This window comes from Rhinopithecus roxellana, chromosome 2 (genome assembly GCF_007565055.1).
Source record: "Rhinopithecus roxellana isolate Shanxi Qingling chromosome 2, ASM756505v1, whole genome shotgun sequence".
NCBI classification, from domain to species: Eukaryota; Metazoa; Chordata; class Mammalia; order Primates; family Cercopithecidae; genus Rhinopithecus; species Rhinopithecus roxellana.
The window spans coordinates 187,550,757-188,704,189 of record NC_044550.1 but is presented as its reverse complement, the minus strand read 5'-3'; the positions used below and the strand labels follow the sequence as shown (position 1 = coordinate 188,704,189).

Below are 1,153,433 nucleotides of genomic sequence, written 5' to 3'. Positions count from 1 at the left end.
TTTCTTTCTTTATTTTGAGATGGAGTCTTGCTCTGTCACCCAGGCTGGAGTGCAGTGGCACAATCTCGGCTCAGTGTAACCTCCACCTCCTAGACTAAAGCGGTTCTCCTGCCTCAACCTCCCAAGTAGCTGGAATTACAGGCATGCTTCACCACATGGCTAATTGTTGTGTATTTTTAGTAGAGACGGGGTTTCACCGTGTTGGCCAGGCTGGTTTCGAACTCCTGACCTCAAGTGATCTGCCCACCTTGGCCTCCCAAGGTGCTGGTATTACAGGCGTGAGACACCGTGCCCTGCCTAAACTTTTATTTTGAAATAACTGTAGATACAGGGAGTTGCAAAAAATTGTACAAAGAGGACTGGTGCCAGTGTAGTATTCCCTTAGATTTCCTCAATAGTTACATTTTATATAATTGCAGTACAATATTAAAACCAAGACATTGACATTCAATACAATGTGTATGCATACTTTTATGTTATTTTATTAGTTGTATAGATTAACGTAAATGAATAACTTGGCTTTTTTTTCACTCAGCATGATGCCCTTGAGATCTGTCCAAGACATCCAAGTTGTATGTATTAATAATTCATTCTTTTTTTATTGCTGAGTAGTATTCAATGGTATATATGGATCACAGTTTGTTTAACCATTCACTTGTTGAAAGACATTTTTGTTGTTTTCAGTTTCTGGCCATTTCTTACAAAGCTGCTTTCAACAATCATGTATAGGTTTCTACGTGGACATATTTCTCTACCTCCCACTCTACACCCAGAATAAATTCTCAGGAGTGCAAGTGCTCGATTATCTAATGGTAAGTTTATGTTTGGTATTTTTATGAAACTGCCAAACTATTTTCCAGATTTCACAGTCCTATGAGCATTTGGTATTGTCACTATTTTGGTTCTTCCAAAAGATATGTAGTGACATCTCATTTTGGATTACATGGATGCAGAGGAACTGGATCTCTCATACATTGCTGGTAGGACTGTGAAATCTGGAAATACAAATGTAATCCAAATGAGACATCACTACATTCCTTTTGGAAGAACTGAAATACTGACAATAGCAAATGGTATTTTGAGTTACATTCGTATTGTAACAGCTAGTGATGTTGAACATTTTTTTTCATGTGCTTATTTGTCATCTTTATATCCTCTTCAGTGACATGTTTCTTAATGTCTTTCACATTTTCTAATTTTGTTAGTTATTTTGGGGGGTTTTGTTTGTTAGTTTTACTGCTGAGTTTTGGGAGGTTCTTATATATTCTAATAGAAGTCTTTGTCAGATATGTACTTTACAATTATTTTCTCTCATTCCATAGCTTGTCTTTCAATTTCCTTATAAGGGTCTTTCTCAGAGCAAATGTTTTTAATTTTGATGAAGTCCAAATTATTGATTTTTCCTTTTATGGATGGTACTCTTGGTATCATGTCTAAGAACATGTGACCGAGCCCTAGGTTCCAGAGTTTTCTCCTATGTTGCCTTTTGAAAATATTATGGTTTTGAGTTATCTATTTTGAGTTGGTTTTAGGAAAAGTGTATGATGTGGATCAAGGTTTATTATTTTTGTCTATGGACATTTAATTGCTTTACTACCATTTGTTTAAAAGAATACCCTTTCTCCTTTGAATTTCTCTTACACCTTTGTCAAAAATCAGATGTTTGCATTTGTGTGGTTCTATTTCTGGGTCTTAAGTGCTCTTAAGTAAATTACTAGAATTGGTCATATTAATTTTTTCACTAGTTGTGCTATCCTGGTATCAGTTTTAGTGCCTGTATTTCATTCAGACTACCCTTAGAGATTAGTAAAACTATAAAATGTAAAATAATTTTTTGATGTAACCTGTTTTACATCAATAAAAAGCACATATGAGCATTTGAACTTATGTTAAATGTTTATTCAAACATTTCTTCTCTGATCACTCTCCCATCTTCTTTATCCAAAAACATAAAATAGAGATTATACCCTACAACATTAGATTACACTCACAACATAAAAGTTCTGTTCTCTAATTAGATGAAATGTTCAAAACAGTGACTGGGAAAGCTCCCCTATTCTACTGGAATGATATGATATCATTTGGAACATCATGTAATTAAATACTAGAAATGAGCTATTGTTGAAATGAGAACACTGTCTAAATGAATAATCTTTACTTACACAATTATTTGCAATGTTCAAATATTGGCCAGAAAATTTTGGTCTTACAAAAAAGATCTGAAATGTAATTTTTTTTCCTATTTAATTCTCTTCACAGAATGAACCTAAGAAGAAAGAGAAATTGTTTCACTGATGTTCAACACAGGGCAACTTTAACTGAATTACTCTAGGGAAACAACAACCAGTTCCATTAAAATCGTCAAGTTTTATCTCCATTCTCCAGCAATTTATAAAGTATACTATCTAAGTCTCTACAGAGAACAAGGCAGATAGAAGCCAGATGACTAAGCACTGGCGTTCTGGTTTTTAAACACATTCCCTGAACCTATTGTGTAACTAACTGATGCTTAGGCTTAGGACTGGCCTTTTTCAGCTTTCTTCATTTCACTCGCATTAAAAAGAGTTCAGATTAAACACATACCCATGAAACTCAGCAAATGGAAAGAAAGCATTAGGCTCTCTTTCAGTTTTAATCAGTACAAAGCTACATTAGTAACATATAAAACTTAAGTGATTCTACATCATGAATCCTTCATCTTATATGTCAAGATTAGAGAAATAAATCAGAGCAGTATTTCCAATTATTGCCATATTCAGTCTTCCCAAATCACCTTGAATTCTTGCAAGCTCCAAGCTAACTCCTATAAGCTATTGTTTATATTATAAATGCATACGATAAAAATTAAAGTGTTTATTTCATTGAGAGCTCATTTTCTTCAGTATTGTATGGCTAAAGAAGCCCTTAGTATCATCTCTTAAACAGGTATTACTACTCTTTCATACAATTCTAAAGCTCAAAGGAATCTCAAGTTTCTTATCATAATTATGACCTTATTTGCTGTGTGAGGCATTGTCCTACACCTCTTAGATATACTTGACAGATGAGGAAACAGAGTTCCCAGGGTCACACAGTTAAATAGCAAAGTCAGTTTAGTTCAAGCAGCCCATATCAAAAGATCATATCCTCAAACCATGCACCATAGAGATTCTCATGGAAACTTCTTATTTTGAAGATATGAACCAATCTCTAATAGGCATTTTGAACTTTTAACTTTTTTGCAGCAGAGTTTGCTAGTATCATTGTTAAATGTTCTATATGTTTTTACTTAAGTTTACCATGCTAGAAACTATTTAACATAATTTTTATGGTTTTTAAATAAATAATTATAAAGTATTAGCATTTGAAATCTTTAAGTTATAAGGCTTAAATATCACTTAAGGTTAGAATAACAATCTTCAAGTAACTGCAAATCAGAAATCGGCAATGACTTGAAATCATTCCAGTGTTTTAAGTACAGTATGAATTGTATACACACTCATACATCTTTGCCATTGTTGTGTCTAACCCTGAATGTATACTATGTATGTATGTAAGTGTATATATATGTGTGTGTGTGTATATGTATATATGTATATGTACATTTGTACGCACACACATATACACTTACATACATGGAGTGGTAGTATCAATGATAGTGTATTTTCTAATATATTGATAGATGTACAAAATACAATGTCCCTTTTATTACTTATGATATTTATGTGCAGATTATTTTGCCTCACTATATACTCAGATGTATTAAGGAAATCCAAAAGATTTGAACAGTTTCCTTTCCCGTTCTAGACAAAGTTACCTGATTGACTGGAAGTGATTGGTAGGTGTGGCAAATCTGATCCGTATTTTTTCTAAGAATTGCTAGTTCTGTAAATATAGCAATTAATCTTAAATACTGTGTGATTAACTTTAAGCTCAGTGAATTATAAACCCTAGATTTAAAATTTCCTCCAAGCCCAAGAATTGGCTGCAACACATTGCAAGATTTTCACCAGGTAGAGTATATTTGGCTATACCTGAAAGTATTTATAATTTCTCATACGGCTGCTTAACAATAAAGTATACTTTTTGTGTCAAGGCTACTCATTAATAATGATGTTTTACAGGTATGATGAATTTTAAAGATAACATTTCACATTATATAAATGAATAAGCTAAGAATTCCAGATAATAAATCATTCATTCTATATGCACAGTGAATTAATTACAAAGGAAAGATTGCATGGCTGGGAAAGTGCTTATTCCACTAAGTACTTCTTCATCCACAAAGAAAAATAAGAGCGTATATTTCCCTGAAACCTTAGCAGAATAGCCATGGAGGATTTTCTGTCCTTGGCCATAGGCATTAACTGAGTACGTTAGAAAAATGAAGAGCAGATATTTATTACAGGGGCAAATCAAAGATAGGGTCTGTTTTAAATAACTGTAATCATAACAAAAATTAACAGTTTGCTATGTACTAGTTGATGTTTTAAGCACCTTACAGTTAATATTGATAATTTTAAATGAAGTAACTAACTTGCAATGAGCTTAAATAACTTGATCAAAATTATCCAGGCTTAAGGGCCTGGCTCCAGAATTCATGCATCTAAGCCCCGCATTCTAGTACCTTTTTAAGAAGGTTACAACCTTCTTCAGCACAGTGGCTGCGTATTTTTAACTCCTCAGAAGCTGGTTTATAGCCTAGCAGGTGATCGGCACATGGAAGAAATTAATTTTGTTTCCATTGAAAAACAATGACAGGGAAACCTAAAGGCTAATATAGTGGCCTGATACATTTTCAAGGCATCAAGAGAGCTACCATCTTTGACCTTAGAGTGGCATATACTCTTCCAGCCTTGTGATCCTCAAGGATTATTTCTGACCCACTGCCTTGTCTAAATTAAAGTAGGTCAAGCCATAGCTTAGACTCTTTTTCTCCTAGACCCAGATCCAGGCTTGGGTTCTACTACTCTTAAAGTAATAAAAAAACTGAGTATTTCTTGTCAAATGAAACCAAATTTTCCTAAATTGCCCATTCTGTACTTGCTTTCCATTTGACCTTACCCTGGCTACTTCAGGCCTCCTCAGGCCTCCTGAATGGAAGGAAAGTCCAGCTTAATTTAGCAAACATGGAAAGGGGAAGAAAAGGAAGAAAAGTTCAATCCAAAATGGGTAACACTGTAAAACAGTCTTTCAGACACACACATACAAAAAAACAAAAAGGCGTTACTTTTGGAAGAGACAACTTTTAACTTCTCATCTTCCCCCTTATACCTCTGCCCACTGAACTCTCAGGCCCACTGCGTGTAGTAAGTATGCCATTTTGCCTTTAGCCTTTCATCCTTGAGACTGGAGAAAAGGGAGAAATGCCTTCTTTGCTTTGTCCCATTCTAGATTTTAAAGCAATTCACTATTACTAGATAATTAACAAGTTTTCTAATCTGAATTAAAGATGCCTCTGGCCATATTAAAATATCAGGAACAAAAAGAAAAATTCTAAACTCTATATTTCCAAAACATGAAAATATTTAACGCACTCTGTAAGAGCACCTTTTACCAATTTTACTACTTATGGTTATCAGTTACAAGTCATTCTACAAAATATTTTCAGATATACTACAATTGATTAAATTAAAATGCTTACATTAAAATTATGATATTTTAATAACATTTTATTTATCAACATATTTTTATCATTTAACATCCCTACAAACTATAAGCTATAGATAGCTCACCAGGCTAGCTGCTGCTTATTTATATATGTAAAATATTTTTATGAAAAGTCATTGCTTAATGTACAGACGCTTAAGTTATCTGTATGCTCAACTCAGCTCACCCCAAAAAAAAAAAAAAAAAGCAAATAAAAGCTATACTGAGATGGCTTTTTTCAACTATTAGGCAAAATTTCAAAAGTTTGCCAAGCTATTCTGTTAGAAAACTGTGGGGAAATGAATGCTAAAACTTTGCTGGTAGAAATGCAAAATAGAACAACCCTAATAGAAGAGAATTTGGCAGTATCTAAACAATTTCATATGCATTACCTTTTGATACTACAATTTCGTGTCTAGGGATCTGTCCAAAACACAAACAGAAATACAAACACAAGTATCCACAAAGCTATTCATTGTAGTACTATTATAGTAACAAAGACTGCAAACCACTCAAAATTCTATCTATAGATGATTTGTTGAGTAAAATATAGCTCTGTTACTCAATCCATAATACATGCACTAAAAGCAAAATTCAGTCTGGGGGAATGCAACAAGATAAATGGCCTGGTTTCTTCAACAGAGAAGTTCTAAGAAAGAAGATAAAATATGTAAATTTTTTTTGATATGTTGACCAAAAAAAAAATCAATGATTCATCCATGTGCATGAAGCTTATCTCACCTTATCGACAAGGTCTCCCTTCTGCCCAGGCTGTAGTGCAGTGGTGTGATCATAGCTCATTTCATCCTCAAAGTCCTGGGCTCAAGCAATCCTTTCCCCTCAGTCCCCCTAATAGCTAAGTCTACAGGCCTGGCTAATTTTTACATTTTTTTGTAGAGACAGGGTCTCACTATGTTTCCCAGGCTTGTCTTGAACTCCTGGCCTCAAGCAATCCTCCTCTTTTGGCCTCCCAAAGGGCTAGGATTACAGGTGTGAGTTTCCATGCCTGACCTTATGATTTTCAAAGACATAATCTTTTAAAGATCATACTGAAATATTTATAGATGTGCTGATATACTGCCTGGGATTTGCTTCAAATTATGTGGGAGACAATGGGCAGGGCTATAAATGAAACAAGATTTGATTCATCTTGATAATGATTGAAACTGGATTATGGATATTTTATGTTTTCTACACTACTATTTTTAATAGTACAAAACACTATAGGACTTGCAAGTTCGTTTTATTCTTGAAACTCTCCTAAAAGGTATTATGATGTTCTCAATTTGACTAATAATATCCTGCTTTGCCAGACCTCACTCACAGAGAAACGGCCAATTGGGCAAATAGTGTATCTGTTCCTTTTTCTTTGTAACATTCACAGCATTTTATTTGTAACTGTTTAAAATACTTTATACATTTAACTTTCATATATGTGTGTGAGTTCCCATTTAACAGATCTATTTGTTAAAAACAAAAGATGGTGAAATCCTTGAATCCCTTCTACTGCTGTCTAAAGTACACGGCACAGCATGGTGACTTTCTGCATAGGTATAGAACTGTGCAACTTCCAACTAATCAAGATATAGGACATTTCTGGCACCTTGAAAGACTTCCTCATGCTCCACCCAGTCTATATGTCTTTAAAGGTAATGTCTATTTTATACTCACAACATTTTCCTTGATCTTGAGCTTCATAGAACTAGAATCATACAACATAGGTCCTTGTAACTAGCTCATTTCATGTCACATTATGTCTTTCAATCAATGGGGTTTTTTTTAGCCTGTTAATTTTTCTTTTTTTTAAATTTGAGACAGAGTCTCACTCAGGCATAAGGGTACTCCCACCTCAGCCTTCCAAGGAGCTGGGAATACAGGCATGTGCCTCCATGACCAGATAATGTTTATATTTTTTGTAGAATTAAGGTCTTACCATGTTGCCTAGGCTTTTCATGAACTCCTGGGCTCAGGCAAACTGCACACCTCAGCCTCCCAAAGTGCTGAGATTACAGTCATCAGCCACCATTCCCAGCCCTCAGTGTTTTTTATATCACTGTATTTCGTTTTTTCCATTTCTGTGGAGGAGTCCATTACATAAATATATCAATTTAGTTATTCTCTGTTGATAGGCTGTGTCCATGTGCAGTTCCCTGTTCAGCAGCTGTTATGAATAAATCTCCTAATCATATTCTTGTACATATATTTCAGTGGTCAAATATATTCGTTTTCCTTGAACAGGTACCTAGAAGTGGGTCATATGATATGCAGATATTTAACTTTAGTTGTTCAACATGGTCATGCCAATTTATACTCACTACCAGTGTATGTACATGTTTGTATTAAGCAGCCACAATAACCTACCTAAACTATGTATAATGATCTTTTGCCAGCTTTCCCTTCCTCAGCACTTGTATTTCTGATATTAATTATCTTTGCAGCACCCAGAAACATGACAGCCTTTCTGAAGAATATTTAAGTAGACATGTGAAGAGAGAGTGAATCATGCAGATAACGGGTAGAAGGAAAAGCAATTGTGAGAGACCTGATGCCACCTCATAATTGATGTATTTGAGGAAAGCAAGGAGACTTTTGCTGGTGGGAAGTGGGTAAGGCAGGGGAGTTGTGGGAGTTACTTTCAGAGTGGTAGCCGGGGTCCAGATGATATAGGCCACATTCAGAAAGTTTGATATTGTTCTAAACATGATGAGAAGCCAGTGAAACAGTTTTGATTTTGGGAGTTACTTTACACAATTTCCATTCTTTTTAACCACAAAGATCACGTTTTTTTAAAACGACTTCACATTTTCTGTGGTTCTTCCAAACTTGCAAGTAAAATAATGTTTTTCAGTTAGCATGATAAATCAGTAGTACTTCAAAAATTGAAGAAATAAGAGTAAAAAAATAGGTTTTGGTTATGAAAAATATAACCTGAATAGTTTACTTAAAAGGAAACTTGGTATTTGCTCCATATATCAAGCTGGACAATTACTACAGTGATGGCTGCTCTATTTCAATATATATTATTCAAATGTTAAAAATTTAAAGCAACAGTTCTCGAGTAGATTTTAGAAACAATTGTAATCATGTGAATTACAAGTCATTATTTAAAGACATTTTCAATTTGTATCCACAAATTGAAATCCAGATATAGGCTACGTTTCTCTAAACAGCCAGAAAGTAACCACCCTTTAAATTTCTATCTGTGCCTTTAACCATTTAACCAACACTTCTCAAACCTTTTTGATTTCCCAAGTCAGCTGGGGAATTCTTAAAAACAATTTCCAATTCCCCTTACAGATCTACCAAATATGACTCTCTGAAGGTGGGAACTCGGAATCTACAATCTTTAAAACTCCTAAACCACCAGCCTAAAATGTCAATTCTTACATAGATCTGTGTTAGTTCCCTGTCGCTATTGTGACAAATTACCACAAACTTAGTGTCTGAAAACAACACAAATTTATTATCATACAGTTTTGGTGGTCAGAAGTCCAGTTTTATAGCAGCCAGAAGCCTAGGGTCTAATGAAGCAAATTAAAGATGGCATTCTTTCTGAAGACCTTAGAGCAGAACACATTCCTTGCCTTTTCCAGCTTCTAGAGGATGCACACAGTCCTTGGTTCTTAGCCAAATCACTGATTCCATCCTTACATCTTCTCTAACTCTAGCCCTCCTGCCTCCCTCTTATAAGGATACCTGTGATTACACTGGGGCCCCAGAATAATCTCCCATCTCAAGATTTTTAAATCAATCACATCTGCAAGTCTTTTATCTACATAAAGTAATGTCTTCACAAGTTTGGGGGATTAAGAGATGAACAGCTGGCGATCATTGAGTTTGTTGTAACATTTTGTTTGTTGAAGTGCGTGCAGAAAAGCTTGCCTCACACAAATATGTAGTTAAAGAAGGACAACCCTCAGAAATTCTCAGACTACACTTTGGAATCCAATGATGTGAAAAAAATTAAGCAGAATTGAAGTGAGGAATTAAAGGATAATGTTCATTTAGAAGAGAAAAGAACAAAAGCAGAAAGAAAAGAAAGAAGGAGAAAAAAAGGAATGGGGGCAAAGGGAAAAAAATTAAAAAAAGAAGAGAAAATAAAAATAGTAAAATAGAAGATGAAAAAAGAATGAAGCAAACAGCAAGTAGAAAAGATAAAAGATGAAATAAGGAGAAAGGAATATGAAAGTGGTGAATATAGCAGAAGAAAGTAATTGAGTAGAATATGGAAAATATATTAAAGAATAAACATGATATTTTAGGACTATTTTAAAGTAATGGAGAGAGTTACAAGATATCAACAGAACTAAAATCTGGAAAAAAAGTGTTTTCAGAAAACACCAATGGATTTGATGACAAATAGTATAATGATTTCCTTGCAAACAATTTTTTTAATTGGTGATTGTGTTAGCAACAGAACACCTGAAAGTAGGTCATTTATAGAGAAAACAAATTTATTTATTATAGTTGTGGAGGCTAGGAAGTCCAAGGTCAAGGGGCTGTATCTGGTGAGTGACTTCTTGCTGATGGGGACTCTCTGCAAAGTCCTAAGGTGACACAGGGCATCACATGGCAAGAAGCTGAATATGCCAGCTTAGATCTCTCTACTTCTTATAGAGTCACAAGTCTCATTCCTATGATAACCCATTAATCCATTCATGAAAGCAGAGCTTTCATGACAGAATCACCTCTTAAAGGCCTTACGTCTCAATACTGCCACAATGGTGATTAAATTTCAACACGAATTTTGTAGAAAACAAATACTGAAACCATAGTAGTGACCCAGAGACATAAGTTTCTAGAATTCATTTGAAATAACAAAAGTAAAATTGTATTCTTCAGAGTTAAGATATAAGCACACATATATTTTAAGCTATATTTAATTATATTTTAATTTTAAGATTTTAGTTTTAATTAAAAAGTTAACACACATTGCAATTTCCCAGCATGTTAACTGAAAATAATTTGGCACAACTTCAATATTCAATAATATGTGTTTAATTGGTGAGTAAAATTAAATGTCCGACAAGAGGGAATTAATTGGTACCAACTAAATGTTTTTCACACCTGAGCATAAAATTAAAATACAGTCAAACCAGCAGAACAAGAATAATTAGTTTATAATGAATTATCACTTTTGAGTATAAAGCACCAAGATCCTCCAAACCTACTTATTTTCCTTATGTAGTAAATTTTATTTTAAAATTAATTCTATGTTTTCCTTATCACAAAAGCAATTATTAATACAGAATAATTATCATATAAATAAGTAAAAATAAATGCATCCAGAAACTACCACTGGTAAAACCTTGATTTGTACTTCCAAATCTCATTCTACGTTCAAGTAACTTTTATTCATTTTTTCAGGCTGTCATATTTTACTTCAGCATTTCATCAATGGTAGAAACTTTGTTCAGTGTTCCAACCACTACACTGTTGTTGAAAGTATAAGTTGCTCCAACCAGTATGCTAATGTTAGATATTTTGGATTTTCCAACTAGTGTCCTACTGTTTGATATTAAAATTAACCCAAGTTTTTATATTAAAAATAGTGATGTGAATGTGTAATTGACTTTAAAATGATTAGAAAAAATACAAAATTGAGAAAAGTCTAAAAATAAACCAAAATAAGTAGAGATTAATAAAAATTTACAAAAACAACATGATGTACTAAAATTGCCCATGCTCAAAATATAACTAACTGAGACTCAATTCTCAAGATTTATTATGTGGATCAATCTGTTTTCTCCTAAACTGCTTTAGGCAATTATCAAGGGAAAGAGTTGGGAAATAGGAAGAGATGCAAAAGTTAACTTCACAATACTATTCTCTCTCGAGGAATGGAATAAATGCTTTCTCAAGGAAATAGATTTAGAGGGAAATAAATTGCACTGTATCACTCCCCAGATCTTATTCTCTTAACCTATGGGTCTTAACAATTAACCCTTAATAATTAAAAGTTCTGCCCTGGGTGGAGCAGACCATTATTCTCTCAGGCTAGTCCTACTCCTACTTCCTAAAACAATTGCCCTATTCCAAATACAGCCTTTTTTAGTATTATCCCAGCTGGATGTGGATTTAGCTTTTGCCTCAAGAAAATATCAGATTAAATCAAAATATCACATAAAATTAATTCCAAGTTCACACTACCCCACAGGCTAATAAAGTGAAATAAAATAAATTGCTTCCTATAATAATTTCCATCCTAAACATCATATCTTGTTGCAAGGATTGATATAGCTTTCTAGAAATTTGATAATTAGTTCAATGACAGAAGAAATACACCTTAAAGAATACAACTATTTAAACGTCCAACATGTAAATGTTATTAATTCCTCTCCCCTTTAGGACAGTCCAGGAAAATGTTAAAGTCCAAAATTTAATTTCACTCCAAAATTAATAAAATCTCAAGAAAGTCCACAATCATCATTCTCAATTTCTTACTCTGCTCATTCTCAGCCAGAGGGTTCTCTTGGAATCACAGGATATTATTCTGTTGACTGGTTTTCCCTCGAAAAAGCAAATTTCTTTTAGGTTTTAAAGTTGAATTAATCGAATCCTAAATCTATTTATATTTTAAATTCCAAATGAAGACTTTAAAATAGCAGTGTCTGGCACATACTGAGAATGATAAATAAAATTATTATTATTATTGTATGTGTTATTGTATTAAAAGAGCCTTTAACGATTGCTAGGACATGTATTGTCATTGCAATACCAGCCCTATACTCTGTTAAAAGACAAACTTCAGCTGAATTAAAGTTAAAGGAGTTTAATTGAGCAACAAATGATTCATGAATCAGGAACCCCCAGAATCACAGCAGATTCAGAAAGACTCCAGCATAGGCACATAGTGGGATAAGGTTTATAGACAAAATAAGGAAAGTGAGGTAGAGAAATCGGAAGTGAGGTACAGAAATAGGACGTGAGGTACAGAAACAAGTGGATTGGTTACAGCTCAGCCTTGGCCTTATTTGAACAGTTTGAACACTCAACAGTGTACGAGTGGTTGAAGTATGGCTGCTGGGATTGGCCAAGACCCAGGCACTGTTACAGGCACACATTCCCATGTTAGGTTCTCGATCTTGTCTACCTGTTAAGTTAAGTTGCAGTTTGTCCACAAAAACACAAGTATAGAAGTGTAGACTTCCTTCTCAGCCTATATTTAGTTTGCTTTAACAACTCATAAAATTTAGAAAACACAAGAAATTCCCAAGTGTCCATAGTTAATATTGCATTTTTATTGTTATACATTCTCCATACTAACGTTCCCCAAAATTCCTGTTATCTGACAAAAGGCTTAGACACCAAGATAACATGATAAGCAAGGAAAAATCTTTTTGGTTTCACCTCTGGTGGATGCCAATTAGCCTGTGAAGACTGATGGAGTTCACAACCTGTGAGTTTCCTGTAAATGGACAGAACAGGTGGTTATGTCACCTTTATCATATCTCAGGATTGGGGGAGTAAGATAAAGTGGGATCAACCTCTTCTTTCTGCTTTCTTTCCCAGCAATTGACATTTGTGATGACCTGTTTTCATGTAAAATGTACAAGTCTGCAGCAACGACTCCCACAGTCCCTGGGTCTAACGTGACGTTCCTTGTTTCTTCACTGGGCATTTCTTTTTTCTTTTTCTTTTTCTTTTTTATTATTATACTTTAAGTTCTAGGGTACATGTGCATAACGTGCAGGTTTGTTACATATGTATACTTGTGCCATGTTGGTGTGATGCACCCATCAAATCGTCAGCACCCATCAACTCGTCATTTACATCAGTTATAACTCCCAATGCCATCCCTCCCTCCTCCCCGCTCCCCATGATAGGCCCCAGTGTGTGATGTTCCCCTTCCTGAGTGCAAGTGATCTCATTGTTCAGTTCCCACCTATGAGTGAGAACATGCGGTATTTGGTTTTGTGTTCTTGTGATAGTTTGCTAAGAATGATGGTTTCCAGCTGCATCCATGTCCCTACAAAGGACACAAACTCATCCTTTTTTCTGGCTGCATAGTATTCCATGGTGTATATGTGCCACATTTTCTTAATCCAGTCTGTCACTGATGGACATTTGGGTTGATTCCAAGTCTTTGCTATTGTGAATAGTGCTGCAATAAATATACGTGTGCATGTGTCTTTATAGCAGCATGATTTATGATCCTTTGTGTATATATCCAGTAATGGGATGGCTGGGTCATATGGTACATCTAGTTCTAGATCCTTGAGGAATCGCCATACTGTTTTCCATAATGGTTGCACTAGTTTACAATCCCACCAACAGTGTAAAAGTGTTCCTATTTCTCCACATCCTCTCCAGCACCTGTTGTTTCCTGACTTTTTAATGATTGCCATTCTAACTGGTATGAGATGGTATCTCATTGTGGTTTTGATTTGCATTTCTCCGATGGCCAGTGATGATGAGCATTTTTTCATGTGTCTGTTGGCTGTATGAATGTCTTCTTTTGAGAAATGTCTGTTCATATCCTTTGCCCACTTTTTGTTGGGGTTGTTTCTTTTTTTCTTGTAAATTTGTTTGAGTTCTTTGTAGGTTCTGGATATTAGCCCTTTGTCAGATGAGTAGATTGCAAAAATTTTCTCCCATTCTGTAGGTTGCCTGTTCACTCTGATGGTAGTTTCTTTTGCTGTGCAGAAGCTCTTTAGTTTAATTAGATCCCATTTGTCAATTTTGGCTTTTGCTGCCGTTGCTTTTGGTGTTTTAGACATGAAGTCCTTGCCAATGCCTATGTCCTGAATGGTACTACCTAGATTTTCTTCTAGGGTTTTCATGGTATTAGGTCTAACATTTAAGCCTCTAATCCATCTTGAATTAATTTTTGTATAAGGAGTAAGGAAAGGATCCAGTTTTAGCTTTCTATTTATGGCTAGCCAATTTTCCCAGCACCATTTATTAAATAGGGAATCCTTTCCCCATTTCTTGTTTCTCTCAGGTTTGTCAAAGATCAGATGTCTGTAGATGTGTGGTATTATTTCTGAAGACTCTGTTCTGTTCCATTGGTCTATATCTCTGTTTTGGTACCAGTACCATGCTGTTTTGGTTACTGTAGCCTTGTAGTATAGTTTGAAGTCAGGTAGCATGATGCCTCCAGCTTTGTTCTTTTGACTTAGGATTGTCTTGGCAATGCGGGCTCTTTTTTGGTTCCATATGAACTTTAAAGCAGTTTTTACCAATTCTGTGAAGAAACTCATTGGTAGCTTGATGGGGATGGCATTGAATCTATAAATAACCTTGGGCAGTATGGCCATTTTCACGATATTGATTCTTCCTATCCATGAGCATGGTATGTTCTTCCATTTGTTTGTGTCCTCTTTGATTTCACTGAGCAGTGGTTTGTAGTTCTCCTTGAAGAGGTCCTTTACATCCCTTGTAAGTTGGATTCCTAGGTATTTTATCTCTTTGAAGCAATTGTGAATGGAAGTTCATTCCTGACTTGGCTCTCTGCTTGTCTGTTACTGGTGTATAAGAATGCTTGTGATTTTTGCACATTAATTTGGTATCCTGAGACTTGCTGAAGTTGCTTATCAGCTTAAGGAGATTTTGGGCTGAGACGATGGGGTTGTCTAAATATACAATCATGTCATCTGCAAACAGGGACAATTTGACTTCTTCTTTTCCTCACTGAATACCCTTGATTTCTTTCTCTTGCCTGATTGCCCTAGCCAGAACTTCCAACACTATGTTGAATAGGAGTGGTGAGAGAGGGCATCCCTGTCTTGTGCCAGTTTTCAAAGGGAATTTTTCCAGTTTTTGCCCATTCAGTATGATATTAGCTGTGAGGTACGTTCCATCAATACCGAATTTATTGAGCGTCTTTAGCATGAAGGGCTGTTGAATTTTGTCAAAGGCCTTTTCTGCATCTATTGAGATAATCATGTGGTTCTTGTCTTTGGTTCTGTTTATATGCTGGATTACTTTTATTGATTTGCGAATGTTGAACCAGCCTTGCATCCCAGGGATGAAGCCCACTTGATCATGGTGGATAAGCTTTTTGATGTGCTGCTGAAACCGGTTTGCCAGTATTTTATTGAGGATTTTTGCATCGATGTTCATCAGGGATATTGGTCTAAAATTCTCTTTTTTTGTTGTGTCTCTGCCAGGCTTTGGTATCAGGATGATGTTGGCTTCATGAAATGAGTTAGGGAGGATTCCCTCTTTTTCTATTGATTGGAATAGTTTCAGAAGGAATGGTACCAGCTCCTCCTTGTACCTCTGGTAGAATTCAGCTGTGAATCCATCTGGTCTTGGATTTTTTTTTGGTTGGTAGGCTATTAATTATTGCCTCAATTTCAGAGCCTGCTATTGGTCTATTCAGGGATTCAACTTCTTCCTGGTTTAGTCTTGGGAGAGTGTAAGTGTCCAGGAAATTATCCATTTCTTCTAGATTTTCTAGTTGATTTGCGTAGAGGCGTTTATAGTATTCTCTGATGGTAGTTTGTATTTCTGTGGGGTCGGTGGTGATATCCCCTTTATCATTTTTTATTCCGTCTATTTGATTCTTCTCTCTTTTCTTCTTTATTAGTCTTACTAGCGGTCTGTCAATTTTGTTGATCTTTTCGAAAAAACCAACTCCTGGATTCATTGATTTTTTGGAGGGTGTTTTGTGTCTCTATCTCCTTCAGTTCTGCTCTGATCTTAGTTATTTCTTGCCTTCTGCTAGCTTTTGAATGTGTTTGCTCTTGCCTCTCTAGTTCTTTTAATTGTGATGTTAGAGTGTCAATTTTAGATCTTTCCTGCTTTCTCTTGTGGGCATTTAGTGCTATAAATTTCCCTCTACACACTGCTTTAAATGTGTCCCAGAGATTCTGGTATGTTGTATCTTTGTTCTCATTGGTTTCAAAGAACATCTTTATTTCTGCCTTCATTTCGTTATGTACCCAGTAGTCATTCAGGAGCAGGTTGTTCAGTTTCCATGTAGTTGAGCGGTTTTGATTGAGTTTCTTAGTCCTGAGTTCTAGTTTGATTGCACTGTGGTCTGAGAGACAGTTTGTTATAATTTCTGTTCTTGTACATTTGCTGAGGAGTGCTTTACTTCCAATTATGTGGTCAATTTTGGAATAAGTGTGATGTGGTGCTGAGAAGAATGTATATTCTGTTGATTTGGGGTGGAGAGTTCTATAGATGTCTATTAGGTCTGCTTGGTGCAGAGATGAGTTCAATTCCTGGATATCCTTGTTAACTTTCTGTCTCATTGATCTGTCTAATGTTGACAGTGGGTCGTTGAAGTCTCCCATTATTATTGTATGGGAGTCTAAGTTTCTTTGTAAGTCTCTAAGGACTTGCTTTATGAATCTGGGTGCTCCTGTATTGGGTGCATATATATTTAGGATGGTTAGCTTCTTCCTATTGAATTGATCCCTTTACCATTATGTAATGGCCTTCTTTGTCTCTTTTGATCCTTGATGGTTTAAAGTCTGTTTTATCAGAGACTAGGATTGCAACCCCTGCTTTTTTTGGTTCTCCATTTGCTTGATAGATGTTCCTCCATCCCTTTATTTTGAGCCTATGTATGTCTCTGCATGTGAGATGGGTCTCCTGAATACATCAGATTGATGGGTCTTGACTCTTTATCTAGTTTGCCAGTCTGTGTCTTTTAATTGGAGCATTTAGCCCATTTACATTTAAGGTTAATATTGTTATGTGTGAACTTGATCCTGCCATTATGATATTAACTGGTTATTTTGCTCATTAGTTGATGCAGTTTCTTCCTGGCCCCGATGGTCTTTACATTTTGGCATGTTTTTGCAATGGCTGGTACCGGTTGTTCCTTTCCATGTTTAGGGCTTCCTTCAGGGTCTCTTGTAAGGCAGGCCTGGTGGTGACAAAATCTCTAAGCATTTGCTGATCTGTAAAGGATTTTCTTTCTCCTTCACTTATGAAACTTAGTTTGGCTGGATATGAAATTCTGGGTTGAAAATTATTTTCTTTAAGAATGTTGAATATTGGCCCCCACTCTCTTCTGGCTTGCAGAGTTTCTGCCGAGAGATCTGCTGTTAGTCTGATGGGCTTCCCTTTGTGGGTAACCCGACCTTTCTCTCTGGCTGCCCTTAAGATTTTTTCCTTCATTTCAACTTTGGTGAATCTGGCAATTCTGTGTCTTGGAGTTGCTCTTCTCGAGGAGTATATTTGTGGTGTTCTCTGTATTTCCTGAATTTGAATGTTGGCCTGCCCTACTAGGTTGGGGAAGTTCTCCTGGATGATATCCTGAAGAGTGTTTTCCAATTTGGTTCCATTTTCCCCCTCACTTTCAGGCACCCCAATCAGACGTAGATTTGGTCTTTTTACATAATCCCATACTTCTTGCAGGCTTTGTTCATTTCCTTTTCTTCTTTTTTCTTTTGGTTTCTCTTCTCACTTCATTTCATTCATTTGATCCTCAATCGCTGATACTCTTTCTTCCAGTTGATCGAGTTGGTTACTGAAGCTTGTGCATTTGTCACGTATTTCTCATGTCATGGTTTTCATCTCTGTCATTTCGTTTATGACCTTCTCTGCATTAATTAGTCTAGCTGTCAATTCTTCCTCTCTTTTTTCAAGATTTTTTTGGCGATGGGCTGCGCTTCTTTGCAGAGGGAGATGCGCTCCTATTTTTTGAATTTCCAGCTTTTCTGCCCTGCTTTTTCCCCATCTTTGTGGTTTTATCTGCCTCTTGTCTTTGATGATGGTGACCTACTGATGGGGTTTTGGTATAGGTGTCCTTCCTGTTTGTTAGTTTTCCTTCTAACAGTCAAGACCCTCAGCTGTAGGTCTGTTGCAGATTGCTTGAGGTCCACCGCAGACCCTGTTTGCCTGGGTATCAGCAGCAGAGGCTGCAGAAGATAGAATACTGCTGAACAGCGAGTGTACCTGTCTGATTCTTAGTTTGGAAGCTTCCTCTCAGGGGTGTACTCCACTGTGTGAGGTGTGGGGTGTCAATCTGCCCCTAATGGGGAATGTCTCCCAGTTAGGCTACTCAGGGCTCAGGGACCCACTTAAGCAGGCAGTCTGTCCCTTCTCAGATCTCAGCCTCCGTGTTGGGAGATCCACTGCTCTCTTCGAAGCTGTCAGACAGAGTCGTTTGCGTCTGCAAAGGTTTCTGCTGCTTTTGTTGTTGTTGTTGTTGTTGTTGTTGTTTAGCTGTGCCCTGTCCCCAGAGGTGGAGTCTACAGAGACAGGCAGGCTTCCTTGAGCTGCTGTGAGCTCCACCCAGTTTGAGCTTCCCAGTGGCTTTGTTTACCTACTTAAGCCTCAGCAATGGTGGGCGCCCCTCCCCCAGCCTCGCTGCTGCCTTGCGGTTAGATCGCAGACTGCTGTGCTAATAATGAGGGAGGCTCCATGGGCGTGGGACCCGCCTGACCAGGTATGGGATATAATCTCCTGGTGTGCCTGTTTGCTTAAAGCGCAGTATTGAGGTGGAAGTTACCCAATTTTCCAGGAGCTGTGTGTCTCACTTCCCCTGGCTAGGAAAAGGGATTCCCTTCCCCCTTGCGCTTCCCAGGTGAGGTGATGCCTCGCCCTGCTTCAGCTCTCTCTGGTCGGGCTGCAGCAGCTGACCAGCACCGATTATCCGGCACTCCCTAATGAGATGAACCCAGTACATCAGTTGAAAACGCAGAAATCACTGGTCTTCGGTGTCGCTCACGCTGGGAGTTGGAGACTGGAGCGGTTCCTATTCAGTCATCTTGCTCCGCACTCTTCACTGGGCATTTTAAGCCACTTACTAACGCCGCTTGCTCTGTCCATTGCTTAACCCTGTTTAATCTTCCTACTAAGGAGAAGTTTCTCCTCACAATTTTTTTTCCTTAGCTGAAAAATTATCCAAGGTGGAATCTTGAATTGAAATTACATCTGTTCCTTCTGACACATGTCCTGAAATTCAGAGGACCATAAATGCACCTTAAAAATTGTCCTTTTAACAGCTTTTTCACTTTTTGTATGTTGAGCAATTTCTACTACTTCAATATCAAAATTAACTTTGTTTCAACGATTGTTTTTTGCTGCTTTAATGAGGCACGCTCTAGTGTTCAATTTTCCCCTGTGGTTTCCCTATTTCCTTGAGGCAGGCTCAGCACAGTTTTTAAGATTTAATTTTTTAAGCTATCCCTTTGCTTCTCTTCCAATTGTACTTTCTTTTCGTTTCTTTTCTTTCTTTTTTTTTTTTTTTTTTCCTTTGTTTTTGGATGAAGATATTATATTTTGGTTTTTTGTTTGTTTTGTTTTTCATGATTGTTAAGATTAAATGTTCAACTAGCCCAGGATTAGACTCCATCTGTTAATGTCCTGCCTGGTTCCCCTTTAGTATATTTCACACTTTGTATGCCTTCCCTTAGAGTCCTAACTATATATTTTGCTGGTATGCTATCCAAGGATGTATGTCACATTGAAAGTAATCTAAAAATGGTAAGACATGTCAAGATCATCTTCTGAGGCTTCTCTCAAATTTATTCAAATTCTTATTTTTTACTCATTTTAATGTGTTCCATTCCTCAATGAATGATTAGCATAAGTGATTTTATTACTTACTTGTATCTGAAGTTTAATGAGGTGCCTCTCAGGGTGTCCAGGGATCCAGCCTTTCTCTGGGTTATCACTCCAGTTCACTTCATGAGTGACCTCTTCTTTTCTGTTAGCTTTCTCTGATCCGAGTCAATCAAGTAATAACTCACATATCACTGCCCATATTATTAATACCATTCAAAAATGTTCTGAGTATATCTGCGGAAGATGAGCTTTTTTTGTTTGTTTGTTTTTTGTTGTTGTTGTTGTTGTTGTTTGTTTGTTTGTTTTTCTGTGAGGTATTGCAGGGGCCTAAGAAAGTATTTTTTTTAATGAATAAACAAATCTATATTTTTAGCCTGTCATCTAAATCTAGTTTGGTTTCAATAACCTTGCCTCTTTTTAAGTATGCCCCTCCTGTATGCCTTGATGCTTCCACAGTGCACTTGCTATTTCCAGAGCTAAAATCACTTCCTGAATTTCATTCATCTAACATCTTGAAATTTCTCAGATGTCCCAATTTCTTATAGTCTTTCAGATCGAACAAATTCTCTACAATAAAACACCCTAAGTACAAGCTTTCTTTACCAACTTTGACCTTGAGATGTACAGCAATCTCATCCAAAATTTTTTTGACCCCTTCCAAATGAAAGTGATATTTTCATGCAAATAGAGTACCCTTACCCTTTTCTGATTTATCTACTCATTTATAAATATTCACCACTTTTCCATGGTTGAGAACCCTGACTGGCTTTTGAAGCAACATCCACAGTCAGAGCTTCTATAGTTAATAAATCAGACACACTTAGAAACTGCATGTTCGAGAAGTGGTAGTTGTCCTTGAAACTATTGGACAGGCCACATAAATACAGGAAGTTATCTACAATGTTGTTTACTTGATCCTGAATACAGCTGATAAAATGATAAAGTAGAACAATTATTTGTCTATTGATTTAATACATCAACTAAGGCTGAACACTAAAATGACAAGGCTAAAACCTCATGTTCTAGTGCTTGTACCCCATGTGACACATAGCTTCTCTTTGAGGTTTAAAGTCACAGCCTGTAGGCTTTATTGAGAAAATACAAGGAGGAAAATGTCTCTCAGTGACCAGTGTATACAAAGCCTGTACACTGCTCTCTTTAAGGTAAAATACCCTCTATTGAGACTAAAAGACTCTCTTTTCTTCGTTCTCTAATCCCTGGCTCAGCAGTACCTACTTGGGTTTCCTCTGTAATTCAAGGTCAACCACAGAGGCATGGATAATCACATTGGTTAAAAACAGCCACCACTTTTCTTTCCTTTGAGAAAAGTGTCTTGAATCTTATCACTAAGTACTAAGAAACATTTATCTTATTTATTTCTCCCATTGATATTTATTGAACACATCCTAAATGCCTGACAGTCCAGTAAGTGGTAGTACTCAAATGGTCCACATAAGCCACATGGCTTTCAGACTAGAGGCAGACATTAAATAAATAACACAAACATAATTATATATAAAGTTTCATCACTTTTAAGACACTTTTTTTTTTTTTTACATTTTATTGTACTTTACCATTGCATGGTATCTTACAACCAATGGGGTTTCATAATCTCTAAAGGCCAGGCAAGAGTCATCGTGCAGTAGTCACTGTTGGCATATGACTGAGCTATCCATTGTTGTCACTTAGCTTGAATTATGTGTATTTTTGAATACACACTGGTAAATTTCAGTGACATTTTAATGTCTCAGAGAGATAATATTATGATTTGATCTGAAATTTTAAAGGTTATTTTGTGTGCAGAAAGAGACAAACAGGGAAGGGCAGTGTCAATGCAATATGAAGGAAGAAGTAGTCAGTAGCCAGATCTCAATGGTAGCCTGGAGGCTAGAGTAATACATTTTAATTTTTATCTTAAGTGCAGTGGTGAGTCATTGAAATATTTTAATCAGGTAAGTAACATGTTCCAATTTGTATTCTAATAGATCAGTGTACCTATAGGTTAAGCTAATTGAGAAACAATAACAGAAGGGGAACCACTTAAGATATTGATTACTGTGTGTTATTGATAAAGTAGGATGGTGGACTAGCAGAAATTGGGAGAAGTATATGGATTTGGGGTATACTGGGAAGTAGAACTTAAAAGAACTTGATGTTAAACTGAAACTAAATTTGGGGGAAGAGGCTAGGTGCATTGTTCCACTCCTGTAATCCCAGTGGTTTGGGAGGCTGAGGTGAACAAATCACCTGAGGTCAGGAGTTCGAGAACAGCCTGGCCAACATGGTGAAATCCCATCTCTACCAAAAAAATAAAAAATTCGTCAGGTGTGGTGGTGCACATCTGTAATTCTAGAAGTAGATTCAAAAGGGTAGTTGTTACCTCTAGACTGAGGAAAAGAAACAAGAAAGGAACTAAGAACTAGGTGAGACCACCACTCAGAAATGCTGTGATTCAGACTTCTACAAAGACAGTATGGCTACCAAAGGAACATGTAGCCTGTCAGTGATGAAACTTGTCAAAGGTGTTGGACTAACAATAGTTTCAGAAGCAACCAGCTGTTGGAATATGGACAGGCTGGAGCCTTCAGGAGGACAGAAGAGTTGCTGGTAGGAAGAACATGGCCTGAGGGCACAACTGGGTCATGTCTGCACAGACACCTGGAATCATAGGCTGAAAAGTCAATATGGAGAACTTGAATCTGGAAGGGTAGTATTTTTCTACTACTATCTCTTTGCAGGGTGACTTGCAAAGGAGTTTACAGAGCCCAGCTCCAATATCGCAAAGCAAGGTAGACAAGGTTAGATTTGGAGCTGACAGGCGATACATTGATCATTGGCACAGTGATTTATGTATTAATTGTTTTAATAATAATTTACTGTCTATGTATTAGTCAACTTAATTTAATCTACTATATTTAAGGTATTTGCTGCATATAAGGCTATCATTAGCTAACACATTTCTACAAATGTCAAATAAAAACAACTCCAGACATTGATATATAAAGAGTTTATCAGAAAAGACAATTGCATGAGTGGGAAAGGGATTATTGTAATGGAGTGGGGAGACTATCGCAATAGGGAGAAGGCTCAGACCATGAGATCTGCAAGTATCTCAGAGGTCAGTCAGAAAAGGACTTTTATAAGGAGGAGTAAATAAGACAAAAATGGATGAGAAGTGGGCTGAAAGGAAGGTAGTAGATTAGAAAATGCTTTACCCTCAGGTCAGCCTATTCTTGGGAGAGGCTATTAAGTAGGGGTTGTTTGCTGGTTCAGGATGTGCTTATATCAGTGTTCTGGACCTGAGGAAGGAGAATAGCTTAACCAAAGTCTGGTTAACAAGCATTTTGTTCCTGTTGATCAGCAGGGACAAGCAGTTCAGCTAATCATTTATGAAGCAAAAAATGAGAATTTGAAGGGTCTGTGTCTGGCCTTGTCTTAGGTTAAAAAAGGACACATCCATGAGTTTTATCTCAGCCATGCGAGGAGGGATGATTTTTTACACTAAACTCTTTTCTGGAACTTTAAAAAGGTGGGGGAATTTATCTAACCATCGCTGTTCCACAATCACATGGCTTGGGTAAAGATCAGCGTTGTCACTACTGATCTATTTGGAAAATAAACATTGTCCTTTTCAGGATTGTTTCTATAATAAACAAACCAAGTATACAGTTTGCCCTCCAATTCTTTCTAATAAACATATATACAATTCTTAAAGTTAGAATATGCAAAACAGTCTGTAAGTGCCATTGGACAATTTCTCCTTGGCCTTCTGAAGGTTCTGAAAAATCAACTGACAAAAGAGAAATTAATTGTAGAAAACACATACGAATTTACTTAACATATATGTAGGGCAGTGTGCAAAATGGAGACCCAAAGACACAGGGAAAATTGTCCGTTTTTATGCTTAAATTCAACAGAGGATGGACAGTCATGTAGAAATATAATTGATCAAAAGGTAATGTTCTGATCCCCACTGAATGGGGAAACCCAGCAAGGCCTGTCTGTCTAGATTATTCCTGGCCTCTCTGTCTGTGTGGCATTTCTTTCTTCTGGGTGTGGGGTAGGGCACTCTCTGGAATGTGGACCTTATGACTTACACTCAAACAAGATAGGTCAGATCATTTCTTTATGGTCAGTTTTTACACAGAAGGGTGGAAGGAAAATAAAGTAATGTTTTTATGTTTTATGGCTGATTCTGGGGAAAAGATGTTCTGATTTCTATGACCTGCCTTTAGGAAGAGGGATTCCCTTTCTATGGCTAACCCCAGGGGAGAATGGGACTGAGAGACAGGAGGGCAGGAGGAGGGCAGCAAAAACTTTTGCTTCAAGGCTGCTTCTGAGGCCTTCATTTTGAGGTATTGTTTTCTCAGCCTCAACAGGTCCCTTTCAAATTATTCAAAACTTACAGTTCAGAAAATATAGCAGAAAGGAAAAAGTTAGAACAACAAAATTATAACATAAACTCTATTAGTCAGGGTTCTTTAGAGGGACAGAACTAATAGAAAAAAAAAAATATATATATATATATATATATATTCTATTATATATCACAACAATCAATATCTTAAGTGGTTCCCCTTCTGTTATTGTTTCTCAATTAGCTTAACCTACAGGTACACTGATCTATTAGAATACAAATTGGAACATGTTACTTACCTGATTAAAATATTTCAATGACTCACCACTGCACTTAAGATAAAAATTAAAATGTATTACTGTAGCCTCCAGGCTACCATTGAGATCTGGCTACTGACTACTTCTTCCTTCATATATATATATATATATATATATATGTGTGTGTGTGTGTGTGTGTGTGTGTGTGTGTGTGTGTGTATACATATATGAAAGGGAGTTTATTAAAGAGAATTGACTCACACAGGACTATCACAAGGTAAAGTCCCAACATAGACTGTCTGCAAGTTGAGGAGCAAGGAAGCCAGTGGTGGATCAGTCCAAGTCCCAAAACCTCAAATGTAGGGAAGCCGACAATGCAGGCCTTCAGACTGTGGCCAAAGGCCCAAAAACCCTGACAAACCCAGAGCTGGTATAAGTCCAAGAGTCCAACAGCTGAAGAACTCGGAGTCTGATGTTCAAGGGCAGGAAGCATCCAGCACGGGAGACAGATGATGGCCAGAAGACTCAGCAAGTCTCTCTCAAGTTCAAAGTTCCACAGATCTCTAGGGCAGGGGCAAATGTCACCAGTCTTTTAGCAAAGCAAGAGTGACTTTTACTTCAGTTCCTATTAAGTTCCTCACCTCAATCTGAGACTTTCTCAGCCTGAACTTCATTGTCCATATCACTATCAGCATTTTGGTGAAAGCCAAATGCTTTCAACAATGCTTTTCAACAAGTCTCTAGGAAGTTCCTAACTTTCCCACATTTTCCTGTCTTCTTCTGAGCCCTCCAAATTGTTCCAGCCTCTGTCTCTTACCCAGTTCCAAAACCGCTTCCACATTTTCGAGTGTCTTTACAGCCACTCCCTACTACCTAGTACCAATTTACAATGTTAGTCCCTTCTCATTCTGCTAAGAAAGATATACCTGAGACTGGGTAATTTATAAAGGAAAGAGGTTTAATTGACTCACTGTTCAGCATGGTTGGAAAGGCCTCAGGAAACTTACAATCATGGCAGAAAGGGAAGCAAACACGTCCTTCCTCACATGGTGACAGCAAAAGGAGTTGCAGAGCAAAGTGGGGGGAAAAGCTCCTCACAAAACCATCAGATCTTGTGAGAATTCACTCACTATCACAAGAACAGCATGGAGGTAACTGCCCCCATGATTCAGTTTCCTCCCATTGAGTCCCTCCCACAACACGTGGGGATTATGGGAACTATGGTTCTAGATGAGACTTGGGTGGGGACACAGCCACACTGTGTCATAAGACTTTTATATAAAAACACCTTTAACTAAAAGGACTGTAAGTTAAAGCATTTTATAATGTTTGCAACTCAGAACAAATCCTAGCATGGCTTATGCAAAACAATACAGGAAAATAAATCCATCGTTAGAGCCAAGAAAAAATAAAAAGGGAAGAAAATAAAGTGCAGAGTTCAACAAAGAGCTATGTTATTTAGTACTTTGCCAGATAAAGTTCTTCAATAGATCTCACAGGTATGGTTGTCCTTTTGCTTTCTACCCGTCTCTTTTTGCTATCTGTTTTCACACATAGACCAGAAGAGAGAAAGCCTTAACTGCAACTATTTAGAAGCAGTCCATCTATCATATCCTGTCACTATCTGGAGAGTGTTATGAAGAATATTTCAGCATGAAATGCTAATGTAACTAGTGTTGTAATCACAATGAAAATGTTAATGAACATAATGCTGTTAACAATGATGATGATGATGGTGATGCTGTGAAAGAATGCCCTAAGAAAGCCATAACTCTGAAGGGTTTTACCATTAACAGGTAAGAAGAGATTTTCAACATCAGGCCACAAGCCTAATATAAACTTAATAATCTTGACTTTTTTCCTACGTTAACCAATTTGTTTTAACTACATCTCAATTTTAACTGCCATTTTTAGGAGGACAATATTTTTCTACCTTGGAAGGCTATTGCAAGGGAGAATTAACTTAATTTCTGAAGGCCTTTGTAATGTGAAGTTATCCTTAAATCATTCCTTTCAACCACTCTGGTAAGGAGATACATCCAATGCCATGCTTTAAGAGCCAATTAATTTTTAAAGTCAGAAAGATATAAAATAGGCATGTACCTGCCCTGAGAGAATTTTTTTTTTATTATTCTTCTTCATAGAAGGTCCCAAGGTTAGGTATATATGCCTATATAAAGGTATATGTGCCTTACTATCAAAATGTATTTAAAGTCACAAACTATAAATTAGTCTGAAAAAGGATGACACTATTTACTTCTCCTTGTCTAATCCTCAGTAATAGGCTTTTATTCTGTTTGACCACAAACCATAAATAACTTCTTTTTCCTTTTTCTTTATTAGTTGCACTTATCCATATAAACTCTGACAAAGACTGTTTCTTTTGGCCAAAAGTTTAGTGAGGCACCTCTGAGTTTTCTGTTTGACTAGTCTTGACCTTGGGCTTTCCCCCTCTGTCTGTAAAATTCATTTTGAGCAAGAATCCTGCTAAGTCTCTTATTACTTGAGCACCCCGGGTATCTTATCACCCTGACCTGCCTTTAGCAATACTCCTTTCAAATAAGTTTAGCCAGAAACCCCTTATCCTTGACATTTCTTCTTAGTAATTTTCCATCCACTCACTCTCATTCTTCCTTTTGGTTATAAGTCTCCAATTGTCCTTGTCGAAGTTAGACTTGAGTCCAATCTCTCTCCTATACTGTGAGATCCCATTGCAGTCATTCCTAAAGCTATCTCCATGGCCCCACCTCAATAAAACTTGCCTTACCATCTTTAACAAGTGTCATGAATATTTTTTTTCTTTATCTCAAATGCACCAATTACTGAAAAGCAACTGTTGCTGTGCCCTGTTTCCTTTTATATTCACAGGGCCTGGATCATGGTCAGTCTTCAAGGACTGGGCCTCAACACTCTTACCCTAATGCAACCTAGTTGGGAATTCTCCTAAGGTTCAAATTTTGAGAATCAATAGCTGGCCTCCACACTTCATTTACTGGCTATTCCAGAGTACATCTCAATAGCTTAATATTTTTTTCAAACAGGGAAAACTTATTTCTTAATGCTTTCTTCTATTGTCTGAAACAAGTTGTCCTTCACTAAGTCACACATGTCTTTCACATATTTTCAGCTTATTTTCCTAATCCATGTGCAACCAATCCATGTGCACACAGCAACAACATACCTTGACATTATTTTTAAATGCAAAGTCATCTTGGTTTGAATACACAGCCACTATACAAATTTCTGTATTTGACACATAAATAAATTCATGATTTTACTAAAATAAATGAGTAAAAGAAAGAAGATGCTACTCACAGGGATGGAGAACCAAAGGTGGATCTTTAAAGAGTTGAATTTTATAAAATATGGGAAGAAGAACCCAAAAATATAAGTAGACATAACTGCAGTCTGGTGAGAAGAAAGTTACAACAACCATATGGAATGGAAGTTCTCATACTTCTGATTGAGAATGGCTGAATAAGAGAATTTTGATGAGATGAAGAAAAGATGAAGTAGTTGTGGTGGGTAAATTTGGCAATTGGGGGGGCGGAGCAAGATGGCCGAATAGGAACAGCTCCAGTCTCCAACTCCCAGCGCGAGCGACACAGAAGACCGGTGATTTCTGCATTTTCAACTGAGGTACTGGGGTCATCTCACTAGGGAGTGCCGGACAATCGGTGCTGGTCAGCTGCTGCAGCCTGACCAGCGAGAGCTGAAGCAGGGCGAGGCATCGCCTCACCTGGAAGTGCAAGGGGGAAGGGGATCCGTTTTCCTAGCCAGGGGAACTGAGACACACAACACCTGGAAAATCGGGTAACTCCCACCCCAATACTGCGCTGTAAGCATACAGGCACACCAGAATATATCCCACACCTGGCCGGGAGGGTCCCACGCCCACGAAGCCTCCCTCACTGCTAACACAGCAGTCTGCAGCGATCTATCCGCAAGGCAGCAGCGAGGCTGGGGGAGGGGCGCCCGACATTGCAGAGGCTTAAGTAGGTAAACAAAACCACTGGGAAGCTCGAACTGGGTGGAGCTCACAGCAGCTCAAGGAAGCCTGCCTGTCTCTGTAGTCTCCACCTCTGGGGACAGCGCACAGCTGAAGACCAACAGGGGAAGTAGCAGGAGCCGGTGCAGACGCGAACGACTCTGTCTGACAGCTTTGGGGAGAGCCGTGGATCTCCCAAGGCGGAGGTTGAGATCCGAGAACGGACAGACTGCCTGCTCAGGTGTGTCCCTGACCCCTGAGTAGCCTAGCTGGGAGAAATCCCCCACTAGGGGCAGTCTGACACCCTACACCTCACAGGGTGGAGTACACCCCTGAGAGGAAACTTCCAAAGGAAGAATCAGACAGGTACACTCGCTGTTCAGCAATATTCTATCTTCTGCAACCTCTGCTGTTGATACCCAGGCAAACAGGGTCTGGAGTGGACCTCAAGCAATCTCCAACAGACCAACAGACAGTCCTTCTGACTGTCAGAAGGAAAACTGTCAAACAGGAAGGACACCTATACCAAAACCCCATCAGTATGTCACCACCATCAAAGACCAGAGACAGATAAAACCACAAAGATGGGGAAGAAGCAGGGCAGAAAAGCTGGAAATTCAAAAAATAAGAGCGCATCTCCCCCTGCAAAGGAGCGCAGCCCATCGCCAGCAACGGATCAAAGCTGGTCAGAGAATGACTTGGACGAGAGGAGAGAAGAAGGCTTCAGTCCATCAAACTTATCAGAGCTAAAGGAGGAATTACATACCCAGCGCAAAGAAACTAAAAATCTTGAAAAAAGAGTGGAAGAATTGACAGCTAGACTAATTAATGCAGAGAAGATCATAAACGAAATGACAGAGATGAAAACCATGACACGAGAAATACGTGACAAATGCACAAGCTTCAGTAACCTACTCGATCAACTGGAAGAAAGAGTATCAGCGATTGAAGATCAAATGAATGAAATGAAGCGAGAAGAGAAACCAAAAGAAAAAAGAAGAAAAAGAAATGAGCAAAGCCTGCAAGAAGTATGGGATTATGTAAAAAGACCAAATCTACGCCTGATTGGGGTGCCTGAAAGTGAGGGGGAAAATGGAACCAAGTTGGAAAACACTCTTCAGGAAATCATCCAGGAGAACTTCCCCAACCTAGTAGGGCAGGCCAACATTCAAATTCAGGAAATACAGAGAATGCCACAAAGATACTCCTCCAGAAGAGCAACTCCAAGACACATCATTGCCAGATTCACCAAAGTTGAAATGAAGGAAAAAATCTTAAGGGCAGCCAGAGAGAAAGGTCGGGTTACCCACAAAGGGAAGCCCATCAGGCTAACAGCAGATCTCTCGGCAGAAACTCTACAAGCCAGAAGAGAGTGGGGGCCAATATTCAACGTTCTTAAAGAAAAGAATTTTCAACCCAGAATTTCATATCCAGCCAAACTAAGTTTCATAAGTGAAGGAGAAATAAAATCCTTTACAGATAAGCAAATGCTTAGAGATTTTGTCACCACCAGGCCTGCCTTACAAGAGACCCTGAAGGAAGCCCTAAACATGGAAAGGAACAACCGGTACCAGCCATCGAAAAAACATGCCAAAATGTAAAGACCATCGAGGCTAGGAAGAAACTGCATCAACTAACGAGCAAAATAACCAGTTAATATCATAATGGCAGGATCAAGTTCACACATAACAATATTAACCTTAAATGTTAATGGACTAAATGCTCCAATTAAAAGACACAGACTGGCAAACTGGATAAAGAGGCAAGACCCATCAGTCTGCTGTATTCAGGAGACCCATCTCACATGCAGAGACATACATAGGCTCAAAATAAAGGGATGGAGGAAGATCTACCAAGCAAATGGAGAACAAAAAAAAGCAGGGGTTGCAATCCTTGTCTCTGATAAAACAGACTTTAAACCATCAAAGATCAAAAGAGACAAAGAAGGCCATTACATAATGGTAAAGGGATCAATTCAACAGGAAGAGCTAACTCTCCTAAATATATATGCACCCAATACAGGAGCACCCAGATTCATAAAGCAAGTCCTTAGGGACTTACAAAGAGACTTAGACTCCCATACAATAATAATGGGAGACTTCAACACTCCGCTGTCAACATTAGACAGATCAACGAGACAGAAAGTTAACAAGGATATCCAGGAACTGAACTCATCTCTGCACCAAGCGGACCTAATAGACATCTATAGAACTCTCCACCCCAAATCAACAGAATATACATTCTTCTCAGCACCACATCGCACTTATTCCAAAATTGACCACATAATTGGAAGTAAAGCACTCCTCAGCAAATGTACAAGAACAGAAATTATAACAAACTGTCTCTCAGACCACAGTGCAATCAAACTAGAACTCAGGACTAAGAAACTCAATCAAAACCGCTCAACTATTTGGAAACTGAACAACCTGCTCCTGAATGACTACTGGGTACATAACGAAATGAAGGCAGAAATAAAGATGTTCTTTGAAACCAATGAGAACAAAGATACAACATACCAGAATCTCTGGGACACATTTAAAGCAGTGTGTAGAGGGAAATTTATAGCACTAAATGCCCACAAGAGAAAGCAGGAAAGATCTAAAATTGACACTCTAACATCACAATTAAAAGAACTAGAGAGGCAAGAGCAAACACATTCAAAAGCTAGCAGAAGGCAAGAAATAACTAAGATCAGAGCCGAACTGAAGGAGATAGAGACACAAAAAACCCTCCAAAAAATCAATGAATCCAGGAGTTGGTTTTTTGAAAAGATCAACAAAATTGACAGACCGCTAGCAAGGCTAATAAAGAAGAAAAGAGAGAGGAATCAAATAGATGCAATAAAAAATGATAAAGGGGATATCACCACTGACCCCACAGAAATACAAACTACCATCAGAGAATACTATAAACGCCTCTACGCAAATCAACTAGAAAATCTAAAAGAAATGGATAATTTCCTGGACACTTACACTCTCCCAAGGCTAAACCAGGAAGAAGTTGAATCCCTGAATAGACCAATAGCAGGCTCTGAAATTGAGGCAACAATTAATAGCCTACCCACCAAAAAAAGTCCAGGACCAGATGGATTCACAGCTGAATTCTACCAGAGGTACAAGGAGGAGCTGGTACCATTCCTTCTGAAACTATTCCAATCAATTGAAAAAGAGGGAATCCTCCCTAACTCATTTTATGAGGCCAACATCATCCTGATACCAAAGCCTGGCAGAGACACAACGAAAAAAGAGAATTTTAGACCAATATCCCTGATGAACATTGATGCAAAAATTCTCAATAAAATACTGGCAAACCGGATTCAGCAGCACATCAAAAAGCTTATCCACCATGATCAAGTGGGCTTCATCCCTGGGATGCAAGGCTGGTTCAACATTCGCAAATCAATAAACGTAATCCAGCATATAAACAGAACCAAAGACAAGAACCACATGATTGTCTCAATAGATGCAGAAAAGGCTTTTGACAAAATTCAACAGCCCTTCATGCTAAAAACGCTCAATAAATTCGGTATTGATGGAACGTATCTCAAAATAATAAGAGCCATTTATGACAAACCCACAGCTAATATCATACTGAATGGGCAAAAACTGGAAAAATTCCCTCTGAAAACTGGCACAAGACAGGGATGCCCTCTCTCACCACTCCTATTCAACATAGTGTTGGAAGTTCTGGCTAGGGCAATCAGGCAAGAGAAAGAAATCAAGGGTATCCAGTTAGGAAAAGAAGAAATCAAATTGTCCCTGTTTGCAGATGACATGATTGTATATTTAGAAAACCCCATCGTCTCAGCCCAAAATCTCCTTAAGCTGATAAGCAACTTCAGCAAAGTCTCAGGATACAAAATTAATGTGCAAAAATCACAAGCATTCTTATACACCAGTAACAGACAAGCAGAGAGCCAAATCAGGAATGAACTTCCATTCACAATTGCTTCAAAGAGAATAAAATACCTAGGAATCCAGCTTACAAGGGATGTAAAGGACCTCTTCAAGGAGAACTACAAACCACTGCTCAGTGAAATCAAAGAGGACACAAACAAATGGAAGAACATACCATGCTCATGGATAGGAAGAATCAATATTGTGAAAATGGCCATACTCCCCAAGGTTATATATAGATTCAATGCCATCCCCATCAAGCTACCAATGAGTTTCTTCACAGAATTGGAAAAAACTGCTTTAAAGTTCATATGGAACCAAAAAAGAGCCCGCATTGCCAAGACAATCCTAAGTCAAAAGGACAAAGCTGGAGGCGTCACGCTACCTGACTTCAAACTATACTACAAGGCTACAGTAACCAAAACAGCATGGTACTGGTACCAAAACAGAGCTATAGACCAATGGAACAGAACAGAGTCCTCAGAAATAATACCACACATCTACAGCCATCTGATGTTTGACAAACCTGAGAGAAACAAGAAATGGGGAAAGGATTCCCTATTTAATAAATGGTGCTGGGAAAATTGGCTAGCCATAAGTAGAAAGCTGAAACTGGATCCTTTCCTTACCCCTTATACGAAGATTAATTCAAGATGGATTAGAGACTTAAATGTTAGACCTAATACCATAAAAACCCTAGAAGAAAATCTAGGTAGTACCATTCAGGACATAGGCATGGGCAAGGACTTCATGTCTAAAACACCAAAAGCAACGGCAGCAAAAGCCAAAATTGACAAATGGGATCTAATTAAACTAAAGAGCTTTTGCACAGCAAAAGAAACTACCATCAGAGTGAACAGGCAACCTACAGAATGGGAGAAAATTTTTGCAACCTACTCATCTGACAAAGGGCTAATATCCAGAATCTACAAAGAACTCAAACAAATATACGAGAAAAAAACAAACAACCCCATCAAAAAGTGGGGAAAGGATATGAACAGACATTTCTCAAAAGAAGATATTCATACAGCCAACAGACACATGAAAAAATGCTCATCGTCACTCGCCATCAGAGAAATGCAAATCAAAACCACAATGAGATACCATCTCACACCAGTTAGAATGGCAATCATTAAGAAGTCAGGAAACAACAGGTGTTGGAGAGGATGTGGAGAAATAGGAACACTTTTACACTGTTGGTGGGATTGTAAACTAGTTCAACCATTATGGAAAACAGTATGGCAATTCCTCAAGGATCTAGAACTAGATGTACCATATGACCCAGCCATCCCACTACTGGGTATATACCCAAAGGATTATAAATTATTCTACTACAAGGACACATGCACACGTATGTTTATTGCGGCACTATTCACAATAGCAAAGACTTGGAATCAACCCAAATGTCCATCTGTGACAGACTGGATTAAGAAAATGTGGCACATATACACCATGGAATACTATGCGGCCATAAAAAAGGATGAGTTTGCGTCCTTTGTAGGGACATGGATGCAGCTGGAAACCATCATTCTTAGCAAACTATCACAAGAACAGAAAACCAAACACCGCATGTTCTCACTCATAGGTGGGAACTGAACAATGAGATCACTTGGACTCGGGAAGGGGAACATCATGCACTGGGGCCTATCATGGGGAGGGGGGAGGGGGGAGGAGGGAGGGATTGCATTGGGGAGTTATACATGATATAAATGATGAATTGATGGGTGCTGACAAGTTGATGGGTGCAGCACACCAACATGGCATAAGTATACATATGTAACAAACCTGCACGTTATGCACATGTACCCTAGAACTTAAAGTATAATAAAAAAAAAAAAAAAAAAAATTTGGCAATTAATGATTACAAGAGAGGAGATGCAAGCTAAGGGAAAGGAGGTATTTTTGTCCACTAGACCTAGTTATAACCTCCACAGATCTCAACATTTTGGAGATGTAGTCTCTAATGAACTCCTCTGATGTAATTTAATTGTTTCAAATTGATTATTCACTCTTTTATATTTCTTGCTTAAATAAACCATACCAAAGTTTTCATTAAGCAGAGCTAACATTTCAGCATGAAAACAACTGCAGAAAAAGAAAAGAATACACTGCAGTCATGAGTATAATAGTCACATTTGTTAAGTGTCTATTTGGATGAAAGCTGCTATACAATGTATGCCCATCATTTGCATACATAGATTACAGCTTCAATTGGCTTGCAGAAGTTTCTGAAGAGATTTCAACCTCTTAATTATTTTCTCTGAGCCCCTTCTGGCAAAAACTATTCATTATTGACAGCACTGTAATGCAATTCTTCTTTCAATAAAGGGCTTTATTGATTTAACTAACAAAACACAGTAACTCAGAGATCCATGAAGGAACTTCCCTAATGATAAAGATAAATAAAGCAAGAATAAAAATTCCTACAGATGATTTCAATGCAGGTATCAGCCAAAATAGGTTTCTCATGTATTCAAAATATAAAGAGGGGTTTCCATATGCCGATGAATTGAAAGGGAAATGATACTCACTTCAGTTCCTACTTATTTACTTTTATTTCATACTGTGTTGTGCCTTCAGAGTCTACAGACACTACTAGTAGGAGAGGTGATTAGAAATGAAATCTCTTGGTACATGTTTGAGGTTGTTGAGTCAAAAAGCTCTCCAAGAGTGTTATTAGGAAAATTACACTCTTCTTGAACAGATCCCATTAATGAAAAAGCATCGAGCCCAGCAGGTGCTTCTAGTAAGAGTGACAGACTCAGGAAAAAAGAGAGTAGGTCATATTACTAAAACTAGTTATTTTTTGTTTTAAGATTGGCTATAGAGAGCAAACAAAATTAAATGTTGATATTTCAAACCTTTCTACCAGTTTCTTTGTCTCCTAGAGTAAAATTTTTTGTTTCTCTTGCTATGAATGTGTATGTAAATCAAGTGAAGTTAGGGGAAAATAAAATATTCTCTGAGAGGGTAAGACTAAAAGAAGTATATTTTTCACTAAAGAGATAGTTTCTGAAAGCTGTCTTTTTGATTGTTTATTTTTTATCTTTTTTTAAAAAAAAGAATACATAGGTAGAAACTGACAGAGAAGATTAAAGTAGGGCAAACATTTAAAATCATCACTCTCTTTAGTATAATTTATCAGTCTCAATTATTCTGAGATATTGTATTGAATGTACCTGTGATTATACAATTTCACTTCAGAATTTTCACTTCTTATTGATAAAGCTTAATATCAACAATCACTTCGATATAGGCATTTAAGTTTTCCTTGGGAATTTAAGTTGATATGCTCTACAACATAAGAATGACCTATATGGCTTAATTGAGCTTTACAACATGCAAACAAATTTGAATGAAAGTCAATATTAAAAATCCTGTAGCAGTTAAGAAGCATAGGTTTAGATAATGATAAGAACACACTTACTTAATATTCTATGCAATTTAATTGAATTTAGAAATCTTGGCAGGGCACTGTGGCTCACACCTGTAATCTGAGCACTTAGGGAGGCAGAAGCTAGAAGACAGGTTGAGCCCAGAATTTCAAGGCCAGCCTGGGCAACACAGCGAGACCCCATTCTCCACACACACATACACACATTTCAATTTAGAAATCTTTTTTCCCTTGAAGATGGCCATGACTGGACTTCAAAGGACATTCCATCTAATATAACTTCATGTAAATTAGTCTTCAATTTAAATAATCTCTTTTTATTCCCTAAATTTAGAAACTACAATATATTGTTCAAATTCAGGGGATAATAGGACTTATTTTGTCATAGTAATAAATAATGACAAATTTTTTAAATTAAAGGGAATTTAATTCTAGAAGCTAACCTTCAAATGCAACCAAATTTGAAGTTACCACAAAAAAAAAATCTATATCTAATGTGTTTATCTTTGGAGATGATGCTTTCATATGCTCTAGAAAAGAACTCATACACAAATTAATGTTCTATATTTGAAAATATTTTTCTTACTTCAATCCATGACATAATTCAAGATATAAAGACTGCAACCTAGCTGTCATATTTTGATTTACTAAGGATTTTGTTATAATAAAAGCTAATAGAAGTCCTAGAATAAGCCAAAAGGCACCAGAAAGCCAACATCATCCCACTATTGCAGTTATAATTTTCTTGAGGGCAAGAATTCTAGAGAATTTCTATTTATCTGCCTTATATGGCCTTTAGCATAGTACCTTGCATATAAAAAACACTTCACAAATATTTACTAAATGAATAGTTTTTGAGTTTATACTGGTTTTCTGTTGTTGGGTTTTTTGTTGTTGCATGACAAATTAGTACAAATATAGCAACTTAAAACAACATACATTTATTACCTAACAATTTATGTGGATCAGGAATCTGACCATAGGTTAGCTGGGTCTTTTATTCAGCATCCCATGTAGCTGCTATCACGGTCTCAACCAGGCTGTGTTCTCCTCCTGAGGCTTGACTGGGGAAGAATCTACGTTCAAGCTGTTTTAAGTTACAGGCAGAGTTTATATCCTTGCAGCTGTATGAAGTCATGTAGGCTTCTCTAGCATGGCAGCTTACTTCAGCAAGCCCACAATGGAGGGCCTAATTCTTATCTTACAGGCTTCTGCATGATTATGTCATGTCCACTGAAGTTAATCTCTTTCTTGCTTAATTCAAAATCAGCTCATTTAGGGACCTTTATTGCATCTTCAAAATCCCTTAACCATTTCCATATTCTGTTAGCTAGAAGCAATTCATAGTCCTACCTCCACTCGAAGAGTATGATCATCAAGGGTAGGAATCATGAGGGCCACTCCAGGGTCTGTCTGCTGCAGAGATGATCTGACTCACATAAGTAATACGAGCCTGTAGTTGGACAGACATACCCATACTCTCATTATCTATATGACCTAGGACAAATCATTTAACCTGTGTAACTCTCAATTTCCTTAACTGTAAAAAGGAAGTGATAACAACTTTTTACAATTGTTATCAATATGAATAAAGCATTATGAATATGTAGGAATTCGTATATTGGTAATCATTTTTATAATTTAGCCACTGTGTGAGAAATCAAAAAGATTAGACCTGATTTTGTCTTAATTAAATTTATTGAATTTGTCAGACCTAAAATAAAGCAAACGTATCTGTCACTGATGCATTGTCACTCTTGCCCTCAGATTTTAGTTGAATATTACAGTAGGCCAACTACACAAGTGAATAGAAGATAAGCTACTGTTTATCACTGGTTAACGGGTTCGATCAATAGATGGAGATAGAGATGATAGACATAGAGATAAATGTGTGTAAATATATATGTCCATATATGTGTGTATGTTTGAATATATTAATAACATCCAAACATGTGGGGAGAGGGAAATGTTATCCTATTTTACTTCAGAAAACTGAAGCTATGACTCTTAAGATAAACCAAATGGCCTGCCCCTTGTCACATGTAGTGAGAACAAGATAATTTAAGTCAAAAAACTACTTTGAAATGATAACTCTACCATTAAGCAAATTATTTAATTTCTCTCTGTGACTAATAATTCCTCCATAGAGTTGTACAAGTGTTAATAGAAATAACATATGTAAAGAATTTGCATTAGCCTAAAACCCAATTACTATTAGCTATTATTATTATCATGATTATCATTCTTAGTAGTAATAGTAGTATCATAATTGTTTGGAATTGGGATTTCATTCCAAGGTCTAACCTATAATGATTATCTTTCCACTATGACATTACCTAGTGCTAATTCTTCTTGAAACTAAAGGTGCACACCGTAGAGTGCCCAGCTCAGAGTTGTACCTGCTTAAGAAACTCTCTAAGGTAGTTGTAAACTGTTGAGCATACATTTACCCAAGTAGAGCTAGAGGTTGCAGAATCTAACATAGAACAGTTGGAGTTTACAAAGACCTATAGCCTGGAAAAGTGCATTCCTGCTTAGACAATAAAATAGGGAATTGCAAATAGCCTAGTGTGCTCTTTGATTTAGCAACTGTCACAGACAAAGGCTAGGACTCTTCAGTGGCCTCGCGCCTATTCAGTAGTCCTTCCTCTTCATGTAACTATATTATATTTTCTAATACTTCAATAATTTTCATCATTTTTCCCTGCAATCCACCTCTCTCTCTCTCTCTCTCTCTTTCTCTCTCCTCCCAGTTCCCACTTTCTTTCTCTCTCTGTCTCTCCTTAAACCAGTTAATATGTCTCTTAATAAAATCTAAATAATAAAGTATTACCTCAAAATCCATCCATCTCAGTAACACAGTTCTTCATAGGAAGAAAAACCAACCAACCCACATTAACTAAATATTGATTAGTCGTCTTCATGTATGTTAAATAGTTCATCACTCTAGTACATTGATGGCAAATTTTACCATTATCTAGTAAAAGAGTACATTTTCTCTCTAGAATTTGCCCTAGAGATCAATTGTAATATCTTAACTTTCAGCTTTAATTGTAAATGGAGAATAGTGTAGAACAGGTACAATCCAGAGGTCATATCTCTTGACTAGGTGTATCTGTTAACTAGAAACACAATGGACTATATCCATTTTTATTTCATGTATAATTTCTATAAATTAAAAAGAAAGATAACTTTATTCTCATCTGAAGATTGCAAACCCAGAATTTGAGTTTTCTTGTCTTCTTTCTAACAATTGTAAATCACCAATGTATCATCAGATTTTAGCTTTGGAAGGAATCTTGGAAATCATCCAGGCTGCCTCTTCATTTCCCAAATGTGTCAAGAAAAGCCTGGGGAGGCTTAACAATTTGCCCACATTTCCTAGTTATTAGCTCCTAGTGAAGGATGAAGAGTCAGGTTTTTCTGATTCCTAAATTCTATCTTGTTCCCATCAAGTTTCTTACCTTTTTAACAGAATTATTTTTCTTACTTCAATCTAGCTCACCCCCCCTTTCTTTTCTTTTCTTTTTTTTTTTTGCCTTTGACAGTTTTATGCCTATTACTTTTCACAGCACATCATCAGTGATGCATTTATTACCGCACATTTTGATGTTTTATAGTTGGCCTCAAATATTGAAGGCAGATACATTTTGTAATGGTTTGTCAGTTTTTCAATAAAGGAAAAGACGACAACTGAGGTATGTACCTGTTCTATTAAAAACACGGCAGAAGGACTAACAAGTTTTAAACTACTTTTGATGGCTTATATTAAGAATCCTTGTCAGAATAAAGGGAAGTCAAATTCTGATTGATTAGAGTTTTCTGTTACATCATTGTCCGCTGCCATAGACCAAGGGTCTTGTGTTAATGCTACTTGTGTGTTACTGAAACCTGTCAAAATGTGATCACACAACTGCTGTTCTGCTGCTGCCTTCACAAAAATAACTTGATGCATTTTATAAGAGCTTCTCAGGGTGCAAAAATTTTTCTATAAAGAAAAAAATGTGACAATGCCATGCAGTATTTCAAGAATACTGTTTTGTTTGCCTACTTATTTTTGTAGATACTGTCCTCAAATGTGTCTCTACTTCACCTGTGTATCATTTTCTCTAACTTAGTATCTTAAATATAGGGAATGTTGAGATCTGGCAAATGTATTCTATTGTTTGGTTATTATTTTGTTTCTGGAAAATATTTCTTAATGTGGAGAACAGAACATTATATGATGTTTTCCTATGTTTTTCTTTCTCTAACATTTTTTTTTTCTTTTTAAAGGCTGTGAAAACTCTAATCAATAAGAAAAATCCTATTTTACACATAGTATTTAAGATACAGTTCAGGTAGCCCAACTCCATAGTTACTGTTTAAATTGCTTACACTGTCTTTGCTTAATTAGTTCCTGTTTTCTGTACTCATAGTTTTTGCATTGAGTTTATAATACAGCAAATATCAAAGGAGCTGAAAGCTGCTAATAGTTGCTTAAAGATGTTCTTGCCAGAGTATTTTTTGTATTGTTACTGATATTAACTCCTGAAATCAACTTTATCACTGGCAAATATTTTTATGTGTCCAATTTAGATCAATCAGGTCTGACTGTTGATTTATCTCACGTTTTCAAAAAGTGTTTAATATTCATCAAATGAGAAGCAAATTTAGATAGCCATCTACTTACCCTAGCACTTTTCATATTTTTACAAACACACTTGCTTCCGGGGAAAAACTTATCTGCCAGTTGTAACTAAGCTATCTAGTTTAAAATATACAATTATAACCATGGATTGTATTCATCTATTATGTTTACTCTAGGTGGAATTAAACCTCTTAAAAAATTATTCTGTAATACCTTTTTTGGAGGGCTTAGGGATGGAGTCTCACTCTGCTGCCCAGACTGGAGTGCAGTGTTGCAATCTCAGCTCACTGCAACCTCTGCCTCCCGTGTTCAAGCAATTTTCCTGCATCAACTTACCAAGTAGCTGGGATTACAGGCATGGGTCACCGCACCCAGCTAACTTTTGTATTTTTAGTAAAGATGGGTTTCGCCATGTTGACCAGGCTGGTCTCCAACTCCTGACCTCAGGTGACCCATCTGCCTCGGCCTCCTAAAGTGCTGGGATTACAGGTGTGAGCCACCACCACACCTAACCTATATATATATATTTTTTTAACCTTTTTTTTTCCACTTTGGCTTCAAAATTTTGATTTTAATAGTCAAAGAAATTCTACCTACAGCAAGGGCTTTTTAACATCACTTTATGAGGACAATGAAAAATTTTACTCAAATTAAATGAATGACAACCATAGCATCAGAAAAACAATTTCAAAGAAAAAATATGCATATACTTAAATTAATATATTTAAAATAATATGCAAATAGGTACAGGTATTTCTGTGTGTGTGTGTGTGTGTGTGAGAGAGAGAGAGAGAGAGAGAGATTTAGAAAACTCTCAAATCTATTTTCAGTTTCTCGGTAAGGAAACATGATAATCCTTAACTAGTATTGTTAAAATCATTCTTTCTATTCTGATCTAGTATGAATTTCACTACAGAAGTTTCAGTGCTTCACTTTCCATTACAAACAGGTTTTAGTTTGTCCCAGACTATTTGTAATAGTATGAATATTTGTTATTTTAGGGATTTTATAAATATTTGCAAACCTATTTGTTGAAAGGACAGAAATCAAGTGCCAGTTCTTTAAAAGTTGATATGGAAGAATGACTCATTGAGAGAATGTCATTGTTCCTGTAACTTTCTCTCTGAATATATACTAACAGTGGACAGAAATGTGAATGGTGAGGCAGGGCTGGCATGACTCCACCTCTGAAGACAGGAGTGGGAGGGATTGACTGCCACTCTTGAACGGTGGCAAATAAAACCCGTCTGATCTTTTAGGATGAATGGCAGCAATATAGGCATCTTGGCAGACTTTCTGGTATATAGAACGTAAGAGGTGGCAGGGTGGAGATGATGTCTACTTATGCTGTTGGAAATTACAAAAGATCACAGTTTATGATCTAACTAAATAATTCTTTTAGGGGAACTTAGCATAAATGGGGAGCCATTTTTTACCTTCAGTGGATCATGCTGGCTTCTCCTGGGAACTAGAGCCCAGCCAGACTTCATGCACGATGGATGTTCATCCATGGCAACACATGGGAGTCCAGACACATATGTAATAGAAGTCAGAAACACAACCAGCTAAATCCACAAGGCTATGGAAGATGAGCTTTCTTCTCACTATTTGAAAATATGTTAGCCCTCCAGGTTTCCTGGACAACTGGGCAGGAACGGGGCCTTACAAGAATTTTACCATAATTCCAGAGATTTAGCAGAATTTAATTTGATTTAAAAATAAACTAAACAAATGGGACTCATTGAATTTAATTCTGGAACCAATATTACTCTTCCATCCTAAATATTCATTCATAGTCATCATGTATGTCTGGTTCTTTCCTGACCCTGAGTAAAATCTTGGGCAGGCCTTAAAACTTATCTTCTAACTCTCAGACAACAAAAATTATTTCTTAGTGTTTAGTTATGGATCTAATTTCATTCGCACAATTAAAATGTCCGTAGTATGCAATAGTCAGAATTCTGAATTACATTTCAAATATATTTCTCTCCTTTCTTAACTTGGACATGGTGTTGGTCACAGTCTTACTTGACTATTACTGTCATGAGGGTCATGGTATATTCTGGACCAGGTAGGTAATTAAAACAATCTCTTTCTCTCATGCTGTAGTGTTGTGGATCTCTAAATTCCCTCCTCCATGGCTGGAGATACTTTATGTTCTTCATTAATGTCTAAGACAGCCTAAGATTGGCTCTGTGTTTTGTCTATGGCCCAGATTTGGTCAACAAGAAACATACAGCCTTGATCTACTGTATCAGGAGTGAGAGTGTAGTTACTTTGCTAATGCAGCACTCTGTTCTGTTGCTACAGAACATTTCAGCCAGCCTCTTGCTTCTAAACTTTTTTGAGAGGAGAGAGTGACTGGAGAAGGTATTGAGATATGTGTCCAGTACCATCCAGTTCACTATGTTCCCAAACTGCAGGCACTGTAAATCAAGACCCACATACTTGACTTGAAGTGATGTGAAACATTGTCTCCCCTCCCCGTGTAAAACAAGTGCAAGTTTCTTTAAGAAACCTAATTCCCAAATGTAGCCTTTGAGGTTGAGGTGGATATTGAGCTAAAGATTATAATAATGAAGTTTTAGTCTCTTCATTTACATGTCTAGCACCTCAATTGGAATCCTGAAGTACTTACCAACTGATATTTTATTCTTGGTCTTGCAGGATCATTTTGGCATTCTGGTACACAGACAAATAAATAAATAAATACAATGTCATTCACACCTTAAGTTAGTAGAACTATTCATATCAATTTTCTTCCTCCTAATATTTTATTCAAAATGGTGGCTTCCAGCTTCATTAATTGAAAAGCATGACTGAATATTGTTGCAGCTTTAACCTCAACTTTTTTATTCTATGTTTTTGTCAATTGTAAACAGTATTCTTTCTTCCCTAGTCAGCATGCTCATCATCATCGTAGTTTTGCCTACTGTGATAATATTAAAGATGTCTTAAATTCCTTTGGCAGAGAGGTGCATTCGCTGTTGAGGTCTTTTATGGGCAGAATTATGCCTCCCCAAAATTCATATATTAAGGTTCTAACACCCAGTACCTCTGAATGTGACTATCTTGACAGACAAAACCTTTAAAGAGGTAAAGCTAAATGACAATGAGGTCATTAGGGTGGGCTCTAATCCAGTATGACTGGTGTCATATAAGAAGAGATTAGGGGCCAGGTGCAGTGGCTCACACCTGTAATCCCAGCACTTTGCGAGGCTGAGGCCGGTGAATCACCTGAGGTCAGGAGTTGGAGAGCAGCCTGGCCAACATGGTGAAACCCTGTCTCTACTAAAAACGGAAAAATTAGCCCAAGCAAGGTGGTGGGCGCCTGTAATCCCAGCTACTCGGGAGGCTGAGGCAGGAGAATCACTTGAACCCGAGAAGTGGAGGGTTGCAGTGAGCCAAGATCACGCCATTGCACTCCAACCTGGGCAACACAGCGAGACTCTGTCTTAAAAGAGAGAGAGAGAGAGAGAGAGAGAGAGAGAGAGAGAGAGACATTAGGGCACAGCCAGGTACAAAGGAAAGATGGCCTGAAGACACAGAGAGAAAATGACTTCTACAAGCCAGGGAGTGACTTCAGAAGAAAACAACCCTGCCAGCAACTCCATCACAGACTTCTGGCCTCCAGCATTGTGAAAAAATAAATTTCTGTTGTTTAAGCCATGCGGACTGTGGTACTTTGTTATGGTAGCCCTAGCAAACAAATATAAGGTCCAAGTAGAAAACAGGATATTATGACATTTCCTATGCAAGTCCATTAAAATTACCTTCTCAATCTTCATGCTATAGAAACTCAGAAAGGGGTCCTATGTAACCATTTCAAACTCATTATTATACAGTTCTGACAGTCTATGAATCATAGCAGTAATTATATACACCAATCTTCATTTAAAGAAAAAGGAAGACACTTTCTCATGATTAAGGTATTATCTTCAAAATGAGAAAAGTAATTAATACATGTTAAAATGCCTATTAAATTTAAAATATTTGTGTAAAATTTGTTTAAGCTAAAAAGGTGGAAGAAGGAAATGAAGGTTTAACAATTCAATTGCTATTTAAGTTTTGTGTAAATCATTCAATTGCAGTTTAATTTTTGTGTAATATGTAAACAGTTGAATGAGAATCTGCTTCCTTAATTCTGCATATTTGACTAATTACAGATGGCCAGATAGATCTAAATGAGCTTTTAGTTTTAATTTAAATATATTGCTTTGTGTGGACATGGTTCAACTTTACTTTCAACAAGTGAGATAGGGAAATCAGAATTTTTGATGTTTTTTAATAATAGAAAAATAAACCATATAAAAATAATTCATACAAACAAATAATTATCTAAAAGATGTGTTTCATTTTCTAAGATTCTCAAAGATAACATATCCAATGAAGTGATCAATTTAGGTCAAATTATGTTTAACCACAATAAAGCAATTATTTGTTTTCATCAGGAAAAATCTTATTAAAATTTCTCCCTAAGAATAAAGACAGCTATTTCTTTAAAATTATTCATATAATTTAGAAAAAGATCTAGCTACATGATATAAGGTCTACTTATATTTATCCCATGAATAATATTAGTGAAGTTAAGGATCAAGAAAGTAATTAGCACCTAATCAATTTTCTCATATACATTTCTGCATCGCCTCTGCGGTAAAGGCATTTCATTTTTCTAATGGCATAAATATGATTAGAACTCAAATAAATTATTTCACGTTCATTTCGAAAGACAAGACTTCTCTTTTGAACTTAGTGATTTTTGTCGTAATTGATCCTCTGTAGGATCAATTGTTCTGTTAAGGTAACATTTGTTTAAGTGAGGTCAGACCTTTTAAAGATCCATGCATCTTCAATTTGATTTAAAGGTGGTTTTCTTTTCCAAAATGTAATGATACCTAAGTAGCTAGCAGACATTTTTATAGATGTTGAAATAAAATATATGTACAACAGGCAGTTCAAGAATAAATAGTAACATGAGAACTGTAGAGATTTCTTGGATGGCAGCAGAACAATAAAGTGTATAAAGTTGAAAACACTGTTAGGAAGTACACAGTAACCAAAATTGAGAGGTTATAAAGTAGATGAATACATTTATATACCTTAAGTTTTATGTGTACTTCAGGACAAATGCCACATCAGGATTGGTCTATCAGACATTATGATTTGTCATGATTTAACAGAACTCCTGGCGATGAATTGTGCATATGTTATAAATGTGCTCATCTTGAGAAAACTATCAAGATAGTGTAAAACCTGCCCATTATAAACCCTATGTAAGTTGAAACTAAGTCTTTTTTGCAAATTCTGGTGCCTACACTACACTATCAACAAAATACTTCCCCATTAATGATTTCTGTAATTTGTACTCCGTTGTCTAGTGACTGGGCTCCAGTCCTGTCTCCATGTTCACTTTCTTTGTTATCTAAAAGAGTTCTTAGGTGGACTTAAACAGCAGGACAAACTCATTTAGCCTGACCTTTTTAAAATTATTATTGCCTTTGTCTTGACCCTCATTGCCCAAGGTAGGTAATGACAATTAGGGTCCAGTAGTTATCTTGAAAACATCAACAATAATCATGCCTTAAGGAAGAGGGAACAAAAATGAGAAGGAGCCTCATTTCCTGCTTATATCATATAAATTAATGCCAGTACTGAAATGCCTACCTTCAGACCCTTTTATATTCAGAAATAATAATAATAAATATCACCGTTTTCCAGGACTCTCAGTTGATATGTAAATTCAACCAATATAATAGCTATATCATTTGCAAATAATGACCGTTTTTCTTCATTTTCCCCATAGTTTTGCTACCTACATTGTATATGATTTTTGTTTGTTTGTTTGTTTGTTTGTTTTTGAGATGGAGCCTTTCTCTGTCGCCCAGGGTGGAGTGCAGTGGCGCAATCTCAGCTCACTGCAACCTCCGCCTCTGGCTCAAACGCTTCTCCTGCCTCAGCTGTATACAATCTTATTACATTGGCAAGACTTTACAAATCATGTTAAATAATAACAGTGACAGCTTCTTGGATCTAAAACTAAGTTGAACATTTTTCTATGTCCCTAGGAGTCCTATCTGCCCTATATACAGGTCCCCAATATTTAATATATTCTAGTTCACATTCTGGTGGGCATCCTTAGAATTAACAGACCACTCAGTTTGTTGCCATATCCAAATTCTGAGCTTTGACTCTACTTTGCAGGGGCTACTCTTCATTCATTCTCAAAGTGATTGAAATGATTTCACTTTGACCCTGTTCCATTTGTAACAAGGGATCATGCTGGAGAATGAGGTGTTACTTATAATAGCCGATCAATGGTCTGGAAGCTACATAGAATTCTATGACTATTTGAAGTTTAAGAATAAGGTTGCTGATATAAAATTAAAATCTGTGATATAAATGTGAAAAACTGTATCAACTAAGTGAGATAAAAGCTAGCATTTAGCCTGTTATTAAAAGTCTTTAGGAAATTATATGTGGTCATGAAAACATTATATTTCAAAAGGGCCTTTCAAAGGAAATAGTACAGAACTATCTCTGGAGGCACTTTTGTGATTATGAAAGGGAATTATTCCCTGCACCTAGCATGCACCTAGCATGGTAGAACAATGGACCTAGCATGGCAGAAATGGGAAAGTTATTTTTTTTTTACATGTAAGTGCTTCTAAGTTTATCAATAAGAACAAATATTAAAGTGCAAAACAGAAAAAACTCAGATAACAAGTCCATTAAGAGTCATGTTGTGAAAAAATATGAGTTTCAATATCTGATGCTTTAAAACTCTCCATCAACAACTGTAAAATAAATATAATAGTAATTTTATTAGAAGTGAAGAAGTGTGATTAAAATTCATAAGAACTAACAGAAATTACAAAAGACAGAATAAGAAATGCCTGAAGCCATGGTTTGTTTGAAGAAGTGACTAAATGGCTGCAAATAATAAGAAAGTGTAATGGCTAATTACATATGGAGAAATATGACACATAAAGTATCCTTTGTGGTAGTTAGAAATTTGTTATATTAAAGACTGATTCACTTTTATTTTCATACAAATTCTCTTTCCTTGTCCTTCTTAAGGACCTTTGAGAAAAAGAACAGTACCTTGTAATCTTTAATATTAAAGAAACTCTATACCTGGGGTCAAAAAGAAAAACAGCTGTGAAATGAGAACTTAAAAACTGATTTCTCTCCTCTCAACTAGGAAAGAACTAAGCTAGGCTGAAAATTAATGAGAAGAGCTGTAATAGGAAATAAGTGGTAGCTCATGCGGTGATACGTCTTCTGCTCAAACTGACTCCATCCCACCAGTACATTCAACTCTTGCCAGGAAAGGAAGGCAAAAAAGAGACACAAAATATGAGCTCAGGAAACTTACTGGTTGAGCATAGAGTAACAGAATTGGAGTCTGATGATTTGGGGAGATTTAATCTTTCTACCTTGCTATCTCTCAGTATTGTGGCCTTGTCTGCAAGCTAGTTCTATATAAAGTTGAAGATAACTACCACACATCCAGCCATCTTCAAATGCTCATTCAAAACAATGCCCACAGGAATGTCTTCTGTTCAGAAATTCTCAATCATCTCAAGAGAATTTTTTAAGTCCAATGCTAAAGCAATTTTTCTGAAGAATGAAACTACCAAAATAAGCTTAATTTAGGTCAGGTGCAATGGCTCATTCTTGCAATCTCAGCACTTTGAGAGGCTGAGGCAGAGATCACTTGAGGCCAGGAGTTCAAGACCAGCCTGGGCAACAGAGCAAGATCTCATCTCCACTAAAAACAAAACAACTAGCCGGGTGTGGTGGCATGTGCCTATAGACATAGCTACTTGGGAAGCTGAGGCCAGTAGATCTCTTGAGCCCGAGAGTTTGAGGCTGCAGTGAGCTATGATCATGCCATTGCATTCCAGTGTGATTGACAAACTGATATTCTGTCCTTTTGTTTAAAAAAAAAAAAAAAGTGAGGGGTTAAGACAATAGAGCAAATGATGCACTGGGGCATGTCCCAGGGCAGGAATAATAGTGTTCTGTTTGTTTTGTTTTTTCCAGTCAGGCACTAGTAGACAACAAAATGATATTAATATTATTTACTCTAATTCTGTTCTTAACACAAAATCATAATTTGCCTTCCCTGTTGTTTGTCTATGGGAAGATCATGTGTATAGGAAGATAATACGGAAGTATTAAAATCTTGGCTGTTTCACCGTTGTTTTGCTTTCTGAAGTAATACATTGGCTTGCTGATTTCACTAAAGGAAGAAAAGAGATGATGTTACAGCCAAAAATTCCTGAAACCAGTCATGTCAAACAAATCCCTTCCAAGGAAATTTTCTAGGATACTGTTTACAAGGTGGGAATAGAAAGTGACAATAAAAGTATAAATTGACTTGGCTTATCTCTATCTCTAACTTAAGTGTAAATATTGAGATTATACTGTTTGGCCAGCTTCATGCTATAGGAACTTGAAGCTTTGATAAGATCTTTAGAGAAGAAGTGTGGATGTCATTGATTCTATATGTTATAAAAGCGGGAATATATATCAGACACCACATGTCACTAAATCTAAAAAGTCATTAATTTAAAAATTACCATTATTTAATGGTATTTTAACCATTATTTCATTTACCACTAAGAAAATTCATGACCAAGTAAATCATGACATCATTGTCAAGAACTGTAAAGGATCTGAGATTTTATTCCACTCAAGTAAACCAAATAAATTAACTTTCTATAGTCTCACAAATGCTGGTAGAAGACATGAGGCCCCTTGGTCAGTAGGCAGAATATCAGCATTCTTGTGCCGATTTTCCAATTGATAATTCCCATTGGGCAAAGTAAAGAGGAGAATATGGCATCTGTATACATCGTGAGCTGCATTACAGTGGAGAAATTGAGTTAATGGAACATGAATCTATTATACTGGTAGTCAGATATTTTGTGGACATCTCAGGTAGGCAATTTTTTTTTTTTTTTTTTTTTTTTTTTTTTTTTTTTTTTTTTTTTTTGAGACAGAGCGAAGTCTTGCTCTGTCGCCCAGACTGGAGTGCAGTGGCCGGATCTCAGCTCACTGCAAGCTCCGCCTCCTGGGTTCACGCCATTCTCCAGCCTCAGCCTCCCGAGTAGCTGGGATTATAGGCGCCCGCCACCTCGCCCGGCTAGTTTTGTGTGTGTGTGTGTAGTTTTTAGTAGAGACGGGGTTTCACCGTGTTAGCCAGGATGGTCTCAATCTCCTGACCTCGTGATCCGCCCGTCTCGGCCTCCCAAAGTGCTGGGATTACAGGCTTGAGCCTCCGCGCCCGGGCTCAGGTAGGCAATTTTTAAGTCTCATTAGCAAAAACAAAATTACTCAAGATGACAATGATTTCAAGTTTATAAGACTATTAAATAAGATAAAATGTATAAATGTATATGTAGGGTAATTGTCCCATAATAAAAGTATTAAATAAATATTTGTTTTCTTTTTTTCTTCTCATGTTTTCTGCTGTGAAAAAGGCACTCTAGAAATGTCACACCCTAGCTCCCCAAATTCTACAATCACTAACTACTTAAAACCTGACCTCTTAATAGAGAAAGATGTCGTATTTCGAAATTAGATGTTGCAATTCAAAATATCTGAGTTACAGATAGTTCATAAATTAAATATTCACCTTATATGGGGTGACAAAAGAGCAGCAGAATTGGTACATGTGAGGATATAAGTTCCTCAGTAAATGAAGAAAATATGGACAAAAGAGGACCTAACATTGAGTGAATAAAACTGGAGTCATGAAGGACAGATGTAGCTTAACTGTTTCGTATTTGGATGAGTCCAGGCTTGCAACCACCCGTACGACCTAGGCAATACATTTCCTTCCATAGACCTCTTCTACACAATAGGACGTGGAAAATGTTGGCCCAAATCCAAATTGGAACAGTTAGGGTATCAATGAAATGCTGTCTTTGTGACAGGATGGATGAGGCAGCTACGTTGTGAGTAGCAGTTGTAGATTATGTGGGCTGTGGCTTTCACAGGAATTTGTCAGGCTAGGCTAGATTTCATGTGAGAAACTTGAAGCACACTTTGTGAGCCTGTCTACACGGGCTGGCATAAGTGTTTCTCACTATTGCTGTAGGTCGGCATACACACGTTACCTTCTCTCACCTTTTGATTTGGAAGCCAACTGTCAGTTTTCGATGACTTCATCTGATAAAAACTGCCTAAGAATCATTTTATTCCACTGGGAATTTAGTTAGTGAAAGGGAAGCAGCTAAGTATGCAATTTTAATGTGAGGAAAGGGCAGTGCATAGCATTCTACCCATTTTCATTACCTTTGGCAGTGTCTTGCATTTGTGACATTGTGTGTGCTTGTGTATGTGTGTGTGCTCGCGGGTTTTTTGTTTTTTGTTTGTTTGTTTGTTTGTTTTCTTGCTCCTTTTCTTTTATTGCCATATTGAAAGAAACCTGTGCCCTTTTGGACGTACCCAGTCAAAATAGAGAGCAATCTAATTTGAAATGGCAATTTTAAAGAATAATTGGCTTGCAGAGACAGAAACCTCTAGTGGGAAAGAAAAAAGGAGTACAGATGATAAATGAACAGAGGTCTGAAAATTATTAACAACAAAAAACCCTCTCTCTCTATGGTAATGCCCATTCTTCTCTTTGCGTGTTCTTCAGAGGTCATTTTAAAGCTCTCATCCTCTGTGAAGTCTTCCCTAAATGTTTTTAGCCATAACAATTCTTCTCACCCCTAAACTAGTGCATTACTTATGGTTTACAGGGTACATTTCACTCTTCATCATTTTCTAGTTTTTCTGTGAATTAAACTCTGATTTTCTATGAAGAGAAATAATTGTCTTTTTAGAACTATTTTATTGTGTGTCTTTGTACTAGATTAGGGACAGAGAGAACAACAACCACGAAATGTGGACCTTGTCCACATGAAGGTTACTTGTTATTGGAAGGAAACAGACAAATAATGAAATAAAATATATTCACATAGTCATAGGTGACACACAGAAATTATAACATGCTGATGTGATATAAATGATGGGAGTGAGGACAGCATATTACCTTGGGAGATTAAGAAAAGCCTCTCACAGGAAGTAGTATATGAGCTGAGCTCTAATGTATGAGAAAGAGCTAACCAGGTACCCACCTAGAAGACTGTACCAGGCAGATGGGACAAAAAATTACTAATTGGTTAATTGAATTTTGTTACCTCCAGGGAGAAAAACATTTATCTCTGTCTCCACAGTTTGCTCCCCATTATACCTCTTGGCTTTTTACCCTTGCCCCTAGCTCTTCAGTTTACCCTTTTAATCTCTCCAATTGTGTTTCCTTAACACTTTTCCTTACCTCCAGGAGTGGGTAAATAATATAGGAGTGATGTTGATCTACAGAAAAACTAGAAGTGGAGAGGGTAGTGGGGAAAAATGGATGTTAATACAAAATTAATGAGAGAGAAATACACAAAGATCTGACCAAAAAAAAAAAAAAAAGGAGGTTATCTCTGGATAACCTGTGGAAGAGCAAAGTGATAGAGTTTTCTTCAAATCATTTTGCTCTTTCTATGGAAAGCAGAAGCATATTGTTCTATGTTTGAATCATATTGCTTTATGGAGACCAGAAATTAGCTCAAACTTTCTTTTCCAGCAAGAATGGCACTCAATTTTGACATTAAGGACATCACCCAATGAATTAGGACATAAAATTTGCTTTAAATGCTCTTTTGTGGGAGGGGACACCACACTTCTATTTAATGAAGAGAAAAATAAAAGGGCTAACTTTGGAATCCAAAACTTGTTATTTTATGCATTTTATTTACACTGTTATGCCATGAGTTCTTAGAGAATAGATTCCAACAACTTAAGCCTCTTTCAACTGATTCTCAAAGTGTGTTTCTCAGGGTGGAGCAGGCTGATTCTTCAGGTCAACCTGGGTATCTTTCTATTTGGCTTCCTTCTTTTTCTGATTTTCCTTCACTTATTTTAGAAAGCTATCTTAGCTCTTAGAGTGCTTAATACAGACAATATCTACATTAGTTCTCTTGGCAAGAGTCTTGGCTTTAATTTGCTTATTTACCAAGATGACAACAGCATCCTGGGTAACACTGTAGACTCTTCCAGTTTTGTCATGGTAACATTTGCAGGCATTTCTTTCTGATCAGTGCTCGTTCCCTTGATGTCTACAATATTTCCTTTCTTGTACACTCATAGGTATACGGCCAAAGGAAAAATTCCAAGTTTTCTAAAATGCGTAGAGAACATATAATGGGTATCTTTCTTCTTTCTTTTTGTGTTTATCATTTTGGTGGATTACTGGAAGATGGAAGTTCCAGCTGAAAGGAGCTCAAACATTTTATTGCATGTAAAAACAGCACCTAGTGTTTTATTATAATTTTGAGGGGAAGCACGTAGAAATATAGCCCTGAAGGATGCCCCACTTTAGAGAAGACAGGCCAAGCAAGGCTGTCTGAAATGACTACCAATGCTCCCTGATCTTGTCTTCACAAGAAATCAGAAGTAACCACTCCCTGATTTAGCATCTTTGACTGATGTAACTGAGGATTCACATCCACTTAATAGGGTGAAGTCTCTATAAGTGCCTCTCAGTGACTAACATTCTTATATTACCAAATACTCTTTCTGTATGTGCCACTACCCCTCCTCTTGATTAATTCATTCAAGAATACTACACATACAGATATTTTAATCAGCTCAGGAGAAATAGATCTGTGCTGTGGTGACTAAGTAAGAAAATAAGGTATCAGGAGGTGGTGCTGTCACTATAAAATCATTGTTTTTTGCTTGTTTTTTTGCTTTTTGCTTTGTTGTTTGTTTCTTGCTTTTCCTGATTGATGAGGGTAATTGTTTTGTGTAACTTCAGATCTGGAAAGTTCTTTTAGAACACAGCTTAAATGCAAGCCCTTTCAGGAAATAGATTAAAAGCATACTTTAATATTTAGGTGAGAAAGTGGTTGAAGGATTTACATCACAATAAAATATCAATTGAAAACATGCTATGTTAGTCATAATTATTATTAAGAACTATTTAACTTGGTATTTCACATTTCATGTCCTCATTAAACTACTGTGGTCCTTACTCCCCTCTAGTTCTCCCATGTCCCTTAGGAGGGAGAAATGGTTAATAACATTTTCATTTTATTTCCTAGAACTATGAGAACTATCGACAATTCAAATTTGTGGAGAATGTTTAAAGTTGTTTCAAAGAACAAAAGAGAACATAAAAATGTTCTTAAGAATTTAAATATGGGCTCATTTTAAAAGCAAGCATGTTAAAAGGTTAAATGTATGTCTTAAAGAGTGTTTCCCTCTTTATGCTTCTAGAAACCTTGACTTTTCAAAAGTAGTTCTAGGAACCTGGAACTACTGAACTGAACAGGGCATTTGAGGTGTCAGGAGAGCAGGTGTGAAAGCATAAAGTCATGAAATAGCTGAACTATAAACATATGCATTTAACATATGAGTTTGGACTGCACCCTGTAGGTGCACAGAGCCACTGCAAATAAAAGTGAAAGCAACATAATCACATTTGCATTAAAAAAATTCTGGTGACAAAGTAGAAAATGCAATGTAGAGAATGAAGCTGCATGCAAAATTACATAGGAAAAACAGTCTAGGTTGGAAATAAAAATAAATTTTAAAGGTGGGAAATAAAGACATGAACTTGGCCAAAGGAGATGGTGCTAAGGCTAGAGAAATATTTAAGAGATAAGATCAACAGAGAAAAGAATCTGGGACCCTCTCAGGATTCTGGTCATTTTTATTAGACAAGTATTTACTGATCATCCTTTGTGGGTATATTAATATTCACCTACAAGAATCAATTCATCAAGGAATCTAACATTATCAAGTGGAATTCTATGATAAAATATTGTTATGTAAGGAAGTATTTTAATACACCAATATCTCATCTTTGTAAGACATGCATGTCTCTATGTAATTTAAAAGTGTTTAAGTAAAACCTTGCTCCCATCCTAAGGCTCCTGATGAATAATAGCTAGATGTTCATTGAGATGCCTCACCCAAAACTGACTTCCAGTTTCTGAATAGTTAAATGATGCTGACCATGAGTGACTTACTTTGGCTTTAAATGTCTCTTCTAGAATTGTTTTTAGTTCTCCTAAATGTTCTTTATCATTTCATTTGAATAATATGGCACCCCATAGTTTCCATTGCACATTAATAATTAAATTTTAATAGGCTTATATTAATTTTAACAGGCTTACAGCTATTTAATAAAAATCTATTAACATCTGGTATTCCCTGAAATAACAGAATCTATTTCCCTTTTTTAACTGTGTATTTTCCAAACATACATAACCTGAGGATTATTAGTATATAGTAAGTCAACACCTAACAAAACAATAATCCAAGAAATGCGCCTTGGAGACTACTACTAAAGAACTCTAAAGATGATTTGCTTATGAAAATGCCTGAACAAATAGAAAATAGTTGCTGCTAAATGTTCTCCAAGGAGAAATGTGTGTGTATGTATGTATAACTAGACAAAACATTTTATTACAGATTTCAATAGGGACAAAAAACAGAACTGATTAATTTTAGTCAATAGTTAAGTTGCTCCTTATGTACACTTTAATATAAGATGTCATCTGTTAAATAGTAAAAAAAAAATTACTTATTTTATGAACTGTCAGATAATTATTACACTGATTACAGCTAGAAACAAGAAGAAAATTCTCATATTTATATGCACGTGTGTCTCAGCATACGTATTTGTCTGCATGTATCCATGTATATAAATCCATATTGAAGTTTAACTATGAGAAAGTGGTAAAGATGAAAATACTGAAGCTCCTGTAATCACATAAAGGCTTTAAAAGATTGGAAGAAAGCTGATGTTGCAAGCTAGTGCTTTGACCCATGGAGGTGCTAGTTATATAAATAATGTTGAAAGATTTCTCGTTTTATACAAATAAAAGGATCAGTGATGCTAGAGGTTCCTGGTATGAAAGCCATAATATAGCAAGGCCATGAGCGAGGGATTGATATCAAGGGACTTTGACCAATTAAAACTGTAGCAATGTGGATGGACCAGACAGATCAAAGCATGCTATTTCAAAGGGCATTGGTGTAAGCTGGAAATGTAAGGACAAGAGTCATGAAGATCAAGGCTACTGCCTTCTGACCAGCCTGTCTACTGCTGTCCCTTTGAAGCAGCATAGATCTAAATTGAATCAAGTCTCCTTTAAGTGACCTTCTTATGCAAGAGAGCTAGAGCAGTCACTCTAACTTGGTTGTCTTAATTTTACCACTTCAGACTAAAGTTGGGCAAATTATTTAAGAAATTCACTTTTTTAAAAGACTAGAGATTTTAGGAAAATTTTGCATATGTTAAACGTATTTTATATGCTAAATTAGCCATTTAACAGATTTATCACAATGCAAAATCACATGTCTTCTCAAGTTCACTATTTTTACATTCTGGTGAAAATGGCAATTTCTATTTTCTAGTCTGATTATAGTTAGAAAAGCAAAGAGAGATTTCAGAGACAGAAGAAAGAATCTAACAGTAATCAAGAATGTCATCCTTAGGTAACATATTCCTAGATGGGATATTCATACATATGATAACAACAATCATTTAACATTTCATAGATTCTGAGAGAGATTAGAAAATGGCTTAACTGGGTGTTTATGTCTCAGTGTCTCTCATGAGGCTGCAACCATATGTGACATCAGGTGTGTTATAGACTGGAAGTTTGTGTTCCTCCAAAATTCCTTTGTTGAAACTTTACCCCCTTCCCAGTGTGATGGTTTTAGAAAGTGTGGCCTTTGTGAAGTAATTAGGATATGGTATGGTCATAAGGATGGAGCCCTTATGAAAGGACTAATGCTCATATGAAAACAGACTAATACAAATGGGAATTGCGCCCTTATAAGAATTATAAGAGTCACAGAGAGCTTGTGTCTCCTCTCTGCTCTCCTCCATGTGAGGATACAAGAAATTGGCAGTCTGCAACCCAGAAGAGAACTCTCACCAGATTCTGACCATGCTGGCACCCTTCTCTTGGACTTCTAGCCTCCAGAACTGTGACAAATAAATTTATGTTGTTTATAAGCCACTTGGTTTATGGTATTTTGTTATAACAGCTCAAATTGACTAAGACAGGTGCTGCCATCTCAAGGGTCAACGAAGAGAGGATCACTTCGAAATCCACTTACACAGCTCTTAGTTCTCAAGGATCTATGTCCAAACTCACTCATATACCTGTTGACAGGATTCATAGCTATTTCCAAGTTCACTCATGTGGGACTCTCCACAGGCTGCTTTGGAACATGAAAACTGACGTCTCCCAGAATAAGCAAATATAATAAAAATTGAGAGAAACACTTAAGACAGAAGTCATAGAGTTTTTCATGCCTAATATCAGAATTGCCTACCCAACACTTTTTCTTGTATTCCATTCCTCAGAAATAAATTCATTTAAGTCCAGCTCACAGTCAAGGGGACAGGATTATACGAGGGCATTCATGCTGGGAGGTGAGGATCGCTGGGGCTATTTTTGTGGCTGCCTACCACTTAAGGAAAATAAAGTAATTGAGTCCTCAAAAAGTTAACTGACTTGACCAATAGAACATGAATTTCTTGACAAATTAATATTTAAGTGCCTGTTTCTAGGAATAACATATAGCTGCTGAACAATTTTGAACGGTAAAATTTTGGCATGATGTGAAAGCCAATTGTAATAAATAACACCTAAATAAGTAAAATGTATGGGAATGAATTCAGTATCATGAACATAAGACAGTAATCTTTGAATTTATTATGGTGAAAATTACAAAGTTTATAAATTTTTTTTTTTTCTGTTTTTTTTTTTTTTTTTTATTATACTTTAAGTTCTAGGGTACATGTGCATAACGTGCAGGTTTGTTACATATGTATACTTATGCCATGTTGGTGTGCTGCACCCATCAACTCGTCAGCACCCATCAATTCATCATTTATATCTTGTATAACTCCCCAATGCAAGCCCTCCCTCCTCCGCCCTCCCCCCTCCCCATGATAGGCCCCTGTGCGTGATGTTCCCCTTCCCGAGTCCAAGTGATCTCATTGTTCAGTTCCCACCTATGAGTGAGAACATGCGGTGTTTGGTTTTCTCTTCTTGTGATAGTTTGCTAAGAATGATGGTTTCCAGCTGCATCCATGTCCCTACAAAGGACGCAAACTCATCCTTTTATGGCTGCATAGTATTCCATGGTGTATATGTGCCACATTTTCTTAATCCAGTCTGTCACAGATGGACATTTGGGTTGATTCCAAGTCTTTGCTATTGTGAATAGTGCCACAATAAACATACGTGTACATGTGTCTTTGTAGTAGAATAATTTATAATCCTTTGGGTATATACCCAGTAGTGGGATGGCTGGGTCATATGGTACATCTAGTTCTAGATCCTTGAGGAATTGCCATACTGTTTTCCATAATGGTTGAACTAGTTTACAATCCCACCAACAGTGTAAAAGTGTTCCTCTTTCTCCACATCCTCTCCAACACCTGTTGTTTCCTGACTTCTTAATGATTGCCATTCTAACTGGTGTGAGATGGTATCTCATTGTGGTTTTGATTTGCATTTCTCTGATGGCGAGTGATGATGAGCATTTTTTCATGTGTCTGTTGGCTGTATGAATATCTTCTTTTGAGAAATGTCTGTTCATATCCTTTCCCCACTTTTTGATGGGGTTGTTTGTTTTTTTCTCGTATATTTGTTTGAGTTCTTTGTAGATTCTGGATATTAGCCCTTTGTCAGATGAGTAGGTTGCAAAAATTTTCTCCCATTCTGTAGGTTGCCTGTTCACTCTGATGGTAGTTTCTTTTGCTGTGCAAAAGCTCTTTAGTTTAATTAGATCCCATTTGTCAATTTTTGCTTTTGCTGCCGTTGCTTTTGGTGTTTTAGACATGAAGTCCTTACCCATGCCTATGTCCTGAATGGTACTACCTAGATTTTCTTCTAGGGTTTTTATGGTATTAGGTCTAACATTTAAGTCTCTAATCCATCTTGAATTAATCTTCGTATAAGGGGTAAGGAAAGGATCCAGTTTCAGCTTTCTACTTATGGCTAGCCAATTTTCCCAGCACCATTTATTAAATAGGGAATCCTTTCCCCATTTCTTGTTTCTCTCAGGTTTGTCAAAGATCAGATGGCTGTAGATGTGTGGTATTATTTCTGAGGACTCTGTTCTGTTCCATTGATCTATATCTCTGTTTTGGTACCAGTACCATGCTGTTTTGGTGACTGTAGCCTTGTAGTATAGTTTGAAGTCAGGTAGCGTGACGCCTCCAGCTTTGTCCTTTTGACTTAGGATTGTCTTGGCAATGCGGGCTCTTTTTTGGTTCCATATGAACTTTAAAGCAGTTTTTTCCAATTCTGTGAAGAAAGTCATTGGTAGCTTGATGGGGATGGCATTGAATCTATAAATAACCTTGGGGAGTATGGCCATTTTCACGATATTGATTCTTCCTATCCATGAGCATGGTATGTTCTTCCATTTGTTTGTGTCCTCTTTGATTTCACTGAGCAGTGGTTTGTAGTTCTCCTTGAAGAGGTCCTTTACATCCCTTGTAAGCTGGATTCCTAGGTATTTTATTCTCTTTGAAGCAATTGTGAATGGAAGTTCATTCCTGATTTGGCTCTCTGCTTGTCTGTTACTGGTGTATAAGAATGCTTGTGATTTTTGCACATTAATTTTGTATCCTGAGACTTTGCTGAAGTTGCTTATCAGCTTAAGGAGATTTTGGGCTGAGACGATGGGGTTTTCTAAATATACAATCATGTCATCTGCAAACAGGGACAATTTGATTTCTTCTTTTCCTAACTGGATACCCTTGATTTCTTTCTCTTGCCTGATTGCCCTAGCCAGAACTTCCAACACTATGTTGAATAGGAGTGGCGAGAGAGGGCATCCCTGTCTTGTGCCAGTTTTCAAAGGGAATTTTTCCAGTTTTTGCCCATTCAGTATGATATTAGCTGTGGGTTTGTCATAAATAGCTCTTATGATTTTGAGGTACGTTCCATCAATACCGAATTTATTGAGCGTTTTTAGCATGAAGGGCTGTTGAATTTTGTCAAAAGCCTTTTCTGCATCTATTGAGACAATGATGTGGTTCTTGTCTTTGGTTCTGTTTATATGCTGGATTACGTTTATTGATTTGCGAATGTTGAACCAGCCTTGCATCCCAGGGATGAAGCCCACTTGATCATGGTGGATAAGCTTTTTGATGTGCTGCTGAATCCGGTTTGCCAGTATTTTATTGAGAATTTTTGCATCAATGTTCATCAGGGATATTGGTCTAAAATTCTCTTTTTTTGATGTGTCTCTGCCAGGCTTTGGTATCAGGATGATGTTGGCCTCATAAAATGAGTTAGGGAGGATTCCCTCTTTTTCTATTGATTGGAATAGTTTCAGAAGGAATGGTACCAGCTCCTCCTTGTACCTCTGGTAGAATTCAGCTGTGAATCCATCTGGTCCTGGACTTTTTTTGGTGGGTAGGCTATTAATTGTTGCCTCAATTTCAGAGCCTGCTATTGGTCTATTCAGGGATTCAACTTCTTCCTGGTTTAGCCTTGGGAGAGTGTAAGTGTCCAGGAAATTATCCATTTCTTCTAGATTTTCTAGTTGATTTGCGTAGAGGCGTTTATAGTATTCTCTGATGGTAGTTTGTATTTCTGTGGGGTCAGTGGTGATATCCCCTTTATCATTTTTTATTGCATCTATTTGATTCCTCTCTCTTTTCTTCTTTATTAGCCTTGCTAGCGGTCTGTCAATTTTGTTGATCTTTTCAAAAAACCAACTCCTGGATTCATTGATTTTTTGGAGGGTTTTTTGTGTCTCTATCTCCTTCAGTTTGGCTCTGATCTTAGTTATTTCTTGCCTTCTGCTAGCTTTTGAATGTGTTTGCTCTTGCCTCTCTAGTTCTTTTAATTGTGATGTTAGAGTGTCAATTTTAGATCTTTCCTGCTTTCTCTTGTGTGCATTTAGTGCTATAAATTTCCCTCTACACACTGCTTTAAATGTGTCCCAGAGATTCTGGTATGTTGTATCTTTGTTCTCATTGGTTTCAAAGAACATCTTTATTTCCGCTTTCATTTCGTTATGTACCCAGTAGTCATTCAGGAGCAGGTTGTTCAGTTTCCATGTAGTTGAGCGGTTTTGATTGAGTTTCTTAGTCCTGAGTTCTAGTTTGATTGCACTGTGGTCTGAGAGACAGTTTGTTATAATTTCTGTTCTTTTACATTTGCTGAGGAGTGCTTTACTTCCAATTATGTGGTCAATTTTGGAATAAGTGCGATGTGGTGCTGAGAAGAATGTATATTCTGTTGATTTGGGGTGGAGAGTTCTATAGATGTCTATTAGGTCCGCTTGGTGCAGAGATGAGTTCAATTCCTGGATATCCTTGTTAACTTTCTGTCTCGTTGATCTGTCTAATGTTGACAGCGGAGTGTTGAAGTCTCCCATTATTATTGTATGGGAGTCTAAGTCTCTTTGTAAGTCTCTAAGGACTTGCTTTATGAATCTGGGTGCTCCTGTATTGGGTGCATATATATTTAGGAGAGTTAGCTCTTCCTGTTGAATTGATCCCTTTACCATTATGTAATGGCCTTCTTTGTCTCTTTTGATCTTTGCTGGTTTAAAGTCTGTTTTATCAGAGACAAGGATTGCAACCCCTGCTTTTTTTTTGTTCTCCATTTGCTTGGTAGATCTTCCTCCATCCCTTTATTTTGAGCCTATGTATGTCTCTGCATGTGAGATGGGTCTCCTGAATACAGCAGACTGATGGGTCTTGACTCTTTATCCAGTTTGCCAGTCTGTGTCTTTTAATTGGAGCATTTAGTCCATTAACATTTAAGGTTAATATTGTTATGTGTGAACTTGATCCTGCCATTATGATATTAACTGGTTATTTTGCTCGTTAGTCGATGCAGTTTCTTCCTAGCCTCGATGGTCTTTACATTTTGGCATGTTTTTGTGATGGCTGGTACCGGTTGTTCGTTTCCATGTTTAGGGCTTCCTTCAGGGTCTCTTGTAAGGCAGGCCTGGTGGTGACAAAATCTCTAAGCATTTGCTTATCTGTAAAGGATTTTATTTCTCCTTCACTTATGAAACTTAGTTTGGCTGGATATGAAATTCTAGGTTTAAAATTCTTTTCTTTAAGAACGTTGAATATTGGCCCCCACTCTCTTCTGGCTTGTAGAGTTTCTGCCGAGAGATCTGCTGTTATTCTGATGGGCTTCCCTTTGTGGGTTACCCGACCTTTCTCTCTGGCTGCCCTTAAGATTTTTTCCTTCATTTCAACTTTGGTGAATCTGGCAATGATGTGTCTTGGAGTTGCTCTTCTGGAGGAGTATCTTTGTGGCGTTCTCTGTATTTCCTGAATTTGAATGTTGTCCTGCCCTACTAGGTTGGGGAAGTTCTCCTGGATGATATCCTGAAGAGTGTTTTCCAACTTGGTTCCATTTTCCCCCTCACTTTCAGGCACCCCAATCAGACGTAGATTTGGTCTTTTTACGTAATCCCATACTTCTTGCAGGCTTTGCTCATTTCTTTTTCTTCTTTTTTCTTTTGGTTTCTCTTCTCGCTTCATTTCATTCATTTGATCTTCAATCGCTGATACTCTTTCTTCCAGTTGATCGAGTCGGTTACTGAAGCTTGTGCATTTGTCACGTATTTCTCGTGTCATGGTTTTCATCTCTGTCATTTCGTTTATGATCTTCTCTGCATTAATGAGTCTAGCTGTCAATTCTTCCACTCTTTTTTCAAGATTTTTAGTTTCTTTGCGCTGGGTACGTAATTCCTCCTTTAGCTCTGATAAGTTTGATGGACTGAAGCCTTCTCCTCTCCTCTCGTCCAAGTCATTCTCTGACCAGCTTTGATCCGTTGCTGGCGATGGGCTGCGCTCCTTCGCAGGGGGAGATGCGCTCTTATTTTTTGAATTTCCAGCTTTTCTGCCCTGCTTCTTCCCCATCTTTGTGGTTTTATCTGTCTCTGGTCTTTGATGGTGGTGACGTACTGATGGGGTTTTGTTATAGGTGTCCTTCCTGTTTGATAGTTTTCCTTCTGACAGTCAGAAGGACTGTCTGTTGGTCTGTTGGAGATTGCTTGAGGTCCACTCCAGACCCTGTTTGCCTGGGTAACAGCAGCAGAGGTTGCCGAAGATAGAATATTGCTGAACAGCGAGTGTACCTGTCTGATTCTTCCTTTGGAAGTTTCCTCTCAGGGGTGTACTCCACCCTGTGAGGTGTGGGGTGTCAGACTGCCCCTAGTGGGGGATTTCTCCCAGCTAGGCTACTCAGGGGTCAGAGGCACACCTGAGCAGGCAATCTGTCCGTTCTCAGATCTCAACCTCCGCGTTGGGAGATCCACGGCTCTCCCCAAAGCTGTCAGACAGAGTCGTTCGCGTCTGCACCGGCTCCCGCTACTTCCCCTGTTGGTCTTCAGCTGTGCGCTGTCCCCAGAGGTGGAGACTACAGAGACAGGCAGGCTTCCTTGAGCTGCTGTGAGCTCCACCCAGTTCGAGCTTCCCAGCGTCTTTGTTTACCTACTTAAGCCTCAGCAATGGCGGGCGCCCCTCCCCCAGCCTCGCTACTGCCTTGCGGATAGATCGCGGCAGACTGCTGTGTTAGCAGTGAGGGAGGCTTCGTGGGCGTGGGACCCTCCCGGCCAGGATTGGGATATATTCTCCTGGTGTGCCTGTATGCTTACAGCGCAGTATTGGGGTGGGAGTTACCCGATTTTCCAGGTGTTGTGTGTCTCAGTTCCCCTGGCTAGGAAAACGGATCCCCTTCCCCCTTGCGCTTCCAGGTGAGGCGATGCCTCGCCCTGCTTCAGCTCTCGCTGGTCAGGCTGCAGCAGCTGACCAGCACCGATTGTCCGGCACTCCCTAGTGAGACGACCCCAGTACCTCAGTTGAAAATGCAGAAATCACCGGTCTTCTGTGTCGCTTGCGCTGGGAGTTGGAGACTGGAGCTGTTCCTATTCGGCCATCTTGCTCCACCAGTTTATAAATTTTAACAGCAGTCCAATTATTAAATTATTTGCTACATAATGTAAGTTAGCAGTGGTATCCTTCCCCTACAAATATTGGCAGTTGAATGCAAACTATTTGTAGCTTGTTTGGTATTGTCATCAATTGTCCAGTATTTCCCTATCAAGAGACAAAATAGACAATTTTGAAATTGACACTGTAGCACCAAAATGGAAACAGAGTCCATCATATATATTTACAGTGTTTGAAAAAAGCATCTGGTTCAATTTCAGGTATTCCAAAGCAAGAATTTCTTATAATTACAGACCTTACGTTATAAAAGTATTCTTAGAAATCACGTGGTCTAATGGTAATTAAACTTATTTTTGAGTGCCTACTCTGGAGCAAGGAGGGGCTAGTCTAATAGCAAACATGAAATGCAAAAGTCCCGAAATGGAAGCATGATTAGCATGTTTGTGCAAACAGCAAAGATGCCCAGAGGACAGGTAATGCAGAGAGAGCAAAAGAAACTTGGAAAAGGATGAGACCAGAGTATGTAGAAGGGGACAGCTCACACAGGTCCTTGTGATATCATTATGGAGCAAGCCGGAGAGGGCCTAAGTGATCAGATATCATTGAAGAGTCATAAGCAGGAAAGTGAACTGTCTTGACTTGTCTTTTTAAAAGCATTATTCAGGCTGTTCTGTTGAGAATAGACTGTATGGTAACAAGAGTATCAAAGAAGATCAGCTGGGAGGTTATTACAATAATGTAAGTAAGGAATGATAATGGTTTGGAACATGGTAGCTAACAGTGGGGCTGGCAGGAAATGATCAGAGTCTGGATGTATTTTTGAAAATAGAAGCAGAAGAATTTGTGTCACTTATGGACTGTGAGAAAAATAAAACAGTAAAAAATGAAATCAATTGTTTTATTTTAGTAGTAAAATATTTTATTTAATTAAAATAGTTAGAATAAGTAGGAACAGAATCAAACTGGTTAAGGAAGTGGTGATGAGCTCAGATCTCTCACCCAAGTCACCCCTTTGCCCTTGATGTCATTCTGAGGGCCTAGACCTGTGGATCTCTTCAGAGAATAGTTTGAAAAACACTTGTAGGGTGTACACATTTCTCAATCCGTATTTTTTTTATTTTTATTTTTTACTACAACTCAACTTAGTTTTTGTCTCAAACTTTTATTTCAAGTAATCATCAAAACCATGATCTTATTAAATCTCAGATAAACACTGTCATTTCAGGTATAGTAACTTTAATTTAGGTTAGTATCCTCTACAGCTTTTTGCATCCAGGGATTTATTATTATTATTATTATTATTATTATTATTATTATTATTATACTTTAAGTTCTAGAATACACGTGCAGAACGTGCAGGTTTGTTACATAGGTATATACATGTCTGGTGGTTTGCTGCACCCATCAACCTGTCATCTACATTAGTTATTTCTCCTAATGCTATCCCTCCCCTTGCCTTCCCCAACTGGCAGGCCCCAGTGTGTGATGTTCCCCTCCCTGTGTCCATGTGTTCCATTGTTCAACTCCCACTTATGAGTGAGAACATGTGGTGTTTGGTTTTGTGTTTCTGTGTTAGTTTTCTTAGAATGATGGTTTCCAGTTTCATCCATGTCCCGGCAAAGGACATGAACTCATTCTTTTTATGGCTGAATAGTATTCCATGGTGTGTATGTGCCACATTTTCCTTATCCAGTCTGTCATTGATGGGCATTTGGATTGGTTCCAAGTCTTTGCTATTGTGAATAGTGCTGCAACAAACATACATGTGCATATGTCTTTATAGTAGAAAGATTTACAATCCTTTGGATATATATCTAGTAATAGGATTGCTGGGTCAAACATTTGAAGTAGCTCTATCAAGTTCTCTATAGCACTCAAGGTGGATAAAAATGTGGTTTCATTCTATTGTACTTCAGTAAATTAAAGGAGACAAAACAGTTGAAAGAGGCATACATATGTAGAACATATCTCAATAAGAGCTGTTTATGAAAAACAGGTATTTCTGTTCTAAATCCTTGAGGAATCACCACACTGTCTTCCACAATGATTGAACTAATTTACAGTCCCACCAACAGTGTAAAAGTGTTCCTATTTCTCTACATACTCTTCAGCATCTGTTGTTTCCTGACTTTTTAATGATCGCCATTCTAACTGGCGTGAGATGGTATCTCATTGTGGTTTTGATTGGCACTTATCTAATGACCAGTGATGATGGACTTTTTTTCATATGTTTCTTGACCACATAAATGTCTTCTTTTGAGAAGTGTCTGTTCATATCCTTCGCCCACCTTTTGATGGGGTTGGTTTTTTTCTTGTAAATGTGTTTAAGTTCTTTGTAGATTCTGGATATTATCCCTTTGTCAGATGGATAGATTGCAAAAATTTTCCCCCATTCTGTAGGTTGCCTATTCACTCTGATGAGAGTTTCTTCTGCTGTGCAGAAGCCCTTTTGTTTAATTAGATCCCATTTATCAATTTTGGCTTTTGTTGCCATTGCCTTTGGTATTTTAGTCATGAAGTCTTTGCCTATGCCTATGTCCTGAATGGAATTGCCTAGGTTTTCTTCCAGGGTTTTTATGGTTTTAGGTCTTACATTTAAGTCTTTAATCCATCTTGAGTTAATTTTTGTGCAAGGTGTAAGGAAGGGGTCCTGTTTCAGTTTTCTGCATATGACTAGCCAGTTTTCCCAACACCATTTATTAAATAGGGAATCCTTTCCCCATTGCTTCATTTTGTTAGGTGTGTCAAAAATCAGATAGTTGTAGATGTGTGGTGTTATTTCTGAGGTTTCTGTTCTGTTCCATTGGTCTATATATCTGTTTTGGTACCAGTGCCATGCTGTTTTGATTACTGTAGTCTTGTAGCATAGTTTGAAGTCAAGTACCATGATGCCTCCAGCTTTGTTCTTTATGCTTAGGATTTTCTTGGCTATATGAGCTCTTTCTTGGTTCCATATGAAATTTAAAGTAGTTTTTTTCTAATTCTGTGAAGAAAGGCAACGGCAGCTTTATGGGAATAACTTTGAGTCTATATATTACTTTGGGCAGTATGGCCATTTTCACGATACTGATTCTTCCTATCCATGAACATGGAATGTTTTTTCATTTGTTTGTGTCCTCTCTTATTTCCTTGAACAGTGATTTGTAATTCCCCTTGAAGAGGTCCTTCACATCCCTTATAAGTTGTAGTCCTAGATATTTTATTCTCTTGGTAGCAACTGTGGACAGGAGTTCACTCATGATTTGACTCTCTGTTTGTCTATTATTGGTGTATAGGAATGCTTGTGATTTTTGCACATCGATTTTTTATCCCGAGACTTTGCTGAAGTTGCTTATCAGCTTAAGGGGTTTTTGGTCTGAGGCAGTGGGGTTTTCTAAATGAACAATCATGTCATCTGCAAACAGAGACAATTTGACTTTCTCTCTTCCTATTTGAATACCCTTTATTTTTTTCTCCTGCCTGATTGCCCTCGCCAGAACTTCCAATACTATATTGAATAGGAGTGGTGAGAGAGGAGTGGTGAGAGAGATTGTCTTGTGCTGGTTTTCAAAGGGAATGCTTCCAGCTTTTGCCCATTTAGTAAGATACTAGCTGTGGGATTGTCATAGACAACTCTCATTATTTTGAGATATGTTCTACATATGTATGCCTCTTTCAACTGTTTTGTCTCCTTTAATTTACTGAAGCACAATAGAATGAAGACACATTTTTATCCACCTTGAGGGCTATAGGGATCTTGATAGGGCTACTTCAAATCCCATTTGCCACTTAGAACTTGAGCAATTATTTAATTTATCAGCCAAAACTAGGACATGTTGTCATGGATAAATGTTACTGAAAAGCACATGTAAATCAGAAATGTCCTAGGCAAACTAAACTATATAATTATCTTACATCCAACTCTGATAACCATCTATCTTCTCTTGCTCTCATGCCACAGTGACACCCCAGAGCATTTACAAGGCTGCCATTTTTAGGTTTAACAGACACTTCTGGAGAGTATGGCCTCCTTTATACCTTCAGATGCCCAAACTTATCTGAGATTTTATTCTCCCAAACTTGGATGCTAAGGCTCAGGGTTGACATATCTGTGTTTTATTCTCCCAAACTCGGATGCTAAGGCTTGGGGTTCACAAGTCAGAGCACAAAGTCTCTTCATTCACTGTGATCTACTTTGACTTCCTGTCATTCTCATGTCTAAACCTCAGCCCAGAGTTTCAATCTTTTATAGTATGGGGATAACTTACCCAAAAAGTATTCTTCCAGAACTCCTAATTTTACCCATGGACTGTGACTTAAGAGTCAAGCATGTACAGTTTCTATTCACCAGCTTTACTAACATGACCTTGTGACTCAAATGGGCACTTGCATGCGGTTACAGGGAAGAATAAGGTGAAGTAAAAACACAATAGAAATTTATATATAAAATCATTCATGCAACATTGACCAAATAAAATCATTTTATAGATAGCATTACTTATATCCCAGATCACATAGCTAGATAATAGCAGAGTTGGGATGCCAAATTAGTTCTAATGCCTCTACTATTGGACTTGATTGTTTAGTGGTACCTTTAAAAGTCTGAATTGTTTAGTTCATGTTCTTATTGACTCCACATTCCCACAGAGTAATACTGTTTCATTTCTTAAATCTTTAAGCTTTTTAATATGCATGACAGCTTGAGATAAACTCAGAGTGTCTGCTTTCTCTCAATACATGCCATCTTCTTGATTTAATACACCATATTTTAAAGTTATCTCACTCTATTTTAAAGGCCACTTACTATAAAATATGTAGAGAAATAATTCAATCAGTTTAAGTGAAAAAAGGAAATCTTTATATAAGATAATATTGCTATACAAACTACAATGAATTCAAAAATCTATTTGATTCCAAAAATTATTGGAGTTTTATGATTTACTGAGTATAGTAAAATGTATCCACCACCTTACACTGAGTTTCAGAAGCTTAAATGTGTAAAAGGTTGAAATATTTGAAATTGATGGCATCTTGGGATAAAGATTATACTATTCCATTTATAAAATGACTATCAACCAATAGGGAACAATTCAGAACATGCTATGTTTCCAAGAGGAGGTAAATTGTAGCATGTAAGGCTAGAATACTGAAGACATAATTTAGCAACATAAAAAGGAAATAACCCATTTTGTGAATATGGAAAAATAATCTAAGTATAAACCTAAAGTTACATGTGTGTTCATATAAACCCCCTAATTCTGACTTAGAGTTTATCTAATTTAATTCAAAATATTTTATTGATTCTATTTGAATCTACATATGCAATAGGATTGGAAAAAAGAAACACAACTTGTTAAACTGAGCAACTGAATTTTCCTTAGGAGTAACTTAGCGAACTACCTATAACGCTAAAGTACAACAAAAATAAAAAGTAAAGGAAAATGTGCTCTTTCAAATCATTTACCTACTCATCTATTCATTTATTTGTCTTTTTTTAATATTGAGTATTGTTTAGGTTCTATTCTTTGAGGGCCAACGTAGTGAACAATACAAAGTACCCACACTCAGAATAACTTACAATCTAACGAGGGGAGGAGTCCATTTAGATAAATTTAAAAACAGCTACTTAGAACTATAATATGAAGTACTTTTGAGTTATGTAAAAATAAAATGGGTAAGAGGATAAAGAACAAAAGAGGTAGGGTGTGGAGGGGGCTATTTCAAATGTCATAGATCTCGTTCCCTCAGGAAGAGCCTGAGTCAAGGGTAACTTTCAAATGATTTATTGAAGTGTTTTCAGGCCAAGAGGTACAATGGAAGTGGATAAAGGAGAGGAAAAAAACATAACAAGAATATGTGGTATCAGCCAGAAAGTAGCTTCAGCCTAATTTCATAGGGAAGTTAGGGATATAAATTGCCTTGCAAACTTGACCTCATGTCTCTGTTAACTAGTGAGTGACCAGTGCTTCTTCATTAAGTATTTTGAAGAAGAGGGCAGAGTTTCAGGAGCTTCCTTCTCACTTTCCTTCTAGCCCTCACTCCACAGATCATGGAAAAAGTGTGAAGGTTCTACCAGCATAAATCCAGTGGACCTGCTTTAAGGTGGACCTGAGCTCTGTTTATAACTTGATCTTATAATTGTGAGTTTAACAGGGAGGACACTTTAGATCCTTAAATATCAGTGCCAAATCAGATTCTGCATCCAAGAATCCTCTAAAACCCTGGTATTCTCCTTTCCCAAATGTGTAGCTACCCAAATAAATGGCCATCGGTCCTTCTTTAGAGGAGCTCAGGAAATCACTGCAGCTCAGTCCGTGAGCTCTGGGACTGAGAAATGGCTCTTGTGGAGAAACTGAACAATGGATCACAACCTTCCTTTGGGGCAGGTGAGCTCCACTTCTTGTTTATTCTTGAACTTCTAATACGTAAGTATTAAGCAGTAAACTATTGGTTGCTTATCTGTCTTGCCCCAAGAATATGATGGATCCCATCACATCGTATCAAAAGCCACATGCCATTTGAATTAATTCTCGAGTATTTTCATATGTTTCTCCAATTTTACATAATTAATGTTACTAAATAATATTCTTCATATTATAATTTTGACAATTAAAAGTATATGTTAAAATGTTTAACATTTAAAATAACGCTTTTTTGTGTAAAAAAAGAGAACTATTATGCATTAGGCACTGTATTTGTCATTGTGTTAACTTAGAAATATAAGTACTGCATTCAATTGCTGTGGTAATTTTGGAGCGCCAAAGACAAGTTTTCTAAAACTCAGTTCTACCAGTCTCTACTAAAAACATTTGCCCTATAATACCTTTCAGTTTTGAAGTTCCACATTAACATTAAATAGGTTTTGTTGGCAAATATAAAAGCCCTCTATAAATATCATTTACATAATTATGTTCATTTGTGCAGAATGTCTTAGGTGTGTAATATTTTAGAAACTATATGTGCATGCATATATGTGTGTGTTTAGATATATAGAGAGAAATTAATATATAAATTATAATAACTTAGAACATCGATAATATTTTACCAATAACCATTTTTAGCTCATACAATGTTACTTTCTTTTCACTTTTTAAAATTTACTATCTTGGTCCTAAAATATAAACTTTTAAAAAATTTTTTAATTTAAATCTAGTCTTTCCAATACATGACTTTTTTTGCTTCCATAAAGGCCTCCTTGTAAAAGCTACAAAAGATTCTAACACTTCAAATAGTTCCCTCAGATATTTCGAAAAGTGTAAATGAATTTTTTAATCTTCTGGCAGATTCATAATGCCCTGCAGATGTGTCCCTGGCTGAGAAAATCACATGGACGTCTATAAGAGGAATGCTATCCCCCAACAGCTGCTGGATTGCTTCCGGTGCCTAAAGTGCTGTTCCCAGCTGCCATTTCATCCTTCCTAGAGTGCTTTTATGTTACAAACTTCAAGTTAGTAGAGCTTCTCTTATTACAGCAAATCAGGAGCAGCTTTCTTCTGACAAACTCCACTACATATGACCTGAGACTCAAATAAGAAAACAGCCACTGAGTCACTCCAAAAGTTACTTGTCAAAAGCAAAATTTCCCTGGGAGGAGAGAGACAGAGCCATGGAGAGAAGGCAGAGGAAGAAGTAGGGAGGGAAAGAGGAAGGGAATGTGAGAAGTTTACACTGAAGCAATTTGTTTACTGTATATTTTATGAGTAGAATGTGTTTATTCACCCGGAAAAGCCTGTATGCATAAGGAAATACCACTGAGGCATGTTCTTCAACAATATTTGTGCTGAGGAACCCCAAGGGCAGACAGAAAATGGAAATAATTCAATCTGAACATTGCTTAATGGTACAACTCAAAAATTTTCATCCATGAATCATGTCCTCTCATAAACTTAGTTTACAATATCAGATTTTTAACATTAACTTAAAGTGTTTACAATAGTATAGTTTAATTACATGAATTAAATTAGCACAAGTACATATAGCACAAATATATCCTGAGCATGACACTGGTTATTTCCTATCACCTGTACTATTCTATACACATTTTTAATGAGATGTGGCTTAATAGGTAAATTTTACTTGTTACCAGATGTCATTTTTTTTCTACAAGCATCAGACATTTTATTTCAGTACTTCATTTTTCAATTTCATTTTCTCATTATAAAATGTATTCATTTTAAAGATCTCCTACTTTAACAGGTATTCACTTCAGAGGGCTTTTCTGGAATGGATTTTCTACCAGGAAGGTAATTTATCATATTGAGTACTGTCTCTCAAGCAAAAAAGGAAATTGGTAGATAATAAACATTCTCAATATACCCTCTGTATTTGCAAGTGCAGTCTTTAAAATAAGACAGATACAGTTGAAGCGGTTTAAATGGTGTATGATGCAGTGCCTAACATGTGTATACATTTAGTCCAAACTATCTTTCTTGGCATACTGTAGTAAAGCATTTATAAAGTGTGAAACCTAGTCATGTTTTAAGATAACCTGAAGTGCCACTTTTATTTTACAACACATATACCTATTATAATAACATTCTATTTTAAGAAATCCTTACATAAAAACACAGCTTTATAATATATATATTATTTTTTAATGTTAATACATTTACCAAAGCTTTCTAAATTTTTTTATAGTTAATGTTTTTTTCTAAAAATTGATTTTAAAATCAAATTTTATGTATATATCCATTTTCAGGAAAAAAATGTTAAAGACTACATCTAACATGGAAGTTCATGAGAAAATTGGCATGTAACATGAGTCTTTTGGTATTGAGGTCTCATTTGAGGAGAAAATCTGTATCTCTTTCTGCATCTAAGTTTCAAATTATATTTTAGGAACATGTATTGAATGGGAAATTGGAAAATACATTTTACAAAAGCATTTTGATTGGCTTCCTAAGCCTTCTTTGCCATTCTGGTTGCGCAGAAACTTCTGATACGTGGAGATAGTGATATCGTATGTTGAACAGCCAAGGCCTTTCCAGAACTTCATTCATTCATGTAGCACAAACTCACCAAGTACCACTGTGGACCACAAACTTATTTTTAACCTGATATGAATTCAGCAGTTTTCAAAAACAGTCTTTTCTCCATGGTACTTAATTCTATTTTGATATTTTTTAGGTAAACAAATATTTCGGAGAGTACCATGAGCCATAAAGAATATTAAGCCATGTAAGGGATGGAGACTGACTTAGGGTTGTAGACTGGGGAGGGGTTTTAAAATATTTTGGTTAGAGAGAGGCTTGCTGAGAAAAGGATATATGAACACAGAATGACATCACAAGAAAGAGTGAATCATTCAAAGATCTCAAAAATGGTGTTCCAGGTGAGGGAAGAGAAGAATGGGTGGAGAGACAAGAAACTTAGAAAAGATCAGCTGGAATCTAGCCTTCATTTATTCTAGCTGAAAAGGGAAGGCATTAAAGGTTTTAAGCAAGGAAGTAGCATGCTAAGATTTAAAATTTTAAAAGATCACATTAGAGAGAAATATTGTGAGCATTCCAAGGAGCTATGAGCAAGTTGAAGGCAAGAATAATATCTAGAATCTATACTTTTGTATCTCCATTACCCAATGCAGCCCTAGATATCATGATACTCAATAAATGCTTGCATAATTACTGATTTCAAAACAGTTATGAAATCGTAAGAGACAGAAGGCAACCTTAATCCTACCCCTGGTAGTGTTCTAGTTCTTTGAGAAAATATTTTAACTGTTGGTCTATTATTTGTAATAGGGAAAATATATTCTTTCATTATTTGTATGTTATTTACCAAAGAATTTCATTTTTAGGAGTAAAATTCCAGTAACAGGTCATTACCACTGTCCACATTGTCCAAAAGGTAAATTTCCTTTATCTGGCAGCAAAGCAGTTTCTTTATACCCACTGAAGCAGCATGATTTGTAAATATGATTTTCTAGAATATTTACTCATTATCCACAGATAACTTGGTATGTTCAATATATACTTTATTTAAAGGAATATAATAGTAATATATTATAAAGGTTTCTATATTAAATCTTTCACTGTGTACACACGAAACAGTGAATAAAGACTACAATAATTTCTCATAGGAATCATATAGTCAAAGCCTCTATCAAAATTAAAGGGTGATTTTATTTTGAAATTTTTTATTTGACTAAATGTTTTCATACTTGGATCTAATTCCTGGTGAAACTGATAGCACATATTTAGAAACGATACATTTTTTAGCATAGTCATTATGCAGGCATTCTTTCTTCTGGGAGTGTTTTATACATGAGTCCCTTTTTCATGCTTCACTCATTTTCAATCACATTTCAGTTTCACTGTTTGGAGAATAAAGCCTTAATTCATTGACACATACAATTTACCACACTGATGTTTGGGTGGACGTTTTTTTTTCTCTTAAAATGCTCACATACACATACTGCTGCAACATCAACCGCCTTTGGAAAACAATCTAGTAATGATAGCTACCAGTTCTGTTATCTGTCAGAAACTTGATGGCTGCAGCTCGGCTGCCCTGAAGCATTCACTGTGTCATAGCTCTGTCCTTTTACTCTCTTCCTCTCTGTTAATTTGGTTACTGTGCTTCGGTTTTCAATTCATCCCAGTAGTAAGTTTATACAACAGACCAGGATCTTTCCAGCTTTTCTTTGTACTATGCAAGGTGAAAAAAAATACAAGTGACCTGATTCTTAGGATCAAATATACAGAAAACTCTCCAGTATAGAAAAGTGTAGACATAGAGATGAAAATAATGGAAGACAGCAAAAGAAATATAATGAAGGAAAACACAATTTGGGACTACTTACCCTGCCATTAATCCCTGACCTAATAAAAATTGATACATGTTAAAAGAGATTCTCTAATCTAATCATATATTCAGTCACTTCAGTCCTGTTAAACATCTGTCTTGTGCCAGGCTTTACACTAGTGCTTAGATTAGAGTGATGAGCAGGACAGATTCCTTATTTCTTAAGAAACTTAGATTTTCGTAGTAAATATATACTGGTAAAAATGTAATCCCAATGTAATGAGAGAAATGTTACCATGGGAGAAGTGTGAATTAATTAAATATTTTTTCAAGCTTTTTTGTAGCACCTTAAAAGAATATCTCAACCAGATTTGGGGGTCAATAAAGGTGCCTATAAAAAGTTATATTTAAACTGAAACCTTAAATATGAATAAGATTCTTGTCAGAAAGGGCTCTGGGCTAAAATTTCAGTATGTGCTGCATATCAGAGCCAAGAGATAACATAGCCTTTCTCAGGGAATACAAGCTTAGTCTGGCTGAAGGATGGAGGGTAAGAGATGAGTGAGAAAAGACAAGGGTGGAGAAGTAGACAGAAGGCAAGGGTACGTAAGTAGCAGGAGCTCTATCAAATCGTGCAGGGAATTTGACCAAATTCTGTGATCAATGGGAAGCCACTGAAATGTTTATGCAAAATCACTCAGAAGGTTGAATTTGGGAAGAACTGAAAGGAGTTAAAAATATGACAACTGCGGAAATGGTAATTAAGAAGTTTCTGTAGTAGCTAGGCAAGAGAAAAGCTAACCTGTTCATATTGAGGCTAGAGAAAAGTCGATAGGTTGGACAGATATTTAGGAGAGAGAACAAATCTTATTCTCCCAGGCAATTCATGAAATATTGGAAGAATGAAGAGTTAAGAATGATTTCCAGTCTCCTGACTCAAGTAGTTGCTGTCATTGCTGATGGGTAACACAAGCAGTCAGTAAATATCAGACCAAGAGTCTGAACAGCATACGCTATTCCCCTGGTTACTCAGGGTATGTTTTAGAGTTTCTAATTGTTCCAGAAATCTAAACCCTTGTGATTTTCTGTTATGGACCGAATCATGCTCCTACAAAATTCAGATATCTATCTCCCAGTGTGACTATATTTGGAGACAAGACCTTTAAAGAGGTAATTAAGGTTAAAGAGGTGATAAGGGTGGGCCCTAATTCAATATGATTGGTGTCTTCATAAGAGGAGATTAGGACATTTAGTGACACCAGGTGTGCGCATATACGAAGAAAATGCCATGCAAGAACATGTTGAAAGGAGAGTCATCTGCAAGTCAAGGAAAGAGGCCTCAAGAGAAAACAACCTTATGGACACTTTGGTCTTAGACTTCCAGCCTCCAGAACTGTGAGAAAACAACTCTCTGTTGTTTAAACCACCAAGTATCTGTTAACATTTTGTTATGGCATTCCTAACAAATTAATATACTTATACTCCCTAAAGCAGAATTCATCTAAATAGCAAATTCACCATAAGCATATCAAAAATGAATCATATTGGTCAAAGATCCTGTTAAAGTTCAGGTTTAAAATAAACATTAAAAATACAGCTTTTGCCTGGGTGTGGTGGTTCATGCCTGTAATCCCAATGATTTGGGAGGATGACGTGGGCAGATCGCTTGAGCCTAGCCTAGGCAACCTGGCAAAACCCTGTCTCTACAAAAAATACAAAAATTAGCCTGGCACACATCTGTAGTTCCAGCTACTTGGGAGGCTGAGGTAGGAGGATCTCTTAAGGAGGAGGTGAAGGTTGCAGTAAGTAAGCCAAGGTCACACCACTGCACTCTAGCCTGGGTGTCGTTCTGTCTCAAAACAAAACAAAACAAAACAAAACAAGCAAACAACAGCAACAAAAATCCTTTTAAGGATGAATAGCAAACATATATTAACTATATATCAGTAATATAACAAATATTCTTTCTCAGTTAATGTCATTGTAAGTAAATTCAGCATTTGTTCACGTCAATGGAAAATGTCCCAAGAAATTAATTATAACACATTAGTTTACTTAACACACTAAACTCATTCAATTAATGATTCATCCAGTGATTCTTGCATAGGTGGGCTTGAGGGTGGTGTCTCCTCCATCTCCATCAGCCCCCTATCATTTATATTCGCTGAAAAAATAATGGGCTTCCCAAATAAACTCAGTCATAAATCAAGTCTACTAACCCATTTTCCACCCAGATTGCTGTCCCTAAAATTCTGTTTCATAAAGTTTCTTGTACTACTATTAATCTTCTGCAGGTTTTTAATGTTTTCTTGGTTTCCTGGTTATCTGTAGCAGTTTCAAGGCTATATTGGGAAATTAAATGAATGGCCCAGCAGTTTATCAATTTTCACTGGGCTGTAATTATTTACACAAGTGATTTCTACTTTCATAAATTCATAACATTATGTAAATTAAACCTCACATATTATAATATTTTTTCAAAAGTTATGTACAGTATATCTAGGATTGTCTACATTATTTGCACTATTTGCTATAATCAAGTAAAAGTAACAGCTGTACTCTCTGAAATCAGAAGTGTTGAATTTACGAATAACCTTGCTCTGAGACTATTCTGAAGATAAGCATTAGTAAAATTTTAAGAGGATGTTTTTTAAATAAATTGCATACATAAACATCAAATATTTTGGAGTTAGTTACCTATTATTATGTGGAAATAAAATAGCAAATGATGAAAAAACTCCTTTGCTGTCCTCCTATAACATTTTCTATGTTTTAATTTCGCACAGTTATTTGCAGTTGCCTTCTATTCCCTAATATATTATAGAAACTAGAAAATAGCCTTGTGTTATTTGCTTTGATTCCTACACAGTGCCATTCAAAATGGTACATACACAATATACATTTCCAGATTAAACAAAACCAACTATACCACCATATATAGAATTACTGAAAATCACAACATTTTTTGTAGAGAGCCTGGTGATGCCAGAGAGACTAAGGAACATACTAGGCATTATTCCTGTCAATGCAAAAATGAAACATGTGCTCCAACTAGACTTCATTATTGATGTAAATCTCACCAGATGGCTATTACTAACAAAGAAAATAAGCTTAAATTGCCTTGAAGGAAAAATCCACAAGGAGGTTTTATTCTTTTTAATTATTAACATCAAAGGGTGAATTCAGTGGTATTAATCCAGGTTTTCAAGAGAAGGCACACTACCTTTGGAAATACAGTTCCACGGGGATCAATTTATAAAACCAATACAACTGAAAATGCAACACTGTTTAACAAGTCTAAAGAAAAAAATAGTTTAAAACTGCTGCATAAAGTAATCTAGTCATCTAGTCTTTTTCTGAATTATTATTTCAATAGGCTCATAGAAAATATATTTACGGCTCAAAACTACTGTTTGATGGTGATAAGAATTTCTGTTCTCTTCCACATCGTATGTATCATAAAGGATCTTTCCCCAAGTCTAATCCATTGAGTGATTTGGGTTATGTGTCTGTGTGTGTGCACCCTTTCCATGGTGGTAGAAGTGAAAAAGTGTCAAAAGACAAAAAAGAAAAAGATGCAAAAAGTATTTTACTGCCATTGTAAATGTTGTATAATGACATCTTTGAAATACAGAAGTTACAGTTATTTAATATGCAAACCAAAATGGAAATAGCACGTCAATCCAAAAGGGAATTTATGAGTGCTTTGGTTTTGAAATTTAGATTCCTAAGATACAGAGTAGACTCTGAAATATTGGTCCCTACACATCCAGATGTCAGTTTTTTGGGGGTTTTTTTGTTTGCTTGTTTTTGTTTTGTCCCTCATAGTCAGTTGAAGAGCGAAGAAAGCACAAAATAGAACCAGGGATAGAGCTTGCCTGAAATGGAATACTGGAAGGAATTTTTTTTTTTTTTTTTTTGAGACGGAGTCTTGCTCTGCCGCCCAGGCTGGAGTGCAGTGGCCGGCTCTCAGCTCACTGCAAGCTCCGCCTCCTGGGTTCACGCCATTCTCCTGTCTCAGCCTCCCGAGTAGCTGGGACTACAGGCGCCCGCCTCGTCGCCCGGCTAGCTTTTTGTATTTTTTTTAGTAGATATGGGGTTTCACCGTATTAGCCAGGATGGTCTCGATCTCCTGACCTCGTGATCCGCCTGTCTCGGCCTCCCAAAGTGCTGGGATTACAGGCTTGAGCCACCGCGCCCGGCCAGGAATTTTTTAATGAAGAAAAATAAGAGCAAATCACAGACTAAAGCCACAGGGAATATTGATGGGTTTTCATGAGACAAAAAGGAAACTCTATTGACCTTTGAGCCTTTGAGCTAGTTGTTACTGAAGAATGTATGAAGAAGTATTACTCAGAGTCAGGAGATGGAAAGCAAAATAAAGGTTATAGGACTTAGGAGACTGCTCATGAGCCGTCAGACACCATGTAGATTACATGTATTTTCAAACACCAAATTCCTACTGCTCCCAGAAATCTGGACAGACTCTTTCTTTAGTAAATATTTAACCTATAGACTATTGTAATAATTCACAAGATTTTTTAATGATATGAAATAAATTTACTGTTTTGTTTTTAAAAACTGCATACTGTCAGGTAAACAATATGCATAGGCCTCATGTTAACATTCATTTGAATTGATACAACTGAATATTATGCAATGCGTAAGATTTTCCAACATCTAAATGCTCTATATTTCTTTATCTTTTGTGAGCATTAGGAGCTTACAAGAACAGTGTCATCTAAGCAAACAGTAACAATTTCAATACAAGAAGATAGTGCCCTAAAATAAGAGTACAGCTAATTAACCATCACTTGAATATTTAGGACAAGTAAGTAGAATACATTCATTTAACAAAACTAATGTGCAATGGTCTCTTTTTACTGTAGTATATGTGTTCTATTTAAGACTGGAGCTATGAACATGAAATTCACTAATTTAATTATGAGTTACTGTTAAAAATTTCACAAAAACATGACCTAAAGAAACTGAAAAGCGTTTTCAGTTACCAAGATTAAAAATTTTTAAGGGTATGGTGGCTAGTGCCTTAGTCCCACCTAAGTGGGAGGCTGAGGCAAGAGGATTGCTTGAATCCAGGAATTAGAGGCCATAGTCCACTATGATTGCACCTTTGAATAGCCACTGCATTCCAGCCTGGAATTCTTTTTAATTTTGGCCACTATCACACAGCTGTACAGCTGGCATATATATTTTTTTTCAATGACATGTGGCAACATCACAGATTGAAGAGTTTTTCTTATGTGGACAGTAGACGTTAGAATCACATTGCCACACTATTTCCTCTAAGTAGCATGATGCTTTTCCTTCTTGCAAACAAACCAGGTGATAATTTGAAAATTTTATACCTATCTTGGCACCTGCAACATGTGTCACAAAGTTTAAATAACAATATACTGCCAGTTTGTTATCTCTCTAGCTTGCATCAAATACTCGTGTTTATGGTGCCTCTTACATTAGTGCTAACATCAATACAAGATCTAGGGTATACACACGCATGATACATATGAAGGGATAGTTTTGTTTTCATAAATAAATGCTAAATTTCAACGCCTTTCACTATTTAATTAGATTTTTTCAAGGATTCACAAAGGAGTTTCACAACTTCTATCAAATGTTTGAAAATGATTCAGAGCATTTTCTTTCACAGGAACATTCTGCACTTGCAATTTTTCTCCTAGATAATTGCACTTCGAGTTTTAGTTCAGAGATTTGGACATTTTCTTCAAAGTTATCTTTTTAGGAGAACTACTGAATTTATGTGAGTAATAGAATGTACTATTCCAATTGTAACTCTGGAATGCACAAAAAGCATACAGTTTTATTCCTTTTGTTATGATAGAATAAAATATAACAGTGTTTCATTAGTTAATATGGCCAGCTATAGTATCAACACACAATCGAAAAGCAGTACAATTTCTGTGATTTCTCTATCAAAATAGAATTTTTTGAATTTACTGTTTCTCACTTGTCTCAGTGTAAAATTGTTTTGACTTACTTGAAAATAAGAATTCTCTTCATCAACACAAACATGCTTCTCATTGCTCTTCAACACCCACTACTGGCATGGCCAAGCTATTTTACCTTGCTCACTAAAATAAATTCTCTTCTGCCTTTGACCTTGATTAGCATTCTCTTTCCCTTTGAGAATGTACCAAATATTCTCTAGGCACCCAAACATCACTCCTGTTATAGCCCACACATGTAGGTCACATACTATTTCAGTGAGTTTACTAATAAGCAAATCAGGAAACATTCTTATTGATGAATATTGACATTATCTAATCCTTTTATGTTATATATATAGAAACATTGAAACTATTGAATAAAACCTTGTATATAAGTTTGAAGTTTCTTAGATAAACAGTTTAATAAAGAAAATTGCTAGCAATTTACTGTTTATTAAATACTGTGTTAGAAATTATAAAGGCACAAATGATTTAACTTTACAGCAAAATATCGGGTAAAATACAAATGCATTTGTGTGACTGTGTCTCAGTTATTATCATGCCAATTTAAATTGTTAGCTGTTCTGAGCTCAGCTGTTCATTTTGACTTTAGTCCAGTTACACCCAAGGCAGCCTCAGAATGAGAGCTCCCAACTCTGGGGGAGCTGGCCTCATTAGTCTTCAGAATTTTTTGACATACTTAAAACTCACTCTGGAAGATCTCAGGAAATTTTCTAAGAACAAATTTGCAGAATAGTTGATTCCAGCACGTCCGATCTTTTGCTATAACTACTCTCCTTCCTCAGATGAAAGATGAGCCTTAAGATTTGGGGGGTTGCCAGACAGGAGGCAGTCACAGAGAAATGGAATGCAGAGAAGAAGAATTGCAGGAACTGAGTGGAAATGAGCGGCTGGAGGGTTTGTCCGTGAGGGTGCCAAGTTTGTTTGGGCAGAAAGTAGTGGTGAAAAGTCAGAGAAATAAAAAAGAGGAGGAAGAAGGCCCAGAAGAGAATAGGGTTGCAGATTGATAGCACATCAACTAAAATGATGGTACCTAGGGGGCTTTAAAGTAGAGCAGATGTTAGAATAATGAAAGCATTTTGATAGTCACGACTCCAGAAATAATCCACACACTCAGATGAGGAGGGGAAAACTTACTTTGTGATAACTTCGACGAGATAGAACTTGGGACTTCACATATTAGAGACTTCAAAATCTCTCTCTTTAAGGGCACATGAACTGAATCTTAATTCACGTTGGCAGGTTGAAGGTAGAAGGGCTCCTATTTCAAAAACTGTGAATACATGTGAATACGTGGGTTCTAAAAAGTAATCCCATTAATTAACTCAACAAAAAATACTGTCCTCATCCAGCGCTTCCACGTGTCAGACTCTGCACTGCGTGCAGGAAGAACTATGTTGATGCTGGCTCCCTGAGAACAGCTCCATTGAGGATCTTTTTAAAGGTCGTTGTGTTATATTTCTCTTCTAGTGTTCCTAAGCCTTCAGTAAAATCTTGTTAAACATTACAACCTGTTCTCAGTGATTCCTGTGGGGAACTGAAGAGGCAGCTCACTGCCCAAAATTGGAAGGAAGCAGTTCGGACCAGTAGCAGCTGCCTTTGAAAAGTTAGACTGAACACAGAGGATGACACGACATGCTACAAGGGCCTGGTAAACCGTGAGCAGAATGGTGGGCAGGATTCTAGGTCAAGGTGGTTGCTGGATGTGGCAAACAGTGACCTGAACAAATATATATGCATTCCCTGGAGAATGCCAGAAGGTCAAAAGTAGTATACTCTGGTAGAAGCCCAAATAGAGTGTAGTCAGGTGAAACTTCAGCTCTCTGCTGTGCCTTAGAGGGAAGGATTATGACACATCATCTACTCTATCCTAGGATATTTCATTAGCATTATTATTAGATTAATAACTGTGTATTTAATTATACATATTGTGAATGCATCATCATTTTTTAAAAAGAGTAAATACATCCAAGATTAGTTTTTATTTTGGTGTATTTGACTAGTGTAAAATTCTATGGCTTAAAAAATTTAAAGGCTATACAGGCCTCAAACTAAGTAATTTTAATTATGTATTCACCTATTAATTATAACTTCTAAAGTCTACTAATTCCTAGCTAACTCCTTTTCTCAGTAAAATCTAGACTATTATTTCTCAAATGCCTGAATAGTCTCATGGACTTTGGTCATTCTCTGGCAGGAAAACTAATGAAACTCAGTAGCAAATCTAGAAACGAATCTGACCATCATTCTCAGACTATATGTGAACCAGGGCTTTGAGTAGATTGGCAAGTGAGGGAGAGGAAACAAGAAGAGGCAATGAAATGAAGAAGTGAGCGAATTGTAATGATAATAGAATAGGGAGACTTCCCTACCCCTTTTTCTCCATTTTGAACACAAATGCAACTCTAGGTACATTTTAAGCATGAATGGACTCTACGCTGGATGTACCTACACATGCTGACACACACAGAAAATCATTTAATGTATATATCCCTCATCTCTTGAAAAGAAGTCATATCTTCCTGAAGTCCTGTAGTCTATATATTACTTCAGAAGAATTCTTTCAGTTATGGTTAAGAAAATATAATATGAGAATTCTTACCTAAAATTTTGTTGGTAAGGACCTCAGTACTATATATATATAGTACTGAGTTATATAGTACTATATAACTGAGGTGTGTATATATATATATATATATGTAACTAGATATAGTGCTTCAAGAAAATGTAATGCACTTAAAATATGAAAATACTATACCTTATCATATGTTTATTAATTTTATATTTCAAGATACATCTTCTAAATTATATTTTAGGAATCTCACAAAGTAAGAAATTAAGAAATTAAAGACTGAGAGATTTCTATATTTATAAAAACATGAGCTAATTATAGTATAACTTTAATGTAAATGAGAGTTGCTTCACAGACACTAAAAATAAAAATTGCTGGTGACTTTTTTAAAAATCTCATAGTTATTACACAGTGTCTAGGATCTTATATTGTGGCAGATTTACTATTATTTTAAATTAATAGAATATAGTTAGATCTTTGTAGAACTATGAATTACATTTTAACTGAAATTTGTTCTGAGATTCAATGTAATTGTAATTTTTGCCAGCAGTAGTATAAATTGTATAGCTTTAAAAGTTATGAATGTTAAATTTACTCCTTAAATTTCTTTTCATCTAATTTACCTCAGCAAGTCACAAGGTGGTTAGGTACATTTCCTTTCACTTACAAATATTGAATTCATTCAAAAATGTTTATCTGAGTTGGGTCAGAAGAAAATGGATTCAACAAGTGTAAGAAGTGAATGAATGAATAAATAATTAAATATTCTTTCCAATTGATAGTGACTTTTTCTAAACAGAGATATATACATCTAATTTTAATTGCATTTTTCGGTGACAACTAAGACGTTTAACCTCAAACCTTTGTTGAGAAATAAAATGTATTTATGTTTTAACTATTTATTATACTACCCCCTTTGATTTCTAATGTATAATTTCACAAATAGCTTACATTATACTTCATCAATTAACACAAAAATATACTCCTGGTTCCTTATAATTACACTGTGTAATTACATTCATATCATATTTCATCATTCAATATATGAATATCCCAAATACTAGCTTTTTGTTCCATTGGTTAGGAAAGAAAACATTATATACAATGTAGCTTACATACACAAAGATTCTTATTGAATCTGATGTTTCAAATAGTACACTTGACAATTTTATTGTTGTCAGTGATAAGAGTGCAGCTCAAACAAAACAAATGTCCTTTGCTGTCAAAGACAAGGATATCTCATGTCCTGAATGCCATCACAGGCAGGAAATTGTTTGCACTGGCTTAAAACAGGAATTTCAAGAAGGTAAAGGGAAAGTCTTCTTGACAAACTGCATTCTTCAAGAAATGTCCATCAATCATAGCGGGAAAAAAATCTTTAGATTAGATGTTACTTCTTTTAACAGATGCATGTGGCTATGCCAAGTATTCTCCATGCAAGAAAAATCCAGGGATTTTAATAATCAAAAGGACATATTGTGAGAAACTTACTGAGTTTCATCTATTTTGTTGAATTACAGTTAATTAAGTCACATAATAAAATGAAACTATGTTGAAACATGCATGTTAACTATAATTTTAGATTACATTGCTTAAACACATCAGCAAAATGTGTGAAAGTTTAAAATAAATAAATCTTGATTGCTTTAAAACATATAATTTATAATGCATGCATTTAAATGAAAAAATAAGTGTGATAAATAAACCACACAAATATTTTAAAGATTACATACTAGAAATACAGTTTGGGGTATGTTCTCCTCAAATTCAGTGTTGCCAATATCTTACTCAGTTATCTGTGTTACAATCTCCGTTGACTGGCAACTAATTATCCGGGTACGTTTGCTTCCAGAGTAACAAGTCCTTTTATTGCAGTTTCTTTCCTTTGCACCTTGCCACAGTCTTTTTTTTCTATTAAGAGACACTTTTGCAAGTGTGCTCAGCACAGTTTGGAGAGGAAAAGTCTTCAATTTTCAATTGCCTTTGGGATGAGGTAAGAAAATTAATTAAATGTATTATTCTGTATACTGACTGGAAGACATCAATGTCATTATTTATATTTCTCAAAGTATTGCTACCTATCACAAAGGCAAATCTGATTTGGGAAATAAATCCCAGCCCATGAGAAATGGGATTAAAAAGTAGTTGCTCACAAATGAGTAGAATTTAATCAATAATTCTTGATAATCCATCTTATCAGTAAGTTATTGCAGAACTCATATATATTTCATGATAAAAAGATATAAAGTAAAACAGGGTGAAATATCATTATTTTTTTCTCTTAAATTAATAGAATAAGAACATAAAGATTTAGGAGACATTTGTGTGTTTGGGACTCAGTGTGAGTGAGGTGTTAGATGAATTGGCTAACAAAGAGCCTGTGCTTAAACCTGTAACTGAACTGGAAAAATATTGTCACTAATGGAAAAAAGGGCAGAGGCTTTACATCTTTCCCATATTCCATCTCGCTGTGAAGTCAATGGGGCGAGAAATATAGGCAAGTACAGAACAGAGATTCATGGCTGAGAACTCACTGAGAAACAGTTTAACATCTTAGAAAGAACAGAGAAGGCATTCCCAGTCATTAATTATCAAAAAGTCACAATAAAAAGCATTGCATTGAGCCTGCTATCCACCAAACTCATAGCATTTAGCTGGAGGCAATATTATGTAGTACTCTGAGATGGAATTTGGGTGTCAGACAACATAGGCTCTTTTTTTGGATCTGTCACTCCAGTGTTTTGTAACTTTGGCAAACCCAACTAATAATATTTCTTGGCTTTCATTATCCTTATTGACAAATGAAGCTAATACCTACAATACTGAAATACACCTATGCCTGCAAGTCAATTTCTGCTGCTTTCGACACTGCACTGATGAACCTTAAATATTGACTTACAATAACTTCCTTCAAGTCACCAATTGATTAAATCACCATGATACTCCATTAGTTACTGATAGTCTTCTTAAGATCTTAAAGATCTGTTTAAAGTGATGACTTTGAAAGTTTTACAGTAAGTCAAAAGCTGTATACTTGCCAATTCCTGTAAGTAAAGGAAAAAAGATCTATTGAACAAAAAAGATAAATTCTACCTAACATGACCATATTAGGTGAGCAAGTTCAAACTGCCCAGGCAAATTGACAGGAAGAGTAGATAGCATGTCCTTTTATATTCAGATGAAAGTATTTGAATGGTATTGACTGGAATTTCTTTCCCTATGGTGCTGACAGAACTTTGTGTAACATTTATATAAAATTTATGGATATTTATGTCTGCAATGAAAGATATTTCTTATGAAAACAATACCTCATTCTACATTGAGGACATATGACTTGTGCTTGCAATGAGTATCTAAGGATCTTTCCTAATTTTTCTAATTCATTATAATAATTCTAATAAAGAAAAAGATGAATATAAAATTAAGATATATTTTATTATTAAGTATTAAAAAACTAAAAAAGCAAAGTAATTTATATTACTATAGTCAGACTTACTCTTGCAAATACATTTTAAGTAATAAAACTGACTATTCTATGCAGTTCAGATGCCCATTGGCCTTCTTTCTGTTTCTCAGCCACCTCCCAGGCTTTGTGAAAACACCTTTGCAAAAACGGTAACAGAAAATTATGAGAGTGAGAGAGATCTGATCTAACCCACCCCATCTTGCCTCTAACCTCCAGAGTATCCTTTTTTATTCCTGGGCATAGACTGAACTCACTTTAGGAGAAATTTAGATTATAGTTTAATTTGAAACTAAGATGGTAACAGCTCTTTCTTGAAATGAACCCCTTTTTGCCTGGGGACCAGACTTCCTTTATAAGACACAGAGAGAGATCACATTTCAATGGCTAGTTTTCTATCTTTTCTTTCTCTATTCCAACTCTAAATCTACCTTCCCTAAAAAAAGTGGAGTAGGGGAGGGGGAGAGAAGGTTTAGATTGCCCTTCCTGTTGCCCATTGCCCATCCTTTGCCCCACCAAATGTTGCCAAGAGCCTCAGCAATTGATACTGTTTACTACGAAGGGAATTATTTTGGATAATGCCCAAAGGTAAATTGGTTCAAGATAATGAACCTTGAATGCTCTCTTCAGGTGTCTGTACATTTAACAGTAGATAACTCATGCCATTAAAGGTATTTGATCAAAAATTTGGCAGTATCATGTCCGTGTTTTGCAAAGAAACTTAATGAAAATTGAGAGAATAGAGCTACACAGAGACTGGAAAAGTCAAGAAGCTATTTTAACGGTTTAGACTACAGATGTTGAGTTTCTCACTTACTGCAATGTCAGTAAGGTTGTAATCAGAAAAGACAAATTTGAGAGATATTTCAGGAATAATCTTTAAGAGACTCAATGAAAATTAAGGGGCAGGCAAATGTAAAGGATGACTTTCTTGTTTCTATCTTGAGTCATAACTTGGATGGTGCTGACATGCACTGATGGAGAGTCAGAAGAGTAGATTTGGACTGTGAATGGAGAGAGGACAATGAGTTCAAGGAGGAAGAGAGATGAAACAAAAAATATAATCAGTCTAAAATTAGGTAGACATGCTCAGGCTATAAAACCCAGGATTTACCACAAAGAATATGAGTTCATCTTCTCACACATTAACCAATCAGAAGAGTTTGATTGTAGGCTTTCTTGAAAGTGTGGCACACAGCTGTGCCAGTAAACTGGTAGGAATCTTTAAAAACTCTTTTTAAACCCTTATGCTACTAAGTTTTATTTTCAAAGGTGTTAACAATCTCTCTTTCCTTCCACTTTGTCCCAGTGTTACCACACCGCCACACTGCTCACCGGTCATTGCATTTCCTCCAAGCTTTGACACATTTCCAGCCATGACTAGCCATTTGGAAAGTATCATCCATCATCCACTAACTGAATTCTTGAGATGAGCAGTTTGCCTAGAATCCTACTAGATAATGTCTTTTTTTTAAAACGTATCATAGATTTGACAGTTATCAACTTATGCAAATACTATAAAAAGTGATAAAATTAGTGGAAGATACAGAATAAAATTTGCTGAATCCAGCTGGATCCAATGTGGGAGGAAATAACACAAGGGGTTAAATACTAGGAGGCAAGGATCATTGGTGATTACCAAAACAGATAAAATAGAAAAAAATTTGCTCAAAGATTGGAATTTTTTTTTTTTTTTTTTTTTTTTTTTTTTTTTTTTTTTTTTTTGAGACGGAGTCTCACTCTGTCTCCCGGGCCGGAGTGCAGTGGCGCCATCTCAGCTCACTGCAAGCCCCGCCTCCCGGGTTTACGACATTCTCCTGCCTCAGCTTCCCGAGTAGCTGGGACTGCAGGCGCCCACCACCTGGCCTGGCTAGTTTTTTGTATTTTTTAGTACAGACGGGGTTTCACCGGGTTAGCCAGAATTGTCTCGATCTCCTGACCTCGTGATCCGCCCGTCTCGGCCTCCCAAAGTGTTGGGATTACAGGCTTGAGCCACCGTGCCCAGCCTAGAATTTTGTTAAATTAAATCTGAAAGATCAATACAGCAGTGTTAATACACAATGATAAGTTTATTTTATTCACAGTTAAAAGTGAACATTATCAAGTCACATTCAACTTATTGTTAAATTTTAATGTTCAAAAAATGTATTTTCAAATGTCCTTATCTTTGTCAAAGATACCTTTACATTTGGGAATGTGAAATGAGACCATATTGATAATCATTAAAATAAATTCAATTGAATCCAAGTAAAGTTTGAAATGCAAACTACTTCACAGACCATGTTAGAAAAAGAAGTCATGTAAATTACAGACCTTAGCATATTAACAGTCAAATTAAGTGAACTTCTATTTATAACTATAAACCTGTACATTGAAATCATTATGGGAATTTTTCGTAAGTCCAAATGTCTAAATAAGGGTACCTAACTAAATTATATATTAATAATACATTTTACTTTGCTATATATCAAAATAATGGGAAAAATGAGCTTGCTTGGTTAGCAAATGTTTAGCACACATTCTTGAATCTATGTTGTCTTTCTGTATCTCTCTCCCTGCCCACTCTCTCTCTCTCACACACACACACAAACACACACACACAAACGCAGAGGCTATTCATCTTTCAAGATGCTTTATAGATGCAGTAGTCTATGTTTTGTAGTTTATTGATCATAATGTCATAAATGATCTACAATTTCTGGAATAATTACATTATGCCTGTTTTGTTTTTTCTGTATCGTTAGTATTTTACACAGAATATTATCCTTTGACTTTTTTTTAACCCAATAACTATTCAACAATCAGTATATTATCTGAACATTCAAAGTGATATTTTTAGATTTCTGCAATATCAAAAAGCATAGAAAAAAATCGGCAAAAGTGTCTTAAAGGCAAAATCTACTTCGTGGTCTCATCAACCACAAAACAAAGTACTGTGCTTTGCACTTAGAAGATATTCAATAAATGTTTATGTGGTTTAATAGCATGGAGTGAAGGGAAGATACTGTAATTTCATAAGATCTTTAAAAAGCAATTTGGTCTAGTGTGAAGAAAATTATGCATAGAATACTGCCATCAATTTTGGAAAGAGGAAAAATGTATTTGCGTACATTATTCAAAAATGGAGAAATGAGCCTAAAACAAACAAACAAAACCAGCTTTCAGATCAAAGGAAATAAGAGTCAAAAGAATTATGTAAATATTTTCCGTAATTACTAAAGAGAAATTGTTTTTAAATTTTAAAATTCTAACAATAAAAAATAGGCACAGCTTGTATAGAATTAATAAAAATAACTACATTGGGAGGAGATATTTATTTCAAGTGAGTGTTAAAACAGAGTAAACTGGTTGTTTATTCCCAATGTGATATACACTAAGAAAAAAATTAGAAAAGGAAAAGTCCTCAAATTTTTTTCAGTAATCATACTTTTGAGTGCTACTATGGTTTTCCTGAATGTGCTACACAGGACAAAGCAAATAAATAATAATGATATCATTAAGAATTGGAATTTTGAACATGAGAAAAAGGAGACACACATGTGAGAGGAATTTGGTTAAGAAAAAAATCCTGAATTCCTGAATTTGCTAAATTTGACTTGGAGTATAAGCATGAATATATGGTATATTGTATGTATTTTTTAAATATGTGATACTTCTGTTCACTAAAAGAGTGAACTGAGCAGTACTTATTGTTCCTGGGCAGCAGAAACAAGAATTCTTTCACCCAGATTTTTGTCTCCAAATAGCATTTCTCACAAAGGAACTAGGATTCTTAAAAAAATGTTAGATTTCAAGCTGGGACAGCAAATATACATGTTGCATCTAGAACATATTGTCAAACCAGACAGTAAGAATGCAAAGACTGCCGTGATTATAGTAAAAAGGACTCAGGAGCCAACTGAGAGAAAACTCACACTATCCAAAGCTGGGAAAGTTTGAACACCAATAAGAATTACAATTTTACTTAGTTAAGACAAATTAGGTGTTTAAAATCCATAAGCTCTTAATAACATATATTTTTACAAAACAAAATTGATCAATCTGCAAGGATACTGGGAGCCAACTCATTATTTTGAATACTGGTAAATAAGAAAATTACCAATACATTTATATTGCAGTTCTATCCCATATGCTCTGAACTCAGCAAAACAAGTATTTGATGGAAGATAAATTTTTATTCATCAAAGTAGTTCAGATAATAATTAAAGTTATTTAATTATAATACCACCCTTTTATAACCCTTTATGAAATAATGAATCTAGCAGTAATCATCAATGGCTACTAAATTCACAAAAAGAGAAACAGTCAGATATTAAGGGCCTTTTACTGAAAATATAATAGTAGCTGTCAAATATTTTTCCTAAAAAAATTCAAGCCTCAGTCTGATCAATTTATGAGAAAAGGAGCAGTGGACCCATTCAGAAATACCACAAGAATGAGATCAGGGCACAGTGGCTCACACCTGTAATCCCAGCGCTTTGGGAGGCCAAGGCAGGCTTATCACTTAAGATCAGGAGATGGAGACCAGCCTGGCCAACATGGTGAAACCCCATCTCTGCTGAGAATACAAAAATTACCCTAATGTGGTCGTGCATGCCTGCAATCCCAGCTACTCAGGAGGTTGAGGCAGGAGGATCACTTGAACCTGGGAGGAGGAGGTTAGCCTGGGCAACAGAGCGAGAATCTGTCCCAAAAAACCAAACCAAAACAAACAAACAAAAAATAATGCAATCAGCAAAATATAGACTAGGGGAAACTATAACACAACCTTGAAGATTTTTTCAACAAATAATTGCAAAAAAAAAAAAAAAAAACCCACAAAACAGTGAGTTGGAGATAGGAGCTAAAGATTAATAGAAACTTAAGAAATATGTTCATTAATTGCTATACATAGAATTGGTCGGGCACCTGATTTGAATAATTAATTTCTTAAAAAGACTGAGAATTGTGGAAATTTAAACAATTTGTGTATATCCAAAAAAAAAAAAAAATACGGAATTTTTGTCAGTATTCTGTGTGTCATAATAGGGGTAATATTTTTAAATGAGTTATCTTTTGGAGATATATTCAAAATACTTAAAAGTGATATGATTTCTGGTGTTTTCTCCAAAATAATCCAGGAGAAAGGAAGAGAAATAGCATGGTAGTATAGATAAAATAATTAGACAGAATTAATAGTTATGGAAGCTGGATGATGCAAATCTGGGAATGAATTATATAATTTCTCATATTTTGTATACCTCTAAAATTTTCATAATAAAAACATTTGAAATACTAAAAAAGTTAAAGTAAAAAATAAAACAAAACAATTGCCTGAGTCTTGAAAGCCCCATGTAACCAGAACAAAAATAAAAAAGGAAGAGAATGGCCCAGGGAAAATGTTCAAGGAACAATCCATTTCCCATGTCCTCTCCTAATACGTCCTTGGTCAAAGCCCTCAAGTTTTGCTATCTTTTGCACCTTCTGCCTGAAGGAATGATGCAGTCAATGAGGCTAAAGAATCGAAATGAAAAAAAAAAAAGAGAATACAAAGACATTTTTAAGATCGTGAGCTATCGAATTGACCATCTGTATCTCAGGATAAAATGTTTAGCAAAAACAATAAAAACCAAAGATGGAATCTGTAATCATTATTTGCCCACATTCTTATCTGAAAAGTAGCACTGGGGAAGGAACAATAGAAAAATAGATCTACATTTGGTTTTTATTCATTCAATAGCATTTCATATATATGAAAACCAACAAAACTACTAAAATCAGGAGTGATCATTATTTTTTCATTGATCAAAGTGGACAGTTAAGAGAAGGCACTCTCTGAAGTCTATGCATCAGTAAACAGATGTTCAAGCATATTATATAAATTTATAAAGTTAAATGTGCACCAATATGAAAGTTGAGATAGCAGATTTAGAAAGTTTATTAAGAAACAAGTAAACAAAAGCAGAATCTGTGAAATAAGCAAAGCGCTAATAAAATAAAAATGACAGAAGTACGACACATGATACATATAGAACATACTATTATGATGGCAGAAGATACTACTATAACATGCTATTTACATTTCTTTCTAAGAGATCATGAAACATTTATAAAAATTGATAAAGTGAAATGCTCAATAAGTCACAAAGTAATTTTTGAACTACAGATTGTATTAGCTAAAAACTATGTAATCATTCTAAATAGTGTTAAAATTCAGGAAAGAAACAAAAATATTTAATGGACCAGGTGCAGTGGCTCCAACCTGGAATCTCAGCACTTTGGGAGGCCTATGCAAGCATATCACTTAAGGTCAGGAGTTGGAGACCAGCCTGGCCGATATGGTGAAACCCAGTCTCTACTACAAAAACACAAAATTTAGCCAGGTGTAGTGGAACACGCCTGTAGTCTTGGTTACTCAGGAGGCTGAGGCATGAGAATCACTTGGACCCAGGAGGTGGAGGTTGCAGTGAGTCGAGATCATGCCACTGCACTAGGGCCTGGGCAATAGAGCAAGATGACTCTGTCTCAAAAGTAATAATTATTATAATAATATTTAATGTTATTTCAAACATTTTAAACTCAAATCAAAAAGTACATAAAACGTAAATGCCTAATTATTTAAAAAATTATTGTAGCAGTAATTGGGACCATTCACAAACATTCCATTTATTTTTTATTGGTAGGCACATGGTCTATTTCTCCTCTAATATTTCCATAACAATAAGCATGAAGATGTCAATTCTTTCCAGTTTATTTACAAATAAAATGACATCCCTTTAAAAAAAAAAAAAAAAAAACAACGTTTTAATGGAATCAGAAAAACTGATTTTAATGAATGAAGTACCTTTACAGAAGAGAAAAAAAAAAATGCCAAAAATAGATAGCTTTTTTTTTTTTTTTTAACTGTGGTAGAATATTCCAGTAAAAGCTTCTAGAAAGGCAGAGTAAACCGGTGAGGTACTGAGAACAGATATAGGCAAGTGAAGCAATGAACAGAAGCGAGATTGCAGAAACAGACTGATATTATATATAAATAAGAATTTAAGGCCGGGCGCGGTGGCTCAAGCCTGTAATCCCAGCACTTTGGGAGGCCGAGACGGGCGGATCACGAGGTCAGGAGATCGAGACCATCCTGGCTAACACGATGAAACCCCGTCTCTACTAAAAAATACAAAAAACTAGCCGGGCGAGGTGGCGGGTGCCTGTAGTCCCAGCCACTCGGGAGGCTGAGGCAGGAGAATGGCGTGAACCCGGGAGGCGGAGCTTGCAACGAGCTGAGATCCGGCCACCGCACTCCAGCCTGGGCGACAGAGTGAGACTCCGTCTCAAAAAAAAAAAAGAATTTCGTCCATTATTAAGTTGGCCTTTGAATTTAGTAAGAAGTATGCAGTTTACTTAACAAATAGTTTGAAGATAATGTTTAGAATTATTCAGAAAAAAAGTAGTGAAATTCATACTTCATGCCTACCTAACAAAAATTCTAGTAGCTTAAATAGTCTAATATATGAAAGATATTAATGATATGCTTTTATTAGTTTGGAGGTAACAAATTATTTCTAAGGAGGTAACAAATTATTTCTAAGTATGACACAAAACACAGAAGTCATAAAGGAAAAGATTGACTTATAGAGTTACATAAAAATGCAAAATTTCTAAAATACAAAAGCTATCAATAAAAACTTAAAAGTTAAAATAAAGAAAATATTTTTAATTTAGAAAAAAAAACAATAGCTTAACATTCTCAATATATAAATTACTCCTAAAAATCAAAAGGAAAATATAAATGATCCAATAGAAAATACAGTCGAAGTTTGTTTAGAGGTTTCTCACAAAGAAGAGAATAAAAGTGGCCACTAATCATAAATGAAAATCTGTTCAAATATAATATTCTGTTAAGAAATTGATATCTATTTTTCATTGCATAGATAAATTTAAAAATTTGTACAATTATTTTTGATAAAGTAAGTTGGTGAATTCGTTGAGTAAAAATTTATGGAACCGTAATGAAAGGTAATTTTTCATTGCCTATCACTTCAAGTAATTTATTCTTTAAAAATATTCCTATATGTTTACGAAGACATGTGTACAAGCTATACACTTGTTTTTAAATAAATTAGATTAGAAACCATATAAATGCCCAACAAAATATGTAAACGGTACACAAATTATGTTTTTTCTATATTCAACAATACTATGTAGTAATTTTAAAAATAGTATAGCTATTCTAAATACGAGTTTCTCTGCATATATTAGTAAGTTAAAAAAATCGAGTTGTAGAAAAAACTTAAAATTATCATTTATTTTATTATATTTATAAAAATAAATCAGACACAATGTGTGTGAAAGCATATGTGTATGTATGTATTCATGTTTGTGTTTAAATTCATAGAGCTATGTCGGAAAACATTCGCAGAAAACTGAAAAATGTTACAGTTAGTAGCAAAGAAAGGATACTTTCTATTTTAAGTTTTTCCATCTACATGGTTTAAATTTTTCATAATAAAATGTATGTAAAATAAGTGGAATTATCTAGATCTTTTCAAAATCCAAAAGGCCTAGCATCAATGCTAGGTTTGGTAACTACCATTACGGTTACTTTGAGACTCAGCTTTCATATGAGCAATAGGGATTAAACAGAAGTGGCTCATTCTCAGGGTCTCTGAAAAATAAAATCCTTACAAAAACTGCAATAAAAAAGTTAAGCAAACTTAATATATTATTATTATTATTATATTCCTATGACCCTTTGGTTCTATCAGTGTTGTATCATATTGCCCACAGGATAATACGATATATAGACATATAATGCTCCTCTGCCCATCAGAAAACCTGAACAAATCAGCCTTATCTACAAAAACAGTCTGTGTTGGCAGTACTTATCAAATACATATTAGAATGAAGTTCTGTCTCTAAAGAAGCTTCATGTACCTTGAAATCACATTTTACCTTTATAAGTAAAATGTACATTTTTAACTAAAACTACCTGGTTTCTCCCTTTGGAGAGACAAAAAAAAAAAAAAATTAAAAGAAAGCAACTAAATTTCTTGGAATAGTTTTCACACATTGTAGAGTATTAAATAAATGTCAATTGATTTCTCCTCACTTGATTGTCTTTATGTCAAGGTAAGTCTAGCCAGTCTCACCTATATCTTACTCATTTCCCTAAGCTTTAACAGACTGGTTCTTCTTAATAGAACAATTATGCCCATGTAACTAAATCAATCATTCTTCATGAGGCATAGGGTTGCATTTACTCATCTGGATCAGGAAGGCTGAGGATAATGATTCATTAAGGAGCAAGCTTTTCCTAGCCACAAAAAATCATGAGGCTTATTGGCAAAGAATCTGTTTTTACTCATTGTTTGAGTAAGAAGGAAAATCTTAAGAGGGTCAATTTGTTTATAATTGGCTTGGAACACTGCCCTTTCCTTTAAAGCCCCATAGTGACAGAATTGCTTATTTTTACTTCAGAATAATTATTTTAAATTAGGACCATACATTTATGGGATTACTGACACTGGAAATCTTTTATGAAAAACAAACAAAATCATCTCTGATTATCAAATTTTAGATAACATCATATTAATAACCTAAAACTGTTTTGAAATAAAGAAAACGTGCCTTTATGTTAAGTCATATCCAAAATATGGAGAAAAGAGTAACTTAACATTTAGAACAGGATCCTAAATGATTTTTCTCTTTCCCATCCTAAGCACCATATTTGAATTGATGACTTGCCAAATTCACATAAAAAAAAAAATCTGTTACTCCCATTTGAACTTGGTCATTTGCAATAAGAAAAATAAGTATGTGACTCTAGAAAAAAAGGTGACTGTGAAAATGTTTCTTATCTCTAAGAAGTTCATCTCTAAGGTTCCTGCTAGCTATGAAATACCATGAACATGAACCAAAGACAACTGGACTGCAGAGATGTAAAAATAACTTTCTGATTACTTACCAAGAGAAGAGTGTGTATGAGAACTGACATACAACTCTACAGAAGCACATAAAAGTCAAGCCCTTCTTTCCCCAGACCAGAAAATGCCCCAGTCTGTAGTTATAGCCTGTTTGGGGAACACTTTCTCTTTGATTACGCTTTCCTCTTTTGCAAGCTAGTATCACTTGGAAGTGGCAGCACAATGCCTAGAAGCACTTTCTCAGCGAGGCATTTATTTATGGAGAGATGGGCTAATGACACCAATGGGAACAGTTGGCGGGAGATTTGCATCTCACCTCGGTGTATTAGCCTGATAGAATCAGCTTCCCCTGTTTCTCAAACTGTCCTGTACCTGACAAAGTGACCTACATTTTGGCAGCCCTTCCTTCAGTGCAAACCTTCTAGCAAAAAAGCAAATGCCCTTTGAATCCCAGGCATAAAAAAAAAAAAAAAAAATCAAAGATGCCATAATGGTAACTTTCATATTTTTTTCCATTGTATATTAAAATTGGTATAGTTAGGAAAAATAAAAAAAAATTGAATGAACTCTGTAGCAATTAAAAGAGAATAGCCTTTTTAATAGCTCAAGTCTTTTTAACAATAATCCCTATCAGAAGTTATTAGCCAATACCTATTCTTTATTAATGAGCTCTTATTGTTATGCTTCATGAATGGTGTCTTATCAAAAACTGCATTTCCAAGCCACTGATTTATGCTTTTAAATTGTTTTCAAAAATATTTCTTTACTGTCCCAATAAATTCTTTTTTTATATAATTTCATAAATAAAAAAGTGACACACAGATGGTAAATATAGGACCGTAATTTTGTGGGTGAGAAAGCTAAATCCTATGTGCAAGTTAGGGATTTTAGAATCCCAGCTGTTGATTCAGCTGCCGCAGCAAAATCTCCCAAATGTGGTATTAGTGGGAGCTACTAGGTGCTGAGCTCGCTCTACCCTCCTGTTTCCAAGAGTGACCTGAGGTGACCTCAATTTGAAAACCAACTTATTTACAAAGTATCTATTGCCTGAAGAACAGGATTATATCACCTTTCCACAAATTGGACTCACACAAATCCCGGGTCAACTCCAAGGAAAAAATAAATCACTTGTCCAAGTCATACAGAAAGCCATATAACAGCTATTACTAAGGACCTCAAGCTAAAATCCCTCAAGAATATAAGGTCTGTGAAAGCGGGGACTTGTCTGTTTTGTCCTATGTTCTATCACCTGTGTTGATTAACAATGCCTTAAAATAATCTGTCTAAAATTGGGAAGCTGGGAGATCTACTGCTCATTTTCAGGACAAACCAAAGAATTGTTCACTGCTGTGGTTTGGTTCACTTCTGGATGTAGCACCCTAGTTGACCTGCGGAAGCTGCAGACACACAGGTGCAAGTGTCGTATTCAATTTCAAAGTGGCATATTGTAATACATTGTAACAGCTCTGAAATCTGATCATCTTACAATCAGTAGAGTTTTACTATTCACTACTGATCAGTTCTGACACAGTGTTCATTGTGCATGTCATTATTTGGTTGCTCCTCCTATGACACGACTGGAAAATTTCCTCACTAAACATTTCAATGAATAAACCATTTAAGGAGCTTTTGAAGAAAGAATATGCATCCTGATTGTTGTCTATCTTTCGAAAAGATCAAGAAAGTAACTTATAGGAAGGATATCAGGTACTTGGAAGAAAATCCTATCAACAGTAATAGAACATTTTAAGAAATATCCCATTACTAATGTTCTTCATGACACAGAACAGGAAAGTATGTAGAAAAATTCAGACATCAATGACACCGAGTCTCAGGAATTCAGTTATATTACACTGAATATGAAGACATTTTAGAACTACGTTAATAAATGTACTTCACTTGCAGCTTTCATTTTTATGTATGTAGTAGAATGTTTAAAAATTACATAAATAAATTTAAAAGAATTTCTTTCATAATAAAAAAATAAAAACTGGAAGTGATAAAAATAAACATTAGGATTATATCACAGTATAACTGGTAACAGATTCTTTTTTTTTTCTTTCTTAGTGGTGCATAGAGGTGTGGTTTTTAACCATTAGCATCTTAGATTCCATAAAGTACAGTATATCAGTTCAATTCTCACCACAACCCTGTGAAATAAGTAATAGTTTCCCACTATCTTTCTTCTTAAAGCTTTGAAGGGTCAGAAAGAGAAGTTTGTCAGTAGGGAAAGAAGAAAGAGAAAGAGAAAGGAATCCGATTATATCCATTACCTAAAAGTAGGCAGCCCACCCAGAAAAGCTGGGGAAAACAGAAAAAGCTTTATCTTTGAATGAATATTAAACTGTCCATTAATACAGAAACCAGAGGCTTTCATGCCATGAATCAAGATGTAGTTTGCTATTTACAGTCGCCAAACACTTGCTATTAACAACGAGTGAATTTAAAAGTCATGGGTATTGCCTAAGTTTTCATCAAAGATTAATGAAAAGTCTTTTCTGTTTCAGCAGTGGGACAAAAAGACAAGAAGAAGACAAAAATAAAGTTGCTTTTAGGATTATTCTCCATACATTTTTCCTGTTCAGTGTACCTACTACACATGGAGTAAGCTCCTATAAGAAAGTGCTAGTGTAATTAATGTAGTCGTCTTGCATATATTTTCTTTATATGTAGATGCAAGATGCACATAGAAATAGGTAACATAGAAATATAGATATATAGGTACAGATATAGATTTTCCACCCAACAGACGACATTCCTGAATGGTTTTTGTAGGTGATTGGGCAGGGCCTGGTGACAGTTTTGCAACAGGATATAGGGATAAAGGACCAGCATGCAGGGAACTGGAAACCTTCCTTTCTCCCAATAGTATCTGAAAAATTAAAAAGAGTATTGGCCAGGTGCAATGCCTGACACCTGTAATCCCAGCACATTTAGAGGTAAAGATAGGAGGATCCGTTGAGTTCAAATGTTTGAGACCAGACTGGGCAACATGGCAAGACCTGTGTCTACAAAAAATTACCAAATTAGCCAGGCAGGGTGGCTTGACGTTGCAGTGAGCCGTGATGGAACCGCTGCACCCCAGCCTGAGCAACAGAGTGAGACCCTGTCTTAGAAAAGAAAAAGAAGAAAAGGAGGAGGAGGTGAGAAATAGAAGAAGGAAGGAGGAGAGGAGGAGGAGGAGGGAGGAGGAGGAGGAGGAGGGGGGAGGAGGAGGAAGAGGAGGAGGAGGAGGAGGAAAAGAAGAAAGAAGAAAGAAGAGGAGGGAGAGGAAGAAGAGGCAGCCGCAGTAGCAGTGGCAGCAGCAGCAGTGGAGGAGGAGGAAAAGAAGGATCTATGATGGGGGGAGGAGATTTCATTGTTGTTTCTTTGTTCTGCTCCTACCCCCAAATCCCTCATGCAAGTCTGTGTTTATCTCAGATTCTGCCATTTCTCTCTCAGAAACCAGTGCTCTCACACCGGAGGCTGATTGCAAACTCTTTCTAGAGCAGTTCACTGACTTGAGCCTAAGGATAAAAGTCATTGTTGTCAGCCTATTTGTTTACAAGAGAAATAAAGAGGCAGTTACAAGGCTGTTTAATGAATCACTGTTCTCATTACTCCCTGGCCCATTCCCTTGCACAAGTTAGTTCTGACTTTCAAGTCTCTAGAGAAGATCTATGCTTATATCTAGTGCCCAGGGCCACAGTTTTCTCTTTTCTTTATCCCTCAGTCTTATTTTTATTTCATTCTTTAGGAATTCTTTTAATTTTTGTTATTCTGAAGGAAAGTTTTCTTGTTTTCTAATGACAATATTACTTCTTTGTTGTTTTTAAGGTTTTTCTGTAATTGCAGCAGAATCCTCAGAAAAGAGGAAATAGATAACTGAGCTTAGTATTCAGACTCTTTCAAATGGTTGGATTCAGCCAGAGAGATGTTTCGTTTTTTCTTTTCTTTTCTTTTCTTTTTTTTCTTTTTTGAGCCATAGTCTCGCTCTGTCGCCCAGGCAGGAGTGCAGTGGCACCATCTCGGCTCGCTGCAATCTCTACCTCCCGAGTTCAAGAAATTCCATATAGAAACAGCAAAATTTAATCTGTGATGTATCAGGTGGCAAGTTTAAGCTAAGCCACATGTAAATGGAAGTTATGGGGGAATAGAAAAGCCCCTCAGAGAAGAAGTGTTTCCAAAGAGACAAAAGGTGTGGTTCTAGTTCCCTGTCTTCCAGCTCCATCCTGTAACCCACCTGAACTGTCAGGTTCCCCTCTATAGTTTTTTGGAAAGAGATTAAAAAAAAAAAAAAAGAAAACACAAAACAATGATGTTCTCAAGTAATAAATAGAAAAGTAATTTTATTTATTTTGAGAGAGAGTCTCGGTTTGTCACCCAGGCTGGAGTGCAGTGGAGCAATCTTGGCTCACTGCAACCTTCGCCTCCCAGGCTCAAGTGATTCTTGTGCCTCAGCCTCCCAAGTAGCTGGGATTACAGGAGCATGCCACCACACCCAGCTAATTTTTGTATTTTTAGTAGAGATGGGGTTTCACCATGTTGACCAGGCTGATCTCAAACTCCTGACCTCAGATGGTCTGCCAGCCTCAGCCTCCCAAAGTGCTGGGATTATAGGCGTGAGACACCATGCCCGGCCCAGAGAGACACTTTTCAAACAATGTCAGTAATTATTAATAATATACTAAATGGATTTTTGTCAGAATTTGAATGGTTACTCTTTAGATTCAGCTTAAATAAAACAAATATTTTCAAGCTTTTCATTTTTGTGTGTGTGCAGAAATATTGGCATGAAATAGAGTTATTTTTCATCTTCTAAGAACTGGAACAAAATTTAAAATGCCTTTTCTGGCTGAGCACAGTGGCTCATGCCTGTAATTCCGGCATTTTGAGAGGCCAAGGCAGGCAGATCACTTGAGGTCAGGAGTTTGAGACCAGCCTGGCCAACATGGTGAAACCCTGCCTCTACTAAAAATACAAAAATTGGCCAAGCCTAGTGGCACAAGCCTGTAATTCCAGCTACTTGGGAGGCTGAGGCACAAGAAACACTTGAGCCGGGGCGGGGGTTGCAGTGAGCCAAGATTGTATCACTGCACTCCAGCCTGGGTGACAGAGCGAGACTCTCTCTCAAAAGAAATAAAATAAAATAAAATAAAATAAATGACTTTTCTATTTATCACTTGAGAACATCACTTTTTGTGTTTTCATTTTTTTGTTTTTAATCTCTTTCCAAAATCTATAGAGGGGAACCTGACAGTTTAGGTGGGTTACAGGATGGAGCTGGAAAATAGGGAACTGGAATCACACCCTTTGTCTCTTTGGAAACACTTCCTCTCTGAGGGGCTTTTCTATTCCCCCATAACTTCCATTTACATGTGGCTTAGCTTAAACTTGCCACCTGATGTATCACAGATTGAATTTTACTGTTTCTATATTATTCATTTCATTTTCCTCTGTCTCTTGAAAAAGGCTTCTCATATGAGATTAGAAGTAGTTGTGGAACACAATGAATAATAGACCAAAAATCAAAAGATTTTATTAGCCAAGATCTTATTAGGTCAAGCTGTGAGGTCTGGCATTTGACTTGAGGTAGTATATGTTGGCATACTTCTGGTGTGTTGTGTCCCATTTCCCTTGATTCTTCCCTTAGGGTGAGCTGCTGCATGGGCTGTGGCCTGCTATCATTTGGTAGGTGAGCATGCGCAGTGTGTTTACCGGAGTTACACGCATGCTCATCTGAGACATTCTTCCCTTACCAGTCAGATGCCCCTGGAAGATCATATACTAGCTAAACTCTGCCATTTTGCCTCTTAGTGTGCATGCTTGAGCTCATTTACCCAACTCCTGAGATCTTATCAGGAAGCTGCCGATCACTAGTTTCAGGTGTGTCCTATCTGTAGGGAGACTGCCTTTCCCTGGTGCTGGCTGCAACCTATTATTATTTTAGAGAGGCAGTGTGACAACTGCCTGACCATCACCTGATGGTTGCCTGACTTTCCTGGTGGGGTGTGGGGGCCTCTCCTGCCATGTTACTGTCTGAATAACCACTAAAACAATCTCAGTTCAAAATCTAACCAGATGTTCAGCTTGTCTTTAAACCTCTAAGACTCCTTCATTTCCAATAAAATGACATTAATAAGAAATTTCACGGAGTTGTCTGGATCACATGTGCATTTTTTAAATGGGAGAGTATTATAAAATCTATATAAAACTTAGTTGTTATTAAATGGAAAACATCATCTTTTATAGTGAGAGTTGACATCATCTGGCCGTAAGCTTAATTTAATATGAATTATAAACATTTTTTCACATCTAGTAATTTATTCTTTCTGAATTTGGATATAATAGGACACAATTCAAAATATGCATTCACCACCTTAGGAAAATATACCTGTCATTTTCTGAAATCAATGCTTCTGTTTCTCACTAGCAAGCTAAGTGGAAAAGGTATATATAGGTCAAATGTAGCAGGTTAGACTGTAAAAAAAAATATTATAAATAACTCTTGACCTGACGGAGAGTATTCACTTTCCCTAAAACAATCTTTTAACCACTGAAAAGTAAACTTCAAATTTCAGAAGTTCAGTTCAATTTAAGCACCCCCAAAATTTGGCTGGTGATCCAAATGTTATTTGAAACTTTATAACACATATAATTATACTGAAAATTGTATTAAAACAGGATGACTGTCTGGTACTATTTTCACGCATTTTGCCTTTTTATATAACCATAACAGAGGGTCAGAAATATACGTAAAAATAATTTATGAAAATAAGCCACATTTTTTGGAAATATAGGACAGGACTAAAATCGGATCATGTTCATCATGTATAAAGTTCAAATTGTTTTAAATGCATTCCCACACAGCAGTTCAAGAAAGTGAAAAGTAAGTGGTTCAGGTGATGGTTTTCTCTTTAAGGTGTGAAAGCAGATAATACAGCGATGTAAAGAAAGCCACCAATTTCTTCACATATAGTAAGACAAGAATTGTTATTCCATATGTAGAATACTGGAGAGTATGTATATGAAATACCCATCTTCCTATTGGCTGATAAAGGTTTACTTAATCAAAGACTATAAAATTCTCTAGGATGGGAGCTGTGGTGGCTCAGGCCGCTGTCCTGGTGCATAAGGAAGTGACACTATGTGTTCAAGGCCAACATGGGCAACATTATAAACCTCTCGTCCATTTAAAAAAAAAAAAAAAAAAAGGCCAGTCACAATGGCTCATACCTGGAATCCCACCCAGCACTTTGCAGGGCCAAGGCAGGTGGATTGCAAGGTCAGGAGTTTGAGACCAGCCTAACCAATATGGTGAAACCCCGTCTCCACTAAAAAAAAAAAAAAAAAATTAGCTAGGCATGGTGGCACATGCCTGTAATCCCAGCTACTCAGGGGGCTGAGGCAGGAGAATCGCTTGAACCCAGGATGCAAAGGTTGCAGTGAGCCGAGATCACGCCACTGCACTTCAGCCTGGGTGACAGAGTGAGATTCCATCTCAATTAATTAATTAATTAATTAAATACAATAAAATAAAATTCTTGAGGATACAAATTGTACTATATTTGAAAAGACATCAGCTAATTTGAGTTTTATCTCCATTTAAGGTCAATGAATTTGCAGCTATAGGATATAAATTTAATTGCCCTCCCTTTTCTAAATAGTATTCCACATCACAAGTAGATGTTACTATCAGCTACTTTATTTTAAAACATGTAAAAGAATAACACAATTTTTAAAACCTGAAAAGTACTCCGAATTTGTATGTGAACTATACCATTGTCTCATTCCCTAAAGGAAAGAGAAAGAACAAATAGCATTTTTTGATGTCTACTCTGTGTCAAGTTTTGTTTTCTCATACTATTTCATTTGCCATCATTGTAGTCTTGATTAAAAAAAAAAAAAGGACTGGGGGATTATGCATATAAAAGATAAGTATTGTTAAAATATCTGTGGAGTAGGGAAAGTAAGTGTCAACACAGAACCTGGAACTTAAAATCAAGCTTTATTTCCTTTTGTTTGAAGTACATTTTGGTATATTCATGCCTATGGCCTCTTTATGCATATGTGTCTGTATTACTTACCAATCCAAAAGGAGAGGAGTGGGGAGGGAGACAAGAGAGAAAAAGAAGGGGTGAGAGAGAGGGAAAAGAGAAAAAGAGAGAGAGAGAAATTCATACAGCTGATGGAGCTCAATTTACTTAATTAAATGTTATGAGTTAGTGTTATGTTCAACTTTATATGACAAAACAAACAAACAGGCCTACAGGATTTAAACAAAAAACTGTAATTCACTCTGGCAGTCCAGAGTGGAGATAGTAGCACTCCAGTTATCAGGGGTCCAAGTTTTCTCACCCTGCTGCACCAACATCCTTCTGAGGTCTTGAGTTTGAGTGCTAACTTGGGATCCAAAAAGTCTCAAGGCTAAAATTTTATATTATGGTTTTTCATTTCCATAAAAGAGTATACATACCTAACCATCTTTTATTTCAAAGAGATTTCTTTACAAATCAAGTTTCCAGGGTGCCAGACTATATATTTTGATTACCAGCTAATTCAATAATACTTCTTATTTGAGTTGGAAACTGAAAACAGGCCATCCTGAAATGCAAATTCACAAAGTGCTATCAACCAGATGAAATATAATCCGTACTCAAATACTTCAGTCTTTTAGGCAGACTGGTGGCAAATACTATCTGACACTTACACATTTTACTTCTGAGTCATTTTACACAGCTCAGTCCAAAAGTGTTTTTTCTGCCATAAATTTTAAAACTAGTGCTTTTTTTAAACAGAAGGATAAATCAATGAATGAAGAAATTCAAACTAGCTTTTCTAAAATCATGTAAAGCAAAGTATTCATGGAACACAGACAGAAATAACCTCACCCCATGTAGTCTTAATGCAGAAAGCACACTCTACCTATAAGACCACAGCATGCTTTTAGAAATCCACTGAGGTATATTTCCTCAAGGCATATTCCTTAAGACATATTTTAAATGAGTATTTTGCCTAAAATGTGGGTGTAGTACAAATTATATTCCATTTAATAATTCCTCAGTGGTATTCCAACTTTCGAAGTAGTTCAGTATAATTTATATTTATAAGCTTCACTTAAGGATAAGGAAATTACCTGGATATTTTTATTTATTGACTTAACATTGCTGCAGTCCTGAGATTCAGTTGGCTGTCACTCTCTTAGCACTAAGAAAAAGGGACCCTAAGATTTAAGATAGTGAATGTAGAACCAGAGTCAGCCATTATGAGATGATGAGAAAGTCTCATCCTTGGTTTTTATTCATATCATTACCAAACATTAAAAAGTAGCTCAGGCCGGGCACGGTGGCTCATGCCTGTAATCCCTGCACTTTGGGAGGGTAAAGGAGAGGGATCACCCGAGGTCAGAAGTTCAAGACCAGCCTGACCCACATGGAAAAACCCCATCTCTACTAAAAATACAAAATTAACTGGAGTGTTGGCACATGCCTGTAATCCCAGCCACTCGGGAGGCTGAGGCAGGAGAATCACTTGAACCTGGGAGGCAGAGGTTGCGGTGAGTCAAGATTGCGCCATTGCACTCCAGCCTTGGCAAAAAGAGCGAAACTCCATCTCAAACAAAATAATAAGAAAAAGGTAGCTTAAGGACTAAATGCCATTGCTCTTTTCCACCAAGTTTAATAGGTTCCTTTACATCATTGTAGAAAGAATCAAATGTTATATGCAAGGGCCTGCTTCAAGAGACTGTGAATTTCAGTTACTTACCATTGTAAATGCAATTATTAAAACCATCATCTTACCTTAAAATTTGCTCAATTATCTTAACTAGATTGTTTTTTAAATAAAAAAAATTAATTTTGTTAACTATTGATGAACACAGTCTTCTGAGGAAAGTGGAAATAATCCCTGTCATCCTCATTCCAAAAACTTTCTTCATATTGAATTCAATTACATAAGATTAAAAACTAGCTGAGAAATTTATAACAAGAAAAAAATGTTTTCTTTTTCTATTTTGATAACTGATGTCTTCTTTGCACAACCCTAGAAATTCTACTGGAGTACATGTCTTAATTTGACACCTGTCAGAGACAGCCAGCCCCACCAATTAAAATCTCTTTTGCTGCTAAATCCTGGCAGCCAACCTGTATTTCTGTAGAAAAGAGCCTCTGGAAATCTCATGAACTGCTTTTTCCTCAAAAGGCATGAGAAATGAACCTCTATATTAACAGAAAGACAATATTAAACAGCTGCTCACAATCTCTTTCCAAAAGCACTTGATTTCTATAATAAACAGAATTAAATTGTGTCCATTTCTGGTCCTAAACAACAGGACTGGGCTTAAAAATGTAGCCCAGGCACATAAAATGCCACTGTAAAATTCAGCTTCTATCATAAATAGGGTGGTCTAGGGAAATTCCAGATTGAAATCATGAGCCAAAGCTTATTAACCAACCACTTTAAAATGACATAGACAAGTTTTGTTTTAATTATTATTTTTTAATTCCTGCAAACCAAATGTTTTAAGAACTCACTTTTCGTTTGAAAAAACAATGAGGTTTTTCTTTTTTGATTTTTTTTTTTTTTTTTTTTTTGCCTTTCTAATTTGGATGAAGATAAAATTAAAATTACCATTTTTGTTTAAATGCCAACCCCTGTCATTTGTGCCCAAATGGCTTTACTCTGTGTACCAGCCCCATCAATTAAAATCCACAAGTAGAAGGGACCAGGAGATTTAGTGCTTTGCCTGCTGCGCGGCCGGTGAGCAGAGGAGAGAATTTCTTTTCCTTCATGCGTAATCCCTGACGACTCCAGCACTGCACACAAACTCTGGTGAGGATAGTTGGATTATTTCCAGACTCCTTACACCTCCCCAAAGCCCTTAGAGGCTCAGTCGTTTTATTCTGTGTGCCCTGAAGACATCAGAGCGGGGCTCTTGGATCTATACCACATAGGACGCAATTCCTTTGGTCCATTTGTTTTAAGTACTCCCTCTTCTAATGCTTGAATGAAAAATAAAAGCACTAAAAACCAGAGGAAACCAGGGCAGAAAGCCCAGAAGAAATATCTGAACGGCAAGAGGCCTGAAGGGCAGACATTTTGAGAAGCTTCTCCTTTTTTCCTTTAATTGTGACTAGATTCTACCCTAAACAGCAAGAGAAATAACAATAGTAACTTGAGCTTGTAAACCTCTCTAAATATTATGCCTCTCAGATTCCTAATTCAGGTATAAGGGCCAGATAGAAGCTAAGGAAAAATACCCTGAACGAGGCCCTGGCCATTCAGAGACAAGCACTGCACTGGAAAATGGCCAGTTTACTAACTTGAGTAAGCTGACCAAGTGACAAGATTGGCTTTGTCATGATCTGCTGGCTTAAATAGTTAAAAACTGTTTTAGATAATCCTAACTTCACTGAAAATGTGTACGATTCATTCAGTGAGTAATTTGGGCTTGATCAGCAATGAGAACAGACATTAACAATGAAAACAAATCATAGCAAATGTTGACAAGAGTATTTTTTAAAATATAAATTTACTTTCATAAATTATATATGTATTATAGAAACAAACAAACAAACACAATTGGCCGGGTGTTGTGGCTGACACCTGTAATCCCAGCACTTTGGGAGGCCGAGGCAGTTGGATCACCTGAGGTCAGGAGTTCGAGATCAGCCTGACCAACATGGAGGAAACCCGTCTCTACTAAAAATACAAAAAATTAGCCAGGTGTGGTGGCGGGTGCCTGTAATCTCAGCTACTCAGGTCGCTGAGGCAAGAGAATCTCTTGAACCTGGGAGGCAGAGGTTGCATTGAGTCGAGATTGCACCATTGCACTCCAGCCTGGGCAACAAGAGTGAAACTCTGCCTCAAAAAAAAAAAAAGAAAGAAAGAAAGAAAAGAAAAGAAATAACAGAAACATTAATAAGTGTTTGGACTTTCCAGATCACTGAACAAAGAATAAAAATTTCAGCCTCCAACTATTAACAATTATTTTATTTTATATAATTTTTTTATTGACCATGAGTCTTGCTATACTGTCCAGACTGGTCTTGGACACCTGGCCTCATGTGATCCTCCCACCTCAGCCTCACAAAGTGCTGGGATTACAGGTATGAGCTACCATGCCTGACCTATTTTAAACAGTAAGAAATAGTGTTCTGAAAGTCATATGTATGATATATACTCCTTTATATAAGTTAGTAAAATTGAGGATTTTTTCTTGATAATGAAATTTTTAGTAGAAATACCTTGAAATTTTCTTTTGAAAAGAGGAAAATACTGTGAGACTATTTCAAAAGTTTTCCTTGGGTGACACTGAGAATCCCAAAATCTATTTTTTTTTTTTTCTTTTCCATTTTTGGATGCTTGGAAAATATTTCACCAAATAAGTATAAAATGAAAGTGTGAAAACTTACAGATTATAAGCTCTCTAAACAAGGAAATATTAAAACACACACTCGAAAACCCTTAACTGTCTGCACTGAGTTACTTTCTTGAAGGAAGTTCTGCAAGTCCAACAGAGAGATTTATTTTTTTATCCCTGAGTTACTTATTTACAGTACATTACATGACTGAGCTTTCATTCTCGTGGAGAAACTTAAAGGATCGCATAATTTGAAGTCAGACAAGGTTTCATGACACAGACCCTCAGAGCATAACCAAATGTTAAGCTAGTCCCAGCAAATGAGGCACGAATGTTGCTGAGTGAATAAAAATGATCAATGACAGTAAAATTAGAGAGAAAAACTGTTTTTAAAAAACACAATTTTAATGTCATTATAAAAATATACTTGCTCAGAAATGAGGGATCCTCATTTTAATTTACTGTCTAATAATAATAAAAGAGCTTAAGGAGATTTCCTGGTTCTTTCTGGCCACTAATATTTTCTCTGCATTCCTTATTCAGTGGCTAGTAGCCAGAAAAGGGGAAAAAATAAAATGAAAATGACAGTCATTGATTTTCTAGTCAACATGTTCCAAGTTGGCGAATTGTTTCCAGATCAGGCTTCTAGTTGTGTTTTAGAATGTTTTTCTGGCTAAAGCCTATTAAAAAATGCAGTGTCAACCATTGCCTTTATTTTCACTTTTTTATTTATTTTTCCTCCTGGAGAACATTTTTTAAATCAATTACTTATGAACAGTAATAACAAGTATAATGTTATTTGCAAATATATTCGTAACATATTATAGATATGTGAAGTAGAATATTACGTAGTAATATTTACTTTCATAACAGTAAATAACACCCATTTTAAGCATATAGCTCTGAGTTTGGCAAATGGATACCAAAATGTAACCACCACCAAAATCAAGATATAAAACATTTTCATCACCCTGAAGTAATCCTTTGTTCACCTTCCCATTTGATTCATCCCACAACTCCCGGTCATCTTTTTCCCCTCTAAATATAAAATCAAAAGCCAGCATTTATACTGAATCTTTTTTTAACCTGACAAAAGTTAACATTTGTGTTCTAAAGTTCTAGATTGAATTTTCTTCATCTCGGCTTCTCTACTATCTTCTTGAATTTGTCTTTTCATAACAGTTGACCACGGTCTTCACAAAGTTAAACTCATTCCACATTTGGCCAAACTTCCTGATATGTGTCTGACAGTACAATATTGTGAAATCTCAACTGCATGTCTCTTTAGGAAAAAAATCACTTAAATATTGATATTCATGTACCTCAATACCATTAAGAATTTACTTTGTGATAGTCTCAGAATATGTTGCTAAATAAGTTAGATAAACTCTCTGGCTTCATGTAGATTGAAATCTAAGTTGAATAAATTTACTGTAAACCAGACCAAATATCTCTAATTTTATTAAACCTAATGTATTATATACAATTTTAACACCACAAAAATAACAAAACTGCTTCAGCTAAACAGAAATTCCACATATTTTACATGTATACAATTAAATATATATAAACAATAACATAATTGTATATTTAATGAATTTTTTCCATTTTTTGATTTATTGACTTCATTAAATAATTGGATGGTTTGAAGAATTACATTATCTACATACATTACACAAGATAACAGTTTTGAAAACTGGTACCAAGAATCTTTTCTTCCATTAAAAATAATTAACACAATACATTATATGACAGCAAAACTCTTCTGCTAACATCAATTCATATTCCTTTCAGTGTCTGTCACCTTACTCATCAATCTGACAGCTAAAATGATTCTTACACTCTTCTGTTATTTCTCATAATTCTGTGACACCTTAAACAAACCTTTTGAAGTCTAAATTTTTCTACAAATGTATTTCTTCTCTAAGTTAAAATCATCTCTACAAAATATAGAAATGGCTTAACTGAATGTGTGTGCAAGCTAGAGAGCAAAACGGCACAGTCTCTATTATATGTTACTCGATGAAATAGAAATGAATGATGAACTGAATGAAAAAATATACAAGCAAAAATGGCATGCAGCCAGAGAGCTGGTAAATGGAAGGTTGCAATTAAGCAGGCACCTAGTGGAATAGAGGAAATTAGACTGCTGCTGCTGTGTTTCTGCTGCCAGCACAGAGTGCTTTTTAACTCAAAATAGTCAACAGCCTACCAAAAGGACTGTAATTATATATTTTTAATTTTATTTCACAGTATATGATTGCAGACAAGATAGAAATAACAAAAATTGAGAAAACTACCACTATTAATGATATTAAGTTTTGTTAAGTATATGTCTATGTGAGAAAAGTTATCAAAGTTTAACTTAAAAGTTGGATTGTGTATTTATTTTAATTCCAGTCATGTGGCATTCAGTCAAGTCTCCAAGATAGAAATCAAAAGGTAAATATGTGAAGGATTTCATTGCCAGTATCCTGCACAAGAACATCTGGCATCGTAATCCTAAAATAACATATATGAAGAGCAAATGCCTTGAGCTAAATAAATAAATTCAAAGCATCTCAGGCTAGAGCATCTACATTTTGAATTAACTCTGTTTCTTAGCAACTTTGATTGAGTGCCAGCTTTCCGGAAAATATACAATTCAAGGAAATTTTCAGAGGACTTATCTATTAGCTGCCTCTTCCTTTTATACACTGTCCTCTTACCAACCTTTCTAACTGCCAATGTGTCTACAACCCCCATTCAGTTACCATGAGCTTTCCCAATTCTAGTTCCCCATGGTATTCCCCACAATGGCTCCCAGTTTATTAGTCTTTGTGCCAGAAGCAAATCTGACAACTGAAATCTCAATCACTAAATGAATAATGCCTTTATGTGCTACTGGTTTTAAAGAACATTCACTTCTATCAGGTAATATTACAACTGCAATCTAGGTGGTAAAGAAAAATAGTGACAAAACTTCAGGAAGCTGGAGAAAAAAGTTCCAGAAATTAATGCCTCATCTGGTGTGATAGCTAGATACCAAATGTCAGATCATGACGACATAGCTGATCATCCCTTTCTCTTTCATTTCTACCCCAGATTGTGTTATAGGTCTGTCTGCTTCCTTTTCCACTGCTGCTACCAATTATAACACCAACTGCTATAGATTGGACATTCTGACTCAATTCTCTATTTGTTTTTATTTTTAATTGTTGTGGGTACATAATTGTTGTATATATGTATGGGGTACATGAGATGTTTGGATACAGGTATGCAATGCTTAATAATCACATCATGGAAAATGGGGTATCCATCCCCTCAACAATTTATTGTTTGTGTTATCAACAGTCAAATTATACACCTTTCGTTATTTTTAAGTGTACAGTTAAATTATCATTGACTATAGTCACCTCATTGTGCTGTCGAATACTAGGCCTTATTCATTCATTCTAACTATTTTTTGGTACCCATTGATCATCCCTACTTCCCCCAAGAACCCCCACTATTCTTCCCCGCTTTGGTAATCATCCTTCTATTCTCTGTCTCCATGGGTTTAATGTTTTGATTTTTCAATCCCATAAATAAGTGAAAACATGCAATGTTTGTCTTTCTGTGCCTGGCTTATTTCACTTAATATAATGATCTCCAGTTCCATCCATGTTGTTGCAAATGACCGAATCTCATTCTTTTTGATGGCTGAAAAGTACTCCATGGTGTGTAAGTCCTATATTTTCTTTATTCCTTCATCTGCTGATGGACAGTTAGGTTGCTTCCATATCTTGGCTATTGTAAACAGAGCTGCAGCCAATATAAGAGTGCAGATAACTCTTGAATATACTGATTTCCTTTTGAGGGTTATATATCCAGGAGTGAAATTGCTGAATTATATGGTAGGTGTATTTCTGACAACATACCCTTTAAAAATAGGTTGGGTAAGTCAGTTGACTGCCATCAAATGGCCCTCTGCCTACTGAGACTGTCATGAGAAACTGCATGAAGTACAGCTACTGGGTAAATAGGCTCTCAACAAATATTTCACAACTAGAAGAGTGAAGAGGCTTGCAAATCAATATAATTGAGATATGAAACTATCCTACATATGGAAAGATTGTGAAGAATCACTTTCCTAGTTACTGGGAAGTGTTTAGAATTGTGACTTGTTTGCTGAAACCTGGACATAATTAAGTGTGGGCTATTGAATAACTATTGTCCAAAAAATAAAGAAAAAAAAAAACTGGCTTTAGGCAATAAAAGTACTTTTAATTCATTCACCCAATTTGCTATGGAGCAATTAAAATTATATAATTTTAGATATGGAAGACACCTGAGGAATGAGGTAGCTAAATACTTTCATTTAAAATATGATGAAACAGAGTCCTTCAGGAATAAAGCAATTTACACAGTCTTAAACAAGTTAAAACCAGAAGATTCAATCTCATGTCTCCCAATTTTCAATGCAGTATCTTTCCTTGACAGCAATGAGAACTGAAGATTTTTTCTTGCTGATCAATTCAGGGAAATTAAAATGATTATTGGTGCCACATTTTTCTTCATTCAAAAGTAAAATAATTGTATTAAGACTATAAAGGGAAAGAGTATATTCTGTATATGAGATTGCTAACACAGGGTATTTCTGAGGAGTTAGGTGACTGGGAAATTTCACTTTCTATTTGGCATATGTAGTCAAAGTATTCCAAAGTCATGCAGCCTTCCCAAGTGAGCCTTTAGTAATATCCTAATGAAGTCAATTCAAGCCTCCATCCCATGAAACTGGAACAGGTTTATTCATATTTCTGAGACTTCCTGAGATGACAAACACTAGGGGCATGCAGAAGGGATACTTGCCAAGATATTTTACTCTGAATCCCTGCTACTGGTTCATTTTTTGATTACGCAGTTAAACCCCAATGCTTCCACAGGCTGCTCTAGTTTTTCGTGGGTCGTTTTATTCCAAAACCTTTTTTAAGTTTTTACTATATGCACCTAGCAGTGGTCTAAGACGTTTATATACATTAACTGATTTAATCTTGACCATAACTCTATGGATTCAGTACATTTTGCTCCCATTTTGGAACTTAGGTAAATGAAGCACTGAGAGGCTGGTAGTCATGTGTTAGAGTCAGGATTTGAACTTACGTAAGCTTGGCTGCCAAACCTGTGTTCTTAAATGTCTGCATTTTAAAATACAATGAACATAATATTATTGTGTGAATCTTTTAATAAATCCATGGTATACTAAAGGATAATTGCAGCAGAACAAAAATATAAAGATTAAAAGCTAAATGGCGGCCACTATTGTTACTAAATTTCTAGCTATCTCTGACACAAAGAATTTCTTGCTTTCCTTTTTTTGTTTCCCAGTTTATAACATTATTGCTCCCCTTTTAGGGAATCTCTTACCCATTTCTCTTCTTCCTTTGAATCTTTAAGGCAACCTAACGTCTTACCTCCTGAGTGTTCAATAGATAAATGAAAACTCAAATTTTCTGTTATTATTTTAATAAACAATATCTAGTTTTTTTTGTCACCTCTCCATAGTGGCCCGAGCTTTGACCTTCACTACCAAAAGACCTACTGATGGGAGCTCATTCTTAAACAATTCATTTATCCTGATCAATTCCAATTTTTCTTCCAAAATGAAGATGTGAATGTACTTAGTTTTTTTGTTTGTTTGTTTTTGTTTTTTTGTAGCTTTTATTTTAGGTTCAGGTATACATGTACAGGTTTGTTAGATAGGTAAATTGTGTGTCACAGGAGTTGGATATACAAACTATTTTGTCACCCAGGTGATAAGTGTAGTAACTGATGGGTAGTTTTTTCATCCTCACCCTCCTCCCACCTTCAACCTTCAAGTAGGCCCTGGTATCTATCGTTCCCTCTTTGTGTCCATTTGTACTCAATATTTAGCTTCCATGTATCAGTGATAACATGAAGTGTTTTGTTTTCTGCTCTTGTGTTAGTTTGCTTAAGATGATGGCCTCCAGCTCCATATGTTGCTGTAAAGGACATAATCTTGTTCTTTTTTATCACTGCGTAGTATTCCATGGTGTATATATTATTATTTTGTAATCCAGTATACCATTTATTATTTTTAGTTTGATTCCATGTATTTGCTACTCTGAATAGTACTGCAGTGAATACGTGTGAATGTCTTAATGGTAGGGCAGTTTATATTCCTTTGGGTATGTAACCAATAATGGATTGCTAGTTTGAATGGTGATTATATTCTAAGTTCTTTGAGAAACCACCAAAATGTTTCTCACAGTGGTTGAACTACTTTACATCTCATCAACAGTGTATAAGTGCTCCCTTTTCTCTGCAACCTCACCAGCATCTGTTATTTTTTGACTTTTTAATAATAGCCATTCTGACTGGTTTCAGATAGTATGTCTTGTGGTTTTGATTTGTATTTCTCTGATGATTAGTGATGCTGAACATTCTTTCATAGCTTGTTGGCCACGTGTATGTCTTCTTTTGAAAAGTGTCTGTTCATGTTCTTTGCCCACTTTTTAATGGGGTTGTTTGGTTTTTGCTTGTAAATTTGTTTAAGTTCCTTATAGATGCTGAATATTAGACCTTTGTCAGATGAGTAGTTTGCAAATATTTTCTCCCTTTATGTAGGTTGTCTGTTTATTCTGTCGATAGGTTCTTTTGCCATGCAGAAGCTCTTTAGTTTAATTAAAGTTAGTTAGTTAATTAATTAGTTACTTAACTTAGTTCCCACTCGTAATTTTTTTTTTTTTTTTTTTTTTTTTTTTTTTTTTTGTTATATTGCAATTGCTTTTGGCGTCTTTATCATGAAATCTTTGCCAGAGCCTATGTCCAAAATGGTATTTCCCAGGTTTTCTTCTAGGCTTTTTGCAGTTTTAGATTTTATATTTAAGTCTTTAATCCATCTTGAGTTGATTTTTGTATATGTTGAAAGGAAGAAGTACAGTTCCAATCTTCTGCATATGGCTAGCCTTAATAATTGTTGAAATGCTATTCAACTATTTTTTTTTTTTTTTTTGAGACAGAGTCTCACTCTGTTGCCCAGGCTGGAGTATAGTGGTGCAATCCTGTCTCACTGCAAGCTCTGCCTCCCAAGTTCTCGCCATTCTCCTGCCTCAACTTCCCCAGCAGCTGGGACTACAAGTGCATGCTGCCACACCTGGCTAATTTTTTTGTATTTTTAGTAGAGAGGGGGTTTCACTGTGTTAGTCAGGATGGTTTTGATCTCCTGACCTTGTGATCCACCCGCCTTGGCCTCCTAAAGTGCTGGGATTACAGGCATGAGCCACCATGCCCAGCTGCTATTCAACCATTTATTGGATAGCACCATTTATTGAATAGGGAGTCCTCTCTCCATTGCTTGTTTTTGTCAACTTTATCGAAGATTAGACAGTTGTAGGTATATGGCTTTATTTCTGGGCTCTCTAATCTGTCACATTGGTCTGTGTGTCTGTTTTTGTACCAGTACCATGCTGTTTAGGTTACTGTAACCTTTTAGTATAGTTTGAAGTGGGGTAAGATGATGCCTCTAGCTTTGTTCTTTTTGCTTACGATTTATTTGGCTATTTGGGACCTTTTTTGGCTTCATGTGAATTTTAGAATAGTTTTTTCTATTTCTGTGAAAAATGGCATTGGTAGTTTGATAGGAACTGCAATGAATCTGTAGATAGCTTTGGGCAGCATAGCCATTTTAACAGTATTGATTCTTGCAATCCATGACCATACTGTGTTTTCATTTGTTTGTGTTGTTTCTGATTTCTCTGAGCAGTCTTTTGTAATTCTATGACAAAATCATAACCAACATTGTATTGAATGGGCAAAAGCTGGAAGCATTTCCACTGAGAACTTGAACAAGACAAGGATGCTCACTCTCACCACTCCTATGCAGTGTAATACTGGAAGTCTTCGCCAGAGCAATTAGGTAAGATAAAGAAATAAAAGGCATTCCAATAGGAAGAGAGGAAGTCACACTACCCCAGTTTGAAGACAATATTGTTTTGTACCTAGAAAACTCCATAGTCTTTGCCCAAAAGCTCCTAGACATGATAAACAACTTCAGCAAAGTTTCAGGATACAAAGTCAATGTACAAAAATCTGTAGCACTTCTATATACAATGTCCAACCTGAGAGCCAAATGAAGAATGCAATCCCATTCACAAAAGCCACAAAAAATAAAAAATAAAATAAAATACTTAGGAATACAGCTAATCAGGAAGGTAAAATATCTCTATAGTTAGATATTGTTTGACTTTTTTTCTTACCATTGCATGTATTTTATAAAAAGAACATCTTATTTTTTGAAATTAGAAGTTACTCTAAAAGTATAGTTTGTTTTATACTTAATTTTTAAAGTATCAATATAAAAACTGACTCTATTTTCTAGACATTAAATGTAATACAGCAATGTGTTTGAGAACTCAAATAATAGAGGTTCCTTTCTACTTTTTCTTGCTGACTCTAAATGAAGGACTCCACTGTAAATCTCGGTGGCCTCATGTCTGTTAAGCTATGGAAAATTGCCCTGTAATGAGGAATCAAAAAGGAAAAAACGCCATCTATACAAATTACTTTAATGTAATAATTATAGATTATTATTTATCACCTATTATGTAATCATTATTTGGACTATTAAAAATTAACCATCTATGATAATTTGAGATGTTTTTCACTTTTTGAATTACTAACTCGGAATTGGATGAAAATTACAGACCCTTTAGGGAGAAAAAAGCACATATATACGTACAAAAATAATTTTTTATAAAATAACATAAAGTTGACCCAACAGGAAGAGATCCAAAGGGGTACCTTTGATCCCTAAGTTGAAGTAATAAAATGTTATATTCGAAATGCATATTTTGGGAAGATGCTGTGGCGATTCCTCAAGGATTTAGAATCAGAAATACCATTTGACCCAGCAATCCCATTACTGGGTATATACCCAAAGGATTATAAATCATTCTACTATATAAAGACACATGCACACATATGTTTATTGTAGCACTGTTTACAATAGCAAAGACTTGGAACCAACCCAAATGCTCATCAATGATAGACTGGATAAAGAAAATGTGGCACATATACAACATGGAATACTGTGCAGCCATAAAAAAGGATGAGTTCATGTCCTTTGCAGGGACATTGATGAAGCTGGAAACTGTCATTCTCAGCAAACTAACACAAGAACAGAAAACCAAACACTGCATGTTCTCACTCATAAGTGGGAGCTGAACAATGAGAACACATGGACACAGGGAGGGGAACATCACATACCAGGGCCTGTTGGGGGGTTGGGGGTTAGGGAAGGGATAGCATGAGGAGAAATACCTAATGCAGATGACAGGTTGATGGGTGCAGCAAACCACCATGGCACGTATATACCTATGTAACAAACCTGCAGGTTCTGCACATGTATCCCAGAACTTAAAGTACAATTTAAAAAATGCATACTTTGTACAGATATTAATCCTTTTTTTACTAATGTTAAATGATAAACTTAGGCACATTTAAAGTTTAAATAGTTTATTTGAGTAAACAGTGATTCATGACCCCAGCAGTGTCAGACTACAAGAGCCTTTTATAAGGTGCTTCCCACAGAAACAAGGCAAAGAAAATACTTTTGATTGGTTCAAATCGAAATTCCCTAGTTAGAGACTAGTTTGACAGTTTCTCATTGTTTAAACTTAAATTTCCTTTTACTTTTTGTCTTGACTTGGACTTCTCTTTGCTTAAATAGGAACCCAAGGTACTAGAACTGTCTCAAGGTAATGGCTTCCCAATTATGTTTTCTTAACACTAAGGAATTTTGTTTTTAATTTGGAATATACAGTTGATCTTTGAACAACACAAATTTGAAGTGTGCAAGTCCACTTATATGTGAATATTTTTCAGCCAAACCCAGTATTCACAGGATACAAACCTGCATATAGAGAGGACCAACTTTTCATACCTGCGGGTTTCACAGGGCCAATTACAGATGATTGTGTGTGGATTTGGGTATATACAGAGCCCTGGAACCAGTTTGCGCTTACCAAAGGATGTCTGTGTTACCATATTTAATCATATTTTGGTCATCGCCATTTGTAAGATGCCCCATTATTTTATATTTAAAGATAAAAATCATTACATTTTAATTGTAGGGTGTCATTAATGGTAAAATGTCTCCAGTTTCAGAGATGTTAAAAATGTAAAAGGTGCATCTTAGAATCAATAAATTATGGTATTTCTTTTTACTTTAGACATGAAAAATTGCTTTTACTTCAGACAAATGAATATATAAAATATATTAGGTCTTATAATATCTGCCATTTCTCTCTATGATTTTCCAAGAACTGAATTCATCTTCCTTAGGAAACTCATACATTTGTATCTAATTTTATTGTAGATCTATTATTTCTAAAAGAGAATCTTAACATCGCTGACCTTATCCTATAAACTTTTGACCTCCTTCTTGCTTAAAATGATATCTCAAGACCTGAACCTACCCACTCTAGCAAGTACTATAAATAGAGCAGGATCCAAGCAGCCTGCAATTTCTAGAATCAATCATAAACATTCTCTGATTTCTTAGATATCGAATCTTACCTTCTGATATATTTCAATCATGTCTTCAGCATCTAGAAGTGAGGCATCTGGCAGACCATTCATACTTGTGTTTTTTTGTTTTGTTTTGTTTTGTTTTGTTTTTTTTTTTTGGTTCTGCCTCCCTTAATCAACGTTATGTTGATGTAAAAGACTCCTGTATCTTTGATCCAAACATTTGCTTCAAACCTGTCCTAAGACTATCATTCTTATCCACCTTTGCCAGAGGTACCAACAATGCCAACAAATAACTGTTAGACTGGCAAGGTTTTCCATCTGGGACATCGTTTTTGGATCTGATAGCTCTTCCTCCTCATTTCCTCATAAGATGTATTTTATATCATTATCTTTATTGACAGAAACCAAATGTCAAAAGTCAGTGAGCCAAGAGAGACCTAAGAAAGATTAGAAACCGTAAGGTATTGAAGACACAAAGCCATACCAACTTTCTGCTAGTTCTGCTAGAAAGAAACCATAGGTGGAAATGCTGATGGGAGTTAGGCTTATTCGTGTTTCAAAATTTTTAATTTACCAAGCATCCTGGGAGGTCATTTGACTGATGAGGCCTATTCATCTCATCAGATGTGTGAACAAAATAAAACATTTATTTTAATCTTTGAATAAACATTTATATCTTTGGACAAAGATGGAGAATGATTAGTTAGATCATTACCTTTGAATGTGTTTAGAAACTGAAAATATATTAAAGGATGTGGACACTAGATTTTCTGAAGGAATATTTGAATAATGGCTGAAAGATTTTGATGTATCCAAGTAAAACTAAAACCCACAAATTATAGTCAAATTCATAGATGCAAAAAGGTTTTCAAAGTATTAACATTCAACATGGACAACCAAATAAAAAGCAAATATATATAACTTCCTAACATCACATTTATCTAATAACGGAAATACGTTAAGAATTTTCAGGGTTGAGTGGTTTCAGTGCCAATACAGTACAGAATTTTTGTATATGCTATATCACTAACTTACATAATCCCAGCTTTTACATGCATGTGTATGTTTCACAGTTTGAAAAACGGTAGTATTTATCAAGTGTATATATTTGTTATCACACACACACACACGCACATACAGCTTATCCTCATTGCTCACAGATTTTATATTTGTGAATACACAAATATAAATTTGGGGCAAATTTATTTTTAGCCCCAAATCAATACTCATGTCACTTCTGCTGCCATTCACAGACATGCTCATCTACAGGGAAGCAAAAAATTGGGGCTACCCAGTGCTCACATTCCCAGCAGATTTTGAACAAGTTCATGCTCTGCCTTCTTGTTTCAGTTCTCACACTGTAAACCAGTGTACTTTTTGAGGTCTGTCTAATGTTACATTGTTTACATTTTTGTGCTGTTCATTGGTAGTTTTGCTGTTTAAAATGGCCCCCAACAGAGTGCCCAAGTGCTATCTAGCATTTCTAAGTGCCAGAAGGCTATGATGTGACTTATGGAGAAAAGGCATATTAGATAAGCTTTGCTCAGGCATGAGTTATAATGCTCTTGGCCAAGAGTTCAATGTTATTGAATCAACAATATATATTAAATAAGGCATCTTTAAAGAGAAACACACACAAAGCAAGGTTATGTATTGATTGGTTGATGAAAATATTGTGACCAGAGGCTCACAGGAACCTATACCTGTATTTTCTCTAAAGGCAATTGCTTAGCACTCCATAATTCAGTGTTTTCAGTGACTTTATAGACTATAACTACTGTAATTAACAAGAATCAACTGTGTATATAATATAGGATGCCACATCTAGATGACAACTGTTTTTGCTTAGTTTCCTTTTGTCCAAAACCTCTTTCTATTTGGTGGTGGAAATTCCCCTATTGTTTAAGTCTTGATTGGAGTACAAGTTGGCAAGCTGAAGGGAATTAGATACTGTCTCTCCACACTCCTGGAAGTAAGGATGCAGGCACTTGACCTAGATTCAGCTGATTAAATGCTGCTACCTAGGACACTGAATGTTGAGCTTGGGATGTAAAGACAAAGGCTCACTTCCTAAAAAAGATATATTTATTCCCATTGGCAGCTTGCAGCAGCAGCAGTGTTTGGCCATGGAGATCACACTAGACAACTTTACAATGTGACCAGAGCTGAGAATGTTGATGCTGATGCTTTCTATGTTTCCTTTCCATTTTCTGAACCTGATTCTCTCTAGTCTTCCCATCAAATCTGTGAGTGACAGCCCCATACACTTCCAATAAATTATTTTTCTTATAACTTAGCCAGATCTTGTGTTTGTGCCTTGCAACCCGGAATCCAGATGGATACAAGTATCATATGCCAAGTGTTATGCCAAACACTGTCAAATTATATTAAAAATCTATATTTTATGATTCTGGGAGTATTACAAAAAATATAAAACCTATGTGAAGTAAACATATTTCCGTTAAAGGACTTGTCATCTTTTGTCTGCCCTTTACCTAATATTTTATCTAAATTATAGAGGAGAAAGCCAGAACTTTTTAAAGATTTTTAAGATATTTTAAAGATTAATATATATTTGACAGAACTATTAAAATATATGTTAAAGGCTTCGAGTTACATAAAAATAGGATCTGGACTTAATCAATTATTTTACTCATAAATTGGTCTTAATTTTTACTCCTTAGAAAGCGCTTTCACGAAATTTTACTTTTCTGCAAGCATTCTGAACTTTAGGGTTGACATTTTCTCTGCAGAAATATTTTGAAATTATTATCTATAATTGAATTGCCTTTCAACTCCATCCAAACATGTAAATATATATTTAAATAAGAATTAAAAGTTAATGAAGCCAAGCAGCTATTCTATAAATATTTGTTACAAATATAAGCTTAAGAAATCTGACAAATTATGAATATTGATTAGCCACATATAATTCAGTATTTACAGGGTAATTTTCCCAGGCGTATAGGAATAAATGCTTTGCTTACAATTTATTTCCTATTGGCTGCCTATTAAGTATAAAAAGCCAACAAAGATATTCAGGCTTCTAGTTAATCCTTCCACCTCCTGTACAAACTATTCAGTCCTATGGTGCTTTGGTTTTGTTTTATTTCATTTTCACATTCAATTTCAGAAGTGTTGAATAATAAAACTGTTTTTGCAGATTATATTACCCAAAAATGTTTAGATATACTTGCAATTTCTCTCACTTCCTAAAAAAGATGATTCCCAGTCCCACATGTTGAAGTGTTAAAGGCCCCGGGGGAAGAAATAAGAGTTTTGTTACTCTCAGATTAAACCCATCCCTGAAAGCAGTAAGAAACACTCCTCACATGCTAGAAATGCAACTGTTGAATTCAAGAAAGTACAGCCATCAGCTCCACCTGAGAAGCACAGACACAGGCCAAAAAGAACCTCTTGGGTGCTTAATATCTTGGCAGCTTCTAAATGCCCATCCCTGGGTATTCCTAAACCAGACAGGCAAACCAGGCCATCACAGAAATATGTAAACATGTTATCTGTTCAAATAAAATCTGTTAAAGTTAAAAAGGAAATATACAGCCATTACACAGTGACCAGTGAAATTAGCATTGCTCGGCATCGTGGCTCATACCTGTAATTCCAGCACTGTGGGAGGCCGAAGCGGGCAGATCGCTTGAGGTCTGGAGTTCTAAACTACCCTGGCCAACATGGTGAAACCCCATCTCTACTGAAAAAATACAAAAACTTAGCTGGGCATGGTGGCAGCACCTGTAATCCTAGCTACTTGGGAGGCTGAGGCAGGAGAATCTCTTGAAACTGGGAGGCAGAGGTTGCAGGTGAGCCAAGATTGCACAACTGCCCTCCAGTCTGGGCAACAGAATGAAACTCAGTCTAAATAATAATAATAATAATAGCAAGACAAAAAAGCCGGAGGGCCAAAAAGATACTCTGCGTCCTATCATCTACACTCTCTAAAAAATTACCCCCTTTCTTTGGGGATTTCTTAAGAAACATATTCCTAGAAATATGTCTGAATTCCAACCCTTAGTTTTATATATCAGGATTTTGGAACTATTTTTCCAATTTTTTTCAACCATCCCTTAAGATTATGAGCAATTTTATAGAGAAGATAGTTAGATAATAGTATATATTCCCTGTACAGTGTCACCTGCTATTTATCTACTTTCCTACAGTAACTACCAGTTAATTCAAGTTCTTGATTCTCTACTCAGTATTGTGGCCAATTTTCTGCATAACATATGCAGAAAAGTAGCAAGGAATGCATTCAATTAGAAATACAATTAAATTCTCGGATATAATGTGAATTTAGAGATCTCAAAACTACAATTTTTTGTTTCTATTGGATAGTTATGATCTCTAACATAAAATTGAATCTCAAAGGCACTGTGGCACTATCAACTTATCTTACATAGCTTGTAATGAGAAATTGACATTAGGTTGATGGGGATAATTCCATTTTTACAGCAATAAAAGGTACTCTTTTTCTAGAAAGAAAACAATTTCTAAAAGCAAAGTAATCATGTAACTATTGATTTACCATCAAAAATGTATGTCTATCTGGTAGTGAAAATAAAATTTAGAGATTTAAAACAACACTGCATAAATTTATAATTATTTTCCTCCTTCATCTCAATAGCTTTTAACTGTGTCTTATCTCTATCCAGAGATTAATTGATATTTTTTACACTTGGAGAATGATTGACTTTTAAATTTTTTACTGACACTATCTAATATTGCTTTGGTCTCCTAAACTCTACTCTGAACCACTGCAAAGATATCTCTGTCCTCATAATTCCATTTACAACCTTCTTCATTACCTGTAATATTTCAATAAAAAATGTCCATGGCCTTATGCTTCTCATCTGGACTTTAAAACTATTCCCAATAAGCAAGCTCTTTATTATTATAAATGAGAAATTTAAAAGATGAAGAATTAACTGCATTGCTACTCTTTTTCCTCTAGTTTCCTAAGACATCACAAGTTGCCTTCCGGAGGAGAAACAGATGAATGGATTATTAAAGTCTCAAGACAGAAAGGAGCTTATTTTCTCTTCTCTAAGCTACTCACTCTCATCATCTTGTAATTAATGAATGAATTACATTGAATAACAACATAATGTAATGTTAAAAAGAAAACATATTTGTCATTGTTGTTGTTGTTTTAGAAATTGGCAAGTTAAAATTTACATGAAAAGTCAAAGAACTCAGAACTGAAAAACTAAGTTGAGGGATTTATAATACCTGATTTCAAAACTTACTAAAGGCCAAGAGTAATCAAAATAGTGAGTACTAAGCTCTGATTTTTTTTATCTTGCCCCAATTCCTAAGGGGTTTAGGGAGTCATGCCCTACAAACCATAAATTCTCATCAGATGCATTTTGTTTAACTCTATATATTGTGACTTACTTTCCAATCTGACTCCGGCATAACATTATGTGAAAAAGAAGAAAGTCAAAATATTTTATCCCCAAACATGTTTCTTTGACATATTTTGAAATGGCCCTGCAAAGCTGTCCTTTGTGGGAGAGAACCTGCATCTGTAAAGAATCTCTATTAACATGGCTAGATCTTTTTCTTCCAGACTGTCCCAATCCTAAAGAGATGAACTAAGAGTCTAGCACCTTTTAAATATCTGAATAGGAAACATTTGTCATCTGCTATCTCTAAGGCAGCCACTGTAAGACTTCAAAAGAACTTTGGTCTCCACAATATTTTATCTTAACCTGAACATTTTCTTTCTGTGGATGCCAGGTCTTTAGACAAACTCAACCAATTGCCAACCAAAAAATGTTTAAATCTTTATATTTACCTATAGCCTGAAACCCACCTCCCCACTCCCTCAGGCCCCCCACACCCCACATACCCCCACTCCTGTTGCTTTGAGTTGTTCTGCCTTTCTTAACCAAACTAATGTATTTCTTAAATGTATTTGATTGGTGTCTCATGACTCCCTAAAATATATAAAACCAAGCTGTACCCCTACCAACTTGGGCACATGTTCTCAGGACCTCCTGAGGGCTGTGTCACAGACCATGGTCACTCATATTTGGCTCAGAATAAATCTCTTAAAATATTTTATAGAGTTTGACTCTTTTTGTCAACAACAGCTTGGAATGGGCATAAAGACAGAAAAGAAAAATCATAACAATCAGACAGAAGAGAGTCCAGAAATACACTCAAACATGTAAGATCAATTGCTTTTCAACATAAATATTAAGACAATTCAGTGGGAAGTATAGGGGTTTTCCAAGTCAGATGATCCATTGATAAATCCTAGAGAACCAAACAGTGTAACTCTGAACATTTCTAATTTCTCTTAATGCTTCGATTTTCCTATCTGAAAAATAGAAAAATACTAATACATATTTTACAAGGTTTTTTAAAAAGAGGCTAATAGTGACATATTTAATTGTTTAGCACACTGGTATATTTGCTATTCATTTAACACATTTATTGATACCTATTATTGATGCCTATGCTTTTCTCAGACCTGAAAATGCATTCTTGTGACTAACCCCATAGATAACCCCTGTTAAACCGCAGTTACACACTAGAGCAAAAAACAATTTCTTAAAACTCCAAATAAATTCTGTGTTAAAAAACTGAAAGACACAATAATGAAAAGGTAGTTACTTAAGATAGAGGATTCAAGGAAATTCTGTTTAAAGAGGAAAATTTAAACCAGCATCTAAATCACAAAAGGATCAAGATAAGAGAAGATCAAAGAGAAATTCATTCCAGGTAGAAGGAACAAGACCAGAGTTATCTTGGTGTGTTTTAGAAACATAAAGAAGCCTAAGTTGATGAAGCAGGGAGAACAAGTTGGAGAGTGATAAGAAACAAAAGCCACAGAATACATAGGTCTCTGCAAACCATTATAAGGAATATAGGTTTTATCCTAAATGTAATTGGAAGCATTGAAGGGTTTATTAGAGAAATGACAAATTGGATGTATGTTTTACAAAGGTCACTGTGGCCTCATGGAACATTAATTGTGGTAGGTCAAGAATAGAGACTAGCTGCAGGCTACAAGGTTGTTCAAAAAAGAGGTGTGTTGGCCTTTACTTCCAGGTTGTAATGATGTAGATGGTGAACAACTGTATCAGGACATTCTTGTGGCTAACCTTATAGATAATTCCTGCTCCCTTTTCCCTTGCTATCTCCTCAGATAAAGGTTGGAAAAGCTAAACTTTTACTTTTTCTAACTCCCTTAAAGCAAGGTATAGCTATTTGCCACAGATATGGCCAAAGAGAAACAGAAACCTGTTGGAGGTTTTTTGAGAAGCTTTTAGCTTCCTGATAAAGGGGATACTCCTTGTTAATGCAGATGTAAAGCTCACAGCTGCAGAAGCTCTTCTGCTCATGAGGAAATCTGATAAGCAAGAAAAATGTCTGAAATAGCCATTTTGTTGATGCAGGAAAATAAAGCATACTGGAAAGTGCAGTAGAATTATTTAAATAATTAAAAGGGGAAAGGGAAGCAGGTAGAGAATAAGATTGGATGAGATGCTAAAGTCATCCTGAAAAAGGGAGTGAAATGAATGGGGGTTTATGGATAACTGCTACAAAGAGATGTTGCAGGAGACAGAGCCTAATTATGACTTTAAAGAAGGTGAAAATTTTGTATGCACAGGGAGGAGAAATATTTTGAAAACAAAAAAGTATAAAGCAAGGATAACATCTGCTCTCACCTCAGATATTGTTGTATATGGGGATGTTAGAGAGAAAGAGAGGGAAAGAGAAAAAAAAAGATTTCCCTCAAGAAAGTGGCTAGAAAATAAGGTCAATGAGACATAGCCAGTTTGCATCGGCGTAAGAGTGTGAAGGGCAGGTTTAGGGAAGAGGGTCAGAATATAGGAATTTTTGCTGTTGACAGACTGTTTAAATCCAAGAGAAAAAGATTGATAAAGCAGAGATTAGCAAGAGAAAGAAACTGGGCAAGGTTAATGAGTGTGCAGAGAAGTAAGCAGAAGTAAATCAAGGAGATGATTGATAATCTAGAGTGCTTTGGTTCTAATGGTACCTGGAATGAACAGGGACAGATGCATTTATTTCTCATATTTAGGTGAAGTGAAAACTCTATCACATGGCACCATGAACAACTCTTCTTCCCTATGGGTATCAGTGATGCAGTAGCATGGAAGGAGTCCAAGCTTCTCAATGGGCTTACATTATTTATTTATTTAATCAGTATCATCAAGTATTTATGTTATGTGAAGCTCTTTTAGGTTGATAAAAGAGGATGGAGAAAAGCAAAGTCTCTTCCCTAAAAGAGCTCACAGGACAATGAGGAAGGACTGACAACAAAGACATAAAAAATATAGCTACTATATTAAGTGATGGTAACTTAATACAAATCAAGCAAGGTAAAGTAGATAGAGAATTTCAGGGAGTTGTGCTGCCTCCTCTCTGAGGTGGTGATGGTTGATAATTGAGTGAGGGGTAAGCTGTGCAAATGTCTTGGTAAAAAGCACAATGAAAACAGTAAGCACCAAAGCCCTGAGATGGGAACATGTTTTGCATGTTCAAGAAACTGAAGGGGAGTAATAGATCACAAAAATGCCAAGGAAGTCAGATCATTAGACTGGATAAGGACTTCAGATTTTTGCTTTGTGGAGATGGATCACCACTAGAAGGCTTTGTAGGTGAGTGACATAATCTGATGTGTTAAAAAGAACTCTCTGGTTGGATGAGACTAACCTCTAATAAGACAAGGATGATAATTATGAGTCTACTGCACCAATCCAAGTAAGAAATGCTGGTGTTTGGACGAGAATGGTTTCAATGAAAGTGGTAAGAATTAGTGAGATTCTATATTGTCTTTCAAAAATAGAGATGAAAGAATTTGCTATTGATTTGAATGTAGGGTGGTAAACCTTGACACAGTCAAGGTTTTTGGCTGAGCAGTGTGGATAGTAGAATTGACTGTTACTGTGAGGGAGGACTGAGGAGGGAGAGGGAAGTAAGTATGAGAAGGGAAATCAGGAACTCAATTTTTTTGTTATCTGTTTGAAAAATCTAAGTGGAGATGTTGCATGGAAATTTGACATACATGTCTGGGGTTGGTAGAAATGGTTTAGGCCACAGATACAAACTTAGAATCATCAGAAATATTGATGTCATTTGAAGCCATGTGTCCTGATGAGATCACTGGAGGTGGGCAGCTAGATTGATAGGATTAAAGCCTTTAGATTAAGCCCTGAGCACTCCAACTTGGAAACATTAGAGAAAGTAGAACAAGCAGAACAGACTGAGAAGTAACAGCCCATGAGGTAGAGGAGAAACAAGAGATAATTCTGTCCTGGAAGTCAGGAGAATAAAGTGTTTTAAAGAGAAGAGGTTGGTCGTCTATTTCAAATGTAGATGATGGATGAAGTCTGCATCTAACCACATGGAGGTCACTTGTGTTATCCTAAGCTTCCAGGAGCACAAAATGCTATGAAGCCATTTTCATTCTAGAGACTGTAGGGTGACTGCTGGGAAACGAGTTGTCTCATATGAAGTAGAAACCCAGGGACCTCCTCTTTCCTAAGTTCATTGCAGCAAGACACCCCTTCCTAATCATAATGAAGGGATCATGACCAGTGAAATGATCGGTTTTATACTCTGTCCTTGAAATCTCACATTCAAACATCAGACCACTAATTTTACCATTCAGAGTGAGTTCTGCCCCAGCCACACCCTCCTAGGGCTATGACAAATTCCAGCATCTGCGAAAAAATGATAGAGATTGGATTAAATGACATTAGAGGCATCTTAATTAAGAGGATACATTGCAGAGAGAGTGGAAGAGTAACGTGATTTCAGAGTTATTGGAGTAAATGAATCATAATCATTCAAGGTACTTTTCATAATTTATATAGGCTTTTTATAACTCAAAAATTAGTTATCTCATTGCTATCAGTCGAAGAGGCTACCGCCCACAAGACTCAATTTCCTGAGGGCAGGTTTCATTCATATGTATATCTTCAAAGGTTGGCATAATGCTTGGCCAATAGGTTTTATGCTTAATAAATGTATTTTATATGAAGTTACCAAAACCCAGCCTCATCTAGTGTGTGAATAATTGCCCTATTCTAATGCTTTATGGTTCACTCATGGTTTTATAGGTCTGGGATCCAGACTATCTCCTAATATGTCTAGTTACAGAATCTTAACTTGCTTATATTGAACCATATCTCCATAATACACTTCCTGTTGTTACCAGATTCATTTCCTGTTACCCGTCATTTAAATCAATGTCCTTCAAACACTGTGTCTTTATAACAATACCATGAAGGAAACAGGGGAAGGCATGTTGATCACCATTTGATGCTAGAATGTTTAGAAACATCATGCTCAGCATGGTATTGACAAGCAAAGAACAGTATATTATTTTCTCTGTTGTTTAAGGTTGAGGCCATTTGCTTTCGATTCAAGGAATAAAAGAATTGTGCTCTTTATAGGGTTACATGAGACCAAGGAAAGATTAACTATGAAGCTAATTTAGTAGCTTAAATTTCAGGGTCCTCACTAAATCACACCAGTGCCAAGGTACTAGGAGTAGCCCCAGTAGTTGTATGTTTGTAATTTAATATTTTATTTCTTTTAGAAAGCTTCCACATTTGTATAAGCTTTAGGAACTACAAAATCTGTATGCACGCTGACTAAAATTCTTTTCTTTAATAGACAGATTAAAACAAACCTAGTCACACAACACAAAGTACCATTAACTAGTATTTATTGGATAAATCTACCTCACAATAGAAAGACACTTTATTTTTTTTATTTTATTTATTTATTTATTTGAGATGGAGTCTTGCTCTGTTGCCCAGGCTGGAGTGCAGTGGCCTGATCTTGGCTCACTGCAATCTCCATCTCCCAGGTTCAAGCAATTCTCCTGCTTCAGCCTCCTGAGTAACTGGGATTATGGGCATGTGCCACCATGCCTGGCTAATTTTTGTATTTTTAGTAGAGTCGAGATTTTACCATGTTGGTCAGGCTGATCTTGGAACTCCTGACCTTGTGATCTGCCTACCTCGGCCTCCCAAAGTGCTAGGATTACAAGCATGAGTCACCGCGCCCAGCCCAAAGACATTTTTAAAAAATATATAATATTTGTTCTGTTGAACACGAAAAATACTATCTTTGTAAGGATAGCAGAAAATGAAATGTATTATGATCAAAATAAAAATCAATGCTGCAGGTTTATTTATAATATTCTAAATATTTTCAAAATTAATTCAGGACTACTGTCCCATTTTAACCTAACAGCTCTCTTTGAGTAAGAAACTATGAGCTTCAGTTGTAACAATACATAGGTTTTATGTTTTGATATATCAGCCTTCAGTCTTACAATCTTTGACAATAGATCTTAGGAAGAATATTTAAATTGACATTTTTTATGAGTTCTTAATATTAGTGTTTGTTTAAGACTTACCAAATCACTTCTATGAAAATCTGTATCTTTGTCAATGTGCCTGCAAAATATGGTAACTCATTTTATGGGGAACCTTTCATTTTTGAGACAAAAGATTAAGTGAAACTCACATCTGCGTGTTCTGCCAGCAGTGACTTGTCAATCTTCCAGGTGCTCACCAATCCTCCTCTGACTATCCTGTAATTTAAAAGTGGTCACAAGAACTAAGACAGAGCTTCACTAAATATTGCTCAGTTTGTTCAGGGAAGATAAACTAAAATGAGTTTCCAAAAAAAGTGTTTGTGGTTTCTGTGTGTTTTAATTCAATCTGTTTTTATCCACATTCTCCCAAACTTAAAACAAACAAGTGTAATTCAGTTTCATTCTGACTCTTTTTCCAAATATTGTCTGTCTCTGCATCTCTGCATTTATTTTTCTTTCTCAATTCCGCAGTTGTTATATGAAGTAAGATTGCAGGCTCAAAATGAAGAGAATCTAATTCTTGTTTTGTGTGAAGTTCTTGTGCAGATAAGTAAACCTCCTGTCCACATAGGGAATTAAATGTCTATAAAGCTTGTGCTGATGGAGGCCCTTTCTCTTCAGTTATAGCTTATTGCATCACCTATTGACTTGAGCATATTAATTCTCATGCATTTAATTTCTTGCACTGATGAGAGAGAAGTTGAAAAGCACAAAATTTAAAACTGCTTGCACACATAAAGTGTAAGTATGCCAGTCCCTCTTACTCTTTTCTCTCTCTCTTCACCATTTTTTTCAAAGTCTAGGAAACTAGGAAGAGAAAGAACATGTTATAAATAGAAAACACAGCACATCCATGGGTTGTCCCTTTGTCTTCGAAAAATGTGAGAGAAGCATGAAGTTAGTTTTCTATTAGTCCCCATAGACCAAAGTGATGACTAGAGACAAATATGTCCCTTGCAAAATATTACAGAATTTCTGGCCCTCACTTCAAACTTCTTTTTGACTATGAACAAAATTAAATATTTCTTGGTTGTTACTCAATTGTCAAAATGTTGAAATTATAAATGAAAACTTTTGATCATTTGTGAAATATATTACTGACCATTTTCATAGATAACTCTGTATTGCAAATGGCAACATCTATGAATCTTTAATCTTTCCACACCTTTTTTTTTTTTGCAATGTGTCTTTCTCTTCTGCTTTCTGCAAAACCACTTAGAAATTTTAGTTTAGAAAACGAAATTTGCTCAAAGCAGCAAAAAAGATATTGGTAGAGATGGGCTTATAAGAGGTGTCATCTAAGTTATGAAACTTAATAAATAATATCAAAACTTAGTAGGGGAAAAGATTTGAGTCAGCTATTATGGCAATTTATACCACATTACCCACAATGCCCAGTACTTGGAATAGTATTTAAGAAGTCATCATGATTACAAAAGAAAAAATACAAAGAAAACCTTAAGAACTATTCAATCTAAATCTCAAAATCAAATTTGTGATAATCACCTATTAAGTTGTGCTGAGAAGTGCTTTTCCATGCTGTTTGTAAATAAATAAAGAAAAGAACATGAAACGAAAGTAATTTTGTCACACAATAAGGGATTGCATTTTAGTGCAAAAACAGGTCTCTGCAGGGCCATCAGACAGCTTCCTGGAGTGGAATAATTAAGTTTGAGATTGCTGGAGGGGACTGCAATGGTATTTTAGTTTATAGCCTCAAAACCAAGGGGGATCCATTAAAATGAAATAAGTGAAATTGTACTAGCTCCTTGTAGGCCAGGTACCTGAGTGACATCACCATCATCAAGGTAACATGCTTAAATTATACCAGACTACATTTAATAACAGCACAATCTCAGGCAGTCTTTCTGCCACACAGGGATAAAACAATAAGGAAAGGGATCTGATAGAAAATGAGCCAGTAAAGGAGAAACAATTAATTAAAGAGTCATTTGGGAGCTGATAAACAGTCATGAGAAAGTCACTAAAATCTGATATTAAATGTGATTTAGCTGAATTAGTTTAGAAGATAATTTCACATTGTGATTTCCAGACAGTCTGACACCAAAAGTCAGAGTTTTCTCATCTCCAATGGGAGATAGGGGACACAGCAATATGGCATGATAAGTATTGACCCCAGGTGACAAACTCTTAGTAACATAAGCAATACTCAGTTTCTTCTGAGAATCACTAAGTTTCAAATGAGCTATATTATTATATAACCTAAATAGTATGGAACATATGTGAAATATTAAGCAGGCATGATATTGTTCTTTTAATAGTAGAAATGATGGAGATTAAAATGCTTCAGCTGAAAACTAGGTACTGTTACAGTTCACCCATTATGTATGGCACTGAGAAAAACAGGAATATTTCATGTAAAAAGAGATTATTGTATTAATGTTCTCTAGAGGGACAGAATTATTAACAGAACAATTAATAGAATTGATATATATATATAAAGGGGAGTTTATTAAAGATTGTTAGTTCCTATGATCACAAGGTCCCACAATGGGCCATCTCCAAGCTGAGGAGCAAGGAAGTCAGTCCAAGTCCCAAAGTTGAAGAACTTGGAGTCCAATGTTTGAGGGCAGGAAGCATCTAGCACCAGAGAAAGATGTAGGCTGAGAGGCTAAGCCAGTCTAGTCTTTTCACGATCTTCTGCCTGCTTTTATTCTAGCTGTGCTGGCAGCTGATTAGATTGTGCCCACCCAGATTAAGGGTGAGTCTGCCTTTCCCAGTCCACTGACTCAAATGTTAATCGCCTTTGGCAATACCCTCACAGAAACACCCAGGAACAATACTATGCATCCTTCAGTGCAATCAAGTTGACACTCAGTATTAACCATCACAAGTTTACCCCTTGTCAACTTGAACTCATACACATTTCCTAAAATCATATACAATCTTCAAATAAAGACAATAATAAGGTCATAATTATGCCTAACAAAATACAAGTATCCTCTGTACAACCAGAAATGCACCAATCCACAACCCAAATGCTATTACACAAAGTTAACAACACTTAAATGCTGATATGAAGTCAATAAATATTATGTCACATGATAAAGGAAAAAAGGAAATAAAATGAAGATGTTTTCTTAGTACAAGCGTATACACGCACAAACATGTTTTTAACAAAAGAGGGAGGAAATACTCATGACAATTATGGTCCTCATTTCTGCAATTTATCACATATTCGTAGCTGGTATTAATGACTACCTTCTTCTACTACCCATTCTGTATTCCCTCTGCCTTCAGCAAGCACCTCAGCAGGTTGTGGGTTTTTTTTTTTTTTTTTTTCCTGGTGGAGTGACCCAAACCTTCATTTTTGACAGATCTAGGCCATTTGTAGTCCTGCTTGGACTGGGCTACTGTAGCTTCCCATTGACCTTAATCACAGGGCACGGTAATTCTAAGAGAGGCCCTAATGGATCCCCTGTATACTATGCATACTCTTCCTTACCTCCATTGTGGAGTAATAGGCTGATTTCATCTTGATAGTCCAAGTCAATCACCCCACCCAACACAGTTACTCCTTCTTAGCCTGTTGACTTAAAGGTAGAAGGAGCCCAAACTCTCCAGGTGGCAATCTTAACTCTCAGTTTAATGAAATTGTTCTTGTGTCTCCTGGTGACAGCGTTCCTCCCTCTGGAACTAATACCTCTAGGCCAGCAGAACAGTAATGTCACAGGAATAGGAAGCAAAAATTTTGCTAGTGGGTTACTAGGGGTGATGGTGAGTGGTGCCACTTCCACTTCCACCCCTTGATTTCTGGACCCGTGAATCCTGGCTACGGGAGAAAGAATACCATGTATTGGACACTGCTTCAGAGCATACAGGACATTCTGGAGAATTTTGCCCCAGCCCTGCAAAGTATTGTTGCCTAGTTTGCATTGTCATTGTAACTTCAAAAGGCCATTCCACAGTTCTATCAATCCAGCTTCTTCAGGATGATGGGGAACATGGTAAGACCCATGAATTCCATGAGCATGAGCCCAGTGTGTTTGCTACTTCTCACTCACTGGATCCAGTCAGCATAATGTCATCAGTGTTGTCCATGAAAAGAGTTGAACTCTACAAAATATTTGAAGAGGTTTATTCTGAGCCAAATATGAGTGGCCATGGCCCATGACACGCACATAGGAGGCCCTGAGAACATGTTACCAAGGTGGCTGGGGCACAGCTTGGTTTCATACATTTAAGAGAGGTATGAAACATTTAAGAAATACATTGGTTTGGTACAGAAAGGTAAGACAAATCAAAGTGGGGGCTTCTAGGCTATAGGTGAATTTAAACATTTCCTGATGGACAATTTGTTGAGTTTGGCTAAAGATCTGGGATTGATAGAAAGGGAATGTTCAGGTTAAGATAAAAGATGGTGGAGACCAAGGTTCTTTTGAAGCCTTATACTGGCTGCCCTTACAGACAACAGATGACAAATGTTTCCTTTTCAGGTCTTAGTTAATCTCTTTAAGATTGAGAGGGTCTGGAAGAAAAAAATTCTGGCAATGTTAATAGAGATTTTTTACAAACGCAAATTTTCCCCAACAAAGAACAGCTTTGCAGGACTACTTCAAAATATATCAAAGAAACATGTTTTGGGGATAAAATATTTTGATTTTCTTCTTTGTCTAGTAATGTTATGCCAGAGTCAGGTTGGTTACGACATATAGGGTTAAATAAAACCCATCTGATGAGAATTTATAATTTGTAGGGCATGACTTCCCAGACAGCTTAGATGGGAATTTGGGCAAGTTAAAAAAAATCAGAGTTTAGTCCTCAATGTAATGGACCAGTGTGATATCTTGTGGAAGGGAAAATTGATCAAGGTCTCTCTGAACAAGACTATGACACAAAGCTGAAGAGCTGATATACCCCTGAAGTAGGACAGTAAAGCTATATTGCTGGCCTTGCCAGCTGAAGACAAACTGCTTCTGGTGGGCCTTATAAACAGGAATGGAGAAAAAGGCACTTGACAAATAAAAGGCTGCATATCAGGTACCAAGAAATGTGTTAATTTGCTCAAGCAATGAAACCACATCTGGTACAGCAGCTGCAATTGGAGTCACCACTTGGTTAAGCTTACAATAATCCACTGTCATTCTCCAAGATCCACAGTCTTCTGCACAGGACAAATAGGAGAGTTGAATGGGGATGTGGAGGGGATTACCACCCCTATGTCTTTCAAGTCCTTGATGGTGTCACTAATCTCCACAATCTCTCCAACGATGCAATATTGTTTTTGATTTACTATTTTTCTAGGTAGAGTCAGCTCTAATGGCTTCTATTTGGCCTTTCCCACCATAATAGTCTTCACCCTACAAGTCAGGGAGCTAATGTGGGGGTTCTGCCAGCTGCTAAGTATGTCTATGCTAAGTATGCATTCTGGCACAGGGGAAATAACCTCAGATGAGTCCAAGGACCCACTGGGCCCCCTGTAAGTTGAACCTGAGCTAGAACTCCATTAATTACCTGACCTCCATAACCCCCCACCTTACTGGAGGACCACAATGACATTTTGGGTCCCCTGGAATCAATGTCAGCTCAGAGCCAGTGTCCAGTAATCCCTGAAATTTCTGTGAAATTTCTGATTATTTCCCTTTCCCCAATGCACAGTTACCCTGGTAAAAGGCTAAAGGTCTCTTTGGGGAAGGATGGGAGAAAGATTAACAGTATAAATTGTTGGTAATGTGGTGGGGTCCTTCCTCAAGGGGACCTGGCCTCCCCTTCAAGCAAAGGGTTCTGTAAACTGGCTCTAGTCTGGAAATTGATTGAGGGGCCATGATTCTCTGTTTTTACAATTCAAATTAGTCTTTTGTCCACTCAGCCTGGAAGTATTCTGCTTATTTAAATTAAGTAGGAATGCAGTAAATTTCCTATCAATTTCACTTCTAGGATCACCATGTTTAACTAGACAATGCCAGAGCTCTACATAAATCAAACTATTCTGATTGTTGCTTTGCCTCTGTTGTCCTTAATGGTAGCCATGCCCACTGTGCCTTTGATGGATGAGTGTCACCACTTGGCTCCTGCCACCTTGGGTTCCAGTTATTCCCATTGCATTTATATTTGGTAGTTGAACATCTACGGTTTCCACTGTTAGATATGGCATATGGAGAAAAGCAATACATACAGAACTCTTCAAAGATGCAGGTGCTGCCCTCACAAATCTGTTTTCCAAAGCATTGGTAAAGGGTACATCTTCTGGACCTTCCCAGCTAGGATAAGTAGGCCTAAAGTGACTAATCCACTCCAGCATCCCAATCTCCCTAAGCCTTTGGATCCCTTCCTCTACATTAAACCAAGGGAGGAAATCAGGCATTTCCAGTTCGCTCACAGTGAGCCATCTTTTAATCCATATTTCAGCTAATGGAGCAAATAAACTATTAGAACATTTATTAACTCCCTGTGCTGCAACATTAAATGTAGAGTCCCTACTTAGTGGGCCCAAATCAATAAATTCAGCCTGATCCAACTGTATGTTCCTTCTACCATTATCTCATACCCTTAATATTCATTCTCATACCTGTTCTCCAGATTTCTGTTTATATAAATTGGAAAACTCAAGCAATTATTTTTGAGTATAGTATACCTCCTTGTGGGTCACACTCTGAGCCTCACCTCTAGGGGCCTGCCAAAACTTTAATTATAAAGTCTAGAAGCAAACAGGGGTGTTGGGGGGCAGCAGGGGGGAGGATCATTATCTTGCTTAGTAACTGCCTCAGGAGATGCTATCACTCTTGCCTCAGGCAAGGCAGGATTCTTCTCCTCAGACAAAGATGGAAAGGCTAATGGCAGCATGGGTTGGGGAGGGGATGTTGCCACTACTGGGGATGGAGAAGCTGTTCCTTCTGGCAGAAAAGTTTCATCAGAGTTTACCAGCTCAGTGTGCCCAGCTTCATCAGGGTCCTCCCACATATCCCCATTCCAAGTTGCAAGGTCCCATTCTTTTCCAATCAATGCTGTCACTTTAATAGTAGACACCTGGCAAGGCTGTGCATGCACCTTTTGTTACAGGTCAACCACTCACATGGTAAGAGTCTGTGTCTGATTTTCCACAATTTCAGCTCTTTCTCTGCAGGAGATAAGACTCACTCAGGGCAATCTTAGCAGATTTGAGGCTCAGTATCTGCTTCTGAAGCCAGGAGTTAGAATCCCTAAGTTCATAATTTTCTTTCATCACTTTGTCCAGTGAACTTAGGAGCAACCAATCAACTTCATTATGTTCCTTCGTTCTCCACATACAGTCAAAGGTGTTATGTATTAAGTCACTAAACTCCTTGCCTTTCATGAGCAGTGAATCAAGAGTGTCAAATGCATTTATTTTGTATAATAACTCTCTAAATTGTTCATGCCAAGGACTATCATTGTTCTCCATACTATTAGAATTAGAGTCCTTAGCATTTTTAAGTCTAATCACATTAAGAAGACAACTCCAGAAACCTGAAAACCAACAAATAAGACTCCATTTTTAATATTCTTTTCCTCTAGAACCACTCCTGGTACCAAAATCTGTGTTAGTCAGGGTTCTCCAGAGGGACAGAGCTAATAGGATTGATGTATATATAAAGGGGAGTTTATTAAGGCATATTAACTCACACGATCACAAGGTCCCACAATAGGCCATCTGCAAGCCAAGGAGCAAGGAAGCCAGTCAAAGTCTCAAAGCTGAAGAGCTTGGATTTCAATGTTTGAGGGCATGGAGCAACCAGAACTGGAGAAAGACGTAGGCAGAGAGGCTAAGCCAATCTAGTCTTTTCACATTCTTCTGCCTGCTTTATATTCTGGCCATGCTGGCAGCTGATTAGATTGTGCCCACCCAGATTAAGGGTGAGTCTGCTTTTCCCAGTCCACTGACTCAAATGTTAATCTCCATTGGCAACACCCTCCAGACACACCCAGGAACAATACTTTGCATCCTCCAATTCAATCAAGTTGACACTCAGTATTAACCATCACAATTATCAATCATAGTACTTACTGCTTGGATTCTATTAAGCAGTATAACTCATATGATGACCAAACTGGACTTCAGACATGAATAAAGTACAATCTCTCTTTTTTTTTTCCTCCCACTTAGGGGAAGGTAGGTTAGGAAAAGACATAGAGACCATCTTCCCCATCCCTGTACAGAAGCTCGTGTAGGTCCCAAAGTTTTTTTGGCACATTGTTAGAGAATATATCACAATATGATCACTTTAATTTGCAAACACCTTTCAGTCCAGTAATTAGAATGTCCATTACAAGATAGATCCTCAAAGTATTCCAACCTTGATGTAGCCTTAAATCTCTTTTTTCTCCAATTAGATACTTGAAGAGAATGGGCTAAGGTGGTATCTGGTGCCTCGACTATCTACTTTCTGCAGTTCCCTTTCTTCTTCACTTGCAAGCTATTGTTTGGCTCTGTACCACATTTACTTTGGGTGGCTTTGTGCTATCTGGACAGAGTAGATCAGTGAAGCTGATATTTTTCATAAACTTGGCAGATGATTAAAACCTACTCTCTCTCTCATGATTTTGATTATAGGAGCTTGCTAATAGTTCCTTGCTCCTCCTTTTGTCTGAAATTCTCTTGTCTTGGGCATATCAGTGTCTACAACTTGTGGATTCTTCTGACCCTTCCCTAGTCCAAGGGCATCCAGCAATACACGTGCAGCCCTGTATCCCTCCTGAGATCCCAAATGGACAGGTCCAAGAAGATCCCGTACCACATAGCCCACATCCAATTTACCAGAAACAATCAGCACACATATCCGGTGTCCTGACAAGCTAGGAGAAAGTGAACCAATCACAACATAGGAGCATCTCCTGGCTCAGCCACCAGCACTGTTAGACCTTCTCTCTTGTCCTGGACCTCCTGGGAAGGAAAGACCTCAGAACACTAACTGCTTTACCTTCCTTTGCTGGGATCAGGCACTTATCCTCAAGGTTTTTTGACTATTTCAAAGATCTTCAACTGGGTGCCTAGAAGCCCACCCTCTTCAATATTGGTACTGGAAAGTAAACCCCTTCCTAATGTCTCTCCCCTAAAAGAGGATGCAACAGTCTGCATGTGAAGTGCACTCTCCAAAACAATGGTTTTAACAACCCCTTTCTTAAAACCTTCTCTTGAGACCATGATTCTCTTGCAAATTTCCTAAGTACATGAGAGAGTTCAGGAATTAAGAGTTTCAACCAGTTTATTTTAAAGTCTCCATACGTCAACTTTTCTCACAGGATATTTGGTGTCCAATAACAACAAAATGGACTCTAAGTTGAAACTGAAGCAGGAAGAATCCCACCCAATCACACTACCTACAGTCATAAATGACATGTTATCTTTGATTAGAAATAAGCTTATTGAGCTTACTAAATTAAATCATTGGAATGCACAAATGAAATATATGGCTTTCAGGAATGTCACTCGGGTAGAGTTGAATGTCTTGGAAATGAAGTGAAACTAGTCTTTATTTGAGTAAAGCCTGTCAAAACCAATAGTGTTCCTGGATTGTAAAGACCAAAATAACGTATCACCACTATTCATTAAAAGGCAGAATAATTCACATATTTAGTGAAACATTCAAAAAAGAGGAGAAATTAGATATTTGCCTGCAAAAGAGTAGAAAGCTGAAATTTCAGGGGATCTTAAGGTTTGAGGGGGTCATGGATAATCAAATTTTAGAACAGGATCATATCAAATGGGCCACTTCCCCCCAAAATATCATGCAGGTATGCACACACATGCACACACACAAAAACATGGGGACAAATGCTTAAATTATTGTATGAAATTTCAGAACTTCACAGATATCCTGAAGCTGTGAACCCTAAAGCACCTCTCAGGGACATGGACAGTCACAGGTTTCTTCGAACCAGGTTACTACCTTGAGGAGCAATTTCTGTGTTATATAATTCTGTGGTCACATCCTCTGCCAGACAAACTTCATTAGTGAAGCCCCTTAGTAGAGTTAAAAATAGAAATATTTCTCACAGACAGTATAAACAGATTCCTTCTAGGTTGTCCTGCTGTCTATGTACAGTGTCAATCTGGGTTTTATTTCAACCTCCAGTTTAATTTAGTTTATATATATATACAAAACTTTACTGAAAAAAATACAGAAAAATGAAAATACAAAATAGGGAGAAAGAAGTTACAGAAATGCCTACCCTAAACATTACTTTTGTTGCTCAATTCAATAAATGTATTGAAATTTTAAAATGTACATTTTTATAAAGAAAATGTAAATTAACATTTTCTATTGTTGCTAAATAATGGGGAAAACAGAGTATAATTCCTGACCTCCATTTTCTATTTCTCACAACAGCCACACTGTTCCTTGACTACATCAGCTGCTCACCACATTTGCAGATTAAGCATGGAAATTTCAGTAGAAATTACTGTCTCACTTGCTTACTTCTCAGTTGTAATTAAAGGGAATTAAACAAATAAGCAAATAGGAAGATATTGATCTGTGGACAAAAGAAAGTAAATTGCTGAAAGGAGAAAGATCAGATGATTAATTTTCTTTAATTTTATGCCACTTTTTACCTCTTTGAAAAATTTTTATGTCAAATGACACTTAATTATCTTGCATAATAAAATTTTTTTCATAACTTATGCACGTGCATATATAGGTATATATACACACATATGTATGATAGTACTCGATATCACTGTACTAAGCACCTATGAGAATCTCATTAATATTTTCATTTTTTAACATGTACTAATTAGAAATTCAATTAGAAAGATAAAACATTTGAAAATTAAATGATGCATTCTCTTTATGATGATGAAAATGCTTTACCAGTTAACACTGAGTTGATCCAATTTATTAGTTTAAATTTTAAAATCTCCTCAGTCTCATAAATATTTTAATCATGGCAAAACAACAATTTTGAATATATCTACAAATAACCATACACAATGTTTAGGGTGCTATACTTCTCTCATACTAAATCTAGACTTGAAAACTGTACCTATTCAGGAAAACATCCAATGGATAGATCCTCTGGCAGTTGGTCTCAGGTTGAAGTTTTTACTATGCTACAAGTAAAACCAGATTACTTTAGGCCCCTGGTGACTAAGAGAATATTATAGCCTGAGAACAATAACATATTAAAGGATATAGCCAAGGGATAGGTGAAGACTGATATATGTGTATATATATATATACATTAGAATATTGATGACCTCTGAGATTTTATAGACCTCTGACAGTGGATATAGAGCAGTGCTATCAAAATAATTTTCCGTTTTTATAAAAAATGCTTTGTAAGAAGTGCTTTACCACCTGAAACGAAGATCATGGATGTAAAGGTCTACCTACACATAGCTTTTTGAAAAAGTCTATATAATGCCCTATCTGAAATTTAATTTAAGTATAAATAACAAGACAGTAGTTCATTAAGAAGAAATCTGAAGTTTGTTATGTATATTCAGTCATGACTACATGAGAAGATTGCATGAAACAGTCAGATGCTGACTTCTATCTGTATAATCACACTAGTTAAAAACTACAAATGCTGCTTGACTTAAGTGTTATGGACTCAAATTCTATCAGCAACTTGCTATCACTGAAAAGATTTTCAGAAAGGGTGGTTGATACTAGATAATGATGGAAAACAATAAACAAAATAAAGTGCAATAATGACTCAATATAAATAGCAATTGTATTTCTGGAAAATATGCAAAAATACTTTACTCTTCTGTCTATCTACTCTCTATATAAATCAGAATTTGGATTATGCTCAAGTAAATATGAACAGTCTGCGTTAATACCCTATGTATCATTTGAAAATCATTCGAGACAAAGGACGATTGCATATATCACGTTTCTGATCCCTACTTACTAAAATGGCTAGTAGCACCCACTCCCAAACATTATGACAAGGGAAAAATGCCCCCATATGTTATCTACATGCCCATAAAGAGTGGATATATGGACATTTAAATGTGGAATGGACATTAAAAACCATCTATCAGAGCTTAGAAACTCGCTTCCAGAAGTCTTAAGATTAATTCAACGACTCAGGTTGGTATTATCACTCTCAAACTGGTCACAGTCCCCATTCGAAGTGACTACTTCCTGCATTTACTTTTCCTTCTAGTTCCTGAAATCGTTTGGGTAAGCAATTACTGATTTTAGTCAAATTCCCTCACTTCACAAAAAAGTAAGTTGAACAGTTGAGTTGAATGTCAAATATATAGTGAAATCAAATCTTACTAAGTGCTTTTTCACTCTAAAGTTCCAAACTCACAAACTCATCTGATGCTAGTGGAGGGATTTTATGTTAAGCATGTATAGCTGGTGGTGAAGGGAAACATAATCCAATGCCCAAGAATCAGTAACCCTGGCCCAAAGTTTAGGACAATGAGGCATTAACTACCCAACATTTTAAAGAAAGCTGGTTAACAGTTAAGGCAAGCATTGCATCCCCCTACACCTACTCCTGAATTTATGGGATTGGAGAACCAGCATTAACTCTACCATCAGCTACATTGTCACTTTCCTTCCCAATCCAGGAAAGAAGGTGAATCAGTATGGAATTAAGGAGATAAAAAAAATATCAGGTTGTTGTTCTCGTAGAAACTGTAAGCTCTTGGAGAAAAATTATTAACTCCCCTCCCCAAAGGGACAGGGGAGCTGCTTCTCAAAAAATCAGAAACTATATGACACTTTTAGAAATGGATTTCTGACAAGAACAAAGCCTGGCATACCATCCTCCTAGTTGTCTGTTAGACAGTAAATCTAGAGCAGAGCGAGAAAACTGGAGACAGCTACAGAAGTGAAGGGAATAAAGCAACCTGTCTTTTATATCTTGCATGTTGAGAATTTCTGAGTTTCTCAAGATCAGTGGGATGCCACCAAAGGACTAAACTTTCTTACCAGAACTGCACACCATATATGAAAACTTACCTCAAGACAAGAGGATGATATCTGCATGAGCTTTGGCTATACTCCAAGTTACAGGAATGAAGAGGAAGGGAAAGTTAAGTTTAAGGCTGACCTTCCAGACAGGGGAAATGCAGTGGAGAGACTCTCTAGGATCCTCTTAAGAACTCCCACATGCAAGTCAACAGAGCAAACATTTGGATGGCTGCCACAGAGGCATCATGAGTTTGTATTAGTTTCCCAAGCCTGCCATTATAAATAAACACAAATTAAGTGATGTAAACCAACAGATATGTATTATCTCACATTTCTGGAGTTCAGAAGTCCAAAATCAAGGTGTTGAAAGTGTTGCTTCTTTGTGGAGGCCCTGAGGGAGAATTTATTCTATATCTCTTGTGCACTTTTGGTGTCTGCCAGTAATTTTAATGTTCCTTTGCTCATAGATGCAGGATTTCAATCTTTCTCTATCTTCACATGACCTTTCTTCCTGTGTGTCTCTCTGTGGCTTATTTATTTATTTATTTATTTATTTATTTATTTATTTATTGAGACAGAGTCTCACTCTGTCACCCAGGCTGGGGTGCAGTGATGTGATCTTGGCTTACTGTAACCTCTGCCCCCACCAGATTCAAGCAATTGTTGTGCCTCAGCCTCCCAGGTAACTGGGATTATAGGTGTGCACAACCACGCACAGCTAATTTTTGTATTTTTAGTAGCGATGAAGTTTCCTCATGTTGGCCAGGCTGGTTTTGAACTTCTGACCTCAAGAGATCCACCTGCCTTGGCCTCCCCAAGTATTGGGATTACAGGCATGAGCCACCGCCCTTGGCCTGTGGCTTCTGTTTTTATTTTTTTTAATTTTTTCTGTTTAATTTAATTTAATTTAAAAAACTTTTTTTCTATAGGTTATTCGGGAACAGGTAGTGTTTGGTTACATGAGTAAGTTCTTTAGTGGTGATTTGTGAGATTTTGGTACATCCATCACCCAAGCAGTATATACTACACCAGTATATACTACCCCTGATTCCCCAAAGTCCATTGTGTCCTTCTTGTGTATTTGCATCCTCATAGCTTAGCTCCCACATATCAGTGAGAACATACAATGTTTGTTTTTCCATTCCTGAGTTACTTCACTTAGAATAATAGTCTCCAATCTCATCCAGGTTGCTGCGAATGCCATTAATTCATTCCTTTTTATGGCTGAGTAGTATTCCATTGTGTGTGTGTGTGTGTGTGTGTATCACAGTTTGTGTGTGTTTATACATATATATCACAGTTTGTGTGTGTGTGTGTGTATATATATATATCACAGTTTTTTTATCCACTGGTTGATCAATGGGCATTTGGGCTGGTGTCATGTTTTTTGCAATTGTGAATTGTCTGCTATAAACATCAGTGTGCAAATATCTTTTTCGTGTAATGATTTATTTTCCTCTGGGTAGATACACAGTACTGGGATTGCTGGATAAAATGGTGGTTCTACTTTTAGTTCTTTAAGGAATCTCCACACTGTTTTCCATAGTGGTTGTATAGTTTACATTCCCACCAGCAGTGTAGAAGTGTTCCCTGGTCACCACATCCACGCTAACATCTACTATTTTTTGATTACGGCCATTCTTGCAGGAGTAAGGTGGTATTGCATTGTGGTTTTGATTTGCATTTCCCTGATCACTAGTGATGTTGAGCATTTTTTCATATGTTTTTTGGCCATTTGTGTATCTCCTTTTGAGAATTGTCCATTCATGTCCTTAGCCCACTTTTTGATGGGATTGTATTTTTTTTTTTTTTTTTTTTTTATTCTTGTGTTTGAGTTCATTGTAGATTCTGGATATTAGTTCTCTGTCAGATGTATAGATTGTGAAAAATTTTTCCCACTCTGTGGGTTGTCTGTTTACACTGCTGACTGTTTCTTTTGCTGTGCAAAAGCTCTTTAGTTTAATTAAGTCCCAGCAATTTATCTTTGTTTTCACTGCATTTGCTTTGGGGTTCTTGGTCATGAAATCCTTGCCTAAGTCAATGTCTGGAAGAACTTTTCCAATGTTATCTTCTATAATTTTTATAGTTTCAAGTCTCAGATTTAAGTCCTTAATCCATCTTGAGTTGATTTTTTTTAATTTATTTATTTTGTTATTATACTGTAAGTTCTAGGGTACATGTGCATAGCGTGCAAGTTTGTTACATATGTATACTTGTGCCATGTTGGTGTGCTGCACCCATCAACTCGTCAGCAACCATCAATTCATCATTTATATCAAGTATAACTCCCAATGCAATCCCTCCCCCCTCCCCCCTCCCCATGATAGGCCCCGGTGTGTGATGTTCCCCTTCCCGAGTCCAAGTGACCTCATTGTTCAGTTTCCACCTATGAGTGAGAACATGTGGTGTTTGGTTTTCTGCTCTTGTGATAGTTTGCTAAGAATGATGGTTTCCAGCTGCATCCATGTCCCTACAAAGGACGCAAACTCATCCTTTTTTATGGCTGCATAGTATTCCATGGTGTATATGTGCCACATTTTCTTAATCCAGTCTGTCACAGATGGACATTTGGGTTGATTCCAAGTCTTTGCTATTGTGAATAGTGCCGCAATAAACATACGTGTGCATGTGTCTTTATAGCAGCATGATTTATAATTCTTTGGGTATATACCCAGTAGTGGGATGGCTGGGTCATATGGTACATCTAGTTCTAGATCCTTGAGGAATTGCCATACTGTTTTCCATAATGGTTGAACTAGTTTACAATCCCACCAACAGTGTAAAAGTGTTCCTATTTCTCCACATCCTCTCCAGCACCTGTTGTTTCCTGACTTTTTAATGATTGCCATTCTAACTGGTGTGAGATCCAGCATATAAACAGAACCAAAGACAAGAACCACATGATTATCTCAATAGATGCAGAAAAGGCTTTTGACAAAATTAAACAGCCCTTCATGCTAAACACGCTCAATAAATTCAGTATTTATGGAACGTACCTCAAAATAATAAGAGCTATTTATGACAAACCCACAGCTAATATCATACTGAATGGGCAAAAACTGGAAAAATTCCCTTTGAAAACTGGCACAAGACAGGGATGCCCTCTCTCACCACTCCTATTCAACATAGTGTTGGAAGTTCTGGCTAGGGCAATCAGGCAAGAGAAAGAGTTGATTTTTTGAGTTGATTGTTGGTGAGAGAGGAGGATCCAGTTTCATTCTCCTACATGTGGCTATCCAATTATCCTAGCACCATTTGTTGAAAAGGGTATCCTTTCCCCACTTTATGTTTTTGTTTGCTCTGTTGAAGATCAGTTGGCTTTAAGTATTTGGCTTCATTTCTATGTTCTCCATTCTGTTCCATTGGTCTATTTGCCTATTTTTATATCATTACTATGCTGTTTTGGTGATCATGACCTTATAGTATAGTTTGAAATCAGGTAATGTGACGCCTCCAGATTTGTTCTTTTTGCTTAGCCATGCTTTGGCTATGAGGGTTCTGTTTTTGGTTCCTTGTGAATTTTAGAATTTTTTCTAATTCTGTGAAAAATGATGGTGGTATTTGGATGGGAGTTGTGTTGAATTTGTAGATTGCTTTTGGCAGTAGAGTCATTTTCACAATATTGATTCTACTTATCTATGAGCATAGGATGGTTCCATTTGTTTGCATCATCTATGGTTTATTTCTTCAGTGTTTTGTAGTTTTCCTTGTAGAGGACTTTCACCTCCTTGGTTAGGTATGTTCCTAAGTTTTTTGTTGTTGTTGCTGTATTTTTGGCAGTGATTGTAAAAGGGGCTGAGTTTTTGATTTGATTCTCAGCTTGGTCACTGTTGGTGTATAGATGAGCTACTCATCTGTGCACATTAATCTTGTATCTGGAAACTGCTGAAATTTTTAATCAGTTCTAGGAGTTTTCTGGAGGAATCCTTACAGTTTTCTAGGTTAACAATCACATCATCAGCAAATAGTGACAGTTTGACTTCCTCTTTGCCAATTTGGATGTCCTTTATTTCTTTCTCTTGTCTGATTGCTCTGGCTAGGACTTCTAGTACTATGTTGAAGAGGAGTGGTGAGAGTGGGCATCCTTGTCTTGTTGCAGTTTTCAGAGGGAATGCTTCAAACTTTTCCCCATTCAGTATTATGTTGGTTGTGGGTTTGTCATAGAGGGCTTTTATTATTCTGAGGTTTGTCCCTTGTATGCCAATTTTGCTGAGAGTTTTAATCATAAACAGATGCTGGATTTTGTAAAATCCTTTCTCTGCATCTATTGAGAAGATCATGTGATTTTTGTTTTTAATTCTGTTTATATGGTGTATCATATTTACTAACTTGCATATGTTAAACCATCCCTGCATCCCTGGTATAAAACCCACTCGATCATGTTGGATTATCTTTTGATATGCTATTGGATTTGATTAGCTAGTATTTTGTTAAGGATTTTAGCATCTATGTTCATCAGAGATATCAGTCCATAGTTTTCTTTTTTGGTTATGTCTTTTTCTGATTTTGGTACAAGGTGATACTGGCTTCACAGAATGATATCTGGAGGGTTTCATTTTTCTCTATCTTGTGGAATAGTATCAATACAATTGGCACCAATTCTTCTTTGAATATCTGGTAGAATTCTGCTGTGAATCAATCTGGCTATGGACTTTTTTTTTTGTTGTTGGTAAGATTTTAAATTACCATTTCAATCTTGCTGCTTGTTAATGGTATGTTTGGGGTATCTACTTCTTCCTCATTTAAGCTAGGAGAGTTGTATCTTTCCAGGAATTTATCCATCTCTTCTAGGTTTTCTAGTTTATGCACATAAAGGTGTTCATAGTAGCCTTGAAATGTCTTTTGTATTTCAGTGGTGTCAATTGTAATATCTCCCATTTCATTTCTTGTTGAGCTCATTTGGGTTTTATTTATTCTTTTCTTGGTTAATCTTGCTAATGGTCTATCCATTTTATTTATCTTTTCAAAGAACCAGATTTTTGTTTCATTTATCTTTTGAACTTTTTTGTTTCAATTTCATTTAGTTTTGCCCTAATCTTGGTTAACATTTTTCTACTGCTGATTTTGGGACGATTTGTTCTTGTTTCTCTAGTTCCTTGAGGTGTGACCTTAGATTGTCTGTTTGTGCTCTTCCAGACTTTTTGATGTAGGCATTTAGGGCTGTGAACTTTCCTCTTAGCACCACCTCTCCTGTGTCCGAGAGGATTTGATAGGTTGTTTCACTATTGTCGTTCAGTTAGATTAATATTTAATTTCCATCTTGCTTTCATTTTTGACCCCATGATCATTTGGGAGCAGGTTATTTAATTTCTGTTTATTTGCATGGCTTTGAATGTTCCTTTTTGAGTTGATTTCCAGTTTCATTCCACTGTGGTCTGAGAGAGTGTTTCGTATAATTTCAATTTTCTTAAATTTCTTGAGGTTTTTTTTTTGTGGCCTATCATATGGTCTATACTGGAGAAAGTTCCATGTGCTCTTTAATAGAATATGTGTTCTGTGGTTGTTGGATGGAATGTTCCATATACATCTGTTAAGTCTGTTTGTTCCAAGGTAGTTTAAATCCATTGTTTCTTTGTTGACTTTTTGTCTTGATGAACTGCTTGGTGCTATCAGTATTGAAGCCCCCCATTATTATTGTGTTGCTGTCTATCTTATTTCTTAGGTCTATTAGTAATTGTTTTATAAATTTGGAAGCTCCAGTGTTAGGTGCATATATGTTTAGGATTGTTATATTTTCCTGTTGTACAAGGTCTTTTAACAATATATAATTTCTCTCTTTGTCTTTTTAAACTACTGTTACTTTAAAGTTTGTTTTGTCTGATATAAGAATAGCTACTCCTGCTTACTTTTGGTGTCTGTTTACCTGAAATGTCTTCCCCCCCCCCAACCCCTTTACCTTAAGTTTGCATGAGTCCTTATGTGATAGGTGAGTCACTTGAAGGCAATAGATAGTTAGTTGGTGAATTCTTATCCATTTTGCCGTTCTGTATCTTTTAAGTGGACCATTTAGGCTATTTATATTCCATGTTAGTATTGAAATGTGAGGTGCCATTCCATTCATCATGCTATTTGTTGTCTGTATGCCTTGATTTTTTTATTTTTGCTTTTGTTTTTTTAAGTTGTATTTTTGTTTTATAGGTCATGCAAGATTTATGCTTTAAAGAGGTTCTGTTTTGATGTGTTTCCAGGATTTGTTTCAAGATTTGGAGCCCCTTTCAACAGTTCTTGTAGTGGTGGCTTGGTGTGGCAAATTCTCTCAGCATTTGTTTGTCTAAAAAACACCATATCTTTCCTTCATATATGAAACTTAGTTTCACTGGGTACAAAATTCTTGGCTGATAATTGTCATGTTTGAGGAGGCTGAAGATAGGGTTCCTATCCCTTCTAACTTGTAGTGTTTCTGCTGTTAAACTGATAGGATTTTCTTATAGTTACCTGGTGCTTTTGTCTCACAGCTCTTTGACTCTTTCCTTCATCTTAACTTTAGATAACTTGATGACAATGTGCCTAGGAGATGATCTTTTTGCAATGAATTTCCCAGGTATTCTTTGTGCTTCTTGTATTAGGATGTCCAGACCTCTAACAAGGCTGGGCAAATTTTCCTCAGTGATTCCCCCAAATATGTTTTCCAAACTTTTAGATTTATCTTTTTTCCTCAGGAACACTGATTATTGCTAGGTTTGGTCATTTAACATAATTCCAGACTTCTTGGAGGCTGTGTTCATATTTTCTTATTCTTTTTTCTTTGTCTTTGTTGAATTTGGTTAATTTGAAGACCTTGTCTTTGAGCTCTGAATTTCTTTCTTCTACTTGTTTGATTCTATTGCTGAGACTTTCCAGAGCCTGTTGAATTTCTGTAAGTGTGTTCATTGTTACCTGAACTTTAGATTGCTTTTTATTTATGCTATCTATTTCCTTGAGTATTTCCCTCTTTACTTCATGTATTATTTTTCAAGTATCTTTTCTCTCTCTCTCTTTCTCTCTCTGTCTCTTTCTCTCTCTCTGTGACACACACATACACACACACACACAGTTCAGTTTGCAGTATTAGTTCACGCACTTTCTCCACCATTTGAGCAAACTTACATAGAATAGTGAATTTAGAGCAGTTTCCAGGATTCTTGGCATTAACATTTCCTAGTTTGTTTAGACATACATCTAGCTTTCTGACTCAAAGATACGAAGCAAGAAGAGAATGTTTTTAAAAATACCATTTAACACACAGCTACTTGTTTTTGTGAAAGTTATAAAAACTCTGCTTGGATTTACCTTACGAAGCAAGAAGAGAATATTTTTTAAAATACCATTTAACACAAAGCTACTTGTTTTTGTGAAAGTTATAAAAACTCTGCTTGGATTTACCTTACGAAGCAAGAAGAGAATATTTTTTAAAATACCATTTAACACAAAGCTACTTGTTTTTGTGAAAGTTATAAAAACTCTGCTTGGATTTACCTTCCTTAAGTCATTTTTAAAAAATCTTTCTTTGATATTTTTACTTTGATCTCATTGCTTCCTTTGATACAAAGAGAAGTCTGGTAGAATCTTTCAATCTACCTATAGTGGACCATCCAAAGAACAACAGGAAATGTTTTAAAAGATCCTGTGTCCTAGAAATAGTCAAATATTTCATCTTGTTAACACTTCTGCAGGATTATGAGTTTTTGATATTTTGCTTCTTCATCTGTTTTTACCAGTATTGTTGACAGCTACATTTTTTTTCAAAGAGACACAATTTCTTCACATTACATGGAACAGTATTTTTGTTTATGATTCACACATAGTAATTATACATATTATGGAGTATAGTGTGATGTTTCAACACATGTATACATTGTATAATGATCAAAGCATGGTATTTATCACATTCATCATATCAAACATTTACCATTTCTTTGTGTTGAGACATTTAGAATCCTCTCTTGTAGTTGAAATATACACCATAACATCATTTTCTATATTCACCCTACTGTGCTATAGAACACCAAAATGTATTCTTCCCACTTAACAGTAATTTTGTACCCATTGATAAATCTGTCCCCATTCCCTCTTTCCAAAGCCTCCCCAACCTCTGGAAATCACTATATTACTCTCTAATTCTATTGATACCTTTTTATTTATTTATTTTTTTTAGATTCCACAATGAGTGAGATTATGTGCTATTTGTCTTTCTGTGCCTGGCTTATTTCACTTAACATGTCCTCTAGATTCCTTCAAGTTGCTGCAAATGACAGGGTTTCATTATTTTCTGTGGCTGAATTGTACTCCATTGCCTATATATGTTTTCTTTATCCATTCATTAATTGATGGACACTAAGGTTGATTCCATATCTAGGGTATTGTGAATGCTGTTGCAATAAACATAGGAATGCAGACATCTCTTCAAAGTACTGATTTAATTTCCTTTCGGTAAATAGTAGTGGAATTTCTGGATCATATGGTAGTTCTATTTTTAATTTTTTGAGGAAACTTTACACTGTTTTTGCTGTTGTGTGTTTTTTGTTTGTTTGATTGGTTAGTTTTTGGGGGGTTTTTTTGAGACAGGGTCTCACTCTGTCGCCCAAGTTAGAGTGAGGTGGTGATGATCACAGCTTACTGCAGCCTCTATCACCTCAGCCTCCTGACTAGCTGGGACCACAGGCATGTACCTCCATGCCTGGCTAATTTTCGTTTATTATTTGTAGTGACCAGGCCAGTCTGTGTTTCTCAGGCTGGTCTCAAACACCTGGGCTCAGGCGATCCTCCCACCTTGACCTCCTAAAGTGCTGGGATTAGAGGTATGAGTAACCATGCCCAGCCCTTCATACTGCTTTCTATAATGGCTATATCAATTTACATTCTACATGGAATAACTCTTAAAGTTACAAACTGCATTGCTGTTATAATCGAAAAGGGTTATAAAAGAAAATGAAAATAACATTTATGAGTGAATATGCTAGATCATTTATTCAGACTACCTCACTCTCTATATGTTATAAGCCAAATGTTCATTTTCCCCCCAAATTTTTATGTTAAAATCGAATCCCGAGTATCCTGGTATTTGGAGATAAGGCTTTTGTGAAGTAGTTATGTTATGAGGATGGAACCCTCATGAATGGGACTACAGCCCTTATAAAAATAGGCCAAAGAGCTATCTTATGCTCTTTTTTACCCTGTGAAGATACAATAAAATGGCAGTAATCTACTCAAAAGAAGACCCTTGCTGGAACCTAACTATGCTGGCACCCTGATGTCAGACTTGTAGTCTCTAGAACTCTGTCAAATAAATCTCTGTTGTTTAAAAGTTACCCAGTTTATCATACTTTGTTATAATGATCCAAATTGTCTAAGACCCCATGTAACAATCCAGAAAAACTGATATTATTTATATGTTATTTGTCCGAAGTCACATGATTAGGAGTTGAAACCTTGGGATCACAATCCTACATATATCAATTATTAATAATTATTAGCTATAAGACCATAAAAGATAGCTTATTCCTTTGAAATTTAATTTCTAATCTGTAACATGGAAATAATAATATATGTCCTGCTAAGTAACTGAAAAATTTTCTGAAAGAGAGGCAAAGACTAAAAGAACAGGGAGAAAGAAAGACAAAAAGAGAAACAGAGAAAATGAGGTGGAAATGAAAGATGATTTGATAATTGCAAGGTACAATATAGGTATGATTTATCATTATTAATTAGACAATTCTAATTATAGAGTACTTACATATAGTATATAATCAAAAACTAATATCAATTGACAAAAACCAACTTTGTGCTTGAATAAGCATATTGTGTCTCCTAACTAAAATCTATCCTGATACATTACCATCTCTTTCTGAAATTACATGCTTAAATATTTATTAATATATTATTTCTGTTGATATTTTTATGAATATATGAATACACGATACCTTGTAGAACAAGGGTTTATGGTAAATCTGAGCTAAGACAATTGCATGTCATATTTTATATCTGGAATTTGAAGATGAATAGAAAAGCAGTTCAATGAAGAGCATATGAAATGTACCTCAAGATTGCAAAATATAAAATCTTAACTCATTCTTTGCACAGGTAAAAATGCATGCTAGTATAATTGCGTATTTCAATGAGTAAAAATCTCACACATGTAACTGGAAAAATCAATCAGAATCTACATGAAATTAAATTAAACCCAATTATATTAAATCTTAATTATTTACACATTACTGTGAGCAGCACCAAGAAGTCAAAAGACATGGATCCTGTCCTGATGGAAATTACAAGCCAATTGGGAAGATAAGACTTGAAAAAAAAATGAAGAACTTAGATACCAGTGTGGAATAATTTTTAAAGAGTTGTAAAGCAACAAGTAATATAAGATTTCAGAGGAGAAAGTATTAAAGGGGACCAATGAGGAAATTTTATTTGAAGAATTGAAATTTGCAGAATAAAACTATCAGAAGACGGCATTGCCAGGTGAAAGAAACACATTTGTATATGTATATTTATTTTACTCAAAACATCACTATTGTGGTTTAAATGTGTCCCCCAAGATCCATGTGTTTATGTGTTTTAAATGTAATCCCCAATGCAACAGTCCTGAGAGTTGGGATCTTTCTAAGATAATCAGTGCTATTATCCTGGGAGTGGGCTAGATATTGTAGGAGTGGGATCCTGATAAGAGTATAATTATAAGAGTATTACTATCTTCCCCTTTTACACATGCTCTCACCACGTGATGACTTCCACCATGTTATGTTATGACATAGCAAGACCTTCACTAGATGAGGCCCCTCAGTCTTAGACTTCCCAATCTCCAGAGCCATGAGTCAAATAAACTTCTATTGTTTATTAATTACCCAGACTGTAGTATTCTGTTATAGCAGCACAAAATGAACTAAGACAATAACATAAAACAAGAATTTCAGTATTTGTAAATGTAAATGACTAAGAAAAATATCTTAACATTATAGTAGTCTCATTGTAGAATCTGACATATTTACTGATTGTATTAGGCTGTTCTTGCATTGCTATAAATAAATACCTGAGATTGGGTAATTTATTAAAAAGGAGGTTTAATTGCCTCACAATTTTGCAGGCTGTACAGGAAGCATAGTGCTGGCATCTGCTTTCTGGGTGGCCTCAGGAACTTCACAATCATGGCAGAAGGCAAAGTGGGAGCAGGCACTTGACATGGTGAATGTAGGAGCAAGAGAAAGAGTTGGGGGTGGAGGTACTACACTTTACAACAACCAAAACTTGAGAGAACTCATTCATTATTGAGAGGACAGCACCGAGACATGAGGGATCAACCCCCATGACCTAAACACCTCCCACCAGGCCACACCTCCAACATCAGGGATTATAATTCAACATGAAATTTGAGTGTGGACAAATATCTAAACTGTATCATTCCAGCCCTGTCTTCCCCCAAATTACCTATTCTTTTCACATGGCAAAATACAATCATGCCTTCTCAGCAGTTCCCCAAAATCTTAACTCATTTCTTCATCAACTCAATCAAAAGTCCCAAGTGAAAAGTCCCATCTGAAAATGAGTTCCTTCCACCTGTGAGCCGGTAAAATCAAAACAAGTCATTTACTTCCAAGATAAAATGTGTGTGCCAGCACTGGGTAAACATTCTAATTCCAAGAGAAATAAATCAGGCAAAGAAAGGGACTAGAGGCCTCACGCAAGTCTGAAAACTAGCAGGACAATCATTAGATCTTAAAGCTCCAAAATAATCTCTTTTGACTCCATGCCTCACATCCATGGCATGTTAATGCAAGGGGTGGGCTCCCAAGGCTTTGGGCAGCTCTTCCCCTGTGACTTTGCAGGACACAGCCCCATGGCTCCTCTCAAGTGCTAGAGTTGAGTGCTTGCAGCTTTTCCAGGCATAGAGTGCAAGCTACCAGTGGATCTACCTTTCTTGTTTCTGGATGATCATGGCCCCCTTCTTACAGCATCACTAGGCAATACTCCAGTGGGGATTCTGTGGGCTTCCAACCCCACATTTACCCTCCACACTGCCCTACTAGAAGTTCTCTGAGGGCTCCACCCCTGCAGCAGGCTTGTGCCTGGACACCAGACTTTTCCATACATCCTCTGAAGTCTAGGCAGAGGTTACCAAGCCTCCTTAACTCTTGCACTCTGTGCACCCACAGGCTTTACACCATGTGGAATCTGCCAATTATTATATCTTGTGTCCACTGAAGTGATGGCCCAAGCTTTACCTGGGCCCCTTTGAGCTGAGACTGGGGCCAGAGTGACCAGAATTTGGGGAGCAATGTTTCAAGGCTGTGCAGGGAAGCAAGGTACTGGACCTGGCCTACAAAACCATTCAGTCCTCCTAGGCTTTAGGGCCTGTGGTAGGAAGGGCTGCCAGGAAGTTCTGTGAAATGTCACTGAAACCTTTTTCCCATCGTCTTAGCTATTTTGACTTCTTTTAAGTTATGCAAATATCTCTAGCAAACGGTTGCTCAACAACCTGCTTGAGTTTCTCTCTTGTAAAAGGTTTTTATTTACTTTCCACATGACCAGGCTGGGCAAATTTTCTGAACTTTTAAGCTCTGCTTCCTGTTTAAATGTAAGTTCTAAACGTAAGTCATTCCTTTGTGCCTCCATCTGAGCATAGGTTCTTAGAAGCATCCAGGCTGCATCTTTATACTTTGCTGCTTAGAAATTTCTTCCACCAGATGCTTTAGGTCATCATTCTCAACTTCAAACTTCCACAGATCTCTAGGGCATAAAAACAATGCAGCCAAGCTGTTTAGTAAGGAATAATATGCATAATCTTTGATCCCAATACATTTCTGATTTCTATCTGACACCTCAGCAGCCTGGACTTCAAAATTCATATTACAATCAGCATTTTGGTCACAACTATTTAACCAGTCTCTAAGAGATTCCAAACTTTCCTTCATCTTCCTGTCTTCTGAGCCATTCAAGCTCTTCGGACTGCTGCTTGTTACCCAGTTCCAAATTTCCTTTCACATTAGCAGATATCTTAATAGCTATGCCTCACTCCTGGTACCATTTTTCTGTATTAGGCCTTTCTTGCATTGCTATAAAGAAATACCCATGACTGCATAATTTATAAGAAAATAGGTTTAATTACCTCAGAGTTCTGCAAGCTGTACAGGAAGCATAGCCCTGGCATTTGCTTCTGGGGAGGCCTCAGGAACCTTCCCATCATGGTAGATGGTGGAGCAGGATTGGGCACTTGATACGACAAAAGGAGGAGCAAGAGAGAGAGTTGGGGGTGGAGGTGCCACACCTTACACCAACCAGATCACAAGAGAACTCACTCGCTATCCAGAGGACAACACCAAGACATAAGGGATCTGCCCCTGTAACCCAAACACCTCCCACCAGGCCCTGCATCTAACACTGGGGATTACAATTCAACATGAGATTTGGGTGGGGAGTAATATCCAAACTATATCACTGATATGTTAAAATATACACCGAACTATCATGCTCTATCTAGGGCAAAGTGATAATTGACCAATTCTTTCAAAATGTTCATTTCTGAAATATTTTATTGGAAAATGCTTATGAATTTGGGTGAGATTTTTACTAACAAATCTCCTGAGCTATGTCAAAGGAAATGAATTTTTAGTATCAATGAACCCTTACAAAGAAAATCCATGAAAGTCAACTTTATCAAATAACATGATATGTAAAGGAGTTAAAATAATTATATCTTTATAGATATCAATATATTTTCCTATACTAAAGAACTATATTTCACACAATATGTGGCAAGTTTTATGTACATTATTATGCATATGATACTAATAATACTGCCATTTTTTAATGGACTTTTTCTTATCCAAGTAATGATCCCAGCAACTGTTAACGAAAGTCCTGTTAAGGAATTTCCTTTCCTTCAAGTGGCCTCTTTTGCCATTTTTAAGGTAGTTAATACAGGTTTATTATCAAAAGTTTAAGAGAAACCTATTCCAAAAATGCAATTTTATTTTTTTGCTGCCATTACTTTCAATGGCAAAAAAAGCAAATACTTTTGCATCAACCTAATAGCTTATTTCTGGTTAAAAGACTAAGAGTTCATGTTCATTTAAACAAATGGATTTTTTAAATTGTTATTGAAGAATATTTATCAGGGATAGATAAAAAGTCTTTAAGGAGCCTGAAACATAATTTGGAGGACTCTAGGAAAACAAGTAAAAGTTACATATTTGAAAAAACTAATGGTAGCATAAACATTACAAAATGCCTGATGCATTTGTATACCTTTCCTATATGTACTTCAATAATGCAGAATTAATGAAATTACAACTTACAAATACAATTTAAGTTAAATTTTACATTTGCTTTTAGGTTATATTATCCCACACAAGTGTGTAATCAAATCATTCACGTATACATATGTAGGCAAAGATGATTAAGTTTTCTCACCAGACCACTTGATTCTTCTGGGTGTTTTGCAACATTGGTGACAATTTTCCAAGATGTTTCATAGGAGCTGCCATATTTTCCCAAGATAATATATACCAGTTAACACTACAACATAATATTTTTTGTAATTAATTAATTTTTATATCTTTAGGGGGTACAGGTACAAGTTTCCCACATGTAAATATTGTGTAGAGGACACAAGTCTAGGCTTTTAGTATACCCATCGTCTGAATAGTGAACATTGTAACCAATAAGGAGCTTTTCAAAATTCTCCCCACTTTGACCCTCCCACCTTTTATAGTCTTCAGGGTCTATTATGCCACACTGTATATCCACATGTATCCATTGTTTAGCTCCCACCAATAAGTGAGAACTTGCTGTATTTGACTTTCTGAGTTATTTCACTGAGGATAATCGCTTTCAGTCCCATCCAAGTTGCTACAAAAACATGGTTTCATTCTTTTCTATGGCTGAATAGTATTCCATACTATATATAGATTTATTTTCCTTTGGGTATATACCCAGTGGTAAGACTGCTGAATCTAATGGTAGTTCTATTTTTAGTTCTTTGAGAAAGCTTCATACTGTTTTCCATAAAGGTTGTTATGATATACATTCCCAGCAACAGTGTATAAGCATTCCCTTTTCTTTGCATCCTGGTTAACATCTGTTGTTTTTTGTCTTTTTTATGACTGGTGTGAGATGGTATCTCATTGTGATTTTATTTTGAATTTCTCTGATGATTAATGATGTTTAGCATTTCTTTCATGTTTTTTTGGCCACTAGTATGTCTTGTTTTGAAAATTTTCTGTTCTGGTCAGGCACTGTGGCTCACACCTGCAATCCCAGCACTTTGGGAGGCCAAGGCAGGCAGACCACCTGAGATCAGGAGTTCTGTCCAACCTGTCCAACATGGTGAAACCCCATCTCTACCAAAAATTCAAAAATTAGCCGGACGCAGTGGCATGCACCTGTAGTCCCAGCTACTCGGGAGGCTGAAGCTGCAGAATCACTTGAACCTGGGAAGCGGAGGTTGCAGTGAGCCAAGATCATGCCACTGCACTCCAGCCTGGACAACAGAGTGAGACTCCATCTAAAAAAAAAAATACACACACACACACACACACGGATGTGTATATGTATACATATTTATATTTATATATGTATATATATTTTTAGTTATTTTTCATATTTTTATGTGTGTGTAGTGCATATATATATATATATATATATATATATACATATCTGTTCATGTCCTTTGTTCACTTTTTAATGGGGTTATTTATTTTTTCTTGAGTTGTTTAAGTTCCTTGTAGATTCTGGGTATTAGCCCTTTGTTAGACGCATAGTTTGCAAATAGTTTTTTCTCATTCTGTAGGTTGTCTGTTTATTCTGTTTATTGCTTCTTTAGCTGGGCAGAAGCTTTTTAGTTTAATTATGTCCTATTTGTTTATTGGTTGTTGTTGTTGCATTTGCTTTTAAGGACTTCATCATAAATTCTTTGCCTATGCCATTGTCCAAAGGAATTTTTCCTATCTTTCCTTCTATGATTTGTATAGCTTCAGGTCTTATGTTTGGATCTTTAATTCATGTTGAGTTGATTTTTTTATATGGTGTATGAGTTTGTTTTCACACTGCTGATAAAGACATACCTGACACTGAGAAGAAAAATAGGTTTAATGGGACTTACAGTTCCACATGGCTGGCAAGTCTCAGAATCATGGCAGGAGGCGAAAAGTCCTCCTTACATAGTGTCAGCAAGAGAAAAAATGAGGAAGATGCAAAAGCGGAAACCCCTGATAAAACCATCAGATCTTGTGAGACTTATTCACTACTATGGGAGCTGTGTGGGGAAACCACTCCCATGATTCAAATTATCTCCCACCAGGTCCTTCCCGCAACACTTGGAAATTATGGGAGTACAATTCACAGTGAGATTTGGTTGGGGACACTGAGCCAAACCATATTATATGGTGAGAGGTGTGGGTTCAGTTTCATTCTTCTGCAATGCCATTTATTGAATACACTGTCATTTCCCCAGTGTATATGTGTGTTGAGTTTTTCAAAGATCAATTGGTTATAGGTATGACGTTTTGTTTCTCTGTTCTCTATTATGTTTCATTGATCTCCGTGTCTACTTTTATACCGGTACCATGCTCTTTTGGTTACTATACCCTTGTAGTGTAATTTGAAGACAGGTAATGTGATTTCCCCAGCTATATTCTTTTTGCTTAGGATTGCTTTGGCTATTCAGGCTCTTTTTGGTCCCATATGAACTTAGAATTGTTTTCTAATTCTGTAAAAAAAAAAAAAAAAAAAAAAAAAAAAAATGTATGTTGATAATTTGAAGAGTTATGTTGAATCTATAGATTGCTTTGGGCAGTATGTTTACTTTTAAAATACTAATTCTTCCAATCCATAAGCTAACATAAGGGCATGTTTTCCATTTATTTGTATTGTCTACAATTTCTGTCATTGGTGCTTTGTAGTTCTCCTTACAGTGATCTTTCACCTCCTTGCTTAAATATATTTCTGGGTATTTTTTTTTTTTTTTTTGTAGTTTATGTACATGGGATTGCCTTCTTGATTTAGTCCTCAGCTAGATTGTTATTGATATATAGATACAATACTAACTTCTGCATATTCATTTTGTATCCTGAAACAAGATCATATCATCAGTGAACAGAGACAATTTGACTTCCTCTTTTCTAACTTTAATGCCTTTTATTTTTTCTCTTGTCTGATTGTTCTGGTAAGGACTTCTAGTACTATGATGAATAAGAGAAGTGAAAGTGAGCATCCTTGTCTTAAAATCTTAGATGCTAATATGCATAAGACATGTAAGTTTATACACAGATATACCCACTCTTTTAGTACTAATAAAAATAACTGTAAGCACAAGTCTCATCACCAAACAAAAACAATAGTGGGTTTATACATTTGTAAAGTAAATATGTATTATTTAGAAGATTCAAGAGAGGAGAGAAATTCCATTTTGACCAGTGTTTACAATAGCTAAAACTTCAGATTACATGTCTGAGGATTGGAAAATATTTCTACAGACTAGCTTCTGGCTCTGTAATTTTCAAACTTTGCTTCTTGACCAAAATCACATAATTTTGGTGCGGAATGTAATGGGATATAATACATGTTCATATAAGATTTAAACTCTGCCTCTGCACTGAAGTACACCAATGCCAGATAAGTCAACAGAATGGCCAGTAAGAGGATTCCCAGAAGTCATTTTCACACTTGAATAACAAGCAATATCCAAACTGTACCTAGAGGAAATGTTAGCCATATAAATATACTCCAGTAGAGTAAAAACCAAATATACTCTTAACTCCACTTTACTTGGATCACCAAAATGCCCTAAACACTCCAGTGCCACCCAATATCTCGCAAAGTGTCATAGAGAGGAAATCAGGGAGGAGAGATACAGGTAACTTAATCAAACATGGTTAAAATGTGTCTTAGTTTTGCAAACTTTACAAATGCTTGAGCTTCTGAACAGTTTCCTAGTGTCTCTTTGAAAGTCTTAGAAGGTTCTTGTGCAAGGAAGAGACTAGAAGTTAGAATTTTATTCATTTCATGATAAATCTGATACAACAGAGTGTGGAAGCTGTATTGATGCACTTCTACCCAGACTAAATAGGAATGAGAACTGTTGATTTCTCTCAGTCTACACAGAAAAGAAAAGAGAAAACAGGCAATCATCTGGGTTAATGTACTCAGCCAGTACATGGATGAGCTACTTTATTAGCCAAGGTACTCTATTTTAACCCACATTCTCACTTCAAATTTCTTACCAGTCATGCTTTCCTAACTTTTTAGGTTCTCCATTTTCTTCATGATTCTACAATAATATTGAAGTGGTTTGGCTCTGTGACCCCATCTAAATCTCATCTCAAATTGTAATCCCTACCTGTTGAGGGAGGCATGTTATCGGTGGTTTCCCTTTGCTAATCTTGTGATAGTGACAGAGGCATGAGGCAGACAAATCCTAGGCAGACATGGGTGGGTCCCTGGCAAAACCTGACCCTCAAGCCAGGACAGTTTAAAGTCTATCTACAAGTCCCAGGTAAATCCTTGGGCTGGATCGAGAACCTGCCTTCCCATTTTCTATGTTTCTCTGATTGATCCCCACCCTTCACCTATTTTACATATGCTTATCTTTCCCTAATTTGTTTTTTATTATGTCATGCCCACCTTTGAGTGGTGTCTTTGTTTTAACCTTTTTTGCATCCTCACAAACTGATCAGCACTCACTCTTCATTCTGAGCCCATAAAGGCCTCAAACCCAGCCACACTGTGAGAGAGACTACACAACTTCGGCTGGGGTACCACCCTCACGTTATCTCTCTACTGAGAGCTGTTTCATTGCTCAATAAAGTTATTTTCCACCCTCCTCACCCTTTGATTGTCAGCATAACCTCATTCTTCTTGGACATGGTATAAGAACTCAGGACCCACTGAACATGGGTGCAAAGAAGGCTGTAACACTGTAGCCCTCTGCCCCACATACTGGGAAGTAGCTCAGCCCCAGAGCAATGGGCCAAAGTAGGACAAGGGGCTGATAGAGCTATTAACATGCTGCTGTCCATCGGGCTGCAGACAGCAGGCCTGAAAGAGCAAATTATCATGCTGTAACACCCTGCCTGGGGATTCAGGGTCACAGATACCACTGCCTGGGCACCACCACATTCCCTTCATCTGAACACTGGAATCCACCATGAGGGTCACTTGTGACATGCCTGGTCCAGCCACAAGCCCCACATTGAGCCCTCTCTTGTTCCAGCACTTGGGATGGCTAGCTGGACCCTGTACTTGCTCTCTCACACACCCCCTCCAGCCAGGGACTGAGTGCTCAGTTGCAGCAGCCACAGGATCCACACACTTGCCACCATATAAGACATGCCTTCTTCCTCTTCTGCCAAGATTGTAAGTTTCCTGAGGCCTCCCCCGCCATATGGAACTGTGAATCAGTTAAATCTCTTTCCATTTTAAATTACCAATCTTGGATCTTTCTTTATAGCAGTGTGAGAACCGATTAATACACATATATCCAAAGTACAATTGAGTTAAACAGAAGTTATCAAACGATCATGTTTGCCGACCACTCCGCGACTTCTCTCTCCTCCCATTTTTACTTTACATTTTCCAATATTTGGGAGGTGACAGCAGTGTCAAGAGAGCATGACGAAGGCCACTTTAGTGGCTGCTTCCACCCTTTTAATAAATGAATGAATAAAATAATTCTATTCAACATTTAGTGATGGTCAAATGTAGTGCAGGCACTGTTAGGCTGAACCTCACAGTACTGAGTTGTTCTTTTCCCTTGCTTCAGATTGCATCTCCTAAGATAAAATTATTTTGCTTAAGAGCCCTTCTTTTCTTTTGCTTTTTTTTTTTTTTTTTTTTTTTTTTTTTTTGAGATGGAGTCTCGTTCTGTCACCCAGGCTGGAGTGCAGTGGCGCTATCTCGGCTAACTGCAGCCCGTGCCTCCTGGATTCAGAGGATTCTCCTGCCTCAGCCTCCTGAGTAGCTAGGATTACAGGTGCCCACCACCACACCCAGCTAATTTTTGTATTTTTAGTAGAGATGGGGTTTCACCAGTTTGGCCATGCTGGTCTGGAACTCTTGACCTCAAGCGATTCACCCGTCTCAGCCTTCCAAAGTGCTGGGATTACAGGCCTAAGCCACCATGCCCGGCCTAATTGCTTAAGAGTCTTCATTGCCGGGCGCGGTGGCTCAAGCCTGTAATCCCAGCACTTTGGGAGGCCGAGACGGGCGGATCACGAGGTCAGGAGATCGAGACCATCCTGGCTAATACGGTGAAACCCTGTCTCTACTAAAAAATACAAAAAACTAGCCGGGCGACGAGGCGGGCGCCTGTAGTCCCAGCTACTTGGGAGGCTGAGGCAGGAGAATGGCGTAAACCCAGGAGGCGGAGCTTGCAGTGAGCTGAGATCCGGCCACTGCACTCCAGCCTGGGTGGCAGAGCAAGACTCCGTCTCAAAAAAAAAAAAAAAAAAAAAAGAGTCTTCATTGTGTATTACAAATGATTTGCAACACACTTACACAAGTAGCACAGTGCCTGGAACATACTAAGCGCCCAATTCTTTTGACAGATCGTTTCCTTAGTGATAACTAATTAAGAGTTCTTTAAAAGTTCAAAGACAATAAAAATAGTATATTTCTGTGATTACTTCTTATTCTTACATAAATTTTAGTGAATTAATGAATTTAATATTTTTAAGGTGCCACAACTGACAAAGATGACCTTCAAATGCTTGTGCCCAACCTTGGGTAGCCTTGTAGGGTGATCCTATGCATGTGTCAAATACAGCGAGTTTGAAATAGCACATTAAATTACATATTTGCAATTATCAGAGATCTTGGAATGTTTGCCTATTTGAGCCTCATTCTATCACTACATCACATGTTATTCATGTCCAATTTTGTTTTTTCATTCTCTTACCTTTTTTTGTAATCCACATACCCACAGTATATTTCTTTATTTGATGCTTTCATCTTCTAGCTCAAGACTAAGACAATGTAAAGACACATGATGAAAATAAATTTGGATTTGTAAACATAAACTCCTAGGTCTCAAGCATTCTCCAAGTTTGATTATGTCCCCCCCACCCAACAACGAGAAAAAAAGTGTTAGACTCAACATGCATAAATATTGAAAAAAATGACTTGCCTAAACTGACTGAATTTTTGTCACTTTTAATGGGAACTCATAACAATGACATAGCTTCCTTTATATATCATGGACTTAAAATACTACCAACTGCACTTTTACTGAGCCTCTAAGTCATGTGTTGAGCATGCGAAGGTGAAGGATTCTATCAATTTTATTTCACTCTTCTCTTGGCCTCTGCATTGCACATCTCTGAATAGATTTTTCAAATAATCTCACTGAAATCGAGACTCTTAGAGTCCCCTCTGGCAGATCTATAAATCACATGCTTTAATAGAGACTTCTATATTCTGAACCTTCTCTATTTTTCTATTAGTTTGCACATAAGATTGTTGTCTACCTTTCAACTTCCATGAGCTATAAAGTTATATCCTTAAGCATAGTGTTCTGATTTTCTTCTGGATCAGCTAATTTAGCTCTTTACTTTTGTCATAAGAGTAACAATAATTTATTTTGGACTTCTGTACGCAACTGCTTCTAAACTTCCAAGATTTCTATTGCTGTTACAAATGACTGCAGTGTCTGTAACACCGATTATCCCAAAAACTTTTCTCTGAGCCTACTAGCTGATAAAGCAATTGCTAGACCAAGGAACCTAACTTGTGATAAATGGTCAAGTGCTTTAGGGTCGTTATCTATATAAAACAAAGAACCTTTCAGATGACCTTGTGGCTACTTCAACACCTGGTAAAGGTATAAATAAATTTAATTGCCAAAGATCCACACTTAGGAAGATAAAAGGGGCAAAGGAGACTGAACCATACAGATAACACCACAAACTTCATTTAGTCATTAGATTGAACTTCACTCTCGCAGTTTCATCTCCTCCTTTTTTTTTTTTTTCTACAATGAAGTTTCTGAAAAGTAGTACAGCAGGCAAAGAAAATCTGCAGGAGACAGCAGAAGGAAAAGCAATTATTCTGAATAATCTACACATAAAATGAGTGAATATCTTTATTAAAAAAAAAATCTAAGTTGGTGGCTGGCACATAGCTTTTATTCCTGAAACAATGGCATAAACCTATTGCTCTGAATTTAAAAAAAAATAATAATAATGAGAAAGAAATTAAAAGTGAAATTGACCTAATCAACCCCAAAAGAAAGAGAACCTTGTAGAATCATTTATTTGAAAGTCTATTTAAATATGTGATGATTTAGAAATCTGAAGTAGTATTATTTGGCAGCTTTTCTGGGCAAGACAAAATGAACTGAGTATAAAGATTAAAATGAAGCCAAACAATACATAAAATAAAGATCAATTCAGTTCCAATAACAGCGTCTGACAACTTACAAACTCAAAGTAACTATTTTTGAAATTAAAAACATAAGCACAAGATTAAATCAAAATGATACATACCATCTCAGTAAAATTTATGAATTGCTTCAAGAATAGGACTTGACTTCTTTTTAAAGGTTTAGTCAAAAATGTTTGCATTCATACAAGTTTATAACAGTGCTTTATTTCTATTTGATTATTATCAGAACCACTATTAATATTAAAAAACCATTTCCTGTGGCCAAATAACATATTCTTTTAGAATTTTCATATGCAATGAAATTGTTTAAAAATAGTTAATTCTTTGCCATTCCTCCAGGAACCACATTCTCTGTCAATCTAACGGATTCATGTGGTGACATTCTATGTTCCAATTTCAATCTTAGTCACAAAGTCAAACCTTCTAATTCTGTCATTATTTAATGATAGACAGATGATTTTGCACTCATTTGACCTTTACCAAGCTCTCTTGTTTGATTAGCAGCTCATTCCTGTTCTCTTACAATAAAAGGTAGAATAGATTAACCATTCAGAATTCAGAATATTGAAGTAGTTAAAGCATAACAACAGACCACTGCTGGCATTTAATGTAGACATTAAAATTCTAATGACTCATTCCCCTGTCGCAGATGAGGAAAAGAATAGAAATAGACATAACAAGGATCTGTTCTTCTGAAACTAATTAAAACAGGAATTTGAGATGGTAAAGACTTCATCTATTCATGTAAATCAGTGTTTCCTTTAACTTGGCAAAGAAGGCCCTGTGATTTATCAAAATTGGGGATTTCTGGACTTAGGTTAGTTAAGGGTTCAGTACTAAAAGAGTTCTTTTGAAGATAAAAAGACAGAGGGTGACGTGAAAAAAGAAAGAAAGGGGGGTTATAAACATAGGTATACCCTCCTGAGAGGCATAATTTAAGAAAAATTTTGATTTTTTTTTTAAAAAAAACAGACTTTAAGGAAAAAAGTTATAATCATTCTATGACAAGAAGTGAATGTCTATACAAAATGTTTCATTTTTTGTGTTATCATAATATATTCTCAGATATTAAACATTATTCTTATCCTACACTGTAAGAAATAATAGTTACAATAATTAATATGTATATTTCTTGAACCCAGGACAGGTTCTTTGCAAGGCCCTAGTGATATCAGATGATAAATACAACATGTTTCCTGTCCTCTTGGAGCCTACAGTTGAGTTACGAAGTGATACATTAATCAAATAATCACACAAAGAAATATAGCATTGCCACTGTAATAAGAAATATGTTAGTCACACTGAGATTATTAGAATCTATGATGTAAGGACCTGACCAAGATAGGGGGTCCCGGAAGGCTTAGCCAAGGAAGTCATGATTGATTGAAACTTGGAGGAAAGGGAAAGTTAATTGGTGAAGAGGAGAAAGGACTCCTGGTAGAGGCAGTCTCTGAAAATGGAAGGACAGGAGAAAACACAGCAGTTTTGAGACTATGAGAGATCAATGTGCTTGGGCTGTACAAAGATTGAGGGAAGGATTTTGCATTAGATGGAGAAAAATAGGAACAAATTATATGCAAGGGTTTGTATCTTATATTCCATGTTAAGTATTTAAGATCTGTTCTTTTGGCAATTTCAAGTTTATGTTATTATTAACTATAACCACTCTGCTATGCAATAGAATTAGAGAACTTACTCCTCTTGTCCATCTGAAACATTGTACTTTTTGGCAATCATCTTCCCATCTCTCACCCTCTCCCAAGCCCCAGATAACCGTCACTCTAGTCTCTGAGTTCCACATTTTTAGATTCTACATATAAATGAGATCATGCATCATTTGTCTTTCTGTACCTAGCGTATTTCACTTAGTATAATATCATCCAGGTTAATCCATGTTGTTGGAAATAACAGAATTTTCTTTCTTTGTAAGGCTAAATAGTACAGTGTGTGTGTGTGTGTGTGTGTGTGTGTGTGTGTGTGTGTGTGTGTGTGCCAGAGAAAAACTCCCAAACTGCATTTTTCTTTTGCCTCACTTCACTACAATCATCAACACAGAAGACAACTTCTGTGACCAAAGGCATGGGAGTTTTTCCACATACACCAAGCAGTGGACACCAGCTAGGTGTCCTTCAACCCAGTTTTAACACCATCTACCCAGAGAGAGTGTCAGAATTCACAAGTCGAGGGCTCAGTCTCACAAGACCGCCCCCTCCTTCCCTCTAGTCACATATTTGGGACTCTAGAAATTCTGACTGACTGGCTTCAAGGCGGAGTTTCTACAACCTTCTCTTTGAGTTCAGTTAATGTGCTAGAGCAGCTCAACGAAGTCAGGGCAACATTTACTTACACTTACTGGTTGAGCAAGGAGATCTTAAAGGACAAATAAACAGCCAGATTAAGAGACACATGTGGTTAGATCTGGAAGGGTCTGGAGCGCAGGAGCTTCTATCCTCGTGGAATTAGGGTGTTCCACCCTCCTGGCATGTAAATGAGTTCTTTACCTTTCTGTCAACCTCCGTGTATCCAGCTTTCCAGAAGCTCCCCAAACCCTGTCCTTTGGGCCTTTTACAGAGACTTCATTTATTGTCCATGATGGAAGCATGGATAACCATGTTGAAGTGTGATTGGTCAAAAAGAATATAATCTAAAGCCTCTGAGGCCTGTATGTTGAGATTCTTCTTTCCCTCTCTGTGCAGAGTTGCTTCCTCCAGAGAAGCAAGCAGGAGTCTCTGGAATGAGGGTCTTATGACCCACAGTCGGACTAGAGTCCTGCCTTAGGCAAGTGAAAGAGGGACACAAAAGGGTCAGAGAGACAGGTTTTGTTTCCTGAGTTCTGCTTCTGAGGCTTTAAGTGCCTCAACATCATAACAAAAGACTGTAACAATGGTTATGGGAGTTATGAGCTATGAACCAAGGCTGAAAACCACTATACAAATATAATCACAACATCACAGTGTATATATAACACATTTTCACTCTTCATTCATTCATTGATGGTTGCTTCTTTGTGTTGATTATTTTGATAATCCTGCCAGAAACATGGCAGTACAGATATCTTTTCCACATAGTAATGTCATTTTCATTGAATATATAGCTATACACAGAATTGCTAGATCATATGGCACTTCTATTTTTAATTTTTTGAGGAATCTCCATATTAGTTTCCATAGTAACTGGAGTAATTTACATTCCCACCAAGAGTTTACAAGGGTTCCCTTTTCTCCACATCACCAGCACTTATGTTTTGGCTTTGTGGTACTAGACATGATAGCGGATGTGAGGTAATATCTTGTTTGGTTTTAATTTTTATTTCCCTGATGATTAGTAATATCGAGCGTTATTTTCATGTACATGTTGTCCATTTATATGCCTTCTTTCGAGAAATATCTAATCAACTTATTTGTTTTCTTGCTATTGAGTTGTTTTATTTCCTTATATGTATTTTGGGTATTAATTACTCATCAGATATATGATTTACAAATATTTTCTCTTATGCTGTATGTTGTCTCCTCACTCTGTTGATTGTTTGCTTTGTTATGCAGAAATGTTTTGGTCTGATGCAATCCTATTTGTCTAGTTTTGCTTTTGTTGCCTATGCTTTGAGTCATATTCAACAAATCATTACCAAAACTAATGTCAAAAATCTCTTTTTTTGGCCGGGCACGGTGGCTCATGCCTGTAATCCCAGAACTTTTGGAGGCCGAGGCAGGCAGATCACGAGGTCAGGAGATCAAGACCATCCTGGCTAACACAGTGAAACCCCATCTCTACTAAAAATGCAAAAAATTAGCCGGGCGTGGCAGCGGGTGCCTGTAGTCCCAGCTACTTGGGAGGCTGAGGCAGGAGAATGGTGTGAACCCGGGAGGCGGAGCTTGCAGTGAGCCAAGACTGTGCCACAGCACTCTAGCCTGGGCGACTGAGGGAGACTCCATCTCAAAAAAAAAAAAAAAAAAAAAAAAAAAAAAAAAAAAAAAATCTCTTTTTGCATATTTTCTTCTAGGAGTTTTATAGTTACAGGTCTTATGTTTAAATCTTTAATTCATTCTGAATTAATGGTGTCACATAAGGATCCAATTTGATTCTTCTGCATGGAGATATTTTTTTCTCAGCAGTATTTATTTAAGAGAATCTTCTTTCCCTATTGTGTATTCTTGGTACCTTTGTTGAAGATCAATGACCATAATTGCCTGGATTTATTTATAAGCTCTCTATTCTGTTCCATTGGTCTGTATGTCTATTGTTATGCTATTCTTATGCTGGTTTTGTTTGTTTGTTTGTTTTTGTTTTAGAGACAGGGTTTTCTTTGGCTGCCCCACGAGGTAGAGCTCAAACAATCCTCTTGCTTCAGCCTCCTGAGTAGCTAGGACTACAGGTATCTAACAGCACACCTGGCTATTTTTTTTTTTTTTTTTTTGGTAGAGATGGAGTCTCACTATGTCACTATGTTGCCCAAGCTGGGCTCAAACTCCTGATCTCATGTGGTACTCCCACCTTGGCCTCTGAAAGCACCAAGATTATAGGCTTGAGCTACCATGCTCAGCCCCCATGCTGTTTTTATTACATTAGTTTTGTAGCATATTTTGAGATCAGGTAGTATGATGACTCCAGCTTGTTCTTTTTGCCCAAGGTTGCTTTGACTATTAGATTCCAGAGGTTTTCCTTATACATTTTTATTATTTTTTTCTCCTCTTACTGGATGATTTCAAATAATCTGTTTCTGAGTTTCCTTATTCTTCTTGTTGTTCTCATTTTGTGTTGAAGCTCTGTATTGGATTTTTTAGTTCTGTCATTGTAGTGTTCAGCTCCCAAGTTTCTGTTTGTTATTGTTTGTTTTTGTTTGTGTTTGTGTGTGTTTTACATTTTTCCATCTCTTTGTTGCTCTTTTCCTTTTGTTCTTATATTGTTTTCCTGCTTTCATTAAATCATTTATCTCTGTTCTTGTAGCTCACTAAGCTCCTTTAGAACATTTATTTTGAATTCTTTGTCAGGCAACTAGTGAATCTTCAATTCTCTGGAATTAGTTACTAGGTGTTTACTGTGTTCCTTCGGTGGTGTCATGTCTCTGATTCTCCATGATTTCTGTAACCTCATGTAGTTCTCTACACACTTCAAAAAGCAGTCTACTCTTCCAGACTTTTTGAACTGGATTTATATATGAAAATCTTTATAAAAGAATTTTACTTGTTGGGGTTGAGGGGCACACTGGAGTGTGCTGTCGCACCTGGTCTAGTGGTAGGGAGCACTAAGTATGGAGGTATGGATAGGTTGGGGAGGTGTAGTGTCTTGGGGGTTCAGGTAGTTAGGGTCTGTGACACTGGCAACTGCATGATTCTTGGTGGCAAGAAATACAGAGTTTTACAGTAGTTGCAAGGGCTGCTGGGGTCCTAAGCAGTGCCTTTGAGAACAGCCAAAGACCAGAGTTGGGGCCAGTGATATTCCTGTGCTGGAGTATGGAGGCTAGCTCCAGCACATGTGTAGTAGCAGGGGCCAGCTGTAGGCACTCTCACAGTGGCAAGGGTTAGGGTCATGAGCAGGGACCCTGGCTGACTGCAGTTTCATGTGCTGGTGGGAACTGGAGCTGTGTCCAAGCACAGCTATAGGAGTTAGGGCTGGCAGCTTGCATATCAGTAGTTGCAGGGGCTAACAGGGGGCTGTGGACAGGGGTTAGGCCAGCTATGTATGGCTGTGTTACTGTGGAGACCAAGGTTGGCCTTGGGCACATGCACACATCCATAGCTGCACAGGTCCTATGCGGGGAAGCATGCAGCAGTGAGAGCTGGTAATAGAGGTCAGATGACTGCATCTGTGTACTCAGCTGCAGGAACTGGAGCTGCACACGTAAACGCAGTGATCAAGGCCAGAAATGGGAGTTGGACCCAGCTGCTTATATATACACAGCTGTGGGAGCCAGGACTAGCATTATATATGAACCTGGCTACAGGCATATGTGCTGCAGTGGGAGCCAAGGGCAGGGCCTGCAGTGTGGTCCCAGGACCATTTTCAGGGATGTGTAGTGTGGCTGCTCTGGGTCCCTGGGCCAAGGCACCTGTTATGACAGCAGCTGGTGTGGTTCCTGGGAGGGAGACAGAAGATGAGCAGTGGCTCAGGCACCTGGAAACCGCAAAAGCAAAAAGCTGTGGAATCCCGCATGGCAAAACCTGCAGGGCATCCACTGAGGGTGTGTTGGTTGTTGATTTCTTCAGTAGCAAAAGCTGATAATGTCAATGACAGCGAACACTGCGAAGTCCTCAGCAGTGAAACCTGCAGGGCGTGCACAGTAACCATAAGGACTATTGAGGTCCTCAGTGGAGGAGGTTGCTGGACTGTGTGCAGAGCAGGGCACTGGGGACTTTAGTAGATTCTGCCTTGGTGGCTTGTGCTGATAGAGCACATCCATCTTCTTTGTTTCTGGTTGTCTCCAGACATCACAGATAATACCAGTCTCCTTAGCAATCCAGATGAGGTGAAAGAAAATACGTTTGTTTGAGCAGTGCCTTGAAAGACTGGGGAAACTAGTTTGTTCACACCATATTCCTTTTCTTTATGAGAGAAAATCGAGAACTTGGGTGTTCCCTTTCTGTGTTGAGCAGTACAGATCTGGGGGATGGGATGATGTAGGCAAAATAAAACACTTTTATCTATTTTGTGTGGTTATTTTAGTTTTTTTTTTTTTTCTTCGAGAGGTATGGCTATAGCTTCCTAAGTGGACTCATTAGCCCTTCTAGAGTTATTTTTATTTTCATACAGCAGTCTAATCATTACTCTTTGTGGGGAAAATAAAGGTTGAGGTTTCCTACTCCACCATCTTACAGATAAGAAAACAAAAATAACTCTATGGTTAAAAAAAATTCCAAAAACTTCATTTAAAAAAACTATTTTAGATTGAACTATTTCCGTGATTCTTCTCCCCTACCTGCACTCACACCATTGTCATGGCCTCATGATGGATGCACTTACTCAATTCTTGACTTTGGGCTTGGTCAAATGACTTTCTTTGACCAAAGGTTTCTGTATAGAAATCACAGTTTGCCAGTGTCAAGCCTGAGTCTTAGGAGGATGCACATATTTGCGCTTATTCTCTTGCACCTCTGCCAGTGATATGAAAGGAAGAAATATCTCTGGCGACCTCTCTGACACAAGGAGAATGAAAGACACTGAAGCTGGAGCACCCACCCTGCCTTCAGTTCCTAACTTGGAAGCAGGACGCTAACTACCATGGACTACAAAGTGCTACCAGTTGAGTCCAACCAATATTAGCCAAGCCCCCAAAGACACACAGATGTACGGGAAGATATGAGTGTTGCTTTAATTCACTGAGTGTTGGGGTGGTTTTGTACAGAACATTGCTGTGATTTCTCAGAATCTTTAATATGCTAGGAGTCTTAGGATGCTTCCTTTGGAGGTGGAGTTCTCTCAAACAGCACTGGGAAATGCTAGATTAGAATAAGGTATATCAGTCAGAAATAATCTTTTTCTCTAAGTCTATCTTAGTTTAATATGCCTTCATTTTTCTGAACAGCAAATGAGCATATTCATATATGCCATATGTTATAGAATGTTGAATAGGTTGCTTCCTATCTACTTGAAAATTTTGGCTAATTCCCCAGAGCTACAGATAGTAGGTAATATATTACACTCACATTAAAAGAGAGCTACAAACATATTCCCACAAAGCTTGCTAACAAATGATTAAATTGGTCCTTCAGCTACCAACTACCATCACCCACTTCCAGTCTCTGTTAAAAGTAGCTGGAATATACACTGAGGAAATTACTTAAAGGAAATACATATGAGTGGAGAATGCTATGATCTCTCCCTTTCCTACTCCCATGGGTAGGGTTTGTCTCTCCACTGCCCCCCAACCACCAAGTGAAGAGAGGTGCTCAAGAGAATCATTCCTAATGATAGTTATTATCTGTAAAAGGGATGATAAGCATCTCTCTCCCTAACTGCGTGTGATGCCAGTTAAACTGCAAGGATGTAGGGTATGGAAGAATTCTTAGGAATAACTGGATTAGTTCCCAGGATTTGCGAGCATATACGAAGATAAAGATTGGAATATACTTCTCTTGGGAAATTCACTGGACAACATGCAAGCCTTGGTAACATACATCTTCCAAACATCTTCTGAAATCCAGGTGGAGGTTCTCAAACCCCAATTCTTGATTTCCGTGCACTAGCAGACTCAATATCATGTGAAAGCTGCCAAAGCTTGAGTTTTGCACCTCTGAAGCCATGGCCCAAATTCTTTGTTGGCCCCTTTCAGCCAGGGCTGGCGTGGCTGGGACACAGGGCACCAAGTCCCTAGGCTGCACACAGCACGGGGATCCTAAGCTGGGCCAACTAAATCACTTTTTTCTCCTAGGTCTCTGTGCCTGTGATGGGAGTGGCTGCTGTGAAGACCTCTGACGTGCCCTGGAGACATTTTCCCCATTGTCTTGGGGATTGACATCCGGCTTCTCATTACTTAGGCAAATTTCTGTAGCCGGATTTAATTTCTTCTCAGAAAATGGGGTTTTCTTTTCTATCGCATTGTCAGACTGCAAATTTTCCAAATTATTTTGCTGTTTCCCTTATAAAACTGAATGCCTTTAACAGCACCTAATCACCTCTTGAATGCTTTGTTGCTTAGAAATTTCTTCTGCTAGATACCCTAAATGATCTCTCTCAAGTTCAAAGTTCCACAAATCTCTAGGCAGGGGCAAAGTGCCACCAGTTTCTTTGCTAAAACATAGCAAGAATCACCTTTGCTCCAGTTGCCAACAAGTTCCTCATCTCCATCTGAGATCACCTCAGACTGGATTTCATTGTCTATATTGCTATCAGCATTTTGGTCAAAGCCATTCAACAAGTCTCTAGGGAGTTCTAGGCTTTCCTACATTTTCCTATCTTCTTCTGAGCCCTCCAAGTTTTTCCAACCTCTGCCTGTTACCCAGTTCCAAAGTCGCTTCCACATTTACAGGTATCTTTAAAGCATCGCCCCACTCTACTGGTACCAATTTACTATATTAGTCTGTTTTCACGCTGCTGATAAATATATACCCAAGATTGGGCAATTTACAAAAGAAAGAGGTTTAACTGGACTTAAGTAATACATGGCTGGGAGGCCTCACAATCATGGCGGAAGGCAAGGAGGAGCAAGTTATGCCTTACATGGATGGTGGCAGGCAAAGAAAGAGAGAGCTTGTGCAGGGGAATTCCTCTTTTTAAAACCATCAGATCTCATGAGACTTATTCACCATCACAAGAACAGCACAGGAAAGACTTGCCCCCATAATTCAATCACCTCCCACTGAGTCTCTCCCACAACACATGGGAATTCAAGATGAGATTTGGGTGGGGACAGAGCCAAACCATATCAGCCCTCTGTGCTTATTATATTATTTTATAATTAGAATCCTTAACATATTTCCTTTTAGAACACTTTTAAGTGTAGAATAGACTATTTTTCTCCATTGGCATTATGGTATACAGTAGATCTTTAGAATTTATTCATCCTGTGTAACTGTACATTATATTTCATTCTCCTTTTTCCCTGTGGGCATAGAAGTACTTACAAGCCAAGAAGCTATTTCTCAGTATTCTATTCGGCAGGCTTGGGGAAGACATGATGTGAGTCATGTAAAATTGTTCTTACCATTTTCAATGCACCTTATTTGTTTGTTTCTTTCTGTGCTCCATCCAGTTGCTGTAATTTCTCACCTGGATTCCAGAGCTCTCATGAAGATACTTTCATCCATGGATGGTTGTTAAATCTGTGTTTCTATAAAAGAGCTGGAACATCTCATTTAACTAAGACTTTTTGTGTATAGAAGTTTCTTTTAAAGGACATAAGTTGTCTAGCTTTTGTGATTTATTTCCTTTGTTTTGTGCTATAAAAGTCCTCTCTATAATACAATTTGAAATTTACTTATTTTTTATCATTTTGTTTTTCTTTTTTTTTGTTTTGTGTTATTTTTGAATAGTAGTTCTATACCTGGTGATGGTCCTCATATAAAATACAAAGAAAAAGACATTGGCATGCTGAAAGAGTAGTTTATGTCTTTCTGAAATTTGACTGCCCAATTTTCTCTGTTTGAGAATGCAGACAACTGTGTAAATTGTTTATATTCTTTAATAAAAATTTAAAGACTCTGTCACTCTCAGGAAATCCAAAAACTGTGTGTCTCCCACATTGTTTGTGAAGACTAGCTATCCATAGAGCTTTGCAACCATAGACCTTACCAATTCCGTTAACAACATGGAATGCATTCCTAATGAGTGGTAGTGCGTGTTGTGGTCATGTTTGATATGATTTGATAGTCTAAGGTCATTTCTCAGAAGAAAGAAGAAATAGTCCATTGGATAAATATTTTCTTTCATCTTCTAGTTATGAAGGATTTTACTCTACCTTTTTCTTATTTGGATTTACTCATAATTCAGTACCTTACAACATTCTGGTATTACACCAGAAAGCAATCCTAAAAATAGTCAAAGATGAGGAGCTGAGTAGGAAAATTTTGCCTCATTGTCTTTAACAAGAGAACTGTCTCTGACACCTCTTAAATAGCAGGAGAAAACTGTCGAGGGCCTCTCAGCTAAAAGATTCCCAGGGGCTTCACCAAAATGCCTTAGTATCCTAAATAACAGGAATTTTGTCTAGTTTGTAGCATATGGTTCTTATATTTTTCTTGGTTTGTGGGGTCTGCAAAAATCAGTAACATCTAATTCCATTGTAGGGTTGAGGAAATAAATCCAATACAATGGATAAACCATAAAAATGGTTAAAATCATAACTGTATATGTGCAACAGAGGCCTAATGGAAGGGTCAAATCTGTGAGCACACTGTGAACTCTGGCTTGTCATTTATTTTAATGCAAAATGTATGGCCTCCTTGTGAAAGTACCGTGAATTCTGAGAGTTAACTTCAGAATCAACCAAGAATCTATACAGGGTAGGCACCAGAAATTCCCTTTGTCTTATTTTACCACAATATACACATTAAAACAAGCAGCAAATTTATGAAATTTACCTCCTAAGAAATGTTTAAGCTCATCCACTCTATTCCACTTGTCATTTTTGGGATGAAGCCACCATTCTGTCTCAACTATATTAATGTAATAGACTCCAAGCTACTTCACCCAGTCCATCTCCAAGCTTGCCATTTAATCTAGCCATACAAGTTAAAGAAAGATCTTCCCAAACACCAGTCTTGCAATAGCACTACATTTCAGGGGCTCCATTTTGCCTTTTTTTTTTTTTTTTTTTTTTTTCCTGAGACAGAGTCTTGCTCTGTTGCCCAGACTGGAGTGCAGTGGCATGATCTCGGCTCACTGCAACCTCCACCTACTGGGTTCAAGTGATTCTCCCATCTTAGCCTCCCCAGTAGCTGGGACTGTAGGCCTGCATCACCATGCCCAGCTAATTTTTGTATTTTTAGTAGAGACAAGGTTTCACCATGCTGGTCTCCAACTCCTGACCTCAGACGATCTGCTCACTTCGGCCTCCCAAAGTGCTGGGATTACAGGTGTGGGCCACCGTGCCTGGCCCAATTTTGCTCTTCATATCAAATCTAATTGTCTTAAAATACTCTCAAAATCCTCAGGATCTGGCTAATCTCTCCAGTCTTCTCTCTTCTCAGTACTTGAAATGCTTCAGCCATCCCAAAATTCACTCAGAACTTTACACATGCCATACTCTTTTATTCTCCAGGTTTTTGCTTCAGACTTTTCTTTCCTCTTTTAAAACTGTATTCTCCCTGCAGCCATCAGTCCTACCCATGTTTGCACACATCCTTTGTCTATGGACAGCTGATAAGTCTCACCTTACCAACCACTTTCTCCAAGAGCCATCCTCACACTCTCCAAATCAGAGTTAATTGCCCTCCAACAGGTTACCCACAGTACCCTGAATCTCTAGCATATCATCCTGGATGATAATTACCTGCCTTTTAAATTTCCTGTACCTAATTGTGAATTTCTTGGGCAGAGACTGTAGCTTTCATGTTCATCAGCATAGGCGTGATGTGTACTAGATGTTTAATCATTATTCATGTCCTAGCTCAGTAGAAAACTCATCCTGTATTTGGCAAAAGGCGAAGTTTTCATCTTGAACAGCTTCTGTTAATGAGGCAGCTGATGGTAATATTCTCCAATGAAACCCCAGGGAAATCTGCTTGAAGCGACTTGTGAGAGAAGGCTGTAAGAGATCTATAGACGCCAATTAATTATGGAGTGTACATTAGACCTGGTTAAAAAAAAATATATAGAAATGCAGGTGAAGAGAAGGGCTCAAATACTGGGTCAGAATATCAGGATGATGAAGGGAGAAAGAAGCCCTGCCTTGCATACATGGTTGAGGACTCATGATGATGAACCAACTCAGTCTCAGTGCCAGCGCTGGATACATCAAGAGCAGAGCCATGATGTATCAATAATACAGGAAAATGCAAGGTGGACATTTTTGCAGATCAAAGGATGAAAAGTGAAAATCAGGAAATAGGCAGAAAAGAAGATTTAAAAGTACCATAGAATGCAGACGTGCTTACTTAGAATTATGTGAAGGAAAAGAAGGGATTGGGTGTCCTTGGAATCCCAGTATTCCACAAGGTGAGGCTCAGAGAGAAAGGCAATTTCCATCCTTATTGCTTTTGTAATCCACATTCTTTGAATAATATTGATAAAGTTTGGCTGTGTCCCCACCAAAATCTCATTTTGAATTGCAGCTCTGATAATCCCCGCATGTCATGGAAGGAACCTGATGGGAAGTAACTGAGTCATGGGGATGGATTTTTCCCATGCTGTTCTCATTCTAGTGAATAACTCTCATGAGAGCTGATTGTTTTATGAAGGGCAGTTCCCCTGCACACACTCTCTTACCTGCTGCCATGCAAGATGTGCCTTTGCTCCTCCTTCACTTTCTGCCATGATTGTAAGGCCTCCCCAGCCATGTGGAACTGTGAGTCCATCAAACCTCTTTTATTTATGAATTACCAAGTCTCGAGCAGTTCTTTATAGCAGTGTGAGAACGGACTAATACAAAAATACCACACAACAGTGTAGTTTTGAAGGAAGCATGTGATCCCAATGTGTGTAACTATAAATTCACCTCTTTCACAATAACAGTAACTTACAGCACTTATTGAGTAAGCATTTACTTAAAGGCAGTGTGAAGTACTTACGTGCATCATCATATTTATGGTAGGATGAATAATGGTGCCTAAAATTATCTGCATCCTAATCCCAGAACCTACAAATGTTTCCTTATATGGCAAAATAAACTTTAGAATGTCATTAAACTAAATATGTTGATGCACACATATGATTATTGTGGCACTATTCACAACAGCAAAGACTTGGAACCAACACAAATGCCGATCAATGATAGACTGGATAAAGAAAGTGTGGCACATATACATCATGGAACACTATGCAGCCATAAAAAAGGATGAATTCATGTCCTTTGCAGGGACACAGATGAAGTTGGAAACCATCATTCTCAGCAAACTATCACAAGAACAGAAAGCCAAACACCACATGTTCTCACTTATAAGTGGGAGTTGAACACATGGACACAGGGAGGGGAACAACACACACTGGGGCCTGTCAGGGACTTTGGGGCTAGAGGAGGGATAGAATTGGGTGAAATAGCTAATGTAGGTGATGGGTTGATGGGTGCAGCAAACCACCATGGTATGTGTAGACCTATGTAAGAAAACGGCACCTTCTGTACATGTACTCCAGAATTTAAAGTATAATTAAAAAACAAAAAAAAAGTATGTTGAAATGGGAAGTCAATCTTGGATTATTTGAGTGGGCTCTAAATATAATCACAAGGAATGTAGGTAGTCACTAGCAGTTGAAAAAGTGGGAAAACAGATTCTGCTCCTCAGAGCCTACAGAAGGAACCAGCCCTACTGACACCTTGACTTTAACCTAAAGAAACTGTTAAGAATTCTAAGTTCTAGAACCACAGGATAACACATTTGTGTTATTTTATGGCACTAAGTTTGTGTTAATTTGTTACAGTAGCAACAGGAAAGTAATACTGCAGTTACTCCTCATAACTACTCAATGTAGAAACTGTCATTATCCCGTTACATATGTGAGGGAATGGAGGTACAGAAAAGTTAACTAAGTTGACAGAAGTAGAATCCAGTCCAGGCAGTTGGATTCAAAAGTCCTTGTCTTTAGCCACCATGCTATATTCCTGATAAGAAAACTGACTGGCTTGCTGTGTATACATCTATGGTCCATCCAACCACACATGGATTTTTAAATTAACCAATTTCATAAATATTCAAAAATGAAAATGCACATTTTTAAAGGGAAACTGGAAATGATTTCAGACATTTTTAATTTTCTGAGAAATATTATGAGAAATAATCCTGCAGAAGGAACTAGCCCTGCTGACACCTTGACTGTAATATTCCTGATTATTTCTCATAATGAAGAATAATTACTCCTTCTACTATAACAAAGATTTTGAAAAACTATCCAAAGACATTAATTCATTAGCTATTGTCATCACATTATTACTGTATTCACACAAATAATATGCTCAATTGTAATTAATATATGATTCTGTTCCAAGAAAAAAAAAGCTATAAAGAAAATGTATAATGTGCATAGTTGAGTATTAGAGATTTGAACTTAACAAGTTAGCAGACATGAATTTAAGCAGCACTTTTACTCCTTAGAGTGTAACCTTTAGCAAGCAATTTAACCTCCGTTGATTGCCCTTAGCTATCAAATGTGGAGTTTACCCTATCAGCCACCTTCCTTTTCTAAGATTCTGTGTGTCTGTGATTCGATTTGTTCTTCAAGCTTGTTGGTGACACTGGATTTTTCCATATAAAAAATTACATCTTTGCCCTGTCCTCAGCATACTATTCCAAATTTGATTCTAAGCAGAAATCCATCCTTTTGACCTATTAGTAACTTCTTTTAGCCTGTTGGTACTCTTTGACTTAATAGCAGACAGAAGCATTTCTAGTGTCATTTCCTGTGGAACCAAAATATGATGAAGGAGGTGGAGGAGCATTAAGTATCTTCAAATACTTTTGCCTAATATCTCCCTAATCCTCAAAATAACCCTTGAAAATAAGTGTACTCTCCTAGTTTAAGTAGATGAAGAATGTAAGAGACTATTTAATAAGGGTTTTTAAGTTAAAAGTGGCAAATGTCCTGACCACCAATCCTTGCGTTTTCCACAATTTCATACTATATTGTATAAAAGTAATAATAGCTTCTATATGTTGAATACTGTAGAAGATTTAATTTTCTAAAGATAATCACACAATATATGCACCCCCATCCCACATGCTGTTTTCATAACGTGAATGAAAATTCTCCCATCGATAGATCGGGTTCCATTTTTCTTCTACTTGAATCTAACAAGGGCTTGTGGCTGCCTTAACCCACAGAGCATGGCAGTACGATGTCATATGACTTTGTAAGCTAGGTTATATAAAGGATGCAGCTTCTACTTGGTGCTCTCTCAAGACAATTACCCTAGCAACCCAGCTTGCTGTGAGGAAGCTAAAGTAGCCCTCACTTAGAGAGCAGATGTTCTGAGATACTAAGGCCCTCACATGACAGCTAGCATCAACTCTAGATATATTAGTTGATTATTTTTTCAGATAATTCCAGCCTCCATCTTCAAGTCTTCCAGCTGAGGCCAAAGACATTGCAGAGCAGATATGAAAATTGAAGTATTAAAATGTGCCCTGACTTGCAGACTCACAAAATCCATGAGCATGGGTGTTTCATACCATTATATTTTGGATAATTTGTTAGGCATCCCTGGAATAAGTATGCATCATGTGCACAGTACCTTAAATTCTTGCCAGATTGCAGGCATGAAAACAGTCTCCAAGAGATTATGTGACTCACACTGAACCACAGAGTTAGTACATGAAGACTAACTTAATCTTCAGATGAATCTCAAGGGATTAAAACACAGGTTGTGTTTTATTTCCAAAACTTATAATGCTGAATTATCTCCTAAGAGAAATCCAATTTGGAAGTTGTTGAACTTTAACTTTATGGTCACTCACTAGCCTATAGAAAAATACCACATTTTAGTACAACATTAAATTTTTGATATTTGATAAATCTAAGACCATTCTATATATGCAATCTGATACACTAATAAGCAAATGAATAAAATATGCTTTGGGGAAGATCACATTCTTTCTAGGTCATTTATAGCTTGCACACACTTTTATTTGTTAATTTATCCATTTTCATTGACTTTAAGTTACATTATTATGTTTATTACATTTGACTATATACATTTTTTAATTTGGGGGGTGATGAGAAATACATCAATTAATATATGAATGTAGCAGTACATTAACATTATACTTCAAGTGCATTGAATAATTTGACTACACCAAGAGTAATTTCAAATAAGCACTTTAAGCAGAGGTGGACCGTTGCCTATCCAAAAACCTTTCTGTCTTTATCCTTGCTCACAGAAATATGATTTTGCTTGATATTTAATACCCCCTTCAATTCTGAGGAGAGATTACTTCCAATTATAAGTAAAATGAATTCTGCTAATCTAAATATTCTTGTTTTCCTGGAAAAAATATTTTAAAGAAATTACATGATAATGTGAAGGAGAAACCTCTCAAGTAATATTTTAAAGCAAAACTTAAAATTCACTGTGTATAGATGCAATGTATATCCTATAAATGTTTTCCTTGCAACCTCAATAATTATTACAAAAAAATCTTTAATCTTGTATATTTCTATTGCTTAAGACCTGATGTCATTTCCCCTGTACCTTAAGGGTAGTTTATTTTAAAGGACTCTTCCTTTAAAAATGAAGTCACTGAAACACTAAGTAAACCCCAAAAGAGTACTTTGTTCTGATTATTTATTTTAAATTTCCCCCATAATATGACTTCTGCATTTCCTCTCTGAATTCAGGCAATTTTTCAATTTTTTAAAAACTCTCTGTGGAAATAGGTCAATAATTTTTCTGTGAGATTAAATGTTGACCTTCCTTTCTTTAAACATGAAGGAATATAAGTGCTGGTCAATAGAACTAAATCTTTGCTATACCTTCTCAACAATAATGCGCAGAGTTTCTTATAAGGGAACTTTCTCCTTAAAGTAAATTAAGTAGTATAATTGGTACAAAAGAAATACGAGACCACTTTTAAGATATTGTGCCTTTTAGTAGTAATTTAATAAATTCAAAAATGCCAGCTTACTTCCTGAGAAATTTTTGTCACTGATAGAATCTGGTTCACAATGAATGAAATGGCAGGCATTTTTTAAACCAGACATATGTTTCCAATAACACTCTTGTATATGCAGTGCAGTGTTTTAAATGTAGATGAGGTACCCTGGTGACATCATTCTTTAAACTCTCTTTAGGTAAACCAGATGGCTGGCTTGTATGCAGTAAGAATGCCATTAAACTGTCCAGAGAGAATAGTTTAATCATCTTTAATAATGTCACTAATACCCAACATGTGTATTTTTAAATGGGTAATTGTATTGAAAAAGCTGATGTCACAAAATCTGTTTCAGACACTTTTCATTTAAAGTAAGTGATAAAAGTTGCAAAGTTTTTAAAAAACACACAAACAATAGTCTTGAAAACAACAATCAATATGTAAGATATCTGTATACTAGCTAGTGATTTGTTACCACACTACAAAATCAATACTATTAAAATTTGTGCCATACTACACATCGATAGTATTTTGTTACCTACTATCAATCAATAGCTACAATTTAGTTTTTAATGTTGAAAAATAAAAAGAAAATAAGTTTCTAAAGAAGTCTGGAGATTAAAAAGAAAACAAACATAAAGGTAGAACATAGAAGGAAAAACAGGCAAGGAGAAGCAGAATTCAAGTTTATCCATTCATTAAATTTTAGAGCCTAGAAGTCTGACAAATAAATCTTGTCTCCATGGCTTTCTTATGCATTCCACACACAGGGTTTCATGGGAAGAGATTAGCTTCTTATGATGATGTAATGAGTCTAATTGAGGTTGGAGCTGGAGGAATCCAAGTAAATTGAGTTGATCCAATGAAAAAGAAAAGTAAAAACATATTCTAAATTTAATACTTGAGATTTCTATCTATGTAATTGCATTATAATTAATGCTTTGCCCCGAGACTTAAACAATGAGCTTCCTTCCATCCCTGAACTTAAAATATTAGAGAGAAAGTTGAGCAGAATAAAATACACAAACTTAGAAGAGGTTTGGTAAAGAAGGTATGTCCTTTAATTGACAATATTAAAAAGGAATTTAACAGCATTTAAAATATATATTCAATGATACATTTTAATTCATATTTCCAAAGAATGGGCTAGATTTTATTTTTCTGAGAGTGCTGTAAATCCCTACTTATTCTTATATAAAATATAAAATACTATTTAAAACACTTCAGTTGAATAATCTATCCTTAGATTCTAATAACTATTCAGAATGTTAAAATACTATTGTTTACCAGTTCTTAGAACGCCTTCAATTCCATTGTATAATTAAAATTGTGTGGTATCTTGCTGAATTATCTTGAGGAAAAAATTAGGGAGAAGCTCAAGTTACCTTGATGGTAGGAGGAGAAATTATCCTGATGATGGTGTTGGAAGAAAGAAACACATATGACTCATGGCAACCACTGTGCTTCTATTTTGTCTGCAGGAGGCATGTGTGCTGAGTTGTTCTTTGTCTCATTTACAAAGGTATTGAAAAAAGGCCTCATATGTCCACTCTAGAACTGTACACTTCTCCCACTAATGGCATTAGTTAGTCTGATACAGAAATGGATTATTAACAGAACAACCTAGCCTTACATTTAAATTTACCTTTAACAATTAATCATAATTGGAAATAAACATATTTTGATCTTTGACCTCTAAATCGATTTTTCAGTTCATTTCAAACTTGAGAAAATAAGAATAGCCTTATTTATAGTCTGCTATAACTCTAAAATAAAGAATTCAATGTGTTTTTATGTGAAATACATTCTACCTAAATTTTTCATCTTAGAAAGTATACGAGATGAGACATAAGAAATGAAATACTGAATCAGAATAATATTCCACCTAACCCCTTGTCTTACAGAGATATTAAAGGCTATTTGCAAAGTTTTTTTTTTAAATGAGTTTTAATGAGATCAAAAATTATCTTTGTGATTATAAGGAGGAATAAATTTATCACATAACTTTCTAACCTAGAGTTTTGGACCTAAAATGTTGCATAGGATATCTGTGGCAAATCTAATATTGAATTAGAAAGTTACAGTTCTATTTATGGAAAGAAATTTGGCAAAAATATATGTAAACATCACCAAACAATGTTTTCCATGTTGACTTTTCTCTCTGCTTAGCTGTTTCTGACATTGTATGTGTACCACGGTGTAAGATTACATGAAGTCAACCTAAACAAAGAATTCAGTGAAAAACTCCCAATGGCTCTTACTGTCAAATTCAGGCAACACATGCTATTTTCAAGTTCCTATTTAAAAAAGAGAGCTAATGACGATTACTATCTAACCCAAAGCAACCACACTTGACTCAGTAAGAGATAGGCTGATTTTAAGAAGAAAGCTCCTTTTCCAAGTAATCAGATAGAGTAAAACTAGTTCTAAATACAATAGGAAGAAACTTCCAATCATGAACTAAATGAAATTAAAAATGATCGTATAATAAAATACATCTTTATAACAAAAGTAGTTTTTATTGATGCTTCCCCTATGCTAGAATACATACGTTTCTCTTTTAATCCTCATAACTCTATATAGAAAGTATAATTATTACTTTCAAGCTACAGATGGGAAACTGAGGCTTAAGAAGTTGATATGCCTAACTTGAGCTTATGCAACAGCCTAACTTGAGCTTATGCAACAGCCTAACTTGAGCTTATGCAACAAGAGGTTGAACCTTGTTGCATAAGCTCAATTCCTTGTCCATTCAACTTCATATGCCAAGCTTTAGAGTGAAGATGTATACTACAGCAATAAAAGCAGAAAAGAAAACCTAGCTCAAAACAACCGCATCTGTAAAAATTGAGTTATATCAAAATCTAAACAGAAACAAATATAAATCAGAAAAACCTATGTAAATTATTTGGAAATGTTTCTGGCATGTAATAAGCATTAATAACACCTAGCTAATAATGTTTTACTCCACAACATACACCTATGTGAAAATTAAAGGTATATAATACCTAAGAGCTAAGGACTTCCATTATTTTAAACATTTTTACCTAGGTTACTTGGATTACTTGTTTCCATCTGAGTTGCCAAATTAGCTATTTCTTTGGCAATTAATGTAAATGTATCATACTAGTAAAATTTAGAAATATTAGAAATACATTGTCAGTGGATATATTGTGCTATCTTTTATACATAAAATTGAAACTATTGACCCACATTATTAAGAACTGGACCTTAAATTGTTTGACTTTCTGCTAGGGGAAATGAATTTGCAGTAATATATACCGTCACTCTAATGATTCCCTTTATATTATAATTTTAAAAACATATTTCTAAAACAGTTGATAGGGATTCTTCAAGGATGCAAAGGTTTAACTCAGAAGGCTAAATGGTTAAGTCTGGTTAGGAGTAAAATGTACCTTGAAATAAAATCAATTTTTCACACACCTGGGTACTGACTTTTTAATAGACTAGAACCATGTTTTTAATTTTTAATGTGATACAAATCACTTGAGAATCCAAATGCAAATCCTAATTCATAAGGGGTAGGGTAGGTTTGAGAGTCTAAATGTCTAACAGGCTTCCTGGTAATATTGGTGGTATTCCATAAGCCACACACGCAGCCTCTGGCTGTATGCAGACAATTACTGATTTTTTTTTTTTCCAGCATCTCTTTTCTGGAAACATTCCCTTCTCCTTTCATCAACACTGGCAATGTGGCAGCCACCACATTCACACTTGCTCATCACTTATACCACGGGGATGAGCCCTAAACTCAACAAATCTGTCCTCTTTTCAAATATTGGGAACTGAGATCCAGACAAAGTCAATTCAGTATTTCTCAATTACTTCATGATTTTACATAAATTACATAGCACGTGTTGGTAGTTTTCTACCTATGAGACTGAACCAGAAAAAGCTATTCTGCGACCAAGGAGAAAAATAAAGCATGACATACAGAGAGAAGTAGACATGATAGGCACCAAAAGAGAAATTTAATGGATTATTTAGTGTGTTGCCATTCTAATTCTATTCCTGAGGCCCAGGTATATTGCTGCCCTAATAAATTACCTTTTTGCTCAAGCTGAGTGGGTTTCTATTTTATACAACCTAAGGAGTACTAACTTTATGCTCTAAAGTGTAATGTATTTTATCTCTGTACAGCTAAAAGCACATAAGATTGGGATCCATAATCACAGCCTCATTTATGTGAAGTGCTAAGAATCTGTGCTAAGAGGGAAAAAGTATGTATGTCACAATATATATTATACATGTGCAAATTTTTGTAAAGAATTTTTGGATCAAATTTATTTCAGCGCATCTGTTACTTTAGAACTTGGTGCTAAATAAATAAAGATAACAATTATTGAACTTACAGATGTGCAATGATAGAAAAATCTATTAAGTGCCACTTTAGAGTGAATATTATATTTCCGTAAGCTAAATAGACTTTTTAAAAATGTATGCATTTTTTTCTTTAAGAAGCTCACTAGTTAATTAGAAGGATGAAAAACCTTTCATTAAATGTATTTGTGGATTGCTAACAAAGGCACCAGAATGGTATTCTCCTTTAAATAAAGGTATTTAAAACTACTCTGGTGCTTAAATTGTTATTCACAGGATCTATTTTTTTTTTTTTTTTTTTTTTTTTTTACTGCTTAAAAGTTTAGGCTGATTAAGCAAAATGTTTACAAATAAGCAATGCCATAAAAACATCTCCAGTTTTTGGGCTGTAGCCAGATCAGCTTCCTATAAACATCCAATGTTGAATTTTATAACTAAATAGCTAATAAACCCATCTAACCTTAAATCCTAAAATGAATTCATACATTTATAGCAATCAGATCATTTCAGTTACACAGGTGTTATAAAGCTATAACAGAAACTAGGATCTAAATAAAATAGCAGATCTCATATTCTTCAAGTATTTAAACTAATTCCAATGCAAGCTCAAAGTTGGTTTTTTCATCGTAAACACAACGAATTACATTATTTGAATAAATCACCAACATTAAATTCCAAAAGCAAATGTGTATTATAAAATTGGCCTTGCAAAATAGTAACTACAGGCTGGTCCTCAGGTGAATTTGCAGTCAAAAATTCACATTGTATAGGTAACCCATAAAAATGAGTCATAAATTTACAGTACAGTTGTTAGAGATTGGTAGTACTTTCAAAGATCTTAAAAAGGCAAACAAAAATCTTCTCTAGAGGAGCACATCTTCATCTTAGAACTCAAAGAATTCTCATCAACAATTTCTCCACAAACTATGAGCAAATCTAAGAAAGAAAAAAATGTAAAAATACTCAAGGAGATAATACACTATGTGTAAGAATCAGTCCATCCCCCCTTAAAAAAAATCAAAAATCAAACAACAGAAATAGACCATACATTCATCATATAATCACATTATTAGAATAAAAAGTAATTATGCTGGCTAGAATTTGAAAAATAAAATACAAGGTGAACTCTATCTCTAGGGTTCTGGAAGCTATAAGGAAAAGTAAAGGAGTTTTGAAAATAAAGAACTCACAGAAACTAAAAATATAAAAATTGAATGAGAAACTCAATTAATGGCTATATCATTATATTGAAAACAACAGAGAGAGTTAGCAAGATAGTGGACAAGTGAGAAGAAATTAAACAGAGTATAGCTCATAGAGAAAAAAATGTGGAAACTATGAAAAATAGGTTAGGAAATGGTAAAATTAATGAATTAGTAAAAAGAGAATGCCTGAGAATACTCCCTAACTAATAAAAGATATCATATCCAAAATTCAAGAAGTCCAATATATTATTTGTAGAACAAGTCAAAAGAAATCCACATCCAGAAATGTCTGCAGAACATCAAATAAAAAGATACATTAAAAAATGTGAGGGAAAAAAGGCAGATTATGTTCAAAGTATTGAAAAATGAACAGCTAACCTTTTAGCAATAGAAATGCAAGACAATTTCAAATGACAGATCAGACCAAATCTAACAGACAATAAAAAAGAGAAAATCTTTCAAACTAATTCTACTACTTCTGGAAACACCGGATATTAAAATTAAAAAAAAATATATATATATATATATATATATCATAATAAAGGCAAATAACAGACACATTTTACTCATAAATATGGATGCAATATCCTAAACAAAAGATCATAATAGCAAATTGAATCCAAATGTATTTTTCAAAAAATATAGCTTGGCCAACATTATATTCTGGTTATATGAGAACAGATCAATATTTTCAATTTCATACATTCAATTTGACAAATTAACATATTAAAAGAGAGGAAAGATGATCATTTACTTAGGCTGAAGAGAAATGTTTAATAAAGTTTAATACCCATTCATGATACATATTGTTAGGAAATACGAAATAGGAAAGAATATCTTTAACCTTATAAAAATGATATACATAGGGTAAATATTTTCCTGAAAGGGGAAAGATTTAAAGAGTTCCTTTTATAAGCAGGACTAAGATAAAGATGCACAATGTCAGTACTCTTATGCAACATTGTATTAGAAGTCATAGCAAGTGCAATAAGACAAGAAAAAAAATGGAGACATACAGATGCAAATTGGGAAAGATGTAGCCTTTTACATAAAAAATGAAGTCTTTAAATTACTATAAATAACTTCGTAAATTGGTTGTATATAAAATTCACATTTAATTAAATATTAATACAACATTTGTCAGTTGCATTTCTAATTACCAGTAACAAACATCCTAATAATACAATTAAAGAGAGATGATAATTTACAATATTATCACAGAATATCAAGTATCTTTTCAAATATTCGAAACTACTAAAGGGAAATTGCTTCAGTAAAGGATATTAAAGAACACTTCAATATATGGGATGATGTGCCAAGTTCAAGCCTACAAGAATGTAGTGTTTGAAAATAGTATATCGTTTGCTAATAATCATATCCAATATAGTTCCAATGTATAACAAGGTTATTCACGATCTGATGATAAGATGATTTTAAATTTTATATGGAAGAGTAAAGGGCCAAAAATAACCAGAAAGAACAGAGACAAAGAATTGCTCAACTAGCTAATGGGAATTATTATAAAGCTATAATAAATATGATAGTGTAGAACTATAATAAATGACAATAGTGTGGAGATAAACTGTGTGACACCCAAAATAGAACAGAGAACTCAGAAACATATCCATACATGTTGATTTTTGACAGAAGTGACATTTTAGATCAGTAGGGAAAGGGATGATTGGAGAATAAATGACTATCCATATGGAAAGAAGAAAAAATTGAAGCCACTTCGCACTATATAAACATAAACTGCAGAAAATGAAAGATAAATGTCAAAGTGAAATGTTTAAATAACTACTTGAAAAAATTCATTTGGAATGTGTTTAGGTTTAGTGGGATGAAAAAGTTTATTTAAAATTTGTTTAAGGCTGTTCTGCCTATGGAGTTACCATTCTTTTATTCCTTTGCTTTCTTAATAAACCTGCTTTCACTGTACTCCATAGAAAAAAATAATAAAATAAAATAAAATACATTTTTTTAAAAAAGAGTTGATCATAAATGAGAAGACCTATAAATCTGACTATACCAAAATTGAGAATTGTTATAAATCAAAAGACATATTAAAACAAGTGAAAATATTATAAACTGGGAGAAAATATTTGTGATACAGATAACCAACAAAATATTAAGATGTTACTTAAAAAAAAAATTTTCCACAACTCAGTATGAAAAACTTTTAAAAGATAGAAAACATGTTCAAAGGCATAAAGAGACTTTCCACAGAAGAGAAAATGTATATAATCCATACAAATATTAATAGTGATCCCAGAAATACAAAACATGACTATAGTAAAGTACCAGTTTACATGCACTTAATAACAAAAATTAAAATGAATGACCACTCCAAGGGGAGGAGATGCGTCAATCCAGGTTTTATGTGAGTCCAGAGGTTTATTTAATTTGGTAGTTCATTCTCTAAGAAAAATACATAAAAAATTAGCTAACAACAAATTAGTTGCACTTTATAATATTTATTTCGAATGAGAAAAAGAAATCAAACCAAATTACAGGTTTTAAAAAGCTGACAATACCACAAATGACATAGGCCAAAATAAAAAATTTTTAAAAATTTCCTTTTGAACACATATATATAGTACTATTTCCTTAAATACTTTGGCTGCATACTTTTTAATTTTATAACAACAACTTTGAAAACTTTTGGCAAACAGGATAGAAAGATAATTCCAATTATTTAAGGATCATTACAATTTGGTTTTAATACCGATAGTATAGAAAAGTTTCAGCTTTATGACTAGTTATTAGTAATAACCACATTGATTTTTTAAAGATTTTTGTCAAATTTGGGAAAACCTCTCTATGTTTATTTTCTATATAAGCTGTGAGATTTTAGAGCATTTAAAGTTTTCTTGTGCAGGGAACTATATTAAAGAATTATGAACTCATTAACTAGATTATTGATGATAGCCTCCTCATGTGGTGGATTTTATGTTATATTCATCAAAGGTAGTATTTGGGGTCACATTAGCAGGAAATATACATCATTTTTATATGAGCAATGGCATCTGGGGCTTATAGAACACGATACATCAGATATACCAAGATATACTCCCACATGTTGAGGTGCATAAAACGTGAGACTTGAAGACACTGACCCATTTATTTGTAGAATGCCTAAATATTTATGTCCTACAATGCATAGGCCATCTAAAAGATTCTATTGTGTAAAATACTTTTAACAATTGCATATTTATAATTGTATATGTGAGTCACTGAGTGTATACCTGATGAGAGGAAGCTTCTGTTTTGACTAAGCATCAAAAAGAACCAAACGGGCTGGGCATGGTGGCTCACGCCTGTAAACCCAGCACTTTGGGAGACCGAGGTGGGCGGATCACGAGGTCAGGACTTTGAGACCAGCCTGGACAATATGGTGAACCCCCTCTCTATGAAAAGTACAAAAAAAAAAAAAAAAATTAGTTGGGCGCAGTGGCGCGTGCCCGTAGTCCCAGCTACTGGGGAGGCTGAGGCAGAAGAATTGCTTGAACCTAGAAGGCGGATGTTGCAGGGACAGAGCGAGACTCCATCTCAAACAAAACAAAACAAAACAAAAGAACCAAAGCCTTTGCTTGCAATTTTAAATATCTTTGACTGGAAAAATTTTACATTCATATAATTCAAATTTTATTTCTGAATTCATACATTTCCAAACTTATTTCCTCTCCACTCACACATGTGTTTGGCGCCAGGTACTGTAGAGCAAGTTCCTATATTAGGGCAATCTCAGGTCCTAAGTATTGTGAGATGATACCAGCTGAGTTAGCACAATGCATAGCAGGAGAGTTCCTGGAAGGCTTTCCTATACCAGTATGGCACGCAATAACTAAGTATCCAGGAAAGTGACTCTAGAAGTCACATAAATATATTCCTCTACACCTGCTAATCACTTTAGCTTAACCACCAAAATCCCAATGGCCATTTCATTGTCATTTATAAGGTAGGGAAGTATGAGCAAGAAAAAAACCACATGGGAAAAAGCAGCAAACTTCTTCAATAGCAGTCAAGATGCTTATATTATATAGTTAACCAAAACATATGGCTAGTGAATATATTGCTAAGGCCTTTCCAAAGGCCTGGCTACATGTACGAGAAACATCTAAAACTGGAAAATAAGAAAGTTGAAAGCAATAAATTTTTTTGAAGTTATAATCAAATTCTTATCAAAGAAAGCTTGCATAGCTGTATAAATATTAGACAAAGTAGACTTTATGTCAAAAAGTACAGGTAAAGGCGGTGATTTCATAAAGATAAAACATAATCATTTTAAATTTAAAAAGGTATTCAGGTAATAACAAAACAAGAAAAAAATAGACAAATCCACAATGAGGCAAGTAAAATTTCCTTACAACATCTCTATTGAGACATAATTCACATAAAATAAAATTCACCTCTCTAAGGTGTGCAGTCTAGAGGTTTTTAATGTTCATAGAATTATGCAAACATAACTACTATCTAATTTCAAAAACATTTTTATCACTCCCAAAAGAAACTCCATTCACATTAGTAGTTACTCTCAATTGAACTCCTTCCCCAGCCTTTGACAATCACTAATAGAGTTTCTCTTTCTATGGATTTACTTACTTTGGACATTTTATATATATGGGATTATACAATATGCAGTCTTTTGTGACTGGTTTCCCTCATATAGCACAATATTTTTGAGGTTCATCCATGTTGTAGCTTGTATCATTACTTCATTCATTTTCATGGCTGAATAAAGAATACACCACATTTTGTTTGTCCATTTATCCGTTAATAGACTTCTTTTTTTTTTTTTTTTTTTTTCATATTTTAACTATTACGAAAAAGGCATCTGTGAACGTTTTGGTGCGAGTTTTTGTGTGGATGTGTTTTCAGTCACCCGGGACATGTTTAGGAAAAGAATTCTCCCATCATATATTAGCTTTAGGTTTAACCTTTTGAGGAATTTCTAAACTATCTTCTACAGTGCCTGTACCTTTTACAATCCTACAGGCAAGATTGGATAGTTCCAATTTCTCCACATCCTTGACAGAACTTATTATTGTCTGTCTTTTTTGTTTTAGTGATTCTAGTGAGTGGGAAGTGGTATTACACCGTGGTTTTAATTTGCATTTCCCTCATGGGTAGTGAGATTAATAATCTTTTCATAAGCTATTTTGCCTCTTGTATACCATATTTGGAGAAATATCTATTCAATTTTTTTAATCCATTATTCTATCAGGTTGTGTGATGTTTTCTAGCTGAGTTGTAAGAGTTTTTATATATATTCAAGATACAAATCCTTTATAATTTGCAAGTATTTTCTCCATTTTGTGGTGGTCTTTCACCTCTTTAATGATGTGCATTAAATCACAAACGTTTTTAATTTTGATGACTTTTATGTGTTTTTTTCTTTTGTTGCTTATACTTAGGGCATCTAACTGAGAAACTGTTGACTAATCCAAGGTCATGAAAATTTACTCGTGTTTTCTCCTAAGAGTTTTATATATTTTTCTCTTAAATTTAGGTCTTTGGGCCCTTTTTCGTTAGTTTTTATACATGATGTGAGGCAGATAAATAAATTCATTTTCCATGTGGATATCCCATCCCCTTGTACTAGAACCATCCACAGAAACTCTTCGATCCTCATTAAATTGGCTTGACACCCTAGTCAAAACCAATTCATTGTAAATGCAAAAAAAAAAAAAAAAAAAAAAAAAAAATCCTGGAATTTCAATTCTGTTTTACTGATCTATATGTCAATCCTTATGAGAGTATCACATTATATTGATACCTATTCTTGGAGACAGTTTTAAGATTAAGAAGTGTGAGTTCTTTAATTTTGTTCTTTTTAAAATTTGTTTTGGTTGGAAAAGTAAACATTTCCATGTGAATATTAGAAACAGCTTGTTAAGATCTGTAAAACCAACCACTGGGATTTTGAAAGACATTTAATTGAATCTTTAGATCAGTTTGGAGAGTACTGTCATCTTAGCTATATGTGTATAATACATAAGAAAAGAAAACAATGTATGTGACTATTAAAATATAGAAGGGCTGTTCATCAAGTCACTGTAAACTAAATAAAAACACAGTTACAAGATGACACAGGATATTTTCAACACATATAATTAAGAATTCAGATCCTGAATATATAAAGAATTCCTGTAAATAAGTTAGAAAAAGAAAGCGAACACAAATAAAATGGTCCTAAGACTAAAATAACTATTTTGTGTAAATGGATATCCAAATGACACAATAGCCATATGCAAATGTACTCAACTTAATTACCAATAAAATAATACAAATTAAAAATAACATGAGAAAGCAGTACATGGTTACCAAGCTAACTAAAATTGATAAGAATAAGAATAAGAAAATGCTAGTGTTGGTGAGGATATGGGACAACAGAAACTCATACACTGTAGGTATATTCACTTTTGAAAATAGTTTAAAATTATTCAGTAATATTGAAAATAATTTCACATTATCTAATTAAAATAAAGAAAGCCTAGATAGTTTTGTAAATGTACATAAAAAACACGTACTATAATGTTCGTAGCATCGTTGATGCTATAGCCCCAAACAGGAAATAATCCAAACATCCATTCACAGTAGAGTGAATAAATAAATGGTAGTATGTTGACAAACTAGAATGCTCTCCAACAATAAAAATTAACTATATTCACATCAATAAAATGGCTTTCATAAACATGGAATTTAGCAGAAAATAAAAGTCAACGAAGGATTCAACATAATTTCATTTTAATTCCACTCAAAAAAAGAAAAAACAATATTATAATTTAAAATATTTGCAAACAGATAGTAATGCTGCAAAGAAAAAAATAAGATTTGAAAGGAAAGGGTAAAAGCAAGAAGAAACATACAATAGGTCTATGAGTTAACTGGCGAGTTTCTAATTCTTAACTTGGGTATTGTTTAAATGTGTGTTTGCCCGAATCCAGCAGCACATCAAAAAGCTTGCCCACCACCATCAAGTAGGCTTTATCCCTGGGATGCAAGGTTGGTACAACATACGCAAATTAATAAATCTGGTTCATCACATAAGAAGAACTAAAGACAAAAACCACCTGATGATCTCAAAAGATGCCGAAAAGGCTTTTGATAAAATTTGACATCCATTGTGAGCTAAAAACTCTCAATAAACTAAGTATTGAAGAAACATACCTCAAAATAATAAGAGCCATATATGACAACCCCACAGCTAACATCATACTGAATGGGCAAAAGCTGGAAGCATCCCCCCTGAAAACTGGCACAAAACAAAAATATCCTCTCTTACCACTCTGATTCAACATAGTATTGGAAGTTCTGGCCAGGGCAATCAGGCAAGAGAAAGAAATAAAGGGCATCCAAATAGGAAGAGTGGTAGTCAAACTATCCCTATTTGCAGATGACAAAGATGTGAAAAGCAATTGCAACAAAAGCAAAAATTGACAAATGGGATCTAATTAAACTAAAGAGCTTCTGCACAGAAAGAAAAGAAAAGAAAACAGTATACAGACAACCCGCCGAATGGGAGAAAATTTTCACAAAGTATGCAGCTGGCAAAGGTCTATATCCAGCATCTATAAGTAACTTAAACAAATTTACAAGAAGAAAACAACACCATTAAAAAAGTGGACAAAGGACATGAACAGACGCTTTTCAAAATAAAACATATATGTGGCCAACAATCATATGAAAAAAAGCTCAACATCACTGATCATTAGATAAATGCCAATCAAAACCACAATGAGATACCATCTCACACCAGTCAGAACGGCAATTATAAAGTCAGAAAAGTAACAGATGCTGGCAAGGTTATGGAGAAAGGAATGCTTATACATTGTTTGTGGGAGTGTAAATTAGTTCAACCATTGTGGAAGACAATGTAGTTATTCCCCAAAGACCTAAAGACAGAAACAACATTTGACCCAGCAATCCCATTACTGGGCATATACCCAAAGAAATATAAATCATTCTACTGTAAAGACATATTCTCGTCCTCTTTCTGCCATCTTTCTGCGCCGCCACAATGGTGCACATGAATATCCTGGCTGATGCTCTCAAGAGGATCAACAATGCGGAAAAGAGAGGCAAACACCAGGTGCTTATTAGGCCGTGTTCCGAAGTCATCTTCCGGTTTCTCACTTTGATGATGAAGCATGGTTACATTGGCGAATTTGAAATCATTGGTGATCACAGAGCTGGGAAAATTGTTGTGAACCTCACAGACAGGCTGAACAAGTGTGGAATGATCAGTCCCAGAATTCATGTGCAACTCAAAGATCTAGAAAAATGGCAGAATAATCTGCTTCCGTCCCACCAGTCTGGTTTCATTATACTGACAACCTCAGCTGGCATCATTGACCATGAAGAAGCAAGACAAAAACACACAGGAGGGAAAATCCTGGGATTCTTTTTCTAGGGATGTAACACATATATTTACAAATAAAATGCCTCATAAAAAAAAATGCATGCACATGTATGTTCAGTGCAACACTATTCACAATAGCAAAGACATGGAATTAACCTAAATGCCCATTAACAATAGGCTGCATAAAGAAAATGTGGAACATATATACTGTGGAATACTAGGCAGCCATAAAAAAGAATGAGATCATGTCTTTTGCAGGGAAATGGATGGAGCTGGAGGCCTTATCCTTAGCAAACTAACACAGGAATAGAAAACCAAATACTGCATGTTCTCACTTATAAGTGAGATCTAAATGATGAGAACACATGGATACATAGAGGAGAACAACACACACTGGGGCCTGTAGGAGGGTGAAGGGTGGGAGGAAAGAGAAGATTTTTAAAAAATAACTAATAGATACTAGGCTTAATACCTGGGTGATGAAATAATCTGTACAACAAACCCCTATGAAACAAGTCTTCCTGTGTAACAAACCTGCACATGTACCCTGAACTTAAAAATAAATAAACGAAGTTAAATAAATGTGTGATTGCTTTACGATTATTCCTTAAACTATACATTTGGGATTCTTATGCAAGTGTGTAATATATTTTTTCTTTTTTTTCTTTTTTTGAGACGGAATTTCACTCTTGTTGCCCAGATTAGAGTGCAGTGGTACAATCTTGGCTCACTGCACAATCTTGGCTCACCGCCTTCTGGTTTCAAGTGATTCTTCTGCCTCAGTGCCTCAAATAGCTGGGATTACAGGCGCCCACCACCACGCCTGGCTAATTTTTACATTTTTAGTAGAGACGGGGTTTAACCATGTTGGCCAGGCTGGTCTCGAACTGCTGACCTCAAGTGATCTGCCCGCCTTGGCCTCTCAAAATGTTGGGATTACAGGCGTGAGTCACTGTGCCAGGCCATATGTTATAATTTTTAAATGTGTAAAAATAATGTGTGGGGTAGCATTAGTCAGGAAAAGACTATAAGAAGGGGAAGTATAGGTAATCACTAGTTGAATGAGTGAGGAAATACCAGTCAAAACAACCTATTTTCTTTCAACAGATGTGCATTGAATGAACTGACTTGAATGACTGACTGCAGAGTCATGGTACAGAACATGGGCTGGTTCCAGGACTTGTGGAAACCAACAGGTGCAGGAGCCTGAGTGCTATATTTAACTATTTAGTTTTATTAATTAAATTTGTTTCCTACTAAATGTTTTAACATTTTCTTAATCTCATTACTCATTGAATGCAAGAGTAATTCTTGACAACATATCTATCTATCTATCTATCCATCTATCTATCTATGTCCCATGTTTTATTCCTCTTCAATTTGGAAAAACAGCTTATTTAGTAGATGTCTGATACATAATACACAGGAATTAATACCAAATTTGCACACGTGCTCCATTATAAAATGACTTTCTATTATTTAATGATTATCTAAAATCTAATGATTTTTACCAGAATCATCTAAAACCCTTTTAAAACTTCTTTTATTTTAATTAAAGCTGGTCTCTTAGTTAAGTGAATATGTCCTTCATGCCACAAAGTGACCTCCTGCCCAAAGCATTCTATTCAACTGAGAAAAGGACATATGATATGTCTTTCTCCTGAAGGTAGTGCTCATGTACCCTGGCATGAATACTGCAAATTCTGTTCTATTAAAAGTAATGAAGTAGGAATGTCAGTACAATTATCTGCAAACAGTTTGTGTCCAGGCTTTTTCACAGTTCAGGGTAATAACTGCTGTAGGCTTATAAAATTGATGTGCAGCATAGCCTAACTGCACGATGTTTATGTGGATGTTAACTCATAGTTGACTTTTTTTTTCTTCAGATACCCAAAAGGCCTACCTAGAAGATGATTTTGGTCTCAAAATCAGTTACTAGAAGTGAATTGGGGAGTATCCAGTTCACAATATTTAGACAACGGCTGTGTGTATGTATGTGTGTATAGTGTTTTACACTGTTTATGAAAAGGTTTTTTTAATATGTGTTTATATATATGTGTATGTAAACACACTTTTTTTTCATGCTGTAGTAGTATCAATCACGGAGTTGGAGATAGGCTGACTAGTTTTTGCTAATTGTATGATTTGGTGCAATTACTTAGATTTTTCTTTGCCCTAGCCTCCTCAGATACAACAAGGGAAGATAGTATTACTTAACTCTTAGAATTACGCTAACAACCTTATATGAATACTAAATGAGATCAAACTTGCATGCCATTTATCCTAACATTGGGCATATAGTATCTAATAAATGTTAGCTGTTAGCAGTAATAGTAAAAATATTATCAGTAATAGTAAAAATAAAGAAAATACTGATATATACATCCCATGCATATCTAGATTTACTTTTATTGATAATAATTGATAAAAATGTTTCTTTTCTTTGACAACCCTCTATTTCATAGATAAACCAATCTTGCAGAATCAGTACAGAGAGAAAAATTGTAGTCAGACTTCTAAGATGCCTGTAATGACTCTCGCCTCATATTATTCATGCCCTTTTCTAATTCCCTCCACTTGCATCTGGGAAGAACCTAGTAACCTACTTCCAGTGAATTGAGTAAAGCAAAGGTGATGGGATGGTACTACCAAGATTAGATTAGTGATTGCCATCATGCTAGCACACCTCTCTCTTGTCTTTTTGCTTGTTTGCTCTGATGACGCAAGCTGTTATGCTGTGAGTTGCTCTACAGAGTAGCCCAAGTGGCAAGAAATTGAGGGCAACCTCTGCCCAATAGCCAGCAAATAACTGAGACTCTCAGAGAAACTGACGTCTTCAGTATGACAACCATGAGCAACTGAATTTTGCCAGGGACCATGTGGATGGGCTTTTTTTTTCCAGTTGAGCCTTTCTATATCTGCAGTCCTAAATCCCACCTTGATTGCAACTTGAACCAGAACACTCAGTCTAGCCTCACCTGGATTCTCAAACTATGAGACAATAAACGTTTTCGTTTTAAGCCACTAAGTTTAGGTAGTTTGTTGTGCAGCAACAAATAACTAATATAAGTTATTATATTATATTATATTATATTATATTATATTATATTATATTATAATATATAATATATAAACAAGAGCCATGTTTTCCAGTATACCAAATAATCTCTAAAGAGAAATTAGGGGAGATTTTGCTTACTCTGTTTCTTTAAATCTAAGCCTTGCTTTTATTCTTTTTAAAGCATCTCTACTTCCATAAAAAATGAATCCAAACAATAATTATTTTAGAAACTGTCTTTGTACCCAACTGATGTATTTACGACATTAAAAATGACTACTTTTATGGGTTTAAAGGCTTTATAAAGATTTATATATGATTTTCTGGAGGGAAATTGGAAATAAAAAAGGATAACAATAGGATATTAGGCAATAAGCAAGTCCAGAAACAAAGTAATTTATCTTCGTAGCATTAGCAGTTAACACAGAGTCTGGCACACAGAACACAACACAGGTTTGTTTTTCTTGCTCTATGAAAACAATCGTATTTTTTTAAAATAAGAACTATGTAAATAGAGTACAGATTTTAGAGCCAGGACTATTTTATTTCAAATGCTGCTTTTTCCCACCACTAGCTATGTGACCTCAGGCAAGCCACTGTTCCCTTAGAAACGGAAAATTACAACTGAATTTCATTTTATAAAAAGAAAAAATTGAGAAAGTTTGTTGAGAGGGACATAGTTCTTGTATTAGTCCGTTTTTATGCTGCTGATAAAGACATACCTGAGACTGGGAAGAAAAAGAAGTTTAATTGGACTTACAGTTCCACATGTCTGGGGGAGGCCTCAAAATCACGGCAGGAGGTAAAAGGCACTTCTTACATGGCAGTGGCAAGAGAAAATGAGGAAGAAGCAAAAGTGGAAATCTCTGATAAGCCCATCAGATCTCATGAGACTTATTCACTATCATGAGAATAGCATGGGAAAGACCAGTCCCCATGATTCAATTACCTCCCCCTGGGTCCCTCCCACAACACATGGAAATTCTGGGAGATACAATTCAAATTGAGATTTGGGTGGGGACACAGCCAAACCATATCAGTCCTGATAGATATTAAAATATTATAATGATAATTTTAAATGAATGTTTATAGAAAAATAATAGGCACACAGTTCAGTGACTCAATATTAAGTGTCCATTAGTCATTCTAAGTACAGTTTGGTAATTTAAGAGTAGCAAATATAGGATTTCAAATAATTTAGGGAAAAAGGATATTTGGATAATAGGATGTTTAAATAATGGGATATTTACAAAAAACAAAAGACATGGAATACTTTATGACACATAAAAATTACCATGTTAAAACTCCAAAAATAAACTTGTTAGTATATTGAAATAATAAATTAACGCAAACAAGACCATTAACCTGTAAGAAATGTGTTCAAAGGATATAAAGCATAAATCCATGGGAAAACATACATGATTGCCTAGTACATCCGGGAAAAGGGACAGATTACCTCTCCTTTAAGTTGCAATCATGAAAGAGCATATAAAGCACTGACTTATAATTGCTTATTGGTTAGATTGCCAAAGATGAAAAGCAATGGTAGGATCAAATCTGTGTCATGATGTAGGAATGTTACCCAAACACCAGGGTTTGATTGGGGTTCTAATACTCACTGCATAACCAGCCAATAATTAAGACAATGAATATTACCATGGAAGAAGCCTTTATTCAGATGCTGCAGCTAAGGAGATGGAATATAAATCTTGAATCTATCTCCCCAATTCTCTGACTAAAATTGAGGGTTTATATAGTGAGGAAGGAATGTAGCTATGTGTAGGAAAATGGGAATTAGGGAGAGAAGGAAGAGGATTTGGTCAACAGGAAGCAGATGATCAGTTAAAAAGCAGGACTTAGGGGTTAAGGAAGAGGCATTTCAGCTCCTTAATACTATCTGGGAAGCCTGAGGGTTGGTTTCCCTAGGAGGGAATTCACATAAGACAAATGCAAGTTTCTAGCTTTAAGACCAGGAAGGTCAATTTCTATGTTTATTCAAACAAAAACAACAATAAAAACAAAAACCAATTGTAAATATAAGTTCTATGGGGAAATTGAACCTGTTTCAGGGAAACAAACTTTTATAAACTCTATGTGAGACAATACAATGAACAAGTCTTTACTGAGGGGCATTTGTCACTATCTATGATAATTAAGAATCCACACACCTCTCTAGGCCAGGCACAGTGGCTCATGCCTGTAATCCCAGCATTTTGGGAGTCTGAGGTGCGTGGATCACTTGAGGTCAGGAGTTTGAGATCAGCCTAGCCAACATGGTGATACCTTGCCTCTACTAAAAATGTAAAACATTAGCAGGTGGTGGCATCTGTAATCCCAGCTACTTGGAAGGCTGAGGCAGGAGCATCACTTGAACCTGGGAGGCAGAGGCTGCAGTGAACCAAGATCGTGCCACTGCACTCCAGCTTGGGAGGCAGAGCGATACTCACCAAAAAAAAAAAAAAAAAAAAAAAAGAGAGAGAGAGAGAACCCACAAACCCACACACCACTCTTCTAGAAAATTCTGAGGGGATGGTTATAGTGGCATAAAGTTGGAGTTTCCAAAATCAAACTGTAAAAACAGACACAGAAAGTAGGATAGCAAAATGCAACCTCACAGCAAGCAAACACAACAAAAATGGATAGTAAAGTATCTCCATGGACTCCAAAATACAAGCAGATGGAACAAACCACCAATAACAATATTATTGCATTGTACAAAATGTCTAGGAGGGTGAGAATAAAGCCAATGGACATCTAAATGACCTGGAAAAGATTCTCACCAGAAAACAGTCACTACAAGTGAAACTTGGTAAGATGAAAAATTAAGATTGTTATAAACTCCACAAAGCAAACAACATGTTTTCTTCAACAACAACAAAATGTAAGAAAAAAAAAGGGATAACGGGATGCCCAGGAAATATTATATCAGGTTCCTGATTCAAGTAAACTATAAAACAACTAACAACTGAAAATATGAACACTGACTAGCTAGATACTTGAGGATTTTTAAAAAGAACTATTTTAATATGTACAAGTTATATCACAGGTTACAATTAAAAGTCAGTATCTCTTAGAGACTTATATTGAAATATGTATAGATGAAATGGCATGATTTGCTTTATAAAAAGCAATGCTAATCTTAAAAATGATATTCTTCAAAATAAAATGGGAAGGGAAGAAGTGGATGGGAATATAGGTGAAACAACACATGCTGTTTGTTGATAATGATTGAAAGAGAATGCTGATTACTTATGGGTTTTGTACTATTCTTTTTTAGTACATGTTTAACATTTTTGATAATACGTTAAAACTACATACACCATTGACTTGGTAATTTTACTTCTATCAGTTTATCTACAGATATACTAACAAATATAATTGTGAAACAGATGTAAAATGAAAAGCAAAAAATCTAGAACTAACTTAAAGGAGAGGTTGTACCCGGTTGAAAAACATAATCTGTTATAACAAATGATAGAAATATATAGGTATTAAATAGCAAGCTTCCTGTGGACTAACCATAATGTTAAAAAAAGAAACTTGCACCAAATTATTTATCCTAAGTAATATATTAAATCTACATATAGCAGTCCTCCCTTATCTACGACTTCACTTTTCATGATTTCAGTTATCCACAGACAACTGCAGTTCAAAAATATTAAATGGAAAATTTTAGAAATAAACAATTTATAAGTTTTAAATTGCATGTCGTTCTGAGTAGCATGATGAAATCTCGCATCATCCTGCTCCGTCCCACCCAGGATGTGAATCATCCTTTCATCCAGCACATCTATACTGTACGGTATGAATGTATAGAAAAAATTACAGTATATATAGAGAGGTCAGTAAAATCTTCAGTTTCAGGTATCCACCGGAAGTCTTGAAACGTATTTCCTGTGGAAAAGGGCAGACTACTATATATAAATTTAGGTCTGTGAGATATATATATAAAATTAAATAAAGTGTGTGTATATATGCTTGTAAATATATATACACACACACACGTGTGCATGCACACACAACAACACATATACATTGTATGTCCCTAGAATATTTTTGGTAGAATATGCACCAAATTTGTATCAGTGGCAAGTTTTATAACATGCTTTTTTTGTTTTATTTTGTTTTCATTATCACTTATCCATTTATTCACTCATTCATTTAACATATATTTATTTAGCATATACTATTGTCATGTACTATTGTAGGCATTAGAATATGCTACTTAACAACACAAACATAAATCACTGTTCTCCCAGAAATATAATCTTGAGAGATGGAAAATATACCAGATAAATAGGTAAGAATTATAGTATGTGAAGAGAGAAACAGAAAAGGAGTGGGAGAGGGAGACTGATGAATTTTTAGATAGAATGGCGAGGGAAAGTCACATTGAAAGGGCAACTTTTAAGTAAAGACCTGAAGGAAATGTGGGAAATAAGCTTAGTGATTTTCTTGGCAAAAAGCCGTAAAGCAGAGAGAGCAGCAATTAGAAGATTTTGTAGCAAGATTATGTCTTCTAAATTTGAGAAACAGCTTGGAGAACAGTGTGGCTGAGAGGAATGTGGGGAACGGTTGTAGGAGATGAATTCAGAGAGGAAGCTGGGCACTGAACCTTGTAGTAAAGATTTAGTATTTTACAATGAGAGAGATGGGAAAGGGCATCAGATCTTTCTTGTTTCTGGAATACTCGCTTTGGAGATTTTCCTTTTATAGTTGTTTTGTTGTGATTTATAAGAAGTTTGTATTATTTTTCATAGGAAGATCCTTATAAAAAGACATCTGCAATTGTCTTCATTTAATTTGAAAGTGTTATGATTTTCAAAAAAAAAAAAAAAAGGCTTTCTATTAGCTTGGCTGTCAATGGCCATTCATCTGTGTGAGAACCACAGAAATCAAACCTTGAGTCATTTTTAAATAGTCTTGAGTTTACCTCTAATAATCTTCACTATTCTTTCTTGTAACCACCTGCTAAAACTCATCTCTTCACTTGTCACTGCACCTAGATCTACTCTGTGTTTATTCTGTGTAACTCCCAATAATAGAAATACCTGCATGCAGACACAAGATGTTGCTTTTATGAACAGAAATTCATTTTCCCAACAAGTGGTTTTACCAACCAATCACTTACAAGCTATAAGCAATTATATCATGCTAGTCACATGTCTTGTGTATCACCTAAAGAGAGAGTTACATCTTTCTAAAGTCATTCGGTAAGATGGCATGTCCTCATGAAGAGAAAAGTAATATCCCATATATGACCATCTCCCCTCTAATAAGATAGTAGAGCTTTCTTTCAATGGTCACCTCATGGTGTGTTTGCCAGTATAGCCCTTGCTAAACCTTATTTAGTGCTGGTTCCTAATTGAGTAGTTAAGTGTTGGTATAGACAGGTTTTATTTATGAGTCAAGAAAGAAAAGAAAGATGTGTGTTGCTATCAAGTTTTAATTGAAGCACACTTTACTATCTTTTGACTAAGTACCTCATTGCCATTTTCATAATGATCACAACCTTGAGAGAAAGCTCTTCTGATAACTGCAGGCTGGTAATGAGAAAGCATGCTGTGCTGTAGCTAAATGACAGCTGAGATTTCCCTCACAATAATATATAATCCATGAAGAGATTAGAATTAAATGGAATTGTCCTGTTTTAAGCAGTCTAAAAGGAGCCTTTGATGTGAACTTGCAGCTTAATGTTGAAATGTAAAGCTCTGTCACTCTCTCCTTATGTTTAAAGAAATGGCATGATTATTACCTCTCCTCACCTCCACCAAAAAAATAAAATAAAATAAAATACTAATTTTCACTGAATGCTCTATCAGTTAGGAATTATGTTTAACTGTCTCTGACAGGAATGTCTAAATAATGATGACTAAAACAAGACATATTTATTTCCTCACTGATTAAAGAGGCCTGACAACAAAAGCCAAAATTGACAAATGGGATCTAATTAAACTAAAGAGATTCTGCACAGCAAAAGAAACTACCATCAGAGTGAACAGGCAACCTACAGAATGGGAGAAAATTTTTGCAATCTACTCATCTGACAAAGGGCTAATATCCAGAACCTACAAAGAACCCAAACAAATTTACAAGAAAAAAACAAACAACCCCATCAAAAAGTGGGCAAAGGATATGAACAGACATTTCTCAAAAGAAGACATTCATACAGCCAACAGACACATGAAAAAATGCTCATCATCACTCACCATCAGAGAAGTGCAAATCAAAACCACAATGAGATACCATCTCACACCAGTTAGAATGGCAATCATTCAAAAGTCAGGAAACAACAGGTGCTGGAGAGGATGTGGAGAAATAGGAACACTTTTACACTGTTGGTGGGATTGTAAACTAGTTCAACCATTGTGGAAAACAGTATGGTGATTCCTCAAGGATCTAGAACTAGAAATACCATATAACCCATCCATCCCATTACTGGGTATATACCCAAAGGATTATAAGTCATGCTGCTATAAAGACACATGCACACATGTGTTTATTATGGCACTATTCACAATAGCAAAGACTTGGAATCAACCCAAATGTCCATCTGTGACAGACTGGATTAAGAAAATGTGGCACATATACACCATGGAATACTATGCCGCCATAAAAAAGGATGAGTTTGTGTCCTTTGTAGGGACATGGATGCAGCTGGAAACCATCATTCTCAGCAAACTATCCCGAGAACAGAAAACCAAACACCACATGTTCTCACTCACGGGTAAGAATTGAACAATGCGATCACTTGGACACGGGAAGGGGAACATCAGACACCAGTGCCTATTGTGGGGTGTGGTGAGGGGGGAGGGATGGCACTGGGAGTTATACCTGATGTAAATGACGAGTTGATGGGTGCTGATGAGTTGATGGGTGCAGCACACCAGCATGGCACATGTATACATATGTAACAAACCTGCACGTTGTGCACATGTACCCTAGAACTTAAAGTATTAAAAAAAAAAAAAAAAAAAAAAAAGGCCTGAAATTTGGCAAAGTTGGCAGTTTACATTTGTACAGAACTTTGCCTTCCTCATTGTCTTTGCTTTGCCATCTTTATCGTATTGCCTTTTTTTCTTTTTTCTTTTATTTTCCTCTTTTGCCCACACTGGAGTGCAACGGCAGGATCTCAGCTCGCTGCAGCCTCCGCCTCCTGAATAGCTGGGATTACAGGTTCCCGCCACCATGCCATGCCCAGCTATATTTTGTATTTGTGTGTGTGTGTGTGAAGATGGATTTCGCCATGTTGGCCAGGCTGGTCTCGAACTCCTGAGCTCAAGGGATTCGCTTACCTCAGTCTCTCAAAGTGCCGGGATTACAGGTGAAAGCCACTGTGCCCGGCAGCCTATAGCTTTTCATATCTCAAGCTTTCCTAATGGTCCAAGATGGCTGCTAGAGTTCTAACAATCATAGCAACATTCTAACAAGAGTAAGGAAGAAGAAAGGTAAAGGACTCACTGCTAGCTGAGGCAACTCCCTGGAAAAAAAAAAAAAAAAATCCATAATGTCTACCTACATGTCATTGGCCACCTCTCAGTATAAGAAAGAATCAGCAATATAGACTTTTAGATGGACTAATTTCATCTTTATAATATAAGGGTTTTATTAAAAGTAATTGCAAACACCGCACTTACTTTCGCACCAACCTAATAGTAAGAGTATTCATAGTTTACTTGGCTGACCTCTGCTCTTATTGATCCTGCCTTTCTAAAAGGGAAGCTCCAAATGACGGCTGGGTGAGTAACAAATAGCTGGTTAGTCACTAAAGAGTGAGTTTACTCTGTCACTCCTTTCCAACATTTTAACTATAAAAGAGAGTACAATTGAAAGCCTGCTGATTGAGGAGTAGGTCAAGAAATCAATGATTGTGGACTTAATAATGGATCCCTAAAGTTTTTTCTAATTTGATTTCCTTCCTTTATATCCTATCATTTATCTTCCTAATGAATATTTGGTTTATGCTTCCTTTAAGGAAATACAGTGTGAAAGTTAGTGTGTTAAAGCTTTTACTGACCCTGCTGTTAAGAAATGTGTTTAAAGGTGGGTACAGTGGTTCGCACCCATAATTCCAACGATTTGGAAAGCTGAGGCAGGAGCATCACTTAAGACCAGAAGTTCAAGAGTAGCCTGGGCAACATATCTAGACCTCCATCTCAGAAAGAAAAAAAGAAAGAGAGAGAAAAAAATACACTTGAATATGTTTGATCTAGTCTTTCTGAAATTACTTGGCCTTCAGAAACCACCTCCTCTTGCCTCACCTTGAAAACACACGTAACATCTCAAAGAACAGAAAAATACCAAAATAGTTTGGGAAACATGGAGTTAAGTCTTAGAGGAGCTTCTTTATGCTTCATCGAGACAGAAACGTTATCATGATTGAGATTATTTTGAAGGTATGACAACTTTTTCTAACTCTTTGAATAAGAGATAAAATATAAATACCAATTTACTGGGAACCGCTAAGCTTACTTTGAGATCAGTAAATCAGTATTTTTTTCTTTTTCTTTGAAGAACTACAAAATGGAAATCCTTATCCAAAAGCTTTATCTTTAGCCCTTTGTATTTCAGTTTTTAACACAGTAAACCTTCTCTTGCCAAGCCATGGTAGCTTTTGGTAGAGAAAAGAACCCTAGCAGGATGTGTTAAAAAAACAAAACAAAACATAAATAAATCCCTGGAACTTGTAAGAGACCCTCTTTATTCTGCCATTTTTTTTCACATTACTTTCCTTCCGCAAGTTCATTTAATGTAGTTTGGAGTTCCAGTTAAAGTTCTAAGTGGATCCCTGTATGATTTATTACAAAGGAGATCACATAATAGCAGCTAAATAAAATGCATGTCAGGTCATCTATTCTTTTCATTTAAGAAAAATGTTTGGGCCGGGCGCGGTGGCTCAAGCCTGTAATCCCAGCACTTTGGGAGGCCGAGACAGGCGGATCACGAGGTCAGGAGATCGAGACCATCCTGGCTAACACGGTGAAACCCCGTCTCTACTAAAAAATACGAAAAACTAGCCGAGGGAGGTGGCGGACGCCTGTAGTCCCAGCTACTCGGGAGGCTGAGGCAGGAGAATGGCATAAACCCGGGAGGCGGAGGTTGCAGTGAGCTGAGATCCGGCCACTGCACTCCAGCCTGGGAGAGGGAGCAAGACTCCATCTCAAAAAAAAAAAAAAAGAAAAAAAAGAAAAAGAAAAATGTTTGTTAGAATAGTTGGCAAGATGGAACAGCTTTGGTCTGCAGCTCCCAGTGAGATCAAGGCAGAAGGTGGGTGATTTATTCATCTCCCAACTGAGGTACCTGGTTAATCTCACTAGGACAGGTTAGATAGTGGTTGTAGCCCACAGAGGGTGGGCCAAAGCAGGGTGGGTCATCCCCTCACCCAGGAAGTTCAAGGGGTCAGGGAACTCCCTCCCCTAGCCAAGGGAAGCCTTGAGGGACTGTGTCCTGAGGAATGGTGCATTCTGGCCCAGATACTACACTTTTCCTATGGTCTTCACAACCTGCAGACCAGGAAATTCCCTCTGGTGCCTGCGCCACCAGGGCCCTGGGTTTCAAGCACAAAACCGGGTGGCCATTTGGGTAGACACAGAGCTAGTTGATGGAGTTTTTTTTCATACCCCAGTGGCGCCTGGAAGCAAGACAGAACTGTTTACTCCCCTGGAAAGGGTGCTGAAGCCAGGGAGCCAAGTGATCTAGCTCAGCAGATCCTACCCCCATGAAGCCCAGCAAGCTAAGATCCACTGGGTTGAAATTGTCGCTGTCAGCACAGCATTCTGAAGTCGACCTGGAATGCTGGAGCTTGGTGGGGAGAGGGACATCCGCCATTACTGAGGCCTGAGTATGTGGTTTTCCCCTCACAGTGTAAACAAAGCCGCCAGGATGTTCAAACTGGGCAGAGCCCACTGCAAGTTGGCAAAGCCGCTGTAGCCAGACTGCCTCTCTAGATTCCTCCTCTCTGGGCAGAGTATCTCTGTAAGAAAGGAAGCAGCCTCAGTCAGGGGCTTATAGATAAAACTCCCATCTTTCTGGGACAGAGCATCTGGGGGAAGGGGCGGCTCTGGGGACAGCTTCGGCAGACATAAACATCCCTGCCTACTGACTCTGAAAAGAGCAATGGATCTCCAGGCACAGTGTTCAAGCTCTGCTAAGGGACAGACTGCCTCCTCAAGTGGGTCCCTGATCCCCATGCTTCCTGACTGGGAAGCATGTGGACTCCCAGCAGGGGTCCACAGACACTTCACACAGGAGAGCTCTGGCTGTCTTCTGGCGGGTGCCCCTCTGGGATGAAGCTTCCAGAGGAAGGAACAGGCAGCAATCATGGCTGTTCTGCAGCCTCTGCTGGTGATACCCAGACAAAAAAGGTCTGGAGTGGACCTCCAGCAAACTCCAGCAGACCTGCAGCAGATGGGCCTGACTGTTAGAAGGAAAACTAACAAACAGAAAAGAATAGTATCAACATCAACAAAAAGGACATCTACACAGAAACCCCATCCAAAGGTCACCAACATCAAAGACCAAAGATAGATAAATCCATGAAAATGAGGAAAAACCTGCACAAAAAGCCTGAAAATTCCAAAAATCAGAATGCCTCTTCTCCTCCAAAGGATCACAACTCCTCACCAGCAAGGGAACAAAACTAGAAGAGAATGAATTTAACAAACTGACAGAAGTAGGCTTCAGAGGTGGGTAATAACAAACTCCTCTGAGCTAAAAGAGCATGTTCTAACCCAATGCAAGGAAGCTAAAAACCTTGAAAAAAGGTAAGAAGAATTGCTAACTATAATAACCAGTTTAGAGAAGAACATAAATGACGTGACAGAGCTGAAAAACACAGCATGAAAACTTCATGAAGCATACACAAGTATCAATAGCCAAATTGATCAAGCAAAAGAAAGGATATCAGAGATTGAAAATCAACTTAATGAAATAAAGCGTGAAGACAAGATTAGAGAAAAAAAGAATGAAAAGGAATGAACAAAGCCTCCAATAAATATGAAACTATGTGAAAAGACCAAATCTACATTTGATTGGTGTACCTGAAAGTGACGGGGAGAATGGAAACAAGTTGGAAAACACTCTTCAGGATATGATCCAGGAGAACTTCCCCGACCTAACAAGGCAGGCCAACATTCAAATTCAGGAAATACAGAGAACACTGTAAAGATACTCCTTGAGAAGAGCTATCTCAAGACAAATGATCCTCAGATTTACCAAGGTTGAAATGAAAGAAAAAATGTTAAGTGCTGCCAGAGAGAAAGATCGGGTTAACCACAAAAGGAAGCCCATCAGACTAACAGGAGATGTCCCTGTAGAAACCCTACAATCCAGATGAGAGTGGGGGCCAATATTCATTCTTAAAGAAAATAATTTTCAACCTAGAATTTCATATCCAGCCAAACTAAGCTTCATAAGTGAAGGAGAAATAAAATCCTTTACAGACAAGCAAATGCTGAGAGATTTTGTCACCACCAGGCCTGCCTTACAAGAGAGCTCCTGAAGGAAGCACTAAATATGGAAAGGAAAAACTGGTATTAGCCACTGCAAAAACATGCCAAATTGTAAAGACCATTGACACTATGAAGAAACAGCATCAACTAATGGGCCAAATAACCAACTAACATCATAATGACAGAATCAAATTCACACATAACAATATTAATCTTAAATGTAAATGAGCTGAATGCCCCAATTAAAAGACACAGACTGGTAAATTGGATAAAGAGTCAAGACCCATTGGCGTGCTGCATTCAGGAGACCCATAACACGTGCAAAGACACACATAGCCTCAAAATAAAGGGATGGAGGAATATTTTTCTTTTTTTTTTTTTTGAGACGGAGTCTCGCTGTCACCCAGGCCAGAGTGCAGTGGCCAGATCTCAGCTCACCGCAAGCTCCGCCTCCCAGGTTCACGCCATTCTCCTGCCTCAGCCTCCTGAGTAGCTGGGACTACAGGCACCCGCCACGTCGCCTGGTTAGTTTTTTGTATTTTTTAGTAGTGACAGGGGTTCACTGTGTTAGCCAGGATGGTCTCGATCTCCTGACCTCGTGATCCACCCGTCTCAGCCTCCCAAAGTGCTGGGATTACAGGCTTGAGTCACCACACCTGACCTATGGAAGAATATTTACCAAGCAAATGGAAAGCAAAGAAAAAGCAAGGATTGCAATCCCAGTCTCTGATAAAATAGACTTTAAATCAACAAAGATCAAAAAAGACAAAGAAGCACATTATATAATGGAAAAGGGATCAACACAACAGGAAGAGTTAGCTATCCTAAATATATATGCACCCAATACAGGATCACCCAGATTCATAAAGCAAGTTCTTAGAGACCTACAAAGAGACTTAGACTCCTATACACGATAATAGTGGGAGACTTTAACACCCCACTGTCAACACTAGACAGATCAACAAAACAGAAAATTAACAAAGATATTTAGGATTTGAACTCAGATCTGGACCAAGTTGACCTAATAGACATCTACAGAACTCTCCACCCCACATTAACAGAATATCATTCTTCTCAGCATCACATCAAACTTATTCTAAAATTGACCACATAATTGGAAGTAAAACACCCCTCAGCAAATGCAAATGAATGGAAAGCATAACAAATATTCTCAGACAACAGTGCAATCAAATTAGAACTCAAGATTAAGAAACTCACTCAAATTACACAACTACATAGAAACTGAACAACCTGCTCCTGAATGACTACCAGGTAAATAACAAAATGAAGGCAGAAATAAAGGTGTTCTTTGAAACCAATGAGAACAAAGACACGACGTACCAGAATCTGTGCACACAGCTAAAGCAGTGTTTAGAGGGAAATTTATAGCACTAAATTCCCATAAAAGAAAGCAGAAAATATCTAAAATCAACACGCTACCTTCACAATTAAAAGAGCTAGAGAAGCAAGAGCAAACAAATTCAAAAGCTAGCAGAAGACAAGAAATAACTAAGATCGCAGCAGAACTGAAGGAGATAGAGACATAAAAAACCCTTCAAAAAATCAATGAATCTAGTAACTCATTTTTTGAAAAGATTAACAAAAAAGATAGACTGCAATCCAGATTAATAAAGAAGAGAGAAGAATCAAATAGATACAATAAAAAAGGATAAAGGGAATATCACCACTGATCCTACAGAAATACAAAGTACCATCAGAGGATACTATAAATAACTCTACACAAATGAACTAGAAAATCTAGAAGAAATGGTTAAATTCTTGGACACATACACCTTCCCAAGACTAAACCATGAAGAAGTCAGATCCCGGAATAGACCAATAACAAGTTCTGAAATTGAGGCAGTAATTAATAGCCTGCCAACCGAAAAAAAAAACCAAAGAAGCCCCGGACCAGATGGATTCACAGCCAAATTCTACCAGAGGCACAAAGAGGAGCTCTGAAACTATTCCAAACAATAAAAAAAGAAAGACTTCTCCCTAACTCGTTTTATGAGGCCAGCATCATCCTGATATCAAAACTTAGCAGAGACACAACAAAAAAGGAAAATTTCAGGCCAATATCCCTCATGAACAATGATGCAAAAATTCTCAATAAAACACTGGCAAAATGAATCCAGCAGCACATCAAAAACCTTATCCACCATGACCAAGTCACCTTCATCCCTGGGATTCAAGGATGGCTCAACATATGCAAATCAATAAATGTAATCCATCACATAAACAGAACCAATGATGAAAACCACATGATTATCTCAATAGATGCAGAAAAGGCCTTCAATAAAATTCAACACTCTTTCATGCTAAAAACTTCTCGATAAACTAGGTATTGATGGAATGTATCTCAAAATAATAAGAGCTATTTATGACAAAACCACAGTCAATATCATACAGAATGAGCAAAAGCCAAAAGCATTCCCTTTGAAAATCAGCATTAGACAAAGATGCCCCCTGTCACTACTCTTATTCAACATAGTATTGGAAGTTCTGACCAGGGCAATCAGGCAAGGGAAAGAAATAAACAGTTTTCAAATAGGAAGAGAGGAAGTCAAATTGTCTCTGTTTGCAGATGACATGATTGTATGTTTAGAAACCCCATCATTTCAGCCTAAAATATCCCTAAGTTGATAAACAAGTTCAGCAAAGTCTCAGGATACAAAATCAGAAGCATTCCTAAGCACCAATAACAGATGGAGAGCCAAATCATGAGTGAATTCCCATTCACAATTGCTGCAAAGAGAAAACCACACCTAGGAATACAACTTACAAGGGATGCAAAGGACCTCTTCAAGGAGAACTGCAAACCACTGCCAAGGAAATAAGAGAGAACACAAACAGGAAAACATTCCATGCTCATGTATAGGAAGAATCAATGTTGTAAAATGGCCATACTGCCCAAAGTAATTTATAGATTCAATGCTATCCCCAATAAACTACCATTGGCTTTCTTCACAGAATAAGAAAGAACTGCTTTAAATTTCATATGGAACCAAAAAAGAGCCCATATAGCCAAGACAATCCTAAGCAAAAAGAACAAACCTGGAGGCATCACACACCTGATTTCTATACTACAAGGCTATAGTAACCAAAACAGCATGGTACTGGTACCAAAACAGATATATAGACCAATGGAATAGAACAGAGGCCTCAGAAATAACACCACACAACTACAACCATCTGATCTTTCATAAACCTGACAAGAACAAGAAATGGGGAAAGGATTCCCTATTTAATAAATGGTGATGGGAAAACTGGCTAGACATATACAGAAAACTGAAACTGGATTCCTTCCTTACACCTTACACAAAAATTAACTCAAGATGGATTAAAGACTTAAATGGAAGTCCTAAAACCATATAAACCCCAGAAGACAACCTAGGCAATACCATTCAGAACATAGGCACGGGCATAGACTTCGTGACTAAAACACCAAAAGCAATGGCGACAAAATCCAAAATTGACAAACTGGATCTAATTAAACTAAAGAGCTTCTGTACAGCAAAAGAAACCATCATCAGCGTGAACCGGCAACCTGCAGAATGGGAGAAAATTTTTGCAATCTATCCATCTGACAAAGGGCTAATATCCAGAATCTACAAAGAACTTAAACAAATTTATAAGAATAAAAACAAACAACTCCATCAAAAGTGGGCAAAGGATATGAACAGACACTTCTCAAAAGAAGACATTTATGCAGCCAAAAAACATGAAAAAAAATTCATCATCACTGGACATTAGAGAAATGCAAATCAAAACCACAATGAGATACTATCCCACGCCTGTTAGAATGATGATCATTAAAAGGTCAGGAAACAACAGATGCTGGAGAGGATGTGGAGAAATAGGAATGCTTTTACCCTGTTTGTGGGATCATAAATTAGTTCCACCATTGTGGAAGACAGTGTGGCAATTCCTCAAGGATCTAGAACCAGAAATACCATTTGACCCGGCAATCCCATTACTGGGTATATATCCAAAGGATTATAAATCATTCTACTATAAAGACACATGCACGCGTATGTTTATTCCAGCACTGTTCACAACAGCAGAGACTTGGATCCAAACCAAATGCTCATCAATAATAGACTGGATAAAGAAAATATTGTTCATATACACCATGGAACACTATGCAGCCATAAAAATGGATGAGTGTATGTCCTGTGCAGACACATGGATGAAGCTGGAAACCATCATTCTCAACAAACTATCATAGGAACAGAAAACTGAACACTGCATATTCTTACTCATAAGTGGGAGTTGAACAAGGAGAACACATGGACACCAGGAGGGGAACATCACACACCAGGGCCTGTGAAGGGATGGGAGGCTAGGGGAGGGATAGGATTAGGAGAAATACCTCCTGTAGATGACAGGTTGATGGTTGCAGCAAAACACCATGGCATGTGTATACCTACATAACAAACCTGCACATTCTGCACATGTATCCCAGAACTTAAAATACAATAAATAAAATAAATAAAATGTTTATTAAATGCTTGCTATAGGCAAGGCATAGTTCTGAGCATAGTGTTAAATGTTTGTAAAATAATTGGAAATAATTTTTTGGCTAAGCTGTTTCCATCTAGCAGCAGTTATGTATTTATTATTCCACTGACCCTAATGGTGTACTCTAACTTAATATGTAGTAGTAAATAAATATTTAATGGGATAATTAAATCTCAGTAGGGACATAATTGCTGAATAGCATTCTAAAACTCTGGAGACACCAGAGCTTTAGATCATTTAGTCAAATAAATTTTATTATATGCATAGACAGTTTGTATTTTCTCTCTGAAGGATGGTCTTTACAGCACCTGTTTTTCTGTAACAGTTACATCAGGATTTATTTGTAGCACAATATGCTTAGTTACAATAGTCTTGAGAGTTATAATCCTTTTAAGCACTCCCTTCTATTGAAAGCATTTTCAAACACTTTGGGCATGCAACTACATAAGCCCCAAGTGTGATTTAATCCTCAGTATTGTGTGTTGATCTTGAAGCTGATAAATTTTCTGAGAAAATTTAAAGTATATGTTGATTTTGTATGTTGTTATTTATCTGGGATAACAGGAAATGAAAATCACAGATCATCTATCACCTACAAAACTATAGTTTACCAAAATCATGCAGTTGCTTTAATGTGAAGCCTATGTACATAGATAAAGATATAGTTCTTTTTTCATAGTCAAATTCCACAATTGCAAAATAAATCTAGCCTTTTAAATCTAGCAAATCTTCAATCAAGCATTACCATTCACTTGAACCTTTTTTAACTTGATAAAATTTAATCTTATCTGTAATTATATCACAATTAGGTTTTAATTATTCTAATTAAAGATTTGTATCATTTTCTTATGATAATCTCCTCTGTAGCTTGTTTTAAATTAAATCTACTGGAAATAACAAGTAATTTATTCTGATGTATGTCCAAGTCACTGAGTCTCAGATTTGGAACACTTCAATCTATTTTTTTAATGAGACTACTCAATAGGTTTTTATTTTTGTCTGGGTTTTAAAATTTCTGGAAATACTTCAAGAGATAAATGAAATTTTAGCAACACGTCTTCTTTTTGTTTACTTATAAAACCTCAGGCCACTTAGAATAAAACTGAGAATCCCAAAAAAATAAAACACAACTCTATATACAGATGGATCATTGGGCAGAAGAGGCAGAATTGTAATTGCTCTTAACTTCTGCATTCTTTTGGTAGCTGGAAATTCTATGGCATTATACAAGGAATTGTATCTTCTCCTTGACTCAAAGAATGTGCATCCCCCAGTGCATATTGCATGCATACTCCTCTTAGAGTCTCTATGAAATTGAAAAAAAAAAAAAAAAAAAAAGGATTCCTTTTTGTCTGCTAGAATTGTGTGTATATGTACACACACATACAGAGCACCCATCCTACACTGCTTAAGTGTTGCTCCTGGGGAATGAACCTCCCGCTTGCCACGCCATGCTTTTGGCTTGCCCCAGACATGAGTCTGAAGCCCTCTGGCAAAAAGACTCAGAAGCTGGAGACTGGAAGTCACTGAGATGATGGAAAATAAACCCCAAAACATGTTTGGTCCTGGATTTATCTTCTACTTCAAAGCACACTGTGTGTCCAAATATTGTAGTCTGGTAGAAGTTACTCTGAGTTAAGAGAAAAGATAGTTGGGTCTTAGTTCTTATTCTGCTGTGTGGGCAAGCCAGGTCCTCCATTTCCCTGGGCCTCTTGTCCCATAGTTCTGGAGGCTGGGATGACAATCTGGTGAGGGCCTTCTTTTTGTCTTTCAGACTGTCACATTTGTCCTTCCTTGCTGCTGTTGGTGACTCTGCTCCACAGAGAACAATCTTCCCTTCTCATCCCTGTTGTGAATATATATATATATATGTTATTTTTTTGCACTTCTTTCTTTTCCAACAGCCGAGTGTGTGTGTGTTTGTGTGTGTTGTGTGATAAGATCTGTAATCCATATTCAAATAAGATGCTTAGGTGCAAAGTATGCCTTGGGAAAGTTCCCCCAGTTTTATCTGAAAGATTGTTTCAAACTGAAAGAAGAATCCTTTTGAGTGTAACAGTTATTATATTTAGATGTGCATATTGTGGTGGTGTGTATCCCTCAGCTATAAGCCTTCAGACTTGCTGAGAGTAAAAGCTTTTCTGGATATCTCTTGCTAATCCTGGATTAAACCTAATAGTATTTTTATTTCTATCCTATTTTGAGAAAGACTTTTCATCAAAACCAATTTAATTATCTTTTCAAGGACATATAAGTGTTTAGAAAAAGTAGTATTTCTGTATTTGAAAATTTCAAAGTTACAGAATGAAATTCAATGTTTTGTTATGAAAATGAGGAGAGTAAATAGAAGAACTAAACTTTTTCTGATTTCCTAATGTTTACAATCAAGGCCTATTAAGGACAGCACAGAAAATAATTGCAACCAATAGTAATGTGCAGCTTTGTAATATTGATTGAATTGGGACTTTAAGTTTTGCTTTTTATTAGCATTACACTGGTGAAATGGAAATGGAATTGAGTAAAGATAAATAGCGACTTTCAATTAGATGTGAAGCACGATTCAGATATGAAATAATGAAGTTCATAAAGATCATATCTCAGGCAGACTTGGCAAGCTGTAGTATCGTAACAACTGATGCTAATACCGGTGTATTTGTTCAGCTTCCCCCTCATGCCAGCTTCTAGTAAGACTTCGCTGTTCTAGCCAAAGATATCATCAGTAGACTAGGGTGGACCAATCATGGTACCCAATCCTTTGGGCAAAACTGGTTCAGGGAAAGTTGAAAGAAACAAGCATGGTGAATCTGAATCCTTTCTGGTAGCTTTCTAACTAGTTTACAGGGAAGAGATCTTTCATAGTCTTATGGAGCCATTTGATTGAAATTCCAAGCTGCTTTCAAACATGCCTCTGTCTATGAAAAGGGGCTGTCCTGCTGCAACAATGATAGGTTGCAATCCTTAAGCATTTATTATGTGTCAGGCACTGTTCTTAACAATTTAGTAACTCATGCTTTTAACTCTATTACCCAGCAGCCCTGTGTAGTAGATTTTATTATTTTCCCAATTTTACAGAGTAGGCAGCTGGGGGCAGACAGGAATTTGCTCAAAATCACAAAACTAGAAAATGGAGGAAGCAGGATTTTAACTCAGGCAATCTAAACTCAAAGTCTGGACACTCAGCCACCACAAAATTGTGCCTTTCAGTAGAAAAAAATCAAATTATTACACAGGAAGAAACAGAAATAAGACACAGAAAAAGTCTTTAGTGTGTTTATTGTCCTGGTTCCCAACCAGCTCTGACACCATCCAAAATCACCCCTGATGAGGTGAATCAATAAATTCCACTAATTCCATTGAAAGTGCTTTTAATTCTATTAAAGCATTAGTTTTTTATTTTGTTTACCATAAGTAAATGTGAATTATTACTCTGTTATTTAAAACCAAAGTCTCCTGAAAAATACCTAGTAGGAAAGGAGAAACTAGATCACGTATGAAACAGATACATCATGGTAGGAGGGTTTAACAAGGTAAATAGAAAAAAATAACAGGAAAATGTGCTGATTAGGAAATCCTGATCAATAATTAGCTCTGCTATGAATGAGGTGTATACTCAGATGTCCTCTGTAGTTCTCAGTTTACCATCTATTAAGGAATTGGACTAAATGGTTTCAAGAATTATTTCAGGTCTTCAGTTCTGTGAATTTACATTATGCACAGAAAAGACAAAAAGCTTAGAGTGATAGGTGGAGAAACCCTGAGAGATGAATGAAAATGACTAGAATAAAATGCAGCTGAGGGCTGAAGCAAACTGGATTTGGGACTACCGAGAGACAGAAGGGAGACAGGAAAGAGCTAGTGGTAAGTAAATCTCTAGACCAAGTGAGACAAGATGCTGCTGATTGATGGAATAAGAAACATCAGATAAGATATAAATGACTTTTGTGCAACATAGAAACAAAAAGAGAAAAAGACTAAGGCTAAGATTAAACATAAAATGAAGACTGAGAATAACATTGATAGGTAGGAAAAGAGTGAAAAAGAGAAAAAAGATGCTGTATTGCAATGAGATTGAATGGAGCTTAGTCCAAATCTTAAGGGAGACTGGTTAGGAATGTGGCCAGATGGAAGTGACGACTGGATAAAGAAGAAAGCTCAAGTATATACTTCTGTGAAAAGTAATGTAAAATAAAATCATTCTAAACATCACTTTATATAAGTAATATAAGTTAAGCATCTGGAACAAGCATAATATATGATATAAATAATTTTAATGCTCCCTTTAGAAAATATTGTCTATCATTGCATAACCAAAGTAGCTATCATCAAAAAAAAAAAAAAAAAAAAATGGTTTAGGGCTCCAAACTCTTCTAAAATATGTGTGTCAGTTATTTGTGTTAACAACTTGTATGTCAGAGATGTCATATAAATTGCTTATGAGTTGATCATTTTCACCTTGGTTCTTTTCCCTGTCATAGTAGACATAAATAATCCATTAAAGTATTCTTTCATACGAATACTGTAGACAGCGTTTGAGGACTGTGCTCCGAACAGACATTGCCAGTTGATCAGGAGTTGTCACTAGAGTCAAAAATTATTTGCTGCCCCATCACATTATCCATGAAAGTTATATGTTAATTGGTTTAGGCAATTTAGATGCACAATTCTATGTGTTATTCCAAAAATTGAAGGAGAACACTGGTGGGTGTGAGAATGAAACAGAAGTGATTCTTCCATCTAATGAATTGTTCTTATCTTTGATGCAGTCCTCCATACTATTCCTGTCTAGAGAACCTTCTAGAAATCACTGTCAATTATTTACTAAAACTTAAAAAGAAGAATGTGAATTGGGTGACCCATGAAAGCTAAATACAACACTTAAAGTCATATTGAAGAAACAGGTATTATTATTTTTATTATTTATTATGAATAAAAAATGACAATCCTTAAACTTATAGCTTTACTCTATGGAATTATAAACAGCTAAGTTTTACAAAGAGTAGGTTTTTGATGGTTGTTACGCTGTACTGAATGCCATGTAGACATATGGTCCAATGATTGCTAAATTTTCCAGAAAAACTTGATGATTTTGCTCCATGTAAATAATTCCTGATATGTGTCTGTGATTCTGCCTGATTTAAAGTTAATAACTGACCTCTTTCTACGGTGATAATATTCATAATCCCCTCAAATGATGATAGAAACACAGATATTTTTAATAAGAATGTTTATTCTGTGAATTAAATCATGAAAAAGATGATTTAATAATCGAGTTGTTTTGTACTTGAATAATATACTATCCATTTTATAAACTGGAAGGTAAACCATATTTAGGCAATTAGCTGGATTCATCTGGAGACAAGAAATTTTCTATGTTGAACTTCCTTATTCATCTTTCTTTCTTGCTTTAAAAAGTAAGATACATTTAAAATGTTTTTAAATATTTCAAGGATATTTAAACATGATTAATGCAAATACCTAATATTCATTAAGCAATTAACTCTGTGATTTTCAGCCCAAACTGCACATTGAATCACTGGAGGGCTTTTAGAATTTACTTATACCTGAGAACCACCCCCAGAGATTTTGATTTAATAAGTGTGGTGTGAGGCCTGGACTTTTTTTTTTTTTTTTCTTTTTAATGTGCTCTAGTGATTCTAATGTAGGGAAGCCTGGGAAATATAAAACTACTCTATTGACCTTCACAGTATTTGAAAATAGAAAGATAAGTTTTATCAAGGTCTTTCCAAAATAAGTGACTAAAATGTAATACTGAATTATTGTATTTTTCATAGGGTCAGTAATCAGTCTTGACTCTGTCTTCTTGAATATTATTCCATTTTTAAAAACCAAATAATATCATTATTTATTTTTAATCTTTTAGGCAACGTACGTACACATAGTTTATAACTGCAAAAAAATTATATTAATTAAATAATTTTAGATTATAGAGGAAAAAGCCTAACAAATCATGAAAATTTGATACATGAAAATTTAAACTAAACACTAAGCTAGGGCTGAAAAACTACCTATTGGATACTTGACTCATTACCTGGGTCATGGGACCATTCTTGCCCCAAACCTTAGCATCACAAAGTCTATCCATGTAATAAGTCTGCATATGTAGCCCCCTGAATCTAAAATAAAAGTTGAAGTTATTTTAAAAAAAGTTTTTATGCATTTTTCCAGTTTGTCTATTTCTTCTTACTGTGTTATTCCACATTAATGGAAACTAATGGAATTCTGTTTTCATCAGTTACAATGGAACGATAGAATTAACAATGTGCTAAAGACTTTCTAAGATGTGAGAAATGACCAACTTTAAGAGGTATAAAGGGTAAGACAAGGGGAATTTTATTTGAGTACACCTTATCTTTTCTTCCCAACATTTAAAATTAATTGTTAATTTTTGGAATATGGGCTTGATTGGTGGAATTAAGGCTGTATACTAAATATCAAATACAAATTCTTTACATCTTGTGGTAAGCAAAGCATGAATATCAAAATAAAAATAAAATACTTTAGTGAAGTTTTTTTTCCCAATTGGAAACATAAAGAGAATTAATATCTTGGAAATTCAGTATGAGTCTTGCTTTCAAATGATTATGATTATCTGAAAGACCATGTTCATTATAAGGATTATCTAATTCATAATTAGACAATTTTGTTTAATACAATGATGTGTTTTCACATTAATACATTTAACACACAATCACCAGTCTGAACAAGATCTTTTATTTCAATGTATACATAAAATCTTCAGAGCAGTTAACATCCTTGAAACTTTTGGATAAAACATTTATATTTTCTACTGCCATTAATGGCAGTAAATCCCGAATAACGTGTCTCAGAGGTAAATAGAGAAAACAAGTTCACTTTTATCTATGAGATATTTTAATCAAAGAAGATTATTTGCTAGCAATAAAGTTTTTAGTATTATAATGAAACAAAAAATTATAATTGATATTTTTAAAAAGTATTTATAAAATTCAAAATGATATTACTTCCTGGACATTCTTTAATTTTTCACTTCTTGTCATACCTACCTATGTGATTATTCTCCACTTTACACAAAGAGAAGACCAGCAAGTATCTCCAATTGCAACAGTCAGATTAATGTTTCACATGCTCAAAATGTTAGTCATCTCTAATAGCTATTTCCACCATGTCTTAGATAAGCGTTTATGGGGAAAGTAACACTTAGCTAAGATCATTTTTCATGATAAGCAATTACTTCATGTATATGTGTATATTTTACATATATATGCAATTATATATATGCAGTTACACAGAGACATACACATAAACACATAAGACACACAGACACATACATATATTCGTGTGTGTGTGTGTGTGTGTGTGTGTGTATCCTTTTCCCATTACATTTTTCACCTAACATGCTGGACTAAAAGAGCCGTGGCTTTAGCTTCAGTATCGTTGTAACCATTACCAGCTTTGAGAATACGCTGCATTTATTTCCAAATATCAAAACATATTTATCTTTTGGTAAAATTGAGCAACATCTAGTCATGTTTTTCTCCTTTCCTGTAATGTATTCCCTAGTACCTAAAAATAACTACTTAGAGGGAATAATAAACCTGATGACAGGCATATGGAAGACATGGAGAAAGCCCAAGTGCCCTGATACCAGCTGGAAGAGCCGCAGAGTCATCACTGAGCACTTGTTTGAAATGCACCACTTCAGACCCGTCACCCCCAAAGACTGACAAAAATCCAAATTTGCATTTTAACAAGATTTCCATTTCATTTATTTGCAGGCATCTCTGCAGGTATTTGCAGGTAGTCTCCTTTTCCCTCCAGTTACTGCAGCCAGATAGATACTTGATATTAGAAGATAGGAAGCTATATTAAAATATAGAGATTCTATGGTTAGGGCAGAATTCTTAGGGCAGTATTCGTCTCAATTTTCTTTCTTCACCTAAAGATTAGGAGCAGAAATTTAGTGGGAATACTTTAAAAATATTAATGTATCATGAGTTATAAAGCCAATTAATATCTGTATTGGAGGAGTCACACCTCCAGTATTTCATGAACATAAAATATTCAGAAAAAAAAACTCAATAGTAAAAAAAATATTTTGAGGGGTGTTTCACAAACTGTGTTTCATGAATCAACAGGTTCATAATGTATTGCTCTTCAGATTCCTTGAGGATTTCAGGTCCAAAAAATTTTAGTAAACAGCACAATATATGCTCCTCTTGGAGTTTTGCAGTGCATTCTCTGAAATCCTACAGTTTAAAAATCTGTGTTGTATTTTGTTTCACATCTCCTAAATGTATTTAAACTTAGAAACATCTTCTTTTTTTTTTTTTTGAGACAGAGTTTTGCTCTTGTTGCCCAGGCTGAAGTGCAATGCCATCTCTTTTTATCAGGTGGAAACTGATGAATATAGACTACAAAACGATGCGTTATCACATTGGAAATACAGTTGTTAAAACTGTAGTGTAAAGATTAAATTTTGAAAAATTCTGTACATAAACTTCTAATTATTATACATGCCATAACAATCAAATGAGCCAGCCATACATATTAAAGTGGAACTTTAACTAGACTTTGATTTCAGAAACAGATTACTATTATCTAACCATTATTGGGGGTGAGAAGACTAATAGAATCAACAAGACACCAGCAAAATTTACTTAGTACTACCCCAGAATCTGTTTAAGAATTTCCTGGATGAGAATTTTATGTGTACCTAGTACACTATATATATGTGTATCACAGACAAAATGCTGTATTTAGATATTTGGAGATGAGAAACCCTATTCTTAGAGAAGTTAATTTGTTGAAACTTACAGAATAAGTGACAGAACCAGAATTCAAAAGTCAGGCCTCTCTTCTCTCTCAATAGATAGATAGATAAATAGAGATAGATATATTGATCTCTTTCTTTCTATCTTTGTACATACATATTTCTAGATATATTGAATACCTTATAAAGTAGGGTCACATAAACTGTGAGTTCCACATTATTGCAACATTTCTTCGAATGCCTGTTTCCTCCCCTTATTTAAATGAAAAGAGTTTGGTTCATTTCTTTTCAACTAATCATTTAGTTGATGCAGTATAAAATGATTAATAAATAGATAGAGATTTTGGTTCAAAACACAATAGCTCTGTGACTGTGAGATCTGAATTTCAGTTTCCTCCATAAAAGGAGTACACAGTAATATATTCCCTTTTGTCACATTATTGGGAAGATCAAATGAGGCTATGTAAAGGGCCAGACATACACTAGGCACTCGGGAGCTGCTGATTCTCTTCCATTTCCTTTGCAGAATATTTCTTATGGAAATGAATTTTCAATGTTATAAAAAACTGGTATCTGAATTTGATTTATCCAGCTGATATTTGCGCTCATTCAACCGACATTCAGAGTTAGTAAGCTAAATAATCAGAATCCGTGACACTACAGAATAATGATTATATGATGTCTATCTTTGTGATCCAAAATATTTACTTATATGCAACTTTTTATTCAAAAGAAGAATGACATGTCACAACACATAGCTTTAAACTCTTATTTGGACCAGAGGTTGATTGGTGACTGACTGTCCTACTCCCTAGTTTGAGATAAGGAGAAATAAGACCAGACAGCAGATATAAGATAAATTTGATTATATCTCATTAATGGCAAATTTCAAGGTCAAACAGTAAATTCTTAATTTAACTTTCTATCTTTCTGGAAAAGAAAAATTGCCTTATAGACGCCTCCAGTGGCAGCAGTTCTCTGAAAACAAAAGTTAAAAAGATCTTTCATTATATTTTCAATGCATGAAGGGGAGGGTGGCAGGGTGTGAGGTAGTGGATATAGGAAATATATTAGGAACCCACGTTTCAGTTATTATCCTGAAATTTGAAACACTATCCCAAAATCAAAGTTTTGGTAATACCATATAATAACAGTAACTACATCACTTCTTGTTTACTGATATTTTTATTGAGGTTTGTAGCTGATGACTTTACATGTGATTGTACAGAGCATTTAAGGAAAAGAAAAAGGATGTAAAGGTTGTACAAGGGAAATATCCAATAGCTTGAAATCTGGTAGGTGTATATGAAAAGAATAACGCCATGTGTAAATATATGAGGATCCTAGGAGACCAAAGCCACAATAGCTATACTCGTTTCTAAAAAGTGAGTTTTCTTATCAACAAGGAGTAGGACAATTAGTTGTTAGTTTTAAAAATAAACTATTGTTTTTTAGAAAGATGTATTTTGAATTAGATTTAATGCTTGGCAAGGAGGAAAACAGTATGGAAAAACTTCCAAGTTATCCATCCACTTCCAATGCATTCGCAGAAATCAGGTGAAGGCAAATCAACTTGACTCTACAAATCTTGATTTTCTAGTTCACAGGCAAAGGTCAGTGTTAAAATATACAAACAAGTGATACTTTATAAATGAACACATTCTGATTGTCTGTAGTTGTTTCAAGACATATCAGTTTTTATTACTTAGGGTGATGAAGGAAATCTTTATTCTCAAATGAGACATGAAAACGAAATTTGAATGTTTTTTCTCATTTTTATTGATTCAAAATGTCATTCAATATGTAAACCAGTTTGACAACTTGAAATTCAGGGCATTAAAAAATACTCCAGAGGACTAGGCACGGATTAGCCTAAGAATATACTCTGTCCTAGTCACTGTATCCTGAGTTCCAACCCCAAAGTCTTCTACCTACTGCTAAAGCATTGAAGATACTGACTTAACTTTGTCAAACATCTTTTGATAACAATCAATATATTTCATTTTGAAGTCAGGATCATTTTGCCTGTTTTACATTCAGAGGAAACACAGGCATTTTTAAACTTAGAAAGCTATTTTAGTTCTTGGTTTTAAACATATTTCCTTGCCAATTTATCATGAATTTTTGTAGTCTTGGATCACTGAGATGAACTTAACTCCTTTAAGATTTAAAATCCTCTGATTTTGGACTAATTGTAAATCTTTTGTAACCTCATCTATAGATCAAAGAGTGGAGCATCATCATTTAAAAATTATTCAATCTGAATGGCAATGTTTAAATTGTATAGTTAGAAGCCTGCTTTACTTTCCCCTTCTTTCAAACTCTTTCCTTTAGTATTCTAGAATGAAAGGAGCACTGGGAATACTTTTAGATGCACTTAGATTATGGAGTACTTTGATAACCCACCATGTACAACTGCATGTAGAATTTTATGAATTGACTACAATAATTAAAGGCAGAGAACTTGAGAGTAATATTTGGAGCAGGGTAGTTATTTGTTCAGTCTCAATGTAATATTCATATATATAATAATAAATTATTCTATAGTATGAATATTGCTTGGTTATGAATTATTTTTTACAATGTACATAATTCTAATATAATATTAATTTCATATGTATTAGAAAGATTCATAATAGAGCTCTAAAAGGTACAAAGCTACTAAAAGCATTAGCTCTGTTGGTGTTGAATAGTGTCAGCAGATTAGAGAGTGAAGATGAATTGAGACAAAATACTTATATTTAAGAAACATTTATAAAATATTGATGTTTCCTTGAGACAAGGTATAGCTAGATAAGAAACATCTCAAGAGTGTTTAAAGTATTTACTGTTTCCTGTGGAATTAGCAGAATATCAGAATATAAGAAACTCCAATTTTACTTTTTGGAATACACCTGTTAACATTTGGCATAGTCTATAAGATTTTTATCACTAAAAGTGACTTTATTATTCTTTCCTGGAAAACTTTTCTCTGTAACTCTAGTTTAGGTCCTGTCACCTCACCATAAGCTTGCTAACTTGTTTGGTTTCTGCTCTTCCATTGTTCATATTGTAGTTGAAGAGACTTGTTTACCCCAACAGAGATTTGTTCATGTATAGTCATTCTTGATTTCTTCACATAAGTCAAAGTTCTTTCACAAGCCTTCTTAAAAATTAGTTTGCATTTACCTTTGAAATACTCTAATGGGACACAAATCATCAAATGAGAACAATGCTCTTGACACACTACTAAGAGAAAAAGAAACATCAAAACTTAGCTGAAATCAAGACATTTGAATAGTAACTTACAGGTGCTAGATGTGAAAGAAATGCTGACTTAAATTTTTTTTTCAGATAAAGAAGGGATAGCAATATCTTTCCATGACATTATGCAAAACTATATTAACTACCTGTTTTACTGCAGAAATCACGAAGTTTTAAATATCGTAAACAAGCTATTTCTTCTGCAGGCTGTAAATAAGTGGAATATGTGTACAGGTGAAAGTTTCCCTTTTAAACCAAAGAGAGTGTAATCAGTGTTAATTAGTAAATAAGAAAGTTTCTTCTTATGGCCTAATCAGGAAAGAAGCAACTACCAACACATTTAAGTTCTGCTAGCCTACAAATGAAAATTTAGTTGTTTAATATTCTTCAGATATTATAAAGAACATATTTGCTGATTACAAAATTAAATTTAATGTTGGGATCCATTGAATATATTTTACGAACTCAAAAAAGCTTCTTATGTAAAATTCATTTGCACAATAATGCTTCCATAATCTATTGTGCAATGCTGCTGCTTTGCTTTTGTGCCTCCATCTTCCTAATTTAATGATGTGCAGAAATCTAACATAAGCTATATTGAAAGCATTACTTAGAAATGCATAGTAATTATGTGGTAAGTTAAAATTATGAATCACTAGAAATGAACTAATTAAATTTTAACACCTTGGTCTACAATATACTGGGAAGTTCATATATATTGTTATTTTATCTCAAAAATTTTCTCAGAGAAGAAAGGATATTCATGCCAATATCTTCAGATCCGCTCAAAACTAAAAAAAATAGACTTTGGGTTTTTGTTTTTTTCACTCTCTAAGTGAACTGACATGCAGTGTAGTTCTGTAGTGTTTTTCCCTCCACAATACATCACAGGCTGAGTGCTGTGGCTCAAACCTGTAATCATGGCTACTCAGGAGGCTGAGACAGGAGGATCACTTGTGACCAAGAGTCTGAGGCTGCAGTGAGTGGGATTGTGCCACTGCCCTTCAGTCTTTGTGACAGAGCAAGACCCCATCTCTTTAAAACAGCAGAAAAATCCAAGCAGTAGCACTTTGGTACAGTACTGATAGACAAATTCTAAAGACAAATTGTTTCTTCATTATTAGGGGATGATATAGATTAGTCTGGAGTTGATCTTTAGACAACTCATAAACTATTTTTCCTCTCCCTTTTGGTCTTTACAGTAATGTAGAAAGTCAGTCAAAGTTTTTAATGTCATTCCTTAAAGTAAGCAAGCTTGACAATAACATTTCAACATGTGTTGGGGGTCCAGGGAAGCTGAAGACAATGCCTAAAATTAAATATGTGGGTCCTTTATAAATGTTACTAATTCCCTTATATGCTTATATCTATTACGAAAAGTTTTGTCATATCAATCAATATTGATAAAAATCTTAAACCTAAATCTCAAAGATCCTTTCCTTAATATGTCAACATTTTTAGTTATGATGGATATGTTAAAATACAGATGATAAACTACATCTTAATTTAGAGGCATTGTGAATTTTTTTTTTACAGAAAGTTAAGGATATTTCCCTTACCTGCTTTTTATTAATGTATTTTCCTGATTATTGTTACTTCAAGATAATTGCTCTGTCAGTTCATTTTTGTTATTATAATTATTTAAACACAGTAATTTATTATTCAACTTCAGTGTGTTTAATTATAATATAGTGGAAACAGGAAGGGATGCCCATAAAATTTAATTCCAACCAATTTCTCCTTCACCAAATTTGGACTTTGCCACAAATATTTATCAATTAGGAACAGGGGCTGTGCAACAATCCATCAGCTTCAGAATTAACTGAACATGAGGTCCATTAGCTAGTGTCCCTGATAAAGTATCATGTGAACTAGACTTCAAAGAGGAAAAACAACCAAGTCTAAAAATGTTACAAAAATATTATTTGACAAGAAAGTAAACATGTGTTTGTTTCAGTGGCATAAGTTTTACTTCTAACTGGCTAAATAAGCTGTATTATAGCTGTATAGTGTATCTGTTTGATGGAAATTCACTTCTTACTTGAAAGTCAGATGAACACATAAAAATATACAGATAAGCAGATCATAAATGTCTCAGGATATTAAAAAAATTGAGTCACAAAAGATGGTAGAAAAAAGAAAAATTTAAAAATCATTAATCATCAACAGCTCTATAAGAAAATGTATATGAAGAAGATTCAAGTTCAGGAATTCAACCCTTGCTAATGTAAACAGGGCAAAATGAATACATTAGATATATGCAAATTTCTATTGAAATGTATGTAAAATTAGTTCCTTTATCCAGTTTAATTTTTTATTATGGTTACATAAAACTTGCTGGGGAATTCTCTCTCTGTTATAATCTTTGGGATCTTAAGTCTCTCTGAAAGCATGCCATTTATGATGTACAGAGTTCAACAATCTCACTCAATTTTCTTGATGCAAGAGCGCAGTAGTAACTTTATATGCTGAATATTCTTCTGCACCAGTTTATGTATGCTAGTGATCTTTCTTCAACTTGGTCTATGCAGAGCTTGAGAGGCTACCTGCTTCAATTTTCCATATAGAAACACAAAAATAATGGGCAGGGAGGTAGCAATGTCAGAATATCAGCAAGCTGAATTGAGGTAGTTTCCCCATTTTTCTGTGAAACCAGCTTCTTACTGACAGAGATACTTTCATGTAGGTTACTGTTTGACAAAACAAGTATAAGTGCTCATAATCCACAGACCACATTTGTGTTTCTGAAGTTACCATAAACACATCTAAAAAGAATTCTTTTATTGCCAAATGTATTCTACGTATCAGGTGGGTTAAATGCCTTGGACGTGCTAATATTGCCATAGTGTGGTGCTAGAAAACCGAATTATCATTAACGCTTGTCATTCTCCTCCAACATAAAAATCTGTAGACTTAAAAAATATTCATGCCAATTGACTAAAAAGGAATGATACATAAAATATTTTGAGGTGATGCGAAGGTTATGATGCACTCTGGCCCAGCAGAAATTTTTTTGTCATGTATTTATAAACTATATACAGATTATTGGTCATTCTCTAAACTTGGTTTAAGATAGTCATTTATAGACGGATAGTGTTTAGATTTTTGAAAAAGGAAACCCCAAGATAAAACACACTACAGGAGAAATTATAATTTGGCAGATTCCTTTTAGCTTTGCCCTAACAGAGGATCTGTACCTGGACACTGCTATAAAGGATCTGCAGTAATGAGAGATCTAGAAAGTTTCTTGGAAAGAATTTATCTTTTCCTATTTCCATCACACGGAATAAGAAAAAAACACAATAAAAGTCTTATTATATCTTTATAAAATGAATATTCTCTTTGCAGCTTTTAGCAAATTCAGGAAATTTGAATTTCTAACATCAAAATGGAATGTACAAAGGAGGAAAAAAATATGACTCACCCAGACCCCAAATTTGATATTTATATCTCTGATTGAATCTGGTTTTAAAGTTAAGCATAGTGACTGCATCTGGTTTATAGATAGCAAATAGTAACATATATGTTAACCTGCTCAAAATTAAGTGATGCATCTGATTTCAGCCAAAATAAACATGCGCATTCCATTTTTCTGGTTTACTTTGTATGCAAACCTGTAAGATTTTGTGCTTAGCTTATTCATCTAGGCAGAGTGATTTCTTTTGCATGGCTCATTTGGGCCATGGAGGATTAGCAAAGTTTATATATTGAAAACAGAAGGAAAGAAAGGCGAGAAAAATAAAAAGACTAATTAATCATATAGTACATACATCAATACAATATCTTCTAAATCTCAATCAGTTGTTTATTGGTTGGCAAACAAGTTTCACTTTTACAACAAATATTAGTAATGAGGTCATCCAACTTTGAGACCATACAAAATGGATCATAAATTAAAAAAAAAAAAAATTATATGTGCTGCTAATTTACCTTTTGTATCCCTACATTACTCAAAATCCTGTCAAATAAATAAATTTTCCTGTTAATAAACAGAAGACTTTTTTTTAAAAAAAAATCACTTCAAAATAATTTGACCTTTTAATTCTTACTACAAGGGAGTGAATTTCCTCTAAAAATTGGTAGTGCAGGTGCCCACTTGGGGATCAGACTGAGCATTAGCACTTTAACGCCTATGGAAAACCGTTTTCACATGCAGAAGCCCCACTAGTTCTATAGACACCTTTTGACTTCTAGAATCATAGCTAGTGTCCTGGTGATGAACTGCTTGCCAAATATGCTTTGCATGACAACAGATGTGCCCTGTAAACATAAAAGTTTGTCCTGCTCTAGTTTGCAAAAAACACTGTTGGAAATATTCTGACTGCATAAAGATATATAGTGAGGGAAGGAAGTCTAATTTTATTTATTTTATTTTTTTGTAAAAAATAATTTGTTTGCATTACTAGAAAATGATTCTTATAAAGTGATAGTTTCATTTATTTATTTTTTGCCAGGCGAAATTTTAAAGGAAAAAAAGTCGAAAAAGAAAAAAAGAAAGAAAATGAAGAAAGAGAAGAAAGGAAAGAAACTTTGCTCTCTTACTGGTAGACAAACTTGCAAGACCAGCACAAAAGAAAAAGAAATTTTTTTTTTCTACTACATTAACAGGACTCAAATTCTGGAGGAACAGAAAGCAGACTATATGTGCAATGCTAGTATCTGTACATTACATAGAAATTGTTCAACTTTTTTCTGCCATTAGTTTTATCATCAGTTAATACAGCAAATCATAAAATATGCATTTAGCATATAATTCTAGAATTCCCCTCCATTTCATTATTAATTTTGTTGTTTTATTTTGTTTTCCACAGCTATTGCAGTTGTGGTGAATTCAGGTTGTGAGTGACCGAAAACCCTATGTGATTCAGTTTTGCTTTGCTTTTATGTTTGCTTGTGCAGCACTCCAATCTAGATGCAGCATTGTTACTAATTTCAGACAACTGTTCTGGCCTTTTAAAAAGCAGGTCCTTGTAATTTTAGTAACAGAGCATCAGAGATGTTAAAACATACACAACGTAATTCAACAAGGCCACAATGAGTGCCATTTTCTTCATATCTTGTTCATTAACATAATGAAGTCTCCATCTGAAGGGGAAAGGACAAGAAAGGATGGGGTACAGGAGAATTTTAGCAGTTATCTTTCTCCCTTGGGCTGACCTAAAAATCCCATTTAAAAAAAAAAAAAAAAAAAAAAGTCTGAGAGTTTGTGTTTTTCTTTTGAGGACAGCATAAAGATTTAGGAGTACACACATTATTACCACTGCTTATATCAACTCAGAACAGTCAACAAGATGTTAGCAGTTTTGTTGGTTTCAATCTCTGTCTCATCTTCTATAGACTAGTGACCAAATGAGCAGGTCCTTTTGAACTTCCCTCGGGAGGGGTCCCATCTTTGTTTGGAGGAACTATAAATCCATCACTGCTGCCGCGACCTAGCTGGTAGTAAGTATGCAGCTGATGGACGTGGTTTCTGGAGCCTAGGTTTGGCATGCTTTTGTAGTAAACATCTTCAGCATCACCACATTTGGCCGGTGGGGGTTCGGTCTGGGTGCTGGTGGTAACACTCTCTGTGGCGGCCACACCAGCCAGTGTCGGCATGCTGGTATAGAGAGAGTCTCTATGGGGTGACTGGAGATCTTCTGTGTGCTCGTTGGTTAGCAAAGGGAAAAAGCTCTCACTGTGGTCTTGGGGGATCCGCCTTCTGGTATAATGGTGTGGCTGGTGGTTCTCAGTGGAGTATACTCTTGGGGGCAGCAAAGGAGCATCAGATTCCTCATGAATGAGTTCCAGGCCCAAACTCTCCTCGTGGTTAAACGAGGTGGCATCATCCAGGACAATGGCATCTTCTTCCCTTCCACTGCCAAGGTTATTCACCAGCTTGTTCATCAGATTCCTGTTCTGTTCGCTGGAACGCTCGTGGTTGTTCAGGTAAGAAGGGATATAGTTGGAAGTGAGTTCCTTCAGAATCTTTTTCTCTAAGGCGGTCTCGTTATGGTTATAGCCACGGTCTATGATTTGCACACAGTTGCTCAGGTATTCGCCGCTGGCAATGCTGTAACTATTGCCATGGTTACCATTCAGTGGTAGAGTATCCATGACACTTGTATCCCTGGCATTGTTCAGAAGCCCCTCTGAAAAAGATTACAAGATACTATGACATTTATATCCAGCAAGTCATAGAACACACACACAAACACAGAAGCAAAAACATTCATCGACTATGAAATATGTATAAATTGCTAGCATTTACTTAAGCATAAAATGTTTGGAAGGAAACCTAAAATATTATTAAATCTATATATGTGTATAATTGGACCAGTGATTGAAATCATATAAATGGGAAAATCATATTTAAAGTAGATCTTTAAAAGAATTTTAAAAAACCTATAAATTATAAATTTGCAATTGTCACACAAACATTGGCTGACATTATTTGAAGTATATTTGGTTATAACTTGACAAAATAACACAAAATTTTGGTGTAGTCATTCATAGCTTTCAATTTATACACATCAAAGTCAGTTAAATAATTCATTACCTTTAATTTTACATATTGTCTTAACATCAAAATAGGTATAATGTTAACATAATTCATGTGTGGTACTTTGAATATACTGGTCAAAAGTAAAAGCAACAAGCAGTATCTAATAAATTGATACTTAATTTTGTAAGGTTAAAAATAATCCCTACATAGAAAACCACAAAAGGATTATGTTAAATTTGTCAGAATGATGAGGTCATGAAGTAATGTTTAGTCAGATAAATGTCACGTCAAAAGAATTGACACCTAGGAATTTTCAAAACAAAAGTATTTGGATTTACTTTCCAATTTTTTTTTTCTGTTATAAGGACTTTGGCTGTTATTGTATACTATGCTATTGTATACTATCCCATCAGAGATTTTTTTAGGGTCATTAGGTAATACTACAAAAGAATGTGTAAAGACACAGGTATCTGGTGCCTAAAAACATTGTGTCAGTATTAACGTTACCATTATGTAATGAATGATGGATTTGTGTGCATGTTAAAGTTTGTGTTTAAAACAGGATAAACATTTTATACTGGTAAGAAACAGCTGCAGTGAAATAAATCTGACCACATATTTCTTCAAGGTTTTTGCCTTCCCTTGAACGAACAGAAATCCGAGAATCTATAGTAGTTTCATAAATCACTTCAAATGCAACCACAAAATGAAAAAAAACACATTTAACCAATACTGGTAAATAAGAAAGGGTGTTTATTTACAGAAAAATTAATTGGAGAATTCTATTAAACTTCTTAATATATTGGTAACTTGTGAAAATATAGCATTCATTCTATATCTGTGATGCAGTTATTTATCAAAACTCAACTAGTTTCATTACTGGTTTAAATTATGTGTTTCAAATATGTCAATTTTTATTTGGACTCCTGATGCATACTGTGTATTCAACTAGGACAGTTTTCAAAATTAGCAATGCATAAATTATATTAATAAGCAGCCATCACAGACATAGGATGAAGCAATTAATTTTCATTTTATATCTTGTAGACAAATCCACAATGTTAAGAAAAAATAAAAGTAAATGCTTCTTAAAGGGCTGTATGTGATGGGTGATAGCTTTTGCAGAAGCTGCTATGGTATGCTTGATGGCTACGGTTGGATGGCTGATGCATTGAAACATGTGTTTATTATTTCGGTTTATCAATGCATTAGGTAAGGGCTGAAACAGCCATAGTAAAATAAAGTGGATATGTTGTACGTGACACATTTTTATGATGGAACGTACTAATAAAAATTAAAAGTTTATGAATTACTTAGCAAAAATAAATGCTTAATTTAAAAACAATTTAACTCACACAAACGTTACATGAAACTTAACAACTATGTTGATTATGTGACAATAAAAGAATCAGACAACAAAAGCGTCTAATCTCTATTAACATATATTTGTATAAGTTGATTCATAGGCTTTTTAGTTTTTAAATTGTGAGATGAACTGTTTTTAATAACCATCATCTATATGTGATGCAATAAAAGTGAACTAAAAAAAATTACATTTGATATGCAATGTTTAGCTTTACTCCCATACTTGTCTCTCTGTAGGGCTCTAAACGACAGCATGAAGAAAAGGAAAGAAAAAACAACAAGTAAGCTTACAGCGACAGTAGAAGAAACATGAGTAAAAAGCAAATTGATGATATGCAGAAAAAAGAGTCAAAGGAAATAATTTCCACTGCCCCAAAATTCATGATTCTGGGTTACATGATTTATCATAATTAAAAATACTGAAATGTTAGTCAGAAAATAAGAAATCCCCCTTAACACATGCTAATATAATGAGTCTTTTAAAAAGTGTTTCCACCGTTTGTAAATTTCAAACAAATACACGCTTAAGATTATCACATAAACCAAGGAGAGTAAAAATTTGAGGGCAGACCATGACTATTTTCACCAATATATTTCAATGTCACATATGTGTGTATATGTTAGAGTATACCTGCTTCAAGGAATGTTATTTAATTTTAAATTTTTCCAGTAAAAGTATAAATAAAATCTGAAGCTTTTATACACAGAGAAACCAGAGTTGAAGACTTTCATAATTGTGTTCATTTTTTCCCGCCTTCTGTATCTTCTCTTTTCCTGCACAAAAGTTATTTCCCTATTATATATATATGAATTTTTTATCAGTTTTAAATAAAAACTGATGAACATTGTCATTTTTGGAACTCATATTCAAAGGCTGTGTAACTATGGAGGAAAAAAGATTAAACGTATTTATTATTCTGAATACAGGAAATGTGAGAGGGGAAAAATGCAACCAACAATATTAGGTTTTCTTCTGGATTGTTGCACAATTGTATGCGATCAAACATTTTGAAAGTTGATCCTTTAAACAACAATCCTGTCCAAATTTTTTTTTAAGGGAAAAAACCTCTTAACCAGGTTAACAGAGTTGTTCTTGCTGATTTTGTCTACAAAAAGACTAAAGTATCATAAAATAAAAACCAGCAAATTCACCAGGCCAGATCATTGCAAAGGGTTCTATCTTATTATAATTTAATGACAGTTTAAAGAGACAGTTTTGGTACTTTAAAGGTTGATTTGCTTCTCAGCAAAAAGATCAACAACATTTCAAAATGCAAAGGAAATCTCTTTTAAAGTTTCAAGAGTTTAAGAATAAGAATTTGAAAGGAAGGGCCAAGCCAGTATAGCAAGAGATGTAAATGCTTGGAGGCTCATTATGGCTCATTCCTTAAATGAAAGCATTTTAGAACTGGAAAACACATGAGAGATCACTGAAGTTCAATTCCCACTTTTCAGAGAAGAGGAGACTGCAGCCTTGAGGGGCTGAGCCTTTATCTAACACCACACCCTGCTAATATGGCAGAACTGGGATCAGAAAAAAGTCTTCCAGACTTCTTCCAATTCTGTCTGTTTCAATCTCCTTCACTTCACATCTGCCTTAGGCTTTGAATGCTATCACAGAAAATCTATTTATATACATTCTAAAATGATCTTGTATTCTTACCAACTGTAATATATTCTTCACTATATTCCATTCTAGGACTATGTTTCTTTAAAGTTTTAGAATTGAATTAAATCACTTTAAAATGTAAATTATTTTAGTAAAATCATGACTTCCTCTCTAAATTATGTTTTGCTGACAGGTTTTTGTATAATGAGATTTATCTTTACAAAAATTAAATTCCTAATACTGACAAGAAGATAATGGTCCAGAAGTACTCTGCATGAAATTCAAAATATTTCCAGATAGACTCGGAATTCAGTGTAATAAAAGTATATTATTCATCTTCATTTCTAATTCTGTATGCTTCAGTGACACAATGAACACATCTTTACATATTTTAAATAAATGGTGTTACAACCAAGAATAGATACTTTAAATCAGAATGCTTCTATGCTTGGATAGCATTGGTGCAACTGAACCAGAGGACCCACAGAATAGAACCAAGTGGTAATTCAATATAAACCACTCCAGTACATACCGAGCCACCTATATTTCATGTAAGATTTCACCTTGCCAGTAAGAATATAAGTGCATTCATCTGAAAGCATAAGATTAGTAGCAATATGACAATCACCAAGATTTATTTTTGGTCAGTGGTAAAAAAAAAAAAAATATTTTAAGCACTACCATAGTTTCTTAACATCTTAAAAAATATTAAAACATTATGTAGTGTACAATTCAACTTCTGACTCTGGAAAACATTAATAAAGTTATTTACTTTGTTTTTTTTTTTTTTTTTTTTTTAAAGTCAGTAAAGTTATTGAATTTACCGGAATAAAAGACAAATTCATTCAGAAGAATCCTTTGTGTATTTATTGATAATCTCAGTAGCAATAACCAGTCATAGATCCCAAGAATAAAAGTTTGTATCAATACAGTATTATTTAAAATTCTTACATTGTGAGAATTGCAGTTTGATAGTTTTTATGGAACTATTCCATCCTTGGAAAAATCTCATACTTTAAGATACCAGTAAAAATAAAGTAAGACAAGAAGGCAGATATTGAATTAGGAAAAACATGCAGATTAATCAGTGTTACTTTTTCATTATATAAGAAATTAGAAATTATATCTGAATTAGCAAAAAAGTTAAACAAAATGTGGTCCAAATTTATTACTTGTTTTGAAATAATTACCTATGACTCTTTTATGTAAGGTGAATAAATGTAGAATACATTTAATTTCCAGATAGGGTGAAAATCTTCATTTAACATCATTCAAAATTTACTAATATGTCAGCACATATTAATATGTTTATAATGACACAATTAACCTGTCACTTGTCCTAAGGAAAATGAAGAAAAAAGCAAAACAAAGCAAGCCTTTATAGGGTCTACTAAATTGTCCTGCCAAACTACATCTGATACATTGTGTAATGTACAATTCATTGAGTGCTACAATGAAATAGGGACATTGAGATATAAAGAGACACTTTAGGTGGGGTAACCAAGAAGAAAGACCCAGAAACTGTCTCATATTGATGGTTCTGATTCATTACCGAAACGGAAGACTAAAGGAAGACAGGATAGCTGTTTCCAAGTATTTAAAGGATTGCCATAGACAACAGAAGAATGCTTTGCTCTTCTTCGTTCTAGAAGCCAGAGACAAATTTCAGCTTAGAGGAAGGAAAAAAGTATACATAACAAATGGAGTGTTTCAACAATAGAATATAAGAGATTCTGAGGTAGGATGGGCCCCATTAGAAGAAATACTTAAGCACAAGCTGACAGAATGTCAGCAATGATGTAAAGAGAATTCGATGAGCTCTATGCTTTCTAATTCTAAAGACATGCACCCTTTAAGAAATTTGAAATTGAAAGTGAGCTGAATTATTTCATTGTATCGACAAATGACTTGCCTATATTCCTGCAGTCACTTTTGATTATTGACTTTGGTGTTTCTGAAATAATGTAAAATCATCCTTTGTATCTGGCAAGATGCCTCCTGAGGAAGCTCAGATGGTTTTAGACACATAATGGCCTTATTTTAACAAATATATCCTTTTCTGCAATGGCACATTCACACTAAGTTGCACACACTCACACCACTAATCTTTTACCTGTGACTAAGGAAAAAATAACAACAGCAACAAAGATTTCCACAGAGGATAGTAGAAATGTTATTTAAAATTGCCTAGAAAATTTAAATACTGCCAGTCACATTCAACTTGAAAGAATCATGGAAGTCTCTTTGTAATTGTGAATTTTCTTTCAAATATAATTTCAAGTAAGTGGATCACTGACTAGGACTTTTAAAAAACTTTTATTTGAATAATTTTCTCTTGTGGTCTCTTTACATATCATATATTTTAAGCCTTCTGTGTCCCTAACACATTTTTATACTCAGGAAAGATAAAACCATGTCCGAATGTTTATATTGTAAGTGGTTTTAAAGAGATCTATTTTTTTTTTTTTCTGAAAGACAATTAATTTTTGGGTCATTTTCAAGCTGGAGGATGTACAGAGGAACCATACTCAAAAGCCTTGTTTTTAACATGTAGCTGCAGAAGAAAAAGCAATTTTATGATCTGCCTGAGCCAGCTCTTACTGGCAATGGCAGAGCTAAGGCAGAACCCAAGCTGCTACTGCCCAGTATACTGTTTTTATCCTCCACTGCTTAGTTCAACGTAATTCTCCCCAGAGTTGATTTAAATGCTTTCATCAGTACTAATGGTTTGTGCTCAGAGTGTACTTTATGGTATAGCAAAGTAAGATTTATTTTCTTGATCTTGTAATATTAAGACTACTGAATCAAGTCTTCTTTTATGTTACTTACCTTAAGAAAATATCTCATTTCTCAAAATAAATACATAGATATTTAATATAAAAACAAATGAACAACAAGTACTGACAAATCACAATACATTTTATAACATTATGGAGAAACAAACACATATTGATGAAGCAGGCATTTGTTTATCAGAAGGAATCCATATCTTACTAAGGAAAACCTAAGGAAAATGGAAAATAAAAGCACCAAGAAGGGTAGAATGCGAAAAGAGTCTGCATGTCTGCTTCCAAAACAAAGAAAGGCAGGAGAAAGAAAAATAGAATGTGCTCATAAAAGCTACATAAAATGGGACTCTCACTTGAAAAACTTAAGATAAACTCCAGCACACCTTGTGCGTTGTACATGCTGACAGAAGGGTTGTTACAGACCGCCGGTTCCCCAAGCAATGTATTATAGGGATTGTTAGTACCATGCGGACGAAGCAGAGCATTGCTTATAAGATGATTAGCCATGGCTCCTGGAGCAGCCCCATAGAAAGACAGAGAAAAAAAAAAAAAAAAAAGGTCAATCAGGCAAATGTGTTTCAAAAAAAGAAAGGAAACATTTAGAATGACAACAATTGATATAGTCCTGATTACAGGCAGGCAGCTAGCTAGACTAAAAAAATATGCCACTTAGAGCACACATTTCCAACAATGCACATATCTGAGTCAATGGGAAAGAAAGAAAATGATTTGCAATGTTGATTAAGTTACATTTAAGGTTTTCTTTTTCCCAAGGTGTATATTAGAATATATTTCCATGCTTGCTAAAAATTAAAATGAAAATGAAAAAAAGCAAAATCTAATCATTCATACAAACAAAACACAAAACACAAAACAAAAGTCAAAAAAAGTTTAAAACACAAAAAGAAAAGCAAAAATTAAAACATTCCTTCATTCGCAGAAACCACAGGGTTGTTTCCAATGAAAATAAAAAAGGATAAAAGGCAACATCTATGATAAAATACTCATTTGGTGAGCAGTTGTTGACACAACAGAATTTGACATTTCTGAAATTCTATGAAGAGGAATCATTTAAGATGAAATAAAACAAAATATAATCACTCATTAGTACACTATGGTAAGCATACTAATTTGGTGATCTTACAAATCTGATAAAAAATCATAGAGATGCTATTTTTAAATATTTTAAGTAAATTATCAACTTTACAATGTCAAGCAATATACATATATATAACTCCATTTTCCATTTTCCAACTGGTTGTTTGGAATTTGACATAGCAATGAAACAATATTAAATTCTTTCACCCTTTTGTGAATACTTTTTGTTCTTAGTTTCTAACACCATCAGTATGAGTTGCAACTTTCCATCCTCCAAAGCCATTTAACCAAGAAGCAAAGATCAGAGGAGAAGTTTTATTAATACACTTAGGACATTTATGAAAATAATAGACAGAATTGTGTATTTGTGTTAGATGAGAAAGAAAGAAAAAGTCACAAAGGAAAGGAAAATACAAATTGCACGGGAATAGTCATGTTGAACTGACAAGTATATGTTAATTTAAATATATGTATTAGAGGATGAAAACACAAGCTATAGGCCGGGAGACAGATTTGTAAAACAAATTTACAAATATTTTTAATCCAAAAAAGAACTAGTATCGAGCATGCAGAAAGAAGTCTCAAAAGTCAACATTAAAAAAAAAAAACTAATAGCAACAACAAACACTCCAATTAGAAAATGGTTCAAAAGCGTAAACAGGTATTTCATGGAAGAGGATACACAAGTGGCAAATAATCTTATGAAACAAATTGTTATTGGCCTTAAAGAAATACAGGTTAAAACCACAATGAGACATTACTACATATCTAAAATAAAAATGATGAAAAATACTAAACGATGGCAAGAACGCAGAGAAATGATTATTTGGACCTCATTGGTGGGAATGTAAAATAACACAGCCATTCTGGAAAACAGTTTGGCAGTTTCTTATAAAACTACTTGTGCAATTATTATGACACCCAGCAACTGCATTCTTGAACATTTATCCCAGAGAAATGGAAATTTACATTCACACAAAAACCTGTACATGAATGCTCATTGCAACTTTATTTGTAGTAGCTCCAAACTGGAAACAACCCAAATTTCCTTCAACTGGTGAGTGGTCAAACAATCTGTAGTATTCCCATACCATGAAATACTAGTCAACAACCAAAAGGAACAAACTATTGATACACATAAAAACTTGGATAAATCTTTAGAGAATTATACTGAGTAAGAAAAGTCAATCCCCAAAATTTACATACTGTTTAATTCCATTTATACATGTAACGTTCTTGAAATGACAAAATTATAGAAATGGAGAACAGATAAGTGGTTGCCAGGGGTTAAAGATAGAGGATGGAAGTGAGTATTGTCATGAAAGAGCAGCATGAAGCATCCTTGTGGTCATAAAATTATCTACTCTGTATCTTCACTATGATGGTGTAAATATGAACTTACTTTGTGGGTAAAATTGCATAGAACTAAACACATACATACAATTAACTACAGGTTAAACTAAAGAAATCTGAACAAGAGTGGTAGATTGTATCAATATTAATATTCTGGGGTGATATTGCAGTATAGTTTCACAAGATATGAGGGAAACTGGGTAAGTGATACAATATCTCTCAGTATTATTTCCTACAACAGCATGTGAATCTACAATTATCTCAAAATAAAAAGTAATCTAGGCCGGGCACAGTGGCTCACACCTGTAATCCCAGCACTTTAGCAATCCATAGTAAATTAATGAAACAACAACAAAAAAGTCACTCCTAAAAAATGTTAAAAATGAGAAGGGAAGTGTGGGTAGTAGTATTTTTGATCTTTTCTAAACTATAACTCTTTGTCAGAGTAAATTATCAGTCAAGTAACAAATGTCTTAACCTCAACATTGAAAAAATGAACATCTCTTGATTTAAAGAACACTATCCCTTGTCAGATCTCTAGAGTTGGAAGGCATCAGTTCATTCAGGAAATAACTCATGTGTTTGCATCCTGTATTTCTTGCAAATAATTAGCGTAGAACTGTCACCGAATTTTTCACTGTCTGAGTGTTCAATATTTGCTTTCTGAAGATGTAAAACATATACATCTAAATGTTCTTACACAGTGCAACGGCAGATTTGCAATCTATTGTGTAATGGGCCTATAAGGGCATTATTTGCCACTAATGAATTAAATACATGGTATTTTATGAGAAAAGAGGAGTTCATCATAGTGCCTTTCAGACAAAAAATTGAAAAATCATACATCTTGAACATTTATATTGTTGATGTTCTGAAATTTAAGATGAATAACAGGATTTAGTCTGCATAGCATATTAGAAAACCAAATTATCTGTAAATTGTACTTCCCATCTTATATTTATTATTCTGGATCTTTTTCAAGTAAAAAAGTAAAATTAGTTTTCTAATACAATAATTTCTAAAATCACCCTAAATAAGCATTTAAATAGAAAATGAAAGGTATAAGTTAAAATGAACTAGTGTAAAAATCTTAAAAAAACATATAATTGCCAAAATTCTTTATACTCCCTCAAAGATAAGGGCAAGATTTTTATGGCTAAGGCTTGCAGTTGCATCTCTCCACATTTCCCTTCATTGCTATACATTATCTAATTTGAACTAATTGGAAAACAAATAATAAGGTAGGGAGATTGCACGCCACTCTTCTTCCTTGCTTCATATAGCTCCAAAAGTAAAATATTTCTTTGTCTTAAATACATATATATTTTTTCTATGTTGATCTAAAAGAAGACAATTTGAAAAAAAGAAAAATGCACTTTTGAACAAGGAACAATTGATTTGGGAAGAATCAAACGCAAGCAAGAAGCGGATGACTCAACTTTCTGGTTTCTGTGTTTATCATTCACTTTATTGAAAAGCCAAGAATACAAGAACAAAAAAGGATTAATCATACAAAGAAAGAGGAGTTTTATATTGGAATTCTAATGAAACTATCAAAGATTTTAAAAATATTCTATGTGGTAATATCTATCCTGGCATAAGCTTCCTTGTCAGTTTTGGTAAGTGTTTTCTAATTTTGAATGTATTTTAAAACTACTTTGATCAGTGAAACTATTAATCTGAGAAGACAGTTTTAAAGTTCATTTTATTTTTCCATCATTTCTGCAAAGCTGGAAAATCCAGCAACAATGGCAGAAATACTATATAGCTAAGTGTTACGACACAATGGTGGCTACATGGAACAATATTTAGTCTCAGCCATGTGGCTTTGGTAGGTTGCTTCTTCACATCTCAATGTAATCCAGAATCAGTTATTGATCTGTAGCCATAATGAATGTCACGCAGCCATAACTGGAGATCTATCTGCTGGTTACACTGAAACCATATAAAGACTTATAAAAAACAACATGAAAGTATTAAGGAAAATGCATGTTCCTCTTTACCCTTGTTATTAAGGACCTTTTCCTGACAAAAGAAAATAATCGCTACTTAAAAATCACTTGCTTCTTTATTGTCTAACACTCACTTTCATGCCTTATGCACCATTTGAAATCAATGTAATTATTGTTTCTGAAATTAACTCTGCAAATGGAGAGTTATAATTCAAATGAGGTCTTCAGCAACAGAAACAAAAAAGAAAGAAATGGAATTTGATGATTAGCGTTTTTCAAAGTGTATAAAGACACAGACAAGCTCTGTGGGTTTGTTAGTATGAAAGAGTAAGGGGTATGTCTGAGTAATCAAACACTTTTTCCTCATTTGATTCAACTAATGTAAGAATTAAATACTTTAGGCCGGGCGCGGTGGCTCAAGCCTGTAATCCCAGCACTTTGGGAGGCCGAGACGGGCGGATCACGAGGTCAGGAGATCGAGACCATCCTGGCTAACACGGTGAAACCCCGTCTCTACTAAAAAATACGAAAAACTAGCCGAGGCAGGTGGTGGGCGCCTGTAGTCCCAGCTACTCGGGAGGCTGAAGCAGGAGAATGGCGGGAACCCGGGAGGCAGAGCTTGCAGTGAGCTGAGATCCGGCCACTGCACTCCAGCCCCAGCGACAGAGCGAGACTCCGTCTCAAAAATAAATAAATAAATAAATAATTAAATAAATAAATAATTAAATACTTTTCCATGACTATTTAGGACTCGGAGTGACCTCGAGAGGACATGCTTCCTATCGCTCTACCAAACAAGCACAATTTTTCTGGAAGGTACTATCCTATAGTTCCTACAGTCCACACTCACTAAGTAAGCATTTCAATTATACTTCTGAATAGTAGCACTGACTGTGTTGAAAACAAAACCTAGCTTTCTGCCAATGCCTAGATCTTTTAACTAAAAACTTGCACAGAAGCTGTCTTCCTCCCCCTTTTATGTGCAAAGTTACTTTTGTCTTTTCTCTGTAGCTGCACTGCATTTCTCTTGCCTTTGCTGAAGTCTATTCTGTTTGCTTTTGGCTGTCTCCTCAATTGACTTAGGTCATTTTTAATTCTAATACTGTCTTCCAGGATTCTGTCTACCCTGTCTCTTCCTCTTCCTTCCAACCAGCTTCTGATTTGTAAACTTCCCTTCTAATAGCTGTGAAACTGTTGAAGACTTCCAAGAAGTTCAGTGTTTACAGACCATCTGTCACTGTTTCTCAGCTGAAAAGTTGGGTTTACTCGTTAGTCAGTTTGAAGGACATACATACGATGGTGAATTTTGGGGGCTCAGGGAGGACGAGATAGTTACAATATTACATATGAGAAAAGAATGTTCATGTGCTAATTTTTCCTGGAATGGAGAGGCACCATGGAAAAGCAATATACAGGGGTTTTCACTGCTCTACATCAAGTATCTAAATAGTCCCTAGAACTCAAAAAAATATTTGTTTAATTAATGAAAAAACTTACGTGAAATTGACGACACCTTGAAAATATAAAACTAAATCAAATTTATCCATTATGAGTTGTCTTATAATTTTAGTAAATTGTTTAATAGTGTCACTTGTCCAGTTCCTAATATAATTGATTTCCTTCTAATCCTATACCAGGTACTCTACTATCTAAACTTTAAAAGCAGAAATAAACAATCATATGTTATTTGGAAATACAAAAGGCTACCTGAATACTAACTGTGGATAACAACAGAAAACAAAACAAAACAAAACAAAAAACAACTCACTACCTGCCATGACTCAAAGTAAAAAGCTCAAATTTGGGTTAAAAATAAAGTGGCTATGTGAAAATGACAGTTCCTTAATCATTTAACTCACAAACTCCTGGCTACGGTCTAGTCATACTTGCTTAATTGCTATCAGAAACAAGAATTAGCCCTCTAATAAAGCCATGGAAGATTATTTAAGATTGAATTATAATATATGTGTATCAAGCACGGCATAGTGTCTCATGCCTGTAACCCAACACTTCGGGAGGCTGAGATGGGTGGATTACTTGAGGTCAGGAGCTCAATATCAGCCTGGCCAGCATGGTGAAATCCCGTCTCTACTGAAAATACAAAAAAATTGGCCAGGCATGGTGGAGCATGCCTATAGTACCAGCTACTCAGGAGGCTGAGGCAGGAGGATCTCCTAAGCCTGGAAGGCAGAGGTTGCAGTTAGCTGAGATCACACCACTGCATTCCAGCCTGGGCGACAAAGCAAGACCCTGTCTCAATAACTAAATAAACAATAAAGGAAAACAATATATGTGAATCATTACCATGGTTTTCAATAGAAGGCTCAGCACAAAATTTTTATTTCTGATGAAAGTGAGATACAAAGCAAAAATGATTTTCGTACTCTATATTGAAAAACTTGGGGAAGTTCCTTTAACACATATTTAGAAGAAAGTCAGATCCTAAAGCCACTGAAATAGATTCAGTTAAAATCATAGTCATTTTAAGAAGGGTTCTCTTCTTTTTTTACTTCATTTATACCTGAAGATCTAGACTGATACAAAAATTGTGAATGAGTGAATTTTGAATGAAATAATGAGTCACACTCTTCTCAAATGTATAGTTTTAACACAAAACTGTGATTTTTTTTTTTTTCTTATGAAAATAGAATAGGTGTTTTGACATTGGGAGGCCCTGAATGACAGCACTGTCTGGGCTGGTTCAGTGTAACCGAGGACTGGAAATCTAAGGCTGAATGATGTGCTTTGAAACTGTAAAGTAAAAAACACATCTGAAAAAGGATGACAGTTGGATCTCACTTGAATCTATCATTCAGAAACATAATTCAAACAACGCTTCTTCTTGACAGCAGGCTAACAAAAGGCATACTGAAAAGATCTTAAAATAACTTGAATTGCCACTCTACTCTGACCTCAGACTTTATTTCTTTTTTTAAATGCACTTACATTCTGGTTTGATCATATTGAATGGCCAAAGTTTTAAAATTCAAAACTTTGGTGATCAAATGAACCAACTGAATACAACCATTCATCAATACTCATATAGCAAGATGCCTCAATTTTCAAATTCTTGTATTTATAAATATTTAAGATGACAAATGTTCCGTTTGCTTTATCCTAATAAAACAGTTATACTCTGATGGTTCTTTCTTCTCTAATATCTTCCAGTCTGATCCCTCATGTTTCTCTCTTCTTTATCTTGACACAACATTTCTTATGAAGTCATTTCTAATATATACACTAATGTATATAAATTAGAGTTTTGCATAAAACATAAAACTGAGTGATGTCTCTCTACTTTTGTTTTCAGACCTTAATTTTGCCCCACAGTGGAGACTTAATTTGTAACAGGAAAAAAAAGTTTTTCTAATGGTTGTATTTTCTAGGGCATTAGAACATAACTTCAGTATAAAGCAAGGGATCTTTTCACAGGCAGATGAGATCTATGAAGTTGGGAAATCCTTAACACTGCATGTAAAATGGTTTAGGTATATGTTTGTATCTAAATTGTGCACATTCACATGTCTGCACTTCCTTCTGATGAAAGAGTCCAGTGGCTTTTATTTCTTTTACAAAGAATTAAAAAACTGGTATAAAGGAATAAGAGGTAAGTTTCTTTCCTTAGTGAGTAAAATACAATATAAACAAGAGAACTGAAAAAAGTAAATTAGAAGTACTCCAAATATACATTATATTTATATCACCTAATTGACTGTAAGATTGCATTATGGAGAAAGGTTATAACTCAAAATTTATAACTGAATACGATTTTTAACACCATCTAATCTACCACCATTATTTAATACATAAAGAATCACAGGCTGAGGTATTTATAATTTATTCAAGGTCACACATGACCTCCGGTAGTTTTATTTCAATATGTTTAAATCTGTGATTTTCAAAATATTTTTTAGGATCCTCTTCCTCAAAAAATGTTTCAACATAATTTTATTAGGAGCCTTGTAGGAGTTCATTAATTTTTCCATACACTTTCTGATAATATTGAATTACTTTGTTTTCATATTCTTCTATTAAATTATATAAAATAAATGAATAAAAAAGAAAGTAAATAGACAAAAGAAGAAGCTTCAGAATTACAGAGAACGGATTCAGTAGGCATTGCCTATTTTAAGTATTTTGTTTCCTATTTTTAGCTTTTTGGTGTAGCAAAACAATATCAACACATATAAACAATCTACAGAAGGTGCAAACAATGATTAGTTCAACTTGGTTGGGCTACTTTATAAAACAGGGATAGCTATATGAGTCAATACCAAGTCACTTTTTAAAAAAACAACGAATAGAATCTACATGACACCTTTCAAAGTTACATAAGTTTTAAAATCATAGAATCCATAATTTTAGATTTTAATGTTTTAATTAGAACAATGAAATTACAAAGAGTCAAAAAAGAAATATTTCATTAAACGCTAAGAACTCTTTCATCTTTTTTTTTCTAAAGTCATACATTGAAGAGCTGACATCTTGATGTATCACACTGTGCACTTTTAATAGCCAACAAGTTTGCTATTAAATTTTAATCAACCTGCCTATTAAATTTCATTCAAATCGTTTGGAGATACTTCAGCTTCTTTTAATAGCTAATTCATTCACTGGGAATCCATTAATATAGATTTCAATGACACATTTTCTCTAAAGTACAGATTAAGTTATTGTTAGTTCAATATAAAATGACACAGTCTGAATTCAGAGGTGTTGCCTCTTTTAACATACAAATCTGAAGATTCAGAGTTGGAAACCCTAGAAGTTACCTCTTCAATTCCTCTTATTTTGTACTAACTGGCTACATATGTGTCTTCTTGTTCAGACACGAGTTTTTCCACAATAAATACTTAAAAGTCAAATCACTAGGTCATATCTTGTGCACATTTTCAGCTTATTGAAGTAACATACTGCCAAAGTGCTGTCAAATGTGCTTGTACAATTCACTTTCCCATGAAGAGTGCACTTATTCTCTCAAATTCTTGCTAGGATTTAGTAATGTCAGACTGACATTTTTGCCAATCAGATAGAGTATAAAATATTTCATATCACTGTTATACTCTGCATTTCTTATTACTATAAAGGTGGGTAATTTTTCATATGTTTATTTGCTATAAGGGTTTCTTTTTTGTGAGTTGTCTGTTCTTTTGCTCACATTTCTATTGAGTGTTTGAATTTCATTTATTAATTTGTAGACATTCTTTATACAACATGGGCACTAGCATTTTGTTTTTTGTATATGTTGTTTACACTTTCTCCCAATGGCTTATGTGAGTACTATTTCAATGTTGAGACAATGACTTTATCTGTCTTTTTCTTATAGGTTGTGATCATTATTATTTTTTTTAAAAAACTCCTTCTTTAATCTAAAATCTGAACTATGATTTTTAAAATTTTAAGGTTTTATATTTAGTATTTTTCCATATTATGCAACACATTATCATATTGCAAATGAGAAAACTACTGTCATTAGATGTTCAATGATATTATTCATATAATTAGCTAGAAACCAAAGCGCTTTAGAGATTTTAGGTTTTCCAACTGCTTAAGCCAACAATGGTAGGATTGAAACTCAGAATTGTTGGTGAATCTGCTTCAAAACAGAGAAAGTGGTTGGTCTGCAGAAGTGAGGGACTCTTATTAGTAATTTATTAATCTCTAAAGCTCATCTTTTGCAGTCAAAGCCATGTATTTCTGTCTTCTTTTAACTTGCACATTTTGAATTCTTTTGCATAGTACTCAAAAAATACTGAGTCTGGAAATCCTGGGGCAATTTTCCTTAACCACAGGCAAAATAGCAGTAAACTGCAGTTCTTTTTAGTAAATTAAAGGCACTTAGCAAAACATATTTATCTTTGTCATTCACACAGTAGCAACTCAATTCATTTCCTCTAAATCAGATTATTCGATAGTCTGCTAATGGTATGTAGTCAATCCTATAGCTATATTTATCTGTTACTCACACATTGCTTGTGAATTTGTTCTGAAATAAAATACAGAACAAATGAAAGTATTATTAATAAAGATAAAATAATTTACCAAAGTGAAAAAATATGACATGTAGTATAACTCACTGCCCAATATTGGTGCATTTTTAATATTGTGCAAATTATATAATCTTATATGCAGAAGGTCTGTCGTGACTAAAATTCGATCTTTTAAATTGGAACCTATATTTGAAAATAGTGTGCCTGAACAAAATAGACGTGAATTCAAATAAGGTATCCATGAATAAAGAGATTTTTGATAATGTTACAGAAGGCTTATTTTATACTATGATCATAGTCAGCTCTTTCTATTTAGACTGGGGCTGATTCAGGAAACATATTGTTTCTATTTTTCTAAATCAAGATTGACTATCTTCCTTCAATCTATATATCCTCTCAACTCTTTCTTAATTCTCCAGTGATTTTCCAGGGTTGTAAATTACCTTCTATGAACGTGGTAGCTGACTTGTCTTACATTCTAAAGTGGCCACATTCCTTACTATGACAAACTATGAAGAAAGATTATTATAAAAATTCATAGGAGAAGCTATCACATAAACAAACTTTTAAATGGCATGTAGTATATAAAGCTGAGCTATATAAAGTACAAGCCTTTGTATGCAATTCAACAGGAGCTAATTTAATCAAATACTACCCAATATTGGTTGTTACAATTTAAGTACTTTTTTTTTCCAATGAGGCCTTTTTCCCCTTGCTAAACATATATCCTCCTTTCACATTTTAATTTTTTAGATAATTGAGTTAACTCCCATTTACCTCACAATAGCAGACAGAAATTAATACAGCCTATTTCTTAGAAAAATAATTTGAACCAATGATGACTCTGCTAGAATTAACTTTGAATATTATATACGGTATTTATATCATCACAACCTTATGTTTACAGTATTAGCAGGAACATTTTTCCAGATGGCAGACACAGTTCAGGTTTTAATTTGTTTTAAAATTTTGAATTATAAAGCATATCATACTTTTTGTTAAAACCAGAATTAGCAATACAATAATAAAAAGTTTAATTGATAATATTATCACTGCAATTTCAACTGAAATATATATTCTACTTATTCCAGGCATTACTGTATTGTCCTGACAGAAAAGGGCACAGCTTCAAAAAATATCAAATTCAGGAGTAAAAGATCTGGGAAAAGTTATATCTTTTCTATCACTATATGATTATAGGGAAAAGCTATTTACCTGTTTTCTAACATAATCTTTGCCCTCACCAAAATGTTCATCCTTGTACTGAAATATAAAAATTTTAAATTAAAATAAAAAAGATTCTACAAATAAAATACCTTGAAAGCTTCCAAGAAAGAAGAATGACAATGAAATTCTTCTTACAATCTAAGCCCTACAATTGGGCAATAATGTATAATAATTCAACATATTCTAGATCAAATAGTTTTGTAAAAGTAATATGTGGTTTGCCAATCTATGTCCTCATATATTCAGTTTTTTCGAGTTTTCTTCCTTACATGGATAGGAAGAATCCACTCTAAAAAACTGTGCTTAGAATAAAATAAAATGGAAGCAAATGAATAATACCTGAAGGAATTTTAGAAATAAAGATGTGAATAACTTCACTGTTAAGAATATCTATTTCCCATATTAGGTGACAAAAATAAAGGTCACTTTGAAATACTTCCTTCAAACAATTATGAATATATTCTAATCTTCAACTTCACGAAAAATTGTCATTATATGGAAAGAATGAATGTTTTTGTTACCCTGTATAGGGCTTTGGGGTTGGAAAGACCTTGTTTGGAATCTAGATGTTGCCTTTAATAGTCATGTGATCTTGGACAAGTTACTTTGACTACCAAGAAACTCAGCGTCTTCACGGATATAAAGAAAACGGATAATAAATAATGAACAGAATACAATATGCAAATGATTACACACATACTAAAGAAGAAACACCAAATTATCAACAAATATAAAGAGGTATATTGTGCTCTATCAGAGAAAGGAACACCAGCAACTCCTAAGTTGGAATCTTCACACTTAACTCTAAGAAAAAGAAATTTTTAAAAATTATGTCCTCAATAACTTACATGAAACAAATAGTAATATTTTAGAGCTAAGCGGAAATATTCTATAGCACTTATATTTAGAATTTATCAAGGTAGCTCACTGCAGCTTGTCTGATTCATAATAGAGGTGAGGAATACTGCTCATAATATGTGAGGTAATAAGGTAATAAATCAATAAACAAAAGGAAATTAAATAGAATTTTACAAACTTCTCTTTTTAAAAGGATCTATGAGAGCTTTAGGTTAATAATAATGAATACAAACTGTTTATTATTGTTTAGTTGGCTGTGAGAGACTGGATTACTTGGAAGAGTCATATCACAGACAAAGTTGAATGTAATGCATAAGAAGGACTTGCTGAGTAAGCAATATGAAGATATTTCTTTTTCAGATCCTGCCAACAATTTATAGCCAAGGACCTTTGCCCTGGATTGATTGGACATTAATATTTCATATATTTCATTTTGCCACTTGAATGAAGAGTTAACTCTGAAAATTATTTGGCTTCCTTGGGTTAAAAACCTGGATATTAACAGCCTTGTTTAATTATCTCTTTGACTCAGCATCTCACTTTAAAAATCTGAGCCTATTTTTGCCTTTGTGTTATTAAACTGATTTTCCTAACACGGGCTTCTTTATGTTATTGTTCCTTTTCTGATTGTGTCTATTGATAACATGTACATATATATCCTTTGTGTGTATATATTTATCTTTTTTGTGTATATATATCCTTTGCATATATATATACACACACAGAACGCTGTTGCCTCATTTACACAGAATATAAAGAACAAAATTATAGACCTACTAGACATAACAGTATTTCTCAAAAGAAAAATTTACCTATGTCATTGAATACTTATATTTGCATTCATATCAGTATAATGCTTGTTCAAAATAAGAATAGTTTGTTATATAGGTTACTCTGATTTGTTAGCTATGCAAGTTCCATGGGCACAGTATTCACTGTTTTTGCAAATTTCATAAGTAGATGTCAGATTATATTAGGAGCTGGTTAATATTTACAACCAATGATTTTATAATCCTTCAGAACAGCAAGACTTTTGGGCAATACAGCCTATTTTATGCATATAAGCCAAATTATATTTATTGACATTAATAAACAACAGTGAATGAGTATGAGTGTTTTGCCCTAGTAGCTTTAATTTATATAAATTACTAATCGCAGTAAAACACCACTTAAATTTTTTTCATTTGCAATTTTTCTTTAAAAACATAAAAGCAAAATATGTTTAGAAGCTTGAATATTAATGGGAGGGCAGGTGATTTATTTTGAGGTTTCTTCTGCCTCAGTGACCTACCTCCTGGGAAAGACAATACAGGCTCTGAGAAAACTTTTGTTAAAAACGGGTCTGAGCCACATCCCTGCTCCACTACATAATTGGTTATTTAGCAGAGCTGTCTGAATTGGAATAGTGTTCTCTAAGCTTCTGAAGGGACAGGACAGGGCTTAGAAGAAAAGTGAAGGCAGTGTTTGCTTATGTCATTGTCTAAGGTAGGGAGAAGAAATATATTACCTTTATTTCTTTGATGCTAAAACATAGTTATAAATCAAACGTGGGAAATACAAATAAGCAGATGCAATGTGTATTTAATTTCTAATTTAGAAGCGACAATTCAGTTTTATTATTTTATTTTTTGTTAGGCTCCAGGGTAGCACAATCATTTATTTTACTTGACATTCAGTTAACCACTTCATTCTTCCCACTTATTTCTGCAAAATAAAAATGAAAACAAAACTTCCGTAGTGAATGATGGATTTTAGTATCTGATTACTTGAGAGCACTAGCAAGGACAAGTTTTCATTTTTTAGAAAGTATAAGTGAACTTCTGAATAAAATAATAATAACTATGTTCCAGGCCCTGTTGTAAGCAATTTACATATTAATATATTCATTTACTCCTCTCAAGGACCTTCGGAAGTGAGTACTATTTATTTACCTATTGCATAGACCCTGAGAAGTTAAGCAATTTGCCAGAAGTCTCTGGATTAAAACTCAGGTGTCCATTCTTAGAACTATTATGCAAAACTAAAATGAGTAGGTCAACTACTTACAAATATCTATTTGATAGCAGCATCTTTCCCCTCTGTATCAACCATACTCCTAACAGGTGGGGTCACCTTTCAGCAGGTAGCAAAGCCACTAGCTACAAGCCAAAATTTACCCTTAAAAAATCTATTAAAATAAATCCATTGTCATAGGCAATCACAGTTTTGTCAATTACATATATTTACTGAGAATGCTTTTGCAGATTAATAAAGATCTGAACTCTGAAAAGAGAATCCATCAGCATTTATAAATAAGTGTTACACATCTACAGACCAGTCTTCCTACATATAACAACTAAATTTGGCTTAAATAAATACACCCTTACTAGTCAGATCTCTATGCATAAAAATCTAAATCAAATTAACTTGTGTGGGAGGTTGACAAGATGGAGGATAGTTTAGGGAAAAATAAAAACCCATGATGCTAGCCAAGCAATTGTTCCAGAAGAAAAAAAAAACGCCCATTTTTCTAATTCTACCGCTCAAATTGCATATTTTTGCAATAACTTCAGGGCTGGGATGAGAATGGGGCACTCTTTTGTGATTCAAAGATCCATATTGGTAAGAGCTACCTAGCAAAACTTGATTTTCAAAGGGAAGTTTCTGACCTCAATCTAACTAATTAAATAAAAAGAAAATGAAAAATATAATATTTATGATGAGATAAAGCCAATAAAATATTTATAATGACATAAAGCCTAACAAATATAATATTTATGATAAGATAAAGCCTAATTTCAGAAAATATCCTAATTTTTATATAGAGTTACAAAAAAATAGAAATATTTAACAACTCATGCCACTGTCAGAGGAAATTTCTCAGTAAATGTTTCATTTTTGGATCAAACTAAAATTTTAGATAAAACTAAAGTTTTAGAGACATTGTTAATCTAAATAGTTCTAGGTTGGGCACTGTGGCTCTTGTCTGTAATCCCAGCACTTTGGGAGACTGAGGCAGAAGGATTGCTTGAGGCCAGGACTTCAAGACCAGCCTGGGCATCATAGGAAAACCCTATCTCTAAAAAAAGTAGAAAAAAAAAAAAAAATGGTGCGGGAGCCTGTAGTTCTAGCTACTCAAGAGGCTGAAGCAGGAGGATCACTTGAGCCCAGGAGCTCGAGGCTTCACTGAGCTATGATCATGCCATTGCACTCCAAACTGGGTGACAGAGGGACACCCTGACTCAAAAAAATAAAAATAGCCGGGCGCAGTGGCTCATGCTTGTAATCCTAGCACTTTGGGAGGCCGAGGTGGGTTGATCATGAGGTCAGGAGTTCAAGACCAGTCTGGCCAACATGGTGAAACCCTGTCTCTACTAAAATTACAAAAATTAGCCGGGTGTGGTGGTGCATGTCTGTAATCCTAGCTACTGAGGAGGCTGAGGCAGGAGAATTGCTTGAACTGGGGAGGTGGAGGTTGCAGGGAGCTGAGATCATGCCACTGCACTCCAGCCTGGGTGATGGAGCAAGACTCTGTCTCAAAAATAAATGAAAAAAATGAATAAAATAAAATAAAATAAAATAAAAAAGTAAATAAATACATAGCTCAAGATAAGATTTGGCCTGCAGAGATTATTGGTAGGAGTTATGGGTGGAAAAGACTAGCTACAAGTCATTTTTACCGCTACCAGAAAGTTGGAGCTACTAGAGATTTGAATTAGATTTCCAGCAGCCCTGGGAGGAGACTGGGGATTGAGTGCTGACTAAACCTTCAAGGTATGAGCAAAACAGTAAATATTTAAATGAACCAATGAATAACCATCCTGAAGTCCTATAAGTTTGTGAAAACTTGGGTTTGGCATAGAGTTAATCTTTTTTGAAACTCTCTATAATCAACCATCACCTTACAGCTCTTTTAAAGCTCCTTCTACTTGTGTATTCAGCTGGATTGCTAAAGTTAACTTGATAATAGTGCTGGGGTATTGGCCTCAAGGAATTCTGAATTTGTCTAAGTGTGTAACATTGTGCAAAACAAGTTGGCTGGAGAAAAATATTTGAAAATGTATAGAAAACATTTTGTGAAATACCTTCATATTTATAGATATTCAAAGTACAATTTTAATGAAAGATTTTAAAAAGATAAAGTCATGAAACAACAAACTTCCAAAGAGAATAAAAAGGAATTAATATACTCATTGAAAATTATTATATCAATAAATCTTCCAAGGTTTCACATGCTTCCAAGGAGTAAAATCCCAATAGTAATCAAATTTATCACACTGGGAAATCTAGAAAGGTAATCTCATACTTACGACACAGCAAGCTAATTCAAGAACAGAATATTTGAGATGGTTTTAAAAAATAAATACCATTGAGAAGTAGTTCTACACTGCATGATGTATTCTTTATTCCTAATGGATCCTAAAGACAATAATGATTGATTCTTGTTTGTAAGAATAGATGATAAAACATACAAAAATATAAAATAATACTCTTTTGATGAATTGGCCAGTGGAATGAACAGGAAAGAAAACCTAAATTAAAAATAGGACTAATTTTTGGACAACAGGTTGTCGTTTTCAAGGGTCAGAACTATCTTAAAGACAAAGATAAGAGATTTAATATATCTAACTTAGAAAGGAAAATGGGGTCTGAATTTAAAATAAAAACACTATCTATAAAAAACTAAATGAATGGGAAGTTAGAATATATGAAGATGTAAAGATGTAGTATCTAAGATTTTTATTTTAGTAATAGAGAATATAATCTATTGAATAAACAGGAGTGAATAATCATGTTGCTGAGGTGACTATTTTTCTGAAAAGATGAATCTTGGATGTCACCTACCTAAATATGATACACACGCCTGAATGCAGGGAAGATAGGACCCTGGGAAATAAGACAAGATTAAAGAAGGAGGTTAAAGACTATCTTCAGAGATACAACATGAAGAAACAAAATTTCAAGTAGTCCACTCATCTAAGATTAAAAAAACAAGATGAGAATAAAACTAGGAGCTTCTGACTTGAGGGGCACTAAGAAATTAATATAGGAAATGAAGAAGATCACTATGATTTCTAGCACCAATAAAGTCACTAAGTGAAAGGAAGAATATATATCCTGATGAAATGATCACTATCTGGGCAGCTTTTAAATGACAAATTCATTTGAATTCTCTATAAAAAGTCATCATTAAAGTAACTTATTCAATGTCACAAGAAATTGTATACCCTTCCTTTAATAACTGTATGAAATATCTTTTAAAACTAGAGATTTTGATAAACAGACTTAAACATACCACCAGCCAATATAAAATAATACTATTTCCTTTAAATATATTTCAAATTGATCCAGTTACCCACACGTCACTATATTCCAAGTTGATTAAATTCTGAAGAAGCAATTAAAAAGGAAGAAACTAAATGTAGTGTTATATAGTGATTAACTTTAAGCCCATAAATAGTATCCATTCATAGCAGTTTTTACTTAACTTACATACCTTATTATCTTTACATGAATTTAGATAACAGTATTAGACAAAATAATAATTTTACATATTTTATTTATCCTAACAATATAAAAACAATTCATCATTAAAATCATATTACCTCATTCTTTGTTTAATCAATAGTTATTCTATGGCTGCCAGGATCTTTAAATGCAAGATAGTTCTATCAATAAATCCTATAGGTAAGGACAATTCTCTTTCTTGGAACATGCAGTAAATTTTCTTATATATGGAATTGTTTAAAGAATACAGAAAATTAGTCATCTGTAAGCAAATTAATCCTAGGTTATGGAGGTGTTTGTAAGTAATTTGTTCTTTACAATTTAAAAGTAATGTCAAAAAGTTAGAATACTCATATTAAAAGAAATTTTCACAAACTAAACATTAAAACTCAATTGAAAAAGATGAATACTTGAGAGATATTGTCTACATGAATATATTCTAGCCAATAAAAACAAACTAATAATGAAACAAAATACTAGGAGGTAGTTGTTTTATTTTAATATATTTTCTTCATATTTGGAGGAATATTCTCACTCACTATTCTTACTAATCAAGACAAAGTGATGTAGATAATTTTAAATCATCACTAGTTTATAGTTGCTATATTGTTACCCCAAACAACACATGAAACTCAATTAAGATTATATTAAAACATGGATCCCTGCATCAAATTCAATCTTGACACTGCCTGTCCTAACTTCTTTATATAAATAAGATGTAACCTACTTGAGTACAAATAATTGAGAGTACTAGCATCTGAACATTTCTGAATCATATGTTATAATTATTACATTATTTCTTCCTAAGTAGCATAAAATATAACAAAATAACTAACAGAAATGAGTTAAAAACAAAATAATAATTCTAGTTTGGGGATAAAAATAATAATATTGATCATAAAAATAACTTAAATTCATACAAATGCCTCCTTCCCGGATAAAACTATATTCTAAATATTTCCCATTGCTGACTGTAGTAGCCTCTTGGTCTCCACAAAATTGCATCTGGTCATTTTTACCGCAGCAAAATGAATTCTAATCATATCCCCACACATACACACACAGAAAGAGAGAGAGAGAGAGAAAGAGAGAGAGAGAGAACATAAGATCAAGGAAAAAAACTCAACCACAAACAAAGCAATAGATTAAGGGAACTTCATTTCTTCATTTCAAAAATCTAAATGCCGCCCAGGGAGCACTGAACCACAAGCACATACACAAAAATCATAATATACCCCAAAGTATCCTTTCTCCTAAATCTTTAAATATCCAATATTATCCAGATAAGTCTTTTAGATATTAAGATGTGATTTTTTCCAAGTACACAGGTTGCCTTAAGTATGTATTAGACAGTATACTTTTACTTCCACAAAGACTATGAAATTGCTTTATACCTAAGACAATGTGGAACTCTATGATGCTTAGCCGACTGTATAGCCACATAATTGCCCATTTTCACTGCTTCCAATGAGGCCTGACAGTGCTCGTTTATAGCAGCAGCAGATGACTAGGAAAAAAAGTTTCTTATTTTCTAATTTCCTTTTGGAAAAGACTTCTGGAAAATTCAGGATTTTTTTAAAGTGTCTTATGAATAAGGAACACATTGCTACACTCAACCAAGTTTTATGTTCTTAAAACATTTCTATCACGTGTAACAGGTTCAGAAGTTACAAATAAAGCAATGCATTTAAGAACTCCTTAATCAGAAAAGTAATAAATATGAAAAATTATTTCTAATTACCTCTGTTGAGTGACGCTGAACTGTTTATGTCTCCAGTAATAAAGGAAGACTCTGACTGCTTTCGAACTGTGTCATTCCACATTCTACGGATTCGGCTCTGGGTGGGGGAAAAGGTAGAAAGAAAATGAACTCATGAGACAGTGAATTTTCACACAAATCATTCTTTCCTTTTCTGTCATAGTTACATGAGATGTTTGTTTCTAGTATTTGACAAATAATCAAATACATGTTTGCAGTACAGTAGCATGAGAACATCAGAAATAACATTCATGATAATACATGGTTCTCATTAACTGTATTCCTAAATGCTTATATACCAAAGATAATTATAACTGAAAAAAGAAATAAATGTGAAGTACTATACCAACTTAAATATGTTGAAGATATACAGACGTATATATCTTCAGACAGTTAGAATTAGAAAATTTTAATTTCCAAGGTGAAACAATTTTTACTGTAAATTTTATCGGAATGAGAATGTTTAAATATGCATTAAATTGCCAGTTCTAACAAAATATTTAGTTTAAGAAATCAGAATCTTGCAAAAGAGTTTGCTAAGAAAAGAAAAGAGAACATTATTAAAATGCTACCAACCTTAAATTTCTCATAACTTTTATAGGAAGATCAATGTAATTTTAGGGATTACATAACTATCCTGACTTTTCTTTCTTTGAAGAAAATAAAGTTAGTTGATTCATTGCTTCAGTAGGAAGTTTTATAGATAACTAAAAATTCTTATATTATTATTGACATTCTTAAATTCAAATTTCTAAGTGTCAGATAATTCAAGAAAATAAATATTATAAACTTTTTCCATTGGCGGGATTTTTTTCTGTTTTATTCTGTTATGCCATTTTATTGAGTTATAGATCCAAAAAGTATTAACAATCTTGTGAGGAAGAAACAAAATATTTTCAGAAGTTTTTCCAAGGTTGAAATAGTTGTAAGAAATATTACTACTACTTATGAAACCATGCCTACAATGGGTTATGTTCCAAATACATTTGAACTTCTTGAATAATGGGAGTAACCAATGTTAGAATATTAGACAACTGATTTTATGAATCTTGGAGCATGATTATTCTTCAGATATATTGTTGTATATCACATTTTCCCTAGGTAGACAAATGCCTGCATGCACACACACACAGGCACAGACACACACAGAAAACTAATAAACAAAAAGACAATGATGGGAGCCAGTCTCTCACATTTGTTTCATTAGTTGGTTAATTAATTAATTAAAAATATCAATTACCCTCTAGTGTCTGCCAAATACTAACCTATAAGATACAAAGGTGAAATGTAAGCACAAAATGTATTGACCCTGGTGGAGCTGCTAAACTAGTAACAGATTAGTTAAATTATCACAAAAATAAATGCAAAGGTACAATATGCCCACACATCTCCATACAATCATTAAATATTATAGCTGAAATATGAACAACCAAAATGACTGTCAATGGTAGAATGGATGAATAAACTATACAAAAATATAAAACAAAGAAAATTAAAAAGCTCATAGCCTCCTGCAGTAATGTAGATGTCTTGGGAAGAAAGGAAAACATAAAGGAGTATGTACTAAATGATTTCAGGTTAATGAGCATCAAAATATGCAAACTAAAATATGCTATTAAAAGCTAAGATAGTGGTTATGTTTGGAGGTTAATGATTGAGACAGGTTCAAAGGGTTTCCAAGGTATTCTCAGTATACTAATACTTGGCCTGGGAAGTGGTAATAATTAATTGTGCCATACACTTATGTTTTGTATACTTTTGTGACTATTCTTTATACTACAGAATTTGTAAAGACTTTTACCAGTTATACCATATGTTTTTACCATATATTAAACGATATGTCCTTCTCTAGGGAGTCTGAGAACAATGCAGACTGAAGAAGTAACATTTTATCTGGAGTTGACGAAGTTATTATTGTTAGGTGATATTTATATGAGCTGTCCCCATTTTCTCATCTCCTATTTATCTCCCCTATCTGCTCTAGCTGCACCTGTCCCCTTGCTGTTCTCTAACATGCCAGGCATGTTTGTGCCTCAGAGCTTGGCAATGTTGGTTGTTTTCTCTGCCTGGGGTGCTCTTCCCCCAGGTACAGGTATGCATAATTCCTTTATCCTTTTAACTCTAAAATATTTTTTTCTGAAGATATAACTTGACCACCCTACTTAGAATTGGAGGCTACACACAATTCAATCACATCTCAGTCCTTTTTCCCCTCCTACATTCCCCCAACAATCACTAACATCTCCTACAATACCATGTATTATATAATTATTTCTTACATTTATACTTAATAGCTAACCATTTAACGTCTAATATTTAATGTCTGATGTCTGCAATAGGCTTGAGGCTTTATGAAAACAGAATTTTTGTCTTTTTTGTTAATTGAGGTACATATACTTGTCACATACATACATACATAGTGTATGTATATTATATATGTGCATGTGTGTGTATATACATCTGTATCAATTTTTCTATGCTCTCTTTTCCATAATATATACCTTTCACGTATTCACCCATCAAAACCTCACAAGAACTCCATGAGGTAGGTAATACTATACATGAGGAAACCGAAGCACAGTGGTTAATGAACATTTTAATGGCACAGATCTAATAATCAGCATTGGAATGCAGTCATCTGGCTCCTGAGTGCAGGAGGTTAACAACTCACTGCACTACACCAAACATAGTTTAAGAGGAAAAGAGAAAAGAGGAAAAAAGGAAAAGGAGAAAAAGGAGAAGTATTCCAGGCAGAGAAAAAGGTATATAGTATACGGCACAGAGGCCACACTTATAGATATTTATGGAATGAATCAGGAAGAGTTTTAGAATATGGGAGTGAAAAACACAAGTCAGAGAAGACTACATACAATAAAATACCGTTTTTAAACAAAGATTTCAAAAAGGAATGCTGAACAACATTTTTTGGAGGGAAACAATTGGAGTAAGTTGCAGGAATGGAAAAATAAAATTTAGGAGCCTCTCTGGAGGAAGACATAGGGGTTGATTAGGGAGAGGTTAAATAAAAAGGAAAACATATTGAAAATGTTCTGTTTCTTCGGTTGGATGTTGAGTTCACAGGTGTTCATCTTATTAAAATGTTTCAATGTTTCATATACATATGTCACTGTTTTAATTTTTCAAATATTATATAATAAAAAGCAAATATATCTAAAAGTCAATAAAATACATGGAAGATAAATGACAAAACAATTACAAGAAAGTCAAAAGATATTATTTCAATCCATAGTTTAAAAAAATTTTACACCCATTTCTGTGAATATGTTTGTGTGACTGATGCATATTACAAAACTTTTATAAGTGATTAGGACCAGGAAGTAAGTTTGGAGGAGCAAGAAGTGAAGAGGATTTTTACTTGTTAGTCTTGGCCATCATCCCCTCCATTATCCACAATGTAGCAACATAATGTTTATTACATGTAGATTGTATCCTATCACTTTCATTTCTAAATTATCTCACTGGCTATCCAAAGTAATCAAAATAAAATTTAATTTTCATACTGTTACAAATACCTAGGGATCAGTCTCTTTCCTTTTTCTTTGACTTTCTGTCTCATTCTCCCTCTAACCTACTTTGGCCAATAGTTTTTGTAAGTTCTCCACACCATAAAGGCTTTGCATTAGACATTTTCTCACTTAGAATTCTGTTCCCCTGAATTTCCTTTTCTCCTTCATTTAGAATCTTGTAACTCAGACTTTGGCATAAGTACCACTTCCAAAGGTAGTCTTTCTCCAGCACTTAATTCCAGTAGCCACCTGGCTAATTGACATCATATTTTTGTTCTCTGCCAGCTTTCCCATTTGATATTTTTGTTAGGTTGTTTGTAATTAATACACTTTCTATCTTCCAATACTAGAATAAAAGTTCCAGATCACAGGGGAAGTTGTATGTCTTTTAACCATTTTATCCCCAGAGATTAGAAAATTGATGGCATTATATAGGAGGCACTCAATATTTCTAAATAAAATAGTTATTTTAGAAGTGCTCTTATGTGAAAGATGCATCCATACTCCCCAAATTTTGTTTTAATATCAGTATTTTAGCATTTGCTTATGGATGACCATGATTAGTGAGAAATGTATTTACTTGTCTTACCTAAACAAATAATACAGATTTAAGTAACTATAACCTTACATAGGCTTGGATGGTCATAGTTAATCAGAATTAGTATTATATTAAGTATAAGAAAAAATGTAAATTATTTTCCAAGAGTAGAATTGTGATATTACACATTGCAAGAGTGTGGGGAAAAATATGATACAACTTAAAATATATATACAATAATATTCTATAATAACAACAGTAATAAATGGTAGCAACCACTGTTTATTGAGCACCCACAATTTATTCTCTTTTGTGTATATTAGTTCAATCTTCTTAGCAACTTAAGACAGCAGTATTTATTACCACCATTTTACAGATGAAAAAACTGAGTGTCAATGAAATTAGTAACTTGTTTTGTGTCATAGTTGGTATGTAGCAAGGCCAGAATTCAAAACAAGGTATACCCACCCACAGAGTTTATTATTATTCCATTGAGCTGTACTGCCTTAACTCATAGTTTAGAAGTATTGCTAAACATTGCACAACTCTGTTGTAATGTAGTAAATGAGACCCCCCAAGTATTATTATAATATTAATGACATATTTCAATAAAATGACTATAGGATGGTAGCTGATGAGCTCAGTAATGTGAAAAGCATGTGGGATCTAATCAGGCTGGATGATATAGAGAATCTCAGCAATATCAATTGAAAAGTCATGGAAAAAGCTATTACAAAAAGCAGGGGAAGAGCAAGGGATTATGAGTCTGAAAATAAAGGCATTAATTACTAAAGGGGCTCATGCTATAAGCATCATCCTGGTCTGCTCCCACTCTTATATGAGAATTCAGATCTCTGATTGGCAAATTTAGTAGTCCTAAACTCAGAAATTTCCATCCATCTGAGTTGGGACAATTGTTCCTCTGATTTGCAACTTTACAACCTCAGTGTGGTGTGTAAAAAATAAATCAAATCAGATTATTAATAATCATGCAATTATATTTAAGTTTCATGATTTGTGGTTGGTAAAACTACTTAAGATAGTCTGATATTTTTGACAGTTATATGCTAACTTTTAAAATTTTAATTGGAAATATCAGATTGATATTAAAGATATGATTTTATTTGTAAAATTAAAAACTCAATTGGTGAGGAAACTATGAAAACACTGGTCATTCATTGATTTATAACTGGTTCAAGTGCTAGTTAGGTGTGTATGACTGTCTAGTCTGACAGTTGATGTGTTTGAGATAATCAGGTATATTAAATTTATAAATGATGTTTAAAAGGTATAAGGAAATTAAATTTTCTAAGCATATAAATGAAATTATTTAGGGAAATTTAATCGATTAAGCTTACAAGCCAATTGAACATTCATCAAAGAAAAAATGAAGTAATCACTCTTATTTTATATAAAATAACCAAATTTATGAAACAATAATTAGATTTATAGGTTGAGCTAAAAGAGTAAAGAAAAATTAATTCTTGATTTACAACTTCATTTATCAATTTAAACTCAAGTCTTCCTCAGAAAAATTTAAGTGGCAACACTGAAAACATGACTTTTGTTTCTACTGAATCATGCAATCCTAAAAATACTAGTGTGGGTGACTTACACCTATAATCCCAGCACTTTGTGAGGCCAAGGCAGGTGGATCACCTGAGGCCAGGAGTTTGAGACCAGTCTGGCCACATGGCGAAACACCATCTCTACAAAAACCTCAAAAATTATCTGGGCATGGTGGCACATGCCTGTGGTCCCAGCTGCTCAGAAGGCTGGAGGCTAAGATGGGAAGATTGCTTGAACCCAGGAGGCAGAGGTTTCAGTGAGCTGAGATTGTACCACTGCACTCCAGCCTAGGCAACAGAGTGAGACTCTGTCTCAAAAAACGAACAAACAAATAATACTAGTTTGCTAGCTTGAATCAAACTCACTCATGACCTACACAGCTCTAAGTCTTTTATTTGACAGGCTCATCTTAACATACAGGAGTTGTTAAAATTTCTATGTAATAATCTTTGAGCTGACTCTGTGCCCTGGGAAAAATGGCACACAGTTTACCTAAAAGCTTAAACTTTTTCTGGTAAGGTACTATGCTGCTGCGTCTAGTATTCGGCGAACGGGAGTGGAGCTTAGACCAGTTATGTTAATAGTGCTGTTGTAGTAGTCTTCACTGCCCTGACTTTTCTTCAACTTCTCAGCACATAATAGGGTTGAGTCATAGTTATTTTTACTAAACATACCATATTATATGTAAATTGTCTCAGTTTGTGATAATTATTATACTAGTTAGAAGAATTATAAGAATTAGAATCATATCAATATATCACATTTCTATATACATGAAATATTACTTTCTTTGAATTTTGGGTGAACTGGAAAATTCTTTTCTTTACCTGCTGCATTTATTGAACTGAAAGCAATCTGAAGTCATTAATTATTATGCAAACTGAGACCTCAATTTCATCATTTTAATACAGTTTTAGTTTCTTCCATTTCTGTCAGAATCATTCCCATGTGAGACACAGTGAAACAACAAAAACGATGTGTTAAACACAGGATAGAAATTAGCGCCAATCGTAAGGGACAGTAACTGGTTACAGAATACAGTTAAGAATTACTTCATTTCAGTGAACAAATATTGTTTACCTGTGAGCCTGTGGAGTAACGTCCAGGAGTTCGAGAACCAGATGTTTTCCCTGAACCAATGGAACTCTCTGTACTTTTGCCACTACAGCAATGTGTTCGCAGGCATTTTCCATACTCTTTTCGTACCTAGACAATTAAATATTAACTTCTATTAGGAAGTAATTCATTGCAGGTAGGAACAAAAGTAGACAATGTACGTGAGTTTTATTTTTAGATAACATAATTGCTTCCTTGCCCTACAGATATAAGAAAGTCTGTTCAGCATGTATTTTACAATACAACATAATTATATGCATACTGTCAAGCTTGAAATTTTGCCTAACTCTGGAGCCTTTTAAAACACACACACACACACTCATACACACACACTCACACTCCTCCCATCACATCATAGTGGTACTTTCTCTTAGTTCCAAGAACATATACTTAAGCCCATCGAAGATACTATTTTTAGCTTCATAAATTTGATATGAAGTAGCCTACTGGTGCAAAGGAATTGTAGTTGTCGTTCTTTAGGTAGAAGCCTAGTTAGGAAGTTAAAGAGACTGGGATGGAGGAAGTAGGGTAAGAAGTCGGGGAGAGAGACAGAGAGAGAGATCAGAGACAGTGAGAAAGCAGAGAAAGGATATTTAAAGACAGAAAATGAGTATGTTGGGCTAATCATTTCTTCTAAATCTGTATTTCTCTGAAGTTTATTTATTTTAAAAGAGATCAAATGTTCAAATTGAGAACAAAAATTAAAAAGATTGTAAATGTAGTCCTTCAAAATAGTTCTGCTCAATAATCACAGAGAAATATAATTACTTTTCTTTAAAGCATTCTTGATTAAATACTTAATTATATTTTTATTAATTAATAATTAAATAATTAATTATATTATAATAAAATTACAGGGAAAAATAAAACTTTTAGCTGATGTTTTCAGAGAAATACATCAACTTTTGGTAAAAATTTTAATCATTTCTAAAATTTTTATTACTCCTATTTAATTGAACAAGGCATATAAAAATAAACAGTAACTGCCTTAAATCATGTATCTACTATCAATAACAACAAAGGGACATCTTATTATATCGATTATATATTCATGAATTTATATTATGAAACAACATCATATACATAAATTATTCTTAGGCCTTTATGTATTTGATTTTGCATTAGTTCATTTTTTCCACAACTTATGATAATGTAATATTCAAATAAGATTTTATTTAAATCAAAGTTTTGAACATGTGCTTTAAAAAGGGATGTTATTTAGACTCAAAAGCAAAAAAAGGTATGTAAATGATACATTAAATTTAGTATTCAAAATGGGAATGTTTCATCTTATTATTGTAAAATTCATTGTGTCAAAGACATAGGAGAATCAAAGACAGAACATATGCAGATTTGCTCAAAGAACTCACATTTACCGAGTGCTTATTATGGGATAAGAACAATGATGGAGATAAGGGTGAGGTGACTCAAACAAAGAAGAGGAGTGCCTGTGGGAAGTAGGTGTGGGGGGCCAAGGAGGGCTTCTTGGGGAAGAGGGCTTCTCAGAAAGTCTTCAAAAGAGCGTCTGGAATTAATTCACAGAGTGAAGTTGAAATAAAAGATAGGGGAGAAGAGGAGAAAAAGGCATTCTCACCACAAAGAATAGAATGAACAAAACAGGGTTATGATGTGCTGGTCTTGAAGGCCTTTCTCTGCTCTGGCATGGCAAAATTACTTATTTTTAATATATTTAAAATGCTATTGATTTGTTTTGCAACCAGTCTCTTCTGTGCTACATCTATCAATAATTAGAAATAGAGACAATCATTTTTGTTCAGTGTTGACAAGTTAGTCCATATTTTGTTTATTTTAAAAAAAGACACCAGTCTGCACCCAGTTATGTGTGTTTCTAAGATGCATCTGCAGGGAGGGTGAAAAGAAGAAACTTCTACTTTGTAACTATTATGTGTCAGGAATTGTGCTAGGTACGTCCCTCAAAATGAGTCTGAAAAATAATTATTAACTTCATTTTATAGATTAATTGATTGAAATGGGTTAAGTAATGAGAGTAAACAAGACTGAAAAGGTCAACCGATGTGCCTTAGGAGAAAACTCTAAATTTCACGAGTGCTGTATGATCAAAAAGCTCTAAGATGCCATATTTGAAACATGAACTCATTGACCAGCACAGGCATTGTATATCCCTAATATCATTATTAAAGTAATCTATTAATTATCTCCTTCTTTGTGTCTGGAAAGAATGAGGACAAATGCTTTAATTAGAACTTGAGAAGGCTTAAAATAATCTCTAACCAAAAGTAAGCAGTATCAATGATAGCTTAGTAATTTCTACTGATTTATGAAACATATCTAGGAATCTAAACTTTGATCATAACTTCCCCCTGCAACATCCCATTGTTTTCCTAAGGTAAACAGCAAATGATATGTTTGTTTCTAGATGAGAAATGGTATTTGAATGAAGTGATATAAACCTAAACAAATATTTCAGCACAATAAGGAATAAAGGCAAAGAAGACAGAAAGAGAACCACTCTCCCTCCTGTTACAAAATCAGCAATATTGTTTAAGCCACAATAATTCATCATGGACTATCTGAATTTTCCAACAAAGATTAAATGTTCTGAACTGATAATATAAACAACCAGAAAATCAAGATATTTGGTGATGCCAAGTCTCGCATTAGCTACATTACTTACTGAATCAATATACTGACTTTATTTTGCTGTGATTTGATTTGAAATGGTAAGCATATGTCTTCAAAAGAAGAAAAAAAATTACATGGACCATGTCCAGGAAACATTTTTTAGATTACAATAAAACATGTTATTTGATTGTTCAATCATTTGCATATTCTAATCTACTATTTCACATGGCACTGCATCTTAGTTACCCTAGTCAGATGATATTCTATTTTGGTGTGATGCTGTTCTAGAACATAGAAGACAGGAAAGAGAATGTATCTTACCAATAAAATATTTCTGATATTTCTCATATCAGAAATAAAATGATCATGGAAGCTCTGAGAATATATAAAATATTTGAATGTACGACAAAAGTAAAAGTGATCACTTTAATGTGGCCAGTGGAAATACTGTTTACACAATCCATATTCAGAAAAAGACTGATGACTCAAAAATTTTAATTTTACTGAATAAGTTGAAGCAATCGACAAATAATTCAATAAGACAACAATTTTCAAATATGAAATACTTCATATTTATCTAATCAAAATATATAAGCAACTATACCAGCGATGGCATATTAGTGAAATTTAATCAGATGGCTTAAAAGAAAAAACACCTCCCAACCATTTCTTCAATTTCAAAGACAAGTATATGACACTTTTTATATAAAATAAAAACCAAAAATAATTATGTTTTCTGTATTTTCTGATGTTGGCCCATATTCTTGACACCAAATACAAATGCAACCAAAGTTTTAAAATTCAAAGCATGGAATGGATGAAAGAACAATATGTATTACTTGTTATTATAAATCATGAAAATAAACTTTCAAAATCAGGGCCTGGCAAGTTTTTCTATAAGGTCCAGGTAGTCAATATTTTAAGCTTTTTGAGTCAGGAGCCAAAGCTAAGGATGCGGTGTATATACTTATTTTAAACTTTATGTATTGAAAATGTAGTAACCATTCCTGGCTTCCTGGCTGTAAAAATAAAAGGCAGCTGGATGAATTTGGCTCATGAGCCACAGTTTCTGGAACTCTGTTTTAATGAATCACAAAACTGAACTTGATGACATATATATTTTAAAAATTAACTTATGTTAAATATATTACAAACTCTAAAGTTGTTTTAGGGTTGTGAGATGTAAAATCTCTACCTGGGTATCAAATGCAATTCTTACTTATTCCAGTGATATGTTTATGTTAAGACAAGAAAAACTAAAAGAACATTTTTATTAATATTGGGAAAACTGAAAGAGGTGTTGGCTAATAAAAAATACTGAAAGCAAAATAATCTGTGGGTAAAGTACAAAAATTTCTTTTCTGCCTTGTAGAAAATTTCCAAATTAACTTTAAAATTTAAAAATTACTTCTTAATGAGTTAGTAAAAAAAATAAAAATAAATTAAATTTTAAAACTATGTTAGTCCAAATTTCCAGCTAATGTACAAAATAAAGATGACAGGCAAATAAATCTACTATATTTCAATATGTTATGACTGATTATAATGACCTAATACATTCCCCTTTTTTTTCGTGGGCAAATGCTACGTTTTCCCTTAATCTCCTGATTTTGCTCACATTTTTTGTATGCATTTCTCTTGAGCATCAGTTATGGCTATGGCTTTCTTCTATCCAAATCTATACATCTTTCCCAAGTTTTAGTCTCTCTGACTTCTCTGAAGTCTTTTAGAATACCAACCACTGTCTTCTTCTTGACATTTTCTCCTATCTTTAATTCATTGTATCATCTTGATTCTCATTCTTCCTTCCAGCTCTATTCTCACTCGCCACTTACATGTCTCCTATTCTTTAAATACATTAAGTGTGGCAGACTGCCATCTATTCACCATACCCAATTTCTTCTCTTTCTGACTAAAAAAGCTATACTATGTTTTTCTGTCTCCCTTGCAGTTTAGGTGGTACCATAGACAGAGTCCTATCTGAATAAAAAAAAAAAAAAAAAAAAAAAAATTAGTAGAAGCCATGTGAGCCACTTTCAAATCTTTAGTACAAAATCATCTCTCTCTCCCCCAGACTTCCTGTTGGATGTCAAAACCAAAGAGGACTACAAAATCATAGAGTGAGGTTGTTTGAATCTTCATCAGCCTATGTCCCTTCATGGGGCAACTCCATCCATTGGGCAATGAGTAAAACATAAACATATGTTGAGTCAGGCTTCTGTAATTTGGGAGGTATACATATTAATTATTTGGGAGGGTTCATCTATTTTATTTTATTTTTATTTTTTCTAAAATATCCTGTTATAGCAGGATTCATCTATTTTAAAACAACCTCTTTTTAAGGAGAATTCTAATCAATTAGATTAGAAAGCATCCATTCTAATGTTACCTCTTTTCTTTTCTGTAACACACATTTAGAAGCCTGCCTCATCATTACTACTCTATTCTGTATTTGTGATCGTGTCAATACATTTTAAATATCCACTACCATCTAAATTTGAAACAGAGTAGTGTTTTGTTTTATGTTTGTCCATCTTGTGACAAGTGGACACTCTTTTCAACTTCTTGTTTTGGTCTCACTAGTCTCTAAAACTAAAAATCCTAGAAAGGGATATCTTTACTTCTTATTTCCTTTGTTTTCCAAAGAAAAATTATAAATCTTATTGTTTCTTTCCCACAAATTTTAAAACATAATGTTCTACCTCATTTTCAGAGTGAATATTTTATAATTATTTTTACCCCCTTCATGTCACACATGAGTAAACTGAGACGTGGGGAGGTTAATTAACTTGCCAAAAGTCACATAAGTTTTTAAATAGAAGAGCAGAGATTCAAACCCACATATATATATTTCCTATGCTGTGATATATTTCCATGATATATGTGTGTGTGTGTGTGTGTATCTCATGCCTCCACAACATTTTTAGAAAATAATTACTTCCTAATACAAAACTACAATTGGCCATCAATGGGAATATTAAAGACTATAAAGTCAAATCTATAAGAGAACAATTTTTGTTAATTTTTTAAATCTGAAAATGTTTTTATTGTTTTTCACTATTGGACACTCTCACCAACTATTATGCTTGTATTTTGTGTTTGTTTTGCTTTACTATTATAAAAGATGAGTATCTTCATTTCTTGTAGACAAACATATCAATAATAATATATTAGAATATGTTATGGCTGCTTTGCTATCATGAAATGTACGCCATTTATATTTTAAAAAAAGAATTCTAGCTTACCTTCTTCTGTAGGACACAATGGAAAATAAATATAAACATTCCCTGTAGAGAATTGAAAATGGTGAAGAGATACGCCATGATGACTGTGCTTTCATTAATATACATGAGTCCAAAGGCCCAGGTCAATCCTAATAGGCAGAGAAGAGCTATTGCACCTATAACCCATGACCTGTAGAGAGAAGAGAAAATTAAGGGTTATTAAATAATTGGTCTTTAATTAACAACCATATCAGATCAACAATACAACACTGAAAAAAAAATGTTACAGTAACTTTTATTGACAGAAAATGTAAGACAGGTGGTGTAAGTACTTTAAGGTTTTAATGAGACTACAAGTTTTCAAGCTTGAGGAGATATACATGAATGAAAATGTTATGAACACAGAAATTCATTTAAGCAAAAGCAGATTTGTACCATAAATTATTCATGTATTTGCAGCACATATGCAAATGGCATGAGGTGTAATTATGGTGAATGGCAAGAGGAAAGCAGGCTATAAAGCTATGTTAGTCTTCACTGGTCTCACAGGGGTAACATTTGCTTGATTGATTTCCCTCTATTAGTGCTTCTTCTGATACATTTGTACCTCATTTTTTCAAAATTTCCTCTTTTTCCACAAAAAATTTATTGTTTACTGACAAAAATATAACTCGTATTAGGAGGAAATACATGGATTTGAAGTCAATGTATGAATTTAATGAGCCCTACTTGTCTAACCTATATTTATAAAGACTAAGAGTGAGGGATAGTAGATGGAAAAAAATAGTTCCACTCTAATGGAAACACTCTGTTTCTACTCTCCTTTAGCCTTTGGATCACTCTCTTCTATGCTACACTGTAGTAGATTTTAGAAATCAGTCATTTGGCAGCTTCACTGAACAAATTTTTGAAGGCTCAGAGAACCTTCATTTCTTTGAAGTGTCTGTAAACTCAAGGGAGAAGATGAAGCTGAGAATGAAGATGGAGTGGTATGAACGGAGTGGTATAGAATGAAAGACAAGCTCTCACTCCCATTCCATTCTCTTAGTTTCCTCCAAGATGTCATTTGCAAGAGTATAAGCAGGTAACAAAGTTCATATATTTGTGGTTAAGTTACGTATTAAATATCAAGATAAAATGAATTCTTGCAACAGGTGGGACTCATAATTGAAATGAAATCCTTCTCAACTCCTAAGTATATGGGAGAACAGGACCAAATCAGTAGAGATCTCTATACACTAAAAAGCCCAACCTCTTTATTCCCAGCACATCTTCCTTGAAAAGGGTAAATTCATATTTCTTTTCAGCAGATTATTATCCTCCACTATAATGTCTCTGGAAGATATATTTACAGGGATTGAAACTTTGTAAAATGAAGGGGAAAGATCATATATGTTTATGATAATCTGAAACTGAGTTCAATTTGTTTTTTAGAGAGAACTGCATCTTAAGAAAGATATGGTTCCAAAGTAGTTAATTATTAAAGTCTTATTAAAATTAATTATAAATATTTACTATTTTTCTCCCATAACAATCAGTCACTATATTTCATGTTTAAATGCCCACTAAATTTAACATGTTTAACTGAAAAATCAACATTCTTGAATAAAGAATCTCTAAGGGAGTTTTGCTATTACATGTTACATGTTTCCTTATATGATTTAGAAAACATTTTAGGTGTTAATATTTTATCTACAGCGGGATTCAGAAGTATACTAACTTTCAAGGAAAAGCTCTCAGCTTATTATGGATGTTCGAAAAAGAAAAAATAAGAATTGCCATTAAATCAAGGCAATATTGCTATTTAGATTTAGAAGCAAAATAATGGGATCAAATACTGAAGTCAGGTATTAACCCCTGGAAAACACATGATGGGCCCAAGGGTTAAGTTGTAGAAAACTTCAATGAGCCCCGATTTCTTAAAAAAAAAAAAAAAAAAAAAAAAAAGAAAGAAAGAAAGAAAGGAAGCAAAAGCATGAAGAAGTGAAATGGCACTGGAGAAAAATGAAAACAAAGGACTCTTCACCAGAAGAACAAACTGAAAGTCTACAGCAAGATTGCCCATAGGTTACCAATCTTAGTTTATTCTTGCAGGACTTGTAATTTTAAAATATACATGGGAAAAATGTCCAAATGTTAACATTTATGTTCACATTTATTAGATTAGTACAGACTTGTAGCTTTATTTCAGAAATTGAAATATATTCATACAGATTAGATCATTAATCAAGTGACAGGTGTCAAATTTGAAAGGGATAATTTTGCATATGTAAAAATTAATTTTGAAGAAGGCAATTTTTTCTTTATTTATATTTAGTATAGCAATTCGTTAATATCAGTTGCAATTGGGTAGTTTTATACCCGTAAGATCATTTTGAAGATATACCAGTAAATGACAGAATAATTTTAGATGAATGATGCCCAAACAAACAACAGAAAAGCGGACGTATGTGGCACAGAGGAACACATCACAATGAGAGGGAAGCTATTAAAAGAGAAACAAGTCTGTACCACAGGAAATTGCTATTGCTGTGGCACTGGATTCAGGTGATATCCAATTAACAGAGGTGAAGCAGAATTTTTTTTTGGCAATACACCTGCAGCATATTTATTCTGCACGTAAGTTGTATGCCAGCTTATTTTCCTGCACAGTTTGCTCTTCTGCCTCAATGTGAATGACAGAAGCTCTAATGATTTTTCAGTACTGATCTGACAGCTGGTTCATGGGACCACACTGATAAATGGAATTTATCAGCCATTCAGGTCATTCTTACTTGATGAAGGGTCTGTTATCCTCATAGCTAAAGAATGCATAGACATAAAGACAAGAACACCAACATTAGCATTTTATGACAAAGAATTTCATATGAAAAATATTCTCCTGGTCCCCAAAGGCTTCTGTCCCCCACCTCCCTAAAAGAAATCATAATCCTTTATATCTAGAAGGTAAATCCTAAAATGACCATGAGAACTTAAATGACAAGAAATAAAAGCAATTTTATAATACTGCAATATCCCTTCTAAGACTCAAAATTCCATTTTTTTCATGTGCTCATATTACTTGTGACTTGAAAGAGACATTTATTTCTTAGAGATCACATTTCTCTAGAGAATGAGAAATTTTATGAGCAATCTTGAAAAGGCTTGGGGGCATGCTTAAAATGACAGATTTCATGTCACCTAAAGGTATTCCTATTCCGTAATATTAGTAGGTAAGATTACTTAATTATGGACAGTACGCTTCTAAGTAATTTTAACTTGGAGATGATTGACCTGAGTTAAATCTTAACGTTATAGCCTTTAGAAAATAATCTATCTTGAGTACTTTATAACTCTTTCTGTTTGTATTCTGAGTAAGATAAACCTGAATAATCTTTTGTAGTAATAGGAACAAACATACAGCATCTGTTTATTTTCACTTATGTTTACTAATTTATTTAATATCATTTGGATAAAATAAGGTCCTAATACTCAATTAGTGAAGATAAGGAATGTTTTGGATCAATTTTTATAAACATACTTTTTGCTTAGAGAATTGTGATAAGAAAAAGAAAGAAGAGAAACTGTTCCTTTCTCTTCTCTCTTGCCAGAGGCAAGATAGTTTCCTATATTATGCATACACAAATAAAGCTTCTAGAAAGACTCCAACTGTGATGTATTTTGAATAAGGAGAACCACTAATGAAAATTCACTCTCCAGAATGATGAAATAGTAAAGAATGGTATTTGAAGCCAGTTTGCCGGAGGTTTACATCCTAGCTCATCCACTTACTAGCTACCTATTTGATCTTAGACAAAAACTGATTAACCTGTGGTTGTGTCCTTTTATACATATATAAGATGGTGATAATTATAATGCTAGTATCTTGTGATAATGAAACAATTTATTATGAATAAAATGCTCAGAACTGTGTCTAAGACAAAATGTGTTCAATAAATATTATATATGCATATTATTATTAGACTACTCAAAGCTAGGATAAAATCACACCTAAAATACAAAATTTCTCACCCAGAGAATAAAACCCCAAATACATACATGTTGAGTAAATAAATTTATTGAAGGATATTTCAGGAGTAATATGATGCAGTAAAATAGATGTGGCTGAAATAAGTTGGTAAACGGAGTGGAGAGTGACTAGAACTGTACGTCCAAGGGGGTGATCACTAGTCATGTCTGGCTATTTACATTTAAATTCATTAAATGAAATTAAGTTTAAAATTCAGTTCCTCAGTTACATCAGCCACAACACAAGTACTCAAAACCTTCACATAGTAGCTACCATAATGGATATGTTCATCATCACTGAAAGTTCTATTGGTCAGTACTGGACGAGGACATTCAAAGAGAGTTTTAAGCCAAGAAATGGAAATCCAAGAGATATTTAAATAATGCCATGGATGTGTGAAAGATAAAGAGAGAAGAATTTGTAAGAATTGATGGTATTTAACAGCTGCAAAACAGGCCTAGAAAGAAAAATCCTGTACTTACATTACTATCAAAAATTTATAAAACATAATATGTGATATTTATTATACTATATGCATTCCCATTGCATCAGTATATTCCATCTGTGATGTACTGTTCATGATTCGAATAATTCTACCTTAATTCATATAGTATAAGGTCAAGAAACGAAAGTTACAGAGGTTGACACATAGGGATCTATGCAAAAATGCTCCAGGAAATGGATTAAGTTTTGTATATATTTTAACTAACTTTCATTATGTATATTTTGGATACATAGCATGATGCTAAGGGATACATGTAGACAGTAAAACTGTTACTATATTGAAGCATATTAATGTATCCACCATCTCACATAGTTACCAACTTTTTGTTTGTTTGTTTTTGTAGCAAGGCAGCCAAAATCTACTCATTTAGCATGAATCCCATACACAATGCAATTTTATTACTTATAGCCCTCATGTACATGTCTCTAGACTTGTTCATCTTACATATCTGCTACTTTGTTTTCCTCTGACCTACATCTCCCCATTTCTTTCCCCTGTCCCTGTGTTTTGTTCTCTATCTCTGTACTATAAAAACGTTTTTAAAAATTAAAATACAAAGTTTGCAATATAACTGGTGAGGCCACATATGTTTTGCTTTTAATATGAAATATGAAAAAGTAGAGATTTCAGGGTGCAATTCAGCAGTTTTTATCAATTGGTGGGGACCATTCAGTTGCTCCATTTAATAACAAAGACAACAGCAACTCCAGCTTCACTTACAGTTTGCTATAGTTATGTGTAGAAGTAGTGTTCACAGGGATGTGGCCACAAGTGAATTATGACATTTCTGGGTCTTGTCAATTAAAGGATGGGAATTGGTCTCCTCTTTACCATTTGCTGCTGTCCTTTTACTAGGAGAAAGTGATGCAGAGCCTTAGGCATCAAAATGGAAGTTGTTTATTTATGTGGAGCTGAAATATTAGGTTTAGACTACCTACTACTAGACTCTCATAAAGTAGAGTTTCAGGCACAATATTTTATAATTTTTTTGGCAGTGGCTTGATTTGTGCAATAATTAACAAAGCACTTATTTTATCACAAAAATGAGATAATAATATTCAATGATTTAAAATCTAAAGATCACTAAAGATAACCTACAATATGTCAGTACCCTCCATAATTTTTGTCAAATATTCTACTGGTCTAGATGATCTAGTTTTATAGTTTCTCTCCACCAAATACAAATTAAATTGATGGTAATGTCATCATGCTGTCGATTCTTTTTTTTTTTTTTTAATTTGAAAAAGCAGATCCCCAGAACTAGTTTCTAAAGCTGAATAATTTTATTATGTTTTACCAATGATAATCCATTTAAACAAAATACCATTACAGGTTGTATGACTAAAACAATTTTACTGGAGTATTTTTAAGAATTTTGTTAAAATGTGGATGCAAAGGCCTAATACGTTCTTAGCAGATGTTAAGAGGATCTTATAGGTTACCTTATCATTTATAAGTAGTGACTTACAGATTTTTCAAGATCAAACTATTCCTCATAGAAAAAAAAAACCAGTAATATATACTAATGGATCTGTATGTTGAGTGGGCTTTTCCTCAATCAACAACAAGGCTTCCAAACTGAGGACTAAGAAGATTCAGTTGCCCATATTCTAAAAGGAGCCAGCAGTAACCTGAGATAAAGAACTTCCATAAGCTTTACTTAGAAGTGATCTAAGAGATACTGCTTTGCCATACTACAAGCCCAGGTGCTCCAAGTCCTTATAAATGCAAGGGGACAAATAAGGCCATTTTAGGATTGTAGTATTCACGGAATATATTAAATAGTAGGAAGAAGAAACAACTTTTATTATACTAATCCCCTAGCCACAAATCTTAGCAGGCAGTGGAGGAAGAATGTTTTACGTGGGTATGTTATTAAAGTTTTAAGTTGGTCAGACATATAATAACATGAATAGATTGTCAACATTACAATGTATATCTAAAATAGCAGTAAGTGATCTGCTACCCAGTAGTTTAAGGATATTTAAAATAGCATAGCTAGATTAGTGATCAGAAAAAAAATCTAAACATTTCATCTTTTATTCTTTTACATTAAAAATGCTCAAATGGTTATACTTATGATAGAAATCTTGACAGCTTAATATTTCTTCCAAATGTACCTTATGTTGATGGGACTATACCATCCTGAAATTATATTATTATATTTGTTCTTTGTTCATCACTATAGGAAGAATAAAAGGAAAAGGCAGTCAGATTTTTTTTTTTTTGAGACGGAGTCTCACACTGTCACCTGGGCTAAAGTGCAATGGTGCAGTCTCGGCTCACTACAACCCCCGCCTCCCGGGTTCACACAATTCTCCTGCCTCAGCCTGCCGAGTAGCTGGGAATACAGGCGCATACCACCACACCAGGCTAATTTTTTGTATTTTTAGTAGACGCAGGGTTTCACTATGTTAGACAGACTGGTCTCAAACTCCTGACCTTGTGATTTGCCGCCTCGGCCTCCCAAAGTACTGGGATTACAGGCATGAGCTACCGTGCCCAGTCTGGCATTCAGAATTTAATTCAATGGTTCTGAGTAAAATATTAACAATTTTTATCTATGGCTATATAATAAATAAGCATTAAAGATATTAAAAATTCTTCAAAAACATGAAAGTCACATACATATAAAAATTATAAATGACAGAGATTATTATATTTCAACTATGAATTTTATTACCATTTAAGTATTCCTACCAAAAGCTATATTCTTATGTTTTGTTCATAGGAAAATTATTAAGAGGATGAAATGAACCAAATAAATGAAATAAATGGTTTAGAATACATCACAAACATTTTAGAATATATAATAAACATTTTATCCCTATGACTCAAGGATCCCAAAACAATGTTGCAAATTTGAAAGTTAAACACCAATATTAGACTTTACATAATAGATTGTGTGCTGCTTATGAATCAGGTAAGTCTGAAATTAGGAAAAACTGAGTATAATAAATTAAGACCAATAAATATCAAATCAATGACAGACAAAATTTTGCTTTCTCTACAACTCAATGTTATACAAATTATGTTTCCTCTACAACTCAATGTTATATAAGTTTCTTTAACTCAACATATTAATACTATCAAAGAATTAATTTATATGTGAGAGAAGTTAAGGGTATCAACAAGGAGAATGAATAATGAAGTATTAAATTGTACTTCGTTTATACAATTAAATGCTTATAAGAATTTAGTATCCCTCTCTATCAGATTTACAAAAGTGAATTGGTAGGTTGCATACAAATAAGATATGGGCATACCTCAGAGATACAGCCGCTCAGTTCCAGACCATCACAATAAAGTGAGTCACAAATTTGGGGATTTTCCAGTGAGTATAAAAGTTATGTTCACATTATATTGTAGTCTATTAAGCATTAAATAGAGTAAAACACTATATATACCCTAATTTAAAAATATTTTATTGTTAAAAAAAAAAAAGTTACCAAATCTGAGGCTTTAGAGAGTTCTAATATTTTTGCTGATGGAGAGTCTTGCCTGGATGTTAAAACTGCTGGATGATGAGTTTCTAAGGGTTATGGGAGCTATGGAAATTTCTTAAAATAAGAGCATAGTGAAGTCTGCCACATCAATTAACTCTTCCTTTCATGAAAGATTTCTCTGTAGTATGTCATGCTGTTTGATAGCATTTTACTCACAATAGAATTTCTTTCAAAATTGGAGTCAATCCTCTCAAACCTTGTTGCTGCTTTATCAACTAAATATCTAATATTCTAAATCCTTTGTTGTCATTTCAACAATGTGCATAGCATCTTTACTGGGAGTAGATTATGTCTCAAGAAACAACTTTCTTTGCTCAACCCTGTAAGAAGCTCACATAATTAAAATTTGATGATGAGATTGCAGAAATTTAGTCACATCTTCAGGATCCACTTCTAATTCTAGTTATCTTGCTATTTCCACGACATCTGCAGTTATTTCCTCCACTAAAGTCTTGAACTCCTCATTCATCCATAAGGGTTGGACTCAAATTCTTCCAAAATCCTATTGAAGTTAACATTTTTACTCCTCCCGTAAATCACAAATGTTCTTAATGGTATCTAGAATAGTGAATACTTCTCAGAAGGTTTTCAATTTATTTTGTCCAGATTCATCAGAGGGAGCATTATCTATGGCAACTAGAGCCTTAAAAAAAATATTTCTTGAGTAATAAGACTTTAAAGTAGAAATTACTCATTGATCCATGGGCTGCAGAATGGATGTTGTGTTAGCAGATAAAAAATATTAATCTCCTTGTATATCTCTATCAGAGCTCTTGGGTGACAAGGTGCCTTGTCAGGGAGCAGTAATATTTTGAAAGAATTTTTTTTTTTTTTTTTTTTTTTCTGAGCAGTAGGTCTCAACAGTGGGCTTAAAGTATTCAATAAACCATACTGTAAACAGGTGTGCCTTTCATCCAGGCTTTGTTGTTCCATTTATAGAGCACAGGCAGGGTAGATGTAATATAATTCTTAGGGATTTTCAGAATGATAAGTAAGCACTGGCTTCAACTTACATTCACCAGCTGCATTAGCTCCTAACAAGAGAGTCAGTCTATTATTTGAAGATTAGAAACCTTGAAGCCAGACATTGACTTCTTCTCTCTAGCTAATAAAGTTCCCGATGGCATCTTGTTCCAATAGAAGGCTGTTTTGCCTACATGAAAAATCTGTTGTTTAGTGTAGCTGCTTTCATCAATGATCTTAGCTCTATCTTCTGGATAATTTGCTGCAACTTCTACATCAGCACTCACTGCTTCACCTTGCAGTCCCATGTTATGGAGCTAGCTTCTTTCCTTAAATCTCATGAACCAGCCTCTGCTACCTTCAAAAAAACTTTTCTTCTACAGCTTTCTCACTCCTCTCTGCCTTCACAGAACTGAAGAGAATTAGGGCCTTGCTCTGGATTAGGCTTTGGCTTTAGAGATTGTTGACACTGGTTTGATCTTCTAACAAGACCACTAAAACTTTCTCAGCAATAAGGCTGTTTTGCTTTCTTATTATTTATGTGTTCACTACATGAGTACTTTTAATTTCCTTTAAGAACTTTTGCATTCACAACTTGGCTAAATGGTATAAGAGGATTAGCTTTCAGCCTGTCTCAGCTTTCGACATGCCTTTCTCACTAAGCTTAACAGTTTCTAGCTTTTGATTTAAAGTGAAAGACACTTCCTTTCACTTGAACTCTTATAAGCCTTTGTAGGGTTATTAATTGGCCTAATTTCAATATTTTTGTGTCTCAGGGAAGAGGGGAACCCAAGGAGAGGAAAGGGAGAGAGACAGAAGAATGGCTAGTTGGTGGAACAGTCAGAACACACACATTTATTGACTAAGTTTGCTGTCTTATATGGGTGTGGTTCATGGTGCCCTAAAATAATTGCAATAGTAACATCAAAGATCAGTAACCATAGATAACCCTAAAAGATATAATAATAATGAAAAAGTTTTGATATATTGTGAGAGTTATCAAAACGTGAAATAGTTCCATGAGGTAATCACATGCTGTTGGGAAAATGGCACTGATGGACTTGCTTGGAATAGAGTTGCTACAAACTTTCAACTCGTAAAAAATGCAATGTCTGGGAAGTATTATTACCAAAAAGAGAAGCACAATAAAATGAGGTATGCCTGTATGCAATTTTTGAGTCTTATGTTTGAATAAAATAATAATATCATTCTATGATTATTAACTAATATTAAAGTATGAAAAGCTGTATGCCGGTGACTGAAAACATGGATGTGCAAACCAACCTGTCTGAATTTGAATGCCAGCCAAGCATTTTAATAATTCTGCAATATTTCACTAATTGCGCCTCATAGCCCTCTTCTGTGAAATGGGGATAGACACTGAAGTTCCTTCATAGGACCATTGTGCGTATCAAATAAAAGGTCTTGGTAGTTTTATTTATTACAAAAAACTATGCAAACATACAAAATTTTTATGTGCAAAAGTACTATACAAATACTTGCTATTGTAACTGCTGTTGTGTATTGACCTTCTGACCTCAATAAAGGGGTTGTAGGAAAAAATACATACACGATTCTATATTAGGTTTTTTTATTAAGTATTTTGGAAATTATATATTAAGTGTAAATACAAAGAAGATGAGGGAGTCACTGCCTCTTTCTGAGTTGATCTTTAATACATACATTTAAAGGGCCTCAGTTTATATAAAGTAGCATTTTCTTTTAGATTATTAGTTTAAATTTAGTAAATGCTATGCATTTTCATATTCTGAGTTGAAATTGAAGTATTTCCAAAATTCCTAATGAACATTAAAAGAGATAACCACAGTTCTTTGGTTTACATGAGAACTCTAATTCATGAATATATTATGTTCTTAGTGTTGAAAAGTCCATTATGCAATGGCAATGTTCTGCTAAGTGCAATCATTTGACTATAAAGAATAAAAGCCATAACATCACATGTGAAATCTTCCTGAAGATTCAATCAGAGATTTAAGCTCCAGAATTGGATTGTTTAATGTTTTTTTCTTATGACTTTTCTAAACTTTGAAATTTGAATAGGAAAAATGAAATAAATGAGAAGATACCTATATATACACATTTATATTTATTTCCAACAGTTTTTATTTTGAAATCAATGGAAACTTACTTCAGTCAGTAACACTTCAAGATCCATAAAATATTTTTAGCAAGTTGATATATCTTACTTATTGATATTTATGATTAAAATTTACAGTGTTTCCTGGTTCACTTTTGGAGGTCCCGTGTTTTCTACACTTACATTGAGCCTTAGAAGTCATGAATTCCTTAGAACCTGTAACTGTGGGGCTGATAAAATACGGTCATTGGAATGTAAGGAGATGAAGTAGTTTAAGGACTATATTACCTACTCTCAGGATTTATTTTTTCCATTTACAGAATATACAAACTTTTAATTTAAGTAAAATAAGTCAAGAAATTAATAACCTTTTGTAATCCTTGCCAAAAATGCTCTGACTAGGTGAAATTCTGCTATATTCTTTCTCATACTGTACGGTATTTTCACCTCTCTTTTCACCAACTTCCAACAGAAACATCCATTGAATAAACAACGGATTATAAACTGCTTGGGAGAATAACTAAAACACAAGGAAAGTACAACTGAGAATTTCAAATACATCTGTACTAACTAAAGATTCCAACAAACGGAACCATCGAAGGCACTGCAACACAGTTGGAAGCAGGCAAGGTTAATTTAATTTTGGAAGTATCTTACCCTATTTATAAGCCTCAGATTTCTCACCTCCACAATCGATAAGATAATCTCACTGGGATCTTTTTAGAGTTGAGTGGACTCAAGAAAAGAATATTCGATGGTCCTTAAAAGGTTACAAATTAGTAAAAGCTTTTGAAGTATACTCTGAATCATTGAATCTATCATTTATATGGAACAGTGAATGTCCATTGTAATTTTTCTTGTAAAGATTTTGAAAAAATCACACTCCACATCTTCTGCACAAGAGCTATTACTTTGTCAGTGAGCAGACCTGATTAATTACTTAAGAGCTCTATCTCAATTCTGCTTTTAATACAGAAGTCCAGTGAGATATAATTATTCCTAATTCAAATTGTTAAAAGAAATTGAAAGATAATCTTCTTAAAAAGATGTCAATGAGAAAAACATTAATAAATATTATGGAATAATTAAACAAAATAATAAATCCAATTTTATAAATACATAAAAAGCTACAAGTCACAAAATAAAAAAAAATATTAAATCAAACATATTCTAAGCCAAATGGCAGCTTCAAAAATGTACTAAGAATTAACATCAATTGGAATTTACTCTCTGATGATAATAAAGTTAGATACCAATAACTAATAAAATATGTATATATGCATATGACTACATGAAAATCATCCATTTGCTACTGTCTCTAAGAAAGCCTCAAGCCCCACACCACTTTGCAAATAAGTTCTACCTAAAACTCAACAAATAATTCTTCTTCTAATCTAGGTTAAGCCTAAATGAAAAAATAAAAACTTTTTATATGTATACAAAGGATTTGAAAGTTCAAATTTAGAAAAGCAAATGTAAAATGGCTTCGGCTTATAAAACCAGAATTTATGATTATCTGTGAATAGTCAGAGATAAATCATAGAACTATTTTGATTACAAATCCAAAGTAATGTTACCGTTGGTTACAGAGTCACTTTCCTGTTCCCCTGATGAGTCCAGGTGTTAAATTGTACACATCCCCACTGCTATGCAAACTCTTTCATCTTCTTCTCCTCAGTGTTTCCATACCCCAGCTGCATCACACACATGAGGCACATCTTCCCTTTCATAGAGTGTGTCAGGATGATATCTCCTTTTGGCTTACATCAGCCACCTTCTGTTTACAAATACCATACCTACCGCCCCCAGTGTCTGAACTCTTCCAAGTCTTCTGCATCCACAGACAGCCTCCCTCAGCCCCAGTTCCAGCAGGACAGGCCTTCCTCTAAAGGAAAGCTGGGGCAGTGAGGCCACACCAGTCAGCATTCTGTCCTTCCTGCACCAATCCCAGCTGAGCTCCTACTTGTCTGGCACTTTCAAACTCAAGAAAGTATATTGTTCTCTCTCTCTCTCTCTCATTTCTTGCCAGTATTCTGCCTTTTCCTGACGTCTATGCCAACAAAATACCTGGTCATTCCTAGGTCTTGTCTTGCACAGCCCTTCATTGATAATTGAGTGAGTGCAATCACCACTGCAGTGCTGAAAAGCTCTTGGTCTTTTACCCTCTAAATCTGTATCTACTGCAATGAAACTGAGTCTCTTCTGGTAACCAGGAATCTTATATCAGAGACTCCTCTCCTGACACCCTCAGTCTCCTAATTGATCTACTCAATAAAAATCTGTTATCCTGAAATGCCTACTGCTCTGCAAACTCTTGTAAGAACACAACACAAAACTCCTGAGAGCTCTGTCTTTTCTTCTGCTTTTAATATGCCTATGCTCCATCACAGGGAGCCAAGGAGGCACTTGCTGGCCTTTGGGATGCCTCTTGGTATCCAGCACCTACTAGGTTAAAGTATGTTATCCATAACTAGTTATATTTTATGACCTCCATGCAGTACATGTTGCAGCACTGCTCAATTTGCAAATAGTGAAATTTTTCAGGAATCTACATTCTCTTGAATTTGATCTTAAGTGCTGTACTCCAGCCTGGGCGACAGAGCGAGTCTCCATTTCAAAACAACGACAACAACAAAAACAAAGTTCTACTTTTAGTATGTCCACATTAAATGCTTGATAAAGGGTTACTTAGAGAAAACATGGCCGATTTCTTTAAGAAAGGAACCATGCTTTCTTCTCCAGCACAGCCAGTGGGTGGAAGGCCTGCTTCCGTACTCCTTTCCATTCTTTCAAGAAAAACTTTTATGAGTCTACTCATAAAAGTTTTTATAATGTATTTTTTGTCCTCTTAAACTGTCTTTACCAGGACAAAAAATATCCTTACAACAGAACAAAAACTACATTATACTAACATTTTACTTCAGAACTTAGTTAAAAGCCTTAAATAAGCTATTAAATAGTTCTAGATCCTTGAGGAATCGCCATACTGTTTTCCATAACGGTTGAACTAGTTTACAATCCCACCAACAGTGTAAAAGTGTTCCTATTTCTCCACATCCTCTCCAGCACCTGTTGTTTCCTGACTTTTTACTGATTGCCATTCTAACTGGTGTGAGATGGTATCTCATTGTGGTTTTGATTTGCATTTCTCTGATGGCCAGTGATGATGAGCATTTTTTCATGTGTCTGTTGGCTGTATGAATGTCTTCTTTTGAGAAAAGTCTGTTCGTATCTTTTGCCCACTTTCTGATGGGGTTGTTTTTTTCTTGTAAATTTGTTTGAGTTCTTTGTAGATTCTGGATATTAGCCCTTTGTCAGATGAGTAGATTGCAAAAATTTTCTCCCATTCTGTAGGTTGCCTGTTCACTCTGATGGTAGTTTCTTTTGCTGTGCAAAAGCTCTTTAGTTTAATGAGATCCCATTTGCCAATTTTGGCTTTTGCTGCCGTTGCTTTTGGTGTTTTAGACATGAAGTCCTTGCCCATGCCTATGTCCTGAATGGTACTACCTAGGTTTTCTTCTAGGATTTTTATGGTATTAGGTCTAACATTTAAGTCTCTAATCCATCTTGAATTAATTTTCGTATAAGGAGTAAGGAAAGGATCTAGAACTAGATGTACCATATGACCCAGCCATCCCACTACTGGGTATATACCCAAAGGATCATAAATCATGCTGCTGTAAAGACACATGCACATGTATGTTTATTGCGGCACTATTCACAATAGCAAAGACTTGGAATAAACCCAAATGGCCATCTGTGACAGACTGGATTAAGAAAATGTGGCACATATACACCATGGAATATTATGCAGCCATAAAAAAGGATGAGTTTGCATCCTTTGTAGGGACATGGATGCAGCTGGAAACCATCATTCTTAGCAAACTACCACAAGAACAGAAAACCAAACACCGCATGTTCTCACTCATAGATGGGAACTGAACAATGAGATCACTTGGACTCGGGAAGGGGAACATCACACATCGGGGCCTATCATGGGGAGGGGGGAGGGGGAGGGATTGCATTGGGAGTTATACCTGATATAAATAACGAATTGATGGGTGCTGACAAGTTGATGGGTGCAGCACACCAACATGGCACAAGTATACATATGTAACAAATCTGCACGTTATGCACATGTACCCTAGAACTTAAAGTATAATAAAAAATAAAAAATAAAAAAATAAAAAAATAAGCTATTAAATAACAAAATGTAATGGTGCATAAACATCATAATCAATTAAGATTTATTCCAGACAGTAAAAAGAGTTAAATCAATCTATCATGTCACTTACTTCATAGTCTAATAGACAGTCTCAGAAAAAAAAAAAACCAAACTACCAATAGAATTAAAAAAAAAAAATTTGATGAACTTTAGTATTTTTCAAGAAAATACAAAACAATTTAGAAAACTAGTATATAGTAGTTTCCTTAACTTGGTGGAATCATTCATTTTTTAAATCCATAGCAAATATTATATTTAATGGGGAAACTTCAAAGTGTGTATTTTTAATCCTCAGGACCCAAGCAAGGATGTAGGTTATCCTGGGACCTGCTCAATTACGATCCAAATCAAATACCAAAATAAATTAATAACTAGTATAAAGCTGAGAAGTATAGAGATAATTTTTAACTTATTATTTAAATATGACATGATCATCTCCATAGAAAATACAAATGAGTGCAGAGAAAAGGTGCTGTAACTATTTAATAACGTTCAATAAGTTTGTCAGATATAAGATCAACATGCAAAAATCAATATGATTTTATTTGGCAATAATAAAGTAAAAAAAAAAAAGGGACATTAGGTATCATACCTAATAGCAACAAAACAAAAAGAATCTGTACAGAAATCAACCCAGCAAAGAATGAATGGACATTAATGGGGAAAAATCTTAAAAACCTATAAAGGGATATAACGGAAGGCCTCAATAGGAGATAGACATGTGTGTGAATGGTATGACTTAACCTCATAAGATACCAGTCCTTACAACATAATCCATATATTTAATGTAATTCAAATTGAATATATTGAAAGAATTGTAACAACTGATTCTGAAATTTATGTGAAGGAATAAAAAAAATTCTGAGTAACTAAAACAGTTTTGCAAGAGATGATCAAAACGGGAGGACTCGCCCTACCAGATATTAAGCAAGTTCTAGTAATGATGTAGTAATGATAGAAAAACATAAAGTATGTCCATGGAACAGAAAAGAAAGCACAGAAACAGATTTCATGTAGGATAGTGTGGTAGCATAAATGTTCAGAAAAAGGATGGATTATTTAGCAAATGGTGTTTGAAACTTAGCTTATTACATAAAGAAACGGAAAATGTCCTTCAAAGAGATTAAAGATTGTAACATGAATTGTAAAACTGTGAGACAAACAAAATATAGAATAGAAAATAAAAGGCCGGGCGCGGTGGCATATGCCTGTAATCCCAGCACTTTGGGAGGCTGAGGGGGCAGATCATGAGGTCAAGAGATGAAGACTATCCTGGTCAACATGGTGAAACTCCATCTCTACTAAAAACACAAAAATTAGCCGGGCATGGTGGCATGCACCTGTAGTCCCAGCTACTCGGGAGGCTGAGGCAGGAGAATCGCTTGAATCTGAGAGGCGGAGGTTGCAGTGAGCCGAGATCATGTCACTGCACTGCAGCCTGGTGAGAGAGCAAGACAAGAAAGAAAGAAAAAGAAAGAAGGAAGGAAGGAAGGAAGGGAAGGAAGGAAGGAAGGAAGGAAGGAAGTAAGGAAGGAAGGAAGGAGAGATAGAGAGAAAAGAGAAAGAGAGAAGAGAGAGAATAGAAGGAAGGAAGGAGAAAGAAAGAAAGAAAGAAAGAAAGAAAGAAGAAAGAAAGAAAGAAAGAAAGAAAGAAAGAAAGAAAGAAGAAAGAAAGAAAGAGAAAAAGAAAGAAAGAAGAAAGAGGAAGGAAGGAAGGAAGGAGAGAGAGAAAAGAAAGAGAGAAAGAAAGAGAGAGAGAGAAAGCGATAGAGAAAGGAGAAAGAAATAGAAGGAAGGAAGGAGAAAGAAAGAAAGAAGAAAGAAAGAAAGAAAAGAAAGAAAGAAAGAAAGAAAGAAAGAAAGAAAGAAAAAAGGAAGGAAGGAAGGAAAAGGAAGAAAGGAGAGTAAGGAAGGAAAAAAAAAGGAGGAAGAAAAGAAGAAAGAAAAGAAAGAAAGAAAGAAAAAAAAGAAAGAAGAAAGAAAGAAAGAAGAAAGAAAGAAAGAAAGAAAGAAAGAAAGAAAGAAAGAAAGAGAGAAAGAGAGAGAGAGGGAGGAGGGAGGGAGGGAGGGAGGAAGGACCTTCCTTCCTCTTCCTTCCGCCCTTCCTTGCCTTCCTCCCCTCCCCACCCCCTCCCCCCCCTCCCCCACCGGGCCTTCCCTCCCTTCCCTTTAAAATTCTAGTTTAAAAGGATTTCAGTTGAAAGACTTCGAAAGCATATACCTTAGAGGAAAAAGTTGATGGTTTACATTTATATACTATAAATTATTTACTTATTTATATTTGTACCAAAAGGAAAAATTAACAGAGAGGTAACAGACTGGAAGAAGATATTTGCAATAGCAAAAGCATTCAAAATGGATATCAGCAAGTAAAAGAAAAAGGACAGGGAAGGATAACAGAAAAAAGTGGAAAAAAATTAAAACCATTAAAAAAAGAGAGAGAGAAAATCTAGTAAAAACAAATAGGTACACAAGTTTTACTAAAATGTCTCTTTGAATATTAAGAGATATGCTGCATTATAGCACATTATTAAACCTTACAGAATGGGAGATCTGGCAGTTTTAGAAACCTTTCCACAGCTAATTGTGCAAGATGCAGTAAATTCAATGAAGGCAGAAAAATCAGAGCACTGTGATGATGAAGAATATTACAAAGAAAATGTGCTACCTTTTAAGTCATATAATGGTACGTATAATATATTATCTAATAGTGTCAATACTTGTGCTAATAAATTATTACTTTTTATGCTCATGGGTTATTATCTTAATCTCAGAATTAAATAGTTTTAAATTGTAGCCTTAGACTGTCAATCTCAGTTGTGGAACAAAGAGGATTTTTGTGTTAGCACTTTGAAGTATCTGGTTTAAAATATCAACTTCCATAGGCAGCAATCCAGAGTATTGCAGAATGCATGCTAAAGTAGCACATTTATAAAAGTACCAGGGACCTTGATGACAGACCTTTTAAGAATACATAACTGTATGTAGTGGAGAAAACCAGCAACAATTGGTTCTCAGCCAAGAGAAAATTAGATTAGGAAATTTTCAAGTGAGGACTGAGCGGCTCAAGATGCTTAACACTCCAGTATACTGTCTGCACATTTTAATTACAAATCCAATGATTTAATACAGTCTTTTGTCTTAGGTAACTCTGACTTGTATGCTTTCAGCACTTTTCAAATGAGATAAAGAAAAAATAGCATTTTAAAACCAAGTAACACTCCTGATGGAAACCACTGCCGAAAACCAGGAGAATGAGAAAAGCTGAAATCTGTTACCTTATTGTTGTTTTGCTTAAACGGGAGGTATTTGTTTGGAATTGGGGGAAACTGATAAGCGCCTGGAGTATGGTGACACATTTGGCATTCCGTTTGTGTAATCCACTAACCTTTTCAGTGATTAATTTGCTAATCAGTGATCATCTGCAGTAACTTCAATGATAGAGCATTTTACAGACTTCTTTTACTAACAGTGATAAAATTGAATAGCTTGAGCAATGACTCTCAAGATTTATGTATCATAGTATTTTCTGGAATTTGGGGAGAATGGGTATGTATCTAAAGCAAAGTAGAAGTAGTGTTCTCACCCATCTAGGGGGCTTTTCTATCGCTAATGAGTGAGATTCTATTGCCCAAGATTGTAAGTGACTTCATGCATATAGTAAGTAATGAATTTAGGCAACAAAAACTGTAAAAAAAAAAAAAACAACTTGTATTATAGGCTATTCCTTCCTTTCTTCTGACACTTTTGTATACCTCCTAGACCAACTAATTTTCTACCATTTCCCTTTCTCCCCACAAATTATATCCTGTCCTTTGAAACTCATGATCCAAACTCAACAAATTCCCTTAAATCCTAAACTTCATTTTTGGTGTTTCTGTCACTTACTGCTTTTAAGTGATATTGTTGCCCACCAGCAGTGCTTTCCCTGAGGAGCACACAAACTCAAAGGATTGGTTCTCTCCCATCCCTCAGGTGGTGGAAGTGCTGTCATCGACCATGATTTCCCCAGTGCAAAAACCCCAAATCCTCTGAGGGTTTGCCATGGGTTATTCAGTACTATCTTCTTGTTTTTGTTATCTTGCACATTCCTAGACCTCTTCTTCTTCCGTCTCTCCATCTTTCCACTGCATTATCACCCAATTCATGTTCATACTTTCCCCCACGAGCAGCCCAGATACTATGACCATTTACTTTCTTATATCCCCTTTCCTCTTTAATGATTTGAAAAAAACACACACACACTGAGGTAGCTGAACAAGGGCGAAAACAAAAAACAAAAAACAAAAAAACAACACGTGTTTTTGTTTTTTGTTTTTGAGATGGAGTCTCGCTCTGTCACCAGGCTGAAGTGCAATGGTGCGATCTTGGCTCACGGAAACCTCTGCTTCCCGGGGTCAAGTGATTCTCCAGCCTCCTGAGTAGCTGGAATTACAGGTGCCTGCCACCACGCCCAGCTAATTTTTGCATTTTCAGTAGAGACGGGACTTCACCACCTGAGCCAGGATGATCTGGACCCCTTGACCTCATGATCTGCCCATCTCAGCCTCCCAAAGTGCTAGGATTACAGGCCCGAGCCATCATGCCCAGCTGTTTTTTGAAGACATGTCAAATTCCTAACAACAACTTTTTTTTTTTTTTTTGAGATGGAGTTTCATTCTTGTTGCCCAGGCTGGAGTGCAATGATGTGATCTTGGCTCACTGCAACCTCCTCCTCCCAGGTTCAAGCGATTCTCCTGCCTCAGCCTTCGGAGTAGCTGGGATTACAGACACGTGCCACCACACCTGGCTAATTTTTGTATTTTTGTAACAGAGATGGGGTTTCACCATGTTGGTAAGACCATGTTGGTCTCGAACTCCTGACCTCAGATGATAGCCCTCCTCGGCCACCCAAAGTGCTGGGAATACAGGCGAGAGCCACTGCGGCACCCAGCCTATAACAACAAATTTCTAATGGCATTTAATATTTGAAATGCCAATCATACTTCCCCAGTGCATGTGATTTCCCATTCTCCATAAGGGACATTTCACATCTTTCTTCAATTCCAAACCTCTTTCCCATCACAACTCCCTCAGCTGAATATTTCCTAGTTTCTTGAAAAAATGGAAACAATCTGACAGTTGCAAATGTTTGCACTGTCCAGACCTGTCAATTTCTTGTACAGCACCCAAACTTATCCCCAGATGCTGCTTCCTTTGATTTTTGGTTTCCATAACATAATGTTTTTACATTTACCTCAGTGACTTTTCTTCCCAAGTCATCTTCACCAGAACAATATTCTTCTTGAGTAGTTTCACTCAGTAATTCACTTTATACACTAATAACGCTGAAATCCCTGTCTCTCATCCTGACAAGATTACTGTATACTAAGACACCTTATAATTGCATTCTGCTGGCCAGATTTTATGGTTCATAATTTAAAATATTAACATAATCATAGGTGTTAAACACAGGACCCTTAATGATCTTCGTTATCCAATCAATATCAGGATTAAAGCTTTGTGAGCATGTCCTAGAAAATGATCTAAACTGATATGTTTTCTGAAATGACAATCTCTTAAAAATTTGACACATTTTACTAGATTTATAGGTATGCAATTTGATGTGACAAGGACTATATCTAAGAGTTAAGTAAATGGACAGTGAAGCCAGACTGTCTGTTGAAATCCTGGTTCTGGCACTAACTAGATCTGAGGTTTGAAGTGAGTTAATTAACCTCTCAGAAACCTCAAAGGATTATTGCAAAGATTAAATAAATTACCACATGTAAAGAATTTAGAACAGTGCCTAGCACACAGTAAAATGTCAATAAACTAACTATTCTTATTATTTGGCACACATTTTCCAAATAGACACAATATTTAAAATTCAAGTTGGTGTTTAATCAGGTGCAGAGATTACAGTTGATATGAGGGCAGAACCAGGAAGCACCTATCTTTTACTTCAGAATCTATGACTATATTTTGAGTATGTGACGCAAAATACAATGGAATGTTTAACTTCAATGCCTCACAAAATTTCACTTTATCTCCAAGAAGCTTTAAAAAGAGGCTGTTTTGAACATGGAGGCCCAAAGTCTTTCAGTCTAACATCACTTATTCAAGCTTTCACACAAAAAAATTTTTAACTCAGCAAATTTTGGTCAATTTTCATACAAAATTATATGTATTAATACATATAATCATCATAATAAATAAAGCCCTCAATTTAAAATAAGTTGTGTTATTTTAAAGAAAGCTATGTTAGGACAAAAAAAATGTATTCCTAGTTGGTTTTTGTTATAGCATCCAAGGCAAACTCCTAAAAACCACAAGATTATATTATCAAAGAGATTTCATGCGTATTTCACTTAGCCTTTAGAAGAAAATGTATTTTCTGCTTAAGACATTTAAGAACTTTGACTTTAAGTAGTAACTAAGTTGTTAAAAATTGGCTTATATATTTTTAAAAAGTTATGTTCATTTTTCTTAAAACTGGATTCAAACAAACAAAAAAAGACATGTTCAGAAATAATTAGAAAGAGATTTATTTGATACAGTTCCAGACAATAGTATCCTAAAATATGGTACCTTCAGATTTGAGAAAACAGCAAAAGTAGGAAGGTCTCTTTGACATTCCCCTCACCCTTCTCTGAAACAGACCATAAAAGAATTATCTGACCTTTCTCTCTGAAGTAGGTCATAAGACCCTTACCCCAGAGATACCCTCCCTATACCCAGAGGAAAGGAACATTTTTATACTCTAAGACATAGAGACACCCACAATAATCTGAGAATAAACAGGCCTTGCTAAATTCTCCTCAGTTTATTAACATTGAATCACAACCTTTTGTCTTCCAATCGTATTTCTCCACAACTATCCACTTCTTCATCAAACTTAGTAAAAAAATTTCCCAAGTTTAACAGCGTTCCTTGAGTCTCCATTTCTGAAAGCTCTAATAACATGTAAAATTTGTATTAAATTAATTTGTACGCATCTATCTTGTTAATCTTTAGTCATAGGAATCTCAGCCATGAACCTAGTAATGGGTGAGAAAAGAAATTTTTTCTCCCCTATGGAATCAAATACTTTATTTTGGAATGTACAGTTCCAAATCCTATTTCTTGTGTAGTTGTTTAGGAGATGAAACTGCACTAAAATAAATAAGCTAAAAAGTTTATGAAGTCATTTTAGGATATTTTTTAGTTTTACCTATAGCACATGAGATTCAGTTTTACAAGTTGGAACTAAATATCATTAAAGATAAGTACTCGGTTTTGAACTTTTATTCTAAAGTTTAAAATCCAAGGTAAATAAATAGCAATTACCTTTTACAAGTGGACACAAAAGATAAAAAGAGTAAGTTTTAAAAATTTTATCCCCGAATCACAAGTGGATTATTTCACTAATATTTTAATGATATAAATAAGAGCAATTCAACATTAGAGTGAGTTCTACCTCATAAAGAATTTGCAGACAGATAAATTACAATAATTAAATGTTCCCATTTTCATAAGACCTAATTAAATTTTCATTATGTAGATATAGCCACAGTAGTATATTAACAATAGAATATTAGACTTGATTTTTTAAAAACTGTTTCATAGCTTAAAAATATAGAAGGATAATCCTTTCAGGGAAATGACATTCTTATATTGTTCTTTCACAAATATGTTTTCGGGCATAACATATCTATATTTTTAAGATAAAACATTTTTATAAGAGTACTATGGATAAAGGGGATATCACCACTGACCCCACAGAAATACAAACTACCATCAGAGAATACTATAGGCCGGACGCGGTGGCTCAAGCCTGTAATCCCAGCACTTTGGGAGGCCGAGACGGGAGGATCACGAGGTCAGGAGATCGAGACCATCCTGGTCCACACGGTGAAACCCCGTCTCTACTAAAAAACACAAAAAAATAGCCGGGCGAGGTGGCGGCGCCTGTAGTCCCAGTTACTCGGGAGGCTGAGGCAGGAGAATGGCGTGAACCCGGGAGGCGGAGCTTGCAGTGAGCTGAGATCCGGCCACTGCACTCTAGCCTGGGTGGCAGAGCAAGACTCTGTCTCAAAAAAAAAAAAAAAAAAAAAAAAAAGAGAATACTATAAACGCCTCTACGCAAATCAACTAGAAAATCTAGAAGAAATGGATAATTTCCTGGACACTTACACTCTCCCAAGCCTAAACCAGGAAGAAGTTGAATCCCTGAATAGACCAATAGCAGGCTCTGAAATTGAGGCAACAATTAATAGCCTACCCACCAAAAAAAGTCCAGGACCAGATGGATTCACAGCTGAATTCTACCAGAGGTACAAGGAGGAGCTGGTACCATTCCTTCTGAAACTATTCCAATCAATAGAAAAAGAGGGAATCCTCCCTAACTCATTTGATGAGGCCAACATCATCCTGATACCAAAGCCTGGCAGAGACACAACAAAAAAAGAGAATTTTAGACCAATATCCCTGATGAACATCGATGCAAAAATTCTCAATAAAATACTGGCAAACTGGATTCAGCAGCACATCAAAAAGCTTATCCACCATGATCAAGTGGGCTTCATCCCTGGGATGCAAGGCTGGTTCAACATTCACAAATCAATAAACGTAATCCAGCATATAAACAGAACCAAAGACAAGAACAACATGATTGTCTCAATAGATGCAGAAAAGGCTTTTGACAAAATTCAACAGCCCTTCATGCTAAAAACGCTCAATAAATTCGGTATTGATGGAACGTACCTCAAAATAATAAGAGCTATTTATGACAAACCCACAGCTAATATCATACTGAATGGGCAAAAACTGGAAAAATTCCCTTTGAAAACTGGCACAAGACAGGGATGCCCTCTCTCACCACTCCTATTCAACATAGTGTTGGAAGTTCTGGCTAGGGCAATCAGGCAAGAGAAAGAAATCAAGGGTATCCAGTTAGGAAAAGAAGAAGTCAAATTGTCCCTGTTTGCAGATGACATGATTGTATATTTAGAAAACCCCATCGTCTCAGCCCAAAATCTCCTTAAGCTGATAAGCAACTTCAGCAAAGTCTCAGGATACAAAATTAATGTGCAAAAATCACAAGCATTCTTATACACCAGTAACAGACAAGCAGAGAGCCAAATCAGGAATGAACTTCCATTCACAATTGCTTCAAAGAGAATAAAATACCTAGGAATCCAGCTTACAAGGGATGTAAAGGACCTCTTCAAGGAGAACTACAAACCACTGCTCAGTGAAATCAAAGAGGACACAAACAAATGGAAGAACATTCCATGCTCATGGATAGGAAGAATCAATATCGTGAAAATGGCCATACTCCCCAAGGTTATTTATAGATTCAATGCCATCCCCATCAAGCTACCAATGAGTTTCTTCACAGAATTGGAAAAAACTGCTTTAAAGTTCATGTGGAACCAAAAAAGAGCCCGCATTGCCAAGACAATCCTAAGTCAAAAGGACAAAGCTGGAGGCATCATGCTACCTGACTTCAAACTATACTACAAGGCTACAGTAACCAAAACAGCATGGTACTGGTACCAAAACAGAGCTATAGACCAATGGAACAGAACAGAGTCCTCAGAAATAATACCGCACATCTACAGCCATCTGATCTTTGACAAACCTGAGAGAAACAAGAAATGGGGAAAGGATTCCCTATTTAATAAATGGTGCTGGGAAAATTGGCTAGCCATAAGTAGAAAGCTGAAACTGGATCCTTTCCTTACCCCTTATACGAAGATTAATTCAAGATGGATTAGAGACTTAAATGTTAGACCTAATACCATAAAAACCCTAGAAGAAAATCTAGGTAGTACCATTCAGGACATAGGCATGGGCAAGGACTTCATGTCTAAAACACCAAAAGCAATGGCAGCAAAAGCCAAAATTGACAAATGGGATCTAATTAAACTAAAGAGCTTTTGCACAGCAAAAGAAACTACCATCAGAGTGAACAGGCAACCTACAGAATGGGAGAAAATTTTTGCAATCTACTCATCTGACAAAGGGCTAATATCCAGAATCTACAAAGAAATCAAACAAATATACAAGAAAAAAACAAATAACCCCATCAAAAAGTGGGGAAAGGATATGAACAGACATTTCTCAAAAGAAGATATTCATACAGCCAACAGACACATGAAAAAATGCTCATCATCACTGGCCATCAGAGAAATGCAAATCAAAACCACAATGAGATACCATCTCACACAGTTAGAATGGCAATCATTAAAAAATCAGGAAACAACAGGTGTTGGAGAGGATGTGGAGAAATAGGAACACTTTTACACTGTTGGTGGGATTGTAAACTAGTTCAACCATTATGGAAAACAGTATGGCAATTCCTCAAGGATCTAGAACTAGATGTACCATATGACCCAGCCATCCCACTACTGGGTATATACCCAAAGGATTATAAATTATTCTACTACAAAGACACATGCACACGTATGTTTATTGCAGCACTATTCACAATAGCAAAGACTTGGAATCAACCCAAATGTCCATCTGTGACAGACTGGATTAAGAAAATGTGGCACATATACACCATGGAATACTATGCAGCCATAAAAAAGGATGAGTTTGCGTCCTTTGTAGGGACATGGATGCAGCTGGAAACCATCATTCTTAGCAAACTATCACAAGAAGAGAAAACCAAACACCGCATGTTCTCACTCATAGGTGGGAACTGAACAATGAGATCACTTGGACTCGGGAAGTGGAACATCACGCACCGGGGCCTATTATGGGGAGGGGGGAGGAGGGAGGGATTGCATTGGGGAGTTATACATGATATAAATGATGAATTGATGGGTGCTGACGAGTTGATGGGTGCAGCACACCAACATGGCATAAGTTTACATATGTAACAAACCTGCACGTTATGCACATGTACCCTAGAACTTAAAGTATAATAATAATAAAAAAAAAAAAAAAAAAAAAAAAAAAAAGAAGTGCTAACCATATAAGAGGGTTTAGATCGCACCATTCTGTGGACAGGGAAACATTCTCAGCACCCACGTGCTTTGAACACTCACATTTGCTAATGTGTTTGTTTCTCTAGAAATGCTAATTCCAACCCCTCATAGTTTCCCAAGTTAATAGATGAAGATATCATAGCTCTAAAAAAAAAAAAAAAAAAAACAGAGTACTATGTATTCATCATACTAGCTTCTGAAAACTCAAGAGTGAAATGGTGTAATAAAAAATAAATATTTGTTCTTTGTACCTGATTCCTGTCACAGAGCTCCTAAAAGCCCTTAAAATCTCCCATGTGCCTTCTGCAAACTAATGAGATGACTAGGTGTGTTGAGGGGGAAGGTGTGTGGCAAGGCGATGGCAGGAGGCTACATAGCTTCAGCATGGGGCCTCGTTCCCAGAAGGATCAAGCTAACATTACAAAGGCCGAATGTTCAGCCTCCTCTTCCCCTCACTGGGGAAAAAAGAGGGGCTGGAGATAGAGTAGCCAATGTTTAATCAATCATGCCTATGTGATAAAACCTCCATAAAAAATTCCAAATAATGGATTTTGAGAAGCTTCTAGGGTGGTGAAAAACATCCACATGCCTGGGAGGGTGGTTTCTTGGAAAGGGCATGAAAATTATGCCTTCTCCTCCATACCTTGCCCTGGCATCTCTTCCATTTGGCTGTTTCTGAGTTATATCCTTTATAATAAAGCTGTACTTAGAAGTACAGCACTTTTCTAAGTTAAGAATTGTTCTAGTAAATTATCAAATTTGAGGGATGGTTGTGGGGACTCCTGAATTTGTAGTTGCCTGATCAAAATGTGGGTACCCTGGGCACTCCACGGGCACCTGGTGCCTAAAGTGGGGGCAGTCTCGAGGGACAGAGCTGTTAACCTGTAGGATCTGCGCTAACCCTGGGAGTTAGTTTCAAAACTGAATTGCATTGTTGGACACCAGTTGATGCTGGAGCACTGAATGGTGTGTGAAAAAAGGACATGTATTTGGTTAAGAAGAGGTGTCAGAAAACACCAAGCAAGTGCATAAAAAAGAAAATTTTAAATTATGCATAATCCTGACACTAAAACATTACCATTATTAACTTTAGTACATTTCCATTTAGTCTCGTTTTTCTCTATGTATAACCATTTATTTCTGACAAATAACAATGAGTGGCCGGGCGCGGTGGCTCAAGCCTGTAATCCCAGCACTTTGGGAGGCCGAGACGGGCGGATCACGAGGTCAGGAGATCGAGACCATCCTGGCTGACACGGTGAAACCTCGTCTCTACTAAAAAAAAAAAATACAAAAACTAGCCGGGCGAGGTGGCGGGCGCCTGTAGTCCCAGCTACTCGGGAGGCTGAGGCAGGAGAATGGCGTAAACCCGGGGGACGGAGCTTGTGGTGAGCTGAGATCCGGCCACTGCACTCCAGCCCGGGCGACAGAGCAAGACTCCGCCTCAAAAAAAAAAAAAAAAAAAAAAAAAAAAAAAAAAAAAAAAGAGTGTTCATTTACTGTCCCAAAAGGTATATTACACACAGCTATTTTATAAAGTACACTTCATAAAATTTTATAATATATAACACTATATTTTATTTTTAGAAAGACAGTTAAATAAAAAATTATAAGGTATCAAAATGAGTGCCTTATTATTGCTTGAAGGAAATGAATTGTGTTGCTTAGGTAATTTTCATTGATGAATAATTTTTCTCCAAAACATGTGATTTATTTAGTTTCTTAAATTCATGAAATTACACAACAAAGTTACTAAATGTGTTTGACATCTAACTGATTTTTATTTTGTTAATAAAGCCTTTGGACAATTGCATTTTCTAGAAAGCATATACAGTCATATGTCATTTAACAATGGGAATACATTCTGAGAAATGTGTCCTTAGGCGATTTCATAGCAGTGTGATTATAGAGTGTTCTTACACAAACTTAAAGGATTTAGCCTACCACACATCTAGGCTATACGGTAATGCTTATTGCTCCTAGGCTATAAACTTGTATAGCATGTTACTGTGCTGAATGCTGTAGGTAATTGTAACACAGAAGTATTTGTATATCTAAACAAATGTAAACGTTAAAAAGGTACAGGAAACAAATGGTATTACAATCTTATGAGATCCCCATCATATATGCGATTGTCATTGGCTAAAATGTCATTCCGCAGTGCATTACGGTGTGTGTGGATATGTGTGTATATATTTCGATTATATATAAGCATACATATGTATGCTTGTACCTATATACAGACACACACATGCGTATATACATATAGATATAAATAGATTTTATAATTGGAATATTAATTTATAACCTGTACATATATTACTATATATTAATATCAAGGGGAAAAATAGAAGATTAAAACTTCATAATAATGTTATATTTGTCAATATTACATAATTTTTTTCTAGGTAAATAAATGTTTTTCAACACACTGAATACTTATGAATCATGATAATTTATTGCATTACTTTAAAAGAAAATATCTACTGGTCAATAGGTTAGCAGGTCTCAGTCATAATTTTATCACATAAAGAAATAATGGTATTGCCTGCATCCTTCTTATCTAAGATCAGCCTTCACTTGTATACTGTATCCCATACTCTTTTGCCTACTCAAGTGTAGACGCCAGATCCCATACAATTTCCTCTCTCTTTCCAATATCAACTAATTGTGTATTCTTACCAAATTAAAAGGAAAAGACTGTAACATATCTCATGCTCAAAAACAAACCAATTATTATCAACAACAGCAACCTCCTGAACCTAAGATCTCTGTCCACTACTACATTTCTCAGCTCTTGTTTACAGCAAAAGACTTGAAAAGATTGTCTTTACATGTGGTTTTTAACTCCTCCCCTCCCATTCTCCCTTCACTCTATTCTAATAAATGTTCATCAACCACTCTGTCAAGCAGCCTTTGTCAAGTTCACCAAAGATCTCCATGTTGCTAAATTCAGTGGTCAAGTGTAAGTTCCCATCTCATTTGAAAAGCTAGATTCACCTAGCTTCCAGGATCTATAGATTTCTTCCTATCTCACTGGCTACTCCTCCTCAATCCACTTTGCAGGTTCTACACTTCTTCTAAGATCTCTGAAAGTCAGAGTGTCCCAGGGTTACAGTCCCTAATTCTCTTATTTTCAGTGTCTACCCTCAATCTCAATATGTTACCCACTATCATGGGTTTAAAATAAAATCAACCCTGACCCTTTCTCCCAAGGTTGTCTAGGTTTGAGGAGTCGCCAAGGGGTGGCAGGTTGGGAGAGGTAGAAAAACCTTGGATGTGTGGGGCAGAGTGTCCACATACCTCTGCATGAGGCCCCACATGTGGTATCTAGCTGGAGGCAGCTAGATAGAGAAGGAAGACAGGCGATGAGCCAGGAGCCACATCCTGGCATGGAACTCTAAGACGTCAAAGGATTCTAAACTCACACTTGATCTTCCAAGTGTTTTTGAAGGTGTATCTATCACAAGAAGAGGTTAGGAGATATGTCCTCTTGCCCTGAGCTCTGCAAATGTTGAGACTGTCCTGTTCCCACAGCCCCTTTGCCAGACCTTTGCTTTTCCAGATTCTCTTCTAGCCATGAGTGGTCATATGATTCAGACATGTGATGCCAGCAAGCGGCTTCTGAGGAATATTTTACACCCTGAACATGGGAGAGAAGCCCATGAGGAAAGGCTCATGAGGAGAATCCCTTCTCTTATCTCTTCTTTCCTGCTTTTGAATGCAACCAAGAAAGGATATAATAATGCTTGGAGCCGAAGAAGTCATCCTTGGACCATAAGATGACACAGTGCATGACAACAGTCAACATTCCAAGGATGATGTAAGAACTTTGGTCCTTGTTGACATTACTCAGCTTTTGAACCAACTCTAGAACACTTACCTCTGAATTTCAAGTTTCATACATCACCAGTGTCACTATAATTTAGGACACCATACTGGTCAGCATTTGATACTTCCAGTAGTGACCATTCTAACAGAAACATACTTTTTAGTGACTAGTGAGAGAAATCAGTTTGGCTGGAAAATCACCATTTCAATTGTTTACGATATCTCTATGCCTCTTTCACTGTTGTATTTTTTTCAAATCATCTCACTTTTATTTTCTTAATGTTTTAAAAGGAAATAAATAACTGCCATAAATTTTAGAAAACCAGGATGATTTGCTATTATAGAAAATAATAGATATATAAAGTGAAATCAATACTGAAAATAAATAAAACATGAGTAACACTAAAAGCAAAAAAATAAAATCTATACATTGATGATTCCAAATTGTATCTTCAGCTTTCACTACTCCAACTTCCAACTCAGCATCTGCACTGAGATATTCAGCAAGTTATCTTACAATAAATAAATAAATAAATAAATAAATAAATAAATAAATAAATAAATCTGTTCAACCCCCAAAAGTGATCCCTCCACAGTTTTCCGCATTTCGGTAATAACCATTCACTGTTCTAGTACCTCAAGCCAAAAACCTTGGAGTCACACTCCACTCCCTTCTCTTAGAATCTACATAAAAATGTAGGCTGGGCTGGGCGGCTCAGGTACTTTGGGAGGCCAAAGCAGGAGGATCACCTAAGGTCAGGAATTCGAGACCAGCCTGGCCAACATGGTGAAACCCCATCTCTACTAAAAATACAAAAAATTAGCTGGGCATGCTGGCACATGTGTGCACTCCTGGCTACTTGGGAGGCTGAGACAGGAGAATCCCTTTAACCCGGGAGGTGGATGTTGCGGTGAGCCGAGATCACACCACTGCAGTCACTCCAGCCTGGGCAAAACTCCTTCTCAAAAAAAAAAAAAAAATATATATATATATATATATATTTTATATGTATATATAATGTATGTATATATAATAAATAAAAACTAGCTAATTCTGTAAACTCCATCTTTGAAACATATCCACAATTTTCATATTTCTCATTTGTTGAATAAATTAATAAATAAGGATAAAATCAAATCAAAGTTCATACATTAAAATTAAAATCAAAATATATGAATAATATGGAACACAAAAGTTAATTATTATAACTATTCTCAGATTTATTCTACTCTTATGAAATCACCATTTGGGGGAAAATCTACAGTCTTATGAATAGCTAGTTTAGATTAATTCAGATTTTTAAGAATTTCCTTAGACTGCACATTTCTTGTGGGATATAAAGGTAATCTCAGTCTAAGCCCTATATAAAGAACAGAGAACCTGCTAATTTTTATGTTTTCATTATGAAGAAGACATTTTCCCCTTAGATAGGTTTTTAGACTTTCTCATCCTTAGATAGCACAAGACTCTCCTATATCTGATAGAAACCTAATTATTTTGGGGAAAAGTGAAACTATAATTTGACCTCAAGGTATAATGGAAAACAATTCCAGTGTGCCTATGGCAGTCATCCTTCAAACCAGTTTTCTCAAATGTGAGCTTCCAGTCAACAAAATATGTTAAATACACTTATTCATAAGCCCTGATTCATAGGAAAATCATATGGGAATTGTAATGCATTTTAAAGAAAAGCCTAAAAAGAGAGCAGTCCTTTTACATTTCAGAAAACTTAAAACTATAGCCTAAAATAAAGGATACAGTGAGACTGACAATAACACTTGCAGAATGCACAGCTTTTTGAATCAGTGACTAAAATTCAGTTTTCAAAGAAGTGATTGCTAAATGCATTTAAATGCTAAAATTAAGGCAATCAGCAAAGTACCCACTATTACCTTAGAAAAGTCTAAACTTGTCTGAAGCAAGTCTAGTAGTGTCATTAAAAAATACACAAAGCTCCACACAATGTTGTTTGGATTGTACTACTCTTTAAATACACTGGGATCGCTTATTACATCGTTATGGTGATTTCTAGTAATGTTTAAACATAGATCAAATAAATAGAGGAAGACAGAAAAAATGGGATAACAGACAAATTATATTCTCTTTCAGAATTATCTTTAAAAATGATTCTATCTTATTACAATGAATAAAATAAATTTATTATTGGTTCTAGCTAATTCTTAAAACTAAAGTGTTCATAGTATACATGGGCATTCAGAAGTATATTTGGTTTTTAAAATTTGGGAAAATACATCTTCAGTATAGCATGTTGACCTAATAATCTTTTTACAAAACGGGTAACAGTTTTTACACATACTATCTCTAAATAGTTAAAATAATTAGAAATCTGTAAAATCTTGATTTTAATTGAATAGCTTTGATGGTGAAAGATACATCATGAATAAAATCAGCTGTATAGAGATATAAGCTAATATTTTTAAGTTTGCATAGATGATTTTGAGCTTCCTTCTTAAAAATAAAAATCAGTATATTAACATTTTTATCAGTAACTAGTATTTTGAGAATAAGAAAGTTCTAAAAATAATTTCCTCAAAACTCATCCAGAAAACTCTGCAATTGATGAAAAATATACTACACAACTCAGAACTAGATTTACTGTTCTCATAAAGGCTTAAACTTTTAAGTTATTGCTTTGACTATAGTATAGAGATGAGATAATTTTAGAAAGTAGGCTATATATATTTATTATTTTTAACATATTAAGATGAAAGTTCATAAGTATATAGATTATATTAATATGAAATTGAAAAATTAAAGCATTAAAATATTTTTGCGATATTGTTATATTTTTCAGGAACATGTCCATTTGGTTTTCTACCTTTACTTTTTTAAACTTCAACCACAAAGTACTAATATAATACTAATCAAGCTGAATGTAATTCTGACTTAATCGTTTTTACTAACATTTAGACACATGTTTCTCAAAGTAAAGGTTACCTTCTTAAGAAATATAATAAGTTATTATGGGTACTGGTAAGGTATTTTGCTATTCATCCCTGAAGCTATTGAGAAGCCTTCTTTGATTTCTTAGCATACGGCAGGTGTCCAACCTCACTGAGAATACTTTTTTTTTTTTTCTTCCAGAACTAAGAACAGAACTAGCTATTTATTAATCAAATGAGCATTCCACCCCTGGAGCCAATTCTTTCATAATAGGATAAGTTTGGCTTAAAAAAAGAAAGGATCATATCAAGCATAATTCTTCATGATACCATATGGTAAACAAAGCCAGTCAAATTCTAACGGGATTTTGATAGAGGCTGAGCAAAGCTTCACCATTAAAAACACAAGGAACCAAAGGCAGCAGGGCATTTCCATACAGAGTGGTTAAAAATACTCAAACCATCCTGTATGGACAACAAATTATATGCTGTATTCTTTACATATGTGATTACATGTAATTATCACAAAGCTTTATGAAATAGGCATAATTATTCCAAATTCAGAGGAGAAAGTAAGACCCAGACCTCTGATGTAACTTGCCAAGGTCTTGTAAACACTACAGCACTGAAGAGAAATTCAAACCGAACTAAGTTTGACACTCAAGTTATTACTCCCCTTGACCATTATGGCTTCCTTGACAATTAGAGGCTAGGGAAGAAGAAAGGAAAGTAAAAGTTATATCTTTAAACAAATACTTGTTTAAAACATCTGACAGAGTCTTTGCCAACCTATCACTCATATAAAACCTAAGGAGAGAGACTAGAAATCAGAAAACATGACCCGGTGAAATCCTAAGTCTTTATGCAGAAGTCCGTTGATGAGAAGGGGCAAAGGGACAGATACAGAAAACCAAAGCCTGGTAGATTCTGTGTTCCCTTCACATAGGCACCAATGTTCTTTTCTACATCTTAAAACGACCACTATTTCATTTTTTCTTCAAAATAACTTGAGATGCTATTAAACAAATTATTTTTAAATACAGTTGTTAATTAATATTTTTCAATAACAGAAATGGGTGATTAGAGAAATTATCCATTTTTATTTTGAAGGTAAATGTCAAGAGAGTTCTTTTTTTTTTCATTTTTTTATTATACTTTAAGTTCTAGGGTACATGTGCATAACGTGCAGGTTTGTTACATATGTATATTTGTGCCATGTTGGTGTGCTGCACCCATCAACTCGTCAGCACCCATCAATTCATCATTTCTATCATGTATAACTCCCCAATGCAATCCCTCCCCCCTCCCCCCTCCCCATGATAGGCCCCAGTGTGTGATGTTCCCCTTCCTGAGTCCAAGTGATCTCATTGTTCAGTTCCCACCTATGAGTGAGAACATGCGGTGTTTGGTTTTCTGTTCTTGTGATAGTTTGCTAAGAATGATGGTTTCCAGCTGCATCCATGTCCCTACAAAGGACACAAACTCATCCTTTTTTATGGCTGCATAGTATTCCATGGTGTATATGTGCCACATTTTCTTAATCCAGTCTGTCACAGATGGACATTTGGGTTGATTCCAAGTCTTTGCTATTGTGAATAGTGCTGCAATAAACATACGTGTGCATGTGTCTTTGTAGTAGAATAATTTATAATCCTTTGGGTATATACCCAGTAGTGGGATGGCTGGGTCATATGGTACATCTAGTTCTAGATCCTTGAGGAATTGCCATACTGTTTTCCATAATGGTTGAACTAGTTTACAATCCCACCAACAGTGTAAAAGTGTTTCTACTTCTCCACATCCTCTCCAACACCTGTTGTTTCCTGATTTTTTAATGATTGCCATTCTAACTGGTGTGAGATGGTATCTCATTGTGGTTTTGATTTGCATTTCTCTGATGGCGAGTGATGATGAGCATTTTTTCATGTGTCTGTTGGCTGTATGAATGTCTTCTTTTGAGAAATGTCTGTTCATATCCTTTCCCCACTTTTTGATGGGGTTGTTTGTTTTTTTCTTGTATATTTGTTTGAGTTCTTTGTAGATTCGGGATATTAGCCCTTTGTCAGATGAGTAGATTGCAAAAATTTTCTCCCATTCTGTAGGTTGCCTGTTCACTCTGATGCTAGTTTCTTTTGATGTGCAGAAGCTAATATCATACTGAATGGGCAAAAACTGGAAAAATTCCCTTTGAAAACTGGTACAAGACAGGGATGCCCTCTCTCACCACTCCTATTCAACATAGTGTTGGAAGTTCTGGCTAGGGCAATCAGGCAAGAGAAAGAAATCAAGGGTATTCAGTTAGGAAAAGAAGAAGTCAAATTGTCCCTGTTTGCAGATGACATGATTGTATATTTAGAAAACCCCATCGTCTCAGCCCAAAATCTCCTTAAGCTGATAAGCAACTTCAGCAAAGTCTCAGGATACAAAATTAATGTGCAAAAATCACAAGAATTCTTATACACCAGTAACAGACAAGCAGAGAGCCAATTCAGGAATGAATTTCCATTCACAATTGCTTCAAAGAGAATAAAATACCTAGGAATCCAACTTACAAGGGATGTCAAGGACCTCTTCAAGGAGAACTACAAACCACTGCTCAGTGAAATCAAAGAGGACACAAACAAATGGAAGAACATTCCATGCTCATGGATAGGAAGAATCAATATCGTGAAAATGGCCATACTCCCCAAGGTTATTTATAGATTCAATGCCATCCCCATCAAGCTACCAATGAGTTTCTTCACAGAATTGGAAAAAACTGCTTTAAAGTTCATATGGAACCAAAAAAGAGCCCGCATTGCCAAGACAATCCTAAGTCAAAAGGACAAAGCTGGAGGCGTCACGCTACCTGACTTCAAACTATACTACAAGGCTACAGTAACCAAAACAGCATGGTACTGGTACCAAAGCAGAGCTATAGACCAATGGAACAGAACAGAGTCCTCAGAAATAATACCACACATCTACAGCCATCCGATCTTTGACAAACCTGAGAGAAACAAGAAATGGGGAAAGGATTCCCTATTTAATAAATGGTGCTGGGAAAATTGGCTAGCCATAAGTAGAAAGCTGAAACTGGATCCTTTCCTTTCTCCTTATACGAAGATTAATTCAAGATGGATTAGAGACTTAAATGTTAGACCTAATACCATAAAAACCCTAGAAGAAAATCTAGGTAGTACCATTCAGGACATAGGCATGGGCAAGGACTTCATGTCTAAATGTCAAGAGAGTTCTAAAGGCTCCTCACAAATTAAAGTTTCACATGTCATAGCACTTCAGCCATAATGTAAGTTAATTTTGTGCTGGTAACAATTCAATAATAGTTTTATTCATATTTACATATACTATTTTTTAATTAGTTTAGAGTTTTGCTATGATAATTGTAAGCATTGATTTTGACCTGTCAGAAGCTCAATGAGAAAATTCAAATGATTGGAATTCTTTCCTCTAACTATAATTACCTATTTGAATGAAAAAGAGACAAAGGACAAGTAAGCAAGCAGCAAATAATACAGACAAGTATTATTTAATTTTAATTACTTTTTTAGTTAAATCCAAGAATTGGCATACCTCAGTTCCCCTGTAATCATATTACCTATATTACTTCACTCTAATTTTTATTATTTTTTCCAGAGAATTCATTAATATAGTAACAAGCCAACTAATTAAATGTTCTCTATTAACATCAAAAGGGGTTTTCTATGATGACTTGCAGTAAATTTAGAATTTAAAAAAGTTAATTTTTAAGATAATACAATAATAATTCAATTAATGGGGATAAATAGGAGTCAGCCAGTCATAGTGTTAGGGAAACGAAAGTCAGTAGAGAGACAGCAGAGGTAAGATCTGAGGCAAAAGAGAGCATATCTAGAATGGCCAGAGGGCTAAAATGCATAAAATGAAGCTGAAGAAAGAAAAGGACAACTAGATCAGGGAGGTTTAATGGGCCTTGGCAGGAAGTCTGACCTTTAGTTAAGAGTAATGGGCTCTTTTTGAAGAGTTTTACCCCAGAGTGTTGTATGAATGGTTTTAAGTTTTTCAAGAGATCTCTCTAGATGGTGAAGGTGGGGGCAAGAATTGATATGGGTAGAGAAGTTAGGAGACCACTGCAGTGATTCTGAAGATGATAGTGGCTTAAAGAAAACAGTGCCAGTGAATATGGGGAGAAGCAAACACATTTTAGTGAAAGGAGATATATGTGTGTGAAAGAACATGTATAATCAAAGCAATGAATACTTGGTAACTGAATGAATGACTTGTTTTAGAAAGACAATGACTTCCAAGGGGCCTTACGTGGTGATTTTTTTATTCTTAATACATTGAACAAGGGGACCTGTCTTGTTCAACATTTTACAAAAATTTTTGAAAAATACAAGTAAACATTAACTTTTATGCTTTCCCCAATATAATAAAAAAAAGTTTTCCAGATAAATGATGCTTATATCTTTAAAGCGAACACTTTCACATTTCCTATACTATTTTGAATACATATTATACAGAGCTTTATTCTTGTTAAAAAAAAAAAAATCCAGATTTTCAGATTTAGTTAATGTTCAACATCATTATTACTCTTCTTAACTCCTTTTTTCCTTATCAATTATGCCCTGCTGATTTCTTTACAACCACTTCTTAAACAGTTAATATAATGTATTTTAAATAAAATGAAATTTTCTTCAGATTCTGGAAAAGATTAAGGAATATTTTCTGGAGATATCTTTCTCGTTGTTTTTCTTCAACATGTTCTGTTATCTTGTCAAAAACTATCTTTCCTACCTCACTGAGGAGACTAGGCAGAAATCCCTCAATTCACTGCTCTACCCCAGTTCCACCAACATATCTGCATCACACCTATCATTATTTATCCATTCAATCTCAGTGGAAATGGATCCTCCTGCCTGGCTTCTTTTAGCTTACTGGACAAATGTCCTTCCTGAAATCCAATGTAGAGGAATTGCTCTACCACTATTCTGGATCACATTCTCTACACAATCTCACATCACAACTATAATAGTAATTCTCCTTTCCTATATTCTTAATTTCTCTATCACTGGTTCCTTTCCATCAATATATCCATATTCATAATTCTTTCAAGTTAAAACCATCCTAGGCCAGGTGCAGTGGCTCATGCTTGTAATGCTAGCACTTTGGGAGGCTGAGGCAGAAGGATATCTTAAAGCCAGGAGTTCGAGACCAGCCTGGGTAACATCATGAAACCCCATCATTAAACAACAACAACAACAACAACAACAACAAAAATTAGCCAGGCATGATGGTGCATGCCTCTGGTTCCAGCTACTAGGGGGGATGCTGAGGTGGGAGGATATCTTGAGCCCAGGAGGTTTAGGCTACAGTGGGCTTTGATGGCACTACTGCACTTCAAACTGGGCAAAAGAGCAAGACTCTACCTCTTAAAACAATAAATAAATAAATAAAAATTAAAACAAAGAAAAAAAAAGCCATCCTCTATACCCCTTCTAACAACTATCCAATTTCTCTCCTTCATTTACTAAATTTTTTAAAAAGCGTCATCAAAGGTTTACGTTCTTCTGCCTATTTAATGGTCAAGTATATTTCATTATTATATCCATTTCAAAGAGAGGAAGACTCAGGAAGATTAAGTACTTTCCAAAGAATATAATCTAGAAGGCAGTTTAGACATAATTGAATTTAAGATATTTTCATTTAAGGCTTTATTTGCTTTGTAATATAAAACTTGATGCTACCAATGCCACTAAATATAATTATTGATTTTTTCATGTTTAATTATTTTTCCAAACAGTAATATCATAAAAATTCATCCACATTACGTAAAGAAATACATATGAACATTATACAAACAAATTGATTTTTAAAATATGTGACAGTACTAAATACAAATCATAAAGTTAAAAGTAAGCAAAGGCTTTACCTTTTGTTGAATTAGACAAAAAAGTTAAAAAGAAAAAAAAATACCTAAAAAGTATACTTGAAATATAGGACAAAGAATGATCCTTTTTGCCAATTTATAACCTAGTGTTACATAAATGTTAAAGTCTTATTCCCTTATTTCTGCTAGTATTTAAATATATAATATAAATAATAAATAAAGTGTTACTTGTGTTTTATTTTATACTACAAAGTAGGTACAAAGATGTAATTTGTGTTAAAGTGGGTAAAAGTACAATATGATAAATATATTTTATGTGCCAAAATTGAATATGTGCCAAATTCAATTTCATCAGGAACAAATAGTCTAAGAAACCAATGCTGTACTTCAGAAGGACAGTTTAATTGTACATAATTAAACAATATGATGACTACTATCTCAACTAAGTAATATTGAGAATTACAAAAGGCTATTACTCATAGATAATTTCTATTTTGAACCACTATGTTTTAATTTTTCTAATTCCTTGGTTATCCTTTTATTTAATGTTGATAAATAATTCCTTCAACAAAATTAACTACTTAATGTCAATACACCTTAGGCACTAAAGTCTTTAATATATTACTTTATTCTGTAAATATTCATTGAGGGTCTACTATGGGCCAGGAACTGTCAGGCATTGAATGTAGAAAGATGGAAAATGGGTGACATAATTGCTATCTGAGGTAGTTCAAAGAGAATGTCAGTAGCACAGAAAAGTCACAGATTACCTCATGAAACTTCTGAAAATACATTCATTTAAATAAAAGCATTTAACAAATATAACACTAGCATAAGCAAATTATATGAAAATGCAATTCAATATATTGTATCTTAATAACTAATATGCACCTAAATATTACTATCTTTCTAAAATATGATACATTCCAAAGAAACAAGATTTTTTTTTTTGTTATATCAAGGATTGCAGCTATTCTTCTTTTCAGAAAATGTAAATCAGCTACTTTTTTTTGCCCATATAAAGTACTACTACTGTTGAAAAGTAATGTGAATGTTTTCATATTTCTGCATGGCAGAACTTTCTGAACATACAAAAGTAGATCTTGGGCTAAAGAATAAACTTTCAAACTTGACAGATGATTAAATAGATAAAGACTTCTGGAGAGATTTAACTTTAGCTCCCAGAAGGTTAAGTGTTAATATTTCAAGGGGAGGTAAAACGTAGAGCCATATTTTTATATTACAAAGTATCTGTTTACATTAGGAAGGTTTCTTTATCTCTGTCAGAAGATGGCAGCCATGTAACAGCTCTTATACAAATGCCCAGATTCATAATTCCAGGGTTCCTCCTCTGTGATGTAAAATTCCCCTTTTGGTACTTGTAGGTACCATCATCTGGCTCTCATCACATTGCTCTGAAGTAAGAGATGGAGTGTGAGGAAGTGATGTGGTAATTGCTCTAAGAAACAATAACCTGGCCGGGCATGGTGGCTCACACCTGTAATTCCAGCACTTTGGGAGGCCGAGGCAGGTGGATCATCTGAGGTCAGGAGTTTGAGACCAGTCTGGCCAACATGGTGAAACCCTGTCTCTACTAAAAATACAAAAAATTAGCTGGGCGTCATGGCGGGAGCCTGTGGTCCCAGCTACTTGGGAGGCTGAGGCAGAAGAATCCCTTGAATCCGGGAGGAGGAGGTTTCAGTGAGCTGAGATCGTGCCATTGCACTCCAGCCTGGGCAACAAGAGGGAAACTCCATCCCAAAAAAAAAAAAAAGAAAGAAAGAAAAAGAAACAAACGAAAAAACAGAATAATATGTCCTAAATGGAAATGTTGTGTTTGTTTTCAGGATAAAATGAATATAGATATTTAAAACTTATCATGTTCCAAATTAGAATTTAGGAGAAAAAGTATCTTTGAAAACAGAACTTTATTATACTTATTTTCAGGCAGATCAAGTCACTTTGATAGTCAATCAATAATCTTATTCAGCAAAGACAATACACTCATATTCTTTATCTTTTTGTCGTAAGATTTTGGTATAATAGAAAGGATAGTTTATAGTATAAATATAAGGCAACCTATAGAAAACAAAAATAAAAATCACTTACTTGATGTTATCAAGACAGCCTGATTCAGGTTTCAGTATAGCAGTATGATGAAACATTTTATATAAAGCAATCCCAAGGAAGATTACATTAAGCTGGAATGCAAAAGGTAGTGTTATGTAGCATAGTAGGAAAAAAAATAACAAATCTATTCTCTGTAACAGATGAGTTGTTCTGGGAAATTAGGTCTCACTACACTTTTAAAGGAATTGGATCATAGATGACTGCCTAGTGTTTTAGTAAAGGCAAGAAGCTACTTTTGAGAATTGGGATACTACTGAGTTACAAAGCACTACTATGCCTGCTATGCCAAATCACACAAATACAAAATCAGCATCAGCTGGAATGATGCTGTGGAAATTGTGAAACAATTCAAAGTCTAGTGTATGTCAAAACAAAAACAATACATTTTTAGGTGTGTTACTATTTCTACACTCTGAACATTTATCTAAATTTATTGTTTAGTGACATGTTTTCAAATACTGTATTACAAAAATGCAAATACTAAAATCAATATATTTTTGTGTAGCTAGTTCAAAAGGATTATAAAATGTTGGTTAAATTCTGATGCTACAATAAACTAGGACTAAAGTAAAGGGAACCAACCACCCGTGGTATTGTCATGTCACTGGAAATACAGAAAGCATAAAATTTAAAACAAAACAAAACAGAAAAACATAAAGCTCTGATGTAAACTTCATATATCACACACAGGTAAACTGTATAAAAAACCACATAGTGAGTTGCCCTTTACCACTTGATTAATTTATATATTCCACAACTTGACAATAGAAGCGCTCCTGAAATTCTCTCAAAAATACATGTTCGTAATACTTTATCATTCATCCCCAAATCCAAAAAGTCTGCAAAATGAAAGTTATTTAAAAAAAATCCATTCAGTGACCAAAAAGTCTAACATGAAGTAAATCTATGTGGTGGGAAAACCTAATTTGAATTGACATAAGGCTGTCCATGGTCTTTCCACTATTTGCTCTTACTTTTCCTTTTTTTTTTTTCTTTCTCTGTTGAAATATTGTATTTGATTACAGAGTGCTGCCTAGTCTCCACTGTATTTGTTGATGTATTTGATTTTGGGTAACTGCCTATTCCTCAATAGGGTTATTGTGTATTATGCAGTGTATGTACCATATCATCTTTCCAAAGTCTGAAAACTTTCTGATTCCAAAATACATCTTGTCCCAAAGATTTCAGATAAGAAACTGGAGACCTATATTTATCCAAAGTCAATAGGCTAACATTTTATTCACAAAATGGATAGCAACTTTGTATTTTTAAAATGGTAAGTATATAAGCAATTACACTAACAGTTTTATCTAAATTAAGTTAATCCATTTTTGAAATCAGAATATTATGGATCTAAAAACGGAAAAGGAAGCATGATTCCAGAATGTATGCCTAATGCGATTGTGCCATTCTCAAGTAAAGTGTTAAAGTTTTGCTTTTAAATTTTAAAGTTTTCAAGATTCTTTTAAAAAACAAAGCTGATAGGAACAGTCAGGTGTTTTCCCACCTTTCTAAGCTCTATCAGTTCCCAATTCAAATTATCTAAAAGAAAAATAACGGAAATACACTGTTGTCAACCTTAGAGTCATCCCTGTTCAAATATCTATGAAACCAAATGGATTATGTTGGATTGGACCCTTGAGTAGCTATAACACTCCATAAGCTTTTGTAAATGCATATTTTCTTTCCCACCAGTTTTGATTAACTATTTTACAACATAAAATAGACTATAATGAGTGTTTAATTGCTTGAATTATGTTGGGTCAAATAAGTACATGCTTTCCCCAAATTAACATCTGTAAATTAAAGACAGTCAGAACTGGGATAGTGAAAGTTTTATATCTTGAGCTGGGAAACACATAGTTAATTAGGAATTCTTACCATAATTATCAAGGTTGCTGGTCCTATAAAACTCCAAATGAAGTAGGTGTCAAGTCGGAGCCAACATCTGCAATGAAACACAAGGGAGAGAAGGCATTCAAGGACTGGGTATGGGACATACATCAAGAGTGAGCGAGTGACAGAGAAGAATGTGAGCTGCAAAGCATTCCACTGGGAGACAGGAAATATTACATTGCTTGTTCATTTAAATGCTGAATTATGTGCTCAATTTCTGACAGCACTATTGATGGAGTAAGATAATTACCCCTGGAGGAAGCAGGAAAAAATGGCACTGGGCCTATTTGCTCAGGCCTTTTGTGTCTGTCATAGAAACTTAAAAAAAAAGAGAGAGAAAGAAAGAAAAAGCCATACACGTAGCCATTAAATCGAGGAGCTTTAAGCTATCCTTTTCTCTTCAATTATGGTACTACATAACCTGTCTATCAGCTGTCAGGCAAAGTGACATTTTCCTGTCAAGAAGATCTGAGGAAATGCAGTACAAAGAAGAAATAAATTTGGTATCAGAAGATTGAAGTTTAATTAGGTTGGGCAGCCAACCTTTGAGATTTCTGGAGTCTGAAAAAGTGCATTGTTACTGCTCATTCTTCTGGGGTAGCAAATGATCCTTAGCATCCCATGAAGTTGATTCATGACCCGGAAGTAAATTATTAATCACTTAATTTCAGCTACATTTAATACTCCCCCAATTCTTAAAACCTCTGGGAAATTACATTTTCATTCTTCAGGATGACAGGAAGACAAAATGGAAGTGACTAGTTATGAGAAAGATTAATGTACATTTTGAACAAATTACATTTGATGTTAAAAATAATATCTTGAATTATTTGCCATTTTGCTATAGTTGAGGCATAAGAAGAAAATAGCTCCAGTGGTAAATATTCAAGACTGGTTTGCTATATAATATAAACATGCAAATCCTAAGTACTCAAATATTTCTGTGATTATAAAAGTTACTTAAACCTAAGTAATAATGGAATAACAGAAAAACTGTCAAGAAGGGAAATTAGAAATGCCTATCAAAAAAGGAATGAATAAATACAATATTTTCTATTCATATGATGAAATGTTATAAAACAGTTAAAAAGGAGGAAGTAGATCTACATATGTCAATAGGATAAATAAAAAAAACAAACAAAGTTGGGGGCTGGGTGTGGTGTCTCACATCTGTAATAACAGCACTTTGGGAGGCCATGGAGGGTGGTTCACTAGAACCCAGGAGTTTGAGACCAGCCTAGGTAACATGGCAAAATCTTGTGTCTGCAAAAATTAGCTAGGCATGGTGGTGTGTCCCTGTAGTTGCAGCTACTCAGGAGGCTGAGGTGGTAGGATCACCTAAACCTGGGTGGTTGAGGCTTCAGTGAGCTGAAATCACAGCCCTGTGCTCCAGCCTGGGTGACAGAGTGAGACCCTGACTCAAAAAAAAAAAAAAAAAAAAAAAAAAGTTGAGTAAAAAAGTAAGGTACAGAATCTAAACTATATCAAATGTATATATAATATAGTGTGTTAAATATACACACACACAGACATTAAAAACTATACACAATACATTTTTGATGGATATATGTATGTTATTTTATTTAATGGGAAGAAAAAAAAAATCACCAAACTCATGTTAGTGGTTGTCTCTCACATAAGAGTAGAGAGCACTAGAAGTGAACAAAATGGGCTTTAGTCATATGTTTTAGGTTAGTAATTACTGTTAGCAAATACACTAAAATGCTAACAGTTTTAATATCTGAGTAATGGAGGCAATGATGTTTATTATGGTTTTTGGCTTCCTTTACTTTGCTATAACTTTTAAACTTATTTTAAGAGCTAGATTTTTAAGCCAAAAAAAAAAAAAAAAAAAATCTTGAACCAAAACAGGTTGCCTACAAAAAGCCCATTTTAAAACAATGAAGAGGCTGGGCACAGTGGCTCACCCCTGTTATCCCAGGACTTTGGGAGGCTAAGGCAGGAGGATGGCTTGAGCCCAGGAGTTCAAGACCAGCCTGGGCAATATAGTGAGACCTCATCTCTACAAAGTAAAAAAATATTAGCTGGGGATAGTGATGCATGCCTGTGGTCCCAACTACTCAGGAGGCTGAAGTGGAAGGATGGCTTGAGCCCAAGAGGTCAGGCTGTGGTAAGTCATGAACCCGGCACTTTACTCCAGTCTGCCAACAGAGTGAGGCTCCGTCTCAAACAAAAACAAAACAAAAATGAAAAACGAAGTCTGGCCTTCTTCTATTAAGTTAAATACATGTAAACTAATTTCAGTAGAAGTACAATAGGCACTCTAAAAAGAAACTGACTACGAGTTCCCATTTTTTATGTAGACAAGATAATTCCTATATTCAAAATAAACACAATAATCCTGTTTGAAAAAATGCTATTAGTGAAGCAATCAATGTTTAAACACCACTGGTTTGTTTGGATGATTAGTTACCCTTTTGTTGTGGTGGTGTTCAAAAAACTTGGTCATATGAAATAGAAGTGTAGTGCTAAATATAAGCAGAAACAAACCAGAGAATTCAAGGTTGAAATATGAACATTGTCTTCATTCTGATCATAGGCTAGCTTGTCACCAATGTAATAAAAGAGAGAGAGATTGGGTGTATGTGTGTATGAGAGAGACAGAAAAAGAGAGAGCGACAGACCGGGGAAGAGAGAGAGAGAAAAAAGAAACTCTTGGGGAAGGAAGATTTTCAAAGGTCTGAGTTCTGAACAAATATCCTTTTTTCCCTCAGGGTAAAAACAATGAAGGAGGCTGGGCACATGGCTCAGGCTTGTAATCCCAACACTTTGGAAGGCCGAGGTGGGCAGATCACTTGAGGTCAGGAGTTCGAGACCAGCCTGGCCTACATAGTGAAACCCCGTCTCTACTAAAAATACAAAAATTAGCCAGGTGTGGTGCCTGTAATCCCAGCTAATTGGGAGGCTGAGGCAGGAGAATCTCTGGAATCTGGGGGCAGAGGTTGCAGTGAGCCAAGATCATGCCATCGCATTCCAGTCAAGGCAACAAAACGAGACTTCATCTCAAAACAAGAACAAAAACAAAAAAACAATGAAGGACGAGACCAAAACATGGACATTTTCCCAGACTAGATCAGACACACACACACACACACACAAACACACACACACACACACACACAACTGCAGCCCATGAATGCTGCTGAAATTATAGCAACATGATACAATAGTAATAATATGTTTTAAGAATGACTTAATAATATAACTCTCATTATTTTGTAGGTCAAACAAGTTTTTGAAAGCTAATCTAAGAACTAAAACACGTTTTCAGAAAAATGTTTAATAGGAAAATGTGTTTCATAATCTTCTATAGAAGATTATTTTGCAAGTTAAGGAATCTTAAACAAATACCTTTATATTATTAACAGTTGTCTTGGACTAAGGGAATTTTAAAATATTAAATAATCTTACCAAATGTTTCAATAAAGTATAATAGTATGATTAAATTATAGCTTTGCAAAACTTTGCTTTTTTGAAAATGATCTCAGCTTAGCTAACGCTTTATTTGGAAATATGCTTTCAGCATAGTGATATTTTCTAAATGTAAAAGGGCATTTCAAAATGATTATTTTTATTCTTTAAGAAAAATTTTTATATCAGTTTGGCAAAATAGATTTACATTTCCTTTGGAACTGAACAGTGAAAGAGGCAACATAAAATAAGTAAAATGTACTTAACAAATCATCCCTCCATGAGGGCTGCTGGGGCTTTACTCTTTTCTGGAAGGCTGTGTGGCAAGAATCCCTTTTCTAATTTGATTGCCATATGGCCACACCTGCTGTTGTTTCTGGCCACATGCTGGCTTTCTCAAAGCCTTCTGTATTTCCTCCTCTTCCTATTAAGTACCTTAAAAATTTGCATGATTCCTGTCCCAGTTCACTGTGCCTATGTTAAAACAATTCACTCAGCCTTTAAGGTGGAGAAGAATATTACGTGGGGTGTATGTATACATGCCTGAGAACATATATCCTACCTCAGAGTTATAAGTCTGACCATTCAATGACATTTAGATACAAGGTAAAAACACTGGTTAAGGTGAGACAAAGCTAGAAGAACAATTTATCACACTAAACACACTGAAGTCCAGCTTGTGAATGGTAAGATAGACCCGCTATTGAAGAATACAATTTATCTGAAAATTGCCTTTATCTATCTAGCAACATTTAATTTGTGAAATTAGTAATTTGGATTGGCCATTCACATTTAATTTTTAAGATATGGCAATTTCTTTTTTATAAATGAAATTCAATCATTGTCTATCATCTATACATTATATTTATAAAAGTACTGTAACAAAAGAGATAAGAGACTTGAGAAAGCAGGTGCATTCTGACCACACTCATGTTTATTTGAGGCAATAGTAAAAACTTTTTGATATTAGATATATCCTGTAATTCAAAGAAACACTTGTCATATACCACAAACCTTGACTTGACCTCCTTTTCATTTATCTAATACAAATATGTTGTTGAAATTCATTTTGTAGCACAATTTTTTTCAAATAATAAAAGTAACACATATTGCTAGCTACATGATGAAGTCTTACTGAATTATACAAGTTTATTGATTTCAAAACTCTAAAGACTGGTGTTAACCCACAAGAATAAGTAGTCTTTGTCCTTGTGAATTACTCTATTTCAAAATATTAACCAAAGTTTTTTGGGGTAATGTAAATTAGCAATATGTTTGTTTCACTTTCTACAGGATGCTAAATCACAGACTGAATTATTCTTGATGAGTATTGAATGTAACCAGTAAACAATTGTTGGCTACTATTAGATCACGAAATTCACAAGGCTTAATCAGAGCAAGTTGTTTATGAGAATTTTTAACTATATAATATCCTTTTCTCTGTAATATTTGCTGACATTGTTATATTTGTAATATATATATTTATATGTAATATTATAAATATATATTTGTGTATTGATGCATTATAAATATATTTGCATATAAATATAATATGTAAATATAATATTCATATTATATTTATAAATATATCTGGCAAGATTGAGAGAATAAGAAAGGAACAAACTGGACAAGAAGAGAAAAAAGGGACAGGTATATACATCGAGTATAATAAATCTAGTCCTCAGTTTATTGCATAATATGATTGTTAGGGATTTTTTAATGCCATTTTCATCACAGCACATTCATACAGCTAATATTGAAATACTTTGCAAGCAAGTACATGAATTTTAAAAAAAGGTTGGTGGAGTGATACAGGGATGCAGTGAAATCAGTGGTGGCCAAGACTAGCATTTGAGGTTCTGCTACAGTTTTGATCTTAGAATTAAACACTACCTCTAATATATCAAAAATAGATTGTGTTGTCTTTATTTCCTCAACATGTTATAGTTTTTAAAAGAGTTTCATTATTTTTTTCAGCAAAATGCATACTACATTCTATGATGGACTATAAAGGTAAGAATTATAACTATTATAACTTATTAATACTACTAAATGTTGAGTGATTGCCATGGTCTCATCTTAAGATGATATCATAAGAATTGTGTACAAGAAGCCCCTGTGACACAAGTTTACCTATATAACAAACCTTCACATGTACCTCTGAACCTGAAAGGTAAAAACAAACAAACAAAAAAAAACAAGAATTGTAATCACTACTCTAGTGAATGGTTGCTTTTTAATACAATCTATTTTATAATTAAAAACAATGTTGCTGATCATGTCTGTATTTCTTCATTTGTATCAGCCAAATAATAGTACCAGTAATAATAAAAGTTCTAATTTCATAAATGCTTATCTATGCTAGTCACAGATGTCTAGCATATGCTTTACATATATACATATTGTTTATATACAAATATATACTTTATGTATATACATACTCTGATTCATAAATACACACACACACACACAGAGTTTCACACATTGGAAGAGTCTTGCAAGGTACTTATAATAACTCCCACTTTACGGATTAGGAATGTGATACTCGGGTAAACTACCCACAGACACACAGATAATAAGTAGTTGAGACTGAATTTTATTCTAGTCTACCTGACTCCAAACTCACTGTGGCTATTAGATGTTTCTCCAGAGAATAAAGATATAAATTATACAACAACTAAAGGTGTAGCTTGGTTGATAATTAAAAATTCTCAATGAGTAGGTGAGAAATTTATATGCTGTATATAATGCACAGATTACTGAAACAGTTCTCAAGTCAAAATATCAGATCTTTCTAAATATAAGGTCATCTCGATGTTAGCGAAACTTTTAGTATTATTAAACAGCTTCACTGCAATATGATTTATATATCACAAATCATTTATTTAACAGAGTATAACTCCAAGGTTTTTAGTATATTTAAGAGTTGTGAACCCATCAGCATAATCTAATTTTACATTTTCATTTTACCAAAATGAAACTCTGTACCCACCAAAAGTCACTCCCCATTTTCGACCTCCCACTGCCCTACAATGACCCATCCACCCTCTTCCCAATCTTAGCAACCACTATATTTTCTGTCTTTAAAGATTTGCCTATTCTGGACATTTTATATATATGCGAACATATAATATATAGTCTTTTATAACTGGCTTTAGTCACTTAACATAATAATTTTAAGGTTTATGTATTTTATGGCATGTGTTAATACTTCATTTTTATTGCCAAAAAACCACTCCATCATTTAGGTATTTTACATTTTATCTTTTCATCAGTTGATGGACATTGGGTATTCCCATGTTTTGGCTAACATAAATAATGCTGCTATGAACTCTTGTATGCAAGTTTTAACGTGGTCCTTAGTTTTTATTTTTTAGTTTTTGATAAATACTTAGGAGTGGAATTGCTGGATCAAAACTATGTTTAACATTTTGAAAATCTGTGGAACGAGTTTCTGAAATAGCTAGCTACACCATTTGACACTCCCATCAGCAATATATGAGGGTTCTGATTTTCCACATCTTCAACAATGTTTGTCACTATGTACTTTTTAATGTAGCCATCCTAATCAATAAAGTCATGATATATTATACATGATGCTCTAGATGTCTAATGATAGCTGTGGAAGTTGTTACACTTCTTTGATTCCAATAAGAACTCAGGTCCAATATTCAATTTTAAGTCTAGCGTTTCATTGCATTTTAAAAATAACAGCACAGTGGTCCTGATGATCTCTGACATAGTTCTAGTATGGATAACTTCTTAATAGAAAAAAATTATGCTCAACCCAGAATTCTTGTATATATGATGATAATTTTACATGTCCAATCAATCATTGGCTTTCTGGATGATAAAATGATGACACAATAACCCTTCAGCATTTACTACACATACACATAAAATGCTCTTGGCCTTGAATAAAATAGTATATAAACATATACATGTACTCCCTGTAGACATATTGAATGACGACCTTCATATGTCAATAACAAATACTTCTCCATTATCTGTACTATTTCCTACTGGCCAAACTATAGTCAAACACACCTGGTGATAATATTAGAGCAAGGCAGATGCTTTATCTCAATGAAATGTTATAAGAACATTTTATAACATCATATAATAATTGCTTAGAAAAATACTCCTTAAGTGAAAATATGATTTTCTATGAATTTGAAATGCTAAGGAATTGTGAACAAGGTAATTAAATAAATCTATGCATATAACTTGCAGGTACCATCAAGTTCAATGTTCCTTAACTAATCTCTTTCTTGAATAATACTCTAATCTGATATCTTTAAAAAATCTATAATCACTTTTCTACCTACACGATTATGCTGGTTAGATGATGAAGTGAAAATAAGGAAGTCTGGGGTCTTTTAACTAAGAGAGGAGAGATTACCCCTTTTAGAGATACTCTTAAGCTAGTGAGCTGGGAAGACAAATGTAAAATTTAATAGATAATTTACAACAATTTTCAGATCATAAAATTTGATTTCAATTATTTTTAACAGCTTGGCTATTCTTCTAGTACTCAAGAATATTCTGATCGATTATAAATGTTCATGACTTCATCCACATATTTAGAAACCACTCATCAATTTTTTAGCCCAGATTTTCTCTCCTAGACAATTCTCTGGGCTTAACCCCTTCCCAGTGTCCTCTCTCCCTCTTCCTGGTACCCACTTCTAATTCCTTCTTCCAATCGACTCATGATGGTAACCACTGCTTTTCCATACATGAGATTGAGTGGAAAATGCTATAAACTATCAATGTGATTTTTTCTTTAAATAAAAATTTACTGTTCAAACAGTTTGCATGCTTTGGTAATATTGGAATAATTAAAGTTTAAATGAAGTGATTAGTTTCAGGTCATAAAACCAAAGTATTCAGCACTGAATTTCCAAATCTGTCCCATTTGAATTATTGTTAAGTCAGTGCCAGCCTTCGCTATAGTTTTCTTCTGACAGTATCATATTGATGTCATCCCACTGAATATCTATATGAATAACAGTATGAGAGACATAAAAAGATATAAGAAAGAGGTCAATGAAAATAAATGTCCATTATTAACAGTGCAATTTATACCTGTGGTCTACTAGCAGAGTTTTGTTTTGTTTTGTTTTGTTTTGTTTTGTTTTTAAGATTATTGTTTTTCAAAATGGATTTTTAAAATATCTAATTATTTTAACCAAATGTTATTCTAAGTACATTCTTGAATATAATGTCAGTACAGATAAAAAGTTTTTGTTAAACAAATAATGGCTCCTTACAAGCACTGCAAATTGATGGCAAATTAAGCAACTTCTCAGAATCAAATTTGTATGCTTTGTGTGTATGTGTTTTATATAAAATAATAAATTCAATAGCCCTAACAACATTTCATAGAAAAACATCAAAATCCATCAGCCAGATGGAATATGATATTTATCGCCATATCTGTCAAAATAGCATTTATTTAACCTATGAAACAATTTTATCTCTGATTTTATCTTCTACCATAAATATAATTCTCTACATTTTAGAAATGTAAGGTATTATTATTATATTAAAAGTTTCAGAAATAAAGCCTCATTGTCAGTATAATAAACAAATACATTAAGAGGAGAGAAAAGGGAGATATGTCTATTATCTGAATTATTGTAATAGACATTCAATGGTTTTATTCTAGATGTACTCTAAGTGGGCAAGTCTGAAGAATAAAGACTTAAGAAACATGAAGTTGCAAAAACAAGTAAAAAAGATTTCTAAGACATACAATTTTACTGTATTGAGCTTAATAATAATTTAAAGAAAATAGTTAACAATATTTCTCTGATTTCTGGCTAATTCCACTGTATTATAGGCTGTGGACTATACATTTTCATACTTGAAAAAATCAGTGTAGTACAGAGGAAGGTGACACTGCAAACAAACAAACTTGAAACAGCAGAGATGTGTGCAAAAAAGATGCACATGGTGAGCAGGGAGTGGGAAATGTCATATTAAATAAAATAAAAGCAGGCAGGGCATGGTGGCTTGCGCCTGTAATCCTAGCACTTTGGCAGGCCAAGGCTGGCGGATCACCTGAGGTTGGGAGTTCGAGATCAGCCTGAAAAATATGGAGAAACCCCGTCTCTACTTAAAAAATACAAAATTAGCCAGGCATGGTGGTGCATGCCTGTAATCCCAGCTACTCGGCTACTCCGGAGGCTGAGTCAGGAGAATCGCTTGAACCCGGGAGGCAGAGGTTGTGGTGAGCCAACATCGTGCCATTACACTCCAGCCTGGGCAACAAGAGTGAAACTCCGTCTCAAAAACAAAATAAAACAAAATAAAAGCAATGCGTAACGGCAGGAGAAACTGGAACAAAGACAGTCTCGATGATAAGAAACAAGATATATAATTCTATATATAGAAATCCTTTGAGTTGCGTAAAAATTAATGGCTTATATTTTCATTGCGATGTCTTGATTAAATCCTGATGGAAACAATCTGTTCAATTCAACTTTTCAAGTAAACACCATGGCTCAGTACTGGTTCTCTTTTCAGTATCTGCTTCTTCAGTGGGCAAAACAGCACTGTACAGATGTTGGACTGCATGAATTCCCAAAAAGTAGAAGTTAAACATTTTTTTACATGTATACTGAAGGCTTCTCTGTGGACAATGTATTTAAAATGTACAACAAGACACTAAAATGTGTTATGCCTGCTTGTGAAATAATTGAAATAATGAAATTTTCTGTCTTTTCCTCTTTATTTTCCATCTACCCTCCCTTTTCTCTATATCTGTTTTGCTTCTCTTTGTGTTGGAAAAAGTGATAATTGCAAAACTGAACTGTTATTAAGGCTTGTTTTAAATCAGTGCCTGGGAAATAAATTAGCCCCTAGTCTCACACAGTAATAATGTCAGTAAATGAGAGCTTCCAGTTATGGTGCAGGAAATTAAAGCAATGATGGCCAAAGCTTTAACAAAGTCACAAGAGATTACATATTATTGATTCTAAGAAAAGATAGATTTCTACTATCCACAAAATGACATCTGTCTCAAAGTAAATGACTAAAACACAAACCAAACAAACTGAATGAGTTCAGAAACAGGACAATTTCCAAATACCTAAGGAGAAAAAAATTAATGTAAAATAAAAATGTAATTTGGAACTTCAAGAGAGCAAAATGGAGCTACTTAGCAACAATATTTGAAATAGTATAAGGTCACAGATAACTATATTACTCAATTTCGTGGTAGAAAATGCATTGAGAAGAATGTAAAGTCCCATGATCTAGGTGAAATGACTGCTAGGGGCTTTCTTTTTTGTTTCGATGAAAATATTCTAAAATTAGACAATAGTGATGCATACATAATACCATGAGCATCCTAAAAACAACTGAATTATATGCTTTAAAAGACTGAATTTTATGTTATATGAATATATCAAAGATATTATTTAAAAAAACAAATAAACCTATATCAACCTAACATCCTTAAGATATCTTTAGGGACAACCTCAGATAATGTGTTTTGTGTGTGTGTGTGGTTTTTTTGCTAATCCTAGTCTGTATCACAGATGTCACTGGAATTAACAGAAAAAAATCACAGACTTGATTACAATTCACAAAGGTGAGATTAAAAAAAAAAATAGTTATTGGCATATTTAGACAAATGGTTTTATACAGCCTGTCACTATACTCAAGACAAAGACTCAACGTGAATAAGTCTTCTTTTAATTGTAGTGTTGGTGCCTAAAATAGCATAGTTCACATATGCTGTTTTAACTATGCTCCCAATAATTCTGGCGTCCTCTTCTTGTCGTTCCCTTTTTATGAATCCTCACTTCTGAGAAGCAAGCTGTTTTACTGCCAGCATGTTCAGACTGCTGATTGCCGGTGGAAAGTCATGAAATTCGGCTTATTAACTTCTGTACAAATTGAAGTTATCTAACCTCATCTGAGCCTTCACTGCTGTTTGAAAATCTTTTTATTAATATCTAATTGGCTCCTTAGAACATTTTCCATAGTCTTCATTTCAAAGCTTTTCAAATCCGTTCTCTTGACGTGACCTCACCTATTCACTCAATAGAAATCAGCATCTTTTACTTGATGGAAAAGTTCCTCTGCTTCAAAATGTACCTTGCCTGTCCTTTTCTTCACACTCACCTCAAAAAAGTGAGGTCATTTTACAGTTTCAAAAAAAAAAAAAAAAAAATCCTAGTTGATTTGAAATAACCTGACTTGGTTTATCTCACCTCTGCTACCAACTAACTCTATAACCACAGGCAACGCAATTAATTAATCTAGTATTTTATTTTCTCACCTGTAAAATTAGTGCCATGGACTTTGCAAATTCTAAGACCACTTTTATTAATAAATCAAGAGTTTCCTAATCTTGTGTTTAGTCTTGTGTCATTCTAACCCCCAAGACTTTTCGCTTTCATTTGGCCCATATGTACCATAAGGAATTTTCTCTCTACGAATCTCCTCCTATTAATTTGATTCTTCTCACCCTAGACATGCTTAAGACTTCATATTTAAAATCTTCCTTCATGATTATCACATAAGTTAATATTTTCACTATTTTTCAATCAACTTACTTCCAGGTGTAAATAACACTATTACTACTGACTTATCTCTTCACACCTCCCAATTTGACTTCTGCTTCCAGTACTTTGCAAAAATGGCTGTTGCACTACTTGGGAGGCTGAGGCAGGTGGATCACTTGAGCCCAGAAGTTCCAGCAGCCCAGGCAACATAGAGACCCTGCCTCTTAAAAAAAAAAAAAAAAAAAAGACTTGTTCTAGAGGTCAAATTTTTTGTTTTTGTTTTTTATTTAAGTGAATTTTGACATAAAACACCACTGATGGTGGTTTTTTGTTTTAGTTTTGTTTTGCTTCTTAGAGATGAGTTCTCACGCTGTCATGCAGACTGGAGTAAGGTGGCATGGTCACAGTTCTCTGTAATCTCAGAGGCTGGGTTCAGGCGATTCCCCTGCCTCAGCATCCTGAGTAGCCTTATAGACATGCACCACTGTGTCTGGTCACTAATGGTGTTTTGAAACACCATCTTGAGACTTTCTTCTCCCTTGCCTTGAATCTGAACCTCATGGTAATCTTTCTAAGCCTCTGCTTACCTCTTCTTTTTCTCTACTTGTATTTTTTCTCCTGAGGCTATGTTCTAAATATGATTATTCATCAGAGGTCTATCTTGGTTTACTTTCTAATCTTCTCATAAAACTTTGATTTACTCTAGAGATCTCAACTGTTATATGCATGTAGATTACAAGCATATTTTTCTCTGAACTCCATGTTAATATGCTTCACATCTTGATAGGTATGTCTTACCAATTTAAAGCTATGTTGAAAGCAAAATTCATCACTCTACCTCAACGTCTACCCAGGAAAAAAGGGGAAAAACACGGGCTGTCCCTGCTCCTATACTCTTTCTGTTGATGACATAAAAGGCTTTCCAGTGACTTGAACTGACTGTCAGGAAGAAGAGAAGCCAGCAAGGTCAGGGACTGCACCATCCTATACTAGCAAACAGCTCTTCATACAGCTAGTTCTTCCTTTGATTAATGTCTTAATGTTCTGAAGAAAAATAAAATCATGATCTCTTCGTAATTACACAAGGTTATGATGTGGATGTGGAAAAATTATACTGTTTTAAAACAGCATCATGGTAAGTCTCAAGGTATCTTTTTCTTTTTACATCATAACCAAAGTATAACCATGGATTGAATTATACACATTTGCTGCTCAGTTTCTTCATTTATTGCTGTGAGGTAATATAAAGACCTTAGCTTCCAAGAAAATCCAACACTTTTATTTCACCTAGATTTAAAAAGAAAGAAAACAATAAACTCACACTTTATCTGTTCCATAACTCCTGTAGTCTACTGCAGCTGACACAGCCACAATGAGTGCAGGCATCCCATAGCCGACCAGATAAAAGTATTTCCTTCGTGAATGTTCACTCTCAAAAACCTCCACCAGCATGATATAAAGCTGCACCCCCTCCAGGAACATCCAGGTGAAGGCAGCCAAGAAGAAGAAATGTAAGAGGGCAGCGAAAACAGCACAGGCAATCTAGGAAAAGGAACAAATGATTTAGTCAAATCACTATCACATGGGATACTGGTGAACTGCCATAAAACCAAATTAAATATTTACCGAAACTGCATTACAATAGGTCTGCAAAATAATCATCTAGGGAAGATTCTTAAAACACAGATATTAAACCTAACATACTTAAATATAATCTATCTTTGAAAACTGCCTTTAACATTAATAATGGCTTATGGATGACAGCATATCATCAGAATAAAAAAAAATACTTAGAAAAAATTCTAATAAGAGTCTATGAATAATTATTCCTGAAAGATGTGCAAAAATATTTCAAAATAGATTTTAAGAATTTTTTTCTCTTGGCCATAATCATGAGTTAGAGTTAGAGTTAGAGTTAGAGTTAGAACATACTAACCGAGTAAGTTCTTCAATAGTCAATGAAAGAGAAACATTAAAACTAAGGGGAAAATTAAATAGTGTAGTTAATTGCAGTCTTTTCATGATGAGATTATTACTGTTTGTTTGTTTCATGATGAAATTAATTATTAGTAATTATTTATTTCTCCCTGCCTGGTATCAAAAAGGATTTAAGGTGGTGTTAGAAAATTCATGGTGAACATGAATAAAAATGGATCTACTTAAATGTTCCCAAACTGCTTTCTTTCTTTGATTTTTTTGTTATTGTACTAAATATTGGTTTAGACAAGTTTGGTCAAAAAGGGCAGCCAGTTCTTATTTTTGTATGTTTTCTAAAGTACTACAATTTTCAGCTGACCAACTATCAATTTCTTACCCTTATGTCAGTTCCTGAATTCTCATTTCTTTGAGTTCTTGTTCCTTATAGGAAGCCCTGATTAAAATCTATAACTGCTACTAGAAAAGGGCAGCAAACTTACAGAAGTTATCAGAGTAATAGAAATTCATTGGTGAGTATAATCTCTATGAAATGAGACAAAAGGGCAGGTCAAATTTTGGGTTACAAAGATGACAATGAAGGAGAGATCAGGAAGTCTTACATCTGAGGAGCTAGAAAGAAAGCTGGTCCTAAACACTACGTGGAGTGCAGAAAAGGACACCTCGCTAGCAAGGAGAGTAAAGACAAGTTTTGCTGAGCTGCACTCTACCCATGTTTTTCATATCAATCATTGTTCTCTATATTACTTGTTAGAAATGAGTTTTGTGTAGTCTGCAATATTTGGCCAAGTTTTTCATACCATATGTAACATCAGGAAACAAAAATAAGAATAAGGTTTCTAAATGAAAAGAAATCACACAGCATTTGAATTGCAAGCTAACAAGAGAATAAAATGATATATTCTTGGAAAATAACACAATTTTCCATTTCTTGCTTTTTTGAGTTGGAACTTCAACTATTAATTTTTGTTATCATAAGGCTTTACTTTTTTGGGGAAAGAAATGTGTACTTTGATTGCTTATTCATAGGTATGCATTTATGGGGAAAGCTGTCACATTAGTATATGATACCCAATTAAAAATATAATCACCATAATTGTACCCTTTACAGTCATTAATCATGAATGTGTAATCACAAACATGAATCCAACTGCATTTTTATTGTAAAGTACTCCATACATATGGACACATACCAGAAAACAGCATTAAGTAAGCGAATTATTTATTATGCTCAAAAGTCTTCTACAAAATGAAACTTTTCTGCTCCTTTGCAGTTTTACTGATGATTACAAACTTGTATCATGTGCAAAAATTTTAAGTAAACTGAAACTGGCTCCAAAAATTATAAGTGGGCAAAAAGTCTGTGTAATATTAAGATACTGTCTATTATTTACATTTTCTGTTTGGTTTTACCAACAGTTGGCTAGTGCTGTTCCTTTATTTTCCTTTTCTTTCCCTTTTTCTCTTCCTCCTTTCCTTGATATAACTAAATGTAGGGTGCAATAACGTGCAAGGTTAGCACTTAAAGACATGACCAGAACTCATCCAAATATGAAGTGCCAAACAAAAATTGAGAAGAGTTTACATATACTAAAAATGATTTGCAGGTTGTACTATTTTCCAAAATACATCAATTAGAAAAACTTATTTTAGACCTGCAGATTTTCATATAATACTGGCTATTTTTAAGGCATGTTACAAACTTTAAAACATTAATCTATTAATTGGAAAAAAAGATATTCTTTCATTTTCTAAATAATTTTACCAAAGTTTCCTCAATATTGAGCCCTGTGGTTAAAACAAAAGAAAAAAAAATGACAATATGTAGTTCCTTAGAAAGACAAGTTTATGAAATAATTTCTGAAGAAATGTACATCTCCTTCATTGCTAATGGGAACACAAAATGGTACAGCCACTTTGGAAGACAATTTGTCAGTTTCTTTAAAGCTAAATATACTCTTACCATGTGATCCACAAATTGTGCTCCCTGGTTTCACCCAAAGTAGTTAAAAACATGTCCACACAAAAACCTGCATACAAATGTTTATAGCAGTTTTCTTCATATTTGACAAAAGCATAACTGACATCTTGGAAGTAATATCTCATCAGACAATAAGATACTATTTAGCACTAAAAAGAAATAAGCTATCAAGTCACAAAAATGCATGGAGGAAATTCAAATATATATGACAATTTGAGAGAAGCCAAGTCCAGGCATGGTGCTTCACATCTGTAATCCCAGCACTTTGGGAGGCTGAGACAGGTGGATCGATTGAGTCCAGGATTTTGAGATCAGCTTGAACAATATGGCCAAACCCTGTCTATTAGAAATACAAAAAATTAGCTGGGCATGGTGGCAAATGCCTGTAGTCCCAGCTACTCCAGAGGCTGTGGTGGGAGGATCGCTTGAGTCTGGGAGGTAGAGATTGCAGTGAGCCAGGATCATGCCACTGCACTCCTGCTTGAGTGACAGAGTGAGACTTTGTGTCAAAAAAGAAAAGAAAGAAAAATGAAAGAAAGAAAGAAAGAAAGAAAGAAAGAAAGAAAGAAAGAAAGAAAGAAAGAAAGAAAGAAAGAGAGAGACCAATCTGAAAAAGCTACATACTAAATGATTCCAATCATATGACATTCTGAAAAGTCAAAACCATGGAGATAGTAAAAAAGAAAAATAGTGGTTACCAGAGATTAGTGGGAAAGGAGAGATTAAACAGAGGAAGCACAGAGGATTTTCAAGGCAGTGAAAAAAACTCAAACCCAGAGAATGTACAATACCTAGAGTGAAACCTAAGGTAAACTATGGAATTTGGGTGATAATGATGTGTTGATGTAGGTTCATCTGTTGTCACAAGTGTACCTCTCTGGTGGGGGATGTTAATAATGAAGGACACTATGCATGCGTAGGAGCAGGGAATAGATGGGAAATGTCTGTAGCTTCTGCTCAATTTTGCTGTAAAGCAATAACTGCTCTAAAAAACAAAAGTCTATTTAAAAATGAAATATACACCTTATTCGTAAAGGTTGCTGCTTATTTATGATGATGGGATATGAAAAATGGAAAACTGAGTAAGACCTGAAAATTAGTATCTATCTTAGATGACTAGAAGAAATGATACTTTCAAACTAAGTAGTTTTAATATTGGCAGTACTGAAAAGCTGGAAGCGGAAAAATTCTTCACTGGTATCAATGTAGGTTGCTTACTGGTTGGTCAGTTCGGTTGATCCCAATCAGGAAGAGCAGCTCTGCTACAAAGAGACTGATGCAAAGGTTCTTGTGGATGGTGTTACGGTCACTTTGGAGCCCGCGGAAAAAGCAAAATGTGAAGATGCAAATCAGGAGACAAACAAGCGACAGCAAAATTCCAACCCACGTGATCACATCCAGAAGGAGGTCATGGACCGCATCACTGTGCTGGAAACACAACAAAAAAGCCATAAGTTGCACTTATGCATAACCAATTACAAAGTTTTATAAGGGCCTGGATTCAGAAAGCATGATAACAATAATGCACAAAATACCCTCTATGCCCACAATGAATAAAGTAACTTAATGATTTGGGTTTTCTCTTCCACAGATAGAGCATTTTATCTTTTCTGTGAGGTGTAAATCAGTTTGATATTCAGAGATGCCAATAGTGTTTGCTTCTTTCTCAGCTACAAACATTTTCAGAATATAAGTAGTTAAAGCAGACCAACTTAATTCTGGCCAAAGATTTCAAGGTAAAACATTTTATTTTTTAAATTTGTATCACTTTTTTAGACTAATTTTCAGACCATCTCCACTAGGGAACACTATTTAAAATTTTAAGCTTTATACTTGGGGAAGTTGTATCTCAACTAATTTTTGAATCATCTAAGGAGTTTTAAAATTAAAAATGCAATTCCTTTGTCCTATAAATCTTGTATCATAATTTCCAAGGTTGTGTTATATAAGTATGTATTTTCATAAAGATCCCCAGTGAATTCTAATGAATAGCCACACATGTGTACCATTTATTTTTGGGAAGATCTAAAAGAATGAGGATATTCATTGGATTTATATTCACATTGAATGGATTAGAGACATCAGCAAGTTTGATCTTTGAAGATTTTGCATGAATAGAGCCTGTTATACATTGACAGAAAATAAATATTCAGAATTGCTATACTAAAGTGGCATATAGCAGACAATAGAGCTAAGAAACAAGAAAAAGTTCGTGAACTGTACTGAAACATCATGTTTTGGTTCTGTTAAAATAGTAGGAGAAGCTCTGTGTCTGCCATGTTCCTTGGTTGTCAATTACTTCATTTCTGTCCTTGTTTTAAGATTCAGAACTCTTATTTCCACCTTGAGATATTTTGTCCCTACCCTAAAAAAACTTCTGTGAAGCTTTAGAATTTATAGAGGCCCAACAAATAAGTATTGCAAGATGTTGGAGAAAAGTTGAGAAATTGTCTATGACTGTCAATTCTTTTCCTTCAAGGTTTTTTGAAGAGACCTAAATACCTAACTTCTATCAGTAGAAGAATGGATAAATGATTGGGTAAAAGGTTAATTTGTACAATGATATTTTAAAGAGTAGTAGAAAATCAGTGTACTATATTTAAAGTCACAAACATGGATAATACACAAAAATCTAATTTTTTTTTTTTTAAGCAAGATCTATACACTATGACAGCATTTTTGTAAAATTTTAAAAGATGAAAATCAGGCCGGGTATAGTGGCTCATGCCTGTAATCTCAGCACTTTGGGAGGCCAAGGCGGGTGGATCATGAGGTCAGGAGATCAAGACCATCCGGGCTAACATGGTGAAACCCCATCTCTACTAAAAACACAAAAAATTGACCGAGCGTGGTGGCGGGCGCCTGTAGTACCAGCTACTCGGGAGGCTGAGGCAGGAGAATAGGGTGAACCCAGGAGGCAGAGCTTGCAGTGAGCCAAGATCGTGCCACTGCACTCCAGCCTGGGTGACAGAGCGAGACTCTGTCTCAAAATAAAAAAAAAGAAAAAAGAAAAATCAATGGCATTGACTTCTATGAATATACGTAAAATTGGTAAAAGTATAAAAATTACATGGAAAAATTTTGACAACAAAGAGTTGTCTTTCTAAGTGATGCCTTTTTGAGCTATATAGATCATACACATTGACTTTTGTTTTAGGATGGAAGTCGCCACATTTAGTTGGCTTCCACACTAAGCCCAATTTTAATCTATATAAATATTCAGATTTTTCAAATACTGTATGTTCTCACATATAATCAGGAGCTAAACACTGAGTATTCATGGACATAAAGATGGCCACAATAGAAACGTGGAGCTACCAGAGGTGGGAGGTAGGGAGGGGGGTGATGGTAGAAAACCTATTGGGCACTATGCTCACTCAATACCTGGGTAATGGGATCATTCGTACCCCAAACTTTAGCATCACAGAATACACTTATGTTACAAACCTGCCCATGTACCCGATGAATCTAAAATAAATGTTGAAAAAAATGGATTTTAAATGAGGACATTTGAAAAACATATATCCAGATTTTCTTCTTCTTTTTTTTTAACTTCATCCTTTCAAAGATTTTTCTGGATGTGGAAATTCTTAGAAGTGAGCCACCATGCTGTAATCTGAATCATAGCACTCCTCATGCTGCCAGATATGACTTCACAGTTGTTATTTGATAAAGACCCCCACTAGAATACTGTCAATGAAACAGTTTTGAAATATTCCTGCATACCTCTTGATATATTTCTCAGAAGGAGCTCAGGTCATGAAAGAAAACCACATGAAATTTTCCTTTAACAGCTTTGTTCTCTGGGGGATACTACCAAAGCAGTGTTGGGTCTGCAGTAGCTTAAATTACTTTTAGTGTTTGAGAATGGAGAGTGGTTAGTGCTACCTGGTTCCCTGAATAGACAGCTATTTGCTCCCTTCTTTGACTCAAACGAAAGATGCTGTGATTTGAGAATCAAATACCAACGTTTAGCACAGTAGTCTTTCATAATGGAAAAATGGCAGCCATAACACCATCTCAAATGTATCCTAAAAGACCTAAAACACCCTTTTGAAAAAAAAAGAAAAAAAAAAAAAGAAGAAGAACAAGAACAAGCAAAAATGATAAGAAACCAAAGAACTCCCACTTTTATCTGGGTAGATACATTATTAGCAATGTACTTATTTTACTCAGTGCCTTAGTATGCTCTTCAAAAACCCCATGCAGAGTTACTAAGAGAAGAATATCAGATCTTGAAATGTCAGTAGCAAAAATTTGTAGCACTCAAATGTAGAACAAACAAGTCTAGTAAATAAGTCACCTTTTAGTTATGACTGTTTAGCCAGGAAAACATCAACACCAACCACCTATATGTCCATGATACTGGGAGGGCAGCACTCATCAAAGACAACTCAATACTTGAATTTTACCAGTAACATGAACAGGAAAGAACAATGGTGTATTAGTCCATTCTCACGCTGCTGATAAAGACATACACAAGACTGGGTTTATAAAGAAAAGAGGTTTAATGGACTCACAGTTCCACTTGTAGGCCTCACAATCACGGCAGAAGGTGAAGGGGGAGCAAGACAGGTCTTATAAGGCAGCAGGCAAGAGGAAGTTTGTGCAGGGGAATTCCCATTTATAAAACCATCAGATCTCATCAGACTTAATCACTACCATGAGAAGAGTATGGGGGAACTACCCTCATTATTCAATTATCTCCCCCAGGCCCCACCCTTGACACATGGGGATTATTGCGATTCAAGGTGGTATTTGGGTTGGGACACAGTCAAACCATATCAAGTGGACACTGAATGTAAATAACAGATGTAAATATGTAAAGCCTTGTTTATAATTAATAGTCTGCCATAATAGAACTTCTAGGAAGGAAGTCCGTGCATGGAAAAAAGCAAACTCCTTTCAAGAGGACGACCCCTTGAATTAAACTCCTAGGTATAGTTGTATCAAGGTGATAATGGCACAAGGATTCCTTTCTGAGATTGCATGTTTGTGAACACTACATAACTCAATCACCTATAAGACAAGCTATATACCATTATGTACCTTGAGAGCAGGCATTATATCAATTTTATTAATATTACATCCTAGCACCTAGTACTGTGCTTAACATTAAAGCAATCTATAAAAATATTTGGTTTTGAACAATTATATTCCCACTTCTATTAGGCTAAATGCCTTAGAGCTGAACCCTCTCATATCAGTGCAGCTTTAGCACCCATTTAATCTCCACTTGGATATTTAATAAGATATCAAATATTTTATGTCCAAAACAGCTCCTGATCTTATCCTATTCTACCCTCCTGCCTCCAATCTGCTCTTCTTTCTGTTTTCCTCATTTTAGCAAATAGCAACTTCATTCTTGAAAATGTTCTGGTCAAAAACTCAGGAATTATATTGACTCCTTTATTTCCTTCACACACTACATTTAATCCAACAGGAAATCTTATAGGTCTTACCCACTAAGTCTGCCAGGTTCTTATCTCAACTGCACCAACTTGATTGGAGCCATCTGATTTCTTATGAAGAGCCTCTTAACTGATTCTTAACTGATCTCCCTACTTTGGCCCTAATCCCACTTCTCTCTATATTTAGCAGAGCAGAGGTTCTTTTTATATATAAGTCATACAATATCGCTCCTCTAATCAAAGCCTCCAATGGCTCCCACTCAATGAAAATAAAACTGAGTCTTTACAAAAGCCTTACATAGCCCTAAGAACTGCACCCCTGTGACATCATTTCCTATTCTTCCCTTCCTTCACTTCATTCCACTTCCATTGGCCTGCTCTGTTCTTTGAATGGGTAAGAGATATTCCAGTCCCATGGCCTTTGCATCTGATGCTCCTTTGGCCTGGAATACTCTTCCAAAAGATATCTGCATGGCTTACTTGCCACCCTCCTTTTACTATTTATTCAAATGTCACCTTCCCACAGAGGGTTTTTTCTGAGTCTTCCTATCTAAAATTACAGACCCGTTTTCCGTATTCTGACTCTCTCTATTGCTTTTCTTGTATTATTTTCACCTTACTCCTTATGACTTATGTAAACTATATATTTTAATAATTTTTTCTACTTATTTTCTGTGCCCTTCCCAACCAGAAAGAAAGCTCATAGAGAATAAGTTGCTTCATCTTTTCTGATTACCACTCCTCCAGGTCCTGGAGAAATAGGTAGTATACAGTAGCTGCACAATTAATGTATTGATTGAATAAATGACCTCTCTTTAATCATCCCTCTCTTTTACAATGGATTTTTATTCAAACTATAACTTGTATCATGCTGCCCACTAAACAGTCCTTGGGACTCTTCCTCGTAAATCAGCAGCTCTAAAATGTTGAGTAAAAGATAAAGAAAATTAGAGCTAGAAAATAAGAAGACTGTTACATCATAATACCTTAAGATATCCTATAATGTGAAGGTGTCAAACAATTATAAAAATGAAGACAAAAGTACAGATGTGAATAAGAAGTATCTTGAGTAATTCTTGGAGTCTAAAGCCTTGAATTTAATCTTGTCACTTCAATTTAGTCATTGTTACTTTTAACAAAGTACTTAATCTGTTTGAGTATCAGAAGCCTTATCCACATAGCAGTAAAATAACTGAGGCTTCAGGATACTGTGATAAGTAATTCACATAATATATGTGAAAGTAAGAAAGCGAGTATTTCTTTCCTTTTTTAAATCTGAATGTATTCTGAATTTTTTCATGTTCAATAGCAATTTTCATTTAAATAATAAAAAGCCTATATAAATGATATAGGGAGGATCAGAAAAATAATAACTATAACAATAATAAATGTTAATGTTATTTTAACTAAGAACACCAAAAAATATTCCAATCAACTATGAGTTATCTAATTTCACTGTATAACATTTCCAACTTAGTTATTATTAATATTTGTGGTACTTATAAATTAAGACTATAAAAATGCCTATAGCAGCCAGGCGTGGTGGCTTATTCCTATAATCCCAGACTTTGGGAGGCCGAGGCAGGCAGATTGCTTTGAGTCCAGGAAATCAGGACTAGCCTGGGCAACATGCTGAAATTCCGTCTCTACAATAAATATCAAAATTAGGTGGGTAGGGTGGAGGGTGCCTGTAGTCACAGCTACTCAGGAAGCTGAGGTGAGAGGATGGCTTGTGCCCAAGAGTTGGAGGTTGCAGTGAGCCAAGACCACACCACTGTACTCCAGCCTGGGTGACAGACCCAGATCTTGTCTGGGAGAAAATAAAACAAAAAAATGCCCAAAGCAGATGAAGACAGCAGATTTTAACTTTTGAATCTGAATTACATCTTGATTACTGTACAATTGCACTTATGACTTTTAAATGATAAAACAAGAAAAACACTAATTCATCTCTATACTTTTCCTTAGGTTAGAACAAAAAGACAAATAAAGTAGCAAACAAAGAATGACACTAAAAATTTTGTCAGGGTCTGTACCACAGACCAGTGTAATTTTTGCAAGGAACTCTTGGAAAACTCATTAAAAAAATAACAATAAACAAAAATATCAAAGACTTCAAGGAAATTAGCTTCTTAAGGGAAGATAAGGAGATGTGAGAGAAAAATCAGAGGAGAATGATAGAATTCTTCCTCAGAAGATAGTTTCAGAAAATTCAATGAATCTATCATCTCTAGAAAGAAATTTTTATATAAACAATAATTGTTTTTCAGGCTTTCTATGAAGTTTCTATTCATATTCAAAAGGCCAAATATTTTGTAAAACTTACATGAAGCTTCTGATTTTCCTTTTATTTTTCTCTTACCTAATCTGCTTTGTCTTTGTCACTGAGCACTCACATACCTCAAAAGGAGAGTGATGGGAAGAATGGATGGCTTACACAATGATTGTCACTTGTGAGAGTGACTCTGTCCATGTAAAACCCTCCAATATACCATGAGGTACATTTAATGATACTAAGACCAAATTTCTGGAACAGAAAAATGTGACTTTTGCCTTATGATTTGAAAAATAATAATAATCTGAGTACACGAAGACTTTATGTGAAACTGTTGATATTTCTAACTTTATTGTCAAAAAAGCAAGTCAGCAAATGAGATAGACAGATCTTAAAATAGTTTTCATTTTTAACTATGTAAGTGTTTCCAGATGGGATACAAACTATACAAATTAATTGTGAATGCTTCTGGAGAGTTTTTTTTTCCTTCTTTTTTGAAAAAAATAATTCTAGAGAGTTGCATTTTTCAGACTGCTTGAACAATCACCCTGTAATAATTATCAACTGCTTGCCAATAATTATCAAGAACCTGTTCTACTTTTTGCATAATAATGCATTATTTTAATGTTGAGCTAGATTTGGTAAAGCAGAATAATATGAGTTTAAAATTACCTCTTCAACATATCATGTTGTGAAATATTTGTAATATAGCTGAGTTTCTTTTTTTAATGAAAACATAGGAGTGTTCACCTTACCACTAACATATCCATGAGCATAAAACATTGATTTGAATCGTAAATTAAACCGCAGCCAGCAGGATTCCAAAAAGCCTATTTTCAGATAAATGTGGCATGAACTCTGTGAAAAAAATTCCTGGCATTGATCTAACTGTTAAGAACCAGGTCATCAGACACAGAGGTCACCTCACAAGCTCTTGGGAAAGTGAAGGGATTAATGTTCTGAAGAAATTAGGATTTCCTTTGCAGAACATACCATAGTTGGGTAATCCAGTAAGAAGGACAATATGTATATTTCTTACTTCTTTTTAGGTCAATTAACTGAAACAACCTACCAACAATATTCAAGTCTGTATCAAATTGAAAACCAATCTAAGAATTTTCATGCTTTAATTGGTAAAAGAGAAACACTAGCAAGTGTGTGCTCTTAAGAGCATACAGCATTCATATACAATTGTCCTTTGGATTCAATGGAACTTCTTTAGCAAAATTTTTGGCTTCAGAAGCATACTTATTATGATTAGCACACTCTAAGTTATTGGTGATCTTTCTTTGAATTAAAAAAAAAAAAAAAAAAGCCAAACAAACAAACAAAAAAACTACATTTGGTGTACCAGATTTGCAATTACCATAACAAATGAAAGAAAACAGCAGAAATTGTTAAAGGAAATGGAATGATCAATCAATAGAAAGAAAATAATTTAAGAGTGTCTGGGATGGGGATGAAGGTAGGAAATGAAGCTAGGCAGATGGAAAAAATTTATCCTTAGCATTTCTGAGTTAAATAAAGTGGCTGATAATGATAGCAGTAATAACTAACACATAATTTTCAAAATGTTTGATTCTATTAGAAGAGTTTATTTATTTTCTTAAGGTACTCATTTTAATTCTATAAAACACTGTGATGTGATACTATTATCTCCAACTTACAGATGAAGAAACTGAAGCAAAGAGTATACAGAATTTATCCACAATCATTCTACTAGTATGCGGTAGAGACAGAATTAATGATAGGGCAACCAACTGCCCAGGTTTGCTCAGTACTGTCTTGGTTTTAGCAGTAAAATTTTGTTTTCTGGGAAAGCCTTTTCCAAGACATAAAAAGCCTCAGATTTCAGAGATGGATGCAGAACGTTGAAAGAAATCTACAAAATCCACAGGACCACCTAGAAAATGGAGGCTGAATGCCACAGTATTTTTAGTGTTGAATGGATTGAAGCATCAATTACTCATTTTTCTTAATGGAGCCTGCAAGTTTTCTCCTGACTACTGAAGCTGGTAATCAAGATTTGTGATCCCAATACCAGTTCACCCATTGTTGCATTACTCTAGATGATGTGATTGAGTATTTAACCCGCACGCATTGTGATCCTGAGCTCCTCTTTGATTTTGCCTGTGAATTAACTGTAGTGATTTGTATCAAGATTGTGCTACTTTAGTTTTTATAGTGAATATCGTGACCACTTTTTCTTACAGTTCAGTGATGAAAATGAGTATGACTATAATACCAAAGCTAGCATGACAATACTGACAAAAAAAAACTAAACAACTGTGTTATTTTAAAAATAACATAGAAGGATGCATGGATCTGGAATAGGGAGAAAATCAGAGTAGTGTACAATAAACAGAAATAAATTTGAGACTAGACAGAAGGTGATGTGAATACACCTGTGGAGCCTAGATCTCACAAGACTAGGATGAGGCAGGCAAGTTTTTGTAAGTCAATCAAAACCATTTTTTATCTCCTCTCAACCCCCCCAAAAAAATCAATGCTCTTTTGAAAATGGAATAAGAATAAACATGCATTATCATTTTGTTCTCTTGATTGCTCAACACACCTGAGTACAGTTACTTTTTTTCTGATTCAAACGTTGCAACTAAAAACGTTCCTGAGGGTAAACAAAAGAGGAAATTTTGAGGACCAATATGTTGACCCCTTAGAGTGTAGAGTTGATTTTGTCAGATCTTATTAATGATCATGGTGCTACAAAATATCAAATGATACCTTGAATCATGCTAGCAAAACCATGCTCCCTCTAGCTCTTGGAATTTTGAATTCTAAAATGAAGTTTCAAATCATCTCCTTGATTTCTGTGAAGATTTTAATGAAATTTCAGATAACATAAAAGATGTTGCATCTTGTCCAAATTTAAAGTAGACTCTACTCATTTATCTGCATATTTGACAGACTGTGCAAATGTAAATGTTGGAAAATTCCATTCAGCCCATAAATGTCTTATAAGAGAAAATGAACAGTTCTTACCTATTAAATGTCCTGTACATCTTTATACAATATTAATAAAAAGGTATGTGGTTTGCTTAGTTATGATATTGTGGTTTTATAATGAAATTTTTTGGTCACTTTTCAGTTTCCTCAAAATGTGCAGAGCACTTAATGAGCTTTTTGACTTTCTGGAAATGTAAGAAAATATGTACTTTGAGACATATGCCGACAAGATGCCCATCACTGTGGCTGGCCATAAAAATATGTTAAAATATTGGCTTCTATAAAATTGTATTTTCAAAGCATGGAACAAAAAGAATGTATCTCTTTGATTTTTAAATACATGATAGATGAGAACAAAGAAAAAGATTACCATGAGACAGAAATGTAAATGATGTTTCTCTAAAACTGTTTAATGATCTCTAAAGAAGATGTAAGAAACCTAGAAAAAGATGAACTGACTCTACTTGAGTTGTTTGAAGTTCTATGTAGTTTAGGACAAAAAGCCATAAAGGGAAAAAAGGACTCATTTTTAGGATTTAAGACTGTTTTCAAAAAATGTCACTGGAAAAGGGCAGTCAAGTTAAACAGGAATTTCTCACTTATTTACTAAAGCTGTAACTTGTTTAGAATCTGCTCTGGTTTGAATATGGCCCCCAAAGTTCTTAAGTTGGAAACTTAATCCTCAATGCAACTGTGCTCAGAGGTAGGAATTTTAAGAGATGATTAGTTTATGAGGGCTCTGCCCTAATGAATGGATTAATATTGTTATAATGGGAGTGGGCGAGTTCGGCCTTCTCTTTCTCTCTTGCCCTGTTTAGCAACCCTGTTCTCTTGCCCTCTGCCTTCTGCTAGATTCTGGTGGCATGCTCTTGGACTTCATAGCCTCCAGAACTTTAAGAAATAAATCTCTGTTTTTTATAAATTAACCAGTGTGTGATATTCTGTGATAGCAACACAAAGTAGACTAAAACAGCATCCAATCTCAATTTCATCAGGTAAAAAACTATGTGCTTTACAACTATTAATCCTGATAGTGTTTTAATTTATGTTGAAATCCAACATACTTCTAAGTGTTTAAAACTGATGGACATTTTGGACATAGAGAACATATATGATGAATTCATAGATGCAAACGACCTGATTGAAAGGCAGCTGGTCTACCAAAACAAGCACGTAGATACAAAGTGGATGGGTATTTTTGCAGAGCTGGGAACTAATTCCTACAAGTCCGAAAAACTATTTAGTAAAGCTATGCAGTAAAATCGAAAGTATTCCATGCTCAAACCTTTTTGTTGAGAGGATATTTGGCTTGATGTTATCACATTGAACTGACACAAGAAATCAACGTAATATGGGCTTAATGAGGGCAGAACAGAACTATGACTCAAAGTAAATTCTACTTTTGACTGTATTCATTTTTACCTCTATTAAAAAGAAAAGAAAGGAAAGGCAAATATAAACATGCCATAGTTATTTTATTAAATAAAGGTAATATATGTTTAATTACTACATTGTATCTACCTTTTAAAAAATTCTTATATTTACTTAAAAATGCACAATAATATAGCCTAAAAATTTAAATATCCAGTGAAGACTTAAAAAACATTAAAATAAATGTCTGAATCAGAAGACAGAAACATTAAAAAAATTAATACATTTTTTCATACTACTGGCCCTACTATGAACTAGCATTAAAGTACTACTAATTTTCATTGTTAAATAGTAATAACAGATACGTGAATAATTATTTATGGTGTACTAAGCATATTTTTGGTCTTGCAGTGCTATCTCCCTTTGGCTCTCTAAAAACTTGGTCACCCTAACTGGTAGCTAAATATTCCATGTTTTTAGCAACATCATTAACAGTGGGAAGGTCCACAAATGCTTGCTATATTTCCTTCCATGACCAAACATAGGTGGCCCCAGATTTACAGTAGTTTGACTGATGATTTGTTGACTTTACAACAGGTGTATGAGCACATAACCCCGTCACAGATTGAGGAACATCTGTATACTAAGCCCCTAGAACAGGCAACAGCAAAGTTTACATGGGTAAAAATATCTTGACTATCCTTTGAATATAATGATTAAACCCAGATATATTGTTAAAACAAAGTTTTCTGAGCTCATTTCTAGCTGTAAATTTTCTTATTCTCTGATAAAATGGATAACGTCTGTTTGTTTTCATTCACACACACGCACACACACACACACACATACATACACACACACACATACACACCCCTTTTGAAAGTACTTCTTAAAGGGGTTGGGTGATGTGGAGTGGGGTAGAGTAGCTGAAGAGTAAGGAAAAGTAATTATAGAAATACCAGACATGAGTTAACCCGATATGTATATTTTTATCACTTTATCATTCTCACAGAGTCATTAACTTTAGCTTGTATGAAAAGAGAAATTTACCACAGTGAGAAAGAAAATTTTGAATTATAGATGAACAGAATTAGAATTAAAGGAGAAGGTAATTTTTTATATCTAGATTATAAAAACCATATAATAGACACTGATAAGGCAAGAAACATTCAATAAAATTTTGGTAGATTAATTCTAAGAATATTTATTGGGTACCTATTATGTGCCAGGTACTAAACAAAACAGAATATAAGTATAAATATAAATATGTACATGTGCACATACATACACCCATGTCATTTTTATTTCACTTTCATTTGGTTTTCTTAGCTGCAGCAATTTCAGAAAAAAAAAAAGAATATTTATTAGGCTCTGTTTTTTACATTCTCATGAATAAATGTATTGCATTTTAAGCAGAATGCGGGTCTTCCAGATATTCTAGAGACAATTATCCCACAGGCTTAGTGACAATAATGTGAGATAACATAAAATTCAAAAAATAATTAACATCTTAAAAGTTTCATGAATTGGATTTTTAAATTAGCAAGTAACTAACTGTAGGAGATTTTTAAATTATATTTTTTACATTGCAATGATACATAGAGTAAACTGGCAATCCCTTGAATTGTACATATCAAGATAGGCAAAATGGTTTAGTTTAGCCATATTTTTATTCAAATGCTTTTTTTCTTCCTTTTTGTGAGATGGAGTCTCGCTCTGTCCCCCAGGCTGGAGTGCAGTGGCACCATCTTGGCTCACTGCAAGCTCCGCCTCCCGGGTTCATGCCATTCTCCTGCCTCAACCTCCCAAGTAGCTGGGACTACAGGTGCCCGCCACCATGCCCGGCTAATTTTTTTTTTTTTTTTTGGATTTTTAGTAGAGACGGGGTTTCACCGTGTTAGCCAGGATGGTCTCGATCTCCTGACCTCATGATCCACCTGCCTCGGCCTCCCAAAGTGCTGGGATTATAGGCATGAGCCACCGCGCCCGGCCTCAAATGCTTTTAAAATCTTGTTTATACAATTTGTCATTATTGTCTATCTTATAAAGCTGTATAAATAACTATTCTGGAAAACCTAGCCTAATTCTAGTAGTTTTCTAACTTTATCACTTTATTTACTAGAAATAACCAAATGAAATAGGCCAGAAAAAGGCCAGGTACAGTGGCTCACGCCCATAATCCTAGCACTTTGGGAGGCCAAGGCGGGCGGATTGCTTGAGCCCAGGAATTCAAGACCAGCCAGGGCAACATGGCAAATCCCCATCTCAACAAAAAATACAAAAATTAGCTGGGTGTGGTGGTGGGTGCTTGTAGTCCCAGCTACTTGGGAGGCTGAAGTGGGAGGGTCACCCAAGGCTGGGTCAAGGCTGTGGTGAACCATGATCATGCCACTGTACTCCAGCCTGAGTGAAAGAGTGAGATCCTGTCCAAAAATCTCATAAGCCAGAAAAAAAGAAAAACGATTACAGAAATGTTGCCATGTTACAGTAAAATTCTGTGATCTGGAACAAATAGAGTATAGTTAATAAACACCTCAACTAGTTCTTACCAAGGACAGTATACACAATTGAAAATATTTTTAGGATATTAGGATGGAAAGGTTTGTATGTTTCTTCTGCTTCGTTGATTGATTATGCTTAAGCATGAATAAATTGGATGATTAGAACCATTATATTTAAATTTTTTTAAAATAATAATTCCTTCAGTTAAACAATGCTAAAATCATTTCACTAATGAAGAAGAAACCGAATCAATAAAAAAGATTATTTATTTTTAGTACTGATTTATGATTGTACTTAAAACTACATTGAGTGATACTGATATTGTGGGAATTCCCAATGTTCATACAACCAACATTTGAAAGAGTTGGGAAGTTATATGTAGTTATATCTTGCCACAAAGCTATTATTAGACAATTTCAAAGAGTCTGTCACTTCTAAACCCAAGGCAAAGCACTGGCCTAAACATTTCTCTTTCAGGAAAAGTTTACCTGATTAGATGTAGATAAAATCATTATTTTTATTAGAATCTCAATCATGTGTTTGTGCCTGGAGAGTTAACTACATCCAGGATGAAGAGCTTTAAAGGCTCTGAGAATAGTTAAACAGTGAATTAATAAGTCCTATTTCCAGAAAAATTTATAATTCTCAATATGATTCTTACAGATTTTGTTATTCAATCCCTAAAATAATTGACAGACTGTAAGAAAAAATTGTGTTAGTCATATTTGATCAATTAATAATGGGAACAGGAAGTTCAGATGATTTGCCTAAGAACAAAAAGGAATTACTTAAAACACTGGAATCAGAAACCTAAGTCTCCTGATTTTTAATTCTTATTTCTACTTTCCTGAATTATAAACTTAGAAAATAAAGAATTGTGATGACAATACCTTTTGTGATGCTATGGATTAAAATGAGGTAATCTATGTAGACATTAAAGGAATGATGTTCATCCTTATTATGAAAGGTCTTGAGACACTCTGAGAGTTGAAGTCTTCATCCAGTGTCCACATTTAGGATCCCTTATGTACTTGATAACTTTTTTTTCTTACAAAACGTTTCTCACTAGAATTGCAGATGGACCTCTAGCTGGTATTTTTAGCCAATCTTATTTGCTGAAGATGAAATAGAACCTAAATATTTCAAGTGTGAGGATCCAAGCTGTGCATGGGAGGATCACAGGATTCTTTCTGCTTAAAAGTTATATTGTCCACGATTCATAATAGCAAATACATGGAATCAACCGAGATGCCCATTAATGGTGGACCAGAAAAAGAAAAATGTGGTACATAATACGCTATAAAATACGATGCAGCCATAAAAAGAATAAAATCACGTCCTTTGCAGCAACATGGATGGAACTGGAGTCCATTATTCTAAGAGACTTAATGCAGGAAAAGAAAACTAAACAATGCATGCTCTCTCTTATAAGTGGGAGATAAATACTGTGTACACATAAACACAAAAAAGAGAACGATGGACACGAGGGCCTTCCTGAGGGTAGGATGGGAGAGGGGTGAGGATTGAATAACTACCTATCAGGTACTCTGTTGATAATCTGGGTGACAATATTATCTGTACACTAAGACCCTGTGACATGCAATTTACCCATGTAACAAACCTGCACATGTACCCCCTGAACCTAAAATAAAAGTTGGAAAGAAAAAAAAAAATATTCTGCTATAATCCAGAAAAAAATTCAAACAAAGCATGCTATTAAATAATATAAAATGTATTGAAAAAATATATATAGCAAAACAAACAAACAAACAAAAAATACAGCCTTATATCATGCTATCATAACTGTGTCTCTCACTTTGCTTAAACTGTCCTAGGAAGTGATGTCACTTCCTCTAGGGTGTCTTCCCTGACTCTTCAAGGTCATTCCCTTGTGTTTCCACAGAAACACATAAAGCTCATTCCCATGTGTTTCCACAGAATCCTCTATAGTTGTGAGAACTATAACACATTTCTCACAAGATGCTGATTTTGTTGATCAGTTGTCTATATTACTAAATAAACTGTAAGCTTTGCTGGTCACCAAGATGGTACTCAACTATTTGGGGAACAATAAAGGATGGATTGAGCACATTATAAATTTTAAAAATTAAGATAAATAGAACAAAGTTTCCAAATACGTTCCCACAGATTTCTCTTAATTACAAAAAGTTCAATGTTTCTGGACAATGTAACTTTTTAACTAAGTGATCCAATTCAGTAATACAAATGACTAAATTGATAGTAACTGGACCTCTTGATGCAACGGGAAGGATACAGCATTTACTACATGGTGTTCTTGACAAAAATGTTTTACCCAAATCTAATCATGAGGGAAAAAAATAAGAAAGGTTGTGACTGTGAAACATTCTATAGGTCAACTGACCTGGACTTCATAAAATGTCATTCTTATGAAAGAGAAAAACAGGCAGAAAGACATAAAAGAAGATTAGCAACAAGGCAAATGAAGGCAGTGTATGATCTTTGGTTGGGTCCTGCTTGAAAAAACAATGACTCTATTGGGACAACTGGGAAAATTTTTTTTGTGGATTATATAGTAGATGATAGTATTGTATCAATGTTAAATATCTTGTTTGTGTTAACAATAATGTTCTTAAAATATAATTGCTTGAAATTTTAGGAGTTCGGTAATATAATATCGGTAATTTACATTCTATTTTTCTATTTTTATTTCTTTTTTTTTTTTTTTTTTTTTTTGAAATGTAGGCTTGTTCTGTTACCCAGGCTGGAGTGCAGAGGTGCGATCTTGGCTCACTGCAAATTCTGCCTCCCAGGTTCAAGCAATTCTCCTGCCTCAGCCTCCTGAGTAGCTAAGACTATAAGCCCATACCACCATAGGCCCATACCATCATGCCTGTCTAATTTTTTGTATTTTAGTGGAGACAGGGTTTCACTGTGTTGCCCAGGCTGCACAATTTACTTTCAAAAAGTCAAATAATACAGCAAAATATACACACATGCACAACATATACAGAAAGCCAACTGTGTCAAATAGATATGAATTCAAAAAAAAAGGGGGTATATGAGTATGTATTGTATCATTCTTTCAGCTTTTCTATAAAAGTTCTGTAAAAGAGTGGAGAAAAAGGAAATAAAATGATTTCAATGGCTTGTTTTTCTTCAAGTCCATAATGCTCTCTTTCTACAAACAATTTTAGACATATCTTTTTCTTTCATGAATTTAAGAAGATATACAACAAGTTGGTGTCAATTCCCCTCCTCAAATAGAAACACTATCTTTCTCAGTATCTCTAGGTAGATTCTCTTTCTTCTGTTCTTTCTCCCTGCCCTTCACAGAGATAAGTAATGGTGAAAATACATAGAACCTGTACTCTTCTTCCCCCAGTGATTTTTCCTATTCAGAACAACTTCATCAGAAATGAAGTAAAAGAGGTTTTAGATAATTGGTGGTCCACTCTAGATGGGAGAAAGTGGTATGGAAGGCAGCGTTCTCCTTTTCCTGCTTTGTAACAGGAAATGCACAAAAGAGAATTAGAGTTAAGGTTGATGTCCCAGGAGTCATGACGGTAGGAAGACAATTCTCCCATTATACTCATTCATATTTTGAAATGCCCTTTTTCTGCCCATTGTATGCAAGTGAAATATAGTTCTAAATACTCTCTACAAGCTGGGGAATTAAAACATCAGTGTTTGCAAGTGTCTGGCACAGAAGAAGCGAAAGCGAGTGGATGAGGAAGGTGGCAGCTATCTTTTTTTAAATAAAAGGGATTTGTTGTTTCTTGGGAGCCTGGGCAAAAATGTAACCAACTCTTATAAATGGTTAATATCTAGTTCTAGACAATTATAAATGGTTAAGAACTAGCTCTAGATACATAGGAAGCCTGAGTAAACCTGCTAACTGATCTCACAATTTAGAGGGGTTAGACGTACAGACCTATATTGCAAAATACAGATTTATTTTAATGTAAAAACTAGGCTGGGTGTGGTAGCTTACGCCTGTAATCCTAGCACTTTGGGAGGCCGACGTGGGCAGATCATGAGGTCAAGAGATCGAAGCCATCCTGGCCAAAATGGTGAAACCCCATCTCTACTAAAAATACAAAAATTAGCTCGGTGCGGTGGTGCACTCCTGTAGTACCAGCTACTCGGGAGGCTGAGGCAGGAGAATCGCTTGAACCCAGGAGGTGGAGCTTGCAGTGAGCCGAGATTGTGCCACTGCACTCTAGTCTGGGTGACAGAGCCAGACTCTGTTCTCAAAAAAGACAAAACAAAACAAACAAACAAACAAAAAACTAATCCATACTTTTAGGAAGTATGTACATCATTACATCATTTAGTATCTGCACATGGGCATGGCTGAAGTTTCCTTTTTAGTCAATATAAAACTGGTAAATGTGAAACATTGTATATATTACATATTTATAAAACAAGCCAGGCCGGGCGCGGTGGCTCAAGCCTGTAATCCCAGCACTTTGGGAGGCCGAGACGGGCAGATCACGAGGTCAGGAGATCGAGACTATCCTGGCTAACACGGTGAAACCCCGTCTTTACTAAAAATACAAAAAATTAGCCGGGCAAGGTGGCTGGCGCCTGTGGTCCCAGCTACTCAGGAGGCTGAGGCAGGAGAATGGCGAGAACCCGGGAGGCGGAGGTTGCAGTGAGCTGAGATCCGGCCACTGCACTTCAGCCTGGGCAACAGAGCAAGACGCCGTCTCAAACAAACAAACCAACCAACCAAAAAAAGCCATGCTGCTCCTCTGCTCAAAACTCTCCTGTGGCTTTCCAGAGTGCTCAGAGTAAAACCCAAACCTAGAGTCCTTCCTATGTCTTACAAAGTCTTCTGTTCTAGACCCTGCAGCCTGTTCTGCTAACATACTATCTCTCTTACTTTTTCCACTGCAACCATACTGTTCTCCCTGCAGCTCCTCAAACATATCAAAATCATTCTGGTTCAGGGACTTGTTTTTGTTCCTTCTGCCTGGAAGAGTCTTTCTTTCCCCAGGTGATCTTCAAGGCCTACTCTTTCACTTCCTTCAGGACTCTGCTCCTAATACTGAACTTGGACACAAGAGGAGGAAGTAAACAATAAAACAGCATACTAGCAAATAAATAATTTCAAATTTGAATAAGTGTATGAAGGAGATATATTATGACAAGTGTGTTCAGTGAGAAAGCACCAAAAAATTCTTGGTTCTAAAAGATTAGCTTTTGGATAAATATTCAAGATAATATAATAAAATATTACGTTTTTGAAACCAGTTTCTTTTCAAGAAATTTTCTGTATTTGGAGGTACTCAACATACAAATTATATAGCTTTTCCTTAAATAAATACATTATTTAAGGTACTATTTATACTAAAGTATTATACTAAAGTATTAGCTATGATTTTTAAACTCCACCTCCACCTAAATCCCACCATACTATAGACAGCAAAATACAAAATGAGTGTAAGAACTAGGCATAGGATTGTGCAACTTTTAGCATCATAAATTCAATATTTTGTTTTCTAATAATAAAAGTAATTTCTTAAATTTTTAAAGTAACTTTTTCTTTTTGGACGTTAAAAAGTAAAAAACACTCTTTTTGAAAAACAGGTACTTTCATGTTCAACTGTAGAACCTTATAATATTAAATTAACTAGTGTTTTCTTCTAGCCTAGAAAAAGTTTAGCTATAAAATATTCAACACACAGAATCCATGGTATGGAATTAAAATGTTCCAACCTGGGACTGTTTTGAATCAATTCTACATTTAGAAAGAAATACAATGGCTTTAAGCAACAAATCAAGTTCTATACTTGGAATGAGGTGAAGTTGGGATGGGATGATAATAGTAAGCTTTAAAAAAAATACAATCATCAAACTAAAGAAAGTGAAGTATTTTAAAGATGATAAAAATCAATGTCAAGTTGAATTGACAGGAGAGAGTAGGCAGACTTTTTGTATTATTTCCAAAGAATTATAATTTGACTAGAGAAAAGAGCTGGTAGTATAAATTATAAGACCATTTTCTGAGGCATTTTTACAGTGCTCTACAAAACCACAGTAGAAATGTTAATATAATTACTTTGAAACTTATGCTCCTGTAAATTAAAATATTCCCTCCACAAAGGGGGTTACAAAAGAGAATTGCTACTAAGAGATGAAGAGACATTTGGATTTAGTTTTTTAAAATTCTTCTAAACGACAGAGAAATCTGCAATTCCCAATAATGGAAAGTTTTAAAATATCATAAATACTATATCTCAGTTAAGTATACAATTACATAGCCGGGCGCGGTGGCTCAAGCCTGTAATCCCAGCACTTTGGGAGGCCGAGACGGGCGGATCACGAGGTCAGGAGATCGAGACCATCCTGGCTAACACGGTGAAACCCCATCTCTACTAAAAAAAAATACAAAAAAATTAGCCGGGCGAGATGGCGGGCGCCTGTAGTCCCAGCTACTTGGGAGGCTGAGGCCAGAGAATGGCGTAAACCCGGGAGGCGGAGCTTGCAGTGAGCTGAGATCCGGCCACTGCACTCCAGCCTGGGCGACAGAGCGAGACTCCGTCTCAAAAAAAAAAAAAAAAAAAAAAAAAAAAAAAAAGTATAGTAATTAGGTAATTACATTACCTAAATTTTGTAATGGTAACTTTTCTGTCTAAAAGAGAAGACAATCAAATGTTTCCTTAGACAGTAGAAGCAGGGGGAATTCAGTAGTTAACCAGCTGTGTTGCCACCTTGAGGTTTATGGTAGCAATTCAGAAAAGTTGTCAAATCTACAAGTAGATGAGACAGGCTCTTCTCACCTTTGGATGTTAGCATAATTGGGAATTCAGAGATAACACTGATATGATTTGGCTCTGTGTTCCCACACAAATCTCATCTTGAATTGGAAGCCCCATGCGTGGAGGGAGTGACCAGGTGGGAAGTGATTGGATCCTGGGGGTGGTTCCCCCACGCTGTTTTGTGATAGTGAGTTCTCACGAGATGTGATAGTTTAAAAGTGACAGTTTTTCCTGCTTTCTCTCTCTCTCTTGCCACTTTGTGAAGAAACTGCCTGCTTTCCCTTCACCTTCTGCCATGATTATAAGTTTCCTGAGGCCTCCTCAGGCATGTGAAACTGTGAGTCAATTAAATCTCTTTCCTTCATAAATTACCCAGTCTCAGTTATTCTTTATAGCAGTGTGAAAATGAACTAACACAATCCCTCATAGCAGTTGGTTTTGTGGTTTCTAATGAAAGAAAGAAAGAAGCAAACAAACAAAAAACTCTTACAACATCAGCATTAATAAACTTACAATCAATTAGAAACAAGAATGAAGACAAAGCAAAACAAGACACTTTTTGGATATTTAAGAGGTCTTATATCATATAACATGGTTTTTCTTTTAATGAATTCTGTCCACTTGGTCAAAAAAGATTATTTTATATACCATACAAGGCACTGAGGTTGCAAACAAGAAAAGAAGACATTCCCTAATAGGAGGAAGTCACAGTCTAGAGAAGACAAATACATTTCAAGAGATGATTATAATATAAAATGATGAGAGGTACACAAAGTATTTTAGAAATACGTGAAAAGAAAGTTAACTTTTACTGAATACTCATTATGTGACAAGCACAGCTCCAAATCTCTAAATCTGTACAACTGCAGCAATTTCTGAACACACAGATTAGAAATTAGTAACATTTGTGAAACATTAAAAACAAAATTTTTTTTATAGAAAGCAAGAGGCAGAGTCTGTTTAATTGGTAAAGAGCATGTATGAAGGAAAGAAAATGAAATAAAAAGATGCTATAGGATAATTTTACATTTGACTAACTAAAAGCTTCACCATTTTTCAAATTGTAATTAGCTATATTTTTCATGAATGTAAATATTTCAGAAATAATCAAAACAAAGCTTTAACTAGTTTTCCTTGTATCAACAGTAGTGTCCTTGCACACACACACACACACAAATTAATTTACTTTTTCCTAAGGTTTTTGTCAATTCCAAATTATAAACTACTATATAAATGTAACCTCCAGCCTGGGCAACAAGAGCAAACTCTGTCATAAATAAAAAATAAATAAATAAATAAATAAAACCAAAAGAGAAAAAAAGTACCATTAAATTAATAAGTAATCCTCTTTTATATAGAGAGATTACTTATAATTTGGCTATGCTTATTTATGGACTATGAGATGGCCAGACATAACTACTCTTTTATATAAAAGTTCTCACATAGCCAACTCTAATAATTGAGAGGTATAAAATGACAAGCATTCCTTTATGCCAACAACAGACAAGTAGAGAGCCAAATCATGAATGGACTCTCATTCAAAATCACTACACAGAGAATAACATACCTAAGAAAATAGCTAACAAGGGATGTGAAGGATGTTTTCAAGGAGAACTACAAATCACTGCTCAAGGAAATAAGAGAGGACATAAACAAATGGAAAAACATCCCATCTTCATGGATAGGAAAAATCAATACTGTGAAAATGATCATAGTGCCCAAAGTAATCTATAGATTCAATGATATTCCCATCAAACTACCATTGACTTTCTTCACAGAATTAGAAAAAAAATTACTTTCATATGGAACCAAAGAAGACCCTGTATAGCCAAGACAATCCTAAGCAAAAAGAACGAAGCTGGAGGCATCATGCTACCTGACTTCAAACTATACTAAAAGACTACAGTAACCAAAAAAGCATGGTACTGGTACCAAAACAGACATATAGACCCATGGAACAAAACAGAGACCTCAGAAATACCACCACACATTTACAACCTTCTGACCTTTGACAAACCTGACAAAAACAAGCAATGGGGAAAGGATCTCCTATTCAATAAATGGTGCTGGGAAAACTGACTAGGCATATGCAGAAAACTGAGACCGGATCCCTTCCTTACACCTTATACAAAAATTAACTCAAGATGGATTAAAGACTTAAACATAAAACCCAAAACCATAAAAACCCCAGAAAAAAACCTAGGCAATACCACTTGAGACATAAGCATGGGCAAAGACTTCATGATGAAAACACCAAAAGCAATTGCAACAAAAGCCACAGTTGACAAATGGGATTTAATTTAACTAAAGAGCTTCTGCACAGCAAAAGAAACAATCATCAGCATGAACAGGTGACCTACAGATTAGGAGAAAAAATTTGCAATCTACCCATCTGACAAGAGTCTAATATGCAGAATTTACATGGAACTTAAACAAATTTACAAGAAAACAAAACAAACAACCCCATTCACAAGTGGGTAAAGAATATGAACAGACATTTCTCCCAAGAAGACATTTATGCAGCCAACAAACATAGGAAAAAAAGTTCAATATCACTGATCATTAGAGAAATACAAATTAAAACCACAATGAGATACCATCCCATGCCAGTCAGAATGGCAATTATTAAAAAGTGAAGAAACAACAGAGATGCTGGCAAGGCTGTGGAGCAACAGGAACACTTTTACACTATTGGTGGGAACATAAATTAGTTCAACCATTGTGGAAGACAGTATGGTAATTCCTCAAGGATCTACAGCCAGAAATACTATTTGACCCAGCAATCCCATTATAGGCAAAGGAATATAAATCATTTTACTATAAAGATACATCCACATGCATGTTTCCTGAAGCACTATTTATAATAGCAAAGTCATGGAACCAAACCAATTGCCCACCAATGATAGACTGGATAAAGAATATGTGGTACATGTACACCATGAAATACTATGCAGTCATAAAAAGGAATGAGGTCATGTCCTTTGCAGGGATATGGATGAAGCTGGAGTACATCATCCTCAGCAAACTAACACAGAAACAGAAAACCCAACACTGCATGTTCTCACTCATAAGTAGGAGTTGAATAATGAGAACACGTGGACACAGGGAGGGGAACAACACACACCAGACCCTGTTGCGGGATGGGGGGCTAGGGGAGAGAATTCAGATGACAGGTCAATAGGTACAGCAAACTACCATGGCACAAATACACCTGCGTAACAAATCTGCACATTCTGTACGTGTATCTTGGAACTTAAAGTAAAATAAATAATAATAATAATTGAGAGGTGTTTCTTTATTGAAATGACTTCCCCCGGCAGAAATTCATCACTAATTAGTTTAAATCAGTTTTTGTATTTAACTGTCATGTACTTAAAGAAAAATCATTTCAAAGTATATTTTATCTTTGATATGGGATAGCTACAATGAAGGAAACTATATGTATCTTAATTAATTTAGTAAGCATTCATTATTTGTAGTTTAATCTGTTTAAATTAATATGTTCTAAAGTTTGAGGAACATATCTGAGGTACAAGTAATCAGCAACTCTAATTTAAAGTATATTTACAATGTTTTTACTAATGTCTAGTTTGAAAGCTAAGGACTAGATCACTGAAAAATAGTTACTCAGTATTGTCTTATTCAGACCTCTGGTGCTAAAGTAAAAGTTTTGAACAAATAATCAAAATAAGAAAAATTTAAAATTTAGAAAGAAAACAAAAACAATAAAAAAACACCTACCCTAACCCACTATCCCCTACTCTGTAGAAAAAAATAATAATAATGTTCGTGAAAAGGTAGAAAAGTTTCAGTGCTCCTATTTAATTTTCTAAGCGATGTTCAGCTGGAATCATGCCATTTACTTTTCTTGTCTGCCTGAGGGGAACCTAGCTGAAATCTCTCTGAGCACCCCAGTCAACAATCAGCTTTGACACAACCTTCCCTTGATAAACTATAAATTCTCTGAGGCCAGGGACCTGGTTTGCCTTACTCCTTCTATATTTTGTGGAGATGGGGTAATCTAAAATGTTAAATAGGGTGAACAAGGAAAGCCTCATTGAGAAGGTAATATTTGAGCAAAAACTTGAAGAAGATGAGGAATCTTGGCAAGTGCTATCTTTGCAGGGGTGGGGTGGGGAGTGTTGAGAAGAGAAAGACACTTAGGTCTAACTAGGACACAACTGATGTGTTTGTGGAAAGGCAAGGAGTGGCTTTCCACTGTAAACAGTGGCTACAGCAGGTGAGCAAGGTGAACAGTGGTAGGAAAGGATGTCAAGAGATGCTAATGGGGGCCAAGATTTGAGATTTTTCTCTTACTCAGATAAGGAGTCATTAGAGATTGAATCAAAGATATGAAGTGCCTGATTTGCATTTTAAAGGGTTTTGGGAATAAATTTGAGGAGTGACATGATCTAACTCACATTTTAAAAGTATCCCTCTGGCAACTATGTTGAAAATTAAGAGAAACGAAGAAGGAAACAGCAGTTGAGGGGCTATAGCAAACAAGTAGAGGAGAGATGATAGAGGTTTGAACCTAGGTGGTAGAGATGATGTTGAGAAGAGGTCAGATTCTGAATCTGGCAGGAGATGCTGATGGGATTGACTGTGCAGTATGAAGGAAAATAAACAAATCAAAAGTTTGCATGCTTTAGGACCAGAGCATCTGAAGGAACAGAGTGGCCTTTTACTAAAATGGAGAAGACTTAGATTAGAGAATATCATAAGTATATAGCTCTAGGATTGTGACACTTTTAGATAAGTGTGAGTAGTTACATCAAGCCACTGGTGAAATCCAAGTCTGGAATTTAAAAATGGAGATAGAAATATGTGAGAGTCATGAGATGAGGTATAGAGCCATATGACTGCATGACATCTCCCAGGGAGAAAGGCAGGTATTTAGGATTATGCTCAGGACCAGAATGGCAATGAGAGGTCATGCAGATGAGGAGAAAACAGCAAAATATGCTAAAAAGGACAAGTTGCTGAGAAGGAAAGAAACTAGGGAGTGGTGTACCCACAGCACAGTGAAGAAGGTGTTGCAAGAATGAGGCCAACTCAAATTCTCCACACATTAACTTACGAAATACATCTGATCTTCGTAACAGGACACTTCTTTGATAAGCCCTTTCTGAGGACTCCTGGCTCACACAGATGATTTTCCCCTATGTCTCTAAATCACAAGGTAGGCCTTGGTTATAATTCTTATCAAAACTATGACTCTAGCTGCAGTTTCTCTTCTGTGCTCTTCTTCCCTATCACCACTTCTCTAAAAATACGAGTTTCCTGAGGGCCTGAAGTTTGCACTGGAGTCCTTGGAATCCAGTAATACATCTGACAACTAGGAAGGAGGAAGTTACATTTATTCAGAGCCTACTGTGTATTAGGCAACGTGTCAGTATCTTCATGATGTTTATCTTAACTTAGGTGATCAAAAATGTGAATAAAAGAATAAAGAAAGTGTTGACTGAACAGCAGAAATAACACATAGGACAAATAAAAGCAATTCAGTGCATTGGGAGAGCTCTGGAGCAGAGAAAGATGCATCAGGATACCATCGCTTGATGCCAACAGCTATCACGATTTTTGAGCTAACTCTTCCTGCACTCTTTCCAAATTCCTCAAAGAAAGTTCTCCAATAATAATTTTGTTTCCTTTACAAGTTTTCTTGTAGAGTTAGAAACTGACGACTAGAAGACATAAATATCTGTTCCAACTGGCTGCTGTACTTCTCACTGTGTATGAATAAATTAATGTTCTGTTTGAAACATTAGTCTTAGGTAAGTTTGGCCAGTGTGTTTCTTTTTGAAACTCTAGAGATGATCAGTCTCCTTGTTTTCTCTTTTCCATTGACGGCTAACATTCCAAAATCTTGTGAGATCCAAATGGGGCTGACGCAGATAATCACAAGAGATTATGATATAAGAATTCCAGGACACACATGCTTGGTGATTGACTGCTAAAGGAAAATATTGATTTCCATTTATTTTATCTCTTGTTGACACACAATAGTAGTCACAGTCATGACTGTTATACAATGGATTGGGGAAAGGTTGTTAGGCAATGAACTGAGCATAAAATGATATTTTTTGTTGCTGCCTCAAATTTGATTCATTTTTCTGAGTCTGAGTTTATAACCTAACCTAAAATGTAGACTCTCAGAGCCAGAGTAATACAATCTAGATTTAAATGTATCATTTGTTAATATATAGCCAGTCTTGCTAAGATGGATCAATTCGTGACGCTCTGACAAAATAGAGTTTGTAGTCCTTCGAACATCAAAATGTAAACTGTGCTGACACAGCTAAGATAATTTTACTTTTAAGCTGCTAATTGAGGATGAATTTGCTCTCCCTCCGGTATACCTGCACCAACTCTCTAAATTTGAATCAAATAAAATTTTGGATGACATTGTTTTATTTTGAGACAGGGTCTCACTCTGTTGCCCAGGCTGTAGTGCAGTGGCATAATGACAGCTCACTGCAGCCTCAACCTGCTGGGCTCAAGCAATCCTCCCACCTCAACCTCCCAAGTAGCTGGGCCTACAAGGGCATGCCACCAAACCTGGCTAATTTTTGTGTTTTTTTAAATAGAGATGAGGTTTCACTGTGTTGTCCGGACTGGTCTTGAACTCCTGAGCTCAAGTGATCCGCCCGCCTCAGCCTCCCAAAGTGCTGAGATTACAGGCTGCAAGCCACCATGCCTGGCCTGGATGAAATTATTTGGATCAATAACATAAGGTAGCTAAAAATTTTGCCATCATTTTTACTTTGTGAAATGTTAAGGACATTAACACTTTCCCTATTTTTACTGATAGCAGGGAGAAGACAATGTACATGTGTATAGCCCTTCTATTGAACTCTATAAACAAGGTAGTAAGCCATTTATATTTTTGTATCCTAGTATATCTGAAATACAAATCCTCTTCATGACTACTACAACAGCCCTTGCCTATGCCCTAGACATCCCTTACTTTACCAGGACTTATTAAAATAACTGTCACACTACAACCAGTCTAATCATTTTGTTTGTTTATTTGTTTGTTTGTGACACAGTCTTGCTCGGTCGCTCAAACTGGAGTTGCAGTGGTTGATCTCAGCTCACTGCAACCTCTGCTTCCTGAGCTCAAGTGATCCTCCCACCACAGCCTCCTGAGTAGCTGGGACTACAGGCATGCACCACTATGCCCAGCTAATTTTTGTATTTTTAGTAGAGACGGATTGCCACGTTGGCCAGGCTGTTCTCAAACTCCTGACCTCAAGTGATCCAGCAGCCTCAGACTCCCGAAGTACTGCGATTACATGCATGAGCCACCGCACCCAGCCAGTCTAATCATTTGACATCTATCATCCACAAAGAATTGGGAATAATCTGTCTAAAACTGCAACATAAACTAGTACTATTACTGTTTTTTTAAATAGGAACAGTCATTTTTATGCTTTGTTTAAAAAGCCTTAACCAGTGTAATTTAGTTTTCTATTTTATATACATTATTATTATTATTATACTTTAAGTTCTAGGGTACATGTGCACAACATGCAGGTTTGTTACATATGTATACATGTGCCACGTTGGTGTGCTGTACCCATTAACTCATCATTTACATTAGGTATATCTCCTAATGCTATCCCTCCCCACTCCCCTCACCCCATGACAGGCCCTGGTGTGTGATGTTCCCCACCCTGTGTCCAAGTGTTCTCATTGTTCAATTCCCACCAATGAGTGAGAACATGTGGTGTTTGGTTTTCTGTCCTTGTGATAGTTTGCTCAGAATGATGGTTTCCAGCTTCCTCCATGTCCCTACAAAAGACATGAATTCATCCTTTTTTACGGCTGCATGGTATTCCATGGTGTATATGTGCCACATTTTCTTAATCCAGTCTATCATTGATGGACATTTGGGTTGGTTTCAAGTTTTTGTTATTGTGAATAGTGCCACAATAAACATACGTGTGCATGTGTCTTTATAGCAGCATGATTTATAATCCTTTGGGTATATACCCAGTAATGGGATGGCTGGGTCAAATGGTATTTCTATTTCTAGATCCTTGAGGAATCACCACACTATCTTCCACAACGGTTGAACTAGTTTATAGTCCCACCAACAGTGTAAAAAGTGTTCCTATTTCTCCACATCCTCTCCAAAACTGGTGCTATTATTGTTTAGAGATCTAGCAATCATTTTTTAGTTGCCCAAGTTGCCCATGGAATCACAGCAAAGATCCATACCACAGTTATACCCTGAGAGTCTGGAAAGAGAGCCTCCCCATCCCCACGCCTCCTCCTTTGGAAGGGGTTGGGTAAACCACTGACTGTGAGCCAGGAGTCGGCTCTTCTGACACTGCCATGTACAGGTGCAGAACTCTGGGGATTCTGAGAATCCTAAGTTCAGATTGTGTGTCTTCGGTGATTATAAAGCTGTATTTTGTTAAGTCAAGTTATATTTCATTTTTCCCAACTTTATGTATTACTTGTAAATATTCAGACATGTAGGATATTGAGACTTCCACTCCGAGCCTACAGATGTTAAGCTCATCTAAATTTCTACATCGTCCTGATGCAAGCACCAGAGATGGAAATAAATAAATTATGTCCTTCATGGCCACAGTCCTACTAAATTCTTCGGTCCGCCTCCAGTTTCTAACTACAATGAAAGATGGTCATATGAATTGGATTATTCTTGTCATACCAACTAAAACAGAGGCAAAAGACAGGGAAGAAAGCATTCAGGGCACAAAACATGGCTCCAAGAATGGAATTCACTGTAAGTCTGCATGCTGAAACTGCCTGTTGTAACCTGAAACGAGTTTTACCCAATAGCTACTGAAACAACCTCTTTTGACTCCAAGACCCATTGCCTGTCACTCACCAGTCAGAGCTTGCCAGCTCTCCACACTTGACTAGTGCCAATGAACTTTCTCGGAAAACAATACGTAGCACTTCTTCTTTTTATGAAATCTCCAACTTTCTTTTTGTTCTTCAGGCATAAGGAAGACCATCCAGTCTGTATGTATACCTGAACTGCAATTCTTTCTTCCCCAATCAAATCTTAAATTTAGATATTTGTTTCTGTTTTTATTTTGACTTAAACACTAGCCTTGTTATACTTATCGTGCATTAAATTCTAAACTCTTTTACCATGCTCTACACACCATGGTATATAACATTTTTGTGTTTTCGCTCCTGCTGTTTTCTCTGATTGAAATGGTCTTCACAACTTTTCTGGCTAATCCATTAATCTCTTAATATACAGCTTTTAAATCTCTAAGAACTTCTCCAGACTTTTATTATACTTATTCAATTTTCCCACAGTACACTGTTCAAACTTCATTCTTATCACTACCTTATTAACTATATAGCTGTTTTTTTCTGTCTCATCTGAAAAGAAAACCTGTAAACTTTTGAAGCCAGTGTTCATATCTTATATTATTACACTACTAACATATATGTGCTGAACTGAACAGTATGGTTAAAAATACATGTTATTTCACATTTTATTGAACTTATAAAGACAATTGTTTTGAAAATACTATTTACCGGTTACTAAAGTTGAAAGCTAAGTAGTATTAGTTAGATAGTGAAAAATTTTAATGAATTGTATGAAAGAATGTTCAATCTTTGTGAAAGCCATTCTAGGGTTTTAAGTACTCATTTTCTTTTCACAATGAAATATGTACCATATAATTATAGCAGAGGTATTATAATATAAAAGGCTGTGAAAATTAAGCTTTAACTTTTACATAAAGTGTTGAAGCTATGAGTGCTTTTCCCTACCAAAGCAAAATACCAATGCTAGTTCTAAAGACAAAAATTTTGTATATATTATACAGGATTAATAATCTTAAAGACTAATACATATGAAATTGTATTTAACTTATAAAGACATTTAAAAAAAAAAACAAGTAGCTATATTTTAAGATTTTTTTTTTTTTTTTTTTTTTTTTTTTTTTTTTTTAATTTGAGACAGAGTCTCACTCTGTCTCCCAGGCTGGCGTGGACTGGTGCAATATCAGCTCACTGCAACCTCTGCCTCCCTGGTTCAAGCAATCCTTCTGCTTCAGCCTCCCGAGTAGGGGGGACTACAAGCATGCATCAACGCTTAGCTAATTTTTGTATTTTTAGTATTTTGCCATGTCGGTCAGTCTGGTCTCGAACTTCTAACCTCAAGTGATCCTACCGCCTTGGCCTCCCAAAGTGCTGGGATTACAGGCGTGAGCCACCATGCCCAGCCTATTTTAAGATTTTAAATGTCATTATCCGTTTAGTTTAAGACATACAACATTTATTTAAAACGTATAATTTTTGTTGAGCATTTTGTTTCAAAGTTCAAAAATTAAATTTTTAATGTCACATAATGTATATAATCTATTAATAGCCTTCTTCCAACTAATAACAATTGGTGGAATCCAACATGTGGATCTGAGTCAGCCTCAGTTCTTAACTATTGTGATGAGGGAAGCAAGATATTTGCATTCTCAAACATCTCTGGCCATGAAGTATCTTGCTTGAAATAAAACTTGAAGTTTTCAACCCCATACATTTCTATAGGTTGAGTATTAATATTACTCAGTGTTAGCAATAATCTTACCTACTACTGATGCACTGACCTGCTTAGCGTTTTTTTGTTTCCTGGCCTAGGCCTCCTAAAATCTGATAGTTACTGCATTTCTAGCTTTTACTGTTATCCTGCTTGAGTTGATCTCCTGAAACCCTGTCAACCTTCCCTTCCCTTGCAAACTCATAGACTCCATCTGACAACCCACTATCCATATGAAAGCTAGTCACACTGGGAGGAAATTGATGCAGCCATGTTTCTGACTTTGGAAACTATCATCTGGAATTAGAATAATGTCTTCTTGCATGGGCAGAACCCATTTCCTTATGTCAGGGTATGCCAAGTCCTTTGAACTACCATTCTCTGGGTATTGTGCTTGAGGGTTGCTTTCCCAAGAGTCAGTTTGACTGTATCTAACCTATGCATAGCTCTTTACTTTTCCGCCTCCCTAGTCCCAGCTATCTAAACCAACCCCACTGGCCTTTGGTCCTGGGGTGCTATCTTACCCTGTTCATGAGGTTATGGTCTGATATTTATTATCCAAAATAACAGGGAGACTAGGGGAAGTTTATTAAGCAAACTTCAATTTTAAGAACTATATTGATAATAGGAAAAGAGATAACAAGTTCTTTGAATCATCCACAAGGATATGGTTTGAACATTGAGAGTTCCTTAATAGAATTACTACGAAAGTAGAAAAACATTGAAATATGAGAGCCCATATAGTTAGGACTATTTACAGTTAGTGATCATATTATGTACTAAAACATTTTCATTCTATGGTATATATCTTACCTTAACTTCCACATGTGCCATCAGTACTGCAAAATTTGTTAGGTGGTTACAAGAGCATGTTGTATGTGTCTTATTTGTTGTCAGGAGCCGACAGCCTTGTGTTGACCAGTAACCTGTCATTGTACGCTTGGAGTAGCTCCAAAATGAACAGTTAGGGTTGAAATTTTCCTCTGACTGCTACAGGGGAAAAAAATCCATAAAATCAACAACTACTTTATGATCACGTAAATTAAGTTGGCATTTTCTTTACATATAATACAACTTCATATTCTGTTCCCTTTTTTTAGAGATGTCCACCAGTGTTTTCATGAGTGGGCCTCATCGATTCTAAGGGAAACTGAATATATGCTGTTGTTTGTTCCCTCTGACTAGAGACGAGTGCACTATTTTTTTAAATTAACAGTAAAAGAATATACTAATATCAATGTTTCAAAATCACACTAATTAATACACATTGCAAAATAAAGAGGTTAATTGCTCTTAACAACCAACATCTGAATGGATGATCCTTAGAAATCTTTGTTGAATTTACAACTTCAATCTTTGTATATATGCAAAAATATATATTCACATGGACATAATTGCTTGAAATATCAAATATAGAACCATGTCTAGTTCTGTTTAATGTACTCCTATTCTTCTTTAAAAAACATAAACAGTATTGTGAATATTTAAGGTATACAACATAATGTTATGAAATACATGTAGATAGTAGAAAGGTAACCAAAGTGAAGCAAATTAACGTATCCATCATCTCACGTAGTTACCCATTGTTTTCTTGTTTTTGTGGCAAGAGAAGCTAAAAATCTATTCATTTCACATGAATCCCAAACACAACAGAATTTTGTAATATTATCTATGATTTTCCGGCCGTATTTTAGATCTCTACACTTGGACTAGGTCTTTTTAGTTATGGAGAAGCATTTATAAATCCATCTATGAATGCTTTCACCATAAGTATTTACAAATACAAGGATGATTCTCCTCCAAATCTTATTTCTGAAAAAAAAATTACCACTATATTGTACAAATAATGTACTGCTATATGTCAAATAGAAAAAATAAAATTAATACACTTAATGTTCAGTGTTATAAAAATACAGATAATATGAACACCCAAGTTAATATGCCATTTTCTTACCTTGATATGTTTAACAGTAAACACCACAGGATCAGCCAAATAAACCTTATTACTGAACTCTTTGTTTATTGCTGCTGTAATAACAGGAGAATTGACAATAACAGAATGATTTGTGGACAAAGCTTCCGTTCCCAACTTCATACTGGCATTCTCCGTGGACAAATAAGGACCCAAGTTGTTATACAGGACAAAGGCCACTCTGATCTCTCCTAAAATAAATGCAAACTCTGATTAGTTTATCTATTCTACTTAAATTAGTTAGTACTAATGAAATAGAAAATTAAATCCATATAGTATGTATTCATACAAAAAATTCAGCATTCATTTCAACCAAAGTATCAAGCCATTTATGAGGAGAGAAAAGTCAAATTATGCTAAAATAACTACATACCACTATTTTTAAAAATGAACCTCAATCCCTATCTCACTCCATACTCAAAACTAAATTTAAGATAGATCATACACCTAAACATGAAAACCAGAATCATAAGGCTTCTAGAACAAAATATAGAAAAATATCCTTGAACTTTGAAGAAGGTAAGAATGTCTTCAATAAGACCCCAAAACATTTATCATAAAATGATAAACTAAACTTTATCAAAACCAAAAATCTATCAAAATACATTATTAAGAAAATAAACAAGCAGACTGAAATACATTTAAAAATAAGATTCATTAATATATACAGCAATTTTACCATCCAACAATAAATTAATGGCATCTTAAAATGGCAAAAGACATAAATACACACTTTAGAAAATAAATAAAGGAGAGGCCAATAGACACATGAAAAATGATCAGCATCATTAGTAATTAGGGAATGAAAAAATAAGACTACATTGAGTTACCATTTCATACCCACAAGAATCTCTAACATTGAAAAGACTGACCACACTAATGTTGATAAGGATGTGGAAGAAACGGAACTCTCATACACTTCTGGTGGTAGTATAAAATAGTTCAACCATTTGGAAAAAATGTTTGACAATTTCTTATAAAATTAAACATACATCTACCTTTCCTAGAAAAGTGAAAACATATATCCACCACAATACATGTGGATATATATCCTTATTCTTAACAGTCCCAAACTGGAAACAAGTCAATTATTATTTATAAGAGAATAAATAAATTATGCCATATTACATAATAGAATATACTATTCATCAATAAAGAACAAACTACTGATACATGGAACATCATGAGACAGTCTTAAAAATATTTTGCCTGGTTAATGAATTCAGACAGAAAATGGTATATACTGTATGATACCAGTTATATGAGGTCTTAAAAAACTGGCAAATTTTGGCCGGGCGCGGTGGCTCATGCCTGTAATCCTAGCACTTTGGCAGGCTGAGGCGGATGGATCACGAGGTCAGCAATTCAAGACTAGCCTGACCAACATTGCGAAACCCTGTCTCTACTAAAAATGCAAAATTTAGCCAGGCGTGGTGGCACACACCTGTAATCCCAGCTACTCAGGAGGCTGAGGCAGGAGAATCACTTGAACCCGGGAGGCAGGGGTTGCAGTGATCTGAGATTGTGCCACTGCACTCCAGCCTGGGTGACAGAGTGAGACTCCATCTCAAAACAACAACAAACAAACAAACAAACAAACAAACTGTCAAATGTTGTCTACAGAAATAGTAATGAGAAGAAAGTTTTATTAGGTGAGGAGAGGGAATAAGAAGACTGGTAAAAGACATGGGAAAATTTTCTGGGTACAGAAGATATTTATTTTCCTTCTTTTTGTGATATTATAAAAGAATGTACAACTGTCAAATTCCCAAGCTAAATGCTTCCTCAAGCTAAATGTATATTTTAGTGTATGTAAATTATTTCTCAATTGCAATGTTAAGGAAAACACATAAGAATTCACAATCTTTACCTGTCTTAAAACTCAGTTGTCGTGTTATTTTAAGGTCACTGTTTCCACAAAGTCACCAAGTCCTTCCACCTTATTTTTTTCCTTTATGACAGTCTCTTAAATGTAATCCTCTATGAAGTGAATTGTCTCTTAACACACTTTTTAAAATTGTATTTTTCCTTTATTTAAAAAAGTCAAGCCCTATATCTTATTTCTGGCCCCAACTACTATGGTTACTAAGAAGAGGAAGTCACAGTCCCTATCTCTGAATCTTCGAATTAAGTGGAAAAAAAGAAAATTGAGTCGTGTGAGGAGATAGGCAAAAAAAAAAAAAAAAAAAGCTTTTTTATTTCTTTTTTTTTTTTTTTTTTTTTTTGAGGAGGAGGGCTATTTAACATCTAACTCCCGTGTTTGGGAAATTCCCTACTCCTCGGAATTTATAGACACAAAATGGACATATACTTGCTTTCCTAGCTTATTGTGAATAGGTTGCTCTGGGCACTTCTGCTAGATGCATCCAATCAGATGCAGTAGCCTCAGATATCAGATGAGGAGCTAGTGACACAAAGAAGCAGGAAGTGGTACAGCAACAGCAGCAGCAGCAGCAGCACAGTTACTGCTACAGAGTTCATTTTGCAGCGGCACAGTTACTGCTACAGAGTTCATTTGCAGCAGCAGTGACATTTCACAGCAGTGATTCTGTGATGTGGTATAGGCTGCTGTCAGCCTCCTTGCTCTAGTTATCTTCTGGGACTGATTCTCCAGCCGTCTCAGTGATTCTATGAGATAACCATTATCATTTCCATAATCCAGCAAAGACATTATGATGAGAGCTACATAATGGAAGAGAGCATTCTTATCTAATCTACAAGTGTTAATACAGTACTGAGCAAATCATAGTAATTCACTAAATACTTACCTGTTATAACATACAATTTAATTTTGTTCTTTCCCTCTAGATTTGGTATTAAAATGCTGATTTTTGAAAGGTGAAAAGTAAGAACATTCATGCATTTTTCTTGTTGACATTAAAAACTTCCATTTTAATTGGTTTATAATTGGCTGATAATTCATACCAATTTCCACTTTCAGGATGGCGTCATTTTGACATCCCACCGTGTTACCAGCACACTTAGTCACTGGCAATTCTCTCATATTCTCTGCTCTAAAATTAATGCTTAAATGTGACTTTAACAAACAAAAACAAAAACAGGCTGGGTGTGATGACTCATGCCTGCAATTCCAGCACTATGGGAGGCTGAGGTGGGAGGATCTCTTGAGGCCAGGAGTTCAAGACCAGCCTGGGAAACACAGAGAGACCCTTTTCTCTATTAAAACAAAACAAAACACAGAAAAAACAACTATACGTTAATTTAGAAAATAAATGAACACAGAACTTAATTTGACTAATATATTTCTACATGTCTTCAGATACACAGCTTTGTGTCTGAAGGTTCACACATTTATTGTATACTTAAGTAGTGAGTATATAGATGTATAGATGAACCAGGCACTGAAGTACTAGGGTTACATCAGTGAACAAGATTAGACAAGGCCCCTGCTCCCATGGAGCTTACTGCCTGGAGGGAGACCCAGGCAGTAAGCAGGCAGATTAAAAAATAATAATAATATTATTTCTTATAATGATAAGTGAATAAATGCTATGAAGAAACATTGGCATAATCATGGCTAATGGGGAAAGAGTGATTGGGAAAGAGGAGTTTACCTTAGAGGAGATAGGGAAGACTCTCCTTATAGAGGTAGATTTATTCTAAAAAGTGAATGATAGAGAGGGTGCCATGCAAAAAAAAAAAAAAAAAAAAAAAGTAAAAATTGTATTCTAAGTAGAAAGGTTTAAAAAAAAAAAAAAAAAAAAACCCAAACCTGATGCAGGAACATGCTTGGTGTGTTCAAGAAACAGAATCAAGATTACTCTGTCTGGATCACACAGAACATGCTGAAGACAAATGTGAGGTGTGGCAAATGAGGCAGTAAGGAAGTGGACCAGGTAGCACGTGGCAGGCCTGGTTAAGTCATGAGATTTCATTCTAAGTGTAAGTGGAGGTCAACTGGTCAGATGTATGTTTCAGGAAGAACCCTTTGTCAACAGGATATACTGTTGGAGGGCAAAAGAATGGAAGCAGGGAAACAATTTAGGAAGCTAAAGCAGGAATCTAATTTTGCTCTACTTAATCTTACTGCTGTCTCAAAAATTTTCTTAGTCAAATGAGTAACATAAAAAATGATTCCTAAGTTTAGTCTTACAATATTTCTAACATTTACAGACCATTTTATTCTTATGACAACAAATGTAAGTTGTTTTTCTTGATATTATTTATCAACACTGTTCACCTTGCAATATGAAATATTAGCATTAAGTTGGTGACTAGGAACTGAGGTCGTCTTCCTATCACCTGGCAGATTAAACAATCTCCCTTTCTTGGCAAAAAAGAAATATCTGTGTGTGTGTGTGTGTGTGTGTGTGTGTATGCATATATGTACAAATATGGGAAAGAGGGGTCTATTTTAGAGGAGATATATATATACACATACATATTTATATATATACACACACATCTATACACACATATATACACACACATACATATACATATATACACACACATACATATACATGCACATACATGTGTGTAAGTTCAAACATTTTTTAATATTAGTGAAATCTGGGACATACTTTATAAGATTATTTATTGAATTTTAATTATTTTCAGTGTATTCAATTTGGTAGTAAGCTAAGCTGATTATATGTACAGTTCCATTTCCCAAAATTATCTCCTTACATTTAAATGTTTGTATGCTTTGCAAAGAAAAGCATAAAAATACTCTCAAAAAGATGCTGAATAAGCAAAAAAAAAAAAAAAACCCTCAAAAAGATGCTGAATAAGCAAAAAAAAAATTTTAATTAAAAGTAAAATTTCCATAAAAAATTTTACAAGTGAAATCTGCACACTCAGTGAGAGTTTCTCCTTTTGAGGAAAGATGCCAGATCCTCTGAATTTTGTTGTCCATAATTTCCTTCATATTTAAGTTTCTGGCAACTGAAAAGTAATGGAACAATTTCCAAATCTGATTGGGAATTCTGTAGAATAAATATCACTGTAATATTAATGGTGCTGTACAGTAGAAAGAGGAGGAAGAGGAGGAGAAAGAGAATAGTGTAGGAAAAGGAAGAGGGGAAAAGTTCCTCAACAGTGGATCTAATATTCTGGGCCAAAAAGGAATGACTTGATGCAAGTTCAATTCCCTCAAGCTTAAAAAATAAACTCTAACCTACCATTTCGGCCATTTTGCTTTAAAGTATTTGCAGACAGCTGGATAGTGCTTCCATGGCCCATGTTTTCTGGAAATTTTAGGTCTTCTAAGTTTCCTTCTGTGCTCAGTCTTGCAACTTCCAATTCTGTTAATATCAAAGAGATACCCGTGCTCATTGAGAAACATACCTAAGCTACAATAATTTCCTAAATCATTGCAGTATTTCTGAAATCAAAACACTGGAATTCTCATTCTATTTGTCATGCTTTATGAAAATCTTTCAGAAAATATATTGTTCGTATTTTATAAAAATAATGCAAATAAAAGTTATTAAAATTATGTAAATAATACAAACATGTCAATCATAAAGTCTAAAATTTAAAATTCAATCCCAAATTCTAATACATTGTCATTGGCCTTAAGTTTCAAAATATAATCTTTATTTTATAAATTAAATAAAAATCCTTTTGTAATCTAGAGCTGTACTATCCTATCAATATTGATCTTTAAGTCCAATAAATTTGAAACAGCTTTATCATAACTTCTGAAATAAAAGTGTTAGCTACTCCTAATCCACAATAAAAATAGATTGATATCCTTTATAAGTCAAATAACACGATTATCAAACACTGTTTTATCATTTTCACTCAAATGACTTCTTTATAATGTGAATTCAAAGATACTCTCATTATAACTGAAATAACTCCTAATAGTCCTGTATTAAGAGGATGAAATTTTAAATAGTATAATACATACACAAAAGTCCTTTAAAAAAACAAACCTCACCGTAAGTGATCTCAGGCTACTGTGTTCAATATTGAACCTAATATCGAAATGTCCTAAGAAAGATAGCACACATGATTTTCTATCCTTTTAAGCCAATGACAAGTGATGCCCTCTTTATTTTAGAAAAAGAATGACTTTTCTCCATTGAAATAAAGTATCACTCATATCTGGGACACCAGAGATACTTTTTTTCTTTTCCCTCTTCTGATATACAACAGTGTCTGGACCTTCTGAATAACAAAGGCCACTTACTAATATTGTCTGTGTTCTCCCTGACAATGTCAGTCTTCAAAAGGTTATCAGCCAGCACAAAAGCACTTTCCTCCACAGTATGAAGCAACATGGTGGCCGCACGTAGCTGATCGCTTATAGTCAGGTCTCTCCACGCATTCAAAGCTTGTGGCTGAAGGAGGTTGTTAACTGTCTCGACCATTGCCTATAAGAGGATGAAAAGAATGACAGAGGTCTCTAGTGAACCCACATAGCTGTCAGAAATCCAGGTGTACATGTTGCCCAGCAAGCAAGGATCAGCAGTGTGCATGAGTTCAGTATTGTCCCAGCCTCCCCTGTGACATGCTGCAGCAGAAGCATTCATTATTTTGTTCTGTAAAACCCTAGCTGAGACTTTGCAAAGCAAGAGGAAAACCTGTTTTTGTTTTGAAAGACAACAAATAAAGTCATGCTTTCTTCTTAGCATCAATAACACAAGCTTCAAGAAGACTATGATCACATAATTAAATTATTTGGCTGGGGAAGTGTTGACAAAAAATTTAAACCAAGAGTTTTACCACATGACTCAGAGAAAATCATTTTTTCTGTACATTACCATAAAACTGGATGCTGAACACAACAGAGATTAAAAGGATGACCATAAATGTGACAATCCAAGAATTTGTTGCCTATAGGTTGATGACTCACATAGCAAACCTATCTGTTTTTTAGCCAGCTAGTAAAATGTCAGAATGGGGAAAATATCAAAGGATACATACTCCAGGGGCTTTGGATATGTTATGTACAAAGAGAAACCTTCTTCATGCTGTTTACTACTAAGGAGGGGAATAAACAGTTGAACCTTACTACCTATGGTCCTCAGGTGTCTTATCTTTAAAAAATCAGCAGTAGGTACACCCACACATAGAGACAAAACACTACAGTTCTCATTGCTTCATCCAAAAGAATCATCTCTGTAGTTACAATTTATATATTTCCTGTGGTTTGCTTTATGCTGTCGGTTACAAAGAAAAACAGTTCTCCCAATAAGGTCTTGGGTTTCATTCAAACATACAGAATTGTAAAATAGAAAGATACAATACCTTCAGCTTGAAAGTGATCATCCCTGAACCCAAATCATTATGAAATATGCATCTAATCCAGAAATAAAGTTGAATAAACAGCCAACACAGGCACAGTTACCAGGCAGCACATAAGTGTTTTAAAACAGGACTCACATTATTGACACATTGGCAGAGGGGCTGGGAGAGACTAGAGAAACACCCTCCACAAGACAATGTTTTCTCCTGGCTGGTGTTTTCATAGTAACCAAGTAACAACTGTTAAAAATTCAGCTTCCTAATGAAACACCTTGGCTGCCAATTAACACCAGCTTCAAAAACTAATTTGCCTTTGATAAAAGTTGTTTTTCTTGATATTTTCCCAGCTATTCCAAGTTTTGGTCAAAAATCAACATCACTGTATACTTTTAAGTAAAATAATCCTACTCACAATTTGCATGCTTTGGATTATTTTTTAAAAGAGGAACACCACAAACAAATCGAAAAAGTCTCTCACGAGTTTAAACACTGGACATAGATATTTTCTGAAGCCAAACAAAAAACAAGAGAACATAGACCTCTTCAGTGTAAAGAAGTATTCTTTCAGGGATTAGATGATACTGTGAATTCATTAAAAATGCTCTGAAAGTCCCACATGCAACAGAAATTATGCCTGTTCTTTATGGAGCAGCCATTTTAGCTGCTGATAATCTTAATAATTAGTTAATAATCTTATAATAATTAATTAAAATCTTACCTTAGGGGAAATTTGATTGGGCATAATATATTTCTCTTCTGACCTTTATTGTTTTTATTTTCATAATTTAAAAAAATGCAAGATGAGAAAAAAGGAAAAAGAAACAACTATGGTCAACTCCGAGAACATTACAAGAAAGAACGTGTTCCAAGACTAAATTAGGAAAAAATAGAAAGTCTGACTAAACCTATAACTAATATGGAGATTGAATCAGTGATCAAAGACTCCCAAGAAAGAAAAGCTCAGGATCAGATGGCTTCACTGGTGAATTCTACCAAATTTTTCTACACTTAAAGAAGAATTAACACTAGTCCTTCTCAAACTCCAAAACATATAAGAGGGGGGGACACTTCCAAACACATTTTTATGAGGCTAGCATTACTTTGACACCAAAGCCAGACTAAGACACCACAAGAAAACTGCAGGCCATATCCTGATGAATACAGATGCAAAAATTCTCAACAAAACGCTAGCAAACTAAATCCAACAGCACTTAAGGAAAAAAGTATAAACCATGATCAAGTGCAATTTATCCCTGAATTCAGGGAGAGTTTAACATAAAAAAAAACAATGAATGCGATACTTCACATTCACAGAATAAAGGATATCACATGATTGTCTTAATAGACACAGAAAAAGTGTTTGACAAAATTCAGCACCTTTCATGACAAAAACTCAACAAACTAGGAACAGAAAGAAGTTACCTCAACGTGATAAAGGCCATGTATAAAAGCCCTTAGATAACATCATACTCAACATTGAAAACCTGAAAGCTTTTCCTCTAAGATCAAAAACAAGGCAAAGATTCCTACTCTTGCCACTATTCAACATAGTACTTGAAGTTCTTAGCCAGATCAATTAGGTAATAATAATAATAGGCATCCAAATTGAAATGAAAAAGCAAAATTCTCCCTGTTTGCAGATGACATGATCTTATATACAGAAAACCTGAAAGACTCCATTAAATATATATATACATAAAAGACTGTATATATGTATGTGTGTATATATACGAAAGACTGTATATGTGTGTGTATGTCCTTTAAATATATATATACATAAAATGCTGTATATATGTGTGTATATATCTATAAAATACTGCATATATTTGTGTATGTGTGTGTGTATATATATATATAAACTAATGAACAAAATCAGGAACGTGTTTACAACAGACTACTTTATCTAAAAAACTTTGTATGTCTTTGAACCGACAGCAAATAAATCAAAGTTACCATTTATTAATTTATCTTAGCTTTGCAACTGAAAAAGTGCAAAGTGCAATATTTTTTCATAGCTACAAGTTTTCAACAAGTGTATTCTTCAAGATAAGGCAGTCTTTAGGAAGGCTTTCTACTAATTTTGGGCTTTAAGCCCAAACAATTGCCAAGTTTACTAAAAAGCAACACACTCAAAATGTGGCCCCCAAACCTAGGATTTGGTGAGTTATGACACCAATTTAACATTTATTTAGTCTGCTCAAAGACACACCTCTTCACCATTGTTTAAGTATAACTGCAAGGAAATGTTTACACAAGGACTGAGAGACAGTATTCTGTAGTTCTAAAATCAGAGTGTGGGATTTGGAACCACATCCCCCAAATTGTACCTTCACAGTGCCTCTTACTGTGTGACACTGGGCAAGTTACTTAACTTCTCTATACTTCACCTATGAATTTGGTATGATAATATAATAATCTCAGAAAGTTGTCTGGCTCAAAACAAGTGCTCAAGATGTAACCTTGTTTTTACTCTTACTTGATATCACAGTCCAGTGTGGGAAGAAGGGAAGTCTTCACTTAGAAAGCACATTTCATATCTGATCATTGCTAAATAGCCACACTGAATTGAGATCTGGAAGGAATAAATCTTCAGTAATGCAATCTGCATAATTTGGTCTCTTACACAACTACAGAAGCCTATACTACCTGAAGCTTTGAGGAATTGGAGAGTAAAGGCAACATGTGTATTAAATAGTTCATAGTGAGTTTTTTAGAGACTCGAATAAAATGCCCCATTTCCTGCTAGTGAGACAGCACAATTAAGTCCATCTTAGAAGCTTTATAATTATAAATGACTTAAACTTTCTGAAGCTTGCTGACATGTCCCTTTACTAGCTAAATGAAGGTTAATTAAATAGTTACAACTCCTCAATGAATACCTATATTTGGATTTCCTTATACATTTATGTATTGTATATTTTATTCACACACTATGACATCTGGTCACAAGATAATTTTTTTCTCAAACTAGTTATTTGAATTCTTTCCATAAGCTCAATATAAGACTCATTATATTTCAATTTGAGAGTAGGTAGGGGTGAGTATTATCCTTTTCATCATACAGTATACTCACTAAACTCTCAGTGACTTTTTACTGTTTCTAAAAATCAAATACAAATGGGAAAGAGCCAAAAGTCATTTTGATTCACACCAAGATTATGGACATACCATATCCTACTAGACACATATTTGCATTATTTTTTAATGCAACATTATTAGGACCTTTATCATTAAATTCAGACCTTAGGCAAATTCAGTTGACGAATATTACTCATAGTATATAATTGTGATATGTTTGTTAAGGATGCTATATACTTTATAATTAAACTTTATATATTTCAAAATACAGAGTTTATTTGTTATAACTACTGTAAAAACCTTTGCGAAAAACTGCTATATATTTTTGCAATGACAACTTTTGTCATTATTCCAAGAGGATGTATTTGTGAAATAGCCTAAGATTTCTCAGGAAGAATACACAAAAGAATCAACAGGGAGAAACACATGAGTGGCACCTCTTACCCAGGTGAGCAGTAAATATCAAACTATGAAAGTAAGCAAAATCATCTGGGGAACTTAGTTACCCCCTCTTCCTCCATTTGAAAATCATAAAAATAAATACTCCAATAGAAGGAATGCCTTATGGAAAGATGTATAAATGTCTAACTTTACCACCATGGCTTCTTTTTGTTCTTTTTTTTTTTTTTTTTTTTTTTTTTTTTTTTTTTTTTTTGAGACAGAGTCTCACTCTGTCACCCAGGCTGGAGTGCATTGGTGCCATCTTGGCTCATTGCAAGCTCCACCCCCCGGGTTCACACCATTCTCCTGTCTCAGCCTCCTGAGTAGTTGGAACTACAGGCACCCGCCACCACCCCCGGCTAATTATTTTGTATTTTTAGTAGAGACAGGGTTTCACCATGTTAGCCAGGATGGTCTTGATCTCCTGACCTCGTGATTCGCCCGCCTCAGTCTCCCAAAGTGTTGGGATTACAGGCGTGAGCCACCGCACCCAGCCTTGCAGACAAGTTTTTAAATCACTAGCTCATTCAGGTTTTAGCTCAAATATCATCTGCTCTGAGAGGTCTTCCATTATTAGCAAAACCGGGGAAAATGTGGGGGAGAATCCCCCCATCCTTAAATCTATTACCTGTTTTGTTTTCTTTGTATCATATGTCATTATCTAAAGACGTCTCATATATTTGTCTACCGGCACAACTATCTTAAACTTCCCATTAGACAGATGGCGAGCTTCCTGAAGCAGGAGACACTGTCTCATTTACAAGAGCCAAAAGCAGTGTTCGGTAACTCTTAGATGAGGGATTTGCCATGTGGGATAACTCATACATAAGTCAGTTTTCTCCATTTTCATATCAGCCAAAATAAAAATCTCTGAAGTTATTAGTTTGATGAGTATAAGAGCAAAGAATCAATAGAAATGATAAAACTTATTAACTAGCCAATACTTCCCTGAATTAGTCTCACTTCAGAAAATCAATACCCCAGTGGGCTCTTAGTCCATTTGGGCTGCTAGAACACAATATCTTAGACTGAACAATTTTATAAACCACGGAAATTTATTGCTCACAGTTCTGGAAGCTAAGAAGCTCAAGATCAAGGCACCTGTAGATTCATTGTCTGGTGAGGTCTCACTCTCTGCATCCTCACAGAGTTCAAGAGAGAAACAAATTACCTTGGGCCTCCTTTTTAAGGGCACTAGTAACATTCATTCATTAGGGCTTTGTTCTCATGGCCTAGTCACCTCACCAGAAGCCCCACCTCCCAACACCACTATACCGCAGAGTAAGTTTCAACACATGAATTATGGGGAGATACAAGCAGTCAGACCACAGAAGGCTCCCATTTTAGTATTTGTTTATCTTTAACAGAATTATCCATATTTGTATCTGGTTTTCTCACCAGACTATGATGTCCTCACAGAAGAGATCATATTCATTTGTGTTTTCCCAGAGTAAATTTTAGTGCTGTGATACCTTTTGGGTATTCATTAATATTTATCACATAAAGGTAAGTTACTTTTATTATCAAATTATTAATGACATTATATACAATAGGAAAACTGAAAGCATCCTTTTTTGTTTCTTTATTTTTTTCCCTGTCTCCCCAAATACTTCTGAGAGAATAACGTGTTCAGATATCACCATAATTTGAGAGTGAGACAGGGTGAATGAGAGGAAGTTAAGATGACAGAGTTCAGAAGAAGAAAATCTAAACCACAGGTTATTATAGTGAACATAGGACACTATGAGTAAAATATATATATATTTTATAAAAAGTTTTCCATAATGTTTCCAAAGGTAATTTCCAATGTAATTTAATAAGATTTCATTAAATATGTATTATTTGCAAAGAACTAGTTAAGGCACTGTTGAATGAGGTTAGAGAAGAAAAACATAGAGTTTGCCTTCAATTTACCTATGCTCCAGCACAAACAGATCTAGAAACCCACAGCATACAGCACAAAAGTAACAGATTCTTGCTGGGCAGGTCCATAAAGACATCCCAGAAAATGTTTATTTTTGAGTTAGACACTAGAGGATGAGTACATTTTCTTTGACTCTGAAGAGGAAATCCAAAGCTAAAGTACATAATGAGCAAGTTGATGATGATCAAATAAAAAAAGCAAATTGATATTAGGCAGCCCATTTGAAAGTTGGGAACAATTATTTCATAGTAATAGATACATTTACACTAATGAATTGCCTAAATTCTTTTGAAAAATAGCCTAGTAATATAAATTATATTTTACTCTACTTCCACTTTTTAAATATATTTTCCTGAATGCATCATGTCCTTATCAATATATTCCATAATCAAGCTGAACAATGCTATTTTATTATATTATTATTTTATTATATTATATATACAGTTACATTTAAATATTTTTCTTCATATCTAAATCTCAGGATATATTAAGGAAGAAAAATATGTTTCCAGGTCTCTGCTCCCATTTCTTGCTTTCTGAATGTATACACTGCAGATAGATAGATGGAAATAGTATCCATTGATTTATAATTTGAAATAATAAAAACAAAATGTTCTTTAATTCTTTACTTTGACTTCTTGATATAAAGTTTATCAGTTGAGAGTAAAGTAAAATGAAGCAAAAGTTTAAAATCATTACTGAATAGGACACATTGTACTGCAATCTGTGTTTAGATATTGATTCAAATCAAAATGTAAAGGTCAAGTGTTAGAAGTGTCTTCAAAACAGTTTATAACTTGCAGGTTTTTTATTACAAGTCAAGTTGAATGACTGATATTTACACATCTGATCAATAAACCTAAGGTGCTTTTTATAACCACTGTCATTTGATATTATTAAGTATATAAAAACTACTAATCTCTGAACCACCTTTTATATTACAGTGAAGTGCTGGCATTTTCAAATCTTAATTAAAATTAGATCACATAACACAAGTGACCTTAATATAGTAATAAGGACCTTTAGGAGTAAAACAAGGTGAAACTAAAATTTCATAGAACAGACTGTCTTTAAGAGACCCTTATTTTTTTTAAAGCATTATTTTTTGCAAACTGTATTTGATCATATCACTGTTTAATTCTACTTTAGAATGAAATGACTGAATGCTGTCAAATAAATCTCTATCGTGTTACAGGAATTAAATGGATCTACAGACCTGACTTAAACTCCTTGCTAACTCAATATTCATTCAACAAATATTAATTGAGCATCTTCAATGTGGCAGTCAACTGGGATGCAGCAAGAAAGACAGATGTTCTCCCTTCCCTGAAGGTAATGGCAATATAGTTAGGCCAGGCAATTAAACAAGTAATTAAAATCCAACATGGCAAGCATTATAATGATGGAAACATAGAGTTCAAGCTCTGTATTGGAAAAGCTCCATGAAGGGGGACATTTCCAAGATGGAGCTCAACACTAAACAAAGAGACAAAGGGGACAGCGTGTACTTATAGGTACAGAGGTGAAAGAGAACAGGCACTGCGAAGGAACTGAAAACAAATTCCTTACGGTAGAGCAAAGAGTATAAGGGGTTCAGTGGTAAGACTGGTAAGTGAAGGCTAGATTTCAAAGAGGTTTGCAAACTATGTTAAGGTATTTACAATTCTTCCCAAAAGTGACAAATAGTCACTGGAAAAAAAAAAAAAAGTAAGGTAACAGAGTGATACATAGTAACAGTTAATATTTGTGGAGTGTATTCCAGACCTTGATATGAATGGTTTACATGCATTAACTCCTTTAATTTTCAAAGTAACCCAGCAAGGTATAATTTATTATCATCTTCATCTTACAGTGAGAATACTGAGACTCGTAGAAGTTAAGTAACTATCTAAAGGCTAATTAGCTAACATAGAGTAGAACCAGGGCTCAAGTACATGAATTCTGGTTCTGGAGAAAAAGAAAAGCAGAGATTATTCCAAAGATATTTAAAATGATTTCCTGATTAGCTAATGCCAGTTGACGAGAAAAAGAAAGAAGTGCAATGCGTAGAATTTGGGGTAGTCAAGGAGGTAGCACTCACTTCAAATGGGAATTTTGTTTTTCAAAAGGTAGTGGGCATAAGAGTATATGTGTGGGTGGAGAGTATGAGTAACACATTAAATTCAGGTTGCCTACTTTGAATGAAATATACAGTCTTGCACTGAATAGTGATGTGTTGCTCAACAATGGACCATGTATACCATGGTGGTCCCATAAGATTAAAATGGAGCTGTCTTATTCAGGTGTACTAGCTTTTATCTTTTTATCATATTTTTACTGTATCGTTTCTGTGTTTAGATACACACATACTATTGTGTTATAATTGTCTACAGTACTCAGTACAGTAACATGCAGTACAGGTTTGTTGCCTAAGGAGCAGTAGGCTGTACCACGTAGCCTAGGTGTGTAATCTGCTATCCCATTTAGGGTTTCGTAAGTATACCCTATGATGTTTGCATGACAGCAAAATGAAGCATTTCTCTGAATGTATCCTCACTGGTAATGCATGACTGTAAGTGAATGGCATCTAGATGGGCCTGAAGCTTATATAAGATATCTGATATTCACATATAGTTCATGAGATAGTTTGGATATTTTTCCTTTTAAATCTCATGTTGAACTGTAATCCTCAATGTTGGAGGTGGGGCCTGGTGGGAGATGTTTGGGTCATGAGGGCAGAGTACTGTCCTCACATAGTGAGTGAGCTCTTGTGAGATCTGGTTGTTTAAAAGTGTGTGACACCTACTCGACTCCCTCTCTTGCTCCTGCTTTTGCCATGTGATATGCCGGCTCCTGCTTTGCCTTCTTCCATGAGTAAAATCTCCCAGGGCCCTCCCCAGAAGCTAAGCAGATGCCAGTGCTATGCTTGTACAGGCTGCAGAATCATGAGCAAATTAAACCTCTTTTCTTTATACATTACCCAGGCTCAGATATTCCTTTACAGCAGCAGAAAAACGGCTTAATACAATGTATGCATCATAAATTTAAGTAGGCTTATTAAAGCCATTGATATATCTGAAATTACCCAGATAAACTGTGTAGAAGAATAATTGATGGTACAGAAACACTAACAAAATAGAGGGGCAAATGAAGTAAGAATAGTTGACAATGAAGATGAAAGAGTAAGCAGTCAGAGAGTGTGGTATCACAGATGGAAAGAGGGTTTTCCTTGGTTTCAAAAATAATCATGAAAGTGTCCAAAAATTCTTCTTTTTGAACTAGAAATAATAACTTTATTTTTGTTCCGGGTAACAGAGTGATTGTAAAACAAAAAAGAAAACCACAGAGATACTGCTTTTGAGGAGCAATCAGTACAATTTCATGTATCAACACTTCAAAGCAGGACATCTATTCATTTAATTAATATTTCTTGAGCCCTTAACACATGCCAACACTGTTCCAGACCCTTGAGATACATCTTAACAAAGCAGAGAAAAAATAATCTTAGAACTGAACATTCTGGCAAAGGAAGCAAATAATAAACCATATACTGTTAGAAGATGCGATGTACAGTGTGAAATAAAAGAAAATAGACAGGATAGGGGGATCTAGAATCAGGGATGGTGTTGGGATAGAGGTTGGCTTTCAAATATGATGGTACAGATGGGCATCACTGAAAAGGTAACAATTCAAAAAAGACAAAGGAATTAAGAGAGTTAGCCATGCAGGCATCTGGAAGAGAAGCATTCCAATCAGAGAGAACAACCAGAATAAAAGTCTTCAAATGGAACTTTTGAAGGGTTGCATGGTCCAAAACCTTAAAATGGCATGTGTCAGGAGTAAAGCAAAGGAAAACAGTAGAGGTGGGAGCTGGGGCTCAACCACTTCAACTGAGATGCTGAAGAATGGTTTGCAAGTTAAGATTGGGAATTCAGTTACAGATATGGAAAGTTTGAGGTGTTTATTACACAACAAAGTGAAGCTATTGAGAAATTGGCTGGAAAATTAATTCAGGAGTTCAGGAGAATGGTCTGTGCCATGGATAATATTTGTAGGTCATAGACGTATAGGTGGTATGTAAATCAATGAGATCACCAAGGGTGTGAATGTACAAAGCTTAGATAAGAGGACTAACTGTTGTGCTAGGGGGCACTCCAAGCTTAAAGGTTTGAGGAGAAGAGGAGGAACCAGCAAAGGAGACTGGAAAGAAGTGTCAATTAGGTAGGAGAAAAATAAAGTGAGTTGTCCTGAAGAGAATATATCAAGGAAGAGGGGGTGATCAGCTGTGCTAGATGTTTCTAATTAATCAAGTAAGGTATGGACTGACTACCGACTGTTGGTCTAGCAGCATTTAGAAGTCATTAATGACCTCAACAAGGTCAACAAGGGCAGTTTCAGTGGTATAGTGGGGGCACAAGCCTGAGGAGGTGAATTTAAGGGAGAATGCGAGGAGAGGGATTGGCAACAGCAAATGTTGACAAGTGTTGTCAGAATTTCAGCTGCAGTGGACATACTAGCAGGCAATCAGAAATTTGAGCCTGGAGCTTGAATTAAACAGTAAATATTTGGAGACCACTTAATATGTGCTATATACAATTTAAAAGGTCCTGAAGATATAGAAATAAAAGTGGCACTGTTCCTTCCCAAGCAGCTTATTGATAGAGGGAGTGAAGAGACATTAAAATACAGCTTGATAATTGCTGTGATAGAGGAAAACTGAGAGTGTTGTAAGTTCACATAAGAGGTCATTCATTCAGACTAAGTGGGACAAAGAATGCTTCCTTAGAGTAATTGACGTATGAAGTGAGTGTTGATAGGTAAGTCAAAGTTACTGGAACGAACAGAAGGAGAAAGGAGAGCAAATCTAGAATTAATCCAAGCAGAAGGAGCTGTGACTTATAAAGGTACAAAGACGCGAAGTGAAAGTATTTAAATCCTCTGGCAGTGTAGGATCCGAGGAGGAGCCAGTTAAAGGGGTGAGAAATTAGCAACAGGAGTCTGATATTCAAGCACTGTAGTTCAGAGAAGGATTTTTTTTTTTTTTTTTTCTATAAGGGTAAAAGAGAGTAAGGGACAGGCTGAATAGGGTCAAGTCATGATCAAATTTGCATTTTTAAAACATTACTCAGACAGTACGTGGAACAGATTAACAGAGGAATTTGACAATGTGTAAAGCAGTTGTTTAAATTTTTTTTTTTTTTTTTTTTTTGGAAAATCATCTACACAAGGATAATAGCTGAAGTTATAAGAATCAATATCCGAGGAAAACAAAGTTTGCAGCCAAAGTCATTTTGCAAAAAATATGTCATGACCCTGGTCAAAGGTTTTTAATAGTACTCAGACGCTTCATTTTTTTCCATAGCCTTCTCCCTCAACCCACTGCTTCAGGCATATTTGTCTTCCTTCTATTCCCTGAACTCTCCAACCACTTGTCACTTGACCATCTCGGCCTTGGGTGACCTTTGATCTTGGAATGCTCTTCTCCAGGTAGTCACATTACTGAATTGCCTATCACTTCCTTAGAAAGTCTTCCCTGATCCGCATGAAATGAAGTAATCATAAGGTCATATTTACTCATTTGACTGCTTGAATTCTTTGAACAGCATTTCTGCAATCTTATTTTATTACTTTGATTGATTGACTGATTTACTGGCTATTTTTCTCCATAACTCCAGCTGGCTGAACTAGGGTGTGAGCCCTACGAGACAGAAACTCTATCTGTCTTCACCCCCGAATCCCTGCACCTGAAACAGCGACTGAATGAGCTCAACAAATGCTGCCTGATTGAATGAAGGAATAAATCTATGCTTTTCTTAAAGTATATATGTTTACTATTTTTTAATAAAAAATGTATTTTTCAGACTTTGAAAAGGAGATACTTGTTGGAAAGTCTGAAAAACTGCCACAGCCTAGCAGAGCCAATTAAATGTAATATGATATCCTGGATAGGATCCTAAAACAGAAAAAGGACATAGATAATAAATTTAAAAATCTGAATAAACTGTGGACTTCAGTTAATGATAATATATTAACATTGGTTGATTAATTATTATAAATATACCATACTAGTGTAAGATGTTAACAATAGAGGAAGTTGTTCATGTCAATGGGAGGCATATGGGAACTTTCTATCAGACTTGATCATTTTTTTAAATTTTTTACATACAAATCTAAAACCGTTTCAAAAAATAATATCTATTAGTTTTAAAAAGACATATTTATAAACAGTTTTAAATTACAGAAGTATATATGGTAAAAGCTGAAATTCCATTTATAGAACACCGTAAAACTCCACACACAAAAAATCACTTTTGACAGTTCACTGTGGATCTCTCTAGACCTGTAAATATTTACGCATTCATGAGCACAAACTCAGTCCGTACAATAAGGTTGTTATCTGTTGTTTTTGGCTTGCTTGTTTATTTTTACTTGAAAATATATCACACCTATCTTTCTAAGTCAACATAAGTTCTACCTCACTGTTTCTGAGGCTAGGAAGTATTCCTTTATTTAGCAGTTTATTCAACCGATTTCCTACTGATGAAGACGTAAGTTGTTCTGTTGATACAAACACTACCCTACTCTAGCTCGTGATCCTGTCTACACATTTACTCTTTTCCAGGGCAGAATGCTACCCCATTGTGTGGGTCGGCCACAAGTTACCCCCAGAGTCTTTTCTCTCTACAAGGAGAACAACACTGTTTTTGTGATTGTATGACAAGATTTATAAAGAAACAGTATAAAAATATAGATGTGTGTAAACATAGTCTTCTCTGGTAAGATATTTAACAAGCTAACAGGCCGGGCACAGTGGCTCACACCTGTAATCCCAGCTACTTGGGAGGCTGAGGCAGGAGAATCACTTGAATCCGGGAGGCGGAGGTTGAAGTGAGCCGAAATCGCGCCACTGTACTCCAGCCTGGTGACAGCAAAGAATCCTTCTCAAAAGAAAAAAAAAAAAAAAAGGAAGAAAAAAAAGCTAACAGTGATCATGCTTTGGAAAAGGACTGCTTAAAGACCGTGGAGAGAAAAGAGGCCGGGTTGAACTACGCAACCGCAAGGGGGCACCACTGAAATAGACAACAATGTCAGTGGCGTGCCCTGGAGTTAGTAATGCAGAGGTTCCACAGGGAGGGAGAAATAATTATTTTCTACCTTTAGAATTTTATACCATGTGTCTATATTAGCTATTCAAAAAATTACTTAAAAGGTAGAAAAATGCAATCTGAGAAGTTTCAAATAGTTTTTTTAAGTTTTTTTTTTTTTTTAGACAAAATGATTAATCTCAAACTATAACTAACAGAACAAGTAGAAGAACATTGTTATTTATATCTAGGGTTCAAAAGTTACCTTTGTATTGTCATAAATCTATGGTAGGTTATTACATTAAAACTGAGTAAGATTTCACTGTTACTAAATAAGAAAAAGAAAAAGCATTTTCGTTGCATCTGAGGCTGCTAGTTGCCCAATATCCCTCTTGAGTTAGACACAGAATCATTGGACATTATGCCCAGCTGCGAAGCTGCACCTATTAATGAAGTGTTTAACTATGCAAATAGGGTAGCCCACATAATATAATAAGAAATAGTTTGGAGAGACTCCTGGAAAGTACTAAAAGGGACAAATCCTTCCGGTACTTATCCTTTTCCTTCTTCCTTTTGGAAGATTGTCATGACATGATGATTGGAACTTAAGTAGCCATCTTGTCATCTTGGGGATGGAAACGCATGTGCTAAAGATGATGGAGCAAAAAACCAGATGCAGCCTTGGTCTCTGATGATTTCATGCAGTTTCCAAGCTAATCTTGGACTGCCTCATCTGCATTCTTCATGTGCAAGAATAAAGCCCTGGTTTGTTTAAGCTACCATAGCTAACTTTCTGTTACTACCAGCTGTCCAAGATTCATGTATTAAATAAAGGAAAACATAAAAATTGTAACTCTGGGAGCAGTCCTAAAAAATCATTTGTTTGGTTCCATGCCCTCAGACAACTACTTTACTGCAAATTGGACTTCAAAATTTCCATTTCTTTTCTGATCTGTACCAAAAAAGTTAATGACAGTTTCAGAAAGTAGTATCTTAAATCTGTAACGCTGTTTTTTTTTTTTTTTTTTTTTTTTTTTTTTTTTTTTTTTTTTTTTTTGAGATGGAATCTTGCTCTGTTGCCCAAGCTGGTGTGCAATGGCGTGATCTTGGCTCACTGCAAACTCCGCCTCCCGGGTTCAAGCAATTCTCCTGTCTCAGCCTCCCGAGTAGCTGGGATTACAGGCATGTGCCCCCATGCCCGGCTAATTTTGTATTGTATATTTAGTAGAAAGGGGTTTCTCCATGTTGTTCAGGTTGGTCTCGAACTCCTGATCTCAGGTGATCTACCTGCCTCGGCCTCCTAAAGTGCTGGGATTACAGGCGTAAGCCACTGTGCCCGACATGTAATGCTGTTTTTAATATCCTTTGCCTTTTGGTTAGCTATGTAACCATCAAACTGTTAAAGAAATGGAAAAGTAAATTGATGTGTATTCTCTTGCATTTGCATAGAAATAGTATCTATTTATATTCTATGTATTTAAAACTTTTCTGAAGGTAAACTTATGTTCAGAAAGCATTGATGCATAGAATGGGCTTTAAGTAAACAGTTTTACAATTACATAATGGCCCAGACTTTGATCAAAAAAATAAATGAGAAGAGAACACAAGTTGGTGCAAAGAAGAGAGAAAACATTTTTGTTTTAGATGACAACATTTTATTTAAAAACAGAAAGACACTTTTTTCACACCCTCATTAGAATTACTTCCTGAAGCATTCACAAACCATGTGTATACAAACAGCAGCTGGAACATTTGTTTATTTACAGGAAATGTACAAAACAAAGGAGGCAGAAATGGCTTTCTAAAGCAGCCATTTCTATCTAACCTGACACATTCGCCAGGGGAATTGTGAGAGATTCCCAGAATGATGTTCTTTCCACGTCAATGCAGAATCTCCATCATCAACATCTGTCACTGTCCTTTGGAAGTTTTTAAATCATTAGATTTACAACTTGACCTGTTCAGATTTTTCAATAATACCTGTGTGAATTACTCTGCTTACATTACGTATGATTTTACTCTTTTGATTCAATGATGGCTTTGTATGTAGTAGCCTTTAATGTCTACAATTTATAGAAAGGAATTCTTATAACCATTCTTTATCTGAAAAAAACTACAGTACTCTGGTTTTGTAGATAGAAGTCACTTTCTTTGATCTCAATATCTTTTAACAATAGGTTTAGGGCATCAGAAACATGCAGGGTGCAGATTTATATTTTCTTTCTTACTGACATAAATCAAGTGCAGATTTATCAAGCTGTGAAATATATTAAGTTCACAGGGTTTTAACAAAGGGTTACCAAACCACAAGAACCTGCTGTGATTCAAACTACTTTCAGATGTCCTTTTAATTATATTAAATGAAAGTTTGGGTTGGCTTTGATGCTTATGGGCAAACATCTAAATCTCTTGAAAGAGCTGCTAAAAGTACTCCCTGTTGCTGCGGTTAATATACTACATTGTATGCACACTGCTAGCCAATTTATTCTAGCCACTTTAACAAGGATATCCAGCCTGACAGGCCACACAGAATAGTATCACAAGTCAAGCAAAGCACAAATCATTAGAGGACTCTGAAAGTTGTTTGACATGCACCACAGAGCTCTTTGTCACACAGCCAATTAAGTGACCAAACAAGGAACTTGAAAATACTCATTAATTTCTTCCTAGCAGTATAAATGGAGCTTAGAATCCTTCTTGTCTTATGCACCAAAGGCACACAAGTAAAACTGGCATAATTCAATTTGCACTTTGTCAAAGGCACAAGTAGCAACTTTGGTTCACAGCAAGTGTGCATTAATAATACAAAAAAATTGAAAAGAATGGGCAAAAATGTTTAGATATTGCATGTAATAATGTAGACATGTGGGCTTTGGAATTTTTTTAATTATCAAAAGTTGACATTACTTTTATCTTTGAAAAGCTGTATCAGCATTTCTGAGCAGATTCAGCAGCACTTCACATCATTTCATCCTCTCTGCAATAACTTCAGTTGATTCCAGGATACCATACTCTCCTGGTGCTCCTCATTCCTTAAGGCTGTTTTTTAGTCTCTATTGCTGACTTCTCTTCATTTCCCCAACCTCTTCATGTTACAGAGTCCTGGGGCTCAGTCCTAGATTCTTTTCTTTTCTCTCTTTACACTCATCCCCTTGATGGATTCATCTAGAACACTGATTTCAAATGCCACTCTAAGCATAACACTACCAAATAATTATTTCCAGGCTAATCTCACAAATGAACACCATGATTGTATATTTAATGACATATTTAACATCGATATTGCATGTCTAATAAGAATCTCAAACTTAAAACATGAGCCATAGTGGAGTTCTCTTCCTGACCCTCCCAAATTGGTTGCAGACAGACCATCTCAATAAACAGCGACTTCATCCTTCCAATTGCTCAGGCAAAAAACATTCTGTCATTTCAACTCCTCTTTTTCTCTGAAAACTCCACACAATCTCTTAGTGAATCTTATTTCATTTTTTAAAAAAATTCTGAATCCGAATAATTACCTCAGTATGCAAACTAATATACTAATCCAAGTGGCTGTCATTACCCATATGGTCACCCAGCTTTGGCCCTTACTTTTCTTGCTATTGGCTACTCTCTACTTGTAACAAACATCAGATAATTATCCTCTCCTCAGAAACCTGCAGTGGTTTGTTTACTAGGCTTTTCTGAATAAAAGCTGAAGGCCTTACAATCATCTATCAGAATCTGAGCCTTGCGGTACCACAAGCTCACACCCTGTGATCCTATTCTTTTTCACTCTGTTCCAGTTGCACTAGCCTCCTTCCTTACCAACAAGAATATTTCCGCTTCAGGAACTTTCTGTTCTCTCTGCTAAAATGCTCCCTCCTGCATATCAGCACAGTTGACTCCTTTATCTCCTTTTGAGTTTTGCTCAAATATCACCTCGGTAATTCATTTCATGCTTTCTTGCTTTATTTTACTCTATAGCATTTATCATCATCTGGCATACCATATATTTTACATATTCAGTGTATTGTTCATATTCTTTCACTAGGATTTTCACCTTAGAAGAGAGAAGAGAGTGCAGGGATTTTTGCCTATTATGTGTATTGCTGTACTCGCAGAGCTGATAAGATTATACTGGGCACATGTGCTTAACTAGTAATTCTTAAATATTTTTGTTGTTCACTATGTGATGCTTTTCCATTACTAGGATATAGTATTATATCATACCATATATATAAAATATATTACAGTAATAAGCTCTCTATGTCCTATATACCTATATAGTATATATAGTATACTTTAGTATACTATAATAATGCTCTTTAAGCGTTAAAAAAATCACATAGACTACCTGCCTTTCAAAAACAAAAGAAGAAGAAGAAAAACCAGGTGTGTGTTTTTTTGTTTTTAAATTCACACCTGCTTAACGTTTTTTTTTTTATTATTATTTTTTTCTGATCAGTTCTCAACCAAGCTATGCAAGTGACCAAAACAGATTCTACACAATGACTCAAAGGAATCACATCAGTACCTAGATGAACTTATATTTTCCATTAAGCATGGTCGACTGCAGACTCTCTAGCAAGTACACACTGCCTCTGAGATTTGGTGGGCAAAAGAAACTATTGATAAAAATGAAAATATTTTTAATAATGAGGAAAATGTCCTGTCTTAAAAGTAGTAAAAAATAAACACCAGTAATTCTTAATAGTTCCTGCTAAAGAGGAGAACAATGCTGACAACTATTACTATTTTAAAAACAACAATTTGAGGTTGAAAGATAAGGAAAAAATGCAAACCTAAGTTCTGGTCACATTTAGAAAACATAAAGGCAGTTGTTCTTAAGCTCTTGGAGCATCATACTCTACTCCCATATTCTCAGGAAAACCATGGACCTCTCTCTGAAACTACATGATTTGTACTGGTTCATGAATTATATTTTTAAACTTTCCTCTGCCCCCAATCCCATGACTACAGTCAAGTACTTCCTCAATTCACAAATACTAGCATGGCAATAGTAAGAAAGACAGAAAATAACAAGTGTTGGTGAGGTTGTGGAGCAACTAGAATCCTCTTTTTTTTTTTTTTTTTTTTTTTTGGTGAGACGGAGATTTACTTGCGGCCCAGGCTGGAGTGCAATGGCATGATCTCGGCTCACCGCATCCTCTGCTTCCCAGGTTCAAGCGATTCTCTTGCTTCAGCTTTCCAAGTAGCTGGGATTACAGGCATGTGTCACCAAGCCTGGCTAATTTTGTATTTTTAGTAGAGAAGGGGTTTCACCATATTGCCCAGGCTGATCTCCAACTCCTGACCTAAAGTGATCCGCCCGCCTCGGCCTACCAAAGTGCTAGGATTACAAGCGTGAGCCACTGCGCGCAGCCTGGAATCCTCATATATTGCTGGTGGAAAATGGTACTGTCTCTGGAAAACAGTTGAACAGTTCCCCTTAAACATAGTTACTGTATCTTTCTGCTGGTTTTTTATTCTCTTAAGCTGAAAACTTTTTCATCAGAGTTTCTTCTGAAAATAAAAAGACCTCAAAGCAAATTATATTTGGATATGACCTTAAGATGACAGCACAAAATTACCACATAGCCATTTTACCTCTGTCTCAAAAAAGAGATTAAAAAAAAAATGTCTTACTGCATTCCATCCCTGGAATACAGTGCAAAAAATCAATAAACATAAACCTAATGATATATCTTGCCTCCTATCACCAAAAGATGAGATCAGTCCTGCTAATAACAGTATCTCAGAGATTAGGAGCACAAGCATCTGAATTAGAAAGACTTAGCTTTGAATTTAGGGCACCCTCAATTATTATTGTGCAATCTTGTGAAAGTCATGTAACCCTCCCTGGGCTTCCATTTTTTCATTTGTAAGTTAAAAAATCACAATAATTATATCATATGGTGGTTGTGAATATTAAATAAGAATGTATTCTAATTGCTCTGTACAATAATGGCACATAATTAATGCCTAATAAATAAATTTATTTTTATTTTTTTGGAGATGGAGTCTCACTCTGTCGCCCAAGCTGGAGTGCAGTGGCACGATCTCAGCTCACTGCAACCTCCACCTCCCGGGTTCAAGCAATTCTCCTGCCTCAGCCTCCCGAGTAGCTGAGATTACAGGCATGTAACACCACGCCCAGTTAATTTTTATATTTTTAGTAAAGACAAGGTTTCACCATGTTGGCCAGGCTGGTCTCAAACTGCTGGTCTCAAGTGATCTGCCCGCCTTGGCCTTCCAAAGTGTTAGGATTCCAGGAAATTAATTTATTCTTAACGACAAATCATTGTTAGTCTTAATCATGGTGTTTAAGCAGCACAGGACACATGCCAGGAGAGAAGCAATAGTACCATCAGTGCTATTTGTGTGACCTTGGGCCAGTACACTATCTCATCTTCATCTATAAGGCCCCTTCTGGTAATATTAAATCACGGCAACTGTTTACTATGCATGTGTAACACAAGTCTTACTTGTTTTCTCCAGTAGAAAACTGAAAACTCTCTGCCTTTTCTTGTTTTTTTAAGAGACAATGAGTCTCACCAAGTTCCCCAGGCTATATTCGAACTCCTAGGCTCAAAAAATCCTTCTGCCTTAGCTTCTTGAGTACCCGGGGCTCTGTAGGGCCATGTCATTGTGTCTAAGAAATGGAAGTAATATGTTTTACTATGACATATATCAATTTATATCTTATGATACTCAACAAGAATTTTAGTGTAATCTAAAATTATAATTACAATTAAAATATGCATATTAAACTCAATTTTTTTTTTTTTTTTTGGTTAAAACTCTTGGGATGCAAACATAATGGCTTTTAAGGAGATTCACATATCATTTAAAATATCACACCAGCCACTTTCAATTGTACAACTACAGGTCAGTTATCATAGTTGACAAGTGATAGTTAAAATTTCACTGTGCTATCATTTGTGTGTGAGATAAACAAAAGGTTAAAAGTAAGAAGATACAAAAGGTAAGTCTGGATAATTCATAAAATAGACACTGAACTTCTAAGTAATTGAAAGCTAAATGGAGTTAGACAGCCAAAATCAACCCTAAAAGATTCATTGCTTGTGTCTATGAAAAGGCCATATATTTAAAAAAAAATTATGATGACTTAGAAATCATCTTATTTCAAATTTAATGCATAAAGCACTTCAAACATATTTCACACCTATTTCATAGATAGCTCTGAATGTACTCTGAACATAGAAACAATAGGAAACATAAAACAAGTCTTTAAAATGTAAATAGACTAAAGTTTAAAGGATTAGTCACTCTGGAATTTCATGGAATAATGATCTACATTAAGAGGAACAGAGGTAGTGCAATGTATTAGAGAGCAGAGCATTTCTGATTCACCAATATTCTGTTTGTATTTGGTGTTATAATGTTTACTCAGTAGCTGAAACATTTATTCATAGTCAGTTATAACCAGGAAATCAACCATTGAATAAACTGCTATTAATTTTGCACCAGAGATTCATGTTTGAATGACCATGCATTTCATAGGTTTAAATACCAAAAGACTAATTATCCCAAAGGCCCCATTAAAAGGATAGCATAGATTGCAATCAAAAACAATCCTAACATTGCTCAGTTCAAAAATGATCTTCAGCTTTTGATGATAAAGGATATTTTTATTTCTCTACCTATTGTACTCACTGAGAGTATAGGTCATATATAGATATATATTTATATATACATATATATTTATATATAGATATATATGTGTGTATATGTATATAAACACACCTATATAGACCTCGCAAGCAATTTTCCCCAAAACCTTAGAAAAATAAACCTGAACAGTTTCTTATACACAAAGATTCATTATTTTATAAAATAAAACAAAAGTTAAAAGTTTATCTTCCTAATCTCTGTTCAATGTTGAAATTTTCTTTTTCCTTTTGAATAGTATTTTCACAAAATGCCCTTATTAGCCTTATTCTAATAGCTTCACTTCACATTCAACATGAAATGTGCAAGAATAATATTTTTTTCATTCTGGTTTTCTTTTTTTTTTTTTTTTTGAGACGGAGTCTCGTTCTGCTGCCCAGGCTGGAGTGCAATGGCCAGATCTCAGCTCACTGCAAGCCCCGCCTCCTGGGTTTACGCCATTCTCCTGCCTCAGCCTCCCAAGTAGCTGGGACTACAGGCGCCCGCCATGTCGCCCGGTTAGTTTTTTGTATTTTTTAGCAGAGACGGGGTTTCACCGTGTTAGCCAGGATGGTCTCGATCTCCTGACCTCGTGATCCGCCCGTCTCGGCCTCCCAAAGTGCTGGGATTACAGGCTTGAGCCACCGCGCCCGGCTCAGTATGGTTTTTAAGTTTCTAATTGCTCATTCTGCAAAACAATGCTGAGATTAAAGTAATAAGAATTGATGAGACTCAGAACATGTGACTCCAAAATATGGCACATTGGCATTTGAGAAAACAGCAAAAGCAGGAAGGTAATTCTCATCTTCACCCTGCCTTTTTCTCCTGATGCAAATCAAACAACTGAGCAAGAATTTTCTAACTTTCCCTTGAATCAGGTCATAATATTCTCCTTAAAGAATGTCCAATTCTCAATTCTATACTACCCAGAAGGACAGTGGAATGTGAATATTCAGATCATTGGAAAGGCATAAATGAACAAATTAATTTTTAGCGTTTACATCAACCTAATTTACATCTCCCTATACCTGGAAGGAAGGATCTCAAAACACAGAGATGCCCAGAACAATCTGAACAAATGCCTTGCTAAGTTCCCCCCAATGTACTACCATTAGATAATTCCCCCTTTGTCCAGTTGCACTTTCCCACGACTGTCTCCTCTTTATCAAACCTACATATAAAAAATACAAGTTTTTCTGTTTCTTGGGGTCATTACCAAATGCTGCTATCTCACATAAAAATTATACAAAATAAATTTTTATGTTTTTCTCTTGTTAACCTGTCTTTTGTTATAGGGGCCTGAGTCATGAACCTAGTTATAGATCAGGAAAAGAAATACTTCCTTCCCTACAGAAACCACACATAATCATAATAGACACCTTTGGCCAACTACAAATTTAGCCAACTTATAGGGAACATTTGTAATGTGTTCTTGTGTTGCTCAGGAGACTTGGAAGACACCAAATCCAATCAAAGTGATCAGTATACATTTCCAGAATGAGAGTATATCTAAAGAAAGTTGAGTCTACTCAACTGCATTTTCATTCCTCTGAAGTGTTAGTGTAACTAACATCTATCAATCAATGTTTTCTCCTAGATAGTAAAATCCTAGACAAGGACTGTATTATATTTGCTTTGTTCACTTATAATTGTTGAGGATATGAAGATAGTCATGTATAGAATTTACAAATGGCATAGCTGCAAGAAAAAGAATTTGCCAGCCAGAATTAAGCAAATGATTACAGCTGGCACACAGAGATATTTCCATTCATTAAAAAGTCTACTGTATTGTGCTTTTCACAATCTAAGTTTGTCCCAAGCCTATCCAGTTCCTTTTGCTATGATTTTATGCTCATTAAGTCACTTTCTCATTATAAATCCAATTCTCAATTCTATATTACCCAGAAGGATAGCAGATGTGAATATTCAGATCACTGGAAAGGCATAAATAAACAAATCGATTTTTACTATTTATATCAACCTAACTTAAGAATTTTGGTTTAAAGAAGTAAACACCCTGATATTATGTTCACCTTCAAATTAACTGATGAAGTTTTGTTTTTAAACTGCCAATCTCATACCCATTAATTTGGTTCTTGAGGGTATCTCTTTATAAATGCAGATGGACTTTCTCTTTTAAAATGCTGTGAAATGTATACATGTAGAATAAAGTTTACAGCCAAACATTTTCATTGTTCCTCCTGCCTTCTTTGTTTCTTTCCTTCATTTCTTGTAAAACAAAACAAAACAAAACAAAACAAAAACTAGAGAGCTTGCTTCTGAGGTTGTTCTCTGTCATACAAAATCCATAAACATAGGTATGGTTTATTGCTTATAAATTACAACATGCTTACAAATTAGAGCATGTCAGCCAGAAACAAAGTGCATTTACATTGGGATTACAGTTTTCGCAATAAGTAAGAGAGTAAGATAGTCACAATCATGCCTTGAGCCAATAAACAGCTTTACTGAGGAACAGAAGCATGATATTTCAAGTATCCTGGATTACTTGTTGTTTTGTAAGACTGATTTAGTTTCATTTCTGAATGACTTGCTACTCAAATATGGGCTGACCCAATGAAAAAATGAAATGTTTTCATACCCACCTCTATGAAAAATAAATAGGGATTTTATAGATTGGGATTTTATAGATTATACCCAACTCACCTCTTAGTGATGATGCAAAAGTTCACACCTCAAGTTGCACCTCCTTCTTAGTCTGTGTTCCTCTTGTTTGACAGAGCATTGGCCCTGCCAACGCTTTTATGTTTTTCTGTTCCCACCCTTCTGCCCCTCCATGAAATTCCTTTATTTCAGTAAGGTACATTATCGTTTTTCTATCAGGTGTCCATGCATGCCATCACAACACAGATATTCAACAACTTAACACATTTATAAAAACGCAGAAAGTACCTGGACATAGGCTCTGCAAGAGCGCTCTCTTTTCTGAAGCTGAATCCATTAAGACAGCAGATTAAACACAGAATAGAAAAAACAAGTTAGTGACAGAAGAAAACAAGAAAAATAAAAGAACACATCTACACAAAACACCTTATTTTGTCATTCACTGCTTTTCAGAAGAAAATGAAAGCTAAGCAGCAGCAAAATGTAAGCAAGCAATGGCTTGAAAAATAGTAGCCAACATCCTTTCAGAACAACCTAAGTGAAAACTGTATGGTACGAAGTTGTTAATGATAGCAAGAAATCTTTGAATACATTTAGTAGAAATTAGTAAAAATCAATATACTTCATTCATCTGAAATGATTCATTTCACATTAGGTTAGTTATGAATTTATGGGTGACAAAGACATGAAGTTAAGGAAATTACGTCAAAAGTTTGGAACCCATTTTTTGAAGATTATTTGTGGTTTACAGATAATATAAATGGTTAATGTGCACCACAAATCATATGTTCTTCATATATACAAAAACTTCTGTTTATCAGGAAAAAAGAAATGCCCATTCATTATGACTCTTTGATTCTAATGGGCACATACTAGAGGTAACTAGCTACTGATTTAAAAAATGTGATTATTCTCCTGATTAATCACTGCTTTTATTTCTTGAAGAATTTCTTTCGACAGTTTTGACCAAAAATCAAATGATAGAAACTTTGGTGGGATAAGAAGTATATTTCTGTTTGTTTGTTTGCATAGAGAGTGATGTCTTTCTGGGCAAAAGGTTAGCAATAACTCATGTTATGTCCCAAACATTATTTCCTGGTGATAAAATGAATAATTAATAACAGTTTATCCACCATGTTTAAATAAATGAGCTAAAATTTTATAAATTCACTTGTGGGTTTTCCTCTTCTTTCCTATATATATATATTTTTTCCTTAGTAGCCTTGATTGTTGAAGGAGAAAATTACCCAGTTTTAAGAAGCAGTTACCCAGATGCCTTTTGTGTGGCTTATACTCTCCCAACTCTAATTCATGCATTCTTCAATGAGCATAGAGCAGTTACTCCTCTAAAGAATTAAGTGAGGAATGAATGCAAGTAAATTACCAGGGCTGTCATTTGGATCACTGACTTGCATCATAGTTTGCAGGACTCTAACCCTCCAGAATTTCAATATAGAGCACAGTTGATTTGTACTGAGTTGACTTTTCAAATCTGATGGGTTATAACTGCTTCAGGGAAAGTGGGAACCACAGGAAATGAGAGCAAGCCAGCAAGCATGTGAATAACTTTTGCCCTCCCTTCTCCTTACCCCATCATGCAAATTAACATATGACAAACCACATTATATAAACAATTGAAAAGAGCCAAATGGGTAACAAAAGAAAGCATTAAAAAGCTTCACAAATGGAAATTTGCCCATTATTTAGTTATTTGATATTCAGAGTAGGCAAGCTGATTAGCTGTAGCTAGTTAGAATGTGACATTAATTGCCAGCTTTACCTGATATTGTCAGACATCAACACCATTTTTAAATAAAGATACAAAGTACTGCTATAACAAGTCATGTTATGGATATGACTTGTTGTTTTGTAAGACTGATTTAGTTTCATTTCTGAATGACTTGCTACTCAAATATGGGCTGACCCAATGAAAAAATGAAATGTTTTCATACCCACCTCTATGAAAAATAAATAGGGATTTTATAGATTGGGATTTTATAGATTATACCCAACAAATTTTATGAAAACTTTAAAGACATACACACACACACAGACACACACACACACACACACACACACACACACACACACATTAATAGAAATGACTACATCCAGTACATTATGATAGCAATAGCTGGCAGCAATATTCATTAATAGCATCCAGCCAGTCTGCGCAACAACGCATTAAAATCACAGCATGCCCAGATTGTATAGGTAGCTGTGGATTATATTCCATCAAGCAATTAGTTGTGATTCTATCAAGGGCATAAGTGACAAAAATAGCTCCTTTATGCTCAGAATGAAAAAAAATAATAATTTTTATCGAATAATAAAACTGTACCTGTTTTCTGTAGATGAAATTGCAAAACAAAACAAACAAAAAACAAACAAACAAACAAAACTGTTTGCCAGATAAAATACCTGGCTTTTCTGTGTTGAATAATCATTATTTAGAAAATGTATTTCCTTTTGATGAGTGAAATTCTTAACCTAGTAAGACACAGAAGAACTAAACATATTAAAAGACTACTTTGCAGTCATTTTCATTCTAAATGAGAATGTTCTTTTAGTGAATTCCATAGAGGAATATTAATCTGGCAATGTCAAATTCTTCTTTTATAAAGTAGTAAGGCTATCATGGTATTCAAGGCCCTAAAATTCAGTTTCAATCATTGAACATCTCTACTACACAAATGCCAGCCAGTCAGGGAACACATGTCATTTGAAGGTAGCTATGCTAATATGTTTTACCATAGGGTTAATTCACCATGTGATATTTTGTTACATAAGTAAATTATATTATTTATAAATATATGAAATATATTTTATATGCTTATGTAAATAAATGTCTATTTCATTTATATAAATATAAATGAAAATTCATAAAATGTATTTTCCCTGAAGTTAAAAACATAAATAATTTTTTTTTTACTTACAATTCAAATTTGCTGGAAAATATTTAAGCATTTAACATTTTAATGTTAGTGATACAAAATCTGAGTGATTTCAAAGTCAAAAGGAAGCAGAAATTAAACTTAATTACTTGCCTTATGAATTTTTTAAAAGTTTTATTAGGGTAAATTATCTCAGTTTTTAAATAATCTATAATGGATGTTAGAGATCCATCCATCCTTCCAGAAGAAGATCTGTAATATCTTCTTGTTATTATGTTCTAAAGTCTTACTTATTGATTAGACATTTGTTTCATTGTCAATTATCTTAACATAAAAGTTTGAAAGAAAAAAGAAACTGAGTTTATGTACATTAACCCTCTCTGAATTTAGCATACCAGAATAACTGCCATGGAAAACAGAATTATAAATTCAAAATATATAGAGAGAAATTATCATTTACCATTTCTTTAGATTAAGAACAACGTAGTTCTATTATAATGAAATAACAAAGGAATTGAAAATAACTGTTGATTCTCTTTATAATGATTATATTCTATAGAAGGGGGAAAATTAAGCAGTGAAGTCTTTCTAATTTTATGAAAACTTTAAAGACATACACACATACACAGTCACACACACACACACACACACACACACACACATAATTGGGGTCCTTACCTTGTTCAAACTCCGGGCAGCGCTATCTTTTCCACCTGGGGTCAAGTTCCGAAGTTGTACATCTAGGAGGCCTACCAGCTGATCCATGGCCCGGACAGAGTAGCTGATGTCCCCAGCATTCAAGTGATTTCTTGTCTGTTCAGCCAGCTCTCTAGCAATGTTGGCAGCTGTCTCACCAGATTTCAACTATAATTTTTAAACAGAATACAAAGGAAAGAGATCTCACATAAATACTTTTATTGGTTTCTTTCAATGATCATGTTTGCATGTAATTGTAATGACTGATTCAAGAAATAGTTGTTAAACTCCATCTTCATCTGGAATACACTCCCCAATTTTTCCTGCGAATTCATATTTTTCTTCAAAACTTGACTTTAAACTCATGTCTTCAGAAAGTTCCTCCTGAGGAAACTTACTTTGAAAATTCATGTTTACCTCAATTATCTATTTGGGTAGTTAAGTCTAAGGTTGCCCTATGGTTTTCTCTGTGAGTTTCTAAAGTTGACTTAGTTGCTTGTGTGTTGTGGAACCCCAACCACATTGTAAGTTCTCAGAGGCACGTACACATTTTCCTTTGTGTCTAGTTTAGCACTTAGTTCACAGTGAATACTCATCAGCTGCTAAGCTCTGTGAAAATTCTACCAGAAATAAAATCTGGGCTTTTCAAAGTGATTTTCGTCTTCTTACTAACTGAATAAGGAATTTCTCTCCCGGTATGTTATTGCTTAGTTTCCAGTATTTTTTTTTCTCTGAAAGTACATGCTGATTTTTCAAGTACATTCTACAAGAATATGTCAAATTGTCAACACTCCAAAAATATTAAAATAGATAAAGACCTAATACATCATCATCACTAGAACAAATTTGTTAGCCATGGGTAATTCAAAGATAGGAATATATATTAATTGGTAAGAAAGTCATGAGAAACAAGAAAGAAGAAACAAGAATGAGTAAATAAGTGTAATTTCCCAAGTCATACTCTTCTTTGTTTTGAAATTAAAAAAGTAAAACAGGACTATCACACATTTACACTAAATAAATAAAAAGTGTCCAAAGTAAAAATAATGAACACCTCTATTTCACCTTTCTATATTCTCACTTTCTAGAGAGTATTTATTTATTTATTTATTTATTTATTTATTTATTTATTTATTTTTGAGACAGAGTTTCGCCTTTGTCACCCAGGATGAAGTGCAATGGTGCAATCTCTCGGCTCACTGCAACCTCTGCCTCCCGGGTTCAAGCGATTCTCCTGCCCCAGCCTCCCGAGTAGCTGGGATTACAAATGCCTGCCACCACGCTCAGCTAATTTTTGCATTTTTTAGTAGAGATGGGGTTTCACCATGTTGGCCAGGCTGGTTTTGAACTCCTGACCTTAGGTAATCTACCCGTCTCGGGCTCCCAAAGTGCTGGGATTACAGGCATGAGCCACCGCGCCCAGCTTTTTTTTTTTTTTTTTTTTTTTCCCTTTAGTAAGACAGATCTCACTGTCACCCAGGCTGAAGAAGTTCAGGGGCACAATCATAGCTCATCACAGTTCACTGTAACCTTGAACTCCTGGGCTCAAGGCATCCTCCCAGCTCATCCTCCAATGTAGCTGGGACTACGGGTGTGCACCCACTATGCATGGCTAATTTTTTTTTTTTTTTTTTTTTTTTTTTTTGTAGAGATGGGGCTCCTGGTCTTATGCTATCCTTCCACTTTGGCCTCCTAAACGCTGAGATTATAGTTGCAAGTCTCTAGGAGTTTGTTAATAATTTGATGTTATCTTTTCAAACTTTAATCTGTCCTACTGTCAGAGGCCTTCCAACCATAGTAACTGCATTTTGAGTGAGGGCTAAGAAAATGAGGCCGGGACTTGCTGACTTGCATTCTCAGAAAGTTAGGCATTCCTAGTTTCTAGATATTTATGGTTAAGGGAACAAACTAGTAATGTTTGCTAAACAGACCCAGCCTTGGGAGATATCACGATATCTAGAGAACAAAGGCATTCCTAATTTTGCTTTAAAGACAGTAATATCAATTTTTGCAAAATATAGTAATTCAGAAAAGTAGCCGGGGGCGGTGGCTCCCAGCACTTTGGGAGGCTGAGGCGGGCGGATCACAAAGCCAGGAGATCGAGACCATCCTGGCCAACATGGGGAAAACCCGTCTCTACTAAAAATACAATAAATTAGCCGGGTGTGGTGGCAGATGCCCTTAGTCCCAGATACTCGGGAGGCTGAGGCAGGAGAATGGCATGAATACGGGAGGCGAAGCTTGCAGTGAGCCGAGACCGTGCCACTGCACTCCAGCCTGGGTGACAGAGCAAGACTGCCTATCAAAAAAAAAAAAAAAAGACAGAAAAGAAAATTAACGCTTTATCACAAACCCTTGGAGCACAGCACATCTCCCCAGTATCTCTTTTTATCTCGTATATAAATACACACACACACATACACACACACACACATATACAAGCACTGGGCTGGGCACGGTGGCTCATGCCTGTTATTCCAGCACTTTGGGAGGCTAAGGCGGGTGTATCACGAGGTCAGGAGTTTGACGCCAGCTTGGCCAACATGATGACACCCCGTCTCTAGTAAAAATACAAAAATTAGCCAGGCATGGTGGTGCGTGCCTGTAATCCCAGCTACTTGGGAGACTGAGGCAGGAGAATTGCTTGAACCCAGGAGGCGGAGGTTGCCCTGAGCTCAGATTGCACCACTGCACTCCAGCCTGGGTGACAGAGCCAGACTCTTACCTCAAAAACAAACTAACTAACTAACTAACTAACTAACTAAATGGAAAAAATATACGTACACAAGTATTTTACCTAGGGTGGATGCATTCCTCCTCTTACTTTTGGGAACGTCCTACACTGCCTATGGAATAGCTATCCTTTCACCACTGTACTTTCTTAATCAACTTGCTTTTGCTTTGCACTGCGGACTCGCCCTAAATTCTTTCTTGGGCAAGATCCAAAAGCCCCCTCTTGGGGTCTGGATCCGAAGCCTTTTCCTGTAACATCATTACTATTTAAATATATAATAGTGTCATTATGTGCAAAATTATTTTCTTCCCCTTTTTAAAGGCAGTCCAACACAGAAAGTGGGAACACAAAGAGAAAGCCATACTCTCTGTAAGTTTTTTCACTAATGGGTATTCAGAAAGCTAAAAGGGGGACAAGTAAAACTCTTCTTTAAATAGGTAGGTTATCGGTTATCATGATCTACTTGGGATGCTTAGCGTTTGTATCAGGATTGAATGTTAAAGAAACAATAAATTAATTAAACTGATTAGAATACCTAAATTATTTTCAGTCATATTCTCATGTATATAGAAAAGCCTAACTCAAAAAGTAAAAACAAAACAAAACAAAACAAAACAAAAAAGGTTTAATATCATTAAGTGGTGGCAAGGGTTTGTTTCAACGAATATCACCTCCATAAACTACTATTGGTAGTGTGTAGTTGTATTGTTCCTATTACAGTAAATTACCACTGTCCATTAAACTTTGACATGTGAAGACTGTGTAACTCAAAGTATCAACCATAAGAAATAATCCCACAGATATACAAAGAGAAATGTTCAAGGATGTTGATTCCAGCTTGTTTATGACAAACAATAAAATGGATTATGATTATATAAAACTCTGCAGGCAGATTCATACCCTGGAATTTTTTTTTTAATTTTTTTAATTAAGCCAGTCAAATTTGGCAGTGAGGAGGTTGTATAGCAAGTATATTGACATTAATGTTAATAAATTCTGATAATTCACTACTATCTGATCATCTGATCCATGAAATATTCCATACCATGAAATATTATCCAACAATTTAAAATTACGAATGAGCTCAATAATGTGAAGATTAATCTTCAGGCTATATTGTTGAGTTAAAATAAATGCAGATATGAAAGTTATTTACATACACATGCTAATAAATATTTGCATGCTATTGAGAAATATAAACACACTACATAAGTAACTGTAAATATGCTACTTGGGAAAAATAAATAATATGTACAATATTTGTGTTTATTTATATATGTGCATTTCTATATATTTAAATATATAGAACAAAGCCTAAAAAGGGAGAATCAAAAGAAAAATCCCTACCTATAATGTTAAAATTTTACCTGAAAAAATATGTTAAACAATTATTATATAATCAATACTTTCTATAATTTTTTTTTTTTTTTTTTTTTTTTTTGAGACAGAGTCTTCCTCTGTCTCTGAGGCTGGAGAGCAGTGGCATGATCTCAGCTCACTGCAACCTCTGCCTCCCCAGTTCAAGAGATTCTCATGCCTTGGTCTCTGAGTAGCTGGGATTACAGGTACATGCCACCATGCCCAGCTAATTTTTGTATTTTCAGTAGAGATTAGGTTTCGCCATGTTGGCCAGGCTGGTCTCGAACTCCTGATCTCAAGCCATCAGCCTGCCTTGACCTCCCAAAGTGCCGAGATCACAGGCGTGAGCCACTGCACCTGGTCCAACTTTCAAGAAATTCTTAAAATAGAAAATATCAGGACTGAGTATAAGAAATTTGTAAAACATGGTCAGGGTCTTTTTACCTAAAATACTTGTAAGACTAAAAGGAATACATTATAGGGTTCAAGGATATGTATGTAACAAATTCAATGTAGATCAAAGTAGCACTCGTGGCCCACTGGTGGGTCATGAATGTACTTTTAAGTGTTCATAAGGTGATATAAATGTGATTAAAGTCCATACATTTAAATTTCTGTACATAAATTAGGGCTACTTACTGATATTATAGTAAATCAAGTAACACATTCTAAAATTCAGTGTTCATTAATTAATTTAGTGAGATGCTAGTATAGTGTAAGTATTCAAATTCAATATTCCATCAAGAAGTCTGGACACCTGATACAACTGATACTTTGCAAAACTCCCCCACTGGGCATAGAGATATCTAAGATAGCTGGAATTCCTATAATTTTCCAAAGGGACATTATTTTAATTAATGTGCCATTCATAGTGTCTTGCAGGTTATAATTTTTCACCTATTATACTCTTATAATAATGAATATGTTTGTAGAATTACTATTGTTTTATTTTGTTAATCATGGGTTCTTATGTAATTATTTTGTTATTATTATTATTAAGTTTCTTTCTCTGTCTTTGTCACCACACAATATCACTTCTGTAAGAAAAAAAGTCAGTTTGATGAACCTCTGAGGTTTTATGATTCACTTAAATATACTAGAGTGACAAAAGTTTGAGATCTACTAAATTAGGTAATCCTTTTTTCTTCATCAATACATCTTCAAAACTAAGGATACAAGTATAGACTTTAGTTACATCTATCGGTGATCATTATGAATAGCAAAATTAGTCATCAAATAGAGAAAAAAATAAAATAATGGTACTGGTATGTTCCTATTGTAATTTCATTTCTTTTTTTTTTTCTGTGTAGTTATACAAGTATAGTTTTCAATATGAATTATTACATTATTGGAGTGGGAAATGAAAAGGTGGAAAAGAAGGCCTATGTAATTCCCTTATATAAAAATTTATCAATATAAGAGGGCGGAAAAAAATTAAACATTTTCTTTATGTGCAGTAATGAAAAAGTTGAAAATGTAGATGACCAACAAGTCAAAATGTAATTGTTCTCAATACAAAAGATAATAATGAAGGCCAGGTGCATGGCTCACACCTGTAATCCTAACACTTTGGGAGCCTGAGGTGGGCGGATCACTTGAGCTCAGTAGTTCAAGACCAGCCTGGGCAACACATTGAAACCCCATCTCTACAAAAAACAGCCAGGCAAATTCATCTGTCCATATATGTGTCAACAACAGTGTAGTTTTATAAATCAATAAGTAAAATAAGAAAATCACTAATGGATTCTCTTATAAATAGTAACTGTATTTTAGCATTCAAGAGTGGGCTTTTTGTTGTTGTTGTTGTTTGTGAACGATAAACTTAATCCTTCAAAAGAGCCCTGGAATTCAATGTTTAACAACAAAAATGTTGGAAGGAAAAAAAACTGAAGTGCAAATAGGTTATAAAAATATTTGTAGGCTAGGCATGGTGGCTCACACCTGTAATCCCAGTACTTTGGGAGACCAATGCAGGAAGATCACTTGAGCTCAGGAGCTGGAGACCAGCCTGGGCAACATAGGGAAGCCCCACGTCTACAAAATTAAAAAAAAAAAAATTCTCAGGGCCCACAGTGGTCCCTGCTACTTGAGAGATTGAGGTGGGAGAATTGTTTCATCCTGGGAAGTTAAGGCTATAGGGAGTCATGGCCATGCCACAGCATTCCAGCCTGGGTGACAGAGTACAGAGTAAGACCTTGTCTTTAATGAGTAAAGAAATAAATATGTTTATAGTAAAAATATGACAAGTACCTTTTTAGGGTAAAATAAAAACTGCTATAACAAATTATTTTCTGACCCTCTATTCTTTTTTTTCTTTTTTTTTTTTCTGTTTCCCAAGCTGGAGTGCAGCAGCACAATCACAGCTAACTGCAACCTTGAACTCCTGGCCTCGAGCAGTCCTCCTACTTCAGCTTCCCAAGTAGGTGGGACTACAGGCCCTCTCTTCATCTTAAAGTGAATAAATCATAGCAAAAATGTTTCATTCTTTCAATGATTCTTTGCACACTTGTTATTTCCTGAGGAAATAAAGATGAATCTTATACAACTCTTGCACTCATGGGGTTGGGGTGAGGTGCGTAAAAGATCATATGAGTTCACAACAATTCAGTTGTTGTGACAGGAATGTGTATGAGGTATTATGGGAATAGAGAACAACCAGAAAGCTGAGGGACGGCAAGAAGAAGTAACCACCAAGTGAAATCTTAAAAGATAAGTCGAGGGATACAATGTACAACGGAATACTAATCGGTGCTATTGAGGGGAAAGAATAAGCCAAGAATATGATACATAAAAAGTAAGATCTAGAATAAACATGGCTTGAGTAGACATAGTACTAGGTACGATAAGAAGAAAAAAACATTTTTTACACTTTCAGAATCCAATATTGCTACCTGCATATCCGTATGTTTTTGTCTAGCTATCTCCATCCGCTTATCCATCCATCTATTATTTCAATGATTGTTCATTCAGCCTATTTATTCATTTGTTCTTTGATAAACATTTGAATCTCTATAGCCCTGTGCTAAGGTCAGTGTTGAATAAAATGCTTTCTAATGAGAGGGAGTTTATATACTAGCCATGGAAATAGTTATTAAAAATTTAACTGTACAAATATATAATTTTAATTTTGTTGAGAGCAATACAGAATCCCAGTGTGGTAGAGTAGTTTGAAGACATTTTAACCTGGCATAGAAATGCTTCTCTGAGGAAGAATGTTTAATTTGAGATGGAACAGAAAGAAGAAATTAGATTGGGATGTGGGTGGGGGCATCTGGGCAGAGGGAACAGCTTTTAGGAGGGAGGGGCATGCAGTCTTAGGGAAATTGCACAAAGGGCACCATATCTGGAGTTTAGGCAGCTGGAGAGGTGAGCAAGGACAGGATTAAGTAGTTCTGGTTTAGAAGTTATGATGAAGATTTGGGGAATTATGTTAAGAATAATGGGAAGGTCCTGAAGAGCTTACATGGGATATGCCTAATTAGGTTTGTATTTGAAGTCAAATTCAGGGGAAAGGATTAGAGGGTTCAGGAGTGAATGAAAGGAGACCTGGGTGAGGAGAAACTGCTATGGATTGGGGTAGTGGGTATGGAGAGAAGTAAAAAGCAGTGGCCTGGCCTGAGAGGAATTTACAGTTACACGTGACAGGACTAGTGTCTGACTGGGTGCAGGAGGTGAAGGAAAGGGAGGCAGCAAAAGCCATCCTTGGGTTTCTGGTTTTCCTAACTCCACGGTGGTACCATTAACTGATTTCTCCCATAGTTGCTCCCAATTCAGTTTCATGGCCACATTTTCTGTCCAGCTGTCACGGCCCACATCCTCTCCAGTGGCATCCAAAGTGAATCTCTTTCTGATCACCCTGTTTACTTCTCTTACTCCAGTTATTGTAGACTATAATGATCTTATTTCCATACAAATATATATATATATATATATATATATATATATATATATATATATATGTTGAATGTGCCTCAAGTTTTCTGTGCACATAGGCAGGGCTGAAATACATTTATTCTACATCTCATAGCTTAAAGACCTCACTAACTTCTTTTGCTAAATTCTACTAAAATTTTTCTCAGAAATAAGCAATACACACTGAGAAATGTTATGAGTTTTGTGAGGATTAGTAAATTAATGCCTGTATTGACATGGTGGGATTATATCTAGGACTTGAATCAGAGGGAAAATCCGGCAGCTTTAGTTAAAAATAATAATTATGACAGAGACAGATAACATTTTAAATTTTGATACAAGTCAAAGCAATTTTTTAAAAACCAGCATTGAGATTTTATTATATCAACCACTAATCAAGGGCCAAAACAATTTATAAAGGAATTACACACAGTGTTCAAGTACATAGCTACCATTTCTTTGAAAGATCTATTTTACTATAAATCTGAGTCAAATGGGTATATAAACAACAAAATGATTCTATCCTACAATGCTTCTATCCTATTTATTAAACATAAGTTAAATAAGTGTAAAATTTTGGAATTGCCACTCATCTCTGACAAAATAAAGAAGCAATTTACTTTCTTTTTTTTTTTTTTTTTTTTTTTTTTTTTTTTTGAGATGGAGTCTCGCTCTGTCGCCCAGGCTGGAGTGCAGTGGCCGGATCTCAGCTCACTGCAAGCTCCGCCTCACGGGTTTACACCATTCTCCTGCCTCAGCCTCCCAAGTAGCTGGGACTACAGGCGCCCGCCAACTCGCCCGGCTAGATTTTTGTATTTTTTTAGTAGAGACGGGGTTTCGCCGTGTTAGCTAGGTTGGTCTCGATCTCCTGACCTCGTGATCCACCCGTCTCGGCCTCCCAAAGTGCTGGGATTACAGGCTTGAGCCACCGCGCCCGGCAGCAATTTACTTTCATTTCATGCTAGATCTAAGGAAGATAAAATGGGGAATTTAAGATATAGGAGACAGGATTTGACCTAGTTTCTAGGGGAAATAACTGACTTATGTTGTAAAGTAGCAACATTCTTTCTAGATTTTCACATCCCTCTTCTTTAGAAAGTCAGGAATAACCTTGCATTATCTGAAAATCTATCAGTAACTTGTATACAAACAGAAACAGAGGCACTTTGGTTTCTTAGAAATAGGAAGAGGCTGTTCTCACCATTACAACATTGACAATTCTTTTCCATGTAATAGTGGAATCAGGCAATGGAGTAGGAAGCTGACTTCCCTTTGCATGTAAATAAGCAAGCTATACAGAATTATACTACCACCAAACTTGAAGTGAAAAAAGATGGGTGAAGTTATAAAGCACAATGCTTTCTTTAAAAGTATGCAAAATAGTCTCCTTTTAGAAAAATTGAGTGCAAGCTGGAGATCAAGCTGAGGCAAGAGACTATGATTTTACAGCAGTCATTAAAATAGTTGAGAAATGGGATATTTTGCCTTCATGTTTCAGGAGGCATGGCTCTGAGCCAACTTGTTGGCTTTCAATAAAAACCCGAGACTTTTTTTTTTTTTTTTTTTTTTTTTTTTGAGACGGAGTATCGCTCTGTCGCCCGGGCTGGAGTGCAGTGGCCAGATCTCAGCTCACTGCAAGCTCCGCCTCCCGGGTTTACGCCATTCTCCTGCCTCAGCCTCCGGAGTAGCTGGGACTACAGGCGCCCGCCACCTCGCCCGGCTAGATTTTTGTATTTTTGTTAGTAGAGATGGGGTTTCACCGTGTTAGTCAGGATGGTCTCGATCTCCTGACCTCGTGATCCACCCGTCTCGGCCTCCCAAAGTGCTGGGATTACAGGCTTGAGCCACTGCGCCCGGCCGAGACTTTTTTTAAAACATTAATTTGAAGACATGTATCTATCTTCCAATGTATGTAGATATGTATACAGATATGTATCTATTTATGTATCTATCTATTCATTTATTCTTCTATCTCCTTTTCTCCTTTTTTTTTTTTTTTTTTTTTTTTTTTAATGGAGTCTCGCTCTGTAGCCCAAGCTGGAGTGCAGTGGCGCCATCTCGGCTCCCTGCAAGCTCCACCTCCTGGGTTCACGCTGTTCTCCTACCTCAGTCTCCCAAGTAGCTGGGACTACAGGCACCCACCACCACATCTGGCTAATTTATTGTATTTTTAGCAGAGACAGGGTTTCACCATGTTAGCCAGGATGGTCTCGATCTCCTGACCTCGTGATCCGCCTTTCTTGGCCTCCCAAAGTGTTGGGATTACAGGCGTGAGCCACCATGCCCACCCCTTCTACCTCCTTTCCCTCCATTCATCCATCCATCCATGTACATCCATCAAGACTTCCATCCACCTGCCTATTGCCCTGCCTTTTCCTCTCCCTTTCGCTCTCCTTTTCTCTATCTCATTGTTGGAGTAAAGGTAACCTTTTGTACAACTTATGATTTTCCTCCTTTTCCTTCTGTACAAATAACTTTTTTTTATTAAATCTCATCTTTATGAATGTATCCAGCTAGTTTATTTGCAACAAATTCCTTTGTGATATTCTAACTTTAAAAGCTTACATCTTCTCTAGTGAAAAGTAATCCACTCTTTAGTGTCACACGGAACTTAATCTCTAACTTCACAAGTACATAAGTGACTCAAACTCGTTTGTGAGTTGAAACCATCAAGATTCTTTAGCTGTTTTCGCCCACTTGGCCTGATTGCTGGGGGAAAAAAACATAATTCATGTTTTCAAGAAAATGTAAATGTAAGATTTCCTATTTTGAGCTAAAGTCAGCAACTTGATTCATTTACTTGAGTATAACTGCTACCTACGCAATCTATAATGGTGGTGACATACAGTGAGCACTGTATGTCTAAAATTTAGTGAGCACTAAAATTAATTATCTACTCTATTTTACAAAAGGGGAAACCAATCCAGAGGTTAATGATGTGTCCACCATAACTCAACAATCAAGATCCTCACGTCAGTGCTCTTTCCTTCAACATCCTCAGGAGTTCTCCAGGGGCACTGTAACGATGAGAAGGAGGTTGCAATGGTCTGAAAGTTTGTGTCCCTCCAAAATTCACATGTTAACATTGAATCCTCAATGTGATAGTGTTAAGAGGTGGGGCCTGTGGGAAGGGATTAGGTCATGAGGCCAGAGCCCTAATGACTGGGATTACTGCCCTTATAAATGAGGCCCCAGAGAGCTGTCCCTTCCACCATGTGAGGATTCAGTGAGAAGGTGCTGCTGATGAACCAGAAAGCAGGCCCTCACTGGACAAAGGATCTGCCGGCACCTTGATCTTGGACTTTCCAGCCTCCAGAACCATGGCAAATATACTTCTGTTGTTTATAAGCTACCTCGTCTATGGTTTGTATTTTTATTTTAATTTTTAATTTTAATTTTTTTATTTTTTTTTTGAGATGGAGGCTCACTCTGGCGCCCAGGCTGGAGCACAGTGGCACAATCTTGGCTTACTGCAAGCTCCGCCTCCCAGGTTCATGCCATTCTCCTGCCTCAGCCTCCCAAGTAGCTAGAACTACAGGCGCCCGCCACCACGCCTGGCTAATTTTTTGTATTTTTTAGTAGAGACAGGGTTTCACTGTGTTAGCCAGGATGGTCTCGATCTCCTGACCTCGTGATCTGCCTGCCTCAGCCTCCCAAAGTGTTGGGATTACAGGTGTGAGCCACTGCACCCGGCCTTGTTTGGTTTTTTAACCATAAACCACAGCAGTCCAAGTGGACTCACACTTCAGAGTACATTAATTCACAAAATCCCTGAGAAGAAGAAAACTACCATTTCAAATATATACTTTTTTTCTTTGCATGTGTTAACTGTGTTTTTTTCACCTGTGTTTCCACTGGGGGTAAAAAGCGTTTCTTTGCTTTACGAGTTTGAAATTCACAAAACTATACTGGCAGCAGGGGAGGGTAGCGGGAAGAATGAAACATTAAAGATATCTATTTGACTTCAATTTTTCAACATGGCAGAAGGCAGAAAAAAATCAGTTGCAGAAATGTAAAGAGGTAGGAGATCAGAGTAAAGAGTGTGTGGGAAAAAGGAAATCAAAGAGGAGAGGGGAGGTGAAGGGCAAAGGAAAGAGAAGGAGATGGTGATACAGGAATTAAAAAGAAATTATTTAGGCAGATAGGGTAAGAAAGTTCTCAGTAAGGTTTTCCTTTTAATGAAAAGCAGCCCCAAAATCATTTCTTTTCTAACAAAGAGTAGCTTGTAAAATTGAGCTGCAGACGTAGAAAGGCAAGCTAGAAGCTTGCACAGGCGAATGCTGGCAGCTGTGCTGACAGGAGAAGGCTACCTGGGACTAGGCATGTTCAAAATGGCAGCTCCTTCCCTTTGCCAGCCACGTGCACAGGAAGGAGCAGGCAACATGGCAAGCCAAGTGGAAAGCCTATTTGCATAATAAGGTTAGTGTGGTGGGGCATGATGGCTCACTCCTCTAATCCTAGCACTTTGGGAGGCCGTAGCAGGCAGATTGGCTAAGCTCAGGAGTTTGAGACCAGCCTGGACAACATGGTGAAACCTCATCTCTACTAAAATACAAAAAATTAGCCAGGTGTTGCAGTGTGCGCCTGTAGTCCCAGCTTCAGGAGGCTGAGGCAAGAGAATTGCTTGAACCTGGGAGGTGGAGGTTGCAGTGAGCCAAGACAGTGCCAGTGCACTACAACCTGGGTGACAGAACGAGACTTCATCTCAAAAAAAAAAAAAAAGAAAAGATTAGGGTGAGGTGGCTAGCCTTCCAGCCTTCCCCGCAGACTATGTAAACATCACACCTGGTCCAACCAATCTTGGGCCTTACATAAATCAGACACCATCTCCTCAAGCCTGCCTATAAAATCCAGTGCACTACCACTCCGGGTCAGAATTCCCATTTTGGAGCCCCTCTCTCTCTCACAAGAGAGAGAACTGTTTTCCTTTCTCTTCTTTTGCCTATTAAACCTCTGCTCCTAAACTCACTCCTTGTGTGTGTCTGCGTCCTTAATCTTCTTGGCTCTAGATGATGAGCCATGAGCATTTACCCTAGACAACAATGCTGATTCAATGGGAAAAGGAAGAAGGGTGAGAGAAGGGAGTGGAGAAAAGCCAAGGACTATGTTGGGTACCTTCCACTTGCTAGTTCAGGGCTACTCTCCACCCTCCTCCATCCTGCCTTCTGCCTTACAAGGTGGACTTACAAGGTAGTCATTAAGTGTGTCTTCTTTGGCTTCTGGTTGGGTTTGGCCAGTGGGGTGGCTTGGCAGGTAAATGGACGGTGGAGGGTAAGTAAGGTCAGGGTATTAATTCACCTGGATTCCTTTCTGAATGGCCACCTGGGGCTAAGCTGTGTCCCTTGCCTTAAGATCATCTTTCTTCCCAAGGATAAAGTGCTCCTCATTTTTGGTCACTCCTTTGATCTGGTACTCCACAGGCCTGGGGTTGGGAACAGCTCCTCCCCTGCTCTGGGTTCCTGTTCAATCCCTTGCAGTTTGCCTTTACTGTCCCAATACCTTTGTAAACAAAACCTCCTCAAGTGTTCCATCTGTGTGGACTCTGGTATTACACAGGTATTACAATGAGAGGAAGGAGATGAGAAAAGGGATGAATTCTATGAAAGACAGCCTGGGTAGGAGGAGGATAAAATATAGGCAAATAATCCTATGAATGCTACAACAGATTCTTGAAGTTTTCAATACTAATATTTAAAAGTGTTAGAGTTTTGTGGTAAAGAAACCTGTTCGACTATCATTTATAGTCAATGAGTAGCATAAATATTTGGAGGCATAAAGGACACAACCAAGTAAAAGGGTAGGCAGAGTGTAGAGGGACAGCATAGGTAACTGAGTGTAAGGCTATGAAGCCAGTCATAAGCTATCCATGGTTTAACCAGTGTTGTGGTTAAGTATGATGTCTTCATGAAGGTAGTCTCAACTACCTTTTCCACCACTGACTTCTTCTCCACCAAATACCAGCTCCACCACTGACCTTGGACAAGTTACATAAGCTGATTCAGAGTGCTCAAAAGCCTCTTGCTGTACTTTTTAAGATTTTATAAATTTTTGGGTAATCAATCTAAGGTTTTTTTTTTATAAGCTCCAGTCACCTAAGTTATTCAAGTTTAAATGTAATGATCTCATAACATAGTTTTGTAGACTCTACAGGATGAAACAAAAGTGCCCTGGAAGAACAGGAGGTATTTTTTTATAAAACAAAAACATCCTGTCTATAAATCAAATGGACAACAGCTGTCTGGTCTTTGAATTATCTTTTGTCCCAAGATTAGCTGGGCTGCAGAGAAAAGAAAAGAATTAAGCATCATTATCAGTTAAAGTCACCTAGTAATTTCTACAATAAAATGATCCAACTATATTCAGAAATTATCGTGAAAGCATTCAGCCTTCTAGAAGAATTATTATTGAATTTGTATTAACCCCTGGGCTAAGTATCTAGGGACTGTTTTTAAAGAATTGCTAATGTAAGGAGATATGCTACTGATCTCTTAATCTGATCACATCCAGCAAGAGTTATTTGCCCTGGGGTCTGAGCTACATTGTAATAAAATCAAAGGACATAAAAACTGTGGCAGGAACAGTGCTGAAATTGGAGAAGCATCATTATGAATAGCAACAAGTATGGAGATGCATATGTAAGAGGGTAACTAGAGTCAATATAACCACTATTCTTCCATGATTTAGGGTAAATAGATAGTTATGGCTCATCTGCTAAATGATCTACTGGGTAGATATTTATGGATTATTATACAGTATATTATTGAGGATAAGTCTGGTTAAAAACAAATAGAGAAAAGAGCAAATGGCACAGGCAGGCTTTTAGTAAGGTCATCATTTGTAATATTTCTTGGGAAAATCTCCCTCAGAAATTCCTCAGCATAGCTAATGTGCCATAGAAGGACTCTCATTTTAGGAGTGCATAAATTCACATAAATTGCTATAATAAGGATTCATCCCATAACCCTTTTGGCATAAATGCACATCTGGTCTCTGTTTGTAATGAAATCAATTCAAAGCCCCACAGTGCATTAATAATAAAAATGTCCAACATATTGCAACCAAATAAGCTCTGAAAATTTGAGTCTGCAAGATTCTGTCACACATGTGTATACTTTTAACACTGATAAATGATTAGGTTACAGAACATTAATCAGATGCCTTAAGATTCCAAAGGTAGACTTTGAAAAATTATAATTATTATTTCCACAGGAAAACTCATATGTATGTATGCTAGAAACTTTTACTTGCTTAATTTATAATGCCTCTTGGACTTTTATATCTGTAGTTCACAATACCATAGAAATTTTATTAATAATAAAATTATTATAAGCAATATAAGAGGAAATTCATGGATTTGCACTTTAAAAACAACAAAATTCTAGAATTAGCTCATAACGTATTAGAGGTTGTCATTAAATGTGAAATTAAATTAAAATGGAAGAATTTTTCTACATTGATTTTAAAAGAATTCTTGACTGTTTTGTTTCCAACAGCTATCATCAACAGTAGATAATATAGTTTAGCAAAGACTTTCTTGTTAGTCACAGGATTTACCTTCTGTGTTATATGATTGACCCAAGGAGAAGAACAGTTGCTGAGATCTGGTCCTTGGGGATCCCAAATTCCATCAGGAGCAAGGCATAGATAAGTTGATACACCTATAATAATGAGAGAAATATATCTGTTTCTTTTTCTGAAAATGACTTCACATCCATGGTATATTTAAAAATGAGCAAAGGTAAAAATGAGATAATTAAATCGACATAATGTTTATTAAAACACCAGATACAGTGCCAGGTAAGCATTTAGCACTAGAGAAATGTAGTACTCCAAACAAAAATATACAATATGTTTGAAGCACTTGTGGCAGCCACATTAGGTATGGGGACTGTTTTGTTTTGTTTTGTTTGAGACGGAATCTCACTCTGTCACCCAGGCTGGAGTGCAGTGGGAAGATCTCGGCTCACCGCAACCTCTGCCTCCCAGGTTCAAGTGATTCTCCTGCCTCAGCCTCCCAAGTAGCTGGGACTACAGGTGCACCCCACCACGCCCGGCTAATTTTTGCATTTTTAGTAGAAACAGGGTTTCACCATATTGGCCACGCTGGTCTCAAACTCCTGACCTCGTGATCTGCCTGCCTTGTCCTCCCAAAGTTCTGGGATTACAGGCACCGTGTCCAGCAGGGGACTGTTTTTAAAAAATTTCATGTGTGAGATGATGTGATATGTGCCTCCGTGGAGCTTAGTGCTTGACTTTGTAGAGGAAAGGTAGCAGCTGAGCCTTAAAGGAATAAGTGTGAAGGTTTTTCAGGAATAAAACAAGGTGGAAAAGGACATTCCAGGTGGAAAAGGACATTCCAGGTGGAAAAATATATGCTCTTTGGGAAACCTCAAGTTTTTTTGAACTGGGGTCTACTGGACTGGGGAGTTGTATTTAATTGAAGTGGAAAAGTAAACCAGATCATAAACTCCCTTGTCTATCATCTATGGGTGCTGGAAAATCAATGAGAATATTAAAAGAAGAGATAGATGATGAGCAAATTTGAGTTTTGGAATGATATTTCTGGCAAGAACATGGAAGATGAATTTGAGAGAGTAATGGAGTGATGGTGAGGAAGCTATTGCAATAATTCAAGTGAGAGATTGTGGGGGCCTAGACAAAGGCATAACAGAATGGACAGAGATGGGTAACAATGAGACTGGGGTGTATTGACAGTAATCCCTGAGGGCTTCAGAAAATTTCTTTTCCAGTTGTCACAGACAAATAATGACACATTTCTGCAGAGCAAAGTGCTTTCAAATAAAATGTTTCACTAATCTTCAAAACAAAGTTCTGCAGTAGGCGGCTATTATTATTTTTCTTTTAGAAGTAAAGGAACTGAGACCTAGAACTAAGGAAACAGAGCTAAGAGAGAAGGTGGCTCCCAACTGTTCTCTGATTCCAGGATCACAGAAAACTTCACAAATAAACATTCTCCCTCTTTTTCTTAAATAAAATGAATATTTTTGAATGTTTTTAAATATTTTGCTGAAAAAAGTGTATTTTTTATAAAAATCAAGATACTCTTTGGTCTTCCCACCCACCATTTCCTATACCACGGAATATGAAATGATATACCCATATCAGAACTTTCTAAAAAAAACTTTTTTCCTTGAAGTATTCAAATCAATAATACCCAAGGAGAAAGTCCCTGAGAATGCAAGGTGACATATATTGTGAATTTCTCTTATTTACATATTTTAGAGAATAATGCAAACGTGACAAGGATTCATTTACGAATATCAATGTATGCAACAATAAGAAAATCAGAATGCCTTTGCTTAAGCAAAATTAATAATAATATGGTTACCATGTGAAGATATTATGAATTATATCAGTAATAAAATAGGCAAAGAAGGCCGGGCGCAGTGGTTCATGCCTGTACTCCCAGAAATTTGGGAAGCTGAGGCTGGCGGATCACCTGAGGTCAGGAGTTTGAGACCAGCCTGGCCAACATGGCTAAACCTGTCTACTAAAAATACAAAAAAAAAAAAAAAAAAAAAAAAAAAAAATTAGCTGGGCATGGTGGTGGGCACCTGTAATCCCAGCTACTCAGGAAGCTGAGGAAGGAGAATCTCTTGAACCCTGGAGGTAGAGGGTGAGCCGAGATCATGCTGCTGCACTCCAGCCTGGGCGATAGACTGAGATACCATCTCAAAAAAAAAAAAAAAAAAAAAAAAAGGAAAAAAAGTATTGAGTTCTTATCTATCCCCTAGAGGAAACAATGCAAGATTGTTCTCTGGTGGATGCATGAGTGCTAGGTTGACTCCTGCAGCGTGGTCCCCAACAGTGTTCGGAGCCTTTGACCATCAGAGGACAACTACAATGGCTGATAAAAAGGAGAGTCAAACGTTCTCTTTTGTAACATGTTAGGTCGTTTCCATGATAAGCTTCTAATATAGAAGTCCTGGACCTCATTTTCTGCAATCAATATCTGATGGTTGGTGATAAGCATGAGACTAACTCCCAGCAATCAAGTAATCCCCTCTGGACTGCTGCATAGAAAAGCCGAGCCTCTAGAGTGGCCTGAACATCTACAGCCTAACTTTACCTTGACCCAGAGACTACGAGGGCAAAACGCAGATCTCACAGGTTACCTGTGACTTAATCAGGTTACATTTTCAAATTGGAAAATAGATAGCTTTAAATTGTAATTTAGCTGAGTTCAGAATTTAGTTAAATGTCAAGTAATAAAATATGCTGTAATGAAAACAAAGAAAGAAGAAAGATGGGAGAAAGAAAGAAAGAGAAAGAAAAGAAAAGAAAAAAGAAAAGAGAAAAGAAAAGAAAAGAGAGACAAGGAGGGAGGGAGGGAGGGAGGAAGGAAAACGAAAAGAACACTAGAAAATAAAGCCAAAGTAACACAACAGTTTTAACTCAGTGCTTTAGCACAGACTTACCTATAGTTCCTGCAGGGCATGGCTGCTTTGCTATCTGTCCTTGACGGGTCTTAAACCACATGATTTCTCGGGCTTCCACAGGCTCACAGCTCTCTTCGAGAACTGGGATTTGGGACGATGCTGATGGAAGGTGTGTGGTCATGTCATCAAGCACCTCAACAGCTGGAGATGGGGTGCTAGTACTCCGGTTTCTTCTTCCTGACACTGACAGAGTGGTACTCCTTCCTGGGCTCAAAGTTGTGGTCCGAAGGGTGGTACTAGTGGTCGTGCTTCCCATGCCAAGGGGTCCTGTGGTAGAGATATCTGAAATAAAATTAGAAAGAAAACACCTACATTGCTTGTTCACAGTAGGACCTCAAGATGTCCTAACACTTTAGAAATTATTTTTATTTGACTGTTGAAAGGGCTTTAAAGCTCTAGAAGTCCTCATCCTGATTTTCATTTTAAACATGGCAAAAATAAGCCAATACCAAGGTATCAGGGTGCCACTTGAGTATCAAAGCAACCAACTGATCACTGCCAAACACAGGCTTTTTAATGGTTCTTAGAAACTCAAATCCTAGAAAACAAAATTACAGCACAACTCAACTCTTCATTCATAAGCTTCTTAATGCTTCCCAGCCTTTTTGACAATTGGAGGATTAAAACTTTAAGCCCTCTCCTTAGAATTATCAAACTTTGTATAGAAGAGGGAACTATATAAAATTTTATTTTCACATGAAGTATAATTTGGATTTCTATATATGCAGCAAACAGGGGAGAGGCCAAAAAAAAACAAAACAAAACAAACAAACAAAAAAAACAAACAAAAAAACAAACAAAAAACCAAGAAACAGAAATTACACTGCTGACAAGCTAAAAAATAAAGAACAATTCTGAATAGAGTCTCCTTAATCACAAACTGGAGTAGCTTAGTGGTCTACTTTATTGCTCTTAGAACAGACTCACCTTCACACAATTTTCAAATTTGATTTTTATTAATATACAGTATAAGTAGTTTCCAAATGGTTACAAACCTAAATTATCCTCTAACAAGATTTTTTGAATGGGAAAGTGTATTCCAAGTTCCAAATAAAGGTAGTTAGGTTCTTTGTCAGGTAATTGAACCTATGTTTCCAAGGAATACGCATACTATGGAAATAACCACTGCAAAGAATCATCTTTTTGGGAAAATATATTCATATTCTCAACATGGGAATGCAAGAGTATGCTTGTCCTTCCTGTACACAGACTGCATTCCTAGCTGTAAGATTAGAAACTACTGCTAACCTCACTTACTGGCAATAAACTGTAGGGATATTGGCTCTAGTCTGATTCAAGATCACTCATGTTGAAGGAGATGTAGGGCATTCTGATATGAGCCTCTAGCTGTTTGTAATTCATTTTCTACTTCCCTTAAAATATCTTCACCTCTGCTACCCCAAGGAAGTCCCAGGTTCATCACAATGTATTTGATGTATATAAAGCTTCCAAAGAAACAGGATAGAGATGGTGAAGGGATGGGATATTTTTGAACATTTAATCACTGACACTGCAGTATTTTCTGAAGTGATGCTTTTTATTATGCCATTTGCCCCTTTCTTCAATTTTCCCTCCCACTCTTCTCAGCTCTCCTTCTCTTTCTCTCATGGTCCCTTTCCATATGAATGGTAATGTTCAGAACTGCATCTACTCAAAGTTCATACAAGAAGGCAGAGTGTCTTATTTTCCCTCCTTCTTCCACATATACTGTAGATCCCAAATAACCAAGTCTTTTTGATTCTGTCTCATGCCTTTATTTGAAATCCACCTATTTTTTTCTTTCTAATCACCACTACTTATGTTCAGCTCCCCATCATCAACCTTTTGTTAATGAAAGCAGTAGCAGAGCAAAATGGCAATACAGTTATTTCAATATTTACTTTTGCCAAATCAAAGCTCATGACTCAAAAAATAAAGTTGACACTAAACATATAACACAATCCCAACATAACGTATTTCAAAATACTAAGTGCAATTGAAAGCTTACAACTATACACAATAAAAATGACTCTAATATTTATAATTTGCATATATAATCAATCAAATGTTTTAAAAAGAAAACATTACCTACAATCAAGAAAATTGAATAACTTAAAAACTAAATTTTTAGAAAGTATTAGTTTAAAAAAAAAAAAAAAGTGTGTCAGTGGTGTCACTGCTGAGATGTAAGAACATTTTGTGCTGATTTTTCCAGCTGACAGAAAAATCCTTTTTGACATCATACTACTTGGGGAATGCGACAGTTTAAATGTGTCCCCCAAACTTCATGTGTTAGAAACTTCATCCCCAGTGCAAGAGTGTTGAAAAGTGGAACTTTTATGAGGGAATTAAGACCTGAGGGCTCTGCCCTCATGAATGGATTAACACCATTATTGTGGGAGAGGGCTAGTTATCTAGGAAATGGGTTTCTGATAAGAGGATGTGTGTGTTTGGTCCCCTCCCATCTGTCTCCACCCCTCCCACAAACTGTATGCTCTCTTGCCCTTCTGCCTTCTGCCATGGGATCATGCAGCAAGAAGAATTTTGCCAGTTGTGGGGTCCTTGACCTTGAACTTCTCAGCCTCTAGAACTATAAGAAACGATTCTGTCTTTTATAAATTACCTGGTCTTGGGTATTGTTACCATAGTAGAAAATGAACTAAGATAGGGAAGTAGTAAGCCAACAGTTAAAAGCTAGCTCCAACTATTTTCTCTAACTATTAAAGTTGGAATTATCCTTTAATTTAAATAATGCCAGCTCTCATTTGTACTTCTGAAGGGACGGTTTTGAGCAACTTTTAATTTTTTGACAGGGACTATAATCTTTTCATTGATAATGAGCTACAGTTTTTGTTTCAAACAAAGCATTGCTATTTCTTCTTTGTCTTCTTTAGTTTGATCATGTAAAAATGGAGATCCTTAGCAGTTACCTGTTATTAGTTAAATAATCTCATGCTCAACTTAACTTGTTCAGGAGGCCTCTGAACTAGAGTAAGAATTAATTTTAAAATAGAAGCTCTGTTTTTCAATCGTCTTCTTTCCCTTCTTGAGGATTATGTAGGTACTGACAAATGCTTTCTAAATGAATGCACCTTTCTTCGATTAGATATTTTAATTAGCATATAACTCTCTGGGAGAAGAAAAGATTTGTTCAGCAAAATCATTTTCACTATGACAAACTACATAGTTACACACGTAGTGCAAGATTTCTCCAGCCTATTGTCTCAGCTGCACAAATCATGCATAATGGGCCAAGTCACACTACCGCAAGATTTTTGCTGGCTGTGTGGTGTAAGTATTTTAGCATGGGTTTAATAATACATCCTTATCCTCTATTTAAATTATTTACATTTCAGATTTTTAAAGATAATAGAATAAACCAAACATAATTTAACAACAGCACCAGTACCATATAATGAAAATTAATGTTCTTTCTTTCTTTCTTTTTTCTAAAATTACCCTATTCAAATCATTCTCTACCTTTTTCCAGAGATACTCTTAGGGTATAAATTGGAATATGTTAGTTTACTGACTAAAGTGCTTAAACAGTTCCAATCTGCCCTTCAAACAAAAGCTGAATTGTTTTCTTCATTCCCAAGCCCTTCATGAGTTTCTCTCTCCAACTCATTATAATGCTTTCTCATCTTTTAAGTATATTATTTAAACCATATAAAATTACCAGTGGTTCCCCAGCTGTGCCCTGCTCTTTCTGCCTCAGGGCCTTTGCACATCCTGTAATGTGTTCTTGCCCCCATTTTCACCTGGCTAACTAACTCCTATTTATCCTTTCAGCTTAGCTTGGATGTTATCTCCATCAAGGAGCCTTTCCAAATTTACCAAGACTGGGTTATACACTAACATGTGTTTTGTTAGGATTCATTCCTTAGCTTTTAGCATTGTGCCTGACTAGAAGTAAATGAGCTCTCAGGAAAGGGAGATGAACATCAGGACTAGGTCAAGAAGGCAGTGAAGGGTATAGTATCCCACAAAAAGAGAAGCATCACAAAAGAAGAGAAAGGATAAATAGTAGGACAAGCAAATGGGGTGGTTAAGAGTTTGTACAATTGATAGACTGGAAAATTTATTTCTTAAATGCATTTTACATTGTCCAGGAAATATTCAGGAAGAAAATTAAGCTCCCTTTCCCCCAAATGATCATATCTCAGAACAATCAGATTTAAACTCTTATGAAGCAATAACAATGATACAATATTTTTTTAAAAACTTCAATTTGTTATGAAATACATTGGAAGGACTTAGTTTAATAGACATACTAACGTTAGGGATCAATATAGAACTTATTTTCATGGAACTGTGCCACACAGAGATGTCTACAAGCAGGGTCATACCATTCCATTTAACTTTAAGCAGAATTAAAATCGATTTTAAAGGCTATCCCTGATCCCCCATACCCACCTTTCCATTCACTGCTATGTAAGACTATCGCAGGCTCTGTTCAATGCCAACTTTTGGCAGAATAAATCCTAGTGATAGACATGCTGTCACCAGTGCCCAAGAAAGGATTCATCTTATTGCTAAATACAAGAGAAAAACAAATCTAGATTTGCTGAACAGTCACTGATTGGCAAAGTTCTAGCCCATATTATAGGCTATGAGAGTTTATATTCCAGCCATGGAGAGGTGACATGGCACTTTTTTCAATATATACTGCTATTGAATCTTACCTGATGACATAGCTAGCTTAATAAAATTATGTGTTATAAATGCTTTGTATAGTTGTATATCAGAGAAAAGTTATTGTCTAAAAGAAATTAAGTTTGAGTGACTATTTACATACGACATTTTATTAAAGTTTTGCAATTTTCCTTATTTCGTCACTGTTTTTGTGCTCATTGTGCTTATACGGACTAGTATTTTCATAAACATAACTAAACAAAACTCCTTCTTAGCATTTTACCCTCATAATCGTACTTCCAAAAGAAAATTTTAATTCTCCTGTCCTTTGAAATTCACTGTTCATAACTTGTTTCTTTCTTAGAATTTGATTCATTTTGCTTAATTTTTTTCCTTCAGCCTGCCTTGAAAAGTATAAGCATTATTTTGAATGCTATTACGAGTTATAACTTCTGGAGTACAATAATAGAAAACAGTGAAAATAAACACTTGTAAAGTTCTTTACATTTTGCAATTATTATTATTATTTATTTATTATTTATTTTTTTTAGATGGAGTCTCACTCTGTTGCCAGGCTGGAGTGCAGTGGTGCAGTCTTGGCTCACTGAAACAACCGCCTCCCGGGTCCAAGTGATTCTCCTGCCTCATCCTCCCGAGCAGCTGAGACTACGTGCCACCACGCCCAGCTAATTTTTGTACTTTTAGTAGAGACCGGTTTTCACCATGTTGGCCAGGATGGTCTTGATCTCTTGACCTCGTGATCTGCCCTCCTCAGCCTCCCAAAGTGTTGGGATTACAAGTGTGATCCACAACATCTGGCTCATTTTGCAATATTTTAAAGTTACTATCATCTCATTTAATTCAGACCAAAAAAAGTGTAATTATTACTATATATTCCTAGTTTTAAAAATGAGAAAATATAGGCTCAAATAGTAAGTGCATTATAATCATACAAGTAGTAACTAAACAGGGATTCTCTGACTCCATATTCCATGTTTTTAATACTGTGCTATTAAAAGTGTCGTTCTCAATGATTTCATGATTATGATTAATTATAAGTCTTCCTTAACACTTTAAGAAGAAGCTGAAGGAAATGAAAATAATCTAGTAAAATATTACTATTCTTGATCACAAACATTTTTATTATTTGGGATGGGCATCTTCTAAAAAAAATTAATACTTAAGAGAGAATATAAAATTATACAATCCAAGATAGTCTAGGCTGGGCACAGTGGCTCATGCCTGTAATCCCAGCACTTTGGGAGGCCGAGGCGGGCAGATTTCCCGAGGTCAGGGGTTTGAGAGCAGCCTGGCCAACATAGTGAAACCTATCTCTACTAAAAATACAAAAAAATAAAAAATAGCCGGGGCATGGTGGTGGGCATCTATAGTCTCAGCTACTCAGGAGGCTGAGGCAGGAGAATCGCCTGAACCCAGGAGGTGGAGGTTGCAATGAGCCAAGATTGCCCCACTGCACTACAGCCTGGGCCACAGAGCAGACTCTGTCACAAACAAAAAAACAAACAAACAAATAAACAAACGTAGTCTAAACTGCACAAGAGAAGAAAGGTTTACCTTCTACTCATAAAATGCATTAATTTTCTTTTTTATTCTCCTTCATGTTTTCCTTTGTTCTCTAAATATGTACCTTCCTTCATGGTTTTCCCTTTACAAATCTTTATTTTCCTCTAACTTCACTCTAGTAGACAATCCCTTGGCTGACTACAGAAGCATTTCCTTCTCCCCACCCTTCAAGTGTTCGTTTACATCCAAAGTCCATTACTGAAGAAACCTTCCCAAGGGCCTAATAGAGGAAATAAGAAATCTGAAACCATAACAATGCTCTCAGTAGCTTTTGGCTACTTGTACAGTGCCCTGGGTAGAAAGAGGAAATTCTGCCTGAGACCCCATGGCTATCAGTTGGTGGCAGCAGATTTGATTACGTCTAGTTTTTAAAAAGAAGCATTCATATTATCAGTCATGAAATTATCCAGTTCTCTTCGGAATTCATTTTAATACTTGGCTCTATGGCCTCCTGAGATAGTGAAACTCCACAGACTATCAGCAATACGAAAGTATATTTATTTTTGTAATTGGATCCATTTATATTTTCTAGTTCTCCTAATGGCTAGGAGATTGAGGAAGCTGTTTCAATAAACATAAAATTGTAGTGGCTATATCATGTAAGATTTTGGGGGGCATTTATTTGTATTATCTGGTGCATATTTAGCCCCTACCATGCCAGAAACTGTGCTGAATGTTTTACCTGTGTACTCTCTAATTTAGTACTCCCAGCAACTTTTTGGTAAGCATACTCATCTTCATTTCAGAGATGAAATAGGTTAAATTAAATAATTTGCCCAAGTTTACATAGCTGGCAATTGATAGGACCACGATTCTAATCCAGGTCTATTAAAATCTCTTCCTGTCCACTAGGCCAATGCTGTTGAAACTTTAACACATATGTAAACATATGTAAACATTTTAATGGATTTGGAAATTAATTTGTCCCAAATACTGCTCACATATGCTTTTATAGGCTTTACTATGGTCCAGACCTGCTGAGAACTTACTGTGCACTTATGGACCAGGCAATATTCTGAACACTTTACAAGGACTAATCCATTTAATTAGAACAACAAATCTGTTAGAAGGCACTATTAATTATCATTATTTTACAGATGGCAAAACTGAGTCACCAAGAGATTCAGTAATTCTCCAAAGGTTACACATTCATAAGTAGAACAACGGAACAACACGTGCACTGTTAAGGAGACCCACCGTTTTATTATTTATTTATTTATTTATTTATTTATTTTTGAGAAGGAGTTTCGCTCTTGTTGCCCAGGCTGGAATGCAATGGCGCGATGTCAGCTCACCACAACCGACGCCTCCAGGATTCAAGCGATTCTCCTGCTTCCGGCTCCTGAGTAGCTGGGATTACAGGCATGCCCCATCACGCCGGGCTAGTTTTGTATTTTTAGTAGAGACGGGGTTTCACCATGTTGTTCAGGCTGTTCTCGAACTCCCGACCTCAAGTAATCCACCCGTCTAGGCCTCCCAAAGTTATGGGATTACATGCGTGAGCCACGGTGCCCGGCCAGGCTGTTTTCTTACGGATCAAGTTCAGGTTCTTAATATTCCAAGTTATTACAGTTAAGAGTTGGGTCTTGGCCGGGAGCGGTGGCTCACGCCTATAATCCCAGCACTTTGGGAGGCCGAGGGGGGCGGATCACCTGAGGTCAGGCGTTCCAGACTTGGCTGGCCAACATGGCGAAAGCCTGTCTCTACCAAAAATAAACAAAAATTAGCCGAGCGTGGTGGCAGGCGCCTGTAATCCCAGCTACTCCAGAGGCTGAGGCTTGAACCCGGCGGGCAGAGGTTTCAGTGCGCCGAGATCGCACCATTGCACTCCAGCCCGGGTGACAAAGGGAAACTCTGTCTCAAAAAATAAATAATAAATAATAATAGTAATAGAAAGCAGCCTGCTCACTGCAGTTGACAGTAGAGGAAGTAATCTTTACAGAGCTAATTTATTTTTGTTTATGGCATTTTAAATCCCCTAAGTAAGGGTTCCCGACCAACTAAGGAAAAACTGTTGATTCCACAAAGCTTGCTATAGTGTTCAGCATACAAATAAGGCAATAAACAATGAACACACAATAGTGTGAAATAAACTTTCGCATTTCTTGAGCATTTATTATGCACCAAGCAATGTTCTAATGCTCTAGATGCATAACTGAGGCATGGAGAGGTTAAATAAATTTCCCAATCTCATAGCATTCACAAGTGGTAGAGCCAGAATTTTAATGCAGGTAGTTTGACTCAAGAACCCATACGTACCCATATTTTCTGATGAACTGATAAAGGTTTGAAGTAATTTTTAAAAAGTGTCAGAATATGGCATATGTTATATGCCTGTGAGAGAGCTCAGCTCTGGGAATTATAAGATTAATTTATTCCATCCATATTTATTAATCAACTATCATGTGACAGGTATTATATTGGGAATAAAATGTTGAATAATAATTATTATGTTCCTTGCTCTCATGGAAACCTTCTCCAAAAAGCCTTATAGAAAAAGCTACCAAAGAAAATAGAAAATACAAAGAGGAGAAATATACAAACTCTGTTCATTCAGCCTATATTTATTGATATTTGTCTTGCATTACACATTGTGCTGGGCATCAGGGATTCAGAGATGAAGCAAAGAGTACTACTCTTAAGAAGATTTAATAAACTGTATCTTATGGATGCTACAACATCATCAATTATTCTATGTACCACTTAGAAAGAAAAAACAAAATCTCTGTCAATTTAACTCTGACGTGTCTTCAATGGTTAGGCACATCCCAACTCATGAGATGTTAAAGGGTAAAATAATGAGACTATTCGAATTAATGAAAAACTGTAGTAGTAACGGACATATCTCCTTACAATATAATGAAATAAACATTCCATCATTTAAAAGCGATATAACCTTGGACAAATTGTAATGCCTCTCTGTGCCTTAGATTTTTTTCACCTGATAAACAGAGATAATAATATATTTGTATTTATTTGAGGAGAAAAATGTAAATATGCATTTAAAGTACCTAGCAAAGTATATGGCAGAGAAAAATAGCTTAATAAATGTTTTCTATTAGTAGCAATATTGTTATTTATTCCTTAACCAAGAATTATTATTTTTTTTTTTTTTTTTTTTTTTTTTGAGACGGAGTCTTGCTCTGCTGCCCAGGCTGGAGTGCAGTGGCCGGCTCTCAGCTCACTGCAAGCTCCGCCTCCCGGGTTCACGCCATTCTCCTGTCTCAGCCTCCCGAGTAGCTGGGACTACAGGCGCCCGCCTCGTCGCCCGGCTAGTTTTTTGTATTTTTTAGTAGAGACGGGGTTTCACCGTATTAGCCAGGATGGTCTCGATCTCCTGACCTCATGATCCGCCCGTCTCGGCCTCCCAAAGTGCTGGGATTACAGGCTTGAGCCACCGCGCCCGGCCAACCAAGAATTATTGATTGCTTACCACATGCCAACTACTACCCTAAATGCTGGGGATACAGAAGTAAACCATGAAAACAACAAAAAATAAAAATACCTGCCCTCATAGAGCTTACATTAGTAGGAGATACAGACAGTAAATAGGATAAAAGAAAAAAACATGCATTATATTAGATATTAAGAAGTGTTAAGGATAAGAAGAAGAAGAAAAGCGGAGGAGGGGGATACGCTGTGTTGGGGGAGGGGAATTGTAGGATTTTTTGTTTTGTTTTGTTTTTTGAGACAGAGTCTCACTCTGATGCCCAGACTGGAGGGCAGTGGCACAATCTCAGCTCACTGCAACCTCTGCCTCCTGCGTTCAAGTGATTCTCCTGACTCAGTCTCCCCAGTAGCTGGGTTTACAGGTTCCTGCCACCATGCCCGGCTAATTTGTGTGTGTGTGTGTGTGTGCGTGTGTGTGTGTGATTCTCCTGACTCAGTCTCCCCAGTAGCTGAGTTTACAGGTACCTGCCACCATGCCCGGCTAATTTGTGTGTGTGTGTGTGTGTGTGTGTGTGTGTGTGATTCTCCTGACTCAGTCTCCCCAGTAGCTGGGTTTACAGGTACCTGCCACCATGCCCGGCTAATTTGTGTGTGTGTGTGTGTGTGTGCGTGTGTGTGTGTGTGTGTGTGTGTATTCTGTATATTTAGTAGAGACGGGGTTTCACCATGTTGGTCAGGCTGGTCTTGAACTCCTGACCTCAATCAATCCACCACCTCGGCCTCCCAAAGTGCTGGGATTATAGGCGTGAGCCACCATGCTCAGTTGCAAGTATTAACTGGATGTCAAGCATAGCCTTACTGTTAAGATGACAATAAAGATTTTGACAAAAGAAGCCAAATGAGAGATGTAAATAACTTTTTAAGCAGTGGGAATAACATCTGCAAAGGGCTAGACACAGTGAGGCAGCCATGTGGCTGGAGCATAGCATGTGAGTCATATGAAAGGCAGTATGAAATGAGGACAGAGAGATGATGAGGACTACAGCATATGGGTGTTGACAGGCCATGGTGAGAACTTTGGCATTTACTCTGGGTGGTGTGGGAAGCCACTGGAAGGTTTTCAGCAGAGAAATGATGTGATAAAACTTTCACTTAATAGATCACTTGAGTTGTTGTGTTGAAGAGTGATTGAATGAGAGAGGAGTCAGTGTACCTATTTGGCTAAACATCTGTGGTGGTAATGGTGATAATGACAATTAGAATGATATGGATATAAACATACATAATACAGCATGGGGGTGTGAGAGAGGTGGCGGTGGCTTTTGAGTATGGATACCATGATCCTCACTGGCACATGGTAGCCCTTCAGTCATTGTTGGCTGAATTAAACTAATGTTTGCTTCTTCATTGTAGTGAAATGAATTTGTTCTTCTTATACAAAATCTTCTATAGCTCCATTTCAATTATTATTACTTGTTTAAACTTGAAACAATCAAATAAATATACTGACCCCAAGCAGTATGAAAATGTTAATACAGTTATGTTAGTGTTCTTATTACTGTGAAATTGCTAAAAGTTGTAATTGATGGGAATGTCAAATAAACTTTGGGAGTGAGAAAAACATAAAAACAAATAAATAAACTGGGAGATTCAGTTCAACTGAATCAGAGTTGATTGATTTTTCAGTGAACAACAAAACATACCAAGGGCATAAGTAGTTGAATTGGTATAGATTTAGAGTCATTTCCTAGGGCTAGCCTCAATATTGTATTTTACTTCTTGAGTTTTGACATCGTTACCTAGTTACTGAAGTTATTGCCTAATATTTCTAGAGAGACAATTTTTCTTTCTTTTTTTTTTTTTTTTTTTTTTTTTTTGAGACGGAGTCTCTCTCTTTCACCCAGGCTGGAGTGTAGTGGCCGGATCTCAGCTCACAGCAAGCTCCGCCTCCTGGGTTCACACCATTCTCCTGCCTCAGTCTCCCCAGTAACTGGGACTACAGGCGCCCGCCACCTTGCTCGACTAGTTTTTTGTATTTTTTTAGTAGAGATGGGGTTTCACCCTGTTAGCCAGGATGGTCTCGATCTCCTGACCTCGTGATCTGCCCGTCTCGGCCTCCCAAAGTGCTGGGATTACAGGCTTGAGCCACTGCGCCCGGCCGAGACACATATTTTTATATTAACTTGTGAATTATAATTTAAGTATGATGATAAAGGGATACCAGAATATAAATGCTGTGGAAGATTTAGTTATGAATAAGTATAAAGTTAAAATAAATTCAAGAAAAATAAAATTAGCCAGGTGAGGTGGCTCACACCTGTATTCCCAGCACTTTGGGAGGCCAAGGCGCGGAGATCACCTGAGGTCAGGAGTTCGAGACCAGCCTAGCCAACATGGTGAAACCCTGTCTCTACTAAAATACAAAAACTAGCCAGGCATGGTGGCATGCACCTGTAATCCCAGCTACTTGGGAGGCTGAGGCAGGAGAACTGCTTGAGCCTGGGAGGTGGAGGTTGCAGTGAGCCAAGATTGCACCACTGCACTCCAGCACAGGCAACAGAGCTAGACTCTGTTTCCAAAAAAAAGAAAAAGAAAAGTATCCTCCATGTTTGGAAATAGAAAATTTAAAGTGAACAGTAAAAACAAGCCTGTAATTTAAGCTTCAAGTTTTTTTTCTTTTTAAGAATACACTTCTGGTAACTTTGATCTATTGCAGATGCTTAGAGAATAAATATGCATTTGTCTTTGTTACATATGTGTTCATTTCTAAGAAATGGATAAAATGTAAGGCCCTATTTTGATTATTTGTTTTGTTGTTTATATTTAGAGTCTAGAAGACAAACATGATTATATTACTTTTTAAGTACCATATCATAAAATATGTCTTTAAAAAAATTAGTATTGATTTTTCATCAAATAAACATAAGGATGAAACAAACAAGAGATCCAACTAGGTGCTATAATGGGAATACATGGTTGAGTAAAACAAGGCCCCTTTCCTCAAAGAGCTTAAAATTAGACTCCTCAAGGAGTCATCGTGGGTTGTAGAGTTAAAGCTTGACTCTTCAATGTGACTATCTAATAATGAGACTCACTGAATTTTCTCCAAGACTGGTGAGGCCATTAAACATTTCATTTTTTTCAAGTAATTTAAATAGCAAAAAAGAAAGAGCTGCATAACTGGCATATAAATGATTCCTGAATTCAAGTGAAACCACAAAAATATTGTAAATCTTTCTTTTTTTGTTGTTTCTTTGTTTTTTTTTTTTTTTTTTTTTTTTTTTTTTTTTTGAGATGGAGTCTGCTGCTCCATTACCCAGGCTGGAGTGCAGTGGTGCAATCTCGGCTCACTGCAAGCTCCGCCTCCCGGGTTCACACCATTCTCCTGCCTCAGTGTCCCAAGTAGCTGGGACTACAGGCGCCTGCCACCACACCGGGCTAATTTTTTGTAATTTTAGTAGAGACAGGGTTTCACTGTGTTAGCCAGGTTGGTCTCCATCTCCTGACCTCGTGATCTGCCCACCTTGGCCTCCCAAAGTGCTGGGATTACAGGCGTGAGCCACCACGCCTGGCTTATTGTAAATCTTTCTAAATCACTTAATAATCAGTGTACAGAGTATACACTTGATAGATAAATTAAGTCATTCTACCACAACCACATGTAAACTATACAGTTCTTCTTAAGTGCAAGGAAATTTGGCATTCCACTTTGTTTTCCTTATACTACTTGCCTTGTAGTAAGTACTCAGTAGATGCAAAATGGGTGAGTGACAAAATAAATATCTATAATTTATTTTGAAAAGTATATTTTCAGAAGATCTATATATACTATTATGTCTGAATTACACTGTGACTTTGATAAAGTTGGATTAAAGATTTGATCACCCACTCCAGACTAAATTTTATAATAAAACTTAATATGAGTTTTAAATTTTAACTTGCATATTTTTAGTCACTAATTCATAATTACTTTCCTCTAGAAATAAAAGAAGGAACAGGAATCACCTGTTTGGAACTAATGACTAAGTGGTTGAGTAATCAGGACAATGTATATTCTGATGATATGGATTTGGAGACAGAATTCTGAATGTTTACCTATAAGACAAATATTTGCAGTTAGTCTGTAGGTTGAGGACTCAGTAACTTCTCCTCAATCACTTATTTATCACTTTATTTTCTTTCTACTATCATGGCCAACCAAGCCTAACCACCACCTTTTAAATTAATAGAGTAGCTGGGCATGGTGGACCATACCTATAACCTCAAGAATTTGGGATGCTGAGGTATGAAGATTGCTTGAGCTCAGGAATTTGAAACCAGCCTGGACAATATAGCAAGACCCCCTGTCTGTACTAAAATTTTTTTAAAATAATTAGCCAGGTATGGTGGTGCATGTCTGTAGTCCCAGCTATTTGGGAGGCTGAGGTGGGAGGATTTCTTGAGCCCAGGAGTTCAAGGCTGCAGTGAGCTATGATTGTGCCACTGCACTCCAGCCTGGGTGACAGAATGAGACCTGAAGACCTCCCAATTTTGCTTTCTCTTGATTGTTTTCTTTTTAAGAATATGGAGTCTTGCTTTCCACAAGTTCAGGTTAAGCATCCCTAATCTGAAAATCTGAAATTGGAAATGCTCCAAAATCTGATGTCACAAGTGAAAAATTCCACACCTGACCACATGTGATGTGTGCACAAAATTATTAGAGATATTGTATAAAATTACCTTTGGGCTACATGTATAATGTACATATAAAACATAAATTAATTCTGTGTTTAGACTTGGATCTTATCTCTAAGATATCTCATTATGTATATGCAAATATTCCAAAATCTGAGAAATTCTGAAATCTGAAACATTTCTGCTCCCAAGCATTTCAGATAAGGGGATATACAACCTGTAGTAATAAATGGGTCAGGCCGGGCGCGGTGGCTCAAGCCTGTAATCCCAGCACTTTGGGAGGCCGAGACGGGCGGATCACAAGGTCAGGAGATTGAGACCATCCTGGCGAACACAGTGAAACCCCGTCTCTACTAAAAAATACAAAAAAAAAAACTAGCCGGGCGAGGTGGCGGGCGCTTGTAGTCCCAGCTACTTGGGAGGCTGAGGCAGGAGAATGGCGGGAACCCAGGAGGGGAAGCTTGCAGTGAGCTGAGATCTGGCCACTTCACTCCAGCCTGGGTGACAGAGCAAGACTCCACCTCAAAAAAATAAAATAAAATAAAATAAAATAAAAATAAATAAATAAATAAAAAATAAATGGGTCAAAGAAGCAGATTGCTTAGGGAAATCTCCCAGAGGATCAATGAGAATTCTTATATTTATTTTAGTAATACCAACACACAATATGTTATTCAGTAGCATATAATGTTATTCAGCAATAGTAACATTATAATCAAATTCAGATTATGCCTATATATTGTCAACTCTGTTTCAGGAGAGTTGTAAAGACAAAAAAATATTTCTTCAAATTCTCTTGCCTACTCTATGATATTTCAGTATTTCAGATGATAGAAAATTGGGGCATAAAGGATATAACAATCTTTTCAAAAAAAAACTTAAAGGAACATATTAAATCGATATTAAAATGTACAATATGAAGAAGATCAAACTATTTTGGAATCATAATTGTAGATGGCCCATATAATTTAAGAGTCAAAAAAATAATAATTTAAGAGTCAATGAGTGATAATGGAATTCCACTCATACCTTAGCCTCTTGGAAGCATAGACTGATCTTCATACAGGGGAATGTCAAGAATTTATGTAAGACTCTGCAGACCAAATTTTACCCCAAAAGCACCACAAAGACAGAGACTGTTGCTGTTTTGCTTGATAACAACTCTCAATGTCTTGAGCAGCATGTGACACAGAAGAGGGGTCAAATAATAGTTGATAAATAAATGAACTTTAACATCAACAACCTTGATTTACTCCAAAATATTAACATTGAGATTCACAAATGTGATCATTCATGTACCCAGAGGAGATCACCCTACTTCATCTTTTGACTGTTTTCACTCTAATATGTCTGTTCTATTACAATGGCTTGTTCAAAAAAAAAAAAAAAATTATTTCAAAATACTTATAGACTTACAGGAAGTTGCAAAGATAGTCCAGCTTCCCTCAGTGACAATGACTTTTATAGCTATAGTAATATACAAAACCCAAAAAACCAAACATTGATTATATGATCATTAACTTGACTGCAGACCTTATTCAGTTTTCACCTGTTAGGGGCTCAATTATGCCTCCATTTCCCCAAAATTCATACATTGAAGTTCTAATCTTGAGTACCTCAGAATGTGACTCTATTTGGAGATATAGAGCTTTTATAAAACTAACTAAGGTAAAATGAGGTCACATGGGTGGTCCCTAATCTTATATGATTGATGTCCTTATAAGAAGGGGAGATTAGGACACAGATTACACAGCAAAAGGATGTGGAATAGTCTGTTTCCACACTTCTATAAAGATACTCCCTGAAATTGGGTAAGTTATACCAAACTGGTCTGACTCACAGTTCCACATGGCTAGGGAAGCCTCAGGAAACTTAAATCACGGTGGAAGGCGAAGGGGAAGCAAGTCATGTTTAGCATGGCAGCAGACAAGAGAGAGTATGAAGGGGGGACTAACAAGCACTTTTAAAATCATCATCAGGTCTCGTGAGAACTTAGTCACTATCATGAGAACAGCATGGGGGAACTGTTCCCATGATCCAGTCACCTCCCAAGGTAATGGTCATGTACCAGGTCCCTCCTCTGATATGTGGGTATTACAATTTGAGATGAGATTTGAGTGGTGACACAGAGCCAAACCATTATCAGGATGACCATGTGAAGACAAAATGAGACAGTGGTCATCTCCAAACCAAAGACAGAGGCAAGAAACCAAACCTACAGACAGTTGAAGCTTGGACTTTTAGTCTCCAGAATGGTGAGACAGTAAATTCATGTTGTTTAAGCCAGCCAGTGTCTATTACTTTGTTATGGCAGCCTTAGCAAACTAATACATCACCATTTCAAAAAGTCTCCATTCACGTGTGCATGTGTGTACTTCTCTGCAATTTTATCTCATGTATGGATTTGCATAATCACTTACAATCACATACAACCACATTCAAGATACAGAACAGTTTCATCACTATGAAAGAATTGTGTTGTGCTACTCCTTTGTATTCATACCAACTACTCACTCCTATCCCTATCTCCTGGCAACCACCAAACTGTTCTACATCTCCATAGTTTCACTGTTTCAGGGATGTTATATAAATGAAATCATACAGCAGGGAACCTTTTGAGGTAGACTTTTTCACTAAGCATAATGTTTTCAGGTCCACCCATGTTGTATATATCAATAGTTGAATTATCTCTCTGCATCATCCCATGATTTCCTACCATCTATCTTTCATCTTGCAGCAGGACTGACCTTTGAAAAATGCAAATTTGATGTTTTCTCACTTTAAAAACTCCCATTGATTTCATCAATTCAGAATCCTCAAACTTGTTGTAAAAAGCCCTCCAATCCATGTTCTGCCAACCTCTCAAAGTTCCACTTGAGCTCCTCACCTTTGCTCTCCCTCTTCTCATCATCCTAGGTTTATTTCCTGTGTCCTTAAAAGGCCCCTTCTCATCTTCAATGATGTGGATGTTTCTTTCTCAAACTCTCTATTGTCTTCTTCCCTCCCAGGCATTTATTTCTCATACTCTTTACTCTCTTCTTCCCTCCTAGGCCCAACTCCCTTTATTTAATTATACCACTAATTCTTTGAATATCTGTGACTTGTAATGATTGTAAGCAGAAAATAAAAAAAAAAAAAATAAGAAGAATGAAATTGTCATTTTTGGATTACTTACATTTGTATTCAATATATGGCTATTTTCTAGACATTAATTCAGAAAAAGAATTCAAAATTTCATTCTTGCTGGGAAGCGGTCATATTTTACACCACTAGCCAGGCAGGGCCATGCATCAGGGGAAGAAACAGTTCTTCATGACTATCAGTTCTTGTATTTTCTTGCTGTGAAACTTTGGGCAAATCCCTAAACTGGACTAAGTGTTGTTCCCTTTAAAAAAAAAAAAAAAAAAAAACTGAATAAAACAGACTTATGAATGATATTGTAATATTGAGCACGCAGCAACCCAGCACAGTTTCTGATATATAACAAGTGCTGAATAAATGTTTTAAATATTTGATATACATGTGAAAAGTCATATGAGATATGCAAATAGTGCAAACACATAGAGAAATTATCTAAAAATTATCTAAACCTATTTGATAGTATAATTTCCACATCTCCTAAAAACTGAATTATTAATGAATACAGCTCTTTTTTTCTTTTCTAATTTTTTTTAGAGACAGGGTTTCACTATGTTGCCCAGGCTGGTCTCGAACTCTTGGACTCAAAAGATCCTCCCACCTTGGCCTCCCTAAGTGCTGGGATTATAGGCCTGAGCCACTGCACCTGGCCTGAGTACAATTTATGTAAAACAGAAATTCTGATATCTCCTAAAAAAGTGCAAAGTATACTTTCAATCTGACATAATGCAGTATTATCAGTCATCACATATGTTGACCACAGAATATGCCTTATAGTACAAATCAAATAGATGAAATACTATCTGAAAAGAACTCTAATTGTTTGTAGACCTCAAAAGAAGGCAATGGATAAAAAAAATTCAATGTAATCATAAAACTTGTGTTTAGCAATATTTGTGTCACCTTGCTTAACAATGAATCCATTTAATGTTATCTTTTTAGTATTACCCTTTCACTTTGGAAATTAGTTTCCAACACTATGTAGAAATTAAGTTGGCTTATATTACAAGCAAAGGAAAACAGAGTTCAGTATCAAGGAATGAACATTCAGCTTATACTTAAAGTATAATAAACAGGCAATGTTCTCCAGCAAAGATCTAGTAAACAAAATTTATTCTAACAAGTGCATTTAAATTTCGGTTGGAGAGAGAGATTCAATACCTATTTTTGTGTTATGTGATTCACATTACCTTATTAGTCTTTCACCATTCCATTTATCCTATTTATAATTATGTGTTCTAAATGCAAGACAATTTCCATCTACTACTGGCAATGAAGAAAAATCCAGGATGGCTTTTCCATGCCTCAATCCTCCAACCCTAAATAATGTGGAAAGTCTTTTATAGAGAGAAAGAAAATGAAACAGAAAGAAGAGTGACAAAGTGTAGGTCTACAGAAAAAAGGGCACAAATAAAACTAGGCAATTTTGTGTGTTGACTATAAAAGAGCATTTTGATGTTGTTGAAAATACTTTACACAAATGCAAAAGTGGTGATGGTTATCATGTAAAGGGGTTCTGTGGTCTCCCTTTCTCTTAGTTGTCTGAATAATAGTGTGTATATTTTACTAGCAGACTTTTCACATTGAGCCTATCAACTTTAAATAAATAGCAATATTCTTTAGATGAAAAAAAAAAAAAAAAAAAAAAAAAACACATGCAAACAAAAGAGAAGAAAAAACAACTTTTCTAGGGCAGACAGACCCTAGAGCGGTCTTGCTGATATTCACAGCTTTGTGTAATTCCCACCCCTTGAATGTGGGTGGAGCCTGTACTTGCTTATACCTTATAGAATATGACTAAGGTGGTGGAATGTATATGATTATGCACACTGATTACATTATAGCAAACTCTAACATTAATCTTGTAAGTAGATTTTCCATATGGCTTTGAAGAAACAAGCTGATTTGTTGTGAGCTACCCAAGAAGACAGCCATGGGACAAGTTGCTGAGACCAGCAGCCAGCAAGAAACTGAAGTCCTTAGTTTGACAGTCTACAAGGACCTGAACACTGCCAACAACCACGTGAGCTTGGAAACAGATTCTTCCCCAGTCAAGGTTTCAGATGAGAACTTTGTCCATAGCGGCACTAGGACTGTGACCTTGTAGAGGACCCAGCTAAGCTGTACCTGCTCTCCTGACTCAGAGAAACTCTGAAATAATAAATGTGTATTGTTTTAAGCCACTAAGTTTGTCATAGCATTGTTATTTATCAGTAAGTAACATAAGCCTAATGCTTTTCACAATAGGAAAAGCTTTTAAAATTCAGGATATGATCCGGCTTCATATCTTTATTCAGAGCAAGAGTTCTCAAACATGGTACTAACTGACATTTTAGGCCACACAATTCTTTTCTTGTGTGAGTAAGGGTGTAAAGGGTTGCTCTTTGCATTGTAGGATGTTTAGCAGCAGCCATGAACTCTACTCACTAGATGCCAGTAGCACTCGCCACTCCTCATTGTGACAAAAATATCTCTAGAAACTGTCAAATGTCCTTTGGAAGGAAAAATCTCCCATGTTTGAGAAACAATGATTTAGAGGAATTTCTTCATTTACCTCTAATCTGTATTTGTTCAGTGAGAGGGCTACTGCATGCTGATAATGGTCTTAGGATCTTTTAAATATGTAATAATCTAAACACGAAATGGCTGGATGGTTGCTTTTCAATTTGTGAAATGGCTCAAAGGTTGTAAATAAAAGGAAACTGGATGGCTTTCAGAAATACAGATTATGCTTTTTTCAATTTCTAGTGATTCAATGCGTCTAAGACACACTTCCTCAAATCACACATTAATATTTAAAAATTGGTTTTATTTTGCTATTTTACTTAAGGAGAACATGCATAACAACATATCAGGAAAGTAATGCAAAGCACAAAATACAAAGCATCTCAATTGCATGCTTGAATTAGCTTAGGGAGGGAAGTTGGAGAGAGAAACAGAAATTGTGAAGGCTTCATGCTTTTTGATTTCAGAGATTATACTGCACAGAAGAAACTCTGTGAGCCTCTTGTTTACTACATTATATTTGCCTTTCAACGATGTTCAATGCCCCCAGTGTCCAGTTGCTTTCTGAGTGAGAAATCTGAGAATGAAACTTCTTGCTTCATCGCCACTCCATTCAGTGATCACAAATTATTAGCTTTCACATAAGCGTACCTCATAGATGAGTTCTCAAGTTAAACATTTAAGGAGGAAATCAAGGAAAACAAACAAGCCTGCTCTTTGAAACAAGTTTTATGTTCCCCTTCCTATTTATTATACAGTTAGATTCACATCATTAACATGCAAATCATATGGCACTACAGTGCATTTTAAACAAAGAACTGAAAGAAGGGATTGTAATTTCTTTATTGGTCAATAAAAAGATTTTTCCTTTAAAGGGTAAAATAAACGCTAATCAGTTTAGGTTCACAACTTTTGGCCTAAATAATAATTTCAAACCAAATAAAAAAATGCTACTTTTTTCACCTTGCCCATGAATGTTGCTTGTTACCCTGATTTTGGTGTGAAATCTAAATGCTGCTAATTATCAAGGAAAGTTGGGAAAACACACATATTTTTTTTTTTCTGGATGGCAAAGTGTTTTATCTTGCCTAAATTTCTTTTTTTTTTTAAACAAGGTTAACATTGAGACTAGAAACTGACTTGAGACTGAATAAGTAAATGTCTGAATTAAACCTGGGGGAGAAAAGTCTAAAATAAAATAATAAACAATTATAAATTAGTCCTACAAATTATATATCTTTAGTGTCACCAATACTTCTAACTACTTGATAACATAAACTATTATGGAAAAGGTGGGAGAGTAAAAAAAAAAAAAAAAAAAACAATTTCAGAGACCACTTCTTATTAAAAAAAAAAAAAAAAGGAAGGAAGGAAGGGAGAAAGGAAGAAATGGTATGAAATGGTATGTTGGCAGGCATTATTCTCTGCTGCCACTAATGCAACACAACTATCACTTTATTTCCCCGTTCACTTTCCTTCCATCATTCTCTATTTGTCTATACTTAATATGTCTATGTAAGATATTCAGTCACAGGGCTTTTCCCTTCCTTTACTGACTTATTTATCATCACATCCAACACACACTATGATCCAGCCACTAAGAACCACTTGTGATGTCCATACAAACCAGGTTGCTTGGGACCTAAGTGCTGTCACTTCAAGTCTTCACTAAACATACACTATGTGCCAGGCATTTTCTAGAAGCTAGAATTATAGCAAGCAATCAAACAAACAAAAATTCCTCACTTTATAAGGAAGTAGACAATAAATATGAAAATAAGTAAAATATTGGGATAGTAGTAAGTATAAATAAGAAATTTTTGACATTTAGATTAATTATCAAGGCAGGCGTAACTGAAAGGTAACGTTTGAAGGCAATGAGGCAGTGAGCCACACAGATAAACAAGGTAGAGGGGATAGCAAGAGAAAAGAACATGCCTCTCTGCATATTTTTTTCTTAGCTTTTTAAAAATGACAGCTTTATCGAGATATAATTCACATACCATATAATTCAGCTAAAGTGTACAATTCAATGGTTTTTAGTATATTCATAGAATTGTGCATATAACATAATTTAGAACATTTTATTACCTGAAAAAGAAAGCCCTTACTCAACAGTAGTCATTCCCACGTTCCCCAACCTCCCAGCTCTAGAAAATAACTAATCTACTTTCTATCTTTATGGATTTGCCTGTTCTAGAGATTTCATATAAATGGAATCATACAGTATGTGCCTTTAGTGACTGGCTTATTTCACTTAGCATGTTGTTTTCAAGGTTCATCCATGTTGTAGCATGAATCAGTACCTCATTCCTTTCGATCACACAATAATATTCCATTAATCTGTTGCTGGAAATTCAGGTGATTTCTACATTTCATCTATTATAACTAATTCTGCTATGAGCATTTCTGTACACTTTTTTTTTTTTTTGAGATGGAGTCTCGCTCTGTTGCCCAGGCTGGAGTACAGTGGCGCAGTCTCGGCTCACTGCAAGCTCTGTCTCCTGGGTTCATGCCATTCTCCTGCCTCAGCCTCCCGAGTAGCTGGGACTACAGGCGCCTGCCACTATGCCTGGCTAATTTTTTATATTTTTTAGTAGAGACGGGGTTTCACTGTGTTAGCCAGGATGGTCTTGATCTCCTGACTTTGTGATCTGCCTGCCTCAGCCTCCCAAAGAACTGGTATTACAGGTGTGAGCCACCATGCCCGGCCCCCATGCACACTTTTTTAATGTAGACATACGCTTTTTAATTTCTCTCGGGTATGTACCTGGGAGTGGAATTGCTGGGTCATCTGGTAATGCTATGTTTAACCATTTGAGGAACTACCAGATTGTTTTTCAAACCAGCTACAGCATTTAATAATCCCACCAGCTGCGTATAAGTGTTACAATTTCTCCATATTCTGGCCAGCACTTAAAGTTATCTGTCATTTTGATTACAGGTTGTCTAGTGATTTTGAAGTAGTATCGTATTATAATTTTGATTGTATTTTCCTGATGGCTAATAATGTTGACCACCTTTATAAGTGTTTTTGGTTATTTGTTTTTCTTCTTTGGTGAAATGTCTGGTTAGACTCTTTGCTCACTTTTTAATCAGGTTATTTGTCCTTTTATTATGGAGTTGTAAGGATTCTTTCTATATTTTGAATACAAACCCCTTATCAGATATCTTATTTGCAAATCATTTCTCCAGTTCTGTGGATTGTCCTTTCATTTCATGCCAGTGTCTTTTAAGCACAATTGTTTTTCATTTTGATGAAGTCCAATTTATCTTATTTTTCTGTTGTTGCTTGTGCTGTTGGTGTTAAATCTAAGAAACCATTGCTTAATCCAAGGTCATGAAGATTTATTTCTTTTTTTTTTTTAACAGTTTTATAGTTTTAGCTCTTATGTTTAGATTTATGATATATTTTGAGTTAATTTTTGTGTATAGTATAAGGTATGGGTCCAACCCCATTCACTGGTATGTGGATATCCAGTTGTCTGAAAACCATTTGTTGAAAAGACTACTCTTCTTTCCCTCATTGAGTTATCATTAACTTCTTGTGTCTCGTGGGCACCTTCCATCATCTAAGCAACTCCAGTTTCACTAAACTGTCAACAATTACAGAACTGTGTTGTTTTCAATTTCAACACCACACTGAGTCCCAACAACAGGATCTTTCTTTCTTTCCTTCTTTCTTTCTTCCTTCCTTCCGGAAGGAAGGCAGAAGGAAAGGAGGGATGAGGACGGTCGGAAGGGATCGGGAGTGAGGGGGGATGGGGAGGAGGGAGGGGTCGGGATGGGGGGAAGGGAGTGGGGGGGGGGGGGGGAGGATTTTTAGCTTTTGCTTTTGATTGTTTAGGTAGGTCTTTCTTTATGTATTTCTTTCTTTCGTTTTCTTTTTTTCTTCCTTTTTTCCTTAAGTCCTTTCCTTCTTCTTCCTTCCTTCCTTCTCCTTCTTTCTTCTTCTTTCTTTCTTCTTTCTTTCTTTCTTTCTCTCTCTCTCTCTCTCTTTCTGTCTCTCTCTCTCCCTCTTTTTCTCTCTTTCTCTTTCTTTCTTTCTTATTTTTTGAGACAAAGTTTTGCTCTTATTGCCCAGGCTGAAGTGCAATGACATGATCTCAGCTCACCACAACCTCCGCCTCCTGGGTTCAAGCCATTTTCTTGCCTCAGCCTCCTGAGTAGCTGGGATTACAGGCATGCACCACCATGCCTGGCTAATTTTGTATTTTTAGTAGAGACGGGGTTCCTCCATGTTGGTCAGGCTGGTCTCGAACTCCCAATCTCAGGTGATCCACCAGCCTTGGCCTCCCAAAGTGTTGGGATTGCAGGTGTGAGCCACCACTCCCAGTCTCATTTTAAAATAGTAGGAACTTGGTAAATGTTTGGTATGTTATTTAAAAAAAAAAAAAAAATGGCTGGGCATGGTGGCTCATACCTATAAACCCAGCACATTGAAAGGCCAGGGTAGGCGGGTGGCTTGAGCCCAGGAGTTCAAGACCAGCCTCGGCAACATGGCAAAACCCCTCTGTATAAAAAGTACAAAAAAATTAGCTGGGCACGGTGGCCTGAGCCTGTAGTCCCAGCTACTCGAAATGCTGAAGTGGGACGATCACTTGAGCTCAGGAGGTCGAGGCTGCAGTGAACTGCCATCACCAGGCTGCAGTGAGCTGCTACACTCTAGCCTGATGACATACAGAGACCCTGTTTCAAGAAAAAAAAAAAAAAAAAGTTACCTTTCAGGTGGATGTTGGGTCCATCGTGGTAGTACTTGGACAATTAATAGCATCTCTGGAAAGCAGTTTAATTAGGGTTGCAAAAACAGGGTCTTAAAGTGAGTGAGCACGGGAGCCAAGGCAGGCAAAGCTGCAAAGACAGGCTGAGGTGAAACTTTTCAGCAGCTGGAAATGCCTTGCCACGGACTTTAATTGTCTAGCAAATTAGATATTTTGAAGTTTCTGTTGAGATTTGTGAACAAGGAATGGAGTTCTGTTTTAGAAAGATTAATTTAGCTGGAGAATATAGAAGAGGAAAAAAAGAAAGACAAGTTTAGAGGTTGTTATTATAATCAACAGTAAAGTTAAAGGCAGTTGGGTCACAATGACAGTGGTAGTGAAAAAGGTAGTATGCATTGTAAAGTGCGTTCCTTTCATTAGTTTGTTATAGAGACAGAGATGTCAAGCAGGGATTTGGAAATCCATAACTGGAGCTTGGAAAATGGTTGGGTTAGATATGTAGATCTGGTAGTTACCTATTCAAAGGTGCTAGAGGTAGATGTGGGGATAGATGGTGCTAATAATGAGAGAAAGAGGGAAGAAACAGAGATAGAAATCACTTGACTTTTCAAAGAATCAGAGCTGAAATTTGAGATTTCCTGAGACCTATGGGGAAATAAATGTACTGAAAAAAAAATCTACAGAATCTTGTTAAAAGTCTTAATCACTGAATTACTTTCAATTCAGTCTCAATCACTGAATTACTTTTATATTTCTAGGATATTTAAAAACCAAAGATATATTTTATTTATTGTCAAACAAAAGAAAACACACATGCATATATATATATATATATATATATATATATATCTCCACAAGAAAGTATATGATTCAATTTAAATTTTTTGTGCATATGTAAACCACTAGCTAAGCTGAATTTTCTATAACTAATATTAAAACAGGATATTATAAAGCTTCAAGCAAAGAAAATCAAAGCTATAAAGTGACAACATGTAGAGAATGAAAGAAAACCCCATTATAACCCCTTCTCTTTACATACCCACTTAGGGGACTATATTACAAGGAAATAATACAAAAAAATACCAATATTTATAAAAAGTGTTGTATATCTATGCTATCTATTAACAAGATGATGAAAGGACTATAAATATGCACAGTTTGAGGATGGCTTAAGTAGCCTCTAGATTATTGTCACTGAGGCTGGGTGTGGTGGCTCACGCCTGTAATCCTAGCATTTTGAGAGGCTGAAGTGGGAGGACTGCTTGAGCCTAGAAGCCTGAGACCAGCCGGGGCAACAGAGGGAGACCCCCATCTTTACAAAATAGTTTAAAACTTAGCTGGGCGTGGTGGTGTATGCCTGTAGTCTCAGCTACTTTGGAGGCTGAGACAGAAGGATCGCTTGAGCCTGGTAAGTTGAGGCTGCAATGAACTGATTGAACCACTGCACTCTAGCCTGGGCAACAGAGCAAAACCCAGTATCAAAAAAGAAAAAAAAATGTACTCTTGACACTGAAAATGATAAATATATGTTACGCAGGTATGTCTAAGAGTTTATACATAATCTAAGAGGAAAAAATAAAAAAGCACAAGACTTAACAGCATGTGTCTAATTATTACAACCATGCAATATCGAGTAACAGACACAGCACCCAAATAGAGTACAAATACTGTCATACGCTTAAAGGTATAGTTTACATTTCTGTATTGAATATAAATGTGCTAAGTAGTAAGTAAGAAGAAAATGCCCTGTCATTTATATTGGTCTATATGGTCTATTTAATATTCTTTGATTTTTATCCAAAACTCGTTACTTCACTGGGAATTAAATAAATGAGTACGTTTATAGATATAAGTTTATTTAGAAAGTTATGGTGAATAATATGCACTTGTCACACTTATATTGTAATTTATTATGTCTTATCACTTATTACCATAGATATTGAATAAAAAAAACTGCTAACAAAAGTTCAGCTTCATTGATATATATTACAATGACCTAAATAAAAGCATTGACACTTCATATCAAAATACATATTATGAAATACTAGGATGTAAAACTAATTGTAAAAGGTTCACTGCTGTACCCTCTTATAAAATATATTTAATTATATTCCTTTTTTGAAATGCAGCACATGTTCCTAAAACTAAATTACTGTACTGTCATCAAAAACACACAACTGCTACATTTTGATTAAGTGAAATTTCCCATAAAGAAGAAAAGATATAACTTCACCTTTATCATAACATAAAAAATCCATTATTTCTTATCAAGTAGCCTAAATTTATTTGGTAAAATTATAAGAACTGCTCCTCCTCACTGAACCAGTTTCAAATAGCAAAACAAAAGCTCTTTGCTCACATTTGATGATAAACATTGGATAAATTTACTAGTTTAAGATTAGTAAGACTTAAGACGTTGCATACTATTAATACACAAACCAAGCTGCATTTTATAGCTCCTTCTCTAGAAGATACACACAAAATTTCCTCTCAGACTTCACCAGTTCTTCCTTAAAATCAACCTCACCCAAATTCACTTGTTTGGTCATTGGGGGTAAAAAAAATGACTGCATCATTTTGGAAGGGCAATGGTAATAACTATCAAAAACAACCACTTAGAGACAGATATTGCAGGGAATCAAAACCAGGTCTGTATGACTCCTAAGGTGGATCTTCTCTACCTATCAAGTGATATTTGGTCTTGTTTTATTCCTTACTACCTTTCTAAATTCCTACTCCTACGACTGCTTTCGTACCTTCTTACAGGCTTGACTTCTCCACGCCCTGTGTCCTTTCCCTTCATATATAGTCTTCCTTCTGTTTAATTTTAATTACAATTCTTTAATGTAGTTACTATTGGGCGTTGCTACGATTATCTGATGAGTTCAGGACACATTACCCCAAAATACGGCACCTTGGCATTTGAAGAAACACCAGGAGCAGACCGTGGAAGCTGGAAGGAATTCTTGCCCCTTCTCCCTTGAGGTGAGCCTTAAAACCTAGCTGACTTCCTCCTGAAACACCTTCATTCCAGAAGGAGTCCTGGCCTATACTCAGAGAAAAGGAATGTCACACAGAGACACCAAGAAACATCTGAACAAACAGGCCTTGCCATAAGTAAACCCCTCCCCTCCTCAGTTTATGACAATTAGATCATACCCCTTTTTGTCTAATCGTGTTGCTCCATAACATGGACTTCATCAGACTTAGCATAAAACAGACAATTTTCTCTGCTTCTTTTGGTCTTCATTTGTGAAGGCTCTTGTGTCACGTAATACATATTAAATAAATCTATACACTTTTCTCTTGTTAATTTGTCTTTTGTTATAGGGATCTCAGTCATAAATCTTAAGATGGGTAAGAAATCTTTTCTCTCCTACAATTATACATATATACATATATAATACATATATGTATTTACACACACAAATATATATATGTGTGTATGTGTGTGTATATATATGTATATATCTACTTTTTAAAAAATTTTTTTACTTTTTTTTGAGACAGGGTCACCCTCTGTCGCCCAGGCTGGAGTGCAGTGGTACAATCTCAGTGCACTGCAACCTCCGCCTCTCAGGTTCAAGTGATCCTCCCACCTCAGATTCCTAAGTAGCTGGGACTACAGGCATGAGCCCACCACTCCTGGCTAATTTTTGTATTTTTTGTAGAGATAGGGTTTCCCCATGTTGCTCAGGCTGGTCTCAAACTCCTGAGCTCAAGTGATCTGCCCACATTGGCCTCCCAAAGTGTTGTGGTTACAGGCATGAACCACTGTGCCTGCCTCTCCTACAATCTTAAATCATTTACATTTAGATTCCAATTTTTGTTTGGTTTAATCTAATCGTAATAATGCAAATATTCTTTAGCATATCTGCTAAAAAATAGATATGGGCTGGTATCATAATTCTTTCTACTATTAAAATCTTTACCTAAAAAACATAATTTGAAGGCCAAGTACACATGAATTTTCCATGTTATAACCAATAGAAGCTCCCAACAAAGTCAATATAATCCTTATACAGTCTGTGCATAATCTTTACCGTGCTTATAGTTGACTCTCTGGGAGTGCATCTGAATACCTGGATGTTCAAAAAAGCAGAGGGGCTTTTCTTTTGTCTTGTTTAATTTTGTTATTTAACAAGCACGTGGAGGATTGATCGATGTGACACTACCTTTAATCCTTAAAACAGAATTACAATAGACATGAGAAAATAACCTTCCCTCAAAGAGGGCTTGAGGGTATACTCAGGGGAGAGATGCATTTTAGTTAATGCCAGAAGAGTGTTCAGAGAAAGCACTGACTGCATGAGGAGTTCCTTCATTATGAAGTTTCAGAAAGCATATTGGAAAGCTTAGAGGCATTTTCAAATCTGAGTGTTTTCCAGCCTCAGCATTAACAGGAAGCAAGAGAATGAAGTAGCTCTGGGCCAGTACGAATAGCACCTGAGCTTTTCCTAACACGGAGAATACAATGCTGAGGACAGGCTGACCAGCTGCAGAGCACACAAATCTGATGTCATTAAAGACTGTAGATGGTCCTGAGGAAGTTCACTATGCTCCTGAAAACTTGTGCGTGAACACGAAGAACACACTCCAATGAGTAGAGTATCTCATGTCATCAGCAAGTCTATTTATGTTAGTGAAGGGCTATGGCATTTCTTCTCTCCTCTCTTGTTCCTCTGCCATACTCAGAACAGAGGCTGATTTGATGCTTTCTCCTCATTTAAACTTAATGATAAGGGATTCATGGAAGCTTAATATGTTTGCCCTAGAGTCTGAGGATAAAACAGAGAAACAGAGACTAAGATGCATAGGGAGATAGCTATGATTCCACTATAAAAGTGAAAGGAAGGCTGCATAAATTTCTCAGGGGCAGGGGATGGTGCTTGCCTGGAAGCCCAAAGCAACTTTCTACAGGTGTCTGTGATATCCACAGAAGAGGTATACAACTGGATTCCCAGGAGCACAAAAAGGAAATGTAAATGGTCATCCAGATGGAAGAACATGCATCATTCATTTTCAGTCAAACATTCCTCAATGGGGTAGTACAAAAATCCCATGAAATCACTTATACTACTATTCAGCTTTCAAAAATCTGCCTAAGCCGGAGATTCATCTTTATCCATCTTCCTATGAAAACACTGAAACTGGATTCTGTCAAAGCCTGTCACTTAAGACCTTTCCTGCCCAAACCTGTGCTCCCCTCCTCCCTCTTCCTTCCATCTCAACCATGTAGGAGTCAGAGGTAGTCTAGCAAACAAGAGTCAAGTGGAAATATCAGATGGAGAAACTGAGGAAACCAACTAAAAGCCTGTTTTGCGTGGCAAGAACTGAAAAGAGGAGAACGTTGTGAAGAAATTTACTTTAAATGAAGTTCAGAAATTTTACTGTCATCTGGAACTGTACACTGAATTTCAATAACTGGATTATTTTTAGGACTAAAAGTAATGTTTGTGGTGCAAAGGAGGAGCTATATGGGCAGAGAAGGCATATGGTACAGTCAGAATAAAGTTATTTTATGATTGGTCTCGAAATCCTTATTTAATGTGCTTATTTACAATCTAGCTGGTTATTTTAGTACACTGAAATGTCAAACCACAGCCTTCCAGTTACACATGCTATTTTAAAAAAATCCTGTCCAGATTATACCCCCACAAGCTTCAAGTTGGTGGAAAGGTAAAAGTCTAATAATTTTTTTCAAAACTACTTAGATTTAGGTAATTTTTTAAAAGTAGCTTGTATACGGGGGTGGGCAATACAGATTACAGATACAGCTCTTAGTCAGCCAAAAATATCTTAGAGAATTCTTTTGTCCACAGAAACTTGATTATGAAAATACTCATTTTATTCTTAAGACCAAAATTTTATTTCATAGTTTATGCTTAGTGTAAACTAATCTCATTCTGTGAGAGACGAGTGACATGCAGATTACAAAAACTCATGCATAAAGAAGAGCTTCTATATTTAACCCTAACAGGCTAAAAATCACGAGGTTCTGCATATTTGGCCATTTCAGGCGAAGTAACAAACATGTGATAATGTATGTCCCTCAAACAAAACATCAACAAAATACAGTTAGGTGACATATTGCATTCTATGGTTCTGTTGATTGCATTTTAGTTCCACAGCTTCACAATTTTACCTGTTTTCCAAAACTGTGATTTTTATGTCTCTTTGGGGCTCTATTCAAAGAACTCTCTCAGTTCAGTAAATTTAACACTTTTTTTTTTTCTCAGTTGCTTCAGAACCAGATTCAAAAGAATCGTTGAAAATTCCATGATTTGCTCCAGTTTCTGCTGGTGACCTTAGTTTTATTTGTTGTCTCAGCAGTATAAAGTTATTCTAAGCACAAATAAAAGGAAACACAGATAAAAATTCTGTCCTTCTAAAGTCAGCATTACTATAGTTTCTGCATGTGTTTTTGGCAGTAAGTGACTATCACAATAACATCTAAAAGCTTGGCTTTTTGTGGAGCTCAGTTAACATAAGTATCTGATACTCTGGGGCTTTGAAATGTTCAGAATCAAATGCAAGACAGGGAAGAGCCAAGGTTTTATGTTTGACATTCAGATATTTACTGAGGCTCATGAAAGTCCTTTTGCACAGCAGACAAAACTAGTTAGTTTGCCTTCTTGCTCTAATCTGGAGCTTACATTCAGTGGGGAAATTGTTATTGACTTAGAGAAGTTATTTTTATAGGCCAATTTTCAATATTTCTTGCCAATTCACTGATATATGAGAACAAAGATATGGCAGTCATTAATGAATAATCTGATTTATAAAGAAGACCTAAATCGATTATTACCAGCTTTTAAAACTAAGAAGCTTTACTCAGTAACTGAATTTCCAGGGATAAGGTACATAGTACAGTCTGTTCCTATAGCAGCATTGAGTACACTATCTTCCAGTTAAATATGTCCAGGTTATTTTCAAGATTTTGATGACAACATAGCTACTATCATATAAAATATATGTTATAAATGCTTGAGACCATTTTCCTTCTATTCTCTTGCAGAGCTAGACATGAGAAATAATCAATTCTGACCAAACCATCATAGGGAGAATTGCAGTACAGGATTTCATTCCAAACACCTGATTGAGCATACTTAAAATATCCTTTGAAAAATCAGCTTTGTCTAAGACCATGCCAGACAAAGATGGATGTTTATGAAACAATGCTTGTATGATTTTAATCTCTTCAAACTGCCCTCATGCTGGCAATGATTTTGTGCCTTTTGTTGCCAATAAAAAATTATTACCTTAAAGTTCCAAAATGCCTCCCACAACTAATATGATATATTTGTAAGTCTTCTATTAAATCATGGTTGAAAAGAAAGTTATTTCATGTGTACATATACGTGTGTGTGTTTGCATATTGCTACCAAGATAAACATCCACTTTCCTAAAAGAGGTGGAATGGAGTAAGTGAGAATGAATGATGCCCAGACATGATGTGCAGAAGCACGTTTCCTTGTCAATAACGTATTGATCTACGTTAGTCACTTCAGGGTATCATGCACATCGTGGAATGTCAGAATGAAAAAGGATCACACTGTTCATCTGGTGCCACTAGCACTTCTGAAAGAGGAGTCACGCAGTGTCGAAGTGGCTCAGCTGGACTGCCAACCCTGGTTTCTGAAATCCAAGTCATGTTTTTCACCTATACCACTGTTTCCCCAACCTACTCAATTAGAATCACTGTGGTGACAGGACCTAGGAAGCTGACTTTAGTCTGATTTAAAATAAGCTCCCTTCATCCCCACCTCCTCAAAATCCCAAACATTTAGTTTGGATATACTCCCAGGATGAGAACCACTGATCTAGTAGTAGTGTTGAGCAGTGCTTCTCAAACTTTCACAAGCATCAGAATCACCAGGAGATCTTGTTTCAAAAGAGTCCTAGGTCACCTCCCAAGTGATTCTGAATTCAGCAGTCCAGGATAGAGACCATGAATCTGGAGTTTGAACAAGTTCCCAGAAGATGCTAATGCTGCTGATCCAGGGATTATACTCTGAACTGCAATACTAATGAGAGGAAGGCCATTATTGGTTGCAGAGACTTGGAGCAGAGGAGCCCTAATTCCCAAGGCTGGTGGTCGTGGGACATAATATCAAGGAACACATGTGAGGGAAGAACTGTAGGCTTTGTTTTCACTCAGGGTTAGATTATTCAACAAAATATCCCCGTCCCATCTCCTTCTCTCCTGAACTACAGTTGACAATGCCAACAAACAACTCTAGTTAAAAAGTGGGTCATGCCAGCTGAAACATCATTCCAATGCCTGTGATTTGGCTGATCTAGACTCTGGCTGGTCATAGTTACAGCTCTGTCCTTAGGCCCCATCTGGGACGCAGACTGTATTTTGAGCAAAAATCTCTTCTTCCCAATATTCATTTGAATGTGACTTTGCCACAGAGAATCCAATTTGTTCTGGTTTTCCTAAGACTTTCCTAGTTTTAAAATGGAAAGACCCATGTCATGGTAACCTCCTAAGTCATGGGGAAACAAAGAAGTTTTATCACTCTACCTTACCATTTTCCTATGAAAAGGGATAATCTAATTCCTCTCCTCTACAGTCTTGGCTGTCCTTAGTGACAGCCTTGTGCCAGGAGAATGTTCCCAAAGTCAAGCTATATGACTTGCAAAGCTATGTAAAAAAGGCTGTGTAGCTTCTACCATTTTCTTGGAACATTTGCTGTTTAGAAGCTTTCTTCTGGGACACTTCTTTTCAGAAAGTAGAAGCTGTGTTGTGAAGTCAGTCCTACGTGGAAAAGCCACATGCAGGTGTTCTGCTTGTCAGTTCCAGGTAGGGCAGGCCTTCAAGTAATCAAGCCCAGCAGTAGACATGTATGTGTAGGAGCTCCTGGAAAACTCCATTCCACTCACTGAAGTCACCTCCAGTCTTCAAATCTTCTTGACTGTGTCCATAGACATGGTGGAGCAAAAGCAAACCAGTCCTACTATGCCCTAGATGAATTTGGTAACATAGACTATCAATTACTATCATTTTATTCTGCTCATGACAAGAGTTCATTTTATTCTGCTCATGAATTCCATGAGCAGAATAAAATGATAGTTTATGCCACCAAATTTGAGGTAATTATGCACCAATAGATAATCACAACCCTACCTAATCCAAAAGGTATCATCTTTCTATCTATCTTGACTTGACTTTGTCAAGATTGTTGCTCAATCAAGCATACTGTTTCTTGGTTTAATTTTCCAACCCATTAATTCCTTGATTCAGTGCAACCCTCCAACCCAGTCTTTCAGAACCCTTTTCCAAACAAACATTTATGAGCTCTAAACATTTAGCAGGCATTATCATAAATCAATAACCCGGATTATTTGATTTAAGCTTCACAACACCCTGTTCAATTATTATCTCCATTTCCCAGATGCTTAAATTCACATCTTATAAGCACTGGATATAAATTGAAATACATGCCTTATTCCCAAATCCTTGCTTTTAACAATCATGACATACACCCCGACTCTCAGCTTTCCCTGGTCCTTCCCTGGTAATCCTGAAATTGGTTTTCTTAAGAAACAAGGGGACACAATTGCTCTGCTGCACCTATCCTATTTCAAAATTGTGTTTTCATCTTCACTATATTTGGAAATAGATTTCAATATTTCCTATGTCTATACTTGGAAATAGATTTCAATATTTCATATGTAGAAATGTTCAGTTTGACACAAAATGATGAGTGATTTAACGCCGTAACATTTGGCAGTGTGGCTTAGGAAAAAATGCAAAGACTTAACAATCAGACTGAACATGGTTCGTATCCTGGCTCTATCACTTTTTATTGACGTTAAGTTACTTTGCACTTGCTGAGGTTCAGTTTTGTTGTTTGTAGTAAGAGGATGATGATAATAATAACTATCTAATAATATTATGACGATCATTAAATGAGAAGGTATAAAACACCAAGAAGAGTAATTGCCATATGACAGGCACTCTCATGGCAGCTATTAATAATATGAAGGGGCTCTGAGATATGACTGCACTGGAATGAGGCATTTCACTCACAACTTAGCCATGGCACTCAGGGGAAGGACCGCAGATAGAGTAGAGTGGATAAGAATTGTATGATGCTGGCAACAACAAGGGGGCCCAGATATTGGCATTGGCACGCTGTATTGATGGCAGCATCATAAAAGTCTTCTACTCCACCCCGATCCAGAGAGATAAAAGGATTAGTTGGCAGTGGCTACTACCCAGTCTCTTGTGGGCAAATTTGTTCATTTTCCAATAAGTAACGCAAATAATTCCACATTTCTTTCCAACTCTGATAATTTGATTTTGGACAATGCTAGTTAAGTAAAAGGGCATATGTTTATCTGTATATTGTTAAAGAAAAAGACCAAAAAAGAGGTGAGGGGATGGAGAAATGAGACTGTTGTTCAGTTCAGTTGTCCTAAGTTGGTTGCCGAGAAGCAATAAAACAACATACACACAAACACACCCACAGAACACAACTGTGTTTCTTAACTTTAAGCTATGTGTTGGAAAGCACCTGGGGAGGTTTTAACAATGCCCAGCCAACCAAAACCTGCTGAATCAAGACTCTCTGCAAGGAACACTGAAGCATGCCCTGTAGCAGAAGCTTTGTTTCAAAACAGTAAACATTGAAATACACCTTTATCTCTATTTTTTCATGTAAGTATAAGGATTTTTATTTTGAAAAATATTCCTTCACTTTTAGTATAGTGTTGTTATTTTGTTAACCTAAAAGCGGTTAAGACCATATTTCTCTAACTCAGACAAGCACTGGAAAAAGACAATGTCATTTATTTCTTTAACATAAATAATTAGGCACTGACTTGTTCTCCTTAAAATTGATTTTCCTGATGAGATAACCAGCTCTGTTTAGTGCTTCCCTTTTTAGTAAGAATACTGTCACTTTGGTACTACATACCACAGAAATAGATCATTATTGCAGATCCACAGTCTCAGTTATTCCTCAGCATTCAATCTGAACTAAGTTATAAATATGTTCTAATGGTGTTTTAAAACTTATTTACATTTAAATTTCTTCTGTATCTTACAGAGCTTCATGAGGTTACTGTTGTTTCTACGTCATGCTTTTGACAACTTACACATTGTAAAGAGAAAAAATGGCATTGAGTCAATGTGAAGTTTGGTTCATTAAAACCTACATGCTGGCCGGGCGCGGTGGCTCAAGCCTGTAATCCCAGCACTTTGGGAGGCCGAGACGGGAGGATCACAAGGTCAGGAGATCGAGACCATCCTGGCTAACACGGTGAAACCCCGTCTCTACTAAAAAATATAAAAAAACTAGCCGGGCGAGGTGGCGGGCGCTTGTAGTCCCAGCTACTCGGGAGGCTGAGGCAGGAGAATGGCGTAAACCCGGGAGGCGGAGCTTGCAGTGAGCTGAGATCCAGCCACTACACTCCAGCCTGGGCGACAGAGCGAGACTCCGTCTCAAAAAAAAAAAAAAAAAAAAAAAAAAAAAAAAAAAAAAAAAAAAAAAAACCTACTGAATGATTAGGAGCTTTATTAATAAATGTATTTTTAACTAATCATTTTTCAACATCACAGAATTACGAAAGCAAAAACATTTAACACCATCATGACTGGAGTATAACAAAATTAAATTTAATCACTAATTTGCCATATTGTCACTACAGATATTTTTATTATTACTTGATTTGCAAATTACTTCAAAGATTCTAAGTATTTCATTCAGCTTCCTTTCTGCTTATCTAAGTTAATATGTAGAAAAAACAAAACAACCCACCACTTCAGGTGTTAAATCAAACACCTCTAAATAAGGAAGTATTTAACATTTTGCTAACCATCTATCCCTTAAACAGACTTTTCAAATGTCAGCTCTATTTCGGGTGGTACAATTACACTAAGCACCGAAAAATACAGAGAAGGCTGAGATGAGTCCAGAAGTGTTCACAGGATAGTATATACACATACATTTCATAAAGTTAATGTATGTATTAAACAATATGATAGGCTTATTCATCACAATTCAGGATTTGTTTTGCCTTCCAAATCTCCAATCTTTCAAATTTTAATGGTCTCCTAGCCTTATCTTTGCCATCTTTTTAGTATCCATCAATCCAAAGAGGTGATTGCATTCACAGCCACCACTTTAGACTTTTCTCTATATGTGAATAACAGAAAACTCCCATTTCTAAGTCAGACTTCTTTCTAGATCAAGGGTCTGCAAATTAAGAACGATGAGCCAAATCTGACCCACTCTCTGCTTTTGTTCAGCCCACAAGTAGGGAATGTTTTTTCCATTTTGTAATAGTTCAAAAAACAAACAAACACAAGAAGACAAATACATCATTATGTGTAAATTATATGCCATTTAAATTTTAATATTCATAAATTTTTTGTTTTCTGTTTTTTGTTTTCGAGACCGAGTCTCAGTCTGTCTCCCAGGCTGGAGTACAGTGGTACGATCTCAGCTTACTGCAACCTCTGCCTTCCAGATTCAAGCGATTCTCCTGCTTCAGCCTCCTGAGTAGCTGGGATTGCAGGCACATGCCATTACGCCAGGCTAATTTTTGTATTTTTAGTAGAGGTGGGGTTTCACCATATTGGTCAGGCTGGTCTCGAACTCCTGACCTGGAGATCCACCTGCCTTGGCCTCCCAAAGTGCTGGGATTACAGGCATGAGCCACTGTGCCCAGCCAATATTCATAAAGTTTTAATGGCACACAGCCATGCTCATGTGTTGATATATTGCCTATGGATGCTTCTAGGCTACAACCACAGAACTGAGCAGTGAGGGAGGTCTTACATAGCCTGCAAAGACTGAAATACTTACTATCTGGTGTTTTATAGTAAAAGTTTGCCAAGTTCTGCTCTAGATCATTTGATTTACTGCTATTGGGTATGTTACCTTTGCATCCTGTAGGTATCTCAAATTCACTATGTAGGTATCTCAAATTCAATATGCAAAAACTTAATTCATTATCTTTTCCCACAAAGCAGCCTCTGTTCCTTTCAATAATGAGAAGTTATTTGTGATCTTTTCTTTACAATTACCACCTACCAATGATCAAGTTCCCAATGATTCTCCCTCATTAAAGTTTCTCACATCTGCCTTCGTCCCTATTACTATTACTAAACCTTAATGTAAACCTCCCAAATGGACTATTAAAACAATTGTGCTATTAGGTGGGCATGGTGGCTCTTGCCTGCAGTCCCAGCTAATCCGGAGGCTGAGGCGAGAGGATTGCTTGAGTCTGGTGAACTATGAATGCACCATTGCCCTTCAGCCTGGGTGATACAGCAAGATTTTTACCGTAAAAAAGAAAGAGAGAAGAAAGAAGGAAGAAAGAAGGAAGGAAGGAAGGAAGGAAGGAAGGAAGGAAGGAAGGAAGGAAGGAAGGAAGGAAGGAAGGAAGGAAGGAAGGAAGGAAGGAAGGAGAGAGAAAAGAAAAAAAAGAAGACAACAGTTGTCCAATACCTTTCTTGGTTGTGTATAATCTATAATCTTAGACCCCATCCAAAGCTCGTCTCAATTTTATGACCCATCACTCTTCAGGGCTATTTTAACACCACTCTTAAGTACACTGTTTTATCATAGTGAAGAAAACTAGCAGTGGTTGGTTGGCTGAAAATTAAAAGCCCCCCAAGACATTCTGATAGGGAAGCCAACCTCATTTTCCTTGATAAATAGCTGTTAGAATGATTTGATAATCTTATTTCTTTACTTACTCTAGCCTAACGTACAAAGCCCCTTACAACCTGAACTATGCCTGTATTTTCAGGCTTTCTCTTATGGAACCTTTTCTCCTGTAGATACTCTACTCCCAGCATGATTAAGAAATTATCAGGTGCCAGACACAGTGGCTCATGCCTGTAAGCCCGGTACTTTTGGAGATTGTGGTGGGAGAATTGTTTGAGGTCTGGAGTTTGAGACCAGCCTAGGTAAGATAGCAAGACACCTGTCTGAAAAAAAGAAGGAAGGAAGGAAGGAAGGAAGGAAGGAAGGAAGGAAGGAAGGAAGGAAGGAAGGAAGGAAGGAAGGAAGGAAGGAAAGGAAGAGGGAGGGAGGAAGGCAGAGGCAGGCAGGCTGAGCACCCTGGCTCACACCTGTAATCCCAGCACTTTGGGAGGCCAAGGAGGGTGGATCACCTGAGGTCAGGAGTTCTAGACCAATCTGGCGAACATGGTGAAATCCATCTCTACTAAAAATACAAAAATCAGCCAGATGTGGTGGTACACGCCTGTAATCCCAGCTAATCAGGAGGCTGAATCAGGAGAATTGCTTGAACCCTGGAGGTGGAGATTGCAGTGAGCTGAGATTGCACCACTGCACTCCAGCCTGGGTGACAAGAGCGAGACTCCATCTCTAAAACAAAACAAAACAACAACAACAACAAAGAGATAGAGAAGAGAAACAGAGAGAGAGGGAGGGAGGAAAGGAGAGAGGAAGGAAAGACAGGAGGAAAGAAGGAGTGGAGGGAGAAAAGAAAAACGAAATAAAAGAAAAAAGAAAGAAGGAAGGAAAGAAGGGAGGGAGGGAGGAAGGAAGGAAGGAAAGAAGGAAGGAAGGAAGGAAGGAAGGAAGGAAGGAAGGAAGGAAGGAAGGAAGGAAGGAAGGAAGGAAGGAAGGAAGGAAGAAGGGAGGGAGGGAGGGAGGGAAGGAGGGAGGGAGGAAGAAGGGAGGGAGAGAGGGAGGGAGAGGGAGAAAGGAAGGAAATAAAGAAGAGAAGGAAGGAAAGAAAGAAATAAAGAAAAAATCACAGACATAAACAGTTCCTTCAAATTTTTATTTATTTATTATTTATTTTTGTAGAGGTGGAGTCTGGCTATGTTGCCCAGGCTGGTCTCAAAGTCCTGGATTCCAATGATCCTCCCACCTCAACCTCCCTAAGTGCCAGGATTACAGGTTTAAGTCACTGTCCTTGGCCAGTTCCCTGAATTTGATAGACTGCTTCATGCCTCTGACTATACCTAAGGTTTCCCAACTCTTTCGGTATGGTGAGATACATTTAAGTTCTGAACTTGCCTGTTCTGTAAAGCCTTTTTCAATTGTCTCCTATCATCTGGGATTAATGACTCCTTTTTCAATATTCTCAATGAACCCTGACAAAGAGTGTACTTAATTGCTCTTTTAATTATATACCCATTGCCTTCTACTGTAACATCCTTGAAATTAGGGACTAGGTTTGTATCCTTAAAGCCTAGAAATTGGTAGGCATTCAATAAATAGTGGCTGAAAAAAAGAAAGACATTACATCTGTCACCATTTAGGTGACTATTAGGCAAGTTGTTTTTTTTTTTTTTTTCTTCATTAATAGCTCACAGTCCTCATGGAACTATTTTTAATGGTTTAAGGTGAGTTATTAAGGTCTCCATATATTTAAGCCTCTCAACAACATTTTGATATCAAAAAGAACATAAATCTCATGATATTTTCAATAATCCCAGTTAATTTTTAAAAAGAGAAAAATGGTATTTATCAATATTTCTTATCAATATATCAATATTATTTATCTATAGTTAATCCACTCACTGAACAATGAGTTTTAAGTCAGAACTCTTATCTGTGGAAAAGCAAGCGAACATATATTTTATATTCTTCAAAGTTTTTCTAGCTTTGACTGCTTCCAGAAAATATTCTTCAATATAAAAATTAAGTCAACTACATGAATCTGATATTATGGTCTCTTAATTTTATTTCTTTTTCTGCATAATTAACATTTTATTTTACAACTTAGAAAGATGATAATTCCTAGTTTATTACACAAAACTTGCAAACACATAGTGTTCCCCTACAGCCAGCATTCCGTTTCTATTTTTAATATCTTACATTACTGCCGTACACTTGTCTCAACTAATCAACCAATATTCATAAGTTATCATTAACTAAACTCCATTGTTTTTAAAAATTTCATTAGTTTTTCCTCATGTCTTTTTTTCTGTCCCAGAATCCTATCGTGGATACTACATTACATTCAGTTGTCATATCTTCTTAGCTTCCCCTGGTCTGTGATACTTTCTTACACTTAGCTTGTGTTTAATGACCTTGAGGAGTGCCAGTCAGCTATTTAGCAGAAAGTCCTTAAATTTGTGTTTGTCTGATGTACTTTTCTCATGGTTATACTGAGATCGTAGATTTTTGGAAGGATGACCACAGAGGTGAAGCACCATTTTGATCACATCATAATCAAGAGTAAGTACTATTAATCTGACTTATCACTAACGATGTTAAACTTCATCATCTGACAAAGGTAGTATGTTCCAAGTTTTTTTCTCAACTGAAAACTTACTTTTTTCCTCTTTCCTCACTGTATTCTTTGGTAGCAAGTTAGTGCAGCCCACACTGAAAAGGAAGGGATTCAGCTCCATCTCATTGAGGAAGAAGTATCTGCACAAATTACTTGGAATTCTTTTCTACAGGAGATTTGTCTCTTCTCCTTCACATATTTACTCACCCATGCATTTATTTGTGTCAGTAGGAACTCATGATTATTTATTTTATATTCTAGGAGATAATCCAATATTACATTATTTAATTTGCTGCATAAATTTTTCAGCTTTTTCATGAGAGATCTTTGAGTTTGATTGCTCCTATCTCACTTTGACATATCCCTATCAAATTATTTTTTGAGCACTTCCTTACTTTCTGGTGCTACAAGATTCACCAGAATTATTTTGTATATTTCATCCCCTAGCCCTAGAATCAGCCATTTCTCCAAGGAGGCTGGTGTTTTTATTAGAGAATCCTACGAGAAAACAACACATGGGTGCCGGTTGGTTTCTTCTATTTCCTACTTTTACTTCAATTCTGTGAGGGAGGAAAGTATTGTCCAGTAAATGCTCTGGATGCCCTCCATTACAATTTCACCACTCGTTCTAATGAATATGAATAAAAGCATATTCACACACATATACAATTCTACCAATAAAGAAGCAATAAATTCCCAGATGCTCTGGCTTATAAACATACAAAGATAGAGGATTTCTTAGAAGATAAACTAAACCGTATCTGCAAATGATAACTGTCATGTGTCAACATCCATAAGTATCGGAAAAGATAGATATGCTTGCAAAGGTAAGTAATAGATCTTTTAAGTTCAGGCTATAGAAAAGAGGCTATAAATAAAAACAATTATGATAGGGAATCATTACACCCCATGCTTCTCACATCTGGCTCTCCCTTGTTGAGCTTTACAAATGAAATCTGTCTTTTGGGACTATGACTGGGAAACCTGGAAAGAAAGAATAAATCTCAAATATTAGGAACCATATGTAAACATCAACTTCAGGAATGCAAATCATGTAGGTAAAGAAAACAGCTTTTGAAGGTAGCTTTCAGATAACACTCTTGGTTGGGTAACAGACTGAGGACACAAACACAAATAGACTTCTTTAGTGTCTCTAAGGGGGAAATATTCTTCAACGTAACTCAAGTAATAATAAAACTCTGTAGCCAGAAAGTGATTTTAATTTTTTCCAAGTATTTTCATAGCCATTATACTAAAAGCTCTGCAGCCAAAAGTGAAATCAAGTAGTAAAACATAAAATAATTAGCAACTGATGGGACAGCAAAGCTTTCACACTGTGAAAGCTTATTGATGATTTGGGAAGGGAAAATCTGAGTAATATTTCAACGTCCCCAGAAGTCAAACGGTGGTATACTAAAAAACATATCTGTTCTTCAGCCTTGGTTCCTAGTATAGATGTCCTAAAACCCTAGAATTTCATGAGTGGTAGGAATGTCTTTTGTTATTCATAAGGAGACCCTTCAAACACATCTGAGTTTATGCCAATAGGGTGACCCAAGGTGGGGCCTCTAATGATATCAGGATGGGGGCTGGTCACCAGAAAGACCAAGCACAGAATTCAAAGTTAGGGACTTTCAGCCAGGGCAGTGGCTCCACACCTGGAGAGTAGAGGGAGGTTGCAGTGAGCCGAGATCACATCACTGCACTCCAGCCTGGGTGACAGAGTGAGACTCTCTCTCAAAAAACAAAACAAACAAACAAAAACAAACAAAAAACAAGTGTGCAGAGAAGGATGAACACTAAAAAGAACACTTCTATAGCACTAAAGTTTCTTTCTTTTCTAAAAGTGAATAGCTGGTGACAGCAAGAGTGGAGTTAACTGTAGCTTTTAAAAGTAACATGCTCTAAGCACAGCTGCATGTAAAAAACAATAAATAAATAAATAAATAAATAAATAATGCTGAGTTCAAGATTCCTTTATGGAGAAAAATACCTACTCACTAACTGCACAATTTTAGACTTAACTCATAAAGACTTTTTCATATTTAATTTTACACATTCTAATCAAATGTACTAAACAGACTAAATAAACTAACTGTGGTATTTGCACTCCAAAACATATTTTTTTGTTATACTAAATAATTAAATGGGCCAAGAGCTATGACTCATGCCTATAATCTCAACACTTTCAGAGGCTGAGTCAGGTGGATTACTTGAGGTCAGGAGTTCAAGACCAGCCTGGCCAACATAGAGAAACCCTGTCTCTACTAAAAAGACAAAAATTAGCTAGGCATGGTGGCAAATGCCTGTAATCCCAGTTACTCGGGAGGCTGAGGCACAAGAATCGCTTGAGCCCAGGAAGCAGAGGTTGTAGTAAGTTGAGACTGTGCCACGACACTCCAGCCTGGGCAATGGAGTGAGACCCTGTCTCAAAAAAATAAAATAAAATAAAATAAAATAAAATAAAATAAAATAAAATAAAACAAAATAAAATAAGTAGTTAAATGCAGCAACTTTGGACTTCAGAAATGCAACAATGTATATCAGTGTTAACTAAGCAGAGTATAGAAAACATTTAAATTTTTTTTTTTTTATCTTTTAAAAAAGGGTCCTAAGAAGTAAATGGGAATACAATAATATGGCTACCCTCAGTTTTGCTATTTTCCACCCTGGAAGCTTCCCAACATGTAAACTTTGAGATCTAAATTTTGATTTGCTTTGGAGATACTTAGACACTAACCATACATTTACCCATGGCACTTTTTTCTCTGTAAACAGGTGCGTGATGACATAATCAGTTCCAGAAAAGCTAAAAACTATGTCAATGTTTTCTCTAGGTGTGTGGCAAAACAAGTCTATTATTGTATATTGATAGTGCCATTCAAGAGTTTTAAAAATCAACACATTGCATCTATTATATTATGCCAACACCACATAAACAGTTTCACAAGGCACTGGAGAGGTTTGTTCTACACGACATCACAAAAAGAAAATAACAAACTTTAAAATCTATTTTTAAAATTTTAAAAATAAAAAACTTTAAAATCTTATAAAAACTTTAAATAATAAAATAATTTTAAATAATTTTTAAAAATAAAAAACTTTAAAATGTTTTTTTAAAAAAACTTTAAAATCTAATTTTAAAATCCCATTTTAGAGGGATATTCTTAACAAATGATCTTCTAAAGTTGCTCGTCAGTAATTGTCCCCTGAAAATGACACTCAAATGCATTGAATTAAAAGCCTCAATTTTTTTTTTTTTTTAAATTTTTTTTTTTTGAGACATGGCCTCACTCTGTTGCCCATGCTGGAATGCAGTGGCATGATCATGCCTCACTTGCAGCTTTGACTTCCCAGGCTCAAGCTATCCTCCTGCTTCAGCTTCTCAAGTAGCTGGGACTACAGGTATGTGCTGCCACACCTGGCTGATTTTTGATTGTTTTGTAGAGATAAGGTCTCTCGTTATGCTGCCCAGGCAGGTCTCAAACTCCTGGTCTCAAGTGATCCTCCTGCCTTGGCCTCCTAAAGGGCTGGGATAACAGGTGTGAGTCACTGCACCTGGCCACACCTCAATTTTTTATTAATATTCTAAGTATGTAAAAAATGCTCTTAAAATAAATATATCCCTTTCTGAGACACACACCTTTGCTCACTTATGTTACTGCTAAAGATCTTTATAATTTCTCTGCCATTCAGATATATCAGTATATTTAAAAAGAAACAGATAAAATACTTGGATACTAAAGTACGTAATTAAAAACAGTAGATAGGAAAGTAAAAATTACACGTTTAAAACTAATGGATATGAGGCAATTAATTCAAATTTCAGCTGGTGAATGATTAAAAATGACAATTGGTTCACTTTTTTATTCACTTTTGTTATTAGGAAATGTGCTTTTTAAAAGAAGGTAATGCCATTGCGGAAGATGATTCCATTTAGGAACTGAATTTTCAACAGCAGTATTATTGTAAAAGTGAGTGATTTATTATTTAATTCTACTTAAAGTTGTTTTTCCTCCCTTCCCTTTTGTTGATCCACAGGTGATGCTACATAAATAGTCTATTGATAAAATTTTAGATTTTAATCTATATTTAAATTTCCACTTAACTACAATCCTTACGTAATATCCAAAATATTTATAGCTATTATTAAGGAGTAATAGCCCTGCCCAAATAGAGTATCAATTTTAAGTTTACAATGCTGCAAAGAAAATGCTGTTTAGGAAAGATTCCAGAGACTAATGTTTTTATGTTGTCATTTTATCTGTCATAAACAATACCATTTTCCTGCATTGTCTTGAGCTCTTTGGCCTAGAGAAATTAAACACATGATTTAAAATACATCAGGACTATTCACTTGGTTACTCAAGTTACATTTGTCATTTCACTAGGAGTGGTAAGAGAAGTGAAAGTCTGATATCAGAGCCCATTTTATTCTTTATAGTTCACTGATAGTAGTTATTGGTAAATTGAATAAAAGCATTTAAAATTAGAACAAGAAGCTAGTTATTACATATTAGGTTGGTGCAAAAGCCATTGGCAAAACTGCAATTGCTTTTGCACCAACCAGTATATAATCTCTCTAAAAGTCAATTTCTATACCAATAAATTGGAGAAAAATAATAACGTAGAACTTTCATAAAGATAAAAGGAGATAATTAGCATAAGATGCTTAGCACAGTGCATATGCCCATGATATGTGTGCAGTAAATATTAGAAAATGTAGACTGACCATCACAATGTTCTCAAAGAATTGTTTGTGTCAAGACCTGTATTAGGGAACCATATATACTTATTAGGAGTGAAGATCCTGATCTTCACAGTGGTCAAAACTAGCAAAATAACATTCCTTAGAAGACTGTCTTAATAATGCCTCAAATCTGCCTAACTGTGCTATATTATGTCATAATTAAAGTGAATATTCTTCAAGTCAATCTGTTTGGCAAAGCGTTCTGTTTACATGTAATGTGTTTATACCTAAAATACCCATGGCAATGTTTACTCGAATATGAAAATATTTTAAGCTGTCCTCAAATTAGAAGTAAACTAAATGCGTTTGGTTATGTTGATTGCATTTGCTCTTTGTTTGTAAGAAATAAAGTCACAGCTGGCATTTTGATATTAAACAAGTATAATATTTGTAAGAAAGAGTTGGAAATTTAACCTAAAGATAATTGAAATCAGACACTACAAACAGAACTTACGGAACTGTTTCTAAATGCTCCATATAGTTTATACATAAATCTGATAAAAGTTCCCAAAATGCTGCAGAGAGAAGGATGTTTAATAGAGTTACATAGCAAGAGTCAAGATATGCCTGCTTGGGCTCAATGGGAGAAAATGGATCCAGTTTTTGAATAACATTCCACAAAAAATAATATAAAATATTTCTCTCTTCAAAACAATGCAGAAAACACATATTGGAATCCATCTAATGATACAGAGCTTTAGTGCTAAGTGAGGCTGGGTAGTAAGGAAAACGGACAGTATTTAGATTTTGTGCCCTAAGGAAGCAATAATTCATTGGTAATGCACTGCTAAAAATCATTGGACTTAAACTGCAATTTCAGCATCTCTATGTTTGTGACTTTTACAAAGAGTAATAAGAGTCCTAATAAAAGAAAGTGACACTGCAGAAAAGGTTATGGTGAGAAAAGAACAATTTTAAATAGAGCAAAGGATCGATAGAACTTAGACAAAGTAGAGAAAAAAGAAATCCAGACCAGTTTAAGAAGAATAATTATTTTACAACAGTGATTGAGGCATTTCATTAGGATGCTGATTACTGCTATCATAACTTCATTGTGTATAACTTATAATTTGCTAAAATGTATACACTTCTCATTTATGGGAGTTGATTCAGTCATGAACTAACTTTAGCTTCATAAAGTACTTCTCTAAATGATGCTATGGACAGAGATCTGAATGGTCTGGAGCTTTCTTCACTGCCTCTGTCATGATATAGACACTTGTGACATCAGTAGCAAGTCTTAGAAAATCTCAATGTATTTTAATTAGGATATTATTTATATACAGGAGAAACTCTGGAACAGATAGTAGTCATAGGAAGCTAATTAAGCCTGTAGAAAGTTTGATCATTTAATTTATCCTTTTATGAGTCATTAATACTAAAATTATTAACCCAGAAGTAAGAAATATTATTGTCTTATTTCCAGAATTAGACAGTAGTCTCTTGGATAAAATTTAAAATACAGGGTGATATGGGTTGAATTGTGTTTCTCAAAAAGATATATTGAAGTCCTATCCTCTGGTACCTGTGAATGTGACCTTATTTGGAAACATGGTCTTTGCAGATGTAATTAAATTACATCCATTGTGACTGGTTTCCTTTAAGAAAAGAAGGGACACAGAGACAGACATACAGAGGAAAGAGGGACTTGCAAAGACAGAGACAAATGGGGTTAGTTGCCACAAGCAAGGAATTATTGGGGCTACAAGACACCGGAGAAGGTAAAGTAGGATCCTGCCCTAGAGGCTTCAGAGGGAACATGGGCGAACGAACGCTGTGATTTTGGACTTTGAGCCTTCAGTACTGTTAAATGGAAAAATTTGTAATGATGTGTTACAGCAGCCCTGGAAATTAACGCACATGACTTCAGAATTTGAACTATTACGTTTACAAACCAAAATTGAAAGCAGTTCATATGATACAATTTTTGATACATGATTTTAAAAGTCTGCCCCTCTAACATATGCATGATTTATATAATATATATATATCTACCTTCATGTGGTACACACATACCCTGCCCCTTAGGTTTACAGACATTTTTTTAAATGGCACTATAGATTTGGTGAGGTTTCAGAGAAAGCCCTTCTCCCCCATACACTGCTTCTTTTTTTTTTTTTTTTTTTTTTTTTTTTTTTTTTTTTTTTTTTTTTTTTTTTTTTTTTTGTTTGAGACGGAGTCTCACTCTGTCGCCCAGACTGGAGTGCAGTGAGTGGCACAATCTCGGCTCACTGCAAGCTCTGCCTCCCGGGTTCACGCCATTCTCCTGCCTCAGCCTCCCGAGCAGCTGGGACTACAGGCGCCCGCCACCACGCCGGGCTATTTTTTTCTTATTTTTAGTAGAGACGCGGTTTCACCGTGTTAGATAGCATGGTCTCAATCTCCGGATCTCGTGATCCGCCTGCCTCTGCCTCCCAAAGTGCTGGGATTACAGGCGTGAGTCACCGTGCCCGGCCCCCCACACACTGCTTCTTGATCTGTAACTTGGTATAATATTTCTTCTGCAGGGCAACTGTCAATGAATTGATTCAAGTTAGCCCTTTGCTTATCCTTTACTTTGGAAATTTCATAACTAGGAATTCAGTCTTAAGGATACAATCATGAATATGTACAAAAATATAATCACGTGATTTATAAAGAATACTTACTGTAGTGCTATTAATATGAACTAATTAGGATTGTCCAAAATATACCATAATATGAATAGTCGAATATGTTATCTAATACCCATATGACATACTTCATATATTTGTCCCCAACCAAATCTCATGTTGAACTGTAATCCCCAGTGCTGGAGGCAGGGCCCAGTGGGGAGGTGTTATGTTATCACAAGCAAGGAATTATTGGGGCTACAAGATACTGGAAGAGGTAAAGTAGGATCCTGCCCCAGAGGCTTCAGAGGGAACATGGCCCAACCAACGCTGTGATTTTGGACTTTGAGTCTTCAGTGCTGTAAAAGGATAAATTTGTAATGATGTGTTACAGCAGCCCAGAGGGTCATGGATCTGCCCTTCTAACATACAGATAGATAGACAGATAGATAGATAGATAGATAGATAGATAGATAGATAGATAGTACCCCTCATGGCTTGGTGCTGTCTTTGTGATGATGAATTCTTATGAGATCTGGTCATTTAAAAGCATGTGGCACCTCTCCTTCTCCCCGCCCCCCCCACCTTGCTTTCTCACTCCTACATTCACCATGTGACATGCCTGCTCCCCCTTCATCTTCTACCGTGATTGTAAGCTTCCTAAGGCCTCCCTAGAAGCCAAGCAGATGCCAGCACCGTGTTTCCTGTAAAGCCTGCAGAATTGTGAGCCAATTAAGCCTTTTTTCTTTATAAATTACCCAGTCTCAGGTATTTCTTTATAGCAAGGTAAGAACAGCCTAACATACCACACAAATTAAATGCTACATGAACATTAATGATACTATAGAAAAATATTTATGTGGAAAGTTTTTTAATGACCTATTTTGAAATAAATTAAAAAGCTTGCGAAACAGAATGCACTACAGGATTACCTGCATAAACATTAACAGAAGGCTAGATGACTATAAATGCAGATAATAATATTGATAAACCTGTGGAAAGTAGGCAATTGAATTTTTTTTTTTATTTTATTCACTTTCTTTAGTATGTTCTACATGAATATGTGTAACTTTTTAATAAAAAGTACTTTATGATTTCTTTTTTTAGAGATAGGGTCTCACTCTGTTGCCTAGACTAGAGTGTAGTAATGCCATCACAGCTCACTGCAGCCTGAAATTTCTGGGCTCAAGAGATCCTCTTGCCTTAGCCCCCCAAGTGTGCACCTCCATACTCCACTGATTTTTAAAATCTTCTGTAGAGATGGGGCTCACTATGTTGTCCAGGCTGGTGTTGACCTCCTGAGCTTAAGAGATCCTCCCACCGTGGCCTTATGGAATGCTGGAATTACAGGCATCAGCCACCATATCTGGTCAAGAAAGGACTTTAATTTGCGTAAATACAAACATTTGCAATGAACAAATGAAGGAATTGCTGCCAACAGAATATTATGCCAATAAATGCTATAAAACTCTACTAAATATTACACATTAATAGGAACGGTACTAGTAAGCAATTGCTAGTAGGAATTGGTTTACATCAAATGATGTAAACATCTACATTGTTGCAATTTTAAGTGTATCACTATATTGCTATTATTTTCTGATTTTCTCCAGATGGCCATGTCTCCCACTAAAGGCATTTATTTCTTTCATTAAGCGTTAACAATACCACTGAGCAAATTCTGGGCCATTAAATAAAACATAGTAGAGAACGATAATTGTTTATAAAAGAGAGGAAGGCTGGGTGCCGTGGCTTACACCTATAATATCAGCACTGTAGGAGGCCCAGGAGGGAGGGTAACTTGAGCCCAGGATTTCAAGACTAGCCTGGGCAACATAGTAAGACTGCTGTCTACACAAAATAATAAATAAATAAATAAATAAATAAATAAATAAATAAATAAACAAACATACAAACAAACTTAGGTAGGTGTGGTGGCATGCACCTGTAGTCCTAGCTAATGACTGAGGTGGGAGGATGGCTTGAGCCCAGGAGTTTGAGGGTACAGGGAGCCATGATCATGCAATTGTACTCCCAGCCCGGGTGACAGAGCAAGGTCCTGTCTCAAAAAATACAAATTACAAGACAATTAATTAATAAATAAAAAGATAAAAATAAAAATAAAATAAAAAGAGAAAAATGTAATGGGAAATCTGCGTAGCTTCTTGATGTTTCTCTAATATTTTGGACAAGATAAGAGATTGTCTGAAAAAGAAAAGGTGAGGGGGTATTCCAAGACATTTTATGCATCAAAGAAAATTAAAATGCAAACAGACTGTCAAAACAAAAACATTGCAATAAAGATGATCAAACAGATTATAAATGCATTTGATGACTACACATAAGATTCTAAAAATAAACATAAACAGGAAAGTAGGCTTACTTTAAGAAAAAGTCCTTCCATCTTTCCCACTTTCTCTTCCATTTTCTTTCTTAATATTCAATGAGTAGCTACTATATACCCACTAGTTATGTAGGAACTAATGGTTCTGCTGTTTTTAACTGACATGTGAAGAATAACTGTGCAGTGTGTAGTTCAGTGTTAAAGAGACATGAATACACAGTAGCAGAAGAGAGTGAGGGAGCTAGTCAAAGAAGTGAAAGTAGCTTGAATCTGTTGGAAAAAGACAAAGAAAAGTTGAAGAGAGTCTGCATTAAGGCAAGACAGTTACGATAAATGTCAGAGCTTACCAATGAGGATATTTTAAGCAGTGGTGTTCAAACTACAAAACAACGAGGTTATTGAGATTATTCATTTTAGTCAGTCTTTTCCCTCTTTTTCTGGGGTGATTAAAGTAAATATAGTCACACTTTTTTTTTTTTCCCTTTCTGGGACAGAGTCTCACTTTGTCGCCCAGGCTGGAGTGCAATGGCACAATCTTGGCTCACCGGAACCTCCGCCTCTCGGGTTCAAGTGATTCTCCTGCCTCACATTCCCCAGTAGCTGGGATTACAGGCATCTGCCACCACGCCTAACTAATTTTTGTATTTTTAGTAGAAATTGGGTTTCACCAGCTTGACCGGGCTGGTATCGAACTCCCGACCTCAGGTGATCCACCCACCTTAGCCTCCCAAAGTGCTGGGATTACAGGCGTAAGCCACTGCACCCAGCCATATATAGACATTTTAATTAAATTATTTTTCTGAAACCCTTTTTTGACTGCTATTTTTGTTAGACGGTTAGCAGCCACTATATTCTGGGAAGACCAGTATAGAAAGAAAAAAAAAACAAATAGGAAGCAAAGATAAAACAGAAAACACAAAATATATGATTTCCAAAATTTTTATAAAATTTTTGAGAGGGCAAGACCCCTGTGAATGTGACACTGATATAGTCTACCGGTGATTTTTTTTTTTTTTTTTTTCAAGACAGGGTCTTGCTCTGTCACCAGGTTGGAGTGCAATGGCACCATCTCAGCTCACTACTGCAGTGACAACTTCCCAGGCTCAAGTGATACTCCCACCTCAGCCTCCTAAGTAGCTGGAACTACAGGCACACACTACCCACCATGCCTGGCTAATTTTTTTATTTTTATTTTTGTAGAGATGGAGATCTTGCTATGTTGCCCAGGCTTGTCTTGAACTCCTGGGCTCAAGCGATCCTCCTGCCGTGGCCTCCCAAAGTGCTGGAATTATAGGCACGAAGCACCACACCTGACCTACTAGTGAAATCTTTATTGGATGTTAGGCAAATTATAATAGGATTAGGTCTGCTAGTGACAGAAAATCCAAAATAGCAATATTCAAAGGATAATTTTTTCTCTCTCTCAAGGCAAAAACAGTTTTCCAGAGCTGGTACAAAAGTAGCCATCTTTTTCTCATGCTCTTTGTTTTGCCTTCATAGAGTCTACTTTGTGATCCACAATGGCTCCTCTTGCATATTGTACCAGCCAATAGGAAGGATAGAAAAGGGAAAGAGAATGAGACCTTCATTCAGTAACACTTCCTGGAAGTTGCACACACCAGCATTATTTATAATACTATTGGCCAAGACACACCTAGCTGCTAGAAAAAGTTGGAAAACATCTTTATTCTCAGAAGTAAAGTGGCCAGTCAAAAACAGGATGTTCTAACACTGCAGAAGAAAGGGAAAGTATATTGGTGGATATTATCAGCCTCTCCTACATTGGCTTTTGCATATCTATTAAGTTTATATCCATACACTTAGAAATGACATCAACATTACCCAATTTCTGAGAGTGAAGGAAATTAAACAAGTTTTATAGTATGAAAAGTGAATCTGTCTCTCTCTCTGTCTGTCTCTCTTCTATCATACCTTTCCAACCACATTTTGAAAGATCTAATCCTTGGTGCTCTTTACTCCCTTTTTTCAGTTGGATCTCTCAACACCAGTATACAGGAGGTAATAATTGCAAGAATTATAAGTTGCTCTTTTTCTCCTCTTACATGTGTTTCTTCATAGCCTACTACTGAAAGCAATTTGTAACAGCCCTTAAAGAACCAGTGCTGAAACACCTGTTTCCAATTTCCAATATAGAAACTATCATCTTCAGTGTAGACTATATGCATTCAAGACTAGAAGGCTTCACTGAGCTGATCTTTTCAATGAAATTATACTAAAATCATCAGCCACTGAAAACAGCAAATGATGCAGCTTCTTACAAAATACAAACTGCTTTCAAGTGAATTTACCCTGTAGCGTTAGGGTTGCAACAAACCTGATGGACTTTATTCATCTGGGATCAATACATTAATAAGATTCTGATTTTCTTAGGGATACAGTCAATTTTTTTTTTAAAGGAAAAACACCTGAGAAGATGGTGTTTCAGCCAGATGTTTTTTCTCCCAGGGGAATATAATTCACAGTCCATAGCTGTCTTTGTGTTTGTACCCCAATGCAGAAGAAAACCAAGCTCACTGGCCTTTCAATCAGTCAGCTACCTAGATCTAAACTAGGAATGCCCCAAAGCAGAAGATGAAGAATTTAGTGCTTTTAGATTAATCCCTTAATTACTCCAAAACAATTAAATAGCCTGTAGACTAAAAAATTTATTAGTCAGAAGATAATGTAAACTTGATCATATACGTATCTGTATAGAAAAAATCTACAGGAAACAAAAATGAAAGAAACTAGGAGCATAAGGAAAAATTCTCCCACCCAATATATGAATTTCTTAGCCACCTGCAAATATTTACCTCAGTTCTCTCATGTGAATAATATTTTAACCTAATTTATTTTCACTTTTCTCTGTAATTTATTTCTTTTGGTATTAAAATGTTTTAACTGTATAGAATTTATTCACTAGTGTCTTTTAACATCTCTGTGTTATGAAATTCTGTTGTACATATTTTAAAAAGCAGATTTAAATTAGGCTTTGACAGCTTGCCATTTCATATAATTTTCCCTTAGGAGATTCAGCTAATTAAACAAATGATTGCAAAATACCCATGGTGTCAACCCTGCTGGCTCTTACTAAGGACAATTAAAGCCAAATTTCAGTCATTTATCTCCATCCATGCTGGCCTTTTCTCATACCTTCATCCTACCCCAGGACAAGTATGTATTATAAAAACAATGTGTGCATACATAAGAGTAAAGTCTAGGCAGCAAGGAACTCGAAACTTTCGACAAAACTCCAGCCAGGTACAGATGATTTAATATCCTTACAGGCATTCAGCAGTGGAAATTATTTTTTTCATGATAAGTAATTTATTTTACTTTATCTAACAACAACAACAAAAAAATCCATTCTACAATTTTGAAATTCTCTCATGGGTTAAATGACCTCACAGGTGTATTCCTTCTTCTCCTTAGAGAGAATTTGTCCTCGGGTATGAACTATTCTTCAAAACACATCTTTTTGCCGTCTTTAACCCCTTTTTCTCATCCTCCATGTTCAAAATTTCTATCAATTATGTGGTGCTGACATAAAATTTTGGGTCAATTACAATGAGTGGTTGATGAAATGGTGTGGAGAACAGAAAAATTCAAGAAAGAGCTTCCTCCAGGGTACAAGCTACTGCAATTTGGACTTGAACATCACCTGAGACTACTTGCAAGGCCTAAGAATATATATGCAAATTTAAGAAATGACCTAATTTATATGCAAATACATAAGTGAGCCTCCAGCTTATTGGAATAACCTGGTAGAGATCAACAATTTTCAGTCATGCCTAAGGATTTTCTTTCCTTGGGTTTTCAAACGCTTAAGGTTTGAACTAGGATATTCATTGTTGCTTTTATTTTTGCAAGATATGAAAGAGAGGAGACGGTAGAGTAGGGATGGCAAGAGATGAAGAAAGAAAGGGGAAGGAGGTAAGCTAAGAGCCTGCCTTTTATGGAAATCTAGAGTCTGTGACTTTACAATCCTATCCAATGTAAATATTTAGTTTACAATGATAAAATACACCTAGCATTTAGTTATTACTCCCCCTTGTGATTAGAGGAAGTTTGAGGAGAAAACTCAAGATTTGGAATAGAGAAAAAGAGGTGGGGAAGGAAGAAAGCAATTCTAAAAGATAAACTCTAAGCCAAAACCAAGCGAACAAAAACCCAATTTCCTCTCCTTCCACCAAAGAAGGAAACTTCCCCCCAGTAGCATGTTTTGATACATCATTCAGAAGCAGCATCAGTTATTTTGAACGTTTTTCTCTTCCCAGTTCAGGTGCAAACTCATGAACATAGGCTACTTATTCCTGCTTCTCAAATTATCTGATTTACCCGTTTAGGGAAAAATTCTCATCTCAGGAGGGGATATCAAAGAAACTAAACAAGCAAACAAATACATTTATTATAACCTCTCAAAGGCCCTAGTACAGTAACTAGTAAAACAGACACTGAAAAAGAGAAAAGCAACAATAGAGAAATTCAGTAGTGTTTCCTCAGTTGAAGGTAATAAAAGGAGATGCTCTCAGGCTTAGACTCAAAAAAGTGTACATTATAATGTGTTATTACCAGGTACAAACCAATGGAGTTTCCTTTTCCTTATATGTAAATAGGATTTAATACCACAACATGTATTTGTGAAAGTTAAATGAGACAAACAAGCTGGGCGCAGTGGCTCATGCCTGTAATCCCAGCACTTTGGGAGGCTGAGGCAGGTGGATCACTTGAGGTCAGGAGTTCCAGACCACCCTGGTCAACCTGGTGAAACATCATCTCCACAAAAAATACAAAAATTATCAGGTTTTTTTTTTTTTTTTTTAATTGGTTGGTTGATATTGCTTAGGCTTTCGAGATAAGACGTGCACGGGCATGGTGGCAGACGCCTGTAATCCCAGTTACATGGGAGACAGAGGCAGGAGAATAGCTTGAACCCAGGAGGCACAGGTCGCAGTGAGTCAAGATTGCACCACTGCTTTCCAGCCTGGGACACAGCAATACTCCATCTCAAATAAAAATAAAATCAATAAGTGAGACAAATCAGTTGATAGTTAATTCATTTTTTAAAAAATGTAAGATTATCCTATGTACATCATTCATTACGTAAGAACCTGGATTTGCTTTTTTTTAATGTCCTTTTTTTTTCTTTTTCTTTTTTTTTTTTTTAAGATGAGGGTCTTGCTCTGTTGCCCAGGCTGGAGTGCTGTAGCCTAATCATGGCTCACTGCAGCCTCAAACTCCTGGGCTCAAGTGATCCTCCCACCTCAGCCCCATGAGTGGCTGGGACTGCAGTCATGCACCACCATGTACAGATAATTTAATTTTTTGGGGAAGGGAGGAGAGGGGTGGGCAGAGACAAGGTCTCGCTATGCTGGTCCTGACCTTCTAGCTTCAAGTAATCCACCCACCTTGGCCTACCCAAAGTGTTGGGATTACAGGCGTGAGCCATGGCAGCTGGCCTTTTCGTATGTCTTATCTCCAAAGCCTAAGCAGTATCAACCAACCAATTTAAAAAAAAAAAACCTGACAAATTATGCCCATTATAAAGAAAACAACAACAACAAAAAAAAAACTACCATTACTATACTTTTTTTTCCTTTTAGTTTAAGAATTATATGGCCAGGTGCAGTGGCTCATTCCTGTAATTCTAGCACTGAGGGAGGCTGAGGTGAGAGGATTTCTTGAGCACAGGAGTTTGAGACCAGCACAGGCAGCATAGTGAGACCTCTGTATCTACAAAAACAAGCAAAAAATCAGCTGGGCATGGTGTTGCATGCCTGTGGGACTAGCTACTCAGGAGACTGAGGTGAGAGGATCCCCTGAGCCCAGGAGTTTGAGGCTGCAGTGAGCTGTGATAGTGTCACTATACTCCAGCCTGGGTGACAGAGCAAAGACACCATCTCAAAAAAAAAAAAAAAAAAAAAAAAAAGAGAGAATGATCTTGAGTTTACCTGCTTTACAATCTTACATCCTTAAACAGAATCCTAAATAAGACAAATGCTTAACTGCCATGAGAAATTCTATAAACATTTCCTGTTTATTTCTGTTTCCTTTTTATAGAGCTAGGTTAATATTGTGCCCAGTAAGTAATTTTAAACCACTGTAAATACCCTCTTAAAATAGCTTGTGTTTTCAGAAACTATTTATCAGGCTTCTTGATTTAAATTTGATTTTTATCTTTATATGTAATGAAATGGTCAAAGTAGTTTATAAACATTTCTTTCTCTCTCCTCTTATGATAGAATCCAGCAAGTGTAATTACTACTAAATAGCACCATGATGTATTTATTTAGCTATAGCTTGGGATCTGGGGAAGGTGATTCATGGTAAAGAGAGTTTCATGAGAAAAAAATTTTATTTTCTTTCTCTTTCTTTTTTTTTTGCTCCCTCCCCCAAACAAACTTTATTAACGAGAACAATAACAATGCCATTCTAGAGCTTACTCCTCAACTGTATGAAGCACATCATGACAATGGAACCCTTCATTTGAGAGCACCATCCATGGAATTCTCATTCATTTAACTTTAAAATGATAATGCAATGCCAGCTCCCCACCCTATCCCTAGGAAATAAGGTCTGTTTACTGACAACAGTGTGTAATTGTTTCTTCCTAGAAGACTACCATGACTATTATTTTTAAGTTGTTTCATAAGAGATGATAGTGAGGGGCCACTAAGAACTTCACAGTTGGCATGAAGATTATTTTAGGCTCAAAACCTTTGAGAATCTATAGATGCAGACAGAATCCTTCCCAAAACTTCCCTAAAAACAGAACTTCTAAAAATATGAGGCTGCCATAAATTCCCATTTCAGGGTGGGACTACTCCTAGGGGGTAGACAGAGAACATACCAAGTCTGAGTCCCTTTTGGAAAATTTTAATGCCCTAAAGAAGACAAATAGACCAATCAGACCTGTATAGATGAACATTATCACAAACTTTCCTATCATCTTCCCATTCGTTCTCCTAAAAACCCATTTGTTTTTTCCAAAGAAACCATAGAAGTGTTTCTATCCTCTCCCTTTCCCCAACTAGGTTAGGTATGTAAGCACCACATCCTAATTGCCTTTGTGATGGTAGTGATGATAAGTTACTCACCACTGAGCAGTCTGCAGGTGCATTGCACTTGTAAATAAGCTTTTTCTTCTGTTAATCTGTCTTTTGTCAGTTTAATTTGCAGGCCTCTTAAAATAAGACCTAAGTGGGTAGAGGAAGTTTTTCCTCCCTGACACAGTATTTTGCTACTTTTATTGTATCTTTTACCAACTCTAAAAAATGTGGTTACTGTTTATAATCTATTCCAGAGTCTTGACTCTAGCACTTAATAGCTGGATGAACTACTTCATCTCTGTAAGCCTCGGCCTTTTATTTCTATAATGAGGATAAAAATATTTATTTTGTCAAATTTTCAAAAGAATTTGCAATATTCTATATGAAACACCAATGTAGCAGGTTTAGAATTGCCATTCAGTCAGTGGTGACCTTTCTTATCCTTATTTTATTGGCTATTGAAATTTCTTTCTTTCTTTTTCTTTTTCTTTTTTTTTTTTTTTTTTTTTTTTTGAGAAGGAGTCTCACTCTGTCACCCAGGCTAGAGAGTACAGTGGCGTGGTCTCGGCTCACTGCAAGCTCCACCTCCCGCATTCACGCCATTCTCCTGTTTCAGCCTCCCAAGTAGTTGGGACTACAGGCACCCTCCACAGCTAATTTTTTGTATTTTTAGTAGAGACAGGGTTTCACTGTGTTAGCCAGGACATTCTGGATCTCCTGACCTTGTGATCTACCTGCCTAGGCCTCCCAAAGTGCTGGGATTACAGGTGTGAGCCACCATGCCCAGCCTGCTATTGAAATTTCTAATGATATTTCCTAAGTCTTTGATTTTGATTTTTCTTCTATTATTCAGTATTACCACTACATTTACAGTGGAGTAAAAGTCATATTGTAAATTACATGTTTATAAAGTCAAAGTTTTTACATGATGGAATAAATGGAAACCATTCATCAATTTTTTTCCTAATCAAGAACATATAAAATGTTCAACAGAAGTAAATTTGTTTCATGATAAATACAGTCATTTTAAAATGAAATGTTAATAGGTACCATAAGTATTCATGAATAACATTGTTATTCAAGGAAAAATATTAGCATAAGGAAGACATTTGGGTTTTACATGTCTCTTGATTTGAAATTATGGGGTACTTCAGATTCATATAGTTTTAGAAATGCATAATGTCCTAATACCACACATTCAACTTTCATGGGTAAAATTGAAAAAGGGACTATAAAGTTTCATATCAAACATTTAACATTATCTACTCTAAATCACAGAAAAAAAAAAAAATCCAGTGGATCTTATACAGGAAACGCAACACTTAAATTGTTTCCACTTGGCTTCTATGACTTTTAAGACTCCGATGTTTCAATAATTTTTGTCCCAAATATTATTCCATAGTACAGACAATAAGATATTTACATAGTTTTAGAGAAACCTAGTTATAGAATGTTTTTCTCAGAAATCATAGAATGTTGCAGCTTTATTATAATGAATAGTTTTTCTGGTTTAGAAATTTTAAAGAGATTAATCTTTGTGAAATATAAGAAAGGACTAAAATTGGAAAAAGTGTGAATTCTCAAAAATTTGTCATTATTTTTAGATGAGATATTCTTCAGTGGTCACAAGGTTAAGCTTTTAAGGACACAAAGCAATACTGGATAAAATTTCTCTGTCTTGTTTTTTATCTTTAAGAGCTTAACTTTGCTCTTGTTGCCCATGTTGGGATACTTTTTTTGGTTTCTGCCATCTGGAGGACAGGACTTTTGAAGTTCATTTCGTGGTTACCCCTAAAAATTATCTTGAGCAGTTAAAAGCCTTTGCAAGCTCAAAATTGGCTTCTCTAGGCTCCTTATGGGAAAAACAATAGAAATCGCTCAATGCTGTGTAGCTCAGTAGTTAAGGCTTTATCTTTTGACAATGATGGCCCAGGTTCAATTCTTGGCTTCTGGAATGATACATTTCTGGTTTGCTATTTGCATAACTTTGCCATTTATTGAGGTTTTTTCCCCCCATGGATGGCTTCTGATTTCCTGTCTTGAATTTTCTTTTCTCTAAACTGCCCATGGGGAGACTGCAAATCTTGTAAAAAAAAGAAACTCCTTACCATGTCTTTGAAGCACCTGAGAGGTTACCTTTGGCAAAGCTCAAAAGCTAGAAATATTGGCTACTTGATGTGGCTAAAGTCAGATAATACAAGATTTAAAAGGATTTATTTTTTTAAAGAGCACTACGGTTAAACATCAGCTTAATGGATAAACAAGTTATAGGTATATTTAAAAGACCTTTATGTTTTTCTCTTCTTGGATCTTGTTTTTCTGGAAAAAGGATTTTTTTTTTTTTCTTCTCAGTCAGTCGCATCATTTTTCTTTTTATCTTTTCTTTTCTTTTTTTTTTCAGTCTTGACAGTCTTAAAGCACACATGAGAGGTCCTAAGGTAACTTCTGCTAGTGGTAGCCTAGGACTCCTTGGGAAAAACAGATGAGGAGCTGCAGAACTTGTTTTGGGAAAAAAAAAAAAAACAAAAAAAACCAAAAAAAAAACAAAAAAAACAAAACTCTGTTTTCCTCATGAAACCCCAGGGAATTAAAAGCAGATAGATCGCTCTCAATATCTAAGGCTCTGTTCTGTCTTGCTTTGAGTTATCCAATGGTTTTAAGTTTTGGGGGTATCAAAAATTACTCTGAATTATGGGAAAGCTTTTACCCTTGGTGTATAATATATAACATAAAAGCACGTACTTTAAAAAATAGCTAACATCAGTTATAAAGAGATACTTAGCTCTTTTCATGCTTGGATCAGAGAATCATGCTCTCTGCCACCTGGAAGACATGGAAACATGTGCAACCCCCACTGAGAAATGACACTCCCATGGGGGATGGGCTGATTACAAAATGGGCTGACTGGCTTTGGGTTTTACCTTTAAAATTAGGAATTGCACTCTTCATCCTAGTACTCATTATTTACCTTGTAGTACGCTGTTCACTTCAATACTGTACTAAAATTATAGATGTAAGTACTAATGCCTTTGTCATGCAAGCCTTGGACCCCCATCCTGGCTCATGTGAGTTTGCTCAGCCAGGTACAAAGTGGTTTCACTCCTCTCATCTTGGGGTCAACTCCCATTCTCGCTATGTCCCCTGTCAGCAGGAAAAACCCAGAGCCCTTGATGACCTTTTCTGATCTTCATAGCCTGTACCTTAAGATTAACATGTTTTAAAACCCAAAGGGGGGATTGAAACTGCCTTTGCAAAATGATGACTGAGACAGTGAAAGGGATCTGACTCAACCAACTCCATCTTGCTTCTATCCTCCAAGCTGTTCTTGTTCACTCCTGGGCAGAGGCTGAACTAACTTTGGGAGGAACTTAGTTTATAGTTTAAAATACAGACAATAACAGCCCTTTCCCAAAACAAACCTCCTTCTTGCCTGGGGACTAGTTTGCCTTTGCAGGACTAACAACTTAGCCACAAGATTAGAAATTACAGTTTAGGAGTCATGCAGCTGGAGGCTACAAGATTCTGACCCTCCCTAAACTGCTCCTAAAGTCACTGCTTCAGATATTTTGCAGATCCTGCACTTGATGGATCAGCTGGCACCACCTAGACTGATAAACTGGCTCATCTGATCTTGTGGCCCCCACCCAGGAACTGACTCAATCCAAGAAGACAGCTTTGACTCCCTATGATTTTATCTCTGACCTGACCAATCAGCACTCCTGGTTCACTGGCTTCCCCCACCCACCAAGTTGTCCTTAAAAACTCTGATCCCTGAATGCTCAGGGAGATTGATTTGAGTAATAAAACTCCAGTTTCCCACATAGCTGGCTCTCAGTGAATTACTCTTTCTCTACTGCGATTCCCCTGTCTTGATAAATTTGCAATGTCTACGCAGCAGGCAAGGTGAACCCATTGGGCTGTTACATGTTCACCTTTACACATTTTTTTTAATGCAAAATAAACCAAGTGTCCTTGCAAGAACTATGCTCCTTATTTTATATAAAATTTCAGTGCAGCCAGTATTTTTTCTACCACCTACAAAGTGTGATACATACTTCGATTTGCAATTCAGTCTTGGCATAACCAGCAAAAATAAATATATATTTGAAGATAAAAATATAAACAAACACGTTTTTTTCTTTTAATTTCTAGAATGGCACTATTACTTAATGGTTTTATTTTCACACGAAAATCCTCAAAATCTTAGATGTAGACACTTCAGGAACTATACGTGGCTCTACATGAACTCAATGGTCAGAAAGAAGAGAAAAACATGCTGGTAGTCCCAGCTACTCGAGAGGCTGAGATAAGAGGATTGCTTGAGAGGATTGCTTGAGAGGTGCAGTGAGCTATGATCACAACACTGCACTCCAACCTGGGGGACCAGGCTCTCTCTCTCTCTCTCTTTTTTTTTTTTTTAACAGAGACCCCTTCTTAAAAAAAGAAAGAAAGAAAGAAAGAGAGAGAAAGGAAGTGAAAAACTGATTCTAGGCCAGTCAAGTGATTGATTATATATTCAGGTTTTCCAACAAGGTTTCAGATGATTAAGCTAGATTTTTGATATAGTCAATCCAGTGAAGCTGTGAGAAAAATACATATAAGATGATGAGGAGAGAACAGTAGATTACAGGAGGTCCCTGCTATTGGGGCACAGAAAATAATTCCCCAAAATATGGTGCTTTGGCATGCTTAGAGCTTTAAACATTCAAATGTCTCAGAACAAGGTCTGATGGTCTTTCTGGAAGCACTGGAAGGGATTTCTGCAGAATTTCCTTATCTGACTAAGAAAGCTTCTTTCTAAAAGAAACACAATTGTACTAAGATATCCTCCCTAGGAATCTCAACAAATATCCAGGAAAAATAAACACTGGAAAAGACTGACTTTCATCTGGTGTCCTGAGGACAGCTCCAAGAGATTACCTGGGAAGCTTTATCTTCACAATAAGTCATAACCCGTAGGTCCCATCCTTTTTCGTAAGAGAATCATTTACAAATTAATGTTTGCCTGCCAGGCCCACACATCTCTCCCCTCTGAAAAGAATATTTAAGCCTAAACTCCCTGGCCCCTCTTCAAGTGTCATGCATTGTATATGTGCATTAAACAAATCTTGTATGCCTTTTTCTCCTTTGGTCATTTCATGTTCAGCGAACATTAGAGGGCAGAAAGAATGTTTTCCCTTGGCCCCTACACTGCCAAATGCCAGTCTCGTGGTTTAGAACAGGCTCTGAGGTCTACTCAGTTGTCTAGGGCTTGAACTGGCTCAGTGCTCTTCTATATAAAGCTTAATCTGCAAGCTTTAGATTTTTTTTTTTTTTTTTTTTTTTTTCCAGCCAGCTGAAACTTGCTGCCACTCCCCCCTTCATTCTGGTTATACTTGCCTGAGGGTTAAGATATGTAAAAGACAGCAGTCTTGATCAGTTCTTGGGAAGCTTGCACCCCTAAACAGTCTCAGCCAGAGCCATGCTAGGTCGCCTTAGCATGAGGTTTCACCTACTAAACCTTAACAATTTTATTTGAGTTGGCTATTAAAATATCTTACCCCATAACCCAGACACCTTAATGAACTTTCCAGCCATTTAGGTCAAAGGTATATTCTAGAGACTATCTATTGACCACTAGTGTCCACTGGGAGTAAATCTCAGAGGCAGTCCACGCCAGTTATAAATGCGTCAATGTGGCCAGACATTGAAACTGCATTCTTTCACAGTACCAGGGCTTTTAAATTTAGAATGTTAGGAATACCTAGCCCACCTCCCCTGCTTCACTCCTGGTTATCCCCCACTTAGCATCTTTTCCTTTCTTCATCTTCATGACATTTTTTAGCTGTTGAAGACATCACCAAAATGCACGGTTTCTTTAAGCATATAGGCCTGACAGAGAAGTTAATGACCTTCTATTCTATCACCTTGTTTCCAGTGTGAGTGCCATCAGTCATGAGAATGAAACTATGAAAGTTGTCAGAATCAAAATTCTCCCTCTCTTATTTGTTATTTAAAATGACAAAGCTAGGCCGGGTGTGGTGGCTCACACCTGTAATCCTAGCACTTTGGGAGGCAGAGGTGGGTGGATCACATGAGATCAGGCATTTGAGACCAGCCTGGCCAACATGGTGAAATCGTGTGTCTACTAAAAATACAAAAATTAGTTGGTATGGTGGTGGGCACCTGTAATCCCAGTTACTTGGGTGACTGAGTCACGAGGATCGCTGGAACCTGGGAGGCAGAGGTTGCAGTGAACCAAGATGGCACCACTGCACTCCAGCCTGGGCACAGAGCGAGACTGTCTCAAAAAATAAAATAAATAAAATAAAATAAAATAAAACAAAATAAAACAAAACAAAACAGTAAAGCTAGAACTAGGAGTAATAAAGCTAGGTCGATAATATTATGACACTGACACGATCTCCTTTTTGGCATCTCTAGCCCTTCAAATAGCTTAAGACAATTCTAATATGTCTATTGTAGATTCATTCTCATACCATCCATCTCTATTAATAGTTTGTTAATATTTTCCTATTCTGTAGCATTCAGTTCCTTCCTAATCTGGCTGGTCAAATAGTTTAATTGATTCTTAAACAGTCTTTGATACTTTTTCCCCCTACAGTTCGTCTTATCACTGACTCCGTTCTAAGGTCCTCATTAGATAATAGGCTAGACATCTCTGAAAGAATCTTTTCATAGATAGTAACTTCAATTGAGAGTCTAAGGATTTCTCTAATAATGATCTTGAACATAGACATGGTGGAGTTCCGATAACAGGTTCTTATGTCCAAAGAAGAGGGCAAAAAGTTCTGCAGATGCCAGCAGGGAACATTAATTCTTTTTTGTCTGTTTGTTTTGTTTGTTTATTTAGAGACAAGGTCTCATCTCACTCTGTTGCCCAGGCTGGAGTGTAGAGGTGTGGAGTTAGCTCACTGTAGCTCACCTTCCTGAGCTCAAGCAATCCTTCTGCCTTAGCCTCCTGAGTAGCTAGGCTAATTTTAAATGAATTTTTGTAGAAGCCTGGGCAACATGGCAAAACTCTATCTCTACAAAAAAAACAGAAAAATTAACTGGGCATGATAGCACCTGTGCTTGTAGTCCTAGCCTGGGAGGCAGAGGTAGGAGGATTGCTTGAACCTGGAAGGTCAAGTCTGCAGTGAGCCATGATGGTGCCACCACACTCAAACCTGGGTGCCAGAGTGAGACTCTGTTTCAAAAAAAAAAAAAAAAAAAAAAAAAAAATTTGTAGAGATGGGAGTCTTGTTATGTTGTCCTGGTCAATCTCAAACTCCTGGTCTCAAGAGATCCTCTTGTCATGGCCTCCCAAAGTGCTGAGATTTTAGGCGTGAACTACCATGTCCAACCAGGAACATTAATTATTAAAGCCTACAAAGTACCAGTTCTTTGACTGTCTTTATTCCTCTTGGCGCCTCTCTCAGAAACCTAAGCTTCTCTTTTTGCTGTGTCTTTTGTACATATTGCTTTGATAGTGCCACGGTTAACTAACTATACCCTGTTTATGTTGTCCAATGGAGAAGTTCTTTAAAAAAAAAAGTGGTAAAAGAACACATAATATGAAATTTACGCTCAACTAATTTTCAGTGTACAGTACAGTATTAATTATATTCACATTATTGTATAGCAGATCTCTAGGGCCAAGTTTTATTTTTTTTCCAAAAAACATTGTCGCTTTACCAAAATCAAACTGCAATTCATCGGTAAAGGAAACAAAAGAATTGTGCTTATTTTAAACAGATAGGGGCATTAACATAATTGAGTATGGAATTTTACATCATATGTTATTCACATTTTCCCACTTCTCAAAATTCACAAATATGAAACAAAACATCTTATGTTTTAAAATCTCAAAGGATATCAGATTAAGTCTGTGTGCTTTAAAAAAGGGGGCTGGTATTAGGAGAAACACATTTACAGCAAAAGTGACGTGAATGGACTATTCATTTGTTTGGCCACTAATTCCATAGGGCAACTGATCATAAATTAAGTGCCTGACATTCAGTAATAGATGATTATATCTGACATAATGAAGTTATAATGGAAGGTGTTCGCACACTGCTTGACTATTAAGTGCCCATTTATTGTCCCTGCACCAGGTGTGATAGTGATAGGCTATACAAATCATCCGGAAGAAATGTCAAAATAGGCTCCGTTACTGATAAAGCACCACACATGTTTATTAATATAGCAGCTTGTCTCAGGTCTGGCCCATCTGCTCATTTAAAACAAATCTTTTCCCTATAAATATTTCAGTTAAGAGCATGACTGCAAGTAATAGTTTTAGAGCAACAGAAATGGTAAGGGAAGAGGAGAAAAAGAAAAATAGCTGAGCTTAAACAAAATATTATGTTCTTACTTTTGTCTTAGATGCGTTTAACAGAAGAAGGGGCAGGGACATAGCTTTTCATATGACATTTGCTTTAGATTAGTACTGCGTGAGTGTAGGCCATCGTAAGTGGGCCAGGCTCCAGCTGTTGCTGATGCCAGGTGGGAAACAGCAAATTTCACCAATGTTTTCAAAGTACACATTTCAATAAAGTACAAAACGAAGTACTCAATTAAGACATTCTCTAGAGCACTAGTTCATATGCATTTAAACTCATCAGAAAATATTTCAGCTGGGTAGATTTTATAAAGAAAAATAATAATGCAGATTTTTGCAAAGAGGATGGGATGATTTTTAAACTCTGAAGATATGCTTTTAAAAACTCATTTTCTGTAAGATACCAACACCAGATTTCTGTATTAACGGGGGAAAACAACAGAAGCAAAATTTAAATGTTTGCCCCTACATCCACCCCCGACACCTCGTGCTTTTTATTTTTATTTTTTTACTTTAGCAAATCAGAACTACAAGGCTAAGACATTTTCCATCTGGTATCTCGGGTTTTATGTGCTTGCATTGCAGCCTGTATGCTCTGTGTTGTGCCTTAGGATGGTTTTATCTAACAAACAAACAAGTATGCCCTAAGGGTTCCCTCTTAAATAAACAGGCACATTGAAATGAAGAACTACAATTGTTTAAAATAGTGAAACAAAGAAAAGGCAGGGACCATTTGGTGACCAGGGGTGGTTCCCACTCTATAGCCCTGGCTTCATTTATTCACTTATTAAAACCTAAATAAATTCTGGCAGGCATACCTTTCAACTTCCAGGAAAGATCTGTATCAGACTCAGTATCACATAAATCCACTAGTCATACTTTTCTAAATAAATTACATCTCAAGATAACTAACCACCCAGTGACCGAAGGGCCAATTCAATTACTTAGACAAGGCTAAAGGTCTCAGACACTCTTAAAATTATTATTTTTTTTCATCTTTTATAGACTGATAGGAACCACTTTGCAGTCATGTTTCATGTTACATGTACTTTCAAAGAATCAATAATGGGTGATCTTTAGTCCGAACATGAATTGCCCTTGTCTTCCAGAACAGTACCAACATCCACCCAAATTATCTAAATTAGGTATCAAGAATTTCTCTCTTGACATTTCCAACAATTCTAAACAATCAAGGAGATCTATTTATGCTTTAACTGCAGTCTATGGATCCATCATGTCTTCTTTATTTCCATTGCTACTGTCTTTTAGTTTGTACTCTCAAGAGCATCTTATGAAATAACCTACTAATTCTCTTTGCTCTCAATCCACCTTAAGAACTGGAATCAATATTTATATGCAAACTGATTGTATTCATGCCTTCTATGTTTGAAGTTCTTTGTGGTTTCCCACTATCTATAGGATATTTGAAATTGCTAGGTTTAGTATACAAAGATCGATTATAACCCAGGCTATAATTTCTTTTGTCAGTGTCTTTCTTCCCACTTTGCCCCACATCAGTTGGTCACACTGAAGTCCTACTCAGTACTAGAAGCAATATAGACTAACCTTGGCAATAGATTAACAGATTCACAATCACCAGTCAAGAGTCTAAAACTATTTGTGATTTAACAGAATCAATATTCAGCAGGAGAATCTGATTGTGTGGGCACAGTAAATGCAGTCTTTTCAGGGGTTATCCGTTAGCAGTTAATGCTCTTATGCTCAGCAGAGGCTTTAACCCCAGGGTATACATTGGAATCCAGGGATGTATTCCTTGAGGTGCTGCTCTTAGAGACTCAGAATTTAGTCTTGCAATTTGAATTTGCCTGTTTCCAAACTATTCTGCTACGTCTGATCAGAAAAGGGAACCCACTTTGCCCACGGCACAATAACTAGTGTGGGAAATGGAGGGGAAAGAAGGGAATGGAATCTTCGGAGAACAGAAGGGACAGGAGGGAATTCTGTAATAAAATTTTAAGGAAAGGTCACACCAGTATGATTGGATGTACCTCTCTCTAAGTCATTCTCCACTCTGTAGCTAGAGTCATCTTTTAAAAATTGAAACCACAGTATGTAGTACTCTATGTTATAAACCCTTAAGAGTTATTCACAGCTTTTAAAACAAGACCATAACTTTCTTCATGTCTTACAAGACCCCGCGTGACTGTGGTATGATTTAGGTCCCACCTAAATCCTGTGCCTATATCCCTACTCTCTCCTCTTATTATATTCCAGAAATTAGCTTATCCATTTATTTGCCTATTTTTTTTGTTTATTTATACTTTCCTTTGTCTAGAATGTGTACTCCATGAGAATAGAAATCTTGACAGACTTGTAAACTGCTCAATCCCACAAATGCCTGGCAAGTATGAGGCATTTAATTAGTCTTTGCTTAGTGAGTAAATTAGTTAACATACTATAAATTTCCTACTTCAGGGCCTTTGAACACACTATTCAACTGTAATCATGGACAACTCACCTTCATTCTTCATGCTTCAGCTCAGTGGTCACCTCCCTAGAGTGGCTTCCTTTGACTAACCATCTTATATGTCTTTTATGGCTATAATAATGATCTCTTTATAATCTTGACTGTTTAATCAATAATTTTTCTATTGTTTAAATCTCCCACTACAAGATAAAGTCCATGAGGGCAAAAATCTTTTTTCTCCTAGACATTCACTATTGTAGAGTCACATCAAAAATTAATTTGATTTAAATTCAACTGTACGCATTTAAAAAAAGTTTGAGAAAAGAGTCTATTTGCCATTTTACTCAGTGAGCACACAGCCCAGAGCGAGTGAGGAGCAGTGATCAGGTGCCCTCAGTGCTCTCTGTGTCTCTCTATACCCTCATCACATAGGTATCTAGACACCCCGGAGCAATTTTATGACATTTTTAAATTCACATTTTCTAGTATTAAGGAATAACTCATTATGGACCACATATCATGGGTAATTTAACAAATTTTTCAAGATCTTTTTTTTTTTTAGCTTTACCCTACAATTTCAGAATTTAACCCATGCATAAGATGCAACCGCATAAAAAATATTTGTTGAATAGTGAAGGACAGTTGGAGTCCTTAGGAAGAACATAGAGAAAAAGTCATGTGTAGTTTTACATAGACTGTAATAAATTTTTTGGCATATAGTTGAGATTTTTAATGTATAGCCATTCACAACTAAAATACGTTTTCATATAAAATTAAAATTGTATCATAATTAAACCAATAGGATTTAAGGAGGATAAAAACATTGAAAACTCAGTTGAAAACTGCTTTATTTGATCTTACCATATGTGAGATATACTAAGCTTTTGACTAGAGCAATAGAGTATTGCTGCTAAATTAAATTAACCAATATTTGTATAGCATTCTTTAGGTTATAAAGCATTTTCACATATAATATCATACTCAATATTTGATACTTAACCTTGGGAAGGAGATTTGCTGGAAAATCTGAGACACTGTGGCAAAGGTTTTGTCCATGGCCATATACTTAGCAAAGTGGGATATCAGGATTAAATGCAGGCATTGGTATTCATGCTGTGTACTTAACATTTGACTCCACCTAGGATATTCTAATGCCACACTTAACAGCGAGGGATATTGTTTTTTGCTGCACTCTTAAAAAATGGAAATAATTGCTGAACCCAGAGCTATCACTAGCAAAGAGAAACATGCTTCTTGGCACTGAGAGAGCCAAGTGCTTCTTAGTGTCAAGGTAACACCAGTTAATGTGCAATGGGACAAATAATAGCTAAAGTCAATGCTTCCCAAACAGAAGCATATGCCTTTCAGCAGTGAAGACAAAAAGATTCTCATTCTCCAAATGGTATTATATAGGCTGATGTTGTATGTATAACAGTTCCTACCCCTACTGTTAGGGTATAAAAAATCTCAAAAAAGATCTTTAACTTCAGGCAATTGACTCTAAGATTAAAATTTAAAATGTAAGGATTACCAAATAAAATTTTTGTCATGCATATCTTCTACATCTACTATCAAGTAGGAATTGTTATATTCAAGAAGATTTCCCTGAGTGGCATCCGTGTGTGTGCACGTATGCATGTGTTATGTTGAGTATGCCAAATAATTTGGAACCTTGCAGCTGTGGATATGCAGCAGGTGGGGCTGAGGAGACTGTTACATTTGGAGGTCAAGGCAGACCTCCTACTTCACCCCCTCAGGCTTTGGTCGTAACAGCCAACACAACTACCAGCCAGCTGTCTGCTCCAGGCAGTAAGGTAATTAATTTTTACTATATGGGTATAAAACTATTTTCTGGTGATAACATAAACATTAACCATTTGGGGAAAGAGAACATTGAAAAAATTTAAAAAAATGATATTTTATCAAATAAAATATTACATTTTAGTATTTTACAAGATTTAGTACATTAACTTGCATACAATTTGTAATACATCATTAGAATGTCTGACCTCTTTTTGTAGTATGATTTTAAATACTTTTTCTGAGAGAAGCAGTATATGTTTATGAAAACAGTAAAAGGTAAAGGGTGACACTAGAACAAAGACGTTTTATGGAAAATAACAAGCACACAAAAAATTATTTGTCACTTGGTGAGTAAATAGTAGATATGTCTTCAAACTACTTGTGTCATATTGTATTCTTAAGATGCATAAATAAGATGATGAAAGATTTTCTTAAAAAATACTACACTATGGATAGTCAGATCTTCCCTGCCTTGCTGGTAATGTTTCATTAAGGATGACCTTTTTTTTTTTTTTTTTTTTTTTTGAGACGGAGTCTCACTCTGTCACCCAGACTGGAGTACAGTGATACGATCGTGGCTCACTGCAACCTCTGCCTCCTGGGTTCCAGCGATTCTCCTGCCTCAGCCTCCCCAAGTAGCTTGGATGACAGGTGTGCGCCACCATGCCTAGCTAATTTTTTGTATTTTTAGTAGAGATGGGATTTCACCATGTTAGCCAGGATGGTCTTGATCTCCTGACCTCGTGATCTGCCCGCCTCGTCCTCCCAAAGGGCTGGGATTACAGACGTGAGCCACCAGGCCCAGCCTAAGGATTACTTATTACAGTGTATAGGACTGGGCACTAAGTCATAGTTCCTTTCCTATACATGAAAAACTGCCATAGCAGAATTTTTTTTTTTTTTTTTTTTTTTTTTTTTTAATACCTAGGTTTGAATCCTGGCTCCTAGGCTTAGTATTATCTGTCTTACCTTTATAAAGTTAAAGAACTTCTCTATGTCTCAGTTTTCTCATTCACAAAAAGATAATAATAATTGTCTACCTATTTCATGGGATTTGGGAGCTTAATGAAATAATAATCCATGTCAGGTGCTTAGAATAGAGCTGGGAACAAATGTTCATACCACTCAAAAGGTGATATCTATGGAAAATCATGAAGAATAGTATGATTGATTCTCTTTGCGAAGGAATTATGAGAGAGGGAGTCATATGAATCATATTAGATTGAACACATGATTTCACAGTTAATGTGCAAAGTAAATGTTAGCTATTATTATTGTTATTATTGACTAGCAATGCCTCAGTCAAAACCTGTGATACTTAGACATTAAACATATTTTTTCAGAACAAGATAACACAGCTCTATCAGCACTTTTCTGAAAGAGACCAAAAACAAAGTAAGACAATGAGAAATAAGTCTTGGAACCTATAGTAGCAATCTTAGGGAAGCTGGGCCAGTGAATAACCTTAGGAGAGAGAACACAGGAAGCTCCATGCGGTAGTTTGGGAGGGGTGAAGCTGAGAGAACTGAGCCTGATCATAGCTACTTGGAGACATACTAATCCCAGTGACTTTCTCTTTTCTGGAGCAGTGCTCAAGGCAGAATCACCATCGGAAAACCACGGTATTCAATATGAGCATCATTATCACAGGATCTGCAACCAGTCACATCAAACTTGAAGAAGAATGTTCACAGCATGACAGTACCAAGCCTTTATTTAATGCCCTTTGAATACTAAGAATACCATTCCATCAGCCAGCATGGAAAGAGAATTTGAACAAATTCTTTTTCCCTTCTCAATCTCTTTAGAGACCACCAGGACAAATTGATGAACCACCAAATAGGAAAAACTATCAAATCAGTCTATCAAATCATTCTATCAAATCATTCTACTCTCTGGGATAATTATTCTCAGTATGTGAACTACAGACCACAAGGGGCCAGAAAGAGTATGCTAAATTATTTCAAATTATAAAAGTTAGCTTTTAAACAAAAACCTCTAATTGGAAAATACTTTACAGGTTTACAAAATCCACATACTTATTCCTGACAATACTGAATAACAAATACATTTTAGCATTAAGTTTAGAATATAATTTTAATTAAAATCAACACATTCCATTAGTATTACAGAGTATCATGGTATCATGCAAGAACCTAGAGATATGATAATCATGATCATTAAATCTGAATAAAAAAGTAATAGGATCTTTGTAAGACTAATTGAGACAATGTGTATGAAATATTTTTTTCTGTGTTTGATACAAGGTACATACTTAATAAATGGGAATTGTCTTTACCATTAATAACAACAAGCTATACTCTCTGCCTATATCTTCTAGGGGTTGTCTTCTAGGTGTTGACAATGTACTTTTCTTTTTTTTTTTTTTTTTTTTTTTTTTTTTTTTTTTGAGACGGAGTCTCGCTCTGTCGCCCAGGCTAGAGTGCAGTGGCGCGATCTCGGCTCACTGCAAGCTCCGCCTCCCGGGTTCACGCCATTCTCCTGCCTCAGCCTCCCGAGTAGCTGGGACTACAGGCGCCCGCCACCTTGCCCGGCTAGTTTTTGGTATTTTTTTTTTTTTTTTTTTTTTTGAGACAGAGTCTCACTCTGTCGCTGGGGCTGGAGTGCAGTGGCCGGATCTCAGCTCACTGCAAGCTCTGCCTCCCGGGTTCACGCCATTCTCCTGCCTCAGCCTCCCGAGTAGCTGGGACTACAGGGGCCCGCCACCTTGCTCGGCTAGTTTTTTGTATTTTTTAGTAGAGACGGCGTTTCACAGTGTTAGCCAGGATGGTCTCGATCTCCTGACCTCGTGATCCGCCTGTCTCGGCCTCCCAAAGTGCTGGGATTACAGGCTTGAGCCACCGCACTCTTTTTTTTAGTAGAGACGGGGTTTCACCGTGTTCGCCAGGATGGCCTTGATCTCCTGACCTCGTGATCCGCCCGTCTCGGTCTCCCAAAGTGCTGGGATTACAGGCTTGAGCCACCGCGCCCGGCCTGACAGTGTACTTTAAATAATAATAAAAATGTTTGGCTTTACAAGTGTAGGAACATAGGAAAAGGGATTTAATTTAATGCAATCAAAGAACTCTGTGATATGCAAGTTTCATTTTTATTCCATTGAGATAAGAGTAGGTAAAACTAGGGAATTTATGTTCCCTCCCCCTGTAATGTCTGCTAATCAGATAAGTTAGAAAAGCATCATCATGGAATATTAGAGAACAGGCCTGCAGACTCTTCTAGGAGAATGCCAGATGTGACATTCCTATTTTATTTTAGTCAATTTCAACTGTTTTTATACTTCACTAGATAATAGCATGTGTTAATGTCTCTAATTTCTGATAGTAAATCTTTGGCTACAGCCTATTTCTAATATAGATGCACTAGGCAGGATCATCTGCTTATTTTGAACTTTAAAAAATATTTTCAGTGAGTGGATTTGCTGAATATAATTTAATTTGCACATGAAACTTAATGCCTGGCATTACTCTAGTTCATTGATTATGTGTCAGTTGAACTCTGTTTATATTACTTGGTTTATCTGAGGAAAAAAAGCTAAAAATAATTGTAACTTTTCAAATGTGAAAAATTAGCTTTGTCTCAGAGTATACATTGTAACTGTCAACAGTTAGCAAATGTATCAATTAATATCCAACATTAGACTCCTTATTAAGACCCTACTTATAGAAAAACTCTACAAAATTCACTAGATTTATAAAAAGTAGTAATTAGTCAGGCATGGTGGCGCATGCCTGTAATCCCAGCTACTCGGGGGGCTGAGGCAGGAGAATCTCTTGAACCAGTGAGGTGGAGGTTGTGGTGAGCTGAGATCAAGCCACTGCTCTCCAGCCTGGGCAACAAGAGCAAAACTCTGTCTCAAAAATAAATGAGTAAATAAATAAATAAAAAGTAGTTCACTATATTGGAAGGTGGAATATATTCAATAATTGTCAATTTTTTTATATAGCAAAATATTCAAAATATCATCATTAGCATGACATTAGGAGGGCATTTTTTAGAAGTTACTGTCTTTTTTTTTTTGTTTTTGTAATTGACAGTAATTTGTCTAACTTCAATTGTTAGTGATACTGTAACGGATTTCTGTAATGGATTTTATAATGGACTGCTAAGGCTGTCACCAAACTGTACAGGAAAACAATGAAACAGATAAACCCAACATAAAAACAACAAAATCTCAACTGAAGGGTGTGTCCCAACTGGTATATGTAAACCTCAAATAATATATGCCTCTCCTTAGGATTCTGATTTACCTTTAACACAAATTCCCACCCAATCATCTTCATTGAGTGACTCTGTCTGGAATATATTAAGACATGATTCTGGTGTAGGGCATTTTACACATGAGTAGTTAGGAGGCAAAATAACGGTTGGGAGAATGGAGAGTTGGTGGGACCATATGACCTTCAGAACTCTGACTTTCAATGAGTCCTGCTAAGAACTCTCATGTACTTATTTACAAATCTGCCATGAAATCACCAAAGTAGTATTTCTTTCATTTCCACTTTAGTAAAACTGGGAAATATGCCTTAAAAGCATGCACAGCTTACTTACATACAGAAATATATAATCAATCTCATTAGATTAACTACAAAATTATAACAAACTTGTTCTAATAATGAAAGTTTTAAAAATAATAGTGCTTTGAGATGAAGCTTTTTCAAAAAGTCCTGATTAATGAGACGTACGGCAAGAAAAATTACTATAATGGTAAATGCTGATTCAGAACCTTATTTTTATTAAGTAGTTTATAGTGAAAGCTGTGACTATTTTTTCTATTTATAGTGGCAGCTCTGGTTAATTACCTTGTAATGTATTGTGACTTTAATGTACCAGTAAACTACTGGAATTTACACCCCTATTCAGTAATAAAATCTGTAAATTGAAGAATGCACATAAAGCCATCACAGCCATAAATTATGGGACCAAATGCCATGTACTATCACATTAGATTTAAAGAACAGAATCTCTCAAATTTGCTCATTAGTATATAAATTCAGTGGCTATTTTGCAACTGCAGAGAGTACAACATTTTACTCAAAGGTATTTTGTAACTTGTTACTGTATTTTCCTTTTGATCACTAAGAGCAGGTTAAACATAATTCAAATGAACACTATCAGAAAAGAAACACACTGTGACGATGGTAAACAAATGTAACAATAACACAAAATACTTTTTCCCTAAAAATGTGAGAGTGAAAGTGGAATAAATCAAGGGAATTGAAAGGAGGCAGAATGGTGACCCATGGATTAAAACTAAAATGATTCACAGGTGAGAGGGCAGAAGGGGGTTAGAATGTGATTCTCTCTCTCTCTCTCTCTCTCTCCATATATATATATATATATATTTTTCAAAATAGAGTTTTAAAACACAATTTCAAAGTTACCAATAATTACTTTATTGTCTCAAACTCTCAAAGCACAATCACTATTTCAAAAAGTAAATATCAAGTAATCCAAGATATTTCATATGACAAAAGAATAAAATGGCATAGTATCTGAAGCATTCTGTGTTATTTTTAGATTGAATTCATATTGTTAGGTTGAGTTTCCTCTGCTAATATTTATAACTATGTTAATATATTTTAAATGTTTTTGTTTCATATTGCTAGACTGATGAATAACAGAAAATTAAGTATGATTTTCCTATAGGAATATAGTCAAGTCCATAAACCATAAAAGGAATTAATACATGAAGCAATAATTCCTGAAGCATTAACATATATGTAGACTGGTGAAATTGCTTCAGGAAGAGAAAGAAAAAGATATAGAGAGTCATGGGTGAATGGAGTAAGGGGAACACCTAGAAATGTTGCTCATATTTTCAATACGTATGAAATTACAGTAGAAAAACAGAAGAAAAAAAGGTAAGATGATTAACTGGTGTTAGTTTATAGGCAATTCAAAGGATATTGCTATATAACCTCACAAAAAATTACTGGAGATAGAATTTCAATTACTTAAAGAACTTAATTTGTCATATTATATAAATTCAAATAAAAATCCATAACATTCAAGAGAAACTCGCTCTCCACCTCCTCTCTCTCCCATGTCCCTTGTCAACAGATGAGCAGATAGATATAGAGATGTATGTACATTTTGCATGTATAATTTGACTGCATATAAATATCAACAATAATGTACAATATACTTTTAAATTATAAATAGAGATGAGGGGTTATAGTTGAAAGGAAATATTTTATAGTTCCAAGCTAATGATATTATTATACCAACTCTATCCCATTTCCAATATTTGTGTTTAAATATAAGACAGTCTTAAGATAAATGAATAAGAGTTTTTGCATTGTTACTTTGGTAATTTGTACAAATCTCTTCTTTATTTGTCTAATCAATCTTATTTTTATTTTGAAAATTGCAGGTCAGGGTCACATGAGCTAGTGATTATAACTGCAATTGGATTGAATAATTAATCATAGAACAATTTAGAAGAGTCTCTAATCTGTGCAAGCAGAGAAATGTATATCATTTCTCTGGTATAGCATGTACCTCCTAAATCGAATAAGAAGTAGAATCTATCAGGACAACCATTTTAAACTAGAGAGCACAATTTGAGGTAGATACCAAGCAGAAATGACTGTTGGATTATGGTTGATATGGTTGGGATCTAGGTCCTTGCCAAAATCTCCTATCAAATTGCAATCCCTAATGCTGGAGGTGGGGCCTAGTGGGAGGTGACTGAATCATGGGGCGAGATTTCTTATGAATATTTTAGCACCATCCCCCTTCAGCCCTGTTTGTGTTACAGCTCCACAGAGCTGTCCTCCAGTCCACAGAATGGTAGGTCCACTGATGGCTTGCACCATGCACCTGGAAAAGCTGCAGATGGTCAATACTAGCTCATGAAGGGCTGTGCCCTGCAAAGTCATAGGGTGGAGCTGCCTAAGACCATGGGAACTTGTATCTTGCATCAGTGTGACCCGGATGTGAGACATGGAGGCAAAGGAGATCATTTTGGAACTTTAAGGTGTAATGACTACCCAATTGAACTTTGGACGTGCATGGGGATTGTAGCCCCTTCATTTTGGCCAATTTCTTTCATTTGGAATGGCTGTACTTATCTAGTGCCTCTATTCCCATTATATCTAGTAAGTAACTAACTTGCTTTTGAGCTTACAGCCTCATAGGCAGAAGGGACTTGCCTTGTCTCAGATGACAGTTTGGACTGTGGACTTTTGAGTTAATGCTACAATGAATTAAGACTTTGGGGAACTGTTGGAAAGGCGTGATTAGTTGGCTGCATCTCCACCCAAATCTCATCTTGTAGCTGTCATAATTCTCATGTGTTGTGGGAAGGACCTGGTGGGAGATAACTGAATCATGGGTGCAGTTTCCCCCATATTGTTCTCATGGTAGTGAACAAGTCGCATGAGATCTGATGATGTTATAAGGAGTTTTCCTTTTTGTTTGGCTTTTTTTTTTTTTTTTTTCTTTTTTTTTTTGAGATGGAGTCTCGCTCTGTTGCTGAGGCTGGAGTACAGTGGCATGATCCGGGCTCACTGCAAGCTCCTCCTCCTGGGTTCATGCCATTCTTCTGCCTCAGCCTCCCAAGAAGCTGGGACTACAGGCATCTGCCACCACGCCTGGCTAATTTTTTTGTATTTTTATTAGAGATGGAGTTTCACCACATTAGCCAGGATGGCCTTGATCTCCTGACCTCGTGATCCACCCACCTCGGCCTCCCAAAGTGCTGGGATTACACGCGTGAGCCTCTGCACCCGATCTTGGCTCTTTCATTGTCTCTTGTCTGCCAGCACATACGATACTGCCTTTCACCTTCTGCCATGATTGCGAGCCCTCCCTAGCCATGTGGAACTGTGAGTCCATTAAACCTCCTTTCCTTTATAAATTACTCAGTCTCAGGTTTATCTTTATTAGCAGAGTGAGAATAAACTAATACAGTGAGCAAGGTGGACAGGAGCTTCACTGAGGGACAGAATGGCTCTCAGGAGACCCAAAGTAGGTAGCTTCTCTCCACAGGCAGGTCATCCTGATGAGTGTTCAGCTCTCAGTAGAGAGGAGACTGTTAGTGGGTAACTCCCTTCTACAGGCAGGTCATCCCAACATCTGTTCAAGTATGGCTGAGTCTGGGATTTTTATGGGCTCAGAAGGGTGGAAGTGCATGCCAACTGGTCCATGGGCAGCCATGGGAGGGCTTGAGAAAAAGGACCATAAGTTCTCACTCCAGGTCACAGATTCCACCCAGAACTGGCAGTCCAGCACCCAGGCTTCAGGCCATCCCTTCCTTGAAAGTGGGGTTTAAACTTCCCTTCCTTGAAAGTGGGGTTTAAACTGGGGACCCAGTCCTTTCAGCCCAAGAACCTGTCTGCCTCCTGCCTTCAACATGCCATCCATGGTGCCCAGGCTTTTCATGCCTAGGGAGGTCTGCAGGCCTGTGCCAAGCTACCCTAAGCCCCTTGAACCTGGGCTTCCATCGCTGAGCTTGTCGGTGTTCAAAGTTTCAGAGAGGGTTGAGGTGGTGGAGCGGGGCTGGGATGTCAGCACCACCCCAAGCACATGCACACCCAGTCGGGATGCAACAGTGACCACGCTCGGCTTCACCTTTGCTCTGAAATTGGAGCAGGCACCAGGAGCAGGGAGAGGACAGGGAGCAGGATCAGTCACTTCTGAGCCTGCAGTGGCAGTGGGGGCTTCCTGGGTCCCTGAGAACTCAGGGATGGCTGGGTCCAGAGCTGCCCGCTAGGAAGCCGCGGCTGCACCTAGGAGTGCAGGGTTCCTGTCCCTTTAACTCGGTAGGGGGCGCCTGTTCCTGGCCCCTGCGTGCTCAGCAGAGCATGCAGCCCTAGTCGTGCCTCCCCTGCTGCAGCTGGCATCCCCTCAGCGGCTGCTCTAGGCAGGTCACCACCACCATCACTTGGAACTACAAATGGGAGCCACTGCACCTGGCCATTTATTAGCTTCCAAATCCCTTTATCAGTCAGTATTTTGTCTTGTTTGATTTCACATTGATTTTATTTTTTATATGACTACCTATAGTACTTTATAAATTGCTCTAATTCCTCTTCTTCTTACATTCATGGTCCTTTGAAGTGTGGCTCCTCAGTCAAGGGACATAATCTATTTCTGCTCTCCTAAATTGAATTTGCTATGTGACTTGCTTTGGCTAATGGGACATCAGTAAACATGACAGTAACATGCTGAATGAAGAGAGACCTGTGACCATCACCCTAGAGACATCAGGGCAATTTTCAAAAACATGAGTGAGTCCCCTCCTCTGCAAAACCAACCAGGCTGTTAACTATAAAACATTCAGCCTCAGCTAAGTCAGTAGACATCAACTAACTCTCAAAACTATAATAAATATTTCTTGTTTTAAGTCACTAAGTTTTGGAGTCGATCATTATACTGTCTTATCTATGACCCTAAAGTATACTCGTTCTCAAATCATATTGGGATCATGCTTGAGGAACTGAATTCTACTGAAGTCACCAACCTCTGTTAGTAGGACTCTATCTTTCAAGTTTAGTAGGAACATTCTAATATGGATTAATGTGTCGTCGAAAGCAATGCATTGATTTATAATTCATATCTATTTCTCATGATGAGCAATCATGTCATAAGCATCCAGCTCAGTCCGCTTGTGATGCTATAACAAAATACCTGAGATGGGATAATTTATAAAGAATGGAAATTTATTTTCTCACAGTTCTGGAGACTGAGAAGCCCATGATCAGGGGCTGGCAGATTTAGTGTCTGGTGAGGGCTGCTCTCTGTTTCCTGCTGTGTCCTCACATGGCAAAATGCATAAGAGCAAAAAGGACCTACCTAGCTTCTTCCAGCCCTCTTATAAGGTCATTCATCCATTCATTAGGGCAGCACCCTCATGGCACAATCATCTCCTAAAGGTCTACCTCTTAATACTAATACAGTTGTACTGAGGATTAAATTTCCATATGAATTTTGGCAGGGATACAAACATTCAAACCACAGTAGCATCCAAGCAGTTAATCAATATAGAAACCTCAGAGGCATTTCTGCCCCTTTCCCTGTATCTATTCATTGAAATGTCATGTCTCTTCAAAATACTTATCAGATCCTCACATTGCCGGGACACACTCCTGATTTCCCCATCATCTTTTATCTGAACTGCTGAAAAGCCTCCTTCTGCCAATCTCTTCTCCAATCAGTTCATCACCTACACTAACATCAGAAATATGTTTCTCATATCTAGAACTGATAATGTTATGATGTAACACCCAACTAACCTGGGGAACAATAATTTAAAATATTTCATGTTTTTATCCAGGATAAAACACAAACTCCTTGGTATGGGATACAGAATCCATCACAGTCTGCCTTGTTACATCTCTCCAGTCTTTTCCTCCAGAACTGCTCCCCTTTTACTGTGCATCCAGCACATTTCCTTAAAAATACCTTCACATATTTATGTTTTGTCTCATTTTTCTTCCTTTTCATGGGATTCGCTTATCATTTCTCCTCTCTTTTTCTCTAATAAAGCACAGATGCATCCTTCAGGATCTATGCTGTCACCTTCACTGTCAGTACCTTAGAAATCATTGAATGAGTTTCCATTATGTGTCAAGCACAGACCCGATGGCTCAGGGAAAAATAATAAATAGGACACTCTGAGCCCTCACAGAGCATACAGATAAGGGAAAGGAACATGAATGCCACAAAATAAAATCCAGTGTCTTAGCTGTGTAATAACTGAGGCAAGCACAGGGGGCATTTGGAAAACTGACACATGCACATATGTCCACCCTATCACACAGTCAGGGGAAACTTAATAGAGAAACTAATACAGAGGAGGGCCTTGAAACTTTGGTGGAAACCTATCAATTAGACAAAAAGGGATAAGAGATTCTCAGGAGAGGAAATAGCCTATACAGAAAACATGATCAGAAATGTCAGACCTAATGAGTTTTAATTTATTAAGTAATTAATACTGTTGAAAACATGAGAAAATATACTGCATTACTTAAAACCAAAAAGTTAACCTTGGAATATTTGGTATTTATAAAATTAAAAGGCATGTCCACATATCAGCTTTGAGAACAAGAAACATTTTGAAAATCATTGATAAATATTTATTTAAAAGCTGGAGGATTAAATTTGTATTTAGATTATGATGCAGTAAATGTTACTTTAAATTTTTATTTTGTATGACTATTTACAAAAATCTTTAACTGAAACAGGTAGCATCAATCTAAAAATACATAATTTTAACATATATTTTAAAAACTAAATGATGTTAATATAAAATGACTTAAGAATAATAAAATATTACTTTTCAGGGGAAAAAACCTATCAATATGATTTAGATTAAGACATCTTAATGTAAAAAAAAATAGAATAGTAGAAAAAGAAGGTCCCAGTAAAAAAGTTATGGTTATCTGGTACTTTCTAAATCTAAATTGGTATTCAACTAGTTCTCCACTAGTTGAATCACTATGAATACTCATTTATTGAAGCCACTGTATTTTGGTTTACAAACATTTCTCAGAGAAATATTTCACATTTTTGTTTATAAATGAGACTTGTTTTATCTCCAGATTACTCGCATATTTCATTTTATCCCTGCTTTTTGAACAGGCACTGCATTACAAAATACATGTGTGCAACCATCATTGCTTTCATCAAAGAATGAGCATAGTTACTTTTTCTTTAAATACAGAAAAACTCACCTTTAACAGAGGGTCTTTCTACCTCAGAGTCAAGATGAATTGGTGGAGAAATGTATGAAACTTGTCCATGATGTGCCTGCCCTGTAGACCCAAAAAAAAATTGTTAAGAAGACATCATTCGTATGTCTTTTCCCTTTATAAATTGTTTTTATATCACATTATCTTATCTTACTCCAAACTCAATTGATAGCCTACATTAAAGAGTGTAGACATATCTGCCCAAACATAAAAACAATGTGTCATCCAAACATCACCCAATTAAAGCAGTGCTTCTCCAACAATCTGAGTTATGTTTCTTCTTTTTTTGTTGTTGTGAAATTACAAATGTGTTATAGAGTGATAACTTTAAAAACACAATAAAAATGAGTTATAAGAAAAAAAAACTCAAAGCAAAGACATATAAAACAAAAGTCCTTTTTTTTGTTGTTAGATTAAATAAATATTAAGTGGCATATTTATTTGCTGTAAGTATTTCTTTCTTATTTATTTATTTATTTATTTGTCTATTTATTTTGAGACAGAATCTAGCTCTATTGCCCAGGCTGGAGTGCAGTGGCGTGATCTCAGCTCACTGCAACCTCCTCCCGGGTTCAAGCAATTCTCCTGCCTCAGCTTCTTGAGTAGCTGGGATTACAGATGCATGCCACCACGCCCAGATAATTTTTTTTTCTTTCTTTTTTTTTTTTTTTTTTGTAGTAGAGATGGGATTTCATCATGTTGGCCAGGCTGGTCTTGAACTCCTGACCTCGTGATCCACCTGCGTTTGCCTCCCAAAGTGCTGGGATTACAGGCTTCAGCCACTGCGCCCAGCCTGCTGTAAATATTTCTAAACTCTCTCAATTTCTGCACCTACCTCAATGAAGATCAGTAATAAACAGTCTGGAGACTTGCACCCAATGTACAAATAACACTTTGAGAAACATTTATTTAGATCACTTTACAATTATGATTAATTTATATTTTACCTTTAAGATTCACTTCCACTACTTGAATAAAAGAGTGTTCCTATCTGTATTTAATAAAAAAAGACAACCACAATTTAAAAGGGAAGTAGATGGATTAATTCTGTGTTCCTTGCAAAACATTTTATTAGTTAACACACAAATTTGTAATACACTTTCTATTTCATGAAATGAAAGCATTAAAGTGAATTTTAAGGTTAAGATGCTAATTTGAAAAAATTGTTAGCTTAAATGTAAAAGAATTCTCTAATTCTCAAAGTAGTCATAGTTTGTATATTGATAATAATAAGCAATTAGGATTTTGAGGCAAGAAAGCATAATTATAGAGTCAGTTCAATTTCTAAAGCTACTTTATATACAGAAGGTTTGAGTGGGAATGGAGGACCCACTACTTTCTTTCTACAATGGGAATATGCAGTTATATATTTCACACATCTACTATAGCAATTTACATGGTTGTTAATCTCTTTTCCTAAACAAGGAAAGTTAATGATACATAGATTATGATAACAGTTGGAGTAACCTTCCCATTTCAAGTAATATTTGACTTGTAATAAACTCTGCTGATTCCTCTTATGAGGCACATTTCAAATAATTAATACGGCTCCCTGTTGATAGTAGCTGCCATTGCTCCCAGCATTTTTCCGGCTAACAGCAGAGACAGTGGAGAGCCTGTAATACACAGAGTCCCTCATAATGGTAACTAAGAATATTGCACATTCACTGGCCATGTTTCAGTGGAATACTAAAAACATTATTATAAAAAGAATAAGACACCAATTGTGTACTGTTAGCAGTCCATGTTCAATACAGTTTATTAAGAACTTCAGATAATCTTAATTATAAAACCACCTCTTGACCTATGTAACATATTGGTTGCAAAGACATTTCTATTCTTCAGGCCCTGTGTCATTACATATAGATTGGTTTGAAACTTGGTAGATCTTGTAAATGCAAATAATACATTGCTTTCTTTATATTGGCTCAAAATAACCTTAGCATATAGAATAATATTGATTTTCTGTTTAATACCTGAACATAGCTTTCATCACCTAAGACAGTAACTACAAAACACGTTCACACATACCTAATCTCCTTTCATCCAACCCCCATCACTATGTACTTTGTTAAAATATGAGCATTTTTAAACCAAAGAATAGTGGCTATAGAGAAAAGGGAGGGTAGCTTGCAAATTAGTTTTGATTATATTTACTCTAGGAAAAATGATACATTTGCATGGAGATTTTATATATATATATATCATATAGACACACATACATTCATATATGTATCTTAACTAAGCATAATTTACATACCACAAGCACCCATTTAAGGTATACAATTCAACATTTTTTTTTTTTTTTTTTTTTGAGACAGAGTCTCGCTCTTTCGCCCAGGCTGGGGTGCAGGTGGCCGGATCTCAGCTCACTGCAAGCTCCGCCTCCCGGGTTCCCGCCATTCTCCTGCCTCAGCCTCCTAAGTAGCTGGGACTACAGGCGCCAGCCAACTCGCCCGGCTAGTTTTTTGTATTTTTTAGTAGAGACGGGGTTTCACCCTGTTAGCCAGGATGGTCTCGATCTCCTGACCTCGTGATCTGCCCGTCTCGGCCTCCCAAAGTGCTGGGATTACAGGCTTGAGCCACCGCGCCCGGCCTGACAGTTTTTAATATATTCATAGTTATGCAAACACCACGACCAATTTTAGAACATTTTCATCAAAACCAAAAGAAATCCAAAATTCATTAGCACTCACTCCTCATTTCCTCCCAAGCCATCTCAGCTCTAGGCAGCCACTCATCTACCTTCTGTCTCTGTAGATTTGCCTATTCTGGACTTTTCATATAAATGAAATTATAAAATATATGTTTGTATATTTTGTGATCAGCTTCTTTTACTCAACATAATTCAAAGAAGCTCATCCACTGTTGTAGCACAAAGTAGTACTTTACTTCTTTTTCCTAAATAATAGTCTATTGCATAGACATACTACATTTAATTTATCCATACATCAATTGATTAACATTTAGAATCATTTCCACTTCTTGATTATTGTGAACAATGCTGCTTTGAGCCTTCATGTGCAAATTTTTATGTGCATTTTTCTTGTATATATTCCCATGAGTGGATCACTGTGTCATATGGTAATGTTATATGTAAACTTTTGAGAAACTGTCAGACTGATTTCCAAAGAGGCTGTACTATCTTACTTTTCGATAACAGGATATAAAGGTCCCAATGACATGGAGACATTTTGAGGGTTTTTTTTTGTTGTTGTTGTTGTTGCTGTTGCTGTTTGTTTGTTTTTAAGGTGATAGTATAGTTAAGTCAGCGTTGACCAGATTTTGAAATGATTAATATTATGATGACTGTAAAATCTGGGAAAGGACCAATCTCTCTGAGTATAGAAAGATAAATCAGAGAATTTGAGCCAGAAATTATGTCCCCATTGAGAGGGTAGAAGGAGAAAAATGATCTAACGAACAGAGAAACACACACAAAAAAACTTTTGTTCTGAAATGAAAACGCGGACTCTCCACTGTCAGGTATACCAGATAAGTAAAAATTTCAAGGGTCTGCTCAATAAAGCCCAGTGTTGTAGCAAAAATCAAAAGGCCATTATGGACTCTGGAAAAACCTTTATTTTTCTATCTTCAATCTCTTTTTCAACTTTCATTTAATTTCTATTTTATTGAGAAACCCTGTGCAATTTCTACTAAAGTTCAAATAGAAAAAGGACTTGACCAGCATTTGGTAGAGGAAAATGCTCTTCTCTCTTTCTACTGTCAATATTTTCCCTGTACATCTGAGCATAGAAATACTTTATAGAACTATGGAACTAGGACAGAGAAAGACATTTGATAGCTTATATTCCAGAATCCACATTTTAGAATGAGAAAACTGACATCTTGAGAAGTTGGAGACTTTTTCAAAAGTCAAGTCAAGATGGTGGTTGTCAAGAGTGATGTCAGAGGCCGGTTAGAAAGTGGATGCTTTACAGCTAGCCTGCAGAAAACTGCCAATAATCCTCATCCTCTTACTTCTCAAGCCTCACTTAGAATGGCATTATTTTCAAGGTGTGTGGGGCATAATGCTTCATGTGTGTTGAGACATTAAAAATATTGAGAGCTATTTATTTATGAAAATATGTACATTTTTCCCCGTAAGGCTAGGTTTACAAACTAGAGGAGTTTAGTTTAATGGGTAAGATCACGACTTCAGAAGCAGGAAGTCTGTGTTGTTAGCCAGATTTTGCCACTTATTAATCATATAACCCAACTAGTTAAGTAACTATCAAGTTGCTTCACTTCTATGAGTCTTAGTTTCCTCATTTGTTTAATGAGGATTATAACAGCACCGACCTCATAGAGGCATTCTGAAGATTAGATGAATTTATACATAGGTAGTAATTAAAACAGTGCTTAGTACACTGAAAAGTACTTATTAATTTTTAGCTATTATTATTACTAGAAGTTCGTTCTTTTGTTCATTAATTCATGAGGCACAGGTGCCTTTCTAGGTGTTTGGCATATATACAACACCATAATAAATGAGAGTCCATATTCTTATGTAGAGTGAAAAGAAAGCAAGCAGTAAACATAATAAATACATGCATTATATCATATGTGCAAGATGCTAAGGACAATGGGAGCAACCTAGGTTAAAGGGTATCTAGAGTGGGACGAGCAGTTAGCAATTTTCAATAGGGTGCTTAAGGAAGGCCTAATTTAATTTCCATGAACAGCACTTACAGAGTTTAAGAGATGACAAGAGGTAATATCTGACTTTTATGAGAAACTCTAAAAGGATAAATGCACAGACAAAGGCTCAAACCTAATTTTAATAAGTAAGACTTAAAGAACTAAATATGCTGCTATCAGATGCTTTTCCTCTAACCCATTTATTTCAAATTCTTTGCGTATTTATAGAAATATTAATACTGTCACCACTGACCAATGGATAAAAGAAGATATCAATAAACCATGAAGATATGCAATTGGGAAAATAACCACAACTTTCTTCTAAAAGTAAAACCACATTTTACTACCATAAAATCCCCATTGATTTCTACAGTTATACCATTTTTCAACTCAACTTTTCACCATTTTCTATATAGTACTGTAAACAAGTTTAATAGTTGATGGTCCTCCAGGCAGATTTTATGCCTTTGTTGTTGTTGTTGTTTGCTTTACATTTTTCAACTGTTGATCATGATTATTTAACTCTAGAGATATGACAGTCCTGCTCTTTAAAGACAATAAAATGGATGCCACATTTTTACTCCTGAGGTTTTTAATAATATTGTCCATTTTGCTTTTATAACATTTTGGATGTCAGTAAGTTACATCTTTCTGCTCTACTACAATAATAAGTCCACGTGAGGAAGAGGGAACCCACACCATACTACATTTAAAAATGGCATTTGGGATTTTTTCCTAAGTTTTTAAAACACTCTGAAAGTAGCTCTGATCCTCCAAAAGAAAAAAAAAAAAAAAAGAAAGAAAGTCTGATTTCTTGTTGGAAATAATCTCTACTGCTGAAACAAAACAAAACAAAACATAGGTCAATGTGTTGTTTGTGCTGATGGAAAATTGGACATGCCTAGCATTATAACAGCTTGAATTTTTTTTTTTTTTTTTTTTTTTTTTTTTTTTCCTTCAAGTCCCACTCTGACTATACCCATCTGCATTTGTAAAGTCGGCTCTCAGGAGATGATGTAAACACCAATCAAAAGTCATCATCAACCAAAAACTGTGTAAAGTCAATTTGATACCTACTATGTTGGTCAGGCTGGTCTCGAACTCCTGACCTCTTGATCTGCCCGCCTTGGCCTCCCAAAGTGCTGGGATTAAAGGCATGAGCCACCACACCCGGCCTAGGGGCTTCTTTATACCATTATGATACCTACAAATTAAGAAATACATTTTGAAAATGAATTTAGTGTGAAATTTAATATAGCAATTTTTAGGAAGAAATCAACTAATCTGAAAGGGATGAAAATCTTTCAGCTTGCAGAACATCACTTGGTCCTAGTGTTGAAACTACATTGTAGCAGGATGAACTGCAGACAAAACTCCCCAGACACTGAGTTAAAGAAGGAAGAGGTTTATTCAGCCGGGAGCATTGGCAAGTCTCCTGTTTCAAGAGCCGAGCTGCTGGAGTGAGCAATTCCTGTCCCTTCTAAGGGCTCACAACTCTAAGGGGGTGTGTGTGAGAGGGTCCTGATTGATAGAGCAAGCAGGGGGTACGTGACTGGGGGCTGCATGCACCGGTAATCAGAACAAAACAGAACAGGACAGGGATTTTTACAATGACTTTCCATACAATGTCTAGAATCTACAGATAACATAACCCATTAGGTCAGGGGTCGATCTTTAATTACCAGGCTTAGGTCAGGCAGGCCCAGGCCTGGTTTCAGGTCTGGTTCCTTGGTTTTGGGTCTGGTTCTTAGGTGCCGGGCTACCTGCCTTTAGTTTAACTTCTCTTTCTTTTTCTGACTATAAAACAATATAAAACAATCTGAAAGGATCTGTCTCACTTCTCTCACACTTGGCGTGAGAAATGCTTTCAATTTATGATAAATTTCAACTACTCACAGATACATAGGGAAATCTATTTTATAAAACTATACAGATGCCTTTCTTTCTTTCATAAACATGAAAAATAGACTTGGCGGTTAAATGACAAATGTTAATTTTGAAAGCACCACTAAAAAATACATTCTATGAAGTCTCAAAGATCTATTGTAGCAAGCATTACTACAAAAAACTTAAAAAAAAAAAGAAAATTAAAAAAAAAGAGCAATTAATTTTTGCAAAGATTGAGCAAAATAACACCTCAACACAAATAACAGCAAAAGAGAAAAAAATGTGAATGAGCTTTCACTGATTCCCTCATTACTAAATTATTCATTTGGACAATATGTAATGTGTGCCTACTATGTGATTGATACTAAGTACTGAAAATAAACTGGTGAACCCTTAACTATTGAAACTTATAATCAAAAATATAAAATGATTTCAATTGAGAAATACATTTTCTAAAGGAAAGGAAACCCAATCCATATGGGTGTGACTCATAGTAGGTGTTTAAAAATGCTTATTTTTATTACTTCTTGTTTATAAGAAAGACAAAAATAATCTTGATAACTGAGAAGTAAAATCTCTTTGGGGTGACTCAGGAAAGACTGGTAGAGGAACAAACACAAAGCAGACACTGTGACTACAAAAGACAAAATTATCTATCACATTTATACTCGCAATTCTCTTGTGATATTTGAAAATATGATTCATCATATTATATAGTACTTTTGAAAAAAGAGAAAAAGATGAGGAATTTCCTGTGACTTTTTATTTATGCCAAAATGTAGATACAGGGCATAATTTATGAATTTCGTGAATCTGTATTTTTACTTATAAATCAATTCACCTATCCAAACTTTATATTAAAAGAAAATACCAATTATTTAACCCTTTTCAACATGTAGCCTAAATAACAAATTCCAAGAAAACAAAAATGATGACATTGGCTCTATACTCAAATTCTGTTAGGAAAATTTATTTAATACTTATAATTTTGTATGCTCCAGGTATTGTATATTAAATAAAACAATACTAATAGCAAATATGTGTTTATAATGTATGTATTACATACAAATACTTGCTATTTATATTAGCAGATATGTGTAATATAACTTACATATTTTATTTATATACACTATATATCTTTTGTTTATATATAAATATAAATACACACAAACATACACACACACAACTTGGCTATCCACAAATTCTTCTAGAATTTCTAAAATATTTTAACATTCGCTATATTTTTACAATGAAACCAAAACATCCTTTCCCTTTTCTAACCTCCCTTTATTGGAAGAGTAACCTAAATGAAAACATTCAGTGATGACTAAATAGGATGAATCAGATATAAAACTCCACGAGGGTTGGAAGTATCAACTGCAGCTCCTATGTGTTCTCTGTCATCCTAGGACCTACTAGAATGTCTTAGACATCGTAAGAGCTCACTGTATTCCTGGTGAAAACACATATGAATGACATAAAAAAAAGTAAGGCAAACGTTAAAATTGCTATATTCCAAATGATAAACAAGAGAAACATTGAAATTCTGGGAAAATTTCAAAAGTTAAAACAAATTCACACTGCAACTAATTCTGTTTAATTGAGAAGTATTGCAAATTTGATAACCATGTTAACTCTCAGTCTACCCATTTTCTAACAGAAAACATTCATGGAGTTCTTAAAAAGGCCTCTACCAAATGAAGGATATAACAATTCACCAAATAGTGATTTTAACCCAATGCCCTTATGTAAAGTAGCTATTTAAACATACTCTCCTAACGTACTTTTCTCAGTTTTATTTTTCCAAAATAACATAATTGTTAGGTAGGGGGCAATTGTATCATTATAGTAAACTATAATAAGAAAAACTTGGATTAATTGGCACCATATTTCTATCATTCATCTATTTAACAGAACTGAAAATAGTTGCTGGTATAAAGAAAATATTGAAATTATGTGTTTAGGATAAAGGGTTATGGTGCTAGAAAAATAATATTAGAATTATTTCAAAGGAGAACTAGCAGGAGAGAATTTGCCTCTAGAACCACAGAAGCGAACAGCGAAACCATAAACCAGGGAAGTCACAACAAAGTTTGTTCCCTAGAGGACAGATTCAGGAAGTTGGCCTGCTGTGCTTATGTTTTTAAAGTTCTGCTTTAAATCCTATCTTGGCATGCTAAGAAAAACATAATGTGGTAAATTTTCTTTTCCTCCCTGCTGATAGATCAGAAAACATTCAGTAGCACTAACTCAAAAAGCAGAATAAGAAAGCATGTTAAAGGCACAGGTAACAGACCGGGCACGGTGGCTCAGGCCTGTAATTCCAGCACTTTGGGAGGCCGAGGAGGCGGATCATGAGGTCAGGAGATCAAAACACAGCGAAACCTCGTCTCTACTAAAAATACAAAAAATTAGCCGGGCATGGTGGCATGAGCCTGTAGTCCCAGCTACTAGGGAGGCTGAGGCAGGAGAATTGCTTGATTCTGGGAGGTGGAGGTTGCAGCGAGCCGAGATCGCGCCACTGCACTCCAGCCTGGGTGACAGAATGAGACTCCGTCTCGAAAAAATAAAATAAAATAAAATAAAATAAAATAATGAAAAAATAAAAGGCACAGGAAACAAAGTTCATAGGTGGATTGCAACAAAATGCTAACACCTCTCCCCAACCCCTCCCCACAAGGAAGGCTCTAAGATACGAAATGTAGTAGCCAGAATTTGACCGAAAAAATGTTATCAATGATGAAATATGATAATATAGATCTCAAAGTAAAAGCTATTTATCAGGTATTACTCTCAAATAGTGGCCAATAGGCATTCTTCATATCAGCTCTTGAGTCAGTAGACCTTAAAGAAGGCAGATCTATATGGGAATTAGAACGAGGTCTTTCAATACCAGAGTCATAATAAACTAAGTGTACCTCAACTTAGCTGAGAGAAGACTGAAAAAATTTTAATATGTCCATTACGGCTCCAGTGTTCAAAGAGTTCTTTACACCTATAATGATAAGGTTAAGCAAACTGATGAAGAATCAGAGAAGGAGGTTTTTATCAGAATACCTATAAACACATGTGTGTCCAATTAACTGTTCTTATAAAGAAAAGAGACAAGGAGACTCTTATTTTCCTTATAATCAGTTCAGAATCTCCTCTTCCTTTTCATCAATCCAAGTGATCTGTGAGAGGATCTGCCAGGAAGATGGCCCAGTAGGACTTGACAGCATGTCAGTTAGCTGATTGAGATCAATATATGCCCCCAAAGACCCGAATGCAGGAAGTTCCTTGCAAAGCTATTGCAAGGCTTATAAAAATGGGATCAGAATGACCTAAGTATAAAGAGACCAGATTGGCACACAGAGAAATTAAAAAATATGGATATTTTCCTAGGATGATGATAGTGAATTTTACCACCTAATTCTTTTCAAGATAATTTAAAATGTATCATTGTATAGAATATAACTGCCTGTAGTGAAATTTTGACAACTCCCCTCTGTGTGCTAAAACACTGTCACCTGAGAAATTTGAATTCTTTTTGCAAATTGTTCATTTTTGACAGATTTATCCTACTTTTATGTCTGTAGCATTAATCAAAGGAATTTGGAAAAGTTAAAATTTAGCTTTACACTCAAAGAATAGGAGGCATTATTAGCATAATTTGGGGGTACTAGGTATTTATATTACAGTTGTCTATAAAAAGTAAAAATTGTCATAGAAATGAAAATATTTATAAAGTAACAGTACAGAGCTAGATTGATTTTAAGATACTGTGTATTAGATTTAGTAGAAATATCATTTCATAGTTATAACATATTTAATAGTTTTATGTTTTCTTCTTTAACAGATATCTTAATATTTCTAAAACTGTCATTCCATTTCATTATTTCAAATTAATGTAGGATTAAATGAATCACTTGGTTCCTATTATATTTCCATTTTGGTTTCCTTTACTATATAAAAAATATTATGACATTTCAAGGTAACTCTTACTAAAACAAAGAAAGAGAGAGTGAGTGAATGAGTGAGAAAGACGTCATAGTGAAAGGCAAATACAGCTCTATGTCATAGACGAATAGAGCTTTCTCTCATATCACAGACTCCAAGATTAAATATTCGGAAAATGTATATATTAAATCAGACCTGTTTACCTAACAACATGCACCAAGTAATACTCATTAAAGTTCTGGAGAACACTTGAAATGGGGAAAGGTGGAAGAGGTGACTTTAATAGAATATAAAAATTCATAGTTTAGAACTTCAATATTAGCTTCAAACAAGGTTCAAATAATTTTTTCACATAACTCCTGTATGAAAAATCAAGCACAATCAATTTCAGATAATTTACTTTATGCTTAAACACACACAAAAAACTTTGTCCATTTAAATGTTCACTGGGCTATGTACTATCATTGGGGAGTTTTCACAGTTTTTGTTTAATTTGAATGTTTTAAAGATTCTCACTGATACCACTAGCAAATAGAAATAAAAATGTAAAGGAGAAAATTCTGCATATTATAGTCTTATTTTTTTTTCCTTCAAGGAAACAGTATCTGATAGATATATTAGCTTGCCTCATGTGGGATTAGAAGTTGTAATTCTTATTCATAAAGGATTTTTCTTTTAAAAATTATATTTTGGGGAAACAAGCAAAGCAGCAATAAAAATGACACCAAGGATGTTTTTATAAAAAACAAAACACCTCTACTAGAGTACATTTAGATAATTTTTTTTATTGTGTCATAAAATTACATGCCTAATGCATCCCTTGTTTCCAGATACCATATACCATTCAATATTAATCCTGCTCAGTTTAAATTGTTTGGGGAAGGACTTACTCTCTACAGTATCTCTAAAATCAGAGCGGTGAATCCATTACCCGGGTTTGGCCATTCAGAGGGTTTTAAAAAGTATGTCAGAAGGCACAATCAGATTGTTCCCTGATGACCAATGAGTAGTGCTCATAGAGAGAAGGAACACTACTTCTACAAGAATATGAACTCTATGAAAAATCAGGTTTGAAGATGCCCATGGTCATCTTGTTGACATCTGGAAGAAACCTATCTGAGAAAGGAGCCAATCATACAGAAGCAAGCAAAATTACAGTGATGGTGTGAGACAAAGGCTTTATAGCAGAATATGAACTTTTTAGGTCTGAAGCAAGCCTCATTCTTTGAAAACCCAATTACTGGAGAGATTAAATTCCTTATTTTAGTTTTGGCGAATTTGAGTTGGGTTTTCTCACTTTCAAACAAAAGCAACTTCACTTATATTGTGTGTGCAGGCGTGCATATGTGTCTGGAAAGCAGAAGTGTTTTCTTCCTTTAATAAGTTTATCAACTTTTTCTTTGGCCATATAAAAGTTTACTTTCACGGTTTCGACTCAACTAATTCAGCCACATATAATTCAACGGACACATCTTAATATTCTGCTTTGAGAATGAGAATATTCAGAGGGCTAGCATACAATCATTTCAAAATTATTCATTATCAGTGCTCTCCAAGTGCTCATTCATTGATAAAGGGGAGACAACTTGGAAATTTCAGACAGAAATATCTGCAAATAAAAAAATAAACATGGTAAATCACTTCACATGCTAGTGAGACAGAAACACTCATGTATATTTTACATATATTCGGAGAACTTGAAATTAATAAAGCATTAAGGAGCATATTCATTACTGAAAATTATTTCAAAATCCAAAATGTTTGAGGTGCTGTTGTGTCTTGATAATATACTTTCCGGACATTAGGCATGAGTGAAAACCCTTAAATCCTACTGTAAACAAGTTATATTATGGAATGCTGGACTTGATACTATATCCTCTTTTGGTATAGAAGGAGTAATTGATGACTTATAGCATGAGACGTCACAATATCCCTCATTTTTTTCTTTTTGTATTTCATTGCTAAATGATTTAAAATGTCACAGTTCAAAGTTCTACTTGTAACAAGAAACTATGGTTTCAAAGAAGCAATGCAGATTATTTCAGTTTATGCTACTACAGAACACTTTACCATCTTGACATGAATGTGAGAGTCTATTTTTTAAAAACAGGCTGAACAATAGAGTTTATGTCCACTCTTAATTTAATTAAAAACCTGTTTCACGTCATGCCATATAAAAATTATTGTTTCCTATCATCAACATTTTATGTCAGGTGCTGGAGCTGTCCTCAAATAGCCTTGATGTTCTAAGAATTGTTCCTAGAAATGTCATTAATATCTCAAGAAAAAAATCACATAAACCTACCAAAAGCCATTATTCATTGCTTCTACCTTCATGATGGCTTTATCAAGATGGCTTTACCAAGTACCAATCACTAACCTTATTTCTGGGAAAAGCATATTTTCAGGTAGATTATCTTTACAGAAAAGCCATGATGTTTTCACCCACAGGTGTAAACTGGAAAAGCAATGCTGAATACTAATGTACTGAACCACCTGCCACTGAACATTTGAGGAGATGCTGTACTTAGGAAGATATGCAGCTAGTAGACCTTCTCAATGATCTTTTCAACCTCATTAAATTGCAGTTAACTGTGTAGACAGCAGACTTGTTTATATACACCAGGTACAAAGATCAATACTGAAATTGGCTGAAGAAGTTCCAAAAAAGCCATTTGTCCTATCTGCTATAATGTGTGCCTTTAAAGAAAAAAAATTAAATTGTAATTCTAGAACATTGTCATCACATCATCCTGACGATATTACACACAAAAAGGGATCATTTTCATGATAATCTTTTTAGAATTATGCCTGATGGTCTGTAATTGATTCTGATACTGAGAAGGCTTTAGAGGAATTTAGTCTGAATCTACCTGTTCAGGATAACCCATTAAAAGAAACTTCCTTATTAGAAAAAGACCAGAAATGTCTAACAAGTATCTTCAGTGATTTTCTAGAATAATTCTAGGAGAGCTTCCCTACCAAAACAACTTGGCAGACATTAACTTTTTTAAGACAGCACTTGCACTGAGGTTAGGAACATGGTTGACAGTATCATTGTCTAAATGCCACTCTGCTTTTTATCAAGAGACAGTTAACCTAACAGAAGATGGTACAGACTAGAATGGACCCTCCACAATAGACTCATGAAAATTATTAGCTAATGGATTGTGTCAAGTTTTCTCAGTGTTCAAAGTGTCACTCAATGCTCCACAACAGCAGTCATTCCTCCTGAATTTCATGACGATAACTCAGTTTCTGCCTTAACTGTACTATTCGGAGAATTTTAAAAATATTATATATGTATATATTCATAGCTATATTTGTATATCTGTATCTATATATCTCATATATACAATATAGATATACATTATTTTTCCTGTTTCTGTTTCATTTCTTTGCTCATTGTTACAGATGGTTAAGAAGGTTTCTTTTTGCTAGACCTTACAAGGCTAAGCTAAGTAAATTTTACTAATTCTAATCAAAGTCACATGTCCCAGTACACAAGAGGTTCAATGGTAAGGCAGGGTCATGCCATGGCATTGAACACAGGTTCGAGAGATGCAAAACCTGTGTACTAATTTTAGTTACATAACCCGTGAAGTCTGTGGCCTGGATATATTAATCTCTTAGCTTCAGTTTCTTCATCTATAAAAGCAAACAATCCCTTTTCATAGGATTGTGGTGAGGATTTTTTTCTAAAATCATATATATGAAGCAGAGTATTTGTCACATAATAAGCACCCAAATGTTGAACTATTGTCATCATCATTGCCTGTATCATCGCTGTGTCACAGTTGCTACCTCTGAAACAAACAAGATAATACTAGTATGGTTAATCAAATCCCTTCTGAGACATAGGGTACTTTAGCTTGGTGAATAAGAAGCTGATATTTAAAGAGCATATTGTTGCCTGAAGTTCAAAACACTATCTTAAACTGAGGTACTCTGGGCAAGTTGGTTAGCCTCTTGGGGATTCTTCATCCCTATCTGTAACATAGGGCTATTGATAGATATTTCATAGAGCAGGGGTCAGCAAACCATGGTCTCCATTCAAAAGCTGGCCATGGCCTGAGTATGTGTGGTCTGTCATAGAAGAATGCTTCCTCTATTTTTAAAAGTTTAGAAGAAAAAAACATTCAGAAGTAGTTATAGAAAGAAAAAGGAGGAGGAGCAGCTACAGCAGAAGTACTTCCAACACTAGTAGCAATAGGGATCATATGTAGCCTGCAAAACCTAAAATATTGACTATCTGGTCTTTTACAGAAGAAGTTTGCTAGTCCATGTCATATAATCATTGTGAATAGTAAAGGAACTAATATGTGAAATATACTAAGCAGATAACCTGGCATAATTGAAGTTATTGTAGTTATCATTCTTGCTACTAAACTTTTCAGCATTCCCCTAAAGACCATAGTAAAGGATGCACCATGAAAAATTATTTTGGACCACATTTAACTGCTGATAATAGATATTTTATATAATATATATATATATATAAAGTATATATGTTATATATAAATATATATATTATATAAAATATCCTAAACTCATTAGAAAAAGCCTTCTGAAAAGAGTTCTAGCCAGGTGCCAAGGCTCACAACTATAATCCCAGCACTTTGGGAGGCTGAGGCTGGTGGATCACCTGAGGTCAGGCATTCAAGACCAGTCTGGCCATGGTGAAACCCCATCTCTACTAAAAACATAAAAAAATAGCTGTGCATAGTGGTATGCATCTGTAATTCCAGCCACTTGGGAAGCTAACACAGGAGAATCCCTGGAACCCAGGAGGTGGAGGTTGCAGTGAGCCAAGATCGTGCCACTGCACTCCAGCCTGGGCAATAGAGCAAGACTCTGTCTCAAAAATAAATAAATAAATAAATAAATAAATAAATAAATAAACAAACAAACAAACAAATAAAAGAGTTCTACTTTCCTTGGTTCAAAAAATATGATAAATACTGGCAGAGGAAGATGTACAATATTATCTTTGTTAATAATCATTTGGCAAAAACAGTTTAGATGATTTTGTATCATGTATCTGCATTTAATGGCAGTCAGTCCTACAACAAAGATTTCCATTTCAGAAACATATGTGTATGTAAATGTAGGCACACACACAGCTACACATGCACTTATACAGAGAGGAAAGAATCATAGGTTTTGCTTTGTGTGTACCTACCATGTGCTCAATTTCATCACAAGCAACAGTCACAAACTATGGGACTCGGAAATTAATTTCCAATGCGGTTTAATGTGATTTTTAGCTCTGACAAGTTTTTAAAGCTAGAAATTGTTGATTGTCATCCCTTGCTATTTTATTACTAATAAGTGCAACACAAGACAATAGTATAAAAGTTAGTAAAAATTGTTTCAGAAAATGCATTTTACCCTATTTGCCCATAAGGTGCATAGGTGGCAATGAAACAGAATTGAATAATAAAGATCAAGATACCTTTTCTAAATATCATGACATCATCCTCACCCTTCTATTTGCCAAATGTTCTAGAAGGCTATGCCCTATCATATTAATAGATGGATGTGATCCAGCGAATTTTGTAAAGTCACAAAGCCCGTAAGAGGTGACTGTGAAAATAAAATAGCTAACAAGTACGACAATACATTAATTATTTAACATTAATACTTTGACATTAATTATTTAACATTAATAATGACATAGATCCTGATACACAAGTTGAACATGAAGGAGAAAATTAACCCATCCATTAAGAATTGGGAATTCATTGACGTGATAGTGAAACTTAATCTATGTGGTGTTGGGTTTTTTTCTCTAATAGTGTGAATATTTGGAATAAACATGCAGATTTTTTCTTGGTTTATCATTTGGCTTGTGTAAAAAATAAACTGTTATAAAAGGTAACATGATAATGAGGAAGAGGATAATGATCACACTGATGATATTTATTGAATATTTAATTCTGCTGAATTTTCTGTGAACCATTTTATAATCTCACTTTCTATCCTCACACAAATCAATGAGGTAGTTGCTATAGTTCATTCTACTTTATTAGAGAGGAAACCAAGTCTCAGTTTAAATTATGTTTTATTTTTGCTCCATACTCTGCCTCAAATTTGTGTTAAGTTAGAAAGAAAATATGATCCCCAAATTAATACCCAGGATCCTTTAGAAACACCTTTTTGTAGGGTACTTAATTCCAATATTTGTTTAAAATTAAACAACTGATACTTTGAAACATTAGTCTTCATGCATAATAAAATGTGACTATCCTTCTAAGACACCAGAGTTGTAACCAAAACTCTGATTTTCCTACGTTTTAATTTACCTTGCTTAAATTCTCTGTAGACACAAAGCTTTTGAAGAACTGAGAGAAGGAAAGTCTCTAATTTCATTTGATTTGGCCATGTAAGGATAAAAGGCAAGGGCTTCTGAGAAATCTCTTCAGTTCTTCGGAGAAGTAAAGGAGTGCTATGCCTGAGAAGCAAAGGCAAAGCCAAATTGACAGGACAGGAAAGAAAGGGAAGGCTGTGAATGCTGAACTTTAGAAATGCTAAAGATAAGGGGAAAACAATTCCACCACAAAATCACATGGTTCAATTACCAAAACCCCAAATACAGAAGGGGTACTAACTGCTCCATGCTGAAATACTTCTTTGTATCTTTTGTATCCTTTTGTATTTTGTTTTCTTTTGAAATTTCTATCTACTCCTTTACAATTAGATTCACTAATGTTTAAACAATTCTAAAGAAAAATTCAAGAGCATATCTGGTAAGTAAACAATTGCTTATAAAAATTATAACGACAGCAAATACCAAAAAATAGAGGCTATCCAGAGTTAGCATGAAAAAAACTCAAGCAAAAGAGTAAAGCCATTTTCAAAGTCATGATAGATTTAATCATGTGTTGTTATTAGAACAGGCATCTTGTCTTTTGTGAAGTCATCAACAAATATTTATTGAATCCAAATAATATATACAGCCAGTGATTCTCCAACCCTATCCCCTCAGAATCTACCTTCAGGGCATTGTCAAATTTCATAAAAGCTCTGACTTCAGTTTCTGATTTGGTTAATTTATCTTTGATCTAGAGAGCCCCAGCTTTTCTAATCTCCACCAAGACTTACTATAGTTAAGAGGCAAAGACACTGATGACAGAAAGAAGTCCAACAGATATGCTGGGGTGGAAAAAAACTGAGTCTTTTCTGTGGAGGAATTATGATGAAGATTCGAAATGATTAAGGCCTAGATCCTTCCCTAAGAGACATCATTCTAATAGAGACAGCAGAGAGGTGGCAGCATGTGCAGGAGGTCATTTGCATGTCACAGCACAGGGAACACAAGCAGTCCATTGTGTTGGGATGCAAACTACAACGTATAAGAAGTAGGATATGGGCTAGGCACGGTGGTGGCTCAGGCTTGTAATCCCAGCACTTTGGGAAGCCAAGGCAGGTGGATCACGAAGGTCAGGAGTTCGAGACCAGCCCGGCCGAGATAGTGAAACCTTGTCTCTACTAAAAATACAAAAATTAGCTGGGTATCGTGATGGGTGCCTGTAATCCCAGCTACTCGGGAGGCTGAGGCAGAAGAATCACGTGAACCCAGTGGGCAAAGGTTGCAGTGAGCTGAGATCACGCCACTGCACTCCAGACTGTCTCCAAAAACAAAAAATAAGCAGGATATGATGCAAGAAATGCAAGCAGGATCAGATTATGCTTGTATTTGCCAACATGGTTGATGAATAATCTATTTGGGGAAGTGAAATAAAAAATCTCTCATTTTATTTTTTAAGAACAGTAGTTGCTTTGAGTTTCTCAATAAAGTACACAGACTTGTATACAATAGTGAAAGCCCCCATGAACAGCTGAAAAGTATTCATTTGCAGATGGTAGTTGATAAGCTGGAAACGTGACTAATTTTCTTTATGTTTATATATTTTATTTCACAACTTGTACAATATATACTCCCTAGACATAGTTAAATGGAAATGAGTTAAAATGATTCGCACAAGATCACATATGAACTGAAAAGAATACAATGCAAGAATTTGAATCAGTAGTTGCTGTCTAATCATTCTTGAGGTGTTCTTTTTAAATTTAGGTTGAGGCCCGCACAGTGGCGCACACCTGTAATTCCAGCCCTTTGGGAGGATCACTTGAGGCCAAGAGTTCAAGAACAGCATAGCAATATGTTGAGACCTTGCCTCTACACAAAAAAATAAATATTAGCTGGACACAGTGGATTGTGCCCGTAGTCCCAGTAATTCAAGAGGCTGAAATGGGAGAATTGTTTGAGCCTAGGAGTTTGAGGTTGCAGTGAGCTATGATCATGCTACTGCACTCCAGTCTGGGCAACAGAACCAGACCCCGTCTCTAAAAAATAAATACATAAATTTAAGTTGAGCACAAAACTGATATTTTTCCATTTTTTAGAGAATAGTTATTATTGTTCTACTTGATAGGCAGAAAGATCCTATGAATAGCTCTTCAATTTCTCAGTAGTCTGACATAAAATTATTCATGTAAAGTGCATTTATTGCATAGGAATTTTCTGAATTGCTTAGGCATGAAAAGAGGTTGAGATAAGAAGTTATTCATGTAGAAGTAATTGTGAAAGCAATGACAATAAGTAACTTTCCTTAAAATAATTCACAGTTAAGAGCTATGCTCAGAATTGTCATTAGCTCACAAGCAAACGAGAGAAAACTGAAGAAGCCACCACCTAATGGTTTACCTCATTTAGACTTAAAACTTACAAATGAGTTAGTGCCTCTTACAACACTGCTACCTTATTCTTTAAGTCAGTCAATCATCACCAAGTACATTCTGAGTTCCTCTTCATGAAGAATATCTCCACAGGCAAGTGAACAATCACTTGTTTTTCCTTTCCAGGAATCTCAATAACAGAACGCTTTTATTTGTTTAAAATAGGAAGAAATAGACAACTAGAAATGAATCATGACTATACAGATTAGGATTATTTCTTCAAATGAATTCACAGAAAAATATCACTCATTATTTAACAAGAGACAGGTGTTTTCTTCTTCGATTAACTTGTTTAAAAACCAACCAATGTGTTTTTTTCAGAAAGTATTACAAGCAGAAATTTCCTTTCTCTTTTGAATATATTAGTAAAAGACATCACAAAAGCATAAGCTACTACAGTGAAAAAAATACTAAAGACAATATGTTGTAATAATTCATCCACTCATGTCCTTGTCTTGTGAGAGCAAAATGACCACCTGGCTAATGCTCAGGTGACAATAACTTGTTTTCTCTCCACCGGTAAATGAAATTATAAGTAGAAGAAATAGCTAAATACATTTGTTTGAATATTGTCAATGAAACTAGTTCACATGTTTAAACTCTTTAACAACAAAAATAAGTATGATCTACCTGGTTCTCTCAAGGGCAATATAATCTTAGCCAGTATGACTGCATCTGTGCAAAGTTAGTTATGACATCATGCACATAGCACCTAGCACCCTTTATTATCTGACAGATTTCCAAAGATTAGATGTACTGGTCATTAAATATTAGAGATTTATTCTACTTTTTCCAGGTCTTTAATGTATTTTAAATCTATATTTTACTTAAATGTAAATTACTATGTTTCTTCTTCAAAATTAAATATGTAGACTACATTCTCATTCATAGTATAGATATAGGTAAATTATGACTACACACTTGTTTTTGGTATGACCATATGTTGAGGTCATATTTCTCAAAGTAAGTTTCATCAAGTTTACCAAAAAAAATAGGGAGTTAAAAAACTAAACTATACTTTATAACTTATCATTTTGAGTTTTGGAAATATCCAGTAGCTCTCTGGAGAGTAGACTGAGAGTGGGACTAAGGATGGGGAGGAACATGTTGAGAATGGAGGCTGGGGGTCAAATTAGTTGTTGCAAAAGATAAGTAATGTTGGGAGTCTGATAAGATTTGGCTGTGTCCCCACCCAAATCTCATCTTGATTCTCATAGTTGACACTTGTTGTAGGAGGGACCCAGTGGGAGGTAACTGAATCATAGTGTGGGTCTTTCTTGTGCTGTTCTCGTGATAGTGAATAAGCCTCATGAGATCTGATGGTTTTATAAAGAGGAGTTCCCCTGCACAAGCTCTCTGTCTTTGCCTGCCTCCATCCAAGATGTGAATTGCTATTCCTTGCCTTCTTCCATGATTGTGAGGCCTCCCAGCCACATGGAACCGTAAGTCCAATAAACCTTTTTTATTTTTTTTCTTGTAAATTGCCCAGTCATGAGTATGTCTTTATTAGCAGTGTGAAAACAGAGTCATACAGTAAATTGGTACCAGTAGAATGGGCCATTACTGAAAAGATACCTGAAAGTGTGGAAGCAGCTTTGGAACTGGGTAATAGGCAGAGGTTGGAACAGTTTGGAGGGCTCAGAAAAAGATTTAAAATTGTGGGAAAGTGGTCAGGCGTGGTGGTTCATGCCTATAATCCAAGCACTTTGGGAGGCTGAGGCGGGCAGATCCCGAGGTCAGGAGTTCAAGACCAGCGTGACCAACATGATGAAACACCATCTCTACTAAAAATACAAAAATTAGCTGGGTGTGGTGGCATGCACCTATAATCCCAGCTACTCAGGAGGCCGAGACAGGAGAATTGCTTGAACCCGGGAGGCGGAGGTTGCAGTGAACTGAGATCGTGCCACTGCACTCTAGCCTGGTGACAGAGTGAGACTCCATCTCAAAAAAAAAAAAAAAAAAAAAGTGGAAGAGTTTGGAACTTCCTAGAGACTTGTTGAATGGCTTTAACAAAAATGCTGATAGTGATATGAACAATAAAGTACAGGCTAAAGTGGTCTCAGATGGAATTGGAGCAAAGGTGACTTTTGTTATGTTTTAGCGAAGAGACTGGTGGCATTTTGCCCCTGCCCTAGAGATTTGTGAAACTTTGAATTTGAGAGAGATGTTTTAGGGCATTTGGCAGAAGAAATTTCTAAGCAACAAAGCATTAAAGAGGTGACTTGGGTGCTGTTAAAGGCATTCAGTTTTATAAGGGAAGCAGCATGTAAAGGTTTGGAAAATTTGCAACCTGACAATGTGATAGAAATTAAAATCTCATTTTCTGAGGAGAAATTCAAGCCTGCTGCAGAAATTTGCATAATGAGGAGCTGAATGTGAATCCCCAAAACAAAGGGGAAAATGTCTCTAGGGCATGAGAGAGGTCTTCATGGCAGTCCCTCCCATCACAGGCCTGGAGTCCTAGGAAGAAAAAGTGGTTTCATGGGCCAGGCCCAAGGTTCCCCTGCTCTTGGTACCCTGTGTCCCAGCTGCTCTAACTGTGGCTGAAAAGGGCCAATGTACAGCTCAGGCCATGGCTTCAGAGAGTGTAAGCCCCAAGCCTTGGCAGCTTCCATGTGGTGCTGAGTCTGAGAATGCAGATAAGTCAGGAATTGGGGTTTGGGGACCTCCACCTAGATTTCAGATGTATGGAAACGCCTGCATGCCCAGGCAGAAGTTTTCTGAAGGGGTGCGGCCCTCATGGAAAACTTCTGCTAGGGCAATGCAGAGGAACTCCACACAAAGTCCCTACTGGGACACTGCCTAGTGGAGCTGTTAGAAGAGGGCCACTGTCCTCCAGATCCCAGAATGATAGATCCACCAACACCTCAGAGCATGCACCTGGAAAAAGCTGCAGACACTCAATGCCAGCCCATGTAAACAGCCAGGAGGGAGGCCATACCCTGCAAAGTCACAGGGGCAGAGCTGTCCAAGACCATGGGAACCCACCTCTTGCATCATTGTGACCCGGATGTGAGACGTGGACTCAAAGGAGATCATTTTGGAGCTTTAAGATTTGACTGCCCCACTGGATTTTAGACTTGCATGGTGCCTGTAGTTCCTTTGTTTTTGCGAATTTATCCCATTTGGAATTGCTGTATTTACCCAATGTCATACCCCATTGTATCTAGGTAGTAACTAACTTGCATTTGATTTTACAGGCTCATAGCTGGAAGGGACTTGCCTTACCTCAGATGAGACTTTGGACTATGGACTTTTGAGTTAATGCTGAAATGAGTTAAGACTTTGGGAGACTGTTGGGAAGGTATGATTGGTTTTGAAATATGAGGACATGAGATTTGGAGGGGCCAGAGGTGGAATGATATGGTTTGCTTGTGTCCCCACCCAAATCTCATCTTGAATTGCAACTCCCACAATTCCAGTATGTCATGGGAGGGATGCAGTGGGAGGTAACTGAATCATGGTGGTGGGTCTTTCTTCTACCATTTTCATGGTAGTGACTAAGTCTCATGAGATCTGATGGTTTTATAAAGAGGAGTTCCCCTGCATAAGCTCTCTCTCTTTGCCTGCTGCCATCCTTGTAAGACGTGACTTGCTCCTCCTTGCCTTCTACCATGATTGTGAGGCCTCCCCAACCCTGTGGAACTGTGAGTCCAGTAAACCTCTTTCTTTTGTAAATTACCCAGTCTTGGGTATGTCTTTATCAGCAACATGAGAATAGACTAATACAGAGCCTAAACTAATAGTTCTGGTTTTTAGCTTCCAGATATTTAAAAGGACTAAGATATACTTCCATCAGAATCACTGATTCACAAAGCAGTCATTCTCAACAGAGAGAGAAAGAGACCACATTCATATAAGTTTTATTACAGTATATTGTTTTAATTGTTTCTATTTTATTATTAATTATGGTTGTTCATCTTTTACTGTTTCTAATTTATCAATTAAACTTCATTATATGTATGTATAGGAAAAAAACATGCATATAAGCTTTGGTATCATCGACAGTTTCAGGCATCCACTAGGAGTCTTGGGATGAATCCTCCACCATAAGGGCAGCCCTACTATACATAAATGAATGTACAGTCAACTATTGTGACAGGAGTTGTGTAATATTCCCAAAATTTGGTTTATAACTTTAAAATGAACATATATTTCAAGATATAGGCAATCAATTTCCAATAATGTCATAGTAAAAATAACCTATTTGTTTTAAAACCACAAATTTAAATACTAAATACATAAGGCAGGTAAAAAAGAAACCCCAACATAATGATAATCTGTAGTGACCAAGGAAAAGTTAAAAGTTAAATGTAGTTAACTTTGCTTTAATAAAAATTAAGTATAAAAGTTACAGAAAGGATCTATTCCAAATGACTAAAATGTATCCTAAAAGTTTTAGTGCTTAAACAATCTGATTTAGGTAGAATATTCTGCTACTCAGCATGACTCATTTTTTAAGAGATTCAGACATGAAAAGATTTATTCTATTTTTAATAACAGGTGCTGAGGAAAAGGTATGGCTCATTTATGCATTTGTATTTTATATTTTGCCATTCTAGTTTTGATTATTCAACACTTTTTCTGTGCCTGTTTTGGAAGCTTTAACATTGTAGTTACATAATGTATATTCTGGTATATAAGCATATTTTGGCAAAAGTGAAAATACTAATTAAACAGTAATTGCACTTCGTTAGTAATGGAGACTTATTTCATTCCTTAGAGAATTGTTTGAAAATCAACTATCAGTCAATTTTACTATGAAGCATCAATTAAATACTTAAAGTTCAAACTTATCAATTAAAAGAAAGGTTAGTTTACTATTACTAGCCTATAATCGCTCAAGCATAATTAGAAAATTTAAGCAAAAGGTACTTTATTACATATTTTGAAGAAAAAATAAATCTTAAAAATAAGTTTCTTGCATATAATTGTTTGATTAATTAGTCTGTTTGCACGTTTGGTGGTTAATTGGTCTGTTTTCAAGTGTACCATATAGTAAAGCCCTCAGGACATTTCTTACATTTCTTCTCTCTAGGAGTTTCTTTGTTAATAAAGACCAACATATATGTGTGTACACACACAAACACACACACACACAAAGAGAGAGAGAGAGAAATTTTACTTGTATCATTTAGTGAAAAGTGTTCCAAGAAAACATAAATTTGGTAAATAAATACATAATTTTCTAATCATTATAATCTAAAATCAAGGTTTAGTTATCTTTTTTAAAATCCTGAAAATAAGTAAAAAAAAATTCTAGGTAAATAACATATGGTTCATCTGTTTGTGACATAATGCATGAATTTCTAATATTATGACTCCTTTGTTAAATTTGATTAAAATGTTTCTTATTCTCTAATTTTAAAAGTGAAGAACTGAGACTTGATTTAAGATTCCATAATTAGACTTTAAGATTTAAATCTTTATTTAAAATTCCATAATTGGTTTTAAAACAAATAAGTTATTTTTACTATGATATTATTGGAAATCAATTGCCCATATCTTGAAATCTTATTTTGGAAAAAAGCACTAATTAGTTTTCTTAATTGTAAACTCATAAATCTATGGATGTACATAGATTCTTAAACTTTAATACACTCTCAGTCTACATTAATATGGTCTTGTATTTTGAGTAGCTTAAAAATCAACCTCCTATATTCTTTTCTGGCAATTCAGAGATTTCTTCTTGGTTTGGATCCATTGCTGGTGAGCTAGTTTGATCTTTTGGGGGTGTTAAAGAACCTTGTTTTGTTGTATTACCAGAATTGCTTTTCTGGGTTCTTTCTCATTCGGGTAGACTATGTCAAAGGAAAGATCTGGGGTTCAAGGGCTGCTGTTCAGATTATTTTGTCCCATACGGTGATCCCTTGATGTGGTGCTCTCCTCCTTCCACTAGGGATGGGGCTTCCTGAGAGCCAGACTGCATGGATTGTTATTGCTCTTCTGGGTCTAGTCACCCAGTGTAGCTACCGGGCTCTGGGCCGGTATTGGAGAGTGTCTGCAAAGAGTCATGTGATGTGATCTGTCTTCAGTTCTTTCAGGTGTGGATACCTGCACCTGTTCCAGTAGAGGCAGCAGGGGAGTGAGGTGGGACCTTGGTTGTAGTTTTGATTGCTGCACTGGTTTTCATTAACGCTGGTAGTGCTTGCAGTAAAGTTGTCACATGGATAGACTCAGGACCTCTGGTTAGACAGGATGTTACAGGCGGTGGGGTTAGCTGTTATTCTGTTGTTTTCTCCTTTCTTGGGGAAGGGTTGTTCTTTGATGAATTGCTCTAACGGTTATAGCAGCACAATTCCCAATTGCAAAAATAGGGAACCAGCCTAAATGCCCATCAATCAACAAGTGAATAAAGAAAACGTGGCATATATGTATATATGTATATCTATGTTGTGGACAGCTATCAGTTTTGCAGTAGCATTTTTAGCCTTATTACTTTCTTCACTTTATTTCTTTCTATCTTTTTTTCTAAATTATTTTCCAGTTTTAATTTATGTGCTCTGTTTCATGTGCCAAGGTAAGATATCTTAAACCTTTTCTAGATTTTTTTTAGAGTGATGAAATTATTCTATATCTTGATTGTGGCAGTGAAGTTATATGAATCTGTCATAATTTTCTGTGCCCTGTATTAAAATGAGTGAATTCTACTGCATAAAAATAATATTTCAATTTTTAATAATGAAAAAAACTATTTTGGAAATAAGGCTGGGTATTCATAAACAAATAAAGAAGAGAACATATTTTATAAATAATTCTGACAAGCTTTCAAGTACTGATAAACTACTGGAAAAACAGAATTCTTTTGAATGAATTTGTTTTGGGTATTAAATTCCACTGGATGGTTTTCTTCCTTCATTGGCATAAACTAATATGGGAGTCCCCAAAACACTCTTTATGTTGTTACTTTATAAAATTGTAAAGAACATACAATAATATTTTCAAAGCATGCAGTGCTAGATATTGTCTAGCAAAAAAATTAGTCATTCCAAAATCAGTATCATATATAAGTGCCTATGCTTTTTAAAATAAAGTATGACTATACTTTTAATATTTATTAAAAGCTGGGATATTTGAAAGCTAATGTGAGGAAAGTTGAAAATCTTTATAGAATTTCAAGAAGTCCAATAATGTCTGGATAGTATATGTAATTAGTGAAAAACAATAATTCATCCTATGTGACATATCAATTAGAGAAAAATGATACCTTCAATTATGCTGTTACTGAGTTATTCAGAAATTTTATCATTTACAGAACATAAGGGGGATCCTTTTACCTTTTCCCCTTGCTTCTAACAACCTCTCAAGGTATACCTTGCCCAGGAAACTAAGAAATGTCTAACAAATGTATTTTAATTAATTCTGTTTCAAGTTTTAATTTATCTTTTGTGTATTCATGAATGCCATCAGTCTTAGCATCACAGTATTAGCAGTGTGACATGTTTTTCTCTTTATTAATACTGAAGAATCTCGTAAGTAATCAGCATAAGTCTTCACAAAGATCTATTTTGTATTGTCATTATAAAATGAGAATTGTCAATATAAAATATTTGATTTTATTTATACTTTTTTTTTTTTTTTTTTTTTTTTTTTTTTTTTGAGACGGAGTCTCGCTCTGTAGCCCAGGCTGGAGCGCAGTGGTCGGATCTCAGTTCACTGCAAGCTCCGCCTCCCGGGTTTATGCTATTCTCCTGACTCAGCCTCGGAGTAGCTGGGACTACAGGCGCCCGCCACCTCGCCCGGCTAGTTTTTTTTTCTTTTTTGTATTTTTTAGTAGAGACGGGTTTTCGCCGTGTTAGCCAGGATGGTTTCGATCTCCTGACCTCGTGATCCGCCCGCCCGTCTCGGCCTCCCAAAGTGCTGGGATTACAGGCTTGAGCCACCGCGCCCGGCCAATTTTATTTATACTTAATAAGCCTATCCTAGATGTGTGCCTAGATATGTGAAAGCATAATGGGCAAATGTTAGAATATTTTTGGAACAAAATCTCATTTAAGATAAAAATCTTATTAATTTATAAGCTCATCTATGGGATAAGAGCTACAATTTTTAACACATTGCTTATGCTTTCCAATATGATGTCCTATCTGTTTAAAAACAAATCTGTTTAAAAACAAATCTGTTTTTAATCTGTTTAAAAACAAAAACAAACAAAAACTATGGGAAGTGTAATACTCTGATGGCTAATGGCAATAGCAGCTAAGATAAGGGTGCCTTACCAAATACCTTGCATCTCCTCTTTTCCCCCTTTGAGTATTATCATCTTATGAGCATTCATCTTATGAATACTCTTCGTAGTCTTTCTCCATCTGGTTTCTTCATTTAAAGTGTGTCCCCAATGGGAAGGTGTTCATTTTTGGCAAGAGTCATATGTTACATACTCACAGTGCTTGCCAAATAACCTCATTCAAAGCAGAATGAGTGAGTGAATGAATGAATATTTAAACTGTAGGAAGAAGAGTAAGAACTATTGACTAAATGCTACAAACTGGCTGCTTACAAATCACATTCCAAACTTTATATATTTCTAGTAAGAAGAAATTAGCCTTTCTGAAGACAACCACCAAAACCAACATTGAATGGCTTTCTATTAGCATGAATGTAGAATGTATGTATCAGTGGAAACATGAAACTAACATTCTGCAGATAAAGTTGTATATATTATCCAGCTAGTGTATATAATTATCTTAGATATATGTCTTTTAAGCACATTAAAAAAAAAAAAAAACTCTATTGTCTAATTATATAACACTACACTGCCAATAGCTCTGTTGCCCAGCCCGCATGTAGTGGCATGATCTTGGCTCACTGCAACCTCTGTGGCCCAGGTTCAAGAGATTCTCCTGCCTCAACCTCCCAAATAACTAATTTTTAAAAATATCATTCCAAAAGCTCCACTGTTTCTTCCTAACCAAAGTTTTTACTTTGGAAATGTTACATTAAATTGATCTTAGAAAGAAACATTCCTCTAAAACCATTAAGAATAATCAAGTTCTATAAAAAGGATAAACTCACTGCAGTATGCCTAAATGCCAGAATAAATCTCCGATAATGCTAGAAATAGCGCTGCATTGATGAGCTTTTATTTGGTTAAAGAAGGAGAGAGAGACTAAGAAAATTCTATGGGTTTATTCAGATAATCTGTGGCAGAAGAGCTCCTGAAACAAGACAAGAAGACTTGCAGTTACCCCTCTAAGTCAGCTATATTAAGAGTCAATAGGCAACCATGCCTTAACATTGGATTTATTCAGGTTCCAATCATTATCAGATTATATTTTATTTCCATGTTAGAAGGTAACAATATTTTGAAATTTTAGACCTTAAAAGCAGTGCCACCTACTTTACATGAAAGGTATCATGTGAAGAGGCAGAGTTGTTGAAGTTAATTTAGCCAATTTTGCATCACTTTAGAAATGAACAAGATTTGGAGCACTGCAGAATAAAAACTGGCCAAATAAAAAAAAAGTATATTTTATCAAAGAATAAGGATTTGTTTTCACCTATTGATTTCTGGTTACTTGATCATGCTCCTTTTAGGAAGAATGAAGCATGGATACTTTCTCTTCCAAAGCTTCTTTTCAGATATTTCAAAATACCTTCTATGTCTCTCTCTTAATCTCCTTCCTAACCCCTCTTATTCATTTATCCCCTATCTAGCCACCTATCAATTTATAGGTCTATATATCCATCTATTCATTTATTTACATTTAGCACTCATTTGCCACTTACATGTCATTCATTGTTTTAAGTACTTTACAATATTAACTCACTCTTCTTAACAAACTTGAGATATAGATACTGATATAATTTCTCTTTTTCTGATAAGAGTACTGAGGCTGAGAAAGGCTCAGTAACTTGCCCAATGTTATATAGCTAGAAAGTAATGGAGCCATTTTGAACCCAGGCAATTAGACTTGATTTCCATTAGCTAAAAACCCTCATCCTTCAACCTTTCATCTATTGGATTATAGTTCCCAGAATTCATACCAACATAGGCATCCTCCTGTGAACCAAGTCTCAAATTTTGATATTCTTCCTAAAAGCTGATACCCAGGAGTTCTGAACCCAATTCTTAGGAAGCGGTCTGACCAAATGGGAATAGCATAAAAATGTTCACCTTGATTCTAGGTGTCATTATAATTATTATTATTATTAATGTACCTGAAGACTGCATTCATCTTTCACACTCCATACCCCAAACTGTTGTTACGAAGTGAACCTGTGGTTCCCCACATTCTGTAAACTTGTGAGGACAGGGATTGAATGTGTTTGAGTCATTGCATCCTCAGCATCTTATAAAGTGACTGGAAAAAAGTGAGTCAACTAATATCTATTTGCTGGCTGAAAATGAATTAAGGGTTTTTGTTGTTGTTGTTGTTCACATGTCAAGCAGAGTCTCACATTTTGGAATTGTATAATATACAAGGAAATAAAAAAAACCTAAACATAGGACTTAACATTTATCTGTGTTAGATTTCATCTTTTAATTTTAGAACCTTGACTTAGGCTGTTCAAAACCATTTGATTCTTGATTTTATCATCTGGTCTATTAGGGTATTCCTTCTAAATAATCTGTCATCTAGCGACGCAAATTGTCATATCTTCTATATCTTCATCAAAGTTATTGATGAAAAATATTGAACAAGAGAGGGCCAAGGACAAATCTTGTCAACATTCTCATAAGACTACTTTCTAGGCTAACTCTGATGAACAAACATATTGCTTTACTCTCTTTGGGTAATTCAAGCTACTTGTGAGGACGATACATTATATTAGGTCAAGTCATAAAAGTTGCATTTTCTTACATCAAAACTGTCAGATATTGGCAATTTCATATAATTTAACCTAATGTAGTCCACATTTCTTCATTTTCTAAGAGTGTCATATGAGATTTTAGTAAATATCTCATTTAAATAAAAATAAATCCACATCATGCATAACTTTAATAAGATGTATATTATTTTAAGATTTATTATTATTAACTTGATAAATTTTACAAAAATAAGACATTTTGTTATTTGGCATAATTTGATTCTTCAAGTTTGTTGCCTCTATAACCAAATAATTAATTCCTCATCTATGGGACCAAAGTTCTTACTTTATCTCCCACAGCTTTCAGTAAAGTATTTTGCACATCATAAATATTCATCAAATGTTGAATAAATAAAGTAAAATAATTTTGAATGTGGTCATAACTCATTCAGCAAAGAACCTTCATTCCTTCATTAAGAGGCTTTATATACAATTTCCTAGAACTATCACTTTTCTAGATATTTCCTATCACTAATCTAACTTCTATTGGCTTTAATAACTATTGGCACAGCCCACTCACATGTGGACATACTATATATATAGAGAGGGAAAACACCCCTTTTGCATTAAAAATAACCTCATAATCTCTGAAGGTCTATGGGAATTAAATATATACTAAATCACCCAGGCACTTGGCTCAGATATAGAGACACTGCTGATGGTGGCATGACAAAAGGATAAGGTAAAGTAACACCATCTGTCACAATCATAATGGAATCCCAAAATGAGTCGCAGAGTCCTTTAAGCCACTGATATGAAGAAATGCAAGTTTAACCTCTGTTTGGCCCTCAGGCAAAATTGATGTGACATTTAAATACTCTGATAATAGTGTTTTTGTATCACTATATCAACTACTGCATGACACTCTAATGCTTAGCCAATAGAAATTAATTTCTGATAATGCCAGGTCTAGTCAGTGGAGTCTGGGAATACATTTCTTATCAAAATCAAGAGTTCTTAAGGAAGCTTATGATACAACAAAGTCATTTATAATTAGAGAAAAATATCAGCAGTGACTATGGGATTCTTTCCAATTATGGATTTCCCAGTGCTTGGATTAAGACTTTGGCTCTAAAATGAAGCTGACTGACACCTTCAGACTATGTCTGTCAATATTTCTGGGCTAGAAAGCTCAGATAATTCCAGTATCCTTCGTAAGCTGTCTGACTGCTTTACTGGCAGAGTCTTCTTTCTCTATCAGCATGAATTTAATATTAAAAGATTACTGCTTATTTATTTATTTATTTATTTATTATGAAAGTAAACTTCCATTTTCTACCATTTAGGAGTTTTAGGTTAAGAGGAAAGAAACACCAGTGAAATTAGTAGTGTCCTTGGTATGTGAATGTATATTTGTCTGCAGTATTCTTTTGAAACCACAAAGCCAAAGCATTCTAAAATCTTTTTTCTCATAATTTGACCATTTTCCCAATTTGTCTGAGGTTTATTATATTTATCTGTGGATGACTACTGTAATATTTTTAGCACTACTTATTAAAACTCATGTCTTAAAGTCTTGCTCAATATTGCTAATTAACTTCTTCATTACCATAAGCAATGCTGCTAAGCTACAGTACTGTGATAAAATTTTTAAAATGAATAAACAAAATCATGTAATATAAACAATGATGCAGCTGCTCATTGTTTATACAGCTCAGCAAATAATGGCCAAGTGCTACTGACTGAATCAGTGAATATTATTCCTTCTCATTAATGGAAAAAGAAAGGAATGTAGAATAAGCTGTGCCCATCAAAATAACAGGGAGCTCACACATTTAGGATGCAATCAATGTTGCATCTCTGTCTATAGTACTCATCAATACTCTGCTAAATGGTAATTACATCCTCCTCTTTCCATTTCAAGTAATACAGTCAGCCCATTTTAATCGTAAACAATTGCTTTGTAATTTAAAAGGATCAATTCCATTACACATTCACTGTAATTCATTTAAGGTCTGAAGGACCGAGTTGGGCACAAATGTAAGTATTCGATAAGTATTTGTTAAAAGAGTGAAATATGTAAAATTACATAACCTTATCATTAAGAATAATTAAGGACACCTAAAAGTCCTCTGAATTATCTCAGAGACAGTATATTAGAATCTAAATATAGGTAATCATGATGGCTATTAGTGAAACAAGAAATGAATTCATATTTTAAGCTTTACTTTTTCTTATAGTTTAGAAATGCTTACACTTCCCAAGGCTTGTGTAAACTTTAATTTTACCACTTTTACTATTTTGTATTATTTTAAACAGGAATAATATCAGAATTGCCACACATCCTAATAGAAATAGGGTAGAGTATGAATAAATAAATCAACATCAGTAACAAAAATCAATGATAGCATTTTCATTTCTAAATTGGAGGTAGAGTCGGGATAAAATTAAAAGAACTAATGAAAACCCAACAAAGTTCTTCACAACAACCAGCTACTACTCACCTTAGTCACTAAGCCAAATATTTCTGGAAGTAACCTATAATGATGCATACAGAAAAGAGGTGAAGAGAGAGGTAAACATAAAGAAATGTTTATCTTAAAAATAGTTATTTCATTAAGCGAGACAACACTTTGTTTTTTTCCTTTTTCTTTTTTGGTTTTTTTTGGCAGAGTTTTGCTCTTGTTCCCCAGGCTGGAGTGCAATGTCACAATCTTGGCTCAAGGCAACCTCTACCTCCCAGGTTCAAGCAATTCTCCTGCCTCAGCCTCCTGAGTATTTGGAATTACAGGCATGCACCACTGTGTCCGGCTAATTTTGTATTTTTATCAGAGATAGGGTTTCTCCATGTTGGTCAGGCTGATCTCGAACTCCTGACCTCAGGTGATCCGCCCGCCTCAGCCTCCCAAAGCGCTGGGATTACAGGCGTGAGCCACCAGGCCCCGGCAGAGACAACAATTTCATGCATAATTTTAGAAATTAAAAAGATATGTTATTGGAGTCCCTTTTAACCATATTAGAATATTTAATTCAACAGATTCAGATTTGAAAAGATGCTTTTAAATTTTAGTCTTAGTTGGACCAAAGTCAACAGATGTTTCTGTCTTTAAGAGAAATGTAAGAGCAACAGGGGGCTGGAACAAACACATCGGCCTGATTCAAGATGGGCAAGATCTCTGGTTCCCTACACTCACTCAGACCTCAGCTGGCAAAGCTGAGTGCCATTCATGCTGGCCTTGCAGAGCCAGAATAAATTAACACAGTCAGAAAGAGGGATTGGTCTCACAGCATTTCAAAACAGCCCTTCATCTGTCTATGTTTAGGAAAATCAGTGGGAATGGACAGAAGAAGGAATCCATCATGTGTTACAGACTATGAGTTAGTACACTGAGAAAATTACAAACACACATGAAAAATTGAAACTCTACCTGCTCCCTATTTTTGAGTATGAAACATAACCTTTGCTTAAGTTAAAATATGGAAATCCAAGGTATTGCCCATGGTGGGAATAGAAACTTACTGGTTCCTTTTCTAAATTCCTTTAACCTATACTAACAGATCTCATTTGTCTTTTTGTCCATTTTTCACCTCTTCCCCTCCAACATATAAACAGATCAAAACACTGCATGACTGCCTCGAGTCTCATTGCTCTTCTCACTGTGTTAATTGATTCCAGCTATTCAAGGTGAGGATAAACAGTATTCTGCTTGGCCAGGATAAACCTGTGAGGGACATATCCATCCTCTATAAGGTGGCTGCTCTTCTCTGTCAACCAGGCAGGCAGTAATTCTGTGAGGACACAAAATAGGATCATTTAACAAAACAAAGAGATATGCTTCACTGCCTGAGCAGCCTAAGTCTAGAGAGGGAGGCAGCATATACATCGCTCCACAGCTTCTTTTTTTTTTTTTTTTTTTTAAACGGAGTCTCACTCTGTAGCCCAGGCTGGGGTGCAGTGGCACAATCTCAGCTCAGTGCAAGCTCCGCCTCCCGGGTTCACGCCATTCTCCTGCCTCAGCCTCCCCAGTAGCTGGGACTACAGGCGCCCACCACCACGCCCAGTTAATTTTTTGTATTTTTAGTAGAGACAGGGTTTCACTGTGTTAGCCAGGTTGGTCTCGATCTCCTGACCTCGTGATCCGCCCGCCTTGGCCTCCCAAAGTGCTGGGATTACAGGCGTGAGACACCGCGCCCGGCCACTCCACAGCTTCTTAATAGATTAGTACACCTATTCATGCTAAGATAAAAATTCAATTCAATGTTAGGAAGTTGAGAAGAGTGATTCTTTTCCAAACCCAGAATCACCATAAAAATAATTAATGACCCAGGGACTTACTACAAATACTGAATCAACACATCTTAGGGCTCTGATTTGATGAGATGTGGGAGAGACAGAAAATTAGCACTTTAACATGATCCCGGGGTGATTTATAGAGCCTCCTTGCATTAGATAGGAAATTCAGAAACATCTAATTAGTCATTAGGAGATTCAGAAACATCTACATAAACATCTATAGAAAGGCAATCAACAAAAATAGTCACAGAAATTTAAAACACAAAAAACAGTTTAACATATTTTTATTATATTTTGTAGCTTATACTAACCTAGCAGTAGTTATGGAATATATGATAATTCTCTCCCTTTTTTTTTTTCTTTTGAGATAGAGTCTTACCGTGACACCTGGGCTAGGGGGCTCAGTGCTCGATCTTGGCTCACTGTAACCTCCACCTCTAGGTTCAAGCAATTCTCGTGCCTCAGCCTCCCGAATAGCTGGGGTTACAGGTGCCTGCCACCATGCCCACCTAATTTTTGTATTTTTAATAGAGAAAGGGATTTCACCATGTTGGCCAGAGTTCTCAAACTCTTGACCTCAGGTGATCCACCCACTTAGTGGCCTCCCAAAGTGCTGGATTACAGGCGATAATTCTCAAATTTAAGCAGCTTGTTACAAGTAGATTACTGGTCTCCACCCCCCCAGGGTTTCAGATTCAGTCTAAGGTAGGACCTGACAGTTTTTCTTTGTAACAGTCCTTAAAAAAAAATCAGTTAAGTGTAATCTATATGCACATAGGTTTGATTATGCAAATGAATATGATAGTACACCTCTAATTCATCAAAGAATTTAAACTCACTCATCATTAAAGCAAAATTACATAACATTGTAGTAAAACACTGTAATACTTCCTCTACAAATGATTTCTTTTTCTTTCTTTTTTTTTTTTTTTTTTTTTTTTGAGACAGAGTCTCCCGCTGTCACCCAGGCTTGAGTGCAATGGCATGATCTTGGCTCACTGCAACCTCCTGTCTCCTGGGTTCAAGCAGTTCTTCTAACTCAGCCTCCCAAGCAGCTGGGATTACAGATGCTTACCATTGTGCTCGGTTAATTTTTGTATTTTTAATAGAGATGCGGTTTCGCCATGTTGGCCAGGCTGGTCTTGAACTCCTGACCTCAGATGATCCACCTGCCTTGGCCTCCCAAAGTGCTGGGATTACAGGTGTGAGTCACCGTGCCCAGCTTACAAATGATTTTTAATATTATTACACCATGATAATGACTGTCAGTAGTGCTTCTCTCATCAAAAGCATTCACTCAATATTAGACTAATAGTCAATACTAATGGTTAATATTTATAATAACAAGGTTTGATGAATATACGTACCTACTCCTTCCAAGGGAATGTAAGTACAACATAAAATGGCCATAGTTGGATAAATTAAAAAAAAAAAAAAAGAATGTTGCAGATAGGCAATTTTTACCTGTTTTACTGTGAAAGCTGAAAGCAAAAATGTTAAGGTTTCACCTCTGATTAGAATGGTTGACTCTTCTTTTATTCAAATTCAATGTTGGCATTTTTACACTTCATGGTTTTCTTTTCATGTTTTTCAACGTTTGTCCTTACAAACAACTGGTGAAAGCTGTCTGTTTGAACTGTTTAAATGTGAAAGTCAATAGAGAGTACCGCTTAACCAAATAAAGGTTGAGTATCTCTTCTCTGAAATGTGTGGGACCAGAAGCATTTTGGATTTCAGATTTTTCCAGAGTTTGGAATAGTTGCAAATACATATTTGAGATATCTTGGGGAAGGGACCCAAGTCTAAGCATGGAATTCATTTATGTTTCATCAACACCTTATACACACAGCCTGAAGGTAATTTTATACAATGTTCTTAACAATTTTGTGCATGAAATAAAGTTTTGACAGTATTTTGACTGCAATCTATAACATGAGGTCAGGTGTGGAATTTTCCTTTTGTGGGAGAGTGTTGACACTCAAAAAGTTTTAGATTTTGGAGCATTTCAGATTTCTAATTTTCACATTAGAGATGCTCAATCTGACATGACACTATAACTATTTCTTAAGTCTCTGGAGTGAAAGACCAACCCACTTTGTTATTCTGTTTCCCTAGGAGAGTAGATTCAATGTGTTACATACTTTTTCAGGGCTATTTAATAGATAGACAGAAGCAAATCCCCTAGCAATACTCAAAACTTTTAAGAACTACTTTTTTTTTCCTTCCTTAGCAAATAAATAAATAAATAATAAATAAATACTAGAAATAGAGTAAGGCTCTTCTCTTGCAGTTTTATTTTCACAGTAATACTTTGGCACTTTCCCGGGAATTTGTGTGTACTAACGACGAGCAGGTGCCAATTAGCTAGCTGGATAACTCTCCTGAACACAATTAGCACTTTTTACATTTCTTCATGGAATTCTAGGTGAACTATCAGTCCTGTGTTCATGTGAATTATTAAATTAATCTTCAGAAATTTATTTCAAAATTTCAAAGACTGAATATATTCACTAAAAATTTGGTAAAATGCAGAAGAGCTCAAATCTGAAATACTCAAATATTAAGTACCATTAAAACTTTGGATCACATGTAGTAAAAACATGTACTACATAAAATAAAAAGGCATATAGTGAGTAATTAAAAAACCTTTTTTTTTTTTTTAGAGAATTTTCTTTTTATTTTATTTTCTTTTTTTTTCTTTATTTTTTTGAGACTGAGTCTCGTGCTCTGTGGCCCAGGCTGGAGTGCAGTGGCGTGATCTCGGCTCACTGCCAACTCCGCCTCCTGGGTTCACACCATTCTCCTGCCTCAGCCTCCCGAGTAACTGGGACTACAGGCGCCCACAACCACACCCCGTTAATTTATTGTATTTTTAGTAGAGATGGGGTTTCACCGTGTTAGCCAGGATGGTCTCAATCTCCTGACCTCGTGATCCGCCACCTCAGCCTCCCAAATTGCGGGATTACAGGCGTGAGCCACCGCGCCCGGCCAGAAATTTTCAAATATAAACAAAAGCAGGGAAATTAATAAAGATCTAAATTCCAAATCATCTTAACCTGTTTTCAAAAGCAATAGCAATGCATAATGAACATTTCTCAGTTCATTATATATGTTTATTTAATAGTCGCACTGTTGACACACTTAGTAAGTAATCTAATAATTGCGTACAACTTTAATGGAAAAGTATAACTCAATATATTCAAGAAGACTCTTGTTGATGCATTGTTTTGGGAAAAAGTTCTCATGGAAAAGATGTATCAACACAGAAATAGCAACTGAATTTTTTCTTAATACAGAGGATTGCATCACAGATACATTTAATTTACATAAATTCAAGTAGTTCTTTTACGTTATTACAATACTATAAAATGATACTTTGTAAAGATACTTTTCATTATGTACTCCATACTTGTACAATAACATGTAATAATATCTGTACACCACATGGGAATATATTTTTTAAAATTCAGTATATTTTATGATCTAATGAAGAAGTTTCAAAAATAATTTTGATTATACTAAAATTTAATAGTTGATTTCAGACCCTGACCCCAACATATAATTTAATTCAACTAGGTGATTATTTCAGATATTCAATTCTTACGTGAATTCTGTCCTGCAGTTTAAAACTTTCATAAATCTTTTCTGGTTATCTCGTTTTAGTAGTAAAAAAAAAAAGCAATAATAATAAAATAAAAGAACTCAAAACTCCTACCTTCACTCACATGTAATAGTCTTCTTGCTCACTGTTAGGTTTAGAAAATTTTAGCTTTTTGGCGCGTGAGGCATCTTTGCCTGCCACCACCGAGTCGTGCAGAGGCGGAGGCTTGGGTGCATTCAAGATTCGGCTTCACCCGTAACCCACCGCCATGGCCGAGGAAGGCGTTGCTGCTGGAGGTGTAATGGCCCTTAATACTGCTTTACAAGAGGTACTGAAGACCGCCCTCATCCACCATGGCCTAGCATGTGGAATTCGCGAAGCTGCCAAAGGATTAGACAAGCACCAAGCCCACCTTTGTGTGCTTGCATCCAAATGTGATGAGCCTATGTATGTCAAGTTGGTGGAGGCCCTTTGTGCTGAACACCAAATCAACCTAATTAATGTTGATGACAACAAGAAACTAGAGGAAAGGGTAGGCCTCTGTACAATTGACAGAGAGGGGAAACCCCATAAAGTGGTTGGCTGCAGTTGTGTAGTAGTTAAGGACTATGGCAAGGAGTCTCAGGCCAAAGATGTCATTGAAGAGTACTTCAAATCCAAGAAATGAAGAAATAAATCTTTGGCTCACATGCACAAAAAAAGAAAAAAAAAAAAAAAAAAAAAAAGAGAGAGTGAGAGAAAGAAGGAAAGAAAAAAAAGAAAATTTGAGCTTTTCTATGATTGTAAAACTAGGAACTTGAATTTGTGTCATGGTATTTCAAATTCTTAACTCTAGAACATGATCAGCTAAATCAATAGTTTTGTTCATCCACTGAGCTACTTTGCCATGTTCCTGAAAGCTTTGCTAAAAACAAAAAACAAAAAACAAAACAAAACAAAACAAAAAAGCTGTCATAGGAATCTAGACCATCTGGCAAGTCAATATATTCATACTTGGGGGAAAATTCAGTGAAGGTTATGAAAAGTAGCAAAATATGCCGCCCCAAAATATGCCACTTGGCATATTGATGATTTTGAACTGAAGACAATTGGAAGCAGATACAAGGCAAGCTCTAAGCAGACTATAAATTTACAAAGTATCCCCTCTCTCCTCTCTATTAGGAAAAATAGAAGTTAATCACCAGAGACAACTTTAAACATTTATCAGCCTGGAGATGGCGCCAGAAGAATCCACATAATAAACGTTACTAACTACAGTAGTCTCCTCTTACCCATGGGGAATATGTCCCAAGGCCCCCTAGTGGATGCCTGAAACAATCCATAGCAGCAAATATTACATATACCAGGTTTTTCCCTGTACATACACACCTACAACAAAGTTTAATTTATAAATTAGGCACAGTAAGAGATTAACAACTGTAATTTATAATAAAATAGAACAATTATAACATACTGCAATATAAATTACATGAATACAGTATCTCTTTCTTTCTCTCAAAATATATTGTACCGTACAGTCATCTTTCTGTAGTCACGTGGTATTGGTTCCAAATCTTCCCGGGGATTTTTCTGTGGATGCTTAAGTCCCTGATATAAAATGGCATAGTATTTGCATATAACCTACACACATCCTCCAAAACAGTTTAAATCATTTCTACATTACTTATAATCTCTAATACAACGTAAATATAATTTAAGCAGTTGTTATACTGTATTGTTTTTTCTAGAAAAATCGTATTATTTATTTATTTGTTTATTTACTTTATGTTTCTATTTCCTGATTTTATTTATTTATTTATTTATTTGTTTGTTTATTTATTTATTTATTTTTTGAGACAGAGTTTTGCTCTATTTGCCCAGGCTGGAGTGCAATGATGCAATCTTGACTCATTGCAACCTCAGCCTGCCAGGTTCAAGGATTCTCCTTCCTCAGCCCCCCAAGTAGCTGGGATTATAGGTGCCCACCACCATGCCCTGCTAATTCTTTTGTATTTTTAGTAGAGACAGGGTTTCACTGTGTTGGGCAGGCTGGTCTTGAATTCCTGACCTTAGGTGATTCGCCTGCCTCAGCCTCCCAAAGTGCTGGGATTACAAGCATAAGCCACCATGCCCGGCCCATTTCCTGAATATTTTTGATCTGATGTTGTTTACTCACCTGTTTACAGACCTCAGTTGACCACAGGTAACTGAAACTGCAGATAGCAAAACTGCAGATAAGGGGGAACTACTGTAGCTCTCATGTTCCATTAGTTTCCCCCATATATTTACCTTCCCACAATTTGCTGCCCTTACAAGCTCAAAGTTCTTTTCCTTTGTTTTGCCACTTCTCTACAAAATCTGTTGTTTTTTGTTTAGATGCTCTATAACCCTAAATTCCAATCACCCCGTTGAGTTACTCATCAGAATTCTCCCATGTGCATCCATGAAGCACTCCTTACTAAACTGTTTTTCTCTTGTTAATCTGTGTTTTGTCAGTCTAATTTGCTGGGCCCCACCAATAAACCTAAGTCAGAGGGAAAAGGGGTTTTTCTCCTTGCCTGCAGTGGTATAAAAATAATTTTTTAAGAAATTAAATTATCAAGAATTGTTTAATAAGCACAGTATCTGAAACGTATGGCAGTTATTCTTATAGGACACACTCAATTAAAATTTCAGAATAAAATTTTACTTTTTGGAAAAGTGAGGGCTTCTTTTACTAATGATGTAATAATTTGGTGGAAAGTTATAGGAATAAAAGGTTGCCGGTGCTTTAGGAGGTTATAATCTGGATTGTTTTGCAATATTATTGCAGCTTGAGAAAGAATGAGATAATGGTACTAGGAAAAAGAAAACTCCAGTATAAGATCAATTCTTATTCATTATTTCATATACACCAATATTTGATTTAGTATATTACTAAGGGGTAACTGATCACATAATGCTTTTCTCCATGTTTCATGTTGTCCAGGGCTTAAAAAACCTCTGGTGCCAGTGCAGATGATTGTCAGATTCAAGTCTTCTGCTCCAGCTCGGCACTATCCAGCTGGACAAGTGCAAGCAAACTGTGCTTTTTCTTTCTTCCCTATTCCACCCTTTACCCTTTTACTGAAGAACAGTTCAGTATGATTGACTTTTATGCTATTTTAAGCATCACTGTAGTGAACACCTTATGCATGTCTTTGCACACAAGTATGAGAGTTTCTCTAAGAGGAAAACTTAGAAGTAGATTTCCAATATACAAGGTATGTAAAACATGATATTTTTTAAACATGGTATTTTAAACATGATATTTTAAAACATGGTAATATAAGGCACTAAAACATGGGTTTTAGTAGGTGAGGAGGTTCAGAACATACTACCCCATAATACAGAGCTCTGACACATTGAATATTTTAAGAAATTGACAAATAGCAAGTGCAGGAAGGTATCTCTGATATTCTCCTGAAGCATTTCATAAGAACCTCAAATGAGAGCTTCCATATACCCAGTAGAAAGGGGCATCTTTATCTCCAAAATGGAAGGGCAAGAGGAATCAGAATGAATAGGCTTTGCTAAATTTCCCCCAGTTTACTTTGCTTAACCCATACTTTGCCCTATCACACTTTTTCATAACTTTTCACACTTCATCAAATCTCACATAAAAATACTCAGGTTTAACCATTGGGGGGGGGGGGTCTTCATTTCCTTAGGAAGGCTCTCATGTCAGGTAAAACTTAAATTAAATAAATGTGTATATTTTTCTATTGTTAATGTCTTTGGTTACAGAGTCCCAGCCAAGAATGTAGACAGGTAGAATGAAAATATTGCTTTCCTTCTCTGCAGTTTCTGGTGATGAGGATGGGATTGCATTGGCTAGGGCACTCAATGACTCTGGGGCTGTCACTGACTAAGCCAGCAAAGAATTCTTACTGAGTCAGTTTCCTAGATCTCTATCTGCAGAGGCCAGTTGAGAGAAGAAGGTAAGATTTTTTTCCCATCCAGTCCTTTCCAAATTCAGATTAGCAGGAGAAATTTGTAAGAAGTATTCCTTTGAATTGTAACTCTTACAAATTTGGTTCAAAGTACTCATTGATTATTGATCCTTTCCCTCCGAGGGACAGCCATGGCATTCCTATTTGTCTCTCTTTGTATCTTGAGAGCTTGGCTTGACTTTACACCTGTCAGGGCACACAGATTGTCAGGCCTGCATCTGCAGGTGGCCAACTGTTAGACAGGGGACCTGAGATATGAGGATGGCTGAACAGAAATGTGGGCTGCACCCCATTTGCAGCTGGTATCCTACTGGCATTACTAGCTCGTAGGAGGTTTTGTCTGCATCTGTCATTCTTCTGTCTGTTTTTGGTAGTGGCTCTGGATCATGAGGGTGGTTTCTACTCTGGGGATGCCTCTTGTGTCTGTGATTAGGCTATAAAAGGGCTTATTGATTTTGATTTTGAGTCACATGGAATAGATACCCCTTTGGTTTAAAAAAAAAGGCAGGGTGGTGGGGGGCAGTTGCAGTTGGCTCATGCCTGTAATCCCTGCACTTTGGGAGGCTGAGGCAGGAGGATTGTTTGAGCCCAGGAGTTTGAGACCAGTTTAGGCAACACAATGAGATCTTGATCTCTGAAAAAATAATTAATTAAAGGAAAAAGGTTCATCTCTTCTGGGTCTTTATAGTTAGGGGAAAAAGGGGGATTCAATTGTGCCAGGAGAATTTACTGTTTGCCCCATTCAAAACCTGACAATCATATTTCAAAGGATTTTGTTTTTTTGGCCAAAATACTCTACGGTCAGAAATGGGTTTAATTGAAGGTTGATCTTCAGAGCCTGAGAGGAACTTCAACCCAACCCACAAGCATTTATACCAGATGTTTTTTGCAGATAAAGGAACTTGCACAGGGGTCTTGCCTAAACATGCCCATAGTGGACAATTCCATTCCTTAACATATGTGCGGTAACAGAAATAAATCAACATGGAGGAACTCAGCCTAAGGACCCACATGTGCACTGGAAGCACGGGGTAGAATTCACACCTTAAGCCCTCATATTCAACTGTGAAGGAAGCAACTGGAAATCTGCTTTCAGGTGTAAGAAATCAAACATATATCTCAGTCCTGGGCCCAGTACAAACATTCCTCCATTTGTCTCAACTTCCTGGGCCCAGTACAAACATTCCTCCATTTGTCTCAACTTCCTGGGCCCAGTACAAACATTCCTCCATTTGTCTCAACTTCCTGGGCCCAGTACAAACATTCCTCCATTTGTCTCAACTTCCTGGGCCCAGTACAAACATTCCTCCATTTGTCTCAACTTCCTGGGCCCAGTACAAACATTCCTCCATTTGTCTCAACTTTAGAAAAACACCACCTGAAGAGTCCCCGATAAGGTCACAACCGTTTGTGGAGTGGTTTTACTGAAAGCACGGGAACCAATAAAAAAACTGCTAAATGTATAACTTAAAATGTTAACCAATTGTAATGCTGTAACCAAAATAATTCCCTTGTTTCTCTGTAACCTTACATATCCTGTTTACATCGGGCTGTAAAATGCGAGCACATGCATCGTTCGGGGCCCTCTTGTATGCTGTGGAGCAGAGGGACCAAGTTCGAACTTGCAGTAAAGATCCTTGCCGCTTGGCTTTGACTCTGGACTCTGGTGGTCTTCTTCGGGGAATAAACGGTCTGGGCATAACATCTGGGGGCTCGTCTGGGATTCCCCAAGCCCACCAGACCCCTGGTCAACAGATCTACCAGGAGCAGCGGATAGGTGAGCCGGCTCGTCTCCGTTTGTCTTGTCTGTCTGTGTCTGTTCTGTTCTGAATCTGTATCTGTGACTCGCGAGGTCTGAAACTGAAGCTGACACAATCCTGGTGGACGCGCTATAGGACGGCCAGCAGAGACCGGTGGGAGACGTCCCCTGGCTCTCGCCTGATTTAGATTTCTATCTGAACTGATTCTGACCCGGGCTTCCGGCGCGCGCTTGCAGCTAGATATTATTGATACATTGATACTCCAGTTTTCCTTTGCAGGAATTCTAACCCATATTCTATTGCAGAAGGAGACTACAAACTATTACAGAATGGGTAATGCCCAGAGCACACCCCTATCTCTCCTTATAAATAATTTCAAGGATGTTAGAGCAAGGGGCCATAATCTTAGTGTGGAAATCAGGAGGGGAAAGCTAATTACTCTGTGCCGCTCCAAATGGCCTGCCTTTAATGTAGGGTGGCCACCTGAAGGGACATTCTGTCTTCCTGTCGTTACTAAAGTAAAGTCCAAGGTTTTTCTACCTGGGCGTGCTGGCCACTCGGATCAAATCCCATATATTCTCATATGGCAGGACCTTGTTGAGAACTCGCCCCCTTGGCTGTCCCCTTTCCTACTAGCCCCCGAACCATGCAAGGCACTGGTTGCTCGGCCGCTAAAATCCAAGCAACCGACCGCCCCCCCCCCATCCTGTTTTACCTGATAGCGGGGACCCACTGTCCATACCTCTCCGGGCCCCAGACCCCAGCCCCCCGGGCTGAGCCGCAGGAAGAAGTAGGCGGACGGGAGGTGGCCGGCGCACCCGAGCTCACTGAAAGTGAAAGTAACTCTGAAGGGCCAGTGGGGCGGACGCGAGGGTGCACTTTGCGGATTAGCACCCCCCAGCCGCCTGACTCCACAGTGGCTCTACCCCTTCGGGAAATAGGACCCCCAGATGACACGGCAATCCCCAGGCTCCAGTACTGGCCATTCTCCACCAGTGATCTGTATAACTGGAAGACTCAGAGTGCCCGGTTTTCAGACAACCCCAAAGATTTAATGGCTTTACTAGATAGTGTCATGTTCACCCACTAGCCCACTTGGGATGATTGTCAGCAGCTCCTCCGAATTTTGTTCACAACGCAGGAACGAGAGAGAATCCAGGTAGAAGCTAGATAGTTGGTCCCAGGGGACGACGGTCAACCGACTGCCAACCCCGACCTCATTAATGCGACTTTTCCACTGACCAGGCCGGCGTGGGACTACAACACGGCAGAAGGTAGGGGATGGCTACACCTTTATCACCAGACTCTAATGGCGGGTCTCCGGGCAGCTGCTCGCAAGCCCACTAATTTGGCTAAAGTATACTCTGTTCTGCAGGGAAAGACAGAAAGCCCACCTACCTATTTAGAAAGATTAATGGAAGCTTTTAGACAGTACACCCCCATAGACCCAGAGGCCCCAGGAAGTCAGGCAGCTGTTGTAATGTCTTTTGTAAATCAGGCGGCCCCAGACATTAAAAAGAAACTCCAGAAATTAGAAGACTTAGAGGGAAAACAGCTGCAGGACCTTCTTCAGATAGCCCAGCGAGTTTACAATAATAGAGATACTCCAGAGGAAAGGCAATTTAAGGCCACTGAAAAAGTGACCAAGGTCCTGGCAGCAGTAGTACAAAAAGAGCATCTACAGCCAGAGGACGCCCAACCCAGGTGGTCCCCCAGACATGATAATCTAAGCAAAGACCAATGTGCCTACTGTAAGGAGGCTGGCCACTGGATAAAGGACTGCCCTAAAAAGAAACAACGCAGAGGACAGGGACCTCCTAGGTCTACACCCGTACTAGTCACTCAAGACGAAGACTAGGGAAGACGGGGTTCGGACCCCCTCCCCGAACCTAGGGTAACTTTGCAAGTGGAGGGGTCCCCAGTTCAGTTCTTGGTCAATACGGGAGCACAGCACTTGGTCCTAGTTAAAACTAATGGAAAATTATCCTCCAAGTCCTCGTGGGTACAAGGGGCCACAGGGATTAAGAAATACCCCTGGACAACACAAAGAACAGTAAACCTCGGAGCCAGGAATGTAACCCATTCTTTCCTGGTCATTCCTGAGAGCCCCTGTCCCCTATTAGGGAGAGACCTGCTAACTAAAATGGTAGCACAGATCCATTTCCTCCCTGAGGGGCCCGTCGTGACCAACTCCCAAAATCAGCCCGTGTCCGTCCTGACTATAACCCTAGAAGATGAGTACCAGCTCCACCAGGAGCGAGCGGCCCCTGACCAGGACATAGCAACCTGGCTCCGGCAATATCCAGGAGCTTGGGCGGAAATGGGGGGCTTAGGACTAGCAAAACACCGTCCTGCCTTGTTTGTTGAACTCAAGCCTGGGACAGACCCCGTTCGGGTATGCCAATACCCGATGCCCCTAGAAGCCAAAGAAGGGATTGCACCACATCTTCGCCAGCTCCTCGACCAAGGGGTCCTTCGCCCATGTCACTCGCCCTGGAATACTCCATTGTTGCCGGTACGGAAACCCAATAGCGGAGAGTACAGACCTGTACAAGACTTGAGAGAAGTCAATAAGAGGGTTATGGACATACATCCAACTGTGCCTAACACATACATCCTCCTGAGTACCCTAAGCCCTAAACATCAATGGTACACTGTTTTAGATTTGAAAGATGCTTTCTTCAGTTTGCCTTTAGCCCCTCAGAGCCAAAAGCTCTTCACCTTCGAGTGGACTGACCCTGAGAAGGGCATAAGTGGCCAACTGATATGGACCAGACTGCCGCAGGGATTCAAAAACTCTCCTACCCTGTTCGATGAGGCCCTCCATGAAGACCTGGGTGAGTACCGACGCAAACACCCTGAAATAACCTTACTACAGTATGTTGATGACCTCCTGATTGCTGCCGAGACCCAGGAAGCTTGTATCCAAGGGACCAAGGGTCTCTTACAAGCTCTAGGGGATCTGGGCTACCGAGCCTCGGCAAAGAAAGCTCAAATCTGTAAACCAGAAGTAACATATCTGGGGTACCTGCTAAGAGGAGGGCAACGCTGGTTAACAGATGCCCGGAAGCAAACTGTTCTGCAGATCCCCAGGCCACAATCCACCCGACAAGTAAGGGAATTCCTGGGATCAGCAGGATTTTGTAGATTATGGATCCCTGGGTTCGCAGAGATGGCTAAACCCTTGTATCAGGCAACACGGGGACGACAGCCATTTAATTGGACAGAAGAAGCCGAGTCGGCTTTCCAACAGATTAAAACCGCCCTACTCTCTGTGCCCGCCCTGGGACTACCTGATGTCACCAAGCCCTTCCACTTATACGTGGACGAGAGCAAGGGTGTCGCCAAGGCGGTGCTAACTCAGAACTTAGGCCCCTGGCGGAGGCCAGTTGCCTACCTGTTGAAGAAATTAGACCCAGTGGCTGCCGGGTGGCCCCCTTGTCTCCGAATGATCGCAGTCACGGCCCTGATGGTACAAGATGCTGATAAACTTGTCATGGGTCAAGAATTACGGGTCGTTACTCCACATGCCATTGAGGGTGTACTCAAACAGCCACCTAATCGATGGATAAGTAACGCCTGGCTCACCCACTACCAAGGACTACTACTAAACCCCCTCAGGATAACTTTCCTGCCCCCAACAACCTTAAACCCTGCCTCACTGCTGCCCAACCTGGACCTGGACGCCCCTCTCCATGATTGCACCGAGATACTAGCTCAAGTGCACGGAGTTCGAGAGGACCTGCAGGACCGCCCACTTCCTGACACTGACCTCGTTTGGTTCACTGATGGGAGCAGCTTCATATACCAAGGCCAGAGGTATGCAGGAGCAGCAGTGACTTCAGAGACTAAGGTAATCTGGGCGGAACCCCTGCCCCCGGGGACATCGGCCCAGAAGGCCGAACTGATAGCGCTCACCCAAGCTCTTACCTTAGGGGCAGGGAAGAAACTGCCAGCATACACAGACAGCCGATATGCTTTTGCTATGGCGCATATACATGGGGCCATTTACAGGGAGCGAAGGTTACTAACGGCTGAAGGAAAAGAGATAAAAAACAAGCAAGAGATCCTAGCCCTGTTAACAGCCCTATGGAGACCAGAAAAATTGGCTATTGTACATTGCCCAGGGCATCAGAAACCAACCACTCCAATTGCTCAAGGCAACTTTCTGGCAGACCAAACTGCAAGGAGTGTGGCAAAGGCTCCCAACCAACTCCTTGCACTCCAGCTCCCTGATCCGGGCCCCCGGGACTTGCCATATCTCCCTGATTATTCAGAACAAGATCTCAAGTGGATTGACAAACTTCCCCTGAAACGGATCCAGAATGGGTGGTGGACTGATACTAATGACCAAACTATCCTACCAGAAAAATTAGGACAACAAGTGTTGGAACACATCCTCCGAACCACCCACCTGGGTGCCCGGCGGATGATAGACCTGATCAGACGCTCTAAGCTCAAGATCAGACATATAGCCGAGACGGCCAGCAGCATCGTGACAAGTTGCAAAGTCTGCCAGCTTAACAATGCCTATCCCCAATCCCAGGCTGCAACGGGAAGAAGGCTCAGGGGAACCAGGCCCGGTATCTACTGGGAAGTAGATTTTACTGAGATAAAGCCAGGAAAATACGGGTATCAGTACTTACTTGTCTTTGTAGATACTTTTTCAGGGTGGACTGAAGCATTCCCAACCAAAAGAGAAACCACTCAGGTTACAGCAAAGAAAATTCTGGAAGACATCCTCCCCAGGTATGGCTTCCCCATCCAGCTAGGGTCAGATAATGGCCCGGCCTTCGTTGCTAAGGTAAGTCAGGATTTGGCTTCCATCCTTGGGGCAAATTGGAAACTACATTGCGCTTACAGGCCCCAAAGTTCAGGACAGGTAGAAAGGATGAATCGGACCTTAAAAGAGATCTTAACTAAATTGACTATGGAGACTGGCGCTAATTGGGTGGTCCTTCTCCCCTACGCTCTGTTCCGGGCCCGTAATACCCCTTACAGTCTGGGCCTTACCCCTTATGAAATCACGTATGGCAGACCCCCACCCCTGGTTCCCAGCCTAAAAGATGATCTGCTCAAATCTGAAACAGAAAATGTCTCTGAACTCTTATTTTCCCTACAAGCCTTGCAGAAAATTCATCAGGAAATCTGGCCCAAGCTGAAGGAACTATATGAGACCGGTCCCCCACCGACACCCCATCCGTACCAGCCGGGAGACTGGGTCCTGGTTAAGCGACACCAACAAGAGACCTTAGAACCCAGGTGGAAGGGACCACTCCAGGTACTCCTAACCACACCCACCGCCCTAAAGGTAGAAGGCATCGCGTCGTGGATCCACTACACCCACGTCAAACCAGTGGACCCGACCTCTGACCTTCTTGGACCAATCACGGCAGCGACTGAAGCACCGGCCACATGGACTGTGGACAGAGCTAAGAACAACCCCTTAAAACTAACCCTGCGCCGGCAGCATAGCTCACTGCAAACATGCAGCTAGGTAGTCTAACCCTAACGTTAGTTGCCCTAGTGGCCGCTGGGGCAAACACAAAACCAGTTCCTAACCCCTTTGTCTGCAGATTCTGGCTTTATGAAAACTGAACCCACCCTGGGCAACCTCGTAAGCCCGGGAAGTTATTGGCCAGTGCTGATTGCCCCTCCACAGAGTGCAGTGACCCAATTTTGCTAAATTTTACTGGTTTTCAGATAGCCAAACCAGTGGTACCAATGATATGTTTTGAGTTTGATCAGACTAAGTACAATTGTAAACACTATTGGTGGCACCAAAACGCAGGCTGCGCCTACAGTTACTGTAAAATGCACTCAGTCAGAGGGTGGAACGAGCAATCCGGGTGGAACTTCTACCAGCAAGGTAGAGGCAGCATCTATACTTGGATAGTTAAGGACCCTTGGAACTCCCGCTGGACCACGCCTCAACATGGGGCTGTATACTATTCCTCTTCCTCCACGTGGCCTAGCAGTCACCTCTATCTGTGGCGTGGCCTAGTTCAGGTACGGCCCCTGGTCCATGGGGATATCCAACGACAGGAAGACAGACTAACACAAGATTTACGTCCTTTCTCCTGGTTAGAATTATTACAAGAAGGATTAGAACTTGCTAACCTTACAGGACTTCACAGCTTGTCTGGGTGCTTTCTGTGTGCCACCCTAGGGCGTCCACCGCTAACCACTGTCCCTCTGCCATGGGAATCCTTTACCCAAACTAACAACCTTTGGAATCTCTCGAATGCCCCTATTCTTAATGTGCCACTGTACCGGAACCCCAGTCAGGAGAAGTTTCCCTACTGTTTTTCAGGCACTAACTCTAGCCTCTGCAACATCACTGTAACGCCCCCAATACCAACCTGAGGGCCCCGCCGGGCATATTCTTTTGGTGTAATGGAACATTATCTAAGACCCTATCTGGTCCCTCTGTTACCAACCTACTGTGTCTCCCTGTCACACTAGTTCCCCGGTTAACTCTACTAACTGCCGGCGAGTTCCTGGGGTACACCGGTAACTGAACTAGCACTGTTATTCACCCAACCCCTAGGCCGAGACCTGCACGAGCCATATTTCTCTCCCTCATTGCAGGAATCTCCCTCACCTCATCCCTCATTGTGGCCGGACTGGCAGGGGGAGCCCTAGGTCACACCCTCATAGAAAGCAACAAGTTGTACCAACAATTTGCCATTGCTATGAAGGAGTCGGCTGAGTCCCTTGCCTCCCTTCAGCAACAGCTCACATCCCTAGCTCAGGTAACCTTGCAGAACCGGAGGGCCCTAGACCTACTCACTGCCGAAAAAGGTGGTACATGTATGTTCCTGAAGAAAGACTGTTGTTTTTACATAAATGAATCAGGGCTTGTAGAGAACCGGGTCCAACAGTTACGCAAGTTAAGCATAGAAATGAAAAAACAGTAATTTGCCTCAGCTGCAAACCAATGGTGGAATTCCTCTATGTTTTCTCTGTTAGCTCCCTTCCTTGGACCCCTGCTAAGCCTACTATTTCTGTTTACCGTAGGACCCTGTGTTATTAACCGAATTTTGCAGTTTGTCAGGGAAAGGTTTGACACCATACAGCTCATGGTCCTCAGAGCCCAATACCAACCTGTAAACGCGGAAACAGAATCAGACTTATAAGACCCAAGATTGATTCCAGAGGTACCTGAGAGAGGGGGAAATGTAAGAAATCAAACATATATCTCAGTCCTGGGCCCAGTACAAACACATTCCTCCATATATCTCAGTCCTGGGCCCAATACAAACATTCCTCCATTTGTCTCAGCTTCCTGGGCCCAGTACAAACATTCCTCCATTTGTCTCAACTTCCTGGGCCCAGTACAAACATTCCTCCATTTGTCTCAACTTCCTGGGCCCAGTACAAACATTCCTCCATTTGTCTCAACTTCCTGGGCCCAGTACAAACATTCCTCCATTTGTCTCAACTTTAGAAAAACACCACCTGGAGAGTCCCCGATAAGGTCACAACCGTTTGTGGAGTGGTTTTACTGAAAGTGCGGGAACCAATAAAAAAACTGCTAAATGTATAACTTAAAATGTTAACCAATTGTAATGCTGTAACCAAAAGAATTCCCTTGTTTCTCTGTAACCTTACATATCCTGTTTACATCGGGCTATAAAAAGCGAGCACATGCATCATTCGGGGCCCTCTTGTATGCTGTGGAGCAGAGGGACCAAGTTCGAACTTGCAGTAAAGATCCTTGCCGCTTGGCTTTGACTCTGGACTCTGGTGGTCTTCTTCGGGGAATAAACGGTCTGGGCATAACACAGGACCTCTTTTTGTTTTTTGCTGAGAGCTTTCCTTTTGCTTAATAAATTCTGCTCCACTCACTCTTTGATTACCTTGAGCCTAATTCTTGGTTTTGAGAAAAGAACCCAAATCTGGTTGAGCTAAGGAGGAAGAACTCCTGCATCACTTAGAGAGAAAGAACATTAGGAAGGCTTTGTGTAATAATTTATTAAAACATTCTAAAGGCATGCAACTCAATCTAGAACATAGGGATTTTTATTTTCATCTTAGCTAGAAATATGTTCTCTGAGATGAAGTAGCAAATTCAATATAATGTAATTTGATAGGAAGGTCAGCCTCTTTATTATTCAGGCTGCAACACAGTTTTCTGAAGAGTTTAAAACAACTACCCTTGTCTTACAACTTGAGTCCATTAAAAACAGAAACACAGCACTAGGAGCAATTCAAAGCCCATCCATCCTTCTTAACAATCCCCAAATCTCTCCTGTTCATATCAAGATGCTTGCAGATACTTTAAAAAGTCAAAACATTGGAAATAGAGTTGTCCTGCACTTAGAAAAAAATACCTTAAATCTATGATCATTGATATGCCCCCAAATGCTCTCAGAGAAACCTTACATCCTTTATTTGTGTCCTTTCAGACATACATATTTGACCCTGTCCTCTCTAGGACCTGAGGGCAATCTTTCTGCTATGCAAACTTCCTGGGAGATAACTCTTGCTTCTAAACAACAACAACAACAACAAAAACAGGCTTTTTGAAAACAAACTATTCCAGTGTGCACCACTTCCAGAAAATTACTTAATAACAATAAACAAAAATCTTAAAAGCCTCCTCTATAAATATAAGTCAACAGGTAACCCTAACTTGTCCCATTTGCCAGAAATACAATTTGGATACAAATGTAAAGTGGAGATAAACCTGTGAGTTTTTACTAATACGTTTACTGAATCATGACTAAAATTTTAGAACAAAACTCTAAGATCTCTGTTTGCAGCTGTCTGTATTTCTATGTATACTTAGGTTTACTTGTATATGTATATGCAATGTATGCATGATAGTTTTCTACTTCTGAATAGTGTTACCAAATTAATTTATAAAATTCTATAATGGTTTATTCAAATTGGCTTAGAGATAAATGAACACTTACATAAAATAAATATTCCTAAAACCCCAGGAAATATAGAAACTAACCTAAATGCTTTCATGTTCACATGACTTGGATAAATTGTTGATATAAAAGATTAGTTTAACATGGTTGGTTTCATAAAAATAGCTATGTATTGTAAGTTACCAGCATTATGTATAATATGAGCATACATTTTTATTCTACTGGATTTAGTAGTCAAATAAGGTTAAAAATAATTAAGAGAGAAATAAGTTAAAATGTTGGTTAGCTTTGTTTGGTATTATAATATGTCTGCCTAAAAACAGTTTCAAAAATGTTTATGGTAACTTGAAACCTTAGAATTATGTTAAATTATACATACATATGTATATATGTATATACACTATATATACACATAGTCTACATATGTATATGTGTGTGTGTATATATATATGTGTGTGTGTGTGTGTGTGTGTATATAGTGTGTGTGTGTGTTCAAAATTTCCAAATAGGATAAAATGCTGAAACATTCATTACTGAACATAAGTTAAATCTATGTATTTTTGGCATCTTGTTTTTATATGTCATAAAGAAACGAAATATATCTGGGTATGTTAATACACATGAGAAACTATACCATGAGGAAATAGTATATACCTATAAAACACAAGATAGTGTATTTGTAAATGTGCCAGTCAGTTACAGAATACTGGCATATGACAGGAAATTCACAATTGTCTACTTCCTAGTTTTCTCTGTAAAATAAATGTTGATCACTTTGTGGGGCCAAAGCAGGTGGATCACGAGGTCAGGAGATGGAGACCATCCTGGCTAACACGGTGAAATAAAAATTAAAAAAAAAAAAATAGCAGGGTGTGGTGGCACGTGCCTGTAATTCCCAGCTACTCGGGAGGCTGAGGCAGGAGAATCACGAGCCAGGTAAGTAGAGTTTGCAGTGAGCCAAGATCACACAACTGCACTCCAGCCTGGGTGACAGAGGGAGACTCTGTCTAAAAAAAAAAAAAAAAGAGGAAATGTTATTCATGATTAAAAGTTATACTGAATTTACATACATGAAACTACTATGAATAAAGAGAGTAAAGAAAAAAAACTATGCAAAGTGTGCAAGAAAAGTGGGATGTGTTTTTGATTTAAAAAGAGAAATGTGGTATGAAGGATATATTTTTTTAAGGGGGAAAAAAGAGTAATTTTGTCCTAAGGTAGAATGACTGGTTGTTCCAGAATGAGAAAAAGGAAAAGAGTAGGACCAAAACTCAATGGATTTTAAAAAAATATGTAGAGGGTTTGTGGAAGAATAATTTTATGTGCAGTCAGCTGCTAAAAGAGAATGAATTTATTTCTAAGTTAAAAAAATGAGACAACTTTAAAAGCAAACCAATGCAAAACCAGAATGACAGTTTTCTTGGATTATTGGTCTGGTCTTATTAAAAAATAAGAGATTTCTCCTTATCTTTAAGTAATCTGATTAGGAAACAAAGATTTTGTATCTTAGTAAAATAATTTTCTGTGCTTCATGTTGTATTTATCAGATCTTTGCTTAGGAAAACCAAGTTTTCTCAACATTAGAAGAGCTAAAATTTTTTCACAGCTATACAACTTATGGTATTTGCCTTTGAAATATTTTATTGTCTCACTAGTTAAATAAATAAATATTATTTCATAGTAGTGAGCCTACTTAACGAAATGTTCAAAACTTTTCACATTTTTGACAAGCAACTCAATATCAAATTTAAATAGTCTTTTTGACATCAAATAACTTTGTGATTTCCCAGAGCACCCCTGGAAAATCTTAAATAATATGTTCTCTCATCTTGTAAAGAGAGAGATGTTAAACTCATTAGATTTATTTGAGTTACTGAATTACATAGAAGTGTTGTCAAATAAAAAGTAATGCTTAACCTTCTTCAAGTTGTATTTGTATGGGTATACATTTTTAATATAAATGTTTCAAAAATTTTATGAAATTCCTAGAAATTTGTCAATGTTCAGTCTATATGAATCAATCATAATTCAGTTATCTTAGAACGTTATATGCCACATTATAATAAGCTGCTATCAGATCTTTAACCATGACCACTTTAAGTCTTTTGTCATTTACAGACAATTATTGTTTTATTCAGATTCTTCTCTGAAAATGTTCACAATTAGCAGCAGGCCAAAACTGCTCTATCTTCAAAGAAATTCATGAAACATACTCTAATAAATACTCTGAAGTACAAGTTTCTGATAATTTTATTTGTTTGTTTATTTATCTATTTATTTATTTATTAGAGACAGAGTCTTACTCTGTTGCTCAGGCTGGAGTGTAGTGGTGTGATCATAGCTCACTGCAGCCTCCAGCTCCTGGGCACAAACACTCCTCTGAGCTCAGCCTCCTGAGGATTTGGGACACTATAGGTATGTGCCACCACACCCAGCTAATTGAATTCTTTTTTTTTTTGTAGAGATGGAGTCTCACTTTGTGGCCTAGACTGGTATCGAACTTCTGGCTTCAAGCAATCCTTCTATCTCAGTCTTTCAATGTGGCAGGACTATAAATGTGTGCCACCATGCCTGGCTAAATTTTAAAGTTTTTTGTAGAGATGGGATCTTGCAACAAAGCAGAGGCTGGTATTGAACTCCTTGCTTCAAGCAAACCTCCTGTGTCAGGCTCCTAAAGTGCTGGGGTTAAGGGCATGAGCCACCCATGCCTGGCTTCTGACAGTAATAAGATCATACGCTTTGACTGGGTAAAAATTTCCAGAACTCTAGTTTAAAAATCTGATTGAGTCATAAAACTAACCCAAGATGATGCAAAATTATAACTGAGCTGACGTGACCAACTCCATCTTGCTTCTAACCTCCACTGTCCTTGTTTCTTCCTGGGTGTAGGCTAAACTAACTTTGGGAGGAACTTAGTTTATAATTTAAAACAAAGATGATAACAGCCCTTTCCCAAAACAAACTTCTTTCTTGCCTGGAGACTAGATTACCTTTGTAGGACTAACAAACTAGCCACAAGTTTAGAAATTATGGTTTAGGAGTCATGGAGCTGGAGGCTACAAGATTCTGACCATCCCTAAACTACTCCTAAGATCAGTGCTTGAGATGTTTTTGCAAACCTTCACTTGATGGACCACCTGGCACCACCCAGATTGATAAACTGGCTCATTTGATCTTGTGGTCCCCACCCAGGAACTGACTCAGCACAAAAGGACAGCTTCAATTCCCTATGATTTCATCTCCTACCTAACCAATTAGCACTCCTGGCTCTCTGGCTTCCCCCCACCGAGTCGTCCTTAGAAACTCTGATACTCAAATGCTTGGGGATACTGATTTGAGTAATAATAAAACTTTGGTCTCCCACACAGCTGTGTCTGTGTGAATTATTCTTTCTCTATTGCAATTTCCCTGTCTCAATATACAGCTCTGTCTAGGCAGTGGGCAAGGTGAACCCTATTGGGTGGTTACAATCAAACATAACAAGAATTAATTACATGGAACTAAACGAACTGGTAAGGAATATTATAATTTTTAAATTACTTTTTTGATTGAGACATTGCTGGTTCTTTAATATTTTGTTTTTCAAATTAAAGTTTTTCTCTTTTTCTCTCAAGCTATCTGTACCTTATAACAATCTGGCAAACTATAAAGAAAAACAAAATATTTATTTGTTCTCTCTACCTGATCTCTCCAGAATTTGGAAACTATTGTTGATTATTCTTATTTTCAAGGCAATATAAATATATGCATAAGTTCAATAAGAATATGTACTTCTTATAACAGAAAATAACTAGAAATGTTGATTATATTGCTAAGCCTTTGACTGGAAGGTCATATTTGAGAATAATATGTATAGAATCAGATATGACTAGAAAATTTTAAGGAATTAAATTTGATTTCATGGGGCCAATGATTACAAAGACCCTTGGAAAAACTGGCCTTGGACCTGGCTTACAGAATTCTTAGCCTTACACGTAAGGAAGGTCACTTCCCAGCAGGTCCAGGAACCTCAAAATACATTAAGTACCTTGGGAAGAGTGGAATTCACCAAAATCTGTTTGCCACAGGCAAAAACTAATGGCGAATCCCGTGACTCCAGGCACTTTTAAAAGTCTAATCTGAGATTCCTTATCATAAGTTCCAGGGAAACAAATTCAAAAATAGACCTATGTGGTCAAGTACATTCTTGCTGCACTAATGTAAATAACCAGGAGAAGTTTTATGGGGTTAGACTTATTTTGCTATCAAATTAGTCTTACTTTGTTAGAATTGGAAATAACTATAGAGAATAAAATTACTCCATTATTATTTCTAACATAGAATCTAATCCTGTTCTCTGTCTTTGAAACTTTATAACGTCTCTGTAAAGTAGACTAGATCATGCTCAATTCTAGCATCCTCTAATACCTGACTATAACTCTTCAAATTAATGTTTCCAGTTTTTCTCTCACCCTCTTAAGTTGGTACCACTGAGGGTTAAAACCTTACTGCTCAGGTCTTTTTTGGAATATCTAAAGAAGCCCTGGACGTTGAGACTGGAAACTTCCATATTTTGCTCTGAGAAGTAACTGCAACCCTTTCATCACCAGAGGCATTCAAACTACAAGCCAGGAAATTTATTGAATGACGACTTCTATTTTCATGCTATCATCTGAAGACACTTTGAGCCAAATGTCCTGAAATCTTGAGTGACTGCTTTCTGGAATCAAAAACAGGGTTTATAGTTTATTCTAACTAGCTATCTTTTTCTTTTTCTTTTTTTTTTTTTAATAGAAATGTACTTCATTAAATGCTTGATTGTTCATACCATCTAGAGGAGTTCGAGGAGGGAAGCACCCTATTTCTACCTTTATGGTGTCTCCCTAAATGAGATACAATTATTTAGCTTAACTATCCTCTTCCTAGGACTGAGAGACTTGTTCATTGGGATACAGGACAATCTACCAACTCAGTTTTTGGACTGTAAAACTTCCTGTGGGAAGTTCCAGTTGGAAGAATAACAGATTCAGTACACAATACCCCCAAATAGGGCACCTTTGCATATTGAATACATCTGTATTTTTGATACAGGATCTTACTCGGTCACCCAGGCTGGAAAGCAGTACAGCAATCTTGGCTCACTGCAACCTCAGTCTCCTAGGCTCAAGTGATCCTCCTACCTCAGTCTCCTGAGTAGCTAGGACTACAGGTGAATGCCAGCATGCCCTGCTAATTTTGGCATTTTTTTGTAGAAACGGGGTCCCACCATGTTGTCCAGGCTGGTCTCAAACTCCTGGGCTCAAGCAGTCCACCTACCTCAGCCTCCCAAAGTGCTGGGATTACAGGTTGTGAGCCTCTGTGCCCAGCCAGCATACTGAACTATTATAAGCTGAAGAGAAATAACTATTACAGGAAGATATCTCTGACAGTCTCCTGAAGCAGAACATAAGACCATCCTATAAGAAGTACTCTCCAAATACTCAGAGGAAAGGAGCATTCTTATCTGTGAGGATGAAGGAACGCTGAGAGAAGTCTGAATGAACAGGACTTGCCAACGTTTCTCCAGTCTACTGCTTTTAACTCATACCCCTTTGTCCTATCACATTTTTGCATGGTTTTTCATAATAATAGGCTTATTAGGCAATATAATAATAGGTGATATAATAGGCTTTCCAGGCCAATAATAGGCAATATAATAAGCTTTCCAAGCCTATTACAAAAACACTGAAGTTTAATCACTGTGGGGGTCTTTATTTCCTTAGGAAGCCTCCTATGTTATGAAAAAACTTATATTAAATAAAAGCAACAATTTCTATTCTTTTCTCTTGTTAATCTGTTTTTGGTTACAGAGTCCAAGCTGAGAATCTATAAGAGCAGGAACAAAATACTTTTTTTTCCCTAGGTAAGTATGGACAAATTGCTCTACGAGTGGTTATAACATTTTATACTCCAACCAGCAGTATATAAACACTCCTCACTTTGTCCTTAATCATATTGTTAACTACTCAAGGTTAGTTAAATCAATCCTCGGAAATAACCTTTTAAAATAAAAAAAAATGCATGTTCTCTCATCACTTTCTTTTGAAGAAAGTGAGACCATCCATTACTTGTTCATTTATTTTCAAAGAAAAACAATGTGTATTTCCCTTTTATTTCTCTTTTCTTTTCTTCATTCTACTCTTCACCTTTTCACCATTTTGTCAATCCTGCCCATAGATTACAAGCATGAGAGTGTTGTTAGCAATACATCTGAATGTCTAGTTTACAGCAAAATTAAGAACATGCAAATAATGTATGCTAGAGTTAAATCTAATAAATATTCAGTCTCCAAATCTCTAGTCTTTCAATTTGTTCAGAATCTCTGCAAAAGTTTCTAACTCATCTTTGTAATCCTCCAATAATTAAATCTTTGCTTCTTCAAATTTGTCGAAGCTAATGCATATACATACATACAACAATCCACACACCACTACACCACAATCCGCACACTACTATATCACTATCTTCTGTATGCTTGTGTGCATTATATACTTTTTCTACTGAAAATACAAAGTATTTCAGCTTTATAATTCAGAGTTGGGCCCAAATCTATACTTACAAAATGGGTTCCTCTGGGCAGGAGACTTTATATCTCTGAGTCTTAGTTCCCTTCTCTGTACCTAATAGTGTTCAAGGGTTAAATATGTAATCGCAAAAGAAATAATAAATAATAACTTATAGTTTTTAGTTAATCAGTGAATAAGGGGCAATAACATATTTCAGATGTTATTTATTTAAAAGTCATACCTTATTTTCATTTAGAATAACAGGTTAAAATTAATTACCATTTCAGGCTCTGATTTGAAAAACTAAAGCAAATTCTTAACTCAGGAATTTGGGGGAAGGTTTCGAGATGAAACTGTTTCATCTCAGATCATCAGGCATTAGATTAGCATTAAGGAACACGTAATCTAGATCCTTTGCATATATAGCTCATTATAGGGTTTTCACTCCTATGAGAACCGAATGCCACTGTTGATCTGACAGGAGGCAGAGCTCAGGCAGTGATGCTGGCTCACCTACCGCTCAACATCTGCAGCTCAACTTCTGCTGTATGGCCCTACTCCTAAAAGCCCACGGACTGCTACGGAGGAATCCTGCTCTACAACACTGGTTACTGTTTGCTTGTCCCGATTCCACTTCAAGATTGACATGTCCTTGTTGCCTTGGATTTATTTGCTCCTTTAGCTTATCTGCTTTGACTTCAGTTCTAATATATGTCCACTGCCTTCCTGCTTTTCCCCTTGTTTCTTAGTTGTAGCACCTGTATTCTTTTAAATCCCTGATTGAGGCAACGTGACAAAGCAGAAAGTCAGGCAGACGACGATTCTAAATGTATCTCTGGACTACGTATGTGACATTTTAATTATTAAAACTCTCTGATGCTCAATTTCTTCATCTGGTAATGAGTATAATGCTGTCTTTGAACGATTATTGTTAGATTTAAATCTGATAATCTTTGTAAATGGTCAGCAAACACCTAAAAAATAGTAGGGGATAATTACTATTATTATTATTATTATTATTTTTTAACCATCCCCTTTTCTCTTTCTTCTCAATTTGTTTTTAATAGACTCTAAGTTCATGACGACAGGGCCAATGCCTGCCTTATTCTTTGTTGTAACAACCACAGAACATAGAATAGTGGCATGGTTCAGTTCTACCTAAAGACATAGTTCCTCATTGAAGGGAAGAAATAAATTAAAAAGAATCAATCAATGAATCATCCATCTTCTGACATAAACCCAATTTCAACTCCTGCTTCTACATCTCACAGCAGATCTGACTTTGTGCATGAATTCCATTTTTCATTTTTGTCTTTTTCTTAATTCTTTCCATTCCACTTTAAACTACTTCAACATAAACTACCCATGGCCCTCAGTGGGCTTCTCATAAAACACCGAAGTCTAAATTTTCATTTACTATTTAAATATGCATGCTAACAGTCAAATTATTATAGATATTGAAAGGTTTGCCATGTTTTAAAAATAATCTATTTTATATTTTTAATGAGTAGTGTGTTTCTAAATATAGTACTATTATCTTGTTTTGAAAGGCAAAAGTTTCTTCAAAGACATTTCTCACTTAACAAAAAAATTAGCATTAGAGATAATTTTCAGATAAATCTTAATGCCAACAAATACCTTACTCTTCACTTACACCTGTATGTTTTTTGGAGAATTGTTTTTTCTAACATTATTGAGAGAAAAAAAAAAAGTTTCAAGGCTAAAATATTGCAGCCACAAGGCATTTTATAGAGAAAGCACTGGCTAATTTTAATTTGTATCTTCGCTAGTATAAATAGATGCAAAAAGTTTGGCCATTGATTTGTACTCTTGAAAGGCATAATGAAAAGCAGCCAGAATTCTTTTTAAGTAAATAAGATGAAGTATTCTCCATTTGTTTTCAGGGAAATCAGTTAACATACCTCATCTTGTAAAATTATATAGTAGAGTAGATTTTACCTGTCATTTACGTATCCCGAATTATTTTGTCATTAATCATTATTATCCGAGAATTTAGCTTTCTAGTGGTAAAGTAGTTATTAAGAAGGAAATATCTTTGTGCTTAAAAGCTCATACTATTGCCTGTCAAGCCTAGTCCAAGGTATTTGACCACTACTTAAAAATGCAAAAAACAGACCCGGAGTGGTGGCTCACGCCTGTAATCCCAGCACTTTGGGAGGCCGAAGCCGGTGGATCACGAGGTCAGGAGATCGAGACCATCCTGGCTAACACGGTGAAACCCCGTCTCTACTAAAAATACAAAAAAATTAGCCCGCCGGGTCTTTAGTCGCAGCTACTCGGGAGGTTGAGGCAGGAGAATGGCGTGAACCCGGGAGGCAGAGCTTGCGGTAAGCCGAGGTCGCGACACTGCACTCCAGCCTCGGCGACAGAGTGAGACTATGTCTCAAAAAAATAAAATAATAATAATAATGATAATTTTAAAAACAGAGAAGTGAAGCAGATGTCTGACTTGGCTATTGTAACAGCTATTACGTAATAGAGTCAACTCTCACTTATCTGTGCTAAGATGGGTAGAAGCATAGGACTCTAAGGTGGAACCCCTAGATAATCATTACTTTTGGCACTGTTACCAACCCTTACAAGATGTGCCAATAAAGAGCAACAACACTATTCCAGTTCCACCTGCCTGCCCTCTGCTGGACATGCTAATGAGCAGTGAAATGGCTACAGAAAGGACAGCTGGTGTGAGCGGGAAGCTTATTCACAAATAAGTCATCTTTCTTTATTACTGTAAAATACATGTAGAAATGATTTTGATTACATGTCTAATAATTATACATTTATAGGGGACATCACTCTGTAGAAACAACTAACGTTAGAGCATTTGTGAACCTTTTTATTCCTTGTCTCTTCTCTCATCCATTTGGAAGGTCACCTAGTCAGATGACTAACAAACACTAGATTCAGCTGTATAGCTAAGTTCAGCTTTGCTTTGTACAGGACTGTGATTCTTTTACTCAGAGCCTGAAAGGCAGATGCCATTCTGGGAAGTTTTACCCTCAATTATGAAGAAAGAAAAATACAGGAAAGGTTTTTTAAAAAGTGTAAGAGAAAATTCAGCTGTTGTGAAGTGGCAATGGGATAGCTCTTGCAAATTTCGCAAGCTTTGGCTGTGCTCCCTGAAAAATCAGCAGCAGCAATGTCCTTCAGGCAGCAGCTGTCACTGCAAGCAAAGCAGCAGCACTGGAAAGAAAAAGAAGGGGCTCCTCTGCAGACAGAGAAAACAGCTGATGCGTAAAAATACAGATAGGGCTGAAATTAGCAACAAGTTGCTGACTATTTTTTCCTTTTTGTAAAGTTCACTCAGCTACTAAGATAGATGTAAATTAAACTTTAGAGACAATGTGGAATCTCAAGTGGAACTGTGAAGGAATCATACACATAGACTGAGGACAAGTTTGATTTAAGATCCTACTACTTTTAGGCTCTATTTTCTGACTAGGGTGCACCATATTTAACTAAACCATTCAGGAAGCAGATTCAGCTACCTATTAAACACGTGACAGTTTCAAAATGTTCAGGATTCTCTGCCCAGCACTCACATTACTCAGCTGTCATAGTAAAGCGCTCAGATATATGATGTGAAAATTACATTTTAACGAGGTGTCATGTGCGTTTAAAGTTCTTATTCATCACTACACAGCCACAGCTTTTACTGGAGACACAAATGTACTTAATTTGCATATTATAAGGACAGAAGGTGCACCATATCCTCATTGTTAAACTGTTATGTGTAGGCTTTTTGTTGGTTTAGAGTCTACTATCTTTAGCGTACATAAGAATGGTTATATTTACATAATCTCCAATGTCTTTCAAGAAAATGTGGATTGTGTTTGGGAAGCAGAACAGCAGGTAACAAGACAGTAGCTACATCTCTATCATTCTATTGTTAGTACTTATTGCTGGATGTGTTTTTCACTAAATCTCAGCCAGTAGATTTTTAGATCTGTTAGACATACTAATTTAGGAAATTTTTGAAACTCAGCTTCTCTGCCTGTTATTACCAATTTGAACCTACTTCCCCCTCCTCCTTCAGTAGGAAATACTGAAAAACATTTGCATATTTAACAAGGAAAATTAGACTGTTTGATGGACAGTTTAGAAACAAACTGTAAGAGTCAAAGAAAATACTTCTCATCTAACTCCTCTTTATTAATGAATAATCAATTCAGCAAAAGGTGGTTTGGGAGAGAGAACAGTTAAGGGTGAAAGTCAGTCAAAACCAGCCACTAATCATAGCTAAAGGCAAGTGATGCAACTATCTGACTCCCTCCCACCAGTTGTATCAGAATATAGCATATGGTTTTAGAGTTATGATGCCCATGTGAGAATCACTCAAATAATCTGTGAAACAGCTAAGTATGTCTTGAACATTTTAAATGTACATCTTACAAAAAATAACCAATTAAAGGTATAATAAAGGTATACTTTTACATTGTATTTTATAAGCTAGAAAATAGGCTCGGCTGGAAGTATATTTGAAGAAAATTCTAGATTTGATAGTTCCGTATCTGGTGCTCTGCCCAGAAAAAAAAGAGGAAGTGCTTTCACATGTACTTTGTACTCAAGTGTTAATGCTTAAAATCATTTTGGTACCTGTGTAAAAAGCTGAATCACTGGTTCTTTAGACAAAACATATTTTCAAGAGAATACAACTATTATGCATTTCTAAATATAACATATTTTCCATTTTCTCCAAGTTGAAGAAATCCCTACAATTTGTCAACTAAACAATTTAAGAAAATGTTCTTAATATAGAATTCTTTAAAGAGTTGCCCACTTTCTTCCATGCTGTAAAATCACTGGCCTTAATTCCTTCTGGAAGAAAACACATTAAGTATTGATGTACTTTGGTACTTATCATTATCACACGCTAAAATGCCCCTTAGATTACCAAAGCTCACAACAACGTGGGTGAAGCAGGGGAGAAGCTGGAGGTACAGGGTGGGGGTGCGGAGGATGACTGAGTGACTTAATAAAACTTAGATTATAGATTCATGTGCTGACAGTGAAGATGACTACCTGAGGAGCATACACATAACCTTAGTAAATCACATTTAGAAACTATACTCCTATTCACCTAATATCTTGAAAAAGCAGATTTAAAAAATATAGTCCATTTATCCATTTAATCACTCAACAGTCTTTTAAGAGCACCAACTATTTATCAGACACTTTAAGAATTTGTAGACGGGCCGGGCACAGTGGCTCACACCTGAAATCCCAGCACTTTGAGAGGTCAAGCTACTCAGGAGGCTGAGGCTTGAGAATCACTTGAACCCAGGAAACAGAGGTTGCAGTGCCACTGCACTCCAACTTGGGCAGAACAGTGAGACTGTCTCTAATCAAACAAACAAACAAACAAAAAATGAATTTGTAGAAGAAACTGATAAAACAAAATCAACAAGATATTACAATGTGAATCAGTCTAATTAGTTCCAAAAAAACCTTTTTATAAAACATTAGATATTCTTTGCATTTGTATTTTCCTGAATTTGTGAAATATAGCTATATTACTTAAAATCTTAAGAAATTATTTGCAAATATATTTGCTATATGAATGCTAAATAGCAGTATCAAAATAAGTTCTGATTTATGTTTCCACCAATTTCATGCTGGGAAATGACAAAAATGTTGGCAATTTTACATTTAATATCATGCAGAATAAGTGACAACAGGATGATGTTCCAAAAGTAATGTTTTTAGGGAACATAGTAAATGAATTTAAAACTTCTTCGAAACTTTGCCAAGAAAAACTGGCCAATTAATGATTTTTTTTTCTAGGAGAAACTTTACTTACAGTCTCTGAAAACATATTAAATACAAGTTTAAAAAGTCAATTGAAATGAATTTATTAACATAGCTATTGTTGAAAACGATGTTTCACAGATCGTACCATTTCCCAAGACATTTCTTCTGAAAAATAATGCAAACATATATGTCACACAATTGAGCAGCCCAACAAAAGGCAGACAAATTTAAAAATGTAACAATTAAAAGTCTGGGGACGAGTGTTGGGAAAAACAAGGAACTGGAATTAATAATTCCTGAAACCACTTTTAGAATACTTTGAGGAGTTGAGCTTTTTTTTCGTATTGTTCCTCCAAAGTTACCATTTCAGACTTTAAAAATGACCCTTGTAGAATAAAAACTAGTACAGCCACTATGGAAAACAGTGTAGAGATTCCTTAAAGAACTAAAGGTAGAACTACCATTTGACCCTGCAATTCCACTACTGGATACCTACCCAGAGGAAAAGAGATCATTACCCAAAAAAGATACTTGCACACATATGTTTATAGCAGCACAATTCGCAATTGCAAAGTATGGAAATAGCTCAAATGCCCATCAATCAATGAGTGGATAAAAAAAAAGTGATATAAATATATAGAATGGAATACTACTCAGGCATAAAAAAGGAATGAATTAATGGCATTCTTAGCAACGTGGATGGACTTGGAGACTATTATTCTAAGTGAAGTAACTCGGGAATGGGAAACATCATACGTTCTCAGAAGTGGGAGCTAAGCTATGAGAATGCAAAGGCATAAGAATGATACAGTGGACTTTGGGGACTTGGAGGAATGTGTGGGAGGGGATGAGGGATAAAAGACTACAAATTGGGTTCAGTGTGTACTGCTCGGGTGATGGGTGTACCAAAATCTCAACAAATGACCACTAAAAAACTTACTCATGTAACCAAATACCACCTGTTCCTCAAAAACTTATGGAAGTAATAAAAAAAAAGAAAAAAAAAAAAAAGGAATGATAAAAAGACTGAAAACAAAAAGACCCTTATAAAAACAAATCATTTGATTTCATGGTTGAAGAGTAGATACAATTTTTAGAGTACAAATACATCACGTTTAACTTGTAATACGAACTACAAATGATGCTTGTATCTAGAGGGTGCCTGGTGCTAACATCTGGGCAATTTTGGAATAAGTTATATGAACTGAAGTGCTTTAAAAGGGCCTTCATTTAGAAAACATGGATAAAAATGGTCCTGTAGGGTTGGTGCAAATCTATTAGGTTGTTACTGTATTGTGTCTATTACATATATTTTCTCATTAAAAGAAAACAATAGTCTTGTGAGGTTGGAGTTATTTTTTCCATTTTATAGTCTGAGGAAATCAAGATTGAAGACTGAACAACTTGCCCAGAGTCAAACAAGAGACAGAGAGAATTCAAACCCACATCCTTCTGATTCCCAAGCTCATGTTCAGAAGCCTATGCTACCTATGTGTAAGCATCACCAAGTGTCACCAGAGGATCTTTATATACCCAAGAGAAGTATATTTGCCTTTTAGTTTTCAACACCAGATCTTTTCACAGGAGACATAAAACATAGAAACCCCTTTACATAAAAACTTCAAAAGAATGAACTTTTGTTGATTAGAATATAGTTAAAATCATTGCAAAAAGACTTAGCCTGCTACCAACAGATGGTAATGACAAATACACTTTAGGCTGACAGATTTAGGATTAGTTTTTGACTCTAACATATCTGTAATAAGTTGAGAGTTTCTGTACATAGACACATAGGACCCAAAATAAAATGGCAATAAAAATTCACTAAAGGCAATTTCTTTGAAAAAAAAAAAAAAAGTCACAGTAACTTACTAAAGAAAAATACCCAGCTGAAACTGTTTGTGTGAAATAAGAACAGCCTTTACTAATGTTAATTGAAATTTTCCTATCAGCACACATCATGCATAAAATTTATTTCTATACATACTCTTTCCACCCCTAAACTGCAATAAGTCCATGCTAAAGCACTAGCTTTTCAATTTGAGCATTCATGCATGAAAATTGATAGTTTTTTTGTGATTATATTGACACATTTAAAGGGTGAAATTTCACTATTTGTAAAACAGACAAAGTCTTAACTGTCATTGTTCAAAAGGAATGAAAATTCAATCTCCTGACTTAAGTTAGGAATTCATTTTAAAAGCTGAAGTCTATCACTTCTTAATGTTTGCTACTTCAATAGCATCCTTTTATTTATTTATTTATTTATTTATTTATTTATTTATTTATTGAGATGGAATCTCGCTTTTTCACCCAGGCTGGAGTGCAGTGGCGCAACCTCCGCTCCCTGCAACCTCCGCCTCCCAGGTTCAAGTGATTCTCCTGCCTCAGCCTCCCTAGAAGCTGGGATTACAGGCGCCCACCAGCTTGCCAGGCTAATTTTTTTGTATTTTTAGTGGAGACAGAGTTTCACCATGTTGGCCAGTCTAGGTTTTTGAACTCCTGACTTCAAGTGATCTGCCCACCTCGCCCTCCCAAAGTACTGGGATTACAGGTGAAAGGCACCTCGCCCAGCCTTCAATAGCATCCTTTTAACAAATAATGGGCACTAGTACATGAGGGAGAGACGGCCCATATTTTAACTCCCATAAACAGACAAACAAATACATTTTAAAAAATTAAATGAAGGTGTAATTTTCCTTATGTTCACAATTACAAAAATTCATTCTCTTACCCCCCCATATGTATGTACACATATATGGAGGGGGATATGTACATATATAGAGAGGGGGATATGTACATACATATGGAGGGGGACACATGAATATGTTAATATATAAACATATAACAACCATATGAATATGTATACCAATACACATATGACCATACATGTATACATATATGTATAGTACACACAAAAAGCATATAGTCATATATGTGCATGAGTATATATATTCATATGTTTATTATATGCTAAAATTGTGTGTATGCTAAAAATATTTTTGGCAAGTTTTTAAACACATGGGATTATGGTACCATCTTATTCTTTAAGGATAACTTAATAAAACCGAGTTAAGAACTTGCTTTAGTTTATCATATCAGAACCTGAAATGGTAATTAATTTTAACCTATCTATTACTCTAAATAAAAATAAGGTATGATATTTTAAATAAATAAAATTTGAATTATGTTATTGCCTCTTATTCACTGATTAACTAAAAAAAAGTGTTATTATTTATTATTCCTTTGAAATATTAGAAATCATTTCCTGTTCTAGTTAAGAGCCAAAAAAGGCTAAGAACCATTCATAGCAAAATTTTCACTACCAAATATAAATTTTAGTTTAAGAATATCATGACTATGAAAGGAGTGTCTTCCCAGAATACTCTAGATAATGGATTATTGATCGGATTTTAAACTGTAGAATGCAGTGGTTTAAAAAACAAACAAAAAACCTTACCTGTACAGTGGTGAGTCAGACAATAGAGTTGGTCTAGGAGATTTTGTTGAGGACTTAGGTGAAATTGCTTTTGTTGTTATTGCATATTTAGTCTTTTCTTTCCGTAAAAGCCAATTCAACATAGTATCAGCATTGCTGATTGTGGAAACAAGTGCTGTCACTCTGACTGAAACCTCTCCATGATCAGAGAAAATACTATCTAATTTGTCATCCTATCTGAATAAGAAGTGAAAAGCCATTCATTCATTCATTCATTCATTCATTCATTCATTCATTCCACAAGAGTGATTGAGCCTTACTATATATATGCAGTGTATTATACTAGAGTCAGAGAAGACAGAAATAATGGTAAGAGAAAAATACATTAAAAGAAAGGGTAAGGCAAGGCCATTGACTATAAAAAACTTAGGATCTAGTTCAGTAAAAAGATATGCATATACTGGACTAAGAGGAATGTCATGCTAATAAAAGAGTAGTTCGACACATAATGCAGAAAATATGAAATATTAACAGGATTACATTTTATTTTAGCAAAGGTTTTGTGCATGTCACTATATAAAGAACTAACCTGCTGAAAATGACAAATGCCCTTCAAAGAAGGAGGGCTAAAAATTGGAGTTGAGCAAAACAAAGGAAAGTCAATTCCTTGTAGTTATACATTTTTAAAGCTGAATGGCAAAAAATAGTTTAATTTTTGAATTGCTATATTACTGTCAAAATTCAGACACCCCTATCTTAGTTTTCCATTATACTTTATCTTGGGGAAGACTATTATGACTAGTTGATACGGTTTGGCTCTGGATCCCTACCCAAATCTCATCTTGAATTGTAATCCCCATATCCCCACATGTGGAGGGCAGGACCTGGTGGGAGGTGATTGAATCATGGGGGCAGTTTTCCCTGTGCTGTTCTTGTGATAGTGAATAAGTTCTCATGAAATCTGATGGCTTTATAACGGAGTCTTCCCCTTTCGCTTGTTCATTCTCTTTTGCCTGCTGCCATGTAAGACATGCCTTTGCTTCTCTCTCACCTTCTGCTATGATTGTAAGTTTCTTGATGCTTCCTCAGACATGCAGAACTGTGAATCAAGTAAACCTCTCTCTTTTATAAATTATCCAGTCTTGTTTATGTCTTCATAGCAGTGTGAGAATGGACTAATATGTTAGCTAAAAATTTTAACCTTTAAATTAAGAGAATTGTGTTGAGTACATAAAAATGAAAAAAATTAAAGCTATTTATGATTGTCTTTAAACAACATTAAAAGGAAATGGTATGTTTTTAATGGAAAAAGAGTGCTTGTAAAGAATTGCAATTAAAACTATAAAAAATTGCAATGTCTTATAAAAATCAAGATATTTTTTCCTGTACTTATCAGTTATGAATATTTTTCTCAATATACCAATTAAGTTCATTCAGACACAGGCACACTCAAACTGACAACTTTCTCAAAAGGGGAGGTCATATATGATGCTCTCTGTGAGGTGAATACATTGGTGTGGGCTCCTGAAAAATAATATCAAGTTAACCCTTTGACTTGTTCCAAGTAGACAGCACTTCAGTGGGTATTTCACAATTAATTAGACAGGCTGACATTCTATTTTAGCAATGGTTTTGTGCAGTTCACTACACAAAGAACTAGCCTGCTGAAAATAACAAATACCCTTCAAAGAAGAAGAGCTAAAGACTGGAGTTGAGCAGAAGAAAGGAGAGTCTACTTTTCGTAGTTATAATTTTTTACAGCTGAAAGTGATCAGCAGCAACCTTCTTTAGATGCAAAGACAAAGAACAATTTTCAGGTACACAGGCCAGAAGACCACAAAGAAAGTTAAAACAAACAAACAAACAAACAAACAAACAAACAAACAAACAACATAAAATGAACTTGCTGAGAACAAACTGTAAATATTTCCCCAAAGAGTACCATAAAAGGTTGAACTTACCTGATCTACTATCCAGCGGTCCAAAATCCAAAGAATATTTCACGACATGATAGTTATTCCATACATAAAGTAGGTTGTCCCTGGGGTTGTAATCCACAGCTGCAATGTACTGGTATGAATTGGGAAAGGGTACATCCACCAAACTATCCTTGCTTTGGTCAGTGTTGTAAATGTAGTCAATCTTATTGCCAGTGGCCTCATTGTCATCATCCTCATATACCGATTTGACCACATACAGAATTCCACAAATCATAAAGGCATTGGAAGCTGACCTTTTATCATATGCAGTGTCCCATGTTCCTTCGATCCGTAGGGTGTAAGGGTTCAACTGACTAATGACAATTTTACCGTTGTTTTGTTCTGTTGCATAGATTACCCATAGCCCATTCTCATCTACTGCCAGGTCTATGTCAGATTTGCCTCCCCATCGGTAAGGGGAGGTATCATGGTAATTGGCATTTGCTATGATAGCCTCTCCACTCTTTATCCTAGTCCGTAAATCAAACTTTACTATGTTCCTGGTGCGTTCTTTGTTGAAGAACAAAGCTCCATCATACACTACAAATCCTGTGCCATCCACCCTATGAGGGAGCTTGTAGGTTGTAGTTGGTCTTCCAGCAATGAAGTCATCCTTGGATGAATACTCAGTCAGGGTATCAGTTCTGTAGGGAGTCCAGGGCATATAATATATCTTGTCAGATGCCTGCAGAGGGTCTTTGCACCACGCCCCAGATTGGTGGTCAGACTCAAACAAATGTTCACTCTGGTATACTCCTTTTAGTAGTCCAGGACAAAGAAAAACTGTTGGAAGGGAAACAGTTAAAATAAATAAATACATTAATTTCATATTTTGTTATTTAGTCTTATTTTTCACCAAATGGAATGCAACTCTAACAGGAGATACCCACCATCACTTATTTTGCTTCATTCTTTTAAGAACACAAAGTATTCTTCCACATTAATTTTGGCTTCCTTTCAAAATCATTTTGATTTCGATAACTGAAAAATATCTAGCCTTTTTGTGAGTAGCTGTGCCTTCCTGTGATTGTTACCTTTGTAAACACGCTACAATATTTTTGGAAATATATATTAGATGTGACATATGTCTACATATTCTATAGACATATAAGAAATACAAATGTTTATACACAATACTTTTAATAGTTCACTGAAGAACATATTTCAAAACAAAAATTATTATTTCCATTCTGATGAAATTAGCCATTCAGTAGTTATCATTAAGAAACAGATGAATATCCCATAGTAATTTTTTAATAAAGGAAAAGAAAAGCCCTGTAATACAGGCCACTGAATCTTTTAGCAAAAAAGCTCTCAAAGTTGCTACAACACACACAGAGCATGCAACCCACACAATTAAAAATGAGTGATGGATGGATACTGGAAGGAAAAGAGAAAGGAAGAAAAAGAAAGGAAAGAAGGAATAAGGAAAGAAGAAAAGGTGAAAGGTTACAGAAAAGAACCCAAGATCTAGATTTTAATCAGTTAAAAATGTCCTGTTAAATACAGTAGTATTGGAACTTAAAAACATGTACCTTTTACTGTTACATGAGAAGAGCATTAAAACCCAAGATTACTTGCTATAATATTTTGCTGCTCATACTTCAGAGTGAAAATGGCTAGGAATCATCTGATTCACTTGATTTTTGTATGATTCAGTAGCATATCATGTGAATGGTGGTAAGAAAGCCTGGCTGATTCATCTGCAGTGGCTTTAAACATGGCTATAAAGCAATGTTTCCCAAAGGGTGGTCCTTGAATCACGTGTTTCAAGTGGCATAGTTAGATGTTACACAGAAAGAAAAAAGGGATCCTTAGCCACATGTGTTTAAGAAATGTTATATTAAATATAACTGTAGCAGAGATTCTAATAGCATAGGTACATTCACGAATCTCCAAGGCAGAAGTGGGAAGGGTAAGCAAATTTCACACACTAATTGGATCATGGCACCTTTATTATAGAGCTTCTTTGGAGTATAGAGTTCCACTGAACCTACTATGGGAAACACTGCTCTAATATATTTGCAAAACAAATACACTGAAAAATAATCATGCAGTCTATTGTTATGTTTGGAATGATTAGAAGTGTACTGGGTGAAAAAAATTAGAAAATCACTGTAATTTGGACTTTGACTCTTTTTTAATGATTAAAGTAGTATTATTTTGGCATTAGTGATTAGCTTTTAAACAGCAACTATAAGAATAGATGCAATGGAAAACAATCTAAGATGAAACTCAGCTAGATTTTGGAGATTATCGAAAAGAAAAGTACATTACTAAAATGCCCAAAGTTTTACTTTCAGAGAAATAAGAAGTTTGGGAACAGGCTAACTACCAAAATCTTCCATAGCAAGGACAGAGGGCCATCATCAATATACAATCCATAATAATATTGATTATAAGAATTTCATATGCTTGCTATAATTATAAAGGATAGGTATCATTGTTATCAAAATTGTATATAAGCTTTATGCCAAAATTAATAATCATCATTGATGACTAAAGTAATTTACTTTGGGTGGTTTGGAAAACTATTTCCCTTTTCCCCCAATAGTTAAAAATTAATGGAATAGGTAAACCATGCCAGAGCTATGAAAAATTGTCTAGTATAGAAATAAAAACAAATTAAAGCAACTACTATTCATCACCATGAGTTGGATTTCTAACTACTCAAAAATAAAGGGGAATAAAATACACTGTGGAAACTTTTATACTACTAAACTCTTCTTAGATAAAAGAAACTGACACTTGTCAGTAATACAGATTAAAGTGAAGTTGAGCAGCAGAAGTAGTAAATAAATTTTCATAAAATAGATAAGAATTAATAACAAAATTATTTTAACTAAATGTTAAACTGTTAAATAACTTAGCCTATAAATAGTATATAATTTATGAAAGGTATTTAATTACCTTTTTGTTCCACTTCTATTGGAGAGAGAGAAGTAAAGAGAGAAAGGAGAAAAGAGAATAGATTAATGGTACGGTATTGGCCAAGCACTTTTTATTCACCTCTTCCAAACTGAAAGTAAATAATTTATTTCACTCATACATGCTTTATTGAACATTATATGTTTTAATAAACCCATCTCTCTAATACAGTTATTTAAAAATAATCATATTCTTTAAAATATATTATAAACTTTGAGAAAAAGGGCAAAAATTAATCAAACTATGATTAAATAAACACACCATACCAAATTACAGACATAGGAAATGCAATATTCATAATAAGAACACAAATATTTCCATTTGAAAGACAGGTCAATAGCCACACAAAGAAATAGTTTGACTAGTCTCACTTACAAATATTATAGTCTATAACACTATTTCACATAATAGTTATGTTTTCTATACATTTCAAAGAATTGGTTCAGAAGAACTACTCGGTAACTCATTTCCTAAGGCCTAAGATTTCCTGTAGCTTGTCAGTCTTATGAGAAGTGCACATCATGCGACTACACATTAATGTGGAATGATCTTACCCTAAATAAATTGATTTGAAATCCTTATTGAAGAAACTTTTCTCCCTCCCACTCAGTAATATTTGATATTACTGTGGAAAAAATATTGTGTTTCAGAAAAGTATGTTATCAGAAGGTTTAGAAAAATGAGTCACTCGGCCGGGCGCGGTGGCTCAAGCCTGTAATCCCAGCACTTTGGGAGGCCGAGACGGGCGGATCACAAGGTCAGGAGATCGAGACCATCCTGGCTAATACGGTGAAACCCCGTCTCTACTAAAGAATACAAAAAACTAGCCGGGCGACGAGGCCGGCGCTTGTAGTCCCAGCTACTTGGGAGGCGGAGGCAGGAGAATGGCGTGAACCTGGGAGGCGGAGCTTGCAGTGAGCTGAGATCCGGCCACCGCACTCCAGCCTGGGAGACAGAGCCAGACTCCGTCTCAAAAAAAAAAAAAAAAAAAAAAAAAAGAAAAATGAGTCACTGGCTCTGGTCATTTCTGAAACTCTTAACAGAGTCAACATACACTTATAAAAATAGAGATCCTCAAACATGTTATGTTTATACATTTCAAATTAAATTCCATAATTAGTTTTAAGGTATTGACCAATATAAGTCAGTAAAAAATTTCGAAAATTGTTAACATATTCACAAACTCAGCAAGCAGCATCTCCTTATCTTATAAACATTTTGTTTCACCAAAGACAATGTGCTACATTCTAACATGAAAAGAGGGACCAATAAGAAAAAAGAGGAGAATGTCAGGGAAGAATAGTTCACAACACAAACTTCAAAAAATCACAGATTTCAAGTGATGTAAAACTAAAGCAATTTGAGTGGAAGAGATGAACTCAGATATTATGCACAATAAATAAATGTAAAACTCTAGTAAGATTTCAAAAACAAGTGAGAAATACTGTTTGGGATAATTACATTTGGGTGATATCTTTATACTTTGATCTAAGCTTGCATGTCTCCAGTTATTGTCAAATCCACACTCGTTTCTTTCCAACGACTTTTTTGAAGCCTCAATATCATGTTGCAAAGTGATATTGAGCAGTGATATTCCTCAATCTCACCAAGGAAAAACTGGCATATATCAAAAGTTCTGCTTAGAAAGTTTCAAATAAGGTTATCAAATTTTAGATCCTTCATCTCATTAATTAATGAATATTATTATGTTTTAAATAATTTCAACTTTTATTTTAGAATCAGGGGTACATGTACAGGTTTGTTACATTGATATATAATGTGATGCTGAGCTTTGGGGTACGATTGATCCCATCACCCAGGTAGTGAGTATAGTACCTAATAGTAAATTTTTCTACCCTTGCCCCCTCCCTCCCTCTCTACAAATATTACTTTTAATGATATTTCTTGGATGTTTTTAAAAACTCTATTATATTGTCATAATTTATCATTATCCTCAATTAATCTTTATTGAGTAACTCCAGGGTTTACTGGACCATATGTCTCAAATAGGCTAATACAGGCATCTCAAGCCTTATCTGAGATGCACTTCATGCTTATACCAGAATAATAACAAACCTGTGTTCAGACTGACAACTAGAAGAAGCATAACTAAGCACCTTAACAAATTGCATAACTGATAGTCTCCAACGTGTAGATTTGAGGCCATTATAATGAAGGCTGAGGTTGGGGACAGAAAGTCATACTAGAGTTGGTATTTTTCAACTACTAGCCTATAAAAAAGTTTTCAGAACTAATTTTGTTCCTTGAAATAGCCTTAGATAGAGATATATTCCTGATAAATACACACACACAGAGAGTTTTACATTCTAAAACACAGAAATGCACGTTCATGGAAATTTAGTGTTCTTTCACATAAAACTCATACACAATCTTATTTTTGAGTGGAACTATCCTAACTTCTTTGTGAGTTTTATTTATCTCTTCAACAAATATTTAATGAGGAAGGAAGGCTGTGTGACAAAAAAGTATTGGCAACGGTATCTGTTATATTCTTCAAATATTATCTTACACTTTAATGGAAATTTTTATTTTTTGAAGAGCTTTAACCTCTATTAACTCAACTGCCATTTAGTAAAATTTTGGTTTTGATTCTCTGGTCCTGTTTAATATCAGAGAAACTGGCACAAGCTGTAGAATAAGTAAAGCTTGCCTCTGTTGATTGCTGGTTACTCAAAATGAAGATTTATTAGGCTGTTGTGCTTTGGAGAAAATTATTATGATCTTGCCCATGTCATGACTGGCTGTAGCTCATTTATCATTTATTTGATATTTTCAAGACTGAAGTAAAACAGTCCTATAATTTAAGTTGAAACAAGTGCACACAAATCATATTCCCATAACAAAAACTGGCAAGACAACATAATTTGTTATTGAAAAGCTTAGTAACACTAAGGATTGGCCAGTCATTACCTATCATTTAATTCTGATTCTAGAAGCTTCCCTTCACTGCATAAATAATCAAATTACATGAATACAAGAAACAAGCACACTACTACATCCTGCATAACCAAATAATAAATACTCAGTGAATAGCTCTTGAATTAAACACATAATCCAAATAACATTGAATAATTTTGCTTCTTGATATTTAAAGCATGTTGTAGAAAGAAAAAATGGTGAAATAGAATCTGTATTCACTATATAAAATCATATTGCAATGCATTATCTGCATAATGTCTGTATATTTTAACAGGTGGGGAGGAAAGTAAAATTTATAAGCAATTTATATCTCTAACCCATTAAATGTAAAACTGGAGAGCAAAAGAAGAAAAAGTATATGGGTGGTATTGTGGGTTATACTGGCAAAAAACATTTGTTGCTATGAAACAGCCTGCAATGATCTAAAAACACAGGCCTAAAATACTCTCTTCCCTCCTCTCTGTAACAAGATAATAAATAAATGAATTGCATGATGACAACCGTGCGAGGGCCTTTTTCAGGATCTCTTGTTTTTTAGTCTAGTCCAATATCCTGAATTCTGGCATAGCTGTCATTGTTCATTTCCAAAAGTTTTTGAAACTAGTTTGTCTCTTTTTCTCTCTATACTTTTAATTTCCAAACTATTTTTACTGTGCATTCAGCCTCTATAAATATGTTTTTATATTTCCTTAAAGTGATTTCATCGTTGTCCTTTGTCAAACTTAATGTCAAAAGCTATATCCTGTGGTTAGAGTAAATGACAAATTCAACTAAGGAAAATTTTATTCTGTATCAAAGAAACAGGTAAACATGACTAGTAAAATTTCCTCTATATTTTCCAAGAGTTCATAAAATAGATACAATATATAGTTATGCTACTGTTTCGAAAAATAAGATATCTGTTCAGCCATTTCTGAATCATATGCAATACTTTTGAATTGCATTGTTTAATTAGAAAAGGCATGGATCAGAGAGCATATGTATGTATTGCCAAGCTTTTTAAAATTACATCACAAAATAGAGAGAAATAAATTTGTTGCATGCCAAAAAATGTTAATGCCATAACTAAGAACTATGAACTTGTATTCAATTCTAATGTTTAAATTATCTTTTCTTTTAAACTATAAAAATCATAGAACACATTTTCTATTTACAATGTAGAATGTTACAATCCAATAAGGCCCCTATATTTCTGTAATCTATAAGGAAAAAGATACTTATAGGGGACATAACATGGTAATAAAATATTAAATATTATAAACTTTTTTTCATTGCAATGTAATAGTATTGTTAACAGAACAATTGTCCTTATTACATTTGGTTTAGACTATTAAAATACACTTGGGTACCCTTATCACATGCCAGCGAGGGCAGTTGGGATATGGCAGAAAGGCAAACTAAGAAAGTAATAAAAAAATCACAACCAGTTACCTATAAGTTGCATAATCAAAAGTTCACAATAACACAGGTTGATCATCTCAGATCTAAAAATCTGAAATAAAAAATGTTCCAGGCTGGGCTCGGTGGCTCACGCCTATAATCCCAGCACTTTGGGAGGCCAAGGCGGGTGGATCACACGAGTTTGGGAGTTCGAGACCAGCCTGGCCAACATGGTGAAACCCCATCTCTACTAAAAATATAAAAATTAGCTGGGCGTGGTGACCCATGTCTGTAATCCCAGCAACTTAGGGGCCTGAGGAAGGAGAATCACTTGAACCCAAAAGGCAGAAGTTTCAGAGAACCAACATCACACCACTGCACTCCAACCCAGGCGACAGAGTGAGACTCCATCTCCAAAAAAAAAAAAAAAAAAAAAAAAAAAAAAAAAAAATGTTCCAGTGAGTATTTCCTTTGAGCATCATGTTTTCAGATTTTGTAGCATTTCGGTTCTCCAAAGGCCACTGCACCCGACCTTAAGTAGACATTTAAGTGCAGGCATTCTCATTATCCCAATTTTTCAAATGAGGAAACTGAGGCACAAATATCATGGCTCTATGGCTAATAAGTTTAGGTAGCTAAGCTTTGTTTAGGTAGAGTTGAAACAGGAATATATTGAATATATTTCAAAATCCCAAACATCAGAAATCTGAAACATTACTGATACCAAGCATTTCGGATAAGGGATACTCAGCCTATAATTTATATATGAACAGCATTTTATAATTTAATAAAATGTTTTCACATGAATCACCTTATTTAATTATTGAAGAATTAACAGCACAGTAATATGATGCAGTATTTATTATTCCCATCAGAAAAGAGTAAAGAGGGTCAAAACACTAAAGGATTTGACCAAGGTCAACCCTGGTAGGTGGCACAGTCCTGCCATTTGTCTAATACCATACACTGACTCTCACAAGGTACAAACTCAATGAAACACAGTTTAATTGTTGTACTCTTGTTCTCCATTCCTCCCTGTCATCAAATCCTTGAAAAAGCATACTTTAGAAAAGACAAAAATATAAATAGAATCTCCCTGAGGGTAGGCACTATATCTGGTATAATATTCATTCATTAAGTACTGAAATTTTGCATACAAAACCAATGAATGTTTAAGTAGACCTTTCTGTTTTTTTGACACGGAGTCTCGCTCTGTTGCCCAGGATGGAGTGCAATGGCGCGATCTCGGCTCACTACAAGCTCCGCCTCCTGGGTTCATGCCATTCTCCTGCCTCAGTCTCCCCAGTAGCTGGGACTACAGGCGCCTGCTACCACGACTGGCTAATTTTCTTTGTATTTTTAGTAGAGATGGGGCTTCACCTTGTTAGCCAGGATGGTCTCGATGTCCTGACTTTGTGATCCGCCCGCCTTGGCCTCCCAAAGTGCTGGGATTACAGGCGTGAGCCCCTGCACCCGGCCTTAAGTAGACATTTAAATGCAGGCATTCTCATTATCCCAACTTTTCAAATGGAGAAACTGAGGCACAAATACCATGGCTCTATGGCTAATAAGTTTAGGTAGCTAAGCTTTGTTTAGGTAGGGTTGAAACAGGAATCCAAGTTTGGATATTATTCATTATTGATGTTTAATAAGATAAAAATTCATCTTATTTATCTACAGTGCTCAACACATAAACAGAGCTTAATTAATACTTTCCATGCTTTGTGTAATGACTAAATGGCACTATGGTATTTTCAAAGAAAGGGACTGACTGACACACTTTTCAGTGCTATCACCCCTTGAGACTAGTGTACTAGTATTCCAAAGCAACTCTCCAGAGAAGATAAAATAACAGGAAAAAAAAAAAAAAAAAAAAGTTTCCAGATTTCTTGACCAAGGGAAACCAAGATTTCTCTTATCACTGGAAACAAACCTGTTCTGAATAACTCATGTCTCCCTAATTGTTATTATTCTGAAACAGATAATTCTCTTTTTCCATTTCACTTCCACCAAGAAATATAGAAGCACTTTAGTAAATAGAATTTTTTTTAAGTGAAGTTCATTAAATTTTTTGGTATATTGCATATCAAAAATTCTGACAGATATCTGTCTCTTTCAGTAAATAAAGCACTAATCCTTTATTTAATGAGAGACAGGAGTAATCTCTGCAGCTCAGCTTCTAAATTATGTTTTTCAAATAATACCCACGCATCACTGAATAAAAGTGCTGCTCAAGCACCTTGTATTACAATGGCTTTATATAATTTGTTTCCAAAATTAACACCTCCTAATGAATTTCATCCTGGAGTGTGCAGATTGAAAATGTCAATAATTCATAAAATGCTTTTGCTAGCCACATTCTAATTTAAACACTTAAATGCAGTATCTATAGATGCTACAGAAACTGAGATGGCCTTTTATTTTGCATTAACATTCCATGCCATTGATTAATCTGCAAAACCTTTCAGACTATTAATTTAGCCTTTTAGAAGAAAATGCAGCTCTCTTAGTAGACTCTGTTGAGAATCTATTTGTAATAGCTTTAGTAAAAATAATAATTTTTCAAAGTTATTATTGGTAATACTTAAAGTTGATACATTTGCTTCTTCAATGATGTACCGTTGTTAACAGTGATTTGTTACTACTGTGTGATAACCACATGGCATTTAGAGTTGCTAAACAAAAAACAAAGGCAGAGTTACCTCAGATTGTGTAAGACTAAATATGCGTGTTTATATATTACATCCACTGAATGCATCTGTGGAACTCCTGTTATGTGCAACACACTTAAGAGCTGTGAATAGAGAAAAATAGTAACAATCATAGCCCTTAACAGTTACCGAATGTGTACTCTGTGAAGAGTCAATCTGTGAATCATTTTATTTCATCCTCAGTCGAAACTCATGACTTTGACGGTACTATTATTACAGGAGATATTAAAAAATTATTTTAGGTACGTAGAAAGGGTAAGGAGTCCTCGGTAAGGCTTTTTCTTTTAATAAAAACAGTTCCCAAAACATTTCTAATAGAAAGCGGTTTGAAAAGCCTGACGGGCAAGCATTTATATGCAAATGCTGGGGAATAGAAACCTGATCCACCCAACACGGCGGTTCCCACTCTCTTCTAGTCACCACATATGCCAGGTGTCTTGGCTGCCTCTGGACGCCACCACCTGTGCAAGACATCAGGGCGACCTGCATCTGTACATTAAATGGCTAAGGCGGGAGGGCCCGTTTTTTTCACTGCTTACGTGAATAGCACACCTGGTAAAACCAATCCCCTGGGCCCTATGCAAATCAGACACCGCCTCCAACAGCCTCCCAGTATAACTGACTGCTTTCTGTGGAAGGGGCAGGGGTTTTTATCTGTTCAGAGCCCTCACTCCCTCCGTATGGGGGAGCTTTATTTCTTCTTTCTTGTCTATTAAACTTTCCTCTCCTTAAAACCACTCCACGTGTGTCCGTGTCATTAATCTTATCGGTGTGAGACAAAGGGCCCTGATGTTTCTCCGGTCATCGAAGCCATATCACTACTACGACCATGCTATAAAGGACAAACTAATCTCTGCATCAGGGAAATTGTAGTCTAATAATTGGTGATTTTCAGTATACTTATTTACTAAAGATAAACTGTTCTTAAATGCTGTCAAAGAAACCTGTGTAAAGACATTAAAAACAGACAAGAATAGAAGTGAATGACAGAGGAAGGGTGAATTGTCAAGAGAAGCTGAAGTTAGAAACACAAGGCACAACAGTTTGACTAAAATTAACTTCCTATGGAAAATGTCATCTATTTGCTCCTAAGACATGTATTTTTGACTGATTCTTATTACTAGGTTCTATACATCCAGCTCTGGATATGTAACAAATATGATATTAAAAATGAATCTAGATCTAATTTCAGAAATTTAGTAAATACTTTTAAATCAATAGTCCCAGAGTTTGGAGGCTGAAAGTATGTTAGATGCCATTTAGTTTAGTTGATATTTTATAAATAAGAGAAATGAAACCAGATAATTGAGATATTAGCTCCAAATCACAGTTTATGTTAGATTAATTGACATTCCAATTTTATCAAACACCAAAAAGACTGATGAGTAAAGATCTTAAACCTGTCTTCTAAGGGCTTCAGTTGACATGTATAGGATATATTTGACATATTTTCTACATGTCAGTTTCTAAATAATTCTACAATTAGTTTTATTTTTTGTTTCTGTTCTAGAAATCATATTTGTACTAATGAACATATTATTATTCACCATGCTATTATTAAATACAAAGTATTTTCTGTTCTTTGGCTAGTAAATCCAGCCCCAAGTCGACTGAGGCGTTTGAAAGAATTCTACAAAGTACCAGAGTATTCCATAGTTTCTTAAGCATTCCTAGGCTATTCTTCAAGATGTTGGGTTTTGTTGGTGTTTTTTTTTTTTTTTTTTTATGTCTTGGTGGGTTTTGTTTTTCTATTCTCTTGCATGAAATGATGATAGAAAGTTAGCATTCCAAGATTAATTCACAAGGTTTCAAGAACTCTGGTAGAGACAATAGTTATAATTGTATTAGAAATAAACTGACTTGACTTCTTACAGCTAAATGTTTATCTTGTCAATAGAATTAGGATACCAATTTCTGCCTTCACTCTCCATAACATTGTTAAGTGAATCAAAAATTATCACATTACTTACTACTGCATTTTAAACACTCCTAAGGATTAAAAAGTAAACTGTGATTTAGGGCTAATATCTCAGTTATCTGGCTTCATTTTTCTTATTTATAAAATATTAGCTCAAATAAAATGATATCCAAATCTTTAGATTCATTACTATAATCTTCCAATATGTGTTTCTTATATATTTTTATATAATTTCAGAAAATTCAATGAATCTGTCATCCCTAGAAAGAAATTTTTATACAAACAGTATTTGTTTTTCAGGCTTTCTGTGAAATTTCTGTTCATATTTGAAAGGCCAAACATTTTGTAAAACCTACACGAAGCTTCTGATTTTCCTTTTATTTTTGTCTTACTTAATCTGCTTTGTTTGTCACTGAGCACTCACATACCTTGAAAGGGGAGTGATGGGAGGAAAGGATGGCTTACACAATGATTGTCACTTGTGAGAGTGACTCTGTCCATGTAAAACCCTCAAATATACTGTGATGGTTAGTATTGAATTTCAACTTGATTAGAAGGATGGATACATAGTATTGTTCCTGGGTGTGTCTGTGAAGGTGTTACCAAAGGAGATTAACATTTGAGTCAGTGGACTGGGAGAGGCAGATCCACCCTCAATCTGGGTGGGCACCATCTAATCAGGTGCCAGCACAGGGGCTAGAATAAAGCAGGCAGAAGTTGGAAAGAGCAAACTTGTTGAGCCTTCTGGGCTTCATCTTTTTTCTGTGCTGGATGCTTCCTGCCATCACACATCAGACTACAAGTTCTTCAGCTTTTGGACCCTTTGCAAGGGCTCTCAGGCCTTCGGCCACAGACTGAATGTTACACGGTCAGCTTCACCAGTTTTGAGGTTTTTGGGACTCGGATTGGTTTCCTCGCTCCTCGGCTTGCAGACAGCCTATTGTGGGACTTCAGTTTGTGATCGTGTGAGTCAATACTCCTTAATAAACTCCTCTTCGTATATGCATCTATCCTATTACTCCTGTCCCTCTAGAGAACCCTAATACTGTTGATAAGAAAGACTTGTAATAGGTGGAATTCTTCCTTATTGATATTCAGATTTAAGTTATTCTTAGTCCTACTTATTTAGCATTTACACTATACCAGTATATTTGCTGGGTGCTTCCTCTATTATCTTATTTAATCCTCACATCAACACTGCTGAAATTATTGTCACCATTATGCAGATAAGGAGACATTAGAAGACTCATATAACTAGTAATTGGTAGAGCTGGTGTTTGAACTCTGAAGCCTGCACTAAAACTTTGTGCTATGCTCCCTGGGAAAACAGAACAAAAGGATTATGATAATTATGAGAACAACTCATATTTATTAAGTGCCTGGTACTTCCTTATTATCCACTTAATGCATTACCACTAACAAGTAGATAGTGTCATGATTTCAATATTACAAAGGCAGAAACAATGGTATAGATAAGTTAAATAAATAGCAAGTGCCACATTCAAGATATAATGCCAGGCTTCTCACCAGAACACAATTGCTAAACCACTATCTTTTATGTGCAAGCTACTATTATTGAATATCTCTATTGATTAAACAGAAAATACTATTCCCAGCTACCCCTATTACTCTCTACATGCCATCAGTGCTTCATCTGCTAAGTAATATTCAGCAGAAATAGAAAATTATTTGATGGGCTGCTCTTAACACAAATATGATTGTGATTACAACAAACAAAACATTTGAAAGTTAAAATCAGTAGCTAGGAATAACTTATCTTAAAAAAATATCACTCTAGCTGGAATGGTGGTTCATGCCTGTAATCCTGGCATTTTGGGAGGCTAAGGTGTGTGGATCATGAGGTCGCGAGTTCGACACCAGCCTGGCCAATATGGTGAAACCCCATCTCTACTAAAAACATAAAAATTAGCCGGGCGTGGTGGTGTGCGCCTGTAGTACCAGTTACTCAAGATGCTGAGGCAGAAGAATTGCTTGAATCTGGAAGGCAGAGGTTGCAGTGAGCTGAGATCGTGCCACTGCACTCCAGCCTGGGTGACAGTGTGAGACTCAGTCTCAAAAAAAAAAACAAAAACAAAAACAAAAATGTATCACTCTGAGTTTTGCTAAAAAATTTCTTCTCAGAGTCATGTATTTAGGATCTCTTTTCAGATTACATTGCTTTTCTTGAACACCATTTAAGGCAGTATCACATACCAGACTTACAAGCACAATGTTTGTCACTTGGAAAGCAAGGAGCCAGCATTTGAGTTAGTCAATAATGTCTGACAGGGGGCGCGAGCGGTGGCTCAGGACTATAATCTTAGCACTTCGCGGGGCTAAGGTGGGCAGATCACTTGAGGTCAGGAGTTCAAGACCAGCCTGGCCACCATAATAAAAACCCATCTCTACTAAAAATACAAAAATTAGCCAGGCGTGGTGGTGGGCGCCTGTAATTCCAGCTACTCAGGAGGCTGAGGCAGAAGAATCACTTGAATCCAGGAGCAGAGGTTGCAGTGAGCTGAGCATGGCCACTGCACTCTAGCCTGGGTGAACAGGTGAGACTCTGTCTTAAAAATAAATAAATAAATAAATAAAATAAATAAAATAAAATAAATAAAAATAAAAAAATAAAAAGTATGACAGAGGTGAAAGAAACGCAGGGGTAGAAGAATTAAATATGCCAAGAAGAAAGTGGTACACATAAAACTATTTGCTAGTATTTGTCTTACTTGAAAGAAAAATCATGTTTTATTAATCATGTAGAAGTAGCAGTTTTCTCATGTAGTTCCTCCTATTTCTTCTCTTATTCTTCACTGACCATCACAGTGTGTTCATGACAATTCAGTAGTGTGATTCCATTGGCCTAACCAAATATAGTTAATTGGATAGTGAATGGTTTCTACTTGTTTTCCACTCTTTATAAAGGATTTAATTCTGTAGTATTGGCATATTTAATACAAGAATTGCATGCCTCTGAGAATGATAGCATCATATTCCCTATCTGTTTTCCTTAGGAATTTATTTCCTTCTTTGAGAGATAGTGACAAAAATAATAAATACTCATTAAAAAACAGTTATAAACTGGGTAGGTCAAAGTTGACAAAGGAAATAATAAGCAGATAGCTATCCAAATGTATATAATGTGATACAAAATCCAAAGGTGAGAAATTGAATAGAAAAATTAAATTAAAACAAATAGAAACACAGCATGAAGTATACTTTCCTTCTCATTCTTTATAATACTCAGCCAACATCTATGAAGCAATTCACTAAAGGCATTTCTTGTTTATTTTAGTGAAATGTGTCAAATTAGAGGAAAAGTCAGTTTTAGAGAATGAAACAAATGACCACATTATTCTTTGCTCTATTGGACCACTGTCAACATACTTTACAGTCTATTTAAACTAACTAGCCCCGACTATTTTTTTTCTTTAAAAGCCATCTGTAGAAGGGTCATAAAAAGAAATTTGTTAGTGAGATCATTAAGGAAGGAACTACCAACAATATAACATTACTAGGTGTAACTTTCTCACCAATTAAATCAGCTTCTTGGTAGACAACAAACAGTGGTTGATATCTATTAAAGTGATTAGAGTTGAAACTTATTGAATCTTTAATTTTATGTTTATATTCACTGTAAGTACTACATAAATATTAGTACATCTTCCACATAAGGTGATCTTTATTGTAAAAAAATTCAACTTTAAAGAACAAATACATTTTAAATAGAAGTTATATGCTTTCAGGAACCGCTATGTAATGACAAATTCTGCTAACTTACTAGAAAGTAACCTGTATATGTTTAACAACTGCCTCATTCACTGCTGTGAAATATTCACTTAAAACAGGCCACTCAATAAGTATTTTAAATTTATTAAGTAAATACAAGGTTTTTCTATCTCAGATGCTCTTGAGTAACAGGTACAACTTTATTTGTATTAAGAAAGGCACATTTAAAGAAAAAAATAAAATAGCTATGTGGATTGTACCAATGCTATGCTGAAATGAATATTTTCTGATTATAAAGTTTAATGAATACATCTATTTGATATTTTTGGTTAATATTCTAATTACAAAAAACCCCAATAAAACCCAGAAACCAAATAACCATGGTCTGTTCCATTATGCTACATTATTTTATTTTAATTTAATTTAATTTAATTTAATTTAATTTATTTATTTATTTTGAGACAGAGTCTCACTCTGTCACACAGGATGCTATGCAGTGGCCTGATCTCGGGTCACTGCAACCTCTGTCTCCCAGGTTCAAGCAATCCTCCCGCCTCAGCCACCCTAGTAGCTAGGACTACAGTCATGTACCACCATGTCTGGCTAATTTTTGCATTTTTAATTGAGATGAGGTTTCACCATGTCGGCCAGGCTGGTCTCGAACTCCTGATCTCAGGAGATCTGCCTGCCTCGGCCTCCCAAAGTGCTGGGATTACATGTGTGAGCCACAACTCCCAGCCCTATTATGCTACATTTTAAAATAATGAAAACTGCAAACAAAAGCTTACATTTGAGGGCATTTTAAACATAATTACATAAGTGCATAATTTTAAAACAAGAATTTATAGAAACAACAGCCAACAGTTATTGAATGTTTATTACATGTAAACTCTTACTACTAACTTAATTATCAAAATGACTTTTTGATAGGAACAATATTATCACCATTTCACAGATAAAACAAGTGAGGAGAAGAGAAATTAAATTACTTGCTCAAGGTCACAAATCGGGTAAGAGATAGAGCTAGGAATTTATAAGACAATCTACTATCATTGGATAGCATATAATTTCCCAAGAAGATTACAGATCAGTTGGTGCTGAATTATTTTTTTCTCACCCAGAAAATGAAGTAACACAATTCTGATGCCCTATTTCAAAGGTCAATGGATTTGAAAAATACATTCAAATGCATGATGTTTTAAATGAAATCTCAAGTCATGAATTTTGGATGGTTTGTCACACACACACACACACACACACACACAAACTATGTGGCATATAGAATTTGGCATCTACTTCAAAAAAAATGATATACACATTTGGAAACAGCGTGGAGGTAAAGTTTTAGGTTTCTGAGATTTATGAGATGTATATTTACTAACCACAAACAATTACATCTTAACCCACAGGACTTTCCTTAACATCAGTTCCCCTTTCATGCATCTAGATGCATGAATTCATCACACCATGGTCAAGTTCTAGACTCTTCTGTGCCTTATTAACTTTACAGAAGAAGAGAGATTTATCACAGAAAATATTAACTCCTTAGTGATGGAAGTTAACATTAAAAGCCTACATTATAAAAGGAAAAACAGTATAAAATCCTGATGTACTGCAATGCTATGATGATTTTTTTTTCGTTCTTTTTCAAAACACGCATAGTTTCATCTACCATTGTAAAACTGATGTCTTAATAGTATATCTAAGTTTATGCATTTGGAGGATTTGGCTGTATTTTATGAATCTTCTCCCTTAGTTTAGTGAACTATATATTATCTATTTGAATTCAGGGCCATTAAATTCTTGCAAAGTGTTTATTGCACTATACATATTATTGGTCCTGTCACTTTCAGTGCCCTCTTTCTGTTTTATAGCTAATGTAGCATTTCTCCATGACATCAATAGATTAAAACATTTACTACCAGAAAAATTATGTGAAAATGAAGCAAACTCATTTTGCTACAAGCTAACTCAATAAATCTGTCCAGTTTACTGATGTTCACTTTCCCTTAAAATCGGTATGTATTTATTTTGCAAACTTCAAGAAGGCAGAAGAGAGAGGTTAATTTTCTTTTTTTCTACCCCTGGCATCAATGCTACATTGTTAATGTTAGTAAATGGCAGTTGAATAGAACCAGATCTATATTTCTGATATGTACTCGGGAAAATTTAGAAAAGGGTCAATGAGGGATGTATTAAGATTTTAAAAGGTTCTATCTATTGTTTTCAGGGCCACACAACTATTTCAATAACAGAAGAAGGAAGTACAGCTAAAGTTAATTGGTTGAATTTTATGATACTAACTTGATGCCTTTCTTAAATGTATCACCAAAAAATAAGTCATTAGCAAATCTAATTTGCTTCCATTTGAGCAAATAAAAATAAAATACAGGCAAATTTAGTCTTGCATTTTTAAGCTGATAATTGAGGAAAAAAGAAAATGGTAGAAATAGTACTTTTCCTGACAGTATTGTCAAGGAAAGGAGTTTTTAACTTTACGGGTAAACAAACTCTTCCTTTTCCAATTCCTTTCCTGTTATGAAAGGAGATGGTTATCAAAATGGCTTGTGTTACTGCCTCTAGAGTCATACTGACCAACTGGCCAAGCATGCAGTACTCAGAATAGATGCCCAGAGACAATACAAGCTCATCTCTCCAACCTCTATGTGACAACTTTGTCCTTGGTTATGGCAATAGAGTGCAAAGAAAATAATACATGTTTATTAAACCAGATCACATTCATAGCTATAAAATAGCTATGTAACATCTGTTTTTAACTACCACAAGTGCAAAATATCTCTGATTAGATATATGCCAGAATTTTTATTATGATACATTTAGTCTTATTTCTGAAAAGCTATGTGTGAATGAATAAATGTCTTGCTTTCGTTTATATATATTATTTTCTTGAACATATATTAATACTTTCACACAAGAAAAAGCAAGTTGCTTATAGAGCTCTTTTTCCTTAATTAGCTGTTTTGGAATTAAATATGATTCTCCTATATCTGCACCCCTGCACACACCACTCACCATTGAATACTGCCTTTAACAAATCTCCTATACTGTCATGTTAAAATGAGTGAAATCCCACCTTCACTGTGACGTTTTCGGCCTGCTTTTAAAAGACAAATCTTAGGAAGAAAGTATTATAGATATTTGCCACTTTGATCTTTGAGTAAGACATCTTCAATTACAGTGTTAACAAGAACTTCAATAACCAGTAGAATGCAAGAAAGAAGCAGATTTTGTATAATATTGGCCAACTGTTTCAAAAATGTAAGTCTTACTTGACCAACAATATTACAGCTGCTCTTTAAGAAGGTAGATAACATGCTAAATGTTAAAAAAGGTAGTAAGATAATTAATATTCTACCAAATCAGATCTCTAAATGGTTATGTAATATTTTCATAATATTAAATAATTAAAGACATGAAATACTTACTGATTGATGATGCCTACAAATGTTTTGAGTTACTCAAACATAAAATGATCAAATATTACTATGTGACATAGCATTCCAGTTTGAGATCCCCTAAAAAGTTGAGCCCAAGACAAGAACTTTGATGCAGGTAGTTTACTGGAGGATGAACCCAGGAAACAAGTGTGAAGGAAAGGAGATGCAGAAGAAAAGAGGAAGAGCCAAAACTATGTTGTTATTATTACAGTTGTTGCTATTGGCAAGAAGGACCAAATTCTGTCAAGATCTCTGAGAAATACAGACTGCCACCCAGAATTGTACAACTGAAATAGGAAGCTGGAAAAACCTGCATGACCTCCTCCTCCCCAGTGTTTGAGGACAATCTTTACCAGTATGACATCCACAGCACACAAGCAGATGGCTGGGGTGCCCACTACGCAAGCCACTGGCATGGAAGAAAGTCTTAGGGAAAAATGCGTAAAGACAAATAGAAAGCATTTGAGATAGGAATTAGGTAGCTGAGGTAGGCCTGAGTGCCCACAAATAGTTCATCTCAGGTTGCATTAAATCAGAATTGGGCCAAGGGGATACAACATGTATGCAGAGGCATCTGCTAAATATGTGTGTGTGTGTGTGTGTGTGTGTGTATGTGCATGTGTACTCAAGTACACATGAACAAAACAATACACTGACCATAATCTTTAACTCCGATTTTCTCATAATATCAAGGTTTTTTTTTTGTTTTGTTTTTATTTATTTATTTATTTTAGACGGAGTCTCGCTCTGTCGCCCAGGCTGGAGTGCAGTGGCCGGATCTCAGCTCACTGCAAGCTCCGCCTCCCGGGTTTACGCCATTCTCCTGCCTCAGCCTCCCGAGTAGCTGGGACTACAGGCACCCGCCAACTCGCCCGGCTACTTTTTTGTATTTTTTTAGTAGAGACGGGGTTTCACCGTGTTAGCCAGGATGGCCTTGATCTCCAGACCTCATGATCCGCCCGTCTTGGCCTCCCAAAGTGCTGGGTTTATAGGCTTGAGCCACTGCGCCTGGCCAAGTTTTACATTTATTTAACAGTTACTTCAATTTTGTTACTGCAAAATATATTTTTAATTGTGTGTGTGTGTGTGTATTTTACATGGCAGCTTTTCTTCACTCATTCTCCAACAACAACAAAAATAACTTTTTTCTTTCTTTCTTTCTTTTTTTTTTTTTTTTTTTTTTTTTTTTTTTTACTACTACAGAATTACTAGCTTATTTTTGTAACTTTCTTTCCAGTTACATGCAGCTGAGAGTGAAAAGTTCAGAAAAGAATTGTAGCTAGAGGTCCAACATTTACACATTCCATAGAACTCCTCCTGCAGGCATAAAAAAGGGGAAGAAATAGAACTTGTGGCTGATTCTGTCTATTCTCTTGTCAATACTGGGAATGGAGAAAGAGAAAGATAAATCACCTAGACCACGAATCCTGAGTTCACAAACAGTTTAGATACACCTGATGATTGGGACTTGGACTGAAGTAATCATTCCTTTCTCCTGCTTCGTTCTGTGATACGATAACATTTATTTGAAGTTAGCCTTTGAATAGCCTCTCCTGTTTTGATGAGAGAAAATGTGTTTAGGTAGACCTCTATCATAATAAATTATTAAATAAAATACTTTCTACATAAAAAAATTGCTTATTTTCTGGGCTCTTATTTCTCGCTCTTTTAAAGTACATCTTAGAAAGGAACTTTGAAAAATCATCTTTAGTTCAGTATGATGTAAAGAAGTCCAGAATTATTGAATAAAAAGTATAAAAGAGACAGAGAATGCTTGGAATTTCAACTCATATACTTTCATTTACTAACTTACATATACAAAAGTGAGCCCTTGCAACTTTTAAGATTCTCAGAGAATGTAATAGACCTAGAATTAGATCAAGGTCGATTAATTTAACACAGTAAATTAGCAAGAAACTTGAAATATTTATAAGCAATTTAAAGGCAACAGAATGTATGCTTTGGTGAACACTAGGCACACAATAAATACTTGCTGATTCATCACCTTAATGAACTTAATTATGAGTTAATAAGAACTAATTTCTAGTTGGAGAAAGAACATACAGGAAAAAAATGAGTATACTCAGTGCTTGTCACACAAGCATAACCGGTTCCAAAATGTCTTTTCATTGCAGGAAATGAGCACAAGATATCATTACTTACTGGTATAATTAAAATAAAAATGCAGGATAAGTTTATAACTGTTAAAAAGGGCTCCAGAGTCAAGCTAGTGATATAGTAATATGCAATAATATTTACATAATTAAATAATTACAAAGTTTTATCATTACATATTTATGCAATTACTTTTTAATGCACAGAATTCGTTGCTGCAGCTGCAATATCAGGCCTCATCATTGTCCAGGTATCTGGGTATTGTGCCACTCAGATCCCCATGTTTGACTGACAGTCTTGAAAGCATGTAATAGTCATTTTTATCAACAGGGACAATTTTAAATTTTAAACAATACATTTCAATGCAGAAACACAGAACATAAGTGTATACAGAGAGAGCCATATCAAGAGACAAAAGGAACTAAAACCACACTAATGAACAAATAAGACAGCACTGGCTTCATGCAGATGGAAGCTATCTTTTGAATTTAAATAGATGACCAAAGTATGTTCACGCAGTGGTATCAGTGACATAACTGCATGGACCATAAGTCAAAACTTGAGGGGATTGGGATATATGGTGGTGAATTACACACTTTAATTTTAAAATTCCATTCAACAAAGTGAATGGAGTTCAAATAGTGTAAACACTTGGCATTGTACTGAACATTTTACATACAACTTCTCATTTATTCATCTTATAATATCTTCAACTTGTGAATAAGGGATCTGAGGCTAAATGAACTGAACGGTCTAAGGATACATGGCTTGAAATTTATGAGTTTAGGATTTCAACTCACATTTGTAGATTCCTAAACTTTCTTTTCTTTTCTCTTCTCTTGTCTTCTCTTCTTTTCTTTCTTTCTTTTTTTCCCCCCTTTGGCCTAAGACAAGGTCTTGTTTTCTCACCTAGGCTGGAGTGCAGTGTGGCAAAATCATGCCTCGCCGTAGCCTTAACCTTCCAGGCTTAAGTGATCCTCCTGCCTCAGCCTCCCGAGTAGCTGGAACTACAGGCGTACACTACCGTGCCTGGCTAATTTTTTATTTATTGTAGAGACAGAGTCTCAATATGTTGCCCAGACTGGTCTTGAATTCCTGGGCTCAAGTGATCCTCTCGTGTCAGCTTCCCAAAGTGCTAGGATTATAGTTGTGAGCAACCACACCCGGCTCAAAACCTCCTTTCTAACCAAAATGCTATACTGTTGTTTGTGAATGTAACTGAGTATGGAATGAAATGCAAAGGTGAAAGAAAATTTTTGTTGCAATGATTCCTAAAACTCTGAAACATGTTTTTCCCTGATAGTGTTTAAAGCTAGTGGTACTCTAACTGACTTACTGAAAATGGTATCTATTCTGTTAAATTGTTTGGCCCAAAGCTGCTCCTGTACATATTTTAAGTTTGACCTAAAGTTTTCTCCATATACATTGAACTGCAATCTCACTCGATGTGTAAATAGACTGTAACTTGGTCTTTTAACAAGTAGTGAAGTCTCTGCCAACCACAGACAGCCAATCATTCAAAGCAGGTTCAAATAAGTCACACACTTACGTGTAACCAATCCAGTTGTTCTCGTACTGCACTTCTGTTTTCTGTATGGCACTTTCTTTTTTCTGTCCATAAATGTTATCCAATCATGTGGCAGCCCCAAAATTGCTCTGAATCTATTCTGGTATTGGGGGGCTGTCCAATTTGCAAATCATTCTTTTCTCAATTAGATTGAATGTGCCTGAAGTTTTTCTTTTAACAGTTCTACAATCATTCTAATATATATATATAATATATATATAATATATATATATTATATATATATTGTTTAATAGAAGCTACTTTTATGGACATTTAAGAATGAAGTGAATTCTTCATCTTATCCAGATAGTTAAACCATGGCTTTAAACGCAGTTATGAAGTCTGTGGCTGAATGGTAGGTTTGTTCCAGGCTTTGGAGTCAAAGCCTTTCTCCTTTGTGAAATACTGTGTGTCTATATTTGTAAAAGAAATATTATTGACTTTATTGTTCAGAAACAATAGGTGACATTTACATATAAGAAAAGCTAATGGGGATCAGTCTTGGGGAATGTCCATTGATCCAATCTTGAACTTTAAAATATCCTTAAATTTATGCAGGAGGAGGTGTTATATATATATTATAATATATATATATATAAACATTTATATATATATACTATGAAGTATACGTTTTAAGATAGCACTGTTAGGTTTGCAAGGTCCCTTGTTGCCAACTGGATCTTAACTTCAGTAACAGAAAGGACAGAAAGTAACAGTAGCAATCATTGCCTACTTTTTATGTGCAGGATTTCCACATTGTAAACTAAATACATTTATAACTAGTGCAGTGAAATACATTCTCCTGAAAAATAGTAACAGGCAAATGCTATTTGCTCACATTGTCTGTGAAAGTTGGTAGTGGTGCTACAATATGTCTTTTATGAGAACAGCAATCTCTGATATAAGAAGAAGTTGTGCCCCAAAATGACATTTCCAATTAGATTTTGATATCTTGGGATTGGTTGTCCCTTAGGCACAATGTCCACCTGTTGGTAACTTTCATGGACAGAGCCCCCACATCTACATAATTTATAATGTACTACAAATCCTTTACAGATGTGCCATCAAATTTTGATCAAAGTGGAAAATGTATTAATACAACTGAGAAGTATGTCTGCTGGATGGAATGTTAAATTAAGTGAGTAGAGTCATGTAGTAGCATGCGAGATACCATTTGAAGTACAGCCAATATCAAAACAAAAACAATAAACAAGAAAACACAAATCAATAATATTTAAAGTGTGTGAACTTTGCTTGACAAGTATATTAGAGTGTTGTCGGATTAGTAAATAATTATATAGAGAGTGTAAGACACTATCTGAATGTACAGTGCTATATTATTAAATGAAATTTAGTTCATTAAAGAGAATAACCAAGATTATCATATTTAGATGTGTTTTGAATACGTGTTTAAATAAACATGTACACAAGTTTAGCATCATTTATCTATACCTTAAGAATAATATGCAATACCCTTGCTTAGTGTAATTCATTCAAAATACAACTTGAAAATTCAAATATTCAATTAACTGCTACAGTTCTCTTGGTCTGCCACCTGGGCATGAGGATCTGTGGAGCTGTTATTCAGGTAAAAGATAATGGTTCTGGTTGGCAGGAACATGGAATCCTGCAAGTAAGAGTCTCTTAGAGAATAAAGGGACATTCCAAAGTGGAGTCCCAAAAGGCTAACACCTCCTCCTGCATAAATTTAAGGATATTTTAAAGTTCAAGATTGGATCAATGGACATTCCCCAAGACTGATCCCCATTAGCTTTTCTTATATGTAAATGTCACCTATTGTTTCTGAACAATAAAGTCAATAATATTTCTTTTACAAATATAGACACACAGTATTTCACAAAGGAGAAAGGCTTTGACTCCAAAGCCTGGAACAAACCTACCATTCAGCCACAGACTTCATAACTGCGTTTAAAGCCATGGTTTAACTATCTGGATAAGATGAAGAATTCACTTCATTCTTAAATGTCCATAAAAGTAGCTTCTATTAAACAATTCCAGTTTTAGAAATAATAAGTATGTTTTCTATGTTAGCAACATCAGCTTGACTACAATAAAAACATATGCTTCCTTGAATACTTTTCTAACAGATAGCATGGCTATATCATGATAAAAGCCAATGAGATCCACAAACCACTCCAGGAAGTTAGACGCATTTTTTCTACTTAAATTTTATTCTATCATGCTGTGTAATCCTCTATGCCAAAGTACTAGCTCTCTTAGATACACCAGAATTTGACTGTAATCATTAATAAAACAAATACTAACCTCTACTGGCAGAATTCAAATTTATCTAGGTAAAAACAATCTATTCAGTAAATATTGTATTGGATGTTTTTTCTCAGGGGTTGAGGGGCACAGCTATTGGCAAGGTTGTGAGACCAGGCTTTTGAGTCACATAAATTTCAAATTCAATCCCAACCAGTTCTATCAATGCTTGCCTATGTAACAGTGAGTGAATTGTATACAGTCTTTCTTTGCTTCAGTTCCCTTTTTAAATAAAAGTATAATAAAGATCTCTACCTCTTTGGCTTATTGTGATGCTTATAAAAAGCCTGGCACAGATGCTTGGAAACTAACAGGTATTCTTATTATTAAATGCAAAATGATTAACATGACTGAAAAATCAATGGTAAACACAAAACAGGAAAACACAGTATTTGTTTCCACAGATTTCATAATTTTGTTAAGGATATGACTTATACTCATGTAATAATTAGGCAATTAATTGCATAGGCCAATTAGGCCTATTAAAATAAGCAGTAAATTACTAAATTATGTATAAATTAGACTAAAATAAAATTAGCTACAATAATGGGCTAAATTTAAGAGGCTGATACAATGCGGTAGAAATGGTCAGAAGAGGGTAATAATAAGATCAATATAACAAATTAGGAAATTTTCTCTGTGTATAATAGGCCTTGAAGTTTAAGAATTGAGTTGGGTACAGTGGCTCATACCTTGAATCCTAGCACTTTGGGAGGCTGAGGTGAGCAGGTCACCTGAGGTCAGGAGACGAGACAAGCCTGGCCAACATGGTGAGACATTGTCTCTACTAAAAATACAGAACCAGCTAGGCATGGTGGCACACGCCTGGAGTCACAGCTACTGGGGAGGCTGAGGCGGGAAAACCACTTGAACCCAGGAGGCAGAGGTAGCAGTGAGACAAAATCACGGCCACTGCACTCCAGCCTGGGCAACAGAGTGAGACTCCATCTCAAATAAATAAATGAATAAATAAATAATGAATAAAGTTTAAGAACTGGCAAGAATGGAATAGGAGACCTTTCAAATTTGATCAATTTTTATTTTTAACTGAAAAAACCCATACATACAGAAAATACCATGTACTTCTTTGAATTTTTTTGTTTTTCTATTCTTACAGAAAAAAAAAAAAAATCATCCATCTGATCTGTGCAGTAAACCACCATAGCACACATTTACCTATGTAACAAACCTACACATTCTGCAAATGTACCCCTGAACTTAAAATAAAAGTTGGAAAAAAATAAATCATCCAAGGAAACCGAATTTCCAACATGAAAATTTCCAAAAAAAAAGTAAAAAACAAAAACTATAAGACTTTAAACAGCCAGTAGTTACATTTTTTAGAGTACCTTTAAAAACATGTTTTAAACCATATTTTAAATATTGAGTAAGAATAATCAAAGCACTCTTGCTAATAATATAAGAACACAAAACCCAAAAAATGTAGCAACTACAATTTAAAAAGGCATTTGAAAGGTCAGATTTATGACTTTGATATATTACTTCACCAGAATGAGACAATACATAATGCCTCTAAATCCCTCTCCATACCAAGTGACACTCATTGTTGGCACAGTGGTCACTTTCTCCCAGAGTCAGTATAAATTCACATGATAGTTTTCATGAATAAACACAAAAATATCTGCAATACTGAACAAAAAGGAGATGGTATGTTTGGAAATAATCCAATAAAGCAGTGCCAAGTGACCCACAAAACTTGAACCTCAGAAGGGAACAGCTGAGATTTGGGTAAGGTGAATGTAGCATATTTAAGAAAACATAGTTAAATCACACATTAAACACACAAAAGAAGAGAAAGAATAAAAGCAAGAGAGAGTGACCCACATTGAATTTGAAATAAATTAATACAAGCAGTGACATGGTGAGTTGAGCCCTCCACAATATCTCTACTGGGGTCTTGTTATGCTTGCAGAAGGTATCAAGTACATACGGGCCTATCATTAGGGTGTCTCAGAAGAGTGGGTGGTCTTACATATCATGGAAGCATGCTAGGATACATTTGAGGAAGGTTAAGCACATGAAACTCCAGGGTTTTCCTTTCTTTTACTTATTCTTCTTCGTTTGCTTAATCTCCATACACTTACAATGTTGTATATTTCTAAGGGTCTGATTAGACAACTGAAAAATATTTCTAAGGTCCAATTAGAAAACTGAAAATGTTCACATCTGAGCAAAATTAGACTAACATAACCTTAAAAAAATCAAGGTCAAACACCTTGAAAATCAACTGAAAAAATAATATTAACTACTTAGGCATATTAAAAGAAATCAACAAGTTGTTATTTATTTTTAAAAATCAACATTATCACTCTGTATTTTACCTTTCTTTCAGAGTATTAGCACAGGCATATCTCATTTTATTGAGCTTCACTTTACTGTGCTTTGCAGATACTGCATTTTTTTTGCAAATTGAAGGTTTGTCGCAACCCAGCATGAGCAAGTCGATTGGCGCCATGTTTTTCAACACTATGTGCTTACTTGGTGTCTCTGTGTTACATTTTGGTTAATTCTTGCAATATTTCAAATTTTCATTACTATAATATCTGTTACAGGGAACTGTGATCAGTGATACTTGATGTAACTATTTTAATTGTTTTGGGGACCACGAATCATGCCCATATAAGACGGTGAACTTAATAAATGTTTGTGTTCTGACTGTCCCATTGATCAACCATTTCCTGTCTCTCTCCCTCTCTCCTTCTTTGGGCCTTCTTGATTCCTGAGACACAAAAATATTTAAATTAAGCCAATTAATAATCCTGCAATGGCCTCTAACTATTCAAGTGAAAGGAAGAGTCCAAGTATCTCACTTTAAATCAAAGCTAGAACGATAAAGTTTAGTAAGGAAGCCATGCTGATAGCTGAAATAGGCTGAAGGTTAGACTTCTGGTACAAAATGGTTAGCCAAGTTGTAAATGCAAAGGAAAAGTTCTTGAAGGAAATTAAAAATGCGAATCCATTGAACACATGAATACTAAAAAAGCAAAACAGTTTTATTACCGATATGGAAAAGGTTTTAGTGAACTGGATAGAAGATTCAATGAGCCATAATATTTCCTTAAACCAAAGTCTAATCCAGAGCCAAGTCCTAAGTCTCTGTAATTCTACGAAGGCTGAGAGAAATGATGATCTGGAAGAATAATATGAAACTAGTGAAAGTTGGCTCATGAGATTTTTAAAAAAGAAGCTGTCTCCATAATTTTAAAATGCAAGGTGAAGCAACAAGTGCAGGTGTAGAAGCTGCAGTAAGTTATCCAGAAGATCTAGCAAAGATAATTGATGAAGGTAGCTACACTAAACAACAGATTATCAATGTAGATAGAACAGCCTTTTATTGGAAGTAGAGACCATCTAGGACTTTCCTAGCTAGATGGGAGAAAACAATGTCTGGCTTCAAAACTTCAGTGAACAAGCTAGTCTCTTATTAGGGGCCAATGCAATTTGAATTTAAGTTGAAGCCAGTGCTTATTTACCATTCTGAAAATCCTAGGGCCCTTCAGAGTTACACTAAATATACTCTGAGCTCTGCCCGTGCTTTATAAGTGGAATATCAAAGCCTGGATAACAGCACATCTGTTTGCAGCATGGTCTACTCAATATTTTAATCTCTGTTTTGAGACCTACTGCTCAGAAAAGGTTTCCTTTCAAAATATTACCACTCAGCTGGGCACAGTGGCTCATGCCTGTAATCTTAGCCCCCTTGGAAGGCCAAGCAGGGGGTGCAGATTGCCTGAGCTCAGAAGTTTGAGACCAGCCTGGACAACATGGCAAAATCCTGTCTCTACCAAAAATACAAAAAATTAGCTGAGCGTGGTGATGTATGCCTGTAATCCCAGCTACTTGGTAGGCTGAGGCACGAGCATTGCTTGAACTCAGGAAGCGGAGGTAGCAGTGAGCCGAGATTGTGCCCCTGCACTCCATCCTTGGCAACACAGCAAGACTCTGTCTCAAATATATATATATATTTGAGACTTTGTCTAAAATATATATATATATATATAAAATACACATATATAGCACTATATGTAACATATATAAATATATATCTAATATATAACTAATATATATAATTCATGCATATCTAATATATATAAATAATATGTGTCACTTGTATATATACACAGGTGATCCACCCACTACTCATTGAGGAACACACCTAGACACCTCAAAGCTCTGATGTAAAAATGTACAAAAACACTAATGCTGTTTTCATGCCTGCTAACACAATATTCATTCTGTAGCTCATGGACCAAAGAGTAATTTCAATGTTCAAGTCTTATTATCTAAGAAATGTATTTCATAAGGCTATAGCTGCCATAGATAGTAATGCCATAGACAGTGATCTGGGCAAAGTTAATTGAAAATCTTCTGGAAAGGATTCACCATTCTAGATGCTATTACAAACATTTGTAACTCATGGGGGGAGATTTAAATCTCAACATTAACAGGAGTTTGGTAGAAGGTGGTTCAACTTTCATGCATGACTTTGAAAGGTTCAAGACTTCGGTGGAGGAAGTCAGTGCAGATATTGTGCAAATAGCAAAAAAACTAGAATTAAAAATGGAGTCTGAAGATGTGACTGAATTGCTGCAATCTCCTGATAAAGCTTAAACAATGAGAACCTGCTACCTATGAATGAGCAATGAAAGTGGTTATTTGAGATGGAATCTACTCCTGGTGAAGATGTTGTGAACACAGTTAAAATGACAATAAAGAACATTACATAAATTTAGTTGATAAAGCAGTGGCAGGGTTTGAGAGGGTGGACTTCAATTTTAAAATAAGTTCTTCTGTGGGTCATATGGTATCAAAAAAGCCTGTCATGCTACCGAGGAATTCTTTGTGAAAGGGAGAATCAATTCATGTGAAAACTTCATTGTTGTCTCATTTTAAGAAATTACCACAACTATTCCAACCTTCAGCAACCACCAGCCTGAGTAATCAGCAGTCATCAGCATCAAGGCGAGAGCTTCCATGAGCAAAAAGATTAGGACTAGCTGAAGGCTTGGATGATCATTAGAATTTTTTAGCAATAAAATACTTTTAATTAAGATATGCATTTTTTTAGACATAAATATCATTGCACACTTAATAGACTACAGTATAGTATAAACATTACCTTTATATATACTAGGTTATCAAAAAAATTTATATGATTTGCTTTATTGCAAGATTTGTTTTATTGCAGTGATCTGGAACTAAACCAGCAGTATCTCTGAGGTATGCCTGCACTCACAGAAGGGCACTTCACATGGAAATATTTTCTTACTGGTAAGTGGGAGACTCTGATACATTTTCTTCTATCAATCTTGGATGTGTTATGATATCAAATAACAAAGCCTGCCTATACGTGACCTTCATTAGCAATTATAATTTTTATGTTCCCATTAAAATCCTTCAGCAAGTAATAGAGTTGTCCTGTGAAGCATTGTTAATTAGATTTTAAAGATGGTTACACATTAGGTCTTCTAAAAACCATAGGTGCTATATCTAAAGAAAGAGTATGCTGGTCAGCATTTTTTAAGCAAGTATTCTATGCCTGCAATGCCAACTGACCACCTGCTGGGGAACAGATACTGTTCCTCAACTTATCTCCACTCTGACTTCCAAACAAACCCTTTATTTATGTAGGGGAAAAGAAGGCTAAAATAAACATCAAAGCAAACAATAGAAGGAACATATAAAGAAGTATCATATAGCCTGCTGGAGAATAGAGACATATATTCTGTGATGACACAGTTTGGTCTTTTTTTAAACCATTTTCTCTTTCATCTGCCCCTCTCTGTCACTACCTAGCAAGACTGTCCTAATTTACTACATCCAACAATAGAAATAACAGTCTTTATGTCTACCTCTTATAAACGAATCAATTTTTTTTTTCTAAAATCATATCCTATTGTTCTAATACTTCGTTTTTTAACTCCAAAATCAAAAAAATTATTTTTAGGAGTTGAAAGAATAAGCAGTTTTCATTCTTACATATTTTTAACCTGATAGATGTCTAACACGGGATGTTTATGTAAAAATAATTAAATACTAATTTTTCAGCATAACCCTTTCACTCCTCAAGCTTAGTAATTGAAAGAAACTTTTGTTTTTACTTAGATCTTTTCTGTTCTCAAAAGCACTTTCACAGGAGGATTGTAAATGGATCATGTTTCTTACTTGAGACTAGAGTACTGAAAAAAATATCAACCAAGATTTGTTGAGCATCTACATTGTTTCAGGTAGTGTTTTAAGCATTTAAATTTATTTACTGCCTGTAATAATTTTATAAGATAGATATTATAATTATTCCCATATTACTGACAGGGAAACTGAGGCACAGATAATTTATGTAAATTACTTAAGGATTCTCACTCATTATCATAAGACCACTTCACAAATAGAATAATAAAATACAAAGGAGGCTATGGAGAAACAAGGTGACAAAGAAATACCTTGTGTCAAAATGGGGGAAATGTATGTTTAAAAAACATATTAGTGATACTGAATTAAGACACAAACAAGATTCTAAAGTGAATGAAGAGATGACTGCTCATTACCTAAGAATGAAAATGCAATCACTCACAAATTATATCAAATCAATATAACTAGAATATCAAGAAAATACAGGAGGGAAGCTTCAACTATACTCTTAATGTTTTGACAAAGTTAATCTTGATATAGGTATAGACATAGGCGGATAGAATGCAGAAATAAAAGCAATAGTGATGATTCATTTAAGAGGACTGAAAATTGAAGCCAATGAGTTGGACACAATAACTGTACCTAAAGGGATTCCTGGGTAAGTTACTTTTGAATAATGATTTCTAGAGGCTTTCAGCAAATTTCTTTTCTTTACAATTATCACTTTAATATTAAATATTAAATATATCCCTTGAAGAAATCAAAGGGATAAAAATAAAAGTAAAACTTGAAATTCACACAAAACTAGAGGCTCAAATAAAATGAAAGTCAGAATGACTATTTTAAAGAACTAGTTAAATGCCAACCAGGAATAAAGGGCTGATGCTAATAAAATGTACGTGTAAATTATAAAATAACATTATAAAATAGCCTTTAAAAGATGGTTTGTTCATGTGCAAAAGTTGTATAGCTACTGAAAAATCCATGTAAATTGCATAAAATTGGCTGGACTCATAGGGAATAGGCCTTCTGATCACGCTGTCAGAAAAGACAATGCATAGTGCCTTGGAAAGAACCAAAGTATTATTTTCTGTTGATTAGCTTATTTTGAGAGCAACATCATTAAAGACAACTAGTCTAGAGGTTGAAATTAGAAAGAAATGACATCTGGAAAGCATGAAAAAAGGAACTGGAGTATTTAGCAGAATGAAATTTGACAGGAATGGCCTGGTATTCCTGTCATCCTTTACATATCTAAATCCCCTTCAGTCAGTCCATGGGCAGCCCTGCAAGTGACCCCTTCCTCAGTAATTCTAACACACAGTCACTGAACTAGTGATCTTACACTTATGTCCTAATTCTACAATTCCATAATTCCTTGCTTCAGGACTTTTCTTCATTTTTTAATTCCTCATCCTCATGCCATACTTAAACTGTGCTCTTCTCACTACTGCCTTCTTTAACATTCCTCAGATCCTAATAACTCAAGACTTTTCTTCTGGAATCTTCATCATATTCCAAAATATGATTCTTTTGTAAAACATATGTTCAAATATGTATTTTTTTAGATTAAAAAAGAAGAAGTTGCCTTCTAAGCTATCATAAAGTTATCACCTTCCTTCAATTATTTCGGTTGTGCGAGGTGGCTCATGTCTGCAATCCCAGCACTTTGGGAGAATAAAGCAGGTGTATCACCTGAGGTCAAGAGTATGAGACCAGTCTGGCCAACATGGTGAAACCTCATCTTTACTAAAAAAAAAAAAGGCCGGGCGCGGTGGCTCAAGCCTGTAATGCCAGCAGTTTGGGAGGCCGAGACGGGCGGATCACAAGGTCAGGAGATCAAGACCATCCTGGCTAACACGGTGAAACCCCGTCTCTACTAAAAAATACAAAAAAAAAATAGCCGGACAAAGTGGTGGGCGCCTGTAGTCCCAGCAACTCGGGAGGCTGAGGCAGGAGAAGGGCGTAAACTCAGGAGGCGGAGCTTGCAGTGAGCTGAGATCCGGCCACTGTACTCCAGCCCGGGCGACAGAGTGAGACTCCCTCTCAAAAAAAAAAAAAAAAAAAAAAAATTTAGCCTGGCATGGTAGCATGCACCTAGTTCCAGCTACTTGGGAGGCTGAGGCAGGAGAATCACTTGAACCTGGGAGGCAGGGGTTGCAGTGAGCCAAGATCGCATCACTGTACTCCAACCTAGGTGACAGAGTGAGACTCCATCTCAAAAATAAATAAATAAATAAATAAATATTAAAAAAAAATCATACCTTTAATGTGCTTCGGATCTCTTATTATGTTGTCTTATAAACTTACTTGATCATGTCACCATTTTTTGTTCTCATCAAATATATTGTGTGGCTGATATTCCATGTAACCTACTTTGAGACAGGCTGCCTTACAGAATTCTATAAAGCTAAGGTGTTTCTGTTTCTTTAAACTCCAGCTTTTTGTGACATTAGTTTATTTGCTAGATTCTGTATTAGCTGAACTTTCACATACCTTCTCTATATACGTCTTGATTTGTCTTCCTTCTCCAGCCTTCTAGATTTTCCAACTTTTCTTCTCTACCCTTTCTTCTTTAGTCATTTTTAGACATTCCTACTGCTCTCAAAATTTCAATTCTACCTCATACAAATGATTCTTAAATGTCTAGTTCATTTCTGAGTGACAGTATTGTGGTATCACTCTGTGTAATGACTCTGAAGGAATCCAAACTTCAGGGCTCTACTTACAAGTGGGGTTAAAGAAGTATTTTCTCAGCAAATTTTAAGAATTAAATTAACTTTTCAAGTAAAACGCCTCAAACATTTACTCTTAGCTATTACTATTCTTTTCTTTCCCAAGTTCGTTCTTGATCCCCAAGCTATCACCACTGTTGAGCACTGCATTTCACCAGAACCTCAAACTTAATATGTTTAAGATTTAGTTTTAATCATCAAATGACTGAAGCCTACAAGTAAACATTTCTTGATTTTCATTTTGGAAATTATGATATCAACACTGTACAATCACCATGGCTCAAAATTCAGTTATTGACTTTTCACTGCATTCAAGAATTTGCTAGTTTCTGCCCAATTTTCTCTATTACTTCACCCCAAACTAATTTCTTTCTATTACCATCATTGGCACCTTAGCTCAGTTGGATTACTTGGCATCCATAGTATAGCATTCATCTGCTAATTCAGTTACCTATCTATTATTTCCCGAATCCACAGTACACTGAAGATAACTGCTATATTATTCTATAAAACTGTTTTGATAATACTTTTGTCTTCTTTTAAACTGACAAGTAAGGAAAGCTCTGTTCTCTCTTCAATCAAAACTTGTTATTTTATTTTCTGCTATTTTCTAATGTAAAACATACTTGTGTTTCCTAGTTGAATTAAGTTTCTTTTTTCATATTCTATATTGTGATACTTAGGGCAACACGCCTAGTATTAGAGTCCTTAAAGTAATTATTTATACTTTCCAGTAGACTATGAGTACTCTGAATATAGAAATAATGTGTTGTTTATGTCTATATTCTCTTCGTCTCTTTGTATAGTGTTTAGGAAATAATACAATATTTGCTGAATTTGTTAAGTATATTTGTATACATTTTATGGATTGACTCATGTACAGACTCTTCGTCCCTCCTTACTCTTTCCTCAAGTAATGGTTTTCTGCATTCTTACAAGAACTTACACAGCCCACATGACATACATAAACGTCTGAATTTTCCTACTAGGCTATAACTTCTTACAAGCATAGTTTATCCATAGAACTTTTTTCCAAGTTAAGCAATTTTCAAGTAGTTTCTGAATGAATGAAATAGCACATTATATTTAAATATTTAATCCATTTAACATTATCTATTCCTATACAATTGCATGATTGCATCGAATCAATTATAGGATTTCTAAAATTAATTATTATATTTTTAAGAATCACTGAACATGTGGTTAAGAGATAAAACCAAAAATGTCCAACATACAATGTTAGAAATAAAAATCCTAATGGGTCTGTTTGCCCTTCTATATCCCCGATTTCACATTCTACCAAGAGTGACTTTTTTTTTTCTTAAACTAAAATCTGGCTTTAAATCCTTCAACAAACTTCTGCCACAATCCATAATCCTTTACCTGGTCCACAAGGCCCTGTAGGATCTGAGCCATGTGTCTTTCTCTCTAACTTCATCTTATTTTATTTTGTTTCCTGCCATATTCAGTGCCTAGTACAGTGCTGGGTGTAGAGTAGCCAATTAACATATGATTGCTGAAAAATAATGAAAATATCAAATATTATAATTGTTGAGGAATATTATTTTTAATAAAAATTTACATCCTTTTGGGATGTGTCTGATATTCCCCTTAATCACCCTTCTCTCAGTTTTTTCATCATTTAAAAATGCTTGTTAAAGTCATATCAGAGTGCACTCTTAAAATTACTTTTGGAGAATTCAGTTTTCTCCTTCACCTCATTTTTCCAGCTGTAAACCTGAAAGCATCTATTTCGGCTGCCTGGCTACATCTTGGGGATGTTGCAAACACTAATAACAAGGTTATGTTTTAAAGTGCTCAAGACTTCTTTGGATGAAAGATGTTACCAAGTACAAAGTATTATTACCATTTCTGATAGGATTACATTCTGAACGGGAAAGTGTAAATGGAAGTCCCTAGAGGAAGAAGCACACTAATGGTTTAAGTGAGATGCTAAAGCCTCAAGATAAACTAATTTAAGTCAAAACCCTACAGTTAAAAAGAAAGTATTTTTAACTGGATTAAATAATGCCACCCATAGTGTAAGAACAGTCTTCCATTTACATAATTTTAAGTGGATTTTCGGGAAGCCAATGTAATATGCAATTATCTCAGTTTATAAGCCGTGACTGGAATCAAAGGTTGCACCACACCATTACTGAATGGAGACTCACACAGCAAAATGATTCTCTATAATATCTAATCACATATGCCATAAGATAAACTCACAAATTACTAACACTTTTGTAAACAATTTATTTCATGTATAATTAATGGAATAAAAAAAAATACTTGAGAATACCACAAGAGCTTGAATGAGTGTAACGTCTTTTCTCCTTTGGCCTCAGCTTCTCACCCAATGCATAGCACAGCACTGGAGCTAGTTCAGTACATATATTTTTGCTTGTTTCTTTTGTTGCTGTTGTTTGTTTGATTTTATGAGATGCAGTCTTGCTCTGTCACCCAGGCTGGAGAGCAGTGGCATGATCTCAGCTCACTGCAAGCTTTCTGCCTCCCGGGTTCATGCCATTCTCCTGCCTCAGCCTCCCAAGTATCTGGGACTACAAGTGCCCGCCACCTTGGCCGGCTAATTTTTTTGTATTTTTAATACAGATGGGGTTTCACCGTGTTAGCCAGGATGGTCTCGATCTCCTGACCTCGTGATCTGCCTGCCTCGGCCTCCCAAAGTGTTAGGATTACAGGCTTAAGCCAGCCACCACACCTGGCCTCTCTCTCTCTCTCTCTCTCTCTCTCTATATATATATATATATATTTAAATGAATCAGTAATGTTCACAATCATTAATACTATATAACTTCAAATAGGCAAGTATGTTTTTGTGTTGGTGCCGCAAAGGAAGAGTTAGAATCTCCACAGAGAATGAGTTACATTCTCTTCCATAGCTCCCAATTCCTAATAGTGGGGGAGCCTGTTGAACAGTATTTCCTGATTCTAAATATTTTTCCATAGCTTGAGATTTAATGGTATAGAGGAAGATGACCTGCTATAGCCTAATGATCATGCCTGCGCTTCATGTAACAGAATTTTTTTCCGGTTAAGTGGTAAACATGAAGAGCAATATCCCCTAAGCATAACTAAAGTATGCTACAATTATTAGGCCTGGATAATTCAGAACAGAGAGGAATTCAGGTGATCGTTTTCTTGAAAACACCTCTGCCATTACATCTCCTGTACGTGTCCCTCTGATGTTTCTTACATTGAACTTTTGCAAGTTTTTACCTATTTTTATAAGAGCTCACATAATAGCAAATGTTTGATTCAAAACTTTATTGAAGCCTATTTATTAGTATCCTTCACCAAGAATATTACTTCTTCCTTGAAGTTCTGGATAATATTTTTATTTTTTTTAATTTTTTTTTTGTTTTTAGAAGAAGTTTCACTTTTGCTATCCTGGCTGGAGTGCAATGGTGCAATCTTGGCTTACTGCAACCTCTGCCTCCTAGGTCCAAGCAATTCTCCTGCCTCAGTCTCCTGAGTAGCTGGGATTAGAGGCACCTGCCACCATTCCTTGCTAATTTTTGTATTTTAGTAAAGACAGGGTTTCACCATGTTGGCCAGGCTGGTCTCGAACTCCTGACCTCAAGGGATCCACCTGCCTCAGCCTGCCAAAGTGCTGAGATTACAGTCATGTGCCACTATGCTTGACCCAATTCTGTATAACATTTATTTTAAAGCATTTGTCTTTACTACTATAAAACTTGATAGGTGATATTTTTGGATTTTACCCATCCATCATTATAATAGTTATTTGTGCATTTGTGCATTTGTATTATTTCTTCTATTTGGTGATATACTTTTTAAGGATATTGAGGTTACCTTTGTATTTAATCTTCAACTGATTATTTAATCCATGCTACTAAGTATCTACTATATTAAGCAGTGTGATATATAAGGGGTTATGAACATGGATAAGAAAGATGTAGTTCCTGACCACATAGAACTTGGAGAATATGGCCAGGTACCGTGGCTCACACTTGTAATCTCAGCACTTTGGGAGGCTGAGGCAGGTGGATCATTTGAGGTCACGAGTTCGAGACCAGCCTCATCAACACAGTGAAACCTCATCTCTACTAAAATACAAAAAATTACCTGGATGTGGTGGTGGGCGCCTGTAATCCCAGCTACTCAGGAGGCTGAGGCAGGATAATCGCTTGAACCTGGGAGGTGGAGGTTGCAGTGAGGCAAGATCACACCACCTCACTCCAGCCTGGGTGAGAGAGTGAGACTCCTTCTCAAAAAAAAAAAAAAAAAAAAAAAAGGAAAAAAGAAAGGAACTTGGGGAATGCATCACGTATCATACATAAAGAAGGCATTCAGTAAATATTTATATAATGAAAATTAAAAAAAAAAGATTTTCGTGGTAGGTAGAATTTTGAAATATAGTATCTGTAGCAATTAAAATTAAAATATAAGCTAGTTGGACTCCAAGTACACTAAATAAATTAATAAATCATGACTTAATCTGATAGTATTGGTAAAAAAAAGAAAGTAGATAATTAAATTCACAGCTAGTCTACCATTGTCTTATAAAAGGAACATTACCATAAAGATTAAATATCCTCTTCAGGTAACTTACCAGTCAGTTCCTGGACAGGAAAACAATCTATCCTAGAAAGTATGCTACTTTCTGGAACAGGATATTCCCAATAACTTTGGGAACTCAAGTCATATGCAGATTAAGAAATGACAAATTTGATCAAGAAATTCTGCCCTCAGAATGGCTGAAATTTAGGTCTCTAGCACCAAACACTCAAGTTGTTAATACAAAGAAAAAGTTCTTGAAGGAAATTAAAAGTGCTACTCTGATGCACGCATGAATGATAAGAAACTAAAACAGCCTTCTTGCTGAAAGAAAGTTTCAGCAGTTTGGATAAAAGATCAAATGAGCCGTAATATTACCTTAAGCCAAAGCCTAATCCAGAGCAAAGTCTTAACTTTATTCATTTCTGTGAAACCTGAGAGAGGTGAAGAAGCTGCAGAGGAAAGGTTGGAAGCTAGAAGAAATTGGTTTCTGAGGTTTGAGGAAAGAAGCCATCTCCATAACATAAAAGTACAAAACGAAGCAGCAAATGCTGATGGAGAGGCTGCAGCAAGTTATTCAGAGATCTAAGATAATTGATGAAGGTCAATAAAACAACATATTACTATGCTACACTACACTAAAGGACCGATTATCCATATAGACAAAACAGCCTTCTATTATAAGAAGATGTTATCTAGTACATTTCTAGCTAAAGCGGAGAACATAAGGTCTGGCTGTAAAGCTTCAAAGGACAAGCTAAGTCTCTTATTAGGGGCCAATAGAGCTGGTGAATTTAAGTTGAATCCAATGCCCATTTACTATTCTTGAAATCCTAGGGCAATTCAGAATCATAGTAAACTACTCTGCCTGTAATCTATAGATGGAATAAATGGAATAACAAAGCCTGGATTACAGCACATCTGTTTACAGCATGGTCTACTGAAAATTTTAATCCCACTGTTGAGACCTGCTACTCAGAAAAAGAGATTACTATCAAAATATTACTACTCATTGACAACGTACCTAATCACCTTAAGCCTCTGATGATAATGTACAAGGACATTACTGTTGTTTTCATGCCTGCTAACACAATATTCATTCTGTAGCCCATGGACCAAAGAGTAATTTCAATGTTTAAGTCTTAATATTTAAAAAATACATTTTTCTAAAACTACACATGCCATAAACAGTGATTTCTCTGATGTGAACAAAGTAAATTAAAAACTTTTGGAAAGGACTCACCATTCTAGATGCTGTTACAAATATTTGTGATTCATGGGAGAGTAAAATATCAACATTAACAGGAGTTGGTTCTAACCCTTGAGGATGAATTTGAGGGGTTCAAGATTTCAGTGGGGGAAATAACTGAAGATATGGTACAAATAGCAAGAGAAGTAATAGAACTAGAAGTGGAGCCTGAGGACGTGACTGAATTGCTGCAATCTTGTGGTAAAACTGAACATGAGGAGTTGCTACTTATAAATGAATAAAAAAAAGTAGATCTTGAGACGGAATCTAATCCTGGTAAAGATGCTATGAAAATTGTTGAAATGACAACAAAGGATTTAGAATATTACATAAACTGAATTGATAAAGCAGGGTTTGAGAGGATTGACTTCAACTTTGACAGTTCTTCTGTGGGTCCAATGCTATCGAACAGCCTTGCATGCTACAAATAAATCTTTTGTGAAAGGGAGAGTCAATCCATGTGACAAACTTCATTGTTATCTTATTTTAAGAAATTATCACAGCTATTCCAAACTTCAGCAACTACCACCCTGATCAGTCAGCAGCCATCAGCACTGAGGCAAGATCCTCCACCAGCAAAAAGGGTAGGACTAGCTGAGGGCTCAGATGATGGTTAGCACATTTAAGCAACAAAGTATTATTAAATTAAGAGATATATATTATTTTTATAGACATTGCACACTTAATAGACTATAGCATAATGTAAACGTAACTTTTTATGTGCACTGGGAACGCAAGAAATAAAACTCTTTATTGTAATATTTCCTTTATTCTTGCATTCTGGAACTGAGCCCACAGTATCTCTGAAGTATGCCTATATTTAAAAGGACTGGGGCCAGGAACATGTAATCCCAATACTTTGAAAGGCCGAGGCAGGAGGATCACTTGAGGCCAGGAGTTTGAGACTAGCCTAGGCAGCAAAGCAAGACCCTGTCTCTAAATAATAATAATAATAATAATAATAACAACAATGAAATGACAACATTTTAGAATAGTATAGGACAGAAAAATAGCATGATATAATATAATGGGTGCCTGAGTTGCAGATAAAATATAGAAGATAAACTGTTTGGAAGTCATTATTACTATCTTTTGAGAATTACACTCTGCCTATAGATGTATTTTGTTGTTGTTCAATATTTGTAGAAGCAGAATTCCACAAGTCACGAAAAGTCAGTTAGCAAATGAATGTCATACTTAAGATCCAAAGACGTATTTCATACTTTTAGCATTCAGAAACTTAGAAGTTATTAACTACCTTGACAAAGAATTTGGACTTCTCATTCCTCTCATAAGTGGAATCAAAGTATATCTGTTTCATATCACTGCAGATAGTCTTTACCAAATTTCACAAGATGCTATTTAGTATCAAGCTGAAGAAAGCTGACACTGCCAGTCCTTTCTTGCCAAATATTGGAAAATTTAATTAAATAGACATTTGACTGCAAGAAGGCAATGTTGAAAACTAAATAAACTTTATCCTTTTAACCTTATTGACTGACCAAAGTAACACAAAACATCAATACCTCATCCGAAATAAGAACTCATATTGGATGAACTTTTTCTCTGTCAAGGATGTGACTACTAATGGAGGTGGTGGAGCAAGCCTTAAAATCAAATTACTCTGATGTGACAGCTTAATCTCAGACTTAATATAATCTTTATTCTATCACTTTACAACTTCCTGGTGATTTAATAATACTGATTTTAGGGATCTAGCATTATAAGCTTTAGACATGCCAGTTAGAATTCTGGCATGCTGTATCTTTGGTTTGTCTATCATATTAAAAAAAAAAAAAAAGAAAAGAACAAACTTTGGTTGGAGCTAGAACTATCCATTACTCTGAAGCTTTAGAAAGGTGAACATAACAGTTTAATGTTAATTTGGTTACTTTATATAGGAAACTAAATAAATAATTGTAATAACAGTGAATTAAAGCATAAGAGAATAGCATAAAACGAAAGGTTATACTTTACATTATTATTCCAATTATTTTTTTTCTTTTCACAGAGTGGAGATTATTAAGCCTTACAAAGAGAATGATAATAATAAAAAAACCTGTTTTTATCTTTAAGTTGTTTTATTCATAAATTTTGGCATTGGCATTTTCCTGCAAGTTCTATTTTCACACAGGGAAGCATTATAACAAATCAAAGTAATTTGGTTACTTTGGTTTGTTTAGGGACATGAAGAGTTGCTAAAAAGGAAACTGATCGAAGCCTAATAATTTTCAAGGTAAGAGCTCACATTTTTCCATGACTGGTCAAGAACACACTAAAGATACCCACTAAATGTTTGTTAAAGGAGTAGAAACATACACTTTTTTTTTTTTTTTTTTTTTTTTTTTTTTTTTTTTGAGACGGAGTCTTGCTCTGTCGCCCAGGCTGGAGTGCAGTGGCCAGATCTCAGCTCACTGCAAGCTCTGCCTCCTGGGTTCACGCCATTCTCCTGCCTCAGCCTCCCGAGTAGCTGGGACTACAGGCGCCTGCCACCTCGCCCGGCTAGTTTTTTTTTTTTGTATTTTTTAGTAGAGATGGGGTTTCACCCTGTTAACCAGGATGGTCTCGATCTTCTGACCTCGTGATCCGCCCGTCTTGGCCTCCCAAAGTGCTGGGATTACAGGCTTGAGCCACTGCGCCTGGCAGAAGAGTAGAAACATATACTTTTTCAAAGTAAAGTAAAAATTGTAATAGATTGAATTGGGGAATAACTATTCAAAAATTTAAAGAAGTATTAACACTATCAATAAGATAGGAAGAGAGAGGCCAGGCGCGGTGGCTCACATCTCCAAGCACTTTGGGAGATCCAACAGGCAGATCACTTGAGGCCAGGAGTTCGATACCAGCCTAGCCAACATGGTGAAACCCCATCTTCACTACAAATACAAAAATTAGCTGGGCATGGGGGGCAGGTGTCAGTAAACCCAGCTACTTGGGAGGCTGAGGCAGGAGAATCGCCTGAACCCAGGAGATGGAAGTTGCAGTGAGCTGGTATTAGGACATGTACTGCAACCTAGTTGACAAAGCAAGACACTGTCTCAAAAAAAAAAAAAAAAAAAAAAAAAAACAGGAAGAGAGAGAAAGAGACTAAATGGTGACTGACTAATGACCAATTAGAAGGCAGACAGAATTAAGCAATCAGTACGTACTCTGATTCTGAATTCTTTATATGGGGTTGAGAAATAGAGGGGAATGAAAGGAAATTCAGAGAAAAGGGTAGAAAAGAATTTCCAACTTGGGCAAGCTACTTAATTCTTATTCTATGTTCCTTATGTTTAAAATAAAAATCCTATCACCTAACTAAACATATTACTATGAGAATATGATAATATTGTATGCAAAGTATTTAGTACTGGCACATGGTACTTGTTCAGTGAACAGCATCTACTATTAGGAAGAAGCTTTTAATTTTGTTTAGCAATTTCTCTTCCTTTTCTGATTATGACAAAGAGGAGAAAATCAAGTAGGAGAGTCATAATCTATTTTTATTAAACATCCCAGAATATTCTTTCTCAATCGTTTCCTGAGCTGTCATCTTCTAAGTCACTCTAGCTTACACTCCAATCAGAAAATGAGCTGCTAGTGTTTAGTGATTAATTTGCATCAAAAAAATTACCTAGCAACCATCACTAATATAAAATTAGATCTCAGTTTCTGTAAAAGTCTACAGTCTACTAAAAGGATCTGAAGATAGATGAACATTAGTCAATGTCATAATTTTAACTCTTAAAAGCACATCCAGGTAGAATATCTCAAGAGCTTCAATCAGAAGAATACAGTAATTTTTAAACCTTGGTATTCAGAATTTTATGATTTAGTTTTTCCAAAAATAGGCTAAATATCCATATTGGATATACTTTGTTAAAGTAATTATAGCAAACTTTTATCAAGCACTACTTGTGTGCTGGAAACTGTTTTAATTCTGTTACATGCATTACTTATTCAAACAGTCAAAGTAACCATGAGGTAAGGGCTTGTTTTGAAGAAATAAACCCTTTTTCAAAAGCATCACATTCACTTGGATATTTGTAGTAAGCAATAGGACTCTTTATCTCCAATATCCATAAAGAAGGGAAAAAGTTCCTGTTTGCCACGAGTTAGGTTAAAAAGAAAAAAGGCCAGTGTGGCCTCCATAGATTGGTCCCTATCAGCCCTAGATCTTCAAAACCAATAATAAATGGGATTTTTGCTAAACAGCTCCTAATAGTGTTCAAGCTACTGTCTGAGGATAAATATAAGGTATTTCAACATTTTAGAAACTATCATCAGATAAGTAAGTAGCAGCGACTGTCAAGATTTGATCAAGTACTACAATTCATCATAAATTCTCAAATTGTGTGTTAGAATCAGTGCTAATCACAAATGCAGACCATATCAATAAGTGAATTAAGAAGTACAGATTCCTAAAGACACAGAATAACATGTTTCTCACTTTACACTTACCATTCATTCTTTAAAAGAGAAACATAAGCCATCTGTTGCAGGGCAGTCATTCATAATTAATGAGACTCAAACTTGGTGTTTGAACCAGTTTAATGTATTAGTGAGTGCCTAATAAAGTGGAAGGAGAAATTCTTAGAGCTTTTTCTTGATAATATCCACAGTCATATTCTTTTCTAAGCAGGCAAGTTTCTTGAAGACAGCTTGATGTGTCTGAATGAGTAGCTCTTGATAAGTAACAGAGAAGGACAAGACCAAACACTGCCATTAAAAGTTTCTATTAGACTCTGATATACACAAGTAGCCAGCTACCAATTCTGTTGGTCCTTGAGCAATCAGAATGAATCCAAGAGGAAAAGAAAAAAGAAACCTTGTAGAAATAAATACATTTCCTCTCCAGCAAAAGTGAATATGATTTCTTTTCTGATCCTTTGGTGTTATCTTGTTAAATGTAACATCAAATGTATTCTCTAAAAGTTAAGGTGAATATGGGAGACAGCAAGTCAAGGAAAAACCGTAATAGGATAACTGTTATGTTCTACCTTTTGGGAGATTCAGTCTTTCCTTCTCTCCATAATTCCATTCGTTTTCCTTTTATTGCTTTTTAACTTTAAATTTTTAAAAAAATGAGTCAGAGTCTTGCTCTTTCTCTTAGGCTGGAGTGCAGTGGCCACAACCTCCTGGGCTCAAGCAATTTTGAAACTTCAGCCCCTCTAGTAGTTGGGACTACAGGCATGTACCACCACACCTGGCTAATTTTTAATTTTTTTGTACAGACAGGGTTTCACTATGTTACCCAGGAGGGTTTCGAACTCCTGAGCTCAAGCCATCCTCCCACCTTGGCCTTTCAAATTGCTGGTATTATAGGTGTGAGCCACTTTGCCTGGCCAACTTCAGACAACTTTTGGTATCTATGAAGTTTCTGTTACTGAGCATTGAACACATCTCAAACTTCTTTAAAAACTACGCCCAGAAAAGATTTGCCAAAGAAATCTGAATGCATATTTGAAGGCTTCCAAAAAGCAAATGGTTAGTGTGTAGCAATTTAGTGTGTAGTGAACATAAAAGTGTGTAGTGAACATAAAAGCAAATTTTACACCCACCTTCCCTAATAAAAAGTTCATTTACTGGCTTTTTCCAGGTAATTTTGAAACGAGTTTATAAGAAACACCATGAAGTTTGAGAACCAATCGTAGGTAAAGAAAGACTGTTCTTTGATAATATTGAGAAAGGTGATTTTTGATTTGTCAGTATGCCACCAAGTGCCTTATCATAGGGCATATTGAAAGCAACCAAAGGCCAAGCAATCAATCAGTCACATCAGGATCATTTTGAATTCTGAAATTTCTCTGGAAGAATCTGAATTAAAATGAGAAACTGGACAGAATGCAAATTTCAATTAAAGAGATTATATTTTAATCTTTTATATTTTTGAAAGTAAGCCTTAATCACTCCTTCCATCTCTAAGAGTACAGAAAAATTACTTTGGAAATTTTTCAAAACAAAGTAGCATGATGGACAGAGGAGTCAAATGGCAGTTAAGAGCCAGTGCGTTCTAATTGTATAATCATTGACTCTTTCACTTGTTCTAAGTCTTAGGTTCTTCACCTATAAAAATAATTAAAAGATGGTTTAGATTGTTTTATAATTAAAATCCATTGTTACTATCTAGAGACAGAATGTCAAGACTCATATAATCAGGTTCAGCCAATATTTGTTGAATGAAATAAAAGAACATGGCCCAAAGACCACCAGGAGACATTTAAGGACATGGACAACTCCTTAAGAAGAGGGAGAGGCTTGTTATGTATAGGGAGAGCTGGGCCTGGAGGGAAATCAACTAGTACCAAAAGCTAACAGCAGTGGAAGGAAAGTAAGAAAATAAAATACATATGATTCATGAAATTGTCAGTACCAGCATGTCAACTCCAGAAGGGCTGAAGAACAGGAAATTTCAGTAACAAAATAACCCAGTGAGCTGAGCATAGATTCAGAAATTTTGCCTGATGCTACAGTGAGCCATTATTGGTGCCACTGCACTCCAGCCTGGGCCACAGAGTGAGAACCTAACTCCAAAAAGTAAAAGTAAATAAATAACTAAACAAGAAAATTTGTCTGATGTATTTTAGCTATCACCTGGGGTTAAAGAAAGCAACTGAATAAAAGAGAACTGGTTTAAGAGCTAAGTCATATGGCAGACGCCTTTGTAATTAGCTCTGTGTGGTTCAGAGTGGGACATAAAATCCAGCAGTGATTTGAAATAAAAAATGGAGAATTAAGGCACAGGCTTGTCTGTGAAATTACACAAACAGTAAAGGGAGGTAGAGAATACTATAATTATTAAGATGTTTGAAGCTCCCCAAATCCTAGGATAAATTAGGGGGATTACATAATTCCAAGATCCAGTGCCTGATAGCACTGATTATCAGAAGACATTACAAATGCGTGGCATGCAATAGGTGTATTAATTTGAATGGCTATGATAGACTTAGCATTTCTAATGTGGCCATCACAGTACAAAGCTTTTTGAATATATTTCATTTTAATTTTTCACACAAACTCTGTCAATTGATTGTCATCTCCATTTTCTAGGTGAAGCCATTCACTCAGAGCAGGAAAGTAACTTGATTAGAACACAGCTAGTAACTGGCAAAACTAGAACACAAATTCAACTCTGATTCTAAAGCTCTTACACTTGACCACTAAGTTATATTCTCTAGTGCTTGAGTGAAATCAGTAAGGCAAAGACAGGGAAAATGTGGCCAGACCTAAAAAAGATGTAAATTATAATTAGAATATGTCTTTGCCATAGAGATATACGAAGAAACAGTCACTTATTTTTTCTCCAAATCACTTACTATTCTATTCTGTATTTGTTTCTGTTTTAGCCAAAGTAGAAAAGCAATTAGCCATAGAGAGAAGAAAGCATATATTTATAATATGTAGTATGAAGAACCAAATGGTATAGAGCTCCTTTCCCAGTCTTTGATCCTATATTGATATAATTACTTGGATGATGACAGAATGATGAGAAAACTATATGTTTCTGGAAGCTAGGAACCAGTCATGTTTGTATCATGGCAGAGTGGGCATTTGGACTTCATACAATGTTTTCAATATAATTAAGTTTTCATGAAATGTTGGTAAAATTAAATTAATACATACAAAGCAGACCTGTAAGTCAATAAATATGCATTTAATTCAAGTTTTACAAGTAAGTTATTGTGAAAAATTTGTTTGAAGATATGAGAAAATACAAATGGAAAACTCACTACATTTATTCATCCAATTAATCTAACACATATATTCATAAACAACTCTTTATTTACCCATTCACTATTTTTGCTGCCCTATATAAATAGTAGATGAGTGTAATATAGTAAAATTAAACTTTACTAAATGATAATTTGTCCTGGGTTTGCCTTGGGTTTAATATATTCATAAATGAAATTAAAATGACTTTTGTCTATAATGGTATACTTTACACCCCACCCTTCCCTAGCCCATGACAGAGAAGGTATATGTTTACATTTTAAAAACAATGTATTAGAAATATACAATAATATTTATTTAGAAAGCGAAACTATTAGAGGCTTGTGACTCCTTCCTCCATCTTCTATGTATACCACTCCAACCTTTGTTTTCAATTGTCATATATCCCCTTCCCAACATTGACTCTCTTGACTTTCTCTTATAAGGACATTTGTAATTAGATTGGAACCACTCAGATAATCCAGAATAACCTCCCATCTCAATATATTTAATTTAATCACAACTGCAATATCTCTTTTGACATTTGAGATGACATATTCATTCTGAGAATTAGAATATGGACTTCTTTGGGGGAACTTTATTGAGCCTATCATATAATAAGTATTTATTTGACTTTGGATTTTATAAAAGGGTTTTGAAAAAAAATAGACAATTAAAAATGTTATGGTATTAACAGGAATTATGATCTCCTACCATTTGATACTTTTTTCCAAAATATAAACAAAAGTATTAACATATATATTCCTTTACTAATTACTAATTTTAATGAGGTATCATGTTAAATTTAAACATAAAAAAGAATGTAATTCTGTCATTTGTGACAATATGGATGAACCTGGAGGACATTATGTTAAGTGAAATAAGCCAGGGACAGAAGAATATCTCATGATCTCATCCATATGTGGCATCTAAAAATGTTGATTTCATAGAGGTAAGAGTAGAACAGTGACTACCAGAGGCTGGAAGATGGGGAGGAGGGAGGAATGAGGCGAGATGTGTCAACATGTGAAAAGTTACAGTTAGATGGGAAAGATAAGCTTTGTTGTTCTATTGCACAGTAGGGTGACTATAGTTGATGATAACATGTTGTAAATTTCAGAATAAATGGAAGAGACTATTTTGAAAGTTCTTACCATAAAGAAATTAATTTTTGAAGTGCTGGATATGCCAATTCCCTGATTTGATCATTATACAATGTATAGGTGTAAAAAAATACCACACTGTATCCCGTAGATGTATACAATTATGTGTCAATTTAAAACAAATCTTTTTAAATAAATAAGTATTTGAATGATGAAGTGCTTTCTAAAGCAATTATTTAATTTTTTTAGTTTCATAAGATTCATGATTGGAGTAGAAGAAAATCAACAATGTTAATTTATAGCATTTTACTCAATTTTACATTTATTTAGAACAGTTTTATCTGGAAACTTACTTTATAGATCTCACACAACATGTTTTCCGTAAGATCTTCCCAGCAACAAATACTTTGGGATGAAAGCCTTGCCTTTGTATGTTTTTTACTATTCTTCTTGTATGCGGTATATTTTTAAAACAAGATATTTTAATCCCATGTTTATAGTGTTCAATCTGAATAACTTATATAAATTTCTTTGAATTAAATTTAAGTGCATAAGTTCTATATTTTACTATTTTGAATAAAGCTACATGAGCATGGTTGAGCTAACCCCTTCAATCTTTTATGTCTATAATAAAGTTTTACTTCCTAAACCAAATATTTTCCTAACTCGGTCAATCCAATTAATTTTTTAATGCTCTCAATTCATCTTGATTCCTTACTAATTAGTATCTAAGTGTACATTTACATATTATTAATCTAAGTCTATATGAATCTTATCAAGATGTTTATACCATCTGATGTTTGGTTTATTTGATGTAAGTTTATCCATATTCCTGTAGTATAATGTGATATTTTCTAAAATATATATTAGAAAGAGAAAGTCAGTTTATTCAATTTTCTTCTGCAAACATATTTTCATTCTCAACAGATCCTAGAAATTTGAAAAAAAAACTGATTTAATAAAAAAACTGATTTAATGAAAATCAGTAGTGGTGACAGTGCTAATTGCTGGTTAGCAGCTCTCCAAGTCTGTCGACCTCATCTAACTGGATTTTGGCCCTACTGTCTTTCTACCACTTACGAGAACAGGCCAACCTCTTCCCTACCTCAAGACCCTTGGAGCTAGCTGTTCTCTCTGCCTTGAGAGTTCTTCCCCAGACTCTTGGCCTATCTTGTTCTCATTCTTCAGGTCTCAAATATCCTCTTCAGATATTTCATCACACTCTCTGTAAAACAGCCCCTTCGTTGTTCTTTATCATAGAATCATACTGATTTTCTTCTCTTTTATCATGAACTTTTGATTTCTTTTATCATTAACTTTGTTATTTACATGTATTGATTCATGTGTTCATTATTTGCCTTACCTGTGGGACTAAGGTCTTCACTGGCATTTAGCACAGTTATTGGACCATAGTAGGCAGCAATAAACTTGTTTGATAGAATTATTGTTGCTGCAAGAACTTATTACTAGCTTTTGAGAATTAAAAGAAAAAAAAAAATGCCAAGAGCAGTGGCTCATGCCTGTAATCTCAGAAGTTTGGGAGGCTGAGGTGGGTGGATCTCTTGAGCCCAGGAGTTTGAGAGCAACCTGGGCAACATAGTGAGACCCCTGTCTCTACTAAAAATTTAAAAAATTAGCCAGGTGTGGTGGTGCACACCTGTAGTCCCAGCTACTTGGGAGGGAGGCTGAGGGAAAGAATTACTTGAGCCCAGGAGGTAGAGGTTGCAGGGAGCTGTGATTGTGCCACTGCACTGTACTCCAGCATGGGTGAAAGAGCGAGATCTTATTTATTTATTTTTTTTTAAGTGTTAACAATTAAGAGTGCTTTTACATCTATTAAAATGAAACTCTAGAGCAACAGTTGCAAATTTAGATACCTTTCAGAAGCCAGGAAATATTTAAAATTATTCAGGTGAAACTTTAGAATACAATACAATGAATTACTGAAAAATACAACACACAGAAAAGCACAGAACTGCCCCAAAGTGGGCAGAACCAAATCAGCCCTAGCCTGTTGCTGCCCAAAAGGAACACAAGGTCTGTGTTGCTCCAGACTTTATGTTAAATCTTACTTTTAGGTGTTTCGGAGGCCTAGGGAATCCCTTGGTAGGCTGAATCTGGCCCACCACCACGACCCTGCAGTCTTTGCTCTAAAGTCTTTATGGGGATCTGACCCTTCCTGGTCACACATAAGCTCTTTGCCAGCCCATTCTTCTTCCTTCATAACAATACTCTGCTACTGAATTTCGTGAAGGCTTGGTGTCCCAGCCTAGATAGTTACAGGAATTAGATCAGCGGGAACACAGAGTCCTGATGACTCTTACTTTTTCAGAGGCCCGGCTTTTCACCTTTTCTCTCCTTTGTTTCTGGAACTAATACTTTGTATTTGGCCAATAAAAACCTCTGCTTTATTTAATTTAAACTAGCCAAAGTTGGTTTTCACAGATTTTCAAAAAAACATTTCTTAATAACATATCAATTAACGATATTCAGAAATGGTTCACTACCTTCTCTGTGTTGTACATTGTGATTGGTACTAGATTCCAGAGAAATCACAGCATACAGGGAAGTCCAAGGTTTCTGCCTTGCCTATCTATGGGTTTATTTTCTGTACCTCTTGCATTTTATATTTCATGCAAATACCAAACGGTTTTGGTTTCACATTCTCCATGTAATTTACTACCTATCTTGTCTTCTCTGCTAAAAATGATTGCCCTTCTTCTCTCAGGAAAGTCTATTCATATTTTAAGACTCATATCTAGCAGGGCACGGTCCCAGCACTTTGGGAAGCAAAGGTGAGAGAATCCTTAGAGTGTAGGAGTTTAAGACCAGCCTGTTCAAAGTAAGAGCAGCAGGAGGCAGCCAAATGCCTAGGCAGATAGTGGGGGGTCCCCAGTGAAACCCCACCTCCAAGCCACAGACAATTTAAAGCCTGAAAGCCAAGCTACAAGTTAAATCCTTGGACTGGATTGAGAACTTGTCTTCCTGTTTGGTGTGCTTTCCTCTGATTGATCCCCACTCTTCACCTATTTTACATATAGCTACTCTTTCCTAATTGTTTTTCTACACTGTCATGCCCACCTTCTGAGTGGTGTCTTCACTGTAACCATTTTTACACACTCACAAACCAATCAGCATGCACTCCCCATTCTGGGTTCATAAAAGACCCCAGACCCAGACACACAGGGCACTTTTCCATCTTCAGGTAGGGAAACCCCCCGAATCCCCTCATTGCTGAGAGCTTTCCTTTTGCTTAATAAATTTTACTCTACTCACTCTCCAGTGCCCGTGTGGCTAATGCTTCCTGGTTGTAAGACAAGAACTTGAACCTAGCTGAGCTAAAGAGCAGAAAGACCGCAACAGCAAGCAAAATGCCATTTCTACAAAAAATACAAAAATTAGTTGGGTGTGGTGGCATGTGCCTGCAGTCCTAGCTACTCTGGAGGCTGAGGTTGGAGGATCGCTTAAGCCAGGGAGGTCCAGGCTGCAGTGAGCTGTGAATGTGACACAGGACTTCAGCCTGGGTAACAGAGCAAGACCCTGTCTCAAAAACAAAAACAAAAACAATACAGCTCTCTAAGGGTCACCTTCTCTAGAAGAGCATCCATGAGGACATCTATCCCCACCACCACCACCCTAGTCAAATATCAGTCACTTTGGATCAGTGTGCCTTCTCTGTATGTTTCTAATGTGAAATGCTTAATTGCTTAAGCTAACAGTGTAAATTTAGTACTCTAAGCCCCACTTGACTGAACTCCTTGAAGGAGGACAGAATCTTTATCTTGGTTTTTGACCCCTAATATTTCATTATAGTGCTTGGTATGCAGTAGGTACTCAATAGATGTTGAATGAAAGGAATATGAAAGAAGGAGGTCTCACAAGCAAGTAATATAATCTAGTTGAAGATAACTTCCATGCACATGTGAAGAAGTTCAATAAAGGTAGGAGGAAGTTTACGATTAGAACTTGTAAGAAAGTATACTTGCTGGGCACAGAGGCTCATGCCTGTAATCCCAGAACTTTGGGAGGCCTAGGCGGGAAGATTGCTTGAGACAGGAAGATTGCTTCAAGACCAGCCTGGGAAACATAGTGAGACCCTGAGTCTACAAATTTTTTTTTTTTTTTTTTAGAAAGAAAGTAACTCCAGCTATGCTTACTATTTTCCAAACAGAATGATGATAGCAATGTATATGAATATGCAATATTTTTGGCATATAAGCAGGGCTTAAATTGATTATTAATTAATCATTGGTTCATTTCCCAGAGATTTGTGAATCATCTGTTATATAAAAGATACTGTGAAGGACAGAAAAATTATTTGGAGGGAAAGAAACTGTAGTAAGGGAGAGAAAGAGTGGGAGAGAAGAAAAAACTTTTTTCTTATAGATATGACTCTAAAATATTTATATAGCTGATACAGAGAGAGTAACACTTAAACAAGGGACAATACTTGCTATATTATACAAAGGCATATGTAATAATAGTAATATGAAAAAAAGATGGTTGCTGGTTTCTTGAGGATTGCAATCACCAAGTAATTTGGAGAAACTAAAACGTATGTAATGTATATTTTAAAAAACAGATCTTTATTTTGAATTAATAAGGTCTTATTTGCAAACAAGAGTTTCTTGTGTTTATGATTCTAGCAATGAATGCAGTACTTTTGGAGAAGCCATTTGACTACATTTTCTTTCTTCTTCCAGTCTTTCAATACATATTTATTGAATGTCTACTGTATATATGAAACAGAAAAAGACACCGTAAATTAAAATATAACTTGGACATTTTTTTTTTTTTTTTTTTTGAGACGGAGTCTCGCTCTGTCACCCAGGCTGGAGTGCAGTGGCCGGATCTCAGCTCACTCCAAGCTCCGCCTTCCGGGTTTACACCATTCTCCTGCCTCAGCCTCCCTAGTGGCTGGGACTACAGGCGCCTGCCACCTCGCCTGGCTGGTTTTTTGTATTTTTTAGTAGAGACGGGGTTTCACCATGTTAGCCAGGATGGTCTCGATCTCCTGACCTTGTGATCTGCCCATCTCAGCCTCCCAAAGTGCTGGGATTACAGGCTTGAGCCACCGCGCCTGGCTACCTTGGACATTTTTGTGATCTTTCTAAAATTAAAAATATCAGTTAATTTCAGCACAATGAGTTAAAAAATATGTACTTATTTATTTACATAATAGTAATCAAATGTGTACACATTTAAATATGCACTCATTTGGACATTAGTTGCAAGCATGTATTTAACTATTTATAATTAAATATTTAGATTGTTTTAAATGCTAAATGTGTAATACATTTTTCTTTCAGTAAAAATGATGAAAGTTATATAATTATCTATAAATATCAGTTTTCCAATAATGCTCATTTTTCTTTCCTGTTCATAAGGACAATCATGCACACAACTATTCAAATGGCTAACGTGACTAGTGAGAAAGTCTTAAGTGCTTTAACAAGGTTGTTTTAATCAAACATTCACTGCTAGTCACTTTCCAAATTGCGTACTTCCCCCTGCAATTTCCTAAGAAAACTCACCATGATTGCTAGAATAAGTAATATATGCTTTATACTTCTGAAAAAAAAAAAGAAACAAAGAATTGAAGAGAAAAGCTGGATTGTGAGAGAAGACAAACACCTTTTGAGTGTAATGTGTGTGAAATTGTATGCCTCCAAAGAAAGACAATTTGTCAGCAGGATATAAAGTAAAGATTCTTTGCTCAGAAATACTCTGAGTAGGTGGTTAGTTGTTTTATTGTCTTCTCTGGAATACAAGTCATCCCTGTAACCCTGCTGAATGAAGGCAGCTCTAGATGACACAATTTCAATCTCAAATCAGGTCAGAAGGGAAGGAGGTAGGGCGAGAAGAAGAAGAAAGATGGAAGAGCAAAAACGTGGCATTGGTAAATGTGAGGTTTAACCTCTTGAATATGTGGGTCATCTCCTGGGGAGAAAATGTCCACTAAAGAAGAATATTAAACCTCCTAAGGAAATGCACAGGCTACAAAAGTCACACTGGAACTGAGGTGTGCCAGGAACAGAGAAAAGTACTGATTCATCTGTTCCAAATTTTTTTCAGAAAAAGTGTGTCTGTGAACCCAAACAAGAAAAAACAGAAGTAAGAAGGTAGGACTTAGATAAGATTATATATACAACTTCAGTGATTCTGAAAAAGGAGTACAAAACACTCAAAGAAAGTGGTCTCAGTAAACAGTTTAAAAACTAACTCTTCTTATTTTCTTTCTCATTGGCATCTTTAAAAGTCATATCATTTGATTGATTCAAGCTAAAATTCCTCTAAAGTTGTTATTGTTCAATTATGTACCTATTTAATGACTCCTAAAATTCCGTGCAAGAATTACTGCAAGCTTTTCTCAGATACTTTAAACTTTACTTCTCTTATGTGATACAATGAACTTTATTGACTCTTTATCTATATTACCTTTAATATGCTTCATTATTATTACGTTTTCCTATAAATTGTTTTTTTCTACATTTTTTCTATGAAAAAGTCTCATCTTAAAAATGAATATTGCCATGGAAACACACACACACACACACACACAGACACACACAGGACTATGTATAAATAAAAAATAATAATAATGTTTCTTCCACATATCAATATTAAGAATAAAACATTCATAAATAGTAAATACATTACTATAAACACTAAAGTTTATGGTCATAAATCCGAAATGGAAATGGATATTATTAAACTGTATAACAAACAGAACCTAACATTGTTTGTTCAGTTGTTTAATTCCAATATTAATATTAAATCCTAAGTCTGAAGCTTCCCTCACACTAATGAAATAGGGATCTTTTATCAAGGATCATAAAATATTGTTAAGCACAAGGATTTTCTCTAATACAGGAAATTAAAAAAGTATTTTACTTAGGAGCCTCATTCTAAAGTGCAAGCAGTATTACAAACTAGTTACACCATAAAGTTTCATAAAGTGTTTGGGAAAATAAAAGTTTGTAGTGATTCAGCTGTTTTAAGAAAAAGAACAAAAAGTCTTTAAAATAAATAAGTAAAGGACTAAGAAAAAGGACTCGGGCCCTTAAAGCACTTTCTTTCACCACACACCATTAATGTACTGATGAAAATTATGAGTTAAAAATACTATAGAAGATTAAATGGCTCATGAAAATATAAATGAAAAACAGTTATGGAGAGAAATACAGCTAGGTCCTTAAGAACAGGTATTAGAAACAGACCCAAATCTAGTCTTTGCCATTCTCTAGCGAGTCTACATTTCACATGGGACATTTCACTTTATCTACTGACCTTCAGTTCCCTCTTCAGAAAAATGGTGATACTCACACATAACAGGGAGGATCTTGTAAAAATCAAGTAACTTATGCATGTAAACACTATCCATGTAGAAAACGGCATGTGGTTTAGTGTCAATAAACAATAACTATTTTAAATAAGTAAATCTTTTCACCATTAGAGAGTCATGAATTTTATGCTTAAGAAAAGAAAAAAATAGCTGAGTGTTAAATAAACCAGGATTTATTAATAGATCCGGGAAGGTCTACAAGGTGAGATCCAGGAGAAGTACCTACCTTTTTGTTAAGTAATCAGACTGTATTCTAAACCGAATGATATGGTTTGTATGTATGTCCCCTCCAAATCTCATGTTGAAATGTGACCTCCAGTGTTGGAGGTGGGCTATGCAGGACATGTTTGTGTCATGAGGGCAGATCCCTCATAAATGGCTTGATGGCCTCCCCATGGTAATGAGTTCATGTGAGAACTGGTTATTAAACCGGGTCTGGGAGCTCCCTTTCTTGCCATATGATGTACCTGCTCCCCCTTCACCTTATACCATGAGTAAAATCTCCCCGAGGCCTCACCAGAAGGAGATGCTGGTGCTCTGTTTGTACAGCCTGCAGAATTGTGAGCCAAATAAACCTCTTTCTTTCTAAATTACCCAGTCTGAGGTATTCCTTTATAGCAACAAAAAACAGACTAACAAACACACCCATGTTCTCTGATCTCTGGTTGTTTTTCTCCAAACCAATCTGCCTTTCAAATGAGTCACTATAGTTTATTTTATGATTTACACTTTCTTTTAGGTTATTTTCTTTTCAAATCACGTTAAGTTTATTAAATGAATTCCAATTCTACATTATACTTTTAATTGAAACATATTCCAGATAATTTAAACAGACACGATTGGAGTACAATGTGTAAATTAAACCAGTATATAAACTGGCAAGTGGGTATACCTGAGTGTATAATTCTTATTTAATGAAATTATTAGATACATATTTTGATACAATATTTCTAAGGTAGTCAGTAAACTTTCAGGATGATCAGAATGCTCTAAATATAGGATATTAAGGAACCAAATTGTCCATCTCCGAAAATTTATTAGAGAAAGGAAATCTGTGGTAAACCATAATCCCTTTATGCAAAAGGGTATGAGCAAGTTCTTATTTATATTAAAGTGATTTAAGTAGATGATATTTCAGAATGAGTTTGGCAGAGGATTTTGAAGTGGCTATCCTCAAAGACATTTTAAAGGAATACAGAAAATTGAAGAGACAGCTGTGAAATTCTTTAATTAAAAAATTATAACAAAATCTACAATCTGAAATTTTACTTCACCTTTTGTTTCAAAATATGAACATAAATATATGAATGTAAGTTTCCTAAAACTGTCTTTAAAAGCAAGGTTCACCTTATTGCATTTTTAAATAAAATGCCTTTGTAGAAAAGGAGTCTTTATATTTCACAAAGATCTTATTGTGCAACCCAAGTATAATTGTCCCAATTCCAAGATGGTTAACAAATTTTATTTCCTTAAAATATCACTAGTGAATAATAATGGTCAGTAGGGGCTTTATCAAATAGAAGGGCCTATAGAGATACCAATATAAGAAGTGTAAGCTAAATGAGATATTAATAAATCTTGTACTCTGAGGCTTTTTCATAACAATGATCAGCTTATAAAACTTCACAAGATAAACTTTCTCTAATCATTCATTCTATAAATGAAGCTGAATGAAATTTTCTCTCAATTGTTTTCACTACTATTTTAAAATTTCAATTCTTCTCTTATTGGTCAAATTTCTATTACTGAAGTATGTATACTTCCAGTTCACGAGTAATGTCCTGCTTCTTTAATAAGTGTGAATGAGGCAAGCCTAGAACTATCTTCACAAAAGTAAACTTGCTGATCCCCAGATACTTTGCTTCTTATGAAACATCAAAGGAAGTTGAAACCTAGGATTTGTTTATGATATCAGGTGTTTTTTTTATCTCTGGGATTAGCTGAACATCTATTATGAAAATACATAATTTCTGAGTGATTTTCACTAAGAATCTCATAAATAATTAACAAGTTAGATAATTTTTTTTGAGATGCTGTCAGAAAATGTTTCATTTTAGATTTTTTGATTCTTCATTATTCCTGAAGAAAAGATATGTTGTTGGCATATACCATATCTGATAAAAACATTGCAAAGACGTAATTCTTGAAGCTGTAAAACATATAGTCTGAAGAGTACGTTAGTTCTTTTAATCTTTATTTTTTTCTTTCTGGTCTACTCCTTCCGGATGAATATATTTCTAATTCTCAAAATCTTGACAGCAGATGAAGCTTAGATATAATTCGTCTATCAAATTCAAAATGTATAAATTGCTATACATTATATATATACAATTGTATTGTTCATTTTCACTTCTTATCTGCTTGGACCTGGATAATTGGTATAACACTCCCCCAACCTTTTTCTAAATCTTTTATATTCTTGCATTAATTAAGAAAAGTGTGTTAGAATAGGTATTCATATACAGAAATAATCACAAGTAAACGCTTTAGGATAGGGTAGGCAATATCTAAATCTTCTGATGGCGGGGAGGGTCTATGAATCTCAAAAATTAATATTAGCCCATTTTTTCATTTAATTTATGTGATTTATGTTTTCATAGAGAATATTTGTCAATGCATGCAAAACACAGTTTAATATCTTTTCTCTTTCCAAGAAAAGTATAGGAATATACATACTGTAAGGGACACATTCATACTGCACTTCAAGGTATTTATAGGTTCCTGGACACGGGTCTGGAAAAACATCAGGACCTGCCACCACTGCACACTGGGTTCTGTTATTGCATCTGAAGTCAAAAGAAAGGAAAAGAAGTAGTAAGCTTATGCAAAGTTAAATTATTATCAACATCAACACTAATTTTATTTTAGTTCCTATTATACAGATTTGAATAAGGTTTTGCTTAATTTGGGGTTTTAGGCCTATTAAGAAAATATCTGTAGTACACTTTTTAGAAACTAGACATTAAAATCAATCTATTCAGCTTGCTCATATTAACTAATTTAAAATTTGGTTGAATACAGCGTAATTTCTAGTTAGAAGTTAAATATTGCTGAAGCAACGCTAACTGGTCCACAGGATATTGCCAATGCGAACACAAGTAGGAAAGACTATTTGATAGGAAAGACTCACTCCAGTACAAAAAAAAAAAAAAAGATTTTAGAAAATGTAACCACAGAGTGTATTAGGCAGTTGTAAAACAAATTCACTGACTATGATGACATTCATTTTAAAGGTATGAAAAGTGGTATTCAAAAGCTTTATCTGAGCCTAACAAATTAGTAAAAAGTTAATATTTAAATATTAAAATGAATATTTGAATTTATTTTGTATAAATTAATATAATATTACTACTTATTAAAACCATTTTAGGAATTAACTGTCATGTCCTTTTGTTCAGCCAAATAATGATACGATCCTCATGGATTACTTATCACAAAGGCCAATATCTTATACTATAAAATAATGACTTTAAATTTATAAAAAGAGTAATGATATACCACTACTAAAACATAAATATAAGATGGAACTGGAGGTTATCATATTAGGTGAAATAAGACAGGTACAGAAAGACAAACTTTGCATGTTCTTATTTATGGGAGCCATTAAACCCATGAAGCTATAGGGTAGAAAGATGGTTACCAGAAGATGGGAGGGGAGTAAAGGGTAGGGAGGGGAGGAAGTGAGGATGGTTCCTGGGTACATGAATTGTTAGCATGAATGAATAAAACCTAGTATCTGACAGCACAATTGGGTGACTACAGTCAAACATAATTTAATTGTACATTTAAAAATAACTAAAAGATCATAAACGGATTGTTTGTAGCACAGACGATAAATGCTTGAGGTGATGAATATCCCATTTACCCTGATGAGATTATTACACAATACATGCCTTTTTCAAAATGTTTCATTTTTCTATAACTATACACATCTACCATGTCCCCACAAAAATAAATAAATAAATAAGTAAATAAATAAATAAATCTTTCTAAACCACAGAAAAAGAGAAAAAAATATATGAATACAAACTTGGGCACTTTTGTGGCAATTAGGCTAAACAAATCTGAATTGATTAATTCATGGGGAAAAACAAGCATGTTGAAATTAATTATAATTCTGAAAAATATACCCATATTCACAGTGGACTAATTACTGTGAATTTCACTCAGAAACGTTCTAAATTCAAAAATTTATCCTTAAGTATTTTTCTATAAAAAACTAATGGTTTTTCCTACCCATAATATTGGCACTAAGTCTATAACATGTGATACTCTAATTATTCCCCGTGTTTTATGTTCTTGTTTATTCATTTCAGAAATATAACCTCAAGGCTAGATTTTTCTGTTAATTCCTTACGGAGATGTTCTGTTCTCTGACGTGACCTCAGAATACTTGCAAGGATACTGGCAACATAAAAAGCATCTAGAGCAGAACTCACTTTGATTTAGTGTAAAAATATGTTGTGTTTACCGGAGGCTACCATTGTCAGGCTTAAGGAGGATTTTATTTAGTCCCTAAATTCAATGTGATTCATTAATGAATTTCTTAAGCTGAAAAATATATTATGTGTTATCAGTGAAAGATGAATAAAAGCTAATGCTCCATACTCATCAGGCAATTTAGCATAACAGCTAATACTGAGGGATAACAAGTTGTAAGGTTTTTCTGTGTCAGAGGCTGATAAAAGGTAAATGTGGCTCTCCTGACACATGCACCCACAAATATGTTATCTTGATGTTTTGGTGTACTCACACCTTCTTAAAATAGCAGATCTTTCATACTAAAAAGAAATTATTTGAATAAGCTCTTCAAGTCAAGTGACATGTTTTTAGCAATTAAAACAATACAATTTTCACATCACACCTTGAATATACAACCTCATAAATCCATCTAAGGTTTTTAATACAATAGGCAGGGATATGAACTCATAAAGTTATTTTTGTATTTGTTATAGAAAAATTAGCAATTATCAGGAACACATTCAACATAGACATAATGGAAAAGTGACACTATAAAATTTAATATAATGTAAATATTCTGTAAACATAATATTAATTCTGATGTGTGAATATTTATACATATCTCCTTTTCTTCCTATCTTGCTCTACAGTCACTTTATTCCCTATTATTAACCTTTTTAATTACCTCACCTCTAATTTAAAAAATGTATTTAGAAGCAATATCTACTCTTGTAATTTTCAGATATAAATAGGCATCTGTAAATCTTTTATTTAAATAATCAATGTATGATATAAATAGATCAGCTTACTACTCATTTCTGACCAGAGCATAATAGTTAAAATTTATAATTATGGAAGTGTATGTTGCACAGAAAGTTGTGCTGAATCAATAGGGATTTCAAATGGTTATGCTTATATAGATTAGATGAGAAAACATAACCTGGAGTCTATACATATCTATCTATCTATCTATCTACCTAAAAGTACATTGACCAATTTATATATTATATATTATCAAGTTGTAAATTACTAGTTATTTATCTATATGTAAGAAAATTATAAAAGCAACTATCTCTTGTAAATAACAGTTACCATTGTGAGATCCAAATAGTTTATTTAATATTAACTGAAGATGAGTCAAGAAAGCCTTCTAATTAATGAGATAGTGTCTGTTCAGTGGTATATAAAACAAAAAATGTTATGCCTATATTTATAGTCATTATCATCATTGTTCTATATGAAACAGCAGTAATTTATAACATTCACCTTTCAAAATAATTTATGATTCTATTACTATGTTTATATCAAAAGTTCATTATAAATTATGATTATTAAAAATAAAATGGAAAAAGGTAGATTCAATCTCTGGAATACTATTTTTCTATAGGATACATTATAATATTGATTGTTTAAAGATTAGCTATATTTTGAAAACAGGAGTTTAAAGGTTCTGTCCTTTGCTTTCATTTTTTAAATGACTTAGTTACTGTGAGTTAAAATGAAATTAAATATAATTAAAGATTTGTAAACAATTTAGTCCACAAAGATTCTTTCAAAATTTATAAAAGTAAATTCATTCTAAAATACTATAGATGAAAAAAGTGAGATAAAGTGATCTAATGTTCTCAAATGCTTTAGTTTCATTGTTTATTTTTAATGTAAACACAAATTAAAAACACGCTTTTCGGTATCCCTATTACCTGATGTTTATATATATATACACACACAATGTAAAATGATTACCACAATAAAGTTAATTAACATATCCATCATCTCACAGTTATCTTTTACTGTGTTGTGTGGTGAGAAAATTTAAGATCTACTCTAACAGCAAATTTCAAGTATATAATACAGTATTGTTAACTGTGGTTTCCCGGCTGTACATTAGATTACCAGAATTTACTCATCCTGCGTTACTGAAACTTTGCACCCTTTGATCAGCATCTCCCCATTTCTCCTATCTCGCTAGCTTCTGGCAACTAACATTCTACTTTCTGCTTCTAGAAGTTCTGACTTTCTTAGATTCCGCATATAAGAGGGATTAAATAGCATTTGTCTTTTGATGTCTCACTTATTTCACCTAACGTAATGTCCTCCAGGTTCACACATGCTATCACAAATGACAGTTCCTTCATTTTTAAGGCTGAATAATATTCTGTTATATATTTATATATAAATATATTTTTATTTACTTTTTATCCATACATCTGCTGACTGGCAGTTAGGTCAATTCCATATATCTTGTTTATTGTGAATAATACTGGAAGGGATATAAGACTACAGATATCTCTTTAAGATATTGATTCATTTCTTTTACATACCTATACCCAGAAGTAAGACTACTAGAATATATGGTAGTTCTATTTTTAATTTTCTGAAGTACCTACATACTGTTTTCCATAACAGCTATACCAATTTACATTTCCATCAGTAGTATAGAAGGATTGTCTTTCCTCTACATTGTCATCAACACTTCTGTCTTTTTGAACATAACCATTCTAACAAGATATGCAGTGATAGCTCATTGTGGTTTTAATTCACATTTCCCTGACGATTAGTGAAGTTGAGCACCTTTAAACTTACCTGTTGGCCATTTGTCTTCCTTCAAGAAATATTTATCATGTTTCATCACTGATAGACTGAGTCCACTTTTAAATTAGGTTATTTGTTTTCTTGCTACAGAGGTGTTTAAATTCCTGGTATACATTGGATATCAACCCCTAAATAAACGTGTAGACCAATGGTACAGAATAGATGGCCCAGAAATTAATCCACACATTTATGGTCAATTAATTTTCAACAAATGTGCCAAGAATACACAACGAGGAAAGGATTGACTGTTCAATAAAGGAGGCTAGGGAAACTGGATATCTACATGAAGAAAAATGAAACTGGATCTCTATCTTACATGACATACAAAAGCCAAGTAGAAATGGATTAAAGATTTACATGTAAAACCTAAAACTATAAAACTATTAGAAGAAAACATAGGTAAAAATCTTCTTGAAATTGATCTGGGCAATTTTGGGGAGAATATGACCCCAGAAGCACAGGTCAGAAAGCAAAAATAAACAAATTGGTGTGCATCTAACTACAAACCTTCTGTACAGCAAATAAAACAATTAACTAAGTAAGGACCCAAGCTACAGAATGGGAGAAAATACTTTTAAACCTATTTGTCACTTCTTTCTGAGATGAATAATGCTACCCTCAATTTTACAGAAAATAGAATTGGAATGAAGACGTTAAATGGCTTTTCAGACTGTCAGTAATCAAATAATAGTCATTGGAGTCCAGAACAGTGGCCTGAAAATCATGATACTGCTGTCTTGTGGGAGAATGAGTCATACATTTCATGGTCACTCTGGGACCCTGATTTAATTCACCCTGACCTGATAGGTTCTCAAGAGTACTATGATGACCCGATGAAATAAAGACCATCTGTGAAATATCTGAGTGCCCCAGAATTCATTCAGTCATGATGTAGATTAGGCATTACCTAACCAGGCCCTCACAATTCAAATTGGCATACAGAAATTAGAAAGATAAATTTCAGAGCCTAGTAATGGTATGATGTATATTTATTTATATATAGATTTTTCCACAATAAAAAATACAAGCAATTTTAATTTAACCCACATATAAACCTCCAATTTACATGTAACTGTCACCTATTGATCATGTTTAATAAATTTTAGTTAATATGTTGAGTTCTATTAGTTATTAGCACTAATTCTAAAGCAATATTGTTTAATTCAAGAATGTCACATGACTGCCATAAAAGATACACATCTTCCTAAATCACAGGACTAGTAATAGGAAAGAGAATCATTTACTGTTAATTTGTCCATTTCAACGTGGTTCATTGCAGTGTAGAAGAAAAATTAGCTAAGTGTGAAAATGAAAGTCATTTCTGCTGGGTAACCTTTTCCTCTATTTGCCACAACATACAGCACCATATAGCAAAAATGATATTGCTGGATTTACATGCATATTGACTATTCAAATAATTAGCCTATTTTTCCTGCTAATTTCAATAAAATTGAGAGAGGAGGCAGGTAGGGGCTGTTTAGGCAGATAAAGAGGGAGGGTCTCAGAAGAGGGACAATGCCTGCAAGAACACACTTGTAACACCCCTGTTATGTAGCTAGCAGGAGGGAATGTGGTTAAGAACTTCCGGTTATACCAAGATGCTTGCTCAGAAAGGACTTTCTAGCTGCCATTGTAGGCACAGACAAGGACCAAGGACATCCTACAATGACCCTGAACTCCTTATAATTCTATGAGCATTGTGACTTTAGCCCCTCTGTGGGTTTCATTTAGGCACTCATAGGTAATCAAGATGGAGTTACTATGGCCAACCGCAGGCAAGAACAGACACAACACCCCTGGGGGAATCTTTACCCGTCCCTTTAAGGCAGAACCCACAGAAGACTTTTTCTGACACATAAAAGACCCAGAACTCAGTCCTATTTTTTGCAACCATCTTTGGGTCCCCTGTTGCTGCTGAGAGCTTTTCTGTCACTTAATAAATCCCACTCTGCCTTACTCACTCTCTGGTGTTTACATGCCTTATTGTTCCTGGTCATGGGACAATAATTTGGACCTTGCTAAACTAAGGTGTAAGGAGACTTCAACAAAATGATGCTTCTTTCACTTCCATTATACAGACAAAAATTAGCAGCCCACTATCTCATGTTTGATTATAACATACGTGTACATGAAGCATATAAAAATAAGCCTTAAACATACCTGTATTTTTAAAAATTCTCACATAATAGACATATAAAGATGATATTAGTTGATTGCACAGCACTATAGATCTAACACCGTATCATTATTTTATTATTATTTTTTTTTTTTGAGATGAAGTCTTGCTCTGTCACCAAGTTGGAGTGCAGTGGCACAATCTTGGCTCTCCACAACCTCCAACTCCTGGGTTCAAGACATTCTCTTGTCTCAGCCTCCTGAGTAGCTGGGACTCAAGGCATGCAACACCACACCTGGGTAATTTTTGTATTTTTAGTAGAGATCGGGTTTCACCATGTAAGCCAGGATGGTCTCGATCTCTTGGCCATGTGATCCATCCACGTCAGCCTCCTAGAGTGCTGTGATTACAGGCGTGAGCCACCACACCCAGCCTAAAATAATTTAAGTAAATATTGTAGTGTTTACATACTGGGAATATAATTCACAGGGGTTCTAGGTTAATAAACCCTTCAATCATGAATGCTTATCACATTCTAAAGTCAGTGTATATAAACAAACTATTCCTCAGAATGCTAAGGAACTTTTTAAATGAACTTTCAGCCATGTATAAAACTCCAAAGAAAAGCACTGACTTTTTAAAGACAGGATAGGATAATGTTTTAAAAAAGAGTGCCTTGTGCCTTTTTGTTAGCAAAATTAATCATATGAATTTATAAATTTATATTAGCACTTATTAAATAACATTGATACAAGCACTTATTAAATGACATTTATACAAAAGCATGTGTTATGCAAAAACACACATCCACTTAGTATACCCAAGAAGTTCATAGCATCTAACATATGATGAATCAGTGCGTGATTCATATAGGAAGATGGAATTATTATCCAATAGAAAAATATTTTACAGATATCTTATAATTTAAAAAGCTACATCATATTCTATTAATGTGTAAAATCTCAAAATAGTTTAGGTTATCACAGTAACTATAGGTTTTTAGTTCTCAGGATGGAATGAGGCAATAGAAGAAAACATAAATAGATGCATGAATATCAGTATTTTGTTTAATGTCAATCAATTGGACAATTCTCTGTTTTCCTCCTCAAGACAGTAATTTCCTTATTTTGTACTGCCTGTCATCCTGAGACATGCTTATATGACATCCTAATCATGTTTATATGACATTCATTCTGAACTTAGAAGACCAAAAAAGATGAGACAACTATCTAATGGTAGAAAACAAATATGTAGGTCATAAAGGAATCAACTAGATTTCAAATAAAAAGAGAACTAAATGGCTATGAAACAAAAATATTAATCATGATTAAAACTAAAAGAAATCCTCCCATGTATATACTATAGCCATACATTCAGCATTTATTAAAAAGTTTAATGATGTCATCCACTTACAATTTAAGGGACAATTTAAGAAGAGTTACAAAAGTAATAAGACTCCTAATCTAGCTTAAAAAAAATTTTTTTTTGCGACGGGGTCTCATTCCATTGTCCAGGCTGGAGTGCAGTGGTATGACCTTAACTCACTGTATCTTCAATCTCTGCAGCTCAAGTTACCCTCTTACTTCAGCCTCCCGAATAACTGGGACCACAGGTACACATAACCATGCCCACCTAACTGTATTTACTTTTTGTAGAGATGTGTTACCCAGGCTGATCTCAAACTCCTGGGCTCAAGCCATCCTCCCACCTCAGCCTCTCAAGAGTGTTGGAATTACAGGCATGAGCCACTGTGCCAGACCTCCATTTCTGTTTTTCTTTTTTTTTTTCCCGAAAAAAAATTGTTTCTAAACCATAAACTAAAAGCACTATAGGATCTTTCAGAGGACATTATGGCAATGTATGTAAATGAAGATCTGTGATTCATAAAGTGATTCTCTAGTTCCAATTCTTTCATTTCCTGTATTCTTTTATATGTTACTTCACTAGCTTTCCTTTACCTTAAAGAAATATAATTTGAGGGGGCAAGCCCAAGATGGCTGAATAGGAACAGCTCCAGCCTCCAGCTCCCAGCATGAGCGGCACAGAAGACGGGTGATTTCTGCATTTTCAACTGAGGTACCAGGTTCATCTCACTGGGGCATGTCGGACAGTTGGCACTGGTCCGGGGGTGCAGCCCGACCAGCAAGAGCTGCAGCAGGATGAGTCATCGCCTCACCTGGGAAGTGCAAGGGGGAAGGGAATTCCTTTTCCTAGCCAAAGGAAATTGAGACACACAACACCTGGAAAATTGGGTGACTCCCACCCTAATACTGAGCTTTACCAAGGGTCCTAGCAAATGGCACAACAGGAGATTGTATCCCACACCTGGCCCAGAGGGTCTCACGCCCACGGAGCCTCCCTCATTGCTAGCACAGCAGTCTGAGATCTAACTTCAAGGCGGCAGTGAGGTTGTGGGAGGGGCGCCAGGCATTGCTGAGGCTTAAGTAGGTAAACAAAGCCACTGGGAAGCTCGAATTGGGTGGAGCCCACCACAGCTCAAGGAGGCCGGCCTGCCTCTGAAGACACCTCCACTGGGGACAGGGCATAGCTAAACAAATAGCAGTAGAAACCTCGGCAGAGGTAAATGCCCCTGTCTGACAGCTTTGAAGAGAGCAGTGGATCTCCCAGCATGGAGGTTGAGATCTGAGAATGGACAGACTGCCTGCTTAAGTGAGTCCCTGACCCCTGAGTAGCCTAACTGGGAGACATCCTCCACTAGGTGCAGACCGACACCTCACACCTCACATGGTGGAGTAGACCACTGAGACAAAGCTTCCAGAGCAAGAATCAGACAGCAACACTCGCTGTTCAGCAATATTCTATCTTCTGCAGCCTCTGTTGCTGATACCCAGGCAAACAGGATCTGGAGGGACCTCAAGCAAACTCCAACAGACCTATAGCTGAGGGTTCTGATTGTTAGAAGGAAAACTAACAAACAGAAAAGACACCCACACCAAAACTGCATCAGTACGTCACCATCATCAAAGACCAAAGGCAGATAAAACCACAAAGATGGGGAAAAAGCAGTGCAGAAAAGCTGGAAATTAAAAAAAACCAGAGTGCATCTCCCCCTCCAAAGGAATGCAGCTCATGACCAGCAATGGAACAAAGGTGGATAGAGAATGACTTTGATGAGTTGAGAGAAGAAGTCTTCAGTCAATCAAACTTCTTAGAGCTAAAGGAGGAACTACAAACCCAGCTCAAAGAAACTAAAAACCTTGAAAAAAGAATGGATGAATGGATAACTAGAATAATCAATGCAGAGAAGACCTTAAAAGAACTGATAGAGATGAAAACCATAACATGAGAAATACATGACAAATGCACAAGCTTCAGTAACCAACTCAATCAACTGGAAGAAAGAGTATCAGCAACTGAAGATCAAATGAATGAAATGAAGCGAGAAGAGAAGGGTAGAGAAAAAAGAGTAAAAAGAAATGAGCAAAGCCTCCAAGAAATATGGGTTTATGTGAAAAGACCAAATCTACGTCTGATTGGTGAGCCTGAAAGTGATGGGGAAAATGAAACCAAGTTGGAAAACACTCTGCAGGATATTATCCAGGAGAACTTCCCCACCTAGTAAGGCAGGCCAACATCAAAATTCAGGAAATACAGAGAACGCCAAAAAGATACTCCTCAAGAAGAGAAACTCCAAGACACATAATTTTCAGATTCACCAAAGTTGAAATGAAGGAAAAAATGTTAAGGGCAGCCAGAGAGAAAGGTTGGGTTACACACAAAGGGAAGCCCATCGGACTAACAGCAGATCTCTCGGCAGAAACTCTACAAGCCAGAAGAGCATGGGTGCCAACATTCAACATTCTTAAAGAAAAGAATTTTAAACCCAGAATTTCATATTCAGCCAAACTAAGTTTCATAAGTGAAGGAGAAATAAAATCCTTTACAGACAAGTAAATGCTTAGAGAAATTGTCACCACCAGGCCTTCCCTACAAGAGATCCTGAAGGAAGCAATAAATATGTAAAGGAACAACAGGTACCAGCCATTGCAGAAACATGACAAAATGTAAAGTTCATCGATGCTAGGAAGAAACCATCAACTAGCAAGCAATATAACCAGCTAATATCATAATGACAGGATCAAGTTCACACATAACAATATTAACCTTAAATGTAAATGGACTAAATGCTCCAATTAAAAGATACAGACTGGCAAATTGGATAAAGAGTCAAGACCCATCAGTCTGCTGTATTCAGGAGACCCATCTCACATGCAGAGACACACATAGGCTCAAAATAAAGGGATGGAGGAAGATCTACCAAGCAAATGGAGAACAAAAAAAAGCAGGGGTTGCAATCCTAGTCTCTGATAAAATAGACTTTAAACCATCAAAGATCAAAGAAGGCCATTACATAATGGTAAAGTGATCAATTCAACAGGAAGAGCTAATTATCCTAAATACATATGCACCCAATACAGGAGCACCCAGATTCATAAAGCAGGTCCTTAGAGACTTACAAAGAGACTTAGACTCCCATACAATAATAATGGGAGATTTTAACACCCCACTGTCAACATAAGACAGATCAACGAGACAGAAAGTTAACAAGGATAGCCAGGAATTGAACTCAACTCTGCACCAAGCGGACCTAATAGACATCTACCAAACTCTCCACTCCAAAGCAACAGAATATACATTCTTCTCAGCACCACATTGCACTTATTCCAAAATTGACCAGCACTCGTCAGCAAATGTAAAATAACATAAATTATAACAAACTGTCTCTCAGACAACAGTGCAATCAAACTGGAACTCAGGATTAAGAAACTCACTCAAAACCGCTCAACTACATGGAAACTGAACAATCTGCTCCTGAATGACTACTGGGTACATAACGAAATGAAGGCAGAAATAAAGATGTTCTTTGAAAACAATGACAACAATGATACAACATACCAGAATTTCTGGGACACATTTAAAGCAGTGTGTAGAGGGAAATTTAGAGCACTAAATGCCCACAAGAGAAAGCAGGAAAGATCTAAAATTGACACCCTAACATCACAATTAAAAGAACTAGAGAGGCAAGAGCAAACACATTCAAAAGCTAGCAGAAGGCAAGAAATAACTAAGATCAGAGCCGAACTGAAGGAGATAGAGACACAAAAAACCCTCCAAAAAATCAATGAATCCAGGAGCTGGTTTTTTGAAAAGATCAACAAAATTGATAGACTGCTAGCAAGACTAATACAGAAGAAAAGAGAGAAGTCTCAGGATACAAAATCAATGTGCAAAAATCACAAGCATTCTTATACACCAGTAATAGACAAACAGAGAGCCAAATCATGAATGAACTTCCATTCACAATTGCTTCAAAGAGAATAAAATACCTAGGAATCCAACTTACAGGGGACGTAAAGGACCTCTTCAAGGAGAACTACAAACCATTGCTCAGTGAAATAAAAGAGGACACAAACAAATGGAAGAACATACCATGCTCATGGATAGGAAGAATCAATATCGTGAAAATGGCCATACTGCCCAAGGTAATTTATAGATTCAATGCCATCCCCATTAAGCTACCAATGAGTTTCTTCACAGAATTGGAAAAAACTGCATTAAAGTTCATATGGAACCAAAAAAGAGCCCACATTGCCAAGACAATCCTAAGTCAAAAGAACAAAGCTGGAGGCATCACACTACCTGACTTCAAACTACACTACAAGGCTACAGTAACCAAAACAGCATGGTACTGGTACCAAAACAGAGATATAGACCAATGGAACAGAATAGAGCCCTCAGAAATAATACTACACATCTATAGCCATGTGATCTTCGACAAACCTGGGAAAAACAAGTAATGGGCAAAGGATTCCCTATTTAATAAATGGTGCTGGGAAAACTGGCTAGCCATAAGTAGAAAGCTGAAACTGGATCCTTTCCTTACTCCTTATATGAAAATTAACTCAAGATGGATTAGAGACTTAAATGTCAGACCTAAAACCATAAAAACCCTAGAAGAAAATCTAGGTAATACCATTCAGGACATAGGCATGGGCAAGGACTTCATGTCTAAAACACCAAAAGCAACGGCAACAAAAGCCAAAACTGACAAATGGGATATAATTAAACTAAAATGTTTCTGCACAGCAAAAGAAACTACCATCAGAGGGAAGAGGCAACCTACAGAATGGGAGAAAAATTTTGCAATCTACTCATCTGACAAAGGGTTAATATACAGAAACTATAAAGAACTCAATCAAATTTACTGAGAAAAAAAACAAACAACTCCATCAAAAAGTGGGCAAAGGATATGAACAGACAGTTTTCAAAAAAAAGACATTCATACATCCAACAGACACATGAAAAAATGCTCATCATCACTCACCATCTGAGAAATGCAAATCAAAACCACAATGAGATACCATCTCACACCAGTTAGGATGGGAATCATTAAAAAATCAGGAAACAACAGGTGCTGGAGAGGATGTGGAGAAATAGGAGCACTTTTACACTGTTGGTGGGACTGTAAACTAGTTCAACCATTGTAGAAAACAGTGTGGCGATTCCTCAAGGATCTAGGACTAGAAATACCATTTGATCCAGCCATCCCATTACTGAGGATATACCCAAAGGATTATAAGTCATGCTGCTATAAAGACACATGCACACAATGTTTATTGTGGCACTATACACAATAGCAAAGACTTGGAATCAACCCAAATGGCCATCAGTGACAGACTGGATTAAGAAAATGTGGCACATATACACCATGGAATACCATGCAGCCATAAAAAAGGACGAGTTTGTGTCCTTTGTGGGGACGTGGATGCAGCTGGAAACCATCATTCTCAGCAAACTGTCACAAGAAAAGAAAACCAAATACCACATGTTCTCACTTGTAGGTGGGAATAGAACAATGACATCACTTGGACACAGGAAGGGGATCATCACACACCGGGTCCTATTGTGGGGAGGTGGGGGAGGGATAACATTAGGAGATATACCTAATGTAATTGATGAGTTAATGGGTGTAGCACACCAACATGGCACATGTATACATATGTAACAAACCTGCACATTGTGCACGTGTACCCTATAACTTAAAAGTATAATAATAATAATAATAAAAGAAATATAATTTGAATCTAGCAGGTAAAAACATAACCAAAGAGATGAGCAAGGAAAAGTATGGAACCTAGGATATTGTATTAGCTTTTTGTTGTTGCTTCTATATCAGACTACCACTAACTTAAAGGCTTAAAAGAATGCAGCTTAATGATCTTATAGTTCTGAAGGTCAGAAGACCAAATGAAATCTTACTAAAAGCAAGATGCTGGCATGGGTTGTTTCATATGGAAGCTCTGGGGAAAATGTTTCTTTCCTTTTTTCTAGACTCTAGAGACTGTGCCCTCATTCTTTGGCTTGTGGCCCCACAGCACAGCACCTTTTCTTTCTCATTTCTAAAGTCATATCACATTTTCCCTTTTACAATCTTCCCATATCCCTCTTAAAAGGACCCATGTGATTCCATTCATGGCCCACCTTGATAATCCAAGGTAATCTGCTCATCTCAAAAGCCACAAAGCTTCATCATATATGAAAAGTCCCTTTAACCATATAAGGTAACATTCACAGGTTATGGATATCATAATTCAAATATCAGGGTGGGGTGGGGGTCATTATTCATCCTACCACACGTAAGTAAAAAGGCATACTGAAAACAGTGTCTCTTCGGGTGGGCACCTTGAAGTCTGACCTAGTAAGATGCATGTCATTGCCATGGAGCATGGCTAAAGTGGTGATTATTCCTATAATGTACACTTACTTTTCTTAAAAAGCATGTAAGCCCCGATTTATACATAGTATCCTCTAGTATAAGTAAATGTTTTGACTTTAATTTGGTTAAAAGATTATGTCTGTTTTGCTTTTATCACAATGGAATTCTCAGCATACAAAGCATATTGCTATAGATGAGGGAAATTGAGCTACATTTTAGCTGACCAAGTCCTTTTTTCTAGACTTTTCTAGATAAAGCATTTTATGGAAATTGGAATGTGTTTTCAATTTGGACTTACATAAAACCTATAAAATGTGAGATATCAAACATTAAGAAATTTTTAACCAAATCCATAGATATATATTAAATTAAATTTATGTTTCAGTGTTACTATATTTTTCTAGAAACAAATGAAAAATGACTCATGTTGATGGACCGAAATAAATCATTTTATTCTGACAAAATACAATTTATGAACTCTCTACCATACTACAAGATCTTATTTGCCTATGCTCTAAAATTTTTCAGTGGCAATTTAAAAAATACCAACTTCTTTTGATTTTGTTACAATAAATGTATATTTATAAATGTATGAATCTTAAAGCCTTATTCCTAGGAATATATAAAATTGACTTAATAGTATTCTGAAAACACAGAAATTTGTTTGAAAATGTGGTAATCTTGCAAAGAAGTCCAATTTCCAAATACTGCACACATCTCTGGACAATATTTGATAAAACAAATTATCATATTCATCGGTCAACATCCATAGAATATTTCACAGAGCCCATTCCAAAAATAAAATGATTAGCTATGTCAGACACATGAGTAAAATTCATATTAAGATTCATCCAAAATAAATGGAAACGTGCTTTTAAAATTAACAAGTTCACATACATTGCTTGGAAAAGCATTTCAGCCCTGACTTCTGTACCGGTGATTTCTAAGCTGTAATCTTTCAGTAGTTAAACGCTTTATCAATGGCCAGATAAAATGGTAAAAGGTTTTCATTTAAAAATAACTGGAACGGCATCTATATTTTTTTATTACTATCTACTTGTAGCAGCATTTTAGAGTTGAACATTCTTTACTTGTATGTATGGTTAAGCAAATGAGTTGGAGTATGTGACTGAATTCATTATCTGAAAGTGTAGCAAATAAAGATATTGCTTATGTTCACATAATATAAAGGAGCAATATTTTATATACACCTTATATATTACAAATGTTATATAATATACTAATTGATTTCTCTTAAGTTAAAACAATGTCCACTTCACTATGAGTTAGTTAGGATATTACTATTTGAATCCATTTTACCGGACCATTTACTATTCTATTCTTTTTTCCTTTCTTTATTTTTTTCCATCAGGGACAGATTTAATTCATTATACTTCAATGGAGTGCTGTAAGGCATTCTTTTCTTTTCTGAGCAACAAAAATGTCCTCTCTGCATGACTGGGCTGAGACAAGGAATGCCATACTGAATCATTTAGTTAAGACATTATTCTTGTCAATATGTGATATTTCCAAGTCAAATGACTCATGTATGATTGAAAAAAGGAGAAACAGAATCAAACCTTTAGAAAGAGAAATGGAAAGAAAAGGAACTTTTACTAATACTAGATATTGAAGTTAAGTAACATGAAAGTCTTTAAAAAGAAAAATATGAGATGAGCTAGGAAAAATGGCTTTGACTTCCTCATATTTGCTTTTAATAAAGTTGTAAACAAAAGCGAAGGGATAACTATGTGTGTGTGTGCATGTGTGTGTCTGTGTGTGTGCATATACACTCAGGCTTAAAAAAAAAAAAAAAAAAAATTACCAAAACAGGAATACACAACAGAGGGAAATGATGTCTGGCACCTAACTCTGTCATCTACAGATTTTTGAAGAGTGTAGTAGTAAGTTATACTACATAAAATATTGTTAGTTGTCTTCATGCTTTGTAAGAATAATGTAACAGACATGGCATGGCATAACAAACCACGAAGCAGAGCTCACAAATGCCAGTGACTGAAGACAAATCAATCTCAAGGGTCCCTTTCTCCATACATGTTTTATCTCCCACTTGGTACTAAGGCTAGTCAGGCTGACTCTGATGTATCAAGTCCAGGGATGACTTTAGAGAGACACATCTCAATCCTAAATCCCACTGCTTCAATTTATGGTATCACCAGGAAGCAATAAATAGAAATGTGATGGCATTTCTATTTATATCAGAATACTTTAAACAAAAACCAGCAAACGTAAATAAAAGTGGCTTAAAATAAGAATTATATCATTTTGCATATTAAAAATTGAATGGTGGGTTGGTTCTAAGTTGATTAAGAGATGATCACATACAGTATCAGAAGACAGTAAAGCTCTACCATGTTTTTTCTTTCCCCCCCTCCCCGAGACGGAGTTTCGCTCTTTCGCCCAGGCTAAAGTGCAATGGTATAATCTCGGTTCACTGCAACCTCTGCCTCCCAGGTTCCCCCAATTCTCTTGCCTCAGATTCCAGAGAAGTTGGTACTACAGACATCTGCCACCATGCCCAGCTAATTTTTTGTATTTTTAGTAGAGACGGGATTTCACTATGTGGCCAGCCTGGTCTCGAACTCCTGACTTCTGGTGATCCACCTGCCTCGGCCTCCCAAAATGCTGGGATTACAGGCGGGAGCAACCGCATCCGGCAGTTCTGTCATTTAAAGAGTAAGAATATTCTACACATAAATCATTAAGAAGACCATCCCTTAAAGAACATTGGCCACATGAGTCATTGCCTATGGCACGACAACATACTTATGCCTAAAATAATCACGTAAGGGGAATGATGTTTACATGATCATCTTAGGACCTGAGAGGCACACAGTTGCCTCTTAAGGACCTGGCCACCTATAGGAGATGGAACACATAGAGTTTTTCTAACAAGGAAGAAGAGGATGGGGGTTAGAGGATGGGTTTGTGGTAGGCAAACAACATTATATTACATAGAATCCTCTCAAGTCCCCCAGTCTAATGAAAATTACTTCATTTAAGATACTATAAAATTGGTACCACAATAACTAAGAACAACAACAACAAAAAAAAAACCTGAAACATATAAAAAATATTTTTTCACACTTAAAAAACAGCTATTTTACTTTAAATGTATATGATATGAGGCATTTAAGTGTATAGTCTGATTAAATACATTTAAATGAATCCCTACTATGTTATCTTAGAAAGACATTAAAATAAGGCAACTCTTCCTTTATTGAACTGAAAAGAAAATCCATATTGAAATTTAAAATGAAAGGATTAAAAAAATGTGTTGTAGCTATATGCATGCACAAAGGTAGAGAATGGCATGAACATATTTAGGCCGGGCGCGGTGGCTCAAGCCTGTAATCCCAGCACTTTGGGAGGCCGAGACGGGCGGATCACGAGGTCAGGAGATCGAGACCATCCTGGCTAATATGGTGACACCCCGTCTCTACTAAAAATACAAAAAACTAGCCGGGCGAGGTGGCGAGTGCCTGTAGTCCCAGCTACTTGGGAGGCTGAGGCAGGAGAATGGCGTAAACCCGGGAGGCGGAGCTTGCAGTGAGCTGAGATCCGGCCACTGCACTCCAGCCTGGGTGACAGAGCGAGACTCCGTCTCAATAAAAAAAAAAAAAAAAAAAAAAAAAAAAAAACATATTTATAGCGACAGTGATTATCACTGAGGTGTAGGATAATTGTGATTTTCAGTTTCTTAATATTTTTTCTGCTTTTTTTATTAAAACAAATTGAACAGTTATTATTTCTCGATTACTCCAAACCACATTTAAAATTTAAAGAGGATGATATTCTTTCAGGACTATCTGAATTAACTACTCCATATTCTGATAAAATTTAATGCTTTAAAAAAATTGACATATTTTACATAACATCTACACAATGTAGCTTTCACAGAAGTTATTTTTTTTCTGTAATATTTCCCAATAGTTTCTCATATATTTACTACATATCTCTTTGCCCCCAAGACATTACATTTGTTTTCAGTATTGAGTCTCTTTTTAGGGATAATGTACAGGTATAGATCACCTAGGATGTCTGGCATGACAGGAATCTAGCTTGCCATGTGCCCAGGAAGCCAGAACACATCATATACAAATGAATGACATCTCTTCAGTTGCTATAGGCCTTAAGATGATAATGATGTTAGTTGATGTGTCTTAGAATGACTCTGATGACAACTTATGACATCTTATAATATGAGCAGATATTGTCTTCAGGGGGTGTTTCACATTTTTCTTTTACAAAGTTGTGGTTTTAATTACATATCTAAGAGAAACATAGTAAAATGGAACTATAATACTCAACCCAAAACAATGAATTATCTGAAACATAGGCTTCATAACTTACATACGACTGAGAAAACCACCACCGTTTTAAAGTTCAGTTGAAAGAGAAAAAGGGAAAAAAATTGGTATTATCAAAGGAACTTTGGGATGTCACTTTTCCAACCAGAAATCTCTGTAGCCAGTGGCATGTTTGCCTGAGTTTTGCTCTGGCCTACTGGGCTCATTCTGCCCACTTAACCTGGCAGGCTGCACTCAGCTTGTGCTACTGGCCTGGACCCATGCCTGCCTAGGGTGAGCCAGGCGCAGAGTGCTGAGGGGTGTGTGAGCAAGCGAGCATGGGGTCCAGCCACTGCACACCACCAGGCATACCAGCTGCTATGGGATAGGCACCTTTAGGCAGCAGCACAGGTGCCAGCTCCCTGTGAGGCTGTGGCTGGACCAGGCATAGTGCAAACAGCTCCTATGGCTGGGATCTACAGCTGGCATTGGAGAACGCAGTTTCTGTGGAAATCCAGAAATTTGGAGATGCCAGGAATGACAAAGCTCCAAAGAGGGTGTCACAGCCCTGGCTCAGGGAGCTCCTAGGTCTGGGCTCCCTGAAGGGCCGCAGCTATTCTCACCTTCTCTCTTCTCTCCTTCCCATCACCCACAATGTAGTGAGCAAGGGATGTGTTTCAGCTCTGCTTGTGTTACAGCTCTTTTATCCCCACCATTTGGAGGGTCCTGAGTTCTTGTCCCATGTTCAGGAAGAATGAGGTACATAGACAAGTGAAGGGTGAGCAAAGCAAAGAGATGCTTTATGGAGTGACAGAACAGCTCAGAGGAGACCCACAGTGGGTAGTTCCTCTCCACAGGCAGGGTGTCCTGATGAATGTTCAGCTCTCAGCAGAGAGGAGACCCACAGTGGGTAGCTCCTCTCCACAGGCAAGGTGTCCTGACAAGTGTTCGGCTTTCAGCAGAGAGGAGACCCACAGTGGGTAGCACCTCTTCACAGGCAGGGTATTCCATCGCCTGCCCAAGTCAGGCTGAGTCCGAGGGTTTTTATGGGCTTCAGAAGAAAGGATTGGTCCGTGGGGTGGCCAGAAAAAGCCCCATAAGTTCTCACTCCATTCTGCAGGCAGCCCAGCCCCCAGACCTCAGGCTGTCATTGGCCTGAAGATAGGGTTTCACTGGGGACCATCCCTTTCCACCCAGAAACCTGTCGGCCTCTTGCCACCATTAGCCTACCATCCATGGTGCCCATGGGACACAGGCTGTTCCTGCCGAGGAGTACTTGCAGGCCCACACTGAGCCACCCTCAGCCCCCACTTTTGGCCTTCCGACCATGCTCATTGGCACCCAAAGTCTGGAGGGGGCCAATGCAGCGGGGTGCTGGTATGTCAGTGCTGCCCTGAGTATGTACACACCTAGCTGGGTTGCAATAGCATTCAGGCTTAGCTTAAACTTCACTCCAAAACTGGAGTGAGAAGAGGCCAGGATGGTGGGAGCATGCACTTCTAAGCCTGCAGGAGCAAAGGGTCTTCCCAGGGCCCTAATAATGCAGTAATGCCTCGGTCCACAGCCATGGGTGGGCAGCTACAGCTGTGCCTGGGAGGGCAGGGCTCCTCCTGCACCTGGCCCTCGGAAACACAGAGATGCTTGGGTCTAGAGCCATGGCTGGGAGGCCGCAGCTGCACCCAGGGAGCACAAGACTCCTGTCCTGACGGCTCAGAAGGGAGTGGGGCTTCCATCTGTTCCCAGCTCCTGCCAGCTCCGGGGAGCACAGCCCTGGCCTTGCGTCCCCCACTGTAGCTGGCATCATGGCAGCAGCCACTCCAGATTGGCCACCACTGCCTTCACTATTACAACCTGCTTTCAGAAAGAAGAAATAACACTTAAAAGAGTGAATATAAGTTATTTATTTTCTAGTTTACCATTTTCAATAATAGGCATTTGTTGCCTCTTCCTGCATTGAGAATAGATAAATAAATTAATACTTAATGAATATTACATAAAATTTGAAGTTTTAGTCAAGGAACTTTTTAAATATTGATCCCAAATAAGATTAATCTTTTTTTTTGTATTTTATTAGTTTGCTTTATAATTATGAAGTTAAAAATATTAAATATAAAGTATGAAACCAAATGCCTAAAGCAATGTTCTGAAAGATATTATAATGAAATACACATAATCTCTACTTTATGTCTTGAACTTCAGAAATAAAATATAAATCAATATTAATATTACATCATAACACTGTTCTTTCCTTTCATAATTGTTTCCTTTAAAGAGACAAAGTTTCATAAATATTTCTAATAATGAACAATCACACAATAAAAATAAAAATATTTGTATGAATACCTACTATGTAGTAGACTTCATTATTCACATGTTACTTAGGAGAATGCTCTGATATAAGGCTCTGATTTTCAGTCATTTCAAGAATATAGTTTCCCTTTATTAAGAAGCCATAATTCAACTACAGGATAGCAGTTTTTGATTGAAAAAGTCAATAATGGAAAGTGATCATTTTATCTTTACTATTTTTAAATGGATCTATACTGTATTATTCACAATAGATTGTATGCATATTAGAAAAATATGAAATATGTGCAAATGTCAGGATATTGACAATGTTTAAAATGTGAAATAATTTTTAAAAACTCAGTCTAAAGCAAATAGGTTAGATACCGTTAGTGAATAAACTCAGAAGGCTACATGTAATATTGTGAGAAACAAGACAAGTTATGTAACCTCTCAAAGCCTTAATATTTACTTATTTGTAATTTTAATTTGTGATTATTTTGAGGTAATAACATATAGGACAACACAACATACAACCCAGTTGAACATAGATATTCAATAAATGATGAGTTACTGAATCTAAGACACATGTGATAATACTTAAAAATAGTAAAAAGTAAGTTATTTAAAAAGGTATAAACAAAACAGGCCTTCTAAAGAAAATTTGACTAAGTGAAGTTTTTAATTTAGATTCTAAGTAAAATAAAACAATTACACAGGCAACCAAGTAAAGTATTCTACATCCAAGCCACACAGTTTCATTTTTGATCAATTGGGTTTAATGTGGAAAGTCACTCAGAAGAAAGACACCACTTAGCACTGTAAAAATCACTTTTCTTCCTTTACACTGGATCACCATCTACTAAGATTATTAATGCATGGTAATCTTTATATCACCATGTCATTATACTTTATTCATAAACAGCTTAGAGTACTCCTGATTAACAGAGACAAAAATAGGAAACCATTTAGTTAGGGAGAATTGGGCTGTACTTCAAAACCCTCTTAATCTCCACATAAACAATATTTTTGGCTTATTATTATTTTGCAAATAAATAATGACTAAATAAAAATCTATTCATTTAAAATAGATTTTAAAAAGGAATACATGTGAGTATAGTCAGAGAAAGCATGATTAAAATTACATATATGCTTTAAGAAAAAGATTCTGAATCAAAAGATAATTTTCAAAGTAACAATTGTGTAAGCAAATAACTTCATCCTTCTGAGTTTTACTATACTCATGTAAAACAATAGGACTGTAACAGAGCTTCACCTCCTTACATCAAAGTTAACATGGTGTGGGAAACTGTAGAGAGGAAATGTAAATATTTTATAATTATATGGTATCATAACTTCAAAAGAGGTCTCACTGAGGTACACATACACAAAGAAAAACACCAAAAAGCCTCACACATTTTTCAGGAATATCATTCAACTACAGCCTAAAATTTTGGATTCCAGCCTCTATAGCATCGTATTTGGCATTTGGTAAGGTGTGTTCCACAAATTCATTTGAGAGTGCTCCTTGAATATCTTTCTCCTCTGTCCTCCCAATATCCAATCAGTCCATATCCTATGTGTGCTCCTCCTAATCTCTTGTGTATTGGTGTATCCCTTCTTAACCAACTTCACTACAGCTTTAATTTTTTTTTTTTTTCTAATCTTCACTTGATTTTCATGACCCTCCATTTCCTCCAGAGTGAAAACCAAACTCCTTAGCATGTACACCAGGCTCTTCATAAGCAGTCTCTACTTTTTGATTAAATTGAGTCTCTGGTGGTTCTAAAATGGGAAACGCAAAATATAAATATCTGAAAGTGAACATGAAAGCTATAATTTCTTTCATTTATGTTTTATAGATATGCATGAAGAAATTAAGTAATTTCCCCAAGGCTGTACGAACAATGAAGACCCTGGGAAAAGAACTAACTTCTCTTTGTTCTCGATTCAAGGTATTCCTGCTTCCTTTTTCTGTAGTAACGGGATAATATAAAGCTGGTTATTAGACATTATGTGGCATTTTTAATCTTTGTAATCTTTTGTATCATAAGACCTGTTTTTTAAATAGCAAATTAGATTATTCATTTAATCAACATGTATTAAAAGACTACCATGTGTCCACTGCTGGGAACAAATATAAATTAGACATGGGACATTCTTTCAAGAACTCAAAACAACAAGGCACAGGAGACGGGCATCTGGACAAGTTATCAGTATATGATAGGTTTAGTGCATCTATGCACAGATGATATGAAAATACATAAGGGTCACTCTTACAGGTTGAATTGTAGTCCCCAAAAAGGTATGTTTAAGAGCTCACCTCCAGGACCTCAGAATATGGTTTACTTAGAAATAAGCTTGTTGTAGATGTAATTAAGATGAGGACATACTGGAATAGGGTAGGCTTTCAATCCAATTTTACCAGTGTCCTTATAAGAAGAGGGAAACTTGGATGGAGATACAGAGACACACAGGGAGAATGCCATATGGTAATAATGATGCAGCTGCAAGTCAAAGAATGCTAAGGATTAATAGCCACAACCAAAAGCTAAGAAGAGGCAAACAATGATTCTTCGCTAGAATCTTCTAAAACAGTATCTTGCTGATACCTTAGCAATTCTAGTCGCTAGGACTGACAGAGTAAATTTCTGTTGTTATAAGCCACCCTGTTTGTGGTACTTTGTTACAACAGCGCTAGGAAACCAACACAGGTGCCTAATCTGGGCAGAGTAAGGGCCTTCAGGGCAGGTTTCCTGAAGGAGTAGACTCCAGAATTGATTGCTATGGGACAAGTGTCAATCAGCTTGATGAAATGAATGAAGGCAGAAAAGGCATGGCAGGCAGATAAAAAGAGAAAGGGAATTGACACAGCGTGGTAACGTAGTGATCTGGAGGTCACTGGTGCTCTTAGATTATAAGGCACAGGTTGAGAAGAGAAAAGGTTGAAAGGTAAGTGAGGCTCAAATATAGAGATTTTACACAACATGTTAGTAACTAATAGTTGCTAACACACGTTGATCACTTTCACTGTGTCCAACACTGTACAATGTGTTTTCCTTATCTTGTGTAATCTTCACAATGACTCTACTGGGGCCATTTAAGTGAAAAGAACTAAGGCTTAGAGAAATTACGTTATTTATGTAAAGGTTGTCCAGCTAATAATTATATGAGCCTGGACTGATATAGCTGATTATATGGAATCATAGAAAATGTTATAAGCAAGGAACAATATGGTCTCACTGCTTTTGATCCAGGTAAGTCTGTCATTTTTGTAGAAAATGAATCGGTACAGTACAGGCATAAGGATCTCATAATGGATATGAAAAAAATAAGTAAACTCAAGAATTCTTTAAGGTGGAAAATTGGCAAGTCTTAATAATTAGTTGAAATGTCAGGAGTTAAAAGGAGCAAGGAAAGAAGGTGGAATCCAGCTTTGGAATATGAATGGATGGTGGTGCAAACTACGAAGAAAAATAATACAAAAAGAAGCATAAATTATGGTGGACTGACTTTAGGAAAATAACAAATGAATTACTGGTTGTGTGTTGATTTGCATGCAGTAAGAGCACTGAATTGCTGCTACCAAACCTCCAGTGTCTTTCATCAAGCACTTGATCCTCTGCAATACCATGCTAGAATGTGCCATGGTGGCAGATAGAAGCACTCCTCTCTCTTCCTCTCCAATGTTTATTGCTGATCCTAAGATATTTAGTCTAAATCTCAATTTCTGATGTCAAAAGGAATAACTTGGGCATTCATTTGGTTTTCTAACAGATATGTCTGAAATGTTTAGCCCTTTCCAATGCGATATGCATACGTTTACAAAATTTGAATGTTTCATTGTTGTTTGCTTTTTCCTCCAAAGCAAGGGGACATTTTCAAAATTATTCAGAAGGCCTTGATTTTCTCAGAAATATAATTTGAGAAATGGTTCAGGTAACTGTAGTTGGTTAAGTTGTATTAAAATGACAACTTTGTTTGCTGGCTCTTGGTGTTAAATCAGAATTTTTATGCCACATTAAAAAAAAAAAGAAAAAAAAACTGAATCTATAGAGAGAACAATACCTATGTGAATACAATTCCCATACTCTCAGATATTGATCTGAGTTACCATGGATTGGCAACATATTTTGAACATGTGAAATGATAAACAAACATTTATTTACTGAAGGCATATATAATATGTCTGCAGATTGTGGCTCTTGGAGGATATGAAGTTTGAGTGTGCTGCAGGGATGACAGACAGTCCCTTTAGGTATGGAAGAAAGTGGCTGTTTCCTTCTGCAGAATTCCCCATAGTCTAATTATAGAGTAATACCTGCGTCAGTTGAAGGGAAAGCCCCTCTTATGGCTTCTCAGTTGGAAGCAAGTTATACAAAAAGGATGGGAAAAATGGAGAACTCTAAATAAAAGTGAAGTACAAGCACAAGAGCAGAGAGGGGAAAACACATGTTTTTTATCGGCTACTGTATTTCAAGCATTTTAATCCATTTGATAAATAAACACATGTTTGCAAATAAAAAGTGTCAAAAGAATAGACATTTGGCAAGAGTGTGCAAACTGAAGGATGTGTTTGCTGCTTTTGCAAGGGGAAAAGAATACTGGGAGACTGCCATTAAGAGAATACCAACTTAGAAATGCAACAGAAGTTTAGCAGAGAGAGAAAATAGCAACAGAGAAAAATTAAGCAGCTGAAATGTCCAAATGGATATCTAAAATGTTTAAATGGACAACTAGCAAGCATGATGGTATATGCTGAGTGAAAATACGGTTAAAGCTAGAAAATTCATCGTTTTATTATAACTCCCTAAATCCTACATCGGATTTCCTTTCTGTCAGTAGTGACCCAGTCTCAGAATGTAGCATACAACTGCTACACCTCAACTTGCCAGAATTTACACAAATCTTTTGTAAAAAACAAAACAAACTAAAACCTTTTGCATACCTTTCAAATACCTTTAGAAAAATCTTTTCTTGGTTTTCATTTTACCCAGGAACCAAATAACTCCCCTATATAGTCAATTTTTACCTGTGGTTTTAAAGTTTGGATTCCAAAACTAAGGAATATTGGTGTCAATAGATATTTGCCCTAATCTTCAAGGACTTCTTGAGGCCATTGCATGCAACAATGAACAAAAGCATCACAGAATGTGGCTTTTGTATATTTCAACTAAAAGAAAGTACCCTTATTGCACTTTTCTTTTTCACTCAACAAATAGTCACATACAAGTTTAGCTTCATATAGAAATCATAATCTGAGTCATACTAATTTTTTAAAGACATTTTAAGGTCGTGTATTACAGTCATACATATAAGTGATAGTACCGAAAGATAACATTAAGGAACATTCATAAAATATGTGTTCTTGTCTACTGAAAGACGACAAGTACACCTCACTAGAACATTGTCCTTTTGTTTTATTGCCCTTTTGGCAACAAAATAAGCATCTAATGCTTTACTTCAACATAAAAAACCTGTGATTAAGAAAATGCATTGCAAGCCACTGGGGAAAACATAACAGAGAAAACATAATGAAGTCAACCACCAATCCTGAATTTCAGCATTGACAAGGAAACAGGTATTTTTCTTTATAATATCAGTGAGTAACCACATTCCCAATATATAGAATATCAGGAATTAAAAAAAAAATATGTTTTTACTCAAAATTTAAAGATACATTCTATCTGTTTCATTTGAATTAAATTCAAGTTAACTGTACACTTAGGGTTCCATAAGAACTAAAATAAATCTTATTTGGGAACTTCATTCATGTGAAAGTATAGTTTGCCATTTTATATCACAATTTTCCATAGCACTCAGCAGATGGAAATCACTGATTAGAAAACTTTTTGAATGGATCTATCAATTAAGAGAAAAATGACAACCTTCTTGCTACTGACCACAATCCCAGCTTTGAGTCAAAATGCTAAACAATAAAGACGGACAGTTACATAAAAACAACTCAAACTTTAGGTTAAAGTTTTCCAAGTGTAAGTGTATTTCTATCTTTTTCAAAGTGTATTTTTTACTTTTAATTTAATTTAATTTATTATAGTTAATACTGATGATTGATGGGTAAGCATGATAAAACATATTACTATTAAAGAAAATAATAAATAATTTGCTAGTGAAAAATTTATATATATACTTTTGCTTTTATTAAAGTGCTTTTTGAATGTATAATTTCCAAATTGCATCACAGAGGTAGAGAGGCAGGCTTGTATCCATTAAAAATATTCTCTTAGAAAGTAGGCACTCTTGAAGATGAATCCTTAGTCACTTGTCAGCTATTACAGTTTATACAAGCTCCTTAACCTCGTCTAGCCTTCAAATTCGTATATGTAGTGGAGATCGTAATTGTACCCACACTTGACAGAGTTGCTGTATGAACCCTATAAAAGCAAGTCATACAGTATGTGTGAGTACACTGCTGGCCACAAAGAAGACAATATTATTATATTTTAATACAGCTGATAGTAAGAGTCACACATAAAATAATAATAATGAAAAGACAACTCATTTAGAAAAGTCATAAGTCTTAGATAATTATTTCCTCAAAACACTGTTTTCTCCTCATTTCTTTCTATAGACTTACATATATGAGTTAAAGTTTCTTTTTTTGTTTTCTTTTTTTTTTTTTTTTTTTTTTTTTCTTTTGAGATGGAGTCTTGCTCTGTTGCCCAAACTGGAGTGCAGTAGTGAGATCTCGACTCACTGCAACCTCTCCCACCTGAGTTCAAGTGATTCTCCTGCCTCAGCCTCCCAAGTAACTGGATTACAGGTGCCCACCACCACGCCTGGCTAATTTTTGTATTTTTAGTAGAGACAGGGTTTCACCATCTTGGCCGGACTGGTCTTGAACTCCTGACCTTCTGATCTGCCCACCTTGGCCTCCAAAAGTGCTGGGATTACAGGCGTGAACTGCTGTACCTGACCTAGTTTCTTTAAAAGTAGGCTCAGGTATTATTACTATATAATACAAATTTCATAATTATTTTTATTTTAGAAAATAATAGAACATAAAATGGAATAGAATTCTAAAAAGTACATAGGTGTTAAAATCCTTTTAATATTTAATTTAAAGCCAGTACATCCATACAGCATATTAACAATTTTATATATTCATCTGGAAATGCTTAAAATCATCCCATAGATAATGAGTAAAAAGAATAAAATTTAATATTTAAATCATGCTATATTTGTATGCATATCTAAATTTGATATGAAATTTTGTAGAATTTTTAATGCTAAGAAAAAAACTCAAAATTTTTAAATAAAAGAGCCACATTCAATACAAATGATGATATTTCCATTATCAGGGATATTACAAAAACCAAAATATTTGTTGGATGCTTCAAATTTCTGAATTAACTAACTACCAGTAGGTACTTAATATGAGAAATTCAAAATTTTACCAAAAAATTAGAGTTAGTATAATCCTCTCCTGTAGAATACTTTCCCCATGTATGTTGCCTAAGACAAAAGTTACATTCTTTTTAGCCCAAAATATCTAAAAAAAATCACTGGAGGAAATCATAAATATATGGAACTAGTATAGTATTGAAGTTTCTTGAGAACAACAGCTTTTAGGCTAATTGAATGCAGCAACATCTATTTGCTCACCTAGTATTTACTCCTATAAGAACACATGAGTTTTTCTCTGGAAAGTCATTTATTCATATTCTCAATCTGCGCCGGTACGTGAACCATGTGTGCCCCTTCATGTCCCTCGTCACAGTGATTGATTTAGGAATAGGCATGCAATCCAAGAGAGGTGAATGATATCCAAATCTGGAGTTTTTGCTAAAAACAGTGGAAAAAGGTTTGCTGGTTATCTTAAAACTCTGCTTGAAAGCTTAACCAAATAAGTCTGGTGGTGCTGATGGACAATATGTGCACCTAAAAATAAAGCCCAATACAAAGGACAACAGAAGTGGAGGGAGACAGATTGTCTGATTACATCGCTTGGGCACCTAGATGAAGAGATACCCAAAGCTAGTTAAACCTTGGACTTTTTCATTAAAAGAGTAATTTCCTTCTCTCTAAGGCATTTTTAGTTAGGACTGAATTCCTTGCAACTGAGAGTCCTGAATAGTTTTGGTTCCTTCCAGCCAAACTCCATTTTGTCTTGGGTGTACAACGCATACATTTTAGCTCAGGCTGCCATAACAAAATATTAGAGACAGGGAAGCTTAAATAACATAAATTTGTTTCTTACAGTTCTGAAAGCTACAAGTCCCACCGCAAGGCCCAGCAGGCTTGGTTTCTGGTGAGGGCTCTCTACCTGGCTTGCAAACAGTTGCCCTCTTTCTATATTCTCACATGGCTCTGTGTGTCTGTGTGTGTGTGTGTGTGTGTGTGTGTGTATGTGTGTGTGTGAGAGAGAGAGAGAGAAAGAGACAGACAGACTTTCTCTTTCTCTTCTTAAAAGACCACTAATTCTATTGTATTAGAACCCTGCCCTTATGACCTAATTTAACCTTAAATAAGTTGATTAAACTTACTCATTTCACCCAAAACAGTTGCATTGGGGTTTAGTGTTTCAACATATCAATTTGGCCGGGGGAGGGGGGGTGGGGGGGCGGAGTCATTACTCAGTGCATAGCATCATGGATTGATTTATATTATCAATGACCCTCCCACTGGATTGTGAACATTATTCACTTCTGTATCACTAGTACTTAACACATTTTTCTGCCTACAGCAAATGCTCAGTAATTGATTAAAGCATTAATTATTCTATTAATAGCAGTTCTATGAAACCTATTCTTACAGGGGAAAAAGTAGTTATAATTATGACAGAAATATAAATGTTGTAGGTCAGGGAAGCATACATGGGGATAATCTTAGGTGAGCTTACAGGTGTCCAGATACTTGTCTACAAAATGATTTTTTAAATATACATCATAATGTGGCTGATGATGTATGTATAGCACGTATTTATTAATATTTCAGAAGTCAGCATGAGTTTTTGTTAAAAGTTCCGATAGTAAATATTTTAGGTCAGGTAGGAGAGATGGGTTCTATCATAATTATTCAACTCTGTCAATCTCTGTAGCAAGAAAGCAATAAACACATAAAGTGTGTTGAAACAGGCTTAGTTTATAATGATGGCGATTGCTTGCTGACCTCTGCTTTATTTAATCAATCAATCCAAAGAACCTTTCATGTTGGTTTCAACAATAATATGTATCTTTAATCTTCAGACTGAGTAAAAAAATAAGTAAAAGTAATATTAAAATTCTATAATTTAAAATTCTATGAAATAATATGAAAAATTTCCCTATTTTAATTATAAAGCTTTGCACTCCATGCATCATCTTGGTATCTTTAATAAACCTCCTGATATTCTGATGAAGTTATCTACACTATAGGCCACTCTTTGAATACTTGCCAAAATATAGAAAATAAGCTATGTTTTCTCTTACACATTTTTTCCAGTTCTTTTATAGGGTATTAAGTACATTCCGTTTTAATATACACATGGAAACTATGTCAGAAAATATTGTTAACAATGAATACTTAATCCAATTCTTCATTTTTGGCTTAATAAATTTTTTCTTTATTTAATACAAATTGTGTTTTTAAACATTATTAAAGTGACCTTAAAAAGTTATTTATTTTGGGCCAGGTCCAGTGGCTCACACCTGTAATCCAAGCACTTTGGGAGGCGAAGTGGGCAGATCACGAGGTCAGCAGATTGGGATCATCCTGGCCAATATGGTGAAACCCCGTCTCTACTAAAGTACAAAAAAAATAAAAAATAAAAAATAAACAATTAGCCGGGCTGGTGGCATGAGCCTGTAGTCCCAGCTAATCAGGAAGTTGAGGCAAGGGAATCACTTGAACCCGGGAGGTGGAGGTTGCAGTGAGCCGAGATCGATCCACTGCACTCCAGCTTGGTGACAGAGTGAGACTCCATCTCAAAAAAAAAAAAAAAAAAAAAAAAAAGTTATGTATTTTGAAAACATTACTCAATAATATTTTAAGCCCTCCTCCAAACAAATACAAGTCTATAAAGAGTTTTGATTCCAAATTGCAGAAGCATTATCACTTTGGATATATTTTCAAAACTAAGGATGCTGATAAGGCTATTGCAATTAGAAGTGCTTTCATAAAGCAATTAATGGTACAGGAATTTTGGTAATCTAGTAATTGTTGATTTAGGAAATAATATACATATATTTAGTGATATTTTATGATTTAGGAATCAGAATAAACATAAAGGATTATATTTATGGTGTACCTTTATTAGCTTTTCTTATTCCATCTGTGCTATTAGGAGATTACAATTATTCTTGCAATATGATCCCCAAAATAGAGTAACTTCCAATTTCTAATGGACAATTAACAATTGATTACGATTTCTATCCTTTTCTCATATAGAAAATGCCTCCATAAGCTAGAACTTTTCTTCCTAACATTTTTAAACTGTCAAGTAAATAGAAAAATATTTAATTTTCCCTCAAGAATCATAAGAACTGAGGTTGAATATGAGTGATATATTACTTATTTAAATCTCTTTGTCATTTCTTTGATTCCTTACTATTTTCCATTATTTCTTTTTATTTTTCTCAGACAACAAAAAACATATTCAAAAGATATCCTTCCTAAAATTATTAATCATTCATTGTTCAAAATAAATATGAATATTGTCAGCTCACTCCTGCTTCATTTATAAATCTAGAAACCATATTCACTTTCATTAGTTTCATAATTATTTCATTTTAATTTTTATGTGCTATGGTTAAGGTGAAGTATGCATTCTAATCACAACCTTGCAGTTGGAAAGTCAAGTTGTCCTCCGTTTATAAAGATCTCTGTCAAATTATTACTATTTACTCCTTTAGCTTACTTGATAGTCAATTTTACGACAAAGAATCTCACAATTCCCCACCCTCAACAAATAGAAAAGAAAAGAACCCAGAAAATATATTTAAAGAAAATAAACAATAGCACCACCACAAAAGGTAGGATTCAAAGCTCTTTAATATTGTGAGGGAAAACGTTAAAAAGTAAAATTTACTATTTAAGTTTTCACAACATGTCATTATAAAAAATACGGAGAAACCTCAGCCAAGATAAGGGCACAGGGTTAATAATATAACTGCATATTGAAACTGATAAAAATATTTAGGAGCATTGTAATATGCTTTTACTCATTGCTTCTCATGTCACTTAAGATGTATTTCTTTTACTGCTTACTTTTTAAAAAGTAATACAATAAGTATTGTGAGAGAATTAATCACAGTCTAATTTTGATTGTAGTTTCTAAAAATAGGACTTTATTTTATTAAAAATGGTATTTTATTTTACAAAAAAATTATCTTGCTTAATAAAAAGTACATTATACATCCTTATAATATAGGATGACATGTAAAACATCTACTCTTGTTCAAGACAAAGATTAAATACCATTATTTCTCTCAGCAGATTTAGTTGCCCTAAAATGTTCTTCCACTTTCTCACAGTTACTGGTTGCAGTATTCTTCTAAAAGAGCAGGAAACAGCCAGACAGCAAACTGCAGCTTTAATCCACTTGCCCATCCTGAAAAATGTCACAGGAAAGTCTAGGCAAGACTGAGTCAGTAAATCTTTGTCACTTCTGCCGGAACAAAAATCACAATTCCCTCCTAAAATATGAAGGGTCACTATAACAAGAAAGCAAACTGGGTTGTTACTCAAGTTCATATTATACACACACATTTTTGCAGGTCAATATTTTGTAGAGGTAATAACTGATACAGAAAATGTACCATGTCTGTTGGTTCTGGTCCTTATTATGCTGACTAGTTGAACAATATTAAGATGGACACTTTTATTTTACTACCTACAAAAGAGACTGGAGTCTCTCTAAACATTCATTTTAAACAAACAAGGATGCAAAATGATAAGACATCCAATTATTAAATTTAGCCCAAAGGAGGTTTTGTGTTTTGCTCCATGTTATAAAAGTATTAATTACTAAAATAAAGAGAATGCTAAAAGGCTAAAGTCTTCTACAAAGTATATAAACTATAAATCCAGCAAAAGTAGTAAAGAATCTCCAGTAAATAAATAAAATACAAAAGAGCAAAGTTCCACTTACAAATCTATGAAGAACTGAAGGCACATAAGCAATAGACAAACAGATTCTGAGAATTAAAAAAGACCTACAGCCTTAAACCTTTAATTTGGCAAATTTAGATGTTGCTGCTATTAAGAATGAATTAATTATAAACCTACATCTTATTAATATAATACCAAATCCTAGAGGCATACATATCTGGTTATCATATTATCTTAAAAAATTATAAACTTGATTTTTTTAAATTGGCAAATAAGTGATGTTACATCCATATGTAACTACTAAGAGGAATGACGTGCTAGTAAACTACATTTACTAGCATGCATTTCCAAAATACAATTTAACTGCAAATATCTAGTTACAGATCAGTAGATAAAGATCTCATTTTCTTATATATAGTAAATGTAAGTGGCATTAAAACATGACTGTTAAAAGTGGCTACTTTTAGGAATTAGATCTGGAGTTGTTGGGAAACATAATTTAAAGAAAAATTGAAAAATAAGAAAGATAGTATAGAAAATACTGAAAAGCCATAGCTTGGAAGTCATGGAAAACTGTTCTTATCATGTCCCTAACAGTTTTAAAACTATATATAAGAATGACCACATCCATTAGGCCTCAATTTCTTCATCAATAAAATCAGAACAATATCCAGATGAGTAGTTTAAATGAGAAGTAATTGAAATGATACATGTAAGGTGCTTAACAGTGTCTGGCACACAGCAGTTACTGAAAGAATGTCGGTTCTCTCATTTTTCTCCCTGTTCATTAGTGAAAGGCAACGATGTTTTATATTCTAGACTGTTCTTTCTCCTTTAGTTAGAGAATAGAAGCACAGCTTATTAAAAATTTAGTTTCACAGACTTAAAAGGGGGATTACTCAGCACAGAAAAAGGCTATTAAAATCTTAAAAAAAAAAAACCCGAAAACAAAAAAAAAAATCTAATGCAAATTAATCTGTGACTGATAAGAATGACAATAGAGATAAATCCTGAACTTGATTACTTAGTGACCTGGAAAGGAATGTGCCTCATTTCAACATAGCCTAGCAGAAAATCACTCATTAAGGGTTGTCTTCAACTTCAAGAAAAAAAAAAAAAAAAAAAAGAAAAAGGAAAAGCAGATTTCATTCCCTAACTCTTAAAAGCTACTCACTAGAATCCTGGATTAAGTATGAAAGATTTCTTATTTTACATATTTTATTTCCATTCTATTTTTTTTTAAGGTGGCATAAGATCTGGAATACTTAAAAGTCAAATAGCATACAGCATATTCAAAGAGTATACAGGGTGTGCACAGTGTCTTCTATCCCTTCACCTGGTTTTGGTACAACTGATCAGCTCATATAGAATTGAAATAATAACAGCCATTATTTAAATACATGTCAGTTCAATGGAATCTCTCTGAAAGAATCATTATAAGAAATAGGAAATGAAACATATACATTTTATAGGAATATATTGTGTATGGTTATAGATAATATGTCTTCCCACAGAATAGAAAAGCTATGGACCATAAAAATTTACTTGACGATTATTTTGCTTTGGAGAAAGCTTACAAGCTTCCTTTTAAATATAGTAATATCCAATACCTGAGAGGCCATGAAAGAAAGAAAACATATGGTAGAAAACTGGTGGAAAGAAAATAAAAGGCTATTAACAAATGCATGTTTTCTATTTATATAATTTCTTACACAACTTTTTACTCATATATAACAAAAAGTGAATTGCAGTGTGAAAAGTCTATTGTTAAGTTTTGCATTCTTATTGATAATTTCAGTAGAGTATAATTACTGTATCAATGTAAAACACTGGAATATAAAATAAATTTATATCAGCTCTTATGAGAATTTTATCTTTTAAATGCTGGACTCATAATCCTCCAAAAATTTGAATGGCACACCTACCATGAAAAGGCTAACATCAAAAGAAAATACTTTTCCCTCACATATAAGCCATCAGTGAGACTTCAATGCAGCATAAAGTCATGATTGTATACTGTTGTCTGCAAATATGTGAAAAAACAAGTACTCAGATGTGGGTACAAATCGTAGTTCCACTGTCTTTATAAGATAATAAAACTCAATTAATTTTAATTTTTTCATCTGTAAATTCAAAGTGATGAAACCAAAGTTTTTAGGCAATTTTAAAAGTTAAATCAGAGAATGACCGTAGAGTGATTTAGAGAATAAGCACTCAATAGTTACTATTTTTACTGTTATTCAAAAATAAATGTTAAGAAAGATGTTGTATATCACACACATATACATATATATACACACATATGCACACATATGTGAAAAGAAATAAAGGATAAAAAGAAATAAAATTTACGACAGTACCATTGGTCAGATAAGAAAATAAGCTTTTGAAAGGACAAAGGAAAAGGATGTCATAAACTGAATATTTAACAGTAAGAAAGAATGCATTTAAGTGTCTGTGATCAACTAGTAAAAGGTGGTAATAAAATTCAAAGTATTATTATGAGACTAAACATATAATTCCTGTATTCACTCATTTCAATGTCTAAAGGGGATTAAAGTAATTTTAGTAAAGAATAGCATTTATCTTTATTTACTACATAACAAGCACCGTGCCAAGAAGGCATCAAACCATGTAAACATGAAAAATTAATCATCAAAATAACCATGTGAGATTGGTATTATTCTTATTCCTATTTTTAAATAAAAAAAAAATGGGTGAAATAAGGTTAGCAGGAACTTTATTTGAAGCCAAATTTATCTGACTCTATCCTTTAATGATCACAGTATTCTGTCTTCTTCTCAATAATACTCAGGAAATATAAACTGTTTAAGTGGAAACAATATATAGTGATCAAAAATGTATTTTGAAAGAGCTCATACAAAACTTTGAAAAATGTATCATTGAACCCAACAAACTGAGTATTAGAACAATATTAAGCAGAACCTTGTTCGCTCAAATTCTGGTTAATTCACAAAGGACAATAAGCTTATCCTAGAAAAAGTATTTTTGTTAATAAAACAAAACAAAAGAGCCCATCTGAGTAGCACTCAAGAATAACAGTGAAATCTGCTGACTACCACATGTAAGGAACTAAATTTTGTCCCATTTCTAAGTACTGTCAGGTGGAAGTCAATAGAGTTTTCTTAATAAAAAGTGTTACATGCAAACAAAAATTCCTATTGATTGTCTAATACGTGTCATGTCCTGAACCAGGAATCACTGGTCATCACATAAATGAATAAAACATAGTTCTCACCATCACAGAATTATTCCACAGAGAAGAGACAGATATGGATAAATAAATCAAAAGGCTTATGATAATGTGTCACAACTACAAGATCATATAGTGGGAAAATGGAGCAAAGAAGGGTTTGCTCTCAAAATCCCACATAATGGAACTGTTGGTCTTAAGAAGGCAACTGAAGCTAAATATGTAAACAGGGATCTTTGGGGCAACGTGAACCTTTTTATTTAACACCACAGAGGGCAGATGTCTCTGGTGAATCTTGTCTGAGGGAGTACGATCTGTTCTGTAACTAATTCTCACAAAACACCTGTTACAAACCTGGTGTTTGTAACTAATTCCTCTTTTTTGCATTTTTTTTTCTATCCAAAATGAAAACACACTCTATTATTTCCTCTTGCCATATTCTACTTGTTTAACAGCTTTGGTTTGTGGCAGCAGCATGATCTGATAACTTGGTCACAGCAGTTTAAATGATTCTAAGTAGTCAGGCTGCTGAAAGTAAAACGAAATGTTAACTATTCTGGTCACTTCTTGCAGAGGGAGGTAAGAATATTATACTCTTAACTGCTCCCCAGGTTCCAGCTGTCAGCAGGAAAGTCAGAAGTAATTTATTCAGACAATTCCATTCTCCTTTAATTTTAGAGTGTGGGTACTAGTTAACCTCTATGAAATATAGACAGTCTCAATTGTTTGTCCTGTAACTTGTAACATGAAAGACTAAGTAGAAATCTAGATACCAAATTCATTAGAAAAGATGGCCAGTATTAATTAGAATTTAATATGGGCTATATGACTGAAGTTGAAAAATTATACTGATGAACACATACTTCTGAAGTATAAAAATGTGAATTAATTTTCCTTAATTTAACTCACTACTGAGACTACAATTTAAAAACCCTGTTTAATGAAATGTTATAACCTCTCTATTTCAGTATATGGTTGCTTCAGTAAAGTCTTCAGCAGAAAGTATATTTTATTAATTGAGTTAAATAAATTCTCCTAATGAGTCAGTATTATTTTGGATAATAAACCTATTTTCCAGAGGGATTTTGATTTATATTCACCCTTTCCTATGTCTGCAAGTGTAACTGTTGAAATTTCCTTTCTATGTTAAAAGTGTACAGTATAGGTTTTGATAACCAATTTCAGAATAGGGCAGTAATAATGCTCAATCCTATTTTGGGAGATAGTTATTCTAATTTTTCAAATTTTGCCTATGATTATTTTATTTTTATAGGTATGTCATTTATTCATATACTACATTAAACATCATCCCAAACTCGTATCTTACACCTAAGAGAGTTACAAAGACCAAAGGCCTCAAAAACTTTACATCTTTTAATAGTCATCACAATACATCTAACATCCATGAGGCAGTGGGGTAATGGGGACTGGAAGACAAATATGGCTTAAAAATGGGTTTTCTATTTTAGAGTCCAAAGCCACTTTGAATTGTCACTTCTTCCATTTCTAAATCTATTATATTCACATAGGAAATAACCTCACTATTGTCTTTGGTTTTCTGGCTTCTTTCAGCAACCAGGTTTTGTTGACGTGGGAGTACAGTCTGACTGGCTTAGGAAATGTGGTCAGTACAAGAGGCCACCGAGCCTTACACCACATAATGTTAAAAAAGAACTACTTCACATATATGAGGCACGGGACCACTCAAATTAAGTGAAAAGCAGGAGGAACTCAATTTACATATAATTGAGTTTTTAATAGAAGAAATTCACTGAAGTGAGTCAGAGCCAAAATATCGTCATTTCAGATTTGCTTTAACCACTGAACGCATCACCAATTCTGGATAAACATATGATCAACATTATCCCTCTACAGGGGAGGGATAATTATACTGAGCCTTTCCTGTTTAAGAGTAATTTTGAAGCCTAAATAAAACACTATTTCTGTAGAATATTTTGTAAACTGGAAGTCAGTGTATAAACATTACTGCTAAATATTTGTAGTAGTAGTAACATAACAGGAGATTAAATCATGGTGTACAGTGGTTAGTAAAGATAAACTTTACTATAATTTAGAAAGTGGACTGTATGCCAGAATAAGTAAATGTTTCTTTTTTTATTGCAAATTACATACCAAAAACAAAGTGATTTTAAATGCTTTTTGGTCAGTTTTGATAAATGCCTAGATTCACTTAGCCCACACCACTATGAAGTTTAGGATATCCTACTACCCCAGTGTCTTCATACTCTCTTTCACTGAACCCCCACTCAACTCATCTGATTTCTATGATCAAGAAATTATACAGTATTAAATTCATGGTGCCTGGCTTCTTTCATTCGACATTACGTTTCTGGGAGTCATTCATTTTGTGGTATACATCACTAGTTTGTCCCTTTCTATTGGCGAAAAATCTTCTATTGTAGGAATATGCCAGTTTGTTTATCCATTCTCCTATGGATGAACATCTAAGCTACTTCTTGATTTTGACTATTATCAACAAAGCTACTATGAATATTCATATCCAAGTGTTTTTGTGGACGAAGGTTTTTCATTTCTTAGGATTCCAATTATGGGGCCACAAAGTTGATATGTATTAATTTTTATGAGAAACTGACAAACAGTTATTATCCAGTCTGTCTATTAGTTGGTATGTTTACATTCAATGCAATTATTGTAATGTTTGGATTTAGGTCTACTATCCAGGTATTTGAATTCATCTCATCTAAACTGTATTTTGTTTCTTTGTTCCTTCTTTCTGCCTTGTTATGGAAATAGATGATTCTACTATTTTTAGTATTCCATTTTATCTTTCCTATTGATTTTTTTGGGGAGTGGGGGAATGGAGTCTCACTCTGTCACCCAGGCTGGAATGCAGTGGCATGATCTTGGCTCACTGCAACCTCCACCTGCCAGGTTCAAGTGATTCTTGTGCCTCAGCCTCACGAGTAGCTGGAATTACAGGTGGGCCACCATACCTGAATAATTTTTGTATTTTTGCAGAGACGGGATTTTGCCATGTTTGCCAGGCTGGTCTCAAACTCCTAACCTCCAGTGATCTGCCCGCCTTGGCCTCTCAAAGTGCTGGGATTACAGGCATGAGTCACCACGCCAGGCCTCTATTGACTTTTTAATTATGCCCATATTAGTTTCCTAGAGCTGCTGTAATGCAGTACCACAAACTATGTGGCTAAAGCAACAGCAATTTATCATGTCTACTAGTTTCTGGTGATTTGTTGGCAATCTCTGGCATTGCTTGGCTTCTGATGCATGAGCCTGGTCTCCACCTTCATTTTCACATGGTTTTCTACCTATATGTGTATGCATGCCTGTGTTCAAATTTCCCCTATTTATTAAAAGGACACAAGTCATACTGGATTTGAAGTCCACTCTACTCTAATATGACCTTATCTTAACTAATTACATCTTTGGTGACCCTGCTTTCTAATAAGATCATGTTCTGAGGTACTGGGGGTTAGAAACTTAACATTTGAGTTTGGGGAGGAGGGGCTCAGTTCAACCTGTAACAGTGGCTCTCTGTGTTGGTCTTAGTTTTTGGTCATAATATTGTTATGTGTACCTTTAACATATATCACAGTCTACTTTCAAAAAATAGTCCACTAGTTAATGGCAAACCTAAGAACCTTACAATAGTATACCTTTAGTTATCACCCTCCCATCCTTTGTGTTCTTATTGTTACGTTTTACTTTTATATATGCCATAAACACATTATATTGTTATTATTTTTCCTTAAGTCAGACAAACGTGTTTAATGAAATTAAAAATATATGTATATTATATAAAAATATTTATGTATATACATCCTATATGCATTTGCCTATGTATATTCCTACATAAATATATATTCTTACACATATACATACTATATTCCCATTTATATAAATGAAAATTTCTTTATATTTATTTACATATGATTCTCTGAAATGTTCTTCAACTCAAAGATCACTACATACATATCTGGTATCATTTCTTTTTAGCCTAAAAAACATTTTAAAGGCATTTCTGTTGTAGAAGAGCTTTAGAGAAAAATTTAGCTTTTTAAATTTTGGAAAGTATCTCCATTTCACCTTCTTTTTAAAAAAATTTTGGTGGAGTATTAACTTTAGGTTGACAGTTTTTTTCTTTCAGAACTTCAAAGACGTTATTCCATTATTTCCTGGCTTCCACTGCATCTGATGAGAAACTAGCCCACATATTGTCCACTATTTCAAATAAACCCCTTGATAAATTTATTATAGGAATTTTAAAATCCCTTACTGATAATTGCATCATTTGAGGTATTGATTCTTTCTTCCTCTCCTGGCAAAAGATTATATTTTACTGCTTTTTTGTGTATTGTAATTTTTTTAGGGAATGTGAGCATTGTGCATAAAAAAATAAGGACTGAGGGAACATTCAAACACAGCAAAAAGTACATCATTTGTCAGACAGGTTGTCAGTACAGTCCAATGAGTTAGTCTAGTGTGTAGTTTCGATAGAGGTTAGGAGGTGAATTGTATCCCCTTTTGCCCAAATTCATAGGTTGAAGTTCTAACTCCCAGATCCTCAGAACCTGTCTATGTTTGTAGATAAGGTCTTTTAAGAGGTAAAGTTAAATGAGGCCACTAAGGTGTCAATAACTGAGACTTGTACATAGTGCAGCAGTGATACACAAATATGGTAGGTCCTGGTCCAACATGATTGGTGTCCTTTGAAGAAGAAGTTAGGACACATATACACACAGAAGGAAAGACAATGTGAAGACACAAGGAGAAGATGGCAATCTACAAGCCAAGGAAAGAGATTTCAGGAAAAAAATAATCCCTGCCGTCAACTTGATCTTGGACTTCCAGTCTCCAAAATCATAAGAAAAAAATTTTATTTAAGCAACCCAGTCTGCGGTTCTTGGTTATGGCAGCCCTAGGAAACTCATACAGTGGGTCTGAGCTTTGTTGTTTTAAGCAAATTCAGTTCACCATGGGCTTCAATTTTGAGGTCAAAATCAGAACCTTCTCTGCAGCAGGACTTAAGATTCTCAGTGCCTAAAGGTATTTTTCTTAGTTCTTGTGTGCTGTCCTCAGATGCATGAGAGGTGTACCTCAACTCTCTTTTGCCTGTCCCAGTGGTACAGGGCCTTTTCCTGGTACTTTTGCAAGGTCCAAAACACCTGTGGGATTTCTCTGAGTTCTTATTTCTACCATCAATGCACTGCAATTGTGAGGTAGAATACTTCTCTCTTAACTCTTCTCTCCCTCCCCGAATGTAAGACACGTATTGGGTCACTCAATGGAGAGTACCTCAGCTCCCTCCATTGCTCTCAGGCTTTAGCAATCTGCAAGTGAAGTCTCAGCTCCTTTTTCTCCCCTTCTCCTCCAGCTTAAGATCTAGTCTTGTGCATATGTACCTATGATGGGAGGGGATCTCTCAATTTTCCTTCCCCTTCTCCTGAGGTAGACTGTCTCTGCCACTTGCTCAGTATAAGGCCCAGAATGCAAACGCCCTTCTTTTAGTTCTCACTGAGACTACAGTAGACTCAGTATGCCTGCTCCTTAAAAGATTTACTTCTCAGTTTTCTTGCCCTTGCCTCAGTCTTTCTCATGAGTTCTCAGTGAAGATGAATGGACAAGAGATGGGGAGTAGGAAATGGTTCCCCTTTGTAAATAGGGCTCTTGTAGATTTTAAATGAAAAATGTTCATTCCAAAAAGTAAAGCCATCATATATCCTATATATAGTAGGAGGGATCACATTTGGATTTTAATTCACTCAGTTACTTTCTCTTTGGACCTTACTCTTTGACGAGCTAAAATATTTGATTTTGTATGTTACGAAGCTTACTTTTAACATTAAGCTGGGAAAGACATTCACTTTTTACAACCATCTACATTTTAAATAAAATGAGAAGCCCATCACATTTCTTTTTAATTACCCTTTCTCATCTCCCCAATTGTTTCTCTTCCTTTTCATTTCTCTTTTTTTCTTTGTAGCTGTGTGTTTTGATGTTCTAGGGCTTGCATATAGTTTGAAGTTTTCATCTTATTTTTTTCATAGCTAACAATTTTCAAGTGTTTACTAAATAGACACACTGAATTAAATATCTCACACATATTATGCCATTTAATTTTCAGAGAAACACTACAAGAAAAGCATTTTAATGATGACCCCTTTGCATTTAAGAAAAATGAGTCTTCAGTAACTTGGACAAGGTCACAGAGCTTGCAATGGATGAATTTAAGCCATGGTAGTCTGACTTTGTATGGAGCTCTTAAGTAGTTCACTGTTTTTACTTCTCAGTATACTAACACTTGCTTCATTTTTGTGCCATTAAATGCTGTGAAATCATATGTTGACAGAATGCTATAATTCAGGGGTGATTTATAATTAGTGTTAATACTGAGACTGTCCACTTTATTTTTATATTGTAAAAGGAACACACAAAAGATAAAATAAGTGTAGGATTGTATGTAAAATACATGTCAAGTCTAAGTATGTCTGTCAAAACAATACTCATACTTTAAAACTCAAAATTGCAATATAGGTTCAGTTTTATCAAGTTACACCTCCAAGAATAAGAGACTAAGAAAAATTGGTATTAGAGTTGCTCCAATAGTCAGCTCCAACATCCACTATGTATAAGAGGGCACAATGCAACTGACTTTCTCTAATTGCAGTTCACTCCTTCATTATACAGAATAACAATGTCTATAATCTTCACAGGGTTCTGCAAGGACCAAATAAAATAATACATGATGTCAAACCTAAGTACGTGTGTCAAAACAATACTCATACTTTAAAACCCCAAATTGCAATATAGGTCCAGTTTTGCCAAGTTACACCTTCGAGAAGAACAGAGTAAGAAAAATTGGCATTAGAGTTGCTCCAATAGTCAGCTCCAACACTATGTATATGAGGACACAATGCAATTGGCTTTCTCTATTATGCAGTTCACTCTTTCATTACACAGAATAATAATGTCTATAATCTTCACAGGGTTCTGCAAGGACCAAATAAAGTAATACATGAAGGTATGCTTGAAAATCTGTAAAACAGTTTTCAAATATTTGATGTGAACAACACCATTAATATTGGGAAACTCTAAGCTTTAAAAGTTATCGGTGTTATTTCCTGAAAAAAATAAGTAATGAGCTTTGTAAAATGGGAATATCTCAGACTTCTATATAACGCATCAATCCTACACAAATATGGTAGATCAACTAAGGTTAAAACATTCTGGAAACCCAGAAAGGTCATTTATCTCAGCTGATGATTATAATATACTAGTAATATGTATTTACACTTTATAAGGAAACAATAAGAGTTATTGTAATTACACTTAGCAAGAGAAATAAAATAAACAAGAAAAGAGAACAGTTGTGTGGGTATAACAAGGTTCTGAAAAGGAAGCTGATAATTAACTTCCTGGTATAAAATATCAAGGGCCAATATCTAGGTTAGATTATGACACTAGTTCAATTTTATCATGGATTTAACAGGCATGACACCAGACTGTACATCTAAAGGCTGAACAAAGACTCTTCCTAAGTTTGGAGACAGGGGAAGCAAAAAATGAAAGTAGAAAGAGCAAGAAAGAGGCGATTTCTTCATTGATTTTTAAACAATATATGCTTTGATGATGACTATTGCTTTCTTTAACTTAAAAAACAAGCTAGTACTCACAGAGATTTAAAGACTCAAAATATTCTCATTCTGAATGTGACTTTCACAATATGCATAGGCATTTATTTAACATGAAAAGATTATTACAGCCTTAAAATTTCTAGTGGGCAAAAATAAATGTTTTTTTACGTAGGAATTTCAAAACGAAAAACTCACTTTCTAGTATTAATCATTTTGACTGAAATTATAAAATTAGACATAGGCAAATAAAAATGAAGAAAGCAATGATCAAAATTAATAGCAACTGACTTGTCCTATTAGTAATTATCTTTGACTTGGTGAGTGTGTTCTAAGAAGTCCAGATACCGTTTCATAGTTCTCTTATACGCACCTCATTGATATAGGTACATAAATAAGAGTTTATTTAAAAAAAAAAAAAACACTACTAGTTAGATTGTTCTTTTTGAAATTATATTCAGCGACCAGGCACAGTGGCTCATGCCTGTAATTCCAGCACTTTGGGAGGCCAAGGTGGGCAGATCACAAGGTCAGGAGATCCAGACCATCCTGGCTAACACGGTGAAACCCCATCTCTACTAAAATTACCAAAAATAAATAAAAAATAAAATAATAATAATAATAATAGTAGATAAATAGCCGGGCGTGGTGGCAGGCACCTGTAGTTCCAGCTACTTGGGAGGCTGAGGCAGGAGAATGGCATGAACTCAGGAGGCGGAGATTGCAGTGAGCCGTGATCGTGCCACTGCATTCCAACCTGGGCAACAGAGTGAGACTCTGCCTCAAAAAAAAAAAAAAAAAAAAAGAAAAGAAAAAGAAATTAAATTTAGCTTATTTTAGTTGAGTAACAAGTGTCACATTTTAGTAAGCGATTTCTTATTTTAATTAAATCCATTTTCTTCTTCATCTGTGTAGTTAATCTAGCCAACAAAAGTTCAGTAATTACTTTCTATGTGCCCATTACCTGGTGCTGTTTTGTAGTAATTATTTTAACAGCAATGTATACGATGGAGAGACTCAGCAAGATCATAAGCAAAGAGAAAACAGGAATCCCTTCTAAGAGTCTACCTCAGCATTTACGAATCATTGATCTATAGAACACCAGTATTATGAGATACTAACAGGTACTTTACAATGAAAAGGGTTCCTTGGTTAGATGCTTTAAAGAAATGTTGGGTTAATCAACATTAAATGGATTTCTTTATTATAGAATTTTTAAAGGCATTAATGTGCATTGTGAATCTCCAAGGAGTGATAAAGTATGCAGCTTTCCTACATTTATTTGACCTTAGAAACCTTTTATTATTTTTCTCCAGAACATTCATTAATATATCACTGGTTATTACTATTCCATAAAATTGAATTTAGAAAGTGCTGATCTAGGTCAAGTCAGGATTACCGAGATGTCACTAGAAATATTGAGAATGGTACAAATTCATTAGACATAATAATGGAACAACAAAAAGAAAACCTTTGAGAGTATTGTAAAAGAGCACAAAAGAGAAGGAAGAGTCAAAGGTAACTGCCACAATTTTTAGCTCAGGAAATGGGAATATAATAGAATTACTAACATAAGTTGAGCTATGCTAAGACAGGCCTGCTATCCATTACTTCATCCATTTAATCATCTAGTAACCATTTATTTTGCACTCAGAATTATTTAGAATAGTAAGATAGGTAGTGAAGGGAAAATTATGGTCCAATTTCGACCAGAATACCTAATGACTGCTACAGTATCTTCTAAATGACAAGGTAAGTAGACATCTTTCAAGGAGTCTACCACCGTCTTCTCTGAGAACTACCATCTATCTCCCTGTCCATAAAACGGCTCCTTATTTGCTTTGCACACATTTGTTTTTCTACTTCATGAGCATGATGTACAACCTAACCAAATATTCTTTCCTGGTATCTGGCTAGCCAATTGTAACTGATTTCTTAACTTGCCGACATGTAAACATGATTACTCTGAGAAAGTTGGCCATTTGCACACTTTAGCAGTAAGAATCATTTAACAATGACAAAAATAAAAGCGAAAAAAAGAGAGAGTTATAAAGAGGGTAAGGGATAAAAAGAGAATGAGTGAGAGGAAGATCAACAACAACAATAGCACGTAGATTTCTGACTCCTTGAATCTTTACAGTTTTTGTCCCAGGACAACATGAAGTCAGTTAACGGTATTTTTCCAAAAAAGAATTTCTTTCTCAATCAAGCTATTCTTTATTGAGTTCCTATTACTTGCAGTAAAAGAGCTATGATTAAAACAGAAATGTCATGAATAAATTACATATATGAAATTTTAATAGCATCAATAGTGAAAAATTACTTCACCTTTCAAGAAACATTATATTAATTAGGAAGGTTTAAGTATGCCTGAAATATTACATGTGTGTAAACCCTGTGAGAATTTAATGTCAATTCAGTTCGGAAAACTGGGATAATACCCTGTTCCAATCTATACAGTACACTAAAATCCATGAAAAGTATAATAACTCTGAAGTACTAATTTCACAGGAGTCGTCTTTCACATTTAAAGAAAGTGGGTATGCAAAATACATAGATGAAGCGATCTGTCATATGGCTCTCACTCTGGGGTGTTAAAATAGCAGTACTGGGAGGCATTTGCCCAAAGATTGGCAGGAATTGTGTCAACGACTTAGCATAGTAATTGATGGGAAATCCAGAATGTTTAGACAGAATTGATTAGAATTAGTCCTTACAGAATATCATGCCAACACATGGATACAATTAGGACACATGTTCAATGCAAATGACTCTGATTCTGGCAGTCTGCATTATAATTTTTGGATGAATCCAAATTACTTGGACTTTTTTTTTTTTTACTCCCAAGACAGAGTCTTGCTTTGTCGCCTAGGCTGGAGTGCAGTAGTGCAATCTTGGCTCACTGCAACCTCTGCCTCCCCGGTTGAAGCAATTCTCGTGCCTCAGCCTCCCGAGTAGCTGGGATTGCAGGCTCCCACCACCATGTCCAGCTAATTTTTGTATTTTTAGTAGACAGGGGGTTTCACCATGTTGGCCAGGCCAGTCTTAAACTTCTGACCTCAGGGCCGGGCGCGGTGGCTCAAGCCTGTAATCCCAGCACTTTGGGAGGCCGAGACGGGCGGATCATGAGGTCAGGAGATCGAGACCATCCTGGCTAACACGGTGAAACCCCGTCTCTACTAAAAAATACAAAAAACTAGCCGGGCGAGGTGGTGGCGCCTGTAGTCCCAGCTACTCGGGAGGCTGAGGCAGGAGAATGGCGGGAACCCGGGAGGCGGAGCTTGCAGTGAGCTGAGATCCGGCCACTGCACTCCAGCCTGGGTGACAGAGCAAGACTCCGTCTCAAAAAAAAAAAAAAAAAAAAAAAAAACTTCTGACCTCAGGATCCACCCGCCTCGGCCTCCCAAAGTGCTGGGATTACAGGCATGAGCCACCACGCCTGGCCACTTGGATTTTTTTTTAAATGGGGAAAAAACATATAGAACAACTTGAGATACTAATAGTTGATGGCTCTGAATAAACAAGATGAATAGACTTATGTTGTTAAACTGTAAATATATGTCTACAAAGTAGGTAATAATAGGGGCATAATTACTCTCACTACATTTCCAAGAAAATAAATATTTTTCTCTACTTATTTCTAGTAGTGTATCAATTATTTGCAAATGTTCCAGGTTGTTCTTTCAGAAAATGAAAATGAATCTTTTATATCTCCATAGTACTTTTAAGCAAAACAGGTTCCCAAAGAGTCTCCATCTGTATATGACAAATTTCACTAATTCTCACCCTGCTTCTCTGCAAAGCATATCATTCTCACCAAAGTCTCACTTGTTTTCTCAGCAAAGATTTGTTACCCTAGTGCTGTAGCAAGATCTCAGGTCCCAGAGACTGGGAGGCTGTCATGCAAGTGAAGCTGTATTTGCTTTGTAGAAATAGGTGCTATGTAAACAGAAAGTACCAATACCATCCTGTGGCAGCACTTACTCTCTGGGGGTTTTAGATATGTCAACAAGAATAAAGTCCAATTTTATTTTCTTTAATGCTAAGATTCTTATACAGGGCTGTCCCTGAGCTGTATTTTGAAGTAGAGTAAGTTGAGTTTTGGCAAAGCAGTTCCCACCATCTTTACAGCCCTCTCTTTGAGAAGAAATCAACACTTGCCTCAAAACCTGAACAAGAATGAAAAAAATGTGAAGAGTAATCTTTCTGCAGGAGAAAAGAACCAACCATCTTCCATGCTAGGAAACCATACTAGAACTTTCTAAGTAGGGAGGGCAATATGTCAAATTGTGATTGGGACTCATACCCTTCATTTATAATTAAATTAAACTTGTCATTAGTAAGATGAAAAATGTTAAATAAAATTGCTGATTGAACTCAGTCATGGGTAAACCACATTATAAATACTCATTATTCTCTAAGAGCTTCTTTGTCTTAAAGTGAATACTTTGTCAAAGAATCTGAAACGTGCATTATTTTCATCTTACCAATCATTAAGTCACTGTAGCTGTCATTAGTAGGTAGGACCAGCAAGGCTGATCAGATTGGCAGTGCAGGGTAAGAGTAAAGAGGAGAGAGACTGTAGGATCAAACCGCTCACATTTGTCTCCAGGCTTCACCACTTTGTGGCTGTGTAATTTTTGGCCAAGTTATTAAACCTGTTTGTGTCAGTTTTTTTTTCCACAATGTAATAAGAGACAAAATTAGTACCTATATTTAAAGGTGGTTACAGAATTAAGTAAATTAATAGCAAGCCTTGCACATAACCATGTTATGTAAGTATTAGCTGCTATTATTATTACTATTACCATTATCATTAGAATGTGTACCATGTTATCAAATTAACTCCAAGGAGAGTTACTCTGTAATATGAACCCATTTGGTCCAAGCATCCTTGTTATTCAGGTTTGCTCCCTGCCTATCTACAGAGCCTTATTTCTGAATGTCCTCCTTTCATCTCCTCAATCCCCTAGCCCACCCATACACAAAACATATGAAAGTGACTCAGATAATCTTCAAAGCAATGTGTTCATATTTTTTTTAAAGTTTAATGCAAAAGAGAGGTTTAAAAAATTGGGAAATTAAGGCAATATAAGCAGGCAGGGTGGACTTAGAAGGGTACTATCCCCTTGGAAATACCCAAATCCTACCATTTATTCTACTTTGTAGAATGCAGTCTTTTGTAATTCCAATATACTGAAAGGCACTATTTATTTTGTTTGTTTGTTTGTTTTTTAGATGGAGTCTTGCTCTGTCGCCCAGGCTGGAGTGCAGTGGAATGATCACATCTCACTGCAACCTCTGCCTCCCAGGTTCAAGTAACTCTCCTGCCTCAGCCTCCCGAGTAGCTGGGATCACAGGCACCCACCACCATGCCCAGCTAATTTTTGTATTTTTACTAGAGAGGGGGTTTCACCACATTGGCCAGGTCATGGTTCATCATCGGACTCCTGACCTCAGGTGATGTGCCCACCTCCACCTCCCAAAATGTTGGGATTATAGGCATGAGTTACCACATTCGGCTTAACTATTCATTGTTAATAATTACCACTGCACCAGCTCTGAAGAAATATATATGAACATTTCTAAAAATGTAATTTTTTTTTTTTTTTTTTTTTTGCACAAGCTACAAGTAGAAAAGACAAATTTTAAATAAGGGAAAATTAATATAAGATCAAGTAAAGGTTCAAAATTCCACAAAATAGTAGTAATACAATGTTTTGTGATTCATCAGAGAAATGGTAATCGATAATAAAAATATTAACTAAAAGGAATAAAGGGTAGAGGGTTATTTCAATTTATTTGAAAAGTAGCAAATCCAGATTACAATTATAAATTGGTGAAGTATACTCTTGTTTTAGGTATTAAAAATAATGTCAAAAACAGCAATTATTTTCACATCAACCTAATAGTTAAATGTAATGACAGACATCTAATTTAAAATATGTAGAAGTCAAAAGAAACTACAACTGTGCACTACCTCTAAGTCAGATACACTGAAGTGTCTGAGTGTATATGACATTTCATTTAATTTTTATAAAAACCTATATGTTAATATTTGATAATATTATTTCCTTTTAGAGATTAAAATAGTAAAACTCAGGAGGATTATGTAAAGATAATTTCACTGATAAATAAAAGCTGTTACTTAACTTAGGTCTATATCACTTTAAAACGGTTCTTTTGTCAGCACCAAACTACTTCCTGTTTTCTTTCATGAAGTTATAATAGAAAATACAATGATAAAACAAAGGATTTATATAAACATAACTTAGGAAACACATCCTTGGTCTTGAAGTTACATTTTTAATTAGTGATTAATGATTTTGTTGTGCTTGATCCTTCTTGAGAAAGAAGAAATTTCACGTTTCAACTTTGCCATAGGGTAGACGGTACTAATAGGATATTAAATTAGAGAGAAAAAGAGAAAAAAAAATACCTTTAAAGATGTTTGAGGAGATTATAAATGGCATACAGTCAATAACACCAACTTGGTTCTTAGATTTTGCGTTTGAAGAAATAGGCTGAATTATGAATTGTATGAAAATATGAATACCTGATAAGCAGTTTAATCCAAATAAATGGATATTTAGAGAAAAAGAAATAGAGCTAACGACACACTTAAACAAAAGTCACTGTGTAAAACATTCATTTAATCACTATCACAGTAATATTTTAAAAATCATTAAATCACATAAAAAAGTAAATTATTTTATTTTTGTAGATTTAAAGTGAGAAATGACTTAATATTTTTACCCAGGGTTTTCTAATTTGATTTTAAGATTAAATAAAAAGTCATGTAAATATATATTTTAGTCATGTAAATATATATTTTAAACTGTAGGGTGCTAAGAAAGTATAATGGTATTTAATTTACCCTACAAAAACTGAAGAGTTCTTAATAGTTAGACACTTGCAGACACTTGATCACGGTTTTATGCTATACAGAAATACATAAAATAGAGCAAAAGAAAATACTGCCAATGAATGCAGTTTTCACCCTTTACTTACTTTCTGCTCAAAATTAGTTTAATGTTATGCCTAGAATACCCACATCCACACTTCTCTTCATCTTTATTCCTCCTTTAAGAAGCTTAGTCATCTCTGTAAAGTCTTCCTTACCATATTATGCTGAGACATATGATTTATCAGTGTGATCCTACATCACCCTGTACTGACCCCATCCAAGTTCTTAGCTTTGTATTATGCATTTTTATATATTTGCCTGACCTTTCATTAGGGACCTAAGGTATGTGAAGGTACAAATGGCCTATATTCAAATTCAAAACTACTTAAATTAATAAGTAGAAAATATCTAAGTAAGGGTTGATATATAGAAAATTATAAATTAACAAGGTAACTAATGTGCTGACATATATACATACACCAATTCATGTTGGTAGGTGTGTATGTATATATGTATGTGTGTGTGTGTATATATATGTTTTATTCTAACAAGATTATTATCTAAAGAAAGCAAAAAAAATGGCATTAAAGCATCTAATATTTATACATTAAGTTCATGTACTTTTTGGAATAAATACTACCAATTATGTTTATTACTGAACTTTTCTGAGCCCCCTGTATAAACAGCAACCTGGTCTACCCCACCCACAAACAGATACACTTTATCTAGTTTGTTCACTGCTTTATCTCAGTGGCATGAACACTGATTGGCATATATCAAGCACTAAATAAATAACTGCTGAATGATTTGGCTGGATAAAAGAAGATGAAAAACAATACTTTACCTTAATGTAATTACATACAAGATTCAAAGTTCACATGACATTGTTTCATTTTCTACATTTCACTTTCTACATTTGTGTCTCTTTTGGGTTCAGTATCATCATCTAGGCAATTTTTCAAAATAATTTGCATTTTTAAAAAAGGCAAGAAAATTATCCCTAAAATACCTGAGAATGAGGACATTAATGAGCCATATCTACTACAATAGTGTAATTTTGAAGTAATTTATAAGTTTAAAAAAATAGATTTCTTAACTGTATATAACAAAATATTTAAGCTGTTTTGGGGGTAGTTTAGTAAATAAGATTACATCATTATAGTTAATCATATGACAACGGTTTTTTCTTCACTTCAAATTCTCAATGACATCTCATATCCATTAGATTCTAGGCACAGGTAGAATATCTGGCATAAAGTAACTCTGTAGAGGACTACGTGCTCGCAAACGAGACGTTCCCGATAAGTTCCTGATAAGTCCTGCTCTTGCAAACGAAGCAGGGCGTTCCGATAAGTCCTGCTCTTGCAAAGGAAGCAGGGCATTCCCGATAGAAGCCAGCTGCAAACAGCAGACCCTGGGGGCTGGTTTATGTGTAAACATCTTGAAAATCCAGAAAGTCAGGGAAAGGTCAGAAAAACAACAAAGTGTCTTGTGACTTGGTAACATTCCACAAACGACTGTATAAAATAAAGCAGAGCCTGTCGTTCGGGGCGGGCGCCATGTTTGTCTTGTCTTGTGTTGTCTTGTGTGTTCATTCCTTTGTTTAGGAAACACGTGGACCCCAACATAACTCAGCCTTTCTCAACCTGGGTTCCAGAAAACAATCAAACCCTATATAAAATGACTTTATGGACTATTTTTTTCAATTCTTCCAAGGATTACAAGACTGGTATCATTCTAGATGCATAGGAAAGAAGTAATTTGTTACATACAATAAATGTTTTAGGAGGCATTTAGGGCTTAATTCTTTCAAGGAACCCTGATTGGGAAGGACTTGAGTTGGCACTCAGAAAATATTTGCTGAATTAATAATCTGCCCAAAACTGTTCTTCTTCCAGTTTTTCTTCCTTACTATCATCTGTCTAGTAATATAAACCAAAAAACCCAGGAGTCATCCGGAATATATCTCATGGCCTCATTTTTCTATAGCCCATTCTTCATTACTTGTCTAAAATGGTATCATAGTTCCCTTAGACTCTAATAACCTATAAGAGCTGTTTGCTGACTCCAGTTTGAATATCTACTCCGGCTCGTGAAATCCACTCTAAAGCCATATCTCTTCAAAATGTAAATCAATTTTATTTTTTTCTTTTTTCACTAAGCCATTCATTTCCTAAAAAATGCAAATTGAATAGACTGTTTTTCACCTTTGCTTCAATCCATTCAACAAGTCTTTACTATCTATAGGCTTAAACCAAAATGTTGTCTTGCAGTCAATAAGACCTTGCATGATCTGAAACATGCCCGAATCTCTAGCATCACTGTTTACTCACCCCCTTGTACCCTGAGTGCCAGGTACAAACTTTAAATGGAGTCTTTAAGGCTGGCTTTTGGCTATGTTGTTTCCTCTTCTTGAGTTCCATCCCATCTTTATGTACTTCCTGACTCTTCTCCTTGGTTTCAGCTCATGTCCCTTTTAGGGGTTATACACCCACCACCACCACCACCACCTCAGACTAGATCACATTCCTTTATTAAGAGCTCTTATATAACAGTGCTTATCCTTCAGAGGACATCTATCAGACTAATAACATACTTCTTAGGGTTATTATCCAAATGTTTGCCTTCCTCAGTAGAGACTCCCTATAGCCCAGTAAGTGCCAAATACATATGAAGAGTGTGGTAAATACTCGCTGAAAGAATTAGGGTCAGGGACAAATTGCCTACCAGTCACCGGAAATTACAGGAAAGGATGAGCGAGAGACTGAATCAGTTCTTGAAACATGAAATGTGCTTTATTTTTGGAGAAAACTAAACAGAAATATTTCTGAAAGGATTGTATCCTAAAATTCAAGCTTCACAAAAGAAGGTGATACAGTATTTTCTGTTGTTCATTCATATTATTTTAAATTTATAGGGTTGTGACTACATACTTCTGCTTGAACACAATCCTTTCTCTTAAAAAAAAAAAAAATAAAAGTAATTTTGTTGTACCCACTTTTGGAAGAACCAAAGCACACACTGATTGGGATGGTCTCTTGGAAAGTCAAGACATTGCTAAGTGAGAACTGGTTTTATCAGGACAATGTGTGCAGTTAAACCAAGAGAAGCAAGAACAACTGAGGAACTTAGGGAAGAAGACACGTGGCAAAGACTAAATGAAAGAGGGTAGCAAGAAAAGAATAAGGTTTGAAGTCAGTAAGCCTGGGTCAGTTATTCAAATTGGTAGACATGTTATTCTAGGCTATTGTGGGAAAAATTACTGCTTGGTTAAAAAGACAAACAATTTAAAGTTAGAGAGCTTTCAAAACCATTTTCTGTTTATCGGTCTATTAATGTGACCTCTTAAACATGAATTTTTTGAATGTTTTTTCCCTCTGAAATGAAAAAACTCATGAAGAAATAGTTCGTCTCATTTTTTGCTTAATTTTTCCTGAAAAGGATAACATTATTATAGTTTCTTTATGATATGACTAAACTTGGCACTGAGGCGAAAGGAGTAGAATGTTATGATTAGAGTGAGTTCTTGAATATGACTGCTTTGAATTCAATCTGAAATCCATTACTAGCTATGTGATTCTGAGAAACAATATTCAAATTCTCTGAGATCAATTTTCCTCATTTTTAAAATAGAAACGCAATTTGTATCTACCCATTTCTTATGGGGATTAAATGAGAAAATCCACATAAAGTGCACACCAGAATGCCTAGCACAGAGCAAATGTTTCATAAATGTTAACTATTCTTTTTTATCTTTTTCATCATCATCTTTGTTGTTGTCTCTTCTTCCTCCTCCTCCTTCTTATCGTTATGATTATTGTTTTAATTATTATCCCATCACATGTATAAAAAGATTCTTAATGGATCAGACTAAATTGCTAAGAAAAGCTTTGGAAAAAATGGGAGGCAATGATGAGAACATTAAATTAAGACATTTTTTTTCCAATAAGTTCATCCTTTCATTGTTGGATATGTGTCCTTTGTAACACCCAGTGAGAACATCATATGGACATTTTTGTTTAATCCAATAGCTACAATGTCAATATTGGTATGAATTAGCATTCTCTTTTTCTCAATAGAATAATCTGCATATGGTAGGATTTTACTCTGAATATAGAAGATTTATAGAATGTTTTAAATGAAAACATTGAGCTCACTGTTGTTAGGTTAATGGTTGCACATAATTTTACTTTAAAAGACTACTTTTATTTGAAATGTTTAATTCAGCCCCAAAGTTTCCTTTGTTCTGTACACATGCCTCTAACTTGGTTCTATAAATTCTTAGAAATCACTAAAAGTAACACTGGTTTGACATAAATATACCAACACAACCACCAACATGCAGGCAGGCTCTTGATGAATAATTACTGCAGTCTAATTGTCTGACTAAAGTTTTGCTTACAAGTACAGACATAGATGAAAACAACAATTTCTTCTACCCTTAGTCTCCACTCAAATTAATTCTGGAGGTGGGGATTAATTGCCTTTTTCTCCCTTTAAGGCAAAAAAGGAGAGGTATAACTATTTTTCTTCTTTAATTTTAAATTTCACAGCAAAAATTAAAACCACAAAGGAAATAAAACACTGAAATTTCCTTGTTTTATTCTATTAATTAGCTCTGCTATCTTAATGACCACAAGTAAAAGGAAAATTCGCTGTTTAGAAGAATTAAATAAGCCTACTGAGGAAAAAAAAGGGCCATGTTTGTCATACTGAGAACAGTTAATATATTTACAAAGATTTTCACTAATATTAAGATTACAGTATTTTTAAAAAGATAATGAAGAGGATCAGGGTGTTAACATATGATAATATCCCAACACTGAACATTCATTAATGAAAAATATTCAAAATTAATAATTCTCCTTTTCCATTCATATTTTTGCCAATTTACCATATAAGGTTCTCCAACAACTCTAAACACTAAGAAGTTTGCAGCAAGGATACTGTATCCTGGGGTGGACTGGCTAGAGAAAGGGAAGAAGGTAATATCTTTCTTAGAAAGAATGTTACTATTATGTGTTTATCACCATTGTTGCTGCTTAAAATCCAAACAAAAATTTTATCTGTGATAATTTCATTGTAATATCAAGGCCTCAATCCATCAATGTTATTAAAATAAACTATATAATTGAGACAGGATACAGATAAAAAATGAAGCTGGAAAAAAGAAAGTAAGAAATGTAACAAAAGGATATAAAATCACTAATCAAAGTTAAATAAAGCCATAAGATTGTTTATTATCAACATGTACTTGTTCAATAAGTAAGTCCTCTAAAGAGTCCTAAAAAGACTTTACTGTTTAAAACAAAACAACAGAAACAGAAACAAAAATAACAAATAAATCGATAAAAATTATAAAATCTGTCCATAATACAGAAATGAACTATCCTTTAAAAAAGGTCACAACTGGCTGGTCTCTGTGGCTCACGCCTGTAATCCCAGCACTTTGGGAGGCTGAGGCGGGCGGATCACGAGGTCAGGAGATCGAGACCATTCTGGTCAACATGGTGAATGAAACCCTGTCTCTACTAAAAATACAAAAATTAGCTGAGTGTGGTGTTGCGCACCTGTAGTCCCAGCTACTTAGAAGCCTGAGGCAGGGAATTGCTTGAACCCAGGAGGCAGAGGTTGCAGTAAGCCGGGATGGCACCACTGCACTCCAGCCTGGCAACAGAGCAAGACTCCATCTCAAAAAAAAAAAGTCACAATTTACACTATATATACTATATACACCAGATTAGAAAAGCCAGCTAAACTGTTTGTCTACTTCTTTAAGAAGTGAAGGAAAGAGAACGCCAGGCCTACAAGAGACACTGTACCTGGGCTTCAAGTACCTAGGCTCCTTTGGGAGTCTGACTTACAAAGTAGTTTTACTTTTATTTTATTTTCCACCTCAGGAAAAATCATCATTGGTACCATCACTGCCTTAGACATTCAGATGAAGGTCATTTTAAGCTTTTCTCAAAATCAGTTTAGATCTGAAGTTTCTCAGGTATCCTCAATTAGTTACCACTCATCCAACTACCTTCCAGTTTCCAAGGCTGTCTATTATCTCCTGTCTTGTGTCTTGTTCTTTCCATTGCTTTCGGATGTATGTGTCTTAAAAATCTCTTTACTGTCATTTTAGCAAACATTTCAGAAGGTAGAGAAATTAGTTGTATGAGTTTAATCTGTTATATTTACTGGGAAGTATTTCTGTTCATTAAAGACTCCCTCACATTTTTTTTTTTTAAAGAAAGAAGCATAAAGCCAGCCTTATTTCACACACACACACACACATATATATATATATATATATATATATATATATATATAATATATTATATATATAATGTGTGAATATATATATATTTCTAAAGATATGAAAAAGTATCCTAAATTACTTAATAGGATTGAAATATTTTTCATTTGTGATTTTACTCAGTTCTACTCTTTTTACTTATAAAAACTCCGAGAGAAGAAACCTGACACAGATGCAATTTTAACTATTTGCCATTACAAGAATGAGAAGCTGCATATTTTTGCTTAGCTAGCAGTAAGCTCCAGAAATTAAATTTGTCTCCTCCATAACACAGAGTTCAAAGGGTTGATATAGTTGGATTGAACAAAAAAAGAAAAATATGAGATCAGTTTCAGTCCCTAGAACTTTCAAGTGTGAACTGCAGTGGCTCCAGTGCCTCTGCTGTGAATGGCACCCTGGTGGCCAGAAAGCACCAACAAGCCACCTTATGAGTTTCAATTACTAGCTAGAAGTACTTCGAACACCAGGGAAAAACTGGATCAAAAATATCATAAAGGTTGCTGTAAATCGACAGTATGACAAATACATAAATACACACACAAGAGGTTATGATTAGAGTATGTGTGTGTGTGTGTGTGTGTAGTTCACATTCTCCAAAAACCTAGCAATAAAGCAATGAAACAAAAATGGAACATTTCAAATGTCTGTGTTGAATAGCATGAGAATTTCTTTAAAAAACAATATAAATATCTCCTTCCAAAGAAAATATATTTTTGCCTCTGATTTCTTAACAGAGTTAATAAATTAGAACTAGAAAAAAAGGTATTGAAGAAAGTTTTTCATGAAAGATTACAATACAAAAAACTCAAGTAGACAAAACAAGAACATCCATGAGGAGGCTGACATACTCACGATAAAACTTTGTAAAGTCTATGCATGACTGGTAGATTACAAAGACAGCCACAGGTTGTTTCTGTCCTACTGCATATACTCTGTTTTCAATGTGAATTTGCAGCTACTCTCTTAAAAATGTTGCTTCTTTCTCCACAAATTGTCTCTGTGATTTGCCTTCTATAAAAGTTGGCCATGTGATTTGCTTTGCCTAAAGGCTCACTTAAAAATGTGACTTAAACATACACTTGGGGCCTGGCATGGTGGCTCATGCCTGTAATTCCAGTACTTTGGGAGGCCCAAGGAGGGCAGATGGTTTACGTTCAGGAGTTCGAGACCAGTCTGGGCAACATAAAGACCCTGTCTCTACAAAAAAAAAAAAAAAAAAAAAAAAAAAATAGCTGTGTATGGTGGTGTGTGCCTGTAGTCATAGCTACTTGAGTGACTGAGGAGGGAGTGTCACTTGACCCAGGGAGGTTGAGTTTCCAGTGAGCTATGATCGTGTCATTACACTCCAGCTTGGGTGACAGAGTGAGACTCTGTCTCAAAAAACAAACAAACAAACAAACAAGGAAAAATCATAGACTTGAAAACTGCTTGCACATTTGGCCTTGTTCTTTCTTGCTGCTCACTGGAACCTTGAGACCACCTCGACTGCTATGTTAGTGAATCAGAGATCAAGCAAAGCTAAGATAAGCAACCCCATCTAAGATCCCTCCTCCCCTAACCAAACTAATCAATGTCCAACCACTAGAAATGTTGGTGTGGCCGCTTGATCCATCAAGCCCCAGCCTAGTAGGCTCAGATCAGATCAGAACCACACATCTGACAAACAGAATTGTGAATGTGAGAAATTGGTTAAGACTCTAAGTTGGAGCAATTTGTTAAATAGAAACAGCTGACACAGTAATTTTATGCCTAATCTTGGTTTGTCTGATTGAAATTCACAAGGATAATAAAATAACATTTTGAAACAAGTATTAATAATAATCTGTGTTTTACTAAATAAAAAGATAAAACATAATTTTCCTTACTCCCATTCTATTTCATATCTCAGAGATTCTATTATTAGAAAACCTTCCTACCTGCTTACTTTTCAAGGCAGCATCTTTTTCAGAAAACTCTCCCTTGGTTTTAAGATTGCACCAAGAAATCTCTTTGTAGATCCCAATATAACCCTGATTATTCCTCAATTCCAGGGCTTAGGCTGAAATTATCTATTGATGTGACTTTATCCCCCACTAGACTCTCTCTCAAAGTAAAAAGGATGTGTTACTCTCATTGAAACCCTAATACTCAGTCCAGTATTAAATATTTCAAAGAGTAGATATCTAACTTATGTTCATTGCTACGAATTTGCTAGTATAAGCACTCTGATTTCCTTGCCACAGAGCAGTCAGGAAAATCCTAGCTAGATAATGGAAGTAGATATTTAAGTAGGATTTATAACACATGTTAACAGATAATACATTGAGGATTTTGCTTAGGGAAGAAAATATGGAGCATGTCTTTAGAATTCAAGTAATGAAAATAACATTCATATTTCAAGAAACAAAAAGTAGAGCTACTGTGCAAGAAATATTGAAGTGGCCTGATTTGGGAGCAGATGCTGTTTGAATTCTTTGCTACCTCTTACTTACCCCGTTTTATACATGCAGAGCAGCTTTAACAAGGAACATTCTTTCTAATTGAGCTGCAGAAGTGTTTTTCTTACAGGAAACTTTGCAGTAATTTTGGGAAAAATGTAAGAGGTGCAAGAACCAGTAGGTGACCACGGAAAATAATGAGAAAAATTAGAGACCTGGAAAGATAGTGTTCATGAAATGGCTTAAAGTAAGCAAGTTATTTTACTTTACGATGCTTAAGGAAATATGTAAAAAAGGTACAGTGAAGAAAATGTTTAAAAAAGAGAAGAAAATAAGGAAAATATGAATGAACTCAATCACCAAAAATTCTAAAGGCCACCATTTGTCTTGAATAACATACATTGGGATTAATAAAAATCATATTAAATGAAAATGCTACTCTGTTTATATTTGGTTACATTTTCACACACTTAAAATATGGGGAAAATGTCATCCTAATGAACAATGCAGACCACCTGCATTTCGTGACCAAATCTTTTAGGAATCAGAGTTAATCAGTCCTATGCCTAAGAAAGGACCCCTGAAATTATTGTCCAGATTTTCATGAAATGGAAGAAATATAAGCAGTGTTCACTGTACCACAAATACAAGAATTTATCTTAAGGATAAATCAGAAATTATAGGATCCTGTATAAATATTAAGAATCCATTCAAATTAATAACATTACTGGCTGGCCTCAGTGGCTCATGCCTGTAATCCCAGGAATTTGGGTGGCTGAGGCGGAAGGATTGCTTGAGACCAGGAGTTTGAGATCAGGCTGGGCAACATAACAAGACCCCATCTCTAAGAAAAAGTTAAAAAAATAATATTGATAGCATTTCTAATTTTAGATACCAAAGTAAGAGATTATATATTTATAACTTGGAAGTTTAATTTTTTATATTAGTCACATCATACAGCATGAGAAACAGAATTGAAAGTCACAAATCGGGCCTCTCATATTTCAATATCAATCAAAATCATAAAGGAAATCTTGGTCAATGTGGGAAGCTGTAGTCAATAGTTGGATAGAGACCATTTTTCCAACTGGGAGCACGGGTTTTTGTTTGTTTGTTTGTTTGTTTTAAATCTTCAACTAATCGAGCTGTTTGAGAAAGACAAGGCGTCTCTTGTGGTTTTTGTGTTGCTTAAAATTCTATGTGATATCTTAAGGATGGCAACATTCAAGTTCCTTTCTCTGATTATTGAAGTGAAAATTAATGTCCAGTAGTAATGAATTGTTTTGCCCACTTAATTATTCAGTAGCTTTTACTATCAAAATAAAAATATTAATGGCTTTAAATTATATATTCACATGTCAATTATATGAGTTTTAGGCATCTATCATACTTATTTTCATATTTTCAGTAAGACACTGCTTTTTAAAACTCTCATTTCTAACACTGTTTTAGTTCTAATAACATATCCCTAAGTCATAGCAATTATATAACTACCATTTTGATCAAGTTATTTTGATCAAATAACTTGTTCAAATTCATGTTTTCTTTTCCTATTACTTATATTGTCAGTCTTTAAAAACAAATATCTTTTGAACTATTGTCTGTCTAATTTCCTCATAATGTTCAATATGACCTTTACAATGTCTGCAATGTTTTCCCTTGAATCTAATGAAATAGCCAGTTTTATTGAAATATATGTTCTTAGACTGTGAGAGGCAAACTTCCCTCCTCATTATAGAGCAAGTTTATTCCTTATCTCAAGGTGTCTCTAAGGAATTTTGAAAACAACCCTGCCTTTGATTTCATGTAATCATGAGAACAGAAAATCAGACTAATAAATTCACGTATACGTGTATTTGAAATTTTTAGTATCATACATATATATACACATATAAATACATATAGTCAATAAAGAAAACCTATGATAGTTTTCCATGCAAGTCATAAATTCCTAAAAGCAACAAAATGACTCATTAAATAAGGTAAGGTGGTCTCTTTACCTTCTACCCCAAAGTATCCTTTCTTTTTCTCCATCAGAATTTCCTGCTATTCTGTCACATAACACACATACACAAACATACACACACACACACACGCATGCAAACACACACACAGTATTCCAATCGGCCGATAAAATTCTTTCTTACACTTCTGTTCTTCTTTGTTCTTTTGTCTAACCAACCAACAAATCCCTATTTATGAATATATTTATATATTCATAAATCCCTATTTATAAAATTTCAAAATTCAACTTGAATATCATCCCTTTTTTGAAGCTTCCCCTTAATATTGCAAGGTGTTTTTCTTCTTTATTCTCACAGACCCTTTTACCAGCATTTATTTTAGCACATATAAACTGATTAAATTTTTTTTTTACAAATTCTCATCCCTCTCGACTGTGAGTCTTTGAAGGACAGGACAAATGATCAATTACTCTTTTTATGTAATGCCCAGCAAAACACTGGGCACATACCTCACGTTAATATTTTTATTTACTTTCAAACTGTACTCATTTTTAATCATTGTGAGATAAATTAATAGCTTCTCTTTCATTATAAAGGGTTCTTTTAAAAGTCTTTCTGTATTCTAAGATTGCTTACAGAAAATGCCTTACTTTTGTCCCAGTGAGAAAGAAGAACAACACATTCTTTCTTCCTCCATATCATTCCTATACTTATTTATTTTAAAATGTTGCTTATGTCCAGGCATTGTTTTTAACACCAACATAAAGCAATGAGCAAAAAATCCAAAGTCTCTATGCCCACAGAGCTGATATGCTAGTTGGATGAGACAAAAATAAATAAATCAAAATTAAAATACAGTATAATGACTGGTAGTCATGTCTGAAGAAAAATAAACCAAAAGAAAGGAGTGAAATAAGTCTGTCTGATGGGGGTGGGTGCTAGTGACTGCTATTTTAGACAGGGAATCAGGAAAGACTTATTTTATGAGGTGACTTTTAAGAAGACACTGAATAAAGTGCTCATCATTCCACATACAATATGTCCTTCCTTGACATCCTGGATTTTCTTTCTCTATTAGATTTGATAAATTTACCTTTATTCTGTTAGCAATAGGGTGATTACTATGCTAAAAGTTGCTTTAACTCTAGTGTGGCTTGTTGAAACCATCAGAAGCTAGGCTTTATATTTTAGTCATCAGGATCCCAACTGATCGCTCACATCCTGCAGTGAAAGTATTTGAAGGAGGGATGAATGACACACAGAATAAGCAGTGACCTTAAACATTAACTGCCTCCTAGCAGACAACAGCAATTGCTTAAGAAGATCAATCACTTTCTGAACTGCATGCTACAAAGTTTGGAAAGAGATCCTTCTGAAGTTTGCCACTTGGGATAAATTCATTTTTTTTTCTGAGGTGATTCTCAATGTAAGCATGCATAATGCTATTAGTGAGAGGTCTGTATTGAGAATTATGCTGGCAGCCTTTGAATTTTCCAATATACAGACAATGTTCACTTCTGTGCTGGCTAGTAACTGTGAATACTGCAAATATACTTAGCAGCAGTACTTTTCTTTTATTTTGTAATTTTTTGAGCTATAGATATTGTATTTCCTTTGTAAAAAAAAATTGCTATTTTTTCAATTTATTTAAAAAAAAATGTAGAGAAATAAATTTATTATTCACTAACCATCCTTACCACTACATTTTGGACAAATTCATACTGACAATTTTGATGCACAGCATTCTGAAATAGTATACATGCCTCTTTCTTCACAGTTGGAATCTTGCACTCAGTAGTATCAAGTTGCAGCACTGCTATTCCATTGTTCATTTTCATAGGTGGCATCTTCCTCCTATTTGCATCTCAGTTTACATATTTTGTTTAACATCATACTAACGTGGTTACAATTAAATGTATTACTACAACATGTAAACAGGACTCACTTGGAATCTATCTCTGTCACCCAGGCTGGAGTACAGTGGCGCAATTTTGGCTCATTGCAGTCTCTGCCTCCCGAGTTCAAGTGATTCTCCTGTCTCAGCCTCCCAAGTGGCTGTGACTACAGGTGTGAGCCACCACGCCTGGCTAAATTTTGTATTTTTAGTAGAGACAGGGCTTCATCATGTTAGGCAGGCTGATCTCAAACTCCTGACCTCAACCAATTTGCCTGCTCCAGCCTCCCAAAGTGCTGGGATTACAGGTGTGAGCCACTGCACCTGGCTCAGGACTAACTTTTGATCAATTTTTTAAATACACAACAATTTTTAGAAAACATCAGTAAAACATTTCAGGATACAAGAATTTCATGACTGTGTCTTAAATATACCATGTCAAATATAAAAGATGATTCTTCTTTGTAGTAAAATATTCAAAACAAGAAGAAAAATAAAAATTATACTCTCATTTAAATCTGTTTCAAAGAGTCCCCAGATCAATCTAAAGAACAGGTAACAAAAGAACCTACCCAGCACCACAAATCATGTGAATGGAATTTGGTGAGCATGGGGAACGTGGCAAGAGATGATAGGATTTAGAGGTTCACATCATGACGAGCACTGAAGACCATGGTAAGGCACAAGATCTGATGACTTAATTTTCAGAGCTAATTTACCCCTTTAACACTTCTGCTAAATTACTCCAAATCACATAAAGGTATCCTATACAGTGATTTAGGATGATAAAAAAAATAAAAATAAAAAAAAGAAGCAAATAAATGCACCTGGTTGAGATTTTAAAAAGCTCTAAGATTTCTTCTTCTCTCTTTTCTCCCCTTATGTAGACAGTAGCTCCCAGTCATGCACTGGGGGTTACACCTGCTAGAACCTAATGCGGAACTGCCAGTCTTATGCTCAATGGGTTAGACTAAACTAGAGAGCATAGCACTTCAGACATCCCATACATAGTAATAAGCAATTAGAAGTATTCAGAGTAACAAAATCTAAAATGGCCCTTTATTCTGCATACTAGGTTGCAAAAGCCAAAATCCACCACTTTTGGTTTTAGCAACATACTCCATTTTCCAAATGATAAAAAGGGACAGATTTTTGCATTTTAGTTTTTTTAAAAATGTGTTTAGTACTTGAATGATCTTCCAAAGCATGTTATTCTATCTACTGAAGGTAATAACTATCCTGTAGAAGTAAGGAAAAGGTTATTGTGGTAATGTGAACTCTTTAGAAACTAGCCAAGAGATTCTTAATATTTTTGGTTGATCCAACAAATAACTAAAAGGTGTATATTTTCAGGACAAAACTCAGAAATAACTATCATTCTTTTCACCATCTTGTGGCTGGTGAGCCTTAGACTATTGTTTCTGGTTTCTAAGGAGCCATTTAGCAGACTATCATTTGGAGATTGGCAACAAGTGAAGAGAGGCTTCCCACCAATAAATGATTCAGTTGATAAAATCTACAATGACCTCATGGCTGAAAGACAGAAGAGTATCAAAATCATGCCAAGAATTGTATTATACCTGCTTTCATTTCTGAAGTATTCATCATAAGCTTTAATTGGCCACATTTCAATCTAACTAGAGTAAAGGTCATTATTTTTGTTTGTTTGTTTTTTATATGGGAACATTTTCCAATAGAAAAATTAAGCAAGTCCTTTTTTACATTTTCAACTTTATTCTCTTTAAATGACCAAATTTCCATTTTTAACATTTTTACCATGAGGGAACAAGAAATGTATGAGGCTTAGTCTAAAACAGTAAGGCAAATGAGTTACTTATAAGATTCCTTTCTATATATATATAAAAAAAGTGTATATATATATATATATATATATATATATATATATATATATATTAGACATGATCTTACTCTGTCACCTAGCTGGAGTGCAGTGACATAATCACAGCTCACTGTAACTTTGAATTCCTGGGCTCAAGGGATCCTCCCACCTCAGCCTCCTGAGTAGCTAAGACTACGGTATGGGTACACACCACCATGCCCAATAAATTGTTAAATTTTTTGCAAAGATGAGGTCTCACTATATTGCCCAGACTGGTCTTGAATCTGACCTCAAATGATCCTCCAACCTCAGTCTCTGAAAGTGCCAGGATTATAAGCATGAGTCACCCGTGCCTGGCTTTAATTTTTAAACAATTAATTCATGCACATACTATTAATTCAAAATGTAAAAAAAAGATATTTACTGAAGATATTTTTCACTTAAATTTCTGTTCTCCCAGGGACTTAAGCTTGCCTATCTAGAGGCACTCTGACAGCTTGTTAATACTCATATTTCAAATGGGTTTTCACCATCAAATTAAATTTACTATAGCTACTATGACATAGACAGCTAGTTTTTCAACAAAAAATCTAGTTTTTTTTTTTTTTTTTTTTTTTTTTTTTTTTTTTTTTTTTTTTTTTTTTTTTTAATTCCTGCATGTGGGAAGGGGCTGCTCACTGGAAAATATATAGGCCAGCACAACACTCTTATCAAGTATGGCCATGTGACTGGTTCTTGCCAGTGGCTTGTGACTGGAAGCAATGGTGATCTTTCCAGGCCATGGTTTTGAAGACCTGTAATGGTTCTTCTGCATCTCATCTATTTTCTCTGTCTGCCCCACAGGCTGGATGAGTGGGACTCCTGAGTTGTAAGGACGATAGGAATCACAAATTTCATAGGAAAGAAAACCACCTGTTAAGCATCAACTCTGAAAAATGCATATGGACAAAAAATAAATTTCTATGTGTTAAGCCACTGAAATTTCAGGATTTATTTCTGAGAGCATCTAACATCTGCCTAACACAGAATGGTCCTACATATATTAACATTTTGATGCAATGGTCTTGTGTGGGTAAAGAAAGACAATATTTTCTCTATGCCTAAGAATATTAAAAGATTTTGATAAGTAGTTGTCACTTTTTAATCAAATTGCTAATGCTGATTATACGCAAACACTCTTCACCCCACTAGCTTTTTAATAATTGTTTTCGACCTCTAAAAAATGGATTCTAGTTTAAAAGACAAAAAAAGACTTCCTCTTCCAATGCATTAATGTAATATTCTGTTTGCCATGATTAAAGTCACTTTTCCTTTATCTCTCCACAGACAAGCAGATAATACGTTAGAAGAATTAACTGAACATTGGAATATCTGTCTACAGTTTTATTAAAAATCAAGAGAAAATGTGACATTCTCTAGTTACTTGACCATCTCACCATAAATTCAATGAAATTATATTTTGAGAAATTATCTTACACTTGGAACAAATTCTTAGACTATGGTTACTCTTAATCTGCCACATCACTTACATTATGAAAGATTAAGTTGTATTTCACCAAGATTGGAAATAATTTTTGTCTGTTCATCACAACCGTTAAAGATCAGTCCTGATAGAAGAAGATGATCTATCATGTCTAAATCTGAAATTACACACCTTATAAACTGTAGTTGCTGACATACCCCTGGGTAATTCTTGGCAGTAGAACTAATCAGAGATGAAGAAACAATGAATTACCCACATAAGTTTAAAATTAAGAATGGGTTACAGGAATGTGATACTTGATTCAAAGAAAGGTACTAGGTTAGAGATTTAAATATTATATATTGAATGTTCATGTCATAGATTCCCTTGCACTAGAAATAAAATCAGGCTCTTTTATAAGAAGTATGTATATCACTTCCCTTATTTTAACATAAAATGCTGATAAAAATATAATGTAATTCTTTTTGTTAGACTTCATACACACGTTCCAGTTAGTATAGAACCCTCTGGGTATACCATTATAACCTTGATATAATTACTAACACTGCCTATTTTTACTTTCAAAAATGTCTGTATTTAGACATAAATACAAGCCACCCTGTGCATGACACATCTTTGGTACCTATTATATATCTGTTTCATTTCAATTTCTTTGGGGGGGGGGTGGGTTATTAAACGTAGCTAAAATAACCATCCATAATTTATGCCAAATTTATTCCATATATTAAAAAATGACTGCTGACAGGCCATTTTAAAATTCAGATCAGAAGCTGGAGGGTCCTAATTTAATATATTTGTTATCACAATGCTACACATTTGAAAATAACACAGGGCATGCCCGAGGGAAAGAGGGATTAAGACATAACAATATTAGGTGAAGCTGGGCTGCATAATCAGGATTGTACATAAATACAGGAAAGAAAATTCAGGAGGAAGAATTCTAAAATACTCAAAACATATACAGAGAAACTGAACTCAATATTAATAATGTAATTTAAGACATGAAATACTTTAAAAATGAATCCCAAATATTTTGGGTGTTTTCTGCATGAACCATGTTTACTTCTTTAATTTTAAGAGCTAGTCTATTAAATATTAATAACCATGAAAATCAATCAGGCACTGTCTTACTCATAAATGACTTTATGAAACCTAATAAAGGTTTTAAAATAGTCTTTAGGGTGTAGTCCAAAATAGTACATACAGCATATTATACCTTGCTTATTAATTATGCATTTGCACATGACTGCAGAGTTAAAATTTATTTTTTTAGGAGGTGAGGAATAACACATGAGTTTAGATTTCTCTGAGAATACTGATGAGCAAATTTTAATTAATCTCAACATTAAACAATTTGGAACTCAGATATCTTTTTCTATGTAAAATTGGCAAACAGACTAACCAATATAAATATTGTTGGCAATGATTTTCCTGCCTCATCCGTGCTGTGACTTCCTTTTTACAGTTAATAGCTTTACAGTTGATAAGGCTTATCTACATAAACACTAACAAATAAACATTATCTCCCATTCTAACAGAACGCTAAACTGTAAAGAAAAAAAAAGACAAATTTTAAAGTGAAAATAACTATTACTTTTTTTCACCTTAATCTTAAGCAAGCAATTCCAAATGGTTCACAGATAGTCAGTGAAATATTAATTTTCCAAAAGAAGAAAATAAGCTTGTTTCAAGAACATTGCCACATGATTTGAGATGACCAAATGTCACTACCAATATCCGTTATAGCTCTAATCTAAGTCATATCTCTATGCTGTTGCATATTTCAATGATTTAGACTATTGTCAATTAATAGTACAGATAAATAAATGTCATAGTAAATTCCATGTATCTATGACCTTACAGTGCCCTAAAAAAGAAAAGGGACATATTTAGAAAGTAAAATTCTCAGATAAAAATTTTACCTCCTCATTCTTATTATCTCCTTGTACACATACAGTAAAATATGCAGAAAGGTCAGCAAAAGAGCCAAATAAATAATAAAATAGCTAAGTAACAAATTTCAATACATTAAAAAAATGTGATTTGAATGAGTTTGCAAATTGCCTTTTTTCCTTTTGCATTTCTAATATTTGCCTCAGTTTTTGTTTGATTGTTTTGGGATTTTGTTTGGTTTTTACTTCCGTTTATTTATAATGTCAACTGTATTTATTTAGAGGGATTTTTTTTTGTGGTTCTGTATATTCTCTGAAACAGTCTTTAGCATTTTACAGTAAATTAAGATGAACAGTGTTTATGCTGCTAACTTGATCAATGGAAGAACTAATAGCATTGTTAGATGCTCGGCCTCTGCCAAGTTCAAGCACACCATCGTGAATGAATCAGATGGAACAAGATTGGGGGTACGAAAAGTCAAAGGTGTGTGTGCAAATGTGGGAAGCTGGTAGGAAGCAGTCAGTGGGGGCAGACTGGTCCAGTTTAATGGGTCTTACAGATATTTATTCACTGCTCTCCTCCTATGGAATGCTACCACCTACTTCCTAAGACAGAAGCTTTGGATTTATTCTGTACTTTTTTCTTTTCTTCACGCTCTAAATCCAATTAACAATGAAATCGCCTTTGCAAAGATGATGACAGTGAGAGAAATCTAGCCTGGTTGACTCCATCTTGCTTCTAGCCTCACAGACTGGCTGTTCTGGCTCTTAGAAAAGAGAATGGGCCAGGCTAACCCTAACCACGGGAGGAATTTAGTTTATAGTTCAATTATGAAGCAGGGATGATAATAGTGGCTGGCTCCCTAAAACTGATTCCTTCCTTGTTCAGGGGCTGAAATTGCCTCTTTAAAACTGATGAAAAGTCACAAGATGAGGATTATGGCAGCGGTCTGAATTCTGCAAAAATGTAGGCATAGTTTTTATAATCCTTTACTGCTCAGGAGTCAGGTGGCCAGAGGTTACAAGATTTGTGACTTCTTCAATTGTTCCTTCAGGTAATATCACTAGTGTAGAACCTAAGGTGTTTTTTTTTTTTTTTTTTTTTTTTTGTGAAATCTCTGTCTGTCACCGAGGCTGGAGTGCAGTGGTGCGATCTCGGCTCACTGCAACCTCCACCTACTGGGTTCAAGCAATTCTTCTGCTTCAGTGTCCTGAGTAGCTGGGACTACAGGCATGCACCACCATGCCCAGCTAATTTTTTTTTTTTTTTTTTTTTTTTTTTGTATTTTAAGTAGAGATGGGGTTTCACCATATTGGTCAGGCTTGTCTCGAACTCCTGACCTCGTAATCCGCCCACCTCGGCCTCCTAAAATGCTGGGATTACAGGTGTGAGCCACTGTGCCCGGCCAGATTGGTCTTTTGAGACTTTTTGAAGACTTTTGCATGCTGGCAACTGACTGACTCCACACACACTCATGACTCATGACTCCACCAGTTCTGTGAACACCCAATCAGAGGCAGACTTGATACACTGGGAGTGTTTTCCACACCCCTACGATTGCATTCCCCTACTCATTAGCAGCACCCATTCCCTAGTCCCCTGCCCACCAAACTGTACTTGAAAAACTCTAACCTCTGAACCTTTAGGGAGACAGATTTGAGTAATAACTCCTCTTCTGCGTGGCAAGGCTAGTGTTAATTTAACTCGTTCTTTACTGCAATACCACAGTCTCAGTGAATTACTTTTGTCTGTGTAGAGGGCAGGAAGAACCTGTCTGGCAATTTCAACACTATGGTTTTCTCTCAATTCAGTTTCCCTTCTCCATTCATTCCACAGCCACCCTAGATCAATCCTCTCATATCTGGACTTGTTATGTTTCCAATTGGTCCTCATACCCCCATTCTTTTCCCCTTAATTCTATTCTCATTATGCAAGACAGGGACTCCCCTAATGCAAGAATTTATTTTGCTTCCTCACTTAAAACTGCAGTGAGACCTCTTCATGATCATTATTATGAACTAAATTGTCCCCTCTCCCTGCCCCCAAATTCATGTAATAAAGCCCTAACCTCCAATGTGACTGTATTTGAAGATAAGGCCTTACAAAGGTAATTAAGGTTAAACGAGGTCATAAAGATGAAACCCTCATCCAATAGGACTGGTGTCCTTAGAAGAAGAGAAAGAGACACAAGGGATGTAAGGGCACAGAGAAAAGGCCAAGTAAGGACATGGTGAGGACTTGTTTGTCTAGAAGCCAAGGAAAGGCCTTGCTAATACCTTAATCTTGAACTTCTAGCCTCCAGAAATGTGAGAAAATACATTTCTGTTATTCAAGTCACCCCATCTCTGGTATTTTGTTATGACAGCCTTAGCAAACTAACACAGTCATTAGAAAATCCAATGCTCTTAACATTGTAATAAGCAAGCTATTATTTTGCCTTGACTGTAGATACTTCATCTTTTACAGCTCTCTGATTTACACTTTAACTTCAAATGTTCACCAAAGTGCATTAGTTTGCTTCACATCTGTGCAATCCCATACTTCCCCCTTAGCCCATGGTAAAGCCTTAGCCTAGAATGCACTGTGACCCCTCTTTTTTTTTAATGTACAGTTTAAGACTGAGCTAAGATTCTAACCTCTCTATGACATTTTCTAGCTTATCTCAGGCTGCATTAGGAGCCCTTCCAGGTGATACTTTAATTACCTGTATCACTCTCATTGCATCTACCATATTTTATGCAAAGTATTTGTCATGTCTCCCGTTACATCTCCTTGTAATTTAGGGACTATTTTAGTCATGTTTAAGTTCCCAGCATTTAGTATGATTCCTGGCTGAGCAGTGTATGTGGAAGAATATCTTAGATGAAGGCTTATTTTCATGGGCATTTTGAGTTTATGCTGTCAATCCTGGACTCGTTCAGCATCAATTCTCAATACTCATTTCACATACGTAAGCTTTTCATAAAGGTCTATAGAAATACAGAAACTCTGGATATGTGTTGCTTGCTTAAAAAGTAAAACTCACATTTTTGGTATCAAAGTAATATTATTGCCAAAACAACAGCATTTTGGTTTCTCCTATATGTTAAGTTTGAAATCAATGATCTTGAACGATACGTAATTGACTTGTATCCCTAGACTATAAGTAGAACTACTTACTCATCACAATGTTCACACAGAATATGGAATAATTAATTAGAGTGCATACAGTTGCACTTATTCTGACTTCAGTAGAGTTTGCCAGATGCTTCTACAGAGTACCATCACGTTATCTATGTAGTATTATTGTGGACACACATTTGCTGTTGATTTATCTTATGAAACATCAAGTTCTCTCTGATAAAACAAAATTGACAATCTTCTCCACTCCATGCCTATGCATAAACAGTAAAAAATATTATTTACTCTTTTAAGATCCAAATTCTATGAAAATTACTTCCTTATTTTCTGTGGAAGTGAAAGTTATAATGAGACAAATTTAAAGACTCCCGCAAAACACAGAATAGTTCACTTTTGATTTCCATTGTGCTGCAAGACAGTTTCTTTTTATAATCCAAATTTTCTAATTTTTTGTAGATTTTGTGATCATAATATATTCCTTTTCTTCTTTCTTTCTTTTGTTCCTTTTTTTTTTTTTTTTTTTTTTTTTTGAGACAGAGTCTCACTCTGTTGCCTAGGCTGAAGTGCAATTGTGTGATCTCAGCTCACTGCAACTTCTGCCTCCCAAGTTCAAGTGATTCTCGTGCCTTAGCTTCCCAAGTAGCTGGGATTACAGGGATATGCCACCACACCTGGTTAATTTTTGTATTTTTAGTAGCAATGGGGTTCCACCATGTTGGCCAGGCTGGTCTCAAACTCTTGACCTCAAGTAATCCACCTACCTTGGCCTCCCAAAGTGCTGGGATTACAGGCATGAGCCACTGTGCCTGGTCACTTTTTAGTTATTATCTATTCAGACTGAAACATTTGATTACTGCTAAAAATAAGTTTTGTTTTTTTCTGTTACAAATGAATCACAACATTTACTATGCATTATCTAACAATGCCTCATTTAGTATATGTGTTAAAAAACCAGAAATGTTATGACTGTAAAAACTGTAGCAATTATTTTTAGAGTAGAACACATAGAATTATTTTACTGAGTTTTAAAGTTCAAATTGAACTAAAGAAAGGGGAAGATAGGATCATTTGAGTTTCAATATTATTTCAAGAGTTTGTTTTTGCTAAGTCATATTATATGACGTTAAATATTTAAACAAATTTAACATGTGATTCATCGGTTATTTCATTCCAAGAGAAAAATATGATGATATTTCTTTGCATCTTTTATAGGCATTTTATACCAGAGCAAAAATACCAGCAATTAAATAATTTCAAAATAATTTTAAAAGTTATAATTAGTACTAAGCATGGCTCATGCTTCTATATCATTTTCTTTTAATTAACTATACCTCAACAACCTGGAGTGGAGGGCAGACACTGACACAATGAAGGCATCCAGGTCTTAGCTCAAAATCAGGAACACAATCGCGTGATTCTAGTCTTACAGAAGAATGTGTTTATAAGCAAAGGACAACTTTGATCATATTTTCACTTTGTGGTCTTTTAACCTAGAACGGCCCAGGGCTTCTGTATTCGTCTCCCAGACCAGTGATGACGAGAGAGAGAAAAATCTTAGGTGCAAAAGTTATGATAAAACTGAAATTAGAATTCAAATTTAATTAGTGCCAAAAGTCTCTCTCATGCAGGATCTCCAATCAGATCATAGGGCATCCAGCACTCTAAATGCCTCAAGATGAATAATGAGGTACTGATGTTTTCTTTCAGAATTGAAGACCACCATATGGGAACAGTGTTTGTCTCCTTTGATTGGCTTGGTTTTTGTGGATGCATATGATGCTGCTGCAGGAACCTCAAAGATTCTGAGATTCTGAATCTCTGTGACCGGGGTGAATGGTGCCATTAAACTGAATCCCAGATGTCAGGGAAAACAAACAAACACACACATACACACACACTAAAAAGGATGGGAGTTGGTAAGTTTAATTTTTCAAAAGCATCTGTCCCTTGTTCATTTTTTTTCTTACTGAAAATATCTTAAGTGCTGAGATACAAGTGCTGTATTCCAAAAACTTTGAGCATACATAAAAGAGCCTAATTAAATACTCGTGGTTCTAGTCTTCAGTGGAATGTGTTTATGAGCAAAGGAGAACTCTGATCCCATTTTCACTTTGTGGCCTTTTAACCTAGTACATGACCAGCTATATAGAAAATGAGTAGCAATACATATTTGGAAAGAGCTCTGAAGTTTTCTAAACTCCTAGGCTGGATTGTTTAAGAGGCATTTCCTTACAAGTGTAACTCAATGGTAGCAAACTTTATAGTCTAACCTTTCCCTAAGAGTTCAATTGTTTCTATTCCAGAATTTAGCCTGCTAGGTTTAAAAATGCAGCTGACCACCCACTGTGCTGGTTATTTCATTCAGAGGAAAATGTTGGAGTGTTGGTAATGCCTCTAATCCCTAAAATTCTATTCCTGTTAATTACTAATATAAATAGTGTGTGGGTGACTGTTACTTACGTGGTCTATCAAAATGTTTTCAACAATATTGACAGAATGAAATGGCACTGTGAAACAATATTCACAAGGATAAACCCCCTTCTCTAAAAATCTACGAAGATTATTGCTTGAAATATCTTACTTTAATAGAATAGAGAAAATCTAAGAAATTCAATTATTCAATACCCAGGTCAAAGGAATGATTTGTGGTGATATGATGTGCTACATTTCTGATTAATACAGTGACATTTTCATGGCTCAAAATATAGTCTCTTTTAAGTATGTAGATTAACTCCTGAGTTTACATTGAGAAACTAATAATATCCTTGCTCATAGTTGTAATATATTATACAATATTACACTTGGCATTGTTATTTCTAGTGAAGGATAAACTGTTTTGTGATTGTTCTGCATAATAATACTGAATTGCCTTTGAAGTAAGGGATGGATAGTTTTGATTGTTTCCTCACCATCCGTTTCTCAAGCTTTCTGTCAAGAACATACAGATTGACCTTTGGTGAGCTTTCTTCCCTCATTTTTCAGTATGTGCTTCACAAAGGATTGGAACCAATCTTAGCTCCAAGAGTAGACACTGATTGCCTTAAGGCAGGGTTTCTCAATATTCATAATACAGAAATTTGGAGCTTGCTATTTTTTGTTGTTGGAGGCTGTTATGTGCATTATAGGACATTTTGCAGCATGTATGGCCTCTTCACAGTACAAATCATTAACATCTTTCCAGTTGTGACAACCAAAAATGTCTCCATGCATTGCCAAGTATTCCATGGAGGCAAAATTACCCCCAGATGAGAGTCACTGGTTTAAGGCAATCTATGCTTCCCATCCTCTCACCAAGTAATTACTTTAGGGATATGATGTCAAGCTGATCCAATAAGGATAAGTGGGTTTTTCTGGAAATGTAGAGATAAAGAGGCTTTTCATTGGACTTACTGAGTCTTGAAACTGCTTTAGCTTTGATGGGGAGACCCTAGGGTTACTGAGGGTTATTACACATTGGAATTCTAAGGAAGCAACCAAACCAGGGTTGGCAGATATAAGACAGGAAGGTCAATTTAGCATGGATCAAGCAACTCAAAGGCCAAGTTCATTATTCAGTTATCTGAACCAATATATTTCCATTTATTTATTAATCATTTACTTATTTTACTACTTATTATTTACTATTTATCTTAAATTAGTTAGATTTTATCCCACTTAAAAGTGAAATTTCCTTAACACATTTGTGATCTAACAACGTATATTCACAATCATGCAGAAGGCAGAATACTAGAAAACTTGTTTTAGAAAACATTAATCACTTTAAGACACATGGATGATGGAAATACCTAAGTATGGTAGTTTGAAAGACTTTAAAATAGTAGTGCCTCCACTTACCTGCTAAAAGAAGATACAAATTTATTTCTATTTATCCATGCACCTCTGAAAATCTTTTCAAAAACAATTATGTTGCCTTCCTTAGCAGAACGGTCACAGCTGAATGCTTACAGAATAGTCCCTACCACCACTGGCATTAAGTATGATAGGGAAAATTAAAATGGAAATATTTATGAGTCTTAGCATGTAAACAGATGCTTTTGTAATATCATCTAGGTTCTGAAAACTGTAGGAAAAATGATAATTTATTTACAATCACGGTTATTTGGACTTCATGAACACAATATCAAATATGTGCAAAAACTTGTTCCCAAAATTATGACCAAAGTTTATTGTTATCTGTGGGAATAGTTTGAATTCATTGTGCAGAACTCATTCAGATTTTAAAAATTCTGTTTAATTGATATAAATTGATTAGGGGGAAATATTTTGTTGTTTTTACAGTTACTAAAATAAAGATTGTGTTCTATAGGTTTCAAAAACTGGTCAAATGGTAGAATATTAAAGAGTATAGTTCTATGAAACAAAAAGACAAAGCAATGGATGTTCCCTGTGTGACCTGAAAGGAAACAAAGTATCTTTGTTGAAATTGGCCTACTAGATTTTTGACCCATTTGGTAATAGATAAATTGAAAACCTGTAAATCACAACAACTCAAATTCAAAGAGAGATAATTTTAAAGTAAAAAAGTAACAGCATTCTTATACAGAAATGCAAAGGAAGGAGTGGGGTAGGGAATAGATACTATCCATACTACAGAAATGAAGCTTGATGTGCTAGAATCCTTAAATGACTGAATGCCCCCAAATAAAAAAACAAATGCCCCCAATTTCTAAAACTTTTCTGATTTTGAAGGTTAAACTGCATATGTTGTAAGAATTTTCCCAGAACCAGAATTCTGTACCCAGAAGTCATGTACGAAAAGAATTATGTATCAATGGACAAGTAAAATGTAAAACATTCACAAATGTAAATAAACCATTTTTTTTTTAGAACGTGAAGCCAACGTATTGCTAAAGGAATAATAAAGAGAGATTATTTTTGAGACAGGAATTCTTTAAAACCTTCTATTTTGACTTACATAGAGAAATAAACATTATCAAAATCCAGAATGACACCTCTGATTCAGTAACAGAGGATCATGTAAAAACATTGATCTCTAGTCACAATAATAACCTCTTTGACACTCCGGTGTTATCCTTGTGGAAAAACAGATTTTTCTCTGTTTATAACAAGCCTTCAAAGCAAGTATTCTAAATTGCTTCAAAGCAGTGTGTACCAGGACATGTGGCCTGGATACCAAACCAAAGCCTATTGCGAAGATTTTAAACCACATGCTCTGAATTTACAGATGAGGCAAAAGTATCTGAGGAGTAGGGGGGTCTGGGTTCTAAACACCTTCCTAAACCTAACATAATTTTGGAGCTCCAGGAGACAACCTTTTCTTAAAAAAATCTGCAGTTGTTGAATATCTCATTTCCAATCCATTTCCTCGTTGGTTTGTTTTTTGTTTGTTTGTTTGTTTTTTGCAACACAGCCTCACTCTGCTGCCCAGACTGGAGTGCAGTGGAGTGATCTCAGCTCACTGCAACCTCCGCCTCCTGGGTTCAAGCGATTCTCCTGCCTCAGCCTCCCGAATAGCTGGGATTACAGGCGCCCACCACCACACCCAGCTAATGTTTGTATTTTTGGTAGAGAAGGGGTTTCACCATGTTGGCCAGGATGGTCTCAATCTCCTGACCTCGTGATCTGCCCACCTTGGCCTCTCAAAGCGCTGGGATTACAGGCGTAAGCCACCAGGCCTGGCCCATTTCCTCTTTTAACTAGAAAACTTTCAGTTTAAATCAATTTTTTATCCTGCCAATAAATGGAAGATACACTTTTCTATCAAAATAACAAATATCAGTCATTTTGCTTTCCAAATAAACTAGTTCAGAAAATTTGTTTATAAAATTAAACCTGGAGTAAAAGCTGTTGTGACTCAGAAAACAATACCCCAAAATGAAGGCCACAGAAGTGGCCGCAGAAGCAAAAATTTTTCTCTGACCTTCTGCTCTCCTGTCTCAGTACCATTCATCCTGGAGGCCAGCATAGAAACCAAAACCCCCTTTCCCCAAGGCTAGCCATAATACCTGAAATCATTAATCTACCTTTCCCTCCTGCTTTCCTTGGAAAAACTGACCATAAAGAGATTATCTAGGCCAGGCGCAGTGGCTCATGCCTTTAATCCCAGCACTTTGGGAGGCTGAGAAGAGTGGATCACTTGAGGTCAGGAGTTTGAGACCAGTTTGGCCCACAGGGCGAAACTGCGTCTCTACTAAAAATACAAAACTTAGCCAGGTGTGGCGCCTGTAATCCTAGCTACTCGAGAGGCTGAGGCAGGAGAATCGCTTGAAACCGGGAGGCGGAGTGAGCCCAGATAAAGTCATTGCACTCCAGCCTGGGCTGCAGAATGCGATTTTGTCTCAAAGAACAAAAAGGAATTATCTGACCTATCTTGTTTGACTGTAGGTGATAAAACTCCCATTCCAGAGAGGGTCCTGCCCCATACCCAGAAGGAATGAATTACCTGAGAGGCCAAGAAGAATCTAGACAGATGGGGCTTGCTGGGTTTACCCACTCACTCAGTCTATTAGCATTAGGCCATACCATTTTGTGTAATCATATTTCTACATGGCTGTCCATACTGTGTTGAGCCTAAGCATAAAAATGAACAATTTATCCTGTATCTTTAGGTCTTCATTCTGAAGACTTCTGTGTATACATTCCTAAAATTTGTATGTATTTTGTCCAATTAATGTGCCTTTAGTGAGTTGATTTTTTCAGTGAACCTTCAGGGAGCAAAAGGTAAGTTTTCCCTTGGCCCCTACAAGGCATAGGGTCATATCCTTGTATTAATCTCTTTACCAGTTGGAGTGTCAGCTCTGTCATCAGTAAAATAAAATAATTATGTCTGCTCTATCATCCTGACAAAATCAAAACAAAATTTTAAATAAAAAAATGATAAAACAGAGTCATTTACTCCTTAATAAATGAAAAACGTAAGCTTTTTGAAATCTTAAACCATTAGATAACATTTTTTCATGAAATTAATTTGCATCTTACAAATATATGTCATATATACCCTATATACTTACATCAGAAGTTATGATCTCACTTGTATGTGTGTAAATTTGTTTGTGTGTTCACATGGATGCCAACACCACTGGCATACTACTTTCAATGGCTCCACTCTAAGGATATTTAAGTTCATTCTGTAACCACCAAAACACATGTTCTTCAATTATTTCTGACAAAAAAATTACAGTACAACAGATTAAAGGAATGTAGGGGATGAGATTTATGTTGTAACTTCTTTTTGTTATTTGTTGCTGATATTATTTTATAATGAATTACAACTATGAAATATGAATAGATATGTATCTGATAGCATCTCATGAGAATTATTTTCCTTCACGTTCATTCATGTGTAACATTTTAGATGCTATGTACTTCACAAATTACATTAAGATTCACTTTTCTGTTAGTCTGCAGGAGGTTCATGTTGCCCTCCAGTATCCATGTGGGCTTATGCTGCTAATATTATTTATGCTTTTCCAATTCTATGATTTTCCATAAAAAATTACAATACACATGTTTGTTGTTATAGTTGCACATTTTTTTTTAAAATGTCACAGCAGGGAAATGCTAACTTACTATAAACCATCTGAAGGGCTCTATGTTTGCTTTAGAAATGAACTTACAAAGTAATTCAGGATCTTATCTCCTCAGGCATGATCTACTTGAATTACCTAGAAAAGTGAAAAACCTGTACTGTGAAAAATATTGCAGAGACTAATTTGTGAGAGAGCAGTATGTTTTGTGTCCCTAATTTCTAAAATCCATACAGATAAATAATTTCCACTGTCCAGAAGGTTTTAACTGATGAAACTGGCTATAGGTATTTTTATACCAAATTATAATAAAAAGACAGATATTTGTGGCTTGAAGAAAGAAGACAAAAATGAGTGTCTAAGTAGTTAGAAATATGTAGCTATAACATATATGAGAAATACATATGAAATATATATCACCTATAACAGAAAACCTGAAGGCTGTACCATATATCCAGGCTTTAGTGGACTTCACGTGTATAGTTGTAAAATTAAAAAAAAAAAAAAAAAAAAAAAAGACCATTACCATGAAACAAATAAAAAAGTCAATGTTACCAAATCAGGGGATCATATTATAATATTATCTTTTAAAAAATGTTTGCATTGGTAAAGAACTGTCATAAATATTTCATATAATATTGAAGCACTAAATTTTCTAAGTAAATTAAAATCTCCAGGAGAACATTAATATGTAATAGTAAAATATACAGAGTTGTTCAGATGATCATTGGTGAAGGTTTGGGATCAAAGTGGCTCTAAATAATTCAACAACATCAATAATCTTAAGTGAAAAGGGTCCCTTCAGTTCAGTTATCATCTACTCACCATTTAACCCATAGACAGCTAGTCTCCTCCTTTTGTAACAACTATCTCTCCTTCTTGTCTTTTTATTACTTTTGAAGTATATTTTCTTCTTTTTATATTACAGCATTCCTGTAGACTTATATTCTTTGCCAAGCATTACTTCCTCAATACACGAACGAGTCCAAGAAACAGCTCCAAATGTTTATTTTCAAAGATTGATAGTACTAATAGTTATGGGCACTAACATTTTTGGAAAGATCTCAAGTCTTTTTGAGGCAGAACACAAACACATATATATTTATATATTGAAATCAGCCTTTATGCATGAAAAAATAAACATACTTCACTTTTACTATTTGGAAATCCTAATTACAAAAAGATATGATTTATATATCTTTTTCTACACAAGTGATAAGGCAAACATCTAACTTTACAGAAGCTATTATCAATTAATGCATTTTTTCATATTAACAAATACTGCGAAAACAGTTATTTCCCAACAGTTTTTTTGAGACAGGGTATTCCCCTGTCACCCAGGCTGGAGTTCAGTGAGGCAATCACAGGTTCCTGCAGCCTTGAACTTTCAGACTCAAGCAATCTTCCCACCTTACCCTCCCAAGTAGCTGTGGCCACAGGAGTATGGCACCATATCCAGCTACTTATTTAATTTAATTTTTGGTAGAGACGAGGTCTCACCATGTTGCCCAGGCTGGGGTTGAACTTCTGGGCTTGAGCAATTCTCGTGCCTGGAGAATAATAAATAAACAATGAGGCAATATAAAGCTTATGATTGGTAGACAGATACAGTATTCAAGGAGGCAAATTTCATAATATGTTTTCAGCATAAGTTGAGCTCTGGCAGAGAGTGAAAAATAAAATCACAGTGCTACACAATAATAAATTTAACTATATAAAAAACCAAAGCTACTAGTGTGGCACAAGTAAAAATTCACTTTCATTTTTATAACTTATTAGCAAAAGGTTTGATTGTGAGGATTGCTCCATCTAAAGTCTCAGTATGTAAAATTTATATAGCACTCAGTTAGTTATATTCAAGTCTGATTAAAAAGGCTGGCATGATACGTTTTCTCATTTACAAGTATTTAAAAGTAGCTAAGGGGCAGAGCAAGATGGCAGAATGGAAGCATACACCGTTTGTCCCCTTCTGCTGGAACAGCACGTTTTAACAACTGTCTGCACACAGAAAAGCTCCATGACAAGAACCAAAAATCAGGTGAGCAATCAAAGTACCTGGTTTTAGTTTCATTTTGCAAAAAGAGGGCACTGAGGGGAGCAGGAGAAGCAGTCTTGAATCGCCATTGACACCCCTCCCCAGTCCCCTGCAGTGGTCATGAGGCACATAGAGTATCTGTGCACTTTAGAGAGGGAGACAGAGTGACTGAGAAACTTTACATCGAACTCAGTGCTGCCCCGTCACAGCAGAGAATTAAACCATGCTGGGCTCAGCCAGCACGCACACAAGGAGGAAGCATTTGGACCAGCCCTAGACAGAGGGGAATCACCCATCCCATGGGCTGGAACTTGGGTTTCATGGCAAACCTCACCACTGTGGGCCAAAGTGCTCTAGGGTCCTAGGTAAACTTGAAAGGAAACTTAGGACACAAAGACTGCAATTCCTAGTGCTAGGCTGGGCTTAGAGCCAGTGAACTTGGGTGGCATGTGACTAAGGAAGACACCACCTGGCACAGCTCAAGGAGTGCTTGTGCCATCGCTTCTCCAACCCCAGGCAGTGCAGCTTGTAGTAACAAAAGTGACTCCTTCCTTCTGCTAAAGGAGAGAAGAGTGAAAAAGAAAGAGGACTTGTCTTGCATCTTGGATACCAGCTCAGCCACAGTAGGATAAGGTACCGGGCAGAATTATGAGGTCCCCAGTCCAGGCCATAGCTCCTAGATGACATTTCTCAACATATCCTGCTTCAAAAAGGACCACTGCCTTGAAGTGAAGAGCCCAGTCCTGGGAGGACTTATTACCTGCTGACTAAAGAATGCTTGGGCCCTGAAAAACCACCATTGATACCCAGGTGGTGTGCAGTGGGTCTTGGGCTCTGAGATGTGCTGGCTTCAGAAAAGACCCATCACATTCCCAGCTGTAGTGGCTATGGTGAAATACTTCTTCTTTTTAAGAAAAGCAGAGGGAAAAATAAAGGGGATTTTGTCTTGCACCCTAGTTTATCAGCTCAGTCACAGTGGGGTAGGGCAGCAATCAGGCCCTTGGAGTCCCTAAGTCCAGGCCTAGACTCTTAGACAGCATTTCTGGACCTGCTCTGGGCCAGATGGGAATACACTTCCCTGAAGGGTGAGTCCAGGCCTGGCAACATTCACCACAAGCTGAGGAAGATGCCTTGGGCTTTAAGTGAACATTGGTGATAGGCTGGAGAACCCCCGTGGACTAGTAGTGATGGGAGCCACAAGAGAGGATCTTCAGCCATAGTAAGAGGAGGGAAGAGTGGGAAGGACTTTGTATTGTGGTTTGAGTTCCAGCTTAGCCGCAGAAGAATAGAACATCAGGCAAATTGCTAAGGTTTTTGGCTCTAGTACTTGGCTCCCAGACAGAATCTCTGGACACTCCCAGGGCCCGAGGAACTCACTACACTGAAGGGAAAGGCCTTGAACAAGTCCCAGTACCATGCTGGCTTCAGGTCTGACCCAGCACAGTCCCAGTGACGGTGGTCACAGGGGTACTTGCATCATTACACACCCTGTCCCAGATGGCTCAGCACATAGAATGACACTCAATATGTTTGAGGGTAAGGGAAAAAAAAACAAGTCTCTGCCTGGTAAGTGAGATAATTCATTCAGGTCTTATCCAAGACCACCAAGGCATTACCTCTATGAGTCTGCAAAAACCACAACATTATTGGGCTTGGGGCCCAAGTCCCTTCAAATACCCAGAAGGCCTTCCCAAGAAGGACAGGCACAAACAAGCCCAGACTGTAAAGACTATAATAAATATCTACCTCTTTAGTTACCAAACACTGAAGAACACCTATAAGTATCAACAACATCCAGGCAAACAGGACCTCATCAGATGAACTAAATAAGGCACCAGGGACCAGTCCTGGAGAAACAGAGATATATGACTTTTCAGAAAGAGAATTCAAAATGGCCATTTTGAGGAAACACAAAGAAATTCAAGAATAGCGAAGAGAAGGAATTCTGAGTTATATCAGATAAATTTAATAAGCAAATTGAAATACTTAAAAGGAATCAAACAGAAATGCTACACTTGAAAATGCAATTGACATGCTGAAGAATACTTCAAAGTCTGTTAACAGCAGAATTGATCAAACAGAAGAAAGAATTAGTGAAATAGAAGGCAGGCTATTTGAAAATACACAATCAGAGGAGACAAAAGAAAAAAGAATAAAAAATAATAAGCATGCTTACGGGATCTAGAAAATAACTTCAAAAGAACACATCTAAGAGTTATTGTCGTTAAAGAGGAGGGAGAGAAAGAGACAGAGGCAAGGGGGATTCATAGGGATAATATCAGAGAACTTTCCAAACCTAGATAAAGATACCAACATTCAAACACAAGAAGGTATAGAACAGCAGGCAGACATAACTCAAAGAAGACTACTCTGAGACTTTTAATAATCAAACTTCCAAAGGTCAAGGATAAAGAAGGGATCCTAAAAGCAGCCAGAGCGGAAAAACCAAACCAAACCAAAACAAAAAAACCCAAATGACACAAAGCTCCAATACATCCGGCAGCAGTTTTCAGTGGGAACCTTACAGGCCAGGAGAGAGTGGCATGACATATTTAAAGTGCTGAAAGAAAAAAACTTTTACCCTAGGATAGTACATCCAGTGAAAATATCCTTTAAGCATGAAGGAGAAATAAAGGCCTTCCCAGGCAAACAAAAGCTGAGTGATTTCATCAAAACCAGACAGGCAATGCTAAAGGGAGTTCTTCAATCAGAAAGAAAAAAGATGTTAATGAGCAATAAGAAATCACCTGAAGGAAAAAACAAAACAAAACAAAACAAAAAAAAAAAAAAAAGAAAGAAAGAAAGAAACAAACAAAAACCTCACTGGTAACAGTCAGCCCACAGAAAAACACAGATTAGTATAGCACTGTAATTATAATGTATAAGCTTCTTTTGACTTAAGTAGAAGGACAAAATGATGAACCAATCAAAAATAATAACTAGAGCAACTTTTCAAGACATAAACAGTACAATAAGACACAAAGAGAAACAACAAAATGTTAAAAAGTGGGAGAATGAAGTTAAAGTGTAGAGTTTTTATTAGTTTCCTTTGTGTGAGTTTGGTTCTTTACACAATCAGTGTTAAGTTGTCATTAGTTTTAAATAGTGGGTTATAAAATAGTGTTTGTAAGCCTCGTGGTAACCTCATGAAAAACATGTAATGGATACATAGAAAATAAAAAGCAAGTGATTAAAGCATACAGCCAGAGAAAAATCTGGTTTTGACCTTGTAGACTCCTTAAAAGGGATTCCAAATTTCCATGAACCATGCTTTGAGTATGACTGCAATAAAGGGTTAATAGTTCCTGTTGGCAAAGGAGACCTAACACAATTCCCTTTAGCTTTCCCCATAAGCTAGAATGAAATATTTGAATCATTAAATAAAATTTTTAATTTTGAACAATGCATATGGTAACATACAACTTCTTTCAAAATTAAATGAATAGCAAGAAATACTTGAAAGTAATTTAGCAAACATTATCAAAATGTACTTCCAGAATTGAAAGAAGCTAAATATTAGAGAAGAAGAAATAAATAAATGCCTTCCATATAGGAAATTTGCTGTTTCTCCATATTCTTTACATTTGGGCCTTGGAAAACGTTACCTTCCTTCTCTCCTTTCTTTTCCTCTATATTTAAAAAGACATGCACACAGACAGTAATCCTTAAGTAACGTATTATATATTACAGGTTCTATGTCTTTCTTTCTTCTTATTACATAGAATATGGATTCAATGAAAAAGTTCCTAACATGAGGAATTGTTTCTGATCCGTTATAGTTTATAAGAGATATACAAGACAATATAATGGATCTGTCAAAGAAGTAAAAGAGAATACTTGAATGGAACAACTCATGTATATAAATGCAGTTATTGCAGAACACTTACTAGGCTATGTATACTCCAAAACTGCCACTGGCATTTCACCTCCTCATACTGTTGAAAAATTCTTAGCATCACCCCGAATGACTTCAGCAGAACGCAAGATCTTTTGTAAGCTATAAAATTACCTTCAGTGCTATTGATATAAACTGAAAACTAACTTTTCAGAAAGATGGGAAACAATTATTTCTCTATTTTTTTTTTTTTAAGCAGCTTCATTCTGTCACTCGGGTTAAGTGCAGTGTTGTGATCACAGCTCACTGCAGCCTTAACCTTCTGGGCTCAAGGCATCCTCTCACCTCAGCACCCCCGAGCAGCTGGGACCATAGGTGCACCCCACCAGGTCCAGTTAACTTTTTATTTTTTGTAGAGATGGTACATCCAGGCTGGACTTGAACTCCTGGAATCAAGCAATACTCCTGCCTCAGCCTTCCAAAGGGCTGTGATTACAGGTGTGAGCCACAGCACCCGGCCTTCTCTCTCTCTCTCTCTTTTCTGCATGTTCCTAATGTGACTGTAATATGTGAACACCCTGAGTCTAAAACAAAACTTAGATCACTCCTTTAAATAGAAAAAAAAAAAAAAATACGCCTACTTTGTACATTTGACACCTGTACTTGATAGAAAACTCAAAAGAAATAATTTTTAAATGTCTAGATTCATGATGTTTGATTCTAAGAGTATTCAAAATGCAGGCAATATATCTATTTCCATACCTCCAGAAATAACTGCCAATATTTCTTCTATATTGTCCCCACTGAAAAGCCCATTAAATTTAACTTGGTTTTAAATACTCATTTTTTCGCTTTAAAATAATACATTGAGGATAAACATATAGACAGAAAGTAGATTGGACATTGCACAGGATGGGGAAGGAGATTGGGATGAACAGTAATTGGCATGCAGAATCTTACTGTGATGACAAAAAAATTCTAAAACTGATTTATTGCAATGGTTGCAACACTTGCTAAGTTCACTAAAAACATCATTGCACAATTGAAATGAGTGAACTATATATAGGATATACAAATGCTTCAACAGATTTACATTACAAATAAATCATTACATGAGAGGAGTCAGACAAAAAGTATTTAATATATGAAACCTTTTACTAAAATTACAAAGTGGGAAAAACTAATTTAGAGTTTTCGAAATCAGGATAGGGCAATCCTTGTAGGAAGGAATATGGCTGGTGCAGAGCACAAAGGGGAGCTTTCTAAGACGACGTTAATTTTCTGCCTTGTCTGTGATAGTTACACGGATGAGCTTGATTTGTGAAAATTCATTGAGGTGTACATCTATGATATATGGAATTTTCTGTAGATATATTATACATCAATAAAAAGTCCACAGCAGAACAGTAATAAACTTGTGAACAGATGATAAGCAAAAGATTACTAGAAAAAAGCTATGTCCTTGTGTTCTTTACTAGTGTTCTTCCACTTATATAGCTAGTATTACTTAGGTCTCTTCTGGTTCCACTAATGCTGCCATCTTTCAAGAAGCAGCTCTAAGATTTCCTCTCCAGTGAAATGCGCTCTTATATCATTTAGCTGAAAGAGCCTTCCTCCTTTAATCTCTTCAATACATATAAATGAGATAAAAAGTAAAATGTTGAGTAAATGATATAGTTGAGTTTTCTCATCTGCCAAAAAATACATAGTTTTATGGGGAGAAAACACAACTAACTTATTTATCCATCAAACCCCAAAGTAACTGTCATGGTAAACTGAACGTTGTAAACTTTCAAGTAAGTGCTGGTTAACAACGGAAATATTTCCATTAATAGTTAAGAATAACATGAAACCTAAGCTGAATGCCAAATGTAAAATTTCTAGTTATCCAGTTGCTGAACTGTCATTTTCATATTTAGATTTCCAAAATTATGTGTAATATTTTTTAAAAAACTCTCTAAAATATATAAAAATAAAACAAAAAGAAATAGAAACCATTCAAATAATAGAGTTAAAAAAGCTTTTAAGTGGCATAACAAAATTAGAGAGCATATTTATTTATTAATTTATATATACAAAGTTGGTTTTAGGTAAAATCAACAGACAGTCTCCCTTCTAGAAGCCCACAATTTGCTTTAGACAAGGCAGCTGTATGATAATATAGGTTTGTTAATGTTTAGATGAGATTAAAGAGGGATGTAGATGATAATAATTGAGTAAAAGTATAAGTTTCTGAGAAGGACAAATAAATCTGTTGTGATATTTTAACAAGTTATCGAGTAAGATAATGAAACAGAGGTAAAGCATGGACTATTATTGGTGGGTGGTGGACAGAATGGCATGAGAGCACACGTGATTGGAGAACATGAAATCTGGAAAGCAATGAAGAAAGTGGCTTCTCTAGAGCATATATCAGATTACATAGCTCCACTGAAGAAAAATATGGAAATCAAGAGTTACAGCCTTTCAATTTAACTTCCAAATTTTTCACACCTAGCTTTAATTTACACGTCAGTATGCAGTTTAATTTATGCCTTTGTTCAATGTATATTCAAACATCTGCCTCAATGACATTTCATGTTGCTCCTTGCCTGAGGCATCTGTCTACTGCATCAAGCTGAAGCAAGTTATGGGCTTTTTTAACAAGGTTATACAAGAATACAGTGATAATAATGCTGTTTATGCTGAGTAATAATCCTTCATAAGACACACTTAGAAATGTTTAGACTCTGATACAGTCTCTTTCTAGAAGTTTAAGCAAAAGAAAAGAATTAAGATACCTTTTAAAAAAACATGTTTTCCATTATGATTTCAGTTTAAATGCTTTAATCTATTTAAACTGTTTATACCATTAGTATGATGTCCATATCATAAGTAGTAATTATTAGCACTATTTAACATGCTGTGGTTGGCATAATAGTGTAACTAAGTTCATTATAAAGCAGCTTAAATGACCATGACCATCGCGTCTCTTGGGAGCTTACAAAATAGAACCTGATTTCTTTTCTCAGAGAGTCAAAAACATTTACTTTGGACAAGTCTAAATGTAGTACATTTAATAGTTAAAAGGCAAGTGAGAAACTTGCTTCCATGGAGAATTAACCACAGTTATTTCAGCTAACTGACAACTCATATTTGTGAAACCACCAGGAGGGCTTACACAAATGATTTACTAACGGTGCTTAAAGTATTTTTACTCTACAGATTTGTCACTTAGTGTACGCATCCCATATAGTTCAGTGGCTCTAAAGGATCCATTATAACTACTTTTTTGAAATAGTTATAAGATTAAAGGCTTATTTTTGGAGCCGTTAATAATATCAATGAAAGGATTAAAACAATTTCAGTGAAAATCATACAGAGATGAAAGAGCTAATGCTTCTATTACATTTTAAGTGACAAATGAATCAGAGAAAGGCAGAATTTCCTTCTCAACCCACATTCCAAATGAATTCTACAGAATCTTACGTTTGATTAACTAAAACAAATAAACATAACAATTTAGTCCTAGTGCCCACTGAATAGTACTCATAGAAAACCACTCCTGAAATGCCATTAAAATACCTACAGACAATGAAATAATTAGAAGTCTTTCAGGCATAGCATTTAATATAGTTGGAGATACGTATATCAAACATGTAACAATGATAGAGGCACACAAGAACAACAAGATGCAACCAAACTTTTATCAAATGAAATCTCTAATTTTAATATCTTATTTCTTATTAATGCTCACCTTAGTATGAGCCATCATTTTAGTAATAGACAAATAAAAGCCCTCAGATTTGCCCAGATTTCATTATCCTTCAAGTACACCTCAGATGCCTTAATCATCAAAAACTTGACATATTATAATTTGTATTAATAGTTTATACAACAGTAATTTATAAAAATAAGATATTGACTATGAATGTATTAATTACACACAAAAATACTTGCCAGAATTTTGAATATGAAGAAGACAAAAGGTGAAAAATAAGGAAGGCTTTCTTCAGTACAAGAGAGAGAAACCTTGAAATCTACTGTTTCTGCCTTTGGACTTCAACTTGTTTAGTTTTATCTAAAATATAGTTTTCCCTATAGTTTAAAAAGTCCTTAAATAATAGAAGGAAAAGAAATAACTGAATAGCTGTAGGCTTATAGTAAATGAATGACTTTATCTCTGATTTCTGAGAAAGCATGGTAATAGTGAACAAATATCTAAGAGATATGTAATATATAGCTAACTTATCAAGAAATTTTAACATAATTTAAGCTTATATAATATGCATTCCTATTGACCAGTCTTTTTAGAATCAAAAATATTTTTCTAACCCACTGATATTATATATTTATATCTATTTATGTTAATATGGCCATATTTAGATTGCTCAAATATTTAATTTCATATGCTGAATAGTAAAAGAATACTTTTAAAATTATTTTCCATGGCCAACTAATCCTTAATCAATACTCCTACTATATTTTGATTAATGATTATAAAATTATCTATTAATTTTTACTTCTTTTTTTCCCTACATTGTTAGAAAGTTATTGTTAGCAGTAAAATAATTTTTCTGCCATATTTGGAGAAAATCCTATTTCTGCAAATTGTGAAAAATACATTTCTTCTCTCATGTAATGAACTCAGTTCTAGAGAACACTATGAAAATAACAGCATGCAATGTCTTGCAGACCATGAAATGTAATAGATAATCCAGTAAATTGTAATACTTTCCAAATGCTGCTTGCAATTAGCATTTTGGTGATATAGGGAATAGTCAGATATGGAAAACTATTTCAAAATATCCTAAAATACATAACACTGTTTATGTTCTTATGTTCAATATGTAACACAGATGCATGTTGAAGGTTTATATTATGCACAAAGAAAAGAATATTAGACGTATCATACCTTTGAGACATAATCTTATAGGCATCTGGCAGATAACATCGGATATTCTCCATCTGAGCAGGGTCAGAGTCACAAATTTTGTCATCAGTCCTGCCGTAGTTCGCACTTTCTATCATGATGACGTCTGTACCCGGACAACGGAGCTCTATAGGATAGCTCTCACAGGATAGCTCTCTGCGGACCACAGCCATCGGAATTGGGGCACGGCTGAAAGCTGCCAAAAGGAGGAAGAAGAAAAGAGATGCCATTCTTACCACATACAAAGGAAGATTACATGTGTTTGCTTTTCCAGTGTTTGGGGTAAATCAATACCAAGATACAAAGCAGTTAAGATTCATAATTTTAATTAAACTAGAATATTTTTTCTATTCAGTAACTTTATAAATATGTTTATTCTATTTCAACAAAAACAGTTCTTAAAATCTTTATCACAATTGTTTTTCTTATAAATGGAAAAAGGTACTGTCAATTTTGTATTAAACTCTTGGCCTGGTGTGTCAGATTAAAACTAGATAGAGATATCATCCAGTTTATACAGTCAGATATTCAGATAAACCTTGCAAGTGTTCCTTTCTTCTTTTTAATAACAAAATCATCATTGAAAAATTGCACTATCGTTGACTTTAAATACACTTAATCTATTTCAATTTTACAACATACTTCCATTGTTTGAGGCAATACTTCATGATTTCACTGTAGAACTAATGCATGCTATTTAAGAAAATGGAGATTCGTTTGGAGGAGAAGTTATATTTTCCTTTAGCTCCTCCCCATACTCTTCCCCCAAAGTCAACAGCTAACTAGTTACCCATGTGGAGACCTCCAAATTATAATTTTCTTCACAGAAACAGACATGTGTGTGTTCTCCCACTCCTATTTTCATTTTACTCTAGTAATTTTACTCAGGTAGTATCACACTATACACATTGTTTGATATTTTGTATTATTTTATTTATAAATATAATGATATATGATGGAAATCTTTCCATATCTGGATATTTTTTCCTTCATTTTTAATGGCTACATCTCATAAAAATATAAATTATTTAACTGGTCCTATGTTCATGGACACTTGGAAAGGTCTTGGTGTTTTTGTGTCATAATACTGCAAGGAAGCCTAAACCTATCTGTGCACCTATATATTTGAGAAATATATAGTAATTATATACTTGAGTAATATATTTGAGAAAACCTAATTATCCAAATACATTTTATGGTATATTTCTAAAAAATGAGATCGATGGATCAAGAGGGCAATACATTTCAAATCTGGCAAATATCAATAGATTTCAAATAAACTTGAAAACGTATACTTTCTATCAACAATACTTTCTTTTTCAAAACTAAATATTATCAATTCCTTTAAGTTTTGTCAATTTGATAAAGAATGGTATAATATCTTTAACTTGTACTACTTTACTTGTACTGTGGAATGTATTTTCATATATTTATTGACCTTTAATATTGCTTTTATTCGTAAATGGTTGCTTACATTTATGTAAAGTTTACTGTTATAAAAGTTTTTTGTAAAAAAAAAAATAAACATTTGTCCTTTACATTTATGAGAAATACACTTTTTCTAGCTTGATGTTTAATTTTAGATGTTTGCTGGACATCTATATTTAAGTTTTATATAGAAAAATGTCTGCCTTTTCCTGTCAAGTTTAACAGTTTCCCTCTCCAAGATTGTGAACATAATCACTGCATTATTGGGAAAGAGTCAAATGTTAAGTTATAATAACTCAACAAATCTTCTTTTATAAGCATGTAATTAAAATTTTAAATGAAGTGTTTACTAACTGTCAAATAAGTTGATTTCCACATTAAGAGAATCAGTTATAGAGAAATATGTGATAGCTTAAATTTGCATTTATAGTTGATTAAATCACTAATGTGCACATGCACAAAAGACATGTATTTAAATAAATATATGCTTATCTTCTTGTGGCTTTTCTATGAAGCATGAAATGTGAAAAGAAGGGAGGAGAGAGGCAGGGAGGTGAGAAATAGAGGGGCAAAGAAAAACATATAACTATAAATATTTTCACTTAAAGTTTAGAGAAAATATTGATTGGGTTTGTGAAATATACCCATAATTTAAAAGTTGAGAGTGATGTAGGTTTTCACTTCATTTGTATGATATTTTTGAAAAAGTATGACTGTACCATAGTCCCTAGGCAAAACTTCTTAACAGGTTAACAGGTCACTTGACGTTCTTCAAGTTGCACTGCACAGTTAATTCCATTCTGGTTGGTGTTCAACATTTTCTCTCTCTCTCTCTCTCTCTCTCTCTCTCTCTCTCTCTCTCTCTCTCTCTCTCTCTCTCTCTCTCCCCCTCTCTCTCTCTCTCCCTCTCTCTCGTGTGCACACACATACACACCCACAGAAGAATCTAGAATATCCACAGCATTGACTGAAGAGAGTTAGCACAATTAAAGATTGGTTGTAATGTTATTTTTAAAGTTTGTTGTTGTGTCAACACTTGGCAAGGTACTCTCACAATAGACACTAAATTTCTGATACGTGCATTTCTATTGTCCCTAAATTAAAATTCTTTGTTTGTCACTCAGAAATTGGATGCTTATTTAAATCTGAAGTCCTTTTCAATACTGAGATTCTATTTTCATGGATATAGACATTTTCAATAGTGTATTTAAAGTCTTATATAATAGAATCATTGAATTAAAAAAAGGACTTTGGTAAATTTAAATGGAATCATAGAGGTGTTTTTGTTTTTGTTTTCACAAAAGTCCTTAATATCAGAATTCTCAGAATATTTTAGAGTAAAGTTTTACACATTTATTAAGAGACAAATTGTTTCCTTTTATAATCATTTTATAAAAAATCACATTGAAACTGCTTCCAAACATTGAATTCATCTAGCTCTAGTATGTTGACTAAACTAGTCAATTAAGTTGTTTTTTTTGAACAAAAAAAAAAAAAAAAAAAAAAAAAAAAAAGGTTAATGTAACAATAAAACAACAAATTAGCAAAAAGCATTTGTTTCACTAAGTGGAGAATTTGATTTATAAACTCATGGGTCAGTTTTGTCAAAACAATGACATAGCTTTAATCTGGATCTTCACTGTTAAAAATATGATTTAGTACCAGACACTAGACAGTTGCAAAGTCAATTAAAATGTCGAGGCCCAAATTTTCCATGTATCTTTTGGACTTGTAAGAATATTCAACAGTTATGGATATGGCAATTTTTATGGAGAACCAGAGTTTATTTGTGTATGCTTTCTTCCACTGAACATATAATTGCATTTATATCATCAGTAACCCAGTGACAAATTGCATTCCATAAATGATGCGTGCTTTGTTTAAGGGAATTTGTTAATGGGAATGTATTGCTGGAAACTACTCTATAAGATTATCTAATTAGCTATTTAAATTACTTTTAATTATTTTACTGTTTTAATAATAACCAAACTCCAAAGGAAAAAAAAATGATTTTTGTTAAGAAAAGGTTTCTGCCATTCAGTTATCATGCTACTAATGGAAAGACGTGGTTAGAAGAGGAAAACACTAAAACATGGAAAACTCCAACAATTCAAATGCAGAGTAATCAGTCAAATAGTCTACTGCATGTTGTGCCAGGTTAACATTGCATTGGGCATTGTGGACTGGCGCATAACGTAATAATTTGGAGCAAAGAAGGCATATACATACCTTCTTATGCTCCTTCCCATTTTTATTCCACGAAGTAATCTGTTATATCAAAGATTACAGTGTCATATATTAGGTGTGTAATAAATATCTGCTGAATAAATTGGAAAAGGTTTAGATGTGAAATCTAGAAACCCTCCGCTAGGATGCCACACTTTGGAACTACTCACTGACCATAGGACTGACTAAAGGAACATGAACTAATTAAACTTCTCTGATAAAGATGCCAGAACCTCAGAAAGTTTCCAAATTTCATATCAAACATACAGCTAGTGAAAAGTTCTTTGGATCATTATTAACTGTGAGGAAAGCACATAAAAAATAAATATCAAATAATAAAAGAAATAGCTCCCTATTCTTGCTCACTTGTTTTCCACAGACATTAATCTGATTTTTCACTTCTTTTCTGAGATTTTAGCCACTTCATTACTGAAACCTCTTGTTGTTCTGTTTCCTTCTCCTTGGGCTCTCTCCCTTACTGATAAACCTATTTGCTGCTTTTTGACTCAATATGCTATAAGTCCTTGATGAACTTGTGTGTGATAACTAAAGATACCAGACTAAGAATAGGAAGTCAGGAGGCTAGAAGTAGGCGACCAATCAAGAGTCAGGTGATTCCTCTTGGTCTCCAAGGACTGGGGTCAGAGACTTGCCAAGGTAATCCTAGGTTATAAACAGGGGGCTTTCAAAGAAGGGAATATTACTTCAGACATGCAATTATGGTACAAAACATATCAACAAGTAAAAGACTAAACACAGTCTAAGAGGCAAGTAGCCAATTAATTGGTTGAGGTTATAACAAATATAATTAATTTAGTTGAAATACGTTAAATTTAAGGTGTTAGGATACCTGCAAATGGTTAATAATCAGTTAGATGCATGAGTCTAGAATTCAGGAGTAGAATATAGGCTAGAACCGTGTTAATATATAAAGTAGCTAAGTGAGTGTCTATAGAGTAAGAGAAAAGGGATGAACAAAGAAGTTAAAATATCAGTGGTCACTGACGACTTGAAGAAGGTGCTCCTTAGTCATGGGAGAAATATAGAGAAGGTCATTTCATATATGTTCAAGGAAGATTTTTACTGTATGGACTAAATCACCTGCCACTGCACTGGGGGAAGGGAATGTAAATAATACATGATAGATAAATCAAGCATTTTTCTGTCTCTCCCTGGGCCAAGTGTTCAATGTCCTAGTCAAATCTGTTTTTTTTTTTTTTTTTTTTTTTCCCCATGCACTGCTCTACACTGAGTGATCCACTCAAAAATGAGGGTTACACATTAATGGTAGACTGGATACAGAAAATATGGTACATATACACCACAGAATACTATGCAATCATAAAAAGGAATGAGATCATGCCCTTTTCAAGCACATGAATGGAGCTCGAAGGCATGATCCTCAGCAAACTAACGAAGGAACAGAAAACCAAGCACCACATGTTTTCACTTATAAGTAGGAACTGAACAATGAGAACACATGGGGACAGGGAGGGGAACAACACATACTGGGGCCTGGGGGCAGGGGCGGGGGGAAGGAGAGCACCAGGATAAATAGCTAAAGCATGCATGTCTTAATACCTAGGTGATGGGTTGATAGGTGCAGCAAACCACCATGGCACCACTTACTTATGTAACAAACCTGCACGTCCTGCACATGTATCTCAGAACTTTAAATTAAATTAAATTAAATTAAATTAAATTAAACTAAAAGAAAAAATAGCCGGGCAAGGTGATGGGTGCCTGTAGTCCCAGCTACTCGGGAGGCTGAGGCAGGAGAATGGCGTAAACCCCGGAGGTGGAGGCGGAGCTTGCAGTGAGCTGAGATCCGGCCACTGCACTCCAGCCTGGGCGACAGAGCCAGACTCTGTCTCAAAAAAAAAAAAAAAAAAAAAAAAATTAAAAGAAAAAAGAATAAGGGCTACAGCCTAATATCCATATAGCAGAGATGAAAATCTTCAGACTGCCCTATTTGTCTGCTACAATTATAAAAGCATCAGCAAAATGGCTTATATTTTTATTTATTTTCCATTTCCTTCCCTTCATATTTTGTTTACTGCAAATCCTGTGTATTAAAAACAAGACAAGAAATCTATCAAATAATTTTTTACAAAAGAATCAATAAGAAATGCAAATTAGAAGACTATTTTGTAGTAATAAAGATAAGCAAAGACGGTTGTTTTAAATGGGTAATGACAAAGAATGTATTTGATCAACATTTAGGAACAACGAATTATATGATTTGATGACAGACTGAACATGAAAGGTAAGGGAGAGAGTGACAAGAATGGCTCTCAGGTTTCTGACATAAGCAAATGGTTAGATTTTAGTGTCATGAACAAAATTTGGTAGGAAGTTAAATATACAAGTCTATGAATCAGAATAGTGATTTTCATCAATCTGACAGTTAAAAGGTAGTGCTTAAAAATCACAGCAGTAGATAAGCTAACCTAGGGAGAGAGTGCAGATATTTCAAGAGGTCAAAGTGAGTCAGGATAGGCAATCAAGGAAGTGACCATGTCCTGGAGATGCAGCAACTGTGGCCCTTTAAGAGCAATTCTTTCAGTACTCACATTGCAGTCAAGCTCATTCAAGAAGGGCTATCTCTAGGAGGGAATTGTCCCATGGAGGACATGCACATTTTGATTTTACCTGTCCTCAAAGTTACTCTTTGCTGATTATAATAGTGAAAAACACACCCCTGGATGGAGATTTAAGATGCTAATGAGACATGTGATGTATGAACAAGCATGTACAGCTACTGTGCATGTGCACCCAGAGGACCACTCAGAACATGCTTACTAGTAACACCTCTTCCCACCTTCTCATGAATAATCATGTAAGATGACTCCCATAAAGGGAGTTTTCCCAGTAACACTGGCTGTCTCATCCTTATGAGCAGCCCTCTCTGAATCATCTCTCAGGATGTACTGTCTATTCTGCACCTAACTTTCAAAATATTCTTTCTTCTTTGCCATAAATTGTTCCATGCTGCATCTCCATTGCTGTGTGTCTCTTATTTAAATTCTTTAAACTAAGAAGGTAAGAACCAAACTTTCACAACAGCCATCAATACATGTGGCAGTTTTAAAATGTGTTCACAGTTCTTTGATACTCTTCCAGTATTCTTCCCTTTCCTTTAGAATGTGGATGTACTGAGTGAATCGCTTCTAAAGGACTTAGTGTGGTATAAATGAGTATATGATTTCAGAGAGTAGTTCATTAAAAACACACTGCCACTTCAGTCTTCCTTGGGTCCCTTGTTTTGTGCAAAGCCAACTATCATATCTTGAGAGGACTCAAGCAGTCCTATGGAGAGGTCCAGGGAGCAAAGAACTGAGGCCCCCAGGATAAACTTGGGAGGCACATGAGAGAGGCACCTTGGAGGCTGATCTTCCATCCACCAGAAAGCCTTCCTTCAGGCAAATGCAACCCCACAAGACACCCAGGCTATACCCAATTAGTTAAACTACTCCTGGACTCCTAACATACAGAAACTGTGGAAGATAATAAATGTTTATTGTTTTAAGCCACAGAGTTTTTCGCTATGCAATACAGTCCAGAACCAAGCCTGAAGGAATGTTTAAAGAACTGACACTGAAACTGTTAGATAGATATTGAAAAATTACCAAATCAATGAAAGAAAAAATATTATGAATGATCATACAAATAGTCTAGTATTACCATCCTTTTGCTTAAACAGCATTTAGGCTATTAGTATTTTTATGGAAACAGTGCTGAATTACTAATAGGTGCTAAAAACGATTTTTCCCCCTCTTATGATCTCACTGATCATAAGAAAAAAAAAAAAAAAAAGAGGCCGGGCGTGGTGGCTCAAGCCTGTAATCCCAGCACTTTGGGAGGCCGAGACGGGCGGATCACGAGGTCAGGAGATCAAGACCATCCTGGCTAACATGGTGAAACCCCGTCTCTACTAAAAATACAAAAAACTAGCCGGGCGACCTGGCCGGTGCCTGTAGTCCCAGCTACTCGGGAGGCTGAGGCAGGAGAATGGCGTGAACCCGGGAGGCGGAGCTTGCAGTGAGCTGAGATCCGGCCACTGCACTCCAGCCTGGGCGACAGAGCGAGACTCCGTCTCAAAAAAAAAAAAAAAAAGAGCTCTTTTGAAAATTAAAAAATAAAAATGAAACAGATTTGATTCCTCTGAGGAAGAAGTTAATTAAACTATTTGTAAGTCAAGGCTAATGATTCTAAAAGAGTTTCTTAATTATAGATACGAACACTTACACATCTAAAAGTGGACATGATTCTACCTATTGGCATGCCTTTGAAAAACATATCATTACTTAAATGCTGCCAAAAAGTAAATACTATCAATTTTAAGTTTCAGCCGAGCCTTTGACATAATTTTCTTATATACATGTATTTTCTCTGTGTCATTTTACATGCCAACACATTTATCTAAGTTTTAAGAAATGTGCTCTGAAAAATCTAATCCAAAACACTTGGCAGCAAAAACAACACTGGTAACCAAAAGAAATAACCCATCATCTACTCTCTTTAAAAGTACATATTGCTATCAGTAAGCTTCTAATACACTGAATTCTAACAATTCTATTTCAAAAAAGAATACGTATAATTTAAATGGCATTTTAGCATTTAACTAAGTGTAACAAAGTGACAATTAAAACTGACACCCTGAAAGAATAACCAAAGACAATTATGTTCTGAGGTCAAAAGAAAAGCGTGAAATTCAGATGTTTTAATATAAAGTTTCTGAACTTATAGAAAAAAAGTTCTAATGAGTGTTACATCATAAAACAATTAAGCAGCTATTCTTTTGACTTGTGGAGCTTCATCATGAACCTCATCCTTTTTGAGGGCACTTACACAAAGCTGTGACCTTCAAATGAAATTGTCTATGTGAAGACTGCCTAAAAAAGCAGCAAGTGTTTGAATACATGCATTCCATATCTACTTACTATAGCATTTCAACATTTAATAAAAATCACTTTCCACATTGTCTTCCAATTCATGAGGAATAACATTTCTAAAACTTTATCAAATTTCACATATCACAATTTTCCCATTCTTCTAAATGTCAAAAATTCCAAACCAGCTGTTCAACATGTTCTTAAGACTAAGAACTATAATTTCAAGATAAACAAGGATCCACTGAAAAGAATTATTTAGTTCAAAAGAAATTTCTTAAAATATTCCAATTTAATTCTAAATGCATATTGATCCCTTACAACATGGATGCTGGGAGTTATTACACATAAGACATGGGTGTCTTCTAAAGTCTCTCTTCACATTAGGTGTTATCTCAGGCCTAGGAGTGGTCTTATATGGGATGGAGTTCCAAGAGTCTAGTGGAAGCTTCAGAGTTAACACATGAAATAAAGGAAATGATAAAACTTCACGTATGTGTAGCAAGCTCCCAAAGGCAAGGGATGTTACTCATGATTAACAAGACCAGAAGGGGGAAAGTTCAGAGCAGGAGAGAAGAGATAGGTTCATGACCCAGAACATGGATACTATGAATCTTTCTGTCTCCATGGGACTCTAGAAGCTTGTAGCTGGAGAAAGAATGAATACATGCCTATGCAAAGCTTAAAGCATTATAAAACAGAATGATGTGGAACAGATAAAAAGTAAGAATTTCAGAGAAATCAAATAAACATGTGTTAGTGTGCTTAAAAAAGATTTCTTGAAGGAAGAAGATTTGAGTTGTCCTTTAAAGATGAAACAATATGTGTGGATATTGGAGAGGGGATAGTAAAATACTTCAGGCAAAAAATGTGAGCAGAGAAAGGTGTATTTATAAAGGAAGTAGGAACAGAACTGAACAGTGGTAAAATCAGAGAAAGCCTTAAAGTTAGACACAGAATATAGTTCAAATTAGTTAAAGTGATAGAACATTATGATATAATACAATGACATAATAAAAAGATTTATCAAATTAATCTTAAAAATTATTAGACAATAGATTATTCAAACAGATTAGGGTTGTAGGAAAGAGAGTGTGGGTATTAATGAGGAAGATACTGGAATGAGTTATTCAGGGCAATATGACAATGATAATCGGTAACATTTATCAAGTGTTTTTCATGCACTGGTGCTTTAAAAGTATCACTTTATTTCAAATTCCCAAAGATAACTGTTTAGAAAAATTATCACCCCCATTTACCAAATTGTGGCTTAGACAAAGATAGGAAGAATGGAAGGCATGAACTAGAAAATCATAGAGACAAGATGCAATAACTCTCCTTGGGTGTCACACACAGAGAAAAGAGGAAAGGGAAATTCTTTTAGGAAATATGTAAGGTGGTACAAGAATATCGCACTAATAATCAGTGGTATAATCTTTATGGATTCCCATTTCATTAGTGAAGTGAAATCTAATTCCTGAATATGAAATGTAAGTTAAACATTCTATTCCATTTATTGTGCCTGGCAGGAACTTTTTTTCTTAGCAGCACAACACATAATATAATTTTAAGAATTATTTCCTAACTCTAATATTATACTATAAAATTTAGTACGAATCTTTGTATAAAAATCTACTGTAGTAAAATAGAAAATATTACTTCAATTTTAAAATGTGACATTCACTGTCAAATTTGGTCACTACACTTTTTTTTTTTTTTTTTTTTTTTTTTTTTTTTTTTTTTTTTAAGAGACAAGCTCCCATCCCACTCTGTCACCCAGGTTGGAGCACAGTGGCATGATCATATGTCACTACAACCTAGAACTCCTGGTCTCAAGTGATTCTCCCACTTCAGCCTCCTTAGTAGCTGGAACTACAGGCATGCACCACCATGCCTGGCTAATTTTTTTTTTTTTTTTTTTTTTTTTGTAGAGACAGTATCTCACTATGTTGCCCAGGCTGGTCTTGAACTCCTGGCCTGAAGCAATTTTCCCACCTCTGCCTCCCAAAGTGCTAAGATTACTGGGGCAAGCCACCTCACCTGGCCTCAGCATACTTTCATAGCAGTATATAAACATTATTCTTCTTTATTGCAAATCAACAATTACAAAGTTTATGTTATTCTTATAGTGGAGCCAAGAAAATTTGTTATCATGCAGATTTTAACAGAAGAAACCATAGGAAATTTAGTGAAGAATAAAAAAACATTTTGAATAAACAGAGATAACAGTTAAAACTATACAAAAATTTAATTTTGAAGGAAAGGAGTTATTAAGCAACAAACAAATGCCTCACTGCATTATACATGCTATCAAGAAATGCATAATCTATTCACATTCTTCCCTTCCCTCCCTCATCCCTCCCCACTTCCCTAACACACACACACACACACTCCCTATATCTTTCTCTCTCTCTCTCACACACACACACACACAAATTATTCACTGGAAAGGACAAAGAGCTCTCAGTGGTATATAATTTTTGTTTTGTTTTGTTTTGTCCCTAGGGAAAGTAATACTAAGGCTTTTCTAATTCTGAAGCACAAATCTTCCACAATAGAGACCTTGTAATAACTTCTTTGGTAATATCTTCAACATTGAAAAACATGTACAACAATGTCTATACATCCGTTATCCACAAGCTTTACAATGGCTTTGGAATGGAAAATATTCCCCTTTATTCACCCATTCGGAATTGGACTATTGCCGTCTACGTAATCCACCTGAGATTAGAACAATAAACCTAACTGTAAACAGTCTGACCAAATTTGTATTTTCACATTGTTATGTTTTCTAACTAAAGTTTCGGATTGCATGTTTGTAGCAACTAGAAGTTGACATGTATTCCACTAGAGTATATTTGTGAGGAATAAGTCTGCAAATTGACTATGCCGCTTACAAAAATCAAATGCTTATTCTTTATTTTATTTCCAGAGAAACTTTCATTAGCAATGTTTCCACACAAGCATATTTTTATTAAGAAGTTGACTGCACACTAGACGCTAAATGTAAATTCCCACTCTAAACACAGTGAATCTCTGCTTGTCATATCGGTAAATGAGGAATGCATTAACCAACCAAGTCTCTAAACCTAGGAAAGCCCAGATCATTGCCAAATGCTAGAAATGTGGGACAGGAAGAGTAGCCAGTTTGCTTTTTCATATATTCTAATGACAGTTTTCTTTCCAAAGCACAAAAAGCACAAAAAATAATCAGATTGTGATAGACTAGCCAAAATGAAACCATCAGTTCTACGCAAAATATACCCTCAAAACCAAAGAAAGCCCCACATCATATGCTGGATAATTCTGGACACTAGTGAAGACCTTTTGAGTGAAAATGAAATATGTAGCTCGTTCAGGAAGAAACTCTCAACTCTCCCAAGCTTTTCAGCAAAGCCATCAGAAATATTCTGAATGAACAATTTTTATGGTCTAACAGGAATAACAACAACAATAATATTCTGAAAGGCCAAAAACCAGCTCACACACTTAACTTTCTAAAGCTGTGTGAATTGACTCAAAAACCACATAAAGAAATCACAGGAAACAGGTGAAAAGGCTTTACCAAGGATTATATGTTGGAAAATTGTCATGAAATGACACAGGACACGTAAAGCACTCTATTATATTTGTTCAGCTCAACCACAAAATATACCATTGGGGTTAATAAAACACATATTCCCATCTACAAAAAAACTAATAGAAAGTCTTAATAAAATACATTTTTCAGGGCCACACAGCGAGTTTCTAGACTAGATTAAAATAAAAATTCTGGATTTCTATACATTTCCTCAATTCATTAAATGTATAATTAAACATAAGTTGTTAAAGAAAAATGAATTTTCAAAATGGTGGTTGAGAAATACATATTCTGACATTCCTGACTGATCAATATCAACCCTTCACCTCAGTGATTAACTTCATTTATTTGTCCAACAAATAAAAATTGAGCACTGTTCGAAGTGGTGACTTTTCAGTGGTCAATAAAACATTGTTTCATCAGTTTATGAAATTTACAAAGTAGATGGGGGCAGGAGATAAACATTAAAAATGAATAAATACACAAGATTTAAATAACCCCAAAATGTCCACAAAAACTATGATGGAAAAACACAACAAAATATGATACCATGAGACAACATACCAGCTTTATCCATAGGTAACCTGTCTCTGTATCTGTCTCTGGCTCTCCCAAAAAAGTAGGAGTATACAAAATGATTTTAAACAAGCATACTTTTAAAATTACTAAAACACAAGTTTAAAATCTCATAAAGCATCTGCTCTCTATGTTATTCAAAATAAATTATTTCTTTAAGTCTTGCTAGAACTCTTATTAGAGGAAGCTGAAAGCAAATTATTAAAAACAGACATTTACTTGAATCAATAACTTATTGTAGGAGAAAGTAGAAAGGATGATTAAATTCACAAATGGCTTTCTGTGATTCAAACCAAAAAAGTATAAATGAGAAGATAATCTGCATTCCTTTTTCTACTTCAGTCAAATCAAATCACGTTGCAAGAATATTCAAATACAGGTGGTTAAGAAAATATCAACTGACATTTTTAAAGGGACATTTAGTTCTTTAATTCAATTGGTGTAAAATACAATATTCCTGAGAAAGCAGCTGTAAAATGATGCTTGCAAACATTAATAATAATATATAAGCCTTCTAATATTAATAATAAATAACATACTAAAATTTTCTCATATAAATTAGCCAATTTTTCTATTCCTAAAAAATTTTCATGAGCAAAAACAGTAAATCCTAAAATTATCATTTTGGTATTACAAAGTGAAATGAAAGTTGTTTTTAATGAAAGAATCCTCTCAGTGCCTAGAAATGTACCCCAACTTCAAGAAATACATCCATCATTAGAAATACATTAATTCAAAATTATTTTGTATGTCAACCCATCTTCCTGTCAAACCATATTGGTTCATTGAGTTTAACGCTAATTATATCATTCTGATCATCTATTTTCATATTTACTAACAACTTGGCTGTGCTCTAGTATCTCCAAGATTCTTGTTTGACATTGATTATTGTTGATATTTTTCTACCCTCTAAATAAGATTCTACCCTTAATATTTGTAATAAAATATTTTTTTCAATTACCTTGCTCACTGTATTTAGACTGTAAGTTCACAAGGCATTTTGCCAACATTTCACTGTTTTGAAATTAACATTTCTACTTAATTGGTAAGGTTCTAAAGTGATAAACCGATAAATTTTTATGAATGATAGTTACATCCACCTGTACCTTATTGCAATTATTCTATTTGTTTATGCTGCATTTCTCAATATATGCAAGATGTTAAAAAAGCACACACACACAAATATACACAGATATACATATGGCTGCTTTATGAAAAATGTGCATTTTTAATTATCTTTCTAGTAATGCTGATGGTTTAGTTTAGGCCTGATGGAGTTGCACTCTTTCTCTTAGTTTGAGTTGAAGCAGACTTTCATGGTGACTGGATAGGTGTAAATTCCCTAGTTATAAAACAGGTTGAGTAACAAAGGCCTTTTGGTTTGAGAATGAAAATATTTCTCTTTAATCAAACAATTTTAAAAATAAACTATGAATATATTTTTCAACATTCTTCATTTTTATTGTCTGTACACTTATATGGTCAAAGTTTTGTATTGCCTTTCTGCCACTTGAGGTTTCAAGAAAGAGAGGTTAACGATTGTTAAAGTCAAATGCCATTCCATAAGAAAATGTGAATAATATCCAGTATTTCACAGTCACTATGCTTTCTCTGATTGTTACATATGTCCAAGCCTGCAGCACTGAAAACAATTTAGTAGCCTTATTTGTTGAATGTAGGTCAATAAGAAGAATTTTTCCTTTCATTCTTTATATTTATCAGTTTTAATTGAATAGCCTTCTTGTCCAAAGATGCTCCAAAGACACACCAAAGAAGATATTCTAGTTGACAAATTGATGGCAAACATGAATTAATGGATTTCTATTTTGCTAAAAAATAATTTAATATTACCTGAATATCAATTTAGAAAAAAACTGCTACATCACATTAGGAATATAGCGGGATTAGTTGAAGGGAATAATAGAGAGGGGGAAGAATTAGGAATTAGATATATGTTCCCACAATCATTCACTCATTCAATCTGCATTAAATGTCTATTTAGCATTTATGAAATATGTTTAGGCATTTGAAAGATGGAAAATGAAAATAATTTTTTTTCTCTATAGGGAGCCATGGCTAAGAAGAATGCAGATATATTTAAAATCTGTGTACTATAATGATGACAACACAAATCCAATTTGACGACTTCATAATTCTGATTTGGAAAAAAGTTTGGAAAAATATGAAACTTTCCACAATATTCAAAATTATATAATATTAGGGCCAATATAAGCAACATACACATTATACTTAATGGGGTTATTCTTTCAAATGTGACAGAATATCCTGCTAGATAGCAATACCTTACACTATGCTTAGCACACTGTTGGTGTTGAATTTTTATTGAATAAATGCTTTTACATCCCTAGCTTTCTGTGCTAATAAATAACTGTTACATAGGTCCTAAGATTTGGCTCAGATGACCCATAAATCTTATTTTACAACTGCCCTAAGAGTTTGGCATGTAAGAAATCTGAATTTTTGGCAAAAGATGATCATTTACATAAAGATCCTTGGGAACTCAAAATGCTGAAAGCAGTTCTTTATTTTGGGTGGTCTCATAGATGAGGTCAGATCACAGGATGGAGCCTTGAAAAGACATCATGGAACTTCTACATTTGGAATAATTATAAATCTCCAAAGTGCTTAATTTCACATGACAAAAATTAACACACTACTATTTATGGGTCAAAAATTATGACATAACTAAGTGAAAATTTAATCACAACTTGCTGGTGTATAATTTAATTTATAGTATTTTGAGATACCACATTGCAATAAATCCCACCAGTCACAGAGGCCGTGTTTTAAAATTTCTAAGGATTGGGAAATGTGTTTGTTAAAATTTATATTTAAAAGTAGCTTTATCTGTAGTCACTTAGATAATTCACACTATCTCATAAATTACTTTTAAATTTATATGCATTTAATATTGTGTTTCTTTCCTCATGTTATGGTATCTGGGTGCACTAAGAGTTTTCAGTAAGTCTAGTAACAGACTATGCTATAAACTGGTACACAGAACACAATAGAAGACCATGAGAAGCTGAGTGAATTGTGGTTTTCACTGAAGCACAAAATGACTCAGGGAAGAATAACTGCACACAAAGTATTTGTTAAAAGTTAAAGTTTCTTTGGTACTTGGGGTCCCTTGATCAGTTTCCATAGAGGAACTCTAAACACACTGGGATAATATTTGCACTTTTTTTTTTTTTTTTTTTTTTTTTTTGAGGCGGAGTCTCGCTGGGTCGCCCAGGCTGGAGTGCAGTGGCGCGATCTCGGCTCACTGCAAGCTCCGCCTCCCGGGTTCACGCCATTCTCCTGCCTCAGCCTCCCGAGTAGCTGGGACTACAGGCGCCCGCCACCGCGCCCGGCTAATTTTTTGTATTTTTAGTAGAGACGGGGTTTGACCATGGTCTCGATCTCCTGACCTTGTGATCCGCCCGCCTCGGCCTCCCAAAGTGCTGGGATTACAGGCGTGAGCCACCGCGCCCGGCCAATATTTGCACTTTTAAAGAAAAGAATTGCATGATTATTGTATTTTGTATGGTTTATGGGCTTGTTTACCATAACATAAATCTATTATAGCAAGTATTGCCAAGAAAAAGGATTTATAAAAAGCCAAAAGAATTTTCAAAAACTCTCTAACAAATATTATTAAAATCTTCAAAAACATACAAACAGTTCATTTGGGAAAAATCATATAATGTGAATCTCTTATTATTTGTTAGTTAATACAATTTATTTATCTATCTGCTCAACCATTCATTCAACAAACAGCTGTTGAGTTTTATTATATGCCAAGAAAGAAGCTTTATTCTCTGGGAGATGAATATGAATGTAATGAATATGAATGCTGTGATTCTTGTCCAAAAGCTATTTATTCATGACCAAATTTCTCAAACTTTTGAAGTAGTAAATAGTAAATGAGGATAATAACTTGAATTTCCCTCATTGGAATTAAATCAATTATCAAGCACAGTGCTAGGCACGTAGTAAATGATTAGTCAATGCTCTATTTCTAGTATGTTTTGATGCTCCTAGTGTTTTTTCACGTGAATATATGAGATATACAGAAAATCATTCCTGGTAGAAGTGATGGTATTAACACAGGCATAGAGAGCCATCTGGGGGCCTTAAGTACACACAGGTATCTAATAAAATAACTATTTGCATGAAGGCAAATAGTTATTTTATTAGATACCTGTGTGTACTTAAGGCCAAACTCTCCAGGTTCCTTAAGTCTGAGACTTTCTATTTTTTTATTTTTTGAGACAGGGCCTCTGTCACCCAGGCTGGAGTGCCATGGTGCAATCATAGCTCACTGCAGCATTGAACTCCTGGGCCTAAGCAATCCTCTTGTCTCAGCCTCCTGAGTAGCTGGGACTAAAGGTGGGTGCCACCATACCAAGATAATTTTATTTATTTTATTTTATTATTTTGTTTCATTTTGTAGAGACAGGGTCTGGTCAAGTTGCGCAGGCTAGTTTCAAACTCCTGGCCCCAAATGATCCTCCTGCCTCAGCCACCCAAAGTGCTGAGATTATGGGCATGAGCCACTGTACCCGGCCTTTGAGCCCCTTAATAGACCTGATGTCTGTAAATGTATCTTGTGTTTATGGTCTCCATTTCCATATAAATCTTTGGATTTTATGCCTTTCCCCCAATATCGTCTCTTGCATCCCCTACTCCGTCTTTACTATTTGTAAATATCTTTTGAGATAACATTGATTACAGGTTCTAAGACAAAGGGCCATTTGAGCAACCCCCCATTAATCCTGCACCATGGGCTTCCAGCCTCGGTTTTTCCCATGCTTACCCACTTCTTCACTTGGCTTAAACTGAAATAAATACAGAAGTAAGAAAACATGCATTTATTCAGAAATAACAAGAAGTATAACTTTGTAATATAGCTACAGATACAAGACAAGAAATAATGCAAATGACCTGGGAGAATATGTGTTAGGTTATGTTGAAGAGAGCACTGGGTTTGGTTCTACAAATAATTATTGAGTTCCTTGATACAGTGCAAAGAGCTGGGGCATAGAAGTAAATAAATGGAAAAAACAAAAGAACCCTCTAGTCTCATGGAGTTTAATTTCTGATTGTGAGAGACAGAATATAAACCACAAATTCATACTGTCCATTAGTGGTAAGTGTAATTGTGCAAAATTCTAATACTATGAAGGATAGGGAGATGTTTCAGAGATGAGGCATTGGTATCTTTGAGAATAGTCTTGATTTGGTTCTAACAGCACATTAGGAAGAATGATATGCCTGAGATGAGCAAGATGAATTTGAGAGAATTTAGAAAGAGGCAATGGTAGAAGGAATAACAAGACGATAATTGTAATCACCCAGATAAAATGGAATAAAAGTTTGGATTACATTATGTTAGCAATGAAAATGGAAAGAGGGTAAAACCCTGAAAGATTTGAGGAAATTACTATGAATTTTGTTAACTGTCAGGATGTGGAGAGCAGGGACAGGATGGTATCAAAATGGACAGAGATGGCTGTATTACTAGAAGAAAAAGTGAAAGTCAGGGGAGACAGCAAAGATAAATTCACTCATTTTTAAAGGCAATACAAAAAGCTAAGTAACTATTTGGCCCATAAATACAAGGTTTGTAGGTAAATCGGTTATGTAAATGATGATCATATAAACTAAAAATGATACATGAAGTTCATGAATGAAAAAACATTGCCAACAAAAACTTGTGCAAATATGTTCATAGTAGCAATATTAATCATGATAGCCAAAAATCAAAACAATCCAAATGTTCATCAAATAATGAATAGATAAATAAAATGTAGTGTATTCAGACAATGTAATGTCTTTCAGCAATAAAAAGAAATGAAGTGGGTGATAAAAATATTTCTGTAATTTGATATATTTGGTTGTTGAACATTATAGTGAATGTGCTAAGTTCCACTAGGTACACATTTTAAACTGGCTAATCTTATGCTATATGACTTTCACCTCAACAGAAAAATTAAAATTTAAAAAAAAGGATTGAAGTATAGATACATGTTATAACTTGAATTAACCTTGAAAACATTATGCCAAATAAAAGAAGCCAGACACAAAATACTAGATTGTATTATTCTATTTATGTGAAATATCCAGAATAGTCAAAGGTATAGAGTTAGAAAATAGATTAGAAGTTGCCTAGGGCTTGGGAGTATTTTTATTAATGCCATTATCAGAGACAAGGTATTGTTATATTGTCCAAGATTGTCTCAAATTCTGGAGCTCAAGTAATCCTCCTGCCTAAGTTTCCTGAGTACATGGACTACAGGCATGCTCTACTGCACCTAGCAGGTTTCGGAGTTTGAAGGAAAACTGTGAGTGACAGCTAATAGGTACAGCTTTTCTTTTTGGGATGATTACAATATTCTAAATTCTAGATTGTGAGGATGGTCATACAACAGTACAAATATACTATAAAACCCCACTGAATTGTATATCTTAGGTAAATGAGTTTTATGACATGTGAATTACATCTAAATAAATTGTATTGTGAAAAAAATAAACATGAATTTTATCATAAAATGTATTATGAAAAAGCACAAAAATAATGCCAAGGAAGACAATCTAGTCAGAGAGGTGCTTCTGAAAGTCTTTTAACCATGACCTTATAGTTAAGAAATACATTTTCTCTTAACCCAATACAAATCCCCACCCCCATCCCCACCTCTGCCACACTGCCACATATAATGAAAAAAAGTCTCTCCAAACAAAAGTAATGCTTGCTATATGAGAGTCACTCTGTTCTATTCCTATTTATCAAAATAATTCTCATCTGATTCCATTAAACTGACTTCATAATGAAACCATTAGTCACAATCCATAGATTGAAGACAGCCAACTCTTCGAGAAAAGGCAAGATAGGTGAACATCATCTGAACGATTAGATTAAATTTGAGGGAAGGCAGAGAAATAGAAGAAGGAATCATGAGAAAAAAGGAGTTAAAGAAGCAAGAGGAGAACCATGGCTATGCCTTATAGAAGCAAATGCAGAAAAGGGATCTGCAAGATATAACAGGATCAAATAATGCAGAATTTTCAATGAGGATGAAGGCTGAAAAAAAGACTATTAACTTGTGCTTTAGTATATTATAGGAGGACTAACATAGACTATGAAGAAATTCTTTGTTAAGGAATCCTGACTTCACCACTTTTTAAGTATATTATCATGGGAATTTTCTCAGTTTCTCAGAGCTCCAACCATAAATGTAAGCAATTACTTCACAATGACTTTCTTCTATGGCTTCAACTTATTAAGAATAGTTTCTATACCATAGTGAGGGTAGTTAGACCACGAATTTCAAAGAGAAAAGAAAGGAAAATACAAATTAGGATCCACTGAATATAAAGATTAAACTTAGTTACAAAGTATTAATATAATTTGAAGAAAATCAGAAGAGAGATGGCTGGAGAGTAGTGTAGTGTATAGACTTCTAGACATTACCATAATTCTTATTTTGTTTGTTTGTGCACGTCTTGCTGGAGAAGCCTTAAAAATGTTTATAGATATTTGATGTGGGGCTGTGCAAAAAAAGATTAAAAATGAAAGGAGATAAGATTATATACTGATAGAGAAAGAATATTTCTGATGAAATCAGATAATACAATAATCACATAATTGGTAGATTCAAAGATAAATGAAAATTGAATGAGAAAAAATATAAGCCACAACAATAAGGGAAAAGACCACAACAAAACAAATTAATAATTAGATTCAATTTACTTCCTGCCCTAACAAGAATGGTATGAGGAAGACATCAGTGAATTCAATGGAGTTTCCAGGAGTGAATAAGGGATAAGTAGCAATCTAACTAAATATTCAGATGGTGAGAAGACAAAGGGTCTTGTTTAAGCTTTACTATTAATTTTTCTTCCTAACAATTGGCCAGTTAATCTGATAGTAGTAGGAATTGAGGTGCAACTTCAATAGTCCCAAAACTGCAAGATACATGTTCTATTTCCCCTACTTATGCATGCACTTGCTAAAACTTTTAGTAGTTTTATTTAGGGTTGTTTGGAGGACAGGGTTGTGGAAATCAGTGTAGGTTACTTATGGCTTTGTCTTAGTCTCTTTGGGTTACTAAAACAAAATACCATAAACTGGGTGGCTCATAAACCACAGGCATGTACTTCTCTTCGTTCTGGAGGCTGGGAGGTCCAAGACCAAGGTGTTGACAGGCATGATGTCTAGTGAGGACCCCTTCCTCATAGACAGCACCTTCTGGCTATGACCTCATATGGTAAAACGGGCAAGTCAGCTATCTGGGGCCTTTTTAAATAAGAATGCTAATGCAATTTATGAGGGCTCTACTTTCATGATCTTATCACCTCCCAAAGGCCCCACCTCCTAATATCATCATATTGGTGATCAGTTTTCAACATATAATTTTTTTTTGGGGGGGGGGGACACAAACATTCAGAAACTAGCAGCTACTAAAACATCCCTTGGCAATGATCTTGATTGAACTAATTTAGAAGTTAGTGCAGCAGTTAAGCCTGCACTTTGGTAATTACTCTACCAGTGAGCTAACTGTATGACTTTGACAAATTATTTAACTTTTCTGAGCCTTGGTTCTCTCATCTGGAAAATTACAGAGCTGATGAACTCAAAGGTCCTTTAAAATTGTAAAATAGTTGAATTTCTGTTCTATAACATTTGGGTTCTTGCCCTGCATCTTCTACTAATTGCCTAGAATTTGGCAAATCCTTTCCCTACTTTAGACATCCACTTCCTTATCAAGTAACATGGGAAGTAAATGATTAATAATGTTCTTAAAGCTTAGAGTCCAAGATGAATGGGTGATTGATGAGACAATAGGGGTAATTCCACATTATATAAGTTAGGGTGTTATATTTTTGTTGAGCAAATAGATTAGATTTCCTTGAAAAAAGAAAACTTTAATAATAACAGTCAAAAGGAGCAATAAAACTACATACACATATTCTAATAATGGTAAATGTGTACAAATTTTATACTATATCTATTATTCAAAAATGTGATTTATACAGATAAATTTCCTGCAAACTATCAAAATTTCATTATATATAACTCTTAGCTTTATTTATTATATATTTTTTATCTTCATCAGATAAAAGTATTCAGTTTATGCCAAAATTTATTTTGTTAGTCTCCTCCAATACATACCACAGATACCAAGAAAAGGTTGATATTTTAAAAATATCTTAAAATTGCAAGTACAAACCTGCCAGAGGAAAAAAATTTTCCAGATCATTATTTTAAATTCAACCTTTCCTTCCTGTTATGTGTTAAATTGTACCCACTCCCTCCAAGTTTCTATGTTGAAGTCCCAACCCCCAGTACTTAAGAACAAGACCTTATTGGAAGATACGGTCTTTACAGAGGTGATCAAGTTAAAGTGAGATCATTAGGGTGGGCCCTAATCCAATAGGACTCATGTCTTTATAAGATGGGGAAATCTGGACACAGGCACATAAAGAAAAGACAGCCAACTACAAGCGAAGGAGAGACACTGAAACAAATCTCGTCTTCATAGCCTTGAGCAGAAACCAACCTTGCAAACACATTGATCCTGGATTTCTAGATTACGGAACTGTGAGATAATAAACTTCTATTTTTAAGATACCCAGTTTACGGTTCTTTCTTGTGATGGCTCTAGCAAACTAATAAACTCCTATAGTTCAATGTTCTGGGGCAAATCCCCTTACCTACCTTCTCTTGAATCAATATAATTTTAGACTTTTCTCTTTCACAGCTGTAAACTGGAAATCATGTATTTCAAGAAAAACTTGGTATATTTCATAGATTTCCATTTTAGAAATCCACGAAAACTCAAGAAAATCAGGGTGGAAAAGGATCATTTTAGTAGTAACATTGCTACTCTATATAATAGATGCCTAAATCCGACTGGGCACAGTGGTTCACGCCTGTAATCCTAGTACTTTGGGAGACCTAGGCAGGCAGATCGCCTGAGGCCAGGAGTTCGAGACCAGCCTAGCCAACATGGTGAAATCCCATCTCTACTAAAAATACAAAAATTAGCTGGGTGTGTTGGCAGGTGCCTGTAATCCCAGCTACTTGGGAGGCTGAGGCACAATTGCTTGAACCCCAAAGGCAGAGGTTGCAGTGAGCTGAGATCATGCCACTGCACTTCAGCCTGGGTGACAAGAGACTTCATTTTCAAAAAATAAAAAATAAAAAGATGCACAAATTCAAGTATATTGAAGAGATCCCATGCATAAGCTGATCCAAGTCGCACTGAGTTTGTCTTCTATTTAAGTTCCAATTTTTGTCAGTTATACAAGACTTATTTCCCTTATCATCATCAATTATGACAAAATAATGTCATTAAATATGAATTTCAAGTCTCCTTCAAAACATTAACATACACTTATGGCCATCTCATTAATAATATATACATTTTCAAGATGGCAAGCCTAAGATTTTTAGTAAAACCATACAACAGATGATATAAAAAGAACAAACATCATGTCAGTGTATGTGTATGTATAAACATACACTGGCATACCTTGTTTTATTCTGCTTTGCTTCATTGCACTTCCCAGATACTGTGTTTTTTACAAACTGAAGGTATGTGGCAACCCTGCATTCACCAAGTCTATTGGTGCCATTTTTCCAATGGCATGTGCTCACTACCTGTCTCTGTATCACATTTTGGTCATTCTTGCAATATTTCAAACTTTTTCATTTTTCATTATTTTCACATCTGTGTGGTGATCTGTAATCAGTAATCTTTGACGTTACTATTGTGACTGTTTTAGGGTGTCAGGAACCATGCCCATATAAGACAACAAACTTTATCAATAAATGTATGTGCTCCAACTGCTCCAACAAATGGCCATTTTCCCATCTCCTCTCTTCTCCTCTTAGGGCCTCCCTATTCCCAGAGACAAAACAATATTGAAATTAGGCCAATTAATAATCTACAATGGCCTCTAGGTGTTTAATTAATTAAAAGCTAGGAATGATTAGGTTTAGCAAGGAAGGAATATCAAAAGCTGAGACAGGCCAAAAGCTAGGCCTTCTGTGTCAAGCAGTCAAGTTATGAATGTAAAGGAAAATTTCTTGAAAGATATTAAAAGTGATATTCCAGTCACACATGAATGATAAGAAAGCAAAACAGGCCAAACTCTCTGGCTCACGCCTGTAATTCTACCACTCTGGAAGGCCAAAGCAGCCATAATGCTGGTGCCCAGGAGTTTGAGATGAGCCTGGACCTAGGCAAAATCCCATCTTTACAAAAAATACAAAAAATAGCCAGGTGTTGTGGTATGCACCTGTAGTCCCAGCTACTAAGGAGGCTGAGGTGGGAGGATCTCTTGAGTCTGGGAATTCGAGGCTGCAATGAACTGTAATCAAGCCACTGCACTCCAGCTGGGTGACAAAGTGAGATCCTGTCTCAAAAATCAACCAACCAACCAACAAAAACAAACAAACAGAAAAACAAGGCCCCCCAAAACGAAAGCAAAACAGCTTTATCGTTGAGAGAGAGAAAGTTTCAATGGTCTGGATAAAAAAAAAAAAAAAAAAAAAAAAAAAGCGGGGGGGGGGGGGGGCGGAGCAAGATGGCCAAATAGGAACAGCTCCAGTCTCCAACTCCCAGCGCCAGCGACACAGAAGACCGGTGATTTCTGCATTATCAACTGAGGTACTGGGGTCATCTCACTGGGGAATGCCGGACAATTGGTGCTGGTCAGCTGCTGCAGCCCGACCAGCGAGAGCTGAAGCAAGGCGAGGCATTGCCTCACCTGGGAAGCGCACGGGGGAAGGGAATCCCTTTTCCTAGCCAGGGAACTGAGACACACAACACCTGGAAAATCGGGTAACTCCCACACCAATACTGCGCTTTAAGCAAATGGGAACACCAGGAGATTATACCCACACCTGGCCGGGAGGGTCCCACGGCCACGGAGTCTACCTCATTGCTAGCACAGCAGTATGCTATCTAACCCAAGCAGGCAGCAGCGAGGCTGGGGGAGGGGCGCCCGCCATTGCTGAGGCTTAAGTAGGTAAAGAAAGCCGCTGGGAAGCTCGAACTGGGTGGAGCTCACAGCAGCTCAAGGAAACCTGCCTGTCTCTGTAGACTCCACCTCTGGGGACAGGGCACAGCTAAACAACAAAAGGGGAAGCAGCAGAGGCCTGTGCAGACGCGAACGACTCTGTCTGACAGCTTTGAAGAGAGCAGTGGATCTCCCAACACGGAGGTTGAGATCTGAGAACGGACAGACTGCCTGCTCAAGTGGGTCCCTGACCCCTGAGTAGCCTAACTGGGAGACATCCCCCACTAGGGGCAGTCTGACACCCCACACCTCTGGAGTACACCCCTGAGAGGAATCTTCCAAAGTAAGAATCAGACAGGTACACTCGCTGTTCAGCAATATTCTATCTTCTGCAAACTCTGCTGCTGATACCCAGGCAAACAGGGTCTGGAGTGGACCTTAAGCAATCTCCAACAGACCTACAGCTGAGGGTCCTGACTATTAGAAGGAAAATTATCAAACAGGAAGAACACCTATACCAAAACCCCATCAGTACGCCACCATCATCAAAGACCAGAGGCAGATGAAACCATGAAGATGGGGAAGAAGCAGGGCAGAAAAGCTGGAAATTCAAGAAATAAGACCGCATCTCCCCCTGCAAAGGAGCGCAGCTCATCGCCAGCAACAGATCAAAGCTGGTCAGAGAATGACTTTGACGAAATGAGAGAAGAAGGCTTCAGTCCATCAAACTTCTCAGAGCTAAAGGAGGAATTACGTACCCAGCGCAAAGAAACTAAAAATCCTGAAAAAAGAGTGGAAGAATTGATAGCTAGAATAATTAATGCAGAGAAGGTCATAAATGAAATGACAGAGATGAAAACCATGACACGAGAAATACATGACAAATCCACAAGCTTCAGTAACTGACTCGATCAACTGGAAGAAAGAGTATCAGCGATCGAGGATCAAATGAATGAAATGAAGCGAGAAGAGAAACCAAAAGAAAAAAGAAGAAAAAGAAATGAACAAAGCCTGCAAGAAGTATGGGATTATGTGAAAAGACCAAATCTACGTCTGATTGGGGTGCCTGAAAGTGAGGGGGAAAATGGAACCAAGTTGGAAAACACTCTTCAGGATATCATCCAGGAGAAATTCCCCAACCTAGTAGGGCAGGCCAACATTCAAATTCAGGAAATACAGAGAACACCACAAAGATACTCCTTGAGAAGAGCAACTCCAAGACACATAATTGCCAGATTCACCAAAGTTGAAATGAAGAAAAAATCTTAAGGGCAGCCAGAGAGAAAGGTCGGGTTACCCACAAAAGGAAGCCCATCAGACTAACAGCAGACCTCTCGGCAGAAACTCTACAAGCCAGAAGAGAGTGGGGGCCAATATTCAACGTTCTTAAAGAATTTTAAACCCAGAATTTCATATCCAGCCAAACTAAGTTTCATAAGTGAAGGAGAAATAAAATCCTTTACAGATAAGCAAAAGCTTAGAGATTTTGTCACCACCAGGCCTGCCTTACAAGAGACCTGGAAGGAAGCCCTAAACATGGAAAGGAACAACCGGTACCAGCCATTGCAAAAACATGCCAAAATGTAAAGACCATCGAGGCTAGGAAGAAACTGCATCAACTAACGAGCAAAATAGCCAGTTAATATCATAATGGCAGGATCAAGTTCACACATAACAATATTAACCTTAAATGTAAATGGACACAGACACAGACTGGCAAAGTGGATAAAGACTCAAGACCCATCAGTCTGCTGTATTCAGGAGACCCATCTCACATGCAGAGACATACATAGGCTCAAAATAAAGGGATGGAGGAAGATCTACCAAGCAAATGGAGAACAAAAAAAAGCAGGGGTTGCAATCCTAGTCTCTGATAAAACAGACTTTAAACCATCAAAGATCAAAAGAGACAAAGAAGGCCATTACATAATGGTAAAGGGATCAATTCAACAGGAAGAGCTAACTATCCTAAATATATATGCACCCAATACAGGAGCACCCAAATTCATAAAGCAAGTCCTTAGAGACTTACAAAGAGACTTAGACTCACATACAATAATAATGGGAGACTTCAACACTCCACTGTCAACATTAGACAGATCAACGAGACAGAAAGTTAACAAGGATATCCAGGAATTGAACTCATCTCTGCACCAAGCGGACCTAATAGACATCTATAGAACTCTCCACCCCAAATCAACAGAATATACATTCTTCTCAGCACCACATAGCACTTATTCCAAAATTGACCACATAATTGGAAGTAAAGCACTCCTTAGCAAATGAAAAAGAACAGAAATTATAACAAACTGTCTCTCAGACCACAGTGCAATCAAACTAGAACTCAGGACTAAGAAACTCAATCAAAACCACTCAACTACATGGAAACTGAACAACCTGCTCCTGAATGACTACTGGGTACATAACAAAATGAAGGCAGAAATAAAGATGTTCTTTGAAACCAATGAGAACAAAGATACAACCAACCAGAATCTCTGGGACACATTTAAAGCAGTGTGTAGAGGGAAATTTATAGCACTAAATGCCCACAAGAGAAAGCAGGAAAGATCTAAAATTGACACTCTAACATCACAATTGAAAGAACTGGAGAAGCAAGAGCAAACACATTCAAAAGCTAACAGAAGACAAGAAATAACTAAGATCAGAGCAGAACTGTAGGAGATAGAGACACAAAAAACCCTCCAAAAAATCAATGAATCCAGGAGTTGGTTTTTTGAAAAAATCAACAAAATTGACAGACCGCTAGCAAGACTAATAAAGAAGAAAAGAGAGAAGAATCAAATAGACGCAATAAAAAATGCTAAAGGGGATATCACCAGGGATCCCACAGAAATACAAACTACCATCAGAGAATACTATAAACACCTGAACGCAAATCAACTAGAAAATCCAGAAGAAATGGATAATTTCCTGGACACTTACACTCTTCCAAGGCTAAACCAGGAAGAAGTTGAATCCCTGAATAGACCAATAGCAGGCTCTGAAATTGAGGCAATAATTAATAGCCTAGCACCCAAAAAAAGTACAGGACCAGATGGATTCACAGCTGAATTCTACCAGAGGTACAAGGAGGAGCTGGTACCATTCCTTCTGAAACTATTCCAATCAATAGAAAAAGAGGGAATCCTCCCTAACTCATTTGATGAGGCCAAAATCATCCTGATACCAAAGCCTGGCAGAGACACAACAAAAAAAGAAAATTTTAGACCAATATCCCTGACGAACATCGATGCAAAAATCCTCAATAAAATACTGGCAAACCGGATTCAGCAGCACATCAAAAAGCTTATCCACCATGATCAAGTGGGCTTCATCCCTGGGATGCAAGGCTGGTTCAACATTTGCAAATCAAGAAATGTAATCCAGCATATAAACAGAACCAAAGACAAGAACCATATGATTATCTCAATAGATGCAGAAAAGGCTTTTGACAAAATTCAACAGCCCTTCATGCTAAAAACGCTCAATAAATTCGGTATCGATGGAACGTACCTCAAAATAATAAGAGCTATTTATGACAAACCCACAGCTAATATCATACTGAATGGGCAAAAACTGGAAAAATTCCCTTTGAAAACTGGCACAAGACAGGGATGCCCTCTCTCACCACTCCTATTCAACATAGTCTTGGAAGTTCTGGCTAGGGCAATCAGGCAAGAGAAAGAAATCAAGGGTATCCAGTTAGGAAAAGAAGAAGTCAAATTGTCCCTATTTGCAGATGACATGATTGTATATTTAGAAAACCCCATTGTCTCAGCCCAAAATCTCCTTCAGCTGATAAGCAACTTCAGCAAATTCTCAGGATATAAAATCAATGTGCAAAAATCATAAGCATTCTTATACACCAGTAAGAGACAAGCAGAGAGCCAAATCATGAATGAACTTCCATTCACAATTGCTTCAAAGAGAATAAAATACCTAGGAATCCAACTTACAAGGGATGTAAAGGACCTCTTCAAGGAGAACTACAAACCACTGCTCAGTGAAGTAAAAGAGGACACAAACAAATGGAAGAACATACCATGCTCATGGATAGGAAGAATCAATATCGTGAAAATGGCCATACTGCCCAAGGTTATTTACAGATTCAATGCCATCCCCATCAAGCTACCAATGAGTTTCTTCACAGAATTGGAAAAAACGGCTTTAAAGTTCATATGGAACCAAAAAAGAGCCCACATTGCCATGACAATCCTAAGTCATAAGAACAAAGCTGGAGGCATCACACTACCTGACTTCAAACTATACTACAAGGCTACAGTAACCAAAACAGCATGGTACTGGTACCAAAACAGAGCTATAGACCAATGGAACAGAACAGAGTCCTCAGAAATAATACCACACATCTACAGCCATCTGATCTTTGACAAACCTGAGACAAACAAGAAATGGGGAAAGGATTCCCTATTTAATAAATGGTACTGGGAAAATTGGCTAGCCATAAGTAGAAAGCTGAAACTGGATCCTTTCCTTACTCCTTATATGAAAATTAATTCAACATGGATTAGAGACTTAAATGTTAGACCTAATACCATAAAAACCCTAGAAGAAAACCTAGGTATTACCATTCAGGACATAGGTGTGGGCAAGGACTTCATGTCTAAAACACCAAAAGCAACGGCAGCAAAAGCCAAAATTGACTAATGGGATCTAATTAAACTAAAGAGCTTCTGCACAGCAAAAGAAACTACCATCAGAGTGACAGGCAACCTACAGAATGGGAGAAAATTTTTGCAATCTACTCATCTGACAAAGGGCTAATATCCAGAATCTACAAAGAACTCAAACAAATTTACAAGAAAAAAACAAACAACCTCATCAAAAACTGGGCAAAGGATATGAATAGACATTTCTCAAAAGATGACATTCATACAGCCAACAGACACATGAAAAATGCTCATCATCACTGGCCATCAGACAGATGCAAATCAAAACCACAATGAGAAACTATCTCACACCAGTTAGAATGGCAATCATTAAAAAGTCAGGAAACAACAGGTGTTGGAGAGGATGTGGAGAAATAGGAACACTTTTACACTGTTGGTGGGATTGTAAACTAATTCAACCATTATGGAAAACAGTATGGCGATTCCTCAAGGATCTAGAACTAGATGTACCATATGACCCAGTCATCCCACTACTGGGTATATACCCAAAGGATTATAAATCATGCTGCTATAAAGACACATGCACACGTATGTTTATTGCGGCACTATTCACAATAGCAAAGACTTGGAATCAACCCAAATGTCCATCTGTGACAGACTGGATTAAGAAAATGTGGCACATATACACCATGGAATATTATGCAGCCATAAAAAATGATGAGTTTGCATCCTTTGTAGGGACATGGATGCAGCTGGAAACCATCATTCTTAGCAAACTATCACAAGAACAGAAAACCAAACACTGCATGTTCTCACTCATAGGTGGGAACTGAACAGTGACATCACTTGGACTCGGGAAGGGGAACATCACACATTGGGGCCTATCATGGGGGGGGGGAGGTGGGAGGGATTGCATTAGGAGTTATACCTGATATAAATGATGAATTGATGGGTGCTGACGAGTTGATGGGTGCAGCACACCAACATGGCACAAGTATACATATGTAACAAACCTGCACGTTATGCACATGTACCCTAGAACTTAAAGTATAATAATAAAAAAAAAAATTAAAACAGCCATAATATTCCCTTAAACCAAAGCCTAATCCAATGCAAAGCTCTTACTCTCCTCAATTCTATGAAGGCTGAGAGAGGTGAGGAAGCTGCAGAAGAAAAGTTAGAAGCTAGCAGAAGTTGGTTCGTGAGGTTGTATTTTTATTTATTTATTTTTTTTTAGACAGATTCTCAGTCTGTCTCCACGTTGGATGCCATCTCGACTCACTGCAATCTCTGCCATCTCGGCTCACTGCAATCTCTGCCTCCCCCAGTTCAAGCAATTCTTCTGCCTAAGCCTCCCGAGTAGTTGGGATTACAGGTGTGCACCACCATGCCTGGCTAATTTTTGTGTTCTTAGTAAAGATGCGATTTCACCTGGTTGGCCGGGATGGTCTCGATTTCTTGACCTTGTCATTTGCCCGCCTCGGCCTCCCAAAGTGCTGGGATTACAGGCATGCGCCACCATGCCCGGCCCATAAGGTTTTAAAAAAGAAGTCATCTCCATAGCATGAAAGTGCAAGGTGAAATAGCAAGTGCTAATGAGGAAGCTGCAGCAAGTTACCCATAACAGCTATCTAAGATACCTGTTGAATGTGGCTACACTAATCAACAGATTTCCAATGCTGATGAAACAGCCTTCCCTTGGGAAAAGGATGCCATCTAAGACTTTCCCAGCTAAGAGAAGTCAATGCCTAGCTTCAAAGCTTCAAAGGACGGGCTGACTTTCTTGTTAAAGAAGATCCTAAGGTCCTTAAGAATTACGCTAAATCTACTCTGCCTGTGCTGTCTAAATAGAACAGTGCCTGAATGACAGCACATCTATTTATGGTATGGTTTACTGAATATTTTAAGCAAATTGTTGAGACCTACTGCTTAGAGAAAGAAAAAAAGAAAAGACTCCTTACAAAATATTACTGCTTATTTACAATGCATTCTGTCACTCAGGAGCTCCGATGAAGATGTTCAAGGACATTAATGTTGTTTTCATGCGTGCTAACACAACATCCATACTGCAGCCTATAGATGAAGAAGTAATTTCAACTTTCAAGTCTTATTATTTTAAAAATACATTTTTTAAGATTTTAATGTTATATACATATAACACTCTCTATAGCTGCCATAAATAGTGAATCCTCTGATGATTCTGGTTAAGTAGATTGCAAGCCTTATGGAAAGAATAATTCACGATTTAATGAATCACCTATATATTTTTTTGAGACAGGGTCTTGCTCTGTCATCCAGGCTTGAATGCAGTGGTGCAATCATAGCTCATTGCAGCCATGAACTGCTAGGTTCAAGCAAGGATTGAGGATTTACCATTCTTAATGCCATTAAAACATTCATGATTCACTGAAGGAGATCAAAATAAACAGGAGCTCAGAAAAAGTGGATTTCAGCCCTCATGGGTGATTTTGAGGGGTTCAAGACTTTGGTGGAGGATGTAACTGCAGATGTGGTACGGATAGCAAGAGAGCTAGAATTAGAAGTGGAGCCTAAAGATGTGACTGAGCTGCTGCAACCTCATGATCGAACTTGAACAGAAGAGGAGTTGCTTGTAGGGGACGAGCAAAGTGGTTTTCTTGAGGTGGAATCTACTCCTGGTGAACATTCTGGGAGCATTGTGGAAATGACAATGAAGGATTTAGAACACTGCATAAACTTTGTTGATAAGGCAGCAGCAGAGTTTTAGAGGACAGACTTCAATTTTGAAAGAAGTTCTGCTGTGGGTCAAATGCTTTCAAATAACCTTGCATGCTACAAAGAAATATTCTGTGAAAGGGAGAGTCAATCAATGTAGCAAACTTCACTGTTGGGTTATTTTAAGAAATTGCCACAGCCATTCCAGACTTCACCACCACCCTGACTAATAAGCAGCCAACAGCAACAAGGAAAAATCCTTCACCATCCAAAACATTACAACTCACTAAAGGCTCAGAGGATCTTTAGCAATTTAAAGTAATTTAATTAAGGTATGTATATTGTGTTTATAAATATAATGCTACTGCACACCTAATAGGCTACATAATAGTGTAAACATAACTTTTATATGCATTGAGAAGTCAAAACATTCATGAAACTTGTTTTATTCTTGCTTTATTGCAATATTTGCCATAGTGGTCTGGAACCAAACCCTCCATATCTCAAAGTTATGCATGCACATATAGATTATGATACAGATACAGACACAGATATATATATAAATATGTGAATTCCTAAAGGGATCTTCCAGCTAAAAATAATTTTAGCTGAGCATGGTGGTGCATGCCTGTAATCCCAGGTACTTAGGAGGCTAAGGTGGTACGACTGCTCAAGGCTAGAAGTTTGAGACAAGCTGGGGCAACATAGTGAGGACTCATCCCTCCCAAAATTTAAATAATAGTAATAATTCTAAAGTCAACCTTATTGAGAATTGATATAATAATTCATGTTTATATGATACATTTTTATGAGATTTATAGGTTATAAATTACAAATTTCTATGAGGTAGAAATTGAACAATTGTCAGTGTGTTTCATAACAGAAACATGCAGAAATACTTGTTTTCCCTATAAGGATTTAACTAATATTCACTTAGCATAAGGCTAGATATTTAAGATCTTTAAAATTTCACCTCAAATCAGTCAAATACCCTAAAGACATTTTTGTCTCTCCTTCTTCCCCAGCCCCCGGAATTATCTGTTTTAAAAAAGCCCGAGCCGGGCGCGGTGGCTCAAGCCTGTAATCCCAGCACTTTGGGAGGCCGAGATGGGCGGATCACGAGGTCAGGAGATCGAGACCATCCTGGCTAATACGGTGAAACCCCGTCTCTACTAAAAAATACAAAAAACTAGCCGGGCGACGAGGCGGGCGCCTGTAGTCCCAGCTACTCGGAAGGCTGAGGCAGGAGAATGGCGTGAACCCGGGAGGCGGAGCTTGCAGTGAGCTGAGATCCGGCCACTGCACTCCAGCCTGGGCGGCAGAGCGAGACTCCGTCTCAAAAAATAAAAAATAAAAATAAAAAAATAATGCAAGATAAGCAGAATTACCTACTCTTCTATCTTCTAACAAATAAAGTATTAAACATGAAGCATTGCATCTTAACATAAATGAATCTAGAAGGGCAGAATTAATTTTCTCTGAATGGCAAATAAATCTGATGTAAGAGTTTGTAGTGTAACTACTGATTAACCTTATTAATAATGCACATTCATACTCCTTAGACACCTTGAGACAATGTTAAATAAAAGATACTTGTTAATTTATTTATATACTATATCTTTTACCAATACATATATATATATATATATATATATATATATATATATATATATATCTTTCAAGTTATTAGCAACCCAAGTTACCATGACGTTTCACCTGAAAGAAAATAGCTACAACCTTAAATGAATCAGAGAATCTATATATTAGTAAAATGAAAACAAATCTATGATTGGAGAACTGATAGGCTTATCTCTTTCCCACTGGTTTATTGACATAAATAGGGAGATCCATATAGAGCAGGCTTTAAGTAGAAGGATAGGCCACATTGACTCAGTTACATGGAGATAATAGATCTTTGTAAGTTGTTATAAAGGGAGTAGATAATTCTCCATTTCTTTAAAGTAAGGCAAAAAAAAAAAAATCACAAATTCAATGGGATTTGGATGTTGGGCAGATGTAGTAGGACTGTGTTTCTCCATCCCTACTAACTTAATGACCTCCAAAGGCAGATATCCCCCATAGTTACTATAGGTGCTCAGATTGTCCCGCCATTTCCCACAAGACAAATCCAATAATCACAGAATGATTTCAAGACACATTAATTTGTACTTTGGAAATTTAGATTCTCCTAGTCACTTAAAGGTCAAATATACTCAGATTATCATTCTTTTTTACAATTTCTACTTTGAAGTAGAAAGCAAATGATGTTATATTTCAGGTGATTTCTAGGTGCATGAAAGATACCTTATTAACCATTATACTCAACACACATTATCTTATGAAATAGTTTTTTTATTGCATATCACAAGCTAATCATTATGGTTTAAAACAACAATAAAGGCATACTCATTAGTTCCCCTAGTTTCTCTTGTGTTTCCAGGCAAATAAGTAGTGACAATATAATAGGCTAAGTGTCATAATAGAACTATGGAGGTTAGACAATGGAAGCAAAGAGGGATCTCTTTAATTCTCCCTGGTCAGTAAAGGAGTAAGGCATAGGGAAGCCTTTTTAAAGAAGGAATGAGTCTTGAAGCTTAATCTTGAAGGATTAGTACTTTTTCATGTGAATATGTGGGGGATGGTTAAGGATCAAAGAGAAAGAAGAGAATGTCATGTAGACAGAATAGTCATGAATAAACAAGCAGTATGTTCTGGGAGTGATGATCACACAGAGCATCATAGTTTATAAGAAATAAACTGTTTACATTTCTTATAAACTATAGTTTATAAGAAATTAACTGAGAAGACTAGTTAATTTTTTATTTGATAAAACATATATAACACCAGAATTAAAAATACATGATTATGGTTTTGCCTAAGTACCCCATTATTTCCTCTTTAGGCAAGTAAATTATACTTACTAGTATGGACATAAGCAAATAGAGAAGAGAGATACAAATATTTCACTCGTGCTTTTCTTGTTTCCTACATTTTGAGTCACACTTTCATCCCCTAACGGCATGCCAGAAGAAAAGTAACACATAACAAATATGTCCACAAAGTAAGTACAAAATATTACAAAGCATGAACATTTGTGCTGGAAAAACCTATTGCCAATGTGTCAGACGCACTATTAGTGCACAAGGAAGAGCCAAATTCAGGCTAATCACACTAAAATGCCATGATGGGTGCCGTCCCAAGCTTTTATTTTTAAACTTTTTCACTTTCTAATTTTTATTAAAGTATCTAGTCAGGCCATAAACAAAAGCAGCTTAGACTGGCAAATGAATGGCAATTGACAGAAGATATTCCAATCATCCACAAAAATTAAATGGAATTTAAAAACAATTCATATCCACTGAGTTATTTCTCTACAAGTAGATTTTATTTATTATTCAGAGAATAAAAGTTGACATTTTATGTAGTAAGAAGGTGTCAATGGTTGGGATGGTGGTGGTGATGATGATGGGAATTAAGCTACTACCATTGCCAAGTGCTTATTAAGGGCCAAACACAGTATTAAATTTATTCTATAAACGGTCTCATTTTCTCTTTACATAGAAAAATACATGATAATTATGATAATCCTGAAATGTGGAAAAGCACTTATTCTACACCAGTACCTGTGCTAAGCATGATTCTCATTAATCCTTATTACAATTACTATTTTGCACACAGTGTTTTGTTTTAATATTTATGATAACTGAAGTATTATGATCCCCTATTTACCAATGAGGAAAAAAAGGATCAGGAAGTTTAAGACATCTGCCCAATGAAACTTTAAAAGAGATTTTTATATGTCAGATATGTTCTTTGTGGCCTAGAAAATGATGCTGTTTTTGCCAGGGCTTACTAAGATTCATTTAAAAAATAAAATAGTCCCATGGAGGAATCTTAAGAGATTCTGCAGAAAAAACCTGAATAACTATGATGTTCCTGGAGCAATTTTAAAGGCAGTGAATCTAGATAGCCAGATATAGTGAAGATAAATAGACACATAGATAGGCAGGCAGGCAGACAGACAGACAAGTGAGAGAGAAAGAGAGAGATGACAGATGATAGATGTTATATAGACAGATTGATAAACAGATATTTAAAAAGAGAGAGAGAGATCTCCAAAAATAAAGAGAGATCTATTTTATCTCTAGTCTCTGGTATTGGTAAAAGACAGTGGGAACTGAAAGCAATATTATGGATTAGAGAATTACCAAATAGCTAAATATCTATTTTAAAGTTCCATATTTTCTTACTTGGCCACTAAAATGAGCATCCAATGCAGACTAGAAAAGTCCAAGGAAGAAAGGATCCCAGGAACACACAAGAAAAACTATATAAAAGTACAGTTCTGTCAACCGTCATTCAAGTAGACTACCCTAAGATTTTCGTAGCCAGGAAATTCAGGATACTGTGGTAAGACAGAGTGTAAATCAATATATACCTAGAGGAATTTCACAGAGAAGCATCTCAAATTTTGAACTAACTCAGTAGAGCTATTAAAATGCAGAATATGTATTCTTACACTCTCAAAACTTGAGACACTTTTGAAATCATATTTCACAAGCCTTTACATCAAGGTTGCTGTAACATGCACAATGGGTTTTTAAGGTAAAGATCCACATTACCTCAATTGAATTGTTTTGTAAATATACCTATCCAGGCAACCTATCTTCCCTTCTTATGAAAACAGCTGGAGCCATAGTTCTCTAATATACTTTGTAAACAAACAAACAAACAAAACCAATCAACCAAGAAGAAAAAAAAAAAAAGAACCCACTAAAACCCTGATCAATGATTCAGAGCAGAATAGCCAAAGTATACATATACTTTCATACTAAAGAATGCACACTCTGTGAGGAATTCCTAAGGTTAGTGTTTGAGTGCTCTTATTAATTACAACTCTGGAGACCTAAAGCACTTTAGCATTAAAGAGTGAAAGGCAGTCAGCCTGTGTACAATTTTACATTAGTAATGACTTATAAATGCCACTGTAAGGCAGCTCTATCCACTGGAATAGGCAGTACCATCATTAAAATGCCCATTTCTTTAGAGGGTACGCATAGATAACAAATGTGCTATCGACTTTTACTGCTTTATTTTTACTAAAACTACATAGTGAGTCTATGGATTCCAGCAATTCCTGGTGCCTGAGGTCTGTGAATCAATGATGTATTTGTAATAAAAACAACTGAACCATCCATCCATTATAGGTTCATAAAGGAAATTTGTTTCATGTTATATGTTTGTATGAGTATTCCTGCTTTTTAAGGATTAAGTATTCTAATGTGTGTTTCTGTGAAGAATCATTTTAAACTGATAGCACATTAAAAATCATTAAGGCAAACAATGCTTTAATTTAGGCCATAATCATTATTGGATTATGACTAAATATTTTTAAGAAGAAAATTTTATAAACCTTTCACCTGAAAAAAAAAAAAAAAAAACACTAAATTTAGAGACTGATATCTCTCCCATCATCTTTTAACTTACCTCTGATTTATTTACCAGTATTGAAACTGCTGGCTTTATCTTGCTGTAGATTAAAAAATGCAAACTGAAGGCTTTCTGGTAAATTCCACCCTTAGACATGCTTTAATTAGCCCAGACATTCTTGCACTGAAGACAGTCTTAAATACGAATTAGTGTCCATATGTCTAAAACTCATGGGACTTATAAAAATTCAGAGTCTAACCTTCTTTTAAAAACTCTGAAGACCCAACAACACTTGGGCCTATGTTAACACACTGTAAAAACTGGAAGTGAGCAACATCTACCCTCCAAAGTGGGCACCCACCAGTGAATTTGATACAACTTCAATAACTTCTTCAAATCCTTGTCACCGGGGTTAAGTATCTATTGCCTTTTATCATCTTACATCCAGCTGCTTTAATAATTTATTTTTACTTTTTCATATTATCCTCTGGCCCAGTAAGCAAAGCATTTGTGTTTGTTGAGTCCAGCTTTAGTAGGTATGTGGCCACACCTTTAATTTCAAAGTCAGAAAAGCCCTTCCCTACTGCAAATGGTTGTCCATACTGCAGGGAGAGTGACTCTTTGGAAACAGTGAAGTCAAATCATGTTACTGCTATGTTCAAAGCCCTCTCATTTTCTGTGGGTCCAAAGTCCTTACTCTGCCCTAACACCTCCCACCTCCATGACTCTGCTCCCTCCCCGCTGCTCTCCCCTGGCTCATTCTGCCTTAGTCACACCAGATCTCCTTGCTGTTCCTCAAACTCCTGTCTCACAGCCTTTTGTACTCCTTGTTCCTTCTGCCAGTGTTCTTTCCCTAGATATGCCATTGCTCAGAAGTCACTTTTTCACTGTGATCTCCTCTGACTATATTCTTCATATTTGCAAGCTCCCAACAGATCAACATTCTTTCTTCCCCACCTCATTTTTCTCCATAGCACATATAAATATACGTATGGCATATTTTTAACCATATGTTCATACTTTTATTCTCTCTCTGCTCCTGTCAGAGGCGTGTGAATCAGAGCAACTCCATCTTGAATAGGAGCTGGATAAATAAGGCTGAGACCTACTGGGCTGCATTGCCAGATGATTAAGGCATTCTAAGTCATAGGATGAGATAGGAAGTCAGCACAAGATACAGGTCATAAAGACACTGCTGATAAAACAGGTTGTAGTAAAGAAGCTGATTAAATCCTAGCAAAACCAAGCTAGCCACAAGAGCGACCTATGGTTGTCCTCACTGCTTCACTCCTACCAGTGCCATGACAGTTTACAGATGCCATGGCAACATCAGAAAGTTACCCTATATGGTCTAAAAAGGGGAGACATGAACAGTCCATCCCTTGTTTAGCATATAATCAAGAAATAACCATAAAAATGGGCCTTCAGGGCTGCTCTATGGAGCAGCCATTCTCTCACTCCTTCACTTTCCTAATAAACTTGCTTTCACTTTACAGACTCGCCCTGAGATCCAAGATTCCTCTCTTGGGGTCTGGATTGGAATCCCTTTCCTGTAACACTCCCACTAAAATGCCTTCCCATGAGGCTATTTTGTCTGTTGTTTATCCCCATCTGGCTGCTGTGTTCTCGGCATCTAGAACAGCTCTGAGAGCATAGTATGCATTCAATTAATATTTATTGAAACAGAAGCAGAATGAATACAATTCTGGCTTTATTTTCTGAAGAGCCTCAAGTGTTATTTGTACTCACAAAGACAAAGATTTCTGCTGTCTTTTAGGTGGCACATAAACAGCTAAGGTATATAATAAGGTAAAATTAAAATATGTCTATACAAACTGGAAGAAATTTATCTTAATGAACCTTTAATAATATTCTAAAGCAGATGAAGGGGATCAGAATATGCCATCCCCAAATATTCCACTTTGGCATAAGGATTATTTTGAGCTGAAGGCAATTAAGAAACCAGCAAACACAGAAGGAGCTCTCTCTGCTTTCCTCTTCTGTGCCTAAAAGCTGGGCATAAATTTCACTTTTGTAAGATAAATTAATATTTGTAAAGGAAATTTACATGGGTAAAACTGTTCTCTCCTGTATCAAAAAGAAGAAAATGGGACAGTTCTTACTACTGGAGGGACAAACTTTACTAAAGAGTCCTTATTTATCATACATTTCCTAGTCAATTTACCTGCTTCAGTGCAAACTTCCTTTTCCTTTGTCTAAAATCTTCTCCATACTTTGTTACTCTTTGTTAAAAAGGTACTTAAGCCCCTGGGTCTAACTCCCTCTTTGGGGTTTTTGCTTCTTTTCTGGGAAACCCCTGTGTGTGAAATAAACTTCTTCTGTCAGTCTGTCTTCCCTCAGTTTAATTCACAGTCCCCAGCTCCTTAACCTGAGGGAAGAGAAAAGTTTTTCTTCACTTACACAGAGATACAATTTAATTCAGTATGGCCACCGAAATTAAAGTATAGGAATGTTGTGAGTTCAAAAGCTTGTGCTACTCAGCAATTGTTTTCAAATCAATTTTCTCCTCTATCTGTCACATACACATGCACACATACACATACACAGTGCACACACACAAACCTACACAAAGATGGTGGTAAGAAAGCAGATGGATGAAATTTTAAATATGAATACAAATAAAATACCTAGGTTGGGCACAGTGGCTCAATCCCAGCACTTTGGGAGGCCCAGGCGGATGGATCATTTGAGGTCAGGAGTTTGAGACCAGCCTGACCAACATCATGAAACCCCGTCTCTACTAAAAATACAAAAAAATTAGCCAGATACAGTGGTACGTGCCTGTAATCCCAGCTAATCTGGAGGCTGAGACATGAGAATCACTTGAAATTGGGAGGCGGAGGTTGCAGTGAGCCAAGATTGCACCACTGCACTACAGCCTGGGCAACAGAATAAGACTCTGTCTCAAAAAATGAATAAAATAAAATAAAATACCTAAGTTAGGAGAGAACTTTTTTTCATAAGCAAATAAGATCCAATATTCAAAATGTAAATATATATATATATATATCTGTAACTATGACTTTGAGATTCTTACTACCTTTTTTTCTTCTTTTATCAGAATTTCACTCAAAAACTTTCTCCTCTGTTCTCTGGCAGGTAGGAGCACTGCCCTAGCACTAATTTAAAGAGAACCCTACATGCCATTGATATGTAAATTCTGATTGCCAGAGCTCAAATACTCTTCATTCGCATACGCTAATTTAAAAATGGCTTGTTACCTCTGTTCTGTGCTTAAGAAGCTAAAACCCAACGGTGTGAATTGTAGGAGCTAATTCAGAAGTTTAGAGAGCTTGGACCAAGTCTACAAAATACCCTTCTGCCTAGCCACTGATTAACCAAACACTTCCACTGGGCAAGATATTTAGAAAAGGATAAGCACTTGAAAAAAAAAAAGTACAATGAATTAAAATTATTGAAGTTTCCATTTATGCCTACACTTGCTGTTAATACCTAAATAATACTTATTTCTCTTATTATATTGTGATGTCAGACAACAATCAATAATTCCACGTGGATAAAATAAAAATAAATAATGGCTCATAACCACACATCTAACCAGTTGTGTAATCAATTTGGGAGGCTGAATCTATTTTAATGCTAAGTTATTAGCACATTTCAGCTTCATTTAGTATTCTGGGAAGTATTGTATGTTTGTGAGAGAATAATTAATAGTTGTATTATTTTATTAAGCTCAAGAAAATCTCATCTGCCTAAAAATCTATTTTTCCATTTTGTCTACTGTATTGAAAGCTTATTTATACTTATTTGTATTATGATTATTTTTTATCTCAGTTAAATATTTTAGGTACAGAGATGCTTATGTTGAATAGAAATGTTCTTATGCCTGTGGAATTTCAAACCAAAGGAGAGTGAAAATACAAGAATAACAGCTGTTTCACTTATTTCACGGCACATTTATATAAAATTTGATTAGGAGAGATCTGTCCAGGCAATTTAGTAACATATCCAAATGTGCAATATGTACCTATGAACTACGTTTATTTCTAAAAGTGAATGGAGGCAGCTTATAATTGAAATGGCTCAGGTGCAATAAGCCAAAAACCTTTAACATGCACTGAAATTACCTCTTTCCCTGCCTACTAGGTGGAGATTGATAGTATACATCTTTGTTTCACAGAATTCACCATGGTCTGACACACTGTAAGGCCTTCATAAATATTTATGGAAATAGACCAATACAAAAAAAAAGCTGAATGTAGGATAGTATATGAAGACACAAGACAACAAAGAAATAAGCTAGACAGGGAAGCAATTTTATATATTTTTAGCATACAAAGTCTAATAGTGTACTCTTGGCCTTGATATTAAAAAAGCAGATGGGACATGGTGGCTCACGCCCATAAGTCCAGCACCTTGGGAGGCCAAGATAGGAGGATCACTTGAGCCCAGGAGTTCAAAACCAGTCTCAGTAATGCAGGGAGACCCCATCTCTACAAAAAATAAAAATAAAAAATTAGCCAAGCATGGTGACACACACCTGTGATGTCAGATATTCAGAAGGCTGAGGTGGGAGGATTATTTAGGCCTGGGAGGTTGAGGTTGCAGAGAGCCGTGATTGCACCACTGCACTCCAGCCTGAGTGACAGAGTGAAATCCTGTCTCAAAATAAATAAATAAAATTAAAAATTAAAAAAGCAAGTGACATATTACCTTCCACAGATTCAAAAGAAAATGTGAGTCTGTTTTGTGGTACTCACCCAGTGATAGAGTTTGGTGATCTTCTGGGGATTTTTTCTTATAAGGAAAGAATACTTTAAAGTTGAAACATGTGAATCAAATATCTGTAACCAGTTACCTGAACTATAGATTAAAAAGTAAAGAAAGCAACTGGTAACAAATGCTGAGACATTGCCTGATGTTATAGTACGTGCTCAATAAAAGGTTGAATGAATCAGTAAGTGACATGTATGAGCCTGTTATTGTCATCAAGCAGCTGCTTCTGTGTTTATTAGGTCTGTTACCTAGGCACTCACAAATTCTATACCTATAATCAATACGTAAACACTTAAAACAGTCCCTAAATTGGCTTTTTTTTTTTTTTTTTTTTGGTTGAGACGGAGTCTCGCTGTGTTGCCCAGGCTGGAGTGCAGTGGCCGGATCTCAGCTCACTGCAAGCTCCACCTCCCGGGTTTACGCCATTCTCCTGCCTCAGCCTCCCAAGTAGCTGGGACTACAGGCGCCCGCCACCTCGCCCGGCTAGTTTTTTGTATTTTTTTTAGTAGAGACGGGGTTTCACTGTGTTAGCCAGGATGGTCTTGATCTCCTGACCTCGTGATCCGCCCGTCTCGGCCTCCCAAAGTGCTGGGATTACAGGCTTGAGCCACCGCGCCCAGCCTGGTATTGTTATAATAAAGGTGATCCATCTAATAAAATGTTGTGGTTTTATACTTACCCCTTAGTGGAGTGATAACCTCCACATTTTGGGCAAAGTTGAACTATGTAATTACATTAATTTTGAGGTCATCACACACACTATATATATATAAGATGTGTATATGTGTATGTGTATATAAACACATAGTTCCATTCACAGTCATAAATTCAGCCTTTTCAGAATATTGCAAACTATTGTTTTTCTGCAACTACCAATGTAGGTTTTAAAAATGTATGCCCTGAGGTTTTATTTACTCCTCAGGATTGTCCAGGTTTGTGATTCCTTGCAGAAATTCAACTGTGACTATGTTTGTTTGAGATGAATGTGTAGCATAAATTAGGCCATTTATACTCTGTGTAAGTTATCCCATAATTAGAGATTTATCAACCCAAGGGGTGAGGAAACAACCTTGTTTATCTTAGCAAAAGGGGGTCACATCTAACTCTCTATATAATGAATTATATATGAGTTATATACAAATGCAATCACAGCTCGTATAAATGCCAACCGTACTTCATATGAGTAAAATGCTGGGTTCTTCAATTATCACAGTTCCTTCAGTACCCTCTAGAATTAAAATCTTAGTTTTGATATAAGAGAAAAATAATCAAAACTTTTTAAACATAAAAACACCAGTGTCATGACTTTTTAAATATGTATTTTTAACTCTAGCTGAAATGATGCATTCTGATTATGACTTTGATATGTGTCATTTCTTTTTCACTGACCACAAAATATAAAAATCACCATGCATTTGATAACACCTTTAATAGTTTGCTAAATAATTTTTAAGTGTTTAAGGAGTTACTGTATAATTGCGATTACACTTGTCTCAAGGCCTGGTTCTGGAGAAATAGTCTCAGAATCCTTAATTTAATCTAAAAGGAATATGCACAGTCACCCTTGGATCAGGTGTTTACTTACTGCCTGCTAACATGTAAGCTGATATTGTGAGATGACAATATGCTAGCAGCCCTCACTCTCGGCACCTCCTAGGCCTCAACATCCACTCTGGCAGCACTTGTGGAGCCCTTCAGCCCGCTGGCCAAGACCAGAGCTGGCTCCCTCTGCTTGCGGGGAGGTGTGCAAGGAGAGGCATGGGCGGGAACCAGGGCTGCGCGCCGCGCTCACAGCCCAGCACGAGTTCCTGCTGGCGCGGGCTCCGCAGGCCCCACACTCTGAGCGGCCGGCCTGCGCCGCCGGCCCAAGGTAATGAGTGAGGGGCTTAGCACCTGGGCCAGCAGCTGCTCAGCAGTGCCGGCCCTGCACTCGAGTTCTCAACGGACCTCAGCTGCCTCCCCGCCGGGCAGGGTTCCAGACCTGCAGCCCGCCATGCCCGAGCCCCGCCCCCCGCAGTGGACTCCTGTGTGCCTCCTGTGTGACCCGAGCCTCCCCCACAAGCGCCGACCCCTGCTCCACAGCCTTCAGTCCCATCCACCGCCCAAGGACTGAGAAGTGCAGCCTGCCACGCAGGACTGGCAGGCAGCTCCGGCCGTGACTCTGGTCCGGGATCCACTAGGTGAAGCCAGCTGGTCTCCTGAGTCTGGTAGGAACTTGGAGAACTTTTATGTCTAGCTAAGGGATAGCAAAGGCACCATTCGGCATTCTGTGAAATGGACCAATCAGCTCTCTGTAAAACGGACCAATCAGCTCTCTGTAAAATAGACCAATCAGCTCTCTGTAAAATGGACCAATCAGCAGGATGTGGGTGGGGCCAGATAAGTGAATAAAAGCAGGCTGCCCCAGCAAATAGTGGCAACTCCTTCTGGTGCCCTGCGACATTGTGGAAGCTTTGTTATTTCTCTGTTTATGAAAAAACCTTGCTGCTGCTCACTCTTTTGGTCTACACTGCCTGTGTGAGATGTAGCACTCACCTGCCAGGGTCTGCAGCTTCACTCCTGAAGCCAGCTTGACCACCAACCCAGTGGGAAGAATGAACAACTCCAGACACGCTGCCTTTAAGAAGTGTAACACTCACCGCGAGGGTCCGTGGCGTCATTCTTGAAGTCAGCGAGACCAAGAACCCACCAATTTCGGACACAATATGAGAAAAGAAAAAATAGCTACCATGTGATTAATATCTTCAATGTAAAAATTTACAAGTGCCTAATAATTTACAAGCTGACAGAGAACTGTAAGGCGGGACCTGTGGCCAGCTCAACTTGTAATCTAAGTAGTGAGATATATAGGAATTACCTGGATTTATAGAGCCATTATTAAACAGGGTAACTACTTAGTTGGCCAGCTCCCTAGATTAATGACCTATATATTAATAAATATATCATGGCTCTAAAACTAAGCTTCAGCCAGCCTCTCCAATTCATTTCACAAATAAGAATACTGTTAGCATCATATGTATATTCTTTCCTTTGCTACTCTCTTGACTACTACTACCGATACTACTGATCTGCCATTCCCCACACCCAAGTATCTGAATTTTTTTTAAGAAAATCTTAAAACTTTTCCTTTGGTAACCCCCCTTGACCAGTACTTCAAATATCACTGATTCACCACTCCCCATACCAAAGTATCTTTAAAAAGAATCAACAGGCCGGGTGCGGTGGCTCAAGCCTGTAATCCCAGCACTTTGGGAGGCCGAGACGGGCGGATCACGAGGTCAGGAGATTGAGACCATCCTGGCTAACACGGTGAAACCCCGTCTCTACTAAAAAATACAAAAAACTAGCCGGGCGAGGTGGCGGGCGCCTGTAGTCCCAGCTACTCGGGAGGCTGAGGCGGGAGAATGGTGTGAACCCGGGAGGCGGAGCTTGCAGTGAGCTGAGATCCGGTCACTGCACTCCAGCTGGGGCGACAGAGCGAGACTCCATCTCAAAAAGAAAAAAAACAAAAAACAAACAAACAAAAAAAAAGAATCAACAAAGGTTATAGGGCATAGAAATAATCTGTTTTGCCATAATATTTTCTTGTCATGTCCAATTAGATATACATGCATGCATGTATATCTGAATTATGGTAGAAGTAAGGCATAGTACTTTCTGAGAAAGTAAACAAGTTCAAAATTGTCTTTCCTAAGAAAAATGAATTATTTTATCATGCTAACTTTGTAATTATTAACAGTGTTGCCTTTTAAAACACCATCTAGGTAGCCTTTTAATCCTAGAAACCATACAAGAAGAAAAAACAATTTAATTCTACTAACCTACATATGTTCTTGACCTCAACTGAATCCCAAAGTAAAATTATTCTGATCAAAAATATTTTCATAAAGATGAATATACTATCTGAATATAATAAATCTTCAAATAATATGTTACATGGTATTTCTCTATTTTGGTAAATAATTTTATCTCTCCTTGTGCTATTGTAATATAATTAAAATTATACACTAAAAATTACTCTAAAATCAAAACAACATTAGTTTTGATAGTTGATATGTTGTATTTGAGTATATTAAATGTGATTTAACAATGAAACCACAATTTTTAAATGTACACTTCTAAGATTAAAAAGAGAGGAAAAAGCCACAAAAAATTTTATTTAAATATAAGAATTTACTGCTGGGTTGAAATGTGTGTCAATATGTTGCTGAAAGAAAAAAAAAATTATCCCTTCTTATTCACATTATTATCAGATTCAGAAACTAATTTTAATCAGGGAAGTTATATTAATTTACTTAAAAATATATTCTAGTACTTAATAAATGCAAGATACTGTTCAAGGCCCTGTAAATACAGCAGTGATTAAGCCAGGCAATACTGGGACCCAAATCTTATGGTAAATTATATTTTAGAGGAATAAAGTAAAATCTGGTAGGCAGATAATAAAAAAAATAAAATAAAACATAAAAAATAACATCTAATCTTCCATAGAGAATTGAAATAGAATGATACAAAAAGGGGTAACTGGTAAACTTGTTTTTCAGAGAGCATGTCTCCACAAAATTGATAATTATAATGAGGATTGCAGAGGAAGTTATCAGGCAAAAATGAGGAGGAACAATCTAAGCAGAGAAAATAACTAATGCAAAGTTGGGTAAAAACTGAAAGCATTCCCCTTGAAATCCTGCACAAGACAAGGATGCCCTCTCTCATCAATCCTATTCAACATAGTACTACTGAACGTCTTGGTCACAACAATCAGGCAAGAAAAAGAAATAAAAGGCATCCAAATAGGAAGAGAGGAAATCAAATTATCCCTGTTTGCAGGTGTGATTCTATACCTAGAAAACCCCATAGTCTTTGTCCAAAAGCTCCTTGATCTGATAAACAACTTCAGCAAAGTCTCAGGATAAAAAATCAATACACAAATATCAGTAGCATTCTTATATACCAACATCCAAGCTGAAAGTCAAATCAAGAATGCAATCCCATTCACAATAGCCACAGAAAGAATAAAATACCTAGAAATACAGCTAATCAGTAAGGTGAAAGATCCCTACAATGAGAATTGTAAAACACTGCTCAAAGAAATCAGAGATGACACAAACAAATGGAAGAACATTCTATCCTCATGGATATGAAGAATTAATATTGTTTAAATGCCCATATTGCCCAAAGCAATGTACAGATTCAACACTATCCCTATCAAACTACCTACAACATTCATCACACAATTAGAAAAAAAAAAACTAGGGAACCATAGTTCTAAAATTCACATGGAACCAAAAAGAGCTCAAATAGCCAAGGCAATCCTAAAATTCATATGAAACCAAAAAAGAGCCCAAATAGTCAACTCAATCCTAAGCAAAAAGAACAAAGCTGTAGGCATCACATTACCTGATTTCAAACTATATTACAAGAATACAGTAACCAAAACAGCATAGCATTAGCACAAAAACAGACAAATAGACCAATGGAACAAAATAGAAAGTGTAGAAATAATACCACACATAGGTAACCATCTGATCTTTGACAAAGTTGACAAAGGCAATGGGGAAAGGACTCCCTAGTCAATAAATGGTGCTGGGATAACTAGCTAGCCATATTCAGAAAATTGACATTGGACCTCTAAGTACACCATATGCAAAACTCAATCAAAAATTGATTAAAGGCTCAAATATAAAAGCTAAAACTATAAAAACTCTTGAAGATAACCTAGAAAATATCATTGAGAACACAGGCCCTGGCACAGATTTCATAACAAAGATTGTCAAAAGCAATTGCAACAAAAACAAAAATTGACAAATGGTACCTAATTAAACTAAAGAGCTTCTGCACAGCAAAAGAGACTCTCAACAGAGTAAACCGACAACCTACAAATGGAGAAAAAAAATTGCAAACTATGCATTTGACAAAGGTCTAATATCCAGAATCTATGAGGAACATAAGCAAATGTACAAGCAAAAAGCAAACAACCCCACTGAACGTGGGCAAAGGACATGAACAGACTTCTCAAAAGAAGACATACATGTAGCCAATAAGCATATGAAAAAATGCTCAACATCACTAATCATCAGAGAAATGCAAATCAAAACCACCTTCTTACACCAGTAAGAATGGCTACTATTAAAAAGTCAAAAAATAACACATGCTGGAGAGGTTGCAGAGAAAAGAGAACACTTATACATTCTTGGTGGAAATGTAAATTTATTCAACCACTGTGTGAAACAGTTTGGCGATTTCTCAAAGAACTGAAAGAAGAAATATCATTTGACCCAGTAACCCTATTATTGGGTATATACCCAAAGAAATACAAATTGTTCTACTGTAAAGAGGCATTCATGTGTATATCCACTGTGGCAGTTTTCACAATAGCAAATATATGGAATCAACCTAAATGCCCATCAATGGTAGACTAGATAACATGGTACATATACACCATGGAAAACTATACAGCCACAAAAAAGAATGAGATCATGTTCTTTGCAGTAACATAGATGGAGCTTGAGGACATTATCCTAAGCAAACTAACACAAGAGCAGAAAACCAAATACCACATACTCTCACTTAAAGTGGGAGTTAAACACACAGACACAAAGAAGGGAAAAACAAACATTGGTGCCTACTTGAGGGCTGGGTGAGAGAAGGGTGAGGATTGAAAAACTACCTATCAGGCACTATGCTTATTACCCTGTGACAAAATAATCTGTGCACCAAATTCCTGTGACATGAAATTTACCTATATAACAAACCTGCGCATGTATCCCTAAAACTAAAAAAAAAGTAAAAAAAAAAAAAAAAAAAAAAAGAAAAGAAAAAGAAACCCAGAAAATCATTGTGACCAATAGATACACAGAAAGCAATGGTGTGCTGGTAAATATTTAACAACTGGTTCTTTAGAAAAACACATGTATGTATTCAAAAATGTACATTAAATTTATTATAATTTTACTGATATAAAATATGTAAAGCACATAATCTGCAAACAATAAAGAAATGCACAATGCTTTATATAGTAATTTCTATACAGCTAATTAATTCTCTTGGAATATTTTCACTGAGTTTTGATGAACTCCTGTATCCGTTATCAAATTATGGTTGTAACCGATAAATGAGTTTAGTTCTGAAATAAACATTTTTTGATATTTTTGTTTACTTTCATGAGCAAGATGAAAGTGAAACAAAAAGACATACGGTGGAACTTCACTTGTTCATCAGTGATGTGAATAACTTTTTTGCTGTATTGCACAAGTTTCCAAATACTGGAATATTTCTTCAATTTTTTTTGTGCTATTCACAATGTAACAGCTATAGACACACCCTTTTAACTTTAGTCTGCATTTTAAACATTTTCTCATGTCTAGACAATCAACAAATCATTAAATGAAATTCTATTTTGTAATACTTGCCAATTTCTATGGTGTAAATACTCCCTTCAGGGTTGATTTCTGGCTATAAACATGACTTCATTGAACATGAAGTTGGGAAAGGATGTGCAGTAGTACAGCATTATATGGTATTTCTACTGTACACATACAATATATAAAAAGACACCAAAACATTGAGAATAGTAAAATATAGTAAAAATAACTAGGAAATAATGACCTTGTAGTAGTTATTATATTTCCTTATAATGCAATCTACTTAATTGTAAGATTATACAATATTTGTAATAGTTGGTTTTAACAACTGGCTTACAAAATTCCTGAAAATTTAACAACTGGTTCTCACAGGTCAAGTGTGCAAGCCAGCTTGAGCACACTGGTGTAATATAGACATATAGTAATATTAATGAGGCTGCAGATGTAAAGATGTAAACAGAGACATATCTGGCAAGGGCTTTGTGAACCAATGCAGGGAGTTTACATTTCATCCAAAGAGTAAAGTTAAGCCATCAGAGAGTTGAAATCCAGAGAGAGAGATATGACTCAATTTGTGTTTTAAAATGTTCCCTCTCAGTGCTCTGGAGAATTAATTTCAAGTGCGTAAGAGCAGAGGCAGTGACACCAGCCAGAAGCTACTGGAAATAGTCTAGGCAAGAGATAACCAGGGCTTAGACAAGAATGGGGATGATGATTTTGAGGCAGACTGAAGGTGCTTATTGATGGTTTGAGGTGGGGGCAGCACAATCCTTAGATTAAACCAAGAGGACCCACATATCACAGTCATAAAAACATAGAAAGTTTTTTTTTTTTGGTTATAAGAAAGATTTTTGAAACCTTAAACACCAAGCATAATTACACAGAGAGAGAAAGAGGCCCCATGCGGTGGCTCACGCCTGTAATCCCAGCACTTTGGGAGGCCGAGGCAGGAAGATCGCCTGAGGTCAGGAGTTTGAGACCAGCCTGGCCAACATGGCGAAACCCTGCCTCTACTAAAAAGTCCAAAAATTAGCCGGGTGTGGTGGCGGGCGCCTGTAGTCCCAGCTACTCGGGAAGCTGAGGCAGGAGAATCGCTTGAACTCGGGAGGTGGAGGTTGCAGTGAGCGGATATGGCGCCGCTGCATTCCAGCCTGAGAAACAGAGTAAGACTCAAAGAGAGAAAGAGAGACAGGGAGAAAAGCTGAACTGTCTCCGTGAGGCGGAGGAAATGCGTTTGAGAGCTAATGAGCAGGGCTGAGGGTGGAAGGTGGCTATGGGAGGAACAAATCATGATTTGTGCAGTAGAAAATCAGCAAAGGAGTGGCTACTTTTGTTTTAAGTTGGCTTTCTGGCCAGGCACAACGGCTCATGCCTGTAATCACAACACTCCGGGAGGCCGTGGTGGGCGGATCACTTTGAGGTCAGGAGTTCAAGACCAGCCTAGCCAACATGGTGAAACCCCATATCTGCTAAAAAGACAAAAATTAGCCAGGCCTGGCGGTGCGCCCCTATAATCCCAGCTACTCAGGAGGCTGATGCAGGAGAATCTCTCCATCCAGGAGGCAGAGGTTGCAGTGAGCCAAGATTGTGCCACTGCACGGCGACAGAGTTAGACCCTGTCGCAAAAATATATAATATAATATAATATAATATAATATAATATAATATAATATAATATATAATATAATATGATATATAATATAATAATAATATAATATAATAAATATAATATGATATAATATAATATAAAATTGGCTTTCTAAAATCACCTGAAGTCAGTGTCTAGGCAGTTATTTGTCTCTCTTCTCTGCTTGGAAGAGCCTGAACAGTCTGGAAATCCTGTGTTGGAAAAGTAAGATATGAAAGAAAGGCACTGCCCCCACCTCTGTCTCTAAAGGTTCATTAGGTCAGTCCTAGCTCTGGGTGGATCCTGAGCTGAACCCAGCTTCTACTTTTTCCTGCCACATACATCAGTACTAACCAGGTTTGTCAGGGTTGACTCTACAAGGAGGGGAACTCCTTTTGCCTCCAGATTTCAGAATGATAACTTCAGTGGGAACATGGGCTGGGTCACGGAGATAGCTTGGTCTGTAATTTTTAACTACAACTTACAATATGCAGGCTTCCATTTAAACTCCTATTTTATGTCCCACAAATGTTAAGGACAATACGGGAGGAGAGGTAAAGGAAAAAGAAAAATCCAAGATTACTTCTAGATTTTTGACTACATATCAGCATGATTCACTTGATCAACTTCCCACAAATCAATCTAAGTTCAACAAACTTCCAGTCAAAATCCAATTATACTTTTAAAGAGGAATTTGACAATGTGTTTTGACATTTTTAAGTTAATTCTGAAAAAGAAGAGTAAAATAAAAAAAAATTGTTAATGAAAGTATTAAGCCATATTGCAAAGTGATAGTGAAATAGATACAGACTAATGAAGCAGTGAAAGAGAATAGTTTATGAATACATGGGAATTTGTTATAAACAACAAACATCATAAATAATTGCAAAGAGCTTCCATTATTTGGTAATATATGTTGAAAAAATAAGACCCGCTCCATAAACAATGTATTTCTAACTCATAAAATATAAAAACTTCAAATTAATGCATTTAAGTTCTTAATGCGATTATAAATGTGAAAAGTAAAATATTTGTGATACTGGGTAAAGAATGATTTCTAAGTTAATACTTGCAAATATAAAACCAAAAGGGAAAAAACAGAATTTTCTGATTACATCTCAGTGAAAGATTGCTGTCCACATGTATCTAAAGAGAGACAGAGAGGAAGAAGCTATTTGCACATTTGAAAATGGCAAGGGCTCTGACTTACCATCAGTAGTTCTTACAAGCTAGGGTTAAAAAAATACAAAGAGAAAAAATAGGTAAAGACTATAAAGAGTAAATTTACAGAAGGAGTTTTCCAAATAGCTAATTGGTATTCGAGAAAAGTTCATTCTCTTTAGTAATCAGAGAAATGCAAATCAAAACAATGAGATGGTACCTAATGTCTCTCAGGTATATAAAAAAATCAGAAAATAGAACGCCATTAAGCTTGGGTGCAGCTACAAAGAAAGGGGAGCTGACTCACTGTGCAAGTGAAAACTGATGCAGTCATTCTGGAGTATGCTCAGTGCTGCTCAATAGTGAAGTTATCTGTATGTATAATGTACTCCTAAATATATTCCAAAGGAAACTCACACTGATCCACAAAAAGACATCCAGGACAATGCTTATCACATTGTTTTTCATCGTAAAGAGTTAGAACCATCCTAAGTAGTTCCATCACTTAAGTAGACTGTGATATACACACAGAGTGGACTAATATGAGCAGACAGAATCTCAAGGAGACTGGATGGGTAAAATGCCTAAGATGAATGATGATACATCAGCGAAATATTCAAATAATGGAATATGTTGAAATTAAAATCACTGAAAAAACTTTATAGCAATACAGATGCAGTTTAAATATAGCATCATGTGAAAAAAAGTAGTAAATAAGATGAATAGCACAACACCACCTATGCATTTATGCATGGTTAAAAACATGAAGCATTTTCTATTCTATTAAGGATACAGGTATGTTTAAGTAAACTTTGAAAGTAAGACTGGAAGAATAAACATTAAGTATACTAGAGTGAGGCAGGAAAATGAACTTGAAAATGGAAGAAGAGAATGTATTAAGTTTTCTATTGCTGCAGTAACAAATTACCACAAAGTATGTGGCTTACTACAACACAAATTTTATTATCTTCTAGTTCTGTAGGTCAAAAATCTGACATGCTTCTCTCTGGGCTAAAATCAGCCAGTCAGGAAGGCTATGTTCCTTTCTCTGCCAGCAAGGGAGCATTCTAGCTTTTAGAGGCTCCCTTTCTCCATCTTCAAAGATGGTGAACATTGCATCTCCTGGTGCCTTTCTCCCTTCTTCTTCTCACTCTCTCCTTAGCCTCCTGCTTCCATTTTTAAGGGTCTTTGAGATTACAATGAACCCATCTAGATAATCCAGGATAATCTGCCTACCTCAATGTCCTTAATTTAATCATACCTGCAAAGTCCTTTATGCCATGTAAAATTAGAAATTCTCAGGTTCCAGGGATTCAAATGTGGATATTTCTGGGGAAGCAGAGGTAGGGGGAGGGGTGGGGGTATTATTCTGCTTACCATAGAGAAAGGCATTAATAAACACATTAAAAAATTACTGAACAAGTTGGGAAGAATGATAATAGTGTGCCATCCAATGAAGGATAAAATCAACTCAATTCTGTGAGTCTCACCAAAAAATAGAATAAAAAAAGTGGAAGATGGGACTAAGGAGTTGTTAATGGTGTCATAGGATGCTGAGAAGTCAACTAGAATAAGGTAGAGGAAACGAACATTGAATACGGCAAAACAGAAATACTTGACCTTAACAAAAGCAATCTTAGTATGGCAATAGCAAAGAATGTAGGATTAAAGTGTATTGAAGAGAGGATGTGAGGTGAGGGAATGGTAAGAAAGCACAGTCACACTTCCATAAACATTTATTTGCGTTATGCAAAAATCTCTTTCTAGCAGAAATAAAATGCCACAAAATAGGGAGTGCATTAAAGTAAATCATTCCATCCCCTTAATGGATTATGATGCATAAGCAACTGCTATAAACACTTTCAAAGAGTCTGATGTTCTCAAAAGAAAAAAAAAGACAGATAAAACATACTTATACAGTACAATCGCGACTGCATTAAAAGAAATAAATGCATAGATAAAACGAGAAAATACATGCAAGCCTCCATAGTGGTTGTCTTTCTCAGGTTGATATGTAGATTTTTGTCTTTTAAAATTTGCTTTATTTTTTTAATTATCTATTATGGACAGAAATTATTTTTCAATTCTCAGAAAATGTTTAGACATAGGGGAACTTTTTGCAGCTGTTTTTATTTGAGCAACTACAAACAAAATGTAAATATTTCACCTAAAATGTGTATTTGTTCACAGTAAATAAATTGTAAAACTTGATTAGAAATGGAACCAAGATTCAGTAAATTGGTCTCAGCCCATTAACTATGAGGAAATTACATAAAACCTCTAGGCTACAATTTCCTCTGGATTGCAGCTATGATAACAAAAGTTCTTTTTAGCTTAAACATTTCATGAGAGTATCCAGATTCCAGTTACAGTCTTATAGTCACATAGTCATCTCTACTTACCTAAAAATCTATGTAATTAACTTAGATTAAAAATTATCAGGAAAAAAGGGAAAATCTCTTAAACTACTTCTAATAATCAGAGTTTGTTAAAGTGTGGATCAATAGGCCACAACCCCACATAATGTTATCACAAAATATGGTGATAGTCACATAGAGAAAACTCAGTGAGCTCAGTTACTGAAATACTAGTGTACGTGTGTGCACGTGTGTATGTATATGTGCACACATATATATCTATATATAAATGCACTTGCCTGGTTGGTTGCCTTTCTTTACAGATTATTTGCTGTGATAAGAGAGAAAGGAAGGCCACACATAAAGCCACAAGGGAACACGGGATAATCAACAAATTATCTTTTTAGCACAGAGCTCCCTCTGGAAATGTAGCGAGGAATTGCTCTCCAGGCAACCAAGCTGAATAAGCTCCCATTTCTACCTTCTGGCTTTCTTAGGAGCAACTTTCTGGTCATAATGACTTTGGAGTTCAGCTATCACATGGGACCAAACCACCCTTAGTGAAGAATGTCAATACTTCATTTCCAATTCTTTCTGTTGATAATTCCTTAGACACACAGGCTTTCAAAGATATAAAATGGCAGCCTGCATGCATGGGATTACAGGAAAGTCCATTACAATGTCTGGCTAAAAGAGTCAACTACATGTGACTTGCCCAGGTGTCAGAAAAAAAGAAAGAAAAAGAAACATCTACCAGAAAACAGCATCTGCTCCACCCCTGCCCTCACTGACAGCCAGCTGTTTTCAGTTATTCTCACCTGCTGTACAGGTTCTCTCAGGGTGAACTCTCACCAGGGGGAAACAAATAAAGACAACCAAGACTGAGCAATCAAGCTGCTTCAATACTTTTTTTTTTTTTTTTTTGCTGCTGGGGCCACGAACTCCTTCTACCCATCTCACCCGGGATCTTTCACTTCCTATAACTCTCCAGGCTGCCAGCAGTTTCTATGAACTTTGGAGTGCCCCTCTTACCCTGCCTCTGATAACAGTGTCCTACTGGTTTCTGCTTACCAAGCCTCTCGCACCTTACCTCCTCAGCTCAGCTGATCATAATTGCATTGTGACTAAACACATATAGCTATTTTTTTTTTAATTTTGGGGAATATGTTCTATACCAAATTTAGCCTTTGACAAAAGTCCAGTGAAATGACCTTTTTATGTTTTAACTTCTTTTGTATACCCAAGGATGCTCCTTGCTGTTCCTAATAGTTGTAGTAATCAGTAAATCCTGATAGGCACATGTTTAATGTTTTGTTGCGTGTTCCTTTAATATATCAGCCTGGGCATTAAATTTACATTAAACTTGAAGCACAATGAACTTAACCTTAAAACTGTGTTCTATTCTCAAATTTTGTCCATAAAAGTATTACTACATTCAATCCAGTTTTAGGAATGTGCTTAACAATTTTAATGTCTAAAACATATGGGAATCTTATATCCCTCGAAGAAAAGCCATTGCATTTTTTTTTCTTTCTTCTTCTTCTCCTTCCTCTTCCTTTTTTTTTTTTTTGAGACAGATGCTTGCTCTGTCAACCAGGCTGGAGTGCAGTGGCAAAATCTTGGCTCGCCGCAACCTCCGCCTTCTGAGTTCAAGTGATTCTCCTACCTCAGCCTCCTGGGTAGCTGGGATCACAGGCATGTGCCCCACACCCGGCTAATTTTTGTATTTTTAGTAGAGACGGGGTTTCTCCTAATTGGCCAGGCTGGTGTTTAACTCCTGACCTCAAGTGATCCACCTGCCTCGGCCTACCAAAGGGCTGGGATTACAGGTGTGAGCCAACGCACCTGGCAGATTTCCACTGTATTTAAGTCAGTATTGGGTTTTAACATGTGGTAAAGTGATAAATATTTCAGACTTTGAGGGAAGATTCCCTGAGCTCAGATCTTTAGCCTGATATGACTTCGGACAAGTTATGTAATTTCTTTATTTGTAAAAGGGGTAATAATGGTACTTACCTCAAAGGTTGGTTATGAATTAATAAATGCATTGTGCTTAAAAATGTACCTGGCATTATTTTTTCCCCAAGATGGCAGCCTAGGGAATGCTTAGTTCAGATGCCAGTTCTCCTTAAGAAGAAGATCGAAGTTGTAGGTGAGTGGTCATGATTTGAATAGAAAGCTGAGGGAAGAGAGCCAGGTCCTGTCAGAGAGCCCATGGGAAGAAGCCAGGGCACAGAAAAGGGAAGGAGAAAGGCTCTGGCAGACACAGTCCCCTGAGGGACTTGGAGCCCTGTGGGAAGGGTAGGTGGGAGTGCTTCTCTGCTCCCCTTACCCCTGCAACAATATGCTTATCACCAAATTGTCGCGGAGAAAGTCTGCCTTTGGGACCTTGGGCAACACTCTCAGTGGTGATTTGTGAACTTCCCAGAGACAGAGCACCAAGTAGCCAGCTTGGACAGGTACACTGGCTCTCCCCCTCAGGCCTCAACTGAGACAATGCACACCACACTGGTTGTGTACCCACAGTGGGCTACTGCCGGGCCTTAGAAACCTCAGACTTTCTGTCACCACATCACTTGATCCCTTACAGAAAGACCACTAAGCACACTATGACTTTTGCAACTGCAGGGGACTAGCAGGTCCTTGGAGACTCATGAGGCCCCTGAAGATCTAACACTCAGTGAGGGCCACTCATAGGAGATAGGGGAGTGCAGCCTGCCAAAGCCCACTGAGCATTGTCAATTGTACTGGTAACTAGGAATAGATGTGGAGAGAAGGCCGTCTCCTGTTCCCCAGCCCACTGTTACAGACACAGCAGAGGATCTCCTCATTAGGGGCTGGCATCAGTGCCCCTGGAGACAGCCAGTCTGTGCATTTTGTGGCAGCTGCACCCCTACCAAAAGTAAGCTAGCACTGCACATGTTTCCATGAAGGATGTAGCCCATCTTTCCCTCCCTACTCAAAGCACTAGCTTGTGTAGGGGGCAACACAGGGCAAAATAGTCACAGAGCTATCAGTTCTGGACTCTGCCCTGAGCCCATTTTGGTGGTAGCCAGAGGCAAAGAACAGTCTATACAAGCTGAAAGTCATGATCTCTATGATAGGGATGGAATAGGAAAGTTGATTACATTCCTGCCTGCACAGGACAAGAAGCTGGTGCAGCCACGCCTATCACCCCTGCTCCTGAGACTTCAGTGCAACCCATCGCAATCTTCCCCAGCCACCCCCAGTCAGGGCAGGGGCTTCCATTCATTGTCAGATTATTCAAGGGCACATGTCCATCTACTGAACTGGAGATTAAACTGTACCACCAAATAAAAACCTGCTATCAGGCCGGGCATGGTAGCTCACGTCTGTAATCCCAGCACTTTGGGAGGCCGAGGTGGGCGAATCACAAGAGGTAGGGAGGAGTTCGACCAGACTGACCAACATGGAGAAACCCCGTCTCTACTAAAAATACAAAAACAGTAGCCAGGCGTGGTGGCGCATGCCGGTAATCCCAGCTCCTCGGGAGGCTGAAGCAGGAGAATTGCTTGAAGTTGGGAGGCAGAGGTTGTGTTGAGCTAAGATCGCACCATTACACTCTAGCCTGTGCAACAAGAGTGAAACTCCATCTCAACAAACAAACAAACAAACAAAACAAAACAAAAAAAGCCCTGCTATCAGAAGGGCATAGTCCTAGTATATGAGATAAGCTCCCTAAGACCTCCACACTCTCAGACCTGCAGAAGATAGTGTGTCAACTTGCATATCCAACACATCACTACAGCAAGCATCATTTGAGAAAGCCACTACATAGAAACAAGCTATTTACAAGAAAGGAACACATAAAGAATCTTAGCCCCCTGAAAACACCTAGAAAAGAAGCCAAAATATACACAACAAACACTACAGACATGGCCTCAAGGGGAAAAAAGTTTTTGTGTTTTTTTTTCTTTTTTAATTTTCCATCCAACTGAAGCCATTTCAAAAATAAGAAGTGATTGCTTCTACTGATGAGAAGGAATCCATGTAAAAACTCCATCAGTACAAAAACACAGATTATTTATAGACCTCCAAAGGATTGTACCAGCTCTCAGGCAATGAATCCTCACCAAAATGAAAATTCTGAAATGGCAGATGAAGAATTTTAAAAAATGGATTGCAAGGAAGCTTGATGAGATCCACGGGAAGGTTGAAAACCAGTACAAAGAAACCAGAAATACAATGTAGGATATGAAAGACAAGATAGCTAGAATAAGGATAGAGGAAACAAACACTGAATTTGGATTTAGTAAAATGGAAGCACTTGATCTTAATAGAAGCAATCTTAGTGTAGTGATAGTGAAGAATGAAGAATTAAATGTCTCTCTCTATATAGAACATTGGGAATTTAAAGATTCACTAAAGGAACTCCAAAATACAGTTGGAGGCCTAGATGATAGATTAGACCAAGTAGAAGAAGAAAGAATTTCAGAGACTGGAGACCCGTCTTTTGAATTAAGCCAGACAAAAATAAAAATAATTTTTTTTTTTTTTTTTTTAATGAACAAAGCCTTTGAGAAATATAAAAGTATTTAAAGTGACCAAACCTATTACTTGTAGGCATTGCTGAGAGAGAAGAAGAAAAAATAAGCAATTTGGAAAACATATTTGAGGGAATAATTCAAGAAAATATCCCTAACCTTGCCTGAGAGGTAAATATCCAGATACAAGACACACTACACAAGCTGAACATCACCAGAGCACACACTCATCAGATCAAAATCAATGCTGAAGAAAAAAATCTTAAAAGCAGAATAGAGAAAAGGGTCAATCACTTATTAAGGAAATCCCAACAGACTAACAGCTGACTTCTCAAAAGAAACTTTACAAACCAAAACTGTTACAAACCAAAACAGATCGAGTCTCTTTTTAGAATACCTAAATTTAAAAAAAAAAAGCAAGGCAAGAATTTCAAATCTGCCAAACTAAGCTTCATAATTTAGAGATAAAGTATTTCCCAAACAAGCAAATGCTAAGAGAATTCTTCACCACTAGACATATTCTACAAGAAATGCTCAAGTTCACAGATCTTATAAAAGCAGTTACACAATTGCGAGTACAAAGCAAGTAGTTAACAACACTATGACAGGAATAATACCTTACGTATCAATATTAACTTTGAATGTAAAAAGCCTAAGTGCTCCACTTAAAAGATTTACCTGGCAAATTGGGGGGAAAACAAAGACCCTACCATCTGTTGTCTACAAGAGACCTACCTAATGTGTAATGACATCCACAGGTTCAAAGTAAAGGGGTGGAGACAGATACATCATGCAAATGGAAAACAAAAAGGAGCAGGGATGGTTATTCTTGTATCAGTTAAAAGACACTTTAAACCAACAATACTAAAAAAAGACAAAGAAAGGCATTATATAATGATAAAGTGTTTAATGCAACAAGAAGATTTACCTATCCTAAATGTTAATAGATATGCACCCAACACCAGAGCACCCACATTTATATAACAAATACTACTAGACCTAACAAAAGAGACAGATTTTCATACAATAATAGTGAAGAACTTCAACACCCCACTGAGAGCACTAGACAGACCATCAATGCAGAAAACAAACAAAGAAACTCAGGACTTAAACTAGACTCTTGACCAAATGAGCTGAGTAGATACCTACAGAACACTCTACCCAATAAACGTAGAATATAAATTTCCCTCATCTGCACATGGAAGATTCTCTAAAACCGACCATATGCTTAGTGATAAAGCAAGTCTCAATAAACTCAAAAGAATTGAAATAATATCAAGTATAATCTTAGACCACAGTGGAATAATATTAGAAAGCAGTACCACAGGGAACTCTCAAAACCACACAAGTACATAGAAACTAAACAACTTATTCCTGAATGACTTTTGGGTAAACAACAATATTAAGGAAGAAATCAAAAAACGTTAGAAACAAATAAAAGACATAACATACCAAAACCTCTGGAATACAGCAAAAACAGCAAAGTTTACAGTGCTAAATGCCTATATCAAAAAGATAGAAATATTTCAAATTAACAACCTAATATTCACACCAAAAGGAACTAGAAAAATAAGAACAAACCAAACTCAAAGCTAGTTGAAGGGAAAAAATGACAAAGATCAAGAAGAACTAAATGAAATTGAGCCTAAAAATACAAAGCATAAATGAAGTAAAAAATTTGTTCTTTGAAAGGATGAACAAAATTGATAGATGCCAGCTAGATTAATGAAGAAGAAAAGATGGAAATAAGCACAATGCCAAAGAAAGACAAAAATTATCAGAGACTATTATGAAAATCTCTATATGCACAAACTAGAAAACCTAGAGAAGTGGGTAAATTCTTGGAAACATACAATCTCACAAGACTGAACAACAAGAAAAAAAATACAATCCTGAACAGGCCAATAATTAGTTATGAAAATGAATCAGTAGTAAAAAAACTACCAACAAGAAAAATCCCAGGACTAGGTGGATTCACACCTGAATTTTACTAGATGTACAAAGAAAAGCTGGTGCCAATCTTAATTAAACTACTGCAAAGAGTTGAGGAGAAAGTATTCCTCTCTAATACAGTCTATGAAATCAGTATCATCCTAATACCAAAATCTGGCAATGGCACAAAAAATGAAAACTGCAGACCAATATCCCTGATGAACACAGATGCAAAAATCCTCAGCAAAATACTAGCAAACCAAATCCAACAGCCTATCCAAAAAATAAGCCATCACGATCAAATGGGTCTTATTCCAGGGATGCAAGGATGGTTAAACATACACAATTCAGTAAATTTGATTTACTCCATACACCAAATTAAAAACAATTGCCATGTGATCATCTCAACAGATTCAGAGACAGCATTAGATAGTACCCAGCATCCCTTCTTGGTAAAATCCCTCAACAAACTAGGCATCAAAAAAACATACACACTTCAATATAATATGAGCCATATATGAAAAACTAATGGCCGACATACTGAATGGGTAAAAGTTGAAAGTATTCCCCCTAAAAACTGAAAAAAGATGAGGATGTCCACTTTGCAGCACTCCTATTCAACATAGTATTGGAAATGCTAGCCAGAGCAATCAGGCAAGAGAAAGAAATAACAGGGATCCAAATTGGAAAAGAGGAAGTTAAATTATCTCTGTTCACTGATGACATGATCTTATAAAATCTATAAGATTCTTCCAAAAGACACGTAGACTTGATAAATGACTTCAGTAAAATTTCAAGATACAAAATTTATACACAACAATCAGTTGCATACCTATATGCCAGCAATTCTCAAGCTGAGAACCAAATTAAGAACTCAATCTCATTTAAAATAGCCACACACAAAAATAATAAAATATCTAGGAATACATTTAATGAAGGAGTTTAAAATCCTCTGCAAGGAGAACCACAAAATACTGATGAAGGAAATTGTAAATGACATAAACCAATAGAAAACATGCCATGCTCATGCATAGGAAGAGTCAATTATCATTAAAATGACTATACGCCCCAAAGCAATCTAGAGATTCAATGCATTTCCTATCAAATTATCAACATCACTTTTCACAGAATTAGAAAAAAAAAAAAAAGTCTAAAATTTATATGGAACCAAAAAAAGAGGCTGAATAGCTAACACATTCCTAAGCAATAAGAGCATAGCTGGAGACATCACATTTCCTGACTTCAAACCATAAGGCAAGAGTAATCAAAATGGCATGATGTTGGCATAAATGTAGATACATAGACCAGTGGAACAGAATAGAACCAAAAATAAAGCCACACAGGAACAACCAACTAATCTTTGACAAAGCTGACAAAAATAAACAATGGAGAAGGGACACCTTATGCAATAAATTGCTGCTGGGAAAGCTGGCTAGCCATATGCACAAAAATGAAACTGGGCCTTATCTCTCACTGTATACAAAAATTAAGATGGATAAAGATGACTTAAATGCAATACCTGAAACAACAAAAACTCTAGGAGAAAATCCAGAAAAAACTCTTCTGTAAATTGGTCTAGGCAAATAATTTATGACTAAGACCTCAAAAGCAAATGCAACAAAATCAAAATTGTGTCACTGTTACACAATACACCCATATAACAAACCTGCACATGTATCCCCTCAATCTGAAATAAAATAAAATGACAAAAAAAATTGTACATAGTGTATAGCACTTTTTCACTAAGATACTTATTGCAGTCATTGTTATTAATTTGCAAATTTTAATGCTAAAATGTTAAAAAGAGTGTCCATTTCACCAGTAATAAGTTATTTATTAGGAGAACCTTATCAGACACTTGAGTGCAAAGCTATGCTTTAGAAATCATAATATTAGAAAATTAATCCATGTGGTCATTTCAAAAAATAGAAAATAGACAACCTAACCATTTTACAATAGACATAAAAAACAATTAAGCATGGTATGATATAGAGGCTAAGGTCAGAGAACAAAGAAAAGGATCTCTGCAATTTATTTAGATTTTATTCAATGGTTTACCTTCTAGTTACTGAGGTTAGTAATAGTGAAACTAGTGAAAATAGTTACAATAAAGGTGATAGAGAAATACAAATGCTCTCAGAGAGAGTACAATCTAGCCCAGTTTCCCAGGAAATATATATTGTCCAAGTCTAACCTAGTTCCTTTGCTTTTACAAACGAGGACTCAGACACACAGTCCAGAGGTGCTGTCCTGATTCCTGTGTTTTGGAAGTGAGTCAGAGCTAAAACCAGTCTACCTCTTCCTACAGAGATCCCATTTGCCACATCACAATGATTTCAACCTTTGAGATCTTAGGTTGAAACTGCCAAGGGTGCATGTTCAAAAGCTTCATCATATATACATTTTACTGATAAGATACCCACAGAGTATAAGATTTAATTCTGGGTCTTCATTGGCCAGAAATGTCCTTATCAAAATTCTATCAACTTTCCTGTCAATTTGCTTATTCTTCTGTTTTATGGCAGATAGATTTTTCCCTAATTAAGACTCCTTTCAGAATGTAGAGATCATGTACTACACCTTGTCCTGAGAAGTAAATCCCTTTTCCAAAGGGTCCCATGTTCTTAATATCTAAAGGAACTGAGGCAAAGAAGCGGAACATAATCCAGTCCTCCTTTTCCAACTGAGCTTTCATTTCATACTTCACTACAGTTTCTCTAATCCCCACTTTCTCTTTGGGTTGCAGTATACGCCAAACACACAGCAGGTTTAAAATCCCTGCTGATGTTGAGATGCTACATAGTGCATGGCAGAGTTTGGCCAGTATGTGTGTTGAGACTTTAAAAAAAAAAAAAAATTAAATTAAATAGAGCCGGTGTCACTATTGGTTTTACTCTGTATTTGAGGCCACACTGAATCCCTTGGCTGCTCCCAGTAGTGCCTCTTCATCTAACAGGCATCATCCTAATTGGGATCTGATCAAACAGCTGGATTTACAGTGAGGCATTAGCCATCAGTTGAATTCCTTACAAACACACACACACACACACACACACACACACACACACATCCACACATCCACACGCATGCAGCATCCTGCAGAAACAAGACTTACAAATGAGTACTTGAAGACTCATTTCTCACTCTGACCCCTGGGGTCAATGATGTCAGAGAAACTATTTCTGAAAAGAGCTCTACAGTGGGAGTGAACAATCAGGACCAACAATAATGAGTAGTTCTTGAAGGTCACAGCTGTTGAGCAGCTAATTGTAACTTGAAAAGCAGAGTCTCAAGTTATTAATGATCTTGCTGATAAAGTTTTTTCCCACTCCAAGTCATACAAGCTTTTATTCTAACTTTGAAGATAAAGCAAAAAGCTGCTCTGGCTATAAATGCAAGACTTTTTCTGTCTAGATGCAGTCACGCATATCTGACGGCCTTCTTTCCTCACACACAGTATAAACTGGTGACCTTTGTATAAATTAAGGTATGCCTTCTGATTCCAAGATCACTCCTAAGGGAAGAGATCATCAATTCTGCCAAATATTTTGTTTTAGCTTATTGATTATTTCATGTTATAAAACAGATTGAATGATATCAAATAAGTAATTTACTCAGAGAACCGCAATGATCCTTTCCTTATTTTATGTGCATGTGGTAGAACACACCACCTTCCTTTGAAACACAGACCCTGTATTACATACTCTAAAGTCAGGTTATGAAAGGTGAAAATAATATTTCCACAGGCTAACAAAAATTATACTGGATGATAAAAAGATTTTCCTGCTTTTCTCAATAATTACTAAGGTCACAGCAATGAAGACGTGAGGAAATCTAAAGTGTACTATTGGAAATTTAGGAAGTACATCATATATGGAAATTCTATTACAACAAGCATCCTGTACACTTCAAAGATTACTGAAATCAATATTGCTCTCTCTGCTTCTTCTTATATTTTATCTATTCTTTGTAATTTCTTCCCAAGTAGGAGTTAAATCTTCAGATTTCTATCATGGGTCTAGATGCAGTTATTTACAGTAGGTGCATAGTAAATGCTTGCTGAAGAAAGGAAACAAAATGCCATAATCATAATGTCTTTCCTGCTGGAAGGTTGTTCATCGCTCTCACCACAGCAAGCCACTAAGGCTCTTGAATGAATCCCCGAGGCTGCCACAGAATGATGCAAGGCACTCACTTCTTTTCCCTTTCCACAATCCCAAGGGGATTGGTGAGCAACTTCTACAAAGCCCAGAAGCAAACAACTGAAATGTGAACTTTAGCCTGTTAGTGTAATGCAAGTTAGACTAGGGGAAAACAAAACAAAACAAAACACCCTTGTTTCCTGTAGGATGCAGGTAGGAGCAATGCACCTAATTATTTTTACCAAGATTCAGGTCTGTGAAAGAACATGTATGCACACACATACACTCATTTTCTTTGCTTTTATTTGCTCAACGGGCTTGAAGTGATATGCCAATATAATCATCGCAATATTTTTTGAGCAACTTCATGTTTTCATAGGTGGTATTCTATAAATCACAAAGATTTTGCTATTTGCATTACAATTAATAGCCAGTAAGGAAATATTTATTGAGTTAACACTGTGAGCCATGGATTATATTAAGAACTCTGGCAAATATATGATAAAGCACAGGCCCTTACCTCAAGGATTTTATAACCAAATAAGGAGGAAAAATACACATAACCATAATTAAAGAGAATGTGATAAGTTCTCTAGAACATTTAAGCCCCAAGTGTTGCCATCTACATTTATACTAATGTCCATAAACTGCCAAAAATACACAGAAGAATATGTCTCCAATATTCTTGCTTCTCCATACACCCATAAGAGTGAGGAAGTTTTCAACAGCTCAAGTCACTTAATCACCTATCAAATCTCTTGCTATTTTCAAAATTAATGAGGCAATATAGAGAGCTGGTAGTATCATATCTGCAGTAGAATCAGATCATCTAAGCTGGGGTGCAGGGAAACTTAAATAATGAATTACTATATTATCCCACCCCCTCAGAAATGGAATAACAACAAAAGTACAAAATTCCAAAAGACAAAAATCTATCTCCCCACAGTCTTTTGTTTACCAAACTCAGCACTGAGCCATGGAGCTTTCTAGTCTTGACGAGAGCTGAAACAAGTACTCTTGCATTAAAAAGAAATAGTTCAAATATCCGTATACTCTGGGAAGATTTTTGTAGGGAGGGTAGCAAACCCAATTTCTATATGGCAAGACCATATAGAAACTGGTCCATATAGTTGTACCTCTTGAAAGACTCAGGGAACAGCTGACCAGCAGAGACAGTCAGAAATGCTATCTGCATTTTCTTCACTATCCTTCTATATCTACACTAACACTTTTGAGACAAATCATGCACTTATGCAATATTCTCTCTGTAGATAATGTCCAAATCTGTGGCAAAATATTCTATTTAGTTTAAAACCCATTATTTTCAGAATCCCTACAGAACTGGCTCATGAACCCCTGGAAATACATCATACTGAAAACTAAAATCATTAATTTCCTTGGACATTAGTATTCCTTGCCAACTCTTTATTCCAATGTACAGATAAGGAATACAAGCCTAGGTTGAATTAAAGCCATAAAATACTTTTAAAACCACATGTAGTGATTTCAAAGCCCTTTATTTAATATACTCAATTCTAAAGAAATTAATAAAAGCACTTTTAGTTTCTTTACTTTTAAATCTATGGTCATAATATCTTAAATGTTTTGTCCCAAGTATACATTAAAACTTCAATTTTGCAATTTTAAAGCAGTTAATGCATACACTTAGGCTAAACTTGCATTTAGAACCATTTGTAATAAAGAAAAAAAAAAGTGGTCTTCAGGGCAGAAGTCTTATGAATAGCCTTAAAGAAGCAAAACGCTTTATATATCATTCCATAAATGTCAAATAATTTCAAATTTAGCAAGAGCTTTACAAATAATCTAGCCCCAATCCACTAACTAACAGATGAGATATTAAGTAATTTACTTCAATTTACATAGTTTTATAAGTAGCAAATGTTGGATTATAACCAAGGCGATTATATAAATTATCACCCAAATCGGAACACTTTGAGAGTGAAAAAGGACACTATTAAGGATTACTGCAGAATAGCAGGTATAAACTGAGACTCTCTGAGCAAACTAGAACATATAGTTAGCCTAACTATAATACATGTAGTATAGTGTTTGCTGTTTTAATTGAGAATATCCAGTCTGCTGTAGGATAAAATAAGCAAAAGGCATAGATAAAACTTATGTATTAAATGTACATACTGGATAGACAAGTAGCTTGGGAAACATATCCAGAACTCTTAAGGTATACTTAGAATAGAGAGTAACTTAGTAAGCTACAGACATGTTATAAAATACAGTTTTACTGAACATCAATAACAAGAATGGAACAAATAAGACTGTCACTTAGAAAAACATGAAAAGACCATAAATTTTGAATATTCATAAAGCCCAGATCATATCACCTCCAGATTGTTATTGACTCTAAATCTGTCTCATTTAGTAACATCCATTATGGCATCATTATGACCATAATAAGTTCTCTGCTTGAAAAACTCAGACATAAGCCTTTGTAACTCACCAGGTTAAATCAGTGAGCTACAGCAGTGCTCAGTGTCTGAGTCCCACCATCTCTCCAATAGAGTAAGCCTTGTGCTACTACCTCTACCTCTAGGCACCTTCCAACTATTGAGCTTCCTTGCATATCTGGTCTTTGTAACCACACCATCAGCAGAAATAGCTGATGTGACAGAAAGTGAATCATGATATTGCAACATGGCATAAAACAAAATTAAGGACTTCTATCCTAACTGTGTAAACCTACCCCCATCTGCATCCTTGTCTCTGGCTAGAAAATAAACAAACCACATGATTCTAGAATTACGGCACCTTGGTCGCTTAGTCTTTCACTTTCCTAGCTTCTATTAGAGCTTACTCAGTATGTTAGGCTATTGTTGCATCTATATAAATCCCCATATCGTGGCACATATCTCCAAAATCCCATTAATTTATTTACTCATTCAACAACTGTGAGTACCTTCTACACAGTGTGCTCAATTCTGGGTGTTTGGGATGTAAAGATGAAAGATAGATCCTCTGTTCTTAAACAGAGTCCAAGGAGAAAAACAGATGAGTAAACAGACTAGGTATGATAGTGTTGTATATCCCAACCTCCAGAGACCGAGAAAGACTTCCCAGAGGAAGTGACACAGAGAACATAGAACAGAATAAAACAGAGAGAAGAGAGAAGAATAGAATCACTAACACTGACTGCTTACTGCAAGTGATAGTATTTTCTAAGTAATTGATGTGAATTAACTCATGTAATACTCACAACAATCCTATGAGTTATGACTGTTATTATTTCTATTTGAAAAATGAGGGAACCAAAGCATAGTGAGGTCACACATCTTTCAAATGAGTCATGATTGGACACCCAGCATTGTGGACCAAGCATCCATCTTCTTAATCACTAAATGACACTGCTTCATACCCCAAGTGCCAAGAACTAAAGAACTAAAAGATGACTGGAAGTTAGAATGGCAACAAAAGAGAGGGAAGGGCATGGTGGTGAGAGAACACAACCAACAAAAGTGGAGTCTGAACACAGTGTAGGCACCAGGAACTGTACAATATGATCCTGTTAAAGTGGGAAGGCCTAGTCAATGAGAGGGTTTTAAGTTATGCTTAGTTTTAAAGCTCTTACCTTATTGTCTCCTTTGTTATATTGCTCTATAACTCAAAGTCTATATCACAATCTTGTTAATGGAAAGAAAAGTAAATACATTTCGTATGATTAAAAACAAAAACCAAAAGCAAGACTTGAAATTTTCAGTTAATAATAATGTTCTTCTAATTTACATCAACATCTTACAAAACTTCCAAATGGAGGATTCTCTGAACTACAACAAAATCTTAAGTGGCATTCACAGTTAATCGAAAGTAGACTTCTATCCATGAGTTACCTAAACATTTCTAACTTGTTTAGATTGCACGTATGTAATGATTATATATAAATTTATGGGTATGTACATACGTGTATGCATGTCAATTAAAGATGGGAGGAATGCAATAATAGGTTTCACACAAGTATCTTTTCAGTAATACTATGTTGCTATAGCTGTTTCTTTAAGATGACAAAGAATTTTAGAAATAAAATATAGGTAAGAAATAATCAACAAAATAGGCCATTCAAATAATTCTGCTAGGTTATCCTCCCATTAGACATAATTATATTATTTAATAAAAATGAAATGAAATTTATAAATATTAGATGGACAGAATGGTATATTTTTTCTTTCAGATGTGAAACTATGGAAATACATTACATTTATAAGAAGTTTCCAATAAAATTGAGAAACCTATATGTTTTTGAATTCCTGATATTTTTAAATTATGAAAGTATTAATGTATTTACTTGCTGGCAGAAATAAAGATGAATATAAATATTTCTATGTCTAAAAAATGTGTTGTAAATAATGTTGACTTACTTTTTCATATTTCAAGGCTAGTTTCAATAAATGTATCACTAATGACAAATATTTTGGCCATAGCATAATTTTTGAATTCTTTTTTTTTTTTTTTTTTTTTTTTTTTTTTTTTTTTTTTTTTTTTTTTTTTTTTTTTTTTTATTATACTTTAAGTTCTAGGGTACATGTGCATAACGTGCAGGTTTGTTACATATGTATACTTATGCCATGTTGGTGTGCTGCACCCATCAACTCGTCAGCACCCATCAATTCATCATTTATATCATGTATAACTCCCCAATGCAATCCCTCCCTCCTCCCCCCTCCCCCCTCCCCATGATAGACCCCAGTGTGTGATGTTCCCCTTCCCGAGTCCAAGTGATCTCATTGTTCAGTTCCCACCTATGAGTGAGAACATGCGGTGTTTGGTTTTCTCTTCTTGTGATAGTTTGCTAAGAATGATGGTTTCCAGCTGCATCCATGTCCCTACAAAGGACGCAAACTCATCCTTTTTTATGGCTGCATAGTATTCCATGGTGTATATGTGCCACATTTTCTTAATCCAGTCTGTCACAGATGGACATTTGGGATGATTCCAAGTCTTTGCTATTGTGAATAGTGCCGCAATAAACATACGTGTACATGTGTCTTTGTAGTAGACTAATTTATAATCCTTTGGGTATATACCCAGTAGTGGGATGGCTGGGTCATATGGTACATCTAGTTCTAGATCCTTGAGGAATTGCCATACTCTTTTCCATAATGGTTGAACTAGTTTACAATCCCACCAACAGTGTAAAAGTGTTCCTATTTCTCCACATCCTCTCCAACACCTGTTGTTTCCTGACTTCTTAATGATTGCCATTCTAACTGGTGTGAGATGGTATCTCATTGTGGTTTTGATTTGCATTTCTCTGATGGCCAGTGATGATGAGCATTTTTTCATGTGTCTGTTGGCTGTATGAATATCTTCTTTTGAGAAATGTCTGTTCATATCCTTTCCCCACTTTTTGATGGGGTTGTTTGTTTTTTTCTCGTATATTTGTTTGAGTTCTTTGTAGATTCTGGATATTAGCCCTTTGTCAGATGAGTAGGTTGCAAAAATTTTCTCCCATTCTGTAGGTTGCCTGTTCACTCTGACGGTAGTTTCTTTTGCTGTGCAAAAGCTCTTTAGTTTAATTAGATCCCATTTGTCAATTATGGCTTTTGCTGCCGTTGCTTTTGGTGTTTTAGACATGAAGTCCTTGCCCATGCCTATGTCCTGAATGGTACTACCTAGATTTTCTTCTAGGGTTTTTATGGTATTAGGTCTAACATTTAAGTCTCTAATCCATCTTGAATTAATCTTCGTATAAGGGGTAAGGAAAGGATCCAGTTTCAGCTTTCTACTTATGGCTAGCCAATTTTCCCAGCACCATTTATTAAATAGGGAATCCTTTCCCCATTTCTTGTTTCTCTCAGGTTTGTCAAAGATCAGATGGCTATAGATGTGCGGTATTATTTCTGAGGACTCTGTTCTGTTCCATTGGTCTATATCTCTGTTTTGGTACCAGTACCATGCTGTTTTGGTTACTGTAGCCTTGTAGTATAGTTTGAAGTCAGGTAGCGTGACGCCTCCAGCTTTGTCCTTTTGACTTAGGATTGTCTTGGCAATGCGGGCTCTTTTTTGGTTCCATATGAACTTTAAAGCAGTTTTTTCCAATTCTGTGAAGAAAGTCATTGGTAGCTTGATGGGGATGGCATTGAATCTATAAATAACCTTGGGGAGTATGGCCATTTTCACGATATTGATTCTTCCTATCCATGAGCATGGTATGTTCTTCCATTTGTTTGTGTCCTCTTTGATTTCACTGAGCAGTGGTTTGTAGTTCTCCTTGAAGAGGTCCTTTACATCCCTTGTAAGCTGGATTCCTAGGTATTTTATTCTCTTTGAAGCAATTGTGAATGGAAGTTCATTCCTGATTTGGCTCTCTGCTTGTCTGTTGCTGGTGTATAAGAATGCTTGTGATTTTTGCACATTAATTTTGTATCCTGAGACTTTGCTGAAGTTGCTTATCAGCTTAAGGAGATTTTGGGCTGAGACGATGGGGTTTTCTAAATATACAATCATGTCATCTGCAAACAGGGACAATTTGACTTCTTCTTTTCCTAACTGGATACCCTTGATTTCTTTCTCTTGCCTGATTGCCCTAGCCAGAACTTCCAACACTATGTTGAATAGGAGTGGTGAGAGAGGGCATCCCTGTCTTGTGCCAGTTTTCAAAGGGAATTTTTCCAGTTTTTGCCCATTCAGTATGATATTAGCTGTGGGTTTGTCATAAATAGCTCTTATTATTTTGAGGTACGTTCCATCAATACCGAATTTATTGAGCGTTTTTAGCATGAAGGGCTGTTGAATTTTGTCAAAAGCCTTTTCTGCATCTATTGAGACAATCATGTGGTTCTTGTCTTTGGTTCTGTTTATATGCTGGATTACGTTTATTGATTTGCGAATGTTGAACCAGCCTTGCATCCCAGGGATGAAGCCCACTTGATCATGGTGGATAAGCTTTTTGATGTGCTGCTGAATCCGGTTTGCCAGTATTTTATTGAGGATTTTTGCATCAATGTTCATCAGGGATATTGGTCTAAAATTCTCTTTTTTTGTTGTGTCTCTGCCAGGCTTTGGTATCAGGATGATGTTGGCCTCATAAAATGAGTTAGGGAGGATTCCCTCTTTTTCTATTGATTGGAATAGTTTCAGAAGGAATGGTACCAGCTCCTCCTTGTACCTCTGGTAGAATTCAGCTGTGAATCCATCTGGTCCTGGACTTTTTTTGGTGGGTAGGCTATTAATTGTTGCCTCAATTTCAGAGCCTGCTATTGGTCTATTCAGGGATTCAACTTCTTCCTGGTTTAGCCTTGGGAGAGTGTAAGTGTCCAGGAAATTATCCATTTCTTCTAGATTTTCTAGTTGATTTGCGTAGAGGCGTTTATAGTATTCTCTGATGGTAGTTTGTATTTCTGTGGGGTCAGTGGTGATATCCCCTTTATCATTTTTTATTGCATCTATTTGATTCCTCTCTCTTTTTTTCTTTATTAGCCTTGCTAGCGGTCTGTCAATTTTGTTGATCTTTTCAAAAAACCAACTCCTGGATTCATTGATTTTTTGGAGGGTTTTTTGTGTCTCTATCTCCTTCAGTTCTGCTCTGATCTTAGTTATTTCTTGCCTTCTGCTAGCTTTTGAATGTGATTGCTCTTGCCTCTCTAGTTCTTTTAATTGTGATGTTAGAGTGTCAATTTTAGATCTTTCCTGCTTTCTCTTGTGGGCATTTAGTGCTATAAATTTCCCTCTACACACTGCTTTAAATGTGTCCCAGAGATTCTGGTATGTTGTATCTTTGTTCTCATTGGTTTCAAAGAACATCTTTATTTCCGCTTTCATTTCGTTATGTACCCAGTAGTCATTCAGGAGCAGGTTGTTCAGTTTCCATGTAGTTGAGCGGTTTTGATTGAGTTTCTTAGTCCTGAGTTCTAGTTTGATTGCACTGTGGTCTGAGAGACAGTTTGTTATAATTTCTGTTCTTTTACATTTGCTGAGGAGTGCTTTACTTCCAATTATGTGGTCAATTTTGGAATAAGTGCGATGTGGTGCTGAGAAGAATGTATATTCTGTTGATTTGGGGTGGAGAGTTCTATAGATGTCTATTAGGTCCGCTTGGTGCAGAGATGAGTTCAATTCCTGGATATCCTTGTTAACTTTCTGTCTCGTTGATCTGTCTAATGTTGACAGCGGAGTGTTGAAGTCCCCCATTATTATTGTATGTGAGTCTAAGTCTCTTTGTAAGTCTCTAAGGACTTGCTTTATGAATCTGGGTGCTCCTGTATTGGGTGCATATATATTTAGGAGAGTTAGCTCTTCCTGTTGAATTGATCCCTTTACCATTATGTAATGGCCTTCTTTGTCTCTTTTGATCTTTGATGGTTTAAAGTCTGTTTTATCAGAGACTAGGATTGCAACCCCTGCTTTTTTTTGTTCTCCATTTGCTTGGTAGATCTTCCTCCATCCCTTTATTTTGAGCCTATGTATGTCTCTGCATGTGAGATGGGTCTCCTGAATACAGCAGACTGATGGGTCTTGACTCTTTATCCAGTTTGCCAGTCTGTGTCTTTTAATTGGAGCATTTAGTCCATTAACATTTAAGGTTAATATTGTTATGTGTGAACTTGATCCTGCCATTATGATATTAACTGGTTATTTTGCTCGTTAGTTGATGCAGTTTCTTCCTAGCCTCGATGGTCTTTACATTTTGCCAAGTTTTTGCGATGGCTGGTACCGGTTGTTCCTTTCCATGTTTAGGGCTTCCTTCAGGGTCTCTTGTAAGGCAGGCCTGGTGGTGACAAAATCTCTAAGCATTTGCTTATCTGTAAAGGATTTTATTTCTCCTTCACTTATGAAACTTAGTTTGGCTGGATATGAAATTCTGGGTTGAAAATTCTTTTCTTTAAGAACGTTGAATATTGGCCCCCACTCTCTTCTGGCTTGTAGAGTTTCTGCCGAGAGATCTGCTGTTAGTCTGATGGGCTTCCCTTTGTGGGTGACCCGACCTTTCTCTCTGGCTGCCCTTAAGATTTTTTCCTTCATTTCAACTTTGGTGAATCTGGCAATTATGTGTCTTGGAGTTGCTCTTCTGGAGGAGTATCTTTGTGGCGTTCTCTGTATTTCCTGAATTTGAATGTTGGCCTGCCCTACTAGGTTGGGGAAGTTCTCCTGGATGATATCCTGAAGAGTGTTTTCCAACTTGGTTCCATTTTCCCCCTCACTTTCAGGCACCCCAATCAGACGTAGATTTGGTCTTTTTACGTAATCCCATACTTCTTGCAGGCTTTGCTCATTTCTTTTTCTTCTTTTTTCTTTTGGTTTCTCTTCTCGCTTCATTTCATTCATTTGATCTTCAATCGCTGATACTCTTTCTTCCAGTTGATCGAGTCGGTTACTGAAGCTTGTGCATTTGTCACGTATTTCTCGTGTCATGGTTTTCATCTCTGTCATTTCGTTTATGATCTTCTCTGCATTAATGAGTCTAGCTGTCAATTCTTCCACTCTTTTTTCAAGATTTTTAGTTTCTTTGCGCTGGGTACGTAATTCCTCCTTTAGCTCTGATAAGTTTGATGGACTGAAGCCTTCTTCTCTCCTCTCGTCCAAGTCATTCTCTGACCAGCTTTGATCCGTTGCTGGTGATGGGCTGCGCTCCTTTGCAGGGGGAGATGCGCTCTTATTTTTTGAATTTCCAGCTTTTCTGCCCTGCTTCTTCCCCATCTTTGTGGTTTTATCTGTCTCTGGTCTTTGATGGTGGTGACGAACTGATGGGGTTTTGGTATAGGTGTCCTTCCTGTTTGATAGTTTTCCTTCTGACAGTCAGAAGGACTCTCTGTTGGTCTGTTGGAGATTGCTTGAGGTCCACTCCAGACCCTGTTTGCCTGGGTATCAGCAGCAGAGGTTGCCGAAGATAGAATATTGCTGAACAGCGAGTGTACCTGTCTGATTCTTCCTTTGGAAGTGTCCTCTCAGGGGTGTACTCCACCCTGTGAGGTGTGGGGTGTCAGACTGCCCCTAGTGGGGGATTTCTCCCAGCTAGGCTACTCAGGGGTCAGGGACACACCTGAGCAGGCAGTCTGTCCGTTCTCAGATCTCAACCTCCGTGTTGGGAGATCCGCGGCTCTCCCCAAAGCTGTCAGACAGAGTCGTTCGCGTCTGCACCGGCTCCCGCTACTTCCCCTGTTGGTCTTCAGCTGTGCGCTGTCCCCAGAGGTGGAGACTACAGAGACAGGCAGGCTTCCTTGAGCTGCTGTGAGCTCCACCCAGTTCGAGCTTCCCAGCGGCTTTGTTTACCTACTTAAGCCTCAGCAATGGCGGGCGCCCCTCCCCCAGCCTCGCTGCTGCCTTGCGGATAGATCGCGGCAGACTGCTGTGTTAGCAGTGAGGGAGGCTTCGTGGGCGTGGGACCCTCCCGGCCAGGTGTGGGATATATTCTCCTGGAATGCCTGTATGCTTACAGCGCAGTATTGGGGTGGGAGTTACCCGATTTTCCAGGTGTTGTGTGTCTCAGTTCCCCTGGCTAGGAAAACGGATTCCCTTCCCCCTTGCGCTTCCAGGTGAGGCGATGCCTCGCCCTGCTTCAGCTCTCGCTGGTCAGGCTGCAGCAGCTGACCAGCACCGATTGTCCGGCACTCCCTAGTGAGATGACCCCAGTACCTCAGTTGAAAATGTAGAAATCACCGGTCTTCTGTGTCGCTCGCGCTGGGAGTTGGAGACTGGAGTTGTTCCTATTCGGCCATCTTGCTCCGCCCCCCAATTTTTGAATTCTAAAATGACTTTTTTAAAGTCTTAACTTTGTTTTTGCTATAGATTATTTGAAAATATATTTATATTCATCTAGTTACTGATTCAAAAATATCCCAGTGTTTCTCTACTTATAAGGTATTATGACACTCCTCAAATTAAATACTTTAAACTTATTTATTTATGTATTTATTTGTTTTTTGAAGTGGGGTCTTACTCTGTTGACCAGTCTAGACTGAAGTGGCACAATAAGCTCACTGCAACCTCAAACTCCTGGGCTCAAAAGCAGACTCCTGAGTACCTGAGACTGCAGGGATGCACCACCACACCCAATTATTTTATTCCTTTATAAAGACCGGGTCTCACTATGTTACCTAGGCTGGTTTCAAACTTCTGGCCTCAAGTGTTCTTCCCTCCTTGACCTCCCAAAGTGTTAAGATTACAGGCATAAGCCATCATGCCCAGCTAAGTGTATTGTAGTCTTCCAACGTGTGTTCACTCCAACACTACTTTAGCCTGATGATTTACAATTAACCAATGATCAAAAGAAAAAAAAAAAAGTATAATAATTTCAAAATGGAGGAAAATCACTAAATGTAGTCATATTTCCTCATTTCTATCAGATAAAACTCACAAGCCTAATCCTCTACTACTTGCGCTCCTTACAAATATGGCATTTATGAAAGGTCATTGAGTCAGTAATTTATCAGTGAGAATCAAAAACAATCATTTTCTCATCCACTTAGTTCATGCTCTGTGATCACCCTATTACATCTGTATGCACTTTCTGTGGATTAGCATCAGCAGAGGCTGCCCGAGGGGCAAAGCGCAAGAAAAGTATGGAACTTCACTTCAATTTAGCAATTGTATCAACCCATGTCTTGATCACTCTCAACGGCTTGCATTTTTTCCTTCTCTAAAGGTAAGTGCATCCCCAGCATCCCTCCTTGTCCTTTCCCTGTTTGGGCAATCTCAACAACCCCAATCAACGTCTTTATCAGCTCTGTCAGAAATTGCCAACTTTTCTTGGTAATGATCACTTTTCTCTTGACAAAGATTCACATTTTCAGAATCTGCTTCACATTTACACCTCTAACTGAATGTATCTAAGACCAACCTCACCATTATTTTTTTTCCTGAAAAGGCAATGCTCCCACCTGACATTCTAATTTTGTGAATGGTACCACCCAGTCACCTCAGCATCTTTGATTCTTCCCTCGGCCTCACCTCTTACATCCAATTAGTAGCCCAGTAGTGCTATCTGTGCATCTCTCACATCATTCCTCTTCTTTCTATCCCCATTGCTATCTCCCCAGTTCAGACACTCATTACTTTTCACCCTATGGCAATACCCTAACTGAGCTCTCTACTTTTAAGTCCCACTCTACCCTAACTTTTCCCACACAATCCTAGCAGGTTATAAACTGTAACTCTAATTAGGAGCTTCCAAAGAATCCCCACTACAGACAAAATTATGTACAGAGTCTCACCCTGACATTTAAGACCCCCTTATAAGATAGCTACAAAATGCCTTTCAAACTTCCTATCTCACTATTTCTTTCCCCATGTTCTTGTTGTTGGTTAAATTAGACTATTCGACATTTCATAAAAATGTCACAATTCTCTCCAACTGTAATTTTGTTCACATAACTCAGTTCTCTGGAACATCTTCCTCTACTACCTCTCATCTATGCTTGCAAATTATCCTAGGGATTTTTTCCTCAAGAGTTAATTGAAATACTATCTTATCTAAAAGAGCTTTATCAATCCTCCTTTCTCTTTTATCCCCATCTCATACCAGGAATGTCATTTCCTTCTTCTGTAAAATATGACAGCATTTAACTGACACCATATTCCACCAAATCATAGAGTTGACTGCATACTTGGTTTTCCTATTCTTTCTCTTGCCAGCAATAGATTGCAAAGTCCTTGAGGAAAAGAACAACCTTACAAAGGGTACCATAGATATTATAGGCACAAGAAAAATATGAATTAAATTACTGTCTCTCCCAAATGTTTATAATCAATGTTCAGTTACCCAAGCTACGAACCCCTGAATGTGCCCAAAATATAAAGCCAGTATTTTCAAAAATTATTTTGCTTTTCCCCAATCCATACAGCTATATTAACAAGTAAATAAATGAATTTATTAAACATTTTTCATGGATTTTCCATTATATATCTCTGTTTTGATTATTATAAAACAGAAAGTTAAAAAAAGGGATAAACAGTAGTAGGGAACACTTACTAGGTCTCAGGAACCACATGATTTACCATTTCACAACATCACTACAACGTATGTATTTTTATATCACACGTTATAGATGTGACAACAAAGATTTTAAGAATATAAGTCCCTGGACTTGGGTAAGATCGTTAGTGAACAGTAAAGCTGAGAATGAAACAAATCTGACTTTAAAGCCCATTTACTGCAATTCCATACCAGTAGCATCTTTGCAGCAGTAAAAATAAACTAGTGAAGAAGAATTAAAGATATGCCTAATAACCAGGAAAAAGAAATAGCTCCTTAAGCAGTAAGAAATAGAAAAAAAATCATCAATTTAATTAATTGTATATATGAAAGAAAGAATAAGTTAGAACACCTGGCCAAATTTCTGCATTTCTGTACTGGAGACTTATATAAATAGGAAATGCAGATTCTAAAAACAGGAGCATAAGGCAATCTACGAAAGTCTGATGTTTTATGGACATCGTCTGACTTGCCCTTTCTTTTCACCTGAATTTTGTGTTAAGACTTCTATAAATACAACGTAAGTTTCCTCTGTGTATCTGGGATACACTTCAGATCTCTATTACACCACACATTGTTTTAGGTAAGGGGATGGAGAAGAAAAAGGAAGATATTTCCTAGCAATGACTTATTCTGAGAAGTATCTGCCATTGTATAAAATTTGTTCCTTTGAAACACACATGTAATACTTTGAGCATGGTAGATGCTCAATAGTTTAAGGAGACAATTTAAAGCACATTCTTAATTAAATTTAAAACCAAAACGTTTTGAGCACTAAATGTCAAAGTTCAGCACCTATTTTCTAGTTATTAATATTCTTTGTGAAAAAATTCAGTAGTCAAAAGTATAATTTCTGTAGGTATTTTGAAAAGCTACTCACATGCCTTTTAAAGAAGGAATATAAATTGTAATTTACATCAATAGAAAAAAGAGACTGAGCTGATCACATTATTCTGGAAATACTTGAAGGTCAAGCTCGCACATTTATTTTCAATTGGATAACTCCTTCTGGTATTTACACCATTTAGGGGAAAAACAGGGTCTTAAAGAAATTCTTTGAAATTATCTTTAGGGCTACCAAGCATTTAAAAAAAAAAATCTCAATAACTGACCTATTTCCCTAGAGGCCTATTACCTTTCTTCCTACATAAAATCATAATATGACCCTAGCTGCACATAAGAATTCTGAACAGTGATTTACAAAGAATGTATTAAGCATATCAATTAGACTCTACGTCTTGTCTAAAATGGCAAACCTCACTAAAAGACATAAATAAATGTGAACCGGGGCTTTTACCTGAAATAATATTACAGTGTCATATAGAAGAAGGCAGCTAACACACCACTCTAAAAGCCACATTGTATTCTCCTGCAGCAAAGAGATACATCCAAAAGGCTGAACTTGTAAAACAGAGTTTTCCTTTGTTGTAGCAACATTGATCCCTGTTCTTCTGTTAAAATATCTTTCACCTTCATACCTCCCCACAAATTCCTAGACTTCACCTACACACTTCAGACTGTAATGTAGTAACAAAATTAGAACCACGTTTTCCAAAAGTTTAGGAGTAAGGGAAGTAAGAACATGAGAACATGCCAGAAGGCTTACTCATCATTGTCACATATGCATGTACAAGCACACATACATACACACATACACACACACATACGTGCACAATTTTCAGACCAGTCAAATTCAAAATCAGAAGAATAGAAATTGTTCTGTCAGGAATAAGGCTATGGATGAGTGAAAGTGGAGATTCAACACTACAACACATATTTAAGCTGAGTTGAAGAACAGTTAGGTGGTCTACAGGACGTTCCAGCCAACAAAGGTAATACTTGCCAAAGGTATAGTGGCAAGCATGGTTTGTCTGGTAAATTGACGCAACCTCCATGTGGCTGAAGGATAAGACGTGTGGTGATGATGTGATTTGGAGCAAGAGAGAAAACTGCTTCCTACTAACTTCACACTAAATGTAGGCCTTCTGGCTTACAAGTTTTAAAGCAGCCTACATTTACTTCTTTCTGTTCTTCATTTAGCCCAGTGTGAATGACTTCTCTAGTTACTGATCTTATAATGTACAAAAGAACTGGCTCCCTCCATTCCCAAATCATAGTGTTATAAGCAACCCAGCAAATGAGGTTTTGCCACCCTTTTCCTGCTCCTATCAGTTTATTACATCATCGTATATAAAATTATGTAAGCTTTGCAATTGTGGTCTTGGATCTTCAACTTTGAAAGCACTTCTTTTTTGAGCACAGTTTTTATTTTCAAGAGTTTTAATCAATGTGAACATTAACCATTTCCTCAAGATAAAGCATCACTTTACACTGTCATCAAGGGACATGCTATTTAATAAACAGTTATAATTAGCCAAGAGATTAATCAAGGTTCATTTTTGAGGCATTCTCAAAAGACACATGGAGATTACTCTTTGCTATTATTTTACTGAAGTGTGTGCTATGTTACATTGTTAATGAGAGCAAATACGGGCAGAGTGGTCTCCTGCTTCTTTCCAAATTTTGCCTTGGAACATTGTACTAAGAACTGAATGAATGTCAAATATATCTAGGCCTGGAAAGATGGCAGAGCTCAAAATTCAGAACCAACCTTGGCTCCACTATATCCCTGCTAGGTATTACTGGGAAGTAGAAGGAAGGATTGAATGAAAATCCTGGCAGATGCCCTTATGTTTCTGGATATCTTATCACATCTGGGCCAAAAGAAGATGTCTAACAAATAATAATGCTACCTGTTATTTATTTATTTATTTATTTATTTATTTATTTATTTATTTATTTATTTTATTGAGAATCATACTAAACACATAACATTTTTAGTTTAGCTTTTTTTTTTTTTTTTTTTTTTTTCTCAGATGTATATATTGTATTTAAGTTATGGGTCCTTAAATTTGGGGCCAGAAAGTTGGGTTTCTGTTCAATCAGTAAATGGTTGGTTAACAACATCATCATTCCTTGCCTACATTCTCCACCTCCTCTAGTCTTTCTTATCTCAGTAAACGGTACAACTCATTCATAATGCAATCTCTCAAGCCAGATACTTACTTGGTTTTCTCCTTTGGGTTTTCCCTCTGTCTTACTCACATGTGCAATGAATATCTAAGTCCTGTTATTTGGCCATTATCATCACTACTGTCACTCACTCCTTGAGTCAGACCCACCAATAGAACAGACTCTTACCTATCTGCATCAATATGATGAACACTCCATTGGTCTTGAAGTCTGTCGTTGTTAATTCTTCAAATGTGTCACTCCTTGCTTAATTCCTCTAAGATCAACTTAATTTTTTCCTCATTACCATCAGGGAAATTTTAAACTCCTCATAATGTTATACCATTATGCTCTTCCTGGCCAGATCGCTGACCACTTCTCCAGATCATTTTCAGACTGGTATCTAGAAATTATCCTTGGGACTTCTGTGCTCCAATCATCCTGAAGTAGGGCCTTGTGTTGCTGTTTCCTCTACTCAGAATAGTATCTTTCTTCTTCCATATCTGTGCTTGGCGAACTTCTACTTGTCTGTCAGGTTGCAGTTTAGAAGCCACTTTATCTTCGGGGACACCTTCTCTAACCCGCCAGTAGATAATCCCCTTACATGCACCACAGGACTTTATGCTCACCCCTATAATAGGTATTCCTAGTATTGCCTCTGTTACACAATTGCTACTGTGTGGGCTCTGGGCCAGGGAATGACTAGTGACATGAGTAATTATGTAAGGGATATTTACCTAATGCAATGGGGATTAAATTTCCTTTCTTAGAAATCTGTACTAAGAGGCAAGAAGGATAGTACCAGTTGGTTTTTGGTGCTCTGGCGGGGAGGAGTGGTGTGCAATTCATGTTGACAGTGACTTATAATGACAATGAGCAGATAAAGCTGTTGGAAAGATTGAGAAAAACAGAAGAAAAACTGGCTTCACAGGAAAAAAAAAAAAAAGAAAAAAAAAATCCCTGGGTGTTATTTCCTGGTATCTAAGGTTTAGTACTCAAGGGTCCTTAGAATTCCATAACTATGACATTCTTAAAACATTATTCCTGCATTTAGTACCCCCATCAGACAGACAGACACACACACACACACTCACACACAGACACACACAGAAGTTTATAGAAGCCTTCCCATCTATAAATATTAAAACCCAGGTATGAAGGAAAAAGTTTTTTTTGTTTGTTTGTTTGTTTTGTTTTTTTAAAGATTATAGTAGAGTTTGATGTAATTCTCCAAATGGACCGACCAAATATACAACCCTCTTGTGGAAGCATTTTTGGCTCTTGCAAAAGACGAACTTCAAAATGAGCCCAGAGTAGAGTTTTTCAGATGTTTTTTCAGGCCTGAAATGCTTCAGCTGTTTTCCTAGAGAAAATTTGTACTGGCCTGGCACCACTGTCTGTGTGGCTTATAGGAACATTATTTGTAGATCTTCTCAATGAACTTTTAATGCAGCTGCATGGAGATAAAAAATAAACCAAGAAATATGCTGATTGAAAAAACACATTAACATTCCTATAGCTTCTAGGGAAAGCCTTGATATCTAGTCCTTAACTGGGAAATCTGCCCTCAGACTTCCTTCTGCTTTAACATGCTAAAAAGAAACTTAGGAGAACTATTTTAAAAAATTCTTCAGGCTTTGCTGTTTTACCAAGATGTCCTAATTTGTATGAATCCAAATACTCATTAACTCTCAAGTGCTATTAGCTATCAAGAGTCAAACGAATTCAAAGCAGGAGAAAAAAAAAAAAAGTTTAATTTCAAGCCAATAAGGGCATTTTGTTATGTTGTTGTTATGGCTGCTTTCATTGGATTTGTACTTGCCTGTTTGGCTACCTACAGAATGAACAGAGGTTAATATATTTTTAAGTAATATCAATTTTTTTGAATCAAAGATTGCAGTAATATCAGCCTTTATTATTTTATTCATTTTTGAGCTTTATATTCTTGAAGTATCTTGTTTCTACAACAGATTTGTTTTTGTTTCGTGAAGGTGGAGGAGGGGAGGAAAGGGAAGAACTTGAATTCACTGACATTTTCTTGTTCGAATTCCTCCAAGTCTTTTTAATTTAAAGAGCTCAAGATAATGTGATATCTCTTACTTCAATTTCATTTTTAATACCTGTCCAAGCACTCTAGCTGCGTGTACTGTCTTCCATATTAGGAAAGATTATGCCCCTACAATATTTACTTATTCTTCTTTATTCTTTCTACAGGGAATATTCTAAGATGACCTTTAGTTTCTGTCTCCTTGATAAAATTACTTTCACACAAAAGCAACTTTCAAAAAGTATCATCTCATCATAACAGATTAACACAATTCTGTAAGCGCCTTTTAAATCACAAGACGTTAACCTCAGTCTCCATTAAAAATATCACATAAAATTGGCTTGTACTCTCGTTTTCATCTCTGTCCAAAACAGAATATAATACAGCTTTTCTATTTGTAAATTGATTTAAAAATGTGATTTAAAACCCATCACTGCACTGTAACTTGCCACATACATGGCAAAAACTAAAATCTAGTGATACAGAACAATCTTACTAAGCTATAAAAATTGGAGAATATTTAAATTCAGTATAATGTTCTTAGAAACAATGATTCTAATTGATATTCTGAATTTTTGTCAGAAAAGAGAGTTTCCAGCAGCTGTGTGTGTGTGTGTTTACATTAGCTGCTGATTTAAATATTTATAGAATTCATATAAATTAAATATTACTTCTGTATTTCTTCTTAATACTAGAAATTCTGATGAATGTATAGGCATTGGAGTTAATTAACTAATATTCATTATATATTATTGTTTTACAATATAAATCATAAGACAAAGTTATGATGAAATCTTTGTGACGGCTGAAGCACATTCTGGGAAGAATAAAAGTGCACCCAATTTAGAAAACTTCAAGTTTGAAAAGGTAATACAAACAAAACAGAGAAAAATAAGAAGTTCTTAAGGAATGTTTACTATCCATTGTCCTTGAATTTTCAGAACACACTGGAGTCCATTCTACAGGCTTCTATGGAATTACATGGACTCATCCACCACTTTGCTGCCTGTCGTCATCACTGCTGCTGCCAAACCGCCACTACAAGGAAGAAAGGCCAATCTGAATGGAGAGATTTGAGGCCACTGATTGAACGATGTCACTTAGGAGACAGAGCCACTGTGAATGCAAAGTTACACATGCTGTTACTCTGCCTCATGGTCACAGTAATTGAAGAATTACATTTAACTCTCACGGGTCTCTCAAATCTCAAATGGATTAATGATGCACCTCCCTTAGGTCCTGACAAACAAAGAATTCCGATTTATTTTACCAGATAACTCTTTAATGGGGCGTAGAAGATAAACTCAGCTAATACTGTGATATTTCATGTTCTTTTGCTAGTATTACTTATATGTGTATCCCTCTCAAGACATTTTTGGTTCAGAAGAGTGACTGTGTTTCAGGAAAGATTTGATATTCATAGTTCCCCCAGCCAAATGCTTCCCACCTTTTTTCTTTTTCACAAAGAAAGTTACAAATATTATATTCCCTGGGGGAAATGAGAGAAATAAGAGCACCCACATGGAGTTTTGTGAGAAAAATAAAAATTACATTGCCTAAATATTATGTAAATAAAAAAATAATACTTAAAGTGTTCGGGAATACGACCTAACGTTCCTCACTGGAGCTTTCGGGGCTGGATGCCACTTGCCATACTTTCCAGCTGCAGAGGCAATATTATAGAAAGAACATTCCATATTTTCATAGGAAAATTAGGTTGTTTCAGTAACTATAACTTTTCTACCAAGTTTTACGCTTTAAATGACTAATACGCAATTCCTAACCAAGACGTCTTAATCATAATATTTTCAAAATCTTGATAGTTTTCATGGTGAAAATTTTTTCAAACAAGCAGATGATCAGACATGTTAAAACTTACACAGCCTTTCAAATTTTACAAGAGTTGAAAGTGTCACTAAAAGTAATTTTAAATTTCCTGTGATAATGCAAGAATACTTCAAACCCAATCAAATATTTTAAATCAAACATTTCAAAATAATGATGAAGCTCTAATGTAGAACAGGCATGCATTGTTAAAACTGGCCAGGATATCACTAAGTGTTAATATCAGCCACAAAAGTGAATGCAGACAGTAAACTTACAAGAAGACACAGTTGGGGCACTTCCTGGGGCTGAGCCTCTCAGGAGCCCCTGCCCAGCCACCCCCAGCCCTCTCTCCCCACCGCTGGCCGCACCTTGGGCTGCAATCTGTGTTCCTTGGGCACCTGGACCACGAACTCCTCTGGTAGCTCCACGGGGCCCTTGTCCACGATGAGCAGCGGTGCGCTCTGCAGCTGGCTGCTGAAGCAGATGTCTGGGTGGAAGAGCGCCTCCTGGGCTGCGCTCAGCGTGTCGCAATGGAGCAGCAAGGGCTGGATGTCGTTCACTGTGCTTGCCACCTGCGGGGACCGCAGGGCGCACCATCAGACCCCTGCTCACCTCAGTCCCACCTCAGGGGAGCCCTGGTAGGGGCTATTTCCAAGGCTGCTCTCTGCCGCAGGCTATAAGCCCAAGATTCCAGCCACCCCAGGCCCTACTCAGACAACCCTGCAGCTGAGAGGATTACCTCCTGGCCCCTAGTATAATGCTATCCTAGTTAAACACTATCTTAATTAAGCTAAAAAAAAAAAAAAAAAAAAAAAAAAACACCCTCATCCAAATCTCTAATAATGATTAGAAAATTAGTCATAATTATTGAAAGCACAGTAAGCTACCTGAAAAAATATAAATATTATTTTTATTTTCATAGATTCACAGCACTCTAATGTAAATTAAGGACACTAATATCTACATAAGTGTAAATAAGAATAATGGTTCCTAAACTCAATTTTTACACAAAATGTTTGATAAGGTAATTGGTAAAGAAAGTCCCAGAGAGGTGTTTTTCCTTTGTTTATTTGTTTTGTTTGAAGTATGGTTACAGTTATATGGATTTTTTTATACTTATTTATATGTTTTCAGGTCATTTAACTACCATTTTTTGAGAGATACTGTATTAAGATCTATGGTGGACATTAAGGTGAAAAGGATATACACACATTTTTTACCATTTATATACACAGTGATTTTACTGACAAATGGTACATATTACATAAATGAGTAAATATGAAAGACCAAGACAATAATGAAAAAAGTATACATGATTTTTAAAAATAATTCAGAAAACACCCATACATTTTATGCTTTGAAAATAGAGATATTTAAATATAGGATTTTTTTTTTTCTGATAAACTGATACATGAGATACACATTTCCCTACACTGTTTGCAACTCATTTAATTAATAGAAATGATAATGAAAATATGTCTGCCAACAGAAAGGATAAATTTTACAAAGAAAAAGATTTTGCTTCACACAAGTATTTTTAAACATGTTATAACATGCATGTATAAAAACACAATAATGTTATGTGGCTAACATTAAACAGGAGAGAAACTAAGAAAATCAATAATGCAAGAGAATTTTATGATCATCTTTCTAACACTAGAAATTTATACAATGGTGCCATAATTTCTTGCTATGTAAAATATTTGCAAATTAGGAGTGTAAAATATATCCCTCCCAAAACACATAAAATAATACAACTTTCATAGAAAAAAATCATATTAAGAAATATGTTAAACAATGTATCTATAATGGAAAACTTTAACATATAAGCCTGAGACATTGTCCCAAAACAACATTTTTATCTGAATTTATTACAATGCATGATTACTAAAATATCTAGGCAAACGTAATCTGAATGCCATTTTTATAGTCTGTGTAGATGAAAAAGGTGACAAAGAAGAAAATAAGTTTCAAGACCAAAAAGCTGTGAAAATCAACATCTCTAAGTAATTGCCTTCATTAATGTTTCACTCTAGTGGTATCATTTCTGATCTTTTGGCTACTAAGATATCCCTCTCTTCATTGCCTAAAATGACAATGTGACTAATATAAAAATATTTTTACATGAATATATACAGGCGTGTTTTCTCTAACATCTTTATTACTACTCTATGGAAGGAAATTAGCCAAAGGTTATCAAAATAGGTTATCCTATATACTTCTGTTATTCAAAAATTGAAAGATTTTATCCTCAGCCAAGTTAAAATATAAGCACATCTAGAGTGGGGGAGAAGGTGCTTATTTGTTCATTCATTCAACAAATATTTATTGAGCTCCCATTACATGTTGGGTCCTATTCTAGGTGCTGGAGAATTTGGTGAAGAAAACAGACCACAAAGCTACTTTAATGAATCATACATCATTATGATTATGAGATTAGAAAACACTTAAATAAACATTAGAGAAAATATACCATATAAGTATGAGAAATCTAATGAAAAATTTAAATAGAGTAATATGTAAAGACTACTTCACTTAGGTTTTTATGAAATACTTGGATATGGAGATAAAATATAAATTGGGATTTTAGTGAGATTTAAAGTGGCTAATCATACAACATTCAGTTGTATGACTGTAAGTTGACAGCCAAAGAACTTCCAGGATACAGTAAAGGCCTCCCGGCTAGAACCTCCTTGGTGTGTTTGAGAAAAAACACAACGGCTGGGTGTAGTGGTCAAGGTGAAGAACAGTCTGGAAGGCAGAAAGGCAAACAACACCCAGATCATGAGCTTTGTAAGCCAGGGTAAAGAGCTTAGTTTTAAGACAATCTGTTTAGGATAATTATTAAAACTCTGGGGAGGAAAGGGTAGCATAGGACAGGGAGGTGGGAATAGGGATTTCTTCTGAACTAGAGATCAAATATTTCTAGAAAAGGTCCATTTCTAGAGTAGGCAAAGAATGACAATTGATTTAAAAATGAATAAACAATGGAATCAAGCATCAACTAAACAGTATAATAGTGCCTGTATCTAAATGAAAAATATCTAAAAATAAAGAAAACATAAAGACACATGTCAATAGAACTAGGAAGCAAACTCTTAGGGATCTAAAAAGAGTAGTTTGGCTTGAGGAGTAAAATGATTTCACGGAGTAAGAGTAAAGAATACAAAGTACCAGGAGCTTAAGTAGACTTTGATTGTAAATCGAAAAAAGTAGACTGATGTGTTCTATGGAACCAAAGTATCTTATGTGTCTATAGTTTGTACTCTCATTTAAATTCACTGTATCTATAAAAGAAATTCAATGGGTGGCAGGAAAACTAGAAAGGCTGTTACACTACCCACATAGAGAAGGGTTATTAGAACAGAGCCAAAATCTCAACTTCTGCTTTAAAAAATAGGTGTGTACTATACTCAAGATATTGTATGACTTCTGTGGAAATATTTATTTGAATTATAAATATAAATCCAATTTGTCTTCCTGAAGCTATTATACAAATAAGTCTTCAAGATAAACAGCACACTTACAAGTCTGGTGTCTGGTATTCTGTTAGAAACACAAATCTTAAGTCTACAAAGATTCTTTCAACTCACATGCTAGAAAGTTAGAACATTCCTGCTACACAGATCTCCCAAGGTTCACGTGAAGAGCTTTTGCTCAGAAACTCACTCTCCTTGGGGCGCAATAGCATCTGAAGCAGCCAGTTTCCTTAGGTCAAGGAAGGTGGTATCTATGCCCTGGCATTCTCCACTCACTTGTCTTAATTGAATACATGGGCTACAAAACCAGGTCAAATTACTCCTCAAAGGTTCTTTTCCTCAGATATTTGAAGATAGTTTTTACATTCTAAATGTCTCTTTTTTTCTCCAGACCTTTAAGAGAAAGGATTCTTTCAAATTAGCTATGAAAAATACACCAGCATGTTGTGGCATTAACCATAAGTTGAAGGCAACCCTCCAAGTTTCCTTCCCAATACCGTTCGAGGCCACAGTTTAAAACTCTGTTGTATGCAATTTTAAGATGTCGCAAAGTTAATTTTGGCTCTGAGACAGGAATCTATAATAAGGTCAATACATCTTGTTCTTTCTATCCTTCTTCAGAGAAATTTCATGTTTATATTTTAAAAACTGCATATCTGATTAGGATTTTATTTGAATTGAGGGGGCGATTTTCTATTTTCATTTGTTTTTAAAGTTTTAACTTTTAAATCATACATAATATATAATACTCCTTGTAAGCAATATGAGTTATTGTCATATACAAATCATCCTTATATTTGATTCATATCCAGATATTTTTACAATGCAAGTACTTTCATTCTGCTTCCCTAGTGGGCAAGCATGAAATATAAAATTAGTATTTCATAACCTTCTATAATGATCAAAATATTTATCCCATGTCCATGTTTCTTAAATATCAAAAGCCACCAGACACACAGTTCCAGAATGTTGGTTGTGGGCAGACATGAGGCAAGAGGTAAGCAAAAGAAAAATAACGAGTTTTTAAAAGGTAAAGTATTTGTGATGATAATACCAGAGTTTTCATATTATCTGTGGAACATATAATTGGTATAAATATCAATAAATATCAGAATTCAATGATAGATAACTTTCAGAGATCAATACTGATTTATGTATATTTTTAAAGTTATATAAGTACTGTTTCTAACCAACTTCAGCTGTTTCTATTTTCTTGTTCTTCTTACATGAGCAGCTTTGTAATTCAGTCAATTATTCAGCTTATTCCTCCAAACAGCTATTAATCATAACAGTGAGCTGGGACTCTAAACAAAACAATGGGCTAATTCTATAATGAGAGAAATGCTAAAAACAAAATACAACCTGGGCATATTTATCAGAGTTACAAGTGCTTTATTTTCATAAACTAACATTTTTTCTTACAAGTCATTTATTTTTGTGTTTTAGGGTTATATTTCACCATGTCTTTATTAGCAACCATGAGCTTTACAGAGTTTGAAATGTACACTAATATAGCTATGTCTCTAACCTACATATAACATGTTTTCACCTTAGTAGTATCTCTTGGAAAGAGAATACTTATCCTCCTGAACATACCTGCCTAATCCTTTGTACAGATTATCCTTCCTAGTAGGAAATCTTTTCCCCTACTGCTTAGGCTTTCCAAATCTCACCACTTTCTAATATCACTCTTGCCATAATTTTACCAAACAGTTCTCTCTCTATAAAATCATCATTAAATTTCATAATATTTTCCTTCCATTCTTTACTAAAACATAATCAAAATCTTGTTGCTTTTTATTTCCAAGATTTAAACAAACACAGTATTGCCATCTTCCCTAATTGAAGATTTTAAAAATTTACTTATTTTGTTTTATTATATTCTAGCTCAATCTCAATATGTTACTTTGGTTGGTTTATAATTTAAATCATAGATCTACAAAATAAGGCAAATGCTCAGTAGGTTATAAAAATGCCTATGGAAGAACTTCCACAAGATGGCTAAGAAATTTTGGGTTGAGGTCAGGCACGGTGGCTCAAGCCTGTAATCTCAGCACTTTGGGAGGCCGAGACGGGCAGATCACGAGGTCAGGAGATCGAGACCATCCTGGCGAACACGGTGAAACCCCGTCTCTACTTAAAAAAAAAATACAAAAAAAACAAACAAACAAACAAAAAAAAAAAACTAGCCAGGCGAGGTGGCGGGTGCCTGTAGTCCCAGCTACTCGGGAGGCTGAGGCAGGAGAATGGCGTGAACCCGGGAGGCGGAGCTTGCAGTGAGCCGAGATCGCGCCACTGCACTCCAGCCTGGGCGACAGAGCGAGACTCCGTCTCAAAAAAAAAAAAAAAGAAATTTTGTGTTGAGTTTCTCATCAAAAGCCACTTAAAATATAGTATTGCATCATTACATTAACATCTCTGAGTCTATTTTTTCATCTGAAAATTACCAGTCCTACTACCTATGACTCATTGGATTGTTATGAGTATTCACTGAGCTATTATGTGCAAAACTCTTTAGCTAACAGGAAAGTATTGTGTAAATGCTGGAAATTATATTGAAAAAGTTACAATAGCAAATAGTTCATTGCTACCAAAATGTCTACTCCAACTTCACTGCAACATATATAATAAAAGGGAAGGAAAGAGAAAAGTTGGGGGCAAAGAAGAGACCACTGTTTTCATTTCCTTTTCTGTAAATAAAGATACATTTTCAATCCTGCTTCCTTATGCATACCTGAAAGGCTCTCTCCCACAGTACCTTCATTTTAGCCATATAAAAGATTATGCCTTTCTGGATTTCTCCCTAAGGTGTATATGATAGATGCATAATTTCTTTATAGGCTGGGTAGTAATCTCTAACAATAGTCATAAAAGATCCAATTCAAGCACCTGAGTAAAGATGCCATCAGGTAGAAATTGCAACGCGAATGTTCTAACGCAGAGGGGTAAATCTGTTTCAAGTCCGGATCTTATAAGAAAATAGCTGAGCTAAGTAGTAACAAATTGTCCTCTTGTGTATAATGAAACAGATTTTATGGTATACCTGAATGTTATTTAACTCAACAGGTTCCTCCTGCAGATTACCTTGTTTCATAAAGTACTGGTATGCCTGATGTGGGCAAGAAATTACACTTCAGACTACGTTCCTCATTAATTTTCTCCAAAACATAGCTTGTTACAATAAAAGAAAACAAATAAGTAAGATAAACTTTTGTAGTCATTCAAATAAGAAAAGAAGTAATCAAATAATCTCTCTTTGCTAACAATGATTCTATGTCTAGAAAACCCTAAAGACAGCAGAAAGCTCCTAGACCTGATAAACAACTTCAGTAAAGTTTCAGGGTATAAAATCAGCATAAAAAAATCAACAGCTTTTTTTTTTTTTTTTTTTTTTTTTTTTTAGACATAGTCTCACTCTGTCATCCAGGCTGGAGAATGCAGTGGCGTGATCTCGAGAGGCTCACCACAACCTCTGCTTCCTGGGTAGCTTAGACAACAGGCACCTGCCACCATGTCCGGCTAATTTTTTTGTATTTTTAGTAGAGAGAGGGTTTTGCCAAGTTAACAAGGGTGGTCTTGAACTGCCGACCTCAGATGATCAGCCCATCTAGCCCTCCCACAGTGCTGGGATTACAGGCATGAGCTACCTTTATACACCAGTAACATTCAAGATAAGAGCCAAATCAAGAACATAATCACATTTACAATACTCATCAAGAAAACAAAACATCTAGGAATACATCTAATCAGGGAAGTAGAAGATTTCTACAAGGAGAACTACAAAACCCTGCTCAAAGAAATCAGAGGTAGCACAAACAAATGGAAAAACATTCCCTGCACATGGATTAGAAGAATTAATATTGCTAGAATGGCCATACTGCCCACCCAAAGCACTCTACAGATTGAATGCTATTCCTATAAAACTATCAATGTCAGTTTTTACAAAATTAGAAATGAACAATTGTAAAATTCCTATGGAATCAAAAAAGAGCCCCAGTAGCCAAAGCAATCCTCAGCAAAAAGTACAAAGCTGGAGGCATCACATTGCCAAACGTCAAACTACCTTATAAGGCTACAATGACAGAAATAGTGTGGTACTAATACAAAACAGACAAATAGAAAAATGGAACAGAATAGAGAAGCCAGAGATAAAGCTACACACCTACAACCATCTGATCTTCAACAAGGTTGACAAAAATACACATTGGGGAAATGACTGCCTATTTAATAAAGGGTGTTAGGGTAACTGGCTAGCCATATATGCAAAATAATGAAACAACGCCCTTACTTTTCAGCATACACAAAACTTAAGTCAAGATGTATTAAAATTTTAAATGTAAGACCCTAAACTATGAAAATCCTAAAAGCAAACCTAGAAAGTATCATTCTTTCATCAGCCTTAAGAAAGAATTTACGACTATCCTCAAAAACAATTGCACCAAACCAAAAATTGACAAGTGGGACCTAATAAAACTAAAGAACTTTCACACAGCAAAAGAAACTATCAACAGAGTAAACAGACAACCCACAGAATGGGACAAAATATTTGCAAACTATGCATCTGACAAACGTCTAATATTACAGAGAGCTTAAATGATTCAACAAGCAAAAAACAATAACCCCATTAAAAAGCAAGCAAAGGACATGAACAAACACTTCTCAAAAGAAGACATATAAGCGGCCAACAAACACACACAAAAAAACACTCAATATCACTGATCATCAGAGAAATGCACATCAAAACCTCAATGAGATACCATCTCACACCAGTCAAAATGGCTATTATTAAAAGACAAAAAGTAACAGATGCTGGCGAGGCTGTGGAGTAAAAGGGATGCTTACATACTGTTGGTGGAAATGCTAATTAGTTCAGCTGCTGTGGGAAGCAGGTTGGAGATTTCTCGAAGAACTAAAACCAGAACTATTGTTCTACCGAGTATTCCCCTTATTGGGTATATATCCAAAGGAAAATAAATTATTCTACCAAAAAGACATATGCATTTGTATATACATTGCAGCACTATTTATAATTCCAAAGACATGGAATCAACCCAAGTACTCATCAATGGTAGACTGGAAAAATACAATTATCTCTCTCTCTCTATATATATATATACAGGTATATATAGATATATGTATGTATATATACACACACCATGGAATACTATGCAGCCATAAAAAATAATGAAATCATGTCCTTTTCAGCAACACGGATGCTAATGGAGGCCATCACCCTAAGTGAATTAACACAGGAACAGAAAACCAAAGATTGCATATGTTGACTTATAAGTGGAAGCTAAACATTGAAACTCATGGACATTAAGATGTGATATTCCCCGGGTGCAGTGACTCACACCTGTAATCCCAGCACTTTGGGAGGCCGAGGCGGGTGGATCACCCAAGCTCAAGAGTTCAAGACCAGCCTGGCCAATATGGCGAGACCCTGTCTCTACTAAAAATACAAAAATTAGCTGGGCGTGGTGGCGAGTGCCTATAATCCTAGCTACTCAGGAGGCTGAGGCAGGAGAATCGCTTGAACCCGGGAGGCAGAGGTTGCGGTGAGCCGAGATGGTGCCATTGCACTCCAGCCTGGGCAACAAGAGCAAAACTCTGTCTCAAGAAAAAAAAAAAAAAAAAAAGATGTGATATGGTTTGGCTCTGTGTCCTCACCCAAATCTCATCTTGAATTGTACTCCCATAATTCCAGTGGGTTGTGGGATGGAACTGGCGGGATAGTTTGAATCATGGGGACAGTTTCCTCCATACTGTTCTCATAGTAGTGAATAAGTTTCATGAGATCTGATGTTTAGGGGTTTCCACTTTTGCATCTTCCTCACTTTTCTCTTGTTACTGCCATGTAAGACGTGCCTTTGCCTCCCACCATGATTCTGAGGCCTCCTGAGCCATCTGAAACTGCAAGTTCAATTAAACCTCTCTTTCTTCCCAATCTCAGGAATGTCTTTATCAGCAGCATGAAAACGGACTAATACAAGATGAGAACGATAAACACTGGGAATTAAGAGAGAGAGTAAGGCAAGGTCGGAAAACTACCTATTGGGTAGTATGCTCAATACCCTGGGCGACAGGATCATTTGCCTCAGATTCATGCAATATACTCCTGTAGCAAACCTGTACATTTACCCCCTGACTCTAATATAACAATTGAAATTATAAAAATAAATAACAGATGACATGAGGAAAAAAGATCCAGATATGATTAGATATGTAGGTCAAAAAAATTTGAAAAACTTCTGTATTTATAAAAGAATAAATAGTTTGCTTTTACACATTAGAGTCATTATCAGAACACTAAGCTACTATGTTACAAAAGTTTTATAAAACACGCTGAGAATAGTGAAAGAGTCAAACAGGTGATGGTGAATAAAGCTAAAGGGAAACATTTCATTTTGTTAAAGAACAAAAGAACCAACTTTTTAAGATTACTTTTTAATAGGTTTTCATAGCTTGCATTTTATGTATCCTATCAATAAAGGGAAATATAGTGACTTTCATTATAATTGTTGTCTAAATTGTACTACCGTGATGTAAATACCTTAAACACTTCTGAAAATGAGTAAGCACAGATTTCTGTTAGTGATATAAATTTATTAGAGATTTGGCTTCTGACAAAAAGGATGTTTTTTTTCATTCCAGTGAAATAAAATCTGTATTATGTACCTTAAGAGGAGTGATAACTAATAGTAAGATTTTCCAAACACCTGCTTCCTTGTAAACATAATGCAAACACATTTAAATTCATGGTAACAGAAAACCTTTAGAATTTGTTATTTGGATAACATTGACTTTGTTTTTCCCTCTACTCCCCTCCTCAAGAATATCAATTTTTTAATTGTATGGCAACTATACTTTCAGAATGCTGTAAAGTAAATCCTTTCTTTAAAAATCTTCACAACTATAGTAATGAGGCACTCTTCCTTAATCATACTGCCAATTATAACTAATGTGTGGGCAAAATGAGCAAAAATGATCCATATATTGACAGAGGTTTGTTTTGCTAGTGAGTTCTAGCTCTCTCTCCTAAGTAAATAATAACTGGCATTTCTGAAGACATCTGAGAAGAATGAGAACTGTTTTGCTTTTTTATGGTAGTTAAGGTATTTTTCCCACCCATCCACCTTTCTCAACACATACACACAACAAAATCAATCTGTTTTAAAGTCCCTCCCACAACCCGTGGGAATTATGGAAGTACAATTCAAGATGAGATTTGGGTGGGGCCACAGAGCCAAACCATTTCACACCTTAATGTTCATAAGTTTCAATGAATGCCTGAATTCTGTTTAACAAGACAGCAAATATGTTAACAGGCTCAAATGTCAAAATGATCGATTACGTTATGTTGGTGGTATACATAGAATGTGATTATTATTGGACACCTACTTTTAAAAATCGACTTGGTGGTATTTTATCTGTCTGCAGAGGGACACCATAAAGCCTGCCAACAGCCTGTAACCTCTAACTCTAATAGCTATCACAGCTATTCCAACTATCCAGCTATTGTAACTAATCTAAAAGGCCTCCTTTTAAGCAATTGTGTAGTGTTCCCTGGAGGAAGAGCATCATACCAGCCTGTTGCTTTAAATTGTATGCTTTATTTGTCTTCATTATTAAATAATGTGCCCTTAAGGTCTGCATGGTTTCCTCAACTTCCCTATCAAAAGGAGAAAAAAAGGAAGAAAAAGGATCATTGCTAAATTGTCACCACCACTGTTGATTTGTATGGAGAGCTATACTAAAGATTAGTTCTGATCTAATTCAGGTAATATTTATGTTTACTACTCTTGTGATATCTCTAACAGCTTGGAGAGAATCAGTAATGAGTGAAAGCAGACTATCTGTTCTTTTATAAATACAGAGGTTTTTTTTTTTTTTATTTTTATGTTTTTAACCTACATATCTAATCATTAGATATTTTCCTGTTATTCTCCAACGCAACAACAAAATCAATCTGTTTTAAAGTCATCTGAGTCCAAGAAAAAAGAATGAAATGTTGTAAAATGCTATTTTATGTTTGCATGTTATTTTTATCTTTGCATTTAATCAAAATAATGATTTCTCTAATTTAGGTCACTGAATTTACCCTTTTTAATTTCACATAAAACTAATGATACCAAAGTGAGGGTATATCCGTCACTCACTATTCAATTTTTTCAAACTGAGAAAGAAGAGTGATGACAGGATATTTTATTGGACTTACAGTCTAATTAAAAGTGACAGAATTGCACTTTGAATAGCTTTTCAACACCCTTTAACATTTTTCTTTGAATGCTGATCTAAGCTTAAGATGTTCATTAGTAACTCATTAAAGACTTAGTTACAGTCCAGTGGCTGAGTCCTAAATATAATGATGGGATGTGTGTACAAATGTGTAGACTCCTAATTAGAGAAACTGTCACAATGGGGATTAAGAATATACAATGCAGTCTTTGAAAAAGAATTGTGGAATGTAAGTGACCCCAAGATGGTGTTGTATTTTAAATTTTGCTTACTATTCAGATCATTTGTTTTTTGGTTCTAATTCCTAAAGGTATGTTTTAATGACCCCATTCTCCCAGGATTAAATGTGTGAGGCTTTATATTAGGGCCTTTCTACACATTATTTTATTTAATCCTTATACTATACCAAAGTAGGCCTAATTACTTATTTAACAAATAAATAAACTGTGATTTAAACTCTTGAAGGTCATATATCTTGGAAGTAATGGAACTGGAGTTAAACTCTAAGGCTTAAGATCTTTCTACTTCATTTAATAGGACCATACAAGATAGGATTCTAAAGCAGTTTAGATTAGATGATATTGTAAATTTCAGTTTCTGGGCTTCATGTAAGCAATGCTTCCTAAATATGCTGACACGATCTTCTATAGTTCCTGAAAATTACAGGAGCTATTCAGTATCAACATTTATAAATCATTAATTATCCTTGCCATATAAAACACCATGGAACACCAGTTCTCTGCTGATTTCCATTTTTTTATTAAAAGATGTGATGTGAGTCCAGAGGACACTAATATACAATATGTGGATTTGATAGAGAGATGCGAAGCTACAGAATTACTTTTGAGATGCACTAAAAGAGGCATTCAGTAATTTGCAGAACATATTAGAGAAAAACAATCTACAGAAATAAAATGAAAGACTCAATATTTATAATATAATTTGAGCAAAGATATAAAAATATAAAAAAGAGGATTTCCAAAATCTCAAAAAAATTCAGACTCAACCAAAAATAGAAATTTTTCTTGGCTACCAAAGTTTAATTATCTTCATCATTTACTTAGGAAGAATAATTGAAAACTAATAGAACCCAATGAATTGCCTTGCTGTTTTGTATACAATTCACCAGTATACAGGTTTCCCATAAAAATAAAGTTTCAATTATGGACAATTATTAATTTTGGAAGTCATAATAAAAATAAAAAAGTGAGGAGAAAACCCACAGGAATGAGAGAAAATATTTGCAAACTGTCATCTGACAAGGGTTAATAACTCAACAGGAAAAAAAATCAATCTGATTTTAAAATGAGCAAAAGATGTGAATAGACATTTCTCAAAAGAAGATATACAAATGACCAACAGGTAAATGAAAAATGCTCAGCATCACTAATCATCAGAGAAGTGTAAATTATAACTATAATGAAATATCATCTCCCACAGTTAAAATGGCTGTTATCCAAAAAAACAGGCAATAGCAAATGCTGGTGAGGATGTGGAGAAAGGGGAACCTTTGTCTGTTGGTAGGAATGTAAATAGTGTAGCCACTGTGGAGAACAGCATGAAGGTCCCTCAAAAGACTACAAGAACTACCACATGATCCAGAAATCCCACTGCTGGGTATATGTGGAAAAGAAAGAAAACCAGTATATTGAAGAGATATGTGCACTCCCATATTTATTGGAACACTATTCACAGTGGCCAAGATACAGAATCAACCTAAGTATCCATCAATGAATGAATGGATAAAGACAATGTGGTTACATATACACAATGAAATACTATCCAGCCATAAAAAAGTGATGAAATTCTTAAGCCAGGTATAGAAAGACAAACATTGCATGTTCTCAGTAATATGTTAGAAATAAAAAAAATATTAAACTAATGGAGACAGAGAGTAGAAACATGGTTACCAGAGGATGGGAAGATTACTAGAGAGGAGAAAGATGAAGAGAAGATGGTTAGTTGGTACAAAAATACTGTTAGGTAGAAGGCATAAGATCTAGTGTTCAGAAGCAAGATATGGTGACTATAGCCAACAGTAATTCATTGTGTATTTCAAAATAACTAAAAGAGTAGAATTGTAATATTCCTAACACATATAAATAAAATTAGTTGAGATGATAGATACCCTAATTACCCTGGAGTAACTGATCCTTACAAATTGTATACTTGTATCAAATATTATATGCATCCCATAGACATGCACTATTAAATATCCATAATAATTAAAAATTATTTTTTTAAAAAATCCTGAATGAATGAACTACTTTGAGGAATCAAATACATGAATAAAAGGGGGCTGGGTACAGTGGTTCATACCCGTAATCTCAGTACTCTGGGAGGTCAAGGCAGGAGGATTGCTGGAGGTCTACAGTTTGAGACCAGTCTGGGCAACCAAGCAAGACTCCATCTTTATGAAAACATTTTAAAAATTAACCAGGCGTGGTGGTGGATGCCTGTGGTCCTAGCAACTTGGGAGGCTGAAGTGGGAGGATTGCTTGAGTCCAGGAGGTTGAGGTTAGAGTGGACTCTGATTATGACACTGCAATACAGCCTGGGTGACAGAGTGAGACCCTGTCTTACAAAAAGGGGGATGAAGAATTTGAAGTGATGAGGGTAGAAAAATGGCCCATGATTCAACATAAAATACCTGAGAATTTCAGTGGGTAAATCCAGGCAAATAGCCTCCCAGAAAATCTGAAACGTTCCCCACACAAAAAAATGAAAAATCGTTGAAGTGAAGAATATCTTAAGTACTCTGATTTGATCATTATACACTGTATGCATGTATCAAAATACCATATGTACCCCCATAAACATGTACAAATGTTATGTATTAATAAAAAATAATTTTTACTAATAATATTTGAAAAATTTTAACTTAAAATTAAAATTTTAAAAATAAAAAATTTAAAAGCTATTCTTAGAAACAATAGTATAAAAAACTCTTAAAACTAAATGTCATCTAACGATATCTTACTGTCTTTTCAAAAAAGATATTTTTATAAATAACGCTCATAATTTGACAATATAAAGAAAAATAACCCATTTATAAATAACCCGAGTTATACTAGGATTCAAGTAAATAGTAATCCAAAGAATAAGAAAACAATGATTTTATATTATATATTCAAATATTTTTAAATTTGTTCAACATTAAATATAAAACAACAATCCTATTGCAGTCAGAGTCCACCGCAATTACAAGCACCTCAAATAGTCACAATATACAAAATTTCAATATAGGAAAAAGCTATTTTACTCCAAATATGTGCATGTCACTCATAGATTATTACTCAATTAAATTCATATGTAACATCTTTTGCAAGTACAAAATTATTATTATTATTATTTTTCCAACTGCCAACCTGCATACTGAGTATTTGGGAAAATTTCTAAACAAATTCTTACACATAAAGTAAAGCTATCAGCCATGCATGTTTGTAGCTTACATTGTGATACTAGCGATTGTGTAGTTAGCTTATAAAATACGTATTTTAAAACTCAGCACCCACTGGCTAATGTGGATGGTGTTGGATGTGTTAGCAGTAACCTCATATATCATTACCATGACACGAATTTTTCTGTATAATGTATTTGACCATAAACATAGTTATATTACTGCAGATATTACAAATTACCTAGGCTGGCAAGTGTTATAAACATTTCAAGGATGATTAATTTCTAAAAATAACCAAGTTAAGCAGAGCTTAGAAGTCAACCTGACTCTTTCAGAACTAATAAAACACATCTTCATAGAAAGAATTATATGATAAAATGCTATGTAGTTAAATGTAATTTTGTACTTTTTCAAGTTTCATGTCCTATTAGAAGTTACAAAATATATGAGTATTATCTTAGATCATTGACATCAGTATTATAATTGTAAACACAGATTAACAATAAGGTGAAAATTACATAAAAGCAAATATGCATCTGATCATTCTTTTATGCCTACTAAGAACTGTTTATTATAAGTCATTTCTTGCACATGACGAAATGTAGGCTAACCAGTAAAGTCCCTGAATATATAAATACAGATGCAACTTTAGCAATAGAATTGCAGGAAAACAGCATGCATAAGGTGGTTCTAGAAGATTTTTTTTTATATTATACTTTTCTTTTTCTGTGAAGACGCTGTAAAACATACTGCTCGCCGTTACTCCTAGTTTAGGTGCCAATGATCCTGCTTTCTACCTCTTCAACTATGATTCAGTTTTTACAAGTAAGGTTCAAATAAGTTGAGATGTGGTTGAAATATTTGAGCACCACAATCACCTTCTGAACTCCCGGTCAGTTGGGGCTTGGGTGTAGTTACCTCCCAGGAACAGATCTCCCAGCCCAAGGTCCCACATTGGACCTTGATGTTTCTTTACTGCCAATCAAAATGAGCCCCAGGTACCTATGTTATTACTGGGTTCTTGCTCTCCAATTTCCTTATTTTTTCCTTTCTCCCAATCACATCAATAGAAAAACAACAAAAAGAATCCTTTATCTTTATGCAACACTACAGTAGTGCACAGCAAAGAACTGGCCATCTGCTTCAGCTGCTCCTCTTTCCTTCTGCCAGGTCTCATTGCATTATAGATAAGGATTTTATGGCTCTACAGGAAGGGGACACAATCATGGAAAACAGAAAAAGAGAAATACAGAAGTACACAGAGACACGGAATATGGACAGATAAACACAGAAGCAGGGACATTTCCTAATTTAAATTGTACATATTTATACGATATTGATGTACTTGTTTTGTTTTCCTATATAAAACATTGACCAGACTATTTAGAGCAAATGGGGATTATTCAATTAACATAAACATTATCAGAATTAATTATTTAGCTTAGTTTTTAATTTTGTCCATGTAGAGATTATGCAAAAATATAACCCTAACAATTATATATAACCAATTAAAATAGTAATTTAAACATTCCTACATAGTGAGAATAATTTTGTTTAGATACTAGTATTTAGAAATGTTTGGCAAAACATAAATATTGAGATTTGAGTAGAAAAAGATTTCCATTCTCAGGGTTAGAATAACAGTATTTATTTTCCTTACCTTGCTCAGGGGTTAACCTCTATTTCAAGGTAAGAAAGGAGTAGGGAAAAAAATGAAAGGTTTATCAAATGCCAAAGCACCATGTTAGAAGTTATACATATATAATTACATCAACTTCTTAAAATAGCTCTGCAAGGAATACATGTTCATTTTTACAGATGAAAATTATATTAAGCTACACATTTTTAGGTTACTGTAAGCTCGTTGAGGGAAGAAATACAAGTCTTTTGTTCACTATCCTGTCTTTAGCATCTAGCAGTTTTCTGGCTTGTAGTGGTTAAATTCATTATATTTATTAACAAGTTGACAGATAAACAAGATTACAGAGCCAGTAGGTGGCAGAGCTGGAATTTCATCTCTGGTCTGTCAGGCTTCAGAACCACAGTCTGTCTGTCCCAAGAACATGGAAGAGGCAGATGGTCAATGTTTCTGCCTCACCTGCTCCCAAGTGACCAGGAGAGTTGAGATGAGATTCTATGTAAAGAGGAATGGCCTTGATAGGAATTGGATATCTACTGCCAGCAAGAGCAGAGCTCAAAAGCCAAGTCCTTGATTTTAAATTCCCTCTGTGTCACTTAATAGCTGTGTGACCTCAATTTACTTTACCACTGTGTACCTCAATGTCTTTATCTGTAAAGATGGTGATGACGATAATAATAACAAATAATAAAAAAAACCTATGCAATTATAGTGAATATTAAGTGAACTAAAACATCTAAAGTTTATGGCTATAAAATCAGTAGTCATCATTACTATTTTCTCTGAAGAAAGGGATAGCAATTCAGATGATTACTCAGAAGAATTAATTCCCAATGATCAAGAGGGCAAAATATCTGGACATCTTAGCAGTAGCAAGGAGACATCAGCAGAGGATATGTCGGGAACAAAAGTACTTCTATAACTGTGACATACATTTTAACTCAGTCATCTAAGGTTTCAAGTTATGCAGTATTCTCTTAAGCCAGGATTGATGGGGACTCTAAAAATTCCTATCCTGTTATAGTTCAGCACTTGATCAAAGGTATATTTTTCTATTTATGAGCAAGTTAGATTCCAAAAGGCTGCTTATAAAGTCCTTCATTCACAAGTCAGAAGTGGTATAACAAAGGCAAAAGAAAAAGCCTTCTTAAAGAAGGAAGACAAAACCGACTTGTATTTTCTCAGGTGCAAAGTTTTAAAATAAAGGATAAAGTTTATCAGAAAAAAGATTCTATATTGTTTTGTCCTCTATGGTTCAAAACTCAAGATAATATTGAATAGTCCATATAAAATGGAAATGATTATTTTTTTAGCCCAGAGTATTTTACATGTCAGATCAGTCTTTTACGTGTCCTATCATTATATTAGAGGTTGATTTAATACTTCTAAAAGTTACTTGGAGATTCTCTCTCTCTCTCTCTCTCTCTCTCTCTGTGTGTGTGTGTGTGTGTGTGTGTGTGTGTGTTCAATGCAGATTATCAGTCCCCAAACCAAGACCCAAGACCCAAGGCTCAGCCACATTTAGGGGTCCACTGAAATACATAGTATGTGTCAGTTTTAGGGACCAGGCATTTTAGTTCTGAAAAAGGAATCTTTCTTGCAACGTCTGTTTCTGCTATTTTTAACCTAATTTTCTCTAACAAGCGTAATTTTAGTTTGATCTTTTAAATATGAATTGTGTGTGTGTAAATATATATGTAGATATTTTTCTTTTTTCCTTAGTATCAACATTAAATAAATCAGCTCTTATGGCTAGCTAATTCCTGGTTGTTATAATTTACTGGAACAAAAAATTAACTGGAGGGATAGATTATATAATGAAGGAAATTCACATGTTCAAGCGCTAAATATTTTCTGTGCACTGTGATGTATTATTTACATATGCTATTTATTTTATTCTCAAAATAATATTATAAGGGAGGTATTTTTGGAACATAAAAAGTCTAATTTAAATCACCTTTACATATATGGATACTTAGAAAAGCATTGTTTCAAGTAATGTAATTATATTTATTTTCCCACATCACAAAATGTTATATGTGCCAATGAAGAGAAGGTTAATGTATCAGTATATGAATTAAGAAAATATTTTGATATTTTAGACAAGTTTGCTTAAAACAAGATGGTTGAGATGGTTGAATAAGTAGGATACTCCCATTTTACAAACATCTCTACCTTATAATAGAGTGAATTGTCAGAACTAAATATGTTGCATCCAGGGAACTTTAGAGGAAAACTTCAAAAGAAGTTACTTTATCCAGTATTTAGAATGACAGCAAAATGCAATTCATGTTAAAACTTAAGAACACAGGCCAGATTCAGAATTGCATCACTGATGAACTACAATGAGTTTCTGTAGTCAATTAAAAACCAAAAGTGAGCTAAAGAGGCTAAAAATTCATTTCAGCTGCTTGCTACACTATAATATTCTGAGACCTCCTAAGCAGTGGCAAATACAGCTGTGTCCTTTTTTCTTTGCTATAATTATCATCAACATATGAGAGAGCGACTATATTACAACATTTTCATCTTAGGGAAAAAAATCAATGATAATTAGCCAAAAACATTAAATTGTGTAAGGGGAACTTACATATAGACTTTAATTTACCAGGTTTGAGAGAGATTCAGTGAATATTACACTAAGTTGTACAGAATATAAATGTCTCACTTATATATTAAATAATATGATATATTTTATAAAATTTGCAAAGGTATGTCATTTCTAATCAATCATATTTCTGTTATAAATACAAAGATGTCTAAATGAACAACATTAAGTATACATGTCTGTTAAGTGTATTAGCATGTTTCCATAAAATCATCTTTCTTTAAAAAGTGAAAATAGACATTAATATTATTATTTATTTATTTATTTATTTATTTATTTATTTTGACAGAGTCTCGCTCTGTCGCCCAGGCTGGAGTGCAGTGGCACGATCTCAGCTCACTGCAAGCTTCGCCTCTCTGGTTTACTCCATTCTCCTGCCTCAGCCTCCAGAGTAGTTGGGACTACAGGCGCCCACCACCGCACCTGGCTACTTTTTTTTTTTTTTGTATTTTTAGTAGAGACGGGGTTTCACCATGTTAGCCAGGATGGTCCCGATATCCCGACCTCGTGATCTGCCCGCCTCGGCCTCCTAAAGTGCTGGGATTACAGGCGTGAGCCACCGTGCCTGACCGTTCTTCTTCTTCTTTTTTTTTTTTTTTTTTTAATTTGTGTTTTTGCATTACAAGGTATAGTACAAAAATAATTTCCCTTTATTGGAAGATTATAGTTTGTGTCCTGTATATTAAAGATTGTGCAGAATAGTAAATACTCAGAGAAAAAGTAATTACTTGGTTGTGTAAAGCAGATACTTTTGAATAAGTAGGATTTTACTTTTGGAGTTTTCTTTCAAATGCCCAAATTTACTACATTAAAATTGTTTTTTAAGTATGAAACTATGCAAGCCAAAAAAATCACAATAAATGAGATAATTAATAATTCAGCTGATTTTCCAAAAGTGTGGAAAAATCTAAAAATAAAATGCAAGTGTTCTTTTTAAAAAGCCTTTTAGTTTTAAAGACATTTCAATAGGCACTTTAAGAAATGCAACTGAAAACTCGTAACTATTTCAGCTTAAAATACACATTATGGACTGGGTGCGGTGGCTCACGCCTGTAATCCCAGCACTTTGGGAGGCCGAAGTGGGCGGATCACGAGGTCAGGAGATGGAGACCATCCTGGCTAACACGGTGAAACCCTGTCTCTACTAAAAATACAAAAACAAAATTAGTCAGGTGTGGTGGTGGGAGCCTGTAGTCCTAGCTTTTCAGGAGGCTGAGGCAGGAGAATGGTGTGAACCCGGGAGGCGGAGTTTGCACTGAGCCGAGATCGTGCCACTGCACTCGAGCCTGGGTGGCAGTGTGAGACTCCGATTCAAAAAAAATAAAAATAAAATAAAATAAAATAAAAATAAATAAATAAATAAATACACATTATGTTATTTTATTTTGACTTACTCATACTAACATATGGTAAGGAAAAACTACAAAGTAATATCAGAGCAAAGATCCCAAGGAAGTGTCTAGTATGAATAAGTGAGAAAACGTTAAGCATTACACAAAAATCTGAAAAATCTTACCATGAATTATTGGAGCTAAAAGCATCATGAAAATTAGTAGCTGCGATGGCCACATGGCTGTCCACTCAGGTATGGAGTATTCCTCAAGAATCACTGTTCAAATGTGAAACAAAATACGTATATTTCTAGTTCCTCTTCTGTATTCTGAGACTGATGAATTTTCTTTAAATTAAAAATAAAAAGAATAATTCCTCCGAAACAGAAACACCAATATCCCAAATCTGAAACCTGCAAAAAAGAAAAAAAAAAAAAAAAAAAAAAAAAAAAAAGGAGGGGTTATTGTATAAAATAAGTAAGCAATCCAAAGACATTATTTATGCAATGCATATATTACCATCATGTTTATATCCTGGCCTCAGATCTTAGTGAAATAAACAATTCAGTCTCTACTGAACAAATTAACTTAAATATAATGATTTTTATTTTGTTTTATTTTTTTTGAGATGGAGTCTTGCTCTGTCACCCAGGCTGGAGTGCAGTGGCGCGATCTAGGCTCACTGCAAGCTCCGCCTCCCAGGAGTTCACTCCATTCTCCTGCCTCAGGCTCCTGAGTAGCTGGGACTACAGGCGCCCGCCACCACGCCCAGCTAATTTTTTGTATGTTTTTAGTAAAGACTGGATTTCACCGTGTTAGCCAAGATGGTCTCTATCTCAGGACCTTGTGATCTGCCCGCCTCGGCCTCCTAAAGTGCTGGGATGACAGGCGTGAGCCACTGCGCCCGGCTTTTTTTTTTTTTTTTTGAGATGGAGTTTCGCTCTTTTTGCCCAGGCTGGAATGCAATGGCGAGATCTCGGCTCACCATAACCTCAGCCTCCCGGGTTCAAGCGATTCTCCTGCCTCAGCCTCCCGAGTAGCTCCATCCCGGTTAATTTTGTATTTTTAGCAGAGACAGGGTTTCTTCATGTTGGCCAGGCTGGTCTTGAACTCCCAGTCTCAGGTGATCCACCCACCTCGGCCTCCCAAAGTGCTGAGATTACAGGCGTGAGCCACCGCGCCTGGCTAAATATGCATATATATATATGGATTTAGGGCTTACTTTGTGTAAGCTTTTACCACAGTATAATTTCACCAACCACTGTTACCATAAATAAGTTTAAAAGAAAAGGTAAATATATGAGTCTTACTTTCATCTCAGGCTGCAATATTCATTCAGAAATTATTCTACATATTAACTACATTACTTTTCTAAACATCTCTGTAAATCTGTGAACATCATGGATTTATGTTTACAAAAGATGCTACTCTTTTTGTTTGAATGTCAAAAGTTTCAGTACTGAAAATCAAGGCAAAGTATCTCAATAACAATGTATGATGATTAAAAATAGATTATTATGCCTAAAATTTTATTTTCATTTATGTTTAATTTATGTTATTCTAAATAGCTTATTTTAAACAGTAAGCATATAGATACAAACTAAATTAAAATGCAGTTTGAACATAATTCATTCAACAGAGGTTAATTGAATGCTCACTAAAATGCAAAGCAGTGGTCTAGAAACATGGAATACAATATTGAAGAAAACATGAAACCTATTCTCCAGGATTGTACAATTCAAGATGAGGAATCTTGCTGAGAGGTGTCAAACATTAATAACTTCAAGCACTGAAAAAGAAACTTTATTGAACAAAAGTAGTATAGTTGCCTCCTCTTAAAGTCTTCACAGATTTATCTTAGGAAATCAAAATACTAAAGGAACATAATCCAAATCCTGAAGACACCGTCTTTTACAGTGAGCACCTTTCAAACTGATCAATCAAGCACAAATTGGGCCCACTCGCCTGCCTGCCTGCCTGCCTGCCTGCCTTCCTTCTTTCCTTCCTTCCTTCCTTCCTTCCTTCCTTCCTTCCTTCCTTCCTTCCTTCCTTCCTTCCTTCCTTCCTTCCTTTTTCCTTTCATTCTTTCTGTCTGTCTTTTTTTTTTTCTTTGTCCTGGAGATTGATACCTATTTTCAATAATTTCAGATTTTTAGAATTAAATTTAAAAATCTTCTGAAAAGGAATATTCAAAATTGTTTACTGAGGAAAGTATTAATATGCTTCATTCTGTCAAAATAAAAACCAAAGTCTTTAACAAAAGGCAAAATTACACAAATCAATCGGATGTTTTGATATTGCTATTTATGGCATGGTAGTTAAGAGCACAGATTCTGGAGCCAGACAACCTGATCTCAACTACTGTTCTACTACGTTGGGCAAGTCATTTAACTACATAGCATCTCAATTTTCCTGTTGACGGTCATTTACTATAGCATCTCCATTTTCCTATCTATGTAATGGGTAGGGTGATATTACTTAATTCATATGGTTCTATGAACATTAAATGAGTTAAAATTTGTAATTTTTAATTACATAAAATACATAATAATAGCCAAGAACAGTGCTGGCATGTGGTAGGTGCTATAGCATTGGCAATTATTTTGTCCTACTCATCCTTTCAATGTGAATCCATAAGAAGCAAGATCATTTGATAATTTAACTAAAAAAAATTTTATTTATTACTATTGTATACATAGGCTCCTACAGTACTAAATATGGACACAATAGATATAAAGAGTTTTCTCTTTAATTTCATTGATATTACGAGAAACAAAGCTCATTCTAGATAATCTCATAACGTTTTACCTTTACAAACAGTGAAAGCATTGACAAGAAATTAAATACGTGGCTGAGATAAAACAGAGACTAAGTGAAAAGGAATCATGCACAACATTTTCCTTTTGTTTTCTCTTACACAACTCTGACGCACAAGAAAACCTGAAAATCCATTCTCAAATGTCATAAGTGTATAACTCAGAAAAGAAATTTTGAAAGCGATTGTTAATTTAAAATTACATTATTTAACATGCACAAAATAACTGACAGCTACTTGAAGAGGGATATTTAAGTTGACAGATAATTGACAGATTCATGAACAAGATCACAATGCTCTATCCTAGCAAACCTCAACATTCTATTTCTGTGTCTTTTTTGCCTTCCTCTGTGACCATGGAGTATACAAGAGTCAAAAGTTGTTATCAGGAGATATATGTATACACACACATACACATACATACGCATACACACAAATAGAAGGTAAATGTATATATATCATTGCATTACTAGAAGAAATTATGAGCTGCCATCTAGATGAATTATTTATTCATTCTCTTAAACACATAATACTAAATTTCTACCACAGTAGATTTTACAGAAAATGCAAATTAGTAGAACAGTTTTTCTCACAACCCATACTGTAGTGGAAACAAACAAAAAAAAAAAAGCAGGACACAGTAAAGTAAATGAAGTCACAACATAGAGAAGAATTAACCTTCCTTTAAGTACTTATCACATTTTACACACTGTGCTAGATATTACACAAATTTCTTAATGTAATTATTCATACAAATATATAAAGCAGATAACATTGCTCCATGTTTACTGAGAAGGAAAATCAGACATGTTATGTGTCTAGAATTTCAAGCCAAATTGACTTCAACATTAGTGCTCTTTCCTCTATGGCACAAATAAACAAGAAAATAAATGAAAATAATTAGGAACATTAATTGTGCAAAGGAAGGGTACAACATGGGATTTCCAAAGAAGACTTAGGCCTTGCTTAAATGAAACATTATTTGATTGTGAAGAGTGGAGAACCCAGAACAGCATGGATGCAAGAGGCAGGCAGGAAAGCATGCAGAGAAGAGAGGACAAAGAACACACAAAGGGTGGTGCTTTTCAGGACACCACCCTAATTACCTCCGCATCTGTCGGAGGAGGAAAGAACATTATTTCCATAGTGAAGGATGAGTATTGCTATTGTTAACTTTGGATTCAATTACAACCAGAATCATTTATTTCATATGATACTTATTTCACAATGTTGAAACAATGGGTGAAAGTTATTTTATAGAAAGAATAAGAAAGTACATACCTATTAGTTATTAATAATGATTTCTTTTAAGGTATTACAGCAGGACAAAGAGCCATCTCTACTCAGACATTTGACATTTGATTTAGGCATAGGGATTTGTTTTCATAATTATAATGTAAATAGAGGTGGGAAATGGAATTTATAGGAATAAAAACTATTGTTTGAGGAGGGTGACATGTTCTCACACTCCAGCCTTACCACCTGCCTCTCTCTTACTCACAACTCCAATACTGTGCTAATTAGGGGACATATAATAAACTTGCAATAATTATACAATATAAGTTTTAATAGCTAATAGATTTCTCATAACCTACAGAAATATATATCACCACTCTGAATTATAGCAGTTTTTTAAAAGAAAACTTCTTATGATAATTTTTCCATTGAAATGTTGTCATTAACTTCACCAAACAAATTTCTTTTCTTATAAAAATCTTGGTGGTTATCTGTTTTCAAACAAAACTAAGTTCACTGTTCTTCACAGTATCTAAAAGTTAAAAGTGAAGTTGATTAATACTCACATCATTAATGTTTAGGTTTAGAATTTTAAAGTTGTGTTATTTGATACTAGTTCCACTAAAAGTTAGAAAAGAATACAGTATGGAAAGAAATTCTACAAAAAGCTTAAATAACTAAAGTCTTCCCTCATTAGCTACTTGAAAACTTCCTTATTTATTAACTATGCTACTTTTTATTCAAATCTAACACAACTATACTCTAAAAGAATTTTAATTTTTTGTTGTTATTCCTTTCAACAAAAGTCAGTCTTCTAAATGGGAGACATTGATTTTACTTTCTGGAAACTTTCATCTTGAATTCTAGTGTCATAATTGTTTCCCCAGTTTAATTTTTTAATGTTATTTTCTTTTCAAATCATGCTAAAAATTTATATTTCTATCTTATATTAGCTTCCTTTCTATACACCAAATAGAGGTTAACATTAGAGTCTCAAAACTGCTTATCTTGGGAATGTGTTAGCTACTCTTAAATCACATTTCTGTAAGATAATTTACTCTCAAACATTCCCCAAAGTATACTGAATATTATTGTACCTTTCCCATCATAATACCATGGACAAGAAACCATATTTTCTTTATAAATGTTTAAATTTCCCTAGCTCTTAACTTTTCACTTGTTATACATTCTAACTACAAATTCTACTTCAATATTGACTTTACAGATTTTTATTAATCCATACCTTATTTTGCGTATTTACTTGTATTTGTCATATACTTTTTGGAGGCCATTATTTTCTGACATGTTTGGCACATACAAAATATAAAAAATGCCATTTGGCATTATTGTAATGGTGAATTGGTATATAGACCTACAGCCTAATTTCTAATTGTAATATAGGAGTTTCCCATTAAGCATGTTTTGTTTTGTTTTGTTTTCCTTGTTCCATAGAGGAAAATCGTAGCTATGACCTTACAATTTTAGGAGCGTTCAGAATTATCACTTGGGTGTTATCTATATTCTTCCAGGGTTTGTATATGGACTTTAAAATTTGAAAAATTTAAAACCATTTTGGTTTAAAAATCAAAACAAGCCTTCTCCATAAATTACCTTTTTAATGTTATAAAATTAATTCATAGCAACGTGATATAAAATTGTATCTAGGTATAATTTGGCACCTAGATAAAATGGTAAAAATAATATAACATTGACATATGAAGAAAAGAAATAAGGGCAGGCATGGTGTCTCATGCCTGTAATCCCAACACTTTGAGATACCAAGGTGGGAGGATTGCTTGAGACCAGGAGTTCAAGATCAGCCTGGTCAAAAAGCAACACCCTGTGTCTACAAAAATAGTAAAAAAGAAGTGATACAAATTTCAAAGAAGAATAACCCAGTTGTTTTATTTAATCATTTGTCACTTCATTAACAAGTAAAGAAAATATCTGATATCAGAGCAACAAAGTAATTGTGATTTGTGTGCGCATAGCTCTCTACCTTTGTAAATAAGATCTGTCCAAAGTAACCAAAGATAGCCAAGCATTTCTTAGAAATTTAATTTAGTAAATTAAACTTAGTAAAATTAGAAAATATATTTCAACTAGAATAATTATGCATAAATGCTTAGGTGAGGGAATTAAATGCTTATTATTCAAGATTCCATTATTTTCCAATATTGCAGAATCATAGGCACATTACAGCAATACTTCATAATCCATGCCCTATGAAGTGACAGATGACATCTCTCACAAAAAAAATCTTTCCAAAAGTGGTACTACATGGAAGACTCCTTCTGATGTGAACGAGAGCTCTATGATACAATTAACCCAGGGAAAAAGAGTAGGACAGCAAGAAGAAAAATTACCTGACTATAACACAGGTTCTTTCCATCACCATCCTATCAAATGTTAATATATTTGGTATGATCATCATTGGGCAAAAGCAAAATGGGTTTTAAAGGAGTTTGAACTCAGTAAAATATATTATGTTTTGTAAATTTTAGCTATAATTTACAATGTCTGAAACTTACACATATGCTTATCCTTTAAGGTTTTCTTGTTTTCTTGAAAAATTATATGTATTGTTTCTCAATTTACAGAAGGTATGTGAATATACTATAGGAACTATAAAGCATCATTAGTTTGGGTCCTCATATTATTCATAGAGTTTCTCCTGAAAATTTGACTCTGAAAACCAAGGCACTTACAGTAAGATTCAAGGATCTTTTCTTTTTTTTTCAATATTGAGGAGGTCAAATAACCTTGTATTAAATAAGTATGAAGAAAGCATTTAACCATTGAGTTTACTTAGCAGAAACAATGAGTTAAATGAATACTTTCTTAAATAGTGCTAACTCCCTCTGGAAATTTATAGAGGACAAACTTTCAATCACCTTCTTTAATATTTTCAAGAAACATTTAATTCAACAAATTTACATGTGTGTTTCTTTGTTAATTTATTACAAGTGTGCACTGTGTTTGGTCATGGGGATGTGTTAAGATATACAAGGCATAATTCCTGCATTAAAGAAGAAGGAGGAAGAACCAGTGAAAGACGAGAAGGAAACAATAAGGAAGAGAAGGAAACAATGAGGAAGATAAGGAAGATGAAATAACGCAGTAAATACAAGTGGTAAAATATAAATCCAAATTTGATTAAGAAGAAGAATTGAAAAAAACAGAGGCGATAACACACCTTGAAAGATCTGGAAGACCTGTGAGAGTGGTAATTGTGCTATAATTTGAAGAATGTCTAAGATCTCACTCAACAGTAGGTGGAGGAAGAACGTTTTGGATTAAGAGTTGCTATGGTAAGGGCGGAGCAAGATGGCCGAATAGGAACAGCTCCAGTCTCCAACTCCCAGCGCGAGCGACACAGAAGACCGGTGATTTCTGCATTTTCAACTGAGGTACTGGGGTCATCTCACTAGGGAGTGCTGGAAAATCGGTGCTGGTTAGCTGCTGCAGCCTGACCAGCAAGAGCTGAAGCAGGGCGAGGCATCGCCTCACCTGGAAGCCAAGGGGGAAGGGAATCCGTTTTCCTAGCCAGGGGAACTGAGACACACAACACCTGGAAAATCGGGTAACTCCCACCCCAATACTGCGCTTTAAGCAGACAGGCACACCAGGAGAATATATACCACACCTGGCCGGGAGGGTCCCACACCCACGGAGACTCCCTCACTGCTAACACAGCAGTCTGCGGCGATCTATCCGCAAGGCAGCAGCGAGGCTGGGGGAGGGGCGCCCTGCCATTGCTGAGGCTTAAGTAGGTAAACAAAGCCGCTGGGAAGCTCGAACTGGGTGGACCTCCCAGCAGCTCAAGGAAGCCTGCCTGTCTCTGTAGTCTACACCTCTGGGGACAGCGCACAGCTGAAGAGCAACAGGGGAAGCAGCGGGGGCCAGTGCAGACGCGAACGACCCTGTCTGACAGCTTTGGGGAGAGCCGTGGATCTCCCAACGCGGAGGTTGAGATCTGAGAACTGACAGACTGCCTGCTCAGGTGGGTCCCTGACCCCTGAGTAGCCTAGCTGGGAGACATCCCCCACTAGGGGCAGTCTGACACCCCACACCTCACAGGGTGGAGTACACCCCTGAGAGGAAACTTCCAAAGAAAGAATCAGACAGGTACACTCGCTGTTCAGCAATATTCTATCTTCGGCAACCTCTGCTGCTGATACCCAGGCAAACAGGGTCTGGAGTGGACGTCAAGCAATCTCCAACAGACCAACAGACAGTCCTTCTGACTGTCAGAAGGAAAACTATCAAACAGGAAGGACACCTATACCAAAACCCCATCAGTACGTCACCATCATCAAAGACCAGAGACAGATAAAACCACAAAGATGGGGAAGAAGCAGGGCAGAAAAGCTGGAAATTCAAAAAGTAAGAGCGCATCTCCCCCTGCAAAGGAGCGCAGCCCATCGCCAGCAACGGATCAAAGCTGGTCAGAGAATGACTTTGACGAGATGAGAGAAGAAGGCTTCAGTCCATCAAACTTCTCAGAGCTAAAGGAGGAATTACGTACCCAGCGCAAAGAAACTAAAAATCTTGAAAAAAGAGTGGAAGAATTGACAGCTAGACTCATTAATGCAGAGAAGATCATAAACGAAATGACAGAGATGAAAACCATGACACGAGAAATACGTGACAAATGCACAAGCTTCAGTAACCGACTCGATCAACTGGAAGAAAGAGTATCAGCGATTGAGGATCAAATGAATGAAATGAAGCGAGAAGAGAAACCAAAAGAAAAAAGAAGAAAAAGAAATGAACAAAGCCTGCAAGAAGTATGGGATTATGTAAAAAGACCAAATCTACGTCTGATTGGGGTGCCTGAAAGTGAGGGGGAAAATGGAACCAAGTTGGAAAACACTCTTCAGGATATCATCCAGGAGAACTTCCCCAACCTAGTAGGGCAGGCCAACATTCAAATTCAGGAAATACAGAGAACGCCACAAAGATACTCCTCCAGAAGAGCAACTCCAAGACACATAATTGCCAGATTCACCAAAGTTGAAATGAAGGAAAAAATCTTAAGGGCAGCCAGAGAGAAAGGTCGGGTTACCCACAAAGGGAAGCCCATCAGACTAACAGCAGATCTCTCGGCAGAAACTCTACAAGCCAGAAGAGAGTGGGGGCCAATATTCAACGTTCTTAAAGAAAAGAATTTTAAACCCAGAATTTCATATCCAGCCAAACTAAGTTTCATAAGTGAAGGAGAAATAAAATCCTTTACAGATCAGCAAATGCTTAGAGATTTTGTCACCACCAGGCCTGCCTTACAAGGGACCCTGAAGGAAGCCCTAAACATGGAAAGGAACAACCGGTACCAGCCATTGCAAAAACATGCCAAAATGTGAAGACCATCGAGGCTAGGAAGAAACTGCATCAACTAACGAGCAAAATAACCAGTTAATATCATAATGACAGGATCAAGTTCACACATAACAATATGAACCTTAAATGTAAATGGACTAAATGCTCCAATTAAAAGACACAGACTGACAAACTGGATAAAGAGTCAAGACCCATCAGTCTGCTGTATTCAGGAGACCCATCTCACATGCAGAGACATACATAGGCTCAAAATAAAGGGATGGAGGAAGATCTACCAAGCAAATGGAGAACAAAAAAAAGCAGGGGTTGCAATCCTTGTCTCTGATAAAACAGACTTTAAACCATCAAAGATCAAAAGAGACAAAGAAGGCCATTACATAATGGTAAAGGGATCAATTCAACAGGAAGAGCTAACCCTCCTAAATATATATGCACCCAATACAGGAGCACCCAGATTCATAAAGCAAGTCCTTAGAGACTTACAAAGAGACTTAGACTCACATACAATAATAATGGGAGACTTCAACACTCCACTGTCAACATTGGACAGATCAACGAGACGGAAAGTTAACAAGGATATCCAGGAATTGAACTCATCTCTGCACCAAGCGGACCTAATAGACATCTATAGAACTCTCCACCCCAAATCAACAGAATATACATTCTTCTCAGCACCACATCGCACTTATTCCAAAATTGACCACATAATTGGAAGTAAAGCACTCCTCAGCAAATGTAAAAGAACAGAAATTATAACAAACTGTCTCTCAGACCACAGTGCAATCAAACTAGAACTCAGGACTAAGAAACTCAATCAAAACCGCTCAACTACATGGAAACTGAACAACCTGCTCCTGAATGACTACTGGGTACATAACGAAATGAAAGCAGAAATAAAGATGTTCTTTGAAACCAATGACAACAAAGATACAACATACCAGAATCTCTGTGACACATTTAAAGCAGTGTGTAGAGGGAAATTTATAGTACTAAATGCACACAAGAGAAAGCAGGAAAGATCTAAAATTGACATTCTAACATCACAATTAAAAGAACTAGAGAGGCAAAAGCAAACACATTCAAAAGCTAGCAGAAGGCAAGAAATAACTAAGATCAGAGCAGAACTCAAGGAGATAGAGACATAAAAAACCCTCCAAAAAATCAATGAATCCAGGAGTTGGTTTTTTGAAAAGATCAACAAAATTGACAGACCGCTAGCAAGACTAATAAAGAAGAAAAGAGAGAGCAATCAAATAGACGCAATAAAAAATGATAAAGGGTATATCACCACCGACCCCACAGAAATACAAACAACCATCAGAGAATACTATAAACGCCTTTACGCAAATCAACCAGAAAATCTAGAAGAAATGGATAATTTCCTGGACACTTACACTCTCCCAAGACTAAACCAGGAAGAAGTTGAATCCCTGAATAGACCAATAGTACGCTCTGAAATTGAGGCAACAATTAATAGCCTACCAACCAAAAAAAGTCCAGGACCAGATGGATTCACAGCTGAATTCTACCAGAGGTACAAGGAGGAGCTGGTACCATTCCTTCTGAAACTATTCCAATCAATAGAAAAAGACGGAATCCTCCCTAACTCATTTTATGAGGCCAACATCATCCTGATACCAAAGCCTGGCAGAGACACAACAAAAAAAGAGAATTTTAGACCAATATCCCTGATGAACATCGATGCAAAAATTCTCAATAAAATACTGGCAAACCGGATTCAGCAGCACATCAAAAAGCTTATCCACCATGATCAAGTGGGCTTCATCCCTGGGATGCAAGGCTGGTTCAACATTCACAAATCAATACACGTAATCCAGCATATAAACAGAACCAAAGACAAGAACCACATGATTATCTCAATAGATGCAGAAAAGGCTTTTGACAAAATTCAACAGCCCTTCATGCTAAAAACGCTCAATAAATTCGGTATTGATGGAACGTACCTCAAAATAATAAGAGCTATTTATGACAAACCCACAGCTAATATCATTCTGAAAGGGCAAAAACTGGAAGCATTCCCTTTGAAAACTGGCACAAGACAAGGATGCCCTCTCTCACCACTCCTATTCAACATAGTGTTGGAAGTTCTGGCTAGGGCAATCAGGCAAGAGAAAGAAATCAAGGTTATCCAGTTAGGAAAAGAAGAAGTCAAATTGTCCCTGTTTGCAGATGACATGATTGTATATTTAGAAAACCCCATTGTCTCAGCCCAAAATCTCCTTAAGCTGATAAGCAACTTCAGCAAAGTCTCAGGATACAAAATTAATGTGCAAAAATCACAAGCATTCTTATACACCAGTAACAGACAAGCAGAGAGCCAAATCAGGAATGAACTTCCATTCACAATTGTTTCAAAGAGAATAAAATACCTAGGAATCCAGTTTACAAGGGATGTAAAGGACCTCTTCAAGGAGAACTACAAACCACTGCTCAGTGAAATCAAAGAGGACACAAACAAATGGAAGAACATACCATGCTCATGGATAGGAAGAATCAAGATCGTGAAAATGGCCATACTGTCCAAGCTTATTTATAGATTCAATGCCATCCCCATCAAGCTACCAATGACTTTCTTCACAGAATTGGAAAAAAATGCTTTAAAGTTCATATGGAACCAAAAAAGAGCCCGCATTGCCAAGACAATCCTAAGTCAAAAGGACAAAGCTGGAGGCGTCACGCTACCTGACTTCAAACTATACTACAAGGCTACAGTAACCAAAACAGCATGGTACTGGTACCAAAACAGAGTTATAGACCAATGGAACAGAACAGAGTCCTCAGAAATAATACCACACATCTACAACCATCTGATCTTTGACAAACCTGAGAGAAACAAGAAATGGGGAAAGGATTCCCTATTTAATAAATGGTGCTGGGAAAGTTGGCTAGCCATAAGTAGAAAGCTGAAACTGGATCCTTTCCTTACCCCTTATATGAAGATTAATTCAAGATGGATTAGAGACTTAAATGTTAGACCTAATACCATAAAAACCCTAGAAGAAAATCTAGGTAGTACCATTCAGGACATAGGCATGGGCAATGACTTCATGTCTAAAACACCAAAAGCAATGGCAGCAAAAGCCAAAATTGACAAATGGGATCTAATTAAACTAAAGAGCTTTTGCACAGCAAAAGAAACTACCATCAGAGTGAACAGGCAACCTACAGAATGGGAGAAAATTTTTGCTACCTAGTCATCTGACAAAGGGCTAATATCCAGAATCTACAAAGAACTCAAACAAATATACAAGAAAAAAACAAACAACCCCATTAAAAAGTGGGCAAAGGATATGAACAGACATTTCTCAAAAGAAGACATTCATACAGCCAATAGACACATGAAAAAATGCTCATCATCACTCGCCATCAGAGAAATGCAAATCAAAACCACAATGAGATACCATCTCACACCAGTTAGAATGGCAATCAGTAAAAAGTCAGGAAACAACAGGTGCTGGAGAGGATGTGGAGAAATAGGAACACTTTTACACTGTTGGTGGGATTGTAAACTAGTTCAACCGTTATGGAAAACAGTATGGCGATTCCTCAAGGATCTAGAACTAGATGTACCATATGACCCAGCCATCCCACTACTGGGTATATACCCAAAGGATTATAAATTAGTCTACTACAAAGACACATGCACACGTATGTTTATTGCGGCACTATTCACAATAGCAAAGACTTGGAATCAACCCAAATGTCCATCTGTGACAGACTGGATTAAGAAAATGTGGCACATATACACCATGGAATACTATGCAGCCATAAAAAAGGATGAGTTTGCGTCCTTTGTAGGGACATGGATGCAGCTGGAAACCATCATTCTTAGCAAACTATCACAAGAACAGAAAACCAAACACCGCATGTTCTCACTCATAGGTGGGAACTGAACAATGAGATCACTTGGACTCGGGAAGGGGAACATCACACAGTGGGGCCTATCATGGGGAGTGGGGAGGAGAGAGGGATTGCACTGGGGAGTTATACAAGATATAAATGATGAATTGATGGGTGCTGACGAGTTGATGGGTGCAGCACACCAACATGGCATAAGTATACATATGTAAGAAACCTGCACGTTATGCACATGTACCCTAGAACTTAAAGTATAATAATAAAAAATAAAAAATATATATAAAAAAAAAGAGTTGCTATGGTAAAGATAATGAGGTGGTAAAAGGCAGCGTGTTGCAGAACTGCACGTCATCTGGTTTCTCAGGAAGAAGTGAGGAGCCATAGACAGTAATAGGAAGGATCTATTAGGGTGGAATAGGAAATATTTTTAAGACTATACCAAGGAATATAAATTCAATTTGATTGGTTTCAAATCATGAAATTTATAACAGTTAAAGACACAAAATATAACAACACATATAAATTATTGCAAGTATTGTCTTTTAAGAATGGGAGTAAATATTTATAGCAAAGATATCCCCAAAACTGTTATAGTCCTCTACATTGCTTCTAAATATTCAAACATTTTGTTACAAATTCAATTTTTTAAATGATCTTTGGTTTGATATGAGGAGCCTGAGTCAATAGAAGTCTTAAATGAATCATTATATTAATAAACTATTATTTAGAGAGTGACATCACAGAAAAAATGCAGCTTTTGCATTTTTTAGTATAATATTTTTGTCACAGTCCCAAATTTGCATAACACTGCTTAGCAGTCATTATGCTATTTGAGATCAAATATTGATTCCAGATAATTACAGCACTTTTAGATAGAATGGTATTGTTCTGCAACTGGCAGCAACGACTTACCTGGATAGATGTATATTTTATAACATATTCAAGTCAAACCCAACTTGGAAGAAATTTCATCTATAGTAAATATGTATTTACCTTGACCTAGAACTGAATGTAGCCATATTTTCCTAGTCCTTCATATCTGCACAGATTTTTTTTTAAAAAACTAAGCTACTGTTTTCAAGTACAAAACATCAAAAAATCTGGGCTATGAGGAGCAGCATGAATACAGGACATAATATGAGCTTTGGAGTGTGAAAAGGACAGTTTTAAGTTCTTTCTCTTCGAGTTGTGAGCTGTATGACATAAGCAGATTATTTAAATTTTCTATACCCTAATGTTCACATCTGAATTTTATACTTATTTTACCAGGTGGTTTAAGGCTTAAATAAAGGTAATATATATAAGAAGCTATAAAGTTTCCTGGCAAGAGTAGGCATTCAATCAATGAGAAAAATTCTTGTTCTCATTTAGTGAAGGATTTATATTTAAAAGTGGGGTTATAAATGGTAAATTAGATTGCATTTAGTGGTAAGCGGGATAAAAGAGCATTCAGTAAAAGATTGTGAGTGGTCAAGTAGAAAAGGGGATAGAATCAGAAGGTCCATTGTAAATACCATGCTTTTAGAAGATTAAATTGGTCATGGTATATAGGAGAAAATGGAGAGAAAAGAAAAATACCTTAGGCAATCAGTGTCAGTAACAATATTTGCCAGAGTTAGTATGGTGGGAGTTCACAATGACCTATAAGTCCAGCATGTGATTTAAATTAATATATTATTTGAAGAACGTTAAGTCAACAATTTTTCAAATTGTAGAAATATCACTGTTATGTCTTGTCAGTGTGGAAGTAAACATAAGTCATGAGGGAAAACAGAAGGGAAAAAACATAGGATGGGCACAGAAGATACAGTAAAAAGTTGAATCAAATTGGGAGTAGGGAGAGTAGTTAAGGTATAAAGTGATACTTCCACTACAACTTTGAGTCATGCCTCCATTCTTCCCTCATTTCTTCCCTGCAATCCCCTATATAAGTTTCAGAGAGATCAGAACAAGAAAGACTTATTTCTCTTCAGTGAATTTTATGGTTAACCTTAATTTTAAGATTACCTAAAACATGTTTCAAGCAATTAGATGCCAAATCTCAACACATCATCTGAAACACTGGCAAATAATATTTATTCTTTTATTGCTGAAGTAAAAAAGGCACATGCACTTATAATTATATTTTAAATATTATAACTTGATGCTAAGTTAGAAGACAAATAATCTCTCTAGGGTAATTTTAATAAGAAATTTTTCTAGCATAAAAGTTTCATTTAATTGTCTCTCAGTGTTGTGATTTAATAAATGTCTGTTAATGTCTAGAAACAAATTTATATTTAATGAACATTGCTATTTTTTGGCTGTAGAGTAGCACATCTATTATGCAAGAAATAGATTAACGTTCGACACAGGATCACTTTCTTATGAGGTGCCCTTGAGTTAACATCTTTTCTGAGATCCCATAAAGCATTTGATTGGAGAACATTTCCAATAGGCTTTGATAATATTTGTCTATATTGATATGTTCAACTGGAAATAAAATCAGTGAGTTTTAAACTAAAGGTATATATAAATAATTATGTTAAAATCAATTAATTTGGAAAACACTTGCTTGACTACCCAATAATTAAAAGTAAAAAATGGATCTCATGTTCTTTCTATATGTACAATTGGTAAAATAGAACCTTTACTCTTTAAAAATAAAATCACTCATAAAATCTCAAATATTCATGATAATTAGTTGTGAAAAACAAGTCTAAATGAACATATCTATAATTTTAAATATATTCAAAAAATTAACAACTATTTACAATATGTCATTTATGATAACAATCAAGGATTGATTTTTATGATTCCAAGTCTAGTAGAAATCAGGAAGGGCAAGTAAGTTACACTTAAAACATTCAGAACATAATAGGTGTCTATCTGAAAGCAAATAAATCCATTTCAAAAGGAATGTATGAATTTATTCCAAAATCTACAGAGAACCAAGAAAAATAATCATCTTCCTCATAATAACTACTAACATTTATTAAGTGCTTACTATGCCAAACACTGTTCTGAAAGCCTCCCATGTATTAACTCATTTAATTGTTTCTAACTATGAACATTATTGTTAATCGTATAATAACTCCATAAGAAAGAGGCTATTTTATTCCTAATCGGTAAATGAGGAAACCGAGGGATGGAGAGTTAAAGAACTTGTTGAGGCCACATAGATAAAATTAATCAAGCCCAGATTTGCATCTAAGCAGTCTAGACCCAAGGGTTGTGTTTTCAGTCTTCAGATTCTACTGCTTCTCATTACCCCTGTACTGACTACAGACTCTGTAGCATATCTTTTTTTTTTTTTTTTCTTTTTTTTTTTTAGACGGAGTCTCGCGCCCAGGCTGGAGTGCAGTGGCTGGATCTCAGCTCACTGCAAGCTCCGCCTCCTGGGTTTAGGCCATTCTCCTGCCTCAGCCTCCCGAGTAGCTGGGACTACATGCGCCCGCCAAATCGCCCGGCTAGTTTTTTTGTATTTTTTAGTAGAGACGGGGTTTCACCGTGTTAGCCAGGATGGTCTCGATCTCCTGACCTCGTGATCCGCCCGTCTCGGCCTCCCAAAATGCTGGGATTACAGGCTTGAGCCACCGCGCCCGGCCATATCTTATGTAAAGGAGTTTATGTGAGGAGCTTTCAGCTAGGTGTGATTAGTCTTTAACTTGTGGGATGAATGGAGTGAGGTGAAGACCTAGAATATAGCTATCACCTGAAATATTAAAACAAACTTTAGCCTGCAAGAATCATGCCATAAACAGAAGACCCTCAATATCTTCACTCTGAATAATTTCTATCTGGCATTATATATGTCTTTGACACATCTGAAGAGATAGCAATAACCCATTTACTCATGCATGTATTAGGTAAATGAAGGGTAACATCACAGATTTCATTAGGAGAGTAACCAAGAATCATGATCTTCCAGGTTCTCAGAAGGCAAACCATTGCTTTTTAAGTTACAACAAAAGTTGAAAACAATCAGAAAAAAAAAAAAAAAAAAGAAAGGTACTTCCCAAATAAAAGTTTTTAAAAGATTTCAAAATATATCAATATAATTTCAATCAGTAAGAGTATTTAATTCTGTTATTAATTTTCCTAAAAAGGGAACTGAGATTATTCTGAATATTACTGAGAACAACCAAATATATCTTCAAAGCTGAATTAGTTGTGACTTTCTCATACTAATTCTAACTCAAAGATGCAACTTGGTATATGATAGGCCAACGTATCCTCAAATGTTTCTAATATTTACTGCATTTTTACTATTTTAGAGCCTTTATGTTTAGGATAGACTAATAAGCCTTATACCCATGGCAACTGAATAAATAAAATCACCTGAGTAGTTCATGATTCATAATCATGACAATATATTGTATCTAGTGACAATGTGTGTTATAAATGGAATTCCAGGATTTGATTTAAATATCAAATCAATGTCATCCTTATCCTGTGAAATTCTAAAATCATTATCAATACCAACTGGCACTATAGTCAAGTTTGGTTAAAAAAAAATTCCATAGCTGAGAATAATGAGCTTTAAATATCTTCTTAAATAATCCAAATCATATGAAGCTACAGTATGCCTTTCAGGATCTAAACTAGGAAACCACATCTCATTTCTTAACACTGTTTCTCTGAAAACAATGACAGTTCCTAAATAACTGACTTAAAAATAAAGCCTAGAATAGAGAAGTTGTAAGAATTGTGGTAGTAAAGTCAAATTCATCCTATTCCAACTCCTTCCAGTGGATAAGGAAAAAATACACATCTACTTACACTTTCTTTGAACACTTTCCAAGACAAAGAGGAATGCAGGAGAAGGTATATCTCATGATGAGCTAGGTTAACATAACATCATTTCACTGATGTTTGGTTATCATGAAGGTCAGTCCCATGTATCTCTTTCACATGGACAATTTGAGTTTAAAACCCTTGGTATTCACATTTTTTTTTAAATTTCAGTATTTTTTTCAAAAGGGGCTTAAACAGTAATGAGAAAAGATTACTGTAAAATAATGGAAATAAATACATGTATAGCAGAAAAATTAACACCTTTAAAATAATTATTTACATAAAAAGGATATCTGTATAATAACTCTTAAATTGTTCTTGAGATTATGAAAGAAATGTAGTCTCTTGCAATTCACAAAATATTGCAATATAATTTCCCCATATTTCATTATCAGTAGTGTATCAGTAGCAACCAGGCAAGAGAGAAAATACACATGTTTTTGATATTATCTCATCTCAGTATGGCATACCTAGATGGGTCTCAAATTAAACACCTTTCTTAATGGCCCATTATGGAATATCAGTGCCTAAAATACCCAAAGGGAGGCAGGGACAATTACTGCCAAAGGAGAGTTTCTAAGGTTGTGCTAGATGATGCAGTATTTCTGCTGTAACTTTAGCTTGATTGAGAATTTATTTAAATACATATTTATCATTTTAAAATCAATAGCTAACATAGTAAGTTTACAAAGACATATTTTGAAAATATAAATTCAACAACACATTTTTTTACAGTAATGGTTTGATAATTTGCATTTATACCTAACTACCAAATTATGTAATAGGTCGTTTTACAAAAGCTAACTTTTAAAATAGATGATTGAGCCACAAAGTATAATCTCCATGGGGAAGAATACAATACTGAAAGTAATTTTAATCCTTGAAGTTCTTCATAATTATACATAATTATTGAATTATTCAATTACAAGAACTCTTAAAATAAATACAACTTAGTAGAATAAGATAATAACAATAATAACAGCTTTTTTTGAAGGGTTTTTAATAGGTGTCAACATACTGATAACATTATTTCATTTCATTCTAACTATGGTAATGTTTAATATTTGGCTCCAGCTGGAAATAAAGTAAGGGAACACAGATTGACTGTGATGGAAAATCCATCAGAAACAACCAAGCTGGCAGATTATTAAAAATATGATATCTAATACCCTGAAGCTAACATTTTATTTAAATCTTCGCAGAATTGACTTCACGGTGATGACCAATAAAGCAGTGATGACCTAACTACGGAAAGGATTAGATAGAGATATTGACATGCCAAGTTCCAGGATAAGGAAGACTGCTTTGCAGTCAAAAATATCTCCTCAGCTTTTAGGATTTTAATTGGTAGTCAAAATAGAAACTTGGTAGGCAAAATGGAAATAGATCCAGCAAATGGAATGGATCCATTTGTTCCACTCATCTTCCTTAGTTAGTCCTATCAGTGTAGAAATTGAACTGGAGCAGCATTAGACAAACTATAAAGCACCGTACCATGTTCCAGGTGTCACTTAGCAAAAGGCTGTGAGAAAACAGTAAGTCAAAAAAAAGAAAAAAAAAAAAAAAAAAACAGGGGATGAGGGGAGAATTTCCAAGTGGTAGGACTTAAGTAGAAAAGGAATCACTGGACTTATTTGGCTAATATCTTTAAATACATGAGCAGAACGTATTTAATGTATTTAAATATATGAGCAGAATATATTATGAGTTAGGTCCTGTTTCGATGCCTATAATTAAAGAACTTTATAACAGAACACATTATACTTAGTTATTAATGTACTCTTACTAATTCATATATATTATATATTTATATAAACGTACATATAACTAGTTATGATAGCATATAGTTTTTAATTATGACATTCATTCATGTATTTATAAAATAAATATTGGAACTCGAAATTTCATAATTTCTTTTTTTTTTTTTTTGACGGAGTTTTGCTCTTGCTGCCCAGGTGGGAGTGCAGTGGCATGATCTCAGCTCACAGCAACCATCGCCTCCTGAGTTCAAGCATTATCCTCCCTCAGCCTCCCGAGTAGCTGAGATTACAGGCCTGCACCACCATGCCCTGCTAATTTTGTATTTTTAGTAGACATAGGGTTTCTCCATGTTGGTCAGGGTGGTCTCGAACTCCCGACCTCTGGTGATCTGCCCGCCTTGGCCTCCCAAAATGCTGGGATTACAGGCGTGAGCCACTGCGCCAGGCCTATAATTTTCTTTAATAACATAGCACAACAAGAGAATGTCTATGAATGCATAATTCAATGCTATCATTATTTAATTGCTATGTATATACATTTTGTATACTTCAGTATATTTTATAATGGTAAAATCAATGACACCACAAAGTAAATATGTCAAGCACTTATTTTTACAATTACACTGAATGACTCCTAAAGATGTCTATACAAATAATATTATAAATTTTATGATGTAGAGAGATAATTAAATCAATCAAATATATATCTTTAACTAAGACAATAGGAAAACCCCAAAGAGGATTTGGTTCGTGGAAAGAACAGTACTTGAAAAAGAACAGCTTCATTAACAAATGTGAAAGTTATGAAGAGGTAAATACAAAAGTGGACAGATATATCTCACTTAGAGTTCTTTACACTGCTTACTCTGGGAGACTATGCTATTCACAGCACCTCAAATTTGGAAATTTCAATGAACTCATCCCAGTGATTTGAGTCAGATAGTATTATACAAGGTAATTATTTTTATTTCCCATTAGGTTGTAAGATATATTATATAATTATCTCCAAGTTACATTTGAGTTAATTTAGGCCAAGCAGCAACCCATTCTAGAGACCATGCACCTGAAATACAGAAAACTTGCAAAATAGCAGCATAAAAGTGACTTTCCAAAACTATTTTGACAAAGACTACTTTTAAATATAAAAGCCTGTAGAAAACTTTTTAATACAATTTTATTTTCTTAATAATTAAAACATTTCCTAAAATGGTTTAAAGGCTCCTATTTTTATTTAAAAATACCACCACTTTGATCCCTGCAAAAAGTCTTTTCTATCTTGGGTGAAACATCTTTGAGTTATGTAGCTTAAAAAATACGTTGACATTTCAGTAAATGAATCATTTCTTTGTTCAGTCTTTTCTCGGCAGAATGGTGATTGACAAGGACAATTCAGGGGCACCTAGGTTCCAGAGTAACCCAAATTGGCAAATTGTACAGAAAGATATATAGTGTCACTGTTTAATACTTGGCTCCAGCTAGAAATAAAGTAAGGGAACACAGATTGACTGTGATGGAAAATCCGTCAGAAATAACCAAGCTGGTAGATTATTAAAAATATGATATCTGAATACTTTTAAGCTAATATTTTACTTAAATCTTCTCAAAATTAATTTCACAGTGATGACTGATAAAGCAGATAATTTTTTACAATGAAAAGTGTTGAAGCAACTTGAGATTAAAGCACTGTTTAATTCAATAACTACATTTGTGCCAATTTTTTGAGAGTTAAAAATTGTGTGAGAGTAATTATAAATCATTTATCTGTTTTAGAATCAAAGGTTATCTCTGCTTTATTGTTTTGGCTCTTCTAGCATGTCTGTGATTGTTAAAACAAGACACAGTTTTGACAGCTAACCCCCAAATTATTTTCTTCTTTCTTTTTGGACATTGATTTATTTTTTAGTGATATTTTAGGTGTTTCCTGAAATATCTCAAGACAATAGCATTCAGAAAGAAAACATATTTTTGCTTTTATGAAGATTTATCTTAGTAATTTTTTAAAAATGCTATGTATGAAAAATGACAGTCTAATCACAAAGTTTACATCTTTTACTTTTTTTTCTAAAAATGTTAAAATAAAGGGAAGATAATTACTTTTTTTCTGTGAAAGAGTAGAAGATTATTTAATCAACTAAATAAAATTGTGGCCTTGTGAAAACAGTTCCTTCTTTCTTCTCCATGGTATATCTTATTTTATCATTATTAAAATGTATATTCTAATACGTGATTTTAAAATAAAACATGGATATACCATCTTTCAAACTAAACTTCCATATGGTCTTGACCAAAAAAAAAAAAAAAAAAACACTCATTAATATATAAAATCCCAATCCCTTCCTAACATTAAGGTTTCCATGGATTAATTTTATTTTATGAGCTTTGGAGTTCATAAAATAAAATTTCACCATTTGTCAAGAGTGTGTTTTGCTTGTTTTTTTTTTGTTTTTGCTTTTTTTTTATCTTAACAAACTGCAGTGGTTTTGTCCACATAAAGGACATGTACATACATGGTGGCTCTTTTTGGCCTTTTAGAGTTGAATAATTTTGAGGTCCATCTTCCTATAAAGAGGCTGAGAAAACCAAGCCCTAAATATTGGCATCCTCAGATATCACACACTATTTACAGAAAACCATCCTGACTTTCTTTTCTCTTCTTTGTCTTTTGCTTTTTATTCTTTTCTATATTCACTGCATGAATAAAACTTTGTAATCACTTGGTAATTTTAGCAAGAATGAAGAAATGCATGAAATTCTTTAATTTGATTAAATCCTATCATTGAGCTTAATTAGGTCATTGTATTAATTAGGTCATTGCAATTATATAATTTAAACCCTGGCTGCCTGAAATAAATGAGTGTTCACGACCACGGCCAATATATTACTAAGGGTGTGTTAAGTACATTTTAATTTTTCTATATTTAAGATATCAATATTGATTATTGTAAACTGTTCAGCAAATATCAATGTCTTTTAGAGTGGTTGGCTGTGGCTTGAAAATCAGAATTCTGGATTTTATCTGCATTTCCCTGATGTTGAGCACCATTTCATATACTTGTTGATCATTTGTATGTCTTCTTTAGAAAAAATGTCTATTTAGGTCCTTTGCTCCTTTTTATTTTATTTATTTATTTATTTATTTATTTATTTATTTAGAAAGAGTCTTCGCTCTGTCACCCAGACTGGAGTGCAGTGGCACGATCTCTGCTCATGGCATCCTCTGCCTCCTGGGTTCAAGAGATTCCAGTGCCTTAGTCTCCCGAGTAGTTGGGATTACGGGCACCCGCCACCACGCCAAGCTAGTTTTTGTATTTTTAGTAGAGACGGGGTTTTACTATGTTGGTCAGGCTGGTCTTCAACTCCTGACCTCAGGTGATCTGCCTGCCTCAGCCTCCCAAAGTGCTGTAGTTACAGGCATGAGCCACCATGCTACCTTTGCTCATTTTTAAACTGTTATTTAATTTTTTTTTTGCTATGGAATTTTAAGAGTTCCTTACATATTTTGAATATTAACAAACTGATACAGAAAATGTGGTATATTTAGACAACAAAATATTATTCAGCCTTAAATTTAAAGGAACTATCGCTATTTGAAACAATATGAATGAACCTGGAGGGCATTATTTTAAGTAAAATAAGCCAGACACAGAACAACAAATATTGAATGACCTCACTTATATTTGGAATCTAAAATAGTCAAACTCATAGCAGTAGAAAGCAGAATGGGAGCTGACAGTGGCAGTGGAGAAGGAGGAGATGGACAGAGGAGAGATGATGATCAACGGGTATAAAGTTTCAGTTATGCAAGCTAAATGAATTCTGGAGATCTAATGTACAGTATGGTAATACAATTAATAACAGTACATGCTTCAAATTTTCTGAGAGAATAGATCTTAAGTGTTATCACAAATTTAAATCAAAAGAAAATAAAATAGTAACTGAGAGATGGATATGTTAACTAGCTTGATTGTGATAACAATTTCACAACGCATATATGCATCAAAAAATCACTTGTGAACCTTAACTATATACAAATCCTAATTGTTAATTATACCTCAATGAAGCTTAAAATTGTTTTAAAAATTAAATTGATAATTTTGCATTCTTGCAGATAACAAGCATGTTAATAAAAGAAAGAGAGAGAATCCATATCATTAGGAACACTGTTGATATGAATATCAAAATTTTAAACCATCATGCAAACACTAGTATGATCATTTCACCTCTAATACACATGTTTTGGTGAATTTACACCATTCTTTTACTTCTCAAATTTATTTAATCACTTTAATCAAGACTTATGCACCATGGTGTTTTCTTCAGTGTTGGGCTCTGCAAACAGTTTCTGCTAATTTAATCTTCACCAATTTCCTGTATTTTTTATTCTACTTACAATAAAATAATTTAAAGGCTTTCATACAATAGATCCCTTTTAAGAATCATTCCTATCAGTGGGCAGAGACCTTACATTGGGTACTTTTACAGATATAAGGAATGCTTTACATCCCAACTCTATTTTTCACCAAGGTACGCTATAGGAAGGTAGGTAGGTAATATAACCAATACATTTTCTTTTTTTTTGAGAATGGCCCTTGCATGGGGGGCGGTGTGAGTATTTCTATGTTTAAACATTATGTGTGTCTAAACATCTCTTCATAAGCTCCTTTTTTATAATATGTAAATTTTCTAGCATAAGTAGATTTATACTCAGGGATTATATAAAGGAAAACTTAGGATCTGGTTGGAAGCCTGGCGTCAAAAAAAAAAGAAAAAAGTGTTGAAGAGTCAAGACGTCAGGAGGCATCTTCTTGACAATTTTGTCTAGAGTTGATCTGCTAACATCTAACAATTTTTAAAAGAAGGGGAAAAAAAGAAAAAGAAAGAGAAAAATGTTGACAGTTCACCTGTCAGTTCAGCTGAAGTATAGCTTTAATGTGTATCAATCGGGCAAAGATCTGTTAAGTTTTTTTTTTTTTTTTTTTTTTTTTTTTTTTTTTGAGACGGAGTCTCGCTCTGTCACCCAGGCTGGAGTGCAGTGGCCAGATCTCAGCTCACTGCAAGCTCTGCCTCCCGGGTTCACGCCATTCTCCCGCCTCAGCCTCCCAAGTAGCCGAGACCACAGGCGCCCGCCACCTCGCCCAGCTAGTTTTTTTGTATTTTTTTTAGTAGAGACGGGGTTTCACCATGTTAGCCAGGATGGTCTTGATCTCCTGACCTTGTGATCCGCTCGTCTCGGCCTCCCAAAGTTCTGGGATTACAGGCTTGAGCCACCGCGCCCGGCCTGTTAAGTATTTTCTATATGACCCAGATACACAGAAAGAAATATAAGAATTTTATATTATTTTACAGAAAATAATATAATATTTTACAGAAAGAAATTCTTAAGAATTTTTTAGGGTATATTTCTATAGGTTTTTTCTTTATCATGGAAACATAACATTAACTGAAATAAAATTTGTGCTTTTCTTTTGAGTTCACATTAGTACAGATAAAACTCACACGTGCACTCACACATGTGCACACAGACATGTACCTACAAATTTTTTTGATAGGAAAGCAAGTATTATTATAAATCAATACTTAAGAGCAAATTTGGTGAATACTGCCAGTAAATATCAAATGGCAAGACATCATTATCCAGATCCAAGAAACAGATATAACAATGATCCTCTTTATTTCATATAGAAGGAGTCAAGAGCTCTATATTGGATTGCCAAGATTTTGTAGAGATTCAGATATGAAAACATATAGCAGAAGCCAAAATCAAATGTGATTGGCCATCTGGAAAATATCAGTGTTCCCAGTGATTAAAACAGTTAATCTAATGGAGAAGTTTCTTCTAATTCTAAGGAGCATTAAAAAATACATTTTAGAGATCATTAAACCAAAAGCATCCATTAGCTACTCTCAGACATGACCTCTCTGTGTTTCTTTTTTTTTTTTCCCCTTTCTCTTTTGCTTTGTTGATTCACAGTGGTCCAGCCAAAAAAGCAAAAGTTCACTAACACTATTACCATAATCACTTTGACATCACTGGAAATGCTTTTAAACAAACACATACCTCAATATGAGCTCGTATATCTTAACATTAAGCAGAAGATCTAAAATTATTAGAAAAGAAGTGTGGCATTAATCCTTATAGCATATAGTTAATCCTAAATGCCCATAAGTACTCTGACATACATAAACTTTTTATTGGATATGGAGGATTCTGTCCCAAATGAAAGTGATTATTATTTTATGTTTTATTCTCCAAGCAAATTCATAAGAAAAAAATGAAACATGACTTTTAAGACATTTTTTATGAGAACTTAATTAAAATAGTTTAATATATGTAAAAAGTACAAAGTCCACATTTGAATAATCACAGTGTTTCAGAACTAATGAAAACTCTTAAAATCACCTATTTCAAGCCTTTTTTGAAGATGAGAAATGTAATACATTAAACACTAAAAACTAACAAGTTTTTTCCACAAATTCTGTAGTAAAAAATATACATATTTCAATGCTATATATATATGTGTGTGTGTGTGTGTGTATATAGTGTCAAAATAATTAAAGCTTTTAAAAATAATAGCAATAAAGACATATCATCATATTATGGCAGAATGCACTGATTCCAACCCACAAATCCATAGTAAGATACATTTTCAATTATGGACAGCCTCTTAAATCCCTGAAGACAAGTGAAGAGGAGATAATATTAGCTTTCTATGTCCTTCTCTTACACATACTTCTATCGCTGGACCACATTGGCCAAATGTCTCAAAGAAACTGAAGAAAACATACAATGAAATTGGGAAGCAACTTCTGCTTATAATGAGCTAAAGGTATACAGTTAAAATCCTTGATTCCATAACATTTTTGTACCAAGCCCTTTGGTGCAGACAATTTATTCATGGTATGTTAATATCTTTACAGATCAAATAGTCAGCTTTCTTTTGCATAAAATTGTGTGTGTGCATGTGTGTGTGTGTATCATCACTATTTTATATACAATAACTATCTTTAAAAAGTAAATGCTACCATAGCTCAATAATAATAAAATAGGAACGACCACCTCACCAAAACTTGACCACGTTGTCAGATTAAAACTGGGCTATGAATTTTCTGACTTAATAATGGAAAACTCATTCAACTTTTCTGGTGCATTTGACGGTTTTGATTTTATGCAATTTGAATAGAGGTTCAAACTATGGTTGAAATTAAGTTTAGATGTATTGAACTGAAAAATTACCAAAACGCTATGAATCTTTTTTTTTTTTTTAATTATGTATCAGATATATTTCTGAATGGTGCTTTTTTCAAGATTTGGTAAAATATTTTTTTCATTTATTTCTGTATATTTATTCAGTGTTTTCACATGAACCGAACAAAATAACTAACTATATAAATAATTGTATTAATAAATAAGTAAAGAAATAAAATAGGGAGGAAGCGACAGCATAGAAAAGTCCTAACAAGAGTCAATGCTGGCCAGGCTCCATGGGTCATGTTTGCAGTCCCAGCATTTGGGGGGCTGAGGCGGGTGGACCGTTTGAGGTCAGCAGTTCCAGACCAGTCTGGCTAACATGGCAAAACCCTTTCTATTCTTCTCCTGCCGTGTGTGTGTGTGTGTGTGTGTGTGTGTGTGTGTGTGTGTGTCTGTGTGTGTGTGTGTGTGTGTGACGGAGTCTTGCTCTTGTTGCCCTGGCTGAAGTGCAGTGGCATGATCTCGGCTCACCGTAACCTCTGCCTCCCAGTTTCAAGCGATTCACCCGTCTCAGACTCCCAAGTAGCCGGGATCACAGGCATGTGCCCCACACCCGGCTAATTTTTGTATTTTCAGTAGAGACAGGTTTCTCCATGTTGGTCAGGCTGGTCTCAAACTCCTGACCTCGGGTGATACACCCGCCTCGGTCTCCCAAAGTGCTGAGATTACAGGCATGAGCCACCGTGCCTGGCCAAAACTCTGTCTTTTCTAAAACTACAAAAATCAGCCAGGCATGGCGGTGTGTGCCTGTAATCCCTGCTACCTGGGGGGCCGAGGCACGAGAATTGCTTTAACGCGGGAGGTTTGAGGTTTCAGTGAGCCGAGATCGTCTGCCCACTGCACTCCAGCCTGGACGACAGAGTGAGACTCTCTAAAAACAAATAAATACATAAATAAATGAAGAGTCATTGCCCTTATAAACTATTGATACGCAAGAATATTTGTTAAGTAAGTATGGTAAGAAACAGTAGAAAGAATAATTAATTGAGAGAGTCATCCTCCAAAAGAAAGAGTACTATGGCGTTGTGCAACAGAAAATCTGACTCCTAAATACAATGATGAATATGAGGATTCATATGACCAAACTCAGCAAAGCCCAAAGCAGTGCCCATGAGCCAAGATAGACTGTGGTGCTGCTAATCTACCTACATTTTTGGAGAAGTTGATTTATCTTTTTAAATGTAAATCCTTAACTGAAATGCTTGCTTAAGATTGCAGATTAAAAGGTATCTTTATTTGTTCATCGATACATAATCCACACATATGCTTAACAATGAATAAGAGAATGTCTACAGGTTTCAACACTAAATGCATAGCGCCTATAAATCTATGAAGTAATATAATTTAGAAGCTTCATTTATCACTGATTTAACATTCTTCGATTGAAATTTAAATCCTTGAAATATTATCAAAGCTACTACGGTATCCGTATAGTTATAACAGTTAACACAAGATCTTGGCAAGTAGTTTGATAAAACAAATAAAATGTAATACATATTTTATGAATATTAATCAAGATCTACACTTGGTAGTCATACCTCATCATTACATCAAAAAATCAGAGTGGCTTTGCTAACATTTCCTAAATCCACCTTTAATATGCACTTTCATAGAAGATATGTTACCATTAGCACTAACTGTTTCTTATGTACTTCAAGAAAGATATAGGACCATGGGGACTAAGTGGGGATGACAGGAAAAAAACCCACAAATCTTTGTCAGACATTCAGAAATGAGTTCTGAATTCAACCAAAATGAAATATTACCCTTGGCTGAGCTAACATAGTGGTTTTGTTAATTGTATCCCAACTAATACTATCCCCTTCCAGTTCCAACAAAATATGCTTAAAAATATCATGATTTAAACAATACTTTTATTTTTTACAAATAAGACATCCTACGGCATGTGATATGTAATAAACACTACTACAGAGAAAGTCAATGATAAGCAAGGAAGCATTAGAAAATGTCCTAGCTTGAGACAACTCCATTCAGAATGTTCAATTAGAGTACAGAAAACATATATTTCATATTTTTCCTCCCTGCTCTAAAATAGTTTGTTAGATTAGCCTAAAATGGTTTAATTGATTGTTATGGGATGCACAAATTCTTTGGTGAGAGATTAATCATTTTAAATTAAAAATGTAACTGTGCAATTGGGCAGTAGTAATTTAATAAGCCTGGGACAGTAATTTATATTAATTTAACCTGCAACTTTAAAATCTTGTGGGGAAAATGATTTATCTTTGGAAGAGATATACTACATTTGGATAAATAGGTGAAATATAATGGTACTCAAGTGAACTATATTTATGCTTTTAGATAATAGAGAACTGGTAATCCCTCAGTGCTAAAGCTTTGAAATATATGTGCCTTTTCTTTTTGTAAAGAATGCTGACGAAGTTAACATATTTCTTTCTGTTTAACGGGAAAAAGAAATTACAAAAGCAACACAATGAAGACATTTCTCATATTTGCCTTTTTTGTTATTTGAAATGTTCTCACTCTTCCTTATTGTTAGATAAATTTTCTTTTTATTTTTTCTTAAAAAACCCTTTAGGGCAAGGAGGACATTACTTCAGTTTTATAAATTTAGCAACTAATAATATTCTATAAAACACTGCCCTAAACAAATGCTGTGAATAAATAAATTATCTCCGTGTTCTACAAGCAGTATTTATCACAGTAGTGAGACTTCTCTGTTGCCTGTCCTTAACTTTTAGATCCTCACAAGGTAGGAAGGCAAAACAAACCCTCTGACAGAAAACAGTCAAATTGATTTTTTCACTGTCATTCACAAAAGTTCCTAGGATTTTCACATTCTGTTATTTTTCCTATTTAGAAGTTATTCGCATAAAAGGACACTTGCATGTAAATGCCAAGACTGCATTCTGAATATTTCAGAGGAATTTTGCTCAAGTTGTCTTACATTCTCAGTGCACACCAAAATATAACCTTCCAAAATGTTCTGTCTGCTGGCTGTATTGCAAAAGTAGAAGCTCAAGCATGAACTGCCTAATCATCTTTATTTCTGGAACAAAATAATCCCTACTTCTGTAATATTCACAGATATTTTTTCCTCTGCAAAGATTTTCCTGACAGTCCCTCAAAATGCCTATTGACAATTCCATTTCAGGGTCCAGAATACTTTATTATTTTCATTTGTCCACAGGTGTATATCCACTCCTAGACAATAAGGCCCAATATACAGGTTCATGTTTTATTCATCTTCATGTCTCCATCAACTGGCACAAAACTTGGCATCTAACAGACGGTCAATACATGTCTGCTTATCTAAATTGTGCTAAAACAAACAAATGATTAAGATTCCACAATGATTCCAGGCCTCACAGATAGAAGTAAGCTTATCTTTAAAAAAAAAAAAAAATAGGTTGAAAATCTTTTTTTCTAGATAAAACAGATAATAGAAGTAAATATTTATTAAGCTCTTAGTGTGTCTCACTTCCTATTATAAACTCTATACATGTTTTGTTTTCTTTTCTTTTCCTCCTAATTTATTTCTTGTACAGACTGAAATTATATCACTTTTACATATGGAAAAGCTGAGTCACAATAAGTTTTAGAAACTTGTCCAAACACATGTCATTAAACAAGCAAGTGCTGGATCCATGTTCTATACAGGGATTCTCATCCTAGAGCCTTCTCTTAACTATATATTCACTGCCTAAAATAACAGAAGGAAAAACTGCCTTCCTTTCATGTACACACCCTCGCCGTGTGTTTGGTTTGTTCTAGGCACTGTGTACAGTATCCAAGGTACAAAAGTGAACAACACAAGGGCTTTTTTATAAAACCTCTAATCTCTATATTTTTTGGAAATATTTTAAAAGTTTCTCCTGCTTAAACACACACATACACATACACGCACACACAAACACACACACACACACACACAGTAAAGCATATACAAATAGGTGTTTTTTTTTTTTCCTTTCACTGCCAAAATTCTCACCTTAGCAACCAACGACTGTTGGCTGTATTACGTCAAACACACGTCAGTCTCTAATTTCTTCCAGGTTGCCCTCCTCAGTCACTGAAAACTCTGGACTTATTGTCAAATCCCATGTCTTCTTCATAGTTTTCAATTTACTTAATTTATTTGTAGCACTGACAATCCCTACATTCAATCAGATTCCTTGGTTCCTAAAATTCAATCAGATACAAGGGACCAAAGAAAATAGTACCAAATAATAACAAAAGTTTAGGTATAATTGAGCTCAGCACTTCAGTTTACATATGAGAAAGCTACAACCCCCAAAAAGATAAATCAGTTCTCTCAGGGTCACATCTTGATTTAATCATGGAGTCATAATTAAAAGTCAGGGCCATCTCTCCAAAGTTTATCAAGACTTTCTTTGAAATAGATCTTTCTATTACTTCTGCCAAATCTGTATCTCAGGCCTTAACTTTGTAGCAGGCAATCTTACAATGGACCCATTGGTTCATGACTGCATTCTATTCCTCTTCAGGCTGAGCAGAACTTACTCATTTCTAACAAGTAGAATATGGCAGACGTGATGGGATTTCACCTCCAAGATTAGATAACGAAAATACTAAGGCTTCCATCTTAGATATCTTCTTTTTTGTATGGTTTACTCTGGGAGAGGACACCTGCCATGTCATGGTGTATCCCTATACAGAGGCCTGCATGAAGAATTTTGGAAGTGGGTTCTCCACAAATTGTGCCTTCAGATGAGACTGCCATCCTGGCCAACAGTTTTACTGCAACCTCATAAGAGACATTGAGCCAGAGGCATTAGTTAAGTAACATCCAGATTTGTGACCCATAGAAAATACAAGATCATATTTAAAGTTCTGGTCTTTGAACTTTTCATGCAGTAATACATGACATCTAAAATAACATCTCATTCTGGGAATACTGTAATTGTTTAAACACTTATCAACTCCAAAGTAATTTGTATTGTTCTATCACTTCATTCTTCCCACAATATCATATGAACCATGTTTTCCAATTAATCAGTGTTCAATAAGCAATGTCTTTAAACACAATAGCAGAGAAAATATATGTTGAAAATACTGAATCTAGTACTCAAAGCTAACTAAAATATTTCACTTTGTGTTAACTGGCTTACTGTTTCTTAAATGTATTTATTGTATTTAATGTATCATACTGTACATAATACAATAATTGTATTATAACAAATAATTGTATTATAATGTATTTCTTAAACACATTTCCTTCTACTTCTGTAATCATGACATTTGGAGATTTTAGAATAGGTATCCAAATCTTATAAAAATGTTTACAATTAAGAAAACTCTGTTCAATAATAGCTTAATCGACCATTTCTGTGATTATAAGAAATCCCCATAACCTAAATGCTTTTGTCAGTTAACTACTGCCCTATGTCAGAACCTGAGAAAACACAAATGGTATCTAAAGGGTATGGCGGTCCAGATCATTTTAAGATAATCAACTTTCAGATCTTAAAATTCAATGTAGTCTCTTTTCTAAAATGAATTTGCCTCAGAATACACATAAAAGATCAAGAATCACTTCTGTGGCCTTTTTCAAAATCACAGCTTTCTCCATTTTATAATAGAAATTCCTCTCAGCTATCTAGAATCTCACTATGATGTCTGCCTAAAATAATGAAAAAACAAACAAATTAGTATTTAAACTATTTATTTATCTGTATACCATTAACATCACATCCATCTATGTTACTGAAAATTTTATTTCCAACATTTTATATTTTATAATAATATTTACCAAAATAAATGCATTTTATGTAATTTTGTTCAACTGGATACTACTATTATATGTAAACATAGAGGAGGCTTTTAAAAGAAACACTTAAAGCTTTATTGTTCCATGGAAAATATAGACTACTGAATATTTACATGCTAAAACGAAGCTTGAGAGAGTAAACAAGTAAATACTTGCAAGCACAGAAGCATATTACTATGAGACAAAATTTTGTGAAATAATTCAAAAGGAAGAATGAATTCAAGCAGTAAAAGGAACAAAGTAAAATATCAGCCTGTTAAAAAGACATTGTTCAGAGATGTTTTTAGTTGAATAATTGTAAATATCTAATACATACTGTATTTAAGTCCTACTGAATCAATTTAAAAGAGTAACTGTCAATGTTTTCAATGTTCTAAAATATATTCTTTGCAACTTTTAATGTTTATAATGAAAATGTTTTCAATGCTAATTTAAAATATTAAAGAAGTACATCATGAATTTAAAAAATTCCTTCAGTTGGTAAATGAAAAAATATTTCAAAACCACTGGTTGATTATTTTTTAAAATTTTTGTAGTAATTGTTATCCTCCCTCATCAACTTCATTTTAAATGTCATTAAAATGAACCATATTACATGAGTGTCTTCTTAATTGTACCATAGCACAGTACCTTGCTCATAGTTGCTAAACCAGCATTTGTTTAATTTGGTAAGTTCCTCAAAGAGGAATATTACCTTTTAATATACAAAGTTAAATTATTTCCTGCAGCATATATTTATATTCGAAGTCACAATTCAAAATTTTAAAATAAGGAATACTTATCTATAAAGAAGTAAGTAAATATGCAGTCATTACAGGAACTCAGATTTCAGGAAAGCACATGGATTATTTTCATTGATTTAAGAATTTAATCATGCTACTCTTTATTACTAACAACAAAAAAGGCAGTGTCTATCTGTTACTGGTAGGAAAACCAATGCTAAGAGAAATAGTTGACCCTCCTGGAGACAATTAGGCTACTTCTAGATCCTGTAGCTGTTAAATACAAAATATTACCTGGAATGAGTCAAGGTGTTTAAAAGAATGAATACCCTTCTCTAGATGATAGTATGCTGACTGATTTCTGGAATGCTCAGCATGGACTTGAGAAACGTGAAAGTTTTTGAATTTTATCCATTGCATTATGACTTAAGAAATTATTTATGTAGTAATGCAAATTATGTTAATGCTTACTCTTTCATACTTCCATTAGGAGTATGATTTATAATACCTGGATAATTTTTAAAAGTTGCAAGGGATATGCTGAATTTAAATTAGCCTACCTTATTCAGTGTGTAAAATCTATAATGATAAATAAAGCACTCAGCTGATAGAAAGCATAAGTAATAATACTTCAGAGTGCTGGGGATTTGTTTTTATTTTTGTTTTTAAAACAAACTAAATATAATAAAATTAATTATTATTGGGGTATGATCATGACATAAACATATTGCCTTCTTTGACTTCATATGCATATAGAGTTTGAGACCTTGGAATTACCTTTGACATCTCAAGTAAATCATTCATAACTATGCCCTAAGTGAATTTCTATACTATTTGTTCCCTTGGCACTTGTATTTTGTGCAACATCCTTATGCTGTAAACTATAAATGACCTTGAAAATAGGGAATGTTTAGACCTTAAAGATTCATATGGCCAAATTTATTTATCTCTTTATGTATCCAAATATTTTACAACAAGGAATAAAATGCTATTAGGATAGTGTAAAAGCAAATTTTAATGCAGAAATGGCTTCCCGGTACTGAATACTTACTGTGTGCTTGTCCTTGCTCAAAACACTTGGCAAAGGTTAATTCATTTGATACTCATAATAATTCTTTAGGTAACACACTGTTATTATCAGATGACTTTACAGGTGAGGAAACTGGGCACAAAACAATTAATTTCCTAACAATACATTACTGTCATAAAATCACCTAAAGGCAAAAGAGTGATTCACACCAGGCAGGCTGGCTCCAGAGTCCTTATCTTAAACTAGAAGGCAATATTGCCCTTCTAAGATCTGGGGACTGAGTAGGAGTCAATTAAGTATACGGGTAGTGGGCTTCCCAATAAGAACATAGAAAATTATAATACTCTGTTGGTTCCTGGAGCTGGGAAAGAATCATATGACTAAACCCAGACAAGTAGAGCATATAGTCTGGAGCTCTGAGTCTGGCTCAAGGTACACACACAAAATAAGAAGTGTTTAATTATAAATTTTTATATATACTTTATTAATCTATTTTAATTTTATCCCTCATATTCCCTGTTACTTGAGAAATGAGGAGCTCTGTCAATAGAAGGGAGTGGTTATACTGATAAAACTAAAGTGGACAAACTAGATGTCTTTTTCCCTTGGTTGAGTCTGTGGTGTAGACTCCGACAAACAACATTCACTCTCTTTATGCCAGCCATTGGAACAGAGCCTTTTTTATTAAGTCAATTAAACAAGAAACCATGCTGTCTCACAATTGTTAATAATTATCTTAGTCTTATTTTCTAGCCTCTATGGCAAGACTCTCAGTTCTGTCTCTCCACTATTTGTAACACGCACATTCATAAGATGCTATTATTTTGGACAAAGGGAAAGAATTTTTAACTCAGTTGAGGTTAAGGCTTTGATAAAGTGAAATCTTATCTAAACTCTAATCATCCTGTATATTACACACTATTTAGGATACTCAGAAAAAGACTTTCAGAGAAAAATGGTTCCTTTCAGGCTGATATGACAAAAGCAGATCTGTTGGAAAAAAGAGATCCTTCTCTAGCCATCAAGTACCGGATTTCCAGCTGCACCTCACACTGAGTCACCAAACCCACAAAGTCAGGAAAAATGCTGAAGCTGAGCTACCTGGTATTTATAAGCTTAGTAGTAAAGCATAGTCATGATTTTACAAAAAGTTGGCTCATTATTGCTTAAAAGACTGTGGCAGCTATATGGGTAGAAGCTGAGGAAATGGGATGGAAGAAATTATGCCAGTGGTAACTGTTTTCGAACAATGGGGTTTTTACGTTGCTTTATTTCCTTTTATGTTTAATTCCTTTGCAGCCACCTGTTGCAATACAGACTTCAATGATTTAAAGAGCTGTGGGCCTAAAGTGATTTTTACAACAATAAAGTCTACAGGGGAAAGCCTGTTAGAGAATGGTTATTTATTGCCACCCTAGTACACAAATAAAAGAAAGCAATATGTGTACAAATTTGTCAGAACATAAGTTTACATAGGTTAAATTACTTAATGCCAAATTATTGTATGTTATACATACATAGAACCATTAAGATGTGAATTCTTAAAAAGCAATATTTTATAAGGGTAGATGTTTGAAGAAAAGAATAAGTAATTTGATGTAGTTAGGCATTTTGTATCAATATTTAATTTCTTAAATTAAGGATAATTATTTCATGTGTACTACTGAAAATTAATCAAATAATTGTTTACATAATTGTTCCTTCTGCTTGACTCTGAACTCCTTCAGTTCGCCTCCTATTATTTTCAGCATCCACAAGACCTGTCAGAGCTTGGTGTCACAAAGTACTTATCACATATTGATGAATAAATCAATTCATGCATAGTCACTTTTAATAGTTACTTTAAAAATGTGTAGTTTCCATGTTTTGTGCATTTGGCTAAATACCTGTAGCATATTTTTTTCATTAAATCTGTACAATAGTTTTATAATTTAGGTATTATCATCATCCACATTTCATTAATGTGGCCACTCAAAAAAAAAAAAAAAAAAAGTCAAGGAGCTTGTCTAAAATAACCAAAGCTGAATTTCAAGCTGGAGTTTGTTTGATTATAATCCCATTTTTTAATTGATACACAATAGAATTTTCCAAAGTATTATCAGTTTAATGAGCACAGAAAGATGATGGTCATTCATTCAACAAATAATTTTTGAGTGCCTACTTTGCACCATACACGGTACGTCTTAAAACAGAGCAGGAACAAAACAAGAAAAATCTCTGACCTCATACAACTTACAATCTCCTGAAGATATTTAATTTTCCAAATAGTACTGAGTCTACTCTTTGGCAATATAATGGCATGAATAAGGAAATGTAAAATACATTGATGCATAATCTGATTTATGCATCCTCCTACTCCAGCAAACCAGACAAAGTATAATTTCTACAATGGAATTATAGAATGAACATTTTATTCTTGGTACCTATATTAAATATTAATAATGCAAAATGCTTAGGGCTTTTAAAATGCTATTTTTTCATAGAGAAAAAGTGTATGCTGAGTTAATATACATTTTACAGTCATTTTAGAGATGACAATTTTTCAAAAATGTATATTCTGAATTAATTGGGGATAATCTAGAAATTAGATGGAAAGGAAACAGGTAGTGGAAATTATTTTAAATGTTACTATCAACTTTGAAATGCTCTCAAGTTTTCGCATTAAAAATGAGTTGGATTATTTGTTTGTTTATTTATTTATTTTATTTATCATTTTTGAGATGAAGTCTTGCTCTGTCAACCAGAGCTGGAGTGCAATGGCACGATCTTGGCTCACTGCAACATCCGCCTCCCATGTTCAAGTGATTTTCCTGTTTCAGCCTCCTGAGTAGCTGGGATTACAAGTGCATGCTGTCACGCCAAGCTAATGTTCTGTATTTGAGTAGAGAGGGGGTTTCATTGCGTTGCCCAGGCTGGTCTCCAACTCCTGACCTCAGTCAATCTACCTGCCTCGGCCTCCCCAAGTGCTAGGATTACAGGCGTGAGACACTGTGCCTGACCATGAGTTGGATTATTTTTATTTTGCTATGAATATATATAAATATATTCCATATAAGATTCTATATATATATATATATATATATTTTAAAATCCAGAGTCAGTCCAAGTATCCAAGATAAAGCATGCTGGACAATCTTATCAACAGAAAAATTAATTTTAGACAAAATTCTTATCATTTAGCAGTTAGAAATATATACATTCTTGTAATTATTGAATATTTTCTTTTAACATTTAATTTAAAAAAAAGAAGACGGCCGGGCGCGGTGGCTCAAGCCTGTAATCCCAGCACTTTGGGAGGCCGAGACGGGCGGATCACGAGGTCAGGAGATCGAGACCATCCTGGCTAACACAGTGAAACCCTGTCTCTACTAAAAAAATACAAAAAAACTAGCCGGGTGAGGTGGCGGTCCTGTAGTCCTGGCTACTCGGGAGGCTGAGGCAGGAGAATGGCGGGAACCCGGGAGGCGGAGCTTGCAGTGAGCTGAGATCCGGCCACTGCACTCCAGCCCGGATGACAGAGCGAGACTCCGTCTCAAAAAAAAAAAAAAAAAAAAAAAAAATAGAAGACATAGGTAGAAAGCATATATTTTTTTCTTTTGGTAAAATACAATATAAATTCATTTTGATTATTGATAGATAAGAACCAATATGGCTTTGCAATTGTTTCCCAATTATATTTAGACATAATTCTGTGTATTATGCTGGAGTTGAGTAACTCAGAGCTGAGAAATCAGAAAGCAGCAATTTCTAAGAACTATACAAGTTATTTTTAAAACTTCCCACAAATATTTCATGGAAGAATACCCATCTTCCTTTGGACATGCTATACTAACTTTAACATGGCAAAATATTTAATAATAAATAAAATGGCATTTGAAGTTTTGGCATATTCTTGTATTTTTTTTTTTTATGTGGGCATCATTTTATTAATCACACACTAAAAATGAGTCTCCAAGCAATTCAATAACTTTATGAACCAGATTCAATTTCACATAATTCAAATCAGTTACTTTAGAAAATTTCCTTTGCAATGTTAGTTTCTGTACTGTATCTGTATTTTGTATTAAAATACTCTTAGGACCATTTCTTTCAGGTAAACATCACATACTAAAATGATTACTTTTTTAACATCTTCATTGAGATATAATTCATATACCATAAAATTCACCCTTTTTTCCAAAGGCTCAAATTAGTTCAGTAGTCATTTAACATCTTTAAAGTGTGTGTGTGTGTGTGTGTGTGTGTGTGTGTGTGTGTGTGTGTGTGTGTGTTTGGATTCCCTTGCACATCATAGAACTACAAAGCCCTTATTTGCCATGGTCTTTTTATACTTGCATGTCTATGCTTATAAAATAAATGTACCTAAAGATATTTTTATTGGTATACAAAATACTTTAAACAGTTGCATTAACTAGGTTTTTTCATCAACTATGTGGGTCTTCTGAGATAATCACAATATTTTAAATTCACTTAAATTTATTTTCCCAATATACTCCGACATCAGGATCCCATGGTTGAGTATCGGGATCCCATTCTCGAGCAAAACAATTTTGTCATGGACATTTCAGTCAATGTCTGTGATACACATTTCTTAAGGAGACCCCAAAGTTTTTTGGTTCAGTTCGAGATTTAGAAGGTAGAGATGTAAGATAAATGGTTATAATGTTCTGCTGACTAATGTGCCTGTTGAATTACCGGAAGCATTCAGGCAGTTCTATATGCCGTAAATAAAACCCCTTGACTGAGTAGAGGTAGTAAAGTGAAAATGAGTTTATGTGCTTCATCCTTAACTAATTTTCTGGGGAACAGATAATTAACAAATACTCTGCATAAAATATGAAGCAATTTCAAATGAAATGGCCAAAACTGAAGAATATCTTCCATATCAGTTATATGAAATCCATGTTCCTGATCCTATATTAAAATGGGTATTATGTCATATAGATTATGTAGAAATTGCCATATAAGTTATGTATTATTTCTGAATAATATAAACATACTTTAAATACTCCGATTTTAGAACTTTAATTAAAATATTCTCTAAAAGTATGAATTAAATACAAGAGATTTTGGGAGTGAATTAATATTTCAAAATATCATATACAGAAACAATACAGACCACAAATTAAATTTTAGAAATGAAAAAATCCTGGTCAATTGAGTGAGCCTGATTTCACATGTCCCAGCGAACAACTCTGCACATTTACATTCTTAAGACAGACACTAATGACCCTTGAGTTTCACCCTTTTGCCATATGCCTATATAACCTTTTATTCTAACATGCCAAACTTTTACAAACTATAGTCAGTTCTGCTATAATACTTGTTTTGAAAATGTAAATTTGTTCCAAAACAACTGATGTGTTAGGGAATTATATGAGGATAAGCCACTTTTCCATTTGCTATGTGAGCTTTTATAGGCAAGAAACACTAAGTCGTGGATCTACAAACTATGCAAACCTGGTAGGTGGCCTGTTTTTGTAAATAAAGTTTTGTTGGAAGACAACCATACCCCTTTTTATGAATTGTCTTTGGCTGCTTTCATGTGTTAAGTAGTTCTGAATAGCTGTAATAGAGATATTCTCTGGCCCTTTAGGGGAATGTCTGTTGAGCCCTGCACTAAGTGATCAAAGAAATCGGAACCTTCCTGAACCAAGTTGAAGAAAAATGCATAAAATGCACAAACAAATCTTCAAGTATCTACTAGCTACTTCAATTCCCTATGTATGTTGTGAACCATGCCCATCCACATCTGGTGTTACAACTTTTGTTTAATTTCAGATAATCCTCATACCCACCCCATCCTCATAACAACTCACAAGCTGACACCCACTTCCACAGCAAACTTCAGGTATTTTTCAAGGTAAAGTACCATATTTATTATTTTCCTACATTTTTTTTCTTTTCAATGTATCACTGATAAAACTTTAGAGTGCTGTGCCCTTAAAGTAGGATTGCCACATTTAGCATGTAAACAAAAAATCTAAGGTGATATGGTTTGGCTCTGTGTCTCCACCCAAATCTCATGTCCAGTTGTAATTCTCAATGTTGGGAGAGGGACCTGGTAGTAGGTGACTGGATCATGGGGGCGGATTTCCCCCTTGCTCTTCTTGTGATAGTGACTGAGTTCTCAAGATATCTAGTTCTTAAAAGTCTGTAGCACTTCCCCCTTCACTTTCTCTCTGTTGCTTTCCCATGTCAAGATGTGCTTGCTTCCCCTTCGCCTTCTGCCATGATTGTAAGTTTCCTGAGACCTCCTAGTCATGCTTCCTGTACAGCCTGTGGAACTGAGTCAATTAAACTCCTTTTCTTCCTAAATTACCCAGTCTCGGGTAGTTCTTTATAGCTATGTGAGAACAGATGAATATAGAAGGCTACTCCGTGAAATTTGAACTTCAGATGAACAACAAATGTGTTTTAGTATAAGTATGTCTGACTATTGCAGGTCATTACACACACCCCTTGCTCCTCCCCTTTAACCATATCTAGAAACTAGGAAAATTAAGAGGAGCCACGTCTGATCCTTTTGTTACTTTCTATGTTCACTTTACTTTTAACCTATTTCACCTTTAGAAGACTGTTAGATCTGTAACTGGTCTTTTATTTTTCTAGCAGAGACCTTGGAGGTGGAAAAAAGCATACATCTGAGCATTGGGCTGTTGAAACAGTTCTGAATAGGCCCAAACGTGACTAATCTTTAATCTCTTTGACGCAGGGATTGCGCCATTTAGCTTTGGTTCTCTTTCTTTTGCCAAGAATCAGGTACCGTATATCCATTACACACATGGAACAATGGCTGCATATCCTGAGTAACACTGTAATGCCTGGCTAGGCTGATTGCCTCAATATACTCGGCCAAGTTTAAAGTAAAACAATCAATATAACTTTTCACAAATCTTTCTGTAGTTTTTTATTTGCCTAAAATACTCAGCTCTATTATGGCCTCTGTTAAGTGACACTTAGATAATTTATTAAGGGACAGTAACACCATCAAGTCATCATATCCTTAGTTTATTATGTTTTAGTACATATTTTTCTGCTGATTCATGTGAACAAGATCAAACCAAGCTCAACGTATCCAGAAGATCATCACCCCGTCTCTCCTATTCTGGAGCTATTGTCTTCAATCTAATATTTCCTTTCTCCTTTACAAGCCCCTTTTTCTCAAACTCTGATTTCTTCTTATATGCCAGAATAAGAAAGTAATGAGAAAAGCCCCTTCACCTAAAGGTCTGCTGTGACTCGAGTTGTTATCTGTCCCAAGAGCATATGTATTTTAATAAAAGACAAGATTTGATCTTAATGTAGATTTCATGCAACAGCAAAGTAAGAGATTAGTGGATCCAGAAGCTTTGTGGCTCCCCTGAAATCTCAATACATAGGCTGTAACTTACTCTATTTCTAAATTCAGCCCAAATAGGAAACACTGGGGTTATTGTTTCTTCCTGCCTCCATTTATGCATTCAGTGGAGATTACCAGGTTTGCAAAAGGGCTATTAAAAGGTCAGGTTTAAATTTTATAACAAGATGCTATTTAATTATATCTATAAATATTACATTTTTATTACATCTCTTGTACAGTTAATAAAAAGTGCTTAAAATGTTTCAGTGCTTTTGTTTGAATTTTGTAATTAACTATTTTAAGTAATTAGGAAAAGGCAGTCTTTCTGAGTAGATGAATTAAAAAAATTAAGAATGCATTTCTGAGCTGACACATTCCAGCTAAGAGGCATGGGACTGAAACTGGCTGTAATCTTGGAGTAAGTCACTGATCCAGCCTGGGTCTTATATGTTACACATCAGTGTTTCTATAGATCCTTTCAAAATGGTGGCTAATAAGGTTGTTTTTTGTGTCCCTAATATTTAATGTGGTGAGTTTATAAATATAATTCATATACAATAGAACATGAGCTGAAAAACTAAAATTCACTTTTGTCTGTGGCATAAAATTTATACATTTGGTTAGTAAATACACATTGTTTTTTTGAAGTAACTGTTTTTGTTTAAAATACATTTTTGGTGTATAAGAATATTTGTTTATATGAATATTTCTATATTTATTTATGATACAAAATAATCATACATATTTAGAGAGTACATATGTTATTTTGATATATGCATACAATGTGTAATAATCAAATCAGAGTATTTAGGATATCTATCATCTCAAACATTGATGATTTCTTTGTATTAAGAACATTTCAAATCTTGTCTTTTAGCTATATTGATATATACAATATACTCTAACGCTAATTAAAGTCACCTCACTGCACTATCAAACACTAGAATTTATTACTTCTATCTAACTGTTTGTTGGTACTAATTGATAAGGTTTGCTGTGTCCCCACCCAAATATCATATTGAACTGTAGCTCCCATAATTCCCACGTGTTGTGGGAGGGACCCAGTGGGAGATAATTCAATCGTGTAGGCAGTTTCTGATACTCTTCTCTTAGTAGTGAATAAGTCTCATGAGATGTGATTTTTCTTTTTTTTTCTTTGATACAGTCTCACTCTGTCACCCAGGCTGGAGTGCACGGGTGCAATCTCCACTCACTGCAACCTCCGCCTCCCAGGCTCAAGCAATTCTCCTGCCTCAGACTCCCAAGTAGCTGGGATTACAGGTGTCTGCCACCGTGCCTGGCTAATTTTTGTATTTTTAGTAGAGATGGGGTTGCACTATGTTGGCCAGGTTGGTCTTAAACTCCTGACCTCAGGTGATCTTCCCGCCTCGGTCTCCCAAAGTGCTGGGATTGCAAGCATGAGCCCACCGCGCCTGGCCAGTCTGATGGTTTTATAAGGAGTTTCCCCTTTTGCTTGGCTTCTCTCTTGCCTGCTTCCATGAAAGATATGCCTTTCTCCTCCTTTGCCTTCCACAGTGATTGTGAGGCCTCCCCAGCCATGTGGAACTGTGAGTATATTAAACCCCCTTTTTTTTATATACCCCAGTCTTGGATAGGTCTTTATTAGCAGCATGGGAATTACAGTCATTAACCACCCTCTCTTCATTCTCCTCCCACCATCCCCTGTCTCTGTTAATTATCATTCTAGCCTCTACCTCCATGAAATCAACCTCTCCACATGTCAGTGAAAATGAGATATTTATCTTTGTGTGCTTGGCTTATTTCACTTAACATAATAAACTCCAGTTCCATCTATGTTGCTGCAAATGACAGGATTTCTTTCCTTTTTACGGCTGAATAGTATTCCACTGTATATACACTGGGGAAAGGACACCCTCTTCAATAAGTGGTTTTGGGAAAACTGAATATCCATATGCAGAATAATGACATGAGACCCCTATCTCTCACCATATACAAAAATCAACTCTAAAGACTAATTGTAAGATCCAAAACTATAAAATTACTAGAAGAAAAACACAGGAGAATTGCTTCTGGACATTGGTCTAGGCAAAGATTTTACGGATAAGACTTCAAAAACACAGGCAAGAAAAACAAAAATAGATAAAAGAGATTACATTAAACTAAAAAGCTTCTGTACAGCAAAGGAAACAATCAACAAAGTGAAGAGACAACTTGTAGAATAGGAGAAAATATTTGCAAATTACTCATCCAATAAGAAACTAATATCCAAATATACAAGGAACTTGACAGCAAAAAACTCAAATAATCCATTTAAAATATGGGCAACAGATCTGAATAGGCATTTCTCAAAAGACAGTATACAAATGACCAACAGGTACATTACAAAAATGCTCCAGAAGCTTTGCACAGTTGCCCTAAAAGAATAATAAAAAAAAAAGCTCAATATCACTAATATTCAGATAAATGCAAATCAAAACCACAGTGAGATAGTGTCTCATTCCAATTACAATGACTTTATCAAAAAGACAAAAAAAATTCTGGCAAGGAAGTGAAGGAAAAGAAACTCATACACTGTTAGTGGAAATGTAAATTAGTACAGTCATTATAGAAAACAGTATGGAGGTTTCTCAAAATACTAAAAATAGAATCACCATATGATTCAGCAATCCCACTGCTGAGGATTTGTTCACAGGAAAGGAAATTAATAACATATCAAAGATACCTCCTTATAATGTTTACTGCAGCACTATTAATACTCAAGATATGAAATCAACCTAAGAGTCCATCACCAGATGAATGACTAAAGAAAATGCAGTAAATATAGTAAATGCACATTTATTAATATCTTATATACAAGATTCTGTATCTTATTTCCCTCCATAGCATTTTTCATTAAATGTCCTATTATTTTATTTCTCATGTATTTGTTTATTGTTTTTCCCTCTAGCCAGAATATACACATTCTAGGAAGGTAAATATTTATTTTTTACTAATATTTATAAACCAAAAAATGTACCTAATGAGATATCATGAAATATTTGTCAATTAAACAGCAAATGAATGGAATACAAGAATAGTTTATAATGCAATCTCTGTACAATTTTTTTTTTACCATACATTTTGAAAACTTAAGTACACATTTAAAAAATTCTCTATATATTATTTAATAGGATGTGAAGAAAATAATGTTGGGGTTCTGTTTAATATTCAACGGAACTCTTAAGAAAATAATTACTCTCCATTTGTCACAAAACATTAACATATTTTTGAACAAGCATTTCATTGATATATTTTTAAATGTGTTAAATGCTTTATAGAAAAATGTGGTAAATAGGAGTTAGAAAAATATATGGAATTGAAAATTTGAGATCCTCGTATCATGCAGATTACATCAAAATTTTAATATTTTAAAATAAATTATCTAGAGAACATCTAGGAAAACAGAGTTCCAAAAATAAATAAATGCCTAATAACCTAAAATGTATTTCCTATATAATTTTACATTAAGTTTATTCACAAATATTAGCTACCTAAACAATTTGTGTTGATTAATTGGATAAGGTAAATCTAGTTTCTTGGCAAGAAAGCATTATATTTTTATTATTTAAAAGTTACAATAAGTTGATATCTGAGAGTCAAATTTCAGAAATTTGCCTATTTCTATTGCTACTATTTTCTGAAATTGTTGTTCCTATGACAAATCATGGGAACCAAGAAAATTATTGGCCTATCTAATAGTAAATTTCTAAACCATATATATTATTAGTATATTTTTAGTACAACACTAGAGATGTTATTTCCCATCCTAAAATTGTTAATATATTAATCTTTCTCATCAAATAATTATTAATAAAAATTATTTTTTATAAATCTATTTGAAAACCAAGCATCAAAATAATAACCAATTTAGCTGAGATTTAAAAATATTAAAAATATAAATTAAAGGTGAAATAAATATGTTTTTCATTTTTTATATTTTAACAAAGTTAAATAATAATATTTATATGTATGGACATATAAAATGATTTATTCCCACTTCCTAAGAAACAAGTACAAATTAAATAACAGTGGAACAAAATCATAGGGTAAAATACCTTACATATTATAACAAAAAAATAACACTATTATATACAATCTATTTTTAGGTAGTTGCTATCTGCAAACATATTAACTCCAAAAAGTGTCCTGGTATCTTTGAAGCAAAAAGGCATTTTATGATATTTAAATATCTCCAAAAAGACTGAATTATAGATTTGGAAGAAACTTTAAAAATCAATGGTTGTTTATTCATTTTTCAAGATTAGGAACCCCAGACCAACCAGCTGCATCTATCTATCTATCTATCTATCGATCTATCTATGAATGATTTTATACAGAAACACAAGGCCTTTAGGAATAACTGATTAAGAAAATCCAATTGTACCCAATCTAATCATTTTACATGTCAGTAAAATAAGAATTGTTAAATAATTTTCCTAAACCTCAAGCACATAGTAGCAAACTTTAAAACAGAAAGCACGAATCCTAACTGCTGGTTCAGGTCTCATTGTAGAATAATATACTGAATTTGATCAGACAGAAAGAACAAGAAACAAGTCAGGAGGGATTAAAAATGTAAATTAAAGGCCCATTAATTTGATTAAATTCTCATTATTTAACAATATGTAATTTGCATTTTAACAGAGGTTTTCAAACTAAGCTGCTGCAGAACATAACTATTACATGATTTAAACTGAGAGTTCTGGTACTAAAACTGCATTCACAGGAAAGAATAAGCTAATAGAAATATCTTAATTTTAAATTTCTCTCCATTTTTCCTTAATGTATGAAAAGGTAAGTGATTTAATAAAAATAACATTGCATTAATTTTTGTTTAATAATCAATTATTTATAATCTTGTAGTTAAGCGTTATGACTACCAGATGCCAGCCCCTAAATATTTGAGAATAACTACAATAAAATTTTGTGAAATATGTTTTTAAACTACTAAATAACTCTATTTTACATGTGAAAAAATTATTAAATTGGGGAATTATAAATTTTCAAATCATGTTTTAATAAAGGGAGATTGATTTTTAAAAAAACATAATGGAAATAATCACTGAATCCCATTCTGAAAAAAATTTAAAGGTGAGAAGAGTACCTCATGATAAATGAATTTAAAAAGAACACACAAACTGAACATGTATTATTGTCCATACCTTAGAAAAACTATCATAAGTATGCATTTTTAAAAGACTAAAAAGAATTACATGAAAACATGTATAAAAAGATATTCATTGATAGAAAAATAGCCTACTCCTACAAAAGTTGAGGCAGTACCAATATCAAACCTCAAAAAGAAATTGAGAAGAAGAATTGATGTATACAACTCCCTAATTTTCACATCATAATAAATTTATGACTGAATTTTTACTGACAAATGAAGTGTTTTTCATTTCCTCAATATGACTTATCTTGCATATTTCAAGACCCACCTCAAAACACAGCATTTAAAAACTCTTAGTTTCCTCTTCTAGAATCAAAAATGGTCACCCATGGTTTTATCTGAGCCACATATCATTTTGTACTTACTTCTCCCAACTTTTTATTTGCCTCTGCTACACAGGAAAAACAGACAATAAGTATGGGTTAAAGCCTGGTTAAATAAGTAAGTCACGGAGCACCTTTAGTGTCATATATATATATATATATATATATATATATATATATATATCTCCTTCAAATAACTAGTTTGTTTTAATTAAATATATGTGAAACTAGTGGACAATTTGGGAGACGTCAAGAGAATGAAACAGATATGATCACTATTACTTATGAACATTATTTTATGAATAGCCAAGCATATATATCCACTTTTTTATTGATCAAAGATGCTTTACATCTCATTCTGAAGTAATAGGCTTCATAATTTCACACAGCTTAATAGTCTAAGAAGGATGTATTTCTTAAAATAATGTAGGGTAGGCCGGGTGTGTTTGCTCACGCTTGTAATCCAAGCACCTTTGGGAGATCAAGGCAGGCAGATAACCTGATGCTAGGAGTTCGAGACCAGTCTGGCCAACATGGAGAAACCCCCCTTCTACTAAAAATACAAAAACTAGTCGGGCATAGTGGCAGGTGCCTGTAATCCAGGCTACTCGGAAGGCTGAGGTGGGAGAATCGCTTGAACCCAGGACGGGGAGGTTGTAGTGAGCCGAGAGCTATGAGCTATACTCCAGCCTGGGGGATATAGTGAGACCCTGTCTCTAAATAAATAAATAAATAAATAAATAAATAAATAAAATAATGTAGGATTATTCTCTGAGAATATTTATTCTCACTTTAGAATCAAGTAAAGAATACAATAGAATACAATAGCTGAGAAGTTGTAGACTATTAATATAATAATATAATTTATTACACATTTATTTAATTATCTACTTCCCACCATCAGAATATAGAATGAAATAGAATCGCAGAGTTCAGTAGTTGCAGACTATAAATATAATAACACTACATATTATATTCATGAGTATTTCATTGCCTACTTCTTCCCAGAAGAATACAAATTCCATGAGTCAGTGCTTCCTGTCTGTTTTGTTCTCCCCCACAATCCCAGGGCCTAGATGGCTAATTTTCAGGAAAATTTTTGAATAAATAAATGAATTATTTAAAAACTTGTGGTCTCAGAATCCAATCTCAGATATGGCTAAGTGCTCACAATATACTTACTTTTTCTTGTTGCAAGTGTCCTCATCTATAACCTTTGTCACAGAAACACATTTTCAACTTTGAAAATATTCCAAAGTTATAATTAATTTTCCTTTTTCATTTTTAGTCATACTGCTTTGATGCTATTCCCACTGATTTGTCCACTCCCCCAACCTTCATGTGATCTTCTCTCAGCTTCAAGAGTCATGCTTAGTTGAGGAATAACTAACCCCTTTGAAGGGTTCCAAATCTAGAAAATATCTTTTCCTGCTACAACCCATCCTTACTATTTTTGACTGATTAGATTTAGGTACAAAAAAGGGAAAGCCAACTAAGAACTTAGTTCAAATATAAAATCATTTGGGTTATATATTGCTTTTTGCTTTGCTCTGACTTACAGGGAAAATATGCTACTGGCCACATAATGAAATTTCTCATATTTAGTCTGTTAACACGGTTGTCACTGAGGAAGGATTTCCTATATGAAAGTTGGATTTAGCATTCATGCCTTCCCAGTAAAGTGGGCTCTGAACAAAAATCAATTCCAAAGACATACACTACTCTCACTTGTAGATTAAGGGAAAAAAAATCTGTCTTCCATTCTGTCCAATCACACATTTGTATGAGTGTCTACTTTTTGTGATAAAACAGTATTCGTATATGAGTCTTGCACAGACAAAAGTTAATATATAAAACACTATGTATGCATGCATATATATATATCTCATGTAATATTTATGTACATATCCACATACAGACAACAAGCTTACCACTTGTTCAGCCAAATTCACACAGACTATATGCAAAATAAGGTATTCTAAAACTCAGAAGAAGCTCACTGCTGTAATTTATGATTTATTCATGTTAACTATCCAAGGTTATAAATCAAGCTCTTCACACTTCAGTACACTGTAATAATACATCATACTTCTCACCAAAAAAGTCTTATTTGCATATATCCCCATTGTTTTGTTTTAAAAATAAATCTTTATTTTGAAGTAAATTTAAAATGCAAAATATTTGTGTTATAAGTTATCTGAACATTATTCTAAATGAAAGGTAGAAATAAAAAACAAGCCAAGCAAAAAAACCAATAATCCAAATGCACCTATATTTCTTAATCATTTTTTTCAAGTAGTGCAGATTGTTTTTAACCTCTTCTCCAAGACCACAAAATTAAAGTAAACCCTAGTCACAGGAGTTGTTTAATCAAACCTCATGTTAGTGTTGCAGAAAACTAGTTCCTGGGTAAGCAACCATGAGAGCTGAAGGTCTCCTTTGGGCCATGCACTGTGTTGAGCCCTTTATATAGAATCTAAAGCAACAGAAATATGAATGCAGACACTAATCAAATCAATTTTGAAATACTGGCTAAATGGATTACCCATACTAATTCAATTACAATGAACATCTGAACAATGACAGCACTTTGAAAGTAATCTAAGGTAAGATATATATAAGGTAATATATATAATATTAAAATTTGTGTTGTGAACTGGTACTTAGGCAACTCTTAGATAATATTGTTCCTAGTGCCACTACTTATTGTAATGTTTCTAAAATTAAATAAGGAAGCTAGAAGAAACTAGCAAGTTTCTCAATCATAGTAGAGGTTAAACTTTGTATTTTATGTAAGAAATGGACAATTATAATTATAGATTGATGTACAGCAGTGAATTCAAATCAGTTTTCACTTATCTGCACAAGCTTGAGGTACTAAGTAGGAACCAACATGGATTTATAAAGTATAAATACTTCCAAACCAATTTAATTTCCTCCTGTGATAAACTTAGAGGCAATATAGATAAGGGGAAAACAATATATTTAATCTGTGGACTACAGTGATTGTTTTGATTTTAATCCATACAGCATCCATAAAAAATAAAATAAAATAAAAAATTTGAGACTAAACAAGCCAATTACCAGCTATTTACAGGAGATGTGCAAGTTACACAATGATCTGAGATGATGCATGTCAGTTATTACCCCTAGGAATCAATCCAAAAGATGATAAATATAAACATATTTGTGAACGTTTTGAAAATAATTGAGAATGTAATTATCAAGTCTCTTTCCTACATGATTGAGATTGCTTCTTAATGAAGTCCTTCCACCACTGTCGTCCTCTCCTAGACATTACTGTTATATCTGTTATATATTTCTCAGATGTTACCAATTCTTTAAATCCTTTAAAACTACATAATGCCTAAAAAATAAAGTTCAATGTCCTTCAGACATTCAAAATGTTTCACAATCAACCATCAGGAATCAAAATGTTTCACAATCAACCTTCAGGAATCAAAATGTTTCACATTCAACCTTCAGGAAAGAGCTAGTCCCTGTTCTTGCATGAATCCTTTATAATTACTCTATTATACTTGCAAACTACTGTGCCACCTATGGTTTTATCACTTAATTATAACTCAGTATATGATTTCTAATAATATTATCTATGTATGGATCTCTGTGCCACTGGAAAATTAACATGAAACCTAATATGAATATTTCTTAACTAGTCTATACAATAAAAAAAAAAACTCAGAATAATAATAATAATAAATCATTCATGAATTGCCAAGTCATTTTACATGTTGGCATTTTTGTTTCAGGCATTTCGTAAATTAAGGCTCATCTCACTTGGCTATTCTATTATCTAAAGAAAGTAAATCATGGGAATTTATATATCCTAAACGCTCCAAATTTCATACCAGATTGCAGACATATTATATTCATTATAGCCATGCCAACAATGTTAGTGAGAATGAGAAAAATAGAGGATTAGGCTTATATATTTTATGCCTCGAAACTCAATGGTTGACAACATGCTGAGAATGATTTCAAACACTAAGCAAGGAATTTCTAAAAGTTTCTCACACATTACCACCAAAATTTCAACGAAGAACAACAGTTTGCCTTCCTGTTTCAGAAATCAACAGAAACTGAGACAATATCTGCAAGATCTGGAATGTCATCATGAATGTGACTACCATTGTAGGTCAGATTCCCCGATTCTGAGTTGGAGATGGTTTTTGCAGCATGGTCATTGCAGGAGGGTTACATCCAAGAAGTAAGGGAAACCAAACTGGGCAGAAGGCAAGGATGAACTGTTACGAGTGTAACAGAGGCCTCAGCCTGTGCCTCCCAGAGGCTGCAAGATGACCCTCCAGAGCAGTCCCAGAATGAGGTAATGGAGAGTGTCTTGGAATCCTATTGTCGACCACTCATCGGAGGAAGACCTCTAGGGCAGAAGCATAACTTTGAGCAAATCATCTCCTTGATTGAGGGAAATTCATGAGGAGTTATTCAGTTGTGAGCCCAAGCAGCCACACTCCATACAACTGGGGAATCACTCTGAAAAAGGGTAATCTGAACAATGAATACAACATCTATCACAACCAGTTATTTGATTTATGTAGGTAGATGGCAATAGCTTTGAAAATAAAGTGATGCAAAATCAAAGTTCACTACATAATAAACGTAGTCTATTGTAGCAAAAGCCCTTTATCTGGTCCCTCTGTTATCATATCTTCCTGTTACTTCTGGGAAACTGACCTCTATTCTTATTCCACTAAAACAAAAAATGATTAAGGAGGACTGCCATACAGTTGAAGCAGTAACCAGAATATATCCAAACTAGGTTATGAAATGAGGTAGCCCAGACGTATAAACATATGTATACATATACAAAGGCAGGTCTGGAGGATTACAGTTGGGCCTCTAGAATGAATAATGTAATCATCACTTAGTCAGGTGTCATTTTCTACAGCTCTGTATCTCTTGGTGAGGAATTTTTTTTTTTTTTTTTTTTTTTTTTTTTTTGAGACGGAGTCTGGCTCCTCACCCAGGCTGGAGTGCAATGGCGCGATCTCAGCTCACTGCAAGCTCCACCTCCCAGGTTCACAACATTCTCCTGCCTCAGTCTCCCGGGCAGCTGGGACTACAGGTGCCACCACCACGCACGGCTAATTTTTAGTATTTTTAGTAGAGACAGGGTTTCACCGTGTTATCCAGGATGGTCTCGATCTCCTGACCTCTAAACCTCCATGTACACTAGAAAATACTGCTCATCTCTTTGCCTTGTATGTTGACTGCTCCGAAATTTTGTGGAAAGTATTAATAAGTAAACTCTTTATCTTGGTGATATTTGAGGTAGCATACTTTTCAGTCTGAACATTGTTCAATCTATTAGCATTCAACACAGTGGTTGGTTGTATAGCCTTGGTGATTTTTTTTATTACTCATAAGCTTATAAGCCCTTCCTCATTCACAGATAAGTCATATTTTGCCCTTTTTTCATTAAAATGTTATATATGTTACACTTAGGCCTCTAAACCATCTATAACTTATCAGTTATGTGGTATAAATGAAGGTTAATGGATTTTTATAGGAACGTCTGACAAATTATCACAAAAACAATTCTTACATAGTCCAAACTCTTGTCTATATATTTGAGTCATCTATTTTATCATATAATCAGAGATTTTTTTAAAAATAGGGTCAGATTTTTTTTTGTTATCTATTTACTTTAATGCTCTGTCTAACTATTCTTGTACCAAGCTTTCTATTTTAAAAATACAATTAGATAATGAATGCAATGACCAGCAAACAGTAAGTGCTCACAAAATGGTTACTAACTTTTTTTCATCTGGTTACACTTTCAGATTAAATTTAGAATAATCTAACACTATTGTAATTGTGTAACTCATACAAATGTATGTATTAGTTAATAATCAAAATCTTTTCCTATTCACTCTTCTCTGAGAAGCAGTTATGACTCTTCATTTGATAAAATCTCGTCTTCAATAGTTTTTCAAATTTTTAGAATATTTTTCATGTGGTTCTCAAATATATCTTATTATGGTTGTTCATAGATGTTCAAAATGTTTAAGGCTATTGTACATGGAAATTCTAACAACAAAATTTCAAGCTGCTTTTACCTGTATATAAGAAAGTTATGATTTTGGGGATCTCTGTTTTTCATTAGTCCATGTTATTACACATATATTTCAATAATAAGGAATTGTATTTAAAATAATCTAAGAGAAACAAAAGTAGAAAGAACAAATAAAAATTAATTACTAACCTTACAGTCTTAAAGCAAACTATATCAATATTTATATTAAGTGTAAAAGAAGTCAATATGCCAATTAATAGGCAAAGATTGCAGGGCTGGAAAAAATGTAAGACTAAACTATATAGTACTTATAATTGTGTTGTAAGATTTTGATTTTAAATCACAAATGGGTGAATGTATGACAATTCATTATTGCATTATTAGGACCTTCACCATAATCAACTAGCAATTTACAATAGTACATATTCTACTAGGTATTTCGGTCTTACAATATTAGGAATTTTTAAAACTATAATGAAACAGTTTTCATTAAAGTAGAATTTGATTAAACAATTAAAGGAAGTTAAAAATAATTTTCTAAAATTACTTTATAGCCTATGAAAAATGTAAATGTAGACTCTTCAGAGCTACCTTTGATTGAGTGACTGTATACCACATTGTCCCTGAGCAAGACTGCAGATAAATCCTTTTGGGTTTTAAGCCCTTACTATTCTAAGTTGACTTCAATAAATTGGTTACTGATTAATTGTAAAACAAAGCTCAAAATGAGTCAATCATTATTTTAAAGTAGTAGAATATCACATTATAGTTTCTAATGGACATCATGCCTAGAAAAACACCATTATATCATCTTTCTTGTAAGGCTCTTTACATTTTCTAATATGCTTGTTAAGTGTGGTGGAGAAACTCAGGTTGCCATTGACTAGCATTAAGTGTGTCCAGTAGAGGCAGTGAATATGAACACTTTACCTGTCATTTCTAGAGTCCTTGGTTAACTAACAAGCAGGGAATGAAAACAACTTGACCTAAAGAATGAGATGTTCCTATTATCTAAATAATAACTTCCTGTGTGGAAATACTTTAACTAAAGTCAAGTTAGAGAATATTATATATGAAAGAGTGCTTTGTTAATAGTCCAGACTGGGAATCTAGGAACTTGTGTGATTTAGGACAAGTCATATTACTTGACTCTGTCTAATTATTCTTTGAATAAATAGGTCGACACAATTAGTGTTTTTAAACTGTACTTGCCTAGTTATACAGTCTCTCATTTATCTTTTTAATCCAAATAGTATGTCACTAAAAATAATGGAAAAAATAGGCCACGTGTGGTGGCTCATGCCTGTAATCCCAGCACTTTGGGAGGCTGAGGCAGGCAGATTACGAGGTCAGGAGACCGAGACCATCCTGGACAACATGGTGAAACCTGTCTCTTCTAAAAATACAAAAATTAGCTGGGCGTGGTGGTGCATGTTTCTAATCCCAGCTACTCCGGGAGACTGAAACAAGCGAATTGCTTAAACTCGGGAGTCAGATGTTGCAGTGAGCCAGGATCACGCCATTCCACTCCAGCCTGGCGACAGAGTGAGACTCCGTCTCAAAAAATTAATAAATAAATAAATAAATTAATTAAAAAATCAAAGAACTGTCCTTGAGTTAGAAGATCTCTAAAGGTCCCCCAATGTCTTCAAATTATAAGTGTTCTAAATAAAATATATAATTTTTAACAATCTCTTCAGTTTATTATTTAAAAAGGGAGGAAACATAAATCTCTACATAAACATGGTTTTCTCAAAAAAATCTCCTAATTAATAACTGTATTTGTTTTTGCTGTTAGTTCCCCTCCCTCCCTCCCTCTCTCCCTTCCTTCCTTCCTTCTTTCTTTCCTTCCTTCCTTCCCTCCTTCCCTCCTTCTTTCTTTCCTTCTTTCCTTCCTTCCTTTCTTCCTTCGTTCTTTCTTTCCTTCCTTCCTTTCCTCCTTCCCTCCTTCCTTCCCTCCTTCCCTCCTTCCTTCCTTCCTCCCTTCTTTCCCTCCTTCCCTTTCTCCTTCCTTTCTTCCTTTTCCTTCCTCCCTCCGTTCCTCCTTCCTTCCTTCCTTCTTTCCTTCCTTCCCTCCCTCCCTTCCTTCCTTCCCTCCTTCCTTCCTTCTTTCTTTTCTTCGTTCCTCTCCTTCCACTGTCATTTTTGCCCCTTAAACTTCTAATGATATATATTTGAATCAAATTGCCATTTAAATAGTTGAAGCTGATAGAATGTAAGGAGTAATGATCAAATGAGGAATATACTGTAGTGTTCCAAGCACTTTACATACATCTTGTCATTTAAACATCACAATAACTTTATAAAGTATTTTTTATTATTCTCATCCCATAAATAAAGACAAAAACTAGGGCACAGATAGGTAAAGTAACTAGCCCGAAGATCATCCAGACTCTAAGTAATACAGTAGGATTCAAGCCAAAACATGCTCATTCTTAACTACTGGGCTTAGAATTATTTCCTGCAATCTTTAATCTCTCATTATTGTTCTGATCTCCACTCCTCCTTCCCAGTTATTTTTAAGTTTTGTAACAGCAAACATTTTTTTAGCAAGTGTATTTTGTGTTGTACCCGAAGCCTAAAAGAAGTTAAATAAATACACACCTGACTGTGTATGACTTGAGAGGGAAGCAGGGGAAGATTTTATCAGCATGCTATTAGTGATCTCAACCAATATGTATTACTACTCTGTGTACACCACTGAGCTAAATTCTGGTGATTTAACAAAAACAAGATTGCCCTTGCCTTCGTATAAATCTTCTCTGACTTTCACTGTACTCATCTATATTTTCTCAACTGCTCTAGGCAGTATATGTAGAATACATCTCTTTCTATAGGCAGCACTACCAGTATTAACCTAGGTTCAGGCCCAGGTCCATATTTTGTTGTTGTTGTTTGGAAATCAAGTTTTGTTTTCATACGAACAGAAGTAGACCATCTAGAAATATTTCAGTTTACCTACATTGTTAAGTAGAATATGAAACCAAATTTGTAGCTAGTATCAGAGAATGGACTTAACTGTTTGGTGTTCAATGAGAATAGCTTCTACACAGGATCCCAAAAGACTTACAGAAAGGGGAAAAGCCATAATATTAAGCAAATAAAACTCAAGTTTCAAACAGATTATACAAAAATTGATTTATACTCTATTTCCTTTTTTTGATATTTAGCAAGTGCGGATTTAACAAAAACGAGCCATATCCTTTCTATGTACAATTCCGATTATAATTACGCAAACAAAACTATCAGTCTGTTATCCAAAAATCTGAATATACCAAACCTGTATCACTAAAGAAAATCCCACCCATAAGTATCATATTTTCATAATTTGTCAACTGTCTATCGTATCAATCACATACTCAAGAAATCTAATCCAAAGTGTTTGTTCTAAGAATCCAGAGATTACTGAGGAAGACAAAGTATTATAAAGCCTGGCTGATGATTATCTTATAACCATGATTTGACCAGTGGCAGTACAGGCCACACTGAATCCGTTGAAAATCAATACTGGATTATAAAATACAAAGTACAGGGTGAGGAAATAGAGAAACAGTAACACAAAGGGATGTCTATATTAAAAGATCAAACGACAAACAAAAATGATGTACAGAATGCAAGAATCACTAAAATGAAAGATCCAGTGCCAAGACCAAGACCCCTGATGTTTATGAGAAGATTAGAAAACAGGCAGTTATCATGGGGCCAGGCAGGTGGCTGGCATCCAGCATCCAGTCATCCATAAACAGGGGTGAGAAAACTGAGAAAGTAATTCATCTAGGATCCCAGTTAACTGAGCAAATCATATCTGATTCCTAATAATAGAGTTTATTGGTACTTGGAGCAGGGTACGCATACAAGTACGGGGTCAGACAGCTACTCAGGAATCCTAAGAGAACTGCCCAAGCAGAGAACTACATGAAATTTGACACCTACCTTTTATTGTGATACAATTCTTACTCTTCTATTGCAAGTAGGGAAAACAAATGGGTAAAGGTTCAAAAACAAGCATTTTTTAAACACCTACTAGGAATGATGCTAATTTCTGTATATTCATTAATATCTAACTCATCTACTTCTCCTTTTTCACATTTTATGTCCTCATACAACTGAATTGGACTCAGAGCTCCATATTTACAAACTGTGAGGGTCAAATGTGGATATGATCAACCAACATATTATCTTCATTTATTCAATTACACCTGGACAATCAAGGCAACATGGCACCAGACAGACCATTAACTAGTATCGGTGGTATTTCAGCCTCTATCTAGATGTAGTAGAAGGTATGATGTGAACAGTTTGGAAGGTTTCCTCCATCTCTTACAAATATACCTCCCTCAAGAGCTTGGAACCATATATTCTGAAAACATAAGACATTGCTCAAATAAGACATCAATTCATTAATACCATCACATAAGAATAAATTAGTTCATCAAATTAACCGGCCTGAAACCATGAATAAATATATTTGCTAGAAGAATAGAAAAGGCTAGGAGTGGATTAGACAAGTCTGAAGTGGAAATGAAGGGGAGCATACATTATTGTGCTTAACTATACACGTTAGAAATACACACATTTAGTTCCTTCTCCACGTATAAAAGAAAGGGAAAGAGGGAGACAGAGAGCAAGTGAGAGACATACACACACATATGTCCAGGGCAGAACTCATATAACAATAAAGATACACTCTCAGAAATAATGTCATTAGATGATTTTGTCATTGTGCCTACACTACAGGGTGTCCTTACACAAACCTAGATGGTATGGCCTACTACACATCTATGCTGTCTGCTATATACAGCCTATTGCTCCCAGGCTATAAACCTGTACAGCATGTTACTGTGCTGAATACTGTGGGCAGTTGTGGCATACTGCTAAGTATTTGTGTATCTAAACACATAAACATAGAGAAGGTAATGGTTGTGCTAGGGTATCACAATGACTATGACATCACAATGTCAGTAGACAACAGTATTTTTTCAGCTCCATTATAATCTTATGGGATCATAATTTTATATGTGGGCTTTCATTGACTGAAATGTCAATATATGGTGGATGGCTGTAGTTTAAAAGCATTTAAGGCTAAGAAATCTGACCTCGACTGAGAGCTCAATGAAAGTCTGAGAAAGTAATGCTGAAATTTAGATCTAAAGTATCTACAATGAAGGAGAGAGGATGATTTATGTACAAATATAGCAACCACACTTTGGTATTATTACAATAGCAACTGCCTCCTTAACTAACCTGCTCCATTACCTCATTGCCATTACCCACTTATCTCTAAGTCAACACTATCTCTCTCAAGGCCTATGACACTCCTACGACATCTTTTTCATTGCACTTTAGAACCCAAGTTAAATAGTGAACAAGCCTTCCTATGACTTCTTTATGTTAAAAATTATGTACTTTGTGTAATTCCATGAATTCACCTGAGTTCTAACATCATAAATGGAATGTTCAGTTGACTTTTGTCACTCAAATATTTTAGCTAGTCTTCAGATTGATATAGCAGAGTGTGGGTTTCTTTTATATAGGGCAAGCTTGAGATCAAGTCCTGGCTCTGTTGCTAACTTTACAAGTCTTCGTGGATCTATCCTCCTCTGAGTACCAGTGCCATCATTCATAAATGAAGATAAGAAAACCAATCTCATATGGTTTCTCTTAGAATTACATAAGATAATGTATAGAGAGTATCTGGAGCAGAATCTGGAATAACGGAGGGATTCAATAAGCAGTGAAATTAACTATCCTCCACTCTTGAAATATAAGCATTTTCTTTTTCCTTTTTGAGACAGTGTCTCCCTCTTTCACCAGGCTGGAGTGCAGTGCAGTGACACGATCTGCTCACTGCATACTTGACCTCCTGGGCTCAAGCGATCCTTCCACCCCAGCCTCCGAGTAGCTGGGACTACAGGCGTGTAACCACTATATACAGGTAATTTTTGTGTTTTTTTATAGGGACAAGGTTTCGTCACATTGCCCATTCTGGTCTGGAACTCTTGAGCTCAAGTGATCCACCCACCTCCGCCTCCCGAAGTGCTGGGATTACAGGCATGAGCCACTGTGCCCGGCCAGTATAAGCATTCTTAATGTGTGAAACTGATTGCAGAGATTCTTGTATTTAACCTGAAAGAGCTTTTTAATGGCAAAACACCTCATAACAATAAGTAATTCCACCAACATTTCAGCCAAACAAGAAACAAAACCTGGAGTCAGGGGACATATGTATGGGAGAGGGTGTGAGTATAACAGAGCATGGGAGAAGAGGGTATTTTTTTTTTTTTTTTTAATTTTAATGGATGATAAAGGACCTAACTTGACCACAAAGTGGTTTTGGTGCATCAACAGTTGTTGACTTTGAGAAGGTACTAAGGAAGGCAGGCCAAGGTCTAGTTCTGAAAGGTGTTCAAGAACAAAAAAACATGGAGAGACAAAGTGAGCTCCAGGCAGGGGCTGGATGGAGATAGCAAGACAAAAGCCACTCATGGAATCTGGTGGAAGCAGAAAGCTAGTAGGTGTGTGCATAGGCAAGCCCAAAAGTTTGGCAAGAAGACAAGGCTTGGGATTCAAGAATTGCTTGGCTGGGAAAACTGCACCAAAAGTCTATGAACACAGACAAAACTCCCATCTTTCTAAAAACTGCTCCTCAGAAGGAATTAATCATATTAACAAATACATCCAGTGAAGAAAATCACAAACAGGCCTTCATAAATGGAATGGCACTACATCTCTAAATGTTAAGATATTTAATGCATAGAATCGATTTGCATATTGGGAACAAGAAGTGCTTTTTTATCTCCAGCAAATACAGTCCCTTTGTCTGTATTACAAAATATAAACACATTCCTGTCATTGTTTCTCAATGACACTCACACTGATTCAGGCACACACTGACACTACACATTGATTCAGGCATCAAAATCAAATATATTTGCAATGTATTTAAAATGACACCCACTGAAAATGAAACCATCTAAATCTAGTGTTACTGAATTAATAAGTTTTTGATATAAATTTTACATAATTTATATTGGAATTTGTCTTTTTACCCACCATTGCTCTCATATAACAATGAAAGGACTTTCATATATGAGATTAGTTATGGCTTATCTCCGTCCTGCTTTTTTCCCTTGAAAAATTGATGAATGATTTTTCAGTGAGGAATAAAATGAGTATACAGAGACAAAATGTTATAGACTGCATACTGCTCCCACACCAGCTTCAGAAGGAAAAAAAAACATAAACATATGAAGCATACATAACATAAAAATTAGTAATATCATTATCAATTTTAAAGAAATGTAGAAAAAATAGAATTAAATATTAGCTGTTTATGAGCTAACTTCATCTGAATATTTTAATTTTTTTCTAAGATAAAAACCACAAACAACTTAGTACACAAAGATATTATTTATTATTTACCTTTTACCTTAGAGTCAATTAGTAATAATAAATAATATCATTGTTAGTGATAAAAGAACATGCCTCTAATTGACTTTAAAAGATAAAAATGACTTAAATTTTAAGATTAAATAAACAGCACTGAAATATTCTTTAGAGTATGTGTTCCTTTAAGTCTCATTTAAAATATTAAAATAGAGTATTTGCAAAGATCATAGCTATGTATGTCCAATGGGATTTCGAAAATTACTTCGGTTGCTGGTAAACAGACTATGTTGCATAAAACAAGGACTAAATTGCCGTTAGTTGAGAAAGCTACATGACTCTATTGATATAAAACTCACTGAATTTGGCAAGAAAGGGTCAGAAACAGTGCACTGGATTTAGAACAAAATGGCTTTGTATCCAAGTCTTGTAACTTCTGTTTACAATACAGTCTGTTTTATGTTTCCAAGACACATTATATTAAACATAACTTAGGACAAAAATTAATTCAAATTGAAAAATTCCCCACAGCAGTCAGTGGCTTGAACAAGAATGTTTTACATCCACTGTCTCTTTCTGGTCATCAAAAGCCTTCCATGCTTGCAAAGGAAAGACTATAATAAAAAGTATATGGTTATGTTGGGGTGTTTAAAGTATAAATTTTTAAGATGCATAATCATATCTTGACTTCAAATAACCCAGATATTACCCTAAGTATTTATCAGCCATTAAGATCAACTCATTACACTTGCTCTCTCTCCCAAATCTTCCTGCTTTCTATTCTAAATTGGTGGCACTATCACTCAACTCAGATGTTCAAGAAAAACATCTAAGTCATCTTTAAACTCATGTCTAAAAGTACTATTTTCTTCTACTACTCATACCTGCCTCCTTCCTCTTATTACCTCTCCCAGTCCAAGCGTGATCTTCTCTTCTAGATGATCAGAAATAGTTCCTAAATAATCTCGCTGATCAGCTTTTCACTCTCTCCAATCTAACAATTACAGTGTGTCACAATATGATTGTTACTTCTTTACTTGCAATAATCCAAACAGTGTGTCACAATATGATTGTTACTTCTTTACTTGCAATAATCCAATGGCTCCCTTTTACATATTCTAGCCTATTTTCAAACTAGCGTCCAGTCATTTTCTCCTACATATCTGATGCTCTAGCCAAATTGGCTGCACCCACCTTCCTCCAGCACACCATAGTCATTTCTCCAAAAGCTAACACTGTCTCCTTTACTTGTCACAGATTTCTCATATTCTGATTTATGCCTCAGTGTTCAACTTAGATATAACTCTTCCATACAAAAAAATCAACTCTACTATTTCCAAAATACTTTATTTGAACTAAAATTACAGTTATCATCAAAATGATTTTTTTATTAATAGCTAGCAATCTAAGCACTGGGTGGAGGTCTTACTAACTTCCAGGTACTCAGTACACTGTACATCCTATGTGCATTTAACATTTTCTTGAAATCAAAATAATTAAATTAACATGTTATACTGAGGTGAGTACTACTTTGCAAGGAATAAAATACACATTTGGTAGTCTTTATAAAGAAAACCATTTGTTCCCTGGAATTCAAATTATTCCTTTACTTGAAACTACTATTCATAATTTTCACTGGATAGCATAAAATATTAATTCTTTGACAAGAATATTATGAACATCATCTTGAACCATATTATCTAGTCAAAAGTGGTGATACTAGAAAGAAAGCGTATTCAATCAATTCAGAATCAATCTGACTCCAGCAAAGACAGTACTTCACGTGAAGTCAGAGTTTTAAAATTATCTACATATTTTAACAGGCAAGTTTAGAAAAAAATAAAAATAAAAATAAAATAGCCAGGCATAGCGGCATGCAGCTGTAGTCCCAGTACTCGGGAGGCTAAGGCAGGAGAATTGCTTGAACCCAGGAGGCAGAGGTTGCAATGAGCTGAGATCGCACCACTGCACTCCAGCCTGGGCAACACAGAGAGACTCTATCTCGAGAAAAAATAAAATAAAATAAAAGAGTGAGAGGAGGAGGTTACAAAGAAAGAAGAGAGCTACAACAAGGAAAGGACATTAATGAGAAATGGACAGGTGTCTAGTTTCACTGAAGTTGTGAGAACAATTTCTCGGTATATCCGGTATCTGTTAGCATGCCATTATGAAAGATAGTGAATGCCGGGCGCGGTGGCTCAAGCCTGTAATCCCAGCACTTTGGGAGGCCGAGATGGGCGGATCACTAGGTCAGGAGATCGAGACCATCCTGGCTAACACGGTGAAACCCCGTCTCTACTAAATATACAAAAAAAAAAAAAAAAAAAAAACTAGCCGGGCGAGGTGGCGGGCGCCTGTAGTCCCAGCTACTCCGGAGGCTGAGGCAGGAGAATGGCGGGAACCCGGGAGGCAGAGCTTGCAGTGAGCTGAGATCCGGCCACTGCACTCCAGCCCGGGCGACAGAGCAAGACTCCGTCTCCAAAAAAAAAAAAAAAAGAGAAAGATAGTGAATACCGAATGGCAATGGTGGCCTCTATAATTATTTTTATGAAACGAGGAGGTAATGAGGGCTGATGGAATATAAAGAGAATCTTTACAATCGTTAGAAAAATGATTCAGCAGTAACATGAAATTTGTAGGGCTATTTTTGGGATATAAAATATACTGACTAGCAATGATATTTAAAATAATCTGTGTAGGCTGGACGGGGTGGTTCAGATCTGTAATCCTAGCAGTTTGGGAAGCCAAGGTGGGCATATCATCTGATACCAGGAGCTTGAGACCAGCCTAGGCAACATGGTGAAATTCTGTCTCAAGACCACTCTAGACAACATAGTGAAATTCCTTCTCTACTAAAAAGGCAAAAATACACCGAAGTGTGGTGGTATGTGCTTGTAGTCCCAGCTACATAGGAGGCTGAGGTGGGAGGATCACCTGAGCCTCAGAAGTCGAGGCTAGAGTAAACCATGATCATACCACTGAACTCCAACCTGGATGACAGAGGATACTCGGTTTTAAGAAAAAAAAAGGATTGTTTATAGGAGGGATATTGTAGATATAGAACAGTGAAGAAAACCAGGGATGTGGATAAAATCAATATTATGTGGCTCTTGTTTGTGGGCAGCAATTGAAAGAAAGGATGGTGGCAAAGAGTATGACGTGAGTTTGAATAATTAAGAGGAAAATTATATCATTAACCAAGAAGAATATGAAGTAAATATTCATCGAAAGAAATGTTCCCAGAGTATTTTCAGACTGAGAAATTGGTCAGGCATTTGGAGATATAGATCAGAAATGAGAAGAAGGGAAAAGATCATAAATACCAATTTAGGAATTATCTAAAAGGAGATTAAAATTGATGCCATGAGATGCAGCTGGAAACCATCATTCTCAACAAATTATCGCAAGAACAGAACCAAATACCGCATGTTCTCACTCATAGGTGGGAATTGAACAATGAGATCACTTGGACACAGGAAGGTGAACATCATACACCGGGTCCTATTGTGGGGAGAGGGTAGGGGTGAGAGATAGCATTAGGAGATATATCTAATGTAAATGACGAGTTAATGGGTGCAGCACACCAACATGGAACATGTATACATATGTAACAAACCTGCACGTTGTGCACATGTACCCTAGAACTTAAAGTATATATAAAAAAATTTATGCCATGAGAATGGGTCAGTTTGACAAGAGTAAGAAAGTATAAAGAGAAATAACAGGAAAAAAGGAATTTTGGAGAGTAAGTCTATAATCTCTCAGCTATTGGTTCTGCCACCTTGTAGTTCCAAAATGTTGGGCAAATAATTTGACCTCTAAGTCCTAGAATGTTGTAGAAATCAAATGGCATGTGTAAACCAAAGGGTACATGACTTCATATATATTCAGATATCAAACAGTTAATTGTAATTCTGTTATTATTGTTGGTGGCATGGTCATTATCATCATCATTATCACCATTACTACTAGGAAAAATGAAAAGGAAGAGAACTAGAAAAATTGGGATAAGGAAGTACAATACAAATCATGTTAGGATAAACGAATAGAACATCATGGACCAACAACACACTGTAATGTATCATGTGCATTCTGATCTTACATTTTTCGGATAGCAACTTAGCTCCTACCATCTGTAGATGCTAGTGTCTTATAAAATCACACTCAATCATGTTCTTAAGAAAAGCCACTCATAAACTATAAGGAATCAATTAACATGGCTGAGAAGTCTGAGAAGTCTCTTGAGATAACAGATGGTACTTTATAAATAGGCTCTGAATCACCTGTTACATGGCTTGAGCTGCCCAATTACCAAGTCCTTCTTCTAAACTTTGTTGTAGTTTCCAAAACGAATTATGGAGCAAAAATAGTCAAAAGGCAAGAACCGTAAATTGTATATATTAAAATCAACATGGGCCAGGTGCAGTGGCTCACGCCTGTAATCCTAGCACTTTGGGAGGCCGAGGCAGGTGGATCACAAGGTCAGGAGTTTGAGACTAGCCTGACCAACATGGTGAAACCCTGACTCTACTAAAAATACAAAAGTTAGCTGGGTGTAGTGAGGCATTCCTGTAATCCCAGCTACTCAGGACGCTGAGACAGGAGAATCGCTTGAACCTGAGAGGTGGATGTTGCAGTGAGCTGAGATAGTGCTACTGTACTTCAGTCTGAGTGACAGTGCGAGACTGTCTCAAAAAAAAAAAAATATATATATATATATATATTTTGCACAGATGCGTCATTGATGGGGATAGCTGAAATTGCAGCAATTTCATTGCATATGACTTATGTATAAAAATTAAATGTATATGTTATGTATGTGTATCCATGTGTACATCTATAAAAGAGAGGATGGAATGGAAAGAGAGAAGGATGGAGGTACAGGGTAAGTGTAGGAGAAGACAGAAAAGAAGGCTTTCTAAAATCTATACTTCCAGGGGTCATCTTATTAAGATAAACAGGAAAGGGATATGTATGAAGCTGGAAACCACCATTCTCAGCAAACCATCACAAGAACAGAAAGCCAAATACTGCATATTCTCACTAATAAGCAGGAATTGAACAATGAGAACACATGGACATGGCGGGGAATATTACACACCGGGGCGTGTCGGGGGTTGGAGGGCTAGGGGAGGGATAACATTAGGAGAAATACCTAATGTAGGTGGCGGGGTGATGGGTACGGCAAACCACCATGGCACGTGTATACATATGTAATAAAACTGCACCTTCTGCACATGTAACCCAGAACTTAAAGTATAATATTAAAAAAAATCAGACAATACAACATTTATATCTGTTTTCTTAGCAAGAAAAATGTCACCTCTGATTTATAAAAGGGTCTCACTCAAACATTACTTGAAACCATATCTTGACGGAAGAATAAGCTGAGAGTTAGTTGCTCTTCTCAAATATTATCTTTCAAACCCCCATTTTACTCTTTTAAAAATTTCTAAGTACAGTGGCCTCACAATGAATAAATCTCAGATAGATTCACAGAGAACAGTACAACAGATGGTACTTTATAAGTATAGAGAAGACTCTTTTATGAGATGCGACCCATATCAGAAACTTTTAATTTAACACGATACTATAATATGATGATGTTTTCATAAGTACCCTGGTTTTGCTCTATAATATGATTTACTTAGCTCAGTATCTTTTTTTTCTTTCTGGGTTTCTGTTTCCTTCAACTTAACACCCAGTGAATACAAGTAACATATTATTGTTAGATCCCATCTTAAGATCCTAACATAGTATGACTCTGCTAAACTTATTTAATTAATCCATCCATTCAATTAATATTTAATACTTACCAAGTTCCAGACACTACACTAATGCCAGAACTTAGTGGTGAAGACAGGAACATCTTCTATGGAGCCTTTTCTATGGGAGTTAAATATATAGTAGATTTTTTTTTTAAAAGCGAAAAATAAAATAAGTTCATTTCTGATAGTACTTAGTGTTATGAAGGAAATAAAACAGGTTAATGTGAAAGTGATAGAGTGATTCAAGTACGTACAGTTTTATATTTTCATATGCATTTAGCATGTAATTTCCCAAAAGAGGTACTAAAATATTCATACCTCTTTTCACCCATGTCATATTCATATTTGTTCCCTTATTAAAGGCACATTTGTTCTATCATGTTATCAAAAACTGCTTACAGAAATGAGTAATACAAAGATGAGTAGCAGAAATTCCAAGAGAAACAAAATAAGTTGCCAGCCCCTGTGGAGTTTTCCAGGAAGGCAGGAAAAACAAGGTACACAGGCCTGAGGAAATCAATACTAAAATTCTGTTAAGGATGCTAACAATTATCTTTGGATTAAGTTACAAATGTGAATGTGTGTCATATGAATTTGGAGAAAAGCGTCATTAATGTCCAGTGGAAGAGAGTGGGACTTTACCTGGACACTGAAGGGGTAAGTGTTGGAATAGGAGGGAGGGAGAAGGAGGAGCAGAATTCCAGAGCAGGGAAAAGAAGTGAGTTAAGTATGAAGCAAGCTTGTCTGAGGTGGTGCTGATAGAGAAGGAGAAGCTTGTATGGGGAGTTTGAGGACAATCTTGCCCATGGATTTTGATCTGTATACATCAACTAGATAGAATTAATTCAATATTTCTAAGGAGAACTGTATGATGAAAGTGATATTTTATAAAGAAGACTCTGAGATAAGTATGCAGCTTGAAAGTGGCAGATGAGAGAAAATTTAAATCAGTTAGAAGGTTAAACCTTTCATGTAAACTCAAATAGCAATGGCAGCAAGAAAGCACGCATATGAAACCATTAAAGATCAAAGAGACAAGACACTGTGAATGATGAGATGAGTGGGGTAAGAGAAATGAAAAAGGGAGGGGCCCAATTTATCCCAGCCAAGGAAATAATACGAAGTGTCTCCCTTACAGTCAGTAATATACTGAATAAACTTTGCAATGACAAAAATGCAAAGAATATTTTTAGAATGTTTTCAAATTTCTAACAGGTAGCCTAAAGTTTTTTTTTTTTTTTTTTTTTTTTTTTTTTTTTTTTTTTTTTCAGTATTTATTATCTTGCATATGTTTTATACAGGAGTTTAATCAACTTTCCAAAGCTTTGAATAAAATTTAATCTGAACATTCTAAATTTTTAGTTTTTGATCAATGTTGTATTGGTCACTACTATTTCACCTTAAACATAACTTTTCTATATTTAAATATAACAATATTTTGATGAATTATTCCTCCATTTTCCTACTTTTAGGTTCCTATCAACACCATATAACTCAGTATTACTTATGAACTTTAGATAGCTATGCATTATAAAAATAAAGTTGGTAAGGGCTATTATGTTCACAGTTGCTGAAATTTTCAGGCAATTCGCTTTTTTCTATTACCTATGGCCTGAGCAACCCCAAATGTTTATCTCCAGCTTAGACTCCTTCTTTTATGATATCAAGTACCACACATTTAAAAGCACTATTCCAATACTCTCTGTATATGAACAATAACTGTGGATCTCACCCTATACTTCACATGACGTGTTAATGTTCCCCTCTATAAACTTTACCACTATGATTTTCAGGAAATTGGCCTCAACATTTACAAGGAGACTGCTCTACCATGGTACTTTCACGTTAGGGACCACCATGATGTTTTACACCACTATGCCTTTGAACATGTTCTCTCTACCTAAAATGAGCAGCCTCCAGTGCTAGGTCTCCTGGTATTTATTTCTTTCCTCTATGAACTTTGGCAGATTTCATTGCTCACCTATGTTTCAGCAATGCTCGTTGTTCATATATCTTTTAAAGAACTTATCACATTTCTGTAACAATTTATTTACAAGTCAGTCTTCCCAAAACAACTATGACCTTTCCCTACTAGACTATGAGCTCCTTGAGAATAGAAGAATAATTACCAGCTGGTATAAATCCATATGCATGCTTTGAGCTGACATAAATGTACATTTTTTCATATGCAAATGTGAATGTCAAAAATGTAAGTAAGAAGCTTGTGAAATAAATCTTCAGTTTTCTTCCTCTAATACTTGCCTAACACTGATTTTTTTTTCTGATCTAGTTGAGATACTTCCTTTATTCTATATGAACAATGTTTTATAACCTCTTTAGAAATAAATTGCCCAACAAGAGACTCTTAATGTTTTACAATACACATATTGCTAACAAACATCTGCAAGACTATAGTTTATTCACAAAAATAGCCTGCAAAAGGAAGTCTGTATTACATAGGCAAACAATGTTTTTAAATGGTTGTGTAAACATGGAAAGGGATATTAAATCCTCATTCAAAAGCTTTTTAATTTGAATTCCCATTATACTTTGAAATATTTGGCATAATCTACCATTTAAAATTATTATTTAAATTTTTAATTTTAAAATGTGACTACTACAAAAATTATCACTAGTAAATGTTCAATAGACATACTAACTACAAATGAAACTGAGACAATGAAGATTAACTTCCCATTGATTTTACTATGGACTTCCCCAAATAACCAAATAATGGTATCTAATTGGAAAGATTTAAGCAGAGAAGTAATGAGATTAGATTAACACTTTGGGATGGTTTCACTGACTGTTTTATGGAAAATGGAAGGTGAAGGACAAGAGATAAAGCAAAGGACTAGAGAGGAGGAGAATGCAATTGTCCACGTGAAAGGTAACATATTGGACAATACATTTAGGAATTTGCAAAAAATAATAAGATTTAAGACATATTTTAGACTACAACAAAATATATAAAATATAATGCAGACAAATTGACTTGCTGAGTCTATATATAGAAATCTGAACCGACCTTTCTATTTTCACACTGGTAATGGGCAAATGTGCATTCATCAAGAAATGTACTGATGTGGAAAACTTAAAATATTTATGATGAATCCATACACTTCTGGTGGAAGTTCAAATTTAAGCAGAGGATTAGAAAAAGACCTTTACTTTCACTCTCTACATTTACTGTTTCGTATTTTATCATTTATTTATAGTAATGATCATGAACTCTTTTGGAAAAAATAACATACTTCTATTACAAAAAATTTTTAATGAATGGCAATGCCAATGATGCACTATTAATTTCAGGGAACATATCTTGCATAAAATAAAATAGCTCTACATCAAATTTAAATTGTCACATCACATAAAAATTTACCAAAATATCATAATTATATATGATAATATGTATTACGGATAAAATATTTTCAAAACACGTAGCACACCAAAATTGTTCTGGCATTTAAAAATGTAGATTACTTTGCTTTTACTTCAATATCATCTACCATAAATGGAATTATGAATTCTATGTTCTGCAGTTTAATGTCTGAAAACTCATATAATTTGAGTGATATTTTTAAATCTCAGTGGCCATCCTGCCATACAAATCAGTTTTGTTTTATAAAATATAAATTAAAACATTTGCAAAGCCATTTTGTTTCAAAATGAGAGAGATGAGTTGTACATTTTTAATTTTACAAATCTTAATTTTTACAAATTATATCAGTTAAAACAAGCTGTGAGTATGTTTTAAAATCAGCTCTAATCAAAACCTCAAAAGTAGCATATCTGAAGAACCCTGGTTAATTTTGAAATTATTCAATGAATCAAAAGCTAAAATTTCACAAAATACAGTAGTACAAAGAACTGTGCTTGATTCAAAATTACTACATCTGAAATTTGAGAACATTTTAAAAATAGTCAGCAGGATTCGGAGTAATCATTAAGCAAGCATTGATAATGGAGAAAGAAACCATTCGGTGTGTGTCCATTACCTATTATCTATTCTGACTACAGAAATAAAAGATTAAAATCAAAATATTTCATTTTTAGCACTACAAGAATACATGGAATTTCATAGTCAAATACCATATGTTTAGAGTTAAAGATATATGTATACATGACATATATATACACGCATATCCATAGCGTGAGTCATCTTGTCAAAATGTATCACAGCATCAAAGTTCCAGAAAGTGTTCATCAAAAGGGTCATTTAAATTTACCTCAATAATATCCGGATCAATTAATATGGAATTTGCCAGCATTTTTCCCACTGTGACCATTGCTGACCTCGTTATCATAGCATCATTTATCAATGATTACAGAAGAGGCTCTTTCAGGAAGTCCCCATCAATCCATTCACTCCACAAATATTTGTCAATGTCTAATGTGAGCCAGACATTGATGTAAGCACTTGAAAAATAACCAGATCCAAAACAGAACTAGTTCCTACCCTTAACAACCTTACATTCCGGTAAAGGAGACTGAATCAGAAAATCGGGTGGCTTGGATTAAGTTGATGGCAGAGATATAATGAAAACTGAATCAATATAAGACATATTTTGAAGGGTTCAATTAATAGGACCTAAGGATGGACTTGCTCTGGAGGAAGTAACATAGAGGCATCAAAAATAATTCTAACGTCTTTGACATGAAAGGAGTATTATTTATTGAGATAAGGAAGACTGTTGGATAGAAGAGTTTGGAAAGGCAGAAAAAGATTTTTAAAAAATATTTGTGAAATATTAAATTTAAGAAGTCTATGAGATATCCAACTGGTATGTCAATTAGACAGTTGATTACATGAGTCTGGAGCTCAGAAGGAAACTCAACACACGTATAAATTTGGGAGTCAGTGACACAGATTCAATACTTATAGAGAAATGTTAAGAGGTCAACTAGAATAGAAATCCAAACGCGAACAGCCAAGCTATGAAGAACTTTAGCATTTAGTGAACAGGTAAAGGAATAAACACAAATATATTCCCTAAAACTGAAAAGGGAGAGCAAGAAATATGATTTGTTTCACCACATTAAAAAAAATTTTCGCCGGGCGCGGTGGCTCAAGCCTGTAATCCCAGCACTTTGGGAGGCCGAGATGGGCGGATCACGAGGTCAGGAGATCGAGACCATCCTGGCTAACACGGTGAAACCCCGTCTCTACTAAAAAATACAAAAAACTAGCCGGGCGAGGTGGCGGGCGCCTGTAGTCCCAGCTACTCGGAGGCTGAGGCAGGAGAATGGCATAAACCCGGGAGGCGGAGCTTGCAGTGAGCTGAGAACCGGCCACTGCACTCCAGCCTGGGCGACAGAGCAAGACTCCGTCTCAAAAAAAAAAAAAAAAAAAAAAAAAAAAAAAAAATTTTCAGAAAAAAGTAAGTCCTTAGATGCTTAAAATACTATTCATATTTAAGTAAGGTGAGACTGCAAAGTGTCTGTATAGACATTATAGCTTTATTAGGGAGAGAAGAGGCCTGATTAAAAAAAAAAAAAAAAAAAGCTATTCAGTCCTGAAACTACAAATTATTTAACATCAAAAGCCATTCCTTGGTAAACATTTAATCATCTGAGGCAATATTAAAATATCTTACATACTACATACATATTGGCAAATTAAATTTAACCAACTATTACTAAATTCATTCTAAGTGACAAGCAATCTATTATGGTCTGACAATTCAAACGAAAATAGGACAATAGACATAGTCTTTACATATAATGAGCCCATGACATTATAGCACAAATATACATATAAAATACTGAAAATACCAGATAGAAGCCATGCATAGTGATGCCCAGGGGCCATTGGAATGCAGAAAAATAATAATTTTGTTTCTCTGTTTTATGCATTTTTGATCTAGAATTGACAGTTTTAATGTTAAAATAGAAATCTATAAAAGCGGCCTGGCGCAGTGGCTCACACCTGTAATCCCAGCACTTTGGGAGGCTGAGGCGGGTGGATCACCTGAGGTGGGGAGTTGAAGATCAGCCTGACCAACATGGAGAAACCCCATCTCTACTAAAAATACAAAATTAGCCGGTTGTGGTGGCTCATGCCTGTAACCCCAGCTACTCTGGAAGCTGAGGCAGGGGAATCGCTTGAACCCAGGAGGCGGAGGTTGCGGTGAGCTGAGATCACGGTGAGCCGAGATTGCACCATTACAGTCCAGCCTGGGCAACAAGAGTGAAATTCTGTCAAAAAAAAAAAAAAAAAAAAAAAGAAAAGAAAAGAAAAAGAAAAAGAAAAGAAAGAAAGAAAAGCAAAGAAAAAAAGAAATCTAGAAAGGTTATTGGTTTTGTAGCTTACTCTAAACCTGAGCTTTAGGAAATTAGCAACTTCATACCTATGCCAAGAATAAGTAAGAAAAATAGTATGGTTAATAAAGCACTTGCAATACTGATTTAGGATTAGGAGAGAGTACAACGTAATTTTTACTTATCAGGCTTCTCTTGTCTTTCAAAATCAAAAGCCTGCTTTATATGAAATCTAATTGCATAGCAGAAGTATGTAGATGTGGAATGAACTAAAAATTGATGAGTATGAAAGAAACGTGGCATGGGAGAACAGTCATAACCAGGCTAACATGAAATAATAACTTGATTTTAAAGAATCAACCTTTTTGTCTTTATAATTACTACCAACAAAAATTTATGACATTCACAGAATCATAAAACTTGCAGCGTAATTTCAATTATATCTCGAAATGAGTTAGTATCAAGAAACTGGTCTTACACTAATGCAGGAGAAAAGTTCAATTGGATTACATATGCCAAGCAAGGCAACTGATTCTGCAAAAACTCCATAGGTCCATTTTGTTAAGATAAATACTAAAAATGGTAGCAACTTACTCTTTGCTGAACACAATATATATTGACTCAATCACCAAAACAAAACTATGAAAGTAGCTAGCATTATCCCCATTTTACGTATGAAGAAAGAAAAGCAGAGATAAATTCATTAACTTATCTAAGGTTACTTAGAAAGGAAGCATTATGACTATTATTACATGTTATTTAAGAGTTTAAATAATCTTTGAAATGTTACATGATTCTAGTAGACAAGAACCTTATAAACTATTATTGACATCCATATTATGACTTAAAGTACATTCCTTTCTGAAGTAGATTTAATATTAGTCTGCCTTTTAAAACGTTCTTTCTTTCATTCTATTCAAATAATTTCTTACATGGTGGCTTCAGAACCAGAAATTTGTTACATTCCAATCATTTTGTTGATACTTAGTTTGTTCTCTGCCCAACATTTTTATATGTAATTGACTAAGTTCTATCAATGAAAATATTTAGAACAGTTTAATCTCAATGGAACTTGTTGGAGGTGGTAATAAACAGGTCTAGTCACCTGGGACTGATCACTCATTAAAAGAAGAGTTGTCCTCTATCTCAGTGGATCATTAACTATTGAATGTTCAGCCTCTTAAAGACAACAATTTCCCCTGACAAAGGCTTGAAGAAGCACCTGCTATCCAAGGAGGGCAGCCATGGGGAGGACAGCTGCTGCTGCGAGATGGTCCTGACATCTCTTGGTCCTATTTTATAGAGGGATTGTTTAAGCACCTTAAAGATCCTATTTCATGGTCAGTGAAATTTATTTCCGATTCCTCACAAGGATAAAATGTTTCCATTTAAAAAAACAGAATCTACACAGAGATTACATCCACAACCCATCTTTTTTCTTTGGTTAGAAGTGATTATGATCATAGTTACAATAAAAGATTTAAAATTAAGGGAAGCAACTATCTATCTTACTCTAGCTTTGGCTCATACTTTAGGGAAAAGGCCAAGACACATGGAAGGAAAACAGATATTAGTAGTAATCAATGACTATTTGTACATCAAAGACATTGATTATGAAACTATCATTTAAGACGCATTACTCTTTTAACAACCACCTTGAAGCTTTCCTGAGCTTGAGGTTATAATGTTATCAGTAAACCTCTACTATCCTTAATACCAAAATATGCAGGAGAGTATATTATGATATCAGCATATCAGGTATGTGTTGCACTCACAAAAAAATTTAATTCTACATAGTCATTAGTGGTGAATTTAATTTCTCAACTCCATATTATATAAGGGGCAGTGAGAAACTTCATTCCCTGAATAAGGTATGAACAAGGAAAGAAATTAGGTATATTTTATCAAGTTTTATTTGTGTATATTTGTTTCTCAGTTTCATTGATTGTGGGTTTTAAGTACAACCAATGTTAAAATGTACATTTCAGTAGGAATAAAATATTGTGGCTAAAAGAAGAATAAAAAAATAGAAATAAATTTTCATGTGAATTCAATATTGTTAATGCAAGTTGCATGTACAGTGTCTTATTCTCCCTACAGTGGTTGTACTTTAAATTGAAATGTCATTGATATACTTTTATAAATCAGAAGTGCTAGTTCATGTATATTTTATTCTCTATACCAATCCTTTTAGGACATAATTAAATGCAAACAAACAGAAAAGAACTAACTTGAATCAATGTGTCCTTCTGAATGACATATCCTTCATACCTGCAAAGCCATCTCATCAGCTAGACTACTGCACTCATGCTCATAAATTTGACAAGGTTGGTTGATTCTCTTCCAATCCCATTTACATTTAGAAATATGTAGCCATATAGGATATTTTTCTATTAATTTATAAAGCGCTTCAGTTATGATGAAAGGCAACATTACCTGTCTGTTTCCAGCACAGGTTAATATTTTGACTACCTTTGTATCTCATCGTTGATGTAGAGATTTCGAATAGAAACTGAAATGCAGGACAGATTTTGCTATGTTTTAGAAGATAAAGCATTCAGTTAGGATAGTCCAAAACTGTCGATGGGATCATCTTTCATTAGGGCCACTTAAACCAATATATGGATAAAATGATTCATCACTTTAACTCTAGAAGCCATTATTTCTAATTAAAAACTACCCCATAAATACCTATTTTATTATGACATCTGTGTGGTAAATAAATTCAAGCTATCAGTAAAGCACTCACCAAGGAAATTACCTTAAAAAATTACTTCATTTCCAAGTGTATCTTCCTAATTAAAATGACTATTTCCCATCCATATTTCTAAATTGCAATTTATAATAACTTTAGAGTCTCTGAATATCTAACACTTAGGGAAGTTATTATCTGGATTTCTTAAATCACAATGCCTACAAAAAATTTAACCATTTATTGACCTTTTACAATTATGTGCATGAAAATTTATAGAGCTCCCTGATATTCAAAGAGAAAAGGAATAAACTGATAAAACTCTATAATCATTTTCCTCCAACTCCAACCTACAGAAGTGAGGGTGAATTCCAATTCAATTACATCAACTGTACAATTATCATATATAGTACTTTGGAATATAAAAAGATACATAATACATGAATTCACATACTGATGAAGACAATCATCCAAAGCGTCTTGTCTCTCCAATATTTATTTAAGGTATGACTGATTCTTTCACCTTTAACTTTTAAGTTTGCTTTCTACCCACCTTTCTTTTCTAGGTAGACAACATGATGCAATGAAAACAACTTGAGGGTCATGTTTCTTTAGATTCAGATATGAATATTTACTTTGCCATTTACTAGCAATACAGTTTCCCTTACTAAAGTTCAGTTTACAATTGTCAAGCTTCAATATCCTATCACTGTCTCTAATTTCTCAATCTGAGCTGATTTATGTTCTCAAACATTACTGTGATTGTTGGCTGTGCTAACAAAACTGTAAGCAAACATTGGACTGTGTCTTCCTGGAGAACAGAATACAAGTTTTGGAGTTAAATTATACCTGAGTTTGTAACCACGTCTTCCTACCAATATCTAACAATATCTGTATTTAGAAAAGATTATTTCACTGAAAAATGCTTTTCTTAATTAAGCCATAATTATATGAGATATAGATATATTTATCTGGAACAATAGATAGATAGATAGATAGATAGATAGATAGATAGATAGATAGACAGATAGATGATAGATAGATATCCAGAACATGTGAGATATATGATAGTCACAGAGATACAGATAGATAGGTCTATGTTACAGATACTGGCTAAGAATTTCACAAATATTAATTCATTTAATACTCATGATGTATTCATGAAGTGGCCACTATTATCACTCCAATTTTACAGATGAGAAAACTGAGGCTAGACATGACATAACTGTACCAAATCACATAGCCAGAAAGTGGTGGAACCAGACAACACACTCCTGAAGCTACTCTTACCTAGTAAGTTATATATACTGTCTCAAGATTTGAATATAAACTAATTTTCTGGCACTAGAATCTTTTCAGATCTAACTTTGGTAACCTTTGAAACTATTGATGGTCTTTCCTTAAAATTCTCTTTAATGTTATCTTCTGTTACTGTAAGGCAAATGGCTGTGCAGCAGTCAAGAGTAGGCCAAGGTAAACATCTGGCGCAGAATGACATAGCAGGATTGGAGCAAAAGTGCACAATCCCTTGCATTATATAATCACAGTTATGTAACCATGTTACAAGTGGGCTCACCACCTGGCTCTGAGCCACTGTTGTCTATGAAGTGCATAAATATATCACTGACACTGTGAGGGGTGGTGCATAATAAAGCCATGTCCCACCTGCCTATGGCCCCCTAGTGTTCTTTCAACTACCTGCCACCTATTCACCAACTCCGCTAGGACTCTAGCTCAGGTTGGAACCTCATAATTGGCGTAGTCAACAGGATTTCAAGGTGAGTAAGTCCTCAGCTCCTGATGGTCCTGGGTCAGCTATGTGGTCTCAGCATGGGTTGTGGTACCTTGTGGCAGTCTTCCTGCTCAGACGGGCCCCGATGAAAACACGGGTGGTGGTGGATGGGTCTCCCGTGACCATGGAGAAGGCACTGAAGCACTGTGAAGCACAGAGCACTGAAAAGGAGCGAGCTTCTGACGGCAGAGTTGGATGGGCGTTTTTAACTGTGCTATGGGAAGTCCATATTCAGTCCCTGTGGGATACAGCTCAGGTAAGGGACTTCCAGGGGCAAGCAGAGTGCCTGGAGATCCAGATACACAGCTTGAAATGAGAATTAAGGCCTGCTGTTAGTGTGGGCCTGGGTCAGCTATCCCAGTCAGAGACCCCCGCCCAGTCTGATACCAAGGAGGAAGAACCTCCACTGCAGGCTCACCCAGTGGTCCGTCAGAAAATAGAGCAGGAACAGCCATTGGGGGCCCGGGGGATGGGGGTTCAGAGACCCCCTACTGTGGTGGATCACATGTCATACAGTGCCTATACCCCAACTGAGTTGCATAAGTTAGTTAAACAGTGTCAGCAGTGTATGGGGGAACCCCTACCCACCTGGATGCTTTGCCTTTTGGATGAGGGAGCCTATGGTATTGTCTGCTCTGCCTCTGAAATGGAAAAGTTGGCCTCCATTATGACCCATCCCTCCCTTCATCAGCGATTGCAGGCGAGCAGACAGTTAGCACAGGGCAAGGCAACCACACCCTGATTGAATAGCTGATGGCTGCTATAGAATGGTATGGAGCGATGTCAGAGAAATACCAAAAACTGTGAGTAAATGACAATCATATGCAGAGCTGGTGCAGGTAATTCAGGAAATGGGTATGTGGCAAATTGTGTTTGATTTAAATACCTGAGGGCCATATGTTGAATGCTTTACCTCCCACATGAGGGGCCTTGTGTTGGGTTCTGCACTCCCGAGTGCTTTCAGCTCTCTGGCCACTGCCCTTACTCTGTACGTGGGGCACTGTGTACATGAGATGACTACTGCCATGGTGGCCCTCAGAGAAGCAGAGGGCCATTGGCGGGACCAGGGATTTTGTGCCATAAAAAGGGGGAAGGTACCCCTTCCACAGGGGCCACCTCATGGGACAAAAAAGGGCCCCAGTGGGTGACCTGCACACAGATGCGAATTGATTCAATTTTGGCTGGGGTTGACCAAGATAAAACTGATAGGCAACCCAGTGAAGTGCTGTTAACTTTGTGGAGGCAATTGTCCCCAGAGCAGCAATTCCAGAAAATGTCCAAGATGGGGCAGAACAATGTTGCTTAACCCAGTCCCACCAGGACGCTCCAGCTCAAAGACTACTTGAAGGTGGGTGGAGTTACACAGCCTTTTGTGTTTGATTAGGGAACTGACCAAGGTGCCTGGCTTGGGGGGAAACCAGACGACCAGAGGGCACATGTGGAATTGGCAATCCACTCTCGCCAGTGCTGGCACTGGTAGACGCTGGTGCAGAGTGTAGCCTCATCTATGGAAACCCAGATAAGTTTCCAGGCAAGGCTGCATACATAGACGGCTATGGAGGCCAGTCAGTGAAAGTGAAAAATATAACCATGCTGCTGACTCTGTAGGAGAGGGGCACCCCCACATTCCCAATGGGGCATGGTATATGGATGGGTCCAGCCGGGCTGCGACTGCTTTCTGGACTGCTGTTGTGGTCCAGCTTAGTACTGATACCATATGATTTTTTTATCATGTGTGGACAAAGTAGTCAAGGGGCTAAACTCAGAGCAGTGTGGATGGTGATCACCAAGAAGGAGACACCCATGGCAATCTGCACCAATAGATGGGCAGTTTATCAGGGCCTAATCTTGTGGTTAACTATCTGGAAGTTACCGAATTGGCTAGTTGGTCACCAACTCATTTGGAGCCAGGCCACGTGGCAAGACCTATGGAAAATGAATTACATTTGCACGTTCCTCCCCGGCCTTTGTGGGGCTGGAGTTCAAGGTTGGACCTGGTGCTCCAAACCTTGAATGAACAGCCACAGAAAGGCAGCCCAGTGGGGCACTGCTACACTGGGCCACTGCCTCCATCCAGTTACAGATACAGACACCAAGGATGACCTCCTCCGACTGGATATGGGGATGAATGGTAATCTGTTGTTGCATGCCTCAATGCCCCTAAAGGCAGGAAAACAAAAAGCCTGGCTTTGGCCATGGACCCTCGAAGGCCCCATTGCCGATGGTTGGCTATCATAGCCCCCTGGGGGGAGGGCCTACTGTATGATTTACATGTCACTCCTTGGATATTTAATATATGGCCTCTGTGAATGACTGTTCACAGGGGAATGGCCAGAGAAGGAACCCTGCTCTGGGGGACATATGTACCATTTGTGTGGCCTAATATGAGCTCCCCAGTAACTTTAGCACAGATACAGGATGCAAAGGAACCATGGGGAGCATCATCTAGGGCAGAAGCCCCTGGGAGCTACCAGAAATGAACGGTTAGCCTGCATTTTGCCTGAGTGGCATGATTCATCCGTTAGTACCTGTGCCTACTTTGTCATTTCGACCACAGATTGATATGCTCCAAAAGCATCATGAAATGGGCCCACACCTACACTGAGGTGACTAATATTTCCAACTGTAGGATCTGCAACACCCTTCTAGCAGCAGCTGCGGACTGCTTGCCCTGGCACATACACTTAGCTTCTATGGAGAACTGGGCATGGCTAGAGACTTGGGGTACCATATGCGATGTCTGGAATGTGAAATGGTCAACTTTGGATAGGGGGCGCAGCAAAACCCATGGTATGCCCATCCCCTGGCTGACCTGTAATGTCTATGATGAATGGGGCTGGTTAATGGGGGAACATGTAGTGCCCCCACCACAGGTACCATGATGTATAGAGCAACAATCGGACAGCATCAACATGGGGTATTTGCCCACCATAGCCTGCACAAATGTAGCATATGTCACCACACCAAGGGTGTAGTGGAATAGGTGGCCTCATCAAGGTCAAGCTCCAATGGACTTTGTGTCCCCTGGGAGTTTATGGGTCTGTGGATACATGGAATGGCCATATTTGCCAGTGAACTGGACTGGACCTTGTACTTGGGGGTGGCCTTTGTGCCACATTGGGGTTGCCCAGTGTGGGAAGGCAATGTGCTTCCCACATTGCCTAGGCACCCACACAACTGGGAGGTGCTGCATTCCCACTTTTTGCAAGTGCTGCAAGCCCCTTGGTGGCTCTAACCCTTAGCTTTGACCATCCCTGGAACAGGTGTCATTACTGTAGAAACGCAGGTTATAGCCCTTGCAGAGTACACAGCTTGGCCCCTGAATTACACCCAAGTCACCCTCCTGTTAACCAATGAGGCTGATCAAACCATAAAGGTGGTACTGCAAAACTGGATGGCCTTAGATATAGTAACAGCTGCCCAAGGTAGCACCTGTGCCCTTATAGGGACACAATGTTGTACATTTATTCCAGAAAATCAACAAAACATAACGGCAGCCTTGCAAGGGATGTCACAGGAGATTGAAGCAGTTGAGAGCCATACTGATGACCCCCTACAGAGATGGTGGACATCCCTGAGCTCTGGCCTATGTTGGGCCCTGATAATCATGGGGAGCCTAACAGGGATATTAGTAGTAGGTTGTTGCTCCTTGTATTATTGTTGTGGCCTATGGGTCCAGGGTGTCACCCTGTGGGCAAGTTTCCCCACTAAGAGGACCCTCTCAGCCTAGGGGGTGGAGTGTAAGGAAAATGGCTGTGTGGCAGTCAAGAGCCAGCCAAGGTAAACATCTGGCACAGCATGATGCAACAGGATTAGAGCACAGGCGCACAATCCCATGCATTATATAATCAGTTATGTTACCATGTTATGGGTGGCTCATCACCTGACTCTGAGCCACTATTGTCTGTGAAGTGCATAAATGTATCACTGACGCTGTGAAGGGCAGCGCATAATAAAGCCATGTCCCACCTGCCTATGCCCCTCCACTCCCCGAGTGTTCTTTCAATTACCCACCACCTGTCCATCAACTCCCCTTGGACCCCAGCTCAGGTTAAAACCTGACAGTCACATTGTCCTATTTTTGTAGGTTCCTTTCTAAATTTCTCATTAACATTCACCCTTATTGGCCTCCTTTACTCACTCTTCATTTTCTACTTCTTTAAGTGGAGGTATTCATCAAAGACTCACCTTTAAACATGTTCTTACTCTGCCCTCCTTCCATGGCTTATGGCTACCATATACACATATTAAATCCATCTATTCTTATTTCAGGTTAACCAAGGCCCTGGTTCTAAAACAAAGCATTTCCAACTAAATAAAGAACAGCACAATCAGGACTTTCAGCAGGCTTTACAAGTCTGAAACATCTCACAACCATGACCCTCTCCTACCAATTCCAACTTTTACACTCCCTGTGATTTCAATCTATTAAAATGGCATTACTGGCCCTAATCCCTTGGCCTCCACCTAGACCCTTTCCACTATTTATCTTCCATACTGCTCTCTGCCAGATCAAACTATTTTCATGGATTTTCCCTATACCTTCATCAAGGCTCAGATGACATCATGTTGATGTAGCATGAAGTCCAGATTCTCTAACACAGGTGTTCAATAGCTCTGAAGTTAAACTCCTATACACTTTCCCATCTTGTCTTCTATCAATCCTATCCACACTGGATTCAATGCTCTGTGAAATATGGAAGTTCATCGCCTCTGGCTTTGCCCATACTGTTCCAAGGGCTCTCCTATTTGTTCTTTCTCTGTGTATCCAAATCTTAATCATCCTGTTTATCTACTGAAATGGTCAATGTCTTCTGGTCGTTTCATTTGGGTAGTTGACTCTCAACTTCAACAACCCTTTCTTTGGAATCTTCTGATCCTGTTGTACAAAAATACTGCATAAACCAGATACGTAAAACTGCAAAATTTGGAGAGAAAGTAACTCAGATAAGCTATATAATTTTACTTCAAAATTTTACCTAATTCTTTTTTTGTTTTTTTGAGACGGAGTCTCACTCTGTTGCCCAGGCTGGAGTGCAGTGGCCGGATCTCGGCTCACTGGAAGCTCCGCCTCCCGTGTTTACGCCATTCTCCTGCCTCAGCCTCCCGAGTAGCTGGGACTACAGGCGCCCGCCACCTCGCCTGGCTAGTTTTTTTTTGTATTTTTTAGTAGAGACGTGTTAGCCAGGATAGTCTCGATCTCCTGACCTCGTGATCCGCCCATCTCGGCCTCCCAAAGTGCTGGGATTACAGGCTTGAGCCACCGTGCCTGGCCAATTTTACCTAATTCTTAATGTCTTAGCCATGTGTCCCCAAAATTGATATCAGAACTCACATACTACCAGCTCACTTAGGTCTCTCAGCCCTACCTCTTTATAATTCTAAGGCTAAGAATCATGAGGAATTTTCACCTTTCTTGGATTTATCAAAATTGTTACATTTTTGGTCATCTATATAACATTCTTATTTTGTGCCAAACCAAGATAGCAACCCACCATTTACATGTACACATATGTATTCTTAATCATACCTATTTCTAAGAATATATATTATTTATATGCTTTATCTATTTATATATATATATATATATACTCTTAAAGCTTCACACAAAAATCAAATCACATAATTAATTATTTTATGTAAGTGAAAACTATGTAGGCAGATTACTATTCATTTATAGAACAGATATTCCCCCAAGCAGGGTGTTACTAACTTTTATAATATCAGTGAATTAGGTACACTGAAACATCTACATTAGTCTCAAATGCTTATTTGTCTATTTTATTTCGGAAGATATGTTGGACCAATTCTGCTTTTATCATGTTTACAGAAAAAATCTTAGAAACATTGGTAAATAATATAACCAAGTATAAAATAAGGTACTCCATAATTCTTCTATTTTTCCATATCTGTGTGTATGCATAAACATGGCATGTTTGTGAATATGTTAGTATATATTCATAAGCATGTTAGTGGCATATGTTTGCCACAGTCTTGGCTGCAAATATATGATGAGAAATCAAAGAAACTACTATTTACTTCTTAGAAAAAGCCAAATATTTAAGAATGTTTTAAGGAAGATATTGCAGTTGGTCATCTTTCTAGGGACACTAAAGTTGATACATTGAAAATGTTATACACCCATTTTAACTCTAAGGCTTTAAACTTTACTTTTAATGAAAGATTCTCAAGACTCCGCAGTCTGAACGCATAAACGGTGAAATTTGTAGATCACTCTGGGTTCAGACGTAGGAAGCCACAAAAATACAAAGCAATCACTCACTTTGTTGGGACATGCCTTTGATTGGACAATTTTTTTAAGTATATCCTTCATATAAGTTATAAAGATTATATAAGTTAAAAATCAAGTTACAAGAAGATTCACACAAGTTGTGGTATTGAATTGGGTCCTTACCAATGATGAATAGATGAATGATGAAGGATAAATAGATGTTTTTAAGATGAAAAAGGGGTGCAGGAATGAATTAATAATGAATGAAGAAAAGTCACATCTAATTATAAATATTGTTGATAGTTTTCCTGAAGATAAGTACTAAAATCTTTATGGTCAAGGTGTTTTGACTCATGGACATCAATTGTAAACATAGAACTATCTGTCATTACAATACTTTACTAAAGTCCCTAATATTCCTTTACTTAACAGTATGGATCACACTATTTATATAAATTAAATTTTAATTATAAAATTTAAAAATAATTAATTTTAATCATAAAAATACTAAATTAAATCATATTGAAATAATGAGGAAGTTTTTCCTACTTGTAAGTGGTATCAAAGCATTTAGAAATATTTTTCCTGATTTCTCTGTATAAAATGTAAGAAAAATAAGCAGGCCAAATAAATAAGGCACTGGAGTAACAATAAACAGTACTTTTTAAAGTGTCATAGAGATAGAAATTATTCCTGTTGTTGACACTTTATTAGATTTCTAGTGCTGTTCATATGCATTTCATTTGATCCTCACAGCAACTGTGTGAATTTGTTAGTAAGATGACATTTACCAGTTTTTCTTTTTCTTTTTCTTTTTTTTTTTTTTTTTGAGACAGAGTCTCACTCTGTTGCCCAGGCTGGAGTGCAGTGGCATGATCTCGGATCATTGCAAGCTCCTCCTCCCAGGTTCTCACCATTCTCCTGCCTCAGCCTCCCAAGCAGCTGGACTACAGGCGCCCACCACCATGCCCAGCTAATTTTTTGCATTTTTAGTAGAGACGGGTTTCACCGTGTTAATCGGAATGGTCTCAATCTCCTGACCTCGTGATCCGCCCACCTCGGCCTCCCAAAGTGCTGGGATTACAGGTGTGAGCCACTGCACCCGACTGGCATTTGCCAGTTTCATGGCAAATACAGACATGTATTTTACCCCAAGTTAGACAGTTATTAAAAAACAGAGCTAAAACTTGAATATAGGCCTTCCACTAATACTACAAAATAACTAGAGTGGAATTTTTCAACTAGTGTGAACGTTTGTTCTTTGATATAAGTCATAAAAACAAAGATTTATATAATGAAGTTCTTATTCACCTCCAAATGTAAGTAGACTTTTTTTTTTTTTTTACCTTGGGTATGACCTTAGGTACTCTGTGTTTTAGTTTTTCCACTTACACAAATGAGACTTTAAGCCAATCTTTAAACTTTCCTTTGGAGCAAATATTTTATTATTATAAGGTTCATCATAATAAAAATATGTGAAGAGAAGCTAACCAACGAATATATTATGGAAACCAAAATATTTTTTAAATACTGATTAGAAAATCGAATCCACCATCATATAGTGATACTATTTTGCTCACTTAAAAATACTCTCTATGTGAAAGATATCATGGGAGAACAAATGAAGACAACAGAAAAGTGTGGCATAAAATATTTTACTATGTTGTCATGCCCAATCAGATTTAAAGTAAATTAAAAAGATCATTTAAAATATCTAAATATGGGCTGGGCATTGTAGCTCATGCCTGTAATCCCAGCACTTTGGGATACTGAGGTGGGTGGATCACCTGAGGTCAGGAGTTAGAGACCAGCCTGGACAACATGGTGAAACTCCGTCTCTACTAAACATACAAAAAAAAAAAAAAAAAAAATCAGCCAGGCATGGTGGCACATGCCTGTAATCCCAGCTACTAGGGAGGCTGTGGCAGGAGAATCACTCAAACCCGGGAGGTGGAGGTTGCAGTGAGCCAATATTGCACCATTGCTCTCCAGCCTAGGTGACGAGAGTGAAACTCCATCTCAAAAAAAAAAAAAAAAAAATTAATATGTTTAAATCTGTGAAAATCACAATCACAATTTTTTAAAAATCACAACCCTGCTAAAAATTGACTGCATACAGTATGTCCTCAAATACGTTCTTTCATTATAATGTCGATGAGAAAAACAAATTGATTTCCAGGGGACCACTGTCTGTGTGAAGTTTGCATGTGTTCCCCATGTGTGTGGGTACTCTTGGGGTAGTCTGGTTTCCTCCCACATCCCAGATTAAGTATGTGCACATTAGGTCAACTGTTCTTACTCAGTGGCTCCAGTCCAAGTGGGGGTGGCTGTGTGAGTGTGCCTTGCAATGGAAGGATATCCCGTCCACGGCGGGTTCCCAGCTTGCCCCCTGGGTTGGCTCTGGCCACTGGCAACCCTGAACTGGAATAAGTGAATAAACAGTTATCTCACTTGTTTTCATTATTCTTTCTTAAATGTATATAGAGCTCACATTTATTTCAGTGTTAATATTAGAAGTATTTTGATCTTTATTTAGAAATTGGTGATATTTGTGTGATCAGAAATATACCTTAGGAACTTAACTCATTTCTATTAATTAGCATATAGTAAAACTGCTTTCATTATACGTCACTTCACTTACTTATAATAGCAGTTTCCAAGGACCTACTAATTATGCTAAGTGAAGATTTACTGTATATTATATATTAAATATACCTACATCTTTTTAATTGTGAGAAAGTATACCAACATTCTTAACAAAATAATCGTCATCTAAGCTATGCATTCTGAGAATTATGTCATTGAAACTATAATAAAGTTTTCTAAATCAATTAAATTATTGAAATTCATGACATAGGATTCCTATTTATAGTCACTAAACTGTAAATAAATGTCTGAATTAATTTAACTTTTTTCTTTTTATACATGATATAAATTTTAAATGTTACTGTATGCTACCTGTATATCCAACTGAGTATCTCTTCTTAAATGGCCCTCATGAACGCATGAACATTTAACACAGTTAATAATATTAAGTACCATGCCATTTTAATTTAATTAACACATATTAATGTGAACTAATAGATCATTTCACTTAAAAATGAACAAAGATTTGACCCTACTGAGAATTTTCTGAACAGAATGCAGCTTCTCTATTTAAATAGTCTGTTTTAATTCAGTGTGTTGTTTTCCTTTGTGGAATTTATCACTCTGTGTTATTTTATCAAAGAACAAAGCTTTTAGTGAGATGAGAAAGTATCAATAGGAAGAAAAACATACTGCAAAAAGACAAAGGTGTAGACCATACTGAAGACACAGAAGAAATGCACACGAGATGACCTCAAACAAAGTTTTATCTAAATTTGCTTCCATTGTGAAGACAAAACCATGTCCGATGTTCAGAACCTGAAATATGCTCAATTGCAAAATATCAGACAATTGCTATGGCAGAGACCACTAGGTGATTACCCAGTATTGATTCTCTACTTCCCCTTTAACAGAACTCCAGTTCTCTTGGCAGCAATCCTGTTCTCGCCCCGAAGAGAAATTGCACTTCTACTCTTTCAGACATGGGAGAACACATGATATTTTGTCCAACGAAATATAAGAGAAAGTTGGTGAGCAAAACTTCCAAAATGGGTAGCAATCTTACGTGAAATGTGCCTTTTGCTTCTTGCTCTTCTCTTTTTCCAGCCAGAACACAGAAACTGGCTGGCATGAAAATGAAGGTCACATGTAAGGACAGCAGAAAAAGAGTCTTGTAGCCACAGAAGCCTCCACTCCCTTTGTCCAGTCTTTAAGCAATTTAGACCAATCTCAATCTCCAACTGAAACCCTTGCCTAAAATTCATCTCATTTTCTAAAAAATTCCAGAAGTCTAACTGAAGGCCTTCATTCCTCTACTACCAACATACAATCAATTTAATGCCTTTAACCTATTCTGTAGTCAAAGGTTAACCCCCAAAACTATCTCCCTCACCTGACTCCATATTCTGTATGTCTCATTCAAGGAGTGAACCCAATTTAAGCACAAGACAGGATTCTCTGCACCTCCTCTAAAAGTGAAAAAAAAAAATGTAATTTGGCATAAACTATTTTGAAACATCAATTATCATTTTATTAAACATTAAAGAAGGTTTTTCTAAATTTTTTTCAAGAATAACCCTATACAAAAAAATCACCGCAAACAATACTATTTCTTTTTTTTTTTTTTTTTGAAACCAGTGCTTCACAAGCTGTCTGTGGTAAAGGACCTCTTTGATTTTTTTTGTTTGATGTTTGTTTTTTATGTTTTTTTTGAGACAGAGTCTGGCCCTCTCACCCAGGCTGGAGTGTGGTGGCACAATCTCAGCTCACTGCAACTTTGACCTACTGGGTTCAAGAGTGATCCTCCCACCTCAGCCTTGCAAGGAGCTGGGACCACAGGTACGCACTACCACGACTGGCTAATTATTTTATTTGTAGAGATGGGGGTCTCACTACTTTGCCCACGCTGGTCTTGAACTCCTGGGATCAAGTGATCTGCCCGCCTTGGCTCCCGAAGTGCTGGGATTACAGGTGTAAGCCACTGCACCCGGTCTTGTTTGTCAATTTTTTTAATGCAGGGATCCCCAACCCCTAGGCCATGTACTGGCCCATGGCCTGTTAGGAACCCGGATGCACAGCAGGAGGTGAGCAGCAGGCAAGCAAGCATTACCACTTAGGATATGCCTCCTGTCAGATCAGCAGTGGCATTAGATTCTCACTGGAGCATGGACCTTAGTGTGAAGTGCACACGGGAGGGATCTAGGCTGCCTGTGTCTTATGAGAATCTAATGCCTGATGATCTGTCACTGTCTCCCATCACCTCCAGATGTAGTTTCAGAAAAACAAGCCCAGGTTCCCAATGATTCTACATTATGGTGAGTGGTATAATTATTTCATTATATATTATAATGTAATAATAACAGAAATAAAGTGCACAATAAATAGAATGCACTTGAATCATCCTGAAACCATCACCCACCTCACCCCACCCAGGTCCGTGCAAAAAGTGTCTACCACAAAACTGGTTCCTGGTGCCCAAAAGGTTGGGCACCACTGTTTTAATGCATCTGTTTTATATACCAATTATTTTATAAAATTTACCTTTCTCCTCAACAACAGAAAAATCCACTGGTCATTATGTTTGAACGTTGTAACAAATATTAAATTGTTATAAAAGTTTCCAAAAGCTTATTCTCAACTTTTACTTGGCTTGTTGCAAATAGGAAACAATATTACTCCTACATATACTAGCTGAGTTTAATGTTCAACTGTCCTTTTTCTTTATTACAAATAAAAACTGAATTAAATAACAGATCATCTTGAGAAGTCTGTGAAATTTCAAATGCCCTTGTTCCTTAATTTAAAAAAGAAAGACATGTCACTTCAATTGCTTTTTGAAAGACGTTTAAAGGCTTTTTAATTTTTTTTCTAATAGGCGTAGAAATATTAAAATACTCATAATTTTGTTTTTTCCTGAAAAATTACTAGGTTCTTTGATTTCCATCATGTTTTTACCCAAAATTGAGACTGACATATTTCATTATTATGCTTGTAAAAATACGCTAAAGTAATTTCAAATTAACAATGTCATATAGCATTTTTATATATTTTTACCTAATCTAGATATCAGCACATGGTAAAAATAACTGAAAAATACCTTTATATTATAAAAACTATATTCTATATTAATGCAAACTTTTTAACACTAGACATTAGAGAAACTAGGTGAATGCTTATTAATTAAACCATAGAAGAGACAGATGGAGAAAAAGGTAGCCTTTTAAAAGACATAAAATACTTTTGAACTCTGCAATGCTTTATGGAAAGAACAGTTCAGAAGCAATATGCGTATGTCTGTGTCAGGAGTTGGAAAACATGCTGTCATCTAGGCTCCCTACTTTGAGAAACCTCATGCCATATTATTGAAATGTACGTTCCTGGTTTAATTCAATGATTATCTAAAAAGCTGACAATATATGCTATATTAAAAAGAAGGATAATTTATTTTAAATAAAGATCATTTCTTTCATGAGATGGTAGAAGAGGAGAAAACAAAACAGGAAGACGAAGAGAAGGTTAAAGGAAGATGTAGACAAAGACAGAATAGGGAAAATTGGGATACATTTAACAATGGTCAAATTTATATATGACAGTTAACATAAATTAACTTAGAAATTAAAATTACTATTACTATATTAAAAAACCCAGCACTTCAACCCTAGGCAAACAATAATGTGGTAGATGGTAAAAATCATAACATTGTTGTTGCTTTCATGTAATAAATTTCTAGTTTAGAATTCTCCATGACAATTCAATATTAATATTCCACAGAAATTCTTTTGGATACACTGTGTTGGAAAAAAAGCAATCTTTCATTAGCAATTATTTGGTTTTTGTGAAAACAAATCTTCCTAAAACAAAAAGACTTCAAGGAAATAAGGCAGGTACTTATAAATAATATTTTTCAATAATTATCAATATGTGAAAGGCAAGCATGAATTTATTGGTATGTCTTTTAATAAATAGATCTGGTGTTTTCAAAGTACTAGTATCTCAGCTGAGGTCCTTGATATTATAATAGAAATATGACAAAAATAGACATTCCTGAACTAATGTATTTGAATATTCCTATTTCTAAATGGTCTTATGTTTTTATTAAAGACTATGTTCACTAAAAAATACCTAAAATTATTTTTTAATGTCAAAACAAAAATAAGAAATATCTCTAAAAATAAGTGGGCATCTCTTTTCATTTAAACACAATATAGTTTACACATTTCCAATTATTTTTAGAATAAGCAGAAAGCTACTATGCAGACTAAATAGATAATATGTTTACTAAGGATCTTGATGAAAATTTCGAGATTTTAAGCTGAGATAACGTAAATATCAAAATTACTATTATCATTATTTCTATGACTATGATTGGCAAACTGACTATGTCCTTTACAAGACACTAAGTGAAAAACCACTTTAGATGAATAAGCTTTGGTAATATATGACAAATAACTCATGTAACAACCAGAGATCAAGCAGAACAAACAGAACCAGAAATATACCTCTTTGATTTGATATACTATTCCCAAGAAAAGCCATTCTCATATTTTGACTGTCTCTGTCTCTTCCTTTTCCTTAATATAACTGCAAACTCACTCAATGACCAATAACCAGAGTCAAGCAAAATACCAAGCATAATTATCCAATTGTTGGAAATATTAATTTACATCATGTTACCTGAAGTAACTCATCTATTTACCAGAGGAGAAGAATAAAGAAATTTAAGATAATAAATTTTTTCTGGGAATAACAACAGTATGTTCTTACAAGGGAATTCAGAAAGCCCTCAAATTTCAGGTCCACTGTTCAAAATAATTAACATGCGTTTAGTAGTAGAAAATTTTTCTTTAAATCACATGCAAGGGACACTGTATCTTACGTTTGTGATGCATTGTTTACTGAAAAGTTTATGAAACTTTTCATATTTTAATTAGACCTAACCAAAGTTAGGAAAATGCTTTTGTTATTATTACTCCCATTTTTCCAGGTGAGTTAGTTCTAGGCTGCCATCTTCATGTAATGCTTCCAGCCCTTCAGAATGGTCTGTGGCAGACTAATAGTGACTTCTGAGATAATTTCCTGATTTGTCTCATTTTCCTACAGAGTTGACAAATTCTAGTCCCAGCAGTGTGGTTTAATTCAATAATAGAAACAGGGCTTTCAGACATAAATATTCACAATGACTATAGAAAAATTATATGCAACTGTCAAATATGTAGAAATTATTTGCAAAATGCATGATTTTAATAAAATGGTCCCAAACCAGTATTCTCTGTGAATGAAGGAGAACTATTGTATATAAAACAAATGTAAGAAGACACTGAAGGATGGAGAAAATAAGGCAGACAGGCCTCGGACTCATGGAACAACGTGGACTCAAGAAACAACATGGCACTGAGTTCCCTGGTTTCATTCATTCGTTTGTTTGTTTATTTCTTTGTTTGCTTGTTGTTTAACTCAAACTTCCAGATTGAGCAGAAAAATCTGGCAACATGGAAACAACAACAGATACAGACCAAAAGTGGCCCAATAAAGCTTGCTTTCCTGAGCCAAAGAACCAGGAAAGAGGCAATGAAGTAATTCAGAAAACTTTTAGATAAACACTGCACTACTCCAGGCAAACAACAGAGAAAACTTTAGCCCCACCCACACCCACATTACCAAAGACCAAAGAAAGCCTGGAGTTCTACCTTCACTAGATTATAACCCCAGCACCTCTATGCACCCCCCAAAAAGGTGGTGTCAGGCAGGTCTAGTGGGAACCTTGGACTTTCATCCCCACTCCAGAGTGGCAATGACCTCCCACCCCACATTGTCAGTAAAGAGCACACTTTCCCCACTTCCTATGACGCGGGTGTAAACAGAGGCCAGGTGAAGACTTTCATCAATTCCCACTAGTAAGGAGGCACATTGACCCCCCTGGTATCAGTGGAGGTCACATAGGGGTAACAAGGCACTCATACCCATCTCAGTAAGGGCAGCATCAATAGAGGCCTAGTGAGGAGCCTAACCTCCTGAGCACATCCAACAATAATAAAAAGCTTCAATATCAGGAGGAGCTGAGTGTGGAACGTGGACTTCTATCATCTCCACCTGCAGTAACAAGGCAGCTATAAACTAACCTTCCTGTGAGAAAAGAAATCAGCTCAAATGGAAGATTTAAATTAAAGCCAGAGCCTCATAACCTAATACACAGAGTATCCAGTTTTCAATTGAAAATCATGCATCATATGAGGAACCAGGAACATGTCGAACTTAATGAAAAAACACAATCAACCAATCCAATACCAGGATGACAGTGATGTTAGAATTATCTGACAAAGATTTTTAAAGCAATCATCATAAAAATTTCCCAATGAGCAGTTACAAAAATGCATGAAAACAGATGACAAAACACCATCTTAGCAACAAATAGAAACTCTCTAAATCTAGAACAGGAAAACATACAATAACCTATATTAAAATAACACCTGGGTTCTACAGCCAAATGGAAAGGAAAGAGAGAAGAATCAAGTTAGTTAACTTTAGGATACAGCAATAGCACTGTCCAATGTGGACACAGAGAAACACTGGAAAAATGAAAAGAGCCTCAGAAACTACAACAAAAGATTTACCATTCCAGTTGTGGTAGGCAGAACCCACGTTTCCACCAACACCAAAGATGTTCATGTCCTCATCTAGGCTAGGCTGAGTCAGCCATCCACATCAGTGTCCCCAGAACAACCAACGCCTGCCATTTTCATAGGATTTAACCCCACTGAACTGAAACTGTAGTATCTTTGGCCAAGAATTGAGTGTACTGGCCGGGTGTCGGGGACCACACCTATAATCCTAGCACTTTGGGAGGCCAAGGCAATAGGATTGCTTGAGCTCAGGAGTTCGAGACCAGACTGAGCAACAAAACAAGACCCTGTCCCTACGAAAAAATTTTATTAAAAAAAATACTTAGGTACGGTGATACACGCCTGTAGTCCCAGCTCCCTCGTGAGGCTGAGGTGGGAGGATGATTTGAGTCAGGTCAAGGCTGCAGTGAGTTGTGTTCACTCCACTGCACGCCACCTGGACAGCAGAGCCAGTCTCCAAAAAACAAACAAACAAACAAAAATACCAACACCACCACCAACAAAATTGAGCTTTCTGAGACAAGAGACCCATAGCACCTACTTTAATGAAGTAGAGATGTGAACAATGACATAATATCCAGAATTCAATTCATATTTATTAATATGAATATATGAGGGTTAACACATTGTTAGCTTTTCACCTAAACAGAAGAAAAGTTTCAAAAACTTAGTGAATTCTCATATTAAGATGGAATTATCACTTTCATAGCTTAAATTTCAAAGTGATTTTCTCTGCAATATCATTTCTTCTGAAAATGTTTGGGGAATCTCTGAAATATCCTAAGTATTTCCTGTCATCTAGTAAATAAAATATAAGCAATCCTTCCACCAGCTCAGCGTAACATCTGCATGAAATTTATGACATATCATGAATGTGGAGAAAACATAATGGAGAAAACATAATTTAATAAAGTTGAAAGAATTGGTCATTTTTCAGACAAAAGATAAGGAAGGAAAGAGAAATTAGTGAAAATTATATGTATAGCTGCAGAAATATCATTAATGACTCAAACCTGGAAGTTGAATGTTGCTTTGAAGTATTAACACAGGTCATCTGAAATTGGAAATAGCTGATTATCCACATATTAGGCAAAGAAAAATTGGGCAAGCTATTTAAGAAAGAATTCTGCTGTGTTACAAAATAATATCTATAGAGGGAGGATCCCTAGAAAATTACTGTTGCTAACATCACTTGCCTCCTGATATGATACCCTGAAAAGAATATTACATCGTTTCTGTAGTATTCCTGCCAAAACGTAACAGGAGAAAACATCTGAAAAGCTCACACTGGGAGACAGTCAGTGAAATAACTGTCCTATATTCTTCATAAATATCAATGTCATAAAACACAAAGACTGACAAATCATTCCAGAAAAAAAGAAAATAAAGAGACATGATCACTGAATGTAATATATGATCAGAAATGTTCTTTTGTTATAACTGACATTGTTGGGACAATCGACAAAATCTGAATAGGTTTATAGACAGAGCTGACATCATGGGCATACAACCAAGTGCAGCTGCATGAGGCTCCATACTCAAAAGGATCAACACTTGGGGTTTCATACTCTCAATAATCTTCCTGAAATTCTTATCAATTTTATCTCTGAATTTGTGTTTTGTAAGTAAAGCCCAATGGGATGACAGACACCAAGGGCCTTGGTTCAAGTATAATCTGATATCCTGCAACCACCATAGCATGGGTTCTCAGTTACTTGATTCAGACTTTTTGGAATCCCAGTTCCTGCTGGCATTCCACTCTCTGCCCCAAAACTGCATCAGCAGCTCCGTCACCAAACAGGATATCTGAGTTTGGGGGAGCTTGGGGCAAGGAAGTGACTCCTTGGCCCAGGACAGCAGCATCCATGATAGTGTATTCTGTGGGCATTCAGCAAGGGTTTCTCACTCAACCCTGATCCAGGACATATTGAGTATGTCCAGGCACAGAAGTTGGAATCACTTGGAGATCACCTGTCCACCATGGGTTGGGGTGGTGGGTCCACTGGAGAGGAAACTGATTTCCCCTGCCAGCGCCCCGAATTATCAGTTTGCACTGGGTCCTGCTAATTAAATAGCTAGCCCTGTTTATAGATTACACAATAGTATTGTAATACTGCTGATTTCTTAATTTTGATCACTGCTGTGTGGTTATATAAGAGAATATCCTTATTTTTTCAAATAAAATATGCACTACACACTAAAGTATTTAAAGAGATGGCAAATACACAATACATACTGAGGTAAAGAGAGAGAAAGAAAAGGAAAGGGAAAAAAGCAACGTGATAAAAGGTACAATGTTTACATTTGGGGAATATAGTGGAGAATATACAAGAATTATGTGTATAATTCTGGCAATTTTGTCGAAAGAAAGAAAAAATCCTATTGTATCTAGCTCATCTCTAAATGCTCCTCATTTTTAGAACCCATGAGTATACATTTACAAATAGAGTCATTTTTTTAAAACATCATTTAAAAATGTTCAACATCAATTATTTTAATGTCATGAATTACTAGAAAAAAATAACTTTTAGAATAATTATTCCATCCTTCACTATTTGCCAAAGTAATAATTTAAGCAGTTTTTGGTTTGGTTTGCTTCTTTAGAGATTAAAAACACACATGCAAAGACCTGATTATTGTAAAAATCTAGTATACGTATCCACATACACAAAAATGTACCATATTATGTTCTCTCTAAACTTCCCATTCTGTGATCCTTTAATAAAGTTCTGACCAGTTTTAATACTATAAAAATTGAATTAAAAAATGCATTTGAAAGTATAAAGATAACACTTATTTAAAGGTAAGAAAGGCATAGCAAACCCATTGTTCTTTTGGATTAACCTTACAGATCAAATCATTGTCAATTTTATTGTAATAATAAAAATCATGATGTTTTATTTTATGGATCAAATTTTGGTTAAAAAAGGCATATGATCATATTATTAAAAAAAAATGCTAAGACAGAGTGTCTATACGGAGACATTTAGACCTCTACAAAATTAGGCTTTCTGAATGCTTTTCTTTTGTATCATTCATGTGGACTAGCATTTTGGAACTATGAATTAATTAAGACTATCACAATGCCTTATTCTTAAACATCAGAAAAGAAAAATGAACTATATCCTGCTTGATAAATATGAAAAGGAAAAGCTTGGAATGAGATAGACTATATATATATATAACATATATAATAAAATTTTTCAACTAACGGGGATTTTTTTAGTGACTTTCTTTTCCTCAAAGCATATCTTGACTTTTATTATAATGCAACTTGAAAAGCAAGTTAATGAACCAGGCAGAGATAGTCCTGGGGCAGAATATGCAAGTATTGTCATTCATAGCAAAAATGATTGTTTTTGATGACACATTAAGGGACAGGAATACAAAATTAATGCAGAAACTGCATAAGGTTTTAAAGCCAATATATTTAATCTTAAGAATCAACAGTTTTCTTTATTCCTGATGTTTATTTGAAATTAATCCACACAAAGGATTTAAACACTCTTAGAAATAAGCTTAAAAGCATGTTAGACTTAGCAAGAGGCAGCACAAATACTTTAGCATCATCCAGACTCAGTGTTTTCTCACTTCCAAAAAAAAAATCAGGTTATAACTCAATTTATATTTGAATCTTAGTCTAAAACCATACATATTAATTTTAAGAGCTTTAAAATGTATCATGACTGCTTCTTTTGTACTCCATATAAATAATTAAATAATCTAGATTAAATAATTTATTTCCAATTTAAATATTGGTAAGTAGGGGACATTTTCACAAGGCTTAAAACAGAAAACCAGGCTACAGTCCGGCCAGTTCTCCATACCAATAAGAACTGGAAAATATATGTAGGGCTTATGGAAATCTGTTCTCATAAGCAGGGAATGATCAAAGTAATCTCTGTATAGTCGGCAACAAAGCAAGTCTTTACAAGCAGCAGAGCAGAAAAAAAAAAAAAAAAAAAAAAAAAAGGACAGCAGCTAATATCCCCATGGGCTGCAAATACCCAGGTGCAGGGTCAGTAGTTTAAAATAGCCTTCTCATTGGCCAACTGGGGTTCAGCAAGAGAGGTAAGAACCAAGCTAATAAGCTCAACGCATTTGGAATTCATTGAAGACCAAGGGAAGGAAAATCTTTAACAAAAAGAAGACACACAGAAGAGTTTAAATAGTAAATTTTATGTGATCTTTAAAAAAACCCTTGCAGGAGTTTAAATTCTGGTGAGATTTCTCTGACATCCTTAGATCCATCTTATAAATAGTACTGGGTTCTTCATTTTAATTTGTTTTTCTCTTATTTTCCTTTCCTCTTCCCTCTCCTGGCTCTACAACCCCAGTCCCTTCCCGAAGCCCCAATTTCTCATTTCAGGAATGATGTAATATAGAGTTACTAAAATATATATTTAGATAGCTATTTTTCCAGATGCATTCCTCATAATGATAATCTACAAAATGTTTGTTATGGAAAACCAATTTATAATTTAGAGTTCAGGATTTACAAAGGATCCCTTTATTTGCTTCTCCATTCAGTCATGTATTCATTCATTCTCCAGTGAACTCATTCATTTAGAGAGGACATACATACTTGAGAATGCAAGCCAAAAGTGTTTTTATAGCTTTAAATGCATGCGTTTGTAAAATTAATGGTAAAGTATGTACATTACATATGAGCTAATGCAGTCTCCCTCATCTCTTGGGATTTAAATCTCTATTGCCTTTTTCTAACCCCTTAAGTTGTTCTTCAATGATGACAGAGAAACTGTTACTGCAGAGCTTTGCTTGGTAGGTAAAACAAGATGCAAGTTAAACTAAAAATTGGTTTACACAGCTGGTTGTTTTCTTCAGTTTCTTGTGGACACCTCTGTGACACCATCAGCATGTTGTGAATACAGAAAATTTGTGAGAATCACCAACCTTGAAGTTTGAAGGCTTCATAAGATGTAAAGAAATGAAATTAAGGGACTAAGTATTTATTGTATTATACTTTCAGACTTTATTGAAGTTTTAAAAGGCAGAGACTATTTTTTCATTACATATTTTGAGAAAAAAGAAAATTAATATGTGAAGACTAATGACATATCTACTTCTGCAATATCAAAGCAAGTTATTTTTTAAACATGTTACTTTAGCATAATTTTTAATGCAATTTTTCATGTGGATGCTATCTTGACTTCCAGTTAAAAAAAAAAAACCCTCAAATTATCCTTATTATGAAATCTGCAAAATTATAGTAAATGATTGTAAGGGTTTATTGTTTCAGATTTAGGCACTGAATATAAATTTTATCACTGAAACCAATTACAGACATCCTGCTGAATTACTTGTATAACTATTTGCCTAACTTAGAATGCCTTAGGAATGCAATAAGACCTTTACAAATCAGAGTAAGTTAATCGCATCCATAATATTTTATTTTGTTATTTCTAACCTTAGTTGAAATATAAAACCTTACACTCTCATTTATGACAGTTGGTTCCATGGAATGATTTGTAGTATGTAGCATACTGTTATTAGCTGAAGGAAATTCCAATGACATCATTTAGCCATTACAGGAGATAAGCTCACCTACTAAAGAACAATACTAACAGTGTTTTATATTTTTACCAACCTGGCATGCTGAATAATTTGTGCAGAATATTTTTCTTGTACAAACACATTACAGTTAAAATATCTGAACTACCCTTGCCTCTCCAAACATGAATGTGTAATATTTCAAATGTTTAATATCTCCAATGATTTATTAACCACATACATATCCTAGTATTTTTTAATAAATACAAAGAAAAATGCTAAATTCAAAATAATATAAGTCTAGGAATGACATAACACCCCACTTAGTTTTTTATTAAAATGCATCATGTATCAATACAGAGATAGTAAAAACAATATTAAACACTGAAAAAAATCTACAAGTTCAATGGAGAAACACATATTGATAAAATAGTATCTTACCTACTTTAATAAATATCATCTTTAAAATGTATTAGTAATTTATATAAGCAATATGTACTCCCTCATTAATTATGAGAATTAAGTCATTTAACCTATGAAATTTAACCACCCAACTTATTTTTATAGGTAGGGTCAAAAGTTACGCTACACTATGGCCAAATAGATGGAAGCCATATTGTATGGCACTTGGGTGTCAGCCTGGATTCAAAACTTGGCTTTCCCACATATTAGCTGTATGACATTCCACAATTTTTTTTGTCCTCAGTTTTCTCATCTATATTTGAGGAGCACACAGAATCTGTTCTCACAGAGTAAAAATTAAACAAGATAATACATATGCAGACAGTAGATATATAGGGCCTTCTCAATAAGTATTAACTATTTTCATTATGAATATTTTTACCACTTCAGTGAATGAATGTATAAAATGTTTGAAGTTTGTTTATTCCTGGTGGTATCTTTGACTTCTTTTCAAATACATTTGGCTGAACTGAATAAAGTATAATGTAACTATAAGTCACTTCTGGCAAAGAGTGTTTCTGCTAGGTTTAGCATTATAGTGACATCCAGATGTTGAATTATACAGAAGAAAATGTGTTCTTTTTCTGATTGTGGCTGACCATTACACTGAGTAATGTTAATTATTTAGAAAGCTTACCATTAGGCAATGTGGTAAATATGTTCTGCATTTAATACAAAAAAGCTTCTCAACATAAGAATTTGGCAAAGTTAGGGTAAAAAATCTGTGATTCCAAATTCTATTTTATCTCTAGTTTTTTTTTTTTTTTTAAATACTGTATCTCATAGTCTGTACTAATATTCAGCATATAATTTTACATATTGTATTTTTATCTGAGGACTACAGGGGATTTGAATAAACTGAAATAAGTGATGTGTGCCAGAAGACAGTTTGGTATTCCATTAGGCTTAATGGACAGTTCTCATGCTATAGGAATGCTTCAGTAACTTAACAAAATTTTTATTGTCATAAATCTCAAATTATAGAATTTCTTCCATCATAAATCTCAAATTATAGAATTACTATAGATATGCATGTAAACTGGGTAGCTCATAATAAACACAGCTCATATGCAGTGCTAAACATTTACAAATAATACCTGTTACAGAACTGTGTCCTTCACGTACAGTAACAAGAAATGTATAGTTACTATAATACTAATCACACACATAAGAAAGTATGTTAAAGCCTAAGAAATTTCGTGTTTCCTTTCCTACTGGAATCGCTTATTTAGTGCAAAATCAATTAGTTTTTAATCTGCCATTATTTTAAAATTCTCCATAATGGGCAGGTAGCAGTGGTTCCAAAGACTCATGAAGTCTAAAACTCATACAAGATTCCTTCCTCAATTAGTTTCATTTCATTCCAAAGAAGTAAGTAGCTACTATGAAGCCTTTCAGAGATCAAGTCTGGAAAAGGGGTTAACAAAGAATTTCTGACCAAGTGGAGTCCCAGGTAAGCATAGTTACTCCATTATTTTTATATCTCACCTGTTTATATGAATTCCATCATTTTAGATGATATTCTTATGTGCATTTTAAACATTGTTAGATATTTCTCTGCAATATGAGGATACTAGCAACACAGTAACACATCAGGGTTCTAAAAACTAAAAAGCTTTACATCTAAGCCATTATTTAATCACCACCTTGACACTTTTTGACTTGATTACTGAAAACACGAATGGATCTGCCTTCTTGATTAATATTAACCAGATACTTTTTGAGAAGAACAAAAGTGAACATGGTGTTGATTGAGACCAAATGACTTATATATAGCATAAACATTTTTATAATTCTTATTCAGGGTGGTGATTTTTTAAAATTGACATATTTAAAGAGTGTTCTTACTTCTCAGCAGTCACACCCACCTGAAGCATCCTCCACAATAATAAATATTAAAGCTAGAATAAAGAAATGCTCAATGACATGATTCTATGCGTTTTCAGGTAGACCATTTGAAGTTCAACCAAGTAACTTTTTATAGCCCATGGATTTATTCCTGTATTTTTGTACAGCAAAAAGTCCATTGCAACTGGAAAATAGCAAGGTACTAGTCTTCCTCGGAGTAACTTAACAGGAAAACATGCCTCAAAATGTTTCCTTTCTTTAGAACACTCCTTTCTAGTCCTCAGGGAGGTCTGCTCTGAACCCATTGGGCTAGGTTAGATTGGTTTATTGTATATGGCATATACATTCTTTATAATTATAATGCAGTCAAATGATATTGTTCCATTCATTCAGAGAATTTATTTCAGTTTTCAATTACACATTAGTTAGTGCAATTATTTTAGTTATGCCTGTCTCTGCCAATGGACTGTAAATACCATGCTGCCAGAAACTTGCTAACTATTATATGTCTACTAACTAGCAGAGAGCCTGGCACAGTGTAGATATTATAGACTGAATATTGTCCCCTAATGTTTCTTATATTGAAGCCCTAAACCCCAAAGTGACTGTATTTAAAGATGAAGCCTCTAAGGAAGCAATTAAGATTAAATAAGATGATAAGGGTTGAAAGGAAAATGCCTATTTTCTCACTATACTACTGTTACCCCCAATACTACTGGTCACCAAATGTGTAGGGATTTTCCTCACACCAACCAATTCTCCAGCTCTCCAGGTACCAGCTGTGTGTCCTATAATTTAGTTCAATACTGACACCATCTACCTAGGGTTAGCACGGACTCCACAGGTTAAGAGGTCAATCACACAAGCCTGTCCCCCAACTTCAGACACCTGTTGCAAATCCAAATAATCAACTGCACCTCTGACTCCCTAGCTATGAATAGCAGATTTCCACAAACAACTCCTTGGGTTCAATAATTTGTTAAAATGTTTCCACAGTTGATTCTGAATTATCAAGTTATTATAAAAGCATACAACTGATCAACAACCAGGTGGAAGAGATGCATAAGGCAAAGTATGGGAGAAGGAGCACAGGGCTTCGAGGTCTTCTCCAGTGCAACAGCCTCCCAGCACCTTCACTGCACACCAACTGAGAATCTCTCTGGATTATGAGACTTCACTAAGTAGGCATGATTTGACAATCATTAGCAATTGGTGGCTGAGTCTATTTCCAGGCCATTTCTCATTTCTGGAGGTTAGATGATAGGATATTCAGTTCCCACCTTCTAATCACATGGTTGATGTCCCCGGAAACTAGTCCAGATTCTGAAGGTATTTAGGAGCTTTCAGCCACTATTAATCTCATTAGCCTACAAAAAGACACCACTTCAGAGATTCTAAGGATTTTAGGAGTTGTGTGTCAGAAAACTGGGATACAGACCAAATATGTATATCTTATTGTGTTACAAGGATGAAGCCTGTTCCCAGTAGGATTAGTGCTCTTATAAGAAGAGACACCAGAGAGTTCCCACTCCCTGTGCGCACACAATAAGGAAAGACCAGGTGAGGATATAGTGAGAAGGCAATCATATACAAGCCAGGACGAGGGCCTACACTGGAAACTGGCACCTTGAAATGGGAGACTTGTAGCCTCCAGAAATATGGGAAAATAAACTACTATTTTTAAGCCACATAAACAATGGTATTTTGTTAAGGCAGCCCAAGCAGATAAATACAACAGGTAACTAAAAAGACTTGTTATGAGTGAATGAATAAATGAATGAATAAATGAAATATGATGGAAAAGCCCCCCCTGCGCCCCTCCTCACCAAATTCATTTTTGTTAAGAAAGAATAACATTTAATGTAACTTTCTGGCAGTTGCCAGTGTTTCTTCACTCTGCTGGAGGGAAGAAGGTTGACTTCTCTAGCTGATAAGTTTAGGAAAAGAACCTGACATACCCAGTTCATTTCTTTTCCCTCTCCCACCTCTGGGCAGCCAGGCATGCAAAGGGAAAGAAATTCTGGTGTATTATTCCACACCATAAGTGTTGTAGCAGCACCACCCTACCTAGGAGATGTGTTTGTATCCCGCTGTGCCTGAAACTGCTTAATTTGAGGTGTGATATTAGGAAGCCCAGTGCAGCTACATGCTCCAACCACTTTATTAACATTTTTAAGTTGATCTGTCCAAATCTTTGTCTAGCTCTCAACTTGATTAAAATTCATATGTGTTAAAACAGTGCTACTTATTGAACCTACCAAATCCATGTAGATGACAGCATTATAATTTCAAAATGGGGAATGGATCATCAAATGATTCAATCATTGGTGGAAACAAAGAATAATTTTTTAAAAAATATTTATGAATACTTAAGCACTAACTTTTCTCACGCAGGTAAATAATATCAAAATAAACGAACAAACAACCCCTTCCTGTACAAAACACAGGACATCCAATAGACCAGGCTTTAGCAAACTACAGCCCACAGATTAATTTGCCACACTGCTTGTTTTTGTAAATCTTTCAAGCTAAGTTTTTTACATTTTGTAAGTGTTGAAGAAAGTCAAAGAGGAAGAAATATTTCATGACATGTGAAAATTGTAGGAACCTCAAATTTCAGCACCTATTAAAATTTTATTGGAATACGGCTATGTTCATTTGTTTACTTATTGACTAAAGCTGCTTTTGCACTACAACAGAGAAGCTGAGCAGTTAGGAAAGACCACATGTCCCGCAACGCCTAAAGTGTTTACTATCTGGCCCTTAACTCAAAAGGTTTGCTGACCTCTTCAACAGATTAATGGTCTGCAAAATGATGTTTGATCTTCAAAGCTGAAACACTGGCATTCACCTATGCCTAAGGATTACTAGAGAAATACTGAATCTACATACCTGGTTTGAATACATGTTACAGGTTTTTGAACCACATTGTGAGAAATATTAGTCTTACTAGCATTTTCCATATTTAAAGATGAAATTGTAGAAAAATCTGTGTCCTTATGTTTACTTATTTTCGACAAAAATACCACTAGACCGTATGTTTCCTGAAACATTTCAACTTAGATGATAATAAACTTAGCAAAATTTAAACCATAATAGTTGTTCAATAGATCATTCTTACACAAAAAAACTCTACATTTAAGCAGGCATTTCTGTTTCTACAGCAGAAGCATTTCTTGTCATGCCTGTGCATGTATTTAATTGTGTGAAACATAACTGTTTTCCATTATACACTAAATATTTCATTTTTATTTAAAATGGCACAGGAATGTAATATAATTGTTTAATGATTATTATCTCTGGGTTAAATGTGTTCTTCAGAAATAAATGTTCTCCAAATATATTTTGTCTGCAGTGATCAGTGACCCCAACTCCTTTTTATGGTTACACTTTTTAAAATAGATCCAGTATTCTACACACCCTGAATTAATCAGTATAATTTGTTGCTTACGTTGTTTTATGTGATAAAAATTAACTTAATGAAAATGAAACTTTAAATAACTTTCTTAACCTCATTCAAAATGAAAAACTATCAGCAAAAATTCCAGGACTATAATTCTATCCACTGCATTTTCAAAAAAAAATATTTTTTTTTTTACATCTTCCTTACACATAAATTGTCACAGGGTCCCTAAAGTCAGATTCTATAATTATTTTTAAAATGAGAAAAGATAAATTCAAAAAATGCAAAAGGTGCTATAAAAATAATCATTTTAAATCTAATGCAAACAGAGCAACCTCATGAGAATTCTAACAGACCTTTCAGTGTACTGCACAAGCACGTGACATACCATTAAGGAAATATAATTAAGGACAAGGGAGCAGGACTTTTTTTTTTTTTTTGTAACTTTAGCTGCACATATGGAGATTTTTGTTTCACTTCTGGTTTACTTTCTTTTAATCAAAGACCCCCACTGTAATGCCTTCACACAGGACTCAGTGTTGTGGTTACCATGGAAACCATAATTCTGAATGTCCTAACTTGTGTGATTAAAATTTAACACAAAGTAACATTGATAGTTTTTCCCATTTCCACTACCACCAATATCCAATTCTAATTAGCAGCACAATAACAGGTTTGGAAGGAATAAAGCGCTGTGACTACTATAGCCCCACATTGCCGGTTATTCACAGGGAATCCCAGGAACAATATATAGTGATGGTTCTCTTTTACAAAATGCCTGGTTTAACGGAGGAATTATTTCTAGTTCACTTTTCATCACCTCTAGAAAATAAAAAGTATATCGTTTTTCTTCTTTTTATATACTATAAAAGGTTTTTTTGTTTTTTTTCCCAATGTTTATTTCACTCGCTTGTTCAACTGGAGCAACAGCTTTTTAACACAGGTCTGACATAGTAAAGTAATAAATGAAACTATGTGACATTTTAATTCCTCAAATCCACAGGTAATATTTATATTCATTTCTATAATTACTACCTTGGTTTCTTCAATATAAAATTAACCCTTCTAGATATATTAACCATGCAAATAACATAGGCAAAATCCTTTTATTTAACTGAAGCTTAAAAACTAAACTGAATCTTACCCTTTTCTCCTTTTTTTTTTTCTTTCTTTTTCTTTTTTTTTTTTTTTTTTTTTAATGAGCACTCCAGTAGAAGCTAATAAACTCTCAGTACTCCATTAAGGAAATATATGCTCTCTTGCTGATTATTTTGATTCGCTGAAAATTGTCTCAGGGGTATACTTGCACTGATCGTATGCCTTGGTACTCATCGCTTCTACTTATAACAGAGTACAAATTTATTGCATTAGTCAACACAACATTTTAAATGCAGAAATTCTACTCTGTCATTCCAGCTGAGCTTCTTGTCTACCTTAACATCTATAAGAGCAAACACAAATGACATTCCTTCTCATTCCTAAAATCCCAAAGGAAGCAGGTTAAGTTTATAGAGCAAGAGGGAAGATTTTAAATATTAAACTTTTAGAGTTCAGAGGCTATCTTAGTCATTAAGTCCAACACTCTCAGTTTTTAGCGTAGAAATTGAGGTCCCTGAAGCTTAAGGGATATCTTTGTAGTAGAACCAATACTAGTAGTTTTAGATGTTGATTTAATATTTTAAAATTATTCACTAAAGAATAGTGTCATTTCTCTTACTATTTGTTGACATCTTCTACTTATGTTTACAAATCTAATTACCTTAAATGTGCACACATGACATTTGTAAAACAGATCTTGAAAACTAATGAAATGAAACTAAAAAGATGAAATTGGGATTGTTTTAATGATTTTGTTATATGTCATTGTCTGATATAAATTTTATCATTTCAAATTTTATTTCACACTGAAAATATTTTGTTTTTAAGATTATATCTTAATGCAAACTTTCAAAGTTACGGCTAAATTAGTAAGCAGTTCACTGTGCTAATTAATATTAATTCTTACTGTGAAAAATATTTTAAAATCATCTCTATTTCTGAGCATTTTACATATTTCATTTAAATATTATACATCCTTAACTAAATATCTGAGTATTAACTGACAAAAACAATTTTTACTTCCAACATCATTTTGACATTAGAATAAATAATAATTTTAGTAACGTCTGATTCCATGAACAATTTCCATTTCCATATGCTTTTTACTTACAAGTAAAGGATTGTCCTTTCCTATACATGGTCCACTCAGGACTTTTATTTCTAATTAGAATATGTGAATAAATTCAAGTAACCCAAGAGTAAGTTATTCTGTTCTTTGCAGTTAGAATGATGGCAGAAAAAGCACATATATGTGTTTTGGTGGGGGTTGGGGGAAGTTAAGGAGACACAGTTTTGGAAAGAGAAAAAGTGCACCTAAAAGACGAGGAGAGGAAAGAGAAGGATAAAAATTAAGATTCCTTTATTTACATGTTCTTTACATTAGATTAGATATCACATTTTGAAAGATCCTTTGAATGTATTAGTTCTTATTTCAAGACTATGGCAAAGGAGTCAAATATATTGAGAGATGGAGAGAGAGAGAGAAGAGAAAGAGAGAGAAAGACATTGTATACCAGAGGTTCCATAAATGAAATGGGAGGATAAAAAAACAGAAGAAGTCAAAAAGATGGAAAGGTTTTACCAAGTAAAGATGGAAAGGTTTACCAAGTAAAGTAATTAGGTTAAGTTTGCTGGATAGGACCAACATGAATGAAACTTGCTAACCAGGTCTGGCTGAAGATTTTAAATTCAAAATTCTTGCCAGGTCTTAAATGTTAGTAGACATAAGAAAAAAAAAAAAGATAACTTATCTCAGTGAAAAAGAATAATCAATCTTCAGGTTGGAATGTGGTATCATTTATTGTCAATATATTTGATTGCCATTAACTATCACCAGAAAAATAAGGGTCTACTAAAATTTGTTTTTTTTTTTCAATTCATCCAAATTCAAAGTAAAAATCATTTTTTTTCTTTTTAAAATTCCAAAGTCTGCTTTCTAGTAAAATACTCTTTAATCATATTCCTTTCAATGATTTCTTATTCTTAATTCTTGAACATATCACAAAGAACATTAACGCTTCCAGGATTGCAGTTTCAGTGAGACATTGTTCAATGATTTTGTTCACAAGGTAAAGTAAAACACATCAAAACCAATATCACTTTATTATTTCATCATTCAGAGTCTAGCCTGGTGAGCATGATAAAGACATCAACAATAATATGAAGAATGGCTCCCTCCAGAAATTTCAACAGAGATCTGTTTACAAATTCCAAATTTACTTGCCTGTTCAAATTACAGCATGGACAGCTCTCCAATGACCACTTTATTATTTACCCATTATATTTCAACAGCTATACATTCCAGTGATCTTGGAAGTAAAAGACAGAGAAATAGAGTCTTTCATTTAAAGTTTAAAATCTGTCTTTGGAGAAATGATTCTTAGTGATAAGAGATTCAACATACCCCTTGGAGCCTGAAAAGGCCAGTTAATACTGAAAACTTTTTATAGGAAATTCGCTAATACTACAGGTTATCAAACCTTCCTGGTAGAGGCATTCATATGAAGCAATTAGAAAATTGAAGCACAGAACTCTTCTCACCCAGAATCTTAGGAATACTGGTATTCTGGCTATGTGGTGTAAAAGAGTGTAAAAGTAAAGAAGTAAACAACAGAGAAAACCAGGAATTGAGAGCTAAAAAGATGCTTTCAACTCACAACTCTCTAGGCAACAAGGTGGGCCCTGAAGGAGTTTGAAAAAGCAGGACCACAGAAGGTCATGTGCTTTCATATTCCCCCCCGCCCAACATGCCCACATTTGCCTCATTTCTTTTTGACTATTTGTGTTTAAGGCTGGATAGAACACAAATGGAGCGTGACTCAGCTTCAGTCACATCTGTCCCGTTCCTTAATTTATTTTTCTGTAAATGGATTACTTCCTAGAATGATTGTGAAATTCATTTGAAATTTAAAAAGTTTGTGAGGAGAACAAGTGAAAAGGTTTTAACAACAGGAAAAAGACAGAGGCAATGTTAATGTGCAAGAAAAAAAGTTTGTGGTTTCAAAGATTTAACTTTATATAATTTGGTAACAATTGTAAATAATGTCATAAAACGTGATATTTGCTAAAATATTGAAGTCCTAGAAACTGCACTATTCTTGTTGTTTTGTATTATTTTAAAGTGCATATACTTATCATATTAGAAAACTAATAAAATATAAACTTTTTTATTTTCCTGAATCAAAGTCTCATTCAGCAGGAATAATAATGTATTTCTTATTAGGCTAATAGATTATTTAGTAAATTACATGAAAGCATGTTTCATAGTGCTAGAACATAATAGACACTCAGTGAATTTAACTTGAATATGCATTTACATGTGAGAAGTTTCAAAAAGGCCAAGGTACTATAAAAATACATATTACTGGTGTTGAATTATAAATGAATACATTTGCTGGAAAAAAGGTAGATTTATAGTAAATTTATAGTTACTACTTTATACAGTAATAACAATGACAAAGATTTCCCTCCTGGATGATAAAAGCTTTGATGCAACAAAAAAGACAGTGATTGGGAAAGTCAAAATTGTGTTGGTTACTCATAATTTTGACCTACATTGTACAATATGTTGTTAGAGATCAAAGTCCTTAAAATAAAATAATGCCCAACACCTCAGTTCAACTGAATCAAGTTGGCAATCATTCAGCCAATATAAACCAGGGAAGACTCTCTCCTTAGGGATTAACATCACAAATGTGATTATGTAATTTGATAGATATATTCCTATAAAAGTTTTATTTTTTAAATACTCAATTTGGGCTGATCTATGGCATTATCAAAAAAGTAAATGTCTTTTTTTAAATGAAAAACTTTATCATCATTAACGACAGAAATGGTCCAACATTATAACTTGGTTTGCATTCTAAATATATTAAATATAAATAATGAGAAAAATCTAATGGTTTTTCATTAATTTTAAACTTTGTTAAAAGTTCACTTTCTGCCACAGCTAAAGCTAAAAGGATGTTGTCACCAGATGACATGTATGTATAGGAAATCTGTCAAGCACTTGGGTGAAAAGCACATTGTAGGTAGCACTTTACAAATAAATCCTTTTCCTCCTTAGCTAAAACAGGCTACAGTAAATGCAATTTGAATATGATCTGAATTCAGGTGTGTTTTTCCAAACTTATGGTCTCACAACAACAAAACGCCCTGGTTAGTTTGGTGGAGACTCCATTCATTCATTATTCCTTGTTTGTCAATTGGCATTAGCTCAATGTGCTCTCAACAGGTGGGATAATAAATCTATGCGCTCCTCTTTCTACATTAACACTTCAGCTATTCCCATCCATATCGAAGTTTTCCAATTTGTTTTATATTAAATTTGTTCCCTGGTATTTTACTGAAGTCCATGCCAGCTAAAACATTTTCGGATATCACTTTCTGGTCTCTTTCAAATGGGTTACAATTGGCTATTTTTTCAGCGAAAGCTTTAATTTGTTATAATATTTTATCAAACAAATCCAGAATAGGTCATTACCTATTAAAACCTTCATATTTTTATTATATTTGTTGTGTAAAATTAACATATAATAGTATGTTTTAACTAAAGCTAGAAAATAGACCAGCTGAGAGAGAAAGCACCTGAAATAACAATAACAGTAAAGCACAGTTAATAGAAATTATCTGTGTAAGTTTTGTGAATAAATTATGGTCTTAAACAACAAAACACCCTGGTTAGTTTGGTGGAGGACTTCATTCATTCATTATTCCTTGTTTGTCGATTAGCATTAGCACAATGTGCTTTTCAGAAGCCATATAAGCTATATATACAGCAAAGGTTTTTATAATACATTTCCTCTGTCCTTATCCTATGAGCAATTCTTTTCAAAGGTGGTATCATAGGGAATTACTGCTGCAATATAGACTGATACTGGTGTAATGAGAAGAAGCATTCATTTTTCTTGAATATTTATACTATGTCCAGAATAAATATCACACTTACATTTTCAACTACCTTATCACTAGATTGTCCTGGAACTGACAATCCAAAAATACTATTAGTTCAGTGTATTTAACCAGATATGAAATTAAATTGAAATGAAACATAATCTAGTAAACTTTTTATTTGTGGAATAATTAATAACACAAGATTTTTTCAGTTGTGGCTGAGAACACTGAAACACAATTAACAAAAGTATGTATAAAATTTAGTTTCTTCACTTAATTTTAAAATGGAGAGTTTATAAGATTATACATACATTATACTCAAGTTTTATAAAAATCTAGCCATTCAGAATTTTGGCAACAAAGTCAGCAAACAACTGCTTGCTTCCATTATGCTTGTAAGAGGCAATTTGAGAATATACTCCCCAGGAATTAAATTTTGTGAATAAACATTGTAACTAATTGCATTATTGTTCTCAGAACATTGAAGGCAGCAGTAAGCCAAACCAAGCAATCCAATTTCTTTATTTCTTTTCTTAAAGCAATTAAATTCTCTTTCACAAACACATTTTAGAAATCAAGGAAGAACTACATGTATTGTATACTGGATGGATAGGGAAGATATATAATTTTTTTTATATATTTAAGTATAAAATTTGTGCTGTTTTAAAGAAGAAAAAGTTTGGTATTCCTGGGCCAGATAAATTCGAAATGTATATATTTCAATGGTTTGTGTAAAGCTCAGTGAGGGGAGTTTGTCATTTGAACTTTTCATCAGTGCTCAGGGCACTGCATTTTGGGAACAGTGTGAAGAATACTATCTGTTCAAAAATACTATCCGTTCAAAGAATACTAACAATTCAAAGAGGGGCGGAGCAAGATGGCCGAATAGGAACAGCTCCAGTCTCCAACTCCCAGCGCGAGTGACACAGAAGACCGGTGATTTCTGCATTTTCAACTGAGGTACTGGGGTCATCTCACTAGGGAGTGCCGGACAATCGGTGCTGGTCAGCACCAGCGAGAGCTGAAGCAGGGCGAGGCATCGCCTCACCTGGAAGCGCAAGGGGGAAGGGGATCCGTTTTCCTAGCCAGGGGAATGGAGACACACAACAGCTGGAAAATCGGGTAACTCCCACCCCAATACTGCGCTGTAAGCATACAGGCACACCAGGAGAATATATCCCACACCTGGCCGGGAGGGTCCCACGCCCACGAAGCCTCCCTCACTGCTAACACAGCAGTCTGCCGCGATCTATCCGCAAGGCAGCAGCGAGGCTGGGGGAGGGGCGCCCGCCATTGCTGAGGCTTAAGTAGGTAAACAAAGCCGCTGGGAAGCTCGAACTGGGTGGAGCTCACAGCAGCTCAAGGAAGCCTACCTGTCTCTGTAGTCTCCACCTCTGGGGACAGCGCACAGCTGAAGACCAACAGGGGAAGTAGTGGGAGCCGGTGCAGACGCGAACGACTCTGTCTGACAGCTTTGGGGAGAGCCACGGATCTCCCAACGCGGAGGTTGAGATCTGAGAACGGACAGACTGCCTGCTCAGGTGTGTCCCTGACCCCTGAGTAGCCTAGCTGGGAGAAATCCCCCACTAGGGGCAGTCTGACACCCCACACCTCACAGGGTGGAGTACACCCCTGAGAGGAAACTTCCAAAGGAAGAACCAGACAGGTACACTCGCTGTTCAGCAATATTCTATCTTCGGCAACCTCTGCTGCTGATACCCAGGCAAACAGGGTCTGGAGTGGACCTCAAGCAATCTCCAACAGACCAACAGACAGTCCTTCTGACTGTCAGAAGGAAAACTATCAAACAGGAAGGACACCTATACCAAAACCCCATCAGTACGTCACCACCATCAAAGACCAGAGACAGATAAAACCACAAAGATGGGGAAGAAGCAGGGCAGAAAAGCTGGAAATTCAAAAAATAAGAGCGCATCTCCCCCTGCAAAGGAGCGCAGCCCATCGCCAGCAACGGATCAAAGCTGGTCAGAGAATGACTTGGACGAGAGGAGAGAAGAAGGCTTCAGTCCATCAAACTTATCAGAGCTAAAGGAGGAATTACGTACCCAGCGCAAAGAAACTAAAAATCTTGAAAAAAGAGTGGAAGAATTGACAGCTAGACGCATTAATGCAGAGAAGATCATAAACGAAATGACAGAGATGAAAACCATGACACGAGAAATACGTGACAAATGCACAAGCTTCAGTAACCGACTCGATCACCTGGAAGAAAGAGTATCAGCGATTGAAGATCAAATGAATGAAATGAAGCAAGAAGAGAAACCAAAAGAAAAAAGAAGAAAAAGAAATGAGCAAAGCCTGCAAGAAGTATGGGATTATGTAAAAAGACCAAATCTACGTCTGATTGGGGTGCCTGAAAGTGAGGGGGAAAATGGAACCAAGTTGGAAAACACTCTTCAGGATATCATCCAGGAGAACTTCCCCAACCTAGTAGGGCAGGACCAACATTCAAATTCAGGAAATACAGAGAACGCCACAAAGATACTCCTCCAGAAGAGCAACTCCAAGACACATAATTGCCAGATTCACCAAAGTTGAAATGAAGGAAAAAATCTTAAGGGCAGCCAGAGAGAAAGGTCGGGTTACCCACAAAGGGAAGCCCATCAGACTAACAGCAGATCTCTCGGCAGAAACTCTACAAGCCAGAAGAGAGTGGGGGCCAATATTCAACGTTCTTAAAGAAAAGAATTTTCAACCCAGAACTTCATATCCAGCCAAACTAAGTTTCATAAGTGAGGGAGAAATAAAATCCTTTACAGATAAGCAAATGCTTAGAGATTTTATCACCACCAGGCCTGCCTTACAAGAGACCCTGAAGGAAGCCCTAAACATGGAAAGGAACAACCGGTACCAGCCATCGCAAAAACATGCCAAAATGTAAAGACCATCGAGGACTAGGAAGAAAGCTGCATCAACTAACGAGCAAAATAACCAGTTAATATCATAATGGCAGGATCAAGTTCACACATAACAATATTAACCTTAAATGTTAATGGACTAAATGCTCCAATTAAAAGACACAGACTGGCAAACTGCATAAAGAGTCAAGACCCATGCAGTCTGCTGTATTCAGGAGACCCATCTCACATGCAGAGACATACATAGGCTCAAAATAAAGGGATGGAGGAAGATCTACCAAGCAAATGGCAGAACAAAAAAAAGCAGGGGTTGCAATCCTTGTCTCTGATAAAACAGACTTTAAACCATCAAAGATCAAAAGAGACAAAGAAGGCCATTACATAATGGTAAAGGGATCAATTCAACAGGAAGAGCTAACTCTCCTAAATATATATGCACCCAATACAGGAGCACCCAGATTCATAAAGCAAGTCCTTAGAGACTTACAAAGAGACTTAGACTCCCATACAATAATAATGGGAGACTTCAACACTCCGCTGTCAACAATAGACAGATCAACGAGACAGAAAGTTAACAAGGATATCCAGGAATTGAACTCATCTCTGCACCAAGCGGACCTAATAGACATCTATAGAACTCTCCACCCCAAATCAACAGAATATACATTCTTCTCAGCACCACATCGCACTTATTCCAAAATTGACCACATAATTGGAAGTAAAGCACTCCTCAGCAAATGTAAAAGAACAGAAATTATAACAAACTGTCTCTCAGACCACAGTGCAATCAAACTAGAACTCAGGACTAAGAAACTCAATCAAAACCGCTCAACTACATGGAAACTGAACAACCTGCTCCTGAATGACTACTGGGTACATAACGAAATGAAAGCGGAAATAAAGATGTTCTTTGAAACCAATGAGAACAAAGATACAACATACCAGAATCTCTGGGACACATTTAAAGCAGTGTGTAGAGGGAAATTTATAGCACTAAATGCCCACAAGAGAAAGCAGGAAATATCTAAAATTGACACTCTAACATCACAATTAAAAGAACTAGAGAGGCAAGAGCAATCACATTCAAAAGCTGGCAGAAGGCAAGAAATAACTAAGATCAGAGCCGAACTGAAGGAGATAGAGACACAAAAAACCCTCCAAAAAATCAATGAATCCAGGAGTTGGTTTTTTGAAAAGATCAACAAAATTGACAGACCGCTAGCAAGGCTAATAAAGAAGAAAAGAGAGAGGAATCAAATAGATGCAATAAAAAATGATAAAGGGGATATCACCACTGACCCCACAGAAATACAAACTACCATCAGAGAATACTATAAACGCCTCTACGCAAATCAACTAGAAAATCTAGAAGAAATGGATAATTTCCTGGACACTTACACTCTTCCAAGGCTAAACCAGGAAGAAGTTGAATCCCTGAATAGACCAATAGCAGGCTCTGAAATTGAGGCAACAATTAATAGCCTACCCACCAAAAAAAGTCCAGGACCAGATGGATTCACAGCTGAATTCTACCAGAGGTACAAGGAGGAGCTGGTAGCATTCCTTCAGAAACTATTCCAATCAATAGAAAAAGACGGAATCCTCCCTAACTCATTTTATGAGGCCAACATCATCCTGATACCAAAGCCTGGCAGAGACACAACAAAAAAAGAGAATTTTAGACCAATATCCCTGATGAACATCGATGCAAAAATTCTCAATAAAATACTGGCAAACCGGATTCAGCAGCACATCAAAAAGCTTATCCACCATGATCAAGTGGGCTTCATCCCTGGGATGCAAGGCTGGTTCAACATTCGCAAATCAATAAACGTAATCCAGCATATAAACAGAACCAAAGACAAGAACCTACATGATTGTCTCAATAGATGCAGAAAAGGCTTTTGACAAAATTCAACAGCCCTTCATGCTAAAAACGCTCAATAATTCGGTATTGATGGAACGTACCTCAAAATGATAAGAGCTATTTATGACAAACCCACAGCTAATATCATACTGAATGGGCAAAAACTGGAAAAATTCCCTTTGAAAACTGGCACAAGACAGGGATGCCCTCTCTCACCACTCCTATTCAACATAGTGTTGGAAGTTCTGGCTAGGGCAATCAGGCAAGAGAAAGAAATCAAGGGTATCCAGTTAGGAAAAGAAGAAGTCAAATTGTCCCTGTTTGCAGATGACATGATTGTATATTTAGAAAACCCCATCGTCTCAGCCCAAAATCTCCTTAAGCTGATAAGCAACTTCAGCAAAGTCTCAGGATACAAAATTAATGTGCAAAAATCACAAGCATTCTTATACACCAACAACAGACAAGCAGAGAGCCAAATCAGGAATGAACTTCCATTCACAATTGCTTCAAAGAGAATAAAATACCTAGGAATCCAGCTTACAAGGGATGTCAAGGACCTCTTCAAGGAGAACTACAAACCACTGCTCAGTGAAATCAAAGAGGACACAAACAAATGGAAGAACATACCATGCTCATGGATAGGAAGAATCAATATCGTGAAAATGGCCATACTCCCCAAGGTTATTTATAGATTCAATGCCATCCCCATGAAGCTACCAATGAGTTTCTTCACAGAATTGGAAAAAACTGCTTTAAAGTTCATATGGAACCAAAAAAGAGCCCGCATTGCCAAGACAATCCTAAGTCAAAAGGACAAAGCTGGAGGCGTCACGCTACCTGACTTCAAACTATACTACAAGGCTACAGTCACCAAAACAGCATGGTACTGGTACCAAAACAGAGCTATAGACCAATGGAACAGAACAGAGTCCTCAGAAATAATACCGCACATCTACAGCCATCTGATCTTTGACAAACCTGAGAGAAACAAGAAATGGGGAAAGGATTCCCTATTTAATAAATGGTGCTGGGAAAATTGGCTAGCCATAAGTAGAAAGCTGAAACTGGATCCTTTCCTTACCCCTTATACGAAGATTAATTCAAGATGGATTAGAGACTTAAATGTTAGACCTAATACCATAAAAACCCTAGAAGAAAATCTAGGTAGTACCATTCAGGACATAGGCATGGGCAAGGACTTCATGTCTAAAACACCAAAAGCAACTGGCAGCAAAAGCCAAAATTGACAAATGGGATCTAATTAAACTAAAGAGCTTCTGCACAGCAAAAGAAACTACCATCAGAGTGAACAGGCAACATACAGAATGGGAGAAAATTTTTGCAACCTACTCATCTGACAAAGGGCTAATATCCAGAATCTACAAAGAACTCAAACAAATATTACGAGAAAAAAACAAATAACCCCATCAAAAAGTGGGGAAAGGATATGAACAGACATTTCTCAAAAGAAGATATTCATACTGCCAACAGACACATGAAAAAATGCTCATCATCACTGGCCATCAGAGAAATGCAAATCAAAACCACAATGAGATACCATCTCACACCAGTTAGAATGGCAATCATTAAGAAGTCAGGAAACAACAGGTGTTGGAGAGGATGTGGAGAAATAGGAACACTTTTACACTGTTGGTGGGATTGTAAACTAGTTCAACCATTATGGAAAACAGTATGGCAATTCCTCAAGGATCTAGAACTAGATGTACCATATGACCCAGCCATCCCACTACTGGGTATATACCCAAAGGATTATAAATTATTCTACTACAAAGACACACTGTACACGTATGTTTATTGCGGCACTATTCACAATAGCAAAGACTTGGAATCAACCCAAATGTCCATCTGTGACAGACTGGATTAAGAAAATAGTGGCACATATACACCATGGAATACTATGCAGCCATAAAAAAGGATGAGTTTGCGTCCTTTGTAGGGACATGGATGCAGCTGGAAACCATCATTCTTAGCAAACTATCACAAGAAGAGAAAACCAAACACCGCATGTTCTCACTCATAGGTGGGAACTGAACAATGAGATCACTTGGACTCGGGAAGGGGAACATCACAGCACTGGGGCCTATCATGGGGAGGGGGGAGGGGGGAGGAGGGAGGGATTGCATTGGGGAGTTATACATGATATAATGATGAATTGATGGGTGCTGACGAGTTGATGGGTGCAGCACACCAACATGGCATAAGTATACATATGTAACAAACCTGCACGTTATGCACATGTACCCTAGAACTTAAAGTATAATAAAAAAAAAAAAAAAAAAAAAAAAAACAATTCAAAGAATGACTATCCAATCCAGCCATCCATTTCAGATTTTTATCTGATCATTTAATCCCATCTTTAATGTATGTCTTACACTCTTTAGAGATCTTATTATTCAATAAAACAATATCACAATAATACCTGTATACTTAAGTCTCTACTAAATATATAATAATATAAAAAGAGTTCTCCTAATATGTCCTTAAATTTCCTCTTGTTTGCTTCCTAATCCAATACTCTATCACTCAGGAAAATTATATTTTCTCCAAAACAGATTATTCATTATTTTATAATAAATAGTATGGTCTTACCATGACCATACTCTTAGAAAGCCCATTCTCTGTTCTCCACTAATAAGATCCTTTTCATATGCTATGCAATCTGCAAAGTTTTCACAAAGAATTTTATTAAGAATTAATTACTCTCTATTCCTCATGTTCCTATTAGAGTACTTGTCACATTATCATACAGCTAGCAGTACATGTTTCTGTATCCCCAACTAGACTTCCAGTTTTCTCCAGATGGTATGACATTATTACTCCAGAAAACAGCCGAGGTCTTATGCACACCAGACGCTAATACAATATGCACTAAATAAATGATTTATTTTAAAGTCAATTCAAATTAACATATTTTATTCTTCATTCTTCATTCTTCTTCAAGGGTTATGATGACATTAATTAGCATTTGAAAGATGGTACTTAATGTTCTGCATTACACCAATATAAGTAAAAGTGATATGTTTAATGTCTCCTTTTCTTATAAGTATATAAGCTTGAAAATTTTAAAAATGTATATTCACCCTGAAAAAAAATTGAGAATTTATAATAAAGTCTGTGTTTCATAATTAAGTAAAGGCTCTAAATTATTATTGACATTTTAAATTCTGAAAAAAATTAAAAAATGTAATGCTCAATAAAATTCCATTATACTAAAAAATGAGGGTATGAATTTACATTTACTCATGTACTTGCTTAATGTAAATTTTTTTTTAAATATTAAGCTTTTGAAAACCAATATCAAAATTAATGATTCTATAATACTTAAGCTACTGGATTACTTAGTGCATTTCTGTCAAGCACCAAAACTTTTTCTTTAAGTATTTTTTAAGGTCTTTAAAAATGTGCATATCTTTGACTTCTCACAAGAGTATACAAAACAGAGGCCAACTAACTTTTTCTTCTCAATGACCCAGGCTCATCACAGAATTGCAACATCATTTTTTTTTAGATCAAGGAGGTCATCTGTGAATAACAGAATGCTGTTCTTGCTAATTGGACAAGTGAGAATAGTACAATCCAGGGAGATTGTGTGGTGTGCCCTGGGTCTCAGAGCAAGTTAATGGCAAAACCAGGCTTAGAATGGAGAGAATCTTATTCGGGGTTCTTCCTAACAGGAACCACAGTTGAAAATTGTGTATAACTCAGCAGCTCTTAGATACATAGAGAAACTTTGCTGTGACATATAAGGGATATAGCCAGCTATATTGAATAATTTTATGATTTTTAGTGTTTATTGGGTTCCTATACCTAATATCCAATGTCAGAATCATATTTTGTTGTATTTCCATTGTTTCATAATTTGGTGTATTTAATCAGAGAGGTTTTGTATACTAGATGACCAAATGTGTTAGAATATATTTGTAAATATTTTCTCATGAGACTCTTTTCTTTCTTTCTCTCTCTCTCTCTTTTTTTTTTTTTTTTTTTCTGAGACGGAGTTTTGCTCTGTGGCCAGTCTGGAGTGCAGAGGCGAGATCTGGGCTCACTGCAACCTCCGCCTCCCGGGTTCAAGCTATTCTCCTGCCTCAGCCTACCATGTAGCTGGGACTACAGGTGCCCGCCACCACGCCTGACGAATTTTTGTATTCTTAGTAGAGAAGGGCTTTCACCATGTTGGCCAGGATGGTGTCGATCTCCTAAGCTCCTGATCCGACCGCCTCAGCCTCCCAAAGTGCTGGGATTACAGGCGTGAGCCACCATGCCCGCGCATGAGACTCTTTTGTATGTAAAAAGAAAACCATTTATCAATGTAAATTCTGAAGGGCACTTGACGTGAGCTTTAATTAGAATAAAACAGCTGAATATTCATCCACTACCGAAAACAGTTAAGCCTTATTTCTATAGTCAATCGTTTCGGCATCATCTACGATAGGAAACAAGACAAAACTAATAGAGAAAAGACAAAAATATCAAGGAAGGAAAATATCATAAAAGTGGCATTTTGGCCGGGTGCGGTGGCTCAAGCCTGTAATCCCGGCACTTTGGGAGGCCAAGGAGGGTGCATCACGAGGTCAGGAGATGGAGACCATCCCGGCTAACATCGTGAAACCCCGTCTCTACTAAAAATACAAAAAAAAAAAATTAGCCGGGCATGGTGGCGGGCGCCTGTAGTCCCAGCTACACCGGAGGCTGAGGCAGGAGAATGGCTAAACCTGGGAGGCGGAGCTTGCAGTGAGCCGAGATCGTGCCACTGCACTCCAACCTGGGCGACAGAGCGAGATTCCATCTCAAAAAAAAAAAAAAAAGTAGCATTTTCCGTTGGATTATTATCTTACCTAAATCTAAACATCAATAAAAGCAGGTCTTGCCATAGTCATACTAGAGTTAAAAAAAAAAAAAAAAAAAAGACAAAATCCAGTGTTTGAAGAAGATAAAAGTTTCTGCATACCAACAATTTATATAATAAAAATGGCACCATAAATAGAAATAAATAGAAACTGGAACAAAATAAGTAACAGAAACGAAACTTAGAAATAAAAAAAAAAAAAATCAGTAGATAAACTTACTATATGACCAGCAATCCCACACTTGGGTATTTAACCTAAAGTGATGAAAACTTACCCACATACATATAGACTCACACACGTTGCAAATGAACGTTCATAACAACTTTGATATGGTTTGGACGTTTGTCCCCTCCAAACATCATCTTGAAATATAATCCCTAATGTCAGAGGTGTAGCCTGGTATGAGGTGATTGGGTCATGGAGGTGAATCCCTCATGAATGGCTTGGTACCCTTCTTGAGGTAACGAGTGAGTCCTCACTCTGAGTTCACGTGAGATCTGGTTTTTTAAAAGAGTGTGACATCATCCCCACCTCCGTCTCTTGCTTTCTCTCTGGCCATGAGCTACATCGGGCCCTCTTTGCCTTCTGCCATGATTGTAAGCTCCCTGAGGCCCCCAACAGGAACAGATGCTGGTGCCATGCTTCCTGTGCAGTCTAGAGAACTATGAGCCACAATAAACCTTTTTCTCTTTATAAATTGCCTTGTCTCTAGCATTATTCTATAGCAGTACCAACGAACAAACACAATCTTTATTATCACTACAAATTAGAAATAACTCAACTATTTTTCAATAGGTAGATAAATGAACTGTGATACATCTATACAATAAAATACCATTCAGCAATAAAAACAGGAATGAATTACTGGGGTACTCAACAACAAGGATGAATCTCGAAGGTATTTTGCTGAGAAAAAGAAGTCAATCTCAAAAGGCTACACACTGTATGATACATAGGAATGGAGAACAGACCGTGGTTGCTGGGAGTTAGGGGCAGAGGCAGAGTGCTTGACTACACAGAAGCAACACTAGGAAATTTTTAGGTAATAAAACTGCTTTGTATCCTAATTGTGAAAATTACACAATTCTATACAGGTTTTCCATGTCATAGAATTTTCAACAGAAAACAAAGCATAGAAACAAAAAAACTATAAGCATAAATATAGATGGAAAGGCAACAGTTGTGGTTGCATAGGTATCTATATTTGTTAATTCATCAAATATTTACAATAAGTAATTTTAAATGTATGTTGTCAAAAAATTTAAATGTATATTGTCAACTGAAACAGAACAATGAACAAATCTCCCTCCTGCAAGAAAACAAAAAGTCAATAGCCAATAATGCACTGTTTATGACAAAAAACACCAATCTATAAATATTTATAGCTCAGAACAGACCTCACTCTATTCAACATAGCATCCCTGATTCAGGCAGAAATAAGCAGCCTTTTTTGGACCATCATAATATTTTTTCATGCTGTGGATTAGACACAGCAGTGGACACTTTAAGATAAATAATATCTGGTCAAGACAAGGATCAGAATACAAAATTTTGACTGGGCTACTCTACTGCTAGTTCAGGGTTTAGCCATAAAAATAAGAAAAAAACAGAGTTAACATAACAATGAGTATGTACTCACTTTATAACATAAAAATTAATAATAAACATTTATTTTAAAATAACTAAATTTTAAAATTAGTTATTATTGTTAAATTTAATGTAAGTTTTAACAGATTTAGTGAGAAAAGCTATACACACCAAAAATACTGATCCAAGAAATTGGTTATAACCTTTTGTAAAATTCTGTTAAAAATGAATTTTATTTTTGTTTTGGTGGGGAAAAAAAAGTATTATTGTTGTTTTGTATACACTCCATTTGCTGTTCATGGCTTCATAGCCCGCTCTGTGGATTAAGTAGTAGCTGACAACTTTTGCTTTGCTCAACTGACTGGCAGGTATCATTCGAATACCAGACTTATCTTTATGCAGATTTCTAAAGGTCACCATTTATGCATGTAAATTCTGAAGGGCACTAACTATGTACAGCTGACAGATTCTGACAGCCACGATATCTCCAAGAGTGGAATAAGCAGGAATGCCTGTCTGAATAATTAATGTGCTTTTACCCTGCCCATAGCCAGTTTTTACATCCCGCACATTCTGACTGTGGTTTTGAAATTATTTAGAAAACATAATCTCATGGCAAACCAAAACTTCCTTTTTAAATTTCTACAAAAAAAGGGGTAAAAAAGTGAAACAATTAAAGACCTTCAGTTTAAAGTGTTAAATTTATAGAAATCACTCCTACCCAGAGATGAAAATTAACATCTAGTTCTGGATATTATTTCTGGAAAAAAACAGACATTACTATTTCTGTGCAGACATTACATCGTTACTATATAAAAAGTGTATACAAGCAAATACGCAAATAATTCTGCTCCCTACATTGCTCAATAAATGGCCCCATCACAAACAATGTTGCCACTTTCAAACCTGAGACTGATTCCTGATTTCAACTTTTCTCTCAGTACTCAAATGCAATCAATCACTAGACCTATCAATGAGCCTTCTACATGGTCTTAAATGTGTTACTCACTGTCCATCCCCATTGTTGTTGTGTTAAACTGGATCTTTCTCATACCTCACCTGAGTTATTACAAATATTTCCTGGGTAATCCACCTGCCTCCAGTCACATGATCATGCATGCTGCTTCCAGAGTTATCTTTCTAATATACAAATCCATGAGCAAAGCCAATGGTACAATATAAAAGACACACAAAAACAGAAATTAAAAGGATGCTATAAAGAGGAAATATTTAGAATACATAAAATAATGGAAGGAGGCAATAAACAAATTTTGCGTAATGTGGTAATATATGCTCTGGAGAAAAAATAAGGCAGGAGAGGAGGGTAGAGGGTACTCCCAAACAGTTTCCATTTTAAATGGGAATGTGCAGGGAAGGCTGCCATGAGAAGAGAATACCTGAAGTCTAGGAAACAAGCCATGTGAATAACTGGGGAGACTGATCGGTAGAAAGGCCCAGGCTCTAAGGTGGAATGGCCTAGTGTGTTCCACAAACAGCAATGAAGCCAGGGCAGCTGGAGAGCAAAGAAGGTTGAAGATGGATCAGGTCTCCAGTTGCCATCTGCGACAACAGTGGAGCAAGGAAAGAAAAAAGGAGGGTGATGTAATTATCCACGCAGAAGAGGATTGTGATTTGGATAAAGGTAGTAGCCTAAGAGGTGTTTAGAAGTGGTCAGGCAGAATATGCTGATGGATGTGTAATGTGTGAGATAGAGAATTAAAGAATTACTCCAAGGATTTGTGCCCAAAGAACTGTAAGAATGGAGCCATTAACCCAACTTTCTGTGAGAATGATGTTACCATATAGGATTTCTTATTTTGAAAACTTTGGTTTGACCCTGTGTGTTTAAATACATTCAAAGAGGTCATTTCCTGTGCAAAATGGACCTTCTCCAGCATGTCTTTCCTTTGGAGGCTCAAAAAACTGTAGTGTATTTTACAAAGATTTACGTAGTCCTTAAGATATGCATTGTTTTATTCTAAATACTGTGTGGTAGATCATATTGTTAACTCAACAATGCAGGTGAGGAAAGTAAATCAAAGAGAGGATAAATACTATGCCAAGGTCCTCTCTTTAGAGTCTGTCTTCAAAATTTGAGCTCTTTATTTCCTCTCAGTTGTTTTGTGTATTTTATTATTAAAATGGAGTGCAGAGGACCCCAGAGCTGATAGTGGCAGAGGGGTGGAGGATGATGAATACGTTCTAGATCTTGATTTTGGTAATATTTTCACAACTTTATGGGCTTGTCAAAACACATTTGTATGTTGCAAAGAGTGAATTCACTGTATATAAAATAGATATCAATAAACCGGCCTTTAAAAAAATACTATCTAGCAAATATAAATTGACACATGTTGGAAATACATACATTTTGTCCAAATGAAGACTGAATTTCTCATATTATACAATCTATTCTAATACTTATTTTTTCTTATTAAGGCAGTGTTTTCTATGTCATCTAAAAATATTTGCTGATAAAGTAATACATTTTTATTTGTTGCCATATTTTTCTCATGTGATTTCAGCAATTTTTACCACAGCAGAAAGAGCTATGCTTTCTCTACTGACTTTCTTCCTTCCCTGCAGGAAATCTCAAATAAAGTTTCTAAAGATTTATCATAAACTTTAGTAAAATTTTGTAAATTGCTAGATTGACCATAAGTATAAACCCTGCTGAAAAAAACCAGAGGTTTTACATTTATGTTCTAGATATTAAGTGATTACAAACCTCACTATTTATGTTGCTGTGTACTATCATTAACTTATACCTCAAAACAAAATATATTCTTAGGACAGGTTTAATCATTTAGGATTTGAGAGTCAAATCCATATTTCATAGTCTTCTTGATTATTTTAAGTTGTTGTTAGCTCCTTAATAAATCTGTGTAGTGTTTATGTTAGATAATGAAACTGAAAAATAACCTATAATGGAAGTAGGGGAAATATCAGCTGCCATTTTCTTATTGTTGCCTTGGTCATGTATTAATAAAATAATCTTCATTTTTCCAATTTTGATGTTAGGGCTACATAAAAGCAATTTTCTAGATGTGAGGACTAGCTTAGTTAAAAATCATAGAATTCCATAGATGCACTTAACCAAATTCATGCAACGTGAGTACAGTAAAATACCCTTTCAAACAATCACCACCATCAAAATCCCAATGAGTAACCACTTGACATCCAATAGGATAGCTGTAATCAAAACGACAGACAATAACAACTTTTGGCAAGCAAAACTGAAACACTTGCATGGTTCTAGTGGAAATGTAAAATGGTGCAGCCACTTTGGAAATCAATTTGGAAGTTCCTAAGAAAGCTAAACATATACTTAACATGTGACCCAGGACTTTCAACCCTAGGTATATATCCAAGAGAAATAAATACATACACCTACACAAAAACTTGCACAGAAATCTCCAAAGCAACGTTATTCATAAGAGCTTAAACATTTCAAAAAGTCCATCAACTAAAAAATGGATAAACAAAATGTGGTATATATCCATATAATGGAATATTATTCAGCCATAAAAGAAATGAAGTAATGATTCCTGTTACAATAAGGGTGAAACTTGCAAACATTATGTTAACTGAAAAAGACAGACAGGAAAGGCCAAACATATGATTATTTTTATATGGTAGACCCTCAGTGAAAGTATGTTAGTGGTTGTAGAGGGTGGGGCAAGAGTGGAATGAAAAGTAACTACTAATGGATACAAGGTTTCCTTTTGGGGAAATAAAAATATTCTGAAATTAGAGAGCAGTGATAGCTGCACAACTTTGTGAATACAGTAAAAAACAAAACAAAACAAAGCAATGAATTGTATACTTTGAAATGGTGAATTTATGGTATATGAATTATATCTCAATTAAAATATTAGAAAACAAATCTGCCAAACATTTAACATGGCAACAATCCCTATGATTTCTCCAATCCCTATGATTTCTCCAGAAACTTCATATTTGGGACCTGTGACAGTCATTAAATTAAATATGATTAAGTCGTAATGCTGTCTGATTTTTCATAAAGAAAATAAACATGAGGAGATGTTCTGAAATTTTATTCCGACATCCCCCTGAATACTTTTGAACACTCTGGGGGCATCTAGGATAGAAAATTAAGCTTTTGTAAGGCAAACATGATACTTCACGGACTGTTCCAGGTCTACTTCACCTGACTCCTCTCCTAACACTGTCTTACCACATATGCAATCTTTCAGCCACAATGGAAGCAGCAATCTTTCAATGGCCAACCCTTGCTCTTTCACAAACTAGTGTGTGGGCCTGGAACGTATAACCTCACCTTCCCTGTCACAACAACTCCTCCGTGAATTTCATAGCTTCTCTGAAAGTTTCAGAGCCTCCAGCAGAAGTGAACTGCTCCCACCTTTCTTTCTTTAGCAGTCTGTCAGGAACTCCTTCAAAATGTGCACACTAGTATCTGCAGTGCTTCATCTTTTTCACCAGTTTTTAATATGTCCACAGCAAACATATCTAAGTTTGCTTGGATTATTTTTTTTACAAAGGATGATTGCATGAGTGTGTTTTGTATATTGATTTATTTCACCCAAGTTAAGTACTAAATAAACTATTACATATTCAACATAGTAAAAGAATGTCTGCCAAATTTAGTTGTTAATGTATAAATAAGCTAATAAATACAAATGAAAGACAGTCAATCACATCTATTCTGAAAGAAGGAAATAATATTAATTGTTCGCAAATGTGATTGAGTGTGAAGAAGAAAACACTGACAAGAAATTCCAAATGAAAGAAATTCAATCATATCTCTTCTGTGAAATAGGAAAACATTGCTTGCATATAGAAATAAATACGGGGAAGAAAACAATGACAAAGTAGGGCAAAAATACTTAAAAGAGAAAACATCAACTGGAAAATGTAGTGCATACAAAGGCAGGTGCAATATATTTACAATTTAAAGTCCTGCATTACTCTTAGAGCTCAGAAAAAAGTTTGGAATATTTGAAAATAGATGATAGCAATTAAAGTACATATCAATTATGTCAATAATTCAAAATAAAATGAACTTAAATCATTTTAATATGAAGAACAATAGGAAAGTTGATATCAAAATGAAATGAACTTAAATCATTTTAATATGAAGAACAATAAGCAAGTTGATATTTCAACTTTTAGGCTGTGTATTTATAATAATGTACACGCTAAACTTTACAAAGTAACTTTATAGGAATTACTTTCAGGAACTTCAAGAAAAGAGGAAATTCTCATTGTACTGTTGATTGATTAATATGCGGGCCTGTTTTGCCTTCTATGATTTTCTGGGGAAAATGTAAATATGGATATTGACATAAAATTACACCGTTTGAAATATTTTATATTGGACTTCATAAATATATTTCTGATAATTAACAACATAATTTTTGAAAGTAATTTGCTTAATATTAAACATCTGGTTGCTACCAAATGAATATATTTTATTATCTAATATTTACATTCAACATTATGAATATGTAATTGAAAACAGAATGAATTAAACAAAAATGACTTTATCACATTGTGTTAGTGTACATGCAGCAACTGAAAAAAAACTCAATATGGTTATTCTGCATTAGTTAAGAAAGTAATAAAACACATGTGCCTTTCCAAAAAGGTGGAGACCTACTAAAACTATTATTTTTAGCTCATTTATTTTTCATATAGCTGGAGTTTATTTCCTCACAACAGCAATATTTTTAATTAGATCACTTATAATTTGTTCACAAGAAATATGATTTTTGGAAAATGTATAACAAGAAATGGCAATTTATTTTCCAAAAATATGTAAGATTCCATTTTAGTAACACATTACAAATAATGCTGATGTTTCAATATGGTAAAGACATAAAATAATATACTAACTTGAATGTAAATATTTTAAAATAAATTTTGAAATTATATGGTTGGCAATAATAATCTACTGATTACCTTAATTTGCTCTTCAATTGCTAACAATCCATGTTTTTTTCCTCCGATTTACCAAATTAAGCATTTCTGAAAGAAAAGAAAAAAATATTTAATTTCATGATGAGAAAAAATAAATACTCTGTGTTATGGTTACAGTTGTAGAACTATTTGAATATTTCTTGTTGGTTGTCAAGTCTAGTATTTCCCACAATGCCTGAGGTCTCACAGCAGAACTATGGTATGTAGAGGAAATTTAAGATACAGATGACACATCTTCCTATACTATCTAATTTATTATAAGGTTTACTGGGAAAATTGATGGATTTGCTAGTCAAGATTTTTTTTCTAGTTAAAAGAATATAACATTTTTAATATAAGTTTTGCTGTTTCCAAGAAATGTCCTTATTTCTTGCCATGTCTTCTAGCTAAGATACTGGGATGAGTCTTACCACTTTTGCCATTAGATAACACGCATAGAAAACAAATTGAGAAGCACCTTAGCACATCTAATCATACACACACACATACGCACACCCTTATTTGTGTATACAGACACAAATACTGTAATCTATTTATTTGTAGTAATCTAAATAAATTTGGATTTTAAAAAATAGAAATATACAAAAGTATAAGTTTATTTAAATCAAAGATTTATAGAGGTATTTGAGTTTTTATTTTCTTTAAATTACCATGTTTTTATTTTAGTAAACAAATAATAAGACAGACTCTTTACACCCAAAAAATAGTATTGTCCTTCAAAGTATTTTCTTTAGATATTAATATTTTCTAATGGTTTTGCAACTGGCCACATCAATTTTTGAATGTTCTAGTAGGTCTATTTAAAGACCTTTACACAAAGCTCTTTAGTTTTAGTAACTAGTTTTAGTTACCTTACAAACAGCTTTACACAAAGCTCTTTAGTTTTAGTTACTAATTTTACTTACCATACAAAGAGCTTTACACAAAGCTCTTTGTATGGTAAGTAAAATAATTATTATTATATTTAGTATTTATGCTATTAGTGGTAGTATGCAATCAGGAGGTTAAGTAACTATATATATGATAAACAGTGACAAAATCCATTATCTATTCTAAAATTTTGTCCCCAAATGGATAAAGAATGAGATACAGGGCAGAAAGTCAATAGCATAATATTAAAGTTGAGCTCTACTTTACCAAATCACTATTGATTAAAATAAGATATGCTATGATATAAAATGAAAACAAATTAGTGAAAGCTATTCACTGATAAAAGCATTACATTTTGTTCAGGGACTTAAAAAATATTAAAGCAATGAAACTCATTGTATTTTTGGAGTGAGTGTCCATTTGTATTTGCTCAATTAGTGAGGTTTTTGTACCACAAGAACAATTAAAGTTCATACTTGAATGCCACACTTGACTGCTTGGACAGGAAAAACAAATTTTTAATCAACTGCTTAAATTTCACTGGACGATCATTCTAGCATGCTCTCTCAATAATTACTGGCTGTCCCTTTTTTTCCCTGGTTTTTGAAGAACTGGCATATCTCATCTTCAAATGTTTTACATATCTAAACAATCATGGGTTGTTCTCTACAGGTTTGCCTACAATACTATCATCTTTAATATCTTTTATTTTTTCCTCCCCATCTGGGAAATACATTCTGACATCCAAGCATGACTAATTTCACAAAGTTCTCCCTAATACTACCAAACCCACTCCACCACAGACAAAACCAATCTTATCTTCCCTGACACTCCTATACCTCTTTGTACATTTCTCTATTTTTCTGAAAGCTACACTATAGTATGAATTGCTAGAGAACAGAGACTGTGGCTTCTTCAATCTGTATCACTCCTCCCTAAGGAACCAAACACCTAACAGTGCCACAAAATGCTGACTGGGTAAATAAAACATTTCCATTTCTGAATTGAACACACACGTGCACGCATGCGCACACACACACACACACACACACACACACACACACACACAGAAATTTGTTTATTGGAAACTGTATTGACTGAACATAAATTAAGACCAAAAACAAAAGTACATTCTTATATGTGTCTTTGAATTTGTTTGTATAGCTACCTTTATAGGTTCTTTTTCTTTTTATAGGTAAGGACAGAGAATCTTCCATTTACAGTTTGGTTATTCAACATCTCAGTGCCTCTCTCAATTACAGCCACTTATGGCACTTGAGAGTCAGCAGACAGCTCCGACCAAGGACAAGCTTACATAGAGCCACTTAGCCTGCTAATGAGAAGGCAACCAGGTGTGAGGGAAAACACCAGAAAGAAAAAGGCAAGCAGGAGGGTGAAGAAAATAGAAAAGAAAACTGCAAGAAGGGCAGAAAAATGTATTATATCAAATGATACTATTCTATCAGTAAAAGGTAATAAGACTGAATTTCTTTTGTAATTAATAAGCTTGATCTAAAAGGGATCTTTTAAAAGGAGCTACAAGAAATATTGTTTTAAGCAATGTGATTATTTAGGAGCAAAGCACTCAGGGAAGACAAAAAAAATGTAATTTATTTTAGATAAAAATAAATGTCTACAAATATATGTTCATAGTTTCACTACTTTATAGTTCCATATGGTTCAAAAGCGACATAAAAAGCAATGCACCAGAAATTATTGCAATTCACTCTAGGTCTTGAGAATTAAATGGAAATGTTTTGAGCTTGAGTACTAGATTGTTTTAATTAAAAATTAAAAGTTAAATTAATTTCTGCTTTAAATCAAACTTTGTAAAGCAATCACATATATAAGATCTCCAAAACGAAAAATAAAATAAAAATGACATTCAACTCATCAATTAAAAAAAAAAGCTGGAATACATGATAAATATGAATGTTCAAGGTACATTTTCTAATCCTAAAATAGAAAGTTTAAAAAGTAGAGAAATTCATTGATTCATCAAATATTTACTCAATGCCAGGCACTGCTCTAGTTGGTATGAATTCAGGAGTGAACTGAACAGATGAAAATAGCACTCACAGAGCTTACTTCTGCATTCCAGTTGTGGAGCAGTAAGTGAGAGAAAGAGATAGATACATGCATACACACACACACACACACACACACACGAACACACACACAGAAAATGTGAGTCTGTGTCTATACGTATACATATACATACATATATTTTTACATATTTATAAAATATATTACCATACTATTATGTGTAATCGATATAGGTGTAAACAATTTACATACATTTTCTATTTACATGTAAAACTCTTACTTTTTTTGGCAGGTTAAATTCACATTTAACCCTTAAAACAATTATCTGAGGTTAGTATGGATATTAGTGGTAAGACCAGAATTTGAATGCAAAAAAGCCAAATTCAGACTCTACATCCTCAAGCCTTTAAAATAACATACTTATTGTTACTGACTATGTTTCTTACAGGGATGTTTATAATGAAAGAAAATAAACTTCCCAAAATCAGTGTTTTAGAAAATGATCATCTCAGAATTTCATGACACTGATTACTGTTAGAAGATACTTTCACATTTTGGTATTAAAACAAGATTCCAGGAATCCCATTAAAAAATAATGTGGAATTAAGATAGAAAATATGTTATTTTCTCAGGCCAGGTGCCATTAACTACATTATGTGGCATCATCTACTGAACTATCCAGTCAAGGTTCATGAGTCAATGAAGAAGTGACATGAACAAACATGTTTTTAAAAGACTATTCTGTTGTCAGTTAATAGATGGCTTTCAGCCTAAGATGACAGTGATATTTTTTAAAAAGGTCAGTGATAATTGAGACTTAAAAACAATACAATGAGTTAGAGAAATTTTTATGAAGAAATATCTTTTTGTATACGAGAGTTAATCCTTAAATCATTTTTAGAACTAGACAAACAGTTACACATTAGGTATTACTAATATAATTTTATTATTTGTAAAAAGAAGTATATCACTTTCACATCCATCATTTCAATGTTTTTGGATGTAAATAGGAAAATGTGAGTCAATGATCTGAAAACAGACATAATTATCACATTTATGATAGTCCACCTCCACACTTTCAACTAGGACTTCAAATGTTATCTTTTTACTTATGATGGTCAAATCCTTTTTCCAACTACCCCTTCGGGTCTCACCCAACTAGTCTATGGGTGATTTTCGAATATCTTCTACTTTGATTTCTTATTGATAAGCATCATCTTGTGCCACCTCTTTCTAGATAGTGTTCAGATTGTTTTTTCATCTCTATTTCCAATATCATAATCTTCATCACTGTGTAAAATAGAAAATAAATTTTTACCCCATTTTACAGATTAGAAAGCTATAATTCACAAATATTACCATGGTTATTACATAGTATTTTGAGACAAAAGTCCAAGACAATTTGTACTTAGTTCAACCGCCTGCCACTCATCTTGTCTCACTGGTCTACACACCTCAATAGTACCTCTTAGAACACCATTCAATCTCCTCTCAAATCTGCCTTGCAAATGATTCCCAGAACAACTTAAGACTTCATTTTTCTCATGATGATTTTCTGCTCTGTAATCCACAAAAGCACTGTTTTAATTTTCACAGAGTCTGGTTTTCAAGAATTTATAAAGGATGAATACAATTTTTGTATTACAAACACCACTTTTTGACACCACTCTATTCCAAATAGAATTTCCGTAACAGCGAGCTTGAGTTGCTGACTGGCACCTCAGACAAGACTATTCTGAACAGAGTGGCTTGTCAGCTAATGTGATCCCCTGTACACTTCTTCAAAGTTTTAAACACTGTGCTGAAGTCTCATCTTCCCAAAAAATTAGCCTCAACTGTTTTTGCACAAACTCACCTCTAAATGCTTGGTAAACTTTAAATTAGTAGTACAAAGTTTAGTCCTACATGCACCTATATTTTCTCCCTGTTAGCCTATGGCCCCAAGAAAGTGTATTCCATTATATAAAGTATCTGGGGGTGGAACAGTGAGAATGGCTAAATGAGAAGGCTGGCAAATAGTCTCCACAAAAATCAATGGACAAAATTGGATAAAACTGGACAAAATTGCCAAAAACAACTGTTTCAGGAATATAGAAATTAACCAGTCATTTAACAAATTAGGAAATGTTTATCAAGAGACAGTACTGAACTTCTGGTAGGAACAATGGGGGTCCCATGTCATTTTGCTTGGGAATTTTTCTCTCTCTCTCTCCCATCCCCAAATAGGCTTAATGTCAGATCAAAAAACAAATCTTAGTAAATATAAAAGGATGAAAAATCATATAAATTGTGTTGTCTTATCAAAACAGAATTAAATTAGAAATAAAAAGAAAAATAGATTTTGGAAATCCCTAAATATTTGAAAGTTTTAACATTTCTGTATATCTCAAGGGTCAAAGACAAAATCACAAATTAGAAAATATTTTAACTAAATGGAGCAAAGGCACACCATAACAAAAATCATGAGATGCAGTGAAAGCAGTGCTCAAAGGCAAATTTATAGCTTTAAATGCCTCCATTAGAAAAGTAGGAAGATCTCAAATCAATAATCAAAGCTTCTACCTTAAGCAAAGAAAAAAAGAAGAGTGGGCTAAATGCCAAGTAAGCAAAAAAAGAGGGAATAAAGGAAAGAATAGAGGAATAAAGGAAAGAAAGTGTAAACTTTACCAGAAGACCAATGTTAAAATGACTACCAATTATTTAAAATCCCATTAATTAATATTAAAATTCCACTAATTATTTAATTTATGCTATGAAAAAAATTCCTTACCTTCTGTATCTGGTAGCATTTTCATTTTTAACATGACAAATCAATGAAATTACTCTTGTTTCTTCCTCATTGAAAAACATATAATTGATTTTTTTGGTAATAGTCAACAGATCTATAAAGTATATAAAAATGCACAACATACAGGAAACTCACAGGTTATTATTAGGGAAAAAATACAGAAAATCCAGAGAATGATCCTCAAACCTTTGTCAATATATTACCCAACAATTTTGCTTATAGAAGGCTGAGTTTCTTACATTTTGTTTATATAAATACTAAAATACTTATAATGAATGCAAGGAAGGGCAGAAATATATTGTGGTGACTGTCAGTTTGCCTGTCTGTATATATAAGGTAGAGTAGGATAGGACAGGATAGGATGATGTGATAGGATAAGATACTGTACCATTCCGTACCATTCCCTACCATACCATACCATGAAAGCAAAGACAAGAAAAGGGAAGAGAATAACCCGTGCTGAGGTGTCTTCTATATACCCAGCCATTGTGGTAACAGCTAGGAATAGGGCAGTGTAAACAGATATAGTTCTTTCCCTCAGAGAAGAGAATTTTTTAACATTAAAACCAAGGATTAGGTCTTTTCTCTATTCCTTTAGTGTAGAGAATTATTCTTTCTCAAGTATCAAAAGCTACCCAAAGCTCCCACAGCTTCCACAGTCACAATCAATTCCTTCGTCGTTTAGCCAAGGACTGACTCACAGATGCTTCAACTTACTGCTAGTATCTAAGGAACTACGTAGCCATTCTCTTATGACACAATAAAGGAGAAAACAAGACCTGCTGTGAACAACCCACCCTCAGGAAGAGTTCTAGCATACTGCTGTAGATAGGAAAATAAGAAGCTTCTTATGAAGGGAGAAAAGATGGTAAAATATACAGCAGATGTGACTGATGGAGGCTTGAACAGACATCTAGAAAAGGATTCAGTACAAAATGGAAATTCCATATGGGCAAGATGGACTAATGGCTGGGGGCAGTGGGTTTCCTGCTCTCCTTTAAACACTTCTTCTGCATTACAAGCAGTCAGCAGCCCATGTCTGTAACCCTAGGAAGACTTGGTAGGCTTCCAGGAAGATATTTCCTCAGCAACGCCTGCTCCTTTCTCTCTCTGTCTGAGAAATAGCTTTCAAATTATCAATATTAAAAAAAAAAAAAAAACATTTAATTTACCCTCTGTTTTTATCCCTCAAAATGGCTATGTTATGACTATAATTACACATGACAAGTGGTATTTGCATACCAATCGTGGTTTCCAACTTCTATAATAATGGGAATTATTAAGCTTCTCTCATTTGTAATAAAATATGCCTACCCTCTATATACTTTTAAATGGTAATTTTCTAGTAGAACATGCTGAAATCTACCCTGCAGTTTATATCATGAAATCACTGTTAAACAGTACATACATTTACATATTCTATGACAAAACAGTTCAAAACAATTGGAAGTTTGCTTTGTAAGTAATGAAAACATAACAATAATTTACATTTAAGTATTTTTTTTGTTCTTTTTTTTTTTATTATACTTTAAGTTCTAGGGTACATGTGCATAACGTGCAGGTTTGTTACATATGTATACTTATGCCATGTTGGTGTGCTGCACCCATCAACTCGTCAGCACCCATCAATTCATCATTTATATCATGTATAACTCCCCAGTGCAATCCATCCCTCCTCCCCCCTCCCCATGATAGGCCCCAGTGTGTGATGTTCCCCTTCCCGAGTCCAAGTGATCTCATTGTTCAGTTCCCACTTATGAGTGAGAACATGTTGTGTTTGGTTTTCTCTTCTTGTGATAGTTTGCTAAGAATGATGGTTTCCAGCTGCATCCATGTCCCTACAAAGACGCAAACTCATCGTTTTTCATGGCTGCATAGTATTCCATGGTGTATATGTGCCACATTTTCTTAATCCAGTCTGTCACAGATGGACATTTGGGTTGATTCCAAGTCTTTGCTATTGTGAATAGTGCCGCAATAAACATACGTGTGCATGTGTCTTTGTAGTAGAATAATTTATAATCCTTTGGGTATCTACCCAGTAGTGGGATGGCTGGGTCATATGGTACATCTAGTTCTAGATCCTTGAGGAATTGCCATACTGTTTTCCATAATGGTAGAACTAGTTTACAATCCCAACAACAGTGTAAAAGTGTTCCTATTTCTCCAAATCCTCTCCAACACCTGTTGTTTCCTGATTTTTTAATGATTGCCATTCTAACTGGTGTGAGATGGTATCTCATTGTGGTTTTGATTTGCATTTCTCTGATGGCCAGTGATGATGAGCATTTTTTCATGTGTCTGTTGGCTGTATGAATGTCTTCTTTTGAGAAATGTCTGGTCATATCCTTTGCCCAGTTTTGATGGGGTTGTTTGTTTTTTTCTTGTATATTTGTTTGAGTTCTTTGTAGATTCTGGATATTAGCCCTTTGTCAGATGAGTAGGTTGCAAAAATTATCTCCCATTCTGTAGGTTGCCTGTTCACTCTGATGGTAGTTTCTTTTGCTGTGCAAAAGCTCTTTAGTTTAATTAGATCCCATTTGTCAATTTTGGCTTTTGCTGCCGTTGCTTTTGGTGTTTTAGACATGAAGTCCTTGCCCATGCCTATGTCCTGAATGGTACTACCTAGATTTTCTTCTAGGGTTTTTATGGTATTAGGTCTAACATTTAAGTCTCTAATCCATCTTGAATTAATCTTCGTATAAGGGGTAAGGAAAGGATCCAGTTTCAGCTTTCTACTTATGGCTAGCCAATTTTCCCAGCACCATTTATTAAATAGGAAATCCTTTCCCCATTTCTTGTTTCTCTCAGGTTTGTCAAAGATCAGATGGTTGTAGATGTGTGGTATTATTTCTGAGGACTCTGTTCTGTTCCATTGGTCTATAGCTCTGTTTTGGTACCAGTACCATGCTGTTTTGGTTACTGTAGCCTTGTAGTATAGTTTGAAGTCAGGTAGCGTGACGCCTCCAGCTTTGTCCTTCTGACTTAGGATTGTCTTGGCAATGCGGGCTCTTTTTTGGTTCCATATGAACTTTAAAGCAGTTTTTTCCAAGTCTGTGCAGAAACTCATTGGTAGCTTGATGGGGATGGCATTGAATCTATAAATAACCTTGGGCAGTATGGCCATTTTTACGATATTGATTCTTCCTATCCATGAGTATGGTATGTTCTTCCATTTGTTTGTGTCCTCTTTGATTTCACTGAGCAGTGGTTTGTAGTTCTCCTTGAAGAGGTCCTTTACATCCCTTGCAAGCTGGATTCCTAGGTATTTTCTTCTCTTTGAAGCAATTGTGAATGGAAGTTGATTCCTGATTTGGCTCTCTGCTTGTCTGTTACTGGTGTATAAGAATGCTTGTGATTTTTGCACATTAATTTTGTATCCTGAGACATTGCTGAAGTTGCTTATCAGCTTAAGGAGATTTTGGGCTGAGACAATGGGGTTTTCTAAATATACAATCATGTCATCTGCAAAAAGGGACAATTTAACTTCTTCTTTTCCTAACTGAATACCCTTGATTTCTTTCTCTTGCCTGATTGCCCTAGCCAGAACTTCCAACACTATGTTGAACAGGAGTGGTGAGAGAGGGCATCCCTGTCTTATGCCAGTTTTCAAAGGGAATTTTTCCAGTTTTTGCCCATTCAGAATGATATTAGCTGTGGGTTTGTCATAAATAGCTCTTATCATTTTGAGGTACGTTCCATCAATACCGAATTTATTGAGCGTTTTTAGCATGAAGGGCTGTTGAATTTTGTCAAAAGCCTTTTCTGCATCTATTGAGATAATCATGTGGTTCTTGTCTTTGGTTCTGTTTATATGCTGGATTACGTGTATTGATTTGCGAATGTTGAACCAGCCTTGCATCCCAGGGATGAAGCCCACTTGATCATGGTGGATAAGCTTTTTGATGTGCTGCTGAATCTGTTTTGCCAGTATTTTATTGAGGATTTTTGCATCGATGTTCATCAGGGATATTGGTCTAAAATTCTCTTTTTTTGTTGTGTCTCTGCCAGGCTTTGGTATCAGGATGATGTTGGCCTCATAAAATGAGTTAGGGAGGATTCCCTCTTTTTCTATTGATTGGAATAGTTTCAGAAGGAATGGTACCAGCTCCTCCTTGTACCTCTGGTAGAATTCAGCTGTGAATCCATCTTGTCCTGGACTTTTTTTGGTGGGTAGGCTATTAATTGTTTCCTCAATTTCATAGCCTGCTATTGGTCTACTCAGGGATTCAAATTCTTCCTGGTTTAGTCTTGGGAGAGTGTAAGTGTCCAGGAAATTATCCATTTCTTCTAGATTTTCTAGTTGATTTGCATAAAGGCGTTTATAGTATTCTCTGATGGTTGTTTGTATTTCTGTGGGGTCAGTGGTGATATACCCTTTATCATTTTTTATTGCGTCTATTTGATTCCTCTCTCTTTTCTTCTTTATTAGTCTTGCTAGCGGTCTGTCAATTTTGTTGATCTTTTCAAAAAACCAACTCCTGGATTCATTGATTTTTTGGAGGGTTTTTTGTGTCTCTATCTCCTTGAGTTCTGCTCTGATCTTAGTTATTTCTTGCCTTCTGCTAGCTTTTGAATGTATTTGCTCTTGCCTCTCTAGTTCTTTCAATTGTGATGTTAGAGTGTCAATTTTAGATCTTTCCTGCTTTCTCTTGTGGGCATTTAGTGCCAAAAATTTCCCTCTACACACTGCTTTAAATGTGTCCCAGAGATTCTGGTATGTTGTATCTTTGTTCTCATTGGTTTCAAAGAACATCTTTATTTCTGCTTTCATTTCGTTATGTACCCAGTAGTCATTCAGGAGCAGGTTGTTCAGTTTCCATGTAGTTGAGCGGTTTTGATTGAGTTTCTTAGTCCTGAGTTCTAGTTTGATTGCACTGTGGTCTGAGAGACAGTTTGTTATAATTTCTGTTCTTTTACATTTGCTGAGGAGTGCTTTACTTCCATTTATGTGGTCAATTTTGGAATAAGTGCGATGTGGTGCTGAGAAGAATGTATATTCTGTTGATTTGGGGTGGAGAGTTCTATAGATGTCTATTAGGTCTGCTTGGTGCAGAGATGAGTTCAATTCCTGGATATCCTTGTTAACTTTCTGTCTCGTTGATCTGTCTAATGTTGACAGTGGAGTGTTGAAGTCTCCCATTATTATTGTATGGGAGTCTAAGTCTCTTTGTAAGTCTCTAAGGACTTGCTTTATGAATCTGGGTGCTCCTGTATTGGGTGCATATATATTTAGGAGGGTTAGCTCTTCCTGTTGAATTGATCCCTTTACCATTATGTAATGGCCTTCTTTGTCTCTTTTGATCTTTGATGGTTTAAAGTCTGTTTTATCAGAGACTAGGATTGCAACCCCTGCTTTTTTATGTTCTCCATTTGCATGGTAGATCTTCCTCCATCCCTTTATTTTGAGCCTATGTATGTCTCTGCATGTGAGATGGGTCTCCTGAATACAGCAGACTCATGGGTCTTGACTCTTTATCCAGTTTGCCAGTCTGTGTCTTTTAATTGGAGCATTTAGTCCATTAACATTTAAGGTTAATATTGTTATGTGTGAACTTGATCCTGTCATTATGATATTAACTGGTTATTTTGCTCGTTAGTTGATGCGGTTTCTTCCTAGCCTCCATGGTGTTTACATTTTGGCATGTTTTTGCAATGGCTGGTACCGGTTGTTCCTTTCCATGTTTAGGGCTTCCTTCAGGGTCTCTTGTAAGGCAGGCCTGGTGGTGACAAAATCTCTAAGCATTTGCTTATCTGTAAAGGATTTTATTTCTCCTTCACTTATGAAACTTAGTTTGGCTGGATATGAAATTCTGGGTTTAAAATTCTTTTCTTTAAGAACGTTGAATATTGGCCCCCACTCTCTTCTGGCTTGTAGAGTTTCTTCCGAGAGATCTGCTGTTAGTCTGATGGGCTTCCCTTTGTGGGTAACCCGACCTTTCTCTCTGGCTGCCCTTAAGATTTTTTCCTTCATTTCAACTTTGGTGAATCTGGCAATTCTGTGTCTTGGAGTTGCTCTTCTGGAGGAGTATCTTTGTGGCGTTCTCTGTATTTCCTGAATTTGAATGTTGGTCTGCCCTACTAGGTTGGGGAAGTTCTCCTGGATGATAGCCTGAAGAGTGTTTTCCAACTTGGTTCCATTTTCCCCCTCACTTTCAGGCACCCCAATCAGACGTAGATTTGGTCTTTTTACATAATCCCATACTTCTTGCAGGCTTTGCTCATTTCTTTTTCTTCTTTTTTCTTTTGGTTTCTCTTCTCCCTTCATTTCATTCATTTGATCCTCAATCGCTGATATTCTTTCTTCCAGTTGATCGAGTCGGTTACTGAAGCTTGTGCATTTGTCACGTATTTCTCGTGTCATGGTTTTCATCTCTGTCATTTCGTTTATGATCTTCTCTGCATTAATTAGTCTAGCTGTCAATTCTTCCACTCTTTTTTCAAGATTTTTAGTTTCTTTGCGCTGGGTACGTAATTCCTCCTTTAGCTCTGAGAAGTTTGATGGACTGAAGCCTTCTTCTCTCATCTCGTCAAAGTCATTCTCTGACCAGCTTTGATCCGTTGCTGGCGATGGGCTGCGCTCCTTTGCAGGGGGAGATGCGCTCTTATTTTTTGAATTTCCAGCTTTTCTGCCCTGCTTCTTCCCCATCTTTGTGGTTTTATCTGTCTCTGGTCTTTGATGATGGTGACGTACTGATGGGGTTTTGGTATAGGTGTCCTTCCTGTTTGATAGTTTTCCTTCTGACAGTCAGAAGGACTGTCTGTTGGTCTGTTGGAGATTGCTTGAGGTCCACTCCAGACCCTGTTTGCCTGGGTATCAGCAGCAGAGGTTGCCGTAGATAGAATATTGCTGAACAGCGAGTGTACCTGTCTGATTCTTCCTTTGGAAGTTTCCTCTCAGGGGTGTACTCCACCCTGTGAGGTGTGGGGTGTCAGACTGCCCCTAGTCGGGGATGTCTCCCAGCTAGGCTACTCAGGGGTCAGGGACCCACCTGAGCAGGCAGTCTGTCCGTTCTCAGATCTCAACCTCCGCGTTTGGAGATCCACGGCTCTCCCCAAAGCTGTCAGACAGAGTCGTTCGCGTCTGCACCGGCCCCCGCTGCTTCCCCTGTTGGTCTTCAGCTGTGCGCTGTCCCCAGAGGTGGAGACTACAGAGACAGGCAGGCTTCCTTGAGCTGCTGTGAGCTCCACCCAGTTCGAGCTTCCCAGCGGCTTTGTTTACCTACTTAAGCCTCAGCAATGGCGGGCGCCCCTCCCCCAGCCTCGCTGCTGCCTTGCGGATAGATCGCGGCAGACTGCTGTGTTAGCAGTGAGGGAGGCTCCGTGGGCGTGGGACCCTCCCGGCCAGGTGTGGGATATATTCTCCTGGTGTGCCTGTCTGCTTAAAGCACAGTATTGGGGAGGGAGTTACCCGATTTTCCAGGTGTTGTGTGTCTCAGTTCCCCTGGCTAGGAAAACGGATTCCCTTCCCCCTTGGCTTCCAGGTGAGGCGATGCCTCGCCCAGCTTCAGCTCTCGTTGGTCAGGCTGCAGCAGCTGAGCCAGCACCGATTGTCCGGCACTCCCTAGTGAGATGACCCCAGTACCTCAGTTGAAAATGCAGAAATCACCGGTCTTCTGTGTCGCTCGCGCTGGGAGTTGGAGACTGGAGCTGTTCCTATTCGGCCATCTTGCTCCGCCCCCCCCTACATTTAAGTATTTAAGAAGTTTTAGTAAGAAGGGGATTTGGACTTGGGAAGGGGAACATCACAAACCGGGGCCTATCATGGGGAAGGGGGAGGAGGGAGGGATTGCATTGGGAGTTATACCTGATATAAATGACGAATTGATGGGTGCTGACGAGTTGATGGGTGCAGCACACCAACATGGCACAAGTATACATATGTAACAAACCTGCACGTTATGCACATGTACCCTAGAACTTAAAGTATAATGATAAAAAATAAAAATAAAAAAAGAAGGGGATTATAAAGATCAATGTTCATTTGTTCAACTTCAGTAGGAATATAGTATATTTTAATAATAAATATTGTTCAAAATATAAGGGATAAAGTCAGGAAAGAAAACATTTGCTCTCAGAATTCCTGTTAAAATGAGAAACTACCACTCATAAAGCAAAAAGTTAATTTTCAATATATACCTGCAATTAAGTGACACTGATTGCTGTTGCTTCTTCAAATATGAATTCTAAACTCATGTATTTTTGTCTAAGATGAATATACAAAGAAAACACATAGACCCTTTGATCTTTACAGTAGCTGTATTTTTGAAAGATTGCATATTAATTAATTCACTTTGAATGTATTGGAGATATTTACCGTTTACACAAGCTTCATACTAAATCATTTTGAAATGCATTGCAAAATAATCAGCTTTCAACATATATATTATTTAAGCACTCTACCATTGCTCCATCTCCTTTCCTTTCACACTGGTCAAACATACCAAAATCTAACCTGAAACATGCATGCTGGGACAGTGTAAGTCAGATTAACTTAGGGAGTACACTTGATGATTCATATGATAATTATCTCAGGGTTATGGATGTAGGAAATTTTGTCCTGGTTTATGTCCAAATTTGAGTAAGAAATTTAAAAAATTCATTCAAGCAGTAATGCTCTACTAAGAAAAGATCCTTTTCCTTAAACATTTATGTATCCTGTCTTTATCCAGTTTTTAGTTCACAAAACTATACTTTCCCTTCATGGTAAATTTAGATAACAAAATTTAGGCCGGGCGCGGTGGCTCAAGCCTGTAATCCCAGCACTTTGGGAGGCCGAGACGGGCGGATCACAAGGTCAGGAGATCGAGACCACCCTGGCTGATACTGGTGAAACCCCGTCTCTACTAAAGAATACAAAAAACTAGCCGGGCGACGAGGCGGGCGCCTGTAGTCCCAGCTACTTGGGAGGCAGAGGCAGGAGAATGGCGTAAACCCGGGAGGCGGAGCTTGCAGTGAGCTGAGATCCGGCCACTGCACTCCAGCCTGGGCGACAGAGCCAGACTCCGTCTCAAAAAAAAAAAAAAAGAAAAAAAAAAATAGATAACAAAATTTAGAGTTTAATCTTGAACTATTCAATACAAGGAAAAATAGCCTAAGAACAAGTTATTGCACCAGCACATGCTACCATATACCTTCTACAGACTCATGATAGATTTTTTTAAGATTTACTGAATTTTTGTAAACTTATGCAGTTTCTGAATGTCAGTTCCAGAAAAATGATTTTTATCTCACATAGCTAGAAGGCCAAATTGTCAGGTGATACAAATCCCAACGAAAATCCAATATGCCAGAATCCTTACTGTTTTACTAAAGACGAGAACCTGGCATCTAATGAAATGTTTTCAGAGGTTTAAAATAGTTGGGATTGCCAAGCCAGACACTGAATCTCAGATGAACTTTTTCCAAAAATCCTCATTCCTCTGGTCATTAAAAAAAATCAATAAATGTATTCTAACTAAAGTTTAAAAAGCTTCTGAGAAGTGACCTCTGCCAAAGTGTTTTGGGAACATTCCAACTGTGCAGGGGGCAGAATGTGGGATCAAAAAGCAGAAAGAAGGAAATAAAGAAATGCTTCTGCACAAGTGAAAAAAGAAATCTGGCTGGAGGTCTGAAAGGGATTAACTTACATATCAAATATCAGGTTTCCATTGCATTGCCATTCTGCTTTCTCCTTTTTTCTCTGCCCCCTTCCCACATTGCCTGTAGTTAATCACATGAAGCTTTATTTCTCACTTTGTCTAAGATTTCAAGCAGAAAATCTTCAGTACTGAGGTCTTAAAAATTTGCTTTAGGTTCAACAGTAATAGTCCCTTATCTGAGACTCCAACATCTGGAAATCAAACCAATGTAACTTACAAGCCTGAATCAGAAAACATGCTTAAAAAAAAAAAAAAAAAAGGCACACTGCACTAAAATTCAACTTCATGGAATGGCCCTCAGTCAAGACCTACTTATCTTTCTTTCCTATACAGAGTTCTAACAAACAGAAATCAGAAGAAGCAAAAGCAGAATATTGACAAACTGACATCCAAAAGAAATACCTAAAGTTCTGAGGAAAACAGAAAAAAACAAGAAAGAACTTTGGAAATAGCTTTACTATTCAAATGCAAACATCTGCAGTGGACACTTGAATAGGAGGGATATTTGCCCCAACTTTTCAGAAAATTATTTTTTCTACCCAAAGAATTACCCCCACACCCACCCAAACAAGATCCTAGATAACGAAAGTTTTACTCCTACATGATTCAAGCTAGTTATAATAAGGTTAGGTAATACTGGTATTATAGATAAGCAAAAGTTAACGCCCTTGACTCAGTTGAAAGGATTTGTATATGTGTGGGCATTTTACTCTGCCTTTTGAGGACATTACTTTTAAGTATTTATATTTTATGTCTATATGTTATAGCTATAAAAAGAAGAGTATATAAATCTACGTTTTAAGTTATTTAGATATTGCATGCCTATTGGGGGAAATTCATATCAACTTTTCATATAAGATTCACTAAATTTTTTTTTAATCTGTTGGCTTTTTGTAGGAAAAAGTTAATGCATCCATAGACCTTTTTAAAATTAATGGATGTTGCATACAGTTAGCAACACAGCTCTTTAAAAAGCAAAAAAGTCATTAAAGTGAAACAATATTTTTCAGAATAACAAAAGTCAAAGGACAGCAAACTATGAAAAAAATTTACTTGAATTAAAATATTGTGTTATTTTTTAATTTAATTGATGCTGAATTTAATTTCCATTGTTACTAAATGTAATCAGTTTTGAAGTATACATTCCAGAGATATAAAGGAAATGCTAATAACAAAAATTTTAACATTTTAACATTTTTTCTACTTTCCCCCTTAATGAAAGTTAAATTCTCAAATTCATATGGGATAAATAAGCAGACATAATTTTAAGTATACCTATAAGTGAAAATCATTACGTCTCTTATTTCTTTAAGATACTGTTTCAAATTAAATAACTATGCTTTATAGAAAAGTCATACATTTATCATCTTTTAAGTGAATGTTATATGCTTATTATAATTTTAAGAATAGCATGCTGTGGTTATTAAAATAAAAAATCAAGATCAAAGATGAGCTAGGTATTTTTGGAAAAGCGACAAAGAAGAATTTTTAAAAACTTGTCTAAAATCATTTTTGTATATCCCAAATTTGCTATTTTCTTCTAATGTTTGGCAAAATTCCTACTAATAGGCAGCAGCTTTTTAATATTTTAATATTTCAATGTGCTACTTTAACTTTTATTTCTATTAAAATGGATGACAAATTAAATTACATAAAAGACAAACTTTCATATATTTAGATTTCAAAGAACTTTGTTTACAGTCATTTTCATTCAATAATCAAGCCAATAAACATAGAAAGAGCCACAGTAAACCTAAAGCTGGGCTAGCTAACTGTGCTACAAAACTGAGTTAAATATTGTTCCTATTACCAGGACATTCACAGGCAATTGAAAACTTTCTTAACAGTACACAACAGTCTTGGTTTGGCTATTTAATGATCAACATTAGGCATATGAATAACAAAGAATAAAAATAGCAAAGCAACAGCAATAACAAGCTTAAAAGGTCAACTAACTTAATCGAAGCAAAATTTAGACCTTAATCCAGATAAACTGTTAATAATTACAATGGAATACAAAAGCAAAATTGCTAAAAAAACAATTAAATATTAAATAGCAAATAAAAACCAAATATCTGTCTCTACTTCACTGCAATCAAAGACAGTCAAATGCAAGTTGATCCAATTAAGCCAATTTAGGATCCACAACTACTTAAAAGCATGACCTATATACTAAGTGATGAAGGCAAAATGGATTTGGTCCAAATCCGCTTTATTTGCTTAGATGCTATTTATTATGGCTATATTTTATTATACAGTAGTAAAAAATTACAGTGTGACATCCTGTTATTTCCCACTGGGAAAAGTGATACAGATGCACTATTAAACCTCAGCACAGGCATCAGGATGTCAGGCTACACTCCACTTGTGCCTTTATAATGTGTCAATAGATGTTGATGTTTATGCAGCTGATGGTAAAGCCAGCCAAATTACTGCCACTTAAATGTTCCATAAAATCATGGCTTTATAGAAATCTAGAACCTCTTCAGCATTTCTGGTGACTGTACACATATTGGAAAGAGAATGCTTATTTTAAAAGAAAGCAAGTAATGACCATTATTTCTTTTTTTAAAAGAATAATTAAATGCCTGAAATTTTCCCTAAAACTAATATACATTTTCAAAGAAAGGATCTAGCATATCACAGAATACCTAAACATTTATCTTTGCCAAACAAAATTTTAGGTAAGTTGTAAACCCTAGTCTGGACCAGTTCTAAAAAAATAATTTGTTGAGAAATTATGCGTCACAAGTGAATCAAGATTATAGCTTTTCTAAAACCCATAAATATCTTTCCTGTTTCATCACTATTCTCATCAATTTATATTCATCATGTGTTGAAAATGTTGTAGAATTTTAACTATACAAATAGAAATTCTCATTTTTTTTTCTGTTACTTGAAAGAGAGAGATGGCAAGAAAAATTAGTTTTTCAGTTAATAGTTGCCAGTTCTGAAAATACTAGCTAGTGTTCTACAGTGCTATATGCTTTAGGCAGGAAAATATTCAGAGATTCACCTGCAGAGATTCAGGTGTTCCAAAATTTGTTTTTCCTCTTGAAGCTGAAGCAATTTTAGATTGGCTGCCATGGGGCATCCCCCCAGCCTCAGCAGATCCTGAAGCTGAGACTTCCTAGTGTCCAACAGCACCACTGCAAACTATACCCAGGCTTCCTGAAAACACAGAGTAAGTGAGGCATCAAGGCAGACACATTTCCCTTGCCTCCAATATATGAATGATCTAATTCTTTCTGAGATGGTTTAGCCCAAATGCTCTTGAACATCAAGAGCCTCTATTGGCTGGGAGTGTGTTCTATGCCTTTTGCACTTGCGAAGATATTGGTCCCCTTAGCAGTCTCAGTAGAGCAAAAGAAAACTACACTGTATCTTTTAAAACAATCAGTTAAACTTCTGAGTGGTAAATTGTATTCAATTTTTTTGTAACATTTTGTGATCTCCCAGTCAAATAAATTCAATAACAACAATTTCTTTTTTTAAAATCTTCCTATTTAGAGAACCAACTTTGGATAACAAGATAGGTGGGCAGTACGCATCTGCATTATAATCATAATGTCATAACCATTTTCTATGACTTGGGCATAATGATATTAGCCTACAATACTCATCTTCCATTCCCTTCTCCAGATAAGCATTTTTTTTCTGTCTTTTAGAGAATATCCTACTATTTTATGATCCCTCTAGAAATTCAACCTCAGGCTAAGTAAGGTTTGTCATAATTGTTAGAACTTTTAAGAACACAAGCACAGAATTATTATTTACCATACCTGTTAAAATACCATAACACAGCCATTCAAAAGTTGACACTGAATGACATTCAGGTACTATTGAAGAGAAAAGACCTCCACAAACAACATTACAGTAACTATTGCTATTATTACTGAATTTTGGTGATGATTATTGTCTCTCAAATGCTCTGTCTTCATCTCTAACTCCAACCTGTTTGTACGTATGGTGACTCACATTTAGAATGTCCTTCTCTAATTCTCCATCAGTGTTAATAGCTTCATTTACTTATTCATTCATTTATCTTACAATAGTTATTCTAAACCTGCTGTGTGCTAGACAGTGTGTTATGTTGTGTGCTACAAAAATAAATAACTGCTTAATTTCCTGTGGAAGAAAGTTGTATAAATGAATACTTTAAACACATAAGGTCAATATTTTGTTAAAAAAAAAAAAAAAAAACTGAAAGCAGTGAAGAAGTACAATAGGTTTTTAAGCAAAACGAACAAAATCCTCAATATAGTGATACCGTTAATTTTTATAAATCACGACATATATTGCCTATATACTTATATTTCATGTTTTTTTTTAATTTTTATTAGTATTATTATATTTTTGAGACGGAGTCTCACTCTGTCACCAGGCTGGAGTGCAGGGGTGCGATCTCGGCTCACTGCAATCTCTGCCTGTTGGGTTCAAGCAATTCCCCTGCCTCAGCCTCCTGAGCAGCTGGGAGTACAGGTATGCACCACCATGTCCAGCTATTTTTTTTTTTTTTTTTTTTTAAATTTTCGTAGAGATAGGGTTTCACCATGTTGGCCAGGATGGTCTCGATCTCTTGACCTTGTGATCCGCCTGGCTTGGCCTCCCAAAGTGCTGAAATTATAGCTGTGCCCGGCCTATTTCATGTTTTATTTATCATTCACTATGACAAACCCAGAGGATGGCATTTATCATTTATTATTTGACCACACCCACCAATTATTTATCACAGATTACATACATGACATATAAAATAAATATGCATAATAGTAAACAACTCAAAAAGTGTCTGCTCTGGACACAGGGTGCTTGATTACAAAATCTACCTCTTACATTAGCTGCATGAACTTAAACTATTTTTGCCTCAATTTACTCATCTGCAAAATTGGGACTATGAGATATCTTAAAGCGTTACTGAAAAGATTTAAAAAAAAATCCAAGTAAACTATCCAGAACTATCCCTAGCACACACTTGGCACAAAACATGTTCAGCTAGTCAGGCCTTAAATGCTAACTTGATGTTTCATATGTATATCCTTTTTAAAATCCTAATTTATAGAGTAAGTAACATTATCACCATTTAACAGATGATGAATCTGTAGTTCAGGGACATTAACATTTTCTTAACATGAGAGAATTTCTAAATGGCACAGTCACAAAGCAACATATATCTACAGTATTCAAAAAGGAGAGAAATAAACATCATGCATATATTAGGTTGGGCATCATAACCTACATGTTTACAACTCTAGTCATTTCAAAAGAGACAAGTGACTGTCACTACCAGATAAAAATATAGCAGAGTAAATGAAGAACAAACTCTGTCAAATATTTAAAAATCCAAAAAAAAAAAAAAAAAAAAAAAAAAAAAAAAAAACCAGCTTTTACTTCAATTAATTGGAGCTTTAGAAAGGAAGATAATAATTACAACTGAAAATTCCCCCCATAGCAGTAGGAAGGTAGCACATCCCTAGGAGCAATGTGGGTTTTCATTATATTACAATAATCTCCACTGAAACTAAAGTTAGGATAAATGCCACTCATATCCAACATATTGCTTAAATTGAGAACCTGCCATCATGGCATCACAGTCTATTCAATGTAAAGTTTTAAAAGAAATATTTTAAATTCCTCAAGCTAGACAGCTGTATCAATAACACAGATTTTAAACCCATGAAAAAGTCAGTTAAGGGATATTCTTGAGACATTGGTGTCAATATGCTATGCTTTGAATCAAAATATAGGAGGATGAGATTTTCATTGGTAAATGGCTATACAAAGCTTTGAAAACTATACATTAGCAATAGACATGGAGATATATTACAGCAGAAGTGATCAGAAGGTATTTTTTTTCAAATCATATGTATTTATATGAAAAAGTCATCTATATATGAAACTTTACATAGTTTGACTCTTAAACAACATGGGTTTGAACTGCATGAGTCCATTTATAATAACTGGGATTTTCTTCTGCCTCTGTCACCCTTGAAACAGTAAGAACAGCTCTTCCTCTGCCTATTTAATGTGAAGACGAGGCTGAAAACCTTTGTGATGATATACTTCCAGTTAATAAACAGTACATTTATTTTCTCTTTCATATGATTTTCTTAATAACATTTTCTTTTCTCCAGCTTACTTTCAGAATATAACATACAATACATAACACATAAAATAGGTGTTGATTCCTGTTTAAGTTATGGATAAGGCTTCCAATCAACAATAGGCTATTAGTAGTTAAGTTTTAGGGGAGGAAGAAGTTATTCTCAGATTTTCAACTACATGGTGTGGGGTTGGGGGACAGGTAGGGGGTGGTGCTCCTAACATCGGAGTCATTCAACGGTGAAGGGTGTGTGTGTGTGTGTGTGTGTGTGTGTGTGTGTGTGTGTGTATAATTTTCAAATATATGATCATATCGGGCAGGGCGTCATGATTCATGCCTGTTATCCCAGCACTTTGGGAGGCCGAGGAAGGCAGATCACTTGAGGTCAGGAGCTTGAGACCAGCCTGGCCAACATAGTGAAATGCCGTCTCTACTAAAAATACAAAAATTAGCCAGGCCTGGTGGTGCAGGCCTGTAGTCCCAGCTACTCGGGAGGCTGAGGTGGGAGAATCGCATGAACCTGGTATGTGGAGGTTGCAGTGAGTGGAGATCTCTCCACTGCACTCCAGCCTGTATGACAGAGCAAGACTCTGTCGCAATTTATTTTATATATATATATATATAATGATTATATCATTAAAAAAGCCTTTCTCAGAGAATTTTTATACTACAGCTCATAATTTAATATCTTCTTTGTTTCTGGACATTTTTCTTCAATTTTATGGTTGAGTGTACATGTTTTATACTTTATGCTTATTTATTTAAAAAACACAAAACTCCGTGATATTCTTTACATTTTAAACACTTTTTGATTATATTGACAAAAATCTTTCATAGTCTTCACCACCTCCTATTCTGTTTCTTTCAAGTCTTACTGTTTATTGCTTCCAGAGTATTTGTCCTAAATACAGATAATTCACAATAAAAATAGCCGTCTTTATTGTGTGCCACACACTGCTGTTAGCCCTTTGCCTACAGTGACTCATCTAATCTTCACAACATCGTGAAAGTGGATATCATTACTGCCCTGATTTCAAGATGTAGCTGTGGAGGCCTGGGAATTAATTTGTAATTGACAAGGACTAGACTAGAAATCAAGCCTATCTAACCCCAAAGGCCATACCCTTAAAGTACTTCATTTTACTCCTTACTTTCTTTGACAAGTATGTTATTTATACTTTAAGGCTCAACTCAAAAGCAGATATTTCAATGATGCTTTTTACAATCATGCAATCTGAGTCAAATCAAAGCTTCCCTCTCATCTCATAATGTTGTTATTCTTCTCTGATGGCTGACACTTAATGCATATTAACACTGTTTTCTACACATAAATCATCTCACAGATGATATAATTATTATTATTAAACACACTTTTTAAATGTAAGAAATGAGAGCTACAGACATTTAGAAAGTCACAGGAAATCAAAGGGCTGTGAAAGGATTCAAGCCCACACAGCTGATAGCATGCTCATCCCACAGCATTCTAGCACTTGTTAGAAAGAATAACACTGGGGTTAGGAGCACAGGGTTTGCAGTGAGCCGTAAGTGCTCCTAACCACATCTCTGTACTTATTAGTTTAATAGCATTTTGCAGGCTGCATTACCTCCTAGCCTCAGTTTCTTCACTGGCAATACAAACATAACAATAGTATCTACCTCACAGTATGGTTTTGAAGGCTAAGTGAGACAACACAGACACAGGCTTACTTAAAGAATGTGATACATAAATTTCAGGTGCTGTTATTATTGCTGTTGTTTACATGACATAGTCATCCTTTAGAGGAAGGCTATTTGAATGTACACTATACACTAAAAAATGTTGTATCTCTAGTATGTGGTATATGACAAATATATAATAAATGTCTAAAAGATTTTCGCTTTCATTATTTGTTATTGTTATAATTTCATTGAAAAATGTTGCATTCAGCCACTATATTATGCATCTAAAATGCAAATCCTTCTTAGAGATTAGTTCACTGATTGATTCCAGGAAAGAAGTTTTATTTTATTTTTTAACTACCATGAAAGACTAAAAGAAAATATTTTATTAAATAACATATCCTCAGGTTTAACAACTATAACTTTCAGGAATTTTTAAAAATTTGAGCCACAGACCACTGCATAATTTTCTTTGTTCTCTTTTTGGCAGCTATAGAAATGATTTGGTCAGTGCCATCTGACATACACTTAAAGACAGACATTTCTTGACTTTTCTTAAGACCGAATAATCTCAACGTCTTTGGAAACTTCATATATCATCTTTTCTAGTCATTTTGGTCACTTTTAGAACCCCTACTTCTAACAAATAGCTCTTTGGTTTGGCTTTAGTAGTCAAAGTTATCTCAGAAATATTAAAAATCCTTAAGATCACAGCATGAAATTGTCTAGCTCTCATGTCCACATCAAGCATAGATTATTATCTCTTAAGATCCCTCTCAGGAATCTGTGTTGTGTCCTAATTCTCATATATTTTATTGAATGAGGGAAAGAAATTCCCTCACTCTGATGTCCCTTTCCACTAACAGGAGTGTAGCAGTAGATAATTTCGAAGGCATTTTCTTCTATGGAAATGCAATTGAGATGAAACAGCAGCTGAAAAATTAATACTACAGATAAAGACTAATCAGTACTATACATACCACTATATATAATAATAAAATCAATAACATCATCATAATATTGCTTCCTATGAACTGAATATGTACTACATGATTTAAAATTCACTCATTCAATGAATATTTAATTAATTCAACAAATGTATTGAGCTGTTTCCATGTGCTAGGCATTTTTATAGGTAATGGGAATAAAGAAATGAACAAATAAATAACCCTGGCTTTGTGGAGTTTAAAGTAATAGCAAAACATGGCAAACAAATAAAATACAAGGTACGATTCAGTGAGCAGTGATAAAAGTGCATTTGTAAAATTTTACTTAGTATGACCAAAGACTCTTTCATTGAGAAGGTAAAATGTGTAAAAATCTGAATGTAACTGGTAGCAAGCTATGTGGAAAATGACAAGGATAGCATTTCAGAGCATTTCTGGCAGAGGAAACAAGTGCAAAGGCCCTCCTGCAAGAGTTGAAAGGGATTTAAATAGCAGCAAGGAGGCTAATGGGAAGCTGCAGAGTGAGGGAGGAGAAGAATGGTAGGAGGGATCAGACAGCTAACAAGGGGCTTAATCCTAATTCTGGTAGAAGTAGGTAGGCTATTATTCATGCTCTAGCTTTTATTTCATGAGTAGAATCCCACTATAAGATTCAGAGCAGAGGAGTAACATGATACAACTTATATTTTAAGTCGATCATCTGGCTTCTGTGTTGAGAACAGATTATAGGCAGCCAGGCCAACTAGTTAGAAAGATACACAATAATCCAGGTGAGTAATGAGGATGGTTTGGTTGCAAGGTATTAGCGGCATAAGCAGCGAGAGGTAATTTCTCAATGTATGTAAGGTAGAAGTTATAGGATTTGCTTATGGATCGCATATGCTATGCATGAGAGGGAGAAGTCAATGTTTTTGACTTTTGCAAATGAAAGAAAGGAGTTGTCATTTTTGAAAGCTTTTTAAAAAAGACATTTTTAGGGGTATGGGTGGAGAGTAGAAGTTAAGCTTTGGACACATTAGTTGGATGTGCCTATCAAAAATCCTAGTGAAGATACTTGAGAAAGTAGCTATATACATGAGTCTAGAGTGGAACATTTGGGCTAGAGGTAAAAATTTGGAAACAATAAGCAAATTAAATCACATATAATGCTAAAGTAGAAGAGACTACCAAGGAAGTGAATATAGAAAACAGAAGAGAACCCAAGACTGAGCTTTGGGAATCTCCAAAACTTGTAGATTAGAGAGGATCATGAGAAATCATTGAAGAAAACTAAGGGAGATGCCAGAAAAAATACAAGGAAAGTTGGATGACCCAGAAGACAGTTGAGAAAAGCTTTTCAAGAAGACATCAATGGTCTGCTTTCATGAGCAGAAACCCACTATAACATTCTGAGCAGATGAATAACATGATACAACTTACATTTTAAAATGAACATTCTGACTTCTGTGTTGAGAACAGATTAAAGGTGGCCAGTGGTTTATATTAAGAAATAAAGTAAAATGGGAACTGAGAATTAAACTTTGGATTTGACAACATTCATATTTTTTCAGATAAACAACAGCTTTGGTAAAATGATTAAGAACTAAAGCCTGATGGGAATGTGTTCAAAAGAGGAAGAAAGGAGAAATATTTGATCAGCAACTTTCACCCTTGTAACTACTTGTAATTCCCTATTAGAATAGGGAAGCTAAGTAAATTGTTTATAATTAATCATTCTAATTCTAAGGCCTGTACCTTGACCACCAACTATACTGTTTATTTAAACCTTGAAGTTTCCTTCAAATGTTGGTGTCTGCTTGTGATTTATTTTAGATTTTTCATAGAAATGTTCTATTTTAAATATAGTAAACAGTATCTTCTCGAATACTTAGTTTATGTTTTTCTTTTTCCAAACAGATCAAAGTGTTTATTGATTGCAGATAACTTTCATGTGTGTAAAAAAATTTGCATTAATGTATTTTCACAGGGGCCAAATTTGGCAAGCTATTAATATGAAATTGATATGAAAATTGACTCTTGATGCATAAATCAAACCACAGTCAATTAGAAAATGTAAAATACTCTTTAAAATATTTATAATGCAATGTAAATGAAAGAAAGTGGGAAACCAGTGTAGGAATATTATAACTATGTATTTTAAAATACCTGTAAAAATAGGTAAACAGATATACATTAAACAGTTTTAGGATTTGGTCAACTTGCAAGTACAAATTTCCTCTTTGTTGTATTTATTCCTTAATAGACATACATTAATATGACAATGGAAAAATACCAACATGCTCTACTATTATCCCACAATGTAACTCAAAAAATTCTACTACATTATTTATTATAATTATATTGGAATTCAACCCTTTAGAAAATAGTTTTATTATTCCTAAATACTATTTTAATTAACATCATTTATGAATCAAAACATATGTTAATCATTAACAAGCAATTAATTTAGCACATTCATACTGTAAAATCAGAAAATGTAATTATTTGATAAAAGTAAGGCTATGGTTCATTACTTTCCCCAGATCGACATTAAAAAATAAAAGTTAAAATCCCTAATGCTAATGAACTGAATATGTGGGGACAGAATTTAAAATTAATGACACTTTAATTGACTTGTTGAGTCATTTTGCACATACAATTTGACCAATATTTTACTAAAAAAATAAAATTAAAGCACCGTATTTTGTCAGTAAATTATATCAGCAAGTTGGCAAACATCAATGAGTACACTGAGAAAACAGCCTGAATGTGTTCAGGGAGGAAAAAGTGCCTGATGTTTTGACTCGCTGTGTCAAACAAAAAGAAACAGAACCATTAAGGCCAGGACTTCGCAGTCATGGTTATTTTAGTGGGTTGTTTTTCTAACACTTATCTTTGTCCTCTCTATGATAAATGATAAAATATATTTCCAAGTCATTTTGTTTATGATAAGTAACTGCAAGGAAAATTTTTATGTTTGTTTTTAATTTAAATCAAATCAAGCAAATAAAATTAAGAAGCAAAACTCAAGAAGCTATTTAATGCAATGACCTTGTCAAATATTCCATGGAATGACTTGTGTTTGCTTCATTGCAGTATTGCAAAGTGCTTACAAAAATGCAAAAATGCTTACACAAATGAAATAAAAACTACAATTAGTATTGTGGAAATGAAAAAAAAGCTGTTGTATATGATCATTAGTTAGATAACTAATTTTTTTTTCCTGAGGAGAAATAAATTTGTTTTTTTCTTAATATCCAGAATCATTTTTACTGAAATAAAAATAGTGTTCCATTTAACTAATGATGTACCCCTCAACAGTGCATTTGGTGTTGCCTTAAGTACTTTGTAAAAAAGAATTAATCAAATCCTGCATAACAGATTTCTTAAGGCTTAAATGTACTCTTTTCCAAAAACATTTTTATGTTAAAATCTATAACCTTACCTAGACACCAATGAGAATACTAGTAGATGCGTAATCTGAGCAAGTAGTGGCAAAAGCTTTTATGTTCTTCTGTTTTAGGAAGAAAGAAAAGAGTCAAATAAAAAGGGATTTATCACAAATGAAAGAAACGAAGGTATAGTCAAATTTGTATCATCTCCACCAGTTATAAATACTGCATTCTATGTGTAAGTATCAAGTGTCAGTTTTCCTATAGAAATGGCATCCCTACCGTTTATAGATATGGATCAAATAAATTATAAGTTATTAAATTATTACTAAAACTTAATTATTGGAATCATATTAACACATTAAGAGCTTCAAGATTACACTTCAAAACTTGAATATTACTATGAATATCATCTGTGAAGCCAAAAGACTAGATTCTTAAAATATAAACTTTATTCTTCATCCATTTATTCAACATTTATTGAAAAACTGTCATTTCTTTTATTCTGTGCCAGATCTGTAACTACTGTAGGAGGATTAGCATAGCTGCACCAAGAGGTGAAATGTTCAACAACTAAACACTGTCTACATATTTTATGGAGAGAGTGGATCATTGTTTGCTGTAACTGCCGAGATGTATTTTGTCTAAATAGACTTGGATATAAAGGGCTCAGTCACATGTCTGTCACAGATTAGAAATATCAACTTAATTTTCAAATGGCCACTTTTAGAAAGACAGGTAAAGTGCAGGTTTCCATATTTTGATAAGCCCCATCACCTGAGAACTTAGAAAATGTGTTCAGACCAAGAACAATCGTTGTACTTACAGACAGTAGGAGTCAACTATCTCCGTGGAGTGAGTAATGCATTACTATTAAGAATCGCAAAATTATCAAAAAGATGAACTATAGATACACATAATATATATCCTAAGAATAAGATATATTACTTCTGAGAGAAAGGCACTTCAGAAGAGGCTTAAAGTAAAACTGACACAAGAATATTAACAAAAATCAGTCATAATAATATAATATGAACAGATGTGGGAGCTGTTAAAATATTTTGTCTTACTTGACCCTAACAGAATTTCTATACAGCAAACAGAGTCGATCTCATTTTGCCAAATTTTAAGATGAGAACGTTGAACCTTAGTTAAATGTCTTATGTAACATCACCCACCAGAGAGTTAAGGAACTGACCTTAGAATAAGAAGGCTCTGCTCTTATTTTCACAAAATAAACCTAGTCTTTGTATTGTTACTTTTAAGGAACTCAGTAAAGGACCAAGGGCAAATTATTCTGGTCCATCGACCATAAATATTCCAATCAATTCAGTCTGTGACTAAAGGAAAGTTGAAACCAGAGACTGACCTGCTGTAGCAAGTATAAACTAAAATGAGAAAAAAAGGCCACAAAACTATACCACTGTTCAAGGCAGAATAGAGACTCAAGGTGAACACTAGAAGCTTTTTAAAGAGACTTGGCAAGGTCATGCTGATAAATTGAAATGGATACGACTTGGAACTACTAATAAATCATGCTAATTTACTCAGAACCCACTGTCCTGGCCTCTGAACCCACAGGTAATGGACAGATTATTCACATTCCTGATTAATAATTTTGAAAATTTTATGTACCTTACCATAGCTTATTGAGTTGGAGTTCAAAGTCTATATTTTATTTGAGTCACTAAAGCGCACGCACGCACGCACACACACACACACACACACACAAAGTCTTATCATCTATGAGTAATAAAAGACTTTATATGAAACATAAAAATACATGCTGCTTTTGCAATCATACATCATTTCCGAACTAAACAACCTCAGCCATTAGAATTTCTTCTCATTTTAACCTTTATTTCAAACCTATAATTATTTGTATTGCCTTAACATATTTTTTAAACAATTTATATAAAAGTGGATGTCCATTGTGTTGCATATGGAGAACTCTCATGTATTTGAAATAAACTGTCTTACAGAAGCAATATAGTTTATTGGTTAATAACCTGAGCACCATAGCTACACTGCAAAGGATCCCATCCCTAATCTTTCAATAGTCATGAGAACTAAGACAAGCCATTTCATTTATCTGTACCTCAGTTTGCTACTCTATGAAATGGGATTATATTATTTCCTATTTAATAGTGGTGTTGTGAAGATTAAATGAGTTTATACAAGTTAATCCCTTAGATAATACACGACACATAGTAAGCAACCAGTAAATGTCTGGTATTAGAGTTATTATTTATAGATGATGTTTTTCTGAAAGGAAAGAAGAGAAATAAATACAAAGCACTGCTGACTATAGGGTACACATAGGAAAATGAAAATGAGAATGTTAAATCCACCTATGATCTTAGAAATAGTAAGGAAAACTGTATGGTAAATTTTATTACTTAAAAACTTCAAATTAGAAAAGTGGAGAGAAAAATGTAAAGCATATATTCATGCCCATCATCTACATATAAAACTTGCTAAATTTTTTCCCTGTTTGGTTCATCTATTTCGGGGTGAGCAGAAGCTGAAATATTTTAAAATAAATAACACTTAGGACCGGGTACAGTGACTCATGCCTGTAATCCCAGCACTTTGGGAGGCCAAGGCAGGAGGATCACTTGAGCCCAGGAGTTCGAGACTGGCCCAGGCAATATAGTGAGGCCTCGTTTGTTTAAAAAAAAAAAGAAATTAGCCAGGTGTGGTGGTGCACACTTGTAGTCCCAATTACAAGGGATACCTATTAAGACACCTCTTTTATATAAAACAGAGGACAGATTAATAGCCTTTTTACACATATGTATTTTTAAATCCACATCTGTACAAAGCTATAAATAACTAAATGGGTCTTTAAAACATATATTCCATAGAAATAACTGTTAACATAAAATTAAAATGTCTTAAAAATGGAAAGTATAAAATGGGTGTGTGTATATATGTATATAAAATGTACATATTCACAATAAAGTGAATATTGTGATAAAACACACACACTATGTATATAGCTGTATATATCATATATACACATGTATTCATATGCACACACACATAAATATATGTGTACCTGTATATTTATATGTGAAAATGCAGACTTATTTATTTACTTATTCAAAATAGCACACAAATAAAGGACAGTATAAACTACCTGGATCACTTTGCCGAGAGCAACAGCAAACTCCTCCTTCTGGGAGATTCTTGGGCCTGTCTCCCTAAGATACAGTAACTAAGCCAAAAAGATTCCTTTCGTAGGATTTTAGAACCTTGGGTCAAATAGATGTGAAGACTAAGTTCCTTTCTAGTCATACTGACCTGCAAGTTTGGATACTAGCAGGCATGGAGTATTTTCAATTCATATCTATCACTCAAATCATTAGACGTATTAGGTTGGTGCAAAAGTAATTGCGGTTGTTACCACTGAAAGTAATGGAAAAATTGCAATTACTCTTGCACCAACGTACTACAAAAATAGTATGGGCATGGCGCGGATATATCATAAGTTAGGTTCCAGATCACCACAATCAAGTGAGTACTGTGACAAAGCAAGTCACAAACTTTTTGTGGTATCCTAGTACATTTAAAAGTTATGTTTTGGCTGGGAACGGTGGCTCACACTTGTAATCCCCGCACTTTGGAAAGCCAAGGTGAGTTGATCATCTGAGGTCAGGAGTTAGAGACCAGCCTGGCCAACATGGTGAAACCCTTTCTCTACTAAAAATACAAAAATTAACCAGGTGTGGTGGTTCATGCCTGTAGTCCCAGCTACTCAGGAGGCTGAGGCAAGAGAATCACCTGAACCTGGGAGATGGAGGTTGCAGTGAGCTGAGATCACACCAATGTACTCCAGCCTGGGTGACAGAGTGAGATTCTATCTCAAAAAAAAAAAAAAAAGGTTATGTTTACTGTAGTCTATTAAGTGTACAATAGCATCATGTCTAAAAAAAGTATATATCTTACATTAAAATAGTTTATTGCTAAAAATGCTAACAATCATCTGAGTTTATTGCTTACAAAAACGCTAACAATCATCTGAGCCTTCAGCAAGTTATAATCTTTTGGTTGGTGGAGATTGTATCAATTCAGTAACATCTTCAATCTCCATTGGTAATTTTAATTCTCTTGCTATTTCTACCCCATTTGCAGTTACTTCCTCCACTGAAGTCTTGAGTCCTTCAAAGTTATCCATGAGGGTTGGAATCAACTTCTTCCAAACTCCTGTTAATGCTAACATTTTGATATTCTCCCATGAATCCAAACTTTTCTTAGTGGCATCTAGAATGGTAAATCCTTTCTAGAAGGTTTTCAATTTACTTTGCCTGAATCCATCAGAGGAATTACTGTCTATGGCAGCTATAGCTTTACAAATTACATTTCTTGAATAATTACATTTGGAAATTGAAATTACTGCACTTCAATTGATCCACGGGCTGCAGAATGGATGTTGCATCAGCAAGCATAAACACAACATGAATCTTCTTACACATCTCCTTCAGAGCTCTTGAGTGACTGCGTGCATTGTCAGTATTTCAAAAGGAATTCCTTTTTTTTTTTTTTTTTTTCTGAGCAGTGGGTCTCAACAGTGGGCTTAAAATATTCAGTAAACCATGCTATAAAGAGATGTGCTGTCATCCAGGCTTTGTTATTCCATTTATATAGCACAGGCAGAGTAGATTTAGCATAATTCCTAAGGGCCCTAAAATGTTGGGAATGATAAGTGAGCACTGGCTTAACTTAAAGACACCAGCTGCATTAGCCCCCACTGAGCAAATCAGTTTGTCCTCTGAAGCTTTGAAGTCAGGCACTGAAATTTTCTCTCTAGCTGTGAAAGTCTTAGATGACATCTTCTTCCAATAGCAGGTTGTTGTCCACATTGAAAATCTTTTGTTTCATGTAGCCACCTTCATCAGTAATCTTAGCTAGATCTCCTGGATCACTTGCTACAGCTTCTACATCAGCACTTGCTGCTTCACCTTGTACGTTTATGTTATGGATATGGCTTCTTTCCTTAAACTGCGTGAACCAATTTCTGCTAGTTTTAAACTTTTCTTCTACAGTTCCTTCACCTCTCTCAGCCTTCACAGAACTGAAGAGAGTAAGGGACTTCCTTTGGATTAGGCTTTGGCTTAAAGGAATATTGTGGCTGGCTTGATTTTCTATTCAAACCACTGAAATTTTCTTTGTGTCAAGCAAAAAGGCGGTTTCGCTTTCTTATCATTCAGGTTTTCACTTGAGTAGCATTTTAAATTACTTCAAGAACTTTTCCTTTGTATTCAAAAGTTGGCTAACTGGGACAAATGGTCTAACTTTCAGCCTGTCTCACCTTTGACATGCCTTCCTCACTAAGCTTAATCATTTCTAGCTTTTGATTTCAAGTGAGGTGCAATTCTTCCTTTCACTTCAACACCTAGAGGTCACTGTAGGGTTATTAATTGGTGTAATTTCAAAATTGTTGTGTTTTACGGCATAGAGCAGGGGAAATGAAGGGAGACAGATGACAACACTGCCGGCTCAAGGAGCAGCCAGGACATGCACACATTTATCAAATAAGTTCACTGCTGTGTTTTATGGGCACAGCTTATCATGTCTCAAAGTAATAATAGTAGTAACATCAAAGATAACTGATCACAGATCACTCCAATCGATATAATAATTTTAAAGTTTAAAATATTGTAGGAATTACCAAAATGTGACACAGGGACATAAAGTATGTATATGCCACTGGAAAAATGGCACTAAAAGACTTATTTGGCACCAAAAGACTTCTTCAGTGCAGGGTTCTCCCAAATCTTCAATTTGTAAAAATCATGGTATTTGTGAAGTGCAATAAAGTGATGCACAATAAAGTAAGGTATGTCTCCAATTGAGGATAACGTAAAGAGAACCGTATCATTGCTCTTACATTTATACTCCTGTGAAGACAGTTATTATCAAGGTCTACATTTCACCCAGTTAGAAAAACAAAAAAAACAAAAAAAAAAACTCCATCAGAATGTTTTTGGGAGGCATACCTTTTTGTAAAAATTATACTATTCCAAAACTATTCCTCTATACAGAATTCAAAGTCCAAAATGGACAATAATGACTGTACTATATATTAGAGATATGGGTTTATGCTCAAGGATATCAAGACCTCCAATTATTTTCTCTAATTGATATCAGCAACATGTTTGAACTTGTTTCCCTGCTTTCAATCTACAATATCATCTACATCGCCTAGTCCTTAGTAAGTATTCAATATATATTTGGGAAATTAATGAATTTTCAAATAATGAAATATATCACTGGCCAGATGATAACTTTAAATAGTGTTCTTGTTCTGAGTGATTATTCAATAAGTATTTGTTGAATAAATAAAAGAATTAATGCATGTTTATATTCTCAGTGGCTAACTGAAAAACAAATAAGAACAAGGTATGGAAATGCCATCCATGAAATATTCATTCATTCATTTATTGATTCATTTAACAAATATCTTCTATGGGCGAGGTACAATTTTGGGAGCCAAGGATAAATATCACAGAGAAGAAGGCCTTATAGGCCCTGCAGTTTAATGGAAAAAAATGACACCTAACAGTTATTGAATGCTTACTTTATGTAAAGGTACCAGAATTTATTGAGCATTATTTCATTTAATCTTCACTACAATCTACAATGCAAGTACTAATAGGGTGCTATTTAACAGGCAGTAAAGGAGGTAAGCAGCTATAGTCTTACATTTAACAATGCATCCAGGAGTCTGGACTTGATCAAAGTTTATAAAGGGATACTGTTTTAAACTATGGTGAACTTTATACAGGGAATCATGGTGCAGCACTTTACGAAAGAGACACTTATTGCTCAAGTAACCATGGGTAATTATTGAGCTGTTATATTTTGTAAAATCATTCACAGAAAAATTATGACCAAATACTTAATTACATTTAAAGTAAAAAACATATACTGGTTCTCAGTAGAATGAAAATATTAAAAAATTACTATTATCTGCTTTTCAGAGAACACTTTTTAAATGTTGAAAATTGTGAAGGAAATAAATCCACATATTGACGGAACACATTTCTGAACACCAAAATAAAAATCTATTTATTATGAAGTTTCGCTACTTCATAAGATTCAAAATGTTCTGTTATTTTTAAAACTAATCCTGCTAATTTTACACATGGTAACTAGTAACATATCATGAAAGTGTTATTTGCTTATTCAACAATAGCTGGTTCTTAACTATTAGGAGTAAGATAAATATTTTAAGGCAGTTAAATTAAATGTATTTATCTTAAATAACTACTCCCCCAATCTCCTTATCTGCTATATTCAAACTTCTGAAAATATACCAAAAAAACTCAGTTAAAATAATAGTTGTAACTTTTTAAGTCCAACTCCAGAATTCTTTACTTACACTGTATTATTTCTTTGGCAAGACTTTAGATTTCCACATTCCTCAAGACAGATTTAGCTAACTATTGCAGTAAAAGGCAAAGAAATAATTTATTTAAAATATTAACCACTGAGTATTAAAAGGCAGATTTATCAGATTGCCAAGTCTTCCAGTTTATGAAACAATGTCTAATAAAGTGGTATAGTCATGATTTACTAAGGTATTTAAATTCATTATTGTATCAACCATATTTTACACCTTTGACTAGTTCTTTTCTCACATTCAGGCTTGCTGTATTGCAGAAATTTATTTTCACCAATTAAATAACCTTAATTCTGTCTTGTAAAAATTTAATTTGAGAATTATGCTTCCACCTTCCAAAGAATGTAAGTTTGGTTAATGTATGTTAAGATTATACATTTGTTCTGGCACTACTACTAGGATACTCCTTTGAATATGCCATGTTTTTTTCCACAACTCTGCTTTGCGATTATAAACAATATTTATTACATGATCTCACTGAAGTATTCAGGGAAGAATAATTACAGAATGTTAAAAAAGCACACTGTGATTTTTTTCTTAAATAAAGACAAAGATTAATAAATGTCTCAATATACATTTAAAAAAATCCTCCTGATTATTTCAATGTATGTGCCTTAAACATAATCAAAATAATGGATCAACTACAAAGGAAAATAATCATATTATGATAATTTTGTTTAAAACATTTTTTTGTGCACATAATAATAGTGTCTCTGGGTTTGGGGGTTTGATCTGATGTAGTTTCTTCCTTTTGGTAATCTATGTTTTATTTTTTCAAATAATATTGTTTACCTTATAAGCTTGAAAAAGTGCTAAAATTATCCAAGGGTGCTTTCTGGTTTTAGATGATGAGGAAACATTAACAAGTCACCTTGTCTGCCTTTAATAAATGATGAACAAGAAATGATTCACTAGGGGTGGAATCATTCACTCATTCACTAAGAGAGTCTGTTTTAAGAAATGAGAATAAAAAAATGTGAATATGGTCTTTTTAGATAGATTCAGCAAGAATAAAGAGAGACATTTTCTAATAATATTTTTAACAATGATCTCAAGCTGACTTTTTATTTTACTGTGGTAAGACAAATGCAAATTCCCCAGATATAAAATGCACAAAATATGAGTAAATGAAAAAGATACCAAGGATCATACTGATTAATCCTTCTCTTTTGATTCTGGTTTTGAGCACAGTATGGGACTTCAACATTTTTTTCTCACAGAAAATGCACGATTTTCTAGGGGCCAACTTAATAAAAAGCAAAGCACTGTGATAGATCCTTTCATTTGATTGAGTCATTACTTTCCAAGGACTTTAAATATGAGGCCGGGGGGAAGGGGGATTAACATAGGCATACATTGCATTTGCTTTCTTCAATTTGGTGAATTTAGGCATCATACTGTAGGACTACAGTTCAAAACACCATTCTAAGTAGTCATGAGATCGTACTGAATACTACAATGGTGTGTTAATAATAATGTGCTCTATTATATCCATAATGCATCGAATGATACCTGCTGACCTAAAAGAGCTAATGCATCTTTCTATAGCTCTAGGAACTTAGTCGCTGGGGGGAGTCAAATTTAATATCCCACTCTACCTAGTAATAGGAAAAAAAATAACTATGCCTCTTTTTAAAAATTTTCCTAAAGCCAGAAATTTTCTTTTGGTATAATGAAAGGCACATAAAAAGTTTGAAACAATTCTCTTTACAAATCTAGGGTCAGTTTCACATTCCAGAGGAGACACTTAAGGTTCTGAGCACATTCACTGTATGTAATTAAAGGTGCTAGGAAAGTCGTTTTAACTCTAACATTCTGGACACTTACAAGAAGCTCTAATAGTGAGAGCATAGACCATGGCATCTGCTAACATCTATGCAAAGCTATCATGCCCCTCTAGTACTCTCTTCCTTAGTCTAATATTTCTTTACGTGACACAATTTGGAACCTCACAGTCACAGTTTTTCATAATTAAGACTTCTAAAACTGGTACTAATTTTTAAAATTCCTTTTTGTCCAACACTAATAACTGCCTTATTCAGGATAACATTAATTATTAACACAATTTAAATTCACTTTAGCTTTGTTTTTGTTTTTTTTTTTGAGACAGGTCTGGCTTTGTTGCCCAGGCTAGAGTCCAGTGACACAATCACAAACTCACTTCAGTCTCAAGCTGCTGGATTCCTGAGCTAATGCAATCCTCTTGCCTCAGCCTTCAGAGTACCTGGGACAATAGTCATACCTGCGACAATAGTCATGAACCACCATGCCTGGCTATTTTTTTTTTTTTTAATTTTTCTTTTCTAAAGACAGTGTCTTGCTATATTGGCCAGGCTGGTTTCAAACTTCTGGCCTCAAGTGATCTTCCCACCTAGGCCTCCCAAAGTGCTGACATTACAGGCATGAGCCACCACACCTGGCATATCTTAGCTTTTTATGACACCACCACAATGATCAAATTTTCTTAAGATTACTGAAATCTCAAACTTCTAAACTGATGCCCAATGTTAAAATGACTTTCATTTTCTCCCCATACAAACCATCTACTTCTGACAGAGCTGTGTGTGTGTGTGTGTGCGCGCGTGTGTGTGCGCGCGCGCGTGTGTGTGTGTGTGTGTGTGAGAGAGAGAGAGAGAGAGGGAGGGAGGGAGAGAGAGGGCAGGGGGGAGAGAGAGAGCGAGAGAGAGAAAGAGAAAGAGAGAGAGAGAGAGACAGAGAGAGAGAGAGAGACTCACTATGTTACTGTGTTACCCAGTTACGCAGGCTGGACTAGAATACTTGGGCTCAAATGTTCCTTCCAACTCAGCCTCCCTAGTAGGTGGGAATACAGGTGCATACCAGCGTGCCTAGTCACTGACAAAGGATCTATAATTTTGAACTGGACTAATTTGTTTATATCTATTTCAGCTATAATTATACATGCCGTGAGCACAGGAGCAGCTGGGCCTCGAATGTACTAAGTCTTTGAAAAGGTTTGACAAATGAATAAAAACCCTTCAATCTTATCAACATGAGCTGGCCTTAACCCATGTCACCCCAACATAGTATTTTTTCTGATAAGTTCTTGGATCGAAGAGGATAAGATGCCAAAAATCAACAACTCATGCAAATTTTATAGACTGTATAGAGCAGTTTTGGAATTTGCTTCTGAAATGAAATATTTTGCTACTAAATAATTGTCCTCCACAAATATAGAGAAATTCTATTTGATGTCTTTATTCAAAAGATTTATCAAAACATTGAACATTTTGTAAGAGGACTAAAGAAACAGAAAAGTGTAATATGCTACAGAAACTTTCCTTTCAGAAAGTTCCAATAATGACTATATTCTAGGTACAATTTCCTTAATAAATTAATAATATATATGTAACTTTCCTTGTACATGGACCACAGATTTTATTCTTGCTCATGCAATAATCATAGTTTTTCCTAGTAAGTTAACATGAGCTTTTTGTTTGTCTTACAAAATATTTTCTAAAAAACAAAAATCAATTAAGTGAGTGAGAACTCAGTCAACATCACAACCAATAAAACAAATAATTTTAAGAAATAACAAAATATGTAATTATTTGATCATGTTATCAAAATTAAATATAATTTAATTACTTACTCAGAGTCATTAATTATGTGGAGTTGAAAAATTGCACTATTGAAGCAATCATTTAATCATTAGAGCTACAAAAATGTCTAAGTACTAATTCATTATTTCTGCTATGCTCTTGGGAAATTATATCCCATATTTATAATAAAATCAACATAATTTTTTAAAATCCATAACTAATAATATTGGTGTGAATCTTTAATATACTGGCATACTATATTTTTTAAAGGTCAAATTAATTTTTTTTTTTTTAATAAATTTAAAGCTGGACGTGATGGCTCACGCCTGTAATCCTAGCACTTTGGGAGGCCAAGACAGGAGGATCACCTGAGGTCAGGAGTTCAAGGCAAGCCTGGCCAACATGCTGAAACCCCATCTCTACTAAAAAATACACAACAAAAAATAAAAATTAGCCAGGCACGATGTCAGGCACCTGTAATCCCAGCTACTCAGGATGCAGAGGCAGGAGAATCGCTTGAACCTGGGAGGCAGAGGTTGCGGTGAGCTAAGATTGTGCCATTGCACTCCAGGCTGGGCGACAAGAGGGAAACTTCGTTTCAAAAATAAATAATAAACAAATAAATAAAATAAATTCAAGACAATGAATCCAGTAAACAAGCAAAAGAGATGTATGCAATCTATAGAGCTATGATTTACATGTAGTACACTTAGTTAACTTCATTAAAAGATACATAATTTTATTACTTAATGACTAGGACAGGCACAATGATCATTCTCACCAATCTCACACTGTAAAACTTGTAAAAGAAACTTCAAAAGAAAAAAAAAAGTCTTCTAGCTTTCTTGACTTTCAGGATGCCAGGAAATATCTAAATCCGAAAATTCTCTTCAAGGGAATAGTAGACAGAAGCAGGACTTTGGCTGACCTTTTAGGGGACATTATTCAAGGATACATATGTGCAGAATTACAATTAGTCTCTGACAGTGACTTTTGTTAATCAAGTTTGCATTTCCTTTGAACTTTACAATCCTGTACTTGCGTGCATCTGTTTAACTTGTACTTTACTCAGGCAACCTATCAGAATCACTAAATTATGCAAAGCAACTGTTGGCAACTCTTATATATATGCAGTTGCAAAAGAAATGTATCTACTTTTCATTCAAGTGACTTTGAAGGAAGGTCTTAAAGAAATCTTTTTCACTGAGCAATGCCTATGGAATAAGGAATTACTTGCCATGCTGTAGTTAATAAACCATAGCAATTGTTTCTCTTTCTATCTCACATAGTAGATAAAATACTGCTGATCTCAAGAGAATACTTCTTTTAAAAGGACCACTATCAATGCACTATTTCATTATTTTACTTGTGGGTGATATGCTGCATAAATCCATCTCACTGAATTATGGAGATGCTGAAGTATACCTATCACAGACATTCAGAGTGACTAAACAAGCACATAAAGTGAAGTTATAGAATCACGAAATTAAAAATGAAAAGTAAATAATGCTAAAGATAATCTGGCCCAGTATTTCCCAAAATGTGTTTAACTGAACCCAAGTTCTGCAGAAATGAATTAAGGGTGAAAAGCTCAGTAGTCAAATAGGTTGAGAAATGCAAGGATAAACAATGTTAAATCATTTTTCCCCCTGTAGGAATTCGCAGAGCCTTTAAGATATTATGCACCGTGGATTTACAAGAAGAAATAATATGCTGTGTTTGCCAAACTCATTTGACTGTGGAACTTTTTTTTCATGTTAACATCTAGGTCTAGAATCTATTATATCTTAGAATATGATGCCCTAGTCCAAAACCACATTTTATTTACAGCCTAGGTCAAAGAAGTGACTTGCCACAGGTTATATAGCTAGTAAGCCTGAGACAGGACCAGAGCCTGAACTGGCCAGATTCCTTCCCACACATCACTTTTGATACAGGGTAAGGCATCTTGCCAGGCTGCTGTGATTGAGGGATAAAAAGCAAGGTTTCTGAGAGTACTTGCAAGGCTGTAAGAAAAAGCATGACCCAGGAACCTAACATGGGTAAAGAAGAAAATCAATGTATTGACAATATTGACATTAATGAGGATATCTGAGAAAGCGAGCTGGAAGAATAGGAGTCTGATGGCAGAAAGCGCTGATTTTTGTGGTTTTGAAAATTAAAATATCTGGTGACAATGAGGTTTAGGATTGATATGGTTTGGCTGTGTCCCCACTCAAATCTCATCTTGAATTGTAGCTCCCATAATTCCCGCGTGTTTTGGGGGGGACCCGGTGGGAGACACCTGAATCATGGGGGCAGTTTCCCCATACTGTTCTCCTGGTAAGTGAACAAGTCTCACAAGATCTGATGGTTTTAGAAGGGGTTTCCTTTTCACTTGACTCTCATTTTTCTCTCTTTGCTGCCATGTGAGACGTCCCCTTGGTCTTCCTTAGTCTTCCGCCATGATTGTGAGGTCTCCTAGCCGTGTGGAACTGTGAGTCAATTAAACCTTTTTCCTTTATAAATTACCCAGTCTTGGATATGTCTTTATTACCAGCATGAGAACAGACTAATACAAGGATAATCATGGCAGAGTGCTGAGGCTACTAGAGATGATTAAGCCAAAGAACTGAAAAGTGTTAAAATTATGGCTGTTTGAAGTCACTGAAAACAAGTGTAAGGGTTTGGCGAGACAAAAGCTATGAGATGGGTGCTAGAATGTTCCTTAATGAAGAAAATGACAAGATCAGTCACATTGGCAATAAATGGGAAAGAAGGTTGGAGAGCCAGATGGCAAGAGTCTCAAAAGAGCATAGCTTGTCACAAAACGAGGATAAATATGAAAGAGGTAATGGCAACCAAAGAAGAGACTGACCCCTTTTCCTGTACTTAGGCATGAGGGGTGTGGGAGGCATGAATGTAGAAATATGGTCTCCTCAGAGATCACCCAGAAGTTGACAAAGTATAAAAGGATTTTATCTGTATGGCATTTCTCTAGAGAAATAGCCTGAAGTTGTCATTATCACTATTAAGTATTTATATAATTTAGTAGTTTATGATTAGTTTTTCCCACAATGTTTATAGACCATAAAGTAAGTAACTGTTCATGAACTGTTTAATAATTTTGGTCAACTGGCAGACTCAAGAGGTTTATCCAAGTTGTAACTTTAAGCCAAAACTAGACAAATGCATATACACATAAGGAATAATATTCTGGCACTTAAAGGAGTTAAATGGATTGTAGGCCTCCAGAAATCAGAAAAACCCCTCAGCAGCAGCAAGGGAAAGTTGAAATTCAGCTAAAAGTAAATGTATCAAAATATCAACAGTGTTTACTTCTAGGTAGTAGGATTATAAAGCTTTTCTCTTATTCTTTAACACTCATATAATTCTAAAACTTCTACAATGAATATACATTATTTTATAATCCGAAAAAAGTACTTACCTGAAAATATCAAGCTCCTATCTTTAAATAACCATAGATAAGAAAGAACACTTACATTTTAAAGTATTTTGTCGATATTCAACAAAATATTAATTACAAATTTTATGATTTCCCTTGTAATCCCACTTTTACAAATATATTCTCCACCAAACACGAGTGCATCAGTAAGTATGCCCATGGTGTCTGCTGCAGCTATGTTCAAAGTATGAAAAAGCTGAAAGCAATGTTAAATTCCCAGAATAAGAAACTGAATAACTAAATTATGGGCCTTGCATATACAGACTACTATGGGACTGATGAAAAGCATGAACTAAATATACACTAACCGAAGAAGATATCTAAGATAAATTTTGAAATAACAAAAACATCTAAGAGAATATTTTGTATAACAGCTATATTTCTATTTTTAAATAAATGAATATCTTATGCATTATACGTGCATAGCATAAATATGCGTGTATATATAAAAATATATATGTAGTTATATACTGCATATATATGGGGAAAGTCTAGAAAAATATGTAATAAATAATTTATCACATTTGCTGTGGGCAATGAGGTTAGGGGTTCGAGGTTCATACCTTTGATTTTACATACTTATGTACTCTGATATTTTTATAAAAATACATGAATTACTTTTATAATAATATACTAATAAAGTTTACTCAAAGGGAAATATTAATTAATATCCTCATACTTGCAAATCTCCCCACAAGTGAGTTTTGAAAACATGAAATACAGCTATTCCCCAAAATTTATTGATTTTAATAGATTATAAATTTAACAAAATGGTTTTGCAATAAAACAAGAACCAAAACCCCACATACAACTTACTCTGAGCACAAGAAGAAAAATGAAGGAGAGGTAAATGTGTGTGTGTGTATAAATATATATAATATGTATATATATGTGTGTGTATATATATGTGTGTGTATGTATATACACACACACAAGCACATATATACTACAGCAAACAAACCTAGATAAAAATCCATTGGCTCGTGATGTATCAGTACTTACTATAACTGTATTGTTGCTAAATACTATTAAATTAGCTTCAAAAGAGGCTTTAAAGGAAAAGTCTGTGCATAAATCTCCCAGATAAGCAGTGATATTCCACATAATGTAAGATACACAGCATAAGAGAGATTGACTGGTATAAATTATATTTAGTTTTAAGCTGGACAACAGCACCACTTCACTAAAGACCCTCAATAGCATATTAAAGTCTACCTTAGAAAGATGTATCCAAATGACAGATTTATTCATTTACTTGTATTAAGCATTTAGTATGTACTTGGGATTATACTGGGAACTTGAAAAATTAAAGCTGTACAGAAAAAAAGAGAATGCCTATCCCACTAACCCCATGCTCCCAAAGTAAGACAAGTTATAAATCTTGAATTGCTACAATAGAGAAAAGCATGGAAGATGTGGAATCAAAGAGGAAACAAGAGAGTGAATTCACTGAGAAGTGTGATATTTTGGACTGGGCTTTAAAATGAGGATAACAGAACTGGTAAGGCTATCTTCTAGCAAGCGACAAACAGTCAGATGTGGGTAAAGCAGAATATCCAATTTAGTTTGAATCTGAGGGATAATGACTCTGATGCATGTCCTGTCTAAAATACAAGCCGAATCACCACATCACAGCTGCCAAAATAAAGTGCTGCATCCTCAGATGGAGTACTTTATGAAGTGCAGAATAAGCACAGATACCCTACTCAACTTCACACTCTTCACACAGCCTCCAGGGCCAGTTAACATGGATTTATCCTGAACGGGGATCCCAATAATGTTGTTTTTCAGTTATTTGACCAAACTGACTCCTTCTTTCTGCCTGAAGAGTTACTGCTAGAGCATCTCCCCTAAAAATATGCCAGCTGGCCACAGACTGGCTCCAAAACACCTGACTTCACAAACGCAAAGACCAAGAGACCCAAGATTGTCCCCTTGGGCTCCATCACCATGTAGAACCACTGCCAAACTACAGAACCATCTTTGACAATTTATATTAATATACAAAGGACAGGACGATTTTAGTTACAAAGCTATGTAGCTATATGTTGTTACTAGAACAAATTCAAAAGATTTTTTAAAAATTACCACACATCTACAGCCATCTGATCTTTGACAAACCTGAGAGAAACAAGAAATGGGGAAAGGATTCCCTATTTAATAAATGGTGCTGGGAAAATTGGCTAGCCATAAGTAGAAAGCTGAAACTGGATCCTTTCCTTACTCCTTATACGAAAATTAATTCAAGATGGATTAGAGACTTAAATGTTAGACCTAATACCATAAAAACCCTAGAAGAAAATCTAGGTAGTACCATTCAGGACATAGGCATGGGCAAGGACTTCATGTCTAAAACACCAAAAGCAACGGCAGCAAAAGCCAAAATTGACAAATGGGATCTAATTAAACTAAAGAGCTTCTGCACAGCAAAAGAAACTACCATCAGAGTGAACAGGCAACCTACAGAATGGGAGAAAATTTTTGCAATCTACTCATCTGACAAAGAGCTAATATCCAGAATCTACAAAGAACTCAAACAAATATACAAGAAAAAAACAAACAACCCCATCAAAAAGTGGGCAAAGGATATGAACAGACATTTCTCAAAAGAAGACATTCATACAGCCAACAGACACATGAAAAAATGCTCATCATCACTGGCCATCAGAGAAATGCAAATCAAAACCACAATGAGATACCATCTCACACCAGTTAGAATGGCAATCATTCAAAAGTCAGGCAACAACAGGTGCTGGAGAGGATGTGGAGAAATAGGAACACTTTTACACTGTTGGTGGGATTGTAAACTAGTTCAACCATTATAGAAAACAGTATGGCGATTCCTCAAGGATCTAGAACTAGATGTACCATATGACCCAGCCATCCCACTACTGGGTATATACCCAAAGGATTATAAATCATGCTGCTATAAAGACACATGCACACGTATGTTTATTGCAACACTATTCACAATAGCAAAGACTTGGAATCAACCCAAATGTCCATCTGTGACAGACTGGATTAAGAAAATGTGGCACATATACACCATGGAATATTATGCAGCCATAAAAAAGGATGAGTTTGAGTCCTTTGTAGGGACATGGATGCAGCTGGAAACCATCATTCTTAGCAAACTATCACAAGAACAGAAAACCAAACACTGCACGTTCTCACTCATAGGTGGGAACTGAACAATGAGATCACTTGGACTCAGGAAGGGGAACATCACACACCAGGGCCTATCATGGGGAGGGGGGAGGGGGGAGGGATTGCATTGGGAGTTATACCTGATATAAATGACGAATTGATGGGTGCTGACGAGTTGATGGGTGCAGCACACCAACATGGCATAAGTATACATATGTAACAAACCTGCACATTATGCACATGTACCCCAGAACTTAAAGTATAATAAAAAATAAAAATAAAAAAATAAAAAAAAATTATAATATGAAAAATAGTTCACATTCTTGCTAATATTTAAAAAATATGTGAAGTCTCTTGCATGGTATAAATAACTAGAAAGTGGGTGCTAATTTGATGGCAATGAACTCAACCTCTGTGAATTAATGCATCTTAATTTAATATTCGCAAGTACAGTCCATTCCTGCATTAAGTAAACCAAATCCAATGCCAGCTCACTTATTATTCTGTACGTATTTTCCTCAGTTTCTAAAATGATGGTGGACATGGATATTTACTTAAAATATCTAAGATCTCTGCATTGTTGAGTTTAACAATTATCGAAATAAAACAAAACCATGCTGATACAATCACGAAATTTGCAGATTGTATGTGCTTGTCTGACACCCCTGGGCACCTAATTAAACACATAGGAAAGGTCTTGTATGTGTGAAGCACTGTGTTACGGGCTTGTTCATATACACTTTCATCAAACCTCAAAATAAACCTATTAGTTAGGACTACTCTTATAATCATTTAATAGAAAGTACTGAGAAGTTAAGCATCTTGGTCAAAGACTAGAAAAGACTCAAGTTGGATCAATCACTTCTAGAGTCAATCTGACTCTATAGCACTTAAATACTCTGTTAGTGGCCTATGAGGGGAGTTTTATAAATCTTCCCCACAGTATTACTGTCATCAGTACTCATTAACAAGGGCTGTAGAATAGAAAAGGAATTACTTTCCATGTGTAAAACATGTAATGATCATGAGTTAAGTTTGCTAACACGTGAAAATGTCATTACTTCACAACTAATATAAATTAGACTATCATAATACTGTTACATTCTCTTAGTTTATTTAAATTTTGTTGATAAACTATAATAATGCATATTTACATAAAATGTTTATTGTGTTGCTGACTTTCACTTAATATTTATTCAATAGTTTTTGAATGGTGAATGGAAAACATATTGGTATATATTGGTATATGGTTCTATCTGTATAATATTTAAATAATCACATATGTACATAAAATGAAAGCATACAAAGAATAAATTGCTCTCATGGACATCCAATTCAGAAATAGCAACATAGAGTTAAATCAGTTCAGTTTGTGAGTACAGTCTCACTCAAAATGATACATTTATAATGCTGGCTGCCACACATAATGACTGTTCTTAGTGATCCTCAAACTATGGTCGCTGAGCATTTTGCACAGAAATTAAATGTTTATTTAACATGCAGATCCCTTTGCCACCATAACACCTGCTAAATCAAATCAGTCCCTTCTCTCTCTCTCTCTGTCTCACACACACACACACACACACACAGAATGATATTCACACTAACTTTTGAGAACCACCTTAAAACATGAATAACAGAAAGATGTTTCCTTGTTTCTGTATTGTATTGTCATGAAAGTCTTTTTTTAAGTTTTTTATTGAGACAGAGTCTCACTTGTCACCCAGTAACATTGTGCATTGGCACAATCTCAGCTCACTACACCCTCTTCCTCCTAGGTTCAAGTGATCCTCTCTCCTCGGCCTCCCGAGTAACTGGGATTACAGGCCTTTGCCTCCACACACAGTGTTTTATTTTTTTTTAAATTATTTTTAGTAGAGATGGGGCTTCACCATGTTTGCCAGGCTGGTCTTGAGCTCCTGGCCTCAAGTGATCTGTCTGCCTCCGCCTCCCAAAGTGCTGGGATTACAGGGGTAAGCCACCATTCCCAGCCTGTCATGAAAGTCTTCTAAGTACTACTCTGAATGTGTTAAAAGTCAATGTTAGACAGATTATGATATAACAAGGATTTTTTCCCTTTAATTATTTAGAGAGAGAGAGTATGTGTTTAAGAGTATACATATAAGAACCTTGCAGGTTAGTGCTCTGTCCAAATAATTGAGAGACACAATAATATAAATAGACTTATGTGTCTTAAAAAGCCAAAGAATCTTCAAAGGAAGCAAGCACCGACTTTCATGGTCACATGTAAGTACATCAGTTAAATTAGAAAATTCACGTGAAACATAACACACAGCAAGTGCTCAATAAATTTTAAGGTGACCATTTAAATGTCAGTTTAAACTGATTTTTTACAGAGTGAACACATTATCTCCACTGGAGTCAAAGATTTCAAGAAAAACTAAACAGGAAAAGAAAACGAGAAGGTAGTCCCTTGACCTTCACAAAACTTCCGCAAGACCCCTGAGAAAGGCAGGAAATGACCAGAAAGCAGAGGCACAGCAATTCTCCAGTCTACTGTAGCAACCCAAGCATGTTGCATTTCTTCATAACTTGGGTCTTTGATTCTAACTGTAAAGTAATGGGTGGGAGTGTGGAGGGAAGGAAAACAAATCTTCCCTGCTTAATTTGTAACTGTCACTTGTCTGCTGATACTTGTCTATCATTCAACTCTATTCTCAAAGTGACCTCAAGGCCCCACAGACAAGAGGGAATAAACAAAACAAATCAGAGGAGGTACTCACAAAGGGGTCAGGGGTACATCTTCCTTGGAGATGAGAGTTCAGAGCTAAGAATTCTACAGGACTGCTGTGGACAAAGCAGGAGCTTACAAGGATCAGAGAGGCACTTCTAAAGCACATGCCAGGAATAATCAATGTGGCCACCTGCCAGGCAAGGAAACTGCAAGAAAACAAAGGGCAATTCATCCACACCTCCACAGGTAGGAAATTAGACTCAAATTTGGCCCATTTTAGTCTAAGGAACAAATCAGCTGCACCTCCCCACCCCAAACACTGCTTTATGTATGGAACAGAGTGGTGGACTGCATGCATTTTCATCCCTATTTTAAGAAAATCCTTTCTTCAAAGCTAGTAAAAAAAAAAAAAAAAAAAAAATGGAACTGTAAGAAAACTAAGAAATACAAAGGATGCCTTTGTTGCTCAGCACACTGTTTATACCCAGATATCATGAAGCTTTGCATTCAAAACCCAGTTGTAATGGAGTGCCACAGTAGAATGGGTACAGTGAATGTAACCACCATGAATGTTGGCAGATTATTATACAAAGGGCATTTATCCCACAGAGAGGGCTGGCAGGTTGACAGAGGACCAACAAACGAATAAACTGAAAGGCATAATGAGCCCCATTTCCACCCTCACACCACCCTACCCCTCACACGCTGAGGAAAATAAGCCACCAAAATAACCTGTAACCTCCATGCTCTTGACTTTGCTTTTTAGAGAGGAAAAGCCCAAACAGATAGACCTTCTCAAGACAGTACGGTACTCCTCAGAGAATGAAATGTTACAAAGGAGCAGAGACTTAGCTTCACAGACCTTCCAGGACTGTACAGACTCCCACAACATGGGAAAGTATTTGCAATCCATATGGAATGTGGATAACAACCAAATCATTCCTCAGGTCCAAATCACTTATGAAATGAAAAAGGAAAACAGCCACCCCAATCCATTTTCCCACAAAAGGATAATTTTTCAAGAGGCTTCAGGGGAAACTAATTGTTTGGATTTGACTCTAACAACTTGAAAATAGGGATATATACAGTTTGTGAAGTCTCCACTGATCTGAATATAATTTACAGTATTTTTAAAGCAATTTCAGTATTTTATATTATTCATTTTATACACAATAAATAAGTACATATAGAATACATCTAATACAGCCTTTGTTCTCTAACCAACAGCTTTTCCACATATATGTGACTTCCTTGGTCTTCTCATTATCAACCTGTTTACAATAAATAAATTTAGAATTATCCAAGAAATGAATTTTTTAAAATTATGAGAGCACAGCTTCAAATAGTGAAGTGTAAACAATACTTAACTGAAAACTTTTCTCCCACAATGACAATGATATACTGGGTTGCAATCCAAAGTCACTTAAGCATTTAAAGAAAAGAGTTTATAGAAATTAAGAAATATTTCTCAAAACCCTGAAATTTAGGAGGTAGATGCAGCTCTTCTCACACACATACACTGAATTGATTTGTCTTTCCACTTCACCTCATAAATTGTCCTAGAGGTATATAAATGCAGGCACCCTGATATATATTTGAACATTTATTCCTATTTCCTCAAATCATCAGCCAATCTTTGCCCTGATAGCTATGACTGTCAAATCTCTTCCTTTTTGTGCTGACTAAATTGCTCTAAGTAAAAAAGAAACTGACATTCTACTCTTAAAAAATGAAGCTTTTGACATTTCGGGATGTTAATAGATGGATAAACTGTATAACAGGAACATCAGTTCTGAAAGAAAATTTGACCTGAATAGCCACGCACTGCACTCATGCATTTATAATTGTGCTAGCAAATGAATGAGAAAAGATGAAGTGGAACCATTTTTCAAGAGGCATGCTGTGATTTCTCATTACAGAAATAATCTTAAACAGTAATGATATTTCTTTAAAAACTGAATAATCTTAAGAGTAAAATGGAATGAAAAGAAATCTATGCTTTAAATCCTGCTTTTATAGGTATCCCCCATGTAAGTAATACAAGCCCATTCTCATAACTCCAGAAACGAATTCTTCTTAAAGATGAGGCTTGTTTAAATGCCTTTTCTTCAAACAAAAAATAGAAAACTATTAACCCAACATTTTATTAGGTTTTAATAAACCAGTTCTATTATTTTAAGCAACCTCTTTCAAAAAAAGCAGAAATCATTCTGCTTTTATATTGATGTAAACAATTCATCTGTAAATGTGTTTTTAAAAGTTATGAATTCACTTCATACGGATTATAGTTATTCTTTTGTTTAATGAGGAAGAAAATATTTTACCAACAACATAAATTTTGGTAAAATTTTATTCAGTGTCATGGTAAGATACAACTGAAGTCTAGATTTTATCCCCATTTAACCTATTAGGATGACAGATCTCTTCCTAAATCCAATTTGATGAATAGAAGAATCCCACCAGAGTTGTCTCACATATATAACTCAACTGAATTTGAAAAAGACATATTTTATAGTCTTGCCTAGGAAAGTCTTTAGAATATATATATTATATAATTTTTTTCAGGTTTCATGTTCCTAACCCAAAAAAGAGATTGACATAGCAAAACCCAATTGGAGACATATCTGCAGAAGTTTTCCAGCATCTTAAAGTACGGTTAGAGAAACCTTACTTAGTAGACACATTTTCTAGACCTGTGGGAACTGATCACAGTTCATATTAGAAAAGGAGGGTTGCCCCAGACAGCACTCAGCCATGGTTTTCTTTTGATAGTCATCACTCTGGATCCTACTTTGGCACCATTTAAAATTATTCCTTTCATGTACATTTCATATCAAATACACCCTTTAAACTTTGCTGAAAGTAACTAATATCTCTCCACCACACCAAATTTGAGTTTATTTCTAGGGTTCACCAGATGGAGGGGAGCAATTTACAAAAAGTTCCCAAGGTAGATCCTCTTATCAAATGCCCTGGTAAATCTATTCTAACCCTTGGATAGAGGAGAAAAATATTACAGTTCTTGTACAATATAAAAAGCATTTAAAAAATTTTTTTGGCTGGGCACGGTGGCTCACGCCTGTAATCACAGAACTTTGGGAGGCTGAGGTGGGTGGATAACGTGAGGGCAGGAGTTTGAGACCAGTCTGGCCAATATGGCCTGTCTCTACTAAAAATTCAAAAATTACCCAAGCATAGTGGTGCACACTTGTAATTCCAGCTATTCAGAGGGGCTAATGCATGAGAATTGCTTGGACTGGGGAGGCAGAGATTGCAGCGAATCAAGCTCACACCATTACATTCAGTCTTGGTGGCAGAATGAGACTTTCTAAAAAAAAAAAATGCAGGCAGGGCACAGTGGCTCATGCCTGTAATTCCAGCACTTTGGGAGGCCAAGGCAGAAAGATCCCTTGAATCTAGGAGTTTGAGACCAGCCTGGGCAACATATGAGACTCCCTCTCTATAAAAAATAAATACATTAATAAACAAATTAATTAATTGCTGGATATGGTGGCACACTCCTGGAGCCTCAGCTACTCCAGAGGATGAGGCAGGAGGATGGCTTGAAGCCAGGAGTTCAAGACTGTAGTAAGACATGATTGTGACCTGCATTCCAGCCTGGACGACAGAGTGAGATCTTGTCAAAAAGAAGAAAAAAAAAAACTGCAAATGAAATTTTATTATAAAGGGTTTGGTAATACTAAGATTAAGAAATGCCATAAAACTAAAATTTTAAGTAAGTGTTGAATAACATGTGAAGAACAAATATGACACCATATAAGTGATATACCACACTTCAATTAAGGTGGCTTTTAATTTAGCACGTTCCTAGGATATTATATTACTGCATGTATTTTGTGATGTTTTACACGTACACTGAACAACAGAACACTAAATAAAACAGAACCCCATTAGTTTATAAGGATTCCAGAGTTCCAGTAATGTCCCCTGAATCATTATAGCTCTTTGTGGTAAGACCTTATATAATATAGCTATTTTATAATGAAGATATTAGTTCTATTAGCAATACCAGTATTATGTACATCAGAGTTAAAATCTTCTGATGTATTTTTTTCATTTACTTTACAAAGAGCCCAAAGAAAATAAAATTTTATTAAGTATTTTTATGTGCTTATAACTTAAACTCAAAAAATGCCATTTTTATCTGTAGTATATTGATAAGGAGACAGCTTTTTAAGACAGGCATACATACATTACTTCACTTCCCTGAAACAGAAGAAATAAATCTCATCATTATACTTCTCTGTAATGTATACTATTTATCACATGGGTGAGAAGTTCACCTATTAATGGAATACGGATTCTTTCACCGTGCCTTCACCATGCCAGCAACCCAATCGTCAAAGCCTTCAAAGGCAGTAAATTCCTTAACCCTGGCCTAACATATAAGTGCATTTGTTTCAAGACAGAATGTGCAAGCTTGAGATGACGGCTTTCTGTCAACCTCTAACCATTTACTTACTTGAACTAATCTTTCTGTAGTTCCTTTTGGTCACTAGCATTGAGCAGCAAACGTCCTTGTATTTGACAGATACATTAAAACTTTAATTATCAACAAAACATCAACTAACTTTCTTTATTGTACTACTTTTTTAGAGAAAGAGATAAATCATGAGAAAACACATTATAAATTATTATTATTAAAACACTGTTAGCAGAGTCAGTCCTGGACTCAGGAGACATATAACCTAAAATTATAATTAGAAACTTCATATTACAAAAAATGATCCTCAGACATTATCAGCCTATATCAAAGAAGATATATCATTTTTATTACCTCCTCCTTACAAATAAATGTGCTAAAACATTTTAAGAATATTTATAATAGAAATGAAAATTGAAGTAATTGGTTCACGCTTTATAAATTTCAAGCTCACTTCACTCAGAATACTTAACTATCCAAGAAATCAGTTTGTCGGTGATTTCTTCTACTTTTGAATATCAAAAATTTGCATTGTTAATAGTAACACAGGCCCACTAAAGCTTGCCTTTTAAGAATTTAGTCAAGATATAGTTTGTTTTCAAGTCAATTTATGATGGTAGTGCAAAATATAAATAGAAGTCACTAGTAAATTTCCAAAGGTTCTTCTTATTCACGGGTATTAATTCCTGTTCCTACTTTTTTACAAGTTACATGTGATCACCTCCTACATTTGATGAAATTGAGTATTTAAAGCAAATAATTTAAAATTTTATTGGAATGAAGGCTTTGGAGAAAGTAAATTTTAACAAAAAGCTGGTCTTTAAGCCACTTTTCCACTCCTATAGAAGAGTGACTATACCCATTTCTCTCATGAATAGTATAATGAAAGGGTTTCAAAACGTATGCTCTTATTTCCTCAAACCGGGAAATAAAAGATTGATTTAAAATGGCAATGCATGCATTTAAATTAGAAAAATCACTAGACCGTAATGTAATTATATATATTTTCATACCTGTATTAGCAACTTATATATAGGAATGACTAAAGCTATTATTTACAGCTAGGGTTAGTCTTATTTAAAATGTGTATTCTTTAATCCAAAATTCTATAGTACTTAAAGATAACTAGCTAAAAAATTCAATATCTATATGGCAAAATCACCTTAAACAAGTTTGAAAGCCTAAATTGGAAAATAATTTATAATCAATGATAGACAAAGTATCAATAATACAAATATTAAGGAAAATCTTTTTCAAATTGAGCAAAACATGATAATAGAAAATGTATTGGAAGAAAATTTAAAACAGAAGAAATACTCGGAAAATGTGTAAAAATTTTTAACTTTACTTTTAAATAAATTTTATTGAACCATAATTGGTCATAATTTTGGGGCTATCATATAGGTCAAAGTGAAAAATATCAACATCCCAATATTGTTGATGTAAGTATCAAGGACAAAACTATTTCAGGAAATACTGGAGGAAGTATCTCCTAGATAACCTTTCTGATGATTAAGGTGATGACCTATGTTAAAATTTACAACAAAATGTACTTACTAATCTTAAAATTTACTTATAGGTATTTATACTAGGGTTATAATTTGTTGTGCACAAAAATACATGCAAAGTTTATTCTATTTCTAAACTCCCCACTTCTCTTTAGAAACAGACACAACATTCTATCTCCATACTCCCTGCTAAGGAGCAGTCTACATGACCCCTCCCCTTGAACCTAACTGGTTTCAAAAGCAGGAACCACTTGACCCATGCTGGTTGTATTAGTCAGGGTTCCCCAGGGAAAGAGAACCAATAGAAGATAAATACATGTGGAGATTTATGAAATTGACTCACATTGATAGGTGAAGTCAGCTGGACTTCCTGGGTCGAGCTGGGACTTGGAGAACTTTTGTGTCTAGCTAAAGGATTGTAAATGCCCCAATCTGTAAAAATGCAACAGTCAGCACTCTATGTCTAGCTAAAGGATTGTAAATGCACCAATCAGCACTCTGTAAAATGGGCCAATCAGTAGGACATGCGCGGGGACAAATAAGGGAATAAAAGCTGGCCACCCCAGCCAGCAGCAGCAACCCGCTCTGTCCCCTTCCACGCTGTGGCAGATTTGTTCTTTCGCTCTTTACAATAAATCTTGCTGCTGCTCACTCTTTGGGTCCATGCCACCTTTAAGAGCTATAACACTCACCACGAAGGTCCATGGCTTCATTCTTGAAGTCAGTGAGACCAAGAACCCACCGGAAAGAACCAACTCTGGACTCAACATGATTATGGAGACCAAAAGTTCCCATAATGTACTGCTGCAGGCAAGCTGGAGAACCCGGAAAGCTGCAGGTATAGTTTCAGTCTAAACCCAAAGGCCTAAGAACCAGGAGATCCAATGTCTGAGAGGAAGAGGAGAAGATGGATGTCCCAAGCTCAAGACAGAAAATTTAGCCTTCCTCTACCTTTTAATTCTATTTGAGCTCTCAATAAAATTGAATCATGCTCACCCACATTTTTGAGGGCTATTGTCTTGACTCAGTCTACCAATTCAAATGCTAATCTTTTCTAGAGACGTTCTCCCAAACACACCTAGAAATAATGTTTAACCAGCTATCTGTGCATCCCATATCCCAGTCAAGTAAACACATCAAATTAATCATCAATCATATTCACCAAATAATACCTCTCTCCTTGAAAGTTGGAAATAAAAAAGAAAACTTCAATCAGTCTCAAATTGTGAAGTCATGTAGGAGTGGAGCAGGCATTTTCCAGCATATGCACAATGCAAAGATAACTAGGACTCTTATTATAAAGACAACCAGGCAGATACCAAAGAGGAGCTAAGCCAAGAGAATGTGTCAAAGTGATTGCAATTTCCTTCCTGACTCCAGGCCCTCAAGGAGGCCCAATTTCATGGAATAACCTTAGGTTTTCTGAGATGTGTCTGTACCCTACTAACACCCCTATTTGCTCATACAACTCAAATCATTCTTTTCTGACAATAATCTTTGAATAAGACAGTTATTCCACAGCATTATTTATATTAAACACTCCATATGTCCACCAGTAGAAAATCACTTAAATATCTAAATCCTATGCAATCATAAAAAGGCAACACAAAACTGTATACTATATTATGTATTATCTTACAAAATGGTCATGACATACTGTTGAGTAAAAAACATAGTTTACTGAACATTAATTCAGTATATGTGCACAGCACAGAAAGATATCTGGAAAGATAGAGAAAAATCTAACAAAATTTATTTTTGTGTAGCTGGCAGGTGGTTTTATTTTTCTCATTATATTTTAATTGAGCATCTATCATTTCTTATAAATTAAAAATTAAATTTCTACATTGGAAAATAAACCTGAAGAAAATTTTAAAAAAGAAATAAAGAAAAAATTCAGTGCAACATCAAATGACTGATTTTTGATTTCAAACAAAGGATGGTTTGATCTCTACAGGAAGAATTATTTGACATCACTATCTGCTTTCTAGAGTAAGTATCAGAAGTAATACAATACTGTTGAAGATTTCTTTTGAGCTTTTATTAACCATCTAAATATGTATTTTTTCAATTATAAATCTTCTTTTACTTTATAAAGTTATTTGAAACTACATCAGTAAGACTCGTAAGAGTAGAGGAATATTTTCACTTAAATGGTCAGGTTATAGCTTTTAAATATGCATGCTTTCATCTAGCTGTTCAGGAGGAAGAGGGAAAAAAAATCAATAAACACCAGTCCTTCATGACTGCTCAATTTAGCTCTTTTTGTTGAGCAACTAATTCCTTATGGCACACGTCCAAAGCATACAAATTTCAGTCCACTTGACAGTCCTTTCAACCAGGTCAGTCCTAACAGAGATAGTAATCAAGTCTCCCATGATGAATTTCATTCACACAGCGGAACTGATAACAGACCAGGTCGAATCACTGCACACTATTGACTGGAGATCAATTTTCAGCTTGAGGGATTATGGAGAACAGTGCACAACAAGGCAGGAGCAGGAATAGGAGAATTCAATAAACAAACCAAGCCAAATGAGACCCTCTTAGTATGAAAAGAGGCCAATTGTATCATCTAACATCCCTAATATATTATTCTAGAAAATACTCTACTTTGAAAATTAAATAATTTGAAATATGCAAATAAAGTTTTATCTGAAGCTTCTTTGGCCCCATTTGACATAGCTCAAATTAGTGGTTAATAAAAATTATATTGAAAAAATAAATAAAGAAATATGTCTAAAAATCTATACTTGTAGCTTTTTCTCTTGTAATAGATAGTAGTCTCCTTGTCTTATTCTTTTATATGCTATAGAAACATCCCCTATAAAAATGTCTTAAGTCACAGTTGTGTTTCTGCCTTTTCCTTTCATTGCAAGGAGGACATCCTTTCACATATAATGAGACCATTGACATATGCCTTACAAGTTTTGCCTATGTATATAACCAATAACTGGGAAAGCATCACTGGTTCCTATTATCTCTGAAATAAATGTCAAAATGTTTCTGTGCTCTGTATCATCCAGAACCCTAAAAGCTTTCTAGGCTACCCCAGCCTATCCACTCAATAGATTAGGATTTAAAATTAAAGTTAATTCACTCAAGCTCTACATTGGGGTTTCCACAGATTTTAGTTTACTAGGCACAGTCACAGTGTATGCCTGTTATCCTGGAGTCATTGCCTCATTTTCACTGTTAGAAGCAACCCAGTTTGGGATGCATATTAAAAGCTCTTCCTACTACTAAATGTATGCAAATTTTGCCAATCCAAAAGAAACAAGTCAGGAAAAAAAAAAATCCTCCCTTAACTCATGCTCCATTGCACACTACCATTTTACTGAATGCCTTCTCACTGCCAATTTCTTGAAATAATTTTTGACAGTCTTAATAGCAATTTTCATTTCTTCATTTTCCATTCATGCCTCAATATTTCATAGTCCAAGTCCTATTTCTTTAAAACTACTGAACATCATCATGGATTAATAATTAAATGACCATTTCTCCATTTATATGCCTATAATACTATGGAACATTAAATATTTTATCACCTCATCTTAAAATTGTTTCCTCCTTGTCTATCATTTCTACAATCTCTTCCTAACTCTTCAAATTCTCTTTGTCAATCTCTTTATCTGTATTATTTCTCCAAACATTTCACCTCTTATTCTACTTGCTTTTTCTTGATGATCTACTCCAATCCTAGAATTTCAACTGCCACCTCTATGCTCATGACTCCAAAATCAGTCCTTTGAATTGACTGTTTCCCCTATCACAAACTTTAGATTTTAATCTGATTGGGCGATACTCCATGGCATCTAGAGGCACTTTGAACTCAACAAGTCTAAACTAGTTTTTATCATTCTTAAATGCGTAATTTCTCTCCTAGTACTTCATTTTTCCATTCTAGAGAGTTCTAAAATTGAAAAGGAAAACAGGTAGGAGCAAACTTTACAGGAAATCTCTATCTACCCTAGCCAGCAAAATTAAAAAAAAAAAAAAAAAAAAAAAAAAAACTGAGTAAAACTCAATGTGTAGCTTATACTAGATAGAATGCTTTTGAAGCTCTTGATGTACATAAATTAAAAATAAGGACAGTACGGAAAAAGAGGGACACTCTAAGAATACATTTAACATACGGCATTATATTAGCGAATTGTCGGGTGCTCTCACTTTGCACCTTAGTGGCTTCTTTTAAGAATCATAGCGAGGAGTAAAACGAACTCAAACTGAAGTAAAGTATCTCTGCCTTGTGTGAAGTAAAATATATAGTTTGGTTGACTGAACACCACTATTTCCAATATTAAAAGGTGGAGTATTATTAGGTTTGGTACTTATATAACAATTCACATAAATATCAAATAAATATTTTTTAAACTGTCCAAATATAAATTTATACCATGCACCATAATAACTCTATTTTAGCATCAATGATAACCAAGAAACTACTCAAGCATTAGGGGGTTCTTTTTTAGCACAGCATGAGTAGATTTAGCTGAGAGATTCCCATTAATGTCAATAAGAGATGCACGGCTCAATGTTAACACATACTGTGTTGAAAATTTACCCCAAAGCATTTGAGCAATAGCTTCCCAAAAGAAGGGAATTTTGAAATTTTTCAACATAAATTTAGGTTTTTCAGGATAATTATCCATTCACCATTCTTAATTTTTGTTTTTCTAATCACACACACACACACACACACACACACACATTACCTGGCATAACTGGCTAGCTGGAGACAATAATACTGCAAAAAAAATCACAATTACAATTAAATTCTCCTAAACAAAATATAATAAAAATTCATGGATTTTTTTCACACTAAACGAGCAATTGTAGCTACTATTAGGGGTAATACTAGTTTGTTACCTCAATTTTGATTTATGTAAATTATAATGGTTAGAAGAAAAACTTAAGAACAATTATGATTATAAACATTTTCTATACTGAAATATCTAATAAAACATAAAAAATGGTCAGGAATCTCCTTCTCTGAAGGAGTTTCTCCTGAAACTTTGAAAGGATGTGAATATATGTCTAGATATTTAGGTCCTAGAGGAAAAAAAACTGGCTAATTCCTCTTGTTATACTCAGCACCTAGTAAATAGTAACTACTCAAGAAATGTTTTTTGAAAGCATGTATACATTTAAGCATGTATGCGCTAACAGCATACATATATGCATTGAACATCTCAATCAAGGGAATAAGTAACATAAAATCCAAGAGGTCAGATTTTATTTGAGTTAAAAGCATAGGTGTTGGAACCAAACACACCTGGGTTCCCACCTTAGCTGAGGGCCCTCATTCTTCACTGCAGTCATGGACAAATAACTCAATAGTTTCCAGTTTCTCTGTCACCATATTTCTTAATATGCTATCTGGAAGTTAGACTTTTGAATGTAATGGGTTCTAATAATCTCAGAGGGACACAATTCTCTTCAATATGTTAGTAATCATGACTTTTATTTGCTTAATGACTCTTCTCTATTTCCACAGTGAGTTACTTAATACCTTCAGTTCAAATGACAATAATTTGATTATTTTATTAAACATATTTTTACTCTACTAATTTATTTTATATCTTCAGTAACAAAATAATAGTATCATAAAATTAGCAGGAAAGATAACAAAGATGTATCATGTTAGAAAATAAAATAAAATCAAGCTAGACTATAGGATGCACAGGGGCAGAACTTTTTTCTCTTCTGTTAACCTGTCACTCAACACCTAGAATTATAGGACATGCTCAATAAGTATTCGCTAGATGAAAAAGAGAAAAAGAATAAGCCTGTTAAACAAATGAGAGTTCACACTCAACCTTCAGCTCAACCTTTCGACTGAGCTACTGAGAAAATTCTTTCCACTTGCTCATATTTCAAAAGTACTACTGCATTAATATATGAGCATATGTTAGTATAAAATACTGTACTACAATATAAATAAAAATATCAATAAAAATAGGTTATAAATTGTCTACATGCTATTGTTTCTTTTTGTTTTTTTTTTTTGAGATTGAGTCTCGCACTGTCATCAAGCGTGATCTCAGCTCGCCGCAACTTCCGCTCCCTGGTTCAAGTGATACTCCTGCCTCAGCCTCCTGAGTAGCTGGGATTATAAGCACATGCCACCACACCCAGCTAATGTTAGTATTTTTAGTAGAGATGGGCTTTCACCATGTTGGCCAGGATGGTCTCGATCTCCTGACCTCAAGCTTCACTCACCTCAGCCTCCCAAAGTTCTGAGCACAGTGGCGTGAGCCACTGTGCTCGGCCTACATGCTGTCTTTAAGCAATGCAGTTAGTAAAGTAATCTGTAAAGTCAGAGTTCCAAATGGTAATAAGAATATTATTTGGTGCTTTAATAATTTAAAATTCTATTTAATATAATGAACTAATGAATTATACTATGTAGATGATTAGTGAAAATTTAGTTTCTTTCCATGACAATGTAAGTACTATATTCACAATATTTGTCACAAACAGGAATAGTAAGAGCCAAGACAAAAATGCCAAAAAGCTTAGTATATGGTTATTGCTGTCAAAAATGTTAAATCTAAAAATTGCATAAAAAGTGCTCAGTAAATATTTTCAAAATCAATGTAAGATATAACATTTTGCTGCTTCCTATTTGCTTGCTGAGCAGAAGGGTCCTAATAAGTGCAATATTGGGCAGATTACTCTTCACTTTCAACAATACAAATCACGAAAACATATCTATGTCTGAAGTGAATTTTATAATCTAATGTGATTTTGCTTTTGATTTTCTAATCTGAAAATATTATATTTAATTATAGGGCTATTTATTCTTAGAAATAATCAAACCTACATTACTACATCTTCTCAAACCTGTGTCTCTTCCTTAAAATCAGGAGAAAAGCAGGAAAAATCAGGCTCTCATTCAAACATTCTTTATTTTAACGTGCTTATTAATCTTTTTGGTAATGCCCTATGTATTCCCATTTCCAGGTGTATTTTTCTCAAATATAAAATGTATTTGATTTAGTAGGTACATATGTGTATACAGAAAATGTCACTGTGCCTCTAGACTGCAAGATAACTTAAAACAGAAAAAGTGGGTGATATGGTTTGGCTCTGTGTCCCCACCCAAATCTCATCTTGTAGCTCCCATTATTCCCAAGTGTTGTGAGAGAAACCCAGTGGGAGATGACTGAATCATGGGGGCGGTGTTCTCGTGATAGTAAATGGTTCTCATGAAATCTGATGGTTTTAAAAACAGGAGTATCTCTGCACAAGCTCTCTCTTTGCCTGCTGCCAGCCAAGTAAGATGTGACCTGCTCCCCCTTGCCTTCCGCTATGATTGTGAGGCCTCCTCAGCCACATAAAACTGTAAGTCCAATAAACCTCTTTCTTTTATAAATTGCCCAGTCTCAAGTACGTCTTTATCAGCAGTGTGAAAACAGACTATATAGTAAATTGGTACCAGGAGTGGGGCATTGCTGAAAAGATACCTGAAAATGTGGATGCAACTTTGGAACTAGGTAACAGGTAGAGACTGGAACAGTTTGGAAGGCTGAGAAGAAGACAGGAAAATGTAGGAAAGTTTGGAACCACCTAGTGACTTGTTGAATGGCTTTGACAAAAATGCTGATAATGATATGAAAAATAATGTCTAGGCTGAGGTGGTCTCAGGTGGAGATGAGGAAATTGGGAACTGGAGCAAAGATGATTCTTATTATGTCTTAACAAAGAAACTGGCGTCACTTTGCCCCTGCCCTGGAAATTTGTGAAACTTTGAACTTGAGAGAGATGGTTTAGGGTATCTGGTGGAAGAAATTTCTAAGCAGCAAGATATTCAAGAGCTGACTTAGGTGCTGTTAAAGGCATTCAGTTCCAAATGGGAAAGAGAGCATAAAAGTTTGGAAAATTTGCAGCCTGACAATGCAATAGCAAAAAAAATTCCGTATTTTGAGGAGAAATTCAAGCCAGCTGCAGAAATTTGCATAAGTTAATGAGGAGCCAAATGTTAATCACCAAGACAATGAGGAAAATGTCTGCAGGGCACATCAGAGACCTTTGCAGCAGCCCCTCCCATCACAAGACCGAAGGCCTAGGAGGAAAAAGTGGTTTGCAGAGCCAGTCCCAGGGTCCCGGTGCTGTGTGCAGCCTAGGGACTTGGTGCCCTGCTTCACAGACACTCCAGCCATGGCTAAAAGGGGCTAATGTAGAGCTTAGGCTGTGGCTGCAGAGGGTGCAAGCCTCAAGCCGTGGCAGCTACCATGTGGTATTAAGTCTACAAGTGCACAGAAGTCAAGAATTGAAGTTTAGGAACCTCTGCCTAGATTTCAGAGGATTTACAGAAACACCTGGTTGCCCAGGCAGAAATTTGCTGTAGGGCAGGGTCCTCATGTAGAACCTCTGCTAGGGCAGAGCAAAAGGGAAATATGGGGTGGGAACCCCCACACAGAGTCCCTACTGGGGCACCACCTAGTGGATCTGTGAGAAGAGGACCACCATCCTTCAGACCCCAGAATGGTAGATACACTGACAGCTTGCACCGTGTGCCTGGGAAAGCTGCACTCAATGCCAGCCTGTGAAGGCAACTGGGAGGGAGGCTGTACCCTGAAAAGCCACAGAAGTGGAGCTGTCCCAGACCATGAGAACCCATCTCTTCCATCAGTGTGACCTGAATGTGAGACATGGAGTCAAAGGAGATAATTTTGCAGCTCTAACGTTTGACTGCCCTGCTGGATTTTCGCATGGGGCCTGTAGCCCCTTTGTTTGGGTGAATTTCTCCCATTTGGAATGGGTGTATTTATCCAATGCCTGTATCCCCATTGCATCTAGGAAGTAACTAACTTGCTTTTCATTTTACAGGCTCATAGGCAGAAGGGCTTTGCCTTGCCTCAGATGAGACTTTGAACTGTGGACTTTTAAGTCAATGCTAAAATTAGTTGAGACTTTAGGGCACTGTTGGGAAGGCATGATTGGTTTTGAAATGTGAAGATAAAAGATTTTCGAGAAGCCGAGGTGGAATGATATGGTTTGGCTCTGTGTACCCACCCAAATCTCATCTTGTAGCTCCCATGATTACCACTTGTTGTGGCAGGGACCTGGTGGGAGACAACCGAATCATGGAGGCGGATCTTTCCTGTGCTTTTCTCTCAATAGTGAATGGGTCTCACCAGATCTGATGGTTTTAAAACTGGAGTTTCTCTGCACAAGCTCTCTCTTTGCCTGCTGTTATCCATGTAGAATGTGACCTACTCCTCCTTGCCTTCTGCCACAATTGTGAGGCCTCCCCAACCATGTGGAACTGTAAGTCCAATAAACCTTTTTCTGTTGTAAATTGCCCAGTCTCAGGTATGTCTTTATCAGCAGTGTGAAAACGGACTAATACAGTGGGTTACCCTGGGTTGCAGAAAAATTTTTTTAAAAACTATGTAATAACCTGATGATTATTTAATCTATCTCCTTCCTCCTAACCAATTTATATTATTTTTATTTCTCTGAAATGACCACAATTGAAATCTGTAATTAAAATACAGTCAATGCACCATATAACACATTTTAGTCAACAACAGACCACATGTATGACATGGGTCCCATAAGATTATAATAGCATATTTTTACTGTACCTTTTCTACATTTAGACATGTTTGGATACACAAATACTTACCATTGTGTTACAATTATCTACAGTATTCACTACAGTAACATGCTCTACAGATTTGTAGTCTAGGAGCAACAGGCTACACAATATAGCCTAGGTGTCTAGTAGGCTGCACCATCTATGTTTGTATAAGTACACTCTATGTTTGCACAATGATGAAATCGCTTAAGGACCCATGTTTCAGAATGTATCCCCATCCCCGTAATTAAACAACACATTACTGTTATAAAAAATAATGTAATGATTTCCTGATACGTGCTTTTCTAGGTGATTCAACTTATTGAATCCTCTTAAGAATTGTTAGTTCAACTTATAGATGAGAAAAATTGGGGGCAAAACAATTCAAAGTCCTTGACAGATGTGCCGATATAGTAAGAAGAAGAGTCAACTTAGGTGATCTGACTCCAAGATCTGGTCTCAACAATGAACATACATTTCTTTTTCCATGAAGATCAGCCAATGTGGTAGGCCATAGAATGGCCCACCAAAGATGCCCATGCCCTAAAGCTCAGAACTTATTATGATACATGGCGAAAGGGAAAAAAAGTTGCAAGTGAAATGAAAATTGCTAATCTGCTGACCTTTGGACGGAAAGATTATCTAGGATTATCTACATGGGTTCCATGTAATCACCCTTATAAATTAAAGAAGGTGGTAGAAGAGAGAGCTAGACAGAAGGCAGTATGAGAAGGACCTGGCTTTGAAAATAGAGGAAGGAAGCCATGAGCCATAGAATAAAGGCAGACTCTAGCAGCTGAAAAAGCAAGGAAATGGGATATTTCTCCTAGGATCTCCAGAAAATCTCTGCCCTGAAAACATCTTGGTTTTAAGCCAATGAGAACTATTTCAGGCATCTAATCACCAGAAGAGCAAAATAAATTTGTGTTGTTTTAGGCCACTAAATTTGTAGTAATTTGTTACAGCAGTGTGATAGTTATTTTAAGAGTTAACTTGGCTGGAGTTTGATGACCCATTGGTTTAGTAAAACACTACTGTAGACGTTGCTGTAAAGGTATTTTTTAGATGTGATAACATTTACAGTCCGTTGACCTTAAGTAAAGGGGATTAGACTTCATAATATGGGCAGGCCTTAAGAGCAGAGATGGAGGTTTCCTAAGGGAGAAGAAATTCTGCCTCCAAGCTGCAACATACAAAGGCTTGAGTTTACCAGCTTTCAAATTCAAGACTGCAAACAACAACTATTACCTGAATCTCCAGCCTACAGGCTTGCCCTACAGATTTTGCACTTGGGAGCCCCACAATTACGTGAGCCAGTTCCTTAAAATAAATCTCTCTGTGTCTGTCTTTCTCTCCTGTTAGTTCTGTTTATCTAAAGAACTCTGACTAACACAAGTAGGAATGACACACTGATACAGTTAGTAATTTACAAGGATCCTTAGGTATATTTGCATATAAGAAGGTACGTTAGTCAGCTCGGACTTCCAGTAACAACATACACAGATTAGGTAGCTTAAACAACAGAAATTTATTTCTCACTGTTCTAGAGGCTAGAAAGTCCAAGATCAAGGTGCCAGCCTATTCATTTCCAGATGAGGGGTATCTTTCCAGTTTGCAGAAGTCCACCTTCTCACTGTGCCCTCATATGGAGAAGAAAGAGAGCTCTGGTGTCTCCTCCTTTTCTTATAAAAGCATTAATTCTATGGATTAGGGCCTCACCCTTAGGACTTCATTTAACTATGATCACCTTCTCACAGCCCTATTTCCAAATACAATCATATTAGGAGTTAGGGCTTCAATATATTAACTGGGCTGCGGGGAGCACAATTCAGTCGATACCAGAGGAGAAACAATTTTTCAAAACTCATGCATATATTTTAGTAGCTTTTATATGTAAAACATAAGAAAATTAGATAGACAAGAGCACCTTACTTCACTCAGTTGCCAGAGATCTCTAGTTTACTACATTAAAATGGAATTAATTAATTTATATAGCACTTTGGAGTTTACAAAGTACTCTCAAACAGATTACAAACAACATTATTAATAATTATTCTCATTTTACATACGATCAAATTTGAGCTCAATGAGATATATTAATTATCAGTTTATTAGCCTGGCAAATAGTAAGCTGGGCCTTGGATCTAAGGCCATTGATTTTAAATAGGCTTTGCATATTCAGATCTGCTCATCAACTGCAACATATGAGGGAAATGGGAGGGATTTCTAGACTAATACAATATGATGAAGTCAATTTTCAGGAATTAACCAGACATTTCTACCTTTATCTTAGATCTAACTATAAACATATACATGTTCTCAGGATCTTAATATAATAAAAGATAACCAAAGGCTTTCAGAATCTTGGGCATATGGGGCAGAAAGTAATGCTGATGTGAAGATATTTTTTAAATTACTTAGTGATTTATTTGAAATAGTTGTAGGGAGGACTGAAATTTTCTTTCTCCAGAATGAGACTAAAAGTTGTCATGTATTTTCGTTGAGTGGCGTTTTTCTGGTTTCTGGAAATGCTACATCTCTAACAAATTTTTACACTTTTCACCAATAAATGACCCTGGAGAGCATTATAAGGTAGTATTTCAGTGTATACATCCTAAAACCAGGCAGCCTATTCCTTAACGACACCATTCACCAGTTGTCATCTTGAACAAGCCCGTTAGTATTTAAGTTTCCATTTTCTTTTCACAGAATTGGCACAAAAATATGGGCCTGCTGCAAGGATTAACTAGAGAATAAATTTATAGAACTTGCCAAATATCTGACAAGTCGTAATCGCTAAATAAATGTTAGATGTAATGAGTATTGACTGTCAATATAAAAAAATTATATTATGTAAAATATTTTAAATTATCTGAAATATTAAATTTGCTAAGGAAAAATCATAGAAAATTGAACTGAGTAAGTTTTCATTTTTGCAATCATATAGTTTGTAACTGGGCAAAAGTGTGGTGTGCACTATAATCAGAGTTGTAGTGTACTGGGGTGGTGCAGAGCCATTATCCTGATGAAGGACTCTAATGGCATTTACCAAAGATTAAATTCATAATGCCTTTGTCATGTTGTAGCCTAGCCTGGGTTAAGGTCCTAGCACAGAGTGATAAGGCTCCAGCAGACAGCATGTTCAGTTAATTCTTCTGAAAAGGGGTGATGACTCAAATCAGGGAAATTATAATGATATTATACACTACTTCATGGTTCACAAACTTTTCTAAGCATTACCTCACTTGATCCTTAAAACAATCTTGAGATAAAGGCATGGCAAATATTATAGCCCTTTTGTGATGAGGGTACTGAAGCTCTGAGAAGGCAAAATGTTGGCTCATCAGCAAAGCCGAGCTAAAATCCGTGTATTGAGTCTTCTCGTCCAGTGCTGTTTATGACAGTCTTCTTCCAAAGTTGTTTAAGTAGACTATTTCCAGAATTATTCATTTATAATATTATCCTATATATTTTCTTTTTTGTGCATATGTGTGTTGTTTTTTGTTTTTTGTTTTTGTTTTGAGACAGGGTCTCACTCTATCATCCAGGCTAGAGTGCAGTGGTGCGATCTTGGCTCACTGCAACCTTCAGCTCACTGCAGCCTACACCCCGCTGATTCAAGTGACTCACCCACCTCAGGCTCCCAAGTAGCTGGGACTACAGATGTATACCACCACACCCAGCTAATTTTTTGTGTTTTTAATAGAGATGGGGTTTCACCATGTTGGCTTGTCTGGTCTTGAACTCCTGACCTCAAGTGATCCACCCACCTTGGCCTCCCGAAATGCTGGGATTATAGGCCTGAGCCACCACATCTGGCCCTATATATTTTCTTTTTTTAATGCATAGAAATAATAACTGTCTTGTAAGTTTTTATATCAGGTTGGAGAGGAGTAAAATAATTTTAAGAAAGTATTTTACTATTAATATTGTTGGTGTGGCAGATTGGAAGTATGATATATAGACTCTGGTTACTCTACCTAGGATAGAAGCTACAATCTTCAACCTCTGTCTTTCCTTCCCCAATCAAAAAGTGTAACTAGGAACAAGCTACCTTGCTCTCCACTAATCTGCATTTACATTTCACAACTCATTTTCCTGTGTCCTTCAAAAAAGTACCAAACCTAATACACAAAGAAAAACCTACTATTATAGGCCTTACAGAAGAAGGAAAAAAAAATGAGTTAGTAGCTTTTGATATAGAAAAAATCCATTTCCAGCGCTCCTGTAAAACCCTTAAGGATCTTGACAGTTCATAATGAACGTACTCTAACCACTCTTTGAATTACGAAATAGTGAAAAGTCTTTGTAAGGATCCTATTAATCTCTGGGTCAAACACGCCTTACAATCTACTAGGGTACTTTCATATGGTTCCACCAAAAATCTGCTGTAGATTTTTAAAAGTTAAAATAATTACTACTTCTTTAGCAGTACAAATAGCTAAGATAATGGTCTGCCAGATACACTTCCAGATTTAGTTCTAAGAAATGTCTTAATGTACTTGAAGAACAGGTAATCCAGGCCTTGAGGTTTTTAAAATAACAATCACACAAAAGTAACCAAAGTTTCCAGAGATGCAAGGGAATTTAGAAATCAACAGTGCTTTTATTTCCACAAGTTTCAGGGTTTACTCCTCTCTTATACCTTTCTAGATAAGGAAAGAAATACCCGCAAAGGTAAGTATTGGTGGAAGCTTAAAAGGTTCAAAGCTGGAAGGAAAAGGCTTAAAAGAAATAAATTTCTATGTTCAATTTCTGTATTATCAGGAAGAAAAGCAGCCTAAAATTCCTTACTTCCTTTTTACATAGTGTCCAGACATGTAACAAAAAAAAAAAAAAAAAAGAGGGCACAGAAAGACACTTACGTATAAGCCACTTAATATGTTGTTAGCAAAATATATACTAAAATATTTTAAATTATCTCAAAGTAAACAATCATACAAACATGAAAATGGCATAGAAGTTAATAGAATCATTTTCTGAATAACCAGTTCTTTTTATAGTTCACAGCTATAATCTGAGCAAGTTATCATTATCTAACACCTGGAAAACTTCAGTAGGCTTCTAATTGACCTCCTGACTTCTAGTCTTACTCCCATGGCACCAGCAGTTCATTACCCATGCATATAGTAACCAGATGATCTTTTTACAATGTAAATCAGATATGTTATTCTTCCTTCTTATAACTCGCCAAGAGAATTCACAAGAAAGTGTTAGGTTGGTGCCAAAGTAAATGGGGTTTTTTCAATTACTTTTAACGGCAAAAATCATGACTATTTTTGCACCAACCTAATTTAAACAAATCCAAATTTCTTGCTCTGATGTCTTACGATGCGACCTATTTTAGACCCTGCCTATCTTCCTAATTTTTGTCTTTTACCCTACTTGGCCTGCCATATTAAATGCCAGCCACAGTCACACTGACATTTCCTGCCCCTGAAATAAACCCAATTTGTTTGTTTCGGGGTTCTTTCAAATGCACTTTTCGCATATTATCAAGAGCTTTCATCTTTCCTAGCATTTGGGCCTTATTCTAAATCTCATTTTTTTTTTTTAATAGAGCCTACCTGAGCCCCATTCCTAAATCATTCTCTGTATCTGTATTTTGTGCTATTTTAATTACATTTAACACTATCTGGAATTTTTTTACTTAATAAGTTATTTATATTTTTTTCATAATCTGCCTCCCCCAAATGGAAATAAGCTTCATGAGAGCATGGACCAAATTTGTTTATTGTTTTATCCCTAGTACCTCAGTTTTGGGACGTAGTAGGCACTCAATAAACATCTGATGTATGAAAGAGAATGTATGATAGTTCTGAACTGTATTTTTACAAGATAAATATCTGGAAAATAGAAAGAAGAAGGCAAACTTAGTCTACAAGTTCATTTGGCATTTAATTTGTTGCCAAGAAGTAGTAATATCTTGAGGATTCTTTACCATCTAAGACTGAAATAGCAGGTCTGAAAATGATTTTATGGTGGTTTAAAAAACAGCTGCCAATGAGAAGGCCATAAATGAACGGACAGAGATGAAAACCATGACACGAGAAATACGTGACAAATGCACAAGCTTCAGTAACCAACTCGATCAACTGGAAGAAAGAGTATCAGCGATTGAGGATCAAATGAATGAAATGAAGCGAGAAGAGAAATGTAAAGAAAAAAGAATAAAAAGAAATGAACAAAGCCTTCAAGAAGTATGGGATTATGTAAAAAGACCAAATCGTACGTCTGACTGGGGTGCCTGAAAGTGAGGGGAAAAATGGAAACAAGTTGGAAAGCATTCTTCAGGATATTATCCAGGAGAACTTCCCCAACCTAGTAGGGCAGGCCAACATTCAAATTCAGGAAATACAGAGAACGCCTACAAAGATACTCCTCGAGAAGAGCAACTCCAAGACACATAATTGCCAGATTCACCAAAGTTGAAATGAAGGAAAAAAATCTTAAGGGCAGCCAGAGAGAAAGGTCGGGTTACCCACAAAGGGAAGCCCATCAGACTAACAACAGATCTCTTGGCAGAAACTCTACAGGACAGAAGAGAGTGGGGGCCAATATTCAACATTCTTAAAGAAAAGAATTTTCAACCCAGAATTTCATATCCAGCCAAACTAAGTTTCATCAGTGAAGGAGAAATAAAATCCTTTAAAGAGAAGCAAATGCTTAGAGATTTTGTCATCACCAGGTCTGCCTTACAAGAGACCCTGAAGGAAGCACTAAACATGGAAAGGAAAAACTGGTACCAGCCATTGCAAAAACATGCCAAAATGTAAAGACCATCGAGGCTAGGAAGAAACTGCATCAACTAACGAGCAAAATAACCAGTTAATATCATAATGGCAGGATCAAGTTCACACATAACAATATTAACCTTAAATGTAAATGGACTAAATGGTCCAATTAAAAGATACAGACTGGCAAATTGGATAAAGAGTCAAGACCCATCAGTCTGCTATATTCAGGAGACCCATCTCACATGCAGAGACACACATAGGCTCAAAATAAAGGGATGGAGGAAGATCTACCAAGCAAATGGAGAACAAAAAAAAAAGCAGGGGTTGCAATCCTAGTCTCTGATAAAACAGACTTTAAACCCTCAAAGATCAAAAGAGACAAAGAAGGCCATTACATAATGGTAAAGGGATCAATTCAACAGGAAGAGCTAACTATCCTAAATATATATGCACCCAATACAGGAGCACCCAGATTCATAAAGCAAGTCCTTAGAGACTTACAAAGAGACTTAGACTCCCATACAGTAATAATGGGAGACTTCAACACCCCACTGTCAACATTAGACAGATCAACGAGACAGAAAGTTAACAAGGATATCCAGGAATTGAACTCATCTCTGCAGCAAGCAGACCTAATAGACATCTACAGAACTCTCCATCCCAAATCAACAGAATATACATTCTTCTCAGCACCACATCACACTTATTCCAAAATTGACCACATAATTGGAAGTAAAGCACTCCTCAGCAAATGTACAAGAACAGAAATTATAACAAACTGTCTCTCAGACCACAGTGCAATCAAACTAGAACTCAGGACTAAGAAACTCAATCAAAACCGCTCAACTACATGGAAACTGAATAACTGAATAACCTGAATAACCTGCTCCTGGGTACATAACAAAATGAAGGCAGAAATAAAGATGTTCTTTGAAACCAATGAGAACAAAATCTCTGGGACACATTTAAAGCAGTGTGTAGAGGGAAATTTATAGCACTAAATGCCCACAAGAGAAAGCTGGAAAGATCTAAAATTGACACTCTAACATCACAATTAAAAGAAATAGAGAAGCAAGAGCAAACACATTCAAAAGCTAGCAGAAGGCAAGAAATAACTAAGATCAGAGCAGAACTGAAGGAGATAGAGACACAAAAAACCCTCCAAAAAATCAATGAATCCAGGAGTTGGTTTTTTGAAAAGATCAACAAAATTGATAGACTGCTAGCAAGACTAATAAGAAAAGAGAGAGGAATCAAATAGACGCAATAAAAGATGATAAAGGGGATATCACCACCGACCCTACAGAAATACAAACTACCATCAGGGAATACTATAAACACCTCTATGAAAATAAACTAGAAAATCTAGAAGAAATGGATAATTTCCTGGACACTTACATTCTCCCAAGACTAAACCAGGAAGAAGTTGAATCCCTGAATAGACCAATAGTAGGCTCTGAAATGGAGGCAATAATTAATAGCCTACCAACCAAAAAAAGTCCAGGACCAGATGGATTCACAGCTGAATTCTACCAGAGGTACAAGGAGGAGCTGGTACCATTCCTTCTGAAACTATTCCAATCAATAGAAAAAGAGGGAATCCTCCCTAACTCATTTGATGAGGCCAACATCATCCTGATACCAAAGCCTGGCAGAGACACAACAATAAAAGAGAATTTTAGACCAATATCCCTGATGAACATCGATGCAAAAATCCTCAATAAAATACTGGCAAACCGGATTCAGCAGCACATCAAAAAGCTTATCCACCATGATCAAGTGGGCTTCATCCCTGGGATGCAAGGCTGGTTCAACATTCGCAAATCAATAAATGTAATCCAGCATGTAAACAGAACCAAAGACAAAAACCACATGATTATCTCAATAGATGCAGAAAAGGCCTTTAACAAAATTCAACAGCCCTTCACACTAAAAACGCTCAATAAATTTGGTATTGATGGAACGTATCTCAAAATAATAAGAGCTATTTATGACAAACCCACAGCCAATATCATACTGAATGGGCAAAAACTGGAAAAATTCCCTTTGAAAACTGGTACAAGACAGGGATGCCCTCTCTCACTCCTCCTATTCAACGTAGTCTTGGAAGTTCTGGCTAGGGCAATCAGGCAAGAGAAAGAAATCAAGGGTATTCAGTTAGGAAAAGAAGAAGTTAAATTGTCCCTGTTTGCAGATGACATGATTGTATATTTAGAAAACCCCATTGTCTCAGCCCAATATCTCCTTAAGCTGATAAGAAACTTCAGCAAAGTCTCAGGATACAAAATTAATGTGCAAAATTCACAAGCATTCTTATACACCAGTAACACACAAACAGAGAGCCAAATCAGGAATGAACTTCCATTCACAATTGCTTCAAAGGAAATAAAATACCTAGGAATCCAACTTACAAGGGATGTAAAGGACATCTTCAGGGAGAACTACAAACCACTGCTCAGTGAAATAAAAGAGGACACAAACAAATGGAAGAACATACCATGCTCATGGAGAGGAAGAATCAATATCGTGAAAATGGCCATACTGCCCAAGGTTATTTATAGATTCAATGCCATCCCCATCAAGCTACCAATGAGTTTCTTCACAGAATTGGAAAAAACTGCTTTAAAGTTCATATGGAACCAAAAAAAAGCCCGCATTGCCAAGACAATACTAAGCCAAAAGATCAAAGCTGGAGGCATCACGCTACCTGACTTCAAACTATACTAAAAGGCTACAGTAACCAAAACAACACAGTACTGGTACCAAAACAGAGATATAGACCAATGGAACAGAACAGAGTCATCAGAAATAATACCACACATCTACAGCCATCTGATCTTTGACAAACCTGAGAAAAACAAGAAATGGGGAAAGGATTTCCTATTTAATAAATGGTGCTGGGAAAATTGGCTAGCCATAAGTAGAAAGCTGAAACTGGATCCTTTCCTTACTCCTTATACGAAAATTAATTCAAGATGGATTAGAGACTTAAATGTTAGACCTAATACCATAAAAACCCTAGAAGAAAACCTAGGTAATACCATTCAGGACATAGGCATGGGCAAGGACTTCATGTCTAAAATACCAAAAGCAACGGCAACTAAAGCCAAAATTGACAAATGGGATCTAATTAAACTAAAGAGCTTCTGCACAGCAAAAGAAACTACCATCAGAGTGAACAGGCAACCTACAGAATGGGAGAAAATTTTTGCAATCTACTCATCTGACAAAGGGCTAATATCCAGAATCTACAAAGAACTCAAACAAATTTACAAGAAAAAAAACAAACAATCCCATCAAAAAGTGGGCAAAGGATATGAACAGACATTTCTTAAAAGAAGACATGTATAGAGCCAATAGACACATGAAAAAATGCTCATCATCACTGGCCATCAGAGAAATGCAAATCAAAACCACAATGAGATACCATCTCACACCAGTTAGAATGGCAATCATTCTAAAGTCAGGAAACAACAGGTGCTGGAGAGGATGTGGAGAAATAGGAACAGTTTTACACTGTTGGTGGGATTGTAAACTAGTTCAACCATTATGCAAAACAGTATGGTGATTCCTCAAGGATCTAGAACTAGAAGTACCATATGACCCAGCCATCCCATTAGTGGGTATATACCCAAAGGATTATAAATCATGCTGCTATAAAGACACACGCACACGTATGTTTATTGCAGGCACAATTCACAATAGCAAAGACTTGGAATCAACCCAAATGTCCATCTGTGACAGACTGGATTAAGAAAATGTGGCACATATACACCATGGAATACTACGCAGCCATAAAAAAGGATGAGTTTGTGTCTTTTGTAGGGACATGGATGCAGCTGGAAACCATCATTCTCAGCAAACTATCGCAAGAACCGAAAACCAAACACCACATGTTCTCACTCATAGGTGGGAACTGAACAATGAGAACACTTGGACTCGGCAAGGGGAACATCACACACTGGGGCCTATCATGGGGAGGGGGGAGGAGGGAGGGATTGCACTGGGAGTTATACCTGATGTAAATGACGAATTGATGGGTGCTGACGAGTTGATGGGTGCAGCACACCAACATGGCACAAGTATACATATGTAACAAACCTGCACATTATGCACATGTACCCTAGAACTTAAAGTATAATAAAAAAAAAAAGAAAAGAAAAAAAAAAGAAGTTCTAAAGAAGAGAAAGGAGTTTCTAAACTCACAGAAAAAAAAAAAAAAAAAAAAAAAAAAGCTGCCAAGAGCCCTAAACAACCCATTCAAGTATGGCTACTCTTATGTCTCTACACTCCTATCTTTCTTTCATGGTTTCCAAGAGTTGCAGGTAAAATGACAGATGCTATTAAATGTATATCTCCAGGGCTCAAAATCAAGGCCAGCGGATTGCCTTTGCAGCCCCTCCTTCTCCACCAGGATCAAGTGAACTATACTTTTTAATATTGCTATTAACGGGCTTAGTTCCTGACCTCGTAAAAGGAACTTTATACAAAGTCCTTGCCTAACATCTCAAGGCTCACCAGCATGAATGGTATTTATAGCTAGTCTAGGTTGAACACTGAAAGTTCCACTCTGTTCCTATTAGCAGTTTGACAGGACCTATAAAGCACAATCAATCCTGTGTCCTGGAAACAGGGTAGAGAAGCAAATACTTACCATCCATGGGGCAAGATCTTGGATCACAGGTAACGAAGAGGACCTATGGACAGGGCAGCTGCAAATGCAGAACTTGAGCAAGAGCTTCCTCATGTTGAGAAGCTTGTCTAGACTCAACCATATCAACCATAGGGAGCGTTCGCTTTGCTTTGAAGGCTCTTCCCTCTCCACACCCTTCCTTACTGTGATTACAAATTTCACTACCTCTTATTCTTCAAATCTCAGCTTACATGTCCCTTCCTTAGGTAGCCTTCTTTCATAACCCAGATTAGATCAAGATCCTATGTACAGATTCACCGATAAAAATGAATTGCCATTTCCAATTATACTGGTTATCCAGTAAGTATCCACTGAATGAATTAGTGAATGATATAGATAATCACATAATGGATTCAATTTCCAACAAACCATTAAAAATAGCGAATAAACAGAATTTCTTAACCACAAGACTATTGACACTTGGCGGTGGATATTTCTTTGTTGTGGGATGGGCAGTTCTATGCATTATAGAATGTTAAGCAGCCTTCCTGAACTGTATTCACTAGATTCCAGTAGTACTACCCTCAGCCCAAGTTGTGACAACCAAACAGTATCTCTAGGCATTGCCAAATGTTTCCACAAGGGCAATAAACCTTGGGTTTGAGAATCACTGGGCTAGAGGTAAACTAATAGAATAAACTGCAACTTTGTTAGTAAAACTTTTCAAGGAGCCAGCAAGATGATGAAAACTTCACTTCCCAGGAGTGGTGGAGCTAAAGCATCCATGAGATCACTACATGGGAACACTGGTAAAAATCAAGGTAGGGGGCGGGCGCAGTGGCTGATGCCTGTTATCCCAGCTACTTTGGGAGGCCGACAGGAGGATCACCTGAGGTCGGGAGTTCAAGACCAGCCTGACCAATGTAGAGAAACCCCGTCTCCACTAAAATACAAAATTAGCCAGGCATGGTGGTGCATGCCTGTAATCCTAGCTACTCAGGAGGCTGAGGCAGGAGAATCGCTTGAACACAGGAGGCGGAGGTTGCGGTGAGCCGAGATCGTGCCATTGCACTCCAGCCTGGGCAACAAGAGTGAAACTCCGTCTCAGAAAGAAAAATAAATAAATAAATAAATAAATAAATAAATAAATAAATAAAGGTAGGTATACTCAGATAAAACAAAGTTAGTATGTGCTAGATGGGTTTATTAATAAAGAAAAGGACAAGCATAGCAGTCCCTTGAAAAATGTCATTTTGTTCAATGTCATTCCATTAAAATGTTGATAAGAAAAATAATCAGTTCCTGGCTGCCAGGAGCCACTGTCTGTGTGGAGCTTGCACATTCTCCCTGTGTTTTTGGATTTTCTCTGGATACTGCACTTTCCTTCAACATCCCAAAGATGTACACCTTAGGTGAACTGGCATGTCTACAGGTTCCCAGTCTGAGTGAGTGTGGGTGTGGTTGTGAGTTCCCCCTGCGGTGGGATGGTGTCCTGGCCAAGGCTCATTCTCGTCTGTGCTCTGACTTGTTAGGTGGCTCTGGCCACCTAAGACCCTGAACTAAAATCAATTTGTAAAAAACCACCCTACTTTTTTTTGTTAATCTTTCTCAAATGTATGTATAGTTAACATTTCAATGTTTAACATTAGAAGTATTTGGGGTCTTAATTTAGAAGTTTGGTAACGTTTTTGTGACCAGAAATATGCTGCAGGGACATATATACAGTGGCATGTATCCACCATTGCAGTGCCATATAGAGTACTCTCACTGCCCTAAAAATCTCCTGTGCTCATCCTTCTTCATCTCCCCATGATCCTCTGGCATCCACTGATCTTTTCACTGTCTCTATAGTTTGCCTTTTCCAAAATGTCATATTGTAAAATCATACAGTATGGAATCAGACTGGGGTTTTTCACTAAGCAATATAAGATTCACGTAATGCTTACATTTCAAGCATTTAGGATGTCCCGTGTCTTTTCTGTGGTTTGATAGCTTATTTTTTTTATCTCTGAGTAACACTCCATTGTATAGATATACCACTATCTGCTTATCCAAACTTATTGAAGGATATCTTGGTTGCCTCCAAGTTGTAGGAATTAAGAATGAGGCTGCTGCAAACATTAATGTGCAGGGTTTCGTATGGACATATGGTTTCAACTCAGTTGGGTAAATATCAAGGAGCACAATTGCTGAATAGTATGGTAAGAGTATTGTAAGAAACTGTCAAATCATATTGCAAAGTGGCTGTACCATTTTGCGTTCCCACCAGCAATGAATAACAGTTCCTTTTGCTCCATATTCTCAACAACATTTGCTGGTGTTGGTGTTTTGGATTTTAGTCATTCTAATAGGTATGTTGCGGTATTTTGTTGTTTAACTTGCAATTCCACAATGTCATATGATGTTAAGCATGCTTAATTGTTATCTGTATATCTTCTGTGGTGATTTGTAGGTTCCAGTCTTTTGCCAATTTTTAAATTGGATTGTTTTCTTATTCTTGGGTTTTAAGAAGGTTTTGTATGTTTCAAATATAAGCCTTTTATCAGATATGTGTTGTTCAAATATTGTTCTCCCAGATATGACTAGATTTTTATTACTAGTTTTTAATTTTAATGAAATTCTACTTATCAGTTGCTTTTCTTCCATGGACTAACTGTGATTGTGTGTATAAAACATCTTTGTCAAATTCAAGGTCACCTAGATTTTCTCATATGTTATTTTCTACGATTTGGATAATTTTTCATTTTACATTAAGGTCTTGATCCACCTTTGAGTTCATTTTTGTGTAAGGTCTGTATCTAGACTTGTTTTGTTTTGTTTTGTTTTTTTTGTTTGTTTGTTTGTTTGTTTTGCATGTGGATATCTAGTTGTTGCAGCACTAGTTGTTAAAAAAAGACTATCCTCTCCCTATTAAATTGTCTTTGCACTTTTGTCAATGATCAGTTGACTATATTTGTGGGTCTATTTGTGGACTCTCTATTTTGTTGCATTTATTTTTTTAAAGGTTTTATTTTTTTTAGAGCAGTTTTAGCTTCACAGAAAACCTGAGAGGAAGGTACAGAGATCTCTCATATATCCTCTGCCCCAGACATGCATAGCCTCCCCCATTATTAACATCCTACATGAGAGTGTTATATTTGTTCAATTAATACATCTACATTGACACATTCTTATCACCTGAAGCCCACAGCTTCTATCACAGTCTCTCTTGGTTGTATAAAAATGTGTATGGGTCTGGACAAATGTATAATAATGTGAAACTACCACTGTAGTATCATCCAGAGTACTTTAATTACCCTAAGCATAGTTCTTTTGACAATAAGAATCTGAATATTCTTCCACCAATACCACAGTCTTGATTACTGCGCTTTTACAGTAATTTTTGAAGTCAGGTAGTGCCAGTCTTCCTACTTCATTCTTCAGCTTCTCGATTTTAAATGATGTGTTATGAAAACTAAGACACATAAGGTATTTAGGTGTGAGTAACGTTATTTGACAGTGCCACTGAGGGCAAAAGCACAGGTTGTATTATGTGAGCTCATAGGAGCACTAACCATGGCAGAGACAGTGAGGCCTGTTCATCACATTGTTTCTTCTTTCTGAATACACAGAAAATATTACTTTTCCCAGATCCCTTGCAGTGAGGTTGCAAATGACGTGACTGAGTTTTGGCTTATAAAATGTGAGCAGACCTGGCCCTCCAAATACAGCTCCCAGTATTTTGGGTCTCTTTAATACTTCCACAGTAACTGTAGAAGCTATATATTCCATAAGGAATAACAACAAAATGGAAACAATCTTGGTCTACAGATCACCATTTGGAGAAGAGATATCCAAGAAAATGATATGTCACGTACTGAATACAATAAACCAAACTTTGTGGTGTTAATTAATACCTTATGTGTCACTGCAACATAATCTATACTATCTTGAATAATACACTAAAAATATTAGGAATTTTTTGTGTTTTTGTCAGCATCACTCACCAGTCAGGATGAGGAGCTCAGAAAACATTAGATTTCTTTTTTTAACCTAGAGTTGAAATTTGGCACAAAGTAATATGTCCTTGCCGAAGATCTAGATATCCATTTTTTCCCCTATCAAAGTAATATAAGGCACCTAAGATACTAACTAATCATCTGTAACTACAACCTAGACTGGAATATATCCATTCCACTCTTTCTAACTTCTCTGTAACATGCATAATTTATTTAGAGGCATTAAATTTATAGGGTCCACAAGCACTGAGCCGGAGGTGATTCAATTATCTTCCCCTGAAGTGGGACAAGTAAAAAGCAGCAGATGAAAGAAAAAGGAACAAAGGAATTAAAAAAAAAAAAAAAAAAAACTGATCTTACAGGGTACGGAAAAAGAGTTTCTTAGAAAGTAGTAATTGTAATGAGGGTGCTCATAATTTTCACATGGTATCTTTATTCCAAAGAAAGCTCAAAGGATTTTGGATTTGATCTTGCAATTTAAATACATGTATGACTGCTTGAGAAAACTAATAATTCTCCCAAAATATTCTCTTTGAAGGCACCAAAGAATAGGATATAATTGTATGTCCCAATGGAATGATCACTTGACTACACCCTGGAATAACCCATGCCCTTGGCAAAACATGGAAAATCGGTAGTGTTCTTCACAGAGAGGAAACAGTCCGCCTTTAAACACTCATTATATAAAGTCAGGAAAGACAGTAAAACTATCAGTACATCTGTCAGAAACCAATGCTTTGGGGAGAGTTTACCAAGAGCCTACGCATTCTATTCCTCCATAAACAGGGTTATTTAATAAATAAATAATCATTGACTGTTTAATCAGAATGAAACCTGGCCCATTTTATATATTTTAATTTATTGGGTTTTAGCTAGGGGAAATGAAGTCTCTATTTTTATAAGAGCTTTCATACTCTGCACATGATCTCAGAAAGTGGGCATCAAGAGAGACTATCTGGAATGTTTTCTAGATCTTAACCTTCTCATGACTTTTTGAAATTCAACAAGCAGAAGACCCTTGAATAGTATATTGCATTTATATCTAATGTTTAAAGGTTAAACAGTGCATATACATTCAGCACACAGTTGTGCTATGTGCCAAGTGCCAAAAAATAATAACTTAGACCTCAAAATGAGTAAGTGAGTTTCTTATACATGTAAAGTTGCTTGCAAAGGAGAAAAATAGATAAATTAGCATAATTCCTCCTTTCCTAAATATCTTTGGCAGCAAAGAACAAAACCCCCCACTGGTAAAAAGCTGTTCCATCTGCCATCCTATTGCAAGAACAGCTCGCTTTCTTGGAAAGATGATTTATGGAACAACTAAATCCTATCTTTCACTTTTTTGAGTGGAAGACAGTGGTAGTGAGATTTTTGTGGAAAGGGTCCATCTACTGTAAGTCCATTGGTGAACACGTCTAAAAATTAAGACTCTAAACCAATGAGTTATCAGCAATCTATCTTCTCTTTCCTTCCAACCTCTTTAAAGCATGATATTCTGACTCTTATGTGAAAACATTACTACACTACAGACATTTATTAGGAAAGTTGCATACATAAGAAATAGATTTGTTAGTATGATAGATGATTATTGCTATACAGCAACAGAAAAATATTATGGTGGATGCAATTGTCTTGGTAGTTTTCACACATATGCAATGAGTAAATAAGGTGCTTGTGACATACTCCACTGGTTACTAAGCTGCATTTTAATTTGTAGAGGCTTGATAGAGGGAGTGGAAAAGGTGTTTAAATGACTTGACCCAAATCCCCACTGTATAACAGTGGGAGAACCAAATTAGGGTACCAGATGTCCTGACCTCAGATATTGAACCACATAGTAGACAAAGCCATCTTGTAATTTACTGAATTCAAATAGGTTTACGAAAAGTAATTAACACATGTGACTTCCTTTCTTTCTTAACATTCTCTGCCCTCTAGAAAATTAAGTCAAAATTAGTAACATTTAAAACTTTATATTTTCATGACTCAAAGTAAATTCTTTTAAATCTCTTTTCAATTCTTTTAAATCTCTTGAAACTTACTTTAAAATCATACAATGTGAAGGTGAATTCTTTTATCTACATGTGCAGCAAAAATATAATTGAAGAACTTACCAAACAAACATGTATATTACCTTATTGTAAAGAAAGAAAAAATGAAATGAAATGGCCAAATAGTATCATGTATTCTGTGGTACTAACTTTTTAAACAATACAGTAAACTGTAAAATCCTATCACTAGTTCAGTCAAGCTGATTGTGCACTTTCTTCTTTCTTTGACTTCATGACCTTCAAAATTTCAAACTAATGATGAGAAGGTTTCAAAGACCTGTTTAAGACAAAGTATATCTCCAGGACTATTATTCTATTCCATTTTGCATATGCATTTTAATTTTTCTACTTTATGACTCCATTAATCTCTCATTTTCAACAGCCTCCATTTTTAATTAAACTACAAGCTTTGCAGACTTTATTTTTATTTCTGACTGATGCTTTTACTAATGGTTTTTATTTTATTGTGAATTTCAGATGCAATTATGGTGCCAGACTGAATTAACACACTAGCAGCAGACTCAAATGAACAAATAGGTTAGGCACAGTAAGTGTCCCCTAAGGAAGTCTTAAAAACACTAAAGTATGCACACACAAACACTTTCCTGTCACTCAAACTGAAACCTCTAGTGTATGACAAGAATGAGCAACAATTAATATAAGGAGGATTCTTTTATCCCTTCCTCTCTTCTCACTGCCACCCTTATAGGGAAGTGCTGGTACACTTCCAGCAACCCTTCCATTCTCAGGAGCAGTGTTAGGGTGGGAGATTTTGCTCCCCCTCCACCTGGTGTTTGTTTCTCCCTAAGGAGTGGAAGAATTGCTAAGAGACTAGACTTCAGTAAGTCACACTCATTTTGGGTGGAGCCGCTAATGCATGAACATCACCACTCCAAGCTGAGGCCCTTCTCTGGGTCCTTTCCCTTTCTCATGGATCTGCATGCTCATAAGCAACTTTTTCTTCCCAAGTGGCCAATAACTAGCACAACTCTTGCTCTTGCTTTCAGAGAGATCTTTATTCTCCAGCTTCTTCCTGGACAAATAAGTAGGCAAGACCATTGTAGGGGGATGTAGTTGGAAACCTTGCTTTGTGAGGCAACTTACACTTTTAAAATTAGTCTTAACAATCTAAAAATGACAACATGATCTTAATTTTCCAATTGGTTGAGAAATGACAGAGAGGAAGAATATGATTAATTCATACTATTCAACCCCCAACCAATAGGACAAAAACTTAAATTGCTAATTATCCAATGACTGAATTGCAGAATTCATCCTTCAGTACAATTTGCTATCTAACTTAAATGAACCTTACATTGGTTCTACGTTTTCATATTATATTACATTTATATACAAAACATTTTTTCATCCATTTTGATTTGATAATTTTTGAAACATCCATATTGTTTGCATACTTTCATACTTCATGTTCATTAGCTGATATTTGCAGTTCATAAACATATCTGTCACAGAGTGAATAACATATTAAAAATAGTTTTATTTCAAAATAAAAATCAATGTTTTACAACATTAAAATATAATTTAAAAAAGTAATTTTATGAAAAAAAAGTCTTTAAAGTTAAACGTCTCTGGTTTAAATTTCAGCCTCATGATTCATTTGCTATGTGAATCTGGGCAAGGTACTTACTAACACTAGTATTTATTTTGTGAAATCTGTGAAATAGTGATAAAAATTATCTCATAAATTTGAACATAAGGTTAGACATAATATCTCAGAATTGTGTTAGTCAATGAAAATATCATCAAATATTTTATATATTGTCATAATCATATAGTAATAACCATTTTTCATTATTATATTAATTTTCAAAAATATCTTTCCAGTCTTATAGCAGTGGAAAAGTAATCTGAAAAACTATGGTCTGGTTTTTCATTTCCATTTTGGCTAAAAGCTGTTTAAAATTGGGCAAGTCACCTATTTATTATAAGCCTCAATTCTTGCATTTAGAACTTGATGCACTGAAACTCACAGAAATTTTTACACAGAGGAATTTAATAAAATTAAGTGGTGTGCACAAAAATGCATCTAACAATTATTATTTTCTCTCTCTTCATCCCATCCAAAGGAGTAGTACATTTTATTTTGCTTTATAGCAGGAGATTGCCAATGGTAGATGTAGCCCTTGGGCTTCATTTGGTGTAAAGACACAATTTCTTTGTTCCATAATATAAAGTTCTAGAAAATGGTTGTACACGTGAAGGAATGAGGAATTGACTGGAATGGGGCAACAGAGAACTTTCTGGGGTGAGAGAAATGTTCTAAATTTTGTTTGGGGTGGTGGTTGCATAGTTGTATATAATTGTCAAAAATGGCGAAAGAGAACACTTAAGAGGTGTTCATATTATTTTCTATTAATTGTGCCTCAATTTTTTAAAGCACAGGCTAATCCTAGAGTTGGATAAATGAAAGCTTTTACAGAAAGACACTGCACATCTGCTTTTAAGTCAGGCATCATTAAATAAATATAGAAAAGCAAGAATTTGAACTAGTAGCCATCGTTTTAAAACTAGGAAAGGGCACATGAAAATTTGCATGTTACTCAGTGTAACGACTACATGGCCTCATGGAATTTCTACCCCACCTTAACTCTGCTTATCTTTAAGAAACAGGAAGCCCACAGTCAGAAGTTCAAACTTGGCTGGGAGGGGTGGCTCACACCTGTAATCCCTGCACTTTGGGAGGCCGAGGTGGGCAGATCAGAAGGTCAAGAAATCGAGGCCATCCTGGCTTACACGGCGAAATCCCGTCTCTACTAAAACTACAGAAAAATTAGCCGGGCATGGTGCCGAGTGCCTGTGGTCCCAGCTACTCGGGAGGCTGAGGAGGCAGGTTGGGGCAGGAGAATGGAGTGAACCCGGGAGGCGGAGCTTGCAGTGAGCCAAGAAAGCACCACTGCACTCCCGCCTGGGCGACAGATCGAGACTCCATCTCAAAAACAGAAAATTTATTTTTTTTAAAAAAAGAAGAAGTTCATCCTTGTGACCAAACCAGCTAAAACTGGTAGGATCCAAGATGGCAGCTCACTTGAAGAACTTCTAACTTCATTATAATCGAATTTCCCTCCTAAATGACACCCCCACCAGTGCTATGACAATTGGCAATCATGACAATGACTGGAAGAAACCATAAACAAGGAAGGCAGCACTCTGGTTCTCCACCCACCCTGAGAGAAGACGTGAATATTCCTCCACTTGCTTATAATGCCCAACTCTTTCATTAAAGATGCCTTATATCTACGGCTTCCTGGCTTTCATGAGTGGAGGAGTTGATTTATGAGCTATGCTTCCACTTCTCCATTCCATGGCCATCAAATAAAGCCTTAACTGCTTGACGTTGAAGTTGTTTCATGTATTGGCTTCACAGCACCACACACGCAGACACCCTATCTTTTGGGAGACCAGCTTTGTCAGTAGCATAGATACTCTACTGCTCTTTATAAATCAGAAGTTCTAGGAAGAGTGAACCCAAATTTCCTCAAGGCAACAGTCACTGAGGCTGAGCAAAAGCCAGCCCATTTAGAAAAGGTTTGTCCCAGACCCTCCAACTCAAGTGTGTCCTACACCAACTACATCTACTTATGTAAACAGAAGCCTCACTGATTTTACAACCCATTCCATAACACCATATGTACTACAGTTATTTTAGTACTTTAAACTTGAACTCCCTTTGTAAGAGGTACAAGATGCTACAAATTTTCTGTAATGATATAACAATATAGAAACTCCTTGTAATCCCCAGCACTTTGGGAGGCCGAGACGGGCGGATCACGAGGTCAGGAGATCGAGACCATCCTGGCTAACATGGTGAAACCCCGTCTCTACTAAAAAAAAAAATACAAAAAAAAACTAGCCGGGCGAGGTGGCGGCGCCTGTAGTCCCAGCTACTCGGGAGGCTGAGGCAGGAGAATGGCGTGAACCCGGGAGGCGAAGCTTGCAGTGAGCTGAGATCTGGCCACTGCACTCCAGCCTGGGTGACAGAGCGAGACTCCGTCTCAAAAAAAAAAAAAAAAAAAAGAAACTCTTAATACATGTGTGCTGCTACTGAGAAGCCTCAATCTAGACTGAAACTCATTCTTCCAAGGAAGATACTCACATTTTAAGTGTTGTAATAATAGTGTATCTTGTTTATTATAGACCCAAAATAGTTTATAAAAACGTCACTCTCAAAATCTGCTGTTCCAAAGAATTCAGTGCTTCAAATTATTCCTGCAAATGGTTTATGCAAAGCATCAGACTTATGATTGATAACAAAACATGAGATGCTTGATTTTGAATAAAACAGTCTTCTTTTTCAATTTAATTAGTTATAAATATAAGCCAGGACTCTGCTTTCTTTATCTACATCTTGAGCAATAGTCTTCAAAGACAACAAATTCTAAGGCAGGTACCAATGTTACGCTGTCTAAGTTGATTCACTTCCAGGACTATCAGAATCACTTTAGGTGATTCTTATCTTAAGATGGATAGCACTTTCCTATCAATGGTCCATGCTGCTCTGGGACTTTAGTAAGCATTCACTATACGAGTAACACTCATTTATGAGATCAAAATCAATGAGAAGACACCCAAGAGAAGTTTTACCAATCAAAACCCTTAGGAGCTTATTAAAACAGATATGATCAGAACTACAGAAACATTTTATCACAAGAAAACCACAAATACAAACACACACATCCCCCCACACACACGAATTACATACTCACTCAGTCAATTTCGCTTAAAATGAAAATGTGAAAGTTATAACAAACACCAGAATGAGAAAAAAGAGAAAATGACAAGGATACTTTTGCTGGAAAACACACACACAGTTAAAGGGTAAGAATCCATAAAGTGCAAAACCTCAGGCATAAAGCTTTCGAAAAGACTACCTTTTTAAAAAGAGCATCTCCTCACTGCCTGCTGCCATTCAGGAGCTTGTATTTTAATAGCATAATCTAAAGGTTGGTAAGTAATCACTTTAGTCAATAATATAAACAAAGAGGCTGAAAGTCTCACAATCTTAAACACATAGAGAGAATGTCATCTACAATAGCAAGGTGTGTATTCCCTTGAGAATTGCACAACCACTGGATTAAAATCAAATGCATTTCACTACAAAATGAGAAACAAAGATTGAATCAATTACCTGAAGGGAAAACCAATCCACACAATGAAGTCTTTACCTCTATGAATCAGCAGAAGAGCAACGTAGGTGGGCTACTGCACAAATATTCTACAATTATCAGCAGTTGCTACACAAACAACATTGTATCTCTCATTTACCTGGAGTGCTATCACATCTGTGCACAGCAGTCACAGCTGCTACCCAAGTCAGAGAATAAACATGTTCATACCCTTGAAAAAAAAAATGGTATCTATTATCTCCTAATACTGAACAGGATGCCTTGTGAATAGGACAGAGATTCTGGGTTGTATTTAAATATGTATCTTTAAATTGTGATTTGTGTACGGTTTAATACAGCTTCATTTTTCTGTCAAATTTGTGTTTTGTGTAAGCATCCAAAATTGGTGTGCATTCTTTGGTATTTATAAAATAAAATGAAGTAATCAAACTGTACTAGAGAGTCTGTAAAACCACTCATAAATTCACCACTAATGTTTGAGAATACAGAAACATTTTAAAATCCTGAGAGGGAAAGCTGTACTAACTTTAAAAATCCCACTTTTTAGACAATAATGCCACTTGAAATGTACAATGTATAAACATCTAACCAATTATTCTTTATTACAGAAGTGTAAGATTTCAAACAATTAATCAAAAAAATGACAGTTTTAGTCACACAATGATATTTTCCAGAAACAGTTTCTGTCACAGCTACTTTCAGGTAAAAACTTTTTTAAAGGCCATTTAATATTACTTTTGTTAGTGAAGAAAAAAAGGACTGGCAAATCCAGAGTTATCTGTAGCACCTTAATAAGTGTCAACAATTAGATAATATTTTCCATGTGCAGGGCACCATTCTAAGCACTTCGCATGCACTAAGTCATCAATCTTTACAACCTTTAAGGTTATTATTTCCAATTTACTGAAGAATAAACTGTGATACAGGAAGATGCAGTGATTTGCCCACTGAAAACTACACAGCTGGTAATGGCTATAACTGGGCTTTCAAAGTAGGCGTTGTATCTCTCAGCCTTTGAAAGTAAAATTACTTTGCAATTAGTTATCCAAACCACTCTTCCAAAAAGCAAATGTTTGGTGTGTTAATTCTATCAACAAGAGTTCTAAATTTGGATAGTCATATGAGTTGATACTTGCACTCATTAATTCACTAACGTTTTGGAAGTGTCAATGAGTTCTATATTATGTTTAATAGTATACTGCTATCTTTTGTGAGTGGATTTCATTTTTTTGGAAAGTCCTAATATATTTGAAGCCAAGCCCAATGAGGTGAAGTGACAGAAAGAAACATCCACGTAGTTTTCAGCAAATCAGTGAAATTTATTTTCTTATCCATTCCTGATTATAAAGACAATTCCAATGAAATGTTCCAAAAATGATTCACTAATATCTTCATCACTGGAATAAGTTTATAGTTTTCCAGGATGACTACTTCTAAAATGTGCCTTATTTGCATTAATTGTTCTAACTTGGGTACTTGGTTTTTTTTTTTAAATTACACTACTTTATAGTTATATCTCATAATCTAAAATGAATAATGAGCTAGAATTTTGTTTTCTGGGTATTTTAAAATATTATTAATGTGCATAATAAAAAATGTCAGTAATTTTGAATCTGAATAATCAAAATTTCACAAAACTTTAGTAGTGAAGTTAAATCTTTAAAAAAAATCTATGACAAAAGACTTTAAGTAGGACAAGGAAAAAAGAGAAAATGAAAGATTAAATTAAATAATGATCAGTTCCATGTACTGTTCAACTTTTAATTTAAAAAAAAAATCCAATACCTAGTTTTTAGATAAAAGCATAAAGACAGAACCAATTATGAACCATTTGCTTCGGAGTTTCCACTAGTAGCCTTTCACTTCACTTTCTTTGGTCTCTGTTAATTCTCACTCTCCAAACAAACTCATGATCTCTTATTAAGATATCAGCCTGGTCTTACTATTTCCCCATCACTCTCCTTCATCATTTTAATTCTATTATTGCCCATCATCACCCTTTCAATAAAATCAAAGGCCCACCTAATCTAGGAAACAAAAATTCATCTGATCAGGTCTCAAGCACAATCTTCTGTCATTTTTATCCTTTCAATCCATTTCTGCAATAATACCACGCACTCTGATGCTCATCTACCTTAAAAATAACCAGGGATTATGATATAAACTTTGCATGATAATCTAAGAGTCACGTAGACAATTATTCCCAGTTTAATAGATCCCTTCAAACTGATTTCTAGGAAGTTATTTGTTGCCTTTGCCAACCCTGATCTTAAGTTTCTGAAGATTAAATTCTGGGCTTCGATTATTTTTTTCTTTTTAAGTTCTAGTAATAGCACTAAAATTCACCACTGAAATATTTGCTGAACTATTCATTGATTACAATTTTTTTATGTTCTTTTTAGTGTTATTTCAGATTTGTCCTTGTCCATGGACAAATTGAAATTTGTTCTTATTCCCAATATTCCAGAAAAATCTTTTCTACAAAAATTGCTTACTTAGCTATGTCACCACCAGAAGAGTAAACGAAGGCAAAGCATCAAAAAGAGATATCTGTTGGCCCGTTTGGGGGAAAGAGAAATTTTTTACACCAGTTAAGATGGTTCTAAGTGTATTTAAAATATTGACACAAGATTGGCAGCTGCTCACATTCTGCCTGAAAGGTTTACTACTGGCAGGAACTTCCAGCAGCTGCTTGCTTGAAACGTGAGAAAACATTTGGACAGTTAGGATAGCCTGATTTTCCCCTTAAAATCTGTTTGGCAAAACTTCCTGGCAGTTAATATGATCCTGTGAAAAAGCTTTTAAAAAGTGTTCACATCTCTTCATAAAATTTGTTTTGCCAGTATAGACAATATTTCTTAAAGTGATATTTTAAACTCACAATCTTCTTATTTCTGGCTAATATTTTTCTTTATTTAGACAATAAAAATGGAAAATGGATTGCAAGGTCATTTGCGTATTTATAATAAAATGGCAGTCCCAGGTGAAATATTTTAAACAGATTAATTACTAGTATCTTCCAGACAAGTTAATATTTTATACAAAACTGAGATTTGAACAGAGACCATAATCTGCAGCTTTATCAATGACTTCCAAATCTTTCTTAAGTAATTACTTTATGCTAGAATTTAGAAAACTCATTATTGGCCGGGTGCGGTGGCTCACGTCTGTAATCCCAGCACTTTGGGAGGCTGAGGCGGGTGGATCACAAGGTCAGGAGTTCAAGATCAGTCTGGCCAAGATGGTGAAACCCCGTCTCCATTAAAAATACAAAAATTAGCCGGGCATGGCGTTGGGCGTTTGTAATCCCAGCTACTCGGGAGGCTGTGGCAGACAATTGCTTGAGCCTGCGAGGTGGAGCTTGTAGTGAGCCGAGATGGTGCCACTACACTCCAGCCTGGGCGACAGATCGAGACTCTGTCTAAAAAAAAAAAAAAAAAGAATCAAACTCATTCTTAGGCATTAGGGCAAACTTGCAGAGAATGATTCAAACATCTTAGCCCTGGAGCAGTCATATAGTAAAGTAGTAAAGACCAGCATGAGCCATCTCATTCGTCCATGCACTCTGCATAAAATAACCACTACCCAGAGATATGTAATTTGTGTACTCAACTTTTATAATAATTTTCTGAGCATTTCCTTTCCTTAATAGGTGTTCCTTTCTCACTTTAACTGCTTTCCTCTCATTCACTTTCAAGTATGTCATGGCCTCTGCAGTGCTACCCCTTATCCAAGGCAGGGCAATCTAAAAGATATTGATTTGTGATGGCTATGTAATTTACACACTCTGCAATTTTCCTGTATGATTTATTCAAAAAATAGATTGTACATTAAGCTTGGCATTCATTAGACTGGCCCATTCCAGTTTGATATTAATCCTGAATCAGATTTGTTTGCAAGATTTATGCATTTAGAGCATGTAGAGTTGTTTGGCAGATTTTAAAGTATTTGCAAAATCCAAGTAACACTTTAGACACATTTGTATTGAAACATTGAATGAAGGCCATGATACCAGTAACCTGAGATTACATAGAGATAACATACTGGTATTATATATGAAAAATGAGTTATTCAGTAAACATGAATTTCCAGTGAGTTAATTATCTCAATAAGTGAAATACAAGAAACTTGTGAGAATTATTTATTATTAACAAGTGTAAATTGGGTGTATTCTTAAAACTATAAAAAGCCCACTCTGCAACATACTGCTATGGCTTGTTTATAAAAAGAAAACTGGATTTCAATATCTGATAATCAATAAGACAGTAAGTAAAAACTAGAAAGGTAATAATAATAATAGATGACATATATTCTACTGTAAAAAGTTAAATTTTCTTGGTAATCTTTCAGAAGAGCATTTTCTAGCGAACTGTGAACTGTTAATTATTAAGCTTTTGCCAAGAACTGGGAAAATGTACAGCATAAATCTTTATATAAAGAGTTACACACAGATCCTTACCAATAGCCCTCACATACACCAAAGTAAAGGAAAGCAGTTCTTTGGGTCATGTGACATAAACATCTTATTTTCATATAACTAAAACTGAATTTAAATTAATATAAAGCCCCGCATTTGCTTAAGTTAATGCTGACTCTGAAAGTAAAACAGATCTTTTCAAAGATGTAAAGTATTCAGCAGAAGGTGGCAACATTGTGCATAGATTGATGTCTCTAATTCCATATGTGACTTAAAAGCAAATTGCCAGCAAACTGATAATCTGAGTCAGCATTTACATCTCATTTTCTTTATTTTTAGAATAAGATAGAAATTAACTAAGGATGCTGACAAAAACACAGGCTTTCATTTAAGACACTAGTATGGAATAACACCATCAAAGATATTTAAAATAACAATAACTTGATGTTAAACAAAGGAATTCTATGAATGCATGTCCCTGACACAGTCTCACTATGATGCTGTATCAATTAATACTCGTATTTATGCTTTGGTTGTGATATGTGAAGTGTTATTTCAATGTTCTGAATGATGCCACTGAAATCTAAGAAAGACACATCACAGAAAAGAGGGGGAAGATGGGGAGGGTGGGCATGTAGAGAGAAAGATGGAGGGGAAAACAAGTTGAAATTTAGAATATTTTCTAATTTAATCACAGATGCATTATGTATTTAAAAGCAAGTTAAATATTCAATATTTACTGTACTTATTATCTGATTTACAAAAGTAGAATCACAATACTTGCATGCATTAAAGGTATTTCAAAATTTATAATTATTCAAATGGTACAATTTTTGATTGTTGTCACTAAAATACTAAATGATTAAAGCCACCATCTGATTAAGTTATCGTAGCCTCTAATAAATCACTTGAAGTCATTTATTTGGAAATGGAACCTTTTATAACCTTCTCTATTATTAAAACATATCAATCTAATCAATTAATTTTCAACACAGATATTGCTTTTCCCTACCTGTCAAAATGTACAATGGGATTTCTACTGAATATAAGTAATTAATTTTTAACTACAGAAGTAAAGAACTCTGCTGTTTAAGGATTTGATTTTATTATTATTTTTAATGTAGAAATGGTTGTCCTGATCACTATTATTTGGCTGAATGAATTGAAGTAAGGCTCCCTGGGCAGCTGCTGACATAATGACTGATTGTGTGCAGAGCAGAGAATGTGAATGATAAATTTTGAAAGGCTCTGGAATTTGTGAATAACAAAAGTAGCTACAGTTCCTAAAATCTAATCATTTGTTCTTAGCAACAAAAGAAGACTCAAAAAGGCTTTTGTTTAATGAAATGATTCAAAAACTGGATAAGGAGGAATTAAGGGTTATCTCTACCCTCACAATTGAGCAAGCAGCACAATTGTCCAAGTAGAGGGATCACAAATGTGGGTTGGTTAACATGGTATAAATGAAATTAATCTAATTCTATTCCCCTGAATATTACTATGATATTCCCATGACAGTTGTATCTTCACGCATTTGGTGGGCAAGGGGAAAGCATACAGAAATAACAATTTAAATAACTTTTACATGGGGAGGGTAATAATTACCTTAATAATATTTGGTAATTAAAACATACTCAAGTTAATTAGTAACAAAAGTATAATATATGGAAAAATAAACAGTAACTAAAATCCCTGAATGTAATATATATTAGTTGTTTAATCTTGAGGAGCTGATTCTTCTTTCACTGTAGTTTTCTTACATATATAATGGCTATTTAAAGTATTATGTAATTGCCTTTGAGCAAAAGGATGGAAACATAAAATAAAGAAAGTATTTTATAAGCTTCTTAATGTAAAACACACAGCAGAAAGTCTTGCAAATTATACAGTAATAGTGGTCAGCAGTAGTCGTAGTGGCAGTGATGATGGTGATGATGGTGGTGGTGGTGGCGATGGTAGTGATGGTGGTGGTGGTAATAGTTGTAGTGGTAGTACTAAGTAACATTCCAGAGGGCATTTCATTTAACACAAAAATCTCTTGAGATAACTAAAACAAACCCTGCATCAAAAATAAGAGAATAATTTAGGGTTAAAAAAAGGTGGCAATTTAGTAAATTCTGCCCATTCAAAATCCCTCCTCATCTCCAAGATATCTTGTGCCTTCAATTAAAGTCATATGGTTCAAGTAAAAACCAGGAAAAAAAATCTTTTGTTGAAAGTAAATATTGTTCCTTAAAACTTTACAGAAATTCAAGGCAAAAAGTAAAAATAATGCATATTTTTATAATCATCATTAATAAATTAGAAATTTATTTTCAACATCTTTATTTTTCCCACAGTTTCTCAAAGTATAGAGGCATCCCCATTCCACTGATAAAGATTGAAATCTGCAATTTAGCATATTATATAAGGCATATGCAAACTAAAAAGCTGATTAGGTAGCTGTCTAATCAATGCAATGAAAGAGAAACACAGACACCCCAAAAAAGGTTTCCTTTTCAAAAAACATTTCTGGGATCTATTTCATAATGGTTTTAAATGTAGCCCAGATCAGAATTATCTATTTTAAAAACAGACCGGTTGTAAAATAAACTGTTACCTATGCAATCAAAAAGTGCAACAGACAACATCAAACACAGAAATAAGCTCATTGCTCTTAAGAAACATATAATGACTTGAATAATGTTGTATTTATAACAATGTACTATACATTGATCTATTTTTTTTTGTTGTTTGTAGTATCTTATGGAGTAGGGAGAGTGTCAACTGCTCTAAAAGCGATCTTTCTCTTTTGAAATAGTGACAGTTTTCAAATAGTATCAATATGATGTATGTCAAATATATCATAGTAATGCATTTTTGATTTCATGATATAATTAACATAAAATTAAATGAGTCAAAGAACAGTAATATAAATCATACATTTGAGCACTGCTTCTTTCATGAAGTAATATTTTATAACTATAAGGTGTTTAGCTTTGTGTAAAGGTGCTTACTTTCAGAAATAAAGGTATACAACATCATATCTTATAATGACACTATATTTTGAAAATATGAGAGTCTTCATTTCTAAATGAAGTTTCAGGTAAAGCCTTTTGCTATTTACATTTTCTGACAACACTGTTTTGACACGAAGTAATCTTGATTTTCTGGGAAAAGGAGACTAAATAAATCCCTTAATTCTAATCCAGTATCTATCATCCGTACTGTGGATGGATTTAAAATCCTTAAGCAATTTATCTATCGAAATATAAGGCAAGGCAACTGCTGATTTTTATTTCACATATCTACTGAATTTACAAATCTGCTGAAAGGTACGCCAGGGCATCAAAGGCTCTCTCATGCCTAGGTTTGCAGACATTTACCACGAAAGGGCAATAAATTTGTCTTTGTTCCCAGCCCCAGACTTTCAGTTAACCTGAGAGATTTGTTCTGAGTAAAGAGTCACTCAGCCTTCTGTTTCATTTCCTGTGACTCTCAACCTGTCAAGTTCTGATTCTGATTTTTCATCTCTGCACTCCGACACAAGTCTCCCTCATCACATAATTTGACACAGCAACGGAAAAAACAGTATTACTAAGTTAGTTTTGCTTTTGTTTCTTATCCAAATAATTAGTGTCTATTTTAAAATACTCTTTTTGTACTACACATATAAATTGCACACATTCATACTATGCAGCCACCAAAATCAATTTACCTTATATAAGAAACCATAGAATTTTGATTTTAAAACACATAATATATACTAAAAGGTTCAGTTATCAATGTCATACTGTACTCTTACTTGTGTTTTTGTTTTGCTTTATTTTAATGTTTTGAGACAGGATTTCACTCTGTTGCCGATCTACAGCTCACTGAAGCTTCTCACTCTTGGATTCAAGCTATCTTCCTGCTTCAGCCTTCCAGGTAGCTAGGACGATAGGCACATGGCCTTTTTTTTTTTTTTTTTTTTTTTTTTTTTTAAGTCTGTGTAGTGACAGTGGTCTCTCTATGTTGCCTAGGCTGGTCTCAAACTCCTAGGCTCGCTCAAGTGACCCTCATGCCTCTGCCTCCGAAAATATTGGATGGGATTATAGGCATGAGCCACTGTGCCTGGCCTGCTCTTACTTTTTAAAAACTCCTAAGTATTATACAGAAATCAATTGTTTTATAGGAAATTTGATGAGGTATGAAAATATATTTAACTAAATCATAACAATTATTAACTTGCTCAGTTTCAAAAAGTTTAGTACTGTTATATTTGTTTGATATTTGCTAGATCTCTATTTTATTATACATATACAGGCATTCCCCCTCGATTTACAGGGACTATGTTCCAAGACTCCCAGCAAATGCCTAAAACTGCAAGTAGAATTGAACCCTATGTATACTATGGTGTTTTTCCTATACATATATACCTATGATAAAGGTTAATGTATAAATTAGGCACATTAAGAGATTAACAACAATAACAAGTGATCAAATAGAAAAATTACAACAATGTGCCACCATCACTATTCTTGTACTCTGGGGCCATTATTAAGTCAAATAAGGGTTCCTTGAACACAAGCACTGCAATACCTTGACAGTTCATCACAATGGAGATGGCCACTAAGTGACGGAAGGATGGGGCCTGTAGACAGCTTGGAGATACACAGCAAAGGAATGATTCATGTCCCAGGAGGGACAAAACATGACAACGTGAGATTTCATCATGTTACTCAGGATGGCAGGCAATTTAAAACATATGAATTGTTTATTTCTGGAATTTTCCATTTAGTATTTTCAGACCATGGCTAACCTCAGGTAACTGAAACCTCAAAAAGTGAAACCGCGAATAACAGGGACTACTCTGTGTGTGTGTGTGTGTGTGTGTGTGTGTGTGTGTACAATTTAATTTGAGACTACAAAAGGAATTTACACTGAGTCCCAGATAGCAATATTAAATATTAATATTAAACAATGGCTGACAAAGTCAAATAACAGTTTCGCAGTAAAGTAAGGGGCAGTAATAGCGCCTCTTTCCATGTTGATGAGATATTAAGATGCCTCTAATCAAAGGGCAGAACGTTATTTTATATGCCATTTTATGAACCACATTTCAACAATGATAAAATGTCTCTGATTATAAGACAGAACATGATTATTTTATGTACCAGTAAGGAAAATAATTTTCCAATTAAACTGATGCACTATCCATTACCATGATGCATCCAATTTCAGATATGTTAAAATGTGAAGACAGATAGTCTTCGACTTACAATAGGGTTTGGTCTCAATAAACCCAACTTAAGTTGAAAATATCATAAGCTGAAAATGCATTTAATACACCTAACCTACCAGAACACCATAGCTTAGCCTAGCCTACCTTAAACATGCTCAGAACACTTAAATTTGCCTACAGTGGGCAAAATCATCTAACACAAAGCCTGTTTTATAATAAAATTTTCAATACTTATGTAATTTATTGAGTACTGTACTGAAAGTGAAAAACGGAATTGTGCTATGGGTACTCACCACACACGCACTCAGCTGGAAGCACACTGGACCTGAAGGTTGTGTACCCTTGTGATCGTAGGGCTCACTGGGAGCTGTAGCTTGCTGCCCAGCAAAACAAGACTCTCCCAATGCATACCGCTAGCTCAGAACAAGATCAAAATTCCAATTTTGAAGTATTTTCGAAAGTGGTTTCTACTGAATGTGTATCACTTTCAGGGCATTATAGTGTCAGAAATCATTTTGAACCATTGTAAGTTGCGGACTGTCCATACCAATGTAGGTCTCAGAAGGGATAAATTACAGTATGTTCCAGTCACTATGCAAAGCTCTTAAGTTCATTACCTATTTTATCCCTAAAAACCACAAGAGAGCTTTTCACATCTGTGAGTGGAGAAACTGGCAGAGTGAGATTTAGTTACTTGCTCTAGGTAACATAATTAGGAAGGTCAGAGCTAGGATTTAAATCTATTCCCACATTGGTTGACCTTTCCCCAAAGTTCACTGCTTGCTATATCAGAATTCTCAGTAACAGATTTGTAGTTGGATGAGCTTATTAAAAAGTGAGTTTACAAATATTCTATGCTTTATTCTAGGTATTATCAGCAAATGTAACATTAACCAAAATATTTTCATCTGAATCTATTAATTTCTGATTAACAAAGGCAGCTGTGACATGGAACACGTAAGTAGGCATTTACTAATAAATGCAGCACAAATTGTGTATATCATAACTAAAATAAGTCATAAGTCTGAAATCTGAGTACTTCAGCTACTTACATATTTCCATTTACAGTTAAAGTACAGTTTTAATATCATTGTAAGATCATGAAAATAAATCCATTTTAGAATTGTGTGAGCAACTGCTTTCAAATCATAAGGTTTGCAGGCAAAATCAAGAAAGCTTTGTTCAACAACCGTATTTAATATAAACCTGGCAGAAATCATGTTTTATGCAGATCCCTGTAAATAAGCTGTGGTAATGATGGCTTAAAACACAAAAGAGGAAACAGAATTGTATACTCTCCCTCCCTGTGTCTGTTCTTTTCCTTCTGGTGAGTCTGCTTCCCAGCTCTTTTCCTCTCAATACACTCAGAACTTGAGTTTGACTTTGGTGTCTTCCACTTCACAAAACCTCCAGCTGCTACACAATGTGTCTCATCAGTTCACCAACACTGCTCTCTGCTCAGTCCTGCTCTGCTAAGGCAAGTGTTCAGTATTTGATAACTAGCCATAGGTGGGACTGAAACAGAGGAAGTAAAGAAGACGATTAACCTGAATACTCTGTGAAATCTCTTTTTATGTTCCTTTGGGGCCTCAAATTGGACAGGCGATCTTAGGAAATTACAGGTCAGAAGATATAGTCAAGCCACTCAGGTACACATTTTGTTAAAATTACTCTTGGTTTTGGTCAAGAAGGTTCTATTTGCCTTCCCAGTGGTGCAATCTGAAGGGGAACATTTTGAGAATAGGCATCAAAAAGAACAGAAAAAGCATCTAAGATCTCCACCATTGCAAACAAGATTATTTCCTGCCTTCCAGCTTCCCAACAGCTTTCAAGATTTTCTTTCTTTGACTCCAGGTCTCTAAATTTGGTATTGACAAAGAAAGCCCCCAGGTAGACGCTCTGGCATTTGTGTTATTCACTCTAGTACTACCATGCATCGGATGCATAGCACAGTCATATGCGCTGTTGGCAGTCTTTAAACTGGCAAGTTAAAGTCCAGATTATGAATACACAGTTACACATACACACACGGCATGTTTCTATATAAACAAAAGATAATTACATGCATGTACAGGCTAGCTACCCAGCTGAACAATAATCTGGTTCCCAGACACTATCAGTCTCTTTCATATAAGTTGTAGTTAATATTACTAGTATCACAACCATAGCCTCAAAACTCCTAGAGATTGTTTTGTTACTATACTCATTTTTATTGTCACATTTAGAATACTTTCTCATTGAAGTAAACACACAAGATTAAATTTACTTTCTTTCCCAGAATATTTTAATTCACACCTAATGGAAAAGGAATATGTTTCAGGAAGGCTTAAGGTTATAGTTTTAATTATGAAGTGATTCAGGTCCTCTATAAGTTGCAGCTGCTCTATTTATTGAGGTTCATGATGACTTCAGTATTAATTGTTGCTGTATACTTTTGACCCTACAAACCTTATACCATCAATGAGCACTAAGCAATTTCTATCTCATTTGTTCTCCCATAATAGGTGGAATATTTTCTCCTCCCTTTTAATATTGATTAAAAATGCCATGACTTTTTTAAAAATCATTGTTTAAAATGGACACTTTCAACAAAGAAAAACAGTGCATCATCAACCTGTAAAAATGATCATATCATAAAATGTAAAGCCCTAACCTAAAGAATGCCTACTAGATGTAACAGAAACAAAATATTCTCCCAAAATGTGATAATAATTATACTCTTATTCTCATATAGAACATTTCCATTTTATATTAATACTTCTGTCTCAAAAGCAGTTTCTTACAAACTAAGAATAGTATAAGGACAATTTAATACTTTCCATGAGAAACTACTGTTCAGCTTCTGTATTAAGCCATTCACTCATTTTCTCTATCTCTCTCTATAGATATAAATAAATATTATATATATAAAAAAGACTATGTATGTATATACATGGTCTTCCCTTCATATCCAACGAGGTGGTTCCAGGACCACCATCCCCCAACTCCAGGATACCAAAATTCACAAACGCTTAATTCCCTTATATAAAAAGTTGTGATATCTGCATATATCCATGTACATCCTCCCATACACTTTGTCACCTTTAGATTACTTATAATACCTAACACATTATAAATGCTAAGTAAATCATTGTTACACTGTATTATTTTTTATTTGTATTATTTTGATCATTGTACTGTTATTTTCAATGTTTTTCTCCCAGATATTTTTGATTCTTGGTTGGTTGAATTCATGAATGTGGAATCCATGTACACGGAGGGGTGTGTGTTTGTGTGTGTGTGTGTGAATTGATCCATGCAAAATCTTAGGGCTTTAACATTCAAAATACATATAGCAAAGTTCTTTAAAACTGAAAATAAACATAGAAAATGTTTTAATAAGAAAATATAATGGCATGGGCAGTAATCTTTCCTTCACCAATTTGTAACTCCCCTTTCAGTCATGATTAGTATTTTCACTAGTGGCCGCAACTGACTTAAAGATAGCAATCCAGTTTTTTAAAAAATCAAACATTCACATTTTTAAGAGCTCATTCATTTTTAATATTTTGCATTTATAATATATTGCATTATTTTTATCTAGAAGCATGACAAACTAAACAATCATAACATGCCACTGGATAAACATGAAATTAATCAGTAGTCAACCTGCTCAGGGTCTAACACATTGTAAATAAAAGAACATATGGAGATTAAAATTAATTTTCTTTCTTGCTCTCTCTCTCCTTCTTTCCTTCCTTCCTTCCTTCCTTCCTTCCTTCCTTCCTTCCTTCCTTCCTTCCTTCCTTTCTCTTTCTTTCTTTCCTTCCTTCCTTCCTCCCCTGTTTCTTTCCTTCCTTCCTTCCTCCCCTCCCCTCCCCTCCCCTCCCCTCCCCTCCCCTTCCCTTCCCGTCCCTGCTTTACACTGCAGCCTCAACCTCCTGGACTCAACTGATCCTCCCACTTCAGCCTCCCAAAGTGCTGAGATTACAGGCATAAGCCACCACACCTGGCTAAAATAATTTAAATGTTATCCGTATGTTCCTTACCATTGTATACGCACATGTGTTTAAACACAGAGAAATAGTGAGAAAGATAGAATATAAGCCACTACATTGTTTGTAATGATATGACAATGTAATAAATTAGAATGCTAAATTTCATAAGTATTTTAATATATTAATCAACCTAACCATATGCTCTGATAATATATGAATGCCAAGTCCAATAGGTCATCAACTCTAAATTAATCTCAGATAAATTTCATAAAGATTATAAAAGTTGTGGCTGATTAGTATGGATAGGTTCAAAATGTGGTACTAATCAACATTATTCAATAATCCAAATACAATTATGGAGCCTGGTATATGTTCAAAGCTTTCTGTAAGTATGATCTAAAAGCTAGTGGACACACAAAGACCCACAATCCTTCCTTCATAGGGGAGGTATGTTCTGTTTGTTTTCCATTTTTCAAGATATAATTTTACATTTAAGTATCTCTCCTGTAAGATTCACAAATCAAATTGTAATGACAAGTGCTAACAGTTACTAAGTGCTTACCGTATTTTAAGCACTATGCTACAGATTCACATGGGTAATTTTGTTTAACCTTTGTAACAGCCATTGTATAGAAGAGCAACCTGAGGAACCAATGACCCAGAGTCACACAGCTTGTAAGTAGTGAGCCGGGTTTTCTGCTTAGACATTCTGCCTTTAGTATCCTCTTACTGTCTCCTTATATTATGCCAGAATCCCTAATTTGGCCTTTGTATTTATTTAAATTTGCCCAGCCTGAACAAAGATAACATAATCATGTAGAAAATTAATATCCAATTATTTGCCTAGTTAAAAGCTTGGAAACATGGGTTCAGAATATTTGTCATTCTGATGGCATAAGAGAGAAAAACACTATTACCTTAGACCTTAACTCTAAATGGGTGCCTTACTATATTATAAATTATGACTATGACATAAAGATAATTATTGCCATAATGTATATCCCTATAATCTACTACACAGCGTGTTAATAGTCTTCTAATGTTGACTAGTTCTAATGTTGGAAGTGAACAGTGAAACAAAATTATTCATGTCATAATTATTTATGTTCGGTACAATTACAAGTATCTTATTAATCAAATACAAAGTGAGAAAAACAGAAAGATGGTATGAAACACGATAAGCAAATTTTACTCAGAGGAGAGGCTAATATTTTAGGGTGAAATATTTAAGGTGAAAATACATCTAGCATCTCTTACACACAGCCCCCACTGAATACATACTTTGAGTGGACAGATAGCCAGTGATGCCTGTTAGAACTTATGAAAGAAGAAAAGTGTGGGAATAGGAAATGAAAGAAAACTATGATGAGCCTGTTTCAAGTTACTAGAATTCCTCAGCTGTGCTACATCACAGAAATTTATACCCTCCATATTGTGTTATAATATATATATATATATAGGTGTCTACGTTTGTATGTGTATATATATGTATAATTTTACCTTAATTTTTACATTACTAATTTATTTTGACCCATCCTGTTTCTGAACCAATAGTGCCCTGGTTGAAGAAGCACGCCAGGATAACAAGTTTAGTATAACCAGTTGTGTTATATGAAATATTTGACTAAAATGGCACTGCCCTAAAAATTTAGAACCACCGAAAAGCTCAAGAACTAAACCAGAGAAATGGATCTCAATGCAAAGTTTTCAGTATGAGACCAACCTCTTCCTTACATGCCTCTATACAAAACAAAGGGAGCTCTCTCTTAATTACTCTTAACTACAGTTTTGGGAAACATTGACCACGCAACTACTCTCAACACATTCTATGTGATGCAGCCCCTACCACAGAAACTGAAAAATTCAGATATGCATTTACCAGCCTGTGCTGTAGCTAGGAAATATTATGTGACCTAGTCCTAGCTAATAATATATAAAGAGAGTGCTTGAAGACTTCAGAAAACCATTTATTCAATTCACTATATTCTATCTTTGAGTGATGTTACGTCAAGCCCTGATATCAAGCTATCTGAAAGTCATCTTAACTAGAGATTAAAAAAAAAAAAAAAAAATGAAACAGCAGCAACTGCCTACCAAAGATTTTGAAAAGAGAGTCGGTCCTTGACGATTCAACTTCAAGGCCAAACCATCACAGGGACCACTTTGGAAGTAATATTAAGTAAACAAGCATCTTTTTAGTTAATGCTGCTGGTCAGCTTGGTTTTCTGTTATGTATAGTCGAAAGCATTCTACATGATTAAGCCGGAAGTATCTATTTAGTGAAATAAAAATACCTTAGGGAGAGAGAAAGGGATGTTATTTAGTGAGGGGAGGGACATTACCAGGAGAAAGCATAAAACGGTTTTCTCAGTGAAAATGCCTCTCTCCCAACAGACCTAGGTTTGGGGGATGTCCAAAATAATTGTATTAGATTCTGTTCTAGTTATAGCGTTCAATTTCATTTTTTCCAATACACTGGCTGTATGGAGTATTATGAATAAAAAGATCCTAAAAGTAAGGGGGAGAGAGTGAATGTTAATGTTCAAAAGCATAAAACTTTAAGCTAAGGCCCACTCAACCCATAGATAGTTTCAATGACCATGAGTTTCATGAATATTTGTTATTTTCTGCCTCAGAATTTGTTATGTTTTTCAAACAGTACCCCAAATTTCCTAGCCATGGGAAATTGGTCTCACGCCCATCCAGGGATAAGCCTTGGTTGAGTTAGGGCAATTAGTACATGTCATCCTCATGGCACTACAGATGGATTAGGATAGACACACCCTCCAAATCAAGCCAGTCAGACCCAATAACATGACTCCTAGGACTTTTATAAAACACAACGGGGAGCCAACTTTTCTCCTTTCTATCAGAATTTTAAAGATTTTACATTTCTATGCCCTTGATTGTCAGACTGAAAGCTACATACAGAATTCATTTATAGTTTGGTAATGCACATAAAACAGGAACATTTATTCAAACAACTGCTTTCCAATAGTATAAAAAGTAGTAAATTAAATAATCTCTTATCCCTCATGGTGAACACTTTTTTCATTTAGGTAATTTTTCTACTGTTTTAAGAGCATATTAAAGTTATCCTCACCAGACAAGTATAGTGTAATAAAATGGAAATGACGATATGTTAGAACAGGAGAGGTCACCTTTAACAACATCATCAAATGTATTTTTACTCTTGCAGGCAATACCACAGCACAAAAAGAGACTATATTAGTATTATTAAAATTAGCATTATTAAAATCCTAAAGTATTCAAGAAGTCAAATGGTCTTCACTGCAGTACACTTCTATGATATGATTACAAAAACTGTAAACATTTTGTACTTGGACTGTTTCTATCTTGGTGTGGTAAAAAGTATTTTCTACTCAAGTACAAAGAACATGTGATCTTCTACATACTGAAAATCCCTACTACAAAAAAATCCCTTATTTATTGGTAATAAATACGTCATTTATTTATTGGTAATAAATACGTCATTTATTTATTGGTAATAAATAAATAAATTAAACATGAGTCAGTGAAAGCTAGATACTGTTTTTTTTTTTCTTATAAACTGATAGAGGCCTTTGACTTCCCTAATTACTAAAAAATATAGATATCCCAATTACCAAAAATTTAAAAATAATTTAAAATTTGAAAAGAGAAAATGTATACACAACTAGTGACCTCTAAGAGAAGAAATGTATGGATTTTGTAATTATTAAAGATTATTCCCAAGATTATACATTAGAAATTACATGTGTGGTCCCCTTTCTCATGTCATTCACGTTAGGACCTCTAAAAAAAAATACTGTTTTTTTAAAATATCAATGAATATGATAAATTTACATAAGAATTTACAACTATCCACAAAGTTTATCTGGATATATATAAAAGGAAAAAAATCATGTCAAACTGAATTATTATATTTAATATTTGCACAATCTCCCAATTACTGAGTAATGATATATAATTCACCAATTTGCTTTAGTTATATAGGTACTATCTTAAAGTCAGACTGAATTTATCTTCTTATGTAATGACTTCTGCTAATATCTTAACTGCTGTAAAATATTCTAGAAAAAATTTTAAATTTTACTCTCAAAGAAATATAAATGACTATACAAAATCAAACATCCTTTTAAAATTTCACTGCTAATGTCAGCTAGCTGGCATGATGAGGTAAAAATCTTAATTGCTGAAAAAAATACTAAACAAGTGACTCCATACTCTAAAATAAAAAAGAAAAATTAAAAAAAAAAAAAAAAAAACCTTCACGGCTCTCTGAGGATTACATGAATTTGGCAGGTAACCCACGTGAATTATTTTATGGGTTCAAATAATGGAGCCAAAAAGATAAATCAAGTTTTAAATAATTATATTTTTTAAAATACACAATATATCCTTATGCCAAGATACTGTGAAACAATTAACCACAAAAAGGATTAATTTTACAGCAGAATAAATCAAAATAGTTTAATATATTTAAGATCTAGTTTCATTTTTAAATGATTCTGAGAGAATGAAACACTTTTCTGTAGCTCTCCTTTGCATGAGCTGGAGGGGAAGAAAAAAGTAAAGTAGTAACCTATGTCAAAGCTGTCAAGTAAAAGCAAGTGATTCCTTTCTCAATTTCCTAACAGGAATTAGCCTCCTCTCTATTCATATCTGGTACTATATTAAGTGAATTCAAGTTCACAGGCCTGTAAGGAGAGCACCAAAAGGACAAAGCATTTCACAAAATACACAACAATTTTTAGGATAATACCAGGTTCAAAATTGGGTTCCTTTAAACCCCTAACTAAACAAAGAATAGATTAAAAGTGAAGTTAGAACACACATGCTTTCCTTTGTTTACAACAATGCCTAACTGTATTGAATCACTGTATTTTACCAAGTGGCACAGAACAGCTTTGAAGATACTAACGCATGACTGTGGGGCAACGCTACTCAAAAAATATCTAAATACATGAGGACCAACCCAAATGGATTTGCAACTTAAGCAGATGGTTGAGAAACCAAGAAAAATATTAAGAGAATCATTTTAGAAAATGTATTTCCTCGAATTTAAGATCAAGAAAATTACTGAAGTAGTTGACTTCAAACACAGAACAGTATTCCAGATATGAAAACTAAAATGATATATATCTGCCCTCCCATTTTTCAATAAATATTTGATAATTTTATGCAGTAAGCTAAATCTATAATTTAATTTGTTAAAGGCTTACCTAATTTGTCCAAGTGATAAAATGTTTTACTGTAATTAGCACCCAGTGATACGGCATTTTTATGTCTGATATACCAGTGGGTTAAAATATTATTCAAAATAAAGCCAGGGTCATATATTTTTCTTTCTCTACAGATTAAGTAGTTTCTCTCTCATTACAAGACTCCATATACAAGTAACTACCTGTGGTCAGCCATCTCACAAATACATACTTTTGGACATTAAGATCAATAAGTATATTATAGAACGATTTTAAACAAAGATTGATAACATACATGAAAAAATACAGAGTGGGGATTAAGAGGGAAGGATAATATGAACGACATGAAGAAAGGAAAGGAGAAAAGGATAAAAAAAAGTAAGGAAAAGAGGCATGAAAAATATCTTTGTTGATTTATATAGAGAGATATTTTTTCCATTTTTATTTTCCACCCCCTCTCCCACAAGATAGTGCAATTTCACCGTTTGTTTAGGTATTTTAAGAAAGCACACAACCAATGCTAAAATTTTGATTACCAATGTCCAATTATTTTAATAGCTAGACAAAGCTTTCTCATAAAAATTTACACCATAGTTTTAAAACATGAACATCAAATGTATTTAGTAGTGAAAAAACTGTACATACATTTACACAGAAAATATATATTTCTGGATTAATCATTAATATGCAGCTTACAAATGATATGTGGTAGGAAGCCTTGGTAAAGAGTAGGTGCTAAACTTTTATCTAAATTTGTCATACAATTTTCTGTACCTAGTGGTGTGGGCTTTATTGGTTAGATGAGGCAATTATAAAACAAGCAACTGTCCACTGTTTCTTATAGAAGCACTAAAAGCAATGGAATAACCTGATGCTGATATTTCAGAAGGGAAATAAGTGGTCTCCATGGTTAAGGAAGTTGATTCCATGTTTTAAGTAAGTTAATAATCACAGTGTTGCAATGTGATGGTGAGTTGCGACCTCTAAAGAAGTAACAATTTCTTCAAAGTCAAAGGTATCTCTCACTTTAGAAGGCCCCTCTCACTTATATGACTGCAAATTAATGCATGTTTGGGTAGTTGTTTATAAGATATCGAGAGTTAAGCACATATGTATCACTTTACATCAATTAAGAGGCCAGGGAACAAAATTGAACTGGGCAGGTTATTCTGTCAAAGACAAACTGTCCAAAGTGCATTGGGATCCATTACGTACTTGGTTCACAAACACAAGAACTACCACCTTGTGATTATATATGCAAGCAGGTATCGTTACATAGTTATACAATTAAATTGAGGGGGATGTTCCAGAATGTGGACCCTTATACTATAAATCATTTCGATGTAAAGAGAGATAGGGACTTTGGGCAGGGCCCTTTCAAATTTGGGCAAAAATGCAGGGACAATTAGGTGCTTAAAGTACTCTACTTGGTAGGGTCAACTGGCCTAGTTACTTGCAAACAGGGTAAGAAGCTAGAAGACTGAGGACAAATTTAGTCCCTGAGATCTGAGAGTTCTTTAATATTAATAACATAGTAATTTGTAAGTTACTATGTCATTTTTTTTTTCCTTTATCTTTAAACTTGTAGTAAAGTCTGAACCATCAGATCTGTACCTTGGAGAACTGAAGAAACAATCTGTACCATTTCTAAAATGAAGTTGCAAATGAGGAGAGTGGTGTCCCTCATTTCCAAAGGACAGAGTTAGTGACAAAATTTGTGATCAGTAGAGCTGAGAAGACAGGCTGGGCAAATCTCACTAATGTCATCAGCATATGAAGCAGCTATTGAAAAAAGGAATGAAAAGAGAAACAGAAAAAGATGGAATTGAAGAACCTGAGGTCCTATTCTTGAACACAATTGAGAAAACTCCCTGAAAAACTCTTAGTTCTTAGGGGAGCAATTTTTTATGGGTGCTAATTTTTAGCCATCAAGTTAGCAGTGGCTGCAGTTACCATAAAACAAAAGTTCGAGTTAAACATTTGTTACTTGCAGAGAAAACATGAACACAAAGGGAACAGAGAGGAATACTTTTATCTTTCTAAATTACAACAAGCAGTGTGTAATACAATTATTCATGGCCTTGTAGATAACCCTTCTAAAGTGAGATCTGCTAGTTAGCTAAACATAACCTTCCATTCTGGCCTCTTAATGTTCTGTTTGCCATAAGAATATATTACAAAGGAAGAACCATGTAGATAAAAATATATCTGAACCATGATCAAACAAAAAAGGCTTGATATCCACTGTGAGAATTCTATATTTCATATTAAGAGAAGGGTCTTCACATTTGAAGTTTTTCAATGGATAACAAAAACTCTGGGTCTGTCAGGTAATAATGAACAAAATATTAATAACTACTGGTTGTCATGCTCTATGAATAGGTTTAAACTGTTTAACTGAAATTTACTTAATGTTCATTGTGAATCTAAAGATCAGTATCAAATCTCAACTATAGAACTGTGAAATATGAGATTTTATTTTTTATCAGTGCTTTTTATTTTAAATCTGTTACCAATATTCACACTCAGTAAATAATTCTAGGCAGTGTAAAACAAGATAAAAAGATGTATAGGTATAGGAACTAAAAAATAATTTACTATGTTTAGTAAAAAAAGTTAGCATACCTTTAATGAAGCTACAAGTCACCAAAAAAAAATGCCTAAAAATTCATAAAATGTTATAGTTGTTGAAGACCTTCAAAAGCACTATAAATCTAACTTCCTGCCTCCAAAAGCGAACTTCCCACTATACTACACTACCACATGTGCAAAAAACCCACACACAAAATTATCTTATATGAATATTAAAATGGTTACAAATCAATTTAATAACCAAATGCAGATTTTAAATCTGATGTAAAATGTGATATAAAACCTCATTATAGAGTCCTGAATTTGATCTTGTGAAAGTAGTAGTTTAACATGGTCTTTAAAATTATGAAACTTACCTTTTTCAATCTTCTTTAGCTGAAAATTCTATTATCAGGTGCCATACTTTAGAGAAAGAATGAAAGCATATAAATAGCATTCTTTACAGACTACTCATGAAGCCTCCTTAGAACTTGAAAGTAAGCAAATTAGTATTCCCACCTTCATCTCAATGAATGATTACAGGAGACTGAAGTTATCACTTTTTATTTTATTATATTTAATTTTATGACCATATTCCCTATTAGCAGAAAGGAAAAGCAGAAGTCATTCTATACAGAATCTTGATAGCCAAACGAAAAACAAGTTAGATATAGTTCCCACAGCTAGAGGAGCTAGAGACAGAGCCAAGTGCCCTACCAGCACAGAGAAACAAACTGGGTGGTTTGGAAGGTACATTCACATTGGTGAATCTAGAAAGATGACGTTGATGAGATAAACTGAAAAGACTTTCTAAACTTTAAAAACTATTTTTAAATATAATACTTCAAATTTTAAAATGTTCTTTTCCAAATCGATATTATGGTTTTGTCTAATAAAAGAAATACAATACTGCAGAGGAAGATTTTAACAAGACAAGCAACTAATGCTCAGTCAAGGCCAGCTAACATCCTGGATCTAGAAACGAACATCACACAACGGGGCCTATTATGGGGAGGGGGTAGGGGGGAGGGATGGCCTTGGGAGTTATACCTGATGTAAATGACGAGTTGATGGGTGCTGACGAGTTGATGGGTGCAGCACACCAACATGGTACAAGTATACATATGTAACAAACCTGCACATTGTGCACATGTACCCTAGAACTTAAAAGTATAATAATAATAATAATAATAATAATAAAAAGAAATTCTACTGATTTACTTTGCCCTAATCTCTCCTGCATTTGCTTCATGGTCATAAGGCATCTAGAAGGAATCAAAGGGAAGGAGTACCTTAATCTGAAGATTCAGAAGCATAAATTCTGCCTTCTCTTCCACACCTGTTACTAATTTAATGCTTCATCCAGGAGTAAAGTCTCCATAGCCATTTTTAGTGATTAACAATTTCTAAATGCAATAAAATAAAGCTACCTGCAAGCGTGTAAGTCCTCTTAAAATATTTAGTTCTCATTAGAGACTATAGTTTTATGTGCGAGATTTTCCTCTTGGGGTACCCAAAGGTTAGGTCAGAGAAATATTGTGAGATAACAAATGGAAGCTTACAAGTAAAAAAGCTTTAAAAAAGAATAGTAGCAATGGACAAAGCTAAAAATCTGGATATGAATATTATAATTTGGCTGTTCTTTGGTATGGTACCCCATTCGGTACTACCTTTTCGAAATGGCTACTCTATTAAAAAAAAACTACTACCTTTTTTAAAAAACTGAAAATAGTTTTATTACTTTGATGATAAGGCAATATTTGTCAACCTTTAAAATTTAGGCATATATATGAATATATATATGATAAATACCAGTAATTACTGGAAGTATTAACTAATATATATAAGATAAATACCAGAAATTACTTGAAGCATAACATTTTGATATATAATATTCCAGAACTTTATATATTATTATATCTACCTATCAATATGTTTCATTAAAAAAATTAGGTCATATTAGGTGACTGATTCATCTTTCTTGTTCTATAAAATACCACAGCTATTTTCCAGGTCAGTAAGTGTACATTTTGTATCAATAGTTTTAAATGCTGCAAAACATTTCGCTAAGTGGATATATTACAATATATTTATCTATCTCTTTTTGTTAGATATATAAGTTAATTCTAATATCTTGCTCTTAAAATATGCATTTTTACATGAACTTCTGAAGTTAATGATCTATTTCCTTTTAAAAGGATGTTAGATACATTTTTAATCATTAAACAATAACAATCTTATAATTTAGAAAGCCAATCTACTCCGAAAAAGCTTTCTCAGGAAAAATAATTTCAGACAATACAAAGCTGTCATTTGGGGAAGGAAATTTTAATTTAACATTATCCAATGTTTAATCTCTATTACCTCTCCAAAAACAATATGGTGTGTTTAAAGGTAACTAGTATACTAGGTATGTTAGGGAGAAGAAAAATCACCTTTTACAAAAACCTCTTCTTTATACTTCTTCTTGAAAATAAAGGCTGGGCGCAGTGGCTCACGCCTGAAATCCCAGCACTTTGGAAGGCCAAGGTGGGTGGATCATGAGATCAGGAGATCAAGACCATCCTGGCTAACATGGTGGAACCCGTCTCTACTAAAAATACAAAAATGAGCCTGGCATGGTGGTGTGCTCCTGTAGTCCCAGCTACTCAGGAAGCTGAGTTAGGAGAATCGCTTTATCCTGGGAGGTGGAGGTTGCGGTGAGCCGAGATCACGCCACTGCAATCTAGCCTGGGCAACACAGTGAGAGTCGGTCTCAAAAAAAAAAAAAAAAAAAAAAAAAAGAAAAGAAAAGAATATACTTTAAACTAATTTAAGAAAGAAATAAACTACCTGGGTTTCTATCTCCTCTATTAGTGTCAACCTTTTCTGGAGGAAGGTACCATAACACTTCTCAAGAGTATATTCCTATGTATTTGCACATTTGATATAGAAGTATCAACCAGCTACCACTACCCATTACGTAGTTGCAACAAATATTTATCCTCATTTTGCAGATGGGGAAACTTTGGCCAAAGAGGTTACATGACTTGGCCATATCTCATATTTGTCAATAGAAGATACAAGAATAATGCACTTGATATCCATTTCCTAAATCCAAATGCTCTTTTAGTGGGGTATGGTGGTGGAAGAGGGGTACAGAATTGGAGAAAAAAATATACATAATAGATGGACAAGCAGGAAAAGCAGCAACAGAAACATGTAAAGTCCTCAAATGGAAAAGTAAATCCATGAAGAAACATGCTAAATTCAGCCACATGGGATTATATCACTTTTATACATACAGAATCATAGATGTGGCCTTAGATAGCATAAAGCCCAACCATATCTTATAGATGAAGGGCTAGCTGTAATGTTTTAGGCCTGAGCTTAAATGCTGTCTACTTAAAGATGCTTCCCTTGACTACACTCTCAAAAGGAAATCTCTCCTGTTATAATATTCATATAAGGTGCTCAGCAAACATATTTTGAATGGATGAATGGGAAGACACTAACCTGGATGACAGGAAAAAATGAATCTTATTCAGAGAACCTAGCATTCACCTAAACTAGTATTCAGAGAATCTATTCACCTAATAGATGCAAAACAAAATACTACTCAGAAACGTCAATGAATGCCCAATTTTGATACAGCAGTTTACTTATAAGTAAACTAAGGATACTCTTTTGGCTTCAAAACTCGGTCTAAACAGATCTATATTTTTAAAGTATCTGCCCCTAAGCTGAAATATTACAACTTCCATTATCACATAATGCAATATCCTTTTTGAAACCTGTCTAGACAGTCATGATCTGCTGGAGTCTGAAATATTTTTCTTTTATGATCATGAACAGACGTGGAGCAACAACATGTTTAAAGCACTAAATTGTAGAAACACAAGGATTTCATTACTAAAGCAGTTTTGCTCAACATTTCATAAGCATTGGCATGCCTGCATGCAAACATACAAAATCTACAGTATAAATTAGGCTTTGATATTGTACTTGCTCCTATCTGTTACTTTTTGTATGTGTGCTCAAAACCATTTCTTAATACTGAAGTGCTACTTTTGCCCTTTGAAGTAGCACCACAGCCAGGTGCGGAGTCTCACGCCTGTAATCCCAGCACTTTGGGAGGCCAAGGCGGGTGGATCACTTGATGTCAGGAGTTCGAGACCAGCCTGGTCAACATGGTGAGACTCTGGTCTCTGATAAATATACAAAAAAATTAGTGGGTGTGGTGGTGCATGCCTGTAATCCCAGCTACTCAGGAGGCTGAGGTAAGAGAATCACTTGAACCCAGGAGGTGGAGATCACAGTGAGCTGAGATCATGCCACAGCACTCCAGCCTGAGCAACAGAGTGAGACTCCATCTCAAAAAAGAAAGAAAGAAAAGAAAAAGAAATAGTACTGTAATGTTTCCTAAGATATTTTGGAATCTGACGTCATGTTTCTTATTTTCAACACTGAGACTACTACTAGAAATAGCATAGAAAACGTTTTAATAGTCTTCTAAAAGCTAAAATTCAATATGTTACTAGCTCATTAATTATCTTTGCTCAGAACTCCAGGGTTTTGATGTGAGAGGAAAATTCCCTTGAGGAAAGAAGAAATACTTTAGATCTTAGATGCATGTCTGTCAGGGAGCAAGAGAAAGGGCAGATGAAAGGGACAATCTTTTCAACATATAAACATGATTCATGCCATAACTATAGGCAGCCAAAGCCAGTTATAATAGGTTTTTTTCTCAAAAAAATGAAAGGATCAGCTGTGTCTCAGTTGAACAATTTTAAGTATCAAGATCCAGGGGAAACATTACCCAATTTTACTTTAATCTGTATTCTTAATTTCCTGACCAGCCCTTTGGAAATTGTTGACTGCTCACAGTCACAAAGCCTTACAACGGAGAGTTTACCCAGCAGGTATAAATTCTTGGCTGGCTTCCCTCTTGGGATTAGGTCATTACCGCTTCTTCTACAAGTCTGAGAATCTGTCTATATGCTACTTAAGTGGCCACTCCTAATATTTACATTGCTACATCTAATATGAACAATAGCATTTATTTTTATAATTTATTATAAGCAATAGAGCTTAAAATACATTTTGACACATATTAATTTATTTGATCCTCACAACAGTCTTTTTTGGCACATTGGATAGATATTATTATCCTATTTTTATAAACGAAAGAGATGGATTTCAGGAAGGTTAAGTAAATTGTTCTGAACAACACAGCTGGCAAGGCGTGGCTCTGGAACTGGAATTAAGATCTTTAGACTCCTATTCAAGCATTTTTTTCCCACTATATTCCCTGTGATTTTAGATTGTGGATTCCAGTCAGTTCTACACCAAGATGCTGACTCTGCCTAAATAACTTAAATTTATTTAAACCTTGACTAAAAAAGGGTATTTAAATAAGTAAATGTGACATAAATAAATAAAATACAACAAATAGGTTTAATGAGAAGGGGAGAATGGAACTAATATGGGTGTTTCTACCTGGGTCGTGCCGTATAATAGGTACTTTACATGTTATCTGCATTCATCAAGACAAAGCAGTATGAAACATTTACTGAAGTACTTTAATCTGTGCATCGTTCTAAAAATCGCATGCATAGCTCTAGTCCTTATAACTCGGTCAGGCTTATATTATCATTCAGAAAACACAGAGCTTGAGGCTCAAGAGAATAAATGACTTATTGGTCCCAAATTATACATCCACTATGTGGCAATGTCAGAAACTGAACTTAGATGCCTGGCCCTAGTAATGTATGTCTTATAAACTCCATCTAAAGTAGCCAGAAACCATCAAACAACACTTGCTAAAATTCAGACATTATTTTTTAAATGAACAAATGAAATACAAGGGAGTTTCATTCTAATAGTTACAGTAGAAAATAAAAATTTAAGCTTGTACAGGACTTCAAAGTTTCTAACTTCTTTTAATCATTAATTTTTGTATTCTCATAACAGTACCTGTTCTGTTTAATATTGGGTACTGTGATGTCTACTCTGATAATACTGGGTGTTATCCCTACTTTACAGATGAGCACAATATGAGTGTTAAGCAGTATGCCTAGGAGTTCATGGTTAAAATTTTTTTTATAAAAAATAAAAAGAATTAAAATGCAGGCTTTCTAAATTTCAGTTTTCTTCTTACTGAAGTCCCAGCTTGCAAAAAACAAAATGGGAAGACTATCGAAACAAGAAAAATAAACCTAACTAAAATGAAGATCAGTTATATTTTACTAACTGACTAAAATGAATTAGAAATGTACAGCAAGGATTCAAAAATCTATAACACAAAATGATTCCTTAAATATATCTGCGGAAATCCCACCGAACAATTTAGCACAGGAATTTCTAGCCCCAAAAGCCAAAACAAAGAAAAAATGTGATCAAAATCTATAAAATCATGACTAGTGAAAATTCACTAAATTCATATATAGCAGAACAGCAGAAATGCTGTTCCTTTAAGTTTAAAGGAGGCAAATGTATAACAAATGAAAAGCTATATTCTCTATACTGCAAGCATTACACATAAAAACCCAAGAAGTCACAGAGACACAAATATAAATGGTTTAAAAGCATCTAGACTTATGGCTGACATACCTCTAATGGGGTTTGTCAGGGAAGTGCTAGAGTAATGATGGGGAAAGAGCCTTCTTTGTTGAGGATGTCAACATATTGAAGATGTTGAGGAAACTATAATATATTCCTTTCTCCCCAGCAGCATGACCTTTATTTAATGGATTGGTTTTCAGAGTGAGATAATCAACTTCTTCTGTCTAGTAGCCTTTGCACCCAGGTACTTACTCTTCATTTCACCAGAATAACTCTCTCGTCTTTCTGTGTTGGGCCTGCACCCTGATAACATGAACTCTGATGCCAGCTTATTGTCTTTTCACTAACGTCTTTCTCTGGCCTGTGCTACACAGTCTGAGCTCTAATGCTGGAAAAAAAAATAATGAAATAAAAGTTGAGTCACAAATGTCTACTTCTTTAATCTTTATTTAGTTTTCTACTTTTATTTTTAAGAGAATAAGTAGATTCAACAGGGTCTCCCCTGAGGCCAACAGACATCACTTTTATTTTAGATATGTAAGTAACCAAATGCCCAGTCTTGATCTGTTTAGACATGGTTCACACTTAAGAGCCTACAGGGACCAGGCAGGTTATATAAATGAGTCAAGTGGGTTGACAAAAAGTAACAGCAAGTGGCAACATCTATGCCAGACTGAAACCTGCATGCTCCCTCTAAAGCAATCTAATTCAAATTTTCAAAGAACATAGAGAAACAAAATTTTCAGACTAGATCTACTATGCACGACATTCTGAGATTTCTGGGGAAAAACAGGAAAACCAGAGGCTTAATGCTTTATCTTCAGATAACATGTTGATTAGATAGCATACTCTTTATCAACATGAACTCATGTATGCACATCCTACTGAAAATGAAAGCAAATACTCTTTAGCTACCAACACTAGGCAGATACTCTAGGAGATTTAGCTATCATTAAATGGTACCTTATCCCTTTTGGGATTACTGAAGAAAATGTTTTATCAGGTTTTAAAAAGCACTGTTACAGGCACCATTCTAAGTTGATAAAGGCAGAATCCCTACCCTCAGATAAACTTATAGAGTAATAAAGATAGTTACTCTGATAATACAAAAGAATGAATCACAGGTTTAAATGGCACAGCTGACAACATTGACAACTAAGAATAATTACCTTGTCCCAGTTGTATGAACAGTATGTAGTTTGGGACAGAAGAGCAGGTTGACTCCATCCTCTTTATAAATTCTGTAGGCTAAAAGTACCCTCAGTTGCAATTCTGGGCCACTGCTTTACAGAAAGAACAGTGAACCCTAGAAAAAGAAAGTGACTTTCCCAAGGTAAACACACAAACAAACAAAAAACTAGTTAGTGGCAAAGCCAGAAGCAGATTTCAAAGTGTCCATCTTGTTTTTTGTTTTTGTTTGTTTGTTTGTTTGTTTGGTAGAGACAAGGTCCTACTATGTTGCCCAGGCTGGTCTTGAACTCCTGGCCTCAAGCTTCTGCCTCCAAAATCACTCCATTTTATCTGACCTAATCTGTTTTTTTTTACTGACCAGCACACTGTCTCTGATAACAAAAAAAAAAAAAAAAAAAAAAAAAAAAAACCACAAAACAAAAAAAAAAAAACAAACACAGAACTTACCCTTAATGTGTTATTTTTTAAATCACATTCTGGTAAATATAGTTATTCAATGCATCTACTGAGAAGCTCTGGGCTAGATACTGGAAGTATAAATTGCTGAACACAGCATAAATAGTCCTGCTCTCATGGAAATTCAGTGTCACAAGGAATTTGATGTTTTCAACATGGGGCCAACATAGTTTAAAGCTCATAACATATTCTTCTCTTCTTGTCTTCCATTAATGGGATACAATTTGAAAGTAACTCCTTAATTTCATACTGGAGATGGCAGTCTCTCCCATGGATTCTATAATAATGTTAGCATTTATCATTTTTATATTTGCTCATTAAACTGTTAGAGATTCTTCATGATGAAAGGTAGAAAAAGACTATTCATGCCAGGACTCTGTCATCAAATACTTCTTCAGACTTCTATACTTTAGCTAACTTTTTCTTGCCAAAGCTATTCAAAGTACAGCAGCTTCTTCCTCTGATATTGCTACATATGCACTTTAAGGTTTCTTAATCCTTTGCTCATTTATTATGTTGTATATGGATTCACCTTTTAATACAAAGATAAAGGTCACCTTAGCATGCTTTGTTATAAATGGGAATGCTGAAGACAATAGAGTCTTTATTGTAAAAGTCAGGATTTTCAGTTTCCAAGCTATTAATAGTTACTATGTCAAATTCTCTTAAAATGTCATTCTTTTATGCCTAGGAACGTATATCATTGCGGGAGAAATATCTTTAAAATAAATATTAAAATATATATTAGTAAATAACACAAAACGTAATTAAGACTTGCACCACAAATTCCATGGGCTGGGGGGAATTAGTAGTTAACAGTGAAAGCATTTGTGATAAACTCTAAATGTTTTATTATACGCAGCTGTGAATTGGTAAATCTGAAAGTGTCTGAAGCTACTCTTACATGTCACATATTCGAGGGTAGGGAATGGAGCGCAAAAAAAAATTTTACTGTAGCTCCTGTAAAATGACACATTTTCTAATGCTATTTCTTTTTTTTTTTTTTTCTTTTTCTTTTAACATTGGCTAGGAAACAGATGGTAGCAATTCAATGCCACAAAATATGCCACAAGGCCTTTCCATGCAAACATATTTTTCAGCAAGTACAGGATCTGTGCAACTCTGCAGAAATGGCTAAGTGCATGGGTGCATTCACAGTGGAGGAGGGTAAATATGTCACTCACACTGAGTGGACCAAATTTCTTCATATCCAGGACCGGCCATCTAAGCAGTGACTTGCCTCTCCCAGCTGGGAAAAGACATTATATTGCGTAACTCTTTTCAAATACCACATTTAGGGAAAATAGAGCTCTAGCGTGATGACATTGGTCTTATTTAAATATTATTTTCCATGGCAAAACACAAAAATCCAACAAGAGTAAACTAAACTCTGGTCCTGTGTACATCATGTATCCTTACTCTGTGTTAAAAACAATAGCAACAACAAAAATAAAAAGAGCTAACAAGTCAGAAATTGTATTAAGCATTTACATAAAACTCATTCCAGTCCCACAACAATCCTAACTACATCTTATCATCATGCCCTATTTACAGATGAGAATACTGAGTGGTAGAAAATGTAGGTAACTTACCCAAAGTCACACAGCCTAGCATGACTAAGGCAAATCCAGGCACTCTGAGTCTAGGCTCCACATTACAATATCCTACACCTCTCCAGAATACCACACAATAGCTAAAAGCTGATTTGACTTATCTTCAACATACTACTTTAGTAGAGTATGCTCTACACAGCAATATCAAGTGTTTTGATAGTAAATTTGATCAGTAAATTTTACTTTAAATGAAGATCATTTCCTCAGAAATATCAAAATTAATTCAATAGTGTTAACAATTAAAGTCACTCAAAACCTACTTTTCACTTTAAATTTGAGGTATGTCAGTAAAATAGCAGAAACAATGTTGTTGTTAATTAGCGTCATTGAAGAGGCCTACTAGAGGCCATAGCAGTATATTCCATGCTGTCTGAGGAAATGTTAGAATAGGGCATTTCTGGCCGGGCGCGGTGGCTCAAGCCTGTAATACCAGCACTTTGGAAGGCCGAGACGGGCGGATCACGAGGTCAGGAGATCGAGACCATCCTGGCGAACACGGTGAAACCCCGTCTCTACTAAAAAAAAACAAAATACAAAAAACTAGCCGGGCGAGGTGGCGGGTGCCTGTAGTCCCAGCTACTCGGGAGGCTGAGGCGGGAGAATGGCGTAAACCCGGGAGGCGGAGCTTGCAGTGAGCTGAGATCCGGCCACTGCACTCCAGCCTGGGCGACAGAGCGAGACTCCGTCTCAAAAAAAAAAAAAAAAAAAAAAGAATAGGGCATTTCTAAATAATGAAAATCATGACTACGTTACTTTTTAAATTTAAAATGAATGCTCATAAAGTAAAATGTATCCTATAGTCCTCATTACATAAAATGCAGGGCAGATATAGATATTAGATTTATATAAGAAGTGAAAGTAATATTATTCTTACCAATTAATTTTCTTTAATTTCTCTTGAAAAAATTAAGATATTACTGTATTTCCCATTTTCTTTTCTTATTTTTAAAACCTAGGGCTTATGACTTCTATATACTGATTTTTGGTCATAAAAAATTGTCATTAAAATTCAAAAAACTGACACATAAAACTTTAAAAATTACTATCACGAAACCACTTTTTGTAAACTCTGTAGAAGCACTACAGAGCACAGCTTTTGCATAAGAAATCATCTGCATGATAAAGTACAATGTTTTAGTCTCTTATAAGAAACTACAACTTAAAGAAATCAGGGATTCTAAATAATAATCACATATCCAAATTACATGGAACTGGCTGTGAATTTATTCCACTACCCAAAGACCGCAGAAAATAAAACACTTAAAAAACAACGTGTTTTCATCTCTAGTGGTAAACTTAACATATACTGAAGAGATCTTTGTTAAAGAACTACATTTTCTTTCCTCTTGCTTTGCATTAAACGTCACACAAATGAAGAGGAAACATCTAGAAGTAGATGGAACTATATATTACCCATTCATTCTATAATGAGAATGAACATTTATGAAAGGGAAACCTTTTACTATTTAGCCCTAAGAGAAGCCTAGAGAGGTTCATGACATCTAAATATCCACGTCTTCCAATGTTAAGTGACGTCTTCCTCCATCCTGGTTCCGAGAAAGGGCACTTACACATTAATTCTGGGCTGGCCATGAATGCTGTCTCTGAGTAATCTGAAACAGTTCAAAAGCAGTGAATAGTCTGTTGTAAACTAGTAAGCTGTAGGACACAGCTGCCTTCAGCAAAGAGTTTAGAAATGTGGGTAGACTTCTCTGTTTCCTTACCTATCTCAGCCTTCAGTAATTTACTTTTTGTTGTTGTTGTTCAATGCCACAAAATCAATCTCATAAAGACCTACTTCACATTTATGTGTGTGTAAAAGCACTACGTACCATAGGATAGATTTCATTTCGCAATTTTTTCCATTTAAGGTCAAAAGTACTAAGAAATCTTAACAAAACTCTTATTCTAAGCCACAAATAGCTCTAGGAGAGTTATATTTCTTAATGCCATAATGCACAACCTCGTGTGAGATGAGACATTTGAAAAACAGGGTAACAGTCATTTCTGTCAAATCTTGAAAAGCAAGGTCTTAGACATTCAATGCTACACAACTGCGAAGAGCAAAGATTTACAAGACATATAAATTTCACAATTTCATTTTTCCTTCCTGGCCCCAGAAGTCACTTGAGTCTATAGTCCTGACTTCAAATCTGAAGACCTAGATTTGAATTCTGCCCCCTCATACCTAGATTTCTCTGTTATTATTATTTTTTAAGAACACTAATACCTTCCTTTACCATTTTCTAAGGGAAGGTGTCTCACATTCCTCTCATATAGGAGGTTCTCAATAAATGATACTGTTTACTCTTCTTTCCTGTAACCACAGGTTTCTTCAGTTTATTATGAGATAGAGTTTTCCAAAGTACAAAAGTGCCATAAGAATATTATCCTTTTCTATTTGAACTTAGAAAACATCAGTATCAGGTCTTCCAAAATGAAGTCTCAACATGATTACAGACAATGAAAAAAATGATCAGTAAAGTCATAAAGAGACTTTACGTTTTGGGCATGGCAAGCAGTAGACTCCATATGCTTGCTTTCTTACTGTATTAGCTGTTATAAATGGCAGGTGTGAGGATATTTTGCATTTCTTGGTCATTCTTATATTTAGCCTGCCTAATGGCCACAATAATATAAATATACTTCTGATAACAATAATTCCCTGCCTTGGCATTTTATACTTCTTTCCTCTAATACATCGCTATGTTATATGCAAAGTCTAAACTACAAAAATTGCCACTCTCCTAATATGATTAGAACCTTTTTGATTAGACAGATAAATGCTTCCAGAAATGTCTAATTTCAAATAAACAGATTTTTTTTTCATATTTAACTGAAAAGTAAACAAATAGTATTATTCCAGTGTGGGAAATACTGGTGTTAGTAACATGTACAATTCTCTGAAATTCTCACCTTCTTTGGAATATTTAATTATTCAGGCAACAATATTCTGTGAGTACTCAAGGCCTTTAAGATTTCCTTTACGAAAACCTAGAAAATATGGTCCTGGTACTTACAGAGCTTACAATTTAAAGTTTAGGCTTAAACGCTGTACCTCTTATTTCTAGGCCTCTGACATTTAACCTTTACGTATTCTGATCTTTAAACATGATTCCTTTTTGCATGCCCCACAGGTCTAAATTATTATGTATTGTATTATGATAACTCTAAGTAAACTGGGGCGTGAAAACAAATCAGTTTGTCTATTAATAAATAAATTTAAACACGTATTGTTTTTTATATATAGTAACAAATCTCTTTGACATGCTATTTTGAAAAGAAAACTAAATTAGAGGAGCTGGTTTCTCTAGCAACCATTTGACATGTAAGTTTGAGCATGCCATTTAATTTCTCTTGGTCTCAGTTTCTTTATCTGTAAAAGAAAGGAACAAAACTAAATGATTTGTAAAAGATTCTGCCAGCTCTCAAATCTATACTCTGAATTAAGTCTTTTAATGAAATGAATTAAATGGCAAGTTAATAAATCATCTAGCAGATTAAATGCGATAGTCTGGTTAAGATTTTGTTGCAGGGAAGGCAGAGACTTGCACTTTGGTTTAATTTGTAAAATAATAGATCTAGTCAAATTTAGAGCTTGTTGAAGGTGACAGCTTATTCTGCAAATGACTTCATTACTTGAATAGAGCATTAGGCCATATTTAGAAAGCATGTGAAGTAGCAAAGCAAAATAGATTTTTATGGCTTTCTTTAATGTCATGTTTCCAAAAAATCACAAATCAGTTCCATTAAATTTAAACAAAGATACATTTAAAACTTGGCAAAGGTGGCTGTGATCATGAAAGATGATTATTTCTCTACCTGTCTCGTACAACAAGGCTACACACAACCATGATCAGATTTAATCTACTCAAACTTGAAACACATGGGATCAAGTGGATAATAGCTAAATTTCTCAAAATCAGATCTATTGTTCTCAAATTCCCTTTAAGAAATACCTTCTAAAAGGGGCACACACCAGAGAAAAGGAAGGAGGAGAAGGTAAAAAGCTATTAAAAAGCATATATGCTATTAAAAAAAAAAGAGAAAAAGAATGTCTGCATTTTCATTCCACCTTGATGTTCTAATTAAAATTGGTCATGCAGTGTCTGCCAGCCAAAAGTTTATAATGAACAGAGAGACTTACTGCAGAGTCTCTTATCAGTGCAGCTCCCTTGGGGCCAAAAATATTGATCTCTTTCATTGAATAAATACTAAAGTAACAACAAGAATCCATTATGTCTGACCTAACAAGAATTTTTAATTGAACAAGTTACTGTATGAATGCCAAAGAAAGAGTGGATATACTATCACTTACTCTTCTCTTCTTAAAGCTCTAAGTATAAAGGGTAAATGATGAATGAGTTGACGAAATTACTCATTTTCCCAACAGTGCTCTCCAAATACATAAATGTCCCTAGTTTCAAAGAATTAATGTAGGTTTTTGCCATCTTAACAACTTGATCATATATTTTCCATAATCTAGTAGCAATGTTTCTCAAGAAATTATCTTGCTCAATTAATAAAATGATGCATTACAGGTTTAACATCTAATTTTATGTAATGTATTTTTCCAAATATGTGTCATATTTTAATATGTCACACACCACTGGAATAAAATGAAAAAGAATGCCATTTCTTTCTTTTTGGAGTCAGTTATTAGCACTAAAAAGTATGCTAGTAACTAGATGTTAAATATTTCATAGATCATTTCCTCAGGAAATTAAGTTACATGAATATTTTTCTCAAACCGCAGTATTTACCTCAAATAAATGGCTGCCCAAGAAATTCCTATACAACTCTATTAGACCCTGGGCTAAAACAAAACAGAAAATAAGAAGATGTATATTTGGTTAGCTTAATCAGCAAATAAATGATAACTATTCCGCTTGAGATGAAGTTTTGTATTTTTCATCTACATAGAAAGAAGAAATAAAATCAGAGGAAAAAAGCTGCTGCAGTTATTTCAAATTGCGCTATTAGGCCTGTGACTTTTGCACCAAAAATTGGACATTTTCCATTAAAAATAGGAAAAAATGTTTGAAAGAATTGAAGCAATTAGTTAGCTTATTGAGACAGAAATTTCTCCCCAAGTTACCTATATTTTATTTTGTTTTGATCAGTTAGTAATTTAGATGCATATTAAAAGGAAAATAAATGTTATGAACTTGAATCCATGTTAGAGAAAAACAGTCATACATTTACATGGAGTCATTTTAAAATGGCACGTTGGCCAGTGTCATAATTATACATAAATTTTAAGGTCAGATATCTATTTTTCCTTGCCAAGATTTTGTACTAAAAGCATGCTCCTCTACTTTCATAAAACTTGCTTGATTAGGATATTTTATTTTTTAAAGTATTTTCTACACCACTCTGTAGAAATAGTTATGCTACCTATTTTATAATTATAATACTCTAATCAAAACTTCAAAATAAAAAAGGGAAAGTCAATGAAAACACTCCATACCTTAACTGCAATTTGAGACAGATATCTTCTCTGAAATGGATACAGAGATTAAGTTCATGTACAGCCTGCCTTTTTATTGAGAGGCTCACAGTTTTTGTATGCCAGTACATGAGAGAGAGGCAGGAAAAGAGAAAATAAGGCATCTTTGTTTATTTGTTCCTAAACCATGATATCAGGAAAAGGGGCAGCCATCCCTATTAACCATACTTACAATATCAATTCACAGTAAATGTTCATTCTTGTCTGTGCTGTAATGTTGAGAGTGGCTTTTAGGAAAGCTAAAGTCAAAAGAAAGATGAGAAAACCGACACTGTAGGTGCAAATGAATCAATCTGTGCTTCCTCAACTCTCCAGGGATGATATAGCATGGTAGTGGAAAACAGGAAGGTGTCTGCAAGTTTGCCAGTCTCTGAGCTCAATGATGGTACAGTAGGGTTACAGGTATTCTCTCTGTGTGACTCTTATTTAACACACATGAATCTTTCTTAGGGGAGGGAGCAGAGACTTTTATTCCTGCTAAGTTGCAGCTATGACCATTCTTGAAAATAAGAAAATGCTGATTGATGCTTCATAAATATCACATGCTGGCAATTTATTACATTAGACATTTATTTTGTTTTTAGAAAAGTTTATTATAAATATATTCCAATGGAATTGAAAGTTTAATTTTCCAGCTAGCAGTATAACTGTTTTCATTATGCTATTTATTTATTTTAAATCTGCTTAAACCTTTTAAATATGTTTTAAATATGACATTCAATAAATTGAAACTACTATGAGGCTCAGTATTATCATACTTTGACGAAGTCTAAGACAGACCAAAATTTAAAATATTTGGAAAAATGCTATTAAAAACTAAACAGAAGTGCATTGATTAGTGATAGTCCAGCACATTTCCATTAATGAAATTATGATTTTGAATGCTCCACTACCTTATTGCAGTAATGTTCTTTAGATTTTACTATTAAAGAACAATGGCACTGGCATTAGTCCTGGTTTACTTCAGTTAATGGACTACCATAATTTGGAACAAAAGATGTTTGTATTAAGCATAAAATACATTTGGAAGGCTTAGATTTACCGTATATATAAAACAACTTTCATTCTTTAAGAATAAGCATTAAATTCGAAATGACAATTATGACACTCAGAATTATGTCATAAAATTTGTATCCCTATGTTTTTATATTAGTCTGTAAATCTCAAAAGGGATCCACAAATTTCAATATGGGATCCACTGCAGAACATTTCCTATCCACAAATTCTGTCCACAAACATCCAGTAAGGATGTAGTAAATCAAAGCAATATTTTTCAATAGAAGTGATGTTAAAATGGAATGGCATGTTCTTAGAGTCTAGAACTCCCACTATATAAAAGTCCTCCCAAATACAAGTCAGCTGTATGTTCTGCTTTATGAATATGTTTGAGCACAATTTAATCTTTTTAAAGTATCCATAAATGCATTTAAAGATGTAAGAGAAGTAAGGCATAGAAAAAGCCTAGAAAACATCTCTGTCTAAAGTAGTCCCAAAGCCAGAAAGATCATGAAATGGAGAACCAAGTCCAGTGTCAGAAAACCTTTAGAATACAGACCTTTAGGATATAATCGTTCAGGGTGGCTAGAGAAGACATGAAGCAGAAAGTCCAGAGAACCTCTCTGAAAATGGAATCTCTGTTAGAATATATAAAGTATACAAAAATTTAATCAGTAGATTATCTGAAATGGTGCAAATTACTGTTGAGTTCGTTATCAAGTTATTACATCCTGTATGAAAATTCTAGAAATATAAAAAGATTTAAATACGTGAAATTCAAAAGTTAGTATCCCAGAATTGCATGTTCAATTTATACCACTGTGGATCATTTTCCCCAAATATCAATGTATACTGATGTATGTGGTTTTGCAAGAGACAGGGAAAAGATAAATTCAAAAATGCAAATTTTGAAGATTATATTTTAAGTTAGAATTGTACTGAAGGTCAAAAATCATAGATTGAAGCTAATTTTTCACATTATCTTACTGTGTGTGCCAGGACCTCCTATTTGCTGGAAATGACGAACCTCTACAGTATGCTATATTGCTTTAATTCAAAGGCCAGGTTGATTCAGCACTTTTAGTTATTCATTATTGTTCAAGGGTAGTAAATTTCAAAATTTGTCCATTGCAGTCAATTATCTCACTTTTTTCTCCTGAAACAAAACTCATGATGTTATACTCTTTATCATATTGCATAGCACTTTTAGCCCACAGAGATTGGAAGTTGCTTAGAATATAAGGTATTCCCAGCACATTTTTCTGCCACTGTTCAAAGCCACTTTAGTTAACTACTCTCCTCCGCTTAGTTGTCCCAGGGATATAGGGAGTAACTGTTGCTCTCAAGGGGTGGGTATGAAACCTAGAAGAGACAGCCCAGAATCATCAGGCATATGGCAGCTCTCATGGAGCACGGGAAAAGTCAGTAAATCAAAACCACCTGAGAAATACTCTTGTGAATTGTGAATGTGATGAATAAAGATCATCAGTAAATGACAAAGCTTCATTTATTGAAACCCAGTATTAACAGTTTTTTTTTTTCTAAGTTGTTCTTTGGTAGATTCTAATTTCCCAGAAATAAGAACTATTACTCAAGTTGATACAATTAACAAAAATCAACCCAAAGATTCTGTATACAAAGGTAACACCTACTACTGATCATCAAACAAGCATGTTTTGAAGAGTTTGTAATTTTGTCTTCTCACTTTTCCTTTTTTCTTCTCTATCTTTTCCAAGTAGGAAATCCTACCAATGCTCTCTTGCCTTTTACTTGGGTGATCAACAATACAACTTTATAGACTAACTGTAACCACGAAACACACAAGATGCCTTTTCCTGACATACATGGTTACTGAGACCTATGACCTTGGCCTTCCTAGTTTGTATTGGTACTTACTAAAAAGGTTTTGTTTATTTAATGAAACACTGTTTCCCAAGCATAATGTATACTTTCAATACAATGTATCTCTTTTTCTCTCCCACTCTGTAGAGCACAAGAGATAAACAATGGAATTCCAATACTAGCAGCATTTGCCATAGGTCAAGCATACTACTCTAAATGACAATTCTCTACTTTGTCAGTAAAGAGCATGTTTGATCGAGTTTCCTACTGTCTTCCAACCACAGTATTTACCATTATGGATTAACAATTTGACACAAAGAAAGCAAACCTTTGTGTAATATACACTGATTTTACTTTTGTTGAATACATACATGGGTGATTTTTATAAAGGAAGAAAGGGAGGGAGAGAGAACTTGAATTTTTCTGTGATTTAGAAAGAAGGAGCAACCCTCATACACTTACTGTATGTCGCAAACCTACTTTATAATATCTTTCCAAGTTTTAGGTTTTGAGCAAAACCTAAATCTAGATAGCATGGTCGTTTGCTATGTTTGCCCATTTGGGGTTCTAATTGTGGAGAAGGTAGTTTAAGGGAAAGGTTAATTAACACAGCTGGACCTACATGAAACATTTTTGAAGCTAAGACAACTTCAATTCAGTTCCTCTAGAAGTCAGTTCACTGGAATTCTTGGCTTTCTCCCAAGCAGTTTCTTAAAAAGGTTACCAGCTTAATTGAACGAAATCAGACTTTGCAACCATCAACAATTATCTATAGAGCAATACTTGTTATTAGGCTGAATAAAATCAAAACCAACCACAATTATTTATGGAGCAGTAATTCTCGATATTGGCCAGACTGATTGCATCGAACTATTAAGAAAACTTCCTGAAAATCTACTTGTGTCCTCTTTCATGCAGACACCACACAGATAATCAAGGATACCAACAAGCCTATCTCAAAATAATTTCCAGTTATTTCAAAGGAAATCAAAATTAACCTGGAACAAATGAAAAAAACAAATCTGCCCTAAATGGATAAATAAACATAGCCTATTTTATCTACAACCATGAAGCTCTGAACATTACGTTTTCTGTTGACCAATCAATCACTTCTACTTTATGGTAGGTGTGTTGCTTAGTATTTCAATCTTTATATCTCCCTGGTCCTGGAAACTCTTTTTGATTCATTTGAGAAGCAAGCGCCCACAATTTTGATGGACAGAACTTGAAATGACTGAGCAACAGTCACAATCATACTGCATTGAATGCCTCATTAAATGACTAGCAGCACGTCACGTATCATTTAAGGCTTTTTCTGGTACCTCATGGAAAACACAGACATTCTATTAAAATGAGTAAGATTTAGGAGTATTTATACTTTTTGTAAAATGAAACGCTAGAATTACACATTAAAAAGGAAAAGAAATTAGACTTTTTCAGACTTTTTTTTTTCAAATGCACTCTATGCTAGACAACTTGCTTTACAATTTACATTCAATTACAGCTAATACTGAAAGGGTTAAACGCCAGTTGCCAGATTTCTCCCCATTAGGAATAATCCAATATTTTTTGAATGCCAAAGTGAATTTAAATATTATTTTTCTGGGAAAATTAGTTTTTTTTACCACAAAACTCAATTTCTATGAAAATATTTTATATATTCTAAATTTCAATTTACTTATTTGCACTTAATAATGTTAAAATGATATACATTCAGGAAATAATAAAGCAAAAGGTAAATTTGAGTATGGTTTCTGCAATTATTTTACATTTGCATAACTTTTTAATTTAGCTATTTCTTATCTACTTAATAAATATATCAAGATTGTATTCAACAATTTTCAGAAATCATAAAGATGAAATTTTGATGGTTGTCTTAGAATCTAACATCTTATAAATATGCATCGATCCTAATTTTCTGGGTGCTATTTTGCAAATCTTCTCCAGTACTTAACACTTGAGAGATGAGAAACTAGTGGCTGCTCCAGAAACATTTTTAAAGATATATCCTTCTTGGGTTCAGTTACAGCAGTTTTTAAAAAGTGACTGTAGTGCATCAAATAACAAAAATAATGAATTGGTTTCACATAATAAAAACTATTTAATAAACAAGATAAGGAGTCTATGATTCTGTGGTAAGTTGGTAAAACTGTATGAAGTAGAATAAAATTAGAGAGAGGGAGCATAAGTCCTCAGCTCCTGTTTTCTTTCTCTTTTTTCTATTAAGATAAATGCTCTTAACAATGACTATGATAGAATAAATATGGTTAGGATAAAAGGAGGGACCAAAACAGAGAAAACAATAATAAGAGACCAGAGAAGTTCTGGTTACTGGCCCAGGTAAGAAGCAGCCCAGGTGAGTAAAAGATACAAGAATGATGAATGCTAATACAGTGTCTGGAGAATCTGAAAGCAAATGTTGCCCTTTTATTTTTTTTAAAGAGTGAAATCTAGAAATAACACAACAGTGATATTATTTTTTTCTAGTAAAACCATAACTGATACAATACAGAATTAGCACTTACAGAGAAAAGGGGTGACTTTCAGTGAAATCATGCCAAACTGATTTTATTTTCTAATTTTGAAAGGGTTACTATGATCAGACACTCAGCACACTGAATTTCACAAAGACCTTTACTACAAAATAACACATGTGATACATAATAAAAAGAATGTATTATAATTACATTGTCATAGATGGCTGAATGATCATACCACATGCCATGACACTGCTATGGCACTGCTGAAATGTAAAAATGATTATTATAACATGAGTGTACCAAAGAGGACGCTCAGAGATAAGTCTTGATTCCATGATGAGCACCTTCAACATGGAATTGTGTTCAAAAATAAACCTTTGAAACATAGTTTACTAAGCCCTTCCTTGGTCTCTGTTTTAAGATTTAATCTCATCTTTCCCAAATATTTCTAACTCCCCTAGAAGTCTAAGCTCTAACCGTACTGAACTCAGTTGTTTAAAAGAACAATCCTCTCTTAGTTTTGGAACTTCACACACATTGTTTCTTTCTGCCTCAAATATTTTTATCCTCACTCTTTGCATGGCAAATCCTAGCATCTTTCAGAACTCAATTTAGATATTACTGCTTTTGAAAGGAGATGCTCTCCTTGACCTCCCTGGCTGATTTAGATGTCCTCACAAAGACTACATTGTAACACTATATTATGTTTTGTAGCACAATGTATTGTAATTATTTCTTTAATCATTTATCTCTTTTATTCAGCACTATGCCTATAAACCAGCTCTTGAAAAAAATAAAAATTCCTTATTTATAGTGTTGGCCAAATTCCATGGGAAAAATATCCTACCACCACCACATACACACCCTGGCAGATTTCAAAATACAATTGCCCCGTATCCGTGGGTTCAGCATTAATGAATTTAACCAACAATGCATCAAAATTATTCAGAAAAAATTTCCAAAAAGTCCCAAATACCAAACTTGAATTTGATGCGTGCCAAGTGCTACACCGAACCCAAGCAAATGAAGAAATGTGTAAGGCCTTGTAGTAGGTAGCATAAGTCATCTAGAAATGATTTAAAGTATACAGGAGGGCCAGGTGCAATGGTTCATGTCTGCACTCCCAGAACTTTGGGTCGCTGAAACAGGAGGATCTCTTGAGCCTAGGAGTTTGAAACCAGCCTGGGGAACATAACAAGATCTTGTCTCCTGTAAAAAAAAAAAATGAAGAAGAAGAAGAAGAAGAAGAAGAAGAAGAAGAGGAGGAGGAGGAGGAGGAGGAGGAGGAGGAGGAGGAGGAGGAGGAGGAGGAGGAGGAGGAGGAGGAGAAAAAAATAGCTGGGAGTGGTAGTGGATGCTCATAGTCCCAGCTACTCAAGAGGCTGAAGTGAAAGGATCAAGCTTTAGCCCCGTAGATTGAGGTTACACCTTGGTAAACTGATATTTTTCTCTTAATACAAATGAGAACGGTGAGTGTGTTGGCTCATGCCTGTAATCCCAGTATTTTGGGATGCCAAGCCGGGGGGCATCTCTTTAGCTGAAGAGTTTGAGACCAGCCTGGGCAATACAGTGGGACCTCGTCTCTACAAAAAATACAAAAATTAGTTGGGCATGGTGGTACATGCCCATAGTCCCAACTACTTGGGAGGCTGAGGTGGGAGGATCACTTGAGCATGGGAGGCAGAGGTTGCAGTGAGCTGAGATCATGTCACTGCACTCCAGCCTGGGTGACAGAGTGAGTCCCTGTCTCAAAAAAGTAATTTTTTTTTAAAACGCTACTTAGATTCTACTGCATAAGATTACAAAACTCCTTAACCAGTCTCTTAACTCAAGTGACGGTCAAATTTCTATGTATTAATGCGTATTCTATGCCATATATTCTGCTAGGTACTTTTCATTCATTATCTTACTTAATTCTTACAACCACCCTAAAAGAGAAGATGAGACTCAGTGATATTAAGTAACTGTTCCAACATTAGAAAGGCAGTAAATGTCAAAAATAACACACAATATCACATGTCTAACACCAAAGTCTTTGTTCTTACCATTACACTCTATTTCTTGCATAAACTGCACCACACCATACAGTCTCTAATTCATTTCATTATTCATTAACACAGGATTCCAGCAATGCCCAGAGAAAAGAATAGGCAGAGATGTACATTCTTGGCTTTTCATGTCAACAGCACTTGGTTAAATACTTTGGTAAAAGGTAATAATAAAATGAATTCAGTTCACTTTTGCCTTTATCTGTTCTATCTCTCATCCATATAATATAAAACAACCATCATTAGGTTTCAAATACCCTTCAAATGTTTCATATATTTACAGGCTTATTACTCAATGAAACCATCTTCAAATATTTGAATCATTCTGATCTCTCCCAAATCTGACCTTGAATGGTATTAATATCTAGCATGTTTATCATACATTTTGCCATTTAATCTTACACATCTCATAAGTACCAATGAAATTTGAAGTTCCTTGATTGCAAGAACCATTTTAATGTTTTAGAGGGAATCCCTGAAGCCTCTAGTAGTGTTAGATATCAAGTACTTATTCAAATGCTTTGTAAATTGAATCACAAAGTAATGATTTTTGAAATTATTGAAAAGAGACAATCTAATATGTCACAGGCCTATATCCTGGTAACCTATTTGAGTCTGCACTGATTTGCCTCATGTTATATTAGAATGTCAAAGATTTCCAATGAAAGTGAGTATTTGAGAATATAAATATGTTCAAAGGGAAAAAAGGTAACAGTAAAAAAGATATAAAAAGTAAACACCCCTGCTTTCCTCCTGTCTCACACCTCATTGGTGAGGAGGACATTTCCTTGTGATTTCAGCAGTGAGCATATGGACGTGCTGTTCAGGAAGGCTTCATGCAATATAAACACTAAGAGTATAAAAGTGAAAACCCTAGGCTGTGGGAACAATTGCTTGTTGAGTTTGCTTAGAATTAGGAAGAAGCCTGACTGATACTGAGCAGTAATTGTCTTCTATTAAATCGTCACGCCATTTTTATTTCTTAAATGTTAGATATGGTAACAATGGGAAGATGGTAGTGAATGATTTTATTGGCATATATCATGAATTCATTTTGAGATAAGTTCAATTGATGGGGAAGTGTGCCTGGAGTGATAGAGATAATGAGGCAAATTTGGGAATGTTTTAAAATTTTGGAAAGATAGAGGAAAGGCCAAATTAGTATCTTCTTATATTGATACGGGATTTAAGGAAGCAAAGTAAATAAGGATTATTTTTATTGCATTAGCAATGTTCAATATTATCTAATTATACTTCCTAGAAGTAGGATATTTTGTTTATTTTTGTGATATATGTGAGTGAAGTGATTACTGGTAAGGGAGCTAACTTGCCTATTGTTTACAGACTCCCTGACGTTATAGTTCTAGGGGCTACAAAGAAGAAGAAAGAATAGTACACTGGGTGTACTCTCCCACCAGCGAGACAACCCCTTACAAGTGTCAATAATAAGTCATTGATTTCATTGTATATAATGTATACACTGACTATATAAACATTGATTTCAGTATCACTGACTGAGCACTTCATATGTGCCTAAAACAGACCTAAGCACCTAGGCATTATGTCATTTAGTTCTCACAACCATCAGGAGTCAGATGCTATTTGCAGTGCCCTTCTACAAAGGAAGGAATCAGGGAGGCAACATTTCCAAGGTCACTCATCCCAGAGGAGCAGAACAAAAACTTGAATCCAGGACTCCTGGCCCTAAGGCTTCATGAACCACATTGCAATGATGCAACATAAACCACATGCTTATGAATTCCAGAGGATCCTGGTGGGTGCTAAATATTGCAAGAGCTGTATGTAGACAGGATTCTAATACAGAAGGAAATTAACCATCAGCACCAAAACCATGGTGACTTGTGGGGCAAAGTGTCTCCTCATTTGCAGATTCTTTGCTGTTGTAAGAAGGAGGCCTCTGTTACTGGAACCCCAACTACAGATGATCAAGGGACCTGGTCCATGAGTCCATTCAGAGCTAGCAAGCAAGATCTCTTGTGATAATCAGTATTTACTGTTGGGGTGATAGGTCCTCCCACTAAGGTTTAAAAAATATTAGTCCTGGGGGAAGATGGGGCTGGAAGCAGCTAAAGGAAGACAGACCTTGGGGATTCCTAACCTGTATGTACTCACACACCACTTCTGACTCTCAGAGAAAATCAGGCAGCTGGGACCATGCACACATTTTCCCCAAAACTGCTGTGCCTCCTTCCTAAAGCATGGGGTGCGCATGCATGTGCGTGCACACACATACACACACACACACACACGCCTCTAATTCAATTAAGTGAAATAAATAGAAAAATGGTATGAAGTGAAATAATCTTTAATAAATTTATATAAACTGACTACAAATGATCACTGATACCATATTAACATTATCATATCTTATTTGATTTTTACTTTCAACTGTTACTTATCCTATCTACCAAAATACATCCATATTGAGTTTTGGGGGGAGTTGAACTTTAATACTTACCTTTGTCTTTAAAAACTGCACTCATAAAATACATTTAATGTCTTCCTGAGCTACCTATTTAGTATATCTAACATTATGTTCAAAGAACCCTAATCCTAAATACACATCTTGTCTATGGACTTAAACAAATAGGTTCACTGGCCCGCACAACATGTACCTGCTACCAAAGGATTATTGTGGTTTTAAGAATAATAATCAACAGAATTAATTAGAAACCATAAATAAGTATTATGTTAAAGCTACTGCTTTGAATAATTATCTTATTTCTTCTCTCCACAACTTGGAAGCAAATGGAATTTTTTATTTCTTTCAACAGAGTTAAAAATTGAAACAAGATCAGTTTCTTGACATTGCGATCTATCACAGACTACAATGATATTATTCATAGGAGGGCAAATGTGTCAGTGATAGACTTGGGAATATGGATTTAATAGAAATACCACATTTTGATCCTGAGGAATTCAAAATATTGGAAGGTGAAATAAAATCATGGAAAATATTTTACAATGAAACTGCCTCTAAGGACTATGGGCAAGATTTGTCATTGGCTTTGTGGAATGTACATTAAGATTTTTCAGCATACTTTTGTGTTCAGCTGGGAAATATTGTGTTATAATTTTCATGTTTCAATTCATGCTAAAATTTGATTTTATGTGTGTGTGTGTGTTAAGGAAGTGCATAAAATACCTCAAGTATAAGAAATAAGAAAGAGAATCAAAAAAACTGTTAGCATTTTTGTAGGAAATATTAAATTTAGTTTTTCAAAGGCACAGATTATTTTCCCATTAATGAAAGTAGGCTATGAGACTACAGGTAGTCAAATGCACTGCAAATTTAACCACCTTTTTGAAATGTGATTTTAACCTGGATGTCTGCAATCATCCTTAGAGTTTATGAACTCAGTTTATTTCCAGATTATACTTAATAGAAGGTAAAAATTAACATAAAGTGAATCACTAGTAAAGCAAAAGTAAAAATGCGCTTTCTGTGTTAGATTTAGTATTCATTCACTCACAATACTTCTTCATACAAAATAAACAAACAAACAACAGATGCTAATCTCTGAAAATTTATCTTGAAGGAGTTAAATGATGTTCTTGAAAATGTCAAGTCCTTTTACTGGCTCATATTGAGAAAAAAAATGGATAATTATTGTATTATTGTTACCAGTTCAGAAAAAAACTCACAGTTTTCATAAATTCTAGTCAGCTTTGCAGAAAGATAACTTCTGATGTGTTTTAAAATTCCTAATTATCCAACAAATGCTGCTACAGTTTAAATCAATACTGACACACATAACAAGGAAAGAAAGGGCATACATTTTGAGATTAATGGTGTAAAAAGTAAAAGGCAAGGCAAAAAATGATTAAAAAACAGCTAAACAATCAATTGTTATGTTGTCTCAGAATTTTCTGTCAAGAGAATGGTCACCTGATTGAAAAGAACAGAAGAAAAACTTATCAGAAGGAAAAGTGAAGCTAATGGTTAAAAAATGTGTTTTGAGAAACACTCATTCACTGAAAAAGTGTTTCAGTCCCCTGGACCATTTGACTAAGGACCGTAATTTTTGAGAGAACTTGCAAAGTAGATCCAACAACTGCAGTAATCTTTGAAGGAACTTAAAAGATTGGGAAGGGGCCAGAAGACTACAGGCCAAAGCAGACACATGCATATTCACTTTGCAAAAGAGGAGAACGGTAAATTCTTCAAAATATCGACAGAGGAGCTTTACACTATTCTTACAAAAGCTTCCATAACAACTTATTAGGGATTGATTTATATGGTGCTAGGAAACAATTTATTGTACCCTGACTACACTAACCATGAGTTATTTCAAATAAAATAATGAGAGGCCGACAGGATAGTGGTTAAGAGTGAGATTTCTGTGTTAAACTTCCAAGACTAATTTCCTACCAGTGTGATGTGGCCAAGTAATTTCCACTCCTGTATCTTGGTTTCCCCTCTGTAAAATAATAATAATGGAACTTCATAACATTGATGTGAAATATAAATATATTTGATAGATCTTCATGACAACGTAAGACAATAATTTACATATCTCATTCAGAGTAAATAATCAAAAATAGCATATCTAACTATAATTTCTATTATTTCAGAACATATCAGACATGTGTAGCTTCGCAATGTGGAAGATACTGCCCAACTGGTTTTAACAACGCAAATGCCAAGTTCACTCATGACGATCTTCTCCATACACTGGAGAAGAAAAAAAAATTTACAGACATAAAATCAAACCAATGTTTACTAAGAGGAATCTCAAAACTATTTCATAAGAAGACCAAATGAATCATTTTGAAAACTCTAGTGCATCAGTCTGAATATGAATATACTATAACTTCTGGCCCTAAGATTTGCTTCAGACAGCAGCTCTTGAGAACTTTCTGCCTTAACAATTTCACTGAAGTGAGCAAGTCTGTGTTCAGGAACAATGGGATATCAACCAACCCTGACTGTCAGCAACAAATGAATTGAGCAGTCAGGAGATGTCATTCTGATGTCAGCCATAGCAACATCCCTTAATCCAATGTATGTTCATGATATTTATGTTGCAATTTGAGTTAGTTTGTGTACATTGTCCATCCTATTCTTTCAGTGATATAAAAAGTACAAGAGTATCATATTATGAAATGACTCTACTTGAAAAAAATTAAAAGATAGTATGCATGAAGGAAGCCATTGGTGCTGTGGTGTGCAGGGATGATACTGAAAGATAAAAAATAAACTGGAAAAAATGTAAAAGGTTCTGAGCTGATCCACAAGGAAGAAAAATGACTGATAAAAACTAAGTTTTGAGTGTGCAGAGGACCAGAGGATCAGCATCCATCCTGGATGCCTGTCAACCTGATGTTCATTTAGGAGATAAAAATTTGTTGAGGAACTTAATAAGCATGGTAACAACTACTGAGGATCTTTTGTCAAAATCCATGGATAATCATAGTTTCCAGGCGTGTTCACACTTGTACAACCGTGCAGTGAGGGAGTAAGTGGAAATCCTCAAGAGGAGGGATCTATAAGGGTAAATGATTCACAGCGGAATATCTAGCAGCATGAAGTTGAAAAGCATGCCTGGTTTTAAGGCAGAAGTTAAAGAATGAAAAGACCTGGTCATGCACAGTCATGTCATTCTTATTTGTTTATCTTTTTAATATTCAAGACTGTAAAATAATTTCAAACAGCACTAAGAAGGTACAAACTTTCATAACAAAAATCTGGACTAGTAGTTTCTCAAAAAATAATGTGAGGTTCTTGCAACATTGACACACTATATCCCTAATTCATTAATGACACCTGCCTAACCCATGAGGCTTCTGAGTTTACAATCCCCATTTTAAAACGTCTGAAAAAATGCCTCACAATCCTACAAGATGGAAGTGAACTGGGGACTGCACGTGAATGCTTTTTCACCTTGACTTAACCCAGAGATGCTGAATGTAAATGAACTCCTCTAACTGAAAAAGAAATAATGCATAATGAGTTTGAGCAGTGGTTAATATGAAAAGAGCCCAAATTAGCAAGCTTTTTTTTTTCTCAACTACTGATTATTGATAATGTGACTTGATTGCTTGTACAGTATTTTGATAAAGATGTTTACACTCAGAATTAAGCAAAGGCCAAAAATCATATAGGTGGAGGCTTAATTTTGGAAAAAAATAATCGTGGTTCACAGAATCATAGGGATTTAGAGCTGCAAAAGCATTTGGAGATCATCTGGTGTAATTCTCACAGAGAGAACCATTTACTAACTTATATGCCAAAGTTCAAAGCCTTTGAAGCTCACTTTCATTATAAAGTACAAAGTAATTTTAGAAATAAATTTGTAATACAAATGGTATTGGTTAGAAAGGCTATAAATAAACTTAATCATATGTATATGTATATGTATATATACACACACACACACATATATATGGAACTGAACATACAAAATTGTGTACATATCACAAAGTAGGCCCATGTCAGCTCTCTAGGCTCTCAGCCCTGTGACACAGGCAGCATGCTTTAATGAATACCCAAGGGGATCCTGCAACGCAATATATTTCCTGGCCTGTTTGGAAATCAGACAACAGTTCCTCTTGGTGTAAGTCTTCGGTACAAAGACTTTCCTCTCTTTTCTCCCAACAAATGAGACCTCATGTTTATCAATGGAGTAAGAGAATACTGGTTACCTACCTCCAGTGAGTACACTGAGTCAACAACCTAGAGGTCTGAGACAGTCAAGGGGTCTGGTAATGAATGTCCTACTCATTCTGCAATATAAATTACCAAATAATAAATGCTGAATGTTTGGAATTTGGAATAGCTAGCTTTATATTTTTTAAAAAAGAAAATCTTATGCATGAGTCAGAATCATTAATATAACTTTGCTGTGTTTGCAAATTTCTGGCAGGTTAATCTTTGATAGCTGGGGAAGAGCAAAGCTTCCAACCAATTTTCTAAATCATCTTTAGGCAAACGTCCAGGCGCAATCACCTGTAGACTGCTACCTAAAGGCCCAGGTATGTTTTGAGAATGCAGTCAGATTCCTGAATGATTTACAAAGTTAACCATTAGAGCTACTCATAGAACTGGCTTAGACTGAAAATAAGTAACCAAAAATACATGCATGACACACCTTAACCTCAGTGTCCTCACCTCACTCGAAGGAGAAAAAAGCATCCAGAAAAGGCAAGTTTACCCTGGCTATTCAAATCATTTTCAGACATGAGCCTGTGTAAGGTATGCCTACTCTGAGGTCACTAAAAATAAAAATTAAATAGCAGACATGATGAGCAGAAGATAGTATGGTCATTTAGATGTAAATATATTTCCTTTTTGATCTTAAAGTTTAGAATAGTATCAGTAACTACTGGGTGCCAAAATGTCATATTTTGAATCAAGCTACCAGGACTGAAAAAAAAAAAAAAAAAAGGAAAGACAAAAAAGTTCTTCTAATTTGAGACAAATGAAATCAGAAACTATCTAAAATACAGTGATCTGACAAAGAGAGCTATTAGCTGAATTTGATATTATTGTGCTGTCACTTCCAAACAAATAACAGGGATCAATTTGTAAAGTTAATGAGACATTTACAACTGAAACACAATTATAACTACAGCCCCTAGAACAAAGTTTTAAAAATATTCATTCACTGTCATTCAAAAATGTGAATCACTTATTTGTCTGCAATGAATTCTAAGTTTAAAACATTTATCAAACTCACTTGTTTTTCAAATCTTTTGACAGAATAGTGTAATGATGATGTTAATGATACAATATTAGTAAATAACATACTGAGTTAAGAATAATTTATCTCCCGTAGTTCCTTATAGCTTTTAAAAGGGGATTACAGACATGTTATTTAATTTAATGTACACATAATGAACTTATATGCATAATACTGATCCAGATATTTTTAAATAGGCAATTTAGTCCTCATAAGAATTGCAGGGGCTGAGCATGGTGGCTCACGCCTGTAATCCCAATACTTTGGGAGGCTGAGGTGGGTGGATCACCTGAGGGCAGGGGTTCAAGACCAACCTGGCCGACATGGCGAAACCTTTCTCTACTAAAAATACAAAAAATAGGCCAGGTGCGGTGGTTCATGCCTGTAATCCCAGCACTTTGGGAAGCCGAGGCGGGCAGATCATGAGGTCAGGAAATCGAGACCATGGTGAAACCCCATCTCTACTAAAAACACAAAACAAAATTAGCCGGGCACGGTGGTGGGCGCTTGTAGTCCCAGCTACTTGGGAGGCTGAGGCAGGAGAATGGCATGAACCCGGGAGGCAGAGCTTGCAGTGAGCCAAGATCGCGCCACTGCACTCCAGCCTGGGCGACAGAGCGATACTCCGTCTCAAAAAAAAAAATACAAAAAATATATGGGCATGGTGCCTGTAATCCTAGCCACTCAGAAGGCTGAGGTAGGAGAATCACCTGAACCTGGGAGGCGGAGGTTGCAGTGAGCCAAGATCAGGCCTTTGCACTCCAGCCTGGGCAACAAGAGTGAAACTCCATCTCAAGAAAAAAAGAATCTTAGGATAAGAAACTTCTGCAAGAAAAAAAAAAGTATTGAGGATCACAATGACTTTTAAACTACTTGAGGATCACAATGACTTTTTTTTTTTTTTAATTATACTTTAAGTTCTAGGGTACATGTGCATAACGTGCAGGTTTGTTACATATGTATACTTGTGCCATGTTGGTGTGCTGCACCCCTCAACTCGTCAGCATCCATCAAGTCATCATTTATATCATGTATAACTCCCCAATGCAATTCCTCCCCCCTCCCCCCTCCCCATGATAGGCCCCAGTGTGTGATGTTCCCCTTCCCGAGTCCAAGTTTCCTCATTGTTCAGTTCCCACCTATGAGTGAGAACATGTGGTGCTTGGTTTTCTCTTCTTGTGATAGTTTGCTAAGAATGATGGTTTCCAGTTGCATCCATGTCCCTAATCCTACAAAGAACTCAAACAAATATACAAGAAAAAAACAAACAACCCCATCAAAAAGTGGGCAAAGGATATGAACAGACATTTCTCAAAAGAAGACATTCATACAGCCAACAGACACATGAAAAAATGCTCATCATCACTGGCCATCAGAGAAATGCAAATCAAAACCACAATGAGATACCATCTCACACCAGTTAGAATGGCAATCATTAAAAAATCAGGAAACAACAGGTGTTGGAGAGGATGTGGAGAAATAGGAACACTTTTACACTGTTGGTGGGATTGTAAACTAGTTCAACCATTATGGAAAACAGTATGGCAATTCCTCAAGGATCTAGAACTAGATGTACCATATGACCCAGCCATCCCACTACTGGGTATACACCCAAAGGATTATAAATTATTCTACTACAAAGACACATGCATACGTATGTTTATTGCGGCACTATTCACAATAGCAAAGACTTGGAATCAACCCAAATGTCCATCTGTGACAGACTGGATTAAGAAAATGTGGCACATATACACAATGACTTTTAAACTACTTGAGGATCACAATGACTTTTAAACTAAAAAAAAAAAAAAAAAAAAAAAAAAAAAAAAAAATGCTAGAGTTGACAGTGTGAAGATCCAAGATTAATAAGATGAAAATCAAGGATTAAATTTACAGTGATTTTAGCCTCTGATGGGAACCTGAAACTGCTTGCCCATAGTAGGTGGTGACATATTATAGTTACATTACTTTCTTGAGAATAATTTATAGAAAAATTGTTTTCAAAGTTAATCACGTTTACTCCTTGTCATCTTTCATGCTTCTATAATGAGCAGCAAGGCATTGGCGATGACCACAAGTCACTTGACACTGTCCCAAGAAGACTTAAACGTCAGTGTCCTTTCACCTTGAATCTGGGAGGGCCTGTGAATTCTTCAACTAATAGAATGTGGCAAAAGTGATGTTATGGGACATCTGACATCTGAAGTGAGGTCATCAAATGCCATGCAGCTTCCTGTTGGTCACCTGATACACCTGCTCTCCGAGCGTTCCCTTTCCAAACACAGCTGTCATACTGCGAGAAGTCCAACTCACATGGGAAGGTCATGTGTAGGTTCTCTAGTCAATGGTCCAGCCTTTGGTCAGCACAGCCTTTGGTCCGTGCAGCCCAGAAACCAGGCATGTGAGTGAAAGGGCTTCCAGATGATTCCAGGCCCCAGACCTCTGAGGCCTATTCAGCCTTTGGAACCTTCCCCACTGAGGCCCCAGGCATGATGGAGCAGAGATACCTTCACTGCCCTGTCCAAAGTCTGCCCACATAATTTGTGAACATAATAAAACAGTAGTTGTTTTCTGCCACTAGATTTGAGAAGTTTGTTATATAGCAACATATAAATGGACCATCACTCTAGTTGAATTATCTAGTTTTCTAAGTTCGTTTCCATAATAGAAACAGTAGTAATAAAATAATTTTAATGATCTCTTGCTCCAGATACACTGTTAAGGCTTCATATGTACAATTTTATTATAACACTCCCATTTAACCGATAAAAAGAAGTATTATAAATATTCCCATTTTAAAGATGAGGAAACTAAGTCTTTAGGCATTTAAGTGACCTTACCAACAGCACGAAAGTAACAAATATCAGAACCAGTGTTTACCTGGAGTTATTTGTAACTTCTCAGCTGTCAGTAACACACAGCTCATTTGAGAGAAAAAAATATGCAGTTCTTACATAAACATGCATGTCAAAAATGTACTAATGTAAATATCACTAAATGATTTCACCTTCAGGAATATTTACTTGAAGTGGTTCAAATCTGAATAATTGGCAATTCTTAGAATTTAAGAGAGAAAAACAGAGAAGTCAATATCTTAGGCAACAAAAATCAATGGTATAGACTATAAGCTCCTTCAAGGCCATCAGATCAGCCCCTCACTATCCAGTCTACATATAAAACGCAGCAAACATCACAAGAACCTGTGTATGGCTTAAAAGATGTGAGGAAAATAGAATTCCTGGAATCATGTTATTTAAGAAGTAAGAAGAACCCCAAAGATCAGCCAATCCAATTCCTCCTTTAACAAGAAAACAGTCCTGTAACCCACTTGAGGCTGCCCTTGGTTCCTCACTGCCATTGAATGCTCTGTTCTAAAGGGCTTGTGGCTTCCTCAGGTAGATTGATAGCTTCAGGGAAATCTGTAGTCCCCACATTTTCAGGAGGATAGATATATCAACCCTCTGGCTAATCCTTTTCCACTTCAAAGAGTGACTGATCCTCAATTCTTAGTTATATAGGGCATAAAGACAGAACATACTTACATCCCAACACTGAGTATGGCATTATAGAAGGGAGACAATGCAAGGAGACACCAATTGCAAAACAAAGCACATATTAGTCCCGAAAGTGAAATAATTCACAAGTTAATGTGGATCATCATAAGAGTCCATAAAGCCTTGAAACTTCCCGCTGCTTTAATGTTACAGTAATGGTAAGGCAAATGAGAATTAGAAAGGGAACCATGCTAATGTTTACTATGTTCCAGGCCTAAGAATCATTTACGCAGTATCCCCCTTAATCCTCATAAAACTACCATGAGAAAGTCACTCGCTTGCTCATTTTAAAGATGAGGAAATTGAAAATGATAGTGACTGCTAATTGTGCATTATACCCATTCTCTCCTTTTCAATTTTATTTATGGGGTAGTACACTCAGTTAAAAGACTACATTTCCCAACGTTTTCAGCTAGGTGTGGCCATGTGATTAAATTCAAGCTAATGATACATAAACGTTCTGTGGAATTTCCTAGAAAGCTGCTGATGAGCTGGAAAATGCATTCCTTTTGTCACCCTGTTAGATTCCTGCATTTCCTTCATGCAATATGGAATGCAGATGAGGTAGCTGTGGCATCAGAAGCCATCTTTAATGTGAGGTGATCCAGAGAATGAATGCCAGAGTCAAAATGCAAAAAGAGAAGGAGGAGTGTGAGGCAGGAGCTTTGGTCTCTCCAGATCATGAAGACAGCATAGAGCCATGCATCACTTACTGCTAAACTTCTTTTTCCAAGACAGAGAAATGTATTTCTGTACTGTCTAGGCCCCTAATATGTTGGGTTTTCTGATAAATGCTGTTGGACACAGTTAATCCATATGAATGTATTACCTTTACTGAAAGATTTTGCCGAACACAATGTTGAAAGCTCCAAAAAAGAAAAAGAAATCCATTTATTTCTAACAGTCCACTTCACTGTAATTTCTATTTCATCCTGCAAAAATCTCGTACTTCATTTCCAGACTGAATGCATAAATTTAAAGATAGACATGAAGACTCTAATTGTCTAAACTTCATAATTCTGTTTGCATCCTTTTGGAAACAGGAAGGTTAGATGGAGAAGCAAGCTTAACAAGAAAAGGAAAGCTTAGGGAAGAATCAAAATTGCTACAGTTAGTTGACTCAAGCTTTATGCTGTGCACGTAGAATACAACCAACCAAGAAATTTGACCTATTATTTACGTAGTGACAGATAAAGGAAAATGAGGTGTAGCTCGATAAACAAGCTCTCTCCTAAAGCACATTTAGACACTATTCATTCCCTTCCTTTCAGTCCAGAAGCCTGCTTAGGTGGAACTGTAAAATAAATTCCAGCACTCTGAACATTTCAAGGAGAAATAATTTTCAAAACTGGCTCAGACTCTATTTTTCTTCACTTTGAAATTGATTAGATGTGCTTTTAAAAGAAAAATTGGTGTCTCAAAGAATAAAGAGTATTTTAGACAAATATAAGATAGCTAATTTTAAATCCATTTAAGATTTTGCCTAGATGTTCCAGCCATTAACCATTTAATCCCATTTGTCAGCAACCTACAAATAAATCATGTCAGATTAGACCAAAAGATAGTCAATATTACAACATTAACCCAGTATTTGCCATTTAGCTGAGCTGATCATAAAATAGCAGTGAAATTTGTTCTTTAAAAGACCTTAAATAAACAATAAATTGACTGAGGCAGTGAAAATAAAATCACTGATGAGTTGCTTAGTAAGTAATCAGACTCAATACTTGGAAAGAAATGTTACATAAGCAATAATTTAATTTAACTTTTCAATTTAGGGTATGCTTACTCATATGTAACTTTCCGAAATGAAGCATTTCAACAACTCACCGTGGGTCTGCTTTAGAAGATAATCTGAAAATCTATGAGAATGACCAAAAAAAAAATTTACTCTACAGCAGCACTTGATCTAACTGCTAAAGAAGCAACGACAAGTAAATGAGAAGGTTTCAATTCAGTGAGTCGATACTGCATTTCACACATAAAGCAGTTTGCCCCTCTAAATCTTTTAAATGAAATTACTATACTCTTCTTGTGCGGGGATATCTAGAGTAAATAAAATAGCTCTAAAACATAAATCAAATTAATTTTGCTTATGGTTTTGCATTTCTTCAAAGCATAAATTGGGGATTCATATGGTTCATTTATTTGCTATTAACTCTACAAGCAAAGAAACATATCACAGGATAACTTCCGTGGCTACTATAATGTATCGTTCTGGTATCATTCTTGACAATTGCTCCTGATCTATAAATTATAGCTATTATTATTATTATTGATACTTTTGAGTATCATTTTAATATCTAAGAAAGGAAAATAACAATTTCTCATAAACCTAAATTATAGGGGGGTAGGAAAAGGAAATCATATATTTTAATGTAAAATATGTAGAACACAAAACTACAGAATGTAAATGCTCTCACAAGTATCCTTCTGTGGTTTAATTAGAAAACCCTACAACTGACTGAAATTTACCTGAAAAGAGTCAATATCTAATTACCATTCGGGGTGAGGAGAGATGGGCAACTTTGAATTGTGGCATTACATGGGAAATAAGTTGAAAAGCCCTTTGAAATATGTTTAACTACCATCACAACCAACGCAGATAACAATTTTATCCACGATTTACAATTTGTGCTGTCAAAAAGTGAATGTCCCAAGAACTTTCAGAAAAGAGCTAAGCATGTTTATAGAATCTACATTACAAGAATTATCATATATATCTTGGTCTGTCTATAGGAGAACATACACAGGCAGGGTTTCTATTTATAAAAAGCACTCTCTGAATTGCAACAGAATACAATGAAGGCTCTTTATGTGTTGTACCCACCACTCTATCCCCAGGATGTAGCTCAGTGTCTGAAACTTTATGAGAACTCAATAAATATATGATAACTTAATGGTTAAATGAATTTAGATTTTTAAAAAAGTGACTGTTTTTCATCATGGTTTGAAAGCCAATATGCTCATGGCAAAGATGCCTGAAACTAAAATTTACAGAAAAAATTATTTCTCTTTCTTTAGAAAAATCTCAATCTCACATTGTTATATTATTACATATCCTGTTTGCTTGGAAGATAATCCATTAGTGGTAGCATTCAATTTGTGTATAGTATAAATTGAATTGAATATCTTTCCTGTAAGCACATGATGAATTTTAATTTCACACAATCAGTAATCCTAGTAAATCTTAGCATTTATTCCAATTCTGAGCCATCTCCTTTCCCCCATATATACATTCTTTTTCTGAAGAGGAACTTTATTAGAAGGTATATATGGGAAGACGGATGGCTCAGAATCGGAATATATGCTAAGTTTTATATAAATATGTGTATGCACCTGATTTTGGTTAAAATATTATATAGGAAAAGGGTTATTATCATAAATCTGTTATTTAGGGTATAGTTAACTTCATTTTTGCTGGAAAGCACAAAATTAAAATTATAATGTAACAAAAATAAGACAAATAATAAAAAATAAAATTTACATTCGACTTGGGTGTCTTCAAAGCCAATATTGCTAAGTTTCAACCTAAATAACACATCTAAATTTAAATGTATGGTAAAACCAAACAAATTTGAGTATATGAAAATAATCAACTCCTGTAAATTTGTAGATTTTGTCATAAAATATCTTTTTTAAGAGACCCTAGTATACAGCAACATAGCAATGACTAAACTTCCCCCGATGTTTGCTATGAGTTCTGTCAGGCACCATCTAGCTACCCTCATAACTAGTCTTGTTATTAATCATCCTACAGAAAGCTCTTCCCTGATCACCTGTTACAAGATAGATAGCAGCTGGGCTATTTTATGTTATAAGGGACTTGGGCTTTCAAGGCAGTGAGGGAAAAGAACCAGAAGCTTGGCAGCTGTGAGTCAAGGGCCCCACCCTTTCACTACATAACGAAAATCAGCTGTTGCCTCAACAGCTGGCAAGTGGCTGACAAAAATGAGATCTGAAAAGAGTTGTAGATTTTATGTAGAAAAGGGCCATAGTTAGAAGACAAAAGAGAGTAGAAAAGAAAAGTGATGATAAGTGTGGGAGACACAGAGAAAGCTAATATAAGTGGTAGCTACAGATCAGATGCTAACAAACTATGGCAGGGAGGACTCACAGATATCACAGAAGCCTACAACCTGAAAAGTCTTGTAAAAGAAAATAAAGATGAAGAATAAGGACAGACAGCTATCTGCCTGAAGGTATTTTATTGCCCTATCTGAAAGCAGGGAGCCTAGATTATCATTTGAACTATTTCTTCACCCTTGCATCTGTTTACCACTTAATGCTATTACCATGTAGTGATGTGTTTAAAATAAAGTATGATAATTATAAATAGGAAGACATTTGTGACAAATGTAAAGATGATGGTTCTCGCTCCTCTTGCAAACTGCATTTTGAGACTGGCAACATATTCACAGGCATTGATTTACTAAAGAAATCTAAACTAATGCCAACCATGTGCCAAGTACTGGGCAAGACAACAATTAATGAGGCATGGACATGGCCTCCAGTAATTGCATGTGGGAGAGAAAGGCATAAACAATAATGACAATGCCTCTTGTGTTATACACGAAAGAAACTAACTCTGCTGGGGACAAGACATGAGGAAGATGGACAAGAGGAAGTGGCAGACTATAAAGCTCATAAATTGACGTAGCATTCTAGGCTTACCTTGAAGGATGACTAGGCTTTATCTGGAGAAGAAATTTTTTAAATGTATTTCAGGAAAAGAATAGCACATGCAAATACAAAGAGCATGATAGATGAGAAAGGGAGCTGCCTGGGAGACAGGGAAAGGATTTGCTGAGTGGTACTCAAGGTTCGGCTGAGGCTAAAAACCTTACATGTGTAATAGCACTGATCCACAAGTCTATTTGATTTTTCTTCAGTTGTCCTTGACAGTCTGGCAACGGAAGCAGAAGTAAAGACAGCAAAATTGAATGTGCTTCAGAGAGAAGAGGACAAGAAGGAAAAAAGAGAAAGACAGAATACACAAGATGCTGTCTCCTCATTTCCTACGGTCCAACCCACTCACCAGTTTGCAGCCCAGTTCTTCATGCCAGTATCTCCAGAAGAGTAGAGGAATGGAGATTGTGTGGATAGTGCCCCATTCAGTGAATCCTTCACTTATCTCTAAACAAACACTCTTCCATTACAAAAAACAATACCAACAATATAGCAAACTAAGCAAAGATGAGTGGTAGAAATAAACCAGTAGAAAAGCGGAAAGATGGAACAGAAGCCATCAGTGAAGTTGTATCACAGTGCTACGTGCAAATATTTAGCTGAAAATGATCACTTTGTCTGCTTCTCTGACCCACTATTCGAGATTCCCAGTATCATTCCTATTTCTGCCAGAGTCCATAGGTTCTATCGAGTCAGAGATTGTGTTTTTATGGGGGCTGATTCCATCTGTGTGTTCCCAATTACGGACTCAGGGTACAGCCGCTCCATAACAAGAAATCCAAGAATGGGTTTTGGTTGGCTATTTTTTATGAGTTTATTTTATCATTGCACAATGACCCTAAAAAATTAAAAGCTAGTTTAATTTTATCAGCAGTATAGATATAAATTCATGTAATATAAGAGAACATGCCACACATGTATTTACACATGCATAAATCTATTTGAGGAGAGAAAGAGAAAGATCAGTTTTATTTCTTTATTACTTGTGTACCTATTAGGCCTTATATAGAAAGAAAATTCAGTTCTGCAACTCTTCTATAATACTGTTTAATTGAAAAATATTTACATTCTATTCAATGGGCATTTCTATCATTGAAACATTTTTATAAGGAAAATATGTCCCAGAGAGTAGATGACTTGAAATACAAGTCTAATCCCCTCTGTTCTACTGTTTTTCTTACCAGTAAAACACAATCCCTCCCCTTTCATCATATTTACTACTGCATAAATCAGTGTAACTGGAGTCAGCTAATAAACTTTCACAGCCAAAGGTCTCACACTGAAGTCCATAACCTACAAATATTTGCTCTATAAAATATGACAGATAGGGAAAGTTAGGTAGACCCGATAGCAACATATGATCCTAGTCCTTGCATTCTATCAAACAACGTTATTTACAATTGCCAGTACAAATTAACCTTCACTATAGTAACGTTTCTTCAATCTAAGGATAGTATTTCATGAAAATATTTTTAGTAGTAAAGTAAAATTGAATTTAACTGAATCTTAATAGTGTGGTTAGGTTTATTAGATTGCACAATGAAATAATGTCCTTTAACCTATTTTATGATGACTGTATTAAAATCAACCCTGGGTTTCATTCACAAATCAACCATAATATCGTTTTAATATTATTTGCCCAAGATTTCCACTAGTACAAACATGACTTCCTTTTAAATGTCTTTGAAGGAAGAGGGACTAAAATGGACATTAAATAGTTTTTCTTCCAAACAAAATGATAGCTTTAAAGAAAAGCCAACATTAGAATCAAAAAGCTCTTATTTAACTACTACAAGTATGTATCTTTTAAAATGTAGGCAAGTTTCTCTTTAAAAAATACTACTAGAGGAAACTAAGTCTCTCTCTCTCTCATGCAGAAACCTGTACTTCGAAGACAAAAACATGCTAGAAAATCTCTTCATTCCTCAGTTGCTGATGCCCAAGGGAGAAGAGAAATTGGGTGGGACCTCCAGTGTCTGTCATTGATGTCTATATTCTTCGATTTACCAAAAAAAAAATAATAATAATAATAATAATAATAATAATAATTGTAAAAATTTACAGTTCACACAGGACCTGGTTCTCTTCTCTCTCTTGGTCTGGGTAAGTTTTAACTCTAGAGGAGAAGTACTTGCAAAACCATTTGGCTGCAAGTTCAGACTTTGGTTTTTAACTGAGATCTACTATTAATAAAGCAAATAGTTTGATCTCTACCTGATGCTTTTGTTTACTTCCCATTTAGTTTGAAATTGAAACCCCTATACTAAACACACAGAGGGTGTCACATAATTCTTACCAGTCTAACAGAACCCTTACTCATCTTTAAATGTTTGTGTCTAGTATCACCTATTTCACTGAAGGTTTATTTGACTCCCTTGTTGAAATTAATTGTTTCCCCACGTGTCCCCACGGCTGTTTGTAGACTGCTTATAGCACTTGCCCTATTTTCTCACTGGCTTACAAATAGACTCCTTAAAGTCCGAGATTATGCCTTATTGGTTTGCACTCTAAAAAATGCCTTGCTTAAAACAACTGTTCAATAATCGCTTAAAATAAATTATAGAATTAATATATTCCTTAATGTTAAAATTTTTAAATTAAATAATGTGTTTATTAAGTATGAAGAGAATGACAGTCTATAAAAATGAAATCATCACATATATTCTATTTACCCAACAAATAAGAGCACATTCCTATACAGTTAAGGTTAAGCTGTTAGCCAACATCCTTAAGGCAATGAATACATGTATACCGGGAATTTCTATGCGTTTTCTGCACTGCTAATTCTAATGTTCATAAAAAATGCATGTAACTGTTTCATTGGAAAACTCCTGACTGACATACTGAAACACTGGTTTTTGTTGGGGTTCAGACATTAATTCTGAATGCAAGCTTACATAAAGATAGGGGATGTAATGTTTAAAATAGTGTAAATGGCCAATGAGTCAAATATAAATCAATATATGAGATAACAGAATAAAGAAAAATTGCAGAACGCTTCAAACAGCTAACAGGCTTCCTTGTGGCAATTCATACTCCAATGTGTTTGAAAAACATCAAAGTACAACTTAATTGGTCTGGGAGACATTCATTCACCTCATTTAACAAATATTTACTGAACACCAACTACATGTCTGATCCTCTGCAGGGCAACGAATGTAACAAGAGTGTGACATAATAGACACAATCCCCATCCTCATTGAGGTTACAATCAGAACAGGGAGTCAGATATCAAACAGATGATCAAGCAAATACAATCATGAATAAGTGCTGCCCGGGAAAAAGTGGGTGGGGTGAAAGATAATGCTCTAGGTAAAGACAACAGTCTGCATGAATATTCTCAATCAGGAAAGAACCACAACTGAAGAAACAGTACAGGCTGCTGGAGCAGAGTTGGCCATGAAGAGAGGGATGTGAGAGGAAGCTGGAAGGATGGATGGAAGCCATAGCAACTCAGGCCTGGCCATACTAATTATTTGGATTTGCATTCTAAGAATAATGCAAAGAAAAGTGTTAAGCAAGAAATTACATTATCAGATCTATTCTGACATCTAACTCATGCTAAATACCATAGCAAATTTAGTATGTTTAGATATATTATAAAACATAAAATACATTTCTCCCAAATATAGCAATGTTAAACTAAATAATGGAATATAAGATTCAAACTATAACGAGTCAATGGTGTGTCTGATTGTATTTCTGTGCTCAAAGTAAAAAGGTTTATACATTAAGCTGTAAACAAGTGATAACTATTGTGCTGCTTACTAAAATCTCAGGAGTGTTAAGATTAAAAAGGGATATAAGTAGAAGGCAGGTCATTTCCAATTCAAGACAGGTCACTTCCAATTCAAACTGCATATTCTGTTTCTAAGTAACTTATAAATTTAATAAAAATCAAACATGAAATAAGAATTAAACTTTTTTTTACAATGGCAATAAGCCTAAAAATAAGTAATCTTTACAAATATTTCCAAGTCACTTGTAGATTAGTCCAGCTAACACAGGTAGTGATAAAAGTAGGTTCAGTATATTGATTCCTAATTTAAGAATCTACACGGTGTCCAATTTCTTGATAAAGTCAAAAATCCTATGGCTATCATTCAAGATCTTCTGGAATCTGTACTGAACCACATATCCTCTTTCAAAACTGTGACCCTACATACTCATGAAAACTATCGCCTTCGTTACCTTTATCAAATCATCCTATCTCTTTATTCATCTAATCTCCAAATTATTTCTGTTTTTAAGGCCCAAATGAGCTATATCTGCTTTATTCGGCCATTTGTTATATTGTTCTGATGCTTCCTAAGAATTATAAAAGATTTATACCCTCGCTATAAATCTGCACAGTGTTTTAAATGTATGTGTGTGTAAAAGATACATATATATGTACACATAGTTTTTTCATCAAAAACTGAGTATAGCAACATAATTTTTAGGATTTTAAATGAACTAATGCATAAGATTAAACAGTAAGTGCTCAATGAGTATTATACATTATAACTAGATATCATAGCCACTAAAATAATACCTATACATTCATTTCGACAAAATCTCTCATTATTTCATTCAACAAATATTTACCAAGCATGTCTTATGCCCCTAGCCCTATGCATAAGATTGTAATGAACAAGATAAATTAGATTCATCCCTCATAAAACATTAAACAAGTAAATACATAAGCAAAAAATTACATCTTGTAGCAAGTATTAAAAAAGAAATAAACATTTATGGAAACTCTGCTGGCAACACATGAGTATATCCCTAGCAAAACATCTGTAAATAGCTCTACATATCCACTGAACTTTCTTAAAATGTTTTAAAAAATTGAGTTAATATAGAAAACTGACACCCATTTAACTAAATTTTATTTCAGTATTAAAAGAGTTAAAAATTACAGATAAAGACATCTATATCTGTTTCATAGATGTTTAAGCTCTACTTCATTTGAAAGAAAAATAAAGTTTTCTTATACTAAACTTGTGGTGCAGACAGCCTTCCTTAGAGATAGGCAGACAAGGAAATCTTGGAAGATCCTTTTGCAAAATACTCCTGCTATGGTATGGGTTGTTCGTATTTGTCCCCCCAAAATTTATATGTTGGAACCTAAGACCCAATGTGACAGTATTACGAGAAGGTAACTTTAGGAAGTGATTACGTCATGAGGGCACTGCCCTCACAAATGGGATCAGAACCCTCATACATTATCTCTAGGGAAAAATCTGGGCCCCTTTTTGCCCTTCCACTTTCCACCAGTGAGGACACAGTATTCAGCCTTCTGCCATGCAAGGATGCAGCAACATTAGGCACCGTCTTGGAAGCAGAGTAGCCCTCACCAGGCATCAAATCTTCTCATGCCTTGATATTGAACTTCCCAGCCTCCAGAACTGTGAGCAATAAGTTTATTTTATGAACCACCTACTCTCAGATATTTTGTAAAGCAGAACAAATGGACTAAGACAATCCCAAAGAGGTAGGTCTGAAAACTGAAGTTGTTGCCAAATAATCAATGGCTTCTGATAGTGAACGAAATGTGCACTCAGGTAAACACTTAGGTTGATGAACTTAAACATCCTAGCCAATTCTTTCTCAAGAATCTATTTCTTAACTATTTTCTATTTCTAACATAACTCTCCATTTCAATGCCATATTTTGTTTTACCTATTTTGAATGAAAGTGATACACTGGAAGAAAATCCTGTTCTGTCTTCATGCTAAAATTTAATTACATTCAAGCACCACTTAAACTCTCATAGAAATAAAGCATTATATTTCCTGCTGCTTCTTTTTTTCCTGTTTTTCATTTGAAAACCTACCTTGACTCATTTTGTTACCCCTTCTCTGTGTTTGTATTTAAGTGGGGAGGCAGCAAGCAGTGGAGAGAGAGATTTAGACTGTCAATCATTCTGTTCACTCAGAGTTTAAGTGTTCTGTTTGTTGTCTCCTGGGAGAGTAACATCCATAGTAACAAATGTAAATGCATTTACTTTAGGGCTATTTTAATAGCCATCAGTGGAGGGGGCAGGGGGAATTCTATATAGGACGAAGTCTCTCTAGGCACGAGGGATCACCAGTAATTTCCTCTTTGAATACTAATGGCTAAAGTTTCATCATGCTGAAGTTTGATACACATTAAGCAGTCAAACACATATTTAGCATCTCTATAAAATATCACCCCACTGTCTACCTTCACAGCCCTAAAAATACAGCCTGTATTGTTCACACAGACAAACTGCCCCAAGTTATCTAGATGAGTATTTCATCATTCATGCTTTGACTCTCCCAACCACCACCATTTGTTACAGAAACCATTTAAAACAAAAAATAAAACCAGTCAGTGCTTGGTGGTAGTTTTAGTAAGGACAACCAATCTATCTATAAGGATTCCTTGGAGGAGTGACCATGAAGAAGAGCTAGACCGGAGACACAAATGTCTTTCTAGAGAGGAGGCAGAGACTTACATAATGCACATAAGAGTGTCTAAAAAGCCTGCAGTTCTAGAATAAGAGGACTTATTTATTTTAAAAAGATTTAGTTATTCTGTAGGTGTCTAATTTGTTTTATGTCATTAATGAGCTAAAACAAGTTATTTTTTTAATGTAGGCCATATACAAGAAGGAGTATTACTTCATATACACAGTGTTTTTAACTATAATAATCCCTCATTATTTAATGTACACCATGTGCTTTATGTGAAATATATTTTAATCTTCAAATAATTCTATTATAATCTTCATTTTACAGATGAGGACACTGAGAAGTAACTTGTTAAATAATTTGCCCTAGGAGGTGGGACAGTCATAATTTCAATCTAGGTTTGCCTGAAGGAAAACTCCAAGTCTTAACGCCACTGACTGTCTGTAATTGGGGCTCATCAATTTTAGGTTGATCCTCAAAATAACTTTGGATATACAGTGGATGTGACTGCTGTAAGCACAATCCAGACACCAAGACAGTGGACATGTTCAGAGAAATACATACATGCACATATACACATGCACACACACACACACCACACATTATAATTTACCCTTTAATAAAATTAATGTTTAAGTTTCACTATGACGTATATAGATAAACCTCGAAAACAGAACCTTACAGAGATAACAGAGAGTATAAGGGAGTTGAAAATACTTTTATCTTAAGTGAATCCTCAATTTGTTAAAATGTAGTACCACAGTGAATAGTGTTATAATAATTTTAAACCTCTCTCATAAAGATCTAAAGAGGCAATGTAAGGAGGACACAGTGGCTCTATTTGCTGCAGTACTTAGTTTGTGCTCTTGTACTATAAGAACAAATGCTAATTACTGTTCAACCCTAATGCTAATCTCAGCATCTGCTAATTAAAAGATCACATCTTCTGCAAAATCAGCATTACCATTCAAAGGAAAACATTAATCAGTTTGAAAAATCCAAAATCAATCAGCTGAAAGGAGAACGTTGTAGGCCTCCAACGAATTGATAACAGCACAAACTCAGGAGTGCAAAAGAGCAAGTGTCAACTTGTGTGTCACAGCAACACAGACTCACATTGTTACAAAAGTTACCCAGCAATGTACTGTATTGTGTTTCAATATTTCACCCTAACCATTTCACTACATATGATGTTTATATGCAAAATTACAATATCACCTGGCTCCTAAAAGGGCCTTGTTTTAAATTTAATGTACCAGAGATATGATTACCGACCAGATTTTCAAAGTGGATGTTGCAGCATTTTTCAAAACTGGTGCAAAACTTCATGAGATAATTCCAGAATACTAATAACTGCAGAGAAGCTCAATTGTATTAATTATTTTACAGCTAATTTTTTGCTTTTTCAAAGCTAACCAATAGTTCTATCTTTTGTGGTCCTTATCAGTATTCAGAACACCCAAAGTGCAGACTGGAGTTATATTTCAGGGTCAAATCAAAGGAGCCTTTTTTCTCAGATTCCCTCATGGAGCTGTCAGAGACAAAAGATTTAGATTTTGTTCGTGATGATCTCTTCTGTCACATTTCATGCTCCTCCTTGTGTTAAAGAATAAGGACTAACAGAAATCTTCTCTCTGTGTAGCAAAACACAGCAAACATAGCTCTGTTAGCCAAATGAATATTTAAACAACCAACAGAAACCCAGGACCAAAACACTAAGAATTGTCACTTATGTATGGATAAAATATGGCAATATAAAAATACTTCATTTAATGCTGCTTAAAATTGAAAAGATTTAATGTACATACAATTTCCTGCAGCCACAATGAATATATATACTTGGAAAATGTGAAGATTCCTAGCATTTTCAAAATCTCATTGCTAACTACTCATGCATTAAAAGAAAACACTATAGGGAAAATAAACTTAAGTGAACTCTTGCTGCAACAACAATAATGTAAAATATAAAAATATGAATTGGGACTATCACTGTGAAGGAGTAAATAAAGTTTCTTTTCATTTTGAAAAATAAATGAGTAAACATTACACGTGAATTCACATGCAGAGCAAAAGATATTAATGTAATAATATCTGAAATAGGAAGTAAAATTCATAGCCTTATTTATCTAAAAAGATAGGAAGAACTCAGGCCCAGACAGATTTACAATAATGATTTCATCAGGCAGACAAATAGTTTTGATATATACCATGCCGAGAAAACTTAGCTCTAATTCACTTTATTGAATTAAGAAATGAATAACAACTTCATGTGACAATTATATTTCAAAGAAATTATTACTGAAATTTGCTGTATTTTCCTTAAAGTTAATAAGGCAGACAACATGAGCCTATATATCTTACACTGACCTCTACTTATGGAGGCTAAAAATAATTAAAGATAGTTTGTAATCATAATATTGATACATACTCATAAAAAATGTATTTCATATGTATAACCTTAGAAAATCTTATTAGAATAACATTGAGGGGGAGGAACAAAAAAAGAAATAAAAGAATAATATTCATATGTGGTAAAGAGTATTTCCATCTAATACCAAAAAATAAACAAGAAGAGTTTTGAATGGTATAAATTTTTATCACTATGATACACAGAGTAGAAAAATGGCCAAGATGGTCACCAGAGAAAAAGCTCCAGGGTGTCTCACCTGTGATCACATTACAAAGAGAAGGATTCACTCTCTCATGCTTAGAAACACTGATAAACAGGCAGGGCACAGTGACTCAAGCCTGTAACCCCAGCACTGTGGGAAGCCGAGGCGGGTGGATCACCTGAGGTCAGGAGTTCGAGACCAGCCTGGCCAACATGGTGAAACCCCATCTCTACTAAAAATACAAAAATTAGCCAGGTGCAGTGGCAGGTGCCTATAATCCCAGGTACTCAGGAGATTGAGACAGGAGAATCGCTTGAACCCAGGAGATGGAGGTTGAAGTGAGCTGAGATAGAGCCACTGCACTCCAGCCTGGGCAATACAGCAAGACTCCATCTCAAAAAAAAAAAAAAGAAAGAAAAGAAAAAGAAAAAGAAAAAAGAAAAGGAAAGGAAGAAAGAAAAGAAAAGACAAAAGAAAAAACAAAACAAACCAAAACAAAACACTGATAAAGAAAACACATATAGAAAATAAATGGTCTCTCAGGAGAAAACTCACTGGATCCAAAGTTGACAGAAGCTGATATACATAAATGGAATGAGACCTTATTAATTTACAAATAATCTTCACAGGAACCAGGATATTAGGGGTCCCACCTTCTAGTCCATTCTCTTCCTAAAAGCTGGCCTCAGAGAAGTCAAATAAACATGGAAACAGAACAAAGGGGAATTAACTAACTCAAATACTTAATGGCTTCCATAGGTTAGTCAAGTGCTGTTCTTAGCCAATAGGAGCAGGATTCATTTTCTATACATCCACAGTTAACTAGCTCTTATTTTGAGTGACGCATTATTCTTTCAGGTTTGGTGATACTCCAGTCCAGTCCTAGGAAAGCACCTGGCCTGGGAGTAATTACAGACCTATGCTTTTTCTATCCTATGCCCATCTCATTGTTTATGGGATTTGTAGTTTGCTTCTTTCTCACTTCTGTAAGCAATGCTTTAGTCTACAAGCTCTAATACACTACAGTATCATTCTGAACTATAAACATTATAATTTGTAAAGCTTATAATCAATGACATAGCCAGAAAAGATGTGTTAATTTAAAAATTGGCCAAATTATAAGTTTATAATACAAAAAAGAATTAGCAATCAACCAGTTCTCAACCCTTTCTTAATTATCACAAATATAGGGTAAAAACATAGTACAGTTGAGTACTTTCATTTAATACATATCTACTGGGTACAAATTGTAGATAAGCAAGGCACATTTTTGCAGTGAGGACTGGGAGGCTGGAGGACGTAACATTTACTGAGTGTCATCTACTCATCGCTCTACTAGACAAACAAGGAGGTAGTTTGTCATTTATTTCTTATAGCCTTAAAGTAGGTACAGTTGTCTACATGTGCACAAGAGAAAAGAGGCTCATTTCCATCTCTTCTGGGACCTTGTTTGGTTGGTTGTCTTGTTTTGCTCATGTTTTCACTTCTGGCTAACTTCATGCAACTCATAATCACATTCAAGCATCTCATATCTTGAAAGAGCAAATGAGCAAGACAGTAAACAAAAACCAAACTTCACAGCTGTCTATGATTCTTGTTTGCACACTGCCAAAACCTTCCTTTTTTTCCTTTCTCAACCGATGGGGAAATAATTTACACCTGCTGTCCGCTACTACCCCTCATTCAGTCATCAACCTACTGCAGTCGTCTTTTCAGTTAACACCACACTTAACTAAAACTGTTCTATAAAACAACACTCATTACACTTGAACAAGAACTTCTGAAGCACTTTCTTTACTTCTATTTAAGCTCCAAGCTCTCTGATCATTCCTCCAGGCTCACTGACCATAAAATATCAGAGTTCTCCATGGCTTTCTCCTTGGCCATATTCTACGCCCATTCTTTCTGCTTCCTCTTAGAAATGTAAACCATATATTTGGTCTCAACCTGATACAGTTTGGCTGTGTCCCCATCCAAATCTCAACTTGAATGTTATCTACCTGAATTCCCACATTTTGTGGGAGGGACCCAGGGGAGGTAACTGAATCATGGGGGCCGATCTTTCCCATGCTATTCTCGTGATAGTGAATGAGTCTCATGAGACCTGATAGGTTTATCAGGTGTTTCCACTTTTGCTTATTCCTCATTTTATCTTGCTACCACCATGTAACGTGCTTTTTGCCTCCCACCATGATTCTGAGGCCACCATAGCCATGTGGAACTGTAAGTCCAATTAAACTTGTTTTTCTTCCCAGTCTCAGGTATGTCTTTATCAGCAGTATAAAAACAGACTAACACACAACTTCTGCCCTAAGGTGCCAAAATCTATACCTCTAGCCCAATTCTACCTCTAAGCTATATCCAGCCTATATCCACTTGTAGGGGATAGAAATGTCCTACGTTGAAAGTAATATCTCTCCCTTTCCCATCAATTTTTTCATAATCTTCTAAGACCACAAAATGACATCACCATCCTCTCTATCCCCCAAGTAAGTGTGCTATAAATTAACCTAGACTACTTTACCTTTATTATCCATCTTTAATTTAGTCATAGATTACTGAAGATTTCCTTAGAACCTTATACATCCAGTAGATACTCCCACCGTTTCTATGGCTACTACTTGGTTAGGTCCATCAATGCCCAGAATTAGGCTCTTACCTACCTTTCTAGCTTTAATCCTCAGAATTCTTGAGTCTTCCTAAAAACTTGTAGAACACACACACACACACACACACACACACACACACACACACACACACGACTTTTATTTCCTTATTCACGTCCTTGCCATTTATACATTTATTTCATTTATCCATTTCCTTAAATGTTCTGTTAACATGTTTGTATTAAACTTCCCTGTACATATTGACATCCTTCAAGTCTTTGTTAAAATGTCACCTTCTCAATGAAGCCTCCTCGATTGCCTGTTTAATAGAACAAGCTGCCTTCTATGCCCCCAACTCAGTCTCAATCCCCTCATACTGCTCTTCTTCTTCTTTCCTCCATAGGACCTATTACCTTCTTCATCAATCTGCCAAGGCAGAAAGAAGAAAAAAAAAGAGTAGTATAATGGTAGAAAAGTAGGGCAAACTATGGTCTTAAAAAGCAGAGGAAGGTAGAATTTCTAAAAGGGAGATTTAAAAAAAGAAAAGAGTAACTGTAGAAATGTTACCTACCTACTTCAATCATTCAAATGCCTATGTAGATGGCACAGTTCTAAGTAAATGTATGTGGAAGCTCTTAAACAAAACCTAAGTTTAATACCTTAAATTATATTAGATGATATTATTATTACTAGGGAAATATTACATTTTCATTAATGTAATCAGATAAACTGGATAATGATTTTTTCCTATTGAATTTTAGTAGTAATTACAATATAAGTAAATCTGTTTGATAAGTCTATACAAATATTCAAGTACATAATTCTGCAACAGAACTATATTATAGAGTCACTGAGGTATCATCACTAACTACATCTAAGCTGGCATGGAGGCAAGAAAACTATGAGTCTGATTACAATGTTGGGTAAGTCAAAGTCCTGATGACAGTTTCACAGTATAGCATTGCCTCCCACTTTGGCTATATTCTGGCAAACATCCTCTTAAAGCTGAGGGCTTATTTCTAACATCATGTTGTGAGTGTCTTTACCTACATAATAATTACCTTAAAGCACATTTTCTATGTTCCAGGGACTGTTCTAAACAGTTTACATGTCTTACGTGACTTAATCCTTATAACAATCCTGTGACAATAATAATAATAGCAAGTGCTATTACTACCCCACTTTAAAAATGTGTAAGCTTGTTCTTCCAAAGTGGCATTGTTGGGGCTGGGCACGGTGGCTCACACCTGTAATTCCAGCTCTTTGGGAGGCCAAGGAAGGTGGATGGCTTGAGGTCAGGAGTTTAAGACCAGTCTAGCCAACATGGTGACACCCTGTCTCTATTGAAAATACAAAAATTAGCCAGGTGTGGTGGTGCATGCCTGTAATCCCAGCTACTTGGGAGGCTGAGGCAGGAGAATTCCTTGAACCTGGGAGGTGGAGGTTGCAGTGAGCCGAGATCACGCCGTTGCACCCCAATCTGGGCAACAGAAACAAAACTTTGTCTCAAAAAAAAAAAAAAAAAAAAAAAAAATGAAGTGACATTGTTGGTCACTGGTAAAGTTGGAATTCAAACTTAAGAAAATGAGCTCCAAAATTGATATTCTGTCTCTTTACAGCACTTGGATAGTTGGCTTAAATCCAAATAAAAAATGCAATATAATATAAGCTTAAAAATGTGATCATTTACTCTTTAACAAGAATGATTCTGAGTGCTTCATATGCATCCAAACATTTGACCTTGACAGCAATTCCAGAAGGGAGATATAACAATTCTCTCCACTGTCTTCAGAATAGGAGACTGAGGCTCGCGGAGGTTAAGTACTTGCACAAGGCCAAACCTGTTTACAATTCTCCTAATATATCTGTCTAGTAATGCTTCCCCACACACTGCCTCCTTTGTTTCTTTATGCTAAGCTAGTGGTCTCATTCTAGCATTGTAATATTATGGAATCATAATTATCTCCTCAGCATTATATGCTGAAATACACTCCTCCCAAGGTACTGTAATTGCAATGCAGGTATCTGATACCATGGATACCTTTTATTAATTTATATTTAGTACTTACCATTTGCCAGGAAGTTGGTTGGACCCAAAGGATAAAATGAAGAACATTGATACCACCCCTCGACACCTTATTTATTTATGGGAAATAAAGCAAGTAAATAGACAGTTACAAAAAGCCCTGAGAAGCACTGCAGCAAGGGAAGTGTAGTTGCTAAGGAAATGCACAGAAGCACCTTACCTAGATCTGGGGGAGGCAATGACTAATCTGGGCCCTAAATGAAAAGTCTGAAACAGCCAGGTGAAGAAGGAAGATGGAGATGTAGAAATAAACTATAGTGTTCTCAAAGAAAGAAAAGAATAAAGATGCAACACTGAGAGGTTGGTTGTGCTCCTTCCCTACACTCCACCCCTACAACCCCTAGAAGTATTTCCCTGGGGGAATTGCTAGTCAGCTTTTGGTCTCTTCATCCATCAAACCTTCTCACCTGGAGACATAGGATGTCTTCCAATTTCTGTTTCTGCCTCACCCAATTGCCAGTGACATCTGAAAGTATAACACGAGCATAAGTCTAGAATATGAACATTGCTAAATCCAAAAAATAAAATTCATATGCGATAATATCAAGTGAGGTCACATGGATTTAGTTTTATGACAACCAACTGACATTTTGGCATGCCTGGGTCTACTATTTCCTCACAGACCTTTTTCTGTTGATCTTCATTGTTGATCTACTCCAAAAAAATTGGACTTCCACCTCAGTTTACTTGCCTAACACAATAATTCATTAGTGGTGTGTTACAGGGCCACCCTCGCTACAAGGGTGTCTGGAAGAGCAAGTAATTTTTAAATAGTATAGTAAGTCCTGCTTGCACTAGATGCTTGCACTGTACAAAAATCTGACAGACTGTGGCCAAGCCACCCTACCTGGTTTTTATCAGCCCTTTTCCCCAGAAGGCTGAGATTTAAATTTTAGAGAATGAACTGCCAGTTTGATTAGCTTATATTATTAGCCAAATCAGGATACGAACTCCTAATTAGTGCTCTGTAATATATTGTCAAATGGTTAAGTTATACTACTATAAAACTCATACATGATAGGTGGATGAGATAAACAGTAATTTGTATTTTTTTGTAAACATAAGCCACAGGCCACGCACAGTAGCTCACACTTATCATTCCACTACTTTGGGAGGCCGAAGCAGGAGGATCACTTGAGGCCAGAGTTCAAGACCAGCCTGGGCAACATAGTAAGACCTCATCTCTACAAAAAATAAAATAAATAAATGAATAAAAATTAAAAATAACATAACCCCCAAATCAAAGAAACACACTCAGAATAAAGGTTTAAATAAATTGGGAAGAATCCATCTCTCCTTACAATTTCTTAATAACTTTTGCAATCAACTCCACATTACTAAGTCAGAAATAATAGGGAAAGGCTGCAGCACGTGGAACACTTATATCTGCGATGTCTACTAAACACTGTTTCATCTTAATTAAACCAAGACTAATCTTGACAATCAGAAAGAACTCAAGTGTAATACAGTAACAATAATAATAATGGTAGTAGAATGGCTGCCAGCCATGGAGCACTCCCTATGTGTCAAGAACTGTGTTAAGGGCTTCTAGCAGACGGTCGTGATTGCTTACCATCACTAAGCAAGAGAATCTTCACTTTATTCACCATCACAATGTGCTTCTTTTAAAATTACTTGCTTTCCTGACAACCTTGTAGCTACGGTGGCCCTATAACATTACACTGATGAAAGATACATGGCATTCCAGCTTTAAGATATTTTTGAGTCCTTATGGTTAGAACCATGTAAAGATCAGATACTGAAAAACGTTTTTCTAAAGTACATTCTGTCTATCTATATAATATGTATATACGTATGTGTGTGTGTGTTTGTGTGTGTGTGTGTATATATTTATACTTAAGAGACAGGGTCTCACTCTGTCATCCAGGCTGGAGCTCACAATCTCGTCTCACTGCAGCCTGCAGCCTCAAGTTCCAGAGCTCAAGTGATCCTCCAGCCTCAGCCACCCAAGTAGCCGGGACTGCAGACACACGCCACCATACCCAGCTAATTTAAAATTTTTTTTTTTTTTTAGAGATAGGATCTTGCTGTGTTGCCAAGGCTGGTCTCAAACTCATGGGCTTTGGTGATCATCTCACCTTGGCCTCCCAAATTGCTAGAATTATAGTCATGTGCCACCATGCCCAGCCTAAAGTTTTGACTCACAGGGTCACTTAATATAAGCCTGACTTCTTTTCACATATTTACAAAATTAAAGTTACCCAATACAGGATTAAAAGAAAACAGTTTTTTAAAAAGCAATACTTCCAGAGTTACTCTGAAGGGTATGATGTATGCTATGTTAAAATTCAAATCTAAAAAAAATCCTTGCTAGCCCCAAATTTAAGCTCTATCAAAACAATGCAATAAAGCTAATAATGCCCAGATAGGGCTACCAAAGTAATTACTTTCATTGACTTATCAATAATTATTTAGAAGTTTTACTTCAAAAAGGTGCTATCTATACAACTCATTTGGTATAGGTTATTTTAAAAGCATTCATTATTCATAAACAAGTAAATAAGGCTTAGGTAAGCACATAAGCAAAGACAGAAACACAGGAAATGCTGAGCCAATTGGGCAAACAGTTGGCTGAGTGAGAGTTAAGAATGTCCTGGAGACCACTTTAAAATAATCAATGCCTGGGCCTATAGGCTAGAAGATCACAGCCCTCACCTTTACGTCCCTTGCTTTTTCTCTACATCACAGCCTCTCTCAAGTAAAAGACTGTGCTGTAGCTGTACACGTGCCAGATACAATATTCAGCTGAAGCACACAAGGATAAGTAAGAGACCAGGCGTGGTGGCTCACACCTGGAATCCCAGCACTGTGGGAGGCTGAGGCGGAGTTTGAAACCAGCCTGGCCAACATGGTGAAACCTCATCTCTACTAAAAGTACAAAAATTAGCAGGGCATGGTGGTGGGTTCCTGTAGTCCCAGCTACTTGGGAGGCTGAGGCAGGAGAATTGCTTGAACCTGGGAGACAGAGTTTGCAGTGAGCCCAGACTGTGCCATTGCACTTATTAACTACTGTTGACAAAATAAGAGAGATTTAATTTATGCTGCAGTATAAGTTCAGACATAAAGACAAATTTCTCCACATAATGGGTTGTTAAATATGTTAAGGACTAAGGAAGCTCTTTTACAAATAATTCAAATTTTCATCTGTCATGGTCTGCTCTTCTTAAAGGTCTTCTCGGTCTAGTTTTAATCCAGAACATCTACATTTTAGCGCTTCCTACTCTGTACTATATCAATAGTGGTTATTGCAATTGATGACACTGATGAGCTCTATAACTTTCATAGTATTACGGATCTAACCATCAAATTAGAATATGGAACTTCACTCTATGTCCACAACCACATGGAAATGTGGAATATATCATGCTATTGAGATCACTGAAATGGGGTAAAAATAAAATGTTAACATCAGTAACATTTAATGATTTCCTAAAATAGTAATGATATTCCTTTTCTCAAATGGTAACATTCAAAAATGTACTTCAGAATAAGAAGAAAAGGACATCGTCATTCTCATAGCATCAGAGGTTTGTTAGATTCTGTCATTACTTTTTAAAAAGTCAGTTAATAGCAAAACTTATCAACTTTACATAGTTACAGCTATGAATCACTCCACATTTTAAAAAACTCCTACATTAATGGAAATGCTGGTGAAATTTGAACAAGATCTGCAATTCAGTTAATAGAATTTTATGAATGTTAAATTTTCATATTTTGATAAGTAGACTGCAGTTATGTAAATGGTAATACCAGAAGCGGATAATTAAGGAGTATAAAGGAATTCTTTGTACTATTTTTGCAACTTTTATCTAAGTCAACAACTGATCCAAAATAAAAAGTTTAAAACAATCCCTAGTTCTTTTAACACAAAATTTCATAGTAGCAGGCTAAGCAGCCCAGATGCTACAGAGCATTAACAATGACCATTTCAAACATTCAAAGTTTTAGAATATCAGCAGAATGCAGCATATGTCGACTGTGTTTAACAATAATGGCTTATAACCCTTTGATTTTTGACAAAAGAATAGTTTTAAAAGATGGATCCATGAATGATAAACGAAATTTTGAATGCGGGAGGAAAAACATTGTATTTCGTTAGTTATAAAATTTGACAGTCAGCTCAGTCAAGGAAAAAATTTAAAAACAGATCATTCTTCGCCATTATGACTTTGATATAACTCTCAGAGATCAGAGATAAGAAATACACTATGAGAAAACAAGGGCTGGGCACCATGGCTTATACCCATAATCTAGCACTTTGGGAGGCCAAGGTAGGAGGGTCACTTGAGCCCAGGAGTTCAAGGCCAGCCTGGGAAACGTAGGGAGACCCTAAATCCACAAAAAAAAAAAAAAAAAAAAAAAAAAAAAAATTAAAACTTAGCCAGTCATGGTGGTGCACACCTACAGTCCCACAATCTTGGGAAGCTGAGGTGGGAGAATTGCTTCAGCCCAGGAGGTTGAGACTGCCATGAGCCATGAGCAGCCCACTGCACCGAAGTTGAGACTACAGGGAGCCATGATCAGATCTCTGCACTCCAGGCTGGGTGATGAAGACCCTGTCTCAAAAAAAAAAAAAAAAAAAAAAAAAGGGCGGTGCCAGAAAAAATGACAAAAAACCTCCAAGTCATCTTCTGCAGACATTTTTATGAAGACAAAACAAAGTGTTACCCCCTTCATTCATGCAACATACATGATGATGTCCTACTATGTGCTAGGCACTATAATTCATGTTAAGCTTCAGAAAACATAACTTAAAAAGATTTCATGATCATTTAGATATAAAGCTTACTCCCAAAGCAAAGATTAATAAAAAAATTACATTCTAAATATCTAAAAGAGATTAAATATGATTTCACAGCAGGATATCCTTCCCATTTATCCTTCATGAGAGTTCAAATATCTAAATTTATGAAGATAATGGCATTCCACTTATTCTGGGGATAGTAGCAAAGAGTTGGATTTTTGTAAAGAATCCATTTTCCATTCGTTTTTTTTTTTTTTTCTACTAACACCTAACCATCCTGAGTAGAGTGAAATTATAACTTCATGCCACATTTCCACCTGAGCAACCCTTCAGGTATTCTGCCAGGCACTTTGAAATAGAAGTAGAAACTTCTTAGGGTCTTCCTCCATCATCCCATAAAATAAGACAAATAAATAGAGATCACATATATCCTACTTTATAATTCAGAGATTACTGACCTTTGGATTTCACCTAAGGTCAGGAATCTGAAAAATATCATAAAATGAACTATCTTCCACTATTCATGCCACATCAAAATATGAGTTCTGCTATTAACAACGGTAACATTAAAATAATCCCACATGCGCACAGAAAACAAGAGATTTCTGACACTGTGGAAAGCAATGGGACATCTCAAACAAACAAAGAAATGAACAGATATTTTACTTGTCTCCTATACTTCAAACTGCAATTATTTATTTGCTGTTACAAGTCCTAAAGACTGACTACTTATAGCTAAAATAAACCCACAGTGTTTTCTTTTAAAAAGTAGTCATTAATCACAGCCAATTGGATAACTATAGATTCTAAGACACCCCCTCATAATGCTAGGGGAAAGGACTATGATAATGTCTGATGGAAGGCAGGATAATTGTAATTGTTTAGAAATGTTAATGTTTATGATAATATTTGAACTAAAAAAAAAACAATAGATAACTAAATCTAAGTTGGGCAAAGTGACTCACAGGTAACCTAAGATGAGTCATCATAAATTCTAGATGGTAATTTTTGGGGAGACAAAGACTTGGGAATGGGGAATACTCTGAGAGCTGTTACAGAAAAATGAGAACTTGAGAGCCTTTAGCAAAAGAATTCAGAGAACAAGAAGGTCAAAGCAGTGATGGAAAAGATATTAAAGAAGACAAGGAAAATATTACTGGATTTTCACGCTGACCATGGGCCAGGAAAGAAAACAGATATGGAACCAAATCCAGAGAACTTAAGGAGCTGGAGTTGAGTCACTGAAAGGAGAACAGTTTGACTGTTCACTGGGGAATCCCAAAGAAAGGACTTGGGCTCCTTAAGAATGAAGCAAGCTTAGCTCAGGAATGAAACTGGGTATCACTGAAAGGGCAGATGGAAGTAAAAATAGAGATGCCTATTCAACTGATGCCTGTTAATATACATTAATCTATATTTTGCTAAAGTGAATAACAAAGTGGTGTTTGTAATTACTGACACATATACATCTTGACTATAGTATTGGGACTGATTTTTATACATCTTACATAATGAATCATATTTAAATCATAGTTACATGATATATGTTTATACCCCAGGACAGCACTGAGGTTGAAGAGGATGAGGGCAGGAAAAATAATGCCCCTATCAGAATAGAGACAAGAAGGTGGAGAAATGGGAAGGTTATATATTGATACAATACCTGTATAAAACTGAATGTTTCTAAAGTGTTTGGTTTTACATAGCCCTTTAACTGTGGGGCTATCAACTCAAGGAAGAAAAGTTTAGCTAGGAACCAATGAGCCCACAGTATCATCCAGGAAGCATCACAGGGAACAATAGGATACTAAAGGAACGTGACTGTTCTCAGTCCCTGGAACCATTGGATTGCCCTTCTGCTCTGCCAGGCAGCTAAGCTGAAACTACCAGAGTACAAATTACTAAATTCCAGGATTGAATTACAATCAGAGGTTGAAATGACAAAGCTGATTTATATTTTTCTTTCCTTTTCCACCAATAAAATACAAAGCAGATCCTGGGTTAGAAGTGAGAAGACTGGAGAAGAGAATTAAGGAAGCATAAAAGAGGGATGATTTGTCCTTCCCCATTCTCCACAATGCTTGGGGTTCGTGCAGACAGGGATGGTTGGCATTACATTCAGAAGATGAAGTTTAATAAATAAGAGAACCCTCTCCTTTTGAGTACAGACTGTTTCAAGCTCCATCACCCCTTACAGAAGACATCAGAAATGGTTATGTGTTGCCATCCAGTCAGGGAAGTCAGTGAGAAGGTGTCTGCTGACCCTTGGAGTCCACCATTCCTTCCCTCAGGTTCTGCCAAGGATTTCCGAATGACTGCGAGCCTAGAGTAGCATGGAGTTAGCCAGGGCGCTGAGTCTGGACCAAGTTCACAGAGAATTCAAGGAGGTGGCCTCAAGAAAGCAGTTGTGTGTTCATGTCTGCACCCCTGAGTGACCACTATGAATTGTTAATCCTCTACTCACATACTTTAAACAACACCATCCCCTAGGCATACACTTCTTTTTCTGGCCTTAAGAAATATAAAGCCAACTTTTCTATATTTCCTCCAGAGAAAATCTGGAAGACCCAGTTTCAGTTTAAATACATAAAGATACATAATGCTTTAGTAAGAAGCAATAAATTTTTAATTTGGAAACTTTTAAAAATGAAAGACCAAAATAAACCTGTGCATTTAAAGTTTTTCTGGCCACTACTATATCAAACTGTAAAATTAAAGGGTGGCTCCCACATTGAAACAACATATATTTAACGGCAATGAAGACCCAAATTAAGATACATAAACACATGTTAAATATTTATGAGTTCACCCAACAAATTTTAGCTATGGGAACATAAACATATTTAAAGTTGTCTGGAAGCTGAAATAAAGAGTAAAGATAAAAGTAGTTATTGTAGTTATTAAACATGAAATTTTCATTAAATCTGATTTTGAGGCCCCAAACGGTATACATGAAGATTATTTTTGAAAATAAAAATTTAAGTATTATTTTTGAAAATAAGAATTTAACAATTTTTAAAAATTTAATAATTTTAAAAAATTATTTCAAAAAAATTCTAATTTACCAATATAGAAATTTTATGAATAGAAAGTGTTGATTAATTAAGCAAAGCATGAAGAATTTAAAATAAGCAGTTAACAAATACAAAGACACTTACCTAGCACTTTATAAACTCATAATTCAGAGTGCTATATTTGGAAATGTCCTCAAATCATTCCTTCACTTAAAGTCTGGGATCTGTTAGAATTTTGCTCTTGGAAGCCGATGGCTTGCTTCTATATTGTCGTTTCTATTGTGTTTCTCAAGGCATAGGGAAGCAGACAGAAACTTGCCAATGTAAGAATGACAAGGTAACCCAAAATGCCCAAACAATCACTAAGTCACTGACACTCAGACACACACCCTCAACATTAGAGAAAAAAATAAAAATCAAATATGGGTTGTTACCCCATAGTGTGTGGGCAAACACCCACGATGTTGACATATAAATCTTACACACAAGTGGAGGCATTTGACCGACAGACACCACCTCTCACCAATCTGGTTCTACACCTACTTTCAAAACCACTGTGTTTCAGAAGCCGAGAGTATTGTTTCACTTCTCATTACTCAAGCCACTGAAACAAGAGGCCAATGAGAAATCCGTAAGAGAACAATTTTGCATCACTCTCTGCTTATATTGTAGGTTGTATCTGTAAGTGTAGAGAGCCCATCAAATGTACTTTCTACTCTGTCATCAGAATGCCATAATAAAAGCAAGAGAAGATAATAAAACTGTATGTATCATTTCACCCTTTCCCTTGGCAGTCTAACATGTCTCCAAAGGGAATTTTGTGAAGTGCTTCTAACCAATTTTCTATCCAGCAATTAAGAAGAACCCTTTCAAAAGTTGCTTTCTGAAGAGGGTGTCAATAAAACTGAGATGAGAGAGATAATCTGACTTTAAAAAAAAATCTGACAGTCATACTTAAGAATTATTATTAGAGGTGCAAATAAAACGATGCCTTCAATCTTCATTTTCTATATTTCCTCAATAAATAGCCTAGACAAACATCAACATGAACTGGAACAATCAGTTAACGCTGGTAATTATTACAGTTCATAGTACTTTTCTACTATCTTAACAATTTTCCCTGCAAACGTTCCATACATTTGACAAAAATCAGTAATTATAACCATAATATCGAACCCCTCATTACAATTCCTTTTAAAAAATTAAGGACCCCTAAGAGGAAATATAAATCTAAAATCAAACTTGATTATTATGGGAAAATGATGTTGTTGGTATTGTTTCAGGAGGAAATTATTCCCTTTGTAGTCTGCGTTTCCCTTTCTCTCTTTCTTGACCATACACTAAGAAGACTAGAATATGGAACCTCATTCCTTACCAGTTTGGTTCCTGTACTTACATGAGTCCCTGTCATTCTTCTCACTGGCATTTCCAATGGAGCTTGAAATTAACATTGTTTCTGGCCTTATGCCTAATTTTGTTTTGTTTTGTTCGTCCAGAGTTGTTTTCCTTTAGTGATTTGCTTTATGCAACATTTTCTAGGAAGTCAGCATAACTACAGGAGCAAGCAGTTTGTCTTAACCAATGCTATAGAACCAAAGAGAATGAGGAATATATAAAATATTGCTTGTTATTTCTTTGTGTTTGAGATGATGGATATGCTAATTACCCTAATCTGAACACTCTATATTATATATCAACACATTGCTATGTACTCCATAAATATGTACCATTATGAATTGAAATAAAACAAAAACAAAAACATATATTTAAACTTCTCCCATGAATCACAACAGATTTAAAAGAAAGGTTAAGATAAGGTTTATGTTTGGGACCCCAAAAAAATCTTGACCAGATCACATGTTCTATTTGGACAATAAACTATCCAAGAGTATCTTAACAAGGTGTCTCAATATGAGATTAATACAAACATGAATGAGCATATAATCTAAATGAAAAGCAGAATCTAATTCAATGCTTCCAGAAGGATAAAAAAAAACCCAGAATTCATAAAAATAAAAATCTGAAAGGCTTCCCTGCAATTATGGCTATGATAGAGTTGGCACAGCATGGTTTTAACCACATAGAAGATTAATATTTATTTTCAACAAATGTAGCTAGAAAAATGTTATTATATCTCCTCCTTTTTTCACTGAGAGCATGCTGATTGAAATGGATTCATTTATCTAAGCTGACAGCTAGACAAAACTATATTGCGAATATTTTTTATCTCTGATTAAATAAGAACTTCCCAACATCTGGTTTGCTACAACAATTACATAAAATTATCCAAAATAAGTTTTTTGAATATGTTTAAACATGTCACAAAGTGTTTAACAGCTCTTTTAATAAACTATTCAGAAAAATAAATAAATAGTAAAGCAACTTATTGTAGAAGTATTAATTCTAATAAGAGACTCAAAAACATGGAAAAATTACCAATTCACTTTCATAGCAGTTAGGATTACAAATAAAATATGATACTTGGTTACGCAGAACAAGAACTTAAGGGTTTTTATGTCCTTTCAAAAAAAATCTTTTCAGCTATCAAGAGAGGCTTAAAATTGTATCTCTCTCTTTTGAATACTGTAATTAGAGAGCAGACAATGTCTTATATTGAAATAGCAGTTCTTGAAGAGGACACAAATATTGACATCATATTACAAGCCTACCTTTGAAGGGCAAGTTCTCACAGGCCAAATATAAAGACACACTGAGTCCTACTTCATACACCTCTACAGGTGCTTTCAGAAAACCTGGCTTCAAAATGTTCTGGAAAACTATACTATTTTATTATGTATGCCAGTTGTATGTTTTCCCTCATAATATCTAATACATTTGCTAAATATTATTTAATTATAATCCTTAATTATTAATACATGTTTTTGAAACTATTGCATTCAATAAGAGAGAAGTTAACTCAGGATAAAGGTCTCTGAGCTCATATTCCGGCCTCTGTCACAGTAATTCTTTGCAATAGTGAGACTGTTTTCTTAAATTGTCACTTTCAAAATAAGCAATTTTCTTCAAGTTCTAAAAGTAATTGATTTAGGGGAAAATGTTCATTGGGGAAAAAGAAAGACTATGTCTGTCCTAAAATACTAAGTATGCAAGCTGTATTTTACAGTCCATATATTATGTATATATGCCTACAGAATGCGGTATTAGAAATAAGTAATAAAGGCATTTCTGGCGTGCTTATCTGACGTTGCTATAAGTTTCAGGCTTCCATCTGTATCTCACAAATTGCCAGATAATCATTCCTTTCAGAATAAGTCAGAGATAAAAAAAGACAGTTTGATATACATGAAGCAACATGCCAGAATGATTCCAAATGGAAGTCCCTGAAGACTGAAAGCAGCAGATATAAAATGCAATGTCAATCTTGCAAAAAGAGCAGGAGCAAAGGGGAAAAAAAGGAAATGGCTTGAACCACTGTGTTCCACTCCCTTTTTCTACATGAAGCAAGGGTGGTGATAGCACTAATTTTTCCTAACTGAATCTCACAATGACTAAACCTTCTGCCCGTGCATTAGATTCCATGACTGAATTTAATTCTCACGATCCTTCTATGGAACAGATATAATCAGTCCCACGGTGTAGAGCATAAACTGATACTTAGGAAGTGACCCGAAGTCACATAGCTGCTATACGGCAGTCCCGTGGTTTAGGCTCAGAGTCTTCTGATTCTAAAGCTCATGTTCTAAATCACTAAGTATCATGACACAAACAAGTTATTAGAGCTTGTTCTATTACCTTTTTAAATCATACAAGACACATTTCACGTACATTTCATCTAATATACTAAGCCCTTACCTTCGAAAAAATCAAATCTCATTTTCATAACCAAATACTCTAGCTTATGAAAAGACTAAAAGAAGTTCCAGCCATTGATGACTTTGTATTTTCTTTTCTTTTCTTTTTTTTTTTTTTTGAGACGGAGTCTCGCTCTGTCGCCTGTCGCCCAGGCTGGAGTGCAGTGGCACCATCTCAACTCACTGCAACCTCCGCCTCCCAGGTTCAAGTGATTCTCCTGCCTCAGCCTCCCGAGTGACTGTGGTTACAGGCGCCTCCACCAAGCCTGCCTAATTTTTGCATTTTTAGTAGAGGTGGGGTTTCACCATGTTGTCCAGGCTTGTCTCAAACTCCTGACCTCAAGTGATCCTCCTGCCTTGTCCTCCGAAAGTGCTGAGATTACAGGCGTGAGCCACTATACCTGGCAGATGACTTTATAAATTTTCATAGAGGTTTAAAACAGGAAGAGAAATAATCGAAAGTCATGGCAGAATGTCAGAAATGCCATAAGAGAGAGATGACAAAGAACAATGATGAGTTAGAGGACAGAACACAAGGGGAAAATAAAATGTTTACGTTATTAATGAAAAGCATAAAAGCTGAAGTGTTTCATAAGTTCTTAAATAATATAGTCAACTATTTTGTATCTGTCATTCAGAATATTAAACCACTATTAGAAGAAAAATATACTACTCTCTTTTCAGGTATCATCAAAACAGGAATTCCCTGACTTCAATGATGGGTATTTATAAATAAATCACTGTAAACAAAATGAAAGATCTTCATGGTTTCAACTTTCTTAATTAAATTAAATGCAGTTTCAACATCTGGCTTTATGGTTTTTAAATAGCATTTAAAATACAAACATATTAAAAATTCTAGTTACATTATGAGTCTCCAGAGAATGCCTTTTAACTTTCAGGTAAAAAATAAATCCACATTAAACAACTGGATACAGAATGATAACTGCAACCATATCTTATATAGGTAGATCAGTGAAAAATAGTAAAGTTTAGATGAGGTCATTTAACCAATGATCACCATCTCATTTAGGTCCTCCATATCTTTATAATCTAATTAGAGTACAGCATAGTACAGTCAAAATGGGTATTATTCAATGCAGACCACTTCTTTACACATGAATCAACTGAGGCCAGAAAGAAGCAGGATCTATCCTTTGCTGCTTAGCTCAGAAGCAGTAGGGCAGTGGCTTAGACGCTCATGTAGCTGGTCTCTCCACAGCCCCTCTTGATGCCTCCTCCAATTACGTCTACACAGAGCAGCCAACATAATCTTTTTAAAATGAAAATCTGATCTTGTTATTACCTTGCTTAAAACCTTTAATGGCTTCCCATTGCTCCTAAGATAAAATCCCAAAATACTTAACCTTAGAAAACACTACAAATTCTGACTACTACTTACTAGCCAGATCTCACATCACTTCTCTCAATCCTTATGTTCCAGGTTCTCTAACCTCTGAGTTCCTCACAAGAACTGAGTCCCTTTCTTTAAGCCTTGAAACAGGATGTTCCCTTCTTCAGGAAGGCACTACTTGACCAGTTCATAAAATGTAGTATTTTTCCTGTTTAATCTTTATCACAATTGTGTTTAACTGTGTCATATGAGAAGCACTCAAGCTGGGCACACCAGTGGCTTATGACTATAATCCCAGCACATTGGGAGGCCAAGGTGGGTGGGTAACTTGAACTCAGGAGTTTGAGATCAGTCCAAACAACAAAGCAAGATCTCATCTCTACTTAAAAAAAAAAAAAACTAGCTGGGCATGGTGGTGCACACCTGTAGTCCCAGCTACTCATGAGGGTGAGGTGGGAGGATCCATTCTGCCATTCTGCTTAGGAGGTTGAGGCTGCCGTGAGCCATGATCGTGCCACTGCACTCCAGCCTGGGTGACAGAGCAAAACCCTGTCTCTTGATAAATGAATGAAAAAGATTAATGATTCTAAATATAGTATCTTCTATTATAGGACTCTTCCTCTTTTAAAAATTTGATTTCACTAAGTTAATTTTCCTAAACCATACTTACTTAACATTTTGCCCAAAGACTCCTAAACAAAAATCATTTTTTAAAACATACTTCACTATTACTTTATTAGTATTAAATAATTTGTTCCAAATAATTAAGAAATAATCTTGCCGGGTGCGGTGGCTCAAGCCTGTAATCCCAGCACTTTGGGAGGCCGAGGCGGGCGGATCACGAGGTCAGGAGATCGAGACCATCCTGGCTAACACGGTGAAACCCCGTCTCTACTAAAAAATACAAAAAACTAGCCGGGCGACGTGGCGGCGCCTGTAGTCCCAGCTACCCGGGAGGCTGAGGCAGGAGAATGGCGTGAACCCGGGAGGCGGAGCTTGCAGTGAGCTGAGATCCGGCCACTGCACTCCAGCCTGGGTGACAGAGCGAGACTCCGTCTCAAAAAAAAAAAAAAAAAAAAAAAAAAAAAGAAATAATCTTTATCATTACATACTGTAGAAAGTCCCCCCAAATTTAAATAATAACCTTAATCCTAGCAGTGAAAAGAAGACAAAGTCTACTCTCTTTACTAAACAATAATACCACATTTTCCTTAACAATTGTTTTCCAGATTGGTATTTTACTGCTATTCTTTGACAAATAGAGTCATAACCATAGCCTTTTCTTTAGCACTGGTATTCCTAAAGCTGGCTTCTCTATTGCTACAGAGTTTCTCAGGGACAAAAGATACCAAGTACTTAGTAAGTCAATAGGGATGGGAAGAAATAAGGATAAGGATGAGTAGGAACCAACCTTCTGGAGTAAAACTCTCCTCATCACAATACGAACAGATGCCTATCTCCAAAACTAAACTCTGAAATCTTCATTTCAATATTTGTATAGATCTTACATATTCCTGCTCATCTCAAATTTTCAGTGCCTGACCACTGTTTATGGTCAATAGAGAGTTTATTTTCTGGCATCCTGAAATATAATAGTAAAGCTAGACAAGTGATATTGAAACATTCTCAATGTTAACTCAGTTTCTCCGTAAAGGAAAAATTTCAGATTTGTTGTCTCCATTGCCATATCAAGGCATCAATGTTCAGTTTTCCTCCCTGTACTCAGCTCTATTAACCTCCTCCACCAGAACATGCTTGGGTCTGTGATGAGCTCTTCTGATGACAGAAAGTGAAGAGAGCACATTCTCTAGGGCTGCCTAGTCAACCTTCCTATCTCAGTTCACATGTCACTGGCTCTGGGAAGTCTTTTCAGATCCCACTCACCACCTAGCTCAGACAAGGTCTGATTCTGCTGCTAAACTCTCAAAGCATCCTGGACTTTTCCTCTTTTAACTATGACTAATTAATGAGGGATACATTGCTTAATTCCTCTTTATTTCCATGATTTTGCATGTGCCATAAAGTCAGAGGCTCTTTCTGCCATGTTTTGCTCCATATCCCCAGCACCCTGCAGACATCTGGTGCTAACAAATAAATAGTGAATTATAAAATTAATGATTTAATGAAACTAGTATTTTGGGAACTGCAGAAAAATAGTAGAACAATTTAGAGGCCCACTTACGAAAAGGTAGCAGCTTCAACAACAAATTAATGAAAAAATTAACACAAATAATAAAATGTATTGGGTGCTTATACAAATCTAGACAGTGTGCAATATGTTTTATGTGTACTACCTCATTTAATCCTCACAGTAACTCTGAAAGGTAGGTATTGTTTTTATCCTTTTCCACACATGAAGAAATTAGGCATAGAGAAGTGAAGTAACTTTTTCAGTGTGACATAGAGGAAAGGTTTGAAATCATGCTTTTATGATTCCTTTGCCCTCTTTCTACTTTTCCTCTTTGATTTTCATTCATGTATATACATTTTTATTACTGTAATTGATACTTTTCTATTTATGTGTTTATTAAGCCCAGCCAGTAAAGATCATTTCGAAAATTAATGTAGAACTAAACACAATTTAACGTTTGAACCTTATAATAAATTGTAATAATTTTACATAAATAAATTCAGCCATAAGAAAAAAAAAAGGAGTAAAAGGAGGACACTGAGAATTCTATACTCAAGGTATACACTTTTGCTTTATAAATGAAGAAAAGTTGAAATTGCCTTGATACAAGGTAACACTACCATGGGCCCAAAGCTCTGAATCTAACAAGCATTGAATATAAACATAAGAAAAAGAAAGCTGATATAACAAACTATACCAATCCTCTAATCATTTATTAGGAACAAAACGTATTACTATCCTTAATAATAGAGAAATATCATAAAAGTATATCAGACTCCTTAATGGTTTTAAATCATGCAAAGCATCTTCATTATGTCACTTTCCCTTTAAGCCATCACAAAAAGATGGTTTAATCTATTTCATATTTTTAAAATGTGCTATTACCACATGCAATACTGAGCCTTAGCTCTTAACAAAGGAAGAAATGTGAAAATTCTTACAACATCAACTACCTATTAAGTTTTTTTCTGAAAAGTACACCTTGCAAGGAGAAGTATTCTAATAAGCTTTACCATTTTATTTTATTATTTTTTTTTTATATTTTATTTATTTATTTTTTTTTTGAGGTGGAGTCTCGCTCTGTTGCCCGGGCTGGTGTACTGTGGCCGGATCTCAGCTCACTGCAACCTCCGCCTCCCGGGTTCACGCCATTCTCCTGCCTCAGCCTCCCGAGTAGCTGGGACTACAGGCGCCCGCCACGTCGCCTGGCTAGTTTTTTGTATCTTTTAGTAGAGACGGGGTTTCACCGTGTTAGCCAGGATGGTCTCGATCTCCTGACCTCGTGATCCGCCCGTCTCGGCCTCCCAAAGTGCTGGGATTACAGGCTTGAGCCACCGCGCCCGGCCTACCATTTTATTTTATCCCATGGATATTTTAGGGTAAAAGGACCACCCACCACCCTATATCCCATGGATATTTTAGGGTAAAAGGACCACCCACCACCCTATCTTCTACTTACAGATGAAACAGACCTACAGAAGTTACGTGACTAATTCGATACAAGATAGAGAGTGAAAACATCATTCCTGAAATCAGAAATGAGAACTCTCAAGTGCAAGACTAAGAAATTCCAGGCCGGGCGCGGTGGCTCACGCCTATTATCCCAACACTTTGAGAGTCTGAGGTGGGCAGATCACGAGGTGAGGAGATCGAGACCATCCTGGCTAACACGGTGAAACCCTGTCTCTACTAAAAATACAAAAAAATTAGCTGGGCATAGTGGCCGGCGCCTGTAGTCCCAGCTACTCAGGAGGCTGAGGCAGGAGAATGGCGTGAACCCAGAAGGCGGAGCTTGCAGTGAGCCTAGATCGCACCACTGCACTCCAGCCTGGGCGACAGAGACTCCGTCTCAAAAAAAAAAAAAAAAAAAGGAATTTCATAATAGAAGGCAGCATGTGCTACAAAACTGCCATGTCACTTTGGGCAAGTCACTTCAACTCTTGACAATATATTTTTAAGGAAACTAAAACACAGAGTCTGGCTTTCAAGATTCCTTCTGTGCCTTTCTTTATTGCACGTGCATGTACAGAGCAATTTTCAATGGCACTTAAATTTATCTTGCAACAGTAACTTCAAAAACTGCTTTCATGTTCAGTTGTTTCTTCTAGGTCCATAAAGCACATTCATGCAGTTATACAATCATTTATTTATCAAGCATTAAACTCTGTCCCATAAATACGTTCTGGTGCAGATTTAAACAAAATATCGATATTGAAAGTAGAATATGATTCCACTCTGACTGCCAGAAATGTATCATAAATATGTCTGTACAATTGGAAGCAGAAGTCACAAAGATACTGTTTAAAGTCTCTCAGAACAAAGAATGAACTACAATGAAATCAAATTCAGTAGGTACCAGCATTACTGGAAAATTGATTTCAAATTGCATTATCCACCTGCTGTTTTACTCTTTAATTTTACCTAAACACTACTGGACATGTCACATTATGTATCTATTTTTATTGATTTTTTTTTTTTTTTTTTTTTTTTTTTTAATAGTCGAAGTCTCACTCTGTAGCCCAGGCTGGAGTGCTGTGGCGCGATGATGATTCATTGCAGCCTGGAACTCCTCCACTCAAGCGATCCTCCAGCCTCAGTCTCCTGAGGAGCTGGGACTACGGACATGCACCACCATGCCTGCCTAATTTTCTAATAATTTTTATAGAGATAGGGTATAACAATGTTGCCCAGGTTAGTCTCAAACTTCTGGGTTCAAGCGATTGTCCTGTCTCAGCCTCCCAAAGTACTGGGATTATAGGCATGAGTCACAGCATCCAGCCTGTACCTAACTCTTATTTCTACAGACAGATCTCCAATTGAGGTTACACCTAGCAAAACCTGTGCTCACGTTTACTTATTATAAGCCAAAATGTTCTGTTTAATTACTTTTCTGACCTGTCTACTTTTATAGACAAACTTCATTTATTTTAAATGCATTGACTGATAATTTGCTCCTACTTTTCATACTTAAATTTTAGAACAATAATCCAAACCACCATTTGTTTTTGTTCCATAAGAAGTATGGAAAGAAAAAGTTTTGTTAAGTTGATACTTTAGATAAACTTAAGAGATATGAGGTCCACTCAAGATCAGTGAAAGAAATTAATAACATTTATGGAAATATTAGACACATGATGGACTCAATTCTTCATGGAGCAAATTTGTTGTATGGTTTTGTTTTAGTAATATGTTAAATTCAAAGACATAAGGCACAATTTTACTTAAATATTAACAATCAGTAAATTTCCATTTATTATTATTATTTTATTGACCTCTGCTTTTATATATTGGCATACATGTACAGCTGAGCATTAGTAATTCTTAAGTATTACCAAAAACTTAGTAAAAGTTACTAACTTTACTAACTATACATAATCAAGAATTAGTAGCCATGAACTATACACAACTGAGAGTTAACAATTCTTAAGAGTTTCCAAAACTTTCAGAGGACCAGTTATACAGACGGCAATGATGCATCTGGATCTGTAACCAAGTAGAAAAAGTCAAAGGATTATTTACTCCTTGATCTAGTAATTGTACTTCAAGGAATCTGTACTACAGAAAAAACTAGAGAACAGGCCAAGCTTTCAGCACTTGGATAATCATGGTGGCATCACTTATTCTAGTAACAAATGACAACCCACATGAATAAGTAAATGTTTGAATAAATCATAGTATATCTACATTATGAAATATTTTACAATACTTAAAATAATGATTTCAAAAAAATAATGGCATTGAGAAATTGGAGATAATTCTACAAACTAAATATGGCTTAATCTCATGTCAATTAAAACAAACACATACACAAAATACAGATGCAGATAATCAAAGCAAAAATTAAGTATGATGTAATCTCTGCGAACATGGTGGTATGCCAATATATTATGTTATATTGTGTGATTTCAGTTTTAACTTTATGTATCTCTGTATTTCAAAAGTGTTCAACATGAGCATGTACTATAATCAGAAAAAAATTTAAATATGATCTTCTATACTAGGAAGAAAGAATGGGAATCAAAATTCTGCCATTACCAGCACCCAAGTAGAATCGAAAAAGCACGCACAAATGATGTATGTTGAGGAAAAATTCATTCCAGAGTAACCTCTACTAAGCTAAAAGAAAATAGCCGGCAAGGAATTAACATACAAGGACTGCTAAAACAAAACATATGGGCTAACACAGAGTCCTCTGACATTGATACTATGAGTCCCTCATACAGACTGTTCATTCATTTGTAATAAAGTAGGTTAATTTCTCATATATAAATCGAATGCTTTCTTTCATACCCCATTACTTCTCCTGTTGTTGTTGCTCTAGCTCAACATCCCCTAAATTCAAGGAAGAAAACATACATACACACACCATTGTTATCTCACTATTATCTATTATTCAAGAAAGGTCTCATTGAATAAATGTCTGCTCAGAGGCTCTAAGCAAATTTCATTTCTGAACACTACTGTCTGCAGCCCAGCAGGCTATTTCACCAAGATAAGATCACACATTTAATCAAACGCACCAGAAAAAGAAATACTCGCAAAGTCTGCTTAATAACGTCAAATCATAAAAAAAAAAAAATATTGACAGCATACTAATTTTTAGTGCTCCTTCTTCTTTGAGGATTTGCACTAGTAAGGAAAGTCATTGTACATAAGATTTCTGTTAATTAGCCCTTCTACTAACCTTTAAAAATTCTTCCAAATTATCTTCATATGTTACTACTTACATTGACTTGGTACATTTAAATGAAAACGAAAACTCAACATAACTTTCTTTTCTGAATACAAGAAAAGTAACATAATAAATTTAGGAGTATTTCAAACAATACATACAATAGCTTTAAGCCACCTCAGGTGGTTAAGTGTCAGCATTAATATTCAGTCTCTGGTTTTGGTAATAATGGGCCCATATTAGATGTCTATCATTTGAAAAACACTACTGGATACACTGAAGTATATTTTGTTTTATGCTGTAGGCAGCTATAAAGTTATCCATGCTCAATTATCTGAAATATCTTACTTGATATAATTTTGAATACTCTGCCTCTAAACAGAAGGTTTACTTGAATAAACATATATTCTCATCAGAAGTATGACATAATGAGTACACAGCAAGTGTAAAATAATTAGACGTCTCAAACAGATGGATGGATACATATCTACAAACTCACTTTTTCTGGTTTTACTTCTATTTGCATTTATTTTATGCTGTATTTGTTCCTATGCCATAAGTTTTTGTTTCTTCAGTTTCTTCTGACATAACTTTTTCTTCTGTGCAGTCTCCACTTCTGGTTTTGGAACAATTTGTTCGTTTTCAGTAATGTGGCCAGCCTAGCTCATACATGGGTTAATTCAAGCATAAGCACTATCAGATGTCACTTCTTGGGGATTTTGTTCATCTCATCTACTCAATGCCTAGATAGTCTCTATTCAAACCTTGAAGATCAGCATTATTCTCTGCATTTTTAAGCATGTACAGGAAAAAATCCAGCTCTCTTTGTGCCAACAAACCTGTGTCCAGCTCTCCCATCTGGCATTGAACAGAGCCATTGTACAGTGGCTCTACCACTGTAGGATGCAAATAGCACAGTGCTTCTGCAAAGGGACTTCTTTTAGATATTTGGTGGCTTTTCATATATACAGAGACTAGATGTCTTGAGCAGTTTCATAGATAACTTGGGTGCTCTTGAAATGAACCTGAAGATTTGAACCTCACGATTTGCATAATTTTGTTGGGTTTTGTTGGTCGAGTGAGTAAGGAACCATTTTCTAAGATCACTCTGGCCTCTTATAGGAAGAGGGTAAACCCATTTTCAATGATTTTTCTAACCAATTCTTCCAACACCTGATTTGTCCCAGTTATTAAAGAATCACTATTCAGATACTATCAGCACCTCTTTCTTTTTGTGTAAGCAACATCCCTCTCTTAATTGAGCCTCTTCTTCAAGCTAGCTATCCATTCATCCACAGAGGAACTGCAATATTCTTACTGCCTCCACCAAGCTGACGACAGTAGATCAGTATAAGACTGAGTACTTAATTCAGACTGTGGTGAAAGGGAATGAATCCAGTAGTCAGAGAAAAAGAAAACTGGTAGGCTGGGTAGGCCTGGAACTGGTAGGCATGGAACTGAAGCAGAAGCCTAGAGGTATCCAATTTTTTCTGATACCTAGGTAAAACTTCACTCTTTCCCAAGAATCTTTAGGTGAGAAACACAATAACTTCCCAATAAATTAATCAGTTCAGCAGAAAGCTAGCTGGAGGTGTCTTTGCAATTAAAATAGATATAGTGAAAACACCCATTCTATTCAATATTTTAAGTTAAATTTAAGTACATATTATTTAGATATTATCATAAAATTGCACCATTTTAGAATGACTGTAATATTTAACCATCACACATAAAAATTAAGAATCATAGTGAAAACTAATTGAAATTCCCTAAACCTCAAAAGATGATTGTATGTAATTTTTTTAAATGGCTGCCTAAGCTCTTCCTCCAAAGCCAACTACAGTTAATAATATAATTAAAACTCATTAGACAACATCAACCAAACATTTAAAGCCAATGAAAAGAAAGGCTATAGATACACACATGCCTTGTGTTAACAGAAAATGATTTCTCAATAGGTTCTTTGTCCACGCCTTGAAGTCATAATCAGTATTCTGAGTCAAGGTTCAAACAACAACCATAAGCCATTGACAAACCAAGAACACTGAAAATTTGAAAAAACAAAAGGTGTTAATGAAAACCAGTTGAACCCCTCCATTCTTGCCAGAAATAAAATCTCATACAAAAGATGACCATCAGTCAGGACCATTTCCTTTTATCCAAAAGTCTTTGGAAGAGTTTGAGAAAAAGGAAACGGGGAAGGGGGGAACCAAACCAAATCAAAACAAAACAGGAGACTGTTGAAAACCCTCTTACAGGGTCAGCGTCAATGGAATGCATTTTAGTATTCAGGTTACCCACCCAAGCAGAACATCAAAAACTGGGCTTGAGTCTCTCCTCTATTCTCACAGGCTCAGGCTACTGTGGAGCCACTGGGGCTGTCCTGAATAGTAACACGCTCTGCCTCTGCGGGATGCGTAAACACCAACACAAGCTGATCAAACAGGAGGGGGTGTCGTTTCTACTCGGCTTTCAGTTCCTTGAGTCATACTTTAAAACACCTAATTCTGGTGCCATTTAGCAAGCCAGTCATCCAGTCCAATGTGCAGTTTACTTTTTCATTCATTTTTACCACCTACCATATCATATCCTTTCCTTTTCAGTATACATGCTGGATAATTATAGAAAAAGTCACACATTTTAATAACTTGTTATTGGCACTGTCACTGAAATACAGATGTGAATTCTAAAATTTGGATTCATTTACAAGCCCTTCAAAAGTTTTAGTCTTTAAAGCAATTTTGGGATCTGAATTTTATAGGTTTATCTCATTTATGGCATTCTCACGAGACTTAAAATCTGGGATTATAAATCTTTTAAAAGTATGAGAATCCTGATATCTTCGACGTTTGTGATGACTTGATATGGTTACAGCATATAGAAAATTCTGATGCAGTTAAAGCTTAAAGAATGATTGACATGTGAAAAGATAACAGGGTATTTAATTTAAAACATCTTAAATTGTTACTGTCATTTTGTACCCAATTTAAAGTCAATCTTCGGACACAGTATTTGGTGGATGTCAAAAATATTTTTTGGCCAGGATTGTAATTTTTGATGGGGAATTAGGAGCAGAGCATAACATTTTAAGATGAAGAGGAGCTCAGAAAGAAGTACTTAAAAGGTTAAAAAGGGACAGAGGGAAACAACATAGTAAAAATAAATACAAGACTCGAACCTTTCTCAACTACTTAAGAAAATGCTATTGATTTTCCCAGCTCATCAAGAACTCTTCAATTAAGAAAATGATATTTGATTTAGCTAAGTTTTCTTAATAATGGTACTCAAGGACATTTCTAATAATACTATGACTAATAACAAAAGGTACTATGCATGAAATAATCACTCCACTAGGTACTTTTATATTTACTTCCTATTACTCCACTCAAACCAGCAATGTAGACTTTATTATCTCTATTTTACAGATAGCAATAACAGAGGTAGAAACTTGCACATTTAGGGTTGTATTCAAGTGACTCTCAGTCCAAAGACCATTTCTGAGAATCTCATAATTAAAAACACTGCCCAGCTATTCCTATGTATGGAGGATAATTTAGTTTCTGCAACACTAAATCAGAATCAACCAAAGTTCTGGAAGGAAAGTGCTATAGTACTAATTTCATAGTGATAGGCTGGGTCAGAAATTTTAACGAGCCATAGAATATACCCCAAAAATGTACATAACTTATAAGTACATCTGTAACTTAGAGTTTTCAAATAGTTGCCAAAGTCTCATTCAAAAATATTATACAGTTTTCCAGTTAAACTTTAGCATCTAGTAAAGCTAATCTGAATGCATAGCTTCTTTCACTAGTTAGACATATCACCACTCACAAACAGACTGAACTACAGTATATAATTGCCCCAAGGATCCTTTGCACTGAAAATGGCTTGTTGTGGTGCTTAGATAGTGATTAACAGATTAAGAGTATAGTGAGTCATCTTGATATCACTTCAGAAAAGTGATTTCCTCTCTAATAATTCCCAAGATACATAAATATTCAATTAGGGTCTTTGAAATCTAGTTTTAATTGGGCATTCACATTCACTATCAAACTTCAAACTTAGCTCAAGCTAACAAAGGTGTTTTATTAATTCCTCCTCTAAAAAATGCTAATAACCCTTCATGAGTTTTATAGTGTGAGAGTAAAATAAAGTCAAGATTATCTTTTATATGAAATTTTAAAATTTACCAACATTTTAAGACATATTGTAAAATGGTGTGAAATATAATTATGTATCTAAATCACATGGGGAATTGATTAAAGTTTCCTAGGACTCTCATGAGACCCAGTAATAATGATGATGATAGTAATAATAATAGTAGCAAACAATTATGTTATTATTATGCACCAGGAACTGTTTTAAGGACTCTGCATAGATTTACCAATTAAATCTTCATAATCATCTGTGAATTTGGTAAAATTGTTAAATCCATTAAAAATGTCAGCAAATTAAAGTGTAGAGAGATCAGGTATCTTAACCCAAATCCAATAGTTTATTAAACCTAGGCAAACACTCCAGAGTCCCTTTCTGTTCATCTCGACACCACTCTGACTTTCTAGGTATCAAAATATCTTGATCTAGGGCCTAGATGAAGATATTTTCCCCTTGACTCCTTTGTAGCCTTCCCAAGAGCAGTCAGCAGATCAGGCTGCATATCTGCTGTTTTAAAGTTTCCATTTCACTAAATGGGGACAAAAGTCTAAAAACAAGTTTCCTACACTGGATTATTTGGAAATAAAATAATGAAAATGCCAAATAATTAATAACTATATCCAACCTGCCTATCTTTTTACAGGTTGGACATCTAATCATTTTCTCATCCTACATGGCTCTTTATGTGGCTGGATGGGTGGCATTTTAGAGAACAAGGAGGCAGATCTCAGAAAAGTCTACTTGAGCCGTTCGTTCTCAGACTTTCTAGCCCAGGACCATTTTACACTCTTAAAAATTAATGACCTACATTAGAGAAATGCAAATCAAAACCACAATGAGATACCATCTCAAGACAGAATTGAGATCAGTAAAATGTCAGAAAACAATAGGTGCTGGAGAGGATATGGAGAAATAGGAATGCTTTTACACTATTGGTAGGAGTGTAAATTAGTTCAACCATTGTGGAAGACGGAGTGGCGATTCCTCAAGGATCTAGAACCAGCAACACCATTTGATCCAGCAGTACCATTTGATTCAGCAATCCCATTACTGGGTATATACCCAAAGGATTATGAATTATTCTACTATAAAGACACATGCACACGTATGTTTATTACGGCACTGTTCACAATAGCAAATACTTGGAACCAACCCAAATGCCCATCAATGATACACTGGATAAAGAAAACGTGGAACATATATACCATGGAATACTATGCAGCCATAAAAAGGGATGAGTTCATGTCCTTTGCAGGGACATGGATGAAGCTGGAAACCATCATTCTCAGCAAACTAATACAGGAACAGAAAACCAAACACTCCATGTTCTCACTCATAAGTGGGAATTAAACCATGAGAACACATGGATACAGGGAGGGGAACATCACACACTGGGGCCTGTTGGCGGGTGGAGGCTAGGGGAAGGATAGTATTAGGAGAAATACCTAATGTAGATGATGGGTTGACGGATGCAGCAAACCACCATGGCACGTGTATACCCATGTAACAAACCTGCACATCTGCGCATGTATCCCAGAATTTAAAAGTATAATAATAATTTTAAAAAATGACCTAAGGTGACTTCTTTTGTTGTTGTTTGTTTTGTGTTGTTTTTGAGACACAGTCTTGCTCTGTGGCCCAGGCTGGAGTGCAGTGATGCGATCTTGGCTCACTGCAACCTCTACCTCCTGGGTTCCAGCGATCCTCCTGCTTCAAGCCTCCTAAGTAGCTGGGACTATGGGCATGCACCACCACGCCCAGCTAATTTTTGTATTTTTAGTAGAGACAGGGTTTCACCATGCTGGTCAGGTTGGTCTCGAACTCCTTACCTAAAGTGATCTGCCCACTTCAGCCTCCCAAAGTGCAGGATTAGAGGTGTGAGCCACTGCACTCAGCCTCTAAAGTGACTTTTGATTATTATACCTGTAACTGTCACCATTCAAGTATTGATAAACTGGGAAAATTCTAAAACTTGCAAATACATAAGAACATATGACATATGCCATGAGAGCAATGATGCCATCACATATCATATACCTTCTGGAAAACGCCACTGAACACTTGTTAAAGAATACAAGTGAAAGGCAAATAATGTCTTAGCATTATTATAAAAATGTTTTCTTTTCACATTTCCTCTGAAGGGGTGTCAGAGATCCTCAGGGTTCCCCAGAGGACACTTTGAAAACACTGATAAAAGAGCATTGTTTGCTTTACAAAGAAACTGACATGGAAGTTTTAGCAGAAAGAAACATTCAGTTGGGTGATTTATTTTTCCATCCCAAAGATAGTTTTCAAAGTAAGTAGGATTATCATCACAATATTACATTTAAATTCTTGAATAATATGGACCAAATTTTCACTTCTTTTAATACCTATTTGTAATCACTTTTATGAAGATATTCATTAAAATTGAAACTAAGTTCCTGTTTTAAGTGTCAATAAGACATAAGGAAGACATGATTTATCAAGGTCTATAGAACCTATTATGAGCAAATATAGAAACTCTCCCCTTTTATTCACCCCCAAAAATAAATAAAAAAGTTCAATTAATTTCAAGTGGGACAGCTACTTTTCTCTTTTTATATTTTGTGCTTATGAATCGATATGCACATTTCACAATTCTAAGGAAAAAGTTACACCTGGTTTCTTATGCAGCAGTAGAGTTCATTTTATTGGGCCATGCTGACACTCAGATCAGAGTAACGACATTAAAGATTTGGGGAAAAACCTACACACCTTAGATGCATAAATGTTATTTACAGGCATGCTCACACTACATTCTCGCGATGTACTACAACGAATGAAAAATCTGGATTTTTCTCTTCATTGATCAACAACTCTCTAACCCTCTTCCTACCCCTACCCAACAAAACACAGAAAGATAACCAAGGAAAAATGTCAGGAGGACCTTACTCATACTTGCAAGTTTTACTTTTTATTTAATTATAAAATTGGTTATTCTACAAAGAAATGCATTTGCATGAAATAAGAAGACATAATAATAATCCAAGTGCAAATATATCCTTGTGGACAAATAATAAATTACAATACAGCCATATTCTTTACAGTTCCTCCCAAAGTGAGCAAATGCATATTTTGAATATAATGCAAATCTAGGAAAGAGAAGGCAAAATAGCCATTTGCAAAACTTAAGGACAGATCATCCTTTTAAAATTCCAACTGCTCTAGCCATTCACACCATGCTAAATTAAGGCTGCACAGCATTTCTTAAAATCACTGTTTGATCCTAAATATGAAAATCGCAATCAGTTTTCCTTGCTGATTTCTGGGCCAAAACTCCCCACTTCTAACAGTAACTGTCACTTCTACTTGGCAGTCCTTTTTAAAGAGAGTTTCAACCAACACTTAAAGTGGTCCAAATCAAATCTGAAAAACAATTCAGTTTTGCATCATATTATTTGACTAACTTCAATCTTCATGATTTTATAGTCTTTTTAATCTACTATTTATGATTTCCTTGACTATAGCACACAAAGGAATCAATGGTAAATCAAATCCATAAAAAAATCTGCCTTTCCTAATTAGTAGAAACAATGCCAGCCTCTGTAGCTGCAGCCAGTAAGTGCCATACTTGCTATTATTCCCTGTGGAAAAGAGTATTTAAATCTGCAAACTGTAAGAAGATCATGATTAAGAAAATCATTTCTGAAAGACTTTCCATTCATATTTTTGAGAAGCACTCTCAGTCTGAACGATAATCACACCAAGAAACCTAAAATGAGACATCAAAAGCATTCACCCATCAGGCAAATCACATGCTGGCTTATCACTCTTCAGGCCAGGGATGCCTGATGCAGCCTAACATCTCTATCTAAAAAAAATTAATAGTTCATAGAAAACTTTGTGTGAATCATTCCTCCTACCCCGATTTTGTAGAAATAGTCTAGTCAACCATATACACAAATGGATCAGGTTACTGAATACTTAGTGATAAGGAAGAGCTATGGAATGGCATTCAAATACTCTGACACATTCACCTTCAGCTAAAGACAGCACAATACACTGACAGACACAGTTCTAATGACATCAGGACCTGTGGAATGTATGACTGCTAGGGAACACATGCTGCTAGGAAACAAAGAACAGATCCGATCAAATCCTGTAATGTAAGGACTGGGAATCATTGTGATTAGATCTTCTAAAATGGGAGGACAAGTATTCTTTAATCTTCAGAAATATTTGCAAGTATAAAGACTTTAATACGTATCATCTAGAAATGAAACAAATACATGAAGCTAGATTCTCATGAATTAAATCAAAATTTTCTAAGTTTTCTGTTAGGTGATGGCCATTAGCAATATCTCTCATGAAAATATAACTTAAAGTCAGGCATCAGTGATTCGGTGTCTTTTGCAATCTATACTTTTTCAAGAGGTCAAGGTCTTCAAAAAATAATGAAGACATCCAGAAATTATTGTACCTAAAAACAAAGTACCCTGTTACATTAACAGCCCCATACTTTTTAAAACAAAATAGAACACAAGTATTTGCAACAAACACCAAAGCAGTCAGAGCTAATCTAGACCTAAGGAATTTAATGCATTTTAATTATTGAAAGTAAAAAGTAAAAAGCAGTTTCACTTGCAAAAGTAACAGTTTGTAAACTGTGTTTATCTTTGTGCATTCTTTACCCTTGCTTTGGTTACAAAAAAAAAAAAAAAATGGGTGAAACAAAGCTGAGAGATAATTCAACAACAAATATCCTCTTAACTCCTATACAAATTATCTGGTATTCTATTTTGGTGATTATAAAAGAGCCGAGAATTCTATCCTATTTGTAATCCACATACAGATAAATTGGGCGCCAGAAATCCAGATCATTTAGGACCATTACAGATGGAAAAATATACAAAAGAAATCTTACCAAACTCTGTTTATTCTCGTAGGGAAATATAAGAGAGTCTCCAAATGAAAAAAAAAAAAAATGCTAAAGAAGTGTTTCTTTGCAGATTCTACGATGACATTCTTTAACTAGTGATGATAGTCCATATGACACTAAAATTAGCAGACCGCCTATTTACTTCAGAGCAAAACACAGAAGGCAATTTTTCCTTCCTGCCAGAGTCTATGTGTCTCCTCATTTCCCCAGCAGCTGGCTGGAAGGATGTAAAATCAGAGGTGCAAGAAGCCTTATACTTCCTAATGAGTAATACAGCCAGGAAAGTAAACACAACAGACGACAGCAGGTTCCACTCTAAAGGAGACTGTGGCAGGAGTGCTTACACCGTTGTTTACAATGTGCTCTAACTACCGCAGGCAGGGATCACACGCAGACATAGGGAGGAGACACCCCGGAGGTGGCTCTCAAGGCTCGAGTTCGCCCAACTGCTATGATATCTCTGGCCATAAATAAAAGCAGCGCATGTTTCTATCAGAGCGAGGAAAGTGGCCAGAGAATTCCAGGGACCAGGAGTTATGCTGGCTGGACTCGTTTACTTCAATCTGCTGTAGAGATGACTACCCTATGAGGTTCTCATCAGGGCCAATCTAGGGTTCATGGAGCGCTGCACCAGCGACTCTCACGCGCCGCACGCATCTCGCCGAGCTGCGCCTCTCCAGGGGAAGGGGACATAGCAAGGCTTCCTCGCCACCCTGCGGGGGCCCCCGTGGCCTCCTCAAACCAGATTTTCCAGTTAAGCGGATCCCAGGCGATTTCAATAAGCAAGCTCAGCTCCAGTAGCATCAGTTCCAGCATCCCCGCAAATATCTATCTGCCGTCCCTGGGGCGCAAAAATGCGCACACACTCAAACGCCGACTCCGCCGCCAAGTAACCCTGGTAGAGGAGGAGGTCGCCCCCACCCCTACACACACCACACACACACACACACACACACCCACCTATAGTGCTGTGGGCCTGACACCCTAAGCTTCTGAGGTCAGACGCTCCGCTGCAGCCTGGAGCCTTCCCTTCTCCCGAGAGAAGCGCCGAGGTGCCTTCTCTCCTACCTGTAACCCGCCAACCACGACCACCAATGCTCTGCCCACCCCGCCCTGGCGCCGCGGCCGCCCGGATTCGTGCAACACCGCCGCCCCCCGCCCAGTGCCCACTACCAGCACAGCGCAGCCCGGGCCACCCACGAAAGTGGAAGCTTTCTCCAGTCAAAACCGCTTAACAAAGCCTGGGCACGCAGGTCTAAACCAAACTGCCGTGAAGGGGACACAACAGGCAGGGCGCGGGGAGGTAGCGCGACTCCACGACTCAGGGGCGCGACCTGGGCAAAAGGGGTCACCACGGATGCTCCAGGCAAGCGTCGAGGGAAAATCGCGCCGGGCTCGGCAACCTGCATTTTCCATCTTCCCAGAGCCCAGCTTCTCACCCAGACCCTGTTCGTCCTCCAGCCCGCTCCCGCCTCCAGCCGCACCAGTTTCAGCCGGGCGGAGAAAAGGCGCCCTCCTGTCCGCTTTCTGCTCCCACCAGGGGATGGCACTGGGGTGAGAGGGGAGGGAAAATTCACGGGGTGGGAACTGTTCCTATTCCCCAGCGTGTGCAGCTGCGAATGCGCCCAGTCTCTTATCCCCCTCACTCCCCTCGGCCGCCAAATCGCCGAATGGCTGGAAAAAACTCGAACCCGCGCCAGACCCGAGCGCCCACCAGCCAGGAGGTTCCCTTCCCGCCCCGCATCACGACCGGATGAGTGTGTGTGTGTGTGTGTGAGGGCGAGTGTGTGAGTGGAAGGGCGAGTGTGCATGCACCCCGCACCCCCTCTGTTGCCCGCCCGGTAGATGCCGAAGCCTGCGCCCGGCCAGAGCGACCCCTATTATGAAGAGTGCGAAGAATAAATTACCTTTCGTAACCGCCGGTCCCTGAGATCGTCCCATCAGTTGCTCAACAACCTGAAGGCGGGTGCAGTTTCCACAATCCAGCCATTGAACTCGGGGCAAAAGACCGGCCGGCCCCTATGCAGACACCCCCAACCACACGCGGCAAAGAACGAGAATCGAAGCGCAGAGAAAGCAGCAGGAGGGTGGAGACCCCAGTCAAGGAAACAACAACAAAAAGTCTCTCTTCCCTTTCTTCTGCTACACAGCCACGGAGAAAGGGGAAGGAAAAAGAGAACCAAATGTTCGCCTTCCTTTACGTTCCTCGCTTCACACACCCCAAGGGGGCAAAAGCAGAGCGAAGAGAAAAGAGGGTTCAAATGTCTCTGCCAGTCCACAGTTGCACAACTTCGGAGTCAGGCTCTGTCTCCAGCAGCAGCCGAGGAACCCAGAGGCAGCTATTAACATGCGGCAGTCATAGCTGGGGCTGCTTCTCCTCTTCTTGCTGCTGCTGCTGCTGCTGCTGCCGCCGCCGCTTAAGAAAAGACGCTGCCGAAGAGACCAAAAATCTTCCACCATCCCCCCAGCCGATCTTTATATCCAGTTCTCCCACCCCACCCCCTTCTCTTTCTTTTTCTTCTTCCACGTCCTCCCCTTTCCGCCTCGTAGCGGGAGCGATGGAATAGGTAGGGGGAGCCGCGAGGGCCAGGGGTGGCTTCTCCGCCAAACCGTCCTCCTCCTCGTCCTCCCGAGGTTCTCTCCCAGCCGAGGGTCCCCTCTCACGCCCGCAACCTCCGCGGACAGCCTGAGCGAGAGCCACACAAACTCCTTCCCCGGTGCACGGAGGGGGCGCGCGGGCAGAGCGGGCGCCCGGCCGCCGAGGGCTGCGTCCCGGGGGCCGGCGAGCCCCGAGCCCGTGGGGTGGCTGATTAGCTCGCCGGCCGGGCCGGGCAGCTGCGGGCATGTGGGAGCTTCATCGCGCAGCCCCGGGCTCCGCGCCGCCGCCGCTGTCTCTTCGGTTCTTTCTCTTCTTCGACTCCCCAAGAGCGAGCGAGGCACTGGCGCTCTCCAGACACGCACACTCACACACGCGCACACACGAGCGAGCTCCTGCCAAAGCAAACCGTGCAACCCGCGCGCGCGCACACCCGTAGGAAGAGGACCGAGGCAAAAAGAGAAGAAAGAAAGGGGAGGAGGCGAGTCACAGGCGGCGGCGGCGGCGGCAGCAGCTGCCGAAGCGGAGACAACCAGCAGTCCGAGAAAAACCAGCAGCGGCGGCGGCGGCGGAGGCCACCCCGACCAGCTGCAGCATCTGCATCCCCGCTCCTGGGAACTGGAGCGAGTGGTGCCGGGCCAGCAGGCGAGGGGGGCGACGCGCCGAGAGCGGGGCAGAGCGCGGGCGCGCGGGGGCCGTGCAGCCTGCGCGCGAGGTAGTCGCAGCCGGGGCCCAAGCCGAGGCCAGAATGAGCCGCGGTCGGGCGGGCCGGCGGCGAGAGCTCGGAGAGCCGCGGAGGGGGCTAGCCCCAGGGAAAGGGGTGACCGGCAAAACCCGGATCTGGAGTGCTCGTGGGCTCCGCAGCGCGGGCTCCACCTAGCAGTTCGGCAAACGCTTCGAGGTGGGAACGGGAGGGCTGCTATAGAAGCTTCCCTTTCAGGGTTTGTCAGACAAAGGGTACCTCTCCAGTGGCTTCGAGGCTCGCCTCGGCTCGCGCGCTCTGTCTCTCTCTCTCTCTCTCTCTCTCTCTCTCATTCTTTCGCTCTCTCCCCTCCTCTTCCTCCTCCGTCCCTCCCTCCCTCTCTCTCCCTCCCACTCTTCATCACCCCCCCTTCCTCCTCCTTTCTCCTCTAGTCTTCCTCTCCAATTCCACCCTAGGTGAGTAAACGACATCAACTTGAAAGTCCTGCCAGTGTCTCATTTTTTTCAGGTGCGAATTATTCCGTATTTCCATTATGCAAGTACCGAGTCTGAAAATGTTTCCTGCCTTTGGTCCATTTTATGTTCCTTCAAACTTAAGTTAACCTGCAAGTTCATTGCACAGTTTAAAGTATCCCTGTCTGATGATCAATCGTGGAGATTCAATTATCTTATTTCACAACATCAATGGAAATTGCCATAATGAATACAGAAAGGTGCCGATTCCAAAGCCATGCCTTCTGATAGAGGAAAAGTCTGGTCAAGTTAAATGAGTGACCCTGGTCAATTGCTGAACCTTTTGGTGACTTCTTTGTAAAGGAGAGTGTTGAGTAGATAATTTGTAAGATCTTTTCCTGCTCTAAAATTTCGTGATTTCAAATGGCTAAGATGTTATTTTCTATACTAGTACACTCAAATTACTAAGATTTATCATATTCATTCAACAAGCACATTACATCCGTAGCTAAATTTCCCAAATTGTATTTATTGTATACATTTAGAATGATCTAACAACTTCTAGGAGCTCTTTAAAAGGTAACATCAATCCTAGCATATCTGAAGAAACTGAAACCTCATTAGAATTAAAACCATACCCAACACAAAGTGACAGTTAAAATCTCATTCATTCTTTAAAGCTCAACTCCAATCCAACGTTCTCCAAGAAGCCTCTTCTCACGAAGGCTCCCTCCCCCTCCTTTCATGATACCCTGCAACCCTTTGATGATATCTCTTCACTAACACCTATTTTATTCAACCCTTTTCCTTGTTCCTTTTTAATCACTAATGGTTTGTCCTTTTGCCTCTTCAGATTACAGTTTTTCTTGAATGCACATTCCTAGTTTTAATTATCTGTATAATAAAAGATTGTATCTACAGTCCTTTGTGCATAGTTACCCCTTAAAAAAAAAAAATCAGGGATGGGAAGGGAGATTTAATGATACTGCTAAATTCTGACCAACTAGATGATCACAAGCTGAAGTTACGCTATTTGAATTTGCCTAATACAGGACTTCCATGAACTCCCCTGGGTACTTAAAGAAAAATACAAATTGACATCTGGAGTCACTTGTTACTTAAATAGTTTTGGAAAGAGTAGACTCTAGCCAATTGTGACAAGAGGCTCTTATTTGTAAAGAAGGAAAAATGGAAGTTACTCAATTCATCTCCCAAATGCTTAATGGTTGTATTAAGAAAAGTAATAAAAATAATATTGTAATGTATATATATATAAAATGACAAGTATAGATATTAAAGATGATTAGTGGTAGCATCAGAAATATTAAATACTTAATATTTATTTAGATCGATAAAATATATAAAATGACAATATATAGATATTAAAGATCATTAGTGGTAGAATGAGAATATTAAATAAATAGTAGCTATAGATCTGTTTTTAGAATCAGCTTTAACACAACACCAGAGGTCTGGAGAGATGCAGGAAAATGAAATTTCAAAGTAAAAGTTTTATATCTATACACACACACACACACATATATGTACACACATACATATACATATATATGTATCTATATAAATGAAATGTTAACCGAAAACTAAGCATAGTCAGTTAAATAAGTAATTGGAAGTGTTCACCACAGAGGAGTTGACCACAAATAACCAAAATTACAAAGACAGTAATGAGGGAGAAAGAACCAAAAATCAGGGGTGGGAGGTGTGAATAAAAATAACTGATGAGTAAAGAAAATCAATGAAAGAAAGATAATAGGTTAATTGTTTATATAATTAAACAAATGTCAAGGCAACATTATTTAAGGCAGCTGCTTATATTCTAACCTCAAACTTCAAGCTTCCAAATCATTTTTAATCTCATGGACATAGTCTTCTATATCTGAATTAAGACATAAAGCATCCCACTTCATTGCCAGGAAATCCATGACTCTTGCCAATGTTTTTCTAAGGTGAAGCTTCCATAAAAATAAAATAAATTCTGTGTCCTCTTAGCTACTATATTTAACACCTTCTTCTCAATGAGGAGACATCATACAGATGATGTTTGAGCACAGATACTATCATATGACGTAACTGTGCAAACTAGAGTGGTTTTTTAAAAAAAAGATGGCACTGTTGGTTTCAGCACCATTAAAATTGAAAAAAAATAATTTTCACCAAAGGGAAAAGGGCTCCAGAAAATGAAAATAAAAAGTGATTATCTAATAAAATAAGAAAAAAAGAATTAAAATATTTAAATGACTATTAAAATTTTTAGACCAAAGACCCTTTAAAATCAATAAGAAGTATACTAAGATCCCCAACAGTATGGGAGTTTATAGAAGACCCTAAAACTATCTGTTCACAGAATAAATACAAACGGCCAATAAATGTAAGGAAATATGTTCTGCCTATAGAAATCTAATACATAAAAATATGTCCAATTAGGAGATCTATCATATTTCATGTTTTTCCCATAAAATTAGCTGAAATAGCAACAGTGCTCTATTACTAAACTCTAACGAAAGTGTGTTGAGACAGGCATGCCTCTATGCTAGTAATATACACTGACACAATTGCTCTAGAAAGAAAGCTGACAATACGAAACAACTGCTTTATAGAATATATGTGCCACTAAATCCAGTGTTTCTATTTATAGATATCTCTTCTACAGAAATAAGCAAAGATATGGACAAGGATTTTGTATAATGATATACATCTCAGCCAAAATTGCTATAAAAGGGGAGAGGGTATGTAATGTTTACATATTCAAAGTAATCTTGTTTTTTTCATACTCAACAAAAGTCCCCTTATCTGAATGAAATCAATAGTTAGTGGGAAAAAGTTGATTAAAGCAAAAATAATTTTTAAAATGATGCGTACGTACTGTATTAGTTAAGATTCAATTCGGCTTCAAGCAACGGAAACAAAAAATAGCAGTGACCTAAACAAGACACATTTGTTTCTTTTTCAAATGAAAATCTAGAGGTAGGTGGTCTAGTGCAGGTATGGCCATCAAAAGCATTCCAAACTGAAATAGACACTTTCTGTCTTCTTGCTCAGCCATCTGTGGCCACTATTCCTAATTTCAGTTCCAGCAATCACACCTACCTTGCAAGAGCAAAGATGAAAGGGAAGAAGGAGGAAGAGAAGAGCACTCTTGCATCCAGGGAAAATTTCCTAAAGTTGCATACACCATTTTCCTTTTCACTCCATCCTTTACATGGGAAATGTAGACTACCTTAGGCAATCATGCGTTCAAGTGAAAATCAGGATTCTTTCACGATTTAGCTCTTCCTCATCCTTTGACTTACCATCGCATACCACCCTGGGCTAGGCTTGCATAATTAGTCTTTCAGTAACCAAATGCATGGATAATGCACACACATGACAGTGCTACTCTCACATGAAATGACCTTCTACTTCAACCAGATGTAAGCCTCACAAGATTTCCAATTACTGAGCTGTTGCCATCAGGGACAATACTCTCTAATACTCAGTCAGATATCCGCAGACAGTTACTATCTTAAATGCTACTGGGCCTAAATTCACTGACAAATCAAGGTAATCACAGTTAAATCACATCTGCAACGCAGACAGCAAAGCATAGCACTCAGACTCCTAGGATGCCATGGCGTGAATAGAATTTTAAGGCATTTGGAAATCAGTAGAATAATGATGAAAATATAGATTACATAGGGCTATCAGAACGTGTTTCACTACCCTATGGAATAGCCCAATCCTAAGAAGCACTCAGTGACCCTTTCTGTACCCTGGGATATTTCTGAAAAGACCATTTTAAGATTTTACCCAGATTGTATTGCTCTGCTAATTTGGTATCTTCTATTCCCTCCTTGCTTCAAGTAATGCACCTCCCTTCTTTTTCAATCCAAAAGAGACCTGTGAATTGTACATTCTTAATGACTTGAAAGCTTAGCTATAGATACAGATACCGATCTAGATATAAATTAAATATTTTTAAACAGCTTCCCTAAGTAGTAAACGTTTTCCACGTATTGATTTCTTTGCTTCCAATGGAAGTGTCTCCTTAAAACTCTTTGTTATAATTTCTCAAATGTTTGCATACATGCATGCCAGTTCTGAAATCACAGTCTTTCAGACTGTCTTTTTTTTCTTGTAACTTTGTTTTTTTCCTGTAACTTTTCTAGCTACCTTGTCTTAGATCCCAGAGTTAGACTACCTTTCATAACTCCTCATTAGTTTCAACACAGAATGCTTGTAGCTACTTACTATAAATATTAGCGATAGTACCCTGCTCTAGTAGAAGCATTCAGCACTCATAGAGTTGCGTTAAAAGCATAACATCACAGTTCCTAGATTCTAGTCTCCAGAAATATAAAAGGATTCAAGAGCCCAACACTATTTTCTTAAGATCCTCCCATCTTTATAAGATAAAGTATACAAATATGTTTGTACTTTACTAACGAAAACATCGTGGTTAACCAGAGATAGTAATAACTGTCATAGTCTAGAAAGGAAGAAAGTGGAATTTTTGATTCTTTATAAAACACTGCTACTTTTCTGGGCTCTGCTTTTCAGCCTCACTCCTTCAAGACTATAATAGACAGAGATAGTAGATGTCTGACTCATAATTACTCCCCTTTCTCTGAGAATGACTTCCACACATGATTGGGCAAACATGTCTATGAAGTGGCCTTGTCCATACTATTTGGCCCTGACCCTTGGCCATGGTTGAAGGGTCCAGGTACAGGCAACTAATGCAGGCTTGGCTAATCAAAATTATTGTCAAGAATTTTTCAGACTATACTATACTATATCGAGGGTCTCAATATATTCCTGATGGTAAGGGAGGCTAAGGAGCTATCTACAAGGGACTGGATGTTTGTGGTCCCACAAAACTCATATATTGAAATCCTAACTCCCAACATAATGATATTGGGAGGAGAGGTCTTTGGAAGGTACTTAGGTCATGAAGGTGGAGCCCTCATGAATGAGATTGGTGCCCTTATAAAAGGAACTTCAGAGAGCTCACTTGCTGTCTTTCTGCCATGAATAGACATGAAAAGCTGGCACTCTGCAGTCCAAAAGAGTGCCCTCACTAGAATCTGATCATGCAGCCACCCTGATCTATTTCTCGAGAACTGTGAGACATAATTTTCTGTGTTTATAAGCCACCTAGGCTATGGTACTTCATTTTAACAACCCAGATTGAATATGACACTTTTCACAGCTACATTATCTGCCACATGGTGGTATCTAAACCTGACTTAGTGCAATATTTTCCTGAAGAATGCAATCAGATTAAAATAAGTATTGCTAGCCTTTATCATAAATTCCTGTTCCTTTTGCATGCATATTTTAAATCCCAACTCAGATAAGTATAGGGAAAATTCTGCATGGATATGTAGTTATAATGCTAACATACAGTCTGTGTTATGGTGATAGCTAGGAAGTTAGCTTCTCCTTCAGATAACCTACTGGATTTCCTTAAAATCTGAGCTCATGGGAGGCATGCGGCATTACTCTTCTGAGAATGTTGGCCACATTATTTCTACAATACTCTCAGTTAGATGATTTTCTCATATCTGACATCATATTCAATTATATGCCTCACCTCTTTTCCTATAAATAACAAAAATAAGATTGATCAGAAAATAATGGTTATTCTCCACTCGGAAATATGAGGGGCCTTCAAAATGTTTATAGAAAATATGTATTATTAAAAAGAAAAACTATGCATGGATTTCAAAACTTTACTGCACCAAAATAAACTCATACTAACTTGTTATAACATGACTGACGATGATCTCATTTAAGGCTCTGAGAAAGGAAAGACATGAGTTTGAAAAAAGCCCCTATCAGAGAAATATGCATTCTGCTACAATTAAAGCAAAAGCAGACATCACATTTATCATGACGCTTAGGTAGAAGAATGGTGAGCTCACCGATGCTTTAGAACAGTTTATGAGAAGAATGCCCAAAAGAAACCAGTCATTTACAAATGGATAACTAGTTTTAAGAAAGGATGACACAACACTGAAGATGAAGCCCACAGACGCAGACCATCTACATCAATTTTCAAGGAAAAGAATTCATCTTGTTTGTGACCTAACTAAACAGGACCAATAATTAACGACAGAGACAATAGGCAAGACCATAGACATCCCAATTCATTCACCTGACACAATTCTGAGTGAAAAGTTAAAGTTGAGCAAACCTTCCACTCAATGGGTGCCAAAACCATTGAGTCCAGATCAGCTGCAGACAAGAGCAGAGCTTTCAATGGAGATTTTAAATAAAGTGAGATTAAGATCCTGAAGAATTTCTTTGAATAATTGTAATAATAGATGGAACACGGCTTTACCAGCATGATCCTAAGGACAAAGCACAATCAAAGCAGTGGCTACCAAGAGGTGAAAGTGGTCAGTCAAAGCAAAAGCAAACCAGTTGAAAGCAAAGTTGTGGCAACAGATTTTTGGGACGCTCAAGACATTTTGCTTGTTGTTGTCTTTCCAGAGAGCCAAAGAATAACATCTGTTTATTATGAGGGTTGTTTCAGAAAGTTTGTCAAAGCATTAGCAGCTAAATACCTGGGAAAGCTTACCCAGAGAGTCTTCCTTCACCAGGATGATGCTCCTGCTCATTCCTCTCATCAAATTAGGACAATTTGGTAAGCATTTCTGGGGGAAATCATTAGACCTTATTTGGCTACTTCTGACTTCTTTTTATTTCTTAATTTTAAAAAGTCTTTAAAGGACAGTCATTTTTCTTCAGTTAATAACATAAAAAAGACTACATTGACATGGTAAACTTCCCAAGATCCTCAGTTCTTTAGGGGTGAACTAAATGGCTGGGATCATTGTTTACTAAAGTGTCTTGAACTTAATAGAGCTTATGTTGAGAAATAAAGTTTATATTTTTTATTTATATTTTAATTATATTTTCATGAATTTTAAGTCCCCCATACATTGCTCAGACGCATAGTGGGTATTCAATAAATGTCTGATGAATGAAATAATTCAAGATAAATGTAATATAATGTATAATATGAAATACATAAGATGTATAAATACATCTTATCTATTAAATTATGTCTGATTAATATTAATATGTCTATCATTCTCTTAAGATTATAGATTAATAGAATTTATACATCTAAATGAGAGTTATCAAATTCAAATTAGTCACCTTGTCTAGGGGAGGCTGCCGTTACTCAAATCAAGTTGAATCCTTTTGAAATCCCTTTGTACTGTGACATGATTTGGAATAGCCTTAAGATAAGAGCAAATCTCCTGATTTTAAAGTGTATTTGATTTTTTGTTTTGTTTTATTTGTTTAATGGTTTGGAATCAACTAGGGGAAAATCATTGGCATTGAATAACTGGAATAGAGCTTGGCAATCATCTAATTAGGTTATACAGTCAGAAGACAATGTTTTTACTCAAAATAAATAAGAATGACAAATTTTTTTCTTATGATTTAATTTTAGACCATAACCCTTTTAACCTTCTATGTACTAGGGCGTTTTTCATTATAATTAATCCTCCCCTAAAACAAGCAACATAGGCATCATTTCTACTTTATTGACAATGATGTTGAAATACAGAAAGTGTAATGACTAAGGCTGAAAAATCCAGTAAAGTATATACCATATAGACATGTTTACTTTACTGACGCTCTGCTTACATGATGGAGATCCCAATGGCAAGTTTTTATAATGAGAAACTTCCCCACTGGCTACAGTTTATTGGATCAGAGAGGGAAAGAGGTAACTTCCTTGATTAGCAAGCTAATCAGTTCTTCTTAGGGAAGTTGGAATTGGGGCTAAGAGAATCATTGTGTCTTTCTTTCAATAGGCCATGTAAACTATCAAGCTGTGGTGTGGCCCTCTTTTCTCTGCCATATCAATTCAAGAATCAGAGGTGATTTGCTCTTGATGGGAGTCATGAACTATTATATCATCAGTTGAACCTGCTTTTAGCCACTGAGCAGAGGTGAAGATAATAGGAATCTGCAGAAAGCAGCATGAAGCACATGCAGAGAGAGGAGCCAGATGAAATGCAGAGAGAGATTTGGGGTGGTTTTCTGAACCTTCATTTTATTTCTTTCCTAAGATCCAACTACATGCCTATACTTAGTTTCTAGAAAACAGCCATTGTAGTGTTATGGTACATTCACCTTTTGATGAAGCCAGCACAACTTCATAGCAGTTATTAATGGGTTTTGTCTGATCATTTATCTCTCCACTTCTGGAAATAACATGCCTCTTCCTTGGGTATCCTTCTACTCTTCACTTTATGTGCTAGTAATTGTATGTCCATCATGATACCCAACCCACATAGGAAAGGCAAATTATCCAGGCCACATAAAATATTGCAACCAGCTCTACCCCAGTGATTTGTTTAGGAATAGCCACATGACTTAAACCAGACTTCCCCCCAGGTCTTTTTTTTTTTTTTTTTTTTAATTAATATGAGCACTGGAATAGAGAAATATTCCCTCCTTCTCTGGCATATTTTTAGTTAGAATGATGCAAACCAGAAGCATTTATTTATTCATTCATTTATGTGCTTATTTATGTATTTGTTTATATTGTTCCATTTTGCCTCCTAGAGATTTAACAATTAGGAAAATAACATAATAATATTCTCTCAGTTTATCTCACTAAATCGTCAAAAGATTGAATATGCACTTGCCAACAGCTTTCTATATTCTTAGGTTAAGTTATTCAATATTAGACTTCAATAAGATACATTGGTTATACTTAAGCAAAATGCCATGAAATAAAATTCCAAATCTATACTGTAATATCCCACATAAGGATATGCATATTGTGTTTCTGATTTTTCTAATGGTTGAGAGAACCCTGAATCAGAACTGCAAACCGGAGGGGAGTGGTAGTATGTGAGTATCTTTGTTCTTTTTAGACATTCAGAGGTCCAGGCTGATGAATATTCCTTCATCTTAATACATGATTTTCAAGGCTGTACAAGGCAGCCCATGAGAAAAGAGGAAGGGACGATTTTCTTAGCATTTTGTGTGGGCCTGGATGATCCTTATCACCTCCATTCAGATTCCATTCACAAACGCTCAGTCGTATGGCTACACCTAAATGTAAGAGGGGTTGGCAAATATAGTCTAGATTTAGGTCCAGGATGAAATTGATGTGAGTTTGACAAACAGAAATCCAGTTCTTCCTCTACACTCCCTTAGTGATTCGGAAATAATGAAGTGTAGAAGAATATGCAGAAGTGTGTAGCCTCAGCACTGCCACATAACCGAAGTAATATTTGCATCAAATGGCCTGGTATGAAGAGCTCAAGACATGGATTCAGAAGACTATGTTTTCAGTCCCATTCCTACTAATTCTGTGTTATTGGTCAAGTCACTCAATATTTCTGGGCTTTATGTTCTTTATAAGTAAAATGGGCATATTAAAATACCTGTCTTCATCTACATCACAGGGTCATTGTCACCACCAAATTAAGTACAGTATGTTGAACATTTTGAGTGCTATACCAATGGAAGATCCTTGCCAGGACATGTAAACACACAACTACACCATTCATACACACAGAATTCCGTGCACGCTAATATCCGTGTTTTCTTGTGCTGTTTGAATCTCACCTCTATAGGTGCAATGTCCTGTTTCAAGGATGCTGTGAATAGCTCACATATTCCTCCTCCCCAGGATGAAAGTATTCATTTCTACAGCTTGAGGAATGTAGCTGCTTGCAGATGAGTTCCTCTAGTATTTCCTTCTGTTTGCTGAAGGAAGCTGTCTTGCTCAACGTTATATCCCCTCAAATGGGCTAGTCCACATTTAATATCTATACTACACAGGGTTACTTAGAGTAGGCCCACTCCTCACATGTAGATGATGACTGGGAAAGGCTACTCCAGATTCACCACTCCACCTCTTTCTCCACTGGAGTGCCTGAGGGCTCTTTGCCTCTTCTTTGTAGCCCTACTTCTCTCTCTTTCCGATGCTGAGCTCTTCATTCCTCGCACCGTGCAACACCACCGCCCCCCATCTTGCTCCCAAGAGCATTCCTGAAAAACCTCCTATTTGCAATTTCCTATGAATCTGCCTCCAAGGACACTTGAATCAAAGTTAGCCTCCCATTCCCAGCCTTGACCTAGCTCTAGTTTATTTTCAACATTCAGCTGGAGAGATACTATTAGAACAAAGTCACCCTGTTAGTTTCTTGGGGCTTCCATAATACAGTACTACAACCTGCATCACCTAAAATAATATAAACTTGTCTCACAGTCCTAGAGGTTAGAAATTCAAAATGAAGGTGTCAGCAGGGCCATGCTCTAATCCCTCCTTGCCTCTTCCCAGTTTCTGGTGGTGGCCATCAGTCCCTGGTATACCTTCACTTAGAGCCGCATCACTCGAATCTCTGCCTCTGTCATCACATAATGATTTCCCTATGCGTCTTGCCTCCACATAGTGTTTTCCTTTTCCTATAAGGATACCAGTCATTTGGGATTAGGGTCCACCCTAGTGGCCTCATTTTAATCTGATTACGTCTGCAAAGACCCCACTTCTAAATAAGTCACATTCACCTGTGTCAGGAGTTAGGGCATCCACATAACTTTTTTTTTGAGATGGAGTCTCACTCTGTCGCCCAGGCTGGAGTGCAATGGCACAATCTCGGTTCACTGCAACCTCCATCTTCTGGGTTCAAGTATTCTTTCACCTCAGCCTCCTGAGTAGCTGGGATTACAGGCACCTGCCATCATGCCTGGCTAATTTTTGTATTTTCGTAAAGACATGGTTTCACCATGTTGGCCAGGCTGGTCTCGAACTCCTGACCTCAGGTGTTCCGCCCACCTCGGCCTCCCAAAGTGCTGGGATTATAGGCTTGAGCTACTGCACCCAGTCCAACATAACTCTTTGCGGTACACAATTCAACCCATAACATGGAACTTGCCCCATATCCTCCAGTTGCTTCCTGTCTCATTCAGAATAAAGTT

At 35.7% G+C, this 1,153,433-nt stretch overlaps 1 protein-coding gene and 2 pseudogenes across 7 annotated transcripts; 2 read left to right on the top strand and 1 right to left on the bottom strand.

Annotated features, from left to right (window-relative positions):
* The first annotated feature begins 196,455 nt into the window (after positions 1 to 196,455).
* On the top strand, positions 196,456 to 196,848 carry LOC104658096 (annotated as a pseudogene).
* A 28,917-nt stretch (positions 196,849 to 225,765) lies between these two features.
* Positions 225,766 to 1,141,172, bottom strand: ADGRL3 (adhesion G protein-coupled receptor L3). 7 transcript variants are annotated; one of them, XM_030925166.1, is made up of 26 exons: positions 1,140,628 to 1,141,172; positions 950,391 to 950,456; positions 823,386 to 823,613; positions 802,874 to 803,077; positions 717,338 to 717,551; positions 627,542 to 627,651; positions 571,928 to 571,942; positions 569,000 to 569,800; positions 498,835 to 498,915; positions 416,965 to 417,267; positions 414,080 to 414,183; positions 398,503 to 398,688; positions 395,219 to 395,257; positions 371,088 to 371,271; positions 370,072 to 370,194; positions 364,910 to 365,118; positions 363,769 to 363,945; positions 332,371 to 332,580; positions 328,558 to 328,778; positions 315,271 to 315,337; positions 313,369 to 313,460; positions 275,166 to 275,192; positions 272,413 to 272,581; positions 266,528 to 266,653; positions 259,796 to 259,892; positions 225,766 to 233,973 (listed from the first exon to the last, which is right to left on the bottom strand). In XM_030925166.1, exons 3-26 carry the CDS (start codon positions 823,438 to 823,440, stop codon positions 233,174 to 233,176), a joined length of 4,614 nt encoding a protein of 1,537 aa, XP_030781026.1. In that variant the 5' UTR covers positions 823,441 to 823,613; positions 950,391 to 950,456; positions 1,140,628 to 1,141,172; the 3' UTR covers positions 225,766 to 233,173. The 7 variants fall into 7 exon arrangements, with proteins under 7 accessions (XP_030781026.1, XP_030781060.1, XP_030781052.1 ...); XM_030925200.1 differs by lacking the exon at positions 802,874 to 803,077 and adding an exon at positions 235,881 to 235,932; XM_030925192.1 differs by lacking the exon at positions 802,874 to 803,077.
* Positions 536,980 to 537,378, top strand: LOC115895248 (annotated as a pseudogene).
* Positions 1,141,173 to 1,153,433: the final 12,261 nt, after the last annotated feature.

Bases quoted from the DNA above. Each gene is read 5' to 3' on its own strand.
- ADGRL3 (XM_030925166.1), bottom strand. From the start codon at position 823,440: ATGTGGCCATCGCAGCTACTAATTTTCATGATGCTTTTAGCTCCAATA. The intron at 365,119-370,071 runs GTAGGTTAGAGT...CATTTATTTTAG, and splicing joins AAAGCAAAATGGCCGAAATG to GAGAGATCAGAGTGGCCTTT. The intron at 332,581-363,768 runs GTAAGATATATA...TTGTGTTTCCAG, and splicing joins TGGCACATGTGGAAGTTAAG to CACAGTGATGCGGTCCATGA.